A 1,038,350-nucleotide genomic window follows, 5' to 3' on the forward strand; every position below is an offset into this window, starting at 1 on the left:
CTTGACATATTCCAATCTCTGTCTTGCTCTACATTTTTTGCCCTCTACAGCTCCCTCTAGTACCATGGAAGTAATTCCCTCATGTCTTAGCAGATGTCCTATGATCCTGTCCCTTCTCCTTATCAGTGTTTTCCACATATTCCTTTCCTCTCCGATTCTGCGTAGGACCTCCTGATTCCTTACCTTATCAGTCCACCTAATTTCACCATTCGTTTATAGCACCACATCTCAAATTCTTCGATTCTCTTCTGTTCCGGTTTTCCCACAGTCCATGTTTCACTACCATACAATGCTGTACTCCAGACGTACATCCTCAGAAATTTCTTCCTCAAATTAAGGCCGGTATTTGATATTAGTAGACTTCTCTTGGCCAGAAATGCCTTTTTCTGCCATAGCGAGTCTGCTTTTGATGTCCTCCTTGCTCCGTCCGTCATTGGTTATTTTACTGCCTAGGTAGCAGAATTCCTTAACTTCATTGACTTCGTGACCATCAATCCTGATGCTAAGTTTCTCGCTGTTCTCATTTCTACTACTTCTCATTACCTTCGTCTTTCTCCGATTTACTCTCAAACCATACTGTGTACTCATTAGACTGTTCATTCCGTACAGCAGATCATTTAATTCTTCTTCACTTTCACTCAGGATAGCAATGTCATCAGCGAATCGTATCATTGATATCCTTTCACCTTGTATTTTAATTCCACTCCTGAACCTTTCTTTTATTTCCATCATTGCTTCCTCGATGTACAGATTGAAGAGTAGGGGCGAAAGGCTACAGCCTTGTCTTACACCCTTCGTTCTTGATCGTCCACTCTTATTATTCCCTCTTGGTTGTTGTACATATTGTATATGACCCGTCTCTCCCTATAGCTTACCCCTACTTTTTTCAGAATCTCGAACAGCTTGCACCATTTTACGAGGGCAGTTCAATAAGTAATGCAACACATTTTTTTTCTGAAACAGGGGTTGTTTTATTCAGCATTGAAATACACCAGGTTATTCCCCAATCTTTTAGCTACACAACACTATTTTTCAACGTAATCTCCATTCAATGCTACAGTCTTACGCCACCTTGAAATGAGGGCCTGTATGCCTGCACGGTACCATTCCACTGGTCGATGTCGGATCAAACGTCGTACTGCATCAATAACTTCTTCATCATCCGCGTAGTGCCTCCCACGGATTGCGTCCTTCATTGGGCCAAACATATGGAAATCCGACGGTGCGAGATCGGGCCTGTAGGGTGCATGAGGAAGAACAGTCCACTGAAGTTTTGTGAGCTCCTCTCGGGTGCGAAGACTTGTGTGAGGTCTGCGTTGTCATGGAGAAGGAGAAGTTCGTTCAGATTTTTGTGCCTACGAACACGCTGAAGTCGTTTCTTCAATTTCTGAAGAGTAGCACAATACACTTCAGAGTTGATCGTTTGACCATGGGGAAGGACATCGAACAGAATAACCCCTTCAGAGTCCCAGAAGACTGTAACCATGACTTTACCGGCTGAGGGTATGGCTTTAAACTTTCTCTTGGTAGGGGAGTGGGTGTGGCGCCACTCCATTGATTGCCGTTTTGTTTCAGGTTCGAAGTGATGAACCCATGTTTCATCGCCTGTAACAATCTTTGACAAGAAATTGTCACCCTCAGCCTCATGACGAGCAAGCAATTCCGCACAGATGGTTCTCCTTTGCTCTTTATGGTGTTCGGTTAGACAACGAGGGACCCAGCGGGAACAAACCTTTGAATATCCCAACTGGTGAACAATTGTGACAGCAATACCAACAGAGATGTCAAGTTGAGCACTGAGTTGTTTGATGGTGATCCGTCGATCATCTCGAACGAGTGTGTTCGCACGCTCCGCCATTGCAGGAGTCACAGCTGTGCACGGCCGGCCCGCACGCGGGAGATCAGACAGTCTTGCTTGACCTTGCGGCGATGATGACACACGCTTTGCCCAACGACTCACCGTGCTTTTGTCCACTGCCAGATCACCGTAGACATTCTGCAAGCGCCTATGAATATCTGAGATGCCCTAGTTTTCCGCCAAAAGAAACTCGATCACTGCCCGTTGTTTGCAACGCACATCCGTTAAAGACGCCATTTTAACAGCTCCGTACAGCGCTGCCACCTGTCGGAAGTCAATGAAACTATACGAGACGAAGCGGGAATGTTTGAAAATATTCCACAAGAAATTTCCGGTTTTTTCAACCAAAATTGGCCGAGAAAAAAAAAGTGTTGCATTACTTATTGAACTGCCCTCGTATATTGTCGAACGCTTTTTCCAGGTCGATTATATTGATTCCAATATAACCATATAAGATCCCGTGGGTCGTCACACAGGTCTGGAAAGAAAAGTGTATCAAGAAGTTCTTTGAAATCGTGACAGCCAGGCAGCTGCCTACTGTTAAGAGTGCATGTGGAGCCCGCTCTCTGCCCAGGGGCTGTTCCGTCACGTGACACTCTCGGCGGCGCGGTGGTTGTTGCATCACGGCGCCAGACACGGCCGCAAGTGTTGACCTGCGGCGTGTTGTCAGCCATAATTGGGGATCGGCTGATAGCCTCGTTAGCCCAGCCTACCCCCCCCCCCCCCCCGAAATCCCACGTCCCGCAGCTCCCCAGACGCGCCTCCGTGCTCGCAGGCAGAGCGCGCTGCCGCACCCTGTCGCGGAATCCTTAGAGCCGCTTACGGTAAGAACCAATCAGATCACGCCAGATCTCTTTCGAGGTAATTATGAAGACGACCGAGAACATCTCTCTATCTCTCTGGAGGGGCGCAAAACGCTTATAAATACGTAGATAAATATTCATAAGCTCTTAACAGGAGCGGTAGCACTCTCCGGAGAAATCAAGGCTTTGCCTTCAAACTCGAGTACTGGGCAGAACGTTTTTTTAAAAAATTGAGATAAAATGGAAATCTCGAAGAATCACAGAAGAAAAAATCGTAGACAACTGAATCTAGACACGATTTGTGCTTAATTTAAATCTCTTTGAAACTCTATTATGGCTTAATTAGTCTCTGCGAGTACTTCCACACTGTGCCAGTTGTTCCAATAAATACCATTTCTAAAATTATTTGCTAACCTCTCTCACTAAATCTGATTCAGATTCTTTACGCTGCTAATTTATTCTATTTGTAAGGTGCTATTGGCTTCTGGTAGTATTAATTCTTACGTTTCCTTGATTCGGCAAAGAGCTGTTTGCACTATTTTTCACGAGTGATTTCGTTGTACCTGTGGCGGGAGGCTAGCCTTCATTTTCTTTCTTATTTTCACATTTCACTACTTTTGTACAAAACTACTCTGGGGGCTCTTACACAAACACGTTCTCGATGTCGAGGACAATTCCGTTTCTCCTAATTCCGTCCTCAATTTTGAGTATTCCACTTATTCGTTTGCTGACTATTCAAAATTTTTCTGTAGAATTTCAACCTACTGTTCGACAGTAAGATTTTATCAGGTGGATTTATTCCTTATATGTATATTCGTTGAAATCCAGCACCTCCTTTCTGTGTCTATGTGTAAGCTTTATGAACTCTACATGTGTTGCGCGCCCCTTTCGAATCGCGCGCCAAAGGCTACCCAGCCAATCAGAAGACGCGCGGCAGTCCGCTTCAAGGTCACCGGCCTAGCGAGCAACCAAGAGCGGCACGGCCACTAAGTTATAAGTGAATAATGTTTTTAATTAAAACAAAAAAAAAAATATCTCACGGGATAGATAAGGATGGTTCTCGGGTAGGGCAAACTTTATTGTCTGTAATATAACATACAGTCACCATTCATCTTTATTTTACAATTTCCATTCCCCACTTTGGCCCATATAAACAGATATTCGTCTGCGTTTAATTTCTTCTTTCTTCTAGCACTCAACACAAATGGCATAGATGGAACAAGAGTACCATAAGGCTGTTTAGCCAAGAGTCCTGTTGTCTCAGCTATACTCCAAGTTTTCCAGGTCAAAATGTTAGCATCTGGAAATGCTTCAAGGCCACCATAATCACAATGATTTCCCCACACTACGGCAAGTGTGAGCCATGTACTACCTCCAAACACAGCCTGTACATCACATGTGAAATTCAGGCGTAGTCCTCGAAACACATTTGGACCTCCAATTAATTGTTGCTTGTTAAACTGTCCAGCCAAGTCAATATCAATTGCCTTCAATGCACGATAGACAGAAACGCTGTGCCGCAAGAGACGTCGCCATGCACGTCGCCTAGGCATTGCTGTGGCACGCAGGCTTTTTAACTGCATCTACTTTTCCTAGGAATTCATAGGAGTTCAAAGTTATTCTACAACTTTAGAAACCTCTCTCCCCCTCGTGCCCTACCTCCGGTTCGTATTCCCTATAAATTATTACTTGCACTGTCCTGCTGTACAATTCATCATCCAAGACAATCACGCTACATACCCTTAAATATATCTTATAATGTCTCAGTTTTGTCATGTACTTAGTCAGTTTCGTCATTATAAATTTCCGACGAGGTCATTATGTTTCACACGGTCACTGATTTACGCTACAGTCAATCAGAGTAAATTGTCGCTCAGTTTCAGATAGATGAACCCATTTATCCATTTCGCTCTTCTGATTTACTGAATCCCATCATCATCAGGAAGAATCACTCTGATGCACAGAACGGTACCTTTGTTCATCTTCCTCTCGAAATTCTCAAACCGATTGTCAGAAGGGGGTATGGGTTTGTTAAAGAAAATTACCATAGTAAGATAATTTCAGAAGACCCAGTGCCCTATGGCTATACCCTTGAGAATTTAAAACGTTGGTTTTCGTTGTCTCCTACACATCTTCAATCGTTACAAGCGTGCAATACTTGATGAGTAGTTCCCATTTCTAAAGAAAACGGGAGTTCTGAATTTCTCGGAGACTCTGATCACTCTTGAAACTGCCGAAAGTAATGATTTTATTAAGTCTTCAATTTTTCTACTGGTTCGATGCCAATCTGTGTATTTTCTCATCCAGTGGTAATCTTTCGAAACACGTGGCGTGAAATTTTAATAAATCTAATTGTTTGACTAGTATGTAGTCTATCATCCATTTCATTTAATTTACGTATTGACAACCTAGTTATACACAGTGAGGAGTTAAAACAGGATCTAGCATACCATTGAATACTCTCCTATATGCTGATGACAGATAATTATACAGGAAACACAAGATAATTTACAAAGACCAGCATATAGACTGATCCAAAATGAAATATACTAAACTTAACTATAACTAAAAATAAGACGAAAAAATATCTATAAAAGCGAAGAATGTAGTCAGATTGAAAATAATAATAAATAAGAAAATATCAGAACAAGTCTCCCACTTCAGCTACCTAGGATGTGATATCAGTTTCAACAGTGACACAGGCACTGAGAAGAAGTTTAATAAATATCAGGGTATCTGCAGAAGAACTGGAAGAGAAGCAAGGAAGGAAACAGAAACGAAATTTTACAAAGTTTTGACTGTATGTACTCTTGTACTTATGGCATCGAATAATCGACAATAACAAAAAAAAGGAAAAATCACGTGTACAGGCAGCAGTGATGATGTTCTTGAGATATGTAAGGGGCTGTAATAAAGTTGATCAAATAAGGAACACAACTAAGATTTAAATATTTTCAGTTAATGAGAAGATAGAAAAAGTTCGAAATGGAAGATTCATGTTGATAGGATGACAGAAGATACATTGCAAAAAAAGAAAAACAATGAATTACCGGCAGACTGGAAAAAAAGAACTAGGTAAATCTCCTACCAGACGGATGGGTGACAGAGAGCGGAGCGGGTGACCGTAACACCTCATCCTTCGAATGATAATGACATACAACACCAAAGCTGCCTATAATTTGTTTTGCATTCTCCGGCTACTGTCTGTCTCTACTATTTTTCCCTTCTACCACTTCTTCTAGCACCAGGTTAACCATTTCTGGATGCCGCAGCGAATGTTCCATTAACCTTTCCTTTCCATATTTGAACAGTCAGGCAATGCTCTTTGATTTCCAAGACACTACCCATCTGTATTTATACAATGTACGCTAGAAGCATTTTTAAGACTTTCCAATAGCACCACATTTCAAATGTTTCCAGTTTCTCCTTCACCGTGCTTCTGGCGGTCGTCTCAGTTGTATATAATGTTCCCTCAACTTCATATCTATATCTGATACGAGAAGAACTCTTACTGAAGAGAGCCGTCTTGGCCTACGACAGTCCACGTTGGAAATCTCCATCCCCCCCCCCCCCCCAATAAATACTGCTTTCTGGAGATAAATTATACTACTGGTCATTAATGCAACACCATGTTCAAAAAAATGCTCAAATGTGTGTGAAATCTTATGGGACTTAACTGCTAAGGTCATCAGTCCCTAAGCTTACACACTACTTAACCAAAATTATCCTAACGACGAACACACACATACACACACACACACACACACACACACACACGCACGCACACACACACACACACACACAAACCCATGCCTGAGTGACACACACACATACACACACATGCCCGAGGGAGGACTCGAACCTCCGCCGGTGTAACACCATGTGAGCAGCGACATGTTACAACCGTCTGGAATGAACTGTACTGTATGCTTGCATGTAAAGTATTAGCATTTCAGAATAAACGCACAGAGTACGTAGGAATAACGGCCACCTGCAGAAATCGCATTGAAATGTTTCTTGTTTATCAGAACATGGTTTTAAGCCTCATTTTAGAAAGTGCTGGTACTGGCTGCGGCAGGAAAATGGCCAGTTGACTGTGATTTACCGATCTGAAATATTGCTGCACAAATTGGTCAGGACTCAAGGACTGTCATGCGAATTTGGACTCGGTCACCTGAGATCATACTGCCATGGAGCGTCTCAGGTGCCCCATATGACTAGAGATGACAGACGAAGCTGTTCATTCGTTGATAGAGGATCGTACCTCGAGTCAGGAAACGGACAAGTATCTGCACCGACGGCGCGAAGACGTCTGGAACACCACACACTGTCAGCGCAGCTATCGTGGTGTGACTTTACGGTCGTCGCTGCTCTATAGTGATTTTTTGTCACCATTTCATGTTAAATTATTAGAGTGTACTGAGCATATTTGCTTGGAGAATATCTTCGAGTTTTTCTCACTGGGAAGGTGTTCTCCTGGTGCAGTCTTTGCATCCTCTTTGTCGGAAGGAGGCAGTTAATTAGTCTCATCAGGAAGGGCAACTATCCCCTAGCAGTATTCACGGGAATGCCATTCTCGGCAGAGCTGGCCCATCTCCATATCCCTGACTGGAAGGCGTCGGGCCGCCACTGCCATTCAAAAATGGTTCAAATGGCTCTGAGCACTACGAAATTTAACTTCTGAGGTCATCAGTCCCCTAGACTTAGAACTACTTAAACCTAAGTAACCTAAGGACATCACAAACATCCATGCCCGAGGCAGGATTCGAACCTGCGACCGTAGCGGTCTAGACTGAAGCGCCTAGAACCGCTCGGCCACTGCGGCCGGCCCTCACTGCCATTCCCAAAGGATAAGTGACCACGACATTTTTGCCTATTATGTTTGGACATCAAAGGACGGGACATCAAGACATCGCCCTGTCAACGTGAAAAGATCCGGTGCTTTCGTTCCAAAATTTGTTGTACCCAATCAAGCTGAGTTACCCCGCCACCGCTTTTGGCGCAAATAAGGCAACCAATCGATAGGACACTGCTCCATCCCGGTAGGAACCTCTTTCTTTCTGGGGTGCCTTTTGTGCACTAAGTTTGGGAAGTTTGTGCAGCGTTTCCTCGTTCTTTCATTGGAAACAGCACTGAAGCATCCTCTCCACACACAGTGTAAGTGTCGCAGTTGTGGTAGTGTGATCCATATCCCGAGCAACTCTTTACTTGCTTACTTTACCACGTAGCTTGCATCGCTTAATTTGATTATAGATTGTGGCATCTTGTTGTATCGTTAACTTTGATTTCGTGAGCTGCCGAGATCAGCTGATTTAGTTGCGCTCTCTCCGTACAGTCCCCCACCATTCCTCTTACCTCCTCACAGTTATTTTTTTAAATTCATTTTGTAATTTGATTTCAGTTTGAGAGAACTTTGTTCACTAATAAATTTTACTGTGATTTTTGTCAGTCATTAGAAAAAACATTTACATTCTAAGATGCTTTACATTGTTCTTCGCCGGCTTGTGTGGCCGAGCGGTTCTAGGCGCTTCAGTCCGGTACCGCGCTGTTGCTACGGTCGCAGGTTCGAATCCTGCCTCGGGCATGGATGTGTGTGATGTCCTTAGGTTACTTAGGTTTAAGTAGTTCTAAGTTCTAGGGGACTGCCCGCATCACGTGGCCGTGCGGTAGCGTTCTCGCTTCCCACGCCCGGGTTCCCGGGTTCGATTCCCGGCGGGGTCAGGGATTTTCTCTGCCTCGTGATGACTGGGTGTTGTGTGATGTCCTTAGGTTAGTTAGGTTTAGGTAGTTCTAAGTTCTAGGGGACTGATGACCATAGATGTTAAGTCCCATAGTGCTCAGAGCCATTTGAACCATTTGAATCTAGGGGACTGATGACCTCAGATATTAAGTCCCATAGTGCTACAAGCCATTTGAACCATAGATCTTCAACATTTCCATGGTTAGCCGACCCACTAATAATAAATATAATTTGGTGCACACTTAAGCGTATTGCTCTACTGTGACGGCGTTATCGTTGTGCACAGTGGCCAAATCCGACATGATTTATATTAAGAATACAGAGAACAGATCGCGCATAGCACTCAGTCGTCTTGTATGATCAAAGTTTTGTTGTATAACAAGAATTGCACTTACGATACTCGACTCTGATCCAAAACTGGGAAACAACCTGCTATTGTTGGGGGTTCACTTTATGTGGCATCAGAGAGAGGTATGCCAATGCAAGAGCGCATGCCGTTTGTGCCGTCTTGACCTGTCTCGATACGTAAGCTGTTCGACTGTCTCCAGATATCTCACCGAATGAAAAAGTCTGTCATTGATTGTTGACACACACACACACACACACACACACACGCGCGCGCGCGCGCGCGCGCGCGCGCGCGCGCCAACGCGTGCCACCAATCACCAACTATCACGACTGAAGTTGGGTACTCCGACATCGAAAACCACGCGTTACGATGCAGTACACATGCCGACAGGACAGGGTTCGGCAACAAACACATGGAGGGAACAAACACGATGAAATAAAGCGTCTAATACTAAAACTATAAAAGACCTACCATCTGAGCACGTGCACACATCCCTTAACCTACAGAAGCCTGCAGGCAAGGGGTAACAAAAGCTATTGTTTGCAAGGATTCCGACGATATCTCTCTATCTTAATATTTCCTATACGTTTGCGGCTGGCTGCACGCTGCATGCCTCTGTAGCTGCACTGTTTTGCTGGGTCATAAACTTCCAAGAAGAGAGAAGAGTTGTAGGGCGGTGACTTGGACCCAGTGTGATGCTCCCAGAGAGTCACAGCCTTGCTTTCAATAGAGAAAGCCTGAGAATACGCTTCCCGTCCGGGCAATGCATTGTCAAGGCTGGTATTTGACTGTCGGCATGTCCAAGTTTTTCCAGTAGCCGTGCCTTGAGCGATATGGGGTCAGAGTTTTAACTAAAGATTTTGTGTTTTGTGTCATGATGAGAACCTACTAGATCTGTGCAGAATATTGCGGTTTTACAAGTCGAGTCATCCGGTAAAAGCACAATGACAAAGAACGGTTGTTTCTGCCCGTTTCCTAGAAGGTAGTGGAGTAGAATACCGGTCATAGATAGTGATGTCCGTTGTCCCATTGGAATTAATGCTCTGTGTCTCGTTTAAAAATTCTTTCTCTTCGTTAGGGTGGTGTGCCGTCATCTCTGAGGCGCTCCATGTGGGGTGAACAGCTTCAAGACGAGAAACTTGTGAGAAGAGGCTTCGTTTTAGGCTGTAATAAGGACTTAACTGAAGAGTGAGAGATTCGCACTAAATTGTTTATAACGGCATATGTAACCTCCCCCTCATTTATCGACCTTAATGACAGTGAAAAATTAAACCGCGTGTACCTAATGGAAATTTGGGAAAAGCAATCGTCACCGAGGTTAATTTGTCGGTAAAGAGGGAGCAAAGGGTTACATCTAAATGAAAGGAAAAATGCTAATGAGACTGGTGGAAATTAATTTTGAGAAAAGGGTAAAATTAATAAAGAAAGTAAATGTGCGGCCGTTACGTTAACAATTAAGTAGCGGTAATTAGATATTTGAGATTTGGGGGAAATTACAGTCGCCAGTCCTAAGGACAACTACTATAGTAACTGAAAAAGAAAGGTTATTACACATATAATTAGCACTAGAAGCGTGGCAACTGAAGGTTGACACGTGTAGTGTGAAAACTGAAAGTTTGTCAGAAGTAATAAATTTCGCTACACTCTGACTTAATTTAGCAAAAGAATTAATAAAACCGGAAAATCGAAAGTTAATTTAGTGACTGAAGTTAATAGTGAGCTTTCTTTCTGAAGCACATCGAAATTCAGTAAAATACGGTTAGTCTTGGACTACCTCAACAATCATTTCAAAAGCTACTTGAATCTGCGCAATTTAGGAATAAGAGATTTAACTTCGAACTTGAATTAAATGATTCTGAACAATTAACAATAGTAAAATTTAGTACGTACCAAGCTGAGCTGCAGTCACAGGTAAGCTAAAATACGGTAACAAAAATCGCACTCTTAATTTGTGCTTGTGTAACCTGAATATTGTAGCCAGCTATGAATACTTTAACTGAACTTTGAAATTAAAGTAGTGAAGTGGAATGATGCTGGCGTTTGAATTTCAACGACACTCGGGTTCATTCCGGAAAAGGAAGGGACCCTGCTTGGTAATGCAATTGGGACAATGAGCAACAAAGGTTCATGTTAAGTTGCTGTAATTTTGTGATGCAACAATTTTAAAAGTTTGAAAAGCTGAGGTCTGCCATACAGTTCTAAAACTTTACGTGCTTCCAGTCTTCCTTGTTGGTTGATTGAAGGTTTGAAGCCGTCGATCGAGGAGGTGGCGACAGTCACTCATTGTCGGCCGTCGCTGTTGCAGAAGCTGGATGTTGGCGCGCCTTCTTCTCGACACGGTCACCAGACGAAACGGGCTCTTGATGTGCGCCAGCTAATGCTTCCCGTCCGCGACACCATGTCAGAAACTATCATCGCAAGTCTAGCGCAATTACATGCTGCCAAACACCGAAAGCGCGGCAACTCGCGGGAGCTTCACACAACACACCTGCTCCACTCACTACTCCAGCGAGACCCTCTCTGCCCGCGCTCCACGCGGCAGAGTTAACACTACCAAAGATCCTACACACTTTGATTCTTCACACTACCTATCGATGTAATCGTTCGATAGCAGTTTTCCCTTGGCAAGACCCAGCGTAAAAATACAAATAATATTTACGAAACAAACCAATTATACATCGACATAAATGCATAAATATATATATACAAATAGTAAAACAATTACAATGTACGAAGACACAGAAATGTTATATATTCAGGTAACAAAAATAAGGAAAACAAATTTATAGTACAATAGATGGAAATAGGAGGATATGCATTTCCGGCGTTACACATATGCGGAAAGACAGTGGATTGGCTAACGTAATAAAACTTTCCCCAGGTGATAGTTAATTTGTTAAGGATAATACCATAGGCTAGCGTTTATCGCGGCTTTTTCACTGCAGGAGAATAACGCGGGCTTCGCAGAGAGTTCTGTTTAGCAGACACTGGAGTTTACAATACGCTCATAGACAGTCGAGCCTAGGACAGAGTCGAGCCTGCGACTTCGGCTTGGGAAGAATACACTTGTTGTCGATGAGGACGTTGCAAATTCCTGCGGCTGATGTTTTGCTGGGGCACCAGACCACAACACTCACTGCTTCCGATTACCCAGCATGCAAAGTATGGTGAGAACTTGCAGCGTAGGAGACCGACGAATGAAATTTATTAACTGTTTTTAGGTACATTGTTTTGCTTGAGTAAGTTCTGCGACCTCTGTTCTTAAGTGATAGAAGTCTCATTCATGAACAGGATAATTACGTTTGTTTACATGCGGCAATCGTATGCCCTTCTGGAGAGATCGGAGCAATCACTGTGCAACCATCGCGACCTTCTTTTTTCGTAAATGGCTTTTCAGATGATGGTCATTCCATTCACCTACCCGATGCTTACTTTGCCAAGTTATTCAACAGCTAGTTCAGATACGTTCAATGTCTGTAAATGTTAGCTTTCGTGTTCTCTATGCGTTATCGATCTCACAAGGGAACCTCCCCATCGCACCCCCCTCAGATTTAGTTTTAAGTTGGCACAGTGGATAGGCCTTAAAAAACTGAACACAGATCAATCGAAAAAACAGGAAGAAGTTGTGTGGAACTATGAGAAAATAAGCAAAATATACAAACTGAGTAGTCCATGAGCAAGATAGGCAACATTAAGGATAGTGTGGCTCAGTAGCGCCGTCATCCCGTGGTTAGCGTGAGCAGCTGCGGAACGAGAGGTCCTTGGTTCAAGTCTTCCCTCGAATGAAAATTTTACTTTCTTTATTCTCGCAAAGTTGTGATCTCTCCGTTCGTTCACTGACGTCTCTGTTCACTGTAATAAGTTTAGTGTCTGTGTTTTGCGACCGCACCGTAAAACCGTGCGATTAGTAGACGAAAGGACGTGCCTCTCCAATGGGAACCGAAAACATTTGACCGCAAGGTCATAGGTCAACCGATTTCTCCACAGGAATACACGTCTGGTATATTCTATACGACATTGGTGGCGGCATGTGCGTCACATTACAGGAATACGTTGTCGACCCACCTAACTTGTACACTTGGCGAATGGGTAAAAAGATTCTTCTACCTTGCCCGATTTAGGTTTTTTTGTGGATGTGATAACCACTCCCAAAAAGTGATGTAAACACAAGAGTTTGTCACATAAACTGCTACAAATGAATGCAACAGTTTCAAAGTCGCACAGTTTTCCCTGTACTCTGTCAAAACATAAGATTTTAACGTTTTCAAATTTTTCCGTGTGTAGACCGTCAAATCCTGCATATGTCCAAGAATTTTGGAGAGCGAAGTTGATTATGTGTGAGTGCCTGAACTTTGATAATTGTCTCAAAATAAAAATCTAAACTTTTCACTCGAGGGAAGATTTGAACCAAGGACCTCTCGTTCCGCAGCTGCTCACGCTAACCACGGGACCAGGGGACCACGGCGCTCCTGAGCCCACACTATCTTTAATGTTGCGTATCTTGCTCATCGACTACTCAGTTTGTATATTTTGCTTATTTTTTTCATAGTTCCACACAACTTCCTCCTGTTTTTTCGATTGATCTGTGTTCAGTTTTTCAAGGCCTATCCACTGTGCCAACTTATAACTAAATCTGAGGGAGGTGCGATGGGGAGGTTCCCTTGTCAGCAACATTCATTAATTCATGTTCATGTACGTGAGGGTTGAGAATATTATAATAAATTGGGGTTACTTTAGACCGATTTTGTATATAATGAGTTAGGTGCTACCGAGGGACTCATTTGCTAGGATCTCTATTTTTCCGTATTGTTATTCCGTTGCACAACAGTTCTCATCACGGCATTTGAATCAGTGGGGAGCGGTCTGACATCCGGGAAGTCCGACCGAAGCGGATCATTGCGACAGCCAAAAAGGCATGTCGAGACGTCAGTTGGCGTCTCACACAGTGTACCAAAACACCTCTCGCGAGCTGTCACCCAGCGCTTTACGAAACACTCCATGGGAGCGAGGGTGTCCCCCTGATTTTTTTAGGTGTTACAATATTGTTGTCAGCTAATTTAAGAGTTTTACAGGTGAACTACAGTATTGTTACAATGGGCAATTTGTTTACTATTAATGTTACTCTACTTATTCTAATGGTGTACTTAGTGACTAACCTCTACGCTACCTGCAGCGTCACAGGTGTGTCAGTCAAGCGCTTAAACTTACCGAGCGAGGTGGCGCAGTGGTTAGCACACTGGACTCGCATTCGGGAGGACGACGGTTCAATCCCGTCTCCAGCCATCCTTATTTAGGTTTTCCGTAATTTCCCTAAATCGTTTCAGGCAAATGCCGGGATGGTTCCTTTGAAAGGACACGCCCGATTTCCTTCCCAATCCTTCCCTAACCCGAGCTTGCGCTCCGTCTCTAATGACCTCGTTGTCGACGGGACGTTAAACCCTAACCACCACCACCACCACCACCACCACCACCAAGCGCTCAAACCTGCTGCGTCGCCTTGCCCACCGAGTTAATCGCGATGAGCGTGCCCCTGACACCAGGGAGGCCAGGGATGACTTGAATATCGCTGCAGGTCCCTGTTCTTTGTTTCCTAGTTCTAAGTCCTACTTACTAAAAATCTAACCTACGTCAATTCCGCTGCTTGTCTCGATTCGGTATTGTTGCACCCCACTCCCCCTAGCCCTGCCCGTGGCAGATTCCAACTGTAATGGTAATCGACTTATCCACGCACAGGCTGTACGGTATTGGGGTACTGGGACACAACTGATTATTTGTTACTACTCACGATTGTCTCTCAGATATTCCGATAGAACCTTTCGTGATACCTGATTTGCTAGGTTGTTTAGTGTTCGAAATGTATCCTCTCACCTCAATAATGTATACGTGTCGTTGTTTGGTGGTTGAAGTCGTAGCACGGCTGCTACATCATTGTAAAGGGGGGCACTCGTAAACCACGTGGGTGGGAGTACCCTCCGGTGCGCCAAAGTCACAACCGACACTGATATGTCGGATAGGACCCATGACCAGCGAGGAAACAGTCCCCGTTGATCCGTGGTACAAATTGCTGTTTTGAAGAGCGCGCCGCAACGCGTAGTGTGAAGTAGTCGTCCTCCGTTTCTGGCGGTGGCGCCGCCGTGGCAATCGCAGCTTTGGTGTCTCCCTCTGGCTGGAAAGGGAAAAGGTTGCCTGTTCACGTGCATTTAAGGGGCGCTATGAGCTCGCCAGTCTTTCTTCCCCACCTCCTCTCTCTTTGCCCCCTTCTCTGCCCCGAGTCCTTTTACATTTCCCTCCTCTGCCTCCTCTCATTCCCTCTCGCGTCTGCCCTTCTCCCCCTTTCTTAGTCCTCTCCCTCCTTGGTTCCCCCCCTTTTCGTTTTTTCCTCTCCTCCCTCCTTGTTTTCCCCCTTCTCCAAGTCCACCCCCCCCCATCTGCCTTTGGATCGGGAGTGCCATATTGTGCCAGTGTGTGTTTTTCCCAGTGCGTGTTCCGTGTTGTGTCCTTTGGGAAGTGTAGCGAACAGCCATCATACTGTAGCTGGGTGTGAATTTTTTTTATCTCTTGCGAACAGAAACCAGACTGTCGCCATGTTTTTTTAATTGTGTGTCTACTATGTTACTTGTCTGATTCCTGTGTATTTTATCAACGATGACAGCTGCATCGCTCAGCGACTAAAACTATTTTAATTCACTGTCAGGTCCCCATAGACATTCTACAAGCTCCTATCAATAGGTTTTAGTTTTCCGACAAAAGAACATAATGGGAAAGGGAATATGGCAACATAGCTCAAAGTCCGTTGAGCTTTCCTTTCTCTCCTTCTCTGGGAGGCATGGATTCGTTTCGTTTTCTTTTCAAAGTAAGTTGGCGAGCCAACTCTCAACGGCATATTCGAATGTTCCCGCCTTCTTTAAGATACTGTTCTTTGATTGATCCTGTATTTGCCCTGTTAGATGCTAGAGAAAATTCTCGACGCTTTCCTTGTTGTGAAATTACTGAGTACAAGGAACGCATGCGCTTTTCCAGCCACTCTTTTTGGCTCTCGATGGGCTAGATGGTCAGTTAGCGACGCCTCCATAGAGAACCGACGTAGAGGGTTGTAACGAAGGATGCCTAGCAAAAGATTTGGCATGGACGCTCTGCTCAAATCTTCCCACACCACCCAACCTTTACCAAGTATATCTCCTCCTCTTGTGATTACCGTCTCTAATGACTTCGTTGTCAACGGAACGTTAAACACTAACCACCTCCTAACCACCTCTTGTGATTATTGAATAGAGTATTCGCTATTACTAACTAAAGTTCTCATCTCTCATTCCTTGCCCAAGCCCATATTCTCCTGTAACCTTTTCTTCTACTCCTTTCCCTACAACTGCATTCCACTCCCCCACGACTATTAGACTTGCATTTCCCTTTATGTACTGCATTACCCATTCACTATCCTCACATACTTACTCTACCTCTTCATGTTCACCTTGCGGACAACCCCTTTTGCTTTCTGTTTTAACTTTCCGCATTTTTACGCCATTTTACACTTTAAGTCACCATTTTATCGCCTGTTTTTTTCTTGTTTCTTTCTTCTTCCTTTTTTAAAAAAAAGTCTGTAGGCTGTAGAGCAGCGTAGTAAGCTGCTGCCAGCCCGCTCCCCTTTGGGGGGAATTGAAAATCAACAAAGAAAAAAAAAACTCGCCAGTCAGTCAGTCTGGGGTCAGTCTCTCGTCCCAGCTTGCTAGCCTGTCCCTCGTCCGCATTTCTTACGCAGTTAGTGTCCGTCTGTCTGTCGTCCGGAGTGCTAGTATGTCTGTCATTCGGATCAACCTTTAAAGCCGGCAAAATGAGAGTCTTTCCACGCCGCCAGTAAGAGATCTCAGCGAGTGGTCGCCCGGTCGGGGCTTAGTTCCTGCATCTGAGTCTGCGCGTTAGGCCGCCAGTCTGCTTGCTCGAGTTTGCTCAGGGAATGGTCATTGGCGGTTGGATCGATCGGTTGGTCGGTCGCGTACTGAGACACAAGATGACTTGTCCGTCTTGAGCATCGGCGCATGTGAGGTCGCCATGTCCTGCTAATACTGGAAGTAAAAGAAGAAGAAGAAGGGCTGTAATAGCTACAGATCATATAAATAAAGGTGTTTGATCTAAAGTTATACTTTCTGATCGTATATTAATTGCTGTTGTAATGAAGTTTACTGCACCAAGAATAGATGATACACCTGCTAAATGGAGTGAGAAGATAGCTAGGTCTGCGGAGTCCAGTGGGCCGCGGCGTATAGCGAGGGGTAGTGACATCGCGGTCGACACGAGAGCAACAGGAGTCAACCAACGACATCGGTCTGGCCGGTGCGAGCTGCGACGCCGTGAGACGGGAGATCGGCGCGCCTTCCTGCGTCCGTTGAAGCGGCTGGCAGCGGACGGTTCGGGAGAGCGATTTGGTTCAAATGGTTCAAATGGCTCTGAGCACTATGGGACTTAACTTCTGAGGTCATCAGTCCCCTAGAACTTAGAACTATTTAAACCTAACTAACCTAAGGACATCACACACATCCATGCCCGAGGCAGGATTCGAACCTGCGACCGTAGCGGTCGCGCGGTTCCAGACTGAAGCGCCTTTAACCGCTTGGCCACACCGGCCGGCAGCGATTTGGGGGGTGCTGTGCCAGGTCTTCTCGAGAAATCGCAGTTTATTAGAACTTAAGTGATTGGTGATATATTGTGTGATTTACTCTTGTTAAATTCTACTTGTTTTCTTGGTGAGTCTCTCGTTCCCAGCTTGCTCGTCTGTCTCTCGTCCGCGTTTGTTAGGCAGTTAGTGCCTGTCTGTCGTTCGGAGCTGCGTCTGTCATGTTTGTCGGATTTGGCGTGTTAACGAATTTATTGCTTGGAGTGTAACAGCCTAATTCCTGAAACATGTTTTTATCTTGCCTATCATCTTGAGAGCGGTATCTGTGTGCTGTAGAGCATCTTAACTTGTTTGCCCAACCCTGTAGAATTTTATATAAGATTGCATTTCATGGGCTTTTATTTAAATGATCATTTTAGTATATAAAGTGCCCACCCTTTCACCGTAAGACTTTCTTAGAAGTTAAAATCAAGTTGCACCTTCGGTGGCAAAGTTAATATTTCAAATTTTAGTGTTTTGTACCATTTCCATCCCTCCTACGGAGGTTTATAGTTTGTGTGCTTGAGTAAACTGTTAAAACTTTCAGTGTAAAGTAATCTGGTGTGTTGTAGATTTGCACCAGTGTAGTCTTTCAGAGGCTGTTGTGGGCGGTCGTAACTACGGCCGTGTCAAAAGGGAGCAGCAAGGTTCTCTGCCCGGAAGCTCATACAGTCAAAACTTGTTTATTTCTGTCTCTGAATAAACTGTAACTTGATATTTGGAGGGTGCTTTCTGGTTATAATTTTAAATCTGTTTCTTTTAAAAAATGCGTTTAGGCGCTAGTAATGTGAATAAAATTCCCATTTGTTAAAAGCAATTTGGTTATGATTTCATCAGTTACTCCCTGGCAACTACTTCCACGCTTACATAGTGTGATTAAATGTGTTAATGTTCTTGATGAATCGCTGGTAAATAAAATAAATTCTTACGGAAATACGGAAGCGTCCGATCCCGCCCGTCTGCTTTGACCCATGACGTAACAAATATGGCGGAAACAAAAACAAACACACACACACATTTTCCACAAGAAGCCTAATGACACTAACGGGACAAACGCGGGAAATGGGTTGTTTTGGGTGGGGGGGGGGCAAACTAAATATAAACAAATTTAGACGCCTTGCTTAGCTACAACGTGTAAGTGAAGACAGCCATGCATGAATACCCACCCACCTCCCCAGGTGTCGTAACCCCTGCAACCCATAGAAGATAAAGATGCTTCAGTAGCTGATTAGTGTTTTTGACTTTTTAAAAAAAAATCTCACGAGATAGAACGAACAGATCAGAAAAGTAAACAAAATAAGATAAAACAGAACTGGAGACAGCCACACTCAAACCAAACTCCGCGCCGTCATGACGTCACACACACAACACCCTTACGTCACAGGTCAAAGCCGACGCGTGGGATCGGACGGTTCTGTCGACCCATTCTTACTAATATTTTTTTAAAATAAATCACGGTTCACCCATGTTGGCTCAAAGTATCTCATACCTAACCGTTCTTTCACGTCTGGTAGAAGTTGTAACGTTGTTCGGCCAGTGTCACCGGCTTCCCATGACTCCTGCTACAGCTCTTCACCTCATCTCCTAACCGCACTCTTATCCGCAGCCCGAACGCCCAGAATGTCCCCTGTACTCCATATTTCCCTCCGTTTACTTGATTACAATCTCGCAAGGCACATCTTGGGTCGTCAGCGAGGCGAGCTGCAACATATCTCCGTGAGCTGTGTATGACGGTTGAGCGGTCATGAATCACGATGCCTGCCAGCACTTTGAATGCTTCCTGGAGTTCGTGGCAGCAAGACGTCGGACTGCGCGTGGCGGAGGGCACTTCCGATACCACTAACTGAGCCAACCTTCCCTGTTCCACACGCTAATGGTGTGTGGGATCAATGATTACGTCAAATTTCTCAGATTTTCTCGTTGTTGTCATTTCACGAGACGTGTATGGGAGGAAGTAATGTGTTGGCCGACTCTTCCCGGAAAGTACCCTCTGGAAACTTCATCAGTAGACCTCTGGCAGCCTCTGCCGCTGGAGGTTGGGCATCTCTGTGACGCTCACGTGCAGTTAAACCGTTCTGAGGCAAAACGCGCCGCTCTTCGTTGCATCTTCTCTGTCTTTCCATCAGGCCACCCGATAAGAGTCCCGGGTTGATGAACAGTACTCAAGAATCGGCCGAACAAGTGCCTTGTAAGCCACTTCCTTCGTGGATGAGATATATTTCATTTAGATTCTTCTTATGAATCTCTCTCGCATCTGCTTTTCCTACCAGTTCTTATATGTTGCCTATTCCACGGAAGGTAGCTTTGCATATTTAATGTTACAATTCATCATCATTCGTGTCGTTGTACAATTGTGTATTTCTTTTCGTCTCTATGCGCAATAGAGTTGGGTAACACGATTCTTTTTCCCGATTCGATTCCTATGATTCAATCTCACGTTGCGAATCGATTCCCACGATTCGTTCACGATTCTTTCACGATTCATTCTAGTCTGCGATGGCACGATTCTTACGGAATGCAAAAAGTTCTACATCTTACTCACAGATGGCAGGGCATGTCTAAAATTGTCAATGGGGTTAGAATCGAACTGTGTCATGATAAGATATGCCAGAAATAGTTTATTTATGAGTAAAGATGCATATGACGTTACAAGTGTGATTTTCGATTTACACGTGTAATGCCTTAATTGTTGAAAGGTCACGTTTGATTTGATTGCATCTATTGTTTTATTTCACTATGCCAGGAAAGAGGAGTCGATTTGTGCGGAAGGTGGTGCAAAATTACGTGGAATGTCAGTTTGGTTGTGTGGGTTGAACGTATCTAACTACAGACGCCTGTTTTATAGTAACCAAATCTAGCAGTAAGGCAGACGTGGTTTGGCTCATATCATCCTAAGTTTTTCTGTGCTAAGATGTCTTTCCAAGTCCACGTCACCCTTGTAATTCACAGCGCAGCTGACAGCCCTCCCACACAGCAAATTTAGCTTTAACTTTCATTTCTTCTAAGTACAAAGCATAGGTATTTTGCTTTCAATTTTTCTGAGAACTTTCCGCTGTCACTACTATTTACGTGAGAAGACGACATACTTCTAAACAATAGGATTCAATCGTATGCAGCGACATTACTTCACTAAAATTTAATATGAATCTAAACACAATAACATTCGAAAACTCGAACTTGAAATTATTAATTAAAAAGCTTTTGTTTAAAGACGGTATTACACGGCGATCCGCCAAGAAAGGTATTGGTTAGACAGCCTACATTTTCTCTATATAGGCTCTGTAATATTGGTCTAGTGCGACAGCCATTTAGTGGCGGCACTGGTGGAACTAACAGAATTAGCAAATTAGCAGTGAAGTAATGTCGCTGTATACGATTCTATCCTACACTGTAGAAGTATGTCGTCTTCTCACATAAATAGTAGTAGCAGAAGCAAGTTCTCAGACAAATTAAAAGCAAAATACCTATGCTTTGTATTTCGACGAAACAAAAGTTAGGCTAAATTTGCAGTGTGTGACGGCTGACAGTTGCTTTATTGTGAAATATAAGGTCATGTGGAATTGGAAAGAGCACAGAAAAACGTAGGACGATACGAATCCGTGCATGTGCACTATATAGGGATAGTAAATGGGAAATGCCTTTACGCTCGCTACATAGAGGCGTTCCCGTCAGCCACCGCCAAATGTCAGCTTGGTTTTAAAGACTAACGAGTAATATTACGGCCCACGAACTTCGTTTGTTCGTTCCGAGCTTCCTTTGTTCACACGCATCCTCCACTTGACTGCCATCTGGCGATCGTAATCATTCGGCACGACTCGGCATGATTCGGAAGTTGCCACCGAAGCATAGCGTACTAAGAATCGATGAATCGTTGGAACTTGGAATCGTCACGACTCGGAACACGCAATCGTTCTTACGATTCTTTTGAACGACGATTCGTCCGTATCACGATTCGATTCTTACGATTCTTTATTTAGAGTCGTTCAAATGAACGACTCATTCACGAATCGCCACAACTCTAATGCGCAACATGTTACATTTACTTACGTTCACGGTCAACTGCCAGAGCCTGCACCATTCGTCAATCCTTTTCTGGTCATTACGCAAATCGATACTGTCTTTTTGGAGTTGCTACATTTTTGTAGACAACTGCATTACTTGCGAACACTGTTAAAAGAGCATCATTTGTATACATTGTACTCAATAATTTACCTGTCACTATTCCTTGGGGACTCCGCATATAACCTTTACATATTTCAAATTTCTTCCTTTAAGAGCGACGTGTTGAGTTCTATCTGCAAATAAGTCCTGAATCCATTCGTAAGTTCGTATTTTTTTCACTAGACGGCAGTACGGGACAGTGTCAAATACCTTCATGAAATCAAGGAACACGGCATCGTCCTGATTACTGTCATCTGCAGCGTTATGGATCTCATGGAGGAACAGGGCGAACTGGGTTTCGCAACATCTCCGTTTGCGGAATTGATGTTGATTTTTATAGAGGAGGTTTTCGTTCTCCAGAACCGTAACAAAACATGAGCATAAAACGTTGCGTCTTCCACAACTCTACAGTAGACTGACAGCAACGATACAGGCCTGTAATTATGTGCATTGTCCTAAGATCCTTCTTGAAAACGGGAATGGTGGCCTTTTATCCAGTCGCTAGGAACGCTTCGATAAACCGCTGCTAGAAAGGGAGGAAGTTCTTTCGCTTAATCCTTGTAGAATCTTACACGTATCTCATCTGGTCCCGAGGCCTTTCCACTCCAAAGAAATTGTAATTGTTTTTCTGTTCCGCTATAAGTTAGTGTGTCTCAATATCGTTGTTTTGAAGTTCGTAATAGGATTGAAATGTACGACAGTGTTACGATCTTCCGCGGTGAGACAGTTTCGGATGACCGAATTAAGTATTTTGGCCTTCCTTCTGTATTCAGGTGAAAAGATAATGCTACAAAATGCAAGGCCGTATCTCTCTGAATCAGTTCACTACGACTGTAGTATGTGTCAGTACAATTTGCCATAGAAGGATCTTTAACATCATTCTGTATGCTGGTTTATGCTCTATCGTACACATCTCCGATCTACAGTGTCTTCCTATTAGTAAATGTTAAGGAATCTACTCGAGCCGTACCGTTCATGAGTGAGTCGTGGGAAGAAAGATTACTTACATTATACAAGTGTGAAGCATCATAAGCCTAATCTTAGTCATCTTGTGGTGCAGCTCTTCTTGTTGTGCCCATGCTTGCTACGAAAATGGGATGAGAAGTTCCGCCTTATGCAAGACACCTTTTTTTTGTTTTGTTTCACCCATACATGTTTCAGCACTTTTGCGCTATCGTCAGTAGATTCAGTTTTTATTTTTAACTGTAGAATTGTTTTTACATATTAACATTTGTGTTGTTTACATTATGTATTTATAGCTTAATTGGCGAAAAGTGGATGTAAGCATTAGTTAACATGCCTTACATGCTGTTATTGTGCATTTATTTTGGTAGCTATTCTGCTACACAATATACACCTTGTCATCTGCAAACAGCAAAACGTAATTTATTTCCTGTTTGTTATGCATTTACCAAGAGGGAATAATAAGAGTGGACGATCAAGAACGAAGTGCTCGTATTAAGAAGGGTGTAAGACAAGGCTGTAGCCTTTCGCCCCTACTCTTCAATCTGTACATCGAGGAAGCAATGATGGAAATAAAAGAAAGGTTCAGGAGTGGAATTAAAATACAAGGTGAAAGGATATCAATGATACGATTCGCTGATGACATTGCTATCCTGAATGAAAGTGAAGAAGAATTAAGTGATCTACTGAACGGTATGAACAGTCTAATGAGTACACAGTATGGTTTGAGAGGAAATCGGAGAAAGACGAAGGTAATGAGAAGTAGTAGAAATGAGAACAGCGAGAAACTTAACATCAGGATTGATGGTCACGAAGTCAATGAAGTTAAGGAATTCTGCTACCTAGGCAGTAAAATAACCAATGACGGACGGAGCAAGGAGGACATCAAAAGCAGACTCGCTATGGCAAAAAAGGCATTTCTGGCCAAGAGAAGTCTACTAATATCAAATTACGGCCTTAATTTCAGGAAGAAATTTCTGAGGATGTACGTCTGGAGTACAGCATTGTATGGTAGTGAAACATGGAGCGTAGGAAAACCGGAACAGAAGAGGATCGAAGCATTTGAGATGTGGTGCTATAGACTAATGTTGAAAATTAGGTGGACTGATAAGGTAAGGAATGAGGCGGTTCTACGCAGAATCGGAGAGGAAAGGAATATGTGGAAAACACTGATAAGGAGAAGGGACAGGATGATAGGACATCTGCTAAGACATGAGGGAATGACATCCATGGTACTAGAGGGAGCTATAGAGGGCAAAAACTGTAGAGGAAGACAGAGATTGGAATACGTCAAGCAAATAATTGAGGACATAGGTTGCAAGTGCTACTCTGAGATGGGTTAGCACAGGAAAGGAATTCGTGGCGGGCCGCATCAAACCAGTCAGTAGACTGATGACCAAAAAAAAATGCATTTACGAACGGAAATGAGTCTGTGTCACGTTTTTTGTGTGTAACTTACAGCTTTGAAGTTGTGGTGCGTTCTCCTGTGTTGTTGGCGAAGTAAATTGGCTTACTTCTTAACCTATGGTCGCTGGGCACTGCACTTTTTTCGGTTTCTCAAAGCATAGGCCGAGTTTTCGCTGCCATTACGTGTTGTTGTGGCTGTGCGGTGTTCATTTGTTTTCTAACGTGTTTTGCTTTCACGATCTTTGCCGGTGAGATAGGCAGAGGCTAAAGAATATTCGTAGATCCAGCCGTGTAAATCTGTCCTTGGAAATTCCTCACTACGCTTCCTTGAAATATTATTCCTACGGGTGTCTGACATTTCAAGAATGCAGAGCGCCAGTATTCAGCTATGGGTCATATATTCGTTTTACAACCAACATCTTTTGTCGTGAAACTGCAGTTTTCCAGTATCCTAGTACTGCAACTTATCGGTATGATTCAGCCATATATCGCCACAAAATTTTAATCTCAGAAATCTGTTTGATATGATAGACTAAGGGTGTAATTACATAAGCGCAGAACCAAAGGTACTAAGTTTTTACTTTTAGCTACGTGCACTGCATTGAACCAATGTGCACTTAAAATATGTTGTGCGAGATTGATATAATTCCAACTTATATTTATATGTTACTATTATTTCGTCATCCACAGGAACACGAACAATAGCAGTTCCACGTAACTGTTGTGTGCTTAAAATTATTTCATAAATCCTGGAATGTGAAGTAACAAAAAAATGGTTCAAATGGCTCTGAGCACTATGGGACTCAACTGCTGAGGTCATTAGTCCCCTAGAACTTAGAACTAGTTAAACCTAACTAACTTAAGGACGTCACAAACATCCATGCCCGAGGCAGGATTCGAACCAGCGACCGTAGCGGTCTTGCGGTTCCAGACTGCAGCGCCTTTAACCGCACGGCCACTTCGGCCGGCTGTGAAGTAACAAGGAAGCGGGAAATAAATCTGGGATCTCAGCGTATGTTTTAAATTATTCACCTATAACAGACAAGACTTTATTAGTTCTTATTGAGGTTCTGTAACTGAGAAAAGATTGCCTGTCCAGTGATATATACTGAAGAAGAAGTGATGCTTTTGGGCCTGTTCCACGTAGTGAGCTATGGCAGCTAGAGTGGTTGTTGCCAGTTTTGTACATCCACTTCTAGTATTTAAGCGTCAGACCAGCAATACCCCACAACAACATTAAAATTCCATCATTTTTGCTGCCGACTTGGCTGAAGCGCTTCCTCCGTTACGCTTTGATCATAATTCATACACCCGGAGGTAGCGCCATGGGGTACACCACAAGCATTGAAGGCTTCGCCAGGTAAACTGTCCGGCCAATTTCTGGCGGAGAATGACGACGGCGCTCGTGTGTCGTAAGAGGCAGCTCATGTGGTGTCAAAAGAAGTGATGCGGCACAGATGAACAAGTTTTCGTACTGGAGTATTCGCGGATTATACACTACTGGCCATTAAAATTGCTACACCAACAAGAAATGCAGATGATAAACGTGTATTTATAGGACAAATATATTATACTAGAAATGACATGTGATTACATTTTCACGCAATTTGGGTGCATAGATCCAGAGAAATCAGTACCCAGAAAAACCACCTCTGGCCGTAATACCGGACTGATACGCCTCGGCATTGAGTCAAACAGAGCTTGGATGGCGTGTGCAGGTACAGCTGCCCATGCAGCTTCAACACGATACCACAGTTCGAGAGTAGTGACTGGCATATTGTGACGAGCCAGTTGCTCGGCCACCATTGACCAGACATTTTCATTTGGTGAGAGATCTGGAGAATGTGCTGGCCAGGGCAGCAGTCGAACATTTTCTGAACCCAGAAAGGCCCGTACAGGACCTGCAGCATGCGGTCGTGCATTATCCTGCTGAAATGTAGGGTTTCGCAGGGTTCGAATGAAGGATAGAGCCACGGGTCGTAACACATCTGAAATGTAACGTCCACTGTTCAAAGTGCCGTCAGTGCCAACAAGAGGTTACCGAGACGTGTAACCAATGGCACCCCATTACATCACGCCGTGTGATACGCCAGTAGGGCGATGACGAATACACGCTTCCAATGTGCATTCACCGCGATGTCGCCAAACACGGATGCGACTATCATGATGCTGTAAACAGAGCCTGGATTCATCCGAAAAAATGACGTTTTGTCATTCGTGCACCCAGGTTCGTCGTTGAGTACACCATCGCAGGCACCCCTGTCTGTGATGCAGCGTCAAGGGTAACCGCAGCCTTGGCCTCCGAGCTGATAGTCCATGCTGCTGCAAACGTCGTCGAACTGTTCGTGCAGATGGTTGTTGTCTTACAAACATCACCATCTGTTGACTCAGGGCTGCATGATCCGTTACAGCCATGCGGATAAGATGCCTGTCATCTCGACTGCTAGAGATACGAGGCCGTTGGGATAAAGCACGACGTTCCGTATTACCCTCCTGAACCGAACGATTCCATATTCTGCTAACAGTCATTGGATCTCGACCAACGTGAGCAGCAATGTCGCGATACGATAAACCGCAATCGCGATAGCCTACAAGCCGACCATTATCAAAGTCGAAAATGTGATGGTACGCATTTCTCCTCCTTACACGAGGCATCACAAAAACGTTTCACCAGGCAACGCCGGTCAACTGCTGTTTGTGTATGAGAAATTAGTCGGAAACTTTCCTCGTGTCAGCACGTTGTAGGTGTCGCCACCGACGCCAACCTTGTGTGAATGCTCTGAAAAGCTAATCGTTTGCATATGACAGCATCTTCTTCCTGTCAGTTAAATTTCGCGTCTGTAGCACGTCATCTTCGTGGTGTATCAATTTTAATGGCCAGTAATGTACTTCCGCCGGCCTGAGTGGCCGTGCGGTTCTAGGCGCTACAGTCTGGAACCGCGCGACCGCTATGGTCGCAGGTTCGAATGCTGCCTCGGGTATGGATGTGTGTGATGTCCTTAGGTTAGTTAGGTTTAAGTAGTTCTAAGTTCTAGGGGACTGATGACCTCAGAAGTTAAGTCCCATAGTGCTCAGAGCCATTTGAACCAATGTACTTCCGCATTCGATATCTGCATCGTCCACGACTCATCTTTTGGTGTGTGGCGGAGAGTAATGCCACGGATTCCTTACCTGTGCCAGCCTCCCCATGCTCCGTCCGTCATGGGTTATTTGGTTGCCTAGGTAGCCGATTTACTTAACTTCCTCTACTTCCTGATCACCAATCCTGATGTTAATTTTCTCGGTGTTCTCATTTCTGCTTCTTCTCGTTATTTTCACCTGTTTTTTCGGTTTACTCTCCGTGCATAGTGCTGTATTCATTAGATTGTTCATTCTGTTCAGCAGATCCTGTAATTCTTCTTCACTTTCAGTGAAGATAGCAAAGTCATCAGCGAATCTTATCATTCATATCCTTCCACCTTGAATCTTAATTCCACTTTTGAACCTTTCTTTCAGTTCCGTCTTTGCTTCTTCGATGTACAGTTGAAACAATAGGGCTGAAAGGCTACATCTCAGTCTTACAACAGTTTCCTTCTGAGCAATTAGTTGTTGGCCTTCCACTCTTATTGTTCGCTCTTATCTCTCATACATATTCTATATCACCCGTCTTTCCCTACAGCTTTCCACCAAATTTCAGAGAATTTCGAACATCTTACACCATTTGAGATTGTCGAGCGCCTTTTCCAAGTCGCCAAACCCTATGAACGTGTCTTGATTTTACTTTAGTCTTGTTTCTGGTACCGGCCTTCTTTGTTTCCATCTCTCTCCTGTACAGTTCGCCAATGGCGCGTGGGAACAGTCGAAGAAACTGGTGCAATTTTGTTTCATTTACGTGAAACATAATATTTTTTGATTTTTGTTTGTCGGCTTAAAATTATCTGTTCTGCTCATTTTTTTATAGGTATCCACCCGGCTTATTGTGTACCCTCAGGAAATGGCGACCTTAGTTTGCAATGAATAACCAGCAAGTTGTAGCAGTTCCTTCGAACTGATCAGACTTAAATACGAAGGGATTTCAAAAACTCAATTCCACGTTATTATGGCAGACTCCAATCCCAAAAAAAGCAGGTGTTGACAGATGTGAAAAATTCCGGCATTCTGTTTAATGCGTCACAGCTGCAAAATATTAACTCGAATTCTTTACAGACGAATGGAAAAACTGGTAGAAGCCGACCTCGGGGAAGATCAGTTTGGATTGCGTAGAAATATTGGAACACGTGAGGCAACATTGACCTTACGACTTATCTTAGAAGAAAGATAAAGGAAAGGCAAACATACGTTCCTAGCATTTGTAGACTTAGAGAAAGCTTTTGTCAATGTTGACTGGAATACTCTCTTTCAAATTCTGAAGATGGCAGGCGTAAAATACAGGGAGCGAAAGTCTATCTATAATTTGTACAGAAATCAGATGGCAGTTATAAGGGTCGAGGGACACGAAAGGGAAGCAGTGGTTGGGAAGGGAGTGATACAGGGTCATAGCCTTTCCTCGATGTTATTCAATCTGAATATTGAGCAAGCAGTAAAGGAAACAAAAGAAAAATTCGGAGTAGGTATTAAAATCCATGCAGAAGAAATAAAAACTTTGAGGTGCGCCGATGACATTGTAATTCTGTCAGAGACAGCAAAGGACTTGGAAGAGCAGTTGAACGGACAGAATGGACAGTGTCTTGAAAGGAGGATGTAAGATGAACATCAACAAAAGCAAAACGAGGATAATGGAATGTAGTCGAGTTAACTCGGGTGATGCTGAGGGAATTAGGTTAGGAAATGAGACACTTAAAGTAGTAAAGGAGTTTTGCTATTTGGGGAGCAAAATAACTGATGATGGTCAAAGTAGAGAGGATATAAAATGTAGACTGGGAATGGCAAGGAAAGAGTTTCTGAAGAAGAAAAATTTGTTAACATCGAGTATAGATTTAAGTGTCAGGAAGTCATTTCTGAAAGTATTTCTATGGAGTGTAGCCATATATGGAAGTGAAACATGGACGGTAAATAGTTTGGACAAGAAGAGAATAGAAGCTTTCGGAATGTGGTGCTACAGAAGAATGCTGAAGATTAGATGGGTATATCACATAACTAATGAGGAGGTATTGAACAGAATTGGGGAGAAGAGGAGTTTGTGGCACAGCTTGACAAGAAGAAGGGATCGGTTGGTAGGACATGTTCTTAGGCATCAAGGGATCACCGATTTAGTATTGGAGGGCAGCGTGGAGGGTAAAAATTGTAGAGGGAGACCAAGAGATGAATACACTAAGCAGATTCAGAAGGATATAAGTTACAGTAGTTATTCAGAGATGAAGAAGCTTGCACAGGATAGAGTAGCATGGAGAGTGTATCATAACAGTCTCAGCACTGAAGACCACAATAACATAGCAGACTCACGGCCAGACCGAAACTTCCATCTGCCTACAACCTACACTCGTAAACCCATTATGTATATTCCCGTACAGAGGAGACATTTTACTTGAAAGTCGCTTGACCGGTGTCGGCGGATAAATACAACATTGCACTGTAGTCGCCATTGTTCCCCCTTCGGATATGTAAGCATGTCTGAAGGAACTTTATATCATAATGAGACAGGCACTGCAATATCCGTACACCAGTTGGTTGGAAGCAATCAACGCAGCAATATGGGTCGACATGGAGATGCGACGGAATGGCAGGAATGTGCTATCGTGTTTGGACGCGCCAGTGATCTCACGGTAATTCAAGTTGACCGCTTCATTGGTTTATCAAAGCGGACTGACCAACGTGTCTACAAGGAATGGTGTACTACTCGCAGCTACGTAACACAGCGCTCGTAAAAACATCGCAACCGACAGGCAAAGAAATCGGATGTACGCCCTGCAAGGACAGTCGGTTCCAAAGTCGACGGAAACTGGCGCTGTCAGTGAATGCTGGCACGCTCAACGAGCTTCCGAGCAAACATTGCCCAGGCATCTGCCAACAGGCGTTGGGAGTCCGTTACTCCGCAAAAGGCCATTGCTCAAAGTGGAGCCCAAAACTGCTCTCCCCCAGTATGCCAAACAACACTGAAACTGAACAGTAACGGAGGCTTGCAGCATGGTCCGACAAGTCACGATTTTATACCACACGTAGAGTACACCGACGATTCAAAGAGTGTGTGTAGGTCTGTGGCGTTTTCGGGGCGGTTTTCCATACCCTGCTGTGAGTTAACGAGCATTTCGCTCTCATTTAAGTATATGGTCGAAAGAGACAGCCTTCAGGAATAGTGAAACGAACCCTGTCGTCCAGGAGCGTGTACTACAGAGAGCAAATATTCGCCACGAGATGGGGAAACTCACAGGCATCTATAGTGCTGAATAGGGCCTAAGCGCTATAGTGTGCGAGTGAGACAGATGAGAACCTACGTCATAGGGAAACCCCGTAGATGATGTTTGCGGCCAGGGAGACGTAGCAGTGTTAAATATGGCGGACCTAATATCGGCCATAAAGGGAACTATTTAATTCCGTAGTTATTCAGGGAATGAAGCCCCAGTAATTTTAATCTATGATCCTTAATAAATTTTCATGGTGATTCCAGTAAAACTTAAATATTTGTTCAAATGGCTCTGAGCACTATGCGGCTTAACTTCTGAGGTCATCAGTCGCCTAGAACTTAGAACTAATTAAACCTAACTAACCTAAGGACATCACACACGTCCATGCCCGAGGAAGGATTCGAACCTGCGACCGTAGCTGTCGCTCGGTTCCAGACTGTAGCGCCTAGAACCGCACGGCCACTCCAGCCGGCACTTAAATATTGATCATATCTATAATAGTTTAGGTTTTGCTGTTAAGTGAAAGTTTTGTAACAAAGACCTGAATGCTAAAATCTGGACACTTTGGTCGATCTTAACGGTCGACATTTCATACAGAATCGCATCACTAAAATGACAAATGTTGTAAATATCAACTCTCTAACCTCATTTGATTAAAAGATACAGTAAATTTAAATTATCACTATTTTCTTAAGCATTAGATCATCATTTCCTCCACACAAAATACATTGAACAAATACATTGAACAATGGCAGCATGTCACGTTATTGAATCATTAGGTAATAGAATATTTGTTGTAAAGTTTAGTGCATTGTGGTACTTTTGTTCTTTATTTATCAGAAAGCACATTGGTCCAAGGCTACTGACCGTGACATTCAAAGTTAAGAAGGAAACTTTTTTGCTTTTATGTAAAAGAATTTACCGTTTATTATGTAATGGATATTATTGTTACTTTATTTAGAACGTGAAAGTGGGCAAGCTTTGGTTATTTAAGTATGTTAAAATGTAAAATAATGTAGAATAAGCTGTAGCCAATCAGATGGACAGCTTCAGGAAAGGGAACTTCACTAGACACTTGAGCGAGGATGTTGGGCGCGCAGGTAATGCGGCCGGGGATGGGCAGAAGGGCAGCGCTGGTGGAGACGCGAAAGCAGACAGTCGGTCTTTAGGTAGCAAGGAAGTGAAATGACTTAGAAAGTTCTCGTTGGATGGTATCATGGGACTTAGTCTCTGAGCAGTGAGCAGCCGCGAGCCTGGTGTGAACTCTTAACTTTGCGCGTAGTTAACGAGGTGGAATATTGGACTGGTAATTAGCAATGAGATTGTGAATGATCGAACTGTGTCAGATGATATGCGCTCCAGTGCAATAGTAATTCTAAATACGACCACTTGCGCTATTAGTTTGCTTTCTGAATGAACATTGTTGTTGTGGTCTTCAGTCCTGAGACTGGTTTCATGCAGCTCTCCATGTTACTGTATCCTGTGGAAGCTTCTGATCTCCCAGTACTTACTGCAACCTACATCCTTCTGAATCTGTAAAGTGTATTCATCTCTTGGTCTCCCTCTACGATTTTTACCCTCCACGCTGCCCTCCAAAGCTAAATGTTCTACCAACCGGTCCCTTCTTCTTGTCAAGTCGTGCCACAAGCTCCTCTTCTCACCAATTCTATTCAATACCTCCTCCTTAGTTATGTGAGCTACCCATCAAATCTTCAGCATTCTTCTGTAGCACCACATTTCCAAAGGTTCTATACTCTTCATGTCCAATTTATTTATCGTCCACGTTTCACTTCCATACATGGCTACACTCTATACAAATACTTTCAGAAACGACTTCCTGACACTTAAATCTGTACTCGATGTTAACAATTTCTCTTCTTCAGAAAAGCTTTCCTTTGCCATTGCCAGTCTACATTTTATATCCTCTCTACTTCTACCATCATCAGTTATTTTGCTCCCCGAATAGCAAAATTCCCTTACTACTTTAAGTGTCTCATTTCCTTATCTAATTCCCTCAGCATCACCCGACTTAATTCGACTACATTCCATTATCCTTGTTTTGCTTTTGTTGATGTTCGTATTATATCCGCCTTTCAAGACACTATCCATTCCTTTCAACTGCTCTTCCAAGTCCTTTGCTGTCTCTGACAGAATTACAATGTCATCGGCGAACCTCTAAGTTTTTATTTCTTCTCCATGGATTTTAATACGTACTCCGAATTTTTCTTTTGTTTCCTTTACTGCTTGCTCAATATACAGATTGAATAACATCGGGGAGAGGCTACAACCCTGTCTCACTCCCTGCCCAACCGCTGCTTCCCTTTCGTGTCCCTCGGCCCTTATAACTTCCATCTGATTTCTGTACAAATTGTAAATAGCCTTTCGCTCCCTGTATTTTACGCCGGCCATCTTCAGAATTTGAAAGAGAGTATTCCAGTCAACATTGTCAAAAGCTTTCTCTAAGTCTACAAATGCTAGGAACGTATGTTTGCCTTTCCTTCATCTTTCTTCTAAGATAAGTCGTAAGGTCAGTGTTGGTTCAAAATGGTTCAAATGGCTCTGAGCACTATGGGACTTAACATCTGAGGTCATCAGTCCCCTAGAACTTAGAACTACTTAAACCTAACTAACCTAAGGACATCACACACATCCATGCCCGAGGCAGGATTCGAACCTGCGACGTAGCGGTCGCGCGGTTCCCGACTGTAGCGCCTAGAACCGCTCGGTCACTACGGGCGGCTAAGGTCAGTGTTGCCTCACGTGTTCCAATACGGTCCAGAATCGGTTTGCCAATCAGGAAAATTGCCGTGTGCTCTGAGGCAGTCATCCCACCGGCGCATCTGGCTGAAGATATCCCTTCGGTAAAACACCGTAGCGCGCTGCGTGAAGAAGTCCTTAACAGCCTGCTGCACAGGAATCGTTGACACTTGGGAAAGGCCCTTATTAAGGAACGAAACGAGTGTGGAGACGAGAATTATAGTGCGGGTGCTCGAGTGTCTCCCATTCGTGTTGGCGTATAACTTCTGCGAGATGGGGACGCAGCACCCCTTAGAGCACAACGGTGGTTTTGGGCAGATACGCTGTCCCGTACACATTCTACACTCACCGATTGATGTCTACCCGTGTTTGTCGTTCCGCTACCAAGAAAAGAATAACAGATCGTTGTTTCTGTTTCGACGCATTTGGTAGTAACTTCGCCGTAGCGTGTGTCTCCTTACTTACTGAACGCCTAGCCTACATGTCGGTGCTCATATACCCGCACCAGAGTTGTGCTACGTTGCTTACACGCTGCAACAACGCCGTCAAACGGAAACTTTCCGATTGGCGCCTATACAGGGTGAATCACTAACTATTGCCATCTGGAATAGATCCGAAAGTATGATAGTAGCTCAAAAGTTTGTGGAACAAATGTTGCAAGCGACAACGGTGGCCGTAATAAGACGTTGGTTTTTTGTTGCTAGGTGGTGTCGTACCACAGATATGGCGGTCAACTTTGTTTTTCTAAATGGCATGCTATAGTTTGGTACTTATTTTCTGATAGCGGCTATCGAGACGAATCCAATGATATGTAAGAGTAAGGTCAACGAAGGTCACAAAGGTGGCATGAACGTCCATTTACAAAATGGTTCAAATGGCTCTGAGCACTATGGGACTTAACATCTAAGGTCATCAGTCCCCTAGAACTTAGAACTACTTAAACCTAACTAACCTAAGGGCATCACACACATCCATGCCCGAGGCAGGGTTCGAACCTGCGACCGTAGCGGTCGCGCGGTTCCAGACTGAAGCGCCTAGAACCGCTCGGCCACCCCGACCGGCGTCCATTTACAGAAGGTGTTCGAAGTGGTGAGCATTGGTATCAGTGCAGTGCTGCAATCTTCTTATCATGGATTGAGTGGTATTCCTTATCACATCGCCACTTATCGAAGGGCGTGCTCTGACAATTCTCCCTCGCATATCGTGCAAATAGTAAATATTCGACGAATCCATCTAAAGTGCCATCGACCTGTAAACACCATTCGACGGTTTTGCTATACAACACTAATAGGAACGGTAAGACTAGTATCGTCGAATCAAGTGAATGTCTTCGAAGAGCAAGTCGATATGCTTCATATTTACAGAGAAATGCCAACGAAATTCAGTGAGAGCTACAGACTTACACGCCGAAAGATATCCTCAACGTACTCACCCCGCACGTCGTACATTTAAATACGTGTATGATAAATTGAGAAGAAGTGGATTTTTAAAGCTTCGGAAATATATCCGGCAAAGGAAAGTTACTAACGAGGAAGCAGAAATCAGTACTCTTGCCACTGTGGTTCAAGATCCTTGTGTTAGTTCGTGTCAAATCGCAAGGAAATCTGGCATGAGCCAGAGTAGTGTTGTTCGTGTTCTGCATCGCCGTAAATGTCATCCTTATCACGTCAGTCTCTACCAAGAATTAAATGGTACGGACTGTACGCGTCGCATTGAATTCTGACGATGGGCTCAGCTTCAGATTCAGAGGGCTACACATTTATTAATTTGATTTTATTTACTGAGGAGGCTAAATTCACGAACCATGGAAATGTTAATTTGCATAACATACATTACTGGGCAACTGAAAATCCATGTTGGCTGCGGCAACTTGCACACCAAAAACTGTGGTCGGTGAATGTATGGTGTAGGATTCTGGAGGACAGAATTATAGGCCCCTATTTCATCGAATGAAATCTTAATTGTAGGAAGTACACCACATTCCAGCAAGAAACATCAGGTCTGTTATTGGAAGAAACACCTTTAGGAAAAAGGAACAGAATGTGGTATCAACACGACGGGTGTCTGGCACATTTTTCGCTGATGGCTATAAATGAGTTGCAGAGACAATTCCCAGTTATATGGATTGGACGTGAAGGAGATGTGTCGTGGTCGGCTCGTTCGCCATACCTGACGTCTCTGGATTTTTTCTTGGGAGGATTCGTAAAAGACATTGTTTACAAAGACGTTACAACTACACCTGAAGTTATGCGTCAGAGAATTGTCAGAGTATGTGTATCGATAAGTGCCGCAGTGATAAGGAATACCGCTCAATAGATCATAAGAAGATTCCAGCACTGCACTGATACCACTTCGAACAACTTCTGCAAATGGACGTTCATGCCACCTTTTTGACGTTCGTTGACCTTCAAAGACCTTACTGTTACACATCACTGGATTCGGCTCTATAGCCGCTATCAGAAAATAAGTACGAAACTATAGCATCCCATTTAAAAATACAACGTTGACCTTCGTATCTCTGATGCGACCCCACCTAGCCACAAGAAACCAACGTCATATTATGGCCCCCGTTGACCCATGCCACTTTTGTCCCACAAACTTTTCAGCTCCTATCATACTTTCGGAGTTATTGTTAGTAGCAATAGTTAGTGACTGACTTACCCAGTATTTTCATTTTAGCATGTAAGAGAAAAATTATAGGAAGGGTTTGAAATTATGTTTAAAGCTTTTCGAAGTGGCTAAGTACTCTCATAATAGAACAGTGGAAGACTATCGCCTGGTTGATTTCGCTCAACTTCAAGAAAAAGCTGGTTTCTCGCGCATCTCACTATTTATGGCGTCATATCTCCTAAACTGTGAGTCGCACAATGATATAATTGTTTATGTACATTCAGTGATATATTTAAATACTGTCTGCAAATTTTTTTCATAATAGGATTAGTACTAAAGCGTCAAGTCAGATGCTGAAACTTACCGCACAGCCGGTCGCGGTGGCCGAGCGGTTCTAAACGCTTCAGTCCGGAATCGCCGTGGCTGCTACGGTCGCAGATTCGACTCCTGCCTCGGGCATGGATGTATGTGATGTCCTTAGGTTAGGTAGGTTTAAGTAGTTCTAAGTTCTAGGGGACTGATGACCTCAGATGTTAAGTCCCATAGTGCACAGAGCCATTTTTGAACTGCACGAACAGCGAAAACGTTATAAGTGAAAAAGTTTTTTTCCCTTCATCATTTTGTGGAGAGAGTCAACGAGAAAAATAACGTAAATGTTTGAAATTATGTGCAAGTTTGTCTGAAAATACTAAGTCCTCTTATTCTCAATTTCTGGATGAACAAAGTCCAGGTACTTGCGCACCGACAGTCTCAAGATAAACACACAGTTTCGAACTATACTAGTTGTTTTATTGCGTTAAACTTTTAACATAACATAACACTTTTTGAACAGATTAAATTCGACCGATAATTATGTGAAATATCGAAAGTCAATTTTTGGGCCACATGGAATCCGGTACATAGGCTGCCTGCAACTGTTCCTGTATTCAGGGACAGCGGTTTCGTGATATAGATCCTGTCTCGCAGGTACTGAGCGGAGTAACCAAATAGTTTTAAAGGCAGCAGACGGGAACCGGCGGAAGTACAGCTATGAGTGGAGGACGTCGATCACTCTTAGATAGCGTAGTAAGTAGAACATCTGCACGCGCAAAAGGCCAAGGCAACAGGTCCTAATACCGGTCCGGATCACAGTTTTAATCTGCCAGAATGTTACGGCCTTCTTGCAACATTTGCAGCCTCGCACAAACATGTGATTCTGACTCAAAAGGAAATACTTCACTTTGAAGTACACTTGTCAACCGAAACTTTTTAAAAGTTACAGGACACTACGATCAACATATTGCGTTGGTGAAATATCGCATATGGTGTTGAGTGACTCTTTGATGAAATTAAACTGAATGACGCTGTTCGTAGGCGAAGGCAGTTTCAACGTCAATATTAAAGCCACAGTTTTGCATCCTGACAAGTGAGCGCAAAAAAATTGTATTACTCAATTTGAGCTCCACTCTTTTCTCCTCCAGAAGGTTAGCTTAATCTAAAGATTCGATGGCCAAAAGGATGATACCTTAATGTCACGTAAATGTCATGCACTTGAACACAATACGGGTATCTTAGTATCAAGCGCCGTCTAAGGGGCCAATAGACAAATATGAGGAGTATCTGTATGTATATCGCTCACTAGACTCGCACATAAAAGCCGACTGAGCAGTGTGGCTTAGGCTCCGGCAAAGTTTCTATTCAAGCCTGCAAGTCACGTGACTGCCCAACACATATACTGTAATACTGTACATTGATGATTCCTTGCTGCTGTATTGTTATCTTGAAGCTGTGAGAAAGGAGGACAGGCGCTCCAAGTCGCGGAAGCAGAGACGATGCTGAGGGCAGACGAAACTAGGAGAGATATTGTTACATGAAGTAAACCGTAAGACGAGAGCCTTGCGAAAATGCAGACGCCCCCAGAATCGGTCCCAGGGCGCTAGTTACTCTTCAAGGAATTAACATGTAACTTCATATGTCGTCTAGACGCTGTGGTAGGTTGCCAGCGTAGAACTTTGTAACCAACAGGCGTTTATTAGCGATAAAGCCAGCTTGATACCAGCCCTGAGAACAGCAACGTCAGTAGACTCACAAGGGTTAGAAAGAGAGCGAAAACACCAGAAAACTGTTGACGTAGCAGTCCCTACTCCGGGGAGTCCGAGGGGCGGGGCTAAATAACGTATAACAGAACGTTGCAAGTCTTATTTGGCAGAGCAGTTACGTTTAGTTTTCATCTGAACAATATTGCTACCAAATACTGACTTAGTTAGTGCAACTGCATTAACATCCCCTCCTTAGGAGCAGTAGAGGGGACCTAACTAAACCGTGATTGGCATGTGCCTGCAAGAGACCTGCGGGATTGGCTGGGTGGCTTTAAGTGGGAAAAACAGTGTCCCCACGCGACTCTTTAAAACCCCCAGATTCCGCATTTTGGCAGAGTTCTCAGTCAGACGATCTGGGCGCCGAATCCGCGTCCGTCGACTCCAGCCTCGGTCCAGCTCCGCGTAAGTCTGCTCTCTCACTTGGGAGTGCCTCAGTGAACAGTGTCACATTCAGTATGTTTTGTTTTGCAACAAGTTGTTGCCTTAAGACGCTGCTAGTGTTTGCTACTGTGGTTAGCATCCACTCCGGGGACTTGTGCACTGGATTCTGTTGTAACACTGTTATTCATGCTTTTTCTAACCCCAGAACTAGCCTCCAGTGTATTAGTTAGTCCTGTCTGGAATAAACAACTATTCCAAAACCCTGTTTGTCCAAGAGTCTCCACAACGAGTTCTTTATCAAGTCTCACCACCTGAATTTCTAGTAAATGCCTGTACCAGTGTTGGCACAAATAGAAGAAAACAATCAAATGCCTTCACTGTGAATTGTCCTTCTGCTTTCTGGTCTTGAAACGCTCGGGAGCGCAGACTGACCAGTAACCCGTTTTCTCCCTGTCCCAGCTATGTCAGGACACAACAATACTTTCAAGTATAGAAAACGTATGAAGTGTAGAAAATTGTCTGTTTCTATAGTTATAATCTATGGAAAGTGTCTCGACGCCAAGAATAACGCTATTGGCCTTGCGATTCCGCATACTGGCCAGAACACAAAATGTCTGCAACAGCAGCAAAATCTGACGATCCGAAATCGAGCGTTCTGCATTCATAAACTTCCAATATAGTCAGGTTGTTATGTGGTAATGTGGATGTTAAAGATTAGACATATGAAGTCTCAGAGTTGAGTTCCTGTGGATGGAAGAAGGAGGCCTCTGTAAGGCAGTCGTGCGTGTCGTTCAGAAGTTGCCCTGGGCTCCTGTGAAACACTAAGTGCGTCCTAAGCGGCTTTGCGTGGACTCTTCAGCCTAAGTACATGTTGCCCCGCCTCTTGGGACTGTAATCCTGTAAACACTTTACCCTATGGCCCCGCTTTGGTGGTCACAATAAATCCCTTGGTGACGCCCTAACACTCCGCCTATAAAATATTTGTCGAGAGAGACGTGGATTTCAGTAATTACTGCAACATAGACAAATGTAATGTATTGCGAATACATAGAAAGAAGGATCCTTTATTGTATGATTATATGATAGCGGAACAAACACTGGTAGCAGTTACTTCTGTAAAATATCTGGGAGTATGCGTGCGGAACTATTTGACGTGGAATGATCATATAAAATTAATTGTTGGTAAGGCGGGTACCAGGTTGAGATTCATTGGGAGAGTCCTTAGAAAATGTAGTCCATCAACAAAGGAGGTGGCTTACAAAACACTCGTTCGACCTATACTTGAGTATTGCTCATCAGTGTGGGATCCGTACCAAGTCGGGTTGACAGAGGCGATAGAGAAGATCCAAAAAAGAGCGGCGCGTTTCGTCACAGGGTTATTTGGTAACCGTGATAGCGTTACGGAGATGTATAACAAACTCAAGTGGCAGACACTGCAAGAGAGGCGCTCTGCATCGCGGTGTAGCTTGCTCGCCAGGTTTCGAGAGGGTGCGTTTCTGGATGAGGTATCGAATATATTGCTTCCCCCTATTCATACCTCCCGAGGAGATCACGAATGTAAAATTAGAGAGATTAGAGCGCGCACGGAGGCTTTCAGACAGTCGTTCTTCCCGCGAACCATACGGGACTGGAACAGGAAAGGGAGGTAATGACAGTGGCACGTAAAGTGCCCTCCGCCACACACCGTTGGGTCGCTTGCGGAGTATAAATATAGATGTAGATGTAGAACATAAATGACGAAAACGTGAGGAAATTCGTGATGAATGTTATTTTCAAATCAGCCAATTAGTAACTTTTATGTGAATTTATGTTACTAGAAGAGTTGGTTGGTTGATTGTTTCGGGGACGGAGACCAGACAGCGAGGTCATCGGTCTCATCGGATTAGGGAAGGACGGGGAAGGAAGTCGGCCGTGCCCTTTGAAAGGAACCATCCCGGCATTTGCCTGGAGTGATTTTAGGGAAATCACGGAAAACCTAAATCAGGATGGCCGGACGCGGGATTGAACCTTCGTCCTCCCGAATGCGAGTCCAGTGTTTAACCACTGCGCACTAGAAGAGTAAACTGCTTTGAGCACATAGTTCATTTCCCACTGTCAGGGGATCTACCTGCCCTCTCGGTGAGGAATATGTAATGTATAACGAAGATGAGTGCTTTTGTAGTATAAAACTGCGTTTTTGTTGCTAAGGTTAAGCGTAGAATGAAAGAAAATGTGAGTTTGAAACATGGCCCCCAGGGCTATACGAGGTGCATTCAAGTTCTAAGGCCTCCGATTTTTTTCTAATTAACTACTCACCCGAAATCGATGAAACTGGCGTTACTTCTCGACGTAATCGCCCTGCAGACGTACACATTTTTCACAACGCTGACGCCATGATTCCATGGCAGCGGTGAAGGCTTCTTTAGGAGTCTGTTTTGACCACTGGAAAATCGCTGAGGCAATAGCAGCACGGCTGGTGAATGTGCGGCCACGGAGAGTGTCTTTCATTGTTGGAAAAAGCCAAAAGTCACTAGGAGCCAGGTCAGGTGAGTAGGGAGCATGAGGAATCACTTCAAAGTTGTTATCACGAAGAAACTGTTGCGTAACGTTAGCTCGATGTGCGGGTGCATTGTCTTGGTGAAACAGAACACGCGAAGATGAGTGCTTTTGTAGTATAAAACTGCGTTTTCGTTGCTAAGGTTAAGCGTAGAATGAAAGAAAATGTGAGTGTGAAACATGGCCCCCAGGGCTATAGAATCATAGCAGTGGGGTCTCCAAAGTCTCCGAGTTTATCGTCGTCGTCGGAACGATTCATCATCCGAATGCGTCATAAATCCCCATTGGGATACGGCAAAGAGATTTGAAATATGACTCAGTAAGCCAGTATAGCGTTGTGGATAAGGGATGAAGATTATCGGTTACTGATCTCGAGTTCTAGTCTGTGGTTAACTTCTTAACGCCGCTCTTGAGATCAGTAGGGCTCTCCACAGTCAAAGTAAACAGCAACAGGAATGGGTTTCTCCTATATAGACTTTCCGATGAAACTCCATTTCTTAACACAAATTAGGTGATACTGAGACGCAATGATTTATTTACGGAACTTCTGAATAACGGCCAGGTGCGAGTGGGACTCCCCGCATTCAGGGTTCCGCACAAACTTAATGATATATACAGACAGCTCACTAATTCCGAAAATCGAGCATCTCGATACTGTCAAAATATCGATCCCAGGGATTCCAAGATTTTCGAGAATGGTATAAGTTCAATAATATAAATGATATACAGAAGCCAAGTAGCTATTTTTATACACTCCTGGAAATTGAAATAAGAACACCGTGAATTCATTGTCCCAGGAAGGGGAAACTTTATTGACACATTCCTGGGGTCACATACATCACATGATCACACTGACAGAACCACAGGCACATAGACACAGGCAACAGAGCATGCACAATGTCGGCACTAGTACAGTGTATATCCACCTTTCGCAGCAATTCAGGCTGCTATTCTCCCATGGATACGATCGTAGAGATGCTGGATGTAGTCCTATGGAACGGCTTGCCATGCCATTTCCACCTGGCGCCTCAGTTGGACCAGCGTTCGTGCTGGACGTGCAGACCGCGTGAGACGACGCTTCATCCAGTCCCAAACATTCTCAAGGGGGGACAGATCCGGAGATCTTGCTGGCCAGGGTAGTTGACTTACACCTTCTAGAGCACGTTGGGTGGCACGGGATACATGCGGACGTGCATTGTCCTGTTGGAACAGCAAGTTCCCTTGCCGGTCTAGGAATGGTAGAACGATGGGTTCGATGACGGTTTGGATGTACCGTGCACTATTCAGTGTCCCCTCGACGATCACCAGTGGTGTACGGCCAGTGTAGGAGATCGCTCCCCACACCATGATGCCGGGTGTTGGCCCTGTGTGCCTCGGTCGTATGCAGTCCTGATTGTGGCGCTCACCTGCACGGCGCCAAACACACATACGACCATCATTGACACCAAGGCAGAAGCGACTCTCATCGCTGAAGACGACACGTCTCCATTCGTCCCTCCATTCACGCCTGTCGCGACACCACTGGAGGCGGGCTGCACGATGTTGGGGCGTGAGCGGAAGACGGCCTAACGGTGTGCGGGACCGTAGCCCAGCTTCATGGAGACGGTTGCGAATGGTCCTCGCCGATACCCCAGGAGCAACAGTGTCCCTAATTTGCTGGGAAGTGGCGGTGCTGTCCCCTACGGCACTGCGTAGGATCCTACGGTCTTGGCGTGCATCCGTGCGTCGCTGCGGTCCGGTCCCAGGTCGACGGGCACGTGCACCTTCCGCCGACCACTGGCGACAACATCGATGTACTGTGGAGACCTCACGCCCCACGTGTTGAGCAATTCGGCGGTACGTCCACCCGGCCTCCCGCATGCCCACTATACGCCTTCGCTCAAAGTCCGTCAACTGCACATACGGTTCACGTCCACGCTGTCGCGGCATGCTACCAGTGTTAAAGACTGCGATGGAGCTCCGTATGCCACGGCAAACTGGCTGACACTGACGGCGGGGGTGCACAAATGCTGCGCAGCTAGCGCCATTCGACGGCCAACACCGCGGTTCCTGGTGTGTCCGCTGTGCCGTGCGTGTGATCATTGCTTGTACAGCCCTCTCGCAGTGTCCGGAGCAAGTATGGTGGGTCTGACACACCGGTGTCAATGTGTTCTTTTTTCCATTTCCAGGAGTGTAGTAATCAGTCGTTCTCCATTCAGGTTGACTATGTCGCAATGATAAAAGTTAGGAATATATCCATCATCAGATATCTAGGAGCGGTTACTGCACGTGGATATGACGTTTCAAGTTGTATGAGAAACAAACACTCGCAGATTAGTCTATAAACCAAAGCCAAAACATTTTGAAAAAAATGGAGGGGTACCTTCCCATTGCGGGCAGGACTATTCTGTTCTGTAGAAACAGATCACTACCGCTTATTCCCTTTCCCATGCTCCCACCAGCGACCATGGCGTACAGTAGTAAACAGACTGGACTTGTATTCGGTCCCGAGCGAAGTTACATAGTGGCTAGGACATTAGACTCGATTCGGAAGGAGGATGGTTCAAATCCCTATCCAGTCACCAAGATTTACATTTTCCATGACTTCTCTAAATGCCTCCAGACAAATGCGCGGGATGGTTCCCTTGAAGAAGAACGGCTGATTTCCTTCCGCGTCCTGCCGTACCCCGTACGGTGAAAACCAAACTTCCTCCCTTTTTCTATTTTTAATCGGGAGAAGCAGAGTTCAAATATCCACCTGACCACCCTGATGAATGTGTTCCGTGAGTTCTCCACACGAATTACGGCGGATGTGAGATGGTATCTCTAAAGGACACGTTCATTTCCCTCTTACCATATTCAACAAAAACATTCGTGGATTAAAAAAAAGAGCAGATTCTCACAAAAGAAAAGTAAAAAATAAGGTTACCATTTTTCACCAAAACATTCCGGGATTCAAGAATAAAGTAGATGAGCTCCTGGTCTCCTTAGATGACATTGAATCTGATAATTTAATAGATATATTATGCTTGTCTGAGCACCACATTGTGTTTGATATGGAAAAGGTAAATATCAGTGGTTATAAACTAGCTGCACATATGAGTAGACAGAATAAGGTGAGAGGAGGAGTTGCCATATATGTCAAAGTTATCACTGTGTAGAAAGCTTAGATACAAAAAAGTTTTGTCTTGAGCAACATACAGAAGCATGTGCCTGTCAACTTAAACTGAAGGAGGGCTCTTTTATAATTGTAACAGTATATAGGTCCCCTTCAGGAAACTTTCATTTATTCCTGGCAGACTTGGATGGCTTGTTGTGTTATCTGTCAGATAGGGGAAAGCAAATTATTATTTGTGGGGACTTCAATGCTGATTCACTGAAAGAGTGTAATAGGAAGAATGACCTGGAAGTCTTGCTCGGTTCTTTCAATTTGACATCTGTCATTAGATTTCTTACTCGGGTAGTAAAGGACAGCAGCACATTGATAGATAATATTTTTATAGACCAAGATAGGCTTTAAAACATAAATTCTTGTCATGTTGTGAATGGCCTTTCTGATCATGATGCTCAGTTAGTTACAGTAAATGACATATCTCCAATCAGTAATTCAAAACTACCCTCGAAAGTTGTGCGTTCAATTAATGACTCAACAATTAGAAATTTCAGAGAAAATCTTCAGCAGTTAGACTGGGATGACGTGTACAAGGAAACCGATGCTAATTTAAAATATAACTTATTTCATGATACACTTGTAAGAGAATTTGAAAACTGTTTCCCCAAGAAAGTATTTAAATCTAATTATAAGAAACCACGCAAAAAACCTTGGCTTACTAAAGGAATAAAAATATCTTGTAATCACAAAAGGGAACTGTATCTAACAACAAGAAAGAGTAACGACGCAGAAACAGCCAAATATTATAAAAACTACTGTGCTACATTAAGAAAGGTTATTAAAAAGTCCAGAAGCATGTGCATCATGTCTGAGATTAATACCTCTGATAACAAAATCAAAACAATTTGGAATATTATTACAAGGGAGACAGGGCAACCGAGAGTACAGGATGACGGTATCACTATCAAAGCAAATGAAAACCTGATAAACAACAAGCCGGAAGTCGAAAACATTTTGAATAATCATTTTTTAAATGTTGTAGAGAAAATAGGATCTAAATGTTCATTAGAAGAAGCTAGGCAGTTAATGGAAGAGGCCTTACCCACAACATTTGATAGAATTGAAATTCCGCCCACCTCTCCTTCTGAAATTAGGAAGATGATAAACTCTCTCAAGAATAAAAGCTCACATGGAATTCATGGCATTTCCAGCAGGATAATAAAAGCTTGTTCCCAAGAAATAAGTGGGATTCTTAGCCACATATGTAATAGCTCTCTGAAGCAGGGTATTTTCCCAGATAGACTGAAGTATGCCATTGTTAAACCACTCCCTAAAAAAGGGGATACATCTGATGTCAACAACTACCGCCCAATCTCTCTTCTGACTGCCTTATCCAAAAATCTTGAAAAAGTAATGTATTGTAGAGTAGGTTCAAACCTTTGTAGTAATACAGTTTTAACAAAATGCTATATATCTTTCACTAAGGAAGTAATAAATGCTCTGAGTAACCGGAAGTCACCCGTTGGGATTTTTTGTGATCTATCAAAGGCTTTTGATTGTGTAAATCATGGAATACTTATAGATAAGCTCAAGTACTGTGGTATGAATGGGACAGTGCTCAAATGGTTTAAATCATACCTAACTGGAAGAGTGCAGAAAGTTGACATAAGCAGTTCATATAATGTGCAAAAAAACTGGTGATTTATCAAACTGGGGAACAATCAAGAATGGGGTGCCGCAAGGTTCGGTCTTGGGTCCTCTGATGTTCTCAATACATATTAATGACTTGCCATTCTATATTCACGAAGATGGAAAGCTGGTACTTTTGCCGATGATACAAGTATAGCTATTACACCCAACAGACAAGAATTAACTGATGAAATTGTAAACGATGTTTTTCAGAAAATCATTAAGTGGTTCTCTGCAAATGGGCTCTGATTAAACTTTGACAAAACACAGTATATACAGTTCCACACAGTAAATGGAATGACACCACCATAAATATAGACTTCGATCAGAAATCGGTAGCTAAGGTAGAATATTCAAAATGATGGGTTGAACTGGAAAAAACACACTGAGGATCTGCTGAAACGTTTGAGTTCAGCTACTCATGCTATTAGGGTCATTGCAAATTTTGGCGATATACATCTCTGTAAATTAGCTTACCACGCGTAGTTTCATTCTCTGCTTTCGTATGGCATCATATTCTGGGGTAACTCATCATTGAGTAAAAGAGTGTTCATTGCACAAAAGCGTGTAATCAGAATAACTGCTGGAGCTCATCCAAGATCATCCTGCAGACACTTATTTAAAGAGCTAGAGATCGTCACTGTAGCCTCACAATATATATATTCACTTATGAAATCTGTTATTAACAATCCGAACGAATTCAAAAGTAATAGCAGTGTACATGGCTACAACACTAGGAGAAAGGATGATCTTCACTACTCAAGGTTAAATCTAACTTTGGCTCAGAAGCGGGTAAATTGTGCTACCACAAAAGTCTTTGTCACTTACCTAATAGCATCAAAAGTCTGACAGATAGCCATATAGCATTTAAAAGGAAATTAAAAGAATTTCTTAATGGCAACTCATTTCTACTCATTAGATGAATTTTTGGATATAGTAAGTGGGTAATTTCCCCAACCCCCACAAAATAATTAAATATGTAATATTTTGTGTAATGTAATATCTTGTATAGGCATCTTTTATTAACCTGACATGTTCCACATCATTACGAAGTGTCGTATTCATGATCTATGGAACAAGTTCTAATCTAATCTAATCTCCGTCTTTATCCTATACTGCCTTACGTTCTGTCACTAACGACCTCCTCGTCGACGGAACATAAAAACACACTCTTCCTCCCTCGTGCTCACCGTTGTCTATTGGTGCCACTAATTTCAACAGTGCATCTTCAGAATACAAGTTAATCGGGCTGTTCTCGCCTCGACTGGTGACCTAAAATACAATGACTACTGCCGAGCACGGTACTGAATGCCACCCCCTCGTCACCCACATCGAACACCTCCGCATCTCCTATTCTATCCGCAGACTGTATTCCAATAACCCCGTTATCTCGCCTCTGATCGCCAACCCTGATATGCTGCCGCGCCTGCACAAGCCCATCTCTCCATGCTTACACCTACACAAACTCCCCGATATTTATCCCTCCTACCAACTTTAACCCATCCCCACCTATCCCACTCCACATGAGATGAGGGCTCCTCTCTCCCTTCTCCTCCCCACGCACCTTACCACTACCCTCACCACATACCATTACTCCTCCTAACTGTCTTTCTTTTCCACCGCCTGTATTTCCACTATCGGCTTCACCTCCTACGTTTCATCTCCATAGTTTCCCCACCTAACAGACCCCTATCTCTTTACCCACACCCCTCATCCTCTCACATGGGACGAGGGGGATTAAGTAACAACAAAACAAAAGAAAAAAAAAGATGAATGTTGCCTGGTAGCGCTGCAGCCAACCGACGCAATCAGGAGCCGAAGTTGTTGTTGTTGTTGTTGTGGTCTTCAGTCCTGAGACTGGTTTGATGCAGCTCTCCATGCTACTATATCCTGTGCAAGCTTCCTCATCTCCTTGTACCTACCGCAACCTACATCCTTCTGAATCTGCTTAGTGTATTCATCTCTTGGTCTCCCTCTACGATTTTTATCCTCCACGCTGCCCTTCAATACTAAACTGGTGATCCCCTGATGCCTCAGAACATGTCCTACCAACCGATCCCTTCTTCTGGTCAAGTTGTGCCACAAACTTCTCTTCTCCCCAATCCTATTCAATACTTCCTCACTAGTTATGTGATCTACCCATCTAATCTTCAGCACTCTTCTGTAGCACCACATTTCGAAAGCTTCTATTCTCTTCTTGTCCAAACTATTTATCGTCCATGTTTCACTTCCATGCATGGCTACACTCCATACAAATACTTTCAGAAATGACTTCCTGACTGAGCAGAAGTAAGTGCAGGAAAATGAGTGAATAATCATTCTTGCGACAATACGGGCCGCAAATGGCGAAATACAGTGACATAAACGTCTCTCAGAAAGAGCGGATTGTTGTGACCGGGCGTCTGGGAACTACTACGTCGGTATCTGCGAAGCTTTCCGTGTGCCGCCGTCGCGAACATCTATGGAAAGTAGCTGAAGTACGGGGAGGCCACGTCCGCGATAAGGTGTTAGACGTCCACGTACCACACTATGTGATGGTCGCTGGCTTTCCGTCTCTGTAAAGCAGGATAGGCTGAGGTCTGTGGCAGACCTGAGAATAGACTCCCACGGGGCTTCGTGCGACCCAATGATGTCAATTACACTTGCTGAGAACGAGGAATCAGCGAGGTTGGACGGTGGATCAATGGAAACATGTCGCGCTTAGTCGGGTGAAACACGTTTCTGATGCAACAGGTCGATCGTCCTGTCCGGTTACGCCGTTATCCAGGCGAACGGCTGGGAGGGAGGGCGGGCGGGGACCTTCACGTAGACTTCATGTTAACTATTGGTAGTAATCAAAGGCAACATGACAGGTACCGATTACGTGAACATTATTGCGGACTATCTACATCTTCTTTGATGTCTTCCCCAAGGCGAAGGCATCTTCCAGTAGGATAACTGTCCGCGGCACAAGGCAAGAATCGTGCTTCCTTGGTATGAGGAGGATGATAGTGATGCTTTGGCCATCAAATTTACCTGACTGGAACCCGATGGAGCACTTCTGGTGCGCAATCGGGCGCCAGCTGCGCACCCTCAAACCAACGGCCCGTAATTTACGGGAATTGTGCAGCCAATGCGTAGATATGTGATATGCCAAGTGCCACAGAAAACTTACTAAGCACTTGTTTGATCCCTGGCACTCAGAATCGCTGGTGTATCGCGTTCCAAAGCAGGAGCAATAAGCTATTAAGCATCTGAACATAGTGTTTTGGCTCATCTATATAATTAAAAATATAAACATGCGTTTGTTCAGAAACATATATCTCCGAAACTTCTTCGCCGACTGCTATGAAATTTTGACACACATTAAATTCGAATACGTGCGTGTTTTCATACTTCCAGTTTTTAAGCAATACTGTAATAAACATTCAGACGGACTTGGGCTAAAACGTTGTTAGCAAACAAGAAAGTCGTATTTATGGCTTATCGGATTAAGATTAGAATACTACTACAAGGCTAATGGTTAGAGAGAAAGGGGAACAGGAGATGGAAATAGGGATGGAAGGAAATAAACATAGAAAGCGGAAAAGAGGATATGGACAGAGAGAGGGGGCAGGAGGAAATGGAGAGAGGGGGAAGGAGAAGATGGACATAGAAAGGGGGCAGGCGGTGATGGATAGAGGGAGCGGGAGGGAGACAGGACAGAAGAAGATGAGGAGAGAGAGGGAAGGAGAAGACAGAGAGGGGGGAGGGGAGGAGTAAATGAACAAAGAGAGCGCGAAGGAGGCTTGGACATAGTCAGAGGGTAGAAGCATGATAGGACGTATGTCCATATAATTAGAAATGTGTCTTTTCTCTTTTCTTTCTTTCCCATTTAACCACACTGAGCCACGGCATGCGTGGCGGGAGCAAGTAGCCTGCGTCTAAAAACAGACACAATAAGACTTCCCATTCACTCAAAGAACTCCGAACGGCAGTCTATTGCAAAACACCACCTTCAATAATACCATTTAGCTGCACCAATCTTTTGTTCTATAATCAGATGTGAAAATGATCAGAATTAATAGTTTTCACATGATGTAATTATACCACGTAAAGCTGTCATCAACCCAAAGATTGCTTTGAACGTCACCGGGCTTCGCGTGACATGGATATGTACGTTACTGCAGAGCCTGTGTTGTTCAGAAGAACGACGCAAATTTTCTTCGGGCATGCATGCACACAGGTGCTGCAGTATCATATTTATCCAGCGCTACCGCGAAACGATTTTCAACTACAACGTCCGCCCTGTACAGGAATATACGAGTGGAGGCTGTAGAGACTTGGTTGACAACATATGAAACTTCGGGTCTGACCGTGAGTCGTGTTCGGATAGCGTAATGGTAAGGCAACCGCTCGCCGGAAATCCATGTTCGAGTCTCGATCCGGCACAAATTTTAATTGTCGTCATTTCATTATACACCTGATGGTTCTCCATATTCGCAAATGCGAACACGTGTCACGTATGATACGGATGTAGTGTGCATATGACTAACTTGTTCAGACAGAGAAAGCCCCACTTAACAACCTAGTTGATATATTATTATTATTATGTGCGATTGGACCCATACGGATCACGTAAAGCTTTCCCGATTCAATTTTTTAATTCTCCAAACTTCTCTCATTCTTTCCCCATGAATTCTCTTTCTTTCCTCTGTCCATTTTGTCCCCTGTCTCTTGCAAACTTCATTCTCGGGTTGTACTTTCCAACTATTGATTTTTTGCCTGTATACATTTCTGTTTATAACTTCTGAAGAATTTATTTGTGCATTTGCTAGATCTGTTTTGGTTTCTTGTATCCAGGGTATGGTTTTCAATTTTTCAATGTATATTAAAATTTTGTGGGAGAGTCTGGGTGTTGGGAGTCTGTGGATATGACCGTAAAATTTTAGTCTTCTTTTCCGGATGTCTGCGGCGAGGTTAGATAATTTTTCTGTAGTTTTCCGAGACTGTAACCTGTATCCATCTTCCGTTCTTTTTGGGCCAAGAATCTTTCTGATAATTTTGCGTTCCTCTTTCAGGATGCCTTCCAGGTCGCCTTTCCTATGGAGTGTGAGTGTTTCGCTGGCATATAGTGCTTCGGCCTTGATTACTGTATTGTAGTGTCGTATTTTTGAGTGAATGGAGAGACACTTTTTATTGTAGATGTTGTGGGTTTTCCAGTATGCTCTTTTCAGTTTCTGCAGTCGAACTTTTTGTGCAGTTTTCTCTCCCCCTGTGGGTTCTAGGACCTCGCCTAAGTATTTAAAGAATGGAACTCTCTCAATAGTTGATATATATATATTGCAGGGCAATAAGTTGCGAAGGTGGGTCTCACGGGATGCGTGCCAGAGATAAGACCCTGAAGTCGCACTATACCGGGTTCGAGTCCCGGTCGGGGCACACATTTTCAACTGTCCCCGTTGACTTATGTCAACGCCTGTATGCAGCTAAAGGTATTCATTTCATTGTAATTTCTAGTCACTAGACCCTGAACATAGTGAATTCTGCACATTTCCACGACTGACTCTTGGTAATGGATTTATCGGGAAATGTGACCAGTTGTTGTTAAGTAAAACGCTGGTGCATCAGCTATATAGTGTTGGAGTCGATGACCTCATTTACAAAATATTTGTGGCTGCAAGGCATAGTACACATAAACATTTATTTAACGATAATAATCATTTTTTCTTTGTACAATACTTCCAGACAATACGTTGTCCATTACGCTGAGCGTAACAACTTCTCAGTTATAGACTAGCTGCCCATGGAATGGCGTGCTGTAACACCAGAACCCTCGCTAATGCTAAGATTACCTCGGTTGTAGAGGCGATGTAATATTGTTTTGCCGGCCGCTGTGGCCGAGCGGTTCTAGGCGCTTCATTCTGAAATCGCGCGACCGCGACGGTCGCAGGTTCGAATCTTGCCTCGGGCATGGATGTGTGTGATGTCCTTAGGTTAGTTAGGTTTAAGTAGTTCTAAGTTCTAGGTGACTTATGACCTCAGATGTTAAACCCCATAGTGCTCAGATCCAATTTTGAATATTTTTTTTTTTTTCTTGTCAGTCTTCTGACTTGTTTGATGCGGTGCACCACAGCTTCATCTTTTGTGCAAAAGTAGAACTTGCAACCAAAGTCCCCCATTATTTCTTGGACATATTTCAACTTCTGCCTTCCCCTACCGATTTTACCCTTTACAGCTGCCTCTAGAACCATGTGGTCTTAACGCTTATCCTATCAACTTGTCCCTTCTTTTCCTCATTCTCCAGTTAATCTTTACCGATTCTGCGGAGAAGCTCTTCATTCTTTATGTTGTTAGTCCTACTATTGCCCCACATCTCTAACGCATTGATTACCTTCCCTTCCGGTTTCCCCACTGTCAGAGATTCACTTCCACACAATGCTGTACTCCAAACGTACATTTTCAGAAATTTCTTCCTTATTCTTACATTAAGGCCAACATTTGATGCTAGCAGACTCTTTCGGCCAGGAATGCTGCTTTATATGTCCTCTTTGCTTCTTCAGTGATGTACTATTTGGCCTCCAAGGTAGCAGAATTCCCTCACTTAATCTATACAATTCTTGTTCACTGATTTTGATATTAACGTCTTTGCAAATCTAATTTCGGACACTGCTCCTTATTTTCGCTTTCCTTCGGTTTACTCTCAATCGATATTCTGTACTCATCAGGTTGTTCATTCCATCCAGCAGATCCAGTAATTCTTCTTCGTTTTCACTGACGCTAGCAATGTTATCATCGAATCTTATCACTGATATCCTTTCACCCTATATTTTAACGCCACACATGAACCTTTCTTTTATTTCCATCATTACTTTTTCAGTCTGCAGATCCAACAGTAGGGGTGAAAGACTGCATCCCTGTCTTACAATGTTTTTAAAACACACTTTCAAATTTATGTCGCTTCCAAGATCTATGGTCCCTTGGCATTGTACAAATGTTAAGCTTCTAAGTCAATGCCGTCAAAACATACATCATTTGTGTCAAAGAAAGGTTGTTCAGAAATTCCCGTTACAAACATCTAGAACTTGTAGAGGGGAATGAGTAGATAATATTTTGAATAGGAACCCATGTCTGGAGACGTACCATTTCCTTTCTACGCCTGTTTCAGTCCAGATGGGTAACGCGCCCACTTCTGCTGAGGCAAAGAGAAAAGTCTCAATGTTGCTTGTCCCAGTATGCCGTACGACAGACACCATAACGTGTACTACGTCAGACGATCACATGATGGCACTTAACGTCTACCATGATGCGACACCTATTCCGATACAGTAAGATCGGTACACGTTTTCGAAATATACGGATATGCTCCTACTGTACGACGTGCATTCAAGTTCTAAGGCCTCCGATTTTTTTTCTCCGGACTGGAAAGAGATAGAAACATGCGCATTGTTTTAAAATGAGGCCGCATTCATTGTCAATACGTCCCAGAGATGGCAGCACCGTACGGCAGATGGAATTTTACCGCCAGCGGCGAGAATGAGAACTGTTTTAAATACTAAAAATGGCGACGTTTTCCTTACTTGAACAGCGTGCAATCATTCGTTTTCTGAATTTGCGTGGTGTGAAACCAATTGAAATTCATCGACAGTTGAAGGAGACATGTGGTGATGGAGTTATGGATGTGTCGAAAGTGCGTTCGTGGGTGCGACAGTTTAATGAAGGCAGAACATCGTGTGACAACAAACCGAAACAACCTCGGGTTCGCACAAGCCGGTCTAGCGACATGATCGAGAAAGTGGAGAGAATTGTTTTGGGGGATCACCGAATGACTGTTGAACAGGTCGCCTCCAGAGTTGGCATTTCTGTGCACACAATCTTGCATGACGACCTGAAAATGCGAAAAGTGTCATCCAGGTGGGTGCCACGAATGCTGACGGACGACCACATGGCTGCCCGTGTGGCATGTTGCCAAGCAATGTTGACTCGCAACGACAGTATGAATGGGACTTTCTTTTCGTCGGTTGTGACAATGGATGAGACGTGGATGCCATTTTTCAATCCAGAAACAAAGCGCCAGTCAGCTCAATGGAAGCACACAGATTCACCGCTAACAAAAAAATTTCGGGTAACCGCCAGTGCTGAAAAAATGATGGTGTCCATGATCTGGGACAGTGAGGGCGTAATCCTTACCCATTGCGTTCCAAAGAGCACTACGGTAACAGGTGCATCCTACGAAAATGTTTTGAAGAATAAATTCCTTCCTGCACTGCAACAAAAACGTCCGGGAAGGGCTGCGCGTGTGCTGTTTCACCAAGACAACGCACCCGCACATCGAGCTAACGTTACGCAACAGTTTCTTCCTGATAACAACTTTGAAGTGATTCCTCATGCTCCCTACTCACCTGACCTGGCTCCTAGTGACTTTTGGCTTTTTCCAACAACGAAAGACACTCTCCGTGTCCGCACATTCACCAGCCGTGCTGCTATTGCCTTAGCGATTTTCCAGTGGTCAAAACAGACTCCTAAAGAAGCCTTCGCCGCTGCAATGGAATCATGGCGTCAGCGTTGTGAAAAATGTGTACGTCTGCAGGGCGAATACGTCGAGAAGTAACGCCAGTTTCATCTATTTCGGGTGAGTAGTTAATTACGAAAAAAATCGGAGGCCTTAGAACTTGAATGCACCTCGTATGGCGAAGTTCGAGGTAACGGAAGAGGTCCTTAGTCGGCGGTAGCACGAATGTTTTCCGCAACGCAGCATGCCATCATACAATCTTTTTTTCCTAATGTACGCACCGGTTCCGAGAAACAGGTACCTTCACCGTGGGGAGGCAGGGCTTTGATGCTCCACGGTAACGCCGCACGACCGAATTTGAAGATGAAGCACTGCATCGACAGCCCGTCAACGAGTACTCGAACATTTCCTCGTGCAATGGGTGTTAATCACAGTATTGTCTGAGATGTTGTGCGTGAGCAACAGTTACATCCGCTTCACTGCAAAGGGTGCACGGTGTATGTCCAGCCGACCCTACACAAGGCATTGCCTACTGCACGTGATTCCTGCACCGCCGCATCGACACACATCTACATCTACATCTACATGGATACTCTTAAAAATCACATATAAGTGCATGGCAGAGGGGTCATCGAACCACCTTCTCTATTTTCTATTATTCCAATCTCGTATAGCGTGCGGAAAGAATGAATACCTATATCATTCCGTACGAGCTCTGATTTCCCTTATTTTATCGTGGTCATCGTTTCTCCCTATGTAGGTCTGTGTCGAAAAAATATTTTCGCATTCGGAGGAGAAAGTTCGTGATTAGAATTTCGAGAGAAGATTCCGTCGCAACGAAAAACGCCTTCCTTTAAACGAACTCCAGGCCAAATCCTTCATCATTTCTGTGACGCTCTCTCCCATATTTCGAGATAATACAAAACGTGCTGCATTTCTTTGAACTTTTTCGATGTACTCCGTCAGTCCTATCTGGTAAGGATCCCACACCGCGCAGCAGTATTCTAAAACAGGACGAACATGCGTGTTGTAGGCAGTCTCCTTAGTAGTCTATTACATTTTCTAAGTGTCCTGCCAATAAAAGGCAGTCTTTGGTTAACCTTCCCCACAACATTTTCTATGTGTTCCTTCCAATTTAAGTTGTTCGTTGTTGTAATACCTAGGTATTTAGTTGAATTTACGGCTTTTAGATTGGAGTGATTTAGCGTGTAACAGAAGTTTAAAGAGTTCCTTTTAGCACTCATCTGGATGACCTCACACTTTTCGTTATTTAGGGTCAACTGCCACTTTTCGCTCCAGTCACATATCTTTTCTAAATCGTTTTGCAGTTTCTTTTGATCTTCTCATGACTTTATTAGTCGATAAACGACAGCGTCATCTGCAAACAACCGAAGACGGCAGCTCAGATTGTCTCCCAAATCGCTTATGTAGATAAGGAACAGTAAAGGGCCTATAACATTACCTTGAGGAACGCCAGAAACCACTTCTGTTTTACTCGATGACTGTCCGTCGATTACTACGAACTTTGACCTCTCTGACAGGAAATCACAAATCTAGTCACATAACTGAGGCGATATTCCACAAGCACGTAATTTCACTACGAGCCACTTTTGTGGTACTGTGTGAAAAGCCTTCCGGAAATCGAGAAATACGGAATCGATCTGAAATCCCTTGTCAATAGCACTCAACACTTCATGTGAATGAAGAGCTAGTTGTATTTCACAGGAACGATGTTTCCTAAACCCATGTTGACTGTGTGTAAATAGTCCGTTTTCTTCGAGGTAATGCATAATGTTCGAACACATTATATGTTCCACGTCGAGTTCTGTTCACAGATGAATGTAAGTTCACTAGGGACTCCGTGCTGAATTCGCGAAACAGCCATATCTGGGCAGACGAAAGTCCGCCTGCCGCACATGTTAAAGGATTTCAGTACTGGTTTGGTATTAACTCGTGGGCAGGTATTCTGGACAGTCATGTGATTGGGCCATACCTGCTACCTAATTGGTCCTGCATGTTTAACCTTCCTACAAAACGTATTGTACCCGTTTTTGGATGCTGTGACACTGGATGTCCGCCAGGAAACGTGGTTTCAGCTTGATGGTGCTGGCAGATTAAAACTGTATACTTCGTTTGCTACCTTCCAAACTTCACAGAAGCTCTCCTGTGAACCTTGCAGAACTAGCACTCCTGGAAGAAAGGATATTGCGGAGACATGGCTTAACCAGAGCCTGGGGGATATTTCCAGAACGATATTTTCACTCTGCAGCGGAGTGTGCGCTGATATGAAACTTCCTGGCAGACTAAAGCTGTGTGCCGGAACGAGACTCGAACTCGGGACGTTTGCCTTAACTCCTATTGCGTGCTTCATGTAGGACCATACGCAAAGTTTAATTTACGAGACTCCTGTAGAGACAGACGAAGTTCATGCGTACCAGACCATTTTTCGCACGAACAGTGTCTGTTAAATGTTGCTGGCGACAACATGGAGCCGCTGTTGTAATGCACCAGTACTGTTCTGTACGTACGTTATGCTGGGTTCTTTTTTGTTTTGTAATAACGTAAACACGAAATGTTTAAGTGATAACAGAAACTAGTGTGCTTGACTGATACATGGATGTTTCGTTATGTTCCCCTTCGTATTGTTACACATTAATTGTGCTGCGTCACCTCTAATCGTCATGCCTAATTGAATTCCTCAAGAAGAAGTGGAAAAGTTAAACTCCTGAACTGAAACCGTCGTAGAATGGAAATCGTACATTGGGATACAATTCGAAATACTATGTACTCACTCTCCTCTAAAAGTCCTAGCAGTTTGTAATGAGAATTTCCGAACACCCTGTATTTTTATACTTGCAAAGTCACTCATCAAAAACCTATGGGGTACTTCTAGTTGATGTAGAAACATTGAGTTTGGCAGCAAGTAAGGTTTCACGGTACAAGTAAAAGAAAAAGCCGAAAATTGTTAGTTGTAATTATATCATACAAAAAATATTATTTTATCATTTGTTATCCGCCTGTCTATCAGTCATTATGTTAACACCCCTTTTTCCCACGAACGAAAAGACGTATCGTGTTGAAATTTGTCACATAGTAAGGTCTATAGACCCTTGGCGATGTAAAAATCTTGTGCTTCTGAGTCAATGCAATCAAAACATACGGTCATTTATGTCCTATTTTGACACTTCCAAAGTCCAGATGAGCTAGAATCATGAAATTTGAAAGAAGCAATACAAATAAGGGAAAAAATCCGAAAATTGTTAATCTGTAATTATAGCACATGAAAAAAAAGTTTTCCTCATTTATTTTCCGACCGTCTGTCTGTCCGTCTCTTGCGACCTCTCTTTTGCCAGGAACAGATAGATTTACATCACATACTTACGTCTATGATCCCTTGGCGGTGCTATTAACAAATTTCGTAATTATTCCTTTACTTGTACTGTAAAACGTCCGTGTTACCAAATTTCATGATTCTCGACCAACTATAAGTGCGCTACAAGTTTTAATGAGTTAAGTTTCAGAGAATCAAAATATGAGATATAAACGCGGTTGCCAGTCAGAACAGCCCGTTAATATAACTCAAAATTAATAAAATAAATAAAAAATTACTGTAGCAAATGCGAAAATACACAAAATACGCGCTTAAAGCATAACATTAAAACGTTCTCGAAAGGCCTGAAATTGCCGGGACCAATATCTTGACAGTGTCGGTATAGATAACAGGTAAATATCGTCTAGATTCTTTATTCCCGGGATGAATGACTTTCTATACACTATCGCGGTACACGGATATTTTTGGTTCTTTTACTTATCGCGGTACTTAATAAAAAATAAATATCTATTAAATACTGCAATATGATTTACTTTGTTAAATATTGTGAGCTAGTATGAGACTTTGAAATAACCCAATACCACGATAACATACGTACGGACCTCGGCTATTCCGAAGTACGTACGGAATAATATTTTAAACACAACGCGCGACTGGCCGCCTTCTAATAGATCGTTCGCGTGAGCGCTGCTATTTTGAAAAAAAATAAAAATAAAAATAAGAAGTGCGTTCTTTTACGCAACCTGTAATAATTTGGTTCTCAGGGGGCTACTGGTCATTATGCACCAAACTCCATAGAGTAACTGAGATATTGTTATGTTCCTTGAATAGAATATTTTTTTATTATTTATTATTCGTTATTTGCAAGGAAAAACTGGAGAGAATCTCATTTGCCGGTAAGCGGCCAAACTTAAAACATACTGAACTAATTCAGTATTGTAAATATTAGTAAATGAAATCTATTTTTACTCCGTTACCTCTGAAACTATTCGAAGATCAAAATAAAGAAATATCTCACATTTACATCAGTATTATGACATGAATTTCAAATAATAAAATATCGTCAGCTTAATGGCCGACCAGATGTTGGTAGGGGAGATGAGTTCCCTGCAACACGAAGTTCTGAAAATAAATTTGTTAATTATAATTAATCATTACTATCATGAGAGGTGCCCATTAAATCAATAATGCACACTTTCTCATAACAATTATAAGTATAGTTCGCTAAATTACAGCCAAACTTACGTTAAATACCAGTCTGCTTTACAATGGCGGCCTTCCGTTAGACGAAACAAAATAGGAGAGAAAGTTCAATAAAACAAAAGTCTCTGGTCATGTTCATTTTCATTACACAGTGATTATAGACAAAAAATGTTCTTTGCTAATCACATCGCTGTTTGTGAACTTTGGTGGTAATAATTACACTTTGTAATATTTATTATACATCGCGCACACTTACGCAGTCTTGAAATAATTTATAGTTCACACGTCACACAAGCAAAAACCTTTTTCCTTTTTAAAATGTCAATTAATGTCACGTACCATCACAACACATAACTAAGTTTGTACGGAATACACGGTGCGCGTGTCCTACTCACCTACTCACACATATCTTTTCTGTTTCTTTTTTTTTATTTTCGCTGTTGGACACTTTTTCTACGCCAACAGATCCTACGAAGGTCTCTCGATTTTTCTCCAGTCTTGCTCCCATTATCAAGCGCAACGTCAGGACATCCTCTCTGGCGGTTTAACCTTTCCTTAGCCCAAACTGGAAGTCATCTATGAAGTCTCAATTTCTTTTTCATTCTTCTGTATATTATTCTTGTCGACAACTTGAATGCATGAGCTGTCAAGCTGATTGTGCGATGGTGCCCTCACTAATCAATCACTAATCGGTCTGGCCACCTACGGAATGATGACGACGACGACATTTTTCCGAAAATCTAATGATGTTTTCCCAGTCTCATAAATTCCACAAATCTGCTTGGATAGTCGTTTGATTGACATTTCCCCCAATGATCTCAGAAATTTTGAAGGAGTGTTATCTATGCCTTAAGCCGTATTCGATTGCAAGTCTTCCAAAGCTCTGTTAAATTCTGACCCTAATACTGGATCTACTATGTCTTCCACACAGACTCCTATTTCTTCTTCTATCATGCCATCAGACATTTCTTCCCCCTCGTAGAGGCCTTCTATGCCATCTATCCGCTCCCTCCTCTAAAGGTGGAATTGCTGTTGCACACTTCGTGCTGATACCTTTGCTTTTAGTTTCATCGAAGTTTGTTTTGACTTTTGTACATCGTGAATCTCTCCAAAGGGTAACCATTTCTTTTTCGATTTCCTCACATTTTTCCTACATCCATTTCTCCTTAGCTTCTTTGCACTTCCAATTTTTTTTCATTCCTAAGCGACTTACTTTATTCTTGTCTTACCCCATACATTTTTATAATTCCATCTTTCGTCTGTCAATTGAAGTATGAATCTTGTTACCCGAACTTTCTTCGCATCTTCCATCTTTGTAACTACACTCCTGGAAATGGAAAAAAGAACACATTGACACCGGTGTGTCAGACCCACCATACTTGCTCCGGACACTGCGAGAGGGCTGTACAAGCAATGATCACACGCACGGCACAGCGGACACACCAGGAACCGCGGTGTTGGCCGTCGAATGGCGCTAGCTGCGCAGCATTTGTGCACCGCCGCCGTCAGTGTCAGCCAGTTTGCCGTGGCATACGGAGCTCCATCGCAGTCTTTAACACTGGTAGCATGCCGCGACAGCGTGGACGTGAACCGTATGTGCAGTTGACGGACTTTGAGCGAGGGCGTATAGTGGGCATGCGGGAGGCCGGGTGGACGTACCGCCGAATTGCTCAACACGTGGGGCGTGATGTCTCCACAGTACATCGATGTTGTCGCCAGTGGTCGGCGGAAGGTGCACGTGCCCGTCGACCTGGGACCGGACCGCAGCGACGCACGGATGCACGCCAAGACCGTAGGATCCTACGCAGTGCCGTAGGGGACCGCACCGCCACTTCCCAGCAAATTAGGGACACTGTTGCTCCTGGGGTATCGGCGAGGACCATTCGCAACCGTCTCCATGAAGCTGGGCTACGGTCCCGCACACCGTTAGGCCGTCTTCCGCTCACGCCCCAACATCGCGCAGCCCGCCTCCAGTGGTGTCGCGACAGGCGTGAATGGAGGGACGAATGGAGACGTGTCGTCTTCAGCGATGAGAGTCGCTTCTGCCTTGGTGCCAATGATGGTCGTATGCGTGTTTGGCGCCGTGCAGGTGAGCGCCACAATCAGGACTGCATACGACCGAGGCACACAGGGCCAACACCCGGCATCATGGTGTGGGGAGCGATCTCCTACACTGGCCGTACACCACTGGTGATCGTCGAGGGGACACTGAATAGTGCACGGTACATCCAAACCGTCATCGAACCCATCGTTCTACCATTCCTAGACCGGCAAGGGAACTTGCTGTTCCAACAGGACAATGCACGTCCGCATGTATCCCGTGCCACCCAACGTGTCTAGAAGGTGTAAGTGAACTACCCTGGCCAGCACGATCTCCGGAACTGTCCCCCATTGAGCATGTTTAGGACTGGATGAAGCGTCGTCTCACGCGGTCTGCACGTCCAGCACGAACGCTGGTCCAACTGAGGCGCCAGGTGGAAATGGCATGGCAAGCCGTTCCACAGGACTACATCCAGCATCTCTACGATCGTCTCCATGGGAGAATAGCAGCCTGCATTGCTGCGAAAGGTGGATATACACTGTACTAGTGCCGACATTGTGCATGCTCTGTTGCCTGTGTCTATGGGCCTGTGGGTCTGTCAGTGTGATCATGTGATGTATCTGACCCCAGGAATGTGTCCATAAAGTTTCCCCTTCCTGGGACAATGAATTCACGGTGTTCTTATTTCAATTTCCAGGAGTGTATATTTGTCTGTGCAACTTCTGTAAGTGCACTTTTTAGATATGTCTATTCCTCTTCAATTGATCTGGCTACTGTGGTACTCATTATCGCAGTACCAACCGCCTTAAAGACCTTTAAACGCACCTCATCATTCTTCAGTAGTTCGTTTCATATTGATTCTCCTGGACGATTCTGTTAAACTTCAGTCTGATGTTAATGGTTACTGTATTGTGGTGTGAATCTATATCTGCTCCTGAGCACCCCTCACAATCCACTATCTTATTTCGGAATTTCTGTCTGGTCATGATTTACTCCGTCTGGAATCTTTTCATGTCGCCAGGCCGTTTCCAAGTATATCACCTACACTTCAGATTTTTGAACCGAGTATTCGCTATTACTAGCTGAAAGTTATTTCAGGACTCAGTTTTGTTCCTATTCTCCTGCAACTCTTTCTTCTACTTCCTTTACAGCGTCCCAATCCCCATAATTATTAGATTTTCGCATCTCTTTACATACTGTGTTATTAGTTCAGTGTTCTCATAAAACTGTCTATCTCTTTCAACTTTTGCTTGTGCCTTCAGCTTGTATACCTGAACTATTTTTGTTGGGGTTGAATTGCTGTAGGTTCCAATGAGAAGAATGCTCCATTCTACCTTACCCTCTTATTCGTAACGAATCCTACTCCCGTTACAACATTTTCTGTTGCTGTCAGTACGAACTTATACCCGTCTGTCCAGAAATCCCTATCTTCATTTCACTTCACGGACCCCTACTACATATAGGTTGAGCCTTTGCATTTGCCTTTTGATCTTCTAGCTACCGTACCACATTTAGAATTCTTACATTCTACGCTGCGACTCGTATAATATTACGTTGGTGATTCAATCTTTTTCTCATGGCCCTCTCCTGAGGATCCGAATGGGGGATTAATCCAGGATAGCATTACTGTCTGCAAACTCTACGTATGACTGATATATTATTTACTTTAGATACTAGTAGTAACAATAATAGATTAAAATCTTTGAATATATACAAGCTTGGAAAAGAATGAAGAAACAGCTGAGGAACACGCAAAGTGTAAAGACGTCCATATTCCCAAAGCGAGAGGGAACAGCCTGCTATTACACAGGCTTTTAGCCTCTATCTTGTGTCATAGAGATAGACTGGGGTGGGGGGTTATAACGAGCTCTTCTTTCTGAACTGCCACTCAGACAGAAAGCTCATAACGTACCGGCAGGAGAAACTAAATTGCCTACTGGAGAGACCGTAGCGTCACATTCCTTTCCAAAGAGTAAATGTGACATAATGGCATCTAGACAGACGAGATATCTGGAAAATTATCAGCGAAAACTCGTATTTATCAGTCAGTCATTTCGTATATGTTGTATTTTATCAGTGCAATCCCAAAGTTTTCTTCAAAATTGCTTGAATGTTTCCAGTTCTTGCTAAGACTTCACGGAAGACATCCGCCACGGTAGTTGAAGACGGTGGTTCTCGACTGAGAGATAGCATGTTTGAAATCTGGTAGGTAGAAATTTCCATGATCGACATTTGCCCAACAAAGGGAGGAGGGGTGACGGCCTACAGTTTCTCAACATCAGACTTGCGACAATGTCCGGAGTGAAATTCATAATTTATCCGCAGCGCCACGTCCAGTGAGGACATGTGACACTGTGATATGTCTGTTCGAAGGCGACTATTCTAAAAGAGCAGGTTATGTGGAGAGACCGGGTTTTGCCCGTAGTATACAGAGAAGTTGCAGCATTAGAAAATTGTAGCGAAATGCAGGAATATCTGCAGCGGATAGGCACTTGGTGCAGGGAGTGGCAACTGACCCTTAACATAGACAAATGTAATGTATTGCGAATACATAGAAAGAAGGATCCTTTATTGTATGATTATATGATAGCGGAACAAACACTGGTAGCAGTTACTTCTGTAAAATATCTGGGAGTATGCGTGCGGAACGATTTGAAGTGGAATGATCATATAAAATTAATTGTTGGTAAGGCGGGTACCAGGTTGAGATTCATTGGGAGAGTCCTTACAAAATGTAGTCCATCAACAAAGGAGGTGGCTTACAAAACACTCCTTCGACCTATACTTGAGTATTGCTCATCAGCGTGGGATCCGTACCAGATCGGGTTGACGGAGGAGATAGAGAAGATCCAAAGAAGAGCGGCGCGTTTCGTCACAGGGTTATTTGGTAACCGTGATAGCGTTACGGAGATGTTTAACAAACTCAAGTGGCAGACTCTGCAAGAGAGGCGCTCTGCATCGCGGTGTAGTTTGCTCGCCAGGTTTCGAGAGGGTGCGTTTCTGGATGAGGTATCGAATATATTGCTTCCCCCTATTCATACCTCCCGAGGAGATCACGAACGTAAAATTAGAGAGATTAGAGCGCGCACGGAGGCTTTCAGACAGTCGTTCTTCCCGCGAACCATACGCGACTGGAACAGGAAAGGGAGGTAATGACAGTGGCACGTAAAGTGCCCTCCGCCACACACCGTTGGGTGGCTTGCGGAGTATAAATGTAGATGTAGATGTAGATGCCCTCTTCCCTCCTTCGGATAATGATAAAAAAGACATTCACTTACACCCAACATCTCCACTGACTACACAGCTGCCAAACATTGCGAAAAAAATTGTCAGCGTGAGCGAAGAAGAAAACCTAACTGTAGGGAATCTCGCAGCCGAAACTACCTTACGATTTTAGTTTTAACAGATTTGAAACAGACGTAGAAATGCGCTGCGAAGATCGTAGCTGGTCGATTAACCCAAACGCCAATTTAATGAAGATGATCAAGGAACTTAAATGGGAATGCACTTTTCTTCTTGAGACAGGCCGCTGGTGCGTTTTACGGAACCCAAGAAAATTCTGGTCCTACTTAAAATCATTAAGCGGGTCAAAGGTTTCTATCCACAAACTCGTCGACCAGTCTGGTATAGCAATAGAAGAGAGCAAATCTAAAGCTGAAGTTTCAAGTTTCACGTTTAGGAAATCACGCAACAGGATTCTAGAGGCGTATCGTCCTTTGACCATCTCACGGACTCCCGTATGGAGTACATAGGGTACAGGCATCCCTGACGTTGGAAGCAAATGAAAGAGTCGAAAACGAATGACACCAGATGTGGACGGAATCCGAATTCGGTTTTACAGCCCCTTAAACTTACATTGAAGCGCCAAAGAAACTGGTGTAGGCACGCGTATTCAAATACAGACATATGTAAACAGACAGAATATGGAGCTGCGGTCGGCAACGCCTATATAATACAAGTAAGTGTCTGGTGCAGTTGTTAGATCGGTTACTGCGCTGTAATGACAGGATATCAAGATATGAGTGAATTTGAACGTGGTGTTATAGTCGGCGCACGAGCGATGGGACACGGCATCTCCGAGGTAGCGATGAAGTGGGGATTTTCCCGTACGACCAATTCACGAGTGTACCGTGAATATCAGGAATCCGGTAAAACGTCAAATCTCTGACATCGCTGCGGCCGGGAAAAGACCCTGCAAGAACGGGACCAACGACGACTGAAGAGAATCGTCCAACGAGTCAGAAGTACAATCCTTCCGCAAATTGCTGAAGATTTAAATGCCGGACCATCAAGAAGCGTCAGCGTGCGAACCATTCAGTAAAACATCATCGATATGGGGTTTAGTAGCCGAAGGCCCACTCGTGTAGCCTTGATGACTGCTCGGCACAAAGTTTTACGCCTCGCCTGCACCCGTCAATACCGACATTGGACTGTTGATGACCGGAAATATGTTGCCTGGTCGGACAAGTGTCATTTCAAATTGTATCTAGCGGATGGACGTGTACGGGTATGGAGACAACCTCATGAATCCATGGACCCTGCATATCGGCAACACTTTACTCGCTATTTGGAGTATTGTTGAGTATTGTGTTTCTGAAGAGCCTTTTGCACAAGGTAATTTAACACATTTACATTGTTATTTACAGTTGAAAGATGCAAAACTCCTAAATGAGTTAGAAGTGGCCTCGAGTTTATGTTTGGCAGTATAAATGGAGTTTTTGATGTCCAAAAATGTAGGAGTAGGAAAACCGCATTGATTTATATAACGAAGTATGATTCGGATGCTATTTCTAATTCTAATGATTCTGTTCTGTCGTTTAACGTTCGCGTTCGTAGATGGGCGGAACGTACAAATTTCATTGATTACACTGATCCTTTTTTAGTTAATAATTGATCACGGATCCGTTTTATTGAAAATACTTTGAATCGTTTCAGGCGAACAAGCTCGTAGTAAGGTCTCTTTCGGAGTGCCATTTACAATATAATGGCTGGGCGGGCCGTGTTGTACGGTGGTACAATCAGGCCTTTCGGTCCAAGGAGGTCCGTAAGAAACAATTGTGTTTGTACGGCGACACAAATATTGGCTGGTGGAGGCTCGGTAATGTGTGATACGTGTGCAGTTGGAGTGATGTGGGACCCCCTGATGCACCTAGATACGACAGGGAACACGTACGAAAGCATCCTGTCTGATCAGCTGCATCCATTCATGTCCATTGTGCATTACGACGGACGTGGGCAAAGCCAGCAGGACAATGCGACACCCCATACGTCCACAATTGCTACAGAGTGGCTCCAAGAACACTCTCCTGACTTTAAACACTTCCGCTGGTCAACAGACTCACCAGATGTGAACATTATTGAGCAAACTGCAGTTGTTTCAAAGAAAATGCCTTTTTTGCATGCTGCACATTGAAATTTTTATTTTTATTTATGCACCCAGACGCATTTCGCCTTTTTTTTATAAAGCATCTTCAGTGGGTGTCAGGTAACTTCTAATTCACTGCATCCAAGCAAACTGCTTTCTCTCGTGTGGCAACCAGGTGGACATCTTACAGTTCACTTATCAGTTCACTATTTACGTTACACATCACTGTAACTGCCATCTTTTAATACACAGTTTATTGAGCAAATCTTGGATGCCTTGCAACGTGCTGTTCGGAAATCGCCACCCTCTCCTACTCTACAGATTTATGTCCAGTTCTGCACGATTCATGTTCTCAGTTTGTGGGGCGGCGGGTGGAATTGTTTGGTTTATATATGTGGAATGTTATGTAGAAAAGATGCATTTCCCAGCCGATTAACCATATGTGGGGTGGCGGGTGGAATTATTGTTGTTAAATGTTCCTATTATTTATGCAGTCTTTTGCCGTTCTCAACACTGGCTCTCTAACTACAATATTGGCAACCAGAAAGTGATCAGCAAAACGTGAAGCCTGTAATTAGAATTCCTAGTGCCCACTTCATCTCAGAAATATACTTATAGCTACAGCTTATAGCTCTGAGGAATTAGGAGATTGTCTTGGATTCATAATCAAAAACGATTCTCTAAAAATGTTCACTATATTCTGAAAATCACAGACCAAAAAAAATCCACACAATCCAACTACCAGAGCAGTTCAGAGTCTAATGCGCTGATGCAACTATAACTGTTCAAATTAAATGTTTAAGTGAATGCTCGCCATAATTTGATGATAATGTTCATCAAACGCCACGCTAAATGATGGTAGAATGTCTGTCCCGCGACGGCACGTGAAAATACGACATACGCAAACTGAAGATAGATCATTAAAGTCATCCCCGAATTAACACTTCACTCGAAAACGATTTGTGGTTACGCGTATCCCGAGTAACTTATTACGGCATCCGAGGCAGCCGGCCGGTGTGGCCGTGCGGTTAAAGGCGCTTCAGTCTGGAACCGCGTGACCGCTACGGTCGCAGGTTCGAATCCTGCCTCTGGCATGGATGTGTGTGATGTCCTTAGGTTAGGTTTAATTAGTTCTAAGTTCTAGGGGACTGATGACCACAGATGTTAAGTCCCATAGTGCTCAGAGCCATTTGAACCATTGAACCATCCGAGGCTGTTTATAGCAATGATACCGACACGACGCGACTCCCGGCACAGGTGGTGTGCTATACAGCGTCTGGAAAGAACTGGGGCCTTTTTCTTTCGCGCAGCGTTCTTATATATAAAGCCGCGGTGCGGACAGCTAAGGAAACGCCTGATCAAAATTGCTCTCCCGACTAGCCGCTGGGCTAATAATGCACCACTTTAAGTTATCGAATAAATCGTTGCTTCCTTTGCTGATGGCCGATGAAGCTCTCAATTTAAATGTGCAATCAGCACACAGATAAGTAATCATAATAAAAGTTTGACGTGGGTAAGTCAAATATTTTTGGCGAGAGAATTAATTTAATTACACTACACGCAGTAGACGAGCTCTGAACTTGCCCTTTGGAGATAAGCTATCGCTATAGTTTTACTGTTATTCAATTGAAACTTCTCACATCTTTATGATTATAGCGGATCTCCCTTCTACTTAAATTTAAACATCCTAGCCTTATTTATTCGCCTACTTAATCTATCTTGCTTCCTTAATTTCTAAGACAAAAACCAGAAAATCATAAATTTCAACAAAAAGTTTAATTTATGAGATCCAGAATGCTGTTTCTACTAAATTATTATTCAAAAGGAATCTAAATACAAATTTTTAAGTTTCTAGCTCTTTTCTGTTGCGCCAATGATTTTTACAGAAAAACGTCCAAATTTCGAAAATGGTTAAAGTTATTGAACTGACATTCAACACACATTGATTTAGTATTACTCCTGACATGCTAGAAACTTTTCAGGTTATTTACTTGATTTTTAAAGTATTGCGCAAAATTTAAGATGTCAGAGCTAATTACAGCGGACTGGCTGGCACACAATGGAAAGAACTGATGTGAATTTTATACGGCGTGAGTAGGCTGCTTCCCTACAAGTTTCCTCCACCACAGACATTAATCGAGTCCATGCCATGTCGTGTTGTCGCACTTCTGCGTGCTCGCGGGGGCCCTACACGATATTAGACAGGTGTACCAGTTTCTCTCGCTCTTCAGTCTAGTTTGCATTTATAGCGAATCTCTCACCTAGCGCGAAGTCCCAAGTAACTGGAAAAAAGCGCAGGTGACTGGTGTACCTGAGAAGGGGAAAAACGGACCCTAAAATTACAGAGCCGTATCCTTAACATCAGAATGTTGCAGACTTCTTGAACGTACTCCAAGTTCCAATAGAATAAATTTCCTTTTGTCAGAAAATTTTCTGTCTACAAATCAGAACGGGTTTAGAATGCATCGCTCCTGCGAATCTCAGCTTACCCTTTACTCGCAATATATCCTGCGGACCTCGGATGAAGGGCAACAGGCAGATTCCATATTCCTAGATTTCTGAAAAGCCATTCCACACGGTGTCCCACTGCAGATCACGAAGGTCCGAGCATACTGTACAGGTTCCCAGACCCCAAAAAATTCTTAAGTAATAGAGCCCAGCACGTTGCTGTTGGCGACGATTGTTATTCACAGACAACGCTATCGTCAGGAAAGCCCCCGGATAGTGTGATAGGACGGTTCCTATTCTCCACATACATAAAAGGTCTGACTGTTTGGTGAACAGCAACCTGAGACTGTTTTCTGGTGATACGGAAAGTATCACTGTTGAGTGACTGTAAAAGAATACGGGATGACTAACACAGAATTTCTATATGTTTGAAAACCGTAAGTAGGAAAGACAGTCCTGTAATTTTCGGACACAATATTAGTGGTGTGCTGCTTCACATAATCACGACGATTAAATGTCAGTGCGTAACGCTAAAAGGCAATGTGAAATGGAAAGTGCGCATAAGGACGTAGTCGGGGAGACGAATCGTCGACTGTGTTTTATTGGGAGAGTTTCAGGAAAGTGTAGATCATCTCTAAAGGAGGCCGTGTTTAGAACACTTCTACGACCGATTCTTGAGTACTGCTGGAGTGTTTCATATCCCCACCATGTCAGATTAAAGGAAGACATCGAAGCAGTTCAGAAGCGAGCTACTAGATCTGTTGCGGTAGATTCGATCAGCACTTGAGATGCTGCGTGAACTCAAATGGGAATCGCTGGAGGGAAGACAAGGTTCTTTACGCTAAACATTGTTGAGAAATCTTGGATATTCGGGAATCCAGCCGGATGTTCGCGTCGTTCTCGCACGATATTTCAACAGCGTGCCTCGCTGTCTTCTTCAGGTGCTACCTGAGACTGATCCTTGGGTCGATCGAGTCCAGTATTTATGCTTGGGAGGAGCTGGGCGTTCCCTAACCGGTCCGCGCCGGGTCGAGTGTTCCATCTGTGGTCCGCGCCCGCCAGACTCGGCTTCAATGGACCCTTCCAGTCGCAGATGTTCCGACTGCCGTCGGCGCCCGTTCTGGCCGTCCTCAACGGATGTGGTTATCATCTGAGGTGTGTCAGATCTGGTCTGAGATGTTGGGTACACTGTCTCCTGACTGTTACTATGATTTCCACTTCTGTTTCGTGCTGGGCGCTCCCTAATCGGTCCGTGCCGCGTCGTGTGTTCCGTCTGAGGTCCGCGCCCGCCGGACGCGGCTACATTGTCCCTCTCTGGTCGCTGGTGTTCCCTCCGCCGTCCGCGCCCGGTCTGGCCGTCTTCTGAAGTCGAGTTCATGATCTGGGGTGTGTCAGATCTGGTCTCCAATGTCAGACACCTTGTCTCACGGCTGTTCTCTCGGTCTCCACTTCTATTTCTTGTAGAATCCCGGAGTGTCCTGCGTTGAGTTTTCACAAGCTCAAGCGCTGGATTCCAGGCAGTGCTGATTTGGTATCCCGAGTCACGGTTGATTAGATTGTCTGTGACCTTAATCTCAATGGCTTCTTTAATGACACTGTCCCAAAATCTTGAGGTCTGTGTCACAATCTTGGTGTCATTGTAAGCCATTGAATGACCAAGTTCCAGACAATGCTCTGCTATGGCTGATTTAGTTGCCTGCCTGAGTCTGGTATGTCTCTGGCGTTCTTTACACCTGATGTTCACAGTTCTGGTGGTCTGGCCAATGTATGACATCCCACACTGGCTTGGTATGCTGTAAATACCTGGCCTGCGTAGCCCCAGGTCATCTTTTACATTCCCCAGCATAGCCCCAATTTTGGTTGGTGGGCAAAATATGCTCTTGATGTCATATTTCTGGAGAATCCTGCTGATCTTGGCAGAGATAGGTCCGGCATATGGCAGGTATGCCATCTTCTTTGCCTCTTCTGGTTCTTCTTCTTGATCCTTTGGCCGGTTAGCATGAAAGCATGAAGAATTACATTGTTGAGAAAGTTTAGAGAACAGGCATTAGCAGGTTACTGCTGAACGATTGTATTGCCGCCAACGTACATTTTATGTAAAGACGACGAAGACAAGATGAGAGAAATCAGAGATCGTACAGAGGTATATAGATACCTGCTTTCCCCGCGATCCATTTGCAAGTGGAATAGGAAAGGTAATGATTAGTAGTGGTGTAAGACGCCCGGGAGTACAAATGGGTGGGGTGGGGGACCCTTAAACTGGTTGTTTCATGACCGCTTCTCTTGACCGTGCGCCCTGCCCACACCACGTACCTGGCAATCCCGCGGCGGCCGTATTGTCCTGCTCCACACTGCTGTTGGCTTGCCTGAAATTATCTGTCGAAATATACAGGCGGGTTTAGGGGAGCCACTCAACGTTAAAACACAGCACTGTTCTACGTCTGGTGTGAACAACTACATTCTGAGACCACAGGTTGCACTATTTACATTCTAATTCGTAAATGCTTATCCCAACTGACAGTCTTGATGACTATCTGTCCACAATATCACTCAGACGAGCGTACGTGTACCGAACACGGCGCGGATGATTGTTGATGATGCGGAAGCCGAATGACAGTACGGAAGTTCTTACGCTCGTCACACATACAGGTGTCTGGTAATAGTCCTCCTTCACTCTAGTAATGATATAACACTGTTCGTAAAGTTAATTTTTCAGTTCTCAGTTCTCACTTGTACGAGCGTACGCATAACCGTCGCGGCGCGGCTGATTGTTGATAATGCGGAAACGCGATGACCGAACGCACGTCCTCACGCTCGCTGCAAGACACTGGCACTTGACTGCACTCTTTTATGGTAACTAATTTCTACTGATTCACCTCAGCTCATTCTGGGAGACCGAAAATGGCGCGGATGATTGATACTGTACGGTACGACACGCAACGAGAGGATACACAAATCCGTTATCAGCAGCACTGCTCATTTTAAAAAATTTAAAATGCTCTTTGTGGTGTCACCGCCAGACACCACACTTGCTAGGTGGTTAAATCGGCCGCAGTCCGTTAGTATACGCCGGACCCGCGTGTCGCCACTATCAGTGATTGCAGACCGAGCGCCGCCACACGGCAGGTCTAGAGAGACTTCCTAGCACTCGCCCCAGTTGTTCAACCGACTTTGCTAGCGATGGTTCACTGACAAAATATGCTCTCATTTACCGAGACGATAGTTAGCATAGCCTTGAGCTACGTCATTTCCTACGACCTAGCAAGGCGCCATTATCAGTTACTATTGAGATTATGAATAATGTACCATCAAGCGCGATGTTCACCATTTATGGATTAAAGTTAAGTATTCCACCAGCTACGTCAGTTTTTTCTAAGTCTAATTTCCTTGTTCTGTTCCAAACCTCACGCCAGCCTGCGTGAGCTAAAACGCGTGCCTTTCGGCTTCCTCTTGTAGTACCGGGTTGGCTCTCTTGCCAACCCACAACACTCTTGACGCACTTTCCTCTGAATCATTTACTTATTTTATCACTTTACTGTAATAGCACTTGTAGCAAAACTTCATTTTCCATACTAACTATGCCTCTTACACACTACACAGCATAACTCTCTACAGACGCGGCTGCCCGCGAAGATACTCCACATCTAAACCAGCGATATGACAGTACACTTACAGTGGCACAGGGTATCCTCCGTCGTGCGAACCCTCCGTCATGTGCCATACGTTCGTTGGTGTATTACACAAGTATTTGCAGATTCGAGGAAGTGAAACATTACCCTGTTCCGTCTGTATATCACTAAGATAAGAGACAGAAAGCCAGTACAATGGCATAAAAGCACCGCTTCTTCTTTTTCATCCATAAGCGAACGAAGGGAATAGTACAGAAAACTGGTGATATTGTCAGTAACTACCCTACATAGCGCCCAATACAGCACTTTACGAAATGTGCAACGCGATTCCTAGCTACTTCCGTACATTTCCTGTTGCAATTGCGTGGCCGACGGCTACTTATGAAGCTGTTTTGTACAGTAGTGCTGCTCGTAAGATGACTATTGTATACGCTGTTATTTATGTATATTTGACGATGCTGGCACTAATTTTGTGTTTAACTTTGCATGATGCCACTATGGCTGCAGTACATTAGGACATGTGTTTAGAGAACAGATCTGAAGGTGGTCATTAAAGACCAAAACCGGTAACCTGACGACAAAGAATTTGTGATCACAAATGTAAAGTAGAGGAAATTTATGTCACTTATTATGTCAATTTGTTTGTCAATGTCGATTGCGAAACGTAAATCTTTTCGAAGTGGATTTTGGTCCTCGTGTACTTGTATCTGTGTGTGCGTATGTCTGTCGAAGAGAGAAGGAAAAAGTATTGAGAATTTGTTTGTCGGGTCTTATTGTGTTAGCTGTATATGTGGCTAGTTTCGTATAATCATTTAGACTGGTGTCATTCCTCAGGTTGCTTTACCAGGTACGATAGAGATTTTGGTAAAAAAGTTCACAGTTTACTACTAGTGAAGAACGGATACAACCGATACATTCACCAGGCGCGAAGACAAAGCTCTGGTATACAGGAAGCAGACGTGACTCACGGAGTCCACTCAAGCAAAGGCATGCCCCAAGGTCAGTCTAAACGCGAGTAGGCACGAAGTAATTCAGAGCGCTCTGTCGTACAATGACAAAATCTTGTGTACTTTAGTCGCTCCACTCATGAATGGCAATTAATTATCCGCAGCATTCGTTCCGACTGGAACAGTTGGTACTGTTTGTTCAACTGAAACTTCATTTCACGTAAACGGGTTATATAATTTTCATTCAGGGCAATAACCGGCGAGGCTTACTGATTTCTACTAAACAATATGATACAACACTATCTTCGTAAATAGGAAGATGAACGTTTGACCTCTAATTCGTTGGTTTTCCATAGTTTCAGTTTCCAAACGACGACGGTATCGTTGTTCAACGAAGCACCTAGCCTATTTGTGGGCTTCAGCCTTAATTTTTGTACAAACGTCCTGAATACAATTTCGCTACCGCTGCAATTGTTACATTGCCTTATAACTGAAAACTGTCACGCAACAGACACTGGAAATTCAGCTGTCGGGTACCTGTCACATTTGGACAGACAGAGTCCGGAACAGTATTTTAACCCGGAAATACATGTCAGTACATCAAGAGCACCTTTTCTTGTGGGCGAATTTCAGCCTAGATATCTTCTCATGGAGAGCCACGTTTCTCTAAGTATAATGAAACCTCCGTGTAGGTGGTCTCATCAGCCGAAATATTGGCTACTACTGCCATATGTTGAACAACAGATCGCAAAAACATTTAATCGATAAATTCCTCACGCATAGTTGTTGGCGGTACATAAAAGGGCGTTGCCAGTGGCTCTCCATTGACTGATTGGCAGCTCTTCATAAAAATTCTATCATAGTTAATTCACTCCAACACGTAATTCACAGCACGCGTCATACCTTTACGTGATGGAACACCACTTGTGATGATGAAAATAAACAATTAACGGAAGTTGTTCACAAAAAAACCAGCTCGTGTTTGTGGAAGATGACCTGGCAGTTAGTAAACCTAACTGAAATGGGCATAAAACAGAATCAAATTGACGCAAACGTTTTTTAGATACCTATTGTAAACAACCGGCTTTCTCTTTTTTATATATTACTTGAATAATGTAATACACGCCCCCTTACAATTAAATATTAGCTTCAAAATGGCTCTGAGCGCTGTGGAACTTAACATCTGAGGTCATCAGTCACCTAGACTTAGAACTACTTAAACCTAACTAACCTAAGGACGTCACACACATCCATGCCCGAGGCAGGATTCTAACCTGCGACCGTAGCGGTCGCGCGGTTCCAGACTGTAGCGCCTAGAAGCGCTCGGCCACAACGGCCGGCGAATGTTTACTTCCTAACTAGCTTAAAAATTAAGCTATTTGTGGTGTGCGTACCAGACTTACTTATGTCCAGATCATGAAACAAATTATTTTCATTACTCATTGCTTCCAGTACGTGCCATACTAGGTACTGTTTTTCACAGCTGTTGAGAGCCTCACAGTTTGGAGACAGCACAACCATTACTCACTTTGGACACGAAGCAGAGAGTTACTGGTGTTGCCAACGTGTGATAAGCTCCTTACAAAGCGACAAGCGATAGCTTTACCTGCGTTTACTGAACAAGGATTGCCCATTTCAGCTCATTCTCCCCAACACGTTCTCTGACGACCGAAGGGTTAACAAATCGTTTCCAAACTCTTGCCATATTAAGCATGCGATCTGAAGTGATTCCTGGTTGTTGGTCTACCGGAAGACAAGATTTTTGAGAAAAGCATTCAAACTTTCTGAAAAAAAGATTTCAAACATCTCCATGGAAAAGCTTAATCCAGCCACTCAACATACTATATTACGCTTTTTGACTTCGCCTTTTGGAACACAACATAGTCGGACACTATGCCAACAAAACCAGGCATACTGGTTGCTAGGGAGATAAGTGCAGAATTGTGACCACTTCAGTATATTAGTTGTTATTTCTCTGCTTCTAACAGTTTTCCAACATGCATATCACATAATTTAATGCCTGGTATTTTGTGCAGGGTCGTAACTGCACCCCTAAGTGGACTACATCGGTCGAAATACACTGACCGTTTAGCCTCCACGCGCCCACACTTCAACACCTGACCTGCTGCATAGGGAAAAATAAGTGTTAACGGCTTGCTCTTGCCATATGTACTTGAAGGTCTAACCGACCTAAAAACAGACTTCTCCTAATAGCTACAACTATTAGTCGGCAAATGAAGTAAATACTGATGTAATGTTACTCAGTACACCGTCCTCAGTCACCAATAAAAATATTTTCACTTATACCCCTAATATTCTACATTACATAATATAAAAACGCATTTAAATGAATTTCAGTTGACTTGTGTTTCTTTATCTTTCACGCACAAGTCCTTCGTAATATTCATATCACTGATTCTCTTCTTGCGCTAACTTGTTTTACATACAGTGACACTGGGGCATTAATCAGAGCGAACGTTAATGATAACAAACTAGTTTATCCTTAAAAAAACTGCAGTAAAGAATTCAGAAGAACTCGGCTGTCAAATGATGCTTGGTTATAGATGGAATTATCTTGTATGAGTTTTCCATTTGCCACAGATTAGCTAACATCTTACTTTCTTACAAGGGTGAAACAAACATAAACGAGACGTTATTTATTTATTTATACACTACTGGACATTAAAATTGCTACACCACGAAGATGACATGCTACAAACATGAAATTTAACCGACACGAAGAAGATGCTGTCATATGCAAATGATTAGCTTTTCAGAGCATTCACACAAGGTTGGCGCCGGTGGCGACACTTACAACGTGCTGACATGAGGAAAGTTTCCAACCGATTTCTCATACACAAACAGCAGTTGACCAGCGTTGCCTGATGAAACGGTTTGATGCCACGTGTGAGGAGGAAAAATGCGTACCATCACGTTTCCGACTTTGATAAAGGTCGGATTCTAGACTATCGCGATTACGGTTTATCGTATCGCGACATTGCTGCTCGCGTTGCTCTAGATCCAATGACTATCAGTAGAATATGGAATCGGCGGGTTCAGGAGGGTAATACGGAACGCCGTGCTGGATCCCAACGGCCTCGTATCACTAGCAGTCGAGATGACAGGCATCTTATCTGCATGGCTGTAACGGATCGTGGAGCCACGTCTCGATCCCTGAGTCAACAGTTGGGCACCTTTGCAAGACAACAACCATCTGCACGAACAGTTCGTCGACGTTTGCAGCAGCATAGACTATCAGCTCGGAGACCATGGTTGCAGACACCCTTGACGCTGCATCACAGACAGGAGGGCCTGCGATGGTGTACTCAACGACGAACCTGAGTGCACGAATGGCAAAACGTCAATTTTTCGGATGAATTCAGGTTCTGTTTACAGCATCATGATGGTCGCATCCGTGTTTGGCGACATCGCGGTGAACGCACATTGGAAGCGTGCGTATGGGGTGCCATTGGTTACACGTCTCGGTCACCTCTTGTTCGCATTGACGGCACTTTGAACAGTGGACGTTACATTTCAGATGTGTTACGAGCCGTGGCTCTACCCATCATTCGATCCCTGCGAAACCCTACATTTCAGCAGAATAATGCACGACCGTATGTTGCAGGACCTGTACGAGCTTTTCTGGACACAGAAAATATTCAACTGCTGCCCTGGCCAGCACATTCTCCAGATCACTCACCAATTGAAAACGTCTGGTCAATGGTGGCCGAGCAACTGCCTCGTTACAATACGCCAGTCACTACTCTTGAGGGACTGTGGTATCTTGTTGAAGCTGCACGGGCAGCTGTACCTGTACACGCCATCCAAGCACTGTTTGACTCAATGCCTAGGCGTATCAAGGCCGTTATTACGGCCGCAGGTGGTTGTTCTGGGTACTGATTTCTGAGGATCTATGCACTCAAATTGCGTGAAAATGTAATCACATGTGAGTTCTAATATAATATATTTGTCCAATAAATACCCGTTTATCATCTGCATCTCTTCTTGTGTAGCAATTTTAATGGACAGTAGCGTATATCGGTAGTAAAAAGTACAAGTCTAGGTCAATGTCTACATAGTGGCTCGCTTTCACACTTCTCCTAGCCCGTCCTCGTACTGAGTGAAGTTGGTCATGTCTGCAGCTTGTTGAGCTATAGGCTTCAAGCTTAGCGCCATCGTTGAACCTGTGACCTATCAGAAGTTGTTTCACTCTACCGAGGCATGAAAGTTTAAGGGAGATACATATGGTTTATGTGGGGGATGTTCAAGCGTTTCTCAGCCAAGTTGCTCCAATGTTCGTTTTGTCAGAGTTGCTATATGGGGGTCACGTGTTGTCTTGCAGCAGAATAACGTGTCTCATCGGCAAGTAATGTCGTTTGCGCTGATGTGCCTGTGGTGTCACCGCCAGACACCACACTTGCTAGGTGGTAGCCTTTAAATCGGCCGCGGTCCGTTAGTATACGTCGGACCCGCGTGTCGCCACTATCAGTGATTGCCGACCGAGCGCCGCCACACGGCAGGTCTAGAGAGACTTCCTAGCACTCGCCCCAGTGGTACAACCGACTTTGCTAGCGATGGTTCTCTGACAAAATACGCTCTCATTTGCCGAGACGATAGTTAGCATAGCCTTCAGCTACGTCATTTGCTACGACCTAGCAAGGCGCCATTACCAGTTACTATTGATGCTGTAAAACATGTACCGTCAAGAGCGATGTTCACCATTTATGGATTAAAGTTAAGTATTCCATCAGCTACGTCCGTTTTTTGCTAGTCTAATTTCCTTGACCTGTTCCAGACCTCACGCCAGCCTGCGTGAGCTAAAACGCGTGCCTTTCGGCTTCCTCTCAAAACCGGTGTTGTCTCTCCTGCCAACCCACAACAGTGCCTCTCCAACCTGACTCCAGCGCCCGTGCAAAAAGTCGATATGCAGTAAGACGCGCTGGTCGAAAAAAAAAGCGGTTGCCGTGACGTTACCAGTTGGCAGGCGTGACCTGCCTTTCACCGGTCTGAGCCCTCTCTTTTCTCTACACGCCGCTTGCTACTTTTCATTCAGTGCTGCAATGAGACACCCACGATCCATAATACCCGATGATGTGCGAGGGCCCACACGCTTGCAAACAGTTCAGTTTTGTGACCAGTCCTCAAAAAGGCGAAGAACCCATCTGGAGAATACTTTCCTGAACTCCAACTCGTCTGTGATTACGGCAATGCTGCTGTCCTAGGTTTTCCCGACCACATCTGCAGTCTCAGCAACCGTTAAACACCTGTCACCAACAAGAAGTTGTTGAACACGACGAACGCTGTTTGCAATGCTGATACGGGATGGCCCTGAATCTCATCGTGCCTACGACCCTCCAAGAATCGCTTGTGTTCTCTCTCTCTCTCTCTCTCTCTCTCTCTCTCACTTTTTTTTTTTTAATTTGTTACTTACCCTCCTGAGATTTCGATTTGTTTGACATCTTTCCTAGCGCGATATTTGATACTTATGCTCTGTACAACAGAGACGGATACCTTTTGCTCAGACACCGTGATAATAACTAATATCAGAAGCAAGAAGCCTGACTCCAGTTCTTCGCCAACTGGTCACAGCCCCACCTAATGCCGTGACAAATCAATATTTACATGTAGGGCCAAGAGTCTTGTTTACATTCAATGCATCCTCGTAGCTTTACGTGTGCTATGATTGTATGGATCTGCAAGGTAATAAAAAATGACACCCCCTTAATCAGAGCGTTTTAGGGTGAGGCACTGGTCAAGTATGATGTTGGAGGGATGTAGAGAAAGGGGTTGCGTTTTACTGTCGAGCAGATCATCAGAGCGGTGCAGGCACTGGACACTTATTCCGGGAGTACTGGGCTTAAATCACTATCCAGGCGGCTCGGTTTAGTTTTTCCCTTGGTTTCTCTACATTACTTCAGGCGAATGATTGAACGGTTTCTTAAACACGGTCATTCAAGGCTACTCTAATCCATTGTGAGCTTGTACCGAGCCTCTAATGGCTTGTCGACGAGAGGGCTGGTTGGCTGTAAGCTTCATTTCTTTCGAGCTATAGTGCGACAGAAAGTTATGTAGCTAGGACGCAGCCAAAATGCGTAAGTTAACCAGTAGTGCACAAAAGCTGGATAGGTCACTCACTGAAACGCCATCAGTTGGTGAACAAATGACTTTATTACTGTGGTGTCACCGCCAGACACCACACTTGCTAGGTGGTAGCCTTTAAATCGGCCGCGGTCCGCTAGTATACGTCGAACCCGCGTGTCGCCACTGTCAGTGATTGCAGACCGAGCGCCGCCACACGGCAGGTCTAGAGAGACGTCCTAGCACTCGCCCCAGTTGTACAGCCGACGTAGCCAGAGATGGATCACCGACAACTACGCTCTCATTTGCCGAGACGATAGTTAGCATAGCCTTCAGCTACGTCATTTGCTACGACCTAGCAAGACGCCATAGCATTTGATATTGAGATTATAACATGTAGCGTCAAGAGCGATGTACACTAATTGTGGATTAAAGTTAAGTATTATATCAACTACGTACTTTATTTGCTACTAATAATTCCCTTAACTGTTCCAGACCTAACGCCAGTCAGCGTGTAATTAAACGCGTGCATTTCGGCCTCCTCTAGCAAAACAGTGTTGGCTCTTCTGCCAACACTTCAATTACAACGCGTTTCGGGTTTACCAATCATCAGATATTCTGAAAATAAGGCATACAGTGTCATGAAATAAAAACATTTTACAACAATGACATGCCATATGAACAACTACAAGCTTTGAAACTTCCTGGCAGATTAAAACTGTGTGCCGGACCGAGACTCGAACTTGGGACCTTAGCCTTTCGCGGGCAAGTGCTCTACCAGCACTTGCCCGCGAAAGGCGAAGGTCCCGAGTTCGAGCCTCGGTGCGGCACACAGTTTTAATCTGCCAGGAAGTTTCATATCGGCGCACACTCCGCTGCAGAGTGAAAATCTCATTCTGGAACTACAAGCTTTGGTTACAACAAAATGAACACATACCAACTCCATCAAGTTGTTCAAATGAACTGAAGCACGTGTTGAGAACACAACTTTCAGAGGCAGAGTGGTAGTGCTAGTAAGGTGACATCACCATGAAGCAACTGTCAGTAAGAGCCGCTAGTTTTCCGGAGATGGCGCCCTCCGCGTCAGATAGCAAAGCAAAGTGAAATATCTTATTTATCATCATCTTGATATTGAAGCTCTTTTGTCTGTGTTTGCTTTAACAATAACACATGTTTTTGAGTGGGGTCCGTCTCAAAGAATTATTAGATAATACCAACCTATAGAACTGCTCACCCTCCCCCCTCCACGAAGACACAGACACATACATACATACATACATACATACACACACACACACACACACACACACATAAATATATACACAGACACAGACACACACATACACACACACACACACACACACACACACACACACACACACACATATATATATATATATATATATATATATATATATATATATATATATATAATGATAAATCCTCAAACCTACTCCCTCCCCCACCCCACTCCCCTCTCTCTCTCTCTCTCTCTCTTTCTTTACACACACACACACACACACCTTTCACATAAATTATTAATCTCAGGCATAGCCACAACAGTTTGGAAAACATACTTTTGGGTAAATGTTTTGCCTAATTAAGTTGTATATAGTTGCAGGTGACAAATTGCAAAGAAAAACATACACTATAAAAACGTAATACATCAGGAAAACCACACTATGTGGTAAGAAGGTATGAATACACAATTTTATGTGCTCCTCAAAAACCTGTGATTACGATTTAGAAATTTATATTTGTGTATATTTAAACAGTAAAGAACATTCCTTACGTTTAACAGCCATAAAAATAAAAAAAAAACAGTGCTGACGCTGCAACTGCAGTGAAACATGTCTGGGACAAAAACAAAAAGGCTTTCTGCTAAAGGCGGACCCCGCCCAAAAACATATGTTATATTATTTACAATGATGGCAATTTAAAGACGGCAATGATTTAAAGTAAACACATATTCAATTGAAGAGGATTTACGAATATACACACATACAAGAGCACCCCGAAGGAATTACCCGAATGGGACGGAAATCGGTAGATGTGATGACCGTCTACGGACAAACAAATGACTACATCCGAAAATCGCATTCTGTAGTCAAGAGGACGAGTTTCACAAACTGGGCAAGTCAGTAACGTATTGATCCACTTCTGGCCGTTATGAAGCAGTTATTCGGCTTGGTATTGGTTGACAGAGCTGTTGGATGTTATCTTGAGGGATATCGTGCCAAATTCTGTCCAACTGGCGCGTTACATCGTTAAAATCCCGAGCTGGTTGGAGGGCGCTCGATTGGGGAGTTCTCCGACGCTCTTGCTGGCCGAGATAGGGTGTGGCAAGCACGAAGAGAAGCAGAAGAAACACTCGCGGTATGCGGGCTGGCATTATGTCGCTCCAGGATGGCTTGCCACGAAGGGCGACACGATGGGGAGTGGAACACGTTGACGTACCGCTGTGCTCTAAGGTTGGAGCGGATGAGAACCAAAGGAGACCTGCTATGAACAGAAGTGGCATCCCAGACCATCAATCCTCTTGTCGGGCAATATGTCAGACAACAGTCAGGTTGGTATGCCACCACTGTTGGGGGCGTTTCCAGACGCGTCTTCGACCTGGAGTCTCATTGACTGGAGTAGAATTGTCTTTAGCAACGACTCCCGCTTTGGACTGATTGACCAGTGCGACGCGTCGCACAGCAGTGGGATATCAACCTGACAGTCTCCCGCTATACGGGCCGACAACCAGGAGTGATGATCTGGTTTGCCACTTCATTTCATAGCAGGATCCCTTTGGCTGTCATCCGAGGCGCCCTTACAACACAGCCGTACGTCGACGATGTACTACACCTCGTTTTGTTTCCCTACGTGTCAAACCATCTTGGGCTTACACTTCAACAAGATAATGCCCGCCCGCAAGCCACGAAAGTTTCTACTACTTCTCTTCATGCTTGCCAAATCCAACATTGGCCAGCAAGGTAACTGGATCTCTCCCCAGTTGAGAACGTATTGAGCACTATGGGCAGGGTTCTCCAACCAGCTTGGCATTTTTGAGGATCTAACTCGCCAACTGGACAGAATTTGGCACGATATCTCTCAGGGGGACAACCGACAACTTAATCAATCAGCGCCAAGCTGAGTAACTGCTTGCAGAATGGCAAGAGATGGGTCAAATCGTTATTGACTTGATCTGTTTGTGAAGCTCTTTCTTTTGAATTACTTTCTCTGAAATTGTAATCATTTGTTTGTCTGTACATGTACAACATATCTTCCGATTTCCGTCCCATTCGGATAATTCCTTCGTGGTTTCACTTTTTTTTGTCTTACAGTGTACGTCAGTCGTAACATGCCACGCAATATAGCGATACTATTGGTAAGTCTACAAAAGTGAGTGCTTTATGATATACAGGAACGCAAAAATTTGTGCAAATAGGATCGGCAGAGAACATAGCCAGTGATCGCGGGAATTTAAGGAGAACATACGAAGGGCGTTTGAAAAGTCCGTGCAAAAATAAAAACTACTTACGTGTTTGGGGTAAACCTTTTTTTTTACTTTTCGGCATAGTCTCCTTTTACACTTGTACACTTCGTCCAAAACTGTTCTAATTTGTTGATCCCTTCCGAATAATAGGAATTGTCCAAGTCTGCAAAATAGCTATTACTTGCTGCAATCACCTCCCTGTTTGAATAAAATCTTTGTCCCGCCAGCCATTTCATCAAATTGGAGAACAAATAGTAGTCCGAGGGAGCCAAGTCTGGAGAATATGGGAGGAGGGGGGGGGGGGGGGGTGAAACGAGTTGGAATCCTATTTCCAATAATTTTGCGACCACAACTGCTGAGGTGTGTGCTGGTGCATTGTCGTGATGGAAAAGGACTTTTTTGCGGTCCAATCGTCGGCGTTTTTCTTGCAGCTCGGTTTTCAAACAGTGCAATAACGATGAATAATATGCACCTGTAATAGTTTTACCCTTTCGCAGATAGTCGATGAGGATTATCCCTTGCGAATCCCAAAAGACAGTCGCTATAACCTTTCCGGCAGAAGGAATGATCTTCGCCTCTTTCGGTGCAGATTCTCCCTTGGTAACACATTATTTAGATTGTTCTTTGGTCTCAGAAGTATAGTAATACCTCCATGTTTCATCCACAGTGACGCAACGATGTTTAAAGTCCTGCGGATGCTACCTGAATAGCTGCAAACCATCCTTGCAACACTTCACACGATTCCATTTTTGGTCAAGCGTGAGCAATCGCGGAACCCATCTTGTGGATAGCTTTCTCTTGTCCAAGTGTTTATGCAAAAATTATGCACCCGTTCATTCGAGATGCCCACAGCACTAGCAATCTCATGCACCTTAAATCTTCTGTCATCCATCACCATATCATGGATTTTATCAATGATTTCTGGAGTCGTAACCTCCACAGGGGGTCCAGAACGTTCAGCATCACTTGATGTTTATCATGCTTCTCTTTAGCCTCCTGAGCCGTTTTGAATTTCATAAAGTAATGTTTAATCACCACACGAAATTCTTCTTCGTCCATTTTTTGACAATCACTCGACTTCCGTGATTCACACGATTACCAAACACAAAGAAATAGACCAACATGGGTGAAACTGGCTGTGAGTTCTTTCCAAAGATGCTACTAACTAAACACGAATTCGATACGCGCCGGTCGTGTCATCTCTCGGACTTTGCAAGGGCTTTTCAAACGCCCCTCGTAAGCGTAAACTACACTCCTGGAAATTGAAATAAGAACACCGTGAATTCATTGTCCCAGGAAGGGGAAACTTTATTGACACATTCCTGGGGTCAGATACATCACATGATCACACTGACAGAACCACAGGCACATAGACACAGGCAACAGAGCAAGCACAATGTCGGCACTAGCACAGTGTATATCCACCTTTCGCAGCAATGCAGGCTGCTATTCTGCCATGGAGACGATCGTAGAGATGCTGGATGTAGTCCTGTGGAACGGCTTGCCATGCCATTTCCACCTGGCGCCTCAGTTGGACCAGCGTTCGTGCTGGACGTGCAGACCGCGTGAGACGACGCTTCATCCAGTCCCAAACATGCTCAATGGGGGACAGATCCGGAGATCTTGCTGGCCAGGGTAGTTGACTTACGCCTTCTAGAGCACGTTGGGTGGCACGGGATACATGCGGACGTGCATTGTCCTGTTGGAACAGCAAGTTCCCTTGCCGGTCTAGGAATGGTAGAACGATGGGTTCGATGACGGTTTGGATGTACCGTGCACTATTCATTGTCCCCTTGACGATCACCAGTGGTGGACGGCCAGTGTAGGAGATCGCTCCCCACACCATGATGCCGGGTGTTGGCCCTGTGTGCCTCGGTCGTATGCAGTCCTGATTGTGGCGCTCACCTGCACGGCGCCAAACACGCATACGACCATCATTGGCACCAAGGCAGAAGCGACTCTCATCGCTGAAGACGACACGTCTCCATTCGTCCCTCCATTCACGCCTGTCGCGACACCACTGGAGGCGGGCTGCACGATGTTGGGGCGTGAGCGGAAGACGGCCTAACGGTGTGCGGGACCGTAGCCCAGCTTCATGGAGACGGTTGCGAATGGTCCTCGCCGATACCCCAGTAGCAACAGTGTCCCTAATTTGCTGGGAAGTGGCGGTGCGGTCCCCTACGGCACTGCGTAGGATCCTACGGTCTTGGCGTGCATCCGTGCGTCGCTGCGGTCCGGTCCCAGGTCGACGGGCACGTGCACCTTCCGCCGACCACTGGCGACAACATCGATGTACTGTGGAGACCTCACGCCCCACGTGTTGAGCAATTCGGCGGTACGTCCACCCGGCCTCCCGCATGCCCGCTATACGCCCTCGCTCAAAGTCCGTCAACTGCACATACGGTTCACGTCCACGCTGTCGCGGCACGCTACCAGTGTTAAAGACTGCGATGGAGCTCCGTATGCCACGGCAAACTGGCTGACACTGACGGCGGCGGTGCACAAATGCTGCGCAGCTAGCGCCATTCGACGGCCAACACCGCGGTTCCTGGTGTGTCCGCTGTGCCGTGCGTGTGATCATTGCTTGTAGAGCCCTCTCGCAGTGTCCGGAGCAAGTATGGTGGGTCTGACACACCGGTGTCAATGTGTTCTTTTTTCCATTTCCAGGAGTGTATTTATTGTCTTACGAAGAACCGTGGCCGAAAGCTTCTAACCTTGTACATGTTTCTTATACAAAAACTGTTTTTACAAAAGCAAACAACATTACGTATGTTTTCAATTAACCTAAGGAACTAAAATATATTATTGACATTTACGTCGTGTTTGGTACGATAGTACTTCTACAACACAGAACCTGAGAGACGTAACCATAGGGAACAGTACAGTACAGCTGTTCACGCACCAGTCACCACGTATGCTGCAGTGTGATGGCCTACAGCAAGGAAAGCAGAACTTCTAGTTGTCACGGCAACCAAAACGTTACTGCGCACTGCGGGACTGGTACATCGAGATGACGTCATTGACTCTGCACTCAGGGGTGATACAGAGTCGAACCACTGATGAACACAGAAAGTCGGCACGGACTGTGTAATCCGAACCTACACAACTACTGTCGGAAGAAGATGCTTACACAAGAAGTGAGTGTAATGCGGAAGGTCATGTATTTGTTTGACCGCTCAGAGAGTGTAAAATAAAAGTTGAAAATTCTTAACTTTCCGATATTCGAAGAACAACTTGTTACATCTCTTCCGAAACCATATTACATTACAGATTTGTGTTGTTCGACTCTTTTCAAATTTAACCTGTGAAGATTACTCAGATAAAATTAAGCAGACAGCTCGAAACATTTCTAATAACTTCTTGCAGCCGAATTAATTCTTCCTCTGAATTTAATTGTTGTATTGCAGCCAAACGCAGCGAAATACAATGGGGAAGCTCAAACCCGAACACACAACGTGCTGTCGGACATAACTCACTCCAAAATGTGAATTCTGCCTAATTACGCTTTCAACGCAACCGCCCATGGGAAATTTCAGTACACCCACAAGTAAACAGAAACAAATTCCGGTAAATGTTACGTTGTGGAGGCCCAGTGTCCTCAAAATGAGTGATTGCACATTCGTAATTACGCAAAAGCTGAATCAAAGATGGCGCTTATCGGAATTCACAGGCTTTGCTCAAACATGAGTGTGGCGATACCAGTTGCACAGAAGCCACACGCGGAAACTTTACTCACGTAAGAGTTTATTTTGTACAAACCCCAGAACACAGCTAATCTATGTTGTGGGTACTCGATTAATGGTCTTTGCCATGCAGGACTTATCACACCACGCCAGGGTAATTTGGAAAAGCCCGAACTGATTCATTATATACTCTCCAAGCTGATCAAATTACACTAAATAACAAGCCACGACCAAAAGGCCACCATCGACGGCTGTATCAAACCACTTGAGTAGTTAACTGCTTGATAGTATTCTGTGTCCAATCTATCTTCACACTTGGATATGATGCGTCATAAGTTCCGTTCATCAGTTGCTTGCATCTAGGCCTGAGCAGTTTCTCACCAGCAGAAATACACTTAAAACGCATTAATGAAGTTTATTGTCTAAGCTACTTCACTTAGACAGCGTTACTATAGTGTGATCCACGAAAGACGAAGGTTCGCGCAGGTCGAAACAAGGACTGGGATTGCATTGGTTGCCGGTTCCAAGTGACTTTCGCGGCACGCGCATATAGGTATTTTGCATTAGTGAAAGCGTGTATTTCGCAATTTGTCTCTCTCTTGCTTGTGTAGAATTTATCGCTTTCCACCACCATCAGTCAAGACAGTTCGCAACAAATGGCACAAAGATTGAAACTTCCTGGCAGATTAAAACTGTGGCCCGCATCTCGTGGTCGTGCGGTAGCGTTCTCGCTTCCCACGCCCGGGTTCCCGGGTTCGATTCCCGGCGGGGTCAGGTATTTTCTCTGCCTCGTGATGGCTGGGTGTTGTGTGCTGTTTTTAGGTTAGTTAGGTTTAAGTAGTTCTAAGTTCTAGGGGACTGATGACCATAGATGTTAAGTCCCATAGTGCTCAGAGCCATTTGAACCATTTTTAAAACTGTGTGCCGGACCGAGATTCGAACTCGGGACCTTTGCCTTTCGCGGGTGAGTGCTCTACCTACCGAGCTACCCTAGCACACTCGTTCCGGCACACAGTTTCAATCTGCCAGGAAGTTTCATATCAGCGCACACTCCGCTGCAGAGTGAAAATTACATTCTGGCACAAAAATTCACTAAATTCCCCGCTACGACCACTTATAACGCTCAAACTGCATACAACATTCACAGAAAAACGCTCAGAACACTAATGAACACTCATTGGATGTCGGAGAACCCATGACGTAGATCAGCAGAATAAGTCTAAACTCAACCGTCATCGTGCAAGTCACCTAACTTGCACCAGGCGGTCGAATCCTCCCACCCCCCCCACAGAAAAGAACTCCTGCCAGATACGCCAAACACACATTTTTAATATGCATTTTACAGTAATTCACAGGATACAGATATGTGATACATGCCTTACAACAAAAAGCTCTTTATTTACTTCTCAGTACTTTTACAATCTTTGCTTCTCTTCATCTAAATATATGTTCCATTCTCTACAAGGTATTAAATAATAGGAACCTGTTTTGGATATCAGAAAATGTCTGTCGTAATGTTCTCAATAAAGGAAACTGGTTTCTCCTTTTTTTGGTGCAATGCCAAGGAAACTACACTCCTGGAAATTGAAATAAGAACACCGTGAATTCATTGTCCCAGGAAGGGGAAACTTTATTGACACATTCCTGGGGTCAGATACATCACATGATCACACTGACAGAACCACAGGCACATAGACACAGGCAACAGAGCATGCACAATGTCGGCACTAGTACAGTGTATATCCACCTTTCGCAGCAATGCAGGCTGCTATTCTCCCATGGAGACGATCGTAGAGATGCTGGATGTAGTCCTGTGGAACGGCTTGCCATGCCATTTCCACCTGGCGCCTCAGTTGGACCAGCGTTCATGCTGGACGTGCAGACCGCGTGAGACGACGCTTCATCCAGTCCCAAACATGCTCAATGGCGGACAGATCCGGAGATCTTGCTGGCCAGGGTAGTTGACTTACACCTTCTAGAGCACGTTGGGTGGCACGGGATACATGCGGACGTGCATTGTCCTGTTGGAACAGCAAGTTCCCTTGCCGGTCTAGGAATGGTAGAACGATGGGTTCGATGACGGTTTGGATGTACCTTGCACTATTCAGTGTCCCCTCGACGATCACCAGTGGTGTACGGCCAGTGTAGGAGATCGCTCCCCACACCATGATTGCCAGGTGTTGGCCCTGTGTGCCTCGGTCGTATGCAGTCCTGATTGTGGCGCTCACCTGCACGGCGCCAAACACGCATACGACCATCATTGGCACCAAGGCAGAAGCGACTCTCATCGCTGAAGACGACACGTCTCCATTCGTCCCTCCATTCACGCCTGTCGCGACACCACTGGAGGCGGGCTGCACGATGTTGGGGCGTGAGCGGAAGACGGCCTAACGGTGTGCGGGACCGTAGCCCAGCTTCATGGAGACGGTTGCGAATGGTCCTCGCCGATACCCCAGGAGCAACAGTGTCCCTAATTTGCTGAGAAGTGGCGGTGCGGTCCCCTACGGCACTGCGTAGGATCCTACGGTCTTGGCGTGCATCCGTGCGTCGCTGCGGTCCGGTCCCAGGTCGACGGGCACGTGCACCTTCCGCCGACCACTGGCGACAACATCGATGTACTGTGGAGACCTCACGCCCCACGTGTTGAGCAATTCGGCGGTACGTCCACCCGGCCTCCCGCATGCCCACTATACGCCCTCGCACAAAGTCCGTCAACTGCACATACGGTTCACGTCCACGCTGTCGCGGCATGCTACCAGTGTTAAAGACTGCGATGGAGCTCCGTATGCCACGGCAAACTGGCTGACACTGACGGCGGCGGTGCACAAATGCTGCGCAGCTAGCGCCATTCGACGGCCAACACCGCGGTTCCTGGTGTGTCCGCTGTGCCGTGCGTGTGATCATTGCTTGTACAGCCCTCTCGCAGTGTCCGGAGCAAGTATGGTGGGTCTGACACACCGGTGTCAATGTGTTCTTTTTTCCATTTCCAGGAGTGTATTAAAAACGAAGGAACAGATTCCTCATATACTTTCGCCAGCTCTGATAGATTTTCGTTAACAGTCAAAAACACACAATTTCGCGACGGCTTTGTATTCTAGTTCAGCATTTAAACGAAACAAACAAGATATCACTAGTTCAAAAAGCCGCGTGATAAAAACTATTGAGTGGAACAAATTGACACCCGACTTACAATACTGTAAAACGTGTATCATTTTAATAAAAGCAAAATTTCATTCATATGAACTCCATCTCTGTTTCACATACTTTCAACCATAACTTTTGTATTAAAAAAAAACAAGGTGTTACTGAACTACCGTTACATCTACGTCAGAGTATCGAGATCGATACCATTTACCTCAAAGGAATGGTTTATGGGATGGTTGATAATCCGTCACCTCGCCCACTTCATACTGAGCAGGGTTTACTTCGTTCCGCAGACACTGCAGCTAACCTTGAACTAAAGATCAAAGCAATGTAGATTTCCATACGGCAGTCTGCCCCTGTGAATCAAAGACAGCTTACGAACACTACCTTCTGAGTGCTTTGTGTCAACAGCATCAAAAATGCCTACGCGTATTCCACATTCGTTTGGTGTGACACACTGAACGTGACAGCTTGTAGGACCTGTTTTTAGACGCGCTTTGGTCATAAATAGGACCTGAGAGCTTAAAAATAATAATGGTGCACGGCAACTTTTTGCATCGAATGTGGGGAAGCCAAAATTATATATCGGCATTAAAATTTCTCAATATTTAAGGGGAAATAGCGTTTTTGTTGATTTTTATACGAAATGTCACATAGGTGCCATGCAACGTCTTTGAGTGTTTGAAATGCTGTCATATTTGCAAAAGCCGATTACATATTACAGTAAGGCACCTCTGAATTCTAGTACCGTTTGTGTATTATAAAAAAGAGACTAAAAAATATGATGTTCATTAAGCTTAACGGTAGCTCAGTACTTGGCACGATCTAACTCAGTGCTTCTCATAACCGATGCACGGATTCTTTCTCTGGCGAAAGGAAACGTCATTTGTACTTGTGGCGTTATTATATATGCGACACATTTTAGATACATTCGGCCAGCTTATACTTGAGAGAGCAGCCTCAGGGTATAATTAAGCTGACAGAATGAGCAGTTGTAAACATATTTCAAGGAATTGGAAAATTTGTGCCACTATAAAATTCGAAAGAAAGGAAGGTTGGGTTCTAGCGTCACATTACCGACTAGATTATTGCATACAGAGCACAACCTTGGACTGGAGAAAGAACTCAGCCGTGCCCTTTCAAAAGAAACATCCCAGCGTTATCCTAAAACTATTCAAGAAAACTTAAATCCGGATGCCTAGAGGGGTATTTGAACCGCCACCTAGCTCACTGTGCCAGCCCGCTAGCTCTGAGATTCGAACCCGCATACCCTGCTTATCGTAAACACCCGCCTGAGCTTGGTGGGCCATCCGAACTCGCCTCCAATATAGGCCGCAACTTCCAATGTGCTAGTGTTGTCTTGCTATTCTTTCGGACATCTGAAGATCCCGAGAGAAGGAAGCGCCAACCGTCAATTTTGTAAATATTAATCTCATCACGCTGACTGTTGTGTTTTCGATTGTACTACATAATGGTAATGTACCTCAAGAAACCGCTGTCTACTACATAAATTGTTTTCCGTTACAGTGTTCATGTTCTTGTCATTGAATTTAACCAAATTTACAATATGAAGTAACTAAAAATACGCTCTCGTGCATTAGCACTTGCTATTTCTTCGAAAACCGACATTTTGAGACCGTGGCTGTGAACAAAATACAGGTTGTTTCTGGCAAAGAAGAAAACACGACCATCCACTTTTGATAATGCTATTTGTTTAGATGAAAGGTGGCTACACTGAGTCACAGCACCAGAGATTGCGCCAAAGAATATTATTCTGCCGCCTCCACTGGGCAGTAGTAGTTCAGAGGATGTCGAGAGCAGTCGTCGTTCTGTTGGGCGAGAGAGTAGACGATCTGAGTGTTGACTGAAATATTGTACCGTTCAGTTGGTGTAATGTATAGATGGAAGACGATGCAATTGTCAGAATATATTTGAGAAAGGAGATGGGCTTTTGATTTATGATGCTGGTGTAATGGAATATTTTCGTCAATATATAATGAGGTAAAAAGGTGTTACAGTTTCCTTTAATAACAATCCCTCTTGCTCACAGGTACAGTCAACAAAGCAAAAAAAAGAACACATTGACACTGGTGTGTCAGACCCACCATACTTGCTCCGGGCACTGGGAGAGGGCTGTACAAGCAATGATCACACGCACGGCACAGCGGACACACCAGGAACCGCGGTGTTGGCCGTCGAATGGCGCTAGCTGCGCAGCATTTGTGCACCGCTGCCGTCAGTGTCAGCCAGTTTGCCGTGGCATACGGAGCTCCATCGCAGTCTTTAACACTGGTAGCATGCCGCGACAGCGTGGACGTGAACCGTATGTGCAGTTGACGGACTTTGAGCGAGGACGTATAGTGGGCATGCGGGAGGCCGGGTGGACGTACCGCCGAATTGCTCAACACGTGGGGCGTGAGGTCCCCACAGTACATAGATGTTGTCGCCAGTGGTCGGCGGAAGGTGCACGTGCCCGTCGACCTGGGACCGGACCGCAGCGACGCACGGATGCACGCCAAGACCGTAGGATCCTACGCAGTGCCGTAGGGGACCGCACCGCCACTTCCCAGCAAATTAGGGACACTGTTGCTCCTGGGGTATCGGCGAGGACCATTCGCAACCGTCTCCATGAAGCTGGGCTACGGTCCCGCACACCGTTAGGCCGTCTTCCGCTCACGCCCCAACATCGTGCAGCCCGCCTCCAGTGGTGTCGCGACAGGCGTGAATGGAGGGACGAATGGAGACGTGTCGTCTTCAGCGATGAGAGTCGCTTCTGCCTTGGTGCCAATGATGGTCGTATGCGTGTTTGGCGCCGTGCAGGTGAGCGCCACAATCAGGACTGCATACGACCGAGGCACACAGGGCCAACACCCGGCATCATGGTGTGGGGAGCGATCTCCTACACTGGCCGTACACCACTGGTGATCGTCGAGGGGACACTGAATAGTGCACGGTACATCCAAACCGTCATCGAACCCATCGTTCTACCATTCCTAGACCGGCAAGGGAACTTGCTGTTCCAACAGGACAATGCACGTCCGCATGTATCCCGTGCCACCCAACGTGCTCTAGAAGGTGTAAGTCAGCTACCCTGGCCAGCAAGATCTCCGGATCTGTCCGCCATTGAGCATGTTTGGGACTGGATGAAGCGTCGTCTCACGCGGTCTGCACGTCCAGCACGAACGCTGGTCCAACTGAGGCGCCAGGTGGAAATGGCATGGCAATCCGTTCCACAGGACTACATCCAGCATCTCTACGATCGTCTCCATGGGAGAATAGCAGCCTGCATTGCTGCGAAAGGTGGATATACACTGTACTAGTGCCGACATTGTGCATGCTCTGTTGCCTGTGTCTATGTGCCTGTGGTTCTGTCAGTGTGATCATGTGATGATCTGACCCCAGGAATGTGTCAATAAAGTTTCCCCTTCCTGGGACAATGAATTCACGGTGTTCTTATTTCATTTTCCAGGAGTGTAGACTTGTAAATCTGGTTTCTATGTCCAATTATAGTATTTCTGGTTTTTCAATTAGTTCATTGTAAATGGTGTTTAAAATATTTTGTTGTATTGAGAAAGAACCGAGCCAGATTCATGTACGTTGAGTCACACTACCACACACAGAACAGTTACACTTGTGCTTTGTTGTTTTGTAGCTTTTATAGTTGCAGGGGACTTAAACCAATTTTGTTAATGGAAATTCCTTGTCATTCTTTATTTTTATTTTATGCAGTCAGATTGCGTGCTAATACTAGTCAGGGCCAATCGGTTACGAGACTTCGTAACCGGTCACACAGCTAGTAAAATTATTGCATTTATTCATTAATATTAGTCTTTTCTTTTTATTTAACCCCCTTGCATAGACAAACAGCGCCGTTACCGGTTTAGAACGAATATGTTCATCTTCAAACGTCTGTTCAATTTGAGCAGCAGTTGCTACCACTGCGACAGAACGACGTGTTACAAATCGGTTACTTCAAGGACACTACGAGCCGCACGCCCTGTCACAGGCATTCCAGTGACCCCACACCACCGCTGTTTGCGACTTCTTTGGTGTCAAGCGAGAGCCCGTTGGAGAGCAGGGTGGAGGTCTGTTGTGCTGGTTCTGCCTCGGTGCCAGTAATGGCCACCTCTCTGTGTGTTAGACACACGGGACCTTCACCTGGAATTATGGTCCGTGGTGCGATTTCTTACGACAGCAGAAGCACTCTCATGGTTATTGCACGCACCCCGGCTGATAATTTATGCGTCAGTCTGGTGATTCGACCTATTGTGCGGCCATTCGTGAAAGGCATTCCAGGGGGAGTTTTCCAACAGAACAACGCACGCACAAATACCACCGTTATAACGCTATCTGCTCTATAGAGTTTCGACGTGGTATTTTTCAAAATACGAGGTGCATTGAAGTTCTAACGCCTCCGATTTTTTTTCTAATTAATTACTCACCCGAAATCGATGAAACTGGCGTTACTTCTCGACGTAATCGCCCTGCAGACGTACACATTTTTCACAACGCTGACGCCATGATTCCATGGCACCGGCGAAGGCTTCTTTACGAGTCTGTTTTGACCACTGGAAAATCGCTGAGGCAATAGCAGCACGGCTGGTGAATGTGCGGCCACGGAGTGTTGGAAAAAGCCAAAAGTCACTAGGAGCCAGGTCAGGTGAGTAGGGAGCATGAGGAATCACTTCAAAGTTGTTATCACGAAGAAACTGTTGCGTAACGTTAGCTCGATGTGCGGGTGCGTTGTCTTGGTGAAACAGCCCACGCGCAGCCCTTCCTGGACGTTTTTGTTGCAGCGCAGGAAGGAATTTGTTCTTCAAAACAGGATGCACCTGTTACCGTAGTGCCCTTTGGAACGCAATGGGTAAGGATTACGCCCTCGCTGTCCCAGAACATGGACACCATCATTTTTTCAGCATTGGCGGTTACCCGAAATTTTTTTGGTGGCGGCGAATCTGTGTGCTTCCATTGAGCTGACTGGCGTTTTGTTTCTGGATTGAAAAATGGCATCCACGTCTCGTCCATTGTCACAACCGACGAAAATAAAGTCCCATTCATGCTGTCGTTGCGTGTCAACATTGCTTGGCAACATGCCACATGGGCAGCCATGTGGTCGTCCGTCAGCATTCGTGGCACCCACCTGGATGACACTTTTCGCATTTTCAGGTCGTCATGCAGGACTGTGTACACAGAACCCACAGAAATGCCAACTCTGGAGGCGATCTGTTCAACAGTCATTTGGCGATCCCCCAAAACAATTCTCTCCACTTTCTCGATCATGTCGTCAGACCAGCTTGTGCGAGCCCGAGGTTGTTTCGGTTTGTTGTCACACGATGTTCTGCCTTTATTAAACTGTCGCACCCACGAACGCACTTTCGACACATCCATAACTCCATCACCACATGTCTCCTTCAACTGTCGATGAATTTCAATTGGTTTCAGACCACGCAAATTCAGAAAACGAATGATTGCACGCTGTTCAAGTAAGGAAAACGTCGCCATTTTAAGTAATTAAAACATTCTCGCCGCTGGCGGTAAAATTCCATCTGCCGTACGGTGCTGCCATCTGTGGGACGTATTGACAATGAACGTGGCCTCATTTTGAAATAATGCGCATGTTTCTATCTCTTTCGAGTCCGGAGAAAAAAAAATCGGAGGCCTTAGAACTTGAATACACCTCGCATTATTGGAGATATCAGCGATCAAAATATAATTAAATATAATTTCTGAAAATACTTACAGCAGTCTAGACCACAAGACACATTTATTGCAGGGTGACCGGTTTCGATCATCACACGACCATCTTCAGAGCTACAGTCATACTGAACGACAATGGCTGTGCATGGCGCAGAAAACAACAAACAACGACTTGTTGCCTTGCCCTGCTCGATCGCCAGAACTTTCTGGAATCGAGCACACCTGGGACAGCTCTAGCATCATCCACAAACAGGTTTAACCATTCAGCAGTGACTGACCAAGTAGAACAGGAATGGAACTCCACCTGTACAACACACTGCATGCACGTTTCCATGCTTGCATTCAACATTCTGGTGGTTACAAAGATTATTAACGTACCAGCATCTCTCTCACATTAACCTGTGATCTTGCAATGTTAATGAAATGGCACGATGTGGGTGTGGTAAATGCCCGATGAACGTCATCTGCCACCGTGTGTAGTGCCAATAGTAAAATTCTGAGTCGGTGGTGTTATGGTGTGGTCGTGTTTCTCATGGAGGGATCTTGCACCCCCAGTTGTTTTGCGTGGCAGTATCACAGCACAAGCCTGCATTGATGTTTTAAGCACCTTCTTGCTTCTCACTTTTGAAGAGCAATTCGGGAATGACGACTGCAACTTTCAACACGATCGAGCACCTGTTCATAATGCACGGCCTGTGGCGGAGTGGTTACGTGACAATAACGTCCCTGTAATGGACTGGCCGGCACAGAGTCCTGACGTGAATCCTATAGAAGACCTTTGGGATGTTTTGGAACGCCTTCTTCGTGCCAGGCATCACCGACCGACATCGGTACCTCTCCTCAGTCCAGCACTCCTTGAAGAATGGGCTGCCATTCCCCAAGAAAGTTTCCAGCGCCTGATTGAACGTATGCCTGCGAGAGTGGAAGCCGTCATCAAGTCTACAGGCGGCCCAACACCATACTGAATTCCAGCATTACCTATGGAGGGCGCCACGGACTTGTAAGTCATTTTCAGCCAAGTGGCCGGATACTTTTGATCACATAGTGTAAATTAGATCGCAAGATAATGTTCAGCCGATGTGTCTGGCTGGAGTCTGAATTATCCGACGAATCAGCTCACGTGTGCATCACCTTTTAATCACCAAAATTTTTAGACTAGTTACTCCCATAAATAATTTGAACGATTTTATTTATCTAAATGATGTGGAACGAGACAGTTTACAGGATATTTATACACGATTATTTATAACATTAATAAAACAGTCCACCAGTTTTTAAATCATAATACGTCTGTGGAATAGAAGTTGTTGTCCAGAGTAAATTATTCTAGCTCATTTTCAAAACTTGCTTTGCTGTCAGACATTTTTATGTCACGGGACAACTGAACAAAAAATTTTTTTGATTGATATTGAAGTGGCTTTTGAGCCACTGACAGGGTTTAACAACGTGTAATGAGGATCGTTTTTTTTTTCCTTCATGTGTTGTGTGGATGGAAATTTGTATTCTTCCCAGACTGTGATGATTATTTACGACGAATTTCATTACCTTCATTTTAAGAGGAAATATGCAAAACATTATAGGAGTCTGATTGGTTTGTTTGCAGGACTATGAGTTACATGAATTACAAAATTAGTTGAACTTAATTCTATGAGCAGCTGAATAATATGAGACCTCCAGTTCGAGTTTTCAATAGTCCGTACACCCAATAATTTGGAGCATTCAGTCCCCTTTATTGATTTATGTTCATGGGCTACATTAATAGTTGATAGACTACTTGTTACACAGAACTGAATATCTGTATTTTCACTAGTAACTGCAAAAAGAACGAAATCTCCTCGATGAATGTTAAGTGTAAGTTTAACGTTGCTCGAAGGCCATACATTTAATACGCAGTCATCGTATGCAAGCACATACACACAGTTCAGCAGGTTGCCGATTTGTATGGTCCTATTCCGGTTACTGACCTCCATCCTGACTCATTCCGTGACAACGACGTTCGTGAACTGTTACATATTCTGTCTCCAGCTGCCGAGAGGTCTTTAAACTTTGAGGAACCTTGGGCGTTCCTCACGTGGACGTCGGGACACAAGCTGAACCCGGCTCGAGGCTACATTCTTCACAGATAGGCGCTGGCGGCTGCTGCCTCTGCCACCCAAACCGGTATTAGCTCCCTCTCTCTCTCTCTCCTCGGTCACTCTTCTCACGGGCCAGTCGGGTGGTCGTCTTCTCGGTAAAAATTGTGGCAGATGTTACTCGCCTCGGCTCTTCGACCTTGCTCAGTTGACGTCGACAGCGATAAGGCTTCGTCCCAGGAAGCGACTGGTTCACCGTGTGGTGCTTCGGGTTCGAACGGAGCACCAGTGAAGTTCACTGTCAAGGTCGGTCGGTCGCGTCGTCTTATAGCGTAGGTAACGGTCTGTATTTTTGCACCGGTATCATACCTGATCCAGACAAAACAGTCTCGCTAAGATCCCATCTACCTGCGAGGTCTGTAATTGGAAGGGTCGGCGGGACCCGTCTGCAGACAGACGAAACAAGCGGCAGGGGCCCCGGCTGACGGTGTAGTGGGGAGACCGGATTCCTCACCAAGGTGGTGGGGGCGGGGGGGGGGGTGAGGGAGGGGGGAACGCGAGCGCGGGAGGGAGGGAGGGGACAATGAAGGCGAACCGACGCGCGCCAGCCAGTTGACCGCCTCCGGTGGCCACCTCCGTCGAGTTGTATATTGTCTGTGTCTGTGTTTGTGTACGTGTGTGTGTAAGGGACGGCTTAATTCTTATCCCGACAGTCGCGCGGTCACACAGCTTCGGAGCCCGTTTGACAGCGTCGATCTGCCGAAGACAAACGAGTGATACCGAGCAGCGCAAACATGTGTAACTGCAAAGTGTTCCGTGAAATACAAACAGAAGTGCTTGTTGATCGTAACCGATGTTGAAGATAGTGTGGTAATTCCACGCATGACTTCCTCCCATCTACACTTCTAAATCTGGAGTATTACCACACAAAGTGCACTGTCAAAAATGTGATTGCATACTGCACGCTGTAAAGAGGCTTCTCTGGAACTTCTGCATCAAGGTAAGTTCACCCATTTGAAATATTGTGTATGGCTGACAGCGCTCGTCGCGTACCAGATTACCATTTTATTTTATAAGTCTTAATTCACATACGAACAGTGTCTTGGCGAAAAGCTAGGACGTTGCATGTTCACCGCTGCAGGCGCAGGTAGTCTATAGCTGTTTTGGTGCTGAATATGTGAGTTGGCTGCTGGTACTTGTTTCGCTGGCTTGTATGTTGGTCATGTGGACATGTAGAGCAGAGCAGATTTGAATAGCGGAGTGGGAAACACTGGAGCTGCGGCGCACAGGTGTGACAAACAAAAGTTAAACTGCCGCGCAGGGTTGCCAACACTCGGCGCCAGTATCGCCCCACTGCTCGCTGTCAGTCGGATGCACAGGTGGGAAGCAGCTGGAAAAGGGAGGGAAGCTTAAAGGAAACAGGGCTCCCACTGTGTGGGACCTGCTGACTGCTCAGAAGGGGATACCGGCGAGACAGGTGGTTCCTACACAGAGGAAAGCAGTGGAGAATGCAGAGTCTTTTGCTTCCAGTATGTTGCAGCGCTCGGTCTTCTTTGTATCAAGATTAAGGGAATCCGCGTCTCAACAACTTTGAAATTACGCGGCATATTCCGATACTACTCACAGGCCAAAATCGTTCTCGTTTCGAATTCGATAAATGCTGCACAATACATTTATGTTTATAAACAATTCGTAATGTAGAAACTGGTTTATGAGAGCAAGTGCACAAAGAATAGAGAGGAGTCATCATTTTTACTGGGCTATAAGCAAGAGCAAATGAGAGTAAATATAAGATATTCTTTCCCCAGGAGAAGCAATACCCTCTGCAGATTGGACATACTAAATTATGTATATTTCAAACTGTACCAGTCTCCTCAAAATTAGTTGCATATACACAAAACAAAGCCTTCAAATAAAACAATAATCGATGCTCAGCCGATCAACAACCGGATTATTTTGTATCGTTACTCTTGCATTCACAGCATGAGTATTCGATTATTCGATATTTTTTCCAGTCAGACATGAGCTGCAGATATTATGAGGCGTGTGTGCTCGCTGTAGATTGACATTATTGTAGCCAAAGTGCAGTGACGGATGTACTTTGGTGCGCGGCGGCAACATACATAGTGTACTGTTAAACAGCGTCTGTTATTCGCACTTGTCAAATCTCTCATTTCTTCTTGACATAGGTGACCTCCTGAAAGACGTCCTACATGCCCGTCAGTAATACAAAAAAGTGTAGAAACAACACAAGTGAAAGGGCTTATCCAAAAGGAGGTAGCGTAGGGCAACTGTCACTTCCCCCACCCATCTCAGAAAAGAAAATTGTGATCATAGCGAACCGTACTCACATTCTGCATCGCCACACAACTTTATGTTTGAGAGAAGTCAGAACATCTAATGGATACTGAGTAGTAGTAAGCGTGGCCACAGTTATTTATATGAAATCTCAAAACTACTCTGTCGTTAGCTACTACTCTCTTTGCAGCTGGAAATGTCAGATGGCTCTAGATTTTAAATTATACCTCCCGTTCATGATATGTTTCTTTTTCCTCGTGCTTAACAGCCAGTGTCAAAAACTACGATATATGTGAATAAAGAAAGTATTCGCACATATCTGGATGCTACATACCTAATTGCAAAATAATATGTACAAGTCTCATACGAAGTACACTATGTCTGTGACGTGCATTATAGTAGTAGATACCGATTGCAAGGTGATATAGCAGTATTATGTTTGGTGGTTAATAACGACAAGTTTTTATTGTGTTAGAAATTGTACTTCGTTTTCTCTACCTACAAATATACACATCTTCAACAAAACTACTATTAGTCGACTTCTTCCTCCACTCAGGCACCCACCCACCCGTTCTCTCAAGACGCTGTGCACGTTTTTGCCTAATAATGATTGAGTGACAATCGAAAATATTTGTCAGCCAATTAGAACTATAATTGTTGCAGGATATAATTTTATTTGTACATGGTTAATCACCTGCAGACTTCACACAGTAGATCATTTAGCGTGAAATAGTATTTAGAGTGCAAAACATCTTGATACATGGGCCCTACTATGAAGAGGAGTTACCAGGGAAGTAGACAGACTCTGTAATACATTAAAAATGTCACTGACAATATCTAACGCGCTCGTTATTCAACAGTATTTACATTTTAACAGGCGTTTTGAGCTATTGCATACAGCCAGCACAACATACAGCTAGATACGATATACAGTGATATGAAGGGCTTATTTCAATAGTGGGGGCGCTGATGACCTCGATGTTGAGCGCCCATAAACCCCAACACACACACACACACACACACTCAATAGTGGTAAACGTCCACTTTTGTTCATTCTGAGATACAGAGTCCTAAAGTTAAATGAGCGCTGAAAAATCTGCAGTTGAGATACCAGAAATATTCAAGCATATGGCTTCTTGCTAGGGATGAACCTTTCTTTTCGTTTGTTTGGACCATTAATGTCAGAAGCATTACAGACAGAAAAGTGGAGGTAATGGACTTGTACCACTATTAAAATAAGCCCTTCATATGTTTTACGTGATGCACGTTTGAAATAACCACATTATACGATGTGATGCCCTGTTTGACTCACATTGAACGTCCGTCATTGACAGTTTTTAAGTGAAGTGATAGTTTTAAGGAGTAACGTTAAACAAGAAGTAGCTCCGTGAGTGTTGCCGTTAACATCACCAGTTTGCTCTATTAAAACAGTAACAGAAGAGTTCACCACACTACCTCATTTTTTAACACAATATCTACACGCTAAAGTTAATGATGTGGAAACCTGTCTTGTGTCTGTGGTATATGTCGCGTGTTGAAATAAGCAGCTGACATTTGCCGATTACGTAGTCACATGTGTTCGTGTTATCTGATCGTTTGGCTCTCATATAGAGGTCGTGATTACTCCCGTGTCCCTTGATTCAGTTTCGCAAACAGCACTCGCTCGCTTCCCTAGTAATATTTGCCCCCGTTTATTAATGTTAAAACCTGTAATCCTTTTAAGAATTTTTACACTGTACGGTATTTTTCAGGTCCAAAACTGACGCTTTTGAAATGAGTCACGCTCACGGCGAGCAGCTACATTACGTGATTCAGTTTCGTGTTATCATTTACGAACTTCTATTTTGTACAAACTAACCAGATAGCCTAATTTTGAGTGTTTCGTAATCAATGTTTATACGGCCCTTATTCTTTACAGTATGTATAAATGTACCGGTGATTAACTTCAGAAGCTCGTTCAGGTTTTTCGCAGACGATCTGTTGTCGATAGGAAGACTGGCGAACCTGAAGAATACCTGTACAGGATCGAACGTCGGAACAGGAAGTTGACCCCGAACGTGAATAAACATAACGTATTACAGATAAATAGGCAAAAGAGAACCATTACTGTGACATTATGCTGTTGGCTATATTTCTCTCTCAACGGTAGCTAACGTAAAATATTTGTGCGTTATCTCGAGTGGCCTAAAGAGGAATTACTGAAAAAGCAGCTGCTAGGTTAAGATTTTTCAGAAAACGTAATTCATCGACGAAAGAAATGGCTTACAGATACCCGTTCGACCTATTCCTGAGTACTGCTTGGTAGTGTGACCAGGCCGGATTAATACACTACTGGCCATTAAAATTGCTGCACCAACAAGAAATGCAGATGATAAACGGATATTCATTGGACAAATATATTATACTACAACTGACATGTGATTACATTTTCACGCAATTTGGGTGCATAGATCCTGAGAAATCAGTACCCAGAACAACCACGTCTGGCCGTAATAACGACCTTGTTACGCATTGGCATTGAGTCAAACTGAGCTTGGATGGCGTGTACAGGTACAGCTGCCCGTGCAGCTTCAACACGATACCACAGTTCATCAAGAGAAGTGACTGGCGTATTGTGACGAGCCAGTTGCTCGGCAGCCGTTGACCAGACGTTTTGAATTGGTGAGACATCTGGAGAATGTGCTGGCCAGGGCAGTCGGACATTTTCTGTTTCCAGAAAGGCCCGTACAGGACCTGCAACATGCGGTCGTGCATTATCCTGCTGAAATGTAGGGTTTCGCAGGGACCGAACGAAGGTTAGAGCCACGAGTCGTAACACATCTGAAATGTAACGTCCACTGTTCAAAGTGCCGTCAATGCGAACAAGAGGTGACCGAGACGTGTAACCAATGGGACCCCATACCATCACGCCGGGTGATACGCCAGTATGGCGATGACGAATACACGCTTCCAATGTGCGTTCACCGTGATGTCGCCAAACACTGATGCAATCATCATGCTGCTGTAAACAGAACCTGGATTCATGACGTTTTGCCATTCGTGCACCCAGGTTCGTCGTTGAGTACACCATCACAGGCGCTCCTGTCTGTGATGCAGCGTCAAGGGTAACCGCAGCCATGATCTCCGAGCTGATAGTCCATGCTGCTGCAAACGTCATCGAACCGTTCGGGCAGATGGTTGTTGTCTTGCGAACGTCCCCATCTGTTGGCTCAGGGATCGAGACGTGGCTGTACGATCCGTTACAACCGTGCGGATAAGATGCCTGTCATCTCGACTGCTAGTGATACGAGGCCGTTGGCATCCAGCACGGCGTTCCGTATTACCCTCCTGAACTCACCGATTCCATATTGTGCTAACAGTCATTGGATCTCGACCAACGCGAGCAGCAATGTCGCGATCGCGATAGACTACAATCCGACCTTTATCAAAGTCGGAAACCCGATGGTACGCATTTCTCCTCCTTACACGAGGTATCACAACAACGTTTCACCAGGCAACGCCGGTCAGCTGCTGTTTGTGTATGAGAAATCGGTTGGCAACTTTCCTCATGTCAGCACGCTGCAGGTGTCGCCACCGGTGCCAACCTTGTGTGAATGCTCTGAAAAGCTAATCATTTACATATCACAGCATCTTCTTCACGTCGGTTAAATTTCGCGTCTGTAGCACGTCATCTTCGTGGTGTAGCAATTTTAATGGCCAGTAGTGTAGAAAAGATAGAGAACGTCCAACGAAAAGCGGCACATATCGTCACGAATTCATGTGGTCGACACGAGAGCATTACGGAGAAGCTCCGTAATTCCATTGGCGGACGTTACATGAGTCGTGTCGTGGGTCACGGAGAATTATACTTCTGAAATTCCGAGAGAAGATCAAAAGATTAAGGAGGCTTACGGACTGTTGTTCCTCCATGAATTTTTCGCGAGTGACACAGGAAAGGGAGGGAATGAAAGTGGTACCGAACGATCTTCCGCGAGTTGGCTTGGCAGAGAATAGCTGCAGATATAGATAACACTCGAACTGTGACGTGGTCTGACGTTTTCGGAGTCTGATCTTAAACTAAGGTTTCAAACGACGTTCGGTGTATACTACCCACACGTTTACCAAAATAAAATGTAAAATCAAAAACACCTTCATCTGTGTATATTTCGAATGTTTCGGCGTTTCACTACGCCATCTTCAGGCCCCCTGACCGACGTTTAGGAAGAGTTCAGCGCCATTTGCAATCGAAATAAGGGTCAGTCTTCAGTAACTGGTGTCCGTAGACCTCTCTTTCAACAACATGATGCTTTTGTTCATCAACTGAGCTTGGATTCTTCCTACACGTCAGTCTGTGGGAGAGAAGACAGTGAAGTGAAACGCGGAAACAAGTCGCAAAAATAAATTACATTCGAAATTTTACACTGAACAGCCGAAGTCTCTCAATCATTCTGTACAAAAAATGGTTCAAATGGCTCTGAGCACTACGGGACTCAACTGCTGTGGTCATAAGTCCCCTAGAACTTAGAACTACTTAAACCTAACTAACCTAAGGACAGCACACAACACCCAGCCATCACGAGTCAGAGAAAATCCCTGACCCCGCCGGGAATCGAACCCGGGAACCCGGGCGTGGGAAGCGAGAACGCTACCGCACGACCACGAGATGCGGGCATTCTGTACAAAGATGGGTTTACAGAGAGTAAATATTTACATTTCTGCTGCTGAACTGTCTTCTGTTCCGTCACACCCTTGACGCATAAATCGTTTTTGATTGTCCGAGGAATACTTACAGACTGGGCAACCCGGGGTGCTTCTCTTGCGAGGTAGTTCACAGCTTCATTTTGCACTATGACAGCGTGACCATCTAGTCATAGAAAGTGGAAATCTATATCGTGTTCTTTGTGACTTCGTAATCTGAAAATATTTCCAGCACAAGGTGCTCCATCACCCAATCCAATACTGTTGTTGTGGTCTTCAGACACTGGTTTGATGCAGCCCTCCAAGCTACTCTATCCTGTGCAAGCTTCTTCATCTCCCAGTACCTACTGCAACATACATCCTTCTAAATCTGGTTAGTGTATTGATCTCTTGGTCTCCCTCTACGATTTTTACCCTTCATGTTGCCTCCAGTACCAAACTGGTGATCCCTTGATGCCTCAGAACATGTCCTACCAACCTATTCCTTCTTCTAGTCAAGTTGTGCCACAAATTCCTCTTCTCCCCCATTCTGTTCAGTACCTCCTCATTACTTACGTGATCGACCCATCCAATCTTCAGCAATTCTTCTGTAGCACCACATTTCGAAAGCTTCTATTCTCTTCTTGTCCGAACTATTTATCGTCCATGTTTCAGTTCCATACATGGCTACAATCCATACAAATACTTTCAGAAAAGATTTTCTGACTCTTAAATCTATACTCAGTGTTAACAAATTTCTCTTCTTCAGAAACGCTTTCCTTGCCATTTTTTTTTCTAATTTCTGTACTGTGATACCTCCTCTCCGATTACGAAAGCAGTGCTTTAAGCGCGTAACCCTTGCTTGGTACACTGTCCAGGCTTGGACGCAATAAGCGTAGCCAGTACCAGAAAACGTCATGTCCTTCTCCTTTTCTGTATTTGCGCTTGCAGTAAACAAACAGGAAGTCCGCTACTGCCAAGAAATCGATTGATACTTTATTCGTCCCTGAACTAGCTGCTTAACAACTAATATGATATGGTGAATACGATATTGCAGTGCCTGGTTTGTTGAGAGATACGACGCCAAGTTCCTTTAAACATGCATGCATGTCCGAAGGAACAGGCACTGCGACGACTACAGCCATTATGAAATACATGATATGTATTCGCAGTTGCGAATATGGACAACCATCACCTATATAATGGAATGACGACAATGACAATTTGTTTTTCTTGATGCAATAATTTACCAGCAGTCGTGTGTATTGTAGAAATTTATTTTATAAACTTCTTATGTGCTACCAGTTTCGGCATTACACTGATGCCACCTTCAGGCCCCACACGTCATATTCGTAAAATCGCTATACACGGAAGGAGCCATATAACTGGATCCGTGAATCATATCGTTATGCAACAGCTCTTGGTGGCCAGGCAACACGGATCCAGTTATATGGATTCTTCCGTGTATAGCGATTTTACGACTATGACATGTGGGGCCTGGAGATGGCATCAATGTAATGCCGAAAGTGGTAGCACACAAGAAGTTTATAATAAATATCTACAAAACATACGGCTGTTGGTAAATTATTCCATCAAGAAATACATGCCAGCCGTTGTCCCACGGTCCATAATGGATCAACAAAGATGAAAATTTGTCCTGGACCGGGATTTCTCGCCACTTACCGGGAGCGGGCGCCTACCAGTCGGCAAAACTGGCAGGCCGTGAGTAACCTACTGGTAAGGCCCCTGCTCGCGATAAGCGTGGGATCCGGGTTCGAGGTCCGATCTGGCACAAATTTTGGTTGTCGTCATTCCACTATACACCTGATAACTGTCCACATTCGCAAATGCGAACATTTCATGTATCTGACTAATAAAGATGCAAGTCTACCGTCATACGGTAACAGTGGTCCGCAAAAGGAAAACTGTATAAGAAATAGAATCTGATTCCATTGCAAAAGTAAAGTGATATGTTATTTTTTAGTGAGAGACCATGCCCACCACTGGTAATTCAGTCGCCTATTTCTCGCGATGCGAACAATGACACTTTCTTTTCTGACTGCTGTATCATAAGTTTGTCTGTCCTTTGTAAGTAACTGTAACGAGTGTGTGCTTAGTTTGATATCACCTATATGTTGTCTGAGAGAGAAGAAAGAGGATGAAAGCTAGCGTGAGCACCACTCCTCTCGGAGAGCACCGTGGGTAGCCAAGTTTAACGTCCCCACCCGGCGCATGAGTCACCATTAACAGCGTCACACTATCTCACTCCGTGTGACACTACGGAGAACCCAAGTATTTGAACCAGGTCATTTGCACAAAGGTTCCCAGGAAATGCAAGCTACCACATTCTGACCCCTTTCCGATCAAATACTGTCAATGAAAATTCCTTAATTATGAAACAGAGTGTAAGGTTGCTCAAAATTATTCACTTTCTTTTGTGAATTTCTTTATTGTTTGTTATAATGACGCGTTTCGGGATTATCCCATCCTCTAATGATATGAAAAATAAACAAAACTTTTTAAATATTGTGGATATTTCAAGAGTCTTATGATGGACATTACAATAAAACAATAGTCCGTAGAGTACATAGGTACAACTGACATTAACGAACCAGTCGCGTGTCCTCAGTTTAAGCTTAAGCTTCATCAATTAAGAACTTAATGTAAACAAGAAACCCGACAGGCATAAGGTTCGAGCTGTAGTGTCAAGCCGAACTGTCTGCGCTGCGGAAGACATGGCACCCGCTGTATGGCGTTGGAGCACCGACAAGTGTTAAAAGCGCCACGACCGTGCGTGGCTTACGTGGAAGGCACTACTCAAGTCAACAACTTAGCTTTTACATACGTAAAATCCTGAAATTACGCAATGGTCCATAACCTGGATTCGAAGTGGCTACCTCCTAGTCGAGCAACGTCATACAATCGTTTGGTGGCAAGCTCGGCTACGGAAACTGCTATTTATTCCGTTGTATAACAGTGCAAGTTACCCATTATATTCAACTCCAAATTTTCTAAATTCTTCAGGTGCATACATACATCACAAGGAATGAATCCTCCATGGGGCACGGTACTTATTACTATTAGCAGTTTGGCCCGATACTTTCAGAAGGTGATGACAGGGAATGACGGTTTTCTGTGGCCTTCTGTATAGTCTCGTTTCGGTCATTGCTCGAAATGTACCGCGGACACTGTAATTGTTCGAAGTCCTTCGTAAAATATTGGTGCTAAAATGAACCGTCTTGTGAAACAGTCTAAGATTTTTGTTCATCAGCTTATTTTAAATCTACGCCTTGTTGCAGTTTCCTGCCGTATTTGTATTTCTGTTCTAATGTTGTACTCATGGCTAGGGGTGGTGGGGTGGTTAGCACAATGGGCTCGCATTCGGAATGACCAAGGTTCAGATCCGTCTTTCGCCATCTAGATTTTGTTTACCGTGATTTCGCCTATCTCTCCAGGTAAACGCTGGCGTCGTTCCTTTGAAAGGGTGCGGTCGATTGCCTTCGCCGTGCTTATGCCGTATTACACTACTGTATTTTCTTTGACGGAGTTTCTTTGTCAAATAAAATTTGATAGCGAAATAAGAAAATTTTCAAAGTTAAGCTTTGGACAAAGTTTCTTTGACCAAATCAAGCGTCTCGCCTTAGATTTGACCAAAAAAAGCGTTCGTCTTTAGTTTAATGCATGGATAAATATAAACGCTTGGAACGTTAGCATTGCTGCTGCTGCCTGACATTCAATGTTTATCGCCTTGGCTTTGAAATTTACATGGAGCTTCTCTTCTCCGACGAAACTGATAGAAATGTACGAGGCAGATGAAGCACTGCGTAACTCGCGAGAATACAAAAATAGAATAAGAAGAAGCGGGAGCTATAAAAAAAAATGTAGAGGCGATTAGCCATAAAGTACTGCCAGGATGTACCCCCAGAGGATATAAAGGAGGAAGTCTACAGCTTTCACAGAAATAAAAGTATTTCTTAATGGCTGTGGTATGTACTAAACAGTTATTTGCGTCACATATTCCTGCTTCAGTGCTTTATAAATATCTTCACACGTTTCTGGTATTATTTTCATTAATGTACTCTGCTGTATTCGAGTGGTATACTGTAAACTACAGTAGCTTTCTCTTCTCGCAAGAAATCGCAGCGTCTCGGCAAATCTGTCTTTTGCTGATTTAGCATTTCTGAGGCGACCGTTATGCTTCGTAATAAGAAGAGCCACTTTCTAGAACACATATTGTAATGTAATCTCTTCCAATCGCAAGTAACTTTTCATACGACTTTCCGTCCACCACTTGCAGCTACCGTAACATATTTTGTGGGATACTTGTAACATCTCGCCGTGAAACTCGGAGCTTCACACAAATATGTTTCCTTTTTCTTATCCCCTGCTCCTCTTCCAAATGTAAATGTGGTGCAACTGTGCTGCATGCAACTTCAGAGCACAGTGATAAGTTTCCGGCGGCCACTCCGAAGAAACCGTGACGTCAAAGATCTTTATCAAAAGAAATTTGATGACAGTATAATATCCCTATTTGTGCCACGTCAAATATCTTTGTGAAAGAAACTATGATGAATATTTGATGACATTTCTTTGTCTAAGAAAATCTGCTACTGTAATTTGTAACGGAACATATTAAAGGCTTTACTTTACCGAAGTATGCGATACCCTCCAAATTCAACCAGTTTAACGAGTATTTATGATTATAGAAAAGTTATTGTGTATGTTAACAATGATTGCATAACATGTCTCCATAAACAGTCAACCCATTAAATTATACTGAGTAACTGACCCACACAAAAGTTTATATCACTTGATCACTGATACAGCAAATGTCATCATGTAAAAACACTAACTTCATCTTAAATAATTAATATGAAGTACGAAAAATAGTGGCCAACTTTGATATTTTAGATCTCCTTAAATAAAAATCACCTAGTGAAACCTATTTGTTCACTAGGAGCGGTTTCACTCAGTATTCACGAAATCAATCCTATTTTAGACGAAAACCAATGTAATCCTTAATAATTCATGTTATTTACTTATTTATGCAAATTAGAGAAGTCAATTGACAAACTTCTAAAAGACGGCCTTTTTGTAACAAAGAATTATTCTGTCAAGTCAACAAATCTGTCTGTCATTTTAATAATATGTTAAATCATGTCACTCGATGCAAATTAATAACTTTTCTGCACTAATTATGATAACAGATGTACATGTGACTTATAAACTATATCTCTTTTTAGTAGTTCTTTGACAATGTTATAAATACGAGCAGCAAGAAGGGTCGAGGGGGCAGTCGGAATGTCACTTTGGTAAAGTGTGTTTGTGTGTTATTCAAAAAAACGGCTCTGAGCACTATGGGACTTAACATCTGTGGTCATCAGTCCCCTAGAACTTAGAACTACTTAAACCTAACTAACCTAAGGACATCACACACATCCATGCCCGAGGCAGGATTCGAACCTGCGACCGTAGCAGTCCCGCGGTTCCGGACTGAGCGCCTGAACCGCTAGACCACCGCGGCCGGCTGTGTGTTATTGTTTGAGGTGGATAAACAATGTAAAGAACATGTAAAGGAAGTACTACTTTGTGTTGTGTCATGGTCTTTGGTGGACAGTGGAATTAAAATGGCCACCAGAGTAATAAATATTTGAAGTTTACATATTTGTTGGTTTCGCTCGTTCTTTATCATCAAAAGCATATAGAAAACACGGGACCTCATGCTTTTAACCCTAGACAACCAGATTTAGAGCCAGCATCAGCATCGAGACACGGCAGCGATCCAGCAAGGAGCAGCGATTACCACAACACAACGCATTTTAATGGCGCCAACCTAACATCAAGTGCTAACAAGCTCCGTAAATGGGAGTGAAATAGTGCGATTATAGCAATTAGCAATATCTACGACTAGGCGACCATTACAAATTCCAGCCTTAACAAAACAGTCCGATGTTGCGCTCTGTCTCTAATGACCTCGTTATCGACAGTATGCTAAACGGTAATCTTCCTTCCATCGTTATTAATATTGTACTAGTTGCTACATTTAGACAGCAATTTAATTTCCAAAAATACATTTTTTTTCTATATTTTGCACCACGGCTGAATATTTCTTGAATTAATCTGCTTCTTTAACTATAGAAAAATGTGCTGCTATTTTCACGAGAGAGGACCGCACGTTTTCGCCGGTTCGGGCAAGTTGCTTCCAACGAACTCTGTGAAATATGAAGTTAATTACAGTGGAGTGCCTCACACAGCCACCATCTGCATCTTCCACATGAGCGCAACGAGTGTGTGTTGTGGGTGCTTACTGTGCTTGCTGAGCAACACAACCTCTCAGGCGCTTGTTACATTCAGTCTGCGTAAGGACGCTAAATTAGCGGCATTATTTTTCCATCTCCACTGTCAAATGGCAACAGCGATTCAGGCCATTATACATTTGTTCCCAAAGTTAATTAAATCCCTAAACAAGAAGGCTATTTGTTACCCAACTAATGGCGCCAGCTGTAATGCACGTTTTAATGCGGCGCATTAATTCAGATTCTCTCTCTCTCAACCCTCTCTTGTTTATGAATGTACCAGGTAAAAAACACAAAACAGAAAAGCGAAGAATTAAAAATACTTTCAGGTGAATTCGACTAACGTTGGGCGGCTTGGCTGCCTCACCTATTACCTGAGATATTAACGCATCGCCAATGCTAATTATTTTGAGACAGTATTTATGCATTCTGTTCGAAAGATTACTGATCTCGAACGAGGTTTCTCTCCCCCTTCCCTCCCCCAATCATTCCCCCCTCAAAAAAAGGCGACCAAACGGAATTAAGGATTGAAAAGTAGGTCCTGCAAATCAGTGCAAAATACTTTGCGTGGTACACTGATGTTTCCTTTCACTTTGTTCAGAAATGGGTCGTGGGGGAATGATTGCTTGTATTATTTTACGAAAGTCTAGGGCCAGCTCTGCCTTCACAACGGAAAATGTGTAGCTAGCTCTGAAAATCTGTTGTTGGACTATATCAAGCAGATGTTCGCCATATGCCTGATATATTCATTAGTGTTCTGTATTTCAGTTTTGACAGCATAAAATTTTGCTCTTTGGCTGCCTTGCTTAGGATAAGGGCAGTTATATAACAGAAAATTGCGGGTAAACTTTTTCAACTGTACACTTCTACATCTAGATCTACATCCATACTCCGCAAGCCACCTGACGGTGTGTGGCGGAGGGTACCTTGAGTACCTCTATCGGTTCTCCCTTCTATTCCAGTCTCGGATTGTTCGTGGAAAGAAGGATTGTCGGTATGCCTCTGTGTGGGCTCTAATCTCTCTGATTTTATCCTCATGGTCTCTTCGCGAGATATACGTAGGAAGGAGCAATATACTGCTTGACTCTTCGGTGAAGGTATGTTCTCGAAACTTTGACAAAAGCCCGTACCGAGCTACTGAGCATCTCTCCTGCAGAGTCTTCCACTGGAGTTTATCTATCATCTCCGTAACGCTTTCGCGATTACTAAATGATCCTGTAACGAAGCGCGCTGCTCTCCGTTGGATCTTCTCTATATCTTCTATCAACCCTATCTGGTACGGATCCCACACTGCTGAGCAGTATTCAAGCAGTGGGCGAACAAGCGTACTGTAACCTACTTCCTTTGTTTTCGGATTGCATTTCCTTAGGATTCTTCCAATGAATCTCAGTCTGGCATCTGCTTTACCGACGATCAACTTTATATGATCATTCCATTTTAAATCACTCCTAATGCGTACTCCCAGATAATTTATGGTATTAACTGCTTCCAGTTGCTGACCTGCTATTTTGTAGCTAAATGATAAAGGATCTATCTTTCTGTGTATTCGCAGCACATTACACTTGTCTACATTGAGATTCAATTGTCATTCCCTGCACCATGCGTCAATTCGCTGCAGATCCTCCTGCATTTCAGTACAATTTTCCATTGTCACAACCTCTCGATACACCACAGCATCATCTGCAAAAAGCCTCAGTGAACTTCCGATGTCATCCACCAGGTCATTTATGTATATTGTGAATAGCAACGGTCCTATGACACTCCCCTGCGGCACACCTGAAATCACTCTTACTTCGGAAGACTTCTCTCCATTGAGAAGACATGCTGCATTCTGTCATCCAGGAACTTTTCAATCCAGTCACACAATTGGTCTGATAGTCCATATGCTCTTACTTGGTTCATTAAACGACTGTGGGGAACTGTATCGAACGCCTTGCGGAATTCAAGAAACACGGCATCTACCTATGAACCCGTGTCTATGGCCCTTTGAGTCTCGTGGACGAATGGCGCGAGCTGGGTTTCACATGACCGTCTTTTTCGAAACCCATGCTGATTCCTACAGAGTAGATTTCTAGTCTCCAGAAAAGTCATTATACTCGAACACACTTGTGGAGTCAAATGATATACAGAGTGAACCATAACTCCACCGACAAAATTTCGGACGTCGTTCAGAGCTATTTTCCTTGTATTTTAGTACAAGGGACTGAGAGCTCCATTGGCTCGTTTCAGACTACTTGCATTTCGTTTTATGTCTGAACCACATTCATCTTCGTTTCTCCATGTCACAGAAAATAACCCCAAAAAAGTATAAATGCCTACAATATACACTGTGTGTCTTGTTTGTTTCCGAACTTGCTCTTAACTATAATACCCACTCTACTCATCCCTCTCAAGCACGCTTTCAGTACTCATCAGTTATATTTAGGCTTTGTTTTTCCGGCGTTGATGGTTGTACGTTAAGACCGAAACACAGAGACATGGATATGTGTGCTAACAGGAGGTTGCGAGCTATGCACCTCGTGTACTGGTTCTCTGAATGCAATGAAATAGCAGACGCCAACGCTGTGGTGAGCCGTTTCCGCAGCGAAGGTCCACGTCACAGTACTTTCAGATCTGGGTGAGTCTTATTGTATTACTCTGTGATATGTGTCGTGCATTTTAGTGATTGCGAATTACAGGCTTTTCACTGTTGGAAACAAAGGTGACTGGAGGTAACAAACCGAAAAAATCATAATTACATTATTACTCTGTATCGAGCCACCAAAGATCCGTCCCTTACACTAATATACTCCGGAAGTATCCCCAAACAACGTCTGAAATTTTGTCGGCGGATTTCTGGTTCACCCTGTAGATGTTTTGAGTGAAAAGCACATTTCGTGACGGTGGTACATCACAGCTCGTAATTTTTATAGAGTGTCAATTCTATGTAACAACGTGAGCTGGCAATACACAAACCCATACGTAGTACTACTTTCAGCCTATCTGATAATCAGTCAACACAGAATTCGATATTTAAGCTTATATCGAATTAATACTGCTGTGGCGCCAGTTATAAAATGAATGTACAAGAAGCCACCATGAACCAAAGGGGTACAATACGTTTAGAAGTCATACAATCTTATTGAAATACAAAACGAGATTCAAACAGGTGATATTGGGTCTTAACCGATTATACTGAGAGTGTAAATCAATTGTTGGAAGTGCATATTTATTGTTTTATGGACATACACAGAGTACACTGCTGAGATGCCCTGCTAAACCCGCAGGACAGGACAGGTAGCTTAAATTGTGGATAGGGGCCAAAATAAGCGGCTGTCAGTTACACTCGAACGTACAACTTTATTTATTTGACCAAACATTACAACAGCCAGGAAAATTTAAAAAAACACAGCATTAATTTTTGGAACTTAATAACCGGCTGAATACGGCGTACAATCTCATGCCTTAAGGCCAATACCACTTTAACTTAAAACTCAAATCAAAATCAGAAATTGAAATGGCAGAAGGCCTTATCTTAAATCAGTTCTTTCAATTAGGCTGAATGCCCAAACGATCTCACACCTTAAGAGCAAAGCAACTTTAATTTTTAAAAAATCGGCAGAAGGCCTATCTCTGAAGACTGAAACCAAAATAAATTTTTAGAAGGCCAAAATGCCTTACCTTAAAACAGTTCTTTAACTAGGCTGAAGTCCCAAACAATGTGACACCTTACGAGCAAAACAACTTTAATTCAAAATCGGCAGAAGGCCCATCACTTAAGACTCAACAAAATTAAATTTTTTAAAAGGCCAAAACCCTTACATAGAACAGTTCTTTAAATTAGGCTGAAGGCTCAAACAATCTTACGCCTCAAGGGCAAAACAACCTTCATTTAAAAATCGGCTAGGTGAGCCATGGACCTCGTAGCAATCGGAACAGCACCACACACTCCGACCGCGCGTAGAAGCCGCCAGCATCCCCCGGTCAAACTACCCACCGCGGAGATTTCCTCGCTACTCCGCGCCAACCGACCAACTCCTCGTACACAGCACAGCCGGAAACTACACTCCTGGAAATGGAAAAAAGAACACATTGACACCGGTGTGTCAGACCCACCATACTTGCTCCGGACACTGCGAGAGGGCTGTACAAGCAATGATCACACGCACGGCACAGCGGGCACACCAGGAACCGCGGTGTTGGCCGTCGAATGGCGCTAGCTGCGCAGCATTTGTGCACCACCGCCGTCAGTGTCAGCCAGTTTGCCGTGGCATACGGAGCTCCATCGCAGTCTTTAACACTGGTAGCATGCCGCGACAGCGTGGACGTGAACCGTATGTGCAGTTGACGGACTTTGAGCGAGGGCGTATAGTGGGCGTGCGGGAGACCGGGTGGACGTACCGCCGAATTGCTCAACACGTGGGGCGTGAGGTCTCCACAGTACATCGATGTTGTCGCCAGTGGTCGGCGGAAGGTGCACGTGCCCGTCGACCTGGGACCGGACCGCAGCGACGCACGGATGCACGCCAAGACCGTAGGATCCTACGCAGTGCCGTAGGGGACCGCACCGCCACTTCCCAGCAAATTAGGGACACTGTTGCTCCTGGGGTATCGGCGAGGACCATTCGCAACCGTCTCCATGAAGCTGGGCTACGCTCCCGCACACCGTTAGGCCGTCTTCCGCTCACGCCCCAACATCGTGCAGCCCGCCTCCAGTGGTGTCGCGACAGGCGTGAATGGAGGGACGAATGGAGACGTGTCGTCTTCAGCGATGAGAGTCGCTTCTGCCTTGGTGCCAAAATGATGGTCGTATGCGTGTTTGGCGCCGTGCAGGTGAGCGCCACAATCAGGACTGCATACGACCGAGGCACACAGGGCCAACACCCGGTATCATGGTGTGGGGAGCGATCTCCTACACTGGCCGTACACCACTCGTGATCGTCGAGGGGACACTGAATAGTGCACGGTACATCCAAACCGTCATCGAACCCATCGTTCTACCATTCCTAGACCGGCAAGGGAACTTGCTGTTACAACAGGACAATGCACGTCCGCATGTATCCCGTGCCACCCAACGTGCTCTAGAAGGTGTAAGTCAACTACCCTGGCCAGCAAGATCTCCGGATCTGTCCCCCATTGAGCATGTTTGGGACTGGATGAAGCGTCGTCTCACGCGGTCTGCACGTCCAGCACGAACGCTGGTCCAACTGAGGCGCCAGGTGGAAATGGCATGGCAAGCCGTTCCACAGGACTACATCCAGCATCTCTACGATCGTCTCCATGGGAGAATAGCAGCCTGCATTGCTGCGAAAGGTGGATATACACTGTACTAGTGCCGACATTGTGCATACTCTGTTGCCTGTGTCTATGTGCCTGTGGTTCTGTCAGTGTGATCATGTGATGTATCTGACCCCAGGAATGTGTCAATAAAGTTTCCCCTTCCTGGGACAATGAATTCACGGTGTTCTTATTTCAATTTCCAGGAGTGTATAAGCGCCAGACCAAAGTTAGTACAAGAAGCGAATATCGATACACACCGCTGCTGCCACTCGCGGAGAGAGAGGATAACAGCATAATCGCGATAACCGCGGGAGACTTAAACACAGAATAGCTAACCAAGGTTTAATCCAACGCATAACACGAGCCAGCCACGGCTCAACCAATTGACAACAACGTAGCTCAAAGTGATTGTTCAAAGTGACGACCCACAGTCTCAGGGTGCGTGGCAACAGGTAACGAAGTTGTGCCGCACTCTCTCAAAGATCTCTAGTGTCTGTTGGACCAGGAGAAAGGCAGCTTGGACCCTAGCAAGCGTATTCATCTGTTCGGTCGTCGCTTTGAACACTTACTATGAGCTACGTTATTGTTACGCGGAGTACGCTGTGTATGTTGATAACGCAGCAAATATGGATCTGCGACCACTGGTTGGAACTACGATCACTTCTTCTATTTGATCCAAAATGTTTGTGACACCGTGTATTCGTTGCTGTCCTGCGAAGTGTGACACGATGCACAGCGGGACGACATATTATGGAGGTAGGAAGAAGTTGTTAGGGACGGAACGCTATTCCTACTGGAGAAACTCAAATTCGCCTTGGCCTGTGAAGGGAAAAGTGCCGGTATTAGTCTGAAGAACTTTATGTTCAACTAAAACTTGATGATGGGACTGGGATTTAAACCTATCTCGCCTGAAATGCGAATCCAGTAACTCCACAGTCTATACCATAAGCCACTTCACGGTATGTACCAGAGTTTACCGTTTAAGACCAGTATCTCCCCCCCCCCCACCCCCCCCACCCCCCCCCCCCACCCTTGTCTGTTTTATTCGTGAAATGTGTATGAGGGGAACGATTGCGGTAAACCTTAGTATTTAGCCGGCCGGTGTGGCCGTGCGGTTAAAGGCGCTTCAGTCTGGAACCGCGTGACCGCTACGGTCGCAGGTTCGAATCCTGCCTCGGGCATGGATGTGTGTGATGTCCTTAGGTTAGTTAGGTTTAATTAGTTCTAAGTTCTAGGCGACTGATGACCTCAGAAGTTAAGTCGCATAGTGCTCAGAGCCATTTGAACCAACCTTAGTATTAGCTCCAGTTTTCCCGATTTTCTCATTCTGATCATTTTACGAGACGTATGTAGACGGGAGTACGTACGCTCTAGAAATTTCAGCAGTAAACCACTTCGTGATGCACAACGGTTCTCTTCCCGCATCTGCCGCTGGGGTTTGTGAGTATCTCCGTCACGCTCTCGCGCTTGCTAAATGATGCCGTGACGTGACGTGACGTGACGTGACGCAACACTCTTCGTTGGATTTTCTCTCTCCTTTCTATTAACCTGGCCTGGTAAGGGCCACGGCTGACGAACAGTACTCAAAAATCGATCGTGTGAGTATTTTGTAAGTCCTTTCGCGGGTGAATTACACTTTCTTATGAGTATCCCAATGAATATTTGTATGGCATCTGCTTTAGCTACAGTTTGTTTATATGAGGTCACTCCACTTCAGGTCGCTCCTAGGTATTTTACGACAGTTACTGTTTCCATTCATTTGTAGTGAACAGCGTAACCGATGGGTAGTGGATCTCTTCGCCTACAGTTGCGCAGTACATTACTTTTATTTACGTTCAGAGACAACTACCAGTCTTTACTGCCTGCCTTATGGTTTGTGTCTTATTATTAGAGATATTTTAGTGAATTTTCAGTCTTTCCAGTTTTACATAATTTTTGGCAGCAACTTTAAGTTCTTTTCAGACATGTTGAGACCCTTTTTAGCCCGTTTTTTTGTCACTGTATTAGCACTTTGGGCATATTTGTACACTCGTAAAGCGCCCATTATACAGGGACAGGGGGCCAGAGGATTCTATTGGTGACAAAATGCTTACTGAAAACTTAGTTTGGCTATCTCAGAACCCTTATTATAAGGGTGCATCCACACAACTCTTGCCATGTGTTCACTACATCAGTTAAAAATACATTTACGTCTCATACCTGACATTGCGTCCATGTTTTACGAACACAAGTTCGGTAAATTTGAGCCTCTGGGTTTCGGTAACGGATAACGATATCGAAAAAAGTTCCGAAGTTCTCCAAAAATATCATCATAAGAAAATACCAGAAAAATTTCGACAATCTGTGATGAAGAGAAATTATAGAAGAGAGCGTCCCCCCCCCCCCCCCACACACACACACACACAGTTGTTACGTTTCGTACCGAAAAATCATGGTTTTTTGAGAATTTCTTAGGAACTGCTCATGAAGAAATGGTGCTTCTACACTCCTGGCAATTGAAATAAAAACACCGTGAATTCATTGTCCCAGGAAGGGGAAACTTTATTGACACCTTCCTGGGGTCAGATACATCACATGATCACACTGACAGAACCACAGGCACATAGACACAGGCAACAGAGCATGCACAATGTCGGCACTAGTACAGTGTATATCCACCTTTCGCAGCAATGCAGGCTGCTATTCTCCCATGGAGACGATCGTAGAGATGCTGGATGTAGTCCTGTGGAACGGCTTGCCATGCCATTTCCACCTGGCGCCTCAGTTGGACCAGCGTTCGTGCTGGACGTGCAGGCCGCGTGAAACGACGCTTCATCCAGTCCCAAACATGCTCAATGGGGGACAGATCCGGAGATCTTGCTGGCCAGGGTAGTTGACTTACACCTTCTAGAGCACGTTGGGTGGCACGGGATACATGCGGACGTGCATTGTCCTGTCGGAACAGCAAGTTCCCTTGCCGGTCTAGGAATGGTAGAACGATGGGTTCGATGACGGTTTGGATGTACCGTGCACTATTCAGTGTCCCCTCGACGATCACCAGTGGTGTACGGCCAGTGTAGGAGATCGCTCCCCACACAATGATGCCGGGTGCTGGCCCTGTGTGCCTCGGTCGTATGCAGTCCTGATTGTGGCGCTCACCTGCACGGCGCCAAACACGCATACGACCATCATTGGCACCAAGGCAGAAGCGACTCTCATCGCTGAAGACGACACGTCTCCATTCGTCCCTCCATTCACGCCTGTCGCGACACCACTGGAGGCGGGCTGCACGATGTTGGGGCGTGAGCGGAAGACGGCCTAACGGTGTGCGGGACCGTAGCCCAGCTTCATGGAGACGGTTGCGAATGGTCCTCGCCGATACCCCAGGAGCAACAGTGTCCCTAATTTGCTGGGAAGTGGCGGTGCGGTCCCCTACGGCACTGTGTAGAGATCCTACGGTCTTGGCGTGCATCCGTGCGTCGCTGCGGTCCGGTCCCAGGTCGACGGGCACGTGCACCTTCCGCCGACCACTGGCGACAACATCGATGTACTGTGGAGACCTCACGCCCCACGTGTTGAGCAATTCGGCGGTACGTCCACCCGGCCTCCCGCATGCCCACTATACGCCCTCGCTCAAAGTCCGTAAACTGCACATACGGTTCACGTCCACGCTGTCGCGGCATACTACCAGTGTTAAAGACTGCGATGAGCTCCGTATGCCACGGCAAACTGGCTGACACTGACGGCGGCGGTGCACAAATGCTGCGCAGCTAGCGCCATTCGACGGCCAACACCGCGGTTCCTGGTGTGTCCGCTGTGCCGTGCGTGTGATCATTGCTTGTACAGCCCTCTCGCAGTGTCCGGAGCAAGTATGGTGGGTCTGACACACCGGTGTCGATGTGTTCTGTTTTCGATTTCCAGGAGTGTATAAGCCGCCTTATGTCCACCCTAATTACACGTATTTCAAAAGAACCAACCGATTTCCTCATTCGGTCTGTGCTGTAGAAAGCGTGTAATGTTTAAATTTTTTGAATCTCTACTGTACGGTCCGTTCTTCCGATAGATATACAAATCTTCGCTAGTCCAAGAGCTATCAAAAACCTTTGATCTTTCATCTCTGTGATCAATAGAATCCGAGCATGAACCCCAGAAAAACCGCATTTTCGCGCGTGTCTTTTTTGGAACATACTGGCACCCTGCAGTGTCGTGCAGGCGCTGGCAATGTTGACTGTGAGGCACTTCGCTCAAGCATTACTGGTGTGATGCGCTGCCACTCAATCTACTTACAAGGGAACCTCCCCATCGCACCCCCCTCAGATTTAGTTATAAGTTGGCACAGTGGATAGGCCTTGAAAAACTGGATCCAGATCAATCGAGAAAACAGGAAGAAGTTGTGTGGAACTATGAAAAAATAAGCAAAATATACAAACTGAGTAGTCAATGGGCAACATATGCAACATCAAGGAGAGTAAGAGCTAAAGAACGCCGTGGTCCCGTGGTTAGCGTGAGCGGCTGCGGTACGAGAAGTCCTTGGTTCAGGTCGTCCATCGACTGGAAAGTTTAATTTTTTTATTTACAGACAATTATTATCTGTCCGTCCGTCCGTCCGATGCAAGGTAACTGCGGCGTAGTATGGGGACGCCACACCTAAACAAACACCGAAACACACGACGTCAGTCGACTACAGCGCACGGAAGAGAGAGTATTGCTGCTAACGAGGCTCCCTGGCTGGCAGTTGACTGTTCATTACTTTGGACGAGAGTGCATTAAATACGTGAGATGTATTCCGTGGGCTATATGAATCCAGCAAATATAGCTCGGGCCTTCAATAACAATCGCACGGTTTTGCGGTGCGGTAGCAAAACACAGGCGCTAAACTTATTACAGTGAACAGAGACGTCAGTGAACGAACGGACAGATCATAACTTTGCGAAAATAAAGAAAGCAAAATTTTCACGCGAGGGAAGACTTGAACCAAGGTCCTCTAGTTCCACAGCGCGTCACGCTGACCACGGCGCTCTTAGGCTCCCAAAGTCCTTGATGTTGCCTATCTTGCACATGGACTACTAAGTTTGTATATTTTGCTTACTTTTTTCATAGTTCCACACAACTTCTTCTTGTTTTCTCGATTGATCTGTGTTCAGTTTTTCAAGGCCTATCCACTGTGCCAACTTATAACTAAATCTGAGGGGGGTGCGATGGGGAGGTTCCCTTGTTAGAAGAGTCGTAAAACTACTTCCGGTGCTAAAGCTGCCTGCACCGGCAACCTCTTAAGAGCCGTCGAGTCCTGCCAAAGCCGCGTGGGTGGTCCTCCAGCTCGCAAGGTCTAGTTACTGCGTACTTCGAACTAACTGCCACGTGCGGCACAGGGACAACAAGGAGACATTTATAACCTCGAAAAACGTCTGTAGCAGCGTTGTTAGAAGCCGTCGGCATGCTCAAACGACGTAACAGAGAAATGGTTTGGCAACAATCTAGTGGACTGTTTACCCAATGAATCTCCCACTTTCTGGCACAGGTTCCTCTAGAAACTTCCTGACAGATTGCCTTTGATATATTGGTCTCACCGATTGGACTATGCACACACGATCAACGACCCATCCTCACATTCTGACAGAACACTCCTACTTTCCAGACAACACAGCTCTCCTGCATGCCTTGCGGGGCCAACAGTCCTAGACTGAAGGTTATTGAGGAAAATTACTTACCCACAGCGTGGGGTTTGATTCCGGAATTATTCACCCTTCATTGCAGGGTACGTTGTTTTGAAATCTCATGATGGATGAAAACTGATTGCCCTCCGGCGTCAGTGTTCCTACCGACGGAGCCAGGCGAGTAGCAGTCGCGGACCCGTCCTCACACGTCCATCTCCACCCGTGCTCATCCCGCAAGCTATGTAGGAAGACTGTGAAAATTAGAAAGTAGGAAAATGTTACTGATAGAATTCAAACTGCGAGGATGGGTCGTTCAGTCGATAAGAGCATTGCCCAGGAAAACCAAGGTTCGTGTTTCGAGTCTCAGATCGACACGCAGTTTGCACCTCTTAGCAACATTCTGCACAGATATCCCACTAGCACTGCCCATCACCGGAAGCAAAGGTAATCTGTGGACTCAGTTACATCTTCAAAAGGTGCGATACATTATCAATGAACAAATTTTTGAAAACCAAGTATTGCAACCTCAAGAAAACAGACAATTTTAAATATATGGGTGAAAATACAAACTTGAGAAGTGAAAAAGAGTAATTAAAATCAGAACTGAAAAAATTAAAATAGGGTAAATGAAAGTGAGAAATATGTACACTAAAAATTGTTTTTCTAAAAAAGTCGTTGTAATACGTACAGTTGTAAAACCAGACTTCCTCTACAGGTTGGAAACTTTACTTTCATCCTGACACAAAATTATATTAGAAGATTTAGAAAAGAAACAAAGAAGAATTTCGCGAAGAATATTAGGTCCAATCAAGTGCAAAGATGTCAATTGTGTTTTGAGGCTAAATGTGGAAATATACTCATTCTGCCCTGAACCAAATGATAGTTTAGAAAAAGACGTGTTACACTTTATGGCCATCTAGAGAGAATGAATATGGACAGATTAACAACGAAAAGGCACACATTCTTCCAAAACAGGAAAACAGACTAAGAAAATGGGGGAGAAGACAAGAAAGGGCTCAGCAGAAATGCAGACTGCACAGGAGACCTTGCTCGACAGAGACAAAATTCAGACTAGAAGTCAAGAAATTCAAAAGTTTTCAGGAACATAAAAACAATCAGAAAATCAACTGGAATCAAATTGCCAGGTGAGACGAAAAGAGCTCATTCTGAGGAAATGAAAGAGTTTTGGACAAGGGCGAAGGAAAAGATAAATAAATACGAGTAGTTAGCTTGACGTGGCCCGATTTTTTAAAGTGAAATTGGAGTGCAAGGAAGAAAGCAGATAGTAAATTATTCCACTTATTTTTTTTAGATAGTAAGTAAATAGGAAGAAGAAGAAATTAGCACCACTTCAACCGGCAAAACTAGGTTGCCACGTGCAAGTCGAATGAGGGCTGTTGGGGGCAACAGCAGCCTGGAATTAGCAATTTCCCGACAGCGTTTCCGTAACGTTCCACTACAGCAGTGATTGCCAACCTTTCTGAAACCATTGCCCCTGAGTTTAGTAAGATATTAGCAATTAGCCTTCTACCTCTCCCTTTCCCGTCCTCCCAACACTATCAACATTAGCGCTAGCTAAACGTTAGAATGAAACAGAATTTTCTTTGAACACTTCCATTGTCAAAATAACTAAAGATGACTGAGATTTAGTTTTTAGAAGTTCTATGAAACTACGAAGAAAAGATACAGTGAATTAATAAGTAACGCTTGTTTCTAAAACTCTTTTTTTATAGAGTGATGAAGTAATTTTTAGTGCATCGCGAGAGCAACCTGTAACTCCCTCTCAGAAAGCAAAGCGATCTTAGCTATTCACATTGAAGGTAGGCAGTTGTTATCTAACGTGTTTCCGTTGCACTTTTTATCTCCCTAGCGGCAGCTGCTTCACCCACACCCTGCTCCCTTATTTAAAATCAATAAATTTAAAATGTGTTCACTATTCTTAGGTCTGCTGTGTGTAAATCACTTACCTCCTGGATCCTTACTTCTGAACTAAAAGAAAGTACCACTGGCATTAATAATTGGAAATGAAGTCCCATGCTTCTTTACAGAGCGTAGGGGAACGATGTGGGAGACTCGCACCGCAAGGTCCTAATGGAGGTAGTTTGCCGTTGCCTTCCTCCGACCGTAATGGGGATGAATGATGATGATGAAGACAACACAACAGCACCCAGTCATCTCGATGCAGAAAAATTCCCTTACCCCGCCGGGAATCGAACCCGGGACCCCGTGCTCGGGAAGCGAGAACGCTACCGCGAGACCACGAGGGCGGACCATTAATAATTACATTCACAGTAATAATGGTAATAATAATAATGGGTAGGCGATTTCAAGTTGATAATTGTAGAGAGTAGGAAATCTGGAGTCATCCTTGATTTCCCCATACACGACCAGGTTTGACTCTTCAAGCTCTCCGCCGGTCGGAGTGGCCGTGCGGTTCTAGGCGCTACAGTCTGGAGCCGAGCGACCGCTACGGTCGCAGGTTCGAATCCTGCCTCGGGCATGGATGTGTGTGATGTCCTTAGGTTAGTTAGGTTTAATTAGTTCTAAGATCTAGGCGACTGATGACCTCAGAAGTTAAGTCGCATAGTGCTCATAAGGGAACCTCCCCATCGCACCCCACTCAGATTTAGTTATAAGTTGGCACAGTGGACAGGCCTTGAAAAACTGAACACAGATCAATCGAGGAAACTGGAAGAAGTTGCGTGAAACTATGAAAAAAATAAGAAAATATACAAACTGAGTAGTCGATGTGCAAGATAGGCAAGGTCAATGATAATGCGAGCTCAGGACCGCCGTGGTCTCGTGGTTTGCGTGAGCGACTGTGGAATTGGAGGTCTTTGGTTCAAGTCTTCCGTCGAGCGAAAATTTTAATTTTCTTATTTTCAGACGATTATTATCGGACAAACTCTTAAGTTTTCATCGCTTTTTGGGAGTGATTATCACATCCACAAGAAAACATAAATCGGGCAAGGTAGAAGAATCTTTTTACCCATTCGCCAAGTGTACAAGGTAGGTGGGTCCACAACATATTCCTGTCATGTGACGCACATGCCGTCACCAGTGTCGTATAGAATATATCAGACGTGTTTTCCTGTGAAGGAATCGGTTGACCTATGACCTTGCGATCAAATTTTTTCGGTTCCCATTGGAAAGGCACGTCCTTTCGTCTACTAATCGCACGGTTTTGCGGTGAGGTCGCAAAACAGAGACACTAAACTTATTACAGTGAACAGAGACGTCAATGGACGAACGGAGAGATCATAGCTTTGCGAAAATAAAGAAAGTAAACTTTTCACTCGAGGGAAGACTTGAACCAAGGACCTCTCATGCGGCAGCTGCTCACGCTAACCACAGCACCACGGCGCTCCTGAGCTCAGATTATCCTTGATGTTGTCTATCTTGCTCATGGACTACACAGTTTGTATATTTTGCTTATTTTTTTCATAGTTCCACACAACTTCTTCCTGTTTTCTCGATTGATCTGTGTTCAGTTTTGCAAGGCTTATCCACTGCGCCAACTTACAACTAAATCTGAGGGGAGTGCGATGGGGAGGTTCCCTTGTCAGAACCATTTGAACCAACCTTCAAGCTTTCCCGGCGGATATGTTGTAAATAGTCTTAAGGGGTTTGCCGCCGGATGACGTTGTACAAATTCCACAATAGTTGCTCGGAGCAACTGTCCCACATCTTCAAGTAGTTGAACCTTGCTGGTGGCTAGGTACGGCTGACGACAATCAGTGGAATTTGGACACCGTCATCCGGCGGCAAACCCGTGCAGACTATTCATAAGACCACCAACATGTGGAACCGTCACGCTCTCTGTCCACTTTAACCTTGGACAAGATCTCCGCCGTACCGAGCTCCATCTCTTCCGTCTTCGCTCCCGTTGAGGTCTTCACCGTAATCCTGGCAAGGGGCCCTCCTGTGGTACTGTCAGCCCGGCCAGGTGAACCACGGTTTTTATGAGATGTTACTCCTCGTCACTCCTCTTTTATCCTGGCTTGCGACAGGCAACCTTGGGACCTCCAGGACCAGGGTGGCAGAGTTCTACATCCACATCTGCATGGATACTCAGCGAATCACATTTAAGTGCCTGGCAGAGGGTTCATCGAACCACCTTCACAATTCTCTATTATTCCACTCTCGTATAGCGCGCGGAATGAACGAACACCTATACAGGGTGAGTCACCTAACATTACCGCTGGATATATTCCGTAAACCACATCAAATACTGACGAATCGATTCCACAGACCGAACGTGAGGAGAGGGGCTAGTGTAACTGGTTAATACAAACCATAAAAAAATGCACGGAATTGAGTTTTTTAACACAAACCTAAGTTTTTTAAATGCAACCCCGTTCGTTTTGTTAGCACATCTGAACATATAAACAAATACGTAATCAGTGCCGTTTTTTGCATTGTAAAATGTTAATTACATCCGGTGATATTGTAACCTAAAGTTGACGCTTGAGTACCACTCCTCCACTGTTCGATCGAGTGTATCGGAAAGCACCGAATTACGTAGGGATCCAAAGGGAACGGTGATGGACCTTAGGTACAGAAGAGACTGGAACAGCACATTATGTCCACATGCTAACACCTTTTTATTGGTCTTTTTCACTGACGCACATGTACATTCCCATGAGGGATGAGGCACACGTACACACGTGGTTTCCGTTTTCAATTACGGAGTGGGATAAAGTGTGTCCCGACATGTCAGGCCAATAGATGTTCAATGTGGTGGCCATCATTTGCTGCACACAATTGCAATCTCTGGCGTAATGAACGTCGTACACGCCGCAGTACATCTGGTGTAATGTCGCCGCAGGCTGCCACAATACGTTGTTTCATATCCTCTGGGGTTGTAGGCACATCACGGTACACATTCTCCTTTAACGTACCCCACAAAAAGAAGTCCAAAGGTGTAAGATCAGGAGAACGGGCTGGCCAATTTATGCGTCCTCCACGTCATAGTAATGTACACGTGCATCAGTGAAAAAGACCAATAAAAAGGTGTTAGCATGTGGACGTAATGTGCTGTTCCAGTCTCTTCTGTACCTAAGGTCCATCACCGTTCCCTTTGGATCCCTACGTAATTCGGTGCACTCCGATACACACGATCGAACAGCGGAGGAGTGGTACTCAAGCGTCAACTTTAGGTTACAATATCTCCGGAGGTAATTAACATTTTACAATGCAACAAACGGCACTGATTACGTATTTGTTTATATTTTCAGATGTGCTAACAAAACTAACGTGGTTCCATTTAAAAAAACGTAGGTTTGTGTTAAAAAACATACTTCCGTGCATTTTTTTATGGTTTGTATTAAACAATTACACTAGCCCCTCTCCTCACGTTCGGTCTGTGGAATCGGTTCGTCAGCATTTGATGTGGTTTACGAAATATATCCAGCGGTAACGTTAGGTGACTCACCCTGTATATTTCCGTACGAGCTCTGATTTCCCTTATTTTTATCATGGTGGTCGTTTCTACCTATGTAGGTCGGTGCCAACAAAATATTTTCGTATGCGGAGGAGAAAGTTGGTGATTGGAAATTCGTGAGAAGACTCCGCCGCAGCAAAAAACGTCTTTGTTTTAATGATGACCACCCCAAATCCTGCATCATTTCAATGACTCTGTCTCCCCTATTTCGCCATAATACAAAATGTGCTGCCCTTCTTTGAACTTTTTCGATGTACTACGTCAACCCTATCTGGTAAGGATCCCATACTGCGCAGCAGTATTCTAAAAGAGGACGGACAAACGTAGTGCAGGCAGTCTCCTTTGTAGATCTGTTACATTTTCTAAGTGTCCTGCCAATAAAACGCAGTCTTTGGTAGCCTTCCGCACAACATTTTCTGTGTGTTACTTCCTATTTAAGTTGTTCGTAATTGCACTTCCTAGGTATTTAGTAGAATTTGTGGCCTTGAGGTTTGACTGATTTATCGGATAACCGGTGTTTGATGGATTCCTTTTAGCACTCATGTCGATGACCTCACACTTTTCGTTATTTAGGGTCAATCACCAATTTTCGCACCATACACATCTTTTCTAAATCGTTTTGGAATTTGTTTTGATCTTCTGATGAGTTCATTTGTCGATAAACGTCAGCGTCATCTGCAAACAACCTAAGACGGCTGCTCATATTGTCTCCCAAATCGTTTATATAGATAAGGAACAGCAACGGGCCTATAATACTACCTTGGGGAACGCCTGAAATCACTTCTGTTTTACTCAATGACTTTCCTTCAATTACTAAGAACTGTGACCTCTCTGACAGGAAATCTCGAATACTGTCACGTAACTGAAACGATATTCCATAAGAACGCAAGTTCACTATAAGCCGCTTGTGTGGTACGGTGTCAAAAGCCTTCCGAAAATCCAGATATACGGAATCAATCTGAAATCCCTTGTCAATAGCACCCAACAATCATGCGAGTAAAGAGCTAGTTGTGTTTCACAAGAACGATATTTGCTAAATGCATGTTGACTGTGTGTCAATAGACCGTTTCCTTCGAGGTAATTCATTATGTTCGAACACAATATATGTTCCAAAATCCTGCTGTATATCGTCGTTAATAGTATGGGCCTGTATTTAATGGATTACTAGAAAGAAACAGCATCAAAGAATCTGAAATATTAGAGAGAAATCCTTTCAAGAATAAAAGGCTTTCAATGCAAAAGAAATAATAAATCGGGAACAACATGGACAGAAGAAAGGAAAGGCAGCATGGGGAGAAGATGAAGGACTACGTAAAAAATAGAAAATGAAAAAAGAAGAGGAACTATGTTACGTGATCCCAGTTGATCAATAGGAAAATTAGAAGAAATGCGTAGGCCTTACAGCACTGTAGTAGTCATGACATTGTTACTGTTCCATTGTACTGTCAGGTAGTTCGTTTACTGTTGCAAAGTGAATAACGAAGTAGTTGTGGGACCTACAACTCGGAGAAGGCATTGTCATGAGATATTTAAACATTTGTGATGTATATGCCTCGCTTTTACTGTCATAAATGCGTGGTGTCAAGTGCAAACAGCGTGTGTAGTCGGTTAGGAGGATGTTCATACATTTGTTTTACGAGCTCAGCCACATTCTATCACGCATTGAAAAAAATGTCATTATTAGTAAGTTATGTAATCAGTATTTCAGTCTTACGAAATAGTGGTAATAGTGAAGATCTTTTAAAAATTTGGACTCTGGATCCAAACATAATCAAACACTTTTGTCTTTATCCCTCAGAAAATTTCATTTTTCTCCTCAGAGGTAATTACCCCCATGTTGGGAACCACTGCACTACAGACTATAAAACTTCCTGAGAGATTAATCCGTTTGGTGCCCTGAGACTCGAGCCCGGTACCTCGCCTTCGTGTGTGGTGCTGTCACAGAGCGAATTGCGAATTTCACAGGCAATAGCCCCCCCCCCCCCCCATCACAGCTTCTAAATTTTGCTCGTTTGACGTCACAGAAACTTTGCTGCTCTCCTTCTTGGGCAGCATTCCTGCAAGGAAAGATATCGCAGAGAAATATGCCGATAACTGCACTTTATCTTGACCTATTTCTTTAACATTAGCGGCGTCCACAGTACATTACGACTCTGTGCAATGGAAGAGGCTTACGAAATAAATAAGATCGCGAAGAATACTTCGGCGTCTCACAATTATAGATTTATGAAGTAGACATAAAAGAGTCAATCAACTATACTTGTGGCTTCCTGCTGTGTGTTCTGGGATAAACACCACAGTGCTGGTTGCTCTCTAGCGCTTAACGTAATGTTTGGAATTCATCGGTACTTTTCACAACTTCGGATGCTAACAGTTCGTTAGTCGCACAGCTGCAATTACAATTTTGTGTTGTGAACTGTGATGCTCTGCACGACTGACAAGGGCTTATTAACTGCTATTCCCGTGACAGATATGTTGTTCAAATATTGTTTCTGACGATCAGTTCACGTTAAACAGAGAATCCGTGTTTCACTTGTCAATGCTCATAGATTACGAGCTATGAATTACCTTGTCAATATAGTCCCTGTTGAACCTGCCCACAAATGATTTGCGCCGTCTGCAAGTAAATAATGTTCCGGCAAAAAGTTTCATTTACGTCTGTTCAGAGAGAGAGCGAAATCATGTTGGAAATTCAGTTATTCGCTAATCATTGTTTATTAGATTCCCGTTTTAATAGATTCAAAATGGAAGTTAGGGAGAGTAAAAAAAACAGCACTCGCATCCCTTTTGATTTGGGGAAAAGTTGCTGGTGCTTCAGTTTTATAAACATGTTTTTTGGTTTATGAATATGCGCTGATTTTTTTCAACCTGAACACGCGCAATTTGTTAAGCGAAACCGTTGGTAGAAGACAGCTGCCCGTCTGCATATTAGCGGATCAATAACAGACCTATCTCTTCATAGTTCAATCTTGTACTGATTTTTCAAACACTTTAAAATACAGACGTTACAGCAATTTCATAGCAAAAACATTGTCCCAGGCTTCACGAGAATTCCATTGAGGTCACAGTTAAGCAAGAGCGCTCTCTTCCCCATTTAATTCCACAGTCTTTCAATTGCGCCGGAGTATATCAGTCGAAGGTTCTGAATCGAATACTAAGCGTCTGTCGGCTTTACTTGTTTTCCAATACACTTTTTTTTCTGTTCCACCCATTACAAAGGATAGATTTTATTACTGCATGCTTGGAGGCACCAACCCGGATAAAAAAGAGCAAGACCGGTGGTGTTTATTTAACGCTCTAAAGACGACATTGTCATTACAGTTGGGACACAAATTCTCTCGGAGCAAGAGCGGAGCAGCAAATCGGGTTCACCTTTCCACAGGAACAATCCTGGCATTTATGTCAAGTCATTTAGAAAAAAAAGTGCACAAATTAATAGGCCAGTTGTGAATTTTGAACCTTGCTCGTCCCAAAAATGAGTCCAGTTGACTTACACATCGCGTCACCTCACTCGGTCCCCGGCCTAGGATTGCGTAGGGCTTTTGCCGTGTGCGAAGCCACGGTCACGGTTAAGTGATGGAGGAGAAGAAAGAGGGTGAGCCGTATAAAACTTCTTTTAAACTTCATTCAGGAATGGATTGATTGATATACTGTTTGCGAAAGCTCTAGCAAAGCTTAGAAATTATCGTGTCTTTGCGATCGTATCTTTTGTGCAATCACCTTCCCTGAGCCGGCAACGCTACATTCGTATTCTGGTAGGAGAGCCATCAAGTAGTCTTCTGCTAACTAGATTTCCCTAAATCACTCCCATTGACGATGGGAGGGATTTTTCATTATGGCACACTCTAGCTTAGCCGAGTTGCTGCCTGTAATGATATCAGTGAAGTCCCTCTGCGCAATATGTATCAGATTAAACCCCCCTTCCTTGTGAACACTTTCCCAGTGTTTTTTTTTTTCATGAAACATGGGAGCTGTTTGTACAGATCGGAACTCGAACGTACGTTTACTCTTCTAAACAAGGTTTCAGCACCTATTCAAAGATGGAAACCACGTTTCCATCGCTTCGTAGAACTAGGAGATGCTGAGTTAGTTTGCTGAGCCAGTCAATGAGGCGCATTCGAGCAGTCGAGCTGTCAAAATACTTCTAATGAAGGGAAGCGACATGGGTTCGTGTGTCACTTTAGCACATATACCTATAACTTCACAAACACTTTTGCGCAAATAATTTTCTAAATAGCGCAGGATTTGTTTCGTCACTGTAGGCGATGTGAAGTCCCTCTGCGCAATATGTTTGTTCCTAGTGATGGCCGTCTTTCATTAGCATTAGGAGAGAGTGAAATTCTGGACAGCAAGAGGTTCAGCACAAGGGTGAAAGTTTGGACCCGTCAGAGAGCAGCTGTCGCCAAGGTCAGAGATACCGATTCCATGCGGTAAGCATAGTCTGAAACTGTTAAGAAGAGTCATTTTGAAACAATCTATGCGGGAACAGAAGTTCTTAACGGCAACTTTCGGTGTTCTCTAAAAGGCCATTATGATTGTTGTTGTTGTTGTTGTTGTTGTCTTCAGTCCTGAGACTGGTTTGATGCAGCTCTCCATGCTACTCTATCCTGTGCAAGCTTCTTCATCTCCCAGTACTTACTGCAACCTACATACTTCTGAAACTGCTTAATGTATTCATCTCTTGGTCTCCCTCTACGATTTTTACCCTCCGCGCTGCCCTGCAATGCTAAATTTGTGATCCCTTGATGCCTCAGAACACGTCCTACCAACCGGTCTCTTCTTCTTGTCAAGTTGTGCTACAAACTCCTCTTCTCCCCAATTCTATTCAATACCTCCTCATTAGTTATGTGATCTACCCATCCAATATTCAGCACTCTTCTGTAGCACCACATTTCGAAAGCTTCTATTCTCTTCTTGTCCAAACTATTTATCGTCCATGTTTCACTTCCATACATGGCTACATTCCATACAAATACTTTCAGAAATGACTTCCTGACACTTAAATCTATACTCGATGTTAACAAATTTCTCTTCTTGAGAAACGCTTTCCTTGCCATTGCCAGTCTACATTTTATATCCTCTCTACTTCGACCATCATCAGTTATTTTGCTCCCCAAATAGCAAAACTCCTTTACTACTTTAAGTGTCTCATTTCCGAATCTAATTCCCTCAGCATCACCCGACTTAATTCGACTACATTCCATTATCCTCGTTTTGCTTTTGTTGATGTTCATCTTATATCCTCCTTTCGTCCATTCCGTTCACCTGCTCTTCCAAGTCCTTTGCTGTCTCTGACAGAATTACAATGTCATCGACGAACCTCAACCATTATGATAACGAACTCAAAATATGGTCGACGATTCCCTACTACCACGTGTCTAATGCACCCGTATGCTTGTTGCGGAGCGTCTTGCCTTCGGACGCGTCATCTCTCCGCTGTCGCTAATACTCTTGAGAAGCGATACATTTTTTGTTCTGACACTCAGATGTTTTTCATGGCGACGCCACTTCGACGCACTGACGTAATGCCAACGTAACGCGAGACGTGAGGTCCCCCGAATAATACAGAGCGGCGTCGTGAATGGCAAGTATCTACTGAGGGAAAGGAGAAGCTATGAAAAAATATTCAGCAAGAGGCACCGTGTGTTTGAAAATTCTCGAAACGAATAACAATAGGTGGCATGAGAAGAATGCACATCACGGTGTGCATCTGAAGGAGGCATGTGTGCTCTGTTGTAAGGGCCACGTAGGCGTGACGACTTAATCCAGTATGGAAGATTTTATGACAACACTAGCTGAGTATCCAGCGTTTTTTGGGCATGTACTCGTATTTATTCCAAACTTCTTCTAGTCTACCTCCTCCTACTCCTGCCTATTTCCTCCTCCCTCCTCTCTATCATTCTCTTCCCCTTCTTCTCTCCGTCCATCCCCTCTTTCGTTTCTCTGCCCAGCTCCTTCTCTCCTCTCTCGCTAACACCTCCTGTTCCTCCTATCTGTGACCATCTCCTCTTATCACTTCTATCCCAACATATGGTTGCTGGTTCTTCCCCCACAGTATTTTTCCAGATAGTACGTAATACGTGTACCAAGCTTGGTTGAAATCAGTTCAGATGCTTAGGACAAGCTTTTTACCCGTTGGTTTGCCAGCATACGCATATGCCACTTACATTATTACAATGTAACACATTTTTACAATTTAACACATTTCGCACGCATTTGTACACATAGCTCAACCGAATATCAAGCGAATTTCTTCCTGCATTTTGGTTTTCACGCATCTCAATGTTTATAATATCATATCTCCTGGACTACGTGCTGTACAATGGCATAATTTTGTAAGTACATTTAGCGGGAAAAGGATACCGTCTGCGAAATGTGTTTCGAATGTACTTCATAGAAATGAAGCAACAAACGAAACATCCTGGCAGATTAAAACTGTGTGCCGGAAAGAGACTCGAACTCGGGATCTTTGCCTTTCGCGGGCAAGTGCTCTACAGGGTCTGCAGGAGAGCTTCTGTATAGTTTGGAAGGTAGGAAATGAGATACTGGTAGAATTAAATCCGTGAGGACGGGTCGTGAGACGTGCTTCGGTAGCTCAGTTGATGGACCACTTGCCCGCGAAAGGCAAAGGTCCCAAGTTCGAGTCTCGGTCCGGTACACAGTTTTAATCTGCCAGGAAGTTTCATATCAGCGCACACTCCGCTGCAGAGGGAAAATTTCATTCTGGCAACACAGTAACAAATTTAAACGTCTTGCACGATGCGGCATTTTTTCACCAATCTCATTGTTTACGAAGTGTCCGCCGGCCGGTGTGGCCGAGCGATTCTAGGCGCTTCAGCGCGGAACCGCGCGACCGCTACGGTCGCAGGTTCGAATCCTGCCTCGGGCATGGATGTGTGTGATGTCCTTAGGTTAGTTAGGTTTAGGTAGTTCTAAATTATAGGGGACTGATGACCTCCGATGTTAAATCCCATAGTGCTCAGAGCTATTTGAACCATTTGAACGAAGTGTCTGTCGTAGAATCATACAATTTTGCAGGTACATTGGGTGGCATATTTGAATACTGTCTGCAGAACGTGTTACGAATACGGTTAGTTGCAAAGAAATAACAAATTAAAACGCTATGTCTGATGCGTCAGTTTTACTGAATGAACAGCGGAAAATGTTGTCAGCGAGGAAAAGTTTCGTTAATGTTTGATGGTTCAAATGGCTCTAAGCACTATGAGACTTAATATTTGAGGTCATCAGTCCCCTAGACTTACAACTACTTAAACCTAACTAACCTAAGGACATCACACACATCCATGCCCGAGGCAGGAGTCGAACCTGGGGCCGTGGCAGCAGCGCGGTTCCGGACTGAAGCGCCTAGAACCGCTCGGTCACAGCGGCGGGCGAAAATGTTTGAAATTATGTATTAAATTACTAAGTGCTCTCGTAAAAACTGGCTGAATGAAGTTTGGTTATTCGATGTCGAGGGCTACATTTCTTTTTCACCCCCACCGTCACCCCTTTGACGGCTCTTAGTACCGCAGCGATTCTTCCCAGACAGTATCAAGTTCGGTTCAAATCGATCCAGTGCTTCAGGAGGAGATGTGGAACATACACACATACCTACATAGGTACTTAGGCATACGTACATCCACTCTTATAACATGTATGAATTTTATCAACGGTGGCTGAAAGAATTGCGTGACTATTGATTTTTACTAATTACTTGTCTACGTTTTTTATAACCACAGGTATAAGAATGTTGGTTGCTTGCTGCGCAAGGAATTTATGTTTTATCTTCAGACCGTGGGTTTGTCTGGCACAGAGAGTGCATACAATATTCAGAAAGTTTGTCACAGAATACCGTGCTATATTGGTAATTAAATTAATGCAAGATCGTCAAAAGTCTCACTCTTAGTTCAGATATGCCACGGACAAATTTCTGAACAATTGAGTGGTATCTGCTGTATTTCATTCTAACGGTGCGTCTTGAAAGCTGATAATATTTTATTGAGTCAGGCAGTCGCGAAAGTTTCCGAGCAAACAGTAGGGCGGTTTCAGAGTTGTGGTTTCACTTGTGGTTTCAAGGATAGCAGTTGAGTTTTCAATTGTTTGTTGTTGTGGTCTTCAGTCCTGAGACTGGTTTGATGCAGCTCTCCATGCTACTCTATCCTGTGCAAGCTTCTTCATCTCCAAGTACCTACTTCAACCTACATCCTTCTGAATCTGCTTACTGTATTCATCTCTTGATCTTCCTCTACGATTTTTACCCTCCACGCTGCCCTCCAGTACCAAATTGGTGATCCCTTGATGCCTCAGAACATGTCCTACCAACCGATCCCTTCTTCTAGTCAAGTTGTGCCACAATCTCCTCCCCAATTCCATTCAATACCTCCTCATTAGTTATGTGATCTACCCATCTACGACATTCTTCCGTAGCACCACATTTCGAAAGTTAGTTTTCAATTAATAGTTTCATAAGTTGCGGCGTATGCCACGACATCTTCAGTTCCAAATTTGGCGGCATCTTGTGTCTTGAGCTGTGGCCGCAAAAACGAGCAGTCTTCCTTTTTTCGTGGCCTTATCGCGTGTCTTAATAGGGTCGGCGTGTTATTCTAGTTTTGGCTATGTTGGTGGTAGAGGGTGACTGGAAGCCCGTCCTGTCGACACCTCTCTGCTCCCGTCCTTACCCCCTTCCCACCCCCCACCCTCCAACCCCCCAGGTGGATTTGTGTACCACAACTGCCTGCATCTGCAATTATCCCATGCGACACTGGGATAACGCTTTCGAAATGCTTGCGAATCACGTAACTGAGGCGGAATGTAGCTACAAGCCCGGTATTCATGTATTCGGATGAGGAAAACCGCCTAAAACCTACATGCTGGCTGGCTGGCACATCGGCCCTCGTCATTCGGGCGCCTGGCGGCGTGTTAACACGCGCAGCTATTCGGGCGGATCACAATTATGGATTACGGTTTAAAACTGTAGGCTTTTGGCATTCACATTTTAAAAGTTCTGCTGGATGATGTCTCCAAGGTTGAAGCTAGTGGCAGAATAATACATACAAAAACTTCTTAGCAGCTCGTGGTAGTTATTTACAACAAAATGTCTTTTATGAAAGCTCTGAAGCATAATTTTAAGAAGATTTTAGTCGCAAGAAGATTCTTCTACAGCAACCACTATTGAATTCGAAATGAAAAAGCTCAGAAGAAGAACATATGTAGCGTAATATTTTAAATCTACATCTACGTAGATACTCTGCAAGCCACCGTACGGCGTGTGATTGAGGTTACCACTCCAGTCATTTCCTTTCCTGTTCCATTCGCAAATAGAACGAAGGCAAAAACGACTGTCTTTATATCTCCGTGCCATTGGCTCTGAGCGCTATGGGACTTAACTTCTGAGGCCAGCGGTCGCGCGGTTCCAGACTGTAGCCCCTAGAACCGCTCGGCCACCCCTATACCTCCGTATGAGCCCTAATTTCTCGCATCATATCTTAGTGGTCCTTACGCGCAACGTATGTTGGCGGCAGGAGAATCGTTCGGCAGTCAGCTTAAAAATGCCGGTTCTCTAAATTTTCTCAATAGTGTTTCTCGAAAAGAACGTCGTCCTCCCTCCAGGAATTCCCATCTGAGTTCCTGAAACATCTCCGTAGCACGTGTTGTTCAAACCTACCATAATAAAAGTGGCAGCCCGCCTATGAATTGCTTCGATGTCTTCCTTCAATCCGATTTGGCACGCATCCCAGACGCTCAAGCGGTACTCAAGAATAGGACGCACCTGCATCCTGCATGCACTCTCCTTTACAGGTGAACCTGTCTTTCCTAAAATTCCCCCAATAAACCGAAGTCGACCATTCACCTTCCCTCTCACAGTTCCCGCATACTCGTTTCATTTAGTATCACTTCGCAACGTTAAACTCAGACATTTAAACGATTTGACTGTGTCAACCGGGACACTAGTAATACTGTCTCCGAACATTACGGGTTTGTTCTTCCTACTATCCCACATTAGCTTACTTTTCCACATTTAGGGCTACCTGCCATTCATCACACCAACAGGAAATTTTGTCTAACTTATCTGGTGCCTTCCCACACTCACTCAACTTCGACACCTTACCGTGCACCACAACTAATCATCAAACAACCGCAGATTGCTGCCCATTTGTTCGACAACTTATTTATGTATATAGAAAACAACAGCGGTCCTATCAGACTTCTCTGGCTTACTCCCGACGAAATCTTTGTCACTGATGAACGCTCGCCGTCGAGGACAACGTACTGGGGTCTATTACTGTAGAAGTCTTCGATCCACTCACCTATCTGTGAAATTATTACGTATGTTCGTACCTTCGTTAACAGACTGCCGTGGGGCACCTTGCTGTTATGGTTTGAGAATATTACAGCGAGTGAGAGATTCAAAAATCTGTAAAGAAGAAACTGCCTTAAGGACCCGGAGATGATTTTCACGTTGGCCCTCAGATCGACAAAACGGTGGAGTCACTGTTCGGGAGAGTTTTTAGCTGAGCAGAATACCAACGTGAACTACCAACGTGACTTATTCGTAGCCGATGTCTCCCCAGTTGACAGGAATTAGGTTAATTTGCAGTCTTATATAAAATTAAATAATTTATTATACATTTCTTGCAGTAAAGAGAAACAACTGCCCAACTGTACTCGTCCTGTATATGGGCTGCAGGTCTCTTTAGCTGAATGCGGCTAGCGAACAGGCCTGGCTACATGGTCCACAGAAGCTGGTGCCTTAACATAGCAGCCGTATCTACTCCGATGCGTACCAATTACCTGTCAAAACAGAATTTGTGTTGCTAATCGCACCGGTAATCGATTTTCTGCACTATGCGGTAATTAGGCGGACAATACGGTCGGGATGACTTACGGCATGACAAGGGCGCGTTCGGAATTAAACTGACCCCATTTCCTTGTCCGATTACATTATTTGCATGAGCAGCGTGCCTCTCAGATAACCAGCTACTGGTGCCCCGTAATGACTACAGAGCTGCTCTTAACAAGAAGCGGCAGACGGTCACATGCTGCGGAAAGCGTGTTCAGATGCCTAATGCGTTGCGTCCTGTAAAACGAGCTTTGTACTTTCGTGCCTTCAGTGCCGTATTTTGCTTTGATAGCTGAAGGTACGGTACGAGTTTATAACAATGGCTGCCTCAGAAGTTGTGTTCTTGTTCAGCTGATACAGTCGTAGTATGCCAAGTGTGGCGAGTGAACAGGATAATGACACCGCGTGATTCAAAGTGAGGCTGTCTTAATGAGGATATTGAGATGTGCGTGAAGACGGTGTACTAGCAGTTTAAAATTTTTGAATTGTTTACTCACGAATGAATGAATCTCTTGAAAATAAAACTGTTGCAAGAAAAAAATCGCACCAGGCTGTTTTATCCAACCTATTTCTCATATTCTGTTATTGCGGGACGCTCGCTACATATTTTTTCTTCCGACTCGTCCATAACGTTTCTGACCGTGTGTCATGTTACGACTTCACTCCCTTAACTATGATTCTATTTTTTCTGTCTGGTTCGTGATTATCACAGTGTTCCCAGAATGAGATTTTCACTCTGCAGCGGAGTGTGCGCTGATATGAAACTTCCTGGCAGATTAAAACTGTGTGCCCGACCCAGACTCGAACTCGGGACCTTTGCGAAAGGAAGTTTCATATCACAGTGTTGTTCGTTCTCTTGGCTGAAACAGAATTCAGGTCTGGTTCGTTTTACCTGAGCGATTAAACCACTTTATTCTGTATGCCCGTGTGTACGAGCTCCTAGACTTCTTTCAACCCCTATATCTTTATTTTTGCTCCTGTCGTCTTGGATAGCTCATTTTACAGTCTCCAAAATGCCATTGTTTTTCACGTAAACATTATTCCATTCCATTGTGGCAGGTGGTACAACAGCGGATTTTGAATTCTTTCAGAATAACAACAGTTTTGGTTGAAGAGCTGTCGAATATCAATGACGCTTTTCACACTTTCAGATTGTCTCTTCGCCGATTGTTTCTACTAATAAATCCTCATTAGTTTAATTACTGAAAACATGTTTATAAGATGAAATTACGATGACTTTACTATTTCTTAATAATTTACTTCTAATTTTTCCTCACAATTTAATTAGAAACTGTCATTAATGTAATAGAATCTCCCTATTTTAGATATATGAAACCATCCCGTTTGTTTAGTTTCAGTTAGCATTTTGCGCATAACAGATTACACTCCTTTGAATGCTACAGCTTCAGTGCTCTTGGTTGACAAACAAAAGATGGTGTTCTGTAGCTGTCAGATAGAGTTCATGAGTGGCTCAATGTAAGGATTCCATCTATCTATCTTTATTACCGAATAATCAATAAATAGAAGTCATTATTATATATTTAGTAATATGTAAATTGTTTATGGTGTTATTACTAGTCTACGCCCATTGCCAGAAGGAGTCTTCTATATAAAAACTGAAAGGTATGGGGACCATAATGCATCGTTCTCATAAACTTAAATCTATTTCCTTCTAAGATTTTCGTTACTAGTAATGGCTACTGTGTTTTTGAGGTCTTCTGTCCGAAGACTAGTTTGAAGCAGCTCTCCATGCTACTCTATCCTGAGCAAGCCTCTTCATCTCCGTATAACTACTGCAACGTATATCCTTCTGAAACTGCTCGCTACTCAAATCATTTTCTCGGCTGTGAAGGTAACCCACTTTGCTCAAGAACGAGTCATTTTTTTTTACTATTAACTTCATCATATGCTGTCATATGCAACAGAAATAAGTTAGTTTCTCTTCAGTATTCTCCATGTATATCGAGTATTTGGCTAAAGGTATAAACGTAAATATCGGTTTACATTTTCACGCTATTTTGCGTAGTATCTGCATTGTAATTAGTTTTAAATGGATACAGTAGTGGTTATTCTCCACTCTTCCGGCACTGGCAGTCTCTCTCTCTCTACGTTTCCGTGCTTTCCATGCGTATTCCTAAACATGAAATAACCAACCCTGTAAAATTTTTATGTAAACTATTGTAGTGAAGAAGGGCTAACCTAAAGACAGAATCACGAAAGGTAAATGAAAATACTTTCCATAGACTGTTTTGTGGATGCGATCCGTGCAAATTTTAATGTCTGAAAGACCATGGCATACACGTCCAATAGGATACTTGGTCAGATTACCCTGACAAGCGATCATCGTGTCACTCCCATACTATTCGAGAGTGACCAGAGTCGTGAGTTTGCTGCATGAAGAAGTTTGAAACGGGAAGCTGTACGGGAACAATTGGCTATAAATGTGCCGTTAATTTCCTATGTCGTTAGCCAGTTACGAACAAGAAAGATAATATGCCACAAAATATTTACAGGCGAGAATACTTGCCCATGTTGTCGGCGCAGTCATCGCCTTCAATTGCGTGGATTGTGAAAGCTATATCCGAATACTGAGAGAAAAATGATGAGCAAATGAGTCTTGCTGAACAGTTTCATGGACAATAGTCACATAATATTTGTATCTGTTGGCTTATGGATTTGGCAGTAGGAACTCATATTCCAACGTATGTTCCTAGTTGGTACTGGCTCGAAATTTTTTATATTTGTTAATTGTAAGCAGTTCGTACAGCGTACACACAACGCAGATGGATTAATAGTATTTTAGAAATTCTTTAAAATTGAGCTACACACATCAAAAAAAGTTTTGCATCACTCCGGTTCCCAGAACTCCTGAAGATAGACGTTGACTGTGGATATTTTATCACAGACACAGTCCCTTTGACTGTTCAGAAATGTCACTAAACCAACCCAAAGATGTAAACAACCATGCATGAGCGACAGCTATTAGATGGAGGTGGTCCGACAGCACATAATTTCCAGCCATTCTACCAGAAAGGAGGTACGCGGCTCTTGTTGTCAGTAGTTCAAGCATGCCTAGACGGTCAATACCGCGATTCCATCGCGTCCGCATTGTTACTGTGTGCCAGGTAGGGATCTCGACAAGGGAAGTGTCCAGGAGTCTCGGAGTGAACTAAAGCGATGTTGTTTGGATATGGAGGAAATACAGAGTGACAGGAACTGTCGATCACATGCCTCGCTCAGGCCATCCAACGGCTACTACCACAGCGGATGACCGCTACTCACAGATTATGGCTCGGAGGAACCCTGACAGCAGCGTCACCATGTTGAATAATGCTTTTCGTGCAGCCACAGGACGTCATGTTACCAATCAAGCTGTGCGCAAAGGCTGCATGATCCGCAACTTCACTCCCGACGTCTATGGCGAGGTCCGTTTTTGCAACCACGACACCATACAGCGCGGTACAGTTGGGCCCAACAACATGCCGATGGACCGCTCAGGATTGGCGTCACGTTCTCTTCACTGATGAGTGTCGCATATGCCTTCAACCAGACAATCGTAGAAGACGCGTTTCGAGGCTACCCGGTCTGGCTGAACGTCTTAGACACACTGTCCAGCGAGTGCAACAGGGTAAGAGGTTCCCTGCAGTTTTGGGGTGGCATTATGTGGGGCCGATGTATGCCGCTGGTGATCATGGAAGGCACCTTAACGGCTGTACGATACGTGAATGCCATCCTCCGACCGATAGTGCAACCACATGTGCAGAATATTGGCGAGGCTTTCGTCTTCATGGACGACAATTCGCGCCCCCATCGCGCACATCTTGTGAGTGACTTCCTTCAGGATAACGACATCGCTCGACTAGAGTGGCCAGCATGTTTTCCAGACATGAACCCTATCGAACATGCCTGGGATAGATTGAAAAGGGCTGTCTAAGGACGACGTGATCCACGAACCACTCTGAGGGATCTACGTCGAATCGCCATTGAGGAGTGGGACAATCTGGACCAACAGTGCCTTGATGAACTTGTGGATAGTATGCCACAACGAATACAGGCATGCATCAATGCAAAAGGACGTGCTGCTGGGTATTAGATGTACCGGTGTGTACAGCAGTCTGGACACCACGTCTGAAGGTCTCGCTGTACGGTGGTACAACATGCAATGTATGTTTTTCATGAGGAATACAAATGGCGGAATAGATGTTTTTGTTGATCTCTATTGCAATTTTCTGTACAGGTTCCGGAATTCTCGGAAACGAGGTGATGCAAAACGTTTTTTGATGTGTGTATAAGGCACAGTACTGAAGTTAAAAATAATTGTACTCGTTGTAAGAATGAATCTAGACAACAAAACTGAACTAAAGATGTGGAACAGTACAGAAAATAATAGCATTCTCAGCTTTCATCTTCTGTAGAACTTGAATAATTCTTTTGTAACAGTAGGATGCAGCTAGTTTGCTCCAAGAAGAGATGATTTTAATTTTAAATAGACTTTTTGCGAAAACTTTGTAATCATTTAAAGCTTAAAAGACGAGCTGTGGACAAAAATAATATCGCATTTGCTAAAGGATCAGGTCTCTCAGTAAGTGTTTGTGTTTGTCATGGATGCCTTGAAGTACTGGCGTCACGAAGTATTACATTACATCTTCTCCAGGCGTGAATAAAAAGTGGAGTCTTCTTCATGGTAGCTGACTTTGAAAAACAAACTATTACGTCTGCAGCTGGCAGCAGCCGCCTACGTCAATCACCAGACGTAATGGCGCCCACTACTCGGTCTCAAAACAGAGGACTGCAAAATCATAAAAGGTCACTGTCTATCACTAACATATACGATGTTTTCGTCTCCGTCATGTTGGACATAAATGATGTATTAAAAGTCTTAAATGCTGCAAAGTATCCCAGAGAGCAACATGCCAGAGCTACTCTTGGCATATAGTTTCGTTTTGTTAAAAGTGTGTGAAACGAAAGGCGGGAAGACGAAAAACATTATTCAAGCTTCGTGACGAATTAAAACATTTTGCTTACCGGGATACGAACCCAAGCATTTCTCATTCACTGGAAACACCTCTGCTTAGAAATCCAGGGAAGTTTTTAAGAAACTTGTAGAACAGAGGCACGGGTAGACCGAAGCTTTAAGTCGAAAGGTAATCAGATACTCAATTTATATGGATGTCGTCATGGGAGACGAAGGTCTGGCTTCGTCTCCTTGCCCGACGCATCTATCAGTAGGTTGTGTAGCAGCATTAATCATCCAGGCTGAAAGATGCATTACGAAAACGGACCATCGAGTTACGGGCTCGAAATAAGGAACAGTGCAGAACCATTGCCTTAATATTAGAGGAAGAAGAAAATTTGAGAATTCAGCCACTGGCTGTAAGTGGACACTGTGCAGGTATTGGCGAGTGTAATGAGTAATGACATACGTATCTACCAGAGTATTTGGAATTCTCGTTTCCTTGTCAAAACTCAAATAAAAAATCGATTGATCCGCGTACGGTTCACATTGCATTCTATCGTTGTCGACACGTCGCAGAAATTCTTGTCTGGATGACGCACGAAATCTTATGACAGGCTGTCTTGACTTTTAACGAAGACGCGATATATGCGGGTGAGGCATCGAAGTTATTTCTCCTGTGCCGTATCTCGATTTTCCGTCTTTCGCATGATTCCCTATGCATCTGGAAGCATCCTCCCCTGTACTTCTCATGAATTATTCATCTCCGACATACTGCCGTTTGTTGGATCCGAGGTGCCCCACCTCATATGTCCACCAATCAGGCTGTAACGTCTGTGACTCTTTTCTTAATCGGTAACATTCTTTATAGGGAAAGAAAATAAGTTTCTAGAAATCGGTTTCAAAAGTGTGCTTCGCGTCAGGAAGGCAAAGAAGAGACAAATATTAGAGTATGACGTACTGTTGATAGTAAGGCCGTTAGAGATGGAACCCAGGTTCTGATTTAGGAAAGACGCTGAAGTAATTCTGCTATTGTAGAACATTGTCTTGGTATCAGCCTTCATATGGAATGTAACAACATGGAGATTTTGGCATGCACTTCCAGTTATTGGGATAGTGTTCGTAAGGATACAATTGATATTAAATCAGCAATTTACCTTATAAATGGAGCTGGAGGTTTTTACATAAAGTTTACGTGGAATCCTGCTCTCTTCCTTGTCAAAAATAACATTGTGACAATGTTAATTATACCTCCGCGGTAGGTCAGTTATACGTATGCTTACAAGAATAATATACAGAAGAATGGAAAAGAAAATTGAGAATACGCTAGGTGACGATCACTTTGGCTTTAGGAAAAGTAAAGGGACGAGAGAGGCAATTCTGACGTTACGGCTAATAATGGAAGCAAGGCTAAAGAAAAATCAAGACACTTTCATAGGATTTGTCGACCTGGAAAAAGCGTTCGACAATATAAAATGGTGCAAGCTGTTCGAGATTCTGAAAAAAGTAGGGGTAAGCTATAGGGAGAGACGGGTCATATACAATATGTACAATAATCAAGAGGGAATAATAAGAGTGGACGATCAAGAACGAAGCGCTCGTATTAAGAAGGGTGTAAGACAAGGCTGTAGCCTTTCGCCCCTACTCTTCAATCTGTACATCGAGGAAGCAATGATGGAAATAAAAGAAAGGTTCAGGAGTGGAATTAAAATACAAGGTGAAAGGATATCAATGATACGATTCGCTGATGACATTGCTATCCTGAGTGAAAGTGAAGAAGAATTAAATGATCTGCTGAACGGAATGAACAGTCTAATGAGTACACAGTATGGTTTGAGAGTAAATCGGAGAAAGACGAAGGTGGCTGGCTCTGAGCACTATGGGACTCAACTGCTGTGGTCATAAGTCCCCTAGAACTTAGAACTACTTAAACCTAACTAACCTAAGGACAGCACACAACACCCAGCCATCACGAGGCAGAGAAAATCCCTGACCCCGCCGGGAATCGAACCCGGGAACCCGGGCGTGGGAAGCGAGAACGCTACCGCACGACCACGAGATGCGGGCAAAGACGAAGGTAATGAGATGTAGTAGAAATGAGAACAGCGAGAAACTTAACATCAGGATAGATGGTCACGAAGTCAATGAAGGTAAGGAATTCTGCTACCTAGGCAGTAAAATAACCAATGACGGACGGAGCAAGGAGGGCATCAAAAGCAGACTCGCTATGGCAAAAAACGCATTTCTGGCCAAGAGAAGTCTACTAATATCAAATACCGGCCTTAATTTGAGGAAGAAATATCTGAGGATGTACCTCTGGAGTACAGCATTGTATGGTAGTGAAACATGGACTGTGCGAAAACCGGAACAGAAGAGAATCGAAGCATTTGAGATGTGGTGCTATAGACGAATGTTGAAAATTAGGTGGACTGATAAGGTAAGGAATGAGGAGGTTCTAAGCAGAATCGGAGAGGAAAGGAATATGTGGAAAACACTGATGAGGAGAAGGGACAGGATGATAGGACATCTGCTAAGACATGAGGGAATGACTTCCATGGTACTAGAGGGAGCTGTAGAGGCCAAAAACTGTAAAGGAAGACAGACATTGGAATACGTCAAGCAAATAATTGAGGACGTAGGTTGCAAGTGCTACTCTGAGATGAAGAGGTTAGCACAGGAAAGGAATTCGTGGCGGGCCGCATCAAACCAGTCATTAGACTGATGACTATATATATATATATATATATATATATATATATATAGCACGTGTGAGTGTACATTATCTTTACGGAATTGCTCTGCAACCCGAGGTTTTAAATTCCTTTTGCTGCAGGTTTGCCTTGAAAATGACAGTGTGTGTACTTGTCGAAACATTGGTGGTTGTCGATGAAGTCACCCGTCTACATTTCGTTTAGTTCTTTGAACGTTGTTTACGCCAGAAAAAAAACTCATATTTCAGCTAAGAACCGTCTCAGACATTGAACGATGCGCTCAGCACATCTGTCGTCAGCGTAGAACATAGAGGACGAGGCTGTTATTGTTTACTTTGTTTCGACGTTTCCGTATATGCCAGAGACGCAAGCGAAATAGCGTGAAGTGTTCTGGGAGATCTGGAGAATTTTGCTTTGCGACTGTTTCTCACTATTGTTGTGACGTCCTCAAAATCACAAGCAGCTCATCAGTATAACACGGCGATTACACAGACACAGAAAAAAATCTCAACAGCTAATATCATTACACGCTTGAGACCCATGACACACTTGTCACATAGCTGTGATCAGTTAAAATGTGTAATCACTACACTTTCCATATGATGTTAAAACTGAATGTTTACGCACAGAATGGAAAATAGACGCGGAGTAAAATATAATTAAATTTGTCTCCCACTAAAAGAACAAATATTTTCACTGAACGAAAGCGAAAAACAAACCGACAATGCTTACAGTTGTCTGATCACGTAGTTGATCAGGGCGCCCTAAACACACATTGCATTCTCTTTCATTTGAGTTTTGGGGAGAGATCTATGAAACTCTGAAGCACTATTTACATTTCTGACGTACTCAGTAAAATGATTGTCACGACCAGAATCCAACTGCTGTATTTCCAAACTATGTCTTAATAATAATGTAATAATGCATGATGTGTTGAGTCCGAAATGACCAGTTGCAACAGAAAAGATAACCTTCCACTGGTGGAGATAGCCATGTTCTCAGATGCATCTATGACAGGGAGAACGTTTACTGCAGCTAGATAAATTATTTCCCTAATCTCTAAACTGAGTCCCTACCTGCTGTCGCACCTTCTACTAAGGAATACGGGCGTTGCCGAGCTGTGAACGGCCGTCTTGTCAGTAGTGTTTAGTGAATCCGAGGAATCTGCGGCACATGTATGGTACAGTGCCACATGAGAAGTCCAATGCATTCGCATCCTCGGAGATGAAGTGTCCCTTACGCAAAGTACCCATCATATGAGCGCAATTGAATGTGCTGATGTCGTACGTCTTGTCCATCCTACGATCGACTGTCACCTCTAAGACCAGTACAAGGCCATGACATCTCAGTTACGTGACACGAAAAATTATTCCATTCGCAACAGTCACAGGAGTGCGCTCCCTTTGGCACAGCAATCCTCTCCATCTCTGTGTGTCACCATAGGGACCGTCTGCACGGACAGCTGAATCGTAGCCGGCACGGTAGCTGAGCGTGTTGGGTCAGAGGGCTGCGTGCTCTCCCCGGACTGGAAAGAGATAGAAACATGCGCATTGTTTTAAAATGAGGCTGCGTTCATTGTCAATACGTCCCAGAGATGGCAGCACCGTACGGCAGATGGAATTTTACCGGCAGCGGCGAGAATGAGAACTGTTTTACATACTTACAATGGCGACGTTTTCCTTACTTGAACAGCGTGCAATCATTCGTTTTCTGAATTTGCGTGGTGTGAAGCCAATTGAAATTCATCGACAGTTGAAGGAGGCATGTGGTGATGGAGTTATGGATGTGTCGAAAGTGCGTTCGTGAGTGCGACAGTTCAAATGAAGGCAGAACATCGTGTGACAACAAACCGAAACAACCTCGGGCTCGCACAAGCCGGTCTGACGACATGATCGGGAAAGTGGAGAGAATTGTTTTGGGGGATCGCCGAATGACTGTTGAACATATCGCCTCCAGAGTTGGCATTTCTGTGGGTTATGTGCACACAATCCTGCATGATGACCTGAAAATGCGAAAAGTGTCATCCAGGTGGGTGCCACGAATGCTGACGGACGACCACACGGCTGCCCGTGTGGCATGTTGCCAAGCAATGTTGACGCGCAACGACAGCATGAATGGGACTTTCTTTTCGTCGGTTGTGACAACGGATGAGACGTGGATGCCATTTTTCAATCCAGAAACAAAGCGCCAGTCAGCTCAATGGAAGCACACAAATTCACCGCCACCAAAAAAATTTCGGGTAACCGCCAGTGCTGAAAAAATGATGGTGTCCATGTTCTGGGACAGCGAGGGCGTAATCCTCACCCATTGCATTCCAAAGGGCACTACGGTAACAGGTGCATGCTACGAAAATGTTTTGAAGAACAAATTCCTTCCCGCACTGCAACAAAAACGTCCGGGAAGGGGTGAACGTGTGCTGTTTCACCAAGACAACGCACCCGCACATTGAGCTAACGTTACGCAACAGTTTCTTCGTGATAACAACTTTGAAGTGATTCCTCACGCTCCCTACTCACCCGACCTGGCTCCTCCTAGTGACTTTTGGCTTTTACCAACAACGAAAGACACTCTCCGTGGCCGCACATTCACCAGCCGTGCTGCTATTGCCTCAGCGACTTTCCAGTGGTCAAAACAGACTCCTAAAGAAGCCTTCGCCGCTGCCATGGAATCATGGCGTCAGCGTTGTGAAAAATGTGTGCGTCTGCAGGGCGATTACGTCGAGAAGTGACGCCAGTTTCATCGATTTCGGGTGAGTAGTTAATTAGCAAAAAAAAATATCGGAGGCCTTAGAACTTGAATGCACCTCGTACAGAAGTCAGGAGCCAGGATTGGGGATGCTCACTTCGAAGTCGATCATGTTTGTTGTAAGCATAAATAAAAATAATAAAGTGCAGCCCGAGGAAGTGTATAACCTTTCGTATAATTGAATGTTGGGTACTGAAACAAGCTCTCGAAGCACTTTTCACGTAATCGGGAGTCGACGCGACTGCCGTAGGGCAACCAGGCGTAGCATTTTGCTACCGACACCCTTTCCGGGGGGGGCGTACGTGTGCCTCGAATCCAGCACTATTCAAACGGCGGGGCTGGGAAATGCGCGCTGAAACACGCGGCGCGAGAACCACTAAAAGCAAACAGCGGCGCCCGCCGATCCGTTCGGAATTCCTGCAAATGAGGCCCGACGGTCGGCTGAAAGCGAGCCACGGTCGCCACCCCCCCCCCCCCCCTCTCCCAGCACCCCACCCCTGCCCCCCCCCCCCCCGGCGCACCGGCCAGGACCCACCATAATGGCCGACCTGCACACGCGTGGCGGACCCCTTTTTAATTTCTGCATGCCGCGCCACGCTCCCACTGGCGCGAATAAAAACAGAAAAGCCCACACAGCGGATGACGCCGCTAGCTAGGTTATTGCGCTTTATAAAGCGCCATCACCGGCGGGCGGGGGGCAATTGCGAGGGTCACCCCATGCAGACTCCATTCAGCGACCGGCCTGCGCTGTCTGCGCTCTCTCAAACAGATCTTTTGTTTCTGCACGTTCATCCGTGCCCTGGTGTCGCCCTGTACACCATGTTCCGTGGTGGCGACATTGAAATTCTATAACGACGTGCTGTTTGTTTAAATTTTCACCTTCTAGTACAAATTACGACGTAGGCGATTGAACTGAAGATTTCTGAATATAAAACATTCTAGTAAGGATATCCTCGGTCTCGGAGGGAAGTGTAATGCGACTGTATTTGAAATATCACTTAATTTCATTAGTCTTTCCCCTACGTATTTCGGAGGGGATTTAAGGAGATGGGACCTGGATAAGCTGAAAGAACCAGAGGTTGTACAGAGTTTCAGGGAGAGCATAACGGAACAATTGACAGAAATGGAAGAAAGAAATACAGTAGAAGAAGAATGGGTAGCTTTGAGGGATGAAGTAGTGAAGGCAGCAGAGGATCAAGTAGGTAAAAAGACGAGGGCTGCTAGAAATCCTTGGGTAACAGAAGAAATATTGAACTTAATTGTTGAAAGGAGAAAATATAAAAATGCAGTAAATGAAGCAGGCAAAAAGGAATACAAACGTCTCAAAAATGAGATCGACAGGAAGTGTAAAATGGCTAGAGGACAAATGTAAGGATGTAGAGGCTTGTCTCACCAGGGGTAAGATAGATACAGCCTACAGGAAAATTAAAGAGACCTTTGGAGAGAAGAGAACCACTTGTATGAATATCAAGAGCTCAGATGGCAACCCAGTTCTAAGCAAAGAAGGGAAGGCAGAAAGGTGGAAGGAGTATATAGAGGGTTTATACAAGGGCGATGTACTTGAGGACAATATTATGGAAATGGAAGAGGATGTAGATGAAGACGAAATGGGAGATAAGATACTGCGTGAAGAGTTTGACAGAGCACTGAAAGACCTGAGTCGAAACAAGGCCCCGGCAGTAGACAACATTCCATTTGAACTACTGACGGCCTTGGGAGAGCCAGTCCTGACAAAACTCTACCATCTGGTGAGCAAGATGTATGAAACAGGCGAAATACCCTCAGACTTCAAGAAGAATGTAATAATTCCAATCCCAAAGAAAGCAGGTGTTGACAGATGTGAAAATTACCGAACTATCAGTTTAATAAGTCACAGCTGCAAAATACTAACACGAATTCTTTACAGACGAATGGAAAAACTAGTAGAAGCCGACCTCGGGGAAGATCAGTTTGGATTCCGTAGAAATACTGGAACACGTGAGGCAATACTGACCTTACGACTTATCTTAGAAGCTAAGCAGGCATGGCTAGAGGACAAATGTAAGGATGTAGAGGCTTATCTCACTAGGGGTAAGATAGATACTGCCTACAGGAAAATTAAAGAGACCTTTGGAGAGAAGAGAACCACTTGTATGAATATCAAGAGCTCAGATGGCAACCCAGTTCTAAGCAAAGAAGGGAAGGCAGAAAGGTGGAAGGAGTATATAGAGGGTCTATACAAGGGCGATGTACTTGAGGACAATATTATGGAAATGGAAGAGGATGTAGATGAAGACGAAATGGGAGATAAGATACTGCGTGAAGAGTTTGACAGAGCACTGAAAGACCTGAGTCGAAACAAGGCCCCGGGAGTAGACAACATTCCATTTGAACTACTGACGGCCTTGGGAGAGCCAGTCCTGACAAAACTCTACCATCTGGTGAGCAAGATGTATGAAACAGGCGAAATACCCTCAGACTTCAAGAAGAATATAATAATTCCAATCCCAAAGAAAGCAGGTGTTGACAGATATGAAAATTACGGAACAATCAGTTTAATAAGTGACAGCTGCAAAATACTAACGCGAATTCTTTACAGATGAATGGAAAAACTGGTAGAAGCCGACCTTGGGGAAGATCAGTTTGGATTCCGTAAAAATATTGGAACACGTGAGGCAATACTGACCCTACGACTTATCTTAGAAGAAAGATTAAGGTAAAAAGCAAACCTACGTTTCTAGCATTTGCAGACTTGGAGAAAGCTTTTGACAATGTAGACTGGAATACTCTCTTTCAAATTCTGAAGGTGGCAGGGGTAAAATACAGGGAGCGAAAGGCTATTTCCAATTTGTACAGAAACGAGATGGCAGTTATAAGAGTCGACGGACATGAAAGGGAAGCAGTGGTTGGGAAGGGAGTGAGACAGGGTTGTAGCCCCTCCCCGATGTTATTCAATCTGTATATTGAGCAAGCAGTAAAGGAAACGAAAGAAAAATTCAGAGTAGGTATTAAAATCCAGGGAGAAGAGATAAAAACTTTGAGGTTTGCCGATGACATTGTAATTCTGTCAGAGACAGCAAAGGACTTGGAAGAGCAGTTGAACGGAATGGATAGTGTCTTGAAATGAGGATATAAGATGAACATCAACAAAAGCAAAACGAGGATAATGGAATGTAGTCGAATTAAGTTGGGTGATGCTGAGGGAATTAGATTAGGAAATGAGACACTTAAAGTAGTAAAGGAGTTTTGCTATTTGGGGAGCAAAATAACTGATGATGGTCGAAGTAGAGAGGATATAAAACGTAGACTGGCAATGGCAAGGAAAGCGTTTCTGAAGAAGAGAAATTTGTTAACATCGAGTATAGATTTAACTGTCAGGAAGTCGTTTCTGAAAGTATTTGTATGGAGTGTAGCCATGTATGGAAGTGAAACATGGACGATAAATAGTTTGGACAAGAAGAGAATAGAAGCTTTTGAAATGTGATGCTACAGAAGAATGTTGAAGATCACGTAACTAATGAGTAGGTATTGAATAGGACTGGGGAGAAGAGAAATTTGTGGCACAACTTGACTAGAAGAAGGGATCGGTTGTTAGGACATGTTTGAGGCATCAAGGGATCACCAATTTACGAGGGCAGTTCAATAAGTAATGCAACACATTTTTTTTTCTCGGCCAATTTTGCTTGATAAAACCGGAAATTTCTTGTGGAATATTTTCAAACATTCCCGCTTCGTCTCGTATAGTTTCATTGACTTCCGACAAGTGGCAGCGCTGTACGGAGCTGTTAAAATTGCGTCTGTAACGGATGTGCGTTGCAAACAACGGGCAGTGATCGAGTTTCTTCTGGCGGAAAACCAGGGCATCTCAGATATTCATAGGCGCTTGCAGAATGTCTACGGTGATCTGGCAGTGGACAAAAGCACGGTGAGTCGTTGGGCAAAGCGTGTGTCATCATCGCCGCAAGGTCAAGCAAGACTGTCTGATCTCCCGCGTGCGGGCCGGCCGTGCACAGCTGTGACTCCTGCAATGGCGGAGCGTGGGAACACACTCGTTCGATGTCCTTCCCCATGGTCAAACGATCAACTCTGAAGTGTATTGTGCTACTCTTAAGAAACTGAAGAAACGACTTCAGCGTGTTCGTAGGCACAGAAATCTGAACGAACTTCTCCTTCTTCATGACAACTCAAGACCTCACGCAAGTCTTCGCACCCGAGAGGAGCTCACAAAACTTCAGTGGACTGTTCTTCCTCATGCACCCTACAGCCCCGATCTCGCACCGTCGGATTTCCATATGTTTGGCCCAATGAAGGACGCAATCCGTGGGAGGCACTACGCGGATGATGAAGAAGTTTTTGATGCAGTACGACGTTGGCTCCGACATCGACCAGTGGAATGGTACCGTGCAGGCATACAGGCCCTGATTTCAAGGTGGCGTAAGGCCGTAGCATTGAATGGAGATTACGTTGAAAAATAGTGTTGTGTAGCTAAAAGATTGGGGATTAATCTGGTGTATTTCAATGCTGAATAAAACAACCCCTGTTACAGAAAAAAAATGTGTTGCATTACTTATTGAACTGCCATCGTAGTATTGGAGGGCAGCGTTGACGGTAAAAATCGTTGAGGAAGACCAAGAGATGAATACAGTAAGCAGATTCAGAAGGATGTAGGTTGGAGTAGTTACTGGGAGATGAAGAAGCTTGCACAGGATAGAGTAGCATGGAGAGCTGCATGAAACCAGTCTCAGGACTGAAGACCACAACAACAACAACGTATTTCGGAGAATTGCACCTCCAGATACATTTAGTTAAATTAACAGTATGTATGTTAGGCGAGAATGTTGTACCTAGAGGCTAGTGTACCTAGGAGCACAGGTCTGTACTTCAGTCTAGTCCAGTGATTTTGCATTAATGTGACCACCCGTCAAAAGCCTGTATAAACACCTTTTGCAACGCGGGCCGCTGCGATATGTGCATGAACAGAGTCTACATCAGCATCTACATCTACATGGATACTCTGCAAATCTCATTTAAGTGCCTGGCAGAGAGTTCATCGAACCACCTTCACAATTCTCCATTATTCCAATCTCGTATAGCGCGCGGGAAGGATGAACACATATATCTTATCCGTACGAGCTCTGATTTCCCTTATTTTATCTTTGGGATCGTTCCTCCCTACGTAGCTCGGTATCAACAACATATTTTCGCATTCCGAGGAGTAACTTCGTGATTGGAATGTCGTGAGAAAATTCCGTCGCAACGAAAAATGCCTTTCTTACAATGATGTCCAGCCCAAATCCTGTATCATTTCTGTGAGACTCTCTTCTGTATTTCGCGATAATACAAAACGTGCCGCCTTCCTTTGAACTTTTTCGATGTACTCCGTCACTCCTATATGGTAAGGATCCCACACCGCGCAGCAGTATTCTAAAAGAGGACGGGCAAGAGTACTGTACGCAGTCTCCTTAGTAGGTCTGTTACATTTTCTAAGTGTCCGCCAATAAAATGCAGTCTTTGGTTAGCATTCCCCACAACATTTTCTGTGTGCTCCTTCCAATTTAAATTGTTCGTAATTGTAATACCTAGGTATTTAGTCGAATTTACGGCTTTTAGATGACTGATTCATCGTGTAACCGAAGTTTAACGCGTTCGTTTTAGCACTCATGTGGATGACCTCACACTTTTCGTTATTTAAGGTGAACTGCCACTATTCGCACCATTCTGATATTTCTTCTAAATTGTTTTGCAGTTTGTTTTGATCTTCTGATGACTTTATTAGTCCATAAACCACAGCGTCATCTGCAAACAACCGAATACGGCTGCTCAGATTGTCTCCCAAATCGTTGATGTAGATAAGGACCAGCAAAGGCCTATAACACTAACTTGGGGAACGCCAGAAATCACTTCCGTTTTACGCGATGACTTTCCGTCACTTACAACGAACTGTGACGTCTCTGACAGGAAATCTCACATCAAGTCACATAACTGAGACGATATTACACAAGCACGCAATTTCACTACGAGCCGCTTGTGTGATACAGTGTCAAAAGCCTTCTGGAAATGCAGAAATATGGAATCGATCTGAAATCCCTTGTCGATAGCACTCAGCACTTCATGTGAATAAAGAGATGTTTTCTAAGCCCAAGTTGACTGTGTGTCAATAGACCGTTTTCTTCGAGATAGTTCATTATGTTCGAACACAATACATGTTCTAAAATCCTGCTGCATATCGACGTCAACGATATGGGCGTGTAATTTAGTGGATTACTCCTACTACCTTTCTTGAATATTGGTGTGACCTGTGCAACTTTCCAGTCTTTGGGTACGGATCTTTCGTCGAGCGAGCGGTTGTATATGGTGTTAAGTATGGAGCTAATGCATCAGCATACTCCGAAAGGAACCTAATTGGTATACAGTCTGGACCAGAAGACTTGCTTTTATTAAGTGGTTTAAGTTGCTTCACTACTCCGAGGATATTTACTTCTACGTTACTCATGTTGGCAGCTGTTCTCGATTCGAATTCTTAAATATTTACTTCGTCTTCTTTTGCGAAGGCATTTCGGAAGGCTGTGTTTAGTAACTCTGCTTTGGCAGCACTGTCTTAGATGGTATCTCCATTGGTATCGCGCAGAGAAGGCATTGATTGTTTCTTGCCGCTAACATACTTCACATACGACCAGAATCGCTTTGGCTTTTCTGCCAGGTTTCGAGACAAAGTTTCGTTGTGGAAACTGTTATAAGCATCTCGCATTGGAGTCCGCGCTAAATTTAGAGCTTCTGTAAAAAATTGCCAATCTTGGGGATTTCGCGTTTAAATCTGGCATGTTTTTTTCGTTGTTTCTGCAACAGTGTTCTATCCCGTTTTGTGTACCAGGGAGGGTCAGCTCCGTCGTTTGTTCATTTATTTGGTATAAATCTCTCAGTTGCTGCTGATACTATTTCTTTGAATTTAAGCCACATATAGTCTACACATATTATTAATTTGGAATGAATGGAGATTGTCTCTTAGGAAGGCGTCAAGTGAATTTTTATCTGCTTTTTTGAACAGGTGTATTTTTCGCTTATTTTTCGAGGATTTGGGGATTACAATATTCAGTCTTGCTACGACAGCCCTGTGTTCACTAATCCCTGAATCGGTTTTGATACTCGTTATTAACTCAGGATTATTTGTTGCTAAGAGGTCAAGTGTGTTTTCACAACCGTTTACTATTCGCGTGGTCTCATGAGATAATTATCAGAGAATGCGTTTAGCACAATTTCGGATGATATTTTATGCATACCTACGGAATTCAACATGTATTTTCGCCAACATATCGACGGTAAATTAAAGTCACCACCAACTATTATCGTATGATTCGGGTACGTGTTTGAAATCAAACTCAAGTTTTCTTTGAACCTTTCAGCAACTGAGTCAGTCAGGTTCTGGAAGGCGCCGACAGGGATCTGGAACCAAGCCGACTCCAGTGCTGTGCCTAGCTGCGCTAGGTTTCTCGGTTGGGAATCCACGGTGCTAGCAGCCCGAGCGAGGTGACCACATAGATTCTCGACTGGGTTTAAATTCGGGAAGTTTGGTGGCCAGGGGAGCACGGTAAACCCGTCATGGTGCTCTTTGAACCACGTACGTACATCGCAAGCTGTGTACCACGTTACATTGTCCTGCCGGTAGACGCTATCGTGCTGAGGAAAAATATACATCATGTAGGAGTGGACCTGGTCTCCAAGGGTAGATGCATAGTTGTATTGATCCAATGTGCTTTCCGGTTCATATGGCTCTGAACACTATGGGACTTAGCATCTGAGGTCATCAGTCCCCTAGAACTTAGAACTACTTAAACCTAACTACGCTAAGGACATCACGCACATCCATGCCCGAGGCAGGATTCGAACCTGCGATCGTAGCGGTCGCGCGGTTCCAGACTGAACGGAATGACGGGATCACCCTGTGAATGCCATGTAAACATTCCCCAGGCCATAACGCTCCCTCCCCCCGACCTGAACGCTTCCGACGATTCAACGGCGATCCGTTCGATGGAGCACAAACGCGATTCAACTGAAAAGGTCACCTGCCGCCATTCACTGGAGGTCCGGTTGCGGCCTTGCCGTGCAGATTCCAGCTTTCGTCGCCGATGGACAGCAGTCAGTAGGGGTGAATGAGCCAGGCGCCTGCTGCGGAGGCACGCAGCCAGGAACGTTCGCTGAACGATCTGTGACGTCACTGTTGTTATCCCCTTTGTTGTTCATCTGGATGGTGAACTGCTCAACAGTTGCACATGTGTTCGCCCGTACACGTCTCCGCAGCCATCGTTCATCCCTGTCATCTATGGCCTGTGGTTAACCACAGTTGCCTCGACTCTGGTTTTGGATAGCGGTGTTTTCCTGCAAGGTATACTTTAACCTCTGCGGCATGCGAGTGGTTTACAAAGATAGCCGCTTCGGAGATTCTTGCACCCTTGGCCTGAAAACCAATTATCTGATTTCACTTAGATTAGATTAGATTAGATTAATTATTCATTCCATAGACCCATAAAAGAGGGAATCCTCCTGGCTGTGGAACATGTCAGATAAACACATTACAAAAATGTAATTAAAAAAACTTGAGTTTCATTAATTTTAATGATCCTCAGTCAATAAACAGTAAAATTATGTACATGAATTAAATTTAAACTTATAATATTCACAGGTTTAATACTTACATCTGCTTTCATTAAATCCATCATTCAGACATTTGCTAGTTTCTTGGCTATTACAACCAAGTATTGTCAAAAATTAAAGTAAATTATTCATTGTAGTGATCCTCAGTTAGGAACAGTCAGATTATGTACAAGATTTAAAATTAAACTTCCACTATTTACAGACTTAAGACTTACATCTGCTTTCCATGCATCCATCATTCATGCTTTCCATGCATCCATCATTCACACAGTAGGTAGTTACTTGGCTGCTACAACCAAGTATTGTCAAAAATTAAAGTATAATAAATTTTCATTAAAATGGTCTACTGCACTTGTTGAGAAACTCATGGATGGAATAGGAGGAGCTGGCTACCAAAAATTCTTTTAAATTATGTTTAAATTGTGCCTTGTCTGAAACTACGTACACTCTTAAAGGTTGCTGGTAACTTATTGAAAAAATGCGTTGCTGAATACTGGACTCCTTTCTGGGCAAGAGTAAGTCATTTTAAATCTTTATGTATATTGTTCTTATTTCTAGTATTGATACTGTGTACTGAGCAGTTAGTTGGAAAAAGAGATGTATTATTTACAATAAACTTGATTAAGGAATAAATATACTGAGAAGCTGTGGTTAACATGCCCAATCCTTTGAATAGGTTTCGACATGATGTTCTTGGATTTACACTACTCATTGCTCTTATTATACGCTTCTGTACTCTAAAAATTTTTCTCTGTTTGTGGAGTTACCTCAAAATATGATATCATATGACTGACTGCGTGCAGTAGAGTAAAAATGTAACAGATAGACTTTTAAATACAGTACTGACAAGATTTTCTCGATTTCAACGCTATTAAATTTCAATCAAATATTTGTTCTTAGATTCATGACCATTCTGTACCTTGGAAGATGTTTTCACATTTCGAGTAATTCCCGTAACACTTGGAAAAGACTACAGCAGGTAAAATGTCAATTTTATTATTTTAAAATGGAATAATGAAATATATTAAACCTGCATTTTCAACTTCTCGCGGCGTAATGAATACTCCATTAAATAAATTTTATTACATTAACGTACAAAAGTCTCCCCTTTATATTGTTTTCTGGGCAATCTTTGGCTAGGAACATTCCAATACCAGATTTGGTACGATATTTTTCATCGATATCGATGCTTTATTGTTACTTACGACAACGTACTGCAATGTGTTATGTACTGGCAAAACCCACAAAACTGTTGCATTTTTTTATCGTTTTGAACATGGAGTTCACGTTTGTGAAGTTTCATTCTTTGCTATGGATGTGGGAAACTCGTATTAGACGCCCCATTACATGTTTTTTCCCCAAGCGCTGCTGCGTGGATCATGACATGCTATAACCATAACAATTTTTATTGTGTTAACTTGATAATGCACAAGGGAAGAAATTATCTAATTGCTAAATAATTCAATAAAATATTTATTTAAAAATAGAAGAACATCTTACGACAGCAAATTACTTCCTTTAAGATACTTCATAATTTTGGCAAAAAAGTATTGATACCGATAGTATTGCGTGATACAGAATCCTTTTTCCATATCAACAAGCTTTTCTTTAGCGTACAAGTGCTTGGTTATAATACAATGTCATAAAGGAAAACTGTGCCATGTTCGCAGGAACCATGACGAGTCTAAAAGCAAACGAGAACGTATGCAGTGGAGAACAAATATTTCAAGAAAATCGCTTTGGCGTAACTTTCTTGTAACACGCACACAGAATTTCTACAAAAAGAAATTAATGTTTATCACTCTTTTAAGGTGGTTTTCCACAAAACAGCTCTGTTTCTCGGCAAGGCGAATTCTCTGGTGTACGGCTGCAGCTTTGAAGTAAAAAAAAACCTGCAAAGGGCACAGAAGTTGGGATGTTGAGAAACCGGATTCTGGTTTGTCGATATAACTGGATACATACTCACAGTGTGCCACAGTTCCGTTACGATTGCTGGTGTGAAATCCCAAACTGAAATGCTATCACGTGGGGAGTTGTGGCTTTACGTTCCTCGAAGTTTCAACAACAGGCATCTAGAAGGTCGAAGTGCAGCAGTCGCCCTGAGTGCAAATGTAACAGTATATGTCTGACACTTGGAAAATGGCGGTGGAGCAGCGGGGCAACATGTAGTTTTTTGAGTCCCCCAATTTTTTGAATTTATTCAATTCGACCCGACTACCGAGGGGCAGATTCCTGGTGAGTTAGGATTGTGTATGTGCGTGTTTTGGTCAACAAATGGATCATCCGCCGTATTCTCCGCATTTGGCTCCAGCCGATTTCTTATTGTCCCCCAGATTGAAGTTGGGAATGAATGGACACAATTACGATGCAGTTGAGGACATCCAAAAGGTTGTACTGCAGTACTAAATTGAATTCCAAAAAAGGACTGTAGTGTCTGTTTCGAAAGACTTTCAAAACGCGGTATGAAACGCTTTTAGTTGTGTATTGATTCACGGTTAGACTGTTTCGAATAAATACAGTGATTTTGTGAACATAAGCCACGCATTTGTAGACTTAGAGAAAGCTTTTGACAATGTTGACTGGAATACTCTCTTTCAAATTCTAAAGGTGGCAGGGGTAAAACACAGGGAGCGAAAGGCTATTTACAATTTGTACAGAAACCAGATGGCAGTTATAAGAGTCGAGGGACATGAAAGGGAAGCAGTGGTTGGGAAGGGAGTGAGACAGGGTTGTAGCCTCTCCCCGATGTTATTCAATCTGTATATTGAGCAAGCAGTAAAGGAAACATAAGAAAAATTCAGAGTAGGTATTAAAATCCATGGAGAAGAAATAAAAACTCTGAGGTTCGCCGATGACATTGTAATTCTGTCAGAGACAGCAAAGGACCTGGAAGAGCAGTTGAATGGAATGGACAGGATGTAAGATGAACATCAACAAAAGCAAAACGAGGACAAGGGAATGTAGTCGAATTAACTCGGGTGATGCTGAGGGAATTAGATTAGGAAATGAGACACTTAAAGTAGTAAAGGAGTTTTGCTATTTGGGGAGCAAAATAACTGATGATGGTGGAAGTAGAGAGGATATAAAATGTAGACTGGCAGTGGCAAGGAAAGCGTTTCTGAAGAAGAGAAATTTGTTAACATCGAGTATAGATTTAAGCGTCAGGAAGTCATTTCTGAAAGTATTTGTATGGAGTGTAGCCATATATGGAAGTGAAACATGGACGATAAATAGTTTGGACAAGATGAGAATAGAAGCTTTCTAAATGTGGTGCTACAGAAGAATGCTGAATATTGGATGGGTAGATCACATAACTAATGAGGAAATATTGAGTAGGACTGGGGAGAAGAGAAGTTTGTGGCACAACGTGACCAGAAGAAGGGATCGGTTGGTAGGACATGTTCTGAGGCATCAAGGGATCACCAATTTAGTATTGGAGGGCAGCGTGGAGGGTAACAATCGTAGAGGGAGACCAAGAGATGAATACACCAAGCAGATTCAGAAGGATGTAGGGTGCAGTAGGTACTGGGAAATGAAGAAGCTTGCACAGGATAGAGTAGCATGGAGAGCTGCATCAAACCAGTCTCAGGACTGAAGACCACAACAACAACAAGCCATGACTTTTATTTTTCACAGCTACAGTCCTAAGGGAACTGGGAGACGCTGTGTACGTCCATTATAGATAGCCCTTGGTACGAAGTTTTTCCTACCGCACATGTGTTTCCTGTAGACTACAGAGAATGTCTCACATTTTCATTCTCTTTGCTCTTGTAATGAGGGGCTGTTATTTTCTTTCAGTTCATACGTTACTTGTCATAGCGACCTTTTGACGTTTCTTTTACAATACTGTGAAATTATCGAATACTTGGTCTACGTACCTGTACCACAGGCATCTAAAAGAAGTATCTATACTTAATCCTATGAGTAATTTTGGAACGACCCTACCTCAGGCACTCTCACTGGGCGCAGCGTTACTACACTTCAACCTTTTACACTGAAATAAGCATATCTTGCGTATACAGTCACCTTCATCAGTGCGAAAAGCTACCGGTATGCTACAAACCACAAGTTATCTCTGTATCATTTACTCGTTCGAATAATATTACTAGAGCGCCATACCGGCACCCAGTACTAGCTGCAGGTTGCCTATCTAACAGCATCCGAAGGCAACAGAAACTCCGGCCGGACTGTATGACCCAGCGGTTCTAGGCGCTACAGTCTGGAGCCGCGCGACCGATACGGTCGCAGGTTCGAATCCTGCCTCGAGCATGGATGTGTATGATGTCCTTAGGTTAGTTAGGTTGAAACGCTTATGTATTCAGGACAGCGATGGCGAGGCATGACAGAATCTCTGACCAGAGAGTTTTTTATCGTTGCTAGTCTGCGCTTGACCGCGCGAGAGTTCAGTTCTATTGCGAAGCAGTCAGTGCTAGTAGCGCTGACTGCTTCGCAACAGAACTGAACTCGCGCGGACAAGCGCAGACTAGCAACGATAAATAACTCTCTGGTCAGAGATTCTGTCATGCCTCGCCATCGCTGTCCTGAATACATACGCGTTTCAAGGTTTAAGTAGTTCTAACTTCTAGGGGACTGATGACCTCAACTGTTAAGTCCCATAGTGCTCAGAGCCAACAAAAACTCCTTCTTCAGTACTTCGGGTGAATGTTGACCGAATTTGAAAACTTGAAATGCTGTCATAGTCTGCTCGTTAAGAGGTAAAATCTTATGTTAAAACTTAAACGTAGTAAGAGGCTCTGAGCTCTATGGGACTTAACATCTATGGTCATCAGTCCCCTAGAACTTAGAACTACTTAAACCTAACTAACCTAAGGTCAGCACACAACACCCAGCCATCACGAGGCAGAGAAAATCCCTGACCCCGCCGGGAATTGAACCCGGGAACCCGGGCGTGGGAAGCGAGAACGCTACCGCACGACCACGAACCCAGTAAGAGAAGTATTAGAGTTAGAAACTGTGAGTGAAACTGTGTGCCGGAACGAAACTCGAACTCGGGACCTTTGCCGTTCGCGGGCAAGTGGTCTACGGACTGCGCTACCTAAGCACGGCCCGCGACCCCTCCACACAGCTTTACCTCCGCCAGTGCCTCGTCTCCTACCTTCCAGATGGTAGAGCACTTGCCCGCGAAAGGCATAGGTCCCGAGTTCGAGTCTCGGTCGGGCACACAGTTTTAATCTGCCAGGAAGTTTCATATCAGCGCACACTCTGCTGCAGAGTGAAAATCTCATTCTGGATACATTGTCACTGTTGATGCCGTAAAATTACAGCATCCGTCATGACGTACTTTACTGCTGACCATACACAGTTAGAGGGTATCCACATGCGCCACCGAACGTAGCCGCAAAATTATGTTATTGTCCGACAGATATTTCAGGAGATATGACGCATTAACATTTAGCAGCGTGTAACACTAGATTTTGCTTGAAATGGAACGCAAATTATCCAGACTGTTTTCATATAATGTTTCATTATGAAAGCCTTTAGCGACTTCAAGACTATCTTTTGAATAGTAAAAGTCTTTATGTATTTAAATCTTCTAAACACGTAGCTACTTTCGTGATAACTTTGTTTGTTTATGCTCTAATTTTAATTTCTCTTCATATCTTATTGCACACTGCATTATCAGTCTCGAGTGAATTAAATCACTTTCATTCTTAACCCGAAGGAAACGAAAACGTATAAGATTCAAACCCAGATTTTCCATCACGTGTGTCAACATTTAATCGTAGGGTGCAATATCTACATACATAAATGGTGTGACGGATAGATTGAGTTCCATTTGCGATTTTCTGTTGTGGTGTACTGGAATATGTCTTCTTTGAGTGGCTGTAACAGGATCCTGGATAATTTATTAGACAGAACTGCTATTTGGTTTGGCCGGCCGGAGTGGCCGAGCGGTTCTAGGCGCTACGTTCGCAAGTTCGAATCGTGCCTCGGGCATGGATGACTGTGATGTCCTTACGTTAGTTAGGTTTAAGTAGTTCTAAGTTCTAGGGGACTGATGACCTTAGAAGTTAAGTCCCATAGTGCTCAGAGCCTTTTTTTTTCCTATTTGGTTTTATGAATGGCCGCTTGCTCTAAATGTTTAGAAATGTAAGTTAATCCAGGTGAGAACGAAAAACAAACCTGTAATGTTCGAATATGATATGATGACGTGCTGCTTGTGACACACCTACGACGATTAAATATTCAAGCGTAACATTACAAGGGCGATATGAAATTAAATGAGCAGGTAAGGTCGTTGGTAGCCAATTGGGAAAATTTAAGGAAAACTCCACCCGGTAAAATTAACAGAGATGGGGGGGGGGGGGGGGGAGTCTATCAACACTCTAGTATTACAGAGATGTTCTGTGAACTCAGGTGGAGATCCCTGAAGGAAAGACGACGTTCCTTTTGTGAAACTATTGAGAAAATTTAGAGAACTGTCATTTGCGGCTGACTGCAGAAGAGTCTGCCAACGTACAAATGTCAAGACAAGAGAAATTAGGACTCATGCGAAGGCATGTAGATAGTCGTTTTTCTCTCATTCCATTTGCGAGTGGAGCATGAAAGGGAATAACTAGTAGTGATACGAGGTACCCGCCGCCACGCACGATGCTTGTGCAGTCTTATCGTATTCTTATGGTCTCTACGTGAGATATACGACAGCGGTAGTACAGTCTCTCCTCGTATACAATCGTGGCAGCCTCTTACAGTGGTAGTCCAGTGAGATATACTATAGTGGTAACACGGTCTTTCTTCGAATGCAATCGTAGCAGCCTCATGTACACTATTTCTCTTCCATGCTCCATGTACTTTTTCAAAATCTTTCCAGTAGATCTCAGTCTCCCACTCGCATTTTTTCCGCGTTTGTCCCACTCCATATCGCTTCTTGGCATTGCTTCGAGATACGGTGTGTTCAGGATGTCAATTTCTGATCTGCTAATCGATTATTATCGGCTTCTTCCTCTTTCTTATGGCCTTTATTTGCGAGTTGTCCACCTAGTGGGAATTTTGTTCAAGCCTTTCCGCATCGTTTTACGATCGTCCGAAAACAATACTTTCTTACAAGCTCGCAATGTAACCAAACGCGTATCAGTGGGAACTTTTGACAAACAATCGCTGGACTTTGGCCAATATTTCAATTCTGTCACAAGTAGAAGCCGACCTCGGGGAAGATCAGTTTGGATTCCGTAGAAATACTGGAACACGTGAGGCAATACTGACCTTACGACTTATCGTAGAAGAAAGATTAAGGAAAGGCAAACCTACATTTCTAGCATTTGTAGACTTAGAGAAAGCTTTTGACAATGTTAGCTGGAATACTCTCTTTCAAATTCTAAAGGTGAAAGGGGTAAAACACAGGGAGCAAAAGGCTATTTACAATTTGTACAGAAACCAGATGGCAGTTATAAGAGTCGAGGGACATGAAAGGGAAGCAGTGGTTGGGAAGGGAGTAAGACAGGGTTGTAGCCTCTCCCCGATGTTATTCAATCTGTATATTGAGCAAGCAGTAAAGGAAACGAAAGAAAAATTCGGAGTAGGTATTAAAATCCATGGAGAAGAAATAAAAACTCTGAGGTTCGCCGATGACTTTGTAATTCTGTCAGAGACAGCAAAGGACCTGGAAGAGCAGTTGAACGGAATGGATGGTATCTTGAAAGGAGGATATAAGATGAACATCAACAAAAGCAAAACGAGGATAATGGAATGTAGTCGAATTAAGTCGGGTGATGTTGAGAGTATTAGATTAGGAAATGAGACACTTAAAGTAGTAAAGGAGTTTTGCTATTTGGGGAGCAAAATAACTGATGATGGTCGAAGTAGAGAGGATATAAAATGTAGACTGGCAATGGCAAGGAAAGAGTTTCTGAAGAATAGAAATTTGTTAACATCGAGTATAGATTTAAGTGTCAGGAAGTCATTTCTGAAAGTATTTGTATGGAGTGTAGCCATGTATGGAAGTGAAACCTGGACGGTAAATAGTTTGGACAAGAAGAGAATAGAAGCTTTCGAAATGTGGTGCTACAGAAGAATGCTGAAGATTAGATGGGTAGATCACATAACTAATGAGGAGGTATTGAATAGAATTGGGGAGAAGAGGAGTTTGTGGCACAACTTGACTAGAAGAAGGGACCGGTTGATAGGACATGTTCTGAGGCATCAAGGGATCACCAATTTAGTATTGGAGGGCAGCGTGGAGGGTAAAAATCGTAGGGGGAGACCAAGAGATGAATACACTAAGCAGATTCAGAAGGATGTAGGTTGCATTAGGTACTGGGAGATGAAGAAGCTTGCACAGGATAGAGTAGCATGGAGAGCTGCATCAAACCAGTCTCAGGACTGAAGACCACAACAACAACATCGAAAGGAACTGACGTGACGAAGTACTGTGCTGGCAGGTTCACCGGGCGCAGGCCGACCTTGAATGATTGTAAGCGTCTCCCTTCCAGCCACCGAACATGCCGCACACTCATGTTGCCCACAATTCGTGCTAAACACTTTCCTCCATTGCTCCTGCTGCAGTGTATGTCAGTTCATGAGAAATAACTATAATTGATTGACTGCTGGACTTTCCAATTGCGCCTGTCTAGAACTGTTGGTGTAGTTGCCTTCTCCTTGAACGAAGCACGAAAACAAAAGCCGGAAGAAGTAGCTGGCAGAGGAAGTGCGCGTTCGTGCGCTTTATTTTAACAGCGCCCCAGTGTCTGGAAGCGACCAAGCGTAGCCCGGTGTTCTTGTCTGCGTTTTCTCACGGTACCCTTCCCAACGTCATTAAGGCGGTGACGCCAAACTGCCGTCACTTGTTGTAGTACCGCGGCGGTGCTCGTTCAGTGTGTCGTCGGTTCGAATCCCGCCAGTATAAGAAAAGCCTTAATTTTGTATTTATAGCTTCTCGCGGCGTTTTGAGTACCATATTTGCACAGTAAATTTAACACTAGAACAGATTTTTCAGTTTAATGGCGAACTTTTAGAAAAAAATTGATGTAGTTGCTATGGATTCTGCCTCGTTGCCAGCGACGGCCCTTTGTTGGCTAGAAGGAGCTAGCTGAGGGGCTGAACCAGCCTGTTTGTGTAGTAGACACACTGGACCAACACTTGGAGTTCTGGTCTGGTGTGCGGTTTCCAATAGCAGCAGGAGCACTCTCGTGATTATCCTACGCACCCAGACTGCAAATTTGTACGCCAGTCTGGTGATTCGACTTGTTGTGCCGCCGTTCATTAACAGCATTCCAAAAGGTGCTTTCCAACAGAATAACGCTCGCGCACATACCGCTGTCGCAACCCACCATGCCCTACGGAGTGTCGACATGTTTCCTTGCAGTGCTCGATCACCACATCTGTCTCCAATCGATTACATATGGGACATCCTCGGAAGACAACTTCAGCGTCATCCACAAACATCGTTAACCGTCTTTGTACTGGCCTACCAATTGCAGCAGGGACACCAATTGACATCCGGCACCTGTACAACACAATGCGTGCACATCTGCAAACTTGTATTAAAAATTCTGTCGACTACACCGGTTATTAAGCTACCAGCTTTTCACATTTGCTATGGCTTATCTCAAGCTTACAGTAACGAGTGGTCTTGCAATCACTTAAATGTGTTACCTAGACAAATGTATTTCCGAGCCGGCCGGAGTGGCCGTGTGGTTCTAGGCGCAGAATGAGATTTTCACACTGCAGCGGAGTGTGCGCTGATAGGAAACATCCCCCAGGCTGTGGCTAAGCCATGTCTCCGCAATATCCTTTCTTTCAGGAGTGCTAGTTCTGCAAGGTTCGCAGGAGAGCTTCTGTAAAGTTTGGAAGGTAGGAGACGAGGTACTGGCAGAAGTGAAGCTGTGAGTACCGGGCGTGAGTCGTGCTTCGGTAGCTCGGATGGTAGAGCACTTGCCCGCGAAAGGTATAGGTCCCGAGTTCGAGTCTCGGTCGGGCACACAGTTTTAATCTGCCAGGAAGTTTCATAGCATGATCCTGTTACACCGTTAATATGCACTTATGCACTTTTAATATACAAGAGGAACCCAGTATTGTACAGAATTTGACTTGAATAGCAAGAGTAATTAAAACTTTCTATAATTAAATAATTTTTGTTCATTTGAACTAATTTCAATGGAGGTGGGGTGCTCTTAATCTTGACCACTGTAGCAGAGCAAACTAAACACACTTTCAATACACTAAAGAAACAAGCCCTTAATAAACATGAACATGTAACTTTCAACAGTAATAGTTCTCAACTTTTACTGCAGTAGAACACAACTTGATGTGGTTATAAGACAAAAGCTCACCTTTGGGTGATATTCAACAGACTACACTGTGATCATTTAATTTGCAAAACTATAAGCCACAGTTTTGAGAATATTCACTTTAGAAGTTGGCAACAAAATACGCTCCTGGAAATGGAAAAAAGAACACATTGACACCGGTGTGTCAGACCCACCATACTTGCTCCGGACACTGCGAGAGGGCTGTACAAGCAATGATCACACGCACGGCACAGCGGACACACCAGGAACCGCGGTGTTGGTCGTCGAATGGCGCTAGCTGTGCAGCATTTGTGCACCGCCGCCGTCAGTGTCAGCCAGTTTGCCGTGGCATACGGAGCTCCATCGCAGTCTTTAACACTGGTAGAATGCCGCGACAGCGTGGACGTGAACCGTATGTGCAGTTGACGGACTTTGAGCGAGGACGTATAGTGGGCATGCGGGAGGCCGGGTGGACGTACCGCCGAATTGCTCAACACGTGGGGCGTGAGGTCTCCACAGTACATCGATGTTGTCGCCAGTGGTCGGCGGAAGGTGCACGTGCCCGTCGACCTGGGACCGGACCGCAGCGACGCACGGATGCACGCCAAGACCGTAGGATCCTACGCAGTGCCGTAGGGGACCGCACCGCCACTTCCCAGCAAATTAGGGACACTGTTGCTCCTGGGGTATCGGCGAGGACCATTCGCAACCGTCTCCATGAAGCTGGGCTACGGTTCCGCACACCGTTAGGCCGTCTTCCGCTCACGCCCCAACATCGTGCAGCCCGCCTCCAGTGGTGTCGCGACAGGCGTGAATGGAGGGACGAATGGAGACGTGTCGTCTTCAGCGATGAGAGTCGCTTCTGCCTTGGTGCCAATGATGGTCGTATGCGTGTTTGGCGCCGTGCAGGTGAGCGCCACAATCAGGACTGCATACGACCGAGGCACACAGGGCCAACACCCGGCATCATGGTGTGGGGAGCGATCTCCTACACTGGCCGTACACCACTGGTGATCGTCGAGGGGACACTGAATAGTGCACGGTACATCCAAACCGTCATCGAACCCATCGTTCTACCATTCCTAGACCGGCAAGGGAACTTGCTGTTCCAACAGGACAATGCACGTCCGCATGTATCCCGTGCCACCCAACGTGCTCTAGAAGGTGTAAGTCAACTACCCTGGCCAGCAAGATCTCCAGATCTGTCCCCCATTGAGCATGTTTGGGACTGGATGAAGCGTCGTCTCACGCGGTCTGCACGTCCAGCACGAACGCTGGTCCAACTGAGGCGCCAGGTGGAAATGGCATGGCAAGCCGTTCCACAGGACTACATCCAGCATCTCTACGATCGTCTCCATGGGAGAATAGCAGCCTGCATTGCTGCGAAAGGTGGATATACACTGTACTAGTGCCGACATTGTGCATGCTCTGTTGCCTGTGTCTATGTGCCTGTGGTTCTGTCAGTGTGATCATGTGATGTATCTGACCCCAGGAATGTGTCAATAAAGTTTCCCCTTCCTGGGACAATGAATTCACGGTGTTCTTATTTCAATTTCCAGGAGTGTATTAATAAGCAGTTTTAATAGAAAAATTATTTTCGGCAAGCATCATTTACTATATTACTCAGTTCTGCTACATTAACTTTAACTTAGTTTCTTCTTACTATCTACAAGTGGCATTAATTAGCAAAACACCGAGCTTTAATGTTCTTTCAGTAAGGACACTCGGTAATCACTGTAGCATGGGAAGGATTCTAAGTGTAAATGTGACAGAGGATAAATCAAGATAAGTTTTCATAAATAGTCTTTCGGTTACCTTATAACTGAAAACAAATAAATCACCCACATGAGCTGATCCTTCACCATACATTTCTGCTATTCCTTGGTTCCTTTTCAGTGATTGCTCAACGTGGTGGCGATTGCGTGTTGGTAGGTGGATTTGCAGGTAGAATTGCTGGACTCTGTCATTTATTGGTGGCGATGATAAATACCAATTTCAGAATAGTTCCAGCTCTTTATCCATACATCCGAGGCATTGGAAAGCGGCACGGAAAGCCTCTCTCGGCACCAGCACAATATATAAGTTTTACATGAGCAGTTGACGGTTTGGTAGCTCGTCCAACCACATTCTGGGCGCGCTACGAAGTTCCGTTCCATAGGGGAACCACAACACCTTTTACATACGAAGTAACCAACAACCCTAAGTGAAGGTCAGCAGTTTACATAACAGTAACCGAACATATTAAATAAAACAAAACATTTGCACATATTGACGTTTGTACAAAAAATTATTTAAACAAAATTATAATTATGTATAGTAAGTTTTGTCTCCCTCCAAATGAGACAAAGAATTTAAATGACAGATACACTACATTGCATAGAATCAAACCATGAGATCAGAGATTTTACAAAGGAAAGCGCGAACATTTTTGTGCTATTAATGCAACCAAACAATATTTACAATATCTTAATGGTATAAGATAGAACAGACAAAACAGAAAAATTTATGTCAGGAAAGCTATGGAGCTCTGGTGTTACAATTGGTTACAGGTTCTCAGCTGGCCTCCTAATCAACACGCGGCCATCGCTGGCACCGAGGCAGAAGCAGTGCTTTGTGATGATGATGAAATCCGAAAACACGGGCCAACTTGGTGTGGTACCTGGAAGAGAGAGGCATTTGGTCCCGGTGGAAGTTAGAGACGAGGTTGCTGTTGCTGCAACCCATCACGCAGTTCGTTCACCAGAAAATGCTAGTGCTCGTTCTGTGTCACGGGAACTGTGCAACCCATGGTCAATGGTACCGAATATCTGGCGCTCTATTTTACTCTAGTCATCATCATCAGTTATCTGCTATATTAGCAGGTCCTTTGCCTCTCCATTTTCTGCGATCCATTGCTTCCTTCTTAAGGCTGCTGTATGTTGTACAGTCCATCATGTCATCCAGTATCTGGAATCTCTTCCTTCCTCGCTTCCTTTTCCCTTCTACATAACCTTCTAAAACTGTTTTTATCAGTCCATCATTCTTTCTTAATATATGCCAAATCCAATTTCTTTTTCTTCTCTTTATAACATCTAGTAACTGTCTTTTCTCTCCCACTCTTCTCAGTACCTCTTCATGTTTTACTCTGTCCATCCAACTTATTCTTTCCATCTTCCGCCATGTCCAGATCTCAAAAGCCTCCAGCCTTTCTCTGTCTTTTTTCCTCATAGTCCATGTTTCAGCGCCATATAGAAGAACACTCCATACAAGACATTTTATGAGTCTCTTTCTGAGTTCTCTGTCCAGACCGCTGCAGAAGATTCTCCTTTTCTTATAAAACGCCTCTTTTGCCATTGCTATACTTGTTTTAATTTCTGTGGTGCACTTCCAGTCGGTGTCTATCCTGCTTCCAAGATACTTAAAATTTTGCACCTGTTCTAGTGTTTCTCCATTCAGCACAATTTTTATTTCCTTATTTCCTCCTATTGCCAATACTTTTGTTTTATTTGTGTTAATTTTCATTCCATATTTTTTTCCGTTAGTTGCAATGGTGTCCACCAAATCCTGTAATTCTTTTTCCCCTGTGGCTAGAAGGACCATGTCATCAGCAAATCTCAAGCATCCTACTCTTCTTCCTCCAATTTCTACTCCTTTGTCATCTAATGAGCATTGGTCAATCATATTTTCCAAGTACAGGTTGAAAAGAGTAGGTGATAAACAGCATCCTTGTCTTACTCCTTTCCTTAGTCTGATCCAGTTTGTACTTTCTCCTCTCACTTTAACCGAAACTTTTTGGTTAAGGTATAATGAGTTTATAAGTCTTCTGGTTTTCCAGTCCACTCTCTTTTCCCTCATAATAGTCGCCAGCTTGTCCCAAACCACATTGTCAAATGCCTTTTCTAAATCGATGAAGCACATATATAGGTCTCTTCCTTTTTCAATAAACCTTTCTCCCAAGATTCGTAGGAGCCCTATTGCATCTCTGGTGCCCGTATTTCGTCTAAAGCCAAACTGCTCCTCGCCGAGATTCTCCTCTATTACTTTTTCAAGTCTTTTATTAATTATTCTTAACATCACTTTGGCTGCATGTGAAATGAGGCTGATTGTCCTGTGCTCGCTGCATTTCTTGGTTCCTTGTTTTTTTCGGTAATGGAATCATTACTGTTGTCAAAAAGTCCTCAGGCCATTCACCACTGTCATATATTTTATTACATAATCTCAATATTTCTCTTATTCCATTGTGGTTCAAGCATTTTAGTATTTCTCCCGGTATTGTATCTATTTTACTCTAGTACCAGTACAATATTCAGACGGTGCAGCAACTGAAACCTCATGATCCACAGAAATGTTGTGAATTTGCTCTTCGGCTTCTGGTAAGGATCGAAGTTGGTGACACGTGGCCGGACAATATTCTGTGGAGTGACGAGGCATATTTTAGAGTACAGGGTGCCGTTAATACACAGGACTGCCATATTTGGAGTACTTTTAAACGGCTTGTCGTGCTCGAAGAGCCGTAGCTCTCGCCGTATGTCACTGTGTGGTGTGGATTCACAAGTACCTTTACTCTCGGTCCGTCCTTCTTTGAAAATAATACACCCAGAAGGTCTGTCAGATGTACCATGAGTTCCGCAGGTTACCGAGACCTCCTTGTACAGCGCGTGAATCCTGCTTCGGAACAGCGCAACTGTTTCCTTGCGAGATCGGTAAAAGCCTCACGGCGCTTGCCCAGTGAATGAGCTGCTTAATACAGTCTCACATGAAAGTGTTACCTCCAGACGTTTCCCGGATGCATAGCCTGGAAGATCATCTAATCTGAATCAATGTAATTTTTGACTTTGGAGAACGTGTTTACCAGGGATACGTTCGGTCTCTCTCTCATCTGAAGGCCTGTATATACATCCCGCCGGAACTGCTTGTTGCGAGCAGCTATTGATCGCGTAGTTGTAAGGATGTAGCATCTCGTCGACGTATCTAGAGCTCATACTGAACACACTGTGTAAGCAGCGGTTAATAATAAAATAAGCATTATATCCTTTTCAGTTGTTTGACCTTTTCTGCCCACATCCTGTTTTCTAATCGACTAGATATGGAAACTTCTTGATGCAATAATTTACCTGTGGTGTCACCGCCAGACACCACACTTGCTAGGTGGTAGCCTTTAAATCGGCCGCGGTCCGTTAATACACGTCGGACCCGCGTGTCGCCACTATCAGTGATTGCAGACCGAGCGCCGCCACACGGCAGGTCTAGAGAGACTTCCTAGCACTCGCCCCAGGTGTACAACCGACTTTGCTAGCGATGGTTCACTGACAAAATACGCTCTCATTTGCCAAGACGATAGTTAGCATAGCCTTCAGCTACGTCATTTGCTACGACCTAGCAAGGCGCCATATTCAGTTACTATTGATATTGTGAATAATGTACCGTCAAGAGCGACGTTCACCATTAATGGATTACAGTTAAGTATTCCACCAGCTACGTCCCGTTTTTTCGAAATTCTAATTTCCTTATCCTGTTCCAGACCTCACGCCAGCCTGCGTGAGCTAAAACGCGTGCCTTTCGGCTTCCTCTAGTAACACGGTGTTGGCTCTCCTGCCAACCACAACATTACCAACAGCCGTATGTATTGTAGAAATTTGTTTTATTTTATGAACTTCTACGTGCTACCACTTTCGGCATTACATTGATGCCATCTTCGGGCCCCACTCGTCATAGTCGTAAAATCGCTATACACGAAAGGAGCCATATAACTGGATCCGTGAATCAAATTGTCCTACAACAGCTCTTGGTGGCCAGGCGACACAGACTGAGGCGGTTTGCAAACATCATAAAATAAAACAAATTTCTACAATACATACGGCTGTTGGTAAATTATTGCATCAAGAAGTTCACGCCAGCCGTCGTCCCACGATCCATAATGGATCAACGAAGAACATAAGGAAACACTTCGATGCGTCTTTCTTGGATTCACAGCGCCAGATTTGCACCTGGTTGCCAAAATTGGAACTAAATTTTGTACATCACAAATCGGTTATCGTACTAACGCATTAGAATTCTGCCTAATTTCGCTGCCATGGGGTAGTTACAGCACACACTGGACCCCTGCTAGCAGGTACACTTTAATGGTAATCAGCCGGTACTGTTTAGTGTGAAGAAAACAACCTTCAGAAAAAGTTGTAATTTGAAAAAAGCTTGCTTTTCTTTTTTAAAAAAAAAAACTTTATCCAAATCATTACATTATACATATTAACCCACTACCAGAGAACATTAGTGGGTCCTAATTTCATACACAGTATTGCAGCTATTTTTTCACACTACAGATAAATCTTAGATTTTGATCTTACCACTACAGTGTTCCTATTTCTACTTAATCTACAAAACTTATGCTACCTACAGCGTTACAGATGTGCCAGCGATCTGTAAACCTGACGGATGTTGGCCTGGCCCACTGAGCTAACCCCTGTGGGCGTGCCCCTGACACTGGGCTGGCCGGTGACTTGGTATCGCTGCAGTCTATCCTAGAACACCTTATCTCATCTTGCTACATCTAACCTGATCTTACATCTAGTGTCATAGTTGGTGCGTGGTTCTATCCGGTTATTGTACACCTTCCCCCCCCCCCCCTAGTCCAGAGCAAGGCGGATTGCAGCCGTGAAGCGGCTGGCCAAGTCCAGGCCGCGGCGGAACAGGAGAGGTGCACGGAGTCTAAGTTGGTGGGATTTTTACTGGTTGTCCCTTAGAAATGTCTTAAGGAATTTTTTCGAAATCTCGTCTGTCAATTTGTTTAAGACATTGCAGGTGTTGTCTTGTCTTGCCTTAGCAGATGGTACGTGTCGTTATTCCGAAGTTGTTGTCTAAGTTCGTTTGCTACGTCATCGAAGAGGTGGCACTCATGCACCACATGTTCTGGCGTGCCTTGCACAGCGCCACAGTCACACGCGAGTGTAGCCTGCTTCCCAAACCGACACAGATATGTCGGGTAGGGTCCATGTCCAGTAAGAAAGTCCAACATTCCTCTCGTAGGCATGAAGTACGTTAGCTTTATTTACTCGTTCCTCTATGTCCGGTAACAGCTCGTAGGTTCTGCGCCCCGTATCCTCGTTATTCCACTGTTCCTGCCATAGTTCAAAAATGGTTCAAATGGCTCTGAGCATTATGGGACTTAACATCTATGGTCATCAGTCCCCTAGAACGTAGAACTACTTAAACCTAACTAACCTAAGGACATCACACAACACCCAGTCATCACGAGGCAGAGAAAATCCCTGACCCCGCCGGGAATTGAACCCGGGAACCCGGGCGTGGGAAGCGAGAACGCTACCCCACGACCACGAGCTGCGGACCTGCCATAGGTCGATCCCTCTCTTTTTCAGTGCAGTTTTATCCCCAGCGTAAACCCCCAGTATCTCCCTTATCTTATCTCTTTTCTCCTTCTTCACCCAGTACCAGGCGGCCTGCTCACGGATTTTGATGTCCAGTGGACAGAACCCCTTTAGCACAAGAAGCGCCCCCCCCCCTTCCCCCCAAGGTGTTGTTCTGTATGCCCCTGCTGAACGTAGGAGCATGTTACGCTGGAACCTTCTTGCGGCCATAGCAGGCCCAGACCCCTGATCCGTATCCTACTTTTGATGTTAGAATACTGTTGTGGTACAGTTTAATTAGATTGGGTGGAAGATGAAAGCGTTTGTGGCATATCCCAATGAGGTTGTTTAGCAGCACTAGAGATCTTTGAGATACGGTATCAATATGTGATGAGAAGTTCCACCTCTCGTCGAAGACTACACCTAGATATCGGGCCTCACGGCGCCGAAGAACTGGTGAGCCATTGGTTCTCTCTGTGGGATTTCTGACAAGTTGGCCTTTGAGTAAGAGATGTGCTGATTTATTAGGCGCGATATTTTAGTCTTGTGGCACCATGTTGTAAGTATAGTTATGGCTCTCTCCTAGGCTCCAGGTTCTCGCGGCTGCGGCCGCCGACCAGCAGGAGGAGGTCGTCTGCGTATGCTGAAACGTCCCCTTTGAAAAATTATACATGACTGTGCTTAAACTGACACACAAAATTTTTTGAGCGCAACGCAATCTGACTTTCAATAATCCCTACAAGAGAATGGCCCTGACTAAATTAACCTATACGTTTCACAAATCACTTACCTCACTAAAGTCTTCGTTACTCAAACTACTGCAATACAGCGACCGCCACTACTGCCAGCTAAATAAAAGATTCAAACTACTGAAGGCACTAACTACTGATAGGCACAGTTAGCAAATGAAAGATTTTGATAGAGAACAAACAATGTATTTACCTTAATAGTGTTCAAAAGTCATAATATATATATCAGTCCATGATATCCAATATTACATATTTACTCTTTCTGATGGACACACGTCCAGATCATCCGCTCTCAAAATTCCGCCATCTCTCTCCCCACACCCACCACTGCTGGCGGCTCACCTCCAACTGCGCAACGCTACACGCTGTTGACAGCCAACTGCCCAACACTACAATGGCAGACAACAATGCAACCAGCCACAGACTGCACACAGCACAGCCAGTGATTTTCATACAGACCGCTACGTGGCGTTACCAATAAGAAAACCTAAACAGCCTACTTACAATGCTTTGACCTCTAGCACGTCGTCACTACTCTTCAGGTCTTCCAGTAGCGGCTTTATGTTGATGTCCCAAACAGGGGTCCTAGGACAGAGTCCTGAGGACATCAAATGTGTGTGAAATCTTATGGGACTTAACTGCTAAGGTCATCAGTCCCTAAACTTACACATTACTTAACCTAAATTATCCTAAGGACAAACACGCACACACATTCCCGAGGGAGGACTCGAACCTCCGCCGGGACCGTCCGCACAGTCCATGACTGAAGCGCCTCAGACCGCTCGGCTATTCCCGCGCGGCCCTGAGGACATCCTTTGGTTACTGTCTCACTGACTTTGCCGCTAGGGGCCGATAGCCAGATCTCCCTGTCTTCACAATACAGTGTGTAAACTTTTAGATGGCAGACCTCTCCCTAGTCCTGAATCGGTAGATGACGGTAAACGTCGGCAGGCTTCGGCAGGCACGCAGTTTAGACTGCTGCCAACATTACGTAGCTGACTGTGTTGTTTGCGAAACGTGTTGCGAATAGTGTTAGTAGTGAAGAAATAATAGAACAAATCGTCATGCCTGACGCGGCACTTTTTCACGCATCTCGATGTTTACCACGTCATATCTCCTGAATTATATGTCGTAAAGAGACATAAATTTGCCGGCGCATTTACTGATGTATGTGGATACTGTATGCGAAATACGTTGCGATTAGATTTAATAGTAACGAAATAATACATTAAAACGTCACGCCTACTGCGGCAGATTTACGGTATGTACAGAGAAAATGTAGTAAGCGACAACCTTTTTTCCTTTCATTATTTTGTGGAGGGGTGTCAGCGAGAAAAATTTTCGGAAAGGTTTGAAATTGTATGTAACGTTTGTTGCTAGTCGCTAAGTGCTCTCATTGTCAAATAGTGGATGCATAAAGGTCGGGACACACATGTCCGGACCGTGTCTGTGCCGAGATACGTCCGAGTATCGGCCGTCACCCGGACAACGAAATACGTCACTAAAACCAATGTAGCGGGCCCCACTTGACCGGGCCGTGCACGGGGAACGTCAACGGGCCGGGGCCGGGCCGGGCGGGATTCGCCGTGTTTAATTTCTCACGCGACGGACACGGCCTGACGGTAGAGTTGTCTTGTGAGCTGTGCAACTGCGCAAGACTGTTCTGTGTACAAAACATGGATGTGGAACGACTAATAGAAGTTCGTAAATGTCCTGTTCTTAACGATCAGGGAAGTGAAAACCACAGGAATATCGAGTACAAAGACAGAGTTTGGAAGACAATTGCAACAGATCTACAAGCCTGTAACGCGGGAAATGCATATCCTCCTATTTCCATCTATTGTACTATAAATTTGTTTTCCTTATTTTTGTTACCTGAATATATGACATTTCTGTGTCTTTACATATTGTAATTGTTTTACTATTTGTATATATATATATATATATATATATATATATATATATATATATATATATATATATGCATTTATGTGGATGTATAATTGGTTTGTTTCGTAAATATTATTTGTATTTTTACGCTGGGTCTTGCCTAGGGAAAACTGCTATCGAACGATTACATCGATAGGTCGTGTAAAGAATCAAAGTGTGTAGGATATTTGGTAGTGTTAACTCAGCCGCGTGGAGCGCGGGCGGAGGGAGAGTCTGGCTGGAGTAGCGAGTGGAGCAGGTGTGTTGTGTGAAGCTCCCGCGAGTTGCCGCGCTTTCGGGGTTTGGCAGCATGTAATTTCACTCGACTTGCGATGATAGTTTCTGACATGGTGTCGCGGACGGGAAGCATTAGCTTGCGCACATCAAGAGCCCGTTTCGTCTGGTGACCGTGTCGAGAACAAAACGCGCCGACAACCAGCTTCTGCAACAGCGACGGCCGACAATGAGTGACTGTCGCCACCTCCTCGATCGACGGCTTCAAACCTTCAATCAACCATCAAAGAAGACTGGAAGCACGTAAAGTTTTAGAACTGTATGGCAGACCTCAGCTTTTCAAACTTTTAAAATTGTTGCATCACAAAATTACAGCAACTCAGCATGAACGTTTGTTGCTCATTGTCCCAATTGCATTACCAAGCAGGGTCCCTTCCTTTTCCGGAATGAACCCGAGTGTCGTTGAAATTCAAACGCCAGCCAGCATCATTAGATTTCTCTGCTTTAATTTCAGTGTTCAGTTAAGGTATTCATAGCTGGCTACAATATTTAGATTACACAAGGACAAATTAAGAGTGCGAGTTTTGTTACCGTATTTTAGCTTATCTGTGACTGCAGCTCAGCTTGGTACGTGCTAAATTTTACTATTGTTAATTGTTCAGAATCATTTAATTCAAGTTCAAAGTTAAATCTGTTATTTCTAAATTGCGTAGATTCAAGTAGCTTTTGAAATGATTGTTGAGGTAGTCCAAGACTAACCGTATTTTTCTGAATTTCGATGTGCTTCAGAAAGAAAGCTCACTATTAACTTCAGTCACTAAATTAACTTTCGATTTTCCTGTTTTATTAATTCTTTTGCTAAATTAAGTCAGAGTGTAGAGAAATTTATTACTTCTGACAAACTTTCAGTTTTCACACTGCACGTGTCAACCTTCAGTTGCACGCTTCTAGTGCTAATTATATGTGCAATAATCTTTCTTTTTCAGTTACTATAGTAATTGACCTTAGGACTGGCGACCGTAATTTCCCCCAAATCTCAAATATCTAATTACAGCTAGTTAATTGTTAACGTAACGGCCGCACATTTACTTTCTTTATTAACTTTACCGCTTTTCAAAATTAATTTCCACCAGTTTCATTTGCATTTTTCCTTTCATTTAGATGTAACCCTTTCCTCCCTCTTTACCGACAGTGTAACTTCGGTGACGATTGCTTTTCCCAAATTTCCATTAGGTACACGCAGTTTAATTTTTCACTGTCATTAAGGTCGATAAGTGAGGGGGAGGTTACAAGCCAAAGGTAAGATAAAAACTATACAAGTTTTAATACACGAAAGATATTTATTTACTTCTTATTTTACAGACAGATGTTTGGTTTATGTCATCGTTATATCGCCAAGGCGACATGTTCTTGCCATTCCACAGTCCCTTGTGGAGAACAGGAATTTTTCGAGTTTTTCTCGTACAGCAAATGCAGCATCTGTTGATCTCCCACGAATTCGAAGTAGGTTTCGAAGATTTGATGATCTTCCGGATCCCTAAGCAGTTTCCTTTTGATCCATCCTCTGTTCGGGCACCATATAACCTTCCATTTTTCGAATAAAGTTGTAGAGTACACACGCAGCCGTCACAATCATTGTAAGGTTATTAGGATCTCCATGAAAGATTCTTCTAAATATTCGAAATTTCCGTTGCATTATACCGAATGGTTCCATAATTTTCTTCTTCTTGTTTGCCTTCGTTCTTTTTCCTCTTTTTCCAAAGCAAGTGCTATAAGTCATAATTCACTATAACGAAAATTAGTGAAATGTTTTACAGTTTTCACAAACAGAAACACAGATAACCGCGTCCGAGTCACTACAAGGGACAACGAAGACACGGACGTGCCCCGGTCATGTGTGGCCGCTGCAGGAACGCACCGGAGCACGGCCGTGACTAGTCCGACGTTCGTCCCTGACACGGCCCGGACGTGTGTGTCCCGACCTTAAATCTGGGTATTTTCCCACGGTGGCATCTCATTGTTTATGTTGTCATATCACCTCAATAATGTGTCTTATTTCTTATTTTTTTTCGGCTAGGAACCTTCGTCGGCGTACGGAGAACAAATCACCAAAGTTTCATTGCAATCGGATGAATGGTTTGTGAGCGCATAGTAGCCAAACATACATACATTCATTTATATATATATATAGATTTTAATGTACATGACGGTTTCAGTTTCGTTTACGAGCAACATTTAAGGGGCTCCGGAAAGGCTCAAAATCATGAAAAGTTCAATTTTTACTTTTTTCCGTTTTCTGAATCTGCAGACTATTACCTTTTAATAGATATATAATTTATTCAATTCCGAAGACTACAACTATTTTTAAATTTTTTTTGAAATGTGTTCTACATGGGCGTGACCCACTGTGGCGCTGTTAAACTGCTGTCAAATGGTGTTATTATTAACGTCCGTGTTCATCAGGTACATTTTAGTGATGTGAGATAAAGTATGTGTTGTGGCTAACCTGTGATGGTTCAATATATATCGCTGGTGTGATTGTCGATTGTTTCATGTTTATTTACTCTGTCGTTATCTCGAAAATATTCGTAATTAATTCTGTTTCTCGAGTCTCTGTTTTGTTGAAGTATAATAATGAGTAAAAGTAAAGTTATTAGAAATCCTCTGAAGGCTTTTAAGAAAAGGAGAAATGTTGGAAAGCCAAAGGTATGTGTTATTACGATAACCAAGTCAGTGAACCTAACCTCTGATGCAAGCGATGCTTGCTTTAGACAAGGAACGCCTTCGGGCTGCAGACAGGGCTGTAAAGAGTCTAGAAATACAAGCAAGAGTAAACAGGAGGAGGAACAAGAGGAAGCTCGAGGAGGAGTTTGCAGAGGATGAAGATAATCCATCCTATGGACCTGGAATGCACTAAAAAGTTAATCCAATCTTTGTCACTCGATTCCCAAAAGTTTTATTTTCTCATACTAATTACATGTTTTCTAAGGATCTTCCAAACTTATTTGTTTCAAACTTTCAGTAAATGTTACACAGTACCTTCTGCATAATTTAACACAGCCTTTTTCCAAAAAACTGTATATTTCTGAATATATAAATAAAAAATTGCAAAAAAATTTTGTGAATTTTCATTACAACTGAAAAAAAATCATCTTTAATAACTGAACTAAAATTTTGTAAAATCCCTGTGTTAAGTTGTAGCGCATATTCCAATAAATAATCTGTAAAAAGTTCAACTTCCTACCTCAAATACTTTGTGAGGAAAGATGTAATTTATAAGCGTTATTTTAACATTGCAAGTATAGGGCGTTCCGGAGCCCCATAAAGCGAGTTTCACTTCCAAGCCTTTCGTCTGCTTTCGTGTAATCATGACGCGCAATTTGTAGTGCCAGCACTGCAACTGGTAGGCGTGCGTTGTCGCCCCCTCCCCCCCCCCCCCCATCCAACGGCTCCTCTCCCCTCGCCAGCCAATACTTGCTTCGTCCTCTCTCCGCGCTCCCCTCACACCACTGCCGTCTTACAGTTAACACACTGTAGCTCCTTAGACGGCCGTATACTAGTCCTGGACAGTCCTTCTCCCGCAAGCAGGAGAAGAGTGAAGGCCACCACAGGTGGTCGAGGGCGCCACTGATTTCCACCATGATGCCGACAATATACTTGTGCGGGGCTGAGTAGCAGACCTCGGCGGCCAGGGCGATTGCCTCAGACGTAGACCGCCCCGACCGAAAGCCGAATTGTCTGTCACTCAAAAAAGCCTGCTTGTCCGATATTCCGCTACCTCCCCCTGCGCGCGGTTCCGCCGACGTAGGAGGAAGAGCGCGGCCGAGCGCTGTGCCCGTCCAGCACCTCGGAGCCGCATGGCGGCGCGGGGTGGGGGCCGCGCCGCAGCCGCAGGTATTGCAATGCCGGGGACGCCGGCGCGGCTGCGCCTGCGCATTGGGCGCTGCATGCCGATGAGGAGCAGGGCCGGCAGACGCGCCGCTTCCTGGCCAGCGGCGCGTGCCGCAGCTGCCGCCGGCGCCGCCAGCCGTGGTGGCCAGCCGCCGAATCACAATCCGGCACCTCAGGACCACTTCAGCGAGTAAACAGGAATCAGCATGGGTTTCGAAAAGGACGGTCGTGTGAAACCCCGCTCGCGCTATTCGTCCACAAGACTCAGAGGGCCATAGACACGGGTTCACAGGCAGACGCCGTGTTTCTTGACTTCCGCAACGCGTTCGATACAGTTCCCCACAGTCGTTTGATGAACAAAGTAAGAGCATATGGACTATCAGACCAATTGTGTGACTGGATTGAAGAGTTCCTAGGTAACAGAACGCAGCATGTCATTCTCAATGGAGAGAAGTCTTCCGAAGTAAGAGTGATTTCAGGTGTGCCGCAGGGGAGTGTCGTAGGACCGTTGCTATTCACAATATACATAAATGACATGGTGGATGACATCGGAAGTTCACTGAGGCTTTTTGCAGATGATGCTGTGGTGTATCGAGAGGTTGTAACAATGGAAAATTGTACTGAAATGCAGGAGGGTCTGCAGCGAATTGACGCATGGTGCAGGGAATGGCAATTGAATCTCAGTGTAGACAAGTGTAATGTGCTGCGAATACATAGAAAGATAGAGCCCTTATCATTTAGCTACAAAATAGCAGGTTCAAAATGGTTCAAATGGCTCTGAGCACTATGGGACTTAACTTCTGAGGTCATCAGTCGCCTAGAACTTAGAACTAATTAAACCTAACTAACCTAAGGACATCACACACATCCATGCCCGAGGCAGGATTCGAACCTGCGACCGTAGCAGTCCCGCGGTTCCCGACTGCGCGCCTAGAACCGCTAGACCACCGCGGCCGGCAATACCGTGGCGAGCGAGAGGTAATGTGTAAGTAGGCTGTTTGCTATGTAAGTAGGCTGTTTAGGTTTTTATGTTGGTAACGCCACGTAGCGCTCTGTATGAAAATCACTGGCTGTGCTGTGTGCAGTCTGTGGCTGGTTACCATTGTTGGATTATTTGCTATTGTAGTGTTGGGCAGTTGGATGTGAATAGAGCGTGGCGTTGCGCAGTTGGAGGTGAGCCGCCAGCAGTGGTTGATGTGGGGAGAGAGATGGCGGAGTTTTTAGAGCGGATGATCTCGACGTGTGTCCATCAGAAAGAGTAAATTTGTAATATTGGATATCATGAACTGATATATATATAATGACCTTTGAACATTATTAAGGTAAATACATTGTTTGTTCTCTATCAAAAGCATTCATTTCATAACTATGCTTATCAGTAGTTAGTGCCTTCAGTAGTTTGAATCTTCTATTTAGCTGGCAGTAGTGGCGCTCGCTGTATTGCGGTAGTTTGAGTAACGAAGATTTTTGTGAGGTAACTGATTCATGAAAGGTATAGGTTATTGTTAGTCAGGGCCATTCTTTTGTAGGGATTATTCAAAGTCAGATTGCGTTGCTCTAAAAATATTGTGTGTCAGTTTAGTGATGATCAGAATAAGTAAAGAGAGAAATGTCTGAGTACGTTTATTTTTGCTCATCTGTTTGAAAATCAAATAACGTAAGAGGTTTATCAGCAGTCATTTATAATTTTTCGAAGCGGATGTTTCAAATGTAGAAGTGCCCCATTTTTCAAAATTTGCCTGCTTCTAAAAAGAATAAGGAAATATTTTGTACTGAGCGTTGTTTTTTTTTTTACAAAAGAGGCCGGATTGGCGACAAAGAACAGTCACTGCTAACATGAGTCGACGCGGCACTTGCAAATTTCTATGCGGAAACTATCAGGTGGCACTGTCTTACCAGTATGACAGCAGAGCAGCTCAGTGCAGGGCAAGATGAAATCGGCCCGCACGAACGACAAAGAGAGAGAGCTGGCTTCTGGAACAGAAGCTATCCATGTGGATATTGTGACGTCACGTACTTATGACTAGGGGAGCTGGGTCGCTACCTTTTCAAGCGAGAATAATACAGGATTTTATTACGTACTAACAGCTGCCGGCCGCTGTGGCCGAGCGGTTCTATGCGCTTCAGTTCGGAACCGCGCTGCTGTTACGGTCGCAGGTTCGAATCCTGCCTCGGTCATGTATGTGTGTGATGTCCTTAGGTTAGTTAATTTTAAGTAGTTCTAAGTCTAGGGGACTGATGGCCTCAGAAGTTAAGTCCCATAGTGCTCAGAGGCATTTGATGCGTTTGAACTTACACCTAATCATACAAACAATCAAAATTATCCACATTGCTATGGTGCTGTAATTCCAACTGGCTATTCAACGTGAACTGTGCGTTTTCTTTTTTTACGTCTAAAAATTTCATTTTCCTCTAATATATTCAGAATATGGTTTTTTTTCTTTTTTGTGTAGTATTTTTAAACTTTCTAAAGGACTCGTGGGGTGTGTCTGTCGTCACGTAAGTGCACTGTCAATGCAGAGCGGGGATTATTTAAGGTGTTCCTGAAACTTTATTCTGAATGACCCACCGGTTTGTCCTATATGTTTCTTAGGGCAATCATTGCATGGATACTGTATACACTCGCTTCGTTATATTTATTCACCAAAGCTTTTTCCTTGTGCCTGAGTTTCCTGCCTGGATCTGAAAACGTAAAATAATGTTTTTGGATCTCATGCGTCTGCCATTTTTTTTTTTTTTTTTTTTTTTTTTTTTTTTTTTTTTTTTTTTTGGTATTGTTCCCAGATATGGTATTCTACAAAAATTCCGAAGATTGCAAGAGCCGAAAAGTGCAAGACTTATCGTACAATAAGATTAACAGCTCATGCATCCAAGTTGCCGACAAGAACAATATACAGAAGAATGGGAAACAAAATTGAGGATCTGTTATATGTCGATCAATTCGGCTTTACGAAAGGTAAAGGCACCAGAGAGGCAATTCTGACATTGCAGTTGATAATGGAAGCGAGACTAAAGAAAAATCAACATACGTTCGTAGGATTTGTCATCCTTTAAGAAGCAATGGACAATGACAAATGGCGTAAGAAGTTCGAAATTGTGAGAAAATAGGCGACAGCTTTGGGGAAAGACGGATAATATAGAATATGTACAATAACCAAGAGAGAACAGACTATACGACCAAGAACGATGTGCTCAGATTAAAAAGGGTGTAAGACAAGTATGTAGTCTTTCACCCCAACTATTCAATCAGTACATCGAAGAAGCAGTGGCGGAAATAAAAGAATGATTCAAGAGTGGAATCAAAATTCAATATGAAAGAATATCAACGGTAAGATTCGCTAATGAGTTTGCTATCCTCAGTGAAAGTGACGAAGAATTGTAGGAATTGCTTAATGGAATGGACAGCCTAATGATTACAGAATACGGATTGAGAATGACTCGAAGAAAGACGAAAGTAATTAGAAGGAGCAGAAATGAGAACAGCGAGAAACTTAGCATCAGGTTTGGTAACCACGAAGTAGTTCAGGTTAAGAAATTCTGCTAGCTAGGCGGTCAAATAACCCATGACGGTTGGAGCACGAAGGACGTAAAAAGCAGATTTACAGTGGCAAAAACGGGAATCCTGGCCAATAAAAGTCTACTAGAATCAAACGTAGGCCTTAATTTGAAGAAGAAATTTCTGCGAATGTACGTGTGGAGCTCAGAACTGTATGGTAGTGAAACATGGAAAGTGGGAAAACTGCCAACGAAGAGAATGGAAGCATTTGAGATGTGGCGCTACAGAAGAATGTTAAAAATTAAGTGGATAGATAGGGTAAGGAATAAGTAGGTTTTCGGCAGAACCGGCAAGGAAAGGAATGTATGGAACTAACAAGAAGGAGGGACAGTATGATACATCTGTTACGGCATCAGGGGAAAACTTCCATAGTACGAGGTGCATTCAAGTTCTAAGGCCTCCGATATTATTTTCTAGTTAACTACTCACCTGAAATCGATGAAACTGGCGTTACTTCTCGACGTAATCGCCCTGCAGACGTACACATTTTTCAAAATAATGACGCCATGATTCCATGGCAGCGGCGAAGGCTTCTTTAGGAGTCTGTTTTGACCACTGGAAAATTGCTGAGGCAATAGCAGCACGGCTGGTGAATGTGCGGCCACGGAGAGTGTCTTTCATTGTTGGAAAAAGCCAAAAGTCACTAGGAACCAGGTCAGGTGAGTAGGGAGCATGAGGAATCACTTCAAAGTTGTTATCACGAAGAAACTGTTGCATAACGTAAGCTCGATGTGCGGCAGCGTTGGCTTGGTGAAACAACACACGCGCAGCCCTTCCCGGACGTTTTTGTTGCAGTGCAGGAAGAAATTTGTTCTTCAAAACATTTTCGTAGGATGCACCTGTTACCGTAGTGCCCTTTGGAACGCAATGGGTAAGGATTACGCCCTCGCTGTCCCAGAACATGGACACCATCATTTTTTCAGCACTGGCGGTTACCCAAAATGTTTTTGGTGGCGGTGAAATTGTGTGCTTCCATTGAGCTGACTGGCGCTTTGTTTCTGGATTGAAAAATGGCATCCACGTCTCATCCATTGTCACAACCGACGAAAAGAAAGCCCGATTCATGCTGTCGTTGCGCGTCAACATTGCTTGGCAACATGCCACACGGGCAGCCGTGTGGTCGTCCTTTAGCATTCGTGGCACCCACCTGGATGACTTTTTTCGCATTTTCAGGTCGTCATGCAGGATTGTGTGCACAGAACCCACAGAAATGCCAAGTCTGGAGGCAATCTGTTCAACAGTCATTCGGCGATCCCGCAAAACAATTCTCTCCACTTTCTCCATCATGTCGTCAGACCAGCTTGTACGAGCCCGAGGTTGTTTCGGTTTGTTGTCACACGATGTTCTGCCTTCATTAAACTGTCGCACCCACGAATGCACTTTCGACACATCTATAACTCCATCACCACATGTCTCCTTCAACTGTCGATGAATTTCAATTGGTTTCACACCACGCAAATTCAGAAAACGAATGATTGCACGCTGTTCAAGTAAGGAAAACGTCGCCATTTTAAGTATTTGAAACAGTTCTCATTCTTGCCACTGGCGGTGAAATTCCATCTGCCATACGGTGCTGCCATCTCTGGGACGTATTGACAATGAACGCGGCCTCATTTTAAATCAATGCGCATGTTTCTATCTCTTTCCAGTCCGGAGAAAAAAAATCGGAGGCCTTATAACTTGAATGCACTTCGTACTGAAATGAAATAATGGTATGGCATTGTTGGCCGGGAGGCCCCATGCGGGGAAGTTCGGCCGCCGTATCGCAAGTCCTCTTTAGTTGACGCCACTTCGGCGACTTACGAGTCAATGATGATGAAATTATGATGAAAGCCACACAACACCCAGTCATCACGAGGCAGATAAAATCCCTGATCCCGCCGGGAATCTAACACGGGACCCCGTGCGCGGGAAGCGAGACCGCGACCGCAAGACCATACTACTGAAGGGAGATGTACAAGGTAATAACTGAATATAAATAAACTGTAAATATATATAAATGACCTAGTAGATAGTGTCGAAAGTTCCATGCGGCTTTTCGCGGATGATGCTGTAGTATACAGAGAAGTTGCAGCATTAGAAAATTGTAGCGAAATGCAGGAAGATCTGCAGCGGATAGGCACTTGGTGCAGGGAGTGGCAACTGACCCTTAACATAGACAAATGTAATGTATTGCGAATACATAGAAAGAAGGATCCTTTATTGTATGATTATATGATAGCGGAACAAACACTGGTAGCAGTTACTTCTGTAAAATATCTGGGAGTATGCGTGCGGAACGATTTGAAGTGGAATGATCATATAAAATTAATTGTTGGTAAGGCGGGTACCAGGTTGAGATTCATTGGGAGAGTCCTTAGAAAATGTAGTCCATCAACAAAGGAGGTGGCTTACAAAACACTCGTTCGACCTATACTTGAGTATTGCTCATCAGTGTGGGATCCGTACCAGATCGGGTTGACGGAGGAGGTAGAGAAGATCCAAAGAAGAGCGGCGCGTTTCGTCACAGGGTTATTTGGTAACCGTGATAGCGTTACGGAGATGTTTAACAAACTCAAGTGGCAGACTCTGCAAGAGAGGCGCTCTGCATCGCGGTGTAGCTTGCTCGCCAGGTTTCGAGAGGGTGAGTTTCTGGATGAGGTATCCAATATATTGCTTCCCCCTACTTATACCTCCCGAGGAGATCACGAATGTAAAATTAGAGAGATTAGAGCGCGCACGGAGGCTTTCAGACAGTCGTTCTTCCCGCGAACCATACGCGACTGGAACAGGAAAGGGAGGTAATGACAATGGCACGTAAAGTGCCCTCCGCCACACACCGTTGGGTGGCTTGCGGAGTATAACTTTAGATGTAGAAGAGAGAAACAGAGATGGGAGAACATCTTGGAAGTGACTGAGAGTTGCAGGTACCACTCTGAGATGAAGAGGTTGGCACCGGAGAGGAATTCATGGTGGGCCACGTCGAACCACTCAGAAGAGCGATAACTCACAAAGAAAGGTTGAATCAGATTATGATACAGCGTACTGCCGCATACGGCTGCGAGTGATATTGGTCTGTATCCGTTTTGTAAACGGTTCAGGTGGGCTAGTCGAGCCAAGCACTGATCTCAAGTAGCGCTGCATTACTTCTCGCGGTTTTGTCATGAAACCCCGTAATATAACATAAATGCCTTTCAGTTATATTTAGTATAGACTCAGTACGTGATGGTAGATGGGTCATGGGCTCTTCACAAATGGCGTAGCTTGGTGTGCCAACGTTAATTGTTGTGTACTTTCTTTCCATACAGGTGCGCATGGTGGATGCATTTGCGCCAAGTTTGCTTCTATACCACCCCAACGACATGACAGTAAAGCCTATGCTGGAAAAAATGAGAAACTTAACTTACCCTAGAAGCAGGAGGTGAATATTATACTACTGCCCATTAAAATTGCTACACCACGAAGATGACGTGCTACAGACGAGTAATTTAACCGACAGCAAGAAGATGCTGTCATATGCAAATGATTAGCTTTTTAGAGCATTCCCACAAGTTTGGCGCCGGTGGCGACATGACATCAGGAAAGTTTCCAACCGATTTCTCATACACAAACAGCAGTTGCCCGGCGTTGCCTGGTGAAACGTTGTTGTGATGCCTCGTGTAAGAAGGAGAAATGTGTACCATCACGTTTCCGACTTTGATAAGGTCCGATTGTAGCCTATCGAGATTGCGGTTTATCGTATCGCGACGTTGCTGCTCGCGTTGGTCGAGATCCAATGACTGTTAGCAGAATATGGAATCGGTGAGTTCAGGAGGGTAATGCGGAACGCCGTGCTGGATCCGAACGGCCTCGTATCACTAGCAGTCGAGATGACAGGCATCCTATCCGCATGGCTGTAACGGATCGTGCAGCCACGTCTCGATCCCTGAGTCAACAGATGGAGACGTTTGCAGGACAGCAACCATCTGCAGGAAGAGTTCGACGACGTTTGCAGCAGCATGGACTATCAGCTCGGAGACCATGGCTGCGGTTACCCTTGACGCTGCATCACAGACAGGAGCGCCTTCAATGGTGTACTCAACGACGAACCTGGGTGCACGAATGGCAGAACGTCTGTTTACAGCATCATGATGGTTGCTTCCGTGTTTGGCGACATCGCGATGAACGCACATCATCCGGCGTGATGCTATGGGGTGCCATTGGTTACACGTCTCGGTCACCTCTTGTTCGCATTGACGGCACTTTGAACAGTGGACGTTACATTTCAGATGTGTTACGACCCGCGGCTCTACCCTTCATTCGATCCCTGCGAAACCCTACATTTCAGCAGGATAATGCACGACCGTATGTTGCATGTCCTGTACGGGCCTTTCTGGATACAGAAAATTTTCGACTGCTGCCCTGGCCAGCACAATCTCCAGATCTCTCCCCAATTGAAAACGTCTGGTCAATGGTGGCCGAGGAACTGGCTCGTCACAATACTCCAGTCACTACTCTTGATGAACTGTGGTATCTTGTTGAAGCTGCATGGGCAGCTGTATCTGTACACGCCATCCAAGCTCTGATTCAATGCCCAGGCGTATCAAGGCCGTTATTACGGGCAGAGGTGGTTGTTCTGAGTGCTGATTTCTCAGGATCTATGCACCCAAATTGCGTGAAAATGTAATCACAAGTCAGTTCTAGTATAATATATTTGTCCAATGAATACTCGTTTATCATCTGCATTTCGTCTTGGTGTAGCAATTTTAATGGCCAGTAGTGTACAACGGGTCTTATACTTTAGCAGTCCCTGGAGTGACGTCGAATCGGACATTTCTTCCTCATGGAAGCTGCTAGACCTAAGAGGGAGATAGATGTAGTGCGCTCGGGTTGCTGGTGGTGAGAGGAAGGGCATAACTTGCGAGGGAAGTGCTGCTCAACTCTCAGCAGGGCAGCCCGCCGGGAGAGGCCGCAGCGTCGCGTTTCCTGGCTGCTGTGCACGGGACCGGGTAATCTAAAGCTGCTTACGCCGGCACGAAGTTCTGCAAAGTGTGGTGTCAGGCAGACCATAGAGAAATGAACTACAAGCGCGCCAGTAGCTCCCCACTGCAGTTCCCACGTTAGTAATGGCCCCGACCATGTCTCAGTTTAGCATTTGGGAATCTGTGTAACATACAGTAACTATCCCGAAAGTTCTGTTACAATTTATTACATATTATTTTTCAGTTTCCTCATTCTGAGAAGGAAGGTGCGATCTGTGATAATACGTAGGGAAGATACACATCTTTTCCAATTCGATAATAATAACCTTTATTATCCACAACCGGTTTTGTAATTTTTAAATCCGATATCGGGCAGTCTATTCTATATCACTTTGCAGTAAGTGTGGGGCAGTCTATTCTGTATCACTTTGCAGTAAGTGTGCCAAATATAAATTCAGCTTTTACTTAGGTATTTTACGTAATTAACGATATAAGAATAATTTTTTAGAGTCTGCCTTAATTATTAAATGGCAATAATTTTGTAAATATGTTTTTAGATTTATTTTCTTCGACGTTTCAGCTAACACATTGTAATATAATCAGACAAATGATTTTAAGTATTAAATACATGTTACACTAGTTACACCTGTCGGTCGATTTGTGAACGTCTGTCCTTCGCAGATAGCCGATTCACAAAATCCCATGCATTTATCGTTTCTGTCTGCATTTAATGCTCTAGATTTAATGTGAAACATTATTTCAATCTAACATAACAATAATTTACTCAAGGTACCCTCCGCCACACACCGTCAGGTGGCTTGCAGAGTATGGATGTAGATGTAGATGTAGCCATTTGCCAGTCTAGAGGCGCCTCGGCTACAATGATAGTCTCTGTTGTGGGTGACATAAGACTTGTATGTGATGAATAACTGTGTGTATACACTGATAAGCCAAAAGCTTATGACCATCTTCTTAATAGCTCGTTTGTCCGTCTTTGGAACGAAATACATCACTGATTATATCACGCATCCGACAGTTCGTTGGTAAGTTTGTGGAGATATGTGGTATTAGATGTCTATGCAGAGGTCATGTAATTCACGTAAACAACGGATCGCTGATTTGCGTACCCGGTAATAGCGCCCGACGGCGACCGAAATGGGTTCCACTGGATTTACGTCAGGTGAATTTGACCGCCGTGACATCAATGTGAGTTCACCATAACGCTCCTCAAACCACTGTAGTACTGTTATGGCTCCGAGATGCGGACAGTTATATTGGTTCAAATGGCTCTGCGCACTATGGGACCTAACATCGGAGATCATCAGTCCCCTAGAACTTAGAACTACTTAAACCTAACCAACCTAAGGACACCCACACACATCCATGCCCGAGGCAGGATTCGAACCTGCGACCGTAGCGGTCGCCCAGCGGACACTTATACTGCTAAAACGTGACATCGCCAACGGGGAAGATAGCAGGCATTGAAACGTCCCATTTTGAACATTTATACAAGACTGTGCTTAAACTGACATACAATAATTTTAGCGCAACGCAATCTGACTTTCAGAAATCCCTACAAAGGAATGGCCCTGACTAACATTAACCTGTACCTTTCACAAATCACTTACCTCACCAAAAATCTTCGTTACTCGAACTAATGCAAAACAGCGAGCGCCACCACTGCCAGCTAAATAACAGATTCAAACTACGGAAGGCACTAACTACTGATAGGCATAGTTAGCAAATGAAAGATTTTAATAGAGAACAAAGAATGTATTTACCTTAATAATCATAATATATATGCCATCCAGTGTTACAAATTTCAAGTCTCCGCCATTTCTCTCCCCACATCCACCACTGCTGGCGGCTCACCTCCAACTGCGCAACGCTACGCGCTGTTCACATCCAGCTGCCGCTGCCCAACACTGCAATGGCAGACAACAATACAAACTAGCTACAGACTGCATACAGCACAGCCAGTGATTTTCATACCGAGCGCTACGTAACGTTGCCGATAAGAAAACATAAACAGCCTACTTACAGCATGAAGGGATTGAAGTGGTTTGCAGCTGTTACCGTGTCTTCGATTACTAATACAGGCCCCATGCAAGCGCAGGAGAATGTCTCCCGTAGCTCCCACCAGCCTGCATCCGTGGTTAGTTGCAGGTTTATAACCGCCGTTCACCTCGATGGCGGCATTTGCGAAGATGACCATCGATTAAGTATAGCACATATGTGATTCACCCGAAGAGCCGAAACGTTTCCATTGATCGACGATCGAATCCCGATGTTGGCGTGCTCTCTGGAATCGTAATTGATGATGTCATTGGGTCGACATGTGAACGTAGAGGTAGTCTGTTGTGCAGTTCCATGTTCAAGAATGTACGATGAACGGTGTGATCCGAAACACTTGCGCGTGCTCCAGCGCTGTGCTCTTTCGGCAGAGGTGCCACAGGCCATCGTCTGTCCTGCTTTACAGACCAGACAAGCCTCGGAACCCCACGTTCTGTGAAGAGTCGGGGACTTCCAACCACCTGCCGCCTGGTGCTAGTTTCACTGTCCACAAACAGCTGCCTCTGAGCACTGTGGGATTTAACATCTGAGCTCATCAGTCCCATAGAACTTAGAACTACTTAAACCTACCTAACCTAAGGACATCACACGCATCCAAGCCCGAGGCAGGATTCGAACCTGCGACCGTAGCAGCAGCGCGGTTCCAGACTGAAGCGCCTAGAACCGCTCGGCCACTCCGGCCGGCCCGAGCGCTAGTGACTACACACAGTACACCAGAGCAAAAATTGTGGTCGCACTGCACTCCAAAGTTGTGCGGTCACCTTCAGTGTGGTTGCCACACCGGCCGGCTCCTAAACAGCACATAAGAATTCACACACTTCGTGCCCACACTTGTATCTCTATTGTTGTATAAAGTAAGTTTTTAGTGCTATAATTCACAAAATCCTATGAATTTATCGTTTCTGTCTGCATTTAATGCTCTAGATTTAATCTGAAACACTATTTCAATCTAACATAACAATAATTTACGTTTCTTCCCCCCCCCCCCCCTCCAATGGCCCTATCTTCGTGTCATTGTATCGTAGTATCTTTGGCAGTCATGTGCCTTGCAAACTGTGTATTTGTTTTCGTATGGTATAAACCAAAGCATATGGCGCACATAGAAAATTTGTTTTGTGTCCGAACGAAAGTGGTTTACAATGCAGCGCAACGTTTGTGACCGTGAGAATACAAACATCATTGAAAATGTGTTTCATTTCAAGAAAACTGCTAATGAAAATGCGCGACATGGACATTTCATGTAAGTTGTTTTTAAACACAAATATGTAGCGCAGCCATTTTGTTATACGTTTGTAATTTGTAAATTATTGTTTATTCTGGAGCAAATCACAGGAAACCAATGTATTATACGTACTGATAAAAGCTTAAAGAAACCGACCGATTATGAATTGTAAAAAATTTGAAGCCTGTAACGGTACTTTTTGAATAAAGTAACCTGAAACCAATTTGAGGCTGGTTGCTGTACAACATCAACAACCGGGTTCGATTCCCGGCGGGGTCAGGGATTTTCTCTGCCTCGTGATGGCTGGGTGTTGTGTGTCGTCCTTAGGTTAGTTAGGTTTAAGTAGTTCTAAGTTCTAGGGGACTGATGACCATAGATGTTAAGTCCCATAGTGCTCAGAGCCATTTTTGAACATCAACAGTTAACTTACATAACAGCCGCGGCCTCCAACCATGTATATGACAAAGTTGCATTAAGATAACATAAATATTTAAAAATCCTTACACTCCTTGGTAGACACTCATGGAAAAATATTTACTAGAACATAAGTACAAAACTTCAAGGACCGTCCTCCAAGGCAAAAATAGCCCCACCACCACCAAGGAGATAGGACAGATAAGATAAGGCAACTGACAGCTCGCACAAATACATAGAAGCATTAAAAGGAAGGTCAGTGTTGGCCGTAATATTGATGTTTTATTGATAGCAGAATCGATTTTCGATCACATAGTGATCTTCTTCTCTGCTGTACAAGTTAAACTCAGACACTGGTATCAATTTATCAATAACCAAAACTGAGAAGCGATCACAATAACTGATGCCGCTGTTTACATTCCATTAGGAAGCTGTGCTTAGTGTTTATCTGGCTGAATTTACTTGCTGTATTCACAACACGCTTTTGAGTGTTAAACTGCTCCGGAAGCAAATGAAACTGGTGGAAATTAATTTTGAAAAGGGGTAAAGTTAATAAAGAAAGTAAATGTGCGGTCGTTACGTTAACAATTAACTAGCGGTAATTAGATATTTGAGATTTGGGGGAAATTACGGTCGCCAGTCCTAAGGACAATTACTATAGTAACTGAAAAAGAAAGGTTATTACACATATAATTAGCACTAGATGCGTGGCAACTGAAGGTTGACATGTGTAGTGTGAAAACTGAGAGTTTGTCAGAAGTAATAAATTTCGCTACACTCTGACTTAATTTAGCAAAAGAATTAATAAAACCAGAAAATCGAAAGTTAATTTAGTGACTGAAGTTAATAGTGAGCTTTCTTTCTGAAGCACATCGAAATTCAGTAAAATGCGGCTAGTCTTGGACTACCTCAACAATCATTTCAAAAGCTACTTGAATCTACGCAATTTAGAAATAAGAGATTTAACTTTGAACTTGAATTAAATGTTTCTGAGCAATTAACAATAGTAAAATTTAGTACGTACCAAGCTGAGCTGCAGTCACAGGTAAGCTAAAATACGGTAACAAAACTCGCACTCTTAATTCGTGCTTGTTTAATCTAAATATTGTCGCCAGCTATGAGTACTTTAACTGAACTTTGAAATTAAAGCAGTGAAATGCTATAATATTATTTTGATGCTGGCGTTTGAATTTCAACGACACTCGGGTTCATTTCGGAAAAGGAAGGGACCCTGCTTGGCAATGCAAGTGGGACAATGAGCAACAAAGGTTCGTGCTAAGTTGCTGTAATTTTGTGATGCAACAATTTTAAAAGTTTGAAAAGCTGAGGTCTGCCATACAGTTCTAATACTTTACGTGCTTCCAGTCTTCCTTGTTGGTTGATTGAAGGTTTGAAGTCGTCGATTGAGGAGGTGGCGACAGTCACTCATTGTCGGTCGTCGCTGTTGCAGAAGCTGGATGTTGGCGCGCCTTCTTCTCGACACGGTCACCAGACGAAACGAGCTCTTGATGTGCGCCAGCTAATGCTTTCCGTCCGCGACACCATGTCAGAAACTATCATCGCAAGTCGAGCACAATTACATGCTGCCAAACCCCGAAAGCGCGGCAACTCGCGGAAACTTCACACAACACACCTGCTCCACTGCCCTACCCCAGCCAGACTCCTTCTGCTCAGCCCGCGCTCCACGCGGCAGAGTTAACACTCCCAAAGATCCTAAACACTCTGGTTCTCCACACCACCTATCGACGTATTCGTTCGATAACAGTTTTCCCTAGGCAAGACCCAGCGTAAAAATACCAATAATATTTACGAAACAAACCAATTATACATCGACATAAATGCATAAATATATATATACAAATGGTAAAACAATTGCAATATGTAAAGACACAGAAATGTCATATATTCAGGTAACAAAAATAAGAAAAACAAATTTATAGTACAATAGATGGAAATAGGAGGACATGCATTTCCGGCGTTGCAAGTTCTTGAAACATATGTTTTACTTCTAGAATGCAATGTACAAAATTTGAATAGTTATGCAGCATTTCGCGAACACAAAAAACAATTTTAGTCGGGGAAACATTAATTTCGAAGAAAAATTATTTGGCAACTGGCGAAAAAAATTATGACTTTTGTGTTAGCAGAAGAGCCAACACTGTGTTACTAGAGGAGGCCGAAATGCACGCGTTTTAGCTCACGCAGGCTGGCGTGAGGAGGGAAGAACTATACTGACGTGAGGTCTGGAACATGACAAGGAATTAGAATTCATAAAGCGGACTGTGGTATCACCGCCAGACACCACACTTGCTAGGTGGTAGTCTTTAAATCGGCCGCGGTCCGTTAGTATACGTCGGACCCGCGTGTCGCCACTATCAGTGATTGCAGACCGAGCGCCGCCACACGGCAGGTCTAGTCTAGAGAGACTCCCTAGCACTCGCCCCAGTTGTACAGCCGACTTTGCTAGCGATGGTTCACTGTCTACATACGCTCTCATTTGCAGAGACGACAGTTTAGCATAGCCTTCAGCTACGTCATTTGCTACGACCTAGCAAGGCGCTAGATGGCGCTGCCATAGATCAAATGGATATCAACTGGGTTTTTTAAAATAGGAATCCCCATTTTTATTACTTATTCGTGTAGTACTTAAAGAAATATGAATGTTTTACTTGGACCACTTTTTTCGTTTTGTGATAGATGGCCCTGTAATAGTCACAAACGTATAAAGTACGTGGTATCACGTACCATTCCGCCAGTGCGGACGGTAATTGCTTAGTGATACATTACCCGTGTTAAAATGGACCGTTTACCAATTGCGGAAAAGGTCGATATCTTGTTGATGTATGGCTATTGTGATCAAAATGCACAACGGGCGCGTGCTATGTATGCTGCTCGGTATCCTGGACGACATCATCCAAGAGTCCGGACCGTTCGCAGAGTAGTTCCGTTATTTAAGGAAAGAGGAAGCGTTCAGCCGCATGTGAAACGTCAACCAAGACCTGCAACACATGATGATGCCCAAGCAGGTGTTTTAGCTGCTGTCGCGGCTAATCCGCACATCAGTAGCAGACTCAAAACCGTCGGTGTTGAGAATGCTACATCAACATCGATTGCACCCGTACCATATTTCTATGCACCAGGAATTGCATGGCGACGACTTTGAACGTCGTGTACAGTTCTGCCACTGGGAAGAAGAGAAATTACGGGACGATGACAGATTTTTTGCACGCGTTCTATTTAGCGACGAAGCGTCATCCACCAACAGCGGTAACGTAAACCGGCATAATATGCCGTATTGGGCAACGGAAAATCCGCGATGGCTGCTACAAGTGAAACATCGGCGACCTTGACGGGTTAATGTATGGTTGCGGCATTATGGGAAGAAGGGTAATTGGCCCCCATTTTATCGATGGCAATCTAAATGGTGCAATGTATGCCGATTTCCTAGGTAAAGTTCTACCGATGTTACTACAAGATGTTTCACTGCATGACAGAATGGCGATGTACTTCCAACATGATGGATGTCCGGCACATAGCCCGCGTGCGGTTGAAGCGGTATTGAATAGTATATTTCATGACAGGTGGATTGGCCATCGAAGCACCATACCATGGCCCGCACGTTCACTGGATCTGACGTCCCCGGATTTCTTTCTATGGGGAAAGTTGAAGGATATTTGCTATCGTGATCCACCGACAACGCCTGACAACATGCGTCAGCACACTGTCAGTGCATGTGGGAACATTACGGAAGGCGAACTACTCGCTGTTGAGAGGAATGTCGTTACAAGTATTGCCAAATGCAGTGAGGTTGACGGACATCATTGTGAGCATTTATTGCATTAAAGTGGTATTTACAGGTAATCACGCTGTAACAGAATGCGTTCTCAGAACTGATAAGTTCACAAAGGTAAGTGTATGACACTGGAACTACCGAAATAAAATGTTCAATCGCACCTACGTTCTGTATTTTAGTTTAAAAATCCTACCTATTACCAACTGTTCGTCTAAAATTGTGAGTCGTACGTTTGTGACTATTACAGCGCCATGTATTACAAAGCGAAAGAATTTGTCCGACTGAAACATTCATATTTCTTTACGTACTACATGAATATGTAATAAAAAATGGGGGATCCTATTTTTAAAAAAACGCAGTTGATATCCGTTTGACCTATGGCAGCGCCATCTAGCGGGCGAACCATAGCGCCATCTGGATTCCTCCTTCAAGCTGGACAAGTTACGTTGTTTGTTGGTTTTTCGTTTGACCCTTATTTTGTGAGATATTTGGCCCGGTCATGATCAGTGGACCACCCTGTATATACGCACTGGACTGCATCTAGGATGTTGCTGTAACCGTTTACGAGACTAACGCGTCCGTGCGTCCCTGTATGGACACGACGTTGTCCTGCTGGCCCAGCGCGTGCTGCAGGTGGAGCCCTCTGCAGACCGGAAGCACGCCCACGCGAGCGTAACTTCCGGCCGCGCCCGCTTCGCACGGCCGGCGCTGTTTGTTTCTCACCGCGACAGCTCTCTCGGCCGTGCCCGTTCTTATCGCGTAACGGAACGCGGCTCAGCCCATTCATCCAGGTCGTGGTTCGCGGTTCTCCGTTGTCACTTTACGTTGATAGTCAACGGCCAAGGAACTATGTCTAAGACCGTAAGAATATGTTGAGCATACGTCGCACATCTATGCGGATGACATGTTCCTTGAGTACGGGGTACGGCAAATATTTCTGTACCACGGAGAAAAAAAAATATGGAGAAAAATGGGTCTTGTACTAAGTCTCTGAACGCTAAGGGAAGACTGAGGAAATAATAACTAACCGCCTTGCCGCAGTGGAAAGTCCGCTGTTGGGCTTGGCTACCACTAACAAGGGAACCTCCCCATCGCACCCCCCTCAGATTTAGTTATAAGTTGGCACAGTGGATAGGCCTTGAAAAACTGAACGCAGATCATTCGAGAAACAGGAAGAAGTTGTGTGGAACTACGAAAAAAATAAGCAAAATATACAAACTGAGTAGTCCATGTGCAAGATAGGCAACATCAAGGGAGACGTGAGCTCAGAAGCGTCCGATCTGCCGAGAGCTGTTGGTAAGCGGGCGTACACTCAACCCTTGTGAGATCAATTGAGGAGCTGCCGGATTGAGAAGTAGCGGCTCCGGTAACGAAAGCTGACAAAGGCTGGCAGAGCCGGTGTGCTGACTTCGTGCCGCTCCATATCCGCATCCAGTGACGCCCGTCTGCGGATGACGCCGCGGCGAGCCTCTATTGTTGGACCTTCCGAGGCGAATAAAATAATGGTAATAATAATAATGATAATAATAATGCAGTTCATACCAACAGACCAATAAGGGGTTAGTGTGTTGAGCGTAGGTGTTTTGGAATGCAAATTCGTCATGGATTAAAGTTCTCTCAGAAGTTGCACAGGGGTCAGTTCAGGGCCCACTTTTGTCCTCTTTGCAATTCTATGGCATTTCATCGGTTTTATCGTCCTGTAAATACATTTTTATACCAATAATATACAGCGTTAACTAACTGGCAGGCCTGGATGTATCAATACTTCTATCGTACAGATTAATTATTAATTGTAATCATCTTCCACACAGGAGAAAAATTTGCTACTTAAATTAGCGACCGAGCCCCAAGATATTTTCTTGTCCCATCAGCATATGTTTAGATGTGAATTCCACGAACAGTTGCCCCCTTTCTTCTTGCGATATCTTGATAGTGGCTCAAATGGCTCTGAGCACTATGGGACTTAACATCTCAGGTCATCAGTCCCCTAGAACTTAGAACTACTTAAACCTAACTAACCTAAGGACATCACACACATACATGCCCGAGGCAGGATTCGAACCTGCGACCGTAGCGGTCGCGCGGTTCCAGACTGAAGCGCCTAGAACCGGTCGGCCATTCCGCCTGGCTCATAATAGTGAAACAGAGAAAATGACGAAGAACGTGTCTGTAATTCTGGATGAGTACTTCATTTGGGAACACTTTTGCAACTTACAGCGTTGATGCTTGCGCTGCCTTGGCGTCATTACATTTCATTTGGCTTTTTACGTGCATTTGTGTCGCCATGAACGTAATGTTGGGTTACTTTTTTCCGATGGACGAGCGGTCTAAGGCGCTGCAGTCAAGGACCGTGCGGCTGGTCCCGGCGGAGGTTCGAGTCCTCCCTCGAGCGTGGGTGTGTGTGTTTGTCTTCAGGATAATTTAGGTTAAGTAGTGTGTAAGCTTAGGGACTGATGACCTTAAGCAGTTAAGACCCATAAGACTTCACACACAATTACAATTACAACTTACAGAAAAACTTTCACTCACCTCTATGCCCTCCATAAGTTTAGCAGTATATTTCCACACGATACACTGCACAGAGGTACCGGAATAACTGGGACAGAGGAAAAAATGGTTCAAATGGCTCTGAGCACTATGGGACTTAACTTCTGAGGTCATGAGTCCCCTAGAGCTTAGAACTACTTAAACCTAACTAACCTAAGGACATCACACACATCCACGCCCGAGGCAGGATTCGAACCTGCGACCGTAGCGGTCACGCGGTTCCAGACTGTAGCGTCTAGAACCTCACGGCCACTCCGGCCGGCTGGGACACAGGAATGAACATTTGTACCTCTGATATCGCACTCAAGACCAATTAACAAATTAAATTTAATAGACAAGGTGTCCCTGTTTCGTGAGATTTCCATTTAAGGATTTTAGATTATTAGGGCGTAAGAAAGGGTACTGATGATGAGCGTGAACTCAGAGGCGGACCCCCGTCTGATGCGAGAGACCTCAGACAGCGCAGCAGGCAACATTGGAATTCAATGCTCGCCGTAGAAGGCGACGCCCATGCCTATTGCTGTTGCTGGCCGTGCAAGACGGGAGCTAGTGTGCGAGATCCGTCTGCGCTCGTTGCCTCTTCGTTTGACAAGTGTAGACAAGATGTCGCGCTTCGTGGGCCATATTTGTACCCGATCGGGCACCTTTAGGAGGCTGCATACGTATCTACGTCTACATCTACATCTACATTTATACTCCGCAAGCCACCCAACGGTGTGTGGCGGAGGGCACTTTACGTGCCTCTGTCATTACCTCCCTTTCCTGTTCCAGTCGCGTATGGTTCGCGGGAAGAACGACTGCCGGAAAGCCTCCGTGCGCGCTCTAATCTCTCTAATTTTACACTCGTGATCTCCTCGGGAGGTATAAGTAGGGGCAAGCAATATATTCGATAGCTCATTCAGAAACGCACCCTCTCGAAACCTGGCGAGCAAGCTACACCGCGATGCAGAGCGCCTCTCTTGCAGAGTCTGCCACTTGAGTTTGTTAAACATCTCCGTAACGCTATCACGGTTACCAAATAACCCTGTGACGAAACGCGCCGCTCTTCTTTGGATCTTCTCTATCTCCTCCGTCAACCCGATCTGGTACGGATCCCACACTGATGAGCAATACTCAAGTATAGGTCGAACGAGTGTTTTGTAAGCCACCTCCTTTGTTGATGGACTACATTTTCTAAGGACTCTCCCAATGAATCTCAACCTGGTACCCGCCTTACCAACAATTCATTTTATATGATCATTCCACTTCAAATCGTTCCGCACGCACACTCCCAGATATTTTACAGAAGTAACTGCTACCAGTGTTTGTTCCGCTGTCATATAATCATACAATAAAGGATCCTTCTTTCTATGTATTCGCAGTACATTACATTTGTCTATGTTAAGGGTCAGTTGCCACTCCCTGCACCAAGTGCCTATCCGCTGCAGATCTTCCTGCATTTCGCTACAATTTTCTAATGCTGCAACTTCTCTGTATACTACAGCATCATCCGCGAAAAGCCGCATGGAACTTCCGACACTATCTACTAGGTCATTTATATATATTGTGAAAAGCAATGGTCCCATAACACTCCCCTGTGGCACGCCAGAGGTTACTTTAACGTCTGTAGACGTCTCTCCATTGATAACAACATGCTGTGTTCTGTTTGCTAAAAACTCTTCAATCCAGCCACACAGCTGGTCTGATATTCCGTAGGCTCTTATTTTGTTTATCAGGCGACTGTGCGGAACTGTATCGAACGCCTTCCGGAAGTCAAGAAAAATAGCATCTACCTGTGAGCCTGTATCTAATATTTTCTGGGTCTCATGAACAAATAAAGCGAGTTGGGTCTCACACGATCGCTGTTTCCGGAATCCATGTTGATTCCTACATAGTACATTCTGGGTTTCCAAAAACGACATGATACTCGAGCAAAAAACATGTTCTAAAATTCTACAACAGATCGACGTCAGAGATATAGGTCTATAGTTTTGCGCATCCGCTCGACGACCCTTCTTGAAGACTGGGACTACCTGTGCTCTTTTCCAATCATTTGGAACCTTCCGTTCCTCTAGAGACTTGCGGTACACGGCTGTTAGAAGGGGGGGCAAGTTCTTTCGCGTATTCCGTGTAGAATCGAATTGGTATCCCGTCAGATCCATGGACTTTCCTCTGTTGAGTGATTCCAGTTGCCTCCAGCGGGCTTCTTCGAAGCAGACGACGACATTTACACATCCGGCAGTCATTACGTACTTGTTCAGACCCTTTGTCTAGATGTAGCGTTTTTCACTAGTAATCAAAAGGCCCTCGGTCTCGTGTTCGGACACCGCCACTGCTTAGATTTTGAATAAAAACCATCAGAAACGACGGTCAAAAACATCCGGCACAAGAAGTTACCCCGCTCTGCCAATTGCTTTGTCAAAGAGGACGGAGGAGCGGAAAAGGGTTCGGGGCATTCTTTTGCCCTTGGGGTGGGAAGCTGCCCCTAAAAGGCGGAAGAATCAGCAATGATCAGTGGCATGAGGATGCAGAAGGCAATGGAAACCGCTACATTAAAGGTAAATTGTGTAATTAACAAATATATCGTCCGTAAAGGATTGATTGTTAAGGGCTTCGAACGATTATATACAACAAATTACTGGTGCACTGCTCCAGTCACTTTAATTTTAAACACTGTAACGCCGGAAATGCATATCCTCCTATTTCCATCTATTGAACTATAATTTCTTTTCCTTGTTTTGTCACCTGAAGATATGACATTTCTGTCTCTTTATATATTGTAATTGTTTTACTGTTTGCATATATATATATTTATGTTTGTTTGTTTCGTAAATATTATTTGTATTTTTACGCTGGGTCTTGCCTAGGGAAAACTGCAATCGAACGATTACATCGATAGGTCGTGTGAAGAATCAAAGTGTGTAGGATCTTTGGTAGTGTTAACTCTGCCGCGTGGAGCGCGGGCAGAGCAGAGGGAGTCTGGCTGGGGTGGGGCAGTGGAGCAGGTGTGTTGTGTGACGCTCCCGCGAGTTGCCGCGCTTTCGGGGTCGCGGACGGGGAGCATTAGCTGGCGCACATCAAGAGCCCGTTTCGTCTGGTGACCGTGTCGAGAAGAAGTCGCGCGAACATGCAGCTTCTGCAACAGCGACGGCCGACAATGAGTGACTGTCGCCACCTCCTCGAACGACGACTTCAAACCTTCAATCGAGCAACAAGGAAGACTGGAAGCACGTAAAGTTTTAGAACAGTATGGCAGACCTCAGCTTTTCAAACCTTTAAAATTGTTGCATCACAAAATTACAGCAACTTAGCATGAACCTTTGTTGCTCATTGTCCCAATTGCATTGCCAAGCAGGGTCCCTTCCTTTTCCGAAATGAACCCGAGTGTCGTTGAAATTCAAACGCCAGCATTAAAGTAATATAATTCGATTTCACTGCTTTAATTTCAAAGTTCAGTTAAAGTATTCATAGCTGGCTACAATATTTAGATTACACAAGCACAAATTAAGAGTGCGAGTTTTGGTACCGTATTTTAGCTTACCTGTGACTGCAGCTCAGCTTGGTACGTACTAAATTTTACTATTGTTAATTGTTCAGAATCATTTAATTCAAGTTCAAAGTTAAATCTCTTATTTCTAAATTGCGTAGATTCAAGTAGTTTTTGAAATGATTGTTGAGGTATTCCAAGACTAACCGTATTTTACTGAATTTCGATGGGCTTCAGAAAGAAAGCTCACTATTAATTTCAGTCACTAAATTTACTTTCGATTTTCCGGTTTTATTAATTCTTTTGCTAAATTAAGTCAGAGTGTAGCGAAATTTATTACTTCTGACAAACTTTCAGTTTTCACTCTACATGTGTCAACCTTCAGTTGCCACGCTTCTAGTGCTAATTATATGTGTAATAACCTTTCTTTTTCAGTTACTATAGTAATTGTCCTTAGGACTGGCGACCGTAATTTCCCCCAAATCTCAAATATCTAATTACCGCTAGTTAATTGTTAACGTAACGGCCGCACATTTACTTTCTTTATTAACTTTACCCCTTTTCAAAATTAATTTCCACCAGTTTCATTTGCATTTTTCCTTTCATTTTAGATGTAACCCTTTCCTCCCTCTTTACCGACAGATTAACTTCGGTGACGATTGCTTTTCCCAAATTCCCATTAGGTACACGCGGTTTAATTTTTCACTGTCATTAAGGTCGATAAGTGAGGGGGAGGTTACAAACTCTGCTAAAATGTAATTTCTCGAAAGTAGTGTGCCCACTTCACCAGACTCGGAACATTCTGCAATAGCGCCCGAGGCCAAGATCGGTCAAAATAGTTGTGATTCACGGATATGCCACAATGGAACCTCCTCTGTTGCCGATTAGTCAGTTATCTGAAGATATGCAGCAAACTGGAAATAAGGACAAACGTCATGCTGGGTTAGAATAGCAGTATGTGGGCTAGAGTTAGGCTACTCTGCCGCAAAACGCTCCCTGGAGTGATGTTCATGAATGGCAACACAACAAGTCTGATGAACGCACTGACGTACAGATATGCTGTCAGGGTGGGTGGGATAACCACGATAGTGCTTCCGCTCTCATACGAAACCACACCCCAGACGTAACTCCAGGCGTAGTCCCAGTGAGTCGAGCACTCAGACAGGTGAGTTGTAGGCCGTCACCTGGCATTCTAACCAATACACGGTTACCACTGGCGCCGAGGCAGAACCAGTTTTCATCAGCTAACACAACAGACCTCCACCCTAACTCCAAAATGAGCGCTTGCTTGACCCCACTGAAGTCTCAAATGGCAGTGGTTTAGGGTCACTGACATGCACGCTACAGGGAGTCTGGCAGTCCGCCGCTCGTGGTCTCGCGGTAGCGTTCTCGCTTCCTGAGCACGGGGTCCCGGGTTCGATTCCCGGCGGGGTCAGGGATTTTCACCTGCCTCGAGATGACTGGGTCTTTGTGTTGTCCTCATCATTTTCATCATCATCCAGGAAAGTGGCGAAATTGGACTGAGCAAAGATTGGGTAATTGTACGGGCGCTGATAACCACGCAGTTGAGCGCCCCACAAACCAAACATCATCATCATCAGGGAGTCTGGCTCTGAGCTGACCTTGAAGTGACTGATTTGTAACAGTTCGTTACAAGCGCCTACTGCTGCTCAAATCGCTGCTGCAGATGCAGTACGATGTGCCACATCCACACTTGAACACGATGGCCTTCCCCATTGGCTGGCCGGGGTGGCCGAGCGGTTCTAGGCGCTACAGTCTGGAACGCGCAACCGCTACTGTCGCAGGTTCGAATCCTGCCTCGGGAATGGGTGTGTCTGATGTCCTTAGGTTAGGCCGGTATTACACTATCAAATTTCTTTGTCCAATGTCTTTGTCCAATATCTTTGTCAAATTTATTTGATAGTGTAATAGGGACTTTGTCAAATGTCGTCCAATATTTGATCAAATCTAGGGCCTCGCTGTATATTTGATCAAAGAAACCGCTTGTCTTCTGTTCACTGCAATGTCACATGTTACCACATGGAGCGCTAGCATCGCCGCAGCGTACTGTCGTCTGTAGTGTTTTTATAACCATTGCCGGTAAATACAATTGGTGTGTGCCGACAACTACAAAATTAATAGAGATGTCTGAAGCTGATGAGGCGGTTTACAACGTGAGGCACCCTGAATACAAAAATAGATTAATAAGATTGGAGACCTAACCTGATCTAACCTAACCTAACCTAACATAACCCTCTCCTGTAGCAAGGAATGGGAGTGTTATAGTGAGCCTGTCTTCTGAAGATGTAGCAGTTCTTAAGTGAATATTGTGCTTTGTGATATGAGGATACAGTTCATTGAGCACATACAGAAATGTATGCTCATCCATTCTTAAGTAATTGATGTACGACTTGACGTCTTCCACTGTAAGCTCACGTAACAAGTTTTGTTGAATGCTTTTATCGTGTCGTCGTAAAATCCACGGCTTCACCCAGATTAGATTAGTTTTTCGTTCCATAGATCCGTGCTGAGGAGAGCCTCGTGGATGTGGAACATGTCGATTTTTTTAAGCTGAAATAACAATACTAATAGTATGAATAAATACAATACATCATTTGTTTCTATTAAAAATTTCGCCAATGGAGTAGAAGGAGTTGGCCAGTAGTAAGTCTTTCAGGCTCCTTTTAAACTGATCTTTATTTCCAACAAAATTTTTTGTGTTTCCTGGCAAATTATTGAAGATGAGTGTTCCTGAGTAGTGGACCCCTTTTTGAACTAAAGTAAGTTGGTTGGTTTGTGGAATTAAAGGGACCAGACTGCGATTGTCATCGGTCCCTTTTTCCAAATACTAAAAACACCCACAGAGAATAAAAACGAGTAACAGAATAGATCACAGACGCTTTTAAGTCCTTGTGCAGATCATTTTTGTTCCTGGTATTGTATGTATGAACTGAGTTGTTTCTTGGAAAAAGAGATATATTATTTACGACAAATTTCATTAAGAAGTAAATATACTGAGAGGCGGTAGTTAGTATACCCAGTTCTTTGAAGAGGTTTCTGCAGGAGGTCCGTGAATTTACTCCACAAATAATACGTATTACACGCTTTTGGACCTTGAAAACTTGTTTGACTTCAAGATTTACCCCAAAATATTATCCCGTATGACATTATGGAATAAAAGTATGCAAGATTTTTCATTTTTATGTTTCCTATGTCTGCTAACACTCGAATTGCAAATACAGATTTGTTAAGGCCTTTTGCAGTTCTGTGGTGTGCTCCTCCCAACTGAATTTATTATCAAGTTGTAATCCCAGGACTTTTAAGACTGTCAACCTTGTATGTATGGTTCAATTTTTTCCCCCACTTATTTTCCGCATGTGCACACAATGCAATTGGAGTACGTAGAACTGCTGCGGTTAGTGACAAGGTGTTGTCAGCCATCTTGAACTTTGACGAAAAATTTGATGACAGTGTAATACCCCCTCTAGCGCTACGTCAAAGATCTTTGTCAAATATATTGGACGGAATATTGGATCACATCTTTGATCAAATCTTTGACAAAGAAATTTGATAGTGTAATACCGGCCTTAGTTAGGTTTAAGTAGTTCTAAGTTCTAGGGGACTGATGACCTCAGAAGTTAAGTCCCATAGTGCTCAGAGCCATTTGAACCATTTTTCCCCATCGGCAATGCAAATTACCCGTCTGGAGCCTGTTCGTCTTGCGACCGTACATTCTCATGACCACCAGTGCCAGCAATCTTGTACAATGACTACATTCCTGTCAAGTCTTCCTACAGTATCGCAGAAGGAACATCCAGCTTCTCGCAGCCCTATTGCATGCCCTCGCTCAAATTCACTGAGGTGCTGATAATGGTGTCTTTATCCCCTCGAATGCATTCTTGACCAACATCAACTCACCACGTCCATTCTCAAAGGTAGCTGACGCTCACGACTGTTATGCATCTATTTAAAGCAAACCTGATTTGCATCCTCGTCGTGGCGCCACTAACTCGAATGTTATGCGTCTGGAGTGAAACATAAATAAACATTATCTTTCAGATGTAGAAACACGCCTAATAACTTTCGTTTATTTTTTCACTCTGCCGTCCACCGAGCCACCTCCATACCACTTTCAATAGAAAAGTTTAATGAGGAGATTAATTTACTTAAAACCATAGCAGTCAATAATGAACATACGCCTAACATAGTGGACGATATCCTAAAAAAGAAAACTGCAAGAACTACCACGCTCAACACCTCATGCACTGAAATTAACCCAAAAAAACCTTTTTCTATTCCTTTCATAGGACCCATTTCCTATCAGATTCAGCGCATGCTTCGCAACAAATACAACTGCAATGTTGCCTTCTCTACTAATAATAATCTAAAGAGAAATTTCATTCATAATTTGAAATCCATTCGCTCCCCTACAGAAAGTTCTCGCGTTTATAAGATCATCTGCGATACCTGCTCCTCCTATTATATCGGGCTTCCCGGCGGGGTCAGGGATTTTCTCTGCCTCGTGATGGCTGTGTGTTGTGTGCTGTCCTTAGGTTAGTTAGGTTTAAGTAGTTCTAAGTTGTAGGGGACTGATGACCATAGATGTTAAGTCCCATAGTGCTCAGAGCCATTTGAGCCATTATATCGGGCAAACCGGACGTGCTTTCACCATCAGATATAAAGAACATCTTTTGAGAAAGAACGGTAGCAGTCCCCTAAATTCATCCTTTGCCGATCATCTCTTAATTACTGGACACGTGCCTAAAGCCATAGGCGATAACAATATTCTGCATACCAAAAAGAAGGGGCGTAGGTTAAATGTCTTAGAGAAATTGGAGATTTTCAAACATCTCACTCGTCATGATGGCCTCATTCTCAACGAACTGCGAAATAAAAACTTTTTTGACTGTATAAAGCCATTGCTTGATCTTTGATTCAGAATTCCTCATGCAGTTTACCGAAATGTTGTTTTCCTGTCGCATCTTTGCTGTTTTCTTGTGTGCGATAACTAACGTTTTTTACGTTACAAAATGTATCTCTATTTAAAACAGATAAATATGTAACTTCATCCTGTTATTATTAATGCTTACGTTATGCCTGAATCAGCTGCATCATAATTTCATGTGTCTAATTTTGAATGTACAGTAGCCTTGATGTTTCTGCGGGTACTAGATGGCGCTCGTAGCGACACCATGTTTACTTGCCCACACTTTCTAAAGTGGGCACCTCAGTCTTGTTGCAACCCTTGTTCACAGTACGAGCAGCCCTTAGCGGCTCGCCATCTCACAACTGTTCATGACGTCGCCTTTCCGGCTTAGATCTTTTTTAATATGTGACTTGTAAGTACTGAATCTTTTCGAGTCAGCACAAACTTTAATTTTATTAGTGTTCTATGTGGTGTCACCGCCAGACACCACACTTGCTAGGTGGTAGCCTTTAAATCGGCCGCGGTCCGTTAGTATACGTCGGACCCGCGTGTCGCAACTATCTACATCTACATCTACATCCATACTCCGCAAGCCACCTGACGGTGTGTGGCGGAGGGTACCTTCAGTACCGCTATCGGTTCTCCCTTCTATTCCAGTCTCGTATTGTTCGTGGAAAGAAGGATTGTCGGTATGGCTCTGTGTGGGCTCTAATCTCTCTGATTTTATCCTCATGGTCTCTTCGCGAGATATACGTAGGAGGGAGCAATATACTGCTTGACTCTTCGGTGAAGGTATGTTCTCGAAACTTTGACAAAAGCCCGTACCGAGCTACTGAGCGTCTCTCCTGCAGAGTCTTCCACTGGAGTTTATCTATCATCTCCGTAACGCTTTCGCGATTACTATCAGTGATTGCAGACCGAGCGCCGCCACACGGCAGGTCTAGAGAGACGTCCTAGCACTCGCCCCAGTTGTACTTTGCTAGCGATGGTTCACTGACAAATTACGCTCTCATTTGCCGAGACGATAGTTAGCAGCCCGCATCTCGTGGTCGTGCGGTAGCGTTCTCGCTTCCCACGCCCGGGTTCCCGGGTTCGATTCCCGGCGGGGTCAGGGATTTTCTCTGCCTCGTGATGGCTGGGTGTTGTGTGCTGTCCTTAGGTTAGTTAGGTTTAAGTAGTTCTAAGTTCTAGGGGACTGATGACCGTAGATGTTAAGTCCCATAGTGCTCAGAGCCATTTGAACCATTTGATAGTTAGCATAGCCTTCAGCTACGTCATTTGCTACGACCTAGCAAGGCGCCATTATCATTTGCTATTTATCTTGTGATGCATGTACCGTCAGACCGATGTTCACTAATTATGGATTAAAGTTAAGTATTCTAACAGCTACGACCTTTTTTTGCTAAAGTCTAATTCCCTTAAGTGTTCCAGACCTCACGCCAGCCTGCGTGAGCTTAACGCGTGCCTTTCGGCTACCAATCATAGTGGCTTGGCTGTCTTGCCAAGTCACAACATTCTATATACCTAATATGTTTTAGTACAGTTAGTGTAATTCTGAAGACGACGCTCATAGTAGCGTCGAAACCGGGTCAATTTTGACTTAATATTTGTGACCGACGGCTTATTTGTTCCAATATAACTTTCGTTTGTGTTGCATAACTCCTTCTTGGGTGTTGCGATTTTCTTCTTTTTTTTTGCGCCAGTGTACAACTATGCGTAATCTATACTCTGTAAATCACTGTGAAGTGCATGGCAGAGGGTAACTACACTGCTCGGCACCCTCTCGAGCTGGCAGTAGCCGAGTTTGCTCACACGCGCGCGCACACGCCTGGGTATAGTTAGAGCTCAGCTCGCTGGTGGCGCGGTAATAATCGCCGCCGCGCGACGTCACTCGGTAAGGGTATGCCGGCGGCAGGTAGGCGGTAACTGCAGTTTCCCGTCCTCAGTAACGCCGTGATGAGATTACCGGCCCCGGGGGTCTTAACGGCCTGCTGCCTCCTCACGCGATACCCGCAGCACCGCGCCACGCTGCCTCAGGTCCCACAAGGCTGCGCGGCTAACAACCCGACGCCTAAGAGGCTGCGTCACCATCAAAGAAGACTGCCAAATTAGGACACTTAGCTGATCAGCTACAGATTTCACTGCTAAGGTTAAAGCTGAAGGTTTCTCTCAACTTTCTCTCCGCTTCAACATACGAGGGGGGTTCAATAAATAAAGCCACACATTCTTTTCGGCCAGTTTCCATTGGAAAAATTCAGAATTGTGGAATATCCCCGCTTCAGTCGCTATAGTTGTTGTGACTTGGCAAGACAGCCGAGTCACTATGCGAGGATGCCGAAAAGCACGCGTTAAGCTCACGCAGACTGGCGTGAGGTCTGGAACGGTAAAGTAGTTGAGTCTAGTAAGAAAAGAACGTAGTTGATGTAATACTTAACTTTATTCCACAATTGGAGAACATCGGTCTTGATGATACATAAGTGCAATCTCAATATACTGGTACTGGCGCCTTGCTAGGTCGTAGCAGTTGACGTAGCTGAAGGCTATGCTAACTGTCGTCTCGGCAAATGAGAGCGTATTTTGTCAGTGTAGCTTCGCTAGCAAAGTCGGCTGTACAACTGGGGCGAGTGCTAGGATGTCTCTCTAGACCTGCCGTGTGGCGGTGCTCGGTCTGCAATCACTGACAGTGGCGACACGCGGGTCCGTCGTATACTAGCGGACCGCGGCCGATTTAAACGCTACCACCTAGCAAGTGTGGTGTCTGGCGGTGACACCACAATAGTTCCATGAAGCTCCGACAGGTGGCGGATCTGTACGTAGCCTTCAAAATTGCGTCTGTAAAGGAGGTGGCGTTCTAGGCAGAGAGCTGCCATTGAGTTTCTTTTGGCGGAAAGCTAAGTATCGCAGATGTACCTAGACACTTTAGGAATATCTACGGAGAGCTGGCAGTGAACAAAAGCACGGTGAGTCACTGGACGAGGCGTCTGTCATCATCGCAACAACGTCGCGCAAACCTGCCCAATTTCCTGCATGCTGGACTAAGATGGCGTAAGGCCGTACCATTGAATGGAGGTTACGTTGAAATATAGGATGTTGTAGCCAAAAGAGTGGGGAAAAATATGGTCATTGGAATTCTGAATAAATCCAGTCTGCTTTGAGAAAAAAGTGTTGATCATTCCCCATATAAATAACAAGTCTCCACGGAAATGATATTCTTCATCAGTGAACTTACCTGGACTGCTGTGTATCACTGTCACCGTAGAACTAATATTGTCGGAAAATATAACCAAGACAGAAAGGAGCTGTACTAAATGCAAGCTTGAGGGCAGAGAGTAAAGTTGGCAACACTGTTGGTGGGCAATACTGCTGTCAACAGCAAGTCCCATGAGACAGTGGAACAAATCTGTTTCCAAACGAAACTCACAGCATGTACCGTTGCACTGTTGAAAATGGTTCAAATGGCTCTAAGCACTATGGGACTTGACATCTGAGGTCATCAGTTTCCTAGAACTTAGAACTACTTAAACCTGACTAACCCAAGAACATCACACACATCCATGCCCGAGGCAGGATTCGAAACTGCGACCGTACCGGTCGCGCGGTCCCAGACTGAAGCGCCTAGAACCAGACTACCATCAGGTCCAAAAGCATCTGAGTTATGCATTTTCGTAACTGGACTAACAGTTATCAGATGTACATGGGACTCGATGACGATCTGATCCTACACCGAAATCGATCGTTTGTAGTAAAAGATAATACAGTTCTTAACATTCATTAACGCTGTACACCATCACGTCCATAAAATATTTTTAAATTCAGTTACTCTGTAACGAGCGACTGTAGACGGTCAATCGATTCACCAAAATACTCCGACAATACAGGGCGTAAATTTTGACAAACTAGAATAACTCGAAAAATAAGATTCACACGAAAAAAATGTGTAGAATCTGAAGTTGATTATTTTCAAGGGGGACATCTGCTGGTGCTAACATTAGCCCGCCGCCCCAGCCTCCAAATGGGAACCCCAATTTTTTATTGCAGAATCAGATTCTACATAAAAAACTACGTATATTTTGTCTGAAACATATATTTTGATTCTTGGTAGTTGGCTCTGTAATTCAAGAAACTCCATGTTCTCATTTTTGCTTGGAAAATGGTTATGGATAAATAAAAATGCTTATTTACTGGGTAAATTTTGATTCGCTAAAACTAAAACTCTCCCTCTCTCCCCATAGGGTGGGGTCTGAGAGAGAGAAATTAGCGTTTTACAAATGTTGACCAAAGTATTGTATTAATTTTTTCCGCAGATTCGGATAAGTTTTGTTTGTTTCGTGGTAATGGAGCCAAACAACTTTTAATTATCAAAGAAATCATCTGACTAGCCAACTAACTAACCAGGCATCCTGCTTACTAACAAGTGAATTCATTTTTTATTTACCCGTAACCATTTTCCACGCAAAAATGAGAACATGGATTTTCTTGAATTACATCGCCACCTACCAAGGATCAAAACAAATGTTTAACACAAAATGTAGATAGTTTTTTATGTAGAATCTGATTCTGTAATATAAAATGGGGGTTCCCATTTGAAATTTTAAAGTTGCCTCCCGCCCCACCCCCCCCAAGGGGCCGGGGTGGCGAGCTAATTTTAGCACCAGCAGATGTCCCCCTGGAAAATAATCAACTTTAGATTCTACACGTTTTTTCGTGTGAAGCTTATTTTTCGAGCTATTCTTGTTTGTCAACATAAAATTTACACCCTGTATACATACAGTGAACATTAATGTAGCCAACAAATAGTAGACATCAATCCCGGACAGGAAATCGAGGAAAAATATCCGTATGAGCATGTGACAGGAAATGTATCGTTGCCATGGAAGATGGCGCTGACGAAAGAAAGTTCCTCTGACCATGTGCCATGTGTTCCTTGTGTGCTGCAGGCTGTGTGATTGACGCAGCTTACTCTAAGCAGCAGAATAGCCCGTTATTCGTGTCGGGAATAAGACGAGATGGTGTCTGCATACGGCCAAGCACATGGAAACGGTCGAGAGGCCGCACGGCTATACCAAAACAAGTGCCCTCACAGACACCAACCACATCACGGAACACTGCAAGCCCGTTTTGGACATTTGTGTGGTCGATGGTCCTTCCAGACATACGAAAGAGCAGGGAGGAGGCGGACTGTGCATACAACAGATTTGGGGGGCAGGGTTCTGAAGGATATTGAGGCGGATCCTAGAAGAAGCTCCAGGCAAGTGGCCCGCCGACGTTGTGTAAGCCAGAGTCTGCTTATGTGGATCCTACATGACAATCGCTGCTATCACTGTCACCTGAAGTCCCGTGGACGCCACTCTGAACATCTGTTGTGACGTGGGTGTGATGCAGCTCTGTAATGTGTTCCTGGGCGACTTGTTGTCGTTGTACGCACACCGTCCATTTCACAGGACCTTTTTCCCTCCATTTCCAGACAAGAATCCCTCCCTGCAGTTTGTCTGTTTTATTTACGTTCACCCTGTACATACAGGACGTAAGGGATGTAAGTGCAAATATTTTTATATGTCGTACCTTATTATGTACACACATCAATGTGTGTGTGTGTTTTTTTTTGTGCGTCTATCAATCTTCCCGCAAACACGTCACAAAGTTCAAGGCTTGATGTTTTCTGCATGGTCGTACTTCACCACTAAGCAGACTACGCCTGTCAGTATAGACTAACCGTCTTGTGTGCACACGCCCACATTTTAACACGTGGACTGGTGCCCAGGGGAAAATAGCATTAATGGCTTGATACAGGTTACTTGGAGATATTAACTAACCTAAAATCATAATATTTGTAATGACTATAATTTTTGCTTTGCAGATGACGTATGAGTAAATACTGTGTTTAATTCCATAAATTATCTGGGAGTAGGCATTAGGAGTAATTTAAAATGGAATGATCATATAAAGTTGATCGTCGGTAAAGCAGATGCCAGACTGAGATTCATTGGAAGAATCCTAAGGAAATGCAATCCGAAAGCAAAGGAAGTAGGTTACAGTACACTTGTTCGCCCACTGCTTGAATACTGCTCACCAGTGTGGGATCCGTACCAGATACGGTTGATAGAAGAGATAGAGAAGATCCAACGGAGAGCAGCGCGCTTCATCACACGATCATTTAGTAATCGCGAAAGCGTTACGGAGATGATAGATAAACTCCAGTGGAAGACTCTGTAGGAAAGACGCTCAGTAGCTCGGTACGGGCTTTTGTTGAAGTTTCGAGAACATACCTTCACTGAGGAGTCAAGCAGTGTATTGGTCCCTCCTACGTATATCTCGCGAAGAGACCATGAGGATAAAATCAGAGAGATTAGAGCCCACACAGAAGCATACAGACAATCCTTCTTTCCACGAACAGTACGAGACTGGAATAGAAGGGAGAACCGATAGAGGTACTCACGGTACCCTCCGCCACACGCCGTCAGATGGCTTGCGGAGTATGGATGTAGATGAAGGTGTGTAACGTTGTTCAGTACACCGTCCTCAATCACCAACAGAAACATGTGCAATTATTCCTGTTAAGCCCTATAAGAAAAAACATTATATATATAATCACAAAATTACGATTATGCTAAAATCAGAGAAAATCGACCGGCAGTCGTTGCACCTAGGCGCCACTCATGTATGACCCCGAAAGAGCTAGGGAGATGGTCATTGTAAACGAAATACCCTCCACCACACACTTCAGTGGGGCTTGAGGAGTATAGTCGTAGATGTAACAGCGAGGCGAGAGGGTCTGAAGTATCAGAATACAGTGGTAATCGTTAACGCTACTCTTTAACACAGTACTGAAAAGCAAAATTACAAATGGCGCAAAAATTAGAATAGGAAATTCGTAACGCTGTCTGCTAGCTACAGCCAAGCTTTGCGTTACCTTATGTGGCAATATGCGGTCGTAAATGAAATGGTGATCTGAGCTCTAGCGCAAAAAAGCCCGATTCTCATATAAGCATTGTCCTTTTTTATTTCGTTTCATCGCAACATGGTCTCACACTCGCTTCCAATCAGCGTCTTAAAATTGATGTTTGTATATGCTAGTTATGGAGTGGCAATATTGCATACTTATTTCCAAAATGTTGAAATAGACGTTTGTAGGGTATAGGTTACGGAGGTGGCTGGATTAGAATATTAGGACTATAATTAAGAAACTTGGTATACGAGTTTACAATAGGTTCGATGTTTACAGATCTATACAAGGTATAGTAATAAAAGTGCGGCATATTTCAGCGAGTTAAATTGCCATACTTTAGCACGCCGTTGCGATTAAAAGAAATGGGAAATGAGTATGGGTTCAAGAGTCAGACGTCCAATGGAATATTTCTAGAATGCACAGCACTTCCCATGATCTGCGTGTGTGTAAGCGCTTTATACGTTGAATTGTGCGTATGGTGATTTGCCCCTCTCCTTTCGATTAATGAAATTAGTTGTGGTCGAAACAGCAGACAGCAGGGTAAATGTGCAATGTAGTAGGAATTTTGCCTCCAACACATATCTAAGATGTGGTGATATATGGCTTCATGTAGCACTCTTTGGTCAACCTGGTTGTATACACTACCTCCTGAGATGAATGTGGCTTCTTTCTAAACCGTTATCTGTTACAAGGACTTTATGTAATCAATGTGATCATAGAATGTGCCAAACAATATATAGGACCACATATTAATGACATTACTGCAGTTGTTTATATTATTCTTATAACGTAACTGAAAGGCGCACAAGTGTCTGACATTTTCATAGAGATGTATCAAAAAATGAGATTCCCTGTCAACATTACGTCAGAAAGAAGTCTCCGAAGAATATCATTGTAGCTTTTGTAGCTTATTGTGTCAAGATATGTCAAAAGCTACTTGTCGGTTACCGTGCAGTTTCATATCTTGCATTTTCTCTCGTGCACGGCGCCTGAGTTAGATGGACATACCGCTACATGTCTGTACAACGGATATTGCTTCTGATGTCTTTGTTCTTCTTGTCTTTTCAGTACGGCAGAAGACAAGAGTTTTCTCCATCAAACAGTGCACCTACACACTATTCGTTTACGTTTTAGGGAAACACATCGGAAATTTCGACCAGGCTTTCTGGTCCCACAGGTCTCTTCGCATAACAACCACTTACGCTTGAACAAACAGCTGCCGACAGCGCCAATGTGATCAAAGCAAATAGACCTCGGGCGCCAATAGCGCGCTCGTGTAACGTCAGGGTAACCATGCAGCGGAATTTGTGTTAGTTTACTCTGCGAAACAGTGCTAACTCATCGTACAGAGTAAAAAATATCAGGGCCCTAAAACTGTAGGCCAGGAGGCGCACAAAGAGGTAGGGAAAGGGGTTACAGTCCCTTGTGTCGTTGGTGGGTTAGAATGGTGAATTTTCAGTAATCGGTGCTTTAACCTTCTTCGTAAATAAAAAAAGAAATAAAGAACCAGTACTCAATCCGAAGGTTAGTTTGAACATCGCAGTGCCTCTTGCCTTCCTCTGACCTTTGAACTGACTTAACCAGTGAATCATAGAGGGACCCACATTAAACCTGGATTGCGAACGCAGGTGCAGCTTGACATCATGGGGCATGCTCAGAAAGTACAGGGTTATTACAAATGATTGAAGCGATTTCACAGCTCTACAATAACTTTATTATTTGAGATATTTTCACAATGCTTTGCACACACATACAAAAACTCAAAAAGTATTTTTAGGCATTCACAAATGTTCGATATGTGCCCCTTTAGTGATTCGGCAGACATCAAGCCGATAATCAAGTTCCTCCCACACTCGGCGCAGCATGTCCCCATCAATGAGTTCGAAAGCATCGTTGATGCGAGCTCGCAGTTCTGGCACGTTTCTTGGTAGAGGAGGTTTAAACACTGAATCTTTCACATAACCCCACAGAAAGAAATCGCATGGGGTTAAGTCGGGAGAGCGTGCAGGCCATGACATGAATTGCTGATCGTGATCTCCACCACGACCGATCCATCGGTTTTCCAATCTTCTGTTTAAGAAATGCCGAACATCATGATGGAAGTGCGGTGGAGCACCATCCTGTTGAAAGATGAAGGTGCTGTCGGTCTCCGGTTGTGGCATGAGCCAATTTTCCAGCATGTCCAGATACACGTGTCCTGTAACGTTTTTTTCGCAAAAGAAAAAGGGGCCGTAAACTTTAAACCGTGAGATTGCACAAAACACGTTAACTTTTGGTGAATTGCGAAATTGCTGCACGAATGCGTGAGGATTCTCTACCGCCCAGATTCGCACATTGTGTCTCTTCACTTCACCAGTGAGAAAAAATGTTGCTTCATCACTGAAAACAAGTTTCGCACTGAACGCATCTTCTTCCATGAGCTGTTGCAGCCGCGCCGAAAATTCAAAGCATTTGACTTTGTCATCGGGTGTCAGGGCTTGTAGCAATTGTAAACGGTAAGGCTTCTGCTTTAGCCTTTTCCGTAAGATTTTCCAAACCGTCGGCTGTGGTACGTTTAGCTCCCTGCTTGCTTTATTCGTCGACTTCCGCGGGCTACGCGTGAAACTAGCCCGCACGCGTTCAACCGTTTCTTCGCTCACTGCAGGCCGACCCGTTGAGTTCCCCTTACAGAGGCATCCAGAAGCTTTAAACTGCGCATACCATCGCCGAATGGAGTTAGCAGTTGGTGGATCTTTGTTGAACTTCGTCCTGAAGTGTCGTTGCACTGTTATGACTGACTGATGTGAGTGCATTTCAAGCACGACATACGCTTTCTCGGCTCCTGTCGCTATTTTGCCTCACTGCGCTCTCGAGCGCTCTGGCGGCAGAAACCTGAAGTGCGGCTTCAGCCGAACAAAACTTTATGAGTTTTTCTACGTATCTGTAGTGTGTCGTGACCATATGTCAATGAATGGAGCTACAGTGAATTTATGAAATCACTTCAATCATTTGTAATAGCCCTGTAAGTGTACTAGATTTTTTACATTATTTTTAGAAAAATTGTATTTGAAAAAATTACAGGGTATTTTTGATACACTTGTTACTCAGATATCTACATAATCGCCATCCCGTTCAATTCATATGGTGAGCTACGGCATAAGCTTCTTTATGGCTTCCTAGAAGAACTCTGTTGCAAACTCCTTCCCCACTTCGCGACCTCTTTCTGCAACAGCTCGTTCGTTGAAAATTTAATCCCACTCATGTGCATCTTCAAGGAGGTGAAAAGATGATAATCGGAAAGCCTCAAGCAAGGGACGTTTGGGAGAGGGGTGGTTCAAAACGACCCAACCAAAGAGTCCAAGAGCGCCTTGGTGGCTAGGGATGTTAGAGGACGTGCTCGTACCTTCAGTAACAGCTTTCAGCGGTGCACCGTGTCAAATGTTTTCCGGAAATCTAGAAATATGGATTCTGTCTGTTGCTCTCCATCCATAATTCGCATTATACTATGTGAAACAAGGGCAAGCTGAGTATCGCACGATCGTTGCTTTCTAAAACCACGCTGACTTGTGGGCGTAAGCTTCTCATATTCGAGAAAGGTTATTATATTCGAAATGAGAATATGTTCAACGCTTCTGCAGCAAACCGAAGTTTTTGCGGATCTGTTCTTTTATCCTTTTTTAAACTGGAGTCGCATGTGCTTTTTTGCAGTCGCTTGGGACTTTGTGCTGAGCGAAAGATTCACGATAAATGCAAGCTAGGTAAGGGGCCAATGCCATAGAGTACTCTTTCTAAAACCAAATTGGGATTCCACCCGGACCTGATGACTTATTTGCTTTAAAATCCTTCAGTTGTTTCTCCATGCCAGAGATGCTAATTACTACGTCGATCATACGGGAGGCTGTCCCATGGCCAAAAGACGGTATGTTTGTACTATTCTCTTGTGTGAACGAAACAAGAAATTTTAAACTTAGGCTTCGTTTTGCTATCTTCAACTGTCGCACCAGACTGATCAACGAGGAACTGAATGGAAGCCTTAGACCCGCTTATTGATTTCACGTAGGACCGGAATTTTCTCTGGTTGTCTGCCGGATCTCTTGCTAAGGTGTGACGGTGGGTAGTTTTGTAAGCTTCTCGCATAGATATTCTCACAAACACACGAATCATTACTAGCCTCTGTTTGTCTTCGTTTGTGCGTTCTCTTTTGAAACGAGAGTGCAACGGTCTCTGCTTCCTCAGCATATCCCGAATTTCGTTATTAAACCATGGTGAGCCTTTTCCATCCTCTGTCCACTTACTATACGCATAACTCTCCAGACCACGATTTATGATCTCCTTAAATTTTGCCCATAATTCTTCTACGTCCATGTTACTGGAACAAAGTGATGTCGGTTCACTGTCTAAATAAGATACTGACAACTGCTGATCTCCTCAGTCTAGCAGAAACACTCTCGTAGCCTTCTTGACTGATTTATTAACTTTCGTACCCATAGTTGTTGTAATGACATCATGGATGCTAATCCCCGTTTCTATGCTGACATTGTCGATAAGGTCCGGCCTATTTGTAGCCACAAGATCTAAGATATTTGCATGAAGTGTCGCTGCCGAGTTAGCTGCGCGCGACTGTTAAAAAAAAAAAAGTTCCAAAGTATTTTGTATGACTGTCTGCAATGAATCCATAGGCATCCCAGTCTACATTCGTTAGGTCAAGGTCGCCTCCAAGTAGTGCTGCATGATCTGGGTATTTCCGCACTACTGACGGTAAACTTTCTTGAATGGCTTGAGAATTGTCACAGCGGAAAAAACATCCACAAATAACTTGGTTTCACCCACACCTGTTATACGTGACCTAGTTGATGAGAATACAATTTATATAGGCTAATGCAAATGCCAAAGAAAAAATAAATAAAACGTAATACAACGAGTGTGGTGAAAATAATTTGCTGTATGTAGAGGGAAGTGATAGGCTGTATCTGGATGTCTAATACAGTCTATGTATCATATTGGTTAGTAATGGCCTGTTTCTGCCTATTTCAGATGAGAGGGTCTCGGTACATCCTCGAGCTATTCTCATCTGAAATGGTTTGTGCTAATGTATGTTTACACACATTGCACAGATTAAATACTGATTGAGCACTTTATACATGGATTACATGAATTTTAGCTTATGTTCTTTATATTATTTTTAAAAAAGCATTAACAACTGTATACCAATAAGACAGTAACAATGAGATGTCTTTGCTGTTAGATTCAGAAGCACCTTATATTTCAAGGCGGTGGCCTTTTCTGTACTATTAATGAAATAAATAAATAAATGTTATACGTCACCAGATGACTTCACTGTCATGCTCCACTTCGACCTCAATGGAGGGAATATTGCCGGCCGGAGTGGCGCTTCAGTCCGGAATTGCGCGATCGCTAAGGTCGCAGGTTCGAATTCTGCCTCGGGCATGGATGTGTGTAATGTTATTATGTTAGTTAGGTTTAAGTAGTCCTAAGTTCTAGGGGACTGATGACCTGAGAAGTTAAGTCTCATAGTCCTTAGAGCCATTCGAACCATTTTTTAGCGACAATATTTTTGTCAAGTGCAATGAACACTCCCCCCTCGTTTGACCTCTAATCTGTCTTTCCGGTATATGTTTCACGGCTCGCTAAATATCTCATTTCTTTCCACTTCGGACTTCAGCCAGCTCTCGGTCCCAAAAATAATTCGAGCGTGAGGAATTTCCTAGAGGGCAGCAAATTCGGGAACTTTATTATGAATACTGACAGTTTGCTGATAAAATTCTGACAGTCGAAGTGTCTTTATATATTTTGGGAAGGTTACTGTCAACAGCCGTTAAGTAATGTACAAAATGCATATTTGAACCATCAGCTGTTTTTAATGTACACCCAAACATCTACCGGTTTCGGTCTTGAACCATCTCCACGAATGAAGGGTTAAAATGGTTTAAGCCACCATATTGCATTGTTGTTGTTGTTGTTGTTCTCTTCAGTCCTGAGACTGGTTTGATGCAGCTCTCCATGCTACTCTATCCTGTGCAAGCTTCTTCATCTCCCAGTACTTACTGCAACCTACATACTTCTGAAACTGCTTAATGTATTCATCTCTTGGTCTCCCTCTACGATTTTTACCCTCCACGCTGCCCTCCAGTACTAAATTTGTGATCCCTTGATGCCTTAGAACATGTCCTACCAACCGGTCCGTTCTTCTAGTCAAGTTGTGCCACAAACTCCTTTTCTCCCTAATTCTATTCAATACCTCCTCATTAGTTATGTGATCTACCCATCTAATCTTCAGCATTCTTCTGTAGCACCACATTTCGAAAGCTTCTGTTCTCTTCTTGTCCAAACTATTTATCGTATATGTTTCACTTCCATACATGGCTACACTCCATACAAATACTTTCAGAAACGACCTCCTGACACTTAAATCTATGCTCGATGTTAACAAATTTCTCTTCTTGAGAAACGCTTTCCTTGCCATTGCCAGTCTACATTTTATATCCTCTCTACTTCGACCATCATCAGTTATTTTGCTCCCCAAATAGCAAAACTCCTTTACTACTTTAAGTGTCTCATTTCCTAATCTAATTCCCTCAGCATCACCCGACTTAATTCGACTACATTCCATTATCCTTGTTTTGCTTTTGTTGATGTTCATATTATATCCTCCTTTAAAGACACTGTCCATTCCGTTCTACTGCTCTTTCAAGTCTTTCGCTGTCTCTGACAGAATTACAATGTCATCGGCGAACCTCAGCGTTTTCATTTCTTTTCCATGGACTTCAATACCTACACCGAATTTTTCTTTTGTTTCCTTCACTGCTTGCTCAATATAAAGATTAAATAACATCGGGGACAGCTTACAACCCTGTCTCACTCCCTTCCCAACCGCTGCTTCCCTTTCATGCCCCTCGACTTTTATAACTGCCATCTGGTTTCTGTACAAATTGTAAATAGCCTTTCGTTCCCTGTATTTTACCACTGCCACCTTTAGAATTTGAAAGAGAGTATTCCAGTAAACGTTGTCAAAAGCTTTCTCTAAGTCTAACGGCAGCGTGGAGGGTAAAAATCGTAGAGGGAGACCAAGAGACCAAGAGATGAATACACTAGGCAGATTCAGAAGGAAGGTTGCAGTAAGTACTGCGAGATGAAGAAGCTTGTACAGGATAGAGTAGCATGGAGAGCTGCATCAAACCAGTCTCAGGACTCAAGACAACAACAAATGCTAGAAATGTAGGTTTGCTTTTCCTTAATCTATTTTCTAAGATAAGTCGAAGGGTCAGTATTGCCTCACGTGTTCCAATATTTCTGCAGAATCCAAACTGATCTTCGCCGAGGTCGGCTTCTACTAGTTTTTCCATTCGTTTGTAAAGAATTCGCGTTAGTATTTTGCAGCCGTGACTTATTAAACTGATAGTTCGGTAATTTTCACATCTATCAACACCTGCTTTCTTTGGGATTGGAATTATTATATTCTTCTTGAAGTCTGAGGGTATTTCGCCTGTCTCATACATCTTGCTCACCAGATGGTAGAGTTTTGTCAGGACTTGCTCTCCCAAGGCTGTCAGTAGTTCCAATGGAATATTGTCTACTCCCGGGGCCTTGTTTCGACTCAGGTCTTTCAATGCTCTGTCAAACTCTTCACGCAGTATCGTATCTCCCATTTCATCTACATCCTCTTCCATACCCATAATATTGTCCTCAAGTATATCGCCCTTGTATCGGCCCTCTATATACTCCTTCCATCTTTCTGCTTTCCCTTCTTTGCTTAGAACTGGGTTTCCATCTGAGCTCTTGATATTCATACAAGTGACTCTCTTTTCTCCAAAGGTCTCTTTAATTTTCCTGTAGGCAGTATCTATCTTACTCCTAGTGAGATAAGCCTCTACATCCTTACATTTGTCCTCTAGCCATCCCTGCTTAGCCATTTTGCACTTCCTGTCGATCTCATTTTTGAGACGTTTGTATTCCTTTTTGCCTGCTTCATTTACTGCGTTTTTATATTTTCTTCTTTCATCAATTAAATTCAATATTTCTTCTGTTACCCAAGGATTTCTACTAGCCCTCGTCTTTTTACCTACTTGATCCTCTGCTGCCTTAACTACGTCATCCCTCAGAGCTACCCATTCGTCTTCTACCGTATTTCTTTCCCCCATTCCTGACAATTGTTTCCTTATGCTCTCCCTGAAACTCTGTACAACCTCTGGTTTAGTCAGTTTATCCAGGTCCCATCTCCTTACATTCCCACCTTTTTGCAGTTTCTTCAGTTTTAATCTACAGTTCATAACCAATAGATTGTGGTCAGAGTCCACATCTGCCCCTGGAAATGTCTTACAATTTAAAACCTGGTTCCTAAATCTCTGTCTTATCATTATATAATCTATCTGATACTTTCTAGTATCTCCAGGATTCTTCCATGTATACAACCTTCTTTTATGATTCTTGAACCAAGTGTTAGCTATGATTAAGTTATGCTCTGTGCAAAATTCTACCAAGCGGCTTCCTCTTTCGTTTCTTAGCCCCAATCCATATTCACCTACTACGTTTCCTTCTGTCCCTTTCCCTACTCTCGAATTCCAGTCACCCATGACTATTAATTTTTCGTCTCCTTTCACTACCTGAATAATGTCTTTTATTTCATCATACATTTCATCAATTTCTTCATCGTCTGCAGAGCTAGTTGGCATATAAACTTGTACTACTGTAGTAGGCGTGGGCTTCGTGGCTATCTTGGCCACAATAATGCGTTCACTATGCTGTTGGTAGTAGCTTACCCGCAGTCCTATTTTTTTATTCATTATTAAACCTACTCCTGCATTACCCCTATTTGATTTTGTATTTATAACCCTGTAATCACCTGACCAGAAGTCTTGCTTCTCCTTCCACCGAACTTCACTAACTCCCACTATACCTAACTTCAACCTATCCATTTCCCTTTTTAAATTTTCGAACCTACCTGCCCGATTAAGGCATCCGACATTCCACGCTCCGATCCGTAGAACGCCAGTTTTCTTTCTCCTGATAACGACGTCCTCCTGAGTAGTCCCCGCCCGGAGATCCGAATGGGCGACTATTTTATCTCCGGAATATTTTACGCAAGAGGACGCCATCATCATTTAACCGTATAGTAAAGCTGCATGCCCTTGGGAAAAATTACGGCTGTAGTTTCCCCTTGCTTTCAGCCGTTCGCAGTACCAGCACAGCAAGGCCGTTTTGATTAGTGTTGCAAGGCCAGATCAGTCAATCATCCAGACTGTTGCCCCTGCAACTACTGAAAAGGCTGCTACCCCTCTTCAGGAACCACACATGTCTCTGGCCTCTCAGCAGATACCCCTCCGTTGTGGTTGCACCCGGTACGGCCATCTGCATCGCTGAGGCACGCCAGCCTCCCCACCAACGGCAAGGTCCATGGTTCATGGGGGCAGGCATATTGCATTAGTCATTACTTAAAATGTGTGGTGCATGCCATGAATGTAAATATATGACGCAGGACGTTAAAAGCAAACATACGAATACCGGATGTATAAAGAGCGGTGAAGATGGTCCAAGACCGATAGCCGTAGATGTCTGAGCGTAAAATAAAAACAGCTGATGGTTCAAATATGCATTTTATACGAAAGTGCCTTTGGTCCCACGCCGTGTCACATCTGTCGGATTTCTCGGTGTAACGCTAGCAGGAAATTTCAGGTTCTGTGACAACTCTATTATAAATGCGACTGTGGGCCGTGACGTCATTCAGCCGCAGCAGCAGTTTGGAAAGCCGCGCGTACAGAGTTGGCGGCCGCCGCATCACGACTGCATGAGGGCGCTGTCAGCGAGAGGTAGAGTGACGCGAGTGCTGACACATGTGTGTGTGTGTGTGTGTGTGTGTGTGTGTGTGTGTGTGTGTGTGTGTGTGTGTGTGTGTGCGCGCGCGTGTGCGAGGCCAGCTGGACACGCGGGCCAGAACGACCGAGTGAGGAACATGAGAACGAACCCTGGAGTACCACCGAGCAGCCGAACTGGACCGATTTAACCGGTTCCTGCGTTTTGCCGTGACTGAATTTCTTGTTATTGAGCCACTTGTAACCTCCCCCTCTCTTATCGACCTAAATGACAGTGAAAAATGAAACCGCGTGTACCTAATGGAAATTTGGGAAAAGCAATCGTCACCGAAGTTAATCTGTCGGTAAAGAGGGAGGAAAGGGTTACATCTAAATGAAAGGAAAAGTGCTAATGAAACTGGAGGAAATTAATTTTGAAAAGGGGTAAAGTTAATAAAGAAAGTAAATGTGCAACCGTTACGTTAACAATTAACTAGCGGTAATTAGGTATTTGAGATTTGGGGGAAATTACGGTCGCCAGTCCTAAGGATAATTACTGTACTAACTGAAAAAGAAAGGTTATTACACATATAATTAGCACTAGAAGCGTGGCAACTGAAGGTTGACACATGTAGTGTGAAAACTGAAAGTTTGTCAGAAGTAATAAATTTCGCTACACTCTGACTTAATTTAGCAAAAGAATTAATAAAACCGGAAAATCGAAAGTTAATTTAGTGACTGAAATTAATAGTGAGCTTTCTTTCTGAAGCACATCGAAATTCAGTAAAATACGGTTAGTCTTGGACTACCTCAACAATCATTTCAAAATCTACTTGAATCTACGCAATTTAGAAATAAGAGATTTAACTTTGAACTTGAATTAAATGATTCTGAACAATTAACAGTAGTAAAATTTAGTACGTACCAAGCTGAGCTGCAGTCACAGGTAAGCTAAAATACGGTAACAAAACTCACACTCTTAATTTGTGCTTGTGTAATCTAAATATTGTAGCCAGCTATGAATACCTTAACTGAACATTGAAATTAAAGCAGTGAAATCGAATTTGAATTTCAACGACACTCGGGTTCATTCCGGAAAAGGAAGGGACCCTGCTTGGCAATGCAATTGGGACAATGAGCAACAAAGGTTCATGCTACGTTGCTGTAATTTTGTGATGCAACAATTTTAAAAGTTTGAGAAGCTGAGGTCTGCCATACAGTTCTAAAACTTTACGTGCTTCCAGTCTTCCTTGTTGGTTCATTGAAGGTTTGAAGCTGTCGATCGAGGTGGTGGCGACAGTCACTCATTGTCGGCCGTCGCTGTTGCAGAAGCTGGATGTTGGCGCGCCTTCTTCTGGACACGGTCACCAGGCGAAACGGGCTCTTGATGTGCGCCAGCTAATGCTTCCCGTCCGCGACACCGTGTCAGAAACTATCATAGCAAGTCGAGCGCAATTACATGCTGCCAAACCCCAAAAGCGCGGCAACTCGCGGGAGCGTCACACAACACACCTGCTCCACTGCACCACCGCAGCCAGACTCCTCTCTGCCCAGCCCGCGCTCCACGCGGCAGAGTTAACACTACCAAAGATTCTACACACTTTGATTCTTCACACGACCTATCGATGTAATCGTTCGATAGCAGTTTTCCCTAGGCAAGACGCAGCGTAAAAATACAAACAATATTTACGAAACAAACCAATTATACATCGACATAAATGCATAAATATGTATATACAAATAGTAAAACAATTACAATATACGAAGACACAGAAATGTTATATATTCAGGTAACAAAAATAAGGAAAACAAATTTATAGTACAGTAAATGGAAATAGGAGGATATGCATTTCCGGCGTTACACACTTATTGGATTTTAACGCATTGCCCCTGTAACTTTCTCAAACTCTGTTTGTAATACAAAACCTCTGCCATATTGTTAAATAAAAGTTTTAAAATTATGATCACTCATCGCTCAACACAGCCCTATCACTTCCCTGTAGGTCATACACATAAATTATAAAATATTCTTAATGACTGTAACAATATTTATAAGTTGACTACTTGGTTTTCGGCTTCTTAGCCAATAAAGACATTAGCTTCGATCTGGGCTGTTTCTTACGTGATCGCGAGTCTGAAGCGGACACAGTGGGCAAAACGCACTTATTGCCTTAATGTGACGACGATCTCTATATATCAACACCTGAATCTACATCCATCCTCAGCGAGCCACCTGGCGGTATGTGGCGTATGCTGCTTTCTGTACCATTGTCACTTGGTCCCTTTCCTGTTCCAGTGGCGAATGGAGGCAATAATTTCGTTGGCTCTTCTAGGAACTTACGCTCTCGTAACTACAACAGCAAACCACACGATTGTGCGGAACGTCTCTCTTCTAGCCTCTCACACTGGAGGTGACTGATCATCTCCATCAGGCTTTCGAGTGAATTAAATGAACCAGTAACGAGATGCACTCCTCATCTTTGGATCTTCTGTATTCGCCGTATCGATCGTATCTGGTGCAGTTCCCATACTGACAAGAAATATTCAAATATTGGTCGAAATGAGGCTTTTAAAAACTACCTCCTTTGATGACGGACTACATTGTGTTAACTGTAAGGCTCGTTTCACACTGGGACACTTGTGACGGTCACCGGTGACGGTCACTGATAGTTATACCTTCGTTTGAATTTGAGCATTCACACCGGGACACTGCACTGAGTCACCGAGTCACGGTGACCCAGCAGTGACTCACCCTCGCCACATGTGTCGGACACCGACACTGTGTTCGCTGCGGTCACCGCCGGACACGCATTAGCCTGTATTGGAGTGTTCACACTGGGACAGCGATCACAGACACAGCAGTGCAGAGTTGCCAACAGACAGGCAGCCGTTGCTGAGCCCAGTGGCTCTCCACACAGTGCAGCCATGAGTTTAGAGTTCATCAACACAGAAGATTTTATAAGTGAAGTGGAAAGTCGCCCCGTTATTTGGGATATGAAAAGCGATGACTACAGTAACAAAGTCATGAAAATAAAAGCGTGGCAAGAAATTATTACGAAGTTTGTGCCTGATTTCGATGAAAAGAGCATAGATGAAAGAAACAAAATTGGTAAGTTCTATATTCTTTTTTCACTTTAATACCGTATTTTTCGGACCACAAGAATAGCGAAATATATTTTCTATCCCTGTACGAGGCTAGGAGGTTAATAACCTACAAGGAGAATACTAGTAGTTCATCAAATGAAGTTTTTGACATTCGAAAATACTGAAAAAACTTCTTTTCAGATTGTCTCAGATCGTCATAAAGGGTGTAATACAATCCTTTCTCCAGCCGATCACGTAGCAGTGGATGTATGTGTAATGAACGTTTTGTCTTCATTCTCCTCCTCCTCCTCATTACAAGTACTAACAACAGTTCCTCCTCGCTCGAGTCCATTTCACCAACTAATCAGTTGGCAACAGCTGCAGTGTGGGACACCAGTGGCCCAGGAGTGTTCGCCACAGTCACCGGTGACCGTCACAAGTGTCCCAGTGTGAAACGAGCCTAAGACGGTAGAGTTGTGAGGGGAGTGCGGGGAGAGGAGGAAGCAAGCATTGGCTGGCGAGGGGAGGGGAGTGGACCCTTTTGGGGGGGGGGGGGGGGGACAAGGCACACGTACCAGTTGCAGGGCTGGCACTATAATTTGCGCGTCATGCTTACACGAAAGCAGACGAAAGGCTTCTTCTAACCGTAGGCCTACCAGGAGGGGTTGTTGGCGACTCCCGAGATGGGCCACCAACTGCCTCTTCACTCATTTTGATAATGTTTAGCACAACTGCACAATAAAAACACGCAGAACAGTACAGCGCAAAACAATAACGAAGCAGACGACAACGGCTACCTTGTACAACACATTCAGCTACATAATGTTGGCAGCAGTCGAAACTGCGTGCCTACCGAAGCCTCCCGACGTTTACCGACTTCTACCAATTCAGGACTACGGAGAGGTCTGCCATCTAAAAGTTTACACACTGTACATATCCTTTCTTCCAACGAATCTCAGTCTGGCGTTTGCCGTTCCTGGGATAAGTTTTATGTGGTCACTCCACTTTAAAGCACTCCGTACCACTGATATCACTGCCAGCAATTCGTTCATATCGACGTCGCCAACCAGACGGCGACACAGTCACTTAACAATGGCAGACTATTGCCAGTTTGAACCACTTCACTCTATCTTTTTTTAAATTTTGATTTACCAAGTTGCGTGCAACCTTGTGAGCAAAAGCTTACTCACCGCAGAACGAGGCGGTACGTAATTCACAGATAGCTCATAAACAGACACTGTCGCAACAGACTTTGAAGGCCCAACGGTACCGACCGGCCGCCGTGTCATCCACAGCCCTTAGGCGTCACCGGATGCGGATACGGAGGGGCTTGTGGTCAGCACAACGCTCTCCCGGCCGTTGTCAGTTTTCCTCACCAGATCGGCTAATTCCCAGTCGAGTAGCTCCTCAGTTGGCCTCATAAGGGCTGAGTGCTCCCCGCTTGTCAACAGCACGCGTCATACCCGGACGGTGACCCATCCACGTGCTAGCCAAGCCCGACAGCGCTTCATTTCGCTGATCTGATGGGAACCAGGCAAGGCCGTCGACACAGACGGCCTATAAGGACATTGAAAATCCAAAAAAAGAATGAAAAAATATAAAAAGCAAATATTTTTAAAAGTACGTACAATAAATAATACGGTCCAGCGCAAGGAGTCCAAGTCGCAAAGGTGTTTTTCAGCTTAGAATTCATAATCTGGTGTTTTATCACTCAGGTGTTTCGGTTTTGCTGGAAGCCTAACCAATGAAACTGCACACCTTAATCCCAGTTGATTAAGTGTTTCGAGATTATTCACCACAAATTCCCTGAGGGGATCGCACTCAGGATTCTGTGGTGTTTGAACGACGGCCTGCATGAAGTTAGTCAACTGAAACAGCGTACCTTTCTGACTACAACTTTTTCGGCTAAGAATATTATCTGTGAACGCACACAATTGCCACAAATTCTGACACTGTTAAACAGGACAGAGTGAAAGCAGATTCAAAGTAAAGAAGCTATCGCTTTTCACGTTTGAGAAATTTGAGATTATTCTTACAGTAAACGTAACAGCATTTTGCTTCTGTGCAGTATCCTAATCTAATACTTCCAAGTGTGGTGTCACCGCCAGACACCACACTTGCTAGGTGGTAGCCTTTAAATCGGCCGCGGTCCGTTAGTATACGTCGGACCCGCGTGTCGCCACTATCAGTGATTGAAGACCGAGCGCCGCCACACGGCAGGTCTAGAGAGACTTCCTAGCACTCGCCCCAGTTGTACAGCCGACTTTGCTAGCGATGGTTCACTGACAAAATACGCTCTCATTTGCCGAGGCGATAGTTTAGCATAGCCTTCAGCTACGTCATTTGCTACGACCTAGCAAGGCGCCATTACCAGTTACTATTGATGCTGTAAAACATGTACCGTCAAGAGCGATGTTCACCAATTATGGATTAAAGTTAAGTATTCCATCAGCTACGCAAGTTTTTTTGCTAGTCTCATTTCCTTGACCTGTTCCAGACGTCACGCCAGCCTGCATGAGCTAAAACGCGTGCCTTTCGGCTTCCTCTCATAGTGGGTTGGCTGTCTTGCCAATCCACAACACCAAGATGACTTCTAATCTGTCTTAAATTCTAAAAAATTTAAATTGACAGCCTCACTTACTTGTTCACGTTGTTTCAGTAAAATTTATATTTTTGCAGAAGTTCTCTTCGGATACTGTATCCACTGGATTTTGTTGTAGCTAAGCGCCATTTCGTTGTCTGTAACTGTGAGCCACTACCTGTTGTTACCCACTGATCTGCTAAATAATTTACATTTCATTTCACGTCTTTCACATTTACACTTATCGCTTTTCTCAATAGAATCTTTTTTTTTTTTTTGTCTCCTGTCAGAGGCAGAATGTTGATGAATAGCCGCGCGGAGTGGCCGTGCGGTCAGAGGCGAGATGTCACGGATTGCACGGCCCCTCCCGCCGGAGGTTCGAGTCCTCTCTCGGGCATGCGTGTGTGTTGTTTGTGTGTTGTTCTTAGCATAAGTTAGTTTAAGTAGTGTATACGTCTAGGGACCGGTGACCTCAGCAGTTTGGTCCCTTAGGTATTCACACACATTTGAACATTGTTGATGAACAGAATGAGATAAAAGGGTACCGACAACGGTCGAGGGTTTGTAGAGAGTGGCTGTAGTATAGGAAAACACGTCCGGAAACGCGATCCAAGGACGCTACAGAGCTGCGATATTATAGGGTTGCTGAGAGGACCAGATTTGACGACGAATGGCAAACCCAACTCCTCGCAATAGCCCTGACGCGGCGTTAGACGGCGTCGGAGCAACACTATAGTCTCATGTCGATGTGGCCGGCATTGACCTCTGTAACTTGGATGCTCTCTAGCCTCCTTGTACAACATTTCAGACATACTTTTAGGTTCCTATTCTCAGTCTGTGTCTCAAGAAACCATCACCATCTCCTTGAAGTTCCTATGTATAATATATTGCACGTCTTATGTAAAACAAAGGGCTTCGAGCAATAGCCTGTGGTATGCCGTATTTTCCACTCAATTTCAGACGTGTTCCCCATGGACGGAGTACGTAAGAACTTTACTGAATGTTACGGTCGCGGGAGTGGTCTTTAATCACATAAGCTCCCACATATTCTTCATTTCTTGGACAAACTACACTAGACCATAAAATTTAAAACAATGAAAATTTATAACGGTGTAGCCTGTGTGACAAAACTTGGCCATCAGAGTTTGCATTGTCGAAACACATTATTGTTGGAAGAGAACAATAATGCGTATGGCTGATTCTTATAACTAAATTAGTTTTTCATGTGTGAGTTCGCAGCCTCGACGTAATTTCTGAGAAATAAAACCACCTTAAGACATACTCTTAGGTACTATATTCTCAGTCTGTTTCTCAAGAAACCATCAACATCTCCTTGAAGTTCCTATGTATAATATATTGCGCGTCTTATGTAAAACAGTGGGCTTCGAGCAATAGCCTGTGGTATGCCGTATTTTCCACTCAATTTCAGACGTGTTCCCCATGGACGAAGTACGTAAAAACTTTATTGAATGTTACGGTCGCGGGAGTGGTCTTTAATCACATAAGCTCCCACATATTCTTCATTTCTTGGACAAACTACACAACTAAAAACTTAGCTTTAGACCATAAAATTTAAAACAATGAAAATTTATAACAGTGTAGCCTGTGTGACAAAACTTGGCCATCAGAGTTTGCATTGTCGAAACACATTATTGTCGGAAGAGAACAATAATGCGTATGGCTGATTCTTATAACTAAATTAGTTTTTCATGTGTGAGTCCGCAGCCTCGACGTAATTTCTGAGAAATAAAACCACCTTAAGACATACTCTTAGGTACTATATTCTCAGTCTGTTTCTCAAGAAACCATCAACATCTCCTTGAAGTTCCTATGTATAATATATTGCACGTCTTATGTAAAACAAAGGGCTTCGAGCAATAGCCTGTGGTATGCCGTATTTTCCACTCAATTTCAGACGTGTTCCCCATGGACGGAGTACGTAAGAACTTTACTGAATGTTACGGTCGCGGGAGTGGTCTTTAATCACATAAGCTCCCACATATTCTTCATTTCTTGGACAAACTACACAACTAAAAACTTAGCTTTAGACCATAAAATTTAAAACAATGAAAATTTATAACGGTGTAGCCAGTGTGACAAAACTTGGCCATCAGAGTTTGCATTGTCGAAACACATTATTGTTGGAAGAGAACAATAATGCATATGGCTGATTCTTATAACTAAATTAGTTTTTCATGTGTGAGTCCGCAGCCTCGACGTAATTTCTGAGAAATAAAACCACCTTAAGACATACTGTTAGGTACTATATTCTCAGTCTGTTTCTCAAGAAACCATCAACATCTCCTTGAAGTTCCTGTTGTTGTTGTTGTGGTCTTCAGTCCTGAGACTGGTTTGATGCAGCTCTCCATGCTACTCTATCCTGTGCAAGCTTCTTCATCTCCCAGTACCTACTGCAACCTACATCTTTCTGAATCTGCTTAGTGTATTCATCTCTTGGTCTCCCCCTACGATTTTTACCCTCCACGCTGCCCTCCAATACTAAATTGGTGATCCCTTGATGCCTCAGAACATGTCCTACCAACCGATCCCTTCTTCTGGTCAAGTTGTGCCACAAGCTTCTCTTCTCCCCAATCCTATTCAATACTTCCTCATTAGTTATGTGATCTACCCATCTAATCTTCAGCATTCTTCTGTAGCACCACATTTCGAAAGCTTCTATTCTCTTCTTGTCCAAACTATTTACCGTCCACGTTTCACTTCCATACATGGCTACACTCCATACAAATACTTTCAGAAATGACTTCCTGACACTTAAATCTATACTCGATGTTAACAAATTTCTCTTCTTCAGAAACTCTTTCCTTGCCATTGCCAGTCTACATTTTATATCCTCTCTACTTCGACCATCATCAGTTATTTTGCTCCCCAAATAGCAAAACTCCTTTACTACTTTAAGTGTCTCATTTCCTGATCTAATACCCTCAACATCACCCGACTTAATTCGACTACATTCCATTAGCCTCGTTTTGCTTTTGTTGATGTTCATCTTATATCCTCCCTTCAAGACACTATCCATTCCGTTCAACTGCTCTTCCAAGTCCTTTGCTGTCTCTGACAGAATTACAATGTCATCGGCGAACCTCAACGTTTTTATTTCTTCTCCATGGATTTTAATACCTACTCCAAATTTTTCTTTTGTTTCCTTTACTGCTTGCTCAATATACAAATTGAATAGCATCGGGGAGAGGCTACAACCCTGTCTTACTCCCTTCCCAATTACTGCTTCTCTTTCATGCCCCTCGACTCTTATAACTGCCATCTGGTTTCTATACAAATTGTAAATAGCCTTTTGCTTCCTGTATTTTACCCCTGCCACCTTTAGAATTTGAAAGAGAGTATTCCAGTCATCATTGTCAAAAGCTTTCTCTAAGTCTACAAATGCTAGGAACGTAGGTTTGCCTTTCCTTAATCTTTCTTCTAAGATAAGTCGTAAGGTCAGTATTGCCTCACGTGTTCCAGTATTTCTACGGAATCCAAACTGATCTTCCCCGAGGTCGGCTTCTACTAGTTTTTCCATTCGTCTGTAAAGAATTCGTGTTAGTATTTTGCAGCTGTGGCTTATTAAACTGATAGTTCGGTAATTTTCACATCTGTCCACACCTGCTTTCTTTGGGATTGGAATTATTATATTCTTCTTGAAGTCTGAGGGTATTTCGCCTGTTTCATACATCTTGCTCACCAGATGGTAGAGTTTTGTCAGGACTGGCTCTCCCAAGGCCGTCAGTAGTTCCAATGGAATGTTGTCTACTCCGGGGGCCTTGTTTCGACTCTGGTCTTTCAGTGCTCTGTCAAACTCTTCACGCAGTATCGTATCTCCCATTTCATCTTCATCTACATCCTCTTCCATTTCCATAATATTGTCCTCAAGTGCATCGCCCTTGTATAGACACTCTATATACTCCCTCCACCTTTCTGCTTTCCCTTCTTTGCCCAGAACTGGGTTTCCATCTGAGCTCTTGATGTTCATACAAGTGGTTCTCTTATCTCCAAAGGTCTCTTTAATTTTCCTGTAGGCAGTATCTATCTTACCCCTAGTGAGATAAGCCTCCACATCCTTACATTTGTCCTCTAGCCATGCCTGCTTAGCAATTTTGCACTTCCTGTCGATCTCATTTTTGAGACGTTTGTATTCCTTTTTGCCTGCTTCATTTACTGCATTTTTATATTTTCTCCTTTCATCAATTAAATTCAATATTTCTTCTGTTACCCAAGGATTTCTACTAGCCCTCTTCTTTTTACCTACTTGATCCTCTGCTGCTTTCATTACTTCATCCCTCAAAGTTACCCATTCTTCTTCTACTGTATTTCTTTCCCCCATTCCTGTCAATTGTTCCCTTATGCTCTCTCTGAAACTCTCTACAACCTCTGGTTCTTTCAGTTTATCCAGGTCCCATCTCCTTAAATACCCACCTTTTTGCAGTTTCTTCAATTTTAATCTACAGGTCATAACCAATAAATTGTGGTCAGAGTCCACATCTGCCCCTGGAAATGTCTTACAATTTAAAACCTGGTTCCTAAATCTCTGTCTTACCATTATATAATCTATCTGTTACCTTTTAGTATCTCCAGGGTTCTTCCATGTATACAACCTTCTATCTATCCAAGTGTTAGCTATGATTAAGTTGTGCTCTGTGCAAAATTCTACCAGGCGGCTTCCTCTTTCATTTCGTAGCCCCAATCCATATTCACCTACTACGTTTCCTTCTCTCCCTTTTCCTACACTCGAATTCCAGTCACCCATGACTATTAAATTTTCGTCTCCCTTCACTATCTGAATAATTTCTTTTATTTCGTCATACATTTCTTCAATTTCTTCGTCATCTGCAGAGCTAGTTGGCATATAAACTTGTACTACTGTAGTAGGTGTGGGCTTCGTATCTATCTTGGCCACAATAATGCGTTCACTATGCTGTTTGTAGTAGCTTACCCGCATTCCTATTTTCCTATTCATTATTAAACCTACTCCTGCATTACCCCTATTTGACTTTGTGTTTATAACCCTGTAGTCACCTGACCAGAAGTCTTGTTCCTCCTGCCACCGAACTTCACTAATTCCCACTATATCTAACTTTAACCTATCCATTTCCCTTTTTAAATTTTCTAACCTACCTGCCCGATTAAGGGATCTGACATTCCACGCTCCGATTCGTAGAACGCCAGTTTTCTTTCTCCTGATAACGACATTCTCTTGAGTAGTCCCCGCCCGGAGATCCGAATGGGGGACTATTTTACCTCCGGAATATTTTACCCAAGAGGACGCCATCATCATTTAATCATACAGTAAAGCTGCATGCCCTCGGGAAAAATTACGGCCGTAGTTTCCCCTTCAGGAACCACACGTTTGTCTGGCCTCTCAACAGATACCCCTCCGTTGTGGTTGTACCTACGGTACGGCTATCTGTATCGCTGAGGCACACAAGCCTCCCCACCAACGGCAAGGTCCATGGTTCATGGGGGGGGGTTGAAATTCCTATGTATATTATATTGCACGTCTTATGTAAAACAATGGACTTCGAGCAATAGCCTGTGGTATGCCGTATTTTCCACTCAATTTCAGACGTGTTCCCCATGGACGGAGTACGTAAGAACTTTACTGAATGTTACGGTCGCGGGAGTGGTCTTTAATCACATAAGCTCCCACATATTCTTCATTTCTTGGACAAACTACACAACTAAAAACTTAGCTTTAGACCATAAAATTTAAAACATTGAAAATTTATAACGGTGTAGCCTGTGTGACAAAACTTGGCCATCAGAGTTTGCATTGTCGAAACACATTATTGTCGGAAGAGAACAATAATGCGTATGGCTGATTCTTATAACTAAATTAGTTTTTCATGTGTGAGTCCGCAGCCTCGACGTAATTTCTGAGAAATAAAACCACCTCAAATATCAGCCATAGGCTGTCAAATTCTTAATACAAAATGACCTTTGTTGCTTCACGTGTTGTCTTACATTACTGGCCAATTTCAGCCTGCGGCCATTTTCAAATGACACGTTTATCATTAACGCAACAGCATTTGAAAATGGCCACAGGCCGCAACTGGGTAGCAATGTAAAATAATAGATAACGAAAAAGGGACATCTTATATTAACAATTTTACACTGTACAATGGAGATTTAAAATAGTTTTGTCATTCGGAAGTTATAATTAAAGTATTGATGTAGGTTGTTTAACCGCCGAAAATGCACATTCGATGACATGGATGACATTAACATGTCACGAATCTTTCCATTCGTACCAATTTGTGTACTGTCAGAGACGAGAATCGGGAGTGAATTTATAATACTTTCACCCGCTACTATTATACCATAACCTCAAAACTGGAGGCAGTTCGTAAAATGAAATAATTTTTATTCAAGCAATTATAGTATAAAGAAGCAGAGCAGTGTTACCCTCTGAAAGGATTTTAGTTGTGTTGACCGTGAAATACCTAACGGAAGTTGCTTATCGGAAGTGAAAGTCAGAATTACGTAAATATTTAAACAGTAACAAACAATAATTTGCCTATCCACAGTGTCCATATGATCATAACAACGGTCGCCAGCCTAATAAGGCGTAACAATGAGTAACATTCTTGTTCAGGAAACTGGAAATAAATAACTTCAACGGGCAATCACAGCCTATACTTTGTCACACGAGAGTGCAATGAACTCTGGCACCTGCATATGTTCACGTGAAAGAAAGTGTTAACAGTTATAATAGAACATGGCTCTTTGCATAATGGCAACAGAAAATGACATATACTTTTGCCATCAAGGCTAGGTCAAAGTGAATGCTCTCAATAATATTACTATCAATATTTACTGTAGAATCATAAAATGGGCCTAGGTTCAATATTACTTTTCAAACATTTTCCTATCTGACAAAAAATTGTAAATGTAGTTTACTGCAAAATTATGAACTGGTCATAGGTTAAGTCTCCCTCAGCTAAATACTTTTCTGTTTAGAATGAAAGTTAAATGTATTTCACTAACAAACAATTTCTCACTGAATTTTGAATAAAAGAAGTTACTGTTTTCATAGATAGTTGTCTTTCTATTAATCGTTATGTAGCATGAGCGCAATAGACAAACTATAGATCGTGTTACAACATTAATATGCACTTTTGATACACAAGAGGAATCCAATATTGTACAGAATTTGACTTGAATAGCAAGAGTTATGGAAACTTTCTATAATTAAGTAGCTTCGTGCCTTTGAACTACTTTCAATGGAGGGGGGCCCTTAATCTTGACCACTGTAGCAGAGCAAACTAAACACACTTTCATTACATCAGTGAAACACTTAGCAAGTATGAACATATAGCTCTCAACAGTTGCAGTTCCGAACTTTTACTGCAGTGAAACACAAATTTCAGATATTTGTTTCATCCTTTCAACAAACATTATTAATCTTAGCACACTCTATTGCCATATTAATTGTAATGTGCTTTCAATAAAGCACACTCGGTAATCATAGTTCAAAAGGAGAAGAACCCGAGAGATGTTGTGATCAGGAAAAAATCAAGGTGGGTACATAAATTCAGTTATAAATTACCTTATATTTGAGCAAACTAACACATCCAATGAGCTGATCCTTCACTGTACATTACCATAGTTCTTCTGTTCCATTACAGTGACTGCGCAATGTGGTGGCGAGTGCATGTTGGTAGGTGGATCTGCAGGTAGAATTGCTGGACTCTGTCATTTCTTGGTGGCGATGTTAGATACCAATTTCAGAATAGCTCCAGCTCTTTATCCATCCATCCCAGGCATTGGAAAATGGCACGGAAAGCCTCTCTCGGAACCTGCACAATATACAACTTTTACATGAGCAGTTGAGAGTTTGGTAGCTCGTCCCCGACTGACTCTTTGTTCCACCTTTTCTACCTAGGCCAACCACAATTTGCGCGCGCTACACAGTTCCGTTCCCGAGGGGAACCACAACGCCTTTTACATACAGAATAACTAAGAACCCTAAGTGAAGGTCAGCAGTTTACATAACAGGGAACAATCGTTTAAATAAAACAAAATATTTGCATATATTGATAGTTCTACACAAAATTATTTAATTTTAAAGATAACCAAAGAGATTGTATGAGGAAGACAAAAGATCATTTGCTCATATTGTGCATATTACAGAGATTACACTTCATTACAAAAAAAATGGCTCTGAGCACTATGGGACTTAACATCTGAGTTCATAAGTCCCCTAGAACTTAGAACTACTTAAACCTAACTAACCTAAGGACATCACACACATCCATGCCCGAGGCAGGATTCGAACCCGCGACCGCAGCAGTCGCGCGGTTGCAGACTGAAGCGCCTAGAACCGTTGGGCCACCACGATCGGCACACTTCATTACAGTATCGAATTAATCGTACACTAATTACAGAAGTTCAACGATGGGATGGTGAACATAATAGAGAGCTAAATGAATCAACAAAGGGTACGTAGTGTGTAAGCTATGGTGTTACAAAGTCCGCTGTCTTTTCGGCAGTAGCGTTGCATTGCTTTGAGTTTGGTAAAAAAAAAAATTTCTGGAAACGAAAGTGCGTGATCATTGACATCCATTGCGTGACGAATCGCAGTTATACGACCGAGCGCGTTGAAGGGAGGGAGAAAGAGACGTCTGCGGCAGGGGCAGTGGGGCGCCCTGGGCCAGACGGAGGTGTCCGCTGCGAGCGTGTCGCAGACGCCAATGGAGAACAATGAACCCGGCCGGCTGGCCCGCGCGTCTGGCCGCCTCTTGTCCTTTGTTTTTGCAGCCCGCGACCGGCCCGGCAGCCTCTGGACGCGAAGCCGAACTGTGGCCGGCTGGAGGGCAGCGCCGCCCTGTCCAGCTGTGGGGCAGGCGGGAGGCGTGGGGGCCGCCTACCTGGCCACAGGCTGCAGGGTGCGCGCGCCCACGAGGGGACCTCGCCTGCTCGCAGTGGCGCCATTTCCTCCAGATATGCGGTGTATGAAGCGCTTGGCCAGAAATGACAGGGAAAGAAGAGAGAACTTCAGACGGTGACGGCTCTAGAAAAAATTGCCAAGTGCAAGTAGGACTCTCCCTCGAAGGGTTCTGTCCAAACTTAATTATGTACACTGATGAGCCAAAATACTCTTACTGGCCACTAAAATTGATACACCACGAAAATGACGTGCTACAGGCGCGAAATTTACCGACAGGAAGAAGACGCTGTGATACTCAAATCATTAGCTTTTCGGAGCATTCCCACAAGTTTGGCGCCGGTGGCGACACCTACAACGCGCTGACACGAGGAAAGTTTCCATCCGATTTCTCATACACAAACAGCAGTTGACCGGCGTTGCCTGGTGAAACGTTGTTGTGATGCCTCGTGTAACGAGGAGAAATGCATACCATCAAGTTTCCGACTTTGATAAAGGTCGGAATGTAGCCTATCGCGATTGCGGTTTATCGTATCGCGACATTGCTGCTCGCGTTGGTCGAGATCCAATGACTGTTATCAGAATATGGAATCGGTGCGTTCAGGAGGGTAATACGGAAAGCCGTGCTGCATCCCAACGGCCTTGTATCACTAGCAGTCGAGATGACAGGCATCTTATCCACATGGCTGTAACGCATCGTGCAGCCACGTCTCGATCCCTGAGTCAACTGATGGCGACGTTTGCAAGACAACAACCATCTCCACGAACAGTTTGACGACGTTTGCAGCAGCATGGACTATCAGCTCGGAGACGGTGGCTCCGGTTACCCTTGACTCCGCATCACAGACAGGAGCGCCGGCGCTGGTGTACTCAACGACGAACCTGGGTGCACGAATGGCAAAACGTCATTTTTTCGGATGAATCCAGGTACTGTTTACAGCATCATGATGGTCGCATCCGTGTTTGGCGACATGGCGGTGAACGCACATTGGAAGCGTGTATTCGTCATTGCCATACTGGCGTATCACCCGGTCTGATGGTATGGGGTGCCATTGGTTACACGTCTCGGTCACCTCTTGTTCGCATTGACGGCACTTTGAACAGTAGACGTTACATTTCAGATGTATTACCATCCGTGGCTCTACCCTTCATTCGATCCCTGCAAAACCCTACATTTCAGCAGGATAATGCACGACCGCATGTTGCAGGTCCTGTACGGGCCTTTCTGGATACAGAAAACGTTCGACTGTTGCCCTGGCCAGCAAATTCCCCTATCTCTCATCAATTGAAAACGTCTGGTCAATGGTGGCCAAGCAACTGCCTCGTCACAATACGCCAGTCACTACTCTTGATGAACTGTGGTATCGTGTTGAAGCTGCATGGGCAGCTGTACCTGTACACGCCATCCAAGCTCTGTTTGACCCAATGCCCAGGCGTATCAAGGCCGTTATTACGGCCAGAGGTGGTTGTTCTGGATACTGATTTCTCAGGATCTATGCACCCAAACTGCGTGAAAATGTAATCACATGTCAGTTCTAGTATAATATATTTGTCCAATGAATAACCGTTTATCGTCTGCATTTCTCCTTGGTGTAGCAATTTTAATGGCCAGTAGTCTATTATGACCGCTCAACAGCTTGTTACCCTCCTTTTGAACTAAATACTGCGTATGAAACATCTCACTGTTTGTTGATAGCTTTGTGGAGGTATGTGGCATTAGTTTTCTACGCACAGGTCATGTAGTTCATGTAAATAACGGGCCGCTGATTCGGGTCGTGGTGATAGCGCCCGATAGCTACCCAGATGGCTTCCATAGGATTTACGCCTGGCGAATTTGGTCGCAGAGACATCAAAGTGAGTTCACTGTAATACTCCTCAAATCACTGTAGCATGGTTCTGGCTCCGAGATACGGACAATTATACTGCTGAAAGACGGCATCGCCATCGGAGAAGACATCAGACAGGAAGGGTTGAGGTGGTCCGTAGCAGTTAACTTGCCTTCGATTACTACCACAGGTCCCAAGCAAACGCAGGAGAATGTCTCCCGTAGCAGACTACTGCTCCTGCATGCCCGCGACCGTGGCGCGCTGCGCGTTTCGACCCGCCGTTCACCTCAGTAACAGCGTTTGTGGAGACGACCAGAGACCTAACGTAGGACCGACACGTTTTCACTGACCGACGGTCGAATCCCGATGGTCTCGTGCCATGGTAATTCACGATGTCGTTGGGTCAAGATGTGAACGCTTAGGGTTGGTCTGTTGCGGAGCTCCATGTTCAACAATGTACGATGAACAGTGTGCTCCGAAACACTTGTGCGTGTGCCAGCATTGCGCTCTTTCAGAAGAGATGCCACAGGTCACCATCTAGCCCACTGTATGGAGCAAACAAGTCTCCGAACGCCACATTTTGTGAAGCGTTGTGGATGTCCAACCATTTAGCGTCTAGTGATAGTTTCACTGCCCTTCTACCTCTTTCCACAGAGTTCACGACAGTAGCACGTGAGCATTCGAGCAGGTTCGCCATTTTCGAGATACTCGTTCAAGGTTCTGCGCAATAATAATCTGCCCTTTGTCAGAGGCGATTATCTTACTGTGTTTCCCCATTTGCAGCCCATATCTTCGCTAAGGTGATCGCCCGTCCATAACTGCTCCGTTTACATATTTTTGTTACTGTGTCACGTGCCCGAACGCCACCAGGCGGCATACAGCGTTGCAATGGGCAGTGGTCATAACATTTAGGCTTATCAGTGTATATAGATAGTTTGTCCATCCTGAGGATCTCGACGATTAGCAGACTGTAATGGTATCAGACGCCAAATCTGGCGTATTGTCACCAAATGTAGTGGTCGGGTGCCAGGAGAACTTGGCGAGAACTTTCCAAATGATTTATTTATTTCCTCTACAGAGCTCCGTTGACCTTGGACTGCATCACAGGCCCCACAGTGCTGAGGTAGCACCCCTAGCGGCCTGTGTAACGCAACGCTGTCGTGCCGGCCTTGTTCGCCAGCTGTGGAATTCTGATTACGTCAGGATGGCTGTGCCAGCAGCCGACTCAGCGACCACTGTCCTCGTTGTCTCCACGATGCTCTGCCAGGAGCCGTAGGCCATACCCTCGCTTCTTCCTTGCAAGCCGTAGGCCAGACCCTCACTTCTTCCTTGCTAGCGTAGCTGAGAACGCAGCGACAATGACTGCCCATGATCCGGTGTCCGAACCTGCAGCCCGCGTCACGGAAGTCTCCAGCGTGTGATGGGAGCCAAGACGACTGCCTGCGGTAGCAAGCCGAAGAGTGGCCCGCCCTGGCTGGCTGCGGACCCCGCGTCAGCCTCAGAGGGTCGAACCAACGACCCGCCATGGACTGGGACACTGTCGCCCCATCTGTTGCTGCGTGTAGCCCAGCGGACTGACACGCCCCGCCATTCAGGAGAGCTGCCATAGTTGAATGAATCTCGTTAGAAAAAAACACCTATTTATACTCGGCTGTGCACCTCTGTTTCGCTGACGTGTTGCTTCGCGTCACGTGTGCCCCACACCACGGTTGCACCAGTGGGCCCCTTCTGCCTACAGTTTGCGCCATGCGAACCACTGCGTTTACTCTTTTCAGTGGTTCGACGGCCCTGTGACCTCCATTCCACTTTGCAACCGCTGGTCAGCGTAACTCACTGCAATCTGGCCCGCACCTGGCTGTAACTTGTGCTCAGAATATCACACAAAACTAACTTTCCCTATCCTAAATGGTGGTGCCACTACAAGACGTACACACAGGCAGACAGATAAATGACAAAAATTAACAATTTTCAGAGTTTGTCCTGTACTTGCAATGTGAAACTTTGCTTCTTCCCAAATTTCATGATTCTGGAACAATAGGAAGTACCCTATAGGTTTTTGACGTGTCAGTTTGTGAATATCAGAATATCTTTACATAAATGGCTGCTGTTTCTTTTGAGTGCATTAACTTGGAAGCTTAAATTATTTACACCGTCAAGGGAGCGCAGACCTTAGTATGTAACAATACATCAACCCAGGAGGTCTTAACAGTCGGCCAGACAGACAGAACAACAAAGTGAGGTTCTGCTTCTACCAATTGAAGTACGGAACCCTAAAAATAGCCATTTTGGTGCGGATCTGTCGAGGCATGAGCCATAATGTTGGCCTTGTTTCCAGGCTGCGGTTGACACAGCGATAGGAGCACGGAACAATTATTTGAGGGTCGTGGTGTCGAGTCCTTGTGCGAAAACAGTCTTTTCTTTATATTCAATTTTTGTTTTACATTGCAAATAGATCTAAATTAGGCTCATTATATTGTAACACGTTTGTTTGTGTGGCCATCTTCCGCAGCAAGCATATAAATACTTGTTGTGCAAATCAAACTGCCTTTTCCTGCTGCTAGTTACTTTATTTATCCCATCCTTTTAAACTCGCGGACCGCGCCACTGCGCATGCGGCCACAGATAAACAATGCGCCAGTGATGTTAATCGGCGGCAAAGACGTACAATGTGCCGTCGATTAACATCACTGACGCCTTGTTTATCTGTGGCCGCATGCGCAGTGGCGCGGTCCGCGAGTTCAAAAGGATGGAGCGAGCGCTGGAGCGTCAGTCGTACGGCTCTCTCTGAAGATGGCTGAAAGGTATACAGCCGAAAGATTAGAAGAAGAAGCAGAATTCATGCGGCTGCATTCCCGAAACTTAATGGAGCAGTCTTTGCGCCGCGAAAACCTGAAGATTCATTGACTGAAGTGTTTATTAGAATACAATTTAGATTGGTCACAGAGGTGTATGGCCCTTAAATAACCGAAATAATGAACACAAATATGGGAATAGTGAGACACCCATGACAGCCGGATTATTTGTTTATAGTTTGAACGGAAGCATTCGCATAAGATACAAGAAGTTAGATTTGTCGCCAGCTATAAAGGTTTTTATAAAAAGGCAGTGCAAAGTGTTCCGTGCACACTTCACTGGCACCAGCACTTTTCTCGGTTTTACCGGTGAGCGCAGTGCCAGCGATGTACTGTAGTTTATTAAAGACTTTCATCGCTCCACACCAGCCTCCCGGCACGCCGCAGGACATACGCGGCAACGCGTGATGGACGAGCAACGGCTAGTCTGACATTCAGGACGGCTAATAAAAAATTCCGCGAACGTGCGGCAGCGGGAAAAATTTAGCAGCCTGTCTCGCCGGTGCTTTATGCGTGTACATTTATTTATGGAGCCACGAATACGAGGAAATCTCTCACATATGTTTTTGTCATCTACAGTATCATTACAGCAGGTCTGTTACCTAAAGTCTTTCCGTTTGCGTGCATATACGTACATACTACGCGAGCTATCTTGTAGTTTATATACGGAGATAACTTGAACCACTGTCATTTATTGCTGTCCTCTGTCTTGATCTATTCGCCAATTATGCAACTGTCGGGAAGCGTGCGCATGAGCTCGAATTCCTCCGCTTTTGCCGTTGTGACCATTACGAGAGATGTACGTTCAGAGTGAGAAAGGTTATGCAAGAATGAATACAAGGGGATTGTTGATTAAAATTTCCTGTTCGGATTCAAGGCTAGGCTATTCTGTGTGGGGTTTCTCCCCCCCCCCCCCCTCCCCCTCCGCTTAAGAACAGGTTAGCGATTGGAGGGAACTTCAGATTTACATTCTCTTGTACTTCTAGACAATTTTTTTAACACTGTAAATTTTAAAACATGGTGTGGCTACTGAATAAAATGATGGACAATAGACGGCTTTATAAACAAGTGCCGGCCGGAGAGGCCGTGCGGTTCTAGGCGCTACAGTCTGGAACCGAGCGACCGCTACGGTCGCAGGTTCGAATCCTGCCTCGGGCATGGATGTGTGTGATGTCCTTAGGTTAGTTAGCTTTAAGTAGTTCTAAGTTCTAGGCGACTGATGCCTCAGAAGTTAAGTCGCATTGTGCGCAGAGCCATTTGAACCATTTATAAACAAGTGCAACTAAGATGCAATGAAGAACTGTATAGAAAGATAGATTCGATTACATTAGGCAAAAAGAAAAGAGGTAGAAAAATCAACCAACCAGATGCAAACAAAGGTTTATTAGCCCTTGGCGTAGGTTTCAATATTTCTAAAAATATGTTCTTCAGAAGTTGTGGTAGTTGTTACATCACACGATGGTACATTAGATTAGATGAAGCCGAGCGGCTCCTGTCATATAAAAAATTGACAAAACAAGAATTACTTCCAGCCTCGGCTTTAGATAACAGCCAGATTACATTCAGAATCAATGCTCACTAGCAAATGCCCACAATCGAAAGGTTTATTAGCTCTTGAACTAGGCGAAACGTAGGTCAATGGCTAATAAACCATTGTTTGCAACTGGTTGGCTGATTTTTCAACCTCTTCAAATTTACACAGTTGCTGTTTCGCGCCGGCCGGTGTGGCCGTGCGATTCTAAGCGCGTCAGTTTGGATCCGCGTGACCGCTACGGTTGCAGGTTCGAATCCTGCCTCGGGCATGGATGTGTGTGATGTCCTTAGGTTAGTTAGGTTTAAGTAGTTCTAAGTTCTAGGGGACTGATGACCTCAGTAGTTACGTCCCATAGTGCTCAGAGCCATTTGAACCATTTTTTTGCTGTTTCGCAGGCATGTTATTTTAAAAAAGAGAAGATTCTGTTCTATGGTTACGTATACAAAGTGGACAACAATAATTTCAGTAAAAGGATATGGAATGTAATATCTCCGAAAGAAAGCACGTCGCAGATACTATCAATAATCCACGAAGGAATCTGCGAAAGGCTGCTGTGGCAGAAAACAGGTGAGTTGGGCACAGGGGTGAACTTACGGTGTACGACTACCGGGGATTTAGGGTGGCAGAACAATTTTGGAATGCGGAACCGGTCTGTCGGAGGAAAAACAGAGGTTTCCTCCGACACGCTTAAGAGTTGCTGGCATTACGTCAAAACCGACTGGGAAACTAAACCAGAACAAGGAAAATAATTTTGATTCTTAATACATGGTCCGTAGAGGTTCAATTCGAATGTCTAAAATTTCAGAAAAGTGTAATTAGATATTTGTGAACTGAAGAAAAGCAAGCCTTTGACGAAACAGAAAACCAAATGATTTTATCTAAATAACTGTGTAACTAACGCTTGTTCCAAAGCCAAAACGTTTCATTCTAGAACGGAACTTCCAATGTTCAAGGAAGAACAATTTTCTGATACATATCAAATGAAACAACAAGCTTAGTGTAAAATTTTATTTATTTCCACGACGTATTTCAGAAGCTTGAACCTCCATCATCAGGTGAAATTATGTTCGTTAGGATGGCATGTTTGTGTTGTGTTACAACTTTGAGGTAACATGTAGCAAACAGGCTCATTTATCTGTCGTGTTATGTCACACACACCATAACACTTTGTGCCCTACGTTAAATTTAATGTCTAGATCAAACATCTCAAACGCCGGTAGTGGAAGGAGGTAGCTGTGTGTTGCGCTTCAAAATACAGTTTCAAGGTGGAGGACCTGACGGATGCGAGGTCGGAGATTGAACTGCGTAGTGTAATAATCTTTTTGCATTTAAATCTAACACCCCTGCCTGCGGTTCATCTCCAAGTAGTGCATCTTCACGGAGCAAGTACGAAGGTTGGAACTTTAATAGTGGAAACTATTTATTTATAGCTCGTACAAAATAGATACGTGTGTCCAAGTTTTACTGACCTCCAAGGTAGTCACCAGCATTGTGTATAACCCGTTGCCAGCGATGTGGAAGTCGTAGGATACTCTTAGCAGTGCCAGATGTGATGCCAATTCGAGCGGGGCGGTCTATTGCCCGACGAATTTGCAGCAGTTCTGAAGCGAATGCCATGAAGTGTTTCCTTCAGTTTAGAAATCGAGTTGAACACACGCGGACTTAAGTCAGGGGAGTGCAGTAGGCGGTATATCACTTAGCAGCCCCATCAATCAAACAAATCATTAACAGCTTGCACTGTACGTGCTTGAGCATTTCCGGGCAAAATGATGGTCAGGTCCTGCAGAAAGTGTCATCACATCTGTCTCTATGCTGTTCATTTTTGGAACACAACCTACGACCAGCTTAGAAGGATGTGGCACACTGGTTTATCTCAAGAGTGGTTCCACAGTCACACTTCAGTTCTGTAGGGAAGATATTTGAACTATATTGTTACTACTGACTTGCGTACATATAGCAACTGTACTTGCTTGTCGCATAGGACAGCATAGATAAAGTATGGACTTTGGAAGATACGTTATACTCGTTGTATCTTATATTTCTACATACACTATAAAAGGTAGTTCAGAGATTGAAAGCTGACATACATACATCAAAAAAAGTTTTGCATCACCTCGGTTCCGAGAGTTCCGGAACTTGTACAGAAAACTGGGATAGAGATCAACAGATATATCATTTCCTCCCTTTTTATAGCTCATCAAAACCACACATTGCATTTTGTACCACCATACAGCGAGACCTTCAGAGGTAGCGGTCCAGACTGCTGTACACACCGGTACATCTAATACCCATCAGCACCTCCTCTTGTATTGATACATGCCTATATTCGCCGTGGCATACTATCCACAAGTTAATCAAGGCACTGTTGGTCCAGATTGTTCCACTCCTCAACGGCAATGCGGCGTAGATCCCTCAGAGCGATTGGTGGGTCACGTCGTCCATAAACAACCCAGGCATGTTCGATAGGGTTCATGTCTGGAAAACATGCTGGCCTCCCTAGTCGAGCGATGTCGTTATCCTGAAGGAAGTCATTCACAAGATGTGCACGATGGGGGCGCTAATTGTCGTCCATGAAGACCAATGCCTCGCCGATATGCTGCCGATATGGTTGCACTATCGGTCGGAGGATGGCATTCATGTATCGTACAGCCGTTACGACGTCTTCCATGACCACCAGCGGCTTATGTCGGCCCAACATAATGCCACCCAAAAAACAGCAGGGAACCTCCACCTTGCTGCACTCCCTGGACAGTGTGTCTAAGGCGTTCAGCCTGGCTGGGTTGCCTCGAACATGTCACCGACGATTGTCTGGTTGAAGGCATATGCGACACTCGTCGGTGAAGAGTAGTACGTGATCCCAATCCTGAGCGGTCCATACGTCATGTTGTTGGGCCTATCTGTACCACGCTGCAAGGTGTCGTGGTTGCAAAGATGGACTTCGTCATGGACGTCGAGAGTGAAGTTGCGCATCATGCAGCCTACTGCGCACAGTTTGAGTCGTAACACGACGTCCTGTGGCTGCACAAAAAGCATTATTCAACATTGTGGCTTTGTTGTCAGGGTTCCTCAGAGCCATAATCCCTAGGTAGCGATCATCCACTCCAGTAGCAGCCATTGGGCGGGCTGAGCGAGGCATCTCATCGACAGTTCCTGTCTCTCTGTATTTCCTCCATGTCCGAAAAACATCGTTTCGGTTGACTCGGACACGCCTGGAGACTTCCCTTGTTGAGAGCCCTTCCTGGTACATAGTAACAATGCGGACGCGATCGAACAGTGGTATTGACCTTCTAGGCATGGTTGAACTACAGACAACACGAGCCGTGTACCTCCTTCCTGGTGGAATGACTGTAAGTGATCTGCTGTCGTACTCCCTCCGTCTAGTAGGCGCTGCTCATACATGATTGTGGCCGAGCGGCTCTAGGCGCTACATCTGGAACCGCGCGATCGCTGCGGTCGCAGGTTCGAATCCTGCCTCGGGCATGGATGTGTGTGATGTCCTTAGATTAGTTAGGGTTAAGTCGTTGTAAGTTCTATGGGACTGATGACCACAGCAGTTAAATCCCATAGTGCTCAGAGCCATTTGAACCATACAAGGTTGTTTACGTCTTTGGACGGGTTTAGTGACATCTCTTAACAGTCAAAGGGGCCGTGTCTGTGATACAATATCCAGTCAACGTCTATGTTCAGGAGTTCTGGGAACCGAGGTGATGCAAAACTTTTTTTGATGTGTGTACATAAAAAAAATGGCTTCGTGTCTATGTAAAGTACAACCATAAACACCATGCGAACACGAGGACGTAAGTCTTCGTGACGTGTAACGTAACAGCATCATTTCTAAAATGTACTGATAGCTGTTTTATAGTGATACAAAATTGAATTTTTCTGCAGTTATAGACCGTCAATGCATGACTGCAATAATGCAATGATGAAATAAAATCATCATTCGATGATTCCATTTCCCGCGGTGATTAGAGCGACATGCTTTTGTCATGTACACTTTTTGACCTTTATTTTTCTAGTGTTAGGTCAGTGAACTGCGCAGGAAATTTTTTCCCGAGTTCTTGGGAAATGGCAGGCATTTTTCTTGAAACGTCGCTGACAACCTGCAAACTAAGGCAGTTAGAACTCGAGAAGTTTTTATAGTGTCGAGAAAACCTTATTTCCTTTGCATGGTTAATTTATTTCGTCAGTTTATTTGGAGTGGATTCCGTTAAGACGACGGAACATGTGTAGGATTGAATTTCTGAACTGTTCTCAATATCATTTACGTCTTGATAGGTGCCCGCGCAAAAACTGTGTTCGGTAAATAATGTGACAACTTATTGCGATTCCACTTTCTTAGATCAATGGCTGGTCATACAGTTTCTTCATAGTTTGATACCGACACAGCATCGTAGCAGCCAAGGAAAACATTCTTGATGAAGAAAAAATTTACATCTTACAGCAGGTGTAGAATGTGTTTCGCAAACTTCTGTGGCCTATCTTTGTAAAAAGAATAATGACAGCCTTCAGTGTCTTTTCCCACAGAGTCACAGCCAGCCATTGTTTATGTTCACCAGCCGCAACTTACCAGCGAGTTCTCAAAGATCGTTGTACAACCACTCCTGCCGAGGAATCGAAAGACCAGTGTGAGGTTCACGTCTCTGTTGCTCACAGTGCCTTCCAGATGAGCAGATGAGTGAATATGTGGGGTGGCAGACCACGAATCCTCTGTTCCAGTAGCGGTAGACACATCAGCAGCCCTTCGCACGTGTTCTGCACGTGCGCTTCTTCTGGGTTCAGTGAAGCCACTGTCGAGCCTTCCCCTTCCACAGGCAGCCGTTTTCACATTAAGGTTCCAAGTGCCGAGCAGAGATATCTCCTGAGCCTCTCAACTACTGTATAGATTAGCACAATTTTGACGTGCTCACTTGCAACAGAACGATTTTGCTCGTAGACGGAAAGTGCAGACCTACAGTTCGCTTAAAACTGCTAATACAAATTCATAGGAATTTGTGTTATTTTTTTATTTATTTTATTTTCGAAGTCGGACAGGGACTGCCACGTGAGGGTTTCATGCATTTTCCACTCGACCAAGAGGATTCTCACAAAAAACTTTTGCAAACTGCGAGTCAAAAGGCGGGCAGGAGGGGGGAGGTGGGGGGGGGGTGACTGGAGAAGAAATCGATAGGAGCAGGAGTTTAACGCCACTCAGAAAACTAAAGTAACTCTACGTCTAAGTAGCGCAACGACTTCATAAAGAAAATCCTCGCAGAGAAAATATTGGGAAGAAATCAAGAGGCCCTAGGAATGGTTGAGATGAAGAGACAGAGAGGGAGACATAGATGAATGACAGCATCAACAAGACATTACCTTTAATGAGTGATTATGAATACAAGGCATTACCTTTAATGAGTTATTATGGATAAACAACTCCTCCAGCAATGCCCCTATAATAAGTAATGGCCCTATTGTGTCGTTCAAGGGAATCCGTGGGAATTTAGAGTACATGCCCCGTTGCTCTCGATGGTTACTCCTAGACGCTTTATACTATATACTGTTTCCAGCAATTTGTCATCAAAAGTATGTATGCGCATTATGTTACGTTGATTTATGTTCAGGGTCAAATTCCAGAGTCTGCAACATTCATCACTCATCTGCGGGTCTTTCTGCAAATTAGAATTGTATTTTGGCGTTACCACCCCTTTTATCCGCATCTTCTGCGAACAGTGTTAAAGCGCTTTCGAGGCTTTCTACTAGGTCATTTATGTACAGTGTAAAAAGTAACTGAAACTTCCTGGCAAATTAAAACTGTGTTCCGGACAGAGACTCGAACTCGGGACCTTTGCCTTTCGCGGGCTCGTGCTTCACAGAGGAGCTTCTGTGAAGTTTGGAAGGTAGGAATCGAAGTACTGGCAGAATTGAAGCTGTAAGGACACGGGTCGTGAGGCGTGCTTGGGTAGCTCAGCTGGTGGAGCATCGAGTCTCGGTCGGGCACACAGTTTTAATCTGCCAGGAAGTTTCATATCGGCGTACACTCCGCTGCAGAGTGAAAATCTCATTCTGTAAACAGTAACTGTCCTATTACACTGTCGATTTTCTTCCGTTAAGGGGCTCCGGAAAGGCTCAAAATCATGAAAAGTTCAATTTTTACTTTTTTGCGTTTTCTGAATCTGCAGACTATTACCTTTTAATAGATATATAATTTATTCAATTCCGAAGACTACAACTATTTTTAAAATTTTTTTGAAATGTGTTCTACATGGGCATGACCCACTGTGGCGGTGTTAAACTGCTGTCAAATGTTGTTATTATTAACGTCCGTGTTCATCAGGTACATTTTAGTGATGTGAGATAAAGTATGTGTTGTGGCTAACCTGTGATGGTTCAATATATATCGCTGGTGTGATTGTCGATTGTTTCATGTTTATTTACTCTGTCGTTATCTCGAAAATATTCGTAATTAATTCTGTTTCTTGAGTCTCTGTTTTTTTTTTAAGTATAATAATGAGTAAAAGTAAAGTTATTAGAAACTAGAAATCCAAAGTGTCGACGAAATGAAGAAGGCTGTTTGGGCTCTTTTTTTTTCATACTTCTTCAACCGATGAAAATCCCCAACATAGCTTGTGTCCCAAAGAAGAAGACAGTTGGTGTAAATATAACAAAGGCTTGCTAACTGGTGAAGTGTACACTCATAAGCATAGTCTGCCTCATGCAATAGTGGAGATGATAAAACATATTTTCAGAGACTTAGCAGCACCTGAACTGTTGAAAAAGTGTATTCACGGAAAAACTCAAAACCCCAATGAAATTGTAAATAGTGTTATATGGTCGAGAATCCCCAAGACTGAATTTGTTGGAATAGAAACACTTCACTTTGGTGTGTATGATGCTGTTGCGACTTTCAATGATGGCAACATTGTAAGGTGCAAGGTATTTAGAAATATGGGAATGAAGATAGGTTCTAACATGGTACGAGCGATGCTTGCTTTAGACAAGGAACGCCTTCGGGCTGCAGACAGGGCTGTAAAGAGTCTAGAAATACAAGCAAGAGTAAACAGGAGGAGGAACAAGAGGAAGCTGGAGGAGGAGTTTGCAGAGGATGAAGATAATCCATCCTATGGACCTGGAATGCACTAAAAAGTTAATCCAATCTTTGTCGCTCGATTCCCAAAACTTTTATTTTCTCATACTAATTACATGTTTTCTAAGGATCTTCCAAACATATTTGTTTCAAACCTTCAGTAAATGTTACACAGTACCTTCTGCATAATTTAACACAGCCTTTTTCCAAAAAACTGTATATTTTTGAATATATAAATAAAAAATTGCAAAAAAATGTTGTGAATTTTCATTACAATTGAAAAAAAAAATCATCTTTAATAACTGAACTAAAATTTTGCAAAATCCCTGTGTTAAGTTGTAGCCCTTATTCCAATAAATAATCTGTAAAAAGTTCAACTTCCTACCTCAAATACTTTGTGAGGAAAGATGTAATTTATAAGCGTTATTTTAACATTGCAAGTATAGGGCGTTACGGAGCCCCTTAAGAACGGCGTGACAGTTGACGTTTGTGATCGGCAGACGCCCTGTATTTAGCATCTGAGAACTAAATTCTGCAATTGATTCCGTATCTAGTGTAACAGTAAGAGATTTAAAGTGCTGCAAAGATTCCGCGTTTTTAAATGGAATTGCGAGTACCCCATGCGTCCGCAACATCTTTTCATCGAGAAATGTTAGTCGCGCAAGTTATGCAGAAGAACTAAAAAAGGAGCGAGATGACGTAGTGGCGGAAGTACAACTATGAGTACGAGAATTGAGGCGTACGTAGTTAGCTCAGTCGGTAGAGCACTTCCCTACTAAAGGCGAAAGACCCAGGTTCGATTCCCAGTCAGGCGCTTAAATTTCATCTGCTAGGAAGTTTCAGTTCTTCACATGCTTTCTCTATGCTCCCCTTCTGACCGTTTTTCAGCAGAATCGCCACACTGTTTATCAGTCCACCTTATTTTCAACATCCTTCAGTAGCATTCCGGTTTTCCCAAAGTTAATGAATGGTCCAAAAATGGCTCTGAGCACTATGGGACTTAACATCTGAGGTCATCAGTCCCCTAGAACTTAAAACTACTTAAACCTAACTAACGTAAGGACATCACACACATCCACGCCCGAGTCAGGATTCGAACCTGCGACGGTAGCGGTCGCGTGGTTCCAGACTGTAGCACCTAGAACCGATTGGCCACACCGGCCGGCAGTTAATGAATGATTCACTACCGTACTCTGTTGTGCTCCAAACGCCCACGCTCAGACGTTTCTTCCTCGAATTAAGGCCGATGTTTGATATTAGTAGACAACTTTTGGCGAGGAATCAAAAATGGTTCAAATGGCTCTGAGCACTATGGGACTTAACAGCTATGGTCATCAGTCCCCTAGAACTTAGAACTACTCAAACCTAACTAACCTAAGGACATCACACAACACCCAGTGGCGAGGAATTCCTCCTTTCTCTGAGCTAGTCTGTTTTTTGTGTTCTCTTAGCTTCGTGCGTTATGTGCGATTTTGTTTTCGAGATAGCAGAATTCCTTCACTTTGTTTACTTCGTGATTCCCAATTTTGATAAATTTCATTACATTCATCTTTCTTTAGTTATCTCACGGAACAGACAGCTGAACACTGTATTAGTAAATACCTAGTACGAATATTTAACGGAATGACAGGATATGTCTGTCAGATGGCGGTCAAATTGATTCTAGGAAAGATAAAGGCACCAGAGAGGCAGTTATAAAGTTGAACTTTATAATGGAAGCAAGACTTAAGAATAATCAATAGGCTTTCCTGGAATTTGTCGACCTAGAGAAAGCATTGCACATTGTAAAATTGTGCAAGATATTCGAAAATCCCAGAAAAGTAAGCTACAGGGAAAGACGGGTAATGTATATACGAGGACTAATTTGAGGAAGAAATTCCTAAGAATGTACGTTTGAAGAACAGCCTTGTAGTGACGTGCATCATGGACAGGGAGGGTGGGGGGGGGGGGGGGGAAATCGGAAGACAGTAGAATCGTCGGAGATGTAGTGCTACAGAAGGATGTAGAAAATTAGGCGGACTGGTAAGAAACGAGGATGTTTTCTGCAAAATCTACGAGGGAAGAAATCTGTGGAAAACAGTGACAAGAACAAGGGACAGGATGACACAAAATTTGTTGAGGCATCAGGGAATATTTATTAATATTTATTTAGCGTATGGCGCTACACACATGGTTTACACTTATTACATTATGAAGTTATGACAAAATACACTATAGAATTCATAAGTGAAGGATACATATTCAGATAAAATATAACACATAAACACAATAAAAAGTAACGTCACAGCTGGTATTTTGCGCTACACAAGTCTTCAAATTCTGACGTCCAAATTGGCGATCCATTCGAGGCAGGGCGGTGTGCCGTTGCTGAAATCAACTCGACTACCCTGGTAGGCTCTTAATTCGCAGTCCTGGGCGATGTGCTGTATTGTTTGATTAGGTGCCCCATAGTCACAGCTAGAGCTGGGAAGTCTTCCCCACTTGTGTAGATTGTGTGCACATAGTCCATGTCCTGTTCGGATTCTGTTTAGGCTTTTCGATAGCTGTCGTGGAAGTTAAAAGCCCTTAGGTTTCTCTGATGGACCGATAAGTTCACGGTTGTCAGGGGAGGCACTATCACTCCAGCTCTCGTGCCATTTAGTATCCATGCTGAAGTTGGCAGCTGACAGTCGTTGGGCCAGTCTTAAACACTGGCGGAGTCGTGTTCTTTCCAAATTTGGGACATCTTCATGGATGGGAAGTAGAGGGTTATTCATTATTTTTGCGTATTCCTCCATCACAGCTTCCTGTCTTCGTAGGGAGGGTGGAGCTATATGACTAAGTGTTGGAAGCCAAAATAGTGGGGTAGTCTTTATGATCCAGTTATGGTTCTCATAGCAGTGTTGAACTGGGTGTCCAACTTGTGTATATGCTTGCTGGTTAACCACGTTGGTGCACAGTACTCGGCTGCAGAGTACACTAAGGCGAATAAATTCCATTGTACTAAAGGGAGATTTAGGGGGTAAAAATTGTAGAGGAAGTCAGAAAGTGGAATGTAGCCAATAAATAATTGAGAAATTTGGTTGTAAGTGATACTTTGAGATCAATAGAGGAAGTCGTGGCGGGTCGCATCAAACCAGACACAGGGCTGATGATATAATACTTTATAAAGGGCGTGGCAAAGGCCCTTTCGCCGGCCACGGTGGCCGAGCGGTTCTAGGCGCTTCAGTCCGGAACCGCTCGACCGCTACGGTTGCAGGTTCGAATCCTGCCTCGGGCGTGGATGTGAGTGATGTCCTTAGGTTAGTTAGGTTTAAGTAGTTCTAAGTTCTAGGGGACTGATGACCTCAGATGTTAAGTCCCGTAGTGCTCAGACCCATTTGAACCATTTTGAAAGGCCCTTTCGTAGCTTCCATGAACTTACAGCACTGATGGCACTGTGGTATTAATCACGTCTTTTATATCTTATTATTCAGTCTTAACTAAGTCTCATTTTTCTGTAGTTTTGCCGTACATGAACTAAAATACTAAACTAACTCTTTCACGTGAGAAGTGATTTTTAAAAATATTTAAGCCTCACATGGTTGATAGAACAGGAGCGACTTTTCTGCGCAGCAGCGGCAGACCCCAGCGGACGGTGCGTTGGCGCAGCGGCCGGCTGCGGTGTCTGCAATCGCGTGAGCGCTGATGGCATAATGAAACAATTGCCGCCCACCTAAAGAGCCGGCGAGGCCGCCGCGGTGGCCGCGCTGCAGCCGCCGGTGGCCGCCGAGCAAACACTGGCCAGTAGCACTGCTCAGGGCCAGGCGGTTCGGTCAAAAGTCGCTGGAGATGCCTCTCAGTGCACTGATGAAAATGTGTGACAGCGTGGCAAGAAGGGAACAGCATTCATCGACAATCTCTCCGAACTGGTACACACCAAGAATTTCAGGAAACAACCTCTGATAGGAGTGACTTCTCTCTGGGAAGCGTCAGTATTTCTTCCACGAGCAACGTTGTATTACACAATGGAAGGAGCGAATTTCTGAAAATTCTCTTTGTGTTGACTGTACTGCGGTGTAACGATCCTGGCAGCGTGCCTCTAAATCCATTCTGTAACCGCTGTCACGTCTATGTTAAGGACGCCAAACGTTGGAACAGTACTCTAGCATTGGTCACGTTGTGTTTTTTATGCTGTTTTCTTTCCAAATGCACTGCACTTTCCCAGATCGCGTACAAATATACGAGTGTTTTCATTCGCCTTCCCTATGATGCACTCTCTTTCAAATTCTGAAGGTGGCAGGGGTAAAATACAGGGAGCGAAAGGCTATTTACAGTTTGTACAGAAACCAGATGGCAGTTATAAGAGTCGAGGGGCATGAAAGGGAAGCAGTGGTAGGGAAAGGAGTAAGACAGGGTTGTAACCTCTCCCCGATGTTATTCAATCTGTATGTTGAGCAAGCAGTAAAGGAAACAAAAGAAAAATTCGGTGTAGGTATTAAAATTCATGGAGAAGAAGTAAAAACTTTGAGGTTCGCCGATGACATTGTAGTTCTGTCAGAGACAGCAAAGGACTTGGAAGAGCAGTTGAACGGAATGGACAATGTCTTGAAAGGATGATATAAGATGAACATCAACAAAAGCAAAACGAGGATAATGGAATGTAGTCGAATTAAGTCTGGTGATGCTGAGAGTATTAGATTAGGAAATGAGACACTTAAAGTAGTAAAGGAGTTTTGCTATTTAGGGAGTAAAATAACCGATGATGGTCGAAGTAGAGAGGATATAAAATGTAGACTGGAAATGGCAAGGAAAGCGTTTCTCAAGAAGAGGAATTTTTTAACATCGAGTATAGATTTAAGTGTCAGGAAGTCGTTTCTGAAAGTATTTGTATGGAGTGTAGCCATGTATGGAAGTGAAACATGGACGATAAATAGTTTGCACAAGAAGAGAATAGAAGCTTTTGAAATGTGGTGCTACAGAAGAATGTTGAAGATTAGGTGGGTAGATCACGTAACTAATGAGGAGGTATTGAATAGGATTGGGGACAAGAGAAGTTTGTGGCACAACTTGACTAGAAGAAGGGATCGGTTGGTAGGACATGTTTTGAGGCATCAAGGGATCACAGATTTAGCATTGGAGGGCAGTGTGGAGGGTAAAAATCGTAGAGGGAGACCAAGAGATGAATACACTAAGCAGATTCAGAAGGATGTAGGATGCAGTAGATACTGGGAGATGAAGAAGCTTGCACAGGGTAGAGTAGCATGGAGAGCTGCATCAAACCAGTCTCAGGACTGAAGACCACAACAACAACACTATAGTGATGCACTATACCTACATACAGGGTGGTCCATTGATAGTGACCAGGTCAAATATCTCACGAAATAAGCATCAAACGAAAAAACTACAAACAATGAAACTTGTCTGGCTTGAAGGGTCAAGATGGCGTTATGGCTGACCCGCTAGATGGCGCTGCCATAGGTCAATCGGATATCAACTACGTTTTTTAAAATAGGAACCCCCATTTTTTATTACATGTTCTTGTAGTACGTAAAGTAATATGAATGTTTTAGTAGGACCACTTTTTTCGCTTTGTGATAGATGGCGTTGTAACAGACACAAACGTATAAGTACTTGGTATCACGTAACATTCTGCCAGTGCGGTCAGTATTTCCGTCGTGATACATTACCCGTGTTAAAATGGACAGTTTACCATTTGCGGAAAAGGTCGATATCGTGTTGATGTATGACTATTGTGGTCAAAATGCCCAACGGGCGTGTGCTATATATGCTGCTCGGTATCCTGGACGACATCATCCAAGTGTCCGGACCGATCGCCGGATAGCTACGTTATTTAAGGAAACAGGAAGTGTTCAGCCACATGTGAAACGTCAACCACGATCTGCAACAAATGATGATGCCCAAGTAGGTGTTTTAGCTGCTGTCGCGGCTAATCCGCACATCAGTAGCAGACAAATTGCGTGAGAATCGGGAATCTCAAAAACGTCGGTGTTGAGAATGCTACATCAACATCGATTGCACCCATACCATATTTCTATGCACCAGGAATTGCATGGCGACGACTTTGAACGTCGTGTACAGTTCTGCCACTGGGCACAAGAGAAATTACTGGACGATGACAGATTTTTTGCACGCGTTCTGTTTAACGACGAAGCGTCATTCACCAACAGCGGTAACGTAAACCGGCATAATATGCACTATTCGGCAACGGAAAATCCACGATGGCTGCGACAAGTGGAACATCAGCGGCCTTGGCGGGTTAATGAGTGATGCGGCATTGGCCGGCCGGTGTGGCCGTGCGGTTCTAAACGCTTCAGTTTGGAACCGCGTGACCGCTACGGTCGCAGGTTCGAATCCTGCCTCAGGCATGGATGTGTGTGATGTCCTTAGGTTAGTTAGGTTTAAGTAGTTCTAAGTTCTAGGGGACTGATGACCTCAGTAGTTAAGTCCCATAGTGCTCAGAGCCATTTGAACCATTTTTTTGATGCGGCATTATGGGAAGAAAGATAATCGGCCCCCATTTTACCGATGGCAATCTAAATGGTGCATTGTATGCTGATTTCCTACGTAATGTTCTACCGATGTTACTACAAGATGTTCCTCTGCATGATAAAATGGCGATGTACTTCCAACATGATAGATGTCCGGCACATAGCTCGCGTGCGGTTGAAGCGGTACTGAACAGCATATTTAATAATAGGTGGATCGGTCGTCGAAGCACCATACCATGGCCCGCACGTTCACCGGATCTGACGTCCCCGGATTTCTTTCTATGGGGAAAGTGATCCACCGAGAACGCTTGACAACATGCGTCAGCGCGCCAAATGCATTGCTGTTGACGGGCATTATTTTGAGCATTTATTGCATTAATGTGGTATTTACAGGTAATCACGCTGTAACAGCAGACGTTCTCAGAAGTGATAAGTTCACAAAGGTACATGCATCACATTGGAACAACCGAAATAAAATGTTCTGTATTTTAAAGTAAAAAACCTACCTGTTACCAACTGTTCGTCTAAAATTGTGAGCCATATGTTTGTGACTATTACAGCGCCATCTATCACAAAACGAAAAAAGTGATCCAACTAAAACATTCATATTTCTATATGTAATACACGAGTATGTAATAAAAATGGGGGTTCCTATTTTAAAAAACGCAGTTGATACCCGTTTGACCTATGGCAGCGCCATCTAGCGGGTCAACCATAGCGCCATCTTCACCCTTAAAGCCAGACAAGTTTCGTTCTTTGTAGTTTTTTCGTTTAACGCTTATTTCGTGAGATATTTGGCCCGGTCGCGATCAATGGGAGGCTCCAAACCTTAATCACTTAATCCGTTCTCTTTATAATGAGCGCCCTCTTGCATTTGCCGACATTTAAAGGGAGTTACCACACACTAAATAGAATATTTACTTTGAAATACAGCGTTGATACTTTGCTATAAACATCAGCATCATCTGTGATCAGTCTTACAGTGCTCTTGACCCTCTCTCTGAACATTAGCTGTCCAATTACAGTTTCCTCTGGTGCATTCGATGTTACTTGCCCTTCAGGTAAACATTCGCCGTCCAGTATTGTACATGGTACATTACCGTGAGGAATAAATATTCTCTGACACGTCTCCACAAGACCAAAACCACAATGACAATGAAGACAGTTTTTTTATTTTATGGTTTCGAGTTTCCAGTCATTAGCAATAGCCCTATAAAATAAGAAACAGGAAGGAAACACACCTGCCGACATTACACTAACAAACTAAACAGACGTCTTAACTACACTAAATCTAACTAAACTATGTAAATATGAAATTGGTATCACAGTTTTTCTTGGCAAATTGTTCCATAGTACGGTAAGAATGAACATCCCCTAAGGTTCCTACTGAGTGGACCTAGCAAGTGAAAGTCCTGTGGACCAAAAAGCAATCTGATTTGTATGCGATTTAAATTAAGTTGCTAAATAATACACAAGAGCACTTTACACTAGTAAAAAGCTATCAAGAATTATTTTAAAAAGTGTTGAAATTATTAAATAATTAAGTAGCGTCGCTCCGTGTATGGCGAACTGCAGCCAGTAGGTAGTAATCTTTGAGATTACCCTACAAGGGAAATCGTATTAGCTTCCACAGACGCATCTAACTGTCTTCATCTACTTCTACATAATTGCTCTGCATCCACATTTAAGTGGTTGGCAGAACATTTATAGAACCTCTTTCATACCATTTCTCGAGAGTTCCAGTGTCTAATAGCATGGGCGAAAAATAAACCCCAAACCTTCAAATTTGTGAAATTCAACGTACTTTTTTTAGTACTCGTATGGAAGGCCTCGCACTTTTCATTTTTACGGCCTTCCAGTGGCTAACCCCAATCTGGTAGGAACCTCGAGGATTACTCCTACCGTACTCTGATCCAACCACCGGCCAAGAAACATTCTGGTATAATTATTAATTTATGTAATGCAGTTTCGTGTTTACTTATTTTTGTAATGCAATGTTGTCATGTGTTTTGTTGGGCCCTGTCTCAAATTTTATACGGCTGTTGATAGCAACTGAGAAGTCTTAACCACTATAGTCATCATCATCATCATCATCATCATCATCAGTGTTCTGCCACAAGGCAGGTTTTCACATGGTAGTTCTCCAGGCGCTCGGGTCTTCTACCATCCTCTTCAGGTCTACATAATTTCCTCTTCCCTTTATATCATCTATCATCTTTTATCCCCTCCTTCCTCTCAGTCTTCTCCCACAAACCAATCCATCCAAATCATCTGCTAGCAAGCACTCCCTTCTCAAAGATAGTTCCAACCAGTTCTTTTTGGTTTCTCTTACAACCTTCAGCAGACATCTTCTCTCACCAACCCTTTCCAATGCCCTTGCATTACTCACTCTTTCCATCCAGCTTATTCTCTCCATTCTCCTCCACATCCACATCTCAAATGTTTCTAACCTTTTTTCATCCTCTCGTCTCAGCGTCCATGTTTCTGGCCCATATAGTGCCACACTCCAGACAAAACATTTGCCAAGCCTTTTCTTTAGTTCTTTATCTAATTTGCCACTTAAGAGTCTCCTCTTTCTGTCGAATGCCTCCTTCGCTATGGCAATTCGAGTTTCACCTCTCACGTCTTCAGTTATTGTGCTTCCAAGACATTTAAATGCACTTACTTGGCTAATAGTAGATTGTCCTATTTTAGTACTGGACAGTCTGCAACTTGTACTGGTGACCATACTCTTTGTTTTTGCTGTGTTTATTTGCTGTAGTCAATAAATAAAAAATCGTGTGAGTCTTGACCGATATAAACTTTAAGGTCGAAGCTAATGAGCTCACAGGAGCTTTTCGTCAACAAAGTGGCAAATATAAGAATTCGCAATCGTCACGATTATTATCACGGCTTAATAATAGCACATGGATGGCTCCATGGTACGAACAACAGTCGACAACCCACTAGACCGTACAATTATCGGCAGGTACGAAAGAGATGCTTACGTTCTAGACGCAATCATTCTTTCCTTCAGAACGACTCCCGTATTTATAAATGATGAGAAAGCTTCTTGAAGTCCAGGCAGTCAGAATAGTTATTTCCAGAGACAACTAGCTTAACATCCAGCACGATGTACAACATAAAATTGTCCACGAGTTGGCTCTTTGACAATTTTATTACCTTAAGAATGTTAAAAATTAAGTGGAAAGGTAATAAAGTGGTACGAGAGAGATTAGGTAACAGAAAAAGACAGCGGAATTTCTTACTGACAGGTAGGAATGCCAACGACATACACGAATATTAAATTGATATTGGAGCATACGTTAAGAAGGAAAAGTTTTAGAGTCGTATTTCGTAGAATAATTCGTGTAGCGGAGGTTCATGATTAAAAAGTTCAGGAGAAAATAGGATATTTCCCTTCCCTCGCGTTTGTTAACGGGTTGTAAGACGAATAAAATTTTGGTCAACTCTATAAGAGTCGCGATATTTTTCTTGGAGAAACAATGTGGTTTAAAAAGGCGAGTTTCCGATGACAACATTTCTCAAACCAACCATCATAAGGTTCCTTCAGCATAAGTGAGCATATGTGTGATTTTTTTCCATCTATTATAAGCAGTAGCCACGTGTAGAAGCAGTTAAAATTCCCTGCCTCACCTCCCAGCCTCAAATTGGCAAAGATTCCACTCCCTCGAAGAGTAATGAATAATGGAACGCACATGAACATTGTAAGTGATCCACTTCGGACATAATTCTTCCACAGAAGTAGCCCTTGGCACACCCTTTTCCTACGCACGCAACACGGCCTACATAATTCAAGTGTACAGACACATTTGGACTGAGATCAAGGAACTTGGCTTTGTCATTTAACGCGCAAAAGACGAGAATTTTGTCTCCCTTCCCAGAACTAAATAATAATAAGCTCAATGCAATGGGAATTTGTGAATTATGAGGAAATAATGCAAAATGTGTAATCCTTTCATTTGATGTTTCTATCCAATATGTAGAAAAAGTGGATCTTCAACGCCGCGCAAAGACAGCTCCTATTGTCATTCCTCATTACTGCACATCAACATTCCGTTGAAGAAAATGTTAGAAGAATTTTACCCATTTAAGTACTTTGTAAATTTTTCATGAACGGAAAAAATTAAACAAATGTCATGTTTTTTAAAGTAGACTACACATCTAGACAAGAAATAAAAGTTAACCTGTTAATTTACTTTATTTTTCACACTGGTGAAATATTTGCCAAACAAGAAAAGAATGTTCGGACGAAAAGGCAAATAGCAGTGTACTCCTTCAAACGGACGGGGCAAGATGGCTAAAAGGTTAAAGAACATTCGGAAGCAACGGGTCTAAAATCCTGCAGCCTATTTCCTTTTACGTTTCTCGCCCAAGATAATTGATGTTCCGTGTTTACCGACTTCATCATTAGTAGAACGACAAATTCGAATCAACGTGCCAAAGAATGAGCAGTAGCGGTTACACAAACTTAATCGAGTCCGGCAGGGGCTAATTTTCTGATCCCCGTCCCCCTTCTTCCGGCCAGCCAAATTCGTGATTTCTGTAGTTTCCCTCAATCGCGAAGAATATAGAATGTTCCTTTGAAAAGGAGATGATTAATTTCCTCCGCTGTCCAATTCAAGCTAATGATCTCGTCATAGCCGGCCGGAGTGGCCGAGCGGTTCTACGCGCTACGGTCTGGAACCGCACGACCGCTACGGTCGCAGGTTAGAATCCTGCCTCGGGCATGGATGTGTGTCATGTCCTTAGGTTAGTTAGGTTTAAGTAGTTCTAAGTTCTATGGGACTGATGACCTCAGATGTTAAGTCCCATAGTGCTCAGAGCCATCTGAACCCTTTTTTTTATTTTTTGTCTCATCATAGATGGGCCTTTAGAGCCTAATCTTTCTTCATTCCTTTCTTTGGAAGAAAGGTCTCATTCGCTGGACGACTACGACACCTGTTGTACGAATGTAAGGGAACAGGAGGTACAAAGTCACCAACTAAATGGCATTCAAATGAGCTCACCCGACAAACTATTAGTCAACCTCTTGAAAGATAGCAGTGGTCGTTTTGGAGCAGTATGTATACTGCAGACCTCGTACCGCTCGGTCATGTAAGCCTCTCTTTCGCTGACGTAACTCTTGCAAGTGAAGTGATGTGCTGGTCGGTTGTATGGTGTCATCATAGTAAGACGTGTCGACTGGGAGACCTGACAGAATAACAGAAAGGAGCTATCGTGTCCATCACCATTCCGTGAACGAAGTGTCCGTAGTTGCTGGTATATCAACGCAGATTGTCCAATGAGTCTTCAATGAACGATGCACCACTTGGAGCCACGTCACATGGCGTAAGAACAGTAGTCATAAAAAAGACCCCACTCGACAGGGACCAATGACTAGTATCACAGATTGTCATGGGCAATCAGTTTCAAACCCAACGGAAAAAGTGCTTCTTCAACTTCTCCTACCATAATTAATAACGAAATAGTCACGGGTGAACGCCCGAATGTCAGAGACCACTCGACGTGATGTCAGATAACCCAGTTCCATCTTGATCAGTTCCCGAGCGAACATTATCAAGGTGTCTGAAACCAATGCACATTTCTGGTCAAGTAAAAAATGAAAAACAAGAAAAGGAAAGAAAGTGCCACATTAAGTTCAGTGAGCCAAACATCACATAAGTTGATGAGTAGCTGACTGGATGTGTGCTCCGACGAGTCACAATTTTGTCTTTCCAAATGATGGAAGGCGTCGAGTTCACCATCCGACCAATGAGGTGTTTAACTTGTAATGTGTGGAGGATGTGGTTAGTTGGTTATATGTCCTGTAGATCATTTGAATGATTCTTTTGTCGAAATGATGTGGACCGATTCAATTTACAGAATATATTTGCATGATTGGTTTTAACAGTAATGAACACGCTATATTAAGTCCTACACATGCAAGTACACTTAATTTTTTTAAAAATTGGTTAACAGTTTCTAAGCAGAAATTCGTCAATGAAATAGTAGAAGCTGTCAGAGAAACGATTTAAAATCAGATTTAAAACTTGCTTCGCTATGTTGGAAATTTTATGTTATTGGATAAACGATGTTTGTTTAACTCCTTTCTGGACCATTCACTGCTTCAACAATAGGTAATATAGGTCATTTTTCCATCTAGTCTCGGAAGTATGGACATCACTGTTCTTCCCAAATTGTGGTGGTTTATTTATTACGAATTTCCTAAGCAAAAATATATATTGTGACGGCCCAGTTGAAGTCTCTAGCTTCTTGAAGAGGTACCTAAATGACGCCTGTGGGTGAACACCACATATTATCCTTACTGCTCGCTTTTGTGCAATCAGTGCTTTCTTTCTATGTGATGAACTACCCCATAAAATTATTCCGTAAGGCATTATTGAGTGGTAATATGTAAAATATGCTAGGAGGTTGAGTTGTTTGTTTTAAAGATTAGCAGTTGTACAAAGAGCAAACGTAGCTGAATTGTTTGAGACGCTCAGTAATACACTTCTTCCATTTGAAGTTTTCGTCAATATATACACAAGTAAATTTGGAGCAACCTACCTCGTTTACTGACTCCTGCTTACGTGCTACAGCAATTTCTGGTATGACTATTTGTTGTACAGAAATGAATGTAGTGTGGTTTTTCCTCAAATTTGTGGGCAGTCCATTTTCAGAGAACCACTTAATAAGTCTTTGTAAAGTATCGTTTACTATCTCTTCTGTTGCTTTGTCTCTAATGGGATTAGTTATAACACTAGTATCGTCTGCAAACAATACCAGTTTTGCATGTTGAATGTTACGTGGAAGGTCTTTCACATATGTAAGGAACAGCAGTGGACCCAAAGTTGAGCCCTGTGGGAGTCCCTATGTAATTTTTTTGTCACTAAAATTTTCGATTTTCCCAACGTCGCCTAAATTATTCAGCACAACGTTTTGCATTCTTTTTTATAGATATGAATCAAAACAGCTGTGCATAAAGTCATCAGTTCCATGGAACTTGTGTTTTTCTAAGAGAGTAACATGATGCACGGAATCTAACGACTTGGTACGGTCACAAAAAATACCATATGGCGACGGAATCCAGCCTGTGATATGATGAGTAAATTGTTTCCACATAAGTATGCGACTTTTGAATATTTTGGAAAAAGATCTGAGTAAGGGAATTGGACGATAAATGCTTAAGTCTGTTTTGTCACCTTTCGTGTCAAGTTGCATAACAATTGCATATTGTAACCTGTCTGGGAAAATTCCCTGAGTCAGTGATGCATTTCAGGTATCACTAAGGATATTGCTTGTTAAGTTGTAACAACTTTTCAGAATTCTGTTTGAAATTCCATTAACTCCCTCCCACGAATTTTTGTTTTTAGAACTGTATTAATTTCAGTGAAGGATGTTGGTGTTACTTCTATTTGCTTTAAGTTTTGTGGAATGACATTTGTAATATAGTCTCTCGCTTCTTCAAGCGAACCATCTAATCCTTGACTTGCTGCTACGTAGTAGTGGCTGGAGACGATCCTGTGATGATTGAAAAACAATATCGGTGACCAAGAACTGTCCTTTCTTCTACATCTTCATGATGAGCATGCTGTGGACATTCCAATCTTCCAAGAGGACAAAGTGTGTCCACAGGGCTGGACACATACTTTCCTGCTTTGGCGAACACTGGAGCACTCTATTGCGTATCGACTGACCTTCTAAACCATCCGGTGTTAACCCCTTACAAAACGTCTGGGACTGTTGGGAACAGCGCATGGAACGTACCATCTTCCCCGAAAGTTAGTAGCTCTGCGTCATCTAATCACAAATAAATAGCTTCCTCTGGATATGGCACACCTGAAGAAGCACTTGGGCTCTCCTCTTCACTGAACACAGGTTATTATTGTAGTGTCACCACCAGACACCACACTTGCTAGGTGGTAGCCTTTAAATCGGCCGCGGTCCGCTAGTATACGACGGACCCGCGTGTCGCCACTGTCAGTAATTGCAGACCGAGCGCCGCCACACGGCAGGTCTAGAGAGACGTACTAGCACTCGCCCCAGTTGTACAGCCGACGTTGCTAGCCATGGTTCACTGAGAATTACGCTCTCATTTGCCGAGACGATAGTTAGCATAGCCTTCAGCTACATTTGCTACGACCTAGCGAGGCGCCGTATTCAATTGCTATAATACTTCTGTATCATCAAGAGCAATGTTCTACAAATGTGGATTAAAGTTAAGTATTCCAGAAGCTACGTACTTTTCTTTATAGCATTCATTACGTATCCTGTTTCAGACCTCACGCCAGCCTGCGTGAGCTTATAGCGTGCATTTCGGCCTCCTTTAAAAACATTGTTGGCAATACTGCCGACACTTCAATTATCACCTGTCTCCTGGGAGTGGAATAATTTTTGGTTTAATGTTTTTACCTATAAACGTTCTCGTTCTTAATAAATCAAGACATTTGCTAGAAGAGATCGATAGACAAGAAATCCTAAAGCAAACACATAACTACCAAGGCAAAACGCCGCGACGAAAGGTTGTTCTGGTGACCCACAAGGGCTGCACATGCCGTCACGGATTCAGCTGTGACGCACGACAAGTGACGCTCCTACTTCGTTGCACTTCCGCTGAGCCAGTGGAAAGCGACCTGCCTGGAAACCCGATGCCGCTAAGGCCATTCTCATACAGCTCATACGGGACACGAATGCGAACGTGAACGTTACACACGACGAGCTTCATGACGTCAACAACGTTTCGAATCATTTTGTGAACTTCAGAATCAGGTACGTCAAATTTTGCAAACATGCCGCGAAAAGTGAACCATCGCGATACAAGAATACGTTTTCCGTGACGAACAGAATTGAGCATACGCCATATTGCATTATAATCTTTGTGAAGCTGCGTTGGGTTATTTGGTGTTTTTTTGTGTTATGACTTACGTCCTATGAAAATAACAGTCACGTTTTTTATAGAGCTTGTTGTTAAGATACAGTCAATGCCTACTCTGCGCGATAGCAATAGAAATACTATCGACGGAAGTGAAGCGAAAACAGAGTTACTAAACACAGCCTTCCCAAATACTTTCACCAAAGAATACGAAGTAAATATGAAACGTCCCCTTAGGAAAATTATACATGACTGTGCTTAAACTGACACACAATATTTTTTAGCGCAACGCAATCTGACTTTCAAAAATCCCTACAAAGGAATGGCCCTGACTAACATTAACCTGTACCTTTCACAAATCACTTATCTCACAAAAATCTTCGTTACTCAAGCTACTGCAATACAGCGAGCGCCACTACTGCCAGCTAAATAAAAGATTGAAACTACTGAAGTCTCAAACTACTGATAGGCACAGTTAGCAAAAGAAAGATTTTGATAGAGAACAAGCAATGTATTTACTTTAATAGTGTTCAAAAGTCATAATATATATAGCAGTTCATTACATCCAGTCTTACAAATTTCAAAACTCCGCCATTTCTCTCCTCCAACTGCGCAACGCTACGCGCTGTTAACATCCAGCTGCCCAACACTACAATGGCAGACAACAATGCAAACTACCCACAGACTGCGCACAGCACAGCCAGTGATTTTTCATACAGAGCGCTACGTGGCGTTACCAATAAGAAAACCTAAAAGCCTACTTACATAGCCCCCATGCTCCCCACAAAAAATTTTACAAATTGTTTTGGGCAGTGGCCAATAATGATTTGATAAAATTTTTCATAATTACAATAACAAAGATATCAAATGCACACACTTATTGATACAATGTTGGTCAAAACCTAAAATTTTCTCACAGTCCCATAAAGACAGTCCTGACCATTCATCACAGTAAAATAACAGTGTTTTTTTTTTCTCAAAGTCTGAGTAGTAAAAGAGAATGCACACGGAAGTAGTGGATTTCCATGCCATCTTGAAGAAGTAGTGTTGTCCTTCCAACGGAAAGACAGTGCTGACTCTTGACATGCACACAGGTAATTGGCCACAACAGAGCAAACCCACAGCAGTCAGTCGAAATTTTGAAGAGTATTGGTAGGTAGGCCAGCACAGAGCAGACCCACTGTAGTCCTGGTAGAGATTACGGTATTGGTGGGCCACCAGAGCTGCAGACCCACTGCAGTCCTTGTAGAAATAATGGTATTGGTGAGTCATCAAAGGTGTAGACCCACTGTAGTCCTTGTAGAGATGGCCAGCAGCCATCTGCTGCCACTGTGCAGGTGCACAATCACCATCGAAGAGTCTTGCGGACAATATAGCAAGTCCATAAACCACCACTTGTGCACTCACAAAGTTTTTGGAATTGTCCTTAGAACCAGCAATGCTGTTATCCAGTCCCTTGCTGAATTATCAAAACACGTGCAAACACTAACAGTCCCTACTTCTCACAAATATACCAGAATTCGAATCAAGAACAGCTGCCAACATGAGCAACTTAGAAGTAGATATCCTCCGTCTAGTGAAGCAACTTAAATCACTAGATAAAATCAAGTCTTCTAGTCCAGAATGTATACCAGTCAGGTTCCTTTCAGAGTATGCTGATGTATTAGCTCCATACTTAGCAATCATGTACAACCGCTCGCTCGACGAAAGATCTGTACCCAAAGACTGGAAAGCTGCACAGATCGCACCAATATTCAAGAAATGTAGTAGGAGTAATCCATTAAATTACAGGCCCTTATCATCAGCGTCCGTAAGCAGCAGAATTTTGGAACATATATTGTGTTCGAACATTATGAATTACCTCGAAGAAAACCGTCTATTTACACACAGTCAACACTGATTTAGAAAACATCGTTCTTGTGAGATACAATTAGCTCTTTATACACACGAAGTGTTGAGTGCTATTGACAAAGAATTTCAAATTGATTCCGTGTTTCTAGATTTCCAGAAGGCTTTTGACACTGTAGCACACAAGCGGCTTGTAGTGAAAGTGTGTGCTTATGGAATACCATTTCAGTTATGTGTTCACGATTTCCTGCCACAGTTCGTAGTAACTGACGGAAAGTCATCCCAAGGTAGTTTTATAGGCCCCTCTGCTGTTCCTTATGTATATAAAAGATTTAAGAGACAATCTGAGCGTTCGTCGTAGGGTGTTTGCAGATGACGCTGTTGTCTAGTAAACTCATCAGAAGATCGTAAAAATTTTCTAAACGATTTAGACAAGGTATCTGAACGGCGCGAATATTGGAAATTGACCCTAAATAATCAAAAAGTTTGAGGTCATCCACATGATGCTAAAAGGAATCCGTGAAGCTTTGGTAACACGATCAGTGAGTGTAATATAAAGGCCATAAATTCTACTAAATACCTAGGGATTACAGTTAAGAGCAATTTAAAATGGATAGAAAACGTAGAAAATGTTGTGGGGAAGGCAAACCAAAATCTGCGTTTTATTGGCATGACACTTGGAAAATGTAACTGCCTACACTACGCTTGTCCGTCCTCTTTTGGAGTACTGCTGCGCGGTCTGGGGCCCTTAACAGATAGGATTAACGAAGTATATCGAGAGACTTCAGCGAAGAGCAGCACGTTCTGTATTATCGCGAAATAAGGGAGAGAGTGTCACTGAAACGATACAGGATGTGGGTTGGACGTCATTAAAACAAATGCGTTTTTCGGTGCCTCGGAATCTTCTCACGAAATTTCAATCACCAATTTTCTCCTCCGAATGCGAAAATATTTTGTTGAAGCCGACCTGCCTAGGGAGAAACGATCACCTTAATAAAATAATGGAAATCAAAGCTCGTACGTAAAGATATAGGTGTTAGTTTTTTTCCCGCGCTGTACGAGGTTGGAATGATTGAGAATTGTGAAGGCGGTTGCATATTACTCGTCTTTCTCTATGGCCTCCACGTATTTTTCTGAGGAATTATTGAACCTGCTCGAGGAAATGGAGATTTACGTACACAGAAAACGGCAATCGTGATTAACGCTGAACGAAATGAATGAGTTTAACCTGAATGCTTATTTAAATGTATTCAGAAAACCACTAGTTTGAGCAACGTCGAACGCCGCAGCAGGCTGGCGTGCGGTCGCATGCGCGCTTCCACCCGTGGCCCGAAAGCCAAAGAACATGACCCTTTGGACGTCAGATAAATCGCCACATTTCTGCATTACGGAACGACAGCTTTGTGTTCCCCCCCCCCCCCCCCCGCCTCCCCCCCGCCATACCCACTCCTCGAAACTCTTTGTATACAGGGTGACATAGATTATCAAGGCTGCTAAATCTGAGTACAGGATGAAACGTCCCCTTAGAAAATTTAATGAATTACTGTGCTGGTAAGCCCCTACGTTATTTGATTTTCAAACAGCTGAGCAGAACTGAACGTACTCAGACATTTCGCATTTTGCTCTTTGCCTATTCTGATCAACACTAAAATGACACAATATTTTTTAGCGCAACGCAATCTGACTTTCAAAAATCCCTACAAAAGAATGGCCCTGACTAACATTAACCTATACCTTTCAAAAATCACTTACCTCACAAAAATCTTCGTTACTCGAACTACTGCAATACGGCGAGCGCCACTACTACCAGCTAAATAAAAGATCCAAACTACTGAAGGCACTAACTACTGATAGGCATAGTTAGCAAATGAAAGATTTTAATAGAGAACAAACAATGTATTTACCTTAATAGTCATCAAAAGTCATAATATATACAGCAGCTCATGACATCCATTTTTAGAAATTTCAAAACTCCGCCATTTCTCTCCCCACATCCACCACTGCTGGCGGCTCACCTCCAACTGCGCAACGCTACGCGCTGTTCACATCCAGCTGCCGCTGCCCAACACTACAATGGCAGACAACAATGCAAACTAGCCACAGACTGCACACAGCACAGCCAGTGATTTTCATACAGAGAGCGCTACGTGGCGGCGGCGTTACCAATATATGAGCCTAAACAGCCTACTTACAAGGAGAGTATTCAATCAACCAAAAATTGAGTGTTTTAGAAAACTGCTCAAAGATATGAACTGGAATGATGTTTATAGTGCTCATGACATGAATGAAAAATATAACACATTCATGAACAATGTCAGTACCATGTTTGAAAACTGTTTTCCTCTAAAAGTTACTCAAATTAAACAGAAGTCTATAACAAAACCATGGCTCACACAAGGAATAAAGATTTCCTGTAAGACAAATAGGAAAATGTATCTGTCGACCAAGAATAGCTCCAATGCTGATGATTTAGCTAAATACAAGGAATACTATAAAATATTAAAAAAGTATTTCAGACATCTAAACAAATGCACTACGAGAAGAAGATAGCAATGTCAGGGAACAAAATAAAAACAATATGGGATATAGTGAAAGAGGAGACTGGTAGAACCAGAAAGGAACAGGAGCAAATAGCACGAAGGGTAGATGACACATTAGTAACTGATGGGCATAGTGTGGCAAATCTATTTAACAAGTACTTTATATCTGTTACTGACAGAATGGGATTGTCAGGATCAGTCAATAATGCCCTTGAATATCTGAAACTAGCCTTTACACAAGCTTCAGGTACATGAATATGTCACTCACTTCACCAAAAGAAATAACTTCCATTATAAAATCTTTAAAAACAAAGCATTCTAGTGGTTATGATGAAATATCAACAAAGTTAATTAAGGCATGTTCATGTGACTTTAGTACAATTCTAAGTTACTTGTGTAACCAGTCAATTATAACTGGGACATTTCCTGACTGGCTAAAATATGCAGATGTTAAGCCTCTATTCAAGAAAGGGGATAAAGAGATACCATCAAACTACAGACCGATTTCCCTTTTGCCAGCATTCTCAAAAATTTTAGAAAAAGTAATGTACAGGCAGCTTCTCAACCATCTGACCACAAATAACATATTATCAAGAACACAGCTTGGATTTCTGAAGGATTCTGATATCGAAAAGGCTAGTTACACCTACAGTGAAAATGTACTCAATTCATTAAATAACAAGTTACAAGCAGCAGGTATTTTCTGTGATTTGTCAAAGGCATTCGATTGTGTAAACCATAACATCCTTTTAAATAAATTAGAATTCTATGGTGTCACGGGTAGTGCTGCAAAATGGTTCAAGTCATACCTTGCTAATAGGAAACAAAGGGTGTCAGTGCAAGGAACTAGTGAATTAAGTCATCAGTCATCATCAGAATGGGAAGAAATTACATGTGGTGTCCCACAAGGATCCATCTTAGGGCCATTGCTGTTTCTTGTGTACATTAATGATCTCTCATCAGTTACACTGCCAGAAGCAGAGTTCGTTTTGTTGGCAGATGACACAAGTATTGCAATAAATAGTATGTCGAGTGTAGTTCTAAAAAGATCTGCTAATGATATTTTCATGGATATTAACGAATGGTTTAAAGCCAACTCACTGACATTAAACTTCTAAAAGACTCACTACATGCAATTCAGAACCTGTAAGAGGTTTCCACCCAGCATATGCATAAAGTATGAAGAAGAGCAGATAGAAGAGGTTGACAGTCTTAAATTCCTGGGATTACAACTTGATAATAAATTCAGTTGGGAGGAGGATACCACAGAACTACAGAAACGCCTTAACAAATCTGTATTTGCAATTCGAGTGTCAGCAGACATAGGCGACATAAAAATGAAAAAGCTTGCATACTTTACCTATTTTCATTCCATAATGTCATATGGTATAATATTTTGGGGTAACTCTTCAAGTCAAACAAAAGTTTTCAGTGTCCTAAGCGTGTAATACGTATTATTTGTGGAGTAAATTCACGGACGTCCTGTAGAAACCTCTTCAAAGAACTGGGTATACTAACTACTGCCTCTCAGTATATTTACTTCTTAATGAAATTTTTCCTAAATAATATATCTCTTTTTCCGACAAACAGCTCAGTTCATACATACAATACCAGGAACAAAAATGATCTGCACAAGGACTTAAAAGCACTTACTTTAGTTCAAAAAGGAGTCCACTACTCAGGAACACTCATCTTCAATAATTTGCCAGCAAACATAAAAAAATAGTTACAAATAAAGATCAGTTTAAAAGGAGCCTGAAAGACTTATTTATGGCCAACTCCTACTCCATTGCCGAATTTTTTAATAGAAACAAATGATGTATTGTATATGTTCATACTGTTAGTATTGTTATTTCAGCTTTAAAAAAAAAAAGTGACATGTTCCACATCCACGAGGATTTCCTCAACACGGATCTATGGGACGAAAAACTAATCTAATCTACAGAATAACGTGAATGTTTGAAATGAGTAGTGACAGTCATGGGCATGTGGCAGCACTGGGGGTTCGTGACAGTTAGCGAGTAAGTGACAGAAGAGACTACCAAGGTCTGAGGTCATCAGTCCCCTAGAACTTAGAACTACTTAAACAACCTAAGGACATCACACACATCCATGTCCGAGGCAGGATTCGAACCTGAGACCGTAGCGGTCGCGTGTTTCCAGAGTGAAGCGCCTAGAACCGCTCGGCCATACCGACTGGCTTACCAAGCCCTAACCGTAACAAATTTTTATTACAAATACCCTTAAGCCTGCTACAATGTAGTCAGATTGTTGCCGGCCGGTGTGGTCGAGCGGTTCTAGGCGCTTCAGTCTGGAACCGCGCGACCGCTACGGTCGCAATTCGGATCCTGCCTCTGGCATGGATGTGTGTGATGTCCTTAGGTTGTTTAAGTAGTTCTAAGTTCTAGGGAACTGATGACCTCAGATGTTAAGTCCCATAGTGCTCAGAGCCATTTGAACCACTTTGTCAGATTGTAAAACAAAATACACGTTCTGTTCTGAGATTACCTGCCTATCAATGGGAGTTCAGTCCAATTAGCTGATATCGTACTTAATGAAACTATTTATTAAAAGACATCTTATTACTACAATCATATGCATGGAAAATATTTACCAGACCGATATTTGCCCATAGAGCCCATCTTCATTGCATATATTTTGCATCTCTGCATCAGATGACGTGTGCGTCAATTATAGATTCTCTGTGACGTCAAAATCAATGTATATCTCAAAGCGTACAGGTCGTGGTTAGTAGTAATTACAGCTATCAAATGTACAGTGGCATTTCCGGTCACATTGAACAATCTTAGGATATAATGGGGTCAGGAAATGTCATCGTTTCACACTTTACGCACGACTACCTGTGTATTGTGGGATCAACACTGACTTTGACATCATAGAGAATGTATAATTGAGAAGCAGGTCGTTTGACGTAGAGGTACATAATATACGCCACTGAGATGGCTTCTGTGGTCGAAAGCCATTCTGGCAGTGGAGCATTTTACATACATCTCATAGAGTTAACAAGAAGTCTTTTAAGAAATACTTACAAGCTGCTGAGCACCAATCACATAAGATTTAAACAAAATATATTAGCAAGAAGCATCTACAAATCTTCCGTTAAAAGCCTTGGAGCGACCGACATAAAGTTTCATGACAGAAGTAAGCGTAGAAGGCTGTGTTTAAAGTATGCACAAACAATTAAGACATTTAAAAGAAGTAGTCCCACCGACTTGATCAGAAGGAGATTCTACCACTGTGCCAACAGAATCTACACCACAGCTGCTGAAATAGCGATATAAAGATGAGACTTGTTGCAGTATTTACAGTTGCATACAGTACTCCATAAGAAGCCAATTCGTAAATAGTACACTCCTGGAAATTGAAATAAGAACACCGTGAATTCATTGTCCCAAGAAGGGGAAACTTTATTGACACATTCCTGGGGTCAGATACATCACATGATCACACTGACAGAACCACAGGCACATAGACACAGGCAACAGAGCATGCACAATGTCGGCACTAGTACAGTGTATATCCACCTTTCGCAGCAATGCAGGCTGCTATTCTCCCATGGAGACGATCGTAGAGATGCTGGATGTAGTCCTGTGGAACGGCTTGCCATGCCATTTCCACCTGGCGCCTCAGTTGGTCCAGCGTTCGTGCTGGACGTGCAGACCGCGTGAGACGACGCTTCATCCAGTCCCAAACATGCTCAATGGGGGACAGATCCGGAGATCTTGCTGGCCAGGGTAGTTGACTTACACCTTCTAGAGCACGTTGGGTGGCACGAGATACATGCGGACGTGCATTGTCCTGTTGGAACAGCAAGTTCCCTTGCCGGTCTAGGAATGGTAGAACGATGGGTTCGATGACGGTTTGGATGTACCGTGCACTATTCAGTGTCCCATCGACGATCACCAGTGGTGTACGGCCAGTGTAGGAGATCGCTCCCCACACCATGATGCCGGGTGTTGGCCCTGTGTGCCTCGGTCGTATGCAGTCCTGATTGTGGCGCTCACCTGCACGGCGCCAAACACGCATACGACCATCATTGGCACCAAGGCAGAAGCGACTCTCATCGCTGAAGACGACACGTCTCCATTCGTCCCTCCATTCACGCCTGTCGCGACACCACTGGAGGCGGGCTGCACGATGTTGGGGCGTGAGCGGAAGACGGCCTAACGGTGTGCGGGACCGTAGCCCAGCTTCATGGAGACGGTTGCGAATGGTCCTCGCCGATACCCCAGGAGCAACAGTGTCCCTAATTTGCTGGGAAGTGGCGGTGCGGTCCCCTACGGCACTGCGTAGGATCCTACGGTCTTGGCGTGCATCCGTGCGTCGCTGCGGTCCGGTCCCAGGTCGACGGGCAGGTGCACCTTTCGCCGACCACTGGCGACAACATCGATGTACTGTGGAGACCTCACGCCCCACGTGTTGAGCAATTCGGCGGTACGTCCACCCGGCCTCCCGCATGCCCACTATACGTCCTCGCTCAAAGTCCGTCAACTGCACATACGGTTCACGTCCACGCTGTCGCGGCATGCTACCAGTGTTAAAGACTGCGATGGAGCTCCGTATGCCACGGCAAACTGGCTGACACTGACGGCGGCGGTGCACAAATGCTGCGCAGCTAGCGCCATTCGACGGCCAACACCGCGGTTCCTGGTGTGTCCGCTGTGCCGTGCGTGTGATCATTGCTTGTACAGCCCTCTCGCAGTGTCCGGAGCAAGTATGGTGGGTCTGACACACCGGTATCAATGTGTTCTTTTTTGCATTTCCAGGAGTGTATATTCGTTCTTACGACTTCCCAACATTAGATGTTACTCTAACATTTCCCTTGACTCAGTAATGTTCTGCAAAGTAGTATACGTACACATCCTTCCCCCTCCCGCCCCCTCTTCCCGACACGTGAGCAGGGAGAGCGAGATGACTATGTCAGGAGATTTACTATCAAAATCAGTCTCGATCACAAATTATTTATTCCGTTTTCGACCGCAACTGTGCTCATCTTCAGACAAATGTGCAAGAACATCCTGGTTGTGGTCAAAACCGGTCACCGGAATAAGTAATTTGTGATCAAGACTTTTTTTGATAGTAAATATTAGTAATAACATTGATCACTGCTTGCTCCCACAATGTGTTCAAAAGTAATTTATGTCAGGAGACACTAGCGACTTCTCTCTCCAATAGCATAGTGAATGTACTCAACGTAAACACTCGCGAAAGTTGCCTTCTGGCTTCTTGAGCAAGGCGGCATTAGAGTTCAACTCAATTCTTTCAATATACATCATTATGGGACAAACTCCTACCAAATGATATGATTTTAATATTCTGAAATGAAATGAGTGGAACCGGTGGATAAGCCACAATCCTGTGTCCTTCCTGGTTCTATGATAGCGGTGTTTACTAATGGAGAATGTGGTGTCACCGCCAGACACCACACTTGCTAGGTGGTAGCTTTAAATCGGCCGCGGTCCATTAGTACATGTCGGACCCGCGTGTCGCCACTGTCAGTAATCGCAGACCGAGCGCCACCACACGGCAGGTCTAGAGAGACGGACTAGCACTCGCCCCAGTTGTACGACGACTTTGCTAGCGACTACACTGACGAAGCCTTTCTCTCATTTGCCGAGAGACAGTTAGAATAGCCTTCAGCTAAGTCCATGGCTACGACCTAGCAAGGCGCCATTAACCATTTCTGGAGAGTCTCACTTGTATAACCAAGAGCGATGTACCACAATGATGGAATAAAGTTAAGTATTAACGCAGCTACGTACTTTTCTTTATAGCATTCATCACGTATCCTGTTTCAGACCTCACGCCAGCCGGCGTGAGTAAAGCGTGCATTTCGGTTACCCGTCACTGTGGACTGGCTGCCTTGTCAGTCCACAACATAAAACACATATAATCGTTTGTTCAGAAAAATAAGAAGTAGACTTAAGTGACATTCCTTTGCATGAGTCGGACTTCGAGACGTTTTCGGATGTCTTAGTTGGTTAAGACGACTGTTAGCCCACAGCTATGGGATTTATTCATATGCTTTTCTGTCACCAAGCAAAAACCATTATTTCCTTAAGTTACTTGGCTTTTTAAGATTTACAGCAGTGTCATCAGTTATGATCCAGTCGTCTTTGAATAGATTCAGCGTACATTAGTTCCTTGATAATTTCCACAGCGGATGTTCCATTCTGTCAGAAATTCCTTGCTGACTGAAACAGCGTGCATGATCGAGAGTCGAATCCAGCACCTTACCTCTCACTCTCAGAGCAGGAGTTGTGCATGGAAAGCTTGTTAGTAGGCTGTTTAGGTTTTTATGCTGGTAAGGCCACGTACCGCTCTGTATGAAAATCACTGACTGTGCTGTCTGCAGTCTGTGGCTGGTTTGCATTGTTGGAATATTTGCTATTGTAGTGTCGGGCAGTTGGATGTGAACAGCGCGTGGCGTTGCGCAGTCGGAGGTGAGCCGCCAGCAGTGGCGGCTGTGGGGAGAGAGTAACCAGAGTTTTGAGATGTTAATACGATCGGACGAGCTGGACGTGTGTCCGTCAGAGAAAGGAAATTTGCCAAACTGGGAGTCATAAATTGTACATACATATTATGACTTTTGAACACTATTAAGGTAAATACATTGTTCTCTATCAAAATCTTTCATTTGCTAACTGTATGGCTATCAGTAGTTAGTGCCTTCAGTAGTTAGAATCTTTTATTTATCTGGCAGTATTGGCGCTCGCTGTATTGCAGTAGTTCGAGTAACGAAGATTTTTGTGATGTAAGTGATTCATGAAGGGTATATGTTATTCTTAGTCAGGGCCATTCTTTTGTAGGGATTATTGAAAGTCAGATTGCGTTGCGCTAAAAATATTGTGTGTCATTTTAGTGTTGATCAGAATAAGTAAAGACAGAAATGTCTGAGTACGTTCAGTTTTGCACAGCTGTTTGAAAATCAAATATCGTAGAGGTTTTCCAGCACTGTCATTCATAATTTTTTCTACGGGGACGTTTCAAGCTCTGTATGAGCCCTGCTGGCGAGAAGCAAGCTTCTGGTTTCGAGTTCAGTTCCGGTACACCGTTTTAATATGCCAGGAAATTTCACTCCAGCGCTCATTCCGTTGCGTGTGAAAGCTTCACTGTGGAGACTCTCTAGGCTGTGGTTAAGCCAGCTCTGTGCAATATCCTTTCCTCCAGTAGTGCTACTTCTGAAAGGTATGCAGGGTTCTGCGAATTCGGATTGGATGTCTCTATAGGACCCCTGGCTCAGCAGCTGTTGTGGCTGAGCACCTGAAGGATAATTTGGAAAATATTTCGAGTCGATTTACCCACCATGTTATAGTTCTGGGTGGAGATTTTAATTTGCCGGATATAGACTGGAAGACACAAACGTTCATAACGGGTGGCAGTGACAAAGAATCCAGTGAAATTTTTTAAAGTGCTTTATCTGAAAACTACCTTGAGCAGTTAAACAGAGAACCGACTCGTGGCGATATCATATTAGACCTTCTGGTGACAAACAGACCCGAACTATTTGAAAAAGTTAACGCAGAACAGGGAATCAGCGATCATAAAGCGGTTACGGCATCGATGATTTCAGCCGTAAATAGGAATATTAAAAAGGGTAGGAAGATTTTTCTGTTCAGAAAAAGTGACAAAAAGCAGATTTCAGAGTACCTGTTGGCTCAACACAAAAGTTTTGTCTCAAGTACAGATAGTGTTGGGGATCAGTGGACAAAGTTCAAAACCGTCGTACATTATGCGTTAGATGAGTATGGGCCGAGCAAGATCGTAAGAGATGGAAAAGAGCCACCGTGGTACAACAACCGAGTTAGAAAACTGCTGCGGAAGCAAAGGGAACTTCACAGCAAACATAAACATAGCCAAAGCCTTGCAGATAAACAAAAATTACGCGAAGCGAAATGTAATGTGAGGAGGGCTATGCGAGAGGCGTTCAATGAATTCGAAAGTAAAGTTCTATGTACTGACTTGGCAGAAAATCCTAAGAAATTTTGGTCTTATGTCAAAGCGGTAGGTGGAGCAAAACAAAATGTCCAGACACTCTGTGACCAAAATGGTACTGAAACAGAGGATGACAGACTAAAGGCCGAAATACTAAATGTCTTTTTCCAAAGTTGTTTCACAGAGGAAGATTGCACTGTAGTTCCTTCTCTAGATTGTCGCACAAATGACAAAATGGTAGATATCGAAATAGACGACAGAGGGATAGAGAAACAATTAAAATCGCTGAAAAGAGGAAAGGCCTCTGGACCTGATGGGATACCAGTTCAATTTTACACAGAGTACGCGAAGGAACTTGCCCCCCTTCTTGCAGCGGTCTTCTTGCGTAGGTCTCTAGAAGAGCGTAGCGTTCCAAAAGATTGGAAAAGGGCACAGGTCATCCCCGTTTTCAAGAAGGGACGTCGAACAGATGTGCAGAACTATAGACCTGTATCTCTAACGTCGATCAGTTGTAGAATTTTGGAACACGTATTGTGTTCGAGTATAATGACTTTTCTGGAGACGAGAAATCTAATCTGTAGGAATCAGCATGGGTTTCGAAAAAGACGGTCATGTGAAACCCAGCTCGCGCTATTCGTCCACGAGAGTCAGAGGGCCATAGACACGGTTTGACAGGTAGATGCCGTGTTTCTTGACTTCCGCAAGGCGTTCGATACAGTTCCCCACAGTCGTTTAATAAACAAAGTAAGAGCATATGGACTATCGAACCAATTGTGTGATTGGATTGAAGAGTTCCTAGATAACAGGACGCAGCATGTTATTCTCAATGGAGAGAAGTCTTCCGAAGTAAGAGTGATTTCAGGTGTGCCGCAGGGGAGTGTCATAGGACCGTTGCTATTCACAATATACATAAATGACCTGGTGGATGACATCGGAAGTTCACTGAGGCTTTTTGCAGATGATGCTGTGGTGTATCGAGAGGTTGTAACAATGGAAAATTGTACTGAAATGCAGGAGGATCTGCAGCGAATTGACGCATGGTGCAGGGAATGGCAATTGAATCTCAATGTAGACAAGTGTAATGTGCTGCGAATACACAGAAAGATAGATCCTTTATCATTTAGCTACAAAATAGCAGGTCAGCAACTGGAAGCAGTTAATACCATAAATTAACTGGGAGTACGCATTAGGAGTGATTTAAAATGGAATGATCATATAATGTTGATCGTCGGTAAAGCAGATGCCAGACTGAGATTCATTGGAAGAATCCTAAGGAAATGCAATCCGAAAACAAAGGAAGTAGGTTACAGTACGCTTGTTCGCCCACTGCTTGAATACTGCTCAGCAGTGTGGGATCCGTACCAGATAGGGTTGATACAAGACATAGAGAAGATCCAACGGAGAGCAGCGCGCTTCGTTACAGGATCATTTAGTAATTGCGAAAGCGTTACGGAGATGATAGATAAACTCCAGTGGAAGACTCTGCAGGAGAGACGCTCAGTAGCTCGGTACGGGCTTTTGTCAAAGTTTCGAGAACATACCTTCACCGAAGAGTCAAGCAGTATATTGCTCCCTCCTACGTATATCTCGCGAAGAGACCATGAGTATAAAATCAGAGAGATTAGAGCCCACACAGAGGCATACCGACAATCCTTCTTTCCACGAACAATACGAGACTGGAATAGAAGGGAGAACCGATAGAGGTACTGAAGGTACCCTCCGCCACACACCGTCAGGTGGCTTGCGGAGTATGGATGTAGATAGAGAGAGAGCGAGCGAGCGAGCGAGCGAGAGAGAGAGAGAGAGAGAGAGAGAGAGAGAGAGATGCCATCGGAAATAAAGCTTTGATGCTGCAGATCGCAACTGACGCAGAGAAATCCTGATGGAAGCCGACCAGACAGTTTTCAACAGTGTTTGCAAAGTGCTGCTGAAAGATGTAAACGTCTCGGCATCCACTCGAGGTCGCTTTCGATTAGTGGAGCTGCGAAACGGTGTCCCTCCAGTGGTCCCACAGTATTCCGCCTGTGATTGGCAAACGCGCAGTAGAAGCGACGGTCGTTTGCTTCAGAGGGTTGCGTCAAATGCAGACGTGTTGATTGGATCGCTAGAAGAGGGAAGTACGACACGTCAAGCCTTCAACGCGTCGCTTGGTAGCCAGATGGATTTGTGCGTGCGTGTGAGTGTGTGAGAGAGAAGAGAGGGAGGATGGGGGAGAGGGAGTGAGGGAGGGACTGTGTGATGGCAGCACGGTCGATACGCTGGCACGGATCGCTTGAAATCTGCGTAAATACGCATCGCCCGCGAACAGCCGCAGTCTTTGACAGCGAACAGGCGATTGCTGTCAGCCGCAGACCTGTGCGGCAGAGGAGGGCTCGAAGCTCATCTGCCCAGCGGGGGGCTGTGCCGGCTCATTCTGCCTCGTCACTGCCTGCTCTCCACGTACGTCTCCTGTGCACACGATGGAACCGCCGGGATGTACTACGTGTGACCGACAAGAGTAATTAAAGCCTTCCAATGAACAAAATTTCTCGACCCTTTATTAAGCCAAAAGTCTTTCGATTCTCTGGCTGCTGGCGGCCATCATCTCTTCTGTCTTTTGCCCCTCTAGGGCAGAGGAGGGCGGGTTCTGCTCCCTGCCCCTCACCTCTTCCTTTCAGACTTCTACAAGCAAAAGAAATTAGTCTTCGAACTCAAACCCTCCCCCGCCACACAGACAGTAGTACCAATTCAGCAATAGTTTGAAGAATGCCAGAGCGTATAACGGATATTGGAGCACCCAGCAATATTTCTCGTAGCATTCCAAAACTGCGAGTGTCACGCCAAAAGAAATGCACAGTATTTTTTATAAAATCCATCTTTTATTCTACATATTTGAAAATTTTACAGCGTGTAGATACACCCTTTAGGAACAATATTTTCATTTCTCCACGTGATTTCCATCCCTCTCAACTGCCTTACGCCATCTTGGAACCAGCGCACGGTAAAATTCTGGACCAACCTGTTGGAGCCACTGTTCGGCAGCGTGCACAAGGGAGTCATCATCTTCAAATCTTGTTCCACGAAGAGAGTCTTTCAGTTTCCCAAAGAGATGATAGTCATATGGAGCCAGGTCAGGACTGTAAGGCGGGTGTTTCAGTGTTGTCCATCCGAGTTTTGTGATCGCTTCCATGGTTTTTTGACTGACGTGGCCGTGCATTGTCGTACAACAGCAAAACATCCTGCTTTTGCTTATGTGGTCGAACACGACTCAGTCGAGCTTGAAGTTTCTTCAGTGTCGTCACATATGCATCAGAATTTATGGTGTTTTCACGTGCCATGATGTCTACAAGCAAGAGTCCTTCGGAATCGAAAAACACCGTAGCTGTAATTTTTCCAGCAGAAGGCATGTTTTGAATTTTTTTTTCTTGGGTGAATTTGCACGATGCCACTACATTGATTGCCTCTTCGTCTCTGGTGAAAAACGATGGAGCCATGTTTCATCACCTGTCACAATTCTTCCAACAAATTCATCTCCACCATTCTCGTACTACTCCAAAAGTTCGCTGCATACCGTTTTTCTTGTTTCTTTGTGAGCCACTGTCAACATCCTGGGAACCCACCTGGCACAAACCTTTTTTAACGCCAACACTTTCAGTATACTGCAAACACCTCCTTCCCCTATCACAACGTAGCGTGACGATTCGTTTACTGTGATGCGTCTGTCAGCAGTCACCAATTCCTTAACTCTCTGCACATTGTCCGGAGTGTGTGCAGTACCAGGCCTGCCGCTGCGAGGACAATCCTCAATATTGCCTTGCCCGCTTTCATCACGTAACCTGCTTGCCCACCGACTAACTGTACTGCGACAGCAGCATCTCCATACACCTTTTTCAACCACTTGTGAATTTTTCCCACTGTCTCGTTTTCACAGCACAGGAATTCTATGGCAGCAAGTTGCTTCTGAAGAACGTCAAGTGTATCAGCCATCTTGAAGACATGCTGTGACGGCGCCACTCACGGGAAAAGGTTGAACTGAGTTTGAAAACGAGCCGGAAAACATTCACACATGCAGAATGAAAACTGTATTTTTACAAAATTAGTGTGCATTTCTTTTGGAGTGACCCTCGTATTCCACCTTTCGCTGTTATTCTTGTTGCAAATCAGAACGCCAGATAGGTCTGGATTTTAAAAGATCGCAGTAGCGTTAAACCTCCAAATCGCAATTGTCTTTCTAGAGCTACCAGCCAATCCCAGATACCACCAAAAGCGTGCACATGCACTATGTAATTAAAAGTGTACTGACACCTGTTAGTGGACGTTAAAGATGGCTTTAACTGCGCTGGGGACACTTTCAGTAAGGTGTATGAATCTGTGCGCAGGAGCGGCAGCCCATTCTGCCTCCAGACCCAAAACCAAAGAAGTAACGTTGGACATTGCGGACTGTAGCGGAGTCGACGTTCTAGCTCATCCCGAAGGTGTTCCGATGGGTTCAGGTCAGACTCTGACCAGGCCAGACCATTTCAGGGGTACCCGTAGATTCACAGATGCTTCCGTATAAGAAAGCGATTGTTATGCTAATTCAGTCACCGTCTTCGACTGCTCCTCTACAGCACGAAGTTCACAGTGTTGTGAAATATGGTCATATCCTCCTCCATTTAGTGTTTTCTTAAGCACAATATGGTGAGCGCATCTTAACTACGAAAAATACTCCCACACCGTAACACCACCTCGTCGGTATTTCACTGCTGGCACTATACATGATGGCAGGCAATGTTCTCCAGTCATTTGTCAAACGCAAACCGTTCCATCCGATTGTCACAGTTGTAGTGTAATTCATAACTCCGAATTATTCGTTCCCATTCACCCATTGTTCATTGTCACCGCTCTTTACACCACCTCAAACATAGCTTACTAGTGACCATAGAAGTCAAACAGAACTAGCGCTTTATTCACATGAAGCGCTGAGTGCTATTGACAAGGGATTTCAGATCGATTCCGTATTCCTGGATTTCCGGAAGGCTTTTGACACTGTACAACACAAGCGGCTCGTAGTAAAATGCGTGCTTATGGAATATCGTCTCAGTTGTGTGACTGGATTTGCGATTTCCTGTCAGAGAGGTCACAGTTCGTAGTAATTGACGGAAAGTCATCGAGTAAAAGAGAAGTGATTTCAGGCGTTCCCCAAGGTAGTGTTATAGGCCCTTTGCTGTTCCTTACCTATATAAACGATTTGGGAGACAATCTGAGCAGCCGTCTTCGGTTGTTTGCAGATGACGCTGTCGTTTATCGACTAATAAAGTCATCAGAAGATCAAAAGAAACTGCAAAACAATTTAGAAAAAATATCTGAATGGTGCGAAAAGTGGCAGTTGATCTCAAATAACGAAAAGTGTGAGGTCATCCACATGAGTACTAAAAGGAACTCGTTAAACTTCGGTTAAACGATAAATCACTCTAATCTACAAGCCGTAAATTCAACTAGATACCTAGGTATTACAACTACGAACAACTTAAATTGGAAGGAACACCTAGAAAGTATTGTGGGGAAGGCTAACCAAAGACTGAGACTTAGAAAATGTAACAGACCTACTAAGGAGACTACCTACACTGCGATTGTCCGTCCTCTTTTAGAATACTGCTGCGCGGTGTGGGATCCTAACCAGATAGTACTGACGGAGTACATCGAAAAATTTCAAAGAAAGGCAGCACGTTTTGTAATATCGCGAAATATGAGAGAGAATGTCACTGAAATGGTACAGGATTTGGGCTGGAAATCATTAAAAGAAAGGCGTTTTTCGTTGCGACGGTCTCACGAAATTCCAATCACCAACTTTCTCCTCCGAATGCGACAATATTTTGTTGACACCGACCTACATAGGGTGGAACGATCACCAAGATAAAATAAGGGAAATCAGACCTCGTACGGAAAGATAGAGGTGTTCATTCTTTCCGCGCGCTGTACGAGATTGGAATAATAGAGAATTGTGAAGGTGGATCGATGAACCCTCTGCCAGGCACTTAAATGTGATTTGCAGAGTATCCATGTAGACGTAGATGTCGATGTCGATGAAATGCGTGTCTTGTGAGCGGCTGCTCGCCTATGATACCCCAACCTATTTACCTCCTTACGCACAGTTTTTGCACTACCTGGACTGCTGTTAGCGCTCTGGAGCTCAAGAGTGATTCCTTCCGCTAATTTCATGCGATTTTTTTACTGCCAACCTCCGCAATAATCGATGGTTTCTGCCCGTCATTACACGAGGAATGCCTGGTCTTGGTTCAACTGTTGTTGCTCCTTTAAGTTTCCACTTTACACTCACATCACCGATTGTCGATTCGGGTGGCTGTAGAAGCTTCCAAATGTCGCTGATAGACTTGTTACTGAAGTGACTCCAAGAACTGGTCCACATTCGTAGACACAGAGCTGCCCATTCTGCTTCTTCACCGACAACACAATACTCCAGACCTCCTTTCATACTGGAGGGTCAACACCGTATTACATCCGGATACTTTTGATAGGACAGCGTAGAAAATATTCGTATATAGGGTGTTACAAAAAGGTACGGCCGAACTTTCAGGAAACATTCCTCACACACAAATAAAGAAAAGATGTTATGTGGACATGTGTCCGGAAACGCTTAATTTCCATGTTAGAGCTCATTTTAGTTTCGTCAGTATATACTGTACTTCCTCGATTCACCGCCAGTTGGCCCAATTGAAGGAAGGTAATGTTGACTTAGGTGCTTGTGTTGACATGCGACTCATTGCTCTACAGTAATAGCATCAAGCACATCAGTACGTAGCATCAACAAGTTAGTGTTCATCACGCATGTGGTTTTGCAGTCAGTGCAATGTTTACAAATGCGGAGTTGGCAGATGCCCATTTGATGTATGGATTAGCACGGGCAATAGCCGTGGCGCGATACGTTTGTATCGAGACAGATTTCCAGAACGAAGGTGTCCCGTCAGGAAGACGTTCGAAGCAATTGATCGGCGTCTTAGGGAGCACGGAACATTCCAGCCTATGACTCGCGACTGGGGAAGACCTAGAACGACGTGGACACGTGCAATGGACGAGGCAATTCTTCGTGCAGTTGACGATAACCCTAATGTCAGCGTCAGAGAAGTTGCTGCTGTACAAGGTAACGTTGACCACGTCACTGTATGGAGAGGGCTACGGGAGAACCAGTTGTTTCCATACCATGTACAGCGTGTGCAGGCACTATCAGCAGCTGATTGGCCTCCACGGGTACACTTCTGCGAATGGTTCATCCAACAATGTGTCAATCCTCATTTCAGTGCAAATGTTCTCTTAACGGATGAGGCTTCATTCCAACGTGATCAAATTGTAAATTTTCACAATCAACATGTGTGGGCTGACGAGAATCTGCACGCAAGTGTGCAATCACGTCATCAACACAGATTTTCTCTAAACGTTTAGGCAGGCATTGTTGGTGATGTCTTGATTGGGCCTCATGTTCTTCCACCTACGCTCAATGGAGCACGTTATCATGATTTCATTCGGAATACTCTACCTGTGCTGCCAGAACATGTGCCTTTACAAATACGACACAACAAGTGGTTCATGCGCGATGGGGCTCCTGCGCATTTCAGTCGAAGTGTTCGTACGCTTCTCAACAACAGATTCGGTGACTGATGGATTGTTAGAGGCGGACCAATTCCATGGCCTCCACGCTCTCCTGACCTCAACCCTCTTGACTTTCATTTATGGGGGCATTTGAAAGCTCTTGTCTACGCAACCCCGGCGCCAAATGTACTCTTCGTGCTCGCATTGTGGACGGCTGTGATACAATACGCCATTCTCCAGGGCTGCATCAGCGCATCAGGGGTTCCATGCGACGGAGGGTGGATGCATGTATCCTCGCTAACGGAGGACACTTTGAACATTTCCTGTAACAAAGTGTTTGAAGTCACGCTGGTACGTTCTATTGCTGTGTGTTTCCATTCCATGATTAATGTGATTTGAAGAGAAGTAATAAAATGAGCTCTAACATGGAAAGTAAGCGTTTCCGGACACATGTCCACATAACATATTTTCTTACTTTGTTGTTGAGGAATGTTTCCTGAAAGTTTGGCCGTACCTTTTTGTAACACCCTGTATATCTGAACGGTACCTGCCTTGACAGCGAAGTGATTTGTACAAATATCCTACGAACTATACATACTCGTCATAGGTGGAGCTACATACTAGAAAGTATTCATATTATGTCCGCCTCCGTAGCGCACCGGTAGCGTTCCCGCCTACCACGCACGGGGGCCCGGGTTCGATTCCCGGCAGAGGACTGGGTGTTGTGTGTCCATCATCAGTTTCGTCATCATTGACCCACAAGTCGCCGAAGTGGCGTCAACTTTTAGGCTTTCAATACGGCGGCCGAACACCGAAGGGGATATCCCGTCCAGTAAGTGCCGTACGATCATTTCAGCAACATTATTTTGGTGACTAATAGATACAATTCCACGGTTTTATTTTGTAAAAAATTGTTCTTACTTTCTTTCATCCATTTTTCATTTTTCTCCACCCTCCCATGAAACAATAAGACGGATAGTTATCAAAGAACGATAAAGACATGATTGCAAGCGGCGGCACAAGTTAACAGCTACAGCCGGATAAGACCGACACATACACAGCGCATTAGGCATGAGAACTTTTATTCTTGACTCATGGGACACAAACATGTCATTTGACGATAACACTGTTGTTGAAAATTTTAAAGTTGTTATGTGATTTCATGTAAATTTCACCATTCTGTTGAAGGTAGTCCTAGAGCTATCGAAACCTGGTTAATGTGTTTTCTTCTTTTAAATTTGTATTTAGTTATAACATTTAACACTAATAGAGCACTTTGGATTAAGAAGGCTTTGAAAGCTGTGCAAGTCTGTTTTTGATGTCTGTCTTGGCTCTGCTTGTAACATTTAATGTACGTACCCTGTGGAAAAGAGCGTATTATTATTATGTTAATTATTATTAGCAATTTGTATAGAGAAATCTTTAATAATGAGTGCCAACAGTACCACATTTTGCGGCGCTCTGAACCTCCCGTCTCCTCTTAAGCATGAAGTTCATCTTTCCTCTTAGTGGCTCTGCGTTACAACAGCCAAAGTCCTTGACCTGCTCGCGTGTCCTTGTATTTTTATTCATGCACTGCGAAACCCGGGTGGTCGTTGAGCAACGGTTACGTAAGCAGCGTTACATGACGGCGTGTTGCCTGCGCTGGCACCTGGCGATGCCTGTCGTGACGTCACAACGTACCACCTCACGGCGGTGTTCGCTCACCTTGTATGACGGCTCACAGCCGCATTCAAGTAAACGAAGTTGCCCTCCTGACCCTTTCTGGTTGACAGTTATGGGTCTTAAACTGCTCGTTCATTAGAAGGAGAATTTTTTGTATTCATGTGTTAAGAACCTTGAGGAAGTCGTAGCCGACCGTGTCAACCCAGAAAGAAGACTGATGCTCCCCCTCCCCAACCCTACCCCTAATCGAGAAAAGATGCTGACGAACTTACATACAGTGAAAAATGACTTAATATGATGGTTTAATGTAAGATGTTGGCCATGTGGTGAATAATACGGGTCATATTCATCACTGTTACACATTGTATACTCGCATTACTTATGTTTAAACCTCACGCAAAGAAGTAAACAGAATTTCTTATCAAGTAAATCATTAGTATTAATTTTAAATGAATAATGAAGGAAAAGAATAAGTAGCAATGACATGTTGCATAGAAGCGTAAATTTGCCAAACTTCAGTGTGCCATTGGCGAAAATAATCAATGTACTTGATACACAAATACGTCCACTCTAGGTAAGGTTTGAAAATTTGAAGATACGTCTGTCTTAAGCTGTCGCTTCATAGCACTGTATTTGTTAACTCCGGAATGTTGATCTCTCTTTCTGTGACGTTTTGGTTTTAATTCAAGAAAGCCGGCCGCGGTGGTCTAGCGGTTCTAGGCGCTCAGTCCGGAACCGCGCGACTGCTACGGTCGCAGGTTCGAATCCTGCCTAGGGCATGGATGTGTGTGATGTCCTTAGGTTAGTTAGGTTTAAGTAGTTCTAAGTTCTAGGGGACTGATGACCACAGATGTTAAGTCCCATAGTGCTCAGAGCCATTTGAACCAATTCAAGAAAATCGTAATGTAATCAGAATACCGCGTAATTTTCCTATACTGTGATTTTAATTTCCTATCTTTGGCACTGCAAATGGTTTAGATTAAATCAAATATAGTTTTAATTTGAATTAATGAAAATAGTGGATGTTATCCACTTGAAGTATAGTAAAACGAAAACACAACAGTTACGACACTGGTTAGAGCAAGTCATAAAAGAAACAAATGTTGGCAGCTATCGACGAAGTCGGGATCCAGAGGCAGCGCAGTGCCCGACACGATAGATGAGAATGAAAGGGAAGATGATACAGGTAGCGTAATTCATAGGAAGAGTATGTTTTGAAAGAAAGAAAAATTCTTAAAAATAAGCACAGAATATAAGCAAAAATGACTTAGACTGGAAGAATGGTGGCTAAAGAGAGAAGTACATAGATCCAACGAAGATTTTTTCCCTTCTGTTTACAAAATCACTTAATAATGGTCATAGAGGCCAAAATCAGCAAAAATTGTAGCCAAATAAAGGAAAAATGACGTCTCTTAATAATGATGATTGCATAAACATTGTTCCCATACTGGTCAAACACTATTTTTTAATATTTCACCAGAACATGGCAATGATTATACAATTTTCATTATTAAGTGAAGTCATGTTTCCTTTATTTGGCCATAGTTATTAGGCCGAAAAAGTCTAACACAGCTGATTTTGGCCTCTTGGGCCATTATTAAGTAATCTTGTAGACGGAACAAAAATAATATCATTGTTTTCATGTTCTTTCCTCTTCAGGCAGTATAATTTTAATGCCTCAGGTCTGCTAAAAAATAGTATTTTTTCAACGTTCCTGCAGCTCACCGACCGAGGTTTTAGTGTGATTCAGGTGTTCGTTTTTAATTCGGGAGCAGCAGATTTCAAACTTCCGCCCGGCCACACTGCTTCAAGTTTTCGACAGTTTCTCCAAAACCATTTCAGTCGAATGTCTGGATGGTGCTTCAAACAAATTTAAAGCCCATTCCCTCCACTATTTCTTTCCCAAGTAAAATTCCGTCTCCACGGACCTCGCTGTTCAGAGGACAATAAACTAACTACCAACCAACATGCTGCAGTGGTTAGCCACATCACATGAGTCGGCAAGTTTTCTAGTTCACGGCCGAGGATCAGATTTTCGTTTTGCCGGGGTCCCCCTAAATCACTCAAGATAAAGTCAGGGATGGTTCATTCGGACAGGCCACAGCTGATTTCTTGCCCAATCCTTTAGTGATGTGCGACCGCTACGGTCGCAGGTCCGTCCCTGCCTCGGGCGTGGATGTGTGTGATGTCCTTATGAGACTGTTGATATTATTAAAAATATCGGGAATCCGATATATCGATATTAAAAAAAAATACTTTAACGAGCCACAATATATCAAAAATTTTTATCGATGCATCGGTATAGGGGCGGAGAAAATATCGACGTAACAGCCTATAAAAATATTGGCTGCACATTATAAATATGATTTTAGAGCTGTATATTTAAGTAGTGATTTACTATTAGATATTCTGTACATCAAAAAGCAAGCAGCCTCCTTATCCCCCTTAGAGCAAAAAATGGGAGAAAAACGGTGGACGTTAACTCTTGACGATAGCCACTTTGCTAACAGTGGTAACGGCATGTAAGTGCCACAATAAAAGGTGTCCGTTAGGTCTGTCGTTCGGTTTCGTCGGATATCGGATTTGTCTGGAACACTTCATGTCGATTTCCCTGTTTATTTCATTACTGCAAACGCCAGCGAACTAGCAGTTGCAGTGCAAAACTTAAATGGTGAAATTAAACGTTGCAGTTTGTGTTAGCAGCGCCGAGTGCCGATTACGTCAACATTTTCCCTCACACGTCTCCGCCCACACATAGGCCAATCCTGTCATTTGCATTTTTTTCTCATCATTTCCAGCAACTGCTTTTGGAGAATGCCGATGTGAAGAAGTAGCACACTAGTTGCGTTAAAAATTGTTTTTTACGCAGCTGATGTGGTATTTATTCAAATCGGAAACCTTGTTATTCTGTTATCGGTCTGCAGAATTAACGTTTATTTTTACGAAACAATATTTTTTTCTACATAATTCCCTTGAACATTTATGCACTTGTTCCAATGGGCTACAAGCTTTTTTATTCCGGCTGCAAAGAACTGTTTATCTCGATGTTTGAACCAGTTTCCCACAAACTTTTTCACGCCCTCATTGCCCTGGAACCTCTTCCCACGTAATGCATCCTCCAGTGCACCAAACAAATGAAAACCACCAGGTGCCAAATCAAGGACCGTACGGGGGATGTGGCGTTACTTCCCGGCCCAAGTTTGTCGATGGTTTCACGGGTTAGTTGAGCAATACGAGGACGTGCGTTTCTTGCTGGAGAATCACACCTCTCCTCTGAGATCCACGATCTCTCTGCCATGGCTGACTTCACCTTGTTCAAAGGCAAATCCTAGTTGTATTGGCTGTTCATTGTACGCTGCTCTTCGAGATAATCACAAAAAAGGAGCTTCAGCATTCCCAAACACCGTCAACATGACTTTTCCTGCTGATGCTTCGGTTTTTAATTTTTTCTTGACAGGTGAGTTGGTGTGCTTCCACTCCATGCTTTGTCTTTTACATTCTGGCTCGTAATAGAGAACCCAAGTTTCATCACAAGTTAAACCTTTTTTTGGGCAAGTGCTCACCTTCTCTTTCATTACGTTCCCTTAGCGCTGTGCAAACTCTCAACCTTGTTTCCTTATGTAGCCGCGTCAACTCCTTTGGGACCCATCTTGCACGTCTACTGCGGTACTTCAGCCTGTTACAGATAATGTTATGAACTGTACCAGTACTAACTTGAACCTTATCAAATATGATTTCCGCAGTCACACGGCGGTCGGCACGCATAATGTCATAAATTCGGCTTTCAAGTGAGGGAGTAGAAACTGCAACTGGTCGGCCAGAACCGTGTTCGTCAGTCACTGAGTCTCGACCACTTTTGAACTGCTCCACCCACTTGTAACAATTTGCACAGTTCATACAAACTTCACCATCAACTTTTGACATTCTACAATATATAATCACTAGTTTCTCACCTTCAACAACCAAAAAAACGAATAACACAACGTTATTGAACTAACGTGGAGCAAAATGGTTCAAATGGCTCTGAGCACTATGGGACTTAACATCGATGGTCATCAGTCCCCTAGAACTTAGAACTACTTAAACCTAACTTACCTAAGGACAGCACACAACACCGAGTCATCACGAGGCAGAGACAATCCCTGACCCCGCCGGGAATCGAACCCGGGAACCCTGGCGTGGGAAGCGAGAACGCTACCGCACGACCACGAGCTGCGGACCGTGGAGCAAACTCTCCATCTTGAAATCTATTATTGAGGTTATAAACAAAACAATGTTGATACATCAACTGGTCAGGGCTCATCACGGTGATGCCAACCTAAAGCCATAAAAGTACCAAACTTGCCCTACTAACAGTTCTTCCCCACACCAATTTGTCCCTTTAATTATTGAATGACGCTCGTATAAATATTTTAATTGTGGCAAACCTTTTATAACGTGTTGATTTTTGTCCACATGACTACTTGGAGTAAGGTTCAACGTAAAATGAACACACTTCACAACAAGAAGATTTTTAAGACCTGAAGATGACAGCAAAGTCTGTCGAAACTCTCTCAAATAAAGAAATATTTTACATCATCTAGGCTGCTGAGTGTTTTTTATTACCTCGGACGCAGTATATGATAGCAGGAAGCAGCCAAAAGCCCTGCCTCCAGCTCAGGTGCGTCGCTTCGGTGCTGAATCGTGGGGTGACCTTGGGAATAGGGCGTGGGTGTGCGGAATGGAGTTATGGCAGCGTGTGTGGCCCGGCCTTGTATCACTTCGGTGCTCCCCCGGTAATTAACAGTTCGTAAACACTCGCGACACCGCGTGCGCTGTTCCGCAGAAATGCACAATTTGTAACAAACATGCGTCGTCGGGAATTAATACCTGTTTGCCTAACCTGCCACTGGCGCGCCGTGCGGAAAAGCAGATTCAGTTATATAAACGTCAACGACCCTACCGCCATACGAGTGTCCCACAGGTAATCATTGCCATTCCTCCTAGGTTTGTAGTATCCAATTCTACTTTTACATCTAAGGCTACACAGATACTATGCAAGCCACAGTAAGGTGCGTGGCGGAGGGTACCCTGTACCACCACTTGTCATTTCTTTTCCTGTTCCAGTCGCAAATAGAGCGAGGGAAAAACGAACGTATATATTGCCTTCGTATGAGCCCTAATTTCCCGTATCTTCGTAGACGTTAGGCGCAATGTATGTTGACAGCAGTAGAATCGTTCGGCAGTCAGTTCCTATAAATTTCCTCAATAGTGTTTCTCGAAAAGAACGCTACCTTCCCTCCAGGGAAATTCCCATTAGAATTCTCGAAGCATCTCCGTAATACGTGTTGTTCGAACCTAGCGGCGACGAATCTAGCAGCCCGCCTCTGAATTGCTACGATGTCTTTCTTCAATCCGACCTAGTACGGATCCCGAACACTCGAGCAGTACTCAAGAATAGGTCAAATCAGGGTCATATATGCGATCTCCTTTACAGGTGAACCACTCTTTCCCAAAATTCTTGCAATAAGCCGAAGTCGACCATTCGCCTTTCCTACCACAGTTCTCGCTACCACACTTCCCCACCTCATATCGCTTTGCAACACTAACCCAGATATTTAAACGACATGCTGTGTCAGGTAGGGCACTAGTAATAAAGTAACCGAACATTACAGGTTTGATCTTCCTACTCATCCACATTAACTTACTGTTTTTCACATTTCGGGCTAGCTGCTATTCATTACACTAACTCGAAATTTTGTCCACGTCGTCATGTATCTTCCTACAGCCATTCAACTTCGACACCTTACCGTACACCACGGCATCGTCAGCAACCAACCGCAGATTGCTGCCCACCCTACCCGCAAAACCATTTATGTGTGAAGAGAACATCAGCAGTCCTATCACACTTCCCTGGGGCACCCCTTTCGAAACCCTTCTCGCCGATGAATACTCTCTGTCGAGGGCAGTGCACTGAATTCTATTATTTAAGAAGTCTTCGAGCCACTCACGTATCTGTGAACTTATTCCATATTCTCGTACCTTCCTTAACAGCCTGCTGTGAGGCACCGTGTCAAATGATTTCCGGAAATGTCAAAACGTGGCATCTGCCTGTTGCCCTTCATCAGCAGTTCACCTTACATCATGTGAGGAAAGAGCAAGCTGAGTTTCACATGAGCGGTGATTCTTAAAACCTTGCTGATTCGTGGACATAAGCTTCCCAGTCGCAAGAAAGTTTATTGTACGAGGTGTGGCTAGAAAAAAACCGGACTAGTACTGGTGAAACAATAAAACGAATGCAATAAGGCTGAAAGTCGCGTGGCCTGTCACGTGACTCTCGCTCCGCCTACTGCTCGAGTTTCATCTGCGTCCTGCACTCAGTCTGCCCGTGGCGTCTGTTTTAAGTAGTTGACGTTTTGTCTGTGTGTCGGAAAATGTTGAGTGTACAGAAAGAACAGCGTGTTAACATCAAATTTTGTTTCAAACTAGGAAAATCTGCAAGTGAAACGTTTGTAATGTTACAACAAGTGTACGGCGATGATTGTTTATCGCGAACACAAGTGTTTGAGTGGTTTAAACGATTTAAAGATGGCCGCGAAGACACCAGTGATGACACTCGCACTGGCAGACCATTGTCAGCAAAAACTGATGCAAACATTGAAAAAATCGGTAAACTTGTTCGACAAAATCGCCGTTTAACAATCAGAGCAGAGCAGCGATCTTGTCGAACAAGTTTACCGATTTTTTCAATGTTTGCATCAGTCTTTGCTGACAATGGTCTGCCAGTGCGAGTGTCATCACTGGTGTCTTCGCGGCCATCTTTAAATCGTTTAAACCACTCAAACACTTGTGTTCGCGATAAACAATCATCGCCGTACACTTGTTGTAACATTACAAACGTTTCACTTGCAGATTTTCCTAGTTTGAAACAAAATTTGATGTTAACACGCTGTTCTTTCTGTACACTCAACATTTTCCGACGCACAGACAAAACGTCAACTACTTAAAACAGACGCCACGGGCAGACTGAGTGTAGGAGGCGGATGAAACTCGAGCAGTAGGCGGAGCGAGAGTCACGTGACAGGCCACGCGACTTTCAGCCTTATTGCATTCGTTTTATTGTTTCACCAGTACTAGTCCGGTTTTTTTCTAGCCACACCTCGTATTCGAACTCAGAACATGTTCAAGGATTCTATAGAATTGGTCTAATTTTGCGGGTCCATTCTTTCACCCTTCTTGTATACTGGAGGCACCTGCGCTTTTTTTCCAGTCGCTTTGGACTTCGTGCTGGGTGAGAGATGCATGATAAATGCAAACTAGGTAAGCAGCCAGATCTGTCGAGTACTCTTTGAAAAATCGAATTGAGATTCCACCCGGACTTGGTGATTTATTTGCTTTCAAATGTTTCAGTTGTTTCTCTACTCCAGGAATGCTTATTAAATTGCGGAGTCCGTCGCCTATTGGGATCTCATTTCCGTTGCCTGCTAGTAGCGATCGATATCGGGATACAAAAAATGTTGATGGGGATATCTCATTATAGCAGGAAGCATTTGCTATCGAACAGTACATGTCTGGGGTAGAGTTCCAGTTCAGCACCAACTTTCAATATGCCATAAAGTTTCGAATGAGCGCACAATCCACTACATAGTGTAACTTCATTCTGGAATTGCTACACAGTTTTTTCATTTCACCGGCTTCCGTTCGGGTTACAGTTCCACTATCAGTTGACAAACGCTTGTGTGCGCCAAGCATTACGTTTTGGATAGGAACTGAATCACCTATATGAGAGCCTAATTTGCTAACTATGTGGCAGAAGAAGTACGTTTAGTCATTTAGTTGGTATTCGCGAGAAGCATGTTATGCTTTCAGTAACACATTCTGCTTCGTATAAAACAAAGACTGCATCTACAGAAATATTCCACGGAGGATATCTTACGCCAGTACTAACAAATAACATATAGCTACTAGCGAACCCGGCAATGTCTCGCAACTGATAAATATGTATGGAAATTGAGTATATGTACTTATCTCTTTCCACCTCCTCTCTCAGTCCATCTCCTTCCCACCTCTCTCTATCCAATTCCTCCTCCCCCTCTCCATCACCTTGAACCTTGTTTATTTTTACTGAAAATTCAGATTCGGTAGTAGTATTTCAATCATAAGCCGAAAAGCTGTAATTACAACTTTACTGTTTCCTATCAAAAACCGACTGCGAGGAAGAAAACAAAACAGCACATTGTTGTGTATACAATTTCTGTTTAAACATATATGTAGTGAGAAAGAATATCCATGGGAGAAAAAGTTTGTCTAATGGATTAAATGCCCTGATACCTTAGTTAAAACGAATTGTGAGGAAAAATAATGGAACCAAAAAAAAAGGTTCAAATGGCTCTGAGCACTATGGGACTTAACATCTGAGGTCGTCAGTCTCCTAGAACTTAGAACTACTTAAACCTAACTAACCTGAGGACATCACCCACATCCATGCCCGAGGCAGGATTCGAACCTGCGACCGTAGCAGTCGCGCGGTTCCGGACTGAAGCGCCTAGAACCGCTCGGCCACCGCGGCTGGCACAGACTTTCACAATAGCATAGCATTTCTTTCTCGCAGTCGGTTTCAACAGAAAACTTATTTGTTACTGTTTGAAAAAGCAGTTGGACCGCAATAGACCGGTGATGCTGTATTGTAACATATCACCCTCATATGGATTTGTCCTTTCCAGTATTTATAAGCACTTCTCGAGATTTTTGGTAACAACTTTTAATAACGACTTGTCTTTATTCAGTAGTATAGATAATTATCTCGAAAGCGTATTATCGTTATTACATGTATTATTACCCGAGAATTCTAGATAATCAAGATATATATAAGTGACGTGGCCTGATTTACAGACGTCTCGACAATAATATTAATACAGAGAGATCACAGAAGAAGCAGTTGATTGTAGTGATGTACCTGCCGGATGTGTGGCCGCTTTAGTGTATTTCGATAGGAACGGGTTACTACAATCTGTGTTCTATTTCAGACCATCCTATGTTATCATTTCCATGCTCGTAAATATCAACGGTCACGAGCGCCATGCTGTAACACATTTATCGATAAAGACAATAAAGTCCTTAAAAACATAACTCATGCTCGTCTGTATAAAATTCAACTTAGTAATAGAAGCAATCAGTATTAATTATTGGATATAGCTTGATGTATTTTCACTTACTACTTCGTTTCGGTTATTGCTGTCATCAGATGACCTTGAGAAATAAAGTTCAGTGTCAGCTGCACTAAAAACTATCACTCGTGTTATCTAAGTCACACTATAAACAGATCGAAAACGCCCAACGTAAATGATGTCCTCTAGGACGCTGCCGGGGTGAGAGGTGAGGGGGGGGGGGACGTGTGAGGGGGAGGGAGGGCATTGCTGAGAATGATCAGTATATTTTGTCGGATGATCCTAGGGTGTTTTTACTTTTTCTGAGTTGCAAACTGCTTTCAGGTTCCATGACTTGATTCGTTTCCAGATTTTCCCTCTTTCTTTTCAGTAACTGAATGGACCAGGTCGATGCATTTTCAAACGATGGAAGTGGACGAGGTTGATTTCGACGCAGCTATCCGTTTGTCGATTGACGTACTTGTGTCTGCTGACTTTCTCATCAAATGCAGCAACAGACCTACATATAACTCTTCAGGCTTTCCCGGCGATCTAATGACATCTTGGGTTGTCGGGTGGTCTGCCGGATATCAGCGTCGTACTTGCACGATATTTCGGTCACGTAGCTCGAGACCTTCATCAGGTGCGACCTGAGACTGCTCCTCGAGTGGACCTGGTCCAGTATTTATGCCTATGGCCTTCCCCCTCCACCAACGGCTGCAGGCGCCTCCTCTGTGGTCCGCGCCCATTCCCTGCGACCTGCTGGAGCGTTGCTGCTTCGTTTTCCGTCCGCTGCGGTTCTAGGTGGTCCCTCTGCGGTCCGCGCCCACCAAACCCGCTCCTGGGGGTTTCATCTACGGTCTGGGGTACCAAGCGTTCCCCCTGCGGTCCGCGCCCGCTCACCACGACCTGTTGGAGCGTTGCCGCTCCGTTTTTCGTCCGCTGCGGCTCTGGATGTTTGTGTTCCGCGCCCACCAGTCCCACTTCTGGGTGTTCCATCTTCGGTCTGGTGCGCCTGGCAGTCCGTCAGGGGCTCGTTTACCATCTCCCTGTCTCTGGTTCTTCTGTTTGTGTAGTGTTGCAGCTGGCCCCGTTGCTCCTTTAACAATTCCAGAGCCGGATCCCAGGCTCTGCTTAGCTGGTACCCTGTGTCACGGTTCATAAGATAGTCAGCCATTTTAATTTCTATCGATTCTCTTATAACACTGTCCCAAAATCTGGGTGTTTGTGCTAGAATCTTGGTATCCTCATACTTCATGGCATGATCTAGTTCTAGACAGTGTTCTGCAATGGCTGACTTAGTCACCTGTCTTAATCTAGTGTGCCTCTGATGTTCTTTGCACCTGATCTCCACAGTTCTTGTCGTCTGGCCAATGTAGGACATGCCACATTGACAAGGTATATTGTAAATCCCTGGTTTTCGTAATCCCAGGTCGTCTTTGACACTCCCCAGCAGTCCCCCGATCTTGTTGGATGGACGGAAAACACACTTGATATTGTGTTTACAGAGGATCCTACTGATTCTGGCAGAAATAGATCCAGCATAGGGCAGATATGCCACCTTCTTTGCTTCATCTTGGTCTTCTTCAGGAACGTGTGGTATAGTGGCTGGTCGGAGTGCCCTCTCAATTTGTCTGTCCGTGTATCCATTCTCGGAGAAAACTGTTTTGAGACGTTCTATCTCTATGGGTAGATTCTCTTGGTCTGACAGGGCACGTGCTCTGTGGACCAAAGTCTTCAGAACCCCATAGCAACGCAATGTAAAAGCTGTTGAGTGGTACTTAAGTAAATAAATTAGTGAAATCAAAGTGAACTAGAAATTAGAATATAAATGGAAAACTTGGTTTAGTTAGAGAGTTACATACTGGCATTCAGCGAGCCGAACAGCGGAACAGCAGAGACAATGACCGTGAAGTCAGCAAGTTCCACATAAGCGGGCGCTGTCGATTCAGCCGTCAGGGCATCGCCCGACCGGCTCACGTGTTTCTCAGTTGCCGTATGTGAGCAAAGGCCCTCACCTACATCCCAAGAGCCAATGACCGACGTTAAGAAGATTCTTCGAGAAGCTTTTCAACGTGACAGAAGAGGCAATGACCGGCTCACGTGTTTCTCAGTTGTCGTATGTGAGCAAAGGCCCCTCGCCTACATTCCAAGAGCCAATGACCGACGTTAAGAAGAATCTTCGAGAATCTTTTCAACGTGACAGAAGAGGCAATGGCCGTGAAGTCGTTCACCTCCAGTAAACTGAAGTGAATAAATACGCGAGACGCAGTGGGCCCGACAGATGTAGATGAAGATGTAGATGAAGACGAGAGGAAGACGAAGGCGAAGACGGAGACGAAGACGGAGACGAGCGACGAAGAAGACGAAGAAGAAGCGTAGCAGTTGTTTTAAGTTAGTTTCGGTGCTGAAGATCGTCAGGCAAGAAGAGACTACATCATGCACAGACGCACCGAGTCCGCCGCTGTAATAGAATAGCAAGCAGCAGCCTCAGTGCCAGAAGAAGAAGTTAAAAGGTATTTTGAAGTCTGATTTTACATACCCGGGTGACTCGTGAGGACGGGAAGGAGACGGCCTCACTTCAGCAGTCACCTGTGATCCGGGATGAAGACCTGACAGCCGAAGACTGGCAAGCGGGAGTCCGTGGTTCGAGTCCGGGACACTGGCCTTCCCCCGCCGCGCCACTCCGCTGGTCGACGCACAACACACGCGGCCGCTTAGAGAAGAGAAACACTGGGACGCCACATTCAAGGTATCACCATCCGATGCACGACGCCGCTCGCAATAATTAAACAGGCCACCTCGCGCTGCGCGTCTCCGGTCAGCTGGGCGAGACGGCGACACGAGATACACACCGCTACGCGTAATCAGACGCCGCCGCCGCCGCCGCCGCCGCCGCCGCTGCCGCAGCAGAAGGCTACGCAAACGACACGGCTGCCGCTCTCCGAACCAGAACGTCCAGTAAGATAACAGCTGTACGAAACTTTCAATAAAAGTTATCTTTTGTAAAAATGATGTTTCATTCGACCTCATACCCGAGCCAAGGAAGAACCCACCCTGCCCACATTTTGTAAGAGAGAAAAGTTTATTTATTTAATATTTTCACCCTGACAGAATGCTTGAGAATGCTCATCCTGACAATTGACAGCATCCAAAGAGAAAACCCAGTTACATTGAGTGACAGAAGTGTCACATTTAGTAACCACAACTGTTACATTTGATGTCAGAAGCCGTAGTAACTGTTACATTTGGTGTCAGAGAAAAACCCTTGGCTCAATATGAGGTGTGAATGACAGTCACTAACGGTCCACAGTTAGTATTGTTTAATGTGTGAAAGGATAGAGGTTTGCATAGCAGTCGTAATATTTTCTTTATTTAGAAGTGTATTCTCTCTCATAATTTTAAGAGTTTGTCGAAAATATTTAAACTTCTTTTTCATTCAGTGTGGTAAGATTGTGTAACTAACAGTTTGTAAAATGATGACACGAAATCGTACAAAGTCAGAGTCAGCACCACAAGCGGTTTCTACTGATGAAGCTATTCAGAGCTTAGTTAATCAAATAGCACAGCTTAAAAATGATAATAATGCATTATTCAAACAGTTGTGTGAGGTTAGGCAAACCAGTTCAGTCCCTCCTACCCTAGATTCCTCAGCAGCGGCCTTGGTAACTCCTTTTTCAGGTAAACCTGGCGAAGACATAACAGCCTTTTTTGATGATTTAGTAGCAGCTGCAAAGTTAGGATCATGGTCAGATGAACAGCTCTTACAAATGACAAAGTTAAGATTGCTAGGAGAGGCTAAAGCACAAATATTATACCATGAAGAATTACGGAATGCTCCAACATTTGAGGAATTGAAGAAAGGATTAGTTAAACGTTTTCAAAAACAGAACAGCTGTAGATTTTATAGAGAAAAATTACACACTATCACTCAGAAGCAAAACGAGTCATTAGAAAGCTTTGTAGATAGGATTAGAAAAGTTAATATTAACACCTATCAGTTGACAACTAGTGATGAAGCAAATAAAGTTATTTTACAAGAGGCAGAAGATAGAGCTCTCGATACATTTTTACGTGGGTTACCTCCTGAAACGTCCCGCCGTGTCAGGGCAGAGTTTCCTAAGAATTTAGCAGAAGCTGTATCTGTGGCGACAGCTTTTGAAGAAATTGACATTGCCACCAGATACAAGGAGAAGCGAAATGTATTTTCAGCAGGAGTACGATGTTTTAGGTGCAATCGACAGGGCCATATAGCAAAAAACTGCAGACAACCTAAATGCACTAATTGTCAAAGAATAGGTCACACATTCAAGGAATGCAGGTCTAAGAAAGTTTTTGGAAATAGAAATCAGTTAAACTCAAACGGGAATGTCGGAGCCGCCGCCAGGCATTCCCAATAAAATTTCATGCCATTAAGGCGAATGTGAAGGCGGAATGCTGGTTATCTGCTACCATACGGGATAAAGAGGCAAGGATACTGGTGGATACAGGCGCAAACGTATCAATAGTGAGTAATGAATGTATTGGAGAAAAGAAATATGACCCTCCAAGGTATAGATTGAGTGGAGTAGGAGGAGGTACAGTGAAGTCATTAGGATGTACATCATTGATTTTCTATATTCACGGTGTACAATTTCAAGAAGATGTAGAAGTGGTAACAAAGATAACTGACGGGTACGACGCGATCCTAGGGTTGGATTTCCTGAATAAACATCACGCTAAAATTGACCTCAGACAGCAAACTGTAGAACTTAGCGGAATAGTATTTCAGCTAGGTGACACCGCTGCAAAGGGCCCTCTGCCGCAAGATTTCCCTAACCGGAAGGCGAAATCAACTATACTGCGTGCAACGTCCTTGAAGGTTGATTCGCGGGATCAGATACCATCTGGCTCAGGAAAACTTCTCTGGATGACCGTTGACCCCGAGGTACCTACAGATACAATATGTCTAATAGAGCCACTAGAGGAAAATGAGGAATTAGATGTATCACATTGTTTTGTACGTAGAAGTGTTGTACGGGTTCAAGACGTTGAGGGAGAAAGAAAAGTACCGGTACATATTGACAATTTCGGAGTGGAGGACAAAGAGTTGCATAAGGGAATATTAGTAGCTACAATCAGTACTTTTGAAGAAGAAGATTTCATTTGGTCAGATATTAATGATGGTCAGAAACCAGACGCCTATAAAACCGCATTACGCCAGAAGATTGAGCATTTGCAAGGCAAGGATAGAGACACGATAGAAGCAGTTTTAGTTGAGTTCCAAGATTTATTTAATGCAGAAGGTCCACTGCCAGCAACAGATATCACACAGCATAGGATCCCAACAGGAAATAGCCCCCCAGTTTATAGAAAGCCTTATAGAGTTGCGCATCACTTACAGCCAGTACTGGATGAATTTTTAGAACAGCATCTAAAAGATGGAATCATAGAATATTCTGATTCGCCTTATAATTCAAATATTGTAATTATTCCAAAGAAGTCTCCCGACGGTACGAAACGATATAGATTTTGTTGTGACTACAGACACCTTAACAAACAAACTATCTCAGATGTTTATCCTCTTCCAAACATTACAGATATCATTGACAGTTTAGGTAACAGTAAATACTTTTCAACAATCGATTTACGTAGCGGATATCATCAATTGGAAGTTGCACCTGAAGATAGGCATAAAAGAGCATTTTCTACCCCTGGAGGCCACTGGCAATTTAAAAGAATGCCTTTCGGTTTGAAAAATGCACCAGCAACTTTTCAAAGACTACTCGATGGAGTATTGCGAGGACTAAAAACTCAGCAATGTTGTGTATATCTAGACGATATTATTGTATTCTCCAAAGACATTAATGAACATGCTGTGCGTCTGCGTAATGTTTTTCAGAGACTTAGAAAAGCTAAATTAACATTAAATATGGAAAAATGTAGTTTTGCATTGACAGAGGTTACATACCTAGGGCATGTCATTAGTGAAAAAGGAATTAGAACAGATCCTCGATTAATTTCGGCAGTTAAGGACTTCCCAACACCACAACGCGTTAAGGAAGTACAAAGTTTCATTGGTCTCGCATCGTATTACCGAAAATATGTTCAAAATTTTGCTGAAATTGCCCGACCCTTAACCCAATTATTGAAAAAGGGTGCAAAATTTCATTGGTCTGAAGATTGTGAATCAGCATTTCAAACCCTTAAAGATAAGTTAACACACAGTCCAGTATTAGCCTACCCAGATTATAACAAAGAATTTATTTTATCCTGTGACGCAAGTGGTCATTCAGTAGGAGTTGTTTTGAGTCAGAATATTAATGGCGCGGAACACCCCATAGCCTACGCTTCGAGACAACTAACAACAGCAGAAAGAAATTATTCCACAACAGAGAAAGAATTGTTAAGTGTTATTTATGGCATCAAATACTTTAAATGCTACTTGTATGGTAGGAAATTCAAGGTTATTACCGACCACGCAGCTTTAAAATGGTTGCTTGGGTTAAAGGATCCATCTAGTCGTCTCACGCGTTGGGCCCTATGTCTTTCCGAAATGGATTTCGAAGTTATCCACAAACCAGGCAAAAAACACACGAATGCAGATTGTCTAAGTCGGAAAATAGCACTTTTGGAAGCAACAGGCCGAGATACTGAGGACTGGAGAAAGGCACAAAATGAGGATACAGAATGCAAAAAATATGCATCTCAAAAACAATTTTGCTTTGAAGATGGTGTATTATGCCGTAAAACAAAACTTGGACCGCGAATTGTTGTTCCCCAACACCTCAGACAAGAAATAATGGCAGAGGCCCACGATCATATCCTTGCAGGACACGGTGGACAACGGACAACCGAAAGACGTGTAGCAGAGCGATTTTGGTGGCAAACCAGAAAGCAGGATGTTGCGCAGTACGTTCGCAATTGCATTGCGTGCGCACAACGAGCTGAACTTTCTCGTTCAAAAATACCCTTACAGAGGCTCCCCGAGGCTTCATGTCCATTTCAAATCTGCGGAGTAGATCTCTACGGGCCATTTCATAAAACACCTGCTGGTAATAAGTATGTTCTTACAATTATAGATCACTTTTCACGCTATCTAGCTATGGTGAGTCTCCCAGATCAGCAAGCAAATACAGTTGCCCAAGCTTTAGTTAACAACTGGATACTTAAATTTGGCGTACCTGAAGCTATTATCACAGATCAGGGATCTAATTTTATGTCTGAACTAATGAAACAGCTATGCCACTTACTAAAAATACGCAAATTACGCACAACTCCGTTACACCCTCAGTGCAACGGACGCACAGAAAGAGTTCATCGGACAATTGGCAAGATGCTTAGTTATTATATTAACGAACAACATTCTAATTGGGATACGTATTTACCAATAATCGTGTCGGTATACAACGCCAAAACGCATGAAGCAACTGGCATGTCACCTTATGAAGTGGTTTATGGGAGAAAAATGCCGTCCCCTTTTGATGTAATCAGGCAGAAAAACGGAAAAGTCGGAGAAACAGTAAGAGATTTCAGTCGAATGATGAAAGATGTATGGAAAAAGGTTCAAAAATCTAATACAAAGGCTTTGGAACGACAGGAAAGATTAGGTAATACCCAAGCTAAATATCCAAATTACAAAATCGGTCAGTGGGTTATGCTTTCAACTCCTTACGTAGCGAAAGGAAAAACAAAGAAATTTGTAACAAACTACAGAGGTCCTTATCAAATTATTGAGATCACGTCACCAGTCAACGTTAAATTGCAACTGCCCACCAGAACTACTGTTGTGCATGTAAGTCGTTTAAAACCTTTTAAGGGCGCTCCAGATGTAATTCCTTCAACAATAGTGTCTGCTTTTCCGAAGGGTGGAGGAAGTACCCGAAAAGGAAAAAGAGTGGCCAGGCCAGCACAACATACAGACATGGCACCATACAATCTTCGACCAAGAGTGCGAATGTCCTAGTGGAATCTCTGTAGACTGTAGATAGTACACATATGTAAATAATTAATAAATGATAATGGTTTATTTTTTAAGAAAAAAAAAGTTGAACGTAGAAACATGTAGATCTTGTAGCTAACAATATATTTCCTCTTTTCTTTATTTTTGTTTTTACTAGGTTCGTAGGTCCATAACCATGTTGTTTGCTTTTTTTCAGAAAACGCCATGCAAAGCATTTCCTACACAAAACCTATCCTACCTCAATGACTCCCTTGACAGTTCCCTTCTGAAGTCATTAGATATGTTCATAAACTCGCAGCAAGGCAAAATTGATGCCAATGTTATAATGCAACATGTCTTAAATTAAAAGGTGAACACAAAACTAAAATTATAATGCTAGGAACGGGTATATCTGGAACCTTTGTGTTGGTGTTTCTGCTTTGTACAGTTCTCTTTTATTTAAGACGAAAAAATAAGCCAAATAATAATATACCACTTCATCAAATCCCTGTTAACTGGATACCACACTCTTAACTGATGTACTTCAATGGCTACTTTTAAGCATTAGTGTATTAATTTTGTTTATTGTACTTCATTCTTCATTAAACAGTCTCTTGTTAAAATAAACAATACTGTAGAATAGATATTCTTGCATTAGTATAGCGTAGATTAAACAGCTGTTGCTATGTAATTTTCTAAGTGAAAAATCTATTTTTTGTTTATTCATTCTCATCAAGATTTGTTACTCTTATTATAACCATTTATGTGTAAACTATGTGATTCATGAGCGCACAGGGCTTTTATAAAGTGATACAGTATTTTCAACATACTTAATGTGATGCATGTGTAAGTCGAGAGTTTTCAGTGCTTGTGTTTTTTCCGTGTGAAGAGTGGAGGAATGTTGAGTGGTAAATTCGAGGGCGAATTTCTCCGAAGGGTGGAGGAATGTTGAGTGGTACTTAAGTAAATAAATTAGTGAAATCAAAGTGAACTAGAAATTAGAATATAAATGGAAAACTTGGTTTAGTTAGAGAGTTACATACTGGCATTCAGCGAGCCGAACAGCGGAACAGCAGAGACAATGACCGTGAAGTCAGCAAGTTCCACATAAGCGGGCGCTGTCGATTCAGCCGTCAGGGCATCGCCCGACCGGCTCACGTGTTTCTCAGTTGCCGTATGTGAGCAAAGGCCCTCACCTACATCCCAAGAGCCAATGACCGACGTTAAGAAGATTCTTCGAGAAGCTTTTCAACGTGACAGAAGAGGCAATGACCGGCTCACGTGTTTCTCAGTTGTCGTATGTGAGCAAAGGCCCCTCGCCTACATTCCAAGAGCCAATGACCGACGTTAAGAAGAATCTTCGAGAATCTTTTCAACGTGACAGAAGAGGCAATGGCCGTGAAGTCGTTCACCTCCAGTAAACTGAAGTGAATAAATACGCGAGACGCAGTGGGCCCGACAGATGTAGATGAAGATGTAGATGAAGACGAGAGGAAGACGAAGGCGAAGACGGAGACGAAGACGGAGACGAGCGACGAAGAAGACGAAGAAGAAGCGTAGCAGTTGTTTTAAGTTAGTTTCGGTGCTGAAGATCGTCAGGCAAGAAGAGACTACATCATGCACAGACGCACCGAGTCCGCCGCTGTAATAGAATAGCAAGCAGCAGCCTCAGTGCCAGAAGAAGAAGTTAAAAGGTATTTTGAAGTCTGATTTTACATACCCGGGTGACTCGTGAGGACGGGAAGGAGACGGCCTCACTTCAGCAGTCACCTGTGATCCGGGATGAAGACCTGACAGCCGAAGACTGGCAAGCGGGAGTCCGTGGTTCGAGTCCGGGACACTGGCCTTCCCCCGCCGCGCCACTCCGCTGGTCGACGCACAACACACGCGGCCGCTTAGAGAAGAGAAACACTGGGACGCCACATTCAAGGTATCACCATCCGATGCACGACGCCGCTCGCAATAATTAAACAGGCCACCTCGCGCTGCGCGTCTCCGGTCAGCTGGGCGAGACGGCGACACGAGATACACACCGCTACGCGTAATCAGACGCCGCCGCCGCCGCCGCCGCCGCCGCCGCTGCCGCAGCAGAAGGCTACGCAAACGACACGGCTGCCGCTCTCCGAACCAGAACGTCCAGTAAGATAACAGCTGTACGAAACTTTCAATAAAAGTTATCTTTTGTAAAAATGATGTTTCATTCGACCTCATACCCGAGCCAAGGAAGAACCCACCCTGCCCACATTTTGTAAGAGAGAAAAGTTTATTTATTTAATATTTTCACCCTGACAGAATGCTTGAGAATGCTCATCCTGACAATTGACAGCATCCAAAGAGAAAACCCAGTTACATTGAGTGACAGAAGTGTCACATTTAGTAACCACAACTGTTACATTTGATGTCAGAAGCCGTAGTAACTGTTACAAAGCAAAGTAACAATTTAAACTACCAATTTGATAATGAGAAAGGCCGCGCGCGCGCGCGCTTCTAGAGAGGAAGTGCGCCTCTGTTACGAGGACATACTGTAGGACTACCTTCTGATTTCGGCTCGCGTGAGTCGCATGGACAACGAGGATGGCGTCACACGCGTTGCGTAACGCGTCACTGCTCCTTCCTCACCTGTTACGCGCACCTGTCACATGGTGCTTCAGCGGCCAGCCAATACACGAGCTTAAATTTCCAGGCTGAGGGTGAAGTCCAACTGAGCATGGAGGACATACAGGGTGTTCCAAAATTACGGGTATATTTGAAACGGTAATAAAAACTAAACGAGCAGCGATAGAAATACACCGTTTGTTGCAATATGCTTGGGACAACAGTACATTTTCAGGCGGACAAACTTTCGAAATTACAGTAGTTACAATTTTCAACAACAGATGGCGCTGCAAGTGTTGTGAAAGATATAGAAGACAACGCAGTCTGTGGGTGCGCCATTCTGTACGCCGTCTTTCTGCTGTAAGCGTGTGCTGTTCACAACCTGCAAGTGTGCTGTGGACAACATGGTTTATTCCTTAGAACAGAGGATTTTTCTGGTGTTGGAATTCCACCGCCTAGAACACAGTGTTGTTGCAACAAGACGAAGTTTTCAACGGAGGTTTAATGTAACCAAAGGACGGAAAAGCAATACAATAAAGGATCTGTTTGAAAAATTTCAACAGACTGGGAACGTGACGGATGAACGTGCTGGAAAGGTAGGGCGACCGCGTACGGCAACCACAGAGGGCAACGCGCAGCTAGTGCAGCAGGTGATCCGACAGCGACCTCGGGTTTCCGTTCGCCGTGTTGCAGCTGCGGTCCAAATGACGCCAACGTCCATGTATCGTCTCATGCGCCAGAGTTTACACCTCTATCCGTACAAAATTCAAACGTGGCAACCCCTCAGCGCCGCTACCATTGCTGCACGAGAGACATTCGCTAACGATATAGTGCACAGGATTGATGACGGCGATATGCATGTGGGCAGCATTTGGTTTACTGACGAAGCTTAGTTTTACCTGGACGGCTTCGTCAATAAACAGAACTGGCGCATATGGGGAACCGAAAAGCCCCATGTTGCTGTCCCATCGTCCCTGCATCCTCAAAAAGTACTGGTCTGGGCCGCCATTTTTTCCAAAGGAATCATTGGCCCATTTTTCAGATCCGAAACGATTACTGCATCACGCTATCTGGACATTCTTCGTGAATTTGTGGCGGTGCAAACTGCCTTAGACGACACTGCGAACACCTCGTGGTTTATGCAAGATGGTGCCCGGCCACATCGCACGGTCGACGTCTTTAATTTCCTGAATGAATATTTCGATGATCGTGTGATTGCTTTGGGCTATCCGAAACATACAGGAGGCGGCGTGGATTGGCCTCCCTATTCGCCAGACATGAACCCCTGTGACTTCTTTCTGTGGAGACACTTGAAAGACCAGGTGTACCGCCAGAATCCAGAAACAATTGAACAGCTGAAGCAGTACATCTCATCTGCATGTGAAGCCATTCCGCCAGATGGTTCAGATGGCTCTGAGCACCTTGGGACTCAACTGCTGTGGTCATAAGTCCCCTAGAACTTAGAACTACTTAATCCTAACTAACCTAAGGACATCACACACAGCCATGCCCGAGGCAGGATTCGAACCTGCGACCGTAGCGGTCGTGCGGTTCCAGACTGGAGCGCCTTTAACCGCTCGGCCACTCTGGCCGGCCCATTCCGCCAGACACGTTGTCAAAGGTTTCGGGTAATTTCATTCAGAGACTACGCCATATTATTGCTACGCATGGTGGATATGTGGAAAATATCGTACTATAGAGTCTCCCAGACCGCAGCGCCATCTGTTGTTGACAATTGTAACTACTGTAATTTCGAAAGTGTGTCTGCCTGAAAATGTACTGTTGTCCCAAGCATATTGCAACAAACGGTGTATTTCTATCGCTGCTCGTTTAGTTTTTATTACCGTTTCAAATATACCGGTCATTTTTGAAACACCCTGTATATGTGTACGACACTCCGTGCTGTTTCAAGTCTGACCCAAGCCATCAACCATAGTGGCGTACCAGTCTCTCAGCACTCAATGTCAGATGTTTTCATTGGATGAGAGATGTGGAGAAAGTGCTGGTCTGGGCAGCAACTTACCCCCTCTGCATTGAGGTAGATCAGGACAGCACGTCCAGCATGAGATCTTGTGTTACCCTACTAAAATGAAATAATCGTGGTATTCATGACCCGGAGAGACGGTGTCTAGGGGATGTTCGGCTTTCCAAACTTCCTGCCAGATCAAGACTGTATGCCAGTCTGGGACTCGAACCAGAACCTCTGGCTTTCGCGGGCACTGTTCTACCGTTATGACCTATGTAGGCCCGAGCTCACGACCGGCCATCACAGCTTTCTGTTTGACGCCACTTTGGCGAGTTGCGCGTCAATGAAGAGGAGATGAAATGTTTGGGTCAAGATAAACGCCCAGTCCCGGAGCGTAGAAAATATCTGACCCGGCCGAGAATCGAAGCCGGAATCCCGCGATCAATAGTATGAGTCTTATCCTCGGCAGCTTTTTTCCCATTATTAGGGGTGCTTACAAGTATACAGCATTATACAAATTCCAGTGGAGGTTGTTAAACACCAAGGTTTTCTCAATGGTTGGAGTGAACTGCTGCATCCAACTAATGATCTGAAGATGACCAGTGACTGCCGAAATCGTTTTATCTTATGGAAACTGTGCGTCATTCTGCCGGAAATATTTTGAAACCTATCATTTGAAAACTGCTGCTGCCTTCATTACGAAGGAAATGTCGATCTTAATAGAGAGATGGTGGGGGGGGGGGGGTAAAAGAAGTGCACGTGGTAGACTCGTGGCACAACAGCCTGTGAGGAACGCAGAGATGTTGCAAAATTGAACTACGGTGTACATCAGGTCCCAGTGAGTCGGTCGTCACTCTGAATCTAGTGACTAGCCGTCCAGTGCTTGGGTTTCACTTAGCCAGACTATGTTTATATCTTTATTCACTCTGACAGTTCACAATAGCACGAAGTCATTCTGAGACGCCTCTGAGATTAACGACTGTATCCGAAGAGACGGATTTCAGTTGTAGGGGAAAAAAAAAAAAAAAAAAGTGGCGCGATGGTATCTAGAAAATAAGAATAGAAAAATGAATGTATTTTAATGAAATTTACAAGATATGTCCCAAAATATGTTATTATTTCCCCACATAATACTCGAGATCAATGCTCTTTTGAAGCCCGGGCACCAGCTTTGGTACACCGTCGTGCACCGTCTGCTTCACCACCTCAAACCACTTCGTCATCTCATCTCTCAAACACCGCTGTCCATCCAAAGATTCCTTCAGTTTACTGAAAAGTATATATGACGATAGTATCTGTTCCCGAAAGAACAGTTACCGTGGATGACCATGCAGCTTTGCTAGAAATGAAATGATAATTAAATGGACACCCTAGCTGCAAACAGGCGTTGATGTACTTCATTGGGGACATGTTGAAAATGTGTGCCCCGACCGGGACTCGAATCCGGGATCTCCTGCTTACATGGCAGATGGATAGAGCGTCTGCCATGTAAGCAGGAGATCCCGGGTTCGAGTCCCGGTCGGGGCACACATTTTCAACATGTCCCCAATGAAGTACATCAACGCCTGTTTGCAGCTAGGGTGTCCATTTAATTATCATTTCTTTACTGAAAAGATAGTAATCCAATGGAGCCAGGACAGGGGAGTAGGTTTGGGGTGGTGACTCGCGCTGTCCCGCCCAAAAGACACGATTAGGTCATGAGGAGCCAGGTGATATAGGGTCTGGCGTTGTCATGAAGGAGTGACACATCGGGAGTCAACATTTCCCTCCTTTTGTCTTTGATTTTTTTCTGTAGGTTCTCACAGTATATAGCAGCACTGACGGTGGGCCCATTGGTCATGAAATCAACCAACAAGAGCCCTTTCCGGACCCAAAACACTTACAATGATTTTCCTCTCTGAAGATTGAACTTTGAATATTTTGGAGGAAAGGGGACGGGCACGACGCCTCTGCAGAGACTGTCTTTGTGGCTCAGGAGTGTAGAGACACATCCGAGTTATGTTCGCAGTGTCAAGGGAGTAGAGGAAAGGTTCACCCTCAGTTTAAAACGTATAAAAAATTGGCTTGCAGCCGACACAGAATATTTGCAGTGTTCCGGAGTCAGCATTTTTGTCACAGATCGTGCACACTTCGTAAACTCAAGTCTCAGACGGTCTCACACTTAGAAAAACTCGAGCCGCTCACGTGTGGTCCTTATTTCTGGCCGGCGTAGCTCCGTCTACGTTCGCCTTAATGGTTTTAATTTTGACTGACATAATCTTATGATTATGCATCTTTATTGTTTTAATTTTTAATCTGTGACATGGCCAGTGTTTGGCTCTCAAAATAATTTAATTTTTTGTTCTGAAGAAGATTCCATTACTGGAATCGAAACCTAGGTAAACGAGTAAAATTACCTTGCAACTGTAGGCTGAAAAAATTGTTTATTTTCTATACATTTCACAGTTGCTGGCACGCTGCAATATGTTAAAGATTTGTAAAAAAGGTCTCACACTTCTTCTTTCTTTGTGGGAGTCGGTGGGGCCTTGCTCAAACATTCGACGATTTATTACGTCGGATCTGTAGGTCCGCACAAGTTGGCGATGGATACTGGCCGCCGATTTGTTACTTCGTTACGCAAAGTGAGGAAACGGATATTAAACGAGTCGCACACCTGCTTCAGGTGGAGTAAACGGAGGGCACACTGCGAAGATGTTTCGTAACTAACTGAGGCTTTCGATGCCTTAATTCGACCGTTACAGACCACCCTACACGTCATGCGTGCCAACTCTGAAAAAAAAAAGATCGCTATATATTACACAGCCTTTATATTCTTTCTAAAGTCCTTTTGAACAGGGCAGAGCCGCAATTGGATCCGCCCGCAAATCGGGGAATACCAGGGAGGTTTTAGAAAGGGTAGATCATGTTCGGAACAAATACTAAACCTCAAAAACATTATGGCATACCAAAAATCAAGGGCAAAGACATACGTAATCTCCTTCATTGATTTCAAAAAAAGCATGTGATTCGATTGATAGAGAATCTCTGTTATCAGTCCTGGAAGAAATGGGTTTGGATAAGAAAACAACTAATATTATAAAAGCGACCCTTACATATACATTTTCGAAAGTTAAATTTATGGGCGAACTATCGGAACCCTTTGAAATAAAAACGGGAGTGCGACAGGGCGATGGGCTCTCACCGTTGCTGTTCAATTGTGCGCTTGAGAAAGTAGTCAGAGAATGGAACACAAATATTAAGAGTGGTATAAGACTGGGTTGCAAAAAGAAGAACCTTAAAGTAAATTGCATTGCTTTTGCAGATGATATGGCCCTGTTTACTGAAACAATGGAAGAAGCACGGGAGCAAATCCTTGAACTAAAGAAACAAGCAGCTAAAATTGGTCTTCACATCTCCTCTGAAAAAACTAAGATATTGACAAACATCAAGCACTCATGTAAATACCTCAAAGTTCAAGAACAGAAGATTGAAATAGTAAAAGAATTCAAATATCTCGGAGAATGGATTAGTTGGAATGCTGGGGAAAGCAAAGCAATGGAATCCAGAAGAAATAAACTTGAATTGGCCTTCCAACTAACAAAAAATACATACAATAAAAAATCCCTTTCATGGGGGTCCAAAATTACACATTACAAGACAGTGATTAAGCCAGAAGCACTGTATGCAGCAGAAACACTTAACATGAATTTCAAAGGTCAAATGGAGAAACTTGAGGTAAAGGAAAGAAAAATTTTAAGAAAAATCATTGGGCCAAAATTTCAAGACCGTAAGATTATATACATCGAAAATGAAACTCTCTACAAGAAAATTGAAAAACTTTCAGATTCTATGCAAAAAAGGAGAATAAATTTTTATGGTCATCTTCTCAGAATGAATTCCAACAGATTAACTAAAGAAATCTTTGACTTCTTCCGTAATCGAAAAACGAAGCCCAACTGGTTTAAAGAAACTGAGAAAGACCTAGTGGAATTAAATATTTCAGAAAATTCACTTATTGATCGAACTGCTAAATTAATTACTAAAGATGAAAACATAAGGTTCCAAGACAAATCCACACAAAAGTCCAAATCCTTCATCTCGGAAGAAGAGAGGAGAAGAAGATCAGAAAGAATGAAGAAATACTGGGCCCTAAGAAAAGAACAACGCACAAAGAAATGATTGATCCAGCGTACCCCAAAGAGGATGAAACGAAAGAAGAAGAAGACACAGCCTTTATATTCTTACTTTCTGTTGCTTTTTTTTTAAGTAAATAGAATCAACCAGATTCCAATGGCTTCTTTCGGTTGGCGACGAGTTAAATTAATAGAGATAGCGGCTTCAGCTTGTATAGATCATGTGCTCCCGCACTTTCTGCAATAAACTTACAAAGACGTCGCCACAGTACAGTTCGCAATGACACATCGATATCCCAGCGTGGATCGATTGCGCAGCCACAGATCTGGTACATGCATACATTGCACCTCTTCGCCGTCGATCAACGTGACTGGCGCCTGTGTATCTGTGGCCACCTGAGCAGTGACGCGGTCCGCAAGTTTAAAAAGGCGGAGCGAGTGCTGGAGCGTCAGTCGGTCGGCTCACTCTGAAGATGGTTGAACGATATACAGCCGGATATCAGAAGAAGTGGAATTCATATAATGAACTTGTTCGGCCGATACTTGACTACTGCTCGATTATCTGAGACCCATACCAGAACGGATAGGTAGATTAAATAGGGAAGATCTAAAGAAGACGAGCACGTTTCGCTAAAGGTTCGTTTTGTAAATGCCAACGGGCCAGGGCGATGCTCATCCAACTTCATTGATTGGCGCTACTGGAGAAACTACAAGAGAGACGTTGTGCATGATGTGTGGGATAACGTAAAAATTCCGTGAATGTTCGTTCCTAGAAAAGTCAACTATCATATTGCGTCCCCCTGCGCATATCTCGCAACACCATGGAGGTTTAAATAATGAAACACTGCCCAAGTTCTGTAACTGGTGCTGTGATTTATTATTTGAATCGCCAGTGACACAGTTGCACGCTTTCTAAAGACGTCGATTGCGCTGAATGAAATTGAGAGATTAGAACTCACACCGAGGCCAACCAAAAATCGTTCTTTTCGCGCACCATTCGCGACTGGAAAAAGTAGAGGGAACTGACAGTGGTGCTGGAAGTACCATCTGCCACACGCCATGACTTGCCGAATCTGGATGCTGATGTAGCTGCGTAGATGTTGTTAGCACTGCAACACAGTAGCAATGAACAGGCATTCTTCCTCTGTGAGACTACCAGAATACCACTGGACTGCATCAGCTGCAACCATATCGCCGACCATGCAGCTGTGCCTTCGCCTTTTCTTTCGTGACTGAAGGCCGCTGCAGAACTGACAGATTACCCGTTCCCCCTTCAGTAGCATGCTGCGTTCGAGCTATTTTCTGTTCCTCGTGTATTTGCAGAACGGGACACAAAGGCTTTTAATATCTGCAGCAGACAAAAGCAGGTTATCTCTGCTGCACGGGGCAGCGACCTGTAATTCGTGAATGAAGCCGTTCCACCGCTGTGGGTCGAGAGAAAGAGCAGCAAGGGGCAACACCCAGGCACGGCTATGCAATATCTGCTACCGCAGAGCCTCTGGTGTTTACGTACGGAACTACCGCTCATTCCCACAGGTGCTTATGCTCAGCACTCGAGGTAAGGTTGCAAAATTTTCCTACAAACTCTCACGGCCGAGTTCAGCAGTCTCAGTCAAAACTCTAGATAACCAAGGTCCCGTGGCACTGGTTAAAAGTAAAAAGCATTTAAAACCTCTGTGGGGTGCACCAGCGTTATTCGCCAGTCAACAAACCGTCGTCAATCAACCGCGCAGTTGACCGCGGTTAACTCCGTGCATTACAATAGAAGGCGACCTGGAGAGGCAAAGTTGTTAATGGAGATATAAAGTTAGATACAACCTCCTATATCCATAAGTTTTCTAGGCAATCGCTGATGAATTAAGTCATTGTCACGTGTTCTCACAAAGGAGGTTATTCTAACCTCCTTGGTTCTCACTTTCGTCAACAAGCAGACGTGTGTTTACACTTCTCTGTTAGTAACATGTCGTTTATGCTTGGCGAAAAGGAAGGAGACTGCATCAGAATACATTCCACTGTACATCAATATCCATCCTCACCAGTATTTGGCGAAACGACGCGTTACGCGTGGTTTTCTCTCAAACTGTGCAATGAGAGACAACGAATTGTGAACGTAAATCAATTTTGTTTTTCTACAGAAACTTTAAAACAACAGTGTAGTTGCAAAAAATGGTTCAAATGGCTCTGAGCACTATGGGACTCAACTTCTGAGGTCATTAGTCCCCTAGAACTTAGAACTAGTTAAACCTAACTAACCTAAGGACAGCACACACATCCATGCCCGAGGCAGGATTCGAACCTGCGACCGTAGCGGTCTCGCGGTTCCAGACTGCAGCGCCAGAGCCGCACGGCCACCTCGGCCGGCCGTGTAGTTGCAAAAATGAGGCGTTTATAAAGTATGCAAATGCTGAGAAAATGACTGCTTTCCACGTTTTTACGATAAATATTACCCCAGCAGTGTAATAATTAACCGTAAAATTACTGTGACCAGGTGAAACTACAGTTATCTGGCCACAATTTTGGGTTCTTAGACGGCTCTGGGAGAAGGCTCATCAAACCAGAACACGTGAAATATTGGTTCACGTTATTACATAAATGAATAGAAGATTTACTTGACTTTGACACAGTTCTTTGTCATAAGATTGCGTGGTAATTTACAACTGTCGTTGACCATGAAAGCATCGCTTTATGTGCAGATTAACAAACTGTTCTCTTGCAGTACAAAATGAACCTTTATGATTTATCAAAGTACATTTAATCAGAAACTTTAACTGTCACTGTCCCACACGATGATGTTGAACGCTGTAGCTGAGGTCTCTAACTGGCATAGAGCTCTTTGCATCCTCGACACCATGTTGACGTCAGTGTGAGGGCGCTGCAGTGCTGGGGAAGAGGCGTGGTCATCAGGAGCGCCTCCCATACGCCGTTGTGAACTGCAGCGAGCGCTCGCTAATGTCTGTGGTATCAATTCGCTTTAGCTGTTTTGGTTTGGCACCGCGATCTCTTCATAATGCCACAAAAATGATAAATGTATCTAAGTTTTTACCCAAGGTTCTCGGGTGTGCCTTGCAATCCTCTCCTTGAAATTTATTTTCAGTTCGAAATTTTCCTCTCCATTTTATTTTCACATCTTTAACGAAATTATCAATAAATATAATATACTGAGAATTAATTTCGTTTATTTGCAGTGTAAGTAACGTAAAAATTGTAAACAAAAAAAAGTTTTTGCATAAGGATTCGACAACACGACCCTTCGGTTACCGTTGTGTACACTTTTCCGCTGCGCCAAGAGCCAAAGAAACTGGTACACCTACCTAATATTGTGTAGGGTCCCCACGACATGCATTGACTCGACCAATGTCTGAAGTAGTGTTGGAGGGAACTGACACCATGAATCCTGCAGGGTTGTCCGTAAATCCGTAAGGGTACGAGGGAGTGGAGATCTCTTCTGAACAGCACGTTGCATGGCATCTCGGATATGTGGCCATTGGAAGGGTTTAAACTCAGAAGAGTGTTCCTGGAGCCACTCTGTAGCAATTCTGGACGTGTGGTGTGGCTCATTGTCCTGCAAGAATTGCCCAAGTGCGTCGGAATACACAATGGACATGAATGAATGCAGCTGATCAGATAGGATGCTTACGTACGTGTGACCTGTCAGAGTCGTATCTAGACGTATCAGGGGTCCCGTATCACTACAACTCTACAACTGCACACGCCCCATACCATTACAGAGCCTCCACCAGCTTGAACAGTCCCCTGTTGACTTGCAGGATCCATGGATTCATGAGGTTGTCTCCATACCTGTACTCGTCCATCCGCTCGATACAATTTGAAACCAGGCAACATTTTTCCAGTCATCAACAGTCCAATGTGGATGCTGACGGGAACAGGCGAGGCGTAAAGCTTTGTGTCTTGCAGTCATCAAGGGTACACGAGTGGGGCTTCAGCTCCGAAAGCCCATATCAGTGATGTTTGTTGAATAGTTCGCTCACTGTCGTTTGTTAATAGCCCAGAACTGAAATCTGCAGGACTATGCGAGGGGTTGCACTTCTGTCACATTGAATGATTCTCTTCAGTCGTCGTTGGTCCCGTTGTTGCAGGATCTTTTTCGGCCGCAGCTATGTCGGAGATTTGATGTTTTACCGGATTCCTGATATTCATGACACACTGGGGAAATAGTCGTACTGGAAAATCCCCACTTCATTGCTTCGTCGGTGATGCTTTGTCCCATCGCTTGTGCGCCGACTATAACACATTGAAAATCACTTAAATCTTGATCAACTGCCATTGTAGAAGCGGTAACCAATCTAACAACTGCGCCAGACGCGTGTTGTCTTACATAGACCTTGTCGAGGCAGCGCCGCTTTCTGTGTGGTTTGAATACGCATGCCTTTACCAGTCTAATGGTTCAAATGGCTCTGAGCGCTATGGGACTTGACATCTATGGTCATCAGTCCCCTAGAACTTACAACTACTTACACCTAACTAACCTAAGGACATCACACACATCCATGCCCGAGGCAGGATTCGAACCTGCGACCGTAGCAGTCGCGCGGCTCCGGACTGAGCGCCTAGAACCGCTAGACCACCGCGGCCGGCCGCAGCAGCATAGACTATCAGCTCGGAGACAGGAGCGCCTGCGATGGTGCACTCAACGACGAACCTGGGTGCACGAATGGCAAAACGTCATTTTTTTCGGATGAATCCAGGTTCTGTTTACAGCATCATGATGGTCACATCCGTGTTTGGCGACATCGCGGTGAACGCACATTGGAAGCGTGTATTCGTCATCGCCATACTGGCGTATCACCCGGCGTGATGGTATGGGGTGCCATTGGTTACACGTCTCGGTCACCTCTTGTTCGCATTGACGGCACTTTGAACAGTGGACGCTACATTTCAGATGTGTTACGACCCGTGGCTCTACCCTTCAGTCGATCACATTTCAGCAGGATAATGCACGACCGCATGTTGCAGGTCCTCTACAGGCCTTTCTGGATGCAGAAAATGTTCGACTGCCGCCATGACCAGCACATTCTCCAGATCTCTCACCAACTGAAAACTTCTGTTCAATGGCGGCCGAGCAACTGGCTCGTCACAATACGCAAGTCATTACTCTTGATGAACTGTGGTACCGTGTTGAAGCTGCATGGGCAGCTGTACCTGTACACGCCATCCAAGCTGTGTTTGACTCAATGCGCATGCGTATCAAGGCCGTTGTTACGACCAGAGGTTGTTGTTCCGGGTATTGATTTCTCAGGATGTATGCACCCAAATTGCATGAAAATGTAATCACATGTCAGTTCTAGTATAATATATTTTTCCACTGAATACCCGTTTATCACCTGCATTTCTTCTTGGTGTAGCAATTTTAATGGCCAGTAGTGTACATCGCGTGTTGTTTGAAGGGAGTGATTAATATGTTGACCGGTGAAGTTATTTAGTAGTTGCGATTTTAATGTGAAATTATTCTACCAAAGAGTGACGGATGAGCTCATTGGCGTAATTATTGCATTACCCGGTGACACTGTCAGAGACAGTTACATTTGCAAACTGAGTCACTCTCGTGGGAGCGTGTGCGCTAGCTGCTCCGCGAATCTGCCTGCAGGAGATTACAGGCGGCTTAACTGTAACGACTGTGGCATGCTGCGCGGTCGTATTTCACGCCGGCTACTCCGAACGGGCGGAAGTGTACTTCACGCAGGGCGCTGGCCCGGGTCCTTCCCCTGGCGAGTAACTGCCCTTACTGCGGTTGCGCAGTCTGCTTGCGGCAGGAAGCCCTCAGTCACTGGCATGAACCAAAACACAGCGCTGAGAAACGGCCGTTTATTTGTGCCACAAAGAAAATTGAGTCTGTAACAACGTTACACCACGCTCAAAATTCAGCAGAGTGTGGTTCCCGTGCGATATCATCAATGAACATTTTAACACTATACAGGGTGAGTCACCTAACATTACCGCTGGATATATTTCGTAAACCACATCAAATACTGACGAATATATTCCACAGACCGAACGTGAGGAGAGGGGCTAGTGTAATTGGTTAATACAAACCTTACAAATGCACGGAAGTATGTTTTTTAACACAAACCTACGTTTTTTTAAATGGAACCCCGTTAGTTTTGTTAGCACATCTGAACATATAAACAAATACGTAATGAGTGCCGTTTGTTGCATTGTAAAATGTTAATTACATCCGGAGATATTGTAACCTAAAGTTGACGCTTGAGTACCACTCCTCCGCTGTTCGATCGTGTGTATCGGAGAGCACCGAATTACGTAGGGATCCAAAGCGAACGGTGATGGACCTTAGGTACAGAAGAGACTGGAACAGCACATTACGTCCACATGCTAACACCTTTTTATTGGTCTTTTTCACTGGCGCACATGTACATTACCATGAGGGGTGAGGTACACGTACACACGTGGTTTCCGTTTTCAATTACGGAGTGGAATAGAGTGTGTGCCGACATGTCAGGCCAATAGATGTTCAATGTGGTGGCCATCATTTGCTGCACACAATTGCAATCTCTGGCGTAATGAATGTCGTACACGGCGCAGTACATCTGGTGTAATGTCGCCGCAGGCTGCCACAATACGTTATTTCATATCCTCTGGGGTTGTAGGCACATCACGGTACACATTCTCCTTTAACGTACCCCACAGAAGGAAGTCCAGAGGTGTAAGATCAGGAGAACGGGCTGGCCAATTTATGCGTCCTCCACGTCCTATGAAACGCCCGTCGGAGGTTTCAAGCGTCAACTTTAGGTTACAATATCTCCGGATGTAATTAACATTTTACAATGCAACAAACGGCACTGATTATGTATTTGTTTATATGTTCAGATGTGCTAACAAAACTAACGTGGTTACATTTAAAAAAACGTAGGTTTGTGTTAAAAAACATACTTCCGTGTATTTTTGTATGGTTCGTATTAAACAATTACACTAGCCCCTCTCCTCACGTTCGGTCTGTGGAATCGGTTCGTCAGTATTTGATGTGGTTTATGAAATACATCCAGCGGTAACGTTAGGTGACTCACCGTCTATACGTTTGTTCGGAACATTCTCCTTCCATTCGTCGTACACTTCACCACAGAGTAAGACGCATCGGGCTTACGCAGTTCCAAATTTGTTGTTAATGTTGTGTCCCGAATTTTCCTTCTTTTTTGATTCTGAGTGTAATATACGACCATTATAAATATTCGACGATTTGAAATACCGACTAAAATAGGTATCAAAGTAATCCTTTCAAAATTTTCTGGAATAGTAGAACGCGTTATGCAGATCTTGGTGTCACTCGCGTCCATCTAAAAAAAGTTTTTACTGAGTTTAACAAAGGCGATGTTAGCCTGACATATTCGACGGTGCCCTTTGCCTACACTGACTAAAGGATCCTTCTAACAAGGGAACCTCCTCATCGCACCCCCCTCAGATTTAGTTATAAGTTGGCACAGTGGATAGGCCTTGAAAAACTGAACACAGATCAATCGAGACAACAGGAAGAAGTTGTGTGGAACTATGAAAAAAATAAGCAAAATATACAAACTGAGTAGTCCATGCGCAAGATAAGCAACATCAAGGATAGTGTAAGCTTAGGAGCGCCGTGGTCTCGTGGTTAGCGTGAGTAGGTGCGGAACGAGAGGTCCGTGGTTCAAGTCTTCCCACGAGTGAAAAGTTTAATTTTTTATTTTCAGACAATTATTATCTGTCCGTCCGTCCGTCCGATACGAGGTAACCGCGCCGTAGTATGGGTTCGGAAAATATTCATTGACCTTGTTATTGAAGTCGCGAGCTATATTTGCTGGATTCATATTGCCCACGGAATACATCTCACGTATTTAATGCAGTCTCGTCGAAAGTAGCGAACAGTCAACTGCTAGCCAAGGAGCCTCGTTAGCAGGAATACTCTCTCTTTCGTGCGCTGTAGTCGACTGACGTCGTGTGTTTCGATGTTTGTTTAGGTGTAGCGTCCCCATACTACGGCGCTGTTACCTCGGGTCAGACGGACGGACGGACAGATAATAATTGTCTGAAAATAAAAAATAAAACTTTTCGCTCGAGGGAAGACGTGAACGACCCCTCGTTCCGAAGCTGCTCACGCTATCCACGGGACCACGGCGCTCCTGAGCTGATAATGTCCTTGATGTTGCCTATCTTGCGCATGGACTACTCAGTTTGTATATTTTGCTTATTTTTTTCATAGTTCCACACAACCTCTTCCTGTTTTCTCGATTGATCTGTGTTCAGTTTTTCAAGGCCTATCCACTATGCCAACTTATAACTAAATCTGAGGGGGGTGCGATGGGGAGGTTCTCTTGTAAGAAATACCATATTAAGATAACATGAAGATGCCTAAATAAGGCGAAACTCGTAGTTGAACAATAAAAAACTAAAATTGCAACCAAGACTGTTTTTAACCAATACTGTTAAGCACTCGTTTGCTGTATGCCACATATGAAATGGAAGACTACTCCAGTCGCTACCGAAACATGTAGTGGATCGATTATTTATCGAAACTGCAATCCTCCCGGAAGTTGTTCTCTACAGACAGTGACAAAACATTTTGAACAATATCCATAGGTTGAAGACAAAACAACGCGAAAAATTTTAGTAAGTATAATAGTTTCGAACGTGAAAAATATATGTAACGGAACGGGAGAAAACTTTATTCGCAGTGGCTTGCTAGTTGAAAGGTGAAACGTTTGCTACATTTTATTTCGCGAGAATGTCATGAAAGGCTACACGTAAAGAACGTTTTCATACAACAACATAGCCATTTCCTGGCAAATGGTAATGCTCCACGTAAGTTACAAAGGGATGAGCATTTTATACAAGGAACTTGTTGCCATGATAATAACAACCGACAATAAACACAGTAAATGAAAGACATTGTGTTTTGCGAAATGAGATACTGGATTATGTTTATTTGTTGACGCAAATGTTGAGCCCTGTGCATTCAGGAAACATATGTAGTCTATAGCGAACATACTTAAGACACTGAAGATTAGGTTTAACATTCTTTGAATGACGACATTAGAGACAGAGGACAAGGTTAGACCTGTGAACGTCGGTCAAGTCAACTATTTGTTAGCTCCATATTGGAAAAAAATGTGTGTGAAATCTTCTGGGACTTAACTGCTAAGGTCATCAGTCCTTAAGCTTACATATTACTTAACCTAAATTATCCTAAGGACAAACACACACACACCCATGCCCGAGGGAGGACTCTAACCTCCGCCGGGACCAGCCGCACAGTCCATGACTGCAGCGCCTCAGACCGCTCGGCTAATACAGCGCGGCAGCTCCATATTGGACAGTAAAATTGTGCACTGGTCCATTTTACTTTGGTATTCTGCTTCGGAAGCTTGTGTATGTAATCCTATTTTTTAATTATAAATAGTGCACTTAAGAGCATAAAACTGTACATGCAACTGAAGTAATCCAATAAGCGCTTCATTTGTGATCACTAGATTAGAAGACCTAAATGCACGAATTAGACGAAGAAAATTAAAGTGCACAATAATTGTTTTTTATGTTCATAAGATTATTTGCTTTGGACCTTAGGCGAATTGGTGATATTTTCCATTAACAAAAGCAATTATACTAAAGCCCAAAGAAACTGGTAGATGTATGCGTATTCAAATACAGAGATATCTTAATAGGCAGAATACGGCGCTGCGGTCGACAACGCCTATATAAGACAACAAGTGTCTGGCGCAGTTGTTAGATCAGTTACTGCTGCTACAGTGGAAGGTTATCAAGATTTAAGTGAATTTGAACGTGGTGTTATAGTCGGCGCACGAGCGATGGAACAGAGCATCTCCGAGGTAGCAATGAAATGGGGATTTTCCCGTACGACCATTTCGCGAGTGTACAGTGAAAATCAGGAATCCGGTAAAACATCATATCTCCGATATCGTTGCGGCCGAAAACGATCCTGCAAGAACGGGACCAACGACTACCCAAGAGAATCATTCAACGTGACAGAAGTGCAACAACTCCGCATATTCCTGCAGATTTCAGTGCTGGGTCATCAACAAGCGTCAGCGTGCGAACTATTCAACGAAACACCATCGATATGGACTTTTGGAGATGAAGGCCCATTCGTGAACCCTTGATGACTGTATGACACAAAGCTTTACGCCTCGTCTGCGCCAGTTAACACCGACATTGGACTGTTGATGACTGGAAACATATTGCTTGGTCGGACAGTCTCGTTTCAAATTGTATCGAGCGGTTGGACGTGTACGAGTATGGAGGCAATTTCATGAATCCATGGACCCTGCATGTCAGCAGGGGACTGTTCAACCTGTTGGAGGCTTTGTAATGGTGTGGGGCGTGTGCAGTTGAAGTGACCCCTGATACGCCTCGAAACGACTCTGACAGGTGACAGGTGCGTAATCATCCTGTCAGATCCCCTGCATCTATTCATGTCCATTGTGCATTCCAACCGGCTTGGGAAATTCAAGCAGAGCAATGCGACAACCCACATGTCCCGAATTGCTACAGAGTCTTACTTTGTTATGCTAATTATTGCTATTCTGATCCGATGAAGTGCCATCTGTCGGACGTTTTTTGAACTTTTGTATTTTTTGGTTCTAATAAAACCCCATGTCATTCCAAGCATGTGTGTCAATTTGTACCTCTCTATCTACATTATTCAGTTTTCAAATTTATACTGACTTTTTGTTCACCCGGTATGTATGTTCTTTCATTTTTCCGTGAGGAAAAGGTGAAAAAGCAGCCAAACCAGTTGCAATAATACAGGGATTATTGACAACATTAGGAGTTACACACTGTGCAGTCTATAATGAAGACCGAAATTTAATGTTTTTACTCATTTTTCCTGGTACAGCGAGATTTTAGTATATAAAAAATTATTTTATACTTTTTGTATGAGATTTATTTCGGTCTCCTCTACAGACCGCACATTTTATAACTTCTAATGTTTATGGATACATTTTTTTGTATTTTATAATAACTTTCGCACATGTTCTGTGGAGTTTTTCCCTACTAATTGATGATGACGATTACACTATAGATAATTAAATTCTGCACCTTTCCGTCCAACCTTATCTTCCATCGTTTCCCATCATTTCACTTACTCCTTATATTTGACTTAATTCATTGGTTTCTATGAAAGTGTTTGGTCGATACCCAAATAAAACGCCATATGTTTGTCTTTTATACCACCATAAATCCCTCTTTTCTACATTATTTGAGGTTTTGTAGCTATTTCAGTGCTCTTCTTCCCCGCACCGCTGCGCATTTATTCCGCGCATACATCTCCTGCCGGGATTTTCGCCGCCCGGGGACTGGGTGTTTGTGTTGTCCTCATCATTTCATCATCGTTCAGGAAAGTGGCGAGACTGGACAGTGTACAGATTGGGAGTTTGTACAGTCTCTGATAACCACGCAGTTGAGCGCCCCACGAACCAAATATCTTCATCATGATCATAATGTGTCGACAACAGAAACAACAACATCTTGTAACCTCCCCCTCACTTATCGACCTTAATGACAGTGAAAAATTAAACCGCGGGCACCTAATGGAAATTTGGGAAAAGCAATCGTCACGGAAGTTAATTTGTCGGTAAAGAGGGAGGAAAGGGTTACATCTAAATGAAAGGAAAAATGCAAATGAAATTGGTGAAAATTAATTTTCAGGAAAGGGTAAAATTAATAAAGAAAGTAAATGTGCGGTCGTTACGTTAACAATTAATTGGCGTTCATTAGATATTTGAGATTTGGGGAAAATTACGGTCGCCAGTCCTGTGGACAACTACTATAATAACTGAAAATGAAAGATTAATGCACATACAATTAGCACTAAAAGCGTGGCAACTGAAGGTTGACACGTGCTGTGTGAATACTGAATGTTTGTCAGAAGTAATAAATTTCGCTACACTCTGACTTAATTTAGCAAAAGAATTAATAAAACCGGAAAATTGAAAGTTAATTTAGTGACTGAAATTAATAGTGAACTTTGTTTCTGAAGCACTACAAAATTCAATAAAATAAGATCAGTCTTGGGCTACCTCAACAATCATTTCAAAAGCTGCTTGAACTTATGCAATTTAGATATAAGAGATTTAACTTTGAACCTGAATTAAATGATTCTGAACAATTAACAACAGAAAAATTTAGTACGTACCAAGCTGAGCTGCAGTCACAGGTAAGCTAAAATTTGGAAACAAAACTCGCACTCTTAATTTGTGCTTGTGTAATCTAAATATTGTAGCCAGCTATGAATACTTTGACTGAACTTTGAAATTAAAGCACTGAAATGGAATGATATTACTTTAATGCTGGCGTTTGAATTTCAACGACACTTGGGTTTATTCCGGAAAAGGAAGGGACCCTGCTTGGCAATGCAACTGGGACAATGAGCAACAAAGGTTCATGCTAAGTTGCTGTATTTTGCTAATGGAATAGTTTGAAGAGCTGAGGTCTGCCATACAGTTCTAAAACTTTACGTGCTTCCAGTCTTCCTTGTTGGTTGATTGAAGGTTTGAAGCCGTCGATCGAGGATGTGGCGACAGTCACTCATTGTCGGCCGTCGCTGTTGCAGAAGCTGGATGTTGGCGCGCCTTCTTCTCGACACAGTCACCAGGCGAAACGGGCTCTTGATGTGCGCCAGCTAATGCTTCCCGTCCGCGACACCGTGTCAGAAACTATCATAGCAATTACATGCTGCCAAACCCCGAAAGCGCGGCAACTCGCGGGAGCGTCACACAACACACCTGCTCAACCGCCCTACTCCAGCCAGACTCTCCCTGCCCGCGCTCCATGCGGCAGAGTTAACACTACCAAAGATCCTAAACACTTTGGTTCTCCACACGACCTATCGATGTATTCGTTCGATATCATAGTTTTCCCTAGGCAAGACCCAGCGTAAAAATACAAATAGTATTTACAAAATAAATCAATTATACACCGACATAAATGCATATATATATATATATATATATATATATATATATATATATATATAGTAAAAAAATTACAATATATAAAGACACAGAAATGTCATACCTTCAGGTAACAAAATAAGGAAAAAAATTATAGTACAATAGATGGAAATAGGAGGATATGCATTTCCGGCGTTACAATCTACTGTCTTCTCGCGTGTTAAATTTTCTTCAGTTCAAAAGACATCAGCACATCGTCAAATGATTAATTGCATTTGTGAAGCACTTTCTAAAAAGAACTAGCACGATATTTTGTGGTTTTATTATTTTGGAGTTGAAGCTGATCTTCATATGTGCCTTATGTCTACATATTTAATGTACCGTCACAACATCATGTAATCAGTAAATGTAATATTCTTTGTAAGTCAGTCATTTGTTTTTAGTTTTGTCTTATACCTATATTTTAACGTGTGTGTAATGTTAATCACTGTAGGTGTTCATAATTTATCCTTCTGCCTCATTCACTTGCACCGCGACGAAGCCACTGGCGTTCGTTACCAACGTAGAAACATAAAATGAAATGGGGCGGTGTAAGGCCGCGCACAATGCAGCTACACTGGGGGATGGACTGCGGCGTGACTGCAGTATGCATGGCATGCTCCACGCCCGTATGTCACGCTGTCGGCGTCGACCAGGTAACTACAGTCGCTTACCGGGAGCAGCAACGCCAGGGAGCAATTTGCCGACCTCGGCGCTCTCAGGCTAATGGCAGCCCTCTGTGACGTGAAGGTCAGTGTTGACGCCTCACGTCGGGCATGACTGCTCTGCAGCTGAATACATTGCACCGTGGCAAAGACGTCTCACACAGAGGAGAGAGAGCCACGCCCTCCAACCAGGGATGAAGTCGCACATGCCATAAGCGATCTAAAGAATAATAAGGCAACTGGAGAGGACGGTATAGCAGCCGAGATGATAAAGTGGGGAGGCAACAAAGCAATAGACAACATGACCAACATAATTCACCAGATCTGGAGAACAGAGAAGTTACCAGAAGGATGGAAGAATGCAATTGTAGTACCAGTACATAAGAAGGGGGACAAGAGAGATGCAAACAACTACAGAGGAATATCACTACCAGAGGTCGGATACAAGGTGCTGTCAAAACTATTGCTCAGGAGAGTAGAAGAACAGGTAGAAAGTACAGTTGGCGACTACCAAGCGAGATTCAGGAAGGGAAGAGGCTGTATAGAACAGATATTTATCCTGAAGCAACTGATAGAACATAGGGCCTTAAAAAACAAAAAGACAGTAATAACCTTCGTGGACTTCACAAAGGCATATGACTCCATCGACAGACAGAATCTTGTTAGGATCTTGAAGAACAGAGGACTTGATGGAACTACACATGAACACATAAAAGAAATTCTGACAGACGCAAATGCAAGGGTGAGATTCAGAGGAACACTGTCAGAAGAATCTGAGATCAAGACTGGTGTTAAACAGGGAGATGGATTGTCACCATTGTTGTTCAATATAGCACTGGACGAAATGATCAGGTGGAGAGCAATAAACGAGTAAATGGGAATACCAAAGACCCATGTGGGGGACAAAAAGGACAACAGGGCTCAAGTGGACTGCCTAGCCTTTGCAGACGACTTAGCAATAGTGAGACGGAAGAAGACGCAAAGACACAACTCGACAACTTAAGTAAGATAGCCAGAAAGGTGGGACTGAGGATCGCCTATAACAAGACAAAGACATTAAATACCACTGCAGACTGGGAAACACCGGAAAGCACTGTGCAAATGGTGGACAAATTTAAATATCTGGGAGAATTTATAATAGGAAGGAACAGGAGCAAGGAGGGAATAACAGAGAGGATAAAGAAGATGAGGTCAGCCTTCTGCATGACGAGAGACATATACAATAAAAAGAATGTATCCACAGAGGCAAAGATACGCCACTACAAATGGTTCAAATGGCTCTGAGCACTATGGGACTCAACTGCTGTGGTCATAAGTCCCCTAGAACTTAGAACTACTTAAACCTAACTAACCTAAGGACATCACACACATCCATGCCCGAGGCAGGATTCGAACCTGCGACCGTAGCGGTCGTGCGATTCCAGACTGTAGCGCCTTCAACCGCTCGGCCACTCCGGCCGGCTACGCCACTACAAGGCAACGGTGAGGAATGCAGTATTATATGCTGCTGAGACGATGACACTACGAAGAAATGGGGCAAAACAACTAGAGAAATAAGAGAGAAAAATACTGAGAAAAATACTAGGTCCCAAAAGAGGTGGAGAGAGATGGATGCGAAGACCTAGGAAAGAATTGTACCGGAACATGAGAACAATATCCGGGGAAATCAGACTCAAAAGGGCAAGGTTTGCTGGGCATGTAGTTAGGATGAGTATGGACAGAATGACGAAGAGAGTGTGGGAAACAACAGGGAAGACAAGGGGAAAGACAGGAACCAAGTGGGTTGTTGAAGTTCGGAAGGACTGGTTGGAATAGGGGATCAAGGTCGAAGGAAAGGAAAATTGGAGGAACAAATACACACCGACCAATATGCCGGAGATCAATGACAGAGAAGAATACAGGAAAAGATTAGAGTGTCATCAGTGGAGACGACAGGAGAAACGGAAACTGAAGATCTCGGAAGAAGAGCGGGGGAGAAGAAGAGAAAGAATGAAGAGGTTCTGGGAGAAGAAGAGGAAAATGCAGTCCACGAAGGGGCTACCCGTGGTCCTACAGAGGCTGTAATGCAAGAAGAAAAAGAAGAAAGACGTTCCAGATATTGGCGACATCGAAAGCACTCACCCTGAAGCAGCACCAGTATACTTCAAGAGGATGATATTAAACACCTGCGATTTAATTTCAGGTACCGGTTCACCTTAGATGACCGTGAGATATTTTGGCAGATGTTAGTGTGGAGTCCGGATTACTAGTAACTGTTTTCAATCAATATACTGAATTGTAATCAGTTCAAAACATTATTCTTCGCCTTTATTTGTTGCGATGGGGCGAATGAATCATGTTCAGATGCGGAACGTATAAGGAATAAAATAAAAATTACAAAAAAAAAAACAAGAAAACGTACGATTTTCTGGAGCAATTCGTTGCAGCGTGCTGTCTTCCAGGACTGCTGGTCTTACAAGTTTCGCAGGAGAACTTGTGTGTTATTTGGAAGGTAGGAGACGACAGACTGGCGGAAGTGAAAGTATCAGAGGGAGTCGTGAGTCGTGCTCGGGTAGCTCAGTCGGTAGAGCACTTGCCCGCCAAAGGTGAAGGTCCCGAGTTTGAGTCTCGGACCGGCACACAGTTTCAACCTGCCAGGAAGTCTCACGATCAGTATTGCGGAATGGGATCTTGATCCCTGTGCCTTCTACATACAAGTCCATTGTTATTGCTGAGCTGCAATGTTGGGGGAAGCGCAGTCGTTAAATGGCGTCGAAATACGAGGGTATGTAACAGGCTCGGTCCGATAAATAAGAGTTCCTGTTTGTTCGAACCGATCACAGATTCCAGTTCTGGCGCAAAAAAGCAACAAAAATAGTAACCAACTGCTCCTCGCGACTAAATTTTACTATAGTTAGCAATAACAAAACCATTGTTGATATTGCTGTCTCCCTAACTGCTAGTCTAACTTATATATTAATAACATCATTACCGTTTGACAATAGTTCCTATTGCCGAAATTGGCCGTGACGTGCAAGCATGTTTTAAAACTTTAAATTGTTACTATTTGTCTGTGTATACGTCTTAATGTATTCGCGCGACCGCTACGGTCGCAGGTTCGAATCCTGCCTCAGGCATGGATGTGTGTGATGTCCTTAGGTTAGTTAGGTCTCAGTACTTCTAAGTTCTAGGGGACTGATGACCTCTGAAGTTAAGTCCCATAGTGCTCAGAGCCATTTGAACCATAATGTATTGTGAAGTATTCGTATTAATTAATATCGTTTGCCTCAAATTTTTTGTGCAAAAGTGCTATGATGAATACTTTGCTACACCTGCACACATATCTTATGGTGTATGTCAGAGGATGCTTTCCTACTACTACAATTATCTTACACCACTGTTCCACTCATGAATGGTGTATGAGGAGACTGATGGTTGGTAAGCCCCAGTACGAGGTATAATTTCTGTGATTTCTTCCTCGTTGTCGTTTGGTAATACGTACACGTGTCGACAAAAATATGGAACACCAAAAACACAACACGTTACCTTGCCTAATACAGTTTTGGAACTTCATTGGCATTCAGAATTAAGTGGCATACCTATAACGTGGTAATACAGGTCCTGTGTTGTTTTCAAGGGAATTTTGTACCATTCTTCCCGCAAAATAGTGGCAATTCAGTAAACGATGGCCGGCCAAGGCGACCGAGCGGTTCTAGGCGCTACAGTCTGGAACTGCGCGACCGCTACAGTCGCAGGCTGGAATCCTACCTCGGGCATGGATGTGTGAGATGACCTTAGGTTAGTTAGGTTTAAGTAGTTCTAAGTTCTAAGGAACTGATGACCTCAGAAGTTAAGTCCCATAGTGCTCAGAGCCATTTGACCCAGTAAATGATGATGGAGACAGATAGCGACCACGCACTCTTCCCTCAAAAGCAGAACACAAAGGCAGAATAATGTTGAGATCTGAGGACTATGGTGGTCAGGGAGAATGCGATCATTCATTCTCGTGCTCGAAAGGCAGACCTGGACCATGCGACCTGTGTGAACAGGGGCACTGTTCTCTTGAAACACAACATCAGCATCGGAGAACAAACATTGGACCATGGGACAGTTCTGGTTAGCCAGAATCATCACATAATCCTTAGCAGTGATGCGATCTTGAGGAGTAAAAATGGGGCCCATGGAATACCACGATATGACTCCCCAAATCAAACGAAAACTCGGCCGGAACTCGGAAACAGTATGAAACAAGATTCACCAGACCAAAAGACTTTCTCCCATTGCTTCATAGCGGAGGTTTTATGGCTTCAGCACTATGTTTTCATGTTACGGCAATTTGTTTCACTGATGAGTGGTTTTCAAATTCCGGTTCGCCAAGCAATTCCCTGTTTACGGAGCTCCCTTGTTTATTGTGTATTAAACCGGGGACCTAGAAACGACGAAAAGGCTTCGTCCCACCGTAGCCCTCAGTGTTCACAACCCCAACAACAGGCCATAGCAGTCCACTCACCACACCGGACCAATGTTATTGTGCGGTTTGGTCCCCAGTGCCCAGTGAACATGACATGTTCCACATCCTGGAGGACCTCCTCACTACGGATCAATTGGAATGAAAGTAAATCTAATCTAAAAAAAAAGGAGGACACTGCACAGGTGCCGTTCGTTGTTAAATCAACAGCGCAACCTGCGTGCTCGGCTAACATCTGCATTTATGTTCAGGCACGTATTTCTCGCGGTGTTTATTGTCCAACGCCAGTACAAACTGCGTATGGAAAGAACAAAACTGTGTCCGGCTCTTTTTAGAACGCGCGCTCTCAGAATATTACCGGTAAACCCATTCTTGGTGTGGCAACAGTCTTCATGCCATAATTTCTTCAGGAATAAGAAATGCACCAATAAATGGAGATGAGATACCGATTACGTAATTGTTGCTCACGTTTTCTCTATGTGACTAGCCCAATTTGAAATGTGGCTAACTCCATATTTTTCGAAGTTAATGTTTTAGTTGATGGCATAGACGATGCAGTATCTAAAATATGAAATACTTCCTTTCTTACACAAACAGCTATAAAAGTGTTAGTTTAGCACTGTAAAATCTTTCAGTTACAAAAACGCCCAATCCCAAAACGCCTTGATAAGAAAATCAACCAACTCCAAAAGTAACAAAAGCTTTGATACAACCATGTTACTAACGCATGTGGTCGCGCAAGCAGATGGTAAATAGGTGTTGTTAATATTGTGTTGCGAGAGCTCATTCTGTGCAATATTCGCAGTAGTTACCAATGTTTCTTTTAAAATACTACGCTAATTACATTGCGTGCTTGTCGTAAACTTTCCCAAACGTACTGATGTTTTTTAATGAGGATTTTGAAACAACTGGAAGATACATGAAGGAAATGGAAACATTTGTGCAGCTGGAATAACATCGTAACACTTTTGAGAAGCGCAGGAGAACGAAACTCCTCCGGAAAGCCTGGAAAAATGTTGACTGGAAAGCAGGAGGAGTTAAAATGTATGTAAAAGATCCACCTGTATTTCACTGTGAGATGTCGCAAATGAAAAAGCTTGCACCTACGTGGCAGCCTAACATCATCAATGTTAGGGGAGAAAACCAAAGTCTTACACCAGAGGGATATTGTCCAAATAAAGGAAGGTAAACGTCCTACAGACAATCACCTCTACTGCACTGGCACATGGCATCAAAGTAAATCCTTCAAAAATCAGGATCAAAGTAATTACTTGAGAAATTTTTTGGAGGTAACTGAGTCAAAACTGAAAAAAGCCGTATACACATGAACTACGCCACACCAGATTTTTGTGTGGATGCTAATAATCGTGATTGTCTTCATGGAAACCCTATACCGGACTGAAACTGCTGCAAAAACTCAAAAGGTCATCAAATTAAAACTCTTTACATTAAATTTTTATCTAATAAACATCACTTTATTGATGATTTGTTTATTATTCTCGAGTGAAACCGATAATTCATCTTTACTGAGTGCACTTGTTACGAATAAAATGTACCACACTGCATTAAGCATTTTGCAGCCTCTGTTACTTACGTGACCAACTCCGTAATGGAATTTTCTAGGATGTTGTTGAAAGTATGAGAATTTTCTTGTATAAGCATGGTTTTGAAGATGCTATTCACCCGTAGAAAAAAATTCAACTCTTTAATTGCGTGGAATATGCATGGTTATTATAATTAAAGTTAAACTTTCAAAACGTTGTAGAAATACTACCACCGGTCCGAATGACGTCAAATTTCAACGGAATATTGTCGGAAAAGGGGGAAAACGTACGGCAGAAGAAAAAAAAATAGCGTGAAAATTGATCAATAGATGGCGCTGTATGTGTCAGAATACGTAAATGAAAAACACCTGTCATGCGCACGACCCATTGAAGCTGGTATAAAGACGCTGGGTACGCGGCTTTTCCTCCTTTCGCGTCTGCGACGTTCGCCATGAATGTCTCGGCGCAGGACCGCGCTCGGCTTGTAAAGCTGCGTTACAAGAATGGTGACCGTGCACACGTCGCTCTGCAAAAGTTCCGGACACTGAAGGGTATGAAAAAAGGCGTTGGTCCAAAGACTGCCGTGGGTCTGGAGAAAATGATTCGGAAATTCGAAAAGACGGGTTCTTTTGGTGTGCTACCTGGTAGAGGGAGGAAACGAATTGATTCGACGTCAGTGAAAGCAGCGGCCACAGCAGTGCAGGAGGAGACGAGTGGTGGTCTGCAAACGCGTAGCGTACGGACTATTGCCCGAAAACTTAACACAGTGCTTAAAGTCCTACGAAACATCCTTCTTTGCTATCCATTCAAAATTACCCATACGCACGAGTTGCTTCTTCTTGGCCTTTACTTTAGAATTTCTTGCTCGTGTGGAAGCGGACAATGATTGGCCGTGGAGGATATTGTGAACAGACGAAGCCCAGTTCCATCTGACAAAATGGTTCAAATGGATCTGAGGACTATGGGACTTAACATCTGAGGTCATCAGTCCCCTAGAACTTAGAACTACTTAAACCTAACTAACCTAAGGACATCACAGACACCCATGCCCGAGGCAGGATTCGAACGTGCGACCGTAGCGGTCCCGCGGTTCCAAACTGAAGCGCGTAGAACCGCTCGGCCACTCCGGCCGGCTCCATCTGAGAAGATATGTCAATACACATAACTGTCGAATATTGGGAACAGAAAATCCACACGCAAATCAACCAGTACTGTTTCATCCTGAAAAGGTCACTGTGAGGTGCGGGTTTACGGCATCATTTATCATAGGGCCATATTTTTCGAAGAGACAGGTGCTTCCGGTCCTGTTACCTGTACCGTCACTGGTAAGCGCTATGAGTGTCTTTTGGGCAACCACGTCATTCCAGCTCTCCAATAGCGTGGATGTGTGGATGCTATCATTTTTTACAGCCTGGCCGTCCCAATCACCTGATCTTAAATCCGTGTGATGTATGGTTTTGGGGCTATCAAAAGATGTTGTGTTCAGTGTTGTGGATTGGCAAGAGAGCCAACCCACTATGAGAGGAAGCCGAAAGGCACGCGTTTTCGCTCACGCAGGCTGGCGTGAGGTCTGAAACAGGTCAAGGAAATTAGACTAGCAAAAAAGGAGGTAGCTGTGGAATACTTAACTGTAATCCATAAATGGTGAACATCGCTCTTGACGGTACATGTTTTACAGCATCAATAGTAACTGATAATGGCGCCTTGCTAGGTCGTAGCAAATGACGTAGCTGAAGGCTATGCTATCGTCTCGGCAAATGAGAGAGTATTTTGTCTGTGGAACCATCGCTAGCAAAGTCTGCTGTACAACTGGGCGAGTGCTAGGAAGTCTGTCTAGACCTGCCGTGTGGCGGCGCTCGGTCTGCAATCACTGATAGTGGCGACACGCGGGTCCGACGTATACTAACGGACCGCGGCCGATTTAAAGGCTACCACCTAACAAGTGTGGTGTCTGGCGGTGACACCACATTCAGTGTTTCAATTGCAGACTTAGCTGCGTTGAAGGTACGCATTGCGCAATACATTCTCAACGTGACCCCGGAAACACTTCGATCAGTTGTGGGACATGCTGTTTCTCGATCTCAACTTGTTGCAGAAAACGGTGGACAGCATATTGAACATCTTTTGCGTCAGTCACACGGAAATTAATAATCCGATTTGATTTTGATTCATGGTTTTTATGCAGTTTTGGCCTCAGGATAATTCAAAACCGATGTGATTCATGCTCTTTATGCGGTTTTTGGCCTCAGGACAATCAAAAACCGATTTTTGATTTGAATACTCTCTTTAATATTCTGAAGGTGGCAGGGGTAAAAAACAGGGAGCGAAAGGATATTTACAATTTGTACAGAAAGAAGATGGCAGTTGTAAGAGTCGAGGGGCATGAAAGGGAAGCAGTGGTTGGGAAGGCAGTGAGACAGGGTTGTAGCCTATCCCCGATGTTATTCAATCTGTATATTGAGCAAGCAATAAAGGAAACTTCTTAGTTCGGAGTAGGTATTAAAATCCATGGAGAAGAAATAAAAACTTTGAGGTTCGCCGATGACATTGTAATTCTGTCAGAGACAGCAAAGGACTTGGAAGAGCAGTTGAACGAAATGGACAGTGTCTTGAAAGGAGTACAGGAACATCAACAAAAACAAAACGAGGATAATGGAATGTAATCGGGTGATGCTGAGGGAATTAGATTAGGGAATGAGACACTTAAAGTAGTAAAGGAGTTTTGCTATTTGGGGTGCAAAATAACTAATGATGGTCGAAGTAGAGAGGATATAAAATGTAGACTGGCAATGGCAAGGAAAGCGTTTCTGAAGAAGAGAAATTTGTTAACATCGAGTATAGATTTAAGTGTCAGGAAGTCGTTTCTGAAAGTATTTGTATGGAGTGTAGCCATGTATGGAAGTGAAACGTGGACGATAAATAGTTTGGACAAGAAGAGAATAGAAGCTTTCGAAATGTGGTGCTACAGAAGAATGCTGAAGATTAGATGGGTAGATCACATAACTAATGAGGAGGTATTGAATAGAATTGGGGAGAAGAGGAGCTTGTGGCACAACTTGACTAGAAGAAGGGATCGGTTGGTAGGACATGTTCTGAGACATCGAGGGATCACCAATTTAGTATTGGAGGGCAGCGTGGAGGGTAAAAATCGTAGAGGGAGAGCAAGAGATGAATACACTAAGTAGATTCAGAAGGATGTAGGCTGCAGTTGGTACTGGGAGCTGAAGAAGCTTGCACAGGATAGAGTAGCATGGAGAGCTGCATTAAACCAGTCTCAGGACTGAAGACCACAACAACAACAACCCATCCGATGTGATAGGACTTTCTGTGGTGGATGGGCTTACATAACTAACAATATCACACATGTACACCCATACACACTGAGTAGTACAGTTTGTATAACGTCCAAACCTACACCTCAGGCATTGTTGTAAGTTAATTTGCCATTTGTAGTCGATCACTGTTAAATTATGATGCTTACAGCACCATCTGTTGCTACATTTCGCAACTATTTCTTTTTGTTCTGCCATACATTCTAACCAGTGGCGTTATTTCTACAGTGGTTTGAAATTTTAACTTTAATTATAATCAGCCTGTATCTAAGGAAGATTTTTCCCCCCTCCTGAACAGCTCTGGAAAAATGGAATTGGCTATGTTTGTAAGTGGGCTGCTCGTATGTTTTCCAGGGAGCTTAGTGTGGAATTCACCCCAAAACACTAGTAAATTTTTTATGAGAAGCGATATACAGAAACGAAATAAAGTCGCTCGTACGATTCCGTCGTGTGTCGTATTTTGTTGTTGGTTGCCGTGCTCGCAGACACCACCAGTTGTCGAGCTCCCGGTGGGAGAAGAGCAGAGCGGCGCTAACAGAGGGAACCCGGTGTCCTTGATGCCTCGTCCGAGGACGTCGTTCAGAATATGGAGCGTCAAATCCGAAACGACGGGAACGCTGATCCCGTTTCATGGCGGCGACCCCTCCCAAGTCCCAGAAACCGTTGTAGTGGTGACGGAGGCATCAGGCTGGCAATACGAGACGACAGCAAAGGGGAGGAGAAGAGCAGTCCTGTCGCACGGGAACTGAAGTCATGAAAAAACGAAACAGTGCTGCGAACAGTTCTAGCAGTTCACTGCAGGGAGTGTTAGACATGGCACACTTTATCCACGAGACGTGATGTGGTGTGATCGTATCTTCGGAAACGTCGAGGTCACTTCAAATTTCATTAATTGCTGAATAATTACGAGAGCAATTCAATTAGTAATGCAACACATTTTTTTCTGAAACAGGGGTTGTTTTATTCAGCATTGAAATACACCAGGTTATTCCCTAATCTTTTAGCTACACAACACTATTTTTCAACGTAATCTCCATTCAATGCTACGGCCTTACGCCACCTTGAAATGAGGGTCTGTATGCCTGCACGGTACCATTCCACTGGTCGATGTCGGAGCCAACGTCATACTGCATCAATAACTTCTTCATCATCCGCGTAGTGCCTCCCACGGATTGCGTCCTTCCTTGGGCCAAACATATGGAAATCCGACGGTGCGAGATCGGGGCTGTAGGGTGCATGAGGAAGAACAGTCCACTGAAGTTTTGTGAGCTCCTCTCGGGTGCGAAGACTTGTGTGAGGTCTTGCGTTGTCATGAAGAAGGAGAAGTTCGTTCAGATTTTTGTGCCCACGAACACGCTGAAGTCGTTTCTTCAATTTCTGAAGAGTAGCACAATACACTTCAGAGTTGATCGTTTGACCATGGGGAAGGACATCGAACAGAATAACCCCTTCAGCGTCCCAGAAGACTGTAACCATGATTTTACCGGCTGAGGATATGGCTTTAAACTTTTTCTTGGTAGGGGAGTGGGTGTGGCGCCACTCCATTGATTGCCGTTTTGTTTCAGATTCGAAGTGATGAACCCATGTTTCATCGCCTGTAACAATCTTTGACAAGAAATTGTCACCCTCAGCCACATGACGAGCAAGCAATTCCGCACAGATGGTTCTCCTTTGCTCTTTATGGTGTTCGGTTAGACAACGAGGGACCCAGCGGGAACAAACCTTTGAATATCCCAACTGGTGAACAATTGTGACAGCACTACCAACAGAGATGTCAAGTTGAGCACTGAGTTGTTTGATGGTGATCCGTCGATCATCTCGAACGAGTGTGTTCGCACGCTCCGCCATTGCAGGAGTCACAGCTGTGCACGGCCGGCCCGCACGCGGGAGATCAGACAGTCTTGCTTGACCTTACGGCGATGATGACACACGCTTTGCCCAACGACTCACCGTGCTTTTGTCCACTGCCAGATCACCGTAGACATTCTGCAAGCGCCTATGAAAATCTGAGATGCCCTGGTTTTCCGCCAAAAGAAACTCGATCACTGCCCGTTGTTTGCAACGCACATCCGTTACAGACGCCATTTTAACAGCTCCGTACAGCGCTGCCACCTGTCGGAAGTCAATGAAACTATACGAGACGAAGCGGGAATGTTTGAAAATATTCCACAAGAAATTTCCGGTTTTTTCAACCAAAATTGGCCGAGAAAAAAAATGTGTTGCATTACTTATTGAACTGCCCTCGTAAAAGCATGGTCTGGGTAAAGAAATATGCCCTGAATTCAATCGCATTTGCACGGAGAAGTTTGCCAAGAAAAATCACTCATTAGAAAAGAAAGTGATTTAAAAGTATAAAACGAAAAAACACCGTCCAAAGAGGCCTTGGAGGCCATACGGTACCGACCGGCCGCCGTGTCATCCTGAGTCCTTAGGCGTCACCGGATGAGGGTGTGGAGGGGCGTGTGGTCAGCACACTGTGCTCCTGGCCGTTGTCAGTTTTCGTGACCGGTGCCGCTCCTCAATTGTCCTCACAAGGGCTGAATGCGCGCCGCTTGCCAACAGCACCCATCCAAGCGCTAGACAAGCCCAATAGCGCCTAACTTTCCTCTGACAAAGTCCGCCCACGTGGTCTCGCGGTAACGTTCTCACTTGCCGAGCACGGGGTCCCGGGTTCGATTCCCGGCGGGGGGGTCAGGGATTTTTCCTGCCTCGAGATGACTGGGTGTTGTTGTGTCGTCTTCATCATCATCATCATTCATCCCCATTACGGTCGGAGGAAGGCAACGGCAAACCACCTCCATTATGACCTTGCCTAGTAAGGCGGTGCGGGTCTCCCGCATCGTTCCCCTACGCTCTGTAAAGAAGCATGGGACTTCATTTCCATTTTTTTCCTCTGACAAAACCTCTCACCCCGAGCAGGTCCTTCAGATTTTAGGTGAAACTGACGTACTTCAGTGTTTTCATTGTCAGAAGAACTTCACATTCCTGCGGTGTTAAAATGTAATATATTTTCGTTGTTTTAACTGACAGTTCTTGAATCTTTAATTTACAATAGAAAAACAGCCCATATTATGTTTCCGATTCTCACTACAATGTTTTTAATTCGCTTGGCTGAAGAGCGGAATATTGTACCGCTGACAACCCATTTCCAATAAAGGAAAAAAAAAAAACTGAAATTTCAACGGAGCCGCGCGAATATCATCCGTCGCGTACTGCAGTGTTGACGACAGCAAGTACCACCACCTGATGATGTCGAACAGTTGTGTCGAGGAGATATTGAGGGGAATGCAAGCAGATCAGTCGGGAGAGCTTGAAAAGTCATATCCAGTACTGACGTACTTAACAGTTTTAGGAAGAAAACTGAGGACGTGAGACCGGACTTGGAAACGCACAAGTTTTATTTATACGAAGTGCTGATCAGAGGGAACGAATGTGACGCAGTTCATGGTAAGAGTGTAACGATAAAAGTTATTGCCAAAAACAACAAATAGAAAATAATGAGCGACAAATCAAAAGAAAAAATTATGGGTCTACTATTTCGCCGAATCACTTACGTACAAAATAACTTCCAGAAAAAGATCGTGGCATTCAGGCTGAGCTCACCATCACCTTAACCCTTTAGTGCGACGCTTCGCACATAGCCAAAGCAGAGTTTGTATTCAGGAATTTCTCTGCTGTCAGAGTTTAACAATGCCGATTGCGTTGTTTATTTGGATAGCCGCCGGCCGGAGTGGCCGTGCGGTTGTAGGCGCTGCAAAATGGTTCAAATGGCTCTGAGCACTATGGGACTTAACATCTATAGTCATCAGTCCCCTAGAACTTAGAACTACTTAAACCTAACCAACCTAAGGACAGCACACAACACCCAGTCATCACGAGGCAGAGAAAATCCCTGACCCCGACGGGAATCGAACCCGGGAACCCGGGCGTGGGAAGCGGGAACGCTACCGCACGACCAGGAGCTGCGGACTTCTAGGCGCTGCTGTCTGGAATTGAGCGACCGCTGCGGTCGCAGGTTCGAATTCTGCCTCGGGCATGGATGTGTGGGATGTCCTTAGGTTAGTTAGGTTTAATTAGTTCTAAGTTCTAGCCGACTGATGACCTCAGAAGTTAAGTCGCATAGTGCTCAGAGCCATTTGAACCATTTTTGATTTGGATAGTCGTGGCGCTAGTTTCGACATCACATGACATCACGTGTCCTTTTGCATACCTTCGCTGTTCTGGTTCATTATGTCCTCATTGTATGGTAGTACTTAAAATATTAAACTGAAAATTTTAAACATTGTTGTTTCTCAGCAACGATATACAAGTTTTAACAAAGCGATTATACAACTCACCGGTTGCAAATAACTGTTCGGTACATTAACATAGGTTTCGACTCCTCTAAGGAAGTCTTCATCAGGATGGAATTTCAGAAATCGTAAAATTAGATTGCGAGGAAGCAATGGTCAGAATTAAGGGTAGATACGCTCAAGTCAAAAATAAAACACGTTCGAAAGGCTGGAACGTGTCTTATTTGATCTGCCCTTAACTCTGACTGTTGCTTTCTCGCAATGTAATTTTACGATTTCTCAAATTCCATTTTGATGAAGACATCCTTGGAGGTGTCGTAACCTAGGTCCATGTACCGAACAATTACTTGTAACAAATGGGCTCTATAATCCTGTGTTAAAGAATAAATAATAAACTGAGTTCGTATTCTACTATATTTTGTGAATGCAACTTCGTACTTAGCATATACTTTTTCTGGCTAGTTTAGAACACGAAGAGGACAACATGTCAACTTCTGAACTGCAAAGGATATAGAAACGTGACGTGTGAAGAATGCAAAGTGAACTTGTGCCTGAATAAAGATAAAAACTTCTTCCGTTCATTCCACGTCCGACTGAAGTACACCCATTTTTACTGTGGGAACATGTAGTTGTAAGCTTCCGGCATTTTATTTCTTACGCTTCTTTTTGTTTGTTTCACTATTACAAGGTTTCTATTTGTTGACATTTTTGTTAATTATTGGTAAATGAGACTAAATACACGCAGTTTTACACACATGCAAAGTAACCAAAAAATTACTTTTTGAAAAAATTTACTGCAATATTTTTAAAAAAGATTCTTATATTCTGAAGTGTTGGCAGAAGAGCCAACACCTTGTAGCTAGAGGAGGCCGAAAGGCACGCGTTAAGCTCACACAGACTGGCGTGAGGTCTGGAACATTACAATGTTATTAATATAGCAAATAAAGTACATCGTTGAAGTAATACTTAACTTTATTCCACAATTGGAGAACATCGCTCTTGAATGTACATGCTGTTAATATCTCAATATCAATTGGTAATGACGCCTGGCTAGGTCGTAGCAACTGACGTAGCTGAAGGCTATGCTAACTATCGTCTCGGCAAATGAGAGCGTATTTGCCAGGGTAGCATCGCTAGCAACGTCGGCTGTACAACTGGGGCGAGTGCTAGTACGTCTCTCTAGACCTGCCGTGTGTCGGCGCTCGGTCTGCAATCACTGACAGTGGCTGTTGTTGGTTGTTTTTGGGGAAGGAGACCAGACAGCGTGGTCATCGGTCTCATCGGATTAGGGAAGGATGGGGAAGGAAGTCGGCCGTGCCCTTTCAGAGGAACCATCCCAGCATTTGCCTGGAGTGATTTTAGGGAAATCACGGAAAACCTAAATCAGGATGGCCGGACGCGGGATTGAACCGTCGTCCTCCCGAATGCGAATCCAGTGTCTAACCACTGCGCCACCTCGCTCGGTCTCTGACAGTGGCGACACGCGGGTCCGACGTATACTAACGGACCGCGGCCAATTTAAAGGCTACCACCTAGCAAGTGTGGTGTCTGGCTGTGACACCACATATTCCATGATCAGTCCTACACATAAAAATAATTATTAATGGTACTTATAAAAAAAGTACAAAAGGAGTTGTTGAGGGCTACACAGAACAGATATTGCTCGCCTGTGTCACAGCACTTGTTCAAGATAAAGACTTGGGAATTTCAGTGATAGAAATTAACAGTTTGAAGGCAACAGGTTATTTCAATAACGTTTTTCTTGCATTCAGATAACGTCATAAGACAAGACATGAAACTCCATTGGACAAATAAATACTAAAGAATTAACAGTTAAAAGTGGATAAACAGTTCAGCAATGTAACGTCCTATTGTAACTGGCTTGACAGGCTGTAATTGGAAGACAGAAAAAGTAAACACTACAAAAAAGTTGATTTATACTTGGCTCCAGTTGCCAGATTAAGAAGAAAGTTACTTCATAATGGTTTTAGATAGAATTTCGAACTGAATTATGATGGCCACATCGTGGTACCCAGACTAACCAGCAATCACAGCACACATAACTAAAAACCAATTGGAAGGGATTCTGTAAAATGCGACGTTTCTATATTCATAACAAGATAAAGAGAATTTCTAAAAATCTCTCTTTCTTAACGTCTGTCCTGTGGTTCGAGCGTCCCCAGTTTTACGTTTTCTCAACTTTACTAAGTTGGCATACCTGAATTTTATAAATATTTGCCTGCCCAGTTTATAAACACTCGATAATTAACATCTGAATATATTTCCGTGTTTGGAAGTACTACTCAATGTGAGTAACTGCTTTCAGTTAGAAAATCTAATAAAACGCCTGTCAGATCCAAAATTTCAGACGTCCTCCTTGGATCAATTTTGAAAGCAAATACTGCGACTAAGTTTTCTCCTGAAACAGGGAAGACACTGACAGAAAAGAGATGCCAAGTATCGAGAAAATTATAGTTGTTCTTATTCGTTGTATTACATTTCTCCAAATAAATTTACGTATCTCTGAAAACTGAATTCGAAACTTTATTATTATTATAATTGCGTAGCGTACGGGAGCACGAGCGTTATATTCGTCTAGGGCAACACAACAAATCCGCAATGGCAGAACATCACCATGACTGCGGAAAGGAAATAAAATTCAGCGAAGCCTGTGTGCTGGCCAAGCAGTCAATTATGACGAAACGCAAAATCAGAGAGGCCATCGAAATACTTAAACACCCTAACAACATGAACAGGGAGGATGGACTCAGGCTTGCCCCATCTTGGCTGCCAGCAATCAGAGCCCAACAGACCGCACTGTCAACACGAGGCACGAGCACCACCGGCGAGTAACTGCCGACGTCCAGCAGTTGGTAAACAGCAGCAAACTTCCCATTCGACGGTGGCCACCAGTCATGGCACATAACACAAGAGCCAATGGACAACAGAGGTCACGTTCTCCCTCCACCGCAATAACCTATTAAAATAAAGTTCCCTCTCCTTCTTCCTTAAGGGGCTCCGGAAAGGCTCAAAATCATGAAAAGTTCAATTTTTACTTTTTTGCGTTTTCTGAATCTGCAGACTATTACCTTTTAATAGATATATAATTTATTCAATTCCGAAGACTACAACTATTTTTAAATTTTTTTTTAAATGTGTTGTACATGGGCGTGACCCACTGTGGCGCTGTTAAACTGCTGTCAAATGGTGTTATTATTAACGTCCGTGTTCATCAGGTACATTTTAGTGATGTGAGATAAAGTAGGTGTTGTGGCTAACCTGTGATGTTTCAATGTATATCGCTGGTGGAAAAACTCAAAACCCCAATGAAAGTGTAAATAGGGTTATATGGTCGAGAATCCCCAAGACTGTATTTGTTGGAATAGAAACACTTCACTTTGGTGTGTATGATGCTGTTGCGACTTTCAATGATGGCAACATTGTAAGGTGCAAGGTATTTAGAAATATGGGAATGAAGATAGGTTCTAACATGGTACGAGCGATGCTTGCTTTAGACAAGGAACGCCTTCGGACTGCAGACAGGGCTGTAAAGAGTCTAGAAATACAAGCAAGAGAAAACAGGAGGAGGAACAAGAGGAAGCTGGAGGAGGAGTTTGCAGAGGATGAAGATAATCCATCCTATGGACCTGGAATGCACTAAAAAGTTAATCCAATCTTTGTCGCTCGATTCCCAAAACTTTTATTTTCTCATACTAATTACATGTTTTCTAAGGATCTTCCAAACATATTTGTTTCAAACTTTCAGTAAATGTTACACAGTACCTTCTGCATAATTTAACACAGCCTTTTTCCAAAAAACTGTATATTTTTGAATATATAAATAAAAAGTTGCAAAAAAATGTTGTGAATTTTCATTACAATTGAAAAAAAATCATCTTTAATAACTGAACTAAAATTTTGTAAAATCGCTGTGTTAAGTTGTAGCCCATATTCCAATAAATAATCTGCAAAAAGTTCAACTTCCTACCTCAAATACTTTGTGAGGAAAGATGTAATTTATAAGCGTTATTTTAACATTGCAAGTATAGGGCGTTCCGGAGCCCCTTAAGTGACCAATAAACTAACTACCTTTTTAAAATTATGACGTAATGGCATGCGCAGTGAACACTAACTACAAAATATAAATGACACTGCATAGCTAGAACGCACCATTAGACCCAGAATAAGGCCGCTGCAATCGTGGCCGAAACGTTGGTTTTTCTATAGCAGCAGTAGATTTTACATTATGACGCGATACCAAACCCAGAAAACTTTTATGTCGTTCATTATTATTATTATTATTATTATAAATCGTTCTTTTCTCGCGCCATTCGCAAACTGGACAATAAAGCAGAGCGTACCTTCCACAACACTTCGTACGCTTCTTTGCACGGTATAAATGAAAATGTAAATGTGTAAGGGACGATCAAAAAGTTACAGTCTGACGGCGTTGCTGCAGCGTATGTTCAACCCAGCGCGACTCCGATGCTGGTATATAAGCACTGACATGTAGGCTGGGGGATAATGTGACTTTCGAAAGTAAACTTTAGATCGCCCTTATAAATAAGAACGTGTTCAGTTTCAGTCGTCTGTCTTCTTGGTCGCCTCCTGTTCCATTATATTATAAAATAAAGAAATTTAGTAGCTCCACTAAATTTCAATAAATACCACTTCTTCATTATACTCACATCGCAAATTAATGACTAACTCGATAAATCAGAACTAGTCTATTGCAGGATTCCAACTTATCATGTCCTGTCTGACAATCAGTAGTCACATATCTCATCCTCCTAGCATCAACCAAGGAAATAAAACGCCCAAATTCGTAGGCGAAACAAGCTAGATCGAATTCTAGCCCGCGCAACTCGAATTGTATCGCCTACATTTTCTTCATACAGCGGCATGGCAGTTCCGAGATGCCATTAATTCAACAACGCCACCGTCATTTCCGGCCCCACGTGACTCTGTGAAACCCGTGGTGACGTTTCCCCTTTACGGACTTTAATGTTGGCTCGATGCTAACTGTTCCAAATGCCAATCGCCTCAGCTGTCGAGTTGCCCGCTTCTCGGAGCTGCCAAGCAGCGGACAGTTGGCGCTTGTAACAGAGACAGCGATGGCCTGGAGCCAACTGGATTGGCGACAGTTCAGCAGCAGAGTAACGCCGTCTGACGTTCCGCAATTTAGAGTCCTCGCTTCTACGAAGACGCTAACGGCTCGTACGGGAGTCGCAGCGACACAATCGTATTTCAACTCCACCCCGCCGCTGTCGCATTGTTTGTAAGACGTGTCTCGCTTCTCAAAACAAACTGTTAAACGGCTGCATCCGGACTCCATGTATGTACAGGGTTATTACAAATGATTGAAGCGATTTCACAGCTCTACAATAACTATATTTTTTGAGATATTTTCAAAATGCTTTGCACACACGTACAATAACTCAAAAAGTTTTTTTAGGCATTCACAAATGTTCGATATGTGCCCCTTTAGTGATTCGGCAGACATCAAGCCGATAATCAAGTTCCTCCCACACTCGGCGCAGCATGTCCCCATCAATGAGTTCGAAAGCATCGTTGATGCGATCTCGCAGTTTTGGCACGTTTCTTGGTAGAGGAGGTTAAAACACTGAATCTTTCACATAACCCCACAGAAAGAAATCGCATGGGGTTAACTCGGGAGAGCGTGGAGGCCATGACACAAATTGCTGATCATGATCTCCACCACGACTGATCCATCGGTTTTCCAATCTCCTGTTTAAGAAATGCCGAACATCATGATGGAAGTGCGGTGGAGCACCAGCCTGTTGAAAGATGAAGTCGGCGCTTGCGGTCTCCAGTTGTGGCATGAGCCAATTTTCCAGCATGTCCAGATACACGTGTCCCGTAACGTTTTTTTCGCAGAAGAAAAAGGGGCCGTAAACTTTAAACCGTGAGATTGCACAAAACACGTTAACTTTTGGTGAATTGCGAATTTGCTGCACGAATGCGTGAGAATTCGCACATTGTGTCTGATCACTTCACCATTAAGAAAAAATGTTGCTGCCGGCCGCGGTGGTCTAGCGGTTCTGGCGCTGCAGTCCGGAACCGCGGGACTGCTACGGTCGCAGGTTCGAATCCTGCCTCGGGCATGGGTGTGTGTGATGTCCTTAGGTTAGTTAGGTTTAAGTAGTTCTAAGTTCTAGGGGACTTATGACCTAAGATGTTGAGTCCCATAGTACTCAGAGCCATTTTTGAAAAAATGTTGCTTCATCACTGAAAACAAGTTTCGCACTGAACGCATCCTCTTCCATGAGCTGTTGCAACCGCGCCGAAAATTCAAAGCGTTTGACTTTGTCATCGGGTGTCAGGGCTTGTAGCAATTGTAAACGGTAAGGCTTCTGCTTTAGCCTTTTCCGTAAGATTTTCCAAACCGTCGGCTGTGGTACGTTTAGCTCCCTGCTTGCTTTATTCGTCGACTTCCGCGGGCTACGCGTGAAACTTGCCCGCACGCGTTCAAGCGTTTCTTCGCTCACTGCAGGCCGACCCGTTGATTTCCCCTTACAGAGGAATCCAGAAGCTTTAAACTGCTCATACCATCGCCGAATGGAGTTAGCAGTTGGTGGATCTTTGTTGAACTTCGCCCTGAAGTGTCGTTGCACTGTTATGACTGACTGATGTGAGTGCATTTCAAGCACGACATACGCTTTCTCGGCTCCTGTCGCCGTTTTGTCTCACTGCGCTCTCGAGCGCTCTGGCGGCAGAAACCTGAAGTGCGGCTTCAGCCGAACAAAACTTAATGAGTTTTTCTACGTATCTGTAGTGTGTCGTGACCATATGTCAATGAATGGAGCTACAGTGAATTTATGAAATCGCTTCAATCATTTGTAGTAGCACTGTATATCACCAGTTACCTCCCACGTAACAAGTATAAAGTACAATCACTGCTGGACATATCTCCACAGAGTGCAAAAAAGTTGATGCGCATTTCACAAGTTGATGCGCATTTCACAACCATAGGATGTTTCACTTTTGGCTGATGTGTCGGTTCGAACAACACGCTAGTATTGCGGTGGTGCTTCAGGAACTTGAATGGGAATCCTTGGCGGGAACGCGACGATCTTTTCGAGTAACACTATGTGAGAAAATTTAGTGAACCGGCGTTTTGAAGCTGACTTCAGTTCGATTCTACTTCCGCCAGTAAACATTTCGCGCAAGGACTACGAAGTTAGCAAAAATTAGAGTTCATACCGAGGCATATACACAGTCGGTTTTCTCTTGGACTATTTTCGAGTGGAACAGGAAAGGAAATGACTAGTAGTGGTACAGCGTGCCCTCCGCCACGCACCGTTCGGTGGTTTGCAGAATATGTATGCACTCGTAGATGTGCAAACATTTGATCGATGTACACTCCTGGAAATTGAAATAAGAACACCGTGAATTCATTGTCCCTGGAAGGGGAAACTTTATTGACACATTCCTGGGGTCAGATACATCACATGATCACACTGACAGAACCACAGGCACATAGACACAGGCAACAGAGCATGCACAATGTCGGCACTAGTGCAGTGTATATCCACCTTTCGCAGCAATGCAGGCAGCTATTCTTCCATGGAGACGATCGTAGAGATACTGGATGTAGTCCTGTGGAACGGCTTGCCATGCCATTTCCACCTGGCGCCTCAGTTGGACCAGCGTTCGTGCTGGACGTGCAGACCGCGTGAGACGACGCTTCATCCAGTCCCAAACATGCTCAATGGGGGACAGATCCGGAGATCTTGCTGGCCAGGGTAGTTGACTTACACCTTCTAGAGCACGTTGGGTGGCACGGGATACATGCGGACGTGCATTGTCCTGTTGGAACAGCAAGTTCCCTTGCCGGTCTAGGAATGGTAGAACGATGGGTTCGATGACGGTTTGGATGTACCGTGCACTATTCAGTGTCCCCTCGACGATCACCAGTGGTGTACGGCCAGTGTAGGCGATCGCTCCCCACACCATGATGCCGGGTGTTGGCCCTGTGTGCCTCGGTCGTATGCAGTCCTGATTGTGGCGCTCACCTGCACGGCGCCAAACACGCATACGACCATCATTGGCACCAAGGCAGAAGCGACTCTCATCGCTGAAGACGACACGTCTCCATTCGTCCCTCCATTCACGCCTGTCGCGACACCACTGGAGGCAGGCTGCACGATGTTGGGGCGTGAGCGGAAGACGGCCTAACGGTGTGCGGGACCGTAGCCCAGCTTCATGGAGACGGTTGCGAATGGTCCTCGCCGATACCCCAGGAGCAACAGTGTCCCTAATTTGCTGGGAAGTGGCGGTGCGGTCCCCTACGGCACTGCGTAGGATCCTACGGTCTTGGCGTGCATCCGTGCGTCGCTGCGGTCCGGTCCCCGGCCTCCCGCATGCCCACTATACGCCCTCGCTCAAAGTCCGTCAACTGCACATACGGTTCACGTCCACGCTGTCGCGGCACGCTACCAGTGTTAAAGACTGCGATGGAGCTCCGTATGCCACGGCAAACTGGCTGACACTGACGGCGGCGGTGCACAAATGCTGCGCAGCTAGCGCCATTCGACGGCCAACACCGCGGTTCCTGGTGTGTCCGCTGTGCCGTGCGTGTGATCATTGCTTGTACAGCCCTCTCGCAGTGTCCGGAGCAAGTATGGTGGGTCTGACACACCGGTGTCAATGTGTTCTTTTTTCCATTTCCAGGAGTGTACAACAGAACTGAGGGGCTCGGCGGAAAACAATGGTAAGGGACAGTCTGCGAGAGACAGAGGTATTAATTGTAATATATCAGAAATGGCAGGTTTCATTCATATTAGTAAAACGCGCCATGAAAAACCAATAGATGGCACCACTTTGCCAACTTTCAAATTTTCGCTGTTGGCGCTTTTTCGATACGTGTGCAAGTAAACAATGGTATGTGCCTGAAACATGGCGACAAGTGAGAATGAAGAATCCAATGCTCGTGTGAAAAACTGTTGGAGATGACCTGGACACTTATGACTCTGATAAAGACTCGGAATACGTTCCTGAAGATAAAGCACCTCCAGAGTTGTTGATAATCAGGTAAATATGAATGTTTATTTTTCCAGCCCACCCCCTTCGGGGGGAATCGAAAATCAGTAAAGGAAAAAAAAAATGTTTATTTCTGCAAGTAATCAGTGTTAAGTTGCGTCCCTTAACATTATTTACATGAATTTACTTGGCAATGTGATGCCCATAATGTTAAGGGTTATCCTTAACACTACTTACCCCTCCCCAACATTAATGTTTAGTGATACATACAATGGTTGCCTAGAATCTGTTGCCTTATCAAAACGTGGAAGACCAGCAAACAATTCTTTCATGACAGAGCTTAAACCGAAATATTCTGGGCCTCTCCTATTAAAGGAGACAAGCTAAAAGACATTCCCTCAAGCTTAAAATGGATACCTTCTGTACACCGTGATTGGTACAACTCACTCCAAGGTACTGTGCTTCATCAACAAGAAGGCGAAGAATCCTGTACTGAGAAAACAATGTGTTAAGTAAAATAATAAAGTTAAGTAATTGCATTGAGAATAAAATGTTTTCATGCAAAAAAAGTGAAATAATTGTGAGACTACAATGTTTCAAATAAATAATGTTCAATATGTGTTTCTGAAACATTGAAAAAATTTTTTCCATGTGATATTACATGCTAAAAATACACTCCTGGAAATGGAAAAAAGAACACATTGACACCGGTGTGTCAGACCCACCATACTTGCTCCGGACACTGCGAGAGGGCTGTACAAGCAATGATCACACGCACGGCACAGCGGACACACCAGGAACCGCGGTGTTGGCCGTCGAATGGCGCTAGCTGCGCAGCATTTGTGCACCGCCGCCGTCAGTGTCAGCCAGTTTGCCGTGGCATACGGAGCTCCATCGCAGTCTTTAACACTGGTAGCATGCCGCGACAGCGTGGACGTGAACCGTATGTGCAGTTGACGGACTTTGAGCGAGGGCGTATAGTGGGCATGCGGGAGGCCGGGTGGACGTACCGCCGAATTGCTCAACACGTGGGGCGTGAGGTCTCCACAGTACATCGATGTTGTCGCCAGTGGTCGGCGGAAGGTGCACGTGCCCGTCGACCTGGGACCGGACCGCAGCGACGCACGGATGCACGCCAAGACCGTAGGATCCTACGCAGTGCCGTAAGGGACCGCACCGCCACTTGCCAGCAAATTAGGGACACTGTTGCTCCTGGGGTATCGGCGAGGACCATTCGCAACCGTCTCCATGAAGCTGGGCTACGGTCCCGCACACCGTTAGGCCGTCTTCCGCTCACGCCCCAACATCGTGCAGCCCGCCTCCAGTGGTGTCGCGACAGGCGTGAATGGAGGGACGAATGGAGACGTGTCGTCTTCAGCGATGAGAGTCGCTTCTGCCTTGGTGCCAATGATGGTCGTATGCGTGTTTGGCGCCGTGCAGGTGAGCGCCACAATCAGGACTGCATACGACCGAGGCACGCAGGGCCAACACCCGGCATCATGGTGTGGGGAGCGATCTCCTACACTGGCCGTACACCACTGGTGATCGTCGAGGGGACACTGAATAGTGCACGGTACATCCAAACCGTCATCGAACCCATCGTTCTACCATTCCTAGACCGGCAAGGGAACTTGCTGTTCCAACAGGACAATGCACGTCCGCATGTATCCCGTGCCACCCAACGTGCTCTAGAAGGTGTAAGTCAACTACCCTGGCCAGCAAGATCTCCGGATCTGTCCCCCATTGAGCATGTTTGGGACTGGATGAAGCGTCGTCTCACGCGGTCTGCACGTCAAGCACGAACGCTGGTCCAACTGAGGCGCCAGGTGGAAATGGCATGGCAAGCCGTTCCACAGGACTACATCCAGCATCTCTACGATCGTCTCCATGGGAGAATAGCAGCCTGCATTGCTGCGAAAGGTGGATATACACTGTACTAGTGCCGACATTGTGCATGCTCTGTTGCCTGTGTCTATGTGCCTGTGGTTCTGTCAGTGTGATCATGTGATGTATCTGACCCCAGGAATGTGTCAATAAAGTTTCCCCTTCCTGGGACAATGAATTCACGGTGTTCTTATTTCAATTTCCAGGAGTGTATGTAACTACTGGCGCTGTGGCATAAAGCAATGATGTGCCTGAAAAAATATGATTTTGTATGTATTTCAGGTATCTGATTTTGTGGGATTTTATTAAAATATTTGTGGTGCGTTTTCTCAGAACTACTGATTTGTCCCTTACCATTTTTTACTGCCTAGCCCTTCAATTGATACAGACGTAAGTTCTTGAACAGTAGTCACCATTAAGGTCCACAGTTACTACACTTGCCTAAAAGTGCCTCCAAACTACCAGATTGTTCTGTTTATGGGAAAAGACTGCTTGAGCAATGTTTTTGAATACTTCCACGGTGAAGACTGCATATGTAGTCTGTCCCTTCATGTTACGTACACAGCTGGTAATACTGTTGTCCTTGCAGTGCCTTTGCATTTGGATTTCTGAAGATGGAATCGGGTCATCCATACTAAATGATCAATAAAGTCCTACTTCACCTGATTTTTAATGCGACCTAGCCGGCTTAACTACAGATCTATGTCTATTTACCGAATATGCCGTTCAGTTTTTCTTTTCAGACATCAACCGTATTGTGAGTTTCCGTGTTGAGGTAACGTTGTCCTGATTCCGAAATTTGGTTTGAAAACCACAATGCTTTGTTACGCATCTTCCTATTGAGATGGTAAGAAATTTTCTTCCTCCAGCCTTTGAACAGCCTTACACAGCCAGTTTTCTGAGATCCTACAGCTTTAACGTGGGCATGGCACACCATGGTGCAATTTGACGTTTTTCACATTTATCAGTGAAAGACCCGGTACGTGTCGTCATTTATGCTGATAGAAGACGAAACCAAATACCAGGACATGCGTCAACTGGAAGGATAGTGAGAGCTAATGTAATATTTCTGTTGTTCGTTTCTACGGCTCAGTGACCAGCGTATTTGCGATGCAGGGATCCTGGGTTCGATTGCCAGTACTGTCAGGGATTTTTTGAGATGCAGCGGCATCAAGGTAGGACACCTCACAACGGTGGCAATAATGCCCGTTGTTTCTGGGTTCTGGTTGTACTTTGTCGTCTGTCAGGTCGATTAACAAGTTTATGTCTGAGGGCGTTGTTGCAGCATACATGCGACGTAGCGCCGACTACGATGCGGGTATATAAGCACCGACGTGTAGGCATTCGTGTCTTTCCGAGGCGCGTGCGGTAAATGCGGAAACGTGAACCATGGCGATGTTATTACATAACGCTTTCAAACAGGACCAATGTGCTCTCATTTTTTCCTTGGCTGCCGGAGGACAAGCACCAGTAGACATTCATCGGAGAATGAAGAATATGTATGGGGCAGCATGTCTGTCGAAAACCGCCGTTGTGGGTAGGTGCGCCAAGATCCGGCTGCTGTATGGTCACGCACGTTCCCATATCGCAAATGTAACGCAGAAGTTACGCCAACTCATGCGGGTGACATTCGTGCAAGCTCTCTATAGTCCTAATCCCTCCGCATGCCATTATCACACCTTCGGTCTCTTAAAACAGGCTTTGAACGGTCGACAATTTGTATCGGACGAGAAGGTGCAGCAAGTAGTTACGGACTTCTTCGCGCAGTGCCTTATCAAACGGGTATCTTCAACTTGGTGCGTCTGTGGGATGATTCCCTCAATGACAACGGCAATTTATCCTGATTAGTATACCGATTCTGACTGTCCTGCCTTAGGACGAAAACTTTTTGATCACCCCTTCTGTATTGCTTCGTTTTATCGAAGTTAGAAATTTTCACACGTTTTTCAGATTCACAGCTACAGAATAGTTTTTATTTCGCGGTTGATTTCATTGTGTATGTTGCGCTGTACACTTGTTTTCATAAAACTCAGCTGTATTTCTATCTGGTTTCAATTATTATGGCTGTAAATTTTTAGCTCCACTTATATCACTTCCGTCTGCTACAACTATACCATAACCTCTAAGCCGGATGCAGTTCGTATAATGAAATTATTTTTATTCAAGCAATTACAGTATAAAGCAACAGAGCAGTGTTAGCCTCTGAGAGGAATTTTGTTATGTTGACCGTGTTGTACCTAACGGAGGTGGCTCATCGGAATTGAAATTCAGAATTACGTAAATATTTAAACAGTAACAAACAATATTTTACCTAGCTACACAGTTCAGAGAATAAAGAAAACGGTCGCCAGCCTAATAAGGCATAAGAATGGGTAACATTCTCGTTCAAGAAAATAGATGTGTACAGCTTAAATGGACAAACAATACTTTTGTCACTCGACAGTGCAATGAACTCTGACACCTGCATATGTTCACCGTAAGGTTGGAGCTGACAGAGCAGAACTAACTATTTGCATAAATATAAAAATGGTTCAAATGGCTCTGAGCACTATACGATTTAACTTCTGAGGTCATCAGTCGCCTAGAACTTAGAACTAATTAAACCAAACTAACCTAAGGACATCACACACATCAATGCCCAAGGCAGGATTCGAACCTGGGACCGTAGCGATCGCTCGGTTCCAGACAATACACACTATTACTTTCAGGGCTTATTCAAACTGAATGTTCTTTATAACATTACTATTAATATTCACTGTAGAATCATAAATTGGACATAGCTTCAGTATTACTTTTCAAACATTTTCCTATCTGACAAAAAATTGTAAATGTTGTTCACTGCAAAATTATGAACTGGTCATAGGTTAAGTCTCTCTCAGCTAAATACTTTTCTATTTAGAATGAAAGTTAAATGGAATTCACTAACAGGTTACTTCTCACTGTCTTTTGAATAAAGAAATTATTGTTTTCATAAATAGTGGTCTTTCTAGTAATCGTTACCTAGCATGAGCACAATAGACAAACTGTTGGTCCTGTTACGCCATTAATATGCACTTTTATTACACAATAGGAGCCCAATATTGTACAGAATTTCACTTGAATAGCAAGAGTAATTAAAACTTTCTATAATTAAGTAACTTTGTGCATTTGAACTACTTTCAATGGAGGGGGGGCCCTTAATCTTGACGACTGTAGCAGAAACACACTTTCATTGCACTAGAGAAACAAGTACTTAGCAACATGAAGATATAACTCTCAACAGGTGCAGTTCTGAACTTTTACTGCAGTGAAACACAAATTTGAGATATTTGTAAGATCCTTTCAACAAACAGTATTAATTTTAGCACACTCTAATGCCATATCAATTTTAATATGCCTTCAATAAAGAACACTCGGTAAACACTTTAGCGTGGGAGGGACCCTAAGTGGATAAGTGACTGAGGATAGATCACGGTAGGTACAAGAGTTCAGTCAAATTTTACCTTATATTTGAGCACACAAAAACATCCAATGAGCTGATCCTTCACTGTACATTACTATAGTGTTCCATTACAGTGATTGCGCAATGTGGTGGCGATTGCATGTTGGTAGGTGGATTTGCGGGTAGAATTGCTGGACTCTGCCATTTCTTGGTGGCGATATATAGGTTTAACATCAGAAGAGGCACCAATGTTAGCACTGAATAGGGGATCATGGAGGAATTTTATAAGGGGGCTATGCTCCAGACTGAACGCTGAAAGGCATAATCAGTCTTAAATGATGATGATGATGATAGATACCAATTCCAGAATAGTTCCAGCTCTTTATCCATCCATCCGAGACATTTGAAAGCGTCAGGAAAAGCCTCTCTCGGAACCAGCACAATATACAAGTTTTACATGAGCAGTTGATAATTTGGTAGCTCGTCCCGGACTGATTCTCAATTCCACCTTTTCTATCCATGCCCACCACATTTTGCGCGCGCTGCATGCTTCCGTTCCCGAGGGGAACCACAACACCTTTCACATACAAAATAACTAAGAACTCTAAGTGAAGGTCGTCAGTTTACAAAACAACAGCCAAACATATTAATTAAAGTAGAACATTTGCACATATTGGTACTTCTACAAAAAAGTATTAAAACAACATTATTCAATCTCAAAGATAACCAAAGACATTAAGTGAGAAAGCCAAACATATCATTTGCTCATATCGTACATATTACATAGGTCAAACTTCCCACATTCTAAAAGACATCAAAGTTTATAACAGAGAAAAGAATAAACACTCTCATGGTATGGATTCAATCCAACAACATTTACACAAACTCAACCATATAACATTAAATAAAACAAATGGCAAAATAAATCAGTAGAGCTATGGTGTTACACACTTTCTAATTCCACTATGAGTGTTTACCTTTGCGTCTCTTGGTTGCTTCTTATCCTGAACTAATCGACTAAATACTTTGGTCCCAAGTTTTTTAAAATACTTATTTCCTCTCGTTTCCCAAAGTTTTCCGCTATCAGCACCCCCGTGTTTCTGTGAAGCATATCCTGTGTTTATTATTTTTATCATCATTATTACTGTTATTATTCCGTACAATCTTACTGCGTCGAACGCTCGCGTACAGCTGCATACAAAGAAAATTCGTTAGCGTCATGTTTCATTCATATAAGCTAGCGTGTCGCTGATGGTAATTTCAGTGTCGGAACCAATGAAGCTCTAATCAACGATCTTTTGTGGAGCTTCATGCATTATGCGATCCCGCTGCCCAAACAACGCTTCGTACAACACTCACCGTCCCCTGAGCCGCGGGACGCGGAGCGTGCGTTCTGCAGTGTTTGTGTTTGCCGTGCGTCGCTCCCACCTCTTTTGGTCCCCGTTCGTTAGTCCACACATGTGCCTCTTGCTGCATCAAGTATCATCAGCCGGTATTGACGTGTTTAATTAGTAACTTCGAAAGCAAACACGCCCCACAAATCTAGTTGGCTATTGCCGACCGACAGTGGTTCGTACGCTACAAATGATGCTCACATGGCAAATTAGCGATGCTGGTCTAATATGCGTGCTATTCATTAAGCGTGCAGGCGTTCACAGACAACAAGAAGCTTCAGTGTTCTCACTGCATGTAGAGGAACAGCAGTCCTCCGTACTGACTACGTCATCAACTACGTACTGGACTCACAATCGTGCTTTGGCGTATATCTGGAAGTGTTCGAAATCTACTGCTTTAGAATAATATGGACGCAGAGTAAGAAATGAAGACCCGTTAGTACGAGTAGTCAAAATCATCAGTCGTGAGCATGAAAACTCTCGCAGTCACTTCGAAATCTTTTATTTTATTTGTACAGAATTTTGTTAGTTACAGTTTCACACTCTTACAGCATTAGATTTAGTGTCAGGAGCAAAGTCTTCGTCGACAGACGTTGCCCCGCAATTTATAGTACGGTCGCAATATCCGGGTTCCGACCAACGCTTTTGGTATCGTTTCCTCGGTTGTACGAGGTGCCTTCAAGTTCTAAGGCCTCCGATTTTTTTCTCCGGACTGGAAAGAGATAGAAACATGCGCATTGTTTTAAAATGAGGCCGCATTCATTGTCAATACGTCCCAGAGATGGCAGCATCGTACGGCAGATGGAATTTTACCGCCAGCGGCGAGAATGAGAACTGTTTTAAATACTTAAAATGGCGACGTTTTCGTTACTTGAACAGCGTGCATTCATTCGTTTTCTGAATTTGCGTGGTGTGAAACCAATTGAAATTCATCGACAGTTGAAGGAGACATGTGGTTATGGAATTATGGATGTGTCGAAAGTGCGTTCGTGGGTGCGACAGTTTAATGAAGGCAGAACATCGTGTGACAACAAACTGAAACAACCACGGGCTCGTACAAGCCGGTCTGACGACGTGATCGAGAAAGTGGAGAGAATTGTTTTGGGGGATCGCCGAATGACTGTTGAACAGATCGCCTCCAGAGTTGGCATTTCTGTGGGTTCTGTGCACACAATCCTGCATGACGACCTGAAAATGCGAAAAGTGTCATCCAGGTGGGTGCCACGAATGCTGACAGACGACCACATGGCTGCCCGTGTGGCATGTTGCCGAGCAATGTTGACGCGCAACGACAGCATGAATGGGACTTTCTTTTCGTCGGTTGTGACAATGGATGAGACGTGGATGACATTTTTCAATCCAGAAACAAAGCGCCAGTCAGCTCAATGGAAGCACACAGATTCACCGCCACCAAAAAAATTTCGGGTAACCGCCAGAGCTGAAAAAATGACGGCGTCCATGTTCTGGGACAGCGAGGGCGTAATCCTTACCCATTGCGTTCCAAAGGGCACTGCGGTAACAGGTGCATCCTACGAAAATGTTTTGAAGAACAAATTCCTTCCTGCACTGCAACAAAAACGTACGGGAAGGGCTGCGCGTGTGCTGTTTCACCAAGACAACGCTGCCGCACATCGAGCTAACGTTACGCAACAGTTTCTTCGTGATAACAACTTTGAAGCGATTCCTCATGCTCCCTACTCACCTTACCTGGCTCCTAGTGACTTTTGGCTTTTCCCAACAATGAAAGACACTCTCCGTGGCCGCACGTTCACCAGCCGTGCTGCTAATGCCTCAGCGATTTTTCAGTGGTCAAAACAGAGTCCTAAAGAAGCCTTCGCCGCTGCCATGGAATCATGGCGTCAGCGTTGTGAAAAATGTGTACGTCTGCAGGGCGATTACGTCGAGAAGTAACGCCAGTTTCATCGATTTCGGGTGAGTAGTTAATTAGAAAAAAAATCGGAGGCCTTAGAACTTGAATGCACCTCGTATAGTGCATGGCAGTACTGAAGGCATTAGCATGCTTTTGGAATCCCCCGATCGCCCCACCATTAATTTATCTGATATTTAGCTAAATAGAACCACGACTTTCCAAAGCGCCGGATGTCGAACAGTCTGCACCACTCCTAGGAGTTAAAAACTAACAATACTCCGTTCAGTATGGAAGTAGACTGTTTAGGTTTTTATATTGGTAACGCCACGTAGCGCTCTGTATGAAAATCACTGGCTGTGCTGTGTGCAGTCTGTGGCTGGGTGGCATTGTTGTAATATTCGCCATTGTAGTGTTGGGCAGTTGGCTGTTAACAGCGCCTAGCGTTGCGCAGTTGGAGGTGAGCTGCCAGCAGTGGTGGATGTGGGGAGTGAGATGGCGGAGTTTTGAGAGCGGATGATCTGGACAGAGACAGTAAATTTGTAAGACGGATATCATGAACTGATATATGTATTATGACTTTTGAACACTATTAAGGTAAATACATTGTTTGTTCTCTATCAAAATATTTTCATTTGCTAACTATGCCTATCAGTAGTTAGTGCCTTCAGTAGTTTGAATCTTTTATTTAGCTGGCAGTAGTGGCGCTCGCTGTATTGCGGTAGCTTGAGTAACGAAGATTTTTGTGTGGTAAGTGATTTGTGAAAGGTATAGGTTAATGTTAGTCAGGGCCATTCTTTTGTAGGGATTATTGAAACTCAGATTCCGTTGCGCTAAAAATATTGTGTGTCCGTTTAAGCACAGTCATGTATAATTTTTCTAAGGGGACGTTTCAAGGAGCACATACACACTCGTACAACGTATACACAACATTTTAACTTTTGGCGGAGACAACGTTCTAATAGGAGCTGCTCCAGAAAGAAATTAGTATGTCCCATTCCCCCGCTTCTGTCAAAGCTTTCCGATAGGCTTCCCTTGGTTGTAAGGTGTGTGCCGGAACTGGTAAGCCCCTCCAATCTATTGGGGCGATCGGGGGATTCCAAATGGATGCTAATGCCTTCAGTACTACCATGCACCTTACAACCAAGGAAATCATACCAGAAGCGTTGGTCGGACCCAGCGAAGAGGCACAGGCACAGTCGCAAGCTGTGGAAAGACGCACCCAGCAGCGCGAGTAGGCATACACTACGTGCTCAAAAGTATCCGGACACTCCCAAACATACGTTTTTGAAATTAGGTGCATGGTGCTGCGACCTACTGCCAGGTACTCCATATCAGCGACCTCAGTAGTCATTAGACATCAGATAAGATTTTCAGAATGCAGGACTTCCGTTATAGACTCACGTCGTTTTGGACACAGCAACTTTAACTTCTCGGATAAGGGGGGCGGAATAGTTACTGACAAGTGAATTACTTCTTAAAAAATCAGAAAATGTTGACCGGAAATCAGTAGATAATGTGCAAAAAGATTTATATTGATTGCTTCATTTGTTTACCAAAAATTTGGAAAAAGTTGTTTATTTTGTAGGCTGACTGAGGAGAACGGACCTTTAATAAAGCGAGCGTTCACATTTCTGTATGTCATGGTATGTTAATTATCACCTCGAAAAAGTCAAGGTGCGTAATTATTATTCTTTGTGTCTTTGGAAGTTCGTGTCTGCAACCTTGCTTTACATTGAAATTCCCACTCCACAATACCGTAGCACGCTCCTAGAGAAGCCAGGACCATATTGCGTTACCCATTGATAAAGCTGAGGATTGTTTTCTGCATTTGAGGGGGAACCGACGTTACAAAAATTCACGCAGATTTTGTGGAAAGTTATTGCAACAATGCGCCGTCATCTGGGACAGTGATCAGGTTGCGCAAATGCTACCAGTGAGGTGAAATTAGCCTGAATGGCGAAGTATTATGTTGCAGACTGTCTCTGTGGAGAACCGGGAATTGAAAGAGAAGACCAGGCCTGTCGTAATCGAACGACAGTGAAAGAAGAGAAAATCTGTCGTGGATCAGTTTTGAACATCTTGCAAGACATCTTGAACATGGCAGATGTCCCCATCCTCTAGGATTTGTGACTCTGGAAGTGGATTCACCAGCGCTTGGGGCTGTCTTGGTATGATGCAGACAGATTACGCTCGTAAAGAGCAAACTGTCACAGGGTCGTCCTACCAAAATCTACTGACAAGGTTACAAGACTCGACCCGTCGTGGGCAGCTACCCGAGGGCATGTTATTGTACCCCGACAACGCCGCAGTCCATTCTGCATGGATCACACACGTGCTGCTTGTTTGGGCATTTAAATTTTTCTCTTCCTCTGAACTCTCTTTCCTTGGATGAAAACACCACTGCCTGACTGTCATTTCTGAAGTGATTTGTCCCCATCTCGTGGTCGTGCGGCAGCGTTCTCGCTTCCCACGCCCGAGTTCCCGGGTTCGATTCCCGGCGGGGTCAGGGTTTTCTCTGCCTTGTGATGACTGGGTGTTGTTTGCTGTCCTTAGGTTAGTTAGGTTTAAGCAGTTCTACATTCTAGGGGACTGATGACCATAGCTGTTAAGTCCCACAGTGCTCAGAGCCATTTGAACCATTTTTGAAGTGATTTCCCAGGTGGAACCTTTGGGTCAGCAGCCAGCAACGTACGTCTCCGAAAAGTCATCGATCGTTGGGAAAAATGTGAATGTACAGGGATGGTCTGACACTGTCGCCAAGCCCTATGGTCGGACCAGATAATAATTAAAACTTCATGATTACCCTGGAAGGAAGGGTGATTAGGGTCCTTGTCTCCTCAAAATCGAGGCCATTAGAGACGGCGCACACGCTCGGATAGGAAAAAAAAATCGGCTGTGCTCTTTCAGAGGAACCATCCTGGTATTTGTCTGGAGCGATTTATGGGAAATGACGGAAAACATAAATGATCTGGGGGGCAAGATGGGAAGCAATCTGCGGATGATTGCTGATGATGCTGTGGTGTACGGCAAGGTAAAAGAGATTTGAAATGGATCGAGCACGTAAGGAGTGCGGAAGGGGAGGTGAATGGTCGATTTCGGTTTACTGGCAGAATTTTAGGAAAATATGGTTCATCTGTAAAGAATACCGCATGTTCGACGCTAGCGCGACGTATTCTCGAGTACTGCTCAAGTCTTTTGGATCTGAACGACGTCGCATTAAAGGAAGACATCGAAGCAGTTCAGAGGCGCGCTGCAAGATTACTTACCGGTAGGTTTGAATGAACAACACGCAAGTATTGCGGAGATGTTTCGGGAATGCAAATGGGAATCACTGTAGGGAAGGCGCCGTTCTTTACGAGAATACTACGGAGAAAAAAATTTAGAGAATCAGCATTTGAAGCTCACTGCAGAACGTTTCTACTTCGACCAACATACGTTACGTGTAAGGACCACGAAGATAAGATACGAGAAATTAGGGATTATATGGAGGCATATAGATGGTCGTTTTTCCCTCGTGAGTGGAACAGGAAAGGAAATGACTAATTGTGGTAGAGAGTATCCTTCGCTACGCACCATGCGGTGCCTTGCGGCCTATGTATGTACATGAAGATGTTGTTTGTTGTTCTGGTCTTCAGTCCAGAGACTGGTTTGATGCAGCTCTCCATGCTACTCTATCCTGTGCAAGCTTCTTTATCTCCCAGTACTTACTGCAACCTACATCCATCTGAATCTGCTTAGTGTATTCATCTCTTGCTCTCCCTCTACGATTTTTACCCTCCACGCTGCCCTCCAATGCTAAATTTGTGATCCCTTGATGCCTCAGAACATGTCCTGCCAACCGGTCCCTTCTTCTAGTCAAGTTGTGCCACAAATTTCTCTTCTCCCCAATCCTATTCAATACCTCCTCATTAGTTACGTGATCTACCCACCTAATCTTCAGCATTCTTCTGTAGCACCACATTTCGAAAGCTTCTATTCTCTTCTTCTCCAAACTATTTATCGTCCATGTTTCACTTCCATACGTGGCTACACTCCATACAAATACTTTCAGAAACGACTTCCTGACACTTAAATCTATACTCGATGTGAACAAATTTCTCTTCTTCAGAAACGCTTTCCTTGCCATTGCCAGTCTACATTTTATATCCTCTCTACTTCGACCATCGTCAGTTATTTTGCTCCCCAAATAGCAAAACTCCTTTACTACTTTAAGTGTCTCATTTCCTAATCTAATACCCTCAACATCACCCGACTTAATTCGAGTACATTCCATTATCCTTGTTTTGCTTTTGTTGATGTTCATCTTATACCCTCCTTTCAAGACACTGTCCATTCCGCTCAACTGCTCTTCCAAGTCCTTTGCTGTCTCTGACAGAATTACAATGTCATCGGCGAACCTCAAAGTTTTTATTTCTTCTCCATGGATTTTAATACCTACTCCGAACTTTTCTTTTGTTTTCTTTACTGCTTGCTCAATATACAGATTGAATAACATCAGGGATAGGCTACAACCCTGTCTCACTCCCTTACCAACCACTGCTTCCCTTTCATGCCCCTCAACTCTTACAACTGCCATCTGGTTTCTATACAAATTGTAAATAGCCTTTCGCTCCCTATATTTTACCCCTGCCACCTTCAGAATTTGAAAGAGAGTATTCCAGTCAACATTGTCAAAAGCTTTCTCTATGTCTATAAATGCTTGAAATGTAGCTTTGCCTTTCCTTAATCAATTTTCTAAAATAAGTAGTAAGGTCAGTATAGCCTCACGTGTTCCTACAATTCTATGGAATCCAAACTGATCTACCCCGAGGTCGGCTTCTACCAGTTTTTCCATTCGTCTGTAAAGTGTTCATGTTATTATTTTGCAGCCGTGGCTTATTAAACTGATAGTTCGGTAATTTTCACATCTGTCAACACCTGCTTTCTTTGCGATTGGGATTATTATATTCTTCTTGAAGTCTGAGCGTATTTCGCCTGTCTCTTACATCTTGTTCACCAGATGGTACAGTTTTGTCAGGGCTGGCTCTCCCAAGGCTATCAGTAGTTGTAATGGAATGCTGTCTACTCCCGGGGCCTTGTTTGGACTTAGGTCTTTCAGTGCTCTATCAAACTCTTCACGCAGTATCATATCTCCCATTTGATCTTCATCTACCTCCTCTTCCATTTGAAAGATGGTTCAAATGGCTCTGAGCACTATGGGACTTAACATCTGAGGTCATCAGTCTCCTAGAACTTAGAACTACTTAAAGCTAACTAACCTAAGGACATCACACACATCCATGCCCTAGGAAGGATTCGAACCTGCGACCGTAGCGGTCGCGCGTTTTCAGACTGAAGCGGCTAGAACCGCTCGGCCACATGTGATGACCTCAACCCACAGGAAAAATAATTATCAAAATCTGAACTGTGAAGTCATCCAAAATTCTAGTTGGAAAACCACACTCTTTGTTATACTTCTCAATTGGTCACGATCCCACTTTGTTTATGAACTGAAAACTGTAATAGTCACGAGATACTGCTCTGAAATTAACCGAAACGTACAAAATTGTGTATATATTCTCTGAAACTTCAAAGGAATTAGAAAAAGTGACAAAATTTCTTGAATCACACACAGTACTGTTAACAATCGCATGGACACTGGGGGGTTTCACCATACATCTACCCACTTTTGAGTATAACCAGTGTCTCTTAATACTACGACTCGTAGCAATACAATACCAAAAAACTTTTATTACTGGGTAAAGAGTCACTACGTGATTTGACAGCTGACATTTATAATTCCCGCTCACGTCTGGAAAAGCACCAATACGGGAATAGCAGCTTTTACATTATTGGTCAGAACGCAAGCAATTATGGCAGTCGCGACAAATACTCTTATTAGTTACTGTCATATATCTAGTCTCATAACAATACATAAAACTACATAAAATAACTACAATAATTTTAACATGCAAGGAGAATTAGTCCTAATGAGAGGAAGAAGTTTATATTTACTGGTGTTTGAACAATGACTACCAGGCAACTTTTAATTCATTGATTGTAATTTTATTTTCGTTAGCAGAAAGCAAACAAACTAAACAAAGAATTTAATTAAACAGAGTCTGTAATTCTTATACTTTTAATAGAGAAATAAAGTTTCTAGGTCAGGGGATAGCGTTCAGCGAAATCCCTTAACTTTTTTTTGCATACGAAGCGTTGCGTTGGGGAGCACGATGTCGGCGGGTTACGATGATGAGAGCAGGATACAGGCAGTTCCTCTGGTTAATCTTCTCCGGCGAAACGCAAATAAAGTTCCGGCACAGCTGTATCATTAACCCCGTGGTGATTAACAAACCACAAGACGCCAGTATACGAACGTTGTTGACATGTCCTCTCTTTCAAAGTACATGACGTAGACATCGCTCGTTTTTACACTTTATGCACTGTCCGTGACGCTATCGTCCATAATTACACGGTTCGTCACATTCATAAAGTCTTAGCCACAAATACACAGTTCATAGAATTGTTCATGTATGTGAAGCACACCGTAAACAATGTCCACTCTGTTCTCGCATTTCAAACTTCGACAACGTCACTGAAAGCCATTTACATTGCACAGTTAATTAGTCTTCACTTTCATGGCTTGATAGAATGTGATATACAACACTTCCACCACCCAACACCAATACCAGCAAAGTTCATTCGAATAAAGGCACAGTTCGTGTCGGCCACAACAAAGTAATGTTAGCGGCACTTTCACAGTCCGGTTTATTTGCTCTTAAAGTTCGCTGGCGATGGCATTACATACCGCAGTGGTAAAGAGAATTCACAATCTGATTGTTCGGTATCACTGTCCGTACAATTACGTATGCTTTTCATGGAACACAGTACTATTTTTCCCGCGCGCGCTTCACAGACACGCCATCCACCATCGCCTCTACTACGCAACAACCTTTCGACTCTCGATATCACTGTCGCTGTCCCCTATCTATAGATGTTATATCGTTATCGTAAATTACATAAACCTTTATAAATGTTATTGGCTGCATTTTTCACAATTAATAATATTCCAAAAGAGAACTTTAGAAACTTTACCACAGGTACAAAGCAAGACATATATTTATCCATTGGCAAACGAAATAATCACAATTACATCTTTACATTTAAAAACCACAATAGAAATTTACATAATCACAATTAGAAATGTCCATATAAACAAAATAAAAAGAATAGAAATCCAAAGAAAATCACGAAAAAAATTTTTATATGCGTAATTAGCAATGCCTTCACACACACCGGCTGTCTCTTCCATTTCCATAATATTGTCCTCAAGAACATCGCCCTTGTATGGACCCTCTATATACTCCTTCCACTTTTCTGCTTTCCCTTCTTTGCTTAGAACTGGGTTTCAATCTGAGCTCTTGACATTCGTGCAAGTGGCTCTCTTTTCTCCAAAGGTCTCTTTAATTTTCCTGTAGGCAGTATCTATCTTACCACTTGTGATATACGCCACTACATCCTTACATTTGTCCTCTAGCCATCCCTGCTTAGCCATTTTGCGCTTCCTGTCGATCTCATGTCGATGTAGAAAAGATAAATCTGGGTTTGAACTGTTGTCCTCGCGTTTGCGAGACCAGCGTGCTGACCACTGTGCAACCTCGCTCGCTGACTACCCCTACTCTGTACAACTGCAGCCGTATTTCAAATTCCAAACATCATCGATTACAAAATGGGCACCAGACAGGAAGAGGAAAGGACAGCAGAGCAGTCGAAACACTGACGGTTACTGAAAGAAATTGTTATTCGCTGGATACAGATGCAGATTTCTGGCCCCTGTGGGTGAGGGGGAATGTGTATGGCTTTGCCGCAGGCCTTTAGCGGCTGCTGGCGCTAGAGATGGGGGATCCGCTCCTGAACTGATTCATAGAGTTGAATCTTTCAAAGGAGTGAACAATCAGTGATTCAGAAAAAAAGAACGGTAGCTCCAAACGTTTCCAACGGCAGAGAGAGAGAGAGAGAGAGAGAGAGAGAGAGAGAGAGAGACGGAGCATATCAGCGGCGCCTCTGCTGGTCAGAGCACAGTGCACGCCACACAACACAGCCAGCGCCGGCCTCTGCCCTGCTTCTACCTTGGCTGCCAGCATTGTGCAGTGCCCCATTGGATTTTGTGTTTCACATATGCCGTGTCGTCTCTGTGCGTCCTCTGCCGCGTGCAGTGTCTGGCGCAGCTTAACTTAGCATCACACTCTGTCGGCGATCGTTTCAGTCGCACATCCTGCCCTCTGGGCAGTTGATACGAGCAACAGGACAGAGAGCCTCCTAGCGGAGAACATAAGAACTACTTGCGACAACCTGCTCGCAAGAGAACGGACGATTTGTCTTGGAGCGGGTGACTGGTGGCCGTTCACCACTCCCCCCACCCTTGGAACTCGCCCGCTCTACGCTCATCCCACCGTTCTCGACTCTAGCCAGAGCGTTGAGCAAAGCAACTCAGGTGTCACTCTGGTCTCTGCGGTCTTAGCTCACGCAGTAATACAGCTCGCGGCTCGACCTGCTTGACTCAGCGCCTCTGCATCGGAGTTTGTCTCTACTGGATATTGTTCTTCATAGTAATACCGCTATTACATTATTATGTTATGTATACATCATTTGTTTTTATTTTATTTTTATTTGTTTAAACTGATCAGATTAGGTCCCTGACGACTTCTCTTACTATAGGATTTTTATTATGGACACTCGAATTTACGCTTTAATTACGAGCGAACTGATAAACGTATCGCAAAATGTGATACACCAATATTTTCCTTGTTTTATTCTGCGTAAGGCTATATGCAGCACTTTAGTCTTACGGTCAAATTTATATATATATTTTTTCTTATTATGGTACGCATTTTGCGATTTTAGGTGTCTTCGGAAGGAAACGTTCACTTTAAAAATATATGGCTTGTGATGTATTTGTACGAGGTTAATGAAATTTTAATACATTATAGCCAAATATATTGTTAATGTAAATCTCAAGTTACAACATTTTCCGATCACCCAAAAAAACCACGATATTGCAAAATAAATCAGTAATCAAAAACTTTGTCATATCGTGGAAATTTCAATAAACAATACAAAATTCTTACTCATTATCTGTGTTACTTCAAACTAGGATCAAATAAGATCAAAATACAGGTATAGTACTGGAATAAACCAAGTTCAAAGGGCAATGTGCCTTCCATTTATTTTCTATTGTGAATCAGTGGTGAGTCACGAAAAAGAGCTAGTTCATTTCAGGGAGTGAACAGTTCTGATCCGATCTCTGAAAAGAACAGTTTTGCCCATCTCTAGCTGGCGCCACACACGGCGCGTGCCCCTGCGCCCGCTGCGGCCGTCGCCACTGGCGCCAGTGCCCGGCGCGCTGGCCGGATTTATTGCCCGGGGCCAGGGCGCGGCGTGCAGATTGTATCTGGGACCCGGCCCGCAATCAGTGGCGCCAGCGGTCACCGCCAACCCATCCCTCACGGCGGCCGCCGTGCTGTGCTACGCCACGTCATTAATTGCGCCTGCATCCCATCGATCCCCTCACCGTTACGCGCCGCAAGGATTCCTATTTTTTTTTTTATGACCAGCCGTCTGTCCCAGATCCGCTAGCGGTATAAAAGTTTTATGTCTGCCTTCTCGTAGCCCGAAGGATCGTGAGGGAAAAGGTTCAGCTGTTTGCCGTCGGGCGACAGAGATTGCTCGGAGCCAGTTTTCCCTCTTGTGGCAGTCGCTGCAGTAATAAAATCACTTCAGCTCCATCCTCAAAAGACTGGCCCTCGAAATTTGTGTTGTCGCCTCCTGGCACAGATTCCCCATAAATTTATTTATTTATTTTTGCTTCGGTGGTATTTGCGTGGCGCAGTCAGGACGTTAATAACGGTATGGATTTAATTAGCTTCTTTGTCAAGTTTTATAGTGCAAATGAGATGGAGGAGCTGTCCCCGACTCGGTTGCAACACGATTGTAATTCTAGTAGAGTTGGCAGGATTGATCTGCTAAAATAGCAAGTTAACACTTTTAGCCAGTTCCTGTATTTTTCTAACCAACAAAGTTATTTATTGATGTGTCAGACCTAAACCTCTTAACAGCATCGCTTGGAAGGACCTTTCATCAGAGACAAGCGCTTTCACTGCCACTCGGTCTGCTAACTACTCGCCGCTACGCCTAAATCGTAAATCATCAGCACTTGGATATAATTCACTACCAATAAAGTTGTAAGTAGAATGAGATTTTCACTCTGCAGCGGAGTGTGCGCTGATATGAAACTTCCTGACAGATTAAAACTGTGTGCCGGACCGAGACTCGAACTCGGGACCATTGCCTTCCGCGAGCAAGTGCTCTACCAACTGAGCTACCCAAGCACGACTCACGCCCCGTCCCCACAGCTTTACTTCTGCCAGCACCTCGTCTCCTGCCTTCCAAACTTTACAGAATTTCTCCTGCGAACCTTGCAGAACTAGCACTCCTGAAAGAAAGGATATTGCGGAGACATGGCTTAGGAGAGCTTCTGTAATGTTTGCAAGGTAGGAGACGAGGTACTGGCAGAAGTAAAGCTGTGAGGACGGGCCGTGAGTCGTCCTTGGGTAGCTCAGTTGGTAGAGCACTTGCCCGCGAAAGGCAAAGGTCCCGACTTCGAGTCTCGGTCCGGCACACAGTTTTAATCTGCCAGGGAGTTTCAAGTTGTAAGTAACCTGTTTGTATGTTGGCAGCGCTGTAGACTGTGTTAATATCGCTGACAGCGCTCTGCGCCCTCGGCAAGAGAGTCTGTGGTTGAGCGGACTAGCAGTTAGCGAGTGGATAGAGAAGTTCAGAAAGGCTCTGAGCACTATGCGACTCAACTTCTGAGGTCATTAGTCGCCTAGAACTTATAACTAATTAAACCTAACCAGCCTAAGGACATCACACACATCCATGACCGAGGCAGGATTCGATCCTGCGACCGGAGTGGTCGCTCGGTTCCAGACTGTGGATAGAGAAGTGTTTGGACATGTTTTTCTTAGTGGAAACTCTGTGTCGGTAGGACACGCGATGTAAAGTGAGATGAAATTTCTTATACGAAAATATGCAGGGAAAGGTATGATAATGGCTGTATGGTTGATAATGTTTGGGTAGTGGAATTATTGATAACTAGATAATTTTTGGAACTGGATGTCACATGAATACGGTAAAATTTTGTAAATACATTGTTTGCTCTTCAACAAAATCTTTCTTTTGCTAGCCATACGCCTCCTAGTAGTTAGGTTCTATAGTAGTTAGAATCCTTTTATTTACCTGACTGTTGTTGCTACTTGCTGTAATTGCAGTAGTTCGTGTTATGAAGATTTTCTGTGAGATAAGTGACTTATGAAAAAATAATTGAAAAGCCACGATCGCTTCAACCGTTTATTAGATGACCGGTTTCAGCACTCTGAAGGTGCCATCACCAGATCTGAAACGTGGTTTAACATTTACAAAACCATATGGACATCATGGCGTATGAGGCAGACCATCTGATAAAATCATTGTCACAACCAAAAAAAAATAATAAAAGACTCCTCTCAGGGTCGTTCCTTCCATAGAATATAAAACTGAAGTCACCAGATGAAGCTACCACTGCTCGCCTAACACCGGTCGGCATCACCACGGGATAGGGTGTAAGTAGGCTGTTTATGTTTTCTTATTGGCAACGTTACGTAGCGCTCTCTATGAAAATCACTGGCTGTGCTGTGTGCAGCCTGTGGCTAGTTTGCATTGTTGTCTGCCATTGTAGTGTTAGGCAGCGGCAGCTGGATGTGAACAGCGCGTAGCGTTGCGCAGTTGGAGGTGAGCCGCCAGCAGTGGTGGATGTGGGGAGAGAGATGGCGGAGTTTTGTAATTTGTCATGAACTGCTATATATATTATGACTATTAAGGTAAATACATTGTTTGTTCTCTATTAATATCTTTCATTTGCTAACTATCCCTATCAGTAGTTAGTGCCTTCCGTAGTTTGAATCTTTTATTTGGCTGGCAGTAGTGGCGCTCGCTGTATTGCAGTAGTTCGAGTAATGAAGATTTTTGTGAGGTAAGTTATTTGTGAAAGGTATAGTTTAATGTTACTCAGGGCCATTCTTTTGCAGGGATCTTTGATAGTCAGATTGCGTTGCGCTAAATAATATTGTGTGTCAGGTTAAGCACAGTCGTGTATAAATTGTTCAAAGGGGACGTTTCATATATAAGTTGCTCAAAGGGGACGTTTCATATGTCGACCCTTAGCCTAGGATACCTCACTGGAATCTTCTGATTTTTTTCTTGTAGTTTGTGTATTTAGTGTAGCTTTTGTTTATTTCTAGCGCGTAATTGTAGAGAGAATCTCCTTTGTAGTTGCAGTCTTTTATTGTTGTACTGTAAAACAGTTGTGGCATGCATGTAGATTTGCACCAAGTATTTCGCAGCTGCAATTAACTAGATATTACTTTCAGTGCTATATTAATGTGTTCTCTTATTTTTGCTCTTCAAATTGTGTTTTTCTGTGTTATCGTGTGAAATATTGTCACAATAATGGCGTGTGAAAAACGTAACACTAGGCTCCAAAGTAAACTGAGAAATAATAGTGACGACGAGCGTAGCTTATCAGCACCACTGTGTAGTGAATTAACAGACGTTCCAAGTAGTAATTTGGTAATTGCGCATAGGGAAATGGAGCGGACGGAAAATAATGGTGTAGACAGTGAAACAGGTTGTGAACAGGGAAGCATTATCGATCGATCGGTCGGCAACAGCTCGCCTCAGGAATCCGAAATGACAGGACACAATTTTACAAATACTGTAGATTCAGGTTTTGCGTCCTCACCGTTTTCTCAAATAAGTCAAGACACATTTTCAGCTTGTCAAAATGTGAATGTTGCCGGTGCAAATGCACTGCCGAAAAGAGTAGAGGAACAGATTCCAGACACTAATGCATTGTTATTACAACTAATGCAACAAATGGAACAAAATCAGAGACAAACACAGCAACAGTTAGACACAATGGGACAAAATCTTCAAAAGTTAGACACAATGGAACAAAATCAGAGACAAACACAGGAAAAGCTGCAAAAGTTAGACACAATGGAACAACACCAGAGACAAACACAGCAACAGTTAGACACAATGGAACAAAATCTTCGGAAGTTAGACACCACACTTGAACAAACACGTGAAGATTTAACTACTGAGTTACGTAACATTGAATCGAAATGTCAAAAAGTCTGTAATGACGTAAAAACACAAATTTGTGAGCATTTTCAGCCTATTTTTTCGCGGCATGAAAATGCATTACAGAATCACGAAGCAGCAGGGGACGTTTCAAGGGCAGTGATGATAACAACCGGTGTTAGGCCAGCAGTGGTAGTTTCATCTGGTGACTTCAGTTTTATATTTTATGGAAGGAACGACCGTGAGAGGAGTCTTATTATTTTTTATTGGTTGTGACAATGATTTTATCAGATGGTCTGCCTCATATGCCATGATGTCGATATGGTTTTATAAATGTTAATCCACGTTTCAGGTATGTGGTTCTGTAATAATTCTAATGTATGTACTTAACTCATGTAAGCCCTCCCTCAAACCTGTTATGTTATACCTTCACAGATCTGATGATGGCACCTTCAGAGTGCTGAAACCGATCATCTAATAAACGGGTGAAGCGATCGTGGCTTTTCAGTTATTTTAAAAACCGAGAGATCACCCCACGACACATCATATGTTCACTGCAAAACTTTTGAAAAAGAATCGGGTTTCAACTATCGGGATTCGTGATTGAAATGAGTTTTGGCTATTAACAGAGTTGGAGGTAGGTTCATATACACTCCTGGAAATGGAAAAAAGAACACATTGACACCGGTGTGTCAGACCCACCATACTTGCTCCGGACACTGCGAGAGGGCTGTACAAGCAATGATCACACGCACGACACAGCGGACACACCAGAAACCGCGGTGTTGGCCGTCGAATGGCGCTAGCTGCGCAGCATTTGTGCACCGCCGCCGTCAGTGTCAGCCAGTTTGCCGTGGCATACGGAGCTCCATCGCAGTCTTTAACACTGGTAGCATGCCGCGACAGCGTGGACGTGAACCGTATGTGCAGTTGACGGACTTTGAGCGAGGGCGTATAGTGGGCATGCGGGAGGCCGGGTGGACGTACCGCCGAATTGCTCAACACGTGGGGCGTGAGGCCTCCACAGTACATCGATGTTGTCGCCAGTGGTCGGCGGAAGGTGCACGTGCCCGTCGACCTGGGACCGGACCGCAGCGACGCACGGATGCACGCCAAGACCGTAGGATCCTACGCAGTGCCGTAGGGGACCGCACCGCCACTTCCCAGCAAATTAGGGACACTGTTGCTCCTGGGGTATCGGCGAGGACCATTCGCAACCGTCTCCATGAAGCTGGGCTACGGTCCCGCACACCGTTAGGCCGTCTTCCACTCACGCCCCAACATCGTGCAGCCCGCCTCCAGTGGTGTCGCGACAGGCGTGAATGGAGGGACCAATGGAGACGTGTCGTCTTCAGCGATGAAAGTCGCTTCCGTTTTTGTTGCAGTGCAGGAAGGAATTTGTTCTTCAAAACATTTTCGTAGGATGCACCTGTTACCGTAGTGCCCTTTGGAACGCAATGGGTAAGGATTACGCCCTCGCTGTCCCAGAACATGGACACCATAATTTTTTCGGCACTGGCGGTTACCCGAAATTTTTTTGGTGGCGGTGAATCTGTGTGCTTCCATTGAGATAACTGGCGCTTAGTTTCTGGATTGAAAAATGGCATCCACGTCTCATCCACTGTCACAACCGACGAAAAGAAAGTCCCATTCATGCTGTCGTTGCGCGTCAACATTGCTCGGCAACATGCCACACGGGCAGCCGTGTGGTCGTCCGTCAGCATTCGTGGCACCCACCTGGATGACACTTTTCGCATTTTCAGGTCGTCATGCAGGATTGTGTGCACAGAACCCACAGAAATGCCAACTCTGGAGGCAATCTGTTCAATAGTCATTCAGCGATCCCCCAAAACAATTCTCTCCACTTTCTCGTTCATGTCGTCAGACCGGCTTGTGCGAGCCCGAGGTTGTTTCGGTTTGTTGTCACACGACGTTCTGCCTTCATTAAACTGTCGCATCCACGAATGCACTTTCGATGCATCCATAACTCCATCACCACATGTCTCCTTCAACTGTCGATGAATTTCAGTTGGTTTCACACCACGCAAATTCAGAAAACGAATGATTGCACGCTGTTCAAGTAAGGAAAATGTCGCAATTTTAAGTATTTAAAACAGTTCTCATTCTCGCCGCTGGCGGTAAAATTCCATCTGCCGTACGGTGCTGCCATCTCTGGGACGTATTGACAATGAACGCGGCGTCATTTTAAAACAATGCGCATGTTTCTATCTCTTTCCGGTCTGGAGAAAAAACATCGGAGGCCTTAGAACTTGAATGCACCTCGTATATTTCTTCATTCTACGCACACCTGACGAAAAGACCATGAAGGTAAAATTAAGAGCTATTCGCGTTCTCTCGTAAGCTTACCAACAATCATTTGTGACTAGAACAGGCGAGAAGTTAAAGCAATAAGAAAGAACCCTCTGCCATACACCATGACGTGGCTTGCGGGATGTGGACTTAATTTCCTTCATTTCAGCCAGGCCAGAATTACTAGTATCTTCCTTATATTTAGACATGCTGGACTACTCCCTTTCTTCACTCGTCCTCGTGACATTGTTCCCTCTGCAATTTCTGATTTAATTCAGTCGCTCCGGTTTTCCGGCGTTAATACTGCTGTAATCCACTTGGTAACGAAGCTCCCGTACTTCGCCATATCCGGCATTGCATCTCTGTACTAGGGTGCTCGTAAAAGACGTTTTACGACCGGACGGTCAGATAGGAGTATTTTCTGCGTCTGGATAGTATCGATCGTCTTGAACTGTAGGTAGCGGCAGAAATTCTCTGTACATTCTAATGCCAATTTGCATTAAACCTATACTGGAGTACATTTAAGTAAGTCAACCGAAGTAACTTGATAATGCGTGTGAACTAGCGCAGAACAAAAGGCTATGTCAAAAAAATATAACCTAGTTACTGTTCGAGTGTCGTTCGTGTATTCATTTCTACGTACTGTGTTTTAACTAGTCTTTATTTTCTGCCTGGAATATGTTTTTTGCTTTAATGTTTCTTTCATTATGACGACAATAAATTCAAGAGCGCGCAGTTTAATTCGCAGCACGCCAGATGCAAGTGGCCTTACACACGAGATATCCCGCACAATTTGGCTGCGTCTGCAGAGACGCCAGGTCGTAATAAATTGCCATTTTAATGAAGAGCTTATTAAAGGGACTTTTCCACATTTTATTTTAGCCGAGTTGACCTTTCGCTCCGCGGAATAATGTGCGTTACTAACGACCGTGCTTGAGAGAAGTGAACGACCCACCACAGCTCGCAGAAAGTGTACACTTGCTGTCGCACTTCCTCTTTTGATTTATAGTTTCTAAGGCAAGAGCGTCTCTTGCAGTTTAGATATGTATATATATGAGCAGATGAAATAAAGTGTATCATTTTGTGGCATTTTTGAACTTTAAATGACTGCCGTCATAGAGTCTCTAAATGCCTACTCTCTCCTGCAAGCGGCAGATGCTTAATGCTGAAATACGTGGCACCAGTACTTGATTTACTTCGTACCTCCTTGAGTCACGCAAGTCCATTTCATTTTCATGTAAGTATTGACTTTTAAGGAATATTTATTGGAACTCATTTACTACGACGACGGTGTCGCTGCAAAAGAAAGAACAAAAGAAACTGGGTTCTTTCGTTTTCTCCACATAAACCCGTAACTAATCCTTCTGTTTGTGATCTACGACAATCTGAAACATACTTCTATTTCTCCATTTATCATTCATTCCATTCGTATGATACCGTACAATATTTCTTACTGTCTTGTGTTAATCTTTTCACTTCATTACATATAACAACGACGGAAAAAAAAATATTTCTCCTGGAAAGACAACGTCGATTTTTATCCGATGACAGCGTATGCCACTTAGGGTATACTAGATGTATTGATAATTGTTTCAACTTCGTACGCCAACAGGTAGCTAGTGGCAGAGCTGCCAGAGTTTTAGTTTAATAGGGAATGCTCACATGAAGAAGGCTCACTGTGGAGGAAACATGTGAGGGAAGCAGACAACCATCCCACGGAGACGCAATCGCGCTTCCTACACTACTGGCCATTAAAATTGCTACACAAAGAAGAAATGCAGATGATAAGCGGGTATTCAATGGACAAATATATTACACTAGTACTGACATGTGATTACATTTTCACGCAGTTTGGGTGCATAGATCCTGAGAAATCAGTACCCAGAACAACCACCTCTGGCCGTAATAACGGCCTTCATACGCCTGTGCATTGACTCAGAGCTTGGATGGCGTGTACAGGTACAGCTGCCCACGCAGCTTCAACACGATACCACAGTTCATCAAGAGTAGTGACTGGCGTATTGTGACGAGCCAGTTGCTCGGCCACCATTGACCAGACGTTTTCAGTTGGTGAGAGATCTGGAGAATGTGCTGGCCAGGGCAGCAGTCGAACATTTTCTGTATCCAGAAAGATCCGTATAGGACCTGCAACATGCGGTCGTGGATTATCCTGCTGAAATGTAGGGTTTCGCAGGGATCGAATGATGGGTAGAGCCACGGGTCGTAACACATCTGAAATGTAACGTGCACTGTTCAAAGTGCCGTCAATGAGAACAAGAGGTGACCGAGATGTGTAATCGATGGCACCCCATACCATCACGCCGGGTGATACGCCAGTATGGCGATGACGAATACACGCTTCCAATGTGCGTTCACCGCGATGTCGCCAAACACGGATGCGACCATCACGATGCTGTAAACAGAACCTGTATTCATCCGAAAAAGTGACGTTTTGCCATTCGTGCACCCAGGTTCGTCGTTGAGTACACCATCGCAGGCGCTCCTGTCTGTGATGCAGCGTCAAGGGTGACCGCAGCCATGGCCTCCGAGCTGATAGTCCATGCTGCTGCAAACGTCGTCGAACTGTTCGTGCAGATGGTGGTTGTCTTGCAAACGTCCCCATCTGTTGACTCAGGGATCGAGACGTGGCTGCACGATCCGTTACAGCCATGCGGATTAGATGCCTATCATCTCGACAGCTAGTGATACGAGGCCGTTGGGATCCAGCACTGCGTTCCGTGTTACCGTCCTGAACCCACCGATTCCATATTCTGCTAACAGTCATTGGATCTCGCCCAATGCGAGCAGCCATGTCGCGATACGATAAACCCCAATCTGAAAGGCTAGAATTCGACCTTTATCAAAGTCGGAAACGTGATGGTATGCATTTCTCCTCCTTACATCACAACAACGTTTTACCAGGCAACGCCGGTCAACTGCTGTTTGTGTGTGAGTAATCGGTTGGAAACTTTCCTCATGTCAGCACGTTGTAGGTGTCCCCACCGGCGCCAGCCATGTGTGAATGCTCTTTAAAGCTAATCATTTGCGTATGACAGCATCTTCTTGCTGTCGGTTAAATTTCGAGTCTGTAGAACGTCATCTTCGTGGTGTAGCAATTTTAATGGCCGGTAGTGTACAACTGAGCGAGATGAAACTGTTAAATTGTGGCCTTCCTTTCTAACCTATACAAGCCACGCATGGTATGTTATGACTTTAACTTTTAATTTAATACATCTGTATATGTTGTAATTGATGTAACCATGTTTCATTGTCACTTTTTGGTTTGTTAAAGAAGTTGTTGCTTATGCCCTGTCTCTTGTATTTGTTTTAGCACCGATGATGACTGATATCAGTCGAAATCGTTTTGCAACAAGATAAATAAATTATGTTTCCGCCACTGGTTGCTACATTCTTTATAATTTTATATTCCATGCTCGCTGCACATAAAGGGACCCTTATAGAGCCCAACATTCAACCGAAATGAAACCACAGTTGCAAAGAAAATGAGCCATTTACAACAACACAGTGAACACACAAGCGTCTGCCGACAGCAAAATGTGTCAAAGACTATGCAATGAGTGAAACTGCTTTCGAGGCGTCTTTCTCGTGGGCCCAGCAAATTTCCTTTTAAGCTAGATGCATTATGTTACGTGCGAGAACGTGCGATGAATTTCTTAAATAACGGAGCGTTAGACTCTCATTCAAAACTTAACACTGAGGACCAGGCACTGAGAAAAATTTCGGGCCAAAAGACCAGCCATTTATGCCATTACTTAAAATTATACTGGCACGTTTGTGTTTGTCCAAGTTTGAAGGTTAGTTTGATATATTTCTTTTAAGTCTTTCATAGATTACAAATTATGCAATAACGTTGGGGAAAACGTTAAAAGAAGTGTGAAATGAGTTCTGGAGCAACTTCACACGTAACTGGCTTTTTATGCAGAAGTAGTGCTTGTCGCAAAATGTATACAGGCAGGTAACCTACAAAATGTTCGGCGCACGGCAGTGGAACTTAGAATCGTATTCGCAAAAACAAAAAACAAAAAAAGTGAAAGCTTAGGAGTTAGTTATAGCTATATGTATGCATATTAATTTGTGACATATAATTTTTCTTATTTGTGTGGTCGCTCTACTGAACAATGATGTTGGTATTGGCTGACTAAATCATATGTCCTATCGCTCTGAATCGCTACTGCCATTGACTGGCGAGATCGCGTGAAAAGAGCTATAATTGATGGAGAGAAGCGCGTCGCAATCTAGATTTCAGTGCTCCAGAGTCCCTGTGCCATACCTGGTGGAATTTGTGTTTATACTTTCGTAATACGAAAGTATGCACAGTAAAGGTTGCCGCGCATCAAAGATGTTTAAAAACGTGTTGTTTTTTTGCTTCGTTTCGTTTACTAAAGTGTCGGGAAGTTCTAGGCCGGCGTATAAAACCTTCACTATTCAACGAATTGATAAGTTTTACAGCTCAGAAGGAAAATATATTGCCACTTAACGTGGAAAATCTACTTTCACCGTGGAAAATATGAATTTCCACCCAGGAAACAGTGTATTTTTAACCTGGAAATTCTGAATAATATGGGAATTTCTTTTCCCGTCCGCGTATACAGCTTTGTCTTGTTTTTAATGAGAGAGCAATACATGTCTTATTAGTATGCATATTCTATTAGTAATATAATACTCCGTTTTTCGCTGAGAAAAAAAGAAACTGAACAGGGAGAAAAAGACTGTGAAAGGCGGCGTATTGACTAAGGCAGCGGTCTGTTGATGATGCTCTGAATGTGCGCTAATTGACACTTGATCCCGGCTGCTCCCATCTGACTCATTAAAACTTGCAAGCAAGCATGCGTCACTGGAGAAGCGAAGGCAGGCGGCGATGAAGTATGTTGGTTATTAGCTTCGTCTTCCGATGGCAACCGGGCTCCAGTTTTAGACCATCCCATCGTATAATGACCGAATAATTTTATATTCCAATCACAATTTATGAAGGTTTTCGGTGAAGTGTGTTTTAATATCTTTGTACATCTTAGTCCTTCTCTCGTGCCCACCAGTACACACAACTGAATGTATTAATACTATGCAGTCCATTGAGAAAAGCTCGTAGTACTTACATATTCCATAGTGTTAGACTATCTATGAGCCTCGTCCCAGAATATTACATCAAGCAAAATGATCATTTACAGTGATCGCTGGAAAGAGGGAGACCCATAAAACATCCAGCAGTATGCGTGCGGAACGACTTAAAACGGAACGTCCTTGTGAAACTTTTTATAGGAAGGACATCTGCCTTACGGAGATTCAGTGAAAAAATCTGAAGGATATTTATTATACCCACGCAAGCGGTACCATAAAGAATCTTCATTCGACTGATTCTCTAACATTCCTCACTAGGTACTGTAGGATTAATGGGGGGAAATAGGGACTATCTGAAGAAGAGCAATACATTTCAACATGGGCTTGTTTAGTAAGCGCGTGACCGACAGATGGTACAAGAGAGCTGTTGTGCGTCACGAGTTTATTGTTTAAATTCCAAAATTCACGGTCCAAGGAGATTCAGGTAACATGCTCCCCATAGATATCTTGAAAAATGGTCATGTCGGTAAAATCACAGAAAAACGAAGGCCGACCGACAGTCCTTGTTGCTACACACCATTCGCGAATCGTGCAAAAAAGTGGTAAATGATTATGGTACCGGCAGCAGCTCCCACCATACGATGCAAAAAGCACTGTGCAGCATAGTGTGGATGTAGCTGAAGCTATTAAACGAATAATATTAACAAGAGTAAAAAATAAATGCCGGTGATAGTAGACAAAATAATGTTACTTCAAACATCACAAATCACTTGAATTCCAATTCCGCTTAGTGAATAGTGTATGTGCTACATTCTCACTGCCTTACTATGATTGGTCACTTAATTATATTACAGGTACAACAAATTTGTTATCTAGTGGAACCAGTCGTGGTATATATGTTCCTCCCTGTTTTATGCTTCTATGTCCTTTTGCCATGTTTTCTATATTTTATATAATTTGCAACAAAATTAAAGGGTTACCTTTTTGATAGGCAAACCTTTCCACACCAGCCGCATGCGATTTCTGAGCGGTGTTAAAAGGGTTGCCTGTGCTGCTGGCGCCTAGGAATCAAGGAAGGAAGGAAGATAACAGTCTCACGCCTCCGTAGTGCAGTCAGTAGGAACGAAGCACGATCTCGTATGTATTATGAAAGGATGGAGAAGAAAACTGACCATGCCATTTTCAAAGGAGCTATCCTGCCATTTGCCTGGAGCGATTTAGCGAAATCACAGAAAACCTAAATGAGGACGGGCGGATGGGGATTCGAACCGTCGTCTTCCTGAACGCGAGTCCAGTGTGCTAACCACAGTGTCACCTCACTCTGTGCGTTACCGGTGGATGGGTGACTCTGTACAGGACATTTTTAAAGCGCCTAATAAAGATGCAGGAAGGATTTACCGAAGTGGAAGGTCTTACAGGGATCCTTTGTCGTGTAATTCACGTACGTATCAAGAGTATGGCGTTGAAAACGAGGGCTGAAAAACCATAATCGTCGTTATTTGCTTATGATCAAGTTCATATTTCGTCGAATGGTTTTGAACAGTCCCTAGTATAACCACCCTGTATACAAAATCAATTCCTTGCGCTCACGCTGTACTCCAAAGGGATGTGAACGCATTCAGTTGTACTGCAGCCCCATCATATTCTTGGAGAAGAGTTGAATCGCCCGATGCCTGTCAGCAATTAACTGCAAGATTTCGGTTCTGACCGCAGAGTGTGTAAAAATGAACGCCCCAAATGAAGAGGTGATTTTATTCACGCGCCTTATGACATTTCTTGAAGCCTTTTTGTGTCGATTTTCAGCGGTGGCGTGTCCGAAATGTTTTTCTCGGCCAGTCATAAGGGAAATCACGTGATTTCACTGCAGGACGTTGCGGTTCTGACACTCGCAGCGGCGCCAGGAGAAGGTGTGAGATGTTGTTAAGGGGGGGGGGGGGGCAGACGGCCTCCCCATGGTGTGAAACATCAACATAGTCATTGAGCAGAATTACGGTGAAATGTGATGCCAATGTGATGCCAGTGTGACGTCATTAATCCTCATTACACTTCACGTAAACTTTTGATCTCTGACCATTCTTTTTTGCACGAGTGGACATCTTGCTTTTTGAAGTGTCGACAAGCCCGAGGGTGACGTAACGGTGCGTCACGATTTTGTTCCATTACATGTCAAAAGACATTAAAGACATGATTGTTGAAAGCACATATTTCAAAAGGACGGACATTCATAAAGCAACTTGGATCTCTCCGGATGGACACTCCCGAAACCAAATTGGTCATGTTCTTGTAGATCGGAGATGGCACACTAGTATAGAAAATGTTAGGACCTTCAGGGGAGCAGACTGCGATTCTGATCATTTTCTTGTAGTTGCCAAAGTTCACCAACGGCTATCTACAGCAACATCAAGGTGTCACAACGCAGAACTTGTTAGGTTCGACACTGACAAGCTAAATGATGAAAACTTTAGAATAAGGTACACGATAGAAATTTCAGATAGGTTTGATGGTCTCAGGACACACGAAGATCAAAACGAGGATGTAAATAAACAGTGGATCACTGTGAGGAATAATATGAAAGAGGCAGCGAAGGTCACAATAGGTACAGTTAAGAAGAACAGGAGGAAACCGTGGTTTGATGAGGAATGCAACAAATTGGTAGAGGAAAGGAGAAAAGCACGATTAGATTGGGATAGAATGGGAAACAGAAAACGAGAGGAGTTCTTGAACTTGAGAAGGGAAGTTGGTCGTAGGCTACGGACAAAGAAGAGGGATTATTTGAACAATCAAATTACAGAAATGGAAACAAACAGTAAAACAAAAAAAAACAAAAAAACATTAGGGAACTTTACCTAGACATAAATGGGTATAGGAAGGGCTTCAGAGCTAGGACAAATGCACTTCGAGGGGATGCTGGGGTAATACTGACAGACCCCCAGTGCTATATTAAGTAAATGGAGGACGCATTTGGTCATCTATTAAATGTACACCAGGAAGCAGGAAATGAGCAGGCGTACGAAATACATACAGCAGAACCCCAGATACCTGAGCCAAGGTTAAAGGAAGTAAGAGATGCAATCAACAAATTGAAAAACCATAAAGCACCAGGATCAGATTGCATAACTGCAGAATTAGTTAAAAATGGGGGACAGAAATTGGTGGAAGCAGTTCACAAAGTGATAACTAAAGTATGGAACTCAGAGATGATACCTGAAGAGTGGCAGGAGACGATTCTGATCCCAATTTTTAAGAAGGGCGACAAAATGGATTGTAGTAATTATAGAGGGATATCGCAATTACCAGTATGTTTCAAAATTTTCTCGAATATTCTGCTAAGCAGGCTTACACCATATGCAGAGGAAATTGTGGGGGATTACCAAGCCGGCTGTCGGAGGAACAGATCAACTATAGACCAAATATTCACCCTGCGTCAAATTTTGGAAAAGAAATGGGAATACAATAAACCAGTTCATAATCTTTTCACAGATTTTACAAAAGCATATGGTTCAGTATTGCAATCAAAATTGTACAGAATTCTTTTGGAACTTGGAATACCAAAGCAGTATGTTAGACTTATAGAAGCGAGTTTGAAAAACACAAAAGGTAGAGTACGCGTGGAGAAATTGGAGTCAGAAGAATTCGTAATAAAGAACGGACTTAATCAGGGAGATGCCCTGTCTCCGCTACTTTTTAATTTAGTCCTAGAATATATTGTACGAATGGCAGCAGATAATTCAGAGGGTGTGGAGTTAAATGGATATATAAAGATATTAGGGTATGCAGATGATCTAAACATCATTAGCGATAGGAAAGAATCTGTAACAGCAAATGCGAATGCGTTAATCAAGGCTAGTGAAGATGTAGGTCTAAGGATAAGTGAAGACAAAACTAAATACCTGGTTACTACTAGAATGCCAACAGCAGTAGATTAGGAAATGTTAAGAGTTGGAGACATGCAGTTTGAAAAAGTAAACACATTTAAGTATCTAGGCGTGGACATCACTTCGAGAAATGAGATTGAATCCGAACTGAGGAAGAGATTACGGGCGGGAAATGCGTGCTACTTCTCACTGAATAGATTACTTTCATCACGGATAATGTCTAGGGATTTATAGATTAGAATATACAAAACTACTATTCTACCAGTTGTGCTGTATGGGTGTGAGACTTGGTCTCTCGCTGTGCAAAATGAAAAGCCGTTTCGAGTATTTGAAAACAAAATTTTGAGGAGAATTTTCGGAGCAAAAAGGGATGACATTAGCGGAGAGTGGCGAAAACTGCATAACGAAGAGGTTCACGAACTCTATTCAAGCCCTGACATAATCAGTATTATTAAATCACGTAGGCTGCGATGGGCGGGTCACGTAGCTCGAATGGATGAGGGCGGGGCAGCGTGCAGAGTACTGGTAGGGCACCTAGAGGGAAAACGTCCTGTGGGGAGACCGAGGCGTAGATGGGAGGACAATGTGAAGGCTGATTTGAGGAGCCTAGGTATTGAATGGAAGGAAATAGCCCATGATAGGGACAGATGACGAAAATATGTTGCTGCGGTAATGGACTCTCGAGTCCGGTATGACCAGTGAGTAGTAGTAGTAGTAGTAGTAGTAGTAGTACAGAGGAAGATTGCAGACACCTTCGAGCGAAATTTCGAACTCTGCGTCGCAGTGGGGGAATGTGATAGGTTTCAAAAAAAGTGACCGTTTAATTCTGTTCTGCGAATAGTGTTTAGTTGTCCCCTAATACATTTCCTCCTGGCGTGTTTTTCGATAAAGTATTTTTTGCTACTTTGTGTAATTCATTTAGTTTAGTATCAACTTCTCGTCATTTCAACTCTTTTCCGTGATCCCGATGCATCAGAAGGTTACGCGTAACTAATCTCTGCTATAAAGACCTGATTCAACTACAAGTCGCCACGTTTGTCAATCATGTGTCCCGTGTTCTATGACTAATTAAAAACTCAGAAATGAAAAGTAATATCAACTTGCATGTTGTGGGGCGGCGGGTGGATATTATTGTTAATTAAATGTAGAGTGTAATGTAGAAAATAAAAGATGCAATTCCCTGCCGTTTAATTATATGTGGGGCGGCGGGTGGAATTATGTTGTTTAAAATTTTCCTATTATTTATGCTGTCTTTTGCCGTTCTCTTGTTTAAAATGTTCCTATTATTTATGCTGTCTTTTGCTGTTCTCAGCCGGCCGAAGTGGCCGTGCGGTTAAAGGCGCTGCAGTCTGGAACCGCAAGACCGCTACGGTCGCAGGTTCGAATCCTGCCTCGGGCATGGATGTTTGTGATGTCCTTAGGTTAGTTAGGTTTAACTAGTTCTAAGTTCTAGGGGGCTAATGACCTCAGCAGTTGAGTCCCATAGTGCTCAGAGCCATTTGAACCATTTTGCCGTTCTCAACACTGGCTCTCTAACTACAATTTTGGCAACCAGAAAGTGATTAGCAAAACGTGAAGCCTGTAATTAGAATTCCTAGTGCCCACTTCATCTGAGAAATATACTTATAGCTACAGCTTATAGCTCTGAGGAATTAGGAGATTGTCTGGGATTCATAATCAAAAACGATCGTGAAAAAACGTTCGCTATATTCTGAAAGTCACAGAAAAAAAAGAATACACACAATCCAACTATAACTGTTCAAAATAAAAGGTTTAAGTGAATGCTCGCCATAATTTGATGATAATGTTCATCAAACGCCACGCTAAATAATGGTAGAATGTTTGTCCGGCGACGGCACGTGAAACTACGACATACGCAAACTGAAGATAGATCATTAAAGTCATCCCAGAATTAACACTTCACTTGAAAATGATTTCATGGTTACGCGTATCCCGAGTAACTTATTACGGCATCCGAGGCTGTTTATAGCAATGATACCGACGCGACGCGGCTCCCGGCACAGGTGGTGCGCTATTCAGCGTCTGGAGAGAACTGGGGCCTTGCTTACTCGCGCAGCGTTCTTATATATAAAGCCGCGGTGCGGACAGCTAGGGGAACGCCTGATCAAATCGGCTCTCCCGACTACCCGCTGGGCTAGTAATGCACCACATTAAGTTATTGAATAAATCATCGCTTCCTTTGCTGATGGCCGATGAAGCTCTCAATTTAAATGTGCATTCAACACACAGGTAAGTAATCATAATAAATGTCTGACGTGGCTAAGTCAAATATTTTGGGCGAGAGAATTAATTTAATTACACTACACGCAGTAGACGAGCTCTGAACTTGCCCTTTGGAGGTACGCTATCGCTATAGTTTTATAGTTATTCAATTGAAACTTCTCACATCTTTATGATTATAGCGGATCTCCATTCGACTTAAATTTAAACATCATAGCCTTATTTATTCGCCTACTTAATCTATCTTGCTTCCTTAATTTTTAAGACAAAAACCAGAAAATCATGAATTTCAACTAAAATCTTAATTCGTGAGATCCAGAAGACCGTTTCTACTAAATTATTATGAAAAAGGAATCTAAATATAAATTTTTAAGTCTCTAGCTCTTTTCTGTTGCGCCAATGATTTTTACAGAAAAACGTCCAAATTTCGAAAATGTTTAAAGTTATTGAACTGATATTCAACACATATTGATTTAGTATTATTCCTGACATGCTAGAAACGTTTCAGGTTATTTACTTGATTTTTAAAGTATTGCACAACATTTATGACGTCAGAACTAGTTACAGCGGACTAGGCTGGCACACAATGGAAAGGCTGATGTGAATTTTATACGGCGTGAGTAGGCTGCTTCCCTACAATGTGTGGCCTGACATAAAATTCTCCCATAAATACTGTATTCTCAGCTTAATATGGCTTCAACTGCTTCAAGTTTTTACATTTAGAAATTTCACACCGAGTTCAAACCGAGTCGTATGAGTTAAATCAAGCTGACCGCCGGTATACTATTGCAGTATTGCAGAAGTGACTTCGTAGTGTTGGGAATTTGCATGTGGAAGTGAGCCCTCCCCCCTCATTCACCCCCTCTCCCGCTCCCTTGGCCCAGAGTTATGGGAGCAGAAAATGGTCCCGCGGACAAAGAACGGTCACTCTCATGGAAGTAAGGTAAGCAGACCACTGCTACACAAGAAACATACGTCGTCTTGACAGTCAAACAGTCCCAGATCGTGAAGATGTTGATCTTTGAAAGTTCACACTTCAACTCCAGCATGACAAGATTTGAATACCAGAACTTTTTTTTTTATGCGTGGTTTACCCCAGAAAGAACAATACGAGCATATGGTAACGTCATCTAATACGCAGTACATACATTAAGTGAAACTGATGATTTATTACAGTCGCAGCTACGATGTGGTTATTGATTCGGCGCTTTTCGGCCGTCTCCTTTCCAGGCAACGATGCAGGGGGACGAAGTTTACGTGTTAGACTGTATCAAGGCATTTTTCTGGCACATAGTCAAAAATCAGCAACCTCCACCCCTACGCGATAATTATTTAAATATCCGAAAACCCATTTAGAAAACACTAAAAAATGGCTCTGAGCACTATGGGACTTAACATCTATGGTCATCAGTCCCCTAGAACTTAGAACTACTTAAACCTAACTAACCTAAGGACAGCACACAACACCCAGCCATCACGAGGCAGAGAAAATCCCTGACCCCGCCGGGAATCGAACCCGGGAACCCGGGCGTGGGAAGCGAGAACGCTACCGCACGACCACGAGATGCGGGCTAGAAAACACTTTCAAACGTTTTAGAAAACACTTTCAAACGTCTAATTACTTTACAAATTAATTAATGTGTTAAGTACTTGAAGTTAAACATCTTTACGGTCGAAAATGTAAAACTATGTTGGTTTATTACTTCGGGTGATTCATACACAGACCAATGAAAAAGTCAGAACCACAACAAGTAAACCAAAAAAGTGATAACCCCTTCAAATGTTGCGGATAGACTCAATAGCAAAGAAGTAATAAGTAAAAGTAACATGCCTGATGCTGTAGCTTTACTGCATCAACAGCAAATGTAGTAAATGAAAAACTTGTTTTTTTTTCTTTTTATTGTGTTGGGGGTGTCAGCGAGAAAAAGTTTCGAAATGATTTGATTTACTATTTGTAAAATTTCTTGGAAGCTACTACGTGCTCTCTTTCCCCTATACTAGACGAACATAGTGTGGCTAATTTGGGCACCATGAATTAAACTGCCTCAGATGCTAATTGATACTAACTTTAATACTTGCACTCATTGTATTAAACCTTTAACGCAAGGTGAGTACACAGTATGGTTTGAGAGTAAATCGGAGAAAGACGAAGGTAATGAGAAGTAGTAGAAATGAGAACAGCGAGAAACTTAACATCAGGATTGATGGTCACGAAGTCAATGAAGTTAAGGAATTCTGCTACCTAGGCAGTAAAATAACCAATGACGGACGGAGCAAGGAGGACATCAAAAGCAGACTCGCTATGGCAAAAAAGGCATTTCTGGCCAAGAGAAGTCTACTAATATCAAATACCGGCCTTAATTTGAGGAAGAAATTTCTGAGGATGTACGTCTGGAGTACAGCATTGTATGCTAGTGAAACATGGACTGTGGGAAAACCGGAACAGAAGAGAATCGAAGCATTTGAGATGTGGTGCTATAGACGAATGTTGAAAATTAGGTGGACTGATAAGGTAAGGAATGAGGAGGTTCTACGCAGAATCGGAGAGGAAAGGAATATGTGGAAAACACTGATAAGGAGAAGGGACAGGATGATAGGAAATCTGCTAAGACATGAAGGAATGACTTCCATGGTACTAGAGGGAGCTGTAGAGGGCAAAAATTGTAGAGGAAGACAGAGATTGGAATACGTCAAGCAAATAACTGAGGACGTAGGTTGCAAGTGATACTCTGAGATGAAGAGGTTCAAAATGGTTCAAATGGCTCTGAGCACTATGGGCATCAAACCAGTCAGTAGACTGATGACCAAAAAAAAAAAAAAGGTTAAACCTTCTAATGAGTAGATTGTGGCAGCATTTTTGGCTTCAGTCAATAATTAAATGAAATACTGCAAATTATGGAGCCGTTTTAGCCATTTACTAACACGGGTACCCCGTGACAGGAACAGGTTGTTTTCGCATATTTTGGACCGACGTCCTTTTTCCACGATTCAGCGCAGTTCCCTTGAAAAAACAGACGGACCGCTACCTTTATCGCCTTTTTCTTGTGCGAGCTTGTGTTTCGCCTCCAATGACATCTTCGATAACGGGACCTTAAGTTCTAATCTTCCTCGCTCCTGTCGTTCGCAAATAGTGTCGTTGATTGGGAGTAGTGATAGATTTCCCCCCTCCTCCCTAAAAATGAAATATGCTTGCGGAAAAGAAAGTACTTTTAATTAAAGTCACTTTAAGTATCTGCACCAACATAAAACCGCTATCGATATAGGAAGAAAGATGTTAGCTGAAATACAGACCAGAGTATTTAGCAAAGTTTGGTACATTTCCTATGGCATTTAATATCAGTGCCGATAATTTGATAAGAACGTTGAAGGAAGAAGACACCATTCTGTCAACAGAAATAGGAAATTACGGATATTTAAACATTCTGTTCAGTGCTAATAATCAAGTAACTAACAGCAAATTACGGTACACAAACTAAAATGGTTCAACCACAATTATATTTCAAACATTTTAGCCGCTAAAAGCTAAAAGTAGTAGCATTTTTTAGAAACTATCGCAATCCATTAAAGATTGTCCCAGCGCGATAATATTGGAGCCGATGCCACGCTTCCAGTATCTTACTAGTGATATGTAATGAGAAAGACAAGTTAAATTGAAAGAATATGCTCTGCGAATTATGGAGACCGGGTCTCCAGAGCAGAGACTAAATTACAAATGTCCAGAAAGAAGCTGTTAGGAAGACCAAGAAGAAGCTAGTGAAACCGGAACAGGTTGTCCCAGTCTAAATCTAGCAAGTCAAAAGGAGCAAAATGTTTCGATTACTTGGGGACCTGTCTCCTGAATACCTTATTCGTACACATGATTTTTGAAAATTATTACTCCAGCCGACGTGTAGTCTGATTTTATACACCCTGTTGTACGACTGTGCAGCGTTCGCCATAAATTTACGTTGCTGTTCCGTACTTCATGTTTCTGTTCACAGACCATATTATATTCATATATGACGATCAAATGGTTCAAATGGCTCTGAGCACTATGGGACTTAACATCTGTGGTCATCAGTCCCGTATAACTTAGAACTACCAAAACGTAACTAACGTAAGGACATCACACACATCCATGCCCGAGGCAGGATTCGAACCTGCGACCGTAACGGTCACGCGGTTCCAGACTGAAGCGCCTAGAACCGCTCGGCCACACCGGCCGGCCATATATGATGATCATAGTTGTTCGTATACGGGTGTTTCTCATTTGGAGATGTGTTAGTTCCTCGAATAGGGAACATGCTACATCCACACGCAACCTACATCTGCTCCCAGCGACGTTTTACCAACGATAACCTCATATACAGCTCGACGAACCATTTCTGATTCGCGGAAAAAATAATAGACACAACGTAGTTTGGGATCCCCCAGCACACGTCCCCTGGGTGTATTTGTTGAGGGCCTGGCACAAAATAAAGTTCACATTTAGATGTTTTTCGTAGCAGATCATTTTATTTTTGATAACGATTTATAAGACATTGAAGTGTATCATATGTTGATAAAATTATGTTTCGATCGAATCATGAAAACTTTATATTACTATCAGTATTGCGAAAACTAAATCCCAGCGACGATGTCATCATAAAAAGATTTGAAGATGACAGTAAAAAAGTCTTCTAGATGAGGTGCACAGATGACATTTCGGCACTGCTACAGGACTGATATCTGCCATCGACCTTTTATCCCGTTTTCAATTCTTTTCTTACAATCCCACTGCAATAACTAACATCTAATTCTCAGTGACTCACATCTAATTGTCAGTGATGGATGGATGTATACAGGGTGTTACAAAAAGGTACGGTCAAACTTTCAGGAAACATTCCCCACACACAAAGAAAGAAAATATGTTATGTGGACATGTGTGCGGAAACGCTTAATTTCCACGGTAGAGCTCATTTTAGTTTCGTCAGTATGTACTGCACTTCCTCGATTCACCGCCAGTTGGCCCAATTGAAGGAAGGTAATGTTGACTTCGGTGCTTGTGTTGACGTGCGACTCATTGCTCTACAGTGCTAGCAACAAGCACATCAGTACGTAGCATCAACAGGTTAGTGTTCTTCACGAACGTGGTTTTGCAGTCAGTGCAATGTTTACAAATGCGGAGTTGGCAGATGCCCATTGGATGTACGGATGAGCACGGGGCAATAGCCGTCGCGCGGTACGTTTGTATCGAGACAGATTTCCAGAACGAAGGTGTCCCGACAGGAAGACGTTCGAAGCAATTGATCGGCGTCTTAGGGAGCACGGAACATTCCAGCCTATGACTCGCGACTGGGGCAGACCTAGAACGACGAAGACACCTGCAATGGACGAGGCAATTGATCGTGCAGTTGACGGTAACCCTAATGTCAGCGTCAGAGAAGTTGCTGCTGTACAAGGTAACGTTGACCACGTCACTGTATGGAGAGTGCTACGGGAGAACCAGTTGTTTCCGTACCATGTACAGCGTGTGCAGGCACTATCAGCAGCTGATTGGCCTCCACGGGTACACTTCTGCGAATGGTTCATCCAACAATGTGTCAATCCTCATTTCAGTGCAAATGTTCTCTATACGGATGAGGCTTCATTCCAACGTGATCAAATTGTAAATTTTCACAATCAACATATGTGGGCTGACGAGAATCCGCACGAAATTTTGCAATCACGTCATCAACACAGATTTTCTGTGAACGTATGGGCAGGCATTGTTGGTGATGACTTGATTGGGCCCCATGTTGTTCCACCTACGCTCAATGGAGCACGTTATCATGATTTCATACGGGATACTCTACCTGTGCTGCTAGAACATGTGCCTTTACAAGTACGACACAACATGTGGTTCATGCACGATGGAGCTCCTGCACATTTCAGTCGAAGTGTTCGTACGCTTCTCAACAACAGATTCGGTGACCGATGGATGGGTAGAGGCGGACCAATTCCATGGCCTCCACGCTCTCCTGACCTCAACCCTCTTGACTTTCATTTATGGGGGCATTTGAAAGCTCTTGTCTACGCAACCCCGGTACCAAATGTACTCTTCGTGCTCGTATTGTGGACGGCTGTGATACAATACGCCATTCTCCAGGACTGCATCAGCGCATCAGGGATTCCATGCGACGGAGGGTGGATGCATGTATCCTCGCTAACGGAGGACACTTTGAACATTTCCTGTAACAGTGTTTAAAGTCACGCTGGTACGTTCTATTGCTGTGTGTTTCCATTCCATGATTAATGTGATTTGAAGAGAAGTAATAAAATGAGCTCTAACATGGAAAGTAAGCGTTTCCGGACACATGTCCACATAACATATTTTATTTCTTTGTGTGTGAGGAATGTTTCCTGAAAGTTTGGCCGTACCTATTTGTAACACCCTGTATAGTTACATGAAATTCGTCCTGTATCTTTTACACAAATTTCTGAGCTCATCCCTGGCCGAATGACATCGTTTTCTGGAACGACATGCTGTGTATACGTATACCATGTGTTGTTATGTTTTTTCTTCTTAGCTCGTTATGCAACAATGTGGCAATCTTCTAGGTAAAATATTATTGAGTAGCGCGACTTTTGTTAAGCTTATTCATTACGGATGTTCCAAAATCCGTGACTGTGTACAGAAAACTGCAACTAATCAATTTTCTGAAATATTCCCTTATTTCCATAAATTAGATTTCGAAATTTTTCAGGACCATCTTCCTGTGGGGGATTTGGAAGTTACTTGTGTATTTCCGCAGACTTGAAAGTCGCTGAGTAACGGCTTTGTGACAAGAAGATAGATAAAAATGCTTTAATCTTTCGCTGTTCGGGATAAGACAAGCGATCTAGGGCGCTGCAGTCGTGGACTGTCCGGCGGAGGTTCGAGTCCTCCCTCGGGCATGGGTGTGTGTGTGTTTGTCCTCAGGATATTTTAGGTTAAGTAGTGTGTAAGCTTAGGGACTGATGACCTTAGCAGTTAAGATTTCACACACATTTGAACTTTTTTTTAATCTTTCGCCATGAGTAATAGATATACGGCGAAATGTAAACGGCGGAATGTATCTAAAATCGAGTTGGGTTACTTATATGACAGTGTGGGTGGCAGCATATTTGGTATGCATCTGACAGCTTTGACTGTGATTTCCAAATGGCCACATATAACCCACTTTACACAATGAATGTTAATGTACACCGATTGTCCTGATTAAGCTGAAAACATTAATATTTATATTTTTTCGGGGAAAATATTAATATTTATATTTTTTAACTGTTAGTCGTGCTGATACATTAAAGTCCTTTTATCTGTTAAAGGTGCCGTAGCCAGAGTCGCACTAAGGAAGTAAACATGTAACTCCTATGTTCCCATCTGAAGATGAGAAGGAAAAGGTTCGAAAAATAATTTATGGAAATAAATGAATGCAGTACTTCAAAAATATTACTGGTTGCAACTTTCTGTATTCTTGTTCTGCGTTGTTATAATTAAAGTGCAGGCACTCACGGAGGTTCAGTGTGAGCTTTAACTATCGTATAGCAGTAAAACTTGATAGATATGCTAATGCGCTAATGTGGAACCGATTTATGCTGGAAAAAAAAATTGTTCCAATTGTGGCCTAGCAGATGCAAATCTGGCGCTGTGAGTGCAAAAAATATGTATATAAGAGTAGTGGAGCAAAGCCACGACAGTGCATCATGTTATTAACCTATGTTCTCCTTTGACTGACATGTCTTAAAACAGAGAACAATAGGTTTGCCCCTGAATGCATACCTGCCCTTGATGTATGCAACCCACACTAACAAAATGCAGTGATGGCACTTTTGCTCCACTACTTATAAGTAGTTCCATATGTCGTGAATTAGGAATGGGGCGTGGGTAGAAAAGGTCAAACAACTGACAAAGGCATAATGTTGATTTCCTTATTATCCCTCACTTACACAGTTTGTTCAGTATGAGATGCCGAGATACTGCATCCTTAAAACGATGTGATCAACAGTTGTTCGCAGTGCTGATGGAATTTGAGATACATGTTGCTGTATAATAGACTGCAGGTCACCTGCAGTCTGAACGTATCCCTGGTAAACGCGTTCTTTCAGGTATCCGTGGAGCGAAAAGTCACACGGATTCAGATCAGATGATCTTGCAGGCCATGCATCTGGAAAACATAAGGAGATAACGCATTCGTGGAAGATTGCGTTAAGCAGATGTTTCACTTGGCGAGAGACATGAGCTCTTGCCCCATCTTGCATGGATGCAGTGGTTTCCACACAGTTACATTTTTCAAAAGCAGAAATCACAGGTTCCACAAGGAGGTCTCTATAACATGCGGACGTCACAGTACACCTGACAGGACCTGTTGGTGTTTTCTCTTCAATGGAGAACAGACCGAGGATAAAGGTGTTTGTGTAAACACACTACACAGTCATGTAAGGCGATAGCAATGGCTCTCCATGCACAACACGCTGTTTAACAGTACCCCAAATTCGGCAGTTCTTCTGTTGACTGCACCCTGTAGTGAAAAAAAAAAAACAGAGAATCATTGATTACTTCATGAGGATGAACGACTCTAGCAAAGAAAAATTCTATCTACAGCACGTCACTTGCAGTACTGTCAAGAAAGCCATAATGCGGATTAGATCAGCATCTACTGGACATGATGGTATCACTATCCAGATGGTAAAACTTATTATTGACCAACTACTGCCCTCTATAGCAGACATTTTCAACGATTCATTAATTACAAGTATTTTCCCTCAGGCCTGGAAACTGGGACAAATTCAGCCACTGCCTAAAAAGGACATCGCCACAGCACCCTCTGACTACCGCCCCATCTGCCTTCTTCCTGCACTATCAAAGGCCTTAGAATATATAGTTCATGACCAGCTCACCAACTACCTAACTACTAACAACCTACTAGACGAATACCAATCAGGTTTCCGTAAACATCGAAGCATAACATCCGCTCTGATAAAGGTGACAGATGACCTGAAACTTGCCATGGACAGACAAGAAGCGACTATCATTTGCTTCTTGGATTTCAGCAAAGCATTTGATACTGTCGACTTCGACATCTTACTAGCCAAACTTAGCGGTCTAAATTTCTCACCAAGCGCAGTGCAATGGTTTCGCTCATACATGACGTCTCGTCAGCAACGCGTCCTCTCTGGGAATATAAAATCACAATGGCGGCAGGTAGTGTCAGGCGTTCCCCAAGGCTCAGTATTAGGTCCTGTACTCTTCTCTCTTTATGTCAATGATGTGTCATCGGTTCTGACCTATTGCAAATATCATATGTATGCTGATGACCTTCAGTTGTATCTAAGTGCGAAACCAAGCAATCTCAAGAAAGCTATTGAAAATTTCAATACTGACCTCGATGCACTGTCAAAATGGGCACAGGACATAGGTCTAAAACTAAACCCATCTAAAACCCAAGCGGTACTTGTTGGTCACTCTAAGCTCATTAGCCCAAAACATCGGGAATCCGTACCACCTCTTATCCTAAATGGAACAAATATTAACTTCTCTCCCTCAGCAAAGAGTTTGGGAGTAATAATACTGTATAACACCTGATGTAAAAATACTGCCAGCATTTACTTTATAAGGTCTTAGTCATGTTTATCATTATTATTTGATTTTTCGTTTTACTGTTATTATTATTGCTTTTATCATAATCTGTATGTATAGCACCTGTTGTAAAAATACTGCCGCATTTACTTTATTAGGTCTTAGTTACTACTCTTTATTCATATTGTCACTAGAGTAAGCTAATTTTCTCATTTAAACTATTGTCATGATGTAACTCTGATGTGTGAAATGCTGCATGTGTGGAACACTGGTCCGATGTAAGAGAGGGCCTGATGGCCCTAATCTGATCAGGTTAAATAAATAAATAAAATGTGCCTCGTTGCTCCATAGAATATTGCCCAGTCACATGCCATCAACTTCGATTCGCGCCAGAAACCGAAGGGCAAATTCAGAACATTGCTGCCCATCGTAAAGTTTCAGTTGCTGCGCCGTGTACATTTGTACGGGTAACAGTGAAAAATAGCCCACAAAACTTTCCATAATGTTGACCGTGAGATGCTCAATTCTCGTGACTCTGCAAGGGCACTAGCGTTACCTGGGGGACGTACTGCATGGTCAGTTACAGCAACAGCAACCTTGTAAATAACTTCCAGCGGGAAGACCAAGCTCATTCGAGTTTTCGAATTTCTTTATTATCTTCTTTAAACCTTTTGTTGGCGTCGCGCCTCTCCTTAGATCTTTCTGTCGGCTGTAATTACTGTCGTTCACATAAAATAGTTTCACTAACAATGCGCGGGCTCTCTTCTCGATAGCCATACAGTTCACTCCCGTTCTGGCTGCAAACAGTGTACAGCGCTAGATTTGTGCCTGGTGGTTACGATTGGAACTAATGTTTTTGCCAGTGTAAATCGGTTATGCAGTAACCCTTTAGCACATCTACCAAGTATCCTTGCCCATACTGGACCACCGTGAATGGCAGCACTTTAATTATAACCACGCGGTACTTCTGTTCCCGACAGCCACGTTAACTTATAGTTGAGTCGAAAACGTTTGCATGAAGAAAACTACAGCGTAATCGGCAACTGGAGTGATACTTTTCAGTAAACATTCAGTCAACAGTTCTAGAAGAGCACCACCGCTACGGGGATTGTCAACTGAACTCATCAGCAATCGATGTTAAAAAAGATCTATTCGCAACACAAAAGATCTACAGGGTGGCGCACGAAATGTGTCACCATTTTGTTTTTGAATATAAACTTTATTGTCAATACAATCTGAAAGGAACATGTGCTACAATGAAGAGCCGTCCATGGAGATTTGTTCTAACTCAGCACATGCTCAATATGTCTACCATTTCGTTTCCTAACTTCCTTCAAACGAACACCGAAGTTAGTGATTACCCTACGGCACATGTTTTCCGCAATTTCACTGCAAGCTTGAAGAATAAGTCTTCTGAACTCCGTTAAATCACGTGGACGTTTCGGGAAATTTTCCCCAAGGAAAAAAGTCACATGGATTGAGGTCTGGACTATTGGGGGGCCAATTTTGTCCGTCATTGAAGCGACCTGGAAACCTGAGTGAAATGATCCGCATGTCGAAATGCTCGTGTAAAAACTCCAACACAGTGTTTGCGGTATGTGGCCTTGCTCCATCTTGCATGAACCACTGCGTGTTGAAGGGCAAGGCGGCAGCAAGAAGCTGTGGAATGAAGCTATTGCGAAGCATGCTCAAATAACGCTCACTGTTCACAGTTTCTTCAAAGGAAAAGGGTCCAATAAGTCCGTGCCTGGAAATTGCTGCCCACGCTGTAATTCTCGGAGCATAATGTTGTCGTTCATGAAGCACTTGTGGGTTTTCAGTGGCCCAAAAGCGTACATTTTGTTTGTTAACCACACCTTCTAAATGAAAATGCGCCTCGTCTAAAAACCAAACGTTGCTGAGAGTCTCTTCCCTACCCTCCGCCCACTGAGCAAACAGTAGTCTCTGCTGCTTGTGTTCTTCAGTGAGCTTCTGTGCACAGGTCATCTTGTATGGGTACATATGGAGGTCACTTTTAAGAATGCGTTGAACGGAGTGTCTGGATATTCCCAGTTACACTGCTGCGAAACACGATTTCCCGGGACTTCTCTGTACAGCAACTCGTACCGCTTTAATATTCTCCGGCAAACAAACAGGCTAAGGCCGAGGTCGCTTCGCTTCCAATACTGTTCCTTCCTGTACAAATTTATCGTACAACCTGTAGTGGTTAATAAAAAAAGAAATGAGAAGAAAAGAAAAAGAAAAAAAAGGAAAGGTTGGAAATGTGGGAAGAAATGGTGAATAAAAAGGGGGTTTTAAAATCGTAAATGACCGTGAAAAAGGGACAGAATGAAAAGCAAATCGGACTCCGTGTTACAGAAAAGCTATCGGACTTCGTGAAAGCTATTGTTGGGGTGGTCCTTGTGGCGTTTTTGAGCAAAAGTTAAACCAATTTCCACTACAAAATTGTTGAAGAAGAACAGAGAATAACAAAATCTAACTGACAGGGGGAAATGGCGTAGCTTAGAGCTAATTCTTTACCATGTTAACATGTCTTCTTGTTTCGTGCGGCGTCCAGTGCTTCAAAAATCTTCAATTCTGCGTGAAAAGTCTGCTCCGAAATCTTGCAATAAGTTTCATTGTCCAGGAATTTCTAATGTACACAAAACCGCCTTGATATTAAATGCAATTTATTTTACATTGCTTCTCTCCTCCAAATTTCATAACAACTTCCTCAATATGTCTACACATTAAAATCAGATCAAGACTAGCTATTAGTTTTTTACGCCAGCATCAGATCACGTCTGCATTAAGCTTCCGCTATCAAGAGACAAACAAAAAAACGGTTAGAAAAACAAAAAAGAGTTACAATTTTAGTATTTTCTCTGCCGTCGAGCGCTCATACCGCTGCGACGGCACAATTCACGTCTGAGGGAACGAGTGCAGCGCGGCGAAATTCAAAGTCCCGCTACAAACCTGTGGATGGTCTTCTTGCAAGGGACCCATCGTGTGTTAAACTGTTGTCGAAAACGCCTCTGAGTCACAGCAAGGTTTTTCGTTTCATGAAAAAGTAAAACAATTGCCGATCGTTGCTGTGTCGCCAGACTTCCATTGTCAGCCATTGCTGCTTACTAGTCTCCTAGCGGCAGTATCGTGAATTACACGTCACTTCGTAACTCATTTGTTTTTCCAAGCTCTGCTGGTACTGCTGTAGAGATCCCAGCGGGATATCTAATGTGCGTCGTAAATTGTGAAAGAAACAATTGGTAACACATTTCGTGCGCCACCCTGTATTCGCAACACAGTAGAACAAAGATAGGTGTAGTAATAGTTACAACAAGGCGGGTGGGAGTGCTGCTTTCTAGCGCGCTCTGGTTACAAGTGTTAGAACATCGAGTCATAAACTGCGGTGTTTTGTCCGCGATGACGGAGAGCCGCCCAGTGCTTTAGTCGGCGGTCTCGTCGGGTCCCGTTAGTGGGCGGCCGTGCCTCACGGCGACTTATCTAAGGGCGCACGCTCGTACCCCGCGGCAGGTCGTGTCTGGGCCGACTAATTGCCGCTGCGGCGGTATCTGCAGCCACGTCTGGCGGCGGCCCAGTTTCTGACCCCCCTCTCTTTCCCCCCACTCCTCTCTCCCACCCGCCCCCACACCGTCTCTCCACCCCCGCATCAAGAGCCGGGCGAGGCGCTTTCTCGTCTCGCGATTTACGGCCGGTGTCTCGCCGCGCACGTGAGCTGCCGGGAGAATCCCCGATCTCCACCTTGCACGGCGTGGCGCTCCGGTATAACAGATAAATCAAACCTACCTTTCCTCCCGACAGAGCCACCTGTCGTCTTCCATATATCAAACTAACGAAGAAAATGATTTATTCTCCAGCAGGGTTACTGAATTTTGTCGGATTGCTGTCGTTTCGTAGAAATACCCGCATATATTCTGGCGTGTGGATCAATGTCTTCTGCTCTGAGGCGTAGTGTCAGAACGAGTGCAAATATGCGCGTAAAAAAGCGATATCAATTTTTGTTTGCAGACATCCTGCTGTCGATTAGGTTAGTTTTACGCTGCATGACCTTTCTGTAATCCGCAAGCCAGCTATTAGCGCGAGGTGCAGGGTTGTAGTATGTCAGAGTCACATCGTCTGCCGGCCGTAGTGGCCGTGCGGTTCTAGGCGCTACAGTCTGGAACGGAGCGTCCGCTACGGTCGCAGGTTCGAATCCTGCCTCGGGCATGGATGTGTGTGATGTCCTTAGGTTAGTTAGGTTTAATTAGTTCTAAGTTCTAGGCGACTGATGACCTCAGAAGTTGAGTCGCATAGTGCTCAGAGCCATCACACCATCTCCCTATGACGCTCCACTGGAGGAAATAATATGTTTCTTGCTTTGTGTCGCAACATAGGCTGACATGTTTGACGTACCGTATCATAAACCACACGACTGCTGCGTTAAACGTAGTTTTAGACACATCCTGTGAACAGTACAGGGTGATTCAAAAAGAATACCACAACTTTAAAAATGTGTATTTAATGAAAGAAACATAATATAACCTTCTGTTATACATCATTACAAAGAGTATTTAAAAAGGTCTTTTTTCACTCAAAAACAAGTTCAGAGATGTTCAATATGGCCCCCTCCAGACACTCGAGCAATATCAACCCGATACTCCAACTCGTTCCACACTCTCTGTAGCATATCAGGCGTAACAGTTTGGATAGCTGCTGTTATTTCTCGTTTCAAATCATCAATGGTGGCTGGGAGAGGTGGCCGAAACACCATATCCTCAACATACACCCACAAGAAAAAATCGCAGGGGGTAAGATCAGGGCTTCTTGGAGGCCAGTGGTGAAGTGCTCTGTCACGGGCTGCCTGGCGGCCGATCCATCGCCTCGGGTAGTTGACGTTCAGGTAGTTACGGACAGATAAGTGCCAATGTGGTGGCGCTCCATCCTGCTGAAATATGAATTGTTGTGCTTCTTGTTCGAGCTGAGGGAACAGCCAATTCTCTAACATCTCCAGATACTGTAGTCCAGTTACAGTAGCACCTTCGAAGAAAAAGGGACCAAAAACTTTATTGGCTGAAATGGCACAGAAAACGTTCACCTTAGGCGAGTCACGTTCATACTGAGTTGTTTCCCGCGGATTCTCAGTGCCCCATATACAGACATTGTGACGGTTGACTTTCCCGTTAGTGTGGAAAGTTGCTTCATCACTAAACACAATCTTTGAAACGAAAGATTCATCTGTTTCCATTTGAGAAAGGATAAAATCACAGAAATCGATTCTTTTAATCTTATCAGCTGCAGACAGTGCTTGAACCAATTTCAGACGATAAGGTTTCATAACTAACCTTTTTCGTAGGACTCTCCATACAGTTGATTGTGGAATTTGCAGCTCTCTGCTAGCTCTGCGAGTCGTTTTTCCTGGGCTGCGAACAAATGCTTGCTGGATGCGTGCTACATTTTCATCACTCGTTCTCGGCCGTCCAGAACTTTTCCCTTTGCGCAAACACCCATTCTCTGTAAACTGTTTATACCAACGTTTAATACACCACCTATCAGGAGGTTTAACACCATACTTCGTTCGAAATGCACGCTGAACAACTGTCGTCGATTCACTTCTGCCGTACTCAATAACACAAAAAGCTTTCTGTTGAGCGGTCGCCATCTTAGCATCAACTGACGCTGACGCCTAGTCAACAGCGCCTCAAGCGAACAAATGTACAACTAAATGAAACTTTATAGCTCCCTTAATTCGCCGACAGATAATGCTTAGCTCTGCCTTTTGTCGTTGCAGAGTTTTAAATTCCTAAAGTTGTGGTATTCTTTTTGAATCATCCTGTATAATGAATGCTGGTTCAGAGAATAGGGAAATTACTGTAATGTACTGGACTCGGTTACTTGGACATCGTTCAAGAGAAACAGAGGCGTCTAAAATGTTTAGCGGCCTACTCACTGCTTGGCTACAGCATAAGACAGGATAAAGGTCCGTGTGTAACCGTGCAACTTTCCGTATGCAGTTGGTGCATATGGCCGTTGCACGAGGAGGCAAGGGTGCGCATCCAATGGTGTACAGTCGCGCATATCTCTGGTTTACCGTGCAAAGACGCAGGAGTCTCCCTGTTGTGGCGTAGCAAGACAGCCACGCCACTCGGAGGTAGCCGAAAGGCACGCTAACTAATGCAGACGGGCGTGAAGTCTGAAACAGGACGCTCAATGAATGCTAATAAGAAAAGAACGTAATGTCTGTTTACTTAACTTTATTATCCTTGTGGTATACATCGTTCTTGTTGAGACAGGCTTTGGACGATAATTATCAATTGCTATGTAAGGCTAATGGCGCCTTGCTAGGTCGTAGTCATGGACTTAGCTGAAGGCTATTCTAACTGTCTCTCGGCAAATGAGAGTAAGGCTTCGTCAGTGTAGTCGCTAGCAAAGTCGTCGTACAACTGGGGCGAGTGCTAGTCCGTCTTTCTAGACCTGCCATGTGGTGGCGCTAGGTCTGCAAGTACTGACAGTGGCGACACGCGGGTCCGACATGTACTAATGGACCGCGGCCGATTTAAGCTACCACCTAGCAAGTGTGGTGTCTTGCGGTGACACCACACTCCCCATCCCAGACAGGAAGACGCATGAAACAGTCGTGAGCCTACCCACGATTCTGCTCGTTAACTGGTTTATTATGTCTCACTGTTCAGATATTCAATGAGAGGAAATGATGGTTCAAATGAAATTGTTTCTGCCGCCCAGCGCAAGTCTCTATATTTGACGCCTCTTCGGTGACTTATGCATATATACACTCCTGGAAATGGAAAAAAGAACACATTGACACCGGTGTGTCAGACCCACCATACTTGCTCCGGACACTGCGAGAGGGCTGTACAAGCAATGATCACATGCACGGCACAGCGGACACACCAGGAACCGCGGTGTTGGTCGTCGAATGGCGCTAGCTGCGCAGCATTTGTGCACCGCCGCCGTCAGTGTCAGCCAGTTTGCCGTGGCATACGGAGCTCCATCGCAGTCTTTAACACTGGTAGCATGCCGCGACAGCGTGGACGTGAACCGTATGTGCAGTTGACGGACTTTGAGCGAGGGCGTATAGTGAGCATGCGGGAGGCCGGGTGGACGTACCGCCGAATTGCTCAACACGTGGGGCGTGAGGTCTCCACAGTACATCGATGTTGTCGCCAGTGGTCGGCGGAAGGTGCACGTGCCCGTCGACCTGGGACCGGACCGCAGCGACGCACGGATGCACGCCAAGACCGTAGGATCCTACGCAGTGCCGTAGGGGACCGCACCGCCACTTCCCAGCAAATTAGGGACACTGTTGCTCCTGGGGTATCGGCGAGGACCATTCGCAACCGTCTCCATGAAGCTGGGCTACGGTCCCGCACACCGTTAGGCCGTCTTCCGCTCACGCCCCGACATCGTGCAGCCCGCCTCCAGTGGTGTCGCGACAGGCGTGAATGGAGGGACGAATGGAGACGTGTCGTCTTCAGCGATGAGAGTCGCTTCTGCCTTGGTGCCAATGATGGACGTATGCGTGTTTGGCGCCGTGCAGGTGAGCGCCACAATCAGGACTGCATACGACCGAGGCACACAGGGCCAACACCCGGCATCATGGTGTGGGGAGCGATCTCCTACACTGGCCGTACACCACTGGTGATCGTCGAGGGGACACTGAATAGTGCACGGTACATCCAAACAGTCATCGAACCCATCGTTCTACCATTCCTAGACCGGCAAGGGAACTTGCTGTTCCAACAGGACAATGCACGTCCGCATGTATCCCGTGCCACCCAACGTGCTCTAGAAGGTGTAAGTCAACTACCCTGGCCAGCAAGATCTCCGGATCTGTCCCCCATTGAGCATGTTTGGGACTGGATGAAGCGTCGTCTCACGCAGTCTGCACGTACAGCACGAACGCTGGTCCAACTGAGGCGCCAGGTGGAAATGGCATGGCAAGCCGTTCCACAGGACTACATCCAGCATCTCTACGATCGTCTCCATGGGAGAACAGCAGCCTGCATTGCTGCGAAAGGTGGATATACACTGTACTAGTGCCGACATTGTGTATGTCCTGTTGCCTGTGTCTATGTGCCTGTGGTTCTGTCAGTGTGATCATGTGATGTATCTGACCCCAGGAATGTGTCAATAAAGTTTCCCCTTCCTGGGACAATGAATTCACGGTGTTCTTATTTCAATTTCCAGGAGTGTATGAAGAAGACGATATGAAATGATTAGGAGAACACAAACACTCAGTCTCCAAGAGAAAAATATGTCCGCCCTGGGCGGGAATCGAATGCGGGACCCCGCGATCTAGAGGCACCGATGCTAAACACTAGACCACGAGGTACGGACAAAGATTTAAGCGGTAATGTGCCGTCAAAGATCCTATTTTTCTCTCCCATTCATCTTTGCCTTAGCACTTTGGCCAGGTAGTCTAAAGAGAAACATATGGTGTTGGATGAGTATTATCGTGTATTTCCTTGTTTTTGACCTTTTTGAATTGCTAAGAGGCACGTATGGATTGTCTTATTCATTCTGCAAACATTTTACAAAGCAATTGTTGCCATTTTGACGTTCGTTATCAAAATCAGGCACTGACAGTGCAGCCTCAGTAGGCCAGGCTTCAAAATGAACCTGTAAAGTTTGAAACTAGTCGCCCAACGTACGCACTGCAGCTATTGACAGAATCGTTAATAAATACTTTATGAAATTTAACACAGGTGCTGGTCCCCTGTCAACAAAATGTTGAAAGTTCAGTGGCTCTGAGCACTATGAGACTTAACATCTACATCTACGTACATACTCCGCAATCCACCATACGGTGCATGGCGGCGGGTACCTCGTACCACAACTAGCTTCTTCTCTCCCTGTTCCACTCCTAAACAGAACATCTGTGGTCATCAGTCCCCTAGAACTTAGAACTAATTAAACCAAACTAACCTAAGGACATCGCACACATCCATGCCCGAGGCAGGATTCGAACCTGTGACCGTAGCAGTCACGCAGTTCCGGACTGAAGCGTCTAGAACCGCTTGGCCACAACGGCCGGCAAATGTTGAAAGTGAAAAGCTTTTAAACACACTCGGTTTTAGCAATATTTCGCATGTCACGACACAGAACTGGTCATTTCACTCTGAAACCTTAAAAGCAATAAGAACGCGACGCGAATAATTATACTGAGGCCGCCGCTCTGGTCTAGCGGTTCTAGACGCTTCAGTCCGGATCCGCGCGACTACTACGGTCGCAGATTCGAATCCTGCCTCGGGCGTGGATGTGTGTGATGTCCTTAGGTTAGTTAGGTTTACTAAGTTCTAGGGGATTGATGACCACAGATGTTAAGTCCCATAGTGCTCAGAGCCATTTTAACCATTTTTGAATTATACTGAAATCAAATTAGCAAGTATGTGCGAAGAATGCCGGCAAGCACATCACCTGAACTTCACTGCTTGCCTAATACCGCAGTCACTGCGTTTAACACAAGCGCTCACGCTAAGCAAAAACAAAATCTATGACTGAATGTCACCAAGAAGGCAAATATGTCGACGTGCGAGGATATAGGATCCTCACAGCATCACAACATGCGATCAGTCTTAGGGAACTAAAAACATTTATGTATGTCGTAAACAGTATCTGGCCTGTCACCCTTTTTTTTTTACCAGTAAAATATCGAAAGCTGGGTACGATACCGAAACCTGAGTACCGCCATCTAGACTTCTGGGTTAAGTGAACGAATCGATCACCAAATCGATGCTTGTGAATGCGAATTGATTTCTTTAGAGGAATTGTTCGATATCGAAAAACATTCATAACATTCACACACACACAGTAGTCTATGTTCCATGTCCATTTCTTTTACACGATCGGGCCCAAAGGACGGCGCGCTACTACAAGTTTCCTTCTCCACTGTTTTCTATCCATCGCTGCCATCCACCACCCGTCCAAACTTGCCGCTAACTGCTGCAGGTCTTCAAGGAGGCCATCCATCCTCCTCTTCCTTGGCCTTGAAGGTGTTGTGGGTTGACAGGAGAGCCAACACCGGGTACTAGAGGAAGCCGAAAGGCACGCGTTTTAGCTCACGCAGGCTGGCGTGAGGTCTGGAACAGGACAAGGAAATTAGACTTTAGAAAAAAAACGGACGTAGCTGGTGGAATACTTAACTTTAATCCATTAATGATGAGCGTCGCTCTTGACGGTACATGGTTTCAGTATCAATAGTAACTGGTACTGGCGCCTTGCTAGGTCGTAGCAATTGACGTAGCTGAAGGCTATGCTAACTATCGTCTCGGCAAATGAGAGCGTATGTAGACAGTGAACCATCGCTAGCAAAGTCGGCTGTACAACTGGGGCGAGTGCTAGGAAGTCTCTCTAGACCTGCCGTGTGGCGGCGCTCGGTCTGCCATCACTGATAGTGGCGACACGCGGGTCCCACGTATACTAACGGACCGCGGCCGATTTAAAGGCTACCACCTAGCCAAGTGTGGTGTCTGGCGGTGACACCACAGAAGGAGTCTCCTGCCTGTGGCGATGAAAACCAGCAGCTTCCGTGGCCACTTGTCGTCTTTCATCCGAGCCAGATGTCCAGCTCGCCGTGTAGTCGCTTGCATCTTAAGACTGCTGTTATACTGGCATCTCGGTACAGATGATGCCGAAGGAATGGAATTGTGAATGAGACACTGAAAGTAGTAAATCTGGGCAGCAAACTAACTGATAATGGATGAAGTAGAGAGGATATAAAATGCAGAATAGTTGTAGCACAGAAAGCATTGTCGAAGAGGAGGAATTTCTTTGCATCTAGTACAATCTTAGGTGTTAGGAAGACTTGTCTGAAAGTATTTGTCTGGAGTGCAGCTTTGTACGGAAGTGAAACGTGGCGATATTCACTTCAGACAAGAAGGGGACAGAAACTTTTCAAATGTTGTGCTGCGGAACAGCGATGAAGGTAAGTTGTGCAGATCGGGTAGTGGGGAGGTACTGAATACAGCTGCGGAAAATGGCACCCACTAATGGTAACTTTTCCTTGGGCTTTCGAGAGCTCGAATGTATTTTAACGCACGGTCAAGAATGATTAAACTCGTCTGAAATAGTTACTCACTCCCGGCGGAAACGGTTGCAGGCACTCTTAAAGCCTAGTTTACACGACGACACTAGGTTGAAGGCAACTGCGCTACCGGCCATTGCGCATGCGCGCCGCGTGGTTGCGCAACTCGTCGGTGAATCTAAACTCTTCCGGCGTATTCGAACTTTGGCAACACTAGTTGCGTGAGTTTTGAGGTTATGTGTGTTCGTAAAGTGTATACAAACTGAAATATGAAGTGCAGAACGGAGAATAATGTTCGCTTTTTGGATATCTATGCTTTGCATAGGTGTTTGTGGGGTTTCAGTGATGCTGATTACAAAAATAAGCAACATATTGCTGCTCACGTGCGATCAGAAGATAGATAGTTTGACAGTATCTGAGCTACAGGGCAAAATTTATTGAATTAGGAGCACGTACACAACTAAATTAGGAAAAATACAAGCAAATGTAAGTCTAGCTGTGGAAATACTCTCGTCTATAAGAGTAAAATCCCATCGTTCCAGTTCGACGACTATTTTTTTAAGGAATATTGTTGACTGGAAGGAACGCTACACAAATGAAGAAGCTGCATTCTTTACTCAATATTTATCTACTTAAAACGTCCAATTCATATACACTCTTGGAAATGGAAAAAAGAACACATTGACACCGGTGTGTCAGACCCACCATACTTGCTCCGGACACTGCGAGAGGGCTGTACAAGCAATGATCACATGCACGGCACAGCGGACACACCAGGAACCGCGGTGTTGGTCGTCGAATGGCGCTAGCTGCGCAGCATTTGTGCACCGCCGCCGTCAGTGTCAGCCAGTTTGCCGTGACATACGGAGCTCCATCGCAGTCTTTAACACTGGTAGCATGCCGCGACAGCGTGGACGTGAACCGTATGTGCAGTTGACGGACTTTGAGCGAGGGCGTATAGTGGACATGCGGGAGGCCGGGTGAAAGTACCGCCGAATTGCTCAACACGTGGGGCGTGAGGTCTCCACAGTACATCGATGTTGTCGCCAGTGGTCGGCGGAAGGTGCACGTGCCCGTCGACCTGGGACCGGACCGCAGCGACGCACGGATGCACGCCAAGACCGTAGGATCCTACGCAGTGCCGTAGGGGACCGCACCGCCACTTCCCAGCAAATTAGGGACACTGTTGCTCCTGGGGTATCGGCGAGGACCATTCGCAACCGTCTCCATGAAGCTGGGCTACGGTCCCGCACACCGTTAGGCCGTCTTCCGCTCACGCCCCAACATCGTGCAGCCCGCCTCCAGTGGTGTCGCGACAGGCGTGAATGGAGGGACGAATGGAGACGTGTCGCCTTCAGCGATGAGAGTCGCTTCTGCCTTGGTGCCAATGATGGTCGTATGCGTGTTTGGCGCCGTGCAGGTGAGCGCCACAATCAGGACTGCATACGACCGAGGCACACAGGGCCAACACCCGGCATCATGGTGTGGGGAGCGATCTCCTACACTGGCCGTACACCACTGGTGACCGTCGAGGGGACACTGAATAGTGCACGGTACATCCAAACCGTCATCGAACCCATCGTTCTACCATTCCTAGACCGGCAAGGGAACTTGCTGTTCCAACAGGACAATGCACGTCCGCATGTATCCCGTGCCACCCAACGTGCTCTAGAAGGTGTAAGTCAACTACCCTGGCCAGCAAGATCTCCGGATCTGTCCCCCATTGAGCATGTTTGGGACTGGATGAAGCGTCGTCTCACGCGGTCTGCACGTCCAGCACGAACGCTGGTCCAACTGAGGCGCCAGGTGGAAATGGCATGGCAAGCCGTTCCACAGGACTACATCCAGCATCTCTACGATCGTCTCCATGGGAGAATAGCAGCCTGCATTGCTGCGAAAGGTGGATATACACTGTACTAGTGCCGACATTGTGCATGCTCTGTTGCCTGTGTCTATGTGCCTGTGGTTCTGTCAGTGTGATCATGTGATGTATCTGACCCCAGGAATGTGTCAATAAAGTTTCCCCTTCCTGGGACAATGAATTCACGGTGTTCTTATTTCAATTTCCAGGAGTGTTTGTTTGAAGTTTGAAATATTGCCACTGTAAAGATCTAACTTCAAGAAAGTAGTTGCAAACCATCCTCTTCTTAATGCGGCCTGCTTCGAATAATTACTGCTGTTAGTGTTAATAATTATTACTGTTAATAATTATTGGTGTTAATGAAAAAGCGTCATCACCAACTAAAATCGCGTCTTATAGCATGCCCAGTGTTCTCGATTGTAATGCACGCAATATGATATGTAATTTCTGTTCTGGAGACAGTGCTTCATGTATTACAGTACCTTTATTCCTTATCGCATAATTAACTCTATTTAGCAGAAACGTGAACCGTTCTGGTGACATTCTACGATAGTTAAAAGAACTTCTTGGGTCTTCCATTATAAATTATTTCAGCAAGGATGCTGAGCAGCCGAGCTGACGTCTTTTCTTTATCCGGGAACGAATCTAAATACGTTTCTTATTTTTTTTTTCTTATGCAGCGATTTCACCAACAAGCTTTAACTCTATCACAACTCGTGCGACGTGCACCTGCCAAAACTTTCATTTAGACAGGACTCAGGAACCCACAAGACGACGAAACTGAAGTGTATACTGGTTTCGCCATGTCTAAAGTCAAATATGAAACCACTTGCGTGCAACTCATTCCACGCAACGAGTGGCGCAACCCAATGTCGTCGTGTAAACTAGGCTTAAGCCGTCGGCACACGGACCGTGCCGTCGAACGTTAACGTGGAGAGTGCCAAGTTCAACGTGCTGCTGAACGCTCAGGAACGATGCGACTTGTGCACACGGTACGTGGGCCCCAACGTGGTATACGCGATCGCAACGCACTACAGCGACAGTTGAGGGATGCTTCTGGTTCGTAAATCACACTGTATATCCAACGGGCGAGCATAAAATTCCCACGTTAGCTCTATTAAAACGCACATTTCTTCCATCGTCCACGAAAAGGAAAGTACCATGTCCAATCAATAAGGACACAGGCTTATAAAAGTTCCATTACAAACAGTACGTTACAAATTTGGAATACTTCTCTGCATAAGATAAATATAATTTCATCATTCCCACATTTTAGTAAAACCCCAAGGTCGGTCTTACTGGATCACTGTTCCTAACCAGTAGCAGAATCTTTGCAACATGTGAATTACGAAGCGTAAATGAAGAAGAAGCAAAATATCTTTATACAAATAGCGCAAGCTGTCCTTTAGATTAAGCCAATCGAACAAAGTCACCCCTAAAAAAAAAAGGTTAACTTATATTTACATAACATCAAATATTATAGTCTATACTTATATTAAACTAATGATAAAGTATCAGAACCTAATAAAAACGCGAATGTTAGGGAAAAAAAATTGGTTGTGCGAGGACGCGAACCTCCGCCCCAACAAAAACCATATCTTGGTCAGCGACGCTAATCATTACGCTAGACCAACACCACAGCATGAGTATCTGATTCTTAGCACTTGCTAAAAACATTAATCGTAGATATGTTACTAACTAAAATTTAATTATAACAAATTGTACCAAGAATAATGCGTTTTGGGTGGATCTTCAGTGTGTCGCTGCCTTCAAATAGCCTACTCTCATTATACGTAAGTTACAATAATTCTTTTGCCACGAATATGATATTTCTCATTATTTTATCGGAACGAATCACACAGTTAACAATGGGTTTTGCAGTGATTCTCAATTTTCTGGTGCTCGGAACGGCAAAAATCCATATAGGCTTGAAATGAATGCCAATATGGCGCCTCACACCTCTGTACTGAAGGGAGACGGCGAGCTTGTGACGTAGGTGGTGTTGTGCCATCTCATTGGTCAACGCTCAGACGCACGCTCAGAATATCTGTCATGCCAGATATTGCTCTGCACGTTCGGAAAGACTCCCGAGCGTGCTATTCCACGCTGTGACGTCAGAAACTCGGCACGCTCAACGCTCAACGTTCGGATGCACGGTCCGTGTGCCGACGGCTTTAAGGTCTACAGTGTCACGTGCTGTGACGTACGCGCCACGGGTTGTCTACCTCGTTGGCCTCGCCCTCTCCAGGTGACGTCACCGCCGATAGAAGTTAGAATTCCAAGTGACGGCGCCTGACCAATGACAAGCTCAAACGTCACTATGAAGGAAGTAGACTTCCCTCCCGGCACAGTCGTCTCCTGACAAAGAAGACAGGCAGATCTTCGAAAGCTCGAGTTTTAACTCCGATCTAGCGCGGTCTCACCACCGAGAAGATTTTGTATAACGATGCTGCCGCGGGAAACTTCGATGCAAAGTTAGTTCAAAGGTTGGAGGAAGAGGACATACGACCTTCAATAGGACCATACCTAGTAAAGCGGTGTGGCGTTCAGACCTTCAGATTTACGACAGCCTATGTTTGTGTTATATTAAGAAGCGATATGAAATGGAATGAACGCTCCACATGCGAGTCAGTTTGCGATATCTCAAAGGGAACTAATTTAACTCTGTTGCTAACTAAATGTGAGGAGAAGCACATGCATATGCACATGCAAGTTATAGTGCCGCTTTGAAGGTCACACCTGACCATCGCTCCGTTTCAGTCTCACACACCTGCTCTACTAACAATGAACGGTTGCCCATGAGATAGCTTCGTTCTAGCATAATACAGTCAAAAGAATATTTTAGAATTGGGTAATATCCCACACCAGCTTAAACGAGCAAAGATTATAGCGATACTAAAGCCAGGCAAGCCTAATGACACGCCCCAAAACTACCGCCCTATCGCTCTGCTGAACTGTGTCTATAAGCTGCTGGAACGTGTCATCTACAACAGAATAAGCGGAAAAATTCTTGAAGTGGTACCGATTGAACAGGCAGGTTTTCGACCCAACCGCAGTTGCACCGACCAGATCCTCTCCCTAGCAACTCACATAGAGGCGAGCTTTCAGAAAAAAAAACTCAAAACATGAGTAGCCTTTATTGACCTATCAGCCGCTTATGATACCATTTGGCGACAAGGCCTGATATTTAAGTTGCTGCGGGTCATACCATGTAACAAGCTGGCCAACCTCATTGATAACATGCTCACAGATAGAAGTTTCAGAGTCATAATGGGCGACTTAAAAAGTGACCAAACGAAGCTCAACAATGGTTTACCACAAGGCTCCGTTCTGGCGCCATTGATGTTTAACCTCTACATATCTGACTTACCTGAAACCACTTCTCAAAAATTCGGATATGCCGACGACTGGGCAATAGCTGCAAGAGGCAGATCAATGGAGGCAACGGAAAACACATTAACTGCGGATCTAACAAAGCTGGGAGATTACTTCCGAAGGTGGAGATTACGGCCAAACGCGACAAAAACGGAGGTGACATGCTTTCACCTCGACAATGCCCAAGCAAAAAGAAAGCTCAACGTTCATTTCGAAAACAGGCTGCTAAACCATAATAATTACCCCAGATATCTAGGCGTCACCTTTGACAGAACCCTAACATTCAAGGAACACCTACGTAATACAGCCGCAAAACTTAAAACTCGAAATAATATCATACAGAAGCTATGTGGGACTACGTGGGGCTCTTCCGCGGCTGTACTGAGATCTTCGGCTCTGGGACTTGTCTACACAACAGCAGAATATGCCGCACCGGTATGGCCAAACAGTAAACACACATGCTTGATCGATGCTTAACTAAACTACACAATGAGGATGATATCAGGAACAATAAAGCCAACGCCTTTACACTGGCTACCTATACTGAGCAACATTCCCCCACCGGACCTGCGCAGAGAGAACGCTCTCTTACGCGAGTATGGAAAAGTGCTGAACAACGAGAAACTGCCAATCCATAAGGATGTTCCTGCCATGGAGATGAACAGATTGCGCTCCAGACACCCCTCTTTAAAAAAGGCAAAAAATACGCATCCTCTCAACCCGAATTATGGCAACCTCTGGAAAACGCGGTGGAGAGAATCTGTGCCCCAAAACCTGCAGAATATGCCATGTATCAATGTCCAACCACCAGGATTCAATTTGCCAAGGAAAACTTGGACGACCTTGAATCGAATTCGGACAAATAACGGCAGATGTGCAGACAGCCTCCACAGCTGGTGTAAAATCACCTCCCCGAGATGTGACTGCGGTGCGGACCGGCAGACGATTCGTCACATCGTGGAAGATTGCACTCTGAGACGTTTTGCAGGAGACCCCAATGAGTTTCTGACCGCGACTGAAAGTGCAACAGACTATGTCACAAATCTGGATGTTTGTTTGTGAACTTTTGTTTGTTATATACACTATTTTAAACACTTTTATATCTACAACTATATGTTATACACTGTGACTACTCTTTATTTCTGTGTCTTATGATTTTTATGTCTTTTTTTTATATGATGTGTTACATGCCATAAGCTAAATAAAAAACAGTCAAAAGAATTGGTAGGCAACGGGTGGCGGTGTCTTGCCCCTTAAAATTAATGTAATGCTATATTCAAGAGACGTATCTCACTTTTGCTCACTACAAATGTATTGTCTTACTCCGCAGGATTTCTCGGTCGGTATTTATTTTTGTTTGATTTTATGCAAAAAACAACAGTAGTGAAGCGTCACAGGTAACACCCCAGACGGTTGTTCGCTCTCATTTTGTTCTCAGTGCGTCTCGGCAGAATTGTCGTTCCGCGCAAGACCATTCTGGATCCTGCTATGTCATGGACTTACGTCACCTGAAAACGCCTTGCATTGCGCCTTGTTACAAGAAACGTTGCGTCATGGTCCTGCGCTACTTGCAATGATAAAACGAACAAAGAAACTGCAAAAGGACTGAATAGTACTAAGACACTTCCCTCTCTTGCGTAGTAACTGAATTTAACGTTCGCTAAATTTATGAACGTAGGCTTGTATTATCATTATTTGCAGAGGAGCGCTGCACCTTACATAACCACGATAAAAGCTGCAGGAAAGGCGAATTTAACATTTTTGTGTGTAGGAAATTGGGGTGCATCAGTAAAGAAAGACGCGCTGCTGCGACCGATCCTAGAGTACTGCTGCAACGTTTGGGACATTTATCAAGTAGACGTGCTAACAGGAATTGAGAGTTACGCTGCCAGGATCGTAACGGATCGCTACAGAGGGTGGGAAAGGATACTCAAATCCCCGCTTTAAGGGGAAATCTTCAGGAGGAAAGCATCGTCCTTACGCTAAACACTGAGAGAAACGATATTCGAGGAAGACTGTGTAACAGTTCTGGTGCCACCGCCGCATACAGTACATCACGTAGTACTCATGAGTGTAAGAGAAATTACTGTGCTTACTGAGGCATATACATCTTATACCCTTGCTCCATATGCGAATGGAATAGCGCAGAAAGTCGCTAATATCAGTACGATGTACCCTTCTGCGTGCACTGTACAATGGCTTGACGAATGTGAATGTATATATTTTTTTTCTTTTTAATAATTCAGGAAACACGCAAGGCTATACCGACCCTACGATTTCTTTTCAAAAAATTGGCTAAGGAAGGGCAAACCTACGTTGATACCATTTGTTGACTTAGAGGAAGCTTATGACAAGTCTGACTGAAATACACTTTTTGAAATACTGAAAGCAGCAAAACTGAAAGTTTGTAACCTTATCACGCTCTCACTCTGTATGTTGTTTTTGTTGTCTTCAGTCCTGAGACTGCTTTGATGCAGCTCTCCATGCTACTCTATCCTGTGCAAGCTTCTTCATCTCCCAGTACCTACTACAGCCTACATCCTTCTGAATCTGCTTAGTGTATTCATCTCTTGGTCTCCCTCTACGATTTTTACCCTCCACGCTGCCCTCCAATACTAAATTGGTGATCCCTCGATGTCTCGGAACATGTCCTACCAACCGATCCCTTCTAGTCAAGTTGTGGCACAAGCTACTCTTCTCCCCAATTCTATTCAATACCTCCTCATTAGTTATGTGATCTACCCATCTAATCTTCAGCATAGCTTCTATTCTCTTCTTGTCTAAACTATTTATCGTCCACGTTTCACTTCCATACATGGCTACACTCCATACAAATACTTTCAAAAACGACTTCCTGACACTTAAATCTGTACTCGATGTTAACAAATTTCTCTTCTTCAGAAACGCTTTCCTTGCCATTGCCAGTCTACATTTTATATCCTCTCTACTGCGACCATCATCAGTTATTTTGCTCCCCAAATAGGAAAACTCCTTTACTACTTTAAGTGTCTCATTTCCTAATCTAATTCCCTCAGCATCACCCGACTTAATTCGACTACATTCCATTATCCTCGTTTTGCTTTTGTTGATGTTCATCAGGTGTAAAGTACAGGGCATGAAAGGCTTTTTACAACTTGTACAGAAACTAAATGGCGGTTATAAGAGTCGAGGGACATGAAAGGGAAGAGTAATTGAAAAAGGATTGAGACAGGGTTGTATCTTATCCCCAGTCTTATTCGGTCTGTACATTTAGCAAGCAGGAAAAGGAAACCAAAGAAAAATTTGAAATAGAATAAAAGTTCAGGGTAAAAAATAAAATCTCTGAGATTTGTCTATCACATGGTATTTCTGTCAGAGATAGCAAAGAACTTGAAAGAGAAGATGAAAGGAATGGACAGCGCCTTGCGGATATAATATGAACATAAAAAAGGATAATGGAATGTAGTCGAATTAAATCAGGCGATGCTGAGGGGATCACATTAGTAAACGAGATATTAAAAGTAACAGATGAGTTTTAGTAATTGGCCAGTAAAGTAACTGATGCTGGCTAAAGTAGAGAAGATATAAAATGTATACTGGTAATGGCAAGAAAAGCATTTGTGATTAAGAGAAATTTGTTAACATCGAATATAGATTTAAGTGTTAGAAAATATTTTCTGAAGGCACTTGTCTGGAGTGTAACTTTGTAAGAAAGTGAAACGTGCATGATAAACCGTTCAGACAAGAAGAGAACAGATGTTTTTGAAATGTAGTAGTGCTACAAAAGGAAGGTGAAGATGGGATGGGTAGATCATGTAACTAATGAGAACGTATTGAATAGAAGAGTGAAGAAATGAAATTTGTGGCAGAACTTGGCAAAAAGAAGGGATCGGTTGATAAGACACGTTCTGAGACATCAAGGGATCACCAATTTAGTATTGGCGGGAAGTGTGTGGGGAAAAAATTGTAAAGCCAGACCACGAGATGAATGTAGTAAGCAGATTCAGAAGGATGTAGATTGCAGTAGTTCTTCGGAAATGAAGAGGCTTGCACAGGATAAATTAACATCGAGAGCTGCGTCAAACCAGTTTTCGGACTGGAATGATGACCACAACTACAACATGTTTTCTTTTTATGATTTCCCTCGCAAATGGATGCATAATCTTTTAGAAACTATATTCTCTTGTTCTACATTTTTGTTTTTACGTCAGTATTGCAATATATTTGACAATATTTTGCGAATGTAGCGGACAAATAATTCAATCAAGCGTTGGCGTCATATTGAGCAGCGGATTTGTTCCTCTATTACCATACACAGCTAGAGAGAGAAACGCGCAGGTCCTAGGCCGATAGCTGCTCTAAAGATTATCTCTTGATTTATCGTTCATGAATTCGGCTTAAGCCGATGTGCAAACGGTTCAGAACGATAATTTCAGCACTTCGCACATACGAAAATTCTTGTGGACATCGCAAGCGAGCCAGCCGTACTTTCAGATTATTACGTCAACCGGTCCATTACATCTGTACGTTAATCATCGAGAACATTCCACTATCGTAATTATGTGAAGCTAACTATAAGAGGTGGGTCAAAAATAGTAATCTGATGGTTCTTTAGACGATCTGCGTCTGGACTTGTAGTGGCTGAGCACTTCGGAGTAAAGCTGAACAATGTCAATGGCAAGTTTCCGGATCAAGCCACTGAAATAGGGAGAGACTTCTATTTGCCATCTGCAGAATGGGAGAGTCAAAAAATTGAAAGTGTCATTAGACACAGGGCATCGTACAAGACTGGTGTATCTGTTCTGAAAATTATTTCGAGCAGGCAGAGAAACTGCTTCGTGAGGGAAACTTCTTAGACCTTTGACAGCCAAACAGACACGAACATTTAAGATCAGCTAACGTATAGGATGGCATCAGTGATCATTAAACTGTGTGACAGCCATGGCTGCGTCTGTTATAAGGGAACTTAATAAAGGCAGGAAGATACTTTTGCTTCGCCAGACTGACAGGATGTAAGTAGGCTGTTTATGTTTTCTTATTGGCAACGTTACGTAGCGCTCTGTATGAAAATCACTGGCTGTGCTGTGTGCAGTCTGTGGCTAGTTTGCATTGTTGTCTGCCATTGTAGTGTTGGGCAGCGGCAGCTGGATGTTACCAGTGCGTAGCGTTGCGCATTGGAGGTGAGCCGCCAGCAGTGGTGGATGTGGGGAGAGAGATGGCGGAGTTTTGAAATTTGTAACACTGGATATCATGAACTGATATATATATATTATGACTGTTAAGGTAAATACATTGTTTGTTCTCTATTAACATCTTTCATTTGCTAACTATGCCTATCAGTAATTAGTGCCTTCAGTAGTTTGAATCTTTTATTTAGCTGGCAGTAGTGGCGCTCGCTGCATTGCAGTAGATTCAGTGTTGAGGACGAAGGTGTCGAAGGTGTAGAGCACAAATCGATAAAATTCAAAAGTATTGTACAATGCGCTTTATACCATACGCTTTGTACCGGTATGTGCGGAGTGAGGTTATGAGAGAGGATAAAGACCTATCGTGGATGTGTAGTCATGTCAGGAAGTCGCTACGAAAGCAAGGAAAGTTTCGTCACAGATTTATGCAAAGTCAAAACCTAGCTGATACACATAAGTGCAAGGAGCGTTCAAGGAATTGTAAACAAAAATTTTGACAACCGTTCTCATAAAAAATTGCTAATTTCTATTGAGTAAATTCGGTAAGCAGATTACTTTTTGCGACTCTCGTACACTGTGACTTAGAAAACAAAAGTACAAAAATAATAGTATTCAACTTCCACTTCTCTGAGTAATTTTATTTTATTTCATCGTTTTCTTCTTCATTGCAACCTAATAAGTTCAAGGGTGTCAGTTTGACAAGGCAGCGCAATCATTAACATGTTGAATTTCTTGACGGGTAAATGTGAATCGGAAGTTTTTCACTAGTGCATACAGTAACCACAACCATCCTGTACGTATTCGGTAATTTTCTTAGACAAGCTTTCTTGTAAAACTAACAACTGTGGTCTTCATTTATTGTTAAGTGATAAAATGAAATATATGGAACATCCAAAAATGTTAATGTACTCGTTGAAAACAACATTCTACCTCCGTAAAACGTGGGACTCAAACAGGAAAATATGTTATTATAACTAAAGATGTGGTTTGAACAGTAAAGACATCTGTGACTTATAATCTACAGTCATGCACAGTCCTGGACAAAATTTCTGTTCATAACATAATTAACACAATTCGAAAGATAAATTGAAAACCGGCTTCTCATCTTCGTCAACAGGAAGTCATTTTTCTCGACTTATTTTGGTTTCGTAGATAATGAGGACTGTTTGTCTCTGTGCTTTATTTTCACAAGCTGCGACGTAGCCGCGAATAGAACAGTGATGCAGAAAGTGTATAATAAAATCCTTTTATTTCCGTGTATGATCACAAAGTTAATTGGTCCTTAGACTAGCTGTTATATAATGTGATCACAGACGCAAATACACTCCTGGAAATGGAAAAAAGAACACATTGACACCGGTGTGTCAGAACCACCATACTTGCTCCGGACACTGCGAGAGATCTGTACAAGCAATGATCACACGCACGGCACAGCGGACACACCAGGAACCGCGGTGTTGGCCGTCGAATGGCGCTAGCTGCGCAGCATTTGTGCACCGCCGCCGTCAGTGTCAGCCAGTTTGCCGTGGCATACGGAGCTCCATCGCAGTCTTTAACACTGGTAGCATGCCGCGACAGCGTGGACGTGAACCGTATGTGCAGTTGACGGACTTGAAGCGAGGGCGTATAGTGGGCATGCGGGAGGCCGCGTGGACGTACCGCCGAATTGCTCAACACGTGGGGCGTGAGGTCTCCACAGTACATCGATGTCGTCGCCAGTGGTCGGCGGAAGGTGCACGTGCCCGTCGACCTGGGACCGGACCGCAGCGACGCACGGATGCACGCCAAGACCGTAGGATCCTACGCAGTGCCGTAGGGGACCGCACCGCCACTTCCAGCAAATTAGGGACACTGTTGCTCCTGGGGTATCGGCGAGGACCATTCGCAACCGTCTCCATGAAGCTGGGCTACGGTCCCGCACACCGTTAGGCCGTCTTCCGCTCACGCCCCAACATCGTGCAGCCCGCCTCCAGTGGTGTCGCGACAGGCGTGAATGGAGGGACGAATGGAGACCTGTCGTCTTCAGCGATGAGAGTCGCTTCTGCCTTGGTGCCACTGATGGTCGTATGCGTGTTTGGCGCCGTGCAGGTGAGCGCCACAATCAGGACTGCATACGACCGAGGCACACAGGGCCAACACCCGGCATCATGGTGTGTGGAGCGATCTCCTACACTGGCCGTACACCACTGGTGATCGTCGAGGGGACACTGAATAGTGCACGGTACATCCAAACCGTCATCGAACCCATCGTTCTACCATTCCTAGACCGGCAAGGGAACTTGCTGTTCCAACAGGACAATGCACGTCCGCATGTATCCCGTGCCACCCAACGTGCTCTAGAAGGTGTAAGTCAACTACCCTGGCCAGCAAGATCTCCGGATCTGTCCCCCATTGAGCATGTTTGGGACTGGATGAAGCGTCGTCTCACGCGGTCTGCACGTCCAGCACGAACGTTGGTCCAACTGAGGCGCCAGGTGGAAATGGCATGGCAAGCCGTTCCACAGGACTACATCCAGCATCTCTACGATCGTCTCCATGGGAGAATAGCAGCCTGCATTGCTGCGAAAGGTGGATATACACTGTACTAGTGCCGACATTGTGCATGCTCTGTTGCCTGTGTCTATGTGCCTGTGGTTCTGTCAGTGTGATCATGTGATGTATCTGACCCCAGGAATGTGTCAATAAAGTTTCCCCTTCCTGGGACAATGAATTCACGGTGTTCTTATTTCAATTTCCAGGAGTGTATAATGTGATCACAGACGCAAATAAAAGGATTTTATTCTGAATTTTATCTTTATTCTTCTATAACTTTTAGAATTATTTTGCACCATACGTTAGTGACTGTTTGCTGGAGTCGTTTATTGTTATTATTTCCTTATTTAATAAGTGTAATTATTTATGTACTAATTCTTTACCAGTAACTCTTTACCTCATTTTACTTTCCTGTACATTATATTAATTAGTAGCATACACGCGTAAAATGGACTTACTGTTTTCTGGTTTATGAATGTAAATGTTGTAACCAAACCCTGTCAATCAGGGTTTTCATTGTCACAAACCATCTACGCAACGCTCTGTCCAAATTTCGTTAACAATTTCGTGGCATTCTTGAAGCATATTGTGTCCTGTCATCACCTGTTCGTCCACACCCATCTACATGTTGTCAAAGAGCATTTTAGAAAGCAGCACTGCGGAAACTGAGCAGCTTCCAAGGTAAGCTGGCCTGTAGGTAAGAGCGCTGGTACGAAAAAAATAGTCAGCCTCCAGCTGATAATTCGTTACTTCCTGCTGTTTTCTTGTCGGTAATTACAACTCTCACGCCCGTCGGCTTCCTTTCCTCTCGAACGTTTTTACCGACGCATTACAAGCAAGGACATTGCTGTACCTGAAAAACAACAAGAAAGACGGTTAAAAAGTTATCACTGCAACAAATGAAATGGCTCTCATACAGTACACCGGAAATATTGCAATAACGACCAAAGATCTACGTTTTAGAAAGTAGCGAATCAGTTCCTACCGATACTAGTGGTCAGTTTAATTATAAACTTTTTTTTAAATTAGGTGCATTGATTCTGACACCGTAGTCTTCACTGAAGTTTTCTAGTTGTGTGGTGATTTAAAATAGGTAAAAGTATAGTTGTTCCAGACTTGGAAGGCCGCATCGAGTAATTGGCAAAGTGGCGACAGGACGGGCAATCAAATGGCTCTGAGCACTATGGAACTCAACATCTGAGGTCATCAGTCCCATAGAACTTAGAACTAATTAAACCTAACTAACCTAAGGATATCACACACATCCATGCCCGAGGCAGGATTCGAACCTGAGACCGTAGCAGTCACGCGGTTCCGGACTGACGTGCCTAGAACCGCACGGCCACCGCGGCCGGCACGGGCAATCGGCCACCTTTTAAACTAACCGTACAGAAACAGGAAATAACCTTGTCGGCCCTGTGCCGAAGTGGAACAAAGGAACAAGAAAGAGAAAAAGGTACCATTTACAACAGCTGTTTTTCATCCGCTTATACTTCTTAATGAACATACTCTCATGAGCAAAACTGAATTTGAGACACCTTTCTAGCTGGCCGGACTGACCGAGCGGTTCTAGGCGCTTCAGTCTGGAACCGCGGGACCGCTACGGTCGCAGGTTCGAATCCTGCTTCGGGCATGGATGTGTGTGACGTCCTTAGGTTAGTTAGGTTTAAGTAGTTCTAAGTTCTAGGGGAGTGATGACCTCAGATGTTAAGTCGCATAGTGCTCAGAGCTATTTGAACCATTTTTTTTTCACACCTTTATAGCAACACGTAATAACTCTTTTCTCTCTGACGGCGCTGTAGTATGGGCTGCACGAGACAACGATCCACTGCATATAACTCTCTGATATTTGTGAAACTGCTCATATCTGTCACGATGGCACTCCAGGCCAATCGTGAAGCCGGTGTTACAATGAACATTGTCTTCGTCTGACCCGTGTAGACATCATCTGAGGCTCCTGTCAGCATGTAAAGCCTCCTCTCTCCCTCACTTGACAGACTTCTGCATTTAATATGAATATGGAACCAGCTGGTTTTACGTTATTACACGAACGTTTTTACTGTGATTTTCTATACTGAACATCCATGTGCTAACGGATAACAGTTGCATTTTTGAGATATTTTTATTGTTTCAGTCTTATTGTGATGCCTCTTCTTAGGTCCAGCGGGTTCAATGTGATGGAGACTTACCTTCTCTTCATGTATCTGACGTTAAGGAACTTTCCTTTTGAGCAATCATTATGTTGATATTATGTGAGTACTCATTTCATTTTTTTTAACTGGTTTAACAAGTATATGAAAAATGCTTTCATGTTATTTTCTGTGATGTGTATCTCCCAGATGATCAGTAAAAAATATTATATATGTAGCAGCTTTTACATTGCCTGCCACAAACAGTGAAGAACCCAGAAGACATGATCGGAAACCATTCCACCTCCTTACACGTACACACTGTCGGTGAGTGTGTAAATGACTTTAGAGCTGCAAAGCTTTGTGAAAGGTAGCTCGGCAACTGGGGTGTATGAATGCTGTTCGTGTTATGTGTTGTTACCGTATCCGGTAGGGTATATGAATGTTGTGAACAAGTCAGACGTTGAGTGACTGCTGTGAAGGACACGGAGGTGCCACGTACTCCTATGAGGCAGCGCAGCCGGCAACTAACAAGAGTCTGAAGCGGGCCTTATTGTGGCTCTCATTTGGCCAGCTGGTTGAATTGTACACGTATGTAGATTTGTGAGCCGTTCGGAAGTGACAGTGGTCCGATGTTGGACTGCACGGGAACGTGAATACAGGCATACTCCTCCCAAGTTTACGGTAGACCAGGTCTGACAATGACAAGGCAAATTCGCCTCTCCCCGCAATACTACAACAAGTAATGGTGTCACAGCACACCATTGGTCAAAGACTAGCAACAGCCATACTAGGGAATTACAACACCCACAACACAAGCCGCTACGTTTTTAGTAGGCTGCAGTAGGTACTGGGTGATGAAGAAGCTTGCACAGGATAGAGTATCATGGAGAGCTGCATCAAACCAGTCTCAGGACTGAAGACCACAACAACAACAACGTGACCGGGAGGCAGGAATTGTTGGTGAATGGCGTCGTACCGTGTTCAGTAATGTATCGTGGTTCTGCATTGCCCAGAACGACTATTGTCGGCGAGTATGGCGGCTTCCTCAGGTCCCATCTTCCAATGCTCTGGAGACGCACGGAGATAACTATAATTGTGAACTGAATTTTTAATCACGTATTGTTTATAGTTAGACCTGTAAATAATACATATCACTGTATTACTCCTGGTGCCATGGTGAAGTTTTAAATTTCACGTTCCACAAATCGTTCGCACAGGAGAATCGTACAAACATACCGTAATTCGACCATCGGACAAATTACTGTATGGACGACACGGCAAAAGGCGTCCCTGGCGTAGAGAAAGTGAAAGATTTGAAAGCAAATAGATCACTCGGTTCGGATGGAATCCCAATTCGGTTTTATAAAGACTACTCTGTGGCATTGGCCCCTTACCTAGCTTGCATTTGTCTTAAATTTCTCGCCCAGCACAAAGTCCCAATCGACTGGAAAAAAGCGCAGGGGACTCCAGTGTCTAAGACGGGTAAAAGAACGGAACGGTACAATTACAGACCAGTATCCCTAACTTCTAATCGCTGAAGAGCCCTTGAACCTATTCTCATTTCGAAGATTTCGAACTTTCCTGAGACTGAGAAGCTTATGTCCACGAATCAGCATGCATGGTTTTAGAAAGCATTGCTAGTGCAAAATTCAGCTTGCCCTTTCCTCACCTGGTATACTGCGAACTATGGATGAAGGGCAACAGGTATATGACATGTTACTAGATTACCGTAAGCCATTCGACACGGTACCCCATTTCAGGCTGTTAATGAAGTTACGAGCATATGGAATAAGTTCCGAGATATGTGAGTGACTCGAAAACTTCTTAAATAATAGAACCCAGTATGTTGTCCTCCACGGCAAAGGGTCATCAGAAGCAAGTGTATTGTCAGGAATGCCCCAGTGAAGTGTGATGGGACTGCTGTTGTTCTCTGTATACATAAATGATTTGGTGAACAGGGTGGGCACCAATCTGCGGTTGTTTCTTGATGATGCTGTGGTGCATGTTGTCGTCTGACTGTAGGAACATACACAACGACTTAGGCAAGATTTCTAGTTGGTGTGATGAATGACAGCTAGCTCTAAATGTGGAAGAATGTAAGTTAATGTGGATGAGTAGGAAGAACAAACCTGTAATGTTCGGTTACGGTTTTACTAGTGTCGTGCTTGTCGTAGTCTAGTCGTTGAAATATCTGGGGGTAACGTTGCAAAGCAATATGAAATGGAACGAGCATGTAATAACTGCTATTGGCTTCGGTTTATTGGGAGAACTTTTTGGAAAGAGTGGTTCACCGGTAAAAGAGACCGCATATAGGCCACCGGTGCGATCTATTCTTGAGTACTGCTCGAGCGTTTGGGACCCGTACCATGTCGGAATGAAGGATGGCATCGAAGCAATTCAGAGACGGGCTGCTAGATTCGTTACCGGTACGTTCAAATGGTTCTGAGCACTATGGGACTTAACATCTTAGGTCATCAGTCCCCCAGAACTTACAACTACTTAAACCTAACTAACCTAAGGACATCACACACATCCATGCCCGAGGCAGGATTCGAACCTGCGACCGTAGCACTCGCACGGTTCCGGACTGAGCGCCTAGAACCGCGAGACCACCGCGGCCGGCTTACCAGTACGTCCGAACAACAAGTTAAGTGCTACGGAGATGCTTCAGGAACTCAAATGGAATCCCTGGAGGGATGTTTTCGACAAAATTTAGGGAACATGCATTTGAAGCTGGCTACCAAACGATTCTATTGCCGCCAACATACACTGCGCTTGAGGACCACGAAGATAAGATTCGAGAAATTAGGGCTCATATGGAGGCGGACAGACAGTCGTTTTTCCTTCGCTCTACAGGGTTATTACAAATGATTGAAGCGATTTCACAGCTCTACAATAACTTTATTATTTGAGATATTTTCAAAATGCTTTGCACACACGTACAATAACTCAAAAAGTTTTTTTAGGCATTCAGAAATGTTCGATATGTGCCCCTTTAGTGATTCGGCAGACATCAAGCCGATAATCAAGTTCCTCCCACATTCGGCACAGCATGTCCCCATCAATGAGTTCGAAAGCATCGTTGATGCGAGCTCGCAGTTCTGGCACGTTTCTTGGTAGAGGAGGTTTAAACACTGAATCTTTCACATAACCCCACAGAAAGAAATCGCATGGGGTTAAGTCGGGAGAGCGTCGAGGCCATGACACGAATTGCTGATCATGATCTCCACCACGACCGATCCATCGGTTTTCCAATCTCCTGTTTAAGAAATGCCGAACATCATGATGGAAGTGCGGTGGAGCACCATCCTGTTGAAAGATGAAGTTGGCGCTGTCGGTCTCCAGTTGTGGCATGAGCCAATTTTCCAGCATGTCCAGATACACGTGTCCTGTAACGTTTTTTTCGCAGAAGAAAAAGGGGCCGTAAATTTTAAACCGTGAGATTGTACAAAACACGTTAACTTTTGGTGAATTGCGAATTTGCAGCACGAATGCGTGAGGATTCTCTACCGCCCAGATTCTCACATTGTGTCTGTTCACTTCACCATTAAGAAAAAATGTTGCTTCATCACTGAAAACAAGTTTCGCACTGAACGCATCCTCTTCCATGAGCTGTTGCAACCGCGCCGAAAATTCAAAGCGTTTGACTTTGTCATCGGGTGTCAGGGTTTGTAGCAATTGTATACGGTAAGGCTTCTGCTGTAGCCTTTTCCGTAAGATTTTCCAAACCGTCGGCTGTGGTACGTTTAGCTCCCTGCTTGCTTTATTCGTCGACTTCCGCGGGCTACGCGTGAAACTTGCCCGCACGCGTTCAACCGTTTCTTCGCTCACTGCAGGCCGACCCGTTGATTTCCCCTTACAGAGGCATCCAGAAGCTTTAAACTGCGCATACCATCGCCGAATGGAGTTAGCAGTTGGTGGATCTTTGTTGAACTTCGTCCTGAAGTGTCGTTGCACTGTTATGACTAACTGATGTGAGTTCATTTCAAGCACGACATACGCTTTCTCGGCTCTTGTCGCCATTTTGTCTCACTGCGCTCTCGAGCGCTCTGGCGGCAGAAACCTGAAGTGCGGCTTCAGCCGAACAAAACTTTATGAGTTTCTCCTTGTATCTGTAGTGTGTCGTGACCATATGTCAATGAATGGAGCTACAGTGAATTTATGAAATCGCTTCAATCATTTGTAATAGCCCTGTACTTGCGAGTGGGACAGGAAAGGCAGTGACTAGTAGTAGTACAGTATACCCCATGTCAAGTCCAGTACGGCGCGTCGCGCTGTCTCTATGTAGTTGGTGTGGTAAACCATCGGATGTGACTTCAGATCACGGCTGGTGCATTTGGGGGGAACTCTGACGGTACGATGATTCATCAAGGACATCCTGCGTCCTCACGTGTTACCTCATAACTGACAGCATCGTAGTGCTATTTTTCTTCAACAGGTCAACGCATGTCTACAAAAGTAACATATCTCTGTGAACTGTCTGCGCGATGTCGAGCAACTTCCGTGGCCAGCAAGATCTTCAGATCTGTCCCCAATGGAGTAGGTATGAGACCAGCTCAGACGCCAACTCCGTCCTAGGACCAGTATCCAGGCTATCAAGGGCCAGTTACAACAGTACTTGTCAATATTAATGAAATTCTCCAACAGCCGTGTAAATAAGATGTTATTTGGCTTTGACGATAAAGAGTTCCGGAATTCCGCTATGCCATCGTCAGGCAACATATGCATCCTTCAAAATAAACGATACCGCCATACAGTGCCCTTTATCCCTGAGTTTCGTGAATTCAAACCGTTCACTCGAGCACTTGATAGCAACTCAAAGGGATAAATGGCGCTGTATGCCACTATAGTTTATTTTAAGTGATGCATAGGGGGCCTGAAGATGGCGTAGTGGAATGCCGAAACTGGTTGTCGTCAAAATAACATCTTAGTTACACGGCTGTTGGAGAATTTCATTAATACTGACAATTCCTTAACCAGCTGATGTGCTCGTTCCATGATGGATCAACAGTGACTGAGTTACAACAGTTGTGGGCCAGTTTGCCTAGATGATGACACAGTCATGTTATTACACCCTAACCAAGCGAATCTTACTCGCTAGTGGGGTTATACTGCCAAGCTCTTTGTAAAACTGCCTCGATTTTATAATCACTGAAATAACATCGCATACCATCAAAAATGGCTCTGAGCACTATGGGACTTAACATCTTAGATCATCAGTCCCCTAGAACTTAGAACTACTTAAACCTAACTAACCTAAGGACATCACACACATCCATGCCCGAGGTAGGATTCGAACCTACGACCGTAGCGGTCTCGCGCTTCCAAACTGACGCGCCTAGAAACGCTCGACCACGCTGGCCGGCCTCGCATACCATCTCTAACTCGTGACGTTTCATTTCGTTTCCGTCTCGCCTTCTGGTTCCTGTATTCCTCTAGCAGTGTATGGGATTCCATATCCTTAAAATCTCTGCATTTCCATCTTTTTACAGATTGTTGCGGGACCTCGGCTGTCAAAATAAAACACCTTTCAATAATCAAAATCTCCAAAGCGTTATTTTACTGAGCAACCATATTCAGGCCCCCTGATCGACGTGTAGGAAGATTCTCACCCATGATCCAGTGATAATAAGGGACCAGCATTCAGTGACTGGTATCCGTAGATTTTTTTTAAACATCACCTGCCAGCAGTGAAAAGCGTCCCCTATGACTTCACAACTCTGCAGCGCCGTTAGTGACGGTTCCGGTTTTGTTTCGCATTGTCAATTTATTACGTAAGACACTCTGCACAATGCTACATGGTTTGCCTGTATCGCTTTGCTACATCCTGTATAACGAAAGCAAAATTCTCCGTTTACTTCTCAACACTTGCATGTATGAACACTTGCACAATCAAAATGGACGTTGTTGTTGTTGTTGTCTTCAGTCCTGAGACTGGTTTGATGCAGCTCTCCATGCTACTCTATCCTGTGCAAGCTTCTTCATCTCCCAGTACCTACTGCAGCCTACATCCTTTTGAACCTGCTCAGTAAAAACTGGAAATATAAAATAGTAAAATCATTACCCTTTCTAGATAGACGCCAGAGACACCAAGGTCAGCATAACGCGTTCCCGTTCACAGGAAGCGAGTAAAAGAGTAAGATGCGGGCTCAGGTAGTAAGCATAATGCGCCCCAGAGTCGTGTGCCAGTTCTGAAGCCTAATACAGGATCACCTCAAGAGGTGGCGCTGCGACGCAGCAGTGATAAAAATGTTGTTGTTGTTGTGGTCTTCAGTCCTGAGACTGGTTTGATGCAGCTCTCCATGATACTCTATCCTGTGCAAGCTTCTTCATGGGCGAAGGTACATAAATACGAGCCCTGCTGCATATGGGAGTTATCTATAGGGCTGCATGGTTTCCGTGTTGCTTTGTTGGTTTATTTTGGGGGAGGGGACCAACAAGCGAGATCATCGGACCCATCGAATTATGGAAAGGAAGTCGGGCGTGCTCTTTCAAAGGAACCATCCCGGCATTTGCCTGAAGCGATTTAATCACTGAGAACCTAAATCAGGATGGCCGGACAAGGGTTTGAACAGTCGTCCTACAAAATGCGAGTCCAGCGTGCTAACCACTGCGCCACCTCGCTCGGTGTTTCCGTGCTAATTAGTTTGAAACATTACTCAATAATACACTTCACTTATGCTGAAGATTCGCTAAGTCCATTCATTTCTCACACAGGCGACTTGTGCCTCTCCGAAGATTCAAAGTCGGTTAACGTATATTAGAGGTCAGAAGATACGAAGCGTTTCCAACTTTGCCATTAAGCGTACTTGATGGTGGAAACGGAACGATGTAGTTTGCCTCTACAGAAACCTAAGTTACACGTATCACATGAAAACCGTATTCAGTTGGTCTCATCCTTGTGAGCTCTCTCACAGATGGCGCTCTGCTATTCTCTTGCACAATCTCGGCTTAACTTCTCCAAACATTTGCCAACGTCTCCATTAACACGGCCGAACGCTCGGGAATACAGGCAGCAGGTAGGTTTCACGGGGCGGCTGGAGCGACGAAGCAGAGGGAGGGAGCTGGCAACAGTTCTTGCCCCTCCACTGGCGCAGTATCATTACTGGCGCCATCTGGCGCGCCTGCGCTCACCTTGGCGGCGCCGCGTCCTGTGAAATGGGACGGGAAACCTCGAGTTACATCATAGGCGCGCGCAGATACTTCCCGAAGCACTCGGGTTACCGCCAGTTCGGCGGCGCGCTGGCGCCAGTCTGCAGAGGATTTCTGGCGGCAGCGGCGGCTGGCGACAATGGAAACCCGAACCGGCGCGCCGCCTCCGGCGGACACACTCAAGCGCCCCCCCACTCCCCCCCCCCCGCCTTTCGACCCGTAGCCCCCCCCCCCCCCCTTCCAGCGTTCGGTTTCGCGTTATCGCTGCAGGCACGACAGCCAAACTCAGCAACCGTTGCGCCTTGTTAAACATAACCACCGGGATACGGCTTGGAGCTGTATGGCATTTGACCACCTTTCGAGAGACGTATTAATAAGTTCGCATAGAGACAAATGAAACACATGGTAAACTGAGCTTGAATAAAACCGTAAGCGGGTATTAACTGATGATTTATTCATCAATTAACAGCTGTTTGCGATTTTATTCAAGTTCATTTTACCATGAACTCAGTGGCTGTGGCTGCTCATTTTCTAAAATTGTCTGTGCAAATGAAACACAGCCTTTGCGACAAGTGCGGATTGAGAGTACTGAGGAGGGATAACACATTCTTAATGGTCCCCCCTTCCTCCCTCTTGCAAGGTGCCACCGAAGCGTACGATCGTAATAATAATGGTATTAAAATATATAACATACATTAATGTAGTAATAAATTGTTTGGCTACAAAAATGTACACTTTCTGATCACAAGTATCCGGGCACTTCTGTGTAATTCGGAATTGGCCATTAGATGTGACGAGAGCCAGAAGTCGCTATAGAAAGCACACACACACATATATATATATATATATATATATATATATATATATATATAGAGAGAGAGAGAGAGAGAGAGAGAGAGATAGGGGCCATTGCCGGCCGATGTGGCCGAGCGGTTCTAGGCGCTTCAGTCTGGAACCACGCGGCGCTACGGTCGCAGGTTCGAATCCTGCCTTGGGCATGGATGTTTGTGATGTCCTTAGGTTAGTTAGGTTTAACTAGTTCTAAGTTCTAAGGGACTAATGACCTCAGCAGTTGAGTCCCATAGTGCTCAGAGCCATTTGAACCATTTTTTGAAATCCAGGCAACAACGATTCCAATTTCCTAGTAATTCTTACCCGCCTTTAGTACTTCCTACCCACCACCTATTACAGATTATTATGATTGAAATCCTTCTGGGAATAGACGGAGTTATCAAGGACAAAATTTTTTCAGTTTGTTTTCAAATTTTACTTTTCTGTCTGACATTGTATATCACTGGGTAAGAGACAAAAAATTCTGGTTGCAGCATAGTGCATGCCATTTTGTGGTAAAGACAACCTTGATGTGGCTTAATGAATGTCATTATTTTCTTCTGGCAGTGTACTTATGTACATAATTGTTCCTTTTGAACTGCAGTGGATTATTTACAACGAACTTCAAGAGGGAATTAATGTACTCTGTAGTAGTAGTGAAAATGCCTAAACCATAACCAGATGTCTAAAAAATGAACGTGGGTGAGCACCACGTATGCTTACAACACGTTTTTTTAGCGATGAAGGATTTCTTTCTTAAGCATGTGCTACCCCAGAAATCATCCCATGTGACATCATCGAATGAAAATACGCGAAATATGTCAACTTACTGTGTCGTCCCTCCCCAAGATCTACAATGATTCTAAGCGCAAATGTGGCTGCATGACGTTGTTTAAGTAGTTCCAAAATGTGCTTTTCCGCCGGCCGGGGTGGCCGAGCGGTTCTAGGCGCTACAGTCTGGAACCGCGCGACCGCTACGGTCGCAGGTTCGAATCCTGCCTCGGGCATGGATCTGTGTGATGTGCTTAGGTTAGTTAGGTTTAACTAGTTCTAAGTTCTAGGGGACTGATGACCTTAGAAGTTAAGTCCCATAGCGCTCAGAGCCTGTTAGACAAAATAACGTTTACATATATGAGGGCAACAGATTTCGGGAACCCCATACGTGATTGCTCCCCAGTCAGAATAATCTCCACTGATTACGTTGGTTGAATTACTACGTACTACTTTTTGTATTCCTTTAGTTAGACATAAGGTTATCAATTAGTTAGCTATATCATCAATTCTACAAAACCTCATTTTTATTGATATTATTTGTTAAATAAAGGAAATGTTTATGAAATAAATTCTGTGAACTTTTCTCTCCGGCCCTCATGTAGTCACACAGACGTGTTGGCGGCAAGCACTATTAGCAAGTCCGTACAACAGTGTTCTAAAAGAGTATTCTGAGTGACACCACAGTCTACAAAAAACTGTCACTAAGCTCTACATGGGGCAAAGTATGCAACCTTTTGATAGCTGAAGGGATACTAATGCTCCAAGCCGCTAGCGTGTAGTAACAGAAGAATGGTATGATGTCAACGGAGAACGTACTATGTTTAGTGTTGTTACTCCCATATGTACCATTCATTAAACGTGGCGGTAACTTTTCCAATATTAATATGAAAATGTATCCCGTATCCTGTTAAAGAAACATATAATAATAAAATCTTAGTGCAATGTGATTTATACGGTTCACAGTAGCAGAGTCGTAACCGTATCACCGAAAATCATTTAAGAAGGGAGATGAACTGCAACCGAATGTGTTTTAAGTTCAAGAGGAACCGATTATGAGTATGTCCACCTACTAGGAACGCACTTTGCGCCGATTGTAGTCCGTTTTACAAGTTTTTTTTTTGGGGTGGGGGGGCGGCTTTCAGAGTCATTTTAATATGCTCAAAACATTCTCGGAGATTAGATTCTACTTCTTACAAACGCATCTTTGGCCTTTTTCGTAGTATGTCTTCCGTCTACCTCTCGCTTTCATTTGTTTTGTTTCCCAGGTACCAAATTGTTTATAGGCCAGTGTTTAAAATGCACGTACCCGATTGTAACATTTAGTCCTCCAGCATGTCCATCTGTGACGCTTCCCTTTTATTTATGTGCTTACCTAACTACAGCGAACACAAGTTCCGTGACATTCAGCACAAAACGCAGTTCTTGTTCACTTTCGGCTAACACTGTTGCATTGACAGTTAATCGTATTGCGCTGATTTTATATTCTCAATGAGCAAAAAAAGGCTTTTATCTCTGTATTTTCTTTTTCAAAATACAAGACAACCATAAGTGGTGACGAACATTCTCGTCTTACAGGTTACCTGGTTTGATTTGGCTTCTCATACAAATTTGACAGTACAGACCACTCAAACTCACTTTGCAGAGAGAGAGAGAGAGTGGGTTATCCCTCTCTCATTATTATCGATACCATACTGCCTAAAAAAGGAAAGATATTTTATTTTAACCTACATGTTTCCAGAATGAGATTTTCACTCTGCAGCGGAGTGTGCGCTGATATGGCTGTGAGTACCGGGCGTGAGTCGTGCTTCGGTAGCTCAGTTGGTAGAGCACTTGCCCGCGAAAGGCAAAGTTCCCGAGTTCGAGTCTCGGTCGGGCACACAGTTTTAATCTGCCAGGAAGTTTCAGAATGAAAGGTGTTTACTTCACAATTCCTACTGAGTAAACAAGTGTGTCTTTAATGAGTATAGTTCAAATGGCTCTGAGCACTATGGGACTCAACATCTGAGGTCATCAGTCCCCTAGACTTAGAACTACTTAAACCTAAGTAACCTATGGACATCACACACATCCAAGCCCGAGGCAGGATTCGAATCTGCGACCGTAGCGGTCGCGCGGTTCTAGACTGTAGTGCCTAGAACCGCTCGGCCACAGCGGCCGGCTGAGAATAGTTCCTGTGGACCCTATTTACATCTTGCTGTAGCCAGCGACTTAAAAATTCAAAACTCTAGTCTTGAGAATTATTTGAGACGGGCATTATTCAACAACATTTTCCATTAATTTAGTTGAGAATGTAGATGCCTGCGCTGCCTTGGGAGTGATTACATATCATTTGGCTTTTTATGAGTATTTGTGTCTGCATGAACGTAATGTTGGGTTACTTTTTTCCGGTGGAGAATTTGTTCATATGTGGAAGGATCAATATCGGCCTTTCATTCAGTCATTCGTGGATATAAACCGAATTTCACGTTTTTTCCCCTCTCTTTTAACAGTATTATGGGGTTTGAAAGCGTCTTGGGTTCTTTTCCGCTTTAGTGAATGTGTTATATTTGTACAAACATGTGGTCCGACTATGGACATTTGTACATACAGTTCAGGAATTTCCGTGTTTATTTTCAAAATGGCTCTGAGCACTATGGGACCTAACTCCGGAGGTCATCAGTCCCCTAGAACTTAGAACTACTGAAACCTAACTGACCTATTGGCATCACACACATCCATGCCCGAGGCAGGATTCGAACCTGCGACCGTAGCGGTCGCACGGTTCCAGACTGAAGCGCCTAGAACCGCTCGGCTACACTGGCCGGCTCCCGTGTTTTTTTTTTTTTTTTTGTACAGTAATTAAAACTGATTTGAAATTTCTAATGCACTCTGTTCTCCTGGTATAATTCTTTCAGATTACGAACCCTCAGAGCCGGTGGCGAACGTATCGCTTAGCCTTAGTTACGAGAAGTAGCTGGTGCGAGCACAACTTACTATAAACGAATTACCATAAGCAGAATCGATGCCACTATAGCTCGCCTTCAGCAGAGGAAATATTTAGTGGTTTTGTAAACGTTTTTGAGCCCAGTCAGGTTAGTCGCGAGCCGCAGAGAACTTCAACAAACGTGTTGCAGCTATGAAGATTTTTAGACACTACATTTCAGCAATTCATTCTTTTGTTATCAGGCATTAGGTCACACTAAAGGCCGTCCCATCTGCATTACACCGGTATTTTCTATAGGAAAAGTCGCATTCATACTCATAGGTTGCATTAGTACGGCTGAAGAAGTTACATACAATTTTATACTATTTTAACACGCGTTATGTATTCCGTTGCGCTATGAATGTTCTCTCACTAACGCATATTTCGTTAACTGTAGTAAGTTCGCTATGCTTCTTCATTTAAGGGTCAAATCTTTGAGAAGGGGCAATAGTGCCGGAGACATAACTTCACTCTCAGGTAGCGATAAATGAATAGCAGCGAAGGCTTTGAGAGTGCATGGTACTTACAAGTATAAATCATCCCTGGCTGTAGCAATATATCTGAATAGTAACAATAACAATTTCAATTTTTTCTGGATAATGTTTTTTGTCACAATTATTCTTCACTGTAAGATCGTAACTGTCACGAATATAAATAAAAGGGCCATTTCCTATTGTTTCTGATTGGCTACAGCTGTATGTATGTCGAAAGTCATAAACCGTACTGGACAATGTCTGCCCGGATGTTTACTCAGTGCGACAGTTTTATGCACACACGAGGCGCAGAGCGAGCGCCGTTTCCCCAGCGAGAGGCAGCGACAAACAAACATGTTCTCCAGCGCGGCACCGGACGTCACAACAACACAGGCCCAAACAAAACACGGTTGTATTCAGCTCGTCCAAGCGACGTATGTCTCCCGACGGGGGCAGAGCTGAGCGGTGTTTTGGTGCGGAGTCAGAAAGAGGGCGACTTAATGGGTTACTCAGAGCGAATGGAAAATGGAGTACTAACTGAAACCTTTCACAATCAGTGTCAGTCTTCTTTGTAAAGAAAGATTAAAAATCTGTGTGGAACAAAAATGTCTTTGAAATGCTTCATAAAATGAAGAAATAAATTTTTTCCTGTAGAAGCAATAACATCTCTCCAAATGTCAGACTCGTAAACCAATCCGTCGTAGGCACAACTTAGTTCGTCTGTTATTCCAGTTATTCGATGTAACAGACTGTACTGGCAAAAGGGTTTGCTCTTGCAATAATTCGCTCGAGAGACACCATTGTTGTGCCAGGCACACACTTGGCTAGGAAGAGGAATTTTGCTGTTTAAGTGAGCCTGCGTGGAAGAACAATGACATTCAGCAATTTCTCAGCGTGACACGGAGGTGGTGTGAACATGGGCAAAATACTGCGAACATTGACGGTTGCGCGTTTACATGCTTGTGGCAATCGTGAGAACAAGAGTTCAGGAATGGATAAAACTGATTTCGGTGTTCTTATGGATGACTTCGTTTTAAAAGTGACCCAAGAACTGACACTGATTTCTCCAGACTGCCTGGAAGTGTGCACCTTCGAACAAAAATCATGCTTATGCGAACGTAATTTATCGTGGCAATATTCTTGGATAAATGTTTTTCTGGTTTTATGCAGCGTCATTTTTGTTTGTAAATTCTTGGTTCCAAGAGCTTCCTCTGTCGTTATGGACAGGAGTTAACCGTCGTTCTAGTAGGCCGTGTTGTACATCCGTATGTAGTTGGGCGAATTACGTCATGGAGTCAGTTAACTCCTGAAGATGACGGGCAGGGGAAGTGATGAAAGCTTGTGTTGGCAAACAAATCTGACGCGGCAAGATATCCGAGAAACATTTATCCACAACTGTCCTGTCTGATCTGAAATACGTAACTCACCACTAAGTCAGGATATTTCTCCAGGGAGATTCAGATATGTAATTATTAAACCCCTCTGTAAGAAAGGTGATAGGAAAACGGCCTATTTCACTACCGACATCGTTTCCCAAAATGTATTCTAGAATAGTATCCCACCTGAGCAACAGTGATATCCTAAGTAAATCATAGTTTGCATTTCAGAACTGTTGCTCTACCGCCCGCATCTCGTGGTCGTGCGGTAGCGTTCTCGCTTCCCACGCCCGGGTTCCCGGGTTCGATTCCCGGCGGGGTCAGGGATTTTCTCTACCTCGTGATGGCTGGGTGTTGTGTGCTGTTCTTAGGTTAGTTAGGTTTAAGTAGTTCTGAGTTCTAGGGGACTTATGACCACAGCAGTCGAGTCCCATAGTGCTCAGAGCCATTTGAACCATTTTTTTGTTGCTCTACCGAGACTGCCATTTAAACGTTCGATTGCCAAATTTCACAAGCATTAAGTAACAAAATCCCACCGGGTGGTATTTTACGTGACCTGCCTAATGTATTTAATAGTGTGGACAGAGTCCGACGTAATGAGACGCAAAACTCTCCCAATTTTTTTAACTTCACTACTGCATCTCTGACAAGCGGCTGGCAAGTACAAACATAAAGTGAAATGATTCTGTATTTTATATATAGAGTGCAGAAGCGCGTTAAAAATGCAAATGTGGTCCTGTTTCGGAGTTTTTGTGGCACTATAAATTGTAGAGGAATCAAAAATATTATCCGGAAATATCATTTTTTCGATTTGTAAAGGATGCAGACAAGGGAACCCCCCCCCCCCCCCCATCGCACCCCCCTCAGATTTAGTTATAAGTTGGCACAGTGGATTGGCCTTGAAAAACTGAACACAGATCAATCGAAAAAACAGGAAGAAGTTGTGTGGAACTACGAAAAAAATAAGCAAAATATAGAAACTGAGTAGTCCATGAGCAAGATAGGCAACATTAAGGATAGTGTGGGCTCAGGAGCGCCGTGGTCCCGTGGTTAGCGTGAGTAGCTGCGGAACGAGAGGTCCTTGGTTCAAGTCTTCCCTCGAGTGAAGGTTTAATTTTTTATTTTGAGACAGTTATCAAAGTTCAGGCACTCACACATAATCAACTTCGCTCTCCAAAATTCTTGGAATATGCAGGATTTGACGGTCTACGCACGGAAAAATTTGAAAACGTTAAAATCATATGTTTTGACAGAGCACAGGGAAAACTGTACGACTTTGAAACTGTTGCATTCATTTGTTGCAGTTTATGTGACAAACTCTTTTGTTTTCATCACTTTTTGGGAGTGGTTATCACATCCACAAGAAAGCCTAAATCGGGCAAGGTAGAAGAATCTTTTTACCCATTCGCCAAGTGTTCAAGTTAGGTGGGTCGACAACATATTCCTGTAATGTGACGCACATGCCGCCACCAATGCCGTATAGAATATATCAGACGTGTTTTCCTGTGGAGAAATCGGTTGACCTATGACCTTGCGGTCAAATGTTTTCGGTTCCCATTGGAGAGGCACGTCCTTTCGTCTATTAATCGCACGGTTTTGCGGTGCGGTCGCAAAACACTGACACTAAACTTATTACAGTGAACAGAGACGTCAGTGAACGAACGGACAGATCACAACTTTGCGAAAATTAAAGAAAGTAAACTTTTCACTCGAGGGAAGACTTGAACCAAGGACCTCTCGCTCCGCAGTTGCTCACGCTAACCACGGGACCACGGCGGTCCTCGGCCTACACTATCCTTACTGTTGCCTATCTTGCTCATGGACTACTCAGTTTGTATATTTTGCTTATTTTTTTCGTAGTTCCACACAACTTCTTCCTGTTTTTTCGATTGATCTGTGTTCAGTTTTTCAAGGCCTATCCACTGTGCCGACTTACAACTAAATCCGAGGGGGGTGCGATGGGGAGGTTCCCTTGTGAGAGGTAACTGAAAAATGTTACGAATAACAAAAGGTTATTTTAGGATTGTTAGTTACATTTTCAGGCATGAGAGAAAATGTTGAACGTTTCCATACACCCAGAATGTCTTCAGAACGCTGTCTGTTAGAGAGACACTCGAAATCTTATCCAGCTTTTCGTGATTCTACTGCTGTATAACTATCTCAACGTATCCCGATTGCATGTAAGCATATCAGTCGACAACTTTTTCAGCTTTTCGTGACGCTACTGTATAACTATCTGAACGTTTTCTGATAGCAGTCGACTAATTTTTAAGTAAGTGGATTCGTATTTCGCATAAAAGTGTAAATACAAGTATATTTTTGTTGCTACCTACTAGACTGGGTAAGGAAATACGTAGCTCCTTTTGCGAGCTATTAATGTGGTTTATGAAAGCAAATGGGACGTGCGAGACGCGTGCAGGCCGAGGCTCGGTCTGTCTCGGGTTTTTTCTGTCCTTCTTGGAAGTACCAGGTGTACGGCGCGACATTTCGTCCAGTAGTGCGGTGTGGCGTATTTTGGTCGGTACAGCTCTCTTTAGCTCGGCAAAATTGTAGTGTCAGACCTGTTTACCCTTCGCTGTTTGCTTTTAGTATAAAAGGCTATTTGGGCAAAAAGAGACCATCTAGCGATGTATCGGCATAAGCCTTTAAAACTGAATGGGAATGACAGAAGAGAGGGATGAGAATTTCAGTATCTGTTATGCAGTCGCATAATCGATGACGACTGCAAATTTGCTATGAAACGACAGTACAATACAATATAGAAACAATTTAAACATTCAGTTGGCGATCAAGGAGCAAAAAAATTACAACTATCGGCAAACGTGATTCATTGTTCCGTACGTTAAGAAGCACTTTGTGCTAAATTTGTAGGCATGGAGCACGTGAAGAAATTAGTGGCATAAATAGTAAAATGGTTCAAATGGCTGTAAGCACTATGGAACTTAACATCTGAGGTCATCAGTCCCCTAGACTTAGAACTACTTAAACCTAACTAACCTAAGGACATCACGCACATTCATGCCCGAGGCAGGATTCAAACCTGCGACCGTAGCAGTCGCGCGGTTCCGGACTGAAGGGGCTAGAACCGCTCGGCCACCGTGGTTGGCGCATAAATAATAAAATTTCTTGAGGCGCACACATTATTCCACTGTCAGTTGCAACAGTTTTCGATGGAATTCACAGAAGAGTATGAACACTTTATATACAGGGTGAAGTTTTTTTTTTTTTTTTTTTTTTAGTCAAGGGACGTAATGTCTCGAGAGGGGAGTAATGTTCGGATCGATGGATTGGAAGGAACGATCCAACACCCTGGCCAACCCGCTCTCCAGACATTACGCCCCTTGCCTTTTTTTTCTGGGGCTATATCAAGGACAGAGTCTTCGTTACACCAGTTGTTGACATCGACGAACTGAAGGCTAGGATACAAGCTGCTGTGGGTACTGTGACAGAAGACGTGTTACGAAACACCTGGCGGGAACTGGAATACCGCCTCGACATTCTCCGAGCTACCAAAGAAGCACACGTTGAGGTTTACTGACGTAAGTGGTCTTAAAAAAACTAGTAGCTCTAACCTACGTAAAGGCATCAAATTTAAATTATGATGTCAAACGATTGTTCTGTTATAAATTTTTATAATCAGGGCAATATACAGGGTGAGTCACCTAACGTTACCGCTGGATGTATTTCGTAAACCACATCAAATACTGACGAACCGATTCCACAGACCGAACGTGAGGAGAGGGGCTAGTGTAATTGTTTAATACAAACCATACCAAAATGCACAGAAGTATGTTTTTTAACACAAACCTACGTGTTTTTAAATGGAACCACGTTAGTTTTGTTAGCACATCTGAACATATAAACAAATACGTAATCAGTGCCGTTTGTTGCATTGTAAAATGTTAATTACATCCGGAGATATTGTAACCTAAAGTTGACGCTTGAAACCTCCGACGTTCAGTTGCGTGTTGTAACAAACATCGGCCACGGTCGGCGAGCAGCATCTGCAGGGACATGTTTACGATGACGACCGTTTTTAGGAGTGTGGCTGTAGTGCACTGTTGTGGTTTGGTCAAGCTGCAGCAGTGTCCGCATGTAGCGCTTGCTGCTATTGTTATTCTGCATTCGTCTCCGCACGCAGACCAACTGTAGTACACCGTGTTACCAGACGTCTGTGAATGTGTAGTGTTGTAGGAACTGTGACCATGGTGTATTCGAACTCTGAAAAGGCGGAGATGATACTCATCTATGGCGAGTGTCGACGAAATTCAGCTGAAGCCTGCAGGGTGTAACAGAACGGTACCCGGACAGAGAGCATCCAATGTGCCGCACATTGCAAAACATCTACCGCCAACTGTATGCAACAGGTATGGTCGTAGCACGCAAACGGGTCCGTAACAGGCACGCCACAGGAGAAGCGGGTGCAGTTGGTGTGTTAGCTGCTGTTGCCATGAACCCACACATGAGTACAGGGGACATTGCGAGAGCCGGTGGACTGAGTCAAAGTAGTGTCATGCGCGTACTGCATCGTCACCGCTTTCACCCGTTTCATGTGTCGCTACATCAGCTATTACATGGTGATGACTTTAATCATCGAGTGCAATTCTGTCAATGGGCATTAGCAGAGAATGCGTTGCAGTTCTACCTGTTTACCGATGAAGCGGGTTTCACAAACCACGGGGCAGTGAATCTACGGAACATGCATTACTGGTCCGTGGACAATCCTCGCTGGCTCAGACAGGTAGAGCGACAGCGACCGTGGACTGTAAATGTATGGTGCGGAATCATTGGCGACCACCTCATTGGTCCTCACTTCATTGCAGGGGCCCAAACAGCTGCAACATACATCGCGTTTCTACAGAATGATCTGCCAACGTTGCTCGAAAATGTCCCACTGGAAACGCGTCGACGTATGTGGTATCAGCATGATGGTGCACCTGCACATTCCGTAATTAACACTAGGCTGACCCTTGACAGGATGTTCGACGGGCGTTTCATAGGACGTGGAGGACGAATAAATTGGCCAGCCCGTTCTCCTGATCTTACACCTCTGGACTTCTTTCTGTGGGGTACGTGAAAGGAGAATGTGTACCGTGATGTGCCTACAGCCCCAGAGAATATGAAACAACGTATTGTGGCAGCCTGCGGCGACATTACACTAAATGTACTGCGGCGTGTACGACATTCATTACGCCAGAGATTGCAATTGTGTGCAGCAAATGATGGCCACCACATTGAACATCTATTGGTCTGACATGTCGGGACACACTCTATTCCACTCCGTAATTGAAAACGGAAACCACGTGTGTACGTGTACCTCACCCCTCATGGTAATGTACATGTGCGTCAGTGAAAAAGACCAATAAAAAGGTGTTAGCATGTGGACGTAATATGCTGTTCCAGTCTCTTCTGTACCTAAGGTCCATCACCGTTCCCTTTGGATCCCTACGTAATTCGGTGCTCTCCGATACACACGATCGAACAGCGGAGGAGTGGTACTCAAGCGTCAACTTTAGGTTACAATATCTCCGGATGTAATTAATATTTTACAATGCAACAAACGGCACTGATTACGTATTTGTTTATATGTTCAGATGTGCTAACAAAACTAACGGGGTTCCATTTAAAAAAAAACGTAGGTTTGTGTTAAAAAACATACTTCAGTGCATTTTTGTATGGTTTGTATTAACCAATTACACTAGCCCCTCTCCTCACGTTCGGTCTGTGGAATCGGTTCGTCAGTATTTGATGTGGTTTACGAAATATATCCAGCGGTAATGTTAGGTGACTCACCCAGTATACATATTACTGCAAAATACGTTGTTTAAGTCAAGAGGCACCTCTCGAACGAGTTTTCGATTTAGAGCCGCTATTGTTGAATTTATGAAGGAAAAAATGAGCGCAGGAACGAAGAACTTTGCAAGGTGAGAAACGGCTTGTTTCTGCTTTGATGGGGTTGCATTTAATAAAAATTGCATTGTAGAAGGGATAAATTCTGTAAAACCCAGTTCAGGTACCTAAGTTCATTGGCGTTAAAGAAAACGTGTTATCTGAAGAATTCATTGTGGACCTGAAAGAACTGCAAGGATAGTTTTGCTGAGCTGTCAGGCTTACATCTGTACTTGTTTTCGAGACAGTTTGTCTTTCAGTTGAAAGCTCCCCTGTGCATTTGGAGATATAATTCATTCATCGGCAGTGTAATTTCCGTTTTAAAGACAAATACTTTTCCGTTAAAACTGGTCAGGACGTCTACATTGTTTGTCTCAGGACGAAGTTCCAGGCCTCCATAACGAAGATGCAAAAGCGCTGCAATATTTCTATCATCACATTTGTGTGAAAACCTTTTTTTTATCATGAAACTAAATAAGTCACGATTACATGGCAATCTGTGAAACTGTCTATGTATGTCCGTATGCCAGCAGTGCGTACCAGATAAAAATATTGTGTCTTCAGCGCGATAAAAACAATTCAATAATACTGAAAATTTGTTTTGTTTGCGATCCGTGTTGTCGAGAAATGTTCAGTATAAAACTAATTTGTACGCAGGGCGATTGCATTCCCATTACAATGCGTCGCGTTTGCAGGTTCCCCTCTTCCCCCACCTCATACTCAGACTGCGTGCCATGGCAGTGGCGGAAGTGTGCTAGCCAGACTGAGCGCTCTGGCATTCGTGCTAGGGCACAGCCCGCAAACCGAATTCTTAGCCATCCGTGGGCTAGATTATGCAGACATAAACGGAGAGATAGTTATAATATTTAATGGTTTATTTACAAACATTTTGTGGTACAATATGCTTGCGTTCTGCTCTTTTTCACAAGCTTTTATTTTCGATCCCCGGGCTCAAGAAGTGGCGGCCTATAAAGAGGAGAATGTCTGATGTTATGAAGCAGGATACGCAGCATCTGTACAACAAGAGTGTTAAGACGTGTGCTCTCCATTTTGAAGCAAGTCAGTTCATGAATGCGGACAAGAAGAAATTAGTATGGAGTACTGTGCGAACATTGTTTGACATTCCAAACCAGCGCCCGTTGATTCACTCAATGCAAATTGCCCAGAAGATGCACTTTGTCAGTAGAGAGGAAGCAACAGGCATTGTGCTCTGTGGATGGCGCTAAATAGCTGAGTGCATCAGTGAGTAACTAGCGTGCAGACTCTAGCACAGAGGCTGTACTAGTTGATTCATATGTGACACTCAGTTCATACAAGGAAAAAATAACTAAATTAAATGAAGCATTTGACAACATGCAGGAGCAACTGAAATATAAAGCTGAAGTGATCGCTAGCTTACGTAAAAAATACATGCAGTTTAAAAAGTTTTTGCACCACGCAACAACTGTGAGTAGACATTTGAATGAAAAACAAGTGGCTAAAGAAATGGAGTACTTAAGACCATACCCTTTAAGTATTTTACGAAGACAGCTTTGCATCTCGTTTTGAGTCAAATTAGTACACCTACTAAGGGGGAACGTGGCTTCGATTTGATGATAAAATAAAGGTGTTTGTATGGTGTCATCTGAAGAGCGAGGTGCCAAAGCAAAATTGCAACGCAACCGTAGAAAAAGATAGTCGCTGGAAGCCACATCGACGAACGCAGAGAGGGAGGCGAGGGGGGTAGAGTGGTGGGCGCTTCAAAAAAATGGTTCAAATGGCTCTGAGCACTATGGGACTTAACATCTATGGTCATCAGTCCCCTAGAACTTAGAACGACTTAAACCTAACTAATCTAAGGACAGCACACAACACCCAGCCATCACGAGGCAGAGAAAATCCCTGACCCCGCCGGGAATCGAACCCGGGAACCCGGGCGTGGGAAGCGAGAACGCTACCGCACGACCACGAGATGCGGGCGTGGGCACTTCAGAAACAGTTTTGCCACAGTGCCAAAGTATACAGAAAAACGATCTGCGTTATTTTTATAAGTAAGAAGGCAGTTTACAATGTAGGTTAAAATAAAATATCTTTCCTTTTTTAGGCAGTATGGTATCGATAATAATGAGAGAGGGATAACCCACTCTCTCTCTCTCTCTGCAAAGTGAGTTTCATATCAGCGCACAGTCCGCTGCAGAGTGAAAATCTCATTCTGGACCTTTCATTCTAGTTTCAAGTATTGCGAGGAAGGAAGAAAGACTAAGTGTTTTCTATCCGCATACACGGGTGACAAGCGAACTCGAATCTGACCACCTAGCGCCCCGATTGGTTGACAACGCTCTGACTCCAAAGTATCGTTTGCAGATACGGTGCACAAACCCCTACCACGCCGTAGCGGAGAAATGAGGCAAGTGTTCCCGAATTGAAAACTGCCAATCGCAGGGACGAATATGAATGTTGGCCTGTGATTTAAAGGGTGTGAGAGACAATGAAAGGAAACCGAAGAACCAAATAATTACTTCGCAATTCCTAGTGAGTAATCAAGTGTGTCTTTAAAGAATATAGTTTCCTAAATTTCTGTAATATGTCGCTATCAAAAGACGGGAAGCAATAGATATCTGCTCAAGAAAGTAGGGTTCATATGGCAAGCAGAAGCGAAAGTCTGTCAAATTATCCATTCAAGATACTTGCATGAAACTCGTGAAGTAGCAAATATTGAGATTATTTTATCATTCGCTAAGTTTTTTTTTCTGTTTCTGTTCCGGTTTAATATTCCCTGCACCTACTCGCGTCTATCTTTTGCTCTTACGTTTCAGTATGTAATTTATTTATTTTAATTTGGCATAATTTTTCTCCCTTCCTTTCCACAATTTTATCGTATTTTTCCATCAACTAGCTTGGACATGAATTATTGTAATTTCCAATCTAACTTGAACCAGCCACTTTATTTAACACTTTTTTGTAACAACAGGCCTACAGCGTCCTTACGAACTATATCTGCATCGGTTATTTCATTGCGTATGCAACATTTTACCCGATATTTGGCGTCATTTACTAAGTGCATACACAGCGTTTACTAAAGCAGGTTTCGGCCTTTTCGGCCATTTTAAAGTGATTGAGTTTATGTCATTAACATATATTGCAGGACATCAAGCTCAAAATTGGCCAAAACGAAACGAAATTCCAGACGTAAAATCATCATGTTACAAAAAGTTCAATAAATAATAGTGGGGCCACGTCGTATTTAATAAAAACAGGTTTACTTTGATATACGAAGATGTCCAAGACATATGTTCTTCTGCTTCAGTCATTATCGTACATATGTTCATCGTTTATGTACAAAAGTAAACCTGTTGTTATGAAATATGACGTGCTCCCACTATTATTAACTGATCTTTTTACAAGATGATGATTTTACATCTGGCATTCGTAGGGAGCGAATATTTTTGTTAATCTATGGCCAATTTTGAGCTTGATGTCCTGCAACATATGTTAATGACATAAACTCAATCACTTGAAAATGACACAAAAGGCCGAATTGTGGGTCATAATTAAATAAACAACAATACGTCGAATGGCGGGTGTGTTCATTCAAAAATTATTGTTTGACTGTTGCTCAGCAACTTCAAAAAGAGGAGTCTGTCAACAGCTACAGTCAGTGAGCGAGCTGTGCGTTGCTAAGACAATAGGCTCGTAATTGGAAGGCGGCGGTTCAATTCTCTGCCCGACCGAACTGATATAGGTCTCCTATATAGCATGAGACAATTACTGGCTAATTCGGAAAAGGAACTATCGATTTCCGTTCTCATAATTCCCCAAATACCCCATTCCGAGCCGACTCAAGGGCGACCTTACCCGTGGTAAGGGGGCGGCCCACTCCCTCACCCCCCATCCTCACCCTCATCTGTCAGACGAGGAAAAAGTTTAGTGCAGTCAGGAGCTTTTCTCTCAAGAAAAAATTTGAAGGTCCGTATTACGCAGGCCTTAACTGGGTCGTAACTAGAACTTCTTTAAGGCTACTTAAAGTCTCCATTCATCTTTGAAAATATTAAAAATACTCCGTGCTTCCAGGTCTAGCCCCCTTCGCCCCCCCCCGCCCCTCCCAAAAAAAAATCTTATGGCCGTCATTTTAATGTATCTCGTCTCTAGCGATTTCACCGTTGATGGGACAGTAAACCCTAATCTTGGTTTTCTTCTGAACACCCATAGGTGTTCTTTCCGATGAAGTTAGGGGTAATCTTAAAGTACTGATTATCACCTCGTAAAAGCAGAGTACCGTGGTTGATTTTGTTCACAGCTTTAGTTCAACAACGATAAAAAGTCAGTCGGTTTTTGCCGGTTTCGACAGTTTAAAAGGTCGTCTTCAGAAGTGAAACTGGCCCAAATCATTGGCAACCCAGCGTCAAAATAAGAATCGGATGGTAGTGCTACAAAATCAGTAAAATAGAGTGACATTGCTAAAGCCGGCCGGTGTGGCCGTGCGGTTAAAGGCGCTTCAGTCTGGAACCGCGTGACCGCTACGGTCGCAGGTTCGAATCCTGCCTCGGGCATGGATGTGTGTGATGTCCTTAGGTTAGTTAGGTTTAATTAGTTCTAAGTTCTAGGCGATTGATGACCTCAGAAGTTAAGTCGCATAGTGCTCAGAGCCATTTTTTTGACATTGCTAAAAATATGTGATATGTGCGATGAGTAGCAAACAATTAACCGTCAAATAGCAAACAATTAACGGTCAAGCCTCACAGCATACATAGTGTGTCGGGCGACAGTCAACCAACATACATAGTTAACTAGCTGACCGGGCGAACTCTGTTTTGCCTTAAAGCCAATAAGTAATCAGATTTTGGATGTTAAGTTCAATTTTTTATTAGGAAATACAAATAAAAAATTAAGTCTTTTAATGATTCTTTATGTTTTTTGGTGCATAGCTTCCACTCTTCAATTAAGTACCTTGTGATACACGGCATATTTTGTTTTATTATCAGGCGCAAGAACAGCTTAACCGTAGACGTTTAGCTGTCATTTGCGTTTTGTTATTCCATTTCAGATGCGTTTTTGTTATACCACGTTTTATAGTGACGTTTAGCTGACATTTGCGTTTTGTTATTCCATTCCAGATGCGTTTTTGTTATACCACATTTTATAGCGGTCGAACGGGATAAAAAGTATCCTATGTCCGTCTCCTGGCTTTTTTTTTTGTTTGTGATATGTTACAATACAGCATCACCGGTCTATTGCGGTCTAACTGTGTTGGTGAGGCAGTAAATTTATCCACAGGGCAGTGACTGCGTCATTGCAATTCACTTTGGAGGTGTGGCGGTGGGACTTGTAGTCCCGTGCCACCCTCTGACGGTGACGGTACTGCATGGGTCAGGCAGAAGGTTGTAGCCTAGCATGGGCGGGTATGATTGGGGAGTAATGGGCGAAGGTTGTAGCCTAGCATGGGCGGGTATGATTGGGGAGTAATGGGCGTGGGATGGAGGCTGGTCCCGCCAAATGTTGCGTCCGTGGTGGGCGTGCCAGGCCTATCGTTAGCCATGGTCGGAATCCGATTCCTCTAGGGTGGTTAGGGGAACCGGATGTCGATGCCAGCGGCGTGGAAGTGTGGTGTAATTGACACGACTTTCTTTTATATATATATAGAAGTTTAATGTGGCTGCGAGTAAATACGTACAGTCCTGCTACACATTTAAATCCCCACGTCACAGTAGCGTAGCAACCACTAGAAGAGCACAAGCAAAAGAAAATGGCGCTGCCCATTGGTAAGTAGAACACTGGCTGCGCTATTATGTGCAATACAAGAAAACAGATGCAAAAGTACTGAGATACGGCTGCCGTGGCCGTTCTCCCACGGCATTCAGCGTCGGACTCTAGTGGTAGAGCGCGAGCGTGGATTGATTTGATATGGTGCGGCAGGGATGGTGGTTATTGCAAAAACCGGTTTTCGCTTATATCGGTTTCTTTCCACGCCAGTTTAACTGGACTGTTAAAACTGTTCAAAATAATAGATTTCTGAAATAACCGATTGTCGGTTTTTTTATTCCTATCATTTACCGTATTAAACGTAGAACTAGAACAAAGGCTGAAAAATGTTGACTCCTAGTTTCAAGGTACAAGAATCAAAATATTAAATCAATTAGGCAAACAAAATAAAACGTTGTCCGTCCACCGTTCGCTGCTTTTCTCGAAAGTGGTTGAGTAGTACTAAAAATCACCATTATTCTTCTACTGATCCTAATTTTTTGAAATTCTGCTCAAAAATAAGTGTTGTTTTCGGGTATCATACCACTACTGGGACAGTACCAATGGCAGTGCTGAGGGGTGAATAGTGAAATTGTAGAATTCTGTTTTTCGTGTTAAAGTGCCTATTTTCAAGTGCTACAATCGGATAAAGGCATATTAAGCAGGCACAGATAGCATATCAACTACTTTCATTTTTTCTATATTCTATGAATGAACTGTTGTTAAGTTTTAATTTCTTAATGTTGCCATAAGTTCCTTCCTCTTTTATTATTTCTTAACAATGGCAGACAAATTTTTAATCTTTTAGAGGAAGCGGAGCGTTGTACTTCATTGCTACGTCACTTCGTAAAAACATTTCCAGACTGGGATTGGTACCATTTTGCAATACATCGATGTCCGGCGACCAGCGAGAAACTATCCTATAGACCGGTAGGGGGCAACTTGTGCACTATACGTATTCGTTTACGCATGTCTTAAGTTGCAACACACGGCAGCATCGGCATTATAGTCTCGGCAGAGCTGTACCAATTCTTGTGCTATGTGTTTTTTGCTGTTTGTTGCTCTTTTCTTTTGGTATTATTATTAAAATAACCCCGGTCCCTTTCCCCATTTCCTATAATAACGCAGTATTTCAAATCAATGCAAATTTTACAAATTAAAATTACTCCGCCATTACAAAACGTTTATTTAAAAAACGAAAATTTTAGCACTACTGCTATGGCTAACTGACATTTCGCATTTTTTACTCGGTTATTATTGTTGTTGTGGTCTTCAGACCGAAGACTCGTCTGACGCAGCTCTCTATGCTACTCTATCCTGTGCAAGTGTCTTCACCTCCGAACAACTACTGCAGCCTTCACCCTTCTGAATTTCTCAATCTGCTTACTGTATTCATATCTTGGTCTCCATCTACGATTTTTACCCCCCTCCCCCCCCCCCCCCCCCGCTCCACACACACACATACACTTACCTCCAGTACTAAACTGGTGATTCCTTGATGTCTCAGAATGTGTGCCATCAATCGATCCCTTCTTCTAGTCAAATTGTGCCACAAATTTCTTTTCTTCTCAATTCTATTCAGTACTTTTTCATTAGTTACGTGATATACCCATCTAATCTTCAGCATTCTTCTTTAGCACCACATTTCAAAAGCATCTACTCTGGTCTTGTTTATCGTCCATGTTTCACTTCCATACATGGCTACACTCCTTACGAATACTTTCAGAAATGACTTTCTAACACTTAAATCTACATTCGATAACAAATTTCTTTTCTTCAGAAAGTTGCCATTGCCAGCCTACACTTTATATCCTCTCACCTTCAACCATCATCAGTTATTTTGTTGCCTAAATTGCAAGACTCATCTACTACTTTAAGTGTCTCGTTTCCTAATCTAATTCCTTCAGATTCAATTCAACTACATCCCACTATGCTCGTTTTGTTCTTTTTATGTCCATCTTATACGTACCTTTCAAGACACTATCCATTCCATTCAGCTGCTCTTCAAAGTCATTTGCTGTCTCTGACAGAAATGTCAGCGGCAAATCTCAGAGTTTTTTATTTCTTTTCTTTGAACTTTAATTCTTACTCAAAATCTGCTTTTGGCTTCCTTTACTGTTTGTACATCGCACAGATTGAATAACATCGGGGACAGATTACAACCCTGTCTCACTCCCTTCTCAACCACTGCTTCCCTTTCATGCCACTCTACTCTTATAACTGCTGTCTGGTTTCTGTAGAAGTTGTAAATAGCCTTTCGCCCCCTGTATTTTACCCCTTCTACTTTCAGAATTTCAAAGAGACTTTTCCAGTCAACACTGTCAAAAGCGTTCTTCAAGTCTACAAATGCTATAAACGTAGGCTTGCCTTTCCTTAACCTGTTTTGTAGGATAAATCGTAGGATCAATATTGCTTCGCGAGTGCACACGTTTCTCTGGAATCCAAACTGATCTTCCCCCAGGTCTGCTTCTACCAGTTTTTCCATTCTTCTGTAAAGCATTCGTATTAGTATTTTGCAACCGTAACTTATTAAAACTGATAGTTCGATAATATTCACATCTGTCAGCACGTGTTTTCATTGGAATCGGAATTACTACATTCTCCGTGAAGTCTGATGGTATTTCGCCTGTTATATACACTCCTGGAAATTGAAATAAGAACACCGTGAATTCATTGTCCCAGGAAGGGGAAACTTTATTGACACATTCCTGGGGTCAGATACATCACATGATCACACTGACAGAACCACAGGCACATAGACACAGGCAACAGAGCATGCACAATGTCGGCACTAGTACAGTGTATATCCACCTTTCGCAGCAATGCAGGCTGCTATTCTCCCATGGAGACGATCGTAGAGATGCTGGATGTAGTCCTGTGGAACGGCTTGCCATGCCATTTCCACCTGGCGCCTCAGTTGGACCAGCGTTCGTGCTGGACGTGCAGACCGCGTGAGACGACGCTTCATCCAGTCCCAAACATGCTCAATGGGGGACAGATCCGGAGATCTTGCTGGCCAGGGTAGTTGACTTACACCTTCTAGAGCACGTTGGGTGGCACGGGATACACGCGGACGTGCATTGTCCTGTTGGAACAGCAAGTTCCCTTGCCGGTCTAGGAATGGTAGAACGATGGGTTCGATGACGGTTTGGATGTACCGTGCACTATTCAGTGTCCCCTCGACGATCACCAGTGGTGTACGGCCAGTGTAGGAGATCGCTCCTCACACCATGATGCCGGGTGTTGGCCCTGTGTGCCTCGGTCGTATGCAGTCCTGATTGTGGCGCTCACCTGCACGGCGCCAAACACGCATACGACCATCATTGGCACCAAGGCAGAAGCGACTCTCATCGCTGAAGACGACACGTCTCCATTCGTCCCTCCATTCACGCCTGTCGCGACACCACTGGAGGCGGGCTGCACGATGTTGGGGCGTGAGCGGAAGACGGCCTAACGGTGTGCGGGACCGTAGCCCAGCTTCATGGAGACGGTTGCGAATGGTCGTCGCCGATACCCCAGGAGCAACAGTGTCCCTAATTTGCTGGGAAGTGGCGGTGCGGTCCCCTACGGCACTGCGTAGGATCCTACGGTCTTGGCGTGCATCCGTGCGTCGCTGCGGTCCGGTCCCAGGTCGACGGGCACGTGCACCTTCCGCCGACCACTGGCGACAACATCGATGTACTGTGGAGACCTCACGCCCCACGTGTTGAGCAATTCGGCGGTACGTCCACCCGGCCTCCCGCATGCCCACTATACGCCCTCGCTCAAAGTCCGTCAACTGCACATACGGTTCACGTCCACGCTGTCGTGGCATGCTACCAGTGTTAAAGACTGCGATGGAGCTCCGTATGCCACGGCAAACTGGCTGACACTGACGGCGGCGGTGCACAAATGCTGCGCAGCTAGCGCCATTCGACGGCCAACACCGCGGTTCCTGGTGTGTCCACTGTGCCGTGCGTGTGATCATTGCTTGTACAGCCCTCTCGCAGTGTCCGGAGCAAGTATGGTGGGTCTGACACACCGGTGTCAATATGTTCTTTTTTCCATTTCCAGGAGTGTATATTGCACAACAGATGGAAGAGTTTTGTCGTGGCTGGCTCTTCCAAGTTTATTAAGAGGCCAGACGGAATGCCATCTACTCCACGGGCCTTGTTTCGACTAAGGTATTTCAGTGCTCCATCAAATTCTTCTCACTGTAGCATGTCTCCCATCTCCTGTTCATCTCCGACCTCTTTCCTTTCTATAGCATTCTTCCATCTTTCAACTTTCCCTTCTTTGCTTAGTACTGGTTTTTCATCTGAGATCTTAATATCCATACAGGTGGTTCTCCTTTCTCCAAACGCTCCTTTAATTTTCCTGCAGTCAGTATCTATTTCTCACCTCATGATATATGCTTCTGTATCCTTACACTTGTCCTCTAGCCATTCCTGCTTAGCGATTTTGCACTTCCTGTCAGTGACACCTTTCAGACGTTTGTATTCCCTTTAGACTGCATCATTTTGAAGCAGTTTTATATTTTTTCCTTAAATTCAATATCTCTTGTGTTATCCAAGGATTTATACTAGGCCTTGTTTTTTTACCAGTTCGATCCTCTGCTGCCTTCACAATTTTGTCACTTAAAGCTACCCATTCGTTTTCTACTCTTGTGTTTCCCCTGTTCTAGTCATTCGTTGCCTAATGTTCGCTCTGAAACACTAGACAACCTCTGGTTGTTTCAACTTATCCAGGTCCCATCTCCTTAATTCCCCACCTTTTTTGCAACTTTTTTTAGTTTTAATCTACAGTTCATAACTAATAAATTGTGGTCAGAGTCCACATCTGCCTCTGGAAATGTCTTACAATTTAAAATAATTATTATTAAAACGTTATTATTATTAAAAATATTACTTTAAAAAGACAAAAAAAACACCTGTTACAACCGAGACCAAATAAATACCGAAAATATCTGTTATTCGGAACTAAAAGACCGGTATTACTTTTAACCGTTCTGTTTTTCGCCATCTCTATGTCGCGGTCTCGAACACCGGTCAGACTCAGGAATTTTTCATTATGCCTTTACCCTAGCCTTCACCTCCCAATGGCTTGAAGAAATTCCACGAACGAGACGTGGTTCAGACTCTACTTTAAACTGTAGGTTCCCTGTCCCCTGTGGGAACGCAAGTGGTGTCAGTTGAAGGAACTTGTGAACAGGCTGCTGAACATTCCTCTTGACGGATTCCCAGCCAGTCATTGCATACGGAACTTACTTTATTGCTACAGAGAGTCCATGCACGGAGGCGCATTTCAGGACAACTCTTCATGAGTAAACCCATCTAGACTTCTGTCTATCTCTGTCAACATACAAATGACAGTGCTGAAAAAACGAACCCGAGACAGGAACAGAACCGACCAGTACCGAATGCAAGCTTGGGACCGAACAGTAAATTGGACAATATTGTTGTCTAGCTACCACGAATTAATGGAACAATTCGTTTCCAAACACGACACTCAGCGTGTACCGTCGATATTTGCACGTTTCATAGATATTCTCAGAATAATATGGGTACATAGATAAACTGGCCGCAGAAATCAAACAAATTGAATTACTCATCGCACCGCAATTTTGTCGGCAGAGTTTAGGCTCACCTTGTGTGTTACTTGGAAGACTTAAATGATTACTTGTACAGCGTAGTGTTATACATACACTACTGGCCATTAACATTGCTACACCAAGAAGAAATACAGATGATAAACGGGTATTCATTGGACAAATATATTATACTAGAACTGACATGTGATTACATTTTCACGCAATTTGGGTGCATAGATCCTGAGAAATCCGAGAAATCCCTGAACAACCACCTCTGGCCGTAATAACGGCCTTGATACACCTGGGCATTGAGTCAAACAGAGTTTGGAAGTTGTGACTCACACTTTCTAAGATATTACTTACTGTATGTTTCTGCTTCAGTCTAGACGTGTTACTTCTCTTCCAATGTTGTTTGCAAACATTGTAACTTCTTTGGTGACAATACTCAGTAAATGTCTGAAGAAGGCCTTGTAAGCCGAAAACCGGTTAACACAATAAAAGTAATATTATAAAACTAAAGGAAACTGCTGCTTCTCATTTATTACAATAATAATAATTTGACATCTTTATTAAAACATGTAATTTGGTTTAACGTCCGTTTGCAACAGTGAGGTGTAAGGTAGGAACCTATAATGACAGTTGATTCTGCACAACTGCCCTATTAGCAACCGAAAGGAAGTGGCTTTCGAATCGAAACCGCGCACGTTTGATGCCAAGGCGACAAGTCAACTGAATGATAGGAATCTCTTATCTACGCACGCCCGGTAAGTGAGTGAGATATGCCTCCTTGACCGATTTAGGCGTTCGTATGAATGTGAATGTTATCACTCCCGAAGAAATGATGAAAACATAATAGTGTGTCATAAGCTGCAACGAATGAACGCAATTGTTTCACGATCGCACAGTTTCTCTGTGCTCTGTCAAAACAAAACATATAACGTTTATGAAGCTGCGTTCCGTTCTGGAAGTCCTGTTGTTTGTTTTCATTTATGTGAGAGCTCCATATGGTATCTCGCCTGCTCTCACTATTCATCACATTTACTTGCTACGGTAATGTATACGTCCCACACATATTCTATGCCCAATACATAGTACAAGAATTGCCAAGACTACAGAAAGAGAACAAACATTCCAATGAGCGGACGGACAGTTCATGATGTTGAGAAAAGAAAAATAAACAGAACGACGCACCTTCTTCCTGTTTTCACGCTTGATCTGTGTTCAGTTTTCGACGGTCTATCTACTGGGTCTTCTTGCTATAAGTTTGAGGAATGTGCGATAGGGAGTTTCCCATGAAGTGCCTTCGGCCTGACTTCTCCAGCTTAACGGTAATAAATTGCGCACACAAATCTTCGTTGTGAATCAGGTTGTCTATTAAAGAAAGTCGTATCAAAACACGAACATTAGTTCTTGAGACTGGCATTCACATGCAGACAGAAAAACGAGGCAGGGGACTATAATTTATAATATTTGTAGGTATGTTGGGATGTGTATAGATTCCGACCAAACTTTGCTGCTCTTTGGAGTTGCGGTGCAGTATACTTTCTGCTTTTCCCACCAGATACCGCCACCGTTGTAGCTGACAACTCGTAGCTCCCATCACTGCCACGAGATGTCATTCCAAACGCCAGTTAAAAGTGGAATAGGCAACAATACAAATATTGTAAACTCATAATTAATTTGCAGTACTATCACAGCAGCTCACAGTAGATTATCCTTCACGTTCAGACCGAAATATGATGCGATGGACTTCAATTTATAATATGATTAGATTACTGTTAAGTTTTAACTGTTTTACCACTTTTTACGTCATGAGCCTCATAAATGATTTTAGCACGGGCTGTCGTGCTTTCATACAAACATACAACCATAATCAGTGTCGTCGTCTTCTTCTTCGTCTTCTTAAGCATCTTAACCACCTCCACCACTCCTATCCTTGCGACGTTATTAGACGAATAGAGCTTGGTCTGTTTCGAAAGGAATCGCAAAATGAATCGACAGTGACCACACTGAAGCAAACAAAGAAAATTAGGGCTTAACACTTTGATGATGGCGCACATCGAAGGAGGGAACTCATCATTCCACTAATTATCGTAAATGCTCTCGCTCTGTATCTGTTTCTAAAAAAAGAGTCTTGCTTGTCACCGCTGCGAATGAAACTAAGTCAGAAAAAGACCTTACTACTGACAGATATCTACACCACGTTTGTAACCACAACAAGCTCTTTCTTTTCGGTATCACAATATTTGTGACCAAATTTTTGCGAAGAAATTGGAAAATATTCACATTCAATGTGTCGCACAACATCGATGTCATAAAGTATGTTCCCGACCCGAGTACTTGATTTTCTCAGTGTAATTATTGATTCTAGCGTTCGGAGTAAGCTATGTCTCGGCTCGGCAGAGTTTTCAACTGAAAAGAGGGACAAAAATCGTGGTTCCATTTCGTGAGTTTGTACTACAAACGAAATTTGATTCCTACAGCTACAAAAAGTATAAGAAAACATGTGGAAACAACTTTGAGAGCGGTCATCTGTGTGAGAATATCTTTGGCGGCCTCTCCATGCGTAACTTCAGTGCTGGTCGTCTTTGGTTCCACATTCTACGCCCGAATTCGCTGTTGTGGAAACCGCAGCTCCGTCTCGCGACTCCATACACCCGGCGAGAGCGAAAGTCTGCGAGTAAATAGAGCGGAAAGCAGCGACACACACCGTCGAGTCGGTATCTCACGGAGTGTGAATTTGCCTCCCCCAGGACGAAACTCGGAGGCATTTTTTATCCTTTTTTCCGTTCCACTGCCCTTATTTTACCCACTTCGCGGTATCTTTCGTACAAATCAAATATAGCATTAGAAGAGCAATCAACGAAAGTGCGACAATCACACATAACAATCACACATATCGTTTTCATAACTCAAGCATAAAATTATATCTCCGTGGAGATGGAACTTCGGCGAAGCATGCAAGTTTTTTTTTTTTTTTTAAAATGGACTTGTAGTCCGGGGTGATAGGTTACAATACAGCATCACCGGTCTATTGCGGTCTAACTGTGTTGGTGAGCCAGTAAATTTCCACTGTGCAGTAACTGCGTCACTGCAATTCACTTTGGAGGTGTGGCGGTGGGGCTTGTAGTCCCGTACCACCCTCTGACGGTGATAGTACTACATGAGTCAGGCAGAATTTATTGCCTAACATGGGCAGGTGAAGGTGTGCCGGTGGGACTTGTAGTCCAAGAATTTACATGACACAAATATAATATGACAAAACATTTCTACATGCGAGAGAAATCGACTAGCATACTCAAACGTTATTGCAATTAAGTTTAGTACTAATTACGACTACCAAGACGAGCTGTATATCGTAAATGTGATAGATAGCTAATAAGTTTCATGTTACATTGGTTCATTTTGCTTGATAAATTGTCATGCTGTGGAACGATTCATCTTGCATTCACATCGTAAATTAATTAGTAAGTCCTAATTTTAAGAAAAAATATACATATGTGAGCTAATAGTTTGTACCCACCACCATTTACGCATTACGATAACAGAAATTCATTTACGGAGTAGGATCTGTCAAACAGAAACGTTTACACTTTGTTTTCAAATCTTACTTTGCTGACTGTCAGACATTTTACACTCCTGGAAATTGAAATAAGTACACCGTGAATTCATTGTCCCAGGAAGGGGAAACTTTATTGACACATTCCTGGGGTCAGATACATCACATGATCACACTGACAGAACCACAGGCACATAGACACAGGCAACAGAGCATGCACAATGTCGGCACTAGTACAGTGTATATCCACCTTTCGCAGCAATGCAGGTTGCAATTCTCCCATGGAGACGATCGTAGAGATGCTGGATGTAGTCCTGTGGAACGGCTTGCCATGCCATTTCCACCTGGCGCCTCAGTTGGACCAGCGGTCGTGCTGGACGTGCAGACCGCGTGAGACGACGCTTCATCCAGTCCCAAACATGCTCAATGGGGGACAGATCCGGAGATCTTGCTGGCCAGGGTAGTTGACTTACACCTTCTACAGCACGTTGGGTGGCACGGGATACATGCGGACGTGCATTGTCCTGTTGGAACAGCAAGTTCCCTTGCCGGTCTAGGAATGGTAGAACGATGGGTTCGATGACAGTTTGGATGTACCGTGCACTATTCAGTGTCCCCTCGACGATCACCAGTGGTGTACGGCCAGTGTAGGAGATCGCTCCCCACACCGTGATGCCGGGTGTTGGCCCTGTGTGCCTCGGTCGTATGCAGTCCTGATTGTGGCGCTCACCTGCACGGCGCCAAACACGCATACGACCATCATTGGCACCAAGGCAGAAGCGACTCTCATCGCTGAAGACCACACGTCTCCATTCGTCCCTCCATTCACGCCTGTCGCGACACCACTGGAGGCGGGCTGCACGATGTTGGGGCGTGAGCGGAAGACGGCCTAACGGTGTGCGGGACCGTAGCCCAGCTTCATGGAGACGGTTGCGAATGGTCCGCACCGATACCCCAGGAGCAAAAGTGTCCCTAATTTGCTGGGAAGTGGCGGTGCGGTCCCCTGCGGCACTGTGTAGGATCCTACGGTCTTGGCGTGCATCCGTGCGTCGCTGCGGTCCGGTCCCAGGTCGACGGGCACGTGCACCTTCCGCCGACCACTGGCGACAACATCGATGTACTGTGGAGACCTCACGCCCCACGTGTTGAGCAATTCGGCGGTACGTCCACCCGGCCTCCCGCATGCCCACTATACGCCCTCGCTCAAAGTCCGTCAACTGCACATACGGTTCACGTCCACGCTGTCGCGGCATGCTACCAGTGTTAAAGACTGCGATGGAGCTCCGTATGCCACGGCAAACTGGCTGACACTGACGGCGGCGGTGCACAAATGCTGCGCAGCTAGCGCCATTCGACGGCCAACACCGCGGTTCCTGGTGTGTCCGCTGTGCCGTGCGTGTGATCATTGCTTGTACAGCCCTCTCGCAGTGTCCGGAGCAAGTATGGTGGGTCTGACACACCGGTGTCAATGTGTTCTTTTTTCCATTTCCAGGAGTGTATTTAAATGGGTAAGTGATCAAAAATTTTGGTTGCAGAATTGTGCATTCCTTGTTGTGCTAAAAGCGTACATAATATTGAGTAATGAAAGTCAGTGTTTCTTCTGATATTGTAATTAAGTATATCGTTGTTCCTTTTGAACTTCTATGGATTATTTACAACACACTTCATGAGTGAATAAATGTACTGTGAATTAGGAGTCAAAAAGCCCAACTTCTTAAACAGATGTCTGCAAGATGATCGTGATTGAGCACCACATGTTATTTTTACACAAATTTTTTGTGAGTTATCCAAGAACATTATGCCATAAATATGGAAAATATGTTGATTTACTGATTTGTCTGTCCCCAAGATATGCAGTGATTCTAAGTGTAAATGTGGCTGAACTAAGTTGTTTTAGAAGATCCAAAATGTGCTTTTTCCACTTTATATTCTCTTCAATAAAGACACCTAAGAATTTTGAAGTTCCCACCTATATATCACTTCCCCACCGTGTGTTACAGTTGTCCTTGGTGTAATACTCCTACATGTGCAGAACTGAATATGTTGTGTCTTTTTAAAATTCGCAAAAAAAAACAGTCAATGATACTTCTAAGAACTCTATTTACCATTTCTTCTGTTTCGGTTCATATGCTTCGGTTGATTACAATACTAGTGTCATCTACAAAAAGAACATATATATATATATATATATATATATATATATATATATATATATATATATATATATATGTGTGTGTGTGTGTGTGTGTGTGTGTGTGTGTGTGTGTGTGGAGCAGTACATTTGAGCATCGGAGAACCCCTCACGTGATTTCTCCCCCCGGCTACATTGGTTGAATTATTAAGTACACCTTTCTGCATTCTTTCGGTTAGATATGCAATTGATGATGGCACCTGTGGACCCTAAAGGAGATAACGTTATTTTTCTTGCAAAGTTCCTGTTAGAGCTGTGAACCTCTAAGTAGGCGGCCAAGTAGTACACCTAATGTTGTATGGAGTCATATTCTGGGGCAACTGGTCATTGAGGAAGCAAGTACTCCTTGCCAGAAGAGTGTAATGTGGATAATATTAAATAGTGTGCACTGCAGAAGCTCTTAGAGAAAAATTTTTAAACAATTAGGAATACCTACAACAACTTCACTGTATACTTCCTATGTCACGCAATATGCAGTCAACAATCACAATTCGGAAACAACAGTAACGTAAACGAATGGACTGTAATACTAGGAGGAAAAATAGCTTACACTGTCCTTCATTCGGCCTTAGAGCGGCTCTGAAAAATAGTTCCTGAGATACATAAGAACCATAAGTGATGGTCAACTCTGTCTAATCCCTAGAAGAATTTCTGAAACTATATATGTATGTATGTATGTATGTATATGTGTGTGTGTGTGTGTGTGTGTGTGTGTGTGTGAGAGAGAGAGAGAGAGAGAGAGAGAGAGAGAGAGAGAGAGAGAAAGAGGGGGGGGGGGGATTGAAATTAGTTAAGAATACATAACTGTAAGCTATTCACATAAACAGTCATTATGTTGTCTTACTTTTCACGAACAAAGTGTACTATAATTGTAAAACAGGTACTGTCTACATCATAGAGAGACATACCAATTATAGTCCACGTAACATACAAAAAAGTAAATCAAACTAAACACACCCACCTAGAGCATACCAGCATGCAGCAATACATTCAGGTCTGAAATAGATCTGGCCACGCCATGCGCTAATTTCTGCCTTCCTTTTTTACATTTTTTTCCCCCAATATTCATCCACAATGAGCGCCTTGCTTGGTCACGCACAGTAATAGTAGAAAATGAAAACGTAAGTAACTATCTACTGGGCCGACTAAAAGATATAATTAAACATGTAGGATTTCAACTCCGTAAACATGCCCAGCAGCAATTTAATATGGAAATAAATGACTGTCTGGATGTCGATCTGACAGTACACCAAATTTCACTCGAACTAGCTTTGTGCTCCAGTACATTGGAAACGTGGCCTCACCCCAATCCCTACCACCCTACTTTTCCTAGCAATACACACGCTGTCTGTGCCTTATAAGTCATTCTACTTCAAAGAACAACTACGGAAAGAAATGAAACAGGAGTATCTAAGGACGAAAGTGCGACGATGAAAGCCTACACCCCCAAGAAGTACACAGTGAGATTTCGGTGTGGTTAGTACACTGGGCTCCTATTCGAGAGAACGGGGCTTCAAATCCCAGTTGTGCCACCGTGATAAACTGCTTATGGCAAAATCCGTGTTAGTGCCATTCAAAAGACCGCGTTCGACTTCTTTCGCTTCATATCCTCCCCCCCCCCCCCCCTCATCGAGTTTATGCTCCGTCTCTAGTGACCTCGTCCTTCACAGAAAGTTAAACCATAGTCTTCCTACCGTCCCTACTTCCTGGAAAAAACTGACTTTGTTTCGTGCAAAGTTGATACATGAAGAATATATCCACCGTTATTGTTGCTTTTATGCCTGTAATCACTTCCACCTCCCAAGGATGATATTTCATTGAAATTTAATGAAAATTCCGAAGGCTCATAACAAAAAAGGTATTCACCATAGAAATGTTTTTTGAAAGAAAACAATTTACATACTACTTCACAATATCGAAGATAATTGAAATGTGATAAGAACCGTAAGGCGGTCTCAGTTTGTAGGCAGCGAACGTCTCTTTCGGGGGCGTGAATTCACTTCAGGCATATTTATGCATCTTCCAGAACTATCCAAAATGATTCAAATGGCTCTGAGTACTATGTGAGTTAATATCTGAGGTCATCAGCCCCCTAGAACTTAGAACTACTTAAAACTAACTAACGTAAGGACGTCACACACATCCATGCACGAGGCAGGATTCGGACCTGGGACCGTAGCGGTCGCGCGGTTCCAGACTGAAGCGATTAGAACCGCTCGGTCACACCGGGCGGCAGTACTATCCAATGTACCTTTTATGACATTCTTTGATTATGATAGCATTTGATGAAAAACATTTGACAGCAGTTTTAAAAAAAAAAAAAAAAAAAAAAAAAAAAAGGAAAGTCTGACGTTTATACTGTCTTTTAATCAGCTTACTAACTCCCATATATAGAGTGTTTGAAAGTTTTTCGTTGTCTTTCAAGATCACGTCAGCAGGAACAAGTTTTGTTAGAGACAAAACATTCACTGGCATTTCCCGCCGACGCTAGGCGTCTGTTTCGTACCGGTTATCCACCTGAGCCGGCCGGTGTGGCCGAGCGGTTGTAGGCGCTGCAGTCTGGAACCGCGCGACCGCTACCGTCGCAGGTTCGAATCCTGCCTCGCCCATGAATGTGTGTGATGTCCTTATGTTAGTTAGTTTTAAGTAGTTCTAAGTTCTAGGGGACTGATGACCTCAGATGTTAAGTCACATAGGGCTCAGAGCCATTTGAACCATGTATCCACCTGAGAGAAGGCTGGGCGTAGGCACTCTCCGACCTGCGTATGCGAAGTGTGTTGCCTAAAATCCAGTCATCTGCTCCGTATTAAGGGATTGGGGAGGGCAGGGGCGGGGGGGGGGGGGGTAGACCCAGAAGAATTGAAGTTCGTGATCCGCTTCTCAACTCCCTGCATTTACATATTCTCATTTTTAAGGTTTTCTTTTGAAAATAGCTCTATCGATTTATTGGGGGCAGCTAATGTTCAGTACACCTGGGAGCAGACCATGCTAGTTCTGTGCAATCTCGTCGTCCGAGAGCCAGCGAATACTACAGAATAGCCAGAATGGCCGGGAAGCGTCAGTACAAATTTTAAGAAAAGTTGTTTCTCTCGACTTCAACTACTTTCTGCAGATGTTTGATGCAAAGCTTTGAAACACATGCCATACATCGAAAAATTGTATTGGTGTGAGCAGGACTCGCACACTGTGGGTTTCCTACAAACTTAAAAGTGTATGTAGGTATAAAGTTCATCCATCGTCGGAATCTAGAATCTCAGTTATCTTTGCCTGTTATCGACATTGACACTGGCAGGATAATTGTCCTGGGAATTAAATGACCGTATCAATATTTCTCCAGTACTTCCTCGGAGTACACCTGGCATTCAAAAAGAAGCGAGCTGGCTACTTCAGTTTATATACACTACTGCCCATTAAGATTGCTATACGAAGAAGAAATGCAGATGATAAACGGGTATACATTGTATAAAATATATTATACTAGAACTGACATGTGATTACATTTTCACGCAATTTGGGGGCTTAGATCCTGAGAAATCAGTACCCAGAACAACCACCCCTGACCGTAATAACGGCCTTGATACGCATGCGCATTGAGTCAAACAGAGCTTGGATGGCGTGTACAGGTACAGCTGCCCATGCAGCTTCAACGCGATACCACAGTTCATCAAGAGCAGTGACTAGCGTATTGTGACGAGCCAGCTGCTCGGCCATCATTGACCAGACGTTTTCAATTGGTGAGAGATGTGGGGAATGTGCTGGCCAGGGCAGCAGTCGAACATTTTCTGTATCCAGAAAGGCCCGTACAGGACCTGCAACATGCGGTCGTGCATCATCCTGCTGAAATGTAGGGTTTTGCAGGGATCGAATGAAGGGTAGAACCACGGGTCGTAACACATCTGAAATGTAACGTCCACTGTTCAAAGTGCCGTCAATGCGAACAAGAGGTGACCGAGACGTGTAACCAATGGCACCCCATACCATCACGCCGGGTGATACGGCAGTATGGTGATGGCGAATACACGCTTCCAATGTGCGTTCACCGCGATGTCCCCAATCACGGATGCGACCATCATCATGCTGTAAACAGAACCTGGATTCATCCTAAAAAATGACGTTTTGCCATTCGCGCTCCCAGGTTCGTCGTTGAGTACATCATCGCAGGCGCTGCTATCTGTGATGCAGCGTCAGGGGTAACCGCAGCCATGGTCTCCAAACTGATAGTACATGCTGCTGCAAACGTCGTCGAACTGTTCGTGCAGATGGTTGTTGTCTTGCAAACGACCCCATCTGTTGACTCAGGGATCGAGACGTGGCTGCACGATCCGTTACAGCCATGCGGATAAAATGCCTGTCATTTCGACTGCTAGTGATACGAGGCCGTTGGGATCCAGCACGGCGTTCCGTATTACCCTCCTGAACCCACCGATTCCATATTGTGCTAACAGTCATTGGATCTCGACCCACGCGAGCAGCAATGTCGCGATACGATAAACCGCAACCGCGATAGTCTACAATCCAATCGTTATCAAAGTCGGAAACGTGATGGTACGCATTTCTCCTCCTTACACGAGGCTTCGCAACAACGTTTCATCAAGAAACGCCGGTCAACTGCTGTTTGTGTATGAGAAATCGGTTGGAAACTTTCCTCCGGCGCCAACTTTGTGTGAATGCTCTGAAAAGCTAATCATTTGCATATCACAGTATCTTCTTCTTGTCGGTTAAATTCCGAGTCTGTAGCACGTCATCTTCGTGGTGTACCAACTTTAATGGCCAGTAGTGTGTTAATAGAGAAGCTACCGACCGAAGTTCGGTTCATTACACTGAGCCTTTCCCTAGCAGCATTCCGCTGTGCTATAAGCGTAGCGCTTAAGCCGAACTGTCGGGCCTGGTGATCCAACGGTAAAGCACGTGCCTGGAAATGGATGGAATCCTCACCAGATCACGAATTTTATCAGTTTGCTTTCATCCTAGCATTCACCTCTCAATGATGGTGAAGATTCTTCTGAAACGACACGTGGTTTGCCGTCCACGTTAAACTGTAGGTCCCCTTCCCCCAGTGGGATCACTGGGGTAGGCTAGAGACACGCAGGTAGCTGAAGTGGCGTCAAGTTGAAACATCTGTAAAAGGCCATTGAGCCACACGAATCTATTTTCTCTTAAGGCGATGCTCGAATGTGTAATTTTCTCTGCTAATCTCTAAATGGTCGGCTTGCATAAGCTGGCATCATTCGCTTTACCACTTTGTACCTGTTCACTTTCATGTCTGAAAACAGTGAGCGGAAGTGTTATGCCACTGCGCCCGCCATTGGTATTAAGTAATCCTGGTTCCCATTTCATATTTCGGTGATCTTCCTCTAAAGGATTCGTGTAATTTCTTTGATGTTCTGCAGTTCTATAATGCAATTGTAGGTATTCACCTGTACGTAACTTTTCAACATAATGTAAAGGTTGGCAAAAAGAAGTCGCAAAGGGCGACGCAACACATTTTTTGTACATAGCGATATACGAAAAAGTGTGCTGTATAAAATGTTAGAAAGACATCGTTCTGCAGAGTAACGAAAATTTAGGCAAGTATCAGAGTCTAGCGTTTAACACTGTTGACTGGAATACTCTCTTTCAAATTCTGAATGTGGCGGGGGTAAAATACTGGGAGCGAAAGGCTATTTACAATTTCTACGGAAATCAGATGGCAGTTATAAGAGTCGAGGAACATGAAAGGGAAGCAGTGGTTGGGAAGGGAGTAAGACAGGGTTGTAGCCTCTCCCCGATGTTATTCAATCTGTATATTGAGCAAGCAATAAAGGAAACAAAAGAAAAATTCGGAGAAGGAATTATAATTCGTAGAAAAGCCAGAATGAAACTTTGAGGTTCGCCGATGACATTGTAATTCTGTCAGAGACAGCAAAGGACTTGGAAGAGCAGTTGAACGCAATGGACAGTGTCTTGAAAGGAGGATAGGAACATCAACAAAAGCAAAACGAGGATAATGGAATCTAATCGGGTGATGCTGAGGGAATTAGATTAGGGAATGAGACACTTAAAGTAGTAAAGGAATTTTGCTATTCGGGGAGCAAAATAACTGATGATGGTCGAAGTAAAGAGGATATAAAATGTAGACTGGCAATGGCAAGGAAAGCGTTTCTGAAGAAGAGAAATTTGTTAACATCGAGTATAGGTTTAAGTGTCAGGAAGTCGTTTCTGAGAGTATTTATGTGGAGTGTAGCCATGTATGGAAGTGAAACGTGGACGATAAATAGTTCGGACAAGAAGAGAATAGAAGCTTTCGAAATGTGGTGCTACAGAAGAATGCTGAAGATTAGATGGGTAGATAACATAACTAATGAGGAGGTATTGAATAGATTTGGGGAGAAGAGGAGTTTGTGGCACAACGTGACTAGGAGAAGGGATCGGTTGGTAGGACTTCTTCTGAGGCATCAAGGGATCTGCAATTTAGTATTGGAGGGCAGCGTGGAGGGTAAAAATCGTAGTGGGAGACCAAGAGATGAATACACTAATCAGATTCTGAAGGATGTAGGCTGCAGTACGTACTGGGAGATGAAGCAGCTTGCCCAGGATAGAGTAGCATGGAGAACTGCATCAAACCAGTCTCAGGGCCGAAACCCCAACAACAACAACATCAGAGTCTAATGAAGAAAGACACCAAAAACGTGCTAGCAGACGGCATTTCCTGATCTAGTCGAGAAACCAAACAGAAATCACCATAAAACATCACAAAACCAGCAGATTGTTAACGAACTGTTTTTTATCTTAAGAAGAAATCAAGTTGTAAATATCGTCAATTACAGACGAAAGATGATGCTTTACCACAATAAAGCTGAACACGTATGATGTAGTTGTAACGATGGAACGAAAATACACTGAGGAATTCAGTGAATGACTTGTGAGTAGGTGTTTTTCCCAAGTGTTTTCTCTTGCGATAACACGGAGAGGAGCATAACAAGATGTAGCCTTTTTCTATTCAACTTCTTTCACATTTGTTAATTGTACGCTTTCAGTGAGAAATACATCCCATTGTTTTTCAGCTAGTGGCACTATCCTGGCGACAGAAGAGAATGCTACTGCTTGCGTAAGAACAGGCAGAGCAGTAACATTTTTAGGGTGGAAAGTTCGCTGTAGGACGCGGAGAAGACTAGCGAGGAAGTCTCTACTGAACTCCTCATCCATAAGAAAGGAGAGAGCTCTATTTTATTACCACAGAGAATTTCACGTGAGCGCTCAATGGATGCGGAAGTTTACAGTTTGGGTGTACGATGGGTGTACGACACGTCACGGTCACTGTTTAAAAGACATGAGGTCATATTAATGGTTTTTGGAAACATTTTACCGCAATCTTTGAAAGATATTTCCTGTAGTTAGAAATGATTCCTTTCGTTATGGAGACGAAGTAATTGTGATTTCCTAAAACGGTTAGCTCCGTGGTAATTCATCCGTAACATCCTATTGTACTGATCAGTAAAATTCTACCTCTCCTAAGAGGCTAAAGAAAGGAAAAAATGTATAATTTTCTTGAAAATTAATTGAATTTACTTTTTATCTTTAGCTGCTGCAATGAATTGAATTTTAAAATACACTCCTGGAAATTGAAATAAGAACACCGTGAATTCATTGTCCCAGGAAGGGGAAACTTTATTGACACATTCCTGGGGTCAGATACATCACATGATCACACTGACAGAACCACAGGCACATAGACACAGGCAACAGAGCATGCACAATGTCGGCACTAGTACAGTGTATATCCACCTTTCGCAGCAATGCAGGCTGCTATTCTCCCATGGAGACGATCGTTCCTGTGGAACGGCTTGCCATGCCATTTCCACCTGGCGCCTCAGTTGGACCAGCGTTCGTGCTGGACGTGCAGACCGCGTGAGACGACGCTTCATCCAGTCCCAAACATGCTCAATGGGGGACAGATCCGGAGATCTTGCTGGCCAGGGTAGTTGACTTCACCTTCTAGAGCACGTTGGGTGGCACGGGATACATGCGGACGTGCATTGTCCTGTTGGAACAGCAAGTTCCCTTACCGGTCTAGGAATGGTAGAACGATGGGTTCGATGACGGTTTGGATGTACCGTGCACTATTCAGTGTCCCCTCGACGATCACCAGTGGTGTACGGCCAGTGTAGGGGATCGCTCCCCACACCATGATGCCGGGTGTTGGCCCTGTGTGCCTCGGTCGTATGCAGTCCTGATTGTGGCGCTCACCTGCACGGCGCCAAACACGCATACGACCATCATTGGCACCAAGGCAGAAGCGACTCTCATCGCTGAAGACCACACGTCTCCATTCGTCCCTCCATTCACGCCTGTCGCGACACCACTGGAGGCGGGCTGCACGATGTTGGGGCGTGAGCGGAAGACGGCCTAACGGTGTGCGGGACCGTAGCCCAGCTTCATGGAGACGGTTGCGAATGGTCCTCGCCGATACCCCAGGAGCAACAGTGTCCCTAATTTGCTGGGAAGTGGCGGTGCGGTCCCCTACGGCACTGCGTAGGATCCTACAGTCTTGGCGTGCATCCGTGCGTCGCTGCGGTCCGGTCCCAGGTCGACGGGCACGTGCACCTTCCGCCGACCACTGGCGACAACATCGATGTACTGTGGAGACCTCACGCCCCACGTGTTGAGCAATTCGGCGGTACGTCCACCCGGCCTCCCGCATGCCCACTATACGCCCTCGCTCAAAGTCCGTCAACTGCACATACGGTTCACGTCCACGCTGTCGCGGCATGCTACCAGTGTTAAAGACTGCGATGGAGCTCCGTATGCCACGGCAAACTGGCTGACACTGACGGCGGCGGTGCACAAATGCTGGGCAGCTAGCGCCATTCGACGGCCAACACCGCGGTTCCTGGTGTGTCCGCTGTGCCGTGCGTGTGATCATTGCTTGTACAGCCCTCTCGCAGTGTCCGGAGCAAGTATGGTGGGTCTGACACACCGGTGTCAATGTGTTCTTTTTTCCATTTCCAGGAGTGTAGAAGGAAGTGATTTTACTCTTGCAAGAGGAGGTGCAACATGTACATTCACACTTACAGCGCTCTACCAGCTACATAGCCGTTGGCAGAATAGGATATTATTCTGATTTTCTTCTCTCTTACATTCTTGTTTCCATTGAAGTGATATTTCAGAGAGCACCCGCTACAAACATCCCAATTTCTCAAAAAAAAAAAAAAAAATCTTATCACAGTTATGGGAGACGTAAGTTCGAAGAAGTAATACGTTAGTAGCTCTTAACAAAACGTAGAGTCTCGAAATTTTGGGGACAGAGTTACCGAGGCTTTCTTAAAACGTCTGCTGTTCGAGTCTGTTGAGCTCTGTGATGCTGTTGCACTGACTAATGAAACCCGTGAAGCAGTGCGCAGTAATCCTATATCTTGCGATATTCCGATATAGTAAGCGTTTCAAACGAACTGTACTCAAGAACTGGTCGAACAAAGGTTTTGTAAACGAACTGCTTCTCGTAAGTCTATAAACGGTAAGATTTGCGGAAGTCGTTCTTTGATAATGTGTGGAAGAATTACAGGACCTGTTACGTGGGATGAACAATCCACTGAATACGGAAAATGGATTGAGAGTCAATCAAAGAAAGGCGTCACTTCTAAGGAGCTTCTGAAATGGGGTCAGCGATGAACTTAACATCAAAACTGGCTAACATGTGTGTATATTGTAAGGCTTCGTCCCGCCTTAGCACTCACTGGTTCACAACCCCACAGCAAGCCCCAGCAGTCCTCCGCCCCCCCCCCCCCCCACCCCCCACCACACACACACACCGTACCCAGGGTTACCATGCGGTGGGAACGTCTCATACCAGACGAGTGTAGCCCCAAATGTTTGCGTGGTGTAGAGTAATTATGGTGTACGCGTACGTGAAGACTGTTTGTGCAGCAATCGCCGACATAGTGTAACTGCGGCGGAATGAGGGGAACCAGCCCGCATTCGCCGAGGCACATGGAAAACCATCCACAAGCTGGCCGGCACATCGGACCTCGACATTAATCCGCCGGGCGGATTCTTCGGGAAGCAGCGCGTTAGACCGCGCGGCTAACCGGGCGGGCTTAACATGTAGTAGATGAAGTCAAGGAATTCCCTTCAGGCATCTATTATTCTTTCTCAGCAAAGGGATGCCGTGATTACTAGCAGCAGTACACAAGAGTAATTAAGAAAATTTTTGGGTCGTATAACTTCAGTTATCTAGTTTTGTTCACTAAGAAATACTCTTTCTATATTACACCTTTTAGAGAAAATCAGAAAGGCAAACCTACGTTTCTAGCATTTGTAGACATAGAGAAAGCTTTTGACAATGTTGACTGGAATACTCTCTTTCAAATTCTAAAGGTGGCAGGGGTAAAATACAGGGAGCGAAAGGCTATTTACAATTTGTACAGAAACCAGATGGCAGTTATAAGAGTCGAGGGACATGAAAGGGAAGCAGCGGTGGGGAAGGGAGTAAGACAGGGTTGTAGCCTCTCCCCGATGTTATTCAATCTGTATATTGAGGAAGCAGTAAAGGAAACAAAAGAAAATTTCGGAGTAGGTATTAAAATCCATGGAGAAGAAATAAAAACTTTGAGGTTTGCCGATGACATTGTAATTCTGTCAGAGACAGCAAAGGACTTGGAAGAGCAGTTGAACGGAATGGATGGTATCTTGAAGGGAGGATATAAGATGAACATCAACAAAAGCAAAACGGGGATAATGGAATGTAGTCGAATTAAGTCGGGTGATGCTGAGCTATTTGGGGAGCAAAATAACTGATGATGGTCGAAGTAGAGAGGATAAAAATGTAGACTGGCAATGGCAAGGAAAGCGTTTCTGAAGAAGAGAAATTTGTTAACATCGAGTATAGATTTAAGTGTCAGGAAGTCATTTCTGAAAGTATTTGTACGGAGTGTAGCCATGTATGGAAGTGAAACATGGACGATAAATAGTTTGGACAAGAAGAGAATAGAAGCTTTTGAAATGTAGTGCTACAGAAGAATGCTGAAGATTAGATGGTTAGATCACATAACTAATAAGGAAGTATTGAATAGGATTGGGGAGAAGAGAAGTTTGTGGCACAACTTGACCAGAAGAAGGGATCGGTTGGTAGGACATGTTCTGAGGCATCAAGGGATCACCAATTTAGTATTGGAGGGCAGCGTGGAGGGTAAAAATCGTAGGGGGAGACCAAGAGATGAATACAGTAAGCAGATTCTGAAGGATGTAGGTTGCAGTAGGTACTGGGAGATGAAGAAGCTTGCACAGGATAGAGTAGCATGGAGAGCTGCATCAAACCAGTCTCAGGACTGAAGACCACAACAACAACAGCAAGAGAAAATCAGTGATTGTCGCATGAAAGTAAACAACGGAAGATAAGTGAGACATTTTATATTCTACATTGTATCGTAAGCAGTATATCTTTTCATTGACGACTAAATCCGGCAATGAAAATAAATCGTCCCGGCAATTAAATAGATCGAGTCACGAATGGTGAACCGGCCTCGTGAGGCGGTTTTATCTTCGTGGATAGGCATCTTTCATGACGGGAGTGCTGTGCGTGCTGCATACTTGTATGCGAGTAGGGGCTAGCAGCAAGTTATGTGCGTCTTTAGCTGTAGAGTAGACGAGGTCTCACATATATTAAGATAACTACACTGTTAGCATCAGTAATGATATTTCCGCTGCTGCAATTTAGTTCAATTACATCAGTAGGCTAAAGGCGGAAACTAAACGTTCCTGTAGTCGACGTCTGGGTCGTATTTCACTGGCTCTAGCCCTTACTGTTCAAAGTTAATAGCTCCACACAGTCCTACATCTGAGAGTAATTGAGAATCTTCCTTAAGAATGATGTGGAAGCGATAAAGCAGCTTCTACCATTTAGAAAGAAGAAAGCAGCTTTTGCACGCAGCGTTATTTATTACCACCTCACTCCGTAGATAGCAGCCAATACCATTACTCTGTGTAGTTAGCTACACTCAACGAAAGACAAATAGCATCATGACGGGGAGAATCAGCGCCACGAGATATCCCGTCACATTCGCGAATGTATCGAGTCTCTCTCTGTTTTCGCTTCTGACGTATGTCTGAGAACTTCGAAAATGGCAGCAGGCCTTAACTGCTGGCGAGCAACGTTTCTCCTGGAGATATTCCCAGGGGATAGTTGTTTTTCCTCCATCATTTCTCGTGTATTTTGGCAGTTATCCAAATTAACTGGGTACAAGAACAACCGTCGCATCGATAGTGTGAGAACTATGTCCTTCAGACTAACAAACGTCTTTTATTTGAACGTTTTATACCCGCTCGAACTTCAAGTCACAGATGCTACAACCTAATTCTGTTACAGCGCAACTGCACATTATTTTGTCTCATTCATAATTTAAACTATAGGCGATTAGATTTTAAGGGAAGCGATCTGTTTCTTTTTTTCCTCTGTAGCGTGATGGCTTGCGAATGTGGAAAAAACCGCTTTTTCAGTAAGGAATGCATCCAGTTTTGGCACAATTTCCAGAAACAATTGTCTGTAGCTGCAATTCTGGATCAAGGTATATTTCGGAAGCTTGAACTGGAAACACATGAAATATGAGACAACAGAAGAACATTCAAAATTTTCAGAAATAAAATGAGAAATGAAGATGTACTGGGAAGCTCAAATAAATACAGTAGTATTAAAATTTTAAATATGGCTGCGTGGTCAGCGACCGTTTACAAAGTGAAATTAAAGCAATTTTAAATACAGTGGTCTACAAAATAGACTTCTAAAAAGTGTTACATGAGCTACTTTATTCAAGGAGCAATCTTGGGATTCTAAGAAGATTTAGATAGATATAATTATATCTTAAATGATTTAGTCAGAATGTGTAAAGAATGAAGCCTAATTAAAAAGGATCACCCCCCCCCCCCAAAAAAAAAAAATCTGAGCATAGAGTTTTCCTTGTGTTACAGGAAGCACGTGGGATTATCCACAAAATTCGAGGTAAAGATATTTTACAAATTCAAACTGATTCGCGCCATTTGTTCGAAAGCGTGCGGATGTCTACTCTCTTAATGAGCAGCGAAACGTACTTGGTCCATAATGGTTTACTCAGACTTGACAAGAAACGGTGAAAATTTGTGTACTGAGGAAGAGAGTCTTTGTTTGAAGTATTAATAATTCCAGACATGATCCGCATCTGCTCAGTGGCCGCTTGTTTGCCTAATCGTTCCACAGTTACCGAAATAACAAGTGTCGTACTGTAACTAAAAGTATGTCTATTAGTAATGAATAGTTAGGAAAGACCCTAAATTAATAGCGATATGCAGAAAATCATCACTGTTGCCACGACAAGTGAACAACAGATAGTTACTATTCTGCGCCTTCTGCAAGATAAGTAGGGAGGTCAACAAACTACGACAAGAATGTGAAAGCACACATAAATATGTAAATATAAAACACTATAGTTCTTGTACTTCATACGAGGTGCATTCAAGTTCTAAGGCCTCCGATTTTTTTTCTCCGGACTGGAAAGAGATAGAAACATGCGCATTGTTTTAAAATGAGTTCGCGTTAATTGTCAATACGCCCCAGAGATGGCAGCACCGTACGGCAGATGGAATTTTACCGCCAGCGGCGAGAATGAGAACTGTTTTAAATACTTAAAATGGCTACGTTTTCCTTACTTGAACAGCATGCAATCATTCGTTTTCTGAATTTGTGTGGTGTGAAACCAATTGAAATTCATCGACAGTTGAAGGAGACATGTGGTGATGGAGTTATGGATGTGTCGAAAGTGCGTTCGTGGGTGCGACAGTTTAATGAAGGCAGAACATCGCGTGACAACAAAATGAAACAACCTCGGGCTCGCACAAGCCAGTCTGACGACATAATCGAGAAAGTGGAGAGAATTGTTTTGGGGGATCGCCGAATGAATGTTGAACAGATCGCCTCCAGAGTTGGCATTTCTGTGGGTTCTGTGCACACAATCCTGCATGACGACCTGAAAATGCGAAAAGTGTCATCCAGGTGGGTGCCACGAATGCTGACGGACGACCACATGGCTGCTCGTGTGGCATGTTGCCAAGCAATGTTGACGCGCAACGACAGGATGAATGGGACTTTCTTTTCGTCGGTTGTGACAATGGATGAGACATGGATGCCATTTTTCAATGCAGAAACAAAGCGCCAGTCAGCTCAATGGAAGCACACGAATTCACCGCCACCAAAAAAATTTCGGGTAACCGCCAGTGCTGAAAAAATGATGGTGTCCATGTTCTGCGACAGCGAGGGCGTAATCCTTACCCATTGCGTTCCAAAGGGCAACACAGTAACAGGTGCATGCTACGAAAATGTTTTGAAGAACAAATTCCTTCCTGCACTGCAACAAAAACGCCCGGGAAGGGCTGCGCGTGTGCTGTTTCACTAAGACAACGCACCCGCACATCGAGCTAACGTTACGCAAAAGTTTCTTCGTGCTAACAACTTTGAAGTGATTCCTCATGCTCCCTAATCACCTGACCTGGCTCCTAGTGACTTTTGGCTTTTTCCAACAATGAAAGACACTCTCCGTGGCCGCACATTCAGCAGCCGTGCTGCTATTGCCTCAGCAATTTCCCAGTGGTCAAAACAGACCCCTAAAGAAGCCTTCGCCGCTGCCATGGAGTCATGGCGTCAGCGTTGTGAAAAATGTGTACGTCTGCAGGGCGATTACGTCGAGAAGTAACGCCAGTTTCATAGATTTCGGGTGAGTAGTTAATTAGAAAAAAAAATCGGAGGCCTTAGAATTTTAATGCACCTCGTAATATGCACAACCGAAGATTGCTCGATGCTGCCTCACAGCTTCAGCATCAATTAGACCTATTGATGATGGTGTGAGATTTAAGTTAGTTGCAAGTATAATTTTACTGATATAGGTGCTTTTGCTGGTTTGAAGCTGTTAGTTCTGAAACTGTTCTTGTAGTGTGTTCTCTCATGAACACATTTCACACAACATACGGTGAGAGGTGATTTGCTTTGCTGTTTCACTAAGGGTGTGTCGCTGATGTGCATTGCACCTCTCCTCTGTTTGTTTATCGTGCTTATGACATGCACTGGCACTATTTATTGAGCCCAGGCAGTCTTGAACATTGCGGTGCAGCCCTTTCATCTTTTTTAGTTGGAGTGAAGAGCACCGGCTCCTGCTTCTTCGCACAGATCTATAATTTTTTGTGGGAACTTAAGCACCATAGCACAGACCATCAAAGAGAATGGCCCTTTGAATCTTCCTCAGAGGAAAAGTGTCACATTGGGATTCGAGGCAGGAACCTTGCCGTTGACGGTCAGTGCTTCAAAAAGGCTGTGGCTAAGCCATTGCTCCACGATATATAATTAATACCGTCAAAAAATGTTTTTCTAAAGTAATCAGTCAGTTGTACAAAAATAGTAGACGTGTGCCTTTTTTATTAACATGTCAGAATTTAGCGCATGAATATGCCACTTTTTTTTTTATTAAAACAGTTTTTGCATCGCTGTCCAATGCCTACTGGTTGCTACTCCAGACAATAATGAAGAGGACAAAAGAGGAATTGAGCAAACTGAGACGACAATCCAAAGTGACGGCAATACCACCACAAAACCATGATAGGTGCTGTTACTGTAAAATTTCAACGCCAACACAAAATGGGATAAAGAAACCACTATTGTGATTACGTAAGCTTTCCCGGCGTAATAAGTCTTGAAAGTCTTTTCGGGTTTGCTGTCGGATCCTAAAATCAACTTGACTCGATATTTCGGCGATCCAACTGTTCGCCATCTTCAGGAAATGCTGCTTCTGCTGATGAGTCCCACTATTAATTGCCGCTTGACTGTTGCCGAGAAGTTTTCAATCGATCGTGCGGCGTTCGACCAAAGTCAGTGAAAATTTAAACACTTGTGACCCGCAGCTCAAGAAGGTGTAATTAAATAGAGAGACAGTCTCCATCTGTTATCAGCAACTGTATTTCATCCTGATAGTTCCACACTAATCTAAAGAACAAAGTTCAGGTGCAAACAATATTTGCATTTTTCTTCTGCACAGTCCATTCTCTGACTCGGCGGTGTTATCACGACCAGTACAAAGTACCTCCCATACCAGTTCATTCATTAAGCTCGAAGCTCCTCAAGAAAACACATTAATTAATTCATGAGCGTAGAAGGGTTTTACGGCGCCTGTGGCGCTCGGAACTTCCCAGTAGTTTTACGACTCTGCAGCTTAACTTCAGAAGATGGGCTGAGGGTGGAAAACGTTTTAACGCATCCTTAACGAAGGGCGTGTGTAGAATGCGGTATGGACCACACGACTTCACATCACACCTCCAGCCTTCCAAGAAACTAAAAAAGTTCTCCAGCATCGTAACAGAGAAATCCACGGCACCAAAATATATGCGTCAAATGGTCACCAAGAACTGAATCCTTTTAAGTAACGTGACGCTTCTCTGCGTGCTGTATGTTACGTCAAAAAACAGTCGCTATTACACCGTAATCACGAAGGAATCCGCTGACGACACTTGTAATACGGATAGTGGCACAGTGAGTTTATGTGGCGATGCTGGGGAGCGTAAAATTTAAGCGGTTACGGACTTATCAGTAGAGACCAGATTACATGCAACAGAAAAAGCTAAAAATATGCATGCAAATATGCACGATAAAAGCTTAAAATATGCATGGAAAGTATCGAAACTTGAATCTCAAATATTAAAAAACGTAGTAGTTACTGTGACGATATATCTCGAATTTGGACCTGTGCATATCGATTACGAGGAAGAACGCCGGCCGCATGAAAAATCGGGGCATTTAGAATGATGATCTCGTTATCTGTGTACTAAGTGGTTGAGGTCAGGCAGCGTACGTTTTGTTATTAGTTTTCCAAAAAAAAAAAAAAACCGAAGAGAAGACGCAAGCCGTGTTTCAAATATTGTGCCTTCTTTCGTATTGTTGTCAGTAACAAGCGAATGCCATGCGAGATAGTCGCCGGGAGACAATCGATACGCACAGATTCAATTTCGAAATATGTCACACGCGAAAGGGGACGCACAAGAACTCCCTAATAGTTTTATTTAAAAAAAAAAACATACAATCGGGAATTTTTTGAATAAACCAGCATTTAATTAATATTATCGAACTAAAGCATCGTTTACAAATTATTTTACATTTTGCTACTATTGTAAACATAAACGATCAGGTATTGTTCCAAATGTATCTGTAGTAATATTGTGTCTTCGATCACTCGAGACATTGTTACAAGCAGAGAAGGACCGTTCTACATCAACTGAGGTGATTGGACAGTATCCGAATTTGAGTGCTTTGCTGATATTTATAAGTTCTGGAAGAAGTTCAAGCGTCTCATTAACAAAAACATTAATTTGGGACAAAGATTCTCAAAGCCTGGATAATTGTTCAAAATATTTTCGTACTTTTCTTTAAGTTTTCTCGGGAATATCTCCGGCAATGAGGAGTTCATTAGATTAATTTCATTCATTAACTGAATAAATTCATTCAACGCCAAACCTCGAGTTTCAAGATTTTTAGTACCCGCAGGTATATAGGAAAATGATTGCTAATCACAGCAGCGTTCTTTTTAATAATGGAATCATTAAATTGTCAAGGTGTCTCCACTAACAAAGTCGTTTACTACGCCTCTGATAGCCTCGAAATGTTCGTTGTAAAAGAGCATAGCTTTGACACACGTGCCCCAACGACCTACCAGTGGTTGGGGTGGTAAAGGCACATTCAGTAGTTTTTCTTTGTAAGTCTTGATCCAAGCAGGTGCCTTAAGAAACTCTTTATTTACTTTCTCAAACGTGGAGCGTGCTTATTCAGCCAGGCGATCCACTCCGTGAGAAAAGCACGTCACATGAATCAAACTGGGATAAAATACTCGAAGAGCTTTTTCTGCTTTGATCATATAGGGAGCAGAATCTGAGAGAAACACGAACACCCTTTCATCAGCAGCAGGTTCTGGATGTATTTTTCTAATACCCTCATTCACAAATCTGGCGATCTTAGAATCATTTTTCTTTTCACATTCTTCGCAGGCCACTAAATGGGAAGAAGAAGGCTGTTGTTTTAACGAACCAACAATGAAATTTTCAATGTAACGGCTACAAGTGTCGTCAGCTGATATCCTTATAACGTTGTTCTTGAGTTCATTGTGTATTTCTTCCAGAACATGTAGCCAAATTGTCGGGATGTAATTTTTACGCAGTGTTAATTTATTATCTGGTTTTTGATTTACGCGCCGGCTGCTGTGGCCGAGCGGTTCTAGGCGCTTCAGTCCGGAACCGCGTGACTGCTAGTGTCGCAGGTTCGAATCCTGCCTCGGGCATGGATCTGTGTGTTATCCTTAGGTTAGTTAGGTTTAAGTAGTTCTAAGTTCTAGGGGACTGATGACCTCGCATGTTAAGTCCCATAGTGCTCAGAGCCATTTGATTTTGATTTAAGCTATTGCATGGGGGCTTAATTAAATATTTTTGCAAATATTTTTACTGTCTGTCCGGTTACGCAGTCTCGTAACCGGTTGGCCCTGACTAGTATTAGTACGCAATCTGACTGCATAGAATAACAACAAAGAATGAAACAAAACTTCCGTTAACACAATTAATTAATTAAGTCCCCAGCAACTATAAAACCTACGAAACAACAAAGCACAAGTGTAACTGTTCTGTGTGTGGAAGTGTGATTCAACGTACACATCTGGCACGGTTCTTCCTCAATAAGACCAGATATTTTAAACACCATTTATACTGAAGTAATTTAAAAAAAACCAGAAATACTATGATTGCACATAGAAACCACAATACAGTCTAATACAAGAACACGAGCCAGATGCTTTGTTGACTGAACCTGTGACCGAGAGGCATTGTTGTTTAAGACATTGAAATAATTAAAAAAAGGAATTTTTTTACCTTCATATATATTGACTAAAAATCCACTCTGATCATTACAACATCTCCATTCGAACAACATCTGCTGTCTAGCCCATCAAAACAACGGCACACGACATGGCCTCAAAAAGTACAGCTATCAACATCCTCTCAGCAAAGCACTAACCACCACCACTTCTGAACAACCACTGCCCACTACGACTTCTCGACAAGAACTGCCAGTGGAGGCGGCTAAATAATACTCTCTGGTGCAATCTCTGGCGCTGTGACTCAGTGTAGCCACCTTTCACTATGTATTTGCGCATTAAATCTTTGATGATATGGTTTGTAAGTCCGTGAAGAGGAATATTACTTGCAATAAAAGCTTCTCATAGACCCATATTAAAGCGATTTTTTCGGTCGGCTTTGGAGGTTAAATCCCTGTTACACCTACTTGCCGCTGTCAAAAGTTGTTGTCGTGGGTCTTTCTTTTGCATTCTTGCAGTATCGAGACTTGTTGGTCTATTTGAAATATTTCATTCCACGAAATGTTTTTCTCGCAAACTCGACAATATAACATATCCGTCATATGAAAATGTTCCAGGATGGTCAGCACTCCACGAAACGACATTTCATATTTTCGGGGGGCATGGTGCACAACACGTTACACACTACATTTAAACACGTTAAATTTTGTACAGATAGAAAGAAAACTACACGGAAACATTGGGCGGGCGACTAACAACTTGTGTAATTTAACTGTTGCCGACGCGTGCGGTATGACGGGAGGAGAGGATTAAGTGGCGCCGACGGCGGCCTGAGTGTTGACTCTGCCTGCCTCTTCCGGTTCAGTAATCGGTTCGCCAGCCAGTAGCGTCTTGGATTAGCGATCGCGCACAGTTGTACGTCGCCTTCACTCTGTGAGACATCAGAACGAAATCGAGCCAGAGCCCGCATGTCTAGATTTTTAAAATATTGTAAACAAAGAGCGACAATACGCATCATCACTAGTTTTTAGTTTGTGGCGGACTCGAGTGTTAATATTTGTAAATTACCGGGTGATCAAAAAGTCAGTATAAATTTGAAAACTGAATAAATCACGGAATAATGTAGATAGAGAGGTACAAATTGACACACATGCTTGGGGTGACATGAGGTTTTATTAGAACCATAAAAAAGTTCAAAAAATGTACGACAGATCAGAATAATTAGCATAACAAAGTAAGACAAAGCAAAGATGATGTTCTTTACAGGAAATGCCCAATATGTCCTCAATCATTCCTCAACAATAGCTGTAGTCGAGGAATAATGTTGTGAACAGCACTGTAAAGCATGTCCGGAGTTATGGTGAGGCACTGGCGTCGGATGTTGTCTTTCAGCATCCCTAGAGATGTCGGTCGATCACGATACACTTGCGACTTCAGGTAACCCCAAAGTCAATAATCGCACGGACTGAGGTCTGGGGACCTGGGAGGCAAGCATGACGAAAGTGGCGGCTGAGCACACGATCATCACCAAACGACGCGCGCAAGAGATCTTTCACGCGTCTAGCAATATGGGGTGGGGCGCCATCCTGCATAAACATGGTACGTTCCAGCAGGTGTTTATCAGCCAGGCTGGGAACGATGCGATTCTGTAACATATCGGCGTACCTCTCACCCGCCACGGTAGCAGTTGCTGACGTTTTGCTGTACAGCGCCATCTGTCGGACATTTTGTGAACTTTGTTTTTTGTGGTTCTAATAAAACCCCATGTCATTCCAAGCATGTGCGTCAATTTTTACCTCTCTATCTACATTATTCCGTGGTTTATTAAGTTTTCAAATTTATACTGACTTTTTGATCACCCTGTATATTTCTTAACTTTGTTTACATTCTTATTACTTAGAAACTGTTATCATCTCCGATCTTGTTCACATCTACAATGTTTTGAGTGCTAATTAACTGCATAAGTACATCATTTCTTGTCCTTTATGGTCCTTCTACTATAAACCATACACCATATTGGTGACCACGACGTGATTAATAAGAAACGGAGCGCATTTGTGGTTAGTGAAGTGTAAAAATGATCGGCGACAGCAACGACGCAAATCAAAAGCCCGCTTCAGTACGGAACGAAGTGGATATTGTACGTGTTTCAGTGAAGATCCGCCCGTCTGGAAAAAAAAAACATAATGGTATGGTTCCTTCAAGTTGAAGCACAGTTTACCCGTTTGGGTATCACTAACGAAACCATGAAATTCAATCATGTTGTTGCGTCACTGGAGCGGATGTTGCAGAATTAATCCCGACTTTTTGACTCGACCATTATCTAACACTCCATTCACAGAGCTTAAAACAAGACTAATTCAGGAATTTGAAGAGTCCTAAAATAGAAAAGTAACGAAATTATTAACAGAAGTGGAGTTAGGTGATAAGAAGGCAACTCAGCTCTTACGCGAGGTGCTAGTACGCAAGTCAAGGACAATTTTTTGAAAACCATATTTATGCAGCGGCTTCCTGTCACCGCACATTCTATAGTAACTACAAGTAAAGTAATTTTCAAAATATGTGTGAAATCTTATGGGAATTAAATGCTAAGGTCATCAGTCGCTAAGCTTACGCACTACTTAGCCTAAGTTATCCTAAGGACAAACACACACACCCATGCCCGAGGAAGGACTCGAACCTCCGCCGGGACCAGCCGCACAGTCCATGATTGCAGCGCCCTAGACCGCTCGGCTAATCCCGCGCGGCCAAGTAAAGTAATGTTTTGAGTGTTCATTGAACGTATAAATACATCATTTCCTGTCCTTTATGGTCCTTCTACCAAAAACTGTGGTGTCACCGCCAGACACCACACTTGCTAGGTGGTAGCCTTTAAATCGGCCGCGGTCCGCTAGTATACGACGGACCCGCGTGTCGCCACTGTCAGTGATGGCAGACCGAGCGCAGCCACACGGCAGGTCTAGTGAGAGGTACTAGCACTCGCCCCAGTTGTACAGACGACTTGCTAGCGAAGCTACACTGACAAATACGCTCTCATTTGCCGAGACGATAGTTAGCATAGCCTTCAGCTACGTCATTTGCTACGACCTAGCAAGGCGCCATTTATCCTTTGCTATGTATCTGATGAAGCATGAACCATCTGACCGATGTACACCAATCATGGAATAAAGTTAAGTATTACTTCAACTACGTACTTTATTTGCTACTATAATTTCCGTTAACTGTTCCAGACCTCACGCCAGTCTGCGTGAGTTTGCACGCGTGCATTTCGGCCTCCTCTAGCTATACGGTGTTGGCTCTTCTGCCAACACAACAAAAACCATAAACCATAGGTTAAAATATGCAATAACAGGTGAAAGGGAGCCAAATCTGCAAATACATAAGCAAATGCATATAATCCGGTCTCTATCAGGGCGCACCATCCAAGACTTGGACGGCAAAAAAGTTGCAATTCACCATAGCGGGTATTCTACAAGTCTTCGATGTATGACTGAATATGAGATAGACGATACCATACTGCAGCGGAAGTAGTGCTGCCACTGTGAAATAGGAAGTTTTCGATGACATTCTAGATGTTTCTGGTAATGACGGTGTGTGTAAATTTTGGGAGGGGCGAGGTGTGTAGCAACTGGAATTCCACATATCGCTCGTCAGACCACTGAAGGAAAGAAGGAAGGCGGAAGAGAAGAAAGAAAGAGCCGTACGGCATTGGCTGCTCGGAGGGCTCTGGCTTCCTTCCTTCCCGCTCTGGTTCCGCGAATATGAAGAGTCCAAGAACGGTGGTGCCGCGGTTGATTTCTACTCGCCGGCTCTCCCTCCCTAACGGAAGCATGTGGGAGTGTAACGCTAGCCGTGATTCAGAACTGAGCGCGATCTTGCTCTTGTAGAGTGGCACTGACAGGGCGAAAATGGCAGATTCTCGGGATCAGATGGACACAACAAAGCTGTTGTTTGTTGTTGTTTTTTTGGGGGGGGAAGAGACCAGACAGGGAGGTAATCGGTCTCATCGGATTAGGGATGGACGGGGAAGGAAGTCGGCCGTGCCCTTTCAAAGGAACCATCCCGGCATTTGCCTGGAGCGATTTGGGGAAATCACAACAAAGCTGTGTATTATGAGATTGTGAAGGGTGGACAACAAAAATTAAGTGATGCTGTACACCAGAGCAAGAGTGATGGTCGGAAAAATTTCGATGCTGTAATCCATAGTAAAAACCTTCAAAGTTCGTCCTATGTAATAAAAATGGTTGCGTTCTTGCTTATTCCACCTCCAACATGCAGCAGTTTTACTACATGAACAGCGAAAATGCAACCCTCGGTTTTTCTTTTATTTCATTACGTATGAGGTATTATTTTTTTATTTAGGAACACTTGTTCATAAAATGCCGACCACGAGATGTGAAGATGGCCTTAGAAGGCGGAAACCGGTTACGATTGTATCATAAGAAAGTGAATGAGTCAAAAATTAAAAAAAAAACCATATATACTTCCACTTTCATAATATGTATGGACTACTCGGCTAAATGAAAATTTGGTATTACAGTTTACAAGGAGGTGTTTTTCCTTTGTAGCTTATAAAATAATAAGACTAAGTAATAGTTACTCAGGTAGGTAAAAGCAAGAAAGTTATTATTTCTCCAGAGTTACGAACATACTAGTGGTTTATTCAGTCATTTTCCAGAGAGTTACAGCAGCGATTTATAATCTTTTCAATAACATTATTTTTTCTGTTCTATAACTTACGTGTTTTAAATCAGCTGTGTACAAATCAGTTTAAATCACGCTTCTATCAATTTCAAACAGGGAGATAGAAACATTCGAAGTGTTAGGGGTGGATGCAGCATGCTTTACATTATCGACTGAGTGCAGATGAATCTTGCGGTGGCGAAATGTTCATTTAAATGAAGCGTTCAAATGGGTACCCATTATCCTGAAAGCACGACTGATGGAGCCTTTCGTCGAGGATATCTCGGGGGACAAGCTATGGCCGCTTCACAGCCATCGTGTCGGTATTCGCCGAGCACCAGTGGGTTGCCAACGTATTCGCTGGATATTTATGGGTGTGTCACATTTATTCGACGTCCATGAGTATGCCACATTTATTCCATGTCCATGAGTATGCCGCATTTATTCCACACCCATGTCGGTGGCAGACTGAACCTCTTTTGTTTGTGCATTCTTACCTGCCCTATATAGGGGTGCGTGAAGACACAGTCCAGTTGACCATGAGATACAGCACATCAAGGAAGCTTGTCGCTCCGTGACATTAGCAACTTTACATCTCGTCCGGAAAACGCTTAGAAGTCAAACTCAGTTGTGCATTCAGGAAAATGGGCACCTGTTTGAACACCACACTTAAATGAACATTCCGCCACAAAACATCGATTTGAACACGGCCAGTTATGTGCACTATGTTGTATCTACACTATGTGATCCAAAAGTATCCGGACACTCCCAAAAACATACGTTTTTCATATTAGGTGCATTGTGCCGCCAGTTACTGCCAGGTATTCCGTATCAGCGACCTCAGTAGTCATTAGACATCGTGAGAGAGCAGAATGGGGCGCTCCGCGAAACTCACAGACTTCGAACGTGGTCAGGTGACTACGTGTTACTTGTGTCATACATCTGAATGCGAGATTTCCACACTCCTAAGCATCCCTAGGTCCACTCTTTCCGATGTAATAGTGAAGTGGAAACGTGAAGGGACATGTGCAGCACAAAAGTGTACAGACAGATCTCGTCTATTGGCTGACAGGGACCGCCGACAGTTGAAGATTGTCGTAATGTGCAATAGGCAGACATCTATCCAGACCATCACACAGGAATTCCAAACTGCATCAGGATCCACTGCAAGTACTATGACAATTAGGCGAGAGGTGACACAACTTGGATTTCATGGTCGAGCGGCTGCTCATAAGCCACACATCACGCCGGTAAATGCCAAACGACGGCTCGCCTGGCGTAAGGAGCGTAAACGTTGGACGATTGAATAGTGGAAAAACGTTGTGTGGAGTGACGAATCACGGTACGCAATGTGGCGATCCTATGGCAGGGTGTGGGTATGGCGAATGCCCGGTGAACGTCATCTGCCAGGGTGTGTAGTGCCAACAGTAAAATTCGAAGACGATGGTGTTCTGATGTGGTCGTGTTTTTCATGGAGGGGGCTTGCACCCCTTGTTGTTTTGCTTGGCGCTATCACAGAACAGGCCTACATTGATGTATTAAGCATCTTCTTGCCTCCCACTGCTGAAGAGCAATTCGGGAATGTCGATTGCATCTTTCAACACGATCGAGCACCTGCTTATAATGCACGGCTTATGGCGGAGTGGTTACACGACAACATCCCTGTAATGTACTGGCCTCCACAGAGTCCTGACCTGAATCCTATAGAACACCTTTGGGATGTTTTGGAACGCCGACTTCGTGCTAGGCCTCACCGAATGGTTCAAATGGCTCTCAGCACTATGGGACTTAACATCTGAGGTCATCAGTCCCCTAGACTTTTTTTTTTTTTTTGGTCATCAGTCTACTGACTGGTTTGATGCGGCCCGCCACGAATTCCTTTCCTGTGCTAACCTCTTCATCTCAGAGTAGCACTTGCAACCTACGTCCTCAATTATTTGCTTGACGTATTCCAATCTCTGTCTTCCTCTACAGTTTTTGCCCTCTACAGCTCCCTCTAGTACCACGGAAGTCATTCCCTCATGTCTTAGAAGATGTCCTATCATCCTGTCCCTTCTCCTTATCAGTGTTTTCCACATATTCCTTTCCTCTCCGATTCTGCGTAGAACCTCCTCATTCCTTACCTTATCAGTCCACCTAATTTTCAACATTCGTCTATAGCACCACATCTCAAATGCTTCGATTCTCTTCTGTTCCGGTTTTCGCACAGTCCATGTTTCACTACCATACAATGCTGTACTCCAGACGTACATCCTCAGATATTTCTTTCTCAAATTAAGGCCGGTATTTGATATTAGTAGACTTCTCTTGGCCAGAAATGCCTTTTTTGCCATAGCGAGTCTGCTTTGATGTCCTCCTTGCTCCGTCCGTCATTGGTTATTTTATTGCCTAGGTAGCAGAATTCCTTAACTTCATTGACTTCGTGACCATCAATCCTGATGTTAAGTTTCTCGCTGTTCTCTTTTCTACTACTTCTCATTACCTTCGTCTTTCTCCGATTTACTCTCAGACCATACTGTGTACTCATTACACTGTTCATTCCGTTCAGCAGATCATTTAATTCTTCTTCACTTTCACTCAGGATAGCAATGTCATCAGCGAATCGTATTATTGATATCCTTTCACCTTGTATTTTAATTCCACTCCTGAACCTTTCTTTTATTTCCGTCATTGCTTCCTCGATGTACAGATTGAAGAGTAGGGGCGAAAGGCTACAGCCTTGTCTTACACCCTTCTTAATACGAGCACTTCGTTCTTGATCGTCCACTCTTATTATTCCCTCTTGGTTGTTGTACATATTGTATATGACCCGTCTCTCTCTATAGCTTACCCCTACTTTTTTCAGAATTCTGATGGAATTTTATCTATCCCTTCTGCCTTATTTGACCGTAAGTCCTCCAAAGCTCTTTTAAATTCCGATTCTAATACTGGATCCCCTATCTCTTCTAAATCGACTCCTGTTTCTTCTTCTGTCACATCAGACAAATCTTCACCCTCATACAGGCTTTCAGTGTATTCTTTCCACCTATCTGCTCTCTCCTCTGCTTTTAACAGCGGAATTCCCGTTACCACCGTTGCTTTTAATGTCACCAAAGGTTGTTTTGACTTTCCTGTATGCTGAGTCTGTCCTTCCGACAATCATATCTTTTTCGATGTCTTCACATTTTTCCTGCAGCCATTTCGTCTTAGCTTCCCTGCACTTCCTATTTATTTCATTCCTCAGCGACTTGCATTTCTGTATTCCTGATTTTCCCGGAACATGTTTGTACTTCCTCCTTTCATCAATCAACTGAAGTATTTCTTCTGTTACCCATGGTTTCTTCGCAGCTACCTTCTTTGTACCTATGTTTTCCTTCCCAACTTCTGTGATGGCCCTTTTTAGAGATGTCCATTCCTCTTCAACTGTACTGCCTACTGCGCTGTTCCTTATTGCTGTATCTATAGCGTTACAGAACTTCAAACGTATCTCGTCATTCCTTAGTACTTCCGTATCCCACTTCTTTTCGTATTGATTCTTCAAGTTTTCTAGACTTAGAACTACTTAAACATAACTAACCTAAGGACATCACACACATCCATGCCCGAGACAGGATTCGAACCTGCGATCGTAGCAGCAGCGCGGTTCCGGACTGAGGCGCCTAGAACCGCTCGGTCACAGCGGCCTGCTAGTCCTCACCGAGCGACAACGATACCTCTCCTCAGTGCAGCGCCCCTTGAAGAAGGGGCTGCCATTCCCCAAGAAACCTCCCAGTACCTGATTAAACGTATGCCTACGAGAGTGGAAGCTGTCATCAAGGTGGGCCAACACCATACTGAATTCCAGAATTACCGATGGAGGGCGAAACGAACTTGCATGTCATTTTCAGCCAGGTGTCCGAATACGTTTGATGACATTGTGTATCTGTAAAACATTGAACGTTTCTAGCTCCTTAACTATAAGTGACATTAATTTGATTTAAATTTATTTGTACGCAGTTTTTTTAAATACGTCAGTTGCATACTGGGAAAATAGTGCACTGTCTGAAAGATTATGACTCATTGATGTAACTCTTTGGAAAATAACTAAATAAACTGCGTCAGTAAACACTTCCGGGCTAAGTTGCCGTGGTCGATCTGTAGAACTTCTTCTCCCTGACGTTTCGTTCTCAACTACGGAGAACATCTTCCGAGGTGAGTCGACGACTGGCTGCTAGGAGTTTTTTTTTTCTTTATTGAATTTCAATTCCCCCCAAAGGGGGGCGAGCTAGCAGCGGCTTAGTATGCCGCTCTTCATCCTATAGACTTTGTTAAAAAGATGAAGAGCACAAATAATAAAAACAGGTGGTAAAATTGAAGACTTAAAGAGTAACATGGCGAAAAGAAATCGTCGAATTTAAAACAAAGAACAGAGGGATGATGATGCTAATAAAATACATACGAAGCAGACAGGTAAAACAATATACAGACAATTACAAAACACGGCGACAGTCTGGTTTCTGTTCGTAAAAGACATAAAATTCACACCTAGCGACAGCATGGTTTCTGTTCGCAACACGAGAAAGACGAACAACACTGAATAGTCACTGGAACACTGCACTAAAAAGTTGGCAAATGTGACACACCACAGCCGAGAACAGGTGGGGGGAAACTGGACAGATGATGGGAAAATAAAAAATGGGGGAAAAGAGAGTAAAAGCGAAGGGGTTGCTAGGAGCTGGGGCAGCCGCTTATATGGATATCGTAGAGGGCGCCCCCGCACGTCACGTGGGGTCGACGTGCAGCTATCTCTGGCTATCGTCTGTTCTCTCGATTGCAGGCAATCGATTGTCACGTGATTGATGCAACGTCGACCGCCATATCTTGTGCAATTTTAATCCTTCTTCTTTACGATTAAAATTGTATTGATGTGTGTGGATTTCAATTGCCTCTCTATACATACGTGTATAATAATGTGACGTCCTCGCTAGCGCGCTTGTCTCACCAAATTTTATTTCGTGATCTCCATCCTTAAAAACATGTTCCGATACTGGCGATTTGTCGATATGTCCCAAGCGACAGTTTCTTTTGTGCTCCGTGCTCCTAGCAGCCAGTCGTCGACTCACCTCGGAAGATGTTCTCCGTAGTTGAGAACGAAACGTCAGGGAGGAGAAGTTCTACAGATCGAGCACGGCAACTTAGCCTGGAAGTGTTTACTGACGAAGACGCCGGCCGTGAAAGCCCACATGGGATAAATAAACTGCGTTCGTAACTCCACAGAAAGAGTAACGTTTCCTATGTTTACGCAACTAAAAGAGCGGTCCTTTCATTTAGCGAAACATTTTATTTGAAACACCCCGAATAAGACTAACAAAGCTACAACAGCGCTTAGCAGCACGAGAAAAATGTCGGATGCGATCTCCGATTCCAGACGGCGTGTCTGTCATAACCCCGCGCTCTGCCTTAGGGGGAAGTAGCAGCACCTGTCAGCGTCTGCACTTTCATCTGCCCCCACGTGACTCGTGCCTCTCCGACGACAGCCGTCTTGGCTTAGCCAGCAGAGGCAGGCGAAATAGGATTCGCTTGCACGGCACGCGGAGAGGCAGATCGGGCGCTTGTAGGGGATTTGGAGAGGCACGAATGCGGCAGCTGTCGTCAAAACTCGGGGCCCCGGTATCCACATCTTGCTCCCGAGAGGGCTACGTAAACGCGAACCGCCGGCGGGCTCGTAGAATCTACACCTCCACCGACAACACCACCCCACCACGCGAACACCTGCCCATTGCTTCCAGCACAGGATACGCACATTGCCTCCTCACAAGGGAACCTCCCCATCGCACCCCCCTCAGATTTAGTTATAAGTTGGCACAGTGGATAGGCCTTGAAAAACTGAACACAGATTTATCGAGAAAACAGGAAGAATTTGTGTGGAACTATGAAAAAATAATCAAAATATACAAACTGAGTAGTCCATTTCCAAGATATGTAACATCAAGGATACCGTGAGCTCAGGAGCGCCGTGGTCCCGTGGTTAGTGTGAGCAGCTGCGGAGTGAGAGGTCCTTGCTTTAAGTCTTCCCTCGCGTGAAAAGTTTTCTTTCTTTATTTTCGCAAAGTTATGATCTGTCCGTTCGTTCATTGACGTCTGTTCACTGTAATAAGTTTTGTGTCTGCGTTTTGCGACCGCGCCGCAAAACCGTGCGATTAGTAGACGAAAGGACGTGCCTCTCCAATGGGAACCGAAAACATTTGATCGCGAGGTCATAGGTCAATCGATTTCTCCACAGGAAAACACGTCTGATATATTCTATACGACACTGGTGACGGCATGTGCGTCGCATGACAGGAATATGTTGTCGATCCACCTAACTTGTCCGCTTGGCGAATGGGTAAAAAGATTCTTGTACCTGCCCGATTTGCCGGCCGCGGTAGTCGTGCGGTTCTAGGCGCTCCAGTCCGGAGCCGCGCTGCTGCTACGGTCGCAGGTTCGAATCCTCCCTCGGGCATGGATGTGTGTGATGTCCTTAGGTTAGTTAGGTTTAATTAGTGCTAAGTTCTAGGGGACTGATGACCACACCAGTTGAGTCCCATAGTGCTCAGAGCCATTTGAACCATTTTTATTTTAAACCTGCCCGATTTAGGTTTTCTTGTAGACGTGATAATCACTCCCAAAAAGGTGAAACATAAGGAAAGATAAGAGTTTGTCGCATAAACTGCAACAAATGAATGCAACAGTTTCACAGTCGCACAGTTTTCCCTGTGCTCTGTCAAAACATATGTTTTTGACGTTTTCCAATTTTTTCGTGTGTAGACCGTCAAATCCTGCATATGTCCAAGCAAATCTGAACATGTTCTGGAATTTTGGAGAGCGAAGCTGATTACGTGTGAGTGCCTGAACTTTGATAATTGTCTGAAAATAAAAAATTAAACTTTTCACTAGAGGGAAGACTAGAACCAAGGACCTCTCGTACCGCAGCTGCTCACGCTAACCACGGGACCACGGTGCTCCTGAGCTCAGATGATCCTGGATGTTGCCTATCTTGCGCATGGACTACTCAGTTTGTTTATTTTGCTTATTTTTTCATAGTTCCACACAACTTCTTCCTGTTTTCTCGATTGATCTGTGTTCAGTTTTTCAAGGCCTATCCACTGTGCCAACTTATAACTAAATCTGAGGGGGGTGCGATGGGGAGGTTCCCTTGTCAGTGTCGTACGAAAACACAGAACGCGAAAACATGCGTTTTCCAGGTGCGAGGGAACGTCATTAATAAATTTCCAGAGATTGTGTTTTTTACAATCAGCACACTCTCTGTAGTTGCTCGTAATCGAGTATCATTGTTATTATTATACAATATTATAGGATATATAGATATGCATACACAATGGATGGTCAACGGACAAAAAATTGGTCTCCTACTGGATACATGACGCTAATACCTGTAACATACCTGTAGCCTAGGTAATGTTGTCAACTCGGCAGTGACGACAGTACACCAGGTTCCTTAGGTATGATACAACCAGCTGAAGCCAGCCATTGATAATTAGATTCCATGTTGTTGTTGTTGTTGTTGTTGTCTTCAGTCCTGAGACTGGTTTGATGCAGCTCTCCATGCTACTCTATCCTGTGCAAGCTTCTTCATCTCCCAGTACCTACTGCAACCTACATCCTTCTGAATCTGCTTATTGTATTCATCTCTTGGTCTCCCCCTACGATTTTTACCTTCCACGCTGCCCTACAATACTAAATTGGTGATCGCTTGATGCCTCAGAACATGTCCTACCAACCGATCCCTTCTTCTGGTCAAGTTGTGCCACAAACTTCTCTTCTCCCCAATCCTATTCAATACTTCCTCATTAGTTATGTGATCTACCCATCTAATCTTCAGCATTCTTCTGTAGCACCACATTTCGAAAGCTTCTATTCTCTTCTTGTCCAAACTATTTACCGTCCGTGTTTCACTTCCATACATGGCTACGCTCCATACAAATACTTTCAGAAATGACTTCCTGACACTTAAATCTGTACTCGATGTTAACAAATTTCTCTTCTTCAGAAACGCTTTCCTTGCCATTGCCAGTCTACATTTTATATCCTCTCTACTTCGACCATCATCAGGTATTTTGCTCCCCAAATAGCAAAACTCCTTTACTACTTTAAGTGTCTCATTTCCTAATCTAATTCCCTCAGCATCACCCGACTTATTTCTATTACATTCCATTATCCTCGTTTTGCTTTTGTTGATGTTCATCTTATATCCTCCTTTCAAGACACTGTTCATTCCGTTCAACTGTTCTTCCAAGTCCTTTGCTGTCTCTGACAGAATTACAATGTCATCGGCGAACCTCAAAGTTTTTATTTCTTCTCCATGGATTTTAATACCTACTCCGAATTTTTCTTTTGTTTCCTTTATTGCTTGCTCAATATACAGATTGAATAACAGCGGGAAGAGGCTACAACCCTGTCTCACTCCCTTCCCAACCACTGCTCTTATAACTGCCATCTGGTTTCTGTACAAATTGTAAATAGTCTTTCGCTCCCTGTATTTTACCCCTGCCACCTTTAGAATTTGAAAGAGAGTATTCCAGTCAACATTGTCAAAAGCTTTCTCTAAGTCTGCAAATGCTAGAAACGTAGGTTTGCCTTTCTTTAATCTTTCTTCTAAGATAAGTCGTAAGGTCAGTATTGCCTCACGTGTTCCAGTATTTCTACGGAATCCAAACTGATCTTCCCCGAGGTCGGCTTCTACTAGTTTTTCCATTCGTCTGTAAAGAATTCGTGTTAGTATTTTGCAGCTGTGGCTTATTAAACTCCATAGAGCGATTAAATTTCGGTGACATTGATTCCTGTCACATTTTCTATGGGATTACGATTACTTGATACACTGTATGTACCATAATTACTGGCTTAAACGCATACAGCTGAAAGTACACGATGTTAGAGGCAAAACAGTCTCAGTAAACATAGGTCCGTAAATTCTGTGTAAATAGCGCATGGTGGTCCGTGCTGCAATCTTTTTTCACATTTTGGGAGACGTGGTGTTGTAAACAGAATGGATACGACAGTACAGTGCGCAGGAAGAATGCCATTCATGTCAGTTGTTTGGGGAGAGTCAGTAGTGTTGTACGAGTGTTGGCGTTAACATGGAACATTACAGTAAAGAGGACTATTCGGATACGCATTTCATGTGTGGTAGGTGTGGTATCGTCCAAATATTGCTGCACCACGCCGATGTCGATACATCGACACCACAGACAATAGTTACGTCTCGCCGCAGTCCGCAACGACGAATGGGAGCGGCTAAAGAAGACACGCATTCCCTCTCAGCACAGCTGCGCCCACGCACGAAGGTCAGTACAGAGCGCTCTACAGTTCGTGACCTAAGCTGAAGCAGTCAACATCATCGCCAGGACAAAAAGAGTTATTTAAGTTTGAGATGGAAATGTACTTTTGTAAATGTCGAAGATTGTACTTGAAGAAGAGTCTCTTTATTAGTACATCAAGCGAAGCTTTATCAGCCAGTAACAGTTGTAAATTATTATCCACTCCTGTGGCAAAGGACTGTATCAAGTTAAGTAAATCTTTTTATTCGTTCATGCAATAAAGTAAACTAATATTTCATATGTTGTAGCTCCAGTGAGCCATCTCCCAGAGCAACCAAATAACCCGTAGTTACGGCCGGACACTTTTCTGGTAGTTACAGTAGGGCTAAGGACAATGTATGGGAGCTGGCAATGCATGGAAATTGCACGCTTGTACCAAGAAGCACCCCCTGCCCAAAGCCACGCGGAGAGTCGAACGAGCCGGCCGGGGTGGCGGAGCTGTTCTAGGCGCTACAGTCTGGAACCGTTCGACCGCTACGGTCGCAGGTTCGAATCCTGCCTCGGCCATGGATGTGTGTGATGTCCTTAGGTTAGTTAGGTTTAAGTAGTTTAAGTTCTAGGAAGCAAGGCTAAAGAAAAATCAAGACACTTTCATAGGATTTGTCGACCTGGAAAAAGCGTTCGACAATATAAAATGGTGCAAGCTGTTCGAGATTCTGAAAAAAAGTAGGGGTAAGCTATAGGGAGAGACGTGTCATATACAATATGTACAACAACCAAGAGGGAATAATAAGAGTGGACGATCAAGAACGAAGTGCTCATATTAAGAAGGGTGTAAGACAAGGGTGTAGCCTTTCGCCCCTACTCTTCAATCAGTATATAGAGGAAGCAATGATGAAATTAAAAGAAAGGTTCAGGAGTGGAATTAAAATACAAGGTGAAAGGATATCAGTGATACGATTAGCTGATGACATTGCTATCCTGAGTGAAAGTGAAGAAGAATTAAATGATCTGCTGAACGGAATGAACAGTCTAATGAGTACACAGTATTGTTTGAGAGTAAATCGGAGAAAGACGAAGGTAATGAGAAGTAGTAGAAATGAGAACAGCGAGAAACTTATCATCAGGATTGATGATCACGAAGTCAATGAAGTTAAGGAATTCTGCTACCTAGGCAGTAAAATAACCAATGACGGACGGAGCAAGGAGGACATCAAAAGCAGACTCGCTATGGCAAAAAAGGCATTTCTGGCCAAGAGAAGTCTACTAATATCAAATACCGGCCTTAATTTGAGGAAGAAATTTCTGAGGATGTACGTCTGGAGTACAGCATTGTATGGTAGTGAAACATGGATTGTGGGAAAACCGGAACAGAAGAGAATCGAAGCATTTGAGATGTGGTGCTATAGACGAATGTTGAAAATTAGGTGGACTGATAAGGTAAGGAATGAGGAGGTTCTACGCAGAATCGGAGAGGAAAGGAATATGTGGAAAACACTGATAAGGAGAAGGGACAGGATGATAGGACATCTGCTAAGACATGAGGGAATGACTTCCATGGTACTAGAGGGAGCTGTAGAGGGCAGAAACTGTAGAGGAAGACAGAGATTGGAATACGTCAAGCAAATAATTGAGGACGTAGGTTGCGAGTGCTACTCTGAGATGAAGAGGTTAGCACAGGAAAGGAATTCGTGGCGGGCCGCATCAAACCAGTCAGTAGACTGATGACCAAAAAAAAAAAAGTTCTAGGGAAGTGATGACCTCAGAAGTTAAGTTACAAATTGCTCAGAGCCATTTGAACCAATTGTTTTTAGAGTCGATCGTAATCAAGGGTGCACGAACACCTCCGAGAAACTGGTAGCTCTGCACATACTGCTGGAGCGGGCATGCTTGCACGTATCACACCTGTGCTTAAAGGTATAGTGCTGGAAACAGTGTTGCACTCTCCAGAAATGTCAGCAAGAAGACTTGCCACAGAAATCTCTGGAATGAACCACATTAGTGCTTGTAGAATAATGAATCGCAATGCAACCCGACGAGTTGAGTGTCTTAATGAGGCTGACCTAGACTACCCTTCAATCAGTGGACGCAACAACAAGCTCGGGGAAACTCTACGTTTGACAATGACATTTTGTTTACGGATGAAGTAAGGTTCACTTGTGATGGTGTGCTTAATTATCACAATTCTCACATTTGAAGTCATGTTTTCTGTTGCTTACTACTAAACCCCATGTGGCTATTTTCCCGAAATTTGGAAACTAAGTAAATTATTTGCTGTTTTTATGACTGATTTTCATGTGGTATGAAACAGTACAGTCACTACGACTACGACTAAGCGAGGGCAGAATTAGCAGAATCAGTTTTCTAGGCACAGGCTAACCACGTTTACTTGCGGATGACGCATAAACGTACCGTGTTCAGATTGTCAAAATTCTCAGCGATACTTGTACACATGGCTGTACGTGCAGAAAACTTGTGTGTTAACTGACTGTGGCCGCTGAAGCCTAAGCATTTTCATTTTTTTTTCATAGTTTTGTACTGAATGCAACTTAAGAAGTAAATACTTACATGATTCATATCACTTTATTTTAAGGTATCACAATGGACTTTATGAACTATTCTACACACTTTTACTTGCTAAAAATACGTGGCGAATGCAGTAACTCCTCTGTAAGTCTTCCTTCTGTCTTTCGTTAGTCAGGATAAGGTTACCACACTCTCAAATAAACATTAAGAAATCTGTGGACGATACTTTGTAAGGAACTTGCTTAGCAGATAAATTACACACCCTTCCAGTGAATCTCAATCTCGGATTTCCTTGTCCCACAACCACATGTAATATATCGGTCCACGCAGAATCAGATTTTCACTCTGCAGCGGAGTGTGCGCTGGTATGGAACTTCCTGGCAGATTAAAACTGTGTGCCAGACCGATACTCGAACTCGGGGCCTTTTCCTTTCGCGGGCAAGTGATCTACCAACTGAGCTACCCAAGCACGACTCACGCCCCGTCCTCACAGCTTTACTTCTGCTAGTACATCGTCTCCTACCTTCCAAACTTAAGCTCTCCTGGGAATCATATCTCCGCAATATCCTGTCTTTCAGGAGTGCTAGTTCTGCAAGGTTCGCAGGAGAGCTTCTGTGAAGTTTGGAAGGTAGGAGACGAGGTACTGGCAGAAGTAAATCTGTGAGGACGGGGCGTGAGTCGTGCTTGGGTAGCTCAGTTGGTAGTGAACAAAATACACAACGAGTAAGGGTTTACCAGTTCCTAGGACTACTCCCTACTTCTCAATGGTGTTATTAACTTCATTATGACGTTTTCATTAATTTATGTACCTGTGCATCTCTTGTTATCCGTTTGTGTGCTCCAAATGACTCTGAGTTTGGACAGTTATGAATCAAATGACAGAACTGTCATTCCAGTTAAGACAATCAATTATATATATGTTTGCGTTTCGGATCTATGTCTCATGTCTGGACTGAAGAGGCTACTATTTATGTTCTATTTTGTAAGCTTACAAATTGCACTATATTGAAATGTGTTTTTCAGTCTATTGTAGGATACAATTCGTGTTGAATCAGTTCCAGCACTTCAATATTTTGTTTTTGTGCTTATGTACATATATGGTTGTTTTAATAAGGGAAAAAAAGGTTAAAAAAAAGTTGGTAGAGCACATGCCCGCGAAAGGCAAAGGTCCCGAGTTCTAGTCTCGGTCCGGCACACAGTTTTAATCTGCCAGGAAGTTTCATATCGGTCCACGATAAATCGCTCGATTTTGATACACTTACATATTTGACTATTTTAACTAGTCCCACTGATTGAGTCAATAACGAAGGGCATTTTTTGCCATTTATCCGTGTTGCATATGTTTCCTTATATTAAGAATCAGCTGCAGTCTTTACACGAAGAGCGTTGAGCATGTGTACGTCTCGTTGTAATTCGGAGTTTGATTGTCTTTGATTTAAATAACAAAAGTGCAACTGTCAAGGTATATTTACCACAAAATGAACTACCAACTGGTCTCATAAATCGTTACACTGCATTTCCATATGCTTTCGAAGTGGGAAAGCCGTTAACGGATGGCATTGCAAGATAAATGTGACTGTCGATTCACAGTACTGTACCGGTTATCATTAATTTTTCAGTTTCTGACAGAGCCCGCCAATCTTGTGTTTATTAGTTTTGTAACGACCAACAGCCAACGCTGCTTCGAATTCCACACATTTGCCCTGGACTCAGGAAGAGAGGTGGGGAGCGGAGGGGGACGGAGGTTGCTATAATTATTTCACAGCTGCAGTCACATTCCACCAGATAAGCCACAACAAAAGGGCCTCATATGATTTGCGCAGCGGCCGGTGAATGCGTCAAATCTGTACGTCAGCGGCGCACACGTCAATAGCGCGACCCATCAGGGCGTCAGCTCGCTCGCTGATTGAAACGTCCGTGGCAGGCCGGCGGCCGCAGCTCGCCTCGTTTAAATTGTGACTGCAGATAGCAGGCTGGGCACTGCAGCAGGCGGTTAGCGGCGGCGCCCCGCCCGTTGCCGCCACGTGCCTTCAGCTGAAGAGTTTCATTCGATTTCAGTGGAGTCTTCAATCTTAGACTTAGAGAAAGCTTTTGACAATGTTAACTGGAATACTCTCTTTCAAATTCTGAAGGTGGCAGGGGTAAAATACAGGGAGCGAAAGGCTATTTACAGTTTGTACAGAAACCAGATGGCAGTTATAAGAGTCGAGGGGCATGAAAGGGAAGCAGTGGTTGGGAAAGGAGTAAGACAGGGTTGTAGCATCTCCACGATGTTATTCAATCTGTATATTGAGCAAGCAGTAAAGGAAACAAAAGAAATATTAGGAGTAGGTACTGAAATTCATGGAGAAGAAGTAAAAACTTTGAGGTTCGCCGATGACATTGTAATTCTGTCAGAGACAGCAAAGGACTTGGAAGAGCAGTTGAACGGAATGGACGGTATCTTGAAGGGAGGATATAAGATGAACATCAACAAAAGCAAAACGAGGATAATGGAATGTAGTCGAATTAAGTCGGGTGATGCTGAGGGAATTAGATTAGGAAATGAGACACTTAAAGTAGTAAAGGAGTTTTGCTATTTAGGGAGTAAAATAACCGATGATGGTCGAAGTAGAGAGGATATAAAATGTAGACTGGCAATGGCAAGGAAAGCGTTTCTGAAGAAGAGAAATTTGTTAACATCGAGGATAGATTTAAGTGTCAGGAAGTCATTGCTGAAAGTATTTGTATGGAGTGTAGCCATGTATGGAAGTGAAACATGGACGATAACTAGTTTGGACAAGGAGAGAATAGAAGCTTTCGAAATGTGGTGCTACAGAAGAATGCTGAAGATAAGGTGGGTAGATCACGTAACTAATGAGGAGGTATTGAATAGGATTGGGGAGAAGAGAAGTTTGTGGCACAACTTAACTAGAAGAAGGGATCGGTTGGTAGGACATGTTTTGAGGCATCAAGGGATCACAAATTTAGCGTTGGAGGGCAGTGTGGAGGGTAAAAATCGTAGAGGGAGACCAAGAGATGAATACACTAAGCAGATTCAGAAGGATGTAGGTTGCAGTAGATACTGGGAGATGAAGAAGCTTGCACAGGATAGAGTAGCATGGAGAGCTGCATCAAACCAGTCTCTGGACTGAAGACCACAACAACAACATCAATCTGAGCACTGGTTCGAGGGTTCCTGGTGACGTCAGAAGAAAGGGAAATATGGAAGTCTGCATGGCCTTTGGCAAAAAAAGTGAACAGAAAAACGCCCCATAATACGAGTCTTACTCGGAAACAATGATTTAGTTAGTAGCGTACCTAAAAGTATAATCACACAGGAATTAAAGACAAAGTGGAAAAGTTTCTGGCCATTAAAATTACTACACCAATAGGAAATGCAGATGATATACGGGTATTCATTGGACAAATATGTTACACTAGAACTGACATGTGATTACATTTTCACGCAGTTTGGGTGCATAGATCCTGAGAAATCAGCACCCAGAACCACTACCTCTGGCCGTAATAACGGCCGTGATACGCCTGGGCATTGAGTCAGAGCTTGGATGGCGTGTGCAGGTACACCTGCCCATGGAGCTTCAACACGATACCACAGTTCATCAAGAGTAGTGACTGGCGTATTGCGACGAGCCAGTTGCTCGGCCACCATTGACCAGACGTTTTCAATTGGTGAGAGATCTGGAGAACGTGCTGGCCAGAGAAGCAGTCGAACATTTTCTGTATCCAGAAAGACCCGTACAGGACCTGCAACATGTGATCGTGCATTATCCTGCTGAAATGTAAGGTTTCGCAGGGATCGAATGTAGGGTAGATGGTTCAAATGGCTCTGAGCACTATGGGACTTAACTGCTGAGGTCATCAGACTCCTAGAACTTAGAACTACTTAAACCAAACTAACCTAAGGACGTCAGACACATCCGTGCCCGAGGCAGGATTCGAACCTGTGTCCGTAGCGGCCTCGCGGTTCCAGACTGAAGCGCCTAGAACCGCTCGGCCACCTCGGCCGGCTGAAGGGTAGAGCCACGGGTCGTAACACATCTGAAATGTAACGTCCACTGTTCAAAGTGCCGTCAATGCGAACAAGAGGTGACCGAGACGTATAACCAGTGGCACCCCATACCATCACGCCGGGTGATACGCCAGTATGGCGATGACGAATACACGCTTCCAATGTGCGTTCACCGCGATGTCGCCGAACACGGATGCGACCATCATGATGCTGTAAACAGAACCTGGATTCATCCGAAAAAATGACGTTTTGCCATTCGTGCACCTAGGTTCGTCGTTGAGTACACCGTCGCGGGCGCTCCTGTCTGCGATGCAGCGTCAAGGGTAACCGCAGCCATGGTCTCCGAGCTGATAGTCCATGCTGCTGCAAACGTCGTCGAACTGTTCGTGCAGATGGTTGTTGTCTTGTAAACGTCCCCAACTGTTGACTCAGGGATCGAGACGTGGCTGCACGATCCGTTACAGCCATGCGGATAAGATGCCTGTCATTTCGACTGCTAGTGATACGAGGCAGTTGAGATCCAGCACGGCGTTCCGTATTACCCTCCTGAACCCACCGATTCCATATTCTGCTGATAGTCATTGGATCTCGAGCAACGCGAGCAGCAATGTCGCGATACGATAAACCGCAATCGCGATAGGCTACAATCCGACCTTTATCAAAGTCGGAAACGTGATGGTACGCATTTCTCCTCCTTACACGAGGCATCACAACAACGTTTCACCAGGCAACGCCGGTCAACTGCTGTTTGTGTATGAGAAATCGATTGAAAACTTTCCTCGTGTCAGCACGTTGTAGGTGTCGCCACCGGCGACAACGTTGTGTGAATGCTCTGAAAAGCTAATAATTTGCATATCACAGCATGTTCATCCTGTCGGTTAAATTTCACGTCTGTAGCACGTCATCTTCGTGGTGTAGCAGTTTTAGTGGCCAGTAGTGTACATGAACATAAGGAGAGGAGATATTCCGACTCGCAAGAAATCATTCGTGGGTTTCCGCAAGTTTAAGCTTCTGGTTTCGCTTTGTTTTTCGTAACTTCTCACTCAAGGTACACTGACAGAAAAAATAATTGCAACACCAAGAAATAGTTAATGTAGAGTAATGACATTTCAGCAGATACATTAATAACAGGCGGAGCAGCCAGAATGCAACCATGCAAACTTCCATGCACTGTGTTGTACAGGTGCCGGGTATCAGTTTGTGGGATGGAGTTCCTTGCCTGTTACACTCGGTCTGACAATACAGGGACAGTCAAGGGGAGGTTTACTATCGTTTGGTTCAAAAAATCGATTTTTTAAAATGTCATTTTTGGATCCATAAAGGTGTTTAGAATCCACCCCTGAGACGGTTTCTCCGAATACGGAAGGGAAATGTTTGTTATTGGCGGTTGAACAAAAAATGCACCTGCCTGAAATGGGCCTCTTTCACGCACCAGTTTTTTTCTTTCGGAGGACGAGTTGTTGTACCGGTGCTTTGGAGGAAACACACAAAATTCAAATGAAAGTTAGAAAGCGTGTGTTTGGAAGTTAGCCCCCAAGCATTTGCATTCTGGTGCGAAGACTGTGGAGATTGCGACTTACCTGGCAGTGAGCCGCTTCAACGAAGTGTATTCAGCAATTTTGAAGACCATGACAAAGATGGACGTCACGCTGGGACTATATTCGACGCAGTTCGCCAAGCATTCGGACGAGCACCCGATTCAAGCGGCCGAAAACCGCTTGTCACCGGCCGGACGAGCGGCTCTGGAGCAGCGCAGGATGGCCTAGATCGAGCAGAACGTCCTCTGTGAGGAAGAGGAAGGACTAGTTGAAGGTTCAAATGTCTCTGAGCACTCTGGGACTTAACATCTGAGGTCACCAGTCCCCTAGAACTTAAAACTACTTAAACCTAACTAACCTATGGACATCACACACACCCATGCCCGACGCAGGATTCGAACCTGCGACCGTAGCAGCAGCGCGGTTCCGGACTGAAGCGCCTAGGACCGCTGGGCCACCGGAATAGCAGACTGAACGTAAGTTGCATAATATTGCATTTATATATAGTCAAAAATTCAAACGCGTTTTTCTCGAAAGACTTTTTTATCGCGCCGTATGGTAACTTCAGATCTACTGAACCGATTGACATGATTCTTTGTATCTGACGAAGCGAACTAAAATGTCTCAGAGTTGTACCACTTTTGTTCCGATCTATCAACTTTAATATTTTTACTTGGGGATGAATCGAAAAATCGATGAAAAAAAACCCTATTTGTTTTCAAATGGCCGCCATTTTGTTCCCTATGGTCCAAATAACTTAAGCGAGGTACAACTCCTAAAGAATCTTATATACTTGCTAACGTCAACTCAATTTTGATTTCAGACGAGCCGGCTGACCTGTGATATACCGCGCATGGAGGTCTAAATCGAAATTTTGTTTCGTTCCGACGGCATTTCCGCCTTTCCTCTTCGACATTTCCGGTCGAGAAAATTCCAGTTTGTAGAGAAAATATCAATAAACATTTTGACCAAATTTGACATTGATATCTATAACACATCCCGACAAAAAAAATCTCAAATAACATGCTTTCTTCGGGCCAAAGATAGTAAACCTCCTCTTAAGGTTGCTCGTGGAAGACGCTGACGTTGTCGTACAGTGATGTGCAATATGTGCTCGACTGGAGAGAGATTTGATGATTGTGCAGGTCACGGCAACATGTCGAAGTTCTGTAGGGCATGTTGGGTTATAACAGCGGTATGTTGGCGAGCGTTATCCTGGAATGCTGCTCATGAACGGCAGCACAACAGCTCGAATCACCAGACTGACGTATAAATTTGCAGTCAGTAAATTTGCAGCCAGGTTGCGTGGGATAACCATGAGAGTGCTCCTGCTGTAGTACGAAATCGCACCTCTGACCGTAGCTCCAGGTGTAGGTCCAGTGTGTTTAGCACGCAGACAGCTTGGTGGCAAGACCTCAAATGGCCATCTTCTGTAAGTGCCCCAGTGGTCCCGGTCGCCTACGGTGGACTGGAGGCCGAGCGGTGGCCTCTCCAATTGTCAGGATGCTAGGAAATTACTGTGGACGCGTCAGAAACACCAAAGAAACATTATTAATTCTTAACACCTTTATTCCTGCCGAGGCTTGGTGATATCAACGACCTTCTCGAGTCCTCGCTGACTCGTAGCGATGACACCAGCTCCGGGCCGCACAGTCTTGCTAGCGCAGCGCCGGGTGCTGTGATGTAGCTGAGGAATGCCCTTGCTTCGGCCGCGTGTGGCTGGCGGCGCCCGGCTGGGCGCCCGGCTCGGCTGGCGGACAGCAAGTTGCTGCGCGTGGAGGCTCCGGGTTGGAGTCCCGACGCTGTCGGCATGAGAGGCGTTCTAGTAGTGCGGAGTGTACTCTATCTTACCCCGTCTTCTTCCCAGCTCCTCCTGGTGGCTCGTCCACGGTGGACGGGTAGAACGGCTGCAGTCCCCCAGCGTCGTCGGCTCACCCGGTTGTGACGGCAGATGCACAGGGCCTAGGCCCCGCACGATCTCGACGCCGGCTCACTTATGTGGTCAGCATTGGCGGCGAGCGAGTCTGCCACGATGTCTGCTAATCCTGGGTTGATGATTGACAGCGGCAGCAGAGAGGACCAGAGCTGGTACTGTCCCCTCACGTCTGCTCCTGGCTGGGCCACCTTTACTGCAATATCTCCTTAATAAAGATTAACATGTCGATCACCGAGCTGAGCGCTACGCAGCGTCCCATTACACATCTAACTGCAAGTCTAACTGCGAGTGCCTTGTTACTATCAAAGCTGGCATATTTAAAGGAAGCATGAGCGACGTCCTGACGTCATGCTCGTTTGCAATGAACGCATTCGTTCCACTTATACTGCTGATTCATCTGTCATACTCGCCCCTTAGGTGTTCTCGCGACAAAGTTATGTGTTGTTATGGCAGACTTACGCGAAGTTGTGAAATGCAGTACAGCTGACGCTATACCTCTGTCTTACACTCTACGAAAGTCTCCATCTAACGCAAACCCGCGTGCTAAGCAATTCTCTCTCGCCTGTTGTGTGTAACCCGGCCACTGCCCCTGCGTGACGGCACATTCCGATATACGAGGTGCATTCAAGTTCTAAGGCCTCCGATTTTTTTTCTCCGGACTGGAAAGAGATAGAAACATGCGCATTGTTTTAAAATGAGGCCGCGTTCATTGTCAATACGTCCCAGAGATGGCAGTACCGTATGGCAGATGCAATTTTACCGCCAGCGGCGAGAATGAGAACTGTTTTAAATACTTAAAATGGCGACGTTTTCCTTACTTGAACAGCGTGCAATCATTCGTTTTCTGAATTTGCGTGGTGTGAAACCATTTGAAATTCATCGACAGTTGAAGGAGACATGTGGTGACGGAGTTTCAGATGTGTCGAAAGTGCGTTCGTGGGTGCGACAGTTTAATGAAGGCAGAACATCGTGTGACAACAAACCGAAACAACCTCGGACTCGCACAAACTGGTCTGACGACATGATCGAGAAAGTGGAGAGAATTGTTTTGGGGTATCGCCGGATGACTGTTGAACAGATCGCCTCCAGAGTTGGCATTTCTGTGGGTTCTGTGCACACAATCCTGCATGACGACCTGAAAATGCGAAAAGTGTCATCCAGCTGGGTGCCACGAAGGCTGACGGACGACCACATGGCTGCCCGTGTGGCATGTTGCCAAGCAATGTTGACGCGCAAGGACAGCATGAATGGGACTTTCTTTTCGTCGGTTGTGACAATGGACGAGACGTGGATGCCTTTTTTCAATCCAGTCAGCTCAATGGAGGCACACAGATTCACCGCCACCAAAAAAATTTCGGGTAACCGCCAGTGCTGAAAAAATGATGGTGTCCATGTTCTGGGACAGCGAGGGCGTAATCCTTACCCATTGCGTTCCAAAGAGCACTACGGTAACAGATGCATCCTACGAAAATGTTTTGAAGAACAAATTCCTTCTTGCACTGCAACAAAAACTTCCGGGAAGGGCTGCGCGTGTGCTGTTTCACCAAGACAACGCACCCGCACATCGAGCTAACGTTACGCAACAGTTTCTTCGTGATAACAACTTTGAAGTGATTCCTCATGCTCCCTGCTCACCTGACCTGGCTCCTAGTGACTTTTGGCTTTTTCCAACAATGAAAGACACTCTCCGTGGCCGCACTTTCACCATCCGTGCTGCTATTGCCTCAGCGATTTTCCAGTGGTCAAAACAGACTCCTAAAGAAGCCTTCGCCGCTGCCATGGAATCATGGCGTCAGCGTTGTGAAAAATGTGTACGTCTGCAGGGCGATTACGTCGAGAAGTAACGCCAGATTCATCGATTTCGGGTGAGTAGTTAATTAGAAAAAAAAATCGGAGGCCTTAGAACTTAAATGCACCTCGTATGTGCAATCCACTTACCTCTTGGATAACCTACTGCCTCTGGCTCTCGGCATAGGCAACGAAACTTTGACAATATTCCACGTTTCCAACTATTTACTATTCCGTGATGCTACACTTCTAACCAACGCACGGCCATGACTGGCACTGAGGCAGAACCGGCATTCATCAGCAAACCCAACAGACCTCCACCCTGCCCTTTAGTGATCTCTTGCTTGACGCCACTGAAGTCGCAAATGGCGTGGGGTCAGTGTAATGCACGCTACAGGGCGTCTGGCTTGGAGCTGTACTAGAAGTAACCGATTTGTAACTTCGTTGTATCAGTGTGGTCCCAACTGCTGCTCAGATCGCTGTTGCAGATGCAATACGATGCGCCAGGGCAACATGCCGAAAACGATGGTCTTCCCTATCGGCCACGTGGCTGTCCAGGTCCTGGTCTTCTTGCAACCGTGTTTCTCGTGACCACGGCTGCCAGTAATAATATACAGTGGCTGCATTCCTGCCACATCTTTTTGCAGTATCGCAGAAGGAACGTCTAGTTTCTCTTAGTTCTATTACACGACGTCTTTGTCGCATTAAAGGCATTCTTGCCTAACATCGACCCATCAGGTTCAATCAAAGGCACCTGACTGTCAAAATCGTTACAGCAAGTATTTAAAGGAAATGTGATTTACTTCCTCAGAGTGGCGCCACTAATGCAACTCTTAAGAGGCTGGCGTGAAATTCGAATAGACATCATCTTTCAGATGTAGAAACACGCCTTGAACTCTCGTTTATGTCTCACGACTCCTCCTTGGTGTTGCGATTTTTTCCGTTAGTGTATAATAGACAGATTTATTTATTTATTTTTGATAACTCAAGACCACAGGTGCTGCAACGAATCCTAATTGAAACACAGCAGCAGACCTATAAAAGAGTTATTAACTGCTTTTCTGGACGAGATCTCTGTCTTACGTTACGATAATAACACAACATTTGTGTACGCTGAGTTTTGCAAACCAAAGAGTGCTAATTGTAGTTCGTAGCTACTATGTAATGACTCGGGTTGAGTCTTCAGTAATTTTAGCTGCATAAGGAAACCAGTACGCCACCTTTCTTTAGCACTGGTTACTTTTGAATTCGTGTCATTACTATTATCGGAGACCAAAACCTTTTCGTACAGTAATGGCCTATGAAATTATATTGTGAGGTAACTGGTCTCTGTGAAAGAAAATTTAAACGCAACTTGCGATATCTTTTCGTGACTGTCTTCTAGAGAAATGTTGAGAAACTTTCTATTTTCATTACTGCTTCACATTTTCTTTTAAAATTTAATGCAACGAGTAATTGCAGTTTAAAACAATTTATAAGGTAGGGAAAAGAATTTATGAGGTAGATGATTAAAATTATATAAGGAACGGTTGGTCAAATAACCTCTGTTAAAAATGACCCTAAATAACTGAAACTACAGAAGAAAAACTTATCTTCACTGCTCAGCACTGAAAAAGACAATCGGTAAGGAGTGAATAGAGCTACTGCCAGTGTGTTATTATTATTCACTAATAATTTAAAGTGTACAAATCCCCGCAGCCGTCGTCCACCCCGATCATCTATGGCCCTGGGGCACCGCAGTTTCTCCAGTCAGATTTGGATAGCGCCATTTTTCCATCCACGGTACACTTTAACCATGGCGGCACACGAACGGTTTGCAACTATAATGAAATCCAGACCTTTGACTGCCTACAGGCTTTGATAAATACCAACGGAGACTACAACTAAGTCGTTCAGGAAACGTCTGCACCCTGGGCGCCAAACCAATGCTCATGCCATTTTGGACGACAGTTAAATCGCTCCGTTTCCGCATTACATCTACTGCACTGTTTTCCGCGTCCCTCCGACACGATTTAAACGAGGGTGAGTCAAATGAAAACCTTAAATTTTTTAAAAATATTATTTATTGTGCAGAAGTGGTACAAAGCTGTATCACTTTTCAACATAATCTCCCCCACGCTCAATGCAAGTCCTCCAGCGCTTACAAAGTGCATAAATTCCTTCAGAAAAAAAATATTTTGGTAGTCCGCGCAACCACTCATGCATCACGCGGCGTACCTCTTCATCACAATGGAACTTCTTTCCTCCCATTGCGTCTTTGAGTGGTCCAAACATATGGAAATCACTTGGGGCAAGGTCTGGTGAGTATGGTGGATGAGGAAGACACTCAAAATGCAGGTCTGTGATTGTTGCAACTGTTGTACGGGCAGTGTGGGGCCTTGAATTGTCATGTTGCAAAAGGACACCTGCTGACAGCAATCCACGTTGCTTTGATTTGACTGCAGGCCTCAGATGTTTTTTTTAGGAGATTTGTGTATGATGCACTGGTGACAGTGGTCCCTCTACGCATGTAATGCTCCAAAATGACGCCTTTTTCGTCCCAAAAGAGAGTCAGTATAACCTTCCCTGCTTATGGTTGTGTTCGAAACTTCTTTGGTTTTCGTGATGAGGAATGGCGCCATTCCTTGCTCGCGTTCTTCGTTTCCAGTTGGTGGAAATGAACCCAGGTTTCGTCCCGAGGAAGGATTCTTGCAAGGAAGCCATCACCTTCTCGTTCAAAGCGCCGAAGAAGTTCTTCACAAGCATCAACACGCCGTTCTCTCATTTCAGGAGTCATCTGCCGTGGCACCCATCCTGCAGACACTTTGTGAAACTGGAGCACATCGTGCACAATGTGGTGTGCTGACCCATGACTAAGCTGTAGACATGCTGCAATGTCATTCAGTGTCACTCGACGGTTTTCCTTCACTATGGCTTCAACTGCTGCAATGTTCTGTGGAGTCACAACTCATTGTGCCTGACCTGGACGAGGAGCATCTTCCACTGAAGTCACACCATTAGCGAACTTCCTACTCAATTCGTAGACTTGCTGCTGTGACAAACAAGCATCACCGTACTGAACCTTCATTCGTCGATGAATTTCAATAGGTTTCACACCTTCACTACACAAAAACCGAATAACAGAACGCTGTTCTTCCCTGGTGCAAGTCGCAAGTGGGGCGGCCATCTTTATACTGATACTGCGACGGTATGTGTGCATCTGCACTGTGCTGCCACCTACAGGCCATTCTGCACGCTGTTTGTAGCACGCTTACCAACTTACAGGATAACGGGGCGAAATTTCGATTTGTTATTTCAAATTTAAGGTTTTCATTTGACTCACCCTCGTATATTCTCCACTGCTAGTGCTGCCACCTGTCGTCCGTGAATTGTTATTGCACACTGACATGGAACATTAATGTGACTGGGCCGTGTAAAAAGGTGGAGAAATGTGAAAATACTTTTCTGCATTGCTTCTGTCATTGATTCCTGTGTCAATCACCAGCATCTATCCATATACAGCCATCTAGGTGATGTTATGTCATTCTTTGTCGATTGTCCGTACGGCTTACACGGTAGTCCCAGCAGACTCCACAGAATATTGATTCGCAGCCTTGTCAGCAGGGCGGCCGAAATCATTTGGCACTGGTCAGGCGACGGATGTAGGTTTGGAAAGTTTGAGCCCGCTTTTGTTACGACAGTGACGCCGTCAATGTTCCGCGAACGGTATAAGGAAAGAAAGTGGACAGGAAACCCAGCGTGGCCGGTGCTCCTTCCTGCCCACCCGATAAGGAACGGCTACTCGAGAATCCTGAGCCTGGCCCGCTGGGAAGCCCCGAACGGTGTAGGCGGGAGGGACTTTTGGCGCGTGTGGTTTATACCGCATTGTCCGCTACCGTCAACTTTTTTCGCATATCTCTTAACCTCGCCGTAGGAGATAAAATAAATATTGCGCTGCGCGTCTTGAAGACAAATAAATGGTAGACCGAGATTCAGAAAGCTACCTCGGAAACTGATATTGCTTATACTGAACATACTACTTTAAAGAGTGAAAAATATACTATCTACTCACCCGATACAATTTCAAATCAAGAGGATGCATACCAGGTGAAAACGCCTCGATGTGGCACAGGAACGGCGTTGGTATCAATGTAATGTTGCTTCGTATTGCGGAGTAACGGGAGCAAGCTGTAAACTCAATCTAAGGTATTCTTTCATTCATGAAACTATTTAAAGCAGTCGTGTTTTGTGTGTTTTGACCAAATGGATAAATTGAAATAGGGTGTCGCTATGAGACTCGGTTTATCGCTGTCGGTAACGTATCTAAAGCTGGTGGAGTTTTGTAAGGGGCCTGCTCTTTTATCTCCTTGCTATTAAGAAAAGGGCGGCTGACTTCAAACTTCGTGGTAGTTATCTTGAAGAAAGCTGCCGTGAAGGACCGTCCCAGACTGCAGTCATTGCGGAAAACGTCTAAAAAGTGCGCGTTACTGGACTGAACAATTGGCGGTTTAAGGTATAGAAGCTAGTTGGTATAGCGTATTATGATAAAGAGTGAAGTTCGTTATACACTGAAGCGCCAAAGGAACTGGTATAAGCATGCGTACTCAAATACAGAGCTGCGTAAATCAGGCAGAATATGGCTCTGCGGTCGGCAACACCTATATAAGACAAGTGTCTGGCGCAGCTGTTAGATCGGTTACTGCTGCTTCAATGGCAGGTTATCAAGATTTAAGTGAGTCTGAACGGGAACGAGCGATGGGTCACAGCATCTCCGAGGCAGCGATGAAGAGGGGATTTTCCCGTACGACGATTTCCGAGAATATCGTGAATATCAGGAATCCTGTAAGACATCAAATTCCCGACATCGCTGCGGATGGAAAAAGATCCTGCAAGAACAAGACCACCGACCACTGAAGAGAATCTTTCAACGTGAAAGAAGTGCAACCCTTCCGCAAATTGCTGTATATTTCAGTGCTGGGCCATCAGCAAGCGTCAGTGTGCGAACCATTCAACGGAACATCATCAAAATCGGCTTTCGAAGCCGAAGGCCCACTCGTGTACCATTAATGACTGCACGACACAAAGCCTTACGCCTCGCCTGGGCCCGTCAACACCGACATTGGACTGTTGATGACTAGAAACATGTTGCCTGGTCGGACGACTCTCGTTTCAAATTGTACCGAGCGGATGGACGTGCACAGGTGTGAAGCCAACCTCATGAGTCCATGGACCCTGCATGTCAGCAGTGGACTGTTCCAGCTGGTAATGGTATGGAATGTGTGCAGTTGGAGTGATATAGGACCCTTGATACGTCTAGATACGACTCTGGCAGATGACACGTACGTAAGCATCACGTTTAATTACCTGCAACCATTCACGTCCATTGTGCATTCCGACGGACATGGGCAATTCCAACAGGACAATGCGACGCCCCACACGTCCAGAATTGCTACAGAGTGTCCCGAGGAACACTCTTCTGAGTTTAAACAATTCCGCTGCTCACCAGACTCCCCACATATGAACATTATTGTGCATATCTGGGATGCCTTGCAACATGCTGTTCAGAAGAGATCTCCACCCCCTCGTACTCTTACGGATTTATGGACACCCCTGCAGGATTCATGGTGTCAGGTCCCTCCAGAACTACTTCAGACATTAGTCGAGTCCATGTCACATCGTGTTGCTCCACTTCTGCCTGCTCTCTGGGGGGACCCTTGACGATATTAGGCAAGTGTACCAGTTTCTGTGGCTCTTCAGTGTACAAGAAGAAATAATTGAGAGACAGCTTCGAAAAGATTAGAGCTGAATTTTTTTGCTGGCGCAAAGCAGATGCAGAAATATTTGACCAGTCTTCTGTGAACGTAGATATGATAACATAGATATCATCCAGCACGTCACGCCACCGACGATAAATTAATAAAAGCACTGACTGGAAGTCGATGGTTCCGCATCGGCGAAGGCGAGTTTTATTTCATTTACGACAAAAGTTATACGTCAGCGTTTTCTACATCTGCGTACGTACTCCGTAAGAGCTGTGTAGTTCATGGCGGGATTCCTCTTGGTGGTTATTTTGTTTAACTTGAAACAATAGCTGGCGAATCCTGCATGAAAAAATAGGCGGGGAGAAGCCTATATTCAAAAAAAGAAATTGTGATAATGCGTTTGCCCAAAGAGCGGAATTGGCAGCTGGAAAATTTGATGTACTAGTTGTTGGACTGTCCATCCACATTCACAATATTTAGCAACCTATGTCTTCCAACTACCCCATATTTAAACAAATTCGCCGCTAGAATTTTTTTTCACAGTTCCAGTGAAGAGGTCTACAGGAGCAGTAGATAGGTGTTTTAGGGGTTTCGAATCTAGTTTCAGGGATCAAAGGTGCACAGAAGTTCTAGAGGCGTCTACGTCGAAACGTAAATACATTTTGATCCCCAAAACGTAGGTTTTTCTGTCAATAAAATTTGATATTGCGCTCATATAGTACAAAGCGAAGACATACCAAGAAGATGTGAGAAGAAAATTTGTTGAAAATCTTTAGTAGAAGAAGGGACAGATTATATAAAGCATCTGGGCACAATTAAGCTTGCTATAAAAGTGAACAGTAAATTATACTAACAGACTTAGCATATTAGAGCAGATAAAAAAATTAACGATGACGTTGAGTTTTGTATTTATGCAAATTTAGGCCGATATAGATAAAATTTGAGGTCAAATAGACAGGGATTAATTCGAAAAGCTTATATTTCAAACACTTTTATACTAATTAGGATAATAACTAAAGATAGTGGTGGTTCGTAACCACACAGTGGCATTTATCTCGCAACCGATTTTACCCCAACACTTTTGCTTCAGTTATTGTATATTTTTACGAGTCAGTTACTACCAATAATTCCTGTATGTGGCGAAGGCTAAACATGATAATTTAGTTGGGAACATATTTATTAGGAGTCAAAAATCACAGTATAACTTTCTTGTTACATATATCTTTACTATAGCAGTGCTTGCGAATCCTTAAACGGCTGGTGTTCTTCTGCAACTGTTGACAGTTAATTTTATCGAATTCAAACTCTCCAGCTGCCAGTGTCCCACTCAACTGTTAACCATTTCCAAGAATACATATAAAGTGTTTATTCCATGGACAGCACGGTCACATAATAAAATGTATAATTCGGGATGGTGCGCGTGGTTGTCAGCCAAAGTAAAAAGTGACCAGGTTCAGGAGTGCAGTTAACAATATTCACGTGTTTCAGCAATATCATCCAATTTTTAGGGTTCCGAGCCTTAATCTGTAGAAACGGAACCCTTATAGGATCACTTTTTTGTCCGTCTATCTGCTTGTCCGTCTGTTATGAACCCTTTTGTCAGGAACTGGTGGACGTGTCAAGTTCAAATTGATCTCACATATTATGGTCTATCTTCCCTTGGCAAAGTAAAAGATTTAAGCCACTGAGCGAATGCAATCCAAAAGATGCGGCCATTTATGTCACATATTTTGAAACTCGAAAACTCACTCATCAAAAGCTGTGGAGTAATTTCTAGTTGATCTAGTATTATGAAATTTGGCAAGAAGCAAATTTTCACACTACAAATAAAGGGAAAAAAATCCGAAAATTGTGAATATGTTATTATATCGCACGAAAAAATATGTATTTTTTTTAAAGACAATCCTGTTGACAGAACATCCGCAACTGAGCATTATAGCAGAAGTTGAAAGTACCTCTTCAGTTGTAAATTACTTTATTTTCACACGACCGGTTTCGGACTGTTATAAGCCCATCCTCAGGTGTCGTAGCTGTGCTGTGGTCCCCGAGCGCCGGGTGTACCAGTCTCGTGTTCATGCCATTTTTTGTTTGTCATCTTCTATTACGGTACTGCCGCCTCGTTTTCTTATTCCATTTACTGGCGTCACTAACTTCCTGCCTTACTCGCCCGTGAGCGGCAGCAGCAGCGCGTATCGATAAGTGCACTGTCGTACCATCTGCGGAGCGACCGATAGTATTTCCTGGTACAGGCGGCGCTCGGGGAGCCCAGCACAGCTACGACACCTGAGGATGGGCTTATAACAGTCCGAAACAGGTCGTGTGAAAATAGAGTAATTTACAACTGAAGCGATATTTTCAACCTCTGATATATTTTTTTCATTTTTCATCCACCTGTCTATCTGTTCGTCTGGAAAAGGTTCGCGTATCAATTTCACATTTATGTCACATATTAAGGTATAAGGCCCCTTCGCGATGTAAAAAATTTAAGCTTCTAAGTCAATGCGATGAAAATATTAGGCCATTTATGTCACATATTTTGTAACTCGCAAACTCACTTGTCATAAGGTATAGAGTTTTTTGCCATTTAAACATACACTGAATTCATCATCCGTCAGGAGCATAATAGACGAACATTACTGCATGCATGCATAAAACGTAAGTTATCATGTTTTAGTTAGTAAATAAAAAATACTTCATTATATTATAAGTGAAGTCTCTTGCTCTCTTCTTTTTGTGTGTCCGGCCTTGTCTGAGGTAGTACTACAGACATTTTGATACATTCTTGTAATTCCCGGGACCAGTATCTTGCCAGTACCGACACTGCCAAGAGGGAAAAATGGTTGAGACTGTCGAGTCCCAGATGGAGATATTTAATTAAGTTTGCACGCTGCTCCCCGGTGCGAGAGTCTTACTCGTCCTCAGGGAATTTTTTTCAGATACGTGTCAATCTTTCACAGATTTGAAGATGATCTTATATTGCTGAAAGAATTAGTTGTAATAAGAAGTCAAATGTTCTCCATCGACAGTGAACCAATTGTCGGAAAAGAACATGCTTTCGGCCATAGATCCTCTTACAGACGTTTTCTTCTATGACACTTACCGGTAAATTAAATCTGTGTGCCAGACCGGAACTCGAACCCGGAACATTGCCTACCGTTGTCAAAGCTATCCCCACGCGATCCGCCCTCACGACTCTACTTCTGCTCCCCTTAGGCTATGGCGAAGCCATTTCTCTGCACTATCCTTTGTTCCAATAGTGGTAGTACCGGAAGGTACATGATGTTTTCAAAGTGGGCAGGAGGTACTGTTAGAAGTTGTAATGGTCCTCTATTTACGTGACCATTACGGCACTCCAACCCCAGTTCTCGATACCAGTAATATCGTACTACTTTTCTGCGAAGTAACAGACATATTTTTGTGACAAAATTCACACTTGCTTTTATTAATGTATAGGTATGTATCGATATATTACAGTGATATGGTTCTTGTGTGTATTCATTTCTGTGAGACTGTCATAATTTTTGACTTACTTGTAACCGTTTTGGCGCGAACGCGCTCAGAGCAGTCTTTGTTTCACTTTGACAGAAGTTAAGTTGTTATTTCGCTTTGTAAAAGAACAGTCAAGTCTTGTGTTTGATTAAAGTGGAAGTTAAGTACATGAAGATTGGTACAAAACTGTTTTCTTGATGATGTGACAGTTAAGAAGAAGTACACTCCTGGAAATTGAAATAAGAACACCGTGAATTCATTGTCCCAGGAAGGGGAAACTTTATTGACACATTCCTGGGGTCAGATACATCACATGATCACACTGACAGAACCACAGGCACATAGATACAGGCAACAGAGCATGCACAATGTCGGCACTAGTACAGTGTATATCCACCTTTCGCAGCAATGCAGGCTGCTATTCTCCCATGGAGACGATCGTAGAGATGCTGGATGTAGTCCTGTGGAAAGGCTTGCCATGCCATTTCCACCTGGCGCCTCAGTTGGACCAGCGTTCGTGCTGGACGTGCAGACCGCGTGAGACGACGCTTCATCCAGTCCCAAACATGCTCAATGGGGGACAGATCCGGAGATCTTGCTGGCCAGGGTAGTTGACTTACACCTTCTAGAGCACGTTGGGCGGCACGGGATACATGCGGACGTGCATTGTCCTGTTGGAACAGCAAGTTCCCTTGCCGGTCTAGGAATGGTAGAACGATGGGTTCGATGACGGTTTGGATGTACCGTGCACTATTCAGTGTCCCCTCGACGATCACCAGTGGTGTACGGCCAGTGTAGGAGATCGCTCCCCACACCATGATGCCGGGTGTTGGCCCTGTGTGCCTCGGTCGTATGCAGTCCTGATTGTGGCGCTCACCTGCACGGCGCCAAACACGCAGACGACCATCATTGGCACCAATGCAGAAGCGACTCTCATCGCTGAAGACGACACGTCTCCATTCGTCCCTCCATTCACGCCTGTCGCGACACCACTGGAGGCGGGCTGCACGATGTTGGGGCGTGAGCGGAAGACGGCCTAACGGTGTGCGGGACCGTAGCCCAGTTTCATGGAGACGGTTGCGAATGGTCCTCGCCGATACCCCAGGAGCAACAGTGTCCCTAATTTGCTGGGAAGTGGCGATGCGGTCCCCTACGGCACTGCGTAGGATCCTACGGTCTTGGCGTGCATCCGTGCGTCGCTGCGGTCCGGTCCCAGGTCGACGGGCACGTGCACCTTCCGCCGACCACTGGCGACAACATCGATGTACTGTGGAGACCTCACGCCCCACGTGTTGAGCAATTCGGCGGCACGTCCACCCGGCCTCCCGCATGCCCACTATACGCCCTCGGTGAAAGTCCGTCAACTGCACATACGGTTCACGTCCACGCTGTCGCGGCATGCTACCAGTGTTAAAGACTGCGATGGAGCTCCGTATGCCACGGCAAACTGGCTGACACTGACGGCGGCGGTGCACAAATGCTGCGCAGCTAGCGCCATTCGACGGGCAACACCGCGGTTCCTGGTGTGTCCGCTGTGCCGTGCGTGTGATCATTGCTTGTACAGCCCTCTCGCAGTGTCCGGAGCAAGTATGGTGGGTCTGACACACCGGTGTCAATGTGTTCTTTTTTCCATTTCCAGGAGTGTATATGTGAATTTACAAGAAGTTTAATAAAAATGTGGATCGTGAACACCAAGTCAAAAATTACTTCTACCATACCATTGTTCTGATCTGGGATTGTTTGATCATTAAGAATTTCCTGAAAAACGCATTTGTTAGGTCTTCAAATATTGCTAAAAATACAGATCTGGACCTTCTAGCGTCAAAGCGGAAGCACCCTAGAATCAACAAGATGAGCCATAACAACTTCGACGAAATCTACGTGGGAATGCATTCAAGATAAGTGCCAAATTAATGACTTTTTTTACAGTGACCTCATTATTTCCATTCTGACGATACCATCCACAGTCAAAAACTGTGTAGTTGTCCGATAAAGCGAATATATGCTGCGTGATCAACATTATTAATCTGATTTCTAACCTACTTTGGAAGTGGTGGTGTTGTTAGAAAGTGGAGTTGTGAGGGTATGTGGTGGATAGCTGAGTTCAAAAAATGGTTCAAAATGGATCTGAGCACTATGGGACTTAACTTCTGAGGTCATCAGTCCCCTAGAACTTATAACTACTTAAACCTAACTAACCTAAGGACAGCACACACATCCATGCCCGAGGCAGGATTCGAACCTGCGACCGTGGCGGTCGCGCGGTTTCAGACTGTAGCGCCTAGAACCGCTTGGCCACCTCGGCCGGCGATAGATGAGTCCGTATTGAAATAAAGTTTCGGCTTCGAGCCCCGGTTAGACACATAATTTCAGGTTGACAGAAAATTTCAAATCAGCGCACCGCTCCGCAGCGGAGTGATAGATTCATTCTGGAATTCTTTGAAGATGTTAACTTAGTATGAAATCACATAGTTGTCTTTTGATCAGAGGGCAGCTGTGCGCGTATTGACTTGGGAGAAGTAATTGTCGCAACAAAACTTCGGTTCACGACAGTTATCTTTATATGGATCTGAGTGAAACGACCTATGAGGGAGTGCTGTGAGTAACGCACGGCACACGGCAGGAGACGCGAATGTAAACAACGCGGCACGCAAGCAGTGGTGGAATGCTCCTCATTTTGTGTAGCCTGGAGCGCCCTCTGCGAGCTGTGGCGCTCGTGCTTGCGCAGTCAGCTGAGAGGGGAGGGGAAGACTCCAGCGCTGATAACCTCGGACCTCCACCTCCCCCCCCCCCTCCCCTTCGCCCCGCCACAGCCAGCGTCGCGGCGCACCAGCGAAGTGGCTGTGCGATGCCCTGGGGAGCAGGCGCGCTGGAACTGGAGGACGGAGCTCCGTGCTATCAGCAGCACGCCGCGCTTACGGCGCTCAGCCCGTCTGCCCTGATACGCTGGCCGAGGTCTGCGCTGTGCGGTGGAAGCCATACGAGCCGGAGGAGACACGCAGACCCCTCAAACCACTTATGAAGAAAACACTAGAACCATACAATTTCGTTACCATATGCGATAGAGTCCTGCATGACCGAGTAAGCGAGCACAAAATACGAGGCGGGGCGAGCACACCCTAACTGGATAGGCTACCCGCACTAATTCTTGTGACCGAGCATAGAAGCCGTGACCGAATACGCAGCACATAACTTCAAACACATTACACGTGCTATTATCCGTGTGACACTGCAGCCAGTACGGGCTTCTTATTTGTGGTGTGTGTCTCTCTCTGTAATCATGCAGCGCGAGGAAGCCAGTGCAGTAAGACGTAAGAGTGAAACCGATGGTTACACACTAAGAAACGGGAAGGTCTAAAAGCCAAGTATGGAGTACATTTCTGTTGGTTGTAGACGAAAACATTGCGTCTGCTGGGTACGTATCGTGCATAAACTACTCCACTTTATTGTTTTTCCAGTCGGGAACCACTCATTTAAAGAAACACAGTAGCAAGAAACCTCACAAAGCTCGTTTCTTTGGCCGTCCTTCCGTTATCTTAATATGCTTGAAATAAGTGAAAAGCAGGAAATTCTTAACAATGTGCGACAAATGTGTGCTACGTACGCAGGTACAACATTCAATCATTAACACAATCGTTTTTGCATAGTTAGTGGAAAGTGTATTATAGAGAAACGGGAATGTTGTGACTCGTATAATATTTCATTAACGTAAAACATCTCGTTTTTATGGGAACGGGGGTCGGGTTGTTTGGGGGGAGAGACCAAACAGCGAGGTCATTGGTCTCTTACGGGAATGTTTCGATGATTTCCATATCAGTTCTGTATTACTTGTCTCTTTTGTTTATTATCATAGATCCTTCAAGTACTGTGTCATCACCACCCAGAAAGAGAGCTCGTTTCAAGGAATGGAGGAGCAACAGATCATCCGCAGCAGATGAAGTAGATCTGTACATTTTAATGCACCCTGGAGATGATGATGATGATGATGACATCTTAAAGTGGTGGAGCAGACATGAAACAGATCTGCCAGGTTCGGCTGCAGTAGCAAGACGTATTTTATGTATCCCAGCAACAAGCGCACCTAGTGAAAGGTGCTTTAGTAAAGCCGGCATGTTACTAACAAATTGCCGCAGCCAATTAAATCCGGAACGCGTTAGTGATTTCCTGCTGATCAACTATAATTATAATTTTGTTTATGTTGCAAACAATTGAAACGTATGACAAGTTACGTCTGTAAATGTTAATGTTCTTTGTATGCTTTCTTTATGAAGATGGTTGTCTTCTAGATTACAGGGAAAGCACTTATTTAATGTTTCCTATAAATGAAAGGAAAAATATCTCTTTTGTTTGGAAATGAGACTCGTCTTCTATCTGCGATTGTATTGAAATATCATTTTACTTTCCAGCTGCTTTATGAATTTAGCTGTGTCACGTACCCGTTCTTGGAAACGTTACTTTTGTATTAAAAGAGAGCGAGAGAGAGAGAGAGAGAGAGAGGCGTTGGATTTGTACAGTAAAGTACAGAGCAGCGAGCCGGGGCGAGGCGAGGTAGACGTCAGCGGTGGCCGGTCATGCTCGGTTATCCGCGTGTCCGGAATCCGGACAACAGACATGGGGCGAGTACGTGGCCGAGCCGAGTCGTATGGTGCCGGACACGAGCGGCTCGGTCCCCACGTCAACAGGCGAGCCGTGACCGGTCAAACATGGAGCGTTGCAGCACTCTAATATGCGAGCACGGAGGAAAGAGCTCCTCGACAAGAACGCGAATGTTTTTGGCTGCCAAGAGAGCAATGCGAGAAGTCTTCAGTGATTACCTTAGCAGAATACCAGGTGTACCGGTATGAAATGAGCGTTTTTTTTTTTTTAGTGAAAATGAAACGCTAATTTTGAACTGAAAAGTAAAAACATTTTATTCAAAGTACTGACCATTGCTTTCTATACATTTTGACCACCTTTCTGGCAATTTGTGGACACAACGCCAATAGAAATGTTCGTCTTTTGAAGCAAACCAATCAGACACCCAATTTTCGACTTCTTCATAAGAATCGAAGTGTTCCTCAGCCAATGCGTGTCCCATTCATGAAAACAAATGCTAGTCGGAGGGGGCCAAGTCTGGTGAATACGGCGCGTGGGGTAGCAGCTGCCAGCCAAGTGTTTTGATTGTATCCTGAACCAGTTTTGCTTTGTGTGCAGGTGCATTGTCGTGTAAAAAAATTACTTTGCCATGTCTTCTGGCCCATTCTGGTCTTTTTTCGATCAATGCATAGTTCAAATTGATCGTTTGTTGTCTGTAGCGATTAGTATTCACAGTTTCACCGGGTTTTAGAAGCTCATGATACACCACATCTTTCTGATCCCACCAAACACAGAGCATTGTCTTCTTGCCGAATCGATCTGGTTTCGCAGTCGAAGTTGATTATTGTCCCGGATTAACCCATGATTTTTTTCCGTTTATGATTCTTAAAATAAATCCATTTTTCATCGCCAGTAACATTTCGATGCAAAACTGATTTTCTTTCATGTCTTTGAAGCAAAATTTGACAAATGGTTTTTCGGTTTTCCATCTGGCTTTCATTCAATTCATGTGGCACCCATTTTCCATACTTTAGGATCTTTCCCATAGCTTTCAAACGGTCAGAAATTGTTTGTTGTGCAACTTTTAGCATTGCTGCCATTTGCTTCTGACTCAAAGTATCATCTTCATCCAATATTGCTCGCAATTCGGCGTCTTCGAACTTTTTTGGTGGTCTTCCACGTTCTTCATTTCTTACATCAAAATCATTATTTCTGAACCGTTGAAACCATCTTTTGCATGTTGCTTCTGATAGAGCATGATCACCATGTGCCTCGACAAGCATTCGATGCGACTCTGCAGCACTTTTTTTTTTCAAATGAAAACAAAAAACTAATGCAATCCGCAAATCATCACTTTCTGGTACAAAATTCGACATTGTTAACACAATGAAAACATATGATGTTGTTTGTTCCATGACTTGATGTATACTAAATATCTTTGACATATGTCATACCAACCAAACAAAAAAAATTAAGGCTCATTCGCAACAAATCTTCCCTATCGACACATTTGTATCTTAACGCTCATTTCATACCGGTACACCTGGTATTGTCAAATGATCTTTCACAAAACCAAAAGAAATTTTACATCTATCTACGTCTACATCTGCATCACTACTCTTCACTTCACAGTTAAGTTATACAATACGTTTTCGAAAGTATCCGAATACCTGGTTGGAAATGTTTTAAAGTTCGTGGCGCCCTCCATCGGTAATGCTGGAATTCAATATGGTGTTAGCCCACCCTCAGCCTCGATGACAGCTTCCACTCTCCCAGGCACACGTTCAATCAGATGCTGGGAGGTTTCTTGAGGGATGGCAGCCCCTTCTTCAAGGAGTGCTGTACTGAAGAGAGGTATCGATGCCGGTCGGTGAGGCCTGGCACGAAGTCGGCGATCCAAATTATACCAAGGGTGTTCTATAGGATTCAGGTCGGGACTCTGTGCAAGCAAGTCCATTACATGGCTGTTATTGTGATTATGTAGGCTTTCCCGGCGTAATTAGTCTTGAAAGTCTCTTCGGATTTGCTGCCGGATCCTAAAATCAACTTCACTGGGTATTTCGGCGATCCAACTGGTCGCCATCTTCATGAGAATGCTGCTTCTGCTGATGAGTCTGGCTGAGTTCTCAGCGAGTCAAGTTGATTTTAGGATCCGGCAGCAAACCCGAAGAGACTTTCATGGCCGTTATTGACGTGTAACCACTCCGCCACAGGCCGTGCATTATGAACACGTGCTCGATCGTCTTCAAAGATGCAATCGCCGTTCCCGAATTGCTCTTCAACAGTGGGAAGCAAGAAGGTACTTAAAATATCAATGTAGGCCTCTGCTGTGGTAGTGCCACGCAAAACAACAATGCGTGCTAGCCCCCTGCATGAAAAAATCGAGTATACCACAACACCACCGCCTCCGGATTTTACTGTTGGCACTACACACGCTATCAGATGACGTGCACTGGGCACTCGCTTTACCCACACTCTGCCATCGGATCGCCACATTGTGTACCGTGAATCGTTACTCCACACAACGTTGTTCCACTGTTCAATCGTCCAATGTTTACGCCCCTTAAACCAAGCGAGGCGTCGTTTGGTATTTACCGGCGTGATGTGTGGTTTATGAAGAGCCGCTCGACCACGAAATTCAAGTTTCCTCACGTCCCACCTAATTGTCATAGTAAGTGGAGTGGATAGTGATGCAGTTTGGAATAGGGATGTTTAGGAGTGTGGAAATCTCTCTATAGATGTATGACACAAGTGACACCCAATCACCTGACCACGTTCGAAGTCCGTGAGTTTCGCGGAGAGCCCCATTCTGCTGTCTCACGATGTTTAATGACTACTGAGGTCGCTGATATGGAGCACCTGGCAGTAGGTGGCAGCACAATGCGTCTAAAACGTATGTTTTTGGTGGCGTCCGGATACTTTTGATCACACAGTGTACGTAAATTGAAAGTGGAGGTAGGGATGGGAGAGAGCAAGGAAAGGAAAAGAACTATTGATGTCAGCCGCATAGGTAGTTTGCGCGTAATTAGCGGCGAAATAATTGATACGCCTCGATGGGCAACGAATCCACCTTCTTCAGGGCAGATGCACCATGATGTCTCACCTCCTGGAGGAGAGACTGTGGATAGTTGGCACTCGGTGGAAGTGCGGGGCGGCTGAGTGCCGAGCCGAGACAGTCCGCGCAGTTGCAATAAACACTGTGTCCGGGAGGCGCAAGCGGTTGACGCCAACTGCCTAGTAAGCAAGAGATCCCCTGTTCGAATCCCGGTCCGACACACGTTTTCATTCGTCGTCGCTGATTCCGCGCCAATTCCCGATGCAGCTGACACCAAAACTCCCTTTCCTTTCTCCCCTATCCACCTTCGATTTACATACGAGGGTTGTCCAGAAAGTAAGTTCCGGGGTCGGCCATTAAATGGACACCACAGTGAAAGCCCGATGAAGCTTTGCACAGATGTATTGAGCAGTCTCTCTAGTATGACCGTCGATTGCATCAAGACGCTCTTTTCAGTTCTGAGCACACTGTGAGCGCGTATAGGTGCCTAGTGCAACAATGTCTCCTGCCAAGTAGGAGGGCCCACTGAGAGGCTTCGCCTTACTGAATGCAGCCCACCTGACACAACTGCCACGCACTTCCTTGGCGATTCTCAGCCGCACTCGGCAGGGGCAGTGAAGACGCTCCTGCAGCCTTTTCGATGGGAAGTGTTCGATTACAAACAACACAGCCCTAATTGGCTCGTCCTGAGTATCATCTCTGTTCACATGAAACGCTGGATACGAAGACCACACTTGGGCGCAGGCTACACGCTATACAGGGTTATTACAAATGATTGAAGCGATTTCACAGCTCTACAATAACTCAAAAAGTTTTTTTAGGCATTCACAAATGTTCGATATGTGCCCCTTTAGTGATTCGGCAGACATCAAGCCGATAATCAAGTTCCTCCCACACTCGGCGCAGCATGTCCCCGTCAATGAGTTCGAAAGCATCGTTGATGCGAGCTCGCAGTTCTGGCACGTTTCTTGGTAGAGGAGGTTTAAACACTGAATCTTTCACCTAACCCCACAGAAAGAAATCGCATGGGGTTAAGTCGGGAGAGCGTGAAGGCCATGACATGAATTGCTGATCATGATCTCCACCACGACCGATCCATCGGTTTTCGAATCTCCTGTTTCAGAAATGCCGAACATCATGATGGAAGTGCGGTGGAGCACCATCCTGTTGAAAGATGAAGTCGGCGCTGTCGGTCTCCAGTTCTGGCATGAGCCAATTTTCCTCGGGCTACGCGTGAAACTTACCCGCACGCGTTCAACCGTTTCTTCGCTCACTGCAGGCCGACCCGTTGATTTCCCCTTACAGAGGCATCCAGAAGCTTTAAACTGCGCATACCATCGCCGAATGGAGTTAGCAGTTGGTGGATCTTCGTTGAACTTCGTCCTGAAGTGTCGTTGCACTGTTATGACAGACTGATGTGAGTGCATTTCAAGCACGACATACGCTTTCTCGGCTCCTGTCGCCATTTTGTCTCACTGCGCTCTCGAGCGCTCTGACGGCAGAAACCTGAAGTGCGGCTTCAGCCGAACAAAACTTTATGAGTTTTTCTACGTATCTGTAGTGTGTCGTGACCATATGTCAATGAATGGAGCTACAGTGAATTTATGAAATCGCTTCAATCATTTGTAATAGGCCTGTATACTGGCGTAGAGAATTATCGGAAAGCAAAGGCGGCTGCGTTCTATGACGATGGTGTTGGAAATTTGGTATAACGCTCCGACAAAGGTCGGAGTGACGACTATGTAGAGAAGTATCTGGAAAAGGTAGGATGGTGTTGGAAATTTGGTATAACGCTCCGACAAAGGTCGGAGTGACGACTATGTAGAGAAGTATCTGGAAAAGGTAGTTAACTCTTGAAAATAAAATGTTTCTGATTTTTACTGTGGTTACCATTTAGCGACCGATCGGAATTTACTTTCTGGACAACCCTCGTACAATGTATCACAGCTGCGGATTTCGCGTGGTGTCTGTTCTTTTGGACACGTCCGAAAGAAAAGACAACCTGCATTCATATTATCACTGTTGCGTGCCGGGCAGAACGTTCAACGGACCACATTTTAGCTACTTTTCTACCGTTCCACTCTCAAACAGCGCGCAGGAAAAACGAACGCTTAAATATTTTCGTGCAAGCTCTGAATTCTCTTATTTATTATGATAATCATTTCTCCCTGTACAGGGGGCCGTCAACAAAATATTTTTCACACCCTGAGGAGTAAGTTGGTGATTGAAATTTCAGCAGTAGGTTCTGCCGCAGCGAATAACGCCTTTGTTTTATTGACTGCAGCGCTAATTCGTGTATCAAAGTTCGTGGCATTCTGTCCCCTGTTCCGAGATAATGCAAAACGAGTTGCCCTTCTTTGAACTTTCTCGATTTCCTCCGTCACTCCTATCTGATATGGATCGCACACCGCACAGCATTAATCTAAAAAAGGGTGGACAAGTGTGGTGTAAGCAGTCTCTTTAGTAAACTGGTCACATTTTCTCCGTGTTCTGGCAATAAATCGCAACCTTTAGTTTGCTTTTTCCACGTCAATTACTTGATAATTCGAATTTATGTTGTTCGTAATTGCAATTCCTAAGCATTTAGTTGAGTTTACAGCCGTTAGATTTGTGTCGTGTATCGTGTAACTGAAATTTAGCGGATTCTTCTTTAGTGTTCATGTAGATGACTATTCACGATTTAAAGGCAACTGTCAAACGGTGCAAATGGCTCTGAGCACTATGGGACTCAACATCTTTGGTCATAAGTCCCCTAGAACTTAGAACTACTTAAACCTAACTAATCTAAGGACATCACACACACCCATGCCCGAGGCAGGATTCGAACCTGCGACCGTAGCAGTCCTGCGGTTCCGGACTGCAGCGCCAGAACCGCTAGAGGCAACTGTCACTTTTTACACCATACACTTTTTACACCAACAGTTATGTTGCCTAAATCATTTGGGATTTCGTTTTGATCAGTTGATGACTTTACATAACGGCAAACAATGTCGGAAGACTACTCAGATTGTCTCCTAAATCGTTTATCTAGCTCAGAAGCAACAGAGGTCCTATGACACTTCCTTAGAGAACACCAGATTTCACTTCGGTTTTACCCGATCACTCACTGTCATTTACGAACTGTGACATTTCTGACATGAAATCACGAATTCTGATCGTACGTAAAGGCTGTTAATGGCACCAAAGTTAGCGTCCACTCCCCAGCGCATGCCACAGGAACTGAAACTGATTGTAGCAAAGCAAAAGCTGAAATGCTTTCTGTTTTCGAATATTTCTTTACAAACGAAACCCCAGAAGAACTGCCCCAATTTAACCCTCGTACCACTGAAAAAATGTGTTAAATTAGCATTACTGTCATTGGTGGTAAGGAACATCTGAAATCGTTAAAAGCGCGATGGAATACCTGTCAGATTCTACACTGAATGTGCGGCTGAATTAGTCCCTGTTCTTACTATAAACTATCGTAGATCCCTCGAACATAAAACATCTACATCTATACTTCGCTAGCCACGAAGCGGTGTGTGGCGGAGGGCACTATTCACGTCATATTCCCCCCCCCCCCCCCCCCCCGTTCCACTCCCAGATCGCGCGACTGTACGAGCTCTAATTTCCCTTATCTTTGAATGGTGATCATTGCGCGATTTGTAAATTGGTGGTAATAATATATGCTCTACATCGTAGGCGAAGATCGGATTTTGGAATTAGGTGAGCAGCCCCTTCCGGTTAGCTCATCGCCTATCTGCAAGTGTGTCCCACTTCAAACTTTCTATGAGATTTGTAACGCTCTCGCGATGGCTAAATGTACTAGTCACAAATCTTGCCGCTCTTCTTTGGACCTTCTCACTCTCTTGAATCAGGCCCATCTGGTAAGGGTCCCATACAGACGAACAATAATACTGGACGAACTAACGTATTGTAAGCAATTTCCTTTGTTGGCATCGCTTCAGGATTCTACCAATAAACCGCATTCTACGTTTTGCCTTACCCGTCACTTGTGTAATCTGATCGTTCCATTTGAGGTCATTTCGAATAGTCACACCCAGATACTTGACGGATGTTACCGCTTCCAAAAACTGGGCATTTATTTTGTACTCGTACATTAATGGGGATTTTCGCTTTGTTGTGCGCAGTAGGTTACACTTACTAATATTGAGAGATAACTGCCAGTCATTACACCATGCATTTTTTTCTGCATATCCTCATTGATTTCTTCACAACTTTCGTGTGATACTACTTTGCTGTAGACTACAGCATCATCGGAAAACAGTTTAATGCCGCTGTCAATACCATCAACCAAATCGTTTAGGTAACTCGTAAAAAGCAACGGACCTATTAAGCTGCCCTGGGGCACACCTGAGATTACCCTTTTTTCTGTTGAAGTCTCCTCATTCAGGACGACATACTGCTCTCTGTCTGTTAGAAAACTTTGTATCCAACCGCATGTGTCACCGGACAGACGGTAAGCGCACACGTTTTGGAGCAAGCGGCAGTGCGGAACTGAGTCTAACGCCTTTCGAAAGTTGAGGAGCCGGTATCTAGAGCCTGTTGTATATCATGCACAAAGAGGGCCAGCTGTGTCTCGCATGACCGCTGTTTCCTAAAACCGTGCTGGTTTTTGAAGATGAGTTTCTCAGAGTCTAGAAAGGTCATTATGTCTGAACACAAAATATCTTCCTGGATTCTAGAGGGTGTGGTAGATAAGTAATGAGACTCAGTCTAGAAAAACAAATTTATTGATCCAATTTGTACAAAACGTTAATATTCTTCAAAGTACTCGCCTTGGGCGTCGACACAACGTTGCCAGCGCGTTTTCCAAGCTCCATAGGCCCCACTGTAGTCCGTTTGAGTTATCTTAGTTAGTGCCTTCGTGACAGCACGTTGGATGTTCGGAATATCGTCGAAACGATGACCCTTCAGGCATCTTTTGACCTTCGGAAATAGGAAGAAATCAGGAGGACTCAAGTCAGGGCTATATGGTGGCTGTGGCAAAACTTCAACTCCAATTCGGGTCAAGTAGGAGGTTACGAGGAACGCTGTGTGCGCCGGAGCATTGTCGTGGTGGAGACGCCAGCGTTGAGCAAGGTCCTGTCGCTCCCGTTTGACGGCTCTGTGCAATCGCTGAAGGACTTCTTTGTAGAATTCGGCATTGACAGTCTTCCCCTGAGGGACAAACTCTTTGTGAATTAACCCCCGCTTGTCGAAAAACACAATCAGCACTGTCTTGATGCGGGACTTTGACATTCTTGCTTTCTTCGGCCGCGGGGATGCCGGTGTGTGCCACTCCGAGCTCTGGGCTTTCGTCTCCGGGTCGTACTGGAATGTCCACGATTCGTCGCCTGTTACTACGTTGTCTAAAAAGTGTGGATTATTTTCCAAATCATTCAACATCTCACGGCAAACGTCCACTCGTTGTTGCTTTTGTTCGGCGGTGAGCACTCGGGGAACCAATTTTGCGCAAACTTTCCTCATCATCAAATCTTGCGTAACAATTTGGTGAACCGTAAATTTATTCACGGAGACCTCATCGGCGATCATTTTGAGACTTAAACGACGGTCGGAGTCCAGGAGTTCTTTCACTTTGGCCACCGTTTCATCCACACGACTCGTTGAAGGGCGTCCAGATCGTTCCATCTCTTCAACGGATTCCCTCCCGTTTTAAAATTCATTAAACCACAGGAACACTTGAGCTCTTGATAGGGAGTCTTCTTTGTAGGCCTCCGTAATCATAGCAAAATTTGATTGCATACCGCTGTTCTATCGAGCGATCCATCTTCCCCCTCTTCAGCGTTTTCACAAGTGTCACGGGCACACAAACAACGTAATACGCGAAGCTCGACCCTCACTGCGCCAGAGCTCCGACGCGACTGCGAACCGGTTCTATTGTTAGCTCAGATCCCGCACCACGTGACGTACAGGTGGAGACCGCCCTGCGAGCGACTGGGGCGCCGCGCGGCGGCCAGTCTCATTACTTATCTACCACACCCTGTACAACAAATCGATGTCCGTCCCGTGGAACTTTCCGTTGTTCCAGTGATCTCTGATAGATGATGGATAAGAATGGTGCTGTATTTGTAGCATGTTGTTGTTGTTGTGGTCTTCAGTCCTGAGACTGGTTTGATGCAGCTCTCCATGCTACTCTATCCTGTGCAAGCTTCTTCATCTCCCAGTATCTACTGCAACCTACATCCTTCTGAATCTGCTTAGTGTATTCATCTCTTGGTCTCCCTCTACGATTTTTACCCTCCACACTGCCCTCCAATGCTAAATTTGTGATCCCTTGATGCCTCAAAACATGTCCTACCAACCGATCCCTTCTTCTAGTCAAGTTGTGCCACAAACTTCTCTTCTCCCCAATCCTATTCAATACCTCCTCATTAGTTACGTGATCTACCCACCTTATCTTCAGCATTCTTCTGTAGCACCACATTTCGAAAGCTTCTATTCTCTTCTTGTCCAAACTAGTTATCGTCCATGTTTCACTTCCATACATGGCTACACTCCATACAAATACTTTCAGAAACGACTTCCTGACACTTAAATCTATACTCGATGTTAACAAATTCCTCTTCTTGAGAAACGCTTTCCTTGCCATTGCCAGTCTACATTTTATATCCTCTCTACTTCGACCATCATCGGTTATTTTACTCCCTAAATAGCAAAACTCCTTTACTACTTTAAGTGTCTCATTTCCTAATCTAATTCCCTCAGCATCACCCGACTTAATTTGACTACATTCCATTATCCTCGTTTTGCTTTTGTTGATGTTCATCTTATATCCTCCTTTCAAGACACTGTCCATTCCGTTCAACTGCTCTTCCAAATCCTTTGCTGTCTCTGACAGAATTACAATGTCATCGGCGAACCTCAAGGTTTTTACTTCTTCTCCATGAATTTTAATACCTACTCCGAATTTTTCTTTTGTTTCCTTTACTGCTTGCTCAATATACAGATTGAATAACATCGGGGAGAGGCTACAACCCTGTCTTACTCCTTTCCCAACCACTCCTTCCCTTTCATGCCCCTCGACTCTTATAACTGCCACCTGGTTTCTGTACAAACTGTAAATAGCCTTTCGCTCCCTGTATTTTACCCCTGCCACCTTCAGAATTTGAAAGAGAGTATTCCAGTTAACATTGTCAAAAGCTTTCTCTAAGTCTACAAATGCTAGAAACGTAGGTTTGCCTTTTCTTAATCTTTCTTCTAAGATAAGTCGTACGGTCAGTATTGCCTCACGTGTTCCAACATTTCTACGGAATCCAAACTGATCTTCCCCGAGGTCGGCTTCTACCAGTTTTTCCATTCGTCTGTAAAGAATTCGCGTTAGTATTTTGCAGCTGTGACTTATTAAACTGATAGTTCGGTAATTTTCACATCTGTCAACACCTGCTTTCTTTGGGATTGGAATTATTATATTCTTCTTGAAGTCTGAGGGTATTTCGCCTGTCTCATACATCGTGCTCACTAGATGGTAGAGTTTTGTCATGACTGGCTCTCCCGAGGCCATCAGTAGTTCAAATGGAATGTTGTCTACTCCCGGGGCCTTGTTTCGACTCAGGTCTTTCAGTGCTCTGTCAAACTCTTCACGCAGTATCTTATCTCCCATTTCGTCTTCATCTACATCCTCTTCCATTTCCATAATAGTGTCCTCGAGTACATCGCCCTTGTATAAACCCTCTATATACTCCTTCCACCTTTCTGCCTTCCCTTCTTTGCTTAGAATTGGGTTGCCATCTGAGCTCTTGATATTCATACAAGTGGTTCTCTTCTCTCCAAAGGTCTCTTTAATTTTCCTGTAGGCAGTATCTATCTTACCCCTAGTGAGACAAGCCTCTACATCCTTACATTTGTCCTCTAGCCATCCCTGCTTAGCCATTTTGCACTTCCTGTCGATATCATTTTTAAGACGTCTGTATTCCTTTTTGCCTGCTTCATTTCCTGCATTTTTGTATTTTCTCCTTTCATCAATTAAATTCAATATTTCTTCTGTTACCCAAGGATTTCTATTAGCCCTCGTCTTTTTACCTACTTGATCCTCTGCTGCCTTCACTACTTCATCCCTCAGAGCTACCCATTCTTCTTCTACTGTATTTCTTTCCCCCATTCCTGTCAATTGTTCCCTTATGCTCTCCCTGAAACTCTCTACAACCTCTGGTTCTTTCAGTTTATCCAGGTCCCATCTCCTTAAGTTCCCACCTTTTTGCAGTTTCTTCAGTTTCAATCTGCAGTTCATAACCAATAGATTGTGGTCAGAATCCACATCTGCCCCAGGAAATGTCTTACAATTTAAAACCTGGTTCCTAAATCTCTGTCTTACCATTATATAATCTATCTGATACCTACTAGTATCTCCAGGATTCTTCCAGGTATACAACCTTCTTTTATGATTCTTGAACCAAGTGTTGGCTATTATTAAGTTATGCTCTGTGCAAAATTCTACAAGGCGGCTTCCTCTTTCATTCCTTCCCCCCAATCCATATTCACCTACTATGTTTCCTTCTCTCCCTTTTCCTACTGACGAATTCCAGTCACCCATGACTATTAAATTTTCGTCTCCTTTCACTACCTGAATAATTTCTTTTATCTCGTCATACATTTCATCTATTTCTTCACCATCTGCAGAGGTAGTTGGCATATAAACTTGTACTACTGTAGTAGGCATGGGCTTTGTGTCTATCTTGGCCACAATAATGCGTTCGCTATGCTGTTTGTAGTAGCTGACCCGCACTCCTATTTTTTTATTCATTATTAAACCTACTCCTGCATTACCCCTATTTGATTTTGTATTTATAACCCTGTAATCACCTGACCAAAAGTCTTGTTCCTCCTGCCACCGAACTTCACTAATTCCCACTATATCTAACTTTAACCTATCCATTTCCCTTTTTAAATTTTCTAACCTACCTGCCCGATTAAGGGATCTGACATTCCACGCTCCGATCCGTAGAACGCCAGTTTTCTTTCTCCTGATAACGACGTCCTCCTGAGTAGTCCCCGCCCGGAGATCCGAATGGGGGACTATTTTACCTCCGGAATATTTTACCCAAGAGGACGCCATCATCATTTAATCATACAGTAGAGCTGCATGTCCTCGGGAAAAATTACGGCTGTAGTTTCCCCTTGCTTTCAGCCGTTCGCAGTACCAGCACAGCAAGGCCGTTTTGGTTAATGTTACAAGGCCAGATCAGTCAATATCCAGACTGTTGCCCCTGCAACTACTGAAAAGGCTGCTGCCCCTCTTCAGGAACCACATGTTTGTCTGGCCTCTCAACAGATACCCCTCCGTTGTGGTTGCACCTACGGTACGGCCATCTGTATCGCTGAGGCACGCAAGCCTCCCCACCAGCGGCAAGGTCCATGGTTCATGGGGGGGATTTGTAGCATAGTCAACATAAAATCTTACGGGGACACCGTCTGGGCCAGATGCCTTCCTGGCGTCTAAGGATCTTAACTGTTTTATAATCCCAGATACACTAAACACTACGTCAGCCATCCTTGCATTTGTTCGATAATTGAAAGGGGAACGGTGCTGCAGTCCTCTACCGTAAACGAGTTTTTCAAAGCTATGTTTAGAATTTCGGCCTTCTGTTTATCAGATATTTGTGGAACAATTTGACCACATTAAGGGATCAGTTTATAGGATACGTTCTGAGGCGTAAAGCAGTTACCAATCTGATAACGGAAGAAAGAGTGGAGGGTGAACACTGTATAGAGCGACCAAGGGTGAAATGGGTATAGATTACAGTTGTTACGCAGAGGCGAAGCGGCTTGCACACAGGAGTGTGTAGAGCTGCATCGAAGCACTTTCAAGACTGATAACCACAACAACAACAAATATGGAAATGAGCGGATGTTTTAGTCTCAAGGAAATTCCCAAAAAAAATCGTGATTTTTGTACACCCTGCTCGTGTACAACATTCCCAACACGACAATAGCAGCACTAAAGTGTGGCAAGAGCCGTTTGCTGCTCTCGAGACGCACTGCGGTCATCCCTGTTATAGGCTAGCGGTGATTATCGTCGTTGTGGTCTTCAGTCCATAGACTGGTTTGATGCAGCTCTCCATGCTACTCTATCCTGTGCAAGCTGCTTCATCTCCCAGTACCTACTGCAACCCACATCCTTCTGAATCTGCTTAGTGTATTCGTCTCTTGGTCTCCCTCTACGATTTTTACCCTACACACTTCCCTCCAATACTAAATTGGTGATCCCTCGATGCCTCACAACTTGTCCTACCAACCGATACCTCTTTCTAGTCAAGTTGTGCCACAAATTCCTCTTCTCCCCAATCCTATTCAGTACCCCCACATTAGTTACATGATCTACTGATCTAATATTCGGCATTCTTCTGTAGCATTACGCTTCGAAAGCTTCTATTCTCATCTTGTCTAAACTATTTCATAGCTACACTCCATACATACTTTCAGAAAGGACTTCCTGACACTTGAATCTATACTCGATGTTAGCAAATTTCTCCTCTTCAGAAACGCTTTCTTTGCCGTAGCCAGTCTATGTTTTATATCCTCTGTACTTCGACCATCATCAGTTATTATGCTTCCTAGATAGTAAAACTCATCTTCTACTTTAAGTGTCACATTTCTTAACCTAATTCCCTCAGCATCACTTGATTTAATTCGGTTACATTCCATTACCCTCGTTTTGCTTTTGTTGATGTTCACTTTATATCCTCGTTTCAAGACACTGCCCATTCCGTTCAACTGCTCTTCCTGGACCTTTGCTGTCTCTGACAGAGGTACAATGTCGTCGGCAAACCTCATAGTTTTTATTTCTTCTCCATGGATTTTGATTCCTCCTCCAGATTTTTCTTTTGTTTCCTTTACTGCTTGCTCAATATACAGATTGAAGAACATCGGGGAGAGGCTACAACCCTGTCTCTCATCCTTATCAATCACTGCTTCCGTTTCGTGCGCCTCGACTCGTATAACTGCCATTTTGTTTCTGTACAAATTTTACCCCTGCCGCCTTCAGAATTTGAAAGGCAGTATTCCAGTCAATATTCTCAAAATCTTTGTCTAAGTCTACAAATGCTAAAAACGTAGGTTTGTCTTTCCTTAATCTATCTTCTAAGATAAGTCGTAGGGTAAGTATTGCCTCACGTGTTCCAACATTGGTACAGAGTCCAAACTGATGTTCCCCGAGGTCGGCTTCTACCAGTTTTCAATTCGTTTGTAAAGAATTCGTGTTAGTATTTTGCAACCGTGACTTATTAAACTGATAGTTATGTGATTTTCAAATTGTGATTACAACATAAAAATGATCACAAAGAATTCTGCTGAAATCCGACAGAACATCATGTTCCTTTTAGGGTGAAATACTGATATATTTTTTTCTTTTTTTATTCCTTGCTCCGAGGCGGCACCACCATATTTGAGCTGTCCCTCCCACGACTGCACTGATTGGATTAGCCGCGATGTTCAGAGGCGCGGCGGGTATGGAATTCTAGCGCCCGGTCGCCTCGGGGCACCGCGGGGGCGGAATATCCGCCACTGCGGCGGTTTCCAGGCGCTCCCTGCTCGCGGAATTGTATTACGCGCAGCGGCGAACGAACAGCGGAACCGAACGAGCGCAGTTGCGGAGCCAGCATACGACCCGAGAGTACCTCGTTGCAGGCGCTCCCGAGCGCCGGCGCTTTCCCAGCAATTCTGCGATGGAACTTCGGGCTCGAAATTTCCAACGATTAAATGAACCGGGATCTTATCCGCCGCGGAGGCCCTTGCGATACTGGCCTCTCTTAATGTTCATGTCTCCCTCCGTCTCTTTATGCATCGCTCCGTGACGCTTTGGCGCTAGGCACGGAGCTGTATATTGTTATCGTGTTCACTCCGAAAATTGGTTTGATGCAGCCGGTCTTTTCTCTTTACTTCTGCATAACTAATGCGATCTACGTTCATCTGAAGCAGCTTATTGTTGTCAGGTCTTGATGTCCCTTTTCAGTTTTATCCCTCACATTTCCTTCCGTTATCAAATTCACGGTCCCTCTGTGGTGTCACCGCCAGACACCACACTTGCTAGGTGGTAGCTTTAAATCGGCCGCGGTCCATTAGTACATGTCGGACCCGCGTGTCGCCACTGTCAGTAATTGCAGACCGAGCGCCACCACACGGCAGGTCTAGAGAGACGTACTAGCACTCGCCCCAGTTGTACGGACGACTTTGCTAGCGACTACACTGAAAAAGCCTTTCTCTCATTTGCCGAGAGATAGTTAGAATAGCCTTCAGCTAAGTCCATGGCTACGACCTAGCAAGGCGCCATTAACCATTTCAAGAGAGAGTCTCACTTCTATCATCAAGAATGCTGTATACAAATGATGGATTAAAGTTAAGTATTCCAGCAGCTACGTACTTTTCTTTATAGCATTCATTACGTATCCTGTTTCAGACCTAACGACAGCCGGCGTGAGTAAACGCGTGCCTTTCGGTTACCCGTCACTGTGGACTGGCTGTCTTGTCAGTCCACTACACCCTCAATACCTCAGAACGTGTCCTATCAACCCATCCATTCTTTGAGTCAAGTTAAGACTAAAATTTCTGTCTTCCCCATTTCTATTCAGTACCTCTTCACTAGTTACCTGACGTACTCTTCCCATCTTCAGCATTCTTCTGTGGCGCCACATTTCAAAGGGTCGTGTTGCGTTCTTGTCTCATTTATCGTGAAACATCCCCTTAGGAAATTATGAATTACTGTACTGGTAAACTTCTACGTTATTTGATATTCATACAGCTGCACAAAACTGAACGTAATCAGACATTTCTCTCTTTACTTATTCTGATCAACACTAATCTGACACACAATATTTTTAGCGCAACGCAATCTGACTTTTTCAATAATCCCTAAAAAAGAATAGCCCTGACTAACAATAACCTATACGTTTCATGAATCACTTACCTCACAAAAATCTTCGTTACTCGAACTACTGCAATACAGCGAGCGCTAACACTGCCAGCCAAATAAAAGATTCTAACTACTGAAGGCACTAACTAATGATATGCATAGTTAGCAAATGAAAGATTTTGATGGAAACCAGCCACAGACTGCACACAGCACAGTCAGTGATTTTCATACAGAGCGCTACGTGGCGTTACCAACATAAAGATGTAATTAGCCTATTTACATAGTCCCCATGCTCCCCACAATAATTTTACTAATTTATGTTCACTTCCAACTGCCCAACACTACAGTGGCAAATATTCCAATAATAGAAACCAGCCACAGATTGCATACACCACAGTCAGTGATTTTCATACAGAGCGCTACGTGGCGTTACCAACATAAAAACCTAAATAGCCCACTTACAATCGTCTGCGTTTCAGTACCGTACAAGATTAATACCTTCAGAAATGCCACCTTAACGCTCAAAATTATATTCGTCGTCAGAAATTTTCGCTTTCTCAGAACTGCTGTAGCCACTCTGTCATTTTCTATTCTCCCCACTCGGCCGGCGTGGCTTATTTTGCTGCGTAATAGAAAAACTCATCTACTACCTACAGTGCTAATATAATTCCGTCAGAAACGTTTGGTATAATTCTGAAACTTTAAATTAATCTTGTTTTATTTTTGTTCATTTTTATTTTATAACGTGTTTATTGGAGAAATATTGTCGATGTCTGGATCTGAATAATGGACTACGGAAAAAACAGGAAAAGTGATTGAAATGTGGTAGAAGAGATGACAGCTGAAATCTAAGTGGTCTGATAAGAAATGAGCAGATCCTCTACAGAATAGGCGGGGAAAAGAATATTTGAAAAACACTGAGTTGAAGAAGAGACAGTATCATAGTGCAAGTTTTAATGCATCAGGGAATACATTCCGTGGTACTAGAGGGAGCCGTAGACAACAAGAAGTGTGGTGGACGACAGAGATTGAAATATTTGTAACAATTAATCGAGGGCGTTGGCAGTAAGTGATACTTAGAGAGGAAGACATTGATACTAGGGAGGAAGTCTTGGCGGACGGTATCAAACAATCAGAAGATTGATGATCTAAAAAAAACAAAATGTTGTTGGTAGTTTTCCGTACTGTTCAACATATGCTTTGTACTTAATGTCGTGTTTATTTATATTTTTATCCGGTAACAAAACATGTATGTAGATTGCAACCACTTAAAGACGCATGTTACCGCACAATCTTAACGGCGTTCTCAGAGTGACGATAATAAACGATCACCACTCACAAGAATGCTCTGTGGGAAAACTGATCGATTTTTCTAGACTAGAGACGAACCAGACCGACCCAACAGAAGAAAACATTCGTCACCTTGGAAAAAAAAATCGCCTGCTAATGTTCAAAGGATTATGTAGTTCCGGGAACGATTTTAGGATTGTATGACAGCGAATTATAGATGAAAAGAAACTGGAAGCAGTCGAATACTGTAATAAATTAAGCAGCTAGTTTAAGCTCGTAATAAAGAGTTATTAGAACAGGCTGCAGAACGCTATCCTCATAGTAATGGGACAGACGAAACGTGGTGCAGAAATTAATATGGAAATAGGGGAAAGAGGGCCGTGGCAAAGTTGCCATGGCAATTGGAATAGAAAATAGAAAAATTGTATAGTACTCGTACATATTATTGAGCGCGCTTGATATAGGATGCAACTTCTGAGGTCATCAGTCCCCTAGAACTTAGAACTACTTAAACCTAAATAACCTAAGGACATCACACACATCCACGCCCAAGGCCACGCTTGAAGTGAGAGACTAGAAAATTACGTTTCTACCCAAAAACCTGTCCTCTAATCAGCTACGGCACCCCTAGATATCTAATCCATTTTGTCAGCACTATTCAGCAGCTGTTGACAAGGACAGTACAACAACGTAATGCTACTTTTTGTTTCTTACGAACTGTTCTGAATTAGTCGTGTTGAAATGTGCTAAATTTTAGAGTTTCTCTGTCATCACAGCACAGGCCCATCTGGCAATGGGAGCAAAACTGCGAGGCATCAGTAGGCTGCTATAGAAAAAAAGTTTCACCTTCAAAATTACCGAATTCTGGTCGTCTAGAGCCTTGGATCAGCTTCAACACTGATACAGTGCCGATTGGAGGCGGAGTACTAACGGTCCGACTAACAGCGGGTCTGCACTGCCAGGAATAGTCACAGTCACAGTTGAAAATTATAGACAGGTCACACAGTATTGTTTTGTTTCTTAACTACAGTACGAGGTACTTCAAAAAGATTCATCCGATTTTACAAAACCATGTCATCTACGTGAACGAAGAATGAAACCTGAGGTAAATGAAATGAAAATGATGGTATGGCATTGTTGGCCGGGAGGCCCCCCATGCGGGGAGTTCGGCCGCTGTATTGCAAGTCCATTTTAAAGTGCGCGTCATTTATGACGGCGGCAGAGTTTAGGTTCGTTCTGCGCATCTGACGTCACAAAACACAGTCAGCCAATGAACAGAGAACGACGTTGCCAGAGCTCGACTGCAGTGCAGAGCACGAACGAGCGTCTTCAGTTTTAGAAACGTTCAGTAATTGAACAAAAGCAATGTCTTGATAGCAGACTTTCTTTTATAGAAAGTTTGGAAAAAGCATTCTTTATACCAGTTGCTTCATATTCTATTAATTAATTAAACCAAACAAGCAATAAGCCTCCTAATTCAGGCGATAGCAAGGAAAGGTGTTTGTATCATTCTCACTAACCGCTTTTTCGCAAAAAAGAACAGCGGTAATTGTTTATTTCCTATTGTACTTCGACGAAACGTGAGTAATTCATAATCATACCAACAGTGTTTGTCGGTATTCTGCGTGCTATTTTAAAGTCCTCCAGGAGATATATACAATGACGAACTGCGTTAGCGTAATAGTTAAGGTATTTGGCTGCTAAGCAGAAGGTTCTGACTTCAAACCTTGATCGGTGCCTAATTCTTTATTTAAAAACGATATCTAAGTGTCTTACTTCATGAATTTTATTCGTTTGAATGTAATTTTTTGAAATTTCTAGTGGCAACTAAAATCGACCATATGGAAAGTATACGCTATGGACTTTTACCTCTGCAAACTCTTCAAAATTTCGTGCAATGGTTTACTACATCTAATGCTGCACAATAACTGCGTTGAACATCGAAACAAAATTAAGTCATTTATGGGGGGAAGGTATCAGTCAAGAATAGATGTAAAAATTAAATTTTTGGGCCAAATAGTTTTTGTGAAATCGAATGATAAAAAAGTGTGTCAAAGCAGTCGAAACACCATGTGTCTGCACAGGCGAGCAGTGCAATGATGACAAAATCGCGCACATCGCGGAATGCGGGGAGCACGTCTCTGTAGCAGCGAAAGGGTTAATGCGGCCGTGGTGGCTTTACTTCATAAACTGCGCGCTCCGCCCTAAACGTTAAGTTTGCGAACTATCCTATGGCGCTGCTTCTCTTGGCGCGTAAAATTGGCAACGCAGCAATTTCCCGCGTCTGGGCGGGCATGCGCGAACCGCCAAGATAAAAGAATTGAACTATAGTTGGCGCCACGTCGGCGACTTGCGAGTCAATGATGATGAAATAATGATGAATGACACACAACACCCAGTCATCTCGAGGCAGAGAAAATCCCTGACCGCCGGCCGGTGTGGCCTTGCGGTTCTAGGCGCTTCAGTCTGGAACCGCGTGACCCCTACGGTCGCAGGTTCGAATCCTGCCTCGGGGATGGATGTGTGTGATGTCCTTAGGTTAGTTAGGTTTAAGTAGTTCTAAGTTCTAGGCGACTGATGACCTCAGAAGTTAAGTCGCATAGTGCTCAGAGCCATTTGAACCACAATTTCGGGGCAAATTTTGTATTGAAAAAAAAAAGAATCTTAAGCAATGTAATAAATTCAAATTTTCACTTTAAATTATTACAAAAGTACTTCAATTTATACCGTGTTAGTACGTTCTAAGGTGAAGGAGTGCCAGTAGATCAATTGCATTTATGAGTGCTGTGAATTTTCTTCAGCATGTCAGTATTCTCCAACAATTCTTCACAAGTTTTATAATAATTCACTCAGCTCACTAACATTCGTGTGTTTTTGCCAGCCGGCCGGAGTGGCCGTGCGGTTCTTGGCGCTACAGTCTGGAACCGCGAGTCCGCTACGGTCGAAGGTTCGAATCCTGCCTCGGGCATGGATGTGTGTGACGTCCTTAGGTTAGTTAGGTTTAAGTAGTTCTTCGTTCTAGGTGACTGATGACCTCAGAAGTTCAGTCCCATAGTGCTTAGAGCCATTTTAAATATTTTCTTGTTTCTGCCACTAATACAATGATTATTCATGTGGGAAAATACCCTTCCCGTAATAGCATAAATGCCAGGAAGGGAAGGCAAAAGAGTGGCTCCACAAACTTAAGAAAACTTGAGAATGCCACTTGATTCTGCCTGACATGAGAAATCGTTTCAACCCATCTTTCGGTTGGGAAAGTATTGTTAGCAGCCCATTCAATGACTCTCTTACGGTTACAAAGTGTTTGACACAGGGATACTCATTTCTTTTTCTGCAAACATGACACATTTTTGATAACTAGAAAAGTTCTTTTAGTGTCTTCCCGTACATATATCTGATTTGAGATAAACCAGAGGAGAATCTTTTTTTTTTTTTTCAAACAGTTTCACCAAGTTGAAAAAAAACCTAATGATAAAATATACCGATATCATAATTGGTTAAGTCTGAGACAAATCGGTGTCCGTATTTACCTTTGGAAAAAATTCGGCACAGAGCTACAAAAATCGTGACTGTTCCAAAAAAGGGGGTAACGGAGCTGGTGGTCACCTTACCTTTTGTTGCTGCGTTGTCAGCATCTCGATGCATACTGGCTAATGAACGAGTGAGGCCGTGCGGTTCTAGGCGCTACAGTGTGGAACCGAGCGACCGCTACAGTCGCAGGTTCGAATCCTGCCTCGGGCATGGATGTGTGTGATGTCCTTAGGTTAGTTAGGTTTAATTAGTTCTAAGTTCTAGGTGACTGATGACCTGAGAAGTTAAGTCGCATAGTGCTCAGAGCCATTTGAACCATTTTTTTGAACGAGTGAGCTATCTGCAGCAGGGAGACCACTACCGGCAGTCACGGCAACTGGCAACGTACAACTGGCGCCTTGGTAAACTTTTACGATGGGCAATCAATAAGTAATGCAACACTGTTTCTCGGAGACCTGGTTGGTTCTATTAAGGACTCCAGTATCCCGTATTATTGCCATCTCTTTTGGCTTCAAAGCCCTATTTTTCAATATTTCAATGCGACGACCTCCCACCATCTTATTGGGAGGGTAGATATGCCCGCATGGTACTGCTCAACTGGTCGAAGTCGGAGCCAATGTCTTGCTGCCGGCCGCTGTGGCCGAGCGGTTCGAGGCGCTTCAGTCCGGAACCGCGCTGCTGCTACGGTAGCAGGTTCGAATCCTGCCTCGGGCATGGCCCTGTGTGATGTCTTTAGGTTAGTTAGGTTTAAGTAGTTCTAAGTTCTAGGGGACTCATGACCTCAGATGTTAAGTCTCGTAGTGCTCAGAGCCATTTTGAATGTCTTGCTGCATCAGTAGCCTCCCCATCACCACATACTCTTCCCGCAGAGTGTATCGTTCATTGGGCCAAGCAGATGGAAGTCTGAAGGGGCGACATCCCGGTTGTAGGGTGGATAAAGAAGAACACACCTTAGAGTACCACAAAGTGTGTCAGCACGTTCAAGACAAACGTTCAGTTGTGCAGCGAGTTGTTCGAATGTGATCATTCAGTCACCTCGAATGAGAGTACCCGCACTTTCCAACATTACAGGAGTCACAGCTGTGTGCTCCTGGCCGGCATCTGGGTCATCCGACAGGTTTGCTATGGCAGAAGCCTCGCCAACGACTTCCCGTGCTTTTGTTCACTTCCAGGTCTCCTTAGACATCTGGTTTTCCATCTAAAGAAACTCAGTGACAGCTCTCTGCTTCGAACGCAAATGAGCTACAGATGCCGTTTTGAAGACTACGTATAGCGTCGCTATCTACTGGAATTTCATGAGACTTTAGGGTCTGACCCCCCCATTAACCATGGACCTTGCCGTTGGTGGGGAGGCTTGCGTGCCTCAGCGATACAGATAGCCGTACCGTAGGTGCAACCACAACGGAGAGGTATCTGTTGAGAGGCCAGACAAACGTGTGATTCCTGAAGAGAGACTGCAGCCTTTTCAGTAGTTGCAGGAGCAACAGTCTGGATGGTTGACTGATCTGGCCTTGTAACACTGACCAAAACGGCCTTGCCGTGCTGGTACTGCGAACGGCTGAAAGCAGCGGGAAACTACAGCCATAATTTTTCCCGAGGGCATGCAGCTTTACTGTATGATTAAATGATGATGGCGTCCTCTTGGGTAAAATATTCCGGAGGTAAAGTAGTCCCCCATTCGGATCTCCGGGCGGGGACTACCTAAGAGGACGTTGAGATCAGGAGAAAGAAAACTGGCGTTCTACGGGTCGGAGCGTGGAATGTCAGATCCCTTAATCGGGCAGGTAGGTTCGAAAATTTAAAAAGGGAAATGGATAGGTTAAAGTTAGATATAGTGGGAATTAGTGACGTTCGGTGGCAGGAGGAACAAGACTTCTGGTCAGGTGAATACAAGGTTATAAATACAAAATCAAATAGGGATAATGCAGGGGTATGTTTAATAATGAAAGACCTAAGCCGAAACAAGGCCCCGGGAGTAGACAACATTCCATTAGAATTACTGATAGCCTTGGCAGATCCAGCCCTGACAAAACTCTACCATCTGGTGAGCAAGATGTCTGCGACAGGCGAAATTCCCTCAGACTTCAAAAAGAATATAATAATTCCAAGCAGGTGTTGACAGATGTGAAAATTACCGAACTATCAGTTTAATAACCCACAGCTGCAAAATACTAACGACAATTCTTTAGAGACGAATGGAAAAACTGGTAGAAGCCGACCTCGGGGAAGAGCAGTTTGGATTCTGTAGAAATGTTGGAACACGTGAGGCAATACTTATCATAGAAAATAGATTAAAGAAAGGCATATCTACGTTTCTAGGATTTGTCGACTTAGAGAAAGCTTTTGACAGTGTTGTATGGAATACTCTCTTTCAAATTCTGAAGGTGGCAGGGGTAAAATACAGGAAGCGAAAGACTATTTACAATTTGTACAGAAACCAGATGGCAGTTACAAGCGTCGAGAGGTATGAAAGGGAAGCAGTGGTTGGGAAGGGAGTGAGACAGGGTTGTAGCCTATCCCCGATGTTATCCAATCTGCATATTGAACAAGCAGTAAAGGAGACAAAAGAAAAATTCGGAGTAGGAATTCAAATCCATGGAGAAGAAATAAAAACTTTGAGGTTCGCCGATGACATTGAAATTCTGTCAGAGACAGCAAAGCACCTGGAAGACCAGCTGAACGGAATGGACAGTGTCTTGAAAGGAGGATATAAGATGAACAGCAACAAAAGCAAAACGAGGACAATGGAATGTAGTCTAATTAAGTCGGGTGATGTTGAGGGTATTAGATCAGGAAATGAGACACTTAAAGTAGTCAAGGAGTTTTGCTATTTGGGGAGCAAAATAACTGATGATAGTCGAACTAGAGAGGATATAAAATGTACACTGGCAATGGCAAGGAAAGTATTTCTGAAGAAGAGAAATTTGTTAACATCGAGTATTGATTTAAGTGTTAGGAAGTCGTTTCTGAAAGTATTTGTACGGAGTTTAGCCATGTATGGAAGTGAAACGTGGTCGATAAATAGTTTAGACAAGAAGAGAATAGAAGCTTTCGAAATGTGGTGTTACAGAAGATTGCTGAAGATTAGGTGGGTGGATCACATAACTAATGAGGAAATATTGAATAGAATTGGGGAGAAGAGGAGTTTGTGGCACAACTTGACAAGAAGAAGGGATCGGTTGGTAGGGTATATTCTGAGGCGTCAAGGGATCACCAATTTAGTACTGGAGGGCAGCGTGGAGGGTAAAACTCGTAGAGGAAGAGATGAATACACTAAACAGATTCAGAAGGATGTAGGTTGCAGTAGGTACGGGGAGATGAAGAATCTTGCACAGGATAGAGTAGCATGGAGAGCTGCACCAAACTAGTCTCTGGACTGTAGACCACAACAACAACAACAACGTATGGTCTGAAGCGAAAATATTCCACTATGACTCAAAGCAAATTCTGCATTTTTCCAACCGAAACTGGCCTAGAAAAAGATGTCTTGCATTACTTACTGAACGCTCCTCGTAGTTGCGACGCATAGGTTACAATTTACCCCAATTTTCTAACTTCATTCGTGCGGAAGACATGGTATTGTGAAATCGGACGAATCTTTTTGAAACACGCTGTACTTCAGCAGTCCACACCACGTTACATACTCTACGAGCCACGCGCTGTAAACTTCACTCCTATTAGGTGGTCATAAAAATAGTTGCCTCGGTTTCAACGGAATGTGTCCACCCGTTGCAGGGGCGGCTCGCCGAAAGAGCGGCTGCTGCCGTCTGGAAACTGCCAGTCGCATCTTGTCCTTAAGAGGCGGCGAGTGCGCAGCCGCTGGGGCGGAAATCGCTCGTGAAGTGTCGCAGCCGCAAAGTGGCCATTTGCAGTAATGGCGGCGGTCAGCGCACGCGTGCCGTGCAGGTCGAGAAGCCGCCGAGGTCAGGCGCCCGCACGCCCGGCGCTCAGCTGATAGCAGCGCATGCGGGCCCGCGCCAACACCTGGCTTCTCCATCGACGAGATGGGCACAACCTAAAGCCCCTCCGTCTTTTCCCGAACAATAAACTTACCAGCAGTCCTAAAAGAACACTGGCGTCCTTATACACTGTCGCCATATTAATGTGATCACCAGTCAAAGAGTCGAGGTGATCCTACAGAGTCTCGACTGGGTTTAAATCTGCTGGCGAGGGGAGTACAGTAAATTCATCCTGGTGCTCTTCGAGCCACACACGTACACTCCGAATTGCATGTCACGTTGCATTGTTCTGCTGGCAGATGCCATCGTGCCGAGGAAAAACAAACTGCATGTATTGTGAGAAATTGAAGCGCCTACAGCTGTCGTTATGATTTTATTTATTTTGTAGCTACCAGTTTCGGCACTTCAGTGCGCTATCTTCAGGCTGTAGTTGATGCTGCAGTATACAGGGTGGTCCATTGATAGTGACCGGGCCAAATATCTCACGAAATAAGCATCAAACGAAAAAACTACCAAGAACGAAACTTGTCTAGCTTGAAGGGGGAAACCAGATGGCGCTACGGTTGGCCCGCTAGATGACGCTGCCATAGGTCAAACGGATATCAACTGCCTTTGGTTTAAATAGAAACCCCCATTTTGTACTACACATTCGTGTAGTACGTAAAGAAATATGAAAGTTTTAGTTGGGCCATTTTTTCGCTTTGTGATAGATGGCCCTGTAATAGTCACAAACGTATAAGTACGTGGTATCACGTAACATTCCGCCAGTGCAGACGGTATTTGCTTCGTGACACATTACCCGTGTCAAAATGGACCGTGTACCAATTGCGGAAAAGGTCGATATCGTGTTGATGTATGGCTATTGTGATCAAGGTGCCCAACGGGCGTGTGCTATGTATGCTGCTCGGTATGCTAGACGACATCATCCAAGTGTCAGGACCGTTCGCCGGATAGGTATGTTATTTAAGGAAACATGAAGTGTTCAGCCACATGTGAAACGTCAGCCACGACCTGCAACAAATGATGATGCCCAATTAGGTGTTTTAGCTGCAGTGGCGGCTAATCCGCACATCAGTAGCAGACAAATTGCGCGAGGATCGGGAATCTCAAAAACGTCGGTGTTGAGAATGCTACATCAACATCGATTGCACCCGTACCATATTTCTATGCACCAGGAATTGCATGGCGACGACTTTGAACGTAGTGTACAGTTCTGCCACTGGGCACGAGAAATTATGGGACGATGACAGATTTTTTGCACGCGTTCTATTTAGCGACGAAGCGTCATTCACCAACAGCGATAACGTAAACCGGCATAATATGCGCTATTGGGCAACGGAAAATCCACGATGGCTGCGACAAGTGGAACATCAGCGATCTTGGCGGGTTAATTTATGGTGCGGCATTGTGGGAGGAAGGATAATTGGCCCCCATTTTATCGATGGCAATCTGAATGGTGCAATGTATGCTGATTTCCTAAATGTTCTACCGATGTTACTACAAGATGTTTCACTGCGTGACAGAATGGCGATGTACTTCGAACGTGATGGATGTCCGGCACATAGCTCGCGTGCGGTTGAAGCGGTACTGAATAGCATATTTCATGACAGGTGGATTGGTCGTCGAAGCACCATACCATGGCCCCACGTTCACCGCATCTGACGTCCCCGGATTGCTTTCTGTGGGGTAAGTTGAAGGATATTTGGTATCGTGATCCACTGATAACGCCCGGCAACATGCGTCAGCGCATTGTCAGTGCATGTGAGAACATTACGGAAGGCGAACTACTCGCTGTTGAGAGGAATGTCGTTACACATATTGCCAAATGCATTGAGATTGACGGACATCATTTTGAGCATTTATTGCATTAATGTGGTATTTACAGGTAATCACGCTGTAACAGCATGCGTTCTCAGAAATAATAAGTTCACAAAGGTACATGTATCACATTGAAACAACCGAAATAAAATGTTCAAACGCAGCTACGTTCTGTATTTTAACTTAAAAAATCTACCTGTTACCAAGTGTTCGTCTAAAATTGTGAGCCATATGTTGGAGACTGTTACAGTGGCATCTATCACAAAGCGAAAAAAGTGATCCAACTAAAAATTTCATATTTCTTTACGTACTACACCAATATGTAATAAAGAATGGGAGTTCCTATTTAAAAAAACGCATTTGATATCCGTTTGACCTATGGCAGCGCCATCTAGCGGGTCAACCATAGCGCCATCTGGTTTCCCCCTTCAAACTAGAGAAGTTTCGTTCTTTGCAGTTTTTTCGTTTGACGCTTATTTCGTGAGGTATTTGGGCCGGTCACGATCAATGGACCACCCTGTACATAGGGATCGTGTCAACCCCTTCAGCACCAACTACAGCCTTAAGAGGGTGTACTGAAGTGCCGAACCTGTTAGCTACAAAATAAATTACATGAGAAGGACGGGTGTAGGCGTTTCATTTTCTCAGAACAGTAAACGGCCGTCGTTCCCAAGATCTCCTGTCAAAAGGATGGAATTGCATGCAGGTGCGTGGTCTACGTCCCCAACGACAGGCGCATGCTTCTTCATACAGTACTTATTCCAAAATGACGAGATGACCAACGGAATGCCTTCAGACGTGGACTCTTGCGACGACTGTTGCAGCGTGTTTGCTTTCAGCTGATTCACGGCGTACACGACGAGGACGTCATTCTGATGGAGCATAAAATGTGATTCGTCGAAAAACGACATCTGTCGCCACTGAATGCAAGTCAGGTTGCGGCAGTGGCTCTCAAATTCCAGTCTCCGTCCACTATGAAGGGCAATCAGCATGTGACCGTGATCCAGGTGCCCGCTGCTATGGGCCCATACGCAGCAACTTTCGTTGGAGAGACACTGTTGGTACCGCCTCGGTTCTTCTGTGCGGTCAGTTAGTCGACAGCTGCACGTGTATTCGCCCGCACACATCTCCGCAGCCGTCCCTAACTCCTCTCATCTAAGGCCCGTGGTGCAGCACTGTTGCCTCGGCGTCGGTTTTGGATGGCGCCATTTCGCCTTCCACGGCTTACTTTAACCACGGTGGCACGCGAATAGTTTACAGGCTTAGCCTGTTTGGAAATGCTTCTACCTTTGTCCCGAAAGCCATTGATCACGACGTTTTGGACAACAGATAAATCGCATTTTGTCTGCATTACGACAACGACTGCACTGTTATCCGCTTCCGCCCTATTGCTTTACATACCCTCCACTGCCAGTGCTGCACCTGCAGTCTGTGACTGGGTAATGCACGTTGACATCAAACATGAGGCAGTGGTCACAGTAATGTGACTGGACCGTGCAATTGTATTTTGTTCTAGACAGCACCCAATCCTGGATGGATATGTCTACATCTACATGTACATCTAAATTTATACTCCGCAAACCACCCAACGGTGTGTGGCGGAGGGCACTTTACGTGCCACTGTCATTACCTCCCTTTCCTGTCCCAGTCGCGTATGGTTCGCGGGAAGAACGACTGCCGGAAGGCCTCCGTGCGCGCTCGAATCTCTCTAATTTTACATTCGTGATCGCCTCGGGAGGTATAAGTAGGGGGAAGCAATATATTCGATACCTCATCCAGAAACGCACCCTCTCGAAACCTGGACAGCAAGCTACACCGCGATGCAGAGCGCCTCTCTTGCAGAGTCTGCCACTTGAGTTTGCTAAACATCTCCGTAACGCTATCACGCTTACCAAATAACCCTGTGACGAAACGTGCCGCTCTTCTTTGGATCTTCTCTGTCAACCCGACCTGGTACGGATCCCACACTGATGAGCAATACTCAAGTATAGGTCGAACGAGTGTTTTGTAAGCCACCTCCTTTGTTGATGGACTACATTTTCTAAGGACTCTCCCAATGAATCTCAACCTGGCACGCCGGCCGCGGTGGCCGTGCGGTTCTGGCGCTGCAGTCCGGAACCGCGAGGCTGCTACGGTCGCAGGTTCGAATCCTGCCTCGGGCATGGGTATGTGTGATGTCCTTAGGTTAGTTAGGTTTCAGTAGTTCTGAGTTCTAGGGGACTTATGACCTAAGATGTTGAGTCCCATAGTGCTGAGACCCATTTTTTCAACCTGGCACCCGCCTTACCAACAATTAAATTTCATATAATCATTCCACTTCAAATCGTTCCGCACGCATACACCCAGATATTTTACAGAAGTAACTGCTACCAGTGTTTATTCCGCTATCATATAATCATACAATAAAGGATCCTTCTTTCTATGTATTCGCAATACATTACATTTGTCTATGTTAAGGGTCAGTTGCCACTCCCTGCACCAAGTGCCTATCCGCTGCAGATCTTCCTGCATTTCGCTACAATTTTCTAATGCTGCAACTTCTCTGTATACTACAGCATCATCCGCGAAAAGCCGCATGGAACTTCCGACACTATCTACTAGGTCATTTATATATATTGTGAAAAGCAATGGTCGAATAACACTACCCAGTGGCACGCCAGAGGTTACTTAAACGTCTGTAGACGTCTCTCCATTGAGAACAACATGCTGTTTTCTGTTTGCTAAAAACTCTTCAATCCAGCCACACAGCTGGTCTGATATTCCGTAGGCTCTTATGGAAAGAAAGAAGGAAGACTGAAATTTACTGTCCTGACTAAGTCAATACCAACAGACGGATTACAAGTCCGGACTGGCCAACGACAAGACAGGACTTTGTTAAGGAACAGATGTCCCAGTCACCTCAAAATGGGTTAAGGAAATAACAAAACTAAATCTGGATCGTAGGACGTGGATTTAATCCTGCTTCCTTTCAGTACACAACTGCTCATTAAAATTGCTACACTCTGAAGGATTGTAAGTAACGAAATGGTACTCGTTAGCCGGCCGGGGTGGCCGAGCGGTTCTAGGCGCTACAGTCTGCAACCGCGCAACTGCTACGGTCGCAGCTTCGATTCCTACCGTCGCGCGGGATTAGCCGAGCGGTCTGAGGTGCTGCTGTCATGGAATGTGCAGCTGGTCCCGGCGGAGGTTCGAGTCCTCCCTGAGGCATGGGTGTGTGTGTTTGTCCTTAGGATAATTTAGTTTAAGTAGTGTGTAAGCTTAGGGACTGATGACCTTAGCAGTTAAGTCCCGTAAGATTTCACACACATTTGAACATTTTTGAATCTTCCCTCGTGCATGAATGTGTGTGATGTCCTTAGGTTAGTTAGGTTTAAGTAGTTCTAAGTTCTAGGGGAATGATGACCTCAGAAGTTAAGTCCCATAGTGCTCAGAGCCATTTTTTTTGTTCTCGTTGCGCATGTGTAGCACAGCATGGAAATAGGAAACGCTCCGTGTTCTGGCCCAGTCGGGACCGAGCGCCTTGTCATCCTCTGCGAATGATGTCATTTGCATACGGTTTGGAGAGGCGTGGTGCCAGTAAACTGCTTTCCCGGCCATTTTTACTTTCTACATCTTGGAGCCGCTAATTGTCATTCAAGTAGCTCCTCAAATGTATTATCTACACTCCTGGAAATGGAAAAAAGAACACATTGACACCGGTGTATCAGACCCACCATACTTGCTCCGGACACTGCTAGAGGGCTGTACAAGCAATGATCACACGCACGGCACAGCGGACACACCAGGAACCGCGGTGTTGGCCGTCGAATGGCGCTAGCTGCGCAGCATTTGTGCACCGCCGCCGTCAGTGTCAGCCAGTTTGCCGTGGCATACGGAGCTCCATCGCAGTCTTTAACACTGGTAGCATGCCGCGACAGCGTGGACGTGAACCGTATGTGCAGTTGACGGACTTTGAGCGAGGGCGTATAGTGGGCATGCGGGAGGCCGGGTGGACGTACCGCCGAATTGCTCAACACGTGGGGCGTGAGGTCTCCACAGTACATCGATGTTGTCGCCAGTGGTCGGCGGAAGGTGCACGTGCCCGTCGACCTGGGACCGGACCGCAGCGACGCACGGATGCACGCCAAGACCGTAGGATCCTACGCAGTGCCGTAGGGGACCGCACCGCCACTACCCAGCAAATTAGGGACACTGTTGCTCCTGGGGTATCGGCGAGGACCATTCGCAACCGTCTCCATGAAGCTGGGCTACGGTCCCGCACACCGTTAGGCCGTCTTCCGCTCACGCCCCAACATCGTGCAGCCCGCCTCCAGTGGTGTCGCGACAGGCGTGAATGGAGGGACGAATGGAGACGTGTCGTCTTCAGCGATGAGAGTCGCTTCTGCCTTGGTGCCAATGATGGTCGTATGCGTGTTTGGCGCCGTGCAGGTGAGCGCCACAATCAGGACTGCATACGACCGAGGCACACAGGGCCAACACCCGGCGTCATGGTGTGGGGAGCGATCTCCTACACTGGCCGTACACCACTGGTGATCGTCGAGGGGACACTGAATAGTGCACGGTACATCCAAACCGTCATCGAACCCATCGTTCTACCATTCCTAGACCGGCAAGGGAACTTGCTGTTCCAACAGGACAATGCACGTCCGCATGTATCCCGTGCCACCCAACGTGCTCTAGAAGGTGTAAGTCAACTACCCTGGCCAGCAAGATCTCCGGATCTGTCGCCCATTGAGCATGTTTGGGACTGGATGAAGCGTCGTCTCACGCGGTCTGCACGTCCAGCACGAACGCTGGTCCAACTGAGGCGCCAGGTGGAAATGGCATGGCAAGCCGTTCCACAGGACTACATCCAGCATCTCTACGATCGTCTCCATGGGAGAATAGCAGCCTGCATTGCTGCGAAAGGTGGATATACACTGTACTAGTGCCGACATTGTGCATGCTCTGTTGCCTGTGTCTACGTGCCTGTGGTTCTGTCAGTGTGATCATGTGATGTATCTGGCCCCAGGAATGTGTCAATAAAGTTTCCCCTTCCTGGGAAAATGAATTCACGGTGTTCTTATTTCAATTTCCAGGAGTGTATATTGTTATAAGTTATCGATATTGCACTCCTTACTTATCGCTGGCTTCTGGAACTTTCGGAGCTGAGCACGTTTCGTGCCAGTGGAAGCGTTGTTTTGGTGTGTGATGACAATACTGTCCCAGTGTTATGCTCAAGGGACGTCTTGGTGTGGAGAAAAGAATAGATAAATGATGACAGCCAAAACAGTTGCAGGATGAAGATTTATTAAAATCCTTGACCAAGGTTTCGGTATGTATAAATATACCTTCATCAGAAGTAAAATATCCTGAACAAGAAGACACTTTCATTAGCAAAAACTTAGCATTGGAAATGAGAAAGAGTTTTTTTTTCTTTATTGTCATTTTGAACACCTTGTACAAAGGTCGTTAAGAAGAGGGGTTGGGGTTGGGTTGTTTGGGGGAAGAGACCAAACAGCGAGGTCATCGGTCTCATCGGATTAGGGAAGGAAGTCGGCCGTGCCCTTTCAGAGGAACCATCCCGGGATTTTGCCTGGAGCGATTTAGGGAAATCACTGGAAACCTAGATCAGGATGGCCGGACGCAGGATTGAACCGTCGTTCTCCCGAATGCAAGTCCATTGTGCTAACCACTGCGCCACCTCGTTCGGTGAGAAAGAAAAAAACACTATAGCTTAAGTAACCGTAAAATTACCAGAGTATTACAGGCACAAAAACTTTTAGTCACTTACTAAAATTACATCCTGCAATGGAGATTAATAAAACAATTGTGCCAAAGGCGTCGTCAGTAGTTAAGACATGATTGTGGACACAGGGTCGATGCGAACACAGTTTAGCATCAGTATTTCGCCTATGAACTATCGTGACGAGAGTGTGAAAGCCCTGTGGCAGACAGTTTCGCCGAGAGAGAGCACTTGTGGTATGAGCCAGACACTCACGCACATTAAAATCCATGGATACATACACATGCGCAACAAAATTATTAAAAGTCGTGCTAATTCAAACCTTCTGTCATTAATAAATAAAACATATCAAAACCGTATTAACAGCATCTATGTAAAATAACCTTGGTCAAGAATTTTAATAAATCTTTATCCTGCAACTATTTTGACTGTCATCATTTATCGTGAAGAATTTCAACAGTTGCTGTTTCAGGCATATTTAAAATCTTGAAAAAAAGAATATACACTCCTGGAAATTGAAATAAGAACACCGTGAATTCATTGTCCCAGGAAGGGGAAACTTTATTGACAAATTCCTGGGGTCAGATACATCACATGATCACACTGACAGAACCACAGGCACATAGACACAGGCAGCAGAGCATGCACAATGTAGGCACTAGTACAGTGTATATCCACCTTTCGCAGCAATGCAGGCTGCTATTCTCCCATGGAGACGATCGTAGAGATGCTGGATGTAGTCCTGTGGAACGGCTTGCCATGCCATTTCCACCTGGCGCCTCAGTTGGACCAGCGTTCGTGCTGGACGTGCAGACCGCGTGAGACGACGCTTCATCCAGTCCCAAACATGCTCAATGGGGGACAGATCCGGAGATCTTGCTGGCCAGGGTAGTTGACTTACACCTTCTAGAGCACGTTGGGTGGCGCGGGATACATGCGGACGTGCATTGTCCTGTTGGAACAGCAAGTTCCCTTGCCGGTCTAGGAATGGTAGAACGATGGGTTCGATGACGGTTTGGATGTACCGTGCACTATTCAGTGTCCCCTCGACGATCACCAGTGGTGTACGGCCAGTGTAGGAGATCGCTCCCCACACCATGATGCCGGGTGTTGGCCCTGTGTGCCTCGGTCGTATGCAGTCCTGATTGTGGCGCGCACCTGCACGGCGCCAAACACGCATACGACCATCATTGGCACCAAGGCAGAAGCGACTCTCATCGCTGAAGACGACACGTCTCCATTCGTTCCTCCATTCACGCCTGTCGCGACACCACTGGAGGCGGGCTGCACGATGTTGGGGCGTGAGCGGAAGACGGCCTAACGGTGTGCGGGACCGTAGCCCAGCTTCATGGAGACGGTTGCGAATGGTCCTCGCCGATACCCCAGGAGCAACAGTGTCCCTAATTTGCTGGGAAGTGGCGGTGCGGTCCCCTACGGCACTGCGTAGGATCCTACGGTCTTGGCGTGCATCCGTGCGTCGCTGCGGTCCGGTCCCAGGTCGACGGGCACGTGCACCTTCCGCCGACCACTGGCGACAACATCGATGTACTGTGGAGACCTCACGCCCCACGTGTTGAGCAATTCGGCGGTACGTCCACCCGGCCTCCCGCATGCCCACTATACGCCCTCGCTCAAAGTCCGTCAACTGCACATACGGTTCACGTCCACGCTGTCGCGGCATGCTACCAGTGTTAAAGACTGCGATGGAGCTCCGTATGCCACGGCAAACTGGCTGACACTGACGGCGGCGGTGCACAAATGCTGCGCAGCTAGCGCCATTCGACGGCCAACACCGCGGTTCCTGGTGTGTCCGCTGTGCCGTGCGTGTGATCATTGCTTGTACAGCCCTCTTGCAGTGTCCGGAGCAAGTATGGTGGGTCTGACACACCGGTGTCAATGTGTTATTTTTTCCATTTCGAGGAGTGTATATTGAGGTTCTGTACGGAGCAGTCGAGCGTCGTGGATACGTAGTGTACAGAATTCGGTAAAAAGTGGAATCAATATTGAAAAGTGTTATGTAGATTTGTAAAAGAAAAGCAACCCAGTTCTTACGCGGAAAGTTCTACAAAATTAACTATGAAACCTATGGTTGTAACAGTGTAATGTTTGAGAATCAGTAATTAGGTGCAAAAGGAACAATAAACCATGGTAATTTTACTTGTGCTGTTATCATTTCACCGTGACATTTCCCATTTTTTAATCAAATAAATTCAATATTTGCAACCTAGGTTCAAGTGGTTCAAACGGCTCTGAGCACTGTGGGACTTAACTTCTAAGGTCATCAGTCCCCTAGAACTTAGAAGTGCTTAAACCTAACTAACCTAAGGACACCACACACATCCATGCCCGAGGCAGGATTCGAACCTGTGGTTCCAGACTGTAGCGCCCAGAACCGCTCTGCCACACCGGCCGGCTGCAACCTATAAGAGGCACGTATTCGCATTAGGCACGTGGTCATCTCATTATCGTAACGAAGCATGATCTCTATGTGAAGCTCTTAATATTCGAGTCCGAGAATCCGATACTCCGACAGTCGCAAAAATAAAACGACAATAGGCATTAACGAGAGAAGGTAGGAGCTTGCAACTGGCCCGCCGGCCGCGGTGGCCGAGCGGTTCTAGGCGCTTCAGTCCGGAACCGCGCGACCGCTACGGTCGCAGGTTCGAATCCTGCCTCGGGCATGGATGTGTGTGATGTTCATAGTTAGTTAGGTTTAAGCAGTTCTATGTTCTAGGGGTCTGATGGCCTAAGTGTAAAGCCCCATAGTGCTCAGAGCCATTTGAACCATTTGAGCAACTGACCCCACGACGCTGAGTGCATCCCGTTCCAGTACTCCCACGAAGGAAACGTCCAGTACTGCAAGGGGAGTAGCAGCCAGACACGCTGACCATTGAGATGTGGAGGCGGGAAAAGTAGTTTTGAACGTGGCCTAAGGGTATATAGGGCTATTACAAATGATTGAAGCGATTTCATAAATTCACTGTAGCTCCATTCATTGACGTATAGTCATGACACACTACAGATACGTACAAAAACTGATAAAGTTTTGTTCGGCTCAAGCCGCACTTCAGGTTTCTGCCGCCAGAGCGCTCGAGAGCGCAGTGAGACAAAATGGCGGCAGGAGCCGAGAAAGCGTATGTCGTGCTTGAAATGCACTCACATCAGTCAGTCATAACAGTGCAACGATACTTCAGGACGAAGTTCAACAAAGATCCACCAACTGCTAACTCCATTCGGCGATTGTATGCGCAGTTTAAAGCTTCTGGATGCCTCTGTAAGGGGAAATCAACGGGTCGGCCTGCAGTGAGCGAAGAAACGGTTGAACACGTGTATCTGGACATGCTGGAAAATTGGCTCATGCCACAACTGGAGACCGACAGCGCCGACTTCATCTTTGAACAGGATGGTGCTCCACCGCACTTCCATCATGATGTTCGGCATTTCTTAAACAGGCGATTGGAAAACCGATGGATCGGTCGTGGTGGAGATCATGATCAGCAATTCATGTCATGATCTCCACGCTCTCCCGACTTAACCCCATGCGATTTCTTTCTGTGGGGTTATGTGAAAGATTCAGTGTTTAAACCTCCTCTACCAAGAAACGTGCCACAACTGCGAGCTCGCATCAACGATGCTTTCGAACTCATTGATGGGGACATGCTGCACCGAGTGTGGGAGGAACTTGATTATCGGCTTGATGTCTGCCGAATCACTAAAGGGGCACATATCGAACATTTGTGAATGCCTAAAAAAACTTTTTGAGTTTTTGTATGTGTGGGCAAAGCATTGTGAAAATATCTCAAATAATAAAGTTATTGTACGAGGTGTGGCTAGAAAAAAACCGGACTAGTACTGGTGAAACAATAAAACGAATGCAATAAGGCTGAAAGTCGCGTGGCCTGTCACGTGACTCTCGCTCCGCCTACTGCTCGAGTTTCATCTGCATCCTGCACTCAGTCTGCCCGTGGCATCTGTTTTAAGTAGTTGACGTTTTGTCTATGCGTCGGAAAATGTTGAGTGTACAGAAAGAACAGCGTGTTAACATGAAATTTTGATTCAAACTAGGAAAATCTGCAAGTGAAACGTTTGTAATGTTACAACAAGTGTACGGCGATGATTGTTTATCGCGACCACAAGTGTTTGAGTGGTTTAAGCGATTTAAAGATGGCCGCGAAGACACCAGTGATGACATTCGCACTGGCAGACCATTGTCAGCAAAAACTGATGCAAACATTGAAAAAATCGGTAAACTTGTTCGACAAGATCGCTGCTCTGCTCTGATTGTTAAACGGCGATCTTGATGTTAACACGCTGTTCTTTCTGTACACTCAACATTTTCCGACGCATAGACAAAACGTCAACTACTTAAAACAGACGCCACGGGCAGACTGAGTGCAGGAGGCAGATGAAACTCGAGCAGTAGGCGGAGCGAGAGTCACGTGACAGGCCACGCGACTTTCAGCCTTATTGCATTCGTTTTATTGTTTCACCAGTACTAGTCCGGTTTTTTTCTAGCCACACCTCGTAGAGCTGTGAAATCGCTTCAATCATTTGTAATAACGCTGTACATGGAGCGGAATTTGGTACACATGTCTGTCACGCCCAGTACCAACAAAGGCTCTACCCAGTTGAGCAGCGAGTTGTATTGACAGATGACAGATACGGCTGTGTCACTGCATGCTTCTTCAACTCTATGGCAGTTTTCGTCAACTGTTGTCAGTGCCGAGTGGTGTCCAGCAGGCTTCTCGGCAACACGTGATCAGATGTTCTCAGTGGTCGACGGTTCTGAAGAACGTGCTAACCAGAGTAACAGTCGAGATGGTTGCGTACAGCACGGACAACATTCGACTTGCGTTATCGTAGCGGAGACATAAGAGAAAAATGGCTCTGAGCACTATGGGACTCAACTGCTGAGGTCATTAGTCCCCTAGAACTTAGAACTAGTTAAACCTAACTAACCTAAGGACATCACAAACATCCATGCCCGAGGCAGGATTCGAACCTGCGACCGTAGCGGTCTTGCGGTTCCAGACTGCAGCGCCTTTAACCGCACGGCCACTTCGGCCGGCGCACATAAGAGAAACGTAACGATTGAGGTCCAAAGTATCGGCTAAGAGAACCAGAGATGATCATGTTGTGTATTCGATAGTACCCCCATACCCTCACCAAGGTACTGGGCTCATGTAATGATGACGAATGCAATCTGGCAACGTTCCTTGTAATCGTAGACTCAACACGGAGGAACGTCCATCGTGGCGCTGTAGGCAGACCAGTCGTCTTTAAAGACGTCGTCGTGCCACTACTGACTGTGTGGTTCGGTGACGCGTTGTCGGCGTGTCTGTCTGCTGCCACGTCTACGGTTGAAATGGTTCAAATGGCTCTGAGCACTATGAGACTTAACAGCTGAAGTCATCAGTCCCCTAGAACTTAGAACTACTTAAACCTAACTAACCTGAGGACATCACACACACCCATGCCCGAGGCAGGATTCGAACCTGCGACCGTAGCGGTCGCGCGGTTCCGGACTGAAGCGCCTGGAACCGCTCGGCCACCGCGGCCGGCTAATACACGCTTCCAATGTGCGTTCACAGCGATGTCGCCAAACACGGATGTGACCATCATGAAGCTGTAAACAGAACCTGGATTCATCCGAAAAAGTGACGTTTTGCCATTCGTGCACCCAGGTTCGTCGTTGAGTACACCATCGCAGGCGCTCCTGTCTGTGATGCAGCGTCAAGGGTAACCGCAGCCATGGTCTCCGAGCTGATAGTCCATGCTGCTGCAAACGTCGTCCAACCGTTCGTGCAGATGGTTGTTGTCTTGCAAACGTCCCCATCTGTTGACTCAGGGATCGAGACGTGGCTGCACGATCCGTTACAGCAATGCGGATAAGATGCCGGTCATTTCGACTGCTAGTGATACGAGGCCGTTGGGATCCAGCACGGTGTTCCGTATTATCCTCGTAAACCCAGCGATTCCATATTCTGCTAACAGTCATTGGATCCCGACCAACACGAGCAGCAATGTCGCGATACGATAAACCGCAATCGCGATAGGCTACAATCCGACCTTTATTAAATTCGGAAACGTGGTGGTACGCATTTCTCCTCCTTACACGAGGCATCACAACAACGTTTCACCAGGCAACGCCGGTCAACTGCTGTTTGTGTATGAGAAATCGGTTGGAAACTTTCCTCATGTCAGCATGTTCTAGGTGTCGCCACCGGCGCCATCCTTTTGTGAATGCTCTGAAAAGCTAATCATTTGCATATCACAGCATCTTCTTCCTGTCGGTTAAATTTCGCGTCTGTAGCACGTTACCTTAGTGGTGTAGCAGTTTTAATGGCCAGTAATGTACATGTTTCAGACCAGCGCTGACAGCAATTATGGCTTTGAAGTGTTGTTTATGTGCCTGTCGGCTGTATGGAAGCAGTGCAGTAAAATGGACGGACGAGGAAATGTGACAGACAGGCGTTATAATGTCTGGACCTGCCGATAACCACAATGTGAATGAATTAGCCCAATTTGTTGGTGTATGATCGCAGACCGTTGAACATCTCTACAAGCAGGCGGTTGTTTCTTGCTCGTGTGGAAGTGGACAATGGTTGGCCGTGGAGGATTTTGTGAACAGACGAAGCCCAGTTCCATCTGACAAAATGGTTCAAATGGATCTGAGGACTATGGGACGTAACATCTGAGGTCATCAGTCCCCTAGAACTTAGAACTACTTAAACCTAACTAACCTAAGGACATCACACACACCCATGCCCGAGGCAGGATTCGAACCTGTGACCGTAGCGGTCGCGCGGTTCTGGACTGAAGCGCCTAGAACCGCTCGGCCACTACGGCCGGCCACGTCTAGGAAAGCCGCAACAGTGGTCACCGTGCTGACAGGACATCGTGGTCCAGACATCGTCGCACTATTTGTGTGGAGGTTTGTTTTGCACGTAGCGGAACGATAAACTGCAGTCCCCATAGTTCAAGATCCTGCCGCTGTCGAATTCCGAAACTTCCTGATAGATATTTCTTCTTCTTCTTACATGAGGCGTAATATACGGTCGAGTCATATTAATGTAATCCCGCCTATGTTTGACGTCATTGTGCAATAACCACCCACAGACGTTCGGTGGCAGCACTAGCAGTGGAGGGCCTATAAAGCATGTAGGGGGACGCGGAAAATAGTGCTGTCGTTGTGCGTGGAGCGATTTATCTGACGTTCAAAAGGTCACAATCACTGCCTTTCGGGCAAAACGTGGAGGCATTTCCGACACTGTGGAATAGTTTTGTACTGCTGCTGTTGCGCTTCACATTTCTGCCACGGGACTGCAGCAGCGAGCAGTTAGGCAAGACGGCGACCTGGCGCTGAGGAAGCGTATACTGTCCTTCAAATGCATTCACATCAATCTGTTGCAACAGTGCAACGATTTTTTTTCTGTGGAGTTACGTGAAAGATTCAGTGCTTACACTTCCTCTATCGACAAACCCACCAGACATGCGAGCTCGCATTAACAGTGTTTTTGAACTGATTGATAGGGACATGCTGTATTTAACTTGGGAAGAATTTGATTATCGGCTTGATATCTGCAGAATTAGCAGGCGAGGCACATATGGAGCACTTGTTCCTAACAATGGAATGCACACGGTAAATGTTCACACCTGACAGTTCTCAACCACGCAAAAGGACGATAACTGCAAACCGCTTCTACCATATCGTGGATCAGCACAACAACGCTAGAGTCTTGATTTGTTCCCAAAATGCTCTGCCTAAATGTTGATTTCTGAATGAAACAATTAAACGATCCATTGCGGCGCCGTTACTGTGACACAAAAATTAAAATTCTCAAATATTTGAACTCTAAGAAGGCGTGAGTTATATAAGTGAATGTTCGCAGCCGGAGATATTTAACGCAGACTGCTTGCGCAATGGACATTGCGTCACATTCTGTAATAATGATCTAACACTTTGGTCAGTATTGTAAATGTCCTGCAATAGGATATGTAATATAGTCTTACATAGCATGATAAAGGTACACGAAACTTTGCTTCAACGTCCTTTAATATGAGGTCGATCTATAACCCAGAAGAATTTTATCGAAAAGCTTGATGTGTTAGTAAGACATTACTGAACGACATAGGAACTAAAAGATTATTCTAGTTTCATTGAAAAGTGTACCGTTACGTGGCAAATAAAGCACAAGAAGATAAATAAATGTGACAAGTATAGCATTGTATTAAATTCTAGGCTGCAATAATATACAAAAAAACTGCAAAGAAATTGGGCGGGACGAAAAATAAATGTGGCAAGTGTAGCATTGTATTAAATTCTAGGCTGCAATAACATACAGAAAAACTGCAAAGAAGTTGGGTTAGTATCATTTCAGCTCCAGAAAGGTCAGATTACTGAGGAAGTAAATTTGACTTTATTGAAGTTTATGTATGAAAGAGTTAACTAAATCAAGGGAATATTAGTGGACTGAAAAATAAAAAATTGTAGCTGCGAAGGTTAGTCGTGAATCGACCCTAGAAAGCTCAGTCGGTAAATGCAAGGGTCCAGGTTTCGTGTCCCGCTCTGGAAGACAGTTTGAACCTTCCAGTGAGGTTCAAAACAGCGCATATTCCACTGCAGAGGAAAAGATTCATTCTGGATGTTAATGATGTTTGTGGACTAGAAAAATCCATCCAAAACGTGAAGCTGATAGCTGAAGAACTGTGATGAAGTGAGAGTAACGAAAATGGAAAACCTTCCAAGACATGGCACAAAAACGTCCTGTCGGAGGCTGAGATGCACTTTCTATTGGATTTCTACAGTAAAAAAATAAAAATAAAGTTCCTAAAACTAAGAGGAAGTGTCTTCGTTGATCCATTATGGATCGTGGGACGACGGCTAGCATGAACTTCTTGGTGCAATAATTTACCAACAGCCGTATATATTGAAGAATTTTATTTTATTTTATGAACTTCTATGTGCTACCAGTTTCGGCATTACATTGATGCCATCTTCAGGCCCCTGTACAATCAGTAGAAGAAATGTACTATTATAAAAAATATAGAACATACGTTAACAATTGACAGGTATCGTGTTAACTATGAAAATGACTCAAAAAGACATATTGTCATGTTTTTTATCTTAATTTGTGCGAATTTGGAAGTGACGCCTTCGGCAGTGCACCTCCTTATAAAGTCAATAGATGTGGACGTTTTCATTAATTTGATTTTATTTTTAATTAACTCACGGGCTTGTCCCAACACCTAGTACGGTATATTTAATCTTCGTTGATCCATTATGGATCGTGGGACGACGTCAGATGCATAGGTTTTACAGGTGTAGATGTTTTCCGAGTTCGAGAGGAAAAGTAATTAAACATAAGGACTGAAAAACCCCAAACAGCAGACGTGAAAGAATCCATGTACCATTGAAGTAAGGTCACAAAAAGAATGGAGTAGGCCAAGCATCCGTCATCATAAGGAATCAATTGATCTCGAACATTAATCCACATAGTTATATTCGTTGGGTTTTGACAATGTGGTTCAGTCTGGAGGCTCAACTAAGCTAATATTCGAGGCGCACTTCATTCAGGGCTTGTGGAGCTCAATCTTTAATTTCCGTCGAGTTCCTATCGGAAGGAATTCCGAAGCCCTGGCGTTCTTGTATCCGTTCGACCACTGTGACTTCCCGACACCGGGCACAACGCTACGGCACTGCGTCGCATCGTCGTCTCAGTGAAGTACGGAGCCAGGATTGTGCAGCGGCGCGACTGCAGCACCTCTCGGTTGCCCAGCAGCCGTTCTTATCAGGATGACCCCGCGAAGCTGCAGGCCGACCTAAATGTCGAGTGGAGAGAGAGTCTCTGCAGTCGAACCATCGTTCGCCCAGACTTCTGGGAGCCGCCTGGTACTCAACAGTATGACGGTCGCAACCATATCGTTAGCTGACACCGTACGTACCTGGCATTGTCAAGTTAGCGGAGGGTCTAGATTCAGAAACACAAGTACAACTTCAAAGAGCCAAGATCGCTGTTGTACAGTATTTATTGTGCTGACAGGTTTCAGCAAACTACGTTGCAGAAGATCTGATGATGGCAACGTAGTTTGTTGAAAGCTGTCATCACAATAAATGGTCTACAGCAGCGATCTTGGCTGTTCGAAGTTGTGCTTCTGTTTCTGAATCTAGCTTACACCATTTGTTGTAGCTCAGTATCATCAGATTCGCAAGGCGCAACAACTGTCAGAATATGGGAGACACCGAAAAGCATTTACATCAGGTACAACTGCCATTAGTCGCTCATTCTACTCCAAACAGTTTTGTGCCACTCTTTGCGCAGTACTATTTCAAATTGTCTCAGCGATGAGGATGAAGGAAAAATTCCACCTGATTCTCTGCCGCCGGCATCTGTGGCCGAGCGGTTCTAGCCACTTCAGTCCGGAACCGCGCTGCTGCTACGGTCGCAGGTTCGAATCCTGCCTCTGGCATGGGTGTGTGTAATGTCCTTAGGTTAGTTAGATTTAAGTAGTTCTATGTTCTAGGGGACTGATGACCTCAGATGTTAAGTCCCATAGTGCTTAGAGCCATTTGAACCATTTTTTTTTTTATTCTCAGCCCTGAAGTCCACTACAGATGCCCGACAATTTTCAAGTCGGGATGTTGGACGGGAGGATGTCTTGTCCATGTTTGTCAGACACAGTCTGAATAGGGCTAATTGTGTGAACTGATGTGACACATTGGATATGTGAACTGTCTGCTTGTTGTATTACCTCTGTCGATACGTGAACTGATATACTCTGGTTTTCACAACTTTTGAAACTTAAGTTACTACTATCACGAACTTTTTTGACTCATTCTCCTCGAATTTATATGTTAAATGGAATGCGACAATGTCAAATTGAGGCGCACCAGCTATCTTGACTGTCTTGAATGGATATAAAAAGGTTCAAATGGCTCTGAGCCCTAGGGGACTTAACATCTGCGGTCATCAGTCCCCTAAAACTTACAACTACTTAAACCCAACTAACCCAAGGACATCACACACATCCATGCCGGAAGAAGGATTCGAACCTGCCACCGTAGCGGTCGCGCGGTTCCAGACTGAAATGCCTAGAACCTCTCGGCCACACCGGCCGGCGAATGGATAGGCAATAATTTATCTATTTTGACTCTTATGAGTCGTCATCAGAACAAAAAATACAGAAAAGAGAAAATGCAATATTTCTAATGAATATAAAAAAAATTAAAATTTACACCCTTAACTTATTTCATCTTTATTAGTAATTTAGAATTTTGTGTTTTCTGTGCTTTTAAGTTTGATTATAATTAATAAGAGGGGAATCGGGAATCAGTTGCGCGCCCAGTCAAGACAATGGAGACAACTGTGATTAATAAAAATTTTGAGTAACCACTTAGATGAAAATCCTTAAGGTGGAAAAAAAATTCAAGTTTCTTATCAAATCTATACTACTCTGATTAAGTTCTTCTGTGTGAGCATCACAGCATCGATAAACTTATAGACCGACATCGTTCCACAAGACAGTTTAAATGAGTGGTTTATTGAACACTACTAGCTAAGGTCTATGCTAAGGTCTGTAAAAGTGTCATATCTGTCTGTTTGATGTTCACGATGTAATTCTTTAACACATAGCCAGTAATGTATCTGCAAAGCTGTGATGTGAGATACATATTTTGCATGCTGTAGCGATGCCGAGTGAAGACACCTCTTTGTTGTGAGGACGGTGTTGTGGAACGTGTAGAGCGTCTTTTGGTGCTAATAAAATATGATTAGCAAGTTAATATACAGCGTGATTCAAAAAGAATACCACAACTTTAGGAATTTAAAACTCTGCAACGACAAAAGGCAGAGCTAAGCACTATCTGTCGGCGAATTAAGGGAGCTATAAAGTTTCATTTAGTTGTACATTTGTTCGCCTGAGGCGCTGTTGACTAGGCGTCAGCATCAGTTGATGCTAAGATGGCGACCGCTCAACAGAAAGCTTTTTGTGTTATTGAGTACGGCAGAAGTGAATCGACGACAGTTGTTCAGCGTGCATTTCGAACGAAGTGTGGTGTTAAATCTCCTGATAGGTGGTGTATTAAACGTTGGTATAAACAGTTTACAGAGAATGGGTGTTTGTGCAAAGGGAAAAGTTCTGGACGGCCGAGAACGAGTGATGAAAATGTAGCACGCATCCAGCAAGCATTTGTTCGCAGCCCAGGAAAATCGACTCGCAGAGCTAGCAGAGAGCTGCAAATTCCACAATCAACTGTATGGAGAGTCCTACGAAAAAGGTTAGTTATGAAACCTTATCGTCTGAAATTGGTTCAAGCACTGTCTGCAGCTGATAAGATTAAAAGAATCGATTTCTGTGATTTTATCCTTGCTCAAATGGAAACAGATGAATCTTTCGTTTCAAGGATTGTGTTTAGTGATGAAGCAACTTTCCACACTAACGGGAAAGTCAATCGTCACAATGTCTGTATATGGGGCACTGAGAATCCGCGGGAAACAACTCAGTATGAACGTGACTCGCCTAAGGTGAACGTTTTCTGTGCCATTTCAGCCAATAAAGTTTTTGGTCCCTTTTTCTTCGAAGGTGCTACTGTAACTGGACTACAGTATCTGGAGATGTTAGAGAATTGGCTGTTCCCTCAGCTCGAACAAGAAGCACAACAATTCATATTTCAGCAGGACGGAGCGCCACCACATTGGCACTTATCTGTCCGTAACTACCTGAACGTCAACTACCCGAGGCGATGCATCGGCCGCCAGGCAGCCGTGACAGAGCACTTCACCACTGGCCTCCAAGAAGCCCTGATCTTACCCCCTGCGATTTTTTCTTGTGGGTGTATGTTGAGGATATGGTGTTTCGGCCACCTCTCCCAGCCACCATTGATGATTTGAAACGAGAAATAACAGCAGCTATCCAAACTGTTACGCCTGATATGCTACAGAGAGTGTGGAACGAGTTGGAGTATCGGGTTGATATTGCTCGAGTGTCTGGAGGGGGCCATATTGAACATCTCTGAACTTGTTTTTGAGTGAAAAAAACCCTTTTTAAATGCTCTTTGTAATGAGGTATAACAGAAGGTTATATTATGTTTCTTTCATTAAATACACATTTTTAAAGTTGTGGTATTCTTTTTGAATCACCCTGTATATTTATTCAAATTTACATTTGTGTGTCTTCTCGTCAGCCTCGGCTGACGCCCCTTGTCAGTGAAATGGAGGAATTCTGCTGACATCTGATGTCGGCACGGCTGTGCTGGTAGCCAAGGCCGCTACACCAGCAGTTCGGTCAGTCTTGTGGGATGTAATATGGCAGCCAAAGCCATAACAAGAGATTATCCCCCCACACTGCATTAGAACGTCCTTGAACACCCTCCAGAAGATGACTATAATCTGTGGTGACCCATCAGGATGTACTGCGTTGTCAAAAGTCGTGTAGTTGGCTGGTCCTGGAAGGATGTAATTTTCTGCTGGGTTCCAGGGCACATAGGGATTCCTGGAAATGAACTTGAAGATGCGGCTGCCAAGGAGGCTTGCTCCATCCCATCTCCTGCTCGCTGTTCCGTCCCCCTGCAGGCCATTACGTCTTTCGTGACTCGGAAGGTCATGCGTTGGTGGGAGGCTCAGTGGCAGGACGTGAGAGATAATAAGTTGCGAGCGGTGAAGGATTCTGTCCGACCGTGGCTCACCTCCTTCCGACAACGACGAGCTGAGGAAGTAGCCCTTACACGGCTTAGAATAGGCCATTGTCCTTTGACACATGGTGTTCTGTTACGTCGTGAGGAGCCACCAACGTGTCAGACATGTGGGACACAGCTGTCGATACGGCATATTTTAACTGAGTGTGTTTTATATGCGGGTTTGAGGGAAGATTTCAGTTTCCCACCAGACCTACCCTCTCTTTTAACTAATAATGAGGCGAGTGTCGCTAGAGTTTTACGTTTTTGTGTGATGTCTGGCCTTCTTCCCAAAATATTGGGATTGAAGTCTTAATGTGCTGTCCCGTGGTTTGTCACCCATTATTTGTAAGTGGTCACTCAGCCACCGTTAATTATTTTTACCTGTTTGTACTGTTATTTTATTTTTAGTTTTATCTCCCTGATTTGATGTGCTGTGTCCAATCTTGCAATTTGAACAATACCCATTCTCTCACAATTCGGCTCTGAATTGAACTTTTGGGAACGGGCGCTGATAACCTCGCTGTTGTGCGCCCTAAAACACTAATAATCATCATCATCATCACCAACAGACAGGCAGATTCCATCACCCGGAAGTGCCTGCAGCGGTTATTAGGAACAGAGACACCGGATGTTCCTCTCACCCAGCAGTGACGATGATGATAGTGCGATAAGCACTGAAACATGTACTGGTTTTGTGACACCCCCAGTCCCTCCATGAGCGATGTGGTAGGCTGCCAATGCGAAGCCCAATAAGCAGCAGGTCGTGGTTATTTGGATGTTGCCATCTCGGGAATGGCAAACGACCGAAGAAGTACTGGAAAATCTAATGCATGGAAGTCACTACATCGTAATAATCATTGAATTCAGTGCTTCAGTTCGAACACCATCGATCCTAATGACCAGCTGAATTCAGAGCTGAAGAAATGGGGCGTTTATGGAGATGGGGCAGAGAAAATTACGAGGCTCTGTCCGTTATGACTGAATGTGGCCGGCTTCTTTACTAGTGGTCAGCGGTCCTCGTTCCGCTGTGCTTGCTTAACAATTTGTTACAGGCTCTTAACTGCAATGTAAAGTCTCTAACTGGTGTTATTGCGTCCGAAATATAGCTCGTTGCTCCACGTAACGAGAGCTAACGAACCCCCCCCCCCTCTCTCTCTCTCTCTCTCTCTCTCTCTCTCTCTGTGGACGTCCTGCTGAATGTGTAACTTGTGCCGGCGATGGGTGCGGATGTAGCAACGTGTACTCATGTCTGCGACCGACTTAAAGTGTTGGTTGCTTCTTTCTGCTGCATAGCTCTGCTTGATGTCGCCTAGGGCTCTGAACTTAAGAAAAATTTTGATTTCTTCCCCGTTTCTACTCTGTGGCGTAACAAGAGATGTCCTGTAATACCAACGGAGAAAAAAATCAGAAGCATTAACTGTACAGCACATGTTACTGACTTCCTGAGGAGATAACCGTTGTCTTTGCGTGACGTTACGAGAGGTACCTAAATCATAATAGTCGGAGCAACAACTGGTCGATAACGTTTCGGAGTGGATTCTTCGTGGTCTTGCAAAACGAGTCCTTTTGACAGTCACAGAAAGCAGTTTATACAAACGAACTCAGATTGGCCGAACGGGAATCTGAAAACTGTTTTTCCTAAACACAAGACAGTTCTCTTAATCGCGCCACAGTATTGTTTGGAGTGTCTTAGTAGGCACTTGGATTGGTGTAATCATCCACGATTACAACGCCACTCGTAATAACACATTCGTATTTTCGTACGCTCAAGAATTCAGGTTCTCGGATAAACAAATGCACTGCGCGCTAATATCACAGACATATTAACAATAATGTATTTTAGTACAAAGGACATTAGTTTCTTGACAGACAAACGTGCGAAATTTAAAACCGTATTTAAATATGTGACACAATTCACGATTTGAAATTTTAATTAACGCTATGACACTGAGTCCGAAACAAACGCGGAAGTTGGCAAAGGCACACTCAGTGGAAAGGGAGTTGACACGGCAGCCTAGGGCCACGTGACGTCATTGCTCGTACGCCACAGGATCGATGGAACAAAAAATTAATTCAGCTTATTTCCAGTCTGTCCAGCTGAGGAAGTGTCCCGTGTCTAACCTTCCTTCCGTATTTCGTTTATACTTTCAGATGAGACTTCCTTAAGTATTCTACAGAAACTTGTGCACTATTCAGCAGGTTTAATTTTCAGTACGCTTCCGACAGAATGAAAAAAGGAAAAAGAAAAAAAAGAACAATCTTCAAGGATGTGTCGAAGGGCAGACTCCTGTTCTGTACAGGACTTTCTTGCAGTATATGAGAACTTTTCTCTATAATGTGTTGTTTATTCGCGTAATCTCTCATAAATTTTTTCGTATTTCATTAATTCTTCAGTTTCTTCTCTTTATGAACTTCCTAATCAGCATTCCGTAAACTATCTACTGATTCGTTGCATGATGCAAAGCGCTCCTGTGACCTTCCAGGAAGTGCTTTTGACATTTTCATAAAACGTTATTTTAACGCTTTTCAGAGCATTTTAAAAGTGTAAATACAACATTTGTTTTACACTGCTTCAACTGCCGTAAAAGTTGTATCGTACCACATCGTAGAATCTACGGTCCTTGATACGGTGTTTCGGTGACCACTGCTACAGCAATAGCTGTAGTGAGCAGTTAATAGGAAACTTTACTTATCTTGCTTTTACTTATCTTGCAGCTGGAGTAAGCATACAAGGTACTTTTTTCGAGGATAACCTTAACAAAAATTTATCATAGTCCAGCGTTGTTTTTCAGATGAGACTGAAGTGTAACGCTTTATTTTTGGCATATCCACTTTTTTGTTTCCATGTCTTCAAACCCAGTAAACACATCACTAACATTTTTTATATGGAATAAAGTAATATTTTTTGTGATAAAAATTTACTGCGTAATAATTCTTTGCTATCCACACCTAAATTAGAGAGTCTTGAGTGACTTTGGTGCCAATTTACACTATATCTCAAAGAGATAATGTCCTCGAAACTTCCTGAACTGTCTGTGATACAAAATTAAAGTTATTTCTGCTTTTGAAGGTTAAGCACAAATCCATGTTATTTAACGTGTTTCACACATTAAAATATTTTAAAATTATTGTAGAGGTAAAAGATATCTACGAAATTGACAAGATAAATTAGTTGTTTTTGAAAGATACAGATGTTTACGTCATAAAGTCACCACAATATAAATAGGTAAATTAACCAAAAATCAACAGTTTTCAAAAATCACAGTATTTTGACCTTATAAAATACAATTGGAAACAAAGTTATATTTTAGATTTTGTTATGGCATTTATAAGAAAACCAATTTTCGTAATATAACCCGGTGAAGTATTTAAACACCGATAAATAAACTCAACTTTTAGTACGGAAGATATTGTGTAAATATCCAAAACATTAATAACATACCACATATCAGAAAATAAGCACATCCATGGCCAAAAATAAAGAGATGTAGTGATTTTCTGTAATCTAAAAAAGTTACATAAGACCATGCATTATTATAATGACATAGTAGGTTGGATCGCATAACCCCCCCACCCCACCTCGAAGTAGGTTTGGATCGCATTGCCCCCCCCCAGAATCACGTAAGTAATTAATATAAAAATAAATAAGAGGTTGACAAGGAATGATGGAAAGAATATTAGTGTTTAACGTCAAATGACGACTGCGTGTGAATGAGAGGTTGGTAAGGAGAATGTTAGCAAGTAACGTCATACGACGACTGCATCTTGGGAAGGATGAGAAAGGGAACCACCCTGTGACTTCTGTGATTTGTCCAAAGAAATTTAGGGAAAATCGAAGTGGTCGCACCAAGAACCTCTGTCGCCGGAAGACGAGTCCAGTGCCTTTCCACAGTTTCACCTCGCTCTGTGACAGGTTGGTAGTTTGCTTCTGAAGTGTTCTCTCAATTCTGGGATGGGTCCATGTAGATACTGTGGACATGTTTTGCCTCGAGAGCGCTCAGTTTGCCTAGCTATTAATCTAAAATAAAAGAACATAACTGCACTTTATGCGGATAGTACATTTTAATTTCAGTATCCGACGGTGAGTCGGATTCCCCGCCTAGCGCGAGTATCCTTGGGAAGAACAGGTCAGAAGTACTCCGGCTCCACCTTACAGCCGCCGGTAGCGCCCGCCAGAGGCGCAGCAGTCGCGGCAAGCATGTCAGTTGGCGCCTCCCACTGACCACTGTCAACCGGGAAATACCGCAGTCCGGTTCCTGTTAGCCAGTCTGTCGCTACTCTCTGAATCGCCATTGAATAGTAGGGTCTTGAACTTGCCTGATATACGTTTGTGATTTGGATTGGTTCCTGGGTTATTGCATACGCTTAGGACGACTTCGCCACGCTCTCTGGACTTATTTCGATTACCTGTTTCCTTCGTGATCTGCGCTGTGATTCAGTCCCGGAACCACTCTTGTTTCGTTCTGCCAGTCTCTACGTTACCAGCAGTGCAAGTTATTACGCACACAGAGTAGAAAATAAAATTAATTGTTTTTGCTGAAACACAATCATGCATGCTAATGAATAAATAACTGGAGAAGAGAGTTTCTCCCGGCGTATAAAATGTTGAAATAAGTTATGGTGTGGGTTCCTGTAGTCATGTCCTAGTTCATTAACCACGGGCAACGTATGAGTGGCCAAGTAAGTGGTCCCGACAGTCGGGATACCAGTTACTTTGGAATAAGGCTGGGCATCTCGGACATATTCTGAGTCGTGGTCACCTTTGTGCTCATACGGCAAAAACTACCAAATCCACCGGTTAGTTCCTCAGCCGTTAGGGGTAAAACACAATGGGACTCGGGGCAAGTAAGGCTAGCTTCCCTGGTACTTTAAATATGATGCTGGCAACAATCAGAGCAAAATGCCTCGGACCTTTGGAGGTGACGGAGTCCCACCTCTAACTGACAAACCAGGGACTCCTAAGATACGACTTGGCAAACAAATGGTAATGAGATGGGGAGCTATTAATATCAATGGGGGCTATTCTGGGAAGAAGGTAGAGCTGGTAGAGGCTGCAAGTAAGATGGGGCTGGACGTTTTAGCTGTTAGTGACATTCGGGTAAGGGGTGAGAAAGAAGAAGAAGTGGGAGAATACAAGGTCTACCTGTCAGGAGTCAAAGCAGGAATAGCACAATGGGGTGTAGGGCTTTACATCAGGAAAGAAATGGAACCCAGCGTAGTTGCAATAAGGTATGAAAACGAACGACTGATGTGGATAGATTTGACAGTGTCTAGCAAGAAAATTAGGATTGTGTCAGTATATTCGCATTGTGAAGGGACAGATCAAGATAAGATGGATAGTTTTTATGAGGCACTCAGTGATGTAGTTGTTAGAGTAAAGGACAAGGACAGTGTTCTGCTCATGGGTGATTTTAACGCCAGGATTGGAAATCGAACAGAAGGGTATGAAAAGGTTATGGGTAAATTTGGAGAGGATATGGAGGCCAACAGGAACGGGAAACAACTCTTGGATTTCTGTGCCAGTATGGGCTTAGTAATCACAAACTCCTTTTTTAAACATAAGAACATTCACCGGTATACCTGGGAAGGCAGGGGAACCAGATCTGTCATTGACTATATAATAACAGATCAGGAATTCAGGAAGGCTGTAAGGGACACACGTGTATTCAGGGGATTCTTTGATGACACTGTTCATTATTTAATCTGCAGTGAAATTGGGATTGTGAGGCCGAAAGTGCAGGAGGTCAGGTCCATATGTAGGAGGATAAGAGTGGAGAAACTTCAGGATAAGGAAATCAGGCACAAGTACATAACAGCGATCTCAGAAAGGTACCAGTTAGTTGAATGTAGTCAATTACAGTCATTGGAAAAGGAATGGACAAGGTACAGGGACACAGTACTAGAAGTGGCTAAAGAATGTCTTGGAACAGTAGTGTGTAAAAGTAGGATGAAGCAAACAGCTTGGTGGAATGATACAGTCAAGGCAGCCTGTAAAAGGAAAAAGAAGGCGTATCAAAAATGGCTACGTATTAGAACTCAGGTAGACAGAGAAAGTTATGTTGAAGAAAGAAACAAAGCCAAACAGATAATTGCAGCATCCAAGAAGAAATCATGGGAAGACTTTGGAAACAGGTTGGAGACTATGTGTCAAGCTGCTGGAAAACCATTCTGGAGTGTAATTAGCAGTCTTCGAAAGGGAGGTAAGAAGGAAATGACAAGTAATTTGGACAGGTCAGGAAAACTGCTGGTGAATCCTGTGGATGCCTTGGGCAGATGGAGGGAATATTTTGAAGAGTTGCTCAATGTAGGTGAAAATGCGATCAGTAATGTTTCAGATTTCGAGGTAGAATGGGATAGGAATGATGATGGAAATAGGATCACATTTGAGGAAGTGAAAAAATGGTCAACAGATTGCAGTGCAATAAAGCGGCTGGGGTGGATAAAATTAAGTCGGAACTCATCAAATACAGTGGAATGTCAGGTCTTAAATGGCTACACAGGATAATTGAAATGGCCTGGGAGTCGGGACAGGTTCCATCAGACTGGACAAAAGCAGTAATCACACCAATCTTTAAACATGGAAACAGAAAAGATTGTAACAACTACAGAGGTATCTCTTTAATCAGCGTTGTGGGTAAAATCTTCTCAGGTATTGTTGAAAGGAAAGTGCGAGTATTAGTTGAGGACCAGTTGGATGAAAATCAGTGTGGGTTTAGGCCTCTTAGAGGTTGTCAGGACCAGATCTTTAGCTTACGGTAAATAATGGAGAAGTGTTATGAGTGGAACAGGGAATTGTATCTATGCTTTATAGATCTAGAAAAGGCATATGACCGGGTTCCTAGGAGGAAGTTATTGTCTGTTCTACAAGATTATGGAATAGGAGGCAAACTTTTGCAAGCAATTAAAGGTCTTTACATGGATAGTCAGGCAGCAGTTAGAGTTGACGGTAAATTGAGTTCATGGTTCAGAGTATTTTCAGGGGTAAGACAAGGCTGCAACCTGTCTCCACTGTTGTTCATATTATTTATGGATCATATGTTGAAAACAATAGACTGGCTGGGTGAGATTAAGATATGTGAACACAAAATAAGCAGTCTTGCATATGCGGATGACTTAGTTGTGATGGCAGATTCGATTGAAAGTTTGCAAAGTAATATTTCAGAGCTAGATCAGAAATGTAAGGACTATGGTAGGAAGATTAGCATCTCCAAAATGAAAGTAATGTCAGTGGGAAAGAAATATAAACGGATTGAGTGCCAAATAGAAGGAACAAAGTTAGAACAGGTGGACGGTTTCAAGTACTTAGGATGCATATTCTCACAGGATGGCAACATAGTGAAAGAACTGGAAGCGAGGTGTAGCAAAGCTAATGCAGTGAGCGCTCAGCTACGATCTATTCTCTTCTGCAAGAAGGAAGTCAGTGCCAAGACTAAGTTATGTGTGCACCGTTCAATCTTTCGACCAACTTCGTTGTATGGGAGCGAAAGCTGGGTGGATTCAGGTTACCTTATCAAGAAGTTGAGGTTACGGATATGAAAGTAGCTAGGATGATTGCAGGTACTAGTAGATGGGAGCAATGGCAGGAGGGTGTCCACAATGAGGAAATCAAAGAAAAACTGGGAATGAACTCTATAGATGTAGCAGTCAGGGCGAACAGGCTTAGATGGTGGGGTCATGTTACACGCATGGGAGAAGCAAGGTTACCCAAGAGACTCATAGATTCAGCAGTAGAGGGTAGGAGGAGTCGGGGCAGACCGAGGAGAAGGTACCTGGATTCGGTTAAGAATGATTTTGAAGTAATAGGTTTAACATCAGAAGAGGCACCAATGTTAGCACTGAATAGGGGATCATGGAGGAACTGTATAAGGGGGGCTATGCTCCAGACTGAACGCTGAAAGGCATAATCAGTCTTAAATGATGATGATGATGAGGAGTTATGGGAATGCAGTCGATTGTCCTTCTCTGCAACCGCCGACATTTCGAAAAGAGCACACCCTTCCACTTTCAAGGCATAACTGCAGCAACTAAGCGCTGCGCCAGGGAATTAAACAGTCCGTTCGCAGAGAAACTCCGGAAAGATAACAACACACTCTCACACACATACAAACATTGTAAACAATAGCGCCATCACAAACCAGTACTACGAGAAGACAGGTGGAGCTGTGATGGGAAGCGTGTTGTCACCTGTTATTGTTCATGGAAGACCTCGACGGTCGTAGCTTGGCGGCTCTGAAACCTGCGTTTCTCTTTTCAGATATGAAGACGATACGTTGTCGTTTGGCCTCGTGGCAGTGACAATTTGATCGACTTTTTATAACGCCTGAATTCAATCCAATCGAGTATTTGTTTCACGATCGAGATAGAAAAGGAATTGCCGTCTTCCCTACCTTGATGTGTTGGTGGTGGTGGTGATTAGTGTTTAACGTCCCGTCGACAACGAGGTCATTAGAGACGGAGCGCAAGCTCGGGTTAGGGAAGGATTGGGAAGGAAATCGGCCGTGCCCTTTGAAAGGAACCATCCCGGCATTTGCCTGAAACGATTTAGGGAAATCACGGAAAACCTAATTCAGGATGGCTGGAGACGGGATTGAACCGTCGTCCTCCCGAATGCGAGTCCAGTGTGCTAACCACTGCGCCACCTCGCTCGGTGATGTGTTGGTTAGGAGGAAGGCCGATGGAAGGTTGGAACATGCCGTTGATAAGAAGCCTACTCACACTGACTTGTATCAACAGTCTGATAGTTGTGAACACCCGGCTCAGTCTGAAGGGATACTTCTTACCTTGATTCTCAGCGCCCACGTCATGTCGGATCCTGAAAGTTTGTCAGCTGAGTGAAATGGTTCAAATGGCTCTGAGCACTACGGGACTTAACATCTGAGGTCATCAGTACCCTAGAACTTAGTACTACTTAAACCTAACTAACCTAGGGACATCACACACACCCGCGCGGGATTAGCCGAGCGGTCTGAGGCGCTGCAGTCATGGACTGTGCGGCTGGTCCCGGCGGAGGTTGGAGTCCTCCTTCGGGCATGGGTGTGTGTGTTTGTCCTTAGGGTACTTAAGGTTAAGTAGTGTGTAAGCTGAGGGACTGATGAACTTAGCAGTTAAGCCCCATAAGATTTCACACATTTTTTTAACATCACACACATCCATGCCCGAGGCAGAATTCGAACCTGCGACAGTAGCGGTCGCGCGGTTCCAGACTTAAGCGCCTAGAACCGCTCGGCCACAGTCGCCGGCTCAGCTGAGTCAGCCCGTTTCGAGATCACCTTACGTCAGAGTAGTTATATCGAAAGACAGATCATGCGTTCTATCGACCAACTGTGCGCTGGGTGAGTGATGATAATGTCGAGGTGGCACCGAAGTCTACGGCCTTACGTAGGGAGAATTTCGAACAGGATTGGTTGTGTTTTGCGGAAATATGATGTGAAATGTGTTGTTCGACCACCATCTAAGATAATGACCCTTTTAGCTTCCGTAAACGATGACCTTGGTTTGCGTAAGGCGCGTTTCTATTGTATTCCTTGTGGTTGTGGCATGTCATATATTCGTCAGACTATCACGACTGCGGAGACCGATGTACTGAGCATAAGTGTCACACACGCTTGTAATAGCCGAGCAAATCCGCCATTGTAGAACATTATCTTGGCACCGTCCGCCCCCGGTAGCTGAATGGTCAGCACGACAGAATGTCAATCCTAAGGGTCCGGATTCGATTCCCGGCTGGGTCGGAGATTTTGTCCGGTCAGGGACTGGGTGTTGTGTTGTCATCATCATCATTTCATCCTCATCTACGCGCAGGTCGCCGAAGTGGCGTCAATTCGAAAGACCCGCACCCGGCGAACGGTCTACCCGACGGGAGGCCCTAGCCAAACGACATTTACATTTTTTTTATCTTGGCACCAGTAATCCTGTGGAATGCCCGCCCGGTTGCCCGTGCTGTCTAACGCACGGCTTTCCGGACTGGGAAGGATCGCCTGGTCCCCGGCACGAATCCGCCCGGCGGATTAGTGTTGAGGTCCGGTGAACCGGCCAGTCTGTGGATGGTTTTTAGGCGGTTTTCCATCTGCCTCGGCGAATGCGGGCTGGTTCCCCTTATTCCACCTCAGCTACACTATGTCGGCGATTCCTGCGCAAACAAGTTCTCCACGTACGCGTGCACCACCATTACTCTACCACGCAAACATAGGGTTCAAATGGTTCAAATGGCTCTGAGCACTATGCGATTTAACTTCTGAGGTCATCGGTCGCCTAGAACTTAGAACTAATTAAACCTAACTAACCTAAGGACATCACAGACATCCATGCCCGAGGCAGGATTCGAACCTGCGACCGTAGCGGTCTCTCGGCTCCAGATCCGCACGGCCACTCCAGCCGGCGCAAACATAGGGGTTACACTCGTCTGGTGTGAGACGTTCCCTGGGGGGGGGGGGGGGGGGGGTCCATCGGGGGCCGAACCGGACAATAACCCTGAAAAAGTGGTTCGGTGTGGGGCGGCGGAGGGGTGAAGTGGACTGCGGTACTCGTCATGGGGTTGTGGACCACTGCAGCTGCGGCGGGGACGGAACCTCTCCGTCGTTTCTAGGTCCCTGGTTAACATACAATACAATACAATACAATCCTATGGAATGCAACTACTCGGAGATTCTAACATGCACTTCCAGTTACTGGGATATTGATATTAAGAAAGCAGTTGAAATTAAATTAGCAAGTAACCTTATAAATAGAGACGGTGGTGTTTGTCCAAATTCTGAAAGGAATCCTGATCTCTTCCTTGCCAAAAAATAGAGGAACCGAGTTAATACTACCTCATCCGTTGATGGTTAATTTCACAAGCGATAACTTGTGACGTTAGTCAAATGGTTCACGTGGCTCTGAACACTATGCGACTTAACTTCTGAGGTCATCAGTCGCCTAGAACTTAGAACTACTTAAACCTAGCTAACCTAAGGACATCACACACATCCATGCCCGAGGCAGGATTCGAACCTGCGACCGCAGCGGTCGCTCGGCTCCAGACTGTAGCGCCTAGAACCGCATGGCCACTCCGGCCGGCTACGTTAGTCATCTCTGGTTGGTGATGGCGCTACTGTATACAGTGTGTGTGTGTGTGTGTGTGTGTGTCTGTGCGTGCGTGTGTGTGTGTGTGTGTGTGTGTGTGTGTGTGTGTGTGAGAGAGAGAGAGAGAGAGAGAGAGAGATCTTTCCGGAGTTTCTCTGCAAACAGAGGTTTTAAATTCCCTTGCGCAGCGCTCCCTTGCTGTAATATCGCCCCTTGAAAATGGCAGGGTGTGCTCCTCTGGAAATATCGGCGGTTGTCAACGACGTCCCCAGGCTGCATTCCCGCAAGTTATTTGAAGAAGTGGTTCAAAAAATGGCTCTGAGCACTATGGGATTAACTTTTGAGGTCATCAGTCCCCTAGAACTTAGAACTACTTAAACCTAGCTAACCTGAAGACATCACACAGAGCCATGCCCGAGGCAGGATTCGAACCTGCGACCGTAGCGGTCGCGCGGCTCCATAGTGAAGCGCCTAGAACTGCTCGGCCACTCCGGCCGGCGAAGAACAGGTTACTGCTGTCATTTCGCTCAATATTTTTCAAATAAAATTGCGTGCCTCAGGAGCAGAAAAGATACCAAGGAACACAACAGACTAACAAAACATAGTCTAAATTGGATTTCGTTCTCCAGACTCAGGCGGATCACGTTCCCGGCTCCCGTAATCTGGCAGCCGCCAGCGTTGTGGCGTATTCTGCCCAGTGCGGACACGGCCTGACGAATCGGGAACGCGCGGGGTTGGGCGCGCGACGTGCCCCGAAAGGATTAGTAATTGAATCTCGCCGGCCCTCGTCCATCTGGGCCGGCGCTGTCGCCGAAGAAAGACCGCCCTCTGGATACGAGGCAGCTACTCCACGGCCGCCACAAGTAGTTCCGCTGGAGCACAAGCAAAGAAAATACTTTTGCAGTAAAGGCTGTTCAACCTTCAGCGGTCCGTTACAATTTTATTTCTCGACTGGTTTCACTTATTACAAGTAACATCACTGGAGGAAAATCTGCGCAGTGGAACATCAAAACGACATTTAACATCAAATAGGGAGTGATCATGGGTTCTGCCCAAATAAATGTCATCATAAAGTGCATGAAAATTAATTCTGTCGTTTATATGCACTTCATCATGACATTTATTTATACAGGGTGTTACAAAAAGGTACGGCCACACTTTCAGGAAACATTCCTCACACACAAAGAAAGAAAATATGTACTTTCCATGTTAGAGCTCATTTTATTACTTCTCCTCAAATCACATTAACCATGGAATGGAAACACACAGCAACAGAACGTACCAGCGTGACTTCCAACACTTTGTTACACGAAATGTTCAAAATGTCTTCCGTTACCGAGGATACATGCATCCACCCTCCGTCGCATAGAATCCCTGATGCGCTGATGCAGCCCTGGAGAATGGCGTATTGTATCACAGCCGTCCACAATACGAGCACGAAGAGTCTCTACATTTGGTACCAGGGTTGCGTAGACAAGAGCTTTCAAATGCCCCCATAAATGAAAGTCAAGAGGGTTGAGGTCAGGAGAGCGTGGAGGCCATGGAATTGGTCCGCATCTACCAATTCATCGGTCACCGAATCTGTTGTTGAGAAGCGTACGAACACTTCGACTGAAATGTGCAGGAGCTCGATCGTGCATGAACCACATGTTGTGTCGTACTTGTAAAGGCACATGTTCTAGCAGCACAGGTAGAGTATTCCGTATGAAATCATGATAACGTGCTCCATTGAGCGTAGGTGGAAGAACATGGGGCCCAATCAAGTCATCACCAACAATGCCTGCCCAAACGTTCACAGAAAATCTGTGTTGATGACGTGATTGCAAAATTGCGTGCGGATTCTCGTCAGCCCACAGATGTTGATAGTGAAAATTTACAATTTGATCACGTTGGAATGAAGCCTCATCCGTATAGAGAACATTTGCACTGAAATTAGGATTGACACATTGTTGGATGAACCATTCGCAGAAGTGTATCCGTGGAGGCCAATCAGCTGCTGATAGTGCCTGCACACGATGTACATGGTACGGAAACAACTGGTTCTCCCGTAGCACTCTCCATACAGTGACGTGGTCAACGTTACCTTGTACAGCAGCAACTTCTTTGACGCTGACAGTAGGGTTATCGTCAACTGCACGAATAATTGCCTCGTCGTTCTAGGTCTTCCCCAGTCGCGAGTCATAGGCTGGAATGTTCCGTGCTCCCTAAGACGCCGATCAATTGCTTCGAACGTCTTCCTGTCGGGACACCTTCGTTCTGGAAATCTGTCTCGATACAAACGTACCGCGCCACGGCTATTGCCCCGTGCTAATCCACACATCAAATGGGCATCTGCCAACTCCGCATTTGTAAACATTGCACTGACTGCAAAACCACGTTCGTGATGAACACTAACCTGTTGATGCTACGTACTGATGTGGTTGATGCTAGTACTGTAGAGCAATGAGTCGCATGTCAACACAAGCACCGAAGTCAACATTACCTTCCTTCAATTGGGCCGACTGGCGGTGAATCGAGGAAGTACAGTACATAGTGACAAAACTAAAATGAGCTCTAACATGGAAATTAAGCGTTTCCGGACACATGTCCACATAACATCTTTTCTTTATTTGAGTGTGAAGAATGTTTCCTGAAAGTTTGGCCTTACCTCTTTGTAACACCCCGTATACGAGGGACGCCCCATAAGTAATGCAACTATTTTCTTCTCGGGCAATTTCGGTTTAAAAAAGAATGCAGAAGTTGTTGTGGGACATTGTGGAACATTACGCTTCAGCATCTATAGTCTCATGTGACGGCTCTGTACGTAACCTTCAAAATGGCGTCTGTAACGGATATGTGTTGCAAGCTGGAAACCAGAGCATCACAGGTTGTTCGTAGGCGCTTGCAGAATCGCTACGGAGACGTAGCAGTGAACAAAAGCACGGCGAGTCGCAGAGCGAGGCGTCTGCCATCATCGCAATGAGGTCGCCAATCCCGTCCGATCTCGTATGTGCCGGTCGGCCGCACACACCCACAGGAAACTGACGATACGACTTGAGCGTGTTCGTCGCTACAAAAATGCAAACGAATTTATTCTACTCCACTACAACGCAAGGCCCCACCCCACACAAGTCTGCGCGCCCTAGAGGAGCTCACGAAACCTCACTGGGCTGTCCTTCCTCGTGCACCTTACAGCCTAGATCTCGCATCTTCCGACTTCCATCTGTCTGGTCCAACGATGGATGTACTCTTCGCGGGAAGCAGTACTTGAATGACGGGGGATGTTATCGATGTAGCAAGACGTTGGCTCCACCGTGGACCAGTAGAATGGTATGATGCGGGCATAAGAGCCTTCCCAGTAACGTGGTATAGTGACGTCTCATCAAGCGGAGATTATGTTGAAAAATACGGTTTTGTAGCCAAAACAATGGGGAATAAGATGATGTTTTGGAATCCTCAATAAAACCAACCTGCTTTCAGAAATAAATATGTAGCATTACTTGTTGAGCGTCCATCGTAGATCATATGATCACGTACTACGAGTATTTGGTGTTAACGTTGTTACGATTTTTCACTGTTCAACTTTCCATCCAGTGCTAACGCTTGTAGTATGTGAAACCGGTTGACAAATAAAGTTGCACATGTACAGCTGAAGGCTCAAGACGCTTTACTTCAAATATCTGAAGCTGTAAGCAGTTATATTTATAAAGGTCTTAAAGAAAATACTGGCAGCTAGCGGGAGGACGTGGTGACCCGGTACTGTCTAGCCTAGCCCTTCCAATCCGACAATTAGGGAAAACGGTTTGTACGTATGTGCTAACATCAACGGTAGAGTGTGGTCGGAGCCCATCATACTGGAATCATAACCATTACCTGATTGCTAATGGGACATCCCCCAACATTTCCAGCAGTAATTCACGAAGAAAGAGATGGTAATTTCCTCCACACAGGGTGTTAGGCAGAAGATGTGGCTCAATCAGATGGCCGTGAACAATATCAGCCCATACATTTATGGGACATCTCTGTTGGTGATGGAACGCACCAGCTGCGTAAGGATTTTCCTACTTCCAGGCAGGGCTACATTCATGACACGGCATTTTGAACAACGTTTCTGAACATCACTAGCGTCAAAACCTTCTCACATAAAAGTTGTTTCTTTGATGAGGATATAAGCTGAAACTTTAATTAAAATTTGTGCCACACCTGTGACTTGAAACCAGGTCTCCCCCTTGATAGGCAGACATGCTAACCGCCTCACCACTGAAACATTCTGAGTATCATGACTGCGTGGACTACGCTCGTCCAACGCCCTCCTTAACACCAACTCCAGTTCATACCTTCAGCCCATTTCGCCCTCGTTAAATTGTCAATATTGTCGAGGCTCTCCTGTATTGGAATAGCACCAGTGCTTTCTACGTAATGGGGAAATCCTGATCTACTGAGCTCATGTAATTACATTTTCCTTGAAACATACGAGTCTCAACTTTATCTTTGATAAGGATAGAAGCCGAAGGAATAAATTAAAATGTGTGCCACAACGTGGACTTTTTTTTTTTACATTTTGTTCTTTATTGTTCGTTGTATTTGATCATAGCAGACATCACATGAGATCCGCTGAAGTTCCTTTTTGACCCCTTCACTCAGGTTTTTTTATTATTTTTTATTATTATTTGAGAGACCAGCCAGTTCTCTGACCGAACACGCTGAGCTACCGTGCCGGCATAGCCTAATAAGCAGGAGACGCAGATTCAAGTCCCGCCTGTGGCACAAATTTGAATTCATTTCTTCAGCTTCTATCCATATCGAAGATAAAGTTGAGACTCATATGTTTCCAGAAAAATGTAATTCCATCAGATCAAACTTGCTTCTTTTTATTTACATTAGACACTCCTTAGCACTATAGCCAGTGCATCTGGGCAGTTGACTATTGCTATTTGCCACACGTGTACTGTTACAATCTAGGTGCCTCATTGTGTTTTATTGTATATGAGTAAAGTTTTACTTCGACAAGAGCCTTATGTCAAGGGGTTACTACATTGACATTTAAACTTCACACCTGACATGCTGTTTTGGTACAGTCTTAAGTTATGGCTTCAGATTTTTTGATCTTAAGAAGGTTTCATGTAACAAGAGCCATTTGGTATTTTTCAATGTACTTTGTAATATACTCCTGGAAATTGAAATAAGAACACCGTGAATTCTTTGTCCCAGGAAGGGGAAACTTTATTGACACATTCCTGGGGTCAGATACATCACATGATCACACTGACAGAACCACAGGCACATAGACACAGGCAACAGAGCGTGCAAAATGTCGGCACTAGTACAGTGTATATCCACCTTTCGCAGCAATGCAGGCTGCTATTCTCCCATGGAGACGATCGTAGAGATGCTGGATGTCGTCCTGTGGAACGGCTTGCCATGCCATTTCCACCTGGCGCCTCAGTTGGACCAGCGTTCGTGCTGGACGTGCAGACCGCGTGAGACGACGCTTCATCCAGTCCCAAACATGCTCAATGGGGGACAGATCCGGAGACCTTGCTGGCCAGGGTAGTTGACTTACACCTTCTAGAGCACGTTGGGTGGCACGGGATACATGCGGACGTGCATTGTCCTGTTGGAACAGCAAGTTCCCTTGCCGGTCTAGGAATGGTAGAACGATGGGTTCGATGACGGTTTGGATGTACCGTGCACTATTCAGTGTCCCCTCGACGATCACCAGTGGTGTACGGCCAGTGTAGGAGATCGCTCCCCACACCATGATGCCGGGTGTTGGCCCTGTGTGCCTCGGTCGTATGTAGTCCTGATTGTGGCGCTCACCTGCACGGCGCCAAACACGCATACGACCATCATTGGCACCAAGGCAGAAGCGACTCTCATCGCTGAAGACGACACGTCTCCATTCGTCCCTCCATTCACGCCTGTCGCGACACCACTGGAGGCGGGCTGCACGATGTTGGGGCGTGAGCGGAAGACGGCCTAACGGTGTGCGGGACCGTAGCCCAGCTTCATGGAGACGGTTGCGAATGGTCCTCGCCGATACCCCAGGAGTAACAGTGTCCCTAATTTTCTGGGAAGTGGCGGTGCGGTCCCCTACGGCACTGCGTAGGACCCTACGGTCTTGGCGTGCATCCGTGCGTCGCTGCGGTCCGGTCCCAGGTCGACGGGCACGTGCACCTTCCGCCGACCACTGGCGACAACATCGATGTACTGTGGAGACCTCACGCCCCACGTGTTGAGCAATTCGGCGGTACGTCCACCCGGCCTCCCGCATGCCCACTATACGCCCTCGCTCAAAGTCCGTCAACTGCACATACGGTTCACGTCCACGCTGTCGCGGCATGCTACCAGTGTTAAAGACTGCGATGGAGCTCCGTATGCCACGGCAAACTGGCTGACACTGACGGCGGCGGTGCACAAATGCTGCGCAGCTAGCGCCATTCGACGGCCAACACCGCGGTTCCTGGTGTGTCCGCTGTGCCGTGCGTGTGATCATTGCTTGTACAGCCCTCTCGCAGTGTCCGGAGCAAGTATGGTGGGTCTGACACACCGGTGTCAATGTGTTCTTTTTTCCATTTCCAGGAGTGTATTTACATTAGACACTCCTTAGACAGTGCATCTGGGCAGTTGACTATTGCTATTTGCCACACGTGTACTGTTATAATCTAGGTGCCTCATTGTGTTTTATTGTATATGAGTAAAGTTTTACTTCGGCAAGAGCCTTATGTCAAGGGGTTACTACACTTGACATTTAAACTTCAGACCTGAAATGCTGTTTTGGTACAGTCTTAATTTATGGCTTCAGATTTTTTGATCTTAAGAAGGTTTCATGTAACAAGAGCCATTTGGTATTTTTCAATGTACTTTGTAATACATGAGTATTCTTATCTTACAATTTTTTATATTTAGTTGTTACTTTTTGTTTTGTTTAGAATATTTTTGTAACCATTAATGTTATTTTTAGGGTCCACTAGACCTTCCCCAGAAGAAACTTTCGTAATTATGGAAACCTAAGTCGAATATTCTAATAAACTTTTACCTGCAACTCGTTGGCTGATTTTTCAACCTCTCCAAGTCCACTCTAAAATTTTGTAAAGTAGTTTCTTACGCACTTTATTTAGAGCGATTTCAACTGAACTTAGTACACACATGACTTACTTTCTGGAAGAAAAGTACTGTGAGATTGGGACACCTGTCTAAATATAAGCCCCAGACAAATAAATAGCTGCTGAACGATGTGATATGAGCTGGAAATATTTGCTCGGCGAAAGAGAAGAGATGTTTGCACAGTAACTGGCACGTCATTCTGCAGCGGATAGTGTTCTATACAAAGCATTCGATCGTCAATAAGTCGTCACATCCAACTGTACAGCACGTCAAAAAATTTCTTAATTTTCAAGGTGAAGGAGATGTAAACACGTAATTAATTATTCCTGGCAGATCAAAACTGTGTGCTGGACCGAGACTCGAACTCGGGACCTTTGCCTTTCGCGGGCAAGTGCTCTACCAACTGAGCTACCCAAGGACGACTCACGCCCCGTCCTCACAGCTTTACTTCCGCCAGTACCTCGTCTCCTACCTTCCAAACTTTGCACAAGCTCTGCTGCGAACCTTGCATAACTAGCACTCCTGAAAGAAAGGATATTGCGTAGACATGGCTTAGCCACAGCCTGGGGGATGTTTCCAGAATACACTCCGCTGCAGAGTGAAAATCTCATTCTGGACGTAATCAGTTGACAACACCACAAGGTCGAAAATCGCGTCTACTGAAGAAAATTTTGCCTTTGATCTTGTGGATTTTGAAACTGCACATTACATCGGATATAGGGCAAAATATGCAACATCGTCTATATAAGCAAGAGGCATATTTTGAGCAGCATGCTGCCGACTGTCAGACCGACTGGCAGTACATGGCCCGACGACGTCATATGTCATGTGCCTTTAGCAGTGCTGTCCAATGCAACCCATATCGATAACTGAAACTAATCACGGTATATATATTTTAATCCCCAGGCGAACTGGCTCTCTCAGTTCATTCCACGTAATAACATGTCCATAATGACAAGTGTAGAGCAGGCGCAAGTACTGAACCTACCGATACCAACCATCTGGTTTAATCCACGGCATCATCAAAATGGTGGACGTAAACCACTTATCGAAATGCAATATGCATAAAATTTGCGCTATAACAATAATTAGAGTGAGGCTGATGAAATCGCGTTAGTTATTTTCGCCTACTCAGAACTTGTCACCTTTCAACCTAACCTAAACAACTGACCATCCTATTGATCTGCTTGTCACCATAATTAAGAATTCATATTCACATTCGTCGGCTTCTGCAACTCGCAACAAAACTGTCAACTTGCAATCTAACTTAGGCCTCGAAATACTTTGCAGATCAATCTGTCACCACAACTTACAGTTCAAAAATAATATGGAAGCAAATTAAAAATTGTCACTGTGCTCTTCTATATCTGTTTGCGCGTTTATGACGTCATTAACAACCTGGTCACTGCTCAAAGCCGACGCCCGGTGTCGGTATGTTCAAACTGACCGAGGAGGCTTTTATTAGCGGGAGGTACGAAATGATGAATGGTAGTGATGAACAGCAATTATCGAAGCGTGATCTCTATGATCCCATCGTTATATAGTGACAGACGTCTTTCCCAGCACTGCAATATGACTCCTCGAATGACAATACTTTTACTGTCTGGCCTGGATCCTTAATAATCATCCTTCTAAAGAATCTCTTTACGTTGCGCCCCCGAGAGAGTCTTGGCGCGTAACCAGTGTTACCAGACACCGACTGCTACGCCGCCGGTGCTTTCCTTCGGCAGCCCCTCGGCGACAACCTTTGCTCAAGGACCCCCTCGATACTGGCGCGGCACGGTGCAGACGAACCGCTCATTATCCCCCTACCGGAAGGAAGTGGGTCTGCCCACCGAGGCGGGGGGATCCACAAAGACGGAACAGGTTCCCTTGTTTGTTGCCATTCCCTTGCAGGCGCACTGCTGCATAATAAGATTGAGAGCCTACAGTTCTTCTACACTCGTGTGGATTTTCGATACTGATTTCCTTGCAGATGTCAGATTTTTCGGAAGAACAACATTCACTGCTGTTATTAAAACCACATCTTGCTCAACGAGATAACTGTTCCGATCAAAAATTTCACGAATTATTTCAACTCGTCTATCTCAATATACAAAAAATAATCGTTTACAGTTTCAGTTCTTACACCGACGGAGACTTATTTCTTGGATACTTTTAAATGTTTGTTTGGTTCTTTTTAGTTATATTCTTCTTAGCGAGTGCCATAATATCCGTCATATCCAACAGATCTAAATCTTCTGTACTTTTAAACCGAAGGACAACGTCGACTCCGTACATTCGCATTGTTATTTGTCCGCCTTGAATTTTACTCCAGTCCTGAAAATTCTTTCATTTTCTTTATTGCAGTTTCGTCACACGCGTAAAGCAACATTAGCGTCAAGCTGGAGGCCTGCCATACACCATTGCCAACATAAACTTGTCCCTCTTACTGTATCTTCCTCGGCTTACTATTACAGAATACTCGTCTACCTCTGTAGTTTATCCTCGTTCATTTAAAAATTTAGAATACCACATACACCTCTGACTGTCAAAAGCTTTCTCTGAGTCCACAAACACAATTCTTCACCCAGTTACTTTAGCAATATCACGATCGCTTTTCTTGTATTTTTTACGTGTCCTTAAAACAAATAGATCATCTACTACTTTTTCATTTTACACTCTAAACTGAGCGTTGGAGTCGGCTGAACGGACATGGGCCAAATGATGTTGTTGTTGTGGTCTTCAGTCCTGAGACTGGTTTGAAGCAGCTCTCCATGCTACTCTAACCTGTGCAAGCTTCTTCATCTACCAGTACTTACTGCAACCTACATCTTCTGAATCTGCTCAGTGTATTCTTATCTTGGTCTCCCTCTACGATTTTTACCCTCAACGCTGCCCTCCAGTACTAAATTGGTGATCCCTTGATGCCTCAGAACATGTCCTACCAACCGATCCCTTCTTCTAGTCAAGTTGTGCCACAAGCTCCTCTTCTCCCCAATTCTATTCAATACCTCCTCATTAGTTATGTGATCTACCCATCTAATCTTCAGCATTCTTCTGTAACACCACATTTCGAAAGCTTCTATTCTCTTCTTGTCTAAGCTATTTATCGTCCATGTTCCATACGTGGCTACATTCCATACAAATACTTTCAGAAACGACTTCCTGACACTTCAATCTATACTCGATGTTAACAAATTTTTCTTCTTCTGAAACGCTTTTCTTGCCATTGCCAGTCTATATTTTATATCCTCTCTACTTCGACCATCATCAGTTATTTTGCTCCCCAAATAGCAGAACTCCTTTACTACTTTAAGTGTCTCATTTCCTAATCTAATTCCCTCAGCATCACCCGACTTAATACGACTGCATTCCAGTATCCCCGTTTTGGTTTTGTTGATGTTCATCTTATATCCTCCTAAGAAACTGTCCATTCCGTTCAACTGCTCTTCCAGGTCCTTTACTGTCACTTCTGTCTCTATGCTGTTCATTTTTGGAACACCACCGACGACCAGCTTAGAAGTGATGACACTTCCGGCAGGACCTGACCATCATTTTGCAGGTCAGTGCTGAAGCTCTTACAGTGCATGCTGTTACTGATTTGTTTGACTGATGGAGCTGCCAAGTGCTATACCACCTACTGCACTCCCCTGATTAAGCCGTCGTGAGTTCAACTCGATTTCTAAACTGAAGGAAACACTTCATGGAATTCGCTTCAGAACTGCAACAACTTTGCCGGGCAATAAACCGCGCCGCTCGAACTGTCAACACAGCTGGCACTGTTAAGAGTATCCTACGACTTCCACATCGCTGTCAAAGCATTATACACAATGCTGGTAACTACTTTGAAGGTCAGAAAAACTTTGAAACACGTATCTATTATTGGGTTAATCAAGAGTAAATCGAGCAAACGTATAGTTGTGACGACCACGGCGGACAGAGCCATCACACCGACGTCATCTCAGACGCCGTCGCAATCTGTTCCACCGCGCGACCGTGGCGCGGGGCGCGGACGGCGGAGGGAGCGCGCCGCGGGCGGAGGGTGTTTAAATCGTCCGCCGCCGCGACCGAACCCAGTTCCCTCTGAGCAGCCATAGCGTACGGATCTCCGTGCCGTCACGTTCACAGGAGCTCAGTCCGTCAGTTCACCTGATGATGGCGACATGTATGATCACCGAAATATTGTGCCCGTTGGACACTATAGACCGGCAGCACACCCGTGGATATTTTGATTGCAAATAAATTGTTGCCACTATTAAAATCCCAACCCTCGTACAGATGGCGGCAGTGTCGCGTCAGAAGCTGTAAAGGGGCAGCGCATTAGAGGAGCTGTCATTTGTACTCAGGTGACACAAACATAAAGTTTTCCGACGTGGTTATAACAGCACGATGGAAATTAACAGACGCTGAACGCGGTATGGCAGTCGGAGGTAGACGCGTTAGACATTCCACTTCGGAAATCGCTAGGGAATTCAATATTCCGAGATGCACAGTGTCAAGAGCGTGTCAAGGAGAGCAAATTTCAGGCGCTACCACACGCAACGCAGTAGCCGACGGCCTTTACTTAACGGCCGAGAGCAGCGGCGTTTGCGTAGAGTTGCCTGTGCTGAGAGACAGGCAAGTCTGCGTGAAATAATCATAGAAATCTATGTGGGACATACGATGGACGTATCCGTTGGGATAGGGCGCTGAAATTTGGCGTTAATGGATTATGGCAGCAGACGACACACGCGAGTTTTGTAGCCCGCCTCGAAGGCGGCGTGTGGGTCTGCTCCTGTAAACTGAAGGGTAGGCCGAATGTAGGAAGCGAGTAGGAGCAGGTGAGGTAAAAATTTCTCGGTACCCCTTTTAAGGGGCCCCGGAAAGGCTCAAAATCATGAAAAGTTCAATTTTTACTTTTTTGCGTTTTCTGAATCTGCAGACTATTACCTTTTAATAGATATATAATTTATTCAATTCCGAAGACTACAACTATTTTTAAATTTTTTTTGAAATGTGTTCTACATGTGCGTGACCCACTGTGGCGCTCTTAAACTGCTGCCAAATGGTGTTATTATTAACGTCCGTGTTCATCAGGTGCATTTTAGTGATGTGAGATAAAGTATGTGTTGTGGCTAACCAGTGATGGTTCAATATATATCGCTGGTGTGATTGTAGATTGTTTCATGTTTATTTACTCTGTCGTTATCTCGAAAATATTCGTAATTAATTCTGTTTCTTGAGTCTCTGTTTTGTTGAAGTATAATAATGAGTAAAAGTAAAGTTATTAGAAATCCTCTGAAGGCTTTTAAGAAAAGGAGAAATGTTGGAAAGCCAAAGTTATGTGTTATTACTGTAAACAATAAAGACGATAGGTTCTAACATGGTACGAGCGATGCTTGCTTTAGACAAGGAACGCCTTCGGGCTGCAGACAAGGCTGTAAAGAATCTAGAAATACAAGCAAGAGTAAACAGGAGGAGGAACGAGAGGAAGCTGGAGGAGGAGTTTGCAGAGGATGAAGATAATCCATCCTATGGACCTGGAATGCACTAAAAAGTTAATCCAATCTTTGTCGCTCGATTCCCAAAACTTTTATATTCTCATACTAATTACATGTTTTCTAAGGATCTTCCAAACATATTTGTTTCAAACTTTCAGTAAATGTTACACGGTACCTTCTGCATAATTTAACACAGCCTTTTTCCAAAAAACTGTATATTTTTGAATATATAAATAAAAAATTGCAAAAAAATGTTGTGAATTTTCATTACAATTGAAAAAAATCATCTTTAATAACTGAACTAAAATTTTGTAAAATCCCTGTGTTACGTTGTAGCCCATATTCCAATAAATAATCTGTAAAAAGTTCAACTTCCTACCTCAAATACTTTGTGAGGAAAGATGTAATTTATAAGCGTTATTTTAACATTGCAAGTATAGGGCGTTGCGGAGCCCCTTAACGTATAAGTACATTTACTAGAGAATATTAGTCAATGACATATACGTAACTTTTGGTAAAGCTGAGCGCGTAGGTGCGAAGCCGGATGTATCAAAGCTAATGCAGGTAAAATCTCTAGTGACTCGCCCACTATGAAGATGAAACAACGTTGGTTGGTCGTCAGTTCGCGAACAAATGGACTGAATCTGGAGCGGCGCTCGTAGAGCTCAACAGAGCCGGCTAGGGGGCGCTGTGGTCGGTGTCGGTGTCGTAGTGCCAACCTGAGAACTTGTACCTACGCCGTGGCATCGTAACCATCGATACCACAGTGAGTGTCTTTTCCAACGGCACAACGTCGTCTGCAGTGCCACTCTTGGGCTCGTGACCATAGCGGTTGGACCCTAGAGGACTGGAAAACCGTGGCCTGGTCAGATGAGTCCCGATTTCAGTAGATAACAACTGATGGTAGGGTTGAAGTGTGGCGCCGGCGCCGCGAAGCCATGAGCCCAACTTGTCAGCAAGGCACTGTGCAAGCTGGTGGTGGCTCCATGTAATGGTGTGGACTGTCTTTGCGTGGAATGGACTGGATCCTCTGGTCCAACTGAACCGACCATTGACTCGAAACAGTTAGATTGACTGGAAACAGTTAGATATCATTTTCAGCCATTCATGGACTTGACGTTTCCAAACAATGATGGAGTTTTTATGGATTGCAATGCGGTGTATCACTGGGCCACAACTGTTGGTGTTTGGTTTGAAGAGCATTCTGGACAGTTCGACCGAATGATCTGGCGATCCAAATCGCCCGGCATGAATCCCGTCGAAGCTTAATCGAACATAATCGACAGGTCAGTTCGTGCACAAAATCCTGCACCGGCAACGCTTTCGCTAATATGGAAGGCTACAGAGGCATCAGGACTGACGGGGGACTTCGAGCGACTGGTCGAGTTGAAACGTCCCCTTAGAAAAATTATACAGGACTGTGCTTAAACTGACACACAATATTTTTTTTTTTAGCGCAACGCAATCTGACTTTCAAAAATCCCTACAAAAGAATGGCCCTGACTAACATTAATCTATACCTTTCACAAATCACTTACCTCACCAAAAATCTTCGTTACTCGAACTACTGCAATACAGCGAGCGCCACTACTGCCAGCTAAATAAAAGATTCAAACTACGGAAGGCACTAACTACTGATAGGCATAGTTAGCAAATGAAAGATTTATGAAACGTCCCTTAGAAAAATTATACAAGACTATGCTTAAACTTGAACAACTTGACTAGAAGAAGGGATCGGTTGGTAGGACATGTTTTGAGGCATCAAGGGATCACAAATCTAGCATTGGAGGGCAGTGTGGAGGGTAAAAATCGTAGAGGGAGACCAAGAGATGAATACACTAAGCAGATTCAGAAGGATGTAGGTTGCAGTAGATACTGGGAGATGAAGAAGCTTGCACAGGATAGAGTAGCATGGAGAGCTGCATCAAACCAGTCTCAGGACTGAAGACCACAACAACAACAACAACAACAAGCTTAAACTGACACACAATATTTTTTAGCGCAACGCAATCTGACTTTCAGAAATCCCTACAAAGGAATGGCCCTGACTAACATTAATCTATACCTTTCACAAATCATTTACCTCACCAAAAATCTCCGTTACTCGAACTACTGCAATTCAGCGAGCGCCACTACTGCCAGCTAAATAAAAGATTCAAACTACGGAAGGCACTAACTACTGATAGGCATAGTTAGCAAATGAAAGATTTTGATAGAGAACAAACAATGTATTTACCTTAATAGTGTTGAAAAATCATAATATACAGCAGCTCATGACATCCATTTTTACAAATTTCAAAACTCCGCCATTTCTCTCCCCACATCCACCACTGCTGGCGGCTCACCTCCAACTGCGCAACGCCACGCGCTGTTCACATCCAGCTGCCGCTGCCCAATACTACAATGGCAGACAACAATGCAAACTAGCCACAGACTGCACACAGCACAGCCAGTGATTTTCATACAGAGCGCTACGTAACGTTGCCGATAAGAAAACATAAACAGCCTACTTACATAAAGAAAACATAAACAGCCTACTTACATAAAGAAAACATAAACAGCCTACTTACATAAAGAAAACATAAACAGCCTACTTACATAAAGAAAACATAAACAGCCTACTTACATAAAGACAACATAAACAGCCTACTTACATAAAGAAAACATAAACAGCCTACTTACATAAAGAAAACATAAACAGCCTACTTACAGAGTCCATGCCACGTCCAGTTGATGCACTACGCCGAGGGAAAGGAGGCCCGGCACGATTTTAGGAAGTATCCCACAACTTCTGTAATCTCAGTGTATTTGGACGCAGTGCAGAGCATATAAGAAGGACTGGTAAGTGAAGAAGAGTACCTTGCGGCCAAAATTATTAAAAGTTGCTCGTTGTGAAAGATCGGTCTATTACCAACAATGGCCGCTTCAAAATGCATTAAGTCGCACCATCTGTAACTCGCCATAAAGTAACATCAAGCCATTTATCTTTTTAGTTATGTGCACAGCTCGGAAGCGTTGTAGTTTCAGCACTTTGAATGTTAGTGTTTTTTAGTTAAACTATAAATATTGTCTGAGCTGCTGATTACCCCAATCCAGTAACCATCATCAGGATGCTATCCTTTCATCCTTACTGCCGAGAGAATAATATGTGAAAAAGATAAGGTTAATTCAATGAAGAGGAAATTAACTACTTTTGCTGACGAAACTAGATGCAGCAGTAATTAAAGTTCTTTATGCATTGTGGCGCTTGCATTACATCCAACCAATAAGTAAGTAAAAACAGTACAAAGTAAAAGCAATTTGAAAAAAACTGGTGACGTAAAGTGCATATGCTATTTCAACTACAGTGTCTTTTCTAATTTTTGTTGTGTATCTGCAAACACTTCACACGTTTTTTGACTTTCGTAACATTGGCATTGCAAAGGGGCTTGTTGTTAGTTAATGAAGTCAAATGGTTCAAATGGCTCTAAGCGCTATGGGACTTAACATCTGAGGTCATCCGTCCCCTAGTCTTAGAACTACTTAAACCTAACTAACCTAAAGACATCACACACGTCTATGCCAGAGGCAGGATTCGAACCTGCGACCGTAGCAGCAGCGCGGTTCCGGACGGAAGCGCCTAGAACCGCTCGGCCACAGCGGCCGGCTAATGAAGTCATTACGAGCTTTTCTCAGATAACATTCATTACGAAACAGTGATTACTCTTCGGTATTTACAACAGTTACAAGTATTCAAGTCATCTTGGGTTTACATTTCAGCAAGATAACGCCTGGCCGCACACGGCGAGAGTTTCTCCTGCTTTTCTTCGCGCTTGCCGAACCCTACCTTGGCCAGCAAGGTCTCCAGATCTCTCCTCATTTGAGAACGTTTCGAGCGTTATGGACAGAGCCTTCCATCCATATCGAGCACCAACTGGATAGAATTTGACATAATATCCTTCAGGGAGACATCCAACAGCTCTATCAATTAATGCAAAGCCCAATAACTGCTTGCATAAGGGCTGGAAATGGACCAACACGTTATTGACTTATCCAATTCGTGAAGCTCCTTCTCTTGAATAAATCGTCAAAATTTTCCGAAATTGTAATCCTTTGTTTTTCTGTCACTATAAATTAGAAAAATTAACAAAGCACGGAATAATGTAGATGGAGAACTAAAAATTGACACACATGCTTGGAATGACATGGGGTTTTATTAGAACCAAGAAAAAAACAAAGTTCACAAAGTGTCCGACAGATGGCGCTGGACAGCAAAACGTCAGTGACTGCGCATGACAATCGTGAATAAAAGGAGCTGTAATGAGAGAGAGAATCAGATGCGCCAGCAGTCGCAGCTTGTTGACGTTACCTGAAAAGGCGCTTTTAGTGAAGCTGTATTATCAAAATGGGGACTGTGCTAGTTCAGCGTTACGATCCTATCGCCTTAGGAAGGGGATTCGAACGGGTAAAGGTTCGTTGACAAATGAAGCTGTGGCGAGAATGATTTCGAAGTCCGAAGCCACGGGTTGCAGGCGCACGTCGCACCGGCAATCCATACACTACTGTTTGGTTGGCACTTAGGCGTACCCTCCGATACTATTCGTACAAAATCCATCGGCATCATGAACTCTTACCTGACGATTTAGTGAAGGGAAGGGCGTTTGCGGTGTGGGCGTTTCAGAAGATGGCGGAAGATGACGGTTGGTTGAGTAACGTGTTGTGGACCGACGAAGCTCATTTCACGCTCCGAAAGGGTCTGTCAACGCCCACAACCGCAGAATTTGGGCTACGAAAACCTAGAACTGTCGTGGAAACTCCATTGCACGACGAGAAAGTCACGGTATGGGTTGGATTTACCACATCTACCGTTATCGGGCCTTTTTTCTTCGAGGAAATGCGTGATTCTGGTTTTGTAACTGCTACCGTGACGGTTGAGAGGTACGCCTATATGTTACAGAATCGCATCATCCTCAGCCTGGCTAATAAACACCTTCTGGAACGTACGATGTTTATGCAGGATGCCGCTCCACCCCATATTGCTAGAGCGTGAAAGATCTCTTGCGCGCGTCGTTTGGTGATGATCGTGTGCTCAGCCGCCACTTTCGTCATGCTTGGCCTCCCAGGTCCCCAGACCTCAGTCCGTGCGATTATTGGCTTTGGGGTTACCTGAAGTCGCAAGTGTATCGTGATCGATCGACATCTCTAGGTATGCTGAAACACAACATCCAACGCCAGTGCCTCACCATAACTCCGGACATGCTTTACAGTGCTGTTCACAACATTATTCCGCGACTACAGCTATTGTTGAGGAATGAAGGTGGACATATTGTGCATTTCCTGTAGAGAACATCATCTTTGCTTTGTCTTACTTTGCTATGCTAATTATTGCTATTCTGATCAGATGAAGCGCCATCTGTCGGACATTTTTTGAACTTTTCTATTTTTTGGTTCTAATAAAACCCCATGTCATTCCAAGCATGTGTGTCGATTTGTACCCCTCTATCTACATTAGTCAGTGATTTATTCAGTTTTCAAATTTACACTGACTTTTTGATCACCCGGTACATCAGACCGACCGATTTCCGTCCCACTAGGATAATTTCTTCGAGGTCTCAGACTGTATTTGCCTGCCTCGTAAGTACTTAACCTAGGATCTTGGCAGCACCTGTAGCACATCGCCTTCACCCCAAGTCATTCCAAGCGTGTGTGTCAATTTGTACCCCTCTATCTACATTATTCCCTGATTTATTCAGTTTTCAAATTTATACTGACTTTTTGATCACCCGGTACATCAGACCGACCGATTTCCGTCCCACTAGGATAATTTCTTCGAGGTCTTAGACTGTATTTGCCTGCCTCGTAAGTGCTTAACCTAGGATCTTAGCAGTACCTGTAGCGCAACGCCTCCTTGGACTGCGATGCGCACAGCAGAGTCCTGCAGCTCGCTACCCGAGCGCTGCCCTCCGCTCCCCCCCAGTAATTACAGGGAGGAAGCGGCCCGTGAGGCAGCCACGCGGGACCAGGTGTTCCGGTGCGTGTCGAGCGAGTTCCAGCAGCTGCCCGCGCTCTGGTGTGGTGTGGTGTGGTCCCCCCCTTCCTGGGGGCCACTGCCTTGCCCCTGCTCCTGTCGTTGCATTACCCCACTCCGCGTACCGCTCTCTCCTACCGTAAGCGCACGGCCATTCGTACGGCCGCGACGAGCGTCAGCATGCGATGCCAGCGGCGAGCAGCTGATGACCCCCCCACCGTCAGTAGCTCGCTGCCGCACGGCGGGCTCGGCACGTGCGGGCGTCGTGGTGTTATCTGTGCGTACACGCGTGTTGGTGGAGTGCGTAGGGGACACGGCAGCTGCGATCTGGGCCACGCGAAGCTCTCCCTCACCCCGTGTTCATCAGCTGCCGGTTGGACGCGTCTCGGGAATGGAACCCAGGACGCTTTATCGTTCGTCGCTCACCGTGTGTGCGATGGATGCACTGTTGTCGTCCATTCATTCATTGTTTACGTTTTGGGACTACAGTGAAAAAATCCACTCTCACCAAGTGTCGCAGTAGTGGTTCAATACTTATTTTCATAATGATCAAAATATTAAACTCGCCGTTCAAGTATGTGTGTTTACGGATGACGTGAAGATGTGTGTCTTCCTCCTTGACGTATGTATACTTCTTTTTTGTCAGGATGTTATCTGGTCGAATGATTCATGCGCACCTACCTCACAGGAACATACTAAGTTTAATAACTGTTCTCTATAGAAGGCCGAAGATCACGTTTTGAAATATCCCGTCTCTATTTATTAGCCTTCGTTCGTTTGTCCTCCTTTCTTTTGAACATAGGTGGTTATGTTGTTTTCTGCATCATGTTATTCAATACCGGTATCGTCTGTTACTACACCAGGCTATTTATTTCAAGGTGTGACTCCGTGAGTGTCAGACAATGAATCTGAAGTTGCTAGGATTTTTAGGGTTTCGTATCACACTGAATAAGAACGGAATACTTACACAATCATTTATTGTCTGTCAGTCTGTCCGTCCGACTGTTAAGAACCTTTTTGATGGGAAACGGGTAGACGCAGCAAGTTGGGCTTAGTACACTACGATCTATGGTCCCTCTGCGGTGTAAAGAATATGTTTCTACGTCAATGCAATCAAAACATACGTTTACGTCACATATTTTGATACTCGCAAACTCATTCATTAAAACCTATGTAATACTTCCCGTTGTACTAGACTAATTAAGTTTGGCAAGAAGCAACATTTCACACTAGGAATAAGGAAAAATGCGAAAATATTTTGTAGTTATGTCATACGAAGACAAAATTGTGTTTTTGTTATGTTATCTGACTGTCTGCCCGTCTGTTATGACCCCTTTTTCTCAGAAACCAACTGGCGTATCAAGTTGAAATTTATGTCACGTATTAAAGTCCACGGTCCCTCTGCAAAAAATTTAAGCTTCTGCGTCGATGATATCAATAGAACCGGCCACTTACGTCACACACCTATATATATAATTAAGTTTGTATGAAACTCTAGGTCCTAGTCGCACTTACCAACATCTTTTATCAATGTTATCGCTTCTTTATCTCTGGTAATGTTTTGATAATGTGAAAAATACTTTATGTAGCCGATGCTGAAAAACTTTGATGAAGGCTGAATTTTCTTCGTTAATAATACACAGCTGTACTGGTTTATTTTTTTTATTAAAGGTATTCGATTTCGTTCACGAACCGGACAAACTTCGGGTCTCCAAAACGTTATTCAGCTATTCAGAGCGCAACTGCAATGCCCAATGATACTCTTAAAATGCTGCGTTCTTGCTACGGGTGCCTTTGTCTAATAATTATGTCGTGTAAACACCAAAGACGGCTGTACCAACACTCTTCTTTTACTTTGAACTCAAATTGGTTTGATGTCTACAGCACATGCAGCTGTGTTTAGAGTGCAGCGTCTTAAGAGTTTCATTCGACACTGTAATGGCGCAATGCATAGCTGAATAACTTTATGGGATACAAGGATGGTCATTATTCACGGTAGAATTCGATCGTCTTTAATAAAAATAAAGTAGTGTAGTTGTTTATTATGAATGAAATTTTTAACGTGAAAAATGTTATGTTGTACTGTGCTTCGAAGACCATGGTTAAAATGTATGTCCTCCTATATATGGCTACGTAAATTAGTTCTAAGGGCATACTACCCCCAACAGGACCAAGTCCAGTAAACAATGCTTCAAATTAAAGGACAGCTTTACCTTCTTAAATGGACATACTTGTATACTACTGCGCCGTAGGCAGATTTGCAGACTGTGCAGTGTATTTCACAATACATCTCACGCACTTCTAGAGATAGCATGGGGGATCAAGTTTTACACAGAAACCCATGTCCGGAAACGTCATCCAACGGCCTACGGAACATCGAAGTTATAGGCACCGGCGGCTGTAAATGTATGTGTATAGAGGGTGATTCCGTGATGATGATACAAACTTTCTAGCATATCTACGTACGCCAGAAGCTATGATCATCTGTTCAGTAGAGGAGATGTGTTTCACAGTAGCGAAGATGAACAAGTGCTCATAGCCCCTCAGGCATGCATTTTTGTTAGTGACCTTATTTAGTGGACATTTTTTCCTTGCTTGGTCCATACTACCATCTCTGAAAGTTGCCTACCCTACAATCTTTGCAAGAACAGTACCGGTATCTGTACTCCACTATCAGAACGGTTTTCGCTTATAACTTTAGACTCGTTCGTTTCCGGTACAGGGATCCTTATCTCAAATTAATAAATTTATTCTTCTCCATCGTCCTAGAAAGTTTGTAACCTTATCACGCTCTCACTCTGTATGTTGTTGTTGTTGTCTTCAGTCCTGAGACTGGTTTGATGCAGCTCTCCATGCTACTCTATCCTGTGCAAGCTTCTTCATCTCCCAGTACTTACTGCAACCTACATCCTTTTGAATCTGCTTAGTGTATTCATCTCTTGGTCTCCTTCTACGATTTTTACCCTCCACGCTGCCCTCCAATGCTAAATTTGTGATCCCTTGATGCCTCAGAACATGCCCTACCAACCGATCCCTTCTTCTTGTCAAATTGTGCCACAAACTCCTCCCCTATTCTATTCAATACCTCCTCATTAGTTACGTGATCTACCCATCTAATCTCCAGCATTCTTCTGTAGCACCACATTTCGAAAGCTTCTATTCTCTTCTTGTCCAAACTATTTATCGTCCATTTTTCACCTCCATACATGGCTACACTCCATACAAATACTTTCAGAAACGACTTCCTGACACTTCAATCTATACCCAATGTTAACAAATTCCTCTTCTTCAGAAACGCTTTCCTTGCCATTGCCAGTCTACATTTTATATCCTCTCTACTTCGACCGTCATCACTTATTTTGCTCCCCAAATAGCGAAACTCCTTTACTACTTTAAGTGTCTCATTTCTTAATCTAATTCCCTCAGCATCACCCGACTTCATTCGACTATACTCCATGATCCTTGTTTTGCTTTTGTTGATGTTCATCTTATATCCTCCTTTCAAGACACTGTCCATTCCGTTCAACTGCTCTTCCAAGTCCTTTGTTGTCTCTGACAGAATTACAATGTCATCGGCGAACCTCAAAGTTTTTATTTCTTCTGCATGGATTTTAATACCTACTCCGAATTTTTCTTTTGTTTCCTTTACTGCGTGCTCAATATATAGATTGAATAACATCGGGGAGAGGATACATATAATTATAGGCGGTGGCGCCTGTAACTTTGGCGCTCTGGAGCGTCGTTGGATGACGTTTCCGGATAGAGTTCCAATGTAAAGCTTGATCTACTAACTCGTCTTTACGATCTCTAGAAGAGTGTAACATGAATTGTGAAACACTCCGTACATTATGAAAACAGTATGTAGGATAAAAATAATGCTTTTCCCAATGCAGTTCTTCGAGGCCAAATTTTCAAGTGGGTGTAAGATTGCACAATAAAAACTTCACATGAACTCTTTCGTTGAGTTACAAAGTTTAAAGTCTGATTATCGGTTACTATCTGGTAAATCGGTCAATAACAGGCACACGTAAAATGTTTCGGTTTCGATCCCTTTCGAACTTCGAGAGAGTATTCGAAGTACTCGGCTTCGAATTCCGCGCTAAAATATTATCCCCTATAACAGTATGGGCGAAGGAAGAAAGGGCGTAGCCCTTTCAATAGGACCATTCCTGGTGAAGTACCGTACTGTTCAATCCAACTTCGGACGAATTACTAATTTAGTTACGTCAAGCACACATTAGTTATTCGCGGAATTTCGTTGTAAAGAGACGCATCTCTCCCACTGAATTAACCACAATGTTAGACCCGTATGGTGGTCTTGAATATTACTGCGTTGAGATACGACAGTATTGCTTGCATACTGTCATAATTTTTCTTTAAATTGATCATCACATTTAAAATGAACTTGTAGGCCAACTGAGGATTTTACTAATGCAGCGAAACCCCAATGGCAAAATTTTAATAATCATTCGCCACCCATTAAACTGACCATGTAGCGTCTGGGTGACAACAGCCTTCATACAAGCAAATAATACAGATCGTTCATTGTTTACATGCCATGTATCGGACGTTGAAACCCAGTCAATCCACAGTTAAATTACTTGGGGAGGGGGAGGGGGGAGTGACAACCAAACTGTAGATTTATAAGCACAGGCTGGCGAAAAATGTTTATTGGCTCTCAATTCTGTTACGGAATCGCATTTCGGATTCTCGTATTACATCCGATACAACTACAGAATAAAAACAAATCCGATATATTCTAGCTTTTGCAGCATTTTTACAAAACGTCGCCTTCATTAACGGCAGGAATTTTATTTTCGCGGGTAGTTTATTTGTTTCACGTTCTAAATTGTAAATAGTAAGCGTTCTTTCCCTCTTCGTAGTCCGATGCACATAGTGCACTCTCAAACTGACATAGAAGCGCACACACACACACACACACACACACACACACACACACACCACAGTCCGCGATGAACAGTCGTGAAACTCGACAGGGCAACAAAATGCAACGTTTTGACAGCTGAGCGATGTTAGCGCTCCAAGCGACTGCCTTGCAGTAACAGCAGAATGGCCCGATATCAACTGAGAAATTACTGTTTTTAATGCTGTTACTTCCGTATTTATCAATCACTAAACAGGTCAGCGATTTTTCCAATACGAGTAGGAAAACTGAAGTAAACCTATACCCCATCTCCTGCTAATGTTAACATATAATAATAAAATATGAGTTCATTATAATGTATACTGTTCGCAGTACCCGAGACATAATCATACCATCGAGGACCCTTTAACGCGAGAAATGAATTGTGACCTTCTGTGTTTGAGGTCAAAAGGAACTGATTATGTGTATAGCTGCATGCTTGCCACGTACTTTCTGATGTTTTGCGGCGTTTGTACTTCGTTTCTCGAGTTTCTCTACGGATTTCAGGTTCATTGTGGCACATTCAAACTAGACACGATTTCTACATTGTTGGACATTAGCCAAAAATTGTTCTTATAAAAGATGTTTTGGTCTTGTTCTTACTTCTGCCCTTTACGTGTACCTGTCATGTTTATCTGTGTTTATCTGTTCTGATACCCAGGTATCAAAATGTACTTATATCCCTTCCAAATTCTCTTTCGCTACTGTAATATTCAGTCCTTCAGCGTGTTCATCTGTGACGCTTTCTTCTTATTTATGTGCATATGTTAATCTAAAACTAGCACATGTTCCATTACTTTAAGCACAAAACCCACATCCTGTTCATTTTAGGCTACGACGCTGCATCATCAATGAATCGTACTGTGATAGTTTTCAGTCCTTGACAAAGAACGTCAGCCCTTTAATTTCCTCATCCCCTTTTCATTGAACAAATAAACATCAGTGGTGACAATGAACGTGCCTTACACTTTTCCTGCATGTGGCTTCTTATACAGACCTGTCAGAACAGACTATTCTAATTCGCTTTGAAGAAAAAGATACAACACTACCTAGAAAGGAAAAGTATTTTATTTCGCCCACATTAAAAAAAAGCCTTTTGATATTTACATCGCCGGACTAAGCTTCGAAATACGACCTCATCTGCACTCTGAACGTGGTTTTCCATTCCATATATGCAATACACAATTGTTTCGCAGTGTGTTTACACGTGTTAGAAAACCAATGACGATGCAGTGGCAAAGATGCGGAAAAACAGCAGGAGCTTCGTGACGCATTGTCTTCGTGTCTTCGTAACTCTGCTTACAATGAATTTTTTTAAATTTTGTTCTGAGACAGTTGATAACATTGTTGCAGAAACAAAATAGTCCCCATCTCTCGGTCCTTGAACATAGTTTTCCAGAGGTTTCACTTCATTATCAGTCGGGTGACGGAACTGTAACTCATCTTCCAGGCATTGCAAATTTGGTTTGCCTCAGTCCCACTCTCAGTCTGCTGCAATATTCTGCTGAATGCGCGACTCAAGGACCCCGAATCTCAGATAGGTCCGTTCTGCTTCTTGAACAATGAGAGCGAAAAGTTAAAAAAAAAAAATGTGACTCCCAATAATTGGTGTAACAAGTCATTACTAAACATGCAAATGTGACATTAACAGCCGAAAAGTTTCGTTCGAAGATTGACGATTCTGTGGTTAAGAAGAATAACGATTCTTTATGCGACTGTCAGAGAGAAGCGAAGTGAAGCTATCCCGGGTGTCCGTTTGAGAGGTATCCAAAATGAAAATTTTGGACAAAGTTGTACATATGATCTTCGCATTAGAAATACTAGAACGGATTGATAGGTCACATGACTACCTCCAACATGGGTGTTTCTCTGACGAAGAGACGTTTCATGTTCGTGGAGCTGTAGACAGACTCAGAATATGGGGCAATGAAAATCTACATGACACCCCGAAAGTGAATGTGAGAGCCGGCCCAATGCATAACATGGTGATCGGACCGTTCTTCTTCTAAGAATCGACAATGACTGGATTTCCGTACCTGTATGTGCTGGAACAGAACGCCTCCCACAACTACCACATGAAACAATCTTGCAGTAAAATGACGCTCCGCCAAATTTCCGCCTCATCATCGGGGAATTCCTGAATAAGGAAATTCCCGGGAAGTGGATTGCTAGAGATGGGCCAAGTGCTATATTTCTACACTTAATCTCTGTGGATTTTTGTAATGGGGAAACGTGAGAAACGTAGCCTACCAGATTAATGCTATGCCATGGTAACAGTAACAAAAAACATGCTCCAAGCTACACGGAACGGGTTGGAATATTGGCTGAATATCTGTTGTGCTACCAGGGTGTCTCTTACTGAAATCTACTGAGGACATGACATTCAGGAGAAAAAGTTTGGAAGTGTATCTTGTAAGCTATACGTGTATAGAATAAATAGTTTGCGAGTTATACTGTAATTTATTTTCGATACCTTTCATCCAGAGAGCCAATATGTGTCAGCTGTATATCTACAGGGTGAGTCAGCAGGAAAGGTACATACTCTGAAGGGTGATGGTATCAGTGATTCTGAATAAAAAAGCTGCACATGAGCCTTATTCCTAATGGTTTTCGAGATAAAACACGTTTAATATCTCATTTGTAGTCTATTTTTCTGGAGCAACTCGGAAACCGTACCTTTCATTAAAACGTGTCGCAGTACAAAATTAAATTACATTAAATTTTCTACAAAAGAGGTTCCGAGATAAAACACGTTTAATATCTCATTTGTAGTCTATTTTTCTGGAACAACTCGGAAACCGCACCTTTCATTAAAACGTGTCGCAGTACAAAATTAAATTACATTACATTTTCTACAAAAGAGGTTCTTGTATTTTTTTCTCTAAGACCAACATTCTGCGCGAAAAGAGCGCGAGAATGTTGAAAATCTCGCGCGACGCTCGTGCACTGTAACTTTGGTAGTTTTTGTAGGCCCATTTGAGGTAGCTTCCCGAAGTGTCCAGTAGCAAACTGTTCGTCTCATTTTTCTCTACAGTAATGTGGTTCATTGTAAACAATGACAATGTTTGAATAACACAGAAAATAAAAAACAATGTACCGTGCATTACATGCGTTCTTTCTCGGAAACTATTCGGAATAGGCATACGTCGATACGAAGTTTTTTCGTTCAGAATCACCCCCTAAAGCATGTACCTTTCTCCTGACTCAACATGTATATAAAATAGTACGTCGCGTTTATAGTGAATGAGTACAACGACTCAAACTTCGAAAGAAGGCAGCTGTGAACTGTATCTATCATAGCTTTATCTAGGTGATTGTGATGGATTGCGTAGATGGGATGGGATGGATTGGGCGGTCGGCAACCAAGTATGAAAAGTGTTACGCACGTATAGTCGCGTAGCAAGGAATCTTTAAGGCGGAACTGCGTTCTCACAGGCGACCTCATCTACATGTGTTTGCTATTGCTTACATCAAGGAAGGCCATCGTAAACTGTTATGCTCGCCTGCCATACAGAAATACTAGCACACTCTCACAGTGCGCTGAAAGACGTATGATCAAGTCTCCTATTAGCGTTTTCTCTTGCACTGAATGATTGTGATGTTCAGTTTTACGCCGAAAGAGAATATACTGCTGATAAAAAGAGACACTTCAATTCCTATTTTTCCCAAAATTTTCATTTATTTGACGTTGACACTTATATCTTTCCATACCAAGTTGGTACGTGTTACAAATAGAGTAGATGCATTGTTGGTTTGCTGTTTAGTGGTTGTTAGTCACCTCTCACCTTGTCATCAGAAACAGTGTGAGTCTTAAGAAACTTACTCTCCTATTTTATTAACTATACAATGAAATCCCTACTAATTTAGCGCCCGCATCTCGTGGTCGTGCGGTAGCGTTCTCGCTTCCCACGCCCGGGTTCCCGGGTTCGATTCCCGGCGGGGTCAGGGATTTTCTCTGCCTCGTGATGGCTGGGTGTTGTGTGCTGTCCTTAGGTTAGTAAGGTTTAAGTAGTTCTAAGTTCTAGGGGACTGATGACCATAGATGTTAAGTCCCATAGTGCTCAGAGCTGCACTAATTTAGCAGTCGCTGGCCGTCCTGTATGTGTAAATTCCACAGAGGTGTCCATAAACATATAGCGAGACCTACAGGTGGAAGTGAATAAATCGTTTTACACCATTTCAGTTGAAATCGAGCAACTGATTTATGCAACATGGAATTAACCGTGGGAGAATCGTAAACCACGCTTTTGCTGGGGTTGTTTAAAACTTGCCGCATAGTGTAACTCACAGAAGCTTTTTGGGTTAAAAGTCAACGCGAATTAGATCAGCGCACTCCAATTGCCGTAGTCAATACATAATTCAGTCCTTTCGAAGAGGGGGCTATTAAAGTTAAGGCCCCTATTCGACGCCGAAACACATTCGACTGTGTTATATGCCCCCACACCACGACACACTGCCAGTTGTAGCTAGATCAATCAGTCGCGATTGTAGCTGTGAATAAAGTTCCTGTTCAAAGCTGCAGAGATACATTTTCCCCAAGGCAATGCGCACATTCTGATGATCATATTATCTCTGCACCTCTTGCTGCTGAAATTCTGCTGATGATTTTTGTTTACCACTAGTTGGATCGAACCAGCTTATTCTCCGTGCCCAACGGCACCACACAGAGCAGGAAACCCGTCAAACACGGAGGTGAAGGCTTATTTGAGTAATTCGTCTTCTGAAATAGCCTCAGGCTATTAGGTCTGTGGGATATTCTCCACTCAGGAAACTAGAAAAAACCTTACCACGACTACGTAAGTCACACTACTTCTCATCCTATGGCAATTCCTGGAACGTTCTTAAATTCAAAAATTTAAAACAAATAGTTACGTAGGGAAGTAAGGTGACCTGCTTCTTTAATATATATAGAAAAGATATGATAGGTTCTGCCATGGAACTATTTGGGTGCAATATTTCAGTCACGTTTTTGTACTCCATATGCGAACTAGTAATCAGTATATGTAACAGACGAGGTGTTAACAGGTTTATTGCCGAATTACTCAAACAGAATTTCGCGTCTTTTCAGCTAGGATAGTCGTCATCCAGTAATACAGTATCCCATTTTGTTACAAAGAAAAAGATTTGTAATGAGTATGATGGGGACGGGGAGCTTGGTGGGAGGTCTCTCTCGGAGGTGGAGACTGTTTGACAGGTGAATTTCCATGTATAGTGTGAATTCATTTGTGATGCAGTATTTTCTCCAACATCATATACGGCTGCAATGCGTAAGTAAAAGCAAAATAAATAAATATCTAACTATGTACACTAATGTGTATCGATGGGCAAACTGATTTTTGTGTTGTCGGAGATGGAAAACAAGGTCTGATGGGACAAGGATCGGGAGGGAAATCGGCCGTGGCGTTTTCATAGGAAACCTTCCCGACATTTGCCTTAAGCAATTAAAAAAAAAAAAAAAAAGCACAGGAAACATACCTGGATGGTGGAGGCGGGTGTCTGAACTCCGACCCTCCCGAATGTGAAGTCGGGGACTGAAACCACTTCACCAACTCGGTCGGCGTGTTGGGTGAAAAAATAAATTCATGCCGTTTTTACTACTCTTATTCACAAGTACGTCAACTACACAATGATTGTTCCATCATCTTTCGAGCGTGCATACGGGACAGCATTATTTTTCTTCTTCCGATTTTTCGGCTGATAACTGCCATCTTCAAAGAGAATCGCCGGCCGCGGTGGTCTCGCGGTTCTAGGCGCTCAGTCCGGAACCGCGCGACTGTTGCGGTCGCAGGTTCGAATCCTGCCTCGGGCATGGATGTGTGTGATGTCCTTAGGTTAGTTAGGTTTAAGTAGTTCTAAGTTCTAGGGGACTGATGACCACAGATGTTAAGTCCCATAGTGCTCAGAGCCATTTGAACCATTTTTCAAAGAGAATCGATGTCAGAAATGAATGCCATGGAGTAAATACGCGGAGGGGAAAAATATGAAATAATTCATAGAAACGATCCCGACGTTCCTCTTAATCAGTTTACTCCTCAGCATTGTTCTAGAGCGCTTTTTTTTCTGCCGCCGATTAACCTTCAAGATATCTTTACGGTTGGCACTCGAAATATCGAGAACAGCGATGATACTATCGCGGGCGCACGGCCGAAAGGTGACGTAACATTCTAGCCCCCGGGAAAACTTCAGTAAATACACGATGATTATTCCTGTCTGTTTCCATCAGGAACAGCGTTCTCCACAACAGTGTTAATGAGGTCCATGATAATAGGAAGGGCAACAGATTAAAAATTTATCCTCCTATCGTGGATCATAGTGATTATTTTCCCACTTCTTCTTCTTAAGTTGCCAATCCTAAGATTGATTTGCAGCAGCTCTCCATTCAGTGCGATTGTCGGCCAGCCTCTTCAATTCCGTGAAACTTCCGCATCCTAGGTCCTGCATTATCTGGCTTATGTACTTTCTTCTAGGTCTGCCTCTTGCCCTTTTGCCCTCCACAAGGCCTTCCGTTATAGTGTGGAGAAGACTTTCATGTCTCAGAATGTGTCCCATCCATATATCTCTCCTCTTCTTGACCGTCTTCCAAAGAACTGGAACTTCCTCCGCTCTCTGCAGGACTTCTTCATTTGTCATCCTGGCCGTCCATGGAATTTTTAACATCCTTCGCAGACACCACATTTCGAATCCTTCAATCCTTCTTCTTTCGTCCTCTCCAAGTGTCCAGGTTTCGCTGCCGTAGAGAAGCACACTCCCAACAAAGGTCTTTATTAACCGCCTCCTTAACGACAGACTTATCATATTTGATGTGAGGAGTCCTTTCCTTTTATAGAATGCAATCTTTGCCTGATTTATTCTACTTATTACATCTTTCCTACTACGACCATCTGATGTTATTCTGCTTCCCAAGTAGACAAAGTCTTGTATTTCTTTCAGCTTCTCTCCATTCAGCCTTATATTCGTAATTGCTTGATTATTTTGTTTGCTTGCAACTAAGATTTTTGTTTTTGACTTATTAATTTTCATGTTGTACCGTGTAGCAAGAGTGTTCCCACTAATGATACAAAAAATTCAAAATAAATGGTACAAATTTCCAGAGTATTTTTGCTGTGCTAGGTAACGCTGTCATCCATCCGAAGGCTGGTATGACCACCACTCTCCTTTTTTATTACGCGTGGAGGTGCTATGTCTTCGCCTTGGCGTGTCCTTGTCTTCTTCGAACCTTGAATATGGATTCCAAACTACGGCGTAGTTCGATATTTTTCCAAATACACATTTCGTTGCCAGACGGAGAATAAGCGATACGTGACAGAAAAAAATCCTAACACCGATTGAGCGCTGCATTTCTTGGTATGTGGTAATGACACAATTCAACCGAGCCACACAAGTTCAAAATGGTTGAAATGGCTCTGAGCACTATGGGACTCAACTGCTGTGGTCATAAGTCCCCTACAACTTAGAACTACTTAAACCTAACTAACCTAAGGACATCACACACATCCATGCCCGAGGCAGGATTCGAACCTGCGACCGTAGTGGTCGTGCGGTTCTACATCTACATCTACATTTATACTCCGCAAGCCACCCAACGGTGTGTGGCGGAGGGCACTTTACGTGCCATTGTCATTACCTCCCTTTCCTGTTCCAGTCGCGTATGGTTCGCGGGAAGAACGACTGTCTGAAAGCCTCCGTGCGCGCTCTAATCTCTCTAATTTTACATTCGTGATCTCCTCGGGATGTATAAGTAGGGGGAAGCAATATATTCGATACCTCATCCAGAAACGCACCCTCTCGAAACCTGGCGAGCAAGCTACACCGCGATGCAGAGCGCCTCTCTTGCAGAGTCTGCCACTTGAGTTTGTTAAACATCTCCGTAACGCTATCACGGTTACCAAATAACCCTGTGACGAAACGCGCCGCTCTTCTTTGGATCTTCTTTATCTCCTCCGTCAACCCGATCTGGTACGGATCCCACACTGATGCGCAATACTCAAGTATAGGTCGAAGGAGTGTTTTGTAAGCCACCTCCCTTGTTGATGGACTACATTTTCTAAGGACTCTCCCAATGAATCTCAACCTGGTACCCGCCTTACCAACAATTAATTTTATATGATCATTCCACTTCAAATCGTTCCGCACGCATACTCCCAGATATTTTACAGAAGTAATTGCTACCAGTGTTTGTTCTGCTATCATATAATTATACAATAAAGGAACCTTCTTTCTATGTATTCGCAATACATTACATTTGTCTATGTTAAGGGTCAGTTGCCACTCCCTGCACCAAGTGCCTATCCGCTGCAGATCTTCCTGCATTTCGCTACAATTTTCTAATGCTGCAACTTCTCTGTATACTACAGCATCATCCGCGAAAAGCCGCATGGAACTTCCGACACCATCTACTAGGTCATTTATATATATTGTGAAAAGCAATGGTCCCATAACACTCCCCTGTGGCACGCCAGAGGTTACTTTAACGTCTGTAGACGTCTCTCCATTGATAACAACATGCTGTGTTCTGTTTGCTAAAAACTCTTCAATCCAGCCACACAACTGGTCTGATATTCCGTAGGCTCTTACTTTGTTTATCAGGCGACAGTGCGGAACTGTATCGAACGCCTTCCGGAAGCCAAGGAAAATAGCATCCACCTGGGAGCCTGTATCTAATATTTTCTGGGTCTCATGAACAAATAAAGCGAGTTGGGTCTCACAGGATCGCTGTTTCCGGAATCCATGTTGATTCCTACATAGTAGATTCTGGGTTTCCAAAAACCAGACTGTAGCGCCTTTAACTGCTCGGCCACTCCGGCCGGCGCCACAAAAGTGCATTATTTAAGGAAATGTAAAGTAAAAAGGATAATTTTGGTGCATTCGCGTTTCAAATACTAAATGGTTCAACTTTAGACACACACAGTTGTTCTTCAAGCGTCGGTCCGTTACCAGATGTGAAACGTCCTTCCGTCCTTGTCTCGAAGCCTCCGTTGCGTCGCGAGAAGTCACACTCGCAGCCGGTGACTGAATATACACAATGTACTCCTGGTAATGTGCAGCGCGCGACGGGCTCCAGATTCGTACGGATCCACGGATTTAGTCGGAAACGTTTTATTAGCGGACCCGGATAGATTCTTTGCAATGCTACACATGTAAAAGCAGTTTCAATACGGGTCGACAGCTTTTCTGTGACCGGCAAGACAGTGTTAAACTCACCAGTAGTCCAAAATCAGTAATTAAAGCTCTGTAGCAACTATTAGCAGAAATATTTCGAGATCCGACCTCTGGACTAGAAATGTATGCTGCTGGCGGTTCATACATCGCTGACTGCCGATAACCTCCACGACAACAAAAAATGAATACAGTGTAAGATCGTGGGGGAAGAGTGATCCAACACCAGACTCAGATTTCCCCAGCAACCGATGAAAATTATCGGATACGATGAAAACCTAGCCCATCCACGAAACATCAGCGCCCAGCTAGCTGCTTGCGTCCACAACCTGGTACGAGGTCTCCCCCTACTCGCTAAACGGTGACACTCTTCCAGAAAAGCGGACTCGTTTAACCCGAAACACACACTAGCGCATGGGAACGCATTTGTGCAATCTCTCAGCTTTCCGTACTGCAAGAAAAATACGGTTGATCGTGAAGAATCAGCTTCTCCCGACTTCTGGAATACACCAACTCTGTGTCAGAGAGCGCACAACTTGTACACCCCACGAGGACTGCGGTGCGAGAGGTCATTTTCGCGATTTCCAGATCGCTTCACGAACTTATTTAATACTACTAAACAGCTTTAACCGGGTATGTAATTATTCCAGCCTTCTACTAATTTATCTCCTCCTCTCCTATCTCTGTACATCTCCCCCGCCCCCCCCCCCTCTCTCTCTCTCTCTCTCTCTCTGCCCATGTCCTCTACAGTCTGTCCATTTCCCTCTCTCCCACTCTCTGTCCATCTCCTTCCTTTTGTCTGTGTCCGTCTACTCCTTTCCCGTCACTGCCCCCTTCTCACTCCACGTCATAACGCTCACCCCAATAGCTCTATTCGGGAGGACGACGGTTCAATCCCGCGTCCGGCCATCCTGATTTAGGTTTTCCGTGATTTCCCTAAATCACTCCAGGCAAATGCCGGGATGGTTCCTCTGAAAGGGCACGGCCGACTTCCTTCCCTAATCCGATGAGACCGATGACCACGCTGTCTGGTCTCCTTCCCCAAACCAACCAACCAACCAATAGCTCTGACGTTTCTTACCTGCTTGCCCCCCCCCCCCCCTCCCACCCTTCCTCTCTAAGTACTTCTTTCAGGATCGTTACAAATATGTGTACCAAATTTGGCTGAAATCGTTCCAGAAGTTTAGAATGAACTTTTTCACCCGTGACTTTGCCCGTGTGAGCATATGCCAGGTATCTTTCACATATTTTTAACGTATCTCACAAGTATTTGTACACATATTTCACCTGTATCTCTAGCAAATTTCGCCCTGCAGTTTCATTTTCACGTAGCTCAATGTTTACGACGTCATATCTCCTGAGGTGTGTGCTATACAGTGATATAATTTGGCACGAGCATCCAATGGTATTTGAGGACACTGTTTCCGAAATGCTTTATAAATAGACTTCGTAGTAAAGAAGTAATAAATTAAAACGTCACGCATGATGCGCCAGTTTCTCACGCATCTCGTTGTTGTGACGTGCAGTGATATAAATTTGCTGGTACATTCAGTGGTATATGTACAATCGTCTGCAAAACGTGTCCCGAAAACGGTTAGTAGTAATGAAGTAATAATTTAAAACGTCATGATTCATGCAGCTGTTTTACTTCATAAACATCGAAAATATAGCAAGCGATAAACCTTTTTTCCTTTCATCATTTTGTAGGTGTTGTCAGTGAGAAAAAGTTTCTAAGTGCTCTCATTCTGGATGACAGAATTATGCGTTTTCTTGCGTCGTGGACTCCATTGCTTTTCAACCTATCCCCACCCCTTTGATAGACAGGTGGTACTTGCCCTCCAAACAGTAAGTGATATGTGTACCAAGCCTGGTTCAAATGGGTCCAGTGGTTTAGGAGGAAATGTGGAACATGCATACATACATACATACATACGTACATTCATTTTTATGATTATATGGAACTAGGCCTACCAGCCGATCAAAATCAAGAGCAGTATGTAGGCATTTTCACTGCCCATTTCCTGCTCGGGCTTATAGCGCTTTTGTAAGGTGCCACTTCCCATCAAGACTCCTAGTAGTTTCCTGGGAAGTGTGTTGGAAGACGCAGGCCGTCAATTGTTAATCACTAGACTTTGAGCTGACCTTTATGCCCAAACCGCTCCCCATTTAAGGGATTAGGGAAAGACAGACTGATCAAGAAGAAAGACTTCTTCCCCCCTGAAACCGACCCCTTCGTAGACAATAATCACAGGGGCAATACCCAAGTGTAGCCAGGGAATGATAAGTTTGAGACTTTGGCGGTCAACATGGGAGTTTTGCCTTCGACCATTACCTTACGGAATAGGTCATTCGCTGAAGCCTGAAATCTGAAAAACGTAATTCTTTTCCTCCTAACTCCACACCTGCCGAAAGTTTTGCCTTAAAATACTGTCTGTATCTCTCATGCTGCTTCAACACCTGGCCGACAAATCCAAGTATCCTTTTGTTGATAGTGTTTTATAGTTTCTAACACTTTAAAAAGGATCCCACTTTTTATAATTGGGAACTTCCTCGGTCTAAGAGATTCAGGGAGTTTACAAATCTTTAACATATTGCAGCGTGTCAGCAACTGTGAAATGTACAGCAAATAAACAATTTTTTCAGCCTTCAGTTGCAAGGTAATTTTACTCGTTTACCTAGGTTTCGATTCCAGTAATGGAATCTTCTTCAGAACAAAAAATGAAATTATTTTCTGAGCCAAACACTGGCCATGTCACGTTCGCCCTAATGGTTTTAATTTTGACTGACATAATCTTATGATTATGCGTCTTTAATGTTTTAATTTTTAATCTGTGACATGGCCAGTGTTTGGCTCACAAAATAATTTCATTTTTTGTTCTGAAGAAGATTCCATTACTGGAATCGAAACCTAGGTAAACGAGTAAAATTACCTTGCAACTGAAGGCTGAAAAAATTGTTTATTTGCTGTAGATTCAGGGAGCCTGATCGTAGGTCCAAATTTCAGAGGCGCTCAGTTTTCCCGTTGTGGTCATGTCCAGTGTCCATGCTTCCACTGTGTGCAGAGGACATGTCACGAAACAGCTTTTGTCTAGCCATAGCTTTTTCCTCACAAGTCAGCAGGTATCTTTTTAACAAGGACATCGTTTCCACCAGACTTTTATTCTAAATGTGTACTCTGCTAAGCTCCACTTCCCACTTTCGAGCGTGTGCTCATTCTCGGGTGCACAATAGAAGTGTACTCATCATCTTCGTAAGCAGTATAAAGCAGCAATCAATGGCGCGCATGGCTAGGCATTATGCGCAGTCCTAGAAGAGATATCCACGAAGAGCCCCCCCTCTCCCCCTCACACACACGTCTATTGTGCACATAAGAGTGAGCACGTGCTCATACCTGACTAGCAAACCTAAATAAATTTTTAAATTAAAGTAACAGCCTGGTGCAAAATATGCTACTTTTCGAGGTTGTGGTGCCCTTCGAGAAGATATCAGAAGAGTTTAATTTCGGGGATGCCGAAAATGCCTGCTGTCGGTGAAACAGTTCCTAATAAAATTTTATCAATTGGCGACTCCATAGAGTGCTGTGTGCAACACGACCATATACGTGAAATTAGAAGGAAGGTCAGCGTTGGCAGTAATGTTGATTGTTTATTGACAGCAAAATCGATTTTCAATCACATAGTGATCCCCTTCAGTGCTGTAGTGTACAAATTAAATTAAATTATCAGTAACCAAAGCTATGAAACGACCACAGTAATTGAAACAGTTCAGTTATTGTGATCGTTTCATAGCTTTGGTTACTGATAATAACTTGACACCAGTGCCTATAAGTTTAATTTGTACACTACAGCACTGAAGATCATCACTATGTGATTGAAAATCGATTTTGCTGTCAATAAACCATCAATATTACGGCCAACGCTGACCTTCCTTCAAAAATTGTATCATACAGGGTGATTAAAAAAGAATACCACAACTTTAAAAATGTGTATTTAATGAAAGAAACATAATATAACCTTCTGTTGTACATCATTACAAAGAGTATTTAAAAAGGTTTTTTTTCACTCAAAAACAAGTTCAGAGATGTTCAATATGGCCCCCTCCAGACACTCGAGCAATATCAACCCGATACTCCAACTCGTTCCACTCTCTCTGTAGCATATCAGGCGTAACAGTTTGGATAGCTGCTGTTATTTCTCGTTTCAAATCATCAATGGTGGCTGGGAGAGGTTGCCGAAACACCATATCCTTAACATACCCCCTTAAGAAAAAATCGCAGGGGGTAAGATCAGGGCTTCTTGGAGGCCAGTGATGAAGTGCTCTGTCACGGGCTGCCTGGCGGCCGATCCATCGCCTCGGGTAGTTGACGTTCAGGTTTCATAACTAACCTTTTTCGTAGGGCTCTCCATACAGTTGATTGTGGAATTTGCAGCTCTCTGCTAGCTCTGCGAGTCGATTATCCTGGGCTGCGAACAAATGCTTGCTGGATCCGTGCTACATTTTCATCACTCGTTCTCGGCCGTCCAGAACTTTTCGCTTTGCACAAACACCCATTCTCTGTAAACTGTTTATACCAACGTTTAATACACCACCTATCAGGAGGTTTAACACCATACTTCGTTCGAAATGCACGCTGAACAACTGTCGTCGATTCACTTCTGCCGTACTCAATAACACAAAAAGCTTTCTGTTGAGCGGTCGCCATCTTTGCATCAACTGACGCTGACGCCTAGTCAACAGCGCCTCAAGCGAACGAATGTACAACTAAATGAAACTTTATAGCTCCCTTAATTCGCCGACAGATAGTGCTTAGCTCTGCCTTTTGTCGTTACAGAGTTTTAAATTCCTAAAGTCGTGGTATTCTTTTTGATTCACCCTGTATTTTACATTCGGTTATCATGTGATTTACGAGCACATGTAATTAATACATCTTCAGTTATCAGTCTGAAGTTCGTAGCAAATCGAAGAGCATAACGCCTGAAAATGCGGATTTATATTCAGATTTTATATTCTGTACTGAGAAAGTAAGCCTACGTTTCATCGAAACCGACGACCTGCGGACTAGACAGTAAATCCAAGACAAACGCGGTCTTTACGTCGTGTTGACAGAAAGCCCTTCGTCCGAGAAAACACTCTTTCTTTGAGGATTAAAGCGACGATACGTCATCCGACTGCTACAAAAAGGATGCACTTTTCCGCAGCGGCTGAGCCCGCGCGGCTGATTGGCGATTTTATCGCAATAGATTCCATTGTCACCGCATTAGCTCGACCGTCACTATCGGCCCGCCGGTTCTGATAGCCGTCGGATTAATTGGATCCTGGACGGCTCCCTTTTGTCGCTCGCGTAACGCGGACTGACCGCAATCGATTATCGGGGCCACCGCGCGTTTGCCGTTCCGATTGGCAGGTCGAGAGATCGCTTCTTCCGGCACCTAGCAGGTGCGTCCTGGTAGGTCGCGAGCAATGACCTGTTCCGTATTCTAACTGGGACTACAGGCACACAACACTGTCAGCCTCGGTGTATGGAATGTGATGTCATTATTTATTTTCTCGTTTGACGTCACAAAAAGGCACTCACATTTTGTGACACACTTCATTTAAAAAAAATGATGATCGCGACGAACTACGCTATTCCATAGCCTTTTTCTTGAATCAAGCCATTTACATGGGGGACACGGTACAAGCCGGTTACATCACTATGCAGTCAGTGTATGTGCGATGATATTTCGTGATATCGTTATTTGAATGTTTTTATCGCCATTAGGCATTCGGCAAAGAAGAAGGAAGTGTAAGGAGCTTCGGTCACCTAGCAGTAAACACCGGTCGCAATATCAGGTTTTGATTCTATCGCTGACCACAAAAGAAATGATTTTCATTTAGAATCCCATTCTAAACTATACTTACCCTCTGCACGCTTCATCATTGGTCCAAATGTACGTTATGTTTCTTATAGTATTTAATACCTACGACTTTGTGATCTCTCATATTTTCTCAGCGTAACGTCCGAAAGCATACTATTAATCTTCCCGTTCGACGGCAGAATCCGTTTGGAAGTTTCACAAATAAATCTGAGTTAAAAACTTGGGGAGAGAAGTGGGGCGTTTTGGTCTTGGCCTTATTGATTTAACCAGCTTGACACGTGAATTGTGAATTCGTATCATTGTACAGACAGCGTTCTATACGTTTCACTTGTAGGTTGCCAATAAACATACCTTGTGTGTTTCGTCTTGCTTCCCAGAGTGAAGAGGCGCAATGGCTAACTCAACGGACTCGCTTTCAATAGGACAGCGATTCAAATCCCTGTCCGCCCAACCACACTGAAGTCTTTTGGTGTTTTCCTAATTAGCTTAAGGCAAGTAACGGGATGGTTCCTTTAAAAGGGATACGTCGTGTTTCTCTTTCCCTCCATCATCAATACGAGCTTCTGTTGCGTATGTAATGAACTTTTCGTCTACAGAATATCAAATCTTAGCCGTCCTTTCTTTTTTACTGTCTCATTTCTTTCATCATGCATGGAAGACAAACAAGATATGGTGTAAACTATAAACCACACCAATTTCCGTAACGTAACATTACCTATTACATTTATGTCATGACTTTACCACAACTAGGCAACGTGAAGATTTTAACGAAAGAAACCGGTCGTAACGAGGTACGTGTGTAAGAGTACAGCTGGGTTATTTGTTAATCATTATCAGGTACATTAACTCGAATCCATGAACACCACTCTACAAGCTAGTGGCGCCAGTCTGACAACACAGAGATATATAGTCAACACACACACAAAGGAAGAATAATATATCCAGTGTGTGTGTGTGTGTGTGTGTGTGTGAGACTGAGAACAAATGGTTGCGATATATGTAGAAAAGTAATCAAACAAAAATTACCATGAACTACATACACACAAAGGAAGTGATCGAAGCAACTAGACAAAATAATTTTCATTAAAAGATATAATTAATAATAAATTGCTATCGGAAAAGGGTAAGCGGAACTGAAAGTGATACCCGAAGAAACATCCGCAGCACTTCACGTTGTCGATTGCATAGTTGATGTGGATGTGGTAGTACAATACCACCGCCATTATCTTAGTCCGAAGCACTGAGTCAGTTGATCAACTTTCAGACATCGACACATAATCATAAAGTTTTAACTAACCATCAGTATTAAATTTCCTGATTGATTAAAACTGTAAATCTAACTGAGAGTCGAACTAAGACCAATGCCTTTTAGAAGCAATAAACAACTTACGAATTGCTCTGACAGTGTCAGTTATGTGAAGTATACAGCTTCATTAACATTCATAAATGATGGATTTCAATGCTGTCAAAAAGGATTCTCCTGTTATCTAAAATTACCTGTACACCAGGAATGGAAAGTAAGGTTCGTGGTTCAAGTCCCAGTCCGGTGCACACCCTTAACCTGTAGAGAAGTTTGGCAACACTCCACACTCCGCTTTAGAGTAAGACATACTTTGTTGTAACTTCATATATATAATTCCAATCCCAAAGAAAGCAGGTGTTGACAGATGTGAAAATTACCGAACTATCAGTTTAATAAGTCACGGCTACAAAATACTAACGCGAATTCTTTACAGACGAATGGAAAAACTAGTAGAAGCCGATCTCGCGAAGATCAGTTTGGATTCCGTAGAAATATTGCAACACGTGAGGCAATACTGACCCTATGGCTTATCTTAGAAGCTAGATTAAGGAAAGGCAAACGTACGTGTCTAGCATTTGTAGACTTAGAGAAAGATTTTCATAATGTTGACTGGAATACTCTCTTTCAAATTCTGAAGGTGCCAGGGGTAAAATACAGGGAGCGAAAGGCTATTTACAATTTGTATACAAACCAAATGGCAGTTATAAGAGTTGAGGGGCATGAAAGGGAAGCAGTGGTTGGGAAGGGAGTGAGACAGGGTTGTAGCCTCTCCCCGATGTTATTCAATCAGTATATTGAACAAGCAGTAAAGAAAACAAAAGAAAAATTCGGAGTAGGTATTAAAATCCATGGAGAAGAAATAAAAACTTTGAGGTTCGCCGATGACATTGTAATTCTGTCAGAGACAACAAAGGACTTGGAAGAGCAGTTGAACAGAATGGATAGTGTCTTGAAGGGAGGATATAAGATGAACATCAACAAAAGCAAAACGAGGATCATGGAATGTAGTCGAGTTAACTCGGGTGATGCTGAGGGAATTAGATTAAGAAATGAGACACTTAAAGTAGTAAAGGAGTTTTGCTATTTGGGGAGCAAATTAACTCATGGTGGTCGAAGTAGAGAGGATATAAAATGTAGACTGGCAATGGCAAGGAAAGCGTTTCTGAAGAAGAGAAATTTGTTCACATCGAGTATAGATTTAAGTGTCAGGAAGTCGTTCCTGAAAGTATTTGTATGGAGTGTAGCCATGTATGGAAGTGAAACATGGACGATAAATAGTTTGGACAAGAAGCGAATAGAAGCTTTCGAAATGTGGTGCTACAGAAGAATGCTGAAGATTAGATGAGTAGATCACATAACTAATGAGGAGGTATTGAACAGAATTGGGGAGAGGAGAAGTTCGTGGCACAACTTGACAAGGAGAAGGGTCCGGTTGGTAGGACATGTTCTGAGGCATCAAGGGATCACAAATTTAGCATTGGAGGGCAGCGTGGAGGGTAAAAATCGTAGAGGGAGACTAAGAGATGAGTACACCAAGCAGATTCAGAAGGATGTAGGTTGGAGTAGGTACTGGGAGATGAAGAAGCTTGCGCAGGATAGGGTAGCATGGAGAGCTGCATCAAACCAGTCTCAGGACTGAAGATCACAACAACAACAATATATCTTCTGCCATGACATCACTGTAGGCCCCACAGGACTATTGCCCATGTTGGCTTGTGCGTTGAACTGACTTTTCTCCCTATTGTTATAAACGAAACCAAACGTAGTATGACACCACCGTCTTTTTGTTCGTTCAGCCCCTTTTCTTTCAATTTTTAGCATGTGCTTTTCATAGTATTGGTTCTTTCCAGTCTTGTAGCCGTTATTCCCATTTGTTCCCATCTTTTGCAGCTGTCATACACACCTCATTAACCGCTGTAGCTCTGTTTTCTCATGCTTGCAGAGTAGTTAATTAATAATTAATGCATGACAATCTTCTTAGACGGCATACACAAACAAACAAAATCACCGTCCTGCAAGGCGAGAGCTCTTCATTTATAATTTATTTGTTTTTCTGCTTTTAGCTGTTTCTGTTGTCTTCGTTTTAGACAATGAGCAACCAACCACTCCCGTGAAGAACGCTGTCATCTCTGCATTGGTTAGTGTCTAACAAAAATTCCGCTGAAAATTCGACAAAAGCAGCGATTTATTTTCGCCTGGCTTGTTAACCATCTGTAACATTCAGAGAAGCCTCATGAGTGAGAAATTTTGAGTAAGACCTACATTTCTCTTCTTGCCACGTTAAAATATGGTTCTTTTGGCAAAGCATAGCGGAGTTTATGCAACGTCACCTCACTAACATGTTGCAGAGACGCAACTGCGAGAGAAATCTCGGACTGAGATTTATTAAATTTGTAAAGTGAGTAATTGAGAAAAAATAAGGTCACTAGCTTATGAAAAAGCACATCCTCCGTACAAAAATAAGCGAGTAATGTCTTCATTTATGTTGTTCCGAAACCCACAGCATTTCTCTTTTCACCAACTACCGATGGCCCTTAAAAAGTACATTCTTTCATCGAAAATGTCTGTAGTTAGTGGAATAGCACAGTAGGTAATGAAGTCTTGCATAACAACCACATGGTAAAATACTCTCCTCTTTGCATTCTATCATTTCCCAAAATCTCATTTCGATATCTCAAACCTTTTATGAAATGTGAGGAATGTTGTGGACATTTCATTCTGGATTTATCGCTGGCACACGCGATCGCAAATGAGTGTACTACATCAAATCAATTTCCTTGAGTTTGATGACAGATAGAGACCTTCGCCCAAGTCTTAAGAAAACTTCAGTATGTTAGCTAAATTTCACACGAAACAACATATTATGTAACATGCACCAAACGCAAAATCATAGCGACCCCTATTTCTCATGTATACTTCTTCGAAATTCGTGCACTGTCTTGCTTATTGCGAATATCACCGTTAACGAAATGAGGGCACGTCATCATGAAGCTGACATGAAAAGTTATAAGTAATGCAAAAATGAAATTTTGTATTTAATAGTTTCTGTAAAATCTTTTGCGAAAGATTGCGGGACGTGTGCCTCGATTCTGTTATTGCAGCGCAAATGATTCAAATGGCTCTGAGCACTATGGGACTCTACTGCTGTGGTCATAAGTCCCCTAGAACTTAGAACTACTTAAACCTAACTAACCTAAGGACATCACACACATCCATGCCCGAGGCAGGATTCGAACCTGCGACCGTAGCGGTCGTGCGGTTCCAGACTGTAGCGCCTTTAACCGCTCGGCCACTTAGGGCCGGCGTTATTGCAGCGCGTCGCTGACCGGCCGAAAGCGGGCAAACGGTGTTGGCCTCCCCTTCCGAACAAACGAATGAACTCGTCCAGCGCATTTGGGCGAAACTTGGACACTGCACATCGGCCAACCGTATCCTGCGAGGACTTTATCTCTGGAATTTGTAGCCTCTTTTATTTTGTTAATGAATGACCGCACTCTCGGTGATAATGAAAAGGTGATACAGTCGACATCTCGCATCTTGTTGCGGTCTTTCGCTATTTTCGAAGCCGTTAGTGGCTAAGTCACACTGGCACTTTATTTATTTATTTATTTATTTATTTATTTTTTTTGAGTGGTCACAGGGGAACGACGGTCTAGTTCTCTCAATTTAAGGTTCAAGAAAATCTGCTCAGTTATTCTGATCCTTGCTGCTGTCACAAAGATAAGTTTGTCTAGTGTTATGGACAAATTGTAAATCGCTATGAACACACAGTAGTACCAATGTCTTACTTGCCTAATTTAGAGGATAAAACGTAGTTTCATAATTATTGTATCTAGTATTACAACTTTTTTTTCTGCTTTGCGGTACATATATCACTATCGGTTGCGACATAAGATTTCTTCCTATGTCGAATTCTTGTCACACGCGGTTTGTTCCCGGCCGGGCTTCAGCGCAACGTTGTCGCCAGATGTCTTCGATTACGCTCCATTCTGTCTTTAAATAGCGGAGACCTCGCACTGTTGCTAGCGTTCACAAAACGTTTTTCGTGGAAATCTCCTTACACACATCGAAACTCTGACGAAAATAATTCTTGACAGCACTTCGGTAAGCAAAAACCGACCGACTCGACTTAACTACAAGTGAAAAAGGTCTGAAGAATTTGAAGCCGTTTGTACTGTTTTTCGACCGTGACTGTCTCAAGACATACGCAAAGTTTTTTTAACTACCGCTACCAGTCACTCACTACCTTTACAGAAAATGGTCTGACTCAATACTTCTTCAACACCTCCAGTTACATTAACTTTTGAGGGCCGTTGCTGCATCTCATGAACATTACTGAAATATCTATCATTTACTCTGCGGTAATAAAATGTACTCTCTTCCTATTTAAAGTTTAACGGACTTTCGACAGCATAGTCGATAATTTATCTGATTTACATTCGTATTTGTATCCGCCGTGACCAAAAATGCCATAGTATTCCATCTCGAAGGTAGCTAATTTTAAACTTAGTAGTGGGAGAATTATCATCACTGGAGTTTATCTGACTAGGGAAGAAAGATTCCAGTACTGATCCCGAGCACCGTCTTTCATCGTTCATTGAAATCCTGACATAACTGCAATTCCAGAATGAGATTTTCACTCTGCACCGGAGTGCGCGCTCATATGAAACTTCCTGCCAGATTAAAACTGTGTGCCCCACCGAGACTCGAACTCGAGACCTTTGCCTTTTGTGGGACAGTGCTCTACCATCTGAGCTACCGAAGCACAACTCACGCCCGGTCCTGACAGTTTTACCTCTGCCAGTATCTCGTCTCCTACTTTCCAAACTTTAAAGAAGCTCTCCTGCGAACCTTGCAGAACTAGCACTCCTGAAAGAAAGGATACTGCGGAGACATGGCTTAGCCACAGCCCGGGGGATGTTTCCAGAATGAGATTTTCACTCTGCAGCGGAGTGTGCGCTGATATGAAACTTCCGTGGACCGGGCGTGAGTCGTGCTTCGGTCGCTCAGATGGTAGAGCACTTGCCCGCGAAAGGCAAAGGTCCCGAGTTCGAGTCTCGGTCGGGCACACAGTTTTAATCTGCCAGCAAGTTTCATAACTGCAATTCTTATGGAAACAAAGCATAAAATCATGGAATGGTGCTGTGGCTGTTGGTGGAGATGCTAGACTGTGAGACGTGAAGTAGGTTCTGTGCTAGCACCACGGTTCAGCCTCTCCATTCTTTTAACGTATAAGCTCCCATGACATGTCCCTGTTGCTCGTCGAATGAACGACTGTCTTTAAGACAGCCGAGTTATGGTTACTTGGAGAGCGGCCTCTGAATTTGCTTAATGTAATCTTCTTACTGGAGACGGTTTGGCAATGTGTCGTCAGCTGTCAGTACAGACACGGCAAGCAGTACTTTTGTGAACGAAATGTATTTAATCATAAACTTTAGTGAGTGCTTACCGCACGTTTGTGCGTTATGACGTGTGCGTTATAACGTGTGTTATATGATACGCGACGTTACATTGGTGCGTCTTCTTCAGCGAGTTTCTTTCAGATGTGTTAAAGACATTTCATTGAGTGGCACAGTAGTTGATGTACGTAGATGATTTGAAGATGACAACTTAATTTGCCGTAACTGCGTGTCTATATATGTATTTACTGCGATCTGGACAAATAAAACTTCTCTAGCGAGACGAATACCTTTTTTCACAGCTGAGTTTTGTAAAACAGATGTTCCATATTCTTAGTGTTACGCTTTCAGATACAGCTTTGTATGAGTGAACGTTCGGCAACTGGCAGATTCTGCGTTCTGTACATGGTGCTAAAATGTTCAAAAGTGGAGAACAAAAACCCCTTTCAGTTTCCTACATTGAGTGGCAGAATGGTTGATGTACGTGGATGATTTGAAGATGACAATTTAATTTGCCGTAACTGCGTGTCTATACATGTACTTACAGCGATCTGGGCAAATAAAACTTCTCTAGCGTAAAGAATACCTTTTATCACAGCTGAGTTTTGTAAAAAAGATGTTCGATATTCTTAGTGCAGATACAGCTTTGAATGGGTGAAAGTGCGGCAACTGGCACGTCCTACGTTCTTTGCATGGTGCTAAAATGTTCAAAAGTGGTGAACAAAAACCCCTTTCAGTTTCCATTTTGATCCTCATGGTTTGGGTTGAGACAATTTCAAAATGCAAGTTAGATGTCATTAATGTACAGCCACGCTAGAAAGGTATCGTCGTCTCCTGGATATTGTAGGCTGTAGTGAAGCAAACTGCCCTCTGTGTTCAGTTTAATCCGCCAGCTACTTCTAGTTCCCTAGCGCCGTGAACAAGGTGGCGGTTCTCGACTGTGGCACAACCGCTCCTCCGTCCGAAATCTCTCGAGCAACGTGCTAAGTGAGGCGAATTTGTACAGCTTCCGTGCCACCACTGACCAATTACTGGAGGTCGCCTGCAGTCTGTCCGACAGACCCGTCACCGTTCCACACACTTGCGAGTCTTCGTTCTGCAATTAGTCGTCTGCGAAACCCGAGCTCCGCCCGCTATCCGCAAAAGCCTGCGCTGATGGGAAAATTCCGGCACGTCGGTGCCGGCCACGTGTGACACCGGAACGGAATCCTGCCGCGCCAAAATGGAACGTTCGCTCTCAAGTGTCACCGGGCCATCGTGTGATTAACAACGCTACCGGCGGCGCATATAAACTACGGTGAATTCAGGTCGCGTTCATACTTGTTTCATTTAATTAGAGCGGCACGCCACCCGAATACGTGTCAATAGCAGGCCCAATTTCGCACGTCATGTAGGTGACAATGTTTCGGATGACGCCTAGTATTTCATTTTATTCTTGCTTACGGTCCCGTTAATTGATATTCCGACACCAAGCCTGCCTATAAAGCACGTAAACTTGCATATAACAGAGGTCACACTCCGCAGGCAAGCCAATGAAATAAAAAATGTGTAAAGGGAATAGAATACTGGCTTTGCATTTACTTTCTGTTGGTGGGTTCACTTTCATCATAAGAGGCGTCTAAATAATTCGTATATTTTAAGGTTCTTTCGTACGTAGCCAAGGCCAAAATTGCCTTATCTAACTTGGGTCTAAAATATTGTGAATACTGACACTGTAATAAAATAAACTCATTGCTATGCAAGCTATTATTAAATGAAACGCTTTAAACTGCTTTGAGGCTGCTGCTCTGGAAAAAGGCAAGAAACGTTTTTCAACATTTGAAATTGCCGCGTAATGGCGGCGTATTGTTGCACACCAGCGATGTTTCCTGGCGCGGCAGCTAGAAGTTTTTCGCACGTCATGTAGGTGACAATGTTTCGGATGACGCCTAGTATTTCATTTTATTCTTGCTTACGGGCCCGTTAATTGATATTCCGACGCCAAGCCTGCCTATAAAGCACGTAAATTTGCATATAACAGAGGTCAGACTCCGCAGGCAAGCCAATGAAATAAAAATGTGTAAAGGGAATAGAATACTGGCTTTGCATTTACTTTCTGTCGGTGGGTTCACTTTCATCATAAGAGGCGTCTAAATAATTCGTATATTTTAAGGTTCTTTCGTACGTAGCCAAGGCCAAAATTGCCTTATCTAACTTGGGTCTAAAATATTGTGAATACTGACACTGTAATAAAATAAACTCATTGCTATGCAAGCTGTTATTAAATGAAACGCTTTAAACTGCTTTGAGGCTGCTGCTGTGGAAAAAGGCAAGAAACGTTTTTCAGCATTTGAAATTGCCGCGTAATGGCGGCGTATTGTTGCACACCAGCGATGTTCTGTTTCCTGGCGCGGCAGCTAGAAGTTGCTGGAAGCTGTTTAAATGTTCGAAACGTTGACATGAGGGATCGAAAGGTCACTTTAAATAATGACAAGGCTAACATTTCATAAATATGTTAACAATTACAACACACACACCTCCTCAACGTAAATGACGCTTTCTCCACGAATAGCGAAAACAAAAGTCAGACAGAAGACGTAGCTTTTTTATAGAACAAGAAAAGATATTATTATATATAATTGCAGTTGTTAGGGATGATAACTATATTGTTCAAACTATGTCTCTGATGAAAAGTAATTATTGCACACTTCAGACATTTTAATAATAAGATACAAAAACCGCGCAGTTTTAACGTCCAAATTTGGAGACGTTATACTAGGAAGAAGTAAAATGGCGCAGATACGTCACTGGTCATCAAAACTGCAGCCCCATGAAGGCGGCATGCGACAAACGTCAAACTAGAATAAGGTTTACAACATGCATGGATATACAAATGATAAACACTTCATCACGACAAAAAGTACGTATGATTACTGGCCTCTACTTTCTGTACACAGAGTGTCCCAGCATGGATGGCCGGTATTGAGAGGTCTGGTGGGAACGATCATTCGGAGCAAAAGTCTAGTAAACAAGGGCTCTAAAATTCATACCTTAGGAGATGTGAGCACTACTTCTTCTTCGATACTGTGAAACAGATCTCTTCTAAATGAAATGCAGAAGTAAAAACTTCAAAGGCCAAGATCGCTAATTATAATTATATTTATGATGAGCGTTTTCGGCAAATGTAAGTTGCCATAGACGGATCTCATGAAAATACACATAAATAAATCTCCATCGTATCTACAGTATATAGTGTCAAGTCGTAACATGTCTTCTTTCGTCTGTCAGCTGACGTTTTGCAGCCACCGTCCTCTTACGTTTTTCCGCTTTCTATGTATGCAGTATAAACTTCGACATGGTGCCTAATGAAACACCAAACTCTTCGGCCGCCTTGGTTACGGAAGCAGCCACCATACGAGTATCAACAATTTGTCCACTTTCGAATTTACGTAGCTTCGACATAATGCATTCACAACTACACAAATGTTGTTTTCACCACGCCTGCACTTGCAGAGTATTGAGGCCATTCCGCAGATGCCGTTCCAAACACAGCAGCGCAACGTGCAGGCTTGTCTACCATCTTTATTTGTGTTCAAGCACGCATTTCTCGAGTTGTTTCCATATATTTGTCACACCCGTGCATGTAGATGCACTGAAATAAATAATGCGGACACGATAGGGAAATGGCGTACTTCAAACATATCAAAGACTATTATGAAAAATAAAGTTACTTCTGTAGGATTTTCTCTTCGTCTAACAAGATTGTGTCTGACGGCCTGTATACGCTTGCAGCTCACAGAATACCGGGGGCGAGGTCGCAAGACATTGAACCGTTTTATGTTTGTTTTTCTCGTCTTCGGAACGAGATAACCGCAAGAGGCGCCAGTATGGCTGCCATATTTGTCGGTGGTACAGGATGACGCTGAAGTCCGCTTCGACTTTTTTGTACCCGACTTCTACAAGAGCTATCGCTAACTAGTATGAAGCAGACAGGAGCTCTACAACACTACACGAAATGCGTATGCTATGTTGCTAGTAGCCATTAGTGATTTAATTAACAATTCTCACCGTTCACTAAATCAACTGACAGGGTACTTTAAAAAATTAATCTTTCACTTTGAAACGGGCTATACGCTGTTTCCAGACTTTCTGACACATTAAAACCGGGATTCGAAACCGAAACCTTGCCTTTCATGCCACGAATCTTAATACATACTCACAGCCTCGGGTTGAAGATAGCTTCACATTATTTCATTTTAGAACGTTACCTTACCTAACATCCAACAGGCTTCATTACACTTAACAGCGGGGTAAGATAGATACTGTCTACAGGAATATTAAAGAGACCTTTGGAGAAAAGAGAACAACTTGTATGAACATCAAGAGCTCATTTGGAAACCCAGTTCTAAGCAAAGAAGGGAAACCAGAAAGGTTGAAGGAGTATATCGAGGGTCTATACAAGGGCGATGTACTTGAGGACAATATTATGGAAATGGAACAGGATGTAGACGAAGATGAAATAGGAGAGATATGATACTGCGTGAAGAGTTTGACAGAGCACTGAAAGACCTGAGTCGAAACAAGGCCCCGGGAGTAGACAACATTCCATTAGATCTACTGACGGCCTTGGGAGAGCCAGTCCTGACAAAACTCTACCATGTGGTGCGCAAGATATATGAGACAAGCGAAATACCCTCAGACTTCAAGAAGAATATAATATTCCAATCCCAAAGAAAGGAGGTGTTGACAGATGTGAACGTCCGCAGCTCGTGGTCGTGCGGTAGCGTTCTCGCTTCCCACGCCCGGGTTCCCGGGTTCGATTCCCGGCGAGGTCAGGGATTTTCTCTGCCTCGTGATGACTGGGTGTTGTGTGCTGTCCTTAGGTTAGTTAGTTTTAAGTAGTTCTAAGTTCTAGGGGACTAATGAGCATAGATGTTAAGTCCCATAGTGCTCAGAGCCAATTGAACCATTTGAACAGATGTGAAAATTACCGAACTATCAGTTTAATAAGTTACAGCTGCAAAATACTAACGCGAATTCCTTAAAGACGAATGGAAAAACTGGTAGAAGCCGACCTCGGGAAAGATCAGTTTGGATTCCGTAGAAATATTGGAACACGTGAGACAATACTGATCTTACTACTTATCTTAGAAGAAATATTAAGGAAAGACAAACCTACGTTTCTAGCATTTGTAGACTTAGAGAAAGGTTTTGACAATGTTTACTGGAATATTCTCTTTCAAATTCTAAAGGTGGCAGGGGTAAAATACAGGGAGCGAAAGGCTATTTACAATTTGTACAGAAACCAGATGGCAGTTATAAGAGTCGAGGGGCACGAAAGGGAAGCAGTGGTTGGAAAGGGAGTGAGACAGGGTTGTAGCCTCTCCCGGTTGTTATTCAATCTGTATATTGAGCAAGCAATAAAGGAAACAAAAGAAAAATTCGGAGTAAGTATTAAAATCCATGCAGAAGAAGAAAAACTTTGAGGTTCGCCGATGACATTGTAATTCTGTCAGAGACAGCAAAGTACCTGGAAGAGCACCTGAACGGAATGGACAGTGTCTTGAAAGGAGGATATAAGATGAACATCAACAAAAGCAAATCGAGGATAATGGAATGTAGTCAAATTAAATCGGATGATGCTGAGGGTATTAGATTAGGAAATGAGGCACTTAAAGTAGTAAAGGTGTTTTGCAATTTGGGGAGCAAAATAACCGATGATGGTCGAAATAGAAAGGATATAAAATGTAGACTGGCAATGGCAAGGAAAGCGTTTCTGAAGAAGAGAAATTTGTTAACATCGAGTATAGATTGAAGTGTCAGGAAGTCGTTTCTGAAAGTATTCGTATGGGGTGTAGCCATGTGTGGAAGTGAAACATGGACGATAAATAGTTTGGACAGGAAGAGAATAGAACCTTTCGAAATGTGGTGCTACAGAAGAATGCTGGAGATTAGATGGGTAGATCACGTAACTAATGAGGAGGTATTGAATAGAATTGGGGAGAAGAGGAGTTTGTGGCATAACTTGACAAGAAGAAGGGACCGGTTGGTAGGACATCTTCTGAGGCATCAAGGGATCACCAGTTTAGTATTGGAGGGCAGCGTGGAGTGTAAAAATCGTAGAGGGGGACCAAGAGATGAATACACTAAGCAGATTCAGAAGGATGTATGTTCCAGTAGGTACTGGGAGATGAAGAAGCTTGCACAGGATAGAGTAGCATGGAGAGCTGCATCAAACCAGTCTCAAGACTGAAGACCACAACAACATCAACAGTGGGCCACGAATCCTACACACTCGTAGCAACGACAGATTATGGTTCAGGCTGCAAATCTCTGAACTATTTCGATATCGATAACCTAACGCGTACTTGATGAAATGTATGTCATAGGATCGGCCGTTTATGTGGGCGATTTAGAATAAAGAAAATAATGTCTTTTTTTCTGTGCATTTGGAAAAGTATATTTTCGGCTTTAAAATCGCTACCTTGGAACTGTGGTCCGCACACTGGTATGTTTGGTCCCCGCTTCTTGATGTTGCAACTCTTCTGTCTGAGAGCAGGACGTCCTGGAGTGGACAGGACGCGCGGAGCAGCACTTCCTGCGGTTAGCCGCACGCTTCGTCACGAGTGGCTGCTTTCTTCGCGTGTGCTCTCCGTGTCGAAACGTGTTAGGACACAGCTGCGTAGCTGTGATTCGAGTCGTTAGGGGCCAAGAGTTCTGGGGCAAAGCGAATGTTTACTCTGGCGCAAAGTTGCTTCACCAGCCGCCCGACATGTTTGGACTGTTCTCTCTGAACGCCGTGTAAGGCAGAGCGCGGCCAGTGAATCGCTCGGCGTCGAGGTTATCAGTATTTTCTTCCTCTCCCGTGGCACTGACCCCTGTTTTACAACATGTGCATATAGGTATCAGTTACTTCTTATGTTGCCGGCCGGAGTGGCCGAGCGGTTCTAGGCGCTACAGTCTGGAACCGCGCGATCGCTACGGTCGCAGGTTCGAATCCTGCCTCGGGCATGGATGTGTGTGATGTCCTTAGGTTAGTTAGGTTTAAGTGGTTCTAAGTTCTAGGGGACTGATGACCTTAGCAGTTAAGTCCCATAGTGCTCAGAGCCGTTTGAACTTCTCCTGTATTTGGTTGTCTTTTATTTCAGTACCTTCCCTCTCTTCCTGAAACAATTCAGTCTTTTGGGGAAGGGAGAGGGGTACAGGGAGGAGGGAGTTAGAGGGCAGGTACGTGATTACTGTACACATCAGTCTACGAACTGTGTGGCATCTATTCTCTTATTGCTCCTTAGGAACCATCCCTTACTGGATAAACACCAAAAACGTCATCGATGCACTGGACTCCCAACAGTCTTTAATCTCACCTATGGGCTCAGTCGAGCTCTTGCTCCTCACCAAGTCTTCAGATTAACGTTCTATCCCATTGTTCCGTAGGAACAGGTCCGCAAATACTACTTCAGACACTGACAGTCCCCATGCTGGACCGAGCGAGGTGGCGCAGTGATAGCACACTGGACTCGCTTTCGGGAGGACGACGGTTCAATCCCGCGTCCGGCCATCCTGATTTAGGTTTTCCGTGATTTCCCTAAATCGCTCCAGGCCAATGCTGGGATGGTTGCTTTGAAAGGGCACGGCCGACTTCCTTCCCCATCCTTCCCTTATCCGATGAGACCGATGACCTCGCTGTTTGGTCTCTTCCCCCAAACAACCCCCAAACCCATGCTGGCATAAACATATTGATGGGCTTTCAGAGGCCATTGTGAAATTCAATATACTGTGACATACTGTCTTATGGAGAAAACAGAAGGTGGATCCGCTATAATACAAACTAGATTCGGCCCACCATCACCTCCTCTCCTGCGCCAACCTCTTCATCTCAGAGTAGCACTTGCAACCGACGTCCTCAATTATTTACTGCCTGTATTCCAGGCTATGTTTTCCTCTATAGTTTTTACCCTCTAGAGCTCCAGTACCATGCAAGCCACTCCCTGATGTCTTAACAGATGTCCCATCATACTGTCCCTTCTTCTTCCATATATTCCTTTGCTCTCCGCTTCTATGCAGAATCTTCTCATTACCTACCTTACCAGTTCACCTAATTTTCAACACTCGTCTTTAGCACCACATCTCAAATGCTTCTATTTTCTTCTGTTCCGGTTTTCACATATCCTGTGCTTCACAGCCACACAATGCTCTGCTCCAAAAGTACATCCTCAGAAATTTCTTCCTCAAGTTAAGACCTGCGTTTGATGGTAGTAGACTTCTCTTGGACAGAAATGCACTTTTTTGCCGGTGCTAGACTGCTTTTTATGTCCACCAAGGCCTATTTTGCTGCCTAGGTAGCAAAATTCCTTAACTCCATCTTATTCATGGTCATCAGTCTTGATGTTTCGCTGTTCCCATTTCTGCTACTTCTCATTACATCCGTCTTTCTTCGATTTACTATCGATCCATATTCTGTACCATTAGACTGTTCATTCCACTCAGTAGATCCTTTAAATCTGAGGATAACAGTGTCATCAGCGTATCTTATCACTGATATCCGTTCACCTTGAATTTTAATTCCACTCGTGAATCTTTCTTTTATTCCCTTCATTGCTTCTTCGGTGTATAGACTGCACAGTAGGAGCGAAAGACTGTATCCCTGTCTTACACCCTTTTTAATCCAAGCACTTCGTTCTTGGTCTACCACTCTTATTAATTCGTTCTTGGCTCTTGTTGTCTATTACCCGTCTCTGCCTATAGTTTACCCCTGTTTTCCTCAGAATTTCGAATATCTTGCACCTTTTGTCATTGTCGAACACTTTTTCCAGGTCGATAAATCCTATGAACTTGTTTTGATTTTTTCTTCAGTCTTCCTTCCATTATCAACTGCAACGTCAGAACTGCCTCTTTGGTGCCTTTACCTTCCCTAAGCCCAACTGATCGTCATCTAACAGAATAGAAAAGAAAACTGGGAATGTGCTACATGTGTTAGAACATTTCATTGTGGTCCTATAAATCGCACATTTTTCACTCTTGTATCAATTACGAGAAGTGCGTAAGTGTTAATTATGCAATCTGACTATAATAATTTGCGTATCTTTATCCACTCACGTCACACGATAATGTGTGTGTAGAACTGGGTCATCGTAAGTGAATTAACATTTGTAACCAAGGAAATCTGATCTTAGAGATAAACATAACCTAGTTCACAATTTAATATGTAGGTGAAATTCCATCCTTTTACAAGGTCAGCCGGCCGCTGTGGCCGAGCGGTTCTAGGCGCTTCAGTCCGGAACCGCGCTACTGCTACGGTCGCAGGTTCGAATCGTGCCTCGGGCATGGCTGTGTGTGATGTCCTTAGTTTAGTTAGGTTTAAGTAGTTCTAAGTTCTAGGGGACTGATGACCTCAGATGTTAAGTCCCATAGTGCTCAGAGCCATTTGAACCATTTTTACAAGGCCATGACGTAGACTCCGCGCCAGTGTGTAAAGAACTGTAAAGGATGTATCCCTGAAGATGGCTCCTATAACTTCACGGAAACCTTGGTAAGATTGTGCCTGATAAGAAAACGGTTAGATTACCTAAAACATTCAAACCTACATAACACAGGTAGCGGAATCGTACACTGTTATTTACGAGAAATATTTTCAGAATATAGATTCGTATTCATCTGGAGCAATAGTTCCCAACCTGGGTGTAATTATCCCCTGAGGCGTAAAATGAAATTTTCTGAGGCATAAAAACAAAAAGCTTCGATAATGTTTCAGCCACGAAACTAATCTATTTTCGAAATACGAGTATCTTTATTATTATCACTACTTCATAAGATCGAAATACTGATGACATAACTACCAATAATTACATTTTTAAGCCGGCCGGTGTGGCCGTGCAGTTCTAAGCGCTACAGTTTGGAACTGAGCGACCGCTACGGTCGCAGGTTCGAATCCTGCCTCGGGCATGGATGTGTGTGATGTCGTTAGGTTAGTTAGGTTTAATTAGTTCTAAGTTCTAGGCGACTGATGACCTCAGAAGTTAAGTCGCATAGTGCTCAGAGCCATTTGAACCATTTGAATTACATTTTTATCAAACACGAGGGCGTGCCAAGAAATAATGCCTCTGATTTTTTTATGTGAAAACTGTCAAAGGTTTTTTAGTAAAACAGACTTAATTAACAATCTACATCTTTATTCTTCATGCCTACATATTTGCAGCCCACCGCCGTAGAGGGCTCCGATTGTAGCGTGTAACATAGCGGTATGTGAGAAACAGCGCGCTGTAGTCGATTTTCGAATTCGGAATGTTCATACACACATGGATAGCTCTCTCCTTCAGCATAGCAGTGCCGGACCACGCAAAAGTGCTGTGACGTCTGCAACAGTCCGACACCTTGGTTTCACTCTCGTCAATCATCCTCCGTCCAGTTCCGACCTGGCGCACCCGTTTTTCATCTGTTTCGAAAACGTAAAGAAAACCTTCGAGGACTTCACTTTGACAGAGATGAGGTTGCGACTCCGTCAACAAAGTCAAACATCCTACAGGGACGCTATAGACAAACTGTGCTCTCTCGTTGGGGAACATGTGTTCGTCGCCAGGTTGCCTGTGCTGACAAATAAATACGCAGACACGACGAATAAATGTGTAGTATATTAATAATATTTGTTTTATTTAAAAAGCTTCAAGAGCTTTTAGATAAAAATTCGGAGACATCTTTAGCACTCCCGTCGTATATTCCTAAGTAATGAAACCTGATATAAGAGATAAATAACTTAGTTGTGTAATTTGAAACGTAGGCGAAAAAGCCGCCCCTCTACAAGGTCATGACATAGACTCTACGTCTGTCTGTAAAGAACTATAAAAGATATATCCCTGAAGAAGGCTCCTATAACTTCGCCGAAACGTTGGTGAGATTATCACTGATAATGTAACGGTTAAATTATCTAAAACATGCAAACCTAGGGATAACGTAAGTAGCGTAGTCCCAACACAGTTAATGTATGGGGAATATTTTCAAAATATACACTCCTGGAAATTGAAATAAGAACACCGTGAATTCATTGTCCCATGAAGGGGACACTTTATTGACACATTCCTGGGGTCAGATACATCACATGATCACACTGACAGAACCACAGGCACATAGACACAGGCAACAGAGCATGCACAATGTCGGCACTAGTACAGTGTATATCCACCTTTCGCAGCAATGCAGGCTGCTATTCTCCCATGGAGACGATCGTAGAGATGCTGGATGTAGTCCTGTGGAACGGCTTGCCATGCCATTTCCACCTGGCGCCTAAGTTGGACCAGCGTTCGTGCTGGACGTGCAGACCGCGTGAGACGACGCTTCATCCAGTCCCAAACATGCTCAATGGGGGACAGATCCGGAGATCTTGCTGGCCAGGGTAGTTGACTTACACCTTCTAGAGCACGTTGGGTGGCACGGGATACATGCGGACGTGCATTGTCCTGTTGGAACAGCAAGTTCCCTTGCCGGTCTGGGAATGGTAGAACGATGGGTTCGATGACGGTTTGGATGTACCGTGCACTATTCAGTGTCCCCTCGACGATCACCAGTGGTGTACGGCCAGTGTAGGAGATCGCTCCCCACACCATGATGCCGGGTGTTGGCCCTGTGTGCCTCGGTCGTATGCAGTCCTGATTGTGGCGCTCACCTGCACGGCGCCAAACACGCATACGACCATCATTGGCACCAAGGCAGAAGCGACTCTCATCGCTGAAGACGACACGTCTCCATTCGTCCCTCCATTCACGCCTGTCGCGACACCACTGGAGGCGGGCTGCACGATGTTGGGGCGTGAGCGGAAGACGGCCTAACGGTGTGCGGGACCGTAGCCCAGCTTCATGGAGACGGTTGCGAATGGTCCTCGCCGATACCCCAGGAGCAACAGTGTCCCTAATTTGCTGGGAAGTGGCGGTGCGGTCCCCTACGGCACTGCGTAGGATCCTACGGTCTTGGCGTGCATCCGTGCGTCGCTGCGGTCCGGTCCCAGGTCGACGGGCACGTGCACCTTCCGCCGACCACTGGCGACAACATCGATGTACTGTGGAGACCTGACGCCCCACGTGTTGAGCAATTCGGCGGTACGTCCACCCGGCCTCCCGCATTCCCAGTATACGCCCTCGCTCAAAGTCCGTCAACTGCACATACGGTTCACGTCCACGCTGTCGCGGCATGCTACCAGTATTAAAGACTGCGATGGAGCTCGGTATGCCACGGCAAACTGGCTGACACTGACGGCGGCGGTGCACAAATGCTGCGCAGCTAGCGCCATTCGACGGCCAACACCGCGGTTCCTGGTGTGTCCGCTGTGCCGTGCGTGTGATCATTGCTTGTACAGCCCTCTCGCAGTGTCCGGAGCAAGTATGGTGGGTCTGAACACCGGTGTCAATGTGTTCTTTTTTCCATTTCCAGGAGTGTATATCTATAATCCGACAGTCCGCATCTCGTGGTCGTGCGGTAGCGTTCTCGCTTCCCACGCCCGGGTTCCCGTGTTCGATTCCCGCCGGGGTCAGGGATTTTCTCTGCCTCGTGATGACTGGGTGTTGTGTGCTGTCCTTAGGTTAGTTTGGTTTAAGTAGTTCTAAGTTCTAGGGGACTGATGACCATAGATGTTAAGTCCAATAGTACTCAGAGCCATTTGAACCACTTTTATAATCCGACAAGCTCCACAATGAGCGGTCCTGACAAGAATCCATAACCGCGCCGACGCCAGGGAACGAGCAGTCTTAACAAAATGGCCTGCAGCACAAATAGATTGCAACGAAAACAAAGATCAAATCACAGCCACACTGGAATATATAATAAGCACGCCCCCAAATTCTTAAGGAGCAATACTCTACACTACCCGCCTCCCAGTAAATTAGCAAGAAACTTAGAGATCACTTCCAGTTGCCTTAAGGCACTTTCAACATTAAATAAACATACCAAATGCTGCCGTGACAAATGATTAAACCATTAATTCTACGGCTGCCGGGCACGTAGACATCCGCAGCCAGTCCCAAAGCGACTGCCTGAAAACAAGTTAAAATTTGCATGAAAACCACTTAAAACACACACTCCACGGACGATCAAAAACAGAATGAGGAACATCAGCCTCCTTAAAATAGCCACTGTGGGACCAAGTTCAGAATCATCTCGGGCAGATACCCACAGTAGGTTTCAACAATCTTCATAGTTAAAATAACGCTTATAAATTACATCTTTCCTCACAAAGTATTTGAGGTAGGAAGTTGAACTTTTTACAGATTATTTATTGGAATATGGGCTACAACTTAACACAGGGATTTTACAAAATTTTACTTCAGTTATTAAAGATGATTTTTTTTTCAATTGTAATGAAAATTCACAACATTTTTTGCAATTTTTTATTTATATATTCAAAAATATACAGTTTTTTGGAAAAAGGCTGTGTTAAATTATGCAGAAGGTACTGTGTAACATTTACTGAAAGTTTGAAACAAATATGTTTGGAAGATCCTTAGAAAACATGTAATTAGTATGGGAAAATAAAAGTTTTGGGAATCGAGCGACAAAGATTGGATTAACTTTTTAGTGCATTCCAGGTCCATAGGATGGATTATCTTCATCCTCTGCAAACTCCTCCTCCAGCTTCCTCTTGTTCCTACTCCTGTTTACTCTTGCTTGTATTTCTAGACTCTTTACAGCCCTGTCTGCAGCCCGAAGGCGTTCCTTGTGTAAAGCAAGCATCGCTCGTACCATGTTAGAACCTATCTTCATTCCCATATTTCTAAATACCTTGCACCTTACAATGTTGCCATCCTTCAGAGGATTTCTAATAACTTTACTTTTACTCATTATTATAGAGTATTGCAAAACAGAGACTCAAGAAACAGAATTAATTACGAATATTTTCGAGATAACGACAGAGTAAATAAACATGAAACAATCGACAATCACACCAGCGATATATATTGAACCATCACAGGTTAGCCACAACACATACTTTATCTCACATCACTAAAATGTACCTGATGAACACGGACGTTAATAATAACACCATTTGATAGCAGTTTAACAGCGCCACAGTGGGTCACGCCCATGTAGAACACATTTCAAAAAAAAATTTAAAAATAGTTGTAGTCTTCGGAATTGCATAAATTATATATCTATTAAAAGGTAATAATCTGCAGATTCAGAAAACGCAGAAAAGTAAAAATTGAACTTTTCAAGATTTTGAGCCTTTCCGGATCCCCTTAAACACAGAATGAAACTCATACGTACCCTGGAGCTTGCAAATTACGAGCTGTGAAGCTGTTCAGCGTGAGACGACGAACCCACCACAGTTTTGCCCGTCATGGCGTCCAAGGACCGGCACCGTACATCCGGCGCGAGCCAAAAGACAAGGGCGGCAAGCCCGGTGAGGCCCATGCACCCCGGTTAGGGACGCGGGCCTGTTTACATCAGAAGTTGGCTCGTTGAACGCCGACCGGAGACTCACTCGTTACACATTCACCCGGAAAACCCGCCGGGGGAGCAGTCAAAGAAAGCACGACAGCCGAATATCGATATCATGGATGAAAGTGGAACGCCCTAGCGCCAGCCGCCACGATTCACCTGTCCTGAAGAGTATTGCATTTTTTTCCGGCAGTGCACATCTCTCATAATAACCACGACCCTGAAAAAAAATGGTTGAAATGGCTCTGATCACTATGCGACCTAACTTCTGAGGTCATCAGTCGCCTAGAACTTAGAACTAATTAAACCTAACTAACCTAAGGACATCACACACATCCATGCCCGAGGCAGGATTCGAACCTGCGACCGTAGCGGTCACGCGGTTCCAGACTGTAGCGCCTAGAACCGCACGGCCACTCCGGCCGGCCACGACCAGAAAATCAGAGAAATTAGAGACCGCACAGAAGTTTATACACAGCCATTCTACCCATGCAACGTTCGAGAATGGAACAGAAAAGGGTCACACACTCTAAGGTGATTTCTGGCGTATAGATGTAGAAGACGACGCTGTGACACGGCTGATAAAGCGACAAGAACCCCTCAGTGCAATTCGCGGAGGAAGTCTTCATTCTCATAAAGAAACCGACCGGCTCGATTCAGATCTACATCTACATCTACATTTATACTCCGCAAGCCACCCAACGGTGTGTGGCTGAGGGCACTTTACGTGCCACTGTCATTATCTCCCTTTCCTGTTCTAGTCGCGTACGGTTCGCGGGAAGAACGACTGCCGGAAAGCCTCCGTGCGCGCTCGAATCTCTCTAATTATACATTCGTGATCTCCTCGGGAGGTATAAGTAGGGGGAAGCAATATATTCGATACGTCATCCAGAAACGCACCCTCTCGAAACCTGGACAGCAAGCTACACCGCGATGCAGAGCGCGGTCGCAGGTTCGAATCCTGCCTCGGGCATGGATGTCTGTGATGTCCTTAGGTTAGTTAGGTTTAAGTAGTTCTAAGTTCTAGGGGACTGATGACCTCAGATGTTAAGTCCCATAGTGCTCAGAGCCATTTGAGCCATTTGATGGAGAGCGCCTCTCTTGCAGAGTCTGCCACTTGAGTTTGCTAAACATGTCCGTAACGCTATCACGCTTACCAAACTACCATGTGACCAAACGCGCCGCTCTTCTGTGGATCTTCTCTATCAACCCGACTTGGTACGGATCCCACACTGATGAGCAATACTCAAGTATAGGTCGAACGAGTGTTTTGTAAGCCACCTCCTTTGTTGATGGACTACATTTTCTAAGGATTCTCCCAATGAATCTCAACCTGGCACCCGCCTTACCAACAATTAATTTTATATGATCATTCCACTCCAAATCGTTCCGTACGCATACTCCCAGATATTTTACAGAAGTGACTGCTACCAGTGTTTGTTCCGCTATCATATAATCATACAATAAAGCATCCTTCTTTCTATGTATTCGCAATACATTACATTTGTCTATGTTAACGGTCAGTTGCCACTTCCTGCACCAAGTGCCTATCCGCTGCAGATCTTCCTGCATTTCGCTACACTTTTCTAATGCTGCAACTTCTCTGCATCCGCGAAATGCCACATGGAACTTCCGACACTATCTACTAGGTTATTTATCTATATTGTGAAATGCAATGGTCCCATAACACTCCCCTGTGGCACACCAGAGGTTACTTTAACGTCTGTAGACGTCTCTCCATTGAGAACAACATGCTGTGTTCTGTTTGCTAAAAATTCTTCAATCCAGCCACACAGCTGGTCTGATATTCCGTAGGCTCTTGCTTTGTTTATCAGGCGACAGTGCGCAACTGTATCGAACGCCTTCCAGCAGTCAAGGAAAATGGCATCTACCTGGGAGCCTGTATCTAATATTTTCTGGGTCGAGTTGGGTCTCACACGATCGCTGTTTCCGGAATCCATGTTGATTCCTACAGAGTAGATTCTGGGTTTCCAGAAATGACATGATACGCGAACAAAAAACATGTTCTAAAATTCTACAACAGATCGACGTCAGAGATATAGGCCTATAGTTTAGCGCATCTGCTCGACGACCCTTCTTGAAGACTGGCACTACCTGTGCTCTTTTCCAATCATTTGGAACTTTCCGTTCCTTTAGAGACTTGCGGTACACGGCTGTTAGAAGGGGGGGAAAGTTCTTCTGCGTAGTCTGTGTAGAATCGAATTGGTATCCCGTAAGGTCCAGTGGACTTTCCTCTGTTGAGTGATTTCACTTGCTTTTCTATTCCTTGGAAACTTATTCCAATGTCAGCCATTTCTTCGTTCGTGCGAGGATTTAGAGAAGGAACTGCAGTGCGATCCTCCTCTGTGTAACAGCTTTCGAAAAAGGTATTTAGTATTTCAGCTTCGCGCGTGTCATCCCCCTGCTTCAATGCCATCATCATCCCAGAGTGTCTGGATGTGCTGTTTCGAGCCACTTACTGATTTAACGTAAGACCAGAACTTCCTAGGATTTTCTGTCAAGTCGGTACAAGAGCCTACGGAATATCAGACCAGCTGTGTGGCTGGATTGAAGAGTTTTTAGCAAACAGAACACAGCATGTTGTTATCAACGGAGAGACGTCTACAGACGTTAAAGTAACCTCTGGCGTGCCACAGGGGAGTGTTATGGGACCATTGCTTTTCACAATATATATAAATGTCCTAGTAGATAGCGTCGGAAGTTCCATGCGGCTTTTTGCGGATGATGCTGTAGTATACAGAGAAGTTGCAGCATTAGAAAATTGTAGCGAAATGCAGGAAGATCTGCAGCGGATAGGCACTTGGTGCAGGGAGTGGCAACTGACCCTTAACATAGACAAATGTAATGTATTGAGAATACATAGAAAGAAGGATCCTTTATTGTATGATTATATGATAGCGGAACAAACACTGGTAGCAGTTACTTCTGTAAAATATCTGGGAGTATGCGTGCGGAACGATTTGAAGTGGAATGATCATATAAAATTAATTGTTGGTAAGGCGGGTACCAGGTTGAGATTCATTGGGAGAGTCCTTAGAAAATGTAGTCCATCAACAAGGGAGGTGGCTTACAAAACACTCGTTCGACCTATACTTGAGTATTGCGCATCAGTGTGGGATCCGTACCAGATCGGGTTGACGGAGGAGATAGAGAAGATCCAAAGAAGAGCGGCGCGTTTCGTCACAGGGTTATTTGGTAACCGTGATAGCGTTACGGAGATGTTTAACAAACTCAAGTGGCAGACTCTGCAAGAGAGGCGCTCTGCATCGCGGTGTAGCTTGCTCGCCAGGTTTCGAGAGGGTGCGTTTCTGGATGAGGTATCGAATATATTGCTTCTCCCTACGTATACCTCCCGAGAAGATCACGAATGTAAAATTAGAGAGATTAGAGCGCGCACAGAGGCTTTCAGACAGTCGTTCTTCCCGCGAACCATACGCGACTGGAACAGGAAAGGGAGGTAATGACAGTGGCACGTAAAGTGCCCTCCGCCACACACCGTTGGGTGGCTTGCGGAGTGTAAATGTAGATGTAGACGTAGAATTTTACTTTCGATCGAGAGCGATGGACTGGACCCTGGAGCTGGACGGTAGATAACAGATGATGCTGAGAATGGCGGAAGGCAATCTGCTCCCGGAGCATGGCGGATGTTTGCGTGAGCGGCCGATTCGCGACTCGCAGATAGGCGGACCGCCGGCGCGGCGCTCCAGGAAGTCCGCTTCGGCGGCTGCACTCTGAGCGCGCCCAGTGTTCGCCGCAATGCAGCCCGCGCCGCCGGGCCCGCGCCGCCCACGCCGCCGGAACACGGTCGGCGTAGCCTGGGCCACGCTCGGCCGCCGTCGCAGAGGTACTGGCCGCGCTTACGAGTACGTACTGCTCTCGCTGTTGACGTGCTGCCCTACAGTATCTACAGGGTGTTTCAAAAATGACCGGTATATTTGAAACGGCAATAAAAACTAAACGAGCAGCGATAGAAATACACCGTTTGTTGCAATATGCTTGGGACAACAGTACATTTTCAGGCGGACAAACTTTCGAAATTATAGTAGTTACAATTTTCAACAACAGATGGCGCTGCGGTCTGGGAAACTCTATAGTATAGCATATCCACCATGCGTAGCAATAATATGGCGTAGTCTCTGAATGAAATTACCCGAAACCTTTGACAACGTGTCTGGCGGAATGGCTTCACATGCAGATGAGATGTACTGCTTCAGCTGTTCAATTGTTTCTGGATTCTGGCGGTACACCTGGTCTTTCAAGCGTCCGCACAGAAAGAAGTCACAGGGGTTTGTGTCTGGCGAATAGGTAGGCCAATCCACGCCGCCTCCTGTATGTTTCGGATAGCCCAAAGCAATCACACGATCATCGAAATATTCATTCAGGAAATTAAAGACGTCGGCCGTGCGATGTGGCCGGGCACCATCTTGCATAAACCACGAGGTGTTCGCAGTGTCGTCTAAGGCAGTTTGTACCGCCACAAATTCACGAAGAATGTCCAGATAGCGTGATGCAGTAATCGTTTCGGATCTGAAAAATGGGCCAATGATTCCTTTGGAAGAAATGGCGCCCAGACCAGTACTTTTTGAGGATGCAGGGACGATGGGACTGCAACGTGGGGCTTTTCGGTTCCCCATATGCGCCGGTTCTGTTTATTGACGAAGCCGTCCAGGTAAAAATAAGCTTCGTCAGTAAACCAAATGCTGCCCACATGCATATCGCCGTCATCAATCCTGTGCACTATATCGTTAGCGAATGTCTCTCGTGCAGCAATGGTAGCGGCGCTGAGGGGTTGCCGCGTTTGAATTTTGTACGGATAGAGGTGTAAACTCTGGCGCATGAGATGATACGTGGACGTCGGCGTCATTTGGACCGCAGCTGCAACACGGCGAACGGAAACCCGAGGCCGCTGTCGGATCACCTGCTGCACTAGCTGCGCGTTGCCCTCTGTGGTTGCTGTACGCGTTCGCCCTACCTTTCCAGCACGTTCATCCGTCACGTTCCCAGTCCGTTGAAATTTTTCAAAGAGATCCTTTATTGTATCGCTTTTCGGTCCTTTGGTTACATTAAACCTCCGCTGAAAACTTCGTCTTGTTGCAACAACACTGTGTTCTAGGCGGTGGAATTCCAACACCAGAAAAATCCTCTGTTCTAAGGAATAAACCATGCTGTCTACAGCACACTTGCACGTTGTGAACAGCACACGCTTACAGCAGAAAGACGACGTACAGAATGGCGCACCCACAGACTGCGTTGTCTTCTATATCTTTCACATCACTTGCAGCGCCATCTGTTGTTGAAAATTGTAACTACTGTCAATTCGAAAGTTTGTCCGCCTGAAAATGTACTGTTGTCCCAAGCATATTGCAACAAACGGTGTATTTCTATCGCTGCTCGTTTAGTTTTTATTGCCGTTTCAAGTATACCGGTCATTTTTGAAACACCCTGTACCTGTAACTGCCGGTGCTAATAGCGGTTATGTCGGTCAGCTTATCCGAGAGAGAGTGAAATAGAAACCACTCGCGCATCACAAGGTGGCATAAATTCACGCCATAAGGTCCTATACCCTCAATTAAATACTGTCGGCTCTTACAAAGGGTCTGAATTTAGGCAGAAATTAAATCTGAAGTTAAAATCTTCTGAGTTATTAGGCCTCTACTGCTAGAGTGTTCTAACAGTAGTGGACACCAAAGATCCTGAGGAAGATCCCAGCAGAGGGGTCGAAACGCCGATCATATTAGTAGAAATATCACGCGGATTAACAACCCAGAAAATTTTAACTTAAGTGACAACGGCCGCGATAGCCTGCAGAATTACAAAAGAAACTAATTCGTTTGGGAGTATTCGCTGCCACTCGTGCACTACGTGAAATACCTATTCAGCACCGTTCTTTGTGCGTGGTAAACGCTCTGTAAGACGCTTTTTATGCTGATTAACCATTTGATTGATCTGTAGCAACACCGATTATCAATATTTTAACAATAATGCTCTCAAGAAAAACTGATTACCTCTATCCATCGTATGAGATGCGTTGTAGTGGCAGTGCAGCTGTCAGTCATCCATTGGAGCCAACTTCCATTGAAGCACGAGAGCTGTCTTTCATCTTTCTATTTTTCAAGCGCGAGACTTGATAACTTCTTTTAATCGCGAGCGAGGAAACGTTTTCTAGCAGCCTTTAGTAGTTCACTTTTATAAAACATCTCCGGGTACATTTACATAAAATTACTTAAAAATAAAGTAGTACTGCAACCTCTGAAAGTACTTAAGTGCACTTTAATTCCATGGTATACAGGGTAAACTAGAAATCTACCGACAAACTTCAGAGGTTTTTCGGGGATACCTTCCCAATTTTTCACATAAGGTATCTACTGTCTCTACCAGATCGGTGCAGAGTAATGATGTAATTACGATTTATTCGGTTTGTTATGCGGTTACCCTAGTTTCTGCAAAAAATATCTTCACCGGAGAGCAGAAGTATGTAATATACACTACTGGCCATTAAAATCGCTACACCACGAAGATGACGTGCTGCAGACGCGAAATTTAACCGACAGGAAGGAGATGCTGTGATATGCAAATGATTAGCTTTATAGAGCTTTCACACAAGGCTGGCGCCGGTGGCGACACCTACAACGTGCTGACATGAGGAAAGTTTCCAACCGATTTCTCATACACAAGCAGCAGTTGACCGACGTTGCCTGGCGAAATGTTGTTGTGATGCCTCGTTTAAGGAGGAGAAATGCTTACCGTCACGTTTCCGACTTTGATAAAGGTCGGATTGTAGCCTATCGGGATTGCAGTTTATCGTATCGCGACATTGCTGCTCGCGTTGGTCGAGATCCAATGACTGTCAGCAGAATATGGAATCGGCGGGTTCATGAGGGTAACACGGAACGCCGTGCTGGATCCCAACGGCCTCGTATCACTAGCAGTCGAGATGACAGGCATCTTACACGCTTTGTTATAACGGATTGTGCAGCCACCTCTCGATCCCTGAGTCAACAGATGGGGACGTTTGTAGGCAACAACCTTCTGCACGAACAGTTCGACGACGTTTGCAGCAGCATGGACTATCAGCTCGGAGACCGTGGCTGCGGTTACCCTTGCCGCTGCATCACAGACAGCAGCGCCTGCGATGGTGTACTCAACGACGAACCTGGGTGCACGAATGACAAAACGTCATTTTTTCGCATGAATCCAGGTTCTGTTAACAACATCATGATGGTCACATCCGTGTTTGGCGACATCACGGTGAACACACATTGGAACCGTATATTCGTCATCGCCATACTTGCGCATCACCCGGTGTGATGGTATGGCGTGCTGTTGGTTACACGTCTCGGTCACCTCTTGTTCGCACTGACGGCACTTTGAACAGTGGACGTTACATTTCAGATGTGTTACGACCCGTGACTCTATCCTTCTTTCGATCCCTGCGAAACCCTACATTTCAGCAGGATAATGCACGACCGCATGTTGCAGGTCCGGTACGGGCCTTTCTGGATACAGAAAATGTTCGACTGCTGCCCTGGCCAGCACATTCTCCAGATCTCTCACCAGTTGAAAACGTCTGGTCGATGGTGGCCGAGCAACTGGCTCTTCACAATACGCCAGTCACTATTCTTGATGAACGATGGTATCGTGTTGAAACTGCATGGGCAGCTGTACCTGTACACGCCATCCAAGCTCTGTTGGACTCACTGCCCAGGCGTATCAAGACCGTTATTACGGCCAGAGGTGGTTATTCTGGGTACTGATTTCTCATGATCTATGCACCTAAATTGCGTGAAAATGTGATCACATGTCAGTTCTAGTATAATATATTTTTCCAATGAATACCCGTTTATCATCTGCATTTCTTCTTGGTGTAGCAGTTTTAATGGCCAGTAGTGTACCATGATCAAAACGTACGATACGCCATGTACAACAACCTCTGTCCGCTAGAGTGCTGTGATGTAATTGCCGTCGCCTCGGGGACTGGTCATCAAAGCATTGTTTCACTGCCTTCGGAAAATACATACACGAGGTGTATATCGACGAACCCTTTCTTCATCAGTAAACCTTTCCATAGTATGGCTGTGAACGCTGTAAGTTGGGTTGCCTAACTTAAGGTGTATGAAATTCACTGAAAATAGCGCGCCAAGAGGGGAGCATCGTATCGAAATGAAGTATTTTAGACATAATGATACAGATGAGAGATTCACTTGATCCCAGAATCAAGACAAGTAAACACAGTGTGTACAAGTAGACACATACAGTACAACATTAATAATGCTTTGGTCCACTTTTTGCTCCAATACATTTCGCAACACGTTGCGGCATGGAGTTGATGAAACGTTTGATATTGTCTCCAGGCAGAATGGCACACAAATCTTGAACAGCCACCTCCAAATGATGCAGAGCGACACACCTGTCTCTGGCGTTTCAGTTGATCCCAAAAATGCTCTATTGAAGGACAAGTCCGGGGAATAGGCCGGGCATGGAAGAGTCGGAACATGTCGTAGGAAGTTTTGAGCAACTCGAGCGCCTAGAACCGCTCGGCCACAGCGGCCGGCCAACTGGTCATAAATTGGCACGATGTCGCTCAGCAGGTTGTCCATGCCAGGACGAGCAAATGCTTGCATAAGAGCCATAGATGGAGCAAAGCGTTATTGATTTGCTCTATTTGTGGAAACTTTCTCTTGAATGAATCATCCAGTGTTTCTAAAATTGTAATCATTTGTTTGTCTGTGCATGGACATCACATCTACCAATTTTCGTGACATTCGGATAATTCCTTCGTGATGCGGCTTTTCCTTTTTTTTTTTTTTTTTCCGGTGCCTTTCACGGGCCTTAAGACGGGCAACCCAACTTACATTATCTAGACGTGGGGCAGGTGACGTACGTTGGTGTGTTTATCTTGAGGTGTATGAAACATTTTCGATGACAAGTCTTCTTTTGCCCACTCTCCAAAGTGAGGTCTTTTATCCTTTTGCTTTTATTTGGTTGTAATTATTAGAGAAACGTTTATGGGTGTCAGACAGCAGATCTCGGCCTCTGTAGTCATTTTCAAGTGTTAATTACGTACAGACAAACCAAACGCAGGCGGAGTCCAATTTCCATCTTCACCTGTACACAAACGTAGCAGGACTCTTCGGACGGTACCAGACCGACCAAATGGCAATGTACTCCAGCCGCACATTTTCAGAACCAAAAATTGTCATTTTCTTATACACGTAACGCAGGTCAGCTTCAGTCAACTACAAGTCATCTCCAAGAGTGTCTAGCCAAGATAAAAGACTTTGATGATATTGGTTCCACATTCACTCAGTAATTACAAAGCATCAGTCCTAATAATTCCAACAGTTGTTTTCATTGGCGTCATGAGCTTATAGCACGCGACATGCAGACTGTCGATAATGGTTATCTTCCGCAATCTACGAAACGCGTGACCTGCAATGTTCCCGGAGCATGCAACATCCGCCGAATCCGGCGGGAAGCTAATTACGCTCGATCGCCGCGAATTGCCACAATTAACAAATTGCCGATATAAATGAAGCGGTCTCGGAAAGAAGCGGCGTGCGGTTAATTAGAGGCGGCGCAGCACTCGTTTAGCGGGGAAGCGACGCGCCGCGGTAGAGTCGGGTAGAGCGCGCTCGGGTCTCGCCGGGCAGTCCAGTCCACGGAACCCTGGCGCACGGCCAGCCGCCGGCTGCCAATTAAAACTTGCCGCTCTCGCCGGCGCTGCAGCGCCGTAATGAGTACAGGCCCGGCGAGGGCCACTCGCGAAGCGCTCCGCAAGGAACTGCCCAGAATAGCCTCTGTTCTGTTTATACCGCGGCCTTGCCCGTTTTCTGCAAGATCTCCGCGCGGGATTAGAATCCTCCCCGGTGGCGGGTCTGCGTGAATGGATGCGGGGGGTGGGGTACGCGCGCTCTGACAATCCCTTCTCCTCCTCCTCTAGAGAATGGGGGACCCCTCTCCGTATACAACGTTTCTCTCCCCCCTCGACCGCCTGTCTTTGTTTACCCTACTTTGTGTTCCTCATTCCTTTCTACGTGAAACATCGTGAGTTGACGAGTGCACCGTGCAGGTAGTTCCATCTCCTGAAGTTGTTGTTGTAATGAATTTCTGATGTCTTTTGATGAGCCTCTTTTCACGATCTGCACCACTTGACAATTGTTACAGAGCAACGAGATTTTTTTTTTGCAGCGATGTATCTGCGTTACGTTAGAGGAAGAGGATACTGGTAATGGATCTGTTTTCAGCGGTTCATGCAACAGCGCTACTGGAGTTGCTCTTATCAGGCAAAATGAACTGCAGTCATTCTCGGAGTCTACCACTGCGGAAGACTGACGAAGACGGAAGCAACGAAGACGGAAGCAATCGTTCGAAATGGGATAAGGCAGCGCAAAGCAACATTCCTATTGGAGGACGGGTCATATGAGACCTAGTGAAGGCAATAGGTCGTGTTGAGGCGAGGGAGAATGGTAGGGGCTCAAAACGTCACCATCTATTAAGACACACCCAGCACGTTTGTGCACAATCTGGTGTTAAGGAAATGCACACTGCAAGCTTTCCAACACCAGCGCTCTAAACTGTGGGAAAATAAATAAATAAATAGAAATAGGGCATAGCAACAAAGCTTCAGGTAAGGCCTCTCCGATCGCTTAGCAGCTCTATTCCCACGTCCACGAAGGTGAGAACAGCGTAGCCTCTGGACAATGCACTCTCGCGTTAGGAGCGCAGCAGCCGAGAAAAGCCAGCGCCTTAACTGCGAACTTTCGGTTACCAGGGGGAAGACCTCAGAGACGGCCTACCGATTCTGCTCATATTGTATACAACCGAAAATGGTTGGTTCAAATGCATCTGAGCACTATGCGACTTAACTTCTGAGGTCATCAGTGGCCTAGAACTTAGAACTAATTAAACCTAACTAACCTAAGGACATCACACACATCCATGCCCGAGGCAGGATTCGAACCTGCGACCGTAGGGGCTCCAGACTCTGGCGCCTAGAACCGCAACCGAAAATGAAAGGCTTTGACATATTTTGGTTCACTAGAACTACTTAAACCTAACTAACCTAAGGACATCACACATATCCATGCCCGACGCAGGATTCGAACCTACGACCGTAGCAGCAGCTTGGTTCCGGCCTGAAGCGCCTAGAACCGCTCGGCCACAATGACCGACAAAGGCTTTGAGAAAATTTGGTTTCACTACCTCGTGTTTCTGAGAAAACCATTCCTAAAGTTCCTGGCGCTCAGTCGACTCCAAATTGATGGGACCGACAGATAACCGAAAATTGAGCAATTTGTAATCGTCGTACATTGTGTCCGAAAACGCTTATTTTTCTAGAAATCGAGGAACGGAACTTTTACGGTGTTCGACGAAATCGGCGCTGGCATAGCGACCAAGGCATCTGCTAGCGGAGCAGAGAAAATTTTAAAGCTTATTGTATGAAACAGCTCCGAACAAGAGTGCTGGGAATTTGTCACGAAGAACCACTGACTGCCGGCCGCGCGCCAGGACCGTGGTACGCATTAAAACTAATTTCCAGCAAAGAAATATTTTTACACAGAATGACAAAAGTCACGCGGTAGCGATATAGGCATATACAGATGGCGGTATGGTGTTGTTGTTGTGGTCTTCAGTCCTGAGACTGGTTTGATGCAGCTCTCCATGCTACTCTATCCTGTGCAAGCTTCTTCATCTCCCAGTATCTACTGCAACCTACATCCTTCTGAATCTGCTTAGTGTATTCATCTCTTGGTCTCCCTCTACGATTTTTACCCTCCACACTGCCCTCCAATGCTAAATTTGTGATCCCTTGATGCCTCAAAACATGTCCTACCAACCGATCCCTTCTTCTAGTCAAGTTGTGCCACAAACTTCTCTTCTCCCCAATCCTATTTAATACCTCCTCATTAGTTACGTGATCTACCCACCTTATCTTCAGCATTCTTCTGTAGCACCACATTTCGAAAGCTTCTATTCTCTTCTTGTCCAAACTAGTTATCGTCCATGTTTCACTTCCATACATGGCTACACTCCATACAAATACTTTCAGAAACGATTTCCTGACACTTAAATCTATACTCGATGTTAACAAATTCCTCTTCTTGAGAAACGCTTTCCTTGCCATTGCCAGTCTACATTTTATATCCTCTCTACTTCGACCATCATCGGTTATTTTACTCCCTAAATAGCAAAACTCCTTTACTACTTTAAGTGTCTCATTTCCTAATCTAATTCCCTCAGCATCACCCGACTTAATTTGACTACATTCCATTATCCTCGTTTTGCTTTTGTTGATGTTCATCTTATATCCTCCTTTCAAGACACTGTCCATTCCGTTCAACTGCTCTTCCAAGTCCTTTGCTGTCTCTGACAGAATTACAATGTCATCGGCGAACCTCAAAGTTTTTACTTCTTCTCCATGAATTTTAATACCTACTCCGAATTTTTCTTTTGTTTCCTTTACTGCTTGCTCAATATACAGATTGAATAACATCGGGGAGAGGCTACAACCCTGTCTTACTCCTTTCCCAACCACTGCTTCCCTTTCATGCCCCTCGACTCTTATAACTGCCATCTGGTTTCTGTACAAACTGTAAATAGCCTTTCGCTCCCTGTATTTTACCCCTGCCACCTTCAGAATTTGAAAGAGAGTATTCCAGTTAACATTGTCCAAAGCTTTCTCTAAGTCTACAAATGCTAGAAACGTAGGTTTGCCTTTTCTTAATCTTTCTTCTAAGATAAGTCGTAAGGTCAGTATTGCCTCACGTGTTCCAACATTTCTACGGAATCCAAACTGATCTTCCCCGAGGTCGGCTTCTACCAGTTTTTCCATTCGTCTGTAAAGAATTCGCGTTAGTATTTTGCAGCTGTGACTTATTAAACTGATAGTTCGGTAATTTTCACATCTGTCAACACCTGCTTTCTTTGGGATTGGAATTATTATATTCTTCTTGAAGTCTGAGGGTATTTCGCCTGTCTCATACATCGTGCTCACCAGATGGTAGAGTTTTGTAATGACTGGCTCTCCCGAGGCCATCAGTAGTTCAAATGGAATGTTGTCTACTCCCGGGGCCTTGTTTCGACTCAGGTCTTTCAGTGCTCTGTCAAACTCTTCACGCAGTATTTTATCTCCCATTTCGTCTTCATCTACATCCTCTTCCATTTCCATAATATTGTCCTCAAGTACATCGCCCTTGTATAAACCCTCTATATACTCCTTCCACCTTTCTGCCTTCCCTTCTTTGCTTAGAACTGGGTTGCCATCTGAGCTCTTGATATTCATACAAGTGGTTCTCTTCTCTCCAAAGGTCTCTTTAATTTTCCTGTAGGCAGTATCTATCTTACCCCTAGTGAGACAAGCCTCCACATCCTTACATTTGTCCTCTAGCCATCCCTGCTTAGCCATTTTGCACTTCCTGTCGATATCATTTTTGAGACGTCTGTATTCCTTTTTGCCTGCTTCATTTACTGCATTTTTGTATTTTCTCCTTTCATCAATTAAATTCAATATTTCTTCTGTTACCCAAGGATTTCTATTAGCCCTCGTCTTTTTACCTACTTGATCCTCTGCTGCCTTCACTACTTCATCCCTCAGAGCTACCCATTCTTTTTCTACTGTATTTCTTTCCCCCATTCCTGTCAATTGTTCCCTTATGCTCTCCCTGAAACTCTCTACAACCTCTGGTTCTTTCAGTTTATCCAGGTTCCATCTCCTTAAATTCCCACCTTTTTGCAGTTTCTTCAGTTTCAATCTGCAGTTCATAACCAATAGATTGTGGTCAGAATCCACATCTGCCCCAGGAAATGTCTTACAATTTAAAACCTGGTTCCTAAATCTCTGTCTTACCATTATATAATCTATCTGATACCTACTAGTATCTCCAGGATTCTTCCAGGTATACAACCTTCTTTTATGATTCTTGAACCAAGTGTTGGCTATGATTAAGTTATGCTCTGTGCAAAATTCTACAAGGCGGCTTCCTCTTTCATTCCTTCCCCCCAATCCATATTCACCTACTATGTTTCCTTCTCTCCCTTTTCCTACTGACGAATTCCAGTCACCCATGACTATTAAGTTTTCGTCTCCTTTCACTACCTGAATAATTTCTTTTATCTCGTCATACATTTCATCTATTTCTTCATCATCTGCAGAGGTAGTTGGCATATAAACTTGTACTACTGTAGTAGGCATGGGCTTTGTGTCTATCTTAGCCACAATAATGCGTTCACTATGCTGTTTGTAGTAGCTAACCCGCACTCCTATTTTTTTATTCATTATTAAACCTACTCCTGCATTACCCCTATTTGATTTTGTATTTATAACCCTGTAGTCACCTGACCAAAAGTCTTGTTCCTCCTGCCACCGAACTTCACTAATTCCCACTATATCTAACTTTAACCTATCCATTTCCCTTTTTAAATTTTCTAACCTACCTGCCCGATTAAGGGATCTGACATTCCACGCTCCGATCCGTAGGACGCCAGTTTTCTTTCTCCTGATAACGACGTCCTCCTGAGTAGTCCCCGCCCGGAGATCCGAATGGGGGACTATTTTACCTCCGGAATATTTTACCCAAGAGGACGCCATCATCATTTAATCATACAGTAGAGCTGCATGTCCTCGGGAAAAATTACGGCTGTAGTTTCCCCTTGCTTTCAGCCGTTCGCAGTACCAGCACAGCAAGGCCGTTTTGGTTAATGTTACAAGGCCAGATCAGTCAATCATCCAGACTGTTGCCCCTGCAACTACTGAAAAGGCTGCTGCCCCTCTTCAGGAACCACATGTTTGTCTGGCCTCTCAACAGATACCCCTCCGTTGTGGTTGCACCTACGGTACGGCCATCTGTATCGCTGAGGCACGCAAGCCTCCCCACCAGCGGCAAGGTCCATGGTTCATGGGGAGGGGCGGTATGATTGTGTACACAATATATAAAACGGCATTGCGTAGGCGGAGCTGTCATTTGCGTACTATGGTGATTCATGTGAGAAGCTGTCCGACGTGATTATGGCCTCACGACGAGATCTAACATACTTTGAACACGTAATGGTAATTGAAGCTAGACGCGTGGGACATTTCATTTTGAGCCGGCCGCTGTGGCCGAGCGGTTCTAGGCGTTTCAGTCCGGAACCGCGCGACTGCTACGGTCGCAGGTTCGAATCCTGCCTCGGGCATGGACGTGTGTGTTGTCCTTAGGTTAGTTAGGTTTAAGTAGTTCTAAGTTCTAGGGGACTTATGACCTCAGCAGTTGAGTCCCATAGTGCTCAGAGCCATTTGAACCATTTTTTTGTTAAGTCCCATAGTGCTCAGAGCCATTTGAACCATTTGTCCTTACGAGAGTTAGGTTTAAGTAGTTCTAAGTCTAGGGAAGTGATGACCTCAGATGTTTTGTATCTACATAAATGATCTTTTGGATAGGGTGGATAGCAATGTGCGGCTGTTTGCTGATGATGCTGTGGTGCACGGGAAGGTGTCGTCGTCGAGTGACTGTAGGAGGATAGAAGATGACTTGGACAGGATTTGTGATTGGTGTAAAGAATGGCAGCTAACTCTAAATATAGATAAATGTAAATTAATGCAGATGAATAGGAAAAAGAATCCCGTAATGTTTGAACACTCTGTTAGTAGCGTAGCGCTTGACACAGTCACGTAGATTAAATATTTGGGCGTAACATACCAGAGCGATATGAAGTGGGCCAAGCATGTAATGGCAGTTGTGGGGAAGGCGGCTAGTCGTCTTCGGTTCATTGGTAGAATTTTGGGAGGATGTGGTTCATCTGTAAAGGAGACCGCTTATAAAACACTAATACGACCTATTCTTGAGTACTGCTCGAGCGTTTGGGATCTCTATCAGGTCGGATTGAGGGAGGACATAGAAGCAATTCAGGGACGGGCTGCTAGATTTGTTACTGGTAGGTTTGATCATCGCGCCAGTGTTACGGAAATGCTTCAGGAACTCGGGTGGGAGTCTCTGGAGGAAAGGAGGCGGTCTTTTCGTGAATCGCTACTGAGGAAATTTAGAGAACCAGCATTCGAGACTGACTGCAGTACAATTTTACTGCCGCCAACTTACATTTCGCGGAAAGACCACCAAGATAAGATAAGAGAGATTAGGGCTCGTACAGAAGCATATAGGCAGTCATTTTTCCCTCGTTCTGTTTGAGAGTGGAACAGGGAGAGAAGATGCTAGTTGTGGTACGAGGTACCCTCCGCCACGCACCGTATGGTGGATTGCGGAGTATGTATGTAGATGTAGATGTTAAGTCCTATAGTGCTCAGAGCCATTTGAACCATTTTTTCATTTTGAAAACCGCTAGGGAATTCAATATGCCAAGGCCCACAGTGTCAAGAGAACGCCGAGAGTATCAAATTTCAGTCATTGCCTCTCACCATGGACAACGCAGTGGTCGATGGTATTCACTTAACGGCCGAAAGCAGCGAAGTTTGCGTAGTGTTGCCAGTGTTAACAAACAAATAACACTGCACCAAATAACCGTAGAACTCAATGCGGTATGTACAACGGACGTACCTGCTAGCACTGTATGGCGAAATTTTGCTTTAACGGGCTATGGTAGCAGACGACCGACGCGAGTGTCTTTGCTAGAAGCAGGACATCGCCTGCAGCGCGTGCCCTAGGTTCGCGGTCATATACACTCCTGGAAATTGAAATAAGAACGCCGTGAATTAATTGTCCCAGGAAGGGGAAACTTTATTGACACATTCCTGGGGTCAGATACATCACATGATCACACTGACAGAACCACAGGCACATAGACACAGGCAACAGAGCATGCACAATGTCGGCACTAGTACAGTGTATATCCACCTTTCGCAGCAATGCAGGCTGCTATTCTCCCTTGGAGACGATCGTAGAGATGCTGGATGTAGTCCTGTGGAACGGCTTGCCATGCCATTTCCACCTGGCGCCTCAGTTGGACCAGCGTTCGTGCTGGACGTGCAGACCGCGTGAGACGACGCTTCATCCAGTCCCAAACATGCTCAATGGGGGACAGATCCGGAGATCTTGCTGGCCAGGGTAGTTGACTTACACCTTCTAGAGCACGTTGGGTGGCACGGGGTACATGCGGACGTGCATTGTCCTGTTGGAACAGCAAGTTCCCTTGCCGGTCTAGGAATGGTAGAACGATGGGTTCGATGACGGTTTGGATGTACCGTGCACTATTCAGTGTCCCCTCGACGATCACCAGTGGTGTACGGCCAGTGTAGGAGATCGCTCCCCACACCATGATGCCGGGTGTTGGCCCTGTGTGCCTCGGTCGTATGCAGTCCTGATTGTGGCGCTCACCTGCACGGCGCCAAACACGCATACGACCATCATTGGCACCAAGGCAGAAGCGACTCTCATCGCTGAAGACGACACGTCTCCATTCGTCCCTCCATTCACGCCTGTCGCGACACCACTGGAGGCGGGCTGCACGATGTTGGGGCGTGAGCGGAAGACGGCCTAACGGTGTGCGGGACCGTAGCCCAGCTTCATGGAGACGGTTGCGAATGGTCCTCGCCGATACCCCAGGAGCAACAGTGTCCCTAATTTGCTGGGAAGTGGCGGTGCGGTCCCCTACGGCACTGCGTAGGATCCTACGGTCTTGGCGTGCATCCGTGCGTCGCTGCGGTCCGGTCCCAGGTCGACGGGCACGTGCACCTTCCGCCGACCACTGGCGACAACACCGATGTACTGTGGAGACCTCACGCCCCACGTGTTGAGCAATTCGGCGGTACGTCCACCCGGCCTCCCGCATGCCCACTATACGCCCTCGCTCAGAGTCCGTCAACTGCACATACGGTTCACGTCCGCGCTGTCGCGGCATGCTACCAGTGTTAAAGACTGCGATGGAGCTCGGTATGCCACGGCAAACTGGCTGACACTGACGGCGGCGGTGCACAAATGCTGCGCAGCTAGCGCCATTCGACGGCCAACACCGCGGTTCCTGGTGTGTCCGCTGTGCCGTGCGTGTGATCATTGCTTGTACAGCCCTCTCGCAGTGTCCGGAGCAAGTATGGTGGGTCTGACACACCGGTGTCAATGTGTTCTTTTTTCCATTTCCAGGAGTGTAGGTTGGATCCTAAACGGCTAGAAACCTTTTGTCTGGTCAGACGAGTCCCGATTTCAGTTGGTAAGAGCTGATGGCAGGGTTAGATCGTGGCGCAGACCTCACGAAGCCATGGGGCCAAGTCGTCAACAAGGCAATGTGCGAGCCGGTGGTGGCTCCATAATGATGTCGGCTGCACTGGCTCTTCTGGTCCAAAAGAAGCGATCATCGACTGGAAATAGTTATGTTCCGTTACTTGGAGACCATTTGCATCCATTCATGGTCTTCATGTTCCCAATTTTTACGGAGTACGATGCGCCATATTAACGGACCATAATTGTTCGCGATTGTTTTGAAGAACGTTCTGGACAATTCGAGAGACTGATTTGGTCTCCGAGATCGCCCGACATGAAATCCATGGAACACAAAATCCTGCGTTGGTAACACTTTCGCCGTTGTGGGCGGCTACTGAGGCAGCGTGGCTTCCAACGACTTGTTGAGTCCATGCGACGTCGAGTCGCAGCACCACGAAGGGCAAAAGGAGAACCGTCACCATCTTAGGAGGTATCCCTCGACTTTTGTCACTTTAGTGTAGGTGTAAACCAAACCTGCTTCGAAGCAATATTGTAGCAGCACGAAGCCTGTTCTCATCAGATGTCCTTGATACCACGAGCTTATTTGCTTCGAATGTCTGTGCGCCAAGTACGATCTATCCGGTTTTTCGAAGGAAGATCAGGACCCGTAACAGAGAGAACAAAAGAATAATTGTAAAGCGACCAGGATTAATGTTTTATTCTTTACTAATACAAGTCATTTGAGAAATTTATTTGCCTATCTTGTTATTTTCTTTTTGTTTATTTACTTATCTTTTTAACTCTCCGTATTCCTACCAGTTTCTATACGGAAACACATACAAAAGAACTGCACAATTCATTTGGTTCTCTGCTCCGCACCTAGCTGTCTTGGTTCTTACGCCACTTGTCTTCTTCATCTTCACGCGATCAGGCCCAGAGGACCGCGCGCCACCACAGTTAGAGCTCTCCATCCGTCTCTGTCTTCTGCTATCTGTCTCCAGTTTTCCGTGACTCCCAGCTGCAACAGGTCTTCTCTCACTCCATCGATCCACCTCTTCCTAGGTCTTCCCACTGGTCTGCTGCCTGACGGGATCCAGTCCATTGTGATTTTGGGCCATCTTGTTGCCTCCATTCTAACAACATGTCCAGCCCATTGCAGTCTTTTGCTTCTCGTCACTCCCAATATGTTAGGCTCCTTGTACAGCTCTTCTAATTCAGTGTTATGGCGTCTTCTCCATTCTCCAGTAGTCTGATCTCTGATTGGGCCAAATATTTTCCTGAGGACTTTCCCTTCAAATGTTAGCAGTCGCTTAAGGTCTTGTTTTCGAGTGCTCCAGGTTTGAGAACCGTAAAGTACTACTGGCATTATTAATGTCTTATACAACCGTAGCTTTAGTTGTTGCGAGACACTTCTACATTTTAATAAAGGGTCTAGAGAGTGGTAGTATCTGTTTCCCGCCTGCAGTCGTGCTTTTATCTCTGCTTCAGTTGATGTTACTTCTGTAAAAAATGATCCAAGGTATTTGAACTCTTTCACATGTTTATACCTGGTGTTGTTCACAATTAAATCTTGAGAGTTCTGGATCTTTCGCCACTTGTGCTTTCGTTAAACAGCGTCTGTGTTACGGGTGCGTAAGCAGCAATTGTAAAAGTTTCTTTCCTCGATGTATTGGACAATACTCGTTTGCGGAACCCATATGCGATGATGAAAAATACTCAGTTTTCGATTATCTATTTGTAAAATGAATACACCGCTATTTGACTGTATTGTTGTTTTTATTTAATTACGGCCCAGATTTGCCTTTTGTGCCCTTTTCAAGTGATTGAGTTTCTGTGATTAACATATACTGCAGGACATCAAGCTCAAAATTGGCCAGTTTTGATGTGCTGCAATATATGTTAATCACAGAAACTCAATCACCTGAAAATAGCACAAAAGGCAGAAACCTGGGCTGTAATTGAATAGACAACAACACAGTCAAATGGCGTTGTGTTCATTTAAAATTATTGCATGAGTGTTGTTGAGCAACATCAAAAACCTTAAATTATTAGTTGATTGAAGGTCATGAATTGTCCGGGGATTTTTCTTAGTAACGGGAAAGTATTGAACCAAAATATCTTAGTGCCCTTCATTTTACGTTGTACACATACACAGCACATCACTCCCATGACTGGTGGAGACTCATAGTACCGCCTCACATCAGCTCTACAACATACACGATGATCCAAGGCAACCAGGTCCTAGGTGACTGCCGGCCGGAGTGGCCGAGCGGTTCTAGGCGCTTCAATCTGGAACCACGCGACCGCTGCGGTCGCAGGTTGGAATCCTGCCTCGGGCATGGATGTGTGTGATGTCCTTAGGTTAGTTATGTGGTGTCACCGCCAGACACCACACTTGCTAGGTGGTAGCTTTAAATCGGCCGCGGTCCATTAGTACATGTCGGACCCGCGTGTCGCCACTGTCAGTACTTGCAGACCTAGCGCCACCACATGGCAGGTCTAGAAAGACGGACTAGCACTCGCCCCAGTTGTACGACGACTTTGCTAGCGACTACACTGACGAAGCCTTTCTCTCATTTGCCGAGAGACAGTTAGAATAGCCTTCAGCTAAGTCCATGACTACGACCTAGCAAGGCGCCATTAATCATATCTGGAGAAAGTCTCACTTGTATCGTCAATAGCGATGTACCACAAGGATGCATTAAAGTTAAGTAAACAGACTATACGTACTTTTCTTTATAACATTCATATTTATCCTGTTCCAGACTTCACGCCAGTCGGTGTGAGTTGACGCGTGCCCTTTCGGTAACCTCACCCTGTGTCTAGACTGTCTTGTCTAGACACAACAAGTTAGGTTTAAGTAGTTCTAAGTTCTAGGGGACTGATGACCTCAGATGTTAAGTCCCATAGTGCTCAGAGCCATGTGAACCATTCTTTTTCCTAGGTGACTGCAAGCTGGGAATCACATGACATCTCACCCTTTCGGTATGCCTATTTGCAGGAGGCCAGGACCATCTCACCTGTTTTCTCTGTACCGAACGCTCAACAAACGTTGGTGAGTGGCATTGACAGTATTGCCGAACTGGGGTGTCTTAGATGAACCCCTTGCCCACTTATTCACGGACGTGTCAATGTCGCACCCCTCCGTGATTACGCCACAGGAGGGGCCAAAGCAAGGGGGGCTGTAAAAGCTTAACCACCCATTTCTGCTCCGGATCACGTTCAGTATTCGTCGAATGGTTTTGAACATTTCCTTGTGGATTCACACTGCCCAACAGAGCAAAATTTGCAACAGCACTGCACTCCGAGGAGGTGCATTCAAGTGCAATGAGGTTACCAGTCCACGACGTCCTTACAGAAAGGTTGACGCGTCTGTGGAGTGTCAGCAGTGTCAAAGATTGTCAAGACAGTAGTCTTGGTGCTCAAAGTACTGCGAACCTTCGGTTTCGACCGCAAAATGTGTGGGAATCACCGTCTCAATGGAAGGGGTGGTTTCGTTGACGCCCTTTATGTCACCCCTGAGGCCTTTTTGTGTAGATTCTGAGCGGCTGTGTGTCTGAAACATTTTCCTCGGCCACTGTGAGAAAACCGCATGTTTTCAACTCTCGGCGTGGCGGTTCTAACCTCCGTCGCAGAGGCGTCAAAAGAAATGGTAAAATGTGGGCAAGCGGGGGAGCGACGATCTTCTCATGTGTGACGCGTCCACGGTGGCCTTGGGCAGAATTGTGGTGAAATTTTGTGCCAGTGTGACGTCTTTAACCCACCCTATACCCCACAGGCATTTCTGAAGTGTGACCCCTTTTCGCGTGTGCCGACCAACTGCTTGAAGTGTCCCCGATTCCGAGGGTGACGTCACAGGGAACCACGGTTTTGCATCATTACAGACAAAGGTTGTAGACACCTTCGAGCCAAATTTCAAACTTAAACATCGCAACGGGAAATAATTAAGGTGTTTCGAAAAAGTCTATTTTTCGTATCATTCTTCTGAGCCTTCTTCAGCAGAAGACTAGCAGCAACAAATGAATTAGGAATACTACGAGGGCTATTCAGAAAGTAGGGAACGTTTTGGAATTAAAAAAAAAACTAAGTACAAGAAATACATTTTATTATATACTTCTGAAAGAGCGACTGACATACTACTTTTCCTCATAGTCATCAAACACATTGAGGCACTTATCATAGTGGTGCACAAGCTTTGAAAGACCTTCGTCGCAAAATTCTGCCGCCTGAGACTTCAGCCAGCGAGTCAAGCCCGCCTGGAGTTCCGCGTCGTCATCAAACCGCTCGTTGCAAGCCAGTTCTTCATCTTAGGACACAAGTGGAAGTCGCTTGATCCAAGATCGGGGCTGTAGGGCGGATCAGGGAGAATTTCCCATTTGAATGAATTAAGGAGTTCTTTAGTGTGGTTTGCCGTGTGAGGTCGGGCATTGTCGTGCAAAAGCAAAATTTTGGACGTCAGCTTTCCCCGGCGTTTGTTTTGAACTGCTCATCTTAGACTGTGCAAAATTTGACAGTACCGGGCAGAATTTATGGTTGCTCCACGTTCGAGAAAATCAGTAAGAAGCACACCTTGCCCATCCCAAAACACTGTCGCTATCAACTTCCTTGCTGACAAGGTTTGCAAACATTTTCTTGGTTTTTGGGGGGGACCATGTGTGAACCCAGTCCATGGACTGTAATTTTGTCTCGCAATTGATGTCTTTCACCCAAGTCTCGTCAACGGTTACGATTCGATGCAGTAACGAATCACGATGTTTATGGTAGGCCTCCCGAAATGTCAACGTTGCCCCCATTCGCTGTTCTTTATGGTGCTCTGTAAGCATTTTGGGCACCCATCGTGCACAAAATTTTTGGTAGCCTAACTTCTGAGTGACAATTTCAAACAACAAAGTTCGTGAAACGAGTGGGAAAGAAAGCGAAAGCTCCGTTACTGTGAAGCGACGGTTTTCACGAATCGTTTCATCAACTTTAGCGACAACATCGTCAGTCAGAATGCTCGGGCGTCCACTCTTCTCTTCATCATGAAAGTTGGTTCGGCCATTTTTCAACCTAATGCACCATTTCCGGACGGAACATTCACTCATTACGTTGCTTCACATTAATCGTGGAATAGAAACACACAGCAACAGAACGTACCAGCGTGACTTCAAACACTTTGTTACAGGAAATGTTCAAAATGTCCTCCGTTAGCGCGGATACATGCATCCACCCTCCGTCGCATGGAATCCCTGATGCGCTGATGCAGCCCTGGAGATTGGTGTATTGTATCACAGCCGTCCACAATACGAGCACGAAGAGTCTCTACATTTGGTACCGGGGTTGCGTAGACAAGAGCTATCATATGCCCGAATAAACGAAAGTCAAGAGAGTTGAGGTCAGGAGAGCGTGGAGGCCATGGAATTGGTCCGCCTCTACCAATCCATCGGTCACCGAATCTGTTGTTGAGAAGCGTACGAACACTTCGACTGAAATGTGCAGGAGCTCCATCGTGCATGAACCACATGTTGTGTCGTACGTGTAAAGGCACATGTTCTAGCAGCACAGGTAGAGTATCCCGTATGAAATCATGATAACGTGCTCCATTGAGCGTAGGTGGACGAAACTAAAATGAGCTCTAACAGGGAAATTAAGCGTTTCCGGACACATGTCCACATAACATCTTTTCTTTATTTGTGTGTGAGGAATGTTTCCTGAAAGTATGGCCGTACCTGTAACACCCTGTATACGCTATCAGCGCGCGTCTAGCGGCGTCATAAGGAAACGTTCCCTACTTTGTGAACAGCCCTCGAATCACCACCAACAGGAATTCAACCTTTTAACCGTAATTGTGTTGCACAGTGTAGTTTCCCATGTGTACGTAGCTCATTAAATTGCGAAGTACACTGCTGAAGACGAACCTTAACGGTTTATTTTATTGTCATATGGTAGCCCCTAGCAGAAAGGCCTCTCCGTTTGAGACGTACATAAGGAATATTCATCGCATTTAAACTTACCGGTCGATGGAATGCGATTACGAAGCAAGGGAAGGCGAAGTGGCTGAAGAAGTGAGTTAGGGACTAGTTGTGTAGACTGCATTACCGTTCATTCAATCAGAAGTACAAATAACCCGCCGGTGTTAATTGGAGAACAAGCAGCGGTCGCGTCAGTTGTCACCGGCGCGCCACAAAGCGTTGATTCTGCACGAGGTCGCCACGAAGACCTGCGATGAATATGCATTTATGGTAACCAGAGGCGAACGGGCGGGGCACCCGACGCTGCACTGCGCCGCCGCCAAATCCAGTCAACAACTCGGCGGATTTAATTTGAGGAGCCGCAAACACAATAAGGGCGGGGCGGCGTAGCGCGTCGTCGACGGCCGCGTCATCGGCGCTCGCCGGCGACCGCGAATCTTTCTGAGAGCCCTCCGCCGCCTTTTAAGATACTCGAGTGTCTGAGGGGGCGAAAGGAATGAGATTGCCTCTTGTGTGCCACTCCTCAGTAACTCTACGGGCCTCCTCCCGTCTTTAAATGAACTCGCTTTGCTAGGGCCTTCTCGAAAGTGAGCGGACGTTCTTCTCCGTCCGGCCTTTCGGAACATCGGTTTCCTTTCCTCCGCAGCCGTTCATATTTCTGCGTTCCTTGCCTATGCCGGCGCCTTCGTCATCACCGTCTCAGCTGAGTACTCTGCAACATGTGAACATGACCGCGTACACTGAAACACACACACACACACTCTAACATATCCACTCATACGAGTGGATTACGAACGAAAAAAAATGGCTGACATCGAAATAAGTGTCCAAGGAATAGAAAAGCAACTGAAATCACTCAACAGAGGAAGGTCCAGTGGACCTGACGGGATACCAATTCGATTCTACACAGAGTACTCGAAAGAACTTGCCCCCCTTCTAACGGCCGTGTACCGCAAGTCTCTAGAGGAACGGAAGGTTCCAAATGATTGGAAAAGAGCACAGGTAGTCCCAGTCTTCAAGAGGGGTCGTCGAGCAGATGCGCAAAACTATAGGCCTATATCTCTGACATCGATCTGTTGTAGAATTTTAGAACATGTTTTTTGCTCGCGTATCATGTCATTTCTGTAAACCCAGAATCTACACTGTAGGAATCAACATGGATTCCGGAAACAGCGATCGTGTGAGACCCAACTCGCTTTATTTGTTCGTGAGACCCAGAAAATATTAGATACAGGCTCCCAGGTAGATACCATTTTCCTTGACTTCCGGAAGGCGTACGATACAGTTCCGCACTGTCGCCTGATAAACAAAGTAAGAGCCTACGGAATATCAGGCCAGCTGTGTGGCTGGATTGTAGAGTTTTTAGCAGACAGAACACAGCATGATGTTCCCAATGGCGAGACGTCTACAGACATTAAAGTAACCTCTGGCGTGCCACAGGGGAGTGTTATGGGACCATTGCTTTTCACAATATAGATAAATATCCTAGTAGATAGTGTCGGAAGTTCCATGCGGCTTTTTGCAGAAGATGCTGTAGTATACAGAGAAGTTGCAGCATTAGAAAATTGCAGCGAAATGCAGGAAGATCTGCAGCGGATAGGTACTTGGTGCAGGGAGTAGCAACTGACCCTTCACATAGACAAATGTAATGTATTACGAATACATAGAAAGAAGAGTCCTTTATCGTGTGATTATATGATAGCGGAACAAACACTGGTAGCAGTTACTTCTGTAAAATATCTGGGAGTATGCATACCGAACGATTTGAAGTGGAATGATCATATAAAATTAATTGTTGGTAAGGCAGGTGCCAGGTTGAGATTCATTGGGAGAGTCCTTAGAAAATGTAGTCCATCAACAAAGGAGGTGGCTTTCAAAACACTCGTTCCATCTATACTTGAGTTTTGCTCATCAGTGTGGGATCCGTACCAGGTCGGGTTGACATAGGAGATAGAGAAGATCCAAAGAAGAGCGGCGCGTTTCGTCACATGGTTATTTGGTAAGCGTGATAGCGTTACGGAGGTGTTTAGCAAACTCAAGTGGCAGACTCTGCAAGAGCGGCGCTCTGCATCGCGGTGTAGCTTGTTGTCCAGGTTTCGAGAGGGTGCGTTTCTGGATGAGGTATCGAATATATTGCTTCCACCTACTTATACCTCCCGAGGAGATCACGAATGTAAAATTAGAGAGATTCGAGCGCGCACGGAGGCTTTCCGGCAGTCGTTCTTCCCGCGAACCACACGCGACTGGAACAGGAAAGGGAGGTAATGACAGTGGCACCAAAAGTGCCCTCCGCCACACAACGTTGGGAGGCTTGCGGAATATAAATGTAAATGTAGATGTAGATACATGGCCAGATGAACACAGAAATGACATATTTCAATATCTTTCCCTAGAACTTCACAAACCTACCTTCTCGTCAAAATAGGATGATGTTTCCAAGAAAGTAAGCCCACGGGTTTAGTTAGTTACCAGCGGACACGGGTTTAGTTAGTTACCAGCTGACAAACCCCGCATTCAAAAAATGGTTCAAATGGCTCTGAGCACTATGGGACTTAACATCTCAGGTCATCAGTCTCCTAGAACTTAGAACTACTTAAACCTAACTAACCTAAGGACATCACACACATCCATGCCCGAGGCAGGATTCGAACCTGCGACCGTAGCGGTCGCGCGGCTCCAGACTGGAGCGCCTAGAAACGCTCGGCCACCAGCGGGCGGCAAACCCGGCATTTCCCGGGTTTTGATTTCGGCAGTTTTCTATTAGAAACGGAAACACAAAACGAACTGAGTTTGTTGTGTACGGGAAAGTAAGATCCGATTGGCCGTAAAATGGAAACCACTGTGAAAATCAAAAATGTTTCATTTGAAACAGTTAGCTACATCTTCCAGCCACTTCTCTACATATTCCCCGCTCTGAAAAAGAAGTAAGATTGGGTTTAACGTCCCGTCAACATCGAGGTCATTAGAGACGGAGCACAAACTCTGATTGTGTCAAGAATGAGGAAGCCAGTCGCCCGTGCACTTCCGAAGGATCCATCGCGGCATTTACGTGGAGCTATTTAGGGAAATCACGGAAAACCTAAATCTCGACGGCCGTACGCGGCTTAGAACCGCCGTTCTCCCGAATGTGAGTCCAGTGTGCTAGCCACTGCGCCACCTAGATCTGTCGTCGCTCTGACTTAGACACTTGTCGCAGCGTTGTACCAAGTTTCCAGTACCCTGCTCATAGAAGGCAGCCGCCTGTGTTTTCCGCCAATCCTCTAGGCTGCTCTACAGCTCGTTGTCTGTGCGACAATGTTGTCTTCATAGACAGCGGTTCATATGAACAGAGTTGAAACCCAGAGAGAGTCAATTGCGGACTGTATTGGGGCTGATGAAACACTTTCATCGGAAATACTGGAGGAGAATCTCCATTGCCCCTGCACAGTGCGGCAGAGAATTATCATGAAGAATGAGATGCATGACAATTATGCTACATGTATGAGGGCTGAGTGACAGCAAGCGAAATCTGTCTTCATGCCCTCATACTTAGCGAGAGACATTATTTTCTAGCGATCTTTACGAGCTCACTGTGCGCTTAGAACTAAAAAGAGCGGACAACAGGCATACTGGAGACATTGCTCAACACATCTGTGCAAAGGTTCCTAGGATTCTCACTGTGGTTTCCATTTCGCGCCCGATCGGATCTTACTTAACCTCGTAATATCTAAAACATTTCATTTCCCTAAGGCGCTGCAGTCATGGACTGTGCGGCTGATCCCGGCGGAGGTTCGAGTCCTCCCTCGGGCATGGGTGTGTGTGTTTGTCCTTAGGATGATTTAGGTTAAGTAGTGTGTAAGCTTAGGGACTGATGACCTAAGCAGTTAAGTCCCACAAGATTTCACACACATTTGAACATTTTTTTAAATTTCATTTCCGTGCATTTGTGAAAATACCTTTGAAATTATGAAACGGTCGTACAAAGAAGTATGCATCATTTACACATAAGTAAATAAAGCTGTTTCGCGTGTCTGCAGCGAGATTTTGTAAACGTCTCTATGGCAACGCCTCTTCACAGCGCTATTGTTCGCGTACAGCCGTTTATGCTTGGCACTTGATAGCTCTCAAAAGCGCTGGCAGGTGTCAAAGATTTCCTCAAGCTGACTCGATTGCAGGAATGTATAGTAGCCTAAAGAATAATTGGATTAAAACGTAATGCATGACGAGGCATTTTTTCACGCATCTCTGGGTTTATGACGTTATATCTCATGAAGAATGTCCGGTACCGTGATATAATTTCGTACGTGCATTTAGCAGCGTATATGGATGCTGTATGCGATATTTGTTGCGAATATACTTAATAGCACATAAGTAATAAATTTAAACGTCATGCATGATGCGGGAGGTTTTGTGCATCTCATTGTTTATGACGTCATATCTCCTCAACTATGATCGGACACACAAACACACACACACACACACACACACACACACACACATATATATATATATATATATATATATATATATATATATATTGTTGTGCTGAAATCGGTAACAAATAAGGCGAGATTTTTAAATACATCTGAAGGATTCATTCTGATCGAATTATATATATGCGTGAATTCTGTCGATGAGAATGAATCCTTCAGATGTATTTAAAAATCTCGCCTTATTTGTTACCGATTTCAGCACAACAAAGCACCTTATTCTGGTCCCTCTATGATAAACCTGGCATTCATGCGTATAAGCACTTAACCGCCATCGTACAGGGTTATTCATAAGTGCCTCAAGCGTTTCAGAAGATGTGTGCACTAAAACTCAAAAACATACAGAGAATAGACACAGACTGGTGGGTGGAGCACCTATGCAAGTTTTTAACTCACAAGGGGTCAATGTAGTTACTGTTTGTGGAGCAACAAACGTCAAAACGTGCTTGTAACTCACTGAAGTCGCTGACGAAAATTGCCCGCGACGTCGTGACAGCGGCCCACTTTCCAAACCTGTTAATTGGGTTGCCTATCTGTAGGCGCGATCTAGTTCGAGGCAAAAAATACGGAGCGGATAATTTGTTTATTCGTTCTGGCTCTCCTACCCCTCTCCCTTCCCCATCCCCTACTGCAACTATGACACAGCGCATTTTACGAATCGAAAACTAGAGAAATGGTCTTTCCAATAAGATGTGCCTTTTTTCCGTACTTCTTGTAGTTTTCGCCGAATCCTCTTCTGAAACTGTGGAGTTACTTGTGAATAACCCTGCACAACTAGGCAAAGGATGCAATAAAATCGAAGTCCGCGCTGATTAATTCCTTGCTCACTGTTTATGCGACTGAAAGCGCCAGCACATCAACTGGTATGTCATATTTCTACAAAAGTTTGATGTCTGTAATCAGATGCCTAATGATGATTAGCAACAACTGTAGCTGGTAGCAATAAAAAATAATTGACCAAGTGCGAGCAGAACTCGCGAAATTTAGGTTCTGTACAAAACGTCTGTATAGTTAATCCATCTTGGGACTCGAGAATGTCAACGATTTTTGCCTGTTATCGATATCGATACTGGCGACGTATTGGGCCCGGAAATTCCAAGGCCGTATCAGACTCTCTACAGTAGTTCCTCACACCAGCCCGGACGTACGAAAAGAAACGAGCAGGGCAGTCAGTTTATATATGTAGAGCGAGAAGATTTAATAAAGAAAAATTACTTACTTAATAAAATATGATTGCAACTGACATTATATGTTTGCATGTAGTAATGTTATCTGTGAGACCTGAGTTTCTCCTGGCGTATACAACTTTCAAATAACTTCCGGGAATTCAGCCAGGTAACACTTCCAGCGACCGCCGATATTTCGGCGGGAGAACACCCCGCCATTTTCAAGGCAAACTGCAACGGACAGGCGGCGTACATGCAAATTTAATACCTCGGTTCTCGGACCGAAGCAGGAAAGATAACACACACACACACTGAACACTAGTGCCACCAAAGATGACCAAAGTCAGAGCTATCAATAGTGAGACTATCAATTCGCAGGTGAGGCAGCATTGACTCTGTTCCTCTGTTTTTTGACAAGGGAGAGAGCCGGATTCCAAACAGAGTTTAAACAGAAATCTCCATCCCTGTTAACGAGGTTGCTCGCTAATTTAATCTCAACTGCCTCCCTAATCACACTGTCCCAATAGCTGGACGTGCATGCCAATATCTCGGTGTTATTATATAACATGGGGTGACCAGTATCCAAGCAATGTTCGGCAATAGCAGATCTATTTGGCTGCTGTAATCGTGTGTGCCGTTTATGCTCAGTACATCTGTCCTCCACGGTCCTGATAGTTTGACCAATATATGCCATGCCGCAGCTACAAGGGACACGATATACACCCGCCTTACGCAGTCCAAGATCATCCTTAACGGAACTCAAAAGTGCTCTAATTTTAGATGGAGGTCGGAAAACACATTTCACATCGTATTTCCGTAAAATACGACCGATCTTATTGGACGTGTTTCCTACGTAAGGCAAGGAGGCAGTAGATTTAGGTGTTGACTCAGAATTATCATCAATCACCTGATGTACAGTTGGTCGATAGCGCAACGCACGTTCAATCTGTCTATCACTGTAACCATTTTAACGAAATGTAACTTCAAGATGGGACAGCTCAGCTGGCTAAGTCTCGTACCTTGGTACACAGGTCAAACTATCAGGACCGTGGAGGACAGATGTACTGAGCATAAACGGCACACACGATTACAGCAGCCAAATAGATCTGCTATTGCCGAACATTGCTTGGATACTGGTCACCCCATGTTATATAATAACACCGAGATATTGGCATGCACGTCCAGCTATTGGGACAGTGTGATTAGGGAGGCAGTTGAGATTAAATTAGCGAGCAACCTCGTTAACAGGGATGGAGGTTTCTGTTTAAACTCTGTTTGGAATCCGGCTCTCTCCCTTGTCAAAAAACAGAGGAACAGAGTCAATGCTGCCTCACCTGCGAATTGATAGTCTCACTATTGATAGCTCTGACTTTGGTCATCTTTGGTGGCACTAGTGTTCAGTGTGTGTGTGTGTTATCTTTCCTGCTTCGGTCCGAGAACCGAGGTATTAAATTTGCATGTACGCCGCCTGTCCGTTGCAGTTTGCCTTGAAAATGGCGGGGTGTTCTCCCGCCGAAATATCGGCGGTCGCTGGAAGTGTTACCTGGCTGAATTCCCGGAAGTTATTTGAAAGTAATGTTATCTGTTAAGCTTTTGGCGGATGATGAATGCAACGTATGTTCAAATGGCAAAAGATTTTTTTTTTTTTGTGGAAGTGATATAATTACAAATCTAGAAGTTTCAGATTTTTTACTTTACATGGACTGTGAAACCTTGCTTACTGCCAAATTTCATGATTTTAAGATAATGGGAAGCATCCTATAGGTATTGATAAGTGAGTTTTAAGGTATCAAAATATGTCACATAAATGGCCGTGTCTTTTGATTGCATTGACTTAGTTTACAATTTTATAACGCCAAGGGATCATAGATCTTACTATGTGACATACATGTGAACTTGATATGCCAAACTGTACCAGAGAAAAAGGTCTTAACAGGCGGACAGACAAACAGAAAGACGGACAAAAAATGACAAAAAAATATTTTATCGCGTTATATAATTACAAATTAACAATTTTCGTATTTTTCCTTTACTTGTACCGCGAAACATTGCTTCTTGTCAAATTTCATGATTCTAGGTCAACTGGCAGCACCCAATAGGTTTTGATGACTAAGTTTTCGAGTATCAAAATGTGTGAAATAAATGGCCGTACCTTTTGACTGAAGTGAATTAGAAGCTAAAATTTTTTACACCGCCATGGGACCTTACACCTTAATGTGCGACATAAATTTTAACTTGATACGTCAATCCACTCCAGAGAGAAAGTGTTATTAACAGTCGGACAGATGGACAAACAGGCAGACATGCTGACAACAGAACAATTCTATAAGAGTTCCGTTGTTATAGATTAAGGCACAAACTCTACAACCATACAGGATGACAATTATTGAACTACATGAAAAAATCGTAAATTAGTTTCAAACTACGGCATGCACACACTTTATTCAAAACGTTATCGTCACTGCAGATATTCGTATTTAGGTTGTGTGACATGTTCGATATGCCTGCCGTTATTGGCGATCATGTTGCGCAGACGAATAGCGAAATTCTGCATTATCCGCTGAAGTGTCGGAACATCGATGTTGTCGATGACCACCTGAATGGATGTTTTCAGCTCAGCAGTGGTTTTGTGGTTATTTTTGTACACCTTGTCTTTAATACAGCCCCACAAAAAGGAGTCGCACGTGTTCAGGTCCGGAGAATATGGCGGCCAATCGAGGTGCCAGTGGCCCCTGGGTACCCCAAAGCCAGAACGCTGCCCCCAACGCGCTCCTTCAGGACATAAAACACTCTCGTGCTTCGATAAGGTCGAACACCACAATCTTGTCGAAATCAGGGTCACTTTGGATAATGGGGATGTAATCATCATCTAAAATCTTCATGTACCTGTCGGTGCTCGCGTCGATTATTCCGTACTGGACCGGCCTCGGTGGCCGAGCGGTTCTAGGCGCTTCAGTCCGGAACCGCGATACTGCTGCGGTCGCAGGCTCGAATCCTGCCTCGGGCATGGATGTGTGTGATGTCCTTAGGTCAGTTAGGTTTAAGTAATTCTAAGTTCTAGGGGACTGATGACCTCAGATGTTAAGTCCCATAGTGCTCAGAGCCATTCCATACTGGACATTGCACATCACACAGTCGCCCGTTGAGGGTGAAGAGCCTTCCCGATCGCGAAATGCGGATTCTCAGTCCCCAAAATGCGCCATTTTGCTTATTGACGAACCCTTCGAAATGAAAGTGGGCTTCGTCGCTAAAATAACCATATTCACATGAAAGCCCTGTTCGTCAATTGTGTGGACAATAGTGTTGGCGAAACACAACCGCTGTTCCATGGCCCTGGGGTTTAATAGCTGATGGGTTTGAATTTTGTGTGGGACGAGTTGCAAGTCTTCGACAACAGTTTGTTATAATGTCTGCCGGTTGATTCTCATGTGTTATGCAGCTCGTCTGATCGATTTTCTAGCGCGTTATCTGCTCGATGTTTTCAGGCGACATTGCCACCACTGTTATTACGAGCACTACACGTTCAAGTTGCGAATCAAATTCTTGATTGTCGGCACACTTGGACCGTTTGTCTTCAGCTTGAAGTCTGTCGTAAATAGCCGCGTGGTCTTAGGCGCGTTGTCACGGTTCGTGCTGCTACCCCCCGTCGGAGGTTCGAGCGTTCCCTCGGGCAAGTGTGTGTGTGTTGTCCATAGCGTAACTAAGTTTAAGTTAGATTAAGTAGTGTGTAGGCTTAGGGACCGTTGACTTAAGCGGTTTGGTCCCACAACACCTTACCACAAATTTTCGGTCGCTAATTTCCTTTCTGCGAAGTTGCGTTGTTATTGCTCGCATAGTAGGCCTGCACAAGCGCTATACGATTAGGCATGCTGTACCGTGATATTTTCACGTGCAAATGGCCGACCATGCAGTCTGAACGTCCTAACTCAAACCGTTCAGAAGCTATTACGGTTTTATTTCATGTAGTTCAATAATTTTCACCATGTATTTATAGCAGCTGACGAAGTGATACATAATTTTCGACTAATGTTTCTTGATTACTTCCTTTGCTGACTGTTGATTACTTCTTTTGCTGACTGAGGGGGAAATTGACATTTTGAGCGGTACTAGGATGCACGAACCTCTTCTACATTGTACTTGTTGTGACGCAGTCATGTCCTGATTGTTTCTCCATCTTTCGTGGTTAAAATTCGGAAATTATTATGCTGCCAGCTACTGTATTGTGCATATTTCCTGGCGCAGACGCCAACACAACCAAAACGCAGGGGAAGTGGAAACTGCGTTCAAATGCCAACCCGACTGGAAGGGGGGGCGTGGAGTTGCGTTTGCCGTCACGCGCTGCCAATAGCAACTCGCTCTTAGGACAGCAGTCGCACTACTTCTGTGGAAAGATCATGCGGTGGGGCCACGCCTCTTGCATCACCCGAAAACATTACGCAGAAATGAGGAACTAGTCCTCACACGTCGACACAGTTTCACCGGATTTTCCACTAAGGATATGACGTTAGAAACGTTCTTTTTTCCCTGTTCTTTGTTACTGGCTTGAGAAACCCAATAATACATGAAAATAAAGTGAAAGTGAGTAGTATTCCGTTCTTTGCAGGTGTTCAGTCGAAAAGTAAGAAATGATAACAAGTACTGGCTGTTGTTGGTTGCATTAAAATATTCTTTTATTTTGTAATAACCAGTGCGCGGCATTTATGGAGTGTATAGCCCTTTTGAAGTAAATATATTAAAAGCTAGCAAATGTTTATCTCGACGTACTTCGCTAAAATGTAGCAGACTTTAAAATTAAAAACGACAGTGACGTATCATACCACTTAGAAGTGTAGGAGCATGATGTTACCATTCAAAAAATTTCGTTGGCTGTGTCCGTCGTTGAAACTAAAATACTGAAAGTAAGAACACCACTGACTGTCTCTAAGCTACATAAGAGAACTGGTACAAATATTTTGTCAGTAGATTTATTCCTCGGATAGTTACGTTGTTTCTGGTTCTCGCAGTCAGATTTGAAATTAAATGATTTTTTTCTTTTCTAAGCTAGTTTATAGAACAGTTGTAACAGAAGACTGTTTAATTGCAGTTATGTACTGAAGTAAAATTGAGAGGTCCCCATTTGTCAAGAACTTGGAGGCTTCCTCTCTAATGCAGTAGTGAGTAAACATAATTATGATAACGAGGACCAATCAAATTTTGTAGCAGATTGTATACTTTTGCTGTATGTTAACGCTGCTTTATAGGTACGCAAAGTCAACAGTTTTGTGAAAAATCCTCGGAACTATGATTGTTGAAAGTCAGTATCACATTCACGGATAGTAACGATAGATCTTCTGAAATCAGCGCACGTTTCCTGTGAGGTAGGTTTTTGTATTAGCCACGACGCTGCACTCTAGAGGTAAAGGGCTGCAGAAAAACTGGGTCAAAAACTGTTTTCAGATTTTCGCGGCAGTCTGATATAAATCAAAACATAGATCCGAAATTAAGCGTAACATTAGAAAACAGTGATAAAGTCAAAAATAAAGATAGAAAATTTTGACAAAATCGTAACAATTTGCTGAACAATTAAAGTATCGCTGTGTCAGAACATTACGGAAAAGACGTGCATCTTCATCCTCACCAATTTGCTGTTATACGTGACTCTGAACTTCCGGACCAGTTTACGCTTTTCAGTTCTACTAGATGTTTCTGAACGAATTTGTACAGGAACATCTGAATCGCTAGTTTTTCTTTTCTTGGGATGAAAATCCCGTTCAGTCTATATACTGGGTGATTCTCATTAGCGTTTAAAAAAAACCCCGATGCAACGTACTCGACGCTAAGGTAAGTAATTTCATGTAAGACATATGTCGCAAACGTCAGGAAGTAGCCTAAAAGCGGATGACAAATGTTGACCGCGTGACGTCACCAGATGACGTACCACGCCGCACGTGCAGCGCTTGACCCCATCGGTCTGCTGCACGTCCTTCCAAACCACGTGCACGACTTCAACGCTTGGGGCTCAGGGTTCGAGTCTTGCGTCTTGCAGGCAGTACTTTTTTTGCATTCGGTTGGACAATTATGTGTTTCCATTAAGATAAAAAAAAGTAGCGCAAAAGGTAAGAAACACAAAACAAAACAACATTTACTTGAGTACAGCAAGGACAATAATTCTGTACCTTCTACGTTTACAACAGATCACATTTAAAAGGTGTTTGAAATTTGTATTGCGTGCTTGAGTACAAGTACTGCTTCGCTCTGTCATCCCTTCAAGCACGCGCTCGAAAACACCCTCCGTATTTTGGATCTCTACAGCGGTCATTTGGCTACGCGGGCTGTTAGTTCATTTGGGACACTGCTGGTGTGCTGTAAACTATCTCCTTCACACCAACCGCAAAAAAATAATAAATAAATAAATAAAAATAAATGTTGCGGGTTTAAATTCGGGTATCTTGCTGGTATCCAGACTGGCCCGCATTTCCCAATCCACCTGTCTGGATACACCTGGTTTAAGCAGTTTCTTGTTGCGATGGCATAGGGCGGGGGACCTCTATCCTGATGTAGCCACATGTTTTCTCTTACTTTCAGAGAAACATCTTCAAGTAGATCTAGCAGAACCTTCCTTAAAAAGAGTGAGTAATTTGCTTTATCAGGTAACCTGTACGTTCATATTATTTGCCCGCCTAAAATTCCCGCCCATGTATTAATCTTAAATTTGTCTTTCCGGCCGTGCTCATACATTTTATAGGGGTTAGCATCGGACCAATAAATGTTACTTTTGGTATTTAAGATTCCTTCTTCGTTGTTGTTGTTGTTGTTGTGGTCTTCAGTCCTGAGACTGGTTTGGTGCAGCTCTCCATGCTACTCTATCCTGTGCGAGCTGCTTCATCTCCCAGTACGTACTGCAGCGTACATCCTTGTGAATCTGCTTAATGTATTCATGTCTTGGTCTCCCTCTACGATTTTTACCCTCCACGCTGCCCTCCAATACTAAATTGGTTATCCCTTGATGCTTCAGAACATGTCCTACCAACCGATCCCTTCCTCTAGTCAAGTTGTGCCACAAACTCCTCTTCTCCCCAGTTCTATTCAATACCTCCTCATTAGTTATGTGATCTACCCATCTAATCTTCAGCATTCTTCTGTAGCACCACATTTCGAAAGCTTCTATTCTCTTCTTGTCTATACTATTTATCGTCCATGTTTCACCTCCATACATGGCTACACTCCATAGAAATACTTTCAGAAACGACTTCCTGACCCTTAAATCTCTACTCGATGTTAACAAATTTTTCTTCTTCAGAAACACTTTCCTTGCCATTGCCAATCTACATTTTATATCATCTCTACTTCGACCATCATCAGTTACTTTGCTTCTCAAATAGCAAAACTCCTTTACTACTTTAAGTGTCTCATTTCCTAATCTAATTCCCTCAGCATCACCCGACTTAATTCGACTACATTCCATTATCCCCGTTTTGCTTTTGTTGATGTTCATCTTATACTCTCCTTTCAAGACACTGTCCATTCCGTTCAACTGCTCTTCCAAGTCCTTTGCTGTCTCTGACAGAATTACAATGTCATCGGCGAATCTTGAAGTTTTTTTTCTTCACCATGGATTTTAATTCCTACTCCGAATTTTTGTTTGTTTCCTTTACAGCTTGCTCAATATACAGATTGAATAACATCGAGTGAGGCTACAACCGTGTCTCACTCCTTTTGTAACCACTGCTTCTTCATTAAATGTCACAATATCGGTAAAGATAACAACGGAAGTAAAATTAGTGTCCTCTTGCTATCGCGCACGAAACCATTCACTAAATTCAGTACGAGGCGCACAATCCGTTCCGTATAACTTGTGCGTTTTAGCCTTGTTGTAGGCTTTTAAGCCTTTCCGTTGCACGCACGTCACACCGTTGACAACGAAATACCCCACTGGCCAGCGACTTGCCGTGTACTCGCTTCCGTATCAGGGTCCTACTGTATCGCGCCAAAGCAGCTCCCTCCATTTGGTCTCTTATACCGGTACGTCCGATACCCCGGAAGATGGAAATTACTGATAAACATCTACATGCGACGGGAGCAGCTTCAAATACAGTATGAGTGGGAAAGTTGTAGTGACTTTTATGTTTAAACACTCGAAACAAGGTTTTAAGCTACTGTACGTATTTGCAAAACCTACTTCTTGATTGTTAACATAAAAACCCGTAAGACAAATACAGGGTGTTTCAAAAATGACCGGTATATTTGAAACGGCAATACGAACTAAACGAGCAGCGCTAGAAATACACCATTTGTTGCAATATGCTTGGGACAACAGTACATTTTCAGGCGGACAAACTTTCGAAATTACAGTAGTTACAATTGTCAACAACAGATGGCGCTGCGGTCTGGGAAACTCTATAGTACGATATTTTCCACATATCCACCATGCGTAGCAATAATATGGCGTAGTCTCTGAATGAAATTACCCGAAACCTTTGACAACGTGTCTGGCGGAATGGCTTCACATGCAGATGAGATGTACTGCTTCAGCTGTTCAATTGTTTCTGGATTCTGGCGGTACACCTTGTCTTTCAAGTGTCCCCACAGAAAGAAGTCACAGGAGTTCATGTCTGGCGAATAGGGAGGCCAATCCACGCCGCCTCCTGTATGTTTCGGATAGCCCAAAGCAATCACACGATCATCGAAATATTCATTCAGGAAATTAAAGACGTCGGCCGTGCGATGTGGCCGGGCACCATCTTGCATAAACCACGAGGTGTTCGCAGTGTCGTCTAAGGCAGTTTGTACCGCCACAAATTCACGAAGAATGTCCAGATAGCGTGATGCGGTAATCGTTTCGGATCTGAAAAAAGGGCCAATGATTCCTTTGGAAGAAATGGCGGCCCAGACCAGTACTTTTTGAGGATGCAGGGACGATGGGACTGCAACATGGGGCTTTTCGGTTCCCCATATGCGCCAGTTCTGTTTATTGACGAAGCCGTCCAGGTAAAAATAAGCTTCGTCAGTAAACCAAATGCTGCCCACATGCATATCGCCGTCATCAATCCTGTGCACTATATCGTTAGTGAATGTCTCTCGTGCAGCAATGGTAGCGGCGCTGAGGGGTCGCCGCGTTTGTATTTTGTATGGATGGAGGTGTATACTCTGGCGCATGAGACGAAACGTGGACGTTGGTGTCATTTGGACCGCAGCTGCAACACGGCGAACGGAAACCCGAGGCCGCTGTCGGATCACCTGCTGCACTAGCTGCGCGTTGCCTTCTGTGGTTGCCGTACGCGGTCGCCCTACCTTTCCAGCACGTTCATCCGTCACGTTCCCAGTCCGTTGAAATTTTTCAAACAGATCCTATATTGTATCGCTTTTCGGTCCTTTGGTTACATTAAACCTCCGTTGAAAACTTCGTCTTGTTGCAACAACACTGTGTTCTAGGCGGTGGAATTCCAACACCAGAAAAATCCTCTGTTCTAAGGAATAAACCATGTTGTCTACAGCACAGTTGCACGTTGTGAACAGCACACGCTTACAGCAGAAAGACGACGTACAGAATGGCGCACCCACAGACTGCGTTGTCTTCTATATCTTTCACATCACTTGCAGCGCCATCTGTTGTTGAAAATTGTAACTACTGTAATTTCGAAAGTTTGTCTGCCTGAAAATGTACTGTTGTCCAAAGCATATTGCAACAAACGGTGTATTTCTATCGCTGCTCGTTTAGTTTTTATTGCCGTTTCAAATATACCTGTCATTTTTGAAACACCCTGTAGCAACAACGTAGAAATCATTTCACACGTTAGATCTTGTTTGGTAATTACCCTCGACTTCAGAACACAGCCTGTCTGACCACTGCATTACCTTCACTCAATGCATTTTTGCACCTTCAGTAATTACTTACGCGCAGGATCCCTGTTTTCAGATGAAATCCACAGTACCAAACGATATACAAGAAGGTAAAAGACGCTGTGAGAAACGGTCTGCGTAAATCCATCTTATTGCAAGCGTATTGGAATTAGCAGCACCACAATGGAGCTGCATGTCGGCAAGGTCGTTAAATGTAAACCGATTCATTGTAGTATTGTATTACCACTGCCGCGACAGCTACCGTATCACATCGGTTAATGAAAGAACGAAGCCTAGCGGAGCGACGTGAAGCACTGCCCCACAGCGGCGACCGTATGATCCACAAGTCCAACCGCTGCACGTGCACTGCACGTCACCTGGTGACGTCACACGTTCTACATTTGTCATCCACTTTTGCGGTATTTTCCGACATTTGCGGTCCCACGTGTCTGATATTAGACTACCTGTCTCAGCGTCAAATAAAGTCGCTTCAGGGTTTTTTCAAACGTTAATATTAATCACCTTGTAGATACTACATCTCGGTAAACACGCTTTACTATCCATCAAAAGGTACTCTTTAGATCGTTGAACAGCCGTTGTCTAAAGTTAAGATGGGTGTAAGCTTATACGTCTCAACATTACACAACGGCTGTTCAACGTTCTGAAGAATACCTTTTGATGGATAATAAAGCGTGTTTAGCGCATTATTTCAGGTCCAGTTTTTGTTGTCGCCCTTTACAACTTTATACGTTGTCACATCTTACAGTTTCCAGTTGCTGCTTCTGGGAAATCCTACAGAACAGAGCGTGCCCTTCCTTTGTAATGTCCATCCTTACAATCAGCAGTTACGAACCGGAGTACACAATTTGACTCAGTGTAATGAATATTTATCGGTTTTAATGTCAGGAGTTTAATGAAGATTTTCAATTTTAAGATCGGCTTCTAATTACTGTACGTTATGTGGCTGGTGTGCGATGTTACAACTCACTATGCACACCAGCTGACGTCGTGATAGCAGCAGTTCTCTATTTTTAGTACTAAATCTGAAGATGATCTAATTTGGCCGAAAGTAGTCGTAGCACATGATCTAGACTATTTTATACATTAAATATTATCCACAGGGTGAACCACAACTCCACTGACAAACTTGAGGAGGTGTTAATATGGACCAAAACAAGAAAACAATGTCCAGTAGACATGGGCTCTGAAACGCATACCTGCACTTGTTTATCTTCGATACTGTGAAACGCATTTCTTCTACATTCGACATAAAAGTTTTCTGGGTATGGTACCGCGTCATAATGTATAAAACTACTGCTGCTGGAGAAAAACCACCGTTTCGGCCACGGTTGCAGCGGCCTTCCTCTGGGTCCTTGCATATTTTGGGAGGAGCTAGTATGGACCAAACAAGAAAAAAAGTTCAGTAAATTATCCAACTCATCCACGGCCCAAGTGGCTTTTATGGCTTTTTTTCAACAGTCTCTTGAATACTGTTCATTAGTGTGGGATTCTCCGCCCGGGGACTGGGTGTTTGTGTTGTCCCCATCATCTCATCATCATTGGGGAACTGGAAATGGAAAGATTTGGAAATCATACGGGCACTGAGGACCACGATGTTGAGCGCCGCACAAACCAACGTCATCATCGTCAGTGTGCGATCATTACCAGTTGGGACTGATAGAAGGAGCAAAAGATCCAACGAAGAGCATATTTTGGGAGGAGCTAGTATGGGCCAAACAAGAAAAAAAAATCCAGTAAATTATCCAACTCATCCACGGACCAAGTGGCTTTTATGGCGTTTTTTCAACAGTTTCTTGAATACTGTTCATTAGTGTGGGATTCTCCGCCCGGGGAATGGGTATTTATGTTGTCCTCATCATATCATCTTCATTTGGGAAGTGCAGAGAGTGGAAATGGAAAGATTTGGAAATTATACGGGCGCTGAGGACCACGATGTTGAGCGCCCCACAAACCAACATCATCGTGGTCAGTGTGCGATCTTTACCAGTTGGGACTGATACAAGAGACAGAAGATCCAACGAAGAGCAGCGCCTTTCGTCAGAGGAAGGCACGAGAGTTGTTACAAAGATTCTCAACATTCTGCTGTGGCAGACATTACAAGAGAGGCGTTGTGCATCACTGTGAGGTTTACTATTGAAATTTTGAGGGAATACTTTGTGGGAAGAGTCGGACAACATACTACCTCCTCCCACATACATCTCCTCGAAATGGCCACGACGAGAAAATCCGAGAAATTAGAGCCAGTACAGAGGCATACCGACAATCATTCTTGCCACGCTCTATTCGCGAGTGGAACAGGTGGGAAGGGGCAGGGGGGGGGGGGGATGGGGTTGGGGATCAGTGGTAGAGAAGCAACCTCCGCCACACGCATTAGTGGCGTGTGGCGTATGATGTAGACGCAAGCATGCGCTCTTAAATGCTTCCCTTGAGATCTATGAGCACTTATTCAGTGGAGGAGGTGAACAAATGCCTATAACTCTTAACGTACGCATTTTAGATCCCGTGCTTACTAGACATTCTTTTCTCATGTCTCCATATTATCACTTCTGAAAGTTTGTCGGTGGAGTTCTAGTTAACCTGTATATCTGAATGGTAGGCTTCATATGGTTCCCAAGTTGTGCAGCGACCGTAAACCATAAAATTACTAAATAAGCAGCAACCAGTCGCAAAATCATGTTTTCTTTATTTACTTTTGCAAATCGATTTCAACTGGTTAACAGCCATCATAAACTTTATGTATAACCTGTGCTTTAGACCATGTAACTACTCAGGGACCATATACGTTGAAAGCACCGATGATGGCTGTTAATGAGTTGAAATCGATTTGCAAAAGTAAACAAAGAAAACATGGTTTTGCGACTGGTTGCTGCTTATTTAGTAATTTTACTCTGTATGTTGTATCTGCTTCCCTCGTTGAGTTACTTTGAGTTTGTTTGTTCTTCTTTAGGTTTTCGTTAAACTGTTCACCGCATCTACTGTCACATTGTTGTAAGCGACTTTGTGCATCGAGTGATAACGTTGACGTGGTAAGAGAGTGCAAGTAAACGGGAATCCGAGTTCGACGTCCTCGCAGAGTGGTTTCGTTCGTACGCGCGACGAGTGAAGAAGTGCAAACTATGAGCGCGTGCCGGACCTACGACAACGGCTGAAGACTTCGCCGCGCCGCGCGCCCCAGATGGAGCTCTCGCAGCGCAAGCGCAACTCGGGGCTGAGCGCGTCGCTGCGGCGCGCACGGCTGCTGCGCCTCCGCTTCAAGACGGACGCGCCGCCGCCCCCGGCGCCGCCCCCGCAGGCCGTCCGCGTGCCCGTGCTGCGCACGCCGCCCCCGGACGCGTGCGCCGAGAAGCTGCTGAGCGCGCAGCCGCCCCCGCCGCCCAAGGTCGTGTCCGTGCTGGGCCTGCTCAGCGAGCAGCAGCAGCTGCGCCAGCGCCGCCACGCGGGGGCGGCGCGGGAGGCGGCGGCGCCGCCGCAGCGCTCCGCCGTGCGCCGGTCGTCCTCGCTGTCCGAGCTGGAGGAGCTGGCGCACGAGGCGGTCGTCCTGCGCAGCAACCACAGCCTCGGCGACGCCGTCCACAGCCGCAGCTTCCGGACGCTGCCGTCGCACATCAGCAAGAGGCTGTCGTCGCCCTACCTGTGGCCCAAGCTGCCGGACGCCGCGCAGGTCAAGGGCCGGGCCGCCGACAACAGGAGGAACTCCATGTGGGCCGCGCACCCCAGGCACAGCCACAGTACGGGATGTTGTTGATCGCTGTCGCGGCTCGTTGCGCTGTTTGTTACTACTGCCATCCAGACCGTCCCCAACCATTTTGAAACAAGCTCGGCTTTCATCTTCTCTCCGCGCAGCAACTAATATAGTGTTCCAAAGAAAATAGGGGGCGATTCAAAAATAACTGTGTACAGAATGAGATTTTCACTCTGTAGCGGAGTGTGCGCTGATGTGAAACTTCCTGGCAGATTAAAACTGTGTGCCGGACCGAGACTCGAACTCAGGACCGTTGCCTTTCGCGGGCAAGTGCTCTACCGACTGAGCTATCCAAGAGCGACTCACGACTCGTCCTCGCAGCTCTAATTCCGCCAGTACCTCGTCTCCTACCTTCCAAACTTCGCAGGAGCTCTTCTGCGAACCATACAGAACTAGCACTCCTGCAAATGGCTCTGAGCACTATGGGACTCAACTTCTAAGGTCATTAGTCCCCTAGAACTTAGAACTACTTAAACCTAACTAACCTAAGGACATTACAAACATCCATGCCCGAGGCAGGATTCGAACCTGCGACCGTAGCGGTCTTGCGGTTCCAGACTGCAGCGCCTTTAACCGCACGGCCACTTCGGCCGGCTAGCACTCCTGCAAGAATGGATATTGCGGAGACATGGCTTAGCCACAGCCTGAGGGATGCTTCCAGAATGAGATTTTCACTCTGCAGCGGAGTGTGCGCTGATATGAAACTTCCTGGCAGATTAAAACTGTGTGCCGGATCGGCGCATACTCCGCTGCAGAGTGAAAATCTCATTCTGGAAGCATCCCCCAGGCTGTGGCTAAGCCACGTCTCCGCAATATCCATTCTTCCAGGAGTGCTAGTTCTGTATGGTTCGCAGAAGAGCTTCTGTGAAGTTTGGAACGTAGGAGACAAGGTACTGGCGGAATTAAAGCTGTGAGGACGGGTCGTGAATCGTGCTTGGGTACCTCTCTTGGTAGAGCACTTGCCCGCGAAAGGCAAATGTACTGGCGGAATTAAAGCTATGAGGACGGGTCGTAAGTCGTGCTTGGGTATCTCAGTTGGTAGAGCACTTGCCCGCGAAAGGCAACTGTCCTGAGTTCGAGTCTCGGTCCGGCACACAGTTTTAATTAGCTGTATACACTTCGTGGGAGTAATTATTGCATCCAAACAAGTATAAAATGTTAAAGAAAGTTTTTTTTATCTGAAATTTCTTTATTTCAGAGTTATGTAGCAGAGTAGGAATCACAAGAGAAACACAAACAACACAAAATTAATTCTTCTCAGAAAGCAACTACACGAAAGGACCCTAAATTCAACACAGTTACATACTGTACATTTACCGCAGAATATATTCAAAAATATGTCCATGTAGACGAAGACAGTGATGTGCTTGACGCCTCCCCGCTCTTCGAATGTTGCGGGCTCTGTTCATCACATTCTGTACAGTTCCACGACCATTTTCAATTGCTGGTTCAGTTCTGTTACATTCTCAATTCCAATATCATACACGAGCTCCTTGAGACCCCTGCAAAAGTAGAAGTCCAGGGGGTTAAGATCTGGCGGGCTAAGCAACTGGTCCTGCACGACCAATCCACTTATCGGGATAACCAACACTGAGATATTCTCTTGCCTCCCGACTTAAATGTACAGGGGCACCGTCGTGCATAAAAGATAAGCTGGTTCGTGTAGCGAGTGGGACATTGTGAAACAGACCACTCAACTGATGTTCCAAAAACTCGACATACTCTGCCAGTCAGGCGGTGTGAAATAACATGCGGTCCGAGAAACGGATTGTCCACTATACCACGCCAGATGATCACTGCCAAACGATGTTGATATCCTTGTATTGTAGTTACACGAGGATTCTCAAATGCCCACACGTGCACCTTATGAGCGTGCACGATATCCGCACGGGGAAAGAGGCTCTCATCCGTAAACAGTACCCGACAACTGAACAGTGATTCAGCAGCAAACTGCTCGAGTAAAGCTTGGGGTAGTCTACGTGTATCAGCTCCTGCTCCTTCTGCATGTGAAATGGGTGGAATTAGCCGGCCGGAGTGGCCGAGCGGTGGCGCTTCAGTCTGGAACCGCGCCACCGCTACGGTTGCAGGTTCGAATGCTGCCTCGGGCATTGATGTGTTTGATGTCCTTAGGTTAGTTGGGTTTCAGTAGTTCTCAGTCTAGAGGACTGATGGCCTCAGAAGTTAAGTCCCATAGTGCTCAGACCATTTGAACCATTTTTTGGGTGAAACTGCTGTCTCCGAAGCAGACGCCATACATTTGGTTGAGGAACCCATACAGTGCCACTTACAGTGTGGCTACTGGTTGTCGGATCTCCATCTACCAATTTCAGGATGTTCTGAACACCCTCTCCATCCAGTTGAGGGCGACTTAACCGTGGCGCATCACGAATGCCGTATTCCCTTAAACGCCTGTCCACAGCTGTGAAAGTTTGATGGTTTGGAAACGGTCTATCTGTAAACACTACATATGCCGTCGTCTTGCTGCTCGTGCCTTCTGCTGTGTCATAAATGAGATGTATATCCGCATATTCACGATTTGAATACACGTTCGTACTGTACGCAACGACAGAAGTGTATGAACTACCGACAGAATGAATGTGCGTAGTTCGTCTGGCGCCGCCACATTACAGCAGCGCCATACTGTACAACGGACTATACCCGTGTCAAATAAACACAGGCATCCCGAGCCAGAATCAACCGAGCAGTGTAGAGGAGTGTACAAAGCAACATCATTCGATATGCAGGCGAACACGACACGTCAAAAGCCTCTACTGGCGCATGATGTATGCCTATCACAAATGAAATTATACACCATAAAGCAATTTCAGACAAAACTTCATTTACATTTTACTCTTATTTTGATGCATACATTGCACCCACGAAACGTGCACAGTTACTTTTGAATCACCCAGTATACAGGATGTCAATTTACTTCCTTTGCAGACTAATAATTACAGCTATCTGACATATAGTATGTTTTTAGGTTGGTTAGCACCTCCAAGCAGACGTGGCAAGAGCAAGGCACTAATGCGGATTTTCACCTGGGCAGCAGGTCAGGTGTTGAAGAGTGGGCACGTGCACGCAAAACGGGTAGTCTGTACTGGCGGATGTAGTCGACTTAGTGGTGCATTTGTGGCCATGCAGAAAACATCAGGCCGTAAACTTTGTAGCGCATTTGTGAGAAGACTGTTCGACGCAAACAAAAAACATGCAACACCCTTACGTGTGTACACATATTAAGGTACCAATATAAAAATATCTGCACTTACACACCTTAAATACTATATATACACTTTTCAGAAACGAAAATAAATCTATGTAGCACAGACTAGGCATACTTCCTTTAGGGAGACACAGTGACTGTCTTGTAAAATGTTCTATATTTCAGCCTCAGATCAGGCCATTATGAGCTTGGACTTGTTACCAAGTCATCATCGGGTGAACTGTTTAAAATGAAAAATGCTGATGGTGGTGTAAAGCTGTGTTCGGAATCCGGACTCAAACTCAGACCCTGTCTTTTGCGGACGACGCTCATACCGAATAAGAATCCAAGTATCGCCCCACGTACCTCACAGTTATGCAATAACTCGATCCTACTTTCCAAACTCTGGAGAGACTCTCTTATATACCGTTTACTGACTAATGCTCTGTAGCTCGGGGTGTAATGATTTAAAGTCGCTGCCTCTTATTCGCAAAGTCCCGGGCTCAATTCCCTACCGGATCGCAGGTTTTCTTCACTCGGGGACTTGTGTTCATGTTGTCCTAAAAAAATCCATCTCACCTTCGTCGACGCGTAAGTCGCCGAAGTGGCTTCAGATGCACCTGCACCAGACGACCAACACCCTGGGCAGGGTTTCGCAGCCGACAATGGCGCACGGTCATTCTATTTTCTATTCACTTCTAAGAAGCTAATTTAATAATCAAACTGACTTCTATACACAACTAAACATACTTGGATACGTTGCATAATACCCTGTCCACTGATCAGACACTGATGGGCGCTCACATTTTAAACAAATTTGTGATCCGATTCTGAAGGATACATTTAGCTGTGTAGTAGTGTTATTGCGCAGTGCTTTTACGTCTCTGCCTTGTAGGTTCCTCTCAGGGTCTTCTCTTTTGACGAGGTACTATGTTCAAATCCACAGAAGTTACCTTGACTTATAATTTAGTTTCTTGTTATTCAGGGTGGTCCAATGATAGTGACTGGGCCAAATATCTCGCGACATGAGCGTCAAACGAAAAAACTACAAAGAACGAAACTTGTCTTGCTTGAAGGGGGAAATCAGATGGCGCCATGGTTGGCCCGTTAGATGGTGCTGCCATAGGTCAAACGGATATCAACTGCGTTTTTTTTAAATAGGAACCCCCATTCTTTATTACATATTCGTGTAGTACGTAATGAAACATGAATGTTTTAGTTGGACCACTTTTTTCGCTTTGTGATAGATGGCGCTGTAGTAGTCACAAACATGTGGCGCACAATTATAGACGAACAGTTGGTAACGGAGGACATTTTGAACATTTCCTGTAACAAAGTGTTTGAAGTCACGCTGGTACGTTCTGTTGCTGTGTGTTTCCATTCCATGATTAATGTGATTTGAAGAGAAGTAATAAAATGGGCTCTAACATGGAAAGTAAGCGTTTCCGGACACATGTCCACATAACATATTTTCTTTCTTTGTGTGTGAGGATTGTTTCCTGAAAGTTTGGCCGTACCTTTTTATATAAGGGTAGTCCATTGATAGTGACCGGGCAGCTGAAACACTTACTTGGGCATCATCATTTGTTGCAGGTCGTGGTTGACGCTTCACATGTGGCTGAACACTTTCTGTTTCTTGAAATAATGTAACTATCCGGCGACCGGTCCGGACACTTGGATGATGTCCAGGATCCGAGCAGCATACATAGCACACGCCCGTTGGGCATTTTGATCACAATAGCCATACATCAACACGATATCGACCTTTTCCACAATTGGTAAACGGTCCATTTTAATACGGGTAATTTATTACGAAGCAAACACCGTCCGCACTGGCGGAATGTTACGAGATATCACGTACTTATACGTTTGTGACTATTACAGCGCCATCTATCACAAAACGAAAGAAGTGATGCAACTAAAACTTCGATATTTCTTTACGTACTACACGAATATGTAATAAAAATGGGGGTTCCTATTTTAAAAAAACGCAGTTTGTATCTGTTTGACTTATGGCAGCGCGATCTAGCGGGTCAACCATAGCGCCATCTGGTTTCCCCCTTCAAGCCAGACGAGTTTCGTTCTTTATAGTTTTTTCGTTTGATGCTTATTTCGTGAGGTATTTGGTCCGGTCACTATCAATGAACCACCCTGTACATATGTGAGTGGCTTTTGTCAGTCATGTCCGACAGAATAGGCACCATAAGACTCTATGGGCGCGATAGCTGTTTGTTGAAAAAGTTTCGGTGTGGATGCACGACCAATGTCCGAACTCCAGCGGGAATCAGAAATCTGCGAGTACAGTGTTAATGGGCAGAGGTCGTTGCGGTGCGGCGAGCGGGAAGTTGAGAATTTGGGTCTGACGGAAGACACGTCCGGATGTCGAGGCGGTTAACGCAACCGTTCTAGAAAAGCAGAGCATTCGCGTTTAAATCCCGGTCCGACACTAACTTTCAACTCTCGCCGCTGCATTGCCGCAATGCCCTATGCGATTAGGTCAATATTTCCTTCCTCTCTCTTTCTCATCCCGTTTCCTTTCCATTTCTTTCACCCCAATTAATCTTATAGTTTCTTGTTATTTCACTATCGTCCTTTATCGTTCTTTGTAAACAGATCTTCTGACGATGACTTGGTCATAATTCGGAGCCGGTAATAATACAATTTCAGTGACCATAGATTGAAATATATAATAGAGCATTATGACGGTTGATACTACACAAATGGAAAAAAAATAAGCAGTTAACTTTTAGACTTACAACGGCAGCTGAATTGTGCCACCATTGCGACCATACATTTTCGATTACGGTAAGCTATTCTTTGAGCAATGAATATTATAATTTTGCTTCAAAAGCGATATAGATTTTTTTCTGTCGTTAAATGTCAGCCTAGAGATCTAAAGATTCCCAGTTCAATCCTTAGTTGATCTTATGACTTTTTTCTGACCCCTATCGCTTCTCTCACCTCTGCCAATGACTAACTTGTATGGAAACTGTCGAGATTCAACGCTTAAATTCCGCTATAATTGGCTAGTAAACCAATTCAAAGGTCGGAAGAAAGCAAGGGCGTATCATCTCCGTTCTAAGACGTAATCTGTTCACTAGTTGTATTCAGTTTCCCATGTTTTGCTGCAGATCTGAAGGCGATCATTGCTGACGGAAACCGGTAGTCTAAAGACCAAAATTTTTGCGATCATTAGCGGAAATAGCAGACAGTCGTTCTAAACACAGATCAATTGTCCGCCGACTGACAGAGGACAACGGGGTTCTTAGTTCCGTTCCTGGGCACGAAGCAAGGTCCTCTGATAGTGAATGAAATTGGCTCATTCTGGAAATTAGTATGGAACGGAGGGGGCCTATTTCGCAGACATGTTCGTAGACAGATGCAGTAACAAGTACTCTGAAATTCACTAAGCGTGGCCTAATGGAAGTGAAAGACAGATATTCATTACAAGATCTCTATATAAAGGAAAGAAAGAGATTTATTAAAGTGCCTGTTCAGATATTTACACAAACTGTTTGTTTTTTCCGGGAGTTCTCCCAATATAGGCGAGAAACCTTACATCAAATATTTTTACGCCGTACTTCATAATACGAGGATTGGAACTTAAATAGTGGCAACTATTTATTCACAACCGATACAAAAGAGTTACATGTTCGCACCTGTTACTGTCCTTCAAAGTATTCATCAGCGTTGTGTAGAACCCGTTGCCAGTAGCAGAGCCTGTTCTGTTGATGGTGCGAATGGAGCGGTCTAACGCCATGGTGATTCTCGTGTACGGCTGTGGTGGTGTTACCCTAAAGCATTACGTTCCTCCACGGCAAAACGTCAGTGCACAGTATTACTGTTCGTTTTTCGAGTATCACCTGCGACCAGCTTTGCGAAAGAAGTGGCGATACTTTCTGCGCAACCCACCCACCATTTTGCACGACAATGCGCGGGCGCACACAGCGCAAGCTGTGGCTGCTCTGTTCGGTCGGTGGGACTGGGAAGTACTGTACCATCCACCATACTCCCCGGACGTTATCCCTTGTGACTTTGATTTGATTCCGGACATGAAGGAACCACTTCGTGGCACTCGCTTCAGAACTGTTCCAGAGATTCGACAGGCAGTAGACCGCTCCATTCGCACCATCAACAGAACAGGCTCTGCTAACGGTATACTACGCCTTTCGCATCGCTGGCAACGGGTTCTACACAACGCTGGTGAATACTTTGAAGGGCAGTAACAGGCGCGAACATGTAACTCTTTTGTATCGGTTGTGAATAAATAGTTGCCACTATTTAAGTTACAAACCTCGTAGTTATGGCATGCGAACGTACGTGTATCGGAATTACCAGGGACCCCGAACAGGACGAAGAGATGCATTTGATTTTGCCAGATAACGTCCAGATTTAACACATCTGAATATTTTCCAGTGATGAATGGCAAAGTGTACTATGTATCAAAGAAATGGCTACGAAGTCGTTGTAAAAAGTAGAATGATAAATGAGAAACGAATTAGAATTAGGCCGATTATCAAACATGCATTAATGTTCATTTAAGCGTACCCTGCTCGTTGGTGCAAATCGAAAGAATGTTCACATCACTCTGTATCAGGTGCGAGCGTTGGTTACTGTCATCTTCAGACAGTATTGCCTATTAAATAAAATACTGTGTTGTTTCGTACTGTACAGCAATATGTAATTAAATCATCTCAAAGGAGTATGCACGAGAATAACTGAATTGTAGCAGACTGCGCCGTTGTCCTTTCGGTGTCTGTTATAGCTCTCGTCTGTAAGTGCGCTGTCTACTTTTAGGGAACAGGGGCACTTGTGTCTTTGCATTCGCCGGAGCAGACTTATTTTGTTTTTTTGTTGCCATATGTTTCCCCATTATGTATTTATTTATTGTTTATTTATTGATTTATTTAACCTGGCAAGATTAGGGCCATCAGGCCCTCTCTTACATCTAACCAGGCATTCTACTTATTTTATATTCATACGTTTTAGTAGGCATGTTAAACTACATCTAGTACAAAAAGTGAAATAAACAATTAGAAAGGTACACCTGGAAAAATACATACATATAGAGTTTATATTCGTAGATCATAAGTACTGTTATAATTAGACATTGAAGACACAAATTTTAGATAGGAGTGCTGGCAGCAGGGAGTATGAGGGAGACTCATGGTGAAGGGAGGAGAAGAATAGAGAGACATGATGAAACATAATTAAGGAAGTATAAAGGAAAAGAAGATTGCGTGGCTAATAGAGATAGATGAAGAGGAAGGCATCTCAGGAGCAAGATAGGAGACGCTAGCTTTGCTATTTGACAGATGAGAGGATTGGCCTGGTACATTAATTTTGTGGAGAACTTTATGAGGATGATAGTAGGAAATGCTTCAACTTCTTCTTAAAAGCAGCAGGAGATTGAATTTTGCGCAAGGTAAGGGGCAGTTTGTTCCAGAGGCGGACAGCGGCAACTGAGAAGGAGTTTGCAAAAGTTTTTGTTTTGTGAGTGGGCACAGTTAGGATACCAAATAAGAGTGACCTCGTGTTTCGATTATGATGGCATGACAGGTTTTTAATCTCTGAAGCAAGGTACTGGGGTGCTTGCGCAACGAGGAGTCTGTGAAGTAGACATAGAGTGTGGTAGTCACGCAATTTGTCCGGCCGCAGCCACCCTAGCTCGGAGTATGAAGCACTAACATGATCATATCGGCGAATGTTGCAGGTGTAACGCACACAGGCATTCATGGTTAGCTCTAGCCGTCTTTTGTTTTCACTACTCGTGCCTTGCTGAATCACATCGCAATAGTGGAGGTTCGGTAGAACGAGTGCTTTCACGAGCTGGCGTTACAAGCCCTGTGGAAATATGGTCCGAAACTTTTTGAGAGCATAGAGACAAGCAGACGTCTTTCGGCACACTGTGACTGTATTCTCCGCCCAGTTGACATGCTCATCCAAAGTTACACCCAAGTTCTTCACTGTTTTCTGATATGGTATTGGAGTACCGTCGAGCAGAATAGGAGGTAGCTGAACTTATTAATTTCTGATGGGCTATTAAGATTACTTGCGTCTTTTTTGCATTTAGTTTAAGGCCCAGGTTTTTCGCCCATGTCACTACTGGGCCCAGAGACGCGAAATCGAGGACAGCCTCCATAGCCACAAAGCCGCATCCTGTGGTAGCGGGAAGTTATTCCGTCGCACTCCGGATTCGCTCCGGCGTTTCATCTGGGAGGTCGACGAACAGTCCTCGTATAGCCCATAAGCAGAACCGTGCCGTTAATGTGTCACATGTCTACTTTAAAAACTCACCCAAGTCTTTCAGATCGAAACCGAAAATGGGCGCTTCTTCATTTAGAATGTGAGTAGCTTGTAACAAAAAAATGGCCAATCCACTTTTCAGGACAGGAGGATGTTGTGTTATCTCTCTTCCAGTCGTCTGCAAGATTAGACGTTATCTCTTAATCACATTGCGTATTAATAGTGATATTAATTTTCTCGATCTAGTAGAAAACTGCAATGTAAACATATATGTGACGATATTTGTAAGAAATGAAATGTTCTCTTGCTACAATTCCAAATTCTTTCTCAAACTGCAAAGCCACATCACACCTAAGTTATAATCAACGATAATTATCTTAAGAGAAACGGTGATGTTTGCTACAAAAATTGCACAACCGACGTCTGTTACCAGTTACAAAGAACACTGGGGCTTTCATAGCTTCTGAGCGACTGATTCTAGAATTATTGATTTCTTACCAGTTGGTTGGGGAGCTATACGGTACCTATTTTGGAGTGCTAAAGTAAGCCTAGTCTGCCCGTTTTCGCCGGCGGACTAACCTCATATCCAGAAGTCGTGCCGTCTTCATTATAAATCTATCCAAACCTCGATTTCGAGAAAAATTTAGTTGGTCAAATTAGTAACTAGCCTACAATACACGATATCTTCCATGTGACGTGGATAGATCTAGGTACCCAGCCAAGGTCCGCGACATGTGACATTGCGACTAGTATTCATAATTTTATTTACTTGGAGAAATACTGCATTTTTTTTAGGTACAGGGTGTTAGGGTCAAAAGTGCAGATATTTTTATTGGTGACTGAGGGCAGTGCACTGAAAAACCTTACATCAGTATTTACTTCATTTGCAGACTAATATTTATAACTATTAGGACTAGTATATTTGTAGGCTGGTTAGACCTTTAAGTACACGAGATAAGAACGCTTATTTTCGCCTGGGCAGCAAGTCAGGTGTTGAAGAGCGGAGACGTGGATGCAAACCTGTTAGTCTATACAGTGAGGCGTTATACACTTAGTGCTGCACTAACGACCATGTAGAAAACATCAGATAACAAATTATGTGACGTGTTTGCGGGGAGACTGTTAGACGCAGAGAAAAAACGACAAACACAATGGAATGGGTACATATTACGGTACAAATGGTCACAATTTCTGCACTTGTACCCTTAAGATCCCGTATATTTTTAATAGGACGATGAATATTTTAACAGTTTTCAAGAACTCTCATAAAAGAGCAGTACAGCGCTTGCATCGAAATTTTTCACTTGTATAAGTAGAAAATGTGAAGACAAAAGCTACTGACTCGATCATCTCACCTCAGTTGCTGCGTAAATATAGTATAAGAGACAGAAACTGCATTCCGGCAGCGAAGCGACGTAGGTACACTGCGCATGTCGAGCAAATTGTCAAGTTTACACTGCAGGCAGTACTGATAAACACGCTTTCACATACACTAGGCTATCATTTTTTTTTGTCTGCAATATGCTGTCTCAAAGCTAAAAATAGTTTTCCCTTCCCGATTATAATCAACTCTAATCAAGGTTTCCAGGAGATTTACCTTCGATAAACGCTGGAACCGGAAATCCCCTTCACAAATTTTCCTAATTGGCGCTCCTTCTGCCCAATATCAGCTCTTCTGATATTTGGCTGACAAGTCCCTGACGGCACCATGGATCAATAAGCGAACAGCACGCTCTACCTAGAGAGAGGAAAAATGAAAAAAAGAGAGAGACCAGCTTTGGTCTTCAAATTTTCCGCCTCATTTACTGAACGACTCACATCGGGCACTGATAAACATTATAGCAGTGTACACCCCTTTTCACGAGCACTTAAAATTCTTGCAGATGTATGTGATATTATTTTGAAAAATTCCTCGGAAGACAAAAAGTGTTACAGATGGTGATACAGCAACACCGCGGTTCACCGAACTCGGGTTGACCGAAACTCGGGTTATCCGAAATGCCTCCGGAAATCGCGAAAACTGTGCTGTCCGAGAATAAGCTGTTAGCGGGAGGAAGTGAAGATCTGATCTGGGGTTGCTTCACCACCAACCGGCTTACCAGACCAAGCAAAGCTACACTATCGACAATTATGCATGCGAGTGGTTGAAAAAGGAAGTTTACTGGAAACTATTGTTGGTGTTTCTGCCGTTCCAGAATGAGTGAAACTGAAATCAGAATTTCTAGAGCAAGTTGTGAAAAATACTTGCAGAAGAACTGTGAAAAAATCCAACTCTGAAACAGTGGGCGAAGCCTTTTATCTTTTTGTTCACTCAACAACGAGAACAGGGCATAGCTTTGACTGCCCTCGTACTGCAATAAAAGCCTTAAATGTTAGCTGAATTGTTAGGCGAGGAAGGAAATGATTTTCGATGAAGCTCTGTATGGTTAGACAGGCTTAAAAACAGATACGGCATTCGCCAATTGAATATATGTGGAGGAAAGTTTTCTGCAGCCCCAGACGCGGTTGATGTTTTCAAAGCAAAGTTTGAAGATTACACCCAAGGCTACACCAAGGACCAAATTTATAATGCCGATGAAACGGTAGCTAATTTCAAGGTGTTGCCTGCATACTCCTTCCTCAAAAGGAAAGTCTGCCCCAGGTCACAAAATGAACAAATAACAGATAATTGTTCTTCTGCCTCACATAGAATGCACCCGACATGCATTGAGAAGCCGAAAAAACCGCGAGCCTTAAATGATGTTGCCCAACAACGACAGTGTCGACATTGTAGCTTTGTACGAAAAAACGGCAACAAAAGCGCACAGAAAATATATCGCAAACAGCGACAATAATTCTCAAAAACATGCTGTAACATACAATAAACAGGATTAAAAAACCCACTGATGATGGTGATATTTGTCGCTGAAACTAGTTTGGGAAAATAAAGAAATAAACGAATAACAAGGTGTTTTGCATCAAGGTTGACTCACGTTCTGACACTATTGTTTTTCTATGCAAACACGGACCAAATGGAAGAGTTTTTACTGAATCGCCTTTTCTTTACTAATAATGACATATATGGGTATGATCCGTCTTACAGTTCAGTTTAGTGCATTAAAGACATTTCCGTTTCTCGGAAAAAAAATTTAAATCCACAGCCCAATTCGTTGTTTGTTGGCTGTGACTCTACGTTGCTTAAACAATACCGCATCTTTTCAGCAGCTAATTTAATCCTAAATGAGGATGAATAAGGAATCTCATTCTGGAAACATTCCCCAGGTTGTGGCTAAGCCATGTCTACGCAATATCCTTTCTTTCAGGAGTGCTAGTTCTGCAAGGTTCGCAAGTAAGCTTCTGTAAAGTTTGGAAGGTAGGAAACGAGGTACTGGCAGAAGTAAAGCTGTGAGGGCGGGCCGTGAGTCGTGCTTGGGTAGCTCAGATGGTAGAGCACTTTCCGCGAAAGGCAAAAGTCCCGAGTTCGAGTCTCGGTCCGGTACTGCCAGGAAGTTTCAGGATGAATAAGGTTTATCTTTATCAAAGCGACATTCGACAGCTTATTTAAGGGGGGATGGACAGAATAAAATCAGCAAATAGTGTGTTCTTTTACTTTGTACCTCGAACCGATTTTGGATTTTTGTGTCTTTTCTTCAGAAGAAAATCTCTCGACTATTTAACCTAAGAGTACCATTTAATCTTAATATTTTTGTTCATGCCTGTTGTGTTATGAAGCACGCAAAACCATTTCTGCCAATCGGAAATATTACAGTAATTTAGTTACCATGATGTAAAGATAACATAAAACTTACGATTGTGCCCCTGAAACTGTTAATGCCAGCAGAAATGTGCGCTCTAAATGCTGCAGTGAGTTGCATAGGATAAATAAATTTGCAGTATTACGATACAACACTGTGATGAATGCTGAAAACCAGTTATGACGTCAAGTAACACAGTCAAATGTTTGTAGGTAATCATTTCATAAACGTGGCATAAAACTGGAGAGCTCATAAAGGGCCAATTGAAAATGGAAGAGGTCACAGAAGATGTGGATAGAAATGTACTACTTGAACTACAGGGTAACAATTATTGCACTACATGAAATAAAATCATCATAACTTTGGAACGGTTTGTGTTAAGGGCGTTTAAATTGCACCACTGGCCGCGGGGCGTGAAGGAATTACTATGCACATGGTTTGGTTTAGTCCGTTTTTCATTTGGATGGGTTGGTCAATAAGCAAAATTCGCGCATCTGGAGGGCTAAGAATACGCATTTCGCGATAGAAAAGTCTCTTCGCTCTCAACGGGAGACTGTGTGGTGTGCAGTGTCCAGTCACGGAATAATCTGCGCGATATTCCTCGATGGCACGGTAACTACAGAGCGGTACGCGAAGGTTCTGGAAGAAGAGTTCATCCCCATTATCCAAAGTGACATTGATTTCGACAGGATGTGGTTCATGCAGGACGGAAGCACGAGTGTGTTGGATGTCCTGGAGGAACACTTTGGGGAAGGCATTCTGACTCTGGGGTACTCAGAGGCCACTGGCATGGGCCTCGATTGGCCGGCATATTCTCCGGAACTGTATACATGCGACTGCTTTTTGTGGGGCTGTATTAAAGACAAGGTGTACAGCAGTAACGCCAAAACCATTGATAGCATCAATGTTCCGAAACTTCAGCAGGTCATGAAGAATTTCGCTTTTCCTCTGCGCCATGTCATCGCCAATGATGGCAGGCATATCGAACGTGTCATAATTAAAATCCGAATATCCGCAGTGACGTTTAAATGTTGAGTACAGTGTGTACACGCTGTAGTTTGTAACTAATTTGTGTTTTTTTCGTGTAGTTCAATAGTTGTCAGCCTGCACATACATTGTGGTCGTTTTAAACGCGACCACCGTTAGTCTCCAGGTACTGTTGATACAAAGGAACAAACTTATTTCTTTACTCTGCTTAGAATTCCACCGGCTCGAACTTCTGAAAGTCTACCGAAGTTTTCTAATCTCCATGTTAAGAAGTTAACAAATTGTTGCTATATACGGAAAGGTGATAGTCACCAGATGTGCCATCAGGGCTGCAAGAGAAAAATCAGAAAAGTTTCCATGTCTGGGAAATAGAAAAAAATATTTGTACAAATCCCTCGCTACGACTTGACATAGCTAAAGATGTCATCTTTCCATGTAGTCGTTGTAAACACCAGCTGTAACTCTCGAAACTGGCAACACGAGCTACTGTATTACTGATGTTTCCAGGCACATGAAACCTACCAAACCCCAGTTACCATGACACCATTGCTTACAAGGGAACCTCCCCATCGCACCCCCCTCAGATTTAGTTATAAGTTGGCACAGTGGATAGGCCTTGAAAAACTGAACACAGATCAATGGAGAAAATAGGAAGAAGTTGTGTGGAACTATGAAAAAAATAAGCAAAATATACAAACTGAGTAGTCCATGCGCAAGATAAGCAACTTCAAGGACAGTGTGAGCTCAGGAGCGCCGTGGTCCCGTGGTTAGCGTGAGCAGCTGCAGAACGAGAGGTCCTTCCTTCAAGTCTTCCCTCGAGTGTAAAATTTACTTCCTTTTTTTTCGCAAAGTTATGATCTGTCCGTTCGTTCATTGACGTCTCTGTTCACTGTAATAAGTTTAGTGTCTATGTTTTGCGACCGTACCGCAAAACCGTGCGATTAGTAGACGAAAGGACGTCCCTCTCCAATGGGAACCGATAACATTTGGTCGCAAGGTCATAGGTCAACCGATTCCTCCACAGGAAAACACGTCTGATATATTCTATACGACACTGGTGACGGCATGTGCGTCACATAATGGTCTGAAAATAAAAAATTAAAATTTTCACTTGAGGGAAGATTTGAACCAAGCACCTTTCGTTCCGCAGCTGCTCACTCTAACGACGAGACCACGGCGGTCCTATTCTCAGAATTTCCTTGATGTTACTTATGTTGCACATGGACTACTCAGTTTGTATATTTTGCTTATTTTTCTCATAGTTCCACACAACTTCTTCCTGTTTTCTCGATTAATCTGTGTTCAGTTTTTCGAGGCCTATCCACTGTGCCAACTTATAACTAAATCTGAGGGGGGGGGGGGGGGGGCGGTGGGGAGGTTCCCTTGTTAGATGACTCCATACTGACTCAGTAAACGTATTTTTACTTGCAAAAAATTTTTGGTTATGCTTTACCGTGAATGTTATTGATATCGAATAAAACGACAAGTTTGCTGTTACCAGTAATTGTTTGTTTCCGCAACGCGTTTCGAAGGTTTATAATTGCATTATCTCTACTAGAAAGTGGCACAAGTAGCTCCAGAGCCGTAACCGGACACATACATGCTTTATTAATCCACATAAATACAACTGATGATGAAGCGCGCTGTGGAAATAAATAAACAGTGACTGATAACAGTAAAATTATTTTTTCATTGGGAAACATATTTTTTACCAATCACGATGTGGAAGGGAGAATTAATGTCATCTCCGTCGCTTCGGTCTCCTTAATCACTCAGCTTAGAATGGTTCCCATTCACGGCTATTTTCAGCTCGCTTTCAGTCGAAGAAAAACAATAACACTTTCTGGAACGTTACTTGCGTGCATTATTGTGTAAACACAATCTAATCACTGCAGGCTTTCACATTTTGCAGTCGGCCGGTCCGTAGATCTGTGACGTGCCTCGTAAAATTAATATTAACAAGACACTTAACATTACCGGGAACGAAATTTGATGAACTGTTAAAAGTGTACATAAGCCGCTTATTAAGAAAAAAATACTGTCTGCGTTTTTCGGTGTACTGGAGATTCCGCTCTACATTCCTGAAGATTGTTTCCTGATATGCGACCTGGTACAGCAAAGAGAAATACGCTTTCCTACGCTATAGCTAAAATATCTTTTCTATTAGCAGCATACTTCCACTGTATAACGAAAACAGAAGAGTTACCTTTTTCAAAAGACTTCACCATGGACCACAATTACAATTTATGCCCACTGAAAATTAACCGTTTGGATTGCTTATCACTGTTAACAGTGAACCCAGCCTGACTGCAGTTGCATTTTTATCATATCAGTTCTAAGAACGAAATCGACACTGACTGGCAATACTGATTAAATGCTTCCTGCTAACTCGTCGTGATAGCAGTTAATAAAATACGAATAGACAAAAAAGGTAGCTACTTCCAGAGCACCGTTAATAAGGGCAGCTCAGCATGATAAGATGTTTGAAGGAGATTAGATTAGATTAGATTAGATTAATACTAGTTCCATGGATCATGAATACGATATTTCGTAATGATGAGGAACGAGTCAAATTTTCCAATACATGACATAATTAAGTTAATTTAACAACATACTTAAGTTAATATAACAACTTTTTCATTTTTTGTGTTTTTTTATTTTTATTTTTATTTTTTTATTTTTTATTTTTTATTAATATTTTTGGTTTTTTTTTAAATTTATATCTAAAAATTCCTCTATGGAGTAGAAGGAGTTGTCATTCAGAAATTCTTTTAATTTCTTCTTAAATACTTGTTGGTTATCTGTCAGACTTTTGATACTATTTGGTAAGTGACCAAAGACTTTAGTGCCAGTATAATTCACCCCTTTCTGTGCCAAAGTTAGATTTAATCTAGAACAGTGAAGATCATCCTTTCTCCTAGTATTGTCGTTATGCACACTGCTATTACTTTTGAATTGGGTTTGGTTGCTAATAACAAATTTCATAAGAGAGTATATATACTGAGAAGCTACTGTGAATATCCCTAGATCCTTAAATAAATGTCTGGAGGATGATCTTGGGTGGACTCCAGCTATTATTCTGATTACACGCTTTTGCGCAATAAATACTTTATTCCTCAGTGATGAATTATCCCAAAATATGATGCCATGTGAAAGCAACGAGTGAAAATAGGCGTAGTAAGCTAATTTACTAAGATGTTTATCACCAAAATTTGCAATGACCCTTATTGCATAACTAGCTGAACTCAAACGTTTCAGCAGATCATCAATGTGTTGCATCCAATTTAATCTCTCACCAATGGACAAACCTAAAAATTTGGAATATTCTACCTTAGCTATATGCTTCTGATTAAGGTCTATATTTATTAATGGCGTCATACCATTCACTGTACGGAACTGTACGTACTGTGTCTTATCAAAATTCAGTGAGAGTCCGTTTACAAGGAACCACTTAGTAATTTTCTGAAAGACAGTATTGACAATTTCATCAGTTAAGTCTTGTTTGTCAGGTGTGTTTACTATACTTGTATCATCAGCAAAGAGAACTAACTTTGCCTCTTCATGAATATAGAATGGCAAGTCATTAATATATATTAAGAACAACAAAGGACCCAAGACTGACCCTTGTGGAACCCCATTCTTGATAGTTCCCCAGTTTGAGGAATGTGCTGATCTTTGCTGATATTTAATTCTTTGCTGATATTTAATTGCACAGAGAAGCGAAAATTAGCCTCACCTGCATATGCTATAAACGCACGAGAATATGGCGCTGGCGCTTGAATGTGAAGCCGCAACAAAAGTTTGGCAAATTGAAAGGCTTGTTTTTCAGTTGTGGGCGGTGACGATGTTTTCCATTCCTCACAGCTGAAAAAGAGCCGGTGGCCGAGTAGCACGGCCATCGGATTTCGCTTCGTGCTTTCCCAAACGTAATTGCTTTGTTGTGGCTCAGCGCAAACTACGTGCTCAGATCCACTGAATGTTTCGGCTTTCTGCTGGCAGCATCGGCCGCCTCTTGCTTTGTGTTCCCCTCCTCTTTTGTTTTTAATCCTTTGTGATTTCCTTTGTTTTTTGCAATGCGACTGGCAGTACACAATGAAAGAATGCCATGTGTGTCTTAGTATTAGATGCTATAGCTATAGGATACATGCAGCAAGCGTTACATTCATTTTTTTAGACGTTTTCTTACGTCCAAGTAGAATAATTGTTTTCATTTAGAGCTAGCTATAGTACGGCTGCAGCGTATGTGTGTGCTTTTTCAGTTTTGCTTCTTTTATTTCGTTTATTTTACAGAGTTGCAGGAGGAAGGCATGGAGTTTCTGGTCGATGGCTTAAATCTCACTAAAACAGCCAAGAAGAAGTTAGATACCAAAATAAACAAAATCAATATCCATTTACATGGTAAGGATCAAAACACAACACACCGAATTAGTTTCTTCACTACCTCTCTTCCTGTCGATATGCGCCTTTTTCACTATAGCTAATCACAGAACACATGTGATCTATGACTCCTCTGTAGTTAGAATTTTATCTTCACCTTTTCTGATAGCAGAATCTGTATCTACTTCTATCCTCTGAATCTGCTGATGATTAGTCTGGTTTGAAAATTATAGTATTAAGAAAGTTATATGAAAAATTGTTATGTGTAAAGTTGCTGTAGCTCATGTTTTTTTTTACGTTTAAGTTTTGTAGTGTGTATTAATAACGCTGTAGGTGCAAATTCAATTTTTTTAAATCTGTTATTATAATAAATATACTGTGGCAAGCTTCGAGTGCGCTCGTTCTCTTGCATCAGAATTGTGTAATAATGCCTTTGGCGATTGTTAAGTCTGCACCAGTATGGTGCTCTGTTGTTTGATACTGAGATACGAAAGTGGACGCACTGACAAGCCTAGTTTACGTGACACTAGGTTGCAGGCAACTGCGCTACCACCCACTGCGCATGCGCGCCGTATCTTTGCGCAACTCTGTGAAACTAAAGACTTTCGGCGTGTTCCAACTTTGGCGACAGTAGTTACATGAGTTTTGAGGTTACGTGTGTTCGTAGAGTGTAAACAAACTGAAATAGGAAATGGGGAACGGAAAATAATGCTCGATTTTTGGATATCTATGCTTTGCATAGGTGTTTGTGGGATTTCAGTGATGCTGATTACAAAAATAAGCAACTTATTGGTGCTCGCGAGACCTTCATGTGCGATCATAACATAGATGGTTCGACAATATCCGAGTTGCAGGGCAAAATTTATTAAGTTAGCAGCACATATACAACAGAATAAAGAAAAATAGAAGCAAGTGAAATTCTATCTGTGGCAATGCTCTCGTCTACAAGAGTAAAATCCCATTGTTCGAGTTGGCCGACTCTTTGTTAAGGAATATTGTTGACAGGAGGGAAGGCTAGACACATTCAGGAAGCTGCAGTCTTTATTCAATATTCATCTATTTAAAATGTCGCAGCAATGCTCCCCATACACATATGCTAGAGTTTCGAAATATTGCATTTGTACAGATCTATCTTCAAGAGGGGAATTGGGTTGTTTTGGGGGAAGAGACCAAACAGCGAGGTCATCGGTCTCATCGGATTAGGAAAGGAAGTCGGCCGTGCCCTATCAAAGGAACCATCCCAGCATTTGCCTGGAGTGATTTAGGGAAATCACGGAAAACCTAAATCAGGATGGCCGGATGCGGGATTGAACCGTCGTCCTCCCGAATGCGAGTCCAGTGTGGTACCACTGCGCCACCTCGCTCGGTTATCTTCAAGAGATTAGTTTGCAAACCATGACATAGTCTCTTGTCCTAAAGGTACAGGACCTCTGTATTGAACAGTGTAGGACAAATTGCTGATGGTGATGAATGACGTCTAATGGACAAGCCAGAGGATATAAGAAAAAAATATTGTGCGCCTCCGTAGCTGAGTGATCGTGGAGGGCCGCGGTTCGGTTCCCGGTACTGCCAGTGACTTACTTGGGGGGAAGACTGGAGTGGGGTCTCCTTAGCCTGAGGAGCTACTTGAATCAGAAGTAGTGGCTGAAAAGTGTAGAAAGCAGACAATGGCCAAGCGGGCGGTGTCCTGACCTCATACCACATCCGAATGACGCCGTATAGCAGAGGATCACTTTGCCGAATGGTGCGTTCCTCTGGACGTGCTCGTAGAGTTTTTTTTCTTTAAATAAGAAAAGAAGTTAAAAAATTTAAACATGGCTGAAACAGCAACTGTTGAAATTCTTCACGTTAAATGATAACAGCCAACTGTTTTGGAAAAAAAAAGAAGTTTAATTAACGTATTACGAATTACTTCTAAAAATATGGGCCAAGACCCCAGAGCATTCCATATTACATAAATCCTGCTGATATGATCTACAGTACACACGATTTACTTTTGTTGCTGCTTCACATACCTTTTGTTTTTCTGTATCCTCAAATCGAGGAGAAACTACGATATTCATTGCAGCGACAACATAATTCTCATAGCCAAACATCGCCATATTGTCGTCCTCTTCTCGCAATTTTACCCATGGTATCAATTTAGCTATGGAAGCGGCAGCAAGTGCCCCTCATTTGCTACTTGCTAACGATAGTTTTTCTTTGTTGAATTTTTCAGGTGTGTCTTCATTTACTTCCGTCAGACTGAAGCGGTAGTTCACGAGTGTCATTTAATTAACAGTCTATCAGTCACGGCAATAAGTTCCCGGTAAACAGTAATCTGCAAAGATACTTACGCGTTGGCGCGTTTCTGCACACCTATCTACATTTTATCGCTCCATCGCTTATACGGGTCCCATTCCGCTCCCGCCGATACGGCTTCGCAGAATTTCACCCCCTATACCTGTAATTTGCCACTCGCGGCGATAAATTTCCGATTCAGAATTCAATTTGGGCGGCGAGGGCCAATCGAAGCTTCCGCTGCAGACTGCCGGCTTTAATGCCCTTCTCCCTCTCCCCCCACCTCCTGCACCTCCCAGCCCCACCCCTTATTGGTAGGGAGTGGGGGTGGAGAGCAGAGGCAAGAGTCAGAGCGGGAACAGGGGCGGTCTAGCAGTGAGCACGTGTTATGACGCTGCCGTGATCACAATTCCTCCCTACATTACTCGGTGCTTACCGCTGTGGTGAGGCTCTACGCTACAGTTCTTAAATCATCATCCTATTCCACATCAGCTACAAGGTCTTTCACATATTTTGACATGCAGAATAATGTTCGCTTCGTGATGCTATTCCAAGCTTCAATCGTCCAGTTCGGCTCTACTATCTTCTAAACTCTACAAGAATTATCATTCTTACCCTGCCGCACCGATAACCATGGGATACAGAATATGGTACAGAATAGCTTATTCGAAATGCTTGACTGAATATTTCACTCTGTAACTGAGTGTGTGTTTTAGTGAAATTCCCCATTTTCCTGATCTGGACTATAATCTACCACTTTGCCTTTCGCATGTAATGCCATTGCCACTTAAGAGAGCTAAAGCTTGCTGATTTTGTCGACTTTTATTAAGTTTTTCTTCAGTTCAGTTGAATACAGGGATATCTGCTTTATCCGCAACGTCAAAGACGCTGTTGATTTTGCCCACATTATTCTCAGACAACGTGACTCGTACTTTGATGAAGAGTTCAGCGGTAGGCGACGATGGAAACAGTAAATAAAAACGGCATATTTTAAATGCTCACCTTTTCTACAAGTCAGATGTCGTCTATCATTTCTGCTGCATCAAACATCAAAGCTCTGCTGCATATTTCATGTCTTTCATTACAACTTCTCCTTTCTGGTTTTCCCTTAAAATTAACTAGTTCAGGATGTGTTAGTATACATCTATGCAATCTATTCCTCTTGGTACACTGATCACTGGTCTCTACAGTAGAACCCAGTTTGTGAGAGGTGGAGCTCTTACTTTCGATCGTCCGTGTCCTCATCTGGATTCTGTGTGGTTTCCCTGAATCACTTTCAAGACTTGTAGGACATTTCTTCCAAAATGAGGCGGCCATATCTCCTTTCGACAACTGAGTCAAGAAACTAATGATCATGACGTGGACGAGACTTTATAATTTTCTTTCTCCTTCCCTCATTGTTATACCACTACCACATAATTCAAAAATACAATGAATACATTTTTCTACATCGGTCACTTGTGTTTATATACTCACATGACCGGTTTCCATAAGTTCAATCTCATGTGGATCATTGTGTCACAGGCTAGCAGTTGGCAACATCTGATTATAAGTTTTTTTTTGTTGCTTGCACCAAATATTAACAATAGAAGAGAATTATCAATACAGAAATCAGTCGCTCACGGAAAATACATACCAAATGAAAACACATCACTCTACGAAAAACTCTGTTGGACACAATAGAACAATTACATAAACAACTACAACTTCCCCCTCGCCCGTCACTCATATATATATATATATATATCACTCATATATATATATATATATATATATATATATATATATATATATATATATATATATGAGTGTGTGTGTGTGTGTTCAAGGGTGGGAGTGGGGTGATGGGGAAGTTGTAGTTGTTTATGTAATTGTTCTATTGTGTCAAACAGTGTTTTTCGTAGAGTGATATAGGAATTACCTGAATGCGACTGAAATCGGAGGATGTGGTGTACATGTACAAACAAACAAACGATTATAGTTTCAGAAAAAATAAATGATTTATTGAAGTGAAAGATCTTCACAAACTGAGCAAGTCAATGGCGCGTTCGCTAGATAGCACGAAAAGAGCTGAACATGTTTGGATAAAGAAAAACAAACACACACTGTCTTGTTGTTGTTGTGGTCTTCAGTCCTGAGACTGGTTTGATGCAGCTCTCCATGCTACTCTATCCTGTGCAAGCTTCTTCATCTCCCAGTATCTACTGCAACATACATCCTTCTGAATCTGCTTAGTGTATTCATCTCTTGGTCTCCCCCTACGATTTTTACCCTCCACACTGCCCTCCAATGCTAAATTTGTGATCCCTTGATGCCTCAAAACATGTCCTACCAACCGATCCCTTCTTCTAGTCAAGTTGTGCCACAAACTTCTCTTCTCCCCAATCCTATTCAGTACCTCCTCATTAGTTACGTGATCTACCCACCTTATCTTCAGCATTCTTCTGTAGCACCACATTTCGAAAGCTTCTATTCTCTTCTTGTCCAAACTAGTTATCGTCCATGTTTCACTTCCATACATGGCTACACTTCATACAAATACTTTCAGAAACGACTTCCTGGCACTTAAATCTATACTCGATGTTAACAAATTCCTCTTCTTGAGAAACGCTTTCCTTGCCATTGCCAGTCTACATTTTATATCCTCTCTACTTCGACCATCATCGGTTATTTTACTCCCTAAATAGCAGAACTCCTTTACTACTTTAAGTGTCTCATTTCCTAATCTAATTCCCTCAGCATCACCCAACTTAATTTGACTACATTCCATTATCCTCGTTTTGCTTTTGTTGATCTTCATCTTACATCCTCCTTTCAAGACACTGTCCATTCCGTTCAACTGCTCTTCCAAGTCCTTTGCTGTCTCTGACAGAATTACAATGTCATCGGCGAACCTCAACGTTTTTACTTCTTCTCCATGAATTTTAATACCTACTCCGAATTTTTCTTTTGTTTCCTTTACTGCTTGCTCAATATACAGATTGAATAACATCGGGGAGAGGCTACAACCCTGTCTTACTCCTTTCCCAACCACTGCTTCCCTTTCATGCCCCTCGACTCTTATAACTGCCATCTGGTTTCTGTACAAACTGTAAATAGCCTTTCGCTCCCTGTATTTTACCCCTGCCACCTTCAGAATTTGAAAGAGAGATACTGCGTGAAGAGTTTGACAGAACACTGAAAGACCTGAGTCGAAACAAGGCCCCGGGAGTAGACAACATTCCATTTGAACTACTGACGGCCTCGGGAGAGCCAGTCATGACAAAACTCTACCATCTGGTGAGCACGATGTATGAGACAGGCGAAATACCCTCAGACTACTCCTTCCACCTTTCTGCCTTCCCTTCTTTGCTTAGAACTGGGTTGCCATCTGAGCTCTTAATATTCATACAAGTGGTTCTCTTCTCTCCAAAGGTCTCTTTAATTTTCCTGTAGGCAGTATCTATCTTACCCCTAGTGAGGCAAGCCTCTACATCCTTACATTTGTCCTCTAGCCATCCCTGCTTAGCCATTTTGCACTTCCTGTCGATATCATTTTTGAGACGTTTGTATTCCTTTTTGCCTTGCACAAGCCGTAATATCTCTCCTGTTTCTGATAATGGGATGAAATGTCTGGACACTAGTCATGTGAATAAAAAAATATCCCTAACAGTGCCTGTGGAAAAGTTATTCAATGTACTGAACTACTTCAGCCGATGAACACAATCTCTATTATCTATATCTAGAAGCTACAGTCCGCAAGCCATCCTAGAGAGCGTGACGGTTTGGCGTAGGGGGCGTCCTTCATATTCAATTGTCGCTCTCCCCCTCTCTTCTCCTTTCCTGTTTCACGCACGAATGATGCACGAGAAGAACTATTGGTAAATGTAGGGGGAAGTAATTCATCTAGGAACGTACGCTCTCGGAATTTTAACTGTAAACCACACCATGATGCACATCGACTCTGTTGTACCATCCGCTACATGAGCCACTGTGTGGCTCTCTCACGCTTATTAAACGAACCCGTATCGAAACCCTACGCTTTTCTAAGTGTGTTCTCTATTTTTTCCAGGGTTCTGGCTGAGGAGCGATAGTCAAGTATCGGTCAAACTAGTAGTTTTGCAAGCTGCCTTTTTCCATTTTTCGGTCAAATATTTCAGCGAACTGAAAACGAGACTCGCTATAAATTACGCAATAGGTTTTTGTCCGAAGTTTCATAACCAAATGAAGAGCGAAAAATTGACAATTGGAGTATCAGATTGACCAGTGCGAGATCTAGTCTTTTTTTTAAAAGAAAATAAGTTTGAAAGTAATCAGGGAAATTAAGAACAAAATATGAAAATGAAAGTTTTGAAAAAATGGTCAAATTTTTTGTGAAATGTTTTGTCTAAAGGTAAGAATTAAAGAAGATTGTAGAAACATTTGACAGGCCTTTGAATGATGCTCGAAGTCATGCACAGCAATTGATATGCCGATTGAGAATTTGAAGTTCCACGGAAGACACATTCTCTACTACTACTACACAAAATTCGAAGGTAAACATTGAACTTTAAATTCCGAATCGGCACCTCATTTGTTGTACGTGATTTCGAGTATCATTGAAACGCACTTCAAATGTTTCTAGGATCTAATTTATTTCTTACTTTTAAACAAATCATTTCACTAACCATTTGACAGCTCTTACGTACAGGGTGATCAGAAACAGTCTGGTAAGCTTGTAAGGGTGTTGCAGGATAAGTTCTGTTGAGATATAACTAGTAACAGAAAAACTCGATACGTTGTGCCGTTTCCGAATTATTTAACACTGAAGTTAGCCAACAACGCCGTTGCGCGCGCAAATTCAAGCAACCCGTCAGATGCAGTTAGTGTCTGTTGCTCACACAGCACGGATGATAGCGCAGTAAACTCTTCAGTCTTTGACTCGGGTTCCATTCTTACTACTGCCCCAAGTAAATTTTTAGACAACCAAACGAAGAACACGTTTGGCTACACCCGCCTCTGACTGGATGCTTGAATTTGCGCGCTTAGTGACCTGAATGGCTAACTTTAGTACTAATTAACTCACAAGGGAACCTCCCCATCGCACCCCCCTCAGATTTAGCTGTAAGTTGGCACAGTGGATAGGCCTTGAAAAACTGAACACAGAGCAACCGAGAAAACAGGAAGAAGTTGTGTGGAACTATGAAAATAATAAGCAAAATATACAAACTGAGTAGTCCATGCGAATAATAAGCAACTTCAAGGACAGCGAAGGCTTAAGAGCACCGTGGTCCCGTGGTTAGCGTGAGCAGCTGCGGAACGACAGGTCTTAAGTCCAAGTCTTCCCTCGAGTGAAAGATTTACTTCTTTTTTTTCGCAAAGTTATGATCTGTCCGTTCGTTCATTGACGTCTCTGTTCACTGTAATAAGTTTAGTGTCTGTGTTTTGCGACCGCACCGCAAAACCGTGCGATTAGTAGACGAAAGGACGTGCCTCTCCAATGGGAACCGATAACATTTGATAGCAAGGTCATAAGTCAACCGATTCCTCCACAGGAAAACACATCTGATATATTCTATACGACACTGGTGACGGCATGTGCGTCACATAATTGTCTGAAAATAAAAAATTAAAATTTTCACTGGAGGGAAGATTTGAACCAAAGACCTTTCGTTCTGCTGCTGCTGCTCACGCTAACGACGAGACCACGGCGCTCCTTAACAGAGAGGTCCTTAATGTTGCCTGTGTTGCACATGGACTACTCAGTTTGTATATTTTGCTTACTTTTTTTCATAGTTCCACACAACTTCTTCCTGTTTTCTCGATTGATCTGTGTTCAGTTTTTCAAGGCTTATCCACTGTGCCAACTTATAACTAAATCTGAGGGGGGTGCGATGGGGAGGTTCCCTTGTCAGAAACGGTTCAAAGTATCGAATGTTTTTCTTCTAAAAGCTATTTTTCAGGGCAACCAACCCGGCAACTCCCTTACAAGCGTTTCAACATTTTTCTGACCACCCTATAGCTAAACTCCCATATTTCTGAGTCCAAGAGACTAATTCCTTTAGAACTTCGGAAGTTAGAATTGAGAGATGGTTGGTTGGTTGTTTGGGGAAGGAGACCAGACAGCGTGGTCATCGGTCTCATCGGATTAGGGAAGGAAGTCGGCCGTGCCCTTTCAGAGTAACCATCCCGGCATTTGCCTGGAGTGATTTAAGGAAATCACGGAAAACCTAAATCAGGATGGCTGGACCCGGGATTGAACCGTCGTCCTCCCGAATGCGAGTCCAGTGTCTAACCACTGCGCCACCTCGCTCGGTAGAATTGAGAGAATTAAAGAACTTGGATATAGTGTGCTGTATAGAGAAATGAAAACACAGAAGCTGTTTGTCACGAGGCTGTGGCCAAGTGTAATACCGGGTGGTTACAATTAAACTGCAGCTACGTACAGAGATCCAGTGTGGCCTTTAATTATCGTATGGCAGCGTGAGTTGGCAGATATTCTAACGCGTTGATGCGGAACCGATTTACGCTAAAAAAAATTAGTTCCGATTTTGGCCACCAGGAGCAAATCTGGCGCTGTACAGCATCTTGTCGACATTTCCAGTGCTCATATCGAACAAAGTGCGAAAGTGGCAGTTGATAATAGCATCAACTTTCTCAGTTGTGAGGCATTTCCTGCCTCCGATCCGTTCCTAAATTATTACGTATGGAAATATTTTTATATGTCTTTGTGTGCACTCACAGCACCAGATTTGCATCTGGTGGCCATTAAAATTGCTATACCAAGAAGAAATGCAGATGATAAACGGGTATTAATTGGACAAATATATTATACTAGAACTGACATGTGATTACATTTTCAAGCAGTTGGGTGCATAGATCTTGAGAAATCAGTACCCAGAACAACCACCCTGGCCGTAATAACGCCCTTGATACGCCTGGGCATTGAGTCAAACAGAGCTTGCATGGAGTGTACAGGTACAGTTGCACATGCAGCTTCAACACGATACCACAGTTCATCAAGAGTAGTGACTAGCGTATTGTGACGAGCCAGTCACCATTGACCAGACGTTTTCAATTGGTGAGAGATTTGGAGAATGTGCTGGTCAGGGCAGCAGTCGAACATTTTCTGTATCCAGAAAGGCCCGTACAATACCTGCAACATGCGGTCATGCATTATCCTGCTGAAATGTAGGGTTTCGCAGGGATCTAATGAAGGGTAGAGCCACGGGTCGTAACACATCTGAAACGTCCACTGTTCAAAGTGCCGTCAATGCGAACAAGAGGTGACCGAGACGTGTAACCAATGGCACCCCATACCATCACGCCGGGTGATGTGCGTTCATCGCGATATCGCCAAACACGGATGCATCCATCATGATGCTGTAAACAGAGCCTGGATTCATCCGAAAAAATGACGTTCTGCCATTCGTGCACCCAGGTTCGTCGTTGAGTACACCATCGCAGCCGCTCCTGTCTGTGAAGCAGCGTCAAGGGTAACCGCATCCACGGTCTCCGAGCTGATAGTCCATGCTGCTGCAAACGTCGTCGAAATGTTCGTGCAGATGGTTGTTGTCTTGCAAACGTCCCCATGTGTTGACTCAGGGATCGAGACGTGGCTGCACTATCCGTTACAGCCATGCGGATAAGATGCCTGTCATCACGACTGTTAGTGATACGAGGCCGTTGCGATCCAGCACGGCGTTCCGTACTACCCTCCCGAACCCACCGATTCCATATTCTGCTAACAATCATTGAATCTCGAGCAACGCGAGCAGCAATGTTGCGATACGATAAACCGCAATCGCGATAGGCTACAATCCGACCTTTATCAAAGTCGGAAACGCGATGGTACGTATTTCTCCTCCTTACACGAAGCATCACAACAAGGTTTCTCCAGGCAACGCCAGTAACCTGCTGTTTGTGTATGAGAATTCGGTTGGAAACTTTCCTCATGTGAGCACGTTGTAGGTGTCGCCACCGGCGCCAACCTTGTGTGAATGCTCTGAAAAGCTAATCATTTGCACATCACGGCATCTTCTCCCTGTCGGTTAAATTTCGCGTGTGTAGCACGTCATCTTGGTGGTGTAGCAATTTTAATGTCCAGTAGTGTAGGAACTAATTTTTTCAAGCGTAAATCGGTTCCACATTAAGGTATTAGAATATCTACCAATATTCTCTGCCACACGCTAATTACAGTTGAAACTGCGCGTCTGTGAGCAACTGCACTGTAATTACAATTACCGGGCGTATCCCACTGTGAAACCAACAAACGCAGTGACCACACCGCGGTCGGTGGGGAGTGTGGGCGACAGTCAATATGCGCTCTCTCTGTGCAGATAACCTTTGACGCCGCACGTAATGTTTGCAGTAATGCACAGAGCATTACGGCATACGAAGGAATGGCTGATGCTGTGTCGCCCGGAGCTATTGGCTGTGCAGACGCATTATCAGGGCGACTGTAGCCAGAGGTCAGCTGTATCTATGGCACCTACCGCCCGTGAATGACAGTTGTCTTCTCAGTCTGGGACGAAGGAACAAATGCGGCTAGCTATCTCTTCTCTACTCTAAACCTCCAAAACTGAGTACTGGTACGCGGTGTTTACCTAGGTCTTCTTTCCTTGAGCCTCATCAAAACCCCTGTTGGCATGTTAATACGCACGATGAAGAAAAAGTCACCCTCCAGTCTGATATTTACGAGTGATCGAGATAATATTTTAAAATAGACTACTTCTCTGGACAACAATAGCTCAACAACATAAAGACATAGTTGAGACATAAGGTAATTTTTTTCTTCCTCGATGTTTACCCCTAGGACTAACAAGGGGAGGCCGCCAATTGTGAAATTCAGATTAGATTCATACTGCGCATAATAAAAGCTCATGGCCAGAGGTGTCATGTGGCAAAGCACCAAGATGCACTTCTCAGCCGTTGTCGAGAAAATCGACAGTAAAAGAAACGTTTGCGGTGAAATACTCTCTACGCTTAATGATTTTCTACAGCGTCGTGCCGCAGCGGTAAGCGCTGGAGTTCGTAATCCGAAAGTCGCCGGATCGAATCTCGCGCCATGCAAGTTATTTTTATTATTATTTTTTTGTAATATATATAAACTATTAATGAATTGCTTATGCATGTTGGTGAAGGCGGATCGCTCTCCAATTATACGGCCTCCATTTTTCCGTTTGTTTAACAGGGTGTACCAAAGCTCTCACGTCCGCACTGATTTTCGACGATGTTATAACTTGCGCTAGGGACCGCGTCTACCTTCTTTCGAAGTTAGCACGCAAGTACGCTGTTATGCGGCGGCTCGTTTCGGCCCATTCAACATCTGTCCTTCAAGTGTAACGAGCGAGTAACGGAGTTTATATTTCATGCCTGCCACAGCAAGTTTGTGTTCGTGGGGTCTCTATTCTAATTCGAACGTTTGACTTACGCTATACTTATTCGTTTCGGAATATCGTTTCTACGTCTTCCGTTAACTATACGTGGTTAACATTATGAACACAATTAATAACCTTTGTGAAATTCAACTTTGTTTGGGGAAAACATAATGATGTTCGAAGTTGCCAGTTTTTCCACGACAAACGACTTTCAACAACTTACTATATGCATAACTGTTCCAACTGATGGCCGGGAATTTTATATATATATATATATATATATTAACTGTCGATTTTCTCGACAACGGCTGAGAAGTGCATCTTGGTGCTTTGCCACATTACACCTCTGGCCATGAGCTTTTATTATGCGCAGTATGAATCGAATCTGAATTTCACAATTGCCGGCCTCCCCTTGTAAGCCGTTTTGGACATCGACAGGTCTCTGTAGTTGCGGTCAACTGGTCCCAGATTTCTGTCTTCCATTGCTTCGAGTATGCATTTTTCCCACATTACCTCTGGTCATCCTCGCCTTCTTTTTCCGAGGGCTCCCAGTTTAAAATCTTCCTTAGTCGCCTACGGTTAGACATTCTCTGTACGTGTCCCTCCTACTGAAGCTCTCTTCTTCAGCGTTTTGTATTGGAGAACACTGTCTCCATTCGCCTCCATGCCCCCTCATTTCGTATCGTAACTCTCCTCGTTAATTGCAGACGTCTTCTCATACAGTCCATTTACACATTTCTAATTTTCTCCCTGACTATTCTCGTGTGAGACCGCATCTCAGTTCCACATAGAAGTGCAACCTCCACCACACTGCGGAATATCCAATTCTTAGTGTACTGCCGAATATGATTACTACGCATTATCCAATGCAACGCCTTACTAACTCTCTTCCTCGTTGTTATTGTGGAATTAATATCCGTCTCACGTGCATCAAAATTATCTATCATTGTTCCCAAATATTTTGAAGCTCTGCTGGATTTTATTTCTCCTTCCTCTGTGTCAGTTTTCACCAGATCCTGTCCCATACATATACACTCCGACTTGTTCAGATTTATTCGCAATCAGTCCTCGTTAAGCTTCTCAGTATGTATTCCATGTCTTCTTCATCTTGTGATAATATTACCTGGTCGTTCGCAAATAAAAGAGAGTGAAGAATACCATCATCAGTCTTTATGCCCATACCTGAGCATTTCTTGTACGAGCCTCTCAGGACCTGTTCCACATAAATGTTAAACAGAATAGGTGATGTTCCACACCCTTATTTTAGACCTTCGTCAACGAAAATACTTCGGGTAACTTTGTTTCCCGTTTTAGTGATTACTTTTGTGCTGTTGTATAATCTTTTTCTCTCACATTAATCCTTCTCATTGCTTACCTTAATTTTATTCTAGGGAAATTGTGATACGCTTTCTGCAGGTCCACAGAGGCCATGTATACGCTTTTGTTTTATTTCTTCATTTTTACAATAACTGTCTTATATACTGTGTACAAAAAGTAACGGAAGGCGCAAATGATTGTGGTATAAGGATCGCGACGCAGAGCTATTCCAACAGGGTATGCAGGAAAGCTTCAGTGGAGTTCACGAAGAGGAGAGAGGCCTTTGCAGAGCTTATTCTGTTAACACGAGTTGTGGGTTGTACCTGGCTGGATAGCTCACTCGGTCAGAAACACAACCCGATAAAGGCAAAGTTCCATTTGGGAGCCTTTGTTGGAAGTTTCAAGGATTGTCCAACTACCGCGAAAAGCTGCTCAGGACTTACGCTCCGAAGGCCGGCATGGAACGTCTTACAGTATTAATGTATAGAACAGTAATCCACATTACAGACCTTTAGGGAATTTCTGTTTCTTGATTTCATTTTGTGGGTGATTTCATTGGACTCTCAGGACCTGTTCCACATAAATGTTAAACAAAATAGGTGATGTTCCACACCCTTATTTTAGACCTTCGTCAACGAAAATACTTCGAGTAACCTTGTTTCCCGTTTCCTCTAAGTTGCTTAGAGGTACCCAGTTCGCTATGTACTTTAATCTTCCACATGCATGAAACATATTTCCAGTTCACTGAAGCGGATAGGTGATGTACGCTATTGTCGACTGAACAATTTGTCCCTCTGCCTCTTGCCTCAGCTATACCTCATCAGCTTTGTCATTGGTCGTTGGAGTAGTTTTCAGTCTAGAGACTGAAAGATGCTAGTTTTTTCATAGCTAATTCATTCACCCCTGCATCCATCTGAATCTGCCTGCTGATACGGCCTTGGTCTTTCTCTACAATTTTTACGACCCACACGTCTCCGTTGTCAGTTAACTACTCTTTGCTGCCTGAGGGCGGTCCTAGCAACCTTTCCCCTGTTTTAGTCAACTAGCCTCGTGAATTTCTTCTCCCACCTCTTCATTAGTTAGTCTTCTAGTAATATCTTCACCAGTCTTCCATAACACTGCTGTTCGAAACCTTCTATTCTCCTGTTGTACGCGCTGTTTACTGTCCACGTTGCCGGCCGCGGTGGTCTAGCGGTTCTAGGCGCGCAGTCCGGAACCGCGCGACTGCTACGGTCGCAGGTTCGAATCCTGCCTCGGGCATGGATGTGTGTGATGTACTTAGGTTAGTTAGGTTTAAGTAGTTCTAAGTTCTAGGGGACTGATGACCACAGATGTTAAGTCCCATAGTGCTCAGAGCCATTTGAACCATTTGAACTGTCCACGTTGCCCTTCCATCTACGACTGTACTCCAAACAATAAATTTCATAAAAGGCTTCCTCGTGCTTAAATTTATATGCGACGGTCACATATTTGTCTTCTGCACAAAGGTTTTTCCGCTCCTTTTGATAGCACCTAGTGTGGTTCATATTAACTCGTTCATCTAGTATAAGACTCCCCATCATTTTACTGTTACTTAGAGAAACAAATGAAAAAGATGTTAATAGCTCACGAAACTAAAATACACCGCTCTGGATCATGCAGTACTTTCTGCAGTCTGCACAAGTCAAAGACAACCTAGATATCTTCTAGAAAGTGCAACTGGAAATGGTAAATACGAGCTTCTGATTGCTGGAAGAAGAAATTCAAAGATAGGAAATACGCTACAACAGACTAGAAAATGAAAGACAATTTGAGGTATGGAAATTAAAATCACAATCCTGAAAACGCAAAGTTTGCGTAAACAGTAAAGTCCAGCTTTACGGCTATAGAAGGGCTTGGAACTAGCAGCTATAGTAGAAGTGGTAACTTACGGGCAAATGTGACACTAGTTGGCTGGACGATGTCGACTGGTCTTGCCTGTATAGTCATCGATGAGCAAGTACTGCCGGCGGCGTGGAAAATTTCGATGTGGCCACCCTGCGTGGCAATCGATGTATACTGCCAGTAGAGATATTAGAGGTACAGATGAAGCGAGGAGGGTAAAAGGAGCAGACTAGCACTGCCAAAGAGGGCATTAGGGGCCTACTCGGTAAAAAAAAAAAAAAAAAAAAAAAAAAGTCTACTAGTATCAAACCTAGATCTAATTTGAAGAAGAAATGTTAGAGAATTCACGTCTGGGGCACAGGGGTGTATGGAAGTGCATAATGAACTTTAAGAAAACTGGAAAAGACTCGAAGCGTTTGAGACACTATATTGCAGGAAAGGACTGAAAACGAAGTTGACTGGCGATGTAAGAAATGAACAGCTTCTCCGCAGTATCGGCTGAAAGGGAAAGCGTGGGAAACTCTATGTGGGACTAGATGGTAGGACATGGTACTGGAATGAACTGTAGAGGGCAAAAAGTGTTGGGGAAAATGGCAGTTGAAGTATATGAAATAAATAATTGAGGATGTTGGGTGTGAGTGCTACTGTGAGATGTAGAAGGTGAGGAAGTCGTGGCTGGCTGCAGTGAAACAGTTAGAAGACTAGTGAGAAGAAGTACAATGATATATACTGTCCAGTCAACATTAATATGAAGGAAAGGAAGCACTCCGTCCTCTGGCCACAAGTGACCAATCGGGACCATCCGACCGCCATGTCATCTTCAATTGAGGATGCGGATAGGAGGGGCTTGTGGTCAGCACACCGCTCTCCCGGTGGTTATGATGGTTTTCTTTGACCGGAGCCGCTACTATTCGGTCGAGTAGCTCCTCAGTTGGCATCACGAGGCTGAGTGCACCCCGAAAAATGGCAACAGCGTTTGGCGGCCCAGATGGTCACCCATCCATGTGCCGGTCACGCCCGGCAGCGCTTAAGTGCGGTGATCCGACGGGAACCGGTGTATCCACTGCGGCAAGGCCGTTGCCACGTTAATACGGCCACCTGTCGAAAACCTGAATAACACCGTGTTGCAGCGCGGCCTGCTGCGAGAGATGCAGAAAGAAAGTCGGGTAGGTTCCGAAAGGTACCAGTGGGCCAGTGGGAAAGTGGAACTATGCCAACTCCAGTGCAGTGACCGGACCAATCGAGGTGATCCCACAGAATCTCGATTGGCTTTAAATAGGGGATTTGGTGGCTGGGACAGTACCGTAAAATCGTCGTGGTGCACTTCGAACCACGCACGTACACTGCTACCTGTGTGTCACGTTGCATTGTCCTGCTGGTAGATACCATCGTGCCGAGGAAAAAACATATTGCATGTAGCGATGGACATGGTCCCCAAGGATTGATGCAACCTTGTGTTGGTCCATTGTGCCTTCAAAAATGACACGATCACACAATGAATGCCAACGAAAACATTCCTCAGACCATAACGCTCCCTTCTCCAGTCTGGACCCTTCCGACGAATGTCGCAGAGTGTTTGCTGTCAGACGTTTGACGCTGATGGAGCATAAAAACTCGTTCATTTGAGAAGGCCACCTGTTGCCCATCAGTGGACGTCCCAATCGCGGTACTGGCCTGCTAATTCCAGCCTTCGTCGCTGGTGAACAGTAGTCAGAATGGGTGCATGAATCAGGCGCCTGCTAAGATCTACAAGCAGCACCGTTCGCTGAACGGTTGTTGAGTTTTGGTAGCCCCTTGATTCATCTGGGCGGTCAGTTGCTGCAATGTTGCATGTCTATTCGCCCATACACATCTCCGCAGCCGTCGTCATCTTGGTCCCCTATGGCCCATGATGCACCACTGTTTTCTGGGCACCGGTTTTGATAGCGCCATTCCGCCATTCACGATTTACTTTAAGTACGGCGGCACGAAAACAGTTTACAGACTTATCCGTTTCGTCACTGCTTCCATTCTTGTCCCGAAAGCCAACGTAATACATTTTGGGTGTCAGATAAATCGCTCCGTTTCGGCATTACGACAGTGCCGCTATCTGCCGTCTGTGAGTGGTTGATACACGTTGACGTCGAGTATAGCCAGCGGTCACGTTAATGTCAGAGAAATTGGATTCCATTAGGAATGTGAATGGACCGTGTAACTGAACACAGAAGGCAGTGCCAACGATCTTAGCTTGGTTGTTTTAGTTTGGGGATCCACATGAAACTATAATGAAAGTTAACCTCGATTCGCTGGGTGTGCGGCTCTTTTCTCGCCTTGTAACATAGTTCTGCAGACGTCGTCGCAATAGGAAAACAACATCTACAAAACAGAGGAATCGAGCTGAAAATTAGTGCGTGATGCTTTTGTATCCGTTTGTGATAAGTGCAGGAAGTGCGCCATTACACCACTGCTGGCAGACAAGATTTTTGGCTGTAATCACAACAGTAGAATACGCTTCTTACGTACGTTCTAGGATTTCAAGCGATTGTATGTGTTGACGAATGATCGTTCGTATTGACTCAGTGGGAACAAGTGTGGAGGGATGGAGGTACCCACATCGGACATAAATCAGAGTTATTGCGCTGTTTCCTAATCCTGTTTATCACTCCGCTCCCTGTGGCGTCTCTAACCTATCTGACTGCTTGTTTACCAGACACGTGTCGCTTTACTGCTGTTTAGGTGAACGAAAATTTTACAGTGCACTTTCGCCGTCCGGTAGCATTTGAGCGGACTAAGCTTATCGTATGGCTGGAATGACGTTTCTAAACTTTGCTCCAGAAAGGTATATGAAACTATTATCAACTAATCGAATCAAGTTTTGGCGCACTTCATGATTCCCAGTATGTCCTGGTTGTGTACTTGTTTCCTCTGCATTCTTCACGTAACCATGGAGTCGGTGAGAACCAATTCCTTAGAAGGACGATTGAGGTTTGATGTCCTGTCGACAACGCGCGTCTTAGAGACGGAGCACGGGAAATTGGGCGTGTCCATTTCTAGGGAAACATCCCAGCATTTGCCTTAAACAATGTAGGAAAAACGCGGAAAACCTAAATTCGATGACTGTCGCCCTGACTTTGCTAATTACTGAGGCATATTCCTCTAGAAAACCCTAATACATAACCTTTAGTGTCGCATATTTTTAAACGAAAGTTTAGATAACACATCTGAACTGATTGTAAATCTATCTGAATATAATATTTTTATAGTTGAAGCTCTTGATCTTCTGTTATAACCCATTTATGCAAGTACATAGTTTTTCTATTGTATTGTTTGATCATTTTGCTTACTTCTGAACAGTGTCTTTTGAATGTATTGTCTGAATATCTTTTGGTATTAATGTATTACAGGAAAGGTATAGTCCGTTAAATTATGCTTCCTTGATATACCAAATATTACAAGACCTTCCTATTTTTCAGCCTTGTTTGCTGCCGTGGAGCATGGACACATCGACAGGGCAAGAACCATCCTAGAATCGACGGACGTAGACGTGAACAGGTGAGACTTTGCAATTCTCCGCCATATTTTGGTGTGTTTTCCGTAGTATGTATTTTATTAACATCACTTGGCAAGTTTTAATATTTCTTTTTATTTATTATATTGAATAATAACTTATTATGTTTGCATTACAATGCTGTTCCGTCTTGCCGGATTTCGAGAATCCGAAGAGCTACTTAGAAAACTGAAGCTAGCGTTATTGTTAATTTCTAAAGCTCATACTTCGTAAAAAAGACAATAATGTTTTCGTGTTTAGCATAATGACGTTGTTGAATTAATTTTAGAAAAAAATTCATGAGCTGATATAAACTGAAGATGTTCAAAAGTTTCATGAAAAAAAGTGACAATTATTTGTATAATTGAAATGAAACGTAAATTTGTTAACCTTAGCTGTAAGAGGACGGCAAGAAGAAATTGGCAGTTCCCAAGATAAGAGTTGTGGAAGTTAAAAAGCTACGACGGCAATACATCAGCTCGTATGAGAAAAGTAGGAGCCACATGTGAACGAAAACCGTAAGCTCTAAATAAAATCTGCCGTCTGGATAACATTCACAATTAAATCCCATGTTTGAGAATCTCACAAGACTGAAACGGGGCAGAATTGTCAAATACGGTCGATATTTCAGCGAGCATACCGCTAGCTATTGAGAGGACACGAACTTTCCTTTCTTCCACTCCATATTCTTCTTCTGCAAACTGGGGTTCTGGCACTGAACGATTTAAATTTACGATGAGGAAGGCAGCGCTGGCGCAGACCATAGAAAATAGGAAAACAGGAAGTCAGAAGACGGTTTTTAAATTCGAGCGATCAATGCCAATGAATAATACTTGAGATAACGCCGACCAAATTTCTTTTTTATGGCAACATACAACTTTTACTGCTAACAAGAGGAATGGATGGTGCCCACTCTGCACTTCTGTCGTTTAAACGAAGATAGCGCTAGGTCCCGTACAAACCCTTTATTTGGCACTACTATAAAATTTTGAGAAACAAATTATTTACTGGTTTTCACCGAATAAACGGACCTTCCTGAATGTAACTAACTATATATGTTTCCATTTATTAAAAAATATATAGGATGGTGCCAATTAGTAATTAGGTTCTTACAGTGCCAAACATATTACTTTCTTTTCAGTAAACGTACCTACATACGCTTTACAAAACTGAATTGACGAAGACTGTTTGAAAATCTTCCCTCATTCGCAATAAAGAATGCCAAGAGCTCTCCTGCTATAAAGATAGGTGCTTCCAAATGCATATCTATCTACCAGTCGAAATGCATTAGGACTCTTGGTGCTCTTACGATGGATAATGGTAATCAATGTTGTTTGAGAGTAACATTGTCAATGAAAATATTAGATGAAACTTCTGCCCAGAATCCCTTTTATTCCTATGGCTAAGAGCACTGTCCATATAAAATGGTCAAAAAATATTTCGCACCACCTGCACTTCAGTGAATGAATGTGGGCGTAGTTACAAGGCGAACAGGAAATGAAAGAATAAGCTTTCAGAAACTGAAAAATAATTTAATAGTGAAATAAAAACCAAAATAAAACAATAAGTATCTGTGAAACGAAGATATCCTGCTGGGTAACAATCGATACCGCTGAATTGACGCCATATTCCACTTACGACTGTAAGGCTTTATTTTGCTGTTGCAGTTTGCGGTGGTCTCAAGCTTAAATAATTGGTGCCGTGTCAAGAAAAGACATAAATGCCAATCAACTGTGCTTGATAATGGCGTAACGCGGAGATTGCAATAGCAAAATATAAGAGGCAGTTAAATGAAAACATAGGGAAAAATCAAGAAGTATAGGATTAATTTTCATAGATCTAGAAAAAGCGTATGATACTGTTCCAAGAAAATTACTTTGGAGAGCACTACATATGGAAAACATAAACCCTTCCTTGATTAAAATAATACAACAGATGTATAAAGATAACATTTGCCAAGTGAAAGTTGGTAATAAACTTTCACAGAAATTTAGAACAAGCAAAGGCCTTTTACAGGGCTGTCCCATGTCACCATCATTATTTAAAATCTATATAGATATTAGCCTTAGAACATGGTCTCGTAAATGTAATAGTATGGGATTAGAAATAAGAGATGGAGTTTACCTACATCATTTATTATTTGCTGATGATCAAGTAGTCGTAGCACAAGATGGGGAGGATGCTAACTATATGTGCAATCAACTAGCAGTAGCATACAAAACTTGGGGTTTGAAGATTAATTACCAAAAAACAGAATACTTGACTAATGATTCAGATGAGCTATACATTGAAGGAAAGAAAATCAAAAAGATAAACACTTTCCGTTATTTGGGATCCATTTTAGAAATCGAGGGAAAATCAGAGTCAGAAATCAATAAAAGAATTAGTAGCGGACGGAGGGTCATTGGAATGTTTAACTCAGTCTTATGGAGCAGGAATGTAATGAGCAGAACTAAAAAAATTAATATACAAATCCATATTAGAGAGTGTGGTTCTCTATGGAACGGAGACCTGGACAATTAACATGAAGCACATTAAAAAATTACAAGCTCTAGAGATGGACTTTTGGAGAAGATCGGCAAGAATCTCCAGGAAAGAAAAGATAAGGAACACCGAAGTAATAAGGAGAATGGAAATAAAAGAAAGAATATATGACGTGATGGATAGGAAGAAATTACAGTGGTACGGGCATTTACGACGAATGGAGGAAGCCAGAATACCAAAATTGATACTGGAGTGGGAACCGGAGGGGAGAAGAAGAAGAGGACGACCTGTGACCACCTGGCTCCAAAATGTACAGCACACAATGAGGAGAATGGGCGCAGAGGAAGAGGACACGCAAGATCGAAACACCTGGAGGAATATTTTGAAAATATAGTTTAAGAACGTTTATTGTTTGTATTGTATTTTCCAAGTAAATTATTATGTTGGAGGTAAGCCTGTGTAATGAGGAAAAGCTCAAAATAATAGTAATAATAATAATAATAAATGAAAACGAGACAGATGGAAAAAAGTAAATGAATTGCTTATTATATCAAAAGTATTTGCCATAACTGTTAATACATTTATTCCTCTGAGACGAGAAGGTCAATGCCTTCATGGAAAAATGTTTGCGGTTGTCTACAGACCACGATTGTACCACTTCGTCCGAAGCAAATGGACGGCCACAGGAATCTTTCTTCAGAGTTCCAAAAATATGAAAATCACTCGGGACTGTAGGGAGGATGTGTAAGGGCTTCTCAGCGAGACTTCTGCAGCGTACTCGAAGCAACCTGACAACAAACTGCCCGCCCACGTGTTGCCAAGGTTCTTTCGACTACGCTACGGGAGTTTCCCCGGGCAGCCGTTATACATCCTCCATACGGTTCCGATCTCTCCACATTTTTGGAGCACTGAAGGAATACAGTCGTGGCTGCCGATTTGCTTCGAACGAAGAGATGAACGCCTGTGTACAACTGTATTTTCGTTGGCAACCGCAATCATTTTTCCATGAAGGCGACCATCTCGTCTAGCAGTGGGATAAATGTATTAACAATTGTGGCGATTATTTTTGAAATAATAAACAGTGTACTTACTGTTTTTCATCTGTCTCGTTTTCATTTGACTACCCCGTACACAATATTGACAACCACAAGTGTCAAATTATGTCTGTTTAGAAATTTATGCAGGCTATGGACCCAGTTCAAATGTGTGTGAAATCTTATGGGACTTAACTGCTAAGGTCATCAGTCCCTAATCTTACACACTACTTAACCTAAATTATCCTAAGGACGAACACACACACCCAGTCCCGGGGGAGAACTCGAACCTCTGCCGGGACCAGGACCCAGTTCACAAGAAGTTAATTCAATACCATGTTGTTTCATCCAATGCATTGTAATGTGCTTGGATTCACGTGGAACCATGCTCCTAAACATAGTCTGTGTGGTTCATGTCAGCTGATGCCGTAGGCCTCTGAATTTGGCTGATTCGTGCCTTCTGGAGGAAGCTGTTCACGAGGTAGTGGACATGTGCATCACCGTTCTGAAAGACGAACCCACCGCCAAAATGTTGACACCAGGGCTGGGCAATAGGTAGGAGATGCTGTTCTGAAATCATGCTCCCAAACATAGTCTGTGTAGTTCATATGGATTGTGCTACCTCAATTGGGACAAATTTCCGCAAAATCAGATAGAGTGCACCGGTCAACATCAGATGGTGGCTGGGAGACGAAAGACGAATAGACCAGAAATCTTTTTCTCTGCCCTCAACTTTCAAAGAAAGCTCCCCATGCCTCATGGAGGGAACAACTCTATGCTGTTGCCAGTGCAACAAACGAGAATATTGTTTATTTCACAAAAAAAACAACAACAGGGAAACAGGTCAGATACGTCTCACTGTTGTTGTGGTCTTCAGTCCTGAGACTGGTTTGATGCAGCTCTCCATGCTACTCTATCCTGTGCAAGCTTCTTTATCTCCCAGTACCTACTGCAACCTACATCCTTCTGAATCTGCTTAGTGTATTCATCTCTTGGTCTCCCTCTACGATTTTTACCCTCCACGCTGCCCTCCAATACTAAATTGGTGATCCCTTGATGCCTCAGAACATGTCCTACCAACCGATCCCTTCTTCTGGTCAAGTTGTGCCACAAACTTCTCTTCTCCCCAATCCTGTTCAATACTTCCTCATTAGCTATGTGATCTACCCATCTAATCTTCAGCATTCTTCTGTAGCACCACATTTCGAAAGTTTCTATTCTCTTCTTGTCCAAACTATTTATCGTCCATGTTTCACTTCCATACATGGCTGCACTCCATACAAATACTTTCAGAAATGACTTCCTGACACTCAAATTTATACTCGATGTTAACAAATTTCTCTTCTTCAGAAACGCTTTCCTTGCCATTGCCAGTCTACATTTTATATCCTCTCTACTTCGATCATCATCAGTTATTTTGCTCCCCAAATAGCAAAACTCCTTTACTGCTTTAAGTGTCTCATTTCCTAATCTAATTCCCTCAGCGTCACCCGACTTAATTCGACTACATTCCATTATCCTCGTTTTGCTTTTGTTGATGTCCATCTTATATCCTCCTTTCAAGACACTGTCCATTCCATTCAACTGCTCTTCCAAGTCCTTTGCTGTCTCTGACAGAATTACAATGTCATCGGCGAACCTCAAAGTTTTTATTTCTTCTCCATGGTTTTTAATACCTACTCCGAACTTTTCTTTTGTTTCCTTTACTGCTTGCTCAACATACAGATTGAATAACACCGCAGATAGGCTACAACCCTGACTTACTCCCTTCCCAACCACTGCTTCCCTTTCATGTCCCTCGACTCTTATAACTGCCATCTGGTTTCTGTACAAATTGTAAATAGCCTTTCGCTCCCTGTATTTTACCCCTGCCACCTTCAGAATTTGAAAGAGAGTATTCCAGTCAACATTGTCACCATATGCACCCAAAACGCACCATAACAAACAGAATGTTGGTATTGGAATGTATCAATGTCCCACCGATTGGACGCCACCTTCATGACGAACACAATGGCTTGGGCGGCTCCCTCCGTCCCGACTTTTGAGATCGGTACAGAAAAAGCAAAAATCTCCGGTTCAGTTATCCTCCGGGGACGGTAGTGGCAGCACGGCAGCCTCTGTCCTCAGCGAGGATGCGTGTCAGCTCCAGCCAGCAAATGCGCGGAGTGGCCCACGGTCCCACTCACACGAAACAGCTCAACTCCCTGAGGATGCTCGCCACTCGTAACAAAACTCTCTGGTCGTTTACTGGCGACAAACAGGATCTAGAAACCACAGCGGGAACGTACCTTCCCAGCAAGAAAAAACCAAACATTTCCTCTCAACCAAACACGCCTAGTACTCTCGTGCAATAGAAGCAGAAAAATGAAACACTATGGCATAGTGATACATGAACGTCGTGTCACATGTGCATGTAGCGTTTCCCTGTGGTCAAAAAAGTATTAAAAGAAATATTTCCAAGGTATGCAAGTCATGACGGTGGTCCAAAACTTTTTGTGAGCAGTCTGGAAGTAAGGGTTATCCTCTTCATATTGAAGTACCCTATGGGTCAACCAGGTGTTCTCTGCGATCTCTAACTTGCATAGCTTTCTACCGTTGTAAATGTCCGAATCATTGTCCTTATGCTATGATGGCCTGTTTCCCTAACCAGGTTAGTTTATTAAAATACGGTGAAAGATGGAGTAGGGAAGTATATAAGAGGTTAACTTCGATATCATTAGAGACATCTAATAAGAATGACTGAGGCAGTGGCGCATACACATGTTGAAGGACGTATCCCGGGCTTAACCGTAAGTGATTCGGGGTAGCCACCTAAATCAACTCGGAGGGGATTCAACGATGATTCCGCCGAACACTGCACCATCTCCAAAATGAGGTTTTCACTCTGCAGCTGAGTGTGCGCTGATATGAAACTTCCTGACAGATTAAAACTGTGTGCCGGACCGAAATCGAGTCTCGGTCCGGCACACAGTTTTAATCTGTCAGGAAGTTTCATATCAGCGCACACTCCGCTGCAGAGTGAAAATCTCATTCTGGAAACATCCCCCAGGCTGTGGCTAAGCCAAGTCTCCGCAATATCCTTCCTTTCAGGAGTGCTAGTTCTGCAAGGTTCGCAGGAGAGCTTCTGTAAAGTTTGTAAGGTAGCAAACGAGGTACTGGCAGAAGTAAAGCTGTGAAGACGGGGCGTGAGTCGTGCTTGGGTAGCTCAGCTGGTAGAGCACTTGCCCGCGAAAGGCAAAGGTCCCGATTTCGAGTCTCGGTCCGGCACACAGTTTTAATCTGTCAGGAAGTTTCACTGCATCATCTCGTTTGGGGTTACTAGGTGTGATTTTGGAATGGATGAGGGCCACTAACGTGCGACTCTACGTTCAACATTCGAGTGTAGAGAAAGCGGTATATGAACTCACCTAGCCAACACTGCATCCTAAGTGGAGGCATAAGTTGCGGTTAACAGAGTAGGTTCCTGAATTGGGAGAAACATCAGACTGAATCTCGCTCCGCAACGAAGTACTACAAAAGAGCAATACGTTCAAAGTCCTTGGAGAATGGATAACCCGCGGTGAGCATTTACTACTACACACTGATTATCGCACCTGAAAAATCATAATATATACGATATTAAATCGTACTGGTTTATTCTTAAACTTATTCTACAACACCTAGCAAACTTCCCCCATTGTTTATCTCAAAACGCCTAAACATAGCTGCAAAGGGACAATACATAAAATCGAAATTTGAAGTTTCAAAGACAGCGAGGGAAATGTGAGTCCTATTGGAAATGAGGCGTATACACAGTTACAAGGAGGACAAATTTGTATGACCTAAGAATTACGTCTTGTCTTCATCAGCAACGAACGCTAAGAGTTGGTGTACATGATACGTTTGACAATTTCCGAAAACGTTAAAAACTACTAGTGATTTTCACTGCAGGAGGTAAGCACAGAACTTTTATCGAAGCATTCGACTCTCTGAAGCCACTAACAACTGAAACAGTCTGTACGTAGTGTACAGTGAAAAGTAGGCAGGAAAGCGCTAGGAGGAAGGGGTAGACTATAGGTTAGCCGGCCGGTGTGGCCGAGCGGTTCTAGGCGCTTCAGTCTGGAACCGCGCGACCGACACGGTCGCAGGCTCGAATCCTGCCTCGGGCATGGATGTGTGTGATGTCCTTAGGTTAGTTAGGTTTAAGTAGTTCTAAGTTCTAGGGGACTGGTGACCTCAGATGTTAAGTCCCGTAGTGCTCTGAGCCATTTGAACCATTTTTAGACAATAGATTAACCGGTAAATTTTAAGAGCAACAAAAATGTAACAGTGCTTAATCGATCAAAATTACGATGGGCTGCAGGCGCCGGGAATTTATGATGTCAGCTGTGAAAGCGGATTAGATTACATCGGACAGACAAGGTGAACTGCCAGTATACGACTGAACGTCACATATGGCTCAGACAATGCAGTAAATAGGGTGGGGCAGGATAAGATGAAGTGATTCAGTTCGAGGGGGCTCGCGTGCTGGCTTGGCAGTCCCTCCACCTTCAAAAAGGAAGCTAAGAAAGGCAATCGAGTGAGTCAGTGGGTCCTCATACATGATGAATACAAGCTGTCATGGCGTTGGCTGTTAGCAGACATCACAGAGCTGCCAGATTTTTGTAAACAAAGAGTAGATTTCTTGTGAACCTGACACATCCAAACTGAACAAAGCCGGGCCCCCCTTTCCTCTGCTCCCTCGAAACTGACCACTAAAAACTAGAATTAACACACTCAGGTCTAAAATTCAAATTTATATCCGACAATTACTGGTATATTATTTTCAATCCGTGAAGTATTTCAGAGCCACAGCTGTAACATATACAACTTTGAATTGACTCAAAAAAAGCAAAAAAACAAAACTTCGTCCGAACATGCCGGGAAGACCCAACGGTACAGACCGACACTGCCGTTCTCAGCCCAGGCGCTTCACTGGACAGTCAACATCCGCTCTCCCGGCCGTTATCAGTTTTCGTGACAGGAACCGTTGCTTCTCAATCAAGTCGCTCCTCGTATAGCCTCACAAGGGCTCAGTGCATCGCGCTTGCCAACAGCGCTCGGCATGCCCGACGGTAACCCATCCAAGCGGTAACCAAACCCGACAGCGCTGAACATCGATGATCTCATTGGAGCCGGTGTGACCACTGCGGCAATGCAGTTGTCGAACTATAACAACGCTCTGCATTGTACATTACCGGAACGGCGAGCTCATGGTCAACGATGGAAAAGCAGCTGCTTTTCAATCCCGTATAGCTGGACCTCAGAAGTTACGATATACGAGGGGCGTTTGAAAAGTCCGTGCAAAGTCCGAGAGATGGCACCACCGGCGCGTGTCGCTGTCGTGTTTAGTTAGTAGCATCTTTGGAAGGAACGCACACCAAGTTTCAGCCATATTGGTCTTTTTCTTTGTGTTTGGCATTCCTGTGAATCAAGGAAGTCGAGTGATTGTCAAAAAATGCACGAAAAAGAATTTCATGTGGTGATTAAACATTACTTCATGAGAGACAAAACGCCTCAGGAGACTAACGAGAAGCTTGATAAACATTACGGTGACTCCGCGCCTTCGATTAGAACAGTTTATAAGTGGTTTCAAAATTTTCGGAATGGCCATATGAGCACAAGTGATGCTGAACGTTCTGGACGCTCTGTGGAGGTCACGACTCCAAAATCATTGATAAATTCCATGATATGGTGACGGATGACAGAAGAGTTTAAGGTACGTGAGATTGCTAGTGCTGTGGGCATCTCGAATGAACGGGTACATAATATTTTGCATAAACATTTGGACATGCGAAAGCTATCCGCAAGATGGGTACCGCGAATGCTCAAGCTTGACCAAAAACGGAATCGTGTGAAGTGTTGCAAAGAGGGTTTGCAGCTGCTCAGGAAGAATCCGCAGGACTTTAAGCGTCGTTTCGTCACTGTGGATGAAACATGGATACATTACTATACTCCTGAGACCAAACAACAATCCGAACAATGGGTTACCAAGGGAGAATCTGCACCAAAAAAGGCCAAGACCATTCCTTCGGCAGGAAAGGTTATATCGACCGTCTTTTGGGATTCGCAAGGGATAATCCTCATCGACTACCTGGAATAGGGTAAAACTATTACAGGTGCATATTATTCATCTTTCTCTCATACTCTCTTTCAAATTCTAAAGGTGGTAGGGGTAAAATACAGGGAGCGAAAGGCTATTTACAATTTGTACAGAAAGCAGATGGTAGTTATAAGAGTCGAGGGGCATGAAAGGGAAGCAGCGGTTGGGAAGGGAGTGAGACAGGGTTGTATCCTGTTCCCGATGTTATTCAATCTGTGTATTGAGCAAGCAGTAAAAGAAACAAAAGAAAAATTCGGAGTAGGTATTAAAATCCATGGAGAAGAAATAAAAACTTTGAGGTTCGCCGATGACATTGTAATTCTGTCAGAGACGGCAAAGGACTGGGAAGAGCAGTTGAACGGAATGGACAGTGTCGTGAAAGGAGGATATAAGATGAACATCAACAAAAGCAAAACAAGGATAATGGAATGTAGTCGAATTAAGTCGCGTGATGCTGAGGGTATTAGATTAGAAAAATGAGACACTTAAATTAGTAAAGGAGTTTTGCTATTTGGGGAGCAAAATAGCTGATGATGGTCGAAGTAGAGAGGATATAAAATGTAGACTGGCAATGGCAAGGAAAGCGTTTCTGAAGAAGAGAAATTTGTTGACATCGAGTATAGATTTAAGTGTCAGGAAGTCGTTTCTGTAAGTATTTTTATGGAGTGTAGCCATGTATGGAAGTGAAACATGGACGATAAATAGTTTAGACAAGAAGAGAATAGAAGCTTTAGAAATGTGGTGCTACAGAAGAATGCTGAAGATTAGATGGGTAGGTCACATAACTAATGAGGAGGTATTGAATAGAATTGGGGAGAAGAGGAGTTTGTGGCACAACTTGACAAGAAGAAGGGACAGGTTGGTAGGACATGTTCTGAGGCATCAAGGGATCACAAATTTAGCATTGGAGGGCAGTGTGGAGGGTAAAAATCGTAGAGGAAGACCAAGAGATGAATACACTAAGCAGATTCAGAAGGATGTAGGCTGCAGTAAGTACTGAGAGATGAAGAAGCTTGCACAGGATAGAGTAGCATGGAGAGCTGCATCAAACCAGTCCCAGGACTGAAGGCAACAACAACAACAACAACAACAACATTATTCATCGTTATTGGACCGTTTGAAAACCGAGCTGTAAGAAAAACGCCGTGATTGGACCGCAAAAAAATCCTTCTTCATCACGACAATGCACCAACACACACCTCAGCAGTTGTGGTCGTAAAATTATTGGAAATAGGATTCCAACTCGTTTCACATCCCTCCTATTCACCAGACTTGGCTCCCTCGGACTGCTATTTGTTCCCCAATTTGAAGAAATGGCTGGTGGGACAAAGATTTTATTCAAACGAGGAGGTGAATGCAGCATTAATAGCCATTTTGCAGACTTGGACAATTCCTATTATTCGGAAAGGATCAATAAATTAGAACAGCGTTGGACGAAGTGTATGAGTCTAAAAGGAGACTATGTCGAAAAATAAAAAAAGGTTTACCCCAAAGACGTAAGTAGTTTTTATTTTTGCACGGACTTTTCAAAGGCCCCTCGCATGTGGGGAAGCAATTAGTCTGTAAGCCCGATGGCTTCCGATTTCTACCGAGTCAGAATCAGAAGCCGTTCATCCATACAGCACATGGTACGGGCGTTGCAGAGGCGCGGTTATTTGTGTCTCGTCCGACAGAAAACAGTTACACTCATCTTTCAGTCATTTCTTCGTATCCACACGTCTTTCGCATCAAAACATTTTTCAGTAACGGGTTAGGTGTGTGATTAACTGAAAGACAGTTTGCGAGTAAAAACTTCACTATATTGTTTGATAGAAAATACCGCCAAGCCCGAGCTAATCTTAAGTTACAGTTTCGTCATTCACAAGCAGTCACACTCAATCGTAATAGCCAGCTTATGGTATCGAACCAAATGTGACACCAGAAAGGATTACGAAACAGATTGTCTGTGACAGAATGCTCGCTCAAATATTACACTATTCGACCACTACTAATGTTCAGTTTGCAGTCGCGCCTTGTACAATACTCACAACTTACATATTAAAATCGGAGTTTCGTGTGTTAGTATTTTTACACGTTAGCGTCCACTTTGCGAAACTTCACGGTCGTGTTTTAACTACTATTCCGCAAAATTTTCATATCTATTCAGGGCTCCATATATCCACGCCCGGGCATGATCACGTCTGAGATCCGAACTGACCTCTTCAGACTTCACAAAGCAATTCTTAAGCCCAAAAAATACTCGGAAACGTAGCCTACTCAGGTTGCTGATTGACATCGTAGCCAATCCGATATTAAACTTGAACTGCGCAATCCTGCGTCCTTTACTTATGAGCAATCACAAGTTTAAAAGCTTTTATAAACAATTTACTAAACGAAACCCACTATTTTAAAATTAACTCCCTCTTTATGTAACATAGTAATCGTAAAATGTTTCTTGATTCCCCAGTCCGATAAAGTGGCTAGTTGCACTTCACAATTCTCCCTGGAGTACGATTCACTCTCAGTACACAGCTCACACGCTAACGTATGATCAGTCGGTAGACACAACAATACTCATTTATCATCTTACTTTCCATTCACACCATCATTCACACTAATAAACAAATTAAATCAACAGTAACTTATGAAAGTGGTAATAATCGCAATAAATACAGTTTTGTTTCCCAAATACACAGTTTTCACTGCTCGATAATTTCATAGTCCGTAAGATACTGACACCTTTTGGCCACAACCGAAACTGCGTGCAGCTAGTCATGGGATCCGAGCGCATCTGTCATGCGAAACATGACTCATGTATCAAGCTGTTGCTAAACTTACTTAATAGAGGTGCAATATGAAGTGTTACGCCTCAGCGTGTGAACCTCTTAATGCTCCACAGAGACCGTTCAATGCTCTTGTATATAAAAACAGCTTCACCGCTATGCAGTATTATGAAATTGTACCACAATATTGTCTACAGACTGCTAAAACAGCTTCCCTAAAAATCGACGTTGATACACCATCGACCGTTAACGGCATAGGCTGCTCAGCGAACCAGTCGATTGGCACGAATACAGCCGAAGTCTGACAGTTTTTCTTTTGTGCGAAAGTGAGTACTAACGTAGTTCAGTTAGTGCTGGAATGGGCATTCCTGTTTTAAGTTCGTGCCACTGATTCTGAGGTAAGCCGCAGTGTGCCCTCACAGTGTGTGAGTACAACATACCGAAACGGATTTCTGTAAAGGTTTTGTGATTGTTTTAGTGTTTCACCCATTCGGATACGCCAATTACCTCATTGTTCCCCGCCAAATGTTATAGTGCTATGTTTCCTGCTTCCACCACTTAGTAAAACGTGCGAGTGTTGACTGAGACGGGTAATTTTGGAGTCTTGATTAATCTTGATTATGTTGCTCAGATACTAACTCAGAAATCGATATGTCTAGCATCTGCTAATGGATAAATTAGTGAGATAATATATTTTCGGCCGTTTTGAGGTATAATACAAAAGTTAAAAAAATACACTTCATAAGTAATGAAAGTACCACAAAAGTTACAAAGTATCCAGTACGAATTCTACATGCCAGTAATATCCACAAGTGCTTACAGGAGAGCATGTTCAATAACTTCACATAAGGTGAAAACCAAAAAGAACAATTATGAAAACATTTCAGATGACGCCGTATACACTGCAGTAAATTTTACTGCCCGTGTTGCCACCTGTTTGACATCGTGCTGCAGATATAATTTACACGAACATAATTGGCTTTTAGTATGCCTTGTGAAATAGAAAATATTTTACTTATTTTTATCTATAAAGCTAGAATTATTCTTTTCATTGTGATATGGTACGTAAGAGATTCTTAATCTTGTATGACATCGAAACACGGTAAAGTGTGGCATCATAATTACTCCAAATTACGAGGGTCACTATAACAGTAAAGAACCTATGTTCCTCCAGACATATTTGTTCAAGACAATGAAGGAAGACTTATTTTACAACATGTTTTGATATCCTAGCTGTTACTCACTGTCCAAATTTAAATATTTATCGTAGCGTTCCACAAGCTGTCCTATGCCTGCTGCTTATTCAGCTACCACCAAGTTCTGTAACCAGTCATTAATCATTAATTGGGAAGAGATGGTAATCATTCGGAGCTAAGTCCAGGCTGTAAGGCGCATGTTCAAAAAACTACCCATTTCGACTGCCGAAGCAAATCTTTCGCAGAATGTGGGCGAGCGTTGTCGTGAAGTAATGCAATGCCACTTGACGACAAGCCACGCCGTTTGCTCTGATCGGCTGTGTAGCCCGCTGAAATTACGGTCTCTCCGCTAGGCATCACGTCAATGACTAGAACTTCCTTTCGATTCCAAAACACTTTGGCCATAATCTTTTTTGTGCCCAGAATGTGTTTGGATGTTTTTGATTTTATGGGAGATCGTGAACGATCCCGTTCTCATTGACTGCTGCTTTGGTCTTGGGCTTATATGCGAATCATAGATTTCCTCAGCAGTAACTATGTGGTTCAAAAACTCCTCACCGTCCTTTTCGTATCATATGAAAAATGTGCAGCTGTCAAAAGTCGAGAAATCCACCTGGCCCAAATGACAACAAACAGTTTGATGAAGAAGTGATCGCTAAATTTCGGTAAATCCTAAGTTTAGCCCATCAATAGTTGTTGAATTTTATCCTCACTCATTCATTCGATTTCGTCAGTCACTTCTGAAAGTCGACCTGATCGTTTTTCATCATGAACATCGTCAGATCAAAATGTTATTTACTTTTAGAATGGCTCTCTTACCGAGCGAGGTGGCGCAGTGGTTAGACACTGGACTCGCATTCGGGAGGACGACGGTTCAATCCCGCGTCCGGCCCTCCTGATTTAGGTTTTCCGTGATTTCCCTAAATAGCTCCAGGCAAATGCCGGGATGGTTCCTTTCAAAGGGCACGGCCGACTTCCTTCCCCGTCCTTCCCTAATCCGTTGAGACCGATGACCTCGCTGTCTGGTCTCCTTCCCAAAAACAACCCAACCCAATGGCCCTCTTCCCGTCTGATACCGACGATACGAACCAGAATAATCGTGCCTAATGCGTTGTGAGCTGCGAAGTTTGGATGTCGACATGGTACCTTTCTGTTGCAGTGTCAACAGCGACGGTCTGTCGCCCCTCGACGTGGCGGTGCTCAACAACAACCGACAACTCGCAAAGATGCTGGTGGCTTTCGGGGCACAGGAAGGAAACCAGTGTGAGTCCTCTCAGCTTGTAGCTTCCACCGCCTGCCAGTTAACGCTTATTCCTCTGCTTTCTTTCCAGCACAGGAACTGCCAAATAATTGTTACAATACACGGTAAGGGAGTACACAACATTCCATTACAACTACTGATAGCCTTGGGAGAGCCAGTCCTGACAAAACTCTACCATCTGGTGAGCAAGATGTATGAGACAGGCGAAGTACCCTCAGACTTAACGAAGAATATAATAATTCCAATCCCAAAGAAAGCAGGTGTTGACAGATGTGAAAATTACCGAAATATCTGTTTAATAGGTCACAGCTGCAAAATACTAACTCGAATTCTTTACAGACGAATGGAAAAACTGGCAGAAGCCGACCACGGGGAAGATCGGTTTGGATTCCGTAGAAATGTTGGAACACGTGAGGCAATACTGCCCCTACGACTTATCTTAGAAGTACTGCCCCTACGACTTATCTTAGAGGAAAGATTAAGGAAAGGCAAACCTACGTTTCTAGCATTTGTAGACTTAGAGAAAGCTTTCGACAATGTTGACTGGAATACTCTCTTTCAAATTCTCAAGGTGACAGGGGTAAAATACAGACAGCGAAAGGCTATTTACAATTTGTACAGAAAGCAGATGGCAGTTATATGAGTCGAGGGACATGAAAGGGAAGAAGTGGTTGGGAAGGGAGTGAGACAGGGTTGTAGCCTCTCCCCGATGCTATTCAATCTGTATATTGAGCAAGCTGTAAAGGAAACAAAAGAAAAGTTCGGAATAGGTATTAAAATCCATGGAGAAGAAATAAAAACTTTGAGGTTAGCCGATGACATTGTAATTCTGTCAGAGACAGCAAAGGACTTGGAAGAGCAGTTGAACGGAATGGACAGTGTCTTGAAAGGAGGGTATAAGATGAACATCAACAGAAGCAAAACGAGGATAATGGAATATAGTCGAATTAAGTCAGGTGATGCTGAGGGAATTAGATTAGGAAATGAGACACTTAAATTAGTAAAGGAGTTTTGCTATTTGGGGAGCAAAATCGCTGATGATGGTCGAAGTAGAGAAGATATAAAATGTAGACTGGCAATGGCAAGGAAAGCGTTTCTGAAGAAGAAAAATTTGTTAACATCGAGTATAGATTTAAGTGTCAGGAAGTCGTTTCTGAAAGTATTTGTAAGGAGTGTAGCCATGTATGGAAGTGAAACATGGACGATATAGAGTTTAGACAACAAGAGAATAGAAGCTTTCGAAATGTGGTGCTACAGAAGAATGCTGAAGATTAGATGGGTAGATCACATAACTAATGAGGAGGTACTGAATAGAATCGGGGAGAAGAGGAGTTCGTGGCACACCTTGACTAGAAGAAGGGATCGGTTGGTAGGACATGTTCTGAGGCACCAAGGGATCACCAATTTAGTACTAGAGGGCAGGGTGGAGGGTAAAAATCGTAGAGGGAGACCAAGAGATGAATACACTAAGCAGATTCAGAAGTATGTAGTCTGCAGTAGGTACGGGGAGATGAAGAAGCTGGCACAGGATAGAGTAGCATGGAGAGCTGCACCAAACCAGTCGCAGGACTGAAGACCACAACAACAAACAACATCTTCATGTACATACAACGGTAATGCAGCTGCCCCTACCGACGTGTTTTGTGTCAACCGCAATGCCGTCAAATAGCACATATGAAATTTTCATGTTCTCTCACTCACTACGCACAGACTAGAAGTTCTACAGAAAAAATGAAGAAGACCTTTTTGTAAGACGTTTAACGTAGTTAAATTTTATACTGGGATCCGTTTTCTCTGGAGGCCACAGTTTTCGAATTATTCAAAATAAAAACGCGTTTGAAGCTTACTTTCGAACGTTTTTCTTGAGTAACTCGAGAACTACGGTCTCTAGCAAAAACGTATCCTAGTACAAAATTTAACTACATGAAATTTCCTGTAAAATGGTCCTGTTCATTTTTTCAGAAGGACTAATAGTATGCACGTTGTGTGCGAGAGCATATGAAAATTTTGTGTGTGGTATTTGAAGGCAAACGTATGGGTAAGGGCAGCTGAATCATCTTGTGTAGTCTTTTCTAAACGCTAGTACCATAACGAGGGCCTCACAGAACACTTTCCTAGCCTACAGATATAAGGTAGTAACGAATAAAATTTGGGAAAAAAATTGCTCGATGGTATCACTGCTGTGTCTGATAGCTGTGGTAATTTCCATCATGTGTTACTAGTAACTACGGATCAGTGCGGCTCTGTATTGAAAGTAATTTGAGAATTCCCGTCCATTAATTTTTTTTTACTGCTAAATCTACGTATACATCCAAACTCTGAAAACTGCTGTGAAATGTATGGCAGGGGACACTTTCCATTGTACCTGTTATTAGGTCTTTTTCTCATTCCATTCACATATGGAACACGTGAACAATGATTGCTTAATGTCTCTGTGTGCTCTTTAATTACTCTACTCTTCTTTGCTGAGCTCTACAGGAATGATACGCAAGTGTTTGTAGTATTGTCTTAGAGTCATTGCTTAAAATTGGTTTTTAACTCATTAGTACCCAATTTACCTTGTTTATTACATTAAGAAATTGGCATTTAAAGTGAAAAGGCATTTATTACCATTCTTTACATTGTCATCCAAGTAACGCTAAGCACTACTGAGAGCAAAATATAAATTTATATGGAAAAGTTACACATTTTGTACTGAATGAAATAAACTAAACATGAGTACACATTACAAATCAAAAACGAAAATAACAAGATAAGCGGCATACCATCAACACATAGTCCCACATTACGTTTCTTGTACTGGGGTACCTGCTGATGTCAAACAGATTGTTCCAACACATTGTCTTCTTCTGAGTTGTATTTTCACAATCAGATGGTTCAGTTCATCGATGTGGAGTTCATCTGCTACAGTTCTTTAGTCCAGTGTTCGTCCTCCTCAAGCACACCTGTATAATTTCTCTTTAAAAAAACTTCTCTTTAAAAATTTTCATTTTTGCTATAGAATATCCAGGCACTGTATACAATGGTAACGAATCTCCGACTGAACAGAATCCAGTACCGTTTTCTATTATGGATATTTATTCTGTACTGATTCACATTTTGATCCACTCGATCAGATCCACCCGAGTGCTTGTTGCGTTCTGTCAGTATCGAAGGTCAAGAAAATTCATTGTGTTTTCTTGTCCACTGAGAATATCTTTGAACATTAGTTACTGGGTTCAAGCAAGTTGTATTTGATGCTGCTGAAACAACGGAAGCACCACATCATTTTTCTTTTCTGTGGAAAAATGAATAGTACTTCTTTTACTACCTGAGCCCCCATCTTACTGTTATTCGCTTCTGTGAACGGGAACGCGTTATGCAGATCTTGGTGCCTCTCGCGTCCATCTAGAAAAGATAACCTGAAGATGCCTAAATAAGGTGAAACGCGTCGTTGAAAAATAAAAAAAAAAAAAACTAAAATTGCAACCAAGACTGTCTTTAACCAATACTGTTAAGCACTGGTTTGCTGTTATGCCACATATGGACTGAAGAATTTATTTTATCTTTTTTTATTTCCTTCTTCTTTGGGAGGGTGCAATTTCGGGGGACACGTTTTTCTCTCAGAGTCCCAGTGCCCCCAAAACCTTGCCCTCTCTCTGAAAAGTTCTCCTTTCAATAAATGACATGTGATTAATAAGGAACTATTTACAGTTCTGTAACCGGAATGATTAACATAGTTAATTGATATACTTACTGTAAATCCATGGTGTGATTAGATTCAGGCTGTAGAAAAAAATATTTAAATTCAATTACCAATTTTTCCCAGTAGTGGACTGCTTCTCACAACTACTAAGGATGGCTAGCAATCCTTAAATATGCATAAAAAGATTATAGAAGATCGTCGTTGTGCAGAAAATCAATAAAAATCCAGTCGTGTAGTGTGTTCCATTGATGCAACGCTGGGAACTAATGGGTTAAACCTGTACCCATTCTTGCTACCCTTCTTTGTATTCGTTCAGTTTCACCTGTTAGCCTATTCGGTATGGGTCCCACTCACTTGAGCAGTATTCTAGGATGGGTGTTTTGTAAGCAACCTATCTTGTAGACTGGCCGCATTTCCAAAGTATTCTAACCAATGAAACGAAATCTGCCACCTACTTTACCTCCAACTGTGCCTATGTGACGTTCCATTTCATATAAGTCAAAGTGCTTTATTTGTATGTGCTGACCGATTCCATCTGTGACTTAGTGATATTGCGGCCAAAGTGCAAAATTTTAAATGTCTGAACATTTACAGCAAGTTGCCAATCTTTGCACCATTTTGAATCATACGGAGATCTGACGGAATATCTGAGCAACTTTTTTCATACAGTATTTCATTATAATGAATATAACTGCAACGTCTGCGAAAAGTCTGATGTTACTATTAATATAGCCTGCAAGGCATTTAACATACAAATTCTGGTCCACAAATTCGCCGATTATTCATTGTAGACACTGTAGCACAAAGCGCTGACATTAAGTTCACGTCAGAACAGGCGACGAGACGATGTTTCTTTGATACAATTACTGATATGACGCAGAACCCTACTAGTGTTAATGGATGACAGCTTCATCACCACGCACTTACGAAGCAATATGGGTCAGGACGAACGCGTAAACAACGTTAGTTTGCCATGGAGACACGATGGGGATTGTCCATCGTGGGTGTGTTTTCTAACCTATCACAGTTAACCAGCACGACAAGGTGTCAGGGGATCTGATGAGGTTGTGTGGAAAATAACGGCCTGCATTGTAACGAGCCAAGGATCGTATCCTCCACTTCGACACGCTCTCTGTCATGCTGAATTGAGTATCTGACAGTTTTTGGCTATTTTGTTTATTCATTGGAATGATAAACAGTTTGAAGGATAAGAAAATCTACTGTATTAGAGACGTGTAACAAAAATTACCGAACACGTTAAATGGCGTTTATGAGTATACACGCTCCCAGCTAAATGACTGTTCATTGCCAATAATCGGCAGACTGTGATAGTGTGTAGTAAATGTTTACACGAATTTCAGTATAGCGAACCTGATTTATCGTCATTTTCTTCTCTTATTATTATTATTATTATTATTTTAATCCATCTGTCTCATTTAAGATTCCGTAACAGAGCGTATATGACACCTGTTCTATCAGAAACAGAGATGAATACTATCTTGAATGAAGATCTATTTGTAATCTCCCCACGGAAATTTACCCTCTACCACGCAATAATTAATAATGGTCAACCAAATCATCCACATTTATTCACTTTTGGAAAGTATCTGATCGGATTTCTAGTGATATATGCGCCGACAGCTCGTCGACGCCAAGGTATTTTTCTAGTAAGATTATTCTTTGGAATAACAGAGATACATAGATGTATTCTCCATGGTTATTATAGAGCGAGAAGGAGTACAGCTTCGGAAGTATCTGTTGGAAGATTGTCGGGTTGCTAAAAGAGACATATTTGCTCTTCTTCTCGCTAAAGCGAGCTATTAAAGTTTATGCCACTAGCGGGTTATTGGTGGATAGAGAAAAACGGTAAACGAAAATTAAGTAAGACTTGGAATCAACAGAAAACGGAACATGTAATGGAGATGGATTGAATATACTATTTTCCTCAGAGTTCTCTGTCTGAATCATTGATGATTGTCTTGGCCCTGTAATTAGTGGGGAAGTTTCAGCTGTGACGAAGAGAGCCTGCAGTCTCCGAGTTTTGATAAAATCGTCCAAAAAGGCTTCGTCCACATCTCAAATTCTAAATCTGTCGTAAAAATGAACGAATGGTTCAAACGATCGATTTTTCCCAACTGAATGCAGCGCTTAACAATAATAACAAATGTAAAGATCTTTTCCAGCAAACCAGCCGCTGAATATTAAGACGAAGGGCTCCACCAGAGATTCTATTGGGCTGATTCCACGTAAATGAAATAATATATTTAAAACTGTACACAGATAAAGGAGAGAGAGAGAGAGAGAGAGAGCGAATGAAATTCGAGAAAATACTCAGAATCCTCCATTAGCATAATTGTTTGCCTGTCTTATCACGGATGAGCCTCAAGATAAAACAGGAGGCCCTAACTGTATTGTACCGATTTGTGTGTGAGAGTGAAGGGGTAATAAAGGCGACAGATACACCTCTGTACAGACAAAAAATTACACCAAGTTAGCGGCAAGCTGCATTCACATACTTTCATCAATTACAGTAGAATTCATTATATATTGTCATCAACAATGTTGTATCCTAGCTATTTATTTCCCGCTACCTGTAATTAACACCGTAATCAACGGTCTCACTAAACACACACTATCAGACTGCAGTGTGGCTCTCTCTATAGAATTTATATTAAAGTTGCAAGCCTTAATTTATATTCAAAATTTTCTGAAACAAGGGCTATCAACCTCCAAGTCGTTCAAAGATCCTCGGGCCCTTCACCCTAGAATATTTAGAACTCATTCGTTATACAGGTGAAATGCAGGGAGCTTTATAATGCGACAAGATCGGTCACAACAGAACATGTACGAACACATAAACCAGCCACAAGGACAAACTAATTATTAAGAAGGAAATACATGAGTAGAATAGAATTATAAAATAACCTTTATTAGGTTTCAGTTAAAATTGTTCTACATCTAAATAGCAAATTATAGTAATTTTTAGTCATGTTTACCGATGCTACCCGAGCACTATAAACAATTTAAAAGTTATTGCGCCGTTTAAGATTACAATAAGTTATAGAAAACTTCGCAGTCTGCTATTCACTTCCTGGGCCACGGCGCGGAACTAGGGTTCGGTTTGTTAGGGTAGGGGTCACAGTTTGTTACTGCACCTCCCGCTAATATGGCGTTCTGATCCCTCTCACTTGGAACGAGCCAAAAATGTTTAAGATTTTAAAAATAATAACTACATAATATTATTGTTGTATTAAAACATTTTAATATGTTTTCATTAGATCGCTTTCTTGCCCATCTGACTGTTGGGTAAAAATTTTGCAATTGATTTAAATTAACTTCCCTATGAGCTACATATGTGAAACTGTAAACACAGCTCAGAACTGGATGACAATGTACAAGGATTGTTCAGAAAGTAAGGAACGATCGGTAGCGAAATGGAAACCACAGTGAAAATCAAAACTGTTTTCTTTGCACATTTAGCTACACCTTCCAGGTACTTCTCTACAGTCACTGCTCCGACTTAAAGCATTTGTCCGAGCGTTATACCAAATTTCCAAGACCATCGTCATAGAATGCATCCGCCTGTGCTTTCCGATAATTCTCTACAATGCTCTATAGCACGCAGCCGGCGACCGTCTTCATATTCAGCGTTTCATATGAACAGAGGTGATACTCAGGACGAGCCTATTTGGGCTGTGTTGTGGGTGATCGAACACTTCCCATCGAAAAGGCTGCAGGAGCGTCTTCACTGCCCCTGCAGAGTGCGGCTGAGAACTGCCGTGAAGAAGGAAGTGCGTGGCAGTTGTGTCAGGTGGGCTGCATACATTAAGGCGAAGCCTCTCAGCGGGCACTCCAACTTGGCGGCAGACATTGTTGTTTAGGCACCTTTACATGCTACCAGTCCGCTCACAACTGAAAAGAGCATCTTGATGCGATCGACGGGCATACTAGAGACACTGCCCAAGACGTCTGTGAAAAGCCTCGTCGGATTTTCACAGTGGTTTCCATATCGCGACCGATCATGCCTCACTTTCCGAATAGCCTTTGCAATAATAACTTGCTTTCTCGTCGGTCTGCTCGGTAGGTGTGAGGGAGAGCGTGAAAAAGTTTAAGAACGGCTTACATTTCAGCTGCCTGCAGGACCAGTGTGTGGTGCAGGTAGTATTGGAATGTGTGAATGGAAGGGCATGACTGAGCAGAGAGGGGAGAGAAGAGGAGATGGGCAGAGTAAGAGGGAGGGGAGGGGATGTGTGCAGTATACGTAACGTAAGCGGACATGGGCAAATATGTAAAAAGCTGGACTAAAAAGTATAAAGTAATTTCTCCTAGTGCCATACAGATTTCTAACCCCATACCAATAGTCCTCGGATTTTGTGGTTGTGAACGTCGTGTGCATACACTAGATAATAGTTAGCAGGTGAATTATTTATGCTCATTTATACATATGTTCCATGCACTCACTTTTTTCGTTTCTTACAAGTATTGTCATAGCCACTAAAAATTTACGAGGACAAATTTTCAGGACTATCTGTATGGCGCTAGAAAACTGTATGGCGGCTAGGACAAACAATTTTATACTTTCTAGTGCGATTTAAAAATGTGTAATATTAAAATTTTATTTTTATTTAAATAATTAGTTGGCGTCAGTGCTTAATACACAGCTTCGACGTAACTACCAAGAAACTGCCATTCACACGTATACGAGGTGTGGCTATAAATATAACGCGACTATCGCTGTAAAACATTTTATTTCAGAAACATCCATATTTAGTTACTGCATCCATTAATATACTCCCATTCTTTATCCCTACAATGCTCCATGCGAATTTCCTGTTGATCGAAACTGTACTCGAAGTCTTCCTCTGTGAGTTCCTTGATGATTCTGTCACCGTTGCAACGCAGTGAAATCTTGTTCCTTTTAATGTAGATCTGATCTTAGAGAACAGACAAAAATCACATGGTGTTGGATCAGGCGAATAGGGCGGGTGATCTAACACTTGAGTTGCTGTACCTTGCTAGAAATCTCTTGAGGAATTTTCGGAAAGTAAGGTGTGATAGGTCACGAAATGGAAACCACAGTGAAAATCAAAACTGTTTTATTTTCAACAGTTTGCTGCACCTTCCAGCCACTTCTCTACATAGGCGTCGCTCCGACTTTTGTCGTGGTTTTGTTCCAACTTTCTAATACACTCGTCAAAGAAGGCAGTCGCCTTGCTTTCCGCCAGTTGTGCGCTGCTCTGCAAGTCGGTGTCTGTGGCAAAAAGCTGTCTTCACAGCCAGCACTTCATCTCAACAGAGATAAACGTAAGAGGGAGCCTAGTTCGGGCTGTATGGCGGGTGATGGACTTCCCGTCGAAAGCGCTGCAAACCTTCCTCATTTCCCCTGCAGTGTGTGGCCGAGAATTGCCATGAAGAAGGAAATGCATGACAGGTATGCCATGTGGCGTTGCATGAAATCAAGCGAAACCTCGCAGCGGGTTCCATACTTGGCGGGAGCACTATTGTTCTAGACACCTTGACGTACTCACTGCATGCACAGAACTGAAAAAAGCGGCGTGACGCAATCGACAGGCATACTAGAGACACTGCCCAAGACATACGTGCAAAGCTTCATCGGATTTTCAATGTCATTGCCATTTCGCGACCGATCGGACCTTGCTTTCCGAACAGCCCTCGTACAAGGCGGTGTATGAGCCAGAGCGTTGTCCTCATGCAGAACCCGTAACTTGTTCTTCCAGAATTCGGGTTGGTTGTTCCTTATTTTTTCACAGATATGAGGAATGACCTCAAGTTAGTAATGCTGATTAACAGTTTGACCTTCAGGAATCCAGTGAAGATACGCAGTTCCAAGAATATCGAAGAAAATAATCATCATCGTTTTGAATCTTAATTTGCTCATTCGAACTTTTTTCGCTCTCGATGAAGTGGGGCCCTTCCAAATCATGTGTTGGCACTTAGGTTCTGGATCGTAAGTGAGAAACCAAGATTCCTGACATGTTACCATTCTTTCCAAGAAATTAGAATCATTTTCAGTGGTACTCAGATTGTCAGTACAAACATTTTCACTGTTTAATCTGTCGGATGGCTACCGCCTGTCCAAGCTTGAACATGTTAAACGCTGCACTCGTATTGCCTCCCAGCTACCCCTACATCTACATCTGTATCTGTATCTACGTTCACATGACTACCTTGCAATTTGCGTTTGTCTACTTGGCAGAGAGTTCGCCAAACTATTATTAGACCATTTCCCTACCGTTCCACTCTCGAAAAGCACCAGGGAAGAACGGATATCTTAATTTTTTTGAGAGCCCTGATTTCTCTTATTTTATTACGATAGTCAATTCTGCCTAAATATGTGGAGAGCCAACTAAATGTTTTCGCATTCAATGGAGATGGTTGGTGGTGGGACTTTTGTAAAAATCTCTCACCGCAACGAAGAAAGCCTTTGTTTCTGTGACTGCCACCCCACGTCGCGTATCATATCCATGACACACTATCGCCTGCTTCACAATATAAAACTAGCTGCTCATCTTATAACTTTTTCGATGTCCTCTGTCAACCCTGCCTGATAAAGATAAAGCATAGCGTAGGCGGTCGCTTTGGACACCACATGTTCCACACGTCATACTGTGTAACCCGCCAATTAGGTGTCTGGAAAATGAAAATAACAATCTTCTGTGACTCGTGGAAATGGTTTTCTCCTCTCCACAACATTAAAGGCAACAGCTTTGGGCCACGATGTGACAAATCCCTTGTTAAGGTCGTCGCGGCTGTGGGTTTTTCTCAGTGACGCGAAAATTCACATGCTACCGTATGCGTGTCATGCATGCTACCTATTACTTAATTAGAGCTCGTTAAGCCACTAGACAACTGGCTGGCTCGTCAGAAAGTCTTCCACTCCAGTTTATCTGCGGGTTTCTGGGGATCCACTCACAACGGAAGCTAACTGCAGAAAATAATCGCATCACATCGTTTCCACTTCCCGAATTCCGGAAGGACCAATGAATTCGTCTCCAATATGATATAATAAGGTATCACAAGTACTGTTTGTTTCAACATTGCCATTTCGTGGCGCAAAAACAAAGTAAATTGGGAATCGAGCGCTAGCCTGATTTTGATATCTGGTGTTCCTTATGTACGTTGTCCCAGATATGGGAAGAGAAAAACGCTAGCAACAGAAAAGAGTACCTAGGCAAAAGACGTTGGGTATCAGAGATGCAAGGTCGAGACTCATATTGCCGGAATTTTAAGTTACTAAGAAAGTCTGATGTAAGCCCCGAATAAAAAAAAGGGTCAGCGATTCTTTTTCTCTAGAGTTGTAAAAACTTAAGGGAATTGCCAACGAGAAGCTCTAGTATTTTATTTTTTTTAGTTTACTCATTTGGAGCCGCGAGAGGCGATCTTTGATTATACATCAGAGAAGATAAATCTCTTTCACTAGATAGTCAATACTAACTTTTATTATCGATAGCCGGCTTTGATAATCAGTGTTACCATCTTCAGATCTCGACAGACAGGTTATTGCGTATTTCTTAAAAGAGCAGTAAAAATGCTCTTTCTCATGAATTGGCAGGTACAGAACAGAAGACTGATGCATCTACATGTCAAAATTAAAACAATTATCTACACAGTTATTCACCGCATTCCTCCGCATAGCGGCGTCCTGGCTGCAATTACATGCTCTGTTGTGACTGACATTAGTTTTTCCATGCCGATGCATCAGTCTCCTAGTCTGTTACGTACCTCCCAAAACATGAAGAAAAGTATTTTTATTGCTAGTTTAAGAAATATGCTATGACCTGCCTGCCGAGATCTAAAAATGGTAACACTGATTACCGAAACCTGTTGTCAAAATGGTTCAAATGGCTCTGAGCACTATGGGACTTAACTTCTGAGGTCATCAGTCCCCTAGAACTTAGAACTACTTACACCTAACCAACCTAAGCTCATCACATGCATCCATGCCCGAGGCAGGATTGGAACCTGCGACAATAGCGGTCACGCGGTTCCAAACTGTAGAACCGCTCGGCCACACTGGCCGGCGAAACCGGTTGTCGAGAATAAAGATTATTATTAGCGAACTTGGCATTTATAACTTTTCTAATCTATTATTTTAATCTGGAGGCTGGACTGTATGAGGGATACTTTTTTTATTAGGGAATACAGCACATCCATGTCTGTTAACTGGAAGTTGTGCTGGAAGGACGGAAGATAATCTGTAAATAATGAGTTTATCCTGGTTAAAAGCTAATGTTGGAGAAGAAAGCGAAAAAAAATGTAAAATAAATGAAACGATATAGAGGTCAGACATAAAAAACTAAGCTTGATTTCCTTAAAACTGAAATGAATTTAATCTCAAAGACTTTGCACGCAGTTGTATGCAATTCGCATTACTCTGCTTCAATTATAATCCAACGGAGTGCTTTATTAAATACGGTGGAAATTTGACTGTGGCGATTTTAATTTATGTTTCTCTTGGGTCCCCCATAGTAAAATTAATTATTGCTTTTAAAAGCACATCCTGCCACACTGAATGTTTCTGTAGCAATTTTGATGTCGTACTTTGACAAGAACTTGGTAAGAGAATTTGTACAATATGTAATATGCGGAATACGTCACTCACTTCTCATTCTTATTATCTCCATCATATAGAGAATATAGATTCTCGCGCGCCGACATACATCACAGTCTTAAATAATTTAAGATAGTTTTAACATCACTGTATCTAACAAGGCACCCTGGTTTACTCTCCTGTCGCTGTAATTTATTACTGGCAAAGGGAATTTTAACTTTGTTGATTGTGAGAAGCAGGCCTCCATGGAGTTCAAAAAAATGGTTCAAATGGCTCTGAGCACTATGGGACATAACATCTGTGGTCATCAGTCCCCTAGAACTTAGAACTACTTAAACCTAACTAACCTAAGGACATCACACACATCCATGCCCGAGGCAGGGTTCGAACCTGCGACCGTAGCAGTCGCGCGGTTCCGGACTGAGCGCCTAGAACCGCTAGACCACCGCGGCCGGCCCATGGAGTTCATAGCAGGAGATAATCAATAACTGGTGAAACCTGTAAGCCATTTCTTTGGTCATGTTCGGATAGCTCGGAAGGAAGAACATTTACTGCCAAAGACACAGACCGGAATTCCAGTGAAGATCCGGATACTGTTCCAGCGCATCACGTTTCTCCTGTAGTTTAATTTGTGTTGCTTCTTTTTTGTTAATACAAAATATGGTCTAATTTATCTGGTGGAGTGCGTCTAATCCAGGTTACTTCTAGAAGCATGGGTAGTAAACATTTTAGTCGGATATTTTCAAATCATAACGAGCATAAATAAATCTTAAGTGGTCCTAAGTAATACGACACCCTGAGCATTTCCGGTTGCTTACAACTTGCAATTTGAGAGAAAAGTTCATTCAGAACATTTTTAACGTACTGCAGAAACCAGTCCCAGTTTTGTATTCCTTTATTGAAAAATTACAGTTATTGGCTTCGAGTTAACAAGTCCGACAGAGAGGTTGCACGCTTTCATCAAAAGACATGAAAGCTGTCTGAAGATGATGTATCATATCGACACCGATAACTGTGTTTTCTCTACAGAGTGAATCAAAACCAAATTGTGACTGACTGCTGCTCTAGGGACCTGCATTATAAAAATTCTGTATCACACAACAGGCGTAGTTGATAAATTGGCTTAATATGGCTTCATTTCAATAAAATTCCTCTGGGTGTGTGACCACGTCATGGTGCTGTAAAATTATCGAAGCTTCGGTTATTATCGTAGGCAGACCTTATCAGAGTGACGTCACATACCCAGATGAATTTAAGTGAGACGGAATTTGTGAATTTTGGACATGAAGATTTCGCGGTTTAGGATATCTTCTAGTGTAATTTCTGCCATTTTCAGACCAGTTTTGACCTCGCCAACGTGTCCGTTTTGGCTTTACTCCTGTTGTCAAGGAGTTCGACTGTTTTATAAGTCTGCCAGGTTTCATTCACTTAATATGTCTACAGAACCTTAACCCGAGTTTTCAAGTTCATTATGGATATTTGTGTATTGTTCGATTTCCTATTTGCATGCGAGTCGGTATTTCTCGTTTACCTCTTCATGGTTTGGGTCTAGAATTTTTTATGCTGTTTTAGGTTCCTTTTTCTCATTGTTTTCGAAGTACATTTTCCTGTACAAAATTAGTATTTCTGATCCATAGAAGCATTGTGGTTCAATTGCTATATTATAATGTTTATAAAATATTCCGTTGGTTCTTCGAGAAACGCCGGCCGCGGTGGTCTAGCGGTTCTAGGCGCTCAGTCCGGAACCGCGCGACTGCTACGGTCGCAGGTTCGAATCCTGCCTCGGGCATGGATGTGTGTGATGTCCTTAGGTTAGTTAGGTTTAAGTAGTTCTAAGTTCTAGGGGACTGATGACCACAGATGTTAAGTCCCATAGTGCTCAGAGCCATTTGAACCATTTTTTCTTCGAGGAACACGTACATATTAAAAAGTTGAATAGGAGTACACAGTACTAATATTCCACAATAAAATTTATTTAATAATTCGTTGTGAACCGCCTGATGATAACCTAGGAAGTCGAAGCCGGCTCAAAACGAACTATAAAATAAATATACTGCGTATTCAAGCTTTAACAGTATTGTAACGTCTTGGATTTGTTTGCTTTAAGATACATTTCTTGCTGTAGGTATCATTATTATAATTATTACAATTGGCGGTAATATTGTTTTTTTGTGCTGTTCTAGCGATAGTCCATCCGGATCACTTTGCACTCACTTAGTAGCAAGTATTATGGCAAAAGGGTTTGCCGTAGAAAGAAACAGCAGCGAATATCCAAGAATACAAATTTTAAGACTGTTTTTGGAGAATAGCTTTGTGTGGTTGCGAAACGTGGGTAACGGGGAAGACTGAAAGGAAACTATTAGTAGCATCTGAAATGTATTGTTGAAGGAAACTGCTGAAACCCAAAAGGACTGATCGGCTAAAGAATAAAGACTTCCTGAAACGCGTCAACAGAACGGTTGTGCACATACTATGACACGAGTTCTTGCTGATAATTATTAGAGATGAACAGGTGATGGAAGGAAAGAATCGCAGGGATAGTGTTAGCAGTGAGTGTAGGCAGATCACTATCTCTTCCATTATTTTCAGAAGAAAATTTTATTTGTGGGTCCGTAGCTGGTCAAGTATTTGGAAACAGCAATTTCGCAGCTACAATTTATTATTTATTTTTATTTATTTTTGAAAGAATGAAATATAGATAAATAAAATAAAAACAATAGAATACTGTGTGGAACTGTTATTTCCAGAAACAAATAATAAGGTAAGCTGGGATTAAACGAATAGTATAACATTTCTTTCTCTCTTAGTAAAGATGGCGCATGTTGTGGATTGGCAAGACAGCCAACCCACTATTACAGGAAGCCGAAAGGCACGCGTTTTAGCTCACGCAGGCTGGCGTGAGGTCTGGAACAGTTAAAGGAATTGAGACTAGAAAAAAAAAGTACGTAGCTGCTGGAATACTTAACTTTAATCCATAATTGGTGAACATCGCTCTTGACGGTACATGTTTTACAGCATCAATAGGTCGTAGCAAATGACGTACCTGAAGGCTATGCTAACTATCGTCTCGGCAAATGAGAGCGCAATTTGTCAGTGAACCATCGCTAGCAAAGTCGGCTGTAAAACTGTGGGCGAGTGCTAGGAAGTCTCTTTAGACCTGCCGTGTGGCGGCGCTCGGTCTGCAATCACTGATAGTGGCGACACGCGGGTCCGACGTATACTAACGGACCGCGGCCGATTTAAAGGCTACCACTTAGCAAGTGTGGTGTCTGGCGGTGACACCACAGCGCATATTGAGGTAAATGATTTTTACCTGCTTTCTTTCTTTCGTTAAACAGACGTACTAAACCTGTGTTGCTGCACTGAGAATCTGTATTTAATAAAAGTGTAGTGAAATATTAAGTATTGCCATGAAATACTGGGGCCAAGTCCGAAAGATTGACGTGATTACAGCTTTTTTGTTCTTCTTCGTAGATAACTAATTAGCCTTACACAGATTCTACAGAGGCGTAGGACTTTTTGCTAGTTTGGCCTCTGGCCACAAAGAGAGTGATTTAATTTCTTACACCGCTTTCACACGAATTCTTTTTCTACTTCTTCTCCTTCCTCTTTTTAGTGACAAATGAAACTCAGACGACAGTGGAGATATACACTACTGGCTATTAAAATAGCACGAAGATGACGTGCTACAGACGCGAAATTTAACCGACAGGAAGAAAACGCTGTGATATGCAAATGATTAGCTTTCCAGAGCATTCACACAAGGTTGGCGCCGGTGGCGACACCTACAACGTGCTGACATGAGGAAAGTTTCCAAGCGATTTCTCATACACAAACAGCAGTTGACCGGCGTTGCCTGGTGAAACGTTGTTCTGATGCCTCGTGTAAGGAGGAGAAATGCGTACCTTCACGTTTCCGACTTTTATAAAGGTCGGAGTGCAGGCTATGACGATTGCGGTTTATCGTGTCGTGACACTGCTGCTCGCGTTGGTAAAGATCCAATGACTGTTAGCAAAATATGGAATCGGTGGCTTCAGGAGGGTAATACGGAACGCCGTGCTGGATCCCAACGGCCTCGTATCACTAGCAGTCGAGATGACAGGCATCTTATCCGCATGGCTGTAACGGATCGTGCAGCCACGTCTCGATCCCTGAGTCAACAGATGGGGACGTTTGCAATACAACAACCATCTGCACGAACAGTTCGCCGGCCGGAGTGGCCGAGCGGTTCTAGGCGCTACATTCTGGAGGGGAAGGACCGCTACGGTCGCAGGTTCGAATCCTGCCCCGGACGTGGATGTGCGTGATGTCCTTAGATTAGTTAGGTTTAAGTAGTTCTAAGTTCTAGGGGACTGATGACCACAGCAGTTTAGTCCCATAGTGCTCAGAGCCATTTAAACCATTTTGAACGAACAGTTCGACGACGTTTGCAGCAGCATGGACTATCAGCTCGGAGACCATGGCTGCGGTTACTCTTGACGCTCCATCACAGACAGGATCGCCTGCGATGGTGTACTCAACGACGAACCTGGGTGCACGAATGGCAAAACGTCTTTTTTTCGGTTGAATCCAAGTTCTGTTTACAGCATCACGATGGTGGCATCCGTGTTTGGCGACATCGCGATGAACGCACATTGGAAGCGTGTATTCGTCATCGCCATACTGGCGTATCACCCGGCGTGATGGTATGGGGTGCCATTGGTTACACGTCACGCTCACCTCTTGTTGGCATTGACAGCACTTTGGAGGAGGAGATTAGTGTTTAACGTCCCGTCGACAACGAGGTCATTAGAGACGGAGCGCAAGCTCGGGTGAGGGAAGGATGGGGAAGGAAATCGGCCGTGCCCTTTCAAAGGAACCATCCCGGCATTTGCCTGAAGCGATTTAGGGAAATCACGGAAAACCTAAATCAGGATGGCCGGAGACGGGATTGAACCGTCGTCCTCCCGAATGCGAGTCCAGTGTGCTAACCACTGCGCCACCTCGCTCGGTCGACAGCACTTTCAACAGTGGACGTTACATTTCAGATGTGTTACGACCCGTGGCTCTACCCTTCATTCGATCCCTGCGAAACCCTACATTTCAGCAGGATAATGCACGACCGCATATTGCAGGTCCTGTACGGGCCTTTCTGGATACATAAAATGTTCGACTGCTGCTCTGGCCAGCACATTCTCCAGATCTATCACCAATTGAAAACGTCTGGTCAATGGTGGCCGGGCAACTGGCTTGTCACAATACGCCAGTCACTACTCTTGATGAACTTTGGTATCGTGTTGAAGCTGCATGGGCAGCTGTACCTGTACACGCCATCCAAGCTCTGTTTGACTCAACGCCCATGCGTATGAAGGCCGTTATTACGGCCAGAGGTGCTTGTTCTGGGTACTTATTTCTCATGATCTAAGCACCCAAATTGCGTGAAAATGTAACTACATGTCAGTTCTAGTATAATATATTTGTCCAATGAATACCCGTTTATCATCTGCATTTCTTCTTGGTGTAGCAATTTTAATGGCCAGTAGTGTACATCGTCCGTCCAAAAATTATCGAGATTGATTTTATTTCTGGTTTCTAAACGACGTCAGCTCAGTAACTGCGGCGGCAGCTCGAACTAAAAACTGTAAATAACAGATGTGTGTTCGACCAGTCATTTGTGACTGCGACTGTAGTGTGTCAGCGTTGAGGGCCACAGATCGCAATGGAGCAACATCCTAACTCAAATATTCAAGACGTTCTCCAGACGATTTGGAAGAAGAGAAAAGTGGGTGCAACCGCATACTCGTACCTTGACTTCCGAACAAAAACGACGGTTTGTTGACGCCTGCCGCGACTTGATTGGAAAATGCAGAACGTCGACAATTCTTTCTTGTAGGAATTCGTTACAGGTGACAGAATTTGCTGTTACCAACGTGAACGTATCGCAAAACAATACAGTGCAGAAGTTCACTTGAAGGGTCAATGCATTGACGACATAATCGACATTCAAGCCAGTGTGACGCGTGAGTTGAACAGTGTCCCAAAGAAGGACTGTTCTGGCAGTTCCACGTGGTTGTAACGGCGTTCTTCGCGTGTAGTCAGTGGGGGGCTATGCTCTTCACATTTCCAGCACTCAACCTTACTTTCGAGTGAGAGGATGTTACGGAAATACGCACAAACTTAAAAAATTAAAAAAAAGCTATAGGTACGGGCTTACGTAGTAAATAGAAAGCACAGTTGAGTTTTCTTTATTATGAGTTAGATGAAGACAATAAATTATTATATTGCCACAAAATATCGATGTTACCAATATGTTGGCTGGACAATTGTCGATTAAAAATATCAAGTAACTCATTCCGATATGTCGGTATTTCGTTATATCGTTGTCCGATATTCCAACCATGGACAACGTTGACGGCCGAAAGGACCACAACAACATACAGTAAGCAGCCCTCTAAAACTGTTTGCTGGAGATTTACTTGTTTACAGGCAACTCTGACAGATGGATAAGAATTACGAATTCAGTACGGCCTTAGCCAAACTTCCACAAAGTGTACAGAAAGGCAGTTTGCTTGGGTATTGGATAGTTGCGAGTTAATGCACATAGGCAGTAGAGGGGGGAAAAAAGGGCACATGATTTTCGATTACGTAAATGAAACCCCCTGGACACTGTAGCACCGATTAAGTGACTAAAAGGATGGACATCGATTAAGTGACAGAAGGGTGACGTTTAGAACGATGCGAAGCATACTGTATCTTAAAGTCAGTAGCACAAAGGGCGAGGTGACGACTAGATTTGTTGGTAGACTTTTGTGGCAGTCGTGGTACATCTGGAAAACAAACCGCGTAAATAGACTACTACTCCGGATTTTGGGATCTTCTTCAAGAAGAGCTGCTGCCGCGCTTGTAATCGTCCAGTTTAGACCACAGAAAAGTGTTACGAAAGTGTTCAGACAAAATAAATCAAAATGATAGGAAGAAAGGCGGCGTTCTTCTCTCGAAGTACTCTTATCTGATTTTACAAAACCAGTATTTCAGAGTACCTGTAGAATAATTTTATTGTAACTGTTGTATAATTTGAATGGATTTGAAAAGGACAAGGACGCTTACAGAAGAATGCGAACTGATTTTTCTCCATTAGAATATGGAACAGCAACCGGAACGGCTATTACGAAATATCCTCGCCACACATTGTTCATGTTTGGCGACGGCCTCTTGCTCATGATGAATCTAAATGTAAATACTTATTTCCACTTGACGTTAGCCGACCCAGTATGTTTCGTCTGAATGATCTCTGTATGAAGTTCTGACAGCTATACATCCTACTAAAGCTGAATGCCTAATACCCTTTAACACCTAATACCCCTTACCAGTTTTATAACTGGGCTATTTAACACGTCCTGTATCACACAAGCTTAATTACTTTTTAGGTAGTTGTTTGCGGCTAAAGTGCACCGTTCCACATATATAATATTGCGATGGAAAATAACTTGTTGGACGGGCAAGTAACGAAATTGTTTACAATCCACCAGAGGGATGGAAAGAGGCACAGATTATTCACAGTATATTGGAAAACGTGTTGCTATAACCAAATGGAGGTTTTACTGTTATATATGAACAAAAAAAAGAAGCGTTGTTTTATTTACCACCCTAAAAGCCGTTCTGAGTACGTTCAGTGCACACAAAGTATATCAAAAAATTATGGACAAATACAGGGTGTTTTGAAAAAAGTCACATATTCCTGCAGGAGATAGTATTAATCAGAACTGGAGAAAAGGTTCCTATATAATTATATGACCGGAAACAAATGCTTGTTAAGATGAGTACTGTTTTACTTGCTACGAGTAATGTGTAGTATTCGATGGTGTAGGTCGTCTTACTGTTGCAGATAAATGTCGGATGAGTTACCAGCACTGATGTAGTCGAGACAGAATAACAAAAACCTTGACAGTTTGCAGTACTGTAGCCAGTTTTCAATTGCAAAGTGCTAACACCTGTAGGCGGAAACAGTAGCCATACACAGAGCTCTGACAATACTTAGCCCTTGCGATAGAAACGTTTACAAAAACAAGTTATGCTATCGGTTGTGGTAGGCCTGCAAAACTATCACTCAGACCACTGCAACTTTCTTTCTTTCTTCTTTGGCTTGTGCCTGTTTTCCGCAATGACGCAGGGTCGGCATGGTTAATCAGATTTGGCAAGGTTAATTTAAGGGGTGGCCAGATGCCCTTCCTGCCGCCACCCCTTACTCCCCCCCCCCTCCCCGGGATGGAATTAGTGTAGTGTACCCCAACTGTCTGTGTCGAGTGTATTCCATGGAATAGTGTGAATGTGTTCAGATGTCTGCGAGGCATGACACTGATGCGGGACGTGGGAACCATCCCGGTATTCACCTAGTGAGATGTGGAAAACCGCCTAAAAACCACATCCAGGCTGGCCTCCGTCGGTAAGCCGCCGGGCGGATTCGATCCGGGGCCAGCGCGCCTACCCGAGTCCAGGAAGCAGCGCATTATTAGCGCTTTTTTTTTAAATCTCATTTTTTTTTATCTGCTCGGAGCGGACGTCATAAGACACCCGTTTAAGTTCGTCGTTGATCCATTAACTCAGTCTTTTTATTGCAGAGGACAGTTACCCCTCTGACCGAACTCGCTCTCGGCTAACCTGGTGGGTCTACTCAGATCACTGCAACTGTCAGGTGTGAACTTACGCCGACTCAACAACAGAGATCGCATCCTTGCAGAAATACGATTGTGTTTTATGCACAACGCAGCAGCTCCCCATTTTCTACGGATTGTGCGACAGAACGTCACAGCAACGTTTCGTGAGTGACCAGAATCCGTTTGATTTCTGACTGTGGGGGCATTTAAAGGCGTCAGTGTATACCCAACCCATCGACAATGTGCAGACGTTGCAGGAGCATGTGGCGCAGTCCGAATGAAGCCAGATGTATCAGAAAGAGTGCGTGGTTCGCAGCGGAGAAGGGCTATAGGATGCCAGGACACGCAGTAACGACAGGAAGTACTGCCTATAGTGTCAACTTCTACGTAACAGGGTGATGGAAATGAGAGGACAGATTGGCCCATAACTCAACAGGTAATAGTTTCTATATATTGTAGGAACTTTCCATCTACACTGAAGAGCCAAAGAAACTGGTACACCTGCCTATTATCGTGAAGGGCCCCCTCGAGCACGCAGAAGTACCGCAACACGACTTGGCATGGACTTGACTAATGTCTGAAGTAGTGCTGGAGGGAATTGACACCATGAATCCTGCAGGACTGTCCATAAAGCCGTATGAGCACGAGGGGGTGGAGATCTTCTCTTCTGAACAGCACGTTGCAAGGCATCCCAGATGTGCTCAATAATGTCCATGTCTGGGGAGTTGGTAGCCAGCGGAAGTTTTTAAACTCAGGAGAGTGTTCCTGTAGCCAATCTGCAGCAATTATGGACGTGTGGGGTGTCGCTTTGTCGTGCTGGAATTGTCCAAGTCCGTCGGAATGCACAGTGGACATGAATGGATGCAGGTGTTCAGACATGATGCTTACATCACCTGTCAGAGTCGTATCTAAACATATCAGGGGTCCCACATCACTGCAACTACACACACCCCACACCACTGCAGAGCCTCCACCAGCTTGAACAGTCCCCTGCTGACACGCAAGGTCGATGGATTCATGAGGTTGTTTCCATACCCGTACACGTCCATCCGCTCGATATAATTTGAAAAGAGGCTTGTCCGACCAGGCAACATGTTTCCAGGCGTCAACAGTCCAATGTCGATGTTGACAGCCCCAGGCGAGGCGTGAGGCTTTGTATCGTACAGTCATCAAGGGTACATGAGTGGGCCTTCGCCTCCGAAAGCCCATATCGATAATGTTTCGCTGAATGGTTCGCACGCTGACACTTGTTGATGGCCCAGCATTGAAATCTGCAGCAGTTTGCGAAAGGGTTGCACCTCCGTCACGTTGAAGAATTCTCTTCAGTCGTCGTTGGTCCCTTTCTTGCAGGATCTATTTCCAGCTGCAGTGATGTCAGAGAATCGATGTTTTACCGAATTCCTGATATTCACGGTACACTCATCGCTACCTCGGAGATGCTGTGTACCATCGCTCGTGCACCGACTATAACACCACGTTCAAACTCACTTAAATCTTGATAACCTGCCATTGTAGCAGCAGTAACCGATCTAACAACTGCGCCAGACACTTGTTGTCGTATATAAGCGTTGCCGACCGCAGCTCCGTATTTGCAGTGTAGTTTTGACCAATATAAGGTATGTGACACTTTTTTATAAACACACTATACGAACAGAATTTATTGCAACGTGGATGCTGTTGTGATGTTCAGCCCGAGGAACGTTTTGATGCATCTCTCGACGATAGTGCACAGTGTGCTATCCACTTCATCTCTACAAGCGACTGCAACCTACGAGGGCAGTTCAATAAGTAATGCAACACTTTTTTTTTCTCGGCCAATTTTGGTTGAAAAAACCGGAAATTTCTTGTGAAATATTTTCAAACATTCCCGCTTCGTCTCGTATAGTTTCATTGACTTCCGACAGGTGGCAGCGCTGTACGGAGCTGTTAAAATGGCGTCTGTAACGGATGTGCGTTGCAAACAACGGGCAGTGATCGAGTTTCTTTTGGCGGAAAACCAGGGCATCTCAGATATTCATAGGCGCTTGCAGAATGTCTACGGTGATCTGGCAGTGGACAAAAGCACGGTGAGTCGTTGGGCAAAGCGTGTGTCATCATCGCCGCAAGGTCAAGCAAGACTGTCTGATCTCCCGCGTGCGGGCCGGCCGTGCACAGCTGTGACTCCTGCAATGGCGGAGCGTGCGAACACACTCGTTCGAGATGATCGACGGATCACCATCAAGCAACTCAGCGCTCAACTTGACATCTCTGTTGGTAGTGCTGTCACAATTGTTCACCAGTTGGGATATTCAAAGGTTTGTTCCCGCTGGGTCCCTCGTTGTCTAACCGAACACCATAAAGAGCAAAGGAGAATCATCTGTGCGGAATTGCTTGCTCGTCATGTGGCTGAGGGTGACAATTTCTTGTCAAAGATTGTTACAGGCGATTAAACATGGGTTCATCACTTCGAACCTGAAACAAAACGGCAATCAATGGAGTGGCGCCACACCCACTCCCCTACCAAGAAAAAGTTTAAAGCCATACCCTCAGCCGGTAAAGTCACGGTTACAGTCTTCTGGGACGCTGAAGGGGTTATTCTGTTCCATGTCCTTCCCCATGGTCAAACGATCGACTCTGAAGTGTATTGTGCTACTCTTCAGAAATTGAAGAAACGACTTCAGCGTGTTCGTAGGCACAAAAATCTGAACAAACTTCTCCTTCTTCATGACAACGCAAGACCTCACACAAGTCTTTGCACCAGAGAGGAGCTCACAAAACTTCAGTGGACTGTTCTTCCTCATGCACCCTACAGCCCCGATCTCGCACCGTCGGATTTCCATATGTTTGGCCCAATGAAGGACGCAATCCGTGGGAGGCACTACGCGGATGATGAAGAAGTTATTGATGCAGTACGACGTTGGCTCCAACATCGACCAGTGGAATGGTACCGTGCAGGCATACAGGCCCTCATTTCAAGGTGGCGTAAGGCCGTAGCATTGAATGCAGATTACGTTGAAAAATAGTGTTGTGTAGCTAAAAGATTGGGGAATAACCTGGTGTATTTCAATGCTGAATAAAACAACCCCTGTTTCAGAAAAAAAAGTGTTGCATTACTTATTGAACTGCCCTCGTACATCCATTCAAACCTGCTTATAGTTTCGAAATCTTTGTCTCGCTCTAAAACTTCTGTCCCCAACACCTCCTTCCTTTACCAAATTAACGACTGCTTGATGCCTCAGTATGTGTCCGATCAACTGATGTCTTCTTTTAGTTGTATTACAAACAGAGTTGGTCAGTGGATACGGTTAACTGGTAAGTCGGAGTTCTGAAGCAGTGCCCTCCCTCCGGCTGTATCCGGTACTACCGAAGGAGGCGACTAGAAAGTCGCAGGAAACAGGAGGGGCGGTCATCTGACCCAAGTAGAGCTGGTCGGCCGACGCCGAGGTTCCGGCTACTGCCCTCCGAACGGGTTTTACCGACATTGTCGCAGGGCACGACGGGAAGGCGAAGGCGGCATCCGTTTGACGAAAGACAGCGGCTGGAGGTTCAGTCTGTGCTTCACGGTTGTTCACACGCCGCATGTAAAACCATTTTCTCTGAACATACTGCCCTACTACAGTATTTGTAATCAGAGAGCGAAACGTATGGCAGTTTTTTGTTTTTACAGAAACTGGAGTACCGAAAACTTTTTACTCCGTAGAAATAAATATTTATCAGTCACTTCAATTTTACTGATGGTTAGACTGTTTTCTAAAATTCCTCAGATGACATATCAGTTTTTGTTATAGGCCAAAATGTGAATTTTGTTGTTACTTATGTTTTTGCTTTGTTTCCTGTCACTGACCTTTTTTTTCCTTCTCTGCACGTCAAAACTAACAACATTTCTGCTAGATGCTATTTTGCCAAAAACTGACATTTTTGAGCACGTACAAAATGTAGGTTGACTTTTACGCAGAGGATTACAGCAACCAGCCACTTTTTACAATGCTATTTATTTATTTAAATAGCGCCGTTGCCGGTTTCGAACCGACTGGTGCTTTACATTATTTGCATACATATACATGAAAAAAGGTGCATTATGCAGTATTCGCTGCTACAGGATCATAAGCAATCTGTATCGGAACATAATGGCGCGGATTCTTCATCGTAAGTAATGGAAACATCTTCCTTTAATAATATTTACATCACTTAAAATCATTGTGAGGCACAGTTACTGTTAACAAGACATTATCTCACCACAACCCCAACAAAATTTCGTCACTTGGCGAAACAAAAGGCGAAAGATAATGCAAAACGTGAACTACTGTATGAAGATGAACATGTCGTTTCGAAACCGGTAACGGCGCTATTTAAATAAATAAACAGCATCTTAAAAAGTGGCTGTGTGTTGCGATCTTCTATGTAAGCGTCAACCTATATTTCTGCTAGAGTAAATTCAGTGGCAATCATCTGATCTTTCCAAACGTTTCTGCAAGATTCATCCCATGACAATAATATCCACCAATGTCCATGTGAACAGCAAGCCTGTTTTTATACAGTATTCACTTTCAATAGTTACGACATTCCTTACCCATGCGTTCAAAAGGTAGCTCCTCCATTATGCATTTCTGATGCCTCTGAAGAACATACAAGCACAAAAATTCCTGAAGCTTTTTGTACACCAATGTATCAGAATTACTGATAGAAGGCAGTTAGGCGTATTCACCCGTTTGGAGATGCCACGTCTCCTGTTCAAACGGAGCAAGTCTGAGACTCGAAATGGCGTGAAATCTCAACCTCTAGAGAATAACCTGTACGTGACCAATGCTAATTGATTAACTCACATAAACCACAGAAAACCATTTCGTTCACAGAAGTTAAAATTCAAGATTCCACAACATCAAAATTCCGTTTAAAAAACTAGGCATAGCTACAAGACCATTCTTTGAACCAAAGGATCGTTGAATCATGCATGCCTGCTAAGTTTTCCAATAACAGTGAAAGAAAAAGTTGTTCTTTTTGTGCAAACTGTTTCCCAAAATATTCGCATTTAAAACTGATACAGTTAGACGAGTTCTGAAAACTGTTTTCTCATTCTGACGGAAAAACATGGTTCTGAAATAATTAAACAGGTTCGTGAATGATGAAAATCGCTATCCACGCGCATTTCATGCCGCATTAGAGAACAAAAGAAAATCGTCAGGAATTGAATCATCTGAATAGTAAATAATCTACTGTTTCATGAGTTGTAACAGGCGCCTTTGCCATAATGAAGAACGATGCGACTTTTCCTTTTTCCTGTTTTCTTCGATGACTTGCGGCAAACAAACTGTTGTAAAGCATTTCGCCTTAACTGTTCTTCGATCCTCTGTGGCAAAAGTTGCGTCATATCCAGTGTAACCAATAAAGAAAGTGACATTTCCGTGAAAATGTTTCGCGAAGGAGCCACTTTCCTTGGCTTCGGTTCACCTTGGATCGCTCAAACAGCAAACTGCTGCTTAGTAACAAATATACCCAATTTGCGTCTCATGTGAAGATGCTGTATACAGATTTTTATTTCCTCGGCGGAATTCATTGAACATTTCTATACATCGTTTGACTCGAGTGTGTATTTGAGCTTGGGTTAAATTTCGCAAAGGCCACCGAGAACAGATCTAAATTGCTAAACAAAGGAATGCATTGCCGTCTTCGACATTTCTTACTATGCCTCTGGCTCCGATTAGTCGCATTTTTTATTTAATTATTTATTTTTGGATTTGGGCAGCAAAGATCGTACAGCCAACAGTAGCTACAAAAGCGTCGTATTAACATAATTGCAATTTCGACGGGAAAACAATAAAAAGCGCTCGATGTACAAACGTAAGTTGTAAAATAAAAACACTAAAAGACGAATCCACCATTAGTCACTACAGTGATAAGTTAACATTACTGCAATTTGCACAACAGAACACTAGTAAGGGCGTGAAGTATTAAGGTAAGTTCGTTATATAAATTAAAAATCACAAAATTACGACCTAGGGTTCGAACCGGGCCAGTTCCAGACGAGAATGACGTCCACAGCAACTTACAATTGAAAGCTGTACAACGGCGTCGTTTACAGAAATAAGTGCTTAATGCAAAGCAAAAACACAGACATCCCAGTTTTCGAATCGGGCTAGTTCCATGTGAGGGCAAGATCCACACAACTTTGTATAAGACGCATAGGCCTATAGACCCTCTTCAATCACGCTGCGCACAGCATCGATCTTTTCATGAAGTCACAATCGACTATGGTAAACCTTCACGAAATTCATCGCCCGAGAAATCTCGACCACGACAACATTAAGCAAACCAATTTTAAACAGTCTTCTCTGTGAGCATTCGGTTACCAAAAATGGAAGAGGTGGTTCGAGGCATTATTGTTGTGTTAGGAGTCTTTACGAAAATAGTGCAAAATTTTCGTGTGTTATTTTCGTACTTCCACAACATCGTTTCTTTAAACGCTCAATGTAAACAATTTACTCGGACAGTTTCTGTGCTACCATTGTGTTGAGGGCAACCAATTGTAAATTTTCGGAGTCCACGTTAGACTGTAGGTCCTCCTTCCCCTGTAGGATAACTGCGTTAGGTTAAGACGCAAGCCACCGAAGAGAGCCCGGTCGAAGGACTTGCTACTGGCCATTGAGCTACACGAAATTACCATTATTAATTTTAAAAGAATGGTAATGTCATTCTCAATGGTGCCCCATAAGGTTTACGTGGCTAACGGGAAAATTTCTCGGTCCGCCAGTGTAAAACTGTATTTTTAGGCCAAAAGTACAACTTTTGGATTAACACAGCCCGTCCAACGATTTTATACTGAGTGGGTTCCATCACTGAATTTTGATTCTGGAATGTCTGCAAAACACTCATCTGCGGCTGCCCCAATGGTCTGGTAACGTCTTTCAGACAGAAATTTCTGCTTTAAATCAGAAGGGACCAACTTTGCGGAACAGGGTCCACTTTACAGCTAGCGTTGCTTGTCGTTTCTGAAGTTTCGTAGTGAACAACTAATTCGTCCCGAATACCTCTCCTTGTGTCTATGCCTCTACCCACGTATTATCCAAAGAACTTCTGTTGTATATGCCAGTTTCCAAGTTTTTGATCTCCAGTCTACTGACCACATGTATCAGCTTAACAAATACTGCCACATTTGCGTCACATACTTCAGTCAGCTGATGTACACAAGGCAAGTGTCAAAGAGTTTACACGCCGTCCGTCAGAGACGCTGTGTTTTCGTTGGTTTAGTGCTCCTCGGTTACTATGGCTTTCCGTAACTGTTGTTCTTAGAGACCGATTCTTCCTAGATTTGTGAGACAGTTCTCATGCTGCTGTTAACTTTGCAGATTCTAAGAAATTCTAATTCCCATAAAAGATTAACTGTGTTCCTCCATGCGCGTTAAATAAAGTTCTTTCCCTCCTGTGGCGCCGAAATGTATGTTTTCTGTTACGGTTAAATTTCAAGAACACGCACGAGTATTTGTTGGACGGCTAATGTTCTAGAAGTTCCGAAAAGCTACTTCTGCCAGCCATTTCACCCAGGAACCTCTTATTAGAGAGCCCGTTTGGTATTTTAAGAAGCTGCCTAAAAAAATATTCCTTAGCTCGAGTTGACACGTAACTAGCTCGTAAGACGGATCAACATAAGTATCAGACCGATATATGGTCTTCTTCTCTCGAACGTATCGAGTTTTCTCTCAGGGCTAATATCCTTCAATACAGCACAAATAGCTTTTGCTTGCACTTTAAATCGTAATGGTTCGAACATAAGCACGGAACATTCATGGTTTACTCGACTTTCTCTTCGTCTCCCACGCTGCAGTAACAAAATTCCGAGAGCAGCCATCCACCCTTTGAAGAGGGCGCACGAGAAATTGCTCCTTGCAACACATCTGAAGGAAAGCGCTACCCACTCTCGGCGGTAATTTGCCGTAACGTTGCTGCAGATGCGTTGAGTGTGAAATCTTGAAGGGCTGGTGCGTTTCCAACAATTTGATGTGAGAGGCAGATCATTCGACAAAGTGAATACTAAAATGTGGAGACTGCTTCTGCTTGACATTTACCATTGGAGACATTTTATACCTATGTAAACTGTGTTACTATGGATTAATATTGCCTTGTGTTACATGTTTTAATTCTGTAAAAAGGAACAGAGTGTAATAACTGTTGAGGAGGAACATACTTCAGTATTTTTGTAGTTATCAGTTTATACTCGTTACCTGTTAATTGGGTATCGACCTTTAGGTGTATATTGTGGATCCTACATGATGGTAGTTGTTAATGTAGAATCTATTGTTATTATTAGCGAATTTTACAGCATTTATGGCAAATGAATAACTTTTTAGTACAATAAATGAGCACTAAGAAAGTGATTGTAAATACTTATCAGTTACGTACCGTATTACATTAAATCTGTGTCTATAGTCCGCGAATTACTTTTGCCTTTTGCTTTTGTACCATAAACTCAGACTTCTTTCTGTTTCGTCCTCGTGCAGAGCGTGGAAAGAATAGTTTGTGGTGTCTGTGCGTGCTGTTATGAGCCGAACTTTTTCTCAGCAGTCTTTACTGGAGCGACACAGTTGGAGGGGTCTATAGAATATCGGCATGTTTCCGTGAGATATTAGGTATCTTGCGGGGCAAATGAGACTTGGACCTAGTTTGTATACACTCTAGTACCATAATCTCTTATCAGATTGCCGGCCGCGGTGGCCGTGCGGTTCTGGCGCTGCAGTCCGGAACCGCGGGACTGCTACGGTCGCAGGTTCGAATCCTGCCTCGGGCATGGGTGAGTGTGATGTCCTTAGGTTAGTTAGGTTTAAGTAGTTCTAAGTTCTAGGGGACTTATGACCTAAGATGCTGAGTCCCATAGTGCTCAGAGCCATTTGAACCATTTTTGATCGTATCAGATTGGATCGTACACATCTGAGCTGGGTTTCAAGGTAGATCATATAAGATGTACAATTCTTATTTTGTTTTGTAGCATGCTCTTTCGTAGGCAGGTTGTAGTTTTCGAGTACAGTATTCAACCGCTAAGTCGAAATCTTTCATGTTATTTATTTCGCTCATCTTTGTATCTTATTTTCCCCACAAAGTTACTTTCTGTAACTTCAGTTTTAAACCATTTATCTTGTAGTCAAAGGTTATGAACGAAAACTAGATGGTGCTATTGTAATGTGACGTTGTGCCTCTCCACACTATAACACCTGGACCACCAGAATGACCATTCTCGACGATGCTAGACGTATTCTCATATGGCGAGAAGTGGGAACGCGCAGTGCACCCAGGAACATTATCGCACATGTCGTTTTGGTGGTCCAGGTGTTATGGTGTAGGGAGGCACAATGTTGCATGGGCTGCCGACCTCCAAATCTTTGAACACGGTACGCTCACTGGTCAAGGTTATTGTGACGTGTACTCCTCCCCCAATGGGTGTCTTTTTAGGGATGCATTCGACTCTGACTACATCTTTATGGATATCAATGCACGATCACATCGAACAGCCCAGGTGGAGCGGTTCTTGCAACGAGAGGATATTCAGCGAATAGACTTAGGGAGACGTATGTGCACAGACACCAATGACTATCCAGCAGTTTTCAACGAAGCTGGAGGACGAATGGAACGCCCTATCACAGGAACTCCATAACAACCTTGTGGCCAATATGAGGGCACGCCGCAGAGCATGTACTGCAGTCCGTGATGATCACGCACCGCATTAAGTACCATGTCCCGTCGTAATGTCCAGGGGACCATCATAAATCGCGCTGACTCCAGAGTAATTATTGTCTCTGAATAAAAGTGTCATTTCTTTTTTTCTCAGAGCGTATTTCCTTCAGTTACCTTCTGTTCTACACTGTAGCAGTTCTTTCTACGTACGGCCCAGGTTTCATCGAGCTACTCTACTTGGCAGTGACACTTCGTGCGAAAATTAATTTCATCCTTAAGTTCTGCCCACAATTATATTTTAAAGTTATTTAGAATATATTGTTAACTCGTCAATTGCAGAATTTCTATTGTGAGTAAAATGCTATACATTTTTAGAATACACTGCTCTGCAGAACTTAAGAAGTAATATACAAGGTGTACAACTTAGCTTCCGCCGTTTGCCGATAGGTGGCGAAAACGGTAAGCAGCGGTCGAAGGAAACATATCGCAGACGTCAGGCAGCTAGCTTGGACCTCGGTCAACGTAACCTCCTTGAAGCATTTGTCGATTTATGTCTGCATCATAAAGTTGATCTTGATTGAAAATGTCAGTTTACGAGCCTAATTCTCGTCATTTAGATTAGATTAGATTAGATTTACTTTCATTCCAATTGATCCTTAGTGAGGAGGTCCTCCAGGATGTGGAACATGTCAGAAAAACAACAATACACGACAAATATTTACAACTAAAACAAGTAAGCTAATGTACCATTCCACAGGTCCCAAATGGAATGATCGTCATTTTTTAATGAACACTAAGAGTCATTTTACAAATACTAATGCACTGAATTTAAAATAAAAAAGTTTTTTATTTATTTATAAGGTAATAAACATGTAATACAACTACCGTAATACTTATTTACAATGAATACATTACTGCACTGAAATGGTGCAGAAGTTAGATTATACTTACACACACACACATACACACACACACACACACACACACACACACACACACACACACAAATTTTCAATGAACACATTACTGCACTGAAATTGTGCAGAAGTTATGTTGTACTTATATACAAATCAGTTGGTTTTACTAAGAAATTCATCAATGGAGTAGAAGGAGTTGGCCACCAATAAATCCTTTAGGCTTCTCTTAAACTGAATTTCATTGGTTGTTAAGCTTTTTATGGCTGCTGGCAAGTTATTGAAAATGTGTGTTCCTGAATAATGCACACCTTTTTGTACGAGAGTAAGTGACTTTAAATCCTTGTGAAGATTATTCTTATTTCTAGTATCGATTCCATGAATTGAGTTGTTGGCTTGAAAAAGTGATATATTTTTAATGACAAATTTCATTATGGAATAAATATATTGGGAAGCAGTAGTTAGTATCCCTAGTTCCCTAAACAGGCTTCTGCAGGATGTTCTTGAGTTCACACCACATATAACTCTTACTGCACGTTTTTTTGCGCGGAAAACTTTAGCTTGTCTTGATGAATTACCCCAAAAAATAATCCCATATGACATTATCGAATGAAAGTAAGCATAGTATGCCAGCTTTTTCATTTTTATATCCCCTATGTCTGACAAAATTCGCATTGCAAACAGAGATTTGTTAAAACGCTTCAGCAGTTCTGTGGTGTGCTCCTCCCAGTTGAATTTATTATCAAGCTGTAATCCCAAGAATTTAACACTGTCAACTTCTTCTATCTTCTTGTCATCATACGTTGGACATATAGTCTTGGGACACCCCTTACAAGTCCTGAACTGCATGCAGGAGGTGTTGCTGTTTTGTTTCAATATGAAGAAAACAGCGGCTGAGTCTCATCGAATGCTCTCAAGTACGTATGGTAAGGATGCTATTAGTGAAAGAACGTATCGTGAGTGGTTTCAAAGCTTCAAGAACGGTGATTTTAACGTCGTAGACCAGCATAGTGGTGGAAGAGAGAATGTTTTCGAAGATGCAGAATTGCAGACATTGCCGAGTGAAGACAAGCGTCAAACTCAAGAAGAATTGGCACGATTAGTGGGAGTGACACAGCAAGTCATTTCAAAACGTTTCAAGGCTATGGGCATGATTAAGAAAGAAGGAACTTTTTTTTGGGTCCCGTGTGAGCTGAAACCAAGAGACGTTGAACGGCGTTTGTGTGTTTGTGAACATTTGCTTCAGAGGCAAAAACGGAAGGGATTTCTGCATCGCACTGTGACCGGTGACGAAAAATGGGTTCATTACGATAACCCTAAACGCAAAAAGATGGTCCCGGCCATGCTTCCACGTCGATGGCCAGACCGAATATTCACGCCTCCAAGATCATGCTCTGCATCTGGTGGGATCAGCTCGGCGTCGTGTACTATGAGGTGTTAAAACCAAGTGAAACAATCACAGGTGCTCGTTATCGAACGCAACTAATGCGTTTGAGCAGAGCATTAAAAGACAAACGGCCGCAGTAGAGCGAGAGGCACGATAAAGTTATTTTGCAGCATGACAACGCTCGACCCCACGCTGCAAAAGAGATCAAAACGAACTTGGAAACGTTAAAATAGGAAGTCCTACCCCACCCGCGGTGTTATCCAGACATTGCTCCCTCTGACTATCACCTGTTTAGATCAATGGTGCCTGCCCTGGCTGACCAACACTTCCGATCCCATGAAAAAGTCACAAATTGGATCGGTTCGTGGACCGCCTCAAACGATGAACAATTCTTTCGACGCAGGATTCGTACACTGCCAGAAAGATGGGAGGAAGTAGTGGCCAGCTATGTAAAATACTTTGAATGATACATGTTTAACGAATTTGTTTCATTCAAGCCTGAAATGTTGGGGAACAACGACGGAAGCAAAGTTATACACCTTGTAACATATTAACAACGTTGATGGAAATAGATGGAAGTGCGGAAGCATGTTGCCAGAGGAATCCCAGTCGTGCACAAAAAGCTAAGACGTCACATGGCGAGTGGTCAGAGTGACTAAAGCGCAAATGGGGCTCGCCCCGCAACAAAAAAATGGCTTTGAGCACTATGGGACTTAACATCTGAGGTCATCAGTCCCCTAGAACTTAGAACTACTTAAACCTAACTAACCTAAGGACATCACACACATCCATGCCCGAGGCAGGATTCGAACCTGCACCGTAGCGGTCGCGCGGTTCCAGGCTGAAGCGCCTAGAACCGCTCGGCCACTCCGGCCGGCTCGCCCCGCAACACGAGGCAGTTGTAGCTATGGAGAAAGATGGTGCTTATCAATCAGCGAGCAGTTACGGTGCACTGTGGTAGTGTTCTTTATTACAACATGGCCCGTATGACTTCACACGGGAAAGAATCATCGGGAAACAGGAAGCAGGGCGAAGTGTAACGTACGTAGTCCAGGAGTGTGGTACGAGGTGCATTCAAGTTCTAAGGCCTCCGATTTTTTTTCTAATTAACTACTCACCCGAAATCGATGAAACTGGCGTTACTTCTCGACGTAATCGCCCTGCAGACGTACACATTTTTCACAACGCTGACGGCATGATTCCATGGCAGCGGCGAAGGCGTCTTTCGGAGTCTGTTTTGACCACTGGAAAATCGCTGAGGCAATAGCAGCACGGCTGGTGAATGTGCGGCCACGGAGAGTGTCTTTCATTGTTGGAAAAAGCCAAAAGTCACTAGGGGCCAGGTCAGGTGAACAGGGAGCATCAGGAATCACTTCAAAGTTGTTATCACGAAGAAACTGTTGCGTAACGTTAGCTCGATGTGCGGGTGCGTTGTCTTGGTGAAACAGCACACGCGCAGCCCTTCCCGGACGTTTTTGTTGCAGTACAGGAAGGAATTTGTTCTTCAAAACATTTTCGTAGGATGCACCTGTTACCGTAGTGCCCTTTGGAACGCAATGGGTAAGGATTACGCCCTCGCTGTCCCAGAACATGGACAGCATCATTTTTTCAGCACTGGCGGTTACCCGAAATTTTTTTGGTGGCGGTGAATCTGTGTGCTTCCATTCAGCTGACTGGCGCTCTGTTTCTGGATTGAAAAATGGCATCCACGTCTCCTCCATTGTCACAACCGACGAAAAGAAAGTCCCATTCATGTTGTCATTGCGCATCAACATTGCTTGGCAACATGGCACACGGGCAGCCATGTGGTCGTCCGTCAGCATTCGTGGCACCCACCTGGATGACACGTTTCGCATTTTCAGGTCGTCATGCAGGATTGTGTGCATAGAACCCACAGAAATGCCAACTCTGGAGGCAATCTGTTCAACAGTCTTTCGGCGATCCTCCAAAACAATTGTCTCCACTTTCTCGACCATGTCGTCAGACCGGCTTGTGCGAGCCCGAGGTTGTTTCGGTTTGTTGTCACACGATGTTCTGCCTTCATTAAACTGTCGCACCCATGAACGCACTTTCGACACGTCCATAACTCCATCACCACATGTCTCCTTCAAATGTCGATGAATTTCAATTGGTTTCACACCACGCAAATTCAGAAAACGAATGACTGCACGCTCTTCAAGTAAGGAAAACGTCGCCATTTTAAGTATTTAAAACAGTTCTCATTCTCGCCGCTGGTGGTAAAATTCCATCTGCCATACGGTGTTGCCATCTCTCGGACGTATTGACAATGAACGTGGCCTCATTTTAAAACAATGCGCATGTTTCTATCTCTTTCCAGTCCGGAGAAAAAAAATCGGATTGCTCACAGCGTTGTTTAAATTACATGGGAAGCGTTCCGAACAACAGGTACTACTTCCCAAAGGAGAAGAGGCGATCGACTACGGGGAACTGCAGCAGCAGATGATCGCTAAATACACTACTGGCCATTAAAATTTCTACACCACGAAGATGACGTGCTACAGACGCGAAATTTAACCATCAGGAAAGAGATGCTGTGATATGCAAATGATTAGCATTTCAGAGCATTCACACAAGGTTGGCGCCGGTGGCGACACCTACGTGCTGACATGAGGAAAGTTTCCAACCGATTTCTCATACACAAACAGCAGTTGACCGGCATTGCCTGGTGTAACGCTGTTTTGATGCCTCGTGTAAGGAGGAGAAATACGTACCATCACGTTTCCGACTTTGATAAAGGTCGGATTGTAGCCTCTCGCGATTGCGGTTTATCGTATCGCGACATTTCTGTTCGCGTTGGTCGAGATCCAATCACTGTTAGCAGAATATGAAATCGGTGGGTTCAGGAGGGTAGTACGGAACGCCGTGCTGGGTCCCAACGGCCTCGTATCACTAGCAGTCGAGATGACAGGCATCTTATCCGCATGGTTGCAACGGATCGTGCAGCCACATCTCGATCCCTGAGTCAACAGATGGGGCACGTTTGCAAGACAACAACCATCTGCACGAACAGTTCTACGTCGTTTGCAGCAGCATGGACTATGAGCTCGCAGACCACGGCTGCGGTTACCCTTGACGCTGCATCACAGACAGGAGCGCCTGCGATGGTGTACTCAACGACGAACCTGGGTGCACGAATGGCAAAACGTCATTTTTTAGGATGAATCCACGTTCTGTTTACAGCATCATGATGGTCACATCCGTGTTTGGCGACATCGCGGTGAACGGACATTGGAAGCGTGTATTGGTCATCGCCATACTGGCACATCACCTGGCGTGATTGTATGGGGTGCCATTGGTTACACGTCTCGGTCACCTCTTGTTCGCATTGACGGCTCTTTGAACAGAGGACGTTACATTTCAGATGTGTTTCGACCCGTAGCTCTACCCTTCAAAAAAATGGTTCAAATGGCTCTGAGCACTAAGGGACTTAACATCTGTGGTCATCAGTCCCCTAGAACTTAGAACTACTTAAACCTAACCAACCTAAGGACATCACACACATCCATGCCCGAGGCAGGATTCGAACCTGCGACCGTAGCAGTCGCGCGGTTCCGGACTGCGCGCCTAGAACCGCTAGACCACCGCGGCCGGCAGCTCTACCCTTCATTCGATCCCTGTGAAACCCTACATTTCAGCAGGATAATTCACGACCGCATATTTCAGGTCCTGTACGGGCCTTTCTCGGTACAGAAAATGTTCGACTACTGCCCCGGCCAGCACATTCTCCAGATCTATCACCAATTGAAAACGTCTGGTCAATGGTGGCCGAGCAACTGGCTCGTCACAATACGCCAGTCACTACTCTTGATGAACTGTGGTATCGTGTTGAAGCTGCACGGGCAGCTGTACCTGTACACGCCGTCCAAGCTCTGTTTAACTCAATGCCCAGGCGTATCTAGGACGTTATTACGGACAGAAGTGGTTGTTCTGGGTACTGATTTCTCAGGATCTATGCAGCCAAATTGCGTGAAAGTGTAATCACATGTCAGTTCTAGTATAACATAATTGTCCAATGAATACCCGTTTATCATCTGCATTTCTTCTTGGTGTAGCAATTTTAATGGCCAGTAGTGTAGTTGAAGAGGCAAGAAGGGACACAAGTCATATTGTGGGTACAATTGCAACTGATTCAACTGGACTGCAGTCCGCCTCCATACTTGAGGCCTCCAGCGCTGCAGAAAGCCATGCGAAGGGCCCAGCTTCGATTCCCGGCCGGGTGTGTGATTTTCTACACTCGGGGACTGGTTGTTATGCTGTCTTCATCATCATCTCGTCATCATAGACACGCAGCTCACCGAAGTAGCGTCGACTAAAAAGACTTGCGTCAGATGACCGGTCTAAACGACGAGAGTCGCTGCCAAAAGCACATTTCATTTCAACAGGACTGCGGGGCTCTTGACTCTCACGCTCCACAGTGGCACAGCGAATGCATGGAGCTGGTCTCTCTGCCCGATGACCAGTACGTTGTGTTCCGCTGACACCCGCACTTAGAAACGGTGCCGAGAGCATAGGGAGTGCACCCATTGACCAACTGAGGATCCGTGTTCGGTCACTCCTTAGTGACCTCGAGTCTTTGCCTCTTCCATCTGCTTTTCAGGTCCACCCACATACACCACCTTGGTGTATTCGTCGGCCGCAGCTTCGGCTGGACCTCTCACAATGGCAGAAGGATTCAGTTCCTCCTGCAGTCTTGCGCCGCCAATTTCTTGCTCTCCTCGACGCATCCCGCGACTCGGAGGTTATCTATACAGATGGCTCGATGGTTGATGGCCGTGTGGTGTACGCTTACGCTCATGCGGACTGTGTAGACCAGTGCTCCTTGTCGGACGGCTGCAGTGTTTACACCGCAGAGCTAACAGCCATTTTTCGTGCCCTTGAGCGTATTCGTACCAGCGCTGGCGAGTCTTTTGTCATTTGCAGTGACTCTCTCAGTAGTCTACAGGCTCTTGACCAGTGCTACCCACGCCATCCCATTGTTGTTGCCATCCAGGAGTCCGTTCATGCTCTTGCACAGCGTGGACGTTCAGTGGTGTTCATATAGACCCCGGGACACGTTGGGATAGCGGGAATTGAACACACCGACAAGTTAGCTAAAGAAGCCACCCGCAAACTGCTGTTGGAGATCGGCCTCCCGGCAACTGATCTCCGATCGGTGTTACGCCGTCGGGTCTTTGGGATGTGGGCAGACGAATGGCGCACTCTGTCTGTACCCAACAAGCTGCGGCGTGTAAAGGAGACCATGACCGTGTGGGGTTCCTCCATGCGGGCCTCTCGCAGGGATTCTGTTGTTCTCTGTAGGCTCCGCATTAGTCATTCATGGCTGACGCATGGTCATCTGCTGCGTCGAGAGGACCCCCCTCATTGTCGCTGTGTTGAAACCATGACGGTGGCCCATATATTGTTGGAATGTCCTCTTTTAACCGCTCTCAGTCGTGCATTTAATCTCCAGGGTGATTTATCATCTCTTTTAGGTGACAATGTCTCTCTGGCAGATCGGGTTTTAAGTTTTATTCGCGCAAGCGGCTTTTATAGGTCCATTTAATTTTATTACATCACCCTCTTTTGTGCTGTATCTTTTACTTTGTTTTGTGTTGTAATTCGACTCCACCCTAATCCTTTAGGCTGGAGGTTTTAACGTGTTGCAGAGTGGCTGGCTCATCCTATTATTTTCGTGATCAGCCAGTCACAGTCCTCTGCTGTGCAGTTTTAATTCCTTCTGCCTTTGGTCTCTATGTAGTTTTTGTTGCTGTGCTCCGTTTTCTGTGTTGTCTTACCATTGACCATGGGGCTTTTCTTCCCCCGGAATTTTATTTTAGTGCTTCGCCTGAGTGGATGGTTTCACTGTGCTCTGTGTTTTTATGAAGCAAGGGACCGATGACCTTTGCAGTTTGGTCCCTTTAATCTTTAAACCAACCAACCAACCAACTGAGGGTGGAGTCGCATGCGCTTCTCGGATGAGAGGAGATTCAGTGTGAGTAGTGATTCTGGTCGTATCCTCATGTTGCGTGAGCCTACTGACCCCCAAATCTTTGAAGCCGGTGCTCTCAGTGGTCAACGTTATTGTGACTGTACTCCTTCTCTATACGTCCCTTGCCTACGTGCATCTTTTGATGGGTGTATTCGGCCCTGACTTCATTTTTGTAGATGACAGTGCGCGACCGCATGAAACAGTGCAGATGGAGGAGCTGTTGAAACAAGAGGATATTCGGTGAGTAGAACCCAACTTAAATCTTATCGACCACGTGTGCTATGCGTTAGGGAAACGTACTGCGGCACGTCTGCATGCCCAGCGACTATCCAGCAGTTGTCAATTGCGCTGGTGGAGGAATGGAACGCTCTACTGCCAGAAGTCCTTACAAGTTTGGGACCGGTATGGGAGAACACTTGCAGAGCCCCCCTCCCCGCTCCACCCAATGCGCGCGGCCCGTAGCATTTGCTAACTCCTGCTACATACGTGGCTAATCCGGCACTGAAAGGGCTGGGTAGAGGCAAAAATCTGAAAGCATAGGCCTACCAAGGCAGTTCACTCTCCCCTACTAACCGCACACTCTACCTTGATCCCTTCTACGAGGGCAGTTCAATAAGTAATGCAACACTTTTTTTTTCTCGGCCAATTTTGGTTGAAAAAACCGGAAATTTCTTGTGGAATATTTTCAAACATTCCCGCTTCGTCTCGTATAGTTTCATTGACTTCCGACAGGTGGCAGCGCTGTACGGAGCTGTTAAAATGGCGTCTGTAACGGATGTTCGTTGCAAACAACGGGCAGTGATCGAGTTTCTTTTGGCGGAAAACCAGGGCATCTCAGATATTCATAGGCGCTTGCAGAATGTCTACGGTGATCTGGCAGTGGACAAAAGCACGCTGAGTCATTGGGCAAAGCGTGTGTCATCATCGCCGCAAGGTCAAGCAAGACTGTCTGATCTCCCGCGTGCGGGCCGGCCGTGCACAGCTGTGAGTCCTGCAATGGCGGAGCGTGCGAACACACTCGTTCGAGATGATCGACGGATCACCATCAAACAACTCAGTGCTCAACTTGACATCTCTGTTGGTAGTGCTGTCACAATTGTTCACCAGTTGGGATATTGAAAGGTTTGTTCCCACTGGATGCCTCGTTGTCTAACCGAACACCATAAAGAGCAAAGGAGAACCATCTGTGCGGAATTGCTTGCTCGTCATGTGGCTGAGGGTGACAATTTCTTGTCAAAGATTGTTACAGGCGATGAAACTTGGGTTCATCACTTCGAACCTGAAACAAATCGGCAATCAATGAAGTGGCACCACACCCACTCCCCTACCAAGAAAAAGTTTAAAGTCATGGTTACAGTCTTCTGGGACGCTGAAGGGGTTATTCTGTTCCATGTCCTTCCCCATGGTCAAACGATCAACTCTGAAGTGTATTGTGCTACTCTTCAGAAATTGAAGAAACGACTTCAGCGTGTTCGTAGGCACAAAAATCTGAACGAATTTCTCCTTCTTCATGACAACGCAAGACCTCACACAAGTCTTCGCACCCGAGAGGAGCTCACAAAACTTTAGTGGACTGTTCTTCCTCATGCACCCTACAGCCCCGATCTCGCACCGTCGGATTTCCATATGTTTGGCCCAATGAAGGACGCAATCCGTGGGAGGCACTACGCGGATGATGAAGAAGTTATTGATGCAGTACGACGTTGGCTCCGACATCGACCAGTGGAATGGTACCGTGCAGGCATACAGGCCCTCATTTCAAGGTGGCGTAAGGCCGTAGCATTGAATAGAGATTACGTTGAAAAATAGTGTTGTGTAGCTAAAAGATTGGGGAATAACCTGGTGTATTTCAATTCTGAATAAAACAACCCCTGTTTCAGAAAAAAAATGTGTTGCATTACTTATTGAACTGCCCTCGTATATCTCCCAGCGAGCTGGCGCGGTGGATACCAGATTGGACTTGCATTCGGGAGGACGACGGTTCAAACTCACGTCCGGTTATCCAGATTTAGGTTTTACTTGATGTCTCTAAATCGCGCTGTGCAAATGCCGAGATGGTTCCTTTGAAAAGGTACGACCGACTTCCTTCCTCTTCCTTGACACAATCCGAGCTTGTGCTCCGTCTCCAAAGACCTCGATGTAGACTGTAAGTCAATCCCAATCTTCCTTCCTTCCTCTTTTGATGGTGAAGTTCGACTTCATGCCGCTCCGAAATGTTTATTCTCGTTGCTAACTGTAGCTACGTAACAGTATTGTGCACCGTAACAATAAGTAACTATTGTGAAATAATGTTGATTCGTGCTCGGTGTAGTGTGTACCTTGTGATTCTTAATGTTATTTACAAAAATGCGCAGAGAGACTGTAATACCTAGTCCTTCTGGCGACACACCATCCAATTAAATTATGCGATTTAGTATAGAGTACGTTTAAAGTGCCTGTGTAAGGAAATAGTATTGTGAAAAATTTTAAGTTACTCGTGTATTTTTTCGTTGGTTGATTTTGTAAGATTTCGACAAAAATGCCTCGAATCGCCTCACCCACTTTTGATAATCAGTCACCGATAGAAAAGACTGTTCACAATCAGTTTGTTGAATTTCGCCGCGGTCGGGCTTCCGCCAACGATGAATTTCGTGAAGTTTGATCGAAATCGGTTGTGGCTTCGTGAAAACATCGATGCTGTGCGCGTCATGGTTGAAGAAGGTCGACATATGAGTTATCGCGAGGCAGAGGCTTCCGCGTATATCGAAGATTGCAATACATTCCATACGAATGTTCTGCTATTAAAAATTTTAATCTACCCGCGTAATCCTACAGCATAAAAGGAACCTGGAATTTAATGTGGAATTCGAACCACTTGCCATTCTGGCAAATCTGCACGTCATTGGCAATTAAGGCTGCATTCATAGCAGACCGAAGAAACGGTGTTTTGGCCGGGATTCGAACCCGCGACATTTCGGTTTCCAGGCCCGACGCATGGATCTTCATCGTGACAAAACCACCATGTCGACCACATCAAGCAGATCAATTAATATCTCATTCTCAGTACTCAGATGATTTATCGTCTAACGACTTCTTTTGGTCTGTAATGACAAACAAAATGTATGTTTCATCACCACAAGCTGTTGAATTCTTCTAGAACCAGGTTTTTGCATTAGGCCTATCATTATCAGAGTGGGAAAATAGTTTTCAGAATTGGTTCGATCGCAAACTATAGTGTATAAATTTTAAAGGCGAATATTTTGAGAAACAAATACGGTACTATAAAAATTCTCAAGCATACAACCGAAATTATTTCAGTGTCTGCGCGGTAGGCAATCCGCACAGGATTAAATGTCTAATGCCTCAGGGTATGTCTCCTCGAATAATCGTTACCATCTGCATTTTCAGAATAGGAAATGCCTTGCTTGCTATACGTGTTCCACGCTTCCGTACTGACACGTCTGACACAGGTATTATGCACCACGGTAATTAAAGTAACATTTAATAACGTTCTTCAGTAGAGGAAAATAAAGGCTGCTATTTTCGATAGAATTGTTCATTTTGCCCGATAGCAATTCATTAGTACTGGAAGCAACTAATTGTACAGCTGAAGAGAGACATCTGCTACTTCAAACTTAATTGAGCGCCCGTTAGTCCTGTCAATTCGAGACTCATTAGCAGTCAGAATAATCGTTAATGGTGCTTTTCAGTCTGTAAGAGCAGTAACTCCTTTCGTCTTGAGAGTGGAGGATTCCTTCCTAAAGATTAACAAGTTCACCTTAAGGTCGTTCTGTTTACTAGCTCAATCACCTGGAAAGAAATGTTATGCCTGAACTTCATCAAACAACTGACTTGAGACAACTGCCTTAAATTCTCAGAAGGCTAAGAAATTCTGTAGTGATTTACTCGGGTTGTCTCATTTACATAAAAACACCCTCATCTCTCACAAACTAACTTTCGAACAAATGTCAGATTAATTGTAATGACTTAATTTATTCAGATAAGAGACTTTTCATTATTTCTGCAAGAAAAAATTATAATAATTACGGAGTTATATCCATTTTCTACTAGGAATTTTATTCAGATAGGCACAGTTTAATTCAATAGTTATAGAAAGGTAATTTCAGATACATTTTCTTTCACTTATAGGTGCCCACCTTGAATTTTGTAAGTGATGGATGTTCAGTAACAGACATAAACAACTCAGCAGGTGGAAGTAGGGAATGGGGAGAGTGAAAACAACCCTGGCTCTCAGTGATGATATCCTTTCACCTGAGCTGTCCACATGTGTCATGAATCAGTGCACAGTTTCAGTCAGTTGTTATATTCTTCTAATTCATTGGTTTCATATTATTTCACATACATATTCTGCCATAAATGAGATCTTTGGGTGTGGAGAATGAGTGAAGAGTGCATTAGTACTTAGAAGCAGTGTTGTAAAAATGCCTCTTTGTCTGAAGGACATTTAACAACTTAAAACCTGTTATGTAGTGTTAATCACAGTTTTGCCAAACAGGGCTGAGTGTGTCTGTACTGATTTTTAAACTCGTGTTTATGTTCAAGGCAACATGTAATACACAGTTGGATAAATCTTTTGAAAGACATAATATCTTGTCATAATGCCTTAACATTCTAATTCCCCACTAATCCACTGAACAATGAACCTAAGAGTTTTATCTGTTTTGTACTCTAGAAAACCATTATCAATTTACTGGTTTAGTAAAGTAACGTTCCGTGAGGAACAGTCATTTATGGACAAAATTTGGTTTAAACTCCGATATCCATTGTAAGCAGTAAGTTGAATTTTTTTGTGTGTTACTTGATCAGTCGCAGCCGTGAGTGTCGACAGAAATTTATCCCCGGGGCAGAAGAGGGGTGGGGAGGGGGCACGTGGAATGCAAAGCTCTACATTCATCAACTGAATGTATATTATACACCAATTACTAAGGCCACAGTATTGTCTCATTGTGATCAGTGACATAATGCAACAACTGTCTAAACTTAGCAGAACCACAGCAACTCACTTCTAGAAGAGTATGAGAATTCTGTAATAAATAAAAGCTCTATGCTCGAGATTCTAGGAGGGGACAGTGCTGTCAGTCAGTGATGAATAGCCCATTATGGACAAAGCTTTTGATTTGTGCTCCTTTCTCCTCTGCCATTAACATTCTTGGTCTCTTCCTTCATGATAAAATACATTTGGTTCCTTCATGACAAAACATGTTTGTTTTGGAGGCATATTTAGTAGTGCAGATATCTTTTCTGTTGGCTCCTGTTCTATAGGAAGAGCAGTAACTTTTCTCAGAGTAGCAGCAATATAATGACATAAGCCACTAATTCTCAGCCCTTTCATAGATAACTTGATACATAAGCATCCTAACATTTTTATTTTACTGCAGCTTTTATTATATTTTAAATTATTATATTTTACTGCAGCTTTCATGAGCATTTTATTGTAGCTGGATTTCTTTTATAACTGAAATCTTGAAATATTCTACATCTCTGTGGTTTCTCTGTGTGAACAACTTTACATAATGTTATTCTTTTGTCAAAGGAGGATGAAAGAAATAAGTACAGCTATCTCTAGTCTCAGTTTCATTTGGACAAGCACAGTTAATGAATACACTGCTTTCTCATTATGAAATGCACTTCCTGTACAGAGTATAATTACAGCAAACTAGAAGTAGTTACACATTAGCAACAAGTCAGATGCCTTGGTGGTTATTTATTGACTCTCAAGCTGAAAATTGAGATGATATACACATGAATATTATATTGTGAAGTGCTGTGCCAAACATTGTACCACAGTGTGCTTGTAAGTTCAATTTATTACATAACTGTACAGTGCTCTGTTAATGGGCCTACAACTTTCAAACATAAAATGAAATATATGTTACCTACAATCTTTCTCTGTGGCAAAGATAACTGTGGATTTTATGAGTCAACACAAACCGAGAAGCATCATGATTCAGTTACACGCATCACGTAATTTGTTATCAGTGTACAACTGTACAGTGACTTAATACTTTTTGAAGATCAGACCCTGTTATGTGTTTCTGGTAGTCATTTTTTATATATCAGTCAAAGAAAGTAAAATTCAAACAACCTAGCTTAGTGCCATTGTGGCTTTACAGATTGTCATATTTTTTAAATCTAAAAAAATCACATCTAGTGCAATGATTCAACCAGTTCTTATATTTTTGATATTTTCATCAAAAAGGTGAAGCAAATTATTCATAAAAATATTATTCATTATGAAAACCATTTCTGTCAAATGAAGAATGATGGCCATTGTTATCTGTGGTAACTAACGGCATAGGAAACGTGCTAGACTTTCAGTCATCTATTAAGCTATATATAAAAGAAAGTATTTAGGAAGTTACATCTCTTTTTTGCTAAGAATTTTATTTAGATAGGTACAGGTGAAAAAAGTAAAGTTTTAGAAAGGTTATTAAGATAGATTTTCTTTCATACGAAGCTTGCATTTCATTAGTGATGAAGAGGAGAAATTTACAGTGGAAGAGAGAGAGAAAGAAATGAGCAGGTGGAAGTAGGGAGTGGGGGGAAGTGAAAACAATACTGCTTGGCTGGAGTGCTCCACTTTCTACTTACAGCTGCACATCAGCTGTAATTGCCAACAAGTGTAGCATCATGTGCAGCACAAAAGAGATTGTTTCAGCAACATGTATAAGTGTTTGTGAAATACAGTTAGCAGTAGGTAATGCACTGCTTATATTTTAGAGATAACCTATATAACTACACATCTGTGTTAGTAAACAACCTGAAGGAAACTGTACTTTTAACAGTGTTGAATGGGTTCTGAATATAAAATTGTGTAGATTAAATGGCAGGTAGGACATTTAACATTGTTCCTCTTGGATGAATAATTTTTGTGTGTACCTTAACTTTTCTGAAAGCAGTAGGCTAAACCTAATCATTAATGAAAGTGAAAAATGAGTATCTTTTTAGACAGTATATGGAGTGAGGGTTTGAATTATAGGTGATAAGCTTGTAGAACTATACAAATTATACACAATAATACTGAGTTGAAAACATGTTTCATTGTCTGAAGTTTATATATTGGGATTGTGTTCCTGTTAATCAGAAGACTTACTGAAAGGGTAAGGATATGACACATACTAGACATGGAGTAATGTAGGTGTAATTCACTTTGGAGAGTAATGCACTGCACATTACAATGTAATTAATAAATAACTTTACATTCCATTTATGCAAGTTACATGCACTTACTCATGTTTACTGTGTTCAAAATGTGGCCTCCTCTGCAGGAAGAGAATCCACACCACATAAAAGTTGAATTGCTGACAACAAAATCCCACTTGCCATCATCATTTCAAATAAATTTTCAGTTATTACCTTTCATTTATGAAGTACAATTAGTAGCCTGTAGTTCGCACAATATTGTTCACACACACACACACACACACACACACACACACACACTGTGCACACAACCTATCAAAAGAGAACTTTCAGGCCTTTGGAAAGAGATATTAAGCACAATAACAGAGAAAGACATGTATTACAAACTGCATTTATATGTTACAGTATCAATTAACAATCATTAGTATTTAAATGCTTTTATTATTAACAAGGAAGATTATATGTATTCTTAGGGTATTACAGAGAAGCCACTACTTTGGGAAGAAAGAATCTGTCCATAGACATTTTAAGGACAATGGCATGTTTGCTATTTATATTTCTCTGTGCCATGCTAATAGACTTATCAACATAAATTTGTAATGCTGATGCATGATATTCTGCCATCTACATTACAATTCCACTTAAGATAAAAAATTGCAACATATTGTGTTCAATAATGAGTGCTTTTTATTAAAAAATAGGTGCTTGTGGGATTAAACTAACAATCCAAAAACTAGCTCTCTTCTCAGTTTTATGTAAAATAAGGGGAGGGCAACCATACATCTACACTGTTTTGATGCATGGAGCACAGAAACATAGAAACATATATATAAAAAAAAACAGCATTCACTCTAGCTTTCAAGCACTAGCTCTGTTTCTGCTAGGAAGAGTAGAGACATTCACACACACAACCACACAGACACCGAAGCTGTGGCTATGGCAAGACTCAGGAGTGTGCAATTGGCTGTGTTTGTGGTTGTGTGTGAGTGAATGTGTGTACTATTGTTAGAAAAAGAGATAGTGTAAATGCTATTTTCTGTTATATATTTGTATACTGTACTTGTTGATCTGCTATAGGTGAGTCGTTGACTTTCCCTTATTTTATGTATTGCTCTTTTTTCACATGAGCCAGAGTTTTATGTGTCAGCTAATTTCTAATGTTTGTGCATACCGTATGACAAGTGTGACTTGACTTCAGTGCTTCCAACATTCAGACAAAGAAATCTACTTTAGCAGTATAAAGAAAGACAGCATTAACATATAGTTCACAATTTGTGTAAGATAATTGTTATAACATATTCACAATAATCATTGTGATATGGAACATATCAAATGAACAAAAAAATGTTTATATGGTTATATGCTGGTCATTCACAGGGTTTTCTCCTATATAAATGACTGTTTCTGTTCAAGAATTCCTCTTAGGTGTAGTTGTTGTTAAAGAGAAATATCTTTAATTTACATTTGAAATTTCTTCTGCTGTCTGTCAGAATTTTATTTCCATTAGTAGACTGCTGTCTAGACTGCTAATTTCATTCAATTTCTGTGCCAAATTTTGTTTCATTAAAGGATAATGCAGTTTATTTTTTCGTATGATGTTGTGCTAGTGAATATTTGTGTTACTACTGATAACAAATTCTATTAGTGTGGATGTTATTAATATTCTCAGCTTCTTATTTGATGCATCTGAATACTTACTTGCTTTTGTACAATGAGTACATTTTGCCTCATGAGGAGTCTCCCCATAATATTATCCTGTAAGATATCAGTGAATGAATACATCCAAAATATGTTAACTTATTGATTTCTATATCTCCAAAGTTGACAATCATTCTTATAGTTACAATGATATATGTTTAAAGCTAATATGATGTTATCCTTTTTATTTGTATTACCTGATGACTGACCATTGTGATTTTATGACATATTAACTATTATACAATTGATATTAAACGTTTATTACTTTATGTAAAAACTGTGTTGGTCATCTATTGTTGATAGCTACTTGCTTTATTTTCAGTCAAAACTCCTGAGTCACTGGGTACACATTTAAAGCAGCTTTTGGCAGAAGCTGAACGCCGCGTACAAGAACTGGGAGGTGGAGCGATATCACCCATAGATGATCATCTGCTATCCTGTAACAACAACAATAATAACAATATCAACATGCATCGGGCATCTTTCAGTAGTGTTATTCAGCACACAGCAGCAGCTGCTTCAGTGACTAGTTGTGGTGGAGGCGGAGATGCAGCCACAGATAAACAGCTGATGCTATGGGAGCGCAGGGCTAAGGGTCTGAAGAAGATGCTTCTTGGATTTGACCAGGCTCGTGAGTATGACTTTTTAATGCTTTCAATCTACTTATGAAGTGAAGGGTATTTTTACTGAGAGATAACAGTACTTGCTGGCTTCACTTGGTCTTTATTTTCATTTGTTTTCTGAGACAATTCTAGGTTACTCAAGAACATAGTAAAAATGAAAATTCAGAAAAATCATTAAAATATTAGTATTTCACACTCAAAAATATTCCTGAATGCTCAAAAAGACTTAAGTACTCTTTAATGCACTTAAGTATCTAACAGTACCACAGTTTGGAAAAAAATACTCTTTGACTCGCTGACATTTCTGTATAGAACACTGAGAACATTGTCAAGCTTTCAAAAATATTCAAAAACATTTAAAAAACTCTAGAACATCCCAGAACATTGTAAAAAATTTAAATATGCAATACACATAAAATTCCTTCATAGTAACTTTTCTGTTTGTTCTCTGTACCTGTATTTGAGTTCCTTTGTTTCAAATTGAAGAGCCTACAGTTTTTCCTCTTATAAAAATTAACAGATATTGACATGTTTCATAAGAATGATGTGTTTCTGTGATACATTGCATTGCTTCTCTTGTTTGATGAATAATTATATCATGGCTTGTGTACTCACTGCCCACATTTACAATGGTAATTTCATTTACTTGAGGTGCATTTATTTGACATTTATGTTCTCCTACTGGCCTTTTGTTGGCTCAGATCACAACTTTATGCTCATTGGATACTATTTTATCTGATGCTGTTCATTATACTTATGTAAATCCTCTACAGTTCTTAACTGATTTCCCATATCAATCCACTTATATTTGCATGATATTCATCACCTTCCATCTGTTCATCACCAGTGAAAAACAGTTGGAAAATTTTATTAGATCATGCAGCGATTCCACTATATTATAGACATATCCTTTAATCGAAAACACAGGAGTAAATCGATGGCCTTCACTGTTTTTGTTCTGGAGTTTGCCCAGTCATGTATTGAAATTCCGGTGGAGGCACTTCCATTGGTGCTAATCATCTTTTCATTCATGCAGCACAATCCAGTTGTTCCTTTTTTCTGAATTTCCTGGTACTGCAGAACTAATACACTTGATCCATTTTGTCAGTGACAGCATTTTTGTGTTTGTTGTACTCTTTAGTGGAATCATAACAGAAAGTTTCACTTGTCAATCTGTAATCTCTATTTTTTCTGCTTTGCTCTTCTCATACAATAATGTTTATTCACTTATGATCTCATTACCTATTCATTTATTTGATTTTGTAGTCCTGTTTCTTCATCAGATTCTCTACATATAATTTATGAGTTTCTCACTCAGTCCTCTTCTCTGATTTCGTCTCATTGTTCTTCAGTCAACTTTTCTTTCAGTCTATTCATTTTCTCCCATTGTGAACCTAAACATGCTTCTCTTTCCCTCATCTGTTTCATTTCTGCATTGTTCTTTCTGTTTCCTTCTTTCCAGTTCACCACTGGTCAGATGTCATCTTTTTCCACATTTCTGCATCCTGTTAGATGTTAATATTACTTACCACAGTAAAATTTCACTTAATAACACTGTTCACTACCTTAAGCAATTCACTCTCAAATTTATTTAACTTTCTATCATTTTCACCTTTCCTTGATCCACTCTAATACATTTCCAGAAGTGTACTGACACATGTGTCTCATCATCATCTATCTATACCTTTCCCCACTAAACAGGATAATGGAGCATTTGAGAACATTCTTGAACATACTTCAATGTTCTGTGACATTCTGGTACATTCTAGAACTTCTTGAACCTTTTGGAAGATTCTGTAACATTCCCCAATGTTCTTGAACAATCTAGAAGGGATGTTCTAGCCAGCTTCAGTCACTTCAGCACGTGTTTCCCAGCTGTTTCATCAACTTCTCATAAGAAGTTCATTGGTACGATGCTTCTTTGACAGCCATATCTTCAAACCAAATCCCTGTAGTTCCAAACCAAAAACGTCTTCATGGAGATACTAATTGCAAGAAAACTGGACTTTATTTTTATAATCCCTCAGTTTTTCCATTGCCATAGCATGTGTATTGTCCTGAAGAAAAGTGATACATTTTATTTCTGCTATTTATACCAGTTATCTCTTTTTTCATTCCAGTCAGTCAGTAAGATTTGCATAATATTTGCAAGTTCCTATTTAACCTCTTACAACATAACCTGTAAGGAGAAGATAATGTTGACCTTTGACTTACATTACTGTGCATTGTGTACCAGGGTACTTGAAAGAAAGTTTCATTGACATCCGTGTCACCTGTGTTCTGCTAAAGAAAAGTTATTTTTTGTTTATCTGCTTCTATTATTACTCCCCATCAGTTGTTCATTTTCTGGAAATGTTTGTCATTAAGTGCGATAGGACACATGAGGTAACCTCCTCAGAATTTTGTTTTATTTCCTGTTTTTCAGTCTTTCCAATATTTCTTCATTTTTCCAGTGGGTGTTTTTATGATTTTATCTGTCCATACTGTGATGTACTTTCAGCCTTTTCCTGAAAACCACCCGAACTTTCTAATCTTGTTTTGAAATGTTGGCCTTTCTAGAATTTCTACTTTTGTATCATTATTTTCTGCTGAGTCCTATTTCACTTTTCTGAAACAACTGATCTATGTTTTAGGATTTTGTCAAAATGGGTCTAATAGAACACATACAGAATATAGACGTACCACACACAGCATCTGCGACTTCATTCGACGTAGCAAGAATCTTACATCCCCACAGCAACATTACTAGAAAAGCAATAATAGATATAAAAAGTATCCACAAACTGATCACTCAACAAAACTGCTTCAGTTTTAGGATAAATATTATCTGCAAAGTGATGGGCTAGCCATGTGATCCCCAATAGCAGGAATCTTAGCCAACATTTTTATAAGTCGTTTAGAAAACCAAGATATTTGAAAAGGTAGTCACTGATCAAAGTTATGTCAATGACATTATTTGTATGTTATGTCAGCCAAATGGAAAAGCAGATGAACTCAACACAGAAATCAACAAAGCACATCAGAACATAAAGAAGATCAAATAAATTTTCTTAATATAAAATTAATGAAGGAAAATGGCAAACGTTCTTTCAACATTTATGGAAAAACGTACAGCCAAAGACCCAATAAAACATACAACATCAAACAATCCCCACAACCAGAAGCCGGCTGCACTTAGGCACATATTCTGTAGAAAAAACAGGATTTCACTCAACAAGAGAAATTATGAAAAAGAAATGCATACAATCATGCAAATTGGTAGAAAGTATGGGTGTAACACACACATTCAAGACTCATTCAAAAATTAAAACACGAAGACAAAACAAAACACAACCCACTCAACATCTCCAGAATCCAGTAAAAATCAAGTCCTAAACCCACATATATACACAATTCATACACACAAAGTGACAACACCACACAAAAACCAAATATATGGTACTGGTACTTCATGACTTACACATATAAATTAACACACGGTAGAAAAATACTTAAGATACAGGGTCTCCATTAAAGCATATAAAATGGTACAAACTCTCCAACCAAACTGAAGCCAACCAACAATCAAGAGGGACAAATTCCAGGGATCAGGAATATAAAAATGTTGTGACACAATGTACATAGGCATGACATGCAGGAATTTTAAAACATATTACACAGAATACAGTAGGTGTTGAAAGTAGCGTAACAATCATCCTACCAACTTAGAACAATCCATGAAAATCATCAGGATAATAAGCACAAAGAAATGTGATATCCCCACACAGGATAACTAACACATCCAAAAAGCCAATGCAGAGAAGAGAAAAGTGATAAACAACTAGTCACATGTGATTCTTCAGGGTTTCCCAATGATACATTGACATGAATAGTAATTCGTGACACTCTCACATGATATTCTGACAGCACTACTTGCTGTCTTCTTCAAGTTCTCCCTGAGACATGTCAGCTTGTCAAGTAGACATATATCTACACACACAGATGATAAATGGCTAGGCATGTATCAGCATGCACAGGCGAAAATGACTAGGTACATATCAGTACATACACTCTCTGTAAACCTAAGAAAAGAGATGGTAAGGAAAAAGTTTACTAGAAAACAGTATCCATATGTAGACCTAACAATACTAAAATAAAACACACATCAAAAAAAGTTTTGCATCACCCCATTCCCAGAGCTCATGAAGAGAGACGTTGACTGTGGATATTGTATTGCAGTCACAGTCCCTTTGCCTGTTCAGAGATGTCACTAAACCCATCCAAAAATGTAAACAACCATGCATGAGCAGCACCTATTAGACGGATGGGGTCCAACAGCTAATCAGTTCCAGTCATTCCACCAGGATGGAGGTATACGGCTTGTGTTGTCTGTAGTTCAATCACGCCTAGACAGTCAATACTGCGGTTTGATCACGTCCGCATTATTAAATCAAATGGCTCTGAGCACTATGGGACTTAACATCTGAGGTCATCAGTCCCCTAGATCTTAGAACTAATTAAACCTAACCAACCTAAGGACATCACACACATCCATGCCCGAGGCAGGATTCGAACCTGCAACCGTAGCGATCACGCGGTTCCAAACTGAAGCGCCTAGAACCGCATGGCCGCTGTGGCTGGCCCACATTATTACTCTGTGCCACCAGAAGGGCTCTCAACAAGGGAACTGTCCAGGCATCTTAGAGTGAACCAAAGCGATGTTGCTTGGACATGGAGGAGATACAGATAGACAGGAACTGTCGATGACATGCCTCGCTCAGGCCACCAAAGGGCTACTACTGCAGTGGATGACCACTAGCTACGGATTATGGCTCAGAGGAACCCTGGCAGCAATGCCACCTTGTTGAATAATGCTTTTCGTGCAGCCACAGCACGTCATGTTATGACTCAAACTGAGCACGATAGGCTGCATGATGTGTAACTTTACTCCTGACCTCCAGGGCAAGGTCCATCTTTGCAATCATGGTACCATGCAGCGTGGTACAGATGGACCCAACAAAAAGCTGAATGGACCGCTCAGGAATGACATCATATTCTCTTCACCAATGAGTGCCACATACGCTTTCAACCAGACATTCATCTGAGATGTGGAACACCTTAGACACACTGTTCAGCGAGTGCAGCAAGATGGAGGTTCCCTGCTGTTTTAGAGGGGCATTATGTGGGGCCGATGTATGCAGCTGGTGGTCATGGAAGGTGCCGTAACACCTGTACAATATGTGAATGCCATCCTCTGACGAATAGTGCAACCATATCAGCAGCATATTGCTGAGACATTCGTCTTCATGGACAACAATTCGCACCCCCGTCATGCACATCTTGTGAATGACTTCCTTCAGGATAATGACATTGCTCAATAGAGTGGCCAGCATATTGCCCAGACATGAACCCTATTGAACATGCCTGGGATAGATTGAAAAGGGCTGTTTATGGATGGGCTGACCCACCAACCATTCTGAGGGGTCTATGGCGAATCACTGTTGAGGTGTGGAACAATCAGGACTAACAGTTCCTTGATGAATTTGTGGATAGTATGCCATGACGAATACAGGCATGCATCAATGCAAGAGGACGTGCTACAGGATGTTAGAGGTAGCAGTGTGTACAGCAATCTGGACCACCACCTCTGAAGGTCTTGCTGTATGATGGTACACCGTGCAATGTATGGTTTTGATGAGCAATAAAAAGGGTGGAAATGATGTTTATGTTGATCTCTATTCCAATTTTGTGTACAGGTTCCGAAACTCTCAGAACCGAGGTGATGCAAAACTTTTTTTGATGTGTGTAAAACACCACACACACACACACACACACACACACACCTACACACCTGTGCACCTACACTGGCTGTTAATGACTCAATGCTTCTGCTATTCGGTGAGTGGTTTCCTTTACTTCTAAATTATTGATGAGAAAATAGTATATTAGACCATAGATAATATATTACTATGATAGATTTTTTTGTGTGCATGCCCATTTCAATCTGTAATCATTGCAGGTCCGCCTGACATACCATTTTTAGTCGCTGTTGATGTCACAGGAACTAATTCAGTGACAGTTAGATTTCAAGAGCCAGAGCAGCAGGATTCTGCAATATGTACAAAATTTAAAGGTAATTATTATAAAGACTTTATTGTCACATGCAATTAATCTACAAAATCACAAATGCTAGCAACTAATACAATCTTCTTCTACTTACCAATATCTTGTTTGATGGCAATAACAGTTTGATGACACACAAAATAATTTCACTAACATAACACTAGAAATCCAGTGGGCAATACAAACAATGGAAAGGAAGTAAAATCTTGTTGCAACCAGTTGGATGTATTATACAAATCATGTGCAGTGGACTGGGTAAAGATGTCCACTTATCATGTAGATGAAGTGTCAGGCAGTAGGTGTGGTAGATTTATAAGCAAGATTTGACACTTGTAGCTTAGCTTTTAATGTTTTATTCATCATCTGCTTTAGCCGCTGAGTGGTAGACAGGCACTACACAAAAAATTTGGGACTTGTAACTTAACCTTTAGACAATATCCCCCTTAAGAGTTAACAGACACACAAAGCTACATTTTCAAGTAATGCAGACAGGGTTTTATCTAGACCAAGAGTTTCCAACAAAATTTTCTCGAGGACCCCCTCTTCAAGCATCACAGTATCAAATACCTAAAAAAGGCAAATCAAGAGTCTTTTTATACATTTTCTATTTTTGGTACTTATAAAAAACGTTGACATATTCATTATTGAAAAAATTTTGAGCTTAAAACTTTTTTAATTTAGCCATCATTGTTATTGTTAACTTTTTAATTATTGCTCAAAATCTTTGTCTTCAAATCTGCATGTTTAGTATAACAAACTCCTTAAAAAATAAAAATTGAGTATGAACTGAAAAAGACAGGAAAAAATTAAAACTGAGCGTAATGGTCTTTTAAGTGTACGATACTTGAGATTGCGTTGAGTAGACATGTGAGACATGTGTGAAACACAAGAAAACACTAATTTCATATAAGGTATTATTTATGTGAAAAAATACAGTTACAACAGAGTACTCCATCAGTATACAGTTAGTTTTAATTTTCAGTTGTTAATGAGAAGAGTTCAATCTGACCTTTGAGTCCATTATTTCTGAAATATTAGGTTCCAAACTTGAAACGTTCACTCTGAAATCCGACCACATATTTGTTTTTCATGAAACACATGGAAGAAAATGCTTGCTCACACCCATATGTGGTTGCAAATGGAAGGATCTTTTTCATTGCCTTATTTCCAAGTTTCTTGTAGTCCTTGCGTGCTGATGCCCAGAAGTCTGTAATTTTATCACCGATGAAAATGTTTATCATCGTACCACAGCTGGACAGATCCACAAGTTGATCTTGGTCTTCTTCAGTGAGGCCTTGGATTTTGTCTATTTATTCACAGCTGAAAGGATTTTGAATCCATCTGTCGTCAGGGTCAGGTTCAGGGAAATACTCTCTACAAGTGGTGCCTAGGCTGCATAGATGCTCGGCTACATTGATCTTGACCTGGTCAGGCAAACTCTCCTCCGATGATTCCAAGAATTGTTTTAAAATAGAAAAGTTAGTTAGTGACTCGTTTTCTATCCCTGACGCACAGATCTAACAGTTTTTGACCATAGCACTAATCCTATCCTCAACTTTGAACATATCTACATTTTTTCCTTGCAAACTCAAGCTTAACACGTGCAAGTGTTCAAACACATCAGATAAGTACGCAACTGAGCAAAGCCAAGAGAAGTTAGTGAGAAAATCCGTGTACTTTGTGTCAAGAAGGAAGACACAAACCTCATCTCGAAGTTCAAAAAATCTTGACAAGATCCTACCTCGAGAAAGCCATCTTACATACAAATTGAATAAGAAGTTGCTCATGCTCACTGCTGATCTCTTTACACAACAAAGAAAATAATCTGGATTGCAGATGTCGAGTTTTAATGTAATGTACTTCGTTAAGTATCTTTTGCAAAGGTTCAGGCAATCTTTTGGTTACTAAGGCTTCACGATGGATCCAACAGTGAGTCTATTTCACCTCAGGGGCTACCGCTTTGATACAAGCTAGAAGTCCTGTTTTTTTGCCAGCCATTGACTTTGCTCCATCCGTCGACAAGCCTACGTATTTTTTCCAGGTGACGTCGTGTTCATTGAGATAATTATTTAATGCACTAAAAATATCGTCTGCTGTTGTATGCAGTAGTATGCATGAAAAAAGAAAATCTTCAAACACTTGGTCCTCCCACAAGAATTGTGCAAAAACCAACAGTATAGCTTTTTTTGATATGCCTGCACTTTCATCCAATTGTAGAGTGTACATGTCACTCATGCAAAGTCTAGCCAGCAATGTTTCTTCGATGTTAGCTGCCATATCAGTAATTCGTCTTTGAACAGTATTATTTGAGAGTTGGACAGTTACTATTACCTTAGCAGCTGCATCACCTAACATTCTCTTTCACATAGTATTATTGCTGATGGCAGTATAAGTTCCTCAGCAATTGTGTGGTTTTTCCCACATTTAGCAACGAGTTGAGCCACCTTGTAAGACGCAAGGGTTGCATTTTCATTTACATTTGCAGCACAGTGTTTGGTAATTGTTTTATGAGATGTTTTCAAGTCTCCTAATTTATTTTTGAAAAAATCTAATGACTTACTTTTGTACTGTGGGTGCTTTGTTTCAAGATGGCGCTTGAGTTATGCTGGTTTGATACATTCATTCGAAAGGCTTTCATAGCAAATTACACTTTGAGGTTTAGGCTGTTGCTCAGGTCCAGTGAATGTAAAACCGATTTCCAAGTAATCAGGGTTATATTTTCTAATTTTTCCAGTAAGCTTAACACTTTTCTTGGAAGGGTTAGGTTCAAGGGACGCTGACAATTTAGGTTCAATGGACACTGACAACTTCGGTTCGAGATTGACTGACTTCCTTGCTTGAACATCAAAGGCATTATCTTCCTCTTCATCTGTAGGCCTTTCTCGTTTTAACGAACCACTTTTTAACCAACGGTCCATTTTTCACTACGCGAACTGTAGCTTCCACGAAAACCAATGGATTACAAACACTACTGTTTTAATACAGAATATTGAATGTGTAAACAACACGGTCTGTGAAAGCAAATTAACAATGGCTGATTGTCATCTGAAATGTGAGTTTCTGTGTAAAATGACTGTCAGTTGTCAGCTGCAAAGAGACGCTAGATGCAGAAGATAGCGTTCGCTAAAGCTCTGCTCATGCAGGAAGCGGCCAAAACAAAAAAATCTGTTATAATATGAAATATATTTAATATATTTTTTATTCTAATAGTATCTTGGCATAGCTCGTGGACCCCTGGAGGTCCGTGGACCACCTGTTGGGAACCACTGATCTAGAGCATTAGAATTACATGACATGCAATGTTCTTTAAAACTATGCATTTCCAGAAGACTTCTGCATATTTAGTGACTAAATCATTAACTTTACTAAACCAATTTCTATATGCAGCGACCATGGGTTAGTATAAAGGCACGAAAGAAAACAATTTATGTTAAAATTAATGTAATATTTAAATCAAACTATGTAAAGTCCAGGATGAAATAACAATAATATGGAAAGGATAGGTTGCTACTCACCATACAGAGAAGGTATTAAGTAGTACATTTTAACAGTCTTTTTCATTGTGCCTTTCTGCAACTCAGTGCCTCTTCAATATGCCAGGTAGCAATTTATCATTTCTGTATACTAATATTTAAAGCCCTAATTATAAGTACCTACTGTGTAGATCTCTACTTTGAAACCCTTGGAACTGAAATTACCACAAATGGTATGTCAGTTATAGTGCTGCCAGTTTACAGGGCTCCAACAGGGAAAATCTTTATTTTTCTAAACCAGATGGGACAACCTTTGAGCCAAATGTACTCCAAATCCAAGAATTTAATGATCATGGGTGATTTAAGTATCAGCTTTTTAACCAAAAATAACAGTGGGGCAGAACTAGAGCACTTGATGGAATTGTTTACCCTGACTGCAGTAGTTAACTTCCTCAGTAGAATCACAAGTAACTATAAAAGCCTAACTGACAGTGTATTTATTAGAAGAGGCAGGGCAGCTGTGTCACTTTAAGCAAAATCTTTCTGATTATGGTAGGAAAATGCTTACATTGATTGACTTCAGCCTGTGTGATAAAGCTAAACATTCCTTTAAATCTTCCAGGCCAGTCAATAATGATACCCTAGATACCTTAAACCTTCATTTGTAACAGATCTGTAGGAGCTCTATGTATATGGAAAGGAGTATTAATGACAAATTTAACCTGTTTTGTAATGAGTTTTTGTCACTGTTTGAAGCTGTATGAGAAAAATCATAGGAAACAATCTTTAGGCCACTAAAAGGAAACCCTGCATTATTATAGTGATCAGAATTTCTTGTGGAAAACAAGAAAGTTGCATGAATCGCTTTTTTGATGAGCCCATAAAAAAGAAGTATAACTTGCATTATAATATTTTAAAATGTATTAAGAAGTCTGAAACAATGTACATTACATCTGAAATTTATAACTCCAACATGAAAGTAACAACCACATGGCAAGTTGTAAAAAGAGGGAATGGGAAAGGGGAATGTATACCTGATATGGAAATAAGTCACTATGGAGATATTGTCTTGTCATAACCATACTTAAGACCAAATTGGAAAGCAAAATCATCAATTAAATACAATACTTAGCACTGGAAGCATGTTTCTTACAAATGCCAATGAACATTCAGAATAGAACTAACCTCCTGGATGGAGAGTGCAGGTATTTATACAAAAACAGAATATTCTAGAATGTACAGACATTACAAACACTGGAAATTTTAAGAACCTACCAGAAGTTATAAATCCTAAATAACAAATAATTCATGTTGATCAGTTTTGTACTGATGACCTACAGGACATAAGTGATGCTAACCGCTACACTACACTGCAAGCACTACAGCTCGTGGCATGTCTCCTTCTCATAGAGAAACAGCAACCTCCTGTTTCAGAAGTTCTCATTGGAGGTGATTACAGCACCATGGATCTAAATCTTAACAATAGTCCTCTGTAGATTCATCTTGTGCCTCATTCCAGGAGGATTTGGTGTCTCCCTGCAGGAGTTCTTGCAAGGGATGTACCTTTGTACAGAAGTCTTTTATGAATTGTTGTTAGTCTGAGCACTATTTGATAAAACCTGTCATTTCATGAATGTGCTAAGGAGCTGGTTAATCTGTAACTGCCCTTATATTATATGGATCAGGATGAACTCCATTCTCAATCAGTCGGTGCCCCAAGATTTTTATTTTTTGGGTAACAAAGGGGCATTTTTTTGGGTTCAGGCACAGACCAGTAATCTGAACACACTTCAAAACAGATATCAGTCAGCTTAGATGTTCTTCAAATGTCTTCAAAAATATGACTGTGTCATCTACACAGCAAAGACATGTCATCCATTCAAGGTGTTGAAGCAGGGTACTATCAATTGTTCAAAGGTGGCTGGAGTGTTGCATAGTCCAAATATCATAACTTGAAATGCATAAAGACCGTAAGCATCATGAAGACAGTCTTTTCCTAGTCAGCCTCATCAAACTTGATTTGCCAGTAGTGTCTTTGCATGTCCATAGTTGAGAAATACTTTGCTCCTTTCAAGCAGTCCAGTGTGTCACCAGTACAAGGTGATGGCTAGACATCTTTCTTTGTGATTTTGTTCAGTTGTTGGTAGCCAATGCAAAAACACCACGTGCCACCATTCTTGTTCACAAGGACCAAGAGAAGGAACCAAGGACTCTGTCAAGGTTCGATGATGTCATCTTGCTCTAACTTATCCAGTTTCTCCCAGGGTATCCATCATTTAGCTGGTGACACCCTGTTTTAGCATTGGCTAATTGTGGATGATTGCAAATGTTGGTAAAGTGTTTTATCATGGACTGCCTCCACTAAGGATTTGAAAGCTTTTGGAAATTGATGCATAAAGGCTATTATCAACATTGTCTTTCTGTCACACCAAATCCTATTGGCAGTTTGATAGCAGCTTCCTCCCTTTTCTTGTCTGTGCGGGTAGTGGAGCGCAGTTCTTCTTCAGCGACACTAAGCTGCCCTTTCTTGACTAGTTTGGCTGTTCCTACACACATACCTTTAGGGATGAGCTGTGGCTGCTAATGACAATTTGTGATCCAAAGTTCTTGTTGACCACCCAAAGGACGTGCAATTGTCATTAGCATGTAGATTTCTTGGTGGCCTCACCTCCATAGAGGTTAGGTTGCCTTGCTCAGTTTTCCTGATTTTGGCGGCTAGGCTGCTTCTGTAGGGTGACAAGGAATGGCTGTGGCATGTTGGAGAACAACATCATCCAAGGTGTGGTGACGAACTTCAGCCCTCAGATCAACGATAATCATCTTCAGCTGACTGGCATGAATAAGACTGTTCTGAAAGTTCATGTGTTGGGGGCATAATAATCATCGAACACTCGTCTTTTTTCTCTGCAGTAGTGCAAAATGTGTCAAGACGTCCACTCTGAAAACAGACTGGTGTACTGCCCTCCATCCTACAAATGTCTGTTCTTATGCAGAGAATTTTATTTGGCAGAGGAGTTGGTTGTACCCACATTAGTCGGATACCGGGTTGCTGATTGATAGCAGCAGCATAAGTCCAAGCTGGCTGAGCCCTTTCTTCCTGGTGCATTCTACTGGTGGTGGGGATTGGTACCAAAGATTGATACACCTCTTCTTCAACATTCTTAATTATGACCTGAAGTGTGAGGCTGACATTCATGGATGCTCTCACTTGTGTACTTGGTCTCATAGCTCTGGCTGTCATAATATGCTGCATCTCTTGTCTTTCAACCTGGCATATGAGAGAAGTGAGGTCACGATGGTCTTCCACAACTGCCATAGGAACCACTTTTGGCAGTTAGTTGTACCTCCTTTGTTCAGTTCTTTTCTGTTATACGAGGGCTATCCACAAAGTACATTACGTTTTGGAATTAAAAATAAATAAAGTATTGGAAATTTTTCTTATTGTATACAGGTGAAAGCCACACTTAAATACTACTTTTCTACATAGTTGCCATTTAAATTAAGGCACTTATCGTAGCGATGGACGAGCTTGGAAATTCCTTTGTCGTAAAATTCGGCCGCCTGCGCCTTCAACCACATGGTTAATCAGTAACCCGGTAGAAATACGATTTTTGTGGATTTCCTGGAAAGAAGCATTATGATAAACTCTCAAAGGTACTGCCAAACTCTGCACAACTTCAGAAGAGCAATACAAAACAAGCGCAGGGGAAAGTTGGGCTCAAAGATTTTGCTGATTCACGACAACGACTGGGCCCACACGGCACATGCCACTCGTGAAGTTCTCGAATAAGTGGGAGTTGTTTCCTCATCCGCCATACAGTCCTGACCTGGCACCGAGCGACTTTCACTTATTCCCAGCAATGAAGATGTGGTTGGCTATGCAGCGTTTTGATGACGACGCACAGCTTCAAGAAGAGGTAACCATGCGGTTGAAAGCGCAGGTGGCCGAATTTTACAATGAAAGAATTTCCAAGCTCGTCCATCGCTATGATAAGTGCCTTAATTTAAATGGCAACTATGTAGAAAAGTAGTATTGAAGTGTGGCTTTCATCTGTATATAATTTAAAAAATTCCAATACTTTATTTATGTTTAATTCCAAAACGTAATGTACTTTGTGGATAGCCCTCGTATTTCCTCAATAAGCTGGCACCATTTGATGAATTGTTCTGTTGTTGTGATATCCTTTACCAGAGGAGATTGGTATGAGTCTTATGTGAGCCCTTTCATCAGTGTGAGATTTTGTCGGCATGTGTCACAGTCGAATTTGCAATGTGGCAGAGAGCCAAAACATTCTGTACGTAAGACTCTTGTTTCGCCATGACACTGGGCCCTGTTCTTCAGTTTTTCTCTTAAGTGAGCTTACTGTTGATTGTTAGCAAATATTTCCTTGAGCTCAGTCTGGAATATGTATCACCTTTTCAGTTTCTTGTCATTCTTCTTCAATCACTTCTGGACTGTGCCATGCAAATAAAAGTATATATTGGTCAAACTCGTCATGCCGTTCCACCTATTGTATTTGGCGACTCAGTTGACTCCTTTCAGCATTTTGCCAGGTCCTGATCAGCATCTCTGGAAAACATTGATCAATGCCTGATCTAATGTGTAGCTGACTTACCACTGTTTTGGATCCATCTACATTATATGGATCTTAGGAATGATGTAATGGTTGCATTCCTGTCTGTGTAGGTGATGGCTTTTACATTGGCTAATTGGAGCCACAGCGATGTAGATGTTTTGAAGTACCTGGTGTCTCCACGAAACTATGTCACTTCATAACTGGAATCAAGTCCAAATTCAAAAGCAGGGTCACCACTGAAATACAACACCTTGCATTGAAAGCACATTTATCATGAATACCAATATATACAGCCAGAAAAGAATGACCTAGACAGAGTGCAGCTACTTATACAAACATTAGACATTCCTGAATTCTGATATTTATACAAACGTTGAATATTCCAGAATACACAAACATTTCAAATGTAAGATATTTGAAGAATGTCCCAGAAATGATAAATGCTAAATGACAAATAATTCAGGTTTTTAGGTTTCAACTGGTGACTTGCAGCAAGCCAGCTAGTGATGCTAACCAGTATGCTGCATGTACACCCCACAGCTCATGACAGTATAGTAAAAGATCACTGAAGAAGTTGCTAAGCTCTTTAATACACATTTGAAGCAGTTTTAGAGGAAATTGGCTGTAAAGACTCAGTCAGTAATACAATAGCCCTTCTGCAGAAAGCTAACAGCCCCAGAGACAGTCCATCACTTAGTGAGATCAAGAAGACAAAGAGATCAAAATAAGAAGTTCTTTTTGGGATATAATATGTCCACAAGGAAACTTATGCACTGTCATGATTGTATTAGCACATTCGTGTGTCAGATCTTTAACAAATTCCTGCAACAAGGTATTGTCCTACTGCAGTTAAAATATGCATATGTAAAACTACTTTTGAAGGAGGGTGAAGAAACTGATGTAACAAACTAGCACCCAGTCCTGCTGCTAACAAGTTTTTCCAAGCTCATAGAGAAACTGGTATTGAATAGAATTGTTGTTCTCGTGAACAGCCACAACATTCTCTGTCAAAGGACTAGCAATAGACAATGCTATTTATACTTCACTGAATAAATTGTACAACCTCACAAATTGGCACCAGTCAGAATTCTATGTGACTTATTTGAGGCTTTCGGCTATGTCAACCATGCAAGTCTGGTAAATAAGACAGAATTCTGTGTGTTAAGCAGAATAATGGGGACACATATTGAGTCTTATCTAACAGATAAGAAGCAGTAATGGAATTCCAGCTTCATCTGAGTGGGGCACAGTCAATACTGGAATGCTATAAGCTGGTACTATTCCTTACATTTATAAATGGCCTCCCATTCAGTTCTACTACAGTGAGCAAGTTTGCCATATTTGCAGGTTTATAATTTTTTGAAGTGGATAAAACAGCAGGGAAAAAATCTAGAAAGCTCTGCTAACAGTGTGTTTGGTGGTATTGTCAACTGGTTTAGCTGCAATTGATTCTCGCTGAATGTGAAAAGCTTTTTATATAACGTTTTATGTAACAAAGAGAACAAGAGGAAATGTTATAAAATGTAATGGACAACAGATAGAGCAAGTGGACTTGTTCTTGGATATGTACTTTGATAGCAAATTAAGTTGATCCTGCCATAGCCTAGATCTTACAAAAAGACTTCATTCCACAACTTTTGCCTTACACATAATTGCATCATCTCCACATAATGATACTTCAGATATCCATTGCATTATGACTGGTGTTGATCTGATACATTCTTGTAGTTATTAGTTCTGGAGGCTACAGATTTTTTATCGTGACATCACAGAATAAGTTGTCCTTTCAATGTTCCATTTATAAAGACTGGTCTTTTTTTAAAAACCAGTAGTGCGTTTCATGGGCACAATACAAGGCCTGAACAGGACTAACATAGTTACTGGGCAAACTTCACTCTTGTGCGGAAAGGCGTGGAAATTTTCAGTCCCCTACTTGCAGACCCCAAACGTCCTTGTCTTGAAACACCAAAACTCAAGATCAGATTGAAAGAAAACCTGTTGCAAAATTCCTTCCATTCAGTTAGTGAGTTTCTTAGCATAAATTAGCATGCATGTGTGTAGTTTTACTGTATAAATAAGATGTCCCAATCGTGCAAGCATAAATATGAATTATTTTTTTGCCATGAAAGGTATCATATTGATTCCAAGTATTAAGATATTACTATCTCAGATTAAATTACATAAAACAGACCATAAAGAAATGGCACCCTTCTATATGTGAATGCTGGAATTTTGGGACATAAGTGGTGTTTGTATTTCACAGGTAGTTGCACTCAACTGTTAAATTTGAGAAACTGCTGAGAAGTCATCATCCTCTATGGCACACAAATGACTAAAAATGGTTTAGGGATGAAAGGAAGTAAGAATGTGTTATTTACACTCTCGCTGATAAACAGACAGAAAGTTGATGTTGCCAACTGCAGTAATTATTGCATCTAAGTTAGGAACAACATCAACAAAAAACTTAAGAATGCCATAGAAATAAGAATTTTTGTCATTAGCTCCTAAGAAAATACAAGATAGAAGAATAGCTACAAAAAAATGACAGAAGTTGTATTGGATAGAACATGTGTAAACTTCTGTATTAGTATTATCATTATTGCACTAAGACATACTATATGTATTCAATTTATACAGTGCTTCATAACTATATTGAAGCAAATGGTAAGTATTAATTTTAGCTATTGTAGATTATTAAATATTTAGTGGTGAAGAAGATAGCCAGAAGTTAAGCCCATGGTGTGGGGGTAGTGTCTTTCTCCAGTGGTCCAAACATCGTGGTCCCCATATTTGATCCAAGTTGTCTTTTAAATTTTGAATAAAAATCAGCAGCAGTAAGAACCAAAGGCTTCCAGTATAAGGAGTCACCCTCATTCTGCCAAATGCCTTTTCAGAGAGGGCAGAGAAGAGGGCAGAATTTGTTGGCAATCTCTTACTCTAAGAGTAGGAAACGTCCCCTTAAAGGGAGAAGAATCACCAATGATCAACAACATGAGGATATAGAAGGCAATGGAGAGCATCACATTAAAGACACACTATGTGTACCACATGGCATGTGGCCTGTAATTGAAAAAGTGACATGATGATGTCTCCATTGGCAAAATATTCTGGATTAGGCTTTCATTTGGATCTTTGAAAGAAAGGGAGCTGCCAAGAGTGAGGTGACCATGAGAAATGACTGAAGTAACATTCTTTGAGTCAGAATGTGTAGTGCCAGAAGTCTGAAGATGGTAGGAAAGAGAAATGCAAAGGCTGAATCTAGATATAGAGGAAGTCAGTGAAGTGAAATAGAAAGAGGATAAGAATTTCTGGTCAGATGTATATTGGGTAATGTTAACAGCAGAGAAAATGGTATTACAGGAGTAGGAATAATTACTAATAGGAAGGCAGACCAGAGAGTGAGTTACTGTGAACAGTTGAGTGATATGTATGATCTCATCAGAATCAACAGCAAACTGACACCAAAAACATTAGTTCAGGTAACATACCAACATCACAAGCAGAAGATGAAGAGGTACAGCAAGTATATGAGGACACTGATTGGGCAATTCAGTGTGTAAAGGATGATTATAATCTAATAACAATGGGGTGTTGGAACATGGTAGCAGGGGAGGAAATAGAAGGAAGAATTATAGAAGAATATGGGGTTGGTAATAGTAATGAGAAAGGAGAAAGACTAATTTCTGCAATAAATTTCAGGCAGAAATAGTAAATACAAGAGAAGTAGGTATACTTGGAAAAGGTCCAGAGACATGGGAAGATCCAATCTGGAATACATCACGGTGAGACAGAGATTCCAAAACCAGATATTGAATTGTAAGGTGTACCTAGGAGCAGATTTAGACTTGAATCACAATTTAGTAATGTTGAAGATTAAAGTTAAGAGAATTGTCTGGAACAATCAATGTATAAAGAACAAGGATACTATGGTAACAAGGAATGATGAGATGAGTTTGAAGTATTCTAAGGCTGTAGATACTGCAATAATAAACACCACAGGAGGCAATTAGTTGAAGAGCAATGAACATCTCTAGAAAGAGCAGTCACAAAAGCTTAATAGAGAAATATAGGCGCATGGAAAGTATCTACAAAGAAACTGTGGGTAACAGAAAAATTACCGCAATTGATCAACAAAAGTAGAAAGTATAAAAGTGTTCAAGGTAAGACAGAAATACATCAATGTAAGTCACTTAAGAAATGTGAAGAGCAGGGTACCCATGGCAAAATGGCTGCAGGAAATTTGTGAAGAAATTGCAAAATTAATGGCCATCAGAAGGACTGAAATACTATGGTCAGCCAGGGCTGGTTTGGTGGTCTCATGTAATTTAGTGTGGCATCTATGTTCTCGGCGCCACTTTTTCTGCAGTGCATACAGTTTCTCCAATGTATACCCAACCACAGTTGTAGGATATTTGGTAGACCTTGGTTTGTGAAGGCCTAGATTAGTGGTTGACAAACTCATTTGTCAACGGAGCCAAATATCAATGCTACAACAACTGAAATTTCTTTTGTTGAGAGCCACTTAAAAAAAAAAGAAAAAAAAAGAAAATGAACTATATAGGTAAGTACATTATCATTAACTTAATTAGAGCACTCCTAAGCTATGCTAAGCAAAAATTATCTTCAATCTGATACAGGTATGTTCGCTGAGGTTGACCGCTTCCAACTCTTCCTTTCATGATCATCTTGTATACATGTTTTTTCTGTCTGCTTTCATTCATCCTCTGTATAGGTCAGAACCATCTCAACATACCTTTCTCAATACTCAATACTACATCTTTTTTCACTCAACAACAATCCCTAAAACGAATAAAGTTTACTAAAAATTTTAAGTCTTAGTTAAACTGTAGATGCATTGAATAAGACTTGATGTCATCTTTAATAATGATATTATCTATTAATAACATTAAAATGTATGGTATCCATAAAATTAATCATGACAAAGACTGACAAACAATAATGTGAACAATGGCCTTGCATTTCCTTCAAAAAATAAGTAAAGTGGGTATGTTGTTGTTCTTAATTTTGGGTACAATGTCAGGTTCTCATCAGTAGCATGGTTATCAGTTTACTCTTGATAAGATTCATGCTGTGAAACTATTATTTATATGAATATGTAGACATGACTAAGGAAAGAATGTCAAATGCTAGTTTTTCAGATGATTATGAGAGTCAGGAATACTGTTCCAAGCATTAAAAATCAATATATCTTCCTTTTCTAGGCCTTTCAAAATAGACAACTTGTGTTGTAAACTAAGTTCACATGTGTTTTTCTCCAGTGTTTCTATGTCAGCATAAAGATATTAAAATTTTCAGGTCCATAATTTTTTTATCCAGCAGTTTTGGAAACCTGTTGAGAAAAGCTTCCCTCAGTTTTAAAAGTGTTGTTTTGAAACAACAATGTCAATATCAGAATTATTTTATTGGTGTTGTTTCAACAGACTTAGAATGTTAATCAAAGTTTCTCTGTCAAAATCTAGAGCAAAAAGACATAATTTGTTTTTGAACATTGAAAACATTGTATTCTTTCCCCTGTAGATTACAATTAAGCTGGTTAAAATGAAACATAGTATCTACCAATAAATAAAATTACTTGACACACGAATTGTTTGTTGGCCTTGGATAGTGAACACCCTTCTCAAGGAGAAACACTTTAATTTCTGTTAATAAGGAAATGCATGTTTCAAAACATTCGTGAAGAAAGAAACATATGGAAAACAGTGATAAGAAGAAGATACAGGATGACAAAACACATGTTAAGACATCAAGGAATAACCTCTATGTTACTTTAGGGAACTGTAAGGGGTAAAGACAGAAACTGGAATACACCCAACAAATAACTGAGAACATAGGTCGCATGTGCTGTCCTTAGATAACAGATTGGCTCAGGAGAGGAATTTATGGTAGGCCAGATCAAACCGGTCTGAAGACTGTTGAAAAAAAGGGTAGACAGAGTTGACTTAAGTATTTGTCAGCATTTTTATTTGATATTTATGATCTGCTTCTAGGGAATCAGAGATTTGCTGTGAATCTGTGTATTTCTTTGTCCTTTTGTGGTGAGCTTGTGTTATTTTGCTTTTGTAATTAATGCACTGACATTTTTGTTTTTAATTTTCCTCTGTTAACTGGAAATCTGTGTTGCAGTATGCTCATTATGTTGTCTAGGGAATACAGTGAGTTAATGGATGAGTGATTCCAACTTCTTTTCCGTGATAATTTAGCCACCCACATTAACAAAATGAAACTTGTAATGGAACTATATTGAAAAGTATGGGACTGCAGTTTTTGGGTTTGGCAGTACAAAATTTTAATCAGTGATTCACATAACTGTTGTGTTTGATCATTGTCTTTGATATTTAATAAATTACTTTAACTTACCAAGTGATACTATCACTGTCAACAGTGCAGTGGAGCTGCTCAGAAGACTTTAGCCCGCTGGCGGGTGAAAGAGAGATTCTTGATATGAAGCAATTGGAATGTCATATTGGTGACCTTACGCAGGGATGCCGATATTACTTTAGAGTTGCCTGTGGGAACCTTAAAGGCTATGGTAACTTCAGGCTGTCAACACCAGCGTCTGTGGTACCATCAAGTAAGTACAGTGTTAGTTAAGAGTTTAAATTTCCTGTTAAAGTGAGGAAATTGTTGCTGAGTTGAAGAAAATATTCAAAAAATCAATTAGCATGTCTATGAACTTGTTACAAGTTGTCCTTTGCAGCCTGGTTTCAAAGACAGACACAATATTACACAGGAAGGTGAGTTAGTTAATTTTGTATTCATCCACAGATTATTTTACAATGACATTAGAAATGTCAGCTTAATACAACAATAACACATAGCTAAAAGGTAATGAATGTACAAATGTATGATTATTTACAAGTCTGGTTTGTTTCAAAATTAATATTAACACTATTTATTCTATCTCATGATGGGTCAGTACACACACTGGACTCACTGCACACACATCCTTGTACCTCACATCAGACGCTGATGCCCCCAACTAGTGGCAGCTTGTGCAGAATTTTACCAATGTGCTGCAATGTGTTGGCCTACAGCCTTTTGTGAATTACAAGCTGATCAGTGGACAGTATTTTTAGTGTAATAATTACCAACAGTTTTCTTAATGAGTGTGTGTTGGGTTGTTAGATTGCCATAGATGGTAGTGATGGCTAGTTTTAACAACTGATTGGCCAGTTGTTTGTTTTGTTGTTAAGTCTGTTTTTTCAGTTGAATGAAACAACACAATAAAACTAGTCTCTGTGGCCACATTAGCTACATGAATGTTTTCATTCACTTTCAATGTTTGAGTGGTTTCGCTTATCTATAGCCTACACACTGACATAAGTCTCTGGTGAGTTTTCTCTCAGTCTCTGGGTGTGAGTGGTTTCATTTACATACCTTTTGACCCCTTTCCAGAACTGACACTAGAATTGCCAACTTTTTTGGAGGCAAACAAAGCCACTTATTTCAAGGAGGGCAAACAAAAAGTATATTTCTAAAATTGAAGTATTTTCAAATTTTATGTATTTATTTGCTTAAGTACAAATTTTTCATACTTCTGGGTTTAAACATGTATTTTTGGTTGGTTTTAAAAGCTCAATAACTGGAGCTGCATTATAAATTTATGTTTAAATAAAGAAACACTTACATTTTTATTTAAATTTGTTGAAGCTCTGTCTCTCACTTCCTGCTCCCATCACTGATCATTCTCTTTCAGTCAATTGTGAGGTGACACCAACAGAAAACATATAAGATACAATTTTTTAGCGTTTGGCGACTTAGTCACTTGCTTTTGAAGCATATATTATCACTTGTCAGAAGTATTTTTTCATGATAAATACTTGTCATAATTTGTTAATTTTCTTTGAATTTCTCTAATTAATACAGTTTCAGAATATGAAACTCCTATTTATAAATATGGACAAAAACTGTACTAAAAGCTACTTCAAATAATTTAGCTAAAAGCTACTTCAAATAATTTAGTTTAAACAGAATCTACAGCTGTGATAAACTTCATGGAAAAAATAAAGTTTCCTGTATTGGCAGCTATTTATTTTCATTTTATTTTTATTTTACATAATATGTCATTTCATCTGTTAGTAATTTTCAAGTAAAATGTTTAACCCATTAACTGCATCTGTTTTTGGTGATAGTCATTTTTATGCGCAGTCCATGGTTGGTACAGTTTGAAAGCTATAGTCATGATATTCAGTACAATATAATCAGTAGCACATAACTACACCATTTAGTATTGTCTGGTAGCGTTAAACAATTTAGTAACCCAAAACATATGTAGTTAATGGTTTAAACATATTGTTTGAAAATAGCTCCACAGCCAAAACAACATAGGATGCAAAATAAAAACAAAATGGAAATAAATAACAGCAGATGTAGAAGATTTATTTGTCTCTAGAAACTATTTATTAACATTCAATAAAAAGCGATTACTGGATCAATAATAAAAGTGATAACCTGTAACAACAAAGTGCAGTCAACAATAATGATGTAACAATGCCAAAAGACTCAAAAGTGTCTGCTTGGAACAGAATGTGCCAGGGATTAGGCAGCTCCAATTGTCAGTCCCAGCAGTCCAGAGGGATGTGAAAGTAGTTAGAGAGTGTTTACAGATTGGTATTTCAATTTCACAGTTAAGCTTGTACGTGAATGTGAACAGTACTTCTTCATGCCACTGTAAAGATAAACCTGCTGCTTTTCACAGGTTGCAGTATGTAAACAGGTTTTTGTGAATGGGTGTGATTTGTATGTATGCAGCTGGTAACGTAATTCTCAGCGTAATATACATTGCCTGACAAAAAAGTGAAGCACCCGGAAAGGAAAGAGGAAACAAAATGAAACATCATGGGTTGAGAGGGTATCTGTCTGTTATGATAATGAGTCAAATTTACAAAGAACTTGGCAGTATGACTCACTTATCAGTATGGCATGGCACCTCCTCCAGCCTGGATGCATGCACTAACTCATTGGGTAGGGTGTCATAGACATATCGTATTCTGAGGCAACCTGGCCCACAACTCTTGTTACAGGTCCTTGATATCCTGAATACTGGCACTAGGATGGAGTTGATGCACAAGCTGGTCCCACATGTGTTCTATTGGGGACAAATCTGGGGATTTTGCTGGCCTTGAGAGTACCTCAACATCAACCAAACAGTTCATAGAGACATGTGACACATGCGGATGAATATTGTTCTGATGAAAATGGTAATGTGATACTGTCGCATGAGAGGTAACAGGTGAGGATGCAGAATGTCCATGACAGACCATAGCGCCGTTGAGAGTTCACTCGGTCACTAAGAGCTGTGATCTGATGTCATACCTGGCACCCCATACCATAACACTAGGAGTAACAGTGCTGTATATCCCCAAAACACGGGAAGACTGGAACCTCTTCCCAGGTAGTGCAGAGCTGTGATTCATTGCTGAACACAAACCAGTACCATTCATCAGCTGTCCTCTGTTCCCAGTCATGGCACTGATCGAAAAGCAGCCGTTTTTGTTGTAGTGTTAATGGCAGCCTACGCATGAGATGGTAATTCCCTAGTCTGGCTGCTACTAGTCTATGAGTAATGGTGTGAAATAACATAGATTGTTGCAAGAAATCCATTATTTGTTGCTGGACGGCAGGCATAGATGTGAAGGCATTACGATTTGCTTGGTGCACAATACATCGATCCTCCCGCCTGCCCCCACATTCACATTAAGTTCAAGATCAGGCGATTGCCACATTCAAACACATATCCCACACATCTGGGTAATGTATGATTTGACCAGCCAGGCAAATAAAGACCCACAGTGAGGCCCCTTTCAAACTCTTTCAGGAGCTGATAATACTGTCTAACATGGGTGTGCATCATCTCCGTGTCTGTCACAGTGGTCACTCATAAATACGAACAATAGTAATGCACTCAGATGGCCATTCTACCTCTCACAGAGAACTTCTGTTCTAATCATTTACCTGCCACCAGTGGTGTGTATATGTATTAAGTTACATTTACATCTGACTACATCTTCTGGGTGCTTCACTGTTTTTTTTTCTCTTTTTTTAGTAGTATATTTACCTTCCACACAAATAAATGGCTGAATCAAATGATTTTTAAGTAATGGTCATCATCACATCTTTTCAGTAAAATAAAATGCATACAGTCTCTAAAATTTTTCAATGGTCCTCTCTTCTTAACTATCCCTAAGGCAACTTCTGTGTTCAGCTTTATATCACCAATGATATATCAATGAATAACATTTTTATTGCATATGGAACAGCTTCGTGCACAGCAATACATAATAAGGAAGAATCAGTCTATTAAGTATGTAATTAAATCAGCATGTATAATGCTTATTGTATCCACTTTTGTAGCAGAATTGTGAGGGTGGTTGGCTGCCATTTGGGCTCCTAGGTTAGATTCCCAACACTGCCAGGGATTTTACCTTGTTGGGAGGACTGGTATGGGGTACACACAGCCTTATAAGGCCAACTGAGCAGCTTCTGAACCATTTAGCAACAGTTCCAAGGTAATGGAGCCCGACAACGATCAGAGAATGGTGTGCTGATCACATGCCCCTCCATAACGCATCTGATGATGCCATTGGCAGAGGATGACTTGGTGGTCAGTCAGGCCCGACTAGCCTGCCAGAGTCAGAACATGGCATACCCCTGAAATGTCTCCATATATTACTCGGGTAGGGGTACTTTCATGGGGGTACGTATACCCTGTTTGTATACCATTGCTTTGGTTTAACCAATGAAAGTACTGCAGACTGGTTTCATTCAGAAGAATGGATTGATTGCTCAGTCAACTAGAACATTAATGATAGGTCTCTGGTGAAAGAATAAATACATGCTTCAACCAACAGACTATAGATGCTTTTACGTGGGAAAAAAATGAATAATTCAATCAACATGCGAAACGGCAGTGGTCTGTGTTGACTGTTTTCATTTGGTTTCACTCAAAAGAATGAATTAATAGTTCCATCAATATGGAAAACTACAACTGACTGAATCAATTGTCTTCATTTGGTTGCTCCTACAGACTGGTTTCACTCAAAACTAAAAATGGCTCTGAGCACTATGCGACTTAACTTCTGAGGTCATCAGTCACCTAGAACGTAGAACTAATTAAACCTAACTAACCTAAGGACATCACACACATCCATGCCTGAGGCAGGATTTGAACCTGCGACTGTAGCGGTCGCTCAGCTCCAGACTGTAGCGCCTAGAACCGCACGGCCACTCCGGCCGGCTCACTCAAAACAATGACTGAATTATTCAGCTGCTATGTCAAACTACAATTGAATGATTTTTTTAATATTTTCATCAGGTGAGAACTAACAGCCATTAAGTACATTATAAAATGTATTTTAACCATTAGCTGTTTTGTTTAACATATATATCATCTACTGGTTTTGGTTGTAGACCATTGTCACTTTATTTAAGGTAAAATATATCTCTCTGTTCTACCTTGTATCCAGTGGTGGTGGTCTATGATTGAAACTGGTGGATGATATATAGGTTAAATAAAACAGCTGGTGTTTGAAATGCATTACCTAAAACAATCAGATGAGTTGATTGTTTTAAAAAAAACTGACTGAATCAGTTGTTTTCAATCGTAATTATTCTTATGGCCCCTTTCTGTGGTTTAAACACTGCAGCCATATACCTTAACCAAGGATTAAGTGTTCTTGGAAATACTGTATAATATGAGACATTTGGTGAAGTACACTGATGGCAGGAATATAAAGGCATAAATGTTGATGACATTCTCTTGCTAATAGATGTGTGTCTACATAAATGCTGATGGAATTCTCTTGGTAGTATATGTGTGTCCTCATTTCACTTTAACTGAAAATTACTATTGATCCCTAAAAATGTAGTATTTCCTACACAGTCCACAGAATTACTGTAAGTGTTTAATATTCCAGTATTATTTTCCTTCTACAAACTGAAGTTCACATGGTTTGTTTTCTTTATCTTCAGCATTCGTTTTATTGCTTATTGGCTGACTGAAGTGGCCCCTAAATGTTATGTTTGTAGAAATCATAAGCAACCACTTCCATAAGCAAGTTTTGGTGGGACTGTTTTGGAGTTGTCCCTGTGATATTTTAGGACCAACTTCAACCAGTTTGGTTGGTGTGGATTGGAAAGACACAAGCAGACATATTTAAAGACCTGTGTAGGTGAAGGATTAGGTGGGTGAGGGCAATGGATTGTTCAGTTTGGAACTGGTATAGGGACTGATGGAAAGAAGGGTTGCAGCCAGAGATGGGAACTTTAGATGTGAGGCCTTTGGGGGTAATGCCAAATTCCAGACAAGCCTGAGAAAATAAAATTTGCGAGCGTAATCTGGCTAGGGTGAAGGCATGTTTGTGGAGGGAATGTAAATAAAACTTAATGGGGTCGTTGTGGGGGTGTTGTGAGGGTGACATGGTATTAGAAGGTGGAAAGTTTAACATGAGGTTGAAATGAAAATGAAAGATAGAAATATATGGGGAGAGATAAAGGTGAACTAGAAAGCAACTGGAGATCTGGTATGAAAAAAGGCGAAAAAGTGTTGGTTAAGTTGATCCTGTGGTGAACTTGGGTTGGTAGACAGCGATGTGCATAAAGGCTAGGTGGTTGTGTTGCCGCTAAATCACGTTAAAGGACGGGGAAATTCGGGAAAATTTCGAACAAAATTTCGAAAAAACGTATTAAAAGGAGTGGTGTTGTGGTGAAAGATTACGAAAATGGGGCTAACAATTGTCTGACGAAGAAATAATGACATTAAAACCTGTGGGGAGCGGCTAAAATGATCAGTGATGTGCGAAAAACGGAAGTGGAAATAAAGTGAAAGTTATTAGAACTAGCCGAAATGGTTGTTTAATACGTGAAGGCAGCTGTTATTGAACTAGAAACGGTGGATTTTATAGCAACGGTAGTGTTGAAAGTGGAAAATAAAATTTTTTTGGTTATGGTTTGGAAGTGGGTTACGTATTATTGAGTATATATAGGGGGGATAAAATTGTATAGTAGATTACAGTAAAAGGGGAAGGTGAATACAAAGTGGCTACTGGTAAAAACAGAAAGAGAAAATAAAGAGAAAATAAGACGACAGGAAAGATTTCGAAATGCAACAGCGACAATAACAAACGTAATTGTTGGGTTCAAATTAATGATATGGTTATAATAGAAGGAAACATTCCATGTAGGAAAAATATATCTAAAAACAAAGATGATGTGACTTACCAAATGAAAGTGCTGGCAGGTCGACAGACACACAAACGAACACAAACATACACACAAAATTCAAGCTTTTGCAACAAACTGTTGCCTCATCAGGAAAGAGGGAAGGAGAGGGAAAGACGAAAGGATGTGGGTTTTAAGGGAGAGGGTAAGGAGTCATTCCAGTCCCGGGAGTGGAAAGACTTACCTTAGGGGGAAAAAAGGACGGGTATACACTCGCACACACAGACATATCCATCCACACACATACAGACACAAGCACACATATTTAAAGACATATTTAAAGTATTTAATATATTTAATATATTTATTATATATTATATATTATTTAATATATTTATAATATATTATATATTTAATATTTAATAAAATATGTAAAGACAAAATATTTAAAGACATATTTAAATATGTCTGCTTGTGTCTGTATATGTGTGGATGGATATGTGTGTGTGTGCGAGTGTATACCCGTACTTTTTTTCCCCTAAGGTAAGTCTTTCCGCTCCCGGGACTGGAATGACTCCTTACCCTCTCCCTTAAAACCCACATCCTTTCGTCTTTCCCTCTCCTTCCCTCTTTCCTGATGAGGCAACAGTTTGTTGCGAAAGCTTGAATTTTGTGTGTATGTTTGTGTTCGTTTGTGTGTCTGTCGACCTGCCAGCACTTTCATTTGGTAAGTCACATCATCTTTGTTTTCTGCCCAAACTCTTTGCCTTTACAAATTTCTGCTTGTGTCTGTGTATGTGCGGATGGATATGTGTGTGTGTGTGAGTGTATACCTGTCCTTTTTCCCCCTAAGGTAAGTCTTTCCGCTCCTGGGATTGGAATGACTCCTTACCCTCTCCCTTAAAACCCACATCCTTTCGTCTTTCCCTCTCCTTCCCTCTTTCCTGATGAAGCAACTGTTGGTTGCGAAAGCTTGAATTTTGTGTGTATGTTTGTGTGTCTTATCGACCTGCCAGCGCTTTCGTTTGGTAAGTCACATCATCTTTCTTTTTAGATATATATAAAGATGATGTGACTTACCAAACGAAAGTGCTGGCAGGTTGATAGATACACAAACATACATACAAAATTCAAGCTTTCGCAACCAACGGTTGCTTCATCAGGAAAGAGGGAAGGAGAGGGAAAGACAAAAGGATATGGGTTTTAAGGGAGAGGGTAAGGAGTCATTCCAATCCCGGGAGCGGAAAGACTTACCTTAGGGGGAAAAAAGGACAGGTATACACTCACACACACATATCCATCTGCACATACACAGTCACAAGCAGACATTTGTAAACACATAGAGTTTGGGCAGAGATGTCAGTCGAGGCGGAAGTACAGAGGCAAAGATGTTGAAAGACAGGTGAGGTATGGGCGGCGGCAACTTGATATTAGCGGAGGTTGAGGCCTGGTGGATAACGAGAGGAGAGGATATATTGAAGGGCAAGTTCCCATCTCCGGAGTTCTGACAGGTTGGTGTTAGTGGGAAGTATCCAGATAACCTGGCCGTGCACCAAGGCATGTTTAGCCACAGGGTCATCCTCATTACCAACAAACACTGTCTGCCTGTGTCCATTCATGTGAATGGACAGTTTGTTGCTGGTCATTCCCACATAGAAGGCTTCACAGTGTAGGCAGGTCAGTTGGTAAATCACGTGGGTGCTTTCACACGTGGCTCTGCCTTTGATCGTGTACACCTTCCGGGTTACAGGAGTGGAGTAGGTGGTGGTGGGAGGGTGCATGGGACAGGTTTTACACTGGGGGCAGTTACAAGGGTAGGAGCCAGAGGGTAGGTAAAGTGGTTTGAGAATTTCATAGGGATGAACTAAGAGGTTACGAAGGTTAGGTGGAAGGTGGAAAGACACTCTTGGTGGAGTGGGGAGGATTTAATGAAGGATGGATCTCATTAAAAAAAAAAAAAGAATATATATATATATATATATATATATATATATATATATATATATATATATATATATATATATATATATATATATATATATATATATATTTAAAAATTCCCACGTGGAATGTTTCCCTCTATTATATTCATATATATATATATATATATATATATATGGTTATAATAGAAGGAAACATTCCACGAAGGAAAAATATACCTAAAAACAAAGACGATGTGACTTACCAAATGAAAGTGCTGGCAGGTCGACAGACACACAAACGAACACAAACATATTTTTGTGTGTATGTTTGTGTTCGTTTGTGTGTCTGTCGACCTGCCAGCACTTTCATTTGGTAAGTCACATCGTCTTTGTTTTTAGGTATATATATATGCACCATATAGGTATATATATATATATATACCTAAAAACAAAGATGATGTGACTTACCAAATGAAAGTGCTGGCAGGTTGACAGACACACAAACGAACACAAACATACACACAAAATTCTAGCTTTCGCAACCAACGGTTGCCTCGTCAGACAAGAGGGAAGGAGAGGGAAAAACGAAAGGATTTGGGTTTTAAGGGAGAGGGTAAAGAGTCATTCCAATCCCGAAGCATATATAGGCGGGATAAAATTGTATAGTAGATTACAGTAAAAGGGGAAGGTGAATACAAAGTGAGACTACTGGTAAAAACAGAAGGAGAAAATAAAGAGAAAATAAGACGACAGGAAAGATTTCGAAATGCAACAGCGACAATAACAAACGTAATTGTTGGGTTCAAATTAATGATATGGTTATAATAGAAGGAAACATTCCACGTAGGAAAAATATACCTAAAAACAAAGATGATGTGACTTACCAAATGAAAGTGCTGGCAGGTCGACAGACACACAAACATACACACAAAATTCTAGCTTTCGCAACCAACGGTTGCCTCGTCAGGAAAGAGGGAAGGAGAGGGAAAAACGAAAGGATTTGGGTTTTAAGGGAGAGGGTAAGGAGTCATTCCAATCCCGTAGCATACATAGGCGGGATAAAATTGTATAGTAGATTACGGTAAAAGGGGTAGGTGAATACAAAGTGAGAGACTACTGGTAAAAACTCTTTGTCTTTAAATATGTCTGCTTGTGTCTGTATATGTGTGGATGGATATGTGTGTGTGTGCGAGTGTATACCCGTCCTTTTTTCCCCATAAGGTAAGTCTTTCCGCTCCCGGTACTGGAATGACTCCTTACTCTCTCCCTTAAAACCCACATCGTTTCGTCTTTCCCTCTCCTTCCCTCTTTCCTGATGAGGCAACAGTTTGTTGCGAAAGCTTGAATTTTGTTTGTATGTTTGTGTTCGTTTGTGTGTCTGTCGACCTGCCAGCACTTTCATTTGGTAAGTCACATCATCTTTGTTTTTAGGTATATTTTTCCTTCATGGAATGTTTCCTTCTATTATAACTATATATATATATATATGAATATAATAGAGGGAAACATTCCACTTGGGAAAAATATATTTAAAAAGAAAGATGATGAGACTTACCAAACAAAAGCGCTGGCAGGTCGATAGACACACAAACAAACACACAAAAATCTAGCTTTCGCAACCAACGGTTGCCTCGTCAGGAAAGAGGGAAGGAGAAGGGAAGACAAAAGGATATGGGTTTTAAGGGAGAGGGTAAGGAGTCTTTCCGCTCCCGGGATTGGAATGACTCCTTACCCTCTCCCTTAAAACCCATATCCTTTTGTCTTCCCTTCTCCTTCCCTCTTTCCTGACGAGGCAACCGTTGGTTGCGAAAGCTAGATTTTTGTGTGTATGTTTGTGTTTGTTTGTGTGTCTATTGACCTGCCAGCGCTTTTGTTTGGTAAGTCTCATCATCTTTCTTTATATATATATATATATATATATATATATATATATATATATATATATATATATATATATATATATATATATATATATATATAAAAAGAAAGATGATGAGACTTACCAAACAAACACAAACATACACACAAAATCTAGCTTTCGCAACCAACGGTTGCCTCGTCAGGAAAGAGGGAAGGAGAAGGAAAGACAAAAGGATATGGGTTTTAAGGGAGAGGGTAAGGAGTCATTCCAATCCCGGGAGCGGAAAGACTTACCTTAGGGGGAAAAAAGGACAGGTATACACTCGCACACACACACATATCCATGTGGATGGATATGTGTGTGTGTGCGAGTGTATACCTGTCCTTTTTTCCCCCTAAGGTAAGTCTTTCCGCTCCCGGGATTGGAATGACTCCTTACCCTCTCCCTTAAAACCCATATCCTTTTGTCTTTCCTTCTCCTTCCCTCTTTCCTGACGAGGCAACCGTTGGTTGCGAAAGCTAGATTTTGTGTGTATGTTTGTGTTTGTTTGTGTGTCTATCGACCTGCCAGCGCTTTTGTTTGGTAAGTCTCATCATCTTTCTTTTTAAATATATTTTTCCCACGTGGAATGTTTCCCTCTATTATATATATATATATATATATATATATATATATATATATATATATATATATTCCCATGCTCCAGATTGCTCCAGATACCAAGTTAAGTCTTTGTATGATGAAATGTTTGATTAAATTCTGTGTACAATGATAGAAGACAGGCACTTTAATATTTGTTGTATTGTTGAGATTTCTGCAACACATATGATTTAAGTATGTAATATCAAGAACAAAGCTGTACACATCAGGTAACCTAGTGTGCAGTGTCTTCTGTATTCACTAACAACCATAAATGTTTGAGAAGGGACATCCAAAAATTTCGAAAAACTGAAGCATGGTCTGAAGTATTTGTGCCATTATTATGTGATTAGACTTGTGCCATTATTATGTGATTAGATGAAACATGGATCAAACTACGCTCAAGAGATGAAATTGCAGATAAAAAAGTAGAACAATGCTTTGGCAAAAGTAAATGTACTCTAAAAAGATAAAAAATCTTTATGCCACTGGGAAAAGAGTAGAGATTTTTTATTCCACACTCTCTGGGTATAACTATGATTGGCTGTTTGGAAAGGATTGGAATAGTGACTCAGATTACTATGAAACATTTTTGTATCATTAGGATTGTTATTGCATTTTAATTATATACCTGCTCACACATCAGCCATAGTGATACCAAAAATGTGTGAGCAGTATTTTCAAATACTTTATACCCACCATGTTTCATACTTCTGTTTGAGGCACCAGCAGTTCACCAGAAAATGGGAAGAGAAGTTCATGTAAAAACTTTAGGGACACACTGCAGGCTGGTGTGTTTGCTACACCACAAAGTGTTTGTGCCATTTCTGTGGAGCCTTAGTCTATACTCTTCTTAATTCCTTTTGTACTTAGAAAGTGTTAGCTACTCCTTCTGTGTGGCATTCTCTCTCTCTCTCTCTCTCTCGCTCTGTGTGTGTGTGTGTGTGTGTGTGTGTGTGTGTGTGTGTGTGTGTGTGTGTGTGCGCGCACGAGCGAGTGTGCATTTGTGTGATCTATAGCTACTATTTAAACTGCAAAGGCAGTTCAAAATTTAACATCACCATTTATGATTTGCAAAAACAGGACCACAATTTATATGAAGAATTATGAAATTTTGTATAGAAGAATACCCAAATTAATTTTGTGCATGATTGGAGTAGTATTCATGTAACATTTGATAGTAAAATTCGTTTAAGTACAAAATAAGTATAGTTAAGTAAATGTGCAAGTTGTCAGATTCAGTGGATCTTTCTACCAGAATGAATGAAGGGGAAGAAAGAGGGATGAAGGAAAACTGTCTGTGAGATTTAGGAAATGGTGAAAGTTCAGAAAAGTCACCCGGAACCCTGGTTCATCCTGTCTGATAAGTCTCCCCTGACCTGGGGTTCTGGGCAACTTTTCTGAACTCTCTCCATTTCTTAAACCTTGCAAGTTCTTTTTGTTCATTCCTCTTCCTTCCCCTTCAACCCTTCTGCTGGAAGGAGCGACTGGCTCTGAGAGCTCGCACATGTACTTAACCTTTATATGTGTTTTCTCCTGCTGCTGCTTGGTGAGTGGATATTTTATCTATCCAATTACATCATATTTTCAAAAATTGATTACTTTTGCCGAAGTAGGTATAGTGTAGCAGTTATAAGTCTTACGGTAGCAAAAGTATATGTTGCTGTGGACGAAAGCCAAGTTGTATATTTGATGAAAAAGTTTACATTCATAGTTGAAAATGTTTATTAGCAAGGCTTTTATTAATAGATTATCATTGTATGTATAGACTAGTTCAGATGATGTCTTGGGCAACAGTGCTAATACAGTTAAGTTATCTGCTCACATGTGTAACCTTGAAAGAACTGCTATACTTAGCCGTATTTCCAGATACATGTAATTTTGGTCAGTTCTGCTGCTGTCACCTAGCACTTACATCATAAATAGTTTGTTGTACTTACACTTGTCTCTTTTTGCACATTCTGTCTGTGTCCTCATTGACACATGTATATTCTTCCATCACTATCATCAATGTTTCTGTTAGTGTCAATCTTGATTCCTCGTACCCTCCCTACACCGCTCATAATTCATATGGCTTATCTCTTTTAACTATTAGCTGTCTTTCTAACTTGATTTTGTGTTTCATTGATTGGAAACATGTCCTCAGTTTTACCAAGAACAATCATGCCACAGTATATTAATTCACTCAACAGAGAAGAAAGTTTATCAAATACTTACTGATTTCCCTGCTGTGGACTGAAGGGGGTTTATTAGGTTCACTGATGGCCTGAATTATTATTTTGATATTTAACCTAATTTATTTGCATCTCTTGTGTCATTAGGTTGGCGAGATGTGGAAGGTCGAGAGCCCAGGTTTGCAGGAAGGCTACGGCTCCTGGATGATCTGTTTGCAGAAATGCGTAATACTCGACCTGAACATGCTGCTGAGATAAAGGCTGCTACCCAACCAGGTGAAACACCTGGGTTACAAAGAAGAAACCAGAGAAAGAAAACTACTATTAAACAACTTTTCACAGTTGCTTCAAAATTCCAGAAAAATTTAAGGAGGTATGTGAAGGTTCTAATGAAGTTGAAATTCATTTATGTCTATATTCTGACATGTTGTTTACTTGATTTCTTTATAGAAACTAATAAATCCATTTGTCAAATGTCCCAGAGCATCACAGAAACTTTTTCATAAGTGTCACTGCAAGCATGTGGCTTCCATTTGTTCATTTGTATAACAATGAACTGTGATAGCACAGATAAAAACCTTGTGTTAGCTTAAATAATTCGAATTCAGTGGTTCCAGATATGTTCTGTGCAGTTTCAGTTGTAATGCAAACTGAAGTTCATGAGGAAAAAAAAATTGCTAAAATATATCTAAATTAAGTTTTTGAAATGCTGAATTCCTTTCCATAGGGGTGTATTCCTTGCCTGTCTGCTTTATCATGAAGATAAGGTGCTGGTTACAAATGAAGATTTCTTACCTGTTATTGAAGTAGATGAAACATACCCAAGCTGCATCTACAATGATTTCCATTGGCTTATGAAGGTAAGTGTTCTTTATTTAAAAATGTTTTAACTTGATGTACTTCACAATACAATATTGGAAAGAACTGAGAATTTTGTGTGTGTAAATAGTACAATAAATAATCCAATATTAATAATTTATAACATCCTTGTGAATACTGAAGCATAGTTGAATCCTAGTGTGTGTTTTGTTATCGTCTGCAGTCAGTAACTTTAGCAAATTTCACTTTTCCTTTTTAGATTAATAACTATACTTTCTCCCTCTAATGTGATGTGGACATGAACCACAAACTGTAAATAGCACCTTCTTTGTTGTCTATGACCCATTAAATGCATTCCGAGAATAATGTGATACATGAGCTGTTTTTCCTACAAATGTGAAATCTTTTGTCTGTTTTTCCTGAAATGCCTGAAACCTCCATAATTTTAAGGATCACACATTTTAAGGAACTATACATTTCATATGATTCTCCACTAACAAGGAAGCAATGGAAATAGTTTGCTATAAGTAGTCTGTGGATCCTTCTCTTCTTACTCTTGAAACAAAATATTGTAGTGCCACTCCTGAAGCGTCAGTGACACCGTCAACTACTCATTAGCATATTCTAATTTTACATAATATCACTGAATAAAGTTGTAAAGCCTTTCAAATATTTTAAATGATCTGTTAATGACATGTGGTGAATGTTGTACAGAAGATACTGAGCTTGATGGAAAGTGTGTGTGTGTGTGTGTGTGTGAGAGAGAGAGAGAGAGAGAGAGAGAGAGAGAGAGAGAGATATAGTACTGATCTCAGTTAACACAAAAATTGTTGGACTTTATGACAAATAAATATTTCCTGATTTTCATATGAAATGTATCCTACTTAATGATGTTCCTTTTTTGTAATTATAATGTTGGACCAAACTGCCTGACACTCAGAAATTAATACATTTGAATTATTTAACGATTATACTGTGTGTTTTATGTTCCAGTGTCAGGCATATGATAACCTTTTACAACATGGAACATCTTAGTTTGTGCACAAAAGTTTTTGCACAGATGCATACTGGTTGTTTATATGAGAAACTTATATGTATGTAATTAGATTTGGTCTACACTGATCCTCTTGTTCTATAATACTACACCTTATAACATATTAAACATTGTCTGTGGAAAATTATAATATGTCTTATGTCATCACCCACTTAATCAGTGATACATATGCAGTGCATCTGGTCACTGCTAATATGAATACAGCACTGAAGGGGTTTGCCTAAATACCTGGTTGGGTTCTTGTAACTAGCTGTCAAAGCAGTTATTGTTATACAAGCACTGTCCCAGTCATAAATAAAGCAATGAGAAATGACATAAGGTTAATATAACTATTATGTGCCATGCAACTGGAGGTGCAATAAGAACACAGCCCAGGTAAACAATGCAGAACCTTTGTGGCTGGTGTGCCCCTTTGGCTTTGCTGTCTAGGCCACCTGCTTGATGCTGGTGTATGAGTGGTTGCTGTATGAGAGGGTGAATGGTCCCAACATAGCATCCCTCTCCCCTTAATGAAAAAAAGGATGTGGCCCACCTTGAAGTCTCAGGAAGTGATGGTCTCCTTACTGGCGACCTGCTGAACTGGTGAACTTGGGGAGAGGGGTTTACTATTGATGTCCGTTGGTATGGGTACCTGGGTCTTGGAAGGACTTTGTCAGCATCTGGAGACTGCACGGCCTTTTACAGTGGCAACTGGAGGTTGCTGTTGAGGATCCTGGCTGTCAAGGTGTCTGTCTGGAACAAAAAGCTGTGGAAGATTTCCTGTCAGAGGCATTGGTGCACTGTGAGTACACACCAGGTTGATGTGTTTGTGTCATCTGGAGCCACAGTAGAGTTGCACTTCATCCATTATGCAATGTAACAGATATGTTACAACCATTGAGATCCAGTGTTGGCAGCACTTGGTGAAGATACGTGCCTAGCCTCATCCTGTAGGAAGTATTGGTGGCAGTTTGTTTTCCAGGAAGAGGGTGAAGGACAGTCAGATGAACAATTGAGGAACTGCAATGCAATGTCTGAGATTTGCAAATCTCGATTATGGTTCCACAACAGTTGTTAATATTCCAGACCAAATGAAAATTTGTGCCAGATTGGAACATGAACTTGGATTTCCCTTGTTATGAGCAGTCACCTGAGCTCGGATAGCTGAAGTGGTTCAAGTGACCACTTGCAGCAAATGGGAAACCCAGGTTCAAGTCGCAGTCTGGCACACATTGTCATTTGTTCTGAAGTATCCTATGTGGAACCATAATTGCAGTTCATGAGTTCATTCTAAAATAATTGAGAGTTGTGATCAATGCACCTAGCCATGCAGTTTTTGGGTAGGAGTGCTGGGAGGCTAAGACCAATGTGAGTACCTCATCCAATGCATAATGCTGGTGCAGCTTGTCCATTTTCTTGAACATGCAGGCAAACCTCTCCACAAGGCAGTTGGACATTGGCCATTTTCTGAACAAAAAATGCCAAATTCAGTCCATGAAAAACAGAGGGCCATATTTGTCACAGTGGCATCTGGGAACTCCTCAACGGAAAAAAATGTGAGGCCATGCTTTGACTGTTTCAGCTGAGGATGTCGAAGACAGTAGAGATACATATGGAAAATTGTTGCCTGTATCAATAACAATTAACCAATAGTATCCCAAGAGTGCCCAAAAACTCTAAGTGAAGGCAGAGCCAGGATGAGATTGCTACTTAGATGACATTGTTACTGGTAATAATGCTCAAGATTTAGCCACCAACCTTAACTCCTTATTTGGCATGCTCCTGTGGGCCAGCCTCACAGGTAACAAGGACATATTCTGTTTTTCATACCATAAATTTAATACTTGAGGCATGTGCATCGCAGATGTGGCCCAATAACACCAAACAACTAAAATCCATACCTGGAAAAGTCGAAAAGTCAACTACTACAGAAAATGCATTCTTCATGGTGCACTACCAGTGAAAAACGTTACGTGAAATTGGCCTCCCACATGCGGCAAGGCTTTCCTGTTCTGCGCTCATAGGGAGCACATCGCACTTGTACAAGTGGCGCTCGGGGACCACAGCACAGCTACGACTCCTGAGGATGGGGTTATAATAGTCTGAAACTAGTCGTGTGAAAATAAAGTAATTTACTACTGAAGCGGTATTTTCAACTGCTATAATGCTCAGTTGTGGATGTTCTGCCAACAGGATTGTTTGTCATCTAAGTAGTTGGCCACTGTTAGCACCTCTCATGTAAGGTGCTCTAAATGGTGTTGAAAGGTAGCTAATGCACTGGCAATGCCAAAGGGGAGCCAGTTATGCCAGAAAAGTCCAAATTGCATGTTGAGGACCAAGATGTTTTTTGGGCACCTCATCTGGTGAGGGTTGGAGATATGTGTCATGCAAATCAGTTTGTCTGAAGATCTTGCCACAAGTGAATGAAGTCTCCACAAATCTTTAGTGAACCATTTGGTTGTTCTGCTATGATGATGGAGGCAGGCCTGGACTTGGGAGGGGGGGGGGAGGGAAGGGGGGGTGGCAAACTGGGGTATCTGGCTCAGGTGGCTGTTACAGGGGGTGCCAAATTCATGTTGTTAAGGGGAAAAAAGCCTGGTTTCACAGAGTACCTAGCATCCAGCACACGTTGGTCTAGTGATTGTTCATATGATTCTGAAATGCATCCCTGTTGGTTTTTGAACATTTTTGAATACATTCTAAGTTGATATCTGAACAAATCATAAGTTGATGTTTGAATGCCATAAGTTGATGTTTGGTGCCATAAGTTGATGTCTCTGCCAGGGGAATCCCCATCACATCTAGAAATAAAAAGAAGTCTCCCACAGACAAAAAGGGATGGGGCTATACAAGCTAAGCTGAATAAATTTGAATGAGTGAATGCCAATCGCTGTTTGTTCATGTAGTTGATTGACTGTTGCTAAGCATTGTTGTAATTATAAGCGAAATCCGTAGATCAGACTTCTTCTTCTTCTTCTTCTTCCTTTCCCCCTCTATCCAACATCTGGTTGGGTTGGGGTATCAATGGTACTACTTAACTCGGTCTTTCCAACATTCTTCTTCCACAATTGGGTCCCATAGCAGGTTTCTCCTCATTAAACTCATCTTTATTGTATCAATCCATCTTTTTCTCAGTCTTCCTCTTGGCCTCTTGCCCTCAATCTTGAACTCCATCGTTCTTCTTCATATTCTTCCCTCTCCCATCCTCTTCACATGCCCCAACCATTTTAATCTATTCTTTTCAATTTTCTCAGTCAACTTCTCCACTCCAATTTCCTACCTAACATCTTCATTTTTCACTCTGTCTCTCCTCATCTTTGCTAGCATACTTCTCAGAAACTTCATTTCACTGGATTGTATCCTACTCTCCTCTCTTCTACTCATAGTCCAAGTCTCTGAGCTGTAAATTAGTATGGGTGTGAAGTAAGTCTAGTATAGCACCAGCTTGCACCTCATTGGCACTTCCCTTCCCCACACCAAGCCCCTCTCACACCTGTAAAATGTACTACTCTGTTGTATTCTTTTGCTAATTTCTGTCTCCAAATAAGCATTCCCCATTAAAAGACTTCCCAAATATTTAAAGTTGTCCACTATTTCAATATCCTGTCCCTTAATATGAATTTGTCCTTGCCCTCTCTATCCCCTCTGGTTACCATCATGGTCTTGCTTTTCTCCATACAAAATTTCATTCCATATTTCTCAACCTTATCATTTAGGATGTCTATTTGTTTTTGTACCTCCTTACTGCTTGTTCCCCACACCACAATATCATCAGCAAATAGTAACATCTTCATCTCCCTTCCTCTATGGGCTTCTTTTGTCTCTTTGGCTATTTCATCCATCACCATTATAAATAGTAGTGGTGATATCACACTTCCTTTTTTAGTCCTGTAACATTCTTAAACCATTCAGTTCTTCCAATTGGTGTTGTCACACAACTAGAGCTTTTTTCATATATTGCCTGGATGACTTCAAGTGTTTGGATTCCAACTTCATTTCTCTTCAAGGTTGTCCATACCTTTTCCCTGGGAACACTGTTATATGCATTCACTAGGCTGAGAAATATCATCACCAGATCTATCCCATACTCCCAAAGTCTTTCCATCAACTGTCTCATACTAAAGATTGAGTCCACTGTTGATCTACCATGCCAAAAGCAATACTGCTCGTCTTCTAATTGCCCTTCCACTTTTTCACTCACTCTTCTTCCCAGTATCCTCTCCTTTATTTGTGCTACATGGGAAAAAGTATGTGACAACTATCGAGGGATCACACTCGTGATCCCTCGATAGTTGTCACATACTTTTCTGTCACCCTTCTTGAAAACTGGGATTATTATTCCTTTCCCCCATTCTTCAGGTACATATTTTTTTGGGTCCAAATGCATTTTATTAGTCTATATAGCCACTGTAGCCCAACTGGTCCAGCTGCCTTTATCATCTCCACAGTAATTTCATCTATCCCAGATGCCTTTCCTGTTATCATTTTTCTCACTGCTAGTTCCACTTCTAATATCATTACATCCTCCTCTTCTTCCAGACCCCTGACCCCCTGCCGCATTCCCTTTGCACTGCTATTCCTCACATTTTGTAATTTATCAAAGTACTCTTTCCATCTTTTCCTTCCTCATACTCTTTGTTATTCCATATATCTTCTTCTTACCACTAGTAACATCTTTTTCCAACTCTCGGGTGAATTTTTCCCAGCTTTTCCTCTTTTCTTCTGCTACAATTTTCTTATACTTATTTTGACTATCCTGGTATATTCTTTTACTTTCAGCTGTTTGGTCTCGGTTCCATTCATGCCAGGCTTTCTTCTTTTCTTTTACTGCCTCCTTCACCCTCTCATTCCACCCTGTTTCCTTTATCCTTCTGGACACTCTGTCATAGGTCTTCTCAGTAGATCTTACAAACGCTTCTTTGAACTTACCCCATTCGTCTTCCACATTGCATAATCGGTGTTAGGGATTTTACACTTAAAGTAACTCCTTAAACTTTTCTTGTACCATGCCATCCTTTAGTTTCCATACTTTTATTTTCCTTTCCCTTTCTACCTTTATGTCTTTCAATTCATTGAATCTCATCTTCGCCACCACCACTCAATGGTCTTCATCAAAAATCTCTCCTGGGAGTGCAGTTACATCTGTCAACAGTCTCTGATTCTTCTTTTCCACCAGGAAGTAATCGATGACCACCTTCATTCATCTATCACCCCCACCCCATCCATATACCCCCCCCCCTTTTTTTTTTTTAACGGGGCTATGTGTTGCCCACAATCAGCCTGTTTCTTTCATACAAATCAACCAATTTCTCTCCATCCTCATTTTCCTCCTATATTCATATGGGCCAATTATCTCCTCCTTCCCCAGCCTTTCTTTGCCTACTTGCACATTTAGGTCACCCATTATTATTGCTTTCACATCTGTAATTGTACTCTCTAATACCTCTAGAAAATCCTCTATGTTCTCTTCTTCATTTCCTATTTGTGGTGCATATACTTGGATGAAGCCCTTCACTACATTCCTTGTCTTCAGCCAAATCCTCATCACCCTATGACTTGTGTATTCTATTGCCTCCACATATTCTTCTAGGTTTGATTTTACTATGATACCTACACCATTTCTGGCTTCTTGTCCACCACTCCAGTAGAGTGTGTAGCCTTCTCATTTTCCTCCTTCTTCTTCCCTTCCATCTAACTTCACCAAGTCCCATCAGTTCCATGTTCTCCCTTTCCATAAAGTCTATCAACTCTTCCACCTTCCTAGTAGATCTCAGGCTGAATGGAGGCTGTCGAGGCCTGGAGTCAAGATTCCCTCATCCTGCAGGCGTTGGAGCTCACTCTGAAGCTTATCCTTGAATGCAAAAGAACATTGCACACAACGGAGGGGACGAGAGTGACATGTCTCAAATCCAGTGGTGCCAGTAGATGGATGTGAAAAAACTGTTTCATATTTGGAGCAAAAATCCCACGGGTATAAGCTGGCCATGAATGGTTGGATTCTGTTAGTAGAATTGTGGACTTCCATCCCCAGGGTGTTAGAAAGCTTTAGACTCAGAATGCTTGTAATCCCTGTTGTATCAACCATGAGGAGGCATTCTGGAAGCTGCTTGGTACTGGACTTGTACATTAAACTGGCTATTGACTGTATTGATGATGTTGCTGTAGCTCTTGAGCTATTCAGAGAATTCCTGGAGTGGAGGATAGCCCAAGTGGTGATATGTTTCCTGGTCTTGATGAGTCTGTGTCAACTTGAAAAACCACTGGAATGGCATTGACAGCCATGGTCAGCAATTGTAGATGGGGAGAACGGCCCGGACATGCAGTACTTAGGAGGGAATACACCGGGCACCCCATCTGATCTGGAATCCAGAGGGTCCAGGCACCCTCAATCCACATTCACTGACAAACTGCCTTCTCGTGCCCTGTTTTTCCACAGGTGAAGCATTTGGCTCAGTGATAGTAGCTCTTGCTGATGCTGGTGTTTCACGAAACAATTACTGCAGGAGAGCAGCTGTTGAGAGTATCACCTACCCACAGTGTCTTTGCCTGTGGTGAGTGACTTGGGACAGTGCAGTAGCCGAGACTGGTGCTGGGTCTGGCAAGTTGGGCAGGTGGCAAACAGCTGAGAGATACCCTACAGCACTGCTAAGGATCTAATACATTATTCAGTAGCCCTACTTATGGGAAGTCATGTATCCAAGGAGGAGCCCTTAAGTCCGGGGTGATCACTAAAGAGCTGAGTGAACAAGGATCATGTCCCAAACTAAAGACATGGTGTCCGATTGTTTGCACTGGGCGTTTGCATACTGGAAACAGCATTCTCTGGACAGACCTGTAACTTTGCTATCCACTACCTATACAATTATCCACAGAGCTTATTGTAACTAAAAAACTATTGATGGGCAGCTTCAATGTACACCTGGGAGTCTAAATAGACTAGTAAGCACAACTTCAATCGTTCATGTGGCGGGCACTCAGTCGACCTCTGGGTTGAGCCACTGCAATAAAATGCTACAGTTTGGCACCCAAAAAGAGTGTGAAATGCTGAACATTACGTATGATACCAAGCGCCAGGAAACATTGTTCAAACCAAGCCAGATGGCTGGAACAGCGGGGATTCCATTTGGAATCCTTTCACCAGCTAATCAATGTGTGACAGGTGGCTGGAGATTTGTGATGGTGTAGTGGTAATAGCAGCCATCTTCTCCAACAGCACTTCTTGAGTTTGTTGGACATTCTGAAGAAGCAGTAAGACTTGGGTGATAACGTCCCTTGCCACAGCCATTCTGGAACAGAAAGTAAATGTCAGTTCTTTCAAAACTTGGAAGATATATGAATGCATCATATGTATCATGCTGCTGGAGGCTCAATAAGCACACAGCCCAGATAAACAACATTTATTAGTAAACCCATGAACTTAAATCTCCTCCTGGGATAAAATTTTTACATTTGGCAGTACATGGTTGTGCCAGAGTTTCATTTGAATGGCACAATAACTGTTTATTGGACTGACAGCCCCAGGAAATATCAAAGCTAATTTCTGAGTTCACTTTGGAATGAAAAATTTAATAATACAAAGCTCTACAATTGCCAGTACAAAGCCCACAGTTGTCCCTGGTGCAGAGGCCATGTCTCAGTGAAGCCTGGTGACAGCACAGGCTGCTCCATGCAGAGGAGGTTGGTGGCTAGAATATGGCATTGAAGATCCTGATGGTTGCTTAGTGAGACTCTGATTGATGAACCACCATTGCAGTCAGCACTTGGCGCAGAGAGCTCATCAGGAATGAACTGTCATGCCAGCCTAAATACCACAAAGGCACCAGAATACATCCAGGTCTATTTGTGGCGATGTGACCCTGTAGAGGCAAGCAGATCTGCAGGTCCAGCATTCCAGCAATCGTATTGCTGCCTGCTGGTCTATCGGGTGCACAGAACTTTGTAACTGCCGTCTATTGGGGTGGCCCCTGTGGCTTTGCTGTGCAGGGCACCTGTTGACACTGATGTTGCTGGCTACTATGTGAGAGGGTGAATGGCACAAACGTAGCGGTAATGTTACATTTGTTTTTAAAAATGATCGAGCCTCATGTACGTATGTATGACTAACCGTATCCTATGAGTGAAATTTGATTGTGGATTGAAATTCTTCCCAAGCAGTAATACAGTATGCTTGCAAGCTTAATATGTTCAACCATATATGTATGAGTTGTCATCATAGCTAGTGAAGATAATTTTTGTTAGTGTTGTTAATGCAGATACACTTTATTGGCATTAGGTGGCATGTACATGGGATGATGTGAAATCTCTCCGACAAGATATGGAGAAAAGTCTGAGTTCCTCTACTGTACACTTTAGGATAAAGCTGCTACAGGCTGCTGCACAAATGCAGGTAAAGATTTAATATTATCGTATTGGACTGCCCTACATTTTGAAAGCATAATAATTAAAATATTTAATTTAGAAGCTTTGGATTTTTGAATTTTCACCTAAACACTGGAGGTTCTCAGTTTCACTGATAAAACATGAAGGTGCACTTGCTTAATTTTAATTAGTTTGGAAAGTTTAATGGTTCAGTTTTTCCAGCTACCTTTCAGCTAAGGAAAAGTAATAAACAGTCATTGAAGCCAGGATAAACATAATTGAAAAGTGAGTCTTAAGTTTGCAGACCAACAGAAACCTTTTTCTGTGGTGGGAGAGATAAGTAGGTAGGGGAAATGTGTGAAGCAGCTGGAAGAAGAGCTTACAGCAGGAGCAAAACTATTGTAAGCAGGAGAGCCTTGTTCATGGCCATTATGTCGTAGTAAAATTTGCCAAAAGCTGCACCACATAATTTTTCTTCCAGATTATTGTTGTAGATTTCAACATATTAGCATCAGTGGGGATGCCACCTTTCTGGCGAAGCAGTAAGCTGTTACAGTGGGCCTTATTGTGTGGCCTTCTCTGAATTATTTCATACAATGATTTCCTACTTATAGGTTTTAAAGATCTATGCCCGGATGTCAATTTCATACAAAATTCTAAACAAAGCTCAACAAATTGCCTTTGAAAAGTGGAAGATTTCCGAGATCTGTTGAGTAAAAAGCATATCAAATTTAATAATTTGTCAGTAGTAGAGTGCATAGTGTATAAGATATGTAATCATGAAGTTGATGATGCAACTACCACCAATTTTTTACTTTTATTTGAAATCTACATTAATTATCAAATGCAAATGTTCCTTAAGAAATAAATTGTGTGCTGAAACAACATTGTAGCTAACAAAAAGCAAATTTTACAAGAGAACAAAAAACGTTTAACACTAACCTATTTGGGATTTATTGATGCAGACAGTGTATATGAGGTGACACTCCATTCTGCATATTTTTATAGCAGTTATTGCACAATTGCATTTGTTATCCTTGAAAACAATGGCATCATTGTAATTGTCTTGGACATTGCATCTCAGCAGTTACAGCTGTGAAATTCTAAAAAACACTGGTTTTTCTGAGCTATACATTACAGGAATTGAAAGCTTATATTGTTATATTCATAAAATACAATGATGCAGATCCAGTCAAATAACATTTATTGTAATGCATATGAGCACGAGCAGCAACAGAAGATACTGTAAAATTTAACACTATTCTGTTGCAGTTGCGCTAAACATGTACATTTAGCTTTATATTTTCAGTATTCAGTCAATGGGTTTTGTCAGACCAATGTACTAATCCACTATTCGCTTGATAGTTGCTGATAGAAACCCATTTTTTAGCCGGGGTGTACTGATACATTTCAAGTAAATATTTTCTCTAGGCACCTTTAGTCAGCAAAAGTATGCTATTATGGGCAAAAGTTTGCTTTTTATTAACGAAGGCTTATCTTACAAGATAGGGAAAAGTGAAGTGTTAGTTGGCAACAGCAACTTCTCTGCATTGTTTTGATGAACCTCTGGTTGCAAGATCTTATGATGTTTTTCCCTTTAGTGTAATGGCATTACCGGATCAAATTGTAGCCAGACTTACTCAGTTATATTGACTGAGCCTTTATGCAACCCTTGGTCTAGTATCCTAAATGTTTATGTTTATCATATGTATCAATATTTTTCCTGAGAATCTTGTGGAGAGATGCTGTGGTGTTACAAGGTGATTGAGTATTTTGTTTCTTCATACAGCAGTTTTCTATATGTTATTGTGTCTTATACATTCTGGACAGTAAGGACTAGATCATGACATAATTTCTATGTTGTGGAATGTGAGTAAAAACAAGCAGCATAAAAATTTTTAGGATACAGACTTTCTCAACTTTCTAATGAGGAGAAGCTTGCTGTAAAGAGACTAGGACAACAGTTACCAGTTTTAAATAATGTGCAAAATTGACATTTTAAGAGAGCATTTAAAATGGATGTTTATGGATACACTGATTGTTTATGTGAAATTAAAAATATGTTATTCTGCTCTCCACTCTTGTTTGTTGGGGAACTGTCATGGCTAGAAGGAGAGTTATGTACAAACATGATCTGAGTATCAAAGTGAAGAAGCATGAGTGCTCAGTTGTTCACATCCAAAATTGTTTAAGACTGGCACTTTTTGGAGCAGTAAATGTAGCTGAAGAATTGGGTAGCACATATAGAAGGAAAATTGTGGAGTATAATGAAGAAGTTAGGCATGAGAGATGTGAGTTAAATATTTTAAGAAATTGTATTCATTTGATATTTTCACAGGACTGATTAATTTCAGTGCTGAATGGAATGTGACACAGATCATTTGGATAAGGCAATTGTTTTCAAAGAAACATCCAAAACAATTCAAAATGAATTTTTGCCAATTACGTTGGACATATGCCAAGAAGAAATTTTAAAGCAAATAAGGGAACTAGAATTTTTAGCTGTTACTGCAAATGAAAGTAGTGATGTATCAAATGTATTTCAAATGGATGTTGTATACCATTACACATTGAGAGGTTAACCAATAGAAAGGATCGAGTTCCCTGTCTTCTTCCAAACATGATCCACAAACATTACCTGCAATTTTGCTAGAAGAATTAGACAAGCAAAAAATAAATGAGATTCCCCAAAAATTAAATGCACAAGCCTATGATGGGGCACTATTTGTGGCTGGTTGTTCTGGTGGCATACACGCTGCTGTGAAAACTTTCTATCCTAACACAGAATATGTGCATTGCTACACCAATCAAGTTAATTTTATAATGAGAAGGGTAGCATAAGTCAACCACAATGTGAAAATACTTTTTTCAGTTTGTGGGAAGTATATGCATTCTTCTTAAAACAGCCCACAGTGGACCATGATCCTTGATGTGGTGGTGAGAAAATGCTTGCCACGGTCTTGCCCTACTAGGTGGAATATTCAGTCTCCATCCATAAACACAGTTTATGACTACATGGAAGACATCATTGGGTCTATGAATCACATATTGGAAGGTGACTCTGTAACAAGAGAAACTATAATTTTCAGGCTCTTTGTCATAAAAAGTTATTTCCAGTTGTTGCTTTAATTATTGGTTGGAACTCATCGGTAAAGTTATGCCACTAGTCACAGTTCTCATTGGTGAGCTACAGCATGGAGACACTAATATGTGCTTCGCCCATAAGACCATTTCAGCATTTTAAATAAATGTTATCAATATCCATGAAGAAATTGGCATCACCAGTGGCAATGATTCTACTGGTTGCTCAATGAAGTTTCTCAGGCCATCTTGTAGCTTCATCATTGTTTCTTCCAGAAAAGTTTCCCTTGTACTGTTCTAAGTCTCCTGAAAGTATCTTAAAGGAAGTGTTTTCAGTGGGTATGTTTTTGGATGAACTATCTTCTGTCTACCTAACACAAGAATTTAGATCATTGTTTGGTGCTATTAGTGAAGTGTAGTTTGTAATAACCAACAACCTAGGGAAGATGTTCATTGAGTGTTCTAAACTGCTGAAGCTAATTCTTACAATACCCATAATGTAGGATGAAGCAGAGAGGTGCTTTTTAAGGATGAAAAGAATAAAATCATTCTTATCCATCTGTATTAGCCAGGAAACATTGTCAGCCTTGTTGATGCTTTCCACTGAAAGAAATCTCGTGCTTGCGATCGCAGACTTCAGTCAGCGTGTCACTGACAAGTTTGCATCAATAAAGAGCAAGAAGGCAAATTTTCAACATAAGTGAAGCAAGAATAAGTGTATTCATAACGTATAATTTGTCCCTTATTCCCAGTCTTTTAAACAATGAATGTATTTCATTTTACTAGGAATTTATCTCATTTCATAACAATAATAGTTTTCCTAAGTAGTCCATAAGCTGTAGCACGCTCTTTGCCACAGATATTTTTCTGTCATGGATACATATCTTAACTTTCTGCAGGATTGTAAACTGGATTTAAAAAATTGAATTTTGTGATCTTCATACACCATGAATTCTAAGTGTGTTTACAATGAAGGTCAGGAAGACGGGTGCTGAGATAAAGAATTACTTTCCTTGTAACCATGTCATATAAAAACAGAACATCGAAACTTCGGTGCAACACTCAACTTTACATACCTGTGGCCGGCACTGGCGGAAATCACACCATTGTTCCACTCACCCCTTTAGGTGGTAATTTTCCAGAAACAGGATCAGATTGCCTCGATATATGAGGCACCCACTGTCCATCAGTGTCTTGTATTTATTGTGCTTCCGCTCCTGGATGTTACCTTTACATTTCCTTAATTTATTAAATCACCCATATGGGACTGTGGGCCCACCTTGATACAAAACAGTTTTGTTATTTATTCCCAAACTAGTTTCAGTGAAAAAAATCACCATCATCAATGGATTCTTTGATTCTAAAACATGTAGAAATAGCGAACATATAAAACATTATTACATATGTACTGTTTTGTTACAAATATTGTTTTCTGTGAATAATTTCATAATACATTATTTACTATATGTCCAAGCATGGTTTTGTGATTGTTGCCACTGCTTCTGGCACTTTTTTCCCTTACATCATGTCATCTTCAACTGTATGAATGGCTGTTAGTAAACAAATACAAGATGTGAACTTATGTATGTCAGTGTTATACAGTTGGTATTGTGGTAGTGTTGTGGATACAGTTTTGGTGTGTACTAGGTTGTTACATAGTTTGCCATGTATTCACATTTGTTGAATGGCTTGCAGCTACTTTTGGACACACATAACAACCTAGTACACACCAAAACTGTATCCACAACACTACCGCAATCCCAACTGCATAATGCTAACATACCTAAGTTAATGTTTTGTATTTGTTTACCAACAGCCACTCACACAGTTGCAGATGACATGATGAACGCCAAGAAAAACGGCAACAAAAAATGCGGAAAATATAATGAAAACAGTGGCAACCATTACAAAACCATACTGTGGTATGGTATTATGTAATTATTCACAGAAAACAATATTTGGAAAGAAACAGTACACATGTAATAATGTTTCACAGTGTTTTATAAGGATGCTATTCCTGCGTGTTTTAGAATCAAAGAATCCAATGGTGATGGCAGTATTTGTCACTGAAACTAGTTTGGCAATAAATAAATAAATAACAAAAGTGTTTTGCATAAAGACAGCCCACAATCCCATATTGTTCTCTTTTCATATGCAAACACAGACCAATGGAAGAGCTTCAAGATAAAATTAGTGTTATAGAATCATTTTTGCACTCCATTCTCTACCACAATATTTGGTGCATCACCTATAATGCCTTCATGTACAATGTTTGTTGCAACAAAAAATTTTGAATTCAACAGTAGGGTCCAAAATAACTCAAGGTTTAACTAGCAGATGCTGGCTGTCAGATACAATTCTATTACAACTCTAACTCACTTTTGATAGAAATGTTGGTTACAACATTGTTTGGGTGAATGATTCAAAAACAGAATCATAATTTTGTAATTTTTACTTGTGAATTGCATAAAGATGCTATTATTCATAGTAAATTAAAATTATGTGTAAAAATACAAAATAAAACACTTTTTTATTTCTAGAGGTTGAACAGTATTTTATTTTATTGATTTGGCCTTCTGAGGCCTACATGAAATAACTGATGTCTTCTTTCTTTTGTCATTTTTTCTTTCCAGTAGTTTTTCATTCTTTCCCTACATTTTCTTTTCATTCTTACATCCATATTTTACACGTCTTTTTCTTTGTTTTCTGATAGGAGTGCTTAAAACTACTTACTTCTGCTCTGAACTTTTTTGTTTTCTATTTCTTACTCCATTATTTCCATTTCCTGTGGACCTGGTTTAGCATCTTTGGGTTTTTTGGTAAAAAAAAAAGTTAAAATTCTTTTGTTATTATTTTCTCATATAACCTTTTTAGGTTCCACAGAATATAACTCTTCTTTTTGTCATAGTGTTTAATATACATTCTATTCCTCCACAAACTTATTTATTACTTCCTAATTTTCATTCCTCATTGCCACATTTTGTATCCAAGTTTTTTGTGATTATTTTCCTTTCCTTCTTTTCTAATTCACCTAACTGTTTGGCTGTATTTAACAGAAGAAATTCTGAAGAGTATAGGAATTCTGGTCTTAAGGCAGTATTGTAGTACTAGACTTTTGATTTATGGATAAAGATTTTACTATACAAGTTTTTTGTTGATTGGAAAGCCACTTCTATTTTCCTTGTGCTTGCTAAGTTAGCTTCTTTGTCGAATGCATTTAGTCATATTATTAGATATTTAAATTTTGTTCCTTTTTTTTCTTCCAGAATTAGTTTTGGTGTATTTCAGCACCTCTTTCGTGTCTCTCCTATACTTAGTTTTTCAAAACATATGCATAAGACTTGCTTTTCCAGCAGTCTCTTATAGAAGATTTATCTGCAGTGTTGAATCTTCTACAGATTCACATAAGATATCAAGCCAAACAGTCAGTTCTCAGGTCATCCCCTTTTCTCCTAATTATGACTTTTTTAAATTCCTTGTTCTGTTCTTTTCCTCCATTCCCTGGCTGCTTTTTGTCATACACAACTGAACAGCAGTGAGGACACTCCACTGCCTTGTCTTACACTAAGTTTGATCTCAAAAGCTTTGGGCGTTTCAACTAAAAATTTAATTTTGCTTTTTGTATTAGTTTGTTTGTCCTTTTGTGATTGCAACTGATTTGTTGTCAATATGATTTTTTGAAGTCTACAAAGGTTATATGAAGTATTTTGGTTCTCTTTTGTCTGTACCTGATTATAAATATCAAATTTAAAATTTGTGCCACACAGAGTTGTTCTTTTGTTAATCTTCCTTGGTGCTTTCCCAATTGCTCATCTAGTTGGCTTTCCAGCCTGTTTTGTAATGTTTTTTTAAGAATTTTGTAATCACTGACAGGAGAAAAATTCCTCTGTAGTTGCTGGGACAGTTTTATCTCTTTTTTTGTGGAGAGGATGCGTTAATACTGTTTTCCAGTCTTCTGATATAGCTTCTGTTTAGCAGTTTCTTTGAAAGACTTTTAATGACAGTTTAACAGTAATTATTTTCATTTTTATTAAGAGTGATTGACGTAGACAGAATATACAAAATAATGCAAAATATACATGCTAAGATCTGAATACTGGAAAAAGACGTACACAAAAACTGTATGTTAACTACACAGTAGGATCAATTCTGTAATATGTTTCATTTTTTCCTATAAACAGTAGAACCATACAAAAAGACCTATAAATCAGAGAACCATGCTAAGGTACCATGGAACCTATTTCCACACCTGTCCTATTCAGAAGTGCACAAGCAGGATGCCTAAAAATGTGTCACAAGGCAGAGAATAAATAAATAAAAGTGTGCTGCAGCCTCATGGAATGTTAACCATTAAAATTACTGTTGTTCTATCACCATTCTTGCTTTTTATATGAGATGCATGCAACTGATGTATTACATTCATCATTAATGGATGTTTTGTTTATCAGACAGCACTAAGTATACAAGACCTAGGACAACTGTACCACAAACCCATCCGTGATTCTCAGGGAACTTTGGTGATATCCACTGTCAACTATGTCCGTTCTCCAAAATCTGTATCAGTATTAAACTCAAGATGGTTGCCACTGAGTAAAGTTCAGAAAAAGTTAGCAACTCATGAAGAACCAAATGTAGGTGAACTGCTGATGGCATCTATACAGGTAAAGAAATAACTAGTTTTTAATGGCATATTGATTCAACACATTGTGCATTACATATTTTACTGTTCTTCTTTTTTCATCATGCCTCACTAGATTACTTTATTATGTGGCTAATCCTTTTAGAGCTCTTTGGCTTAGCCGATATCTCCAAGACATTCTCTTTGGCCATGCTTTGGTAATGAGGTAGTAAAAATGCTTTATCTTTAAATTATTCATATTACCTATAGTTATTTTAACAAAACTTCTCTCTTTTTTCAGGAGCAGATCACATATCATCAGGTTAGCAGCATAAAGCTTAGTCGTGGATTATACCTTGGTTATTTGAAGATGAGAAGTTCTGTTGACCTGTTACAAGTTGTTGTGCCAACAAAAACACCAAATGTCTTACCACACTGTAAAATCAGGGATAATCCACATGTTTCATCGTGAGTATTTTAATACTTTACCTTTAATATTCTGCCCTTGCAGATGAGTTTAGTTTGGTGTTACACACTTACTTATCCTTTCTGAGATACGTAGATTCTCGTATTGGATATATTAAGAGAACTGTTGACATCTCAGTTTGATATTCAACCATAAGTAAAATGCACAGCCCAAAAATAAAAGGAAACAATATTCATCTCTTCATTCAAAATCTAATTTCAGGGAATTATTTGAACCGATGCATAAGTTTCAATGTTTAACCATACAAGAAGTTTAATTTATTAATTTTTTATTGTAAATGGCAGAAAATAGTTTGAAATTCACATACAGGACAAAGATGTGAGCAGTTATCAGCACATACAGTATTATGATAAAGTCAGAATTTTTTCATCTTCTAACCAAGTTCTTCTAGAAAGCAGAATGATTGTCAAGATAGCTCTTCTGCATAGTCCAATCAATTTTATTTAAATTTTGAGTAGAATTGATAAATTCAATAGCCAAATGAACTATACCCTCTATTCAAATGTGTAATATACAACCTGGATGGCCTGAGAAATGAAACCTGCAGAGACAACATCTCACTATATATTACATTCATTGAACAGTGCATAGGTAGGTACACAATAAGTGTTTGAACATCATAGCACAAGTTGTGAATTTTAATTCTTATGCACAAACAGCTAGAGAGACCAAGAGCTATATGCAGTAAGCATGCTCAAAAGAATTTATGGAGAGCTGCATCAAATCAGTCTTCCAACTGAAGATGACAACAACAACAAAAGTAAAGTAGGGCTAATGAAATATTTCCAAGTGACAGGTAAACAGAAACAACTTGAAACATCAAAACTGCATCTAAAACAATTGCTTTGATTTTTTTTACTAAATGGCATCTTCAGCAAATCAATCAAATGACTGTGAGTGGTTCACTGTAAACTATTTATAGCATTGTTTGAGTAAATTTAGTAATTAAAGAGTATATCTGTGTGTGTTTATGGTTTTAAAGACTTTTAAATTATCAGCCATTGTTGTTTACAGGGAAGAGTGGGAGTGGCTCAAATATCAGAGCACAAGGCATAAAGCTCAAAGCTGTTGCTCAAGTGAGACAATGAGTGCAGCATCAGGAGATGAAGGAACTGGAGATGAACAAGAGCAGGGTACTGAACAACAGAGGTATTTCGTTGAGCTTGTTGCTGCCACAGCAAGAAGACTATTTTCTTACATGGAGATTAGTACACAAGATGCTCTGGCACATAGGTGTGTTTTAAGGCACTTTAACATTTCTGTTACATGTTTTTATCAGCCACATATACTTCCTCATCTTCTACTTTCCTGTAGGCTGTATGCTAAAAATGTAATAGAGACCAACACACAAAGTGGGTTCTGGCACATGTTTCTTAAGTATTAATAATATATGTTGCATGATCTATTTTTGTAAGTTATGCAAGTAACTTTTGGCAATAGTCAAATATAAATATTAATAATATAAAAGTAACTGTAATTTATAAATATCTGGGGATATAGTGGTGTAGATATATAATTTTCAATTGTGGAGATGTGTTTGTGTTGTGGTTGGCAGGAGAGCCAACACCGTGTTACTAGAGGAAGCCGAAAGGCATGCGTTTTAGCTCACGCAGGCTGGCGTGAGGTCTGGAACAGGACAAGGAAATTAGAATTTAGAAAAAACGGACATAGCTGGTGGAATACTTAACTTTAATCCATTAATGGTGAACGTCGCTCTTGACGGTACAGTATTAACAGTATCAATAGTAACTGGTAATGGCGCCTTGCTAGGTCATAGCAAATGACGTAGGTGAAGGCTATGCTAACTATCGTCTCGGCAAATGAGAGCATATTTTGTCAGTGAACCATCACTAGCAAAGTCGGTTGTACAACTGGGGCGAGTGCTAGGAAGTCTCTCTAGACCTGCAGTGTGGCGGCGCTTGGTCTGCAATCACTGATAGTGGCGACACGCGGGTCCGACGTATACTAACGGACCGCGGCCGATTTAAAGGCTACCACCTAGCAAGTGTGGTGTCTGGCGGTGACACCACAGTTTGTGTGTATGTAAAAATGTAAGTAATGACAGTATATAGCTACATAATAAATATGTTTCTTTTATTTTTCCATATGCTGAATCTTCCTAACATGACCAGTCAGTCACTAGCATAGTTAGTTAATGGACCATAATAAATACAGCATCACTAAAAGCCTCCATATTCTGCATGTTAAGGCAAAGCATCTCACAGTGTGTTGTACAGCATTTAAATGATGCCATCGTTGTGAGTCATCATGTGTCCCGGAAGCTGTATCGGGATGCTCAACATCTAAAATGTGATGGGCTGTGACTGCTCTAATGCCAGCCCATCTGTTACGGCCACATGGCATTCTGCATACAAGTTCTGGTCAATCTAAAATTACTCTGAGGTTTATTGAGTTCGAATAACTATCGTACCTCGAGCTCTCTGAGAACTATGGGCTAAATCAGACTTGCCTTTGTAAAGTGTATCACAAAATAAATAATATTAATAATATCATTCTTAAGGCCCTCCTGACATAATAGTTTTAAACATGGTTCTCGGGCTTACCATCTGATGATATTATTTTATCTCCACAATATTCCATAATAAAAACTGGACAGCTGCACCAGGTGGTGTAGTAATTCATTCAAAAATTGTAGAAACTGCATACACAAGTAAACATTGGATTCACACTGTCACAGAGGAACGTATAAACACTAGGAACCATTGATCTCCACACAAGCATTGTCTACATCCCTCACATAAACCTTATTTAAAAATATCAATAATACTCAGAAAGATGACACAACTTTCTAAAGTAGGCTGTGTTGTTTCTCAGGGTTTAATCTCCACACCAAATTTCATCAAAACTGGTTCAGCGGTTTAGTTGTCACAACGTAACAGACAGTGTTACTTTTGCATTTATTGTAGTAGTGTGAATTTATGGACCTGCTTCATCAAATGAAGCACATTGGTCGCCCAGTTCAAGAAAAGTTTCGGTAGTGAATCAAGTGAAAGAGGATTATAACTTTGCAAATACTGTATTTCTTCTGAGCTTGGACAGCAGAGCTGCTTGCTAAATGTTATCAAGCAGATGTGACATATGTCTCCGTAGATGTATCTGTCACATATTGTCAACATGAACCGGGAAGTCGCCCATGTGGCTGTTTGTTCTGATGTCCATACAAAGCTGCTCATTCCAGTGACAAGCAGTTTCCGTAGGTCGCTTCTACTGTGGTCAGTTATTGACCAAACTGTTGGCCAAACAACAAAATAGAAGAGGAATTTTTGTCTGCTTATTCTACACATAATATTTCTGAATGGTCTGAAAAATCACACTCTATTAAACACCAAAGGAAGTACCAGTGCTGCTCATTGATCAGACAGTTATTTGTACATATATTAAAAATGTCATGAAAAACTGCATTTGTATTTAGTTATCAGTATTAATTTTAATGATAACAAGACCTGGGGTTGTACCACAGAACCACAGTGATAAATAATGAACTTGAAAACCTGAAGTAAATAATGAAATGTAAACATTAGTGTGGGGAACACAGTCACTGACCAATAGAAGAACTGTTGGACAATGAGTAGACTATGTAAGAAAAATTTGATTACTATTTCTCAGCCATAACACACAGACACAAATCAGAGTTGTTAGAGATACCTGTTGAATGTGCATCCTGTACGAGTGTTAATATAATGAACATGAGCTATATACATCAATATCTTGTCTATGTTTTCCTAAGCACTTTTTCTGTGAGTATAATTGTTGTTTTTATGTCATACAGTTTCCATTTTTATAAACTTAAACTCCTCTTAGTGCTGAACTGATATTAGGTTGTAGGTTTTGTACAGTCCTGCAGATTTTTTTAAAAAGTAAGAGAGGTAATGGTGGTTCGGGGATGAGAAAAGGATAAGGGACAATGACACTACTCTTGCTTTGATTGGATCAATGAGACAAACTCAGTTACACAATTGTCATACACTGTGTATTAGAGAGAGATAGAAAGAAAGAGAGAGAGAGAGAGAGAGAGAGAGAGAGAGAAGAGGGATGGGAGGTATGTCGGAGGAAGAATATTAATAACTCATAAATTATTGCAAGGAGCTGAACATAATTTTTCACAAAATTAAATTATATATTTTTATTATTAATTACTGTAGTTGACATTGTGATAGTGGTGGAGACATGATATAACATGACCAGTTTTCTGGCTGATAGAAATGAAAGAATATGGCTGATAGATGTCCACTGCACAGATGATGTGCAGTTTTCCTGTGATGTGAGTATGCACAAAAAAGAAAGAAATGTCAGCTACAAGACTTCACTGTTGACTCATCTAAATTAGATGTACTTTTTGTTCCAATAGAACCATAGTGAGTAGATCCTCCAGGATGCAGAACATGTCAGAAAATAGGAACACAAATAAATATGTACAAATAAAAGCAAATATGTTAATTTACCTTCCTTAGATCACAAGTGGAATGGTCCTCTTGAATGTGGAGGTGGCAGCAAGCTTGTCACAAACCATGTAAATGTTCAGTACACTAAGTTTCATGTGATACAAGAACTGTTGGACTGTTGTAACCATGCATCATCAAATAAAAATTTCATTTTACAACATTTATTTACAATGATCACATCCCTGCAGTGAATTTGTACAGAAGTCAGATTGTATGTAACACTTGCATTATTACTAACGTACATGTATCAGTTAATTCTGTTAAGAAACTCTTCAATGGAGTTGAAGGAGTTGGCTACAAATAAATCCCTTAGGCTCCTCTTAATGTGAAATTTGTCATTTGTTAAACTTTTTATGGCTGCTGACAAGTTATTGAAAATGTGTGTTTCTGAATAATGAAAACCTTTGTGGACTAAAGTAAGTGACTTTAAATCTTTGATAAGATTATTTTTATTTTTATTCAATAAAGTGAGCTATTGGTTTGAAAAAGAGACATATAATTTTATTAAGGAATAAATATAGTGGAGTAGTTTGTATCCATACTACCATAAAAAGACCTGTGCAGGATGTTCTTGAGTTCATATCACAAATAATTCATGTTACATGTTTTTGCACTTGCCAAACTTGAGCTTAGCTTGGTGATTTACCTCGAAAAATAATCCTGAATTACATCATGGATTGAAAGTAACCAATTAAATTTGGACAGATAAAAAATTACTATTCTGTCATCATCTTTGCCTGAGTAACTCTGTTTCTGCATCAGGTAAATGTGATTCAGTTACTATAATCACACGTAAGCTTTCGTTTTGCTGGTGCTGCACAATGTGATCTTGGACGTTCTTTATACGTGGGACATTCAATAAGTTATGTAACCCATTTTTTTCTTGGCCAGCTTCAGTTGAAAAAATGCAGAATTTGTCATGGGACATCAAGGAATATTCTCACTTCAGCCCCTGTAGTTTCATGAAGTTCTGATAGGTGATGGCACTACATGTAGTCTTCAAAATGATGCCTATAACAGAGGTGTGTTCCAAGCAGAGGGCTTTCATTAACTTTCTTTTGGCAGAAAACCAGAGCATTGCAGATATTTATAGATACTTTGCCTGAGTTACTCTGTTTCTGCATCAGGTAAATGTGATTCAGTTACTATAATCACACGTAAGCTTTCGTTTTGCTGGTGTTGCACAATGTGATCTTGGACGTTCTTTATACGTGGGACATTCAATAAGTTATGCAACCCATTTTTTTCTTGGCCAGCTTCAGTTGAAAAAATGCAGAATTTGTCATGGGACATCAAGGAATATTCTCACTTCAGCCCCTGTAGTTTCATGAAGTTCTGATAGGTGATGGCACTACATGTAGTCTTCAAAATGATGCCTATAACAGAGGTGTGTTCCAAGCAGAGGGCTTTCATTAACTTTCTTTTGGCAGAAAACCAGAGCATTGCAGATATTTATAGATACTTTCAGAATATCTATGGAGATTCAGCAGTGAACTGGAACAGTCATTGGGAGAGGTACGTGTAATTGTCGCGACCAGGTCGTGCAAACCTGTCCGATCTCCTGCGTGCCAGCCGGCTGCACACAACTGTTACTTCTGCAATCTTGGAACATGCGGGCACTTTCATTTGAGTTGATCAGGGGATCACAGTAAAACATCTTTCCACAATCTGTACATCTCCGTTGGTAGTACTGACACATTCGCCCCCCCCCCCCCCCCCCACCCGCCCCGTGCGCTCACTGGGTTCCTCACTGCCTAACTGGACACCATCAAAAGCAGTGCAGAATCATCTGTGTGTTGTTGCTTGCACATTACTAGGCTGATCATGACAAGTTTATGTTGTACATTGTCACAGGTGATGAAATATGGCTTCATCACTTTGAGCCAGAAACAAAACGGCAATCCATAGAGGAGCCCACAAAACTTTATTGGACTGTTCTTCCTCATCCACCCTACACTGCTGATATATCACCTTCTGATTTCCATCTGTTGGACCCAATGAAGGATGCACTCTGCAGAAAGCAGTACATGGTTGATGGGTAGGTTACTGATGCAGCGAGACATTGGCTCTGGCGTCAACCAGTAGAGTGGCACCATGTAAGCCTGTGGGCCCTCCCAGTAAGATGGCATAAGGCCATCGCATTGAATTGGGACTATGTTGAAAAATAGAGTTTTGTAGTCAAAAGAGTGGGAATAATACAGTGTATTGGAATTCAGAGTAAAACCAACCCGCTTTCAGAAAGAAAGGCTTGTGCTACTTATTGAATGCAGCTCGTAGTTATTGGTACAATAATATGATGATATGGTCATGTCATCATTTGAACGCGCTTTGATGTACAGAATTTCTCACATGATGCTGCTCCTTTTATATCACATCTTTGTGTACTCTGCAAGTGACTGCAGAGTGTACGATGGACAGTGCTTCGCACCTTTATTAGCTGTCCTTGTCCATTATCATACACAGCAAGAGAAAAATTACTGTCTGTTTATCTGTATATTTGCTATCATCTCTCTTACATTATTCTCATGATTTTTATGACAGAGGCAATAAAATTATTGCACATTCTTCCTCAAATACCAGTTCTGTAAATGTACTAAAAGGGGATGACAAGAACAATGTTATCTTTCTTTCCAAGTACTCCATTAATTCCACCAAAATTCTCTGCTTCACATTTGTGCTGGCTATAGTGGGCTGTTATAATCGTAACACAACATCTCTAAATTTGTCCAGTGTCTGTAATCATTCATAAACTGAAGAGCTGCAGTCCACAGTTATACATCTACATACCATCTTTGCTAAACATTGTGAAGTGCAGGGCAGTGGGTATTTAACATTGTACCATATTTTAGGAGTTCTTCCCATTTAAGATACATATGGGAGTTGGAAAATCACTTGTTAAATACCTTTGTGAATGCAGCTGTTAATCTAATTATATGTGATTCGCATTACAGTAGTACTGAATTTAAATTTGATGCACTCAACAAATTAATGTACCTTTTTATCTCCCCTTCTGCAAACTTCAGGAGTTCATTCACCCCTAGAAATTGAAATGATATGTTGGACTCCAGAAGTTTACAACCAAACTTGTAGTTATTTGTGGGATGTATTCTAGTCTCTGTCTTCCTCTATGGTTTTTACCCTCTACAGTTCTCTCTAGTGTCATGGAAATTATTCCTAGATGTCTTAACAGATGTCCTACCATTCTGCCCCTTCTTCTGTCAGTGTTTTCCATTCCTTTCCTCTCTGATTCTGCGCAGAACCTCATCATTCCTCACCAAAGCAATCTACCTAATTTTCAACATTCTTCTAAAGCACACATCTCAAATCCTTCAATTCTCTTCCATTCTGGTTTTCTTACAGTTCGTTTCATTACCATACAATCCTGTGCTCCAAATGTGCATTCTCTGAAATTTCTTCCTTAAATTAGGATCTATTCTTGATGCTAGTAGACTTCTGTTCTTTTGGCGAGGAATACCCTTTCTGCCAATGCTAGTCTGCTTTTGATGTCCTCCTTGTCTGTTCGACATGGATTATTTTACTCCCTAGATAGCATAATTCCTGAAATTCATCTAGTTCATGACAATTAGTCCTAATGTTAAGTTTCTCGCTGTTCTCATTTCCACTACTTCTAATTACTTTCATCTTACTTCAGTTTACTCTCAATCCATATTCTGTTCTCAGTAGACTGTTCATTCCATTCAGCAGATATTGTAATTCTTCTTCAGTTTCATTGAGGATAGCAATGTCATCAGTGAATCTTATCATTGATATCATTTCGCCATGAATTTTAATTCTACTCTTGAACCTTTCTTTAATTTCCATCATTGCTTCTTCTGATGACAGGTGATAACTTTTTAAAAATCTGTCCCCTGATGATGCATCTCTACTTATGTGAAACTGCTAGTGACTTTTAATAAAAGTATTTTAACAGCCAGCGTGGAAGATTTTACTCACAATGCTGGGAGTATGAACTTTGCTCATGACTGGTGCAGTCAGCTAAGTGAACTGTTATTTAACACTATTATAACTGCCAAATTATTATGGCAAACTAACACAAAAAGACAATGGGATATTCAAGAAGACATCACGGGGAAAGTAACTGATGCATATCATCAGTTTAAGTTGAAAATAATTTACATTGTGATTGGATGCAAAACTAACTGTTTTTGCTGCTGCTATGAAGACCTTGGCTTTAAAGAGTAGCATTGTATCAGCTAGTAGATTCACAAAAGGAAAGTCATTCCTAAAATATGTAAACAATGTGTTTTGAAAGATTGCAATTTTTATACATGGTTTCACTGTAATATTTATTTAGTGTTTGAAGGGGCATTAAAACTACACCAAAAACCCAAGTGAGCAAAAGGCACTTAAATGAAAAGTTCAGGATACTAGCCTCAAAAAAATATTGACTTATTTGAAATTGTGTTGGTTTCCTCACAGAAAGAAATGATAGTTATTTTGTTCCTTGTAGATACCAGTAATGTACCATGTCAGTCATAGCTGTTAATTTTAATGAAAATTGTTTCTTAATTTACAGATTGTATGACACTGAGGTTGTTGATCTGAGTTCAGAAGTATCTTTCCTAATAATAGTACCACCTGCAGAAACAGCATGTGCTGTACCAGGACAGAGGGATACCTTACTGCAGCGAGGTGACTTGATATCTTTACCTGTTCAGGTCTTTGAAATGGTGCATCTTGGCACATATCAGAGAGAGGTCATCTCCCGCTACTCTCGGCTGTCTTGTATACTCGAGCTAGATACAGTATTAGCCCACCACACTCACCGTGAGGTATGTTACATTTTTATTGACAGTTATATTTTTGTTTCAAATGTAAGCCATACTGTAGTAAGAACCAACAAAAAACTACAGCTGAGTGAAAAACAAACACAGTAAAACCTTGTTTTTACATGCCCGCACATTCTTTTTGTCGGTCCCAATAGAAGTCTTATTCTCTCAGTTCAGAGCTTTCCCATCATTAACAATTCCATTCTACAACATTTCCAGTATATTAAGTTTTCTTTGACATTATCATGACCATTAACATTGATTGTTACACAAATTTCTGCAAAGCAGAAAAAGCAGACTATAAGCAGAATTATTGATCATGTAACATAGCATTTCTTCATTGTCAGCTTGTTTGGTTAGAGCTGCCTGTATTATAAGTTCACAGTGTTTGAAAGGATGGGAAAGCACGTTGAGTCCCTGCCTTAATGATTATAATGATCAGATGATAGTGACTAATAGCAGCAACCTTCCTTGTGCTCATTGTGTTGTATTACAACAGCTTTAATTTAATTTTGCAGCCATTCATACAAACACTGCTTTTGAAGATGGCTGTCACTATAATGGGTTTTCATGATTTGTTGTTACTTCCACATGATATATGCTAATCTGTACTAGTCACACAGCCTATGATGGTATGACATGATTTCACATGTAAAAATTCCTCCTCAAGATGCTTCATTACATGATGACAATTTCTACCCTCTTTCTCACCCAGGATATCGTTGAGCTGAGTGACCTTCTCAGCAGCAAGCTGTAGTTTCATGCCTGGTATTCTCTGTTTACACAGCTTGTCAGCTTTAGTGTTTCAAGTTTTATTTACCATAAGTTTTGTAATGATTTTCAATAATAAGTCTCACATCAGAACACGAATATCTTTTTAGTGTGATTTCATGGAAGACTTTTGTTTCCATTTTATTTAATCTACTGGACATGATCAGAACAAAGAAGGAAACCCACTTGTGTGTTTCAGCACTTGGCCACTGCCATTGTGATGGATGATTTGTATACTGTATAGAGACAAGCAAAGCTAATCGCTGTTAGAAAAACACAAAAACAATTAATTATTTTAGATTTTTTAAATAGACAAAATTTAAATTGTTTTAGTTTTATATTTTGAACAATATAAAGAGAATGACAGTAAGAGTGATTTATTCATTTTTGCTTGTTGTGTTTTCTGTGCTTTCCTGTGCTTACTTTCCTGCACTTTATACTTTTTTGGGTCAGGACACTGAAAAGTGTAAAAAGAGGGTTTTACTGTAGATCTCAATCACTGAATGGCATAATCAGGATTCAGAGTCATATGTTACACATTTTTATGTTTGTATCATGATCATCTGCAGTTATTCTTTAAAATGCATGTAATTACTTCTTTATTCTTCTAGTATTGATAGGCTTATCTTTATTTTGTTATTAGTGACAATACTTACTTAAGATTTTGGACAGTGGCTGGTCTGTGCTGTTTTAGTTACCTGTTGAATTTTTGTGATGCGTGACATTTATTGCTTCAGTCTGTTTGAATATAGCAGCCTGGACTGTTTCCACCCATTTTTCTTTTGTGTCTGTTGTGGAACATAAACAATTTAAACAGTAAGGGTAATAACTCACTGAATACTTGAGGTCCTGAGTTAAAGATAGCACATAAACCTAGCTATGTGGTGAGTTTTAACTTTACTGCTGAAAGTATCTGAATTCTCATTTCTTCGTTTGTAGTGAAATTATGTATCTGTTTATATGTTTGTTAATTGTAATGATGATGAACAGACAGCAAACACAGGTATTATCTACATGGCACACAACAACAAATTAACTGGTACAGTTCAGTATTATTTGATGTATTGACTAGTTTCACTCATCTGCTCGCCAACACGAAGTGGTATTGATGCTGATGCTGAATGATACTTTAAACCTTTAATGTGTTGCCACCAGGACAATAGTTGTCAGAATGTTTCTATTCAATGAGCAGAACTAGTCAATACATGAAGTAATAAGTGGCCTGTGGTGCTTTATCTGTAAATTAAAGAATAATTAACTAGTGACATGCAAGTATATAGTTTACATAACCTCATCACTGAACACACTTTAAAAGACATGGGTTTAATTCCCTGTCTGGCCATCCAGATGTACGTGTTCCATTATTTTTCTAAATCAATTAAGGCAGAGGACATGACCAATTTTGTTCTCCATGAAGACATAGGTTTAACATCCTGCCAGTTATGAGGTTATAAGGGACAGAGCACAAACTTGTTAGGAAGAACAGAGAAAGATATCAGCCTTATTCTTTTCTAAGGAAATGTCCCAACTTTTAGATTAGGTGATTTGGGGAAACGGCAGGAAATCTGTGTCTGAAATACCAGATGGGGATCTGAATTACTGTCCTGCAGAATGCAAATGCAAATGCAGTGTCTTACTACAGTACTGCCCCACTTGTTTCTTCCTCTTCCCTGTCCAATATAAGAATGTACTTTGCTCTAATGATGTCATTGTCAACATGATGTTAAATCCTAATTTTCCTTCCTCATTCATCAATGAACATAAAAAATGAGAATGATGTGTTGAGCTGTTTAAACCAGAGGTCTCTTTGTGAGTAGCTAGAAACATATTACGATTTAGTGACACAAATCTAATGACTATACTGCTGACGCAACAGAGAAGAATGTTAAGATATTTTTTCCTGATGATGTCACAGATGTAATACATGAATAGAAATATTCCTTTAAAATGTTATGAGCTTCTGTTGTTCAAGTCAGAGACTGTCATCACAGGCTTTATTTCTCACAAATTATGCCATTATTAAAAGGAGAATACAAGCATCACATTTTCAACTATCGTTTAACATAGCAGAATTAAGTAGCATAAAATTACCGGTCAGCTCAAAACAATTATGTAGTGATTATTTTCTGCATGCTGTTAAGTGGATAGTACTGACTCTCACAGTGCTTTACAAGCTGTTATCAATGAGACATAGTTCTTTCTTATAGACTCATTGGTATTTGTTATCTATTAATATTAACTCTGTATATTTGCAATACAGGGTTACACAATTCAGAAGTGAAGTGAGTTGTCTTTCATGCTGAGTGTAAGATCTTATATGTAGGTAGTTCAGTATTTTCTGTACACATTATGGCTGATATTAGCAGACTTAAGTTTTATAACTTTCTGAAAATTAATTTTGCCTTGTTTACTGATTGCAGTCTGTATATGGATATATGGTGCTTTTTGTAACCTAATAGAACTAAGAAAATTAATCTGAGTCTATTTATATCAGTTTCTACAGAATAATTGTTTCACAGCCTACAGCAGCGTAATATTTAAAATGGTTTAGACCCAGATTGTGACATTTTCCTTATGTTTTCATAGGCATTCTCATCATCAGAGGTAGCAGCAGCTAAAGACAGATTGGCACAACTGCAGGAGTACCAAGGACAGCTGAATCTTGCATGGAAGGGTGCTAGGTGGCTCATGGATGTACTGACTTTCGCTCGGGATCGTGGTGGCGGACCTCATGCTGTGACACCAGGAATCCCCATCAGATCATTACTTGCACGTCGCTCGTCAGGGAGTGCAGAAGACAGCTGTGGTGGAGGTGACAATGAGACAGGGTGTGGCAGTGGTGCCAGTATTGTTGGTGGTGCTGGTGGAGGCAGCCTGAAACGTAGTTTACTGCAGTTACCACCCCGTGATCCAAAGTTAGTAAAGTCAAGTGCTAGTCGTGGAAGCTGGCCTGGACCAGGGAACGCAGCTACAGGAACATCCTGCTTGTTAGCAGGAACAGAGCTTAGTAAAAGTGAACAGCATCTTAGTTCTGGACAGCAGCAGCATTCTCATTGCAGTGTTGTGACTGTAGCAGCTGGTAGTGACATCAGCAACTGCTCTAGTTCCAGTGCAACCAACACATTAGCTAGTGGTGCTAGCTTCACCCTTCCAAGTAAGCATACTTTAATTAAGTGCATCTGTGATATGAAGTGTTCCTTTTACTATATATATCACTCAATTAATGATAATAAAGGAAATTCAAATTACAAAGTCTCAGTATAAACACAAAGTTAACAAAACTAAAATGCAGTACAGAAGCAGCTGTTTGTGCTCCTAAATCATTAAGTATTAGCACAATGTTAGTATGCACACACCACACTTAGGCAGATAAATTGTAAGATTTTTAGTATAAAAAATCCATTTTTTCGGTATATAAAGGAGAGACAGAACAAAGAAAAAATTAGAATAGGCAGAGTGGGGGAAGGGGTAGGAAAGAAGAAGGAAGATAAATCACTCAGATTCTTACATACGGAGTGAGGAAGGAGTTGGAAATTGCTATACCACCTTATAATGTGTAATGGACAGTACTCTTTAGTACCACTGTCATTTCCTCACTTCCCTGATTGTCCAAAAAACTATGTAAGAACTTGAATTTCCCTGGTTTTCTTGTCACAGTGGTTTCATGAGGTATGCTGCCTAACTTTTCTCTAAATGTAATAATGTGTGCAAAGTTCTGGTATTTGGGAATAAAGGAGACAACTCACCAAAAGGCAGAAGCGCTGCATCGTTGATAGAGAGACATATGGAGTTCAGCTAGCTTTCAGAAAGCAGTTCCTTTTCCTAGCTATAGGAAAAAAAGCGCACACACACACACACACACACACACACACACACACACACACACACACACACACACACACATTCATTCACTCACATGCACATGCCTATTTCCTTATATTGTGGTGAGTCGAATGCTAGCTCTTACTGGCTCACGGAGAGTGTACTGGGGTGAGGTGGTGGTGTGGGGTGGGGCGAGGGATGGAGAGAAGCAAGAGGCAGGGAGGCTGTTGGAGGTAGTGCCTAGTTGCTTGTGGGAGATTAGGGATCTTTTTGTGGGCTAGCTAGGGGTGCAGGTAGAGAGGACAGGTGGCAGAAGGCTGGGCATGTGATTTCATAGATTTGGGCATAAAATAACAGCACACAAATAGCTGATGTGGGAACACAAATTGGGCTGGGGTACTGGGGCAGGGGATGGTACACACACACACACACACACACACACAAAATTTGGGGGGGGGGAGTGGGGAGGCGAGTTACCTTACGTTTAGGTCGATAAGATTACAGGAGTGAAGGATGTGCTGCAAGGCTAGCTACCATCTGCACAGTTCAGAAAAGCTGCTGGTGATGCAGAGGATCCAGATCATATGGGTTGTGAAGCATCCATTGTGTTGTGCTCTGCTGTATGTTGTGCCACTAGTTGACAGCTGGTTGGTTGTCATTCCAATGTAAAATGCTGTGCAATGGTTGCAGCAGGGCTTGCATATAACATGGCAGCTTTCACAGGTGGCCCAGTCTCTGATGGGGTAGGATAAGCCTGTGATGGGACTGGAGTAGGTGTTGCTGAGTGGGTGGGAGGTCTTCCATAGGGTTATGATCCCTGTGGCAGGGGATTGGGGGTGGGAATGGCATAGGGATGGACTAGGATATTGCGGAGAATAGGTAGGTAGCAGAACACCACATTGGAAAGGGTTGGAAGTATCTTTGGTAGGATATCCCGCATTTCACGGCATGATAATAGATAATCAAAGCCCCAATGAAGGATGTGGTTCAGTCATTCCATTCAGGTATGAGGGATGCTTCTTTGTGCTTGGTTCTTGGGATGAATGTAAGGATCAGGTGTATGTGAGGATATGACACAGGATCTGTTTGTGAAGTAGGTCTGGAAAGTACTGCCTGTCTGTGAATGCCTATTTGAGGCCTTCAGCATAGTGGGCAAGGGAGTTCTCATTGCTGCAGATGCATCTACCACAGGTGGCCAGGCTGTATGGGAAAGATTTTTTGGTGTGAAAGAGATGGTTCTGTCAGAGTGTAGATACTATTGGTGATTGGCGAGTTTGATGAGGAAGAAGGTGCGAATGGAGCCATCTGAAAGGAGAAGATTGGCATTTAGGAAGGTGGCATGATGGGTGGAGGAGGACCAGGTGAAGTGGATAAGAGAGAAGGTGTTGAGATTGTGGGGGGAAAAGGATAAGGTGTCCTGGCCTTCAGTCCAGATTATAAAGATGTCATCAATAAACCTGGACCATACCAAGGGTTTGGGGTTTTGGGATGCTAGGAATGTTTCCTTTAGGTGGCTTGTGAAGAGGTTGGCAAGGGAGGGTGCCATTAGGGTGCCCATGGCTGTGCCATGAATTTGTTTGTATACCTTCCCTAAAAAGATGTAGTAGTTATGGGTTTGGACGTACAAGGAACAAGGTGTACAAGGAATGAAATGGTGGGTTTGGAATCTGCGAGACACTGGGAGAGGTAATGTCCACTCATGGTAAGGCCATGGGCTTGAGGCTACTGGTGTACAGGGAGGTCGATTAGGGAACTGGGAGGTAAGGGTGTGGTGATAGTGGAGAGCCGGTGCAGGAAGTGGTTAGTATCTTTAATGTGGGAGGACAGTTGGTTGGATATGTTGATGAACAAGGCTCGATATTCTTTTGGTGGGGGCACTGTAACCAGCCAAATTGGGGTGCCCAGGATTGTTAGGCTTGTGGTTTCTGGGGAGCATGTAGAAGGTGGGTGTGTGGGATGTTGTTGGGATGAGTAGGGCGATGGATTCAGGGGAGAGGTTCTGGGAAGGACCTAAGGATTTTGGCAGGGTGTGGAGGTTACGTTGGACTTCTGAGATGGAGTCACTCTGGCAGAGCTGGTAGGTGGAACTGTCAGACAATGGGAAGGGGCCCTCTGCCAGGTACTAACTCCAGTTCATCACACAGTGGTGGAATCTTTGTCTGCTGGGAAGATGATAAGGTCAGTATGTATTCACCCAGAATTCCAGTGGCAAGCCTCTCCATGGTACACACTATCTCTCTTGTAGTGCTTGCCACTCAAGGTAGTTCTTTCTGAACAAACACATGGTGAAATGTGGCATTCTTATTTGTATCTTTTATATTAAGTAAGACCTAGTATGGGTTGTAGACTGACAAAAAAGTAATAAGAATTGGTTGAATGAGGGTTTCATAAGCTATCTCTTTCATGACTGGATTATAATCTTTATGATTCTTCCAATGAATTTTACCACGGCATCTACTTTTCAGGCAACTATTTTGTGTGATTATTCCAGTTTATCACCCCCCCCCCCCCCCCACACACACACACACATTATACTGTGCCTCAATATATGAGCATTGTACTATACTCATTTATGTTGAGGATCAACTGCCAGTCTCTGAGCAAGAGCTGATCCTCTGTAGATCTTTGTACATTTTGATTCAATTTTCTGGCATGGGTACTTTTCTATATATAAGATCAATATCTATAAAAATCCTGAGAGCTTTGGCATTATCCACCCTATTGTGAACATTAACAGTCCTGTATCACTCCTTGATCAGCTGAGGACCATGGCTCAAATGTGGTTGCCATTACCTGCTACTAACTGGATGGATGAACAGAGCTGTTTATTGAACTCTTACTGGTCAGTACAGTGGAGAATTTTGTTAAACAATAAAATTAAAGTATTGAAGCATAAAATGTGTTCCATAATTCTACAACAGGTGTCTCTCTGACAGTCTTCTTCAAACTGGAAATGCCCTGCACATTTTTTTTCTGTCACATTGTTATTCCAATAACTTATGATAAACTGCTGCTAGAAGTAGAAGAAGTTCTTTCACACATCTATGAAAATGAACATGAATATAAGCAAAGGAGGAAAAGGAAAAACAACAACTAAAGTATATTAGAAGATGAAAACACTAAGAAAAAGCCACAGGAATAAAGCAAAGGGGTGGAGAGCTAATGGACAGATAAAAATATGAGAAGATAAGAGGAAAAATGATTACATGAATAAAGGAAGAAAAGAACAGACATGAGAGCAAAGAATCATACAGCTGCAGTGATGACAAGGTCTGAGCACTTTTTTTTCCTACAGAATTGAATCTAAGTTTGGAAAACATAATATTGAGAGAAGAGAAACTAATAACAGAAATGCTATAAGTAAGCGTGGCTGTCACGGCATTATGCTCCAGGGAATTTTCAGCAACGTAATATAGGGTGGCACTAGTGTGCGCAGTGTACCTAAAAATCTGACACTCTTACTAAAATCTTTGTGATAATCATGTCAATTTAAAAGAGTGAGCACAATATGATAAGAAATAGACATGTAAAAGTAATAAATAAATGAGGCTATAATAGACAGCACTGGGATTGGTTTGTGCAAGGGGACAATAATAGCAGGTTAAATCATGAGACAGAAAGTTTTATTTATTTAGTGAGAATACTGTAAGTTGCTTTCAGCCGTTCGCAGTACCAGCACAGCAAGGCCGTTTTGGTTATTATTACAATGCCAGATCAGTCAATCATCCAGACTGTTGCCCTTGCAACTACTGAAAAGGCTGCTGCCCCTCTTCAGGAACCACACGTTTGTCTGGCCTCTCAACAGATATCCCTCCGTTGTGGTTGCACCTACGGTATGGCTATCTGTATTGCTGAGGCACACAAGCCTCCCCACCAACGGCAAGGTCCATGGTTCATGGGGGGGGGGGGGGGGGGGTTCTAGCATTTGTAGACTTAGAGAAAGCTTTTGACAATGTTGACTGGAATACTCTCTTTCAAATTCTAAAGGTGGCAGGGGTAAAATACAGGGAGCGAAAGGCTATTTACAATTTGTACAGAAACCAGATGGCAGTTATAAGAGTCGAGGGACATGAAAGGGAAGCAGCGGTGCGGAAGGGAGTAAGACAGGGTTGTAGCCTCTCCCCGATGTTATTCAATCTGTATATTGAGCAAGCAGTAAAGGAAACAAAAGAAAAATTCGGAGTAGGTATTAAAATCCATGGAGAAGAAATAAAAACTTTGAGGTTCGCCGATGACATTGTAATTCTGTCAGAGACAGCAAAGGACTTGGAAGAGCAGTTGAACGGAATGGATGGTGTCTTGAAGGGAGGATATAAGATGAACATCAACAAAAGCAAAACGAGGATAATGCAATGTAGTCTAATTAAGTCGGGTGATGCTGAGGGAATTAGATTAGGAAATGAGACACTTAAAGTAGTAAAGGAGTTTTGCTATTTGGGGAGCAAAATAACTGATGATGGTCGAAGTAGAGAGGATATAAAATGTAGACTGGCAATGGCAAGGAAAGCGTTTCTGAAGAAGAAAAATTTGTTAACATCGAGTATGGATTTAAGTATCAGGAAGTCATTTCTGAAAGTATTTGTATGGAGTGTAGCCATGTATGGAAGTGAAACATGGACGGTAAATAGTTTGGACAAGAAGAGAATAGAAGCTTTCGAAATGTGGTGCTACAGAAGAATGCTGAAGATTAGATGGGTAGATCACATAACTAATGAGGAAGTATTTAATTGGATTGGTGGGAAGAGAAGTTTGTGGCACTACTTAACCAGAAGAAGGGATCGGTTGGTAGGACATGTTCTGAGGCATCAAGGGATCACCAATTTAGTATTGGAGGGCTGCGTGGAGGGTAAAAATCGTAGGGGGAGACCAAGAGATGAATACACTAAGCAGATTCTGAAGGATGTAGGTTGCAGTAGGTACTGGGAGATGAAGAAGCTTGCACAGGATAGAGTAGCATGGAGAGCTACATCAAACCAGTCTCAGGACTGAAGACCACAACAACAACAACAACAACTGTAAGTTGCAAGCAGATTGGATAACGATGATACTCTAACAGGTAGTATATCAAAATTGTGTCATTAAGTTGACCTGGTTTTAGGCATGAAGGCTTTAACCATCCAACAATCAACTGGGAAAGTTACAGTTTTGTTGGTGTGCGTGTGACAAGACATCCTGTGAAACATTATTAAATGCCTTCTCTGTAAACTACCTACAACAAATAGTTCAGAACCTCACTCATGATGGAAATATATTGGATTGGATAGCAACAAACAGACCTGACCTCTTTGAAGATGTCCACATCGAAACTGGTGTCAGACACCATGATGTGGTTGTGGCAAACAATGATTCTGAAGTACAAATGACAACTAAAGCAAGCAGAAGTATATATATTTTCAGTAAAGTAGATCAAAAATCACTAGTGTTAGAGCTCAGTGACGAACTTGAAACTTTCAGCATAGGACAGGAGCACATAAAAGAACTATGTGTCAGGTTTAAAAGAATAGTTTGCGAGGTGCCAGGGCTAGCAGTGTATTTAACACTAAATTCTTCTAGAATCTTCATATGAAAATGATGCTCTAAGCGCCCCCCCCCCCCCCCCCTTTTCTAACTCCGACTTTTGCTGTTGCACATGGATGAAGAAGAAACGCGAGCTGACTGTAATCGACCCTGCAAGTGGAGTAGAAAAGAGTTCGGCACCTGCAATAATTTAATTGAATAGAAATTAATTAGATAAAGGAAAGTTTCATTAACGTAGTGAGAAATGAAAGGCTTGCTTTACCGATTCACAGAATGAAAGTTCTGTACAAAATAACAATTTGATTTATTATGACTAAACTCAAAATAATAAACAAAACACATGAAACATTTACAATACGCCAAATTGGATACTCAAATAAATGTTGTGAAAGCGAAGTTGTCCATAAACTAGCTTGTGACGTTTATGACCAGGTGGTATGTGGAGCCAATTCCTTGCAACTCAAATCTTAAGAGAAACACCCAGCCAATCCAACATTAATTGCTGCTACAGTAGTGAGAACTCAGACAATGAACATCCAAGACAGAATCACGTAAGAAAAGACGGGAACAGGTGCACTCTGCTGAGCTCTGTTTATCATAGAGCAAAATTCCCTAATCTGCCGGTGCTGCGGACATACTTTACCAAGCTGTCTTCTTAACTGCAAGGACACGATCTGGTGTACTGGAGGTGATGGTTGGTTGCTTCGACGTCCCGTCGTGGTGATGATAATGTTGCGAGTATAGCCCGAAACAAATTCTCCTGGTCTGGTTGTTCCAGACTAAAGACTTCCTAGCAACATAAATACGCCTCAGAGGGAGACGGAGAAGGCTCACTACACAAGCACTGATGGTACAGTGAGCGATTTTAACAAGCGAAGTCACACAGTAACTCCGATACAGTCAACTTTAGCCAAAACTGCTCAAGACGGAAAACATAGGCCGCTTGTACGCAGAATGCTCAATTGCCAACTGTACTCAGAAAGTTACGTTGAAGTCGAAACTTCAGCAACTTCGTCAAACAGTTACAATTAAATGAAAGTATATTAGACAGCCAACGGAAGGTAGGCTGTCCAGAGCAGCGAGAGCTCTGTCTTTTAACCTACTACGACCGAAAGGCGAGAGCCGACCCTCTCAAGAGCACCTGTACAAGCCGAACACAGAACATTCCCACCCCCACGACAGTGGCTGTGGTTAAACATTACAATCAGCAACTCGAAAACTGGTGGAAAATTCCACTCTATTGCCGACACACTACTATTCCACCAATGGAGATACTTGGCGCCAATTTCTGCGCCGATTTTGCTATGTCACAGAGCTATCCCCTGAGCCAGCCAATCACAGTTATGATTTTACAGAAAACACAGGAATTTGCCTGCCAAGACTGCCTGTGAACACAAGTCATTCCCACGCCTCACTTGTAGCCAGCCAGAAAGTGTTTTCAGTAAGTTTCTGCAAAGTAACAGAATCTCTAGCCCAGCCGCTCCGTCAGACCCCTGCAGGCATGTCGCTCCCATTCTTATGGCAATGTCGGCATCTGGAAAGCATCCACTCAACTCCCTCACACCCGTCGGCTTAACCCTTTCAAGTTCAGCAGAACCCGCCTGTCACCGGACCACCCGGGTGACGAGAGACGCTGCGTGGGAAGTCCGCGTGTGAAGGAATAGCAACTTTTCACCGCATACAATTAGAGAGTAAAATCGAATTACTCAGAGTAAGATAGAAATATGAGAGGGGGCTCATGCCACCTCTCAAGTTGACCATGCACTGGACAGATATGTACCCAGTAGAACAGTTCATAATGGGAGGGACCCTCCATGGTATACAGTCATGGTAAAGAAACTTCTAAAGAAGGAGAGACTACAAACAATGAAAACTCCAGTTAGGAATATTAACAATGTAAGGAAAAGACAGATTGCTTCTTACCCTAAAGCTAATACATTAAGATGCAGAAAGGCACAACTAAAAGAAACTTACACATTAGCTTTCGGACTGGGATGCTGGAGATGGCGGTCATGAGTGCGTAAGGTGTGCTTGCTTGTGTGAATGAATATGTGCATGTTTCCTTTTCTAACAAAGGCTGTGGCCAAAAGATAATGTGTCTATCTGCAACTTCATGTTTCATCTTTATGTAAGTAGCAATCTGTCTTTCCCTTATATTGTTGAAACAGAGACTACTGCATAATAGGTGTAAAACAAAGCATTATGTAAGGATTATAGATAGAGAGATGCTGAATGAATGCTGAAAGACAACAATGCACAAAACCTTCAATGAGTACAGCAGCAGAATATTGTCAAATAATCTTTCAAAAAACCCAAACAAATTCTGGTCATGTGTAAAGGCTGTTAGTGGCACCAAACCTAGTGTCCAGTCCCAAGCGAATGAGAGAGGAATTGAAATTGAGGGCAGCAAAGCAAAGGCTGAAATGCTAAACTCTTTAATTATGTTCCTTTGCTGAGAAAAACCCATTACAATTGCCCAATGTAATCCTCTTACCACTAAAAAGATGAGTGAAATCAGCATTAGCATCAGTGGAATTGAGGAACATCTGAAATTGTTAAAATTGAACAAAGGTCCATGACTTGAAGATATCCCCACCAGATTCTATACTGAATTTGCAACTGAATTAACTCCTCTTCTAACTATAATCTATCATAGATCCCTCAAGCAAAAAACCATGCCCAGCAGTTAGAAGAAGGGACAGGCCACAACCATCCGCAAGAAGGGTAGCAGAAGTGATCCACAAGACTAATGTACAATATCCTTGCCACCAATTTGTTGTAGAATCTTAGAATGTATTCTGAGCTCAAACATAATGAGATATCTTGAACAGAATGATCTCCTTCATGCCATCAAGTATGGATTCTGGAAACATCAATCATGTGAAACCCAACTCACACAACATACTGAAGGATTTGGATCAAGGAGGTCAGGTAGATGCAGTATTTCTTGATTTCCAAAAAGCGTTTGACTTAGTACCACACCTGTGCTTATTGTAAAAAGTTTTATCATTTGGGATATGAAGCGAAATTTGCAACTGGATTTGAGGAATTTTTGGTACGGGGGATGTAGCATGTTATCTTGGCAGGTGAGTCATCGTCAGATGTAGTAGTAACTTTGGACATGTCCCAGAGAAGTGTGTTGGGAGGCTTCTTGTTCATGTTGCATATTATTGACATTGTGGACACCATTAATAGTAACGTCAAACTTTTTGCAGATGATGCAGTTGTTTATAATGAAGTGTTGTCTGAAAGAAGCTGCGTATATAATCAGCCAGATGTTGATAAAATTCCAAAGTGCTGCAAAGATTGGCAATTTGCTTTAAATGTTCAGAAATGTAAAACTGTGTGCCTATAAAACAAAAAAAAATATGTTGTACTATGACTTCAATATCAATGAGTTGCGGCTGGACTCTGCCAACTCATACAAATACCTAGGGGAATAACACTTTGTAGGGTTATGAAATGGAATTATTGGGTAGGCTCACTCACGGGTGAAGCAGTTGGTAGACTTCGGTTTATTGGTAGAATAACAGGGAAGTGCAGTCAGTCTGCAAAGGAGTTGCTTAAAATCTCTCATGTGACCCAGTCTAGAATATTGCTCTAGTATGTGGGACACATACCAAATAGAATTAACAGGCGATATTGAACATATACAAAGAAGAGCAGCACGAATGGTCAAAGGTTTGTTTGACCCATGGGAGTGTGTCACAGATATGCTGAAGAAACTGAACTGGCAGGCTTTTGAAGATAAATACACTCCTGGAAATTGAAATAAGAACACCGTGAATTCATTGTCCCAGGAAGGGGAAACTTTATTGACACATTCCTGGGGTCAGATACATCACATGATCACACTGACAGAACCACAGGCACATAGACACAGGCAACAGAGCATGCACAATGTCGGCACTAGTACAGTGTATATCCACCTTTCGCAGCAATGCAGGCTGCTATTCTCCCATGGAGACGATCGTAGAGATGCTGGATGTAGTCCTGTGGAACGGCTTGCCATGCCATTTCCACCTGGCGCCTCAGTTGGACCAGCGTTCGTGCTGGACGTGCAGACCGCGTGAGACGACGCTTCATCCAGTCCCAAACATGCTCAATGCGGGACAGATCCGGAGATCTTGCTGGCCAGGGTAGTTGACTTACACCTTCTAGAGCACGTTGGGTGGCACGGGATACATGCGGACGTGCATTGTCCTGTTGGAACAGCAAGTTCCCTTGCCGGTCTAGGAATGGTAGAACGATGGGTTCGATGACGGTTTGGATGTACCGTGCACTATTCAGTGTCCCCTCGACGATCACCAGTGGTGTACGGCCAGTGTAGGAGATCGCTCCTCACACCATGATGCCGGGTGTTGGCCCTGTGTGCCTCGGTCGTATGCAGTCCTGATTGTGGCGCTCACCTGCACGGCGCCAAACACGCATACGACCATCATTGGCACCGAGGCAGAAGCGACTCTCATCGCTGAAGACGACACGTCTCCATTCGTCCCTCCATTCACGCCTGTCGCGACACCACTGGAGGCGGGCTGCACGATGTTGGGGCGTGAGCGGAAGACGGCCTAACGGTGTGCGGGACCGTAGCCCAGCTTCATGGAGACGGTTGCGAATGGTCCTCGCCGATACCCCAGGAGCAACAGTGTCCCTAATTTGCTGGGAAGTGGCGGTGCGGTCCCCTACGGCACTGCGTAGGATCCTACGGTCTTGGCGTGCATCCGTGCGTCGCTGCGGTCCGGTCCCAGATCGACGGGCACGTGCACCTTCCGCCGACCACTGGCGACAACATCGATGTACTGTGGAGACCTCACGCCCCACGTGTTGAGCAATTCGGCGGTACGTCCACCCGGCCTCCCGCATGCCCACTATACGCCCTCGCTCAAAGTCCGTCAACTGCACATACGGTTCACGTCCACGCTGTCGCGGCATGCTACCAGTGTTAAAGACTGCGATGGAGCTCCGTATGCCACGGCAAACTGGCTGATACTGACGGCGGCGGTGCACAAATGCTGCGCAGCTAGCGCCATTCGACGGCCAACACCGCGGTTCCTGGTGTGTCCGCTGTGCCGTGCGTGTGATCATTGCTTGTACAGCCCTCTCGCAGTGTCCGGAGCAAGTATGGTGGGTCTGACACACCGGTGTCAATGTGTTCTTTTTTCCATTTCCAGGAGTGTATAAACTATCTCAAGGAAGTCTACTAACAAAGTGTCAAGAATTGGCTTCAAATGAAGACCTCTATGTATCGCACAAAAAGGGATGTGAGTACAAAATTAGAATAACTGCAGCACACACGGAGGTGTTCAAACAATCATTCTTCCTGCACTCCACACATGACTGAAACAGGAAGAAATCCTAATTACTGATAAAATATGACATACTCTCTGCCACACACTTTATGGTGGTTTGCAGATTGTATATGCAGATGTACAATCAAGGATGATTTATGGCTCTCAGAAACTCAAACAGCACTAAGGGTTTATAGATAGCTAATAATTCATGAACATGCAAGCCACTATTCTGAAATGTTGATATGGTTTGTTTGTTTGATTGACTGATTTTTTATTGGTCCAGTTTTATTGAACAGCACAAATTGTACATCAATATTCGACAGATCAAAATGAGGGTAAAGTGATATTTAGTATTAGCAAACAGAAGTGAAAGCAACTAGGTAAATGTTCTTATAATTTAAGTTTATCAGTAATTGTTGAAGAACAGATCAAAATAATATTATAGTAATACACTTTAAGACAGATAAAGAGAGAGAGAGGGAGAGAGAGAGAGAGAGAGAGAGAGAGAGAGGGAGAGAGAGAGAGAGAGAGAGAGAGAGAGAGAGAGTGGGAGAGGGAGGAGAGAGAAAGAGAAAGGAATGACTCACCATGAAGGAATTATCCAAATGGTACAGAAATCGGTGGGTGTGATGTACGTGGATGGACATACAAATGATTACAATTTCAGAAAAATTAGATGATTTATTGAAGAGAAAAAGCTTCAGAAATTTAGCTAGTCAATAATAATGTGTTCATCCATCACTGGCCATTACGCAAGCAGTTATTCTGCCTGGCTTTGACTGAGTGAGTTGTTGAGTGTCGACCCACGGGATATCATGCCAATTACTGTCCATTTGGCATGTTAGATCATCAAAATCCCAAGCTCGTTGCAAGGCCCTGCCCATAATGCTCTACATGTATAATGCTCTACATGTATCCAATTGGGGAGAGATCTGGCCACCTTCATGGGCAACATAGGTTTTAGCGAGTTTAGCAAACACAATGACAAGCTGTAGAAACTCACGCTATGTGCAGGAGTGCATTATTTTCCTGAAATATAAGTCCAGGCTGGCTTGCCATGAAGGGCAATAAAATGGGGCATAGAATATTCTTGACATACTGCTGTGCTGTAAGGGTGCTGTGGATGACAACCAAAGAGGTTATGTTATAAAAGAAATGGCAACCCAGACCATCACTCCTGGTTGTCAGGCCGTATGGCAGGCAACAATCAGGTTGGTACCCAAGTGCTCTCCAGAGAATCTACAGACATTTCTTTGCAGGTCAGGCGGAGGTTCGAGTCCTCCCTCAGGTATGGGTGTGTGTGTTTGTCCTTAGGATAATTTAGGTTAAGTAGTGTGTAAGCTTAGGGACTGATGACCTTAGCAGTTAAGTCCCATAAGATTTCAGACACATTTGAACATTTTTTTTGCTGGTCATCAGGGCTCAGTTACAAGCAGGATTTATTGCTGAAGGCAGTTCTACTCCAGTCAATGTGATTTCAGGCCAAAGAGGTGTCTGGAGATGCCTCGGACAGTGGTGGGATACAAACCTGACTGTCACTCACCATATGACCCACCAAGCAGTTGTGATGCTCTGGGATGCCATTTCTTTGCATAGCGCAATGCCTTTTGTTGCCATACAGGGTACACTTACAACACAGTGATTTGTCAACGAAGTTCTATGCCCCGTTTTGTTGTCCTTCATGGCAAGTTGGTCTGGGATGACGTTTCAGTAAGATAATGCCTGCCTGCACATGGTGAAAGTTTCTACTGCTTGGCTTGCAGCTTGTCAAATCCTACCTTGGCCACCAGATCTCTCCCCAACTGAGAACGTTTGCAGCATTATGGGCAGAGCCCTCCAACCATCTTGAGATTTTGACGATCTAACGCACCAATTGGACATAATCTGGCATGAAAACCCACAGGAAGACATCCAACAACTCTATCAATTAATGCTAAGCTGAATAACAACGTGTATAAGGGCCAGAGGTGGACCAACACGTAATTGACTTGCTTGATGTGTGAAACTCTTTCTCTTGAATAAATTGGCCATTTTTTTCTGAAATTGTTATCACTTATTTGTCTGTATGTGTAGATCACACCTAATGATTTCCATCCCATTTGGATAATTCCTTCATGGTGCTTTTTCTCCCCCTTAGAGTGCACATAGTATCAGCAGACTAGCAGGTGGATTGAAATAGGTATCTATTCTTAAAATTAAATTTTTATCAGAAATTCTTTTACATGATAAAAGCAGTGCTTTATTAGAAATGCTTTTAGTTTAATTTAAAACTGGGTATGTAGCAATTTTTATTTCCTGTGGAATTTTATCGTGTAATATGACACAAATATTAATTATATTTCTTTAATAGGATGTTGTTTTGGAAAATGCTTGGTGTGTGTTTGAGGTACTGAGAACCATAAAGGCCCAAAAACGCAAACACACTGGTTTGAGAAAAATAGATGTTTGGGAAAACCTAACTTTTAGACAAATGATTAGTCTCATAAATCTGACTTGTTTTATAACCATGCATGACCACTGTCTCTGGCTGCTGGTGCCAGACTGTGAGCATCTGCACATGATGGGAGAAGCCATCTGGGTGGTGAGGGTAAGTAGGAGGCTGGGGTGGGGAGCAGGATGGAGAACAGGGTACGGGGTGGGGGAGTGTGAAGTGCTGTTTGTGGTAGCTTACAGAGATGAGGTGGAGAAAGAGTTGGGCAGCTAGGTGCAGTCTAAACTCACGACTATACCTAGCTGCCCTATCCTCTCTTCACCTTGTCCCTGTATGCTCCCACAAACAGCACTTCACCGTCCCCCACCCCATACCCTGCTCTCCCTCCCCCTCCCCATCACAGCTTCCACCTTACCCCCATCACCCAGATGGCTTCTCCCATCATGTGCAGATGCTCACAGTTTGGCTTCAACAGCCAGAGACAGTGGTCATGCATACGTGAGCTGTGGTTGTGTGAATCTGTGTGTGTATGTTGTCTATTTCAGAAGGAAGCCTCCTGACCAAAATCTTGCATGTTTAGTAGTCTTTTCATAATGCCTGTCTGCAACTCAGCATTTCCACCATATGGTGATTAGCTGTCTATCCTTTTCATAATATTGTCATTATTCAATCGTGGATTTTCCATTCACTTATATGTAGGATTCTATTGATTAGTAATATAAATTCACAAAATTTCTGTATACGGGCTCATGACATAGGTCTAGTGATGGGAATCAGAATGTAAATAACAAATACTAAATGCACCATACACTCAGTTATGACCTATTCCAGCACTTCATGGTCCTCATTATCTTCGTTTTCATTAAATACATTCTGTGGCTTGAGGTAAAGATAAAAATACCAAGGAACCTCTGATTATGAAATACTGCTACTATGTACATGATGTAGACACTAAATTACATTGTCAGCCCCAGATAACAACTGGGCAATGCAAAGCAACAAAATTATGCTCTGCTGTGCTTTAGGCCCCTATGAAACCGAATATACAAGAAATCTGTGAGACGTTTTTTCATGAATATTCATACATGCAGTGTGAGTCCACAGATATATAGATAAAGCTTTTTTACCATAAAATCAGGAGCATTCACACATGCTACAATCTCATAATTAATGACAATGTGCCTTAGACCCTTATGGTTCTCAGCATCTCATCTGATTTCCCTCTGGCACAGTAGTTGTGTATACTTTCTTTTTGTAGCAGTTTGCCTGTTTTCAAGAGTTAGTCCCTAGTGAATAAGATTCATAGATGAATAAGCATTCAGAACACCAAGCTCAGTAAAGTGAAATTTATAGGACTGCATCCTTTTAAGGCCGCATATTTTCCTTAGAGCTGTTTCTTTGCATTTTAAAAATATTAATGCTATGAGTAGTGTGTTCTCAGAAAATGATCTCATGTCAGAGCAGTGAATGGAACTGTGCATAGTATGATTGCAGTGCTGTTCCTTTGCTTGTTGTAGACTTTAATGTTCTTAGACCATAGCACACTGATGAGAGTTTCTACACATATTATTTTATATCATGTTCCATTTTGACCAAGAGACCCCCCAAAATTTTGTTGCACTTACATTTTTGAGGGTATCACTTTTTGATCTTACTTGACTAGACATTTAGCTTGATGGTATAAGTAAATGAAAATTGACACACACAGTTTTCAAGTATTTATAGTGAGTTAATTTTTGCCAAACCACTCTGAAAGCATTTTCACAGAACCTTCTGGTGTTGTCTTTTGGTTTCTGAGCTGGATCCAGTAAACTATATGTAAATTGGGTAATCTTTTGGAGTCTCTTATATTCAACCTCCATCGTCCATATAAAATCAGAAAAGTTGCAGTTCTAAGAATGAGCTCTAAGGTACACAATATTTTGTTGGTAATTCGCTGGAAAGGAAAGGGTTGTTTCTTTCTTTATTCACAGTTCTGGACTCACATTGAAGTGATACTCTCTGCCCGAGGCTTTTTAGATACGAACACAGCCAACTATGTGCTACACCTCTTACTCCTTGTCTTTAAAATTTTTGAAGCAGAATTTTACAGTCCAAGACATTGGAGGCCTTAGAAAGTTTGAGGAAAATAGTTGCAACTAATTTATGTTGACTGAGTGATTTAAAGCAAACTCTAACAATTCAAAAATTGTTGTTTGTATAGATTTAGACTTTCTAAAGCCATGTCGTGGATGGTAAGAGGTGAATATTTATTCATGAAAGTTATAAGTGTCATAAAGTTTTTCTAGAACTTTTGAGAAGGAACTTAACTTGACACAGATCACTAGTTTGTTGTTTATTTTTTTAGCAACAGTGAAACTTTTGCTATTTTCTTTTGCTGCATGGTAAACATGTGCTTAAATTGTAAAGTCAGACACTTCATCAAGGCCACTTGACATTTTATTGCTTAATAGTTTAATTTTACATAGAATATCATCTGGATTTGTTCCACAATCATACATAGAGACAGCCAAGATCAGTGACTTGCTGGCAAATACAGGACCAGTCCTTTCAATGTACTTGGGTGAAATTTTCAGCTAGTGATGTGAAGTATTCATTGAACTTTTCACATCTTTATAACTCCCCACCTGGATCTAATTTATTTGGTGAGTTTCTTATCAGACTGTCATTCCATTTAATTTTTGCGTCTGGCTACTCTGCCATAGATTCTTCTGCTGGCTTTAGAATAATTTGAAAATTCTTGGGTAACTTTGTACTTTTTACAATGAAACTGCAGAAATCTGTTTCTGTTGATGGGCATTTTTATTCCTTTAGTAATCCACTGCTTATTGTTATTAGATTTTAATGTGTTTATTTCAAGAGGAAATGCTATATTAAGATAGTAAATAAAGGTATTCTGAAAAGTCATGTACATGCAATCAACTTTGTTCTTTTCCCTAGTCAGTAAGCAATTGAAAATTATGTTATCTTCTGAAAAAGTTTTTCCAACTAATTTTATGCGTGTGCTACTACCTCTTGGCATCTCTATACACAGCAGAGCACTTCACGATCACTATGACACATGTTCAGTATTCAGATTGTGAATTTGTAGTTTGTGTCTGAAACAAATATTTGGTCAATGATGGAATTTGTATGTTATGATGGGCAGTGTATTGTGGGGAACATATTGAATGTGTTAATAAAATTTATCAAAGCATTTCTAGCACTGCTTTCTTCGGAAAAATCGACACTGAAGTCACCAAAAAGCACTAGCTTCATATTTAGAACCTTTAGTTTGGTCATGAGGACTGACAGTTTCCACTTAGGTGGTCTGTGCATGTTAGTAATTATGAAATGAAGTTCTGATAGTTTAGTAGTAGCAAGTGTGAAATTTTTTCAGTTGGGTCAATATAGTGTTTATAGATATTGTAGAAATTTATTTGATCTTTCACAAAGATAGCAGAACCCCAATGTTATGTTTGGAGAAATCTTGGCCAAAATGACTTGCTTATGTACATTCTGTGAATGAGCTTAATTTTACTGTCATTTTGTAGTCAGTATTCAGTAATGCATGAAGTAATGTTACCACATGGTAATTTTCTTGGGTGTCTTTGTTGTGCGTAGCTCCTGCTTAGACACTGTAAATGCTGCGGTTCATTTCCCTCTGTCCTTTTCACTTTAAACCATTTTGTTATTTGTGTCAGTCTGATGACTTTATTGTTCTATTCTGTCTGTTGAATTAAACCACTTGGTAATTTGAATCTTGCTGATGACTTTACTGTTTGCAACCCTAAACATCTCTAGGCCCACTGCTTCCAATGTTATAGTGAAGTGGAAACATGAAGGGACATGTATAGCACAAAAGCGTACAGGCCGACCTCATCTGTTGGCTGACAGAGATCGCCAACAGTTGAAGGGGGTTGTAATATGGAATAAGCAGACATCTATCCAGAGCATTACACAGGAATTCCAGACTGCATCAGGATCCAATCAAGTACTATGACAGTTAACCAGGAGGTGAGAAAACTTGGATTTCAAGGTCGAGCAGCTGCTCATAAGCCACACATCTTGCCAGTAAATGCCAAACGAAACCTTGCTTGGTGTAAGGAGCATAAACATTGAACAATTGAACACTGGAAAAATGTTGTGTGGGGTGACGAATCATGGTGCACAATGTGGCAATCCAATGCCAGAGTGTGGGTATGGCAAATGCCCGGTGAACGTCATCTGCCAGCGCGTGTAGTGCCAACAGTAAAATTCGGTGGCGGTGGTGTGATCATATTTTTCATGGAGGGGGCTTGCACCCCTTGTTGTTTTGCATGACACTATCACAGCACAGACCTACATTGATGATGTTTTAAACAACTTCTTGCTTCCCACTGTTGAAGAGCAATTCGAGGATGGCGACTGCATCTTTCAACACGATCGAGCACCTTTTCATATTGCATGACCTGTGGCAAAGTAGTTACATGACAATAACATCCCTGTAATGGACTGGCCTGCGCAGAGTCTTGACCTAAATCCTATACAACACCTTTGGGATGTTTTGGAACACTGACTGACATTGATACTTCTCCTCAGTGCAGCACTCCATGAAGAACGGGCTGCCATTCCCCAAAAAATCTTCCAGCACCTGATTGAACATATGCCTGGGAGAGTGGAAGCTGTCATCAAGGGTGGGGCAACACCATATTGAATTCCAGCTTTACCAATGGTGGGCACCATGAACTTGTAAGCCAATTTCAGCCAGATGTCCAGATACTTTTAAACCACATAGTGTACTTATGTCTGTAATATTGACATTACTGAAGTGATACATATATTTGCAACACTAATTTTGTGGTTCACACATGGCAAGGGTGGTAAATTAGGATGATACAGGGTAGGTACAGTGACTACAAGTGGATTACTTTATTTAAACATTTCCTAATTTCTGTGGTAGCCTTGTATGTCTCATTTCCTCTGACAGCATTTCATCCTCTCAGCAACATAACAAAATTGTCCTTCTTCAAACTAGCTACAATGGTTAATTTTGCTAGGTTTTTTGTTTCACATAATAGGACCTGTGGCTTTATGAAATCATGTGCCTTGAAATTACATTGTCCTATCAACTCAGCAGAGATTTAATGACCATGACTGTCACCTTTACATACAGATTCTTTTGCTACTCACATTTATCGGACTCATAGGATTTAAAGTTCTTCTTCTCCTCTGGCTAATATTGTCTTTGTGTTGCACATGTTTCAAATATATGTCTGTGGCACTGAAGGTGTGTGTATTTATTTTTTGAATTTTGAACACATTAGTTGGCAATGTATTGTCCATGTTTGACCTAGTTTCAATGAGCAGTGGGTTACTTACTTTCTGGGATTCATTTTCCACAAACCAGTCTGCATTTTGCACTTAAAAAGTTTTTATGCGTTAAAGTTACACTGCTTTCTGATTTTTACTTTTTGAGTGCAGTTTCCTTTCACCACTATTTTCCACTTTCCTGAGGAGGCTGAGTCTTCTTGCTACACCAGCATCTTACATTTCCTAGGCATAATTTTATTTATATCCACTTTTAGCATAGTGTTTAATAATTCTAAACTGGATGTACATTCATATCTCATCCTAACAATTTACGCACTTTCTTTTTACCATTGAAATTTGGACTTTTCCATGGAGCTATATACTATACTTTTACACTTGCCATCATGGAGTATATTTTGGTTAAACGATGCTCCGAATCAGTCAAACATTTAATAGTATTGCATGTAAGCAGCAACATTTCTCACTAATATTCCCATTCAGAAGTTTATACAATAAAAGATCAATTATTAGAAGTCTGTGACATGATTTTGATGACACACTTGTTAGTTTAGGCCCACTATCACTGCATAAAATGAAAGTATGAACAAGAAACTGACATTTACAAACAGTTGTAAATTTTGGGTCTGCAGTAACTGTGGAAGTCTGGAGGTAGGTTACTCCATGTTTGAGTGTACTGAACAGTGAAAAACAGTGTGTCCTGTCATAACATCACAATAGTGAAAAACAGTGTGTCCTGTCATAAAATGACAATAATATCACTTAACTGAGTGCCAACACAGGTGCAGTAAATCATACATAAAACCAAAGCTATCATAAAATGAGCTTGAAATGCATAACACAGTGACATAATATCAATTATGACAGACTACAAATGTTCAATTGTCTTTCATACTCTAATCTGTAATGCAGAGAGGTTTTTATGAGGCAATTTAGATTGTTTGGCAATGGAGGCATCTCTCTCATCCTTGACTGCAAAATTATTTATGGATACCTTTGATTAGAAAGCTCTTTATGGAGCTCCATAAACCATCAAAATATGTTAACTGTCTATATGAGTCTTCCTTTCACATATGGGAAATAAGAGCTGGAGAAATTCGGCACGTTTCAAAATAACTTACACCCAGAATAAAATAAGTTCACAGTTGAGAAGGATACTGAGAATGGTCCAAAATTACTGGACATGAATTTTTTGTATAAATAATTTAGAAAACTAGGGCTTAAATTCTCTAGAAAACAAAAACTACTTTAAGCACGTATCTACTTGAGGACCACATGAAGCAAACAGGTTGTGCAAATGGTCTTGAGGCACTGATAAAACTGCTACTGAACACAGACAATCCATTTCCAGTTGTAAAAAGGCATCACATCAGTTATTCTGAAAACCTTTTGAAAGAAAAGAAGCTCTTAAAAGTGGCACTCCTGTGCAACAGGAGTAACTCTATGCCAGTTGGCAAGAGGAAGTAATTCTAGAATTAGTCATTCACTCTGCAGCAGAGTGAAAAATTGAAGTTTCTTAATAGAATGAAACTGTGTGCCAGACTGGTACTTGAACCCAAAACCATATCTTGCTCCAGCACACAGCGAGGATGTTTCAGGAGACAACTCAATGTCAAACTGCACTTCTGTCCTGCATTAGGTGGAAATAATGTAATTCTAACATTTTAATTTTTTTTTTAATAAGTAGAAATGAATATTTTGAAACACTTCACATTTGTGGTGTGTGAATGGACATGTCAATGATCCCAAAAAAGGATACTTAAAACATTGTCCAACTGAAAACTATTCATTCAGATCACTGGAAGGCAATGTTAGTCACATCCTCATATTAGGAAAAATATGCAGTAATAGGTAACAGATGTCTGCAAAATACGAGCACATCTTTGAATACAGTACTGAAAGCAGGATTGCAACAGATAAGTTCAGGAATGAGTTTAATTTCCTCACCTCATTCTACACCAAACAAGCTGCTGCAGGCAGCTACATAAACAAATGTTCAGGTTTGTCCCTTTTTCTCAGCGACATCAGTAACAGTCCTTTGCAAGTGATTGTCATCTACAGAGACACTTTTCAGCAGCTATTACACGGTCAGTGAAGTGCATTTTAATGAAAAATATCAGATTCCCACCACATACAAGGAATCCAGTTTGATAGAGCACAGCATTTCTTCACATTCATGAGGCATGTTCAGTATTCTTTTTAACATTCTCTGTTGTCATGTTACTGGCACACTCATCACTGTCATGATTGCACAACCTTACCAACTTTCCTAGTTCCACGTTTATCATCTCCCCCTACCCTCCGTTCCCCTGCAAACATAGATACAATTGTTGAAAAAACCATCTATGAGTGCTACAAAGTCATTTCTCAGTAAAAATGCAAGGACTGTCCAGAAAGTAACAAGACATTTTGAAATAAAAAATTAACAGTATCGGAAAACCAAATTTTATTATATACATTTTAAAGGTATTTTTCAACTTACTTTCCATTCAAATTGAGGCACTTATCATACCATGGCACAGTTTTCAATACTATCTCTGTTATATGTCACTTTCATTTGCAAACACTGGTTTAATACTACATGCAGTTCGGCATCAGTATCGAAGTGTTGTATAGCAAGCAATGTCTTCATTATGCGAAGAGGTGATAATAGCTCTGCACGAAATCCAGGCTGTATGATGGATGATCAAACACCTCCCCTCCAAAATAGGAGCTCTCAGGTACAATTGGCCATGTGTGTGTGTGTGTGGGGGGGGGGGGGGGGGGGGGGGTGCATTCTCATGGAAAAACAAAAGTTTTGTGGTAAGTTTCCCCCGCTGACTGTTTTGTATCACCAGCCTTGACTTTGTCAATGTTTAACAATAACTCTCAGAGTGAACTTTTGTGGCACGTTCAAGGACATCAATGAGAATCCATCCCTTAAGAGTCCCAAAATGCAGTAGCCATGATCTTTCTTGTTGACAGCATTTGCAAACACTTCCTTGACTTCTTGCGAGAATCTATGTGTCTCCATTCCATTGATTGCCTGTTTGTTTCGCAACCGACGTGCTTCATCCAAGTCTCATCCCAGTACAGTGTACGTGATAAATTTGTTACCATTTTTCTCATAATCTTTGAGGAAGGTCAGCGCTGCAACAAGTCTCTATTTTTGTGGTCTTTTGTTAGGATTTTGGGAACCCATCTAGCAAAAAATTTGTGGTAACCAAGCTTCTCTGTCACAATTTAATGCACCCCAATCTGCGAAATTTGAGAAAAATGTTATGAAAGTTCCATAACTGTGAAATGACGGTTTCCACAAAATTTTGTTGTTGGTTTTCATCACCAATTTGTCAATCACATGAGGTTAGGCCTACCACTGCGGTCCTCATCTTGAACATTGGTACAGCCATTTTGAAAATCAGTTCACCATTGCCTCTCTCAGCTTGACCCATTATTCCTTTTCCACGTGCATCATAAAGTTCACAATAAATTGCAGATTTTTGCTAACAAAAACCTAATCACAGAAAGTGCAGTAGCCAACAGACAGATTGCGGGAGGTGCACATTGGCACGGTGCGTCACGGATGGTAGTTGCCGCAAGTAGAGTCCCGTCCACCAGAGGGCACGCGAGAATGTGGACGCGATCTCTGCCGGCATAACAACAACAACAACAACTCAGGTAGCATGGGCCGTGCCCAGTCAGTTAACATCGGGCATGCCTAGGACTCAGTCCCGGTCTATGCTAAGTGAAGTGCTGCATAAACGTGAACAGTGTTACTACACAATTGGCGACGAGTAGGGTCGTTCTTTCACGTGTTGCATCATTGTTCTGGTTTCGCAGCTTCTCCGCGGCATGGAGGATTTAGTGCGGGTTTTGGTTGAGCAGCAGACAGAGCTCATGGCCACCATGAAACAAGTGCTTCCGGCGTTGCTCTCCACGCAGTCTGCTCCAGCGCCGTTCCCTACTCCCTTTCCCCCGTATGACGAGACGGCGGAGGATTGGGACACATATGAACATCGCCTTCAGCAGCATTTTCAGGTGTTTCATGTTGCCAATGCAGAGGTATGTCATGCTCTCTTCTTGTCTTGGATATCTCCCTCACTGTATCAAGTTTTGCGGCAGCTAGCGCCGTTGCAGGAACCCTCGTCCTTGTCTTTTGATGCATTGTGTTCATTGCTGTCTTCATATTATCGCCACCACACACATGTTGTGGTGGCTAGGGTCGAGTTCTATCAATGCAAGAAACAGCCCCATCAGTCTTACCGGGCATGGGCCGCTACCCTGCACGGTCTTAGTCGCAAGTGTCATTTTGTCACGGAGCAGTCGCGAGAGTCGTATGCCCACGTTATGGTACGCGACGTCATTGTTCCTTCTGCCCCTGATAGGGAGGTCCGGCAATGGGCCCTGCAGTTAGAGGACCCTTCCCTTGAGGAAGTCCTGTCCATTGCTCAATCGTATGAAGTCTCTCACGCCGCAGGTCAACAGCTGGAGGCGTGGTGCGACGTCGCGGCGGTTCCGGGTGGCGCGTTTGCATCCACTGTGTCTGGGGCGGACAACGTGCGAGCGATACAATCCGGCCGTTACGGCCGCTCCCACACGGCGCATAAACAGAATTCCGGCCGCTGGCCCCTGTTGCCGTCCTGTGCGTCATGCTATATACGCTCCTGGAAATTGAAATAAGAACACCGTGAATTCATTGTCCCAGGAAGGGGAAACTTTATTGACACATTCCTGGGGTCAGATACATCACATGATCACACTAACAGAACCACAGGCACATAGACACAGGCAACAGATCATGCACAATGTCGGCACTAGTACAGTGTATATCCACCTTTCGCAGCAATGCAGGCTGCTATTCTCCCATGGAGACGATCGTAGAGATGCTGGATGTAGTCCTGTGGAACGGCTTGCCATGCCATTTCCACCTGGCGCCTCAGTTGGACCAGCGTTCGTGCTGGACGTGCAGACCGCGTGAGACGACGCTTCATCCAGTCCCAAACATGCTCAATGGGGGACAGATCCGGAGATCTTGCTGGCCAGGGTAGTTGACTTACACCTTCTAGAGCACGTTGGGTGGCACGGGATACATGCGGAGGTGCATTTTCCTGTTGGAACAGCAAGTTCCCTTGCCGGTCTAGGAATGGTAGAACGATGGGTTCGATGACGGTTTGGATGTACCGTGCACTATTCAGTGTTCCCTCGACAATCACCAGTGGTGTACGGCCAGTGTAGGAGATCGCTCCCCACACCATGATGCCGGGTGTTGGCTCTGTGTGCCTCGGTCGTATGCAGTCCTGGTTGTGGCGCTCACCTGCACGGCGCCAAACACGCATACGACCATCATTGGCACCAAGGCAGAAGCGACTCTCATCGCTGAAGACGACACGTCTCCATTCGTCCCTCCATTCACGCCTGTCGCGACACCACTGGAGGCGGGCTGCACGATGTTGGGGCGTGAGCGGAAGACGGCCTAATGGTGTGCGGGACCGTAGCCCAGCTTCATGGAGACGGTTGCGAATGGTCCTCGCCGATACCCCAGGAAAAACAGTGTCCCTAATTTGCTGGGAAGTGGCGGTGCGGTCCCCTACGGCACTGCGTAGGATCCTACGGTCTTGGCGTGCATCCGTGCGTCGCTGCGGTCCGGTCCCAGGTCGACGGGCACGTGCACCTTCCGCCGACCACTGGCGACAACATCGATGTACTGTGGAGACCTCACGCCCCACGTGTTGAGCAATTCGGCGGTACGTCCACCCGGCCTCCCGCATGCCCACTATACGCCCTCGCTCAAAGTCCGTCAACTGCACATACGGTTCACGTCCACGCTGTCGCGGCATGCTACCAGTGTTAAAGACTGCAATGGAGCTCCGTATGCCATGGCAAACTGGCTGACACTGACGGCGGCGGTGCACAAATGCTGCGCAGCTAGCGCCATTCGACGGCCAACACCGCGGTTCCTGGTGTGTCCGCTGTGCCGTGCTTGTGATCATTGCTTGGACAGCCCTCTCGCAGTGTCCGGAGCAAGTATGGTGGGTCTGACACACCGGTGTCAATGTGTTCTTTTTTCCATTTCCAGGAGTGTACATCACGATCGGTCAGAGTGCCCCCAGCGTTGGGCCGTTTGTCGCAAATGTAATAAAGAAGGTCACATTGCTAAAGTTTGCCGCTCAGCCTCAAAAGAATCGAAGGAAGCAGGTACAGAGGACATGGACATTGACATTCAGGAAGTTTCATTGGGTCAGGCTCCCAACGCATCGGCACACAAACTCTTTATCAAGGTGACGGTTCGGTCGCACCGGTTACAACTGCAAGTAGATACGGGCGCGGCAGTTTCGTTGTTGAATGCACAAACTTATTCCGACCTTGGACTGCCCCCGTTGGTGCCAGTTTACTGGCGTCTACGCGGTTATGGTAAGCAGTTCATTCCCCTACTGGGTTAATTCACTACTGACGTGACTGATGTCACTCGGTCTATTACTTTTATTGTCGTCAGTGATGCAAGCTCCGCTAACCTTTTTGGCCTGGATGCCTTTCAAGCTTTCGGTTTTTCTATCGCTGACACCATACAGTTGGTCTCCGAAGATGTTCCCTATCACTCATTGGAATCTTTGATCTCAGACTTTCCAGATATCTTCGAGGAGGGCCTGGGGCGTGTTTCAGATTTTGAAGCTCACTTAACGTTGAAGGCGTCAGCTCGCCCACGTTTTCTACGCACGAGGCAGATCCCCTTGGCTCTCCGCCCTCAGGTAAAGGAAGAGCTAGACCGGCTGACAGCCCTCAGGATCGTTCTTCCCATTTCTTCTAGTGAGTGGGCTTCGCCCCTCATTATTGTAAGGAAGCCCTCGGGAAAATTACGTCTTTGTGGCGATTTCAAGGCCACCATTAATTCCCAATTGGTGGTGGACACCTATCCTTTGCCTCTTGCTGATAAATTGTTCTCTGCCATGGCGGGAGGCCAATATTTTTCGAAAATCGATCTTTCGGAGGCTTATCATCAGATACCACCTGATGAGGACTCCAAACGGCTGGCGGTCATCAACACCCCGTTTGGCCTTTACCAATACCAGCGGTTGGCCTTCGGAATATCCAGTGCTCCGGCGATATTCCAGTGTTATCTTGAGCACGTCATGTCGACAATCCCTCATTGTATTAATTACCTGGATGACATAATTGTCACAGGCCGCAGCACGAAGGAACACTTGCACAACCTTCACACCCTCTTTTTCAAATTCAGGTCTGTGGGCTTGCATTGCAACCTGCATAAGTCAAACTTCTTCCAACCATCTATTGAGTATGTGGGCTACACCATCTCTCGGCACGGCATCCAGCCTCCTAGGAAGTTTGGTCCAAGGTATCGTCGACCTTCCTCGGCCCACTTCACTGAAAGAGTTACAAGCTTTTTTAGGCAAGATAGCCTATTACCACCGGTTCATTCCCAGGGCTTCCACCGTAGCCCGCCCCCTGTACTGCCTTCTGCGCAAGGGTGTTCCTTTTGATTGGTCGCCTGCATGCGAGCGAGCGTTCACCTCGTTGACGGGCCTCCTCATGTCAGCGCCTTGTTTGGCTACTTTTGACCCCCATAAGCCGTTGGTCCTGGCTACAGATGCTTCGCAGTATGGGGTGGGGGCAGTCCTGGCCCATCGCAACGCAGACGGTTCCGAGCAACCACTGGCATTTGCATCTAAAACTCTTAGTCCTACGCAAGCCCATTACTCCCAGGTGGAAAAAGAGGCTTTGGCCATTGTCTACGCTGTTACCAAGTTTCACCCTTTCTTGTATAGCACGAAGTTTCAGTTAATCACTGACCATAAGCTGTTAATCTCGTTATTTGGCCCCGCCTCTCAGATTCCGGATAGGGCAGCCCACAGACTACAGCGCTGGGCCTTGTTCCTCTCTAAGTACCATTATGACATTCATTTTCACCCTACCGGACAGCAAGCCAACGCCGACGCTCTTTCCTGTCTTCCGGTGGGCCCGGATCCTACGTTCAATCAAGAGGAGATTATGTGTTTTCATTTGGATGTGGCGTCCCGCCAAGTGGTTGATGGCTTCCCGATCACTAGTTCTCGAGTCACCAGGGAAACGGCAGCTGACCTGGTTCTCCGGCAAGTAGTTCGCCTCATTCAGCAGGGGTGGTCATCCCGCCCTCCGGGCCGGGCTTCGGACCCTCTTCGTAATTATTTTATTCTAAGAGACCACCTCTCGGTCTTGGAAGGAGTTCTCCTTCTGGCTACCGATGATACAGCTCCTCGCGTGGTTGTTCCTGCAAGTTTACGAAGGGAGGTCCTCATGTTATTACATGCGGGACACTGGGCTGTTTCCCGTACTAAAACATTGGCTCGCAGACATGTGTACTGGCCCGGTATTGACAGAGAAATTGAGCACTTGGTGACCGCCTGTTCCCAGTGTGCGAGTCAACAGGCATCTCCCAGGGCAGCGTTCTCTTCATGGCCGCCGGCAACCCAAGCATGGGAACGTGTTCACATCGATTTTGCGGGCCCGTTTCTCAATGGCTTTTGGCTCATTGTCATTGATGCTTATTCCCGATTCCCATATGTGGTTCGCTGCTCCTCAACCACTTCAGAAGTTGCAATCCAGGCACTAGCAAAAATTTTTTCTGTGGTAGGTCTGCCAATCACCCTGGTCTCGGACAATGGACCGCAGTTTATTTCGCAGACCTTCCAGGATTTTTGTAGGCGCTTCGGTATTCGGCACATTTGCTCTCCCACATTCCATCCACAATCGAATGGGGAAGCCGAGCGCATGGTGCGCACATTTAAGATGAAAAAGTATGTGCACGAATTTCCTGCGGAGGAAGCATTGACGTTTTTCCTGACGGCATACCGGACCACACCAATGGGAGAACGCAGCCCCGCAGAGCTCCTCCGTGGGCGCCAACCTAGGACTCTGCTGCACCTCCTCCAGCCTGGTCCTCGCCAGTCTTCGCAACACGGAGTACCTGGCTTTCCACTGGGTATGTCGGTCTGGGCCCATGGATTTGGTCGCAATTCCTGTTGGATACCGGCGGTGGTCCTGCGCCAACATGGCCACCGGCTCTATACCTTGCAGGCGGGGGACCGGGTGGTAGCCTCCAGTAGCTCCAGCACCAGCATCGCCATCGTTCGAGATGCCCCAGCGAGAGCCGGCCCCCCTCGCAGGCCCGGTTTCTCAGGAGGCTGGTTCACCTGTGGTTGTCCCTTCCCCATCGTCCCCGCCATGAGGTCTTGCTCCTCCCGAGGTGGAACAGGATCCAGAGTTCGACGGTTTGTCACCCGTTCTGTCCCGGGCTCCAGTGGTGGGACGACGGGGGCCTCTTCGTGTGGGTCACTTCCAGCCGTATTCGAAGGTTCCGGCTCGAGGGTTGGCAGATCCCCTCGACTCTGGCCTTCCAATGGATGTGGAGGTCATCGCTCCTGCCCGACGCTCCACGTTCCGACGCAGTGGCTTCACCCCCCGAAGGAGGAGGAGTGCAGTAGCCACCAGACAGATCGCGGGAGGTGCACATCGGCACGGTGCATCACGGATGGTAGTTGCCGCAAGTAGAGTCCCGTCCACCAGAAGGCACACGAGAATGCGGACACGACCTCTGCCGGCGTAACAACAACAACAACAACAACAACAACTCAGGCAGCACGGGCCGTGCCCACTCAGTTAACATCGGGCATGCCTAGGACTCAGTCCCGGTCTATGCTAAGTGAAGTGCTATGTAAACGTGAACAGTGTTACTACAGAAAGCACCTCACAAGTGGCAAAATTTTCTATTCCAGCGAATATTTTAACACTTCACAGAAAGCAAACTAGCAGAGACACAGGCCACATGCTATCACTGCTGGATGTGTACTGAAAGTAGGAATGTTATGGCACCAAGATGGCAGCTGTTGCCCTGCCCACAACTGCAACAGACCAAAACATCTGTTACTTTCTGGATAGTACTCATATATTAGTTTTGTCAGCTTTAAAATTGACTACATTAATTTAATTTCAGGTAAAAGGAATGTAGTTTGAGTTCAGTCTGAAAATAATTTCCAAACTGATTTGAAATAAAAACATAAACAGTAACGACATTTAAGATGGAAGAGGAACAGTTATCCTCCAGTTTCTAATGTTGATATACAGGTTGATAATCATTGGTAAGGTGTGTTAAGATTCTCTATTATGTAATGTTTTCATGTACACTACCTAACAAAAAAAGTGAAGTATACAGAAGACATGGCTGGATGACAGCATGACTTTGTAAACCTACAGACCTTCAGCAGATATGTAAATGATTTAAGGTTGCAGTCCTCTGTGACTGGTAGGATGGCCACCAGAGTGCATTAGTGTTATTCATCTTTGGTGTTGTTGCCAGGCATGGTGGAGTATATAAAGGGTGTGAACAGTGTCAGATGTTTAGTGATCACTGTGAAGGACACAGAGATGCAGTGTATTGATGTGGCACAGCATTATCAGCACATGACAGAGTTTGACATGGGCTTTATTGTGGGTCTCATGCAGCCAGCTGTGGATTTGAGGGGCTTTCAGATGTTACAATGGTCTGATGGTGGACTGCACAGCAGCATGAGTGCAGGCATACACATCCTCAAAGCTCTGGTCAACTATATTTATTTATTTACACATTAATTTCCATAGGACCAAATTGAGGAGCAAATCTCCAAGGTCATGGAACACGTCAGTGCATGAAAATATGACATAAAAGTAATAACAGATAAAAATAAAATGTTTATAAACCTGAGAAAAGTCAATCCATAAGTTTAAGTAAATGCAATCAATAATACAACAATAATCAGCTTAATTTCCTCAGCAGAATAGAAGGAGTGACCCATGAGGAAACTCTTCAGTTCTGATTTGAAAGCGTGTGGAGTATTGCTAAGATTTTTTTAATTCAAGTGGCAGCATATTGAAAATGGATGCAGCAGTATACTGCACACCTTTCTGCACGAGAGTTAAGGAAGTGATTCATATGCAGGTTTGATTTCTGCTGAGTATTAACTGAGTGAAAGCTGCTTATTGTTGGGAATAAGCTGATATTGTTAACAAGAAATGACAGTAAGGAATATATAAATTGAGAGGCCAATGTCAAAATACCCAGACTCATGAACAGGAGTCAACAAGAGGTTCGTGAACCACACCACTTATTGCCCAAACTGTCCATTTCTGAGCCAAAAATTTCCTTTTAGAATGGGAAGAATTACCCCAAAATATAATACCATATGACATAAATGAATGAAAATAAGCAAAGTAGACTAATTTTTGTGTTGAACAATCACTCACTTCAGATACTGTTCGAATAGTAAAAATGGCAGTATTAAGTCTTTGAACAAGAGCCTGAATGTGGGCTTTCGTCAACACTTTACTATCTATCTGAATACCTAGAAATTTGAACTGTTCAGTTTCACCAAACATATGCCCATTCTGTGAAATTAGAACGTCAGATTTTGTTGAATTTTGTGTTAAAAACTGAGTCTTACTGTGATTTAGTGTTAGTTTATTTTCTACAAGCCATGAACTTAGGTCATGAACTGCACTATCTTTACTACCAAGCTAATGTCATCAGCAAACAGAAATATTTTAGAGTTACCTGTAATACTAGAGGGCATATCATTTATATAAATAAGAAAGAGGAGTGGCCCCAACACAGATCTCTGGACGACCCCCCCCCCCCCCCACCCCCTTCCCACTTGACTGTACCCTACTCAGACCCCACATCACAGCCAGCCTCAACATTGTGAATAATGACATTTTGCTGTTTGTTGCTAAAGTAAGAGGTGAACCAGTTGTGAGCTACTCCCCATATAACGTAATGGTCCAACCTCTGGAACAATATTTTGTGATCAACACAATCAAACACGTTAATTAAATCAAAATATATGCCTAGCATTCAGAACCTTTTGTTCAACCCATCCAGGACCTCAAAGAGAAAAGAGAATACAGCATTATCAGTTGTTAAACAACTTCTAAAGCCAAACTGCACATTTGATAGCAAATTGTGGGATAAAAATGATAAATTATCCTTATATCACAGCTTTTTCAATAACTGTAGCAAACACTGATGGCATACAAATTGGTCAAAAATTGTCTACATTATCCTTTTCTCCCTTTTTATAAATCAGCTTTACTACTGAGTACTTTAATCATTCAGGAAATTGACCATTCCTAAAGGAAAAATTACAAATGTGGCTAAATACAGGGCTAATATGTGCAGCACAGTACTTTTAATATTCTGCTAGGCACTCCATCATATCCATGAGAGTCCTTAGTTTTTAATGATTTAATTATTGACTCAATCTCTGTATCACAGAGGAGTATTTCAGACATCAATCTCAGGAAGGCATTTGCCAAGAAAGCTATATGATTCCCTGTAGAAACTAAATTTTTATTTAATTCATCATCAATGCTCAGAAAATGATTGTTAAATACTGTGCATATATCTCATTTATCAGTAACAGAAATATTTTTACTATGAACTGAATTTATATTGTCGACCTCGTGCTGCGGACCAGACATTTCCTTCACAACTGACCACATGGTTTTAATTTTATCCTGTGAATTAGCTATTCTACTTTTGTACCACATACTCTTTGACTTCCTAATACCATTTTTAAGCACCTTACAGTACTGTTTGTAATGGGCTTGATTGTGACTACTTCGAACATTTTGATATAATTCCACTTTGTTCTACATGATATCCTTATCCCACTAGTCAGCCACCAGGGCTGCTTACTACTGCTAGTACCATGTTTAGAATGTTCGAATGGAAAGCAAATCTGTTATTGGCACTACAAACATCCTGCCACTCTTGTTCCTTGGCAAGGTTTAAAAAACTCTCTATTGCTGTTGGATTAACTTTCCTACATAGTTTTTAATTATATGTGACATTTGTTTGAGTACAAAAGCCTTTTAGTGTTAAAATTTGTGCATCATGGCCATTCACCTTTTTACTAACAGAATGCCCATCTAGTAATGAAGAATGTATAAAAATATTGTCTATGGCTGTGCTGCTGTTCCCCTGCACCCTAGTTGAAGAAACATAGTTTGCATCAGATCATATGAATTTAGGTGATATACCAACATCCTTTTTCTTGCACCATCACATGCCAAATTTATATTGAAGTCACCACATATAATTAATTTCTGGTATTTCCTACAAAGTGAATCAAGAATCTTCTCTAGCTTGAGCAGAATTACTCTGAAGTCAGAGTTAGGGGACCTATAAACAACAACAATTGTAAGTTTAATTTCACTAAATTCAACTGCCCCTGCACAACGTTCAAATACCTGTTTAGTGCAGTGCTGGGATACGTCTATGGACTAAAATGGAATACTGTTTTTTTACGTACATAGCCACTCCCCCACCCTGCAAGAAACTACTTGAAAAACAGCCAGCTAATCTGTATCCTGGTAAAGGAAGCCTCTGAATTGTCAAATTATTTAAGTGCTGCTCCGATATACCAAAAATTTCAGAGTCAACATCTATAAGCACTTCACTAATTTTATCTCTAATACCTCTTATATTTTGAAGAAATATGCTAATTCCTTCTCTACTTGGAAACATGACATCCTCTGAAGGTGAGCCCTTAGTTAGAGGGACTTCCTTTAAGCAGGTATACCTATCAGCTGACTTCAATCTAAAAAAGGTGCAACTCTAACACCAACTACTACAGAATTTTTTCTGTGAGTAATCCCACAACCACCCACTACACTGTCACCTATAAGCTTTGCCAGCCTCCCTTTCCCATATCTACTGAGGTGCAAGCCATTCCTAGTGAAACCCTATCTACTGACAGACCCAACTGGCACCACCGAAATGCGACCCATGCCCTCTGCCATCAGCACCCTCTCCAGCCCCATGTTAATGCTCTTAACAGCTGCATTAAGATGAGGTCAATCATGATGCTGAACAGTTGCACGAAATGCACATTAGTTCCCCTATGCTGTCAGTCATCTGAGCCAACCCTGCACTAGGCTTCATAATGCTGGTGACCTGGTACTCACTCCCCAACACTTCCTGCAACTGTTGGCCCACACCTCTACTGTGCGAACTACCTAGCAGCAGAACCTTCTTCTTTCTGTTAGACTTTGCAACTGACCTAGGCCTCCTAACTGCTGAGGACTGCTGCTTGTTTCCTTCCCTACATCTACAGCTACATGAGGCTCCTCTCCGCTCAACTCCTGACGGTTGGTCAAATCTATTGCACACAAGCAAAGTACGAGGTGCATTCAAGTTCTAAGGCCTCCGATTTTTTTCTAATTAACTACTCACCCGAAATCGATGAAACTGGCGTTACTTCTCGACGTAATCGCCCTACAGACGTACACATTTTTCACAACGCTGACGCCATGATTCCATGGCAGCGGCGAAGGCTTCTTTAGGAGTCTGTTTTGACCACTGGAAAATCGCTGAGGCAATAGCAGCACGGCTGGTGAATGTGTGGCCACGGAGAGTGTCTTTCATTGTTGGAAAAAGCCAAAAGTCACTAGGAGCCAGGTCAGGTGAGTAGGGAGCATGAGGAATCACTTCAGAGTTGTTATCACGAAGAAACTGTTGCGTAACGTTAGCTCGATGTGCGGGTGCGTTGTCTTGGTGAAACAGCACACGCGCAGCCCTTCCCAGACGTTTTTGTTGCAGTGCAAGAAGGAATTTGTTCTTCAAAACATTTTCGTAGGATGCACCTGTTACCGTAGTGCCCTTTGGAATGCAATGGGTAAGGATTACGCCCTCACTGTCCTAGAACATGGACACCATCATTTTTTCAGCACTGGCGGTTACCCGAAATTTTTTTGGTGGTGGTGAATCTGTATGCTCCATTGAGCTGACTGGCACTTTGTTCCTGGATTGAAAAATGGCATCCACATCTCATCCATTGTCACAAACGATGAAAAGAAAGTCAAGCTGTCGTTGCGCGTCAACATTACTTGGCAACATGCCACACGGGCAGCCATGTGGTCGTCCGTCAGCATTTGTGGCACCCACCTGGATGGCACTTTTCGCATTTTCAGGTCGTCATGCAGGATTGTGTGCACAGAACCCACAGAAATGCCAACTCTGGAGGCAATCTGTTCAACAGTCGTTCGGCGATCCCCCAAAACAACTCTCTCCACTTTCTCGATCACGTCGTCAGACCGGCTTGTGCGAGCCCGAGGTTGTTTCAGTTTGTTGTCACAAGATGTTCTGCCTTCATTAAACTGTCGCACCCACGAACGCACTTTCGACACATCCATAACTCCATCACCACATGTCTCCTTCAACTGTCGATGAATTTTAATTGGTTTCACACCACGCAAATTCAGAAAATGAATGATTGCACACTGTTCAAGTAAAGAAAACGTCGTCATTTTTTATTTAAAACAATTCTCATTCTCACCACTGGCGGTAAAATTCCATCTGCCATATGGTGCTGCCATCTCTGGGACGTATTGACAATGAACACGGCCTCATTTTAAAACAATGCGCATGTTTCTATCTCTTTCCAGTCCGGAGAAAAAAAAATTGGAGGCCTTACAACTTGAATGCAGCTCGTATAATTGTATGAATACCTGCTCCTCCTAGCTGTCTTCTTTCCAACTTTCAGTTCCCATTCCCCACCACCCTTCACACTCCTCAACCTATTTGGTACCTCCTTTGTGCGTTGTAACTGTACCTTACACTTCTGCTCCTCTATCAACTTATTTCTACTACAGATTCTGCTTTCCCAGGAGTGGATCTCAATACTTTGAACATATCCCACACCATAACCCACTACTCACAAACCTACGACAAGACCCCACACTTCTCACTCATGGTAAAATTTTACAGTTACTGAAAAAAACTATGCATCTACTTAACCTAAGTTCAGTTATACCACAAGGGAGAATTCCTGTATTGTGCACTAAATACACCGTAACCCCTTCATATCTGTGCTTTCCATCCAAGAAAGAGTACCACACACACAAATTCAAGCTTTCGCAGCCCACGGTTGCTTCATCAGGAAAGAGGGAAGGAGAGGGAAAGACGAAATGAAAGGATGTGGGTTTTAATGGAGAGGGTAAGGAGTCATTCCAGTCCCGAGAGCAGAAAGACTTACCTTAGGGGGAGAAAGGGACAGGTATACACTTGTACACACACACACACACACACACACACACACACACACACACACACACACACACACACACACACATCCATCCGCACAAATACAGGCACAAGCAGACATACGTAAAGGCAAAGAGTTTGGGCAGAGATGTCAGTCGAGGCGGAAGTACAGAGGCAAAGATGTTGTTGAGTGACACGTGATGAACGAGGGGCGGCAACTTGAAATTAGCGGAGGTTGAGGCCTGGTGGGTAATAGGAAGAGAGGATATATTGAAGGGCAGGTTCCCATCTCCAGAGTTCTGATAGGTTGGTGTCAGTGGGAAGTATCCAGATAACCCAGATGGTGTAACACTGTCCCAAGATGTGCTGGCCATGCACCAAGGCATGTTTAGCCACAGGGTGATCCTCATTACCAACAAACACTGTCTGCCTGTGTCCGTTCATGTGAATGGACAGTTTGTTGCTGGTCATTCCCACATAGAAGGCTTCACAGTGTAGGCAGGTCAGTTGGTAAATCACGTGGATGCTTTCACACGTGGCTCTGCCTTTGATCGTGTTCACCTTCTGGGTTACAGGGCTGGAGTAGGTGGTGGTGGGAGGGTGCATGGGACAGGTTTTACACCGGGGACGGTTACAAGGGTAGGAGCCAGAGGGTAGGGAAGGTGGTTTGGGGATTTCATAGGGATGAACCAAGAGGTTACGAAGGTTAGGTGGGCGACAGAAAGACACTCTTGGTGGAGTGGAGAGGATTTCATGAAGGATGGATCTCATTTCAGGGCAGGATTTGAGGAAGTCATATCCTTGCTGGATTCAGAGTCTGATCCAGTCCTGGAAAGTATCCTGTCACAAGTGGGGCACTTTTGGGGTTCTTCTGTGGAAGGTTCTGGGTTTGATGGGATGAGGAAGTGGTTCTGGTTATTTGCTTCTGTACCAGGTTGGGAGGGTAGTTGCGGGATGCAAAAGCTGTTTTCAGGTTGTTGGTGTAATTGTTCAGGGATTTGGGACTGGAGCAGATTCGTTTGCCACGAAGACCTAAGCTGTAGGGAAGGGACCATTTGATATGGAATGGGTGGCAGCTGTCATAAAGGAGGTACTGTTGCTTGTTGGTGGGTTTGATGTGGATGGATGTGTGAAGCTGGCCATTGGTCTGATGGAGGTCAACGTCGAGGAAAGTGGCATGGGATTTGGAGTAGGACCATATGAATCTGATGGAACCAAAGGAGTTGAGGTTAGAGAGGAAATTCTGGAGTTCTTCTTCACTGTGAGTCCAGATCATGAAGATGTCATCCATAAATCTGTACCAAACTTTGGGTTGGCAGCCCTGGGTAACCAAGAAGGCTTCCTCTAAGCGACCCATAAATAGGTTGGAGTGCGAGGGGGCAATCCTGGTACCGAAGGCTGTTCCCTTTAATTGTTGGTATGTCTGGCCTTCAAAAGTGAAGAAGTTGTGAGTAAGGATGAAGCTGGCTAAGGTAATGAGGAAAGAGGTTTTAGGTAGGGTGGCAGGTGATCGGTGTGAAGGGAAGTGCTCTACTGCAGCGAGGCCCTGAACGTGTGAGATATTTGTGTATAGGGAAGTGGCATCAATGGTTACAAGGATGGTTTCTGGGGGTAACAGATTGGGTAAGGGATGGTGAAAAATAGAAAGGTCAGAAAATGAAAGATGTAGAAAACCAAAATGAAGTGGAAAAAGGAGTAGTTACTGCGGAGAAATGCCAAGATGGAAGGAATTAACGTAAATTAGGGCCATGTGGGTGGTGAGAACCAAGGACATGTTGTAGGGCTAGTTCCCACCTGTGGAGTTCTGAGCAACTGCTGTCTGGAGGAAGAATCCAAATGGCACTTGTGGTGAAACAGGTGCAAATGGCACTTGTGGTGAAACAGGTACCGGGGTCGTGACTGTCTTGTTGTACAGCATGCTCTGCAACAGGATATTGTGTGTTGCCTGTATACAGCCTCTGTCGATGCCTGTAAATCCTGAGTGATAACTGGGTCGTAGTCATGCCGATAGGCTGAACAGTGTTTATATACCAGTTATGATATATAATTTTGTTATTTATGTTTTATGTTGTCTGCCAGTAATGTGTTTAATCAAAAGCAATAATTTGTACAATTTAATGCACTTTCTGTTTATTTCCTGGTTTACAGTGAGGAATTTATGACACATTTTTCTTATAAAGGATATATAGGAAGCCTCACCCTTTTTTTCTTTTTCTTTTTTTTCTTTAAAAAAAACTGTAACAAATGTCACTGCTGCAAATGAAATACTAAGTTCACAAACAAATAATTAAATATTTAAAAAAATCTAGTTTTAACTTTTTGTTTATGTTTACTGTGTGTTAATCTATTACAATATCACCAACATTTTTAAGTATCTTTTTGAGGAAAGTAATTGAATATACCTTCAGGTTGATTAGTACCAGTCAAACACAATATTATTGCACCTGAGATTGAGGGTGATTCAATCGGATTATCATCAGTCAGCAAGTAATCAGGATTGATAGTATACGCATAAGTGACCAGAAAGCATTGACCAAGTGATGCATTTTCCTTAGTTGTCAGTGTACTTGTTTACTGCAGCACCACCCCAAGTATCCAATAACAGCCAAGTGCAATAATATTGTGGTTGAGTTATAACTCCTATGAATCTGAGTACAGTGCATCTGGGGTGAGTAAGTGGTACCATCGTCCTAGACATTACTTCATAACCTAAGACTTTAAGTACAGTATGCTATGCATGTTCACCTAAGATCTCTACAACTATAAAGGTTTGGTCGCTTTTTGCAACTGATCATTCAAGATAGCTAGCACTGCTCACGTGACTGATTCGTTATTCAGTTCTTTTGCTGTTATATGTTTATTGTGCAAGTTTTCTTCACTTTTTGCACAGAAATGTAGCATAGTTTCTTCACTTCAAATTGCATTTTTGAAACCATATTGCATAGTATGTGCAGGAAATTAAGGACATGTAAACACATTTGTTTACATAGCTGTTATCAAAATAGGCAGTTAAGAAATCAAGAAGAATCTACATCTACATCCTCATCTACATCTATGCTCTGAAAACCATTGTGAAGTGCATGGCAGAGGGTACGTCCCACTGTACCAGTTATTAGTGCTTCTTCCTGTTCCACTTACATATGGAGCATGCGAAGAATGATTGTTTAAATGCCTCTGCATGTGCTGTAATTAATCTAATCCTGTCCTCATGATCCCTATGGGGGTGATATGTAGGGGGTTGTACTAAATTCCTAGAGTTTTTGAAACTTCGTTAGTAGATGCTCTCCAGACAATTTGCATATATCATCAAGAGTTTGCCTGTTCAGTTCTTTCAACCTCTCTAGGACACTCTCCTGTGAGTCAAACAAATGTGTGACCATTTGTGCTGCCCTTCTCTGTATACTTTCAATATATCTTGTTAATCCTTATATTTGGTACGGGTCCCACGAACTTAGGCAATATTTCAGGATGGGTCGCATGAGTCGTTGGTAAGCGATATCCTTATTAGACTGGTTGCATTTCCCTTAGCACTCTATCAATAAACCCAAGTCTGCCACCTGCTTTGAACTATGACTAAACATATGTTATTATTGGAGTGCTGAGTCGTGATAGGCACAACAAAAAGATTGACACAATTATAGCTTTCAGCCATTAAGGCCTTTGTCAGCAGTAGACACACATACACACACACACACACACACACACACACACACACACACACACACACGCACTCACGCAAACGCAACGTGCACACACGTCTGCAGTCTCAGAGAGCTGAAACCACACTGCGAGCAGCAGCACCAGTGCATGATGGGAGTGGCGACTGGATGGGGGTAAGGAGGAGGCTGGGGCAGTGAGGGAAAGGGATAGTATGGTGGGAGTGGCAGACAGTGAAGTGTTGCAGTTTAGATGAGGACAGGAGAGAAGGTGCGGAGGGGGAAGGGGGTAAGTAGCGAAAAGGAGAAAAATGAAAATAAATTAAAAGACTGTGGCCAAAAAATAAGTGGACCACCCTGTTGCTGAACATGCTGCCAAACATGATATCCCTCATCTCAGTGACTGCTTCACAGCTTGTGCCATATGGATAATTCCCACCAACACCTGCTTTTATGCATTGAGCAGGTGGGAACTTTCCCTGCAGTACGTCCTACGTTCCCGTAACCCTCCTGGCCTGAACTTTCATTAGTCACTGTCCTCACCCATCCAGCCCCCTCCCTGTTCCCATTCCAGCACTACACAGCTGTCATTTCACTGCCACACCCAGTCTTTTAATTTCTTTTTATTTTTATTTCTCTCCTTTCCACTACTTACCCCCTCCCCCCTCCGCACCTTCTCTCCTGCCCTCCGTCGAAACTGCAACACTTCACTGTCCGCCATACTATCCCTCCCCACCCCAGCCTCCTCCTTACCCCCATCCAGTCGCCACTCCTATCATGCACTGGTGCTGCTGCTCGCAGTGTGATTTCAGCTCTCTGAGATTGCAGACGTGTGTGCACGTTGCGTTTGTGTGTGTGTGTGTGTGAGAGAGAGAGAGAGAGAGAGTGTGTGTGTGTGTGTGTGTGTGTGTGTGTGTGTGTGTGTGTGTCTACTGCTGACAAAGGCCTTAATGGCGGAAAGCTGTAATTGTGTGAATCTTTTTGTTGTGCCTATCGCGACTCAGCATCTCTGCTATATGGTGAGCAGCAACTTTCCTTCTCTGGTATTGTTACATTCCATCCTGGATTTCCCCATTGTTTGATCATATGTAATTATTCCATTTCATAAATGTACAAAGTGTTACACCCAGGTATTTGTATGAGTTACCTAATTCCAGTTGTGACTCATTGATACCATAGTCATACGATACAGTGTTCCCCGTTATCCCCTTTTTGCTTTACAAACCATTAGGATGTGAAAGTTGTGGTTAACAGACAACTAGTTGTTGGAAAACAGTTCTAAAATGACTAATTTATGAAGTCAAACCACGTCAAAGTTAGCCTTCTTTCATAATCTAAAAAAATTACAGATGTTATTCAATTTCTGGCCATGTACGAACAAACATCCTGGCAATATCACCTTTTAAATGGTCAGTAAGTCTTACATCTATGAATTGTCTATTACAGAATGTTTCACTCGTAATATTCCTAAAATGCCTGGTTCTATTGGGGTATGCTCAATCTTGTTGGAAAGTAATGTTCAACTATGGTTCTTCTTTATGGGGAAACAATGAGTAAGTTATGGGAAGTGTGTTCTCCATCCACCCTCCCCCTGCCCAGCTCCCATGCCCTTCCCTCCAACAGGGGCTGTTCCTCTCCAACAGACATGCAATATGTGCAGCTAAAAATGAATCTTGTCAGCTTTCAGGGCATGAGCTCACATCATATATATTTTGTCAATGGCTTACACCTGCATTTCTGAAGAAAACTGTTGAGTTGAAACATATTACTTGAATCGTTTTTGGAAATAGTCAGTTGTTTCTCCACTGATGAGAGATTATTCATATCTCCTTCTATTTAATGACATTTACACTGGAGATGGTGAAAGAAAGAATACTTGTAGATACAGAAACTAACAGTTTTACTGTGCAGTAGTCAGTGACTGATTTGCATATATCTTCCTTCTGCGTTCTTGGCACCCATGATCATTCAAATTCTGCAAAACAAAAAACAATGAAAACAACATTATTAATAACTAAAATTCAAAGTATACGAAATATAAAAAAAAAAAGCATTTCGGTCTTGATGGATATTTGATTCAATCTTTTTGGAAGAACTGATGAGTACAAGAGAGGTAGCTGCAACCTTGAATTTACTGTGTATCCTTGACAGATACTTCGACAACATAGTTACCGTGCATCATCAATCGAAAGTAGAGATGAGAATTCAAGTCCAAATCCTGGATACTGTTGAGACTGATAATGAAAATTTATGATGTAAATGCCAGTGAGTGTGCACATAACTATGATTTTAAATCTTTAGTTTCATCTCAGTAAGGATTGGGTTAGGGACCTGATATTCATCATTGCTTCTTATATCTATATGTATTTGTTGTGAACATACAAGAGGAACCCCATAACTTACTAACAATCATAGTACAGACAAATCGTGCTACTAATTAATAATCATTTTGCATAATAACTGAAAAATTTGGAGAAACAGAGCAGTCACTTCATTTAGCAGTTTGTCATATACAGGTGTAGGAAACCGGCTACCTCCGTCCCGCAGTGAGGACACACTCCTGCAGCATGCACAGCCATCACACATGAAGACACACACCCGATCTCGCTCATCAACTATCACTGCATCAGTATCTGCTTCAACGAGCCCTCTTCTGTCTGTTCGACCTGGTGCTTATGGTGGGAGCCTTCTCAGCATGCATTCTGTGTCATCTGGGGATGAATCTTCTTCCTCACCAGCCAAACCACCTTCCACTATTGCTGATCACTGTGAAGGTGAAGATGATGAGGACGAATCAGCTGCTGCTTCCACTGCAGTTGTGCCCACTCCTGCTCCTGGTATTATACAGGTTTGTATTTCCTGCTCTTGCATGATATGCAATGGCTGAATATAGATTTTCATTACATTTAATAAAAAGTATCATAAATAACATATACATTAAAAGAATGTAATTTCAAAGCCTTTACATTAATATATTCATATCAGCACAGGCATACAGAAGAGCTCAAGTGACAAGGTAAAACAGAACTGATATCTGTGAACCTAGATTAATCCTTTACAAAATTGGATGTCACCACATTACACTACATCACATGAAACAATGTCGGCCATAAATGTGTGTAGCCTATATTTTGAACTGATATTGTATCCCATAAACTGTATTGTTAATGGCAGATAATTGTACAGATATTTGCTTCTACCATCTACAATGAATGCAGATTGTTTACTTTTATATAAAGTATAACACTGTAATGACATATATTATGTGTTTGTTGTTTCTACACAGAAATTTATTCAAATCCCAGAATTTGGGTCATTCAGAAATAAAGATGTCACAAAACAGAGCCCAAAAATCAGTACTTCAAGTTAGGATGATCAAGAGCCTACCTTCCATTTGAACTGTGTTGGTAGTTGGTAGAGTGCCATAGTCTGTGAATTTATCAATTACTACTACTTTTTATGCAGACACACACACACACACACACACACACACACACACACACACACACAGAGAGAGAGAGAGAGAGAGAGAGAGAGAGAGAGAGAGAGAGAGAGAGAGACTGCTGGTACTCTGCCTCTCACACAACTGGGTAAATATCTTGGTAAATTCTTATGTTACTGCTGCTTAACAATTCATTGCCTATCAGCTTCTCAATATTTTCACTATGCGATGAGTGAATGTCTTCACTCACTCCATTGATTGTATTCCAGCCAGACTGTAACATTATCATTTCTCAGTTCTATTTATTTTCATAAATTATTCAGATATGTCTCTCTCTCTCTTTCTTTCCTAGCTTTTATCCTATTATGTAGGGTCCCCTGTTTTCATGTTTTAACAACTTTACGTTATTTAATTGTGGTTTGATGCTTTAAATGTTGCCACAATCGTTGGTTAACCTATGAGAGAATAGCCGTATACACAGCCTGTCTGTGAATTGTGTGAACTTTGTTCTGTATGTTATTGTATTTTAACTGTTTCTCTGTCATATTTTCAAACATAAGAGTTTGAGATGAGCCCAGAATTTGTCTAAAAAAATATGGAAAACTAGCTCCAAAGCTTCTCAGGCTGCTAAGGATACCAGACCAAGGATAGTTAATCCTCCTTGCAGATTCAGTTTGGGTCTGGTTCATCTTCTGCTATCACAAGCTAGTGTACCGCATGTTAAGCTAAAATAAGCAGGTCCAATCTATATGCTTGATTTAAAGTATGTTATATCATCAGTGCTTGGGTTTTAATTTTGATAATTCCGTATGTAAAATGTGAGATAAAGGGATCAGACTGTTTTACACTACATATTCATATTTTTAAGCAAGAAAAAAGAAAACAGTAATCACAAAATGTGTTTGGTTTAAGCTAAACAAATCTGTTGTGGTTTTACATTACTGCCGTAGATAGAATTGTTGTTGAGGCATCTCAGTTTAGTGGCTTCCAACATATGATGTTTCAAAAAGTTAGAGATTCAGGACAAGTGTCACTGTGTGAATGTATTCAGTATTTAAACAACAGTTTTGAAATATAACTATTCATATTTAACATCTTTTTTGAACAGTCTTTGAGTCTAAACTTCACCTGAGCTATTACTTTTAAGGGTCATTATTAATTTATCTGTCAATGATTACATTCTGATATGAGACACAAAAGGAAGTTTCACGTGTACGTAATAAAAACAAACTAAACAATTCAAGATGTTCATAATAAGAGTACTCTGTAATAATTTAGTATCAATTTACTTCCTGGTATAAAGTGACAACGAGCAATTACAGCGAACTCAATTACTGATGGGGCCACTTACTTTCAGTTAGCATTCATATGTCTTTTTTTTAATGTGTAGTCATTCATAAATTGTGCTCACCATAAAGATGACACATGAAGTTGCATACAGCCACAATGAAAAGACTGTTACATATAAGCTTTTGGCCAAAACCTTCTTCAAACAATAGAAGTGCACACACATTCACCCGAGCAACCACAACTCGCACTCACTTGACTCCTACCTCCATTCCTTCCAGCCAGCCTGCAACAGAAACAAGTTGAACAGGAGCAACAGTCTGGAGCAGGGTGGAGAAGGGGTAAGGATAGCAGGATACAGAAGGGGCAAGAGGAATTGGTGGTGCCTGACGGAGCACACAGGGACTAGAGATGACAGGACAGGGCTGACAAGTGCAGTTATCAGGAGGCTGTGGGGAAGGGAGAGGAGGGAAGCAAAATGGCTGGCGGATAGGAGAGGAGCAGAGAAGGGGGAAAATAGTGCATGCAACAGCAGAGAGCAGCTTTGCTGCAGCCATTGTTCAGCTTTTTATATTGGTAAGACTATCAATCAGCAGTCCAGAAGGGTGAGTGGCCACTGACAGATGTGTTCAAGTGCAAAGTTGACCACCCTGTGTCACATCATGCAGCTGCACATAACATAGTCAGTTTCAGTGCCTGATTCACAATCCAGGCCATCTGAATTCTCCCCTCCACCACCAGCTTTTTCTGAACTGCGCAGATGGGAGATATCCTTCCAACACATTCTCCACTCCTGAAGTTATCACGGTCTCAACCTATGGTGATCTATTGTCCTCACACCCTCCACCCAACTGTTTCTGCCCCCACTGCCCTCTTTGTGTGCTGCTCTCTCCAAGCACTCATCCACTGGTCTTTTCCCTCTCCTGCTGTTTTACTTTCTGCTCCCTGTTTTTTCCACCTCCTCTGTCTCACCCACAGAACTCCCAATGCTATGCCTGTCCACCACCTCTAGCCCTGCATGCTATACTAGGCAGTGCCAATCCCTTATCCCCCACCCATACTCCTCCTTCTCTGCCCCATTCTGGATTGTTGCTCCCATTCAATGCATTTCTGTTGCAGTCTGGCTGGAGGTAGCAGTTGCATGTATGAGGTATGCTTGTTTGGTGAATGTGTGTGTGTTTCTCTTTTTTTGAAAAATGCTTTGTCCGAAATGTTATGTGTAGCAGTCTTTTCATTGTGCCTGTCTGCAACTCACCATGTCATCTTTTCAGTGAGAAGCAATCTATTTTTTTTTTTCATTACATTGTGGACATTCCAACTTAGGCTTTCCGTTGTTTAATTCTGACATTGTTGTTGATACAATTAAGGCCACACCAGTGGCCCCAAAAGTGTATTCCTTACTGTCCAACTGGAATCCACGTCTTCTCTACAACCACATCTGCATTGTACTTGTGTGCTTTCTCATTTTTATCAACATTGTTGAGTTTTTACAGCCCTATAGCAGCACACTCCACCTGAAAGTCTTCATGCGTCTCCTTTATATAAACACACATTTTGCTGTTAAAATTTTATATTCCTTGTCTGTACAGAACTGATTGCTTTCTGTTACTTTCGCACGTTCTGTTACTTGAACGCCAAAACTGCATTGACCCACACCATATACTCTACTTCTGTCTTTCAGTACCAGGTAAACTTACTTCCTTTTGAGTTGGTGAATATTTTTAGGAGTGTTGCAAATTTCATTATCGTATCCCTTACACATTTTTCACTGTCAGTCATGAGGAAAAAGGGTGCTGCAAATTTTGTCTTATTGAGAACACATGAACTCCAATTACAGTATTCCCACATTTTCATTTTAATCTTACACTTAGACTTTTACTGCCATTATCAATATAATTTTTTTTTCAGACTAAATTAAAAGGAAAATTCATTTTTGAGCAAGCCTACTGCAATTAGATAATATGTTTCTCCTGTCATCAACAGGGCCTTAGAGCAGTTGAAGAGATGGCCATACATTTCTTGCTCTTTGCCTTCATAGCTGAATTTTAAAATGAAATCATGTAAAAGAGTTCAAAAATTGAATCCCAAAAATGCTGAAAATTTCTGTGAAACTTTGATGAACTGTGACGTTGTCATTTAAGTAGCTGCATGACTGATAGAGACAGAATGTGAATGTGTTCTAATTGTGTGGTTGACAGGAAAATGACAGCACTTCTCTTCATCTGAACCAGGATGATAACTGCCAACAGTAAATTACTGTTGTGGTAAGGTTAGCTTTTCTATATTATAATTTGAATTTGCTTTGTGGTGAGTTTGTTATTCATTTATTCAATAGACTTTTTTTTATTATGGCAATGCTTATTTCAGATTATCTCTCTACTTAAAATATTAGCAAATGCAGCGTATAAAATACTGTGTATTAGTCACAATACGTAAAAGCTAAAGGTGAAGGCTGCAAAGTGCACTCAAAAGGTTAATGACTAGTACTATAAATGAGCAGTGTAAAAGACACGAGAGCCATGCACAACACTTCGGAACTTCACCCTTTTACAGCCAAGGTATTTTTTCCTCAGGGAAAAGAGGAAAAATGAGCCTTTGTGTAAAACATGAAGAGGTGATGAGAATAAAATAAGTATGGGAAGAAGAACACAGAATATAATGCCACAGAAATGAGTAAGGCTTAGAATTAAGTAAAATCCAGGCTAAAACAGAAGCTCTTAAAATTAACAACTCACCAAATAGTAGATGTGTTGAATCTGTGACAGGTACATAAACAAGAATGGGGATGATAACTCTTTCAGGCTACAATACACATACACACACATACTCCCTTTCATCCTAAACGTTGCACTGTCCATCCTTTACCTGTTCTATCTTTTGTTTGGTGTCCATTCACATCTTTCCCAGTGTTTTCCTTTTCATTTTCTTGGACACATGCTGTCTATCGATGACTCATTGCCTCTACTATTCAGTGGGTTGTTATCTCTGCTCCTGAATTGTTTACATTCTACAAGGACTTACCATTATCACAAATGCAGAAGAAAAGACAGCCAAGTATCTGGGGAATCATTATAATGGTTGTAACACAGAACAGATGCAGGACCTAGCTCAAAAATTAGTAAGTAATAAGAGTTTTTTTGTTTGTTTTTATCCATATGTATTTAACTTCCACTTAAGTGGTATGATTATGCCATATCTATTGTAACTGTTTGCCAAGTGTATTATTTTATAATTCCAGTAAACTTATACTTTCTTTTGCACGTACAAGAACACAGCACAACTATTCACACATTGTCTTTTCATATGCCACTACTGACTGAGTGTTCGAAGAACAAATGAGGTGTGGAGCTATGATATAATTGCCTTTGCTCATGTTTCCTTATAACTTCTGGTACCTAAATTTCTGCATATCACTTTCAGTTGAGTGGAGCTTTATTAAATGTGTGGTAAGAGCATGTTTGATGTTAATGTTGTTACTGTTATTTATTTGAGTACTTGATTCGTATATACTGTTAATGTCAATTTTTCCATTGTCTTGTTCCTTGTCAAACTTGATGTTTTCTTGTGTAGCTCTGTTGTTAATGAACAGCAGCATGTGAGCTTTACTAAATAGCTGTTTTGTAGACTACATTCATATATTCTACACTAGTGGAAATTCTAGAATAGAAACAATAAACAAAAACGAGGAAAGGCAACCAACCACTCATGTGTGGAGGACACACACTGATGTGTGTAAATGTCCATTAAATTGTGTGTGTGTGTGTGTGTGTGTGTGTGTGTGTGTGTGTGTGTGTGTATGTGTGTGTGTGTGTGTGTGGTCTGAAAGCTGAGTAACATTTCTTTGCTGTTATGTGTGTGCATATATGCCCTTTGAGTCAGTCAGCTACAGGTGATGGGTTGCATTTTCTTCTTTTTGTTTATATTCATAAACATTTGTAGCTTTACTGAAAAATTTTATATATTGTTATTACATGCAATGTAAAACATTTATTGTTAAATTAAATGTCTGAAAGGTGAATGTAGACAACATACCATCCACAATTATTCACTAAATAACTTTTTTTACAGGTGTATGCGGCATATGAAACCGGTCTTGCTAGTGGAACAAGTCTAAAAATACACATTACACCAAGGACAACAGCACGTGAAGTGGTAGATTTGGTCGTGAAGCAGTTAAATATGGCCGTGGTATTAAAAGGGAAAGATGGGCCTATATACCCTAATGACAAGCTAAAGAATTTTTGTCTTGTTGCCGTTATAGGTGCCAGGGAAAGGTGTTTAAGAGATGATTTCAAACCACTTCAATTGCAGAATCCATGGAAAAAAGGCAGACTATATGTTCGTCAAAAACACGATGTCTTGGCAGCATTGGAGCAAAGTTCAAGGCACACCGCTTATCTCTAGTAGTAATTCATGATCCATAAAGGAGCGACAGTGATATTTCCAATTATAAAATGAAAGAAAATACTTACAAATGTGGAGAGAATGACTTAAATAAATGTTTAATAGCAAAAAATTACTCTGTTGTAAATAGCATATGTTGAAAAATTATTATAAATACAGATATATTATTTTATAAATTTAAATGAATTGCACTCAAAAGCATCTGTTAGTTTCCTACAGGAGGGTGCGTCATTAAGAATTGTATATATTGTGCAGATTATTATGAGAATTGGTTCACACAACCACACACATATGTATGTAAGAATAAATGTAATATCTCATCAGATCTCTAGAAACTGTGTGTGTCTCTTGAGGAGAAACTTTTAAAAATGAGTAATAAAATCGATTTATTTATTTTTTAAATATTTTTGCAGAATGTGAATGCTTCCTTCATTCAACACTTTCAGTCGGAATGGACAGTGATAAATTTTCATTCTACATGGATACATTGTTCTGTAATTATTACTAACATTGTTGACCTGTGAATTACTATTTGAATTATAATTTCATGTATGACTGCAGATTCTAGTATCAGTTCACAGCAAGCACCATATTCTTAACTGAATTTCTTCTGTTACCAGTGAAACACTAAAAGTTGCTTACTTTGCTACACTTATAACATTCATTACAATGTGTATAGGAACATTTTAATTTTGTGTCCTTGTAGAACTGATGGGCTGCCACTTATCTTAGAACTGAACTCATGAATAATGAACAGAGGAAATCGATGACATTTGTTCATAAATTGAAATATGTGTTTTCATGTGTTTGACCACGAGTGAGAATATTCAAGAATGTAGAACTTTTGAGTCATACATTAAACTGATTCTGAATGCACCACTAGCTACTAGCTATCATTAACTGTAGTATGCTTCTGTGATATTAATCAAGGAAATTTGCTTTACTATATTTATATTTAAAATGGCATCACATAATAGGTAACACATCACACTTAGTCAATCATTGTTCATTTACTGAAGTACATTTCACATTTATTTTTTTGTTGTCAAACAAAAATAATTATTTATGTGATGAAGGAATGGTTGCTTTACTATGAGCATTATCCCCCCCTCTTCACTGCCCCCCCCCCCCCAATTCCCCAAATTTCTAATAGATTATGGCTTTCATTTTTGTAATGTCAGAATTTAGGATTCTATAGTGCTGTTTGTAGTATAGTTTTAGTTCTTCATGACAGCTGATCCATGAAATTAAACAGTGTTCTTTTTTTTCCTAGTTCAAGATATACTTTCCTCCAAACATAACTGACCAGGATATCATCTTTAGGGCAGCATGGTGAAACAGACTGTTTATTATTGCATTTATAAATAACTCACTAAACACAGTTTGGACCTAAGATAAGGTTAATTACTGTCATTGTGCTATGTACTTCTGCTCTTGTTGTGTCCATTACTGTTACAAACTGTACATAGATATCAGCAGTACTAGATGCTCTAAAGCATTGCTGTCAGCAATAAATCAACTTTTAAGATGAGTTCTACAATGTCTTCACAGCTGTTTCTACAAAGTCTCTGTAGTTTCTAAACATTTAAAACATTTTCTACTAGTAGGTATATACTGCCAGAACTACTAGTCTGTGTTACGCAAAATCAGTTAATACAGCACAGCACTCAAAGACCTGTTTAAAATGAAAGGAAGATAGGAGTTTAATGTCCCATCAACAATGTGACAATTAGAAAAATACAAGTTCAGATTAAATAAGGTTGATTTGTTTGTTGGTTGGTTTGTGGTGTGGGGTAGTGCCATCAAATAGGCCAAGACCGTTTCAAAGAAACTATCTTCAGCAAATTAGAGAAATAATGGAAATCTTGGGTTTGGAATTCTGATGAGGAGATAAACCTGTTCTTCCTGATTGCAAGTTCTGCATGTTACACATCACTTGGTATAAGATCGGTTTAATTCAGTGTCATTAATATGTAAGATTTGAGTTTTTACTTTACTTTTTGTGTTCAGAACTGCTCTGTTTCTTCTACTACGTTACATACCTAAAGGCATGCTCCTTCAGTTTTTGTGATCTCACAGCAGTGTTCTTATAAACATACCAGCTCTGAAGTGAATTTGTGCTTTTACATCCTTCAACTGACAATGAAAACTTCATCTTTATATCTAAAAGGTTCATATTTTGATGAACCTTGGTAAGGGTAAGTTGATATATGCCTATAATTCTCTCTGTACCTAAAGCATGTTGTGCAATGTTAAACACCTGTTGGCATGTCTACAACTGCTGTTGTTATTTTGCAACATTTATTTTAAAAAAGTCTTAGCGTAATCATTGAAAATCATTGGTACAACATATAAACTGCTTCAATCACACAGTACGCTTTTGGGAACTTCGCAGACAGGAAATTCCTCCTCTATTTGCATTGATGCGCAGTTTTGGCAAGTGGATGGCAACTGGATTAGTAACTGAACATCTGTCACACTTTTTTTTTATTTTAATGAGTCACTATCACTAGAAATAGTATGATGCACCAACCACCCTGCTCCATTTAGAAGTGTCATTGTACTGTCACATGGTTATTAATATACCCTTTGGCTATTTACATTAGCTTTTGAAGTTGGAGCTACTGGTTCTCATTTTTCAAATATCTATTTGGCAATCTTTGTGATTCTGAGTAAACTTCATTCATATTTCCCTCTAATAACAGTTAACTATAATCAAGCTATTCATACTTGTATTTGAACATAAACAGAATATCAAAATTAATATATTATAGTTGGCAGAAAAGTTTCCACTGGGAAAATAAATAAGAGAGATAAGAAACTGCTGGTTCTAGAATAATAATAAGGGCTGCTGTTTGTCTACTACCTTTGTCAATGTTTACTTGACTAGACTTGTATTGTCCAAGGATAATAGTATCTACATTTTTTAAGACTAGAGGCCTGTTTACAATGAGTCCCATCTCTTGCCATGCTGCTAAGACAAATTTTCAATTATGAAACCATACTATCACATAATTTGTTTAAGGAATGGCTGGGAAGGCAACCTTTTTATTTTCTTTTTGGATTTATAAAAACTACCAATTCCTTGCTTTTTGTCTGATGGAAGGTTGTTGAAAACTTTTACTAAAATAAAGAAACATTCTTGAGCCCAGACAAGAAAACAAAGGCTACGTTAGAAGTGTATTGGTACCTTGTATTATGGTTATGAGAATCAGAGTTCATTTGAAAGTGACTAATGCTGTTAAAGACTGCATGTACTAAGCAATGAGTGTAAGAATTCCAAAACCTTTGGGGAGCCTTATGATGTGATCTACTTTACACAATTTTATTGATGCTCCATTCAGCTGAATATGTACTTCCTTCACTTGAGCAGTATTACTTCAGTAGATACTTCCACATGACAAAAGTTGGTGAAAGTATGTAAAATAAACTGGTGTCCTGCCTTCACATCAAATGACAGAGACTCGTGAGTACACATGCCTTCTGGTTAGTTTATCTGTCTGCTGATTCCATTTTTGCTGCGGCCCAGCTGACTGCTGAGGAATTTTGCACATGATTTTTTTATACAGGCCATATCATAATCATTAGTGAAAACTGACATTGGTGAAATAAGCCATTTATGAGATAATTGTGGTAAGTGTTTATAAACTGCCACTGACTTAAATATGAAATATTGTCCTAGTTAGTACAGTATTAACCATTCTGTTCTTGCATGTTAACGGATGAAAAATGATTGTATGTCTTACTCTGCAACCTGATTTCTTATATTTTATTCTCATATAAGATATTCGATGGAGGCAGTAACTTTGTTACTCAGTTTAGCTGGTTCTCTAAATTTATGCACTGGTGCAGTCACTTGATTGTATTAAGATTGTGTTGGGTGCAATTGTTGTTATTGCTGTGTATCGGTGACTGTATCATTTAATGGAGAGATTTGGTTTTGTAAAGCCTCTCTGTATGTCTGCTGGGATACATGAGCATATGTTATTGTGTCTCTTCAAATATTTGTTCCTTCTCAAGACTGCTAACCTGATTTTATATTTTCAACAGTTTATGAGTGGATCCCACAACACCAGACTCGATCATTCTAAGTCCTTTTCATGATTACTTTTTCACAGACTCATTTTTAGAACCTTATCTTGTGCAGCTATTACAGGAGTGTCAGGCACTGTTCTCACTTTTCCTTCAATATCTACAGAAGTGTATGCTATCTTATTTTTGTTCATGTTCCAACTCACGTACTGATTATGAACAGCATTTTCTTTCCAGGATTGTTCTGTGTTCTTTGGAATTTTATTTTTCAAGTACATAGTGTGATGCTAACACAGGATAGCAGTTTTCCCTGAACTGAGGTACTCACATTATATCCTTGAAATGGTGACATATGAAAGCCCCTTGTTTGCTTTACATCACAGATGAACCATCCCTTGCAACAGGCTTCATTGATATGGGCATGATCACATTGGCTGACACTGACCATCTTGCTCCTCCAGTAATCAACAGTCAAATCAGTGGCCAGTACAAGAACTGATGACAGGCCAGTCATCAGCAGCATTGGGCACATCATAGAGCAAAGATGATGAGACTTACCAAACAAAAGCGCTGGCAGGTCGATAGACACACAAACAAACACAAACATACACACAAAATTCAAGCTTTCACAACAAACGGTTGCTTCGTCAGGAAAGAGGGAAGGAGAGGGAAAGACGAAAGGATGTGGGTTTTAAGGGAGAGGGTAAGGAGTCATTCCAATCCCGGGAGCGGAAAGACTTACCTTAGGGGGAAAAAAGGACAGGTATACACTCGCACACACACACATATCCATCTGCATATACACAAACACAAGCAGACATTTTTGCTTGTGTCTATGTATATGCGGATGGATATGTGTGTGTGTTTCTGAAAACCAAACTGACATTTTGTTAGTACTTTATTTTTACAAATATGGGAGGCTACTCTTGAATACATTACTTTCTCAAAAATTTTTGATAGAGCTGTCAGAAGAGAGATTGGGTGGTAGTTGTTGACATCCAATGTATCCCCCTTTTTATACAATGGTTTTACAATGGCATATTTCAGTCTATCAGGGAAAACACCCTGCTCCAAAGAGCTATTACATACGTGGCTGAGAATCCTACTTATCTGTGGGGAACAAGCTTTAAGTACCTTGCTGGAAATGCCATCAATTCTGTAAGAGGTTTTACTTTTCAGTGAGTTTATTATTTTAATGATTTCAGAGGGAGAGGTTGGTGGAAATACAGTTGTTTCAAATTGCACAGGTATGGCCTCTTCTATTAGTAGCCTTGCCTCTTCTAGTGAAGATCTAGATCATATTTTCTCTACAACATTTAAAAAATGATTATTGAAAATATTTTAAATTTCTGATTGTTTGTTAGTACACTTGTCATTCAGTTTTATGGCACTAAAGTCTTCCTATGCTCTTGGTTGCCCTGTTTCCCTTTCAATAATATTCCAAATTGCTTTAATTTTATTATCAGAGTTACTGATCTCAGACATCATACACATGCTTCTGGACTTTTTAATAACTTTTCTTAGTACCGCACAATAGTTTTTATAATATTGAACAATTTCGGGGTCAGTACTCCCTCTTGCTGTTAGATACAGTTCTCTTTTACGGTTGCAAGATATTCTTATTCCTTTAGTTAGCCAAGGTTTTTTATATGTTTTCTTGGAATTATGTTTAACTATTTTCTTGGGAAAACAATTTTCAAATACCCTTAAAAATGTATCATGAAGTAAGTTATATTTAAAGTTTGCGTCGGGTTCCTTATACACTTCATCCCAGTCTAGCTGCTTTAGGCTTTCCCTAAAGTTTGCAATATTTATATTGTTAATTGAACGCACTGCTTTGAAATTCTGATTCGATATACTGCATGGAGCTATGTCATGTACTGTAACTAGCTGTGCACCATGATCTGAAAGACCATTCTCAACATGATAAGCATTTATGTCCTTAAACTTATCTTGGTCTATAAAAAAGTTATCTATCAATGTCCTGCTGCTCTTTGTTATCCGAGTAGGAAAATCAATGACGGAGCTCAAATTGAAAGAACTGAGTAATACTACTAGGTCATTCTTCCTATTACACTCTTTCAGGGAACCAACATTGAAATCCCCACAAATGATAATTTGCTTCCCCCTGTCTGACAGGTAGCACAATAAAGCATCCAAGTTTTCTAGAAATAGCTGGAAATTCCCTGAGGGGGACCTATACACTGTTACAATTATGAAAGTGCCATCATTTAGTTTTAGTTCAGTGGCACATGCTTCCATATGTTGCTCTACACAAAATTTTTTAGTTTATAAATTTTTTACACTGTGGAAGCTTTTGACATATATGGCAACTCCTCCTCTCATCATATTATCTCTACTTACATGTGCAGCTAATTTGTACCCATTGATGCTAACCTTTTGCATATCAGTGACAATGTGATGCTCAGCCAGGCATAGTACATCTATTACATTCTCAGTTTCTATATCTTCTAAACAAAGCAGAAGCTCATCAATTTTATTCTTCAATCCCCCAATATTTTGATGAAATATACTAACGTTGTTTTTCACTTTACTTTTTTGAGTATCTTGAATTTTTTTAACATCTTTAGTACTTGCCTGGCTGAGTTTCCCACTGGACACTGATCTTACACTAAAAAAGAGTTTCCACCATGAGATGTAGTTCCTCCCCCCTTTAAATTTCCTGCTATCAGCCCAGCCAGTTTACCCTTCCCTTTCTTGTTGAGGTGTAGGCCATGTCTAGTATAGTCCCACCAACAGAGTGAATCAACAGGAACCACACCAATGTGTGACCCTGCACCAGATCCAAGTAGCCGTTCCAACTCCAAATTAACTCTCCTGACAGAAGAGCTCAAATGAGGTCAGTTGTGGTGCTCCAGGACCGACACAAACCCGACACCGGTATGACTCGATGTTGATGCAATCTTTGCCAGGTCACACTCTATGCTGTACCCCGGATCTCTGTCAATACTCTTGCCCGGCCCACCCACAATAACCACAGTATCTTCCTTAGTAAAGCCTCTACACAGTGAACCTAAATTCTCTGTAACCTGCCCCAGTCCAGCACTAGGTTTGAAAAAACTTGTGCCCTGGTATTCTGACCCTAATTCATCCTGCAGAAGTTGGCCCACACCCCTAGCATGCGAACTACCTAGCAACAAGACATTCTTTCTCTTTGCATACTTCCCTACATTCTTATTCAATTTGCTGCTGAAAGCTTGTTGAGCCCTGTCTACATCTACTTCTGTGAGAGGCTCATCAGTTTCTGACAGAGGCAACAGGTCAAACCTATTTTGTACATTAATAACAAAGCAGTCAGAAGAATTTCTTGGCCTGTTCCTTATGCCTGTTGCCACTTCCCACCCCTGTTTACCCTTCTGCCCCCTTAACCTGCCCAGTTCTCGCCTAGCCTCATCTAACTCAGCCTGAAGGGCAGCAATTTTCCCCTCCTGTGTATTATTGTGTACGGCCCAGTTTGTTATGCATGCCATTGCTGCATTGTCTGCTAGAGTAAAGTCGATATGTCTGCTCATACCATTGAACCCTGTGTATGTTGGTATAGACCCCTCTGTGTTCATTACATGTAATTGTGTTTCTTACATTAGGTCAGTAATTATGCATCCTCTGTCATCTGTTTTGTTTGAGTTCCAGAAGGTGTATCTTGAAATAATGTCAGCACGTATCACTAATTTTTTGACTCTGGCATACACTGGTAGGTCTCTGACATGATCTACATACTGGTGGCTGTAATGGGCATACACCACCCATGTAATGTTCCCATTGGTTATTTCTATGGTAATTACATGGTGACTGCATAACTATGTTACCTTAATTATGTTATAAGTTCTATTTAAAATTACTATTGCAGCCTTAGAGTCATTGCTGTCTGTTATTATGATAGCATGTTTTGGTAAACACATTAGTTTCCCATTTCTATTATTATTCACGTAGAAACTTACCATTAAGAGCTAGAAAAGAAGCCAATATGCACTGAGTATCTCTGCTGGTGAGGCCTCATCCCAGTTGTAGAGGTGGCCTCGCCTGTCATTATCGAGTTGGCCGGATGCAGTCGTCTACAAGTTGTGGCTCATGTCAGCATCAATTATGGCTATCATTTGGGTTCTGAGGCCATCCTTGGTTCATACAGACAGCTGGCAGAGGTGGTGAAAGCTGCTGGCCTTGCACCATGTGGTGCAAGCAGAGCTCGCAACTTTCATGACGTCATTGTTGTATAAAACATTCTCGGACTTCTTGCTGCATCAAAAAGTCCAACGATGTTTTAGATGACTCTGTGACAGTCTTGAATGCGATTTATAGACTGGTGTTATTGGGTGGGGATTTGCAGGACTCTCCTTAATAGATCAGGGGGTGAACTACACAAAGGAACAGGTAGCAGACTACTTGTACAGTGCAATTGGGGATTTTCTGACTGGGTGGAAGTTTGAGGTACTCTGATGAACACTCGCCAATCAATATGCAGTAAAGAAGCCAGACCACATTCAGGTGAAAGACTCTTCTACTGTCAAAATTTTGTGAGTAAATTGTCAAAGTATTCATAACAAAGTTCCCAAATTTACTCCTCCAGGAAAGTTCTCAAACTCAAATTATTTTTGGGGCCAAGAGCTGGCTGAAACCTGAAGTAGAAAGCTCCAAGATATTTAGCAAGTCATGGAATGTGTATTGGAGAGACAGACTAAATGTCATAGAATGGGGAGTGTTCATTGGAGTTGACAAAATATTGTCTCTATTGAGTTTGAAGTTGATTGTGACAGTCAAGTGACCTGGTTGCGTATAACAGATCTAAGTAAAACCAAGTTAATTGTTGGATATTTTTGCTGACCACCTGATCCTGCTATGAGAATTCTAGACTTATTCAAAGAAAATCTTTGGTCAATGGTGAGCAAATACACAGATCATGCAATAATAGTCGGGAGGTGACTTTAACCTACCAAGTACAGACTGGGACATCTGTGGATTCATCGCATGGGGTAGAGACAGGCACTCTTGCAAAATACTTTTGAACATGTTTTCTGAAAACTGTCTTGAGCACCTAGGTCGGCAGCCCACACACAATGGCAAGTTATGTGGACACGTTTAACAGGGCTAGGAGAAATAAAGTTAATTGTTGGGTGTTATTACCAGCCACCAGGTTCCACCGTGACAATTCTAGAATCATTCAAAGGGAGTCTACACTCTGTATCTCAGAAGTACCTGGATCACGCTATATTAGTCGGAGGCAACCTCAACCTACCTAGTATAGACTGGGATGTCTATAATTTCATTACAGGTGGTACAGACAAGCCGTCATGTGAATTACTTTTGAACACATTATCCGAAAACTGTCTTGAGCAGCTAAATTGACAGCCAACATGTAATGGAAATATTTTAGATGTGGTAGCCACGAACAGACCAGACCTCATTGACAGCGTCAGTGTTGAGACAGGAATTAGTGATCATGATGTTGTCATTACGACTATGGTTATGAAAGTTAAAAAGTCGGTCAAGAAGGCTAGGAGAGTATTCTTACTAGAAAGAGCAGATAAGCAGTTGTTAGCATCCCACTTAGTAAATGAATCGACTTCATTTACTTCCGGTACAATGGATGTGGAAGAATTATGGGCAAATTTTAAACACATTGTAAATCATGCATTGGACAAGTATGTGCCGAAAAAGTGGGTTACGGACGGAAAAGACCCACTGTGGTTTAACAGCGCAATTCGAAGAATACTCAGGAAGCAAAGACAATTGCACTTGTGGTACAAGAAAGACCGGGAGAATGAGGACAGGAAAAAGCTAGTAGAGACTCGTGCTGCTGTAAAAATAGCGATGCGCAAAGCATTCAACCACTGCCATCGTCATACCTTAGCAAAAGATCTTGCTGAAAACCCAGGGAAATTATGGTCTTGTGTAAAATCGGTAAGCGGGTCAAAGGCTTCCATCCATTCACTCACTGATCAGTCTGGCCTGGCAATGGAAGACAGCAAAACGAAAGCTGAAATTTTAAATTTAGCATTTGAGAAATCTTTCACGCAGGAGGATTGTACAAACATACCGCCGTTTGAGTCTCGTACAGATTCCCGTATGGAGGACATAGTGATAGAAACCCCTGGGGTTGTGAAGCAGCTGAATGGGTTGAAAATAAATAAACCACCAGGTCCTGAAGGGATACGAATTCCGTTTTACTGAGAGTACTCTACTGCATTGTATCCTTATTTAGCTTGCATTTATCGCGAATCTCTCGCCCAACGTAAAGTCCCGAACAATTGGAAAAAAGCGCAGGTGACGCCTGTATATAAGAAGGGTAGAAGGACGGATCCTCAAAATTACAGACCAATATCCTTAACATCGGTTTGTTGCAGGATTCTCGAACATATTTTCAGTTCGAATATGATGAATTTCTTTGATACAGAGAAGTTCCTGTCCACACATCAGCACGGCTTTAGAAAGCATCGCTCCTGCGAAACGCAACTCGCCCTTTTTTCACATGATATCTTGCGAACCATGGATGAAGGGTATCAGACGGATGCCATATTCCTTGACTTCCGGAAAGCGTTTGACTCGGTGCCCCACTGCAGACTCCTAACTAAGGTACGAGCATATGGAATTGGTTCCTAAATATGCGAGTGGCTCGAAGACTTCTTAAGTAATAGAACCCAATACGTTGTCCTCGATGGTGAGTGTTCATCGGAGGTGAGGGTATCATCCGGAGTGCCCCAGGGAAGTGTGGTAGGTCCACTGTTGTTTTCTATCTACATAAATGATCTTTTGGGTAGGGTGGATAGCAATGTGCGGCTGTTTGCTGATGATGCTGTGGTGTACAGGAAGGTGTCGTCGTTGAGTGACTGTAGGAGGATACAAGATGACTTGGACAGATTTGTGATTGGTGTAAAGAATGGCAGCTAACTCTAAATATAGATACATGTAAATTAATGCAGATGAATAGGAAAAAGAATCTGGTAATGTTTGAATACTCCATTAGTAGTGTAGTGCTTGACAGAGTCACATCGATTAAATATTTGGGCGTAACATTGCAGAGCGATATGAAGTGGCACAAGCATGTAATGGCAGTTGTGGGGAAGGCAGATAGTCATTCATCTGTAAAGGAGACCACTTATAAAACACTAATATGACCTATTCTTGAGTACTGCTCGAGCGTTTGGGATCCCTATCAGGTCGGATTGAGGGAGGACATAGAAGCAATTCAGAGACGGGCTGCTAGATTTGTTACTGGTAGGTTTGATCATCATGCGAGTGTTACAGAAATGCTTCAGGAACTCGGGTGGGAGTTTCTAGAGGAAAGGAGGCGTTCTTTTCGTGAATCGCTACTGAGGAAATTTAGAGAACCAGCATTTGAGGCTGACTGCAGTACAGTTTTACTGCCGCCAACGTACATTTTGTGGAAAGACCACAAAGATAAGATAAGAGAGATTAGGGCTCATACAGAGGCATATAGGCAGTAATTTTTCCCTCGTTCTGTTTGGCAGTGGAACAGGGAGAGAAGATGCTAGATGTGGTACGAGGTACCCTCCGTCACGCACCGTATGGTGGAATGCGGAGTATGTATGTAGATGTAGAATATCTTAGACTCTGCAGCTACCGAAATGGACCTTATCAACAGTGTCAGTGTAGAAACGGGGATTAGTGATCATGGCATCATTATATCAAGTATAAGCAGAAAAGTTAATAAATCAGTCAAGAAGGCTTGGAGAGAGTATCTACTAGAAAGAGCAGATAAAGCAGTTGGTAGCATCTCACCTGACTGACTTCAATTAGTTCCAGTAAGATGGACATAGAGGAATTATGAGCAAAGTTTAAGCAGATCGTAAATCACGGTCCGATGAACTATGGGTCTAGTAAGTGGATTAAAGACGGAAAAAAACCTACCATGGTATAACAGCGAAATTTGGAAAATGCTGAGGAAGAAAAGGCTTGTTGTACTCTTGGTTCAAAAGAGAATGTGAAGATGACACCAGAGAAAGGTTAGCAGAGATTCATTCATCTGTGAAAATATCTATGTGTGAAGCATACAAGAACTAATACAGTCATACCTTAACAAAAAGTCTAGCTGAAAATCGAAGAAAACTCTGGTCCTATGTAAAATCAGTAAGTGGGTCTTATGGTTTCCATCCAGTCACTTGTTGAACACTCTGGTATGGCAATTAAAGACGGCAAAATGAAGGCCAAAGTTTTAAATTCTGCATTTAAGAAATCATCAAAAAGGAGAACTGTACAAATATACCATTGTTTGACCACTGAACAGACTCCCATATGGATGGCATAGTAATAAGCATCTGTGGCATAGAGAAACAACTGAAAGAGTTGAGGTTAAGTTGCCAGGTCCAGATGGAATCCCATTTTGGTTATACAAAGAATACTCTGCAGCATTAGTCCCTTACTTATCTTGCATTTATCATGAATCTCTTGCCCAGTGCTAACTCAAGTGACTGAAAAAAAAAAAATTGCAGGTGACTCCTGTATATAAGAAGGGTAAAAAAATGGACCTGCAAAATTACACATCAACATAGATTTGAACATTCAGTTCAAAAATAATAAATTTTCTTGAGAACAAGGAGCTTATGTCCACGTATCAGCACAGGCTTAGAAAGCATCGCTCATGTAAAATCCTGCTTGCCCTTATTGCTGCTTGCGAATTACAGATGAAGGGCAATAGGCAGATACCATATTTCTAGATTTTTGGTAAGCATTTGCTACTGTGCCCCACTTAATAAAAGTATGAGCATATGGATTAGGTTCACAGATGTGGAAATGGCTTGAAGACTTCTTGTTGTTGTTGTGGTCTTCAGTCCAGAGACTAATTTGATGCAGCTCTCCATGCTACTCTATCCTGTGCAAGCTTGTTCATCTCCCAGTACCTACTGCAACCTACATCCTTCTAAATCTGTTTAGTTTATTCATCTCTTGGTCTCCCTCTATGATTTTTACCCTCCGCACTGCCCTCCAATACTAAATTGGTGATCCCTTGATGCCTCAGAACATGCCCTACCAACCAATCCCTTCTTCTAGTCAAGTTGTGCCACAAATTTCTCTTCTCTCCAATTCTATTCAATACCTCCTCATTAGTTATGTGATCTATCCAATGGAATATAGTATAGGAGAATACAGATGACTTAGACAAAATTTCTAGCTGGTGTGATGTACTGCAGCTAGCTTTAAATGTAAAAACATGTAAGTTAATGCAGATGAATAGGGAAAACAAACCCATAATGAAACTTCCTGGCAGATTAAAACTGCGCACCGGACCAAGACTAGAACTTGGGACCTTTGCCTTTCACTCATGCCCCGTCCTCACAGCTTTACTTCTGCCAGTACCTTGTCTCCTACCTTCCAAGCTTCACAAAAGCTCTCCTGCGCAGGAAAGCTGGATGCGAGTTTGAACCTTCATCCCCCTGAATGTGAGTCCAGTGTGATAACCAGTGTGGCACCTCACTTAGTATGAAAATAAGATATGAGGAATCAGGAATAATACACAGACATACACACAGTCGTTTTTTCCCTTGGTCTGTTTGCAAGTAGAACAGGAGAGGAAATGATTAGTAGTTGTACAGGGTACCCTCTGCCACACAATGTAAAGTGGCTTGTGGAGTATGTGTGCAGATATGGATGTAGATGTGACAGACTGAACTATCCCATTTGTTGTGGTGACACAACTGTCTCTTTCCAACATAACAGCTATTATTAATTCAGTTGCTGATAAGTGCATTTTCTTTTTGGTACACAAATGTAACTGAAAAGAATGTGTTGTAATTGTCTGACTGTCAATGTGATGCCAACAGTTTATTTTTTGTAACATTCTTCCCCCACCCTGAAGAAGACTGCAGCAAGTCATTTGAAATGTTGTCAGTTTAGTTGGTTGCTTTTGTGTTTTACAATGACATGGCCTAATTAACTAACTAAACTCCGCCCGAACAGGCCACGAAGGCCCAATGGTACCAACTGGCCGCCATGTCATCCTCAGCCCGCAGCATCGCTGGATGTAGATACGGAGGGTCATGTGGTCAGCAGGTCAGCACACCGCTCTCCTGGCCGTATGTCAGTTTATGAGACCGGACCCACTATTTCTCTATTAAGTCACTCCTCAGTTTGCCTCACAAGGGCTAAGTGCAGCCCGCTTGCCAACAGTGCTCGGAAGGCCGAATGGTCACCCATCCAAGTGATAGCCCAGGCCAACAGCGCTCAACTTCGGTGATCTGACGGGAACCAGTGTTACCACTGTGGCAAGGCCATTGGTGACATTGCCTAACACCCAAGACAATTTTATTCAAAATGACACTAGCTGTGGAAGCCTACAAACTTATAGATACGCTACTATTTGACAGTTGGCCTGCCGCTATGTTCTGACCAGAAGCATTCAGATGAGAATCACATCACATGTGATATGACTAACTATGGTATGTTCCCTTAGTCACATTATGTGTGATTATTCCACCAAACATATCAATTCTCCAGGCTCTCCATTTACATATTCAAAAGATACAACATACAATGCTTGTCTTACCAATCAAAAGGTTACACATTATGCTTTCGACAAATAGTTCCCTACGAAGTTTCTGATGTCATGGTAGCCTGTGAGCTAACCATAGACAAAGATGAGGTTATGCAAAAAAGTTTTGGCTGCTTGTCAGATTATAGTTACATGTTGTTGTTGTTGTGGTGGTGGTGGTGGCTTTCAGTCCAGAGACTGGTTTGATGCAGCTCTCCATGCTACTCTATGCTGTACAAGCTTCTTCATCTTCGAGTGATTACTGCAACCTACATCCTTCTGAATCTGCTTAGTGTATTCATCCCTTGGTCTTCCTCTACGATTTTTGCCCTCCATGCTTCCCTCCAATACTAGATTGGTGATCCCTTGATGCCTCAGAATGTGTCCTACCAACCTATATGCCTCTACATTCTTACATTTCTCCTCTACCCATCCCTGCTTAGCCATTTTGCACTTCCTGTTGATATCATTTTTGAGATGCTTGAATTCCTTTTCACCTGCTTCATTTACTGCATTTTTATATTTTCTCCTTTTATCAGTTAAATTCAGTATCTCTTCTGTTACCCAAGGATTAATACCAGCCCTCGTCTTTTTACCTACTTGGTCCTCTGCTGCCTTCACTATTTCATCTCTCAAAGCTACCCATTCTTCTTCTACTGTATTTCTTTCCCCCATTCTTGTCAATCGTACCCTAATGGTCTCTCTGAAACTCTCTACAACCTCTGGTTCTTTCAGTTTATCCAGATCCTATCTCCTTAAATTCCCATCTTTTTGCTTTTTGCAGTTTCTTCAGTTTCAATCTTCAGTTCATAACCAATAAACTGTGGTCAGAGTCTACATCTGCTCCTGGAAATGTCTTACAATTTAAAACCTGCTTCCTAAATCTCTGTCTTATCATTATATAATCTGTTTGAAACCTTCTAGTATCACCAGGCCTCTTCCACGTATACAACCTTCCTTCATGATTCTTAAACCAAGTGTTGGCAACGACAGAGTTATGCTCTGTACAAAATTCTACCAGACGGCTTCCTCTTTCATTCCTTACTCCCATTCCATATTCACCTACAGCTTTATCTTCTCTTCCTTTTCTTCTATTGAATTCCAGTCTCCCATGACTATTAAATTTTCTTCTCCCTTCACTATCTGAATAATTTCTTTTATCTCATCGTAAATTTCTTCTATCTCTTCGTCATCTGCAGAGCTAGTTGGCATATAAACTTGTACTACTGTGGTAAGTGTTGGCTTTGTGTCTATTTTGGCTACAATAATGCGTTCACTATGCTGTTCATTGTAGCTTACCGTTGCTTATATTGTTTGATCCGCAAGGTAAGATTAACTGGTCAGGCACAGAGTCTTGTGGCTGTCTGATTGTGCTAACAAAACCCCATATTTGATCACTTCTTGCTGTTTCCACTTATCATCTTAATGATTTCCATTAATGTCCATGAATTTATAGGTTATTAAGTCCCAGGATAATAGTTAAAAGAACAAGAAGCCCCAGTAACATGAATGCAAACACAAGAGTTTGTTCTGAAACAACATGCTTTATTGTCAATTTAACTAAATGTAGTCAAGTACACCTCTTTGATGAAAGAATTTTTTTAGCCTTCTATTAGCTCTAAAAACCTAATACCCCACTACCAATGGAGAGTACTAAAAACTATGGCCAAACATGACTGTCCCTCTCATGGCTTCTTTCACATGCATGTTTGAAAAGAATCACAAAGACGTGGAACTTCCATGCATTCTCTTGTTCACTATAGACCATAAACTCTAGCTTCTGAAAATCCAGAATTGCCAAAAAGCTATGACAGTGCTCTACCCCAGAAGGATGGCAAAATTTTCAACTTCACTCTACATCTAAACCTACTTTGCAAACCACTGGGAAGTGCATGGCAGAGGGTACCTCCCATTGTATCAGTTATTAAGGCTACTTTCTCTTCCACTCACAAATGGAGTGTGAGGAGGATGACTGTTTAATGCCTCCATGTGTGCTGTAATTAATCTACTCTTGCCCTTGCAATCCCTATGGGAGTGATATTTAATATATTCCTCAACTGATTATTTCAAGTTGTTTCTTGAAATTTTGCAACTTGGGTTTCTCAGGATAGTTTGTGGCTGTCTTCAAGTTTCTGCCAGATCAATTTCTTCAGCATTCCTGTGACAGTCTTCCATGGGTCACACAAATCTATGACCATTTGTGCTGCCCTTTTCTGTATACATGCAGTATCCCCTGTTGGTCCTATTTTATATGGGTGCCACACACTTGGGCAATATTCTAGGATGGGTCACATGAGTAATTTGTAAGCCATCTTCTTTACAGACTGACTGCATTTCTGTAGTATTCTACAAATGAATTGAAATCTGGCACCTGCTTTTCCTCTGAATGAGTCTAACATAATCATTTCATTTCATAATCCTACAAAGTGTTAAACCCAGATACTTGTATGAGTTGTCTGATACCAATTGTGATTAATTGATGTTGTAGTCATAGGATAGTATATTTCATAATTTTGTGAAACGCACAATTTTACGTTTCTGAACAATTAATGCAAGTTGCCAATCTGTGCACCACTTTGAAATTTTATCAAGATTCAACTGAATATTTGTGTTGCTTTTTCAGACAGTACCTTGTTGTAGATAAATGGGCCATATCAGGTCAAATGAACCAGAAAAATTGCAAAATGCTGCCCAACAACTTGGATTTTTATGAAATTTGGTACACATGGTTTCTTTATATATGTAGTGGCTAGTTTAAAATTTCAGACCTCTATCTAAAGCTGACCCAGAACTAGATCAGCCTCATTTTCAATCTAAAATACTAAAAAACAATTCATCCATGGCTGTAACAAATTCAGTAAGTAGTTTTAAATATATTTAATTTCTCTTAAAATTGAAGTAGGAAAGATTTGACAATTTCTGCACCTATGTAAAATTTTCTGCAAATTCAAATATTCTATCAGATTTGTTGCAGTCACATTATAATGGTCATCTGAGCATTAAATATAGAAATATCACTTTCTTTTAAATACCCACAACTTAAATTATGTATTACTGTTAGCAGACTGTAGTTACAGTGTCCCAATATTCTGGCTCATGTTTTGGGAATGAGAAGAAATTTTCTTTAAAACAGACTTAAAAAATCTTTGGGGAAATGGCAACTACACTAATAGTCATAAAAAACAGTATCTAGGTAATGTTAACAAATTGTTCCAAGTTTACACACAGAAACAAAAATTTACTGCAAATAATACTTGTAAAAGTACAGGAATAGAAATTTATTCAACTGATTATTTAAAAAAAAAACAGTTTATACTAAAAATTATTCTAAAAAATAAATTGGCTGCAAACTACTCCATTTCTCATTTATTAATTTTTGCCACTCTACTGAAATCTGATATTGACTGCCTGTCATTGTTGTTGGTTGCACAGAATATATTCTGAAATGATATCCAGCACACATTAAATGGCCAGTAAAAAGATACTGTTGGAACTGCTAGATGTATAAATCTAATTCTGGCGTCTCCCTGATCTAAATTTATAATTTTTATAAGAGCAGTATACCAATTAGAATTTTATTTACAGCAAACAAATGAATTTAGTTTCAAGGAATCTACAATATGTGTTTGCACATCAGAAAAGTTAAATTGTAAAGCATAGTTATTGTAACTGCTAACTCTTTTTGCATGGTTGATAAAGCTATGAATTGGTGGATACTTCTGATGCCAGTCACAGTTCTTGATTTTGTAAATCGCTGTTGCAGATTACTTCTTTTGGAACTTATTTTTTTTTTCTTCTAAATAAAAAAAATGGATTTTAGAAAATTTTCCTCTGCAAAACTTGATCTTTTTTTAGGATCAGAAATTTACTCCTCATATGGCCTCTGTAAACCGGCCTTTGTCACCACCCATTTCACATCGCTCCCAATACCACAAGGTGATTATCCAGGGCTTGTTGCGAAGAAAGACCACATGGCAGTATTCCAAAATCAACCTTTTGATGACAAAAATTTAAAAACTTTTTCAATTTTTGTTACTGAGCACTGTGCCCATCTGTAAAATGCTCTATTTTATTATGGCTGTGGTATGTGTTTGACTCTACAATTTTTTACTGAATGTTACACACAAAAGCAACATCATGATTTAAATAATCATAAATACATAAAATCATAAATAGCATAATTCTTAAGGGTCAAGGTTATTGTAGTAGATAACAGCAGGATGTGTAGCGCAGAATATATGAGTCTAATGGTAACTTTGTGCCGCATCTTGTAGCAAGAAACCATAATTCTCACCAAAATGCATTAATACTTTCGCCTCATTTTCATTTATATTATTTTTTCTCTCTTTCAAATATGAAGCTTGACTTTTTGCTATATAACTGTGTGGAACTAAAGTTTCTAGTTTAGTTACTAACATATCAGTAAATTCATTAAATGGTAGGGTCATATCAATAAGCTGAGATCTGCCAACTGATACCCACTACTGGAAATTTATTTCATTGTCTTCCTCAACTTGAAATGTAGTTTCAGTGTAATCTGTTAAATTTGTTGAAGGAGGACATGTATTACAAATTCTTAACATGCAGTCCATCTTTTGTTTCTACAAACAATTGTATCTATGAAAGAGTTTACATCATCCTTAACATTTAAATTTAGGCCACATAAAAGCAAGACAACATTCAGGTGTGTAGTGCATACACAAGTAGCATTTTCTGATGAACCAGCAAGTACACACAAAATTTTGAAAATCCTAGTTTAATCTTAAAACAAACTTGCTTAAATGCTTCATACAACTCTTCAAAATTGCTAGGTGTTAAATGTTTCTGAGCATGAACATTGTTTTTATGCTGACATAATCTTTTGCAACAGGCATCAGTCTATTGTACTCACCATTTTCATAAAAATTCCTTACAAGTAATACAGCTTCTTCAGGTAACTTTCTCCCTTCCTTTGGGTCCGGCAGTGAACAGATTTCTTTTATATTACAAATGTTCCAGCTTCAAATACTGTTCTTCGTGATACACCAAAAGTTCTTCCAATTTTTTTTCTTCCGATGATGGAGAAGCTAAAGTAAGAATATGAATCTTTTCCCACCTACTTACAGTTGGTAATTTTTCTTTCATTAATTCAACTAGTCCATCTAAATCATTAACCTTTTGTTTTTTCTCATATTTAGTTGCTATACTTTCAGACACAGACCTACTGTCTTTACGTATTTCTTCTTCTCGAAGATGAAGCAGATAAGCCACTTTCTTTTGTAGATGTTGCCGAGCTGCCTTCATTTTATATTTCACATAACTTCCATTTAGGTGCGCAGCTGGAGAATGCATTTTCACTGATGATCCATCGATACCTGTCAAATTGTAGTAACTTTATACAGTTCTTCCATATCTTTTGTTGTTTCCCCTTTTTCCCTGTCTTCATCAGATGTAGTCTTCACACCACTGTCTTTATCGGATGTAGTCTTCACTGTTACTTTCAGCCAAATAGATAGTCTTATGGCACTTTGCTTGCAGGAAAGTACCAATGTTTTGTGATGGGTAACTTGTGCAATCTACAGGTCTACTTGTCATACTCCTCCAAGTAAGTTAGCTTTTTACAACAGGTTTATTTCTATGGTAGAGTGAACATCAGTAAATTAATCATGCTGCTTTATAAGTATTCAATTGTAACTTACCAGTGTAATTGAAATATAATGATCAGATTGTGCACTAACCACACTAGTTATGGCATACATTTTGAAAGATGTACGATCACTAGTGACATCTGGTGTGGGAGGGAAATTTGATAGTGTGTGTGTGTCTTTACAAGTTCATGGTGCCCTCCATCGGTAATGCTGGAATTCGATGGGGTGTTGGCCCACCCTTAGCCTTGATGACAGCTTCCACTCTCATGGGCATAAGTTCTGTCAGGTGCTGGAAGTTTTCTTGGGGAATGGCAAACCACAGAGTGCTGCACTGAGGAGAGGTATCAATGTCAGTCAGTGAGCTCTGGCACGAAGTAGGCGTTCCGAAACATCTGAAAGGTGTTCTATAGGACTCAGGTCAGAACTCTGTGCAGGCCAGTCCATTACAGGGATGTTATTGTCGTGTAAACACTCCGCCACAGGCCGTGTATTATGAACAGGTGCTCGATTGTGTTGAATGATGCAATCGCCATCCCTGAATTGCTCTTTAACAGTGGAAAGCATGAAGGGCACAGCCTGTGCTGTGATAGTTCCATGCAAAACAAAAGGGGTGCAAGCCCCCTCCATGAAAAACACAACCACACCATAATACCACTGCCTGTGAATTTTATTGTTGGTACTACACATGCTGGCAGATGACGTTCCCTGGGCATTCACCATACCCATACCCATACCCATACCCTGCCATCAGATCACCACATTGTGTAACGCGATTCGTCATTCCACACAATGTTTTTCCACTGTTCAGTTGTTCAATGTTTATGCTCCTTACACCAAGCGAGGCGTCATTTGGCACTTACCGGCGTGATGTGTGGTTATGAGCAGCTGTTTGACCATGAAATCCAAGTTTTCTCACCTCCCGCTTAACTGTCATAGTACTTGCAGTGGATCCTGATGCAGTTTGGGATTCCTGTGTGATGGTCTGGATATATTTCTGCCTATTACACATTATGAACCTCTTCAACTGTCAGCAGTCTCTGTCAGTCGACAGATGAGGTCGGCTCGTACGCTTTTGTGCTGTACACGTCCCTTCTTGTTTCCACTTTGCTATCACATCGGAAACATTGGACCTAGGGATGTGTAGGAGTGTGAAAATGTCACATAGAGACATATGACACAAGTGACACCCAATCACCTAACAATGTTTGAAGTCTGGAGCGCCCCATTCTACTCTCTCATGATGTCTAATGACTATTGAGGTCACTGGTATAGAGTACCTGGCAGCAGGTGGCAGCACAATGCACCTAATATGAAAAATGTATGTTTTTGGGGGTGTCCAGATACTTTTGATCACATGGTGTATATATTTACCATGTTCAGTTCTGTCACAGTCCTTGTTGTCATTTCTCCAAAGATTTTTAAGTCTGTTTTAAAGCTATTGTTGATGCTCAAATGACATTTAAAATGTGACTACAGCAAATCTGATACAATATTTGAATTCTGAAGAAAATTTTACATAAGTATGGAAAATTTCAGATCTTGCCTACTTCAATTTTGGGATAAATTAAATAAATTTAAAACTACTTATTGAATTTGTGACACCCACAGATGAAATTTTTTTTTTAGCATTTTAGGCTGAAAATCAGATTGCTCTAGTTCTGGAATGGCTTAAGGTAGAGGCCTGACCTTTTAAACTAGACATTACATATATAAACAAACCAAGTATACCAAATTTCATGAAAATTGGAGTCTGTGGGTTGCACATTGTGGTTCAGTTGATATAGAATGGCCCAACTGCATCATCTGCAAAAAGTCTGAGGTTACTATTTATACTTTCTGCAGTGTTATAAATATACAACATTAACTGCAAGGGTCCCAACAGACATACCTGGGGCACACCCAAAGTATTTCTACATCTGTCAATGCCTCTCCATGAAGATTTCTTTCTAGTGATGTAGATTTAGATTGAGGCAATATCCCTGGATTTTCATTTTTGAAAGGAACTTTTGAAAAATGAGTTTAGCATCCCTGCTTCTGATTTGCTACCCACAGTTTCAGTCCCTGTATTGTAAAGGGTGTCTGTACACTAACTTTGGTACCAGACCTTGCATACTAACAGAATTTCTTCAGGTTTTTAGAGAGATCTTTCAGTAATGTTCTGCTACAGTAGTCATTAAATGCTTCACAAATTTAAAAGCTGAACACATTTCATCCAATATCTCTCTCTCTATAGCCATATACTTTCTTTTACAGCTTTTAATGAGACGTTTCTTTACAGTGACTGTATACCATGGAGGGTCTCTCCAATCATGAACTGTTTTACTAAATTCAAGTATATCAAGTGCATGGTCAAATATTCTTCTAAACCTGAGCCACAGTTCTTCTACATGCTATGTAAATTCAAAAGGGATCACTGCTGTCAGCTGCAGTGGGATGTTACACGGAATCAGCAGCGAATAGTGAAAATGTGTACTGGACCGGGATTCAAACCCGGGATCTCCTGCTTACTAGGCAGGTGCATTAACTACTGCCTAGTAATCAGGAGATCCTGGGTTCAAATCCTGATCTGGTACACATTTGTACTTGTCACTGCTAATTCCGTGAAAATTCCCACTGCAGCTGATAGCAGTGATCCCTTTTAATTCACATACAAAAGAACAGACACCAAGCATTCATATAATCTTCTACATGCTCCTGCCTATAGCTATATGTTTTAAATTTCTTCTTCAGATATGACAGTACTGCCTCTTTATCTAGTTTACTGGACATATAAATTCTTCTACTTGTTTTAGCTGCTATTTGTACTTTGGTAATCATTATCATCTATAATTCCCTCATAGTCACTGGTAACAGTACCTACGTGGACATCATCCGAGAGGTCAAATGTGTTTGCTCCTATTAGATCCAATATATGTCCACCATGAGTGGACTTTCAGACAAAATGTTCTAATGCAGTGCAGAAAGAGCCTCAGTTTCAAAGGGTTCAGGACTAACACAGAAAGAGGACTGACATAGTAACAATCAACATTGTAGCTGTAAACTGTTGTAGCTGTGTTAGGAAAGAACCAGAGCTCCAATTGCTAACAGAAAGCACTGATGAACATTGTTTCCTTTGCCAACCCCCTGACTCTGATGATAACAGTTGCTGAATAATTCAAAGAAAACTTGAGTCTCATCACAAATAGGTACCCCACTCATTCAGTTACAGTTGGTGTTGACTTCAACTACCCTCTATTTGTCAGCAAAAATATGTATTCAGAGCTAGTGGTAGGTATAAAACATCATCAGAAATTGTGTTAAATGTTTTCTCCAAAAATTATTTTGAGCAATTAGCTAAGAAGCCCAATCAAAGTGTAAATGGTTGCGACAACATACATGACCTCTTAGCAACAAATAATCCTCAGCAAACTGGGAATGTTATGCCAGATACAGGGACTGGTGATCACAAGATCTTTGTAGCAAGACTGACCACTGCAACATCTAAGTTCACCGAAAGTAAAGGCAAACTATAGCTATTTAAAAAAGCAGATAAAAATTCGCTTGGCACCTTCCTAAGAGACAACCTCCATTCCTTCCCAACTAACTACGTAAAAACAGACAAGATGTGGCTTAAATTCAAAGAAATATTATCTTAGACAATTGTGAGATTTATGCCAAATAAACTAATAATAGATGGCGCTGATCGCCCATGGCACACAAAACAGGTCAGAACACTGTTGCAGATGCAACAAAACAAGTTTGCCAAATTTAAAAGAACAAAAATCTCCAAGATTGGCAATGTTTTACTGAAGCGCAGCACAGACTTCAATGTGAGATGCTTTTAACAGCTTCCACAATGAAACTCGTTTTTTCAAAATCTGACAAAAAATCCAAAGAGATTTGGGTGGTATGTAAAGTACGCTAATGGCAAGACACTATCAATACCTTCACTATATTTCCAATGGTAATATTACCAATGACAGCACCACTAAAACAGCGTTATTAAACACAGTTTTCCAAAATTCCTTCTCCAAAGAAGATGATACAAATATTCCAGAATTCGAATTGGGAACAATTGTCAACATGAGTAACTAGCCCCATACTTAGCAATCATATTCAATTGTTTGCTAGATGAAAGATTTGTACCAAAAGACTTAACACTGATTTGCAGTAGGATTTTGCAGCATATTCTATGTTGAACATTATGAATCACCTCAATGGTGACGGTCTATTGACACACAGTCATCACAGATTCAGAAAATATCGTTCTTGTGGAACACAACTAGCTCTTTATCTGCACGAAGTAATGAGTGCTACAGACAGGAGATCTCATATTGATTTCATATTTCTAGATTTCCAGAACACTTTTGACACTGTTTCTCATAAGCGTCTTCTAATCAAATTGTGTGCTATGGAGTATCGCTTCAAATGTGCAACTGGATTTGTGATTTCCTCTCAGAGGGGTCTTAGAACATAGTAATCGATGGAAAGTCATCGAGTAAAACAGAAGCCATATTGGGTGTTCCACATTGAATTGTGCAAAAAGTAGCAATTGTCTCTCAACAAGGAAGAGCGAGAGATCATACACACCCGTACAGAAAGAAATCTGTTAAATTTTGAGTACAAGATAAATCACACAAATTTAAAGGCCATCAATTTCACTAAATACCAAGGGATTACAATTACAAATAATTTAAGCTGGAATGATCACATAGAAAATATTCAGGTAGGGGGTCCAAAGACTATGTTTTATTGACAGAACACTTAGAAGATGCAACAGGTCTACTAAAGAGACTGTCTACACTATGCTTGTTCATTCTCTGCTAGAATGATGTATTGTATAAGATAATTACCAGATAGAATTGATGGAGGACATTGAAAAAGTTCAAAGAAGGGTGGTTCGATTTGTACTATTGGAAAATGGGAGAGAAAGTGTCAGAGGGATGGAAGGCAAGGTGGGTTGGCAATCATTAAAACAAAGGTGTTTTTCATTGTGGCATCATTTCACAAAATTTCAGTTATCAGCTTTCTCCTGTGAATGTGAAAATATTTTATTGTCGCCAACTTACATAGGGAGAAATGATCATCATAATAAAATAAGAGAAATTAGAGCTCCTAGAGAAAGATTTAAGGGTTCATTTTTCCCACATGCTGTTATAGAGTGGAATGGCAGAGAAATAGTTTGAAGGAGATTCGAAGAACTCTCTGACAAGCACTTTACTGTGAATTGCAGGGCAGTCATGTACATGTAGCTGCAGTTATCAGTGAAACAATTTAGTACGGATTTGCAGGATGTGTTGTCTTGTCCACCACTTACAAAACTGTTAAATTTTTCCAGTTGATTGTTGGATAATTAAAATTTCTTCAATGATGACAATATGACTGCGGAACTTACATACTAGTTAACTTTTCTCTACAGTTTTCAGTTACATTTCAAGGTGAGTTTGTTGGTTGATAGAAGGAGCTAATTATAAATTTATGCAGAACTTTGATATGAGTCTTGCCTAAACAATTGCACATGCATGCAGTTTCAGTTTCTATCTTGGTGGATTTGATTTTCTTGTCTACTGCGACAAATACACCATCTTCATTTACCATTGGCCTATGCTTCTGATTTAGGCTTAAATTTTTCCCAAAAATCTTACTGCTTTCAATTTTGGGTGTTAAACAGTTTTCTTTATCTAGTACTTTGTGAGCTCCATTGCATCTTAGGAGTGCTTCAAACTATGTTGTTAACACTTCAGCCATTAATCGCTAGAATTTTAATGCTTTTTCCTGTACCTGGCATTTCTTTGGATTTTAAACTGATACTTCCAGGTCCCCTACAGCTACCATATCTTGACTGGATGAAACTAAAAAAAATTACATAAAAAAGCCTTGTGTGAACCCCATACACAGTCAGCTACCTGGGTAGCGGTCTCTGATGCATAGTGCACACATGACCCATTCAGTGGGACCCTACAGTTCTCAATCTTATGGCACAAGTCTAGGAAGCCACAACCTAGCTCGTCACATAATCTCTGAAGTCTCTGGTTCAATCCTTCCGCTCAATTCAGAGTCTGGGGGTATGATCAGTTCCAGGAATAATGCTGCAAATTATGAGTTCACTGAAACTCCGTAATCAGTGCTGGTCTTCTCAGACTTCTCTGTTAGTCAATGGAATAATCAAAGTATGACATCAGCGTCCAGAAAGACAGACATAGTTTGTTCTAGCATGTGCCATGGCTGCTGCTATAACCTCTTCAACATGTTGAATGAGGCTCCCAGGTACACACACTGAGGCACCTGGTGTTCATTCCACACCCTTGTTGCCATCTGCCTAAGGGGTACCATTATTCACCACACACTTGAGCTGCCAGTGATTTATAGACCCCTACCCTTTGCATTTGCCTCCTCTTGAAACACAACACAGTAAGTTTTCTAACATGTGCAGTTTGTCTCACTGACTCAGTTTTGGTTTCAGTGCAAGTCAGCACCTTGAACTTGCTGGTCATCGGAATGGCTTTAGCGCCCTGAGTTGTCCCTGGCTCATGTCCCCCTGTAATGGGCATGTAGCTCTACCACTGACATGCCACTCACAGTAAAGTGTATGAGTAGTGACAGATCCAACACTTCCAGTACAGAAGACAGGAAGCACAAGAGAGGGTAGGAGTAGAGGTAGCTTTGGTATCTGTGTAAGACAACTCTTGATAGTTCTTCCAACACACCCATTTCCAGCAGCTTCCAACTATTTGAGAGTAGTTAGTTGTGATTTCCAGCTGCTTATGAACATCAACTAACTCATCCCGCACTTGAGAACAATGTTCACAGTCGTGTTGCATTGTGGCTGGTGCAATATTTTGCAGAACAATAAACAAATATCTTTAAGATAAGCTTGCTGATTTGCTATTAATTTCTGGACCTGTTAAGCTAAAGGCAATACTATTTTTCTTTAATAACTGGAGTAATTAGAACACAAAATAAAATTTTTATTACGGCAATAGAAAACTCTGGGATAAAAGTTACTAATTTCCTGAAGTTTTTAGAGATTACAGGTGCTAATAAATTTGAAAACTACATTAATTTAGGGTATTTTACACAATATATACTCCTGATGAAAGAAAAAAATTATGTTGTTCAGAAACTGCTGGAAACAGTATCTAACATAAAATATGTAGGAGTAACCATCCATAGTGACTTAAGTGGAATGACCAGATGAAACAAATATAGGAAAAATCGGGTGCCATACTGAGATTCAAAGGAAGAATCTTCGGGAAATATAACTCATCCATGGAAGAATTGGCATATAAGGTGCTTGTCCAACCGATTCTTGAATATTGTTCATCACCATGGGATCCTTACCAGGTAGGACTGATAGAAGAGATAGAGAAGATCCAATGAAGTGTGGCATGTTTTATCACAGGGTTGTTTAGTTGGTGCGACAGCATTAGAGAGATTCTCAACAAACTCAATCAGCAGTCATTACAAGAGAGGCATTCCGCATCATGGAGAGGTTTACTATTGAAATTTGGAGAGAGTGCTTTCCTGGAAGGGTTGGACAACATTACTTCCTCCCTTGTGTAATGACCATGAAGAGAAAACTCAAGAAATTAGAGTCAATAGAGGCTTACTGACAATCACTCTTTTCACATGCCATTTGTGTGTGGAACAGGTTGGGGGGGGGGGGGGGGGAATCAGTTAGTGTTACCAGATGTGCCCTCTGCCATACACCACGAAGTGGCTTGTGGGTATGATGTAGATGTAGATGAAATACAGCACAATATGTTAGTTACGAGGCGTGCTACACTAACTAAATCACAAATACCAATTTGTTACAGAATACATTATACACAATACACAGAACTTCTGAATAATCTCAATAATGTACCTTTATACATAGTGATAAACTCTGGAATACAGGCTGGACCGAGGGTGAGGACACTCCATCCACATTCCTCCAGACCCTCAACACCTTCTCTCCCATTCATTTTACCTGGTCCTCCACAACCTAACAAACCACCTCTCTTAATGTTGACCACCACCTCATGGATGGCTAGATCAGTACCCCCAACCACATCAAACAACCACCAACAATACCTCCACTTTGACAGCTGACAACCATTCCATACTAAGAAGTCCCTTCCATTCAGCCTAGCCACTGCAACTGTAGTGATGGTAAGTCCCTCTCCAAATATGCCAAGGATCTCACTAAGGCCTTTACAGACTGAAATTACCTTCCCAAACTTGTTCAGAAACAGATCTCTCATGCCTTGTTTTCCAGTAACCTCCCACATGCCCACTATCTGACCACAAAGAAACACAGCTCTGGTGACTCAGTACAAGCCAGGACTGGAGCAACTGAATCACATTCTCCACCAGGGTCGATTACCTCTTGTCTTGCCCGGAAATGAAGAATATTCTACCCATTGGTATTCCACTGCTCACCGAACCTACGCAGTATTGTTGTCCATCTCTACTCTAGTCCTGCTACCAACCCCTCAACTCATGGCCCATATCTTTGCAACAACCCTAGATGAAAGACCTGTATCATACATTCTCCCATCACCAACACTCCAGTTCTGTCACTGGCATATACTATGCTATCAAAGACAGGTCTATCTGTGAAAACAGCCACATGATCTTCAAATTATGCAACTTTCTACATTGGTATGACTAACAACAATTTGCCTGTTCATATGAATAGCCACTGCCAAACTGTGGCCAAGAAACAGCTAGACCACATAGCTACTGAACATACTGTCCAACATGGTGTGCTCCACTTCAATGACTACATCACAGCCTGTACTATCTAGATTTTTCCTACCAACATCAACTTTTCTCAATTGCACACGTGGGGACTGTCTCTACAACATGCTCTTTGTTCCCATAACCCACTGACCTTAACCTTTGATAGTCCCTGTCCTCCACCTACCTACCCTCTTCCCTGCCTCCAGTCTACCACTACACATGCCTTCGATTTCAACTCACTTACAGTCTTTTCCACTTCTCTACTCTCTCTCTGCTCCCCCTCCACCGCCCTTCGTCTCCCCCAACACAGCCATCTGACTTGGCACCTAGCAAACCTATACTGTCACCACCACACTGCTACACACTCTCACAAGCAGCTATCCATGCTCCTCTCTGCTCCGTGCCTCTTCCCTCCTTAGCCCCACCTCCCATCCCAGATTGCTATTCATGTAAGACACAGTCACAGTTGTGCCACAGTGGCCATGTATGTGTGTGTGTGTGTGTGTGTGTGTGTGTGTGTGAGAGAGAGAGAGAGAGAGAGAGAGAGAGAGAGAGAGAGAATTTGCTTGTGTGAATGTGTGTGCATGTGTTTTCTATTTCTGAAGAAGGACTTTATTGTCTGAAAGCTTGAATGTTTAGCAGTCTTTTCACTGTGCCTGTTTGTGAGTCAGCACCTCCTTTCTCCTTTACATGCTGAGTAGCGATCTATCCTTTTGTAACATCGCTGTTATTCCATGCTGGACTTTACAGTGTTTGAATGTTACTGCTAAAATTTATAAAGCACAAATGCTGATTACAACTAAAGATATAGCTTTCTCCATGGCACACTATGTATAAAAATATGTATTATATCATGTCACACATATGTTTTGATAGAATAAACACGAAAACTATGTTTAAATGTTATGTCAATCAAGTTTTAAGTTTACAAGAGGAATTTATCTGAAACATGATTTTACTCGAACACAAAGGAAAAACAGGAAGTTGGCTAATGTACATAAATAAAAGTAAATAAATGTGTGAACTACACACAGTTTACACAATTTGCACTTGGTTTATTTCTTGATGCCAAAGGAGAACACAACAGCATCAGAGTATCTCACAAAAATGATGTAAAATGTGAAGCACAACTACACTCAATCTTTCACTTGGAGTGCCTAACAATGAACTTTGCCAAAAACCTTCAATTTACTGTTCAAAATCAAGCATTTAGAATAGAAAACATTGAACAATCAGTATTTCATGTACAACATGGTTGTGCACTATACTCAGGCAAACAAAAGTATAATGAAAACACTGGAATCAAACAAGCACAGAGACAAAATCTGCTATGTCAAATCTAATTGCTCCTGAACTTTACTGTTATTTATCTTGTAAGTTAATTAGTTTCATACAATTTGAACTATGTTACTAAAAAGCTGGAATGCCAGTATTTATAATAAGTGGTGTCACTAATCCCATTTATGTGTAAGAGCTAACACAATATTTACATCACCTTATAGTAAAAAGTTTAATTATTCATATTTGTAATGAGTGGCGTCACTAAGCCCACAAATGTGTTGGCTCACACAATATTTACTAAGTCGCACTGCAGTAAAATGTTTAATTATTCATATATTTTGATTAATAATACTTTAATGAAAACTACAAACATTAGAATAAGCAGCACATTAAAAATAACAATCTGAACAATGAATCTGAATGAAATTCAGCATGTATAATATTTTGAAATATTTAGATACGTAAGGTACATAAATAACTGTATCAGTTTAATAAGAGATGGGGCCCCTCCACGCCCGCACCAACGTAGTGACCAAACCAAAAGTTCTACTGTCACCTCCGTGAACATGTTAGTTATCTAGTAAGTGGATCACAGGATGCTGGGCTGTGATGTTGTCCGCGCGTTTGGGTAAGGCTACGCATTAACATGGTCCATCAGGTGATAGATAGTGGACGAAACGCAAGTGAGGGTAGCGATTTGAAGAGCAGAGGGAAAAAAGTGCCATGGCTCGTGCCGCGGGAAAGAAACCTCTGCGACAGTGGGATGGGTAGTAAGAGCAGTAGTGGCTTACTAGCTGCGATAGCTCATGCAAGGTTGGATTTGTTAGTATAGGTATCATGCAACATTACCGTGACAGGCGATGTGTCCCAGTTGCTGCAGCTGCTACATTCGTGGAATAATCAAGATCGTTATACAGTAGTGGGAGATCGACCATAGATCATTTCACTGTGTGGGGGATGTGTGGAGCTTGTTTGCATGCAGTGTACGGTACGGCTTCCCTGTGTGGTGCCAGTTATTCGGCAGTGTATTTCAGCTGGATATCCCGTAAATGCGTCTGATTAACAGGGGCTCGCCTGTGCCATTATGTTTGCGTATGCTTGGCCAGAGATGTTACGTCCTTGCAAGTATGTCTTTTGGTCTTTTATGTTTCCATCTATGGTTCCCCAGATTCAGAATAAACGGGTTCTGCGAATGCCTGGAGTTTCTGTATAGTCTTGTGGTGAGTTTGTGGATTACCTCCGTGAGAGTCTCAAGTCGGTATTCCCGGTGAAGGTCCGCGATGCGTGTGTATCGTGGAGCATTGCTTATGATTTTGAGTACTTTGTTTTGCATGAGCTGCAGACGGCGCAGGCGTGTAGGTGCAGCGTATCCCCAGACGGGAGCTGCGTACGTCATCAGGGGTCGGATAAGTGTCATGTACATTGACCTCGACACCCTTCTGTTCAGTGTGCTATGCCTGTTGAGCATAGGATAGAGCTGTTTGAGCCTCGCGCTAGCTCGGTTGGTCATGTGTTGTATGTGGTCCCCCCAGAGTAATTTCCGGTCCAGCCAGACACTGAGGTATTTGACTTTCTCGCGGAAACGTATTGGACGTGCATGTAGAGTTACTGGTCTGCAGTAGCAGTGTTTGCGCAGTTGCTTCGGTCTTTTAGTGAACAGAACGGCTTCGCACTTGTCGACGTTTACTCTAACACGCCATTTCTCCAACCAAGGCTCGGCCACTCTGTTTGCAGTCTGTAGGCATGACGTAATGTTTGATGGTTTCCAATCTTGCGCAAGGATGGCTGTGTCATCCGCGTAGATTGCCATCATTGTGTTGTGTGTGGTTGGGAGATCGTTTATGTAGAGGTTAAACAGTAGGGGCCCTAGGATGCTTCCCTGGGGTACTCCCGCGTGTATACCGTGTCGTGTTGATTGTTTTCCCTGCACGTCAGTGTTGAAACTCCTGTCTGTGAGGTATGAGTGTATTAGACGCAGCAGCCCGTTGGGGAATCCCGCGTCACTGAGTTTGCGGATGAGGCCGTTGTGCCATAGACGGTCGAAAGCCTTTTCAATGTCCAGGAACACTGCCCCTGTAGCTTTGTTTATGTTGAAGCCATGTGTTATATGTTCAACGACCCATAGGAGTTGTTGTGTTATGGAGTGGTGATTCCTGAAGCCGAATTGCTCCGGTCTCAGGATGTCATTTGTTATGCAGTGCCTAGTGATGTGTTTGAGAATCACCTTCTCAACAATCTTACTGAGCGAGCTCAGAAGGCTGATGGGTCGGTAATTTTGTGGGAGGCTGTGGTCTTTCCCCGGCTTCCTGAACATCAGGACCTTGGCCATCTTCCAAAAGGCGGGGAAGTGTTGGTGTTTTAGTATGGCATTCGTTATGTGTGTTAGGTACTCAGTTGCTTTATCCGTGAACTCCTGGAGGACACGGTTCTGAATGCCATCATGACCAGGGGCTTTCCTAGCAGCGGAATGCATTATAGCCCAGGAGACTTCGGCTGTGCTAGCATGTCGAATGTCGTCGCGCAATGGTTGGGCTAGAATGCGTGTAACCTCTTGGTCAGTAGCAAGTGTGAACACTGGATCTGCTGGTACCAGGTTTGGTGTGAATGACGCTGAGAGTGTTCAGGCCATTAGTTCTGCTTTCTCTTCCGCTGAGTATGCAGGTCCGTCAGGCCCTTGAAGCGTTGGGGTGTATATTTTCTCCCTGGTGAAGTGTCGGGCTAGTTGCCACACGCCAGGTCGTGTGTTGTCCAGCCCTTCAAGTTTTTGGTTCCACTGTTGTGTTCTATGTGTTTGTATTTTATCATGTATGATGCCCTGTAGTCTGTTAATGTGCCGTTTGAAGTACGGGCGCCTGGTGCGCTGCCATTGTCTCCTGAGGTGATTCCTCATTGACATTAGGCCCAGGATTTCCTGGGGCAGGGCCGCACTGCGTTGTTGTGAGGTGCGATCAGGTATGGTGCCTGCCATTGTGTCCTGGACGGCGTTGGTGAGGGTTTCTACTGCCTCATCAATTTGTGCTGTTTCGTTAATTTCGAGTATAGGTGGGATGTGGCTATCAAGTGTTTGCTTGAACAATGTCCGATTCGCACGCCCGTAGTCCAACATCTTGCATTGTTCCGTGTGCTGCAATGTTTCCTCAATGTATAGTATTGCAGGTTGGTGGTTTGAGGGCAGATCGTTTTCAGCGGCGACGTTGAGTGTCGCTGTAATTCCCTTGATGAGGGCCATGTCTATCACGTCTGGCCTGTGCCCCTCTGATAGGGAATGTGCGTCGGTTTGGTCGGTGCTAGTATAATGTAGTTTCTGCCTAGTGAATGTTCGTACAGGTTTTTTGCCGTTGGGATTTCGTATGCGTGAATTCCATTCTGGGTGTTTTGCGTTCAGATCTCCAGCGACTATTACTCACGGTGAGATGTTGAGTAATGTGCTGATATCGCGTGTTGAGATGCCTACAGGGCTGTTGTATACCGATATCAGTGTGGTGTAGGCTCCGTTGAACTTGACTCTGACGGCCGTAGCCTCGATTTTTTCCAGTTCAGGGAGCTCTATGTTTGTGTGCTCAATGTCTTTGTGTATGACGATTGCAGTTCCACCTGCCACAGCATCGCCCGGTCGGTCGGTACGATAGACACAATAGCCAGGAAAGTTTAATTGTTTGTGTGGTTTAAGTTTATTATTCATGTAAGAGTGTGAAAGAGTGTTGTGATGGCAGTGTGTATGACAGCCCAGTATTGCCCGGGTTTGGCGCTCATTAGCTGGGTGATGAGTGTAGCGATGGCCGTCAGCACCTTGGTAAGGATTTGAACAGTCGTGTGTTGGGGGAACAGTGTTTCCAGTATTCCCCCAAGTGGTGTGTTGGTGTTGGGTGTGGCAATCTGAGGTGCTGTTGTGGAGTTAGCGGCCGCTTGTTGTTAGGAGCAGCATTTGTGCTTTGTGACAGAGGTTGTGGCGCCTGTGTTACTTCTGTGGTGAGGGGGATGGTAGTGTGAGTTACAGTCTCGGTGTCTTGTTGACTGTTTTCCTATGTGTTGCTGTTCTGTTGTTGCTGTGTGGCCTGTCGTGGTGATTTCGTGTTCCCCGCCCTGTGTTTGCGTGTACGTCTATTCCTCCTCTGGGCTTGGGGTTCGGGGGGTTCTTGTGTGGATGTGTTTTCCTGTAAATGGTGTGTTTCTTCACAGCATGTGATTTCCGGGAGTGGGGTCGTGTTGTTTGGGGGCATAGGTGTTGGTACTGATGCTTGTTGGGTTTCAGGTGTTGCCTGTGGCTGTTGTGTGGCTGTTGCAGCGGTTGTTTCACGTGTGTGTGTACGGTGCTGAGGTTCCGCAGCCTGTGCCGTTCCGCCAGGGCGTGCAACCGTGGCAAACGTTACGCCGTTCCTTACTGGGTTCGGCGCTGGCCTTGGGCGTGGTATGTCGTACAGTACCCTGCTTTTGTCTTATTTTCGCTTCAGCGCCTGTTTGTATGAGTTGCACTGTCTGAAGTTTGCCGCATGGGGCCCACCGCAGTTGGCACAGCGTCGGTGGTTTGGCTGTGTTTGTGTGCAAATGTTGGATCTGTGATTGCCAGCGCATCCGTGGCAGCGAGTTGCCAGGCCGCAGCGGAGGGCCGAGTGGCCGAACCGCTGGCAGTTGTTGCATTGTTGGGGGACATCGGGTGGTTCTTAAAGTTCTACACATACGTCCATCCGCAGAAAGCTCTTTATCTGCAGGATGGCGCGGGAAACAGCCGTGTCGGCTAACTCAACCATGTAGTGTGGTAACGGTGCGTGTGTACGGAACCCTGTCATCCGGGAGGCACTTTTACAGTTGAATTCCAGATAACAAAGGGCCGCATGTACTGTCTCGTTGGGGTTGCTGGGGTCCACTCCCTTGATCACATACTGCTGGGTTCTCTCGTCCAGCGTTCTGTACATGTAATGTTCGATCTTCCGATCTTTGAGGAAGGTCAGAAGATCTTTATATTCGTTGTCAGTGGCAACGTACAGTGAGGCCCTATTCCCCGAGTACTTTGCATGTAATGTGCTGTTTATCAAGATAGGATAGAAAATAATCAGCCATTATCAGGAGTTGAAATCACACCAGATGCAGTAATTTCAAGTTGTTGAGTCTCATTGTGGTCAGACATAATTGACCAGAACCTTGATGACAAGTATGTCACCACTTAAGTTCCCATGCAGTCAACATCGAGCTCCTGTCACATTCAAATGTCCCACAAATTCTGTAGCTTGAAAGATATGGCCAGCCAGACATAAGGAGACCCAAAATGAGGCTCCTTTCAAACTTCATCAGTTGCTGATAGCACTGTCTCACACGAAAATGCGGCATTTCTATTTCCTTCACAGTGATAATTCAATATCTGTTGCTGTTTAGGCCACTTGTATGTCATACCAGGTGGTGTGCCAACATGAAGTATGAACAAAACCAATTTGCTCTGGTGGCCATTCTATGTATCACAGAGAATTAGAACTCTGAATGTTTACATACCTGCTGATATTGTGTCACATGTATGAAACTGCATTGACATTTGACTGTGTCTTCTGGGTGGTTCACTTTTTTTAGCAGTTGGCATATTTATGTCACATTATGCCTGCTAATAAATAAAATATGGAAAAAATCTATGAAAATGTTTTTAAAATGAATGTTTTACTTTGCAACAGAAGTAAAGCTGTATGGTTGTGTATTGATTCAGGTTTGCGTAACTCTGCTGGTAAGAGCATTGTCTGTGGAAAGCAAGTTTCAGAGTTCAAGTTCCAGGCCAGTACAAAACAAGTTAGAAAAGTAATGTTTAAATAATGAGTTTCAAATAACAGATGGAGATCATTCTCAAAATAAACAGCAGAACATCTGAGATCTCTCTCTGTTGACAAGATCATACATATACAATTATAGTTGCACATTAAATAATTTTACACATTCAAATATTCATCACTAGAGTAAAATCAATGCTGTTGTAAATATGACACTAAAGATTTTGAAAAAGCATTTGGCGTCTTTCTTTTTTACCCATAAACAGCTTACAAGATTTTTTTGACCATTATGGACAGACAACCATTCCATCATTACTACTTTAGCCTCTAAATCACTAATGATAAATTTTACCTTAAAGTAAGTTGTGAAGTGTTCTCACACCACATTTTCCCTGATGGGTATGCTACATTGACAAATGAAATCAGAACTAAATAGCACTAACTCCATGTAGTCCTGCCGTCTGTTAAAAAGCCAACAAAAAGTCTTTGGTAATATTATCTGTTTTACTAATACTGTCCCCAAAAGCATCACATATACAGTAAGGAAACAAAGATAGTAGATCAAAATACAGACTTATCAGTGGGATATAAACAGAATGGGTACACTGGAGTATTTGTAGTTATGACTAATGCATAGACACAATCTGACTCTTCTCCCAGTAGAAAAATGCTGTTATTCTGTTATTCCATTACTCTTCTAGATTAGCATAGTTATTTTTCCATTCCACTGATCATAATTGAAACGTCTTGCCATGAACTGGATGATTCAGCTTAACAATTACAAATCACACATTTTCGCAGTGAAGAGTAAGACAACATAATGAGCATTTACATAATTACCTCATACTTTTTTTTTTACATATTATGGTTTTATACTTCACTATGACCAGTCACCATCTCTCTCACACATACAAGTTTGATATTATACTAGACAGGGCCTACACCTCAACAGGAAGAGGAAGGGTAAACTGGCTGGGCTAATAGCAGGAAATGTAAGGGGGGGGGGGGGGGGAGGCACTGCCATGAGTGGTAATATACCAGTGGTCATAGGTGTTGGAGCAGCACCTTTTTTAGGATAGGTAGGACAGAACGAAGTCAAGTTCTGATAGAAGTAATGGTTGCTAGGTAGCATCCATGGAAGAGGTGTGGGCCAGAAAAAGCAGGAAAAATTAGGTGACAGAGCCCAGGTCACAAACTTTTTCAAGCTAAGTGCATGTCTTAGCCAGGTGGTAGAGGATATAGGTTCCTTGTGCAAGGGTTTCTCAAAGCAGGATCATGTGGTGATAGTGGGTGGAGTGGGAAACAGTGTTGATAGGGATCAGGGCTACAGTATTGAGTGTGAGCTGGTGAAAATAGCCTCTGCAACGACCCATACCAATGATGGGCTGGTGCCTACTTTCGTGCGGCATGATCAGCCCCAGTTGAACCGCTCTGTCAGGAGGGTAAATATGGAGTTGGATCAGTTGCATAGGGCGGCCACTCTGTCAGACATTGGATTGGTTCCTGTTGAGGCTACTGATAGGGGGGATTTCACAAGGCATGGCCTAAACCTCAATAGGAAAGGGAAGGGTAAACTGGCAGGGTTGTTAGCGAAATCCATAAGGGGGGACACTAGTACTCGTGGATGTACCTCTTTTTTAGACTAATATCAGTGACCAATGAGAAGTTCAGGCAGGCAGGTGCTAAAGAGGTCCAAAACTCCCAAGATTCTCACAACAGGAAAGTAAATAATAATGTTACCCTATTTAACCAAAATACTGGTGGATTAAAGAAAAAAGTAGATTCTCACAAAAGTAAAGTAAAAAATAATGTTACCATTTTTCACCAAAATATTCCGGGATTGAAGAATAAAGTAGATGAGATCCTGGTTTGGTTAGATGACACTGAACCTGATAATGCAATAGATACACTATGCCTGTCTGAGCATCACATTGTGTCTGATATGGAAAAGGTAAATATCAGTGGTTATAAACTAGCTGCACATATGAGTAGAAAGAATAAGGTGAGACGAGGAGTTGCTATATATGTCAAAAGTAATCACTGTGTAAAAAGCTTAGATACAAAAAAGTTTTGTCTAGAGCAACATATAGAAGCATGTGCCTGTCAACTTAAACTGAAGGAGTGCTCTTTTATAATTGTAACAGTATATAGGTCCCCTTCAGGAAACTTTCATTTATTCCTGGAAAACCTGAATGCCTTGTTGTGCTATCTGTCAGATAGGGGAAAACAAATTATTATTTGTGGGGACTTCAATGTTGATTCACTGAAAGAGTGTAATAGGAAGAATGACGTGGAAGTCTTGCTAGGTTCTTTCAATTTGACATCTGTCATTAATTTTCCTACTCGGGTAGTAAAGGACAGCAGCATATTGATAGATAACACTTTTATGGCCCAAGATAAGTTTAAAAACATTAATTCTTGTCCTGTTGAGAATGGGCTTTTTGATCATGATGCCCAGCTAGTTACAGTATATGACATAGCTCCATTCAGTAATTCAAAACTACCCTCCAAAGTTGTGTGTTCAATTAATGACTCAACAATTAGAAATTTCAGAGAAAATCATCAGCAGCTAGACTGGGATGAGGTGTACAAGGAACCTGATGCTAATCTAAAATATAACTTATTTCATGGTACACTTGTAAGAGAATTTGAAAACTGTTTCCCCAAGAAAGTAGTTAAATCTAATTATAAGAAACCATGCAAAAAACCTTGGCTTACTAAAGGAATAAAAATATCTTGTAACCACAAAAGGGAACAGTATCTAACAACAAGAAAGGGTAATGACCCAGAAACAGCCAAATATTATAAAAACTACTGTGCTGTATTAAGAAAGGTTATTAAAAAGTGCAGAAGCATGTGCGTCATGTCTGAGATTAATACCTCTGATAACAAAATCAAAACAATTTGGAATATTATTACAAGGGAGACAGGGCAACCAAGAGTACAGGATGACGGCATTACCATCAAAGCGAATGGAAACTTAAGCAACAAGCCGGAAGTCGAAAACATTTTGAATAATCATTTTTTAAATGTTGTAGAGAAAATAGGATCGAAATTTTCATTAGAAGAAGCAAGGCAGTTAATGGAAGAGGCCTTACCCACACCAATTGATACAATTGAAATTCTGCCACCTCTCCTTCTGAAATTAGGAAGCTAATAAACTCTCTTAAGAATAAAAGCTCACATGGAATTGATGGCATTTCCAGCAAGATAATAAAAGCTTGTTCCCAAGAAATAAGAGGGATTCTTAGCCACATGTGTAATAGCTCTCTGAAGCAGGGTAATTTCCCAGATAGACTGAAGTATGCCATTGTAAAAACCACTGCATAAAAAAGGGGATACGTCTGATGTCAACAATGACCGCCCAATCTCTCTTCTGACTGCCTTATAGAAAATTCTTGAAAATGTAATGTATTGTAGAGTACCTTCACACCTTTGTAAAAATAAAGTTTTAACAAAATATCAGTTTGGTTTCCAGAAAGGTTTTTCAATGGAAAATGCTATATATACTTTCACTAATGAAATATGAAATGCTCTGAGTAACCGGAAGTCACCCGTTGCGATTTTTTGTGATCTCTCAGAGGCTTTTGATTGTGTAAATCATGGAATACTTCTAGATAATCTCAAGTACTGTGGCAAGAATGGGACAGCACTCAAATGGTTTAAATCATACCTAACTGGAAGAGTGCAGAAAGTTGAAATAAGCAGTTCACATAACATGCAAGAAACTGGTGATTTCTCAAACTGGGTAACAATCAAGAATGGGGTGCCACAAGGTTCGGTCTTGTGTCCTCTGCTGTTCTTAATATACAGTATGTTAATGACTTGCCATTCTATATTCACGAAGATGCAAGGCTGGTACTTTTTGCCGATGATACAAGTATAGCTATCACACCCAACAGACAAGAATTAACTGATGAAATTGTAGACGATGTTTTTCAGAAAACCATTAAGTGGTTCTCTGCAAATGGGCTCTCATTAAACTTTGATGTTACAGTATTTTTAAGTGTTAATTTTTTACCAAAATGAGTACAAGAAAATGTAACTACAAAAGTTTGTGTTAAAATGAAATTTAATTACAGGTACTGAAAAATGAGTTCGCAATTCATCTTAACCGGAATTTGTGTTACCGATAGAACTTCCCATAAGAACTAATATACTGCTGCCGGACCCAATATTTTTTTCACTTTAACTGTGAGTCCATCTTAACCATTTACATATCACTCCTGAAGGATTGTGAGGGCAAGATTAATGACAGTACACACATTCTCCTGTGCTCCCTACATGAACGGAAGGAGGAAGAGGCCTTATAACTGGTGCAAGATATACCCTCTGCCATGCACTTCACAGTGGTTTGCAGAATATAGAGGAAGCTGTAGATTTCTCAACGCTACCCATTCATTTTATATTGTATTCCTTTCCCCTGTTTCAACCAATTATTGCCTAATGGTCATCTTGAAAATTTCAAAAACCTCCGGTTCCTTCAATTTATCATTGATTTCCTACCTGCCTGTAATTTTTCAGTTGCAGTCAATAACCAACAAATTATGATCAGAGTCTACATTTGCTCCTGGAAATGTTTTGCAGTTTAAAATCTGGGTTCAACATCTCTGTTTTACGATCTTACAATCTAATCCGAAACTCTCCATAGTCCCCAGGGCTCTTCAATGTATACAGCCTTCTTTCATGATTCTTAAACCAAATGTTTGCATGGGGAAGTTATGCTCTGTTCAAATTTGTACAAAGTAGCTTCCACCATTCATTCATATCCTCCAGTTAATATTTTACAACAATATTTCCTTCTCCTCCTTTTGCATTACAATTAAATTCTCATTTCCATTAACCATCCGAACAACCTATTTTATTTCACCATGCAATCTTTCAATTTCTTCATCATCTGCTGGGCTAGTAAGAATATGAATGTGTACTACTGTGGTGGGTGTTGACATGTCCATGTTGGGTATGATTATGCATTCATTGAGTTCTTCAGAGCAGTATATTTGCATTTCTATTTTCTTATTAACAGATGTACTCCTGCATGACATCTATTTGATTTTGCATTTATAACCTTTTCCCACCTGGCTAGAAGTCCCATTCTTCCTGCAACTGCACTTCACTAATTACCACCATATCTAACTTCAGCCTATCCATTTCCATTTTTAAATTGTTTAAACTATCTACGCTATTATTTGATCAAACTTTCGAACTTTTACATAGAGAATATCAGTTTTGTTATTCCTGATGACCACAGCCTCCTAAGTAATACCATCCAGCGATCAAACTGGAGGACTGTTTCATTTCCAGACTATTTTACCCAAGAGGATGTGATCATGTTAGCCATACAGTATAGCTGCTTGCCCTCATAGAAAATAACAACTGTAGTTTCACCTCGTTTTCAGTTCACAGTACCAATATGAAAGGTCATTTTGATAAATTTTACAAGACCAGTCGGTCACCCACTGCTACTCCTGATGGAAAGGGTACTCCCCCTCTTCAGTAACCACAGCTTTGTCTGTCTCTCCTCAGATAGCTTGTGGTTATACATATGGTATGGCTACTGTATCACTGATGCATGCAAGCCATTACATCCTGGCAAGGTTAATTTTTTACGGGGATGGGTGGGGGGTTAAGTATGTGATATAACAAATAATTAAGGGAACAGAACTCTGACTTGGACATAGTATGGTGTACAACTACCATAAACTGTAATGAAGCTTCTTATCACCATGACATGGAATTAACTCATTGCCTTAGAATGCTCAATATATCCATCATTGTACTTATGTGTATTAATGCACAACAACATTTCCATCACCATTTAGCTGACTCTTAACAGGCCACTTTAGCAAGGTTCTGCTTTACAGGTCACTCTGACATTAGTTCACATGCACTGCCAACAGATGGCAGAAGCTCTATATGTTGAAAGAGGTCAGTGATTTTCCTGTGCAGGCAATTTTTATGGTGTTAAGCTCGCTGTGATTTCGATGCTTCAGTAGCTTGCATGATGTCTGATCTATACGAAACTGAAGCTGAAAGAATACTCTAACTGCTTGACAAACATGAATTAAGTGATGAAACAGATTCTGAAAACAGTGATTTTACAACTTCTACCTCTAATGACAATGGCTCTGTAACCGCAAGAGGCTAATCCATCTACGGCCAACATATGTTCAGGCCTTGTGCACTTCCTGCTGATGTCAGTGTGAATGCAACAGTGGTGGGCCAGACAAGAGTGACTGTGCATTGTTGCATGGCATCATGCAAGGCTGGCTGGGTGTGTCCTCATATGGTCCACTAGTGAAGCAGTGACAGGCAGTGCTGTCTGGGAGCTGTCTGTGGCGATGTTGGCTGGAGATGTTCAATGCACAGATGTAACTTTGGAGAACAATGGCATATGGTTAAATGTGAATAAAAGACACCAAACAAAATGTTCACATAGATGTTCTGTTCATAAGGCACTGAGTTCTTGATACACCTAAAGCAGAACTATGGCATGGCACTTGATGCGGCCTCGACACCTGTAGCAGTGGGAGCACAGAGACACGGAGAGTCTACACTCACATGAATGCGTGCCATTAGAACTCGAACACTGGTCCCGGAACTGTGACTGACAAGCCTGGCGGTGTGGGAGATGGTGTCCGGAGCTCAAAGTGGAGGCACTTGCGGGAGTCGATCCAGCCTCAATGCTCGACACATTAGTAGCACAGAGGAGTGCCAGTGGATCCAGAAGTTGCAACAGACAAACAGCCACAGAGATGAGAGGTGACATCCATCGAGAGCTTGACTAGAGACAAGACTGCAGCTGGTGAGGCAGTCCACCAGAGATAGTTTCGCAATGGCAGATAGCAAGCAGGGTGCGTGCTGGCTGCATCATGTGGTATGACACATTATGATGCAGCACGGGTGTTTGAAATGGACGTGGTAGCCAACTTGTGTGACATAGTCCACTAGCTGCTGTGGTGGGGGTGGCCGATGCATCTGAGCATGTGGCTGTGTGGTGACAACTGGTGGCATCTGCACATTGCTAACAGCTACGGGAGTGTGCTCTGCCTGAATGGTTGCACGGGGAGTGTCGTCCATTGACAGGTCCTCCACCATGTTGAAGAAGTAAACATAAGCCAACTTGAAATCATTCAAAATTGAAACCTTAGTCGGCTTACTTTTACATTCGATGTGCAGAGTTTTCTCATCGCTGGTGACCACGTAGTGCAGTCCCGAGTTGTGCAGCTCCATTACGTCTATGCACAATATAACACACTTGCATTGCTGTAAATCAGCACGAATAAATATTCTGCCCATGCCACGTGCTGCAGTGCGTGCACTCAGAGGCCAGCTGCGTGACTGTGCAGACAGTCTACTGTGGTGGGGCTAAGATGTCGTTTGGTGGTGGTACCTCCTCCATGAGTTCGCTGGGGATGGTGAGCGACTGACTGTGGACAAGGTCTCAGGTGAAATGTTGATCTCGTACTTCAGTGACACCTGCAGGTCAAGAAGTACGAGTGGAAGTGCCTCCATCCAGGTGATGTCATAACACATCAGGGATGCTTTCAGCATCTGATGGAGCTGCTTGACCATGCCATTGGACACTAGGTGATAGCTGGTTGTTTGACGTAGAGACATGCCACACCATCGGGTGACATTTGTGCACAGTGAGCTGTCAAACTGGTTGCCATAATCTGTTGTTATATGATTGGGGTAGGTGTCGATGAAGGCAGTGGTGATGGTCTCGATGATGATGCCCGCTTTTGGTGTTGCCTCTAGCCAGTGTGTGAAATGACCCACCATTGTCAGTAGATACTGCTTGCCTTGCAACAGAGTAAGGAAGCCCATAATGTATTTCTCCCAACTCTGACATGCAGCACAGGTGTGTGCCCATTGGTGGCAGTCCTTCCAGTGTCCCAGTCAGACGAAATGCACAGCCATGAGCATCACAGTGGTGTTTACACCAGGGTGTGACAGCCCATGGACACAGTCAAATGTGATGTGCTGGAATTTGTCTGGGAAATATGGGTGGTGTGCACTTGTCACACAGCTAAGGACACCAATACAAGATTTAGTGTGTATCATGATACAGTAACAAAGGGAAGGAGAAGGAAGAATTTCTGGCTTCCATTAATCTGTACCTACTGAATGAAGGGAATCATAGACCACTTCTGAAAAGTAGTGAAGGAAATAGCAATATTGATTTAAATATGGCCACCTATCATCTACTGTTGATGCTAAACCAATGGATGTGTGATGAAGAAGAAGAGAATTGCTCCAACCACAAGATTATTACTTTTTGCAAAGGAGTTGCCCAATGGTATATACTTGAAACCTAAGAGACTTTGAAGGGTACTTGTTGGAAGACTTAAGCAAAAATATTTACCAAATATGAATGTACACAACTTAAAACAAACAGACCACAATTTGGCAGTAAAAGTTCAAGAGGAGACAAATACTGAAAATCTTATCACAGAATTTCAATAAGTTCTAGATACACAGTGTAATAAAGTGTTTAAGATGCAAAACTGGCTGAGCTAGAGGACTGGGAGAGAATCTGTCCCCTGGTGGACATCTGAATTAACTGCATGGGGGAGGGATCACAACACACTAAGGTGAATTTATCAAGTGACTGGGCAGCTGAGTGAGTTATGATGGCAACAATATTGCAAAGAAAAGAGGGAATACAGCACAGCACTACTGAAAACAAAAATGCAGTTCTGGAAAGAATACTGTAGCTTGACCCCAACAAATAATGCTTGAAACACAAGTCTATCAAATCGCATAACGGAAAATCAGAAATAATGCTCCAGCTCTAAGGCAAGTAATAACATGGCAAAACTGATTTAACAGTAACTGCCACACACAAGCTCAAATATTTTGTGTCTGAGGATGATCAAACTCAAGAAATGGAACACCATAAACTATTAAGATCTCAGATGCTACAAACCACAGACAGAAATAGACGAAATAATAACAGACTTTGCCTGCAAACAAGACTCCTGCTGAAAATTGTATAGCGTCTGGTAAAGAAAACAGCATGTGAGTGTCGTAATTTCATCCCATCAACCTTCTGTATATGACGGGAAAAGCTCTGGAAAAGCTATTAATTAACAGAATTACGAATCATGTGTTCTCTAAGGATCTATGGATTTACTCCACAGAAAGGGATGGTTGATGCATTGTTGGCTATTAATAACTTTGTAGAGGAGTGCATATCATAAAGACAGTATGTAATAATGGCCAGTCTTGATGTTCAGGGAGATTTTGTTGCAGATTGGTGTCTAGCATCCTTAAAGCACTACTAGAATGTAAATGTCCAAGGAACTTATGCAATCTAGCTAAAAATTATTTCGGTGACAAAATAGCAAAGTTGGCACTAACAGCAAAGAACTGAATTTTATTTGATCCTGTAGGATTACATAGTGTACAGTGTACATATATGTAATATAAGACACGTCAAAAATACAAAAACCTTCATTATCACATACATCATAACTACAGACCAGATTATATGCATCTTAAAAACCTCAAATATGCATGAAAGATGCTTAAATATGCATGAAAAGTGTCGAAATATGCAAGATCAAATAATGAAAAACGATGGTACTTACTGCGTGCATTATATCTCGAAGTCGAACTTGTGCATATTAATTACAAGGAAGAGCGCCGGCCATGTGAAAAATCGGTACATTTAGATTGCCGATATCATTTTCTGAATACTTTTTTGTACATGTTGGGAAGGGGGCCTTTCTGGGATTATTTTCTAAAAATTTGCAAACTGTGGACGCATACTATGTTTCAAGAATTGTTCCTTCTTTGTTATTGTTGTCGGTAAATTGCGGATGCGATGCGATGTAGCAGCCTTGGCGATGCGAGTGAGTCTCAGCGAGATACGTCGCACGCACAGAGGCAAGCCCAAAAACTCAGTAATATTTTATTTAAAAACAACACAAAATCATGAATTTTTTTAAACAGCATTAACTTTTAATTAATCCTATTGTAGCGGAGCATCGTTTACAATTTATTTGACATTTTTCTTCTATTGTAAACATAAACGACCAAGTACTGTTCCAAATGTTCGGTAATAAGATTGTCTCTTCGATCACTCAACACATTTTTATAAACAAAAAAGGACCGTTCTACATCAACTGAGGTAACTAGGCAATATTTAAATTTGGGTGCTATGGTGGCACTTATTGTTTCTGGTAAAAGTTCACCTAACCCATTCATTAATAAAGCTATAAATTTGGCACAAGGGTTCAAAGCTTGGGTTATTCTTGATAATGTTTTCAAAATTTTCCTTAAGTTTTCTTGGGAATGCCTCCAGCAAAGAGAAGTTCACTAGATTAATTTTATTCATTAACTTAATTGATTCATGCAACGCCAAACCTTGAGTTTCAAGATTTTTAATACTTGCGGGTATATGAGAAATATGAGCGCTAATCACTGCAATATCTTTTCTAATATGGAATCATTAAAAGCTTCCTTGCACTGGCAAACTGCCAAAGCCTCTGCTCTATCGAAGTCGTTTTACCCCTCTAATGGCCTCGAAATGTTCCTTGTAAAACAAAACAGCTTCGACCCAGTACCCAACGGGCAACGAATTACTGCGGATCAGGAGGTAGTTATTCGTTGTAGGTCTTCATCTGAGCAGGAGCCTTTAGAAACATTTTCATTATGAATGAAATCAGTGTATTTACATTCACAAACGTGGAACGTACTTCAGCAAGGCGTTGTACTCCATGAGCAAAGCACATCGGAAGACTTTTCCTGCTTTGATCATATAGGGAGCATCATGTGAAATAAAGACAAACACCTTTACAGCTGCAGAAGATTCTGAAGTATTTTTCTAATATTCTCATTCACAAATCTAGCGATCGTAAAATGATTTACCTTTTCGAGTTCTTTGCAGGTTGCTAAATAGGAAGAAGGCTCTTCTTGTAAACCACCAACAATTAAATGAATTTGCAATGTAACGGCAAGTATATGTAATTTCGTCAACTGAAATCCAGATAATGCTGTCCATGAGTTCATTGCTTATTTCTTCCAGAACATTTACGTAAATTATTGGTATGTAATTTTTACGCAATGTTGATACATCTGGTATACTTTGATTTAAGCAATATTTGTGCAGGAAGACTGTGAGGATAGGGTTTGTAAGTTTGTGAAGAGGAATATTGTTTGAAATGGATGCTTCACATAGATCGATGTTAAACCGACTTTTTTGGTTACCTTTGGACAAATTCCAGCTACAGCAACTTGTCAGAAGTTGTCGTGGTCCTTTCTTCTGCTTTCCTGCGCTATGAAGAATTGTCTTGACATGCTGGCCTATTTGAAACTTTTTTTTTTTTGCCCGAAACGTTTTTCTCACAAACTTGACAATGTAAAACAATTCCGTCACTTATAAATGTTCCATGGTGCTCAGCTATCTAAGAAACGACGTTTCTTTTTTCTGGCGGCATGGCGCACAACAGGTTACTCACTACACGTTGTAAACATATTCAACTGTACAAGTGAATAGAAAGCTAAACTGAAACATGGACGTGCGACTAAAAGCTTGCGTAGTTTAATTTAATTGTTGCCGATGCATGCGGCATGACAGCGGAGGGGATTAACTGGTGGCGCGGGCGCAGAGTGCATTGGCTCTGTCTCCCTGTTTCTCTACCTCTTAGTAATGCTTTCGCTAGGCAGTGGCCCCTCGGTTAGCGATTGCACGCATTTCTAATATATATTTACAAATTTAGTGTGAGCAGTACCCATCGAAACTGTAAAATTCCTTTTCCACCAGACAGCCTTTTAGATTCTTTGGAAAATTAGTGTCATGTACGTTGTCAAGCAGTTTTTTTTAGGCAGTCTGCTTAGTAATTTGATATCTGAGTACTGGGGTCCTTGTCACACACTTTCAGTTGTGTGTGTGTGTGTGTACACTAGCGTTTGTAGTTTACTCTGCCCCATCTTTTGCAACACATATACCAGTATAGTTTTATTTATGTGCAAGGAGGAAAAAGTTAAAGATGCCTAGTCTTTTGAAGCAGTTTCTGCATGTTTCAGAAATCTTTCTTCTTAATTTGATTCTGACTGCTTTTTTTTTTTTAATGTGAACACCCTTTTTATTTCTTGAATGTTTGAGTTTCCCCACACTACCACTCCATACTGCAGGTATGGTTTGAAGAGTCCATGGTATATTGTACACAGAAGCTGTCTGTCTGCCTCATTATAAATATGACAGAGCTGAGTTTCTTAGAGACAGAATTAACATGTTGTTTCCATTTCATCTTGTTATCCACCGTTCATACCTAAGAATCTAGTGGATTCTACTTCTTCAGGTCTCGTTACATCCACCTCTAAACCCATGTGCACTGCCTTCTCTCTATTTGTGAACGCTGCATACATACACTAGCTGCGACATAGTCGCGAACATGAACAGAAATCCAATAGGCCTACTGTCCATTTTTTTTTATTTCCAGTCTTTGATCACACTATAAATTCCCTTGAAATGGTGCAGAATAGATATGAAGATGGTCATTACTGACTGAAACTGGTCATCGTCGAAGGAATTTACATTGTGATCAAAGACTGGAATAAAAAAATCATTTGACTGTGTACATAGTCTTTTTTAGGTTTACAACAAGCCCATTTTCCAGGAGCCAATGAGCTGTGGTGTTTGCAGATATGTATGCCTTTCTCTTAAGCGGAGCCACAGTTTGGTCATTATTCAGTATTGTCATGTCATCTGCATAAAATATTTTCTTCTGTCTCTCTTTGACTCCTGTGTCATTAACCAACAGATTAAACAACAATCGCCACATCACCAATCCCTGCGGCACTCCATATTTGATGGTTTTGGTTTCTGACTGACTTGCGTGCCCTATTAGTCAGACACCAAACTAGAAAAGAAGGTGACAAAAGGGTGCCCTCAGGAGTCTTGCTGTGACCAAGATTTTTGGGATGTACAATATAATTCTCTGCTGAATTTCGATTACATAGCTAATACAAAAACAGTAGTATTTGCATTTGACTTAATAGTGTTGGCGAAAGCAGACAGTGTCTTTATTGCTGAGCAGCTCTGCAATAGAGAAAAATCACAGCTTGGGTCCAAAACAAAATCTGTTTTAATGAGCAAAAATAAAAAATAATGCTAATAAGAAGGAGGAGGCATAAAGACAAAAATTAAAATACTGGATATAATTATTGATTTTAAATAGAATTTTAATTAACATATACAGTATACAACCGAAAAATGCATGGAAGTTATTCATATTTTATCTAAATCAACAAGGCTCAACTGAGGACCTGATTTAGGAGCAATGAAAATAATTTGCAAAAGCACTATACTACCAATATAGGTATACACAGCTCCTGTTTCAATTCATGCACTAAGAAGAAAATATAACTGTACAAAGATCTGAAGAATCCACAGTCCCATCAACATAAAGATTGCTAATGCTTACAGAATGACACCTACTGAAGCATAGTGCATTGTAAAAGGCCTTACACCAATATTATTAAACTCTAGGCAATGGCTGAAGGAGTTATTCTGAGAATGGAACAGGTTCAGGAGTGGTAATAGTCATTAACAGCTCACCTGTCGTATCAGCTGAAAAGTAGACACTAGAAAATGGGTGCACCATTAACCAAGTACAAAATTAGCAATCTTGTGAGCCTTAGAGAAAATAGAGAACTTACAAGAAATAAATGTTAAACTAGCAGCTGTAATATGCACGGACAATCAAATATGCTGTTCTGATTAAAAAATTCCAGGAGTCATAAACATTTGATGAAAGAGACCAGAAACAAAATTAGGGAACTGCATCAAAGGAAATGGCATATTATGGATGAAAGCACACACAGGAAAACTTGGGAATGAAGAAGCTACAACAGAATCTCTTCATCTGTCATCAGAAGAAAATTAAGATGGACTTTAAAAGAAAAGTGGGAATGAAAATGGGCTGAAACTACAAAAAGGATGATCACAGAACTTTTTTTTCTGACTGTTTAACATCATCTTTCCATAAAGTTACCACAGTCATCTAATCTTACAACAATTTAACCAGGCTTGGAAAATTAATATCTTACTACTATCAGATCAGGCTAGCTCCGAGTGCTGCTTGTGAGTGCGGAGAGGATGATCAAACAGTAAATCACCTGTTATGGGAGTGTTGTGATTTTAATACAGAGAGAGATGGCCTAAGGAAGAGTTTTATACAAAAGGGAGGCAGCTGGCCCATCAATGAACTATTTTCAATTAAGCTATAAATGAATGAGTTTCACAAATTTTGTAATTTAATAAAGTTTCACAACAATAAAGTTTTACCAAAAGATAAAAAATGATGTTCTGCCTGAAAACTTTATATGAATATACAGAAGCTTCCTGTTGCAACTATAATTATTAGAACACTTTTTATCATGTTCTACCTGGAAAGCTTTTATTGTTCATATATGTGAATAGTTTTCATCTGTACTATTGCAACTCTTTATAATGAGACTACTTCTTTATGTATCTAATCACGAACTATTACAAATATTGTACTGGAGCATGTTGGAGAAAACAAAAAATCACTGTACTGTAAACTTATATATATTGTGCATGACTTACTGCATATGGCTTTTCTCTTAAAACATAAGGCTTTACCTACTCACCTTTCTCTAATTCGTCCTTAACTTCCCTCAGTCATTCATCCTGATATTGAGATTCCCTGATATAATGGAATAGTTGAGAAATCTGTATTAAAATCAGACTTACCGAAGGAACTGGAACTCAATCTTCTGTGGTCTGATCATTTACTTGGTTAACATCACCATGTGTCTCAAACTATCAGCCACCAAATTATGTGACCCCTTTTGTATTGTGCACCTCAAATTCGAAGATTAGAATGTGGGCTGGCCACCTGGCAATATGCCCTGTTTTATGTGGTCTAACTAGTCCCAGCTGAGAGCCTAGTTGTCCATCTTTCTGGTAAATTTCTGGTGTCCTTAGAGGTGGCAAAATTTTTCCATTTCAAATAAAATTGCTAGTGCTTCTAACTTGTAAATGGAGAACTTTTTTTCTACATCATTCAATATACATGAGACATAAGTCTCCTTAATACTCTTCTTGTTCCTGAAGCAATGCATCAGTTTGAAGAATAAATTTGGAATTAAAGTCCAGTAGGGCTCACTTGGGTGCTGATTTCAAGGTTTGTTTAACATTTAGCATGGTAGGAAATTAACTAATCACTTCCACTCTTCCTGAATCAATTAGAACCCCCTCCCTAGAAATGACCTAAACTCTTCGTGGATGAACAGGCAAAAACTACCTTCCGAGGGTTAACTGACAGACACACCTTCCCCAACTGCCTAAGAAACTTCCAGAGATTTGCATATGTCCTTGAATGGACTGACTATATTACATCAAGTCATCAATGTAGGGATAGGTGTAGTGGAATTTATGTCAGAATACACACTATACTTTAACTGTAAGAGCACAGCTTCATCTGTAGCAAACTGAAATGGACATGGTTGATTTAAAAAATGATTCAGTCTGTTACAAATGATGTAATAGGCTTCAAATCTTCCCCTACAGTGTCTGGTTATATGCTTGATTGAAGATCAAGGCTGGTAAAGATGGTGTTGGTAGAGGGAAGAGGAAACGTTCCTTAAACCATTCAAAACTGGGGTGAAAAATCAGACAGTGAACAGACATTAACACTACCTTTTTGTCCACTTTGTGGCAGTCCACCACTGGTTGATACTCACCATTAACTATGAAGATTTGTGTCGTGCAAGGTGATCTGGATGAATAATTTACTCCTTGTTATAACAGATTATCTAGAAGCTCTTTTAATGTCTTCATCCTAGGGGGTGATAATCTATATGGGATATTCACAACTGGAACATCAGTCAATTCAATCCAATAGTCTAACAGACTGGTGACTTCCATTCTTGCATTTAAACAACCAGGCGTTCAGCGCAAACTACCCTGACCTGCATTTTAACAAATTCGTGTAAATGCTTGGCTAAGGATCTGGGTCATCTACGTTAGTTGTCCCTGTACCATATTTATCATAAGCAACTTATATCATACCCCTCTGCCCTTGCTGGAAAAATTGAAACTGAACTTGTGGTCTAAAGTTATAATAACATTTTGGCCCAGCTCAATCCAGAATCGGGACAAACATGATGAAAAATCAGCAGCCAAAATGCAACTGGTGGCCAAATATTTCACCACGTTTATACCCATCTTCCATGCAAAATCATTGACAATAATGTTCAAGCAACCAGGCTTGATTCAACACAGGTAAAATGCTGTCCGGTATCTAACTACAACTTTCCCCAATTACAAACACCCTATTTAGCAACAAACCACTTGTAACTGACCACAGAAGTGGTATCCCCAAGTAAAGTAACAGGCACTCTGGTTTATGTCGCACAAACAAATGGCAAAGCTGGTGTTTTGTTATCATTAATAGCACCAATTAATTTTCTATTTCTGTGCTTCAACTGTCATAATTATTGCCTTCAGCCTGTTTCCCATGCACTCTACCTCTTTACAAGCCCTGCATCTCCACAGTTCCAACAAGTTAATTTAGGATAATCTTCTTCTTATATTCTTGTGAACTACTTACTCTTTCATTCCTCATTCCTTTCTTTGTTGACCCCTCCCCTCCCATTCTTCCATCTGAACCTCTTGTTATTAGGACAACCTTCCCTTAAGATATCCACAGCCATCTGCGAATCCATGAATTCAATAGCCTGAATTTTGCAAACTACCACATGGTCCTGACCTAGAGTTTTGAGGACATTACGAAATACTACTCTTTGGGTGCTGCCAGATGTTAGCCCACATAAAATATGACACATCACCTGTTCTTCACTACATGAGAATTCAAAGATACCTCACTTTTTTTAAATGCATTCTACATATCTTGCTCCAGATTCCTGAGTTCCTTGTTCATTGGTCATATTGATTAGCTCCTGCAGAACTATGGGAGAAATTATTTGGCAGATTTAGCTTGAAATTGCTTTGAGGTGTTATTTTCTTGTATCGAATCTCTTATTTCCACAGCTCGTGTTCTGTTCTGAAATTTAAAAGTGAAATACCAAAACTTGACTATCTGGTCTACTGAATCCAATGACAGAACTGAGTAATTGTGAAAAATACCTGTAATGGATTTTGAATTTTTGTGGACAGTCACTTGCCACCAAGATTTCTAGCTTTCTGATTCGCTTAATTTCCAGTCTCTCTTAATTTCCTATATCACCTAATGGTTCCTTTTGGTTGTATCTTCCTTCTTTGTAACTCATAAATGAGTTCAGCTTTTCTAGCTGAGTCAGCAGGCATTCTGAAAAAACATAAGGTCAGTATAGCAGCTGAAACTTAATTATTTAAAATGTAACAGAATTCAGTCAATCAGTGCTTTCTGCTACTGCTAACAGTAGCAGTACCGGATTGCAGGATGGAAGGCAATAATTGATACATTTATCTCACCCTTACAATTAATGACAAATCACAAGTTGAATCTCAAAATTTATCTAATGCACAAGGAAGTGACCTATTAAAGCAGACCAGACACGTTAGCAGCTGTAAAAACCAGGTTCACAAGGAATTTAACTCAACCTCTTAAGAATTTAAAGGCCACTTAAAAACTTATTGATTGGCAACTCTATGGAGTGCTGTGTGCACAACGACCATATATGTTAAATTAAAAGGAAGGTCAGCTATCAATAAAACATCAATATTACGGCCAATGCTGACCTTCCTTTTAATTTCACTTAAAAACTGTATACTCACCATGCTTATCAACCAGAACAGCTTTAAAAATAAAGCTCAATGGTAGTCAGACTGTGGCCACAAGAGTGTGCATTTGGGTGTCTGTATGATTGTGTGTACTTTTGCTAGAAGAAGAGCTAGTGCACAAAAGCTAGTGTGAATGCTGTTTTCTGTTATGTGTATAAGTGCTTCTTGCATTGATCAGCTGTTGGTGGCTTTCAGTTATTTTATGTAGTGCAATATTTAAAACAGAACTTCAAAATAATCAAGGAAACTCTCAGTTATATAACAGAGCATTAAAAACTAAATGTCTGAGAAAGGTAGATTCTGTTTGATTAAGAACTCTGATGGTTCCGGATCCCAGACAATCTTTCTCAAAACCTGGTTGCTTTTAAACATGCACCTGGTTCTATTAAATGTTTAGATGGGTTACATATGGACTACAACAGAATTAATCACTACTGAAAGGTTTGCCTGAAACAGTTCAGTATTAGACACAAGGTATAACAACAAGACAACAATATAAATATAAATCACTTTAAAACAAGAACTGAATATGAATATCTGCATTCATGAACTTGCTTCATTCAGTGTGACGTATAAGCTGATTACTAATGGCCAGTCCAATTGCCAAACAAGTTACAACAGTTCCTAGAGATCCAAAACAATTCAATGACTGTGGCTAAGCAAGGGCAGAATTCAAAAAACATCTGCTTACTGTACCTGATCAAAGCACTATCTTTCTCAGCAGATGCTAATCACTTTTACTTGCGGGTCATGCCATAGTGAACCTTCTCCAAAACATCAGAAATCACAGACACAACTGTATGCTTCACTCTAGTGAGCCACATGATCCAAAATATGTAATGTGTACAATCACCACGTCTCCACATGACGGGGAGTGGCATACTGGTGGTAAGTGAAGGGGCCCTGTATAGGAGAGGCAGGCGCAACAGCCTCTACTTCTATTGTCATTGGGTTCTTGATTCTTGTAGTCTGATAATTCACAGAAATTAGCTGAAAACTGACTTTCAAGTTACTGGGAATGATGTACACTACACACTTGTTATAGTATGTGCCTTGTATTACTTTTATTATAGTTGTAGTTGATGGGCTGGCCAGTTTCAGTTTCACAATGCACAGGACCTCCGCACACCAGACACATTCATGCACTGATGACATCATAAAAACTTGTCACAGTTCCCAGAGAATGAAAATACTATGGCAATGTAGCATGACAAAATTAGGGCAATCACTTTGGTCTTTATACAGCCACCAAAAACAATTACAATATACTGACAGGTAGCATTTACAAGTCACTGATACTCAGTTGTTGTGTATTTGCTAACTGGATGTGAACTTTTGTTCTAACTTGTTACATGGTGTTAAGCATGAACTTACTGGACACCATCTTTTATGAGTAGGTAAGATATACAGGGTGAAGTGAAATTCACGCATTTGGGCTTTGCAGCGCGAATCCTCATATGTTAGCGATAAAACAATGTCTCTCACAAGATTTCGTCTGGCGAGTACATCCGGCAGAAAAAGGACGTTAAAGAGTGGCAGTCTGGCAACACTGTAACTACATGCATGGTAACTACTTCTAGCAGCACACTTTTGCTGTGCTGTACAGTTAGTGCAGTGAATAGAGTTTTGGGTTAGCATGCAGGAGGTCGATGGTTTGATCCTGGGTTGGGTGCATTTTTTTTTTTATTTGCTAATTTCATTCTGACATTTCATACTGTATTATACACTATTTCTTAGGTCACATGTATCATAAATTTACAACGTTTTGTAATGCTGAACATAACAAATACATGGTTAGACAAATAAGAAATAGACATTGAAACAAATGAGCTGTCACAGGACAGAATAACTACATAAACAATATGAATTTCAAGATGCTAAAGCTGATAGCACAGTACTTGTCATTTACACTACACGTAATATGAGCATTAAGATGTCACGCATGAGCAACCAGTGACAATAAAAATGTCCATATTAATCACCTCATGACCTTCACAATAGAATATGTTATAATCAGAACAACAGATGCCCAAAGGGGCCTCTCTGTACATCCAAACCCACCAGATCATACTGCACTGGACCCTTCGCAGCAAAGCAGTGTCCACAGTAACAAGAGCAGCATGAACACATGCTACCAATTCATTCACATTCGTCAACGGAGTAGAGAACACGTGCTCCTTCAGATGTCCCCACAGGAAGAAATCCAGGGGTTTACGTCAGGTGAATGCATTGGACATACAACTGGACCTCCATGTCCAAGCCATTTCCCTGGAAATTTTTTGTCCAAATACTGTCGCACATTACTTCCAGAGTGTGGAGGTGCACCATCATGTTGGAAACGTGTCCTCTGGCGAACATGTAGTGGAACATCTTCCAGCACATCAGGCAGATAGTTTGAGAGGAATGCATGATACCTTTGTGCAGTCAGCTGGTCAGGCAATAAGTAGGGTCCCAAACACCTGTCACTCAATATTCAGGCATAGATGTTGATACCAAAGCGAACTTGGTATCCACAGTTGTGGGTGACGTGCGGGTTAACCTCACACCAATGGTGGGCATTGTTCATATTGAAGTCACCCTCAGGAGTGAATGCTGCTTCATCTGATCATATTAGTGTTCATGAAGTCATCATTGGCTTCCTGTTGTTGTTGGAACCATTCACAGAATTGCGTGTGAAGGGAGACAAAAATGGATGACTGGAATTTGAGAGTAGGAAAAGGGAGAGAAGGAAACATAGTAGGTGAATATGGATTGGGGGTAAGAAATGAAACAGGAAGCCGTCTGGTAGAATTTTGCACAGAGCATAACTTAATCAGAGCTATCACTTGGTTCAAGAATCATAAAAGAAGGTTGTATACATGGAAGAATCCTGGAGATACTGAAAGGTATCAGATAGATTATATAATGGTAAGACAGAGATGAATTAGTGAAGTTCGGTGGCAGGAGGAACAAGACTTCTGGTCAGGTGACTACAGGGTTATAAACACAAAGTCAAATAGGGGTAATGCAAGAGTAGGTTTAATAATGAATAGGAAAATAGGAATGCGGGTAAGCTACTACAAACAGCATAGTGAACGCATTATTGTGGCCAAGATAGATACAAAGCCCACACCTACTACAGTAGTACAAGTTTATATGCCAACTAGCTCTGCAGATGACGAAGAAATTGAAGAAATGTATGATGAAATAAAAGAAATTATTCAGATAGTGAAGGAGATAAAAATTTAATAGTCATCGGTGACTGGAATTCGAGTGTAGGAAAAGGGAGAGAAGGAAACGTAGTAGGTGAATATGGATTGGGGCTAAGAAATGAAAGAGGAAGCCGCCTGGTAGAATTTTGCACAGAGCACAACTTAATCATAGCTAACACTTGGTTTAAGAATCATGATAGAAGGTTGTATACATGGAAGAACCCTAGAGATACTAAAAGGTATCAGATAGATTATATAAGGGTAAGACAGAGATTTAGGAACCAGGTTTTAAACTGTAAGACATTTCCAGGGGCAGATGTGGACTCTGACCGCAATCTATTGGTTATGACCTGTAGATTAAAACTGAAGAAACTGCAAAAAGGTGGGAATTTAAGGAGATGGGACCTGGATAAACTGAAAGAACCAGAGGTTGTACAGAGTTTCAGGGAGAGCATAAGGGAACAATTGACAGGAATGGGGGAAAGACATACTGTAGAATAAGAATGGGTAGCTTTGAGGGATGAAGTAGTGAAGGCAGCAGAGGATCAAGTAGGCAAAAAGACAAGGGCTAGTAGAAATCCTTGGGTAACAGAAGAAATATTGAATTTAATTGATGAAAGGAGAAAATATAAAAATGCAGTAAATGAAGCAGGCAAAAAGGAATACAAATGACTCAAAAATGAGATTGACAGGAAGTGCAAAAAGGCTAAGCAGACATGGCTAGAGGACAAATGTAAGGATGTACAGGCTTATCTCACTAGGGGTAAGATAGATACTGCCTACAGTAAAATTAAAGAGACCTTTGGAGATAAGAGAACCACTTGTATGAACATCAAGAGCTCAGATGGAAACCCAGTTCTAAGCAAAGAAGGGAAAACAGAAAGGTGGAAGGAGTATATAGAGGGTCTATACAAGGGCGATGTACTTGAGGACAATATTATGGAAATGGAAGAGGATGTAGATGAAGATGAAATTGGAGATACGATACTGCGTGAAGAGTTTGACAGAGCACTGAAAGACCTGAGTCGAAACAAGGCCCCTGGAGTAGACAACATTCCATTGGAACTACTGACAGCCTTGGGAGAGCCAGTCCTGACAAAACTCTACCATCTGGTGAGCAAGATGTATGAGACAGGCGAAATACCCTCAGACTTCAAGAAGAATATAATAATTCCAATCCCAAAGAAAGCAGGTGTTGACAGATGTGAAAATTACTGAACAATCAGTTTAATAAGCCACAGCTGCAAAATACTAACACGAATTCTTTACAGATGAATGGAAAAACTAGTAGAAGCCGACCTCGTGGAAGATCAGTTTGGATTCCGTAGAAATACTGGAACACGTGAGGCAATACTGACCTTACGACTTATCTTAGAAGAAAGATTAAGGAAAGGCAAACCTACGTTTCTAGCATTTGTAGACTTAGAGAAAGCTTTTGACAATGTTGACTGGAATACTCTCTTTCAAATTCTAAAGGTGGCAGGGGTAAAATACAGGGAGCGAAAGGCTATTTACAATTTGTACAGAAACCAGATGGCAGTTATAAGAGTCGAGGGACATGAAAGGGAAGCAGTGGTTGGGAAGGGAGTAAGACAGGGTTGTAGCCTCTCCCCGATGTTATTCAATCTGTATATTGAGCAAGCAGTAAAGGAACAAAAGAAAAATTCGGAGTAGGTATTAAAATCCATGGAGAAGAAATAAAAACTTTGAGGTGCCGATGACATTGTAATTCTGTCAGAGACAGCAAAGGACTTGGAAGAGCAGTTGAACGGAATGGATGGTGTCTTGAAGGGAGGATATAAGATGAACATCAACAAAAGCAAAACGAGGATAATGGAATATAGTCAAATTAAGTCGGGTGATGTTGAGGGTATTAGATTAGGAAATGAGACACTTAAAGTAGTAAAGGAGTTTTGCTATTTGGGGAGCAAAATAACTGATGATGGTCGAAGTAGAGAGGATATAAAATGTAGACTGGCAATGGCAAGGAAAGCGTTTCTGAAGAAGAGAAATTTTTTGACATCGAGTATAGATTTAAGTGACAGGAAGTCATTTCTGAAAGTATTTGTATGGAGTGTAGCCATGTATGGAAGTGAAACATGGACGGTAAATAGTTTGGACAAGAAGAGAATAGAAGCTTTCGAAATGTGGTGCTACAGAAGAATGCTGAAGATTAGATGGGTAGATCACGTAACTAATGAGGAAGTATTGAATAGGATTGGGGAGAAGAGAAGTTTGTGGCACAACTTGACCAGAAGAAGGGATTGGTTGGTAGGACATGTTGTGAGGCATCAAGGGATCACCAATTTAGTACTGGAGGGCAGCGTGGAGGGTAAAAATCGTAGGGGGAGACCAAGAGATGAATACACTAAGCAGATTCAGAAGGATGTAGGTTGCAGTAGGTACTGGTAGATGAAGAAGCTTGCACAGGATAGAGTAGCATGGAGAGCTGCATCAAACCAGTCTCAGGACTGAAGACTACAACAACAATAACAACAAGACAGAGATTTAGGAACCAGGTTTTAAATTGTAAGGTATTTCCAGGGGCAGATGTGGACTCTGACTACAATCTATTGGTTATGAACTGTAGATTAAAACTGAAGAAACTGCAAAAAGATGGGAATTTAAGGAGATGGGACCCGGATAAACTGACTAAACCAGAGGTTATACAGAGTTTCAGGGAGAGCATAAGGGAACAATTGACAGGAATGGGGGAAAGAAATACAGTAGAAGAAGAATGGGTAGCTCTGAGGGATGAAGTAGTGAAGGCAGCAGAGGATCAAGTAGGCAAAAAGACGAGGGCTAGTAGAAATCCTTGGGTAACAGAAGAAATATTGAATTTAATTGATGAAAGGAGAAAGTATAAAAATGCAGTAAATGAAGCAGGCAAAAAGGAATACAAATGTCTCAAAAATGAGATTGACAGGAAGTGCAAAAAGGCTAAGCAGACATGGCTAGAGGACAAATGTAAGGATGTAGAGGCTTATCTCACTAGGGGTAAGATAGATACTGCCTACAGTAAAATTAAAGAGACCTTTGGAGATAAGAGAACCACTTGTATGAATAACAAGAGCTCAGTTGGAAATCCATTTCTAAGCAAAGAAGGGAAAGCAGAAAGGTGGAAGGAGTATATACAAGGGCGATGTAGTTGTGGACAATATTATGGAAATGGAAGAGGATGTAGATGAAGATGAAATGGGAGATACGATACTGTGTGAAGAGTTTGACAGAGTACTGAAAGACCTGAGTTGAAACAAGGCCCCAGGAGTAGACAATATACCATTAGAACTACTGACGGCCTCGGGAGAGCCAGAACTGACAAAACTCTACCATCTGATGAGTAAGATTTATGAGATAGGTGAAATACCCTCAGACATCAAGAAGAATATAATAATTCCAATCCCAAAGAAAGCAGGTGTTGACAGATGTGAAAATTACCGAACTATCAGTTTAATAAGTCACAGCTGCAAAATACTAACACGAATTCTTTACAGACGAATGGAAAAACTGGCAGAAGCCAACCTCGAGGAAGATCAGATTGGATTCCGTAGAAATGTTGGAACATGTGAGGCAATACTGGCCTTACGACTTATCTTAGAAGAAAGATTAAGGAAAGGCAAACCTACGTTTCTAGCATTTGCAGACTTAGATAAAGCTTTTGACAATGTTGACTGGAATACTCTCTCTCAAATTCTAAAGGTGGCAGGGGTAAAATCCAGGGAGCGAAAGGCTATTTACAATTTGTACAGAAACCAGATGGCAGTTATAAGAGTTGAGGGGCATGAAAGGGAAGCAGTGGTTGGGAAGGGAGTGAGACAGGGTTGTAGCCTATCCCTGATGCTATTCAATCTGTATATTGAGCAAGCAGTAAAGGAAACAAAAGAAAAATTTGGAGTAGATATTAAAATCCATGGAGAAGAAATAAAAACTTTGAGGTTCGCCGATGACATTGTAATTATGTCAGAGACAGCAAAGGACTTGGAAGAGCAGTTGAACGGAATGGGCAGTGTCTTGAAAGAAGGATATAAGAAGAACATCAACAAAAGCGAAACGAGGATTATGGAATGTAGTCGAATTAATTCGGGTGATGCTGAGGGAATTAAATTAGGAAATGAGACACTTAAAGTAGTAAAGGAGTTTTGCTATTTGGGGAGCAAAATAACTGATGATGGTCGAAGTAGAGAGGATATGAAATGTAGACTGGCAATGGAAAGGAAAGCGTTTATGAAGAAGAGAAATTTGTTAACATTGAGTATAGATTTAAGTGTCAGGAAGTCGTTTCTGAAAGTATTTTTATGGAGTGTAGCCATGTATGGATGTGAAACATGGACGATAAATAGTTTGGACAAGAAGAGAATAGAAGCTTTCGAAACGTGGTGCTACAGAAGAATGTTGAAGATTAGGTGGGTAGATCACGTAACTAATGAGGAGGTATTGAATAGGATTATGGAGAAGAGAAGTTTGTGGCACAACTTGAATAGAAGAATTGATCGGTTGGTAGGACATGTTCTGAGGCATCAAGGGTTCACAAATTTAGCGTTGGAGGGCAGCGTGGAGGGTAAAAATCGTAGAGGGAGACCAAGAGATGAATACACTGAGCAGATTCAGAAGGATGTAGGTTGCAGTAGGTACTGGGAGATGGAGCTTGCACAGGATAGAGTAGCATGGAGAGCTGCATCAAACCAGTCTCAGGACTGAAGAGAACAACAGCAACAATGAACACCACCCATCGAAGCAACTTGACGACTCCAATTCATTCAGCCTGTGTAACTTGTAACCAACTCAGCGGAACTTGTCCTTCTAATGTCGAGGAAATCCCCGTCACCATGGACAGAAGATTTGCATTGTAATGGTTACCGTATTTACTCGAATCTAAGCTGCACTTTTTTTCCGGTTTTTGTAATCCAAAAAACCGCCTGCAGCTTAGAATCGAGTGCAAAGCAAGCGGAAGTTCTGTAAATGTTGTTAGTTGCCGCCACAACTAACTTCTGCCGTCGAATATATGTAGCGCTACACAAGCATGCTTTGTGGGCACAAAGATAAATACTGGCGCCAAAACCTTTTTTTTTTCTCCGCCCCGAGTTTCGACCGCTGCATTTTCATACATTGTCCAACGAAGTAAATACAAATTCCGTATTGTTCATCTTCGAATGTAGCAGAATTTCAATGTACTACGAAAATCTGACTGGCAAGACTGTTAGGGATGTTTGTCAATATGGCCAACTCTACGTTCCGAGTTTTTTCCTACCTGTGAGAAGAGATGGTTGCTAATAGGAACCTGATGAAATGTGGATCACATGCAGTATTCTCTTCACCATAAGAATAATACGAAAATAAACATTTTGCCATGTATTCTTTCGTGTTTGCTGCTATCTCATTTAAATCCTGTCTGCCTAATAAACTACGAAACTAGAGTGAAACAACAGCAAACGCGGAAGAATATACGTATCGTGTCATGTTTATAATCGTATTATTCTTATGCCTAATAGTGATATAGTCAGAAATGAAGCACGGCAACTGACTAGATTTTAAATGTAAGATGACTGTGCAGAATTTGATGTACTAAAGAAGTGGCCGCAAAGATTTTCAAACGGAGAAAAATTTGCGCCTAACTCTCGTTCAGAACATGTTCTATCATACGCAGTCTATTATTTGGTTCTTGTTGATCATTATCAAAGAAAGCAGCAGTGTAAGTAACAACAGACTGTAGTCTCTTGCCATTGTTTCACCAATGGACGATTCCTTTTTTTTTTTTTTATATAAAAAAGCGGCGGTAGCGCGCACAAAAGCAAGTCATGCCGCAGGCCGTAAACACGCACTATCAGAATGCGACAAACAATGCATGACACAGTACAGTAATGCATTTTCAGCTTAGAGTTACGTAAACACCTATAACAAAGAAAACGGCACTTATCAGATCAAAGCAAAATAAGCAATCGATTCAAACCAGACGAGGCACGTGAAAAAGGAAGGATATCCGTATAAATATGGACGGAGCGCCTGACGCATGGCAATGGCTACCTGGTAAAGCTTAACTGCTAAGCTTACGACTCGAACCAAACTGCTATAGCTGTATCGTCTTTCATTCGACCTAAATTGTGTCTCGTATTACAATGGACCAACTTTGTTTCGAATTGGAGGTGTGGCCTAAAACTTTTCTCTCCCCTTGAATTTCGAGTCTCAAATTTCAGGTGTGGCTTAGATTCGGGAAATATTTTTTTCCTTTATTTCGAGTCTCATTTTTCAGGTGTGGCTTAGATTCGAGTGCGGCTTAGATTCGAGTAAATACGGTAAACTCGCAATAGCAGCTGGCCACACTCCTTTGTCATGCCGACTCGGCCTCTCGCCGTGCTCCATACAAACACATCATATCCTAATGTTTACCATGAACATGGTCTATGGAACAAATAACTAACTAACTCTCTTTGGGATTTGGGTTGAAAATGTTCTGGGCAGGATTCAATGCTCATTTTGTTGTTTGTGGATCAGGATTTGGTGGGGAACATGTAGTTCAAGTTGAGGTTTCAGGTGAACAAGTGGAGATCTTTGATTAGACCGAATTTTTTAATTTTGATGTGGGACAGAAAGTTAGGTCTTGGAAAGAGTGAATGTCTCAGAATTGGAGAGGGATTTGGATAAGAGATGTGTGACAGAATGGGATCTGAGGTTGTGGGGTGATGGTGTTCAATAAAATCATCCAAGAAGGAACAGTTCATGCTTTTTGACAGCTGCCATGCATCCACATCAAATTAGCAGTTCCCTATAACCTAGGCATCTGTGAGAAATGTATCTGTCTCATCATTGAATTCCCAACAATTACACCAACAAGAAAGTGGCCTATGACAGAATACTGATACATTTAACTGAGCATAAATTGTTAACTGCTTCTCAGTTGCCTTTTAAAAATGATTATCAGTGAAGAATGCCATACAATACTTCACAAATGAAGTCGCGGGAGAGCTATGTAAGAAAAATTATCATTCTGGCACATTTTATGACCTTGCGTAAGGTCAGGTCATAGCATGTCATGGAAACATGCAAAAATCATAAAATTTTATTTCACCTTTTCCTGACTACATGTCAGATTCAGATTTACTCATGGGATTTTCATGATCTGGACTCACAGCAAGGACAGCCTTTGCTCTTTCCTCCAAGACCTAAACAACTATTCCCAAATCCACTTCACCTGCCCATTCTGAGCCCATCAAGCCCCCTTCCTAGATGTCGATCTCCACCATTTACATGGCTCCATAAATACATCTGCACATATTAAGCTCAGAAACATCCAACACTGTCTCCACTTTGACATCTGTCATCAGTTCCATGTCAAAAAGACTCCTAACAGCTTGCCATCCTTGGATGCTGCATCTTCTGTGGAAAGCAAGAGTTGTCGAAATATACCGATAACCTTACCGAAGCTTTTACTGACACACAGTAGCATGTGCAGCTCCTTCATAAACAGATAACCTACACCATTCCTCCTCTGACATAAGCAACCCATTAATCGGTCACTGACCAGCACTCCTCTGATCACCCAGTATCACTCTGGGCTTAAAATGCTCAACCACATCCTCCACCAGGAATTCGACTACCTCTCATCATGCCCTCAGGTGAAGGATATCATACCCACATCCTCCAAAGTAGTCTTCTGCATGCCACCAGACCTACAGAATATCCGTGTTCATCGACAGTCCAATGCTACTGCCAATCCTGCACCCAATAGGTAATTCTATTGTGGTCAGTTATCATGCAAGACCTGTCCCATACACCCCTCCCAACCACTTCCTACTACAGTCCAGTCACATTCTTTTCCTATCCAATAAAAGGCAGGGCCATCTGTGAAAGCAGCCATGTTATATAATAGATGTGCTGCAACTATTGTACAGCAATCTATGTGAGTGTGATAAGTAACCAAATGTCTACTTCAATGATGGCCACTGCCCAACAGTGGCAAATCACAAATTTTACCATCTAATTGCCAGACAGACTGCACATCACAATACAAATAACTTCAACAGCAGCTTCACTACATATGCCATTTGGATACCCCTTCTAGCACAAGTTTTTATGAATTACGTCGATGGGCATTATCTGTCCAACATCATCCTGTGTTCTCACAATCCTCCTGGCCTCAACCTCCACTAACTTGTTCCCACTGCTTCACCTTACATTTACCCTTCTCTCACCTGTCCATGCTGTGTACATCACTCCTTCTCTGCCTGAGCCCCCCCCCCCCCCCCCCCAACATGGGCATTCTCTCTTCCCCCTCCCCCTTTTCAACCTGTCTCTCCTCTCCCTTCCTCCCTCTTCATCTTCACCTTTCTCTGCTCCCTTTTTCCATCCCTCTCCCTTTTAATATGCCTCTTTTTGCTGTACCTTGTTTCTTTTCATCTTGTTGGGCAGCTATTGAGTTATCTGTCCAAAGACCTGCCTCTTTCTCACTAACTCCCTCCTCACCTTCATCACCTAAGCCAACTGCTTTCAATACTAAAATATCAATAATTAGTTTTGTCGTGGCCATGGGAGTGTGCATTTGGGTGTCTGTATGGTTGTGAGTGTGTGTAATTTTGCTACAAAAGGAGCTAAAGCTTGAAAGCTATTGTGAGTGCTGTTTCCTGTTACGCATTTCTGTGCTCCATGCATTGGTCTGCTGCAGGTGAGCAATTGCCTTTCCCTTATTCTATGTAATAATACCAGAAGCTACATTACACCTCTTTAGTGCCAGAAACAATTTTCACAGCAAAACGAATAGTAATTTCCATGATCCCAAAAAACTGCCTACATAGAGATAAAAAGAAATGTAGGCTTCAAGGAATTAGTTATTTTTAGAGAAATATTTTCAGTTCACCTCCAACAGGCATTTAAATGTTATTAATGTAGTAGTACTATTTAAGATACACCTAAAAAATATAAACTCTTGGCATACTTTTAAAGCAAAAGGCAAGGACACCGGTTTTAGTCTCTGTCCAACACGCAGTTGCAATCTATCAGGAAGTTTCAAACTTGTGTAAATTTTTATGTATGACTGAGTTTTTGGGTATGATGCACTATTAAATTTGTATAGGGCCTAATTTAGCATATGGGTATCATAAACATGTCAGTATATCGAGACTATCATTATTCTATTAATTAAATACATCTAATCAAAAGTTTAAAATGGCTGTGCTCGATATTTCATTTTTCTTCAATAACTGGGCAGTAATCATAAGTGCAATTTATTTTCACACATTTCAATAATCCGTTACTTGATAGTAATGCTGCTGTGTTCCTAATGCTTTGTATTATTTATGTAATCTTTATCATAAAATGCTGTATTGTAGTTTGATCTAATGTCTTAATTGTAATTCACTTTCATATAAACTGGGCTCACTCCATTTTGTTGTGACCTATTTGATGTCCAAAGCAATGAAAATAATATTGCTCAAAATACAAAACAGTCCACTATTTCTGTATAACTGGTGCATATATGTGCACTGTAATCCTGTTAATTTTTCAAGAATGTACATAAGATACTATAATATTATTTGAGAGGATATATAATGATAATGTAACGTAGACCTCATCATAAATCAACCAACACTATAAAAAGTTTGTGTTATATTCAAATATTACATTTCTTCTGAAGGTTTCACATTAATTCAGATCCTTGCCTTTAAATTATTTGTTTTTAACAGCCTGCTTTTTTGCTGTGAGAGGAAGACACATCCTGCAAAAAATCATTTTCCAGTACTATTAGTCACATGTAAATAGTCAATATATTAAAATATAACAATACCACAAAAAAGATTTTCATTGAATATTAGTTTTTTAATGGTTTCCCTTTTCACAGTTCTCAGATTACACAGAATAAAAAGAACAAAAACAAAAGAATACTGAAATATTTATGAGAGTGACCACTGGGTTTCTGAAATGCTACTTTGTAATGAAAGATGAAGAGTTGAAAAAGTTACGAATTTTAGCATAAAATTCTGTAAGTAATTCTTTACAAAACTGTTGCAGGAAGAACTGAAGTTAGCTATCTTACTTATAAAACACAACTTTTCTCATGCTAGTTTGGTTGCCACATAGTATCCCACATACTGTTTACAGCCTATTCAGAAACAGAAAAATATATTACTTATGCCAGGGGCATTTTGTTGCTGCAGAAAGAAATTATCTGTATCACTTGATAGCATTATGGAAATACTGAATATAAGTTCGATAGATAAAATTTTAGTGGTGTTCAAGCTGTGTCACATTTGTGCAAAAAGTTAATCTCCATATGTCATGATCATAATACAATCAAGATTATATAATGTCCCTAAAATATGTTAAGATGGCACAGTATTCATCAGTGCTATTGAGACTTCTACTTACAGTCTGGTGAAACATCCTAATAAGATATTGGTGACTACATTTAGTCTCTGTAACCATTTCATCTGTACTTGACTAAAGCATTCTCTGCTATAACCAAGGACACACAGTTAACCCCAAATGACACTAAGCTGAACCTACACTTGGCATCTTAATTTATTAAAGTGTGAAGAATAGCCATGTTGTATCTTCCAGCCAGATATTTTTCTTTTGGCATTATCAAACATTTTTCAAAATATTTTAACAATCAGTTATTTCCTATAAAATGGTAAATATTACTAAATTAAGTACGGCACAATTATGAGATCTCCTTTATCACTGCCCACTGACAACTTTCTCATGAAAGATTTTGATGAACATGCTTTAAACTTCATTTTCGTAAGGACAACATATTTTTCTCAATATATGAATGACACATTATTAATCTGACCTCACAGAATGAATGCACTACATCAGTTTTTGGTCTTTAGAATTTCATGTAACTAAGTATCAGGTTTACGACAGAAACAGAAAAAAGTGAAGTTGTCTTTTCTGTAGTTGTTGACTGAACAGAAACCAGTGACCCAAGCCACTCTGTTTATAGACAGCCAACGTACACAGACCTTTATCTATGAGCACAGTTACAACCATGCATAATTATAGAGCACTTTAATATACGGAACATCGACTATTTCAGATTGTGACAATCTAGAATCTAAATTAAAACATTTACCGGGTCATAGCATGTCACCCATTATCTTAGGTTTTTATGAAACTTTGTACATTTGCTTATACTTATAAGAACATCAGCACAGTTTTGTTGGCTTCCACTAATACTTCTTTTTATATTCAGTTTTCAATATAGTGATGTTCTGATAATTTGAGTCTGAAAGACTCTCCATGCAAAGTGGTCCTTACATACGGAAATACTTATAGCTCAGGTCTTTATGAAGCTTTTGATTTCAATTTTTTTTTCTTTTTCTTGAAGTTAAGAGGGGCACATAGCTAACAGAAATACAAAAAAATATTAATGCACATCACTTTCCAGTTTCTGGAAAAATTACAAGGGCATTGGAAAACGAGTGTATCACATTTCTCCAACCTACCTGGAACCTAGTTTTGGTCTTAAATAATTCCCAAGATACTAAATGTTTTAACAAAACAAAAATATTAATGGGTTTTCTACAAATTGACACACAAATAAACTGGATACCTCAGTACTTTTTTCTGTGATTAAAAAAGGGCCATTCCACATTCATCTAGGTCTGATATCCACTGACTCCAATGCAAGGGTATCAAATTAAGTAATCAACATAACTTTTAATATAATTATCCCACTGAGAAACTAGACAATGACTGCCTTCATGGAAAAAAGTTTGTGGTTGCTTATGAAATCATGGTTGTACCCAGGCATGCACCTCTTCGTCCAAAGCAAGTCAATGGTAACAAATGCCTTTTTTCAAGGATGCAAATATTTTTTTTTTTCAGGGCTCCAAAAATATAGAAATTGCATGGTGATCATGACTGTAAGAAGCATGTGTAAGCGCTTCATGACTGTAAGAAGCACGTGTAAGCGCTTCCAAGTGAAATTTCCTCTCTGCAGCCTTTACCTTTCTAATAGCAAACGTAACCAATCCTCAATATTCTTTTCCATTCTTCTGTGTGTTACTCTTGTCAGCAACTTGGATGTTCTAGTAACAGCTGTAAAGCTGATTGTGCAATTGTTCTCACATATATCTGACTTTGCTGTATTCATGAACTATGTGAATGATATTTTTCTGAAAGTCTGACAGTATGTCTTGAGTATCACAGATTCTAAATACCAGATTGAATACCCATTTGGTTGGCTCTTCCCTCAATAATTTCAGCTATGTAACTCCATACAAACTTTCACAGATTGCTAATAAAATCTTCAATAGAACTGAAAAAGGTTACAACTGATGCTGAGCAATACAGTGTCTGGAAAAATACTGCCAAACCTGTCCTGTGGCAGATTCTGTCACAGGCTCATATTTATCTCATACCATAAATAAGATTTTTTATTGCAAAATAGTTCTTAAACATGTTTAAACTTTTGCTTAAGTTCAAGTAATGAAAAAAATTCTACAACATACTTCAAATTGGAGTTGAGTACATTGTTCTATATAAAATTTCATCCATCAAGTGGTAGTAATTAAATTAAAAATATAAATGTTATTTTTGTTTGCAAGTTGACATTTAAATTGAATCTTAATTTAGTAATGAATGTTATTTATCTGTCACTTCTAGAGTAAATAAATTAGAAAATCAAGTCAGGGACTGATGTCATGCCAGTTTTTCTGAAATTTTCTATGAGAGTAAATTTACATAAAATAATCTACATCTACATCGACATCCATACTCCGCAAGCCACCTGACGGTGTGTAGTGGAGGGTACTTTAAGTACCTCTATCGGCTGAAGTAAAAGCAAAAAACAAGCCTAGTAGATGATAAAGTAATCATAGACTCATATCCAACTGGAAACAAAATTGAATATGTTAGCAATTATACACAAAATGTATTCTCTAAGTGTCCAGTATATAGTGATGATCATCAGTCTTGCTACTGATAATTTTATAATATTCTTTGTCACCTTCACTCTTGCTGCGTAACAATGGAATTCCTACCACTCTCTTAATGTTGCTTTCAACAGGCACAATGGAAAGATTGTTATATAAGGGGGTTGTTTGTGTTGTTGCCCCAGATGATAATTAGACAAAATATTTGTCAGGATTTGTAAGCGGTGAGTCCTTGATGTACGGCAACACACGAATACGAGAAGTAAGTTAAAACAGTTTTATTAACAAAGGCTGATTATAAAACACACACTACGCGTACCCATCATCACTGTGTCTGACATCCTAATTACGGTCTTATCAAAACACTCCCTGGTGAGCTACGAAAAGAGACATATCCGCACCCTAGGCCACACTAGTTAATACAGCACGCTATGGATGGCAGCCAGTGGCTTACTGCCTAAATTGCACTGCGGCCGGACACACGTGTACTAACCAAGCAAATAGTCAGCGTTCCAGATAGGTTGGCTGTCAAGCACGTGTTATGTACCATATGGCTGTGTGCAACCAGTAGATCCTTACATCACTCTCCCCAGACAAAAATAGCAACCATAGGTGGGTCAAAATGACCTCCTGGGTGTTATGAATCTATTTCACCTTTCGTGGCATCAGAAAGCATTGAAACATATATTTCATTTTCAGACACAGTAACGTTCGGTACAGAGAAGCGTGCCTTCAGGATGGCAATTTCATACATGGCAAATGAAGTTGATAAAAGACAAATTAATAAAAGCAATAAAAACACAATACTGACAATCAAGTATGCGTTAACATTACTGGATGAGTCGAAGGACTTAATTCTGTTTGCTACTTCAATGAAGTTTAACTCATTATTGGAAGAAATCAAATTTTCATGGATGTCCTTAATTAAATCATTGTCTTCAGAAAAACTTGATAAGGAATGCTTTCCATATGTTAATATGTATGAATCATTGTAATAAACAGATAACATTCTTATTGATGGCAAATGTCCAGTTGCATGAAATGTAGTTGGCAATACACTAGGCATATCAAATAGTTCACATGATAAAACACAATGTGTGGCATTCAAGATGAATCCACTATTATTGAATTTTAGTGTAAAGGGTAGCTCAGGTGTATCATAGTTTTTATATGTAAATGTGACACCAAGGGTGGAGTTAAATGAGAAAATTATACCTTCAGAACATCGTTTAAGAAATGGGTGAAAAAGACGCATTAAAATTCTAGGGAAATCATCTCTTAGGGGATGATTTATAAATAGGGACAGGAAAAGTTCGTTTAAACGATAACGCGAATTTGGCGGTTTTTAAGGAAATAAAGCGAATTCAGGTGTTTTTAAGGAGGTAACGCGAATTCGGCGGTTTTTAAGGAAGTAACGCAAAATTGGAGTTTTTCAAGAAAATTTCTCTGTGTCCTCGTAAGAAGCGTCGTAAATGTAATGACGTTTGATGTTCAACTGTCGCACTACTTTTTTGCAGTGGTGACGTTACTAGGGCCTTTCGACTATGCAAGACTCAAGTTTCACACGGAATTTGCAGTCTCCCCTCCACAACCACCACAGGCCGGTCACGTGATTCCACCTCCACACGGACAGGAGGCGGGGCGTGACTGCCAGCGCTCCTGGTTTTACTTCAGTGTACTATGTTATTCAAAAGAACAAGTTTCCGAAGCGAATAACACACACATATTTTGGATATGCAATGGATACATAAGGTAATTCATAATAATAACAGAGTTTGTCAGGGCAGCAAATATGTGTGGTTATTGTACAAAGCTTTAACACCATTCAGCAGTTTGCTGAGGACGACTGTATGGAAAATATTGACAGTTCAATAATTATTGTATCCTATTTGAGCAGCAAATAGACAAAATGTTGGAAACTCATTCTTCAGCCAACTGTAAAACTCTGAAAAGTCATATCCCATGTATTGCCAAACTGTGCATTAATTGTTATATCAGCCTAAGACACGAATATATTATGAACATAATGCTCGAAGTATGCGGAAAAAACTTTAATAAAGAAACGAAACGAACAATGAACTGTTTGCATCTGCTAAATTCTTATGTACAAAGAAACAGCCAACTCGTTAAAGTGGAAATTTCACGAACTTAAGCCTTTTTAATTGCCGTACACGAAATTGAAGCCGACTCCTTCGACAATTTTGTCACAGACATTTTATTTTGAGCAATAAAAACATCACAGTAGAAACTCATGTTCGCTACACACGAAAGTTAATAAGAAAAATATTTATTTTGAGTAGCAAAACGGAATAAGAGTGCAAACTTTTGTTAAGTCTCTTAATCTTCTAGGCTCCTTTTGAGCTGTAAATTTTTGAACAACTCGTAGTAAAAACCTGAAAAGAATCTGTGCAATCTGGTTGTAGTGCACTTTGCTGGTTTTGCTTAAAAACACAAAGCAGGCGAGAGTGTGTTTGTTTTCCGGCGGGAAAGGCATCATAGTACACTCAAGTAAAACCAGGAGCGCTGGCAGTCACGCCCCGCCTCCTGTCCGTGTGGAGGTGGAATCACGTGACCGGCCTGTGGCCGTTGTGGAGGGGAGACTGCAAATTCCGTGTGAAACTTGAGTCTTGCTTTCGACTATCGACTTATGCGAGCGCGTACGAACGACCTCTGTGTGAATTTTGATTATTTATTTCTTTTGCAGTGTGCCGTTTCAAAGCAATAGCGCAATGATAATCTGTCACAAACACTTCACCAATGCTTATTAAATGCGGTTAATAACGCAGCAACGATATAAGGCTTGAAGAAATGTGATCATTGAGACAAGACAGTAGCCGAACGAGTAAGCCATGACGTAACGGATAATTGCGTGGTTCCATTGCATGCTAATATAAATTTTCTTCGATCGTAACATTGTCCACACAGTCTGGGTCTTTTGTTATGAATGTAATTCAAGTATTTGGAAGGAGGGTGAGCCCGAACACTGCTAACACCGTTGTCAGTGTGGTGTCACCGCCAGACACCACACTTGCTAGGTGGTAGCTTTAAATCGGCCGCGGTCCATTAGTACATGTCGGACCCGCGTGTCGCCAGTCAGTAATTGCAGACCGAGCGCCACCACACGGCAGGTCTAGAGAGACGTACTAGCACTCGCCCCAGTTGTACGACGACTTTGCTAGCGACTACACTGACGAAGCCTTTCTCTCATTTGCCGAGAGATAGTTAGAATAGCCTTCAGTTAAGTCCATGGCTACGACCTAGCAAGGCGCCATTAACCATTTCTATAGAGAGTCTCACTTGTATCATCAAGAACGCTGTATACAAATGATGGATTAAAAGTTTAGTATAACCGCAGCTACGTACTTTTCTTTATAGCATTCATTAAGTATCCTGTTCCAGACCTCACGCCCGTCTGCGTTAGATTATATAGCGTGCATTTAGGCCTCCTCTATCTACAAGGTGTTGGCACATTTGCCAACACATCAGTCAGTCATTGAGCTTACAACTCTACCACAAAGGTCTGCAATAAATGACGCATTTCCGTCTGATTACAGGTCGAAGAATGGAATAAATATTTCGGTGTTTACTTCCGAATATGTGATGAGTTCCGAATGGTTGGTGCGGCAGGTATCTTACAGGATAGCATTAATTTCTACGACGGAAACGAGCAGCTATAAAATTCGTCCTTTTTGGTTTCCAGCACGCTGGATTAATAACAGGACAGCAACTTTAGTTAATCAGTTTGATGTAGATAACAGCGAAAGTTGCAAAATTCAGTTACTTTTGTTTAATTGATGATCGGTTTCACGTGTCAGAACCCTTTCTCAAATCATCCAAACAAACAAAGAAAAAGGTGTACTCCGTGATGTACGCAAACCAAGTTAATATTGTACATGACTGTGTTTAAGCCATTAGTCAAGTTTACAGAGACCATTCATTTGCAGGACAACTGTTTTGCGTATGCCCGCTGCCAAACCTTGCGAATGACTGCGTATTTTTCTGCGCTTATTAACGTACGAAAATTTTAATCAATATCGATATGATTGTTTTCAAATGTCGTTGAAATATAGTTCGTTTAAGCAGTTACCAGACAGCTTGCCGCGCATGCGGAGAACTGAAATCGCGTATAAGCAGCGCCTACTCCTGCTTCTGGCTACTTGGAGTGTGGCTGTTTAGTGCATGAACAGTGAGAGGAAGCAGCCAGCATCTACCCGGAAAAATTTTTCTTACGCTGCCAAGCTGCCAGATTCGCGGATGCGCACAGCTGTCTGAGATAGAGTGGGGGTACACTTCAGTTGACTCGTGTTTTGTTTGTGGCGCGTTTTTCAATCGTTTCGAGGCTAATGCAGTTCCTGCGTTCCGATATTTTACATTTACACTTCATTGTTATTAGTAAGGTAAGAATATCAGATGTTTTGTCTGTTTTCACCCCCTTTATCCAGATTTTGGTAAAAACAGCTGAATACTGTGAAATACTGTGTTACTGATGTAGAATGGAATTTAAAACTTAAAACGTGTACTGAAACATATAATAAACTGTTTCCAAGCAATATCTGAGTGAACATTAAAAAAAAAAATTAAGAAAATTAAATTTTGTCTTATATTTAAACCAAGTTAAATACCTTTTGTAAATGTTTATGAATATTTTGTTACTTAGGAATACTTACAAAATAACCTTCGAGCTTTCTTGGTGATAATCATACAGAAAAATCACTTGGGGATGCAGCCAAGACATTTTATTTATTAAGAATAGCATTGCAAAGGCAGAGATTTTTCTTTACATTAAAAGATTTTCTTCTAAGTTTCATTATTGCTATTCCATAAGAAATTTTAAGCATTTAACATACATATTTAAGTCGATGAGAAAAATTATTGCGTGTCATAAACTGATTGCGGACCTGAAAAAAAAGGAAGTTCTGTGTATTTTTTAATCTTCTGGATACATAATTGATAAATAATTTTTTTTCCCAGTATTTAAAATACATGTAACACTCCACACCATTGTGGCCAAGCGCAGCAACAATATACAAATGTTAAAAATTTAAATAATAGTCTCTGTTGCAGGTTGATGACACAGTTTCACGCTCCTAGCGGATCTTCAGATCATTCTTGAGCTGCGGAGACCGGCTTCTGTGGTCTCCATGGCTCAAGAATGATATGAAGAAGCGGGAAACGTGTCATCAATAAAATATCTGCATCATACTGCTGTTTTCATTTTTACCTTTGGTGTTTGTTTTTAAATAATTATCTGTGTCAAAAATTTTTGTTAAAATAATTTTTCTCTACACTTGCCTCATGTTTGGCCCATCCTATCTTAGGAATAGTTCCATTTTCTACATAGCAATGAAAAATGGTTAAATATGACAAAACTAGATAACTGATAATAGAATAAGCTTGCCATAAAATAACACTGACAAATAACACCGGAAAGTGCAAAAAATAACACCGATTTTTGCCATAAAATAACACCGATTGTTTTCTTGTTCCTATTCATAAACAATTCTTTCTCACAGCTGTACACTCTACTGTCTAAGAATACAGCCGATTCGGGGCAAATTAACTTATAACTACGTTTACACGTATGCAAATAATTTTCATTTAGGAACATAAAATATCTTGGATTCTTGTTGATCAGTAGGTAATCATTCAGCTCATACTTTACATGAATACCTGCCTGTCTCCATTTCACAGGGTAAGTATAAATCTTATACATTTCAAAATTATGCTTTGCTCTAGCAATGGGTAGAGAAACAATAACAGTTAATTCATCTTTAATCATTAAAGAGTGTGTGGTTGTTAACTTATGGTAATTGTATAAATTGTAAGAGTTAACAGGGTAAATCACAGTTTAGGTTGCATCTAGCTTCTGCTCAATTGATAGTAGGATCTATAAAAATTGTTCTGGATGCAGTAGTACACTGCTCAGACAATCATTTAAACTACTTTCTAAGGCTGTTCTTAAGTTAAGGGCATCAATTCTAGCATTTGCTAAACTATCAGTAATCCTTAACAAAAGAGTGCTTAAATCTAAGTGTGCACCCACAGCATTTAATCCTTGGAATAGTTCTGGATATTTGCATTCGTTTCATTACGAATTACATGCAAATGTGAGATAAATTGCTTTACAATCTGTTCAATGAAAACTGTGTGGTTAGTAATAGTTCTTTGCATATTCTTTAATATGATAATTTCATTAGATAGGTTAGTTGAATCTGTACTGGACTAGATCAATTTGCTTCTTTACAGAATTGAACTGTTGCTGGTTTTCACTCAGATTGTACTTGAGGACAAGTTTTGCATTACTTGTTGAAACTACCATGTCTGATCGTGGTTCAAACAAACCACCTGTACTCTGTGATACTATTACTACAGCATTAGTAGAGTACGCTATCATAGCAAACATTAGAATAAAAATGAACATGGTTAACTAGTTCTAAATACAAGAGTTAACAATGAACATAAAATAAATGAGTTTATCGCGGTAACCTGTGGAATAAAAGGTTTAGTTTCGCTGTGCACTTGTTCAGTAGCTTCAATACTAAATTTTCACAACACATTCACATATAAGCACATGGCTGAAATAACCACATGCATTGCATTCTCACACACTACACATGTTTAAGCAGGTTGTAGGGGTGTCTGGAACAGGATCGCTCAGAACGTGGCAATGCCTTGTCCTCAAAGTCTGGACTGTGACTTCGTGATTCTCGCTTCCTGGGTTTGAGAACAGCAGGTCTGCCACTTGGTCGATCCTCATCGTCTTGTGATACTGCAGGAAGTCTATCCAGAAATGGCTCTGCATGACTAACATGGATGACAATCAAATGAAAGGGACTGGTGAGAACACCTCCAAGATTGGATGTGGTCCTTTCCGAAACTTCTTAAACTGCTTGACTTGACTCTTCTTTAACACCGCATTGCTCAGATACACAAGATCTCCAACTCGATACTGTGGGACTGCTGCTTGGCGGTCGTGTAGTCTTGCTTGCCGAAGAAAGGATTGACGATTTCACTGTTTCACTCCCGTCCATGCTTCCTTTAGCTTGTGTGCTAGAACCCTTATGTGTTCATTGCTGATCCCGGCAGTTGATCAAGCAAAGTCCAAGGGTGGATGCATTCTTCTTCTGTAGACGATCTCATATGGACTTAGGCCAGTTGAGCTGTGTATTTTGGCATTGTAACAACTTACCAAGTATGGTAAACAGACACCCCAATTGTCGTGTTTGCTGCTCACATAATGCCTAACCATTTTAATAATATTTCTGTGGACTTGCTCGACTCTTCCATTTCCTTCAGGGTGTGCTGGTGTAGTCCTTAACTGAGTTATTTGCATGAGCTTACAGGTCTGTTTAAGTAATTCACTCATAAAATTCATTCCTTGATCACTAATTATACTTAATGGTCATCCAAACTTAAGAATCCATTCTTTTACAAAAACTTTAGCTATAGTCTCAGCGCTCTGATCAGGTATTGGTATCATGAGAAGGTACGTAGAGAAATGATCCAACATTGTCAATATATATTTGTTGCCGTCTTTAGTTTTAGGCAATGGTCCTACGACATCTAGTCCTACTCGTTCAAATGGTTCACTTGTCTCTGGCAGTTCTTGCAATGGTGCTCTACTTTTTCCTATATTATTCCGTCTGTTACAGGAATCACATTGTGAAACAAACTCGAAAACGTCAGCTTTGAGACTTGAACACCTAAATATTTGAGCTACTTTAACGTTTGTTGCTTTTTTACCGCACTGTTCTGATAATAAAGAATCAAGTTGTTCTCTCATGATTTGCTCTTTCATGCTTTCTGGAATAACTAGGCAGTTTCCTTTACTAGTGATTTTGTACAATAAGGCATCTATTTCGACAAAATGTTGATCATTTTTCCATAATTTGCATAGTGGATCTTCTTCTTGAGCTGCCTTTACTCCTCTTCTTGACTTATTGTAACACAAACATTGACTTTTTGACTCATTTCATCAGCATTCCCGTGTTGTTTACCAGGTCAGTGAATAACCTTAAATTGGTACTCACTCAGTCTTAATGCCCATCTTGTTAATCTGGAACTTGTATACTTCAAGCTCAATAACCATTTAAGTACGGCATGATCTGTAATAACTGTAAATTCTCTTCCTGTTAAGAAACATCTGTTATGTGTTATACCAAAAACCAAAGCACAAATCTCCTTCTCAGTAGTAGTATAATTACATTCTGCTTTATTTGATTGTCTGGAAGCAAATGAGATTTGATGTTCATGACCATCAACTTCTTGAGACAAGATTGCAGCTATGGCAAAATTGGATGCATTTGTTGAAAGAATGAAAGGTTTACTGAAATCTGTATAGGCAAACACTGGGGCTGTGGTTAGAGCAGTTTTAAGTTCTTCCATTTCCTTTTTGCATTCTGTTGACCAATTAAATGTGGCTCCTTTCTTCAGTAGCTGTGTCATTAAGCGTGCTATATTCACATAACAGACTGTAAATCGTCTGTAGAAATTTGACAATCCAAAGAATGGTTATAGTTCTTTCAAATTCTATGGTTCAGGAAAATTTTTTACATCTTCAATTAATTTTGGATCAGGTTGAACACCTTTGTGCAAAATGACATTTATATATTGATAAAGGCAGGTTTGCTGTTCTTATACGCTCAAAAACAGCTTGTAGTCTCTCAGTATGCTGCTTCATGTTTTCTCCAAAAATTATTACATCATCAAGGTAAACAAGTGCTTGTGTTGGGGTAAACCCTCGTAAAACTGAATCCATCAGGCATTGAAATGTAGATGGAGCATTACGAAGTCCAAACGGTGGCATACGAAGATACATCTACATTTATACTCCGCAAGCCACCCAACGGTGTGTGGCGGAGGGCACTTTACGTGCCACTGTCATTACCTCCCTTTTCTGTTCCAGTCGCGTATGGTTCGCAGGAAGAACAACTGTCTGAAAGCCTCCGTGCGCGCTCGAATCTCTCTAATTTTACATTCGTGATCTCCTTGGGAGGTATAAGTAGGGGGAAGCAATATATTCGATACCTCATCCAGAAACGCACCCTCTCGAAACCTGGCGAGCAAGCTACACCGCAATGCAGAGCGCCTCTCTTGCAGAGTCTGCCACTTGAGTTTGCTAAACATCTCCGTAACGCTATCACACTACCAAATAACCCTGTGACGAAACATGCCGCTCTTCTTTGGATCTTCTCTATCTCCTCCGTCAACCCGATCTGGTACGGATCCCACACTGCTGAGCAATACTCAAGTATAGGTCGAACGAATGTTTTGTAAGCCACCTCCTTTGTTGATGGACTACATTTTCTAAGGACACTTCCAGTGAATCTCAACCTGGTACCCGCCTTACCTACAATTAATTTTATATGATCATTCCACTTCAAATCATTCCATTTGCATACTCCCAGATATTTTACAGAAGTAACTGCTACCAGTGTTTGTACTGCTATCATATAATCATAAAATAAAGGATCCTTCTTTCTATGTATTCACAATACATTACATTTGTCTATGTTAAGGGTCAATTGCCACTCCTTGCATCAAGTGCCTATCCGCTGCAGATCTTCCTGCATTTCGCTACAATTTTCTAATGCTGCAACTTCTCTGTATACTACAGCACCATCCGCGAAAAGCTGCATGGAACTTCCGACACTATCTACTAGGTCATTTATATATATTGTGAAAAGCAATGGTCCCATAACACTCCCCTGTGGCACGCCAGAGGTTACTTTAACGTCTGTAGACGTCTCTCCATTGATAACAACATGCTGTGTTCTGTTTGCTAAAAACTCTTCAATCCAGGCACACAACTGGTCTGATGTTCCGTAGGCTCTTACTGTTTATCAGGCGACAGTGCGAAACTGTATCAAACGCCTTCCGGAAGTCAAGGAGAATAGCATCTACCTGGGAGCCTGTATCTAATATTTTCTGGGTCTCATGAACAAATAAAGCGAGTTGGGTCTCACACGATCGCTGTTTCCGGAATCCATGTTGATTCCTACAGAGTAGATTCTGGGTTTCAAAAAACGACATGATACTCGAGCGAAAAACATGTTCTAAAATTCTACAACAGATCGACGTCAGAGATATAGGTCTATAGTTTTGCACATCTGCTCGACGACCCTTCTTGAAGACTGGGACTACCTGTGCTCTTTTCCAATTATTTGGAACCTTCCATTCCTCTAGAGACTCGCGGTACACGGCTGTTAGAAGGGGGGCAAGTTCTTTTGCGTACTCTGTGTAGGATCGAATTGGTATCCCAGCGGGTCCAGTGGACTTTCCTCTGTTGAGTGATTCCAGTTGCTTTTCTATTCCTTGGACACTTATTTTGATGTCAGCCATTTTTTTGTTTGGGCGAGGATTTAGAGAAGGAACTGCAGTGCGGTCTTCCTCTGTGAAACAGCTGTGGAAAATGGTGTTTAGTATTTCAGTTTTACGCGTGTCATCCTCTGTTTCAGTGCCATCATCATCCTGGAGTGTCTGGATATGCCGTTTCGAGCCACTTACTGATTTAATGTAAGACCAGAACTTCCTAGGATTTTCTGTCAAGTCGGTACATAGAATTTTACTTTCGAATTCACTGAACGCTTCACACATAGCCCTCCTTACGCTAACTTTGACATCGTGTAGCTTCTGTTTGTCTGAGAGGTTTTGGCTGCATTTAAACTTGGAGTGAAGCTCTCTTTGCTTTCGCAGTAGTTTCCTAACTTTGTTGTTGAACCACGGTGGGTTTTCCCCATCCCTCACAGTTTTACTCGGCACGTACCTGTCTAAAACACATTTTACGATTGCCTTGAACTTTTTCCATAAACACTCAACATTGTCAGTGTCGGAACAGAAATTTTCATTTTGATCTGTTATGTAGTCTGAAATCAGCCTTCTATTACTCTTGCTAAACAGATAAACCTTCCTCCCTTTTTTTATATTCCTATTAACTTCCATATTCAGGGATGCTGCAACGGCCTTATGATCACTGATTCCCTGTTTTGCACTTACAGAGTCGAAAAGTTCGGGTCTGTTTGTTATCAGTAGGTCCAAGATGTTATCTCCACGAGTCTGTTCTCTGTTTAATTGCTTGAGGTCATTTTCGGATAGTGCACTCAGTATAATGTCACTCGATGCTCTGTCCCTACCACCCGTCCTAAACATCTGAGTGTCCCAGTCTATATCTGGCAAATTGAAATCTCCACCTAAGACTTTAACATCCTGAGAAAATTTATGTGAAATGTATTCCAAATTTTCTCTCAGTTGTTCTGCCACTAATGCTGCTGAGTCGGGAGGTTGGTAAAAGGAGCCAATTATTAACCTAGCTCGGTTGTTGAGTGTAACCTCCACCCATAATAATTCACAGGAACTATCCACTTCTACTTCACTACAGGATAAACTACTACTAACAGCGACGAACACGCCACCACCGGTTGCATGCAATCTATCCTTAGTAAACACCGTCTGTGCCTTCGTAAAAATTTCAGCAGAATTTATCTCTGGCTTCAGCCAGCTTTCTGTACCTATAATGATTTCAGCTTCGGTGCTTTCTATCAGCGCTTGAAGTTCCGGTACTTTACCAATGCAGCTTCGACAGTTTACAATTACAATACCGATTGCTGCTTGGTCCCTGCATGTCCTGACTTTGCCCCGCACCCTTTGAGGCTGTTGCCCTTTCTGTACTTGCCATCTAACATAAAAAAACCGCCCAGTCCACGCCACACAACCCCTGCTACCCGTGTAGCCGCTTGGTGCGTGTAGTGGACTCCTGACCTATCAAGCGGAACCCGAAACCCCACCACCCTATGGCGCAAGTCGAGGAATCTGCAGCCCACACGGTCGCAGAACCGTCTCAGCCTCTGATTCAGATCCTCCACTCGGCTCTGTACCAAAGGTCCGCAGTCAGTGCTATCGACGATGCTGCAGATGGTGAGCTCTGCTTTCATCCCGCTAGCGAGACTGGCAGTCTTCACCAAATCAGATAGCCGCCGGATCCATAGTGACACACATCATTGGTGCCGACATGAGCGACCACCTGCAGATGGGTGCACCCTGTACCCTTCATGGCATCCAGAAGGACCCTTTCCACATCTGGAATGACTCCCCCCGGTATGCACACGGAGTGCACTTTGGTTTTCTTCCCCTCTCTTGCTGCCATATCCCTAAGGGTCCCCATTATGTGCCTGATGTTGGAGCTCCCAACTACCAGTAAGCCCATCCTCTGTGACTGCCCGGATCTTGCAGTCTGAGGGGCAAGCTCTGGAACAGGACTAGCAGCCATGTCCGGCCGAAGATCAGTATCAGCCTGAGACAGAGCCTGAAACCAGTTCGTCAGACAAACTGGAGAGGCCTTCCGTTCAGCCCTCCAGAATGTCTTTCGCCCCCTGCCACACCTCAAGACGACCTCCCACTCTACCACAGGTGAGGGATCAGCCTCAATGTGGGCAGTATCCCAGGCAGCCACAGTCGTAGTCCGATCGGGGGATGCGTGGGACGAGCTGGCTGTCCTCGACAAACCCCCATCCGGACCCCCACAGTGATGCCCATTGGCAACAGCCTCAAGCTGTGTGACCGAAGCCAACACTGCCTGAAGGTGGGAGCGAAGGGATGCCAACCCAGCCTGCATCCGAACACAGCAGTTGCAGTACCTATCCATGCTAAAAACTGTTGTGCAAAGAACGTCTGAACTAATCTACAGAGAGCACAAACAAATCGACACAAAATTTAAACGGTTATTAAAATACAAGATTGCCTGGTAAATGCAGTAATGCTGCTACTTGCACACTGCTGACACACTGCTCGGCGGCAGAAGGAGACTATGTGATTTTACACTATTCAGGTACTAAAATGCGATGCTACAACTCTCAAATACTATAATACGCCCGAAATTTATGAATTAAACAATGCAAGTACCAAAAACACACAAAGAAATTAAGAATTAAACTATGTAACAAATAAGTGAGCTAGGAGTATACGACTTTCTGCTGGCAGCTGCTTATCCAACGGTGGCAGGGAGCACACTGGCTGTGACCAACCGACACTGGCAGTTAAAAAACAAAAAAACAGAAGACAGACGACTACGCGAATGTACACTATTCAGGTACTAAAACGTGATGCTACAACTCTCAAATTCTATAATACGCCCAAAATTTATGAATTAAACAATGCAAGTACTAAAAACACGCAAAGTAATTAAGAATTAAACTATGTAACAAAGGTACTTGTATACTCCTGTTGCTGTTACAAATGAAGTTTTTGCTTGATCATCTGGATGCACTGTTAACTGGTGATAACCACTAGTTAAATCACATACTGAAAAAATTCGACATCTGCCCAAGTAATCCAAGATTTCCACTACATTTGGTAAGGGGTAAACGTCGGGTGTGGTCACAGCATTCAAAGATCGGTAATCAACACAAAAACGGAACTGTGGTTCTCCAGAAATTGATTTCTTATTTACAATTACAACAGGCGAACACCATGGTGGGTCTAAAGGATCTCTTGGTTTTAAAATTCCAGCTTATAATTGCTCTTTAACCATGTCTTCTACCAACTCTCTTTGACTAAATGGTATTCGGTAAGGTTTCTGTGTGATTGGGGCTGCATTCCCTGTATGAATATGGTACTGAACTAAATGAGTGAAGGGTAAATCTGCATACTCCAACAAAACAGGCTCTAAAATTTTCTGTTCATCAGCTGTCAAATGTTTTATCTTCTTCCAAATCTTGCGCATCAGTTCATTATTAACTTCATCTCCTCATAATTTTGCGGTACTGTTAGGAAGATCTATGTTTATAACTGCAGCATTTGTTACCTCATCTGGAATATGTATTACGTCACTATTACTTATGCTCGACACTTATGCAACTTTTGTTCCTTGTGGCAAAACAACATCCTCATTGCTCATATTCGTTATTGTAACCAGGACTTTTGCGATATTCTGTCTCACCATTGTAGCGACACCTACACTTCTAGCAACATAACAATGCATTGTATCCAGTAAATCACTTTTCTCGGATTGCTCAGTTAATAACAAAGTTCCTTCCTTGCTTCGGGGTGACAACTTCAACGTAGATCGTCTTTCCTGCTGCCTTGGGAATTTGCCGAGGCTGATCAATTTGAACAGTGACTTGGATGGTTTGGACTGTTTCATTGTTTGGGAGGTCAATTCCCACAACATCAGTATTGCTACTCCTTTGAGTACGATCTGAAGAATGATTTCCTAGGTTGTAGTTGCTACAGCCTAATCTGCTCTTTCTTTCTGCGGCAAATATCTCTGCCTTGTTAGCGGACAAGAAATCAAATCCAAATACACCATCATAATGCGTTTAGTTATTTTAAACCTCTTGCACTCCTGCTGTGTATTTATCTTTATCTTTATTTTCACCTTCATCTTGGCCTTAACCAAGAATTAATTATATGTCAACTTCTCCATAATTATGTGGCTTTCCTCCGTTTAACCCTCGCACTTTTAATATTGGCGGTTTCAATTTATCCCGTTTATTATGCCACATCACATTAATGAGGTCTGTGCTCCTGTGTCAATAAGTGGTTTGATGTTTCTCCCACGATATAGAGCACCTATCACGAAGTCATTTACTGGCTGATTTTCGCTGGAACTAAAAGGAATCACTGTTTTGGCAAGGGGCGTACGTCCCCATACTCGTTTAAAGATATGGCAGATAGTCTGTTGTTCGCATTACCTTTCTTCTTGTTGTGACAATCTCTCAAAACATGACCCTGAATCCTGCAATGATAGCAGATTCACTCTCTTTACAATCCTTACGCTTGTGACCCAGCTTATTGCATCTGTAGCATTGTACTGTTGTGTTGAAAACTCTGCGTTCTTGTTTCTGCATCTCATTTGGTCATCTTAGTACTTAAACAAAACCAACAGCTGATTCTACTGCTTCCTGAAACATTTTACATCACACCAATCGAACAGCTTTGCTTACTTCCTCTCCGTGCAACCCATGAATGAATGTGTCCAAGGCTCTCTGGTCGGCTTCGAACAAGTGAATGCGATTTTCATCTTCTACTCACTCGTACATTTGAGTGTTGATGTTTCGAATTCTCTCAGCAAACAGCTCGATAGATTCGTCTCATCTCATTCGCAAACTGTGAAGCTGTTCTCTGTAAAATCTGATTGCGGTTATCGGTTTAAATCTCTGAACAACAGTCGCTCTAAACTTGTTGTAATCTTCTGTTTTTACACAAGCAGGCTCCGTGCTAATGAAATCTTGTGCTGCTCCCTGAATTCTTAATTTGGCAACCGCTAGCTTATCGGCATCAGTCCAGGATCCTAACAGGGCGGCACCTTCAAGTTTACGAAAAAAACACCTTCACATCATCTTTAGGCTTCCTGCTAAACACTGGTACTGATGGCAATAATGAAAAATTCTTTATTCTGCATGAACTATCATTTGCCAAGTCTTTCGGAATGCTATGCTTGCTTCTTTCTGATTTTAACTGCCGAATCTCTTCTTGCAGTTCATTAGTAACAGTTTGTAGATCGACGACGTTACTCTGAATGGATTGTGACATTTCATCTAATTTAACGCCAATGACACACTAAAATGTAAAATAAAAATGCATCACTGCCTTTCATATTCTAGCCAAACTGGAGTTGTTGTTGTTGTGGTCTTCAGTCCAGAGACTGGTTTGATGCAGCTCTCCATGCTACTCTACCCTGTGCAAGCTTCTTCATCTTCCAGTACTTACTGCAACCTACATCTGTCTGAATCTGTTTAGTGTATTCATCTCTTGGTCTTCTTCTATGATTTTTGCCCTCCACGCTGCCCTCCAATACTAAATAGGTGACCCTTGATGCCTCAGAATACGTCCTACCAATCGATCCCTTCTTCTAGTCAAGTTGTGCCACAAATTTCTCTTCTCTCCAATTCTATTCAATACCTCCTCATTAGTTGTGTGATCTACCCATTGTAACGGAACATATTAAAGGCTTTACTGTACCGAAGTATGCGATACCCTCCAAATTCAACCAGTTTAACAAGTATTTATGATTATAGCAAAAGTATTGTGTATGTTAACAATGATTGCATAACATGTCTCCATAAACAGTCAACCCATTAAATTATACTGAATAACTGACCCACACAAAAGTTTATATCACTTGATCACTGATACAGCAAACGTCATCATGTAAAAACACTGCGTTCATCTTAAATAATTAATGTGAAGTACGAAAAATAGTGGCCAACTTAAGTATTTTGGATCTCCTTAAATAAAAATCACCCAGTGAAACCTATTTGTTCACTAGGAGCGTTTTCACTCAGTATTCATGAAATCAATCCTATTTTAGACGAAAACCAATGTAATTCTTAATAATTCATGTTATTTACTTATTTATGCAAATTAGAGAAGTCAATTGACAAACTTCTAAAAAACGGCCTTTTTGTAACAAAGAATTATTCTGTCAAGTCAACAAATCTGTCTGTCATTTTAATAACATGTTAAATTATGTCACTCGATGCAAATTAATAACTTTTCTGCACAAATTATGATAACAGATGTACATGTGACTTGTAAACTATATCTCTTTTTAGTAGTTCTTTGACAATGTTATAAATACAAGCAGCAAGAACGGTTGGGAGGCAGTCGGAATGACACTTTGGTAAAGTGTATTTGTGTGTTATTGTTTGAGGTGGATAAACAATGCAAAGAACATGTAACGGAAGTACTACTTTGTGTTGAGTCATGGTCTTTGGTGGACAGTGGAATTATGATGGCCACCAGAGTAATAAATATTTGAAATTTACATATTTGTTGGTTTTGCTCGTTCTTTATCATCAAAAGCACATAAAAAACACGGGACCTCATGTTTTTAACCCTAGACAACCAGATTTAGAGCCAGCATCAGCATCGAGACACAGCAGCGATCCAGCAAGTAGCAGCGGTTACCACAACACAATGCATTTTAATGGTGCCAACCTAACATCAAGTGCTAACAAGCTCTGTAAATGGGAGTGAAATAGTGTGATTATAGCAATTAGCTATATCTACGACTAGGCAACCATTACACCATCTAATCTTCAGCATTATTCTGTAGCACCATTATTTCGAAATCTTCTATTCTCTACTTGTCTAAACTATTTATCATCCACGTTTCCCTTCCATATACGGCTGCACTCCATACAAATACTTTCAGAAACGATTTCCTGACACCTAAATCTATACTCAATGTCAAAAAATTTCTCTTCTTCAGAAACGCTTTCCTTGTCATTGCCAGTCTACATTTTATACCCTCTCTACTTCGACCAACATCAGTTATTTTGCTCCCCAAATAGCAAAACTCCTTTACTACTTTAAGTGTCTCATTTCCTAATCTAATTCCCGCAGCATCACCCAATTTAATTCGACTACATTCCATTATCCTTGTTTTGCTTTTGTTGATGTTCATCTTATATCCTCCTTTCAAGACACTGTCCATTCCGTTCAGCTGCTCTTCCAGGTCCTTTGCTGTCTCTGACAGAATTACAATGTCATCGACGAACCTCAAAATTTTCATTTCTTCTCCATGGATTTTAATTCCTAGTCCGAATTTTTTTTTTTGTTTCCTTTACTGCTTGCGCAATATACAGATTGAATAGCATCAGGGATAGGCTACAACCCTGTCTTACTCCCTTCCCAACCACTGCTTCCCTTTCATGTCCCTCGACTCTTATAACTGCCATCTGGTTTCTGTACAAATTGTAAATAGACTTTCACTCCCTGTATTTTACTCCTGCTACCTTCAGAATTTGAAAGAGAGTATTCCAGTCAACATTGTCAAAAGCTTACTCTAAGTCTGCAAATGCTAGAAACATAGGTTTGCCTTTCCTTAATCATTCTTCTAAGATTAGTCTTAGGGTCAGTATTGCCTCACGTGTTCCAACATTTCTACAGAATCCAAACTGATCTTCCCCGAGGTCAGCTTCTACCAGTTTTTCCATTCGTCTGTAAAGAATTTGTGTTAGTATTTTGCAGCTGTGACTTATTAAACTGATAGTTCGGTAATTTTCACATCTGTCAACACCTGCTTTCTTTGGGATTGGAATTATTATATTTTTCTTGAAGTCTGAGGGTATTTCGCCTGTCTCATACATCTTGCTCAGCAGATGGTAGAGTTTTGTCAGGACTGGCTCTTCCAAGGCTATCAGTAGTTCTACGGGTATGTTGTCTACTCATGGAGCCTTGTTTCGACTTAGGTCTTTCAGTGCTCTGTCAATGTCTTCACGCAGTATCATATCTCTCATTTCATCTTCATCTACATCCTCTTCCATTTCCATAATATTGTCCTCAAGTACATCGCCGTTGTATAGATCCGCTATATATTCCTTCCACCTTTCTGCTTTCCCTTCTTTGCTTAGAACTGGGTTTCCATCTGAGCTCTTGATATTCATACAAGTGGTTCTCTTTTCTCCAAAGGTCTCTTTAAATTTTCCTGTAGGCTGCGTCTATCTTACCCCTAGTGAGATAAGCCTGTACATCCTTACATTTGTCCTCTAGCCATCCCTGCTTAGCCATTTTGCACTTCCTGTCGATCTCATTTTTGAGACATTTGTACTCTTTTTTGCCTGCTTCATTTACTGCATTTTTGTATTTTCTCCTTTCATCAATTAAATTCATTATCTCTTCCGTTACCCAAGGATTTCTACTATCCCTTGTCTTTTTACCTATTTAATCTTCTGCTGCCTTCACTATTTCATCCGTCAAAGCTACCCATTCTTCTTCTACTGTGTTTCTTTCCACCATTCCTGTCAATTGTTCCCTTATGCTCTCGCTGAAATTCAATTCTGTACAACCTCTGGTTCTTTCAGTTTATCCAGGTCCCATCTCCTTAATTTCCCACCTTTTTGCAGTTTCTTCAGTTTTAATCTACAGTTCATAACCAATAGATTGCGGTCAGAGTCCACATCTGCCCCTGGAAATGTCTTACAATTTAAAACCTGGTTCCTAAATCTCTGTCTTACCATTATATAATCTATCTGATACCTTTTAGTATCTCCAGGGTTCTTCCATGTATACAACCTTCTATCATGATTCTTAAACCAAGTGTTAGCTATGATTAAGTTATGCTCTGTGCAAAATTCTACCAGGTGGCTTCCTCTTTCATTTCTTAGACCCAATCCATATTCACCTACTATATTTCCTTCTCTCCCTTCTCCTACTATCGAATTCCAGTCACCCATGACTATTAAATTTTCGTCTCCCTCCACTATCTGAATAATTTCTTTTATCTCTTCATACATTTCATCAATTTCTTCGTCATCTGCAGAGCTAGTTGGCATATAAACTTGCACTACTGTAGTAGGCATGAGCTTCGTGTCTATCTTGGCCACAATAATGCGCTCACTATGCTGATTGTAGTAGTTTATCCGCACTACTATTTTTTTATTCATTATTAAACCTATTCCTGCATTACCCCTATTTGATTTTGTATTTATAACCCTGTATTCACCTGACCAGAAGTCTTGTTCCTCCGGCCACTGAACTTCACTAACTCCCACTATATCTAACTTTAACCTATCCATTTCCCTTTTTAAATTTTCTGACCTACCTGCCTGATTAAGGGATCTGACATTCCATGCTCCGATCCATAGAACGTCAGTTTTCTTTCTCCTGATAACGACATCCTCTTGAGTGGTCCCCACCTGGTGATCCAAATGGGGGACTATTTTACCTCCGGAATATTTTACCCAAGAGGACGCCATCATAATTGAATCATACAGTATAGCTGCATGCCCTCGGGAAAAATTATGGCTGTAGTTTCCTCTTGCTTTCAGCCGTTCACAGTACCAGCACAGCAAGGCCGTTTTGGTTAGTGTTACAAGGCCAGATCAGTCAATCATCCAGACTGTTGGCCCTGCAACTACTGAAAAGGCTGCTGATAATCAGACAAAATATTTGTCAGGATTTGTAAATGGTGGGTCCTTGAGGTATGGCAATACGCGAACACGAGAGGTAAGTTAAGGTAGTTTTTTTAACAGAGGCTGATTATAAAACACACACGCTATGTGCACCCATATTAAAAGGCTCCATGGTGAGCTAAGAAAAGAGACATATTCGCGCCTGAGGCAACACTAGTTAATACAGCATGCTATGGATGGCAGCCAGTGGCTTACTGCCTGAATCGCACTGTGGCCGGACACATGTGTACTGACCGAGCAAATAGTCAGTGTTCCAGATAGGTCAGCTGGTGAGAGCGTGTTACGTACAGTATAGCTGCATGCAACCCATAGACCCTTACAGTTACACATTAATCTTACAGCCATGAATTACTTAGAAAAGAGAAACACACATGCATTCACACATGCAAACACTTCTCATCTACACATGACCCCTATCTCTGGCTGCTCAGGCCAGACTAAAACTGAAATGTGTCCAACAGGAGCAACAATCCTTAGTGTAGTGGGGAAAGTTGGGGAATAAAGGGTGTGGATGGGGACAAGAGGAAACAGTGCTGCATTTCAGAGCCTGCAGAGGCTACAGGTGGCAGACAAGGCTATACAGTGCAGTGTTGGGAGGCTGCGGGGGAGGGAGGGAAGGGGAAAAGGGAGCAGAAAGGAGAGGAACAAAGAGGGGAAAAATATTGGAGGGTGTGCTGGCAGAGTCCAGTACACAATGAGGATGGAGACGTGAGTTTGGGGGTGAGGGGGGAGGAATTGGTGGGTGCACTGGCAGAGTGTTAAGTTGAGGCCAGGATGCTTTTTGAAGCCAAAAATGTGTTTTAAGGATAACTCCCTTCTCTTCCATTCAGGAAAGGTGGTGATGGAGGAGAGGATCCAGATAGCCTGGATTTTGAAGTAGCCACTGAAATCAAGCATGTTCCGTTGAACTGCATTGTGTGTCAGGGTGGTCTACTTGGCTCTTGGCCACAGTTTGGCAGTGGCCATTCATCCTAGTGGATAGACACTGGTAGTCATAGCAACATAGAAAGCTGAGCAATGATTGCAGCAGAGCTCGTACACGACATGGCTGCTTTCTCAGGTAGCCTGTCCTGTAACGGCATAGAATAAGCCTGTGACAGGACTGGAATAGGAACTGTTGAATGGGTGGACTGTGCATGTCTTAGACCGGGATCTTCCACAGGGATGTGATTTCTGTAGCAGAGGGTTGAGATTGGGAGTGGCATAGGGATGGACAAGGATCTTGTGGAGGTTTAGTTAGCAGTGGAACACAACTTTAGGAGGAGTGGGAAATATCTTGAGTAGTATGCCCCTTTTATCAAATCATGATGATAAATAATCAAATCCCTGCTGAAGGATGTGGTTCAGTGTACCAGTCCAGGATGGTATGGTGACGAGGGGGATTCTCCTTTGTAGCTGGTTCTAGGTAGGGGAGGGGGGGTTGAGGTGTATGGGGTTATGGCATGGGAAATCTGATTGTGAACAAGGTCTGGGGTAGTGCCTGTCTGTGACGGCCTTTGTGAGACCATCAGTAATGCTGGCCAAGGGAGCTGCTGTCACTGCAGATACACACTCCTCGGGTCTTTAGGCTGTATGGAAGGAGCCCGCATCTCGTGGTCGTGCGGTAGCGTCCTCGCTCCCACGTCCGGGTTCCCGGGTTCGATTCCCGGCGGGGTCAGGGATTTTCTCTGCCTCGTGATGGCTGGGTGTTGTGTGCTGTCCTTAAGTTAGTTACCGTATTTACTCGAATCTAAGCCGCACTTTTTTTTCCGGTTTTTGTAATCCAAAAAACCGCCTGCGGCTTAGAATCGAGTGCAAAGCAAGCAGAAGTTCTGAAAAATGTTGGTACGTGCCACCACAACTAACTTCTGCCGTCAAATATATGTAGCGCTACGCGGGCATGCTTTGTAGGCACAAAGATAAATACTGGCGCCAAAACCTCTGCGTCAGTAAATAATTTTTTTAAAAAAAGTGGAAAACGAGCTTTTTTTCTCCACCGCGAGTTTCGACCACTGCATTTTCATACATTATCCAACGAAGTAAATACAAATTCCGTATTGTTCATCTTCGAATGTAGCACAATTTCAGTGTACTACGAAAATCTGACTGGCAAGACTGACTGGGATGTTTGTCAATATGGCCAACTCTACGTTCTGAATTTTTTCCTATCTGTGAGAAGAGATGGTTGCTAATCGGAACCTGATGAAATTTGAATCACATACAGTATTATCTTCACCATAAGAATAATACGAATATAAACATTTTGCCATGTATTCTTTCGTGTTTGTTGCTATCTCATTTAAATCCTGTCTGCCTAATAAACTACAAAACTAGAGTGAGACAACAGCAAACACGGAGGAATATACGTATCGTGTCATGTTTATATTCATATTATTCTTATGCCGAAGCCCGGCAAGTGACTAGATTTTTAAATCTAAGATGACTCTAATTTCTGTGCAGAATTTGATGTAATAAAAAGCGGCCGCAAAGATTTTCAAACGGAGAAAATTTTCACCTAACTCTCGTTCAGAACATGTTCTATCATACGCAGTCTATTATTTGATTCTTGTTGATCATTATCAAAGAAAGCAGCAGTGTAAGTAATGTCTCTTGTCATTGTTTCGCTAATGAGACGATTCCCCCCTCTCTTTCTCTCTCTCTCTTTTATTGTACGCGGCGGTAGCGCGCACAAAAGCAAGCCATGCCGCGAGCCGCAACAGGCCGTAAACACGCACTATCAGAATGCGACAAACAATGCATGACACAGTGCAGTAATGCATTTTCAGCTTAAGAGTGACGCAAACACCTATAACAAAAAAAAAAAAAAAAAAATTCGGCACTTATCAGATCAAAGCAAAATAAGCAATCGATTCAAACCAGACGAAGCACGTGAAAAAGGAAGGATATCCGTATAAATATGGACGGAGCGCCTGACGCATGGCAATGGCTACCTGGTAAAGCTTAACTGCTAAGGTTACGACTCGAACCAAACTACTGTAGCTGTATCGTCATTCATTCAACCTAAATTGTGCCTCGTATTACAATGAACCAGCTTTGTATCGATTTGGAGGTGTGGCCTAAAACTTTTCTCTCCCCTAGAATTTCGAGTCTCAAATTTCACGTGCGGCTTAGATTCGGGAATTTTTTTTTTCCTTTATTTCGAGTCTAATTTTTCAGGTGCAGCTTAGATTCGAGTGCGGCTTAGATTCGAGTAAATACGGTAGGTTTAAGTAGTTCTAAGTTCTAGGGGACTGATGACCGTAGATGTTAAGTCCCATAGTGCTCAGAGCCATTTGAACCATTTTTTGTATGGAAGGATTTTGTGTGTGTGTGTGTGTATGAGAATAGAATGTCAGAGTCCAGATCATGAGGATATCATCAATGATCTTGAATTAGGTCAGAGCTTTTTGGGGTTGTGGGGGGCTAGAAAGATGTTCTCTATATGGCCCATAAACAGGTTGGCATAGGAAGTGCCGAGCAGGATTTGTTTGTGTATCTCTCCTTCGAAGGAGAGTTATGTGTCAGGACAAAGTTAGTAATGTGTATGAGGAATGAGGTGCTGGGTTCTAAATCGGAAGGATGTTGGGAGAGGTAGTGCTCAACAGTGGCAAGACCATGAGCATTAGGGATGTTGGTGTACAGGGAAGTAGTGGAGATGAGTAGGGATCCATTGGGTAAGGGGGGGGGGGGGGGGAGGCTAGTGGAGAGTCGGTGAAGGAAGTGGTTGGTATCTTTCATGTGGAAGGCTATATTTTGAGCAATAGAGTGGAGGTGTTGGTTAATAAAGGACAAAATTCTTTCAGCGGGAGCACAATAACCAGCTCCAATGGGGTGTCTAGGATTGTTGGGTTTGTAGACTTTGGGGAGCATTTTGAAGATGGGTGTGTGGGTTGTAATAGGGCCGAGGGGGGAAATGAATCCATTGGAAAGGTTCTGGGAAGTGCCTAAAGCTATACGCAGGGACTGGAGTTTACGTCGGACTTCTGGCAAGGGATCACAGTGGCACATTTGATAGGTGGAGGGGGTTAGACAATTGTTAGGCGCATTCCACCTGGTAGTCACTGCAGTTCATTATAACAGTGGTGGGACCTTTGTCTGAAAATAGGTTCATTAGGTCAGGATTCGGAGTATGTATTAAAATTCATGGAGAAGAAATAAAAAATTTGAGGTTCGCCGATGACATTGTAATTCTGTCAGAGACAGCAAAGGACTTGGAAGAGCAGTTGAATGGAATGGACAGTGTCTTGAAAGGAGGATATAAGATGAACATCAACAAAAGCAAAACAAGGATAATGGAATGTAGTTGAATTAAATCTGGTGATGCTGCAGGAATTAGATTAGGAAATGAGACACTTAAAGTAGTAAAGGAGTTTTGCTATTTGGGGAGCAAAATAATTGATGATGGTTGAAGTAGAGAGGATATAAAATGTAGACAGGCAATGGCAAGGAAAGCGTTTCTGAAGAAGAGAAATATTTTGACATTGAGTATAGATTTGTCAGGAAGTCGTTTCTGAAAGTATTTGTATGGAGTGTAGCCATGTATGGAAGTGAAACATGGACGATAAATAGTTTGGACAAGAAGAGAATAGAAGTTTTCGAAATATGGTGCTACAGAAGAATGCTGAAGATTAGATGGGTAGATCACATAACTAATGAGGAGGTATTGAATAGAATTGGGGAGAAGAGGAGTTTGTGGCACAACTTACTTGACAAGATGAAGGGACCGGTTGGTAGGACATGTTATGAGGCTTCAAGGGATCACAAATTTAGCATTGGAGGGCAGTGTGGAGGGTAAAAATTGTAGAGGGAGACCAAGAGATGAATACACAAGCAGATTCAGAAGGATGTAGGTTGCAGTAAGTACTGGGAGATGAAGCAGCTTTCACAGGATAGAGTAGCATGGAGAGCTGCATCAAACCAGTCTCTGGACCGAAGACCACAACAACAGGTCAGTATTTGTTTTGAGGCTGTGTATGGCTGTCCTCTATTCTGCTCAAAGGTTGGTGTTCTTAGGAAGGAACCTGAGGAGGGATGGAAGAGCCAAGTTGGAGTAAAGAATTCCTGGAAGGTAGCCAGGGGGGTGGTGTGGAAGGGAGGATGGAGAATAACAGTTAGATGGTGGTATGAACTGGGTGAGGTAAGGATAAACATTGCAGTTAGGTTGGCTTTAGTTGGAAGGATTGGCTTCAAAGAAGTGTTTCCATTGCAGGAACTGGGAAAAGGAGAGTAGAGCTTTGAGAAGTCCAACATGGCTGAATTTGGGTGATGGCTGAAGATGAGGCCTTTGGATAGAACTGAAACTTCTGTGGGGTGGAGGATTTTATTGGAAAGTGTTCTGGGATTGTTTTGGCTCTGGATTTAGTGCAGTACTGCCAGGGATTTTTCAGGGTTGTGGCAGGTTGAAAATATTGGCTATGCAGCATCTGGGTGCCATGAGGGGTTGGTGAGGAGGAACACTGCAAATATGTGGTACAGCCATGGGCACCAATGTGGCTCCCTCCTGTGGCAACCTATTTGTGGGCTTTCTAGAGGAAATCTTCCCAGCCTCCCAAAGCCCCAAACCCTGATTTGTTCCAGATTCATTGATGATATCTTCATGATCTGAATTCATGGCAAAGACACGCTATCCTTATACCTTCACAAACTCAATACCTTCTCTTCCACCCCCTTAACTTGGTCCTCCTCTACCTAGTGTTCCACCTTTCTGAACATCGACCTCCTCCCCTATGAGGGCTCCATCCAGACCTACATCCAAATTAATCTCACCAATTATCATCAACAGTAGCTGCATTTTTACCTAGTTAGTACTTTGATTATTTATCACCATGGCTTCATATGAGGGGCATCCCACTCACAATCCTTCCCACTCCTCCTAAAGTGGTGTTCCATCATTTATTCTACCTCGCCAACTGCCTAGTCCATGCCTATGCCCCTCCCATCCCCAATCTTTTGCCATAGGGATTTATATCCTTGTGGAAGATCCAGGTGCAAGACACACTCAAACCACCCACCCAACAGTTTCTATTCCAGTCCTGTCACATGTTTATTCTGCCCCATCAGAGACCAGGCCACCTGATGAAGCAATCATGTCGTGTACCACCTCCGCTGCTATCATTGCTCAGCTTTATTTGTTGGTATGACTACCAACCATCTATCCACCAGGATGAATGGCACTGCCAAACTGTTGCCAAGAGCCAAGTGGATCACCCTGTAACACAACATGCAGCTGAACATCGCATACTTGATTTCAGTGGCAGCTTCACAATCAGGGGCATCTGGATCCTCCCTTTCACTTCCAGCTTTTCTGAACTGAGCAGATGGGAGTTATCCTTACAACACACTCTAAACTCCTGAAATCATCATGGCCTCAAACTGTGGTAACCTATTAACATGACACCCTCCACCCAACAGTTTTTGCCCCTTCCATCCTATCACCTCCTCCCTACTCATGTCCCTTCACCCTCATCGTGCACAGCTGTCTGCCAATGCGCCCATGAATCTTCTCCTTTTCTCTGCTACTCTCCTTTCCACTCCCTTTTTTCCCATCTTTACCATCCTCACAGCCTCATGACCTTTTACCAGGTAGCTTGACTGCTACTTCTAGGCCCTGCATGCTCTGCCAGACAGCACTGTTCCCTCTTCCCCCAGAAAATTTACATCCCGAAACTCACACTGAAAAGCTTAATATCAGGTCGAGGCCTACTTCATTGGGAATCTGGACATATGAATGTGCTCTTTAAGTATGCAATTTCAATGTGCCATTTTAGTATGGTTCACAAAATTCTGATGCTCTTGGAGTATCCTCTGATGTATTTTTTCCTTTATGACATAATGTAAGATCTTTTAATGTTTTACGCATATGAACATACGGGCTTCCTGTGTCATAGCAGCTGCCAAAGTGTGGTGGCACCTGTTATCTGGCACACTCTGATGACTGCTGAAATGAACCTATTTCTAACAGGTCGCGGTAAGATATTGTGTATGGTGGTTTGAAAAGCGTTACTTTCAAAGTTAATTTCCTTTTACGCAAGTTGAACTATGTGCGAGAATATATGATGAATTTCTTAAATTACAGAGTGTTTGATGATGAGCCATTTAGAAGTATTTTGAGCCCAGAAGATCAGACATTCATGTCGTTACTATGAGCAGATTGATGTAGTACTATGGGAAGCTCTCTCTCCTCTGCAGTAGCCAGTTTAGTTGTGGAAAACTTTGAGGACAAGTCACTGGACTTGGCTAAAAATTGTACTGGCACATTTGTGTGATATATCTTAAAGTGTAACAAGCACAAAAAATATCAACATTATATGTGAAAGCTTAGCTTCTCTGTCAGCTTATTAACCTTAGAGACCAATACTATATGTGAAAGCTTTGCTTTTCTTGTAGCAAAACTATGTATATTAATTTAAAACATTAACTTTTCCTGTTTGTGTTTGCACGCTACTTAACAGTGATGTTGCTACTACCTGACTACATCACGTGTCCTGTGGTCTGAATATCCACTATCATCGGCTGACGGGATCACGTGACAAGCCATGACTGGCTTACAAAAGTGCATTGCAATCTCGATTACAATGTTTCGGAAAGTAAGATGCGGTGTTTGGTGGAATTCAAATTTATACTTTCGTAATAAGAAAATATGCAGTGGACATGTTGCTGCACATCAAAAATCTTTCTAAAAGGAGTTTTCTTCCCTGAGTTTCGTTTTCTAAAGTGCCGGGAAATTCGATGCCCGTGTATAAAAACATAACCATTCAAAGGATTGATAAGTTTTACAGTTCCAAGGGAAAACAAACTATCACTAAATAACATGGAAAAAGTCTGTTTTCATCCGGGAGAAAGTGTACTTTTAACTGGGAAATCCGGGAAAAATCTGGGAATTTTTTTTTACTTGTCCACATATACACCCTATAATACATTTATCACATCCTGAGGGCACAATCATACTCTTTTTTCCAAAGTTGGTTAATCAAATCAGTCAGCTGTCTCATTAACCAATGAGTGCAGTACTTTATTACACATATTTGTATTCCATCAATATGTTCTGTGTTTTTGGGATTTGGGCTGTGTATTATATTTGCTACCTCTGATTCACTTGCTGGTGGCAGAAAAATATATTCTATACATTGGATACGTTATTTATATTTCTTGATTTTTGTGAGATATTGTTTTCTTTTTGAGTTTTTCCATTACTTCAACATAATATTCTCTAAAAATACTGCCGACAACATTAGGATCCCTACATCACCTCCTGTCTTTCTCTAAAATTGCATTGCTGCTATCTTTCCTATTTGGTCTTTTTCTATACCAATTTACATGTGACAGCACAGTCTTAGAAATGTTCTTTGGCAATGATTATTTCAAAAGTAGGTAGCATTCACTCTTGTTCTCTCTGCCCTCCTCTATCCTAATAACTATATTTCCTGCTATACCAAGATCTTATGGTAAACAATCTGAATTTGCACTAAACACTATAATGGATTACAACAGTGAAATGAGTGGAAGTGACCCATCACCATGTGGAGGAGGTGTTAAGAAGTATTCAGGAACAAGTATAAGAAGTTGAATATTAAACTATGCAAAATCACATATGGAATAATGACAATATTATGAAAAAAATAGATTGCTACAGACCATATAGTGGGGATGTTGAGTCCCAGACAGACACAACAAAAAGCCGCTAAATAAATAAGCTTGTGACAAAAAGACCTTCATCTGAAGTATGAAATTACACTGAAATCCAGACGTTTAGCTGCTTACAGGCATAGATAAATATCAGTGGGGACAGTTGAAAATGTGTGTCCCGACCGGGGCTCGAACCCGGGATCTCCTGTTTACATGGCAGATGCCCTATCCATTTGGGCCACTGAGGACACAGAGGGTAGTGTAACTGCAGGGATTTATCTCTGGTACGCTCACCATGAGACCCACATTTCCAACTTACTGTCCACACACTAAATTTTGCGGCAGTCAGTGTACCGATTCGTAGATGTCCGAAAGAACAGATACCATCTTCATATAGATAAGGCTTACTGGCCAATGCTCTTCAGTGTGGATGCACTCACATTGCCCACACTCTTACAGGAACTGGCAGATTGACTGCTGCGAGTAATGAGTATAGTGGGCAGGGACACAGCAAATGTAGTGTGTGGACAGTAAGTAGGAAATGTGGGTCTCACGGGGAACATGCCAGATAAGTCCCTGCAGTCACACTATCTTCTATGTCCTTGGTGTATCAGATGGGTAGAGTGTTTGGCATGCAAGCAGGAGATCCCGTGTTCGAGCCCTCGTTGGGGCACACATTTTCAACTGTCCCCGTTGATATTTATCAATGCCTGTAAGCTGCTAAAGGTCTGGATTTCAGTGTAATTTCATTCTTTGAGAGCTGCAAGATCACCAATGGTATCTGTTCTTTTGGACATGTCCGAAAGAATGGATACAATCTTCATATTCATCTGAAGTAAACAAAACACACACACAAAGAGAGAGAGAAAGAGAGAGAGAGAGAGAGAGAGAGAGAGAGAGAGAGAGAGAGACCAACCAGCCACTGTGTGTGTGTGTGTGGGGGGGGGGGGGGTTACGACACTGGAGCAAATGTATTAAATTTAAAGACAAAAAATGCTCAAAGATGTTTTTGATGAAATGAATTACAAGCCTGTTATTCTTTAGCAGCAGTAGCTGAAGGTAATTATACCTTGAAAAGTCGTTTTGATTTGGAATAATACAGTTCTGTTTTGATCTCAGTTTTATTTATAATGAATACAGCAATACCAGCCACACATTTAAAATAGTTTGTAGGTCTTTTTTCAACTACTATTAGAAAATTAGTGTAGTACATGACTCTCGTTGATGACAGACCTCAGCCTTTTTGCAAAATAAAAAGCAAAACTATGTTCATTCATTTGTAATAAGGTAGTTCTTATTCGTTTTAATGTTCTTATTCAAGTTATTTATTTTGATTTAAGTTGATTACATTTTCTTCTTGGCCTTAAGAGTCTACACAGTCTTCTGCAGTATGATTAGATCTTAGAGAGAAATAATGGAAGATCTTAATTGTTACTTAATTGCAATTTTTAATGCTTCTAATATTGTTCACTGTTTACAGACATGAAAACTTTGAGATACATTTCTTCAAGCTGTACAGAAAAGTTTATCAACAAAAATGCCATCGGAGACACTTGTTCCATTACCAGCTCTTATTGATTTTGCACTGGGGACTCCTGAGGTAATACAAATTGAATTTTGCTCCATGCCTGTCGTATTGCAGTGTCAATGTAAATGATAAAAATATATGAGTACTTGTGATACACCCATTTTATTAATCATCAGCTTTAATACTAATCAGTAGTCACAAGGTAACTGTAGTACCTAGTTTGTTGCTTGTCTCATGGGAGAAGTGTGTGTGAAGCCACGTTACTCATTCTGCAATCTAAGTAATGAAGACTGGGTTTAACATCTGCAAGCTAATATGTAAATGATATGATAATATGAATTTAGATAGATTGCTACTCACTATATAGAAGAGGCATTGAGTGGCATACAGGTCCATTAAAAATATACTATTCAATATTATTCTATTATTCAGCTACTGGACAAGGTCATCCATAAGGAAGAAAACCACGCACGCCCGCACCTCCCCCCCCCCCCCCCCCCCCCCCCCTCCCCATACACACACACGGCCACTGCGGATTGTAGTGATCTTAGCTGGTGTGGGCAGTAGGGATACAGAAGCAGTGTGAGAGCTATCACACATTAAATACTTAGTAAATATATCGTAAATAAATGATTTCATTGCTCCATGTCCTATGACAGTAGTAATGGAGCGTGTACAGCACGTCTGAGAAGTTCGTGTCCTCCTCTTGACATGATACCATTTCCAAAAGAGGAGTTGAGCTTCAAACACTATAGCCCACAATGCAAGACCCCATTGAAAAAGATTTGAAAATGAAAGGATGTAGCCCAATGTTTGTCAGTGAATTATCTGACAACAACATTGTTCTCTGAGTTGCAGTGTGCTGTGCTTGTAGGCGCAATTCCCAAAGATCAGGTTTCATTCACCAATGTTATTTTCTGATGAATGTGAAATATATTGCAGTACAGATTGGAGGAATATGGCTTTATGATCTGAGAGAAATCCTTGTTAGATGAATGGAACCTGATTTTTATTACAATATGGGCCATGATATCATCATGATGCCTGTTCAGATCGTGTTTTTTGATAGGGTGGGAATGGAAATTCTTGTTTGGACATGCTGCAGACGTGGTTAATCCTGCAGCTCAAAGACAAGGGAATCATGGATCATGTGTGGTTACAACAGGACAGAGCTTCAGTATACTTTGCTATTCCAGTGACTGAATTCATGGATAAAAAATTCCAAGGCCAGTAGATTGGGCATACTTCTGCAACACCTTCAGCCTCATTGAAATGGCCTCCATGAAGCCACACCACACAACTCTTTAGGGGGAATAATTGAGTCCTATGTGGCTCAGCATCAGTACAAGACTAATCAAGAATTGCACAAAAGTGCTGAGGAAGCCTTTCAAAGCATAGCTCCTGAGATGAGATGCTCCATAATATAGCAAGGGGGACCTAGAGTTGCACAGATTTATATGTAATGCATCATGGTGTCTGTACAGACCTGCTGCATTCATAGTTTTTATAGAAAGCACAACCAATGAAATCCAGTTTAAGAGAAGCCTAAAGGATTTATTGGTGGCCAACTCCTTCTACTCGATTGATGAATTTCTCAGTAGAACCAACTGGTGTGTGTGTGTGTGTGTGTGTGTGTGTGTGTGTGTCTATAAAAAGTGCAATCTAACTTCTGCACCATTTCAGTGTAGTAATGTGTTCATTGTAAATAAGTATTGTAGTAGTTCTATTATAAGTTTAATACCTTATGTATTTCTAGAAAAATTGGACATGCTGTTAGATGTACTAAGAGGGACCAGATGGTTGCATTATGACATAGTAATTGGTGGAGATCTGAACGCAGATTTTGATATAACAACACATAAACGTACTGTGACTGAGTTGAAAAACCTTCTAAGACAGTGCAATTTGCACTCAATCAATAACAGGCCCACAAGAGATAAAGCATGTCTTGACAATATTTTTGTCAACTTTAAAACTACAGAAGAAACATGTGCTGTTACAGCGTTTCCATTTTCAGATCATGACTCTGTATCTTTAAACTATACAAGTAGGTTCTGTATTGATAATAGTAATATTCCTAAGCCTGTCTCAAAAGTTATAATCACCAGGCTTGTCACAGATGACAAAATTGTTCAGCTCTGTAAGTCCATTGCTGAGAGAGACTGGTTCAACCAATGTCATGGTGACACAAGTTATAGTCTTAGTGCTGATTTGTCAGGGAAACTATTATTTGAGAGATTTTTAAAACATTTCTGACACAATTTAATGACAACATCCCCATAAAGAAATGCAAATTAACTGACAAAGGCTTGACAAACAGGGCTACAAACAGACAAAATTCATGGTTCACTAAACAATTATCAAATATGAAAAACCAAGTTATGGTGTTGCACAATATATGTAGCAATCAGAAAACAGAACATGCCAGATTAGCCTATATAAAATGCAGGAATGAGTATAAAAAAGCCATCGTGGAAACCAAAAAAGCACATCATTTCAATACCATTGATAATTCCACAAATAAGTGCAAAGCTGCATGGAAATTAATAAATGGTGTTGCTAAAGATGTGAGAAGCAAAAAAATTAATATAAGTCCCCAAAAATTCAATGATTTCTTTATTAAATCTGTTGAAAATGTAGGAAATACTATAATCAAACCTGATATCAGTTCATCAGAGTTACTTTCTAAAAATGTTTGCAGAACACCAACAGACACAGGTACGTTTATGTTCTCAGAGGTCTCACCTAGTCATGTCCTAAGCATTGTAAAACGGATGAAATCTTCAGACAGTGTAGATATATATGACATATCCTGTAATTTACTAAAGAAAGTAATAGACTATATTGTGTACCCCTTAACATTCTGTATAAATAAATGCATATCTGAAGGATATTTTCCTGAAGAACTCAAAGTGGCTAGGGTAATTCCAATATATAAAAAGGGAGATATGGACTCACCTTCCAGTTACAGACCAATCTCCATAGTCCCAGCTTTTTCTAAAATACTGGAATGTGTAATTTACCAACAGCTATCTGTCTATTTTGAAAAATTAGGAATAATTAGTGAATCTCAGTATGGTTTTAGGAAAAAGTTGTCTACTGTGGATGCTATAGACTTTGTAGTGAAATACTTACATCAAGTGTTTGAGGATAAGGGCTATGCTCAACTCACATTTTGTGATCTAAGCAAAGCTTTTGACTGTGTAAAGCATAAGCCACTCCTAGAAAAAATGGAGTTCTATGGCATTAGACATAACAGCCTTAAATTAATAAAATCATATCTTCAGAATCGTAAGCAAGTTGTTTGTGTAGGGAGAGAAATGTCGAGTATAGAGCAAGTCAAGGTAGGTGTTCCGCAGGGATCTGTGCTGGGCCCCTTTTTGTTCCTGATAATGATAAATGATCTGCCGTCGTTTATCAAGTCCACCACTGTGTTGTATGCAGATGATACAACATTTCTTCATGCTAGTGAGTATTTCAATAGTCTTAAAACTTGTGCAGAAAAGACAATTGACCAAGCATCCTATTGGTTCAAGGCAAATGGATTCCTGCTGAATGAAAACAAAACACAGCAGATGGTCTGTAGTCTTAGAGACAAGCTTCTGTCAGATGATCCAAGTTATGTCAAATTTTTGGGGGTATACATTGATGATAAATTCTCTTGGGGTCAACATGTACAATATATTAGTGGTAAATTGTCAAGAGTTATTTACCTGTTAAGGCGACTTATGGATTGTGTTCCTGAAAAATATGTTAGAACATCCTATTTTTCATTCTTTCAAAGTATAATAACATGGAATTATTTTGTGGGGGAACTCTAGCTGTGTACATGACATATTAATACTGCAAAAAAAAGCTATTAGGATAATTACTGGTTCTGCATATAAGGCACACTGTAAACCATTGTTCTGTGAACAGAAAATCATGACTGTTATAAACTTGTACATATACTATGTTCTAATTTATACGAAGAAGAAATTACCAGAAACAAAAACCAGAGAAAATGTACACAGCCACAATACAAGAAGGAATAGGTGCCTCTATATTCCTTACCACAGATTGTCAAAGTCACTCAACAGCTACGAAATCATGGGATACAAATTATTTAATAATCTTCCTCAATCTGTTCAAGAATTACCTGAACAACTATTCAAACAAACAATTCATGACTGGCTAGTCCTCCACCCATTCTATGACATAAGAGAATTTATCAATTGTAATATAATACTATAATGTTAACAAGAAACCTGTTGTTTCTTTCAAACTATTAATTGTATTTTAGCATGTATTTGACGTTGTCTATTGCTGTAATGGCCGAATGACAATAAAATTATTATTATTATTATTATTATTATTATAAATAAAAAAGCATTTTTTTAATTTTAAATTCAGTGCATTAATGCAATCTTCATAAATGAGTGTTGTAAAATGATCCTTTCATATAGTGTTCATTTAAAAAAAATAAAATAAAAAATTGACACTCATTCTACTTGGGACCTGTGGAAGGTACATTAGCTTATTTGTTTTAGATGTGAATATTTGTCATGTATTATTGTTTTTCTGATGTGCTCTACGTCCTGGAGGACCGCCTCACTGTGGATCAATTGAAATGAAAGTAAATCTAATCTCCGATATTCAATAACCTGTTTTGACCTGGGGTATGGGGACTTCTTAGACACACTGTACATTGCCATATGATGAAAGTGAGCTGCAGGAATTTGTGAACTAAATTGCTAGCGTAGTTCATTTGTACCACCAAAAAAATTACTCACACATAATCTTAATTGGTTCAGAATTCATGCTAGAAGAATAATTTTGCTGATTCTGTCATAACAATGCATTGAAGCCCAAGTGGGAATGATGTTCTCCAATATGAAAGGAGTTCATTGCTATTCAAGCTACTAAAATAAAAAAAAAAACTCACCTACAGTAAATAACATACCTGATTTTGTTGTAAAAACATGCAGACATAATTTCTGAATTACAGATCAGAAATAGGTCCATATACTCACTTGAAAATCACCAGTAGGTCCTATGACATCATCTCTGAACTCATCTTTTCTGTAAGCTCAGAGACTTCACTTTCTAGTCTCCACCACTGCCCATTTAACTGAAAACTCTGATTTGATCCATTATAAATGGTTCTGAAAGCCTGTCACTGTGAAAACAATAGGTTTGTTTATAAATAACTCATCTGCTACCATTTGTGTTTGTTATGCCATTTCTGTTTGGTGATGTTGTTGTGTGAGAGTCTGCTTCATTTTGTTGACTTTAAGTTTCATTATGGTCCTTTTGTGCAGAGTCTCACACATATTAAACATCACACACAACTTGTTGTACACTTCTAAACATTAAAAACATTTTACATGTTTTCAAAGTATGGGAAAAGATTCCAAACACATCACTTGTAAGCTCTACAAAAATGTTTTTTGACCATGAAGGTGGACATTTTAATTTTGAATCCATGTATGAAATAAAGTCAAAGATGGAAATGATGATATCATTTCAGTGCTTAAAAGTGTACTGGGCTAGGAGGCTGTTGACCCAGAGGATGTCACAGAATGGATGGCAAATATGATTTAGCTCATATAATATTAGTTTATTTTGTCTTTGTTTAATTAAACTAAGATATTTTGTTCATACATGTTTACCTTGGTAATATGAAGACAACTATTCTTTACATGTGTACAAAGTGCGCTGCACACACAATCATGTTATGAAAAATGACACACCCACTCAAGGTTTAATAAAACTGGGTTTTGGTATGAAAATGGGTGTTTTAAATGGTATGACTGGGGCTGTAAGTGAGAATTTATAGAACTCCGGTCTATCCAGCTATTTGGTATCTGGCTTGACCTTTCGCCACATGAGACCACATAGTCGAGAGTCTGTTGTATATGCTGTTTGTATATGTGTATGTATGTATGTATGTATGTATGTATGTATGTTTTATATATGTTTAGATACAAACAAAATCAGTTCTGCTCTAAATTTATTATCTTTTGCATTGGATGGACATTATATGTTTTCCATCTGAAGGGTGGGTAATAGCATCAAACTTTTTTCCAGGTATCACCTTTCATCTTATGGAGCAATTTGCAATTATGTACACTGCATCAATTAATTTTTGTCTTAAAACTTCTACAGATTTACGAAACAGAGCTTCATTGGAAGCCATCTGATCCTGAAAGTTGGTAATTTTTGTCCTGTAACTGCTACACTATAACAGCAAGATTGTTCACTCAATTTCTGTGCTATGTCACACTTTTAAACTCTTGCATGCTTGAGTAAGAGGGAATGAGTCGATGAATAGGAAGTGAACGCACTTCCACCATTCTAAGACTCATCATGCTTGTGGAACTACATCTGTAATGAAGCCAGTACACCACTGACATATCAGTGGGGTCTTGATTTCTAATGTAAACAATCCTCAACATAGGGTTCATGCTCGCTCCATTTCTGATCTCTTCTCTGAACCACTGAATTAGCTCGTAAACTTGTCTTTCTCAAATGGCAACTTCTCAACATGCTTAAAAATTTGCTAAAATGAAACCACTTCACAAAAAAGGAAGCCAAGAAGAGATGCATAACTGTATACCTGTTTCTCTACTTTTGTACTTTCAAAATTTCTAGGAAAACTTTTTGAGAAAAGAATGACGAATTTTTTAAATAAATGTAAAATACTGATAGAATCACAACATGGTTTTAGAAAAAAAGTTGCTCAACTGAAATACTGATCTTTTTATCTATATGAAATTCTGCAGGACCTAGATAGGTAGGAACATACCTCGAGCATTCTTCTGGACTCATCAAAAGCCTTTGATACTATCAGTCATAATAAATTAGTTAATGAGATTCAGAACTAGGGTATTAGTGAAGCAGTGCATAATTGGATTTAATTATACTTCAAACACAGAGTCCCCTTAGGTTTCTTACTGGTTCTAATCATGTCTCCATATACATAAATGATGCATATATCAACAGTGGAAACAGAAAACTATATCTGGGAACAGAAAACAATATCAATTTGCAAATGACACCAGGATCTTATTTACTAGATGCACCAAAGAAACCTTTGAAGACAACATTGAACATGACATGGAACAGGTGACAGTTGTTGAACTGGAAGTGCTGCGGGTGATTGGTATTCTTGCTTTGAAGAAACTTATTTATACAGCCATCAAAGAGCTGGAGACTTACATTTAGGAAGGTAGCTGATTAAGTTGAGAAGGACCAGGTGAAGCAGATTTGGGAACAGATGTAGAGGTTATGCAGGAAAGAGCAAAGGTTGTGCATGCCATGAGTCCATATCATCAAAATGTCTTCAGTAAATCATCTAGTTTTAAGTGCTGACTGGATTGAAAGGATTCCTCCAGATGAGGAGTTGTCAAAGGATGGTATGATGTGAGTACTCATGGTAGTGCCACAAATTTGTTTGTAGATTTGATCTTTGAAAGTGAAGTTATTGTGCATCAGGGTGTGGTTGGGGAGGAGGTTTAGGAAAGATGTGGTGGTCTTGAAATTAGGAGGACATTTGCAGATACACTGTTCCTAGGCCACAAGTCCATGGCATGTGCAATATTGATTTACAAGGACATAATGTGCACAGTAAGCAGGTAGAAGCGTAGGTAATGGGCAGGAACTGTGGAAAGGCAGTGAAGAAAGTCACCAGTCTCTTGACTGTAGTATGCGAGGTTAAGGACAATTTTTTGGAGGTGTTAGCATACAAAGGAGCAATTTAATTCTGTGGGAGAGCTGTACCCAGTCACAATGGAATGATCAATGGCAAGATATGTTAGTTTGGGTTTGTGGAGTAGGTAAAAGGTACGATGTGGAGGTTGCTGGAGTGAGGAGAGCAATGGATTTAGGGGTCAGATTTTGGGGTGGACCTAAGGCACTGAGGAGCTGCTTGAGGTCCTGTTGTACTTCTGGGATGGGGATAATGGTCTACATCTATGTGATAACTCTGCTATTCACAATAAAGTGCCTGGCAGAGGGCTCAATGAACCACCTTCAAGCTGTTTCTCTGCCGTTCCCCTCTCGAAGGGTGCACGGGGAAAATGACCACTTAAATTTTTCTGTGCGAGCCCTGATTTCTCTCATTTTATCATGATGATCATTTCTCCCTATGTAGGTGGTGCCAACAGAATGTTTTCGGAATCAGAAGAGAAAACTGGTGATTGAAATTTCGTGAGAGGATCCCGTCACAACGAAAAATGCCTTTGTTGTAATGATTTCCTCTCCAATTCACTTGTCATGTCTGTAGCACTATCTCTCCTACTTTGCGATAATACAAAACGAGCTGTCCTTCTTTGTACTTTTTCGATGTCATCCGTCAGTTGCATCTGATACGGATCCCACACTGCACAGTAATACTCCACAATAGGGCGGACACGTGTGGTGTAAGCTGTCTCTTTAGTAGACCTGTTGCACCTTCTAAGTGTTCTGCCAATGAATTGCCGTCTTTGGTTGGCTCTACCCATAACATTATCTATGTGATTGTTCCAATTTAGAGTATCTGTAATTGTAATCCCTAAGTATTTACTTGAATTTACAGCCTTCAGATTTGTGTGACTTATCGTGTAATCGAATATTAACGGATTTCTTTTAGTACTCATGTGCATAGCTTCACACTTTTCTTTATTCAGGGTCAATTGCCACTTTTCGCACCATACAGATTTCTTATCTAAATTGTTTTGGTCATCTGATGACTCTACAAGACAGTAAATGACAGCATCATCTGCAAACAATCTAAGACAGGTACTCAGATTGTTTCCTATGTCATTAATAAAGATCAGAAACAATAGAGGACCTATAACACTGCCTTGTGGAATGCCAGATATTATTTCTGTTTTACTCAATGACGTTCCATCCATTACTATGAACTGTGACCTTTCTGACAGGAAATCGCGAATACAGTTGCACAACTGAGGCAATATTCCATTGGCACGCAGTTTGGTTAGACACCTGGGAGGAACAGTGTCGGAAGTCTTCTGGAAATCTGAAAATATGGAATCAATTTGACATCCCCTGTCAATAGCACTCATTACTTCATGAGGATAAAGAGCTAGTTGTGTTTCACAAGAATGATATTTTCTGAATCCATGCTGACTGTGTGTCAGTAAATAATTTTCTTTGAGGTACTTCATAATGTTTGAATAGAGTATATGTTCCAAAATCCTACTGCAAATCAATGTTGAGTTAATATGGGTCTGCAATTCAATGGATTACTCCTACTTCCCTTTTTGGGTATTGGTGTGACTTGAGCAATTTTCCAGTCTTTAAGTACAGATCTTTCTGTGAGCAAGCGGTTGTATACAGGATGGTCCATTGATCGTGACCAGGCCAAATATCTCACAAAATAAGCATCAAACGAAAAAGCTACAAAGAACGAAACTTGCCTAGCTTGAAGGGGGAAACAAGTTGGTGCTATGGTTGGCCCGCTAGATGGTGCAGCCATAGGTCAAACGGATATCAACTGCATTTTTTAAAATAGAAACCCCTATTTTTTATTACATATTCGTGTAGTACGTAAAGAAATATGAATGTTTTGTTCCAATGTGATACATGTACCTTTGTGAACTTATCATTTCTGAGAATGCATGCTGTTACAGCGTGATTACCTGTAAAACCACATTAATGCAATACAAGCTCAAAATTATGTCCATCAACCTCAATGCATTTGGCAGTACATGTAACGACATTCCTCTCAACAGCAAGTAGTTTGCCTTCCGTAATGTTCACACATGCATTGACAATGTGCTGACGCATGTTGTCAGGCATTGTCGGTGGATCACAATAGCAAATATCCTTCAACTTTCCCCACAGAAAGAAATCCGGGGACATCAGATCCGGTGAATGTGCGGGTCATGGTATGGTGCTTCGACAACCAATCCACCTGTCATGAAATATGCTATTCAATACCGCTTCAGCCACACATGAGCTATGTGCCAGACATCCGTCATGTTGCGTTCATTTATTATTATTATTTCATGTGATCTGATGGTACACAGTGTGTTGCAGATGTCAGAAAATATCATTTAACATTGTTAACATATATTAATGTAGGCCTATAGTATCATAATGTATTATATTGCTCAATGTTTTCAATTTAACACAAACAGCAAGATTACTTTTCTAAGTATTCATTTACAGAGTAAAAACAGTGACACAACAAATATGACTTCACGGCTTTGCTAAATTTTATGTTGACTTCGATGGACTTAATACTAGTGGGAAGATTGTTGAACAGTTGGAGGCCCATGTGGAAAACTCCCTTTTTACACAGTTGAATGTTTGTACGTATAACATGCAGGTTTGCATTTTTCCTGGTGTTGTGTTCATGTGTTTCATTATTTTTTACGACTCTGGGGTCAGTTGGCACTATGTGTTTTCTGAAAAATTTTAGAGTCTCAAGAATGTAGAGGCAAGGCAGTGTAGGGATTTCCAACTTTCTGAAGATGGGTTTGCAGGAGTCTCTGGGTTTGCTCCCAGTAATAATCCTCATTGATCTCTTCTTGATTCTGAATGTGCTCAGAGCAGTTGGAGAATTTCCCCAGAATATTACACCATATTTTAGGTAGGCTTGTATGTAAGTGTAGTATGCACTGGTTAATGTATTCAGGCTAGTACATGTTTTCAGTACACTCAATGCATAACAGCCAGTACAAATCCTGGCATTTACCTTTCCTGTATGTGTATTCCATTTCAGGTTATCTTGAACCCACAGATCTAGGAATTTGAAAACAGTGTTGGTATCTATTGACTGGTTATTTATAGTGACAAATGGCTGAGAGGAATTTGCATTTTGTGTTGTGTGGAAGTTCATGGAAGCTGTCTTTTTGGCGTTGATAGTTAATCTTGGTTTTTGCCCAGTTGCTGAGTTGATCAGTAGCCAAGTTCACAGCTTTTTGCACAGCCTCTGTATTCTCCCCTTTGAGGAGCACAGTTGTGTCATCAGCAAATATTATTGTTTTGTGTGCATCAACATTCAGGCTCAAGTCATTAAAGTAGGGGCCCCAATACTGAGCCCTGTGGGACACCTTGCTTAACAGTTTTATTACTTGGTAATATTTCGGTTATTGAGTTGCTTTGTCTATTAGTGTATTTCATGCTGACTCTCTGCATCGGATTGGTTAGGAATGTAGCAATCCAGTTGTTTGCAATTCCTCTGATACCGTAGTGTTCTAATTTTTCCAGTAATATTTTGTGGTCAACAGTGTCAAAAGCCTTTGACAGATCCAGAAGTATGCCTGTTATGGGTTGTTTTCTATCTAACAGTTCTAAAAGTGTATTTATGCAATCATATACTGCAGTTTCAGTAGATTTGTTGCTTCTGAACCCATGTTGAGCTAAACTTAGTAAATCTTTTTTTTTTAATGAAGTCCATCATTTTTTTGGACATTATTTTTTCAAAAACTTTAGAAAAGCAGGATGGGATTGAGATAGGCCTGTAGTTATTCATATCTTTATTATCACCTTTTTTGAAGACAGGAATTACTTTAGAAAGTTTCAGAGCTTCAGGGAAGATACCTGCGCAGAAAGAACAGTCACATAGGTGAGTTAATGGTTCAGCAATTGTGTGTTCACAATTTTTGATTACAGCTGCTGGGATACCATCAATTCCAGCTGAATATGAATTTTTTAACTCTCTGAGGGCTTTTGCAACATCATTTTCAGTGACGGAAGTACATTGCCATTCTGTCATGCAGTGAAACATCTTGTAGTAACATCGATAGAACATTACTTAGGAAATCAGCATACATTGCACCATTTACATTGCCATTGATAAAATGGGGGCCAATTATCCTTCCTCCCATAATGCCGCACCATACATTAACCCGCCAAGGTCTCTGACGTTCCACTTGTCGCAGCCATCATGGATTTTCTGTTGCCCAATAGTGCATATCATACCGGTTTACATTACCGCTGTTTGGTGAACGACGCTTCGTCGCTAAATAGAACGCATGCAAAAAATCTGTCATCTTCCCATAATTTCTCCTGTGCCCAGTGGCAGGACTGTACATGACATTCAAAGTCATCGCCAAGCAATTACTGGTGCATAGAAATATGGTACAGGTGCAATCGATGTTGATGCAGCATTGTCAACACCGACGATTTTGAGATTCCCGATTCTTGTGCAATTTGTCTGCTACTGATGTGCGGATTAGCCGCAACAGCAGCTAAAACACCTAATTGGGCATCATCATTTGTTGCAGGTCGTGGTTGACATTTCACATGTGACTGAACATTTCCTGTTTCCTTAAATAACGTAACTATGTGGTGAACAGTCCGGACACTTGGATGATGTCATCCAGGATACTGAGCAGCATACATAGCACCTGCCCGTTGGATATTTTGATCACAATAGCCGTACATCAACATGATATTGACTTTTTCCGCAATTGGTAAATGGTCCATTTTAACACAGTAATGTATCATGATGCAAATATCTTCCACACTGGTGGAATGTTACGTGATACCACATACTTATCTGTTTGTGACTATTACAGTGCCATCTATCACAAAGCAAAAAAAGTGGTCCAACTAAAACATTCATATTTCTTTACGTACTACAATGATATGTAATAAAAAATGGGGGTTCCTATTTTTAAAAAATGCAGTTGATATCCGTTTGACCTGCGGCAGCGCCATCTAGCAGGCCAACCATAGTGCCATCTGGTTTCCCCCTTCAAGCTAGACAAATTTCGTTCTTTGTAGTTTTTTTGTTTGACACTTATTTCGTGAGATATTTGGCCCGGTCACTATCAATGGTAAGGTCTGGATTGGTTTTCAGGTTAGGTACAGTGCTGTGTTCCATAGGTGTGATGATGTTGGAATCACTGGGGATGGATTTAGGAAAGGAAGGTGAGGCCAGGTCAGAAATGAGGAATTCATAAAAAATAACATCTCTTTGTGTCAAGTGCACCAACTACCAACAATATCTCCCTTTGACAGCTGTCGCCCATGCCAAAACCACTTGTGGACACCACATCTGTAGTGGATAACAAGGAAGTCAAAGAATACTGGGATAAATTTACCAGAATCTTTATTGACATATAATGTCCTACCTAGCTCGTCCATACAGCCCGTAGTCTAAGAGTACTGTCTTTCTTTAGTAATCAAACTGTCTTTGGTCCAGGATCTGAACTCCTGCACCACTTAGATTTCAAATAAGAATGGCCTTGTCATAGAGGGCAGACAAGCAGACAGAAGTTCAGGGCACTCCCTTGCCCATAGGGTGGAAAACTGCTCCTAAGGGCAGAAAAATCAGCAATGATAAATGGCATGAGGATGCAGAAGAAATGGAAACCACTGCATTAAAGACACTTAATGTGTATTCACAGGACATACCACCTATAACTGAAAAAGTCATGATGATCTCTCCATTGGCAAAGGATTCCAAACTAGTCTCACATTCAGATCTCTGGGAGGGGACTGCCAAGGGGGAGGTGATCATGAGAAAAAGATTGAATAACCAATGACAGGATTGTTATGGTGTAAAGTCAAATGCCAGCACTTCAGTCAGGAACAACAGAGCAGAGAGGGCTGTGTGAAGACATAGCCATATGCATGCTGACTGAGCCCTCTCCATGATGACAACGCAACAGCAGTGGCCCCTATGTGAATGTTCCCACCTGTTCAGTTCAGAAAAGCTGTTGTTGGCAGGAAGAATCCAGACTGCACAGGCTGTGAGGCAGTCATTACAGCAAAGCACATAATGTTGTACATAATGTTCAGCAAGTTGTTGGTCCAGCTGTCTCTTGGCTACAATTTGGCAGTGGCCATTCATGTGGACAGACAGTTTGTTAGTTGTCATACCAATGTAGACTGTGGTGCACTGGTTTCAGCTTAGTTTGTAGACTACATGGCTGCTTCTCAGGTATCTCTGCCTTTGATGGGATAGGATAAGCCTGTGACAGGAATGGAGTAGGTAGTAATGGGAGGACGTATGGGACAGGTCTTGCATCTAGGTCTATTCCAGGTATATGGGCCATGAGGCAAAGTGTTGGGAGCAACACTGGAGTATGGATGGACAAGAATGTTGTATAGCTCCAGTGGGCAATGGACTATTACTGTGGCAGGAGTGGGGAGGATGTTTCTCATTTCAAGGCAAAATGAGAGGTAATCAAATCCCTGACAGAGAATACAATTCATTTGTTCCAGTCCTGGTTGGTAGTGAGTCACAGGTGGAGTGCTCATTTGATGCTGGGCAGTTGGTATTTAGGGGGTGGTAGCTGACTGGAGAGACTAATCACAGGAGGTCTGTTTCTGGGAGGGTAATTTTGGTTGATGAAAGCCTCAGCGAGACCCTTGGAATATTTGGAGAGGGAACGTTCTTCACTACGGCTATGATGACCACAGGCTGCACCTCACCATGTTAGTAGTGGGTCAGAGTTTCATTAGTGTAACTCTGTTCCTCAGTCAGCTAGGACTGACTGTAGTTTCAGGCCTAGTGAAATCGTGATCTTGCCTCTGTAACTGAGCCTTGCTAATTGAGAGAGAAAGTTCATTTCAAATAAAAACCCATTGAGGTCTGTACTTGTCCATGAATACCCTATTCATTTACAGGCTCATTGCACACTGAATTATTTGCATGGATCTGTTACTGTCCAGCTGATTGACAGTCTGCCTGAGGGAGAAATTCAAGTTTACCTTTCTGATCAGGGTGTAAGAGCAGTCCATCAAGTTATGAAGAGTATAGGCAATGAATTGGTGCCTGCCTGTACCCTGTTTTTTATATTCAGTTAAATGGAGCCCTGATCACAGAGCAAGGCTATTTGTAACATCATCAATGTCAGACTCATAGATCAAACTTGGTACATTCCTACTAGTGTCACATTTCAGTTACACTTGCATGTCCTGTAAAGATGCAGCCAAATATGTGAACAGAGGTGCACATGAGGAAGATAGCACATGCTGCTCAGGAGGCCATGCTGCTTTGTTCTGCAGTGCCCTGTGTACCTTAACGAATGGGCTACACAGCAGATCTAGCTGAAGAAAGGGTTCCTCTACTTTAGCTTGGAAAATATTTGACATCTGGAAGTCTTCTGTACCATCAACTGGCTGTTACACCACAACTGTGGCTGAAGCACAACATAAAAAGGATATTGGCACAAACCTGTGACTTCCAATTCAGTGCCACAATTATAAGCTTCTCAAGTACTAAATAAAGTAGCTTCCTTATCTACCACTATTGTACATGCAGAATTTACTATCAAATCCTCATCCACACATGGGAAGGCTCTTGTGACTCAAACAGAAGACTAGAAATTTAAGAGGAACTACTTCCAAGAAGATTTCTTGTTTATCTCTGATCTGCAAAATTATGGGTCCTCATCCAACAAATAAAAACGAGCAAAGAAGAAAAATAAAGAAACTTTCTAACTTTCTTCTTATTAACCAGCTTTAAGATTGTCCTCAATGACAATTCTGTGCAAAATCATCACTCAACCAACCTGTACTTCAGCAACATGAATCATCAACTGACCCTCTACCTTAAGGATACATGCTGACCTAGGGAGGGAAACCCTACCTGTGAAGAAATAATGATCCAAGATTCTCCTACTTCTAAATGCTGTAGGCCAAAATATATGAAACCAGGTTTCCCGAAGCTGCCAAAGAGATTGCAAGTAATGCAGTCATCATTTCTCATTCTTAACTGTTGCTATCCCTCAGTAGAATGTTCATAGCATCAGAACTTCAACTGCTACTACATTCAAAATCCTCAGCTTGAATAGTGTCACATTATGGGAGGAACAACTAATGTTGTTGTTGTTGTGGTCTTCAGTCCTGAGACTGGTTTGATGCAGCTCTCCATGCTACTCTATCCTGTGCAAGCTTCTTCATCTCCCAGTATCTACTGCAACCTACATCCTTCTGAATCTGCTTAGTGTATTCATCTCTTGGTCTCCCTCTACGATTTTTACCCTCCACACTGCCCTCCAATGCTAAATTTGTGATCCCTTGATGCCTCAAAACATGTCCTACCAACCGATCCCTTCTTCTAGTCAAGTTGTGCCACAAACTTCTCTTCTCCCCAATCCTATTCAATACCTCCTCATTAGTTACGTGATCTACCCACCTTATCTTCAGCATTCTTCTGTAGCACCACATTTCGAAAGCTTCTATTCTCTTCTTGTCCAAACTATTTATCGTCCATGTTTCACTTCCATGCATGGCTACACTCCATACAAATACTTTCAGAAACGACTTCCTGACACTTAAATCTATACTCGATGTTAACAAATTCCTCTTCTTGAGAAACGCTTTCCTTGCCATTGCCAGTCTACATTTTATATCCTCTCTACTTCGACCATCATCAGTTATTTTACTCCCTAAATAGCAAAACTCCTTTACAACTTTAAGTTTCTCATTTCCTAATCTAATTCCCTCAGCATCACCCGACTTAATTCGACTACATTCCATTATCCTCTAATAGAAACTGATTAATAATGCTGTTTGAATAATTTAAAAAAATGATTGGAAAGAATAATTGAAAGAAATTGGAAGGTAATTTATAAATTTGTATACATATCGTGGATGAACTTCAACTGGTACTAATATCAGCAGACCTTCAGATTTTTGGGTTATGCACTGCTTCACATTAGTACCACTGTGCGTAGTGCTGATTATGACAATACCAGCGCAGGATCGCCCCTCCACTACACATGCAAATTCCTCTTGTCTGCTTCGAACCTCTTGATGCAGTATTCTTGGCACAGGTGAAATGATAAACAGATGGGTGTGATTGATGTAAATGTATATATGATTAAACTTTTATAAAACTTTTTAATATACAGTTGGATTACACATTTTTAAACAATACTGGTATGATGGAGCTAGTCATACATCTGCCCACTACCACTTATAGAAAAAAAAGTGAAGATACAGAAATCTACATCTACATCATACTCCACAAGTACTTAGTGAATTTCTTTTCCTATGTATGCATAATATGTTAGATTTATTTACTTTCAGGGTCAACTGCCAGTGTGTGCACCATTCGTCAGTTCTCTGCTGGTCGTTCAGCAAATTCTTACTATCTTCTGGCATTGCTACTTTGGTATAAACAACTGCGAATAGCCTTAAACAGCATCAGACACTTTCTACTAGATCATTTATACAGGGTGTTACAAAAAGGTATGGCCAAACTTTCAGGAAACATTCCTCACACACAAATAAAGAAAAGATGTTATGTGGACATGTGTCCGGAAACGCTTAATTTCCATGTTAGAGCTCATTTTAGTTTCGTCAGGACGTTCTTCCACCTACGCTCAATGGAGCACGTTATCATGATTTCATACGGGATATTCTACCTGTGCTGCTAGAACATGTGCCTTTACAAGTACGACACAACATGTGGTTCATGCACGATGGAGCTCCTGCACATTTCAGTCGAAGTGCTCGTTCGCTTCTCAACAACAGATTCGGTGACCGATGGATTGGTAGAGGCGGACCAATTCCATGGCCTCCACGCTCTCCTAACCTCAACCCTCTTGACTTTCATTTATGGGGGCATTTGAAAGCTCTTGTCTACGCAACCCCGGTACCAAATGTAGAGACTCTTCGTGCTCGTATTGTGGACGGCTGTGATACAATACGCCATTCTCCAGGGCTGCATCAGCGCATCAGGGATTCCATGCGACGGAGGGTGGATGCATGTACCCTCGCTAACGGAGGACATTTTGAACATTTCCTGTAACAAAGCGTTTGAAGTCACGCTGGCACTTTCTGTTGCTGTGTGTTTCCATTCCATGATTAATGTGATTTGAAGCGAAGTAATAAAATGAGCTCTAACATGGAAAGTAAGCGTTTCCGGACACATGTCCACATAACATATTTTCTTTCTTTGTGTGTGAGGAATGCTTCCTGAAAGTTTGGCCGTACCTTTTTGTAACACCCTGTATATATTGCGAACAGCAACGGTCCTATCACACTTCCCTGTGGTACTCCAGATATTACTTTTACAACTGTCAATTTAGTTTGAATCCAATCATAGGCCTGCTCTGATACTCCATAAGCTTGTATTTTTTTTCATTAAATGGTTAATGCAGGATGGTGTCAAATGCCTTACTGAAATCAAGGAACACGGCACAGCCTGAGAGCCATTGTCCACTGCACTGTGGATCTCATGGAGGAACAGAGCAGGCTGAGTTTTGCAGGATCTCTCTTTGCAGAATCCATGTTGATTTCTATAGAGGAGCTGTTCATTTTCTAAGAATGTCATAATTCTTGAGCATAAAACATGTCCATAATTCTACAACAAATTGACGTCAATGATATAGGTCTATAATTATGTGGATCTGTCTTACGGCCTTTCTTAACAACGGGAATGACCTGCACTTTTTTCCAGTCATTAAGTACCTTTCGTTGCTCAAGTGATCTATGATAAATTACTGCTAGAAGGGGAGCAAGTTCTTTCGCATAATCTCTATAGAATCTTATAGGTATCTTATTTGGTCCCGAAATGTTTCCACTACTAAGCAATTGCAGCTGCTTTTCAATTACACGATCATTATCTCAATATCTGTCATTTCGACATTCGCACAACAAATGAAAGGAGGGACAGTGCTACGAACTTAAGCGGTCAAACAACTTTGGAAGACCGAATTCAATATTTCGGCCTTCTCTCTGTTATCTTCCCTTTCTGTGCCGGTGTGGTCGCTGAGAGAATGAATAGATGATTTTGACCCACTTACTGATTTTACACGCGACCAAAATCTCTTAGAGTTTTTACTCAGGTTGATTGACAACGTCTTACTTACACGGCTATTAAACCATGATGGATCTTTCCCATCTCTTAAAACCTTACTCGGAACTAACTTGTCTAGGGCATATTGAATGATGCTTTTGAATTTTTTCCATTTGTTCTCCACATCTTCGTCCTCATCACAGAGTATTTGATGCTGACTGCTGAGATATTCTGAAATTTGTATCCTGTCACCCTTGCTGAGCAAATATATCGTCCTACCTTTCTTAACATTCCTTCTATGACCCATCGTCATAGATGCTGTCACAGTCTTCTGATCATTGATACCTTCCTCTACATTAACTGATTCGATAAGTTCAGGTCTGTTTGTTGCCTGGAGGTCAAAGAGGTTACCCTCACGAGTTGGTTCTCTAACTATCTGCTCAAGGTAATTTTTGGACAAAACATCCAAAACAATGCCACATGATTCCCTGTCTCTGGCACCAGTTTTGATGGCATAACACTCCCAATCTATACCTGGGAAGTTGAAGTCACCCCCTATTAGAACGGTATGATCAGGGACATTACTAATGGTATTCGGAAAGCTTAATCAAATGAAAAGTGTATCTCTTCTCCTTTTTCCATATCTCTGCCACAAAGATGCTTGTTAATTTATGTTTGGCTTTGCATAAGTATAAAAAGAAAAGAACAAAGAAAGAAAAATAATATGAACCATTATAGTTGCCCCCAACAGCGCACTGATATCATACAGAGGTGCACAGTCTGAGCTTATTTCCCTTTTTGAGGGTTCATAACCCTGGCTGGTATGGGCATAACCTTTATTTTCAGCCACTGGAGTTATCCTGTATGGTTATCAATTTATATGGGCATGTCAGCTTCTTTTAACACATACATACATAAGTTTTCTTTCCTAACAAAGTGCTTGCTGTAACAGCATAGTCCCATTCTTGTTAGTCGGTATCTGAACAGCATGCAGCTTGACATTGTTATCATCCCCGTTTGTGCTCACATGTTCAATACAAAGCCAATGTGTCTGTGTTATGCATTTACAGTAGCTTTCACTGCAGGAATTCATGAATCTTGTGTTCACTGGCATGATCCTTTCTGAAATCTTTGATGAGGTGACAACTGGTTTCCATATCAACAGCCCGAGGAATTTATTTCACCTCTTCACTCTCATTATTCAGTGGGGACACCAGCCGTACATCTGACATCCCATCAACAAAGTAAGTTTCTTGCTGCTTTTACGAAAATTCATGTTACTTGAAGTATTGCCACCTTTAGTTTATCACATGCACACCCAAGTATATCACATGCACACTTAACACGTAGCAGACAGATTTTGTATGTTTTTGCACTTTGTTTTTTAGCGTCTTTCATACAGTTGTATTAAATAAAGTTTCTGTAGTGTTCTTTCCACATACTATACACATAACATAAAAAAATACAAATACAATTACAAAATAGACTTATCTATTCATTTGCTGACATGTCATTAATGTCGCTTATATACATTATAGTCTGCTTGTCATTTTGTTTCAGTACTCTTTGTTAAATTACAATTTCGTTACATTGTTCAATTCCAAATATGTGCGTACACATTTTACTCATTCTTCATATAACATATATACAATAATAGATTCTGTTTTCCTTTATGGCATAAATTGGCATACGTTTCATTTCAATTTACAGTGACTTCTTGTCGGAGCATATTTATCAGTTCCAAAGAATTAAAGAAGTAAACAATAGTTGCTACAATAGATACTATGCACCTCTCAGATAACTGTGGATGGCCTCATCTCTCTAGCATTCTCCAGGAAGGAGCTACACACTGTGGGTTAAGGAAATTCTGCGGAAAGCATTTACGTGCTGAGTTCCATCTCATTGCTAGACTGAACTGTGTTGTTTATAAACACAACTCAACTCTGATGATACTAATTGTATCAAATACTTACTCAGTGTTTAAAAGTGCAGCTCAGTATTTACTTGTTACGTTCATTGTATAAAGGATATTCATTTCATATGCTGAGGTGTACAGAGTTGTGTGATCAATACAACATGTTATGTACAATGAGTGTAAATCAGTGTTTGCATAAGTAACAAACGTGCATAAAAATTTCAATATAATCAGGTGTTTGACACTTTCATGGGTAGTCAACACTCATAGTAGTTAGGTTTCAACTCCTTGATTATTTGGTAGTGCCCAACCTTAGTTCAGCATCATGGTATGTGACATACTGCAACTGTTTTCTCTTCCACATATTTTCACACTATCATATTCAGATGTATCATAAACTTATAACTATATTTATCTTGCAGTGCAGTCCTTTCTTATTTTTATATGGTACCTAACAATCCACAAGCATTTATCTTTCTTCACTTTAGGACGTGTCAGCTCATCGTTCCCTAGAAGAAAAACTTAATACTAACTTAAAACTAAATCTTAGTAAATAAGTGTATAGTGGCTCTATGGCTACTAATACCTTTTTCATATATTCAACTGTGTATTCATTCACTTGAGCGTGCAGTCATGCTATCACAAAACTTATTTAATGTCATGTGTGTGTCTCTACTTGCCTTATAAATCTGAAAGATAAAGTGTATTGTAGGTGTGGTGGGACCTCTTATTCAGTTTGCCACTTATATTGTACTTGCTTGTTTATCTGCAGCAAGACTTTTCTGGTCCATCAAATATAATTAGTGTGTGTGCTTTCAGTACTTAAATTTGTAAACATTATACATATATAAATGTAATGTGTATAGTAGTGTAACTTAAGTAAATATCTTGTACTTTAGGGTCCCTTTCATCTACATAATCTCTTAGCCTATCTTTGTATGTGTATATTGTGTAGATAGTTGTAGTATAGACTCACCCTTAATTTTCTATGCCCCTGTTCATTCAATAGGCTTTGAAAATGCTAGTACAGGCTGTAGCTCATATGATTTGTTTGTTTTGGGTGCTCCAACACTTCCAGATGTATCTGTCTAGCATGCACGCACTTGCAGTTTGTTGAGTAGCTTGCTCCCCAATGTGCATGCGCTGCATCACTCTGATACCACTTACGTCATGCTGAGTTGTGTATTGCATTGTGCACTACTGTGTGTTTCACAAGTTCATTTATATGTTTACAACTGGGGCACACACAATACGAAGCATTGTGTTTACAGTATCGTCGTCTCTAGACACATAAAAGTAAAATTCTTCCTTGTTTCATCCACTCATTTTATCGTTTACACATTTGACATATAAGAAAAAAAAAACACAAACAAAAATTTTCCTTATCAACTAACAACATAATAATAATAATAATAATATGAGGGTAATCCCAAAAGTAAGGTCTCCTATTTTTTTGTAAGTACAGAATTCTGTTTGTGTGGCAGTTGGTCACACTGTTATGAAGAGTGCTTCATGCACTGTGTGTAAATATGCGCACGCCACGCTGAGGCGCTCAGTCTTGGCTTGGCAGCCGTTGAGAATGGAGCTCCCATTGGATGTTACCGCCAAGTGTGAACTGCACGCAGTTATTCGGTTTTTGAACGCAAAGGGCACTGTGCCGATTGAAATCCATCGCCAATTGACGAGAGTGTATGGTGAGTCGTGCATGGATGTAAAAAATGTTCATTAGTGGTGTAGAGAGTTTGCAGCTGGTCAGAGTGAAATTCACGATGAACAAAGGAGCAGAAGACTGTCAATTTCTGAGGAGACAGTGTTGAAGGTTGAGCAAAGCATGCGTGAAAATCGGCGGATCACCCTGAATGATCTCTGCACGTTGGTTCCTGAGGTTTCCCAAAGCACCGCTCACAGAATTTTAATGGAAACATTGAACTACCGGAAGGTGTGCGCAAGATGGGTGCCATGCATGCTGACTGAGGACCACGTGCGGCAGTGAGTTGATGCTTCCTGCGCATTTCTTCACCACCTCGCAGCCGAACAGGATGACTTTCCGGATTCAATTGTCATGGGTGACAAAAGCTGGGCATACCACTTTACACCTGAGACCAAGCAACAATCACGTCAGTGGCAGCATCCTTCTTTGCAGCATGGCGGCGAGCTGGTATGACACGGGCGTACAAAAACTGCCACAGCGTTTACAAAATGCATCGACAGAAATGGTGATTATGTCGAAAAATAGCTAAATGTTCAAGCTGTAAACTGATGTAAACCATTGTAGAAATAAACAGTCTATGTACTTGTAAAAAAAGGAGACCTTACTTTTGGGATTACCCTTGTATTATATATACAACTTGGAGGGTATACCTACCTTGACCGTATCTGATAAAGCAAGTGTCCATCAAGCTCTTGCCTCCACTCTCCTCCAAGGTCACAGAACAGGAGTCTGCTGTGACCGGTTCAAGTTTTCCTGCATTGCAATGGCATTGGTATCTGGGTTAGGCATAACTTCTACTATATGGACTGTTGGTGTTTGATTACACCAATTAGTATCCTGTGAGGCACTTGACTATAAGTCTCTTTGCCTTTGCACATTATTCGGCATATGTGCATTACTTTTCTGGCTGAAGCCTGCTGTCTGTAGATTATCCAGCTGTCTGTTATTGTTTTGTGTTTGCCGAATGATCGGCTGATTATTGCTGGTAGCTTGTGTCTGCACACACTGTACATGCTGGCCATACACTACTTGCCTGTTGTAGTTGTTTTTGCTAAATGTTTTCCCATTTCTTTTGTATCTGTCCTTGAATTTATGGCTTTTTCCATTACCTTTGTGATTACCGTTACCATTACAATAGGTCTGTGTGGGGTAAGGCTGCCATCTGTGTTGTACTACAAATCTGTTGTTCACTTGTTGGTCCGTAGATCTCTGTGGCACTATCTGTGTATTAATAGGCTTAGATTGTACTGGTCTCTCTTCATATATCAAATCTATTGAGTCCAGTACTGGGCAGGAAGACAGCTCTTTAAAATTTTCAGCATGTCTCCTTGAGATACCGGGTTCATCCGGTATCTGGTTTTATTCAAATATTTTTCAGAATAGCCCCTTAAGCTTCCATGTTTGCTATTGAATGGAGCTTGGTTGAATACTCCATGTCTGAGCCTCTCTTGTACAGCCTCAGACCAATATTTATCCAGAAAGGCTCTCTCAAACTGTTCATAGTAGTATCAATGTTCCGCCATGTCCATAGCCCATAGCAGAATGTCACCCTGTGTGTATCCAGCAACAAATCTAATTTTTGGGGCTTCTGTGCAATTTCTAGGTAAAACATTTAAAAATGCTCTGATAAAGACCATGGGGTTTGTTCTTTACAATTCAGAAGTAAACACCAGATATTGTCGATGCCTAAGTAATCCGTCATCTGCAAGTGATGTTGACAAACACATCGTGCTGTCAGTGACAGGTGTGTTTGTGTTCGCTGGTGGTGTTACATATTGCAATTGTGCTTGCTCAACAGGTATTCCGCTTGGCGTCGTCCTTTAAAGAGTCGCCATTGGCTAGTGTCATATGAGTAGGTGGGCAAAATAATAGAACCTAATTAATAATTGCTGCTTGAATAATTAAAAAAATTGATTGGAAATAATAATTGAAAGAAATTGGAAGGTAATTTATAAATTTGTATACATATCATTGGTGAACTGTAACTGGTACTAATATCAACAGACCTTCAATGTCAATATATTTAAGATCAATATTCAGATTGTTCGGTTATGCAGTGCCTCACATTTGAACCATTGTGCGTCATATCTCTTTTCCTTTTTGGCCTTTCTAATACCTTTTATAACACTTTTTAATATATGATTGGAATACACATTTTTAAACAATACTGGTACAATGGGGTAGTCATTCATCCACCCACTATTACTTACAGAAAAAAAAAACAGGTGAATATACAGAAGTTAATCAATAGAAGAGCATATCTCTTCTCCTTTTTCTTTGTATCAAAACATTATCTCTGCCACAAAGCTACTCAGTAATTTATGTTTGGCTTTGTACATGTATAAAAAGAAAGAAAAAAAACGAAGAAAGAAAAAATAATATGATCCATTATTAGCTGTTATATGCCTGCAAGAAATGAAAATATGACCTCAAGACTTCTTCAACTTTCCAATTCCATCTTGGTACTTTACAGTTTTTCTCCTGAGGCTAAAACTATGGTGGATAGGGGCCTAATTATGCTTATCTGAGACACTGTCCATAGCAAGATCGTTCTGTTGAATATTCAAGTGTAACCTGTTGCTGCTTGTGTATTACTCTTTCCAGAATTACATTTTCTCTTTGCTACATAGTCATTGTAGCCACAGCTGTGGAGCCCAATGGAGGTGCCGGCAGCTTTAGGAATTTCTGTTTGTGCACAGCATTTATTTTATTATAATTCCAATCTTGGATCAAACTGTTTATTTTTAATCAGGTACCATGGCTGGAAATATAATTAAGCAAATATTTTCCTGAATTGCCAGAAACTTTTTCGTGACTACGTCACAACTTGTACACAGCAGTTAGTTTTGGTTTTGTTCATATATGCCTCTGTGAAAGAAATAATTGTATCTCTTATCGTTTCTGTTGTGCCCATTTAAAGGAGTTTCTACACATGCACAACTGGCATGACGTAATTGCCTTATGGGTAAAATACATATGGATTTGATTATCCATGTTCATGGTTCATGGCATGCACTGCTAGCCCATACCAATCAACTACTCATTTACATCAGTGTCACCAGGCGGTGGCACACTGCAGCAGACTTCTATCTATGTTCACCCTAAATCCCGCTAGGTGGTAGCAAACTCCACAGATATGTAAGATACGTAAATGCACACATTGTAGACTAAAATTAGATCAGACATCATTGTATGATATAGTTATACTGAGAGAAATACCTATTTTATTGGATTCTGAATGAGATGTGGTGCATAAAGTTTTGGATTTTATCATAGAGTAATCAATTTAAGGCACCTTAAAGCACATCATCGTTGCTTGTGAGACTGTAGCATTTATTCATGCTTCTGACATCTGTTGATCTTAAGCTTTATCTTTACCATAGGCCCACAATGTACAAATATTTGAACAGTCACAAAAAGCTGTCTCACTGGTCTTTACTTTAAATAGGGGGGAGGGGGGGGGATGAAAGATGGTATGCTTTTGGCCCTTATGCCTCTCAGTGCCTCATTTGTATTCTAGTCAGGTGACCTTGTTGGTAGATAGTACTACTGGAATTTAATCATTTCCACAAATGGCAGTTTGTGGTTAGAGTTGGTTGTCTTCTGTGCAGGAATTGGATTTCCTGTAGAGTGTCAACATGAACTCTGTTGAACCTGAATTAAGTGCTAACAGAAAAGAAAATTACCAGGAACAGTTAGTTGCAAGGATCTGAGGCATTCCAGACCAGATTCATTGTCTGAGAAAGTAATGAAATCAAATAAGTGTGCCCGCATCTCATGGTCGTGTGGTAGCGTTCTCGCTTCCCACGCCCGGGTTCCCGGGTTCGATTCCCGGCGGGGTCAGGGATTTTCTCTGCCTCGTGATGGCTGGGTGTTGTGTGCTGTCCTTAGGTTAGTTCGGTTTAAGTAGTTCTAAGTTCTAGGGGACTGATGACCATAGCTGTTAAGTCCCATAGTGCTCAGAGCCATTTTCAAATAAGTGTGACTACAAGTGAACATTTAACAAAGAAGTGTATAATAAGCATAGTCATTATTTGGGTACAATGTAATAATGCCTGATTTTCAGCCCAGAAGTTAATTCATTAACTAATACATGAATTAAGGATAAAAAAAAGTGTGTAAACTCCCACATACACAAAAATGTAAAACAGAGAGTAGCGAAAGCTTTAACAGTATTTCATTCTTGCCATAACCTGTACTTAATTATCTACAAAACAACAAAATTCCCCAAAAACAATTCTTCCTTTTTTCAGACTAGTTATGCATATCATTATTATTATTATTATTATTATTATTATTATTATTATTATTATTATTATTATTGTTACCATTGACAGTGAATGAAGTTGTATAAATATTTTGATGAGCATGACTCTTATACAGCAGATACTATAAATTTTGCACTCTCAGATTGGTCTGAATTTTAAAAATTTGTGAACACCCAGAATGTATATCTGTGAGTCGCCACTGCTCTACTTCCTTGTTGCCTCCCAGTGTATGCTTTAATACTACTACAAAAGGTTCATCTTGCATTACCTGCTACAGTACCAAAGACTGAATACCCCCCACCCCCCTTGATTCCAATCCCATGTTGGTGTTACTTCACTTCCAAAAAATAATACTCTGGATTCCACCATTCATTCAGCATTTCTGGAGATTCCTATGCATCTTGGGGAAAGAACCTTCATATATATCAATGGCTCTATGGATGACCATGATACAATGCATCTTTGTTGTCAGTGAAGATGTTTTTAGATATCACCTTTTAGACCAATGCTTGATTTCTACTACAGAGCTGTTTGTTCTGGGCAGACTGCCAGCTACCATGTATATTCATTTATTTGGAATCTAAATCTATTGTAGCTTTGGTTCCCTCAGTGCTCCCCAGAGCCCCTGTGCAGCGTATATGTATGACTCTTTAGTAAAACAGATCCAGGAATGTATTCAGTCACAAACTGATGCTGGCTGAGATATGTTTGGAATGCCCCTCAAGAAATAAAAGGTTTGTCTTAATCTGATAGTCAAATGGCAGCAATAAATCATCCTTTTCAGCCAGGTTTAGCTAAGAAGGGAAATGTACATTTGCATAGAATCATGAGATCAGGCTAGAGGCTCAACAGAAGGTACCAGTCTGCTAGCTTTAGTATAGACATCTCAAACCATTCCACTGTTCTGAAGACTGTGGAAAAAATTGTTCAGACAACCCCATGAGTTCAGGAACCAATAAGTTCAGAAACATTCTGAGAGCACAGGAAAAATGCTGCAGTCTAAGGTCAGTAGTATTGAGAGGATTAATAGGACTGAGAAGGTCCTTTTATGAGGGGGGAAAATGTCTGAATGAATACAGAACTCCTTAAGTAGTGACTACCAGATAAAACATATTTTTGACAGTTAGTACTGTCTTGCCATCCAGTCTCTTCACCATCCAGTCTCTTCATGTTCATACATCTACTACTCTTTCCTCCTAAGGTTTTCCTTTGAGCATGATTGGTATTAAATAATTTGATGTATGTGTAACGAATTTTAATCTCTCTAGTTACAACAGGGTGTTACTAACATTTATGTGAATGAAGAAGCTGTGCTATTGTGGTAAATTCATCAGATGTCTTCATGAGTTGTTTAAGTATCATAAGTAAGTTGACTGGAAAAGACAACATGAATTTCAAACATGAACTTACTGCTGCTGCTACTGCTTCTCATGATGATAATAATGATACAAGTATTTCTGTCTAAGACTTTTTCTCGAAAGTACCTATACTGACATGAAACACAGTAAATTGTCAGTCTCCTTTGTTTTGAGATTTTCAGCTCTTACTCTTGAGCTAACCTTTGATAAGTTTAATTACACTACTGTCATAGCTTTATGATAAATGAATCAAGCAGACTTTAAATTGTTTTGATGTTATATATTTTTAATGAACAGAGAACAGATCTCGGTATGCTTGTGTATCTGCCAGTGATTTTAAAACATTGCTCACTTAATTGTAATGTACTGTGCAACATATTCATGTTTGATTATTGCCTAAACCACTTTGTTAATTATGAAACTTTATTCATGTACCCATAATTTTTTTTTCTACCATTGACGTGATGTGGAGATTTACATTTCTTTCAGTTTCTAACTACAATGTATTTATTTTTTATCATCACTTATTCCTTCAGGAATTAGTTCCTCTTGCTACTTGAAAAATTCTTCTTGTCTCTGGGTCAATGAAAGTTATAAACATACTGTCTACTTAGCAGAGCTCTTTTTAAGTAAAAAATGATGTAGCCTAATGCTATTTTGTCTGAAACTGACATGGTGAGACCGTGGCTGTGTACAATTAATGTAGGTTAATTCTTACAGAGAAGAAAACAGCAACCAGCCACTATTAATACTGCTATTTATTTAGGTAAATAGCGCGGTTACCGGTTTCTAACTGGCAAGTTCATCATCAGATGGCTGTTCACATGATTTTCAAGACACACTTTACATTATTGTCCGTTTTCGATTTTTATTATTCCACTGTGGCGAAGTATTTTTGGTGTGTTATTGCCGTCGAAAAATACTTCGCCACAGTGGAATAATAATAATAAAAATCAAAAATGGATGATAATGTAAAGTGTGTCTTGAAAATCATGTGAACAGCCATCTGATGATGAACTTGCCAGTTCGAAAACGGTAATGGCGCTATTTACCTAAATAAATAGCAGTATTAATAGTGACTGGTTGCTGTTTTCTTCTCTGTAAAAATTAAACTACATTAATTGATGTAGCCTACTTTTAGTAGGTATTTTTTAAGATGTCAGTTAAATAACAATATGCTATTCATTTGTGATGGTGAAGAGACATGGCAAGAACTAATAATTTCATTCTGTGTGTTTCAGATTGGTGCTGTTAATTTCAACATTTTACATTCTGTGTTGCATGTTATAGTACAACAAACAAATCTCTATGAAACACAAGTTGAATTTAAGGGACATGATGCTGACCGTCTCGAGGTATTACGATATAGAATTAATGTAATTAATATGAGAGTCATTTTGAAAGTTTTGAGAATGAATTGATTCTGTTACTTCATTACACTCCCAAGGAATATCCACAGTCTCTGCATTTTACTGTTTCAGGTTTCAAGAAAGTTTCACTCTTAAGCAGGGTATCACAACCATTGTCTTTCTCTTACAGCAATCAATTGAAATTGACATTTTTCTCTGTCAAACTTTTTATTACTTTAAAGTTATTTTCAGTGCCTTTAAGAACTACAATTGGTTTTGGGTATTATTTTCTTTGCATGAAACTTCAACAAACTCAGGTTTTGAAATAAATTATTTTGAAAATGAAAGACCATTCAGGCATTCAGAGATGGCCACAACTTTTAACTTACTGTCTTGTTGCATATATCTTTTGAGCCTCATTTTTTTTTTTATTCGCTTCACATTTTTTACATGATTATTAGTAACTTTGAATCATTATAAAATGACATATGTAACACAGTTGACATTAGCTTCCACTTGTTCATAAGCACTTTGTATGATCAGCTTGTTTGTCATGAATAGCTTCAGTTTTGCATCCCAGGTCAGTAAGCTACAAAGGCTGTTATTAGTCTAGTGAACATCAGTAAGTAGCAACACAAGTAAAACTTAAATATTTACTTCTGGACACAGACTGACAGACACAAAATGCTGACTGACTAACAGCTTAATGAAAAATCTAGGATGGAATGTAACAATATTATGAAAAGGAAAGTTGCTACTCATCATATAGCAGAGATCCTGAGTCGCAGATAGACACAGCAAAAAGACTATCATAATGTAAGCTTTCAGCTGATGAGGCCTTTCTTGAAAATAGACAAAACACACACACACACACACACACACACACACACACACACACACACACAAGCAGACGCAACTCACACACATGACTGCAGCCTCTGGCATCAGCAACCAGCAGCTGCAGCCGAATGTGTGAGACAAAGGTCTTGTTGGCTGAAAGCTTATATTGTGACAGTCTTTTAGTTGTGCCCATTTGAAATTCAGCATTTCCACTATATGGTGAGTAGCAACATTCCTTTTCATAATATTGTAACAACATAGTGACTGTGCTAGTTGAAGGTGACTAAGGAGTTTACTTCTAAACTATCTGGTGCGAAATGGCTGTGACTTTCTGCACAATGACGTGCATGTTACATAAATTAGAATAACTACAAGGCACTTACCATTTCAGATATTCTTATAAAATGCTAAGCCACTTCAGCTTTATTATCACCTATGACTTTAAGGCAGTAAAAGGAATAAGAGATGAAGGAAATGTATTCTGTACTTTTAGTTTGTAGTACTGCTGCCACCACATCAGATTACTCATCTAACATGAATCAGTTGTGATGTTGCTTGTTTTGCTGGTTCCATAAAGTATGCCAAGTAAAAACAGCTACTATCAAGGCTTCTCAACAGTACAACAAAGGAACACAACCACCAGCAACACTTCGGTCTCTGCTACCAGCAACAACAGCTGAATGCTACTGGCGTTGCCCAAATGCAGCCAGACTCACTAGAGCACTCTGGTTGCTGCTCTCAAAAACAAACATGTTTGATTTGCTTATCACCACCCTGTGCCACTCTGCTCAATGCCGCTCTGCTCAATGCCAATCTGCTTGCAGCACCACTATAATCATGAACATTGAGCAGTACTGGTTTGTTTTGCTAGTGCTGCTGTGCTCATCACCCAACAGCGCTCTGACCATGCTGCACTGCTCCACTATAACCACAACCTAACAAATACCATACAGACTGAAATCTCTTCCCACCTAATATGTCCAGACCAACAACTGACACATGTGCATCCACGTCTACCAAGAATTTATGTTCCTTATTGTTTACTGTACCAATCAAGCGATAATCCATCTCTGCACATGTCCAACAATCTGGCTCTGCACACATTCTTGCAGTGTACCATTTTATTGGGAAGGCATTTGACAGTGAAGGCACTCTCATTTGATTTAACAAATGCTTCTTTTTATTCTGCTTATCCTGCTTTATATTTTTGGAGTCTTGTGTGTTAAGCCCAGTATCACCATATTCAAAGCACTGTGGTTGGTGACATTGCTTCTTCAAGTGGTCTCCTTATGAACATCTATAGCATTTCATGTCAGATGAGAACATACCATGCTCACTACTTTTATGAGTCACAATCTCCATCTCTTCCAGTGTGTGGCAATTCTGATAGCTGACCACAAATCACTAGGATTTTCTATCCTCATCCAATGTAACCAGGGTTTCCAGGTACCTCCATTTCGGTGGGATTGTCCCTAATTTCCAGTTGAAAACCCATCTCCCAGTTAAACCTTGTCAGGATCAGTAAACCTTGTTGGGATAGGTAAAAATCCTGATTACTCAAAAGTGGACAATATTTCTTACAATATTATGGTCTACACTTGAAACTGTTCAGTATGGGATTAAAACTGAAGGGCAATCTTGAAAAAGTTACCGAAATTTAAAATTCAACCTTATGTTATAGTGAGAGAGCTAAATTGATGAATAGGACTCAGCAGCAATGGTCTTTTTGTAGGAGACAGAAATGAGCCGTAACAGTGTTCAGTCATTCTCTGAAAAAACAACTAAAAAGTGTTGTTTAGTTTCCTTTATAATATATATATATAGTTATAATAGAAGGAAACATTCCATGAAGGAAAAATATACATAATAACAAAGATGATGTGACTTACCAAATGAAAGTGCTGGCAGGTCGACAGACACACAAACGAACACAAACGTACACACAAAATTCAAGCTTTCGCAACAAACTGTTGCCTCATCAGGAAAGAGGGAAGGAGAGGGAAAGACGAAAGGACGTGGGTTTTAAGGGAGAGGGTAAGGAGTCATTCCAGTCCCGGGAGCGGAAAGACTTACCTTATGGGGAAAAAAGGACGGGTATACACTCGCACACACACACACATATCCATCCACACATATACAGACACAAGCAGACATATTTAAAGACCAAATATTCGGCCCTCACCTTTCGTTCCCGAACGTCCGGAAATTTGGTTCGCTATTATGGAGAACATTTTCATGCAGCATCAAATAGTCGATAATTTTGAACAGTTCACACTAGTGATATGCAACCTGGACCAACGTGCGTCGTCAGTGGTATTGGATATAATTATGCAACCCCCACCTATGCCACTCTCAAGACGGCTTTAATTTCGCATTGTACAAAACTTGTGGACCAGCGGATAACACAGCTCCTGTACCATGAGAAACGCGGTGACAGGTCGCCTTCAGACTTTTACCGGCATTTACGTGCTATGGTGGACCCTTCCGTGTTCTCAGACACATTACTTGTGCACATATGGCAACAGCAGTTACCTCCACAGGTGTGCTTAACCTTAATTGCTTACGAGGGCCGGCCATTAAGCGAGTTGCTGCAAGTGGCTGATAGAGCGCACTCCCTGCTCGACTCGCGCGCCGCAACCACCTCGGCCGGCGACACCAGCCGAGCAGGGCCGGAGCTGATTGACGCGGCGCCTCCAGCTTGTGCTGCCATGACCGCATGACAAGCATTGGATGCAACTGAAGATTTCCAATCTCTCTGCGCTGCCATCAATCAGCTGTCCACCCAGCTGCAGTGGCTAGAGCCACGTGACGTTGCAGCGGCTGACACACACACGCGTCATCGCCAACCGACGTGCCCACCGCGTCACACAAACAACGGCACCGGTTATTGCTGGTTCCACCAGTGTTTCGGTGCGCAAGCTACGAAGTGTAAGGCACCGTGCTCGCACCCAAATGCGTCCCATGGCCTGCTTTAGGCGCAGCTGACCGTGACAACAAGCAATTGCTCATAAACTCACAGACGCATGGAAGGAGTACACCCCCATTTCAGCACGAACCTACGTTATGCGGATCGACTTCTCCCACAGCTGTAAGGTACGCAGCTTCACAAAGACTTTTCATTCCTGATCGCTCTACAGGATGGATGTTCTTGGTTGACACCGGCTCAGATGTCAGCACTCTGCCTGTAAATTTCTTCCCTGTAGACAAACGCACTGAAGAGACCACTTTGAAAGCAGTCAACGATTCAGTCATCCACACATATGGACAGAAAACACTGGCAGTGGACATTGGGCTACCAGAAAAATGCAACTGGACCTTCGTTATGGCCAATATCGACCAACCTATACTAGGTGCTGATTTCCTGGCAAAACATGCATTGTCCATGGATTTACGCAAGTCACAACTCGTCCATTCTGCCAATGGACGGGTTGTTCCAGGAATACAAGGATGCCCAACCTCTCATGCATGCCAAAGGGTAGATAACCTCAGTGCACCCACCTGGGAGGACCCCATAGCGACGAAGGAATCTGACCTGCAGATGGCTCAAATGACATCAAAACAGTTGACGACACAACAACAGGCTCCTGCTGTTTCAACCGCAAAGGTGACACCCAAACCACAAAATGGAATAAGAAAGAGCAGGGCGAAGTATGAGACGGTGCACCACATCCGTACAACTCCAGGCCCACCAGTCTCCTCACGTGCTCGCAGGCTTGCACCTGATCGCTTGTGGGAAACCAATGCCATTTTCAACGAGATGCTACAGGAGGGAACTATACAGCCATCCAACAGTCCGTGGTCCTCTCCTCTGCACCTCACCCGTAAAAAGAATGGGCCATGGCACCCGTGCGGTGATTTTCGAGCTTTGAATGCCTGAACTGTTCCAGACAGATACCCTGTGCCACATATACAGGATTTCACCCATTCACTGGCCAGGACAACCATATTCAGTGTTTTGGATTGCCGTAAGGCTTATAATCAGATCCTAATGGCAGAACAGGACATACCAAAGACTGCAGTGACAACCCCATTCAGCCTGTTTGAATTTTTGGTGATGCCATTTGATCTGAAAAATACTGCCCAAACATGGCAACGGTTTCTAGACAGCGTGCTAAGAGGGCTGCCATATTGTTTCGCCTATTTAGATGATATTCTGGTGTTTTCAGGGAATGTTTCTGACCATCAGAAACACGTAAGTGAGGTGCAAGGCAGGCTTGGTGCTCATGGAATACCACTTAACAAGAACAAGTGCGTGTTTGGGGAACCTGTGGTAACCTTCCTGGGTTATAAAGTGTCAGCTCAGGGCATTTTCCCACTGCCAGAGAAGCTGGAGTTGTTGCGTACCCTTCCACGGCCTCAAACCTACCACAATCTCTGACGATTCCTAGGGATGATAAATTTCTATCGGCGCCACCTCTCCGGAACAGCAGCAATCCAGATGCCACTGAACAATGCCTTGGCCGGACACAACAAAATTGGCAAGCGCCCACTCCCATGAACACCCCAGATGGACTCTGCTTTCAAGGTACTGCAAAACAGCCTTCACAATGCAGAGGGGCTTGCACACCCAGCACCAGGAGCTCAGCTAGCCCTAGTAGTGGACGCAAGCCAAGTTGCAATTGGCGCAGCACTGCACCAGAGTGTGAAGGGCCATTGGCAGCCACTAAGTTTTTTCTCACAAAAACTACAGATGAGTCAAACTCATTGGAGTGCATACGACAGGGAACTCCTCGCAATGTATGAAAGTGTCAGGCACTTCCGCCCTTTTGTTGAGGGCAGGCAATTCACCATATACACTGACCATAAACCTCTTGTAGCAGCTTTCTACAAAGTCAGTGATTCATGTTCCCCCGTCCGCCATATAGAGTTTATATGCCAGTTTTCAACAGACGTGCATCACATCCATGGTGCCGACAGCATTGCGGCAGACTATTTCTCACGTATTAATGGGATAAGTCCAATGTTGGATTATTCTGAATTGGCAAGGGCACAGGCTTCAGATGCGCAGCTGCAGTCCTTGTTGGTGGACCCGTCCACTGACCTACGTTTACAACTTGTGGACGACCCCTGCAGCCCATGTAAGGTATGGTGCGACACCTCCACGGTTAGACCACACCCATACATCACCCATCAGTTCTGACAAAAGGTATTTGACGGCATTCACAACCTGGCACACCCGGGAACCAATGCCTCAGTGAAGTTAGTGACGGACTGTTTTGTGTGGCCTTCAATCAAGAAAGATCCACGGGAGTGGGCCCGCAGCTGCCATCAGTGTCAACGTAGCAAAGTGGGACGCCATGTTCACGCTCAAGTAGGACGATTCCCAACCCCAACGGCACGTTTTGGGCATGTACACATTGACTTGGTTGGACCCTTCCCCCCTTCAGAAGGTTACAGGTACTTGTTTACGTCAGTGGATCATTGCACATGGCGGGCAGAGGCACACCAATCAGGGACTTCTCTGCAGAGTCTACTGTGTGGGCATTCTTGGAAACTTGGGTGGCTCGTTTTGGGTGCCCACTTTTCGTTACCACCAACCAAGGATGCCAGTTTGAGTCGACACTGTTCCAAGAACTGTTGAAACTCTGCAGCTTCCAACGAAACCGCACTATTAGCTACCACCTGGCCAGCAACGGTTTAGTGGAAAGGTGGCACCAGACTTTAAAGGCTGCCCTGGTGTGCCACGAGGACTCATGGACTCAAGCGTTGCCATTGGTTTTGTTGGGGTTACGGACCGCATTAAAAAGAGACATCAATTGTTCCTCGGCAGAGTTGGTATATGGAGAACCACTCCGTGTTCCAGCAGAATTCCTTGCACCAGTTCCTCTCCCAGATGACACACTACTACCCCACCTCTTGCAACAAATGAGGAAGCAGGCAGAGACGTTACGTGCAGCCCCGACGTCTCAGCACGGCACGCATCCAGTCTTCATGCACAAGTCCCTCGATACTTGTTCCCACATCATGCTCCGCACAGATCTGGTACATCATTCGTTACAGCCACCGTACACAGAACCATAGCAAGTGCTAGGACGGGACACACACACAATGGATATCCTCCTGCAGGGAAAGTCGACCAAGGTTTCCATTGAGCGGATAAAACCCGCTTGGACAATGACAGCACAGACTACAGTCTCACAGACAACTTCAGACACAACTCCGCAGAGCCAGACAGCTGTGACCCACCGGAGCTCCACACCAGGGGACCTAATGCAGCAGCGGAATCATCAAGCAGCACCCACACTCGCACTATCCGCACTCGGGCAGGCCGAGGGGTGAAGTGTAAGCACCCCACCATACCGGGTGCTCCGCATTTCAGGTGGGGTGGCGGGGGGCTGTGTGGGAGTGACAAGTCGATAGTCGACAGGACACTGACAGATTGTCTTTGCGAGCCAGGTTCTTTGGAGGAAACAATTAGTGTTCATTTCGCGCTTTAACGTATGTATCTATTGTCTTTGTGCGGTACAATAAAAGTGGTCATTCACAGTATAAAATCCACACAAGTGTTTTCCTTTATGTAGTGAAATTACTCCTACTCTTGAATAATGTGGCTACCTGACCCTTCAAAACTTCAATATCCCCATTTAAAAAGTTGCTGCACACGTTTCTAGTTGTTGTGTATCTTCAATTTTGAACTATACTACAGAACAAATGGGAACTTAGAATACTGACACACTATCAATAAGCAAAATCAGTTGTATTTATCTTTCTGCATATCATGGCTCAGTGGGGATCATTGCACTGATATGCTTCATGGTCAGGCTTCTACATGTTCCACACATTACTGGTATTTCCTTAGGACATGGTAATTTGTGCCCTGATAAATTACATCACTGGCACCTAGTCACCCATAAGTACTCATCTCTAGTTACCTCAGAACCATTACTGGTCTGCAGGTTCTTGTAGTCTAAAAATGTCACTTTCAAATTCATATGCTGATCCTTCTGACTCAACAGTGCCCCAAAACAAAAGAAAAAAGAAAAAAAAGGCCAACAGGAACTAGTTACTCACTGAACTGCATATGGACAGATGTCGAAGGCTGCTAATTTGCAGACATGGCTCCTTAATGATGCCACCAGCTGAAGTCAGCACACCTGATGCCTTATTTTTAGGACATCAGAAATCAGAGCCTCTCACAACAGACTTGTAGGAGCCTGCCACATATGACCTCCTATAGGAGTGTAGGATAGCGAGCGGAGGTGTGGTCCAATGGTGCACGGGTTGCTAACAAGACATAATGTAATTAACAGTTATTTATTAACAAGAGTTTTACAATCAGTCTCTCTTCTTCCCAGTGCAGCCTAGTGGAGGCGTCAGGTAACACTACAGCACCCTGTGAGGAATTTGCTGGCGCGATCCTTGCATTGTCTGAGATCAGTGACATGGTCCAGCTGTAGAAGGGTATGGTGGCCAGCATGCAACTGCAGCCTGGAATGACTGTGGGGTCTGTCGGAGCCTCAGAACTATTGCTGAGGGAAGCTGCACCCTGGCTCATCCCCAGAAATGTGCATGCCCCTGTTGTCAGTTGTCAAGCTGGCATGTATGCAGGAGACATAACAGTGACACAGAGGATGGCACAAGAGGTGTTCCCATTCCTCATTCACGGAAGATCGGCGAAGCCCTCATCTTCAGAAAGTCACAGGTGTGACCAGCAGGAATGCTGCTTGCAGAGTTGAAGTTGCCTTCACAGCTGAATGGTTACTAGTTCGAAGCAGTAGACTCCAAGATGGAGGTGGGTGTTAACATTTCATCTTATTCACCAAATCATCCTACAACTACTAGAGCTGGCATTCCGTTGGTATCAGTAATGCAGATGGAGTGGTCAGACTCTGAGAATGAGTGGAAGGAATCCAAGGGTTTTATAACAGTTGATGATCTGATACCCCTGTATTGAAGACTGAAAGTGCTCCCATTCTCTGAGCCTGTCAGTGCTCTTGGCTAGCCTAATGTTTAATTTCAGAGCCTTAGAGATTCCTGTTAGGCAAAGTTTGCAGCCTGAAAGGCATTCTTGTGGCATCCTAGACGAACTTACTATATGTAGCTCCATTACTGAAGAGTTTTATCTGCTCCACACTGTCATCTAAATGCTGCATCAGGTGTTCCTGATGTTCTCTTTCACAAAGTCTGAGGTAGTGAGCTTGTTTGTACTATGGTTCTTCTGAGTGTTGACACAATTATGCCATTGTTGTGTACTCAACAGGCATGCTCCACTTACCCTCATCCCAGCTGCTCCCAACAAAATTTTATTTCTGTACTTAATTACTGTTCTGCTGTGAAACAACAGTTCCCACAGGGAAAGGCAATTTGTTAACTTGCACTTGTTTCAGTGTTCCTCTGACACTTCAGATGTGAGAACTAAGTGGCCAGAGATGATTAGTACATAAGGCAATTTTTCATCCATAACTTCATTTGTCAAAACTTTTTGCATTTGATCTGTTGGTTTATGCCCTTGACGAAGCACATTGTCCTTAAGGTGTGCTTATTTGCACTTCCCTCTGTCCTGATGAAGCAACCGTGGGTTGCGAAAGCTAGAAATTTTGTGTGTGTGTGTTTTTAATTGTGTCTATCTACCAGTGCTTTCCCATTTGGTAAGTCACAGAATCTTTGTTTTATATATACAAATGTCTGCTTGTGTCTGTGTATATGCGGATGGATATGTGTGTGTGTGCGTGAGTGTATACCTGTCCTTTTTCCCCCCTAAGGTAAGTCTTTCCGCTCCCGGGATTGGAATGACTCCTTACCCTCTCCCTTAAAACCCATATCCTTTTGTCTTTCCCTCTCCTTCCCTCTTTCCTGACGAGGCAACCGTTGGTTGCGAAAGCTAGAATTTTTTGTGTGTATGTTTGTGTGTCTATCGACCTGCCAGCACTTTTGTTTGGTAAGTCTCATCATCTTTCTTTTTAAGTATATATATATATATATATATATATATATATATATATATATATATATATATATATATATATATATATATATATATATATGGTTATAATAGAAGGAAACATTCCACGAAGGAAAAATATATCTAAAAACAAAGATGATGTGACTTACCAAATGAAAGTGCTGGCAGGTCGACAGACACACAAACGAACACAAACATACACACAAAATTCAAGCTTTCCAAAAACTGTTGCCTCATCAGGAAAGAGGGAAGGAGAGGGAAAGACGAAAGGGTGTGGGTTTTAAGGGAGAGGGTAAGGAGTCATTCCAGTCCCGGGAGCGGAAAGACTTACCTTAGGGGGAAAAAAGGACGGGTATACACTCGCGCACACACACATATCCATCCACACATATACAGACACAAGCAGACATATTTAAAGACAAAGAGTTTGGGCAGAGATGTCAGTCGAGGCAGAAGTGCGGAGGCAAAGATGTTGTTGAATGACAGGTGAGGTATGAGTGGCGGCAACTTGAAATTAGCGGAGATTGAGGCCTGGTGGATAACGGGAAGAGAGGATATATTGAAGAGCAAGTTCCCATCTCCGGAGTTCGGATAGGTTGGTGTTAGTAGGAAGTGTCCAGATAACCCGGACGGTGTAACACTGCGCCAAGATGTGCTGGTCGTGCACCAAGGCATGTTTAGCCACAGGGTGATCCTCATTACCAACAAACACTGTCTGCCTGTGTCCATTCATGCGAATGGACAGTTTGTTGCTGGTCATTCCCACATAGAATGCATCACAGTGTAGGCAGGTCAGTTGGTAGATCACGTGGGTGCTTTCACATGTGGCTCTGCCTTTGATTGTGTACACCTTCCGGGTTACAGGACTGGAGTAGGTGGTGGTGGGAGGGTGCATGGGACAGGTTTTACACCGGGGGCGGTTACAAGGGTAGGAGCCAGAGGGTAGGGAAGGTGGTTTGGGGATTTCATAGGGATGAACTAAGAGGTTACGAAGGTTAGGTGGATGGCGGAAAGACACTCTTGGTGGAGTGGGGAGGATTTCATGAAGGATGGATCTCATTTCAGGGCAGGATTTGAGGAAGTCGTATCCCTGCTGGAGAGCCACATTCAGAATCTGATCCAGTCCCGGAAAGTATCCTGTCACAAGTGGGGCACTTTTGTGATTCTTCTGTGGGAGGTTCTGGGTTTGAGAGGATGAGGAAGTGGCTCTGGTTATTTGCTTCTTTGCCAGGTCGGGAGGGTAGTTGCGGGATGCGAAAGCTGTTGTCAGGTTGTTGGTGTAATGCTTCAGGGATTCCGGACTGGAGCAGATTCGTTTGCCACGAAGACCTAGGCTGTAGGGAAGGGACCGTTTGATGTGGAATGGGTGGCAGCTGTCGTAATGGAGGTACTGTTGCTTGTTGGTGGGTTTGATGTGGACGGATGTGTGAAGCTGGCCATTGGACAGGTGAAGGTCAACATCAAGGAAAGTGGCATGGGATTTGGAGTAGGACCAGGTGAATCTGATGGAACCAAAGGAGTTGAGGTTGGAGAGGAAATTCTGGAGTTCTTCTTCACTGTGAGTCCAGATCATGAAGATGTCATCAATAAATCTGTACCAAACTTTGGGTTGGCAGGCCTGGGTAACCAAGAAGGCTTCCTCTAAGCGACCCATGAATAGGTTGGCGTACGAGGGGGCCATCCTGGTACCCATGGCTGTTCCCTTTAATTGTTGGTATGTCTGGTTTTCAAAAGTGAAGAAGTTGTGGGTCAGGATGAAGCTGGCTAAGGTAATGAGGAAAGAGGTTTTAGGTAGGGTGGTAGGTGATCGGCGTGAAAGGAAGTGCTCCATTGCAGCGAGGCCCTGGACGTGCGGGATATTTGTGTATAAGGAAGTGGCATCAATGGTTACGAGGATGGTTTCTGGGGGTAACGGATTGGGTAAGGATTCCAGGCGTTCGAGAAAGTGGTTGGTGTCTTTGATGAAGGATGGGAGACTGCATGTAATGGGTTGAAGGTGTTGATCTACGTAGGCAGAGATACGTTCTGTGGGGGCTTGGTAACCAGCTACAATGGGGCGGCCGGGATGATTGGGTTTGTGAATTTTAGGAAGAAGGTAGAAGGTAGGGGTGCGGGGTATCGGTGGGGTCAGGAGGTTGATGGAGTCAGGTGAAAGGTTTTGTAGGGGGCCTAAGGTTCTGAGGATTCCTTGAAGCTCTGCCTGGACATCAGGAATGGGATTACCTTGGCAAACTTTGTATGTGGTGTTGTCTGAAAGCTGACGCAGTCCCTCAGCCACATACTCCCGACGATCAAGTACCACGGTCGTGGAACCCTTGTCCGCCGGAAGAATGACGATGGACCGGTCAGCCTTCAGATCACGGATAGCCTGGGCTTCAGCTGTGGTGATGTTGGGAGTAGGATTAAGGTTTTTTAAGAAGGATTGAGAGGCAAGGCTGGAAGTCAGAAATTCCTGGAAGGTTTGGAGAGGGTGATTTTGAGGAAGAGGAGGTGGGTCCCGCTGTGACGGAGGACGGAACTGTTCCAGGCAGGGTTCAATTTGGATAGTGTCTTGGGGAGTTGGATCATTGGGGGTAGGATTAGGATCATTTTTCTTCGTGGCAAAGTGATACTTCCAGCAGAGAGTACGAGTGTAGGACAGTAAATCTTTGACGAGGGCTGTTTGGTTGAATCTGGGAGTGGGGCTGAAGGTGAGGCCTTTGGATAGGACAGAGGTTTCGGATTGGGAGAGAGGTTTGGAGGAAAGGTTAACTACTGAATTAGGATGTTGTGGTGCCAGATCGTGTTGATCGGAATTTTGAGGTTTTGGAGGGAGTGGAGCTGGAAGTGGGAGATTGAGTAGATGGGAGAGACTGGGTTTGTGTGCAATGAGAGGTGGTTGAGGTTTGCTGGAAAGGTTGTGAAGGGTGAGTGAGTTGCCTTTCCGGAGGTGGGAAACCAGGAGATTGGATAGTTTTTTGAGGTGAAGGGTGGCATGCTGTTCTAATTGGCGGTTGGCCTGTAGGAGGATGCTCTGAATAGCCGGTGTGGATGTGGGAGAGGAAAGATTGAGGACTTTTATTAAGGATAGGAGTTGACGGGTGTGTTCATTGGCTGAATTGATGTGTAGGTGAAGGATTAGGTGGGTGAGGGCAATGGATTGTTCAGTTTGGAACTGGTATAGGGACTGATGGAAAGAAGGGTTGCAGCCAGAGATGGGAACTTTAAGTGTGAGGCCTTTGGGGGTAATGCCAAATGTCAGACAAGCCTGAGAAAATAAAATATGTGAGCGTAATCTGGCTAGGGTGAAGGCATGTTTGCGGAGGGAATGTAAATAAAACTTAATGGGGTCGTTGTGGGGGTGTTGTGAGGGTGACATGGTATTAGAAGGTGGAAAGTTTAACATGAGGTTGAAATGAAAAAGAAAGATAGAAATATATGGGGAGAGATAAAGGTGAACTAGAAAGCAATTGGAGATCTGGTATGAAAAAAGGCGAAAAAGTGTTGGTTAAGTTGATTCTGTGGTGAACTTGGGTTGGTAGACAGCGATGTGGAAAAAGGTTAGGTGGTTGTGTTGCCGCTAAATCACGTCAAAGGACGGAGAAATTCGGGAAAATTTCGAGAAAATTTCGAAAAAAACGTATTAAAGGAGTGGTGTTGTGGTGAAAGATTACGAAAATAAAAAGAAAGATGATGAGACTTACCAAACAAAAGCACTGGCAGGCCGATAGACACACAAACAAACACAAACATACACACAAAATTCTAGCTTTCGCAACCAACGGTTGCCTCGTCAGGAAAGAGGGAAGGAGAAGGAAAGACAAAAGGATATGGGTTTTAAGGGAGAGGGTAAGGAGTCATTCCAATCCTGGGAGCGGAAAGACTTACCTTAGGGGGAAAAAAGGACAGGTATACACTCGCACACACACACACATATCCATCCGCATATACACAGACACAAGCAGACATTGACATTGACAGGATACTTTCCGGGACTGGATCAGATTCTGAATGTGGCTCTCCAGCAGGGATACGACTTCCTCAAATCCTGCCCTGAAATGAGATCCATCCTTCATGAAATCCTCCCCACTCCACCAAGAGTGTCTTTCCGCTGTCCACCTAACCTTCGTAACCTCTTAGTTCATCCCTATGAAATCCCCAAACCACCTTCCCTACCCTCTGGCTCCTAGCCCTGTTACCGCCCCCGGTGTGAAACCTGTCCCATGCACCCTCCCACCACCACCTATTCCAGTCCTGTAACCCGGAAGGTGTACACGATCAAAGGCAGAGCCACGTGTGAAAGCACCCACATGATTTACCAACTGACCTGCCTACACTGTGAAGCGTTCTATGTGGGAATGACCAGCAACAAACTGTCCATTCGCATGAATGGACACAGGCAGACAGTGTTTGTTGGTAATGAGGATCACCCTGTGGCTAAACATGCCTTGGTGCACGGCCAGCACATCTTGGCACAGTGTTACACCGTCCGGGTTATCTGGATACTTCCCACTAACACCAACCTGTCAGAACTCCGGAGATGGGAACTTGCCCTTCAGCATATCCTCTCTTCTCGCTATCTGCCAGGCCTCAATCTCCGCTAATTTCTAATTTCAATCTGCCGCCGCTCATACCTCACCTGTCTTTCAACAAGACAAATGTCTGCTTGTGTCTGTGTATATGCGGATGGATATGTGTGTGTGTGTGCGAGTGTCTACCTGTCCTTTTTTCCCCCTAAGGTAAGTCATTCCGCTCCCGGGATTGGAATGACTCCTTACCCTCTCCCTTAAAACCCATATCCTTTTGTCTTTCCTTCTCCTTCCCTCTTTCCTGACGAGGAAACCGTTGGTTGCGAAAGCTAGAATTTTGTGTGTATGTTTGTGTTTGTTTGTGTGTCTATCGGCCTGCCAGTGCTTTTGTTTGGTAAGTCTCATCATCTTTCTTTTTAAATATATTTTTCCCACGTGGAATGTTTCCCTCTATTATATATATATATATATATATATATATATATATATATATATATATATATATATATATATATATCTAAAAACAAAGATGATGTGACTTACCAAATGAAAGTGCTGGCAGGTCGACAGACACACAAACGAACACAAACATACACACAAAATTCTGAAGGCTGACCGGTCCATCGTCATTCTTCCGGCAGACAAGGGTTCCACGACCGTGGTACTTGATCGTCGGGAGTATGTGGCTGAGGGACTGCGTCAGCTTTCAGACAACACCACATACAAAGTTTGCCAAGGTAATCCCATTCCTGATGTCCAGGCAGAGCTTCAAGGAATCCTCAGAACCTTAGGCCCCCTACAAAACCTTTCACCTGACTCCATCAACCTCCTGACCCCACTGACACCCCGCACCCCTACCTTCTACCTTCTTCCTAAAATTCACAAACCCAATCATCCCGGCCGCCCCATTGTAGCTGGTTACCAAGCCCCCACAGAGCGTATCTCTGCCTACGTGGATCAACACCTTCAACCCATTACATGCAGTCTCCCATCCTTCATCAAAGACACCAACCACTTTCTCGAACGCCTGGAATCCTTACCCAGTCCGTTACCCCCAGAAACCATCCTTGTCACCATTGATGCCACTTCCTTATACACAAATATCCCGCACGTCCAGGGCCTCGCTGCGATGGAGCACTTCCTTTCACGCCGATCACCTGTCACCCTACCTAAAACCTCTTTCCTCATTACCTTAGCCAGCTTCATCCTGACCCACAACTTCTTCACTTTTGAAAACCAGACATACCAACAATTAAAGGGAACAGCCATGGGTACCAGGATGGCCCCCTCGTACGCCAACCTATTCATGGGTCGCTTAGAGGAAGCCTTCTTGGTTACCCAGGCCTGCCAACCCAAAGTTTGGTACAGATTTATTGATGACATCTTCATGATCTGGACTCACAGTGAAGAAGAACTCCAGAATTTCCTCTCCAACCTCAACTCCTTTGGTTCCATCAGATTCACCTGGTCCTACTCCAAATCCCATGCCACTTTCCTTGATGTTGACCTTCACCTGTCCAATGGCCAGCTTCACACGTCCGTCCACATCAAACCCACCAACAAGCAACAGTACCTCCATTACGACAGCTGCCACCCATTCCACATCAAACGGTCCCTTCCCTACAGCCTAGGTCTTCGTGGCAAACGAATCTGCTCCAGTCCGGAATCCCTGAAGCATTACACCAACAACCTGACAACAGCTTTCGCATCCCGCAACTACCCTCCCGACCTGGTACAGAAGCAAATAACCAGAGCCACTTCCTCATCCTCTCAAACCCAGAACCTCCCACAGAAGAACCACAAAAGTGCCCCACTTGTGACAGGATACTTTCCGGGACTGGATCAGATTCTGAATGTGGCTCTCCAGCAGGGATACGACTTCCTCAAATCCTGCCCTGAAATGAGATCCATCCTCCATGAAATCCTCCCCACTCCACCAAGAGTGTCTTTCCGCCGTCCACCTAACCTTCGTAACCTCTTAGTTCATCCCTATGAAATCCCCAAACCACCTTCCCTACCCTCTGGCTCCTACCCTTGTAACCGCCCCCGGTGTAAAACCTGTCCCATGCACCCTCCCACCACCACCTACTCCAGTCCTGTAACCCGGAAGGTGTACACAATCAAAGGCAGAGCCACGTGTGAAAGCACCCACGTGATCTACCAACTGACCTGCCTACACTGTGATGCATTCTATGTGGGAATGACCAGCAACAAACTGTCCATTCGCATGAATGGGCACAGGCAGACAGTGTTTGTTGGTAATGAGGATCACCCTGTGGCTAAACATGCCTTGGTGCACGACCAGCACATCTTGGCGCAGTGTTACACCGTCCGGGTTATCTGGATACTTCCTACTAATACCAACCTATCCGAACTCCGGAGATGGGAACTTGCTCTTCAATATATCCTCTCTTCCCGTTATCCACCAGGCCTCAATCTCCGCTAATTTCAAGTTGCCGCCACTCATACCTCACCTGTCATTCAGCAACATCTTTGCCTCTGCACTTCTGCCTCGACTGACATCTCTGCCCAAACTCTTTGTCTTTAAATATGTCTGCTTGTGTCTGTATATGTGTGGATGGATATGTGTGTGTGTGCGAGTGTGTACCCGTCCTTTTTTCACCCTAAGGTAAGTCTTTCCGCTCCCGGGACTGGAATGACTCCTTACCCTCTCCCTTAAAACCCACATCCTTTCGTCTTTCCCTCTCCTTCCCTCTTTCCTGATGAGGCAACAGTTTGTTGCGAAAGCTTGAATTTTGTGTGTATGTTTGTGTTCGTTTGTGTGTCTGTCGACCTGCCAGCACTTTCATTTGGTAAGTCACATCATCTTTGTTTTTAGATATATTTTTCCTTCGTGGAATGTTTCCTTCTATTATAACTATATATATATATATATATATATATATATATATATATAAAAAGAAAGTGGGAAAAATATATCTAAAAGATATCCCACGTGGAATGTTTCCCTCTATCATATATATATATATATATATATAGTTATAATAGAAGGAAACATTCCACGAAGGAAAATTATACCTAAAAACAAAGATGATGTGACTTACCAAATGAAAGTGCTGGCAGGTCGACAGACACACAAACGAAAACAAACATACACACAAAATTCAAGCTTTTGCAACAAACTGTTGCCTCATCAGGAAAGAGGGAAGGAGAGGGAAAGACGAAAGGATGTGGGTTTTAAGGGAGAGGGTAAGGAGTCATTCCAGTCCCGGGAGTGGAAAGACTTACCTTAGGGGGAAAAAATGATGGGTATACACTCGCACACACACACATATCCATCCGCATATACACTGACACAAGCAGACATTTGTAAAGGCAAAGAGTTTGGGTAGAGATGTCAGTCGAGGCGGAAGTACAGAGGCAAAGATGTTATTGAAAGACAGGTGAGGTATGAGCGGCGACAAATTGAAATTAGAAATTAGCGGAGATTGAGGCCTGACGGATAGCGAGAAGAGAGGATATGCTGAAGGGCAAGTTCCCATCTCCGGATTTATGGCAGGTTGGTGTTAGTGGGAAGTATCCAGATAACCCGGACGGTGTAACACTGTGCCAAGATATGCTGGCCATGCACCAAGGCATGTTTAGCCACAGGGTGATCCTCATTACCAACAAACATGTCTGCCTGTGTCCATTCATGAGAATGGACAGTTTGTTGCTGGTCATTCCCACATGGAATGCGTCACAGTGTAGGCAGGTCAGTTGGTAAATCACGTGGGTGCTTTCACACGTGGTCATGCCTTTGATCGTGCATGTCTTCCGGGTTACAGGACTGGAGTAGGTGGTGGTGGGAGGGTGCATGGGACAGGTTTTACACCGGGGGCGGTTACAAGGGTAGGAGCCAGAGGGTAGGGAAGTTGGTTTGGGGATTTCATAGGGATGAACTAAGATGTTACGAAGGTTAGGTGGATGGCAGAAGGACACTCTTGGTGGAGTGGGGAGGATTTCAGGGAGGGTGGATCTCATTTCAGGGCAGGATTTGAGGAAGTCGTATCCCTGCTGGAGAGCCACATTCAGAGTCTGATCGGGTCCCGGAAAGTATCCTGTCACAAGTGGGGCACTTTTGTGGTTCTTCTGTGGGAGGTTCTGGGTTTGAGGAGATGAGGAAGTGGCTCTGGTTATTTGCTTCTGTACCAGGTCGGGAGGGTAGTTGCGGGATGCGAAAGCTGTTATCAGGTTGTTGGTGTAATGGTTCGAGGATTCCGGACTGGAGCAGATTTGTTTGCCACGTAGTCCTAGGCTGTAGGGAAGGGACCGTTTGATGTGGAATGGGTGGCAGATGTCATAATGGAGGTACTGTTGGTTGTTGGTGGGTTTGATGTGGACCGACGTGTGAAGCTGGCCATTGGACAGGTGGAGGTCAACGTCAAGGAAAGTGGCATGGGATTTAGAGTAGGATGAGGTGAATCTGATGGAACCAAAGGAATTGAGATTGGAGAGGAAATTCTGGAGTTCTTCTTCACTGTGAGTCCAGATCATGAAAATGTCATCAATAAATCTGTACCAAACTTTGGGTTGGCAGGCCTGGGTAACCAAGAAGGCTTCCTCTAAGCGACCCATGAATAGGTTGGCGTATGAGGGGGCCATCCTGGTACCCATGGCTGTTCCCTTTAATTGTTGGTATGTCTGGCCTTCGAAAGTGGACCGAGCGAGGTGGCG

At 42.9% G+C, this 1,038,350-nt stretch overlaps 1 protein-coding gene across 6 annotated transcripts; it reads left to right on the forward strand.

Moving 5' to 3' along the window:
* Positions 1 to 97,583: 97,583 nt before the first annotated feature.
* Positions 97,584 to 891,387, forward strand: LOC126163164 (ankyrin repeat and fibronectin type-III domain-containing protein 1). Of its 6 annotated transcripts, XM_049920104.1 has the most exons (18): positions 97,584 to 97,978; positions 422,090 to 422,183; positions 695,283 to 695,390; positions 713,620 to 713,698; positions 728,450 to 728,553; positions 776,534 to 776,842; positions 782,833 to 782,946; positions 797,390 to 797,578; positions 810,909 to 811,134; positions 811,489 to 811,621; positions 820,886 to 820,999; positions 828,501 to 828,713; positions 828,972 to 829,138; positions 830,172 to 830,390; positions 838,158 to 838,413; positions 841,768 to 842,335; positions 883,752 to 884,083; positions 890,033 to 891,387. In XM_049920104.1, exons 3-18 carry the CDS (start codon positions 695,300 to 695,302, stop codon positions 890,366 to 890,368), a joined length of 3,450 nt encoding a protein of 1,149 aa, XP_049776061.1. In that variant the 5' UTR covers positions 97,584 to 97,978; positions 422,090 to 422,183; positions 695,283 to 695,299; the 3' UTR covers positions 890,369 to 891,387. The 6 variants fall into 6 exon arrangements, with proteins under 6 accessions (XP_049776061.1, XP_049776062.1, XP_049776064.1 ...); XM_049920105.1 differs by lacking the exon at positions 422,090 to 422,183; XM_049920107.1 differs by lacking the exons at positions 97,584 to 97,978; positions 422,090 to 422,183 and adding an exon at positions 637,359 to 637,377.
* Positions 891,388 to 1,038,350: the final 146,963 nt, after the last annotated feature.

Source organism: Schistocerca cancellata, chromosome 2 (assembly GCF_023864275.1).
Source record: "Schistocerca cancellata isolate TAMUIC-IGC-003103 chromosome 2, iqSchCanc2.1, whole genome shotgun sequence".
NCBI classification, from domain to species: Eukaryota; Metazoa; Arthropoda; class Insecta; order Orthoptera; family Acrididae; genus Schistocerca; species Schistocerca cancellata.

Excerpts from the sequence above, each read along its gene's own strand:
- LOC126163164 (XM_049920103.1), top strand. The coding sequence starts at position 676,779 with ATGTGGGCCGCGCACCCCAGGCACAGCCACA. Across the intron at positions 797,579-810,908 it reads AGCGTCTGTGGTACCATCAA|GTTGGCGAGATGTGGAAGGT; the intron begins GTAAGTACAGTG and ends TTGTGTCATTAG. Across the intron at positions 828,714-828,971 it reads TGCTGATGGCATCTATACAG|GAGCAGATCACATATCATCA; the intron begins GTAAAGAAATAA and ends CTCTTTTTTCAG.